Source organism: Lissotriton helveticus, chromosome 2_2 (assembly GCF_964261635.1).
Source record: "Lissotriton helveticus chromosome 2_2, aLisHel1.1, whole genome shotgun sequence".
Taxonomy (NCBI): Eukaryota; Metazoa; Chordata; class Amphibia; order Caudata; family Salamandridae; genus Lissotriton; species Lissotriton helveticus.
In genome coordinates, this window is record NC_136060.1 from 298,808,178 (window position 1) to 299,961,610 (window position 1,153,433).

A 1,153,433-nucleotide genomic window follows, 5' to 3' on the forward strand; every position below is an offset into this window, starting at 1 on the left:
TTGTGTAATCCCTGTGGAATCGGGTTTCTGGATGCTTAAATCGGGAGGCGGGAGACTAGCCTTGAAATCGGTAGTCTCCCTCTTGAATCGGGAGGGTTGGCATGTCTGTTTGACCGCACCCCAGGGAGTTAACATGACGGTTTTGTTACAATAAAAACTTGAAGTGCGAGTTTCCATTTATGAGTTTCATCAGCATGACGCATGTATCAGAGGCAGAGAAATTGGGCAATGGGTGTTATGATTAAGAAATCGAAATCCTATCCAAGACAATGCTAGGAAGATGAAATGATGTGTAAGTTAAGGCAAAACAGGAAGCAGTGAATATGGCGGGGAAACCGAAAGAAAGGTGGTGCACAGCCGTCGAGACAGGAGAAAATTAAGGAAAGATGGGCTTAGCTTCTAGGAAAGGCAATTAGACGTGACAAGATTTGACATTGTTGGGTATTTGGGGAGCGGGTGGGGGTTAAGAGGTACAACCTGAGCTCCGCCAGACACAGCAAATGTTTGCATTGAGACCATCTCTGGTAATTAAAGTTCCCAGCCATGAAAGTGTTTTTCTTGCCAGACTGGTTTCCACGTTATCCCGCATGTGCCCAGCTACAGGCAGTGGGCGCTGTAACCTCCGACTCTTATTCAGAACAACTACATATCTTAGAGGTGGAGGGAGCCAACAAATTCCGTGCGCGCGTGAACATGATTCCCATGGAAATCATACAACAGACATCGTGTAAAATATAAAAGTCTGTTCAAAATTCAAAAAAGTGCATTTCGTTATCATGTGGAAGCTTTGTTCTCTTATTTGACTCTGTACAAATCATCCACTATATGGGGATCTATTTGAAGCTCCTTTTAACCTCCGATGTTAATACTTTGTTTTTACCTCTGCATGAGGGTTGAGCAAGGCTGACGGGCAGAAGCCACATTAAAACGCTAAGCTCTGTATGGGCTCGAGGCTCGAAACAGGACCTTGAACAGAGTCGGGCTTCGGGCTCGTGCTTTCTGTGGCTCGCCCACAGTGGCAGGAGGTAATTTTACTAGGGCGGGGGAGGAGGTACACACACTCGCTCCCTCTCTCACACTTACCCATTCACAACACTCGCTAGCAAATACGCATACAATCAATTCATAGATAAAGCACGCAGTGTAAAATAAAATACTTGCGAATCACACAATTTGGTCAAGAGAGGAGCCCTGGATTTATCACATTTTTTGTGTCACATTGTTTACCTAATAGAGGCGTTTTATTTCTCCAGCTTTACATCGAATGTATATGTATTTTTATTTCTTGGCACGTGAGGTTGATGCGGGTGGCAGGCATAAAGCACACGAAAGCTCGGCTCGTTATGGGCTCGAGGACCAAGATGGCCTCGAGCAGAGCCAGGAATCTGACCTACCTTGATGCACCGTTCTCCACGTTTCCCTAATGTGGTTGATTTCTATGCGCCTGTTTGACTTGGGCTTTTTATAAGCGCTACTTCTTTGGATATGAAGGGTGCATTTCCATACGTATATTCCATATACCCAAAAGAGGTCATAATGGAGGGGTTCCTACCACATCCGGCCTACCTCTCAGCTGGACGGCTACATACACTACGTGCCTGGGTAGTTGTCTTTTTCACAACATTTTTTTTGTTTCTTAAAGAAGTTACTTCAAAATAAAACTAGTCTGAACGTTATACGCAGCATCTTTAGCACTTCTTCACTCACCCCCAACCATAGTGCTCCAAGTTCTTCTCTCCTAACCAGTCTTTACTTGGGCGTAGTACTGCTATTGTATTTTTGCTTGAACGCCTCGTTTGCTTTCTTGGGTGACGACTGTGACGGGAATGCATTTTCGCTTCTCGGACACGCCTGGCGCCATAGTATTTAACGCTTGACCGGCATTTTATATAGTGCCAGCGTGCCACCCCTGGGGTGCCTGCTTGAGTCTCAGTAAGCATGCAAAGGCTCAAAGACCAGGAAACGAGGCAGTTTGCTTTATATATATATATATATTATTTGATGCACCAGCTCAGGAAATAGAGGTTCAAGAAATCAAAGCCAGTTTTGACACTTCACCCAAAATCATAAAAAATATATTATGTTGCCTTAATATGGTGCATGTGGGAACATTTATGTGTAAGAAAACTGTAGTATTGCTAAGCCACCCCCCAGAAATACAGATCTAGCTGTATAGTAAACCCACGTGTTTCTTGTTCGCGGTGGGCGGGGCAGGTTATGGACGCACTCTAAACACTGGAGCAAACGCCTCTTGAAAAACCCAGGCTTATTCAGACTGGACTGCGCAGGGTTCGAGGAGGAAACGCTTCCCTTATTTTTATGGACAGTCGGGGCGTGGGGGGGGGGGCGGGAGAAGGTGGGGGATGGGGGGTCGCGTTCTAAAGCACTGAACTGATGGAGGTCGACTCGCCAGTCCACACAGCTGCCATGTAATGAGATGGAAACCTGCTCGCTGCAGGGGGTTCTAGCTCACTGTGATATCGGCTCTTGACAAAAGAACAGTGTTAAGTGTCGATATCGTGTGCAATCTTAGGTGGCAGCCCTGAAAAGAGCATTTTAATGAGAAGCACAGATAATATTTATTTAAAATAGCACAATACAGAGTGCATAATCAAATGACAGTGCAAACACATGATACCTGGGAAAACTCAAACTAACGCTTCGCTCACGCACCGACTATCCTAAATGTGGCCTCTCACTAAAATTATGTGATGCGCACACTACCGTTCCCAACGAGTTTGACAATTTGACACTGGTGAATAATTCAAAACAACATAATCGTAAAGCTCTATTTTACAATGAAAACAGTATTCTTGAGTACGGCCAGGAAAGCGAGATACTTGCATAAGAGGTACATAGTGCGGTTCTTTTGACAAACTTACAATGGTACTCCACGGATTTCCTAACAAGTACAATAAAAACTCACCGCCGCAGCCCGGCTTGAACAGGAAGCCAGGCAACCTGTGTTGGGACGGGGGCGGGGCCGCAAAAAGACAGGAAGCAGACGGGAGCCTACCCCGCGCTCCTGTGCCCGTCAGCCGGAAGATTGCCGGAAGATTTGCATGTCAGCTAGCGGGGCTCCCGTGCTCGTGGAGAGCCCCGCCTGCTGCTGAGGATGACCCGCTGCCTGCCGCTGCCTGCCGAAGGAGAGAGGGACACACGAAAAGAACTCGGTGAGTGGGGTGTGAGGGGGGGGAGGGGACATGTGCGCGCGCGTGTGTGTCTGTCTGTGTGTGCCTGTGTCTGTGTGTGTGTATGTATGCATGCATGCATGCATGCATGCGTGCGTGTGTAAAAAGATCCGATGACTGGTGGGGGGATGTAAAGTGAAAGTAAGCAGCGCGCGTGTGGTGGCTGGCTGTGTGCGCACGCGTGGACGGAGGCGACGTGCGCGTTCGCGCACCCAAATCTGGCGCTTTCAAGCTCGTACCACCCTCTTGTCCTCCTCCCCCCGTGACAGGCAACATTAGGTCTCCAGCTGGACACCTGCATCCTTTGGATGCAGTTTTACCAGCTCAACCTAAAAAGGTGTGCTGCCTCAAATTCGCACAAATGCTTTGCATTAATCAGTATGTAGTATGGCTGATAAAGACCACTGTGAAAAGCATATCTTTCAAAGAGCTCTCCTGTTTTAATATATCACACTATTGTATTATTCCTCATTGTTGGGCCTCCAGTTTAAAGACTGGAGGCAGTTATTTGAAGAAGTGTTGAGTGTAAGCAGAACCACCCATATTTATATAAATAAGGGTGTTTCCATTATCTAGCTTATCTTGAACTTTGCAGGCAGTTTAGTATTAGTATTTTTAGCTGGCTTGATATTTCACCATTACATTCTTGATATGGAATTATGCTTAGTTTTGCACTAGGTGGGTCAAGTAACTATGATTGAAACCTGATGCATGCCATGCTGTGTTCAAGACCAATAAAAAGCTGATATTGTGTCACCATTATAAAACTATTCCACCAACACTAGTGTACTTGTTACAGTGGGAGTGATTCTATTAGGAACTACAAAGCACTGTGTGATCCATTAGAGCGGAAACAACGTTTGCACATTAGATTTTGTCATCTGCCAATATTAGAGATCATAGGTTCATAGTTAGGCATATAGTGCTACCCGCAGATAAGACAGCAGGTCCAGAAGGTTTCGGTTGTGGTGCTGTGGGATGCTACATTCATGCCTGGCATCGGGTAGTGGCTGGTGACTCCTGGGCAAAACATAACCAATGGGGTATAAGTTCCAGATGAAAACTCTACCCACTATTACAGTAGTGATAGGTGGGAGTAGGGAGAGGTGTGGCGCTGTGGCCAGGCAGCTGACTCCAGAGCACTGGGCTCAGGGTTCGATTCCAGGGGCCAGTGGCAGCTCAGCCCAGCACTGTGGGACTCTGGGCAATACCTTGCTTAATCTCCCCGACAGCCCACAGCGCCTTGAGACCCTTAGGGGTGAGTAGTTTGCGCTTTACAAATACTTCGTTATTAATTTAGTAGAACCTGTTTGCCCCAAATACCATGTGTCGAGGCATTTTCATGATGGCAAGCAAAAGTCTTCAGACACACTAAACTTTGGGTCTGTGGGTGGTGGGTGTGTAGTTAGAGCTAGACTCCTCCCAAATCTAGCTCTAAAATAAAGTTTGAAGCAAGCACTGTACCCAGAACAAACTCCGAGCCAGACACCTGGAAGGACAAAAGAAGGGTCCTTTAGCAACCAGACTTGGGATACACAAGGATTGTTCTGGCATCCTATCCCCCCCTCCCCCGTGCACCAAGTGCGCCAAAGTCTAACATGCAACTCAACAGAAATGTCATGCAGGATTTGATACTGTGGCGTCCCCAGAGTCCCACTCTGCTCATTCAGGTCAGCCTCTTGTGCTTCTGGGAGCAGCTTTATGCCTCTACTCGGGCTGAGCACAGATGCAGAGTTGCTGGAGATTTTATACAAATTAGTCTCCAGGAACTTCAAGCAGGGAAAAGGTAAGCAGGATGTGACACTCTAGCAGGACTTGGCATTGTGATATCAAAAAGGATGCTCAGTCCCTGTACCCTGCATATTCTGTGAGGTTCAAAGGAGTCTTCTCTACCCATTCAGGTCAGCCTATTGTTTGCTCCTGGCTGGTAGAGGTTTAAGACCAACTGCAAATTAGCTTCTAAGAACTTCAGGCAGAGACAAGGTAACTTTCTAAAATGTACTTTTATTAAATATTTATTAAATTGAACTTTACCAATGAATTGGATTTAAAAAAAATATTAATAGTTGAATAATAATTCTTCTAGATGGTCCAATTTCCGAGATTCTGTATTAGTATTTTAATCTGTACTCTAGTTTTTTACACAGGACAGCTAAGACTACCACAGTGAAAATGGCTTTAATGGTCTTGGCACTATAGGGATATGGTGATATGTCTTTATCTGTCCCACTTTTAAATACCACACTTCCTACCTTGTGAGCTACAAAGCCTACATAGGGGTGGCTAATTAATATTTAAAAGGGAGGTGGTTATTTTGGCAGGTCACACTGCAGGTTTTACAATGCAGCAGTCCGGATACACAGGGACGATCTGTAGCCATGTTTGCATTGCCACAGAAGTGAATGCCACACTATCTGCTGAAGTCCACAAGTGGCATTAACCTCCAGACCCTAGGTATACTTTCTACAACATATATTAGGGGCTTGCAGGCAAGTTAAATTGCCAAAAAGAAATGAGTCAGTTTAAGCATATTTAAAGGGGGAGCACAGGCATATTACTACTGGTTATCAGAAGTAAAGTGCATATAGTTTTACAACCAGCAAAGCAGCTATGGCAAAAAAAGCCTATGGAGGCATGACAAATAACCGTTTTTTTCCTACACACCCCAAATAAATGTTACTTACTTTAGCCCCTGCATGTCTGCAGCAGCTCTATTGTCCATACTCTCCACCACATCAAAGTTTGTAGCTGTGTGTGCCGATAGCTTACTTTTTATAGCTAGTTTATTCTTGGACATTAATGTAGCATCAAATGCAGCATTGTACTTATGTTTGACTAATTTTATCTATAAGAAGAAGAGGTGTTTCAATAGAAAAAAATTATTTTATCTAAGGTTGTAGCACTCAGCTCATCTCAGAAACTGTATGCCTCTAAGGGATCAGTATTAGCGGCTACAGTGACTGTCATCGCCTTGCCGGCAGCCTCGGAAAACCACTCCAGCCGTGCTCCTCCATGGATTGATCATCTTGAGGAGTGATCATCTGGTAACTAGAGGCCATCATAAATGCACCCTGCATAGATCCCAAAGGTGGTCCAAGGTCGGGCAGAGTTCTGTAATGTGTTGCTGAATTCCCGGAAGGACCAGACTATGCAGCGAGTAAATCTTAAATTCTGTTTCCAACCAGTAGAGAAATGGTTTAACCACTATTTCTAATATTTATTTGAAGATCCAATCCAATTTGATTGTTAATAGATCTTTAGGAAACGTAACGGAGTGATGCTTCAGAAGACTGTTTTGCATAAGCCTGCCAGCAGCTGTCTCTGGCAGTGCGTGACCTTAATGAGGTGTGAAAACTGACCCCAGAGCTAAGAAAATGGCTTAAGACTGGAGATGAAATCAGATAGAGGTGAGTTGCATGACCATTGGAACCCCATGAAAAAAGCTGGGAACGGTTCAGGATTCTAATTTACTTCAAAGGGGCAAGAGTGAGGGGGTGCCCATTCACAGTTTAGTGCAAGGAGAGACCTTAGAGAGGAAATTTCTTGATCCCAGGAGATATGATTGTCAGCCTGGATCTGTCTGAGTGGGGAAGGGAGCTGGTCCCAACCCCATTTTGGTGTAGCTTGAGAAGAGGGCACTGCTCATTTACCTAAAAACACCCCTGACACAAGCTCCTTTGAAAGCCAGAATGCCTATGCTATCTTCGATTTCCATAAGACTAGTAAACTCTTAGATAGTTTACAGTAAGGGAAACAGGATGTGCGGAAAAAAAGGGTAGGGTTGCCCCCAGGAGCTTTTTTCCCCATCAGATATGCAGTGAAAGTGTCCAGGAGTTACCCTCACTCACTGGCTACTGAACTGGACAAAAATGGACGTCACCACCAGCTCTTCAGAACACTTTCTGGACCTACAGAAAAACAAATGAGGAATGAACCTGCTGTCTGAAACCTGTGAGGAGACCTGAAGGGCTGGGCGAGCGAGTGCGTGAACCCAAAACAAAGAAGTGGATTCCATGGATCAGCTGGCTGACCTGTGCAGCTACAGAGACCAAACAAGCTACAAGAAGCCTTTTTCCTAAAGTGCCTAGATGATCAGTAGCAACTAGAACTGGATAGGACCCTGCTGAATAGAATGCTTCCCCTAAGCGCTATCTTTGGGGTTGGGGAGATTTAAAACAGCAGCTGCTCCAGAAACTCCGAAAAGTTTAGATGTTTGGCTCTCCAGGACCTAGAGGACTTAATCAGCCTAGAAATTTGAATTTCTCCCACTCTGAACTTCCAGCCAAAACCAACACCTTCAGCGGGCTTCATCCATTGGCTATCCAGTTTCAAGAGGACTTCAGCACATACAGCCTGCAACCTTGCCCCAATGGAGGATTTTGACTTTCATTTTAGAGAATAATGGGCATATTTACAAGGATTAGTAGGTATAATGTATGCAGGGTAGGTGTTCCTACGTTAAAAGCCATATAGAACTGATGCAGTGAAATTCACAACTTTTCACTACGTCACTCTATGACTTGATTGCGTCAAAACCCCGTACGCCTTCTCAAACCAGGCATAAGGTTTTATGCAGGGATTTTAACATGGGACTCGCCTCTGTGTTCTGACACATTGCTGGAGTTGCATCAGTCTTATGACCAGCTCCAGCAATGCATCACTTTAGGCGCCAAAAGATGCATCAGATTTTCTGACGCATCCGTGAAACCTTGTGCCATGAAGCACTGTATTGTATATACAGCGCATCCATGGTGTTGTTACGGCATTTGCGGCAGGCTCCAGAAATCCGACGCATCAATGCCTATGTGTCAGTTCTTGTAAGTATGCCCCTAAATCAGAAGGTAAAATATTTGACTGGGAATCGAACCTTCTTGGTGCAGCTGACCCACACTCCATTGCGGACAGCCTGAAATCTTGTCTGAGTCCAAGTTAACCACAAACCGTGACTATGGACTGTCGCTTTACTTTTTCTTTGCACTTTTGCCTTAAACCTGATATAAAAAAAATCATATGACCGGTTTCCCTAAGTGGATTTTTGTGGTTTTAGTGGATTTTTGTTAGTTACATTTTAATCTATTTTATAATTTGAAGTGTGAGTTTTACGTTATTGGCTTTTTAACTGTATTGATGTCTCAATGCTTTACACATTTTCGTTAAGTTATTCTGCTACCAGGGAATGAGCTCACGTTTAAATAAATGAAAACATAACCCGGAAGTAACAGGTATGTGATTTTATTAATTGTGGTGGACTACCATCCATCCAATTAATAATTTGCTTTATTACAGTGTTACTTTGTTTTTTCTAACCAACTTCATTTATATGATTCTTGTGGATCTTCGTTATACAGACACAGAAATGCATTTTGAACCATTTTCAGAGTCATGACAGGCTCGATGGATCCAACATAACACAATAAAAATGATATCTTCCTCAGACATGAAATCGCTACCAAATATCATTAGAAGGATATCGTCATCACGTGCTGTACTCGTGTTTTAGCATTAAAGACGAGGCCAAATACATCATGCAAGTGGTCCTTTTACATTGCCTGCATCCCAAACCGAGAAGACCTGAAAACTGCGAAAGGTTAAACTACTGGCCTGGAGGCAATATGGTTCACAATGTAAATATGCTTTAAAAGGAGCCCACACTTTTTTTTTTAACTAATGGTACTGTTGTTCATGGCTCCAATATGCTTTAAATGGGGCTAACACTTTCCACTTTTTTTTTTTAATCTATGCCATGTCAGGGCAGTCAGATATTCCAGAGTATGCATGTTCAAAATTGTTGTCCACTGGTGCTGTATGGAAATAGCTTCTTGGGGTTTCCACTTCTGAGGCATGTGCCAAGGAGTATATGAGTTATAGCATTATCCCCTGGGGACAAAAGGGGTTGTATATTTCATCACCTGTGTAGCCTACTAAGTAGAACAATGGGACATCCCGTCCCTCCATCTCCACTATGATCGCCAACACATCACCTCCCTCTAAAAAGTCCCTATCACTGAACAAGCCTACCATGTGTTCTAGCATCCCCCGTTTTCCACAACCTGTCCAACAATGATCACGCCAACCGTGCAAGGCACCTTGCCATGGACATCATTTACGGGTCGCCAGGGGGTTGCAGCTGCGACCCCTGGCTTGCCCCTTGTAACCCCTGGCACTGCCTTTGAAACCCCTGGCCTTAAAGGTGACAAAATCAGTGCAAGGAACACAGTGGCAGCTTGTCCTTAAGGAGGTCAGTTGGGGCTGCACTGTTTGTATTCTCCGATTATATTATTACACTAATATTGGTTCTTATATATAATATTTGTCATTAGTGTCGTAAACATTGTGTTTAGTTAGCTGAAATATGACCTCTGGTAGCTGAGGTATGTAAAAAATGCTTTCAAATGCATGTTCTTTGCGGGCTTTCGGGAGATTGTGTGTTTATGTGAGTGTGTGAAGTGCGAAAATGTGTGTGTGTGTATGTAAGCTTGTGTGTGTATGTAAGCTTGTGTGTGTGGGTGAAAGTCAAAAAGCTTGTGATGTTACTTCCGCTATTCCTGGCATTTGGTGAATTGACGTGTATGCACCTTGCCTTATCGGGGTGCAGTTTTATTGCTTCAGAACCTATATACGTTTTCCTTGGCCTGAGAGCAGTTGGAGGTCCTGGCCACCATTGTCCGTATAATTTCCTATGGATCGTCAGGAATGGTTAGTTCCAAACCTGCCTCCCATTATATGCATGCGGAGCCTTATTCAATACAGAAGACAGAGCTTTGTACAAGACAGAAGCTCACGTGAATATCCTTCCACTGTTAAAAATGTCTGATCTGTGTCAAGTCTCTGTAACTACGGGATTTAATGTCAGGTTTATCAGCCCAATACAGTAGCTGCTTCAGCAGTGTATAAAGTGATCTGCCCCAACCCTGTGAAATGCTGTGTAACAGGTCTCACACCTGTAGACAGTGCTGTCATAGAGATCTGTGAGTGTTGAGACAATCCCTCCTCCACTACCGAAAGCATCTATCACTCCTTGGAGTGAAGTCAGGATTATAGGTCATTGGTGTCGGGAGGGAGGGGAGTTTGTCGCCTTTCCTCTTTAGGTTACTAAATCCCAGTGTTCGATTAAGATAGAAGTTGCTCTGATGGGGCGCAAAGTGAGGAAACTTTCAAGTGTCCATGCCTATGGGGGGAGATGTGGTAAGAAGTGTCAGAGGTCGGCGAATATACTTGTTCTAGTTGTGCCCCAGGTTTCCCTGGATCATCCCCAAACCATTCCAGAACAGCTTGGAACTGTGCATCCAAAACACAGTTTTCAAAATAAGAGAAGCCAATCTATGAAGTGCTGGTCTGGCTACTGGCAATTGCATTGTTTCGGTCTTGTGCATTTTGTTATTCACATAACATGAAATGAATGACTAGCTTCTCTATATACATCTCTCACCATTTCCTTAGTCCCTGTATTTCACAGCCCAGGAGGAAAATCTATTACTTTTTAGCTACAGTTCGGTTTAGCAAGACCTTTTTAGGTCGAGCATTTGAGACCTCTTGTATATACTTTAGTATATACTTATATGTGACTGTACTTTGTGGGCTCTGGAGATCAGCCCTAGTACTTGTCTGCGTCCGCTTAGAGACTTTTTTTTTTCTGTTGAACTGCCTGTATTTAACTGTCTTGATAAAAAACGTCCAGCAAAGGTCAGTTAAATACCAGAATTGTTTTCTGCTGAGGGACTTTCTTTTTTTCTCATTTTTCTAGCAATTGCCTCTATTTAAGTTTCTTGTTACAAAACGGCCAGCAGAGGTCAGTAAAATACCAGAATCACTTTAGCATTCTCTAGATTCCAGTCCATAGAAATTGTCTTCCACGAGCACCCACAGACCATAATATTTTTTTCAAATCTTGTGTTTTCAGTGATATGACCTCCGAAGGCCCTGATTCTATATTAAAAACAGAGCTTTGGACTATACCATTTCCCGCTGAAAGGCAATATTTCTCTCCGTGTGTTCCCATACCTGGCGTGTCACTCAGTTTGGTGCTTACTTTCCCTCCATGTTAAAGAACAGTAGATGTTTCAGCACCCAGGCTAATGTGCTGCATAACTAAATACATATAATGTCCCAACGGCGAGACCGATTGCATTGCAAATGCTTGTTTTCCAATATGTTACATATACTTGAGTAGTACTTTGTGTCGGATTTGCTCAATAGTGGATGGCTTTGTTGTCTCACTCACATCCCTGCTCCTAATTCAGTGGCTTCTCTTCCTATTGTTAGTCCCCACTCAAGTGCATTTCGGTTCCCTAATGTTTTAATTGGGTAATGATTTTTTTATGCTGAGTTTATACATTGATTTGCACTGCATGGGATGAACTATAATCTCTGCCTCGCTTACTCTACTCCCAGTCTTCTCGCATATTCCTCTTCTTGGAAATGCACAGGGCTGTTGACCAACAACACAACAATAACCCAGCATTTGTTAATCCAGTCTCCTATTCAACTCCCTAATACACACAACTACAGAGGCAAGCTTGCCAATCTATGAAGAAGCTTTTTGACTTACAAAAAAGCCAGGCCTAGTGTCTATAGTGGTTTTTAGGTCTCGCGACCTATCGATGCGCGCATGCGCATCGAGCGGAGCGAGAATTCATGTCGGCAAAATCCTGTTCAAACCAAGGGCTTTCAGCCCCGCGGTTTTCTTGCAGTTCACGTGAATCACGTGAGCAAACATGCACGAGCATTCACGGCCAGGGCTTCTCCTCCCCTAGCAGCACTCCTCCCACACCAGCAACTCCCCCCTCCCACACCAGCACCTCCCCTCTCTCTCCCCGCAAACACAGCCTTGCCGTAGCAGCACTCCTCCCACACCAGCACCTCCCCCCTCCCACACCAGCACCTCCCCTCTCTCCCCGCAAACAGCCTTGCCGTAGCAGCACTCCTCCCACTCCAGCACCTCCCCTCTCTCTCTCCCCGCAAACACAGCCTTTCCTTTCATTTCTCCTCCCCCTCCCCAGCCCGTAGCAGCACTCCTCCTTTTGCCTTTTCCCATCACCTCACCTATTTTATTTAAAAAGCTTCCACCTCAGTCTCGTGCTTTCTATGACGTTGTATGTTTATCTGTCTCTTGCCATGTTCCTCCTCAGCGTCTGTCTGTCTTTCACTGTCTCTGTTGCTTTGTCTCTGTCTATATGTCCACCTCTCACTGTCTCTGTTCGCTTATTTGTATAGCCTGTCTCGCTGCCCTTGTCTCGCTCTGTCTCTGTCTATCCCTGTCTATGCTTGCATACCTATCTATGCCTGTCCCTGTCTTACTGTCCGTGTCTCGCTCTCTCTGTCACTATACATGACTTTCTATGTCAATCACCCTCCCACAGGCTTCCCCAGCGCTGCCCCGCCCCCTGCTTCAAGGCCAGGCCATCTGTTCCCTGCCAGACACGCGCATCGGCAGCATTTCTCCAGCTCAAGGGGCTGAAAAATAAAATATCTTTCACGGCAGCAAAGGCTTCACGCCTCCCCAAAGACTGCAGTCTCCTGAAAGACCTAGAAATATCACAATGGCGCTAACTGAAAATAATTGAAGGTTTTGTGAGCATTTAATGCAACAGCACGGGCAAAACGAAGCCTTACATAACTAAAAAAACGGACAGCAAACCAATGAACTAATAAAAACAAAGAAGTCCAAATTTCGAATGCATCACTGAGAAAATGATTTTCTTTAGTGGCTCAGAAATGTATACTAGCATGAACACGAGTGAGGAACGTAACAATACCTTACTACCAACAACAATGTAACAATATCGCATTAGTGAAATATTTAGAGATCATGAAACACATTAAAAACCATACCGAAAGGTTTTGTTGACGCCATAATAATTCTGACAACTACCTCATCTCATAGAGCCCTTTTTTATCAATTAAATGCTAGGACAGGAAAATAAACATAATATCTACTTAGAGTTTGATGAAGAAATCTATGCCCACTGTATTGCTAGTCAGATCTCATTTTTAAATTAAATAGTGCTGGATCTTTTGTCTTCTATTTTATACACAACAAAAAGATGTTTTTTAAGAGTGGGACTTGATAAATCTTTAGTGCATTTAAAATGCTTTTTTAGACTCTACTTCAAATAGGCTGTGTGTTGGGTGTAAAAGGATAAGAAGCCGAAGAGTTTCTTGCCAAAAATGTGATGCTCCTACTAATAGCAATGCACTGCAAAGAAAGCACTCCCTCGCCGGTGGAGTTGTACACTAAACACCTAGTAATAGCATGAGGACGGGATCGAAATAAGCCCCTGAAACATTCTACATGTAGTAACAAAAGGTGCACCAGGCAGCATTTCTCCAGCACAAGGCTCGCAAAAGGCTCTCCTCCCTCCCCACATCAAATGCATCAATCACCCTCCCACAGGCTTCCCCAGCGCTGCCCCGCCCCCTGCTTCACGGCCAGGCCATCTGTTCCCTGCCAGACCTCTCACACCTCCGTCACAGCATGTCGCCTTCTCTTCTCTCTGCTCTCCCCTCAGGCGCCGTGACATACTTCAAAGGCTTATCACTTCACACCGTGCAACCAGAGCACTTCAGTTGGTGTGCAGCCCCCCTCCCACCACTGCCTTGTTACTCTCGGCAGCCGTGACTCCCTAAACACTTTTTATTTATATTTAATTAGCAGCAGCAGCATTTCATATAATGTGTTTCCAGCCTGAGATATTCGTCGCAGCCGTGACTCCCTAAACACTTTTTATATTTAATTAGCAGCAGCATTTCATATAATGTGTTTCCAGCATGAGATATTCGTCGCTTTTTGATCCTCGCGCCTTTTCCCTTTCAGTTTGAAGGCTCGAGGTCTCCTTCACGCTTCACTACTCACAGCGTATTTATTTTACATTAGAGACTCGTGCTGCTCTTCGTGCTGCCCTTCGCGCTCCACTGCATGCAGAATATTTACGTTTGGTTGGCTTAGCTGATGCACACACGCAACACCACACACACGCAACACCACTCACCCACTCACCCACGCAACGCCACTCACCCACGCAACGCCACTCACTCACGCAACGCCACTCACGCAACGCCACTCATCCACGCAACGCCACTCATCCATGCAACGCCACTCATCCACGCAACGCCACTCACCCACGCAACGCCACTCACCCACGCAACACCACTCACACATGCAACGCCACTCACCCATGCAACGCCACTCACTCACTCATGCAAAGCCACTCACACACTCACGCAAAGCCACTCACACCCACGCAGTGCCACTTTCACCCACACAGCACCACTTTCAGACACGCAACGCCACTCACACCCACGCAACGCCACTCACACCCACGCAAGCCCACTATCACCCACGCAATGCCACACTCACCCACGCAACGCCACACTCACCCACGCAACGCCACTCACCCAAGCAACACCAACACCACTCACACACGTAACACCACTCACACACGTAACACCACTCATCCACGCCATGCCACTCATCCACGCCATGCCACTCATCCACGCCACTCACCCACGCAACGCCACTCACCCACGCAACGCCACTCACCCACGCAACGCCACTCACCCACGCAACGCCACTCACCCACGCAACGCCACTCACCCACGCAACTCACCCACGCAACGCCACTCACTCAAAGCAACACCACTCACCCACGCAATGCAACTCACTCACGCAACGCCACTCACCAACGCAACCCCACTCATCCACGCAACCCCACTCATCCACGCAACGCCACTCACACATGCAACGCCACTCACACATGCAACGCCACTCACACATGCAACGCCACTCACACATGCAACGCCACTCACACATGCAACGCCACTCACACATGCAACGCCACTCACACATGCAACGCCACTCACACATGCAACGCCACTCACACATGCAACGCCACTCACACATGCAACGCCACTCACACATGCAACGCCACTCACACATGCAACGCCACTCACCCATGCAACGCCACTCACCCACGCAACGCCACTCACTCAAAGCCACTCACACCCACGCCGCAGTGCCACTTTCACCCACACTGTGCAGTGCACAATAGGTCTCGCAGTAGGAAAGTTGGAGCTATTGGTTTTGTAAATGACAAAGCCCTTTATGTTTTTAAAATGAAAACAAAAATAAAAGGCATTGTTATTTGCAATTGTAATAGCTCCAACTTTCCTACTGCGAGACCTATTGGCAACGCCAGTGCTTGTTTAAGGTGGTGATTCTTCGATCCTGCTACACAGACCGGCTCTAGGGCAGTGCGACCGGTGCCATCACACCAGGTGCTGCTTTTGGGAGGCGTCGACTAACAATACTATGATTTTAAAAGCACATGCCACCACGTTCCTCACCTCCAGTAATTTTCAGGCAGCAATAAAAATGCAGACTCTGGTGATTAATTGACATGCTGTAGAGAGATCGGAGTTTTGTCTAGATGTAGTGTTGACTCCTCTAAAGTAGCCCAGAAGGGTAATATGCATGCTACAAAGCATGTGTTCCATGCAGATCACAAAGTCCATATAATGTAGCTAGTTCAGTGGGCTACTGCTTTTGTCAGAGAGACCCTTTAGTTCATTTCAGGTAATAGGTTAAAATCCCAACCTAGAACAGTGCGCTATTAACGGTCATCAAAGATCTGCGTGCAAACTGAAAGGTATAGGTTAGAGAGTCCTTATTTCCCCCCAGTCTTTCAATCTTAATGTTGGCTAAAAAAAAGGGTTCATTTGGGTAGAAACCAATTTTAAATTCTGAGTTTATGCTTCTCCAAACCAAGCACTCAAACTATACTGCCTACTAGTATGGATAACATGACTCCTACACTTGTCCTCGGTCTTATGTAACATTTCCTATAAGCTCATTTATATGTGTTGGACTTGGCCATTTTTGGCTAAAGTTCCTTAAACTTGTTGCTTTCCTTCTAGAGCTTTTTCTGACGTGATGTTGCCGACTTCGATGCTTTGGGCACTTTGCCACTGCTGATCAGTGTCAAAGTGCAAGTGATCCCTGTATAAAGTGTTATGGTAATTGGTTGTCCATAATTGGTATGTTTGTCCTACTAGTAAAGTGCACTATGTGTGCCAAGGCTAGTAATGCAAATGCTACTAGTGGGCCTGCAGCACTTATTGTGCCACCCACACAAGTAGCCCTAAAAAGATATCTCTGGCCTGCCACTGCAGTGCCTGCATACAGTTTAACTGCCTTGTTGTCTTAAGTTCACCCATTAGCCAGGCATTACCCTTCCCTTTTGATTCACATCAGACACCCTTATAGTAGGCCCAAGGTACCCACCTGGGCAGGGTGCAGTGTATGTGAAAGGTAGGACAAGTACTGAGTTGTGTACCGTGTTCTGACAGTGAAATACTGCCAAATTCGTTTTTCACTGTTGCAAGGCCCTTTTGCCCATAGGACAGAATGGGGAATGCTGTGTCCCATGTTTCCAGCATATCTTCCCATGGGCATAAGATGGAGTTTAGTGTGCCTGAACTCAGAATTTAATAACGCATCTTTTTGTGAAGATTGTTTTTAAATTGTGTGTTTAGAAACCATGCTTTTAGAAGTGGCTGGATTCTTGTCTTAAACCATCCTGTGTGCCTCTGCCTGGCTGGTTGTGTATTGACTGTCTTGGATGTGACAGGGTCTGGAGAGTGTCCTGACACCAGGGAGGAGTAGGTGAGACAGCAACAGGCTGGCCTGCCTTTGATGTGGGGGGAGGAGTAGCCCCCTGGATGTAATGAGGGCTGTGTTGCTGCCACCAAAGGATGGCTTCACCTCCTGCAGAGCGTCTTGGGCCCAGACCCTCACTATCAAAGGAAGAGGGTGTGCACTGGCAGGAAGACACCCAGGTCTAGTTTGGACTGGGCTTATAGCCCTCTGAACACAAAGACTTCAAAGGCATTTAGTGGTATAAATGTGAGAGCTGAAACCCCTGAACGCAAGCCTGAAAAAGGATTGAAACTACTTTGTGATCAGGAGGAACCTCTTCCAAGGAAGAACAGCTGAAGAGAAGGACTGCCCCTGCTGTGTGCTCTGGGGCTGGCCTGCAGTTTGTTGATTTGACTAAGGAGAGGACAAGGGACTTTGCTGTGTCCTGAAGTAACTTGTCTCTTAAGGGCCCAAGAGAAGCTGGCTCCCTGTTGTGGAAACTAAGGAACATAAAAGTTTCCAAGTGTGTCTCAGCGATGCTGTGTGCGTGTGCTTTTTGCAGCCTGAGAGTCGTGAGAATTGCCTCGTGACTGTGTGCCCTGGAGCAATCTTGCGCTTTGCTTCGATTGACAGCGTGACCATAAATGCTGGGATCGTTCTCGCCACCGGCTCGGACCGTTGTCCCAAGGAGGAGCCGTGAGAAATCACTACCGCCGGCCCAAGCCTGCCTTTGCCAAGGAGAGACCTGTGAACCTTCACCATCGTGGGTCCGACGTCCTTTGCCCAAGATCAGCAGAGTCGCGCCGGGTGCCGATCAGCTACAAATCCGTCGCCTGGTAGCCCAATTCTCACTGCGAGGAGCAGCCGCTGCCAACCCGAAGCCGCACAGTGTGACGCTGAGAGAGGCGAGAGATTGCACACCCCCCCCCAGGTAACGCTCAGCGAGAGTCCGTGTGTCGCCGCCTGGGGCAGAGTGCATGCTACGAGAGACCGCTCTCTGCCTTTCCCATCTTTGTAGCACGAGCCTCCGCTCAAGTCAGTATCGCGGCCTGTACTCGCCGAGGAGTGGCAGTACCAGGGTCGGATTGGGGAGCTGCACTTTGTTTCCTTTGTAATAGGATTGGGGGCATATTTTGGCAATGGCTCACCGCGAGTCAGCCAGGAGGGGCATAGAGACCTTCAAGAGCACTGCGATTGGTGCCGACTTGTTTTTACGATCCGCATTAGTACGTGCACTACGAACTGCATTATTACTTGCTTTTACGATCTGCATTAGTACTTGCACTACGAACTGCCTTATTAATTGTTTTTACGACTCCTCCCTCACTATGGCCTGCCAGATCAACTCCGTCGCCTCCACCAGTTTCAACTGCTTCCGCATCCTCCGAAAGACCTTCTAATGGATACCCCCGAACAAAGAAAAACCATCACCCACGCACTCAGCAGACTGGACTATGGAAACACCCTCTAGGCCGACATCAACAGGACCCTTCTACACAAGCTCCAAACCATCCAGATCGCTGCGGCCAGACTCGTCCTAAGGACCACACGGCACGAACGCATGACACAACACCTTCTAGTCCTACACTGGCTCCCGGTCGAGAAGAGAAGCTTATCACCCACACCTACAAATCCCTCCACAACATCGGACCCAAATACCTCAACAATAGTCTGTTTCCTCACACCCAAAAGAACTCTTCGATCCGCCTACCTCGCCCTAGCGAAGACCCCCCGCATCCGCAGAAGCAGAGCAGGAGGAAGGGCCTTCTCCAACATCGCAGCCAAAACCTGGAACAAGCTCCCGGTCAGCATCAGACGCTCCCCTAGCCTGCACATCTTCAGGAAGGACCTCAAGACCCTGCTCTTCGACTGAGCCGAGCTGCCTCTGCCCCCCTCCCCCGCGCCTTCAGACCCTCAAGGGTTAGTAGCACGCTTTATAAACCCTTGATTGATTCGTATGTGCACTAGAACTGAATTAGTACTTGCATTACGGACTGCATTATTACTTGTTTGACGATCTGCAGTAGTACTTGCATTAAGAACTGTCTTATTTCTACATGGTACTGTCTAGATTAGACTACGGAAATGCTATCCTCGCAGGCCCTGCGAAATCCCACCTTGCACCCCTTAAAACTACACTCAGTGCAGCAGCCAGAATGGTCACAGGAATCAAAACAATATGACCACATCGCCCCTGCCCTTAAAGAACTCAAATGGCTCCTGCAGGTTCAGAACTGCTTGTCTCACGCACTAAGCTCTTCAAAGCAGGAAACCAGCTTACCTTGCCTCGAAACGGCAGGTCAAATGAAAACCTAAGAATTCTAACACCCTACTATTCATTCCACATAAAGCCCACAAAAAATCCCTGGTGTGTTCCTTCCCGATCAAGAGGCAGAATAAAGGTCAGCAACGAGCAGAAAGATAAGTCAGAAACTAGCTGAAAGAAGCAGAATAAAGATCAGAAGGAGGCAGAATGAAGGACAGCAATGAGCAAAAAGAGGCAGAAGAGAGGTGAGAAACAAGCAGAAAGAGGCAGAATAAAGGTCGGCAATGAGCAGAAAGAGGCAAAATAAAGGTCAGCAACGAGCAGAAAGAGACCAGATAAAGGTCAGAAACTACCTGAAAGAAGCGGAACAAGGGTCAGAAATTAGCAGAAAGACAGAATGAAGGACAGCAATGAGCTGAAGGAGGCACAATAAGGTGAGAAACAAGCAGGAAGAGGTGAGAAAATAGCAAGAAGAGGTAGAATAAAGGTCCAAAAGGAACAGGAAGAGGCAAAATACAGGTCCTAAACTAGTAGAAAACTAGGGGTGGGTGGTAAATTTCCCCTTGCTGGTGCATTGTGTGGGTTTTAGAAACACGTGCTCTGCTTGGAACATGGTGTTCGGCAAAAACTCTGCCAACCACTGGCAGAGCATAGTTTACTGGCACACTCACACCTAGACTGCATCCCCCAACCAGTATTTCGCCAAGAAGTGCGTTTGCAGAGTGGTTGAGAAAGGGAGCGGAGCCTCCGATGAGGTGTTAGCCTACACAGTGTGGTGGACTTAGTTGTGGCAATGATAGGGGTTCTTGACCCCCCCCCCCCCCCCCCAACGGCCCTCGGCCACAAAGGAGAGTTCACCCCCAAACCAGAAGGCAAGTTTGCAGAGTGGTGAGAAAGTAGGCGGAGCCTCGGACAATGTCTCAGGAGTCCCACTATGGGGGGGACTTGTGGCAACAATAGTTTTTTTTTGGCAGTTTTATATAGCACAATCTCTTCCCGAAGGTGTACTTTACATGAGCACCAGTTGCATTACAGATGGGCACATTTATTTTTCAGGCATGGGGATATTAACTGATTTTCTCAGAATCAGAGGATGCTTGAGTTTCCCGCCTAGACCCGAACCTAGTTCCCCATCTTGAAGGTCAGCCGCTGTGACCATTACACCACATCCTCTCCCCATTAAGCCATATCAGTAAACGCAATGTGAACGTATGCCATAGTCTGTGTGCACATAACATCAATGCCTGTCAATGTATACCAAAACTTTTGCCCGCACATCAGCAATATTGATACCAATGTATGTCCTAATCCATACCTATCTGATATTGTTGCCAGTAAGAATGATGGTGTACTCTCTGACCAAAGCAAACTTAACTTTGTCAATACCACTAAGAACAATGTCACTACACTGTATGCGTAGTATTGATAATGCCTATATAAATGATACCAGTAGCTGCTCTAGTCTGAGTAGTTCAAATGAACTTACATCATTGCTATCAGATTCACTCAAGATGACCTCTCCATCAAGCATGAGTCAGAGATATGTGGACAGGCAGGTCCTGCAATCCTACGCCTACTGAGTACCAGGTCACAGGTGGGGTCCCTCATAAACTAAAGGCAAGCATGCAACCATGGAAAACCCTGATCAATTCCACAGTTAGATAGTTGCACCACAAACAAGTCTGAGGTAATTAGCCCCAATAAAATACATTTGGCCAAAGGCTCGCATTCCCCAGAAATACCACAAAGCTAGACACCACATGTAGATAGGTACACTCAACCAATCAAGACCCGACATGCACACCACTCATAATGATCACGCGTTCCTCATGGTGGACATCTGGGCTCAAACTCACTGGCCCACATTAGCCTTCCCCCTATGTAGAGAGCCATCTGTGTCCTTATCAGATGTACACATTTGATTTAGTACTAAGAAGCTCTTTCGGAATGTAGAGACCATTTTATTGTACCTCGTGAACTGTATAAATAGATTGCTCAAAATCTCTCGATGTCCAAAGTTTTGGCCCAGACACTGTGCCCTGGCTCTCCCGGCCGCAGCGTTTAATTAAACCAACTTGTTTCTGTTTTGCAAAATGCCTCTTGACTTTTGATGTATTTAAGATAGGTTCATATCCAAGACACAATTTGGGGGTTCTTAGCCCCCAACGACCCTCAGCAACCAAGAGGAGTTCATCCCCCCCAACCAGTAGTGCACCAGGAGGTGCGTTTGCAGAGTGGTTGATAAAGGAGGTGGGACCTCCAACGAGGTATCAGCAATCACAATTTGAGGACTTAATTGTGGAAACAATACAAGTTCTTGGCCCCCAATGACTGTAAGCTGCCAAGAGAACTTAATTCCCGAACCAGTAGTGCTCTTTGCACAGAGTGGTTGAGAAAGTGGACAGGGCCTCCGATTAGGTCTCAGCAATCCCACTGTGGGGGACTTAGTGGCAACAAATAGAGGCCTTGGCCCCCAACCACCTTCAACAGCCAAGGGGACTTCAATAAAGGGAGGGCAAACAATACTCTGCTCGCTCACGGAACTCAGTGGAATTTGGCAGAGTTATTCTGTAACTCTGCAGAGTGAAACTCCGCTAGCTTTGCCAAGACCTACAGAAAACTAGCAGAAAATTAGCAGAACCCACTCAGACGAACTCGTACACGTACATCAACTCACACACACACTCATATACCCACTTACAGCTCCACTTATACTCTCTCACACTCCCTTCCAAACCTACTCAGACCCCTACAGGAACACTCATGCACTCACTGACACACTCCGTGTCAAAGGTTAGTAGTTACAGTTAGGAAATACAATTGTTTTTTTTAAAACTTAAAAATGCACTTAATAAACCAAAGGTTACAGGGATGTTATAGTTAGGAATAGAATTTTAAAAACCATAGAAATTCACTGGAAAAAAAACCCAAAGGTGACATGGACGTTATAGTTAGGCTCAGATTTCAAGCGTACAAAACGAGTTTATTTTCAGCAGTTATAGTGAACTATAACTTAGGCCCATGCACTGCACTGCTTATGACTTCACATATCACATCACTCATGACATGGTCAAGTAAGGAAGAGGGACAATAAAAGGTCAAAATGCAGGGGCTGCTCCTCCAAAATGTCGGAGAGCCGCCATCCCCCTGCTAAAAGAGGAAAATTATAATGATGATAAAAGCATCACAAAAAAGATGAGGAACTATGTTTGCATTTAAGGAATAAAGTTACTATGATAGCAAAATATCTAGCGGGTAATCAGCATTATGACTGCAGTAGATCCAGTGGCAGAAAGCGATTGACGGCTGCAAGTTAGATTTAATCTGTGTCTGTTCCCTTTTATATTACATGAGGGCAAACGTAGGGTAATATATGCAAGGCATATTCAGGCATACATTTGTGTTATTTTTTTTAACGTGCATGAGGTACACCCTGTAGACCTTTCGTTCTCCCTCTTCCTTACTTCTTCCATGATTTGCATTACTAGTGAGACAGCTTATGTAGCGATCCTATTTAGGGTGTGATTTACAGAAGAATCTGTAAAGAAATAATTGAAAGGAATAACAATTAGTGAGTCTATTAATGGCTTACATCAGTGAATGGGAACATATTTTATATCTTACTTTATGATACATTCCTTTTCATATGTGAATTATTCATTGTTTCTGACCATTGAAGATCATGGATTTCTTTTATTACGTTGTTAGACCTTTCATCCTTGGCGTGGTTTCCCCTGACTTTTTTCCTCTACTTCCTACATTTTTGACACTGTGATGGATTTAATTTTGCTGGTTTAGATGCTTTGGGTATATTGCCACTGCTGATCAGTGCCAAAGTGCAAGTGCTCCTTGGTTAAATTATTACTGTGATTGGTTATCCATGATTGGCATATTTGTTTTACCAGTAGGTCCCTAGTAAAGTGCACTGAGTGTGCCAGAGCTGGTGATTCAAATGCTACTAGTGGACTTGCAGCACTGATTGTGCCACCCACATGAGTAGCCCTAAAATGGTGTCTCAGGCCTGCCACTGCAGTGCCTGTGCGCAGTCTTCGAACTGCCCTGTTGTCCTGGCCAGTGTACACACTTGCCAGGCTTGACGCTTGACCCTTCCCTTTTCTTACACATTGGACACCCCTATGGTATGCCCAATGTACCCCCCTGGGCAGGGTGCAGTGTATGTGAAAGGTAGGACATGTACTAGTGTGGGTAACATGTCCTGATCGTGAAATACTGCCATACCACTTGTTTGGACTGGGTCCAGGACCCCTCACACAGGAGGAACAAAGACTTTTGGGGTATAAAAGTAGAGCTGAGACCCCTGGAAAATTAGATTAGGAACCTTTGTGATCAAGAAGGAATCACTGCCAAAGAAGAACAGCCAGGAAGACTGAGGAAAAGTGCTACCATTGCCGAGTGTCTGGGAGCTGACCTGTAGTTGCTGTGATTGCTGAGGAAGAGGACCATGGGACTGTCTGCTGTGTCCCCCTTACTTGAAGAGGAGCTGTGGCCTTTGCCCCCTCTGAAGACAACCTATCTCCAGAGCTGACCTCCTGTTGTCAAACTCAGGGACACAAATGTTTGCAGAAGGAACCATTGTGTTGGCGCTGACTGCGTGTTGCTGCACACTACCTTTGCCCTTGTGAACTCTGGCCTGCCTGCGTGTAATTAACTCGGTGTGCTATCTGCACACAGTGGGGCTCTGGGTGAGGTCTGTGTGCCTCCTGAACAACTGATCCAGTGCTCGAGAGTGCATGCCCGAGCACTACCCAAGTCTGTCACCCAGGGGCCGAGATCACCGCCGCTGACCCGGTGCGACAGAGTAGACAAGTGTTGTGCTAGGGAAAATCACTGCCGCCGGCCCGGGATCCTCGTAAGGATTGTGCCCATTTCACCGCCTACGTGAAGGAGAAGCCGCGCTGGGATTGGTTCCAGCATCGAAGGGTTTCCCGTGACAACAGGTAGGCTCGTCCCCGCTGAGTTGTGTCACTGAGAGGGCATCGCGAGGCGTCCCCTAGCAACCGGGGCCACCTCGCACTCGCCATCAAGGGCGGAGCCATCCCGGAAGCCAGGGAGCGCTACCGAGGAAAGAGCTGCCCTGCTGAGCATGGGCACGAACTGCCAAGCCTCCTCTGCATTACAAAGTAACCGGAGCCTGAAAAAGGGGGGAAACTGGGTTTTAACGCGCTGCTGGCAGCCCACCTAAACAGCGTGTAGATCAGCTGGTGACTGGCACTCGCCTGCGTCTTTGCGAAGGCAATATTCAGGACAAGCGTCCTTCTGGTGATTGCAAGTAGCGAAGGCCATAACTAAAGGAAGTGTCCTGTTTGTGACTAGCGCCTGCCCGCACTTGGGATAACGGTTGATTTCACAACGGCGGAATTGAGCGCACATGCCTAGCACCTTCCGTGCTACAGCGGGAGCAGTTTCTCGTGAAGGGCACTGTTGAGGAGCACCTTATTTGCATTTTCTTAGAGTGACTTACACACGCTAGGAGCAGGTGTCCTCCAGGCATAAGGACTCCATCAATCCCTTTATTCTGACTAGTATGTTTTGACCAAGTGAACTTTTGCTACAAAGGAACATTATTAGTGAACCATTTGCTAACAATCCATTATTGGAAGAGAATTCATTTTTGGTATGTGTTTTATATCGTTTTGACGCTGCCTAATCTATATAAAGATAACTTTATTTTTATAAGCAACTTGTGTAGCGTCCATTTGTGGTGTTTCACTATATTACTGTGAGTGTTGGAACAAATACTTTACACAAGCCTGTCTGCTCATGCCAAGCTACCAAGGGGGGTGAGCAGGGGTTATCAACAGTGTGTATTCCCCCTTACCCTGACTAGAAGTAATTGTCCCCATTTGGACAAAGGTACTTACCTCTGCCAACATAGGTCATGGAAGTGAATGAATGATCTACTGACTGACAGTAATCAAGTTGCTTAAGTATCATATGAATTGATATTATGAGGAAGCATATATATGTCTGAAATGTAAATTATGTGTCCTTGATAATTGCATTGGAGTAAAGGGTATTAGCAAGTATATATGTGCTAACATATAGAAGTATATGTATAATTAATGAAATGACACATTCCACGATGGCCGCCATAAAAATCGGGGCCATATTATCAACAAAGGGCGATACATTATCGCCAGGAAACTGCACCTAAAGCGGCAATAATGGGCTTGATAATAGGCCCTTGTGAATTTCCATTGAAGCCCAGGTTCTGGTGTTAACCTGGGCTTCTATGGGAATTCACAAGGGCCTATTATCAAGCCCATTATCGCCACTTTATCGGCAGTTTCCTGGCGATAAAAGCAGCGATGATGTATCGCCCTTTGTTGATAATATGGCCCCTAGTGAATTAATGGTGCGACGTTTGCAATCCTTGCTGTTCGTGCCATGACAATCGCAACCGGTATAAAGTAGTTAACATGGCATGCGGCTCGCTGACATGTATAAAGGCAAGAGCTGAAACATTTGTTTTGTGTGACGTTGTGGCAATAAACTTCTGATGTCTGTTGAGTGCCTGTCTACTATTCTGTTGCAGAATGTGACAAATGATAGTATAGCGAGTCTCACCCCTGCTGACCATGGGACCCGCTATATTGGGTAGTGGCAGCTACTAAGGTGTAAAGCCCAAAAATGTGTGTGTGTAGAGATATATATATACGTATATAAATAAAATACATATATGTCTATTCTTTCACTGAAAAGACAAAGGTTAAAGTAACATTATAGTCAGGTGAATGTCAGTGACAAAATTGTTTTGACCTAAACAAAAAACACAGAAATGCACCAGTTATAGTTAGAAGAGCTAACTATAACTTGTGCCTCTTGAATGCACTATAGCTAATCTCATATATTACATTACCCATTACATGACATCATCCAAGCTTCTTTTGTACACATTGCTCTGTAAACCAGCATTATATTAGAGCTATGAACGTAAGTGCAAAATAGCTCAGAATAATATATAGCATCATTAATGCTATCATACATACAACCCCCTTAGATAAAACAAGCTTGTGTTATATGTAACATAGACCCTAAGCCAGTAGTTCTTAACCTTTTGACTTCTGGGGACCCTCACCTAACCATTACTGGAACCCAGGGACCCCCTGGAATCATTACTGGAATCTGGGGGCCTCCCACTGAGTCATTACTGGAAGCCGGGAACCCCGGCCTAAGCATTGTCGATGATGTGAACCGCAAAACAATACACAAAAAATGCTGAAAAAAGCACTCAAACTATGATACATTTTATTGAAATCGCAAACACACACACAAATAAAAAAAAATCTAAATTCTAATAGAAAGGTGTTCTATCTTCATGTCTATGCCATGTATTCTCTCCCGGGTTATATATCCCCTGCTGTCCAGCCAGTGTGAATGAGTGTCAGTTGGAATGTGTGGGCTAAGCAGCAAGGATGCTGCACCCTGTGGGGCCTTCCTGACTACCATCTTTACCGGTAACCTGAGACTCCTATCTTCAGAATACACTTTATCCACTTTTACCTATACTACTGGCTACCCTGCATCTTCATTTACCACAATGGTGATGAGCGTAAAAAGAACCTAGCATAAAGAGTAAAAGGCTACTACTCGAACAGGAGAGGAGATTACAACTGAAGATTATCCGAAACTATACAAAAGACTTGGGGGCATATTAGCAAGAACTTCGTTAAAATGATCGCTGTTTTAGCAGCAGGAAACTGCCGCTAAAACAGCGATAACAGGCTTGCTACTATGCGTTATAGAATTCTAACAGAAGCCCAGGTTAGATGTGCAGGACATCTAACCTGGGCTTCTATTGGAATTCTGTAAAGCATATTAGCAAGCCTGTTATCGCCGTTTTAGCGGCAGTTTCTTGCCACTAAAACGGCGATAATTTTAACGAGGTTCTTGCTAATATGCCTCTTAATATTTAACCTGAACTTATAAATGTGCAACCTGAAAGTATGGAAACGCCCTGAAGGCCCTACCTTTGAGTCTTACATCTGACAGCCTGCAGCTTGGGGCTTTCATCCTTCTTTTCATCAATTTCATCCAGAGCCTATTGACAAGCAATGCAGAAAACTCAAACGATACGGGCAGCAGCGAAGCTGCGAGCACTAGCAGCATTTATCTGAACTCTACTGGACTTTGTGCACCATCTTTGACCTACACAGAATTCAGTGTGCATGTGACTTGGATTTCAACTGCTGTGTCATTACCTTGGCATCTAGGAGAGTAGAAGAGTTTACACCTACATTTATTTGGAGTAAACCGTCTGCGTCGTTCCAGTGGTGAGCTTACATTTGCATTTGTTACACTGGTATTCTTTGCAGCATTTAAAAGTAATGTCGTGTAGGCTGCCATGCTCTGGAATGAAAAGCACTTATATGTGGGCGGAGTCATCTGAAATGGTGAGCGTGACTGGAGGGCTCTCTGAAGTAAGAACATGTGTGTGTGTTTATTTTTTATATTACGTCATGTGCTTGAGTACAAACTCTTATCTGGCATAAAACAGAGGATTTACTTTTTCAAAAGCACACTGTGAGCTCCATTTTGGCACAACAATTAGTTTTTTTTTTTATGTTTGAAAGCTTTATTAAAGTAAATAATCAATACAGCAAGGTGACATCAGCATAAATAAATGAGGAAGAGGAAATATGAGGAGATAATCATAATAAAGCGGATGGCACAAATGAGGAACAAAGCATTTTGAGTTTTAAGAGGGGGGAAGGGGAAGGGGGGAGGGGGAATAAGAAAACCTATTAATAAGTCATAAATGGAAAATTGCAATAATTATAAACAGCAAGCACAATAAAGTACAGTAAAAGCACCAATAACGTCAAATACATGGCCTAAAAGGCAGTAGATAAAATAAGCATGAAGCTAATAAAACAGCATAAGTGAAAGATTAAGGAATGTAGTTATAAGCAGGAGTACAAGTATTCAAGGGGGTTTAAAATTGGCAGAGGAGAACGTAGAGGGTTTCTTCTTGGCAGATTGATCCAAATGGAGAGTTAGGGGTAACCAGTATAAGTCAACATTACGAGAGGGTTTGCACGAGGCTGCAAAGGCAACGTCGAGCCTATGGGAATGACAAAGTAAGTTCCACCAACATATTATGGAAAGTTTGTTCAGAGACTTCCAATTAGAAGAAATGTGTTGGAGGGCAAGGGCAAGCATGAGGTCTAGGAGACCCCGTGAGTGTGGAGGGAGGTCAAGGGATTCTGACAGACTCCCCAGAAATACCAAAGAGGCTGAGAAAGGGAGAGAGAGGTGAAAGATATGAGAAATACGAGTCCACACCTGTGTCCAGAAAAGACGAACTGAAGGACAGAGAAAGAAAAGATGAAAGGAATCCGCCTTGGTAGCATTGCAGGTCCAGCAATTAGCACTAGAAGAGGAGAGAAAGCGAGACAGGGAAAGTGGAGAAAAGTAGAGTCTATGATAGAAGAAAAAGAGGGATTGGGTAAGAGAGGCATTGCGGGAAGTTTTCAGAGATTTAGCCCAGACTTTATCCCAAAGACAAATCGGCCATGTGGAATCGAGATCTTTTTCCCAAGAGAGTTCCAGTTTTGATTTGGGGCGATCAGGGTCAGACGCAGAGAAAAACCTGTAGATAAGAGAGGCCTTAGGAACATTGGATAGAAGTGTAAGTAGAGAAGAGGATGATGGGGGTGAGATGTCCGATTCAAGAGAGTAGTACCGGTCAAGAACAGTTTCCATAAGAATGAAGTATTTCTTTGCAAAGGAGGAAGGACAGTGGAAGAAGGACTGAAATTGAGGAAAGGAACGAGGAGATAAACCATCGAAAAGATGATGGACCCAGATAATACCCCTCGATCTCCAGGTAGGCCAGGCAACGGGTCTGTTTCGTATGAGAATGAGTGAATTATACCAGATGGGTAATAACAGAAAGGATTCACGAGAAATAGGGGCAGATGAAGTCAAGAATCGTAAAAGAGATGAAGTGTGTCTAAATAAAGGGGGGATAAGACACGGAGCTTTAGCGGTAAAATGGAGAACTTCCTGAAATGAATATGGGAGTAACAGGTCACGTTCAACAGAAAGCCAAAGAGGTGAAAAAAGGGAAATGTCCTGTGACAACCAGCGAGAAGCTTGACGGAGGGAAAAGGATTTGTGGTAAAGACGGAAATCCGGAAAATTAGTGCCACCATTAATTTTGGGTTTACGAAGGGATGAGAGTGATATTCGTGCTTTTTTCTGTTTCCAGAGGAACTTGGACAAGACAGAGTCAATACGACGAAAGTAAAGAGCCGGAATATGGATCGGGAGCATGGAAAGTAGATAAATTAAGATTGGGGCAATCATCATTTTAATAGAGTCGAGACGCCCCCACCAAGAGAGGAAAAGGGGATTCCAGTAGGAAAGTAGGGCGTCTATCCTAGAAATAACTGCGTTCATGTTAAGCTGAACAGAAGATGAAATAGAGTTGGAAAAAAGGACACCAAGATATTTAATTTTCTTACTATTCCAAGCAAAACCAGTGGAAGAAAAGAAGTGTGGAAGGCAGAATTTAGTTAGGGGAAGAATCTCCGTCTTATCCGAGTTTATTTTATAACCGGAGACCAAAGAAAAGTTCTCAAATTCAGCTAATAAGGAAGGGACCGAGGTAGTAGGGTCAGAAATAAATAGAAGTATGTCATCAGCATATGCAGATAATTTAAGTTGGTGGGGTCCGTACGGAAAGCCAGAGATGGAAGGATTATTACGAATGGAGGTCAAAAAGGGCTCAAGAGCTAGGATGAACAAAAGGGGGGAAAGAGGACAACCCTGGCGGACACCGCGTTTAAGTGTAAAGGGTGAAGTAAGTTTACCATTGACTAGAACAGATGCTTTGGGCATAGAATAGATTAAGGAAATATAGGAAATGAATTTCGGCCCAAAACCGTGCCACTTCAGTGAAGCTATCAGAAAGGACCAATCAACTCGGTCGAAAGCCTTTTCAGCATCCACTGAGATGGCCGCAAGAGGGATAGATAGGGAGGAGGCTTTACTAAGGACATTGAGGAGTAGTCTGGAGTTGTCCGAAGTGAGGCGACCTTTAACAAAGCCACATTGCTCTTTCCCTATGAGGTGTGGCATAAGGGGATCAAGGCGAAGAGCTAGAAGTTTAGCAAACAGTTTATAATCCACGTTGACTAAAGATATTGGGCGATAATTTTTGCAAAATTTAGGATCCCGACCTTCTTTAGGGATGAGGCATATAGTAGCGTCTTGGAAGGAGCCTTGAGCCAGGCCGTCGGAACAAAAGGACTGAAAAAGGAGAAGAAGATGAGGTAAAAGAATGTCGGAAAAATGCAGATAAAATTGAACCGGGAAGCCATCGGGGCCGGGGGTCTTGCCTTTGGTGAGAGACGTCAACGCAGTGGACAATTCAGAGAGGCTAAGGTCAGAATCTAGAGTAGAAAAGTTGAGCTGGGAGGTATCAGGTGTAGGCAAACGATCAAAATATGATTGAAGAAGATCTGGAGTAGGGGGATTTTCAGGTGTATATAAAGATTCATAGAAAGAGTGAAATTGCTCCAAAATGTCTTTATCTGTATGTAGAAGAGTGTTGGAAGGGGAATAAATAGAATCAATAATAGTTCGTTCTTTCCGTGATTTTAGATAGTTAGCAAGCAGTTTACCCGATTTGTTACGACCACCGTAGTAACGAGCACTACTGCGGAGAAGATAGTAAGAGGCTGAATCTGTAGTGAGTTTGTTAAAGGCAATTTTAGATCGAAGAAGTTCAGGAGACATCTGATTTGGAGAGGAGGTATAAAATTGGTGTTCTAGTGACTTTATATGTGTTAAGGCGACCTTGCGTTTTTGAAGGAATGCTTTCTTTTTTTTGGAGACAAAGTCGATAATGAAGCCGCGGGCCGTGGCTTTAAAAGAATCCCAAAGGATATGCAGAGGGGTGTCAGGGGTAGAGTTGATTTGGAAAAATTCTGAGGTGAAAGAGCGAAAGGAGGAAGAGAAAAGAGGATCAGTGAGAAGAGAGGAGTTAAAACGCCAGCGAGAGGATTTAGGAGCAGGAGGAAGAAGATCAAAGATAGTAATAATAGGGGCATGATCAGAAATGACAATAGGTTCAATAGAAGAGGAAAGAAGGTTTTGAGATAAGGAGGAAGAGAGGAAGATGTAATCCAGGCGGGAGAAGGAAGAATGTGGGGGAGAGAAAAAGGAAAAATCTATGTTTTCAGGGTGTGTGATCCTCCATGAGTCTATGAGATGAACCTGAGAGATAGTATCAAGGAACTGCTTGTGGGGTTTATGAGGGGTGAAACGAACAGAAGACTTACGGTCTAAAAAGGGGTCAACAATCTCCGCCTAATAGAAAGGAATCATCTTTGTATTGGATACATTTTGCTGTGATCGAGGGCCAAAAGGAAGAGTCAGAGCATGTAGGACCATAAACATTCAATAAAGTGATCGGGATAGCATTGATAAGTAATTTAACCGAAATCCAACGACCCTCTTCATCCCTCTCCTCAAGGAGTACTTTACATTTGAGACGTTTGTGAACTAGGATAGCAACACCATTCTTTTTATGAGAGGCAGGTGAAAAGAAAACATTGCCCACCCAAAGTCTTTTTAGTTTCAAAGATTCAGCATCAGAAAGGTGGGTTTCTTGGATAAGGACAATATCAGGATTATAAGAGGAGAGGTGGGAAAGTACTCTCTGTCGCTTAATAGGATGATTAAATCCTTTCACATTCCATGAAATAACTTTAAACATGAAAACGCATAAAACTATTCAGAAACAACAGGTGCAAAAATATACTGTACATGTAATAAGGCAAATTAGAGAAGGTAAGAACCATCACAACTAGAAAATTGAAAAATGCAAAAACATATTGTACAAGCAATAATTCAAACTGTAAGAGGGTGAGAAATATGTAAACCATTAAAAAGGTAGAAGGAAGAATAGGAGGAGGAGGAAGAAGAGAAGGGGAAAGGGAGAAGGTGAGGGGAAAGGAAAGAAGGTCAGCAAAGGAAGGAGAAGAAAGAAAAGGGAGAAGGCATAGAAGACAGTACAAATCCAAAAGGATGACTGTAATGAACATACCTGAAAGGGGGAAATACACAAAGGGGAGGTGGGGAGGTGGTGATGCGTTACAAGACGGGTAGACCAGGAACAGGAGCAGAACCACACCGAAACCTCACAAAAAAGGAACAAAGGACGGAACAAGATGGTGAAGGGAGCATCCGATACATATCTGCATGGGGGAAAAGGAGATAATTATTAACATACGGAACATGTGACACAAGGTATATAGCCAGAAATCAGAAATAAGAGTTATGTAGAACATACGCAAGGAGACACAAGAAAAAGAAGATAATCAAGATGAGAAGATTGAGAAGATCAAGAGAAGGAGCAGAGAAGAGTACATGAAACCAGAGAAAAATAACTAGAGAGCGATACATGGATACAACAGAAACATTTCAGCCACTGTTCGAAGGAGAGGAAGAAGCTTCCATCCCCTCCTCATTCTGCAAAAGGATGAAGTTGCGTAGTTCACCAGGATCTTGAAATGACCAAGTCTTATTCCGATGAGTGACTCTGAAGGTACAAGGGTGAAACAAGCCATATCGTGCTCCAAGAGATCGCAAAGAGGGACGCATTGCTAGAAATTCCTTACGTCTGGAGGCAGTAGCATTAGAGACATCTTGAGATAAGTAAATTCGCTGACCTTGCCAAGTCAATTGTTTTTTGCTCCTTGCTGCTGAAAGGATGGAAAGAAGATCTGTGAACTTCAAAAATAGGGTAATAACCCCACGAGGTTTAGTAGATGAAGAGTGTCTGGCGCCTAGTCTATGCGCTCTTTGAATACTGATGGACGTAGAGGTGGGCATGTCCAAAAGTTTTGTAAGTTCAGTTGATGACTATTTTTGATGGAAATGGCGCTTTACGATATGCTGGCTAATATTTGTACTGATGATTATATGTCATTGGGTGCCTAGGTATGGGTTGTCACCATAACCCACTCATAATCCGCAGATTAAAGTATATAAGTACACAACCTATCACACCAATTGCGATTATACAACAGATATTTTTGTCATTCAATAATTCTGGTTTCCACAAATTACACGAAGTGAAGAAATTGGTTCTTTTATTCTCAAAGCTTTCCCTCAGTCCAGCCAACACGTGTTTCGTCGATAGGGCGGAAAACCCTCGACTTCATCAGGGCTGGGAAAAAATGCAATACAAAATATATTGGAGTTGCGAGATGCACTATCTCGTAGTTATCATATGTAAAATAATTCATTCCATTTACATGCAAATGAGTGGGAGAAAACATTTCTCGTCTACACCCTTGTGCAGTGTAGAGTCATGCATTTAGGGGAGAAAGGAGGTGGGAGACATAGTCCTCTCCCATAAAGACAACGAGTAACAGTCTTTTAAGCAAAATAGAAAGCAAAAGACAATAAATGAACAGTACCCCACAGTTCGTGAGTGATTACTATTCTGTATATTCGTGCTATCGTAAGTACGTTCAAGGACTTGTGCTCACCCCAGAGGTGTCTGCATATTTAGTGTTCCGAAATGTGGATTAATAGTGTTGAGTCTAAAATTCCATACTGGATAATATATTTATAAAGTGCTCTGTTAGAATCCTTAAGATGCTGAGTATTATATGCTCAGGCTTACCTGATATCGATAAAATATTGGACCTGTATACCTAAAGTGGCCAGGTTAAAAGGGATGTTAGATATTCTCAACGATCAACCATCTACCTTTAACTATATGGTAATGATATATTACATAACCAATGCATAAGTAAAACAGACGTACCTCCTAGCTGGTTATAATACACCTTCGGATCACAGGGAATTTCAAGAGCTACCGATCTTAAGGTAAGCTCTTGACCCTTTAGGGGGCAGGATCATAATTTTTATTTAAGGTCTAGAATAGACGAGAACGGGACAATATCTATGCACTTTGTGTTTGTAGCACACTCGCTGGCCACAGACGAAGACCTGACAGAAAGATATAATCATTGCCCATGCCACATACAGCTGGGCCGGAATTATAACCAGCTAGGAGGTACGTCTGTTTTACTTATGAATATCTAACATCCCTTTTAACCTGGCCACTTTAGGTATACAGGTCCAATATTTTATCGATATCAGGTAAGCCTGAGCATATAATACTCAGCATCTTAAGGATTCTAACAGAGCACTTTATAAATATATTATCCAGTATGGAATTTTAGACTCGACACTATTAATCCACATTTCGGAACACTAAATATGCGGACACCTCTGGGGTGAGCACAAGTCCTTGAACGTACTTACGATAGCACGAATATACAGAATAGTAATCACTCACGAACTGTGGGGTACTGTTCATTTATTGTCTTTTGCTTTCTATTTTGCTTAAAAGACTGTTACTCGTTGTCTTTATGGGAGAGGACTATGTCTCCCACCTCCTTTCTCCCCTAAATGCATGACTCTACACTGCACAAGGGTGTAGACGAGAAATGTTTTCTCCCACTCATTTGCATGTAAATGGAATGAATTATTTTACATATGATAACTACGAGATAGTGCATCTCGCAACTCCAATATATTTTGTATTGCATTTTTTCCCAGCCCTGATGAAGTCGAGGGTTTTCCGCCCTATCGACGAAACACGTGTTGGCTGGACTGAGGGAAAGCTTTGAGAATAAAAGAACCAATTTCTTCACTTCGTGTAATTTGTGGAAACCAGAATTATTGAATGACAAAAATATCTGTTGTATAATCGCAATTGGTGTGATAGGTTGTGTACTTATGTCCAAAAGTTTCTGTAGGAAGGAGGTAAAGAAAGACACTGGATTGTCACCCTCAAGATTTTCTGGCAAATTGTAAATACGAAGGTTGTTTCTTCTCTTGCGATTTTCCAAATCCTCCGTATGTTTCTGTAGAGAGAGGACAGTCTTTTCTAATGCTACAATGCGTCAGTGGCGTCACTGGGGTTGGTGTCACCCGGTGCGGGTAACTCATGGTGTCACCCCCTCACGACTTACCGCATGGACCACCTCTGTCGGAAATGTACGGCGCTAGGTACTGACTTACTCCCTCTAGCTCCCTCTCTCTGTCTAGTTCACTCTAGCTCCCTCTCTCCGTCTTACTGCTTCTAGCTCCCTCTGGTTCCCTCTCTCTCTGTCTTACTACCTCTAGCTCCCTCTCTCTGTCTTGCTCCCTCTAGCTCCCTCTCTTACTCCTTCTAGCTCCATCTCTCTGTCTTACTCCCTCTAGCTCCCTCTCTCTCTGGCTTACTCCCTCTAGCTCCCTCTCTCTGTCTTACTCCCTCTAGCTCCTGCTCTCTCTGTCTTACTCCCTCTAGCTCCCGCTCTCTCTCCCTTACTCCCTCTAGCTCCCACTCTCTCTCTTACTCCCTCTAGCTCCCTCTCTCTCTTGCTCCCTCTAGCTCCCTCTCTCTGTTTTACTCCCTCTAGCTCCCTCTCTCTCTCTGTCTTGCTCCCTCTAGCTCCCTCTCTCTGTCTTACTCCCTCTAGCTTCCTCTCTCTCTGTCTTACTCCCTCTAGCCCCCTCTCTCTTACTCCCTCTAGCTCCCTCTCTCTCTCTTACTCCCTCTAGCCCCTCTCTCTCTGCCTTGCTCCCTCTAGCTCTCTCTCTCTGTCTTACTCCCTCTAGCTCCCTCTCACTCTGTCTTGCTCCCTATAGCTCCCTCTCTCTCTTACTCCCCCTAGCTCCCTCTCTCTGTCTAGCGCCCTCTAGCTCACTCTCTCTGTCTTACTCCCTCTAGCTCCCTCTCTCTGTCTAGCTCCCTCTCTCTCTGTCTAGCTCCCTCTCTCTCTCTTACTCCCTCTAGCTCCCGCTCCCTCTGTCTTGCTCCCTCTAGCTCCCTCTCTCTCTATCTTAATCCCTCTAGCTCCCCCTCTCTGTCTAGCTCCCTCTCTCCATGTCTTACTCCCTCTAGCTCCCTCTCTCTCTGTCTTTCTCACTCTAGCTCCCTCTCTCTCTCTGTCTTACTCCCTCTAGCTCCCTCTCTCTCTGTCTTACTCCCTCTAGCTCCCTCTCTCTCTCTTACTCCCTCTAGCTCCCTCTCTCTCTGTCTTGCTCTCTCTAGCTCCCTCTCTCTGTCTTGCTCCATCTCTCTCTCTCTGTCTTGCTCCCTCTCTCGTATTCCCTCTAGCTCCCTCTCTCTCTGTCTTACTCCCTCTAGCTCCCTCTCTCTGTCTAGCTCCCTCTCTCTCTGTCTTACTTCCTCTAGCTACCTCTGTCTCCCTCTCTCTGTCTTACTCCCTCTAGCTCCCTCTCTCTCTGTCTTTCTCACTGTAGCTCCCTCTCTCTCTCTGTCTTACTCCCTCTAGCTCCCTCTCTCTGTCTAGCTCCCTCTCTCTCTCTCTTTCCCTCTAGCTCCCTCTCCCTCTGTCTTGCTCCCTCTATCTCCCTCTCTCTCTCTATCTTAATCCCTCTAGCTCCCCTCTCTGTCTAGCTCCCTCTCTCCCTGTCTTACTCCCTCTAGCTCCCACTCTCTTTCTCACTCTAGCTCCCTCTCTCTCTCTCTGTCTTACTCCCTCTAGCTCCCTCTCTCTCAGTCTTACTCCCTCTAGCTCCCTCTCTCTCTCTGTCTTACTCTCTCTAGCTCCCTCTCTCGGTCTTACTCCCTCTAGCTCCCTCTCTCTCTGTCTTACTCTCTCTAGCTCCCTCTCTCTGTCTTACTCCCTCTAGCTCCCTCTCTCTCTCTGTCTTGCTCCCTCTAGCTCCCTTTCTCGTATTCCCTCTAGCTCCCTCTCTCTCTGTCTTGATCCCTCTAGCTCCCTCTCTCTCTATCTTACTTCCTCTAGATTTACTCCAGCAAGACAATCATGCCCTCCCACCGAACACATGTAGCTCCTTCCACCGGCGCCCTGACATCCAGCACACAATGCTGAGGCCTACTTCCCCCTGTTGAAGTAACCCCCAACGACCCTATTCTCCCCATTATAAAGAGCAGCCAGGGGCATGACGCACAATTCAAGTCTGTGACCCCCGTCTACCCACCATTTCTCAGTCGAGACAGTTGCCCAGACAGACTGCCAAATAAAAGTGCAGTGGAGCTCTTAGAGAAGCCCCTAACAAGCCAGGAGCGCTAGCGGCCCCCTGTCCTGAGCCCTATGCCACAGCCGTAAAACAATCTGTCACAATAAATATACTCGTATCTCATTCCCTGCCAGATATTGCTATGAATCTGTCTTGGTCCCAGCGCAGGACTTTTGTTCTCCCCGCCCGTGACTTTGATCTCATTTAAATTATGAATTTAAATCCGATAGACTGCCCCACTTACCCTGCTGCTCTCCCTGGCTGGATGATTAATTAGCGTGGGCCAGAGCTCCCCCAGTACCACCTTAAGGATGAAGAGCTGGCACAGACGTGGAGACAACTGCACGCCGGGCACCATTTAATTTAAAAAGAGACTGTGTGAGGTGCAACGACGGCGAGCGTAACCACGTAAGTGACGTAACCCGTCACATCCAAGCAAAACTGATGTATTGTGTGTTCTGGCTGCGGAGGGGGGCCCTGGAGCGCTGGGGGCCCCCCCGCAACTCGTGGGCTGCGGGGGCCTGTGTTATGCCGGTGGCGACAGTAAAGGTGAGAGCAGACTCGAGGCTGCAGTGCAGATTGGTGTCACCCCTAGTGTTGGTGTCACCCGGTGCGGGCCGCACCCCCCGCACCCCCCTAGTGACGCCACTGCAATGCGTTGCGTGTTGGATTGAACCTCCGGAATATGTAGTTCAACAGAAGAAAGGCGAGCATCCATGGACTCCCATTTGTCCTTCAAAAGCTGCATATCCTTGCTCGTCTCTTCGATAAAAGGACGCATTGCACGAAGTTCTTCCAAAATTTGATCAATAGGAGATGAGGAAGAGGGATCCTCCGGCGTAGGAGAATTTTGTTTAAGACGTTTGCCAGATGGAGCTGGTGGAGAGGTTCTACTGGAAGCTGAGTGACCCGAAGGGGCACGCTGAGAGGAAGAAGTCGACATTTTTGCAGAGTGAGTCAATGTAGACGCAACAGTTGAAGAACTCACCGGAGTACTCACAGAGGAAGCAAAGAGAAATTTAGGCTTACGTAATGTCACCATAGGGAGTTCCTACTTCAGTCAACAACTGATCTCAATGCGCTTAGAAGTAGAGAAAAGTGCGTCAGTAGTGATTCAGAAGGTCATCTTAGCATAAGGTAAGCCAGGCGCTAAATATACACAAGATGTTCCAAATACATAGCACTGTGAATATTGCCGATAAGAGAGAAGTAGTATCCTTGAAGACTTTAGCTGAACATGACAGAGTGCACCAAAACACCTTTATCGGGTCCAAAGCATATACTTGGCATGAGAACCTAGTACATAAATAATAGGAGTATATGAGCGAAAGGTGTCATAACATTAGGTAAATAAAATGAAATTATCCTCCTGAGGAAGCGCTGGTAAGTTGCACTAGAAAGCGCCAGTGAGTTGAATGGTGCATACGCTGGCAATGTTGAAGAGAGAGGGCGCTGAACATGGCATTTAGGAAAAGCGTAATGAAATAAACAGTGAGTCAGAAAGTCAGTAGACAGTTATTAAGAACAGCCGTGGTACACTGTCAGTGAGTAGCGCTGAGGTGGCAAAGCGTCTGAGGGAAGCGGGTCTCACAGAGGAAGCACCATGACGTAGAGCCTGAGCAAACACTCCTCAGAACAGAGAGTGCAATGAAAAGAAAAAAAAAACAACGTAGGAAAAAGTCACCGAATACTGCACTTGCTCACCCCCAATGCCGTTGTTGCCAAATGATACATGGCAGTAGAGGTCGTCTTGGCGTGTGGTGAGAGCAGAGGTCCGGCAGCTCGAGGAACAACTAAGATGGCGGCTCCGTGAGGAGCGACAGGAACATCGCGGAAACAGATGAAGAGCGGCACTCCGAAAGCCGCAAAGCCACTCCGCCCGTTCCCCCGAAGCTCCGATATAAGAATTCAGGAAAGAGGCGTAGAGACAGTCCCGTTCACATCGGGAAAATAGCTCTGACGTGAAACGGTGCGGCGGAGCTCAGCACCTAGCCGGCCATCTTGCGCGGCACCCAAGCCACGCCCCCCAGTTTTTTTTTTATTCTTATTTAAAAACCTGTTCTTTGCTGCAATTAAATTGTTGCATGTGCTCAGTTTCACACATTAGGATCTCTGGTTTACAATAACTTTTTTACTTAAGACCTTTCGAAACACAGGAACAGCCCTGCATCGGCCTCATGCTTGTGGCTCAACAGGTTAGCAGAATCCTTAGCCCTGGTCCCTTTCAGGCGTGATGGCGTATCCAAGAACAACTACTAGTGCGTAAAAGGCCACTTTAATGAAACAGGTGCACAAAGCTTATAACAAACCTTGGCTCTAAAGCCTTACATATTAAAATCAATCTGACTTCACTATACATCTTAAAACTATCCAAAACCTACCTCCCCCCTCCCTAAGCAAACCCTTCACAAACCAAACAACCAAAAATTCAATCACAGCTCTCATCACTCCATTTCCCCGCCTCGAAACATCGTGCATACACCATTGTTATCTTATTTCAATGATCAAAGTCACCCCCCCACCCCCCTCAAAATCTTAGCCTGACCAAAGTTTTGTTGCAATAAATGTAAAACTGGTCTACACTTGCCGTTCCCCCTCCAGGAAAAGGTAACTTACATCCCCACTAGTAAATGTAGCACCTCTGCCAAAACATACCGCAGCTGCATAATGTACAACTACATCCCATAAATGGACAGGTGGACATCGTCCGGGAAGAATTCTACGGTCTCATACTTAATATCACAGTGTTCCATGAAGAACAAACTGTATGCCCCGCAGAACTTCCGCAATTCTCCATTACCCTTCCTCTGTGTTCTGTCAATGGCCCCCAGTTTTTGTAGCCCCCCCAAGCTCTTCGAGGCATAAACTCACATAGAATAATAGCAGTACTGGACCATGATGTTTAGATCTCCAGCAAGTAATATTTAAAACTGTTTTACCTAAGCCAAACCCTTTAAACGCCCCAAGTCGTTTTCTCCCAGGTGCAGGATCAACATGTTCAGGCAAGGGGTGCCCCATCAAGCGAATTTAACAGGGTCAGCAACTCGTGCCACCTTTGGCAAACCACTTTAACTGGACAACAATATCAGGCAGTCCTAACTGCTTTCCTCCTCTCCTCATTTCAGCGTGCCTCGCTGCCTACTTCACAAATGAGTGCCCACAAATCCAGACCTCAATGTGGGCCCTTTTCCGGTACTGCAATGCAACCTAGGAAAGAAAAGACTTGTGTTAACAAGCATCTTAAAAAACCGACCCCAAACTCAAATGGCACTGGTAACAGTCTGATCGCCGCTGGTCCACTCTCCAAATTTCTGCTGCTGTCCAACCCCTGGATTCTGGCTCTGTGGCCATCCCAATCTGGAACGAGTGGGTCCAAAATCATGTGCCGCAAGCCCCAAAGTGCCAAGCGCCTTCTGCAAAACCCCCAAAAGCTGTGACAACAAAAACGTATCTCATCTGCACACCAAAAAATCTCTCCAAAGCCTGCCCCTTGCCGACACAGCAACCTCCACCATTAGCACTGACACATTCATACATCTGGGTACACCCTAATCGTCACACAGCTGCCCCTGCCTGACTGATCCATTTTTTACCTATGTATCCGCCCCTGAAGCAAAAGCATACAGCCATCCTGCCACTGAATTACCGCTTGGACCTTGGATCCAACCACCTACGTGACATGAAAAGCACCAAAAATTGACCAAACCATGATCACTGCAAACCGTAACGACTCCCCATCTTCCCAACACACAGCAGGCAGTATAGAAACAATCCACCTCAAAATTTCTCATGTGATGAGTCGGCTCACTCTCGCTCCATCGCCCCTCTCCCTTGCCTAGCCCTCCAGTATTCACCTCCCCATTTCCCTAGCAGTCGGCTCATACCCCCACAGCAGTTTCCCATAGAATGCCACACCTGCCAACTAACTTGCTATGGTAACAGCAGACAAACACCGGTCAATCAGGAACATAAGGGCATGTATCACATCATTCTGATGCTCCTGACCACCTGCCTCACCGCTATGCCACACTGCCCCAGACTTCTCAAACGGTTCCCACACCTGCCTGTACGTCAAACAGGGTAGACTCTGACGATGCGCCCAGGATAAGCAACCTCTCATGTTCTAGCCAATGAACCACAAATGAGCTGACATCGCAGTCTTCATCCGCCCATGGTGCAATCCCACGAAATCTCACCCCCTGAATACGAGAAAGGGCATCAGCAATTACATTGTGAACTCCCGATATATGCTGTGCTTTACAGATGACAATCATTCCAGCACAAACACTCGCAGCAACTGCCAAACTTTGGAGTCCCTTGCAGACTGCCAATTGACAATGCTCACTACTGACATGTCTACATTGAAAAGTGCAGTTTTGTTGGCAAAGTGACATCCCTACAAACACACCGTCACCATCAAAGGGAAGAACGCAAGAAAGGCAATACTACCCCCCCTCGTTTCCATGCCTCTGGCCACTCCTCTGCACACCTGTGGCTCTGCCAAAAAAGTCCAAAACCATGGCTGCCTGCGGCATCAGAAAATCCCTCAAGGGACGACTCTAATTGCTCTCCAAATCCTGCCATTGTAACATCATTGCATTTGCTCAGGAAAAATTGCCAGAGCCTCAAATCCTCCCTCACCCTAGCCTTGAGTTGAAATCCTCTGGTGTGGCAGCCACATCCAGGCCAGAGCCCAGCCCAACTTCCCATAAAAGGTCATACCTGCCTGTACCGCCCTACAAGCAAAATTGAGATGACCCAACAGAACCTGAAAATCCTTCACCTGCACCTTGCCCTTTTCCAACATCCTGTCCAAAAGCTCTAGACAGCATTATTTTTTTCTCTTCTGGCGATCTGATCTCCATCTAGAGGAAATTTGACTCCACTTCCAAAAAAGTAAGCACTTGAATGGGCCCAACCATCTTTTCTGGTGCCAATGGGACCACCACATCCGTTATCAATTCCTGAAACAAGATCATTCCCTTCTAACATTCTTGTGACTTTGGAGCACACACCAAGAAAAAAATCATCTAAGTAACGTGTCATGTTGTCTTTCTTTGCTACATGAATAAACAACTTCTGCAAAAAGGAAATAAAAGCTGCAAAAAAAGAACATGAAACTGAACAACCCAGGGACAAGACCTTATCCACAAAAAATTGCCCTCCAAATTGAACACTCAATAACTCATAATCCGCTGGGTGAATTGGCAGCAATCGAAAGGTCGATTTAGCATCACATTTTGCCATCAAAGAACCCCGGCTACAGGTATCTACCAACTGAACAGCTGCATAGTGCACCCTACTGCACACCTCAGGAATGAAATCATTGACCTACAAGCCCTTTGGCCATGAAAGGTGATGAATCAAACATAACTTCCCTGCTCCTTCTTGGGGACCACTCCAATTGGTAAAATCCTCAAATTCTCCAGAGGCCAATCAGCAAACAGCCCTTCCATCCTCCATTCCCTTACCTCCTTCATCGATTTGCTCCATACCAAGTCCTCTTGACCCATCACCGTTCAAATTGTCCGCCCATTGGCGCACCCTGGGACTCTCGTAGCACAAATGCAAACCAAAACTGAAAACCATCCAACAACAAGTCCCACTCTACTTCTGAACCCACCAACTCAAGCCAATGTTGCAACATCTCCACCTTAACTAGCGTATGTGCCCTTGCCCAAGGGAATCTGTTCCCCTCTGCCTCTACCGTGATCGCCGACACTTCATCACAGACCCCCCATTGCTGACTAAACCCCCCACCCTGAGGTCCACACTGTGTGAGCATGTGCTCTCCTCCACACTTCGAACATTCATGTCTGTATTTACCGAATTCCCCGATGATACTGTCCTTTGTTGTAGGACCAACACATCCCCAAAATCCACACCTGTCCCCTGCCTGCTGCACCCACCCCGGATTGGGTGGGATGCCCGTGAAAGAGCTTGTAAATAAGCAGCCAGCATTTAGCGGTATAAGTAGATGGGGATGACTGTCTCAGCATCATCGTTTGGAGAAACAGCTCATTGTCTAGCTGCCCCATATACCATCTGCATCCTGTGGGAGTTGCGCCCGAAACTCCTCATCATAACGCCCCTAAGCCCAACCCCCCCAAAGTAACCTGGGCTTTAAACACTACATCGAGGTACTTGAACAACACCATGCACCTCTCAGGGTACATTTAACAAAAGACGCTCTAGCAAATCAGAAACAGCTGTCAAATTCTCAATATTAACAAGCACCCTAGGTTTGCGAGGCAGCTCATATTCTTCTTTGAAGTCCTATTTTGCCCTACCCTTCCGATGCAGGAATTTGGAGATTTCTATGTACTCCCCTTTCACAATATGCTCTTTTGTAGATAAAATCATATGAGCTCCCAAAGGCTTTGTAATCCCCATGCAAGGCAGCTTGTTCTTTCTCGTAGCTTTACTTTCCTTTTTGTCCCCTTTGCTTTTACCCACACCTCCTGTGATTTAACACTCACCCCCTCCTTCAAACCCGACCCTATACCTGTGCCATGGTCCTGCACATACCGACCTTTTAAAAGATGCAAGCTTGCGTCCCCTTGCACTTGTGCATAAACAGGAACCACCTGCACACCCACTTCCACCCCCCTACACCAGTGCCCCCACTCAAAGCCGTCTGCCCTAATCCAGATCTTGTCTCCGTTTGGCTGGACACTGCCCTTGTTGCTTCCATAGCCCTAACAGACTGCAAAACACTAACACTTCTCTTGTTAGTCACCCCACCACCATTGAAAGTCCTGAGGTGCCGACCACCATGCACTCTCAATCACCTCGTCCACAATCTCTCCCTCCTCTACATCATCCTAATAATAATCCAACTCCCATTCTTCATCACCACAGACCCCTCCACTTTCCTCGCTAGTGCCAGGCACCTCACTGTCACCCACACCTCCATCACAAAACTGCATGTTATCTAGATCTTGTGAGGGGTCAAAATCCTGCAAGGTGGATGCAAATCCCAAAACTTGCCTCTCCTCTGAATGGCCCACCGCTTTCTCGGAGCCAGCCATACAGACTTGTGCTCTGATCTCAGACCAAGGTCAACAGGCCGCACTAGACCCTCCCGGCTGACCAGGTTACATTTCTGCTTCCATCCCTACCTGAACCAACCGGCTGGCCTTAAGCTGTACCTAACCTGCCTGTCCAGTGCCATTAAGGGTACAGGTTCATGGCACCAAACCCACCTGGGCCCACATTCTGAAAATCTTCTCCACCCATCCAAACCACAGAACATGCCCATGGCGCAAAGGGCCCAACCCCACCTCCCCATGTCCATTACCAGAAACTCCAATACCTGGAGAGGATCGATCAACCTGAGCCATTTGCGGAGCCACCGTACCAGACAAATCACTCGCCACATACCTACCATCACCAATAGCTGACCCCACCTGCTGGCTGAACATGACAACAGGCCCAGCTGAGATACTTCCAGCAACATAAGCCTCAAAACCACCATAGTTCTCTGAAACAGGGCCTGCCGCTGGAGAGAGATCCAGTGGCATGCCCTGATCTGAGCAAGCCCTGCCCACAGCCACCTGTCTATCACACTCCCTTCTCCCCCAAGAATATTTTGGAAAAAAACAGACCAAAACGGTGAATTTTACAGCACATTTTTCATTACATATTCAATTGTATCATCTTTCAAAGCACAGTAAATAGTAGATGATGACCTTAAAGAGCACCAGGTTACCCACCAAGTCATATGTACCCATAGACCCTTTTTCAGAGAGCACCAAAAATAGACACAATTAGTGAATCAGAGAGAACAAAGTAAAAGTGAGACCAGCCCCCACATGGTGTGTAGCGAGCAAGCGCAGTGAGCAACCACTACTAGGGGTAGTTTGGGGGGGTTGTCCCCCCCAAGAAAATTTGAGACAGAAAGGCCAAAACAACATTTTTCAACACATTTTTCATTACATATTAGATTGTTTTAACTTTTAAAGCATAGTAAATGATTACCTTATGGAGCACCAGGATACCCAGTCATACATCACAGACATTCCTACAGAGAACACTAAAAAATGAAATGTCGAGCACGAAACATGAATTTAAATATAACCAATTTTTTCTTCATATAAAATAGCATAAAATCATTTAAAATCACACAACTTCAAACAATTGTGCAAAGGTTCATATTAGAAAAGTGTACAAGACAATGTGTACTTCCACCCTTGTGGTACCAACACTTTTGCAAAGAGCTGCTACTCTTTAGTGCGACCGGAAGTAATACTTCTAAAGAGGACTGATTTCCTTTCTTGGGGCAGCACGTCACTGCCAGGGTGTAATAACTGTGATAGGTAAGTGACTGCACTTCTGAGGTGAATGCAGCAATATGGGACAGTGAGCACCCACTTTATTTATTTTATGGTTTAACTCTTTTTATTGAGGTCAGTGCACAGAAGGAAAAATTCACATCATGTACATTCTGGTAGTGTGTTCTCTATGGCAAAACGTACAAGCAAATAGAAGGCCAGAAGAGGCACGTTGCAGCATACAAAGTACAGCCAAGTGATTGGTGGCGCATGATATGCAGGGATGAGGTGAAATAACCAAACTAAGCAACCTCCCCCCTCCTTCCGAACCTCCCCTCCCCCCTGTCCAGTGCTCCTTCCCACCCCAACCCCCCCGTCGCTCCCGCTCACTATGCCGCCCCAACTTCGCCTGACTTAAGGGTCTACCTCCTTTAGCTCCGTAAGCCTCAACAGTCTTAGGTACCTGGGACATGTGATTTCTCTAAATTCCGAGATCAAGAATGATCTAAATGATTGCCAGAGCTCTTCGTATTTGTCTCCTTCCCCTGCCATGGTGAGTGATGATTTCTCCATTCCTAGTACATGCCACAACCTGTGCAGCCAGCCTGTAAAGGAGGGTATAGTGGAGGTGAGCCAATGTGCGAGAATATTTTGCACCGCGGAGCCCAGGGCAATGGCTATTTGGCGTCCTCTGCGGGAGCGTAAGGGGTATGTAAGTGGGTTAGGAAGCCCTAATAAGACATACGCTGGAAAGCGCGGAAGCTCTGTCTAAAAGTGTTTGTCCACTTCGTCTAACACTTGTGTCCAGTAAGGTTGAATCTGGTCACAATCCCACAGCAGGTGCACCAGGTTGCCAACCTGGCCACAGCCTCGCCAACAGAAAGCCTCCTTCCTAAGATCCATCTTGTGTAATCTTTCAGGAGTGTAGTACCAATACGGTGTTACTTTCATGAGTGTCTCCGTGAGCCCAATGTGGTATGCGGAGTGGCGTGCTCTATAGGATACCTTCTCCCATTTTTTATGACTAAGGACCCTGCCCAGCTCTTTTTCCCATCGCTCTCTGCCTGGGTTGTGTATATGCTTCTGTGTTGCCTGCAGCATCTTATAAAGGTCAGATATGAGTTTAGCATCTGATGTACGGGATATGAGCCACCGTTCATACGGAAGGAGCTGTCTATCTGCGCTTGCCCTTACTTGTGGTTGCAATGCCCAGTGTCTTACTTGTAGGTATCGTAACCGTTCTGTCTCTGTGAAGCCGTACTCTTGTTTAAATTGGAGGAAGGGGATCGCTCCCTCTGGGCCATAGATGTGATATAAGTATCAGCATCCCGCCAGCCTCCAGTGTGCGAAAGTCAACCCCACTGTGCCCGGGGTAAAGGCGGGATTATCCACCAACGGGGTAAATGGGGAGGGGAAGGTTGTGAGTTCATGTGTAATATTGGTGGCGTCCCACACTTCTAGGGGAACCGGTATGATATATGAGGTGTAAAGGTTAGGGGGCCAATGGGGCTTACGGAGAAAGGGGATTTCCTGCAGTGGGCGGCCAGCCACCGCCTGGTCCTGAAAGAGCCAGTGTTTCTCAGACTCCCATTTACTACATTCTACCAGGTAGCGCAGTTGAGCCGCCTGGTAGTATTTGTGCAGGTCAGTTATCCCTAAACCCCCCGATTCTGGGGCAAGCGTGACCAGTGCTTTCCGCATTCTAGGTTTCCGGCCCTGCCAGATAAATTGGGCAAGTTCAGCTTGTGTCTGCCGAATCCATCCAGTGGGCGGTCGTAACGGTAGAGCCCGAAAAAGATAGAGGATTTGGGGTAAGATGGTCATCTTGACCGCTGCAATCCTACCCAACCAGGAGTGCGGATAATGTCTCCACCGGCCTATCTCCCCCCGAATTTTCCCTCGTAGTGTGGTGTAGTTGGCCATAGCTATGGTGGAGAGTGAGGGGGCCAGTTGGATCCCTAGATACGGGACCGTGTCCGATGTCCATTGAATGGGAAAGAGGCGTTGCAGGTAAGCTCTTGTAGGGTAAGACAATGATAGGTCTAAGGCGATCGATTTGTCCACGTTCCAAATTATGGTGTCTCTGGCGCATTCCTCTGTCATGGCATCCGCCTCCAGCTTTAGGGTATGCATGCAGTATGTGGCAGACTGGATGACTATTAATTCCCTTAAGCTCAACGGCGAAAAAACAGAGGTACTGGTCTTTGGAAAGAACCAGGACGTTTGGTCGAGCGAGTGGTGTCCCTCCTCTCTTGGCACCTGCCCCACTCCATCCCAATCAGCCAGAAATCTTGGTGTGATATTTGACACCTTACTCTCCATGTCCCTACAAGTTAACAGGACCGTGGCCACTTGCTGGGGTGTGATTAGGACTCTTAATAGAATCCGCGGATATCTTTCTCCCCAGGCGCGCAAACAAGTTGCAGTCGCTCTTGTTGGCTCCAGGTTAGACTATTGTAACTCTCTGTATATGGAGTCTAACAAGAGCCACATACATCGACTGCAAATTGTGCAGAATGCGGCTGCACGTTTTGTTTTGGCCCTTCCTAAGTCATCATCTGTCACCAAGGCCAGGAAAGACCTTCATTGGCTTCCGGTGCAGCATAGAATTTCTTTTAAAATCCTATGTATGGCTTACAGAGCACTGGCGGAGGGATCAACGAGTGCGATTAGTTCCTTACTCACTCGTTATGTTCCAACTAGAGGCCTTCGGTCCGCCGGACTTTTCCAACTTGTTGTGCCTCGTGTTAGGCTGACTAGATGGGGAGCTAGGGCCTTTTCAGTTGTTGCCCCTCAGCTTTGGAACTCCATTCCAATTGAGATAAAAAGGCTGCCATCAATTGATTTGTTTAAAAAGGAACTTAAAACCTGGTTCTTTAGGAGGGCCTACCTATGATTGAATGCTCCACGGGGTGACAAGCTGTTATTTTGATGTAGGCGCCTTGACGCCCATTGGGCAAAGTTTGCGCATAATAAGAATATTTTCATTCATTCATTCATTCATTTTGAACCCGGCCACCTTGGCGAAGGCGTCCAGCTCGGCCATACAGGCTGGTAGGGCCGTTCTTGGGGTATCTAAAGAGACCAGTATATTGTCGGCATAGAGACTGATTGTATGAGTGAAACCGCCAAACTTGATCCCCGTAGCTGTCCGATTTGGTCGTATTCTCTGAGCGAGTGGTTCCATATAGAGGGCGGATAGGAGGGGCGAAAGTGGGCACCCTTGCCTCGTGCCTCTCTCAATGGAAAAACTGGCCGAGCTATAGCCATTCACTCAAACTACCGCTGTGGGGGACTTGTAGCAGTTAAATATGAAGTTACGGAATTTCTCTCCAATCCCCACCTTCTCCATAACCAGTTCTAGGTAGGGCCAGTGGACTCAGTCAAATGCCTTTTGGGCGTCTATTGCTAACATCATTCTCTCTCCAGGCACTCGGGTAGCTTTTTCTATCAAGTGAACGATTTGTTTGGTATTATCTACCGTCTGGCGTTCGGGGATAAAGCCTGCCCGATCCGGGTCTATGAGTCCAGGTAAGTGAGGGGCAAGTCGGCCGCTTGGATCCCCGTATACTGTTTAAGATCCATGTTTAACAATGATATCGGCCGGTAGGCCCCGCATCTAGTCTGGTCTTTCCCGGGTTTGGGAATGACGGTTATTGAAGCCCGTAGGAGGTCAGGCGGTATCGCTCCTTGTTCCGCAAACGTATGAAATAGTCGGGTGAGGATCGGGGCGAGTGCAGCACAAAATTTCTTATAGAAAATGGTGGAAAAGCCGTCTGGCCCCGGTTCCTTCGCCAATTTGAGCCTAGAAATAGCAGCAATAACCTCTTCTATGTGGATGTCTCTCTCAAGATATTCAGTTTGAGGAGCAGACAAGGAGGGTAGCGTAACCGAATCTAAGAAAGAGATGGTCTCTGAGCCATTCAGCTGGCTACCAGCATGGAGGGGGGTGGCCTAAAAATCGCGGAAGGCCTCCGCAATCTCAGCATCCTCCGAGACACAAGTCCCGTCGGGCCGGACAATCTCCTTGACCTTTTGTTGTTGGCGTGTTTCCAGTAACCTGTTAGCCAACAGGCGGCCGCATCTGTCGCCCCCGGTATAATAGGCATGCCGCAGCCGTAGTGCCGCAAATTCAGCGCGGTCCATATTCAAGGCCGTCAACTGGTGTTGCATAGCTTTGAGTTGCCTCCACACTCTTGGGGCCCCGGTTCTCTGGTGCATTTGCTCTAATTCATGGACGCGTTGCGTGAGTTCGTCGTGTTTGCGTTGCTGGTCTCTATTATCCGCTGTTGCGAGGGATATAAATTCCCCTCGAAGTACCGCCTTGAGGGCTGCCCACTGCGTCGCAAGTGTCGTGTCTGCATTAGCGTTATGGGAAAGGTAGTCTCTGATTGTGTCTTGAATGTGCCACACAACGTCCACTCTATGTAGTAACGTGTCTCTAAGGCGCCATACTCTAGGGGGGTATGATGTAGGTGGTAGGGTGAGTGTGGTGGTGACTGGTGCATGGTCTGAGAGTGATATAACTCCTATCTCGGTTGTGATCGTTATTGTGCATACCGGGCCTGAGACTAGAAGATGATCTAATCTGGCGTATGTTTTGTGTGCGTTAGAGTAGTAGGAATATTCTTTATCCTGAGGATGGCTTCTGCGCCAAAGATCGTGTAGGTCTAGGTCCCTCAGTAGATCTATGCTGCCAGCTGAGAGCGCGCCTGCCTGGTGAGTGCGTTGGCTGGATCTAACTAGGGTATTATCAAACACCAGGTTTAGATCGCCCCCCAGGATAATGTGTCTTTTTGGCGTGGCTGTGGCTTCAGTGAGAGCCGAATGCAGAAATTTTTCCTGGCCCTCGTTAGGGGCGTAAAGGGACCCAACAATAAACGTGAGACCTCCCAAGGCAAAGCGGTATGTCAGAAACCTCCCCTTAAGTTCTGCGCTTTTATGCAAGACATCTCCTTTGAACCGTTGTGCTACCAAAATCGATACTCCCGCTGTCTTAGTAGGACTAGAGGAAAAGAACTGCGCTGGGAATTTATGAGAGCGCAGCCGATAGCAATCGCGATCCAATAAGTGGGTCTCCTGAAGTAAGCATATGTCAGCTTGCGCATTTTCTAGACAGGATAGGATCGCTCGCTGCTTAACAGGATTATTAAGACCCCGCGCGTTAAGGGTCAAGATCTTAAGGGTGGTGGGGGGCATAACCTTCGAGGAACCAGATCAAGCTAATGTTTGGGGCCCGGCGAGTAGCGCCATAGGTGTAGACATGTGCAGGATGGGTAAAGAGTTTCTGTCCCTGCGTGGACATGAGGTCCGAGAGTTGAGTTCGGGAGCGGAGCACCGGACACCCTCCCTCCCTCCCCTTCCCAACCCCCCCAAAAACATCCCCCCCAATACATCCCCCTCCCTCCCTCCCCCCGTACCCTCAAAAACCCAACAATTGAGAAGTTTACAGTCCATCACCCTCCAGGGCGATCAGGAATGTGTTCACCTTGGGTAAAACAGTCAATTCGGAGCACTCCACCCTCCCGCCGATGAACCGGCCTATGAAATAAACAGCCTGCAACAGTAAACTATGCGGCCTTTAAAGTCAACTGGGGTGGGTCGATGCCAGGTCTGATGCGACCGCTTCAACCGCGGCTCGTTGGCCATCTGCGATCTCGCACACCGGGGGCTTCCTGACACGTCATCTCCTGCCTTGTTGATGCCACTGGGGACCCAGGGCCGCAGAACCCCCAGAGCCCATGTTCTTCCTCAGGCAGATCTATCTCCAGCAGGCGACTGGCTTCCTTCAATGAGCGGATCTGATACAGCTTGTTATCCAGTTTGAACACTATGCGGAATGGGTGACCCCAGCTGTAAGGGATTCAAAGCTGTTGCAGGTGAGCTGTAACAGGTTTGAAGGATCGTCTCTTCTGCAGTGTAAGCGCTGACAGATCTTGAAACAACACCAGCGTTTGGTTCCTGAAGGATATGGGGTGCAACTGTCTAGCTTTCTAAAGAATGTCCTCCTTCGTGCGGTAGTCCTGCACACACACCAGGATATCCTGTGGGGGCCGACACCCCTCTCGGGGGTCCCACTCTGTGTGCTCGGTCCAGTCGAAGGTCTGATTCTAATGGACGGCCCAATATGTGGTTAAAGAGTTCTCTGGTAGAGCCAAACAGATCCTTGGTGTCGTCCGCCAATGTCACTCCCCGTATTCGTACGTTATGGCGACGAGATAGATTCTCCAAATCTTCCACGTGGGACTGCAAATCCACCTGTTGATCGTGTAGCCTCAGTATCTCTTGCTGTAAGGCCTCGATGTCCGTGTAATGCCCGTCCACTTTGGTCTCCAGTGTCATTACACGTTCCCCTATTCCATCAAAATCTCTGCGGATCTCTTTGACCTCCTCTGTAAATTCTTTTTTGAGGGTGTGGATGTCATCCCTTAACGCAGAGAATAGTGATTCTATGAAGGCTTTCGTTATGGGCTCTGCGCCTTCCGCAGTGCCCGTGGGCGGGCGGGAAACAGTTGCATTCATATCTTTAGGCGGTGGGGTCAACTGGGCTTTCGCAAACAAGTCTTTTACTGTTTTGTCCTTACGCCCTCTCCCTCCGGACATGGTATATGGGGCTCGTGCTGGGGTCCCTCTTATCGGATCGTATACCGGGCCCTGGATGCAGACACTGACGCTTACACAGCTATGTGGCTGTGCTCGAGTAAGGTGTGCGTATTGGTGGTCGCGCTTTCGGCAATAAAGGATCAGGGCGTCCTGTTGTGCTTAGCAATCCAGTCGATCTTTGCCCTGTACTCAGGTCGGTCTGTCTCACCTCTGCTCCACTCACCAGGCCAACTCGCACCAGCCCACCGGTAGTGAGCACAGACCACCACTCCTCCCAGTCCACTCTTCGCTCTATTGGTCAGACACCCCACGTTCAGCAGACCCCCGTATCATCAGCCGAGCCGCCCGCAATTGTCGGGACCACACACTCCCCTCACCGGCTGTGTCTCTAGGGCCACTCCACTGATCCTGCCCGTCGGAGCTGCGAGCCCTTTGCAAAATGGCGGTGTTGTTGCACTCTCGCCGTATCTCCCGTGAGCCTCGCTCTTCTCAGGGCCTCAGGGACCCTGCTATCGTCCTCCACCAAATCCCAATGCGGTCTCCTCGCTGTCTTTCTTGAGCCCTCCAGGCCGCGTTGTCTGCCGCCTGCCTCCGCTTCTGCCGGTCCTTCATCAAGCACCCACGGTGGGCTCCAGGCCCTAACTCTCCAGTGGGCTGCGTCCGCTTTAAGGCAGCGCCAACCAGGACCGGCTCTCCGCCAATGACCCCTGTGCGGTAGTGTGGGGCTGCTCTTCGTCTCCTCCGCCCTACGGGCAATGTGGCTCTGCTCTGCAGTCGCCAGGCACTCTTGGGAAGCACGCAAACAGGCCTGACCGTCTCCGGGTTTCCCCCCACCGGTACGTCTAGCCCCAGTGGCTGCCTGACAGTGTTCCTGCAAGCCCTACTAGCGCCCGCTTTACCTCAGCAGTGCCCAGCAGTCGCTCCTTGTCCGTTCGCCGTGTGGGCCTCTCGGCGTCTTCCAGACCCCCGAACCGTCCTCCACACCGGCCTCGCGGGAGCTATGCCGCCTCCTGACTCCTCACCTTAAATGCTGCCGCCTCTGGGACCGCTGGGCTCTCGTCAGCTTCCGCTCGTGGTGGAACTCTCCCCTCAGCCCGCTCACTAGGTCGCCCGGGAACACTCTGGGCCGCTGCAAGATGGCGGGGCCGGCAAACCCCTCCGGCGTTGCCGCTCAACCGTTTCACCAGTAGCTCACTGGGAGGTCGTCACCAGGCTGTCGGTGTAGGTCCGTGCTGCTTCGCGGGCTATCCGCCTCCGCTGCACTCAAGATGGCAGCGCCGCTGGGGTCTACCTCTGTCCCTCCGCTACGAGTGACCGTCTCTGCCTCAGGTTGCCGCACTCCAGTTCGGCTGTCACGGCACACAGGGCTATCCCAACAGGGTTCCTGTACCAGCTTCCTCCGGTCGCTCACCCCTCGGGCCTCCCAAGCTGCCGGTCCGTCAGTCACCGAACGCCTCCGGAAAGCCCCTCCGGTTATTATTTCGCACTCCGCATGAAGCCCGGTTACTTCAGGGACACCAAGCTCAGTTCGTGGAAGCCGACTGCTGCTATAACGGCACTAAGGCCGGTGCTGTTGTAGGCCGTCGGCAGGAGCTCAGAGTCAGAACGTCTCCTCACGCCGCCATCTTGGCCACGCCCCCACTTTATTTATTTTAAACATTTGCTAACCCTTTTGCAGCAATGCTATGTGGGGGCAGAGGCATGACTGATCTTTGTAGCGGCCTGGTGCAACTGCAAGATTTGGGTGCCCTTTGCGGTGAGTTTTTCTGCCATAAGGGCGCACTCACTGATTAGTTCTTGAAAAGGGAAGTGTCTGAACTACTCAGTTCAATGAGGAAAAAAAGGTCCATAATAATAATATATATTTTTTTAAAGTAACAGAAGACCAGTTAGGTTTCCCCTGAGTGAGGCAATGTATGTTTTGCCAATTAGTTTTGCTGTGTATGTATTCTCTAATGAGCTTTGGAAAAGGCCTGAGTGATGCTTTAGCCGAAATATAGCGAAGGCTCTCTGCCTCCTCCTGCCCACCACATGCCCTTGAGGTCCTCCTGGATTCCAGGTTGATGCATGTAGCATGTTTCAACCTCTGAGGGGTGGTAATGGCTCATGGCTCGCTTAGTTACGTGGAGGATCGGGGTCCGGGATAGCCGCTCCCGACTCATCAATCAGAGCCTGCCTGGCCTAGAGCCTGAGTGCAGCCACAACCTCACTCCGCCCCTGCTCACAACAAACAAAACCACTACGCTGCGGAACCGGGCTGGGGCGTAGCCCTGCTGCCACTTGCCCCTTTAGGCCCCTTTTCTCCCTTTTGCTTTTAATTCATTTCTCTGGCCCGGTCATGAAGCCCCTATACAGTGCCGCCCAGCACCTACCACCCAGTGGTCGAAGTGGGGGGAAAAAAAAGTAGGGGAACTGTGGGCGGAGAATCAGAGGGCGGGAATAACCAGTAGATTGGGTCAGTGGGTGGAGTCAGAGGTGCGGCAGAAAGAGCAAAATATCCCAATTTTTAGTATTTGTTTCTCCTTTCAGTAACCGCTTACAGCTTATTACGTTATTTAATTTAACCAATGGATACACATGTTTATTTAAGGTTTAATATTAGTTATTGACATTAAAATACATTCTCAAAGTGGGATACGTTTCCAATCATAGAATGTCCCAAATATCCTTAAAAGTGGAATCGCAAGCCTTTTGTCTCCCAGCCATGGAGTTTCTGTCATCAGCACTTCTCTTCCCTTTTCCACAAGAGCAGTTCAAACATGAATGGCAAAATATCCTAGTTTGCAAATGTTTTCCACATATTTATGGCTCTGTCATATTTGCCACATAATACATCATCTGCTGCATAATCGGACGATTTTAACGAATAAATTGTTTGTACTTCAAACATATCAAAAGTTACTAAGAAATGTGACTTATGCTGCTGTGAAGTGGAGGGCCCCATGAAAAGATTGACTGGTCACTGCTGCAGTTGTTTGTTCAACTGGTACTAATAAGTAAAAATCTTTGCAGAGGCTGTTAGCATGTGTAAAAATGTCAAAATAATAAAGTATCAGAAAACTTACAGCACCACTTATACCCATGTAGGGTGTCAGAGCACTTTACACCACACATATTACACAGAGACAATTAATCATACGTGTGTAAATCACTGTATAGGAAATGGTACATAAGAAAAAGGACTACAAGGTGTCGGAGTCTGTTAGACCTGGCACCATTGGCGTGAGTCAATTTTCCATTTTTCGCTGTTGCCTCATGTGTTTTTCTGCTTATACATGCTTTGGGCACTGTGCCACTGCTGTCCAGTGCCACAGTGCAAGCGCACCCTACTGTAAATTGATGTATTGATTAGTGGTTCCTTGATTGGATGTTTGGTTTACTGTCAGACCCTAATACAGTGCACTGAGTGTGCCCAGGGCGTGTAAATCCAAATGCTGCTAGTGGGCTTGCAGCACTGGTTGTGCCACCCACAGAGGCGGCCTTGTAAAACATGTCTAAGGTCTGCCATTGCAGAGCCTGCGTGCAGTCTGGTACTGTGATGCTGACTGGGCAAGCGCACCCACTTGTCAGTCCCTAAACCTTCCCTTTTCTTCATATTAGTCACCCCTATGATAAGCCCAAGGGCAGGGTGCATTGTAAGTATAAGGTAGGACAAGCCCTGATGGGTGTGGCATGTCCTAATAGTGAATTACAGCCATTTTCGTTTTTCACTATTGCAAGGCTACCTGTTCTCCATTGGCTAGAATGGGCTGCTGGATTGTTACATGTTTATAATCCTAGCAGACTCAGAGAACATGGTAGAAATTCGAGTTTAGTATGCCTGGACTCAGAATAATAAAATACATATTTTAGTAAGTTTATTTTAATATTTTGTGTTTGCAAATACCACTTTTAGAAAGTAGGTATTTGCTTGCCTAACCATTTGGGCCCGCCTCTGCTAGGTTGTGTATTCCTTGTCTGGGTTTGTGTGTGACAGGACTGGGGAATTCCAGGAGACATGGCTGGGGCACCACAGTGATGAATAAGGAGATCTGCAACCAGATGGGAGGGAGGAGTTGCATCTGGGGCCTGAATAGGGCTGGGCCTTCCCTCTACAATGCTGGCTCCACCCCCTGTGGTGTGTCTGATGTCTCTGCCCTGCACACTGAAAGAAGAGAAGGAAGACTGTCAACAAAGTGTTCCTGGACTGTACTTGCCTTCCACAATGCTGGCTTCACCTCCTGTGGGGCGTCTGATGTGCCTGCCCTGTGCTATGAAAGGGAAAGAGAAGTCTGGTAATCAGAGTGCTTCAGAACTGGCTCAAACTGGGCATAGGCCCCTCTCCCCTTAGAGAACAAAGGATTTTGGAGTATAAGTATTGGGACCCTGATCCCATGAAATTTGATCACTCCTGGAACTGACAAGACGAAACCTCTGCTGAGGAGAAGGAACCTGAAGAAAACTGAGGAGAGACTATTCCCAAGCTGAAGTGCTGCTTGGGGGATTGGCCTGCAGTGGTTGCCTTGCTGCCAAAGGGAGGAGAAAGACTTTGTGGACTTTTTTTTCCAACTTGTGCAAAGATCTCTAAGAGCTTGGAAGAGAGCTTGCCCCTGACCGAAGTCCCAGGACCAGTCGACTTCACCAGCCTTTCTGAATTGCTGCTGGAAACAAGTGGCTACAGAGGCAGGGAGCTGTGACCGACTCTCACGACCGGCCCGGTGTCCTGTAGGCACCGCACCAAGCAACGTCTGCCTCGAACAACGCAAGCTCTGCGCTCACCGACTCCGTCCTGACACCGTCAACGAGCCGTAGCCGGCACCACGACTGGAAGGACACCGCGACGTGCAACGCCTCGCTACACCGAATCGAATTGGTCTGACCGATGCGGTCACTGCTGCTGACTTCAAGTCCTGTGACGCACCGCCCGACTCCCATCGCTGTCTGGACTGATTGACGCCAGCTCCCGAACTCCGGCTCGTTCGCCGCACCGCAAGCTGCAAGCACCGCATCGAAGCACCGTCTCGCCCTGCAACGCAAGCCTTGGATCCACTGACTCTATCAACGGGCGGCTGCCTGCACCGCATCGAGGGACAATGCGACCTGCAACGCTTCCTTTCTGCACCGCGACGATCACCGGAACCGGTTCGCACATCCGTGCCGGACACCCCAAGGAGAAGATACTGTGTTTGAGTCTGTCGACATTTGAGTGGGCCCGGACCGCCACAGTCCGCTGGATTTGTTAGACTCTGTGTTCTTTCAGCACGTTGTAGCCGGACAAGGCTACCGACTCGCACAGAATTTTGATTTACACCTTTTTAACCATAACTCTTGAAATGTATTAGTACTGTGGATTCTTTTTGTCGTTTATTGGTCTTGTGATAACTCTGTATAAAGTATACTTATTTTTGATATATATAAAACCTTGTGTGGTGTCCATTTGTAATGTTGTCCCTGGGTTACTGTATGTGGTCACAAATGCTTAACTTACATGTCCTCTAAAATAAGCCTTGACTACTCGCGCCACGCCGCCTAGAGGTTGAGCAGGGTTTATTTTAAGAGGGTAATTCCCTTGCCCTGACTAGAGGAGAGGGTCCCTGCTTGTCACAAGTACCTACCTGTGCCAACCAGAGACCTCCAATTCTAACAGAGTCACATGACAACCATACTGGTAAACAGCATAGCTTAATAGTGATTGGTCTGGATAAACACGGTTGGGATGAACCCTTTTTTAGGTCTCGCGCCTAGCGCAGTGCGAGACCTCTTGAAAGGGCTTCAGAAAGCTACCCACATGCTTGTGCGTGTGGGTTTGCTTTCCCCATCTGTAATTGGCTTTCGCATTTTTTTTTAAATGGTTTGGATTGGGCAAAAGCGGGCGCATGTCCCGCCTTTGCTCTGCTCACAGGCCCGGACTGACCGCAGCGGGCACCGGGCAATCCCCAGGTGCGCCGCACGGGTGGGGGCCAGTTTTGGGCCCCAGGGGGGCGTTTTTGTTAGAGGGACGTTTTTGCAAAATCAGCCCTGTAACAAAATCGGTCTAAAACCGGCACCGGCAGAGAGCTCGGCGGCACCTCCAACCCCCCGGGAGGGGGGGGCGGGGGAGCGAGCACTTTGCCAGGGCCGGTTTTGGTTCCCGTCTGTGTCTAGGACGCGCATTAGCACCCGGCACAGATGACAGGCTCCCTTGCCCACCCCCTCCTCTGTGGTGCGCGCCACCACTTGTTTATATTTCTTTCCTTTTTACCCATTCGCAGCACACACGCTTTAGCTTACTTAAGATGTTTAACCCTAAAGGTGAGTGCAGCCATTGCAACAAAAGTAAATAAATATTTAAAAAAGTGGCGGCAGCCATTTATTTTCTATTTGTTTACTTTTCTTACAATGGTGGCACTCGCGCTTTAGCGTTAAACATCTTACGTAAGCTAAAACGCGGGTGCCGCGAATGGTTGAAAAGTAAAGAAATATTAAAAATGTACTTTCTCTGTTTCTTTACTCTTGAAGTAATTGGGGCACCGATGCTTTAGTTTAAGATGTTTACATCTAAAGCACGGGTTCCGACATTGATTTCCAATATCTGTGTGCTCTGCACACATTGCTCAAACTCTCGTTTTAATCCTGCATTGTTGGGGGTTCTGTCACTCTAGGAATCCGTGACCCGGTGATCCATCCGCCACAGGGTCACCCGGTCACGGGACTCATACACTCGCTAAGGTGGAGCTACCGCCAATGATTGCCCCTGAGTGGGTCCACCGTTTAAAACAATGGCCCCCGAGACGGGAGAAGGCACTGTTCTTTTCAGGGCCATTATTGTTTGTTTTAATCTATACTCCTTTGTGCGTTTGTTTGGGGGAAAATAATGCAGAGCGGGGCAAAAAACATGACACACTCGCTTGGCCAACAGATTTCCCGCATCGGAGGTCCTTTCTGTACTTTTACGGACCAGGGGTCCTGTCAGGGGGCTGTGACTTCTCTTTACAAAAGACAGTCTTATGCTGGAGGGCCGGGGGAGTGACATCACGACGTGTGAAATCACCACAAGTGACATCTAATGTGGCATCTGAGAAAGTGCCATCTGTGAAATATTTTAAAAGATGGGTATTTCATTGGCTGTTGGTGTAAGTACTCTCACAGTCCAATGCAGCGGACAGTCTTACAATGGCTGCTCTTTTATGTAAGGATTGAATGAAGTCCACAGCTTGCTTCCAGGTCGGAGTTTCTCTTAAATGCGTGCCAAGTGATAACAAGCTGGTGCCTTTGTTTCCTCTCCACTGCTCTAGCGCCTAGGTCTGAGGCTGCAGATAGCTCCCAGACAGGCCTGTGCTCCCACCAAAGGAGAGCTGATGGCTTTAAATCAGTTTCTTGTCTTGGGCCCAGCAGGAGGGGAAATAAAACGCCCCCCACCACTGAAAGCGGTCAACAGACTCATGCAGGCGCTGCTGAGTGTGTCCCAGGGACAAGCTGAGCGTAATTCACTCCGGCCCATCATCTGAGCAGGGGACGGCGTCCACCCTGGAAAAAAAAGTGGGTAGACGCAGTCAACCTACGTGTACCCTCGAATGGTACCCTGGATAGTTCACTATCGTGCTGTCGGGGTGCTCGTGCTGGTGAACGCTAGCTGGTGAACGCTAGAGGGCCTTTATCAGTGCTTAATTTGTCAAATTTAAGTGCCAGGGCCCAAGCGAGCCCACTGCAGCTTGCACCACCCACTGCCCGCTTCCACCACCCACTGAGCGATTGCACCACCCACTGACCCTTCCAGTGCTCCCAAATGCCAGTACCAGTGGCGTAGGGGTGCTACCAATACTCATTTATTAGTGCATATTAATTTGCTAAACTAGTGTGCCCTTCTGAAAATATTGTGGAGTTTCATGGAAAAATAGTGGCGGTGTTAAGAATGAAATGCTGGTGCAGAGAAGATTAAGCACTGCTTTGAGCCTGGCAGGAATGAGTAATGTGTCCGTCAGCAGCGCTGAACACCAGCAGAGAAACATCAGCCACCAAGGGACCAATGTTTTGTCCTGTTGATATATCCAATTCTGAGGTTTATTAGCCTCAAGGTCTGACTCCACCCCAGCCGCACAGACACCTAGCACCTTCCATGAATGACTTATGTATGATAGGCTCTCCATTCTCTCTAAATGGCGCTACAATCGCCGTTCTACCATTCCCTCACCCTTGCGCGCCGCTGTATGGCCCGCGAGGTGGGACTGGGCTAAGCCTCGGGTGCAGCTGCACTCATCCGCCCAGCGGAATTGTATATACTGTCTGCCCAACTGTAGTTGTAGCGAAGGCCCACATCAACTCTGAGAGGCGCTTCTAGAACTTACACAAACGCACCTATTTTAGCAAAGCGCGCCACCAACCAACACTTCAAAGCGCTAAATACTTGGCGATAATAGCGCACTTTGAAGCGCTCAATACTTGTTCTCTTTCATTTCAATCCTCACAGGATAAATCAGTTTTTTTGGAGGTTGGGAGAGCGGACTGAGAGGTGCAGCTCCGCTCGTATCTGTCCTCCCACACCTCAAACAAGAGAAATGACCCAAGAGGTGGGGGATATGGCACATTTCTTCTTTTGTTGTGGGTAGCTCCTTCTCACAATTCTTCTTTGTCCATGAGCTCTGTGTGTGCACTCCTCCAAGTAGAAAATGGTGTTTGGATTTTTTCTAGACTTATTGTAGTATTTAGTCATTATTGTGACTTAGTCATATTTGCATAATCAGGAGAATTGGGGATGTTATCCAGTGACATAATGTTAGCAGGCCCCTGCTGTACACACACGCTCCTACTCGATTTTTTCTCCCACTTAATCCTCCGCGTGCACAGCGCGTCTTGCCCGGATTTTGGAGAAGATGAAAATTCAAGCATTAACATTTATACCGCGCGCCGTCTGCGGCCCTGGCCTCATCATCAAGAGCTGAAAGAGTCGGATGAAAAAAGAGGGGGGTGTGAATCCTACATACGCGAGAGGGGGATTAAACCCTGCAGATCCCCCCCGCCATGGGCTCCATGTTGAAGCAGCCCGGGCTCCCCCGCTGGCATTTAGTCTCGGAGTCCGAAGTGACAATCCTCACAAGGCCACCTCTGCTGTCCATCTTTACGAAGTCGGTAAAGTAAATACCCTTAATCTGTGTAAGAAAAGCACCCGTGTTTCACAGTGCTAAGAAACAGCACAGATACAGTATAAAGCACTTTGTATAAAGCACTTTGTAACAAACAGAATGTTATAACGCATCAGTCTTGACTCTGAACAGCGTCAGTTTATTTTTTATTTTTAGTTTCATATAGCGCTATGTAGTTCTATCCAATTTCCTTTGAGTAGAGGCAGTCAAAATGACATGTATTCTGCCTTTAAAACAGGGCATTTGCAGTGTAAATCTGGAATGTTGGCAGGTATGATTGGTGCAGACTATGTAACATTATTTTAACGTGGTTTGCTCTGCATGGAGTTTCATTTGCAAGGGAAGTGCCCGCATTTAAACTGTTGCATGTTGTCCGGCGTTGCAGCAGCTCTCCGAGTCGCTGTGTGCTGCCTGGTTGTCTTTTACAACACTGCCCGAAGGAGGGGAGAGAACGGTGGCCCGGCGTCTGAGGCTCGTTCTCTTAACGGGAGTCAGATCTAAGCCCGAGCCTGTGATGGGGCGCCCACTTACACCAGGGTTAAACACCACTGGTCTCAAGGACCAAGCACAAGTCACCTTCGCGATTGTCGGTGATACTAGGCTGGGTAAAAACCTCCAGAGCTCTCCACTTTGGCACACCTCCACCTTACCTACCTGCGTAGCCACTATATTGCGCCTACCCACTGGATGAACAAGGGAGGACCCAAAAAGCAGCAAGTTTGAGATGGAGGAAGACAAATGCATAAGAGGTTTAACGGAATATTGAGCAGTCCAGCCGCGGTTGGTTGCAAAAGTCAGTCTGTAGCCTTGATCTTGGCACGTGCGCTGGGCCGTCTCTTGGAGCTCCCCCTGGAAATACTCTTCAGTTATAGGACACTGAGGTGTGGCTTAAACACAACCTAAAAAATTGTGCTTACCAAAATTATTGGTATTTTGCTTCCTCTTTTCGCTATTCCCCCATTCCGGAAAGCCTTAAAAACTTACCTGTTCTGTTGAACATCCCCCCCTTAACATAACATTTAACTCAGCTTAAAATCGCACAGGAGCGCCGGGACACCCCGTTGGGGTAACTGTGCGCTATAACAAAATACACTAAATAAATAAATAAATATTGCACCCATATACAATACAACTGTCATTAATAGCTGAAACAAGCTAGGACTATTGGCTTTGTCAATGGTTGTTACCTGCATTACGACTGGTGTAAATAATATTGTAAATGATTCAGTACTGAGACCGTGAAATAACTAACGCTCAATTAAGAATATTGAATGAGACTGTAAAATATTTACTTTTATTAATTGTGGGCTTAAAAAATATCTAGAAGCTGCTTACATTGGACAGCAGGAGCCCATGCAGCGGTTCTAACGTGGTAGCCCTTTTACATTTAGAGCCTAATCTGTGCCCTTCACCCCTCATATCCCACTGCGGATTCAGATCAGTCAGGGGATCCTCCTTCATGAATAGCCCGGATTGTGGCAGAAAGGAGTCGCTTCACAGTTGCATATAAGGCCATTGATGAGTGATACAGCCGCTGAGTTAAGATCATTTGTTAAATGCAGGAGAGGGTAAAAATGGAGAGCCCGATAGGAACCTGACTCAGGGCCTACTTTTTAAAACTTCTGGTGCCGAGCACCGGCTGGACCCGGCCCTCTTAAAGCCCTGCAAATAAGGAAAAAAATATATGCAGGCAAAGGGTTGTCTGAATAGACACCAGAGGAGCTTGGGCCCTTAGTGGAGCATTTTGACTTGGTTGGCCTAAACCTCCATGACGTCTGAGGCTTTTTGCACAGTCATAACTTGCAGCTCTTTGTGTCAACCTTTATCTTAGTACCCTAAACTTGCAATAGTTACACAGCAAGAAGTGCAAGCTTGCTGTGTAACTATTGCAAGTTTAGGTTACTTGCAGGTGATCTAGGACAGGGGTTGACTTCCTTACAATTTAAATCTGGGTATTGACTTTTGTTGGTTCTCATCTGCCTCCAGAATCCATACTCTGGGCAGTGGTACGTACAGCTGTCTGAGTTTTATCAGGCATGTCCCGGTGGTGTTCCTGCAATATTGTGGAGTGCCATTCATTTATGTAGCTCTTACTACCCCTGGCAAGGCATTGAGGTACTTTATGATGGGCGCACACTATTCCAGACTCTAAGATTAGGGCTTAGTCCAGTGTTATAGGAAGTAGTCTTGGGCACTCAGCAAACCATGTCATGCCTTCACTCAAGGAATGTGGTAGTATAAGTTATCAGGAGTTGGGTGCTGTCACTAGTGAGTGAGGGTTGTATGGCAGTTCATGTTTGGGATTGGTAGGTGAGCTAGAAGAGGTTGCATATGGAAGGTATGGCTGTCAAGATAAGTTGTGCTTGTGATCTTTGGAATAAGCTGTGCGGAAACTGCAGAAATGCCTTAATGGAGCTTCATGCAGGCGCTGCCATCAGACCCAGAAGTTCAGCAGAGCCCACCTGCCTGCTATTGCTTTATTTAGTATTTGAAGCTGGAGGACCTACTATACGACACCTACCACACACTATTCACTTGTGAAGAACATCTGTGAATTGGGGTAACGTAATCCCCGATGATTACATTTCCATTAGGGGTGGTAGGGAGTGTTTTTGCTAGGTTACTAAATGAATTTCAAATGTTTAAATAAAAACAAATTGCTCCCAACGAAGCACATTGGGGAAGAAAGTACATTTCTGAACAAATGGATGCTTAATTAGACAATGATTAAACATGGCTTAGAGATGAATAATGAGCGCCCTTCTATGCGCCTGTGCTAGAGACATTAGAGAACATTTCTTTCCCAGGTCTGACATGCTAGGTGGGTATTATTGTATGACGTCGCAAGGAGGCTGGAGGAAGATGTGAGGGGGCATCTTATACTGCACACGTTGACACCTGATTTCACGCAGTGCATAAACCAATAAATATGTAGAAGACCTTGTGCTGCATTTAGCAGAGCATTCAAGCTGAGAAGTGCCTTCATCTTATCGGTAGAAGCTACATTCTTTCTTTTGATTTAATGCACATCATAATATGGACTTGTGTTTATGTTTCTTCCCCTCCCCCCTTCCCCCTTCCCAGGGTGATTCTGAAGGTGCATTAGTAAAAAAGCATTTGCAATGCAATAGGTCTCACATTTGCCAGAGTTTAAGCTATTGGCATTGTAATGACAATGCCTTTTATTTATTTGTTTTCAAAACCCACACATAAATAAAAAGTATTGTAATTTACAATGCCAATAGCTCAAACTCTAGCAAATGCGAGACCTATTGCATCGCAAATGCTTGTTGTAACATTTGGATAATCAAAGACTGGGGAAAAACCATAACCTTGCAGTTTGCATGCAGCTCTTACATGACAGTTAATAGCTCACTGTTCTATGTTAGTATTTTAACTTATTAACTGCAAGTAACAGTAGGGCCTCTCTGGCAAAAGCAGGAACCCACTGACCTATTTACATTATGCAAAAACAACAATCGATGAACAGAATGCAGAACAATGTCATGCATTCACCCCAGTACAGAGATCTGGGCCTAAATCCATTGTTTTTTTGCTCACCATGGCATTCCAGTTTGAACCCAGCCATATGCAAATCAGTCTTGACCCTGTGCGCAATGGGAACAGTCCAGCCCGAACTGCCAGAACAGGTCCTCCCTGTACTGTAAACAAGCATCTAGGACCAGTTTCATTTGTTGCAGTTACACTATTTACATTATGTGCACTTTGTGATTGTATGGTACATGTTCCTTGCAGCAGGCACATTAACCCTCTTTCCATGGGTCAAAACGTCCATTAGACTAAACACCTTCTGTCTCTACTAAGAACATGAATCACTGGAGTTATCATGACATTTTTATTGTTGCCGAAAAGTGTTGGAGGCCAGGAAGGAGGCAGCAAGTGCTTTTAAAACCATATTATACTTGCAAACATGACGCCCCCACCTGAAATCAGCGCCAGCCGCGGTCCGTGCAGGTATGAGCGGTGGGGCCGGGTAAAGGGGGATTTTGAGGGACATTGCAGAGGTAAAATTAATTATTTATTTAATTTTCCCTCTGCATTATCCCTCGAAATCCCCCCCCCTCTGCCCCACTGCTGTTACCTGCACGGACCGAGTCAGGTCAGCGCCTGGTGCGGTCGCACTGCCCTAGAGCCACCCTGCTGAAGGGTCCCGTGTCCTCAGTGACAGTCACTGTCACTCTATGGTGTGCTGCTTCATAGGCCTTCCTGCCTGCAAGACTGAAGGTGAACTTCAGAATGAATTGTGGGAGACAGGCCTTCTAGGTTAACCCACACTCGCCACTGCCAGGGTCCACCTGCTGGTGCTAAGACACCAGGGCTTCTAAGGTCTTGTGGGGCTTCTAAGGTCTAGCATGGGAATGTGCTCCCTCAGGAGAGTGGTCTGGTGGACTGGTCATGAAGGCTGAACCTGGTTATCCAGTTCCAAATGCAGCAGCTCCAACCATGGCGACCCCTCCTCTCCATCTCTCTTTTTTGTAACTTTTTAAATTGATTTTCCAATTAACATCTGGCTAGTAATACAGCAAGTTAAGATTCAGTGCATAGCATCCTTGTCACATCATTGTCAATTATCTCAGGGCCCCCCGTCAGTACAATCATGCAATTTTACATGCTAAGGGCTTATAAATTATCTCCCTCCGCTACTTCCGCAATACCACTTTGGAATCATATAAATGTCCAGGTCCTACTATTAATCATGTAGCAATAATGCCATGTCAACTGAATAACATAATAAATAATAAGCCAACCCATGTCCAACGCCCTCCCTTACCACCGGTGTGCCCTAACTACTCGTTGCTCATAAATGTGAGAACCACTAAACCGTCTAGTTTACTTAACACGATTACAGGGGGACAGTACATCCTAACCACCAATCAGTCCAATTCCGCAACTGCACCACAGAGTTATGCCCCGTATTTCCCTACTGCCCTTATGATTCTCACGCCCTGCAGTTCGCTTATAAGCAAAAGTGTTTTATTTGAGTCTGTGTGTACGCCATCCTGATTTGTCAGGTAGAGGATAACATCTTTCTTGTATAACAGATACGTGTGATCGAGCATTCCGTTTTTAATTTACACAAAGAGAACAGTTGAACCTTTACTTTTTGGATTACAAAATATAATTGTATAGTGTAGTTCAGGTACTTGTTATTTTCTTCACCAAGAGTTCTGCATCTTCCTTGCTTCTGACAGATTCTCAGAACACCATGTTTTATACACCAGCACATGCATGTTTGATTTTATTTTCCTGCTTCCAACTCTTAATAACCCTCCCTTCTCAATGCCCCTGCTCTCCTGGTCTCCCTCTATGTAGAAACACATAACCTTTATAAATGTTATTAGGTCATCCACTGCTCAGAAGCCGTGCTTCCTGTATCATGCTAGGTTAATATGGTGAAGCACTTGCCAGTGCAAGCAATACAATTGACCTCGCCACGCATGACGGGAAATAGGTTTCTTCAAAGAGAATAGCGATTTAAACAGGAAACTTCAAGTAGGTCCCTGTTGTTCCTTTTCATAATTTAATAATTTTCAAAATAAGCCTTAGCAATGCAATAGGTCACACATTTGCAATAGTTTGAGCTATTGGCATTGTATATAATATTGCCTTTTATTAACCCCTTGCGTGCGCATGACGGAACCACGCCGTCATGATCCACAGGCGGCGTGTGATCAGGACGGCGTGATTCCGTCATGCAGCTGCCGCTCCGCCCACGCGGCATAAATTCACCGCCTGTTCGGGCGAATAAATGAGCGGGCGGGGCCGTGAAGGAGCCACATCGTCATGAGCACACGCCACCCGTGACTCATGACGGCATGGTTCCATCACGAGCACGGAAGCGCCGCACTCACCCCCCACCCCTCCCTGCGCCGCTGTAAAATTCGTGCCACGGCGAAGGGGTTAATGTATTTACAAAACCTGTAAGCAGTTTGTAAATACCGCTTGCAGGTTTTGTAAACACATAAATAAAAGGCATTGACATTTATAATGCCAATAGCTCAAACTTATGCAAATGCAAGACCTTAAAGCAATCGCAGCACCCTCTCTTTAGCTTAGGATGTTGAAAGCAAAAAATCGCATTTGCTCTGATTGCTTTAAAAGTAAAGTTGTTTCTATTTCTTTACTTTTTAAGCAATCACGTCACCCGCTCTTTAGCTTTCAACACCCTAAGCTAAAGACCGGGTGCCACGATTGCTTTAAATGTAAAGAAATAGAAACGTTTTTTTTCTATTTCTTTACTTTTAAAGCAATTGCGGCACCCACGCTTTGGCTTAAGATGTTGAAACCAAAACCCCGGGTGCAGCCATTGCTACAAAAGTAAACAAATAGAAAAAAACGGCGGCCAAGACTTTTTTTTTCTATTTATTTACTTTTGTTACAATGGCGCCACATCCCCTCCCCCGGTTTAGCTTTGAACATCTTGAGCTAAAGTGCAGGAGGCACGATTACTTCTAAAGTAAACAAATAGAAAAAAATGCACTGGTCTTTCTATTTGTTTACTTTTAAAGCCATCTCGTCACCCACACTATAGTTTAAGATGTTTAAAGCTAAAGCGGGGTGCTGCCATTAAAAATAAAAAAAAGAAGGTATGCGACCATGTTTGTCCAACATATAACACTAGATAAATGATTTAAAAAGAAAATGTTGAAGGAAAACGTGTCCTGCCTGTGTTTCAGGCAGGACAAACCTATTAAAGAATATAATGTTCAGAGGCTGTACTTGAAGCCTACCGAGTAACAACATATGTAACAGGGGGTGTCCTCATGGGAGGTTACAAGATAAGACAAGGCGGTACTAAGGAGGGACCACTAAGCCTATCGACCAATGAAAAGCCACAGTTTACAAAGGACAGTGACAGGAGCCAATTAAAAAGATGGGCGGAAAGTGGGCAGACCTGACTACAGTATGTCTCGAAGAGACAGTGCACGCGCTGCCCAGGCGCGACCTAAAAATCAGTCACTAAATCACTAACAAAGCGTATCAAGTGAGTCACCTCCCACTGCAAAGATTGCAGGGGCACCCTTTCCGAGAAATGTTGTGTGCAATGGGCTCATGCATTTTTATCCCAGTTTCCCATACGCAATAACTAAAAAGAATTAACATTTTAGAGGCCATAAAACTGCAGTCCCATGCTAATGACAGATGGTCCAATCGAAATCAAGTTTTAATTACTACTAAAAATACATTTTGAATAGCTGGAAACAGTTTTCGGTCTTTCTGGTGGAAACCATGGGTGGATGTGATATAGAAAGTAGTGAACCTTGCAGTGGCTACTTCGACGGGTCCATTTGTTAAAAGTAATGTGAGCCTTGGCAGACAGAGCATAGCTTAAAGCTAGAATGATTTTCAGGCATCGTGGAACATGCTTCTCCCAGCACATGCATACTTATTGTCACCTCAAGGAGCAAGCATGGGTGCTAATACCACACCACAAGTTATGTTTCTTCTACACTTCTGTGTAGAGTTAATAAAGCTAAACAGAATTGCCACACTGGTCTCTCTAGCCTTTTTTCACTTTGCATATTTCTCTCTATGGCCCAAAGGTACAAAGCCTTTTGGCATTTCCTAATAGACCAAATCACAATTTTGGCCAATAAAGAAATGCTAAGTAAGCATTCCATACGTACAAAAGGGGAGAGGCGGTCGCAAAATGCAATTTCTACTAAGTAGAAATCGCATTTTGCGATTCCCAAAATAGGAAATCGCAAATAGGGATTTGCAATTTGCTGTTTCCTAACCTCATGTACATAGCATTTCCTAAATGCGAAATGGTCATTTAGGAAATGCAATTGCCATCGGATCCAATGGTAACCAGGTGCAAGTTGTAAAAATGCCCCATAAATGCATTTTTACCAATGCCACAGAGCGCCCAGTTGCCACAAGGGCATTTGAGAACCCTATATAAACACCATTTTTTTTACCCTTTGTTTAAGGGAGGCCTAAGGCCCATAGGTATAAAATGCTTTTGCATTTCCCAGTTTGCGATTTCCTATTAGGAAATCGTAAATTGGGAAATGCAAAATCATTCATACCTTTGGGCCTTAGGCCCGTAGGAAAAATGGGTTTGCATTTACTAAATAGTGATTTCCTGATATCGATTGCAACTCTGTATTTTATTTATTTTTTTATTTTTATTTTTGGAGTTTTCTCTAGCGCTGGCCAGACCCGAGGGCATCGGAGCGCTTCACAACCAGATATGTGTAGGTCAAAATAGTGAATACAATACACAGAAGGCTAAGCGAACAACAAGTCCAACATGTATAAGTAATATAACGAATCGAAGGCGCACAGAGTGAGCGTACAGCAGGACCACAGATAGAATACGCATACCAATAAGAGATTCAACTGGCCCCGAGGCAGTGATGTCAGAGTCATATCCGTAGCGAGGCCGACCCCAGGAAATGGGATGGGAGGGGGAAGGAGAGGTCGGTTGCAGGTACGTGCGATCTGGCGACAACAAAAGTTCGGATTAGAGGGTTACGTAATTGGATTCGGGAAGGCACGTTTGAGGTAGAGGTCTTTTAGTTGACGTTTAAACTTTAGAAAGGTGGAAATAGTTCTGATGTCGACCGGGATGGCGTTCCAGATTTTTTTCACTATTAGAAAATCGCTATTTTAGTACATTCCTTTTTGCGTTTCCTAAATAGCAATTTATTAGGATTCGCTATTTAGGAAATGCAAAATGGAAGTTTCGAAAATATGGGCCTATATATTTTCTTACCTCCTCACTCCCTTTATCTTGTGATACTGGTAAAGATTTTTTAAAGAACTTCAGCCAACGAAGCGAAGATTTCTGCTGCTCTTACCTAGATTCTGCTGTTTTAGGGACTAGCGGGACCAAAATAAAGGGCTATGAGAGAAGTTATGTAAACCGGCTGAAATCATGCACTTCCGTTTAAAGAAGGCCAGACCTAAAGGCTTTACCAATGCGAGCTAGATTTTAAGTTACAATTACTTAAAGAATATTTATTTCTCTAGTATAATCTTAGAAACTTGATTTACAAGGGATTGATTGTCTCCTAGTGGATAGTAAATGAGGTGGAATTAGGTAGAAAGATACTCAGATATTACAGCTTCGATAGAGAGGAGCTGGAAATGTGGCCAAAGTTTTTTTTCCGACTTTTTGACTGAATAGTTTATGGAAGCAATTGTCACCCACCTCTATATTTCTCCATTCTTCCCTTTACGGATGATTATGCAATCCTGAGGTTCTAACATTGGGTGCGAGGCTTCATCGAGCCATGTCGTAGAGAGGATTAAAAGGTGATATACTTTACTGATGATCAGGTATGCAATATCCAGTCAGTCTGGGTTTTGCAGAACATCTGGAACTGTGCAGTAGGTATTTGAGAGAAAGGTGAATAAAGGTGTTTGGAAATTAAGAGGAGTGAATTTTCATGAGGTTGTTTATATGTCATACTTTTTATTTGTAGGCTGATTGATAATTCCTGTGGCCGATGTTGGATGGCCTCATGTACAGACCCCCCCACCTACATGCCTTCTTTTGCTCTCTCAGTCGGGGAACTCCTCTCCCAGCTTCTGATAAATCACTCCAGAATTCTCTTCCTGGGTGATTTTAATTACTGGCCTTCCGACCCTCAAGAAAGCCGACTATCTGAACTGTTCACCGAAACCCTTACTAGCTTGAACTGTCAGCAATTGATTGCTACTTCCACTCACTGTATGGGTCATATACTTGACCAGGTCTGGGTGGCCAATCTAGACCTTTCGCCTTCACTGATCACCCCTTGCACCTGGTCAGACCATTACCTCATCTCCTTTTCTGTCGACCTTCCCAGTTTTCACCGCCCTTCGCGTCTGGCTGGCATCACGGCTCGCAACTGGAAAAACGCCGATATGACTATACTTCATTCTCTCCTGGCAGCCTCAACTCCTCCAGCTCCTGAATCTGTTTCTCACCAAGCCTCCACTCTTGAGCTTTGGCTGAAGGCAGCTGCCGATGTTGTAGCTCCCCTAAAGACTATCAAAATCTCACGCCCCCATGACGCCCAGCGATGGTTTACTGACCAGCTGAAACTTGATAAGCTAGCCCTCCGCCAGGCGGAACGTCGCTGGCGTCAGAAGTATGACCCTGCACTTAAGATTGAATTTATGAATCTACTAAATAAATATAAATCCTCCATTCTAGAGGCTAAGACCTCCTTCTTTTCACGCAAAATCCTGGAGTCGGCTTCAAAAGCCAAGGACATCTTTTTAATTGTCAATGAGCTCTCCCTTCCTGATCGTATTACCCTCCCGCCTGTTCCCACCCAGGCTTTGTGTGATGAGCTCAATGCGTTTTTTCAGGATAAAATTCTCACAATTAAAAACAATATTTCTCCACCTTCCCCTTCCAAATCATTTCCTCTCCCTTCTGGAAATGCCCACAAATTTCATACCTTCCCTTCCATATCCATTACTGAATTTCACAGCCTTCTCCATAAAGTCAGTTCTGGCTCCCCTAGGGACTGCTGCCCCCCACAAATTTTCAAAGAAATCTTTAGGCTCTGCCCTGACCCCGCCCTGGCTCTTCTCAACTCCTCCTTAACATCAGGAGTTGTTCCAGAGGCTTTTAAGCAGGCCATAGTGTTACCTATCTTGAAAAAGCCTAGCGCAGACCCTCTTGTGATGAGTAATTACAGACCCATTTCCCTCCTCCCTTTCTTAGGAAAGATCTTGGAGACATATGTAACCAAGTGTCTGAGTACCTTTATGGAAACTTCTTCTTTCCTTGACCCTCATCAGGCTGGCTTTCGCCCACTCCATTCCACAGAGATGGTGATTGCGGCAGTAATGGACTCACTGAGAACCGGTGCCGACAATAATATTCCCCAAGCCCTTGTACTGTTAGATTTGTCGGCGGCTTTTGACACGGTCGATCATACCATCTTGATCGACCGTGTCAACAACGCCGGCATTTGCGGCGTCGCCCTGGATTGGGTTCGTTCCTTCTTGCATGGCCGTTCCCAGGCAGTCCACCTCTCTACCTTCTCTGCCCCTTTTACCCCCCTCACTTGTGGTGTTCCCCAGGGTTCAGCTCTTTCCCCTCTTCTCTTCAACCTATATATGCAACCGCTAATGGCATCCCTTCGTCACTCCCCAGCCACTATATACAACTACGCAGACGATCTGCAATTGATTTTTCCTCTGGACACCTCACCCTCTTCCCGCCTTAACATCCAAACCACAATGCTGCTCATCTCCGATTGGATGGCTCATAGCCAACTCAAGTTGAATCCGTCTAAAACGGAACTTGTTCTGGTGGGCGGCCCTACCAACCCCTGGGATGACAACTTCTGGCCCTCTTCCCTTGGCTCTCCCCCTCGCCCGGCCAGCACCGTGAAAAGCCTAGGAGTGATCATCTCTGAGGATCTATCTATGAAACCTCAGATCTCAGCAGTAACATCTTCCTGCTTTTTCCAGCTGCGCAGGATCCGCAAGATCTGTAGATTCCTAACCAGAGAGGCACTCATATTAGCAATATTGGCTTTGGTCATCTCCAGGGTCGATTTCGCTAACATCCTGTATGTGGGGATTCCTGCCTACCAGCTTCAAAAACTTCAGCTAATTCAGAACCAGGCGGCCCGCCTGGTGTTTCACCAACCCAAACACCAGCATGTTTCCCCCCTCCTGAGGAGCCTCCATTGGCTCCCGGTGGCTAAACGGTGTTTCTTCAAACTCGGATGTACCTTATTCAAGTCCCTTCACAATCTCGCCCCTGGGTTCATCTCCTCTAAACTCAAGCACTATCTCCCATCTCGCAATCTCCGATCCTCTGCCGACAATCTTCTCTGCATTCCATTGACCCGCCGCAAAAAACACGGCGGTCTCCGTTTCTCTTTTTTAGGCCCCACTTTCTGGAATTCCCTCCCTTCTTCCTTTCGCCATTGTCCCACCTACGCACTGTTCCGAAAAACCTTGAAAACTCACCTTTTTAAGTCGGCTCTTGAGTAGTACTGCCACCCCGGCTCGTCATGTCTGTTATGAGCGCCAAGAAACCGTCTCGGTGTACGTGCGCGGTACAAATTGTTTAACATAACATAACATAACATTACTTTACTTTCTGTGGAAAAAAAATGGGTCTTCTCTGAAGTGTTTTCTTAAGTAATGTGTACTCACCTGGATCTGGAAACCGGCTCATGCAAACAAGATAGTAAACTTTTACGCTATGTGTAAATGTTCAGACTTACAATTTAGTGCAGAAATCTGAAAGTTCTTACACACCAAGGAACCAATTTATAGGAATGCATGTCTTATGTTTCTCAGCAGATCTTTACAATCCTCTCACAGAGTACACGTGTTGAGAAAATTGTGTAACCATAACAATTTATAAAACCATTTATTTTTACAGTATAAAAAGCATTTAGGCACAATATTATCACACATATGTCCGCAATTTATTCATATTTATTTAATATCAAATTACAAAAATAAATTACAATAAATATATTTAGATTTATTATCACGTTTCTCAGCAGATCTTTCCAATCCTCTTATAAGGTACTAGAAGTGTCGAGAGAAATGTTTATCATAACCATGTATACAACGATTTTTAGAGTATACAAAACATTTAGGCAAAATATCACACGTCAGCAATGTATTTATGTTTATTTAATATCAACTTACGAAAATAAATTACAATAAATATATTGCTTTAGATTTATTCCATAAAATGTATTCTAATTTGACCTTTTATAAAAACACTTGTCCTTTGAAAAGATTTCTCAAAACTGGCCCTATTTTTCATTCAGTTAAAATGGATTTTCTGGGCAGTATAAATGCATACGATTTCCATGCAGACTACCCATGAAAATAGACGTTTTTCATCACAGTAATTAATGCCTCTTGTATTACAAGGACGAAGAATACCAAGATGTATAACAATCGCTTGTGCTTCGCTTCCCTCTTTTGCAAAACTACAAGTACATGCCCAGGGAATGTGTACACACCATGGTAGGATACATCTGTTTTCCTAACCCTAAATGTGCAGTCTATGCACTCAATTGGGCATTCATAAGTAATATTAGGATATTTGCTATATTCCAAATATTTCTGGTTATTTTTTCTTCATTTATAACAACTTTCCCTCAAATGTTCTTACTTTTTGCACACACTCTGTAAACACGAGAAAACTATAAATTTCCCACGCTTTAAGTGGAACTTATATCTGAAACATTATGGTGTATGATAGGCAGGTAAGTGTGGAAAATTAACTTACAAATGTGTCCGCAATGCATAGTTAGCACCTTGCATGTTCTAGTAATATGCATCTTGCATCTCGTTTCCCTTACCACTCTATTAGAACTCCCCTGGAAATACATTCATGTACACTTCAAATAGGAATGTTAAAAAGCAAACTTATGCTTATGCTGCACATGATCTGTGCAAATTGGTGATGCCAGAAAATGCACAACCCAGATGCTTCAGACTTTGTGATTTACTAAGCTGCACATGCATGAAGTAGGACTTTTTCCACGATGCTTTGGTGGGAGAAATGTTAAGTATGGGCTATTTCTCCAGCGTGAACATAGCCACAAGGCACTAGAGTGTTACCACATCTTTGAGAATCGATCCCCTAGGTCTTTGTTCCTTTCTTCCGAATTCAAAAGACCTGCAGTCATAAATGAGTGAGGGGGCAGTATTAATGCACAGCAACACAGCATTTTCAATGAGGGCGCTATGGTCATGAGAGAGTTGATGATCCCTTTCTCTTTACCATTACCGTGGCTACTAACTTCACATACCTCAGCCTTTGCATGTTCTCACGATAGTCCCCCTTTCCTGCAAATTACTCTAAGAACTTACCTGCTTTAGACAAATTACTGTAATGAACAACTTGTTCGTACTCCTACGTTCAGATTCCCTTCTTCCAAATTAAAAAAATAATAATTTGCCTAAATATGTTCTCAAAAAGAGTCTGAGTAAATCGAACAAATGATTCTAGAGCTGATCTAGACATTCAAAAAGTGGTATTTACTGAATGCACTACGAGGAGCCAAAGTGGCTACTCTACAGATAAAGTCTAAAGAAAGAAAAGTGTGTGGGTAATAGTCTAGAGGCTGGTCCTAAACATATAAAGGCAGAGCCGTTTGATGATTACAGGACTAACGATGAGAAGCTTAAAGATTACAGGAGGAAAAATAGAGATGGTAGGTGATCAGCACTTTTCTGCTGCCCACAACCCAAAAAAACCACAGCTCAGAATACCTCAGTGTTGAATTAATAGTGTTAGCAATACATAGGCTGGCTTGTCTCAGCGTCCACTTACGAAGGTCTGCACAGAATGTAAAACTGCCTATTACATTTGTATGCCATTGTGTGACTACCATCTTGAAGGGAGATGAATTTGTTGGAAGGCTCACACAAAAGAAGCTCACTCATGAGTTATTTTCCTCTCTAAACTATTAACATAGACTAAGCTAATTATTCTTCATCGCGAAAGTACTCTGGAATTTGATTCTTGGGCAAATTGACTTGCTGCCATGTGTCATCTCACAATGTTGGAGGTTAGCTCAATTCAACCTAGTGGACTTCCAAGGAGTAGAGATGCCCTGAGAACATCTCCGTCTTCTAGCCCAGTAGTAGGGTCAGTTAGACACGTGTGGATCACCGTGCACTGCTTGTAACCCTATCCTTATCTGAACAGACACATTCATTTGCATTATCTAAGAACTAAATTGATTTTGTGATTCATCCCCCTTTTCCTTTGTCCCTTGGCTTAGCACAACTACTTGCCTCACAAACATGTAAATTAATTAACATATTTAGCAGAAACATGCATTACCAAGTGCAAATAAAATCTTTGCGTGCCATTGAATTGGAACAGGACTTCTGTGGTTCTTTTATACTAGGAAGGCTCTGCGGGATGAGCCACGTCCTTAGGCCTCATGGTGACCACGATAGTGGACACAAATATTAGGCTTAGATTTCAATTCAGAATGGTCTGTGGATGACTATGGAATATCACCTTGGAGTGAGTGATGGTATTAGACTCTGAGGACATGTCATGGTGGACTTGGGCACCTCAGAGCAGTTCCAGGCCAAGAGTATGGTTTAGATTTAATATAGGCAGCGTGGAGCTCCGCAGTTCTGCACTATGCCCATGGTTTCTTTATTGGTACATAAACAGAAGCAGGGCTTTGGGCCACGCAAATGCTAATACAAAGGGAGGAGTGTGGCTCAATGGTTAGAGCGGCAGAACCTGATGCAGAGTTCTGGCCCAGGACCAGGGTTCAATTCCCGCCTCGGCGGGTCTTGGGCTCAATTTCCTCGGACCTGACAATTCTCGCCTCGGTGCCTATTCTAATCATGGGCCCTACGCTGCAACTCTGGGCAATAGCTTGCTTAACCTCCACACCGGCCCCAACAGCGGTAGGATGCCTGGCTTCACCCTGGGGGTGCCCGGGTGCCCAGGAGTGGACACTTCACAGGGAAAGCCAGGAAAGCCAGGAAGGGTTCCACAGCGGTATGAGTAGTAGCGCCAGGAAACCGCTTGGTGGCAGTGCGCTCTACAAATACCTTGACATTTACAAGGTAAGTAAATATCCCTAATGTCGGCACTTTACAGCCAGTTCGAGTGTTAGGATTTTCAAAAGCACAGAGTTGACCTCTGCAGAGCTGTTCATGTCACTCACCGCCCTGCGACTCGAACAATATTGGTGAAATCGAGCTGTGTTGGGTAAACACAGGTAGCCCAGCCAGAGATTTTATTTACTCTCCCCTTTATGCAGTATACTCCTTGCAATGTTGAGGCAGCTTGCTTCTCAAAGACCTAAACCGAACGAACATTATAAAATATATTATCAGGCTAAAATGTGCTCTCAGGTCAAGGTTGCAATCAGGCCAAAGGGGCTTAGTGTAGACAGTAAAATTACAGACAGTAAACGTGAACTTATGAAAATCAAGCGGGTGCTCTGAAGTGAAACTGAAACCAGAGGTCAGCAGGCTGGCCCTCATGGTGGAAACACTAAGGACACTGACAGAGAAGGGTCTTGCATGCACTCTGCATTACATGGCCACTGAACTGAGCACAGAGCTGAGAGTTGCAGACTGCTGCTGCCGCACATTCTCATGGACTCCACTTTGATTTTTTATAGATCTGTAACAACTGCCTATGCCTCAATCCGTGCAAAATGCACAACCGGTAAGTATGGAGAGTAGAGAACCTGCAGCAATGCATACATTCAACAAGAGCTTCTGCATTATTTGTGAAAAATATTGTTTTGCTCACACTACTGGCTGGGCCCATTAAAAAAGTAAATACATCTACATATCTGTACATTTTCAGGCATCGTTTCATACAAAAGGACATTTGACCTAAATATAAAAATAAAATATATGTGCATGTTAGTGCAAACCATAATTAAGACTTATAAAATGCCTTCCGCCCTGGCGGTTGTCAGCAGATGCCTGCTAATTTGAAGCTCTGTAAAAGGTCCTTCCTAAATACAGTTTTAACGGTTGCGAACGAGTGAGGCGACGTAGACCCACACCGAAAGAACCCCTTTAGGATAAGGGTGCACGTACACGGCCAAAGCAAACTCTACATTTGGAATTTCACTGTTGTGGACTCCTGTGCTGTACACGGCCTCCACGATTGGGGTCAATTCAGAGAAAGCCATGTGGATTGGAAATCCCGAAAACTGGAAAAGGAACAGACACATAGTTAGAGATTCGCAGTAAACACAATTCTGGATAAGTGGAGAGTAGGTTACCGCCTACACACAGCAACTGAATAAAAACAGAGGAAACATTCCTGATTAAGGAACAAAGGTGTTTAGCATCATCACAAAAACACAGCCTCTTTATGACAGCTGGTTCTCTGAAGCAGGCACTGGTATCAGCTATGCCCCAAAACATTATGAAGTCAAGCATCTCGTGCCATCTACATGAACAATCCCCAATATTTGATCAATTATTGACACTATCTGATGGTAAACAACCATCAAGAATTAAAAACTCTTGACAGCTTGAGGCACCTTAACTCAGGACATTAAATCTTGATACTGTTTTTTGACTTGCGTAGAAATTAGTATATCAAACTTCCTCTGCACAACCTACTCTGTTGCCCTATAGAAAGGGACTGAACTAACATTGATTTAAATTGTATCTGACCTGATCTCTATTTGCCTTAGCTTCATTTAATATACAATTCCCCGCTCGATCTGATGAGAATGTTTGGGCTGCCCATCCCCCTTCCACCGTTCCTCTATTGTGCATCCTTTTTCAGATGCCTCCCACCCAACAAAAGGTGAACCATCGCACATGCGCTCGTTACCAGCAGACTTGAATACAGCAACTCACTCTATTATTATTATTATTATATTTAATTTTATACAGCGCGCAGCTACCCGGAGGTTTCCCGGCGCTATGTAGGAATCACGGCCCAACTCATGAGGAAACTCCAGGCAATTCAGAACAAAGCAACCAGACTCATCCTCTCCCTCCCCAAACAGACACACATCACCCCTCATCTCAGGAAACTCCATTGGCTACCAGCTGCAAAAAGATGCCAGTTCAAGCTGCTCACCCACGCTTACCAAGCACTACACAATGAAGGACCAGCGTAACTCAACAAATGAGTGAACCACCAACCACCAGGGAGGTTCGTTCCGGATCCCTCTCCCTGGCAGCTCCCAATGCATCAGCCGAGCACACAGCGGTGGCCGCTGCTTCTCCCGCCTTGCGGCTAAGACCTGGAGCACCATCCCCCGGACCTCAGAGCCTCATCTTCACTCCAGCAGTTCAGGAATGAACTCAAGACCGGGATGTTCAACCAATAGGTACAGGCAGCATGATCCCATAGCGCTTTGAAACCCTCACGGGTGAAGTAGTTGTGCTTTACAAATCCTGATTGATTGATTGATCCTTTTGTCCTACCAGACGTTTTTCAAATAACCTCTACTAGTTTATAGGCTATACTTATTTCCTTGATTCACAGGCTACCCTCCAAAATGTCTCCATTCCAACCCTCTTTCAGTTAATTTCTGAATGTTTCCTTAAATGATTTTACATTGTTGTCATGATGAAAACGTGCTAAGAGTGCAGGCGCAGAACTAAAACAATAATCACCCTGTAATCTCCAAGTTGCTTCTGGAGCTCAGCTCGGTGGTCGTCTTCCACATCTCTTCCTTGGTTTCGTTCAAGCAAAGGCAAAAACTGCCGGAGTGTAGAAGTGCAGAACCTGTTCCAACGCGTGGGGTGTCTCGGCCGCCAACCCATGATTTTTTCTTTCAACACTTTTTCAATTCTAACAAAAAAACATGGGGCCAGGATTATTATTGGAAGCAAGGCGAGTGCATAGGTATATATTAGATACGCTGTCATGTTACTGCACCTGTCTTGCAGCTCTCCTGCAGCAGTTTTGTCTGAACGTTGATAGATTAACTCTTCTGGCTAACAAAAATATTAAAGTAATCAAAATGTGAAAAAAAAACAATGTACAAATGTTTGCATATCTGATTTTTATCAGTATGTATAGAAGAAGCTATTTCATCTTGTCTGACCATCCACCTTTTACATATTCATCACTTCAGTCATCATTGGATTATGAATCTGTCACAAAATAGACACTCAACACACAGAACTAGTAGGAATATGTTATATCCTGGCTTTGTTGTTATACATGCAATCTCTTGCTCTGCCAGTGGAAAGTTCATCCTATGATGTATTACAGAATGCTTGGAGCCAGAGATGCCAGTTGAGAAGGGCTGAGCACCATCCTGGCTGCTCCTGGTGGGGTCTTGTACTGGTCTTATACTGGATTGAACTGGATGACCTGTAACTTACTACTAATAAACATCTAAAGATCCTCTACACGTCTAGACTAAGTTACTACAATTTGTGGCGTCGATCTTCTGAAGAACCTGCATCTTTCACCTCTTCAAACTTCAACTACAGACTTAACAGTAACTGAAGCTTGTTTCTACCATCAACTGGCATCCTAGACCCCACCAGTGACCTCCCACCAGTCGCCCTCAACACAAAATGCCGGTTCCAGTCTACGCAGCACAGTCTGTTCAACTTCTAAAGGCTGTCTACTCTCCTGAGTGTATCTCTAAGTTTCAGACAAAGCCTACCTCTAGTGGTGCTGAGCTTTAAGTGAGGGTAAGCCTGACACTTGACAACGCCTTGGTCCTGTGCTGTGCCTTCGGTGAGGGTAAGCCAGCCACTTATCAACGTGTGCTCCTGTGCCTTCAAGCGAGGGTAAGCCTATCTACGTCTGCACACTGTCTGGTGAAGAAGTGTGCTTAAGTCTCTGCAAGCGGTCTTTTCAGCGTCTTTACATACAAGGATCCAGGTAATTTGACTACCTCTCAGTTTTTTGTGTGCATGGATGTAGCTCCTTTATCTTGAGGCCTGCTTGCAATATCAGAAATTCCTGCACATCAATTTAGGTTTTTTTTCTGTCCTATTCTCAGCAAGTTGATAAATGTTTAATACTTTTATAAAGGATGACATAGGGATGACATATCAAGTGGCTCGGTGATTAGATGGCATCGATACATCGATGACTTATTCATCATCTGGCAAGGAACAGAGGAGACTGCACGTCACTATATCGCTACTCTAAATGACAATGACAACAACCTGCACTTTTCGGGAACAATTAGTCCAGTGGCAGTGGACTATTTGGACCTGAGAGTGCAGGTTGAAGGGGGGAAAATTGAGACTTCTTTATACCGAAAAGCTACAGCTGGCAATTCAATTTTGTTTGCAACTAGTAGTCATCCCCCTAAACTAGTACAAAGTATCCCCTATGGGGAATTACTCAGACTCAAGAGAAATTGTACACGCGATTGTGACTTTGGAAGAGCAGCATCAGAAAGTGTAGAAAGATTCATTGTAAGAGGATAAAATCCTGTAACCCTAAATAAAACACTGGGCAAAATAAGAGCCATCCCGAGAGACACCTTATTGACTCAAAGTAAGAACAGGAAAGCAGAAGGAGGTACATTTCGACTCATTACTCCATATTCGGCAGAGGCAAACCATTTAAAACATATGCTGAAAAAAAACTGGCACATCCTTAAAACGGACAGTGTTATAGGTGGAGATGTTCCCGATTTCCCGTTAGTCACATTCAGAAAGGCTAGGTCCATCCGAGATCAGTTGGTACGTAGCCATTTGGAAAAGGTACCACCAAAACCTAACACCCTCAAAGATATGAGGGGTTTTTCCCCTGCAATAAATGTAAGGCGTGTTGTAATAGAAAAAGAGCGCTTACATACACTATTCAGGATACAGGCATGGTCAAGAAGATTAGCAAGTTCATCACTTGCAGCACACCATATGTGGTGTACTGTCTCATCTGCCCTTGTGGGTTGCGATACATAGGGAGCACTGTGCACCCTCTAAAAATACGTATACCTGAACACATGAGGGCAATAGACAAGGTGGACCAATCGTATCCGGTCGCAAGACACTTTGCCGAGAAACACAAAAGCGATCGGAATAAACTGATTTGTCTCGGTCTTGATCAAGTACCTGATAGTGTTAGAGGTGGGGACCGATTAAGAAAACTTCGGAGATTGGAATCGAGGTACATTATTGACCTTCACACTAAGTCCCCATGGGGCATGAATAGTGGAAAAGATCTTATGGTACACACTGGAATATAATTATTTAGTAATGTTAAAGCTGTGATACTGCTGGGAATGAATTTAATATGATGACTCTGAAAAGAACAATGTTTGATATAACTTTAATGAAACAAGATTACAGCTTTGGATTTGCTGTAAAATTCTATTTTGAATTTGAATTATGAGTTAGGATACGTCCCTTGATTGTAAAAAATTGGGATATTGAGTGGGCAATGAAATATGAACACTGTCAATATATATATAATTTTTTTGCTAAGGTGATCATGCTTTCAAAATATGTTTAAAATGAACATATAAAGGATGGTAAAAGAATGGTTTATTTGTTTGACCATAAACTTGATTAACATAAGAGGGAGGATAATGGCCGATACACGGCGTAATTTGATTTGTTTTGAGACCAAGTAAATTGACACTATATGTGACTATACTTGGATATTGGAGAGTATGTATGTAAAAAATTTGAACAATACATGTCCTAGATCAATTAGGTCTATGGTAACAAGTACTACTCCAAAATGGCGCTGGTAAATGTCAGTACGCCATAGTCCTTCCTTTGTTGTGGGGAAAATGTTTTAAATGTGTGCCGATGTCTAGTGGCTACTGACATCGAGAAAGGCTAGGTGCCGAAACGCGAAGCGTCTGTCTGTTGCAATAAACAACCTTTGAAACCAGCCCAGTGAGTGCGGATATCTCTTTTCCGAGTTGAGAAGAATTGGAGCTTTATATATATATATATATATATATATATATATATATATATATATATATATATATACATACAGGAAGAACTACATTGAGTATTTGAGGAGGCACTTATATTAGTGGTATTGAAGAGCGAGGCAATATAGGAGTTAAGGTAAGATAGCCTCCTACATCACATGAAGGGAATTCACCAGAATAGCAACCTCTCTACCCCTATTTCTACTCTCCGATGAGCGCATCCACCACTTGTTCACTGCATTTAAATGTCCCGACTAGTAATCTAGGAACGTCATAGTGATAGCGGATAGACCCATCTTCTTAGCATAACTCCCTGTCAATCTCCTCTGTCCAGGAAAATTCACTGAGAAAGCAGATAGAAATTTTCTTTCATCCAACCTTAAATCACTCTCACAAGTATGGCAGGAACATGCCTGAAATTTGTATGATGTAACTCCTACCTTATCTCATACCCCCTCGCCTATCCAAGTCCTCCTCAAAAACCTTCAAACACAATCTCCTGAGAAGACACCTTGAGACACTGATATCCAACCCATACTACAACCTGGAGGAAAAGGGCATCATTGTAAATGATCTAATATTCTACACCAGGAAAACTGCACTATGGCGAGCAGCCATAATAAACTTACTAAACTTTATTGAAACCAGAAACATTCTGTATGGCACCAAAATTATGATTGCTCCCTCACAATACATAAGAGCTGACCTCAACATCACAATCTATAAAAATGGCACCCTTCTGATCCAAGCTCCTCACAAGGATTTAAAACAATTCGATGCCCTTTTCCCCACCCTAAAAGAGCAGGTGCTTGTTTCCCACCCGTTAACGCAGCCCCAGCAACTCCTGACTCAACCTAACGCACGTCGGCACAGTGTTCACCACAGCTCAAAGTTAGCTCCGGAGGGTAACGGCTTCCCGCCCACGACTACTATACACAAGCTACCTCTTTACGCTCCCTTCGCTCCTTAACATCCTCTCGCAAAGAATGGTCTGGCATTAATCTTCCTATTGTGATGTCCCTACAGCACGGGACTCAGGGCAGCGTCTCCCCCAAATCCAATAGAGTACCACCTACCTCACCACCTCAATCTCTCATTAAATCCAATAGAGCACCACCTACCTCATCACCTCAAAAAGGCAATGCCTGCAACACCATCCACTCATCGTCTCAATCCTACATCCTTAGCGGAAAGCACTCAGACCATCCAGAGCTTGTCGCCTACCCCCCTAAAGGCCCCTCAACCACCCTACATAGCGAAACAGGCCCTCTGCTCACCTCTCCACACAGAAATGCAGCCATTAAGCAACCAAACTCCAATTCCCTTACCAGGATCCCAGATTATGCCACACCAGGCCCAGATCCCTTTCTCCCTCCGTTCCTAGTACACTCTTCACTAAGGAACCTTGAAGTACTGAACCTCCGAACAGCCAGCCTAGCTCAGAGTATCCATAACACAACTCTCACATTGAGGAACCTCCTACTCCTTACCGAACACTCTCTCGCTTAAATCAAGCATAGTAAAAAAATCAGTACTCTACCCGCAAATTAAGCCTTAGCATCAAGCACTGTCGCTGGATAATAGCCACTATCGCCCTCGCAAACAACTTACCTATCTATCAGAGGATGAAACAATAGCTCTTCTACTATCCTACGAGGCAACACCTGCCGCCTCCAATTCCCCTGACAAGAAAGGTGAAAACAAAATCAATATGGTCTCAATCAACATGAACAGATCTTCCATATGCAGACATGGAGGGGTAAACAGCAGTAATTTAAAACAAGTACCCTTATCCACCCCTATCCACAACATAACCCAGAGAACTCGGAGTATCCGATCTCTGGTCTTCTTCTTAACTGCTGATCAGAAGTGAAGCAAGAAATTGACGTGGCAATCTTAACCGAATCATGGTTCAACAAAGCTTCATCACCCTGCATGGATCTACTGGTTCCTCCAAACCACAACATTGTAAGGCTTGACAGACAAATAAAAAAAGGGGGCGGTATAGCTTACATCCATAGCTCTGACCTTTCTGTTACCCAGTTCCGCTCTGACCCTCTTGACTCCTCTGAATACCTCGCACTCTCCATAGGTAACAACTCTAAACAATTGTGCAAACTGCATATCTTCTACAACCCCACAGGTAAGAATAACCCATTCATTGGCCACCTCATGGAAATCATTATAGTAGATGCCTCCCCTTACTCCAATGATATATTCCTAGGAGACTTTTCTCTTCATTGCAATGACGTCCAGGTCAACATCCTTAAAGATTTCCTGGTGGACCAATCACTTACTGATGGCCGCACTCTACCTACACACTCGAAAGGCGCTACGCTTGAATGGATCATCTCAAAGGAAATCGAGATCAAGCTAACCTCAATCGCTCCTTGTGACTTTGGCAGACCACCACGCTATTTCCTTCCAAAATACTGGGCGTACCTAAGAAAAGATCAGTGCAATTAGTGAAACCGAAACTATGGCTCCGGGACACTAAAAGCCTAGACTATGAGAAGCTGGCAGCACGATGCGAGATGGATCTTCCCCTCCCCCTAAACTATCAACTGTCAGCGAACTTACAGACCACTACAACTCACTGATGTCTGAATTGACTCACTAGCCTTGTTAAAACTAAAAAGAACTCAGGCCAAAGACTAAATCCCTGGTGCAATGGGTCCTTAAACACCGAAAGGAGAAATCTTTGGCTTACAGAAAGGAATTGGAGACAACACCCCTCTTCCCCCCAGCTAAAACTTCTTAGAAAGACCAAAATTGCAAACAAGAGCATTCTCAAATCAAAAAAATAATTCTTCAGATTAGAACTTGAACACATTAAGAACAAACCTGGTAAACTCTTTCAATTGGTAAAACAACAATCAAACAAACTGGCAAAAACCTCTAAAGAAACAACTAAATCCCTAATAAGTTGCGATGAGTTCTCTTCCTCCTTCTCAGCTAAAATCAACTCCCTATGAAACAAGGTGAATTCTGCTGCTATCATCCTCTCCCAGCCCTCAGTGACACCTCCAAACGTCGCTACACACACCCTACAGGTGGTACCCAAAAACCAAGCCCACAGGACCACCTTCAACTTAATTGACGACCATAGCATATCGAAAATTCTATCGCCCACAAAACTGAGCAATCACTTCTCTGGCCCACTCCCATCCTTAGCGGAAAGCACTCAGACCATCCAGAGCTTGTCGCCTACCCCCCTAAAGGCCCCTCAACCACCCTACATAGCGAAACAGGCCCTCTGCTCACCTCTCCACACAGAAATGCAGCCATTAAGCAACCAAACTCCAATTCCCTTACCAGGATCCCAGATTATGCCACACCAGGCCCAGATCCCTTTCTCCCTCCGTTCCTAGTACACTCTTCACTAAGGAACCTTGAAGTACTGAACCTCCGAACAGCCAGCCTAGCTCAGAGTATCCATAACACAACTCTCAAATTGAGGAACCTCCTACTCCTTACCGAACACTCTCTCGCTTAAATCAAGCATAGTAAAAAAATCAGTACTCTACCCGCAAATTAAGCCTTAGCATCAAGCACTGTCGCTGGATAATAGCCACTATCGCCCTCGCAAACAACTTACCTATCTATCAGAGGATGAAACAATAGCTCTTCTACTATCCTACGAGGCAACACCTGCCGCCTCCAATTCCCCTGACAAGAAAGGTGAAAACAAAATCAATATGGTCTCAATCAACATGAACAGATCTTCCATATGCAGACATGGAGGGGTAAACAGCAGTAATTTAAAACAAGTACCCTTATCCACCCCTATCCACAACATAACCCAGAGAACTCGGAGTATCCGATCTCTGGTCTTCTTCTTAACTGCTGATCAGAAGTGAAGCAAGAAATTGACGTGGCAATCTTAACCGAATCATGGTTCAACAAAGCTTCATCACCCTGCATGGATCTACTGGTTCCTCCAAACCACAACATTGTAAGGCTTGACAGACAAATAAAAAAAGGGGGCGGTATAGCTTACATCCATAGCTCTGACCTTTCTGTTACCCAGTTCCGCTCTGACCCTCTTGACTCCTCTGAATACCTCGCACTCTCCATAGGTAACAACTCTAAACAATTGTGCAAACTGCATATCTTCTACAACCCCACAGGTAAGAATAACCCATTCATTGGCCACCTCATGGAAATCATTATAGTAGATGCCTCCCCTTACTCCAATGATATATTCCTAGGAGACTTTTCTCTTCATTGCAATGACGTCCAGGTCAACATCCTTAAAGATTTCCTGGTGGACCAATCACTTACTGATGGCCGCACTCTACCTACACACTCGAAAGGCGCTACGCTTGAATGGATCATCTCAAAGGAAATCGAGATCAAGCTAACCTCAATCGCTCCTTGTGACTTTGGCAGACCACCACGCTATTTCCTTCCAAAATACTGGGCGTACCTAAGAAAAGATCAGTGCAATTAGTGAAACCGAAACTATGGCTCCGGGACACTAAAAGCCTAGACTATGAGAAGCTGGCAGCACGATGCGAGATGGATCTTCCCCTCCCCCTAAACTATCAACAGTCAGCGAACTTACAGACCACTACAACTCACTGATGTCTGAATTGACTCACTAGCCTTGTTAAAACTAAAAAGAACTCAGGCCAAAGACTAAATCCCTGGTGCAATGGGTCCTTAAACACCGAAAGGAGAAATCTTTGGCTTACAGAAAGGAATTGGAGACAACACCCCTCTTCCCCCCAGCTAAAACTTCTTAGAAAGACCAAAATTGCAAACAAGAGCATTCTCAAATCAAAAAAATAATTCTTCAGATTAGAACTTGAACACATTAAGAACAAACCTGGTAAACTCTTTCAATTGGTAAAACAACAATCAAACAAACTGGCAAAAACCTCTAAAGAAACAACTAAATCCCTAATAAGTTGCGATGAGTTCTCTTCCTCCTTCTCAGCTAAAATCAACTCCCTATGAAACAAGGTGAATTCTGCTGCTATCATCCTCTCCCAGCCCTCAGTGACACCTCCAAACGTCGCTACACACACCCTACAGGTGGTACCCAAAAACCAAGCCCACAGGACCACCTTCAACTTAATTGACGACCATAGCATATCGAAAATTCTATCGCCCACAAAACTGAGCAATCACTTCTCTGGCCCACTCCCATCAAAGTGCTTATCCGCAGCCAACCAATTTATCATACCCATCTGGACTACAAGAATCAACGCTCCCCTAATGCAAGGGTTCATACCAGACTCTCTAAAAGCTGGTTGTTAGATACACTCTTTGGATAACCACTGCTCACCCCCTTGGTAGCTTGGCACGAGCAGACAGGCTTATCAAACAAACGATGTGTCGGTTCTTGTAGCGGTAACAGGCACTGCGATAATCTTCGTGGCGACAGGAATTCTCTGGCACTGTCGTCTATGCGCTCCGCAAGCGAGCGATGCGTGCAAAATTGTAGATCTTCTTTTCCAGCTCCCCAAGCAGCAGGAAAGAACCTCCAGAGGCCCCACAAATGGATCAAGCACTCTAGGCAGGTCAGAACTCACACAGCAGAGTTCAGGGGGAAGCTGGGGGTGAAGTCCTTTTGTTCCTGGGACTTCTTAACAGGAGGCCAGCTCTTCTCAGGCCCTTGGAGATCTCGTCAAGCAGGGGACACAGCAACAGCAAAGTCCTTCCCCTCTCCTTGGCAGAAAAGCAACTGCAGGTCAGCCTACAAATGCACAGCAGGGCAGTCCTTCCTCTTCAGTCTTCCATCTTTTCTCCTTGGCAGAGGTTCCTTCTTGATTCCAGGATGATCTAAAGTTCTGGGGTCTGGGTATCCCTTTTTATACCAATATTCTCTTTGTTCTCTGAAGGCAGAGAGGCCTTTGCCTAGTCCAAACCAGTTCTGGACCGTCCTGGAGAACTCTGTTTACATGACTCCTTCTTTCCTTTGAGAGAGAGGGGCAGGGTTGTCAGCCGCCCAGCAGGAGGTGCAGCCATCATTGTGGAAGACAGGCACAGCCCTATTTAGGCTAGGTGCTATCCCCTCTCACTACTCAAGATGCAGATGAAACTATTCAGTCTAGGGCTGACTCACCCAGCCTCCTGGAGCCACCCCAGCCCCTGTCACTCACAAACCAGACAGTCAATTCACAAACAGGCCAAGGCACACAGAACGGTCAGACAAGAAAACAGCCACTTCAACGAAATTGGCAGTATTTAACTATCAGAGCATGTCACCCACACTAGTACATGCTCTACCTTTCACATATACTGCACCCTGTCCAGGGGGTGGGCGGGGGGTACCTTGGGCCTTCCATAGGGGTGTCCAATGTGTACAGAAAGGGAAGGGTTAGGCCTGGCCAGTGGGGACACTGGTCAGGTCAGCATGGCAGTTAGCAACTGCACACAGGCTCTGCAGTGGCAGGCCTCAGACACCATTTTAGGGCTACTCATGTGGGTGGCACAATCAGTGCTGCAGGCACACTAGTAGCATTTGAATCACCAGCCCTGGCACACTCAGTGCACTTTACTAGGGACCTACTGGTAAAACACATATGCCAGTCATGGATAACCAATCACAATTTACCCAGGGAGCTCTTGCACTTTGACACTGATCAGCAGTGGCAAAGTGCCCAGAGCATCTAAACCAGCAAAACCAAAATCCAGCATAGCATAAAAAATACAGGAGGTAGAGGCAAAAGGTCAGGGCAAACCATGCCAAAGATGGCAGGTCTAACACTGGTCAAGTCATCCCCATTTAAAAACAACCCTCACTAAATTGGACAATTTCAGACCAATATCCAATATTCCTCTACTAGAGAAATTACTTGGGAAATGTGTGCAACAACTTATCCAACACATCGCCACTTTCAACCTGCTTGATGAATGGCAATCTGGTTTCTGGCCAGATCACAGTACGGAAACTACTATTCTCCATATAGTAGATGATGCCCTCCAAGCTCTAGACCAAGGCAAAATATGTCTCTTGATTCTTTTGGATCTATCATTAGCGTTTGACACAGTTAACCATGAAAAGCTGCTAGAATGTCTGGAAAATAGGATGGGACAAGGAGAGCGGTTCTCAAGTGGTTTAAATCCTTCCTACAGAACCGCTCCCAGAGATTCTTAGTAGATCGTAATCTATCCTCCCATTCCCCAATTACAATTGGTGCCCCCCAAGGTTCAACCCTCTTCCCAACTCTTTTTAACCTTTATTTGGAACCATCAGCTGAAATTCTATATATCGCCAACATCTCATACCACATGTACGCAGATAACACTCAGATCTACATCAAAATGTCATCCCTAGAGGAGACCAAAAAAATGAACGAAGCTCTGAACCTGACTGTTCAATGGCTTGCTAGCAACCAGCTCAAATTTTTTTTATTTCCCCTCCGAAAAGCTCCCCTGACATTTATTTATGTATAGAGTTTTCTATAGCGCAAACGTGACCCAAGGGTATCAGAGCACTTCACAGTTACAAGAGGTACAGTTTAGATTACACTGGTATAGCAGCAGTAATATATATATGAATAAGGTACATGTCACTCTTACCAGTTTCAACTAAACAAATTTAAGAACTGTTTAGAATACAAAGGTGTACTCAGTGGTATACAAACTGGTTCTGATCTGTACCTTTTGAATGTTTTACATCAATACTACAATGATCCATTAATTGTAGTACTGTACAGTTAAATACGTTTACGCAGCTACCTGGTAATTTTATCTTTACATTCGTTGTTGATCTGTAGAGGTAACACCTACATCAGCTCTAGTTGGCATCAGTCTTTGGTTAGTTTTGGTGTCTTTGTGGTCATTTTGTGCAGGATGTATCCATACAAGACAGGGCTAGGCGACTTCTGGTTATTAACCACGGTGCAGATGATGAACAGTCTTGTCTAGGGAAGGAACTTGCTTATTAGGAAGATCTTCACTTCCCTCTTGAATGTTGCCAAATTTGGAATTTTTCTAATGTTTGGAGGGAGTGAGTTCCAGATTCTGTGGGCCGCTCCGGAGAATGCTCTGTCATACGTTTTCTTCTTCCGAAAGATGGGCGGTTTCAGCAACAGCTCTCTCGCACTCCTGGCAGGCCTGCTTCCCCCTGATAGCTCAATTTTCTGGGCTAAGTACATTGATGTTTTGTAGTGGAGCGCTTTGGGGGTAATACAAGCCAGTTTAAGTTGAATTCTGGCTTCGTATGGACAGACATGCCAACCCTCCCGATTCAAGAGGGAGACTACCGATTTCAAGGCTAGTCTCCCGCCTCCCGATTTAAGCATCCAGAAACCCGATTCCACAGGGATTACACAATGAACTGCTTCTGGTGCTTAATATAACTCAAAGTTGAGCTAAACGGAGAGCTCAAAGTTACGTTGGCTCTCCACATTTGTTTTCCTCCCCACATCCCGTAGTTGTGAATATATTCTTGCCTGAGCCAGGCCAAAAGCTATTGGTATAGAAGTGAGCTTGGGCTGGCCCAGGGTTCAGGACTCCAGAAACAAATGTATTTTCCTGCAGCCTCCGAGTCCTAAAAGGCTCGGCGGCGTCCCCTGCTCCATGTTGTTAATTGAGAAGTGTGTGAAGGCTACGGCGGAGGTTTCTGTGTTTTCCGATGTTGCACGGGAGGCGAGGGCAGGCCGCTGTGTACCGGCTCTGGTTAACCCCTTGCAGGCTGCGGCCTCCTTCACAAATGAGGGGGCATCGTTAACAAACCTGACAATTGTAACTCTTTTTTACATCTTTCAAAGTTAAACTAATAATGATAACCAATCAAAAACCTTTATATTAACATAAAGTGCCAATGATACATTATAAGATGTGAGCTAAATAATAACAGAGAAATAAAAAAAAACATAAACAATATTACAAATACCATGTTTCCAACAAAAAAATATTACAAGTAGCACGTTCACAGCCCTAGTATTGTTTCTGTTTTTTGTAGGATTTTACCAGTGGTTGTCACTCTGACGTCAATGAACGATCGTGTGAACATTGTGTTGACTCATTGGTAGCTCTTCCAGTCTACCACCTCCGAATATTACACCGGAGAGATGAGTCACAGCACTTCAGGTGGGTGCTTTTTGCCCCAGCCTGGGTAACGCACAAAAAGAACACACCTGCGCACAAACAAACAAAGTAGTAGCGAGGAGTAGATTTTTCTTAAATATGCAGATTGTGCGATAAACTGGGAATGGCGCATTTGTACCTTACAAAAATAGGGCTCCTTATGCACAAAGGATGCAGCTACATTTGTTTCCTTCCCATGCCCCAAAGCAGTCTGTCGCAACATTCCCTCTCAAACAATCATTGGGGCATGCAGGTGAAACTTTCAATCACGGAAAACACGGTAAAAGAAAAGTTACTACAGACATTGGCCCTGATTACAGAAAATAACAGTTCTTCGGGACTTTACTGTTTTTCCTTCTGCTAGCGTACTCAACCTGCTCGGAAGGGCATCAACGACAGAAATGCTACTGTGCTGGGATAGGTGGTTTTATTGGGGGTGTTTCAGCGCAACACTGGTACTGCTCCGACCATCTTGTAGAAGAGTCCGTGGGTTGATCCCTACCGACAAGATCAGTCTGGGGCCCCTCAGATAATGCCGAGTATCCAGGAGACGTAGTGGTTCTCTTCAGCAACCCAATGCAAAGAACTGATGCTACCCTCATTACTGACTGCTGCATAATGTGTGGTAGTAGTGCACTTTTGGCAATGTCTGCCTGCTGCATAATGTGTTGTAATGCACTTCTGGCAGTGAATGTCTTCTGTATAACGTGTGATCACACACATTCTGCAGTGCCTGTCTCCTGTGTAATGGATGGTAGTGTACTTTCAGCAGACTTTTCATGCATTGATGAAATTAATACATATGACTCTCTTCCTGGAAGAGAGCATGCTACATTCTACTTACAGGTGTATGTATGACCTATTTCTATAAAACAGAAGTTATTTCTTGAAGATGGTAAAAAAACATCTCTCCCAGTTACTCCTGCGATCCATTTTGTGTTACGCCTGACCCGCTTCGTGTTACGCGCTATTCAGGTCTTTGCACCCACGCATATTTCTCCCTCTTATCGAAGTTGAAATGTTGGCATGTATGTATGGAAGCCAGTTTAATGCTTTCAGATGTGTGGAGATATGGTCTTATTTTCTAGAACCTGTAATGAGTCTGGCGGCCACATTGAGCCAAGCTTTTAGTGGTGCTGTGGAGATTTTTGATAGACCTGTTAGTGTAGCACATCCATATTCAATCCTTGAGATAACCAAGGACCGAACTATCATTTTGAGGTCCGCCATCGTAATGAGTGGTTTCACTTTTCTAAAATAGTTTAGGTGAAACCGGGCACTATTTGCCATTGATTTGATGTGGGCTTTCATGTCTAGGTTCTTATCAAGCGTGATTTCCAGTGATTTGGTCGAGTCAACTAGGGTAGGGGTGCAGTTTAGAGCTGTGATCAGTTTGGTCCATTCCTTCACATTTGTGGGGTTCTTCGGCGGTGATATTAATAGGAATTCCGTTTTTTCTGCATTTAATTTCAGATGATTGCTGGTTAACCACTGTAATAACATTTGTAAGGCCTCATTCATTGTCTTGATCTCTTCCAGTGATGCTATCTTGATATAGTGTCATCTGCGTACATGTGATAGGATATGTTTGCGTCTCGGAGAATTTTTGTGAGGGGTTCGACACATAGATTGAATAGTGATGGGGATAATGTTGATCCTTGTGGGAGTCCAATCGAATTTGGGCATGATGGGGATAGCATCCCTGGTCTGAATCCAGATTGGCAGTCGTCCAGCAGATTAAAATTATTGATGTGGTTGCTCAGCTGATTTTGCACACATTTTTCAATTAGTTCGGCAGGAAAGGAATATTGGTTCCTGGGCGAAAGTTATTTGGATCTGCCAGGTTCCGCTGTAGGTTTTTTGATGATGGAGAGGACTTGACCTGTTTTTAGGCACTCTGGTAGGACCCCTTGAAATAGTACGGCATTGATTTTTTTTGTCCATATTGGAACGACGATATGGTTGATTCTTTTTAGGCATTGAGAGGGGAGGGGGGTCATTGTAGTGGTTATTTGGTTTGATATCCGAGAGAGTTTTGACAATGGTATTCTGATCATATAGCTTTAAGGTCGACCAATGTACTTTATTTTTTGACCTATCGTGATTGTTTTTCATGATAGCATCGTTCTGTGGAGGTAGTTGGCTAGCAAGGTTGTCGGCTGCCATCCTGAGATCTCTTTCAAGCATGTTGGCCTTGTCTGTGAAGAATGTTTAGAATTCCTCGTAGCTTAGTTGAGTTTTAGTTGCTTCTTGGGCAGATTTGGCCAATTTTTGGGATTATTGTTTTTACATCTCGAACAGTTTCTGTGGTCTGTTTTTGGCGTTATCTGATTCGGATCTATAAAATTCCTTTATGGAATTGAGAACACTTTTGTTGTATTTATTTCTGATTTTTCTGAGAGTTTTTAGCTGGGGAGATGTGTGCTGTCTCCATGTTCTTTCTGCCAGTCTCAGCTTCCACCTGCCTTCATTCAGTGGCCCATTAAACCATGGATTTGTATATTTCTCTGAGACTCTTTTCAGTTTTAGTGGCATGGCGGAGTTGACTATATTCGTCATTGATGAGGTGTAGTAATCAGTGAGTTTGTTGACGTTCAGCACGTTGTTAGGTGGATTTAGATCCTTCTCACATCTTGCTACAAGTTGCTCAATATTAGGGTCTTTGGTGTCTCATGTCCATTTTTCCCGTCGATATATGGAAGGTTATGGCATGGTGATCCAACCAATCGCAAGGAACAATTGAGTGGATTGTAATATCTTTGACTCTCGAGATTACCCAGTCTAAGGTTGCCCCTTTTGAGTGTGTTGGCAGTGTGCAGGCTTGAGTCAGGTTTAGGTCTGTTAGAAAGTCTTTAAGTGCGTTGACCTGTTTGTCATTATTGTCGTCCCAGTGTAAATTAAAGTCGCCTAGGAATATGTCATTAGTGTAATTGTTAATGTTAGCTGTGATGATTTCCATTTACTGGTCTATGAAAGGAGCATTATCACCTGGTGGGTGATAGAGCGCATGCAAGTTGCACCTTTGATTCTCTGCCGTTCCTTTTACACCGAGGTATTCACAGGATTCAAGAGGGTCGGACTGTATTTGGCTGACATCGATATCAGATCGGTGTATGCAGGCTATACCGCCTCCTGTCTTTTTTTGTCTGTCTAACCTAACACTATTGTAATGAGGAGGCACCAGCAGATCCATGACCAGGGAGGAGGATTCGATGAGCCATGTTTCAGTCAAGATTGTCACGTCAACTTCCTGACTAATGATGAGGGCCGCAATGTCTGTGGCATGTTTTGCGGCGGAATGACAGTTGAGCAGTAGGCATATCTGTGGTTTCCCTAAGCTACTAGAGTTCATCTCTTGAGTGTTGGCGGTTAGCTTGACTTGTTTTAGGTTTTTAAGGTTGGATTTTCTGTTGTTAGGCCAGAACGTTCTATTTGCATTGATCGGGACTGATCTAATTTCCTCACCTCGGCTGATGTCTGTAGACTCATATGACCCGAGTAGAGTTTGGGTTTCATCCTCCAATAAATAATTAAGAATTTTGTGTGGTCGATTATGTCTATTTAAAAATGGCATTGCTGTCCCTTTACTCTTTTCTTGAAGATCAAGCATTGATTTTTGAATGAGCTCGACTCTGGTGAGTGCTTACAGTGATTTCTAGTATTTTTTCCATAGCGTGCAATGCTATTAGAATGTCCTGTGACATATTGCCCGCTTGCATTTGAAGAGTTTTGATTTCTCTCTGAGTATGAGGTGATATACTAGAAGTGCGCATCTGCCTATTTTGAGTTTTGTTTGTCCTTGGTGGTTTAGATCTGTGACTTTTTCATTGTTCCTTTTTTTGTCTTTAGTAGGCGGATGTGAGTTACGTAAGGACGCAGGTGCTATTTTTACTGTTGTAGAGGGGGGTATGAAAGGGGTGTTAGCTTCCCTATTCTTTATTGCTGGATTAGGGTTCCCATTAAATGGCCTATGTGTGGGAGTAATCATATCCTGGTGTAGAGAGGCTGATTTTTCCCGATATACAGGCGTCAGGGTGATATTAGCGTATAGTAGAGATACTTCTCCTATCTCTGTACAATTCCCGTCAAGTGAGTCTCTTGTCAAAGTTGAGTCTCCTGACAGAATTGTAGGTTGTGTTTGTTTTGGGTCTCTAAGTATTATGACGTCTATGGTGGTTGTGTTGGTGGTAGATAGGGTGACTGCTTGTGTGGTCAGGTGTTGTTGAGACCTTGTGTTCTCTACACACTCTTTTAAGGTTGAAAACAAGTTGTCAAACTTTTCTAACTCGTCGTTGGCTGCTTTTATAATCACAATACCGTTCTTGTAGATAGTTATGCATATTTCCAATTTCCACTCTTAATGTTGGTGACGGGATGATCAATAGTTTAGTACGATGTGGGATATTGCTTATATTTTTTATGTTGGGTATCTTCGTAATAACAGTGCGCCATTTAGCAGTTTTTCTGGTGAAAAATATCAAGTCATTTACAATAATGCCTTTGTTTAGATTAAAGGAGGGGTCAGAGATCAGCGTGTCTGGGTTTTTTCGAATTAGGTTATGTTTGAATTTTTTGGCTGCATTCTTAGATAGGTTAGTTGGGTACTTTATGACGTAAGAGTTATTGCCTGCTAATTTTAAATCTGTTCTGGCCATAGTTACTGATGGCGATAAATAATTCTCCGTGTGGTCCTGCAGAGGTGATCTCACTTTGATGTATCTTCTAGTCCACTACCTGTCACAGGACGTTTACAGGTCTACTGTCGCTCCTGTTGATGTCTCTATTCTCCTTTGTTACCTTATGTCCCACTCGGATGTATCCTTTTGCCCCCTGAGTCTTTCTGTGGTTCCTGCTAATGTCCTAGCTGTCCTTTAATTCCTTATGTACGTGGTCCTTAGGGTATTATCCTCATCGGGTAAAGAAGTTATTTGATTAGATAACACTTGATTAGGATGTATGTAGAAAGTATTTTCCAATATTATTTCAAAATCCAACATTTACTTTATTGGAAGCTATAGCAGGCCATTCCAAGATGGCCACCATGTTAGTGATCCTAGATTATCGTGTGGCTTTAGGCCCTTGTTTGTTGCACAGTCCTCTTTCTATTATCATTTCCAGACTGCCACCATTTTGGAGGAAGTCGAGTTGAGGCAATAGGAGGAATCATTCCTTTGTTCAAGATGGTCGGGCAATAAAGCAAAAGACACGTGGGCAAAAGGAGGAAAAATAGACGAAAAGCTGCTGCACACTGTCTGCCTTGCGTCGCATCGCCTATAGAACTCAGTCAGTGGCGGCCGCCATTGTAAATACTTGAATGGAACAACTCGATCACCGCGCTGAACTGCACCCCAACCATAGTTGAGTCAGCCAAATCACTAGGAATCACACCGGACAAAAAGCTGAATATGCATGCCCACATCAACACATTGGCCAAACATGCCAGGTTTCACCTGAGCTACCTAAGAAATCTCAAACCATTCCTAAATACATCAGACCTAAATTGGCAGTTCAGGGTTTAGTTATCTCTCGAATCGAATACGGGTGTTAAACTTTATCTGGCCTACCCAAGATCTCTACAGCTCCCCTAAAAGCTGGTCTTAATGCAGCCACAAGACTCCTAACAGGCTCAAAAAAATTCTACCAAATTTCAGCGCACCTGAACGAGCTGAACTGGCTTCCGTACGAAGCCAGAATCCAACTCAATCTGGCCTGTATCACTCACAAAGCAGTACAGTCTAAGTCTCCTGTGTATCTTGCTCAGAGAATTGTTGTTTCCAGAGGACGCAGGCACTTCCGGTGTGTCTGGGATTTTGTGTTGAAACCACACCTCTTCCGGGAGAAGAAAACATACAACAGAGCTTTCTCAGGGGCTGCACCCAGAATCTCGAAATCGCTGTCGCCCTACATCAGAAGAATACCAGCTCTATCAAGATTAAAAAAACGAAGCGAAGACTTTCCTAATGGGCAAATTCCTACCCAAACTCCCTCCGTGCTTCTACAGTTTCAGCAGCCCAGTGATTTGCTATTGTTCTGTACTTGAACTCTAGCAGGGTTGCTGACTTTGTTATCAGATATGTAAACCATGTGATTCCTTTTTCATTGACGTTGCTTATCACTCTGCATCCTTTTCGCTTCACTGTTATCTTGGGGGCAAAGGCTGGTGATGTGCAGTCTTCCTCTGCTCCTGCCAACGTTCTCTTGCTATCTCCCCCAACTGTACTCTTGATCACCACTCCTACTCCCAGCAAATAGCCCGTTATCTCTGCACTGTCCTCTCATGATTGCCTGCTCCAATCATGTATTTAACTTGTTATTATTGAATCTTGTAAATATCTTGCTATTGCTGTAAAGCACTCTGATACCCTAATGGGTCACGCTCGCACTATACAAATTACTAAATAAATAAACACATTTAAGACATGTGGTATTGCTTGATATTGTGCCTTACAGTAGGAGGCCGGCTAGGAGCCTAGTGTTCACCTGGTTGATTTACCCCATTACACTCCAGATGGAAAGGAAGCACCATTCTGGCACATGCAACAACAATGCCATTTGCGATTCCTTATTAGCGAAAAATAAGGATTCGCTAATAAGGAATAGCAAAAGGCTATGCATGTAAAAATCGCTAAAAAATAGCGATTTCAAAAAATTCCTCAATTGCGACTCGCAAATTGCGAGTCACAATTAAGGAATACCTCCCCATTCAATGAATGGGAAGACATTCTCAATTTGCGATTCTCAATTAGAGAATCGCAAATTGAGAATGCAATTTCAAGGGTGCTCGGGTGTCAAAAGGACACCCTGTTGCACCCCTGAAATCTGCATAGGAGTACATCTTGCACACACACATGCCCCAAGGGCATGTATGTGTGTAAAATGGAACTTTGAAAAATGCCCTTTAGTGCATCTTTCAAAGTTTTTGCAAATTACCATGAAGTTCAACTTCATGGTAATTTGCTCCCCCTATTAGCAAAATTGCTAGTTTTTTAACTTTAATGCATTGCATTTAAGGAATTCCAATTTGAGACTCCTTAAATGCAGTGGCAATTTAAGTAATCGCAATTTAGAGATTACTTAAATTGCGATTTTTGTATTTGGGATGATGCATCCCAAATGCAAAAATACCGGTCGCAAAGGGGCAGATTCTGAGAATCTGCCCATTTGTGACCGGTTTCTGCTTTGATGCATGTGGGCCTATATTTTTTGGCCCCCACACAGAGGAGCCAATTTCCTCCGTCATTCTTGGTATTTGTTCCTTTGTAGAGTGTTGGAATCGGAGGTCTCTGGTTGGCACAGGTATACACTTGCGACAAGCAGGGACCCTCTCTTCCAGTCAGGGCAAGGGAACTACTCCTTCGAGTAACCCCTGCTCACCCTCTAGGTTGCGTGGTGCGAGCAGACAAGGCTAATCTTCAGGGCGATAGTCAGTTAAGCATTTATGATCGTACACAGTAAACCCACTGACCCACCACAAACGGACACCAGTCGTTTAAGTTGTATCAAAAATACGTAAGCTTTATATAAAAATACTTCAGATGCAGAGTTATCACAAGACCATATAACGTTTAGCAATTTGAGGGCCACCAGATTTAACCTCTTCAGTGCTGCGCGAATTTCGCTGCAGTGCTGAAGGGTTATAAATCATATTGGCTCATGACGGAAATGTTCCGTCATCAGCACCGGAGCACCGACGCTGATGACGGAACCGTTCCTTCATGAGCATGGAAGGGGTTAAATAGGCAATTGTTCTTTAAGTGTTCGTTGTTCGGCAAGGTACGATGACAGGGAAAACAGAACGTTGCGGATCCTGGATCCGATATGAACTCGCGACAGAGTTTAAGTGTACCTTGTTCGTGGATGTCCGAGGCGTTTCAGGCGCGGCTACTGGTGAGGGCGGACCCGGGACGAGGCTGACGGTTCTCCAGAGGATCTCTCCGGCTCGGAGCCCCCTCGAGGTGCGAGGCGGGGGAGCAGGACTGTGGAGGGTTGTGGCGAACCGGGGTCTGATGCAGCTCACGGGGCGAGGCGCCGTTCAGGCCTGCGGGACGTACTACTTCTTAGCATGCCAAGTCGTACCTGTGGATCTGTGGGGGACATTGCGTTCTCGGCCAGACGGGTACAGCACCAGGCTTCCAGTACCACTGTACGGGGAGGCCTTTCTTGAGGTACGGCACGAGCCTTGGTAGGCAGGAGGGCAAAGCGAGACAGTCGGGTACGTTGCAACGTACAGACCGTCCGAGGCTATCAGATGCGCTCCGTGCAGATTCCGGCGGGAGACGATGAGAGGCGCCCAACGCGCTCCATAGCAGGCGAGGTGACAGGAGAGCGGGCGGCCCGGCACTGAAGCGAAGAGCGACTCAGGGATGAGCGGGGCTCTCTGCGGCGGGGCGACCAGGCTCCGAGCTGTCACGACCGTGGAGGGCGAAGGCACCCGAGTCACAACTCCGGTGAGGGAATAAGAACTTAAGGCCCAACAGCAGACGGGCACAGGCAGAATGGAACCCTATGGTCCTGGGGCCCCGGTCAGGGGGCAAGCTCGAGATCAAGCCCATGGAGATCGTTTCAGGCACAAGTCTACAAAGTCCTCTCTGGTCTTTTCCTCTCCGTTCTCAGCAAGGCACCACTGCAGGCCAGTCTTACAGTCTTACAGGATACAGACTGGTTTCCATCCTTCAGCTTCTCTTGGTCCTTCTAGTCAGGCAGAGGTTTGTCGTGGTCAAAACAGGATCTGATTTGTAAGGAGCGGGGCTCCTATATTTATACTGCGTTTCTTTTGTCTTTGCAGGCCAGGGGGCCTGAGCCTAATTCAACCCGGTTTTGGAGTACTCTGTTTACAGGAAGCTGCGGTCTTCCAGGGTGCAGGGCAGGGACATCCAGCATTGTGGTGGTGGAGCACAACCCTATTCAGAGTCAAGGACTACTCCGCCCACCCATCCTGGTGTAAGCACCCTATTCACCACCTGGAGGCCCAGACTGTCCCCGGGAATTCCTCAGCCCTGTCACTCATACAAACCAGACAACAGATACACATCCTGGCAGAGGCGGGCCGAATAGTTAGACGAGCAAAGGCTACCTTTCTAAAATAAACCGTGCTAAAGGAAGTATTTTATTATTCTGAGTTCAGGCATACTAAACTCGACGTGCCACCGCGTTCCCTGAGCCTGCCGGAACTATAGTGTGTAATAGTTCCGGCAGCCTATCTTGGCCTAAGAGAACGGGCAGCCCTTCAATAGTGAATAACGAAAAGGGCGGTAATTCACTACTAGGACATGCCACACACTAGGCTTGTCCTAACTTAAGCTTACAATGCACCCTGCCCGTAGGCCTACCATAGGGGTGACTGATATGAAGGTTAGGGAAGGTTTAGGGACTGGCAAGTGTGGGCACTTGCGCAGTCAGCGTGACAGTACCAGACTGTACGCAGGGTCTGCAATGGCGGACCCGAGACACATGTTACCGGGCCACTTCTGTGGGTGGCGCAACCAGCGCTGCAAGCCCACTAGCGGCATTTGTATCTACAAGCCCAGGCACTCCTTGTGCACTTTACTGGGGACTGACAGTAAACCAAATAAGCCAATCGTGGAATATCAATTACGGACACACTTTACATTGGGAGCACTTGCACTGTGGCACGGATTGGCCATGGCGCAGTGCCCTGAGCATCGAATACCAGCAAAACATCTGAGGCACATCAGCAAATAGTGGAAGGGAGACTCACGCCAAGGTGCCAGGTCTAACACGCGTCCCCTCCAGCTGAAACGCGAGGAGAACTACCCTTGCCCAGGGAGTACCTCATCACTAAGGTGGAAAAACCTTGACAGACAGTCCGCATTGGCGTGGTCTATGCCAGGGCGGTGTTCCACCGTGAAGTTCATACTCTGTATAGAAATGGACCACCTCAACAGTTTCGGGTTCTCACCCCTCATTTGCATCAACCACCTGAGGGGCCTGTGGTCTGTCTGAACTCGGAAGTGAGACCCAAACAAGTAGGGTCTTAGCTTCTTCAGGGCCAGACCACAGCAAAAGCTTCTCTCTCGATCGCACTCCACGTCTGTTCCCGTGGAAGTAACCTCCGACTGATGAAGGCTACAGGCTGATCCCAGCCCTCCTCAGTCATCTGTGAAAGGACAGCCCCTACCCCATGCTCTGAGGCATCTGTCTGCACCAAGAACTCTTTGGAGAAATCAGGAGCCAGGAGCACGGGCGCCGTGCACATGGCCGTCTTCAGGGTGTCGAATGCTTCCTGACAGGTGTCAGTCCAGATCACTTTCCGGGGCTGCTTCTTCGAAGTCAGCTCTGTTAAGGGGGCAACGATGCTGCCATATCCCTTGACAAACCTCCTGTAGTACCCGGTGAGTCCGAGGAAGGCCCTCACCTCCGTTTGGGTCTTGGGGGGTTCCCAAGCCAGGATGGTCTGAATTTTGGGCTGAAGGGGCGCCACCTGGCCGCTCCCAACTTGGTGTCCCAAATACACCACGGAACCCTGCCCGATCTGACACTTGCTTGCCTTGATCGTGAGGCCTGCCTTGCGCAGCGCCAACACCTCCCACAGGTGTCGCAAGTGTTCTTTCCACGTACCGCTGAACACTGCGATGTCGTCCAGGTAGGCGGCACTGAACTCATCCAGTCCAACCAACACCTGGTTGACCAACCTCTGGAAGGTGGCAGGGGCGTTTTTCATCCCAAATGGCATGACCCGGAACTGGTAATGCCCATCGGGTGTTGAAAACGCTGACCTCTCTTTGGCCCCATCAGTTAAGGCGATCTGCCAATACCCAGACGTTAAGTCAAACGTGCTGAGATACCGGGCAGCCCCCAACCGATCAATGAGCTCATCAGCTCTGGGGATGGGGTGCGCGTCAGTCTTCGTGACTGAATTGAGTCCTCGATAGTCCACACAGAACTGTAGTTCGGGTGTGGCTCCCGGCGTCGCAGCCTTCGGGACCAAGACCACTGGGCTGGCCAAAGGACTGCTGGAGGACTCAATCACCCCAAGAGCGAACATCTTCGAGACTTCCTCCTTGATGCAGGCTCGTACCCTGTCAGTCACGCAGTAAGCCTTGTGCTTTACCCGCAAACTGTCTCCCATGTCCACATCATGGACGCACCAATCTGTGACACCAGGAACCAGGGAGAACAAGTCAGAGAACTGCCCCAGCAGTTGGTGGCAATCACTCCGCTGCTCAGGGGTCAGGGAGGGTGAGAGGTTAACCCCGTCCACTGACCCATCTCGCTCGGAGGCCACCAAGAGGTCCGGAAGAGGCTCGGTCTCCTTCTCCATTCCATCATCGGTTGCCAACAGCATGCCCACTTCGGACCTCTCCAAGTGGGGCTTAAGGCGGTTAACATGTAGGACCCTCAAAGGGTTCCTGGGAGATTGCAAGTTCACCAGGTAGGTGACAGGACTCTTGCGCTTCACAACCTCAAATGGACCCGTCCACTTATCCTGAAGTGCACAGGGCTCCACTGGGGCCAAGACCGACACCTTTTGTCCAGGTTGAAGCTCTACCAGATTGGCATTCTGGCCGTACCACCCCTTCATCTCCTCCTGGCTGGCTTCCAGGTTTGCCTCAGCAAGTTGCCTGAATCGCCTGGTCTGGTTTCGGAAGGCCAGCATGTAACTGTATACAGACTGGGGAGGTTTCCTGGGAGACTGCTCCCAGCCTTCCCTAACCAGACTCAGAGGTCCGCGAACCGGGTGACCGTACAGAAGCTCGAAGGGACTGAACCCGAGTGACTTCTGTGGCACCTCTCGTTACGCAAAGAGTAGGCATGGCAAGAGGACGTCCCACTTACGCCTCATCGGTCCTTCTAGGTCCATGATCATGCCTTTCAGGGTTCGGTTGAATCTCTCAACCAACCCGTTTCCTTGGGGGTGGTAAGGGGTGGTGAACTTGTAGGTTACACCACACTCTTGCCAAAGGGATTTCATATTTTTGGATATGAAATTGGTGCCCCTGTCAGACACCACCTCTAGAGGGAATCCTACTCGGGAGAAAATTCCCATCAGTGCTCGTCCCACCACGAGGGCCGTCACTGTCCTCAGAGGGATGGCTTCAGGGTACCGGGTGGCATGGTCCACCAAGACCAGGATGAACCTGTTGCCCAGGGCTGTCTTGGGGTCCAGAGGCCCCACAATGTCAATTCCCATTCGCTGGAATGGGGTACTGACGACGGGGAATGGTTGGAGGGGAGCTTTGTTCTTCCCTCCACACTTACCACTTGCCTGGCAAGTCTGGCAGGTCCTACAGTGAGCATCTGAGCTCCTGTGCATTTGGGGCCAATAAAAGTGGGTGACAAGCCTGTCATAGGTCTTGTCCATCCCCAAATGTCCTGCTAACGGCACATCGTGAGCCAACCCCAGTAGGAAGGCTCTGAACTTCTGGGGTACCACCAGCGCACAGGCTGACCCAGGTTCAGCAGCCTTAGGCTCTGAATACAGGAGATCGTTCTCCCAGTAGACCAAGTGTTTCCCGGACTGAACACCATTGGCCTGGTCTGCAGCCTGCTGCCGCATACCCACGAGAGAAGGGTACTCTTTCTGCTCCTTGCAGAATTCCTCCCTGGAGGGGCCTCCCTCCTGCTGCCAATGGGTCAGCTCAGGCAGGTCCCCCAGTTCGTCGATCTGTTCCCCGGTAGGCTCCAGGGCATCCCCCTCAAGGTCTGCCTCCTCCTGGGCCGTGGGAACTCCGGGGGCTGGCTGTCCACGCCCCCTGCACCTTCTCTCTAAGGCCAGTTCCTGGGCCTCTCCTTCAGGCTCCAGGACTTCTTCCACACCCCTACTGGCTGCCATGGACCGCGTAGTCACGCACGCCCAGTCGGGTAGACCCACCATCCGCAGATGAGTCGTTTTCTCCACCTTTTACCAAGGGGAGTTCTCCAAATCGTTCCCTAGTAGACAATCTACAGGCATGGAGGTCCTCAAAGCGACTTGCAGAGTACCTGAGACCCCCCCACTTGAAGTGAACCTGAGCCATCGGACACTGGCTCTCAAAATTGTCAGCATTGACAACCCTACAGTAGGTGTGCGGTACTACCTGCTCTTGAGACACCAGGTGCTGCCTCACTGCAGTCACACTGGCTCCTGTATCTTGAAGAGCCTCCGCCTTCTTTCCATTGATGGTCACTACCTGCCCATATTTCTTAGTGTTACTGGGTAGGTAGTTTTCGGGGACCATTTCACTGTCTCCTAGCGCGACTAGGGTCATCTGGACGGGATCCCCACCCCCTTGGATTGCTATCTCCCCCCCAAAGTTAACATTTGCTATTTGCCGGGGTGGAGTACCAGTGGGTGCGGGTTTTGCAAATAGCGACACCTAGGGTCAGCGGCAACGTGACCCTGGTCGCCACACCTAAAACAGTTGATGGGCCCTCTCTGAACAGGTTTACCTGTCGGGGCCCCGGTCGGCTTCGGGGGTTGAGGAGGCTGAGAACCTTTCCCTTGGTTCCCTTGGGGATTACTTTGGGGGCCTTTGTGGAACCCTTTCTGTTTTCCCCTGTCCCCCCCCACTCTTCTGCTGGGGACCCTGCCCACCTGTGGCTGAGTCCTCCCCGAGACCCTTGTGGACCTTGGTGCTGAGCCAGCGGTCCGCTTCCTCAGCAAGCTTCCTCGGGTTGGACAGCTTGCTATCGATCAGGTACTGGCGTAACTCAGGAAAACAATTAAGCGACAAGTGCTCCCATGCCATTAAGTCAAACAGCCCTTGGTAATCATTCACCTTGCTGCCTTTCACCCAACCATCCAGCGCTCTGCAGAAAAAGGTCACATATTCCACATACAGACCCCCTTGATTTCTCACACAATTCCTGAACCGCTGTCGGTACATGTCAGGGGTTAACCCAAATCTGCTCATCAAGGCATCTTTCATGTGCTAGGAGTTCGATTCTTCAGAGGGAAGATCTAGCAGGGTGTCCCGCCCCTCGGTCAGGCACCGTCCCCACAACCCCGCTCCCCAATCTCTCTCAGGGACCCGGTGGGAGGACATGGCTACCTCGTTGGCCCGAAACCACTGTCCTATGTCATCCCCCTTAAAATACTCCTTTACCACATCCTTCGGTACGAAGACCCTTGACTCTACCTGCGCTGGCGTTGGGCTGCCACCAGGAGCTGAGTCCAAGCTCTTCGCTTTCAGCACCAATTCTTTGATGCGTATTTCATGCTCTAGCTGGAGTCTCTTCTCCTCCATCGCCACCTGTCCATTCAATCTTGCCATCTCCACTTCATGCGCTCTGGTTGCGGCCCTGTCCGCCAACTCTTCTGACAACAGGCCCCGGGGCACCTCGATAAGGCTATCTGGTGGATCCAACACCAGCTGATTCTCTGGCTCTCTTGATTCTTTCCAGGCTCTCAGTGCCTTGATGGTTTGAGCTTTGTTTTTGCACCCTGTCTGGGCGACTCGGAATTTTAGGCAGTCATTTTTTAGCTTCTCTGCTTTGCAATTTTCAAGCCTTTCCCAATCGACGTCATCTACTCCAGAGATGACAAAGGGTGCTCTGACGGGGAGTGAACCAGGCTTGGTTTGGCGATACGAGATCTCTCGGCAAGACTATAAATCTGTGGCTTCGTTATAGGTCTGCTCTCACTACGTGGTGATCAGTAATTTACTGTACATAAATCATAAATGCAAATTCGGAATCCTCACCGCTGGTACCAATGTTGGAATCGGAGGTCCCTGGTTGGCACAGGTATACACTTGCGGCAAGCAGGGACCCTCTCTTCCAGTCAGGGCAAGGGAACTACTAGGTTGCGTTGGCGCGAGCAGACAAGGCTAATCTTCAGGGCGATAGTTAAGCATTTATGATCGTACACAGTAAACCCACTGACCCACCACAAATGGACACAAGTCATTTAAGTTGTATCAAAAATACGTAGGCTTTATATAAAAATACTTCAGATGCAGAGTTATCACAAGACCATATAACGTTTAGCGATTGGAGGGCCACCAGATTTAAATAGGCAATTGTTCTTTAAGTGTTCGTTGTTCGGCAAGGTACGATGACAGGGAAAACAGAACGCTGCGGACCCTGGATCCGATATGAATTCGCGACAGAGTTCAAGTGTACCTTGTTCGTGGATGTCCGAGGCGTTTCAGGCGCGGCTACTGGTGAGGGCGGACCCGGGACGAGGCCGACGGTTCTCCAGAGGATCTCTCCGGCTCAGAGCCCCCTCGAGGTGCGAGGCGGGGAGCAGGACTGTGGAGGGTTGTGGCGATCCGGGGTCTGATGCAGCTCACGGGGCGAGGCGCCGTTCAGGCCTGCGGGACGTACTACTTCTTAGCATGCCAAGTCGTACCTGTGGATCTGTGGGGGGCGTCGCGTTCTCGGGCAGACGGGTGCAGCACCTGGCTTCCAGTACCACTGTACGGGGAGGCCTTTCTTGAGGTGCGGCACAAGCCTTGGTATGCAGGAGGGCAAAGCGAGACAGTCGGGTACGTTGCAACGTACGGACCGTCCGAGGCTATCAGATGCGCTCCGTGCAGATTCCGGTGGGAGACGATGAGAGGCGCACAACGCGCTCCGTAGCAGGCGAGGTGACAGGAGAGCGGGCGGCCCGGCACTGAAGCGAAGAGCGACTCAGGGATGAGCGGGGCTCTCTGCGGCGGGGCGACCAGGCTCCGAGCTGTCACGACCTTGGAGGGCGAAGGCACCCGAGTTACAACTCCGGTGAGGGAATAAGAACTTAAGGCCCAACAGCAGACGGGCACAGGCAGAATGGAACCCAATGGTCCTGGGGTCCCGGTCAGGGGGCAAGCTCGAGATCAAGCCCTTGGAGATCGTTTCAGGCACAAGTCTACAAAGTCCTCTCTGGTCTTTTCCTCTCCGTTCTCAGCAAGGCACCACTGCAGGCCAGTCTAACAGGATACAGACTGGTTTCCGTCCTTCAGCTTCTCTTGGTCCTTCTAGTCAGGCAGAGGTTCGTCGTGGTCAAAACAGGATCTGATTTGTAAGGAGCGGAGCTCCTATATTTATACTGCGTTTCTTTTGTCTCCCGGTTTTGGAGTACTCTGTTTACAGGAAGCTGCCGTCTTCTTTCAGGGTGCAGGGCAGGGACATCAGACGCTCCGCAGGAGGTGGAGCCAGCATTGTGGTGGTGGAGCACAACCCTATTCAGAGTCAAGGACTACTCCGCACACCCATCCTGGTGTAAGCACCCTATTCGCCACCTGGAGGCCTCAACTGTCCCCAGGAATTCCCCAGCCCTGTCACTCATACAAACCAGACAACAGATACACATCCTGGCAGAGGCGGGACGAATAGTTAGACGACCAAAGGCTACCTTTCTAAAAGTAGCGTTTGCAAACACAGGATATTAAAGTAAACCTTGCTAAAGGAAGTATTTTATTATTCTGAGTTCAGGCATACTAAACTCAACGTGCCACCGCGTTCCCTGAGCCTGCCGGGACTATAGCGTGTAATAGTTCCGGCAGCCCATCTTGGCCTAAGAGAACGGGCAGCCCTTCAATAGTGAATAACGAAAAGGGTGGTAATTCACTACTAGGACATGCCACACACTAGGCTTGTCCTACCTTACGCTTACAATGCACCCTGCCCGTAGGCCTACCATAGGGGTGACTGATATGAAGGTTAGGGAAGGTTTAGGTACTGGCAAGTGTGGGCACTTGCTTAGTCAGCGTGACAGTACCAGACTGTACGCTGGGTCTGCAATGGCGGACCAGAGACACATGTTACCGGGCCGCTTCTGTGGATGGCGCAACCAGCGCTGCAAGCCCACTAGCTGCATTTGTATCTACAAGTCCCGACACTCCTCGTGCACTTTACTGGGGACTGACAATAAACCAAATAAGCCAATCATGGAATATCAATTACGGATACACTTTACATTGGGAGCACTTGCCATGGCGCAGTGCCCTGAGCATCAAATACCAGCAAAACATCTGAGGCACATCAGCAAAAAGTGGAAGGGAGACTCACGCCAAGGTGCCAGGTCTAACATAGAGGGTATATTTTTCAGTTTGTTTTTTTGTTTTTTATCAAACCTGAGAGGATGTGGGTAATAAGTGAGGGGGAGTGGCTTTCCTGATGGTTCGTCCTTAATTACACTTAGCTAGCCAGATCATAACTTCGCTTCTAGGAGAGTCCCATGTATTTTGCTAATCGGTTTGTGGCAGTGCTTATGATATTTTTGTATTTGCTGTATGATTATTATGGTTAAACGAAAGAGAATGATACTAACCTTTCCCTAGAGAGTCTTCATTTTCTAAGTGGAAGAACCTGAAAAATCCATCTGCATTAGCATGGTCTGTGTTCCAATATAAAGTCCTTTCCCTGTAGGGAGATGGACCACCTCAAAAGTTTAGGATTTTCACCTTTCATTTGCATTAGACATTTGAGAGGTCTGTGATCTGTTTGCACTATGAAGTGAGTACCAAGCAAGTATGGTCTCAGCTTCTTCAGGGACCAAACCATAGCAAAGGCCTCATTCCCAATGGCACTCCAATGCTTCTCCCTGTGGAGTAACCTCCTACGTATCAAAGCAACAGGTTGGTCTCGGCCTTCATCATTGGATTAGGATAGGACCGCTCCTATACCTTTGCTCAGAGGCATCAGTCTGCACAATTAACTGCTTGGTAGCGTCTGGATCTTTGAGAAAGAATAGGTGCTAAGCACATTTCCTCAATCTGGGTGTCAAAAGCCTTTTGACAGATAACTGTCCTTTTTGGGCATCTTCTTGGAGTTGAGTTCTGTGATGGGTGTAACAATTGGCCCATATTCCTTCACAAACTTCCTGTAGTCCCCAGTCAAGCCAAGGAATGCCCTGACTTGGGTCTAGGTTGTTAGAGCTACCCATTCCAGGATGGATTGGATCTTGGGCTGTAAGGGTTGAGCATGGACTCCACAAACAATGTGGCCCAAAGTATATCACTGTTCCCTGCCCTATCTAGCATTTGAATGCCTTGACAGTTCACCCTGCAGTTTGCAGGGCTTTTCAAACCTTCCCCAGGTGGATCAGGTGATCCAGCCAGGCGGAGCTAAAAATATCAATATCATCTAGATATGCTGCACTAAAGGTTTCCAATCCAGCAAGGACTTGATTCACCAAACATTGGAAGGTGGCAGGGGTATTCTTTAAACCAAAAGGCAAAGGTCCTCTAAAGTTCAAATAGGCTCTTTCCTTTCCAAAAAACAGAACATCGACAAAGGAGATCCCCAGGGCTTCATATTGAGCTCTACACTTTTTAATCTGTACGTGTCACCCTGGCTAATATCATCCGTGATTATGGGTTCGATACAGTGTCATACGCTGATGACACGCAACTACTAATCACACTCGGGCTGACCCCATTGACACCAAAGTCAGATTTAATCAATGCATGGCTTCCATCAGTGACTGGATGGCGAATAACCACCTTCTTCTTAATGGCAGCAAAACCGAAATACTACTCTTCGGTAACATCCAGAAAATATGGACCGACGACTGGGGGTCATCATCCCTGGGCCCTGCCCGCCACCCAAAGCTGCAGCACGCAACCTAGGCATCATAATCAATGATAAACTTTCTATGGCTGATCATATTAACACGACAATCCGCATCTGTTTCGGCCTAATGAGAACCCTTAAAAAAGTCTTCAAGTGGATTCCTTTATCCTCCCGAATGCCCCTTGTTCAGGGTCTCATTATTAGTCGTCTAGACTATGGAAATGCCCTACTAGCTGGCATCAATGAGGAATATCTGTCCAAACTCCAGGTGCTGCAAAACACGGCAGCCAGACTGGTACTTAACCTCCCCCCTCGTACCCTTTCTGCCCCCAGTCTGAAGGCCCTCCACTGGCTCCCCATAAAAAAGAGGATCATTTTCAAAACATGCTGCCTGGTCCATAAGTCTGTAAACAGCAATGGGCCCAAATACTTAGCCAATAAACTGAGAAGATACGAACCAGCCAAACTCCTCCGCTCGTCCAGCAAACTCTTTCTAGCCGTACCCAAAGTGCGCACAGTCAGAAACGGAGGCAGAGCTTTCCCCAAATTTGGCCCTGAAACCTGAAATACCCTTCCCTTGCATCTTCGTGCAGAACAAAACCACAAGAGATTTTGCATACTACTGAAAACCTGGCTCTTCCAGCTCTAACGAGTGACAACTCACAGGCTATCTGAGTACTCTGCTGGCGCTGCGAGACCTACGGGTGATACACGCGCCTAACAAATATCAAATACAAAATACAAATACAAAACAGTAACCTGATAGTGCCCATCAGGTGTGGAGAATGCTGTCTTTTCTTTTGCTCCTGGTGCCATGCCAATCTGTCACTACCCTGCAGTTAATTCAAAGGTACTTAGAAATTTGTCTGCACCCAATTTGTCTATCAACTCATCAGCTCTTGGGATAGGGTGAGCAGCTGTCCTCCCAACATGCTATAAACTGACAGCCAAAAACATGTTTTTAATTATTTGGTTTAGAATATTTCCCTATACTTTCATGTCTGATACACATGAGTACTACCTTGTCAACATTCTTTGTAATGCGGTACCCTACAGTGTAGGTTTGAGACCCACAAATATGTATGCACATTTTTTTTAATACATATGTATTTCATTTATAAAGTGTTGGTTCTTTTCTCTTTAATGTTATCATTACATAATAACTATATACGTTTGTTTACTTTCTTAGGCATGTAGGGTACAGATAGTCTGGTAGACTAATAACACCCAAGCCTAGATAACTGACTCAATCACACAGAAGGAACCACTACTTTTTGACCTCAGTTAACAGTAATGATAGGGCTGCAAGCATTAAACCTGCAATACCAGATGATTATAGAGTACCCACAAAAAAATTGGGAACTTTTTATCCTTCAGCTTGGTACTTTTATACCCTTGTAGTTTCAACTCACAGTGGAAGCTAAGTTCGGAGACATCTGCATGGATGCTATCATAGGTACTCTCTTTTTTGGAGTGGAAATAGTAGAACAGATTATCATCATGATTCTCTAAAATCATTCTCTCATCAATGGTAGTTCTTAAATGCGTGAAACATGCAAATAGTTTGGGGAGGCTGGCCACTACAATATATTGAAATACAGAAAATACAAGCAATGGAAGAGCAAATGATTAAGAATATAATGCCTCAGACTATAAACACTAAAATAAATACTAAAGGACCAACCCTAGGTACTGCAACAGTTTAGACTTCTGTGTACCAACTGTGAAAACAACCTATTATACTGGGAAAACCAGTAACTACAGAAAGTCTTTAAATCCTTGATAGGTCCCAATAAAACGGTGCTGTAAACTGTAACAATAGCTCTAGAATACCTATGAGATATTAATAAAATATAACACAAAATAGGAAAGACTAATTAAATAGGCATTCGGAACATACAGAGATGTGAAACAATAATTAAGTATTAACAACCTTAACAAAACAGCCGTAAACAATGTCAATATACAATTTTGAATTTTCTGGAGAGCAAAAATAAGACTACTATTGCTTCTTTAAGTAACATCTGCAGAGTAAATGTAAAAGGAGATTCTAGTACATTTTAAGGTGCAGTACAGGAAATGTACAGTTTGTCCTTTGAAACTTTGTTCTTCTTTACTTGTTTTCAAGTTAAAAAAAGCCTTCATACAGAACCCCATCAACATTACATCATACTTTAAACAACATTAAAGTAAAGAGATGTATCTAAGAAAAATATAAGATAAAAATAGAACATTAACTAACTGATATACTCAGTTGATCCACAATGACTGTTTTGTTATGGTGAGGAAAATTATAATTTCAATAAACCTAGTTAAAACATGTTAGAGCAAATAAATATTCCAGATATCCATTTTTTTATGTAGTGTGTTTTAGCAAATAAGAAACAACTCAAGGTGGCAAACACCATGATCTAGATCCCTGCTAAAAGCAATTTATTTTTAATCCCCTTGGTACATAAAAAACTATTCTTGGGTAAATGTGCATTACCTGTACACTAGAAAGACCAGGATTTGGAAAACCTCTTGAAAAGAATGGCTTCCATAATTTTGAGTTGCTTACGTCAAACTTTATACTCATTGGAGAATCATATTGTTGAATGTTGAACCAAATCTAAAAGAGAGAACATGGTAAAGTTACCTGCTTAAAGTTTATTATGTATTATTAGATTAGATACATTTGACTTGGAAAGTTAAGCCTAGAAAGAAATATAAACCTTTTTTTCAAAATGTTAAGAGATATGCTTGCAAACAAAGAGTGGGTTGAATTGTTTAAATCAAATTAGTACACAGATCTTCACATAGGCTCAAATTACTACATCAAAAATAGCTACTGACAGCTTGAAAATATTTTATTTAGAATAGCTGAAAAACAAAGTCAAAGTGCAACAAGTAAGTGACCTCCGAATGGGGAATCCTACTGCTTATGTTTGGCAGAATCAAAGTTCTATGTACAACAGTATAGCTAATTCCCCTGTACATTTTTGCCTGGTCGTTTGTGTCCCGGAAGGATTCCAGTTCAGACCCACAATATTTAGGTCCACAAAAACACATTTTTGTGACTGTCTCATCCTATTTCACAGAGTAAGTGTACATTTCACAAATATTTAACACATTTGTGATGTCAGAAAGTATGCAAGTATATTTTAACATGTTGCAAATGCAGGCTGAAAGGTGGGGTATAGGGTGACCAATACAAAATGTCAGAATACCAGCGAAGATGGCACTTTGAGAATATTCAGAACACTTCTTCAAATGTTCAAAACAGACGTTTACTTAATCTTGATCCGTTGAATGTACACCTTAAACTTTAACTCCATGCTTGCGGCGCATTTTCCCGCGGTGCGCTGAAGTTTTTAAAAACCCGCGGTTCATGACGAGCTCAGCTCGTCATGAGCGTACGAGAGGCGTACCTCATGACGAGCCGAGCTCGTCATGAGCGTCGAAGGGGTTAATACATTCAGCCCAAAAACATAAAAACTCTCCCTCTTCTTCTTCCTCTCAGAAAACCTCTAAATGATCATCAACTTCATCATTTGAAAAAATATTGACATCTGTTGAAAATATCCATGTAATACATGATACCCTTGTTTCAACTCAATATATATCAGACAGTTCTCTGAATAACACAATATGTGCAAATGTTAGGCACAACCAGTAAATAAATAAATACATACCTACAGTTTTAATGCTCACTTTATTTAATTGATTGTTTCAACCTTATCTATGAAATCTTTGAAAATACCTAATAAATCGGTTCATGAGCATGTTAGCTAATGGCAAACCTTGCACCCAACTATACAAAGAAAACGATGGATACAATATTTTTATTGCATTTTCAGTAGCTGTATATGCAATAACAACCTTTGAAACCTATAATTTGACACTGGTTAGACACACTGTACATTTTATCGGTCTCAGTATTAATTAATTGGATAGTCTCTAGTGGTACCAAGCCAGCCAAAACATATTAGCCCATATTTTAAATGTCCTGCCACAAGCCCATATCTTTTCAAACCTGTGGGCATTCTTTAACTGTGTACTTTGACTTCTCCACCGCACCAGTCCAAGTTCGCAGTCAACTGCTCCAGCCTCAGCACTTCCGGGCTTCGCCACATTCCTACAATGTCTCTTCTGGACACCATTAATGCCTCGTTGCACAATAGTAATCCGTACGTAGGAAGGTTTGTACTCCCCAGATGTAAAGTGTGACCATCTGCGGTCTTAAGGTCACATCCTCCCGGTCACCTCTGAGATTCAGTGACACACCTGGGACAAAAAGGGATAAATGAACAAACTATCCCACGGTGTGTGCAATATGGCACCAGTGCAGGATGGATGGATTGCTTGAATTAATCTCAGCCACTGGTAATTACTCAGGCCGCATCCAGTCCATCAATATTTTGCAAACCATGTCACCTCAGTTTGGACCCACCCATATGCAAGTTGGTATTGGAACAGTCCAATCCAAACTGCAGGGCCAGGTCCTTCCAGAACCTAAATACAAGCAACCCATGGCCCATTTCACCCTCCTTAGGGTTCATCAGTCATGTATGGCTTTTTTCCAGTAGCACAGTGTACCCGGGACCCATGTCTGGCCATACCTGTCACATTTCTTGCATCACACTCAAGTATCTATAAAAGTGATGGATGGAATGGAATATGTGAATTAATTTCAGTCACATGCAATTATCGGTGGCTGTATCCCAGTCCATTGTTATTTGAGAATGATTTGAATATGGCTGTGTCCAAACTGAGCTAACATTGTGTGCAAAATATTAATGGTTATGGCTGTCTATAAACATCTCCAGAACAATTTAGAGAATTATCAATTACAATAGCCCAGTCATGTAGGTATACAACCAGGGAGAAGTACTAAACTTGAACTGTCAACCCTAGATGATTTGATGGTCTTGGTCACAGAAGAGATAGCAATCTGCATTCCTGCCACTTTTCTGGGCCAATCCTTGAATGTTTAAATGTGGAGTGCCTGAGCAGTCTATCTTATCACCACTTTCATTCAGTAATTATGTATGAGACTTCTGGTGTTGGCTCTACACTAATTAGGCTCATATTTGTACATGTAAGCTGATGATACCTGGTTATCTTTATTATTGTCAAGAATAATAAAACACCACACATACTTTACCCGGATATAAAAGAAAAACTGTCTAGGGTTCGTTAGATGATGAATATTAAAACAAATGTTGAAATCAAATCCTATGAAATTTTTCTAATCCCAGCTGACCCCCATGCACTTAAGAATCTTGTCTGGTGAAATGAAATGTCTTAGCCCTTCTAATTCAGTAAGTAAGTTAGGCACAAAAATTGCAGAGAATCCTTTGCTAGACTTACTGGTTACTAAGGTTGCCAAAATATGTTTTGGGGTATTTAAGATGTTGAAAACCTTACTTCGCTTTTCTGACTGACTGACTTCATATTGTGAATGGACCAAAACAGGCACGACTGGACAATAGCAACTCAGTCTATTCAACGACTCCAAAACAGACCATCCTTCAGCTGCAACAGGTGCCAAATGCAGCTACACAACTTATTACCAAAGTCTCAAGAGTCAACCATATTCCTCCACTCCTGTATGAGAACTGCACAAATATGTGCAGACCCACTTCCAATAAAACTAAGACCATTATTTAATCTTTTGTTAAGCTTTATAGATATTTATACTTGTACACTCCTGAGTTTTTGGCAATATTTCATCTTGGTATATACCTACGCATTCCCTTCTTTCAAAATCACAGTCACTTCTCTCAATCTCAAAATGCAGGAAGGACAGATTCAGTGACCAAGCCATTTAGGAAGCGATGGCCAAATAATTGATTGCTCTACCTGTTGATCATCAGGAAGAGTCAAACCTGCTATGATTCAGGAAATCTTTAAAGGCTTTTTTGTTTAATTACTGAGACCGCCTCAAAGATTTGGCGTATGTAGTACATTACCTTAAACCATAGACAAAAAGAAATAAACACAGAGTCCCATTCACAAAGATACTGGTGCTCAAGTAAATATGAATTTGCAACCAATTAACAATTCCCAATCTGTGGAATCATCCTGTGCAGAACTGCACAAATATGGGACAGCCAGTGTTCGACCTGGCATTTCTTGGTGTGGTTACCCCTGACATTTTACCTCTACCTCCTCTATTTTTGATGTTGTGATGGGTTTCTTTTTTGCTGGCTTACATGCTTTGGGCACTTTTCCACTGCTGATCAGTGTCAAAGTGCAAGTGCTCCCTGTATAAAGTGTTACGGTAATTGGTTGTCCATAATTGGTATGTTTGCCTTACTAGTAAAGTCCCTAGTAAAGTGCACCATGTGTGCCAGGGCTGGTAATGCAAATGCTACTAGTGGGTCTGCAGCAATAATTGTGCCACCCATACAAGTAGCCCTGAGAAGAGATCTCAGGCCTGCCACTGCAGTGACTGTGTGCAGTTTGTTAACTGCCCTGTTGTCTTGGCAAGTGCACCCACTTGCGAGGTCTTACCCTCCCTTTTAATGCACATCAGACACGCCTATACTAGGCCCACGGTACCCCCCTGGGCAGGGTGCAGTGTATGTGAAAGGTAGGACATGTACTGAGGTGTGTACCATGTTCAAACAGTGAAATACTGCCAAATTCATTTTTCACTGTTGCAAGGCCATCTTGCCCCTAGTACAGAATGGGGAATGCTGTGTCCCATGTTTCCAGCATATCTTCCCATAGGCATAAGATGGAGAGATGGAGTTTAGTATGCCTGAACTCAGAATTTAACAACACATCGTTTTGTGAAGATGGTTTTTGAATTGTGTACTTAGAAACCACACTTTTAGAAGTGGCTGGTTTCTGGTCTTAAACCATCCTGTGTGCCTCTGCCTGGTTGTATATTGCCTGCCTGGGTTTGGATGTGACAGGGTCTGGGAAGTGTCCTGAGCCCAGGGAGGAGAAGGCGAGACAGCCACAGGCTAGCCTGCTTTGATGTGGGGGGAGGAGCAGCCCCTTAATGTGAAGAGGGCTGTTTTGTTGCCACCAGAAGATTACTCTACTTCCTGCTGAACGTCTGGGCCCCAGACCCTAACTATCAAAGGAGGAGGGTGTGCACTGGCCAGAAGACCCCCTGGTCTGGTTTGGACTGAGGTCAGAGCCCCTGAACACAACAACTTCAAAGGCATTTAGGGGTATAAATGTAAGAGCTGAAACCCCTGAACTCAAGACTGAACTCCATACTGAAAAAGGATTGAACCTACTTTGTGCTCAAGAGGAACCTCTGCCAAAGAAGAACAGCTGAAGAGAATGAAGAGAAGGACTGCCCTTGCTGTGTGTTCTGGGGCTGGCCAGCAGTTCTCTGATTTGACTAAGGAGAGGACAAGGGACTTTGATGTGTGCTGTGTCCACCTGCTTCTGAGGATTTTGCTGTGTACTGTGTCCTGAAGTAGTGTGTCTCCAAGGGCCTGAGGAGAGCTGGTCCCCTGTTGTGGAAACTCAGTAACATAAAACTTTCCAACAGTATCTCAGTGACGCTCGGTGTGTGTGGTGTTTTTGCCCGCCTGAGACTGCTGTGTGGTCCGTGGTACTGTTTACGAGGTGCCCCGTGATCGCATTGCCCCCGCAGCGTGAAACATCGTACACGCTGCTGTATTGCTGTTTGTGGCCCGAGCTGTCATCGTAGCTGAGGCTGTGAGTAAGGATCACCGCCGCCGGCCCAAGTCGCAACGTGCTGAAGGATTTCTTGAAGCCAAGAAAGTTGCAAGGTGAAAGGGATTGTGATCGTTGTTCATCAAAAGGAATCTGCCTAAGATCATCAACGAAGTAGACGGCAGCGCCGTAACCCGTTCGGATATAGCGTCACCTGGCAAAAGAGCTGCAACGTGATCGGGATCGCCAAGCAGGACGTCCGACGAGCAGGGAGAGAGAGAGCGAGGCAGGGCACCCCCCCAGGTAAGGCTTGGACTCGGGTCAGGAGCCGCAAGTGTGTGTGGCCAGGGGAGGTGTGCAGGAAGAGTACAGGAGTGCTCCGAGCTCTCTCCCGATGCACCGCGTTAGACGTGCTAAGTTTTCCAGCTGCCCGCATCTGCCCAGCAGTACCAGGGCCACCCCTTTAAGCTTATGACCATTGTCTCTGGCGTTGGGGCCTATTGGGGGCCCGAGCTGACTGCGCAGATTACGAACCGCATTATTATTGCATTACAAACTGCCTGATTCTTGCATTGCGAACTACATTATTATGTCATTACGAACTGCTTAATTTTTGCATTCCGAGCCACATTATTATTGCATTACGAACTGCCTGATTCCTGCATTACGAAACGCATTATTCTTGCATTACGAACTGCCTGATTCTTGCATTAAGGACTGTCTTATTACCACATTATGAACTGCATAGCAGTGAATTAGGACTGCATTAGAGATCGAGAATGGCTCAAGAACCTACAAGTGATTGCTGGCCTAAGTGAAATATTACGAATACGCATATGTTGGATTTCTATCGTTTGGTCTCATCGTATTTCTTTTTATAAAGATACAGCTATTTTTATGAAACCGGTGTGGTGTCCTGTTGTGGTGTTATCACTGTGTTACTAGGAGTGTGGTTGCAAATACTTTACACATTGCCTTGGTTATAAGCCTGGCTGCTCGTGCCAAGCTACCAGGGGGGTGAGCAGGGGTTTTCTAAGGGTGTGTCCCTCCTTACCCTGACTAGAAGCAAGGATCCCTATTTGAACTAAGGTACCTACCTCGGCCAACTAGAGACCCCCAGTTCTAACAGCCAGAACGAGATACGCACTCACTGTGCACACCTAATAGGCAACTTAAACTGATCTCTGTTCTCATTTGGCATACCTGACTGCACAAGTGAGGGAGTTGGATAAAGAAAGAGAATGAGAAAGAATTTGAAGGCAGCAGGATAATGATGTTTTTATTCCTTTCTACAGGGGAAAAATTGTCAAAACTGTACATTATAAGGCATGCCGTGAGGACTTCAGGTCTTTTCTCAAGGACAGCAGGGTCTACTCACTAGGCATAAAACTAATTTGGTAGAGTATTATGTCCCAAGTAATTTTGATGACTAGATTCTTAATGGTGCTTGGCAACATGACTCCATAAAAGAGATGCTTATAGCTCAACGAGCATAAATGTGTGCAGGTGTATTTGGCCTGGACTCGTTTGAGCACAATACATTTTGATTGAACTCAATAATGGTTGGCCACTATGTGTTCAAATCCAAACTTAGATCTGCTACAGGGCACATTATGATGTTGTTTCAAGTAATTCTGTGGAGAGGAAGAAGCTTGTCTCAACCAAAATGCTGCCCTTCACTGATACAAGATGGAGGCTGAGATACTGCCATTCAGACAGCAGGGTTCACACCTCTACCCCACCAATGGCTAGGCCAACTCCCAGAATGTTCGAATGGAGTGGCACTTATCAACACCCAATTCTTAATAAAATGGCAGGAAAAAAAGTTAGATCTATCAGCTCAAACTCATTTGCAGAAGCATTAGGTTATGGAGGGAGAACACACTTACGTTTTCAGCATTAATCAAGCACCCGACACTTTGAAGTGGACAGAATGTGTCATACTGGCCATAAAATCGCCCTTTACTTGGATTCCAAATAAAGTACTGGTTTTGCTCTAGGCTGAGTACATATGAAGTTGGTCCCTGAGAAGAAAACAAAATAAAGTGTTATGCGCAACAATGAAATGATACACATTCATTCCAAATTATGTGCAATACCCCCATTTCTAAATAGGAGTTCCAATACTAGGAAGTATTTTCTCAGTTTTTTGCTAAGACGATTGAACGGGAAGTAACTGTACACACAGCAGAATTAAGAAAAGGACTATTAACTTTATCCCACTTGCTCTAACAACTCTCCATTGTTTAGCCATCACACTAAGACACCTACGGGTATGCGCCCGCTATACAAATTGCATATAACATAACATAACACAACATGTCATCAGAACCTTTCTCCAATATATGCTTTGTTTGAAATTTGCCCTTTCTGCAGGCTCACCCCAGATTTTTCACCTTTTGCAGTACTCTATATTTTTAATAGCTCTAGAACTCTGTGCACTTTACCCCTGCTAAAGTCCCTTTGTTCCCCTTTCAACATAGTAAAATTGGCATTCCCCTAATTAGCATATTTAACTTGCCTAGAAGTTCTAGTACATGGTAAAAAGTGTACCCAGGGCTTGTAATTTAAATGTCACTGGTGGACTGCAGCATCCAATGTGCCACCCACTACATTGATAGTGTAAACATGAATGCAGACTTACTGTTTGTAGCCTGGCTGTTGCAGTTTTAAACTGCAAATTTTAATTGTCAATATAACCCTTTTTGCCAGGTCAAACCCCTCCTGTTAAGTCACTTCAATGTAGGTCTTATTTCCCATAACAGAGGGTGCTTTGTAGTTAAACGTAGGACAAGTAGGAATATGTTGTTATAGTGAAAAGCATCAAAAGCTATTTTCACTGTAGCAAGGAAGGCTATTCCAGAGGAAAACACTGGTTACAAATCAAAGTCTCACTGTCAGCAAAACACATTCTCTAAACTGTCTACTAATAAATGCTCAATCGCTCTCTAAAAACAAATATCACATCTACAATCTTCTCACCGATGCAAACCCAGACATACTATTCATAACTGAATCCTGGTTGGGAAATGATATGGCTCCAGTCCTGCATAAAGCCGTTCCTCTAGGCTATCAAACGATCACCCAAAATCGTATAGGCAAAAAAGGAGGTAGTCTAGCTGTTGTGTTCAGGCAAACATTTCATATCACTAAACTTGACGACACCTCCATAAAGAATTGTGAGGCTCTTCTAACAAGATACAATCCTAGTCTTCCTCCTGTAACATCCTGCTCCTTTACAGACAGAACCCCACCCGACATTCCCACACACACTTCTAGACACAGTCAAACCTGATAACAATACACTCCAACCTATGCGTTCTGGGTGACCTCAACCTTTGGTTTGGCACACCCAATAAGACCCATCCAAAAACAATAATCACTGGCCTAGAAGCACTGAACCCGCATCAGATTGTCCACAAACCCACACACATCACTGGACATATCCTAGATGTAATTTTTGCTAATACCGAAATAGTTACCTTTCAAACTATAACTCCAGTCACATGGTCAGACCACCATTTGCTTGCTTTCAAACATCAAACAAAACTAAGCGACACACCTAAAACCACCTTACGTGCACCCACCTATCAACCGTGGAACAAACTCAATTGGGAACACTTAGAAACACAACTAACATCCAGTACAGATCAGGAAACAATACATTCTGTTAAAAAACTATGTGAGTGGCTACAGGTAGCTTTTGAGATCCTGATACCACTCAAAACCCCACAACAGAACAAAAGAAAACAAGCACCTTGGAGAAATACAGAGATAAAAGACATAAAACTACAAATTAGAAAGCTGCAACGTGCCTGGCTCAAAACAAAAAACAAATCAGACAAACTTCACCAACAGAAAATTAACAGACTATACAAGTCAGCTATCAAAAAAGCAAATATAAGGTACTATACAGACAGAATTCAAAATACTAAATGTGCAATTAAAGAATTCTATAAAATACTCAATGAATTTCATAAACCAAATTGCCTAGAAGGAAATCATCCGGTTACTTAAGATTTTACTGACAAGCTGGTTAATCATTACATGGACAAAGCAGACATGTTGGACTCGCACTTAAAACAGAGACAAAGCACAAGCACTAACCCTTTTACAAAACAACAACCCAAGAAAGCTCTAACACAGCCTCTCTATTCCTTCCAACACATTTCACACAATGAATTTATGGACCTGGTCAAAGCAAGCAGGCCTGCAGGCAGCCCTTCTGACTCGTATCCACCATAAAACGTTAAGAGTAGTCTTCTAACAACCTCTGCTGCCACTCCATTAGGAAGAATCATCAATAATTCCTTAACTACCAGAATATTTCCGAAAGAACTCAAAAGTCATACATACTCCCTTTACTCAAGAAAACAAACTTGGACCCGCTGAACCCTGACAACTACAGACCCATTACTAATCGACCTTTTCTGGGCAAACTGATAGAAAGATAAGCATGCGCCCAGATGTCACAATTCATTGAAGAGAATGCCAAACTTTCAGACTTCCAAACAGAATTTCGTCCGAGAAGAGGCACAGAATCTTTTCTCCTTGCCAACTGGGATGACCTGAAGAACACATTTGACAGCAACAGGGTTGCTGAGCTACTCCTCTAGGACCTCTCGGCTGCCTTTGACACGGTCTGATACAAAGACTCTATGAAGCCAGCATAGAGGGGACAGCTTTAGACTGGATCATGTCCAACTTCAGAACAGAACTAATGTCATCCATACCCCACCTTTCTCGTCCAAACCGTATTTCACAAAAGCTGGCATCCATCAAGGCTCTATAATCTTGCCCATGGTTTTCAACATCCACTTGAAGTCATTACCGGTACTGATCAATTTCAACTCACATGCCATAACTATGCAGAGGAGACGCAAATACTCTTCAAATATAATGCCCCAAAGACATTGGAAACTCGCCAGTTTTCAGTTGTCTCAGAGCCGTGGATCAATGGATGACTTGGAGCCATCTCAAATTGAATGCTTCGAAAACAGAAATATTCATGTGTGGTGATTGGAAACATTATGACCCGCTTGCCGCCTGGCCTGATGGACTGGGATCACCGCCTAAAGTAGTGAAGGATGTAAGAAACCTCGGAATGACATGGACTCCAAGATATCGATGAATGCCCAAGTGGACAAACTAGCAAGATCAAGCTTTGTTACCAAAAAAACTCTGCAAGGGATCTTACCCCATTTGGGATTTCCACACAAGGTCCAAGCTACCATCTCCCTTGTTCTGTCCAAACTCGATTACACCAATAGCCTCTACCATGGATCACCTTTAACGACTATGAAAAGACTACAACGGATTCCGGGCTCGGCTGCCAGACTACTCTTGCATATCAAGCTGCAAGACCACATTTCCCCTGCCTTGAAAGCCCTGCATTGGTTACCGGTTGCCAGAAGAAATGGAATGGGATAGCTCTTCATCGGTAATAAAATCACCAAACACATTCATCATAGGAACCTCTGCTCTAGAGTGGCACCTCGTCTCAAAATCCCAAGATACAATGAAAAAAACCATGGGTGGCACATCCTTCTCTGTTCAAGCAGCCAAAATATGGAACACTTTACCCCCACAACATAAGATCCACCGACAACCACCTTATCTTCAGAAAACTACTCAAGCACCATACGCAAACAGAAATATACAGCATATCCCTCTGTATATAAGCATTTATGTGTACTATAGATATGTACCTATTGCTTTGTATAAACATGTAGAATAATTATGTTTAAAAAATATTAATAAATAAACAAATTTTTAAGTACAACACTTGAAAACCAGAGTTTATCAAATGCATCTTTAATCTACTTATACTTCCTTTATGCATCTATATACCTTCCATCTACTTTGATCTATATATTTATTACCCCCCCAAAAAAGAATAAAAACATATTATATGCACTACCCTACATATTTGCGTCCTTTCACCCGATGCCCATTGATATAGCACTCCAAAAACTGTTCGCCTGTAAACAAGGCTCTCCAAAGGACCCCTGCCCGGCACTACTATTTAGTTCTTTAGCCCCCCTCATTATTTCTCCTTTGAATTTGATTTGGAACACCTCCCTGCGAACTGGGGTTTTCCCTTTACACGGGAAACAGGCAATGTTAATACCTATTGTAATAAAAAGGATGCGGATTCTTCTGTTTTTAAAAACTACCGCCATATTTCTCTTCTTCCAAGACCAGCCAAAGTCCTGGAAATTGTAGTTCAGGAGCAATTATCGAGCTATCTCAAGTCCTGCCATCTCTTACATGACTCGCAGTCCAGGTTTAGATCCGGATATAGAACTGAGACTGCGCTGCTGGAGGTTTCTGAGACCATTCGCAAATGCCTGGACACAGGCGAAGCAGCGATGCTGGTGCTTCTCGACCTCTCCGCGTCATTCAATACAGTCGCTCATGCTATTCTGCTTGAGTGACTTCACAGCCTCGGGACTCAGGGTACCCCTCTGGCCTGGATCAGATCCTTCCTAAATGGCTGCACTCCACAGGTCTTCCTTCAGCCATTTGTTTCCGAGGAGAAACCACTGAGCTGTGGAGACCCGCAGGGCTCTGCGCTGAGCTTGCTATTTTTTAATGTATATCTCTCTCCTCTAGCCTCAGTGGTAGAATCTTGTGGTGTCAGAGTGATTTCCTATGCTGGTGACACACAATTGGTGTTTTCATTTAAGGATCCCTCTGAAGCAGCCTTCTCTAATTTCAGATGCTGTTTGTGTAACATCTCCACCTGGATGGCATTAAACACATTTAGGCTCAACCCTGATAAAACTGAGGTGCTATTTAAAAAAAAAACAAAAAAAAACCTCTGCTACTATTGTGGTGGCCATCGGAGTTGAACCCCCCTCAGGAACCTGTGGACTCAGCCAGGAATCTTGGATTCCGGTTTAACAACAAGTTATCCTGTAAATCTCAAATTAACCCGGTTTTCTCAGTGTGTTTCGGTAAATTACACATGATTTGCATAATTCTCCCTTTGCTCGCTCGGGAGTCTCGTCGGACAATCATTCATGCTCTGATTACCTCACATCTGGACTATGCAAATAGTATGTACACTGGGTCTCCTGCTTACCTGATCAAATGCTTGCAGATTGTTCGGAATGCTGATCTATAACATCCCCTATCGCCATTCAATCTCTCCCCACCTAAAGAAGCTCCATTGGCTTCCAGTGATGAGAAACATTCAGTTTAAGTCGCTTGTTTTGGCTTTTAGAGCATTGCAGGGTCAGTGCCCAGCCTACCTAAGAGCTCGACTTAAGCATGCTCAGTGTAATCGCTCACTCAGATCGTACCATTTTCACCTCTTGGTGACTCCCCATTTTCGCCGCTACCGAATGGGTGGCAGAGCTTTTGCAGTGATTACGGCCAAAACCTGGAATAGCCTACCACTGCCTTTGCGTATGGCTGAATCTGAATCCATTTTCCGACGCGACTTGAAGACCTGGCTGTTTCCCAACTCTTAGCCCGTTATTGGTACCCGCATCTGCCGCCTGCCTTAGTGCCGGGACACCCCAGTTGGGGGTAGCTATGCGCTTTATAAGTTTAAAAAATAAATCAATATTTACCCTATTTTTCACCCTATACCTCTATTAATATCTTTAATCTACAAATACTTACTTCCTTTATGCATCTATAAACTTTCCATGTACTTATGGATCTATATATTTATTACTCTTCTAATTCAGCATATCCAATGCACTACCATATTTCTCACCCTATACCTCTCTCAAGATATCTTCTACCTCCACTCTCTGACTCATCTCAAACCTCTTTCTACTACTCTTTCTGATACACTAGCCTATTTCTCACCCTATATCTCTATCAATATATCCATTACCGCCACTTTCTCATTCAACCCAAACCCTGTACCACTACTATGATCCCCAAATGAGCCCTTTCTAGACTCTCCCCTACTCTACCCCTCCTTGCACCACCTGACACCTCTTTTACTATATTGATCCCCCTCAAAACAAGCCTTTCTAAACTGTTCCCTCTGACTCTTCCCCTCCACGTCCCTTATTACTCATCCCAAGCCTACCACTACCGCTATGACCTCAAAAAAACCCAATAAGAAACAAGCCTAAATCCTTCACTCTTCTATCCCTCCACTAGCCTTTTCAATCGAAATAACAGACTAACATGTCCACTTCTCAAATTTCATATTACACTATATAATTCACCACTAGTCCTTTATGGGTTCCAAAGTAGCGTGCCACACGCTGAAAAAAGCACTTTGACACCTCATTAGAAGTAGCAAGCACTATATAAATGCAAACCTTTTCCCTCTTCTATCCCTCCGCTATCCTTCTCAATCCAAATAACTGACTAATATCCACCACTCCAATTACTTTCATATTTCACTATACTAATTCACCACTAATTCTTTATGGGTTCCGAAGTGGCGTGCTACTCTCCGAAAAAGCGCTTCAACACCCCTTTAAGGGTAACAAGCGATATATACATATATATATATATATATATATATATATATCCAAGAAAGAAGTGACTCAAACAGATAGATTCACCAAAGAACAAAAATATATTTCCACTACGTTTCAGCTTCCGCCTTCCTCAGGTAGTTTCAAGATGGTAAGCTCAGTGGCTGCACAGATGACACAGCTGAATTTTCAAAAAGCATCATGAGTGAAAATTCCATTTGGAATGTGGAATCAATGCAGTTCTGAGAGTTCTTGAGATATGCAGTAATCAGGTTGTATTGTCAGTAATGTTTAGTCCATCTGGATGCAATGATTTTAAACGGTACATCCAGAAGTTTTCCCTGGAGTCCAGTAGTTCTTCCTTTGAGACATGTTCCACGGGGAAAATCTTCAAATCTGATAGTGAATGATCCACAAGGTTAAAATGATTGGCTACAGGCTGGTCAATTTTCTTATTAACTATTGCTGATTTGTGGTTCCTGAATCGTGTGCGGAGGTCATTCACTGTTTGGCCTACATATTGTTTTTTACAGCTTTGCCGTTGGCACTGAATCACATAAATAATGCATGATGAGCGACATGTTAGATGCTGCCTTATTGCATAGGTTCTTTTGGTAACATAACTAGTAACTGATGAAGTTTGTAAAAGGTATTCACACGTGATGCACCTTTTAGAGTCACAGCAATGAACCCCTGCATTTGTTACAGCTTGCTTGAGTTCAGCTATCACAATAAGAGATCGTAAATTTGGAGCTCTGCGGTAAGCAATGACTGGCGGTTTTGGAAAAACCTTTTGCAATTTTTCACAAGTGGACAGTAAGGGAAATGTTTTTTGCATTATATTTCTGTAGTTGGGAGCTGATGGATGATAGTCAACTACAAATGGAGTTCTGTCACTTTTGTTTCTGGCGTTGGTATTCCAAATAAGTGCTTCTCTGGGTAATTGCAAAGACTTGTCAATTTGTTGCTGTATGATATGCAGAGAATAGCCTCGCCTTCTAAATAATGCAGCAAGCTCTTGTAGATGGTCTTTACAGGTTTCCTCATTGCTGCAGATGCGTCTTATTCTGAGTGCTTGGCTGTAGATGATGCTCAGTTTAGTGTGATGAGGGTGACATGAAGTCCAGTTTAGATACAAATGAGCATCTGTAGGCTTGTGGTACAGATCAGTTGTAATTTTGTGTTCATGAATGGGGACTAGCACATCCAGAAAAGGGAGATGATGCTTCTGTTTGGTATTGCTGCTGGTAAATTTGATGGTAGGATGGATATTGTTGATATTAGCTGTAAATTGTTCCAATGTTCTACTTCCTGCATTCCATATTATAAATATGTCATCAATGTATCGTAGCCATACCAGTGGTTTGATGCTAGAAGTAGCAAGTATACTGTTCTCTAGTTTGCCCATGAAGATATTTGCATAGGATGGAGCCATCCGAGTACCCATGGAAGTTTGAGTCACTTCTTTCTTGGATATTTTATTTCTTTGTGACTCATTGTATCCTTTGGGATCCAGATTTTTGCCCTGGCTGGCTGTTGTTTTCTTGTGATCCTTCATCTTCAAGTATATATATATATATATATATATATATATTCACTGAAAAAACCATAGGTTATAGACCATATATAGTTAGGAATTAGCATTTAAAAAACCTTATTTTACTCACACAAAACCATTGAAATTCCATATATAGTTAGTTGCACTAACTATATATCGCGCACCCGCAATCCACTGCTGATCATGTCACATATTACATCATTCATGACATGGTCAGTGACATCACTGATGACATCACTGATGACATCTCAAATGACATCACTGATGACAACATCCAGTGACTGTATGTTTCTGTAAATTTAAAATATGTCTTACATATTGAAGAATGAGTGGATGTATAAGTGTCTGGATGAAGGATTTAGTAGGTGCGTGACTGACTGTATGAGTGAGTGATTAAATGTGTCTCACTGAATGCATGGGTTAGTGACTAAACTGTCTTAATTTGTGCATCATTATGTCTGTTGTTCTGTAAACTGCTGCATGTGTTGATCATTATCTATACGAGAGGCTATATGTGTTATTAATTGGTTGCCCAAGTATTTCTATGGGAGATTGAGTTTGTGTGGGGGTGGCTGGAAGGTGTGTGACTCTATGCATAGATGTGTGAGCAGTTTATTCACTAGGTGTATGAGTTCAAGAGTGCATGTGGAAACAGCTACATGGGCAGTTGACTGTGTGCATGAGTGTATTGATGAGTGAATGGATATCTCAATGCTACATGTCATAGTAAGTACATATGTAAAACACAGTACATGTGAGAGTTGGCATATATAAATAACTGTGCATGAGAGCCACTGAATGAGTGAGTGGTTGTATCGATCATTGTGAACTTGTATCAGGGATTGTATAAGAGAGTAAATATGTGTTAGTATATGTTTCAATAAGTAAGGTGTGTTTAACTGTATAGTTGAAGAAATGGAGGTGAGATTGTTTCTTTGCATGACTGACTGGGTGTGTGAGTAACTCCATGGATGAGTGGCAGTGTGTGAGTGTCTGTATACACTGAGTGTATCTAAGGTTATATTAGAGTCTGAAGAGGTTTATCGTATTAGCACAAGAATGATGTCAAATGAGATGTCATCAGTGATGTCATCAGTGATGTCATTTGAGATGTCATCAGTGATGTCATCAGTGATGTCACTGACCATGTCATGAATGATGTAATATGTGACATGATCAGCAGTGGATTGCGGGTGCGCGATATATAGTTAGTGCAACTAACTATATATGGAATTTCAATGGTTTTGTGTGAGTAAAATAAGTTTTTTTAAATGCTAATTCCTAACTATATATGGTCTATAACCTATGGTTTTTTCAGTGAATTTTCAAGGTTTTGTAAATGCTAATTCCTAACTATATATGGTCTATAACCTATGGTTTTTTCAGTGAATTTCAATGGTTTTTTAATAGCAAATATCATAAGCTGTCGAATGTCAAGTACGTGGTAAGTGAAAACATTTTCGTGTTTATGCACACTGATCTGCTTTGAATGGTGCCCCCCCCCCTCATTTCTATTAGGAGTACTCTCTCTTTGCAGATAGTGAAAGGTAGTTAACGCAGGCGTTTGCCCCCGTTGTAATCCGTCGTGCCTGCTTCTCTCTCCATTTGATTGATTGTTATCCAAGTATTTACTGTTTTAGAATTAGTTCTCTTTGGTTCATTCTCTATTTACAAACAAACACAGAGTCGCAATACTCTGTTTAGTCTTTGCAGATAACGAAAAATCGTGTAAAAAAAAAGAAAAGGAATCGAGCAAAATCAGTAGGCCACTAATGGGATCTCTTTTTGACCTCGCTAAAATAGAAACATTAGGAACAACCCCTCATGACAAATACAAAACTAGTGAGATGAACTGAACTCCACACAATGATGGCTGCAAAACAGCTCGGCTCCGCCACCCACCCCGCCCAAAATAACGATAAAGAACGGCTGCCATGATTGGTTGCGGAATGACCACGACGGAGCTACGAAATGGTGCTGCTCTCATGCTAACCCCAGCTTCAGTCTGAAACATCCAGAAACACTGTAGACTACCAATTCGATCAGTTCCGGTAGCGCCCCAATGTAACCCGGTAGAGAAGAACTAGCCCTCCCCTCTTTGACTGATGGTTCTTGTTGCCTGTCCCTTCTGTTGCCATTTAACAGAACTATTTAGCCTGCTGAAAGGGGTTGTGTTCCGACCGCTGGTTGGTGGAGACATTTTGACTATATTCTGTACCTGCGTTGTCGCGTAATGCGTCATATGACGCGCCGCGTTAGCGCATCCGGAAGTCATCCGGGGCGCGCAGCGCGTAACGTAAGCATAACAAGTCATGTGACTTGTTAATAAAACTTTTCATTGGTTCATTTTACTTTTCTTATTGTAATGATGAAAGGCTTGGTCATATGACCTAAAAATTACGCTTTTCATTACTTCCGAACATTATTTTTTCTTAAATATATGTTATAATGTTCCAGGCTAATGTACTTTCCCGGAAATTTTACAACTGTCCTGCAAGTAAAATATATTCTTTTTTCGAGAAAAAGAGCGTTTCTTCGTCCCATGACGGAGCCGTTGAGCAAAAGAGGGTCGACCTGCTGTCTTAGTCGCCGATACGCCTGAATATGAGATTCTTATCGATCACTTTATGTTGCAGGAATAGAAAACACAACAGCCCTTGACCATTTATCTTTACTGCGTTCCTTCGTATTATACCTTTTACCCTTCATGTAATTGGTCTGCTTTATTTCACTTGCCTTTTAATGATTCTAAAACAGTCACTATTATTAAAAACTTTACCAATGTATATAATACTACTACCATGTTTTCTTTTAAAAACCTTTATTGTGAAAATGTCATTATACAAATACGAGCCTATAACCACGTGGGCCTGCCACAGAGCAAACTGTAATCGTATATGATGAATAGACATTTACACTGTAGAGGAACGTAACGGGCGGGCCATTAGGTTGCAAGAACTAAGGTGTCTAACAGTTACGGAATCGGTGGACGTACATTTTATAATTAAAATACGACAGGGCCAGTTACAATAAAATTATCTAGATATACATTTGCGGGCAAGTACCATGGGTGACGTTAATTCGAACTTTCAACAGTACAGTAATCAATAACACATCAGAACTTAATATCAATAGGGATGTCGAAATAGTCAATCAATTCTCGTCCCCGCCCGCCATGTGCTTCAAAACTGCATACGTATCTCGTGATTTCAAGGTTCTGCAACCAGTACACAACAAGGAGTTACGAGTCCCATTTATTCCGGCGCCATTTTGGGCGAGGACGGGCAGGTCCAGGATATAGTCAAAATGTCTCTACCAACCATCGACTATGATGATGTTCATATGCTGTATTTATTAGAGTAACACTCATCTGTCCACATGAAATTAATTTGCCACAATCTAAACATGTCATTTTAATCTTTCCAAAGTTCTTCTAAATATTTGGGACCGTTTCCCTTGCCTCTGAAGCTCTCAGTGCCACTTCTTTGATGAATGTACTAGCAGGTCAGGGGTTCTCCTCCAAATCTCTCTTTTATGCAGCACTATAATTAATTGGTGCCACCTCTCCATATGACGATGCATGGTATAGTTACCACAACTATATTTTTTTTCGGTTCCTCTGGAGAGTTCATCGTGGCAGATGAAGCGTGTAACGTACCGGGCATTTACCTTTTTTTGCATGTACAGGAAAGGAAAAAAAAATCGAGCGTCCGAGTTCTAAGGTGTCCCAGGGCCATTTTAGTGGACCAGGCCCAAATCCAAAGAACAGGCCGCCATTTTGAGAGTCCTCTTGCAGCCGCCTGTCGCTGTAGCATCAAGAGCAGCCGAAACTCAGCTGAATGGCAACTGAAACGGTAAAGGGGCGCCCCACTACAGCAGACGAGCCTCCACCTAGGAAGGCCCATTCACGCCGGCTCCCCCCCCCCTTCGGGCACCCCACGCCGTTATTCGGAGCAGTATTGTAGGATGGCCACACCAGTGCGGCAACTTGCTAGACATCACCTCGGTGGTAACCGAATCTCAACGCCTTGTGGTGTCTTCTATTAAAAAAACATTGTTATGCTGCCTTCGACCTATTCGCCGCAAGTGCGCACACAACTCAACTGCATAGCTTGCTAGACACCACCTCGGTGCCATCCGGATCTTGGAATGTCAGCACCTTTTGGTGTCTTCTCTTCAGAAAATATTGTTGCGCTGCCTTTGGCCCCATTCGCACATCAGTCCGCTACTGACGCCATCTCACAGGCTAATGGGGCGCCCCACGCCGACTTTCAGCATTGTAGAATGACCACACCAGTACAGCAACTTGCTAGACATCACCTCGGTGCCATCCGGATCTCGGCGCCCCACTGCAGATGAAGTGCCTCTCAACTATGAAACCACCACGGTGACATCCGGATCTTGGCGCGTTGTGCTGCCTTCGGCCTATTCGCACATCGGTCCGCTACTGACGCCATCTCACAGGCTAATGGGGCGACCCACGCCGAGTTTCAGCATTGTAGGATGACCACACCAGTACAGCAACTTGCTAGACATCACCTCGGTGCCATCCGAATCTTGGCATCTCAACGCCTAGTGGTATCTTCCATACAAAAAATATTGTTACGCTGCCTTTGGCCCCATTCGCACATCAGTCCGCAACTTAGACATCACCTCGGTGCCATCCGGATCTTGGCATCTCAGCGCCTTGTGGTGTCAGTCAGAAAATATTGTTGCGCTGCCTTTGGCCCCATTCGCACATCGGTCCGCTACTGACGCCATCTCACAGGCCAACGGGGCGCCCCACGCCGACTTTCAACATTGTAGGATGGCCACAGAAGTGCGACAACTTACTAGACACCACCTCGGTGCCATCCGGATCTTGGCGCGTTGTGCTGCCTTCGGCCTATTCGCACATCGGTCCGCTACTGACGCCATCTCACAGGCCAACGGGGCGCCCCACGCCGACTTTCAGCATTGTTGGATGGCCACACCAGTGCGGCAACTTACTAGACACCACCTCGGTGCCATCCGGATCTTGGCGCGTTGTGCTGCCTTCGGCCTATTCGCACATCGGTCCGCTACTGACGCAAACTCACAGGCCAACGGGGCGCCCCACGCCGACTTTCAGCATTGTAGGATGGCCACACCAGTGCTGCAACTTGCTGGACACCACCTCGGTGCCATCCGGATCTTGGCGCGTTGTATTGCCTTCGGCCTATTCGCACATCGGTCCGCTACTGACGCCGCCTCACGTGCCAACGTATTTTCTACGCATTTTATACCCTATGCCGCATAACAGGTCATGTGACTTGTTTATAAAACTTTTCATTGGTTCATTTTACTTTTGGTTTCCTAATGATGGAAGGCTTGATCATATGACCTAAAAACAACACTTTTCATTGGATGAAAACTTTTTTTTTTTCCCAAACGATGAAAGCCCCACCTTGTTTCTGGATGTTTCAGACTGAAGCTGGCGTCAGCATGAGAGCACCACCATCTCGTAGCTTCGTCGTGGTCATTCCGCGAGCAATCATGGCAGGCGTTCCCCACCAGAAGCCTGCAGGAGTCGGGGCCCCCAAATCTTTTGATGAATTCTCAAGGCGGAGGGGACGCTTTCGAGAATGGGGTCCAAGACCTAGCAGACAAGCGTCCGATTTCCAAGGTGTCCCAGGGCTATTTCAGTGGACCAGGCCCAAAAAGGAAAGAGCCTGCCGCCATTTTGAGAGTCCTGTGACAGCCGCCTATCGCTGCACCGCAAGAGTGGGCGCAACTCAGCTGAATTGCGGCTTTTGACACAGTGGACCAAAAACGGACGGAATTGCAACTGAAACGGTAAAGGGGCGCCCCACTACAACAGATGACACTCCACCTGGAGAGGCCCGTTCACGCCGCCTCCCCCGGGGCGCCCCACGCCGTTATTCGGAGCAGCATTGTAGGATACCAAAACCAGTGCGGCAACTTACTGGACATCACCTTGGTGCCATCGTTCTGCTGCCTTGGAACTATTCGCACAACAGTTTGCTACTGATGACCCACCCCCCGCGACGCCCCACGCCGTTATTTGCTGGGTGGCAACTTACTAGACATCACTTTCGTGTCATCTAGATTTCGGCGCGTTCTGCTGCCTTGGAACTATTCGCACAACAGTTTGCTACTGATGACCCACCCCCCGCGACGCCCCACGCCGGAAATCTGGACGTTGTGCTGCGTTGGGACTATTCGCACAGCCGACCGCTACTTCGTTGTTTTTCCCTAAAAATGTTTATATGTTATTACTATTTTTGTTTTCTTGTATATATTTATAAATTATTAAAGTTTTATAATCTTACTACTTTGTCGGAGTGCTATATATTTTTAATGTGACACATAATTGTAAAAACTTTCATGTACAAAGAGTCATCCCTGGAATCTTCCGCTTCACGCTCGGTCCCCTCCCCAATCACAATACAGGATGGTTTTCAGATAATAGCAACGCTTCTGCTGTGACGGATCTCATCGAGTGTGGGCCTTGATCTACTATAACTCCTTTGAAGAGGGGTGATTCTTTACAGCTGTGGCCATAAACTACATCTGCAGGGCTAGCTGATAGCCTAGGACCGGCCTGGACAATCGGACACAGAGGAAAAGAAGTGTCAGAGGGTGCGGTAGTGAATAGGGCGAAAGGGAGGTGTCGGGCGGGCACAGGGTGTGATTCTCAGGGAAGAGCAGCGCAGATGGGGGGAGGTTTATTACCCATGCATAAGACAGAGAGCGGGGGTGACCACTGCCTGGGTGAGATGCTTGCGAGGGTGGGGAGCCATGCTAAGGATCGACAGCGTGCACAGAGTGGGTCTGGTCAAGGCATCTAAAATGGCTGCCGTGCACGACAAAAGTGTGGCATTTGAAAAAAGACAAGATGGCGCAGACAATGTTTTTCAACACTTCCTGATTTCCTTCGAATCGAACGTTAACAGACGTTGGGGCATATTACCAAAGTTAAGCGATATTTATCCCTAACGATGCATTGCAAAGATTTTTTTACCGTCAGAAATTATCGCAGATAAACCTTGCTATTATCAAGGTTTATCGCAAATACGATAAAAAACTACCGCAATGCATTAATATCGCTGAAAACTCAGCGATATTCATGCATTACCGAGCTAATGCTCTTAGCCATGTTATCCACCTCCCATTGGATAACATGGCTGAGAACTCCTCAGGGCAGCTGTTACTTTTTGGAGATATTCGCGCTTATCTCGAATATTTCCAAAAGTTGATAATAGGAGATAGCGATGTTAGCGACTGTTTCCAGTCGCTAACATCTTGGCATGCCCACTTTGCATGTCATTAGTGATAAATATCACTCACATGCAAAGTGGGGCCCAAGATGGTCGCTATCTCCTACTAGCCGTCGCTAACTGGTGTTAGCAACAGCTAGGTAATACAGATATAATTTTATCTCCGCGAAGCGGAGCGCTGTTACAGATATATATCTTGTTTTTGAACGTTAATTTCTCAAAATGCACTGAAGCACATATATTGAGACCTAGCAAAGGCACATCGGGCTACCAGTCCCTAATATTTTACCAAGTTTCGTGCAAATCCATTCAGCCGTTCGATTATTATTATTATTTTTTTTTTTTGCCCCGCGGGGCCCTTTTAAAACCTCCACATCAAACCTAGGGGGTCAGCGAGGATCTACTATGCCCCCTTATGGTCATTTGCCCCTTCGCTTTGGCCTCCTCTTGTCTCTCGATCCTACCGAGAGACAAGATGGCGGCCGCTACGTACTGTTTGGAATGTTTACAGACACCGGAGAGCCAATCAGCTTCGCAAAGCTCCGTAACGCGAAAAGTACGCGAAGCGGTGCGCTGTTACAGATATATATCTTTTTTTGAACGTTAATTTCTCAAAATCCACTGAAGCACATATATTGAGACCTAGCAAAGGCACATCGGGCTACCAGTCCCTACAATTTTGCCAAGTTTCGTGCAAATCCATTCAGCCGTTCGATTATTATTATTATTTTTTTTTTTTGCCCCGCGGGGCCCTTTTAAAACCTCCACATCAAACCTAGGGGGTCAGCGAGGATCTACTATTCCCCCTTATGGTCATTTGCCCCTTCGCTTTGGCCTCCTCTTGTCTCTCGATCCTACCGAGAGACAAGATGGCGGCCGCTACGGACTGTTTGGAATGTTGACAGACGCCGGAGAACCAATCAGCTTCGCTTCACAAAGCTCCGTTGCGCGAAAAGTACGCGTCCTGGAGCGCTGCCCGGTCCGCTGTTACAGATATATATCTTTTTTTAAACGTTAATTTCTCAAAATCCACTGTAGCACATATATTGAGACCTACAAAAGGCACATCGGGCTACCAGTCCCTACAATTTTGCCAAGTTTCGTGCAAATCCATTCAGCCGTTCGGGCTAAAAGTGAGGCCAACCGCCCTATGGAAAACTCAATGTTAAAAACACGTTTTGGGACCCCCCTTTTTTCTCGACCCCCCCTGGACGAACCCCCCCCCAATTTTCAGGGGCTGCTCAGAAACAAAATGTGCCATTTTCCTGAAAATTTCAGCCAATTCCGTCCACAAACGCCAAAGTTATTAGACATAGAATTTTCAAAAAACCCATAGAGAAAAAATCCTAACTATATATACCTACTGGCGACCGCCAGTAGGTAATATATATATATATATATTACCTACTGGCGGTCGCCAGTAGGTAGTTATAGTTAGGATCGATTTCCATAGGGAAATCGCAACATTCTATTTGGAATAACTTTGGCGCCGGTTGAGGAATCAGCAACTTTGCCTCGCGGCGCTCCGCTCCTTCCCTGAAAGTTTGGGGGGCATTCGTCAAGCGGGGGCCGAGATAAAAGGGGGGTCCCAAAACGTGTTTTCCCCATGTTAATTTCCATAGGGCGGTCTGTCGCACTTTTAGCTCGAACGGCTGAATGGATTTTCACCAAACTTGGCAAAATTGTAGGGACTGGTAGCCCGATGTGCCTTTGCTATGTCTCAAGATATGTGCTCCAGAGGATTTTGAGTAATTTAGGTTAAAAAAAATTTATATATTTAGAGCCGCGCCCCGGTACGCGTACCGGGGAGCGCTCCGGGCGCGCCACGCGACTTGCGCACGGCAAGCTGATTGGTTCTCGGGTGTCTGTAAACATTCGAAACAGTCCGCAGCGGCCGCCTTCTTGTGTCTCGGTAGGATTGAGACACAAGAGGTGGCAAAAATCAAAGGGGGAAATGAGCAAAAGGGGGCAGAGTACACCCCCCCTGATCCCCTAGGTTTGATGTGGGGGCCATAAAAGGGTCCCGCGGGTAAAAAATTAAAAATAAAAATCGATTTTCGCGGGGGGGAGCGCCCGGTACGCGCACCGGGGAGCGTACCATGGAGATAAAAAATGACAGACTTTTTTTTAAATATTTTTTTGGGATTTTTTCCAGGGGAAAAACAAAAACAGGGATTCCAAAACTGCTCAACAGGAGCAAAAAAAATTGAAAATTTAGGGACTGGCAGGGCAGCGGTGTTCCTGTTTCTTTATGGCAATGAGTTCAACACTCTGCTCCCCATAGCAGAGCAGTTCGTCACACTGCGTGCACAGAAATTTGATGCCTGCAAACACCGGCTGTATGTTAGGGACCATTCTTCTACGGGGTAGTCCCGAAGGTGTTGCTCCACCAGTGGAGGTGCTGCCGCCATCTGTGGGTAAATTCCGTGCCAGCTCCCTGACACTCTCCCTGGCAAAGTTTTTTGGGTGTCTTCTTTTGACATGCCTGATTAAATTGGCATTTCCGAAGCTATATTTTTTTAGAGGATTGCCTCTGGATAAAGTACTGCCACATATTTTGCAGGTTACTTTTGGAGCATTGACTTTTTTTTGTCCTTCAGGGATGTCATAGAATTTCCAGATGAAATGGTCCTTTTTCTTCTGGTGAGGAAGGTCCTCATCCAAAAATCCGTCGGAATCACTGCTGGATGACTCCCTTGCAGCCATTGCTGTAGATCAGGAAGGTAGGAGATGAAGACAGTACACAGAACAGCTCTTGCTCTCTCCAAGTACAAAGCAATAGTGAGAGAAATGGGTGGGTTTCACACAATTTGGAAAAAAAAAAGTTCTGAACCAATGAAAAGTGTTATTTTAAAGTCACATGGCTTGACGCGCTTACGCTACGCGCCCTGGGGCGCGTCCCGGGGCGTGTATCGTAAGCGCATCGGGGCGCTTACGTTGCGCGATCGTATGGGCTTTCGGGTGCGCTTATGCGGTGCGTCGTAAGACGCATCTCGCGGCTACGCGATACGTGTTTTATGACGCAAGACGTGGCGGCTACGCGATACGTCACGATGTTGTTTTCGTTTGCGGCAATAGCGCTATCGGGACGCTCACCTGTACGCGCCCCGGGGCGCGCCGTAACATTGCGCTTACCCGTGCGTTCACCGGTACGCGCCCCGGGAGCGCCCCGGGGTGAAAAAATAAAAAATAAAAAATGACATAATTAAACAATATAAAATTCGCTTTAAAATGTATTATTTTTTATAACTATACAGATTTGCTATTAAAGAACCATTGAAATTCACTGAAAAAACAATAGTTTTCACACCAGTTATAGTTAGGAATTAGCATTTAAAAAACCTATGAAATTCACTGAAAAAACCATAGGTTTTACACCAGTTATAGTTAGCTGTAAGTTTTACTTGCATAAAACCATTGAAATTCCCACGTTATAGTTAGTTGGACTCACTATAACTTGCGCGTGCAATGCACTGCTGATGACGTCACATATTACATCACTCATGACATGGTCAGTGACATCACTCATGACATCACTGATGACACCATCCAGGGAATGTGTGTGTTTCTGAAAAATAAATATGTGTTATATATGTATATGTAAAAGTTGATGGAAGAATAAATGTTTAAATAAGGGTTTACATGGATGGTTTTTAAAAAAAAATTGATTGGTTCACTGGCTTATTAAGTGTATCTTAGTGTATACATATATTAGTGAGTAATGTTTAAATATTTAAATATATGGATTAGTGTTTCACTTTGTGTATAATTGGCTGCATGGGTTGTTGAGTAGCTACATGTGTATGTATATGGGTTATTAGATGTTTTTTTTAATATCAATATGAGTGTCTATATGTTTGGTGGGGGTATTACTTAGAACATAGATGCATGAGTGACTGACTCTCTGTTTGTATGTGTTTTGAAGACAGCATTTGTGCACGACTGTATGGGTGGATGACTGTGTATGTGTGTGTGTTACTGACGGAATGACTGTCTCACTAGTGTCTTTATCAGTAACTACATATGTTTTATTGTAGTATATGTGAATATTGATGTATATAAGTGAGTATATGTGAGAGTAAGGGATTGTAAGAGTTCCTGTTTCAATAGGTATGTGTTTCTATAAGTGATTGTTTAAGAGAGTAAGTATGTGTAAGGTTCCTTAGAAGTAAGGTGGTAGTGTGTGTATAGCTGTATATGCAAATAAATGGATGTTCAATAGTTTATTTGCATGTGTGAGTATGTGTGAGAGTATCTTTCGGATGACTGTCGGTGTGTAACAGGATGTATAAGTGTATCACTACATATGATGAGTGAGTATACGTATGAGTGACTATATAGAACTGTTGGTGAATGAGTGGATGTGTATATAGATGGTGGAATTATTCAATTGGTTGTTGTAACTGGTATGGGTATCTCCATTTTTTTTAAAATTTTAGTTTCTATTTTTGAATATGTGTTTTAAGGGTTACATTACAGTGAAAAGAGGTCTGTCACTCTATCACAAGGATGGTGTCATCAGTGATGTCATGAGTGATGTCACTGACCATGTCATGAGTGATGTAATATGTGACGTCATCAGCAGTGCATTGCACGCGCAAGTTATAGTGAGTCCAAATAACTATAAAGTGGGAATTTCAATGATTTTATGCAAGTAAAACTTCCAGCTAACTATAACTGGTGTAAAACCTATGGTTTTTTCAGTGAATTTCATAGGTTTTTTAAATGCTAATTCCTAACTATAACTGGTGTGAAACCTATGGTTTTTTCAGTGAATATATATATATGTAAACCTTTGTCCCTCTTCTATCCCTCTGCTACCCTTCTTAATCCAAATAACTGACTAACATCCACCACTCAAATTACTTTCATATTTCACTATACTAATCCAACACTAATCCTTTAATGGGTTCTGGAGTAGCCTGCTACTCGCCCAAAAAAGTGATTCAACACCCCATCAGGGTTAACAAGCGCTATATAAATACAAACCTTTTACCCCTTCTATCCCTCCGCTATCCTACTCAATCCAAATAACTGATTAATATCCACCACTCAAATTACTTTCATATTTCAGTATACTAATTCGCTACTAATCCTTAATGTTTCCGGAGTAGCGTGCTACTCACCAAGAAAGTGCTTCAACACCCCATTAGGGGTAACAAGCGCTATATAAATGCAAACCTTTTTTCCCTATTCTATCACTCCGCTATCCTTCTCAATCCAAATAACTGACTAATATCCACCACTCAAATGACTTTCCTACCTCACTATACTAATTCACCACTAATTCTTTATGGGTTATGGAGTAGCGTGCTACTCGCCAAAAAAAAGCACTTCAACACCCCATCAGGGGTAACAAGCGCTATATAAATGCAAACCTTTTCCCTATTCTATCACTCTGCTACCCTTCTCAATCTAAATAACTGACTAACATCCACCACTCAAATGACTTTCATAGTTCAGTATCCTAATTCAATACTAATCCTTAATGTTTCCGTAGTAGCGTGCTACTCACCAAGAAAGTGCTTCAACACCCCATTAGGGGTAACAAGCGCTATATAAATGCAAACCTATTTTCCCTCTTCTATCCCTCCGCTATCCTTCTGAATCCAAATACTAACCTATCCACCACTCAAATTACTTTCATATTTCACTATACTAACTCAACACTAATCCTTTATTGGATCTGGAGTAGCGTGCTATTCACCAAGAAAATGCTTTGATGCCTCGTAAGCGTTATATAAATGCAATTACAATACAATACAATACAACTATTCCATTTAATAATGTTAATGGTAGTTAGGAAACAGCTAGAAAAATATGTAAACAATTATTTGTAATAGTTAATACAAATCCAATACAATGATGAGGTTGCATTTTTTATCAATATTAAGGAAAAGGTACTTCTGCCTTTTCCCCGTTTAAAGTCACAGAAGGCCCATTTGCATTTGTGGAAACTGCTCCCAAAGCAGAGAACTAAGGGCTGGGTATAAGGAGATTTTGTGGTTCCCTTGACAGAAAGACCAATGTGATTGAGGCTAGGAACTGAATGAATTTCAAAGAGGCTGCTCCTGTTACAGTCAAATATCCCAGCCGGGCAGGCTCCAATCACAGTGGGTCTCTTTTTGCCATTGCAGTGTCAAATCTTGCTTGAATGTCAAATCTTGCTTGACAGGTCTTCTCAGGTTTTGCAAATAACACTTCGGACGCACTATAAAGGGCGAAAACAGGATGCAAGGCAATTCCTGTATATCCACTGCCTGGCTGCTGGCAACCAGTCTTTGTTCTACCAGGCTTGTGTCTCTGGGTTTTATATGTTGGGACAGTGGACACTAGGAATACCATAGTATACACCCCCAACACACCCCCAGCTCTCAGAGCCCAGGTTTAGTGTGGCCGAAGTCTTACGATATCCTGAAAATGCCCAAAGAGGGTAAGGTTGGCCAGAGAACTTCTACACCATTGGTTAGTGTCCGTGCCCAGGAGTCATCCCCCCCCACAAATTCGTGCCAAGAGTAAATGTGGCATCTCTAGGCACCCATTTCAGAACACTCCTGAACATAAGATGGATAAGAATGGTACTGAACCCGCTGCCTGTGCCTGAGAAGAGCCCTGAAATGACTGGACCTACTTTCCCTAGAAATCAGGACAAAGAAGTGGACTCCAAGGGTCATAGGACTGAACTCCTGTTAAAGCTACAGGGAGACAACAAGCTACAAGAGGCATTTTCCTTTGCCTAGCTTACCAGTTGCAACTTGACCTGGATTGTACCCTGCTGTTTGGCCTCTGCCTGACACCCTGTGAGACACTAAGTGTCTCCTATGAAGTCCTGATGAGGCTTCAGATGTGTACTCTTCTGGTGGATTGCCACTAAAAGGACTAAAGAGAGAAGGTAAAATCTTTGACCAGGACAAACCTGGTTTGTGTATCTGACCTGTGCTCCATTGCAGTCAGCATCAAATTGCATTTCGCTCCCAATCTACCATGACCATTGACTTTTATTGGCACTTTGTGCGTTTTGTCGCTATTCCTATCTAAAACTTTTAAAATTCGTATGTGGTTCCCCTTTTTTGATTTTAACCATACTCTTCTTTGTCGAGTTACTTTGGCAATTCACCAATACAGCTGGAAAAGCTGTTGTGGGTGAAACATTGCATCACATTTTTGGAAGTCAACTTTGATGCTAAGACCATCAAAACTGATTTTCTCTTATGCATCAGCCTTTAAGACAATTTAGATTTTTCACAGCCTGCTGGACAGAAAATCTGGATTTTATTAAGGACACGGAGGCTAATATTATGCAAATCTCCTTTATTGCCACAGCTCAGCAGCAACAATTGAGTATAACTTAAGTGAACATTCTGAAGAGATAAAAAGTCCCTCTATGACCATGTATCTTCCTTCTTTGTTAGGTTGTGAAGAAAAAGATTCAAAATGCAGAAATCAGGACTCCAAACTTAGAAAGTTTTTCAGCTCATAGTCCAGAGGGAAGGAAATTATTATTCTTATTCTGAAAGAAGAAGAAAAAATACATTTTTGTAGCATTGTTCAGACAACAGGGTGGGTTTTAAACCAAACAAGTGGTGGGATAATATTAGCCTCCATGTCCTTAATAAAATCCAGATTTTCTGCCCAGCAGGCTGTGAAAAATCTAAATTTTATGGCATGACAGGTAGGCCATATTATGCAAGCTTAAAGGGCATTAAGAACATTATCAATCACATTAGCGATTGGCCTAAAATAGCAAGTCTTAAACATATTATCATTTGACCAATCTGCTACCTTAAGAATTTCTTGTAATCCCCCACCAAGAAAGTAGGCTTTGGAAGCGGATGCACCTCTGAGAGAATGAGCTCCAAAGATAGAGGTGTCCACACCGCTTTCATACATAACTTCCTTCACCCACCTTGCTAGGGTTGGTGAAGAAATTCCCTTATGAGGAAACCTATAGGAAATTAATAATTGAGTCTCATTCAATCTCAGACTTTGAGTTCTTTTCTCATATTCTTTCAGACATCTAACCACGCAGAGACTTTCATTCTGAGTAAAAAAGGGGTAAAAGATTGAGGAGGACACAGTTTTGGTTCTCTTTTTCAGGTAAAAACAAACACCCTCTGGTTGAAAGGATCTGTTAGAAATATCAAGAGCTTTAACATCAGATGTTCTTCTGAAGGATACAAGACATAATAAAACAGTACGTTTAAAAGAGATATGTTTGAAAGAGATAGAGGAGTTCTCTCCCCAGGAAGATAGTGTACGAAGTACAAGTGTAAAGTCCCAAAGGGCGGAATATTTAGTAACTGGAGGATTAAGGACTCTCATACTTCTCATTATCTTTTTAGTTAATACATTTTGACCGACAGAGAGACCAATAATTATGCAGTGTCCAGAAGAAATTGCGGATCTATAGACATTGACAGTTCTGTAAGAGAGGCCTGAAGTAAAGAGTTCAGATAGGTAATTAACAACGTGTACTAGATAAACTGAAACGGGATCATAACCTTGTTGAAAACACCAGCGAACCCATTTGTTCCACGCCAGTCGATATGTTTTCCTTGTTCCGGGTGTCCATGACTCAGAAATGAGTCTGAAAGCATTTGGCGAAAGCCCTGGGACTTGCCATTGTCTCCTGAAATCCCCCATGCCGTCAGGACCAGAAAACCCTGATCTACGAGGGGATGGACGTCCTCTTCTGGACCCAAGAGTATTTCTCTGAACGAGGGTATTAGGATTGGAAAGTCTATGTTCATTTCCAGAATGATTGGAAACCAGGCTTGGGATCTCCAAAAACGGTTATGTTCTCGTTGTAACGCCGAGCGTGAAGAAGAAGACGAGGTTCCATTGCAAAAGGCGGGAAATCATAGGGTGCTGACACATTGTCCAGCCGTAATGTCACACAGCATTTCGCTGATTTCAGTGTAGAACAGCGAATTGCGAATGAACCTACTAGTAATTCTAAGCAGTTGATATGCAACTTCTTCTCTTGGGTAGTCCAGTGACCCCCTGTTGAGGAGTTCTCACATCTCGCTCCCCATCCTTCTAAACTTGCATCTGATTCTGTTATTAGATCCGGTTCCTCCCCAAAAATGGCTCTGCCATTCCAAGCTTCTGCATTCTTCAACCACCAGAGGAGTTTGGTCCTCGATTCTTGGTCTAGAGATATCAGATGGGAGTATGAATGGTTTGATCTTAGAGCCCTGGCTTTTAGTCTTTGAAGTGCTCGATAACGGAGGGGTCCCGGAAAGATAGCTTAAATTGTGGAGGATAGAAGGCCAATAATCCTTGCTAGGACTCTAGGTGGGAAGGTCTTTTTTGTGAGTGTCTTTCTCAGTTCCTTCCTCACTTTCCTTACCTTTTCTGCAGGTAAATTCAATTCTGTTTTTATCGTGTCTACCATGAAACCCAGGAACTGTGTTTGTTGGCTTGGTATTGTACAAGACTTTTTCTTGTTTATTATAAAGCCTAGATGTTCTAGTAGTTGAAAAGTGAGATTGGTATGAAGGGATGCGGTCTGCTTCGACTGGGCCATTATAAGGATATTGTCGAGGTATAAGATTAGTCTTGCTCCTCTTTCCCTGAGCCAAGCGGTCACGGGGCACAATACCTTGGTGAAGCACCAAGGGGCGGAAGATAGTCTGAAGGGGAGACTGCAAAACTTGTATAGCTTTCCTCCCGAAGTGAAATGTAGGAATTTTATGATGAGGTTCCCAGATCGGAATTGTCAGGTAGGCATCTTTTAGGTCTAGTCTCGTCAGCCAATCTCCTTTTCTTAAAATGTCCCTTAAAAGGTATATCCCCTCCATCTTGAAGTGATGGTAGATTACCCAGTGATTTAAATCTTTTAGATTTATTACAGGTCTCTGTTCTTTGTTTTTCTTTTCTATTAAGATGTTGCTTAAGAATCCCAGTTTTTTTGTCTTGATTATTGCCCCTTTCTTTAATAAGTCTCTTACCTCTTGAGAGACTAGGTCCTTGTCTTCGAGTGAGAATATAATCTCTCGTGGGCAACGCGTTTGAAAAGGGATATCGATAAAATCTATTTTGTAACCCATTACTGTATGTAGGACCCAAGTGTCTTGAGTTACTAAGTTCCAATTCCCAGCGAACTGACGTAGCCTCCCTCCCACCTTTGGAGGGATATCTGAAGGGTCTTTCAAGGTTCCTACCTGATGAAAAAGAGCGTTGTCTTTGTTCGCCTCTGAAGGGACGTCCACGGTTTCTTTGTCTCTGTGGGTAGAATTGATGTGAGCCGTAGTTGTTGGAAAACCTTCCTCCACGGGTGATGAAGGGTCTTGAGTGTATTCCGCAGCGGGGGAAACGACACCGCATTCTCCTGGCCCTGGTAAAAACTCTATCCTGGAATACTTTTTAATTTCTTTTTGGGATTTTTGGATAGACCTAAAGACGCTAACATATTTAGCCATTTCTTTTATGAAATCCTCAACAAAAAGAAAGCCTTGGGAGTCAGCACCTCCATCTTTTTTGGCCAATTCTAGAAGTTTAGGATCGATTTTTAAAAGTACCCCTTTTCTTCTTTCTGTGGAAATGGCAGTCTTTGCGTTGTCAACAAGGCATATAGCCCTCTGTACCCATTCTCTGAGCTCTTTTGCGTCAATTTGATTATTCCCCAGGTAGGCTGATTCGGCCATCTCAAATATTTTGGTGAGTTGTCCTATGCTGTCAAGAAGGCAGGATTTTAATCCTTTGTCCAACCCTTTTCTGGGGTCCTTGTTGTTTTTTGCTATGAAAGCTACGACCTTGGGGTCCAATTCTGGGGTCAGAGCAATTTTATTGGGTAGTGAGGGGCGCGGACATTCAGACCTAAGTCTAGATCTTACTTCTTGGGGTATTTCCTTTCTTAGCCAGAAGGAAAGGTAATCCGCAATGTGTTGAGATGGGGTCCACTCTGGTGATAAGGGGTGTTTAATTAGTAAGGGGTCGAACATTTCATCCCCGAATGGGTCCACGAATATTATGTTGGACCCTGAGGCCTTAGATGCCTCTTCCAAGCTTCCAGTTCCCCTCATTTGTTCATCTTCTACATCGGTGTTAAAACCAGAAGAGCAGGATAGCTCAATTTCTTGTTTGTAGCTATCATCCCTGTCTATGTGTATAGGAAGCTCTGGGCCTTTATCTTGCCCCTCTGGGGTGCCCGAGGCACCATTCTTTTCACCGCCCGAAGGCATGTAGAGGTGGAGGTTTTGGGTTTTTTGGCGTCCTTTTTAGTGTGTTTTCCTCCAAAAGCCCTCTTTTTAGTAGCTTTGGATGCCCCATTAAGTTTACGTGTAGAGGGGTTAGAAGATAAATTAGATAAGGACTCTAATTTTTTATTTATAGTGTGATCAATAGAGTCCAAGGCTTTCTCAAGAGCCTTATTAACATGCTCTTCCAGTTTTTGCTCAATATTAAATTAAGATGGGGTTGTAGATATTGTAGTAATTCAGTATGTAAATATAGGTTAACTTGCCTTTTTTTAAAGTTTCCAGATGGAAGAAAGGGGTTAATAAAAAGGATCCTACCGAGTGATGCGTTATTTTAAGGAAGAAAAGGTTAAATGGGCAGATTTGTTGAATTGATGGTGGTCGAGTGAGCTCTGACAAGTGAACAGCTGATTGCAATGTCGATCGTTATCTGTTTACCGGCGTCTTGAATTTGATAGTTGGGTTTATCCCAATTTGTCAAAATGCCGTTCGTATGAACAGAAGTAATGTTGTCCCAAAGAGGTAAAATGGCGGTCACGCACGCAACTGAGTGTGCGTGACTGCCCGCTAAGGTACTTTTCTCTAATGAAAAATTTGTGATGGCTTCACGATACAGCGCTCGGGGTAGGAGTAAGATCGGGCAGGAGACGAGGGACAGAGAGGCGAGGTAAAGCCTTCTTTGGTCCGCGATTGCGCGCGAGTGCGAGGACGGGGCCGGTACAGAGATTTCAAAACACGCGATAGATTTTATTAGGAAGGACTAATCCGGTTCGAAATAAAACTGGACAGGGAGGAGAATGTTGAGGTGGGAGGGGTATTAAGACCCATATTAAGAGGAAAAGTATAAGAAAAATTAAATAAAAGGTAGAAAAGTTTTCCTATTGGTAAAGAAAGCATCCATCAGGCATACAAGTTTGAAATGAGTCACATATTATCATAAAATTATTAAAAAACATGTCAGTCATACAATAGATAGTCAAATAAGTAATGAAATAAGTAAAAGTACTGAGCTTATCAGGGTAGTACTTATCTTTCTGAGCAGCAGCAACAAAGAAGGAAGATTTATGGTCATAGAGGGACTTTTTATCTCTTCAGAATGTTCACTTAAGGTCTATTCAATTGTTGCTGCTGAGCTGTGGCAATAAAGGAGATTTGCATAATATGGCCTCCGTGTCATGCCATAAAATCACTCAAGCAGGATTTATAAAGCGTGGGAAATCACCCACAAGGCTATACAGGCGCTGCTTTGTGAGGTTTCAGTTGAACAGCCGGGTCTTAATTCTGTTCTTAAATTCCAGAAGAGAGGGTGAGGTCCGTAGGTGAAGGGGGAGGTCATACCACTACTTTGCAGCGAGGTAGGAGAAAGAGCATCCTCCACTGTTGCTTTGGCAGATGTGAAAGTGTGTGCGCGAAGGAGGTAGAACGCAGGTGTCTGGAGAGTTGGAGGAAGTTCATGCGGTGGTTGATGTATGCTGGTGCTTGCTTACGAAGGGCTTTGTAGGTGTGGATCAGCATCTTGAATAGACATCTCTTCTAAATGGGAAGCCAGTGCAGCTTTTTGAGGTGAGGTGTGATGTGGGTCTATTTTGAGAGGTTGACAATGAGGCTGGGGTATCCTGGGAGCCAGGGTAGTCTTCTACTTTTGTTGAAAACTTGGTTTTAAATGTGGGAAACAGGATTCAGGAAACATCTTACCTCAACAGCTATGTAATCATTCAATTGCTGGATGATGTCTGTCTATCCTCTAGCCCAGGGAGCCACTTTTTGGTGGGTCTCGAAAGTCAGAGCAATAAATAGAGATGCCTTTAAATTCTGTTTTTCTTGTCACATTTGAAGTGCTCCTACAACAAAGGTCAAATGTCAGGCTATGTCTTCTGACAAGTTGTTGCTTATTCTTTTTACATAGGGTTGGTGTTTTTTACTTTCTATGACTGCAAAGTGCGAGGTTTTTTTAAAATAAATTATGTGACAATCTTAGGATGTCATTTGTTGCAACACAATAAAATGTAACCACCTGTAAATTAATTCTATATATTCAGCAGTAAGTAATGCAAAAATGAAGTAAATGTTGTTATAGTTCCTCTATTGTGCTGGAAATGGAGATGTTAATAGGATCTAAACAAATAAAGCCACTTTAATTGTTGATACATAAATGACAAACATTCACAGACACCCCATTTCCACATAATATCATTTGAGTGCTATATGCTATACAATTGTATCAGTAAAAATGTGTGTCTGTGCAAGGTTAGTGGCCATTTAGGTTAAAAATGTGCTTTCTGTAAATGACAGTGTGCTACCACACAAAGCTTTAATTACATTAAAAATATCACCACTCCTCATAGTCCACTAAAAGTAGGTAGGTCACGAAAGCTTATTGTTGTTCTATAAAGTGGATCATGGTTCTAAAAAGATCTGGAACCACTGCTCCAGCCCTTAAGTTGTTTATTATAGAACTTCAGCATGAATTATTTAAAACTAGTATAGTGCTATAAAACTTGAGCAGAGAGTGTATCCCCCAAGCTGATTTACAGCAACACCTCTCCCACTCAATCACTTCACATGATTAGACTTCTTTGTCAGTTTATTTGTAATGACTTAACACACTAACACAACGCAATTCAAACTACAGTAATTCTTAGGACATAAGGATTTTTCGAACACATATGGGGTGTTTAATGATCACAAAGGTATTCTTGAAAATATCATAGATGTATTTTCTATTTCCAGAATGAACATTGGTCATCTTGTTACTTTTTTCAAGTAACCGTTTGTCAGCAACTCAATATTGACGATTTTGCCTTGGTTTGTTGCACTGTCTGTAGACGTTTTGCTGCAATTGATGTATCCACATTACCTCTTTGGGCTTATCTTCTAAGGGTAACATAATCAAATGTATGAATGCCAGTAGTCTCTAGAAGAAGCATTGATGCATCATTTAATCAGCTAAATATATTCTCCACTGCTTTGTGAAATAAGACACCAACAATGCTGAGAATGACATTTCCAGTTTTTGTATAGTGGGCTAGGGAGGATATAGGTAGAAACCAGTTGACTGGGAACAACACAAATACACTTATGTTTCCGAGAGTGGGGTCAGGGACAGAAGTTGTACAAGATTTCACAATTGCTATCTGCTCACAAATATGCTTCTATTGAGATGAATCCAAACCTAGCGCACCAATCCTGTTTGCCAAAATCAATGCGTAAGAACATATTTTATTAATGGGTAAAATATATTTAGAGCATACTATCAAAGAAAAAGAGAAAAACAAAAGCTTCAGTGCTGCATACACATGTACTTCCATTCCCTCACAAGAGGAGATTCCACATGTGCATGTGTTCAGTTCAGCAAGTTTCCTGTGAAAGTTTGCACATTAAATCAAGAGTGACATTTATGGGGTGGAGTACTCCCATGCGCTTTGTCAATGACGCCTCTTGCACATGGTTCCTGTGATCTGGACACGGGGAAGGGGACGAGGAAGTGCACAGTCACTGATTTTCTTGGTCTTGCTCTTCTGCATAGAATTGTTTTGAATCAACACACAGAACCTTTCTGCTAATCAAGCTACAACGTTCTTCAGAGCTGGGCCCTCTAAAATTATTCTGCAACACAGTGTATTCGTCTATGCAGTTCTTAATTGTGCACGAGGTTGCAAGTAATGGGCTCCTGCCTTCACTTTTAGGGACCTGGACTTTTTTGAACAATCAGACGTTGGCTGACCTGAAGAGAGAAATGGCCAAAAAGGAAGGAGGAAGAGAAAACACTAACAGGGAGACACCATGGCTATAAACCAACCTGCAAGAGGCGTGAAAGGGAATCAAAGCTAGGTTGATTTGGTATAGGAAAGGGCCAACAATGGGCTCCTAAGCAAAACGCTGAGCCCTAATGTAATACTTTAAAAAAAAAACAAATTAAGCACTACCTGAATGAGATTTATTATAGTTTCATGTACATAGTTATGTCATGTTATTTTATATGAGGCTTCTTAGTTAAAGACACAAAGTCCTATTGCTGGGTTCGTTTCTTTTAATAATAGATTTGAGAAGTCAATTTCCTGAAAATGAACGTTTTAACATGGTTACAACATTTGCAGATATAGGACTTGCTAAAAGGCAAAACAAGCAGTGAAACAAATGTAAAATAAACGTCTCAAACTTCTGCTGAGTCATTTGATTGGGGAGTGTTTGCCAATTTCGTCAGTCCCTGTAAACAAACTAAAGAAAGACCATGGCGCTAAACTGGATATTGAGCTTCCTTATAATTTATTTAGGTAAATAGCCTTAATAGAGAGTTTAAAGAGATATCTTATTCACAGTCTGTATTTTCAGCCCCGCACATTATGAGGAAATACTTCTACATGTATATTGATTACCCGGACACATCAAATCTGAGGTACTACTGCAGTCAAATTAGTACTTAATTACTGAATTACGGAAGGTTTACAAGACCACACTAGACAGAAGAAATAAGGAACTACAGGAGCAGGCATGGGCAGATTCAGAACAGGCAGCTGAAACTGGAAATGATATTCTCTTTTAGAAAACTGTAAATTCCCCCTTCCTTAAAGAGTGCACCACCCCTACTATAGATTAATCAATTTTGCCAGGTGTCTGGATTACGCATTTGGAAGTATGTTTAATCAAGACAACCTAGCAATTGGGGAGCTCCCTAAACATAATTATGATTGAGGCTCTAGAACGACGAACCATTGAGGAGGTCAGGGCAGCTCTACAAGTGCTTAAGGAAAAGCACCGGGCCCGATGGGGTCCCAGTGGATATTTTTGAGACCCACGCCTCCCTATGGGTTCGGATATTGACCCAAATCTTTAATGCAGCAGCTCACAGCCATTTCCCAAAATCATGGAGCGAAAGCGTGATTATCCATATATTTCAAAAAGGGGACAGATGAGATGCAAGGTGTTACCGCCTATATGCCTCCTAGATTCTGCTGTAAAAACTAAGTATAGGGTGATTTTGAGTAGGGTGGAAGCCTTGGCCCAGGAAAAGAATATAATAACGGACGGTCAATATGGCTTTAGGAAGGAAATAGGGACTGCGGATCAGGGAATTTACTTACACCTATTGGAACAGCTTTTCAACATCTACATCGAGCCCCTTACCTCCCTAATCAGGAAATCTAACATTCCTTTTCACCTATATGCGGATGACACACAACTCTACCTGGAAACCTCCTCCATTGCTGACATCCAGAGACTCAACGCCACGCTCAGGGAGGTACAAGTCTGGCTCTCAAACAATCACCTAATATTTAACCAAGAGAAAACGGAAATACTACTCATCTCCAATAAAGACGAAAACCCACAAATCGCGGAATGGCTCAAAGCTATCGATGCCCTCAATGGCAACCTCATCCTGGCCGATTCGGTAAAATCCCTAGGTATCACCTTAGACACCAAACTAAACATGAAAAAACATCTCAAAATCCGCAAAAAGCGCCTTCCTCAATCTGAAATTACTGTACAAAATCAAACCCTTCCTCCCACCCAAAGACCTTCAACAAGCCACCCAAGCATTAGTGCTCTCTAGAATTGATTACGGGATTGCAGCCCTGACTAGGACGTCAAAATCTCACCTCACCCCCCTGAAAACAACGTTAAACACAGCAGCCAGAATGGTCACTGGTACTAAGAAATTTGATCACATCTCCCCTGCACTCAAAGAACTCAAATGGCTCCCAATTGAGTTGAGAGCCAGCTTCAGAACAGCCTGCCTCACCCATAAAGCCCTGCACACAGGCAAACCGGAATACCTGGCTGCCAAACTCAAAAAGTCCAGAAACCTCAGGAGCTCCAACACTCTGCTACTCATCCCACTGAAATCTCGTAAGCAGAAAATCGCGACAAAATAGTTTGCCGGAAATGCCCCCAAATTCAAAAATCTGCTCAAAAACCCTTTTCCTCGACCGCTCTCAAATGAACCGATAGAAGCCAAGGATGCACTCCAGCCTGCACTCTCTCTAACCTTATACTTTGACCAGTGACACTGATTCGGATCAAGAAAATCTCTCTGGACTCTCGTCCGATGTGAACAATGCAACCTTTGGGGGGCGCCCTGTGTGAACTTCATCCTCCATGCCCGCCCGCGCAACTGCCCCTTTGTTCATCCTATTCTCGGCCTGATCCACATGGTTGACTTTAATCAGTACTGCATACTTGCTCATAATTTACTTGTTGTAAAGCGCTCTGATACCCTTGGGTCCAGCTAGCACTATATAAAACTCCTAAAATAAAAAATAAAATATTGTCAGCAAGCATACTATGGCCAGGGAAGGCCACGTTTACCTATGTGCTGCTGACCTGTCTAGCGCGTTTGACTTGGTGAAGCATGCCAAGTTATGGCAGGTGCTTAGAGACATGGGTGTTCCAATTGATATGGATTTAGTTACTACGTAAAGGGTCAAAAGCTTGAGGAGGTGAAAACTTCTACTTACATGGGAATTGTTTTTTCTCAGAAAGGTGCCCCATTTACAAACTGCCAAGTTAAAATTTATAAGAGCTATTTCTCCAGTATCTAGTTTTGCCAAAATGTAGGTAATAAACCCTTGAAAGAGATCACTAAAGTTTATAGATCTAAATGTCTCCCAGTGACATTTTATGGCTACCAGTAGGAGGTGGGGAAAACAGTCAACTTTTTCAGTTGCAAGAAAACATCTACTTACTTAGGCTTTTGAGGGTGCCCAAATCAATGCCAGCAGTTATCGTTCATAAAGAACTGTGTTTAGAGTTCTTGAAGGATATCTTTGACCTTTAATACACTAACCAAATGGTATAATATCTGGTCAAAACAGGGTGTTAAGTTCACTAGGATATTTATCAAAGATTGTTTGGGTTAGGACCACTATGGAAAAATACCTTGGCTCCAGTACAAAAGATGTTTGTTACTAGAGCTGGGCATTACCTTTAACCCCATAGTGCCCCACAGTATTTTGCAATTTAGCAAAAGAGAAATTAAGCTGATCTTGTTCAGAACAAAGGGTGGGCGTTAGGGAATTACAAGAAAAAAAGAAACCTTAAGTGGATAGATACTGTATGGACGCAAACCAAGAGGGGATTCAGGGTTACTTGATAGAGTTGAAGAACACGTATGACAGATTTTTGCGAACGAGACTTCGCCTCGAGATGATCTATCACTCAGTGGTTTTCCCCCAAAACATACGCATGGCTCCTCAATTTGCCAAGGTGCCTATGTAATGGACAGGCAAAATGGACAGGCCAGACAGACAGACAGACAGCCACGCATTTCTTTTTCTTTTGTAGATTTTATAGTGATAATAGGTTATTGACATTGCTCCCCCTCTTTTTAGCCCAAGGCATAATTCATCATGGGGAGGCTCTTATATTTTTAAAAAACCTGACAAACCTACACAAATGATGTGTTATCCTTGGTTATATCAAGAAGGCACTTTGCTGACGACCTTCCTCAACTTTCTTGGACGATTTGCGTTTCGAGGAAACCCAAGACGATATCTGAGAATCCTTATACCTGTCTTTTATAGGCAAGAGAAATTGGTTCTTAATCAACAAGATTTTTGTATATCTCTGTAAAATTCCATAAAGGGAGACAGGCATGTGACTTGATTCATCCTGAAATGTCATTCTTCCGACCTATATTTCTTGATTAGCACTTTTATGCGTAAATAATTGTGTTTTTTTATAAATAATATATATTTTTTATATTACCGAATAATTTAATATGTAATTAGGACTTTTATTGCTGCTATTTTATGGATTTATTCATGAATCCGAATAAAGATTGAATTGGTTGATTGAGTATTTAACCCACTAAACCTTAAACTACAGTAAACACCAGACAACAACTGACAAAGCCTGTAGTTTTAGTTTTCATACAGTGGAAAGGTTTGATCGAAAGTGCAGAAGACTTGTGTGGTCAGGAGTAGTATGAAGCAGGGCAGGGCAGTATCAGTGCAAGTTTCTCCTCGAGCACAGAACAGGTGCAGGTGGACAGATGCAGGATGCTGTTTCTCGCACAGACGCTCGAATGCACACATATACACAGAAGCAGACACAACATGGGAAGCAGCAGCTCAACCTTCATTACATATGCCAAGAACATTTATAGCACAAAGTGACTGTGGCGCATGTGGCATCAGTGAACCCATCTCACCTACATCTATACCCTATACAGTATATGCTGCTGTGCAAACTTCCATCACGCATACAAGTAGATCTCAAGTATCAGCAGTGCAAGTTTGGCGCGCGTACATCCACAAAGAATGTAAAGGCAGAAAGAAGCACAGAAGAGATTCATCAAGGGCAACAGGACTCTATATATCTCTCATACAGAGAGTACAGGCATAGAGCTTTCCTCTCGCACACAGCACTGGCACAGAAGGACAGCAGCCGTGCCCTTTTTAGTAGCTAGGAATGCATGTGCTAGGTCTAGTAAGGGTAGGAAGTCATGGAATATTGGGGTGCTTGTCCTACTGGGGTGCAGACTCTCGAAGAAATGTAATTGATCAATACATTTTGTAAAAAATTAAGTTAGTTCTACGGCTTGGTATGTGTCATTAGCGGCAGGTCCTTCCTTCACTTTAGCCTTCAAAATATCACAACACATTATGATTTTCCACACTAACTCTACGTTTACCAATGTCAATTAATTCCTTGCATGTTGCTTGTTTAAACATAAGATTAGATTACATCTCAAAGATATTAACAAATATGGACTTACCTCAGGAATAGCATTCCCAACAATAATCCAGGCCTTTTTGCCCATTGCCAGGAAATAATTACATAATAAAACTGCATGCTCCTCTTCATCACCAGCCAAAAGATCAAGAAATTGCTAAGGAACAAGAAAGAGCTCTCAGTATATACACCTAAATTATACAATAGTTATTACGATTCATACCTGCATATACACTTTGTAAAACTTGTCTTTATTTCCAACAATCCAAGGTGATAGCGATTCAAATATTCAGCCACTAACTCGTGCACATAAGAGAACACGATATCTAGATCAAGTTTACACAGTCAGCTGCTGCACTGTGATACTTATACAAGTCATCAATATATTCCAGGTTTGTCACCCCTCACTCTGGGTTTCTCCCCACATCTGTGGTCTTCCCCACTCAGTCACAACCAAGCTTCCACTTAGTAATTCTTTTCTTGTTTTTGCAAATTACAATGATGAAGGAGTCGATATCGCATCTGCCACCGTCCAGACAATGCAGATGTTATGTCATGTCTCACGGATTGTCATCATCTGGATTTTTGCTCCAGCTCTGTGTCATTTCTGCCACCTCTTTTAGGCTTTCTTATGCCCTCTAATTGTAATCATAATTCCTCCGCTATGGTCCACTCCATCATATCTCATAAGGACCCTACCAAAATTGTGTAAGTAGTGTGACTCAACAGTGTGGATTACCCGGATTCCTAAGTAGCGGAAAGCTTCCTGCTCCCAGTGTATCTCTACATTGGTTAATTTTAGTTGGGTTTTCTTTTCCATTAATGCCAAGGGGTATAACATAGTTTTTTCAATGTCAATATATAGCCCTGAGATATTTGCAAAGCCGTCCAATTCTGCCATGAGAATGGGGATGGCGATGTGGGGTTGAATTAGGCATACAAGAGTATCATCCACATACATTCAAAATACATATACCATGGAGTAGTGTGGCTCACTGGTTAGAGGCGGCAGACCCGAGAGCAGAGGACGGCCCGGGACCAGGGTTCGATTCCCGACGCGGCAGGTTTCTGGACCAGGGTCAGCGGACTCGATAATTCTCTCGCCTCGGTGCCCACTCTGATCAGCGATCAGACTCGGCAACTCTGGGCACTAGCTTGCCTCATCTTCACTAACGGCCCCACCAGACCGCCGGGGATGCCTGGTCTCACCCTGGAGATACCCATTAAGGGACCATCTCTCAGGGAAGCCAGGAAGGGTTTCGCAGCGGTCGAAGCGCGGAGGTACCCCTTCGGGAGTGATTCCAGCGCTATATAAGCACATAATTAATGCCACCTATTTTTATTCCCCAAGGCTGCATTCTTAGTCTCAGACATATCGCCAGGGTCCCTTATATAGGTGTTTAACTCAGTTTAACTCAATTTACAAAATTTAGACCCAAACTCATATTAGAAAATACCTAAATTATATACTCCCCGCTAAAGGAGTCAAATGCCTTTTCAATGTCAAGCACCACCAGAGCACATTCCAATATGGATTCCTCCACACAGGCTATGAAATGACTCGGGCATCTATGATTCATTAGCGTACTGCGGCCTAGAATAAAACCGCATGAGTCCTCCTGTATTAAAGCCCGAACCCTGGTTACCAATCTCTTAGCTAATATTTTAGAGAACACCTTTGTATTCGCATTTAGCATGAATAAGGGTCTATATGAGTTATGCTTGGTTGGATCTTTATCTGGTTTAAGGACCATACCTGTAAAGGCATCTCTCATAGTTTCCAACAGGGTAGCCCACTGCTCCTACAGATACACTTAAAATATACCCAAGTTATTAGTCTGCCTGTAACGCTCTATAAATTCTATGTATTTTTTTCAACAGCCAAGCTGCTTGAAACTTTAGATGTTGGAATATATTTTGTATCATGTCACAGAAACATGTCGCTTCTTAACCTAGACCTTTTATTGTGTTTCTAGTCCGTTCTCCATATCAAAATGTCCAGTTTCCATAACTCCACATTCCCAAAATGCACTTATTAAAACATATGTGCTATTTTGGATCCAGACAATAGAATGGACTCTCTACCAAATTTTCCTCTGCAGCAAAGAATATCACCTCTGGGAAAAAACTGAAAGCTTAGTTCTTCTAACAGCAATTGGTTTAGCAAAGAACTTCTCAATCTAAATCAGAAGCAGGACTGTCTAGTGTGCACTTGTACATGGATAAGGCATGATCTTTGTAAAATTCACAGAAGATCAAAAGGCCCACTAACTGGACAACTCTAAGAACATGGTCAACAACACAGTTTCATAGATGACATGCAAGTCAGGCTTCAACCCAAAAAGAGAGGAACTGAAAAAACACAAGAACACATCATGAGTAAATGTAAATCCATTACTTGTATAGCGCATGAATCACCCCCAAAGGGGTATCTTAGCACTGGGGGACGTTGGGAAGATTTTGCCCAAAGTCGCATGGTGCTGGGCAGACCCCTGCTGCCAGAGCCGGGGATCAAACCGTGATCCCCAGCGTCCATCGTCAGTCGCAGCGGCGCCACACCTCTCCCCATGAGTAACCTCTCATTGCCATTACTTATCTAGCCCCTTAGAAAATCCTTGACCCGTCAGAATCCTAGGACAGTGGAGACAATGACGTTCTTAGTGAACATTTGAAAGGGTGTATGCAAAATTAAGAACAATGTCTTTTAATAGGCTAACACAATCCTCCTGAACTACAGCCAGTCCATAGGAATTGAGCGGGGTGATTCCATCAAAAACGCATGTATCTCTGACAAACACTAACATTTCAAAGTGAGATATTACAGGGTGCAAGGGAGGTCTTTAAACACAACCAAAAATCATGACATTCTACTGACCTTTGAGTAGGATTGACTCGAGCATTAGCAAAAGGTAGCTTAAACTACGGCAATGTAATGAGCAATTAATAACCAGGTAAACCAAGACAACCACCAAGAAGTGCAAACTCAAGCATGTGGGCTGAACCTGAACATAAAAAAGATTCAATCACAATAAACTAATCTTTAACCCCTTCGCCACGGGGGTAATTCCCCCACGGCGTGGGGGCGGGAGGGAGGGGCCGCGGTGCTCGTGACGAGCCCAGCTCGTCATGAGTAACAGTAGAGCTGTGCTCATGACGAGCTGGGCTCATCACAACCCCGCCCACTGATTAATTCTCCCGCACAGGCGGGGATTCGATCGCGCGTGGGCGCTCCGCGGCAGTTTTGACGAGCACAGCTCCACTGTACCTCATGACGAGCTGGGCTCGTCATGAGCATGGGAGGGGTTAAGCCCCTACCTGGCTCCCTATGAAATACGTAGTCAAATCTAAAGTCCATGTCACAGTGCATTAACCCTATTAGAACCATGCTGCAGAAACTGGCCCTATACTGCCTGCCACACAGGGCCGTCTGCTAATGTGCACAATTAGCCAATTACATTTCAAGAGACAAACACATGTGGGCAGATCCCTCGTGGTTTGTTTGGGCCGAAGTCCTAAAGGTATATGCTATAAATCTGACCTTGACATTTGAAGAGAACTGCATGACCTTCATAAAAACCACTGAAAACCTAGAAGCGAAAGGGGAATGTACAATGACTCTTACTCTGACCATCTATTTCAACCCCTCAACTTAAATCATTTAACCATTCTAAAAGTCCTCTCTAATGGAGATTGTACAATCACCTGTCTTTCGAACGCAAAGACACTTGGTTAATCTATTCTTTAAATGTTCAACATTACTCCATCATGCAATGAATACATAGAGAACTGCTGTGGACTGGCAACCATGTGAAAGGTCATACAAAATTGGACAGGGCTTAGTAATTAGCGAGGCTTGAGAGAAGGTGCTTGCAGAATGATTAAAGAAGCATTGTGATAGCTCGACAAAATGGGCATGGTTGACGACAAGCAGTCAGTGAGTAATATTAAATTAATACAGTAACCTGAAAAAAAAGTTCGTTGATGTGTTGGGTGAACAGAGAATGAGATTACATGTGTCATCAAGGTTGCATTTTATTTATTTATTTGAAAAGTTTTATATTGCGCTGGCTAGACAAGGAGATATCAGAGCGCTTCACATGAGATAGGACATTGTTTCAGAACATTGTTACATAGTAACATAAGTTACAGTTGCAATTACCAGTCTATGCTTAGGAAAAAAACGTGAGCTTACACAATAATATAAGATATTAGCACATAGCATATCCAAGACACACGTCATATGGGGAATGGAAGGTGGTGGAGGAAAGGTAGACCCGTGAGAGGAAAGCAAACAAAGTCAGGTAGATCTGAAGGGGTAAAGTACTCCTGGGGGAACAAAGCAGTCAAGGCAGTCGAGGAGAGAGACCGATAAAACCGCGAAGAACCGTCAAAAACAATGTCTGATGTCCGGCTGGGTAGGTGACGGTCAAGGGGGTGACCCAGAGCCAAATTCTGCAATAGCTGCATAGGACAGCTCCACCGGGCAGCGGCCAAGGATACTCGGGCTCCGCGGTAAGTACAAACAGGGAAGTCTGGCTCCCTTGGTAAGTACAAACAGTTAAAGTATCTACCTCTTTGCTTCATTCTATTGTATCATTGCAACTTTTAATACATATTACTGACTGAGGGGAAAAGCACAATGGCAACTACAGAGACTACGTCTCACAAATTGGACTAACTACCTCGTATCATTGTAACTTTTAACATGTATAATTGAACTGCGTAACTATTGCACTGTTGTGATCAAAACATTTTATATGTACATTGTGAATAAGCGTAACACAATCATTTTTATGAGTATATTGTTATGGTTTTAACTAACTAAAACAATAAAGAACATTTGAATTTAAACACTTTAAGTCAATATTGCATCCTTCTATGGGAGCAGGCATACATGGTCTTTAAATTAAAATAATGAGAGTACATTGTGGACTAGTAGAGTGTGTGAGCTTCAGGTGATGACAAGAAGCAGATGTAGTGACAGTGTGTGGCTATAATTTAATAATGGAATGTGATCAAACTACCAGGGGATGTCTATAAAATGGGGCACAAGTGAGAATGGTACAGAAAGTTGCTGTGGTGTGCTCCTCTGAGATTAGATTGCTAGTCAAGCCTTCAGGCTGGACAATAAAACATTTTCTGTGCAAAACAATGGCGAGGCATGATAATCCAGGACTCATCAATGAAAATAAAATAATTTGGAATTATGACAAAAAAATTGTATTAAAACATCAGAGGTCATATCAAACCATGCATGCAGACATGGCTTCTTAGTGATGGCAAATGGATATGAACCACCCACATCCCTTATGAGTATTAGGAGCACAGATACAATTGGTCAGGATTAGATTTCCATGAATGCCTCAGTACTGACCTTCCAATATGTAAGCTATATTGTGTCTCTCCTAATTCTGCAAGGAAAATAAAAAATATTTCCAACACAAAAAGTGATTCTTCTTTAGCAAAAATTATTTCTAACAGCTGAGACACATATATCATAACATTAAATACTGACTCACATCAGATGCCATCCACAAATCGCAGATTCCAGAAAATGCCATGTTGTCCGGCAGAAAAGGAATTAACGAAACATAGCGTGCCACCAGTTCCTACAAGAAAAAATGTTGGTAACCAGTTTATGCTTACAACTCATACATGCTCCAATATTACCATAAGGGGTTGCCATTTTCAAATTGCAATTATTAAAAGAGCTGTAGTCACCTGGCGTTATTTATTTAGTGTTCCATTCTTCAATACATATCGGCTAAAGAAAGTTAAATTCTACAAGCACATTTCAATGGACTGGGCTGCCAGAATTATCAATGCTCTCCAGTAAGTCTTCACACATGCACCCCAGTGGCAAGTCTCTGTGAACCTTTTGGTGAACTTGTGATTGGAGGGTAAATGTTGTTCTTGAGGTAAGTCCAAGGTGAACTGATACCACCTTTAATGTTTTGGAAATAAATTAATGTTAGTGATAGGATTTTAGTTGCTAATGTTCAATGCATTGACTAATGAGTTATTAATACTTAGGAGAACCTGGCATTGTCGCTCTTTTAGGATAATATTTGTTTAATTGAAGTTTTTATGAAGGTAATAAGGGACATTTAGAGTAGGGCATCTAGGGCCTCCTTGATAAAGATCTACGGCATGGGTAAAAAGAGAGAGGGCTGGGTTTGTTTTGCTGGCTTTCCTATTAATTTACAACAAGGGGTGGTGATGGACAGAGTCTCTGAATTAAGCAGAGTACTCTCACCCAGTCAAGAGATCAGGGCTAGATCCAACACCGTTTTTTAGCTCATTGCACCATCCCAGTTTCAGAACCTGGCTGTATGCAAATTAGTCTGTCCCTGGCTTTCCTATTAAAACATGAACAAACCATATATGGAGAATGTTGAAGGAGGACATATGTTGCTGTTATTGAGCTCTTTACACAATTATTGTGATTTTTCTTTTTAACATAAGTGGAGCATTCTTCTATTCTGCCAAAAATGTTGTCATTTAAATCAATGGGATTTTATATACATAGTATGACCTTATACTACTCACAGACCTCAGAGCTTCACTGATTTCTATGCAAATGACAATATCATGCAAGAAGTTCTAAATTATTTTGAGTTTTAAATTTACTCCTACTTAAATATAAATCACTGAGCCTCTGGGGGCCTAGCTGTCTTTAGAGATACTTGTACATCAATGCCAAAGAAGGGAGTTCCAGGCAGAGGTAGGCAATGGCATAATTTGCTCATTTTTTTATTAGGGCCAGGTCCATGGGCACCATCACAGAAAGGACAACGTTATTTCATACAGGAATAACATGAACTCCACATATACATATGTTACCAGAGATTCACAAAAATCTACACATATCTATTTTTTGACCCATTGTTTGCACTCAAAATTCTATACATGAACCTGTTGGGAAATACTTGGATTGTCATCTTCAACCACTGGTTTAAAAGATGTCTAATTATCTCAAGGACACGATCAATTACCTAAACAAAATTAGGTTAATCAAATTTGATGAAAACAGCACACCCACTCTATGTACCATAGATGTGAGGTCTTTATACATCTCAATTCCGGAAAGTGGAATAATTTCTGGTAAATAATTCAATGGTAGAAGACCTAAACATCTTCTTATTGGAACTACTGCACTTTACATTATACCACAGTTAATACTAGTGAAATAATGAGCATTATTTACAACTCACAGGAACTTCTATAGGAAACTGCGCTGCAACATGCTATGCCAACCTCTTCATGCATCGTTTTCAATTGGGCAACATCTTTCTAAAACAAGAATGGCTGGAGAATCTCATAACATACTAAAGATACACTGATGATATATTCCTCATATGGAAGTGTCAACAAACAAATTTGATTTCCGCAAGAAATGATTTGAACACGAGAGATGAAAGAATTAGTTTCACCAATACCATCAGTAAAGATGAGATAGCATTTCTTTATGTGGAAATCACAGTTGGGTCGGAAACCAATGTTTAACGTCTTGCTGCGCTGCACTCCATGATGATAACGAGCAGTACTGGGCGAGCCCCCCCTGCAGATTTTCCGCCTCTGACGGCGCTTTCCCGCCATTGGGGGGTTTGTAACTCGCCTACCCCCCCCCCACCCCCATTGGTCGGGAGGTTTGGCGGCTCTCAGGTGCACCTTGGGCACGAAGGGTTGCCCCCATCTGCTTATGGGTGCCTTGCAGCGCCTAGAACCAGATCCTTCCGGTGGCTCTGCGGTTGTTATGGCGCCGCCCCTCGAGGCCTGGGGGCAGCCTCTGCAAAACCTACAGACAGAAATAATTTGGCTGCATTACAACAGCTTTCATCAAATGGCTTTAAAACAACATCTGCCTTATTCCCAGCTTTTAAGAATAAAACAAATTTCATCCAGTGACCACCACTACAAGATCAGCAAAGAGATCGTAGCCACAACGTTTAAACAAAGAGGATATCCTAAGAACATTATACAAACAGCCATTGAAAGAGCTGATGCTAAAGAGAGAATGCAACTCCTCACAGCTGGCAAACCACAAGATACCAGTAAAAGATTTGTGTTTGTGTCAAAATATTCTACTTAGAGTACCAAAATTAAAAGTATCATGTTGAAACATTTGCCCATGCTACAAACTGAAGAAGAATTTAAAGGCATTTTTAATCTTCCACTGTTGTTTGCATCCCACAGAACAACGAATTTGAAAGAACTTCTATCCAAATCTATTCAAATCAGACAGTCTGAAGGTAGGCCAAAAATACAGAGGAACCACACCATGTCTCAACTGCTGGAAGTTGCAATAACATCATAAAGGGTACCACCAACAGGCACCCACTTCAAGGAACCTCCATTAAACTGTACACATCGGCCACTTGTGATTCTAAAATTGTTGTCTATCTATTGAAATGCCCATGCATGGATTAGCATATGTGGGCAAAACAGAACGCAAAATAAAAGTCAGGCTCAGTGAACATAAAAGTAACATCCGCACTAAGAATGAGAAGTCTACCATTGCTGTACATTTCTGTACACACAAACATAACGTGAGCCAACTATGATTTATCATATTGGAAGTTGTACCCATCAAAGAAGGCAGAGACAACAAAAAATATCTGTTTCAAAGAGAAATTTATTGGATGAACAAATTGGACTCCGTCACCTCAAGGGCTTAAATGAACAGTTGGATCGGAGTGTGTTTAATACTAATAGCATACTCTAAATCCTTGGTGTTCCACAGTCATTCCGCACTCATTACCAGCAGACCGGACTACGGAAACGCCCTCTACACCGGCATCAACAAATCGCTACTCCGCAAGCTCCAGACAATACAGAACACCACAGCCGGACTCGTCCTCGGATTCCCACCGACACAAACACATCAGCCAACACCGACTCCCCATCGAGAAAAGAGTTACCTTCAAGATACGGACCTACGTCTACGCATGCCTACACAAAACCAGACCCAAATACCTAAACAACAGAATCACCCTCCACGTACCCATCGAAACCTCCGCTCCACCAACCTCCTCCTCGCCGAAGCCTAGGGCATCCGCAGAGCCAGAGCAGGGGGAAGATCCTTCTCCTACAACGCGGCCAAGACCTGGAATGAGCTTCCCACCGACATCAGATGTGCCCCCTCACTGAACACCTTCAGGAAAGCTCTGAAGACCTGGCTCTTCAAATTAATGGAGCTGCTGACACCCCCCGTGCCTTGAGACCCTCACGGGTGAGTATTGCCCCTATAAACCCCCTGATTGATTGATTGATAGCAGCATGCAAACCCTCTTACGATGGCACTCACACTTCTTGAGTCCGTTGTACTTCTGTCCTCTTTCTACTCGCATGAATTCCCTGTTAGTCAAGCTGCATAAGGTTAGAACATCATATTCTTTTCTTTTTAATACCTCTTCTTTCTTAATACTTTGCACCAATAAAGCACATATTGATTTAATGGTCATTTTGAAACACAAACGGTTTTGTAGTTCAGAAAGCAACGTCTTTATAATATCATTTTCACTAATGACATTAATGCACATACACTGAACGTGGTGTTCGTTCTCCACAGTACATTCTGGTCCTAGCAAGCAATAACATCTACTCGCTTTCGAAATTTGATATTCATGATCGGATGACTGCTAATGTTGTATGAAGGTTGCATGCCACGCATATCTAAACAGAATCACTGATGCTGCTTTCTTTTCACTGAGATGTTGACTCGGACTGATTTTTGTGAACAATTCAAAAACACTGGAATCACAGATGGTTGCACATATTGTGTACGTGGACTATAGTTGGATTAATCTTGCATGATTTTAGCACATTTACACTACACTGGCAGCATTGTATGGAATGTTTGGATGACTGTTTGCAGATTAGTTGATTACGCGATGTTAATTATATTCTAGGATATACCCCCTGAGGAAGGGCAAGTCCTGAAATGCATTGGGATATTTAAGTATCCAGGATGACACATGCTATAGTGCAATGGATCAACTCTATAAATGTGAGGAATTCATATTAATAAATGAAAATTGGAATTAGTAAAAATGACTACATTCTTTTTTTAAAATTTTTTTTTTTTGATAAACAAAAAGCACATTACAATACACATTGCAGAGTTGGTTTTTAACCCAAAGAAACGTCGCTATAAAATTTTTTATAACATTGCACATCCATGTAGATAATCTAATGATAGGCACTTATGTAGCGGTTTATAAAATAGAAATCAATATCGACAAGGGGATAATGAGCAATAATCATAAAAGAAAGAACAGAAATCAGTCAATACCCCGTAGCACAATGAATCTTTAGCCAACCCATTCAGCCACCGGCGCCCAGATCCTGGTTGCTAATTGCCGGCTCCTCCCCCTTTACAAGAAAATGCAGAAAATTCTAACCTATGAAGGGCTAACAATCTTGCTCGCCATTGTGCAAACGTTGGGGCTTCCACAGATAACCACTGAGATGTAATACACAGACGTGCCTGGGACATAGCAATGAATAGAAGGGCTGATTTGTAGAAGGAATGAGTACCAGCTAAGTTATTACCCACGTCAACCCCGAATATTACTAGTGCTGGAGTCAATAAACAACTTATCTTAAGTGCGGAGTTGATAAAATGCTCGATGTCGTCAAGAAACCCTACTAATACTGGACAAGCATAAAGCATATGTATTATGTCCGCGGTCGATGAGTTACGGCGAGCACATGTGTTGCCCTTTCTAGCACCCCATTTTGCGATTTTCATTGGCGTGTAATAAAGATCTAGCATGGCCATATAGCTTTGTGTCTTCAGCGAACCTGATACAATAACCTTACTAGCAAATTCCATGACCGGGGCTAAATCAATACCTGTCCGTCCTAATTTAGTTTCCCACTTGGCACTTTGTACTGACAAGTCATTCGGAAAAGTTGATACTATATATTGATAAAGTGCCCCTATTCTACTTCTTTTCCCGATCATCCCAATAATTGGTAATTTATCAAGTATAGCTGGTGAGGTCTTCAATTGTTTGTGCACAAAGCTTTGTATTTGCAAATATTTAAAAAAATTGCATGGGGATAATTTATATTTATTCCTAACATCACTGTATGTTAGAATTTGCCCTTCCTCAACTAGATCACCCAGCGTATAGGCACCCTTCCTTTGCCAACTAAGCATTACATGTCTTGAAAGATACTAGGAAAGACTCTGCTGCTTTTAAATGGTGTATAGAAATTCAAATTTGGAATGTCTAAATTTTTCCTAATTTTCCGGCAGATAGAACATGCAGCGATCAGAACTTTAAAGCGTGTCCTTTTGTAATAGCTAGGCTCCAAAACTTCCAACAGTATACCCAACAGTATACCCTTGGCAGCTTCACCTAACCCTATCTCATATATAGTAGGTTGGTTGGACATCGGTACATTCGCCTTATCTCCACATATCAGCACTGCCATGGCTTGTAGCGTTGCTGCCCAGTAATACATAACAAGGCTGGGAACCGCCCAGCCCCCCCGATCTCGGGGAAGATACATCCACTTAGCTGCTCGTCGCGATCGCCTATATCCCCACAAAAACCTACTGCACACCCTCTTTGCCTTAATCAAGCTATTTTGAGAAAATAAAGGAATGGTTCTAAACAAATACAAACATTTCGGGAGGACTATCATTTTAAGGACGCTACAGCGTACATATAAAGATAGATGTAGATTGTCAAGTCTCTCCAATTTAGTGTTGACTGCTTCTATCGTTGGGAGGATATTTAGGTCCGGAGTCCTATCGACTGTGGAACTAATCCGCACCCCTAAATACGTAGCTTCGGGTACAACTGGAGCATCGGATATAGGCATATCGGGAGTCTGAACCACCTGCGTTTTTGAAACATTGAGCTTATAACCCGACACTGCTCCAAACTGTTTAGCTAGTTCCTTCAGTGCCAGAAACGCAGATGGAACATCAGATGTTATCACAACTATATCATCCGCGTAAGCTAACAGATTGTCGGAGATGTCACCAGCCCTAATTGGAACTATTGCCTGATTGGCCATGATTTTAGAGAGAAACGGATCTATATATAGGGCAAACAACAGGGGTGAACAGGGACACCCCTGCCGTGTGCCCCTAGTAATAGAAAAAAAGCTAGTCTGCTGCCCTGAGATACACAATTGGGCCCTTGGAGAAAGATACATAGCAGAAACTGCATGTATAAATCCCTCTGGGAACCCCTTCCATCTAAGTACCGCCCACAAGAACACCCAGGAGACCCTGTCGAACGCCTTCTCGGCGTCCAACAGGATCAACCCGAGGGGAGATTTCGTGACATGGGCCCAGTCTATCAATGAAATGGAGCGCCTGACATGGTCCGCTGTGTCCTTGCCTGGAATAAATCCATGCTGATATATGGAGACCAACGGAGCAATCACTTGCGCAAGTCGGCAAGCCAAGATTTTAGAATAAACTTTCGAATCTCCATTAATTAATGATATCGGCCTAAATGATGACGGGAGCAGCTCTGGTTTCCCTTTTTTCTTGAACAAGACTATAGTTGCATTTTGCCAAGATACAGGCACTATGCCCTTCTGCGCTGATCTAAGGACCTCAAGCAAAAAACAATTTAATATCGTCCAGAAAGATTTTGTAGAATTCAAGTGGAACAGCGTCTGGGTCACAGGCCTTGCCATTGGCTAAAGATTTAACAGCCAGCTCCAATTCCTCCATTTGAATTGGAGAGCCCAGAAATTCAGCCTGTTCTTGAGAAATTTTGATCGTCTCCATATCATTAAAAAACTCCTCCACAGCCCTCTCCATATCTGGCCTAGGAATATCTTCCCTATCTTCCGTATACAGAGAGGAGTAAAAATCCAAGAAAACTCTATTAACTGCCTCCTGGATATCATGTATTATTCCATGTCGATTCTGTATACTGCGCTGGCGAAGTCTCTTGGCCAAAACCCTACCGGAGTTCTCCCCAAACTCAAACATCTCTGTACGATATTGCAAGTACTTCAGTGCGAGATCTTTTCCGAATGACTCCAATAATTGGGCTTTCAAGATTGCTACTTTTTGTTGACTCGACTGGATTTCGTTGCCATTCTTGATATTCAAAGTTAGTTCGATCTCTGCCTCTCTTAGCTCCCCAACACAACTACGCATCTGCTCTTGTTCAGACTTCCATCTATACGAAGTGAAGCTTTTGGTCTCCCCCCGTAGTCCAGCTTGCGTGTCCCATACCACTTGATCAGATGCCGACCCAATATTTATATTTAGAAACTGTGCTATCCACTTTTTGATATGGGCCCGATACTCATCTTCGCAAAGCAGCTTCCTTTCAAACGTCCACTCCCTAGGGGGTTTCCTAATTCGAGGCCATTCGCACTCTGCTATTAATGGGTTGTGGTCTGATATAAGTCGTGGAAAACAGGAAATAGTAGAAGCAACTGCCACCTGCTCTGTGAGAAAAACATAATCTAACCTAACATTTTTGTTATGGGGAATAGAGTGATGCGTATACCCATCTTCCATTTTATTATGCAAAAACCAAAGGTCTACCAAACCATGCTCCTGGAGGAGAGTCTGAAGTGCTTTAAATACTTTTGGCTTCCTACCCACATATTTTGGATCTCTAGCTAAATCAAAATTACTTAAAGTATTAATGTTCATATCGCCACATACTAAAAGTGGAGTAGGCCAAGCTGCCAATTCCACATCTAGCTGTTGCACCACCTCCGGATTGTCTAAATTCGACCCGTACCCATTACAGATCGTTAGTTGTTTACCACCTATGCAAACTTCAGCTATGGCCCACCTACCCATTCTGTCCCCCAATGTCCTATTACGGGAGCCTAAACCCCGCTTCATTAATATAGCGACCCCTCTAATCATAGAGGTCTGTTTGGAACAAATAAGGAGCTCATAGCCAGCCAGCCTGAGGAGATCACGCTTCCCCCATGGTACATGAGTTTCCTGTATGCAAAGGATGTCTGCCCGCAGCAGATAAATAATTTTAGCAAAGAGAGCCCGCTTTTTGCCATCATTAAGGCCGCATACGTTCCATGTACATAAAGCCAGTTTATCCTGCCCCATCAGAATAAAAGAAAGAAATCAGAAGCCAGAACAAGATGTGCAAATACTCAAACTGTAATACCATTTCTACAATGCAAATCAATTCTCTTTTTGTTTTTTTTACCCCGTCCCCTCCCCCCCTTGTACCCTCCCACCCACCCCCATCCCCCCCCCACACCCCCACCACCCACCCCCATCCCCCCCCCACACCCCCACCACCCATAGTAAGGCTTAAGGACCAAGTCCTCAGTGATGTTGTGATGCTATAACCATGCCCCCCCCCCATCAGCGACCCTACCAACACCTGCGCCACACCTTTTCCCCTCTACTCCTTGCACCATATTACCTTTCCTAAAACATCCAAGTAATTGTAGGTACCACAGGAAAGAAAAATAATTTTTCGGGACCAAAAAGAAAAGGAAGAGAGAGAAAAAAAAAAAAAAGATCCCCACACAATTACACACTATTAAACTTCATAGCCTAATCATTACAACCTCTGTGCCCCGACTAATGTCTTAGTCGTAAAGATAGAAATTCCGGGGTACTCGATTATATCAAAACTAAGCATTTGAATGACAAAAATTTGGGAGCAGAGATCGCTGGAAAAAAGGTAGGCACTTATTAACATAGACTAACAGCAAATTAAGCGGTGATCCCCAGACTGCAGTCTACAAACAAATCAAGCCAAAACAGCAATAAAGGTTCCCTCTTAACAGGGCAAGCGCTATAAATGTAATGTCTATCTTTTAGTGTGCTCAGCCATCTCCTTTAAGTAATCCTGTGCTGAATTACATGATGTAAAGAACCGCGCTTTCCCATTCACAATAACTTTTAACTTTGAAGGATTGAGCAGGAACACCTGGGCTCCCGCTTCTCGAAAGGGAGTGATTAGTTTTCACATTTGCCAGCGTTCTTTAACAGTCGTTGGGCAAAAGTCTGGGCGAACGAAGAACTCGCATCCCATAGCGGCTCTCTTCTTCGCCGGCCTTGCTAAGTCATACAGTGCCTCACGCAGCAAGTAATTGTTCAGGCAAATTAGAATCGCCCTTGGGTAGAGGTTCTGACCACTTTGTCCTTCCTTACCCCGATTTCTCAACACAAACGGGAATCTATGAGCACGGATTACTTCAACCTCCAAATTCCAAGCACTTAGTTCGTGGAAAGCTTGCTTGAACAGCTGTACAACAAATTTACGAGGGTCTGCACCCTCCTTCGATTCAGCTATTCCTAGCACGCGTAAGTTATTGCGGCGTGCCCGATTCTCTAGGTCCGTGAGCTTCCATTCTACGTCAGACTCAGATCTTTGTAGGGACTCCACAGCCCTCTGTTGCTTCACTAAAGTATCTTCGACCGAAGAGACTCTCTCCTCAACCTCAACCACCCTCGTGGTTACTTCAGCACAGGTTTTGACCAGCTGTCTCACGGTGTTCTGTAGTTTCCTTACTGCTCCTTGCGTGCGTAAGCCCTCCGCTTTCGTCTCGGTTCGATGAGCCATGATAGTCTTATAAATTAAGCCAAGAGTGATTGAGCCCTCTTCCAGCTCCTCTTCCAGCTCCTCATCTAGGTTTAGCTGCGTGGCCTGCTGGATTTGATCCTGCTGTACTCCATCCATAAAATCAGTCGTTTTCCTCACTGTAGACAATGAGGCAGACTGGTCAAGCTCTTCTTCTTCAAAATCGTCTGGTAGGTCCGCCCAGTCCCCCAGGTTGCTAGAGCTATCTAACTCATGCTCCTTATCTGACAAAGTAGTTAAATCCGACATAGAATAGAATTTCCCATCAGCTTCCAGTTCAACAGTTTTATCAGCTGATTCCAGCACCATTCCTGATCCTGGCTGTAGAGGGTCGTTGACTTCATTTAATGGCACAGTTGCAGCCACTATGGTCTCTTTGGTCTTCACAATTCTTCTTTTGTCGAATATTGCTGCCACAGTCTTCTGCTTAGGTGTCTCTTGTATCTGAGGCTGGTGGGCGGCTGAGTCACGATACTGACTTTGTATGTCTCCTAGCGCACCTTGCAGCGCCAATGCTTGATTAGATGAAGCTAGCGGAGTATCTTCGGGCGTTGCGCTCTGAACTTGCTTGCTTCTGGCCCCTCCAGACTTAATCTTTGTAGCATTCCCCTTAGCCTTAGAATCATTATCAATAGTACTTGCAGTACCTGGATTCTGCTCTCCAGTAGCTGAAACCCCAGCTGACTTTTTAATCGCTGCCCCTCCCTTGTTCCTGGCAGTGCCCCTACCCTTCGGTGCCATCCTTCCAACTGGTGGTTAAATCAGGACAGAGTATCCCCTCCTCGAAAAATACAAATTTTATTGCCATGTCTCTGATATACCACTCTCTAAACAACAGCTGTCCACAATGCTTTTATTAAGAAAATAAATTTGAAGAGAAACTACTAGTCCCAGAGTTCACCAGACTAGCTTACTTGTTTTCGCTGTTTCGCTGTTCTTTTCGCTGTTTTTTCGAGCATTGCCTGCTGCAGAGCGGTACTAGGTCTTTGAATCTTTTTCCCTCGGCAATCCCATTCACATCCAGGATCCAGAAGCGTCAACACCAGCTCCGGTGAGCAGAATACAGAAAGCTATCGGGTAAGTAGAGATACAGCGGGATCCAAAGCGCTACCCCTCCCTCCACACACCCGTCCGGCACAGCTGCACAGCAATCGCGAACCAAAAACCTGACACTGCATGAAACGCTGCGTCGGCGTCTGCGGGTTGAAACGGGAACCACGTCCAAATCACCTTCGCCTCCGCATGCGAGTCGCTCTCCAATCTTCCGACACCAGCGCAAAGATACCGCCCAACACACCTGTGAAGCGCGGGTGAAGCGCAGGTGTGGAAGCGCCTAAACTCCGATGCAGCCAACGGCGTAGCCGACGTGTGGTCACCGCAGGTAAGGAAGCTGACCGGGAGCAACGGGATAGCACCTCACACGGCCACAGTTGCGGCCGCCATCTTGCCCCAAAAATGACTACATTCAATGATTATTACCACAAAGATTACTTATTTGAAAGATTTCATAAGGTTCAAAACAAATTCCTATTGTGGTGTGCATAATGGGGACATTACTCCCTTTCTGTATAATGCAACAGTGAATAAATATTGGATACCAATCTTTTGTCCTTCTCTAAAGTAGCCACCTCTCAAATTTAGTAAGGGGTCAGTAGGCCCGCGGCTCGGTTGTGGGGTTCAGGACCCAGTGTCTAAGATTGGTGTAATGGCAGTAGTCTTACTCAGGAATTCCATACTGAGAGTGAAAGTCCAAAAAGTCTCCCAGCCTTTTAAATCCTTAAATTCTCTTCTGTTCACAGCTATTACCAGTAAAATCTGGCATGAATTGTAGATTGCGCAGAAGCCATGTCAGCGGGGAAAGGGAATGTGATGAGTGACTCCCTTTCAATAATCTTGGCTCACATCTCTAATGCCTCCCTTGTGAATGGTGAAGAGGATATACCCCCATGCCCTGTATTTCTTGGCATACAGGGGACTTGGCTGATATATACTACTGCTACTGTTTTGTCCATAAACCATTAGAGTTTCTCGGATTCTATGAAGGCTATCCAGTGTTGTTTTCCTGCCAAAAAAAAAACTGCCAAGGAATTTTTGTATTCAATGCAGGATCAACTCTTCAACTGGGAGGGGGAGAACTGTGAACATATGAAGAATGCAGAGGAGAGATGCCCTTTTAGTGCCAGTTATATGGCTGATCCATGAGAGACCTCTCGAATACTATGATTAAGTGTTTACTCACACATAACTAAGAGTTTCACAATCAATACTTAAGGTATGATCAAAGGTCTGAGCGATCTGTATGCCCAGATAAGGAGCAGAAGAGTCTGATTACTGGTAGGAGAATCGGTTCTTAAATTCTGACACCTTCTCACTTGGAATGGTGAGGTTCAGGGATAGCGACTTCTCAAGGTCCACTCAAAATCCTGAGAGCCTGCCATAGGTCACCAGCTCAGCCATCAGAGCCAGAAATGTGCTATCTGGGTATATGTAGGCTGTTTTGACCCCATACAGGTCCCCTCTATGTCTCCATTTCTTCTGATCTTAGTGGCCAGAGGTTCCACGTCAGACAGAATAATAGGGGAGACAGTGGACACCCTTGTCTTATTCCACAGCTGATGTCAAAACAGGAGGAAAGATAGCAGTTGGCACAACTTACAGACATGGAGTTCTGACAACAGCTTGACACACTCTAAATCTAACACCCAAGCAACAGGACCCAATGAAATGCCTTTCTATAATCCAACAATAGCAGAAAGGCACTCTTCTTAGTTCTGTGTGTGTTGTCCAATATGTGCAGATTATCACTGCCGTTGTGACCAGAATAAACCCTGACTGGTCAGGCTTAATCAATTTGTTTATTTATTTATACAATTTGTAAAGCTTGCAAATTCCTGTGGGTGTCTCGGCGCTAGGGAAAGCGAGCAAGAACCAGAGACTATAGACTATTGGCTAAATAGCCATGTTTTTGTCATTTTTCTGAAAGCGAATAGAGTATGGCTAGCTTTGTTGTGGATTGGAAGATACTTCCACAGTTTGGCCGTGACAACAGTGAATCGCTTGTCGCCCCATGGGTCTGTCTTTGTGCGGGGGACCCTTAACAAGTTTGCTATGGATGAGATTAAAGCCCGATTAGGGATGTAGGCACTTAGGGCCTCATTCAGGAACAATGGTCCAGAGTTGCGCGAAGCTTTATATGCAATGCTGAGGGCCTAGAACTTAAAGCGTTTTTTTTTATCGGGAGCCAGTGATACTATCGGAGTATGTGTGAAATTGATTTGTATTTGGGGGTTCCTGATAAGATTCTGGCTGCTGAATTCTGGACCAGCTGTAATTTATTGAGGACTTTGCTCTGTGCATTTATGAGGAGACCATTGCAGTAATCAATGGTAGACATGACTAAGGTGCTTACTAGTGTCTTTCCAGCACTGAGAGGTAGAAAAGGTAGGAGCTTTTTTATCATTCTTAATTTATGGAATGAAGATGAGACCACAGAGTTAGCATGAGGTACGAATGATAGCCGGTCATCAAATATGACACCCAAGTTTCTGACCTTAGATACCGGAATTAGAGGGGGTCCCAATGAGGATGGCCACCAGGAGGAGGACCAGCATGGCAGTAGTTTGCCAACTGTCATTACTTCTGTTTTCTCAGAGTTAAGTTTTAGGCAATTATTGGCCATCCATGTGATGATGGCCAACATGCCTTTCTGGAAGTTGGCTGCCACTTCCCCTCCATCATTATGCACCGCAAGCACCAATTGTGTGTCATCAGTGTAAGACGTGACACCCATCCTGTGCGATTTGATGACTTTGGGCAGGTCCGACACAAAGATATTAAATAGTGTCGGACTCAATGAGAAGCCTTGTGGTACGCCGGACCGGAGGGCCAGTTGTGGAGAGTTGAAAGTGCCAAGACTCACTGATTGAGTGTGATTGGTGAGGAAGGAGTTCAGAAGGGCTCTAGCTGTATGTCTGATACCAATATTTGTGACACGGTCGATCAGGGTAGCATGATCAACCGTGTCAAACGCCGCTGAGAGGTCCAACAGTATAAGAACAGTGGCGCCTCCCTGATCTAGTATCATCCTGATATCCTCTAATGCCTTAATAAGCGCTGTCTCGGTTCTGTGGCCCTTGCGGAAGCCGAATTGCGCGCCATCCAGCAGGTGGTGATCTTCGATGTATTTAGATAGTTGGGAATTCATGATCTTTTCAAAGATTTTTGCTGGGAATGGAAGGTTAGCTATGGGTATATAATTCTTAGTGTCATTCGGGTCAAGATTGTGTTTTTTTAGCAGAGGTTTGAGGATTGTTTTTTTCCAGATCCGTGGGTATATGCCTGTCATGAACATCATGTTGCAGATGTTGGAGAGGCTAGGAGCTATGAGATCAGCGATGGGTTTTAGAATGATAGGTGGGCAGGGGTCAGTGGAAGATCCTGATTTGATAATGGAGATTAGGTTTGTGATCTGGTCTGGTGATGTGCTATCAAATTCTGAGAAGAAACGGGAGGGTTCAGGGGTGCCATGATTTGAGAGCTGACCATCTATCTTGGGTTGAGAGGAAAAGTTGGTATAGATGTCATTGACATTTTCAAAGAAGTAGCTGGCAAGTGAGTCATATAGAGCCTGTGAGGGGGCTGAGGTGAGATTCGATGTGTGACCTGATAATTTAGCTACAACCTGGTATAACGGTTACGAGACTTGCACAGATGCTATCCGTCCAATGTAATATTTACTTTTCTTCTGTACAATGAGCAATTTGTATTTAATGAGTACGTCTTTATAGCGGATTTTTTCATTATTATTATTATAATCTATCCGCCAATGTCTCTCAAGGTTTCTACATAATTGCTTCTGTAATCTGAGGGCCTCAGAAACCAGGGAGCAGAAGGGGTGCGTCGATTTTAGAGGCTTTTTTAGTGGGACCAGAGAATTAAATGCCTTGGTGAAGCCATTTAGAGTAGTTTTATGAGGCAAGATTAGGATCTGGTGAAGGGTCTGGTTGCGTAGAGAGCAAGTGAGATTTCAGGAGCTGTGGATCTATACTGTTCCAGGCCTTAAAGAATGCAGGCGTGTGTGAGGTTCTGAGAGCAGCGAGTTGTTGTCGTTGTCTGAGCAGATTTCAAGGTGAAAATTAAAATCACCTAAAATGGTGAGCGTGGGTTCACCTGCTAAGGGCTCCAGGATATTGCCCAAGGTGGAAAGAAACTTTGCCCGGGAGCCTCAAAGGGTAGAGAAGGGGTAAGCATGAGTAACCAATCCTAGTATAAACTTTTCTGTAATTATCCAACAGTATCCCCATAAAGATCTTGGCATCTATGCTCATCGAGAATATTGGATGGTAGGAGCCACATAGCTGTGTGGAGTTGGGATCACAGGAATTCAAAACTGTCACATGGTTTCGTTAAACCCTGCGGTTGGAGCAAATCTGCTGTACAGCTGTGTCAGGGCTCGGGTAAGAAGTTTAGCAAAGGTCTTGTAAAACAGGTAAGTGTATCCATCCCTGGCACATTTGCTATCTTCAGTCCTCCAACTGGCATCAGTTCCTCTTAAACCTGTATGGGGCAATCCAATAGGGCAGCGTGTTTCGTCATTAACCTAGTGAGGGGGAAGTCACATAGATAATCTATCTTGCTGCCCGAGATCTCTCTTCAGAAGTATAAGAACTTGTCCCTGAAGCAACCCATGATTTGATGATATTGTGATCTGAGATTACCCAAAGCATATTTTATTCTCAAGATTTTCACTCTAAATCTGCAGACCAATAGCTTCCTAGTCCTGCTACTAATATCATAGTAACAGTGCTTGTTTTTCCGTAAGAAGTATTCTGCCCTATCAGTGAACCACATCCTAACCTGAGACCCCACTGCCATCACCTTTTACCATACGTTCTGTGAACCCAACATTTGGTATGTCTGCTCTAGAAGTGTGCCTCCAGTCGGGTTCTCTTCTCCCGCCTCTTCCTCATGTGGTTCATAGTGTGAGAGCTAAATTGACCCCGGACTATAAACTGTAGTCAGAATCTTTGTGTTCTTCAATGAACTTTGTGTGCAGGATGTTGTCCCTTATCTTTAATCTCGCCTGGGCATCTCACTCCTAGGCATTGGCAAGTGCAGGTAGGTGGGTGCATGGTCTGACAGAGCAATGTGGCCTACCTCGGTCTGGTTGTGTCTAGGTGAAAGGGGGAGGGACATGAGGAAGGGATCTATACATACATGAGTCTTATGAGCAGCTGAATAATGAGTGCACTCTTTCTATGTTGAATACTGCACTTTCCAAATATCAATCAGGTTCAAATTCTGAAGTCACTGGCTCATTTGAGCTATGGCTGAACCCATCTGTCCTGACCTCTGTTTTGACCTATCTAGTGACTCATTTGTGACACTGCTCGGATTGGTCCCTGTTATGATCTCCCCCTGGCATTCTTGGGAGAACTCTTCTACCACAGTCAAAACAATCTGTCAGGGCAGGGATTAGGAGCTCATAAAGAGGTAACAAACAGATATTTTGCTCCTGTTCAATTATAGGAGGTAGAAAATGGTATCCGGGTGTACTCACAGAAAGAGTATGTGAGCAAAATGGCCATCCCCCTGTTTTTGTAGCTGAAGAAATGTATGTCTTGGGCAACCAACAAGATTTTAATCTATTCTAGTGATTTTTTTTAAAAAGTGCATTTCATGCAATAGACAGATTTTTAGGTATCCTTATTGGTTTAGGATGGCCAAATGTTTAGCTGGTGAATTCAACGCTCTAATGTTTAAAGTGATGATCTTTACCATAATCTGAACTTGTTGCATCCACCTCCATGATGGGAATTACCAGTAGCACTGTTCCCTCTCCCATTCAAAACCCCAGCAAACTAAAACATCACTCTCTTACTCCATGGTAAACTGGGCACTGAACATTATCAAATGTGAGTAATCTAACTCCTGGGATACCACCTCATGGGGCAGTCATTTTGTACATTTCTCCAAAGTAAGATCAGGCCAGAAATAGCAAAAAAATGGATATAGTTTACCTCGCTTCTGTCCAGCCCACCACGTCATGCTGATAGTCCCCAATCATGGCAGTCAATTAGGGGGTAAGGACCCCAGGGAACTAATTTTACTGTCAGCTCCTTGATAGAAGTGTTTATAAGTGGAATGTGTTGCCAAGATAATCTCATCTGTGTCCCTGCACAGACATATGGCCCATGTGGCTTCTTTCAGGAGTAAGATCTACCATTTCCAAACTGCCCATTTACAGTGAATTTAGCAGGAAGGTTCTGCTGCCTCATGGGGAGAGGCTGGTGGTATATTTGCAGGACAGGCAAAGCCCATAAGTTTGCTCAATAGGGCCTTAATTTCTTTCTCCATGGCTGTCTCCATAGGCCTTCAGACGGAGTGCGATATTTTGCTATTGACCATTTTCCATGTTTGTGGTTTGGCGGCATGTAACAGACCATCATTTCATGCACGAGTCTCTCCACTTGGCTGCCTGGCTTCATGGGCATTTGAAAAATTAGCTCCAGCTTGGTCCAGCAATGCTACGTTGCTACATGGATAGTATGGTTTATGGTTCTTACCTTCAAAGATGAGCTGATATGGATGCCCCCATTTATAGAAGATCCATTTCTTTCACGGGGCTCCAAAGCTAGGTGAAACTGTTGTCTTTTCCGGACTGTAACAGGGGACACGTCTTGGAAAAGCTTCTGCTGGTGGCCCTCAAAAATGAAGTACTGCAGCAATAATTTCCTCTTTCACCTGGAAAATGAGGATATCTATCTAATGTTAGCTCTGACAATGATGCTGGCCTATACACATTGTAGGTGTTGTCCATTTGTATCACTTCTGAGTCCGAGGCCCCTCAAATTGCCCTGAACAGACTTTGGACAAAGCTTTTAATGTTTGTGTCTTCGATGCCAGTGGAGGCCTCACAAATCCGGATATTATTTCTACAGGAACAGTTCACAAGGTCTACCAGGTGGGGTTGCAGAGGTATGTTTTGATCTTCCAGCTCTAGGAGGTCCTGCAGGAGGAATTCTTGGTATTCTTACTTGGCATTTCGAATGTCCTCCAATGCCGGGACCTTCTCTCCCAAGTCATTCAAGTCTTTCTTTACCTCCTCCACCTCCTTAACCAGGTCTTTACTCAGGGAGGAGAAACCCTTTTTGAGGTCCTGAAAGAGTTCCATAAGAAATTGTATGGCCACAGTCCCCACATCTCTGCCCTCCAATTGTCCACTTGGATCTGATGCCGCGGTGGGGTCTTTCTGTACATTAAGCCTCATGTTGGATGGGTTCGGCATAAGGTCCTGCTAGGACTGCTCATTTTTTGACTTCTTAGCCACCGTATTTATGTAAAATTAATGTTCAGAAAGTGCTCTTTTGTATAGGGGCAATGATCTGCCCCATGTCTATGAAGGCAGTCTCAGTCGGCCCTCGGCTGTTGGCGGGCACTGCTACTCCCAGCACTGCTGGGTGTGCCACAAGAGGTGCTAGCGGTGCACACACAGAACCCCTCTGGCTATGTTGAATTACCACAGCAAATAGGGTATTTGGAGCATGGTGCCTGTCATCAAGCTCTTAGATTGTCATACAATTCACATTGGTGTGCCGAACTCAGGGCCCCTCTATTGCTCATGCAGCCCTCTAGGTGGGCCTTCTCTAGTCACCACACCCCATAGAGGAGGACCTGCTATGTTATAGGGGGGTCTGCAGTTGCTGATGGCCCACTCCAGTGATCGCATACACCACCTGCCTCCTTTCGTTGCATTGCTGCTCAAAATTGCTCTCTGGTTGTGTCCTTAGGCTCCAGGCACATAATTGGTCTCCTTTGGTCTGCTCCCAGGACCCCTGCCTCAGGGCCTGCGCTCACTGGGATTTGCGAGTGCTCACCTGTGGTAATGGCTCATGTTTGATCACTCACTAATGCCAGAGGGTCACCTCCTCATCTTCTCCACCGCGCCAGATCTAAGCTACCTGCTGATGCCAGCACATAAGATCCACTCTGCAGCATCTGGTGTCTGTAGTCATTTAAGAGTGATCAGGCAACGGAAACGTCTGCCACTGGCCCACCAATTGACCTCAATCTGGGCCTCACCTTCACCACGCTGGGAGATGCTTGATGCACCATAATTGTGGTGGGCTGAAGTGGAGCTTCACAAAGCCTGTCATATCCTGTTGCCACCTTGGATCTGCACCATAACCTACTTTTACAGCTTTTCAATATATTGCATTTGAGCTTCACATATATTAATTGATATAGTTGAATACTGTATACACTTTATAATTGTTAACGGGGAATACATTGAAGGAGTTTGTGAGAAAATAAATATTATGTTCAGTCATCTTATACTGTAAAACAGTAACAGTTGGGGCCCAACCCTATTTTTCTGAAATACTTGCAGCAATGGCCCATACCTTTTTATTAAGATGATTGAGCAATAGCCAAAACCTTTGCCTTGAAATACTTACAGCTGTGGCTTGAGCATTGGTGGAGTAGGCCTCGAGGAGCTCCACTGGTGGGTTTAGAGGTTTGATAAACCTGGTGACAAAAACAACTGCCCCATTGATATCAATCACGGTGGTCAGGCACTGACGTGTTGGGAATTTTAATGCAGCTTGTTCTTTGAATTTCTCTGCCGCTTGGAGTATTTTCTCATCTTCTTGAGTGTCAAACTTTAACAAGATAGTACAGGATATAAAATGTTACCTTTGCGATAAATACAATTCTTCTTTAATAATGTATGCATACAAGTGTCAACGTATTTATTTAATAGTTCATGCAATAAACCTACTGAACCTGACATGCATTCAAAGTGATTTCACAAAATGTATACCAATGACATTCATCTGGTCATTAAGCTGAGGACGTGCATAGGCACCTACCTTCAAGTTAATACGTCTTTAATTATTTATTTAGTACCAGTTAGTTTCATATATTGAGAACTAGACCCAATGGGAGCTTTACAAATGGTGGTTTTCCAAGAGGAGTTTAGGACTCCCATGCATTTCCATAGAGGTACAAAGTTTATTCATCACATGGTGGAAAGACATAATTTGTACGTAATTTGCTAGCATCAGGTAATCCTAACGGATATGGGATTGCTTAAGTGTTTTTGCCATTTTACAGCTACTATTTTAAGAAGAAAGGTTGTCTAAGACGTGAAGACAGTGTTGGTCACCTGATATGACTAGTTTCTGCTTCAGATCCCTTGAAGTCCTGGTGTAAATGGTCTTGTTTGTTATGCATGCTAGTTTGAGAATACTCCTTGCCCAAAGGAGATTAGTGTTGGAATACGGTGGTTTGCACAGTGGAGATGTGGCAGAACTTTCTCAAATTTGTGACCAACAAGCCTGTTGTATGAAGTTCTAATTTGAGAGGGTAGATGGAATTCTGGGAATTCTTAAAGTAGTGAGTTGCTGTAGTACAGAGTTGATAGCCATTGGGATAAATCTACTTGTATGACTGGTTTTATTTCTCCAAGGAGTTTGAGTTGAGACTGTGCCACCTTGATTAATGATTTATGTGTGCAAGTAGACTGAGGTTCTTGTCTAAGATGAAGCAAGAGAGCTGGTGCAATCAACAACAGATGCACTGCTGTGTAAGACAAAGTAAATAAACACATGCTTGCTGTGGGAAGTAAGTGTTAGGAGAGATAGAAGGAATTCTGTTTTGCGCAGGTTTAGTTTTAGGTGATGGATCATCAATCATGCTTGAATATCATCCAAGATTTGGGCAACAAAGTCTACATTTTAGAGAGGAAATGTTCAAATATAGCTGAGTGTCATCAGCGTACAAGTTGTATGAGATGTTAGACTAGTTTATGTTGGAGACAAGAGGTGCCTTATAAGCACTAAATAGCATGATATTGAGGCGTGCATGATCTCCAAACTGGGAAATGGCTATCCTCCTTAGATGCATCTCCTATGCTCTGGGAGTGTGGGCAGGAGACTGGTAAGGGGCTCAGGCAACTCCCAGTTCTCCAGGGTTGCGTTCAGGGCTAGATAGACAGCCCATCCAGCAGTTAAAACATCCTCTACAAACATCAGCTCACCTAGAATCTCCCCGGTATCCTGGTGGCCCAGCCCCTGTTGACTGCATGGGAGCAATTTGCTGGAACTGGCCAGCCGGGAAGGATGTGATGCATCATCATCATCACCTAAAGCCTATTTTTCTGTGAAAAATCAAACCTTGCCCAAACTTAACAGTCAGTGTGAGGCCTATGGATACCAAGAATCTGGAATATTTGTCTGCTGGATTGTAGCGCCACAGGCTTTAGAGAAAATATATTCTACCTACTCATTTGAAAATAAACTCATGGCTATGGATTACTCTGAAGGTATCTGGGCGTTACTGGTAGTTAGTGATACCTGGCAGTAGACACCTACCCTTGAGGTCTGTAGGTGGAAGAGGATGGGGAGGGGGTGTGGGAATATTGGTCCTTGACGGGTTTGTGTTCTTCCACTCACTCTCCCATCTGACACCCCATTACGTAAATCACTCCCTACACCAGATATTCTCTCTCTAGCAGATCTAAGCACTGATATGGTTATTCACTCACAAATCCATTTCCCTATCCGATTACCTGTCTTAAAACCATTCACACACCCAGTAAAGCATCAATAAACCTATCCACTCTGCAATGACAACCCACTCATTCACACATCTACTCATTCAACTATCCAACACCCATTCAGACATCTAGGCACACAAATTAACTCATCTGCAAATAACACTTTCATTTATAAAATAATGCAGAACTTTTGGCTTTGTCAATGGCTTTGTTTTCATCTCTAGTGGGGTTCCTGATTCTACTACCATTTACCTTATGAAATATCTAGTCTGCATGTTGCGTTTACCTAATGTTTTTGCAGTTTTATATAACGCAAACTTGACATAAAGGTGTGGGAGCACTTTACATGAATATCAGTTATATTACACTAGGTCACATTATGTTTTTTAGGTATGGGGAGGTGAGTGATTGGCCAAGAATCACAGCATGTTAAGTCAACGCCATGTCTCGAGTCTGGTTCCCGCTTGCAAAGTCAGCAGCTCCGGCCATATGGCCACACCCTCTTTTCTTTCAGATGCTGACGAACTTCTTCTAATTGCATACATTTTGCCAGGAATCTACATGTGGCAGGACTGGCCGCTGTAGCTTGATATATGATGTTGTAGGCAAAAGAATATTGAACGGATCCTCCTTGATACAGTTTAGTGGACAATAAATAAGGTGAGCTCAATTGATGTGCATATGAAAAATCCAAGCATTCATAAAGACTTATATTATTAACCTATTTTCTAGATATTTTTTTAATATAAATTTGTATAAAATGGGACTTCGACTGTCTCGTTAAGCAGCCAGCAGTTGGGTCACATATTATAATATGTCCAGATGACAGAGGCACCAAGAATAACAGGTAAAGATTGTACAAACGAGCAAGAAACCTCGCCAAATTCTGAAAAATGCACTAGAGGAGTTATCCTACGTAAAAGCGACAGATTATACACATTTCTACTTCAAGAGTTAAACCATTGTGCACCTTAGTTCAATCTTGACACACTCATAGCGACACCTCTAGAATTAGGACATGAAGACCTCTACGGCTGGGATTGAATGCATGACAACTAGTAGGATATATATGCCCCACTGCTGTACACTGAGTGTTTGTGGTGTGTACATGCGTGCTCCCAGGAAAAGGTAAGAGTAGTGGCCATCAGCAAGGCAAGTCAAAAGGCTGTTGGTGTTCACATAGCTCCTAATGATTTTCACATTCTATGTGCTTATCTGCACATACTCTCAAAGAAGGTTGGTGTAAATGTGCAAATTTTCTCTCCTTTGTCAATGTTCAGGCAGAAAGTCTGCGGTTCGGAGGAAAAGCGAGTATAGGAAGGCCAGTGGTTAAAACTCTTACAACTGAAAGGACGTCACCAATTTCTAGCCAGAATGTGTTTGTACAAAACAAATACATGGGCAAGAAAAACAAAACTGGTACCTAACGCATGAAAATATAATTGGAATTTCCTTAAGATCATTTTTAAAAAAAAAGTCTTAACACAAAAACACCTTGCACGTATTGCATGCAAATAAACACACTGAAAAATAATGAAGTGTAAAATAAGTGTATACCTGTCTAATAATTTCAATTATCTAGAGACATCCAATACCGAAAGCAAAGGAAAAAAATCAACACAAGGAAAATATATTATGGCATGCTGATTAACTCGAAGTAAAGACATCACAAACAGTAAATTATACACTGTAAATTACTAACATAAAATCATGTGATAAGAAAAACCTAGGCCAGCAGTTGTAAGGGGCATATGTAGGTAATTTACATTTTGCGATTCCCAAATAGCGGTTTTTAAGGAATCGCTATTTGAGAATAGCAAAATGAAATGTAGGTAAAAATTGGCAACTTTTTTGCAAATCCCTAATATTCCTTATTTGCGATTAGCAAATTGCGAATCGCAATTAAGGAATGAGTGTCCCATTCATTCCTATGGGCCAAAAGGCCCATAGGAATGAATGGTGATACATTCTCAAATTGCGATTTTCTGTGTGAAAATCGCAATTTGAGAATCGCAATTCCAAGGGTGCCAGGGTGTCCAGAGGACACCTGTTGCACCCCTGGAATGTACCTGTAAGTACATGTGGTGCACATACATGCCCTATGGGCATGTCTGTGCGCCACATGGCACTTTGAATTAAAAAAAAAAATGCATTTTTGAAGGAAATCGTAAAATACCATCTACTTGAAGTAGGTGGTATTTTGCGATTCCTTATGCAAAAATCGCAATTTTTAAAGCACCTCTACATAGCATTTAAGGAATCGCAAAATTGCGATTCCTTAAATGCTATAAGCAAAATTAGGAATCAACATTTTTGCGATTCCTTATTTTGCTAATTGGCACCTACATATCAAAACGCCGTTTGCGATTCGCAAACGCTGAAATTCGCCGAATTTCGGCGTTTGCGAATCGCAAACGGCTACCTACATATGCCCCTTAATCTTTTGACTTCTATGGACCCCACTGAAGCATTACTGCAATCTCAGGACCCCCACTGAGACACTGCTGGAAGCCACGGACCTCCAGCCTAAGCAATATTTTTGATTTGAACTTCAAAACCATACACAGAAATACAAAACTCGGTACACATCAAACAAATGCTCAAATATTGAAATTCTTTGTTTAATTCACAATCAAATATAGAAAAAGCTTTACATTTTTGAAATGTACTTATTTATTCATTCTTATTCATTTTCATTTTAATTGATTAATTTTAGTCATAGTTAATCTTCTAAAACAGTCGCAGAACCCCGGAGCCGGCCTTGCGGACCTCCAGGTGTCTTCGGACCACAGGCAAAGAACCACTGGCCTAGGCAACTCAATATCTGCTGGAAGTTGTTCTGATGTGGCAGAGAGGTTTTGTGGAGAGCAGATGAACAAAAGGGCATAGCCCTGCTGTATAGTTGTCAGGACACATCGGTCCAACGTGATGCATCTCAAGCTGAAGAGGAAATGTTATATTCTGCCTCAGGCATGAGCTTGAGATAGCAAACTAACCCAGATTGGTAACCATTTCAGCAGGGGAGGAAAAACTGCTGGTTGTAAATATTTATGCTGGTGCCATATCCACAGAATCAACAGGACTGGATTGATTGTCAAGGTGCCTGTTGAAAGAGTTGGTTCTGCCTGTAAGCTATCCCCTAAAAATAACCTCTGAATTTTCCTTATTGATGCATAGTTAGGTAGTCTTATTAGCCTCAAAGACCTTGCTGAGTCGGGAGGCTTGGTCTGGAAACTTGGCCGACAGGACACAAGGCCTTGAGCTACCCGCCAGCCAGAGTACATAATCTTGTTTAATCCTGCTTAAAACATATGGAACATTGGCGATCTGGCACAGCCATGCACAAGACAAACCTGCGAAGTAGGAATCCAACAAGGGACCGCTGTCGATCGTCTGTGACTGTTGCGTACAGCGCGGATTGTGACCGGGGCCGAAATGGGGCTTGTGTTGCGCTGTGTGGCGACCTGCTGTGGGGCCCAGCCAACAGTGGAGGATGGATAGTGAGACGCTGGCCAGTGACCTGCATGAGCAGCGGTGGCCCATTTGGCACTCCATTCTTGCCCCTGTAGGTGTGGAGCCCTGCCGGTGCATGGAGGGAAGGTGATCTGGCCAGCCCGGGGTAGAACTGATGACAGTGCGGGTCTGAGATTCATGGAAGAAATCTTGCGGCACCTACCCCCAATCACCCAGCATGCCAGAAGGCACACCCAGTCAGGAGGGACCCGAGGTGAAGTGGAGAATTGTGCCCCATGGGGAGCCAACGTGCCCGGAACTGACCGCATGGAGAGCCAGTGGCGGTTGAGCCTGGATGCCCCTGCCGCATTGCAGCTAAATAAAGCAAGCTATGGCTGGCCCTTCCCAGAAAGCTGCTGGTGCTCCATAGAGGGCAGTAAACCAGTGCTGTGTTGCCCTGCAGGTCAGTGAGGCAGTACCCAGCACTGAGTGAGAAAGCCCAGAAGCCCTGAGATAGTGACCCCCATGCACAGCGCATAATTTGCCACACCAGCCCTCTTCGCTCTGGAGAAGCCCTAGGGATGCACCATCTGTGGGCCCAGTGACTGCCTACAACAGGGGCTCCTGAATTATTGCCACTCAGGATTAGGCCAAGGCCCTGTAAGACCTAAGACTAGGAGCCCGCACAGCCCCCTCAGAGACATACAGGGGTCTGGCCCGCCCGAAGCCCTGCCTCTGCTCTTCTTCGACCCACCCAGGTGACGCCATAAGTGGGCTTGGGGCCTTACTCACCTGCAGTGAACCACTCCATGGGGCCCATCCTGGACAATCCAACTGGAATTGTCCCGGAATGACCCAGGCTTCTCCTGAGGGCACATACCAAAGTAGCTGATGGCATGCCATGCTCTTAACATACCGCCAACAATCTATTTTCTGAATGGATCACAGCCGCAGCTCTTGGCAGAGCAGGTACCCTGCCGTAAAAGAGCCCTGGATAGAGAAGCATGGCAACAAGAGTGGTACAGGAGAAAGCCACGCCACGGGGTTCTTCTCCACCAGAACGCAATCACTGTCGCAACTGGGGTGAAGACTCGGCCACTGTAGTTTGTTTACCTCCCTGCTTGGGAAACACGGATGAAGCGTTCACAACAGCCAGATGCACCTGGAGACCCTGTTAGCTGGGGAAGCCCTAACCCTCAGCGTCCTGTAAGAGTAAGCAACCATCCCCCACAGCACACCATGGGTAAGGACAAGACAGCTCACTCACATCCAGCAAACACCATAGCCCAGTATACCTTCCTGCGCCACTCTAACCCAAAGAATAACACAGCAAATGGTGATAAGCGTTGCAGGGGATGCACCAGAAGGTGACACAGCACCCTCCAGAGCCAAAGTGTTGGTAGCATTTTAAGGCTCCCGGACCGGAGCTTTATCACAAAATAGAGTCACTGTCAATTGCTGTTAATCTCTTGCAAGCAAACCTGCGGAAAGTCACGGACAAAGGCACAACTGCCGAAGGCAATATTGAGGAACTGCAGTGAGAATTGGTAGTCCTTAAGCATCAACTGGCCCAGATGACCACTTTCATAAAGGAGCTAGAACGATGAGCAGAAGACGCGGAGGGCCACTCCCGTCACAGCAATATCCCCATTCTGGGGTTACCAGAGAGTGGAGGGGGGCTCTACCGGAAAATTGGTGGCGATTTCGATACAGACCATAGTCATGCTGCTGGGCCTGTCTGTTTTTTTGTAGTGGAAAGAGTGCACAGAGTACTGGTGCCGCCTCCGTCGCCAGGAGCCCATCCAAGAGCTATTATATCCAAAATCCTTAACCACCGCGATAGGGACAGCTTCCTTCAAGTGGCCCGTGAACAGACAGCCTACCTCTCTGGCAACAGAAAGAGAGCCATCTATCCGGACTACACAAAACAGGTGCAGGAGCATTGCAAATCCTTTCTCTGAGTTAATCAAAACTAAGAGCGCTGCAGCTACAATATATGCTTCTGTATACTGCGAAACTGAAAGTCATCTCAGGATAAGGTACACTTTTTGACCGACCGGAAGAGATGTGGGAATGACAGGAAGTCAGGGGCGAAGCAGTTCCACCCCAACCGGGTCAAAGTCAAAAACTGACCTGGGATACTCGCAGTCATGAACGACCACGCCACCGCAGCTAGACAAGGGACAATCCCAACACTACCCAACTGAGCTCCCGGAGGGTCACAGTCAAAGAGGACGGCACCATGCAGCTGAGGGCCACAGAGACACAAGGCATGGAGCAGACTGTTGACACACAACCATCAGCCGATGGAACTGAGACCGGAGCCTCGAGCCCCACCTTGGACTCTGTGCCAGATACCATGGTCGCCCCAAGGGTGGGTACTGGAGACGACTCACTGGGAGATTCGCCATATGTATCTTTAAGGTAGCACAACAGGAGTTAACCTGGTGAGTAACTGGAGGGGTTTGAATGCTGGTTGGAACGATTGAGATTACGTCCATCGGCTGTGCCACACGCTGAATGAGTATGGTCAAGAATAAAAAGAAACAGCTATGATCCAGGCGGATGTGACTGACTGGCTGGGATGCTGTGCATGTCTTTTCACACGCATGGGGTGGGCATAGGTAGTCAAATGGTTGCACAATGTTTGTCTATGGGTGGGTGGGGGAATTTGATTTGTATTATATGTTAGTGTTCATATTTTAGCAGCAGTTGGTGGGGGTTCTGCTATGGCGGCAAGGCAGGAGGCTTACACCCGGAACCATGAACAATGACGGGAACTGACCTGAGAATCCTGACATGGAATGTCATGGCATTGGGGACATATACTAAGAGATACACAGTACTCACTTTCTTAAAGCGACACAAAATTACTACAGCATGCTTGCAAGAAACCCACTTGGACGACACAGGTGCCCAACGTCTAGCCAAGAAATGGCGAGGACAGATGTTTCACTCCTCTTGCATATTATTATTATTATTATTAAAATTTTTTATAAAGCGCGTAGTCACCCTTAGGTATCCCAGCGCTGAAGACCCTTACTTCTGTGGATTCGGCGTCGGAGGGGAGGGAAGGACAGAATTCAGCAGGGAGGGGATAAGAATTACGGAAACAGATGGGCTTTGAGCCGTTTCCTGAATCGTAGGTAGTTGGGTTCTTTTCTCAGGTCCCGGGGAAGAGCATTCCAGAGGTGCGCGGTATGAACCGAGAAGCGCCTTCCGCCCGAGCGGGCTTTCTTGAATCTGGGCAGAGTGATAAGGGCTTCCGTGTCTGATCGCAGGGGTCTAAGGGCTTTGTAGGGCTTTATGAATTTCCTCAGTATAGGAGGGCCTTGGTTCTGCAGTAGCTTATGTGCTAAGCAAAGGGCTTTGAAAGTTACGCGTTCCCTCACTGGAAGCCAGTGCAGGTGCTTAAGAGCCGGTTTGGCTGAAGCTCTGGCGGGGGTGTTGGTGAGGATCCGGGCTGCCGCATTCTGGATTTTCTGAAGTTTGCTTAAGGTTGCCTCGGGTGCACCCAGGTAGACTGCATTACTGTAGTCGAGCCTGGAGAGTATGAGGCCTTGAACAAGAAGTCTTTGGGATATGGGTGGAAGTAGGGGCAGGATCTTTCTCATAGATTTCAGTAGTCCGAAGCAGGTACCGGCTACTTTTTTTGCCTGCGTGGTGAATGAGAGATCAGTTTCGATCCATACTCCCAGGCTTTTTACTTCTTGTTTAGGGTCAGGGGGGGGACCTAGACAGGGTGGCCAGACGTCCATGGGGAAGATGGATCCTTTCTGACCCAGAAGGAGGATTTCCGTCTTTGATCCATTCAGTTTTAAATCTGAATTATTCATCCACCCTTGTACATGCGTTAAGCAGTTGAATAGGTCCGCCGGTTGTTTACTGGGGTGGGAAAGGGAGACGACAAGTTGTGTGTCGTCCGCGTAACTAATGATGCTCACTCCGAACGGGGTGACGATCTCCTCCAATGGGGCCATGTATATATTAAACAGTGTGGGGCTCAGGGAGGAGCCCTGAGGAACCCCACACTGGAGGAGTGTTTCGGAGGAGCAGGTGTTATTTTCCCATATCTGAAAGGATCGCTGGGCCAGAAAGGAGGAGAGCCAGGAAAGAGCAGTACCTCCTACTCCTACCTTTTTGAGCCGTTTGATCAGGAGTTGGTGGTTGACGGTGTCGAAGGCCGCACTTAGGTCAAGGAGGATCACTGCCACTGATCCCCCTTCGTCCAGTAGTGCCCTGGCCTCCTCCACCGCCGCCAGGAGAGCGATGTCAGTGCCCTGTCCTGGGCGGAAACCAGTCTGCGAATATACATATACAAGGGGTACACTAACCTGGGTGGCGCCGGGCTTCCCGTTCTCCATAACGTATATGGAGGCTGATGTGGGAGGTCGGTTTGATGAGACTTGACCATACTTAACATCTACGCCCCAAATAACGACGACCCCACCTTTTTCACAATATTTAGGATTTGATAATACAAGATATCGACTCACCCATGATATGGTTAGGCGACTTTAACTGCAGTCTATACTCCAATCTAGATAGGGCACCTCCCAGAGTGGGCACCAAACTGCTTATGACTGTACCACTTTGCAGGATAATGCAAAATATAGGCATAGAAGATGTTTAGCGGGTGAACCACCCTACTCAGCGCGTATACACTTGTCAATCCGCCACACACAATACATTCAGCAGATTAGACAGAATGCTTGTGGCTGGATTCATGCACGAAGAAGACATAGAAGTCTCACACTTAGCACTCTGCCTATCAGATCACTCCCCTGTCAGTTACTCCATACAGTGGAGCGCCCGACACAAACTGCAAGGCCCTGTAGGATGCTGACAGACATTCTAGTGGATCTGGTGGGGTGGGAATCCCTATCACGGGCATTAACTGTCTACATGGCAGTCAGTTGGGGCTCCACAACCAGTAGAGCCACGGATGGGAAGCTCTCTTACAGGTTTAAAAAAAAAAAAACTTTATTTCCTTTTTTTTAACAGGGTACCAAACATTTGCATCAGTAGGCCGGTACAGATTGATCCAGCATCCCCTCCATTTTCATACATTAGTACTATCCCATTTTATTACCGGCATCGCAATCTAATACAAAATCACCGATGTTCCCATAAACAATGACATAGTTTATTGCCCATCTATATACAGATCTTATACCCTACAGTCCATTCCTAGACACCACCCCTGGTCTTCTTGCTACTCATCCACGGAGTTACCTGGCTCTCATACAGTGTTTGGAGGAACTTGCATGGGCCTAACCTGTAGAGCAGCTACAGGTGGAATTAAGCAGGAGGAAACAGTGCCAGCCTCACTGCAAGCTGGGGCGCTGAAGCAACATGAAGCACATTGTAGGGAGCAGGCAGTGCGTAGATGTATAGCAGATATCTGGGACCAACTGGACAAGTGTACACTCAAACAATATTGGCAGAGGCTACACATGGAAGGGGAGAAATCAGGTAGGCTGCTCGCATGGATCCTTCGTAGGGAACGCCCACCACCACTTACAATGTACCTTAAATCAACTGATTACACTAGTGTCACCATCAGGGCAGGTATTGTGGGCACTTTCCGGCAGCACCTATACCGCGCGTACACCACAGACATAACCCCAAACCAATACACACCATTCTTGGAAGGCCTGGACATCCCCCGGCTTGAACCATTGGCAGCCGAGGCCCTAGACATTCAGACAGACCTACAAGAACTTAGATCTGCAGTATGTTCCCATGGGCTAAAGCACCACAAGGCGATGGCTTCAAACCTGAATTTAATCAGGTGTTCTCGGTTGCGATTATGCAGGGACTCCCGGAAGTTCTCCTAGTGGCATGCCATAGCGGGATACTGCCACTGACCCTGAAGGAGGGAGAGATTTGCATGCTACTTAAACCGGGTAGCGACAAGGCCGACCCCACTTCTAACCGGCCGCTCAAGATGTTCAAGATACTCTGTTAATTACTCGTTTAACGACTGGCTCCCCATATGACCCAACTGATACATGAAGACCAGTGCAGGTTTATCCCAGGCCAGAATACCCAAATAGGCCTCAGACGCTTAGCTCATTTCCTCCATGAAGTCGAACTACAAGAGGAAGAGCTGGCGCTGGTTTCCATCAATTTTAAAAAAGCCCTCAACATGGTAGATTGAGGGTACTTACTCGAGGTGCTGAGTTATGGGCTTTGGTCATCACAATCGCAGTTGGGTCCAAGTGTTATGCATTGAACCTAGTGCTAGAGTACACATGAAACGCAGCCGCTCTGACGAGTGGACCATGAAACGAGGGATGTGACAGGGCTGCCCTTTTTCACTGCTCCTATTAATGCTCACTATGAAGCCCTTGGCGATAAGGGCGCGCCAGGAGCTGTGGAACTAGGGAATTTGTCTATGGAATGCCCGCCACATTATGTCACTGTATGCAGACAATGCACTATTCTACCTTGCCTCCCCTCGTGTTGCATTGCCAATATTGCTATGAATATTGGATGAGTTTGAAGATCTCACCGGCCTCCAGCTCAACAGAAACAAATTGCTACTGCTCCCCCATGCGTCCCTGGTCAGAACACCTGTGACCCATCTCCTGAACATTGGCCGGCGATAGGAGTTGGCACAATAGATACTTGGGGATCAAAGTGGCACACACCAAAACACAGCCACTACACCTCAAGATGGACAGGGTGCTGGACACATTAAACAGGTCAGTGACCTTTTGGAATGCACCGCCTTTCTCACCGGTGGATGGGAAGGCTAGCTGTTTCCAATATGGTGTTATTGTATATTCTACAAAACTCACAATTCCCTCTTCCCTAAAAGGTATTAAGGCACTTGAATTCCATCCTCATTTCACTATTGTGGGCAGGCCAACAGACAATGACAATATGGCAACGCTTCGATGAGACAGTATTGAAGAGAGCCCAATTACACTGAGAACTCCAGATCTGGACTAGGCAAATGATGGGTAATAGGTTCTTTCAAGCATGGAAGGAGGGTGGTTGTGCACTACTTGGACACCTATATCCTGGAGAGACCTTCACAACATTTGAACAAGCATGCAAAGAATTTGCACTCGGCCCTGGGCACTTCTTACATCATGCAGCACTATCTGAGGTGGCCAAAATGACCTGATCCACTTACCCCGCCATGCCTCAGCCTGCCCTACCCTGGGAATCTTGATGTCCAGTGGTACAGGATGGCATTTGATCACACTGCATTATAAGGGAATGCGAGCTGACACAGTTGGTCCCCTGTTGTGGACCCGTATGGCATGGGATGAAGACCTAGACACTTCACTGGATGATGGGGACTGGGCTCCTATCTGTGACGTTACCCACACAGTCTCATGTAATGCCCGATTTAAGCCGGTACACTACAATTTCCTACACAGGACCAATCTAACCCCCAAAGATCTCCACCTCATATTCCCAAATCAACCAGACAGTTGCCCAAATTGTAGTGCCAGTGGGGTAGTCTTTCTATGCTTGGCCTAGCAGTGCCAGACAGTGCAGGACTACTGGACCAGGTGGTGGCAGGCGTACAGAGGAAAACTCACCTTAGAATAGAACACGCACTTCTGAATTGCCTACTTTGTAATGTTAAGCGGCCAAGGGGGCTTAAGATGGCCTACAGCAGTTGGTGCTTGTGTTGGCCAGATGCAGAGTCGCTATCACCTGGATGGGCCTGTGAAAACCCGAACACTGGCATGGGAGCTTACAGGAATGGTCACTGGCAGATGAGACATACATGAAGATGAGCAGGTTTTGGAGAGAAAGTGGAGGAAGACCTCTTGGTCTGGCGAAACGTATGTGACATGCTACTAGGCCCACATGCAGGCACCGACTCCTCTGACAGCCTCAATGTTGTTGGGTGTGTGGGTGATGATTCGGATTCAGGGAGAGATGAGACCTAGCATTAAAAGTGGTAATGTGAACTGCTTGCAAGCTTGGAGCAATATGTCACACCATGGGGTGATCTTGACACAACAAGTAAGTCATGGATGGTTGGTGGAATGCCTTCTCATGTTCAACTTGTCATGTATTATAAATAAAGGTTTAAAAACAATTAAAAAAGATTGTGCTGAGTCACCACTATCCCTGAATCATTTTAGCACTGAATCAGCATTTTCTCCAAAAAGAAGTATACAAAAAAGTGAAAGATGGAAAGCCTGAATTAATCTCAACCACTGGTAATTATTGGGGCCGCATCCAAGTCCATTGTTATTTTGCACACCATGCCACCTCTGATTGGGCCCAGGCATATGCAAATCAGTCCTGATCTTGCTCAAATTTGAACAGTCCAGCCCTAGTGGGGATATTCAGGGGATAGTCTACAGATCAGGGATCTGTGTTTAGAAATATGCATCAAAAACATTTGCTTACAGATTAAAATAAATGTATTTTAGACACTGTTGTGGATTTGCCACTCTGTCAAAGCTAGCCACACCTAATAAGGTCCAACCCTAAAGCCAATTTGATGCCTAATCATAAGTTAACAGTCCATCAGAATGAAATTAAAAAGTGGAAAATATTCATTATAGTTTGAATGAAAAAAGCATAGTTTGAATGAAAAAAGCATTGTGACTATAAAGGACTGCATGAGTATTGGCACCTCTATCCAATGCTATGCTCTTCGTCACTTTCCTCTCTCTTTTTTTACAGTTTTTTTTACTTTTGATTTTATATTGATACCTTTTCCAGTACATAGAATGTCCTATAAGTGGGAAGCTGCTAAATATAATCTCAATTTTAGTCAGACGGGTGGCACTACTCTTCCTGCAATTTAGACTTGTCTGTTTCCCTCTCCCTTCAGAGTTTGGAAGCAGAAAAACAGCAAAACAGTGTCCAGGGCGGCATTGGGCACAGGAGGTTGGGCACATTCCATTTTTTCTCAATCCTGCATATTCAATATGTCTGTGTTCTTGGAGGCATCAGCATGTAAAGCAAGCCTGTAAAAGGGCATGTTTTCCATGGATGTGGGTGAAAACGTCTGGCTGAGTTTCTAGAGCAGCTCAGCAAATTCCCCACACGCTCAGCTTCTCCATGTATTGGTTTACCATACTGCATGTCAGCCATTGACTGGGTGAGGCAGGATACCTGAAGGACGGGTTCCAAAGAGGTTGCTGCCTACACATGTCCAGGCATTCACTGCTGCCCGTTTCCACCTGGTTCCTGCTAGTCTGGATGTGACAATGTTAGCCAGCCTTAAAAGGTCCCCCCAACTCTCCCTGCAGGTTTGGTCTGCTTCTTGTAGGTGGCTCAACAAATGTAGATGGTAGGGAGCATACGCTACATTGTCAATATTATCCAATAAATGCACCCAACCAGAAGGTCTAATGGATTTTGGCAAAAAGTAAAATCGAAGCCTGACTCTGCCATTTTGTAAGTTCAATATTACGCCTTTCTATCCATACGGGGTATTTATCGACGGGCAGGGCCAGAGGGGGACTGGGCAACTCCACAGACCGATTCTAAAATACATACATCATGCTGCAACTTGGGAAAATTGACTAACCCAACGGTGCGATTTAGGAAAAGCTCAAATAAACTGTCTGAAACATTAGCAGAAATGCTCACCCAAACTCCTTCTCTAACTGATCTTGTTGAAAACCGCACAGTGCGCAGAATGGGCCTGGCAAAAACGAAGCACAGCTTGTAGATGGGCTAGGAAGGTACTAGCCATAACATTACAGAATCCTTTTTTTTGTTAAACAGAGTGCATCAGTGTCTGATACACAGGAGAGTCTGAAGGTAAGAAGGTTCAGTAGAGTGGATTGACATGCATGCACGGGAACGGATCCCTACCTATTTTCAAAAGTTTATTAACAAAAAAGAACATGGGATTTTGCTAAGAGATACCTTTATAGGGCTAATGTAACTTTTTGTTGTGTAACTGTAAAGAGTACATAGGTCCCTTTCTCAGAAAGTAACTTACAGTTTCAGGTCCAACACAAGCGGTCAACAATCATACCGATCGCAAACAACTTAGTACTGTTGTGAAAAGTGTAGCTTTTCCAGCAAATCACATTGGGTGGAAAACTTTGCTCATATTCCACCAGCTATCTAGAATTGTAATGCCTTTTGGAAATATGCTTAGGTTCCGCAGAAAGCAATCACTGTTACTTAAATCCTTGTTTTCAGAGACTGAAATAAAGCCAGGTGTTAACAATTCAAGCCATCAAAATGCTTAGTGTCAAATAGATAGATAACAGGATGGCTCCTTTTGAAAAAAGTACCCTTGCTCAACAAATGTGTTATTTTAAATAAAAAGAAAACCACTAACACAAACAACTGTAGGAGAGTAGGGTCTGCTTCCTATGGTTACCCCCACTTTTTGCTGTGTTTCACTGGTTTTTCGACTTTAGTCTGGCTGTGGCCCTGCCAATCAGGACCACAGCCTAACTGTTCTCTCTCTAAATTGATTGCATGTACTTTAGGTACATACTAGATTGGATACTGAGTTACCTTGTGAGCCACCTTAGGTACCAAGGGCCTAGGTACCCCAGAAGCCTACCAGGGGCTGAAGCATGTATTATGATACCCCTGGGAAGCCTTCCAAAATGCCACCACAGGTCTCCACTTGCAGCCTGGGTAAGGTGGTGTAAGCACCCCTTACTGGGATATAGTATACCTGTATCCACCATTTTAAACAGACACATATTAACCTATAAGTCACTCCTATGGCAGGCATTAACAATCCTGAAGGCAGAGTGCTTGGTTTGTGTGAGAGAGTGCCCTAGCATGCGCTGAGCGCCTCTGCAGCTTTTCGGAATCCCTCATAGCTGTTCTGTGATATGGCCATACCATATACTCTTAAGTGCATTATAATCCTCGCAGTGAATGCTAACTTTGGTTTGGCTTTATCAAAACATGTCGTGTTTGTTGTCAAACACTTTGGAATACTGCCCCCCCCCCCGCCAGTTCTGGCGGTGGGGGTAGCATTCCACCCTTCTAGAGGGAGAAGACATGTACACACTTACTTTCCCGGTAAGAGTTTAAAAGAGCCTCAGCAGCACAAAATGGATGCTGCCACTGACACGCATCTGACCTCCTGCTGCTGGACGAAACTCCGACAGGGGAGGCCTGGACAATAGGTTTCCTGCCCCAGGGAGGTGCTAGCACCTCCCCAGAGAGGCTTTAGTGTATTGGGGCAGGGTGGGTTGCATTCAGTGAATGCTTTTCAGACACTGCCTGGGGCCCACAAGGTGCTCCATGCATTTCCCAGTTCAAACCGGTTGTTCGGGCACTCAGCCCCAGCACTGGCGCGAAACTGGACAAAGGGGAAGTGGTGTAACAAACCCCTCCCCAGGCCCTCCCATAGGCGGGACCCTAGAGTTAGTCCATCCCCTAAACTTAGTAAAAGTATAAGAACCCAGTCTCTGAGACTTTAGATAACCCTGGATGAAACTCTGAAGATGAAATCTTGGACCTTCGACATTCCATATCGACTGGAAGACGAATGAAATCTCCCTTGAGGTCAAGGAGTGACCTCCCTGTTCAAACAGGCACCTAAGAGCATCTTGCCGGTCTGCATTTTCGAGGCTCCCGCCGGATCCCGAAGAATCTGCGACACAGGACATGGACTTCCAGACATCTCGGAGGCCGACACGAGATCCCAGCAAAGCTGAGACCTGTAGCCAAGACGAGAGACGTGTGACCTGAACTCCTGGACATCCTGCAAGTTTGCAAGTCCACCTACTTCCCGAAGTTTCCCGAAGTTGTGCATTAGGTAATTTGTTGCCCGTGCCCCGAGCAGCCTTTGCACTGAAGCTGAGAGGCCTACACTCCACGAGTGTTCCGTGGGCCTGCTTTCTTCACCGCAGCTCAAAGCTCCTTTGCAATCTCTAGTCTGTTGGCTAGAGGGTCCCCACGAAGGACAATCCTTTGTTTCTTGAGCTTTCCTGGTTGCTCCGGACGTGCTCTGACTCCCCTCCAATGAGTGAGTCCCTCAGACCTTGCTGGTCTGCACCGAAGCCAATTTCTGCATCTTGCATTGGTTGCTGTTGCCAAGGCTTGTTGGGTCCAATCAGGGATTTTGACGCTGCAGCACTCGACATCCTTCGTGGGACAGCTCGAATCCAGCTCCTGGGTGTCGTCGATGCCTCCTGGTCCTCGTGGCTGAAGAGTCAAGCTTCACCTACTTCACTTGAAAGCACCCAACATCGGCTGGCATCTTCTTGTCGCCATACTGGTCACTGGCTAGTGACCCAGACTCTGTCCCCTCTGCTTTCAGGTTCTTCGGATCTCCGATCCACCCTAGGATCCACCTGGACACTTTTCCTCTGGTCGCCTGCAGCACTTCTTCGCAGCTCTCCATTGGAATCGACGACGAAACCTGACAGGAAAAGACACCTATGCACCCGGCTTCCCTGGGTGAGGTAACACGAGTACTCCGGTGCTCCAGTGGGTCTTGACTCTTGAAGTGTCCTAGTCTAAAGGGGTTTCACCGCAATCCACTCCTAAGTGTCCTTAAACTTTAAAAATGTAACTTAAACTTTCCTCATTGAAGTCTATGTTTATTTATTTATTTTGAAAGTTTTATAGAGCGCGAACAAGATCCTAGGCGGATATCAGAGAGCTATACAGTCAGTAAAGTTAATAGAGTACAGACCAGACCAAAACCAGTTAGGTTACGTAAAGTACATAAATAAATGATAAATCATAGAAACTTGGGGATGGTCAAGTTAAAAGCAAAGTACATGGTCGTGCCATCTTGGCGTAGCTGGTTAATGGTGTGTCGTCATCTTTGTCTGGGTAGGGCGACGTAGGTAAGTTGAGGAGAAATAGAGGGCTCTTAATTGAACCCGTCTCCGGTATAGGAACAAGGACCGAGTTGAAAGAATCTCGCTGTGTCTGAGCATCACGCTCCGCAGAATTTGGCCATAAGGATCGACTTCACTTGTTTTTTTAAGAAGGCTGTGGAGGGGTTCAGTCTGACTTCTGGGGGAAGAGCATTCCAGATTCTGGGTGCCATCCCGGAGAAGGATTGTTTGTATGTTTTCTTCTTGTGGAATTTTTGTGTTTAGACACTGCACCCGTCCCCGTGGGTCTCCTGCATCCCTACCTTAGGTGGTTCCTGGTTGCCCCAACGGTTCTACAGGCCCTAAGCCTCACTTTTATCCCTCACGTGGTTCTTATACCACTATTTCAGTATATGGTTTGTGAGGCCCCTAGGGCAAAACGTATACTGTGCTATTTACTGTGTGCTATTTAAAGTTCTTATATTGTACTTTTGCCTCTAGCCTCCTAAAGAGACTAGAGGGGTTGTGTTTAGAATTAATACATATATATTAGATATATACCTTGTGTGGTGTACTTTCATTTGGTCCTTCAAGAGAATATAGACTGGCAAAACGAGCTGCTTTACATTCCTTCAAGACTTAGCCTGAAGGCTGCTCTCCACAGCGACCACTAGGATAGCTTTCTATAAGGTTGTCTTAAACCTACCATCAATAGGGGTCGTTTGGACTGGTGCAAGGTGCCCACTAGAATAGTGGACATCATATGCCAGGCCAACTTCTCACAATAACCTTTCTCTTATCCCAGAAAACTGAACTTCACTCATCCCCTTTTGTAAAACTATAGAGGAAAAAAAATAAAAAGGTGAATGTTTGCAAACTAAAAAAAACACAATGGATGCATGCAGCCAAAAAATTTACCTTTTCTCGGACAGATTCTCCTGGAACAAGTGGAGGCTCAATGGTGACAAACAGTGTTAGATAAGAGCCTTCGCTTAGACTCTGGACGGTATCATAGCCGCCATCACTGCCCATATGCCGTTCTTTGCTGTAGCCAAGAAGAACTGGTGGGGTCTCGATCCGGAAGGTGCCATCAATCTAAGGAATAATATATATTTTTTTAAATCTTCAGTAAAATTTTAAAAAAGTGTCACATCACTAAAAAATGCTGTCAAACGGTCCTTTGTCCTTCGGTATTGAAAAAAAAGTTACACGCATTGTATTCGGCATAAACAAAGCATACTGAACAGAGGATATATATATATAGATAAACAGATATATATATATATATCACCGTATTTCATTCAAACATCCAATCCAGCCGGAATGATGAATATTCGTGGACCCAAAGTTCTTTGTGCAAATAAATTTATTTAGTTAACACCCTGCATCGCCCTGCATCGCCGCCATGACGCGTTTCTTCCCCCCATGGGCCTTGATCACATGATATATATATATATATATATATATATACATCTATATATATATATAAAAGTTTTATAATAAACTAATAAATCTAGAAGTGCATCCCTATATAATTAGAGTGCCTACTGTTTATGCATTAAAAAATAAAATCACATGCGCGAAATCACACGTTATTGAATGTCAGCGAGAGTATGGAAAATGTTTCAGAGTGTTGACACACCAGAACCCCCAGCATAGGTAGAATAAAGGGAAAATAGGGGCTGCTTACATCACACTTTAATCACTTTTCAGCAGCAAATCAAGCACACAGCTTCTCTTAAGCAATAGTAAATAGGTACATTAAAAAAGTAACAAATTACAATTTGGACTGTTCAGCAAGGAAAATTAAAGAAATAAAAACGATTGTAATGTTATTTTGGCTTTGGATGTTAATAGTCCATATGATAAACAAACCAGCACTATGAAGTATGAGATTCAAGGTGGGATGAAAAAAAACGAAACTATTTAACTGTTGAAGTACTACTTCTTAAGAAAGTAAAATGTAATCAAGGGACTAATTCCTCGGTTTAATATGGTCTAACCAGTATTTTGATCATATGATCATAATGGCTTCACCTCTCTGGTAGGCTCACGAGGAACATTAATCTCTTTAGAAAAAATGAATCCACCAACAAGGACAGAGTCAGAGCCCTCTATTATGTGCTATAGCCAAACACCTTCAGATAGCATTGTACTTGTTTATTCGTTTCAAAATATTCTCTTTTGAAGATTAAGTATCAAATTGTGTTATCCTTTGGGACAGCTGGCACATTTTTACTCCATATGATCTTCAACGTGCTGTGCTTCAAAAACAGTTTAAAAATGTCTTATGGGATAAGGAGACACATGGATTGCACCTTCGATTGAGTGGATCTGGATGTGTTAGGGCTAATACCATTGGCAATTACCTTGTCAGATTCTCTAGTTCTCGCTGAACCCGTCTTCAGGATTTTGTAGGTGTACAAATTATTTCTGCACTTTCAATATGGTGTGTCTTCTTCCTTTGCAAATTAAGCATGGCAGCCTCACTCGAGAGAATGATTTGAGTGTGGCCAGACCTGGTTGGTTACTGACACCTTGCACACTCTAGATCTTAAAACACATTTTTTAAGAATTTGTGTCAGTGCTGATGTGTTATGATACTAAGAACCTGGTATGTCTTGTTTCACCTGACAACAATGTAAGCACTGAAACAAGGTAGTACGGACATCAATTCTAGGCTAGTAAGGAACCTACATTCATGGACACTGAGAATCAGAGTTGATCTTCCTGGTGCCTGATACTCTAAAAGCAAGAGCTTGTGATTGACAAGAGGAATGGTTAGATCACATCGCCCACTGACTTGAGCAATGTCAACACTCCACAAAAAGGCAAACTCATTCTTATTACAGCAATGAAGGGGACCTAGCCCAGATTATGAATATATTAGTTTTCAGACGTTTTAGGAAGCTGTATATGAGTCTTACTGTTTTATCGGGCCAGTCAAGGAAGTGTATTTCTTTTCTCCTCGTGCAAATGCACAGATCTCAGGATATGTGCCTAGAGTACCTAGTAAGTCTGAAGAATGAATGGCTCAGCCACTTCACCAAAATAGTGACAACACTACCAGTAGATTCAGTTTTTGTTCTCGCTACCTTGAATCTCAATTTAAAACGGAAGTATGTAGTCTGTCTGTGAGAAGCTAACTTAGTCTTGTCATGTTCCCTACTTTAGCTTAAATCATTACAAATCGGAATGCAAGAATCCATATGATAAGGCCATGTGCTAAGTGACTGATGACCTACCCACCTGTATATGCTTGAACAAACACACACATACGTAACAGGATAGGAGGTGAATCTGAGGCACTGTTACAAAAAGTTTGAGAGTACTGCACCAGAGTTGGAGGAGCCCTCTTTCAAGGAATAATGTTCCACGAAGAAACAAAAACACACCAACACAAGGCAGAGTAGCTGAAAGCAGCCCAATATTGTGCACAGGCTAGAAAATGATAAATGAGAGAATTACTATTGAATTTAAATACATTAATGAATCAGTGTGGTCCAAGGACCAATTTGTTGTACCGTATTAAAAAGCAAATGAAAAGTAGCTGAAGTAAAAATTATAAAACTGTGGAACAGTAAAAGATTAAGCAAATGCGAGGAGCCACTAACACTGCACCTCGTTGTCGAGGTTTATGTGCGTGATTAATTCATATCTTTAATTATTCATCCAATGTAACGTTTACATACAATTAGCAATCCTTACTCTTAAAAGTGTTACTTACCCTAGCTTGAAAGTAGATGGTCGTAAATGGTATTCTGATAGATCCCAGCCAGTGTCTTTCAACACGTGTATGTATTGCACTTCCTCTTTCACGGTCGTCCTTGGAAATGATTGGAAAAGGATCAGTTAATAATACTAATACAGATATTCAAATAATATTAAGACACTTAGTTACATAACGTAGTCTGATCTGATACATATATTGGGTGTCAGCCAACTATGACAAGACATTCATCAAATTTAGCAACAAAGAAAGGAAAGCCCAGTTGCCATAATGGGCTAGGAAACTAAATAAATCTGCTTGGTAAAAGTAGATCTATTCCTTTGTCTTTAAGACTTTCTCCTCACTACAGAAGTAGAGCAACCACAGTCATGTACAGGTCCCAAAAGGAGCAATCCACCTATAAATGCAAGTTCATTTTTAACTGGAAGGCAAGCAAGCATTCCAGATGTGCTTTGGGGTTGTTGGTGAGGGGCAGCTTTGGCCCCTGTGGCACTGTGGCTTCTTCGGGGCATGAATCTGTCTATACCCTAACTTATGAGGACAAATGAACATGGACAAACACGGAAAATGATGGGTAGAAATATTTAAGAAAAGTCTAATCCCTGGGGTTTCTGTGTGTGTTGTAATAAGTTGCCTAGGCCAATAGAGGGCACTAATGCTTGCCAGCTCTGTACGGTAAAGTCAAAGGCAGTGCTTCTCTGAACTGTTAAAGACTAGAACAAAAGTGTTAGTTTTTACATAAGCAGTGTTTTGGTCTACTGAAAGCCCTGAAACCAATGTGTGCATGATGCTGTGATGCTGGCTACCATGCAGCTAGAAAATACATCTCCTGATATGCACTGTTCATGCCTGATGGAATCCATTTTTTTCAACTTTCCAGTTAATGTAATTACCTGATACTTTGAAACTACAGCTACCAAGATTTCCTGCAAAAATAAATCACTATTTCCAACGGCTTTAGCGCTAGGTTGAGGCAGAACCCAATCAAACCTTTGGCTACTGTAGGATGGAGCTCATATCGCTCGGATAAATTTTTTTAAAGCGTGTACGACAGGTGCCAATGCAATAAAATTGTTGCAGAATAATTGATCCTCCAATTTACATCTTCAGGAATCAAGATGAGTATTGGTCACCAGCTGGATTTTTATGTAACTTTCCTTCTATTCTTTCTTCTCTTCCAGATATTACCTGGACCGTTTATGAGTCAAATCACTGGTCACCTATTCGACTTTTATAAACGTACTTTCTTCTGTTTCAGATATTTCTTGTACCCTTTTATGTGTCAAACCCCTATGTCGATTAAAAACAGATCTAAGAACAGTGAATATGTGTCTTATTACTGAACATGGTGAAAATACATGCTTTGCCAGAACGACCCCTTCTTACGATAAGGCAAGACAGCCAGCAAAGATCCACTCTCCTTTGTTTGAATGAGGTAATGATTTTTGGAACTGACACCACATGTTTAAGGCAATGGTCCCTATACAAAACATCGACTGAGGCCCCCTAGGGTGTGTTGAGTAGGTAGTCGGACCAGGGATTAGGAAGGCCGGCTGTTATGGGCGATGTGGGTGGAATAGAGGTTTCATTTGTTCAGTTACAAGTTTAACCTTAAGACCTCACTGATTAAGAACTGCTGTTGGGCAGGAGCCATCTAATTTTTTGGTATGCAGATTACACACAGATCATAGCAGTAGGCACATTAACCCAGTGACCTTTGTTCTTGTGAACAGTACGATAAACAAAAATCTCTTTAGTAGGTGCATTAACCCACTGAAGTTGGCTTGCCTTCAGGACATTACAATGCAGGAAGCATCAAGGACCCAGCTAAACTTGAGGAATAGGCTCACCGCTTCTCTATGCGGCAGGTTACATATGGAAATACATGTGCAGTGGTAAGAAAAAGAGGGTACACCCTTTGAAGTTTCTATGGTTTAACATATTAATGTATACCTGATCTCTATCCAGTCCTCGGGAAGTCCTGGTTCTTTAAAGAGCGGGTGCATGTGCATAGGGTTACATCTAATCCACAGTGCCTTCACTTTAATTTCAAGCTCAGAAATATTTACAATTGGTAAAGGGCATGAGGTCAATCATTTAGACGCTCTTTGCCTGATGCCCAATAATGCCAGCGGAGTTCCACAATGTTGATGGAACTACAATGGAACTGATCTATCTACATCTTACAAACCAGAAAGCCAGCATTGATAGCGACTTTCATCAAGACGCTCTAAGTATATTTTTCACAACTTACAAAGGAGCCTATTGCTGTGTTTACTTATTCACATTACAGATTCAACTGAAATTCGACATACCTGCAGCCATACCATTTTCATAAGAGGGTTCAATGACAAAATATTTGAGTGAGTGTGCAACCATGACTTATAATGGATAACAATTCTTACCACAGGTTACAAGGATATCTCAAGTCACCTTAAAGTTTTGTGAGCTTATAAAGGAAACTGACTTTGAGTCTTGTTAATCGCATAAGTACTATGCCACTTGAAATAGTCTTATAATGTACGCAGTGGTTGCTTTTTTTCCATACATCATTAGGTCCGATACGTGCCACCTTACTAGACAGGTGGGATATACATCAATATGCTTTACAAAGACACTTAAGATAATGCCTTGCATTAAATACATCACATTTGTGTAACAAAAGTTACACAAAGGGAGAGTTCACATGACCCTCAAATTACTGACTAACCTCCAGGATATCATAGACTACTTCATCGAAGACATTGATGAACACGTCATCCTTCACAGACTGCAAGCTGGCTGTACTGTAGTCACCATCTGGAGCTCTGAGGGTGAAGCAAACAAGGGTTCAAAGAATTGTAATGATTACTGATCGGGAGGTTTCATTCTTTTTTTGTAAACAAACTTTATTGGGGTTTTACAAAAGGTTCCAGAAATCAATGTTGCATCATAGTTACTAGCATTCAGGAGAGTGTTTAGGGGGGTCATGATATACACATCGCACCAGCCTTACAAAATAAAAGGGCAGTAAGTCTCTCTGTTCCCATTAACCTTCCCTCCGCCTTCAGCAAACCAAAGAACAGGAGTTATTTGTGATATTTCCTGGATTACTACGGCTATCTTTAATCTCTAAGTCAAACTCCCTCCCCCCCAACTCATCCCCCTCCCTACCCTTCCCCCCAGGGGTGTCACTTCTGAACAAGCCACTCTTTTGTGACAATCTTTTACTTCAGGCTTTGTTTTACCATTGGCTAAGGGCGCACTGTAGAAACTCTCAGTCAATGAGAGTGGTGGTGTGTTGGGGTTGGGAAACAGCCATTTCTAAGCGGTTTTTACCACGCAATGCTATTACATCGCGTGCCTTACAACTCATGCGATGTAATAACGCGTAACCATTACTACGCATACCATTACATCACATGCGCTTTTACAACGCATGCAATGTAATGGCCATCCACATCATTGTGAGGAAACTGAGGCTGTTTCCTCACAACGGCGTGCACCGCGCACAGCCCCTCAGCCAACGTGAAGCAGAAACCAGGAGAGAAGAACCACAAGGAGAGAGAGGTAAGGGGGATTGCGCTTGGGGTGGGGGTTACTTTTGTTGTGTTTAGGGTAGTGTCAAAGTAGTGTTGTAATGTTTGTGTAGTGTAGTGTTTTAGGGTTTAGGGTAGTGTCGGGGGGTCAAGCAAGGTCGTGTTTCAGTGTAGGGACCGTACTGGGGGTAGGGGCAGGGTCGCGCTGGGGGCAGTGTTTTAGGGTTTAGCGTAGTGTTGTAGTGTTTGTGTAGTGTAGTGTTTTAGGGTTTAGGGTAGTGTCGGGGGGACGTGCAGGGTATTGTTTCAGTGTAGGGTCCAGACTGGGGGAAGGGGCAGGGTTGTGCTGGGGGTAGTGTTTTAGGGTTTAGGGTAGTGTAGTGTAGTCTAGTGTTTTAGGGTTTAGGGTAGTGTTTCAGTGTAGGGACCGGACTGGGGGTAGGGGCAGGGTCGTGCTGGGGGTACTGTTTTAGGTTTTAGGGTAGTGTTGTAGTGTAGTGTAGTGTTTTAGGGTAGTGTCTGGGGGGGGTCGTGCAGGGTAGTGTGTCAGTGTAGGGACTGGAAAGGGGTTAGGGGAGGATCATGCATGGGGTAGTGTTTAAGGGTTTAGGGCAGTGTTGAGGGTCGCGCAGGGTAGTGTAGTGTTATTTTAGGAAGAGGACTGGGGGTCAGGGGAGGGTTGTGCAGGGGTACTATATTAGTGTTTAGGGTAGGGTAGGGTACAGTCACTTACATTGCAAACTTTTACCAAGAGTATAGCTTCACCACGCATGCCTTTGCGTTGTAATGGCATGCGTGGTAAAGGCATAGTCGTGGTAACATTTTGAGATGTAATGGCATGTCGTTGTCATTGAAATCGCGTAGTAATACCCGCGTTGTAATGGCACGCGTGGTATTGGTATGCGATGTAATGTCATAAATTTGTTCAGGTTACTGTCTGACTCTCTATGGCTATGGGTTAGGCGAGGCTACAAAGTGCTTAACCCAACTCTGCCGGAGGTTCCACCCTCACTTCCTCATCTTCGGCATCATCTGGGATTCGGAATAACACTACCAAGGTTTCCCAAGCTCTTACTGCTTCCAGTGCCTTCTCGCTTCCCATTCGTTTAGCTATTTGCATTCTGATTGTTCATTCACATTCTGCCCACCTAATGAATTCTGTCTTCCAGCTGGCTACGTTCGGGCCTTGTTTTGCTTTCCAGTGCTTAGTTATATCTCTCTTTGCTAGTACTAAGCCCCTATCTATAAATTTACTTCTGATTTAATTTTTAGATGTGTGTGGAAACCAATGCAATTGGCAGTACCCCAGAGACACTTCGACTTCTCTGTAAGTAATATCCGCCAACAGCGTTGTTACCTCTTCCCAGAAACTACCCAGGTGCGGGCAGGCCCAGAACATATGTTTAAAATCCGCTCCTTCCCTATTGCGGACAAGCTGCTGTTTGGGACTCAAAATATTTTTTCATCTTCTCTGGGGTAAGATATGCCCTGTGCAGGACATAGAAATGCACTTGTTGGAATCTGGTATTACTGGTGCTCTTCCAAGCCCTTTCCACTAGCTCCCCCAGGTTTTCTCTGGAATAGCCTCGTTGAGGTCTGCCTCCCACTTCAACCTCAATTTCGTTAAGGGCGGCAATGTTTCTCGCGTTCTGCGCCTGTATAAGCACATGACCGCCTTGATGGTACCTGCCGCCATTACCATATATTGCCATCCTAGTGACGTCCGCTGTTCAGTGAGACCCTCGCTCCAATGCTTTCGTATAGCCGCGGTGAGTGCGGAATACAACAGGAAGTCCCCCCTGGGTAAATCATATCGATCTTGCAGATCGTTAAATGGGATCAAAGCTCCTTCCTCATATAGGTCTGCTATAGTTCCCAGTCCTTGCTCAGTCCAAGACATTAATCTCTGCCAGTTGCCCCCATGTGGCAGGGCCTCACACATGAGTAACGGAATCTCTTGAGCCTAAGGGCATCTAATTTTAGCTCGCCTCAAGCACCTATTCCAGCATAGTCGGGCTGTGCATAACTCCAGGGGGGGGATCTAATCGGAAGCTTCCATACAATTTGGGATAATACTTTGAATGTCACGGGGCCCTCCCTCGCATGCGGCTCGCCACTGCCTTTGTGAGCCATGGTAGCTGTGCTGATATTTAGGAAGCCTCGAAGTCTGGCACGGTCAGTCCTCCCTCTGCTCTTGGGCGCATGAGCACACCAAGTGTCACTCTTCGCCTACCATTACCCCACAGAAACCCAGAAACCATCAATTTTAGCTGGGTAAAGTACCTCGCTGATATCTAGACCAGCAGGGTCCCAAACTAATACAGCAATCTCAGCAGAGTCACCATCTTGAAGGCTACCCAGCCGGCCACCGACAGCGGCAAAGAGGCCCAAAATTCAAGATTACCTTTTGCATTTCTTAGGGTTCTCTCTATGTTACCCTCTAGAATGTCTCTATCTGTGTGGTAGATTTGGGTACCTAGATACGTCAGGCTCCTAACTTCCCAGCTCACTCCCTCCGTCTCTTGAGGGCCTATCCTATCCGCTTTCATGGGATATAAACAAGACTTTGCCCAGTTCACCTCCAGCCCCATTGCTACTCTCAATGCTTGCAGTAATTATTTCGCGCCCCAGAGCGCCTCCCCTGAGTCTGCCAAAAATATCAGCAGATCATCCGCGTAGAGTGCAATGTGGTGCATTTGCCCAGAGACTTTGAGGCCTTGATAGTATTGTCCCGTTCTGGCCCTAGCTGCAAATGGCTACATTGCCAGGGCAAACAAAAGAGGGGAGAGCGGACACCCTTGCCACGTTCCCCGTCCTACATTGCATTGCAAGCGTCCAATATGAGCCCACCTGTCTTAACCCAGGGAGTAGAATTGGAATACAGGAGGGCTGTCCAGCCCACAAAACTATCTCCCAACCCAGCTTTCCTCATCACGTGGAATAAATAAGGCCATTCCAAGATATCAAGTGCCTTTTCTATATCCACTGAAAAGACCGTCGCCGCTTCTTACCTATACAAGTCGGCTTCTAGTACCTGCAAGAGGTGTCTAACATTAAGGGCTGTGTTTCTGGTGGGTATAAACCCCGATTGGTCACTATGTTGTCATGCGTGGAAGCAGACGAGTTGCCCGCACTCGACTCAGGATCTTGTAGTCTAGGTTAAGCATAGAGAGCGGGCGGTATGCTGTTCCATCCCAGGGCGGTTTCCCCGGTTTAAGCAGCGGTACTATGATAGCCTCTCTGGTCGAGATAGGAAGGTGCCCCTCCTGTTTCGCATCATTGTACAACTTTACGAGTCTGGGGGCCAGTAAGTCTATGAAGGTTAGGTAAAATTCAACAGGTAGGTCATCAGTCCCCGGCGTTTTGTTCCGTGCCGTATTTTTAATAGCTCCCCTGACTTCTCCAATTTCTATGTCCCATCCCAGGGCCTCCGCTAGATCCCCAGCTAAGAATGGTAGGTCTACGATGTCTATGAACTCATCTATGCCCTCCCCCACCTGGGTTGATCTACTTTTGTATAAATCAGTATAGTAATCTAGGACCAGGTTATTGATGCCTTGCTGGTCATATCTTGATTCTCCGTTCGGCTCTCTAACCTCCAGTAAGATTGAGCCTCTCCTGGCTGCGTTAGCCAACCAAGCTAATAGTGCTCCCAACTTATCCCTCTCCATATGAGCTCGGGTTATATATTCCCTGTAATCAAAACAGCGAAGGCGTTCAACCTACACCGCCACATTTTCTCTAACCTCTAAAAATTCCCCCTGCTTATCAGAGTTCTCCAGTCGTTCCTGCTCACGTTCTCTGAAGTGCTGATTCGCCCTCCGCATGTCCTCTAGCAAGGTCTTCCTCGTTCTCACCTTCCCTGATATGCAACGCCCCCTGATGACTGTCTTTATGGTATCCCACTCATAGGGAGGCTTCATGTTGTTGATGTTTATAGTAATGTTCGGCTTTACCCAAAGTATTAAAACAATAGAAGTGGTTATCTATTAAATATCTAAAACAAAATTAGAAAAAAAAGTATGACACAAGAAGTCATTGAATTTGTTTTTGGTGTACCTAAAAGGTAGCTCAAGTTCCTCATTCCAGTTAGGGTTCGGTCCCTCCGCAGTAGTGGTCTGGCACACCGTACGCTGGAATAAAACTTCCACGAAAGGACGGACTAAAACCTGGAAGCCAAACAACAACAAAACATTGATTCAAAATAATGAAGTAGTTGTTGCACTCAGATTAAAGTATGTGGCATCTGATATATTTCCATATCATGGAGACCGATTTGAAATTAACCAGCTCAACAAGAAACTCTCCCTTGGCACTTTCTTTAAAAAAAGGTTTTAATAGATTTTTCATAAAGTAAACAATGTGAGATCGTAACATGATAATCAAAATACAATAGCACCCACGGTTTGAGCAGAAAGAAAGAAATATGCTACTTACCAGTATGCATCTGTTCTTGGCATGTAGAGCTGCAGAGTCAAATACTGTGCATTAGATCGCCACCTGCTGTTGGGCTCGGATGACTGCAGGTTGTTGTCTTCTTGGAAGAAGTCTTTGTAGTCAAGAGATAGGTGACTCCTCCCTTGGACAATACTGCGCATGGTCATCGACTCCATCCTCAGATTGTTTTTCGCCATGATGGGAAATGATGGAGTTAGTAGAAGTAAAGATAAAGAAAGGATGTCCATGCGTGTGTATCTAATTAAGATGATAACTGGAACGGATACAAGCCCCGGTGAGGCGGGAGGGCGTATACGACTCTGCAGCTCTACATGCCAAGAACAGATGCATACTGGTAAGTAGCATATTCCGTTCGAGGCATATGAGCTGCAGATCGTATACTGTGCATTGATTGTGCAGCAGTGTCTCCCCTAGCGGTGGTCGCCTGTATCCGTTGCAGTATTCTGAAACAGTGTTCTAAGGACAGCTTGGCCTACTGCAGCTTGCTGCTTGGCTTGCACATCAACACAATAGTGTTTAGTGAAGGTGTGTATTGTAGACCATGTCGCTGCCTTGCATATGTCCTCTAGTGGTATATTTCCTAAGAAAGCCATAGAGGCTCCTAGTTTGCCAGTAGAGTGTGCTCTAGGAGGAACTGCTAGTGTACGTTTAGCTTTTTGATAGCATATTTGTATACACTTTACAATCCACCTGGCAATTCCCCCTTAGAGATGGGGTTGCCTTTGTGTGGAGGTGCGAAAGATACAAATAATTGTTTTGTATTTCTGAATGTTTTAGTCCTATCTGTCTAGTATAACAGGGCTCTTCTAACTTCTAAGGTGTGTAAAGCCCTTTCTGCAACAGAGTCCGGGTTTTAAAAAAACACGGGTAGCTCTACTGATTGGTTAAGGTGAAAAGGAGTAATAACTTTTGGCAGGAATTTTGGATTAGGCCTAAGTACCACTTTGTTAGTATGTATCTGGAAAAATGGTTCTTGTATTGTGAATGCTTGTATTTCACTAACTCTTCTGAGAGAGGTGATGGCAACAAGGAAAGCAGGTTTCCATGTTAGGAACTGTAATTCACACTTATGTAAAGGCTCGAAAGGGGGTCCCATAAGTCTTGTAAGTACCACGTTTAGGTTCCATACTGGAGCAGGTGGTAACCTAGGTGGGATTATACGTTTTAATCCTTCCATAAAAGCTTTGATCGCAGGTATTCTGAATAGAGATAGATGTTGTCTATTCTGTAAATAGGCTGCTATTGCTGCCAGATGCAGGCGTATGGAAGAATAAGCTAAGTTGGACCTTTGTAGGTGTAGAAGGTAGCAAATGATATTTTGGATGGAAACATCCAGTGGATCAATGTGATTATTGTTACAATATATTGCAAATCTTTTCCACTTAGCGGCATAACACTCTCTGGTAGTGGGTTTTCTAGCTTCTTTAATTATGTTCATACAGTCTGGTGGTAGGTTTAAGTAACCAAACTTTAAGACTTCAGGAGCCAGATCGCCAAATTCAGTTGGCTTGGTTCTGGGTGTCTTATTTCTCCATGGTTCTGTGTTAACAGGGAGGGCGTGAGCTTTAATTTTTGATGTGGAACTAGTGAAAGATCCAGCAGTGTGGTGAACCACGGTTGGTGTGCCCATGTGGGAGCAACTAGTATCAGTTTGAGAGACTGTTGTCTGAGTTTGCGCACTACTAGTGGAATGAGTGGGAGAGGCGGAAAAGCGTACGCGAATCTGCCTGACCAGTTCATCCATATTGCATTCACCTCCGACCGTGGGTGTGAAAATCTGGCGGCGAAGGTTAGGCATTTTTTATTCTCGCGGGTGGCAAACAGATCTATCTGTGGATGCCCCCACATTTGGAAGAATGGCTGAAGAACTTGTGGATGTATCTCCCATTCGTGAATCTGCTGTGACTGTTGACTCAACATATCTGCTATCTGATTGTGAATTCCTGGAAGGTGCTCTACTGACAGGTGTGTGTTTTGAGGAATGGCCCATCTCCAAATGTTCTGTGCGAGCTGGGACAGTTGCAGAGAGTGTGTCCCCCCCTGTTTTTGTATATAGTACATGGCTGTCATATTGTCCGTCCGGATTAAGACAGCTTTGTTTTGTACTTGCACTTGAAATGTTTTGAGTGCTAGGAAAATTGCTAGCAGTTCTAGATGGTTCATATGGAACAGTTTTTGCTGGTTGTTCCATTGGACTTGTGTGGTATAGTGTAAGAGATGGGCTCCCCATCCTGTGAGGGATGCGTCTGGTATGAGCACTATGTGTGGAACAGGCTCTAGGAACGGCCGTCCCTTTGTCGAATTTTTGGTGTTCCACCATTGCAGAGAGCGATATGTACGGCTGTCCACCAACACCATGTCTGAGAGCTGACCTTGAGCCTGATTCCACCGTGGTGCTAGACATTCTTGTAATGGGCACATTTGCAGTCTTGCATGTGGAACTATGAAGATGCAAGACGCCATCATGCCTATTAGTCTCATGAACACTTTGGCTTGGAGAGACTGCTGGTGTTGAAAAATGGAGACTAAGGTTTGAATGCTCTGTATCCTGGCTGGACTGGGATACGCTAGAGCTTTAGATGTGTCTATGGTAGCTCCTAGATACTGATGAACGTGCGAAGGCTCTAGGTGCGACTTGGTGTAGTTTATGGTAAACCCTAAGTCGTGCAATGTTTGAATTGTTTGCTTTGTGTGATGGACACATTGACTGTATGATTTTGCTTTTATGAGCCAGTCGTCGAGGTAAGGGAAGACATGTATCTGTTGTCTTCTGAGATGTGCCGCTACTACTGCTAAGCACTTTGTGAACACTCGTGGTGCTGTTGTGACCCCGAATGGAAGGACTTTGAATTGATAGTGCTGCCCTTGTATGACAAACCTTAGATACTTCCTGTGAGCAGGATGTATAGGAATGTGAAAGTAGGCGTCCTTTAGGTCTAGTGTTGAAAGAAAATCGCCTCGTTGTAGTAGTGGGAGTACTTGCTGCAGAGTGATCATGTGGAAATGATCTGATTGTATGTAATGGTTGAGGGGCCTGAGGTTGAGAATTGGTCTTAGTGTCCCGTCCTTATCGGGAATTAGGAAGTACAAGGAGTAAACTCCTGTTCCCTGTTCCTCCAGAGGAACTACTTGAATATCATCCTTTTGTAGAAGTGCTAGAACTTCTTGTTGAAGTAGAGTAATATGGTCTGTGGACATTGGACGCTGCTTGGGTGGTATGTTTGGGAGGGTTGCTGTAAGTTCTAGGCAGTAGCCATATTGGATAATTTGTCTTACCCACTTGTCTGTTGTGATGGAATTCCAGACAGGTAGGAACTGTGATAATCTGCCCCCCCCCAGGGGTGGAATGCTGTGGGGGAGGCAGAGGGAAGTCACTGTTTGGGAGTGGAAGAGGAGCGGTTGTTGTCATTGCCTCTACCACTTCCCTTGTTATTATTTCTGCTGTATCCTCCTCTGAAGTAGCTCTTGTTAGAGGAGGTCTGTGTATTTGTTTTGAAAGATGACGTTGTATCTGTGCCGTTTTGCTTAGAGCCTCCTCTATAAAAGGAGCGGCGAAAAGAACTTCTAGTCTGTGTGGATTGTAATGCACCCATAGACTTAACTGTGTCTGTGTCTTTTTTCATCTTTTCTAGTGTGTTGTATACTTCTGGCCCGAACAGTTGGTTTTGATTGAAGGGCTGGTTCGAGATGGTTGTTTGTACCTCTGTTTTAAACCCTGAAATGCGTAACCACGCATGTCGTCGGAGTATAACACTAGTATTGACTGCTCTGGATGCTGTGGCAGCTACATCTAGTGCACATTTAATGGAGGCATTGGATATTAACCTGCCTTACTGAACACCGTTTCAAGGTCCGAGCATGTCCCAAGGGCCAGATATTGTATATTTCCGTTGAGGGTAAGGATGACTTTGTGGGTAAGGGTGACCTTGCGGTGCTGATCTGTGGGGTGTTCAAGCTGTGTGTTGTAAGAAACAGAGCTGGTAAGCCTAAAGGACGCTGGGGTGGTTGGTGGAGGAGAGAGGGTAGAACTCCAGTATATCGAATGTAGTAAACTGCTGAATGGGGGTCCGGTGACCATTAAGGATGATCGATGGTTGGTTCCGCCACATGTGGGTGGCTCTAGGTCGTAATAAGGAGTGAATGACTATAAACATAACTTAAATAAACATAACTTTGACTTGAGTGAATGACTCCATGGTGGGGTGAGCCAGCATTGCCAAGGGAGGGATGAGAAGCCCACGGCCAGGGGAGGCTGGGTCAGAGTGAGTGAGCAGAGGCCAGCTGTGTATATTTCTTTGAGGAAGTGGTCTGCCTACTAATCAGATAGCGATTGTAACTGGGCCATTGGGGACCACAAGGCCTCCTTGGTCAGGTGAACGTTGCAACTTCGGGAGGGACACTCGTTTGTGACAGCTGTGCCATAGTAGGCCCCCTGTAGTGTTTGATGCAAATCCTGTAAGAATATCCAGGGGAGAACAAAGGGAAGGTTTTCAAAATAGCACAGAAGGTGGGGGAGCATCACAATCTTGGAAACAGAGATACAGCCCATCACTGGTAAAGGGAGGGACTGCAAAATTGGTACCTGCAGTGGAGTGACGCTACTCATGCTGTCAGATTGCCATCCAAAAGATCTTGGGGGGTGTGGTACATACAAAAATCCAGGTATCGGAAAGAGGAGGGCTCACTAGCAGACCGAGCCATCGCCCAGATTCAGGTTAGTCAGCACTGTGTCGGGAGCCAGTGAAAATATGCAGAATTTTGTTCCAGCTTACCTGAAGTCCTGAGACTCTGCCAAACTCCACCAGGAGGCCCGCTATGGGGGAAGTGATTAGGGGATAAGTCTTTAGGGTATAATAGGATGTCATCTGCATATAACAGAATTGCATGGATTCCATCTGGGTACAGGCATTCCCCACTCTCTGCCTTCCTGCCTGGTGCAGACTGCCATTGGCTCCATCGCTAGGGGAAAGTGGGCAACTACGCCTCATGCCTCTGCCAATGGATATAGCCTCAGAGAGTTGTCCCCCTTGGTGTACCCAGACTACTGGGCCCATGTAAAGTAGGCAGATTAGCCCAACAATTAGGGCACCACAGTCAAACTTTGATAATGTGCAAAACATGTAATCCCAGCCTAGGGTGCCAAATGATTTGATTTGATTTTGAATCTTCTAAAGCATGTGATTGCCCTAGAGCGTCTTGGTGCTAGCATAATTAGACATCCATTCACAGAGCCATTGGAAAAGAATAGTAAAAGCTACCTCACTGACTGGAAAGAGAAAGAAGGCATGTTTCGAATGCTTCCGGAAACAGCAAAAATGTGCCTGATTTTTTAGGTGCTGGGGTAGGCTGTTTTAAAGAAAGCATGTAGAATGAACAAAACTGCATCTGCCACAAGCCGCTTAACTTGATCCTAGGTACAGTCACTGACCTTAGTGTGGCAGATAATAGAGAGTACCACGTGAAATTACTTCTGAGATACTCTGGGCCTAAGACATGTAGTCCTTTATGTGCCAGACATAAAGCTTTAAAAGCAACCCCCTTCCTCAACGGGAGCCAATGAAGCGCCACCAAAGCCCGAGCTACTGACTTGAACTTCGGGACTTTTTTGGCAGGTGACAGGCAGTGTTTAGTAGCATCTACAGATTTTTTTAATGATTTCTATTAGATGCCAATATATAATGCATTACAGTAACTGAGCCTTGATAAAACTAGGGAAATGACTACTGTTTTCTACAGGTCAGGGGGAATAAAAGGTAACACTTTCTTCAATGTTTTAATGATAAAAAACAAAATGAGGATAGTTTATTTATCTGAGCCTCGAAGGATAGCTCTGCATCAAAATGACGCCCAAGTTCCTTACTTGGGAGACTAGCATATGAAGGGAAGCAGGAGATTGGGAGCACCATGCTTGACCCCAAAAATCAGCCTCCTTCCTAAAAGTAAGAAGTTCAGTGTTTTGGGAATTCAGTTTTAAACAAATTCTGCTCATCCAACTATTAACTTCTTGCACACATCTATAAAATCGATCAGCCACCTCCATCACATTGATGGAAATCGATGCCCCAATTTTCATATCATCAACATTTGCTACTGTGGTGAAGTTGAAAGAATGGATAAGCTTGTCTAATGGAGCCACATAAATATTAAGAAGTGTTGGGCTGAAAGATGACCCCAGGGGAACCTCGCAAGGCAAGGTAAAAGAATTTTACTTAAACTTCCCAAGGGCTACCCATTGTTCATGACCTTACAAGAAAGAAACCAGGAGATTCAAGGCTAATCCAGTGATCCCGATGTCTGCCAGTCGTTTTGGAGTACAACGTGACTTACTTTATCAAAGCCCACAGAGAGATCCAAAAGTATCATCGCAGCCGTCTTCCGCCTTGTCCATGCCAGATCTTATTTCTTCTGAGACTGCTATCAATGTATTCTCAGTTCTATGGTTAGGCCTGAAACCAAACTGTGCTCATTCAAAATTTTGTTGTTCTCAAGATGGTCTACCAAAGGTTTGAGATGTTTTTCTATAATTTTAGCAGGGAAAGATAACAGAGATATGGGTCTGTAATTATTCTCTAACAAGGGGTCTATAAAGGGCTTTTTTAAAAGTGGGAGGACAGATACATTCGACATTCGCTTCCAGTGTCCAGTCTTAATGACAATATTGCACAAGGTCATAGGAGGTCATGCTCATGTAAGATCGTAGGTGGACAGGGATCTGAAGGGGGCTCCTGACTTTGCATATCGGATTAATTCTGCCACCTGATCCAATGTTAAAAGGGGGAAAATTACAGAGTTCAGCTTTATTTTTTTTTTCAGAACAATATTTTATTCTGCTGCTGAAGAGTTACATAAGACATACAGCGTCCCGAGCCCGGGGAGGCTGCGAGCATGAAGGCAAAAATCACATTGTGAGACAATTCAAACAGCCATTTAAACGCAACAACTAACCCTAAAACCCTCCCCCCAGTACCCCCTAGTCTCCCACCAGAATTCCCCCTACCCCACCCCCTGCACAGCGTCGAATCAGTCTATACGTAGAACATAGCAAAGTAGATGAAGCGTGTAGCCCTCCTCACACGGGTTCAATGTCCAAGTGTCTTTCACCCGGTTCATCACGTGCTGGCGGCTCCAGCCATAGCCCCCTGTACTCAGCCCACCTCTTCCAAATTTTGTAATGTTTCCTGGGGCAACCCCTGGCCTCAAATATCGGGCGTTCCAGGCCCATAGAATAGTCCAGCCCCTTCTTCCACACACCCAACAGGGGGGCTTTGGGGTCTTGCCAGGCACGGGCCACGTCCCTCTTGGCCACCACAAGACCCAACAACAACAAGTGGCGTTTGTAAACATTGCCTCCCACCTGTTCCAGGACATGAAGGAGGCCTAATTTTGGTGTGCGAGGAAGGTCCCAGCCCAGCACCTCTGATAAACAATTCCACACACCCGTCCAGAACTTTCGCAGACCATCACACGCCCAGACAGTATGTAGGAACGTACCTGTCTCTTTGCCACACCTCAAACAGACGGGAGACGCAATCAAGCCCGCCTTCCATAGCCTTTCCCTAGTGTAGTATGCTCTGTGCAAGTATTTAAACTGTATAAATCGTAGCCGTACTGCAATGGCCGCTCCTCTGGGAGCCTCAAGTGCCTCCCTCCAGTCTTCCTCCTCAAATGCCCCCAGATCACTTTCCCACTTGGCCCGCAGAGAGTCTAGGGGGGGTCGAGCAATGTGTAACTAACGTTTGATATATAGACGAGATTTTTTTGCTCTCCAATTCTCCCATGAAGACCTTCGCCTCCAGGGGGCTGAACTCGGGCAGCGAGTCCAGACCTCCTATGGTAGGGGCAAAAGCGTGACGAGACTGTAGATATAAAAAAATTTGGGTCTGAGGCATGTCATATTCCTCGCGTAGTTCCTGGAATGACTTAAGAGTCGTGCCCCTGACCACATGACCCACGGCCGAGATGCCGATCGCATCCCAGCCACGGAAACCCTGCAGGGACAGCAACTCCGGCAACTGCCCATTCCGCCACAACAGGGTCTCCCTCGTCAACTTGTTCCACCACCCCATTCTACGGAGCGCGCCGCGCCATATGCGGAATACGGTTTGCGTGACTTCAGGGAGTCCCCTCCTCTTAACCGCCGAATACAGTATCGTATGTAGCGTGTCGGGATCCATCAGGAATCGCTCCAGGGCGTATGTAGGATCACTCCGCTCCCCATACCACCATTCATTCAGCACCAAGAGGTGGGAAGCCTGATAGTAGGACAGAACATCCGACGTTGCTAGCCCGCCGCAATATGTGGACAAAAAGCATGTGCGGAGCGCCACTCTCGCCGCTCCCCCCGCCCAGAGGAAAGTACTAAGTGCCGAGTTCACCAGCCTGAACCACCGCGGTGGTATAGGGTATGGGTGGTTTTGTAACTGATATATAAGGCGCGGAAGGGCCACCATCTTAAAAATGGCCGAGCGGCCATAGACGTTCAGGGGCATGCGGGACCACGTAGTCATATCAGATCGGATACGCTCCCATACCGGCACGACATTGCGCGACCAGGAGACTCCCGGAATGTCCGTCAGAAATATCCCCAGGTACTTGAGTCCGCCTATCGCTTCCTGTAGCGCCCCGGCCCAGGGCCCTAAGTCTCGGCGCTCCCCAAGCACCCACAGCTGTCATTTGCGCAAGTTCAGGTGGAGGCCCGAGACCTCTCCGAAGATACGCATGATGTCAAGGACTCGTGGTCCAGATCTGTTCAGGTCTGTGAGAAAAAAAGAGGACGTCATCGGCATATAGTGCAAGTCTGTCGGAGGGTCCCCCAGTCCACTCAATGCCCCGCATCTGTGCGTCTATTCGGACCCACCCCGCCATGGGCTCCATGGCCAGGGCAAATAGATAAGGTGAGAGGGGGCAACCCTGTCTGGTGCCTCTACCGATGGGGAATGGAGCCGACACTGCCCCAGCCACTCTCACCGATGCCGTGAGATCTGTGCACAACAGTTGAATATAGGACAGGAAGCGGGGCCCCAGGTTTAACCGGGACAGAAGTGCACGGAGGTAGACCCAGCTCACTGAGTCGAAGGCCCTGTCTATGTCGGCCAGTAAGAGGGCCGCTGGTATCCCCGCTGTTCGAACCGCCTCTAGCACTACCTGCGCACGCCGAATATTGTGGCGTGTCGCCCTGTGAGGCATAAATCCGGCCTGATCCGGGTGCACGAGCGCCGTGATGTACGGGAGGAGGCGATTGGCTAATGCCTTTGCTAGAATTTTTGCTTCAGTGTTTAGTAGCGATATCGGTCGATAGGATTCGGGTCGGTCCGGAGGCCTTCCCGGTTTGCAAAAGACCACTATTTCAGCGTGCCGCCAGTCCCTCGGAAGTCGGCCACAATCTCTGGCTTCTTCTAACGCTCTACCATAGTAGGAACCCAGTTGGAGGTGAAATTTCTTTAAAAATTCGCAGGGGAATCCGTTGGGCCCAGGGGCCTTGCCCGTGTTCAGTTCTCCGAGGGCCGTACCCAGCTCCTCCGCCGATAAGGGAAGGTCAAGTACATCTCGCTCTTCGTCCGAGAACGATCGTGGCGGGAGATCAGCCAGGAACTTATCCACGTCACTCGGCGAAAGGAGTTCCCGAGGGGCGTACTGGGTCTCATAATACCGCGCAAACGTGGCCGCCAGGGCCGACGGGGCTGTCATGGGCTCACCCGTCTCGTCTCGCAGACAAGGCAGAGACTGCGCGTGAAAAGTGCTTTGACATAGTCTATAGAGCATCGAGCTGCACTTATCGCCCCACTGATATATCCGACTCTGAGTCGCCAACCACAACTGTCGAGCCTCGTCTAACTGCAAAGAGGCATAAGACTGTTGCATCAGTAGAAGGCGTCTCACTTCCTCTTCACTCCCGCCAGCACTGCATCTATGTTCTTGGTCCCTAACATGCTCAGCCGCCAGAGCCAAGTCTTCCCTACGCTTCCTGCGGTCAGCCGCACACCAAGCAATATGCACACCGCGCAGCGTGGGCTTCAGGGCCTCCCAAAGGGTCATGGCATACATATCAGGGTGGTCATTATCGCTCCAATAATGAGCAATTGCCTCTCGCATATGAGACTGATAGGGTTCTTGCTGTAAGTGCCATGTGGAAAGACGCCACCCTGAATGGCTGCCTTCTCCTGTCTAGGTGGAGGTCCAGTATAACAGGGGAATGATCCGATAGACCCCGTGGTAAGATCCGTGTGGTATCGACCCTCCCGACCCAGGCCTGGGGAACAAACAGATAATCGATCCTAGAAAAGGACTTGTGCACCGGTGAGACGTAGGTGTATTCGCGGTGGTGAGCGTGTTGATGGCGCCACGTGTCTACCCACCCCATGCCTCTCACCATTCCATCTAGTTTAGTAGGTGTGTCCGATACCACCTCCCCCCCCAGCCTGTGTCGGTCCACTCGAACATTCATCACATCATTCCAGTCCCCGCCAATGACTGCCATAACATTCGGGATCTCAGCCCATACTCCAAACAACTTTTCTATAAGGGCACATTGCAGCGGGGGTGGAGCATACACACTCCCAAAGACGATCTGTTCCGTTCCTATCTTGCCCTGGATGAACACATACCTGCCCTGCGGGTCAGCCCACTGAGTTCCTGCGATGCACTAGTATAGCCACCCCCCGGGAACCTCTCACAAATCCCGCATGAAATACTTGGTGATAGCCATATCTCTGAAGGCTAAGGGTCTTGGAGCCCAAGAGGTGGGTCTCCTGTAAGAGCAACACATCGGCCTTGTCCCTCTTCCCTTGGCGCAGGAATGCCCCTCTTTTAATTCTATCTAGCATCCCCCGCACATTCCAGCTCACAACACGCAGCAAAGCCCTCTGCAGGCTCAATTCGGGAGTTTCAGCCGCCATCTAGGGATAAAAAGTCAGGTAATCCATGCGGGAGAGGCCACACACATCCATCTCGTATTGACAGGATCCAGGAAAGCACTGTGCAGTAAAACGCGTCCCCCCTCCCCACCCCCCCTCGGAGCACCCACCCAACTGCCCCGCATTCCCACAATCCCCCAACAACATTCCCCCCCTCCCCCATCTTCTATGCTGCCCACAACTTTCCCCCACCCCATACCTCAGTAACATTGAAGCACCTGTCGCGGTATAGATAGTCACTAGCCCCCAACGGGCGGCCAATGACCCATTTTTGCCAATGGATCCCAACCAACTGTCCACCCAATCCCAACTAACCCTTAACCCAACTAGCTACTCTACTGTTCAGGGTGATGTCCGCCCACTCACGGGCATCCCCTAACCTGCGTTTCGTTTGTGAGTCATGTAGTGTGTCGCCAGGCCACTCGGTCAAGTGGCGCGTTCGGCAGGATCCAGAGAGCGTTGTAGCCGTCCAGGGAGACACATAGTGGAGCTAGGGCAATACGTATCTTCATGGCCCCGGCGCCGGAGCCTCATCTGCAGTGTTGCCCCCCGACGCCCCATCTTTGGGCGGGCGGTTCCTCTGCGAGCGTGCCCTCCAGTTACTCCTGCTGCGTGACCTCCTGGGGGTCCTCGGGGGTCTGGTCGCGGAGGAGGAGTCAGAGTCTCTGCTCGGGGGGGTATGAACCTTGACCCTCACTGTCTCATCAGTCCATTCAAAGACCTCCTCCGGGGTGTTGAAGAACTGTGTCTTAGACTGGAACACCACTCGCAGGCGGGCCGGGTAAAGCAAAGCATATTGAATTTTTAATTCTCTCAACCGTGCCTTCGCCGCAGTAAAGGATTGGCGCTGTTGCTGCACCAATTTAGTATAATCGGGGAAAATCAATATTTTGTGGTTGTCGTACATTACTGGTTCCTTATCCCTCGCTTGCTTCAGTACGCTGTTGCGGTCATGATAATTAAGGAGTTTGGCAATGACCGGACGGGGGCGAACTCCAGCCGGAGGCTTCGGGAGAAGAGCGCGATGAGCCCGCTCAATAACGAAACACCGCGACAAAGAGTCCGGAGGGAGCCACCCCTCTAGCCACGGTGCGAGGAATGCCTCCATATTGCCCTTCTCACAGTCCTCCGGAAAACCCACGAATCGCAGATTGTTCCTTCGCGCCCGTCCTTCAGCGTCTTCGACCCGGCGCGCCAGTCCCTTCTGTATCCCCTCCATAGCCGCCACTTTCCTCTTTAGGACTACGACATCGTCCTCCACATCTGTGATTCTGGCTTCAGTTTCCGTTATGCGGGCCACTGCGTTGCGTAAATCCTGACGGAGCAGCGTGACATCGGCCCCAACTGCTCCAATTTTTGCGTCTAGTGTATCTCTTGACTGCGTTATGGCCGCCTAGAGGGCCGCGTTGTCCGGAGTAGCCACCGGTCCCGGTGGGCCTCCAGACGCTCCGGCCCCCCCACTCGGTCCTGTAAATTTATCTATGGGGCCTTGTTTCGTAGTGCCTCCGCTATTGCTGCCCCGCGTCATCGTGGATAAGAGTCCGTGGCACAATGTCCCAACAACCGTGTGCGCCTGCCCACCTTCAGTGTAGGGCCTCCGGAAGGCGGTGTAGCTCCAAGGTGTGTAGCACCTCCCCAGGTCACCAAACACAGCGGCGGGGTACAATGCGCAGCAGTGGCAAGACGCTTCGGGCGAAATGTGTCCCAACGAGGGGCCCCCACAACGGGGTCAACCAGGCCCACTCACACACACACCCCCTGGGCCCCGGCGTAGACGGACAACGGTCCTCGTCCAATACAGCAAAGGACAGACGGGGGCGAGCTCCAGCCGGAGGCTTCGGGAGAAGAGCGCGATGAGCCCGCTCAATAACGAAACACCGCGACAAAGAGTCCGGAGGGAGCCACCCCTCTAGCCACGGTGCGAGGAATGCCTCCATATTGCCCTTCTCACAGTCCTCCGGAAAACCCACGAATCGCAGATTGTTCCTTCGCGCCCGTCCTTCAGCGTCTTCGACCCGGCGCGCCAGTCCCTTCTGTATCCCCTCCATAGCCGCCACTTTCCTCTTTAGGACTACGACATCGTCCTCCACATCTGTGATTCTGGCTTCAGTTTCCGTTATGCGGGCCACTGCGTTGCGTAAATCCTGATGGAGCAGCGTGACATCGGCCCCAACTGCCCCAATTTTTGCGTCTAGTGTATCTCTTGACTGCGTTATGGCCGCCAAGAGGGCCGCGTTGTCCGGAGTAGCCACCGGTCCCGGTGGGCCTCCAGACGCTCCGGCCCCCCCACTCGGTCCTGTAAATTTATCTATGGGGCCTTGTTTCGTAGTGCCTCCGCTATTGCCGCCCCGCGTCATCGTGGATAAGAGTCCGTGGCACAATGTCCCAACAACCGTGTGCGCCTGCCCACCTTCGGTGTAGGGCCTCCGGAAGGCGGTGTAGCTCCAAGGTGTGTAGCACCTCCCCAGGTCACCAAACACAGCGGCGGGGTACAATGCACAGCAGTGGCAAGACGCTCCGGGCGAAATGTGTCCCAACGAGGGGCCCCCACAACAGGGTCAACCAGGCCCACTCACACACACACCCCCTGGGCCCCGGCATAGACGGACAACGGTCCTCGTCCAATACAGCAAAGGACAAATCTGGGCGCTGGGGGTATATCACACGAGCCCCCACGGGCTCGCCTTCAAGTGTCCCTTGCAGTAGTCAGGCACGTAGTGGCCGGCGATGGAAGGGGGGAGGGGGTCTCTCAAGCTGAGCGGCGCCACCGATAGAGGGGGGGGTTGATCCGAGCCCTTCAGGCCCCCAAGGCTCCGGGCCCCCCCCGCGGTCCGAGCTGACCGCCGAGCGGGAGCCCCTCGTCATCAAAGGAGACCCCCCCCTCTGCAAAGCCGCCCAGCTCCCAACAGCCGCTTACCCCCAATACTCCGGCGATCCAACAGGCAGGCCGGCCCCAGGGCCTCTCCGATGTCCTCGGTGTCCCTATGTGCCGCCGGGGGCCGAGCCAGGATCTGTAGCACCTCCAGTCGGGCCCCCACTGGACTCGGGGACTCGGCTCCGGCGCGCGGCGCAGGCCACACTGCGACAGGGCCCGCTCCGCTGCAGCGCCCACTCCGTGGACCCGCAGATCCGCCACCGGAGGACTCCCTCCACTGCCGGGGATGAAATGTAGGGCCGGGGAATCCGCGCCCCAGGGAGCACCCGCCTCAGGCTCGGTCGGGAAACTGCCCGGTCGCGGTAGCCGGTCTAGGTCTCGAAGTCGCCCCCAGCGCCGCCGCACTTCCGGCCGGACCTCTCAGAACTCGAGGTCCCGGCTCCAGCGCGCGAAGAAGGCCTCACCGCTCCGGGCCGTGTGTCACCGGTATAGTAGCTCGGTGCTCGCTCAAATTGCGACCGGAGCTCACTCCCATGTAGTGGCCAAGGAGGGTTTGAGCTGGGAGTCCGCAGGTCAGGGCGATGCAGGAGAAAATTGAAGGATTTTGAGACGGCGGGACGGAGCTCACTCAAGCCACGTACGCCATGCTAGCCGCCTCGGCCACGCCCCCCAGAGTTCAGTTTATTGACAGTCAAAAAGGTGGACTCATCCTCCCATTCCTGTGAAGAAATAAAATCAAAAAGACTGTATACTGGCTCCACTTTACCTTTAAAAATGTTTTCTAATTTACTGCAAAAATACTGATTTAAAGGGGGACCAGTTGGCAGATGAGGATTAGCAAGTGACTGTATCGATTTAAAAAGCTCTTTAGATGAGTTGGCTGTGAGGGTAATTCTTTTTTTTTTTTTATTATTTGCCATTTTATGCAAGTAGAGCAGAGGAGAAACCAACAAATATTACCTTAAGGAGAATAACATAGTAATATGCCAAATCATGAAAATACATATATGAAGAAATACAAAACAGAAAAAATGAATAATCAAACAGTTTCCCCTTGCATCCAATCCTAAACCGGTGCCCAGATCTTCATTCCCAAGGCCCTTTTTTTTCGACCTTTAGTCCTACATATAGCCATTTCTAAATTAAACATGGATAACAAACGAGCACGCCATGTCTCAAACGACGGCGGAGCAGGACTAATCCAGTCATGGGTAATACAAGCACGTATTAACGCCATACAAAGGAACAAAAAGCTTTTCCTAGCTTCAGGAAGTATATCTGACGTTACCCCTATCAATACCAGCTCCCCCGTTATAGTAACTGTTGATCCCAACAATACACAAAAAAATTGCTCGATAGAAGAAAATAAGTTAGTCAATTTTGGACACAAAAAAAACATATGTAGTGCATCAGCTGCAAATTCTCCACATCTGCTACACGTGGTGCCTACTGTCGTCCCCCATTTCGAAATCTTACTAGGCATATAATAAAGATCATATAAAGCCATATAATGTTGTGAGTGTGATCTTCCTGTAATTAAAATTCTATTTGCTAATTTATTTGATTCTAAGTATGGGCCAAAATTTTCCGCAATTTCGCGATCCGCAAATCTCGCGAAATTGCGGAAAAATCCGCGAATCCGCGAGCGGGCCGAATTTTTTCCAGGAAGCACTTACAGGTTTACAGCAGGTGCCCAAGTTGAAGCTAATTTCTTTGTAACCATTTAGAAAATGGTTACAAATAAATTAACTTCAACTTGGGCACCTGCTGTAACCCTGTAAGTGGTTCCTGAGTGGTGCCTCCAGAGTTCGTTGCCTACTTGCAACTATTCTCTGACCCTGCTCTAACCCTCGAAGCAGGGTCAGAGAATAGTTACAAGTATGGCACAATGCTCCTGTCACATAAATTAAACTGCAAGAGGAAGCACTTACAGATAAGGAAGCAGGTGCCGGACTTGAAGCTCAAATTCAGTAACACATTAACCAGCCCCAAATTAATTTGCCTCGGTTGAGGCTGGCTGGGCAGGTGTGCTTTCTCCCCATAATCTACAGCGGTGAACCAGAGGGTGCTGTGATGAACCAGAAGGTGCAGTGGTGAACCAGAGGGTGGCAGTGGTGAACCAGAGGGTCTCAGCGATTAACCAGAGGGTGGCAGTGGTGAACCAGAGGGTGGCAATGGTGAACCAGAGGGTGGCAATGGTGAACCAGAGGGTGGCAATGGTGAACCAGAGGGTGGCAGTGGTGAACCAGAGGGTGGCAGTGGTGAACCAGAGGGTGGCAGTGGTGAACCAGAGGGTGGCAGTGATGAACCAGAGGGTGGCAGTGATGAACCAGAGGGTGGCAGTGATGAACCAGAGGGTGGCAGTGATGAACCAGAGGGTGCTGTGATGAACCAGAGGGTGGCAGTGATGAACCAGAGGGTGGCAGTGGTGAACCAGAGGGTGGCAGTGGTGAACCAGAGGGTGGCAGTGGTGAACCAGAGGGTGGCAGTGGTGAACCAGAGGGAGCTGTGATGAACCAGAGGGTGGCAGTGATGAACCAGAGGGTGGCAGTGGTGAACCAGAGGGTGGCGCTGATAAACTGCCCGGGAGCCCTGTGGGTGTGAGCCCCCGTGCTGTTGAGCTGCCCAGGAGTTGTGAGCCCCCGTGCTGCTGAACTGCCCCGGAGCCCTCTCGGTGTGAAAATCATTTGTGCTCAATTGCCTGGGAGCCCTCTGGATATGAGCACACATTGTGCTAAGTGCCCCCCTGCCCCCAGTACATATATACCCGTACCGCACAGCACCATTATGCTCTTGTACCATGAAGTCTGGTGCCTGGATGCTCCTGATCCGTGTAGGTGGTACCACCATATGGTGCAGTCAAAATGTAAAGTCATAACTTGCTACACAGCACCAATAAACACGTGTCCCCCCTGGCACCGGTATGTGCTTGTACCAGGCGTGCAGCACCCACATACCACTGTACCCTACTGCCCAGCGCCAGCATATGCCTGTACGGGGCAGTTTAGTATGAGATGGGACATTGTCCAGCTGCAGCAGCTGCATATGCCTGAACCCACTGAGCAGGATCAGAATGGCTTTGTACCAACATGCGCAGCAGAGCTATCTTGGACATCTGAAGGATTCTGGGGTCCTGTGCCAAACGTATTTTTGCATCCATGAGTTTCCCGAGCGCCATCCCCGTGTAGCTCCTGTGACCAGGAGGCTGATTGTGAACTCGCATAGAAGCCCCGCCCGTTTGGCCCTGTCCACCACACACTAGCGGTATGAAACGTCTTCCCGCCCGTCCCCACTATAATGGCCAGCTCACTCAAGGGACCTCAGCGCCTTTTGGCGGGCTGGCAAAGTTACAGGCACACGTGGTCACATATGTGTGCAAATGGCAAAAAAATCCGCGAGTTCATGGGAAAATTCGCGAACTCGCGGATTTTTTTTGCCATAAATTTCGCCCACACTTAATTGATTCCTCTATATCAATTAAATCCTTACCTAATTTTGTTGACCATTTACATTGGTATATCTCTATATCATCCAAACATGAGAAAATAAGGATTTTATAATATTGTCCTATCGAAGTTTTCCTAAACATGCTGTCAATAAGAGGAATTCTCCCCAATTGAGATTTCGCGTTGGGGCCTAAAGCATTGATATAGCTTCGTATCTGTAAGTACTTAAAGAAATCAGTTTGTGGCAAATTGAATTTATCTTGCAATTCAGAAAAAGAAATACGAGGGTAATTCTTTCAGTGTAGTATTTAGTCTTTTCCACAAGTGTACTCTTGAATTAAGATTTTAAAGTTAATTTTTCACTATAGTTGGATCTCCAGATTTGTTCTTGCCTATTGCATTTCCGTTTAATTTTTTTTCACAACATATTTTATTGTTAACAGACACAAGAGCCCAGGGTTACAAATAGCATAGTACACCTGGTAATGAGATAAATGTCAATGTTTACAATAATCAATTGTGGCAATTTCAAAATATACAAATATCTGAAGTAAAACAAAAACGAAAATTATAACAGTAAACATCAGTGCCGCAGTGTCAAAATGTAGATTGCTATACAGAAACTCCAACCACACTATTTGAATACAAGTATAGTTACATACAAGCTTGTCGCTCATCATCCAATCCTCATGGCAAGTCTTCATTATTTAATGTAGGAGGGACAGGTTCCAAGTAAAGACCCCGATAGTCAGCCCACCGCTTCCATATCTTTGGGTGTTTCTGGGGGCATCCCCTAGTGCATTTCTGTTTCATTTCCCTTCATTTGGGATAGAACCATGGTGCGGTGGGACTATTTCTATATCTTTTTACATTGTTTGACCGGCATTAGGTTGAACACCGCATTGCATATCCACTCCGTGGAAATATGACTTTGAGGCTATCCTCCAACTCTTTTTATCTATCTTATTCCAAGCCAGGCACCTTGTCCTTTTCCCGCTTGGAGGCAGACAGCGCTATTGAAAAGTGGACAGTATTGTGATCCGACCAAATGATCAGTAACACTCCTTCCCCTTTGATCTTTGCAGAGTTTGTGAAAATGCCATCCAGGATATGGCCTGCTTTATGGGTTGCGGTATTTACCACCTGACTCATATCAAAACAGTTTAGAGTTTCAAAATAGAATCATTATTTCCTTGGCCCTCTAGGTGAAAATTAAAATCTCCTAAAATTGTAAAATATGGATAGAGAATGCCATTTCCAGCGAAATAAATTATATAATCTACAAATTTTGATTTGGGGCCAGGGGTCCTGTAGACTAGCAAGCCATTAAACCTTTGCTATTCTGTTAGTTTATTTTTAAACAGAAGAACTTCACACCCTGTTAATACTGTGGGTTCACAGCTTTCTTTGAGCGATTTATGATAAATTATTGTGATACCTCCACCACCTTTACCCGCATGATCAAACCTGCTAGAAGCATAACCCCCTGGGAGTGCTGCAACAAAGTCCAGATCAGAAGCTGCATATGCCCAGGTTTCAGTTACAAATACCAGCTAGGGGGAATGACTCCCTAAAACTTTTGAAAACTCATGTTTATGTTTGATGCATTCACCAAAAAACAGCTTAGCAAGCTAGTAATAATACTAGAGCTATCTCGAGGTTTAACCATCTACGTTTCTCTAGCCTACAACGGAATTCACAGTTGCTGCATTGTGAACATTTGCTTTTACTAAAATGAAAGGTATTACAACCATTTTTCTTACCCAAAGGGTTTAGCAGCCGCAACTCTTCCCTTGAATATTTTAATGGAGGGGAATAACCTCTGGTCCTTGAGCATGGTGCAGGCCTGGCGTGGACAGGCACAGACGGGCTTGCCTCTGGCACACCTCTGGCACGCCAACAGCATGCCCACTGAAGTGTTGTGCTATTATATGGTTTAAGTAGTCATTCCCCAAACAGACTAGCGCTTCAACTTTGTGGAAAAAATGGCACCGGCTGCTCGCTCTAACTGGCAAGTCTCCCGCCAGAACTCAAGTGGCACAGTACAAAGAACAGAACTCTTAAAAATGCAGAAAAAGCAGTAAAAACATCAAAAAAATCCCCCTTAGTGCAACTGATAGAGAAAGTGATGGACCTTGCCAATGCTGCACAGTAGAGCTGTGTATGGCTTATGTAGTTGTTCCCCAAAAAGTCTAGCACACCAGCTTCATGGAAAAATAGAGCCAGCTGCTCACTCTAACAGCAGAGTCTCACACTAGAGCCCAAAGTGACACAGTGCACAGAATAGAATTGCACATGCAACACTAAGGCTTGGGTCTGTGGCCATCTCCTTTGGATGGCCTCCATAATTCTATAGAAATGCCAGATGTTCACAGAGTTGGTCCAACCTGGTACAGACCCATCCTGGTGACTTGTTGAATACAATTGGCTTGGATCTTGCTAATGATTTTGTAATTCATGTTTAGTATAGCTGTGTTTTAATGCAAGAGGGCTTGTATGAGAAAGAAAACAAAATGTAACAGAAATAATATGGTGTCAGTTCTGAATACTCAAGAAAGATTTCAAGAAAATGTGCTGGAGATATGCAGTGTCAATGAAATGCATGTTTACTCCACAGTTTGGGTTTAAGCTGCCTTTAACAAAGTTAGAAGGGAAAAACAGGTGGTATCAGGCAAGGCCTGAATGGCTTTGCAGTAGGTATGGGATAACGTCATTGTACTTCAGGCTTAAATTCAGCTGAGACAGTATGAGAGGCCAGGAGATTGTGTTCATAGGATCACAGCTCCTGATGGGGCATCTACCAGACGACTTGCCATCTTTGTATTCACCTATGTGCCAACTGGAAAATAAATCCTGTTTGAAGAATACTACCGTGTCTGTGTACTTTATCATTTGAACATGGCTCCATCTTTCTACAGTTGTCACAAGTGAAATGTGGACCCCAGGACTATGTATACCTGAACTGGTAACGCAGTCACACATATTACACAAAAAAGGTGCTCGTGTGAGGGAGTCAGTGAGACATCTTGGCCTGCGGTACGGTGATTATTGTGGATAGTTGTACACATTTTATTTTGTAATAGATCACTGCAAAACTACAGTAGTCTTCTTGTGGCATAACATTTAATTTACATTAGTGTTGGTATGCAGACTGATGTTGTAATTAGGTCCTTCATAGAAACATTGCATGTACGTGTAAACTATCTTGTGTTGCTATCCAAAAATTCTGAACATGTAAACCATTGGAGTATGTAGTGGCAGTTATCGCTGGGCGATCACAATCTCCTCAGTAAAGAAAAGATATACAATATCATCAAAGAAATCACCATCTCACACTTTCAATTGAACAATACCTGGTTGGCCCCTGGGTCATTATTCATGTTCTGGGGTGATGGGGAAGGCACAAGGCTTTCATTAAAAGACCTTGAAGCTCTGGATGATGGCTGCGGTTTGCTAGGGACAAAAACAACACAAAGTATAGTCATGATTATTCGTGCATCGTACACAGTTCTAGTTCTTTATACAGTGCACATTTCCTAGTTTCAATGTGCAGGTGCAGAAGGACACACCTGTAGCATAGTAGACAGATCAGGTGAATGCATATGGAGTATGTACCTCCACTGTGGATGAAAGATAATCCTTATTTATGTGTTTTCCTTATTTATCTATTTTACCATGTGTATGTTATGTAACATGGGGAAATGTAATGCTTTTCTAATTCTCTGCAAAAGTTACTCAAATACGTATTTGGGTCTGATGACTATAAGAATTTTACCCAATTAAAACATGTTATATTCATTTTTAATAAATTGAGATTAAAACCTGGTTTAAATTTATGCTTCCACTCCAAAGATACACTTGCAAAATTAAAGTAAAGATTAATTGACAAGATCAGCCATGAAAAGGATAAACATTATTGTACCTGTGAAGGTCACCGTGAAATGGTATGCATAGGTGCAGAATTACAAAAAAATGCAACCCTATATGTCGATGTTACATCATCACAATCCAGATTTGTGTAAAATTTCAGAACAATGGACTAATGAAAATTTGGCAATATAGTATCCCAGCATGGATTGTAACGCGACCTACTCTATTTAATTTAGCATTACAAGATATAAAACATGCAGTATTAATCTACCCAGGCTTAATGAATTTTAAATGGCGCTTTTTGCGTAAGAGGTTTATAAATATTAAATGCCCAAAAAACTTTGAACTTTATATTTAATCCAAAGACTAACAGACACTTGTAGAATATACAAGATTTTCAGACATTTTGAGTTGTAATTTTAACAACTAATTATGTTCTTTTTGTCTTTCTGTACATTGAACAAGTTTGTATGTCTACATTATTATGATTTTTATATAGCATAATAAACTTGAAACTGTATGCATGTAGAGAGTGTGTGCTGAACTATAGGTGAAAAGTAACCTAAATCAGACTCAAAGTATACACCTTTGAAATAAATAAAGATACCTATGGGTTTGTGGTAGGCTTCCCCACTTTGTGGATTTATCCCACATATGAGAACTGTTGCCTTTCCTGGCATCCCATGCTTAAGTGGGAGTGTTCTGTGTCAGAATTGACTGCAGGGTGTGTGGGTAAGACAGGCCATGCCAACGTAGTAAAGCCATAGGTAATGCTGATGCCTGTATGGGTGGGGAGTCTACAGTTGCAGTGCCTTGGTGATAGCAGTAAGTTTTTGCTGTTGCAGGAATTTCCTGTCTCAGTGCGTGTTACTCTCCTGTCTTTTGTTACCACCTTAGTTTGTTATCTGTCATGCTAACAATGAGAAATGAAGAAGTACTGTGTTGTGTTTCGTTTCTTTCTTGTTTCTGTTGATCTGTAAGCAAGAAAAGTGCTAAATTCTGTGTTGTCAGAAACTGTTAAGGCAGCAGTAGGCACTGGTTAAGCTGGGGTGGTAGCACGTCACTGGTATCTGTGTTATTTTTACACCAATTCTGCTAGCATGTAGCAGCATCCCTGCTGGTAATAGGCCTTTAGTGCTTGTAAGCCAAAATGCCCATTCGTGCCCTGGACTAGCCTGAAGCGAATCTATAAACATTTGAAAAGAACACTGGCTGAGGATGGAGAATTAGAGAAAACAATTTCGGAGACTTGGAATACCTTAAGTATGGTCTAGGTACTTTTTGCATTTTTGAAGTACTTGCACAGCTGGGAGCTGCATCTGTGCTTTTGGTGGAATTACATGAAGACTGCAGTCACATGGTCAATTTTTGGGGAAAGACATACAAGTGTCCTGCTTAGTTGGGATTGCGATACTCCACGCTACCACTGTGGATAAGACAGAAATGTCCCGTATTAGATCTACTGTGAAGTGAATGGTTTCTTGCTAGGAGAGTGGGGATAACCAGATCATGAAATTAAACTCTTGTAGCATAATCATTCTTCTATTTTATTTCCCTCCTCCAAATTATAGTGAAGATAAACAACCAGGCAGGAGAATAGGGACCCCCAACGGAACCAGGAACCTTACCCAATAAGCCATCATGCAAATAGGGGGCATCCGAGCGACTATAATGTATTTTTAACTAATGTCCCAAGACTAAAGCAGGGTGCCAGGGAAGATAAGGACTCTCTTATAAATAAGGCAATTCATTGGATCAGGTATAACTGAAAGTGCCACTCCGTTATAAGATTCAATATATATAATGCGGAGCGGTTGCATCAGGAGGAGGGGGTCTTAGATGACATAAAACTAACGCTACACTCAAAAATAATTGCCAAACATTTAATTACCATGAATTTACGTTCTCACTCTTTATTCATCTCCAAAATTAGTCTCAGACAGAATAGAACTAGTTCAGATAGACGCAACTTTGCCATAAAAGCAAGAGAGGGCCCAAATAATCTTGATGCAGCAGATTGATTGAACCTGCAGACAAGCTCACATTCTCACCATTGTCTAACAAACCCAGATATCCAATCTAGCCAGCATCCACATCATGAAAGAAAAGATCTTGAAGGAAGCAAAGTAATTAACATCTTCAGTCACAAGGGTTGGATCACACAATTATTACTGGTTGCCTGCCTAACACACCAAGCTGTTCAACATTTGGAGGTGTGAGGATGGTCTCATCGAACATAACAGGACTGCCCCAAAAACTTTTTGAGCCTGATTGGCAGGATTATATTGATAACTTTGACTTCTGCCTCTTCCAGGAGACATGGGAGAGGAAGCCATCATACAAAGTGGGCTACAGAACATTCAGCATAAAGGCCCAGCAGCTAGGCAAAGGTAGACCGTCAGGCGGGCTACTGAATTGGGTAAAAGTGTTGTGTAGGAATCTAGGACCCTAGTGTAATTTTCCCGATTCATGCACATATATAGGTATAAATTACCCGATCCTTATATAGGCATAGAAATCATTACCATATTTAGACTGAGCCTATGCAGCCCAAATACGGCATGGCTACTTCCACTAAGTTCCGAGAATCAACAACGATTTCTTAGAAAAACCCGCCTTCAGCATCTAGGGACTTCCCCTTGCCTGAATACTAATTTATCTAGGAAATCATGGAGTTTTCAAAGAACTGAGTCTTTGATGACGTTAATATGTTCAATCATACGTCAAACTCGGCACCTTCAAGGTATAAATATGCCTACATTTTCCCAGACAAACCACGGTGGTTTGGAGCAGTTCGACTATCTACTTGCCCGACGCGACCTGCTGCAGCAAGTGCCGAAGGAAGCCGACCCTCCAGCTGACGCACTGAGAGAAGCTGTCTTTTTTCTTGCCGAGAAATCCAGCTCCAGTGTTTCCGGGCTACCCTTGCGGGTTGCTGGGAAATCGAGTCCTGAGAGAGAGATACAAGACCTCCTTCATTCTAAAACCAAGGTACGGAGCTGATTAGACCCTTAGAGAATTCTTGGAATAGATTCTTGGCAAAGAATACTAAAACTTAAGCTACACCTTACTTACTTCTTCCCTTGTACTAGACTTAGGTTAGGTACACCGGGGTAGGCGTATTTTAGAAGTACCAGTTGAATACTTTTAGTCATTCTTCATCACTGTATGAATTTGATTTATTATATGTTATTTTATATGGTATCGAAACCATACCATGCTTTTACAGTACTACTTTATAATACTTTTCATATTATATGCATTGTACTTTATAACCAGTATTACGATTGTAGCAGTACATTTCTTATGCTTGAGAAAGAAGACTGTTCAGTAAATACTTTTTATTGAAAACTCCCGTCTCTCTATTTTCTCAGCACCTCCGGTGAAACGAAGCATGCACGATTGACTGAGTAAAATAGCTATCTATTGTTTCCGCGACTCTAGAGATTGATTTCTTATTCTTGGGAAACAAAGTTGTCATGTTTGTGCGGTTGTCATAAACTAATCCCTTCTTGTGAATTTGAGAACGTTTCTAGTGACCTCTGAGCTAGCTGGCACTCACAATTAAGTTTAATATATTCGGTAAAGACCTAGTCAACCTCAGTCCTACGTCTAAACTACAGGATATATTATTCCAATGCGCAGAGCCTATTGGGAATATAGGAACTATACTACAAAAGACCATATAAATCCAGCTATAGAAAGCCTCCCAACTAATTCACATGATATCCTGGGTCTAAAATTTAGTTTCCCAAATAGGTCCCAGATGTACAATTTTAATATATACATAAGGCCAAGGGAGTGTTCAAAAGAATCGTTAATAATCCAACAACTGGAAGAAATCCTCGATTCTAACGTACCAAATGGGTCCACTATAGTCGGGGGAGAGTTTAATTGTTGCTACGAACCGCGACTAGGATTAAATACCATCTTTGAAGATGAAGACTTGGCAAGGGGGATCCTGCCACTCAGAGTGAAAAAAAATGGTGGGGTGCTCTGTCTCTGCAATGCAAATATTCAACTTCACCATAGAGGTCTTGCAATGGCAGATCCCCCTCTAACCTCGAATGCTTAAATACTTTCTCTAGAGGTCACTCTGTATCCTGAATAGACTACATTATGATAAGCATAGCGCACTGGGCTTATGTACATGATTTTAAAGTAGATGACAGAAGAGAAAGTGACCACTTCCCACTGTGCTTAGACTTGGTGGGGAAATGGTTTCTGACACATTCGTCGTCACAAACCGCAATGAGCGATGACATCATAATGCCCTTAGTAAGCAATAATAGACGGGCAGTAAAATGGCCAACTATAGTTGACCAAGTTGAACCCCTAACCAAAATATACAACATCTTTAGTGATCTTCTAGTCTCTTTTTTAAACCTTAGCACTGAAAATGTAACTATAACCCAGATTCACCCAAACTGATAGAAAACATAAATCCTTACTTAACCAAAGCACAAACAGGGAAAACCAATACTAAGGTTGAAACCAGACCATCCAATACTTGGTTTAATAAAGAATGTGTAGTGGCTAAACAACGCCTCATTAAGGGATACAATCTAAAGAGATAGCTGTGATCAGACACAAAAGAATTATATATAATAAAACCCTGAAAGTAGCTCGAAGAAACTTGGAAGATGCCAGCTGGAGGACCTGATAGTAGCAGCAAAGGCTTGCGACCAGTCCACGCTCTCGCGGATCGTAGCCCACGGTAGCAAAACAAATAAATCGGCCCATGACTACCATTTAAACCCCTCCACATGGGAAAGACACTTTGCTAATTTGTATGCACCGCCAAAAGTGGTAGATAAAGTGCTTATAGGTAGCGCTGAGGGACTGCTGTCTCTAAATGAGGTTGAGCCAGTACACTTTTGTATAGAAGATACCAGACTAGCGATAGCGGCCATCAAGTCATCTAAAGCTCAAGGATCCGATAAGATACCCGGGGACCTTTTTAAACATGCACCTGAGGTGTGGGCGCCATATATAAATCTTCTATGTAACGCAATTGCCAGGGGACAACCAATTCCAGAGTCCTGGAAGGGAGCGGAAATCGTTCAGATTTATAAGAAGGGCAGTAGAGACGATCCCGCTAACTACAGACCCATAAGTTTGATAGATATATTACAAAAAGTCTATGCTAGGCAAATCTTGGATAAGCTAGCCGACTGGATGAACAAAAACAATGTTCCTTCATCTTGCCAGGCGGGCTTTAGAAGGAAAAATAGCACACTAGACCAAGTGTTTAGACTTGTAACTATAGTGTGGAAATATACAAAGTTGAGACCTGGCCACTTATATGTCGCCTTTATCGATTTAAAGGCTTCATTTGATTCAATCCCTATAGACCTTTTATGGATACATTTGTTACAGCAGGGAGTACCTAAGGAGCTTTTAATTCAATTGATTAGGCTCCATGAGGGTAACTTTGCAAAAGTCCGCAGGGGCAAAAGGGGGGATCTCACAGAGGAAATACCAGTCAAGAGAGGGATGCGTCCTGGCGCCAACCTTGTTTCTTTTATATGTTAACGACATGGTCCAGTTTCTCCAAAAATCACAACATGATTCCCCAAAACTTGGAGGACACAATTCTGTTATCCCAAACCCCAAAAGGCTTACAAAACCTCTTAAATTCACTAAATGAATATTGCATACTAAAAGGTCTGGAAATCAACCCCGTTAAAACAAGAAATATGGCTATAAAACCCCACAAATGTTTTAAAAACAACATAGCCCTGAAAGAAGTGACCCTAGAGTGTGTTCCGATTTTATTTATCTAGGGGTAACTACTGATTCAAAACTTTCATGGAACCCACAGATAATGGAATCGAAAACAATTTTATTGCAAAATTCTGCTCCAATCATAAAAAAACAGTATGCAACAATGACAAAGGCAGTCTCACTAGCCCTGGAAGTTTACAAGTCCAGAGTGCAATCTGCAGCACTATATGGTTCAGAGCTGAAGGGGTGCGGGGGGAATCTCTCTGCTTTAATTGTGGGGGGAAATAAGGTTTAAAGAAGGTTTGTGGCACTTCCCCAAAATACTCCTCTGAACTCATTAATATATGACCTGGGTATAAAACGACTTTAACACAAGGCTATTTGGATGACCCTGTCATATTGGATCAGAATCTGTACCACAGATGAACTAGTAAGATATAGACAAACATTGAGTGAGTTACTGACACTTGACACTCATAATACATTTCCATGGTTGGCACACATTCGCAAGTGGTTCTCTAATTCAAGTCTGAGCAGATTCTGGGAAAACTCAAGCCTGCTGACACCTGATTCAAAGCAGGAAAATAAAACCATTTATTGGAATTTCATTTGGCATTGAGTCATCTCAAATAGTACATCAGGAACCCTTACAATCCAATTCTTGATGTTGAAATAAACTCCTTATTTCGAACCATTTTTAGACGACAGTGTACCCCAACTGGCAAAAATGTTATACCTGAAATTCAGGTATGGTATGCTACAGATAAAATCTTTTACATCAAAATGGGGACAGCAACAGAATAGTGACAAAGATTCTAACTGTATTTAGTGTCATCTGAGGGCCAGGGAGGATATCGCTCATGTTTTATTCTTCTGTCCTAAATATACAAACCCCAGAAGAAAGTGGATAAAACACTTAGGCAGAAACATGAATATTAGAAAATGTATTGATATGTTGCGTATATTGAAAACTGATTCCTCAAAACTCATTGTCTTTGGTGTTGGTAGATTTTTATTGACTGCAAACTTTATCAGAATGAAGGAAGGGCAAACATTTTAAAGATTTTATATGTTATTTTTAAACATGAGTAGCCTCAGGGATCACTATCCTGGTATTAGGATGTGTATTTCAAAATATGGATCTCTGAAGACATATTTTATTGAGATTTAATTATAATGAATTCAGTGGTATTATCGAAGCATTGTCGAATATTCTTAATAGTGAACTTTTAAATAAGAGTATTCGCTAATTTGCTTTTGGCTCTTTGTGAAATTTATGGTTAAAAGTGTATATGGTGTCTAAAATTGTTACCTCAAATTTAACCAAAGTTCTCTTAATTGTGTAAATATAGCCCATGCCATAAAACGACGCCAGCCTATATTGCGAATAATATGATAAAAAATATATTTTAATTGTTTTTTATAAGGTAGAACAAGCCTGCACTTGACACTTTATAGAATCTAACGCTTAATATTGCACATAGGAAACTGAACAAAACTTCAGTGGTAAAAACAATTGAAGATTTCCAACTATGTAAAATGTAGCACACTGATACATAACTTTGCTGCTGTCAATTGTAAATATTAAGAGTATTAATGTACTGAACTTGCTTTATTTATCAATGTTTTTAGTGTTTTAACTATGCTTTGATGATTCTGTGGATCGAATAAAGTTTTTCTGAATCTGAAAAAAACAATTATATTGCCTATCCATACTATACTATATATACTACTATTATAAAGGAAGAACTTTGAACCTTTGAGGCGGGTAAACTCGGGAACCACAGCGCCAATCCACACACCCGATACATCGTTGTAATCGTCAGGGTGTGCAGATGGACATAGGCTATATAAAGTTAAAAAATATAAGTTATTTAAAAAATGTAGTGAAAAAAAAAAAGTAGCCCCGTGGAAGAAGCGCCGGCCGCGACCTGCGTGCTGACGTCAGGAGCGCGGGGAGGAGCGGCATCCAGGAGCGCGAGGAGGAGCGGCGGACATGGTGCGGGGAGGAGCGGCGGACAAGCGGGGAGGAGCGGTGAGGAGCGGCGGACAGGCGGTGAGGAGTGGCGGACAGGCGGGGAGGAGCGGTGACGAGCGGCGAGGAGCGGCGGAGCGGTGAACTGAGGAGCGCGGGGGAGGAGCGGCGGCTGAGGTAAGGCTCCGGGGGACCCACGGACAATGTCGGGGCAGGCGGGGGTCGGGGCAGGCGGGGGTCGGGGCAGGCGGGGGGCGGGCGGGGGCCCTGAACACTCATGGCGGGGGGCAGGCAGGGGCCCTGAACACTCATTTCGGGACGGGCTACTATGTCGGGAGGGCAGGGGTCGGGGAAGCCTGATTCCTCCCGGACAAGGTCGGGGCGGGCTGCTAGTACTATTATAAAGAGAGAGCTGAAACCTTTGAGGCGGGTAAACTCAAGAAGTACAGCACCAATCACAACACCCAATACAGCATTGGAAAGGGGAGTTGCAGCAGATGGACATAGGCTATACAGGTGGCCACCATATACATTAGAAACGTCAAAGATCCTTAGGGGTAAAGTAGTCTCTTGTGGGCGTGGGCGTTGGTGTGGGTGTGTCAGGGGCGTGTTCGTGGGCGTGTCAAACTACTCACATTTTACTTTGTGGCCGTAACCGTTGTCAGAGGGGCGTGGGTGTGTCAAACTACACACTCAGAGGGCCGTGGGTGTGTCGGGGGCGTGGCCATAGCCGTGTCAAAGTACACACATTATACTTTGTGAGAGGGGCGTACCACAACAGCGTTCTCAGAGGGGCGTGCCACAAATTTTATAACAAAAAAATGGCCGCGTCATTCAGTAGCGCGCCTTTCCATTCACGAGTTATAATCACTTGTCACACGTCCGTATAGAAGACACAAGGTGCGCCGCATTCACGCACATTGCCATTCAGGCGGCGTTAATAACATATGTTGCGAAGCAACCTTTGTGGGCATAAGCATTACCGATCTCAACCGGGGATAAAAGCAGGCGTCTCAGAATGCACACGCCCACACGTCTCAGAATGCACACGCCCACACACAGCAACGCTGAACAGCACGCACACCTCATGACGTGCAAGAACGCTAATCTCACTGTGATGAGATTAGCGTTCGTGCATGTCGTGAGGTGTGCGTGCCCTTCAGCGTTGTTGTGTGTGCGCGTGTGCATTCTAAGACGCCTGCTGCATTGGAAAGCTATGGGGTAGCGTTCGGTAAAGTTTGCCGTCCTTCAGGTAAATCTTTTTTATACCCAGACAACGTCAGGACGGGCAGCTAGTTTGGTGATAAAGCAGTTATTTTATTTAGGTTACTTTACCGGTCATTCACATAATTAACCTTCAACAAAAAATATATTTGTCTGGAAAAAGTATATTACTGACCAAAAATTGTTTCCCCATTATGATTCCTGCACTTGAATACACATGCATTGAACACAGCTCCCCTGCTTTGGAGGGGCATCTATGTTTGAGGATCCAGCTGTAGTTCAAGGATGTAAGCAAGTTGTAACCTGCTGATTTTAACCAGAATAGCTATCGTATAGTGACGAATTTTGCTATGTATAAGATAATGTTGTGCCTGAATGTTGATTTGGTCTAATTTTAAAAGAAGTTTTTTGTCTGTGAAACGTCATAAGGAAACACAAACTATCAACAAATTAAAAGCAAAAAATCTTACCTTGCAGATGGTTTTCTTACAGGTATGTCAAAAGCACGAACAATGTTTACTAAGACTTTGATGTTGCCATCCGATAGGTTCTGGGCTGTCACTTTTTTCCTTTCTTTTCGTCTTGGCTTTAGAGGTCGCTTAGGCTCAGCAAGCTTGAAAAGGCCAAATCCTAACAAACTGGTACAATAATGAATTGACACTTCAGAAAATGATTAATAGTTGACATTGTTACTCATTGAAAAGAAATTAGCTAAAATATTAAGGTAAATATGATTCTAGCAGGAGAAAGAATGTTTAAGTATAAATGACTCTGCTCAGGCCTTACCTTTCAGCACAGACCGCATTATTGCTCTTTGTTGTTTGCAATAAGACATCTACTAACCCCTGCCTATCTGCAGAGCAGCATGGTCCGCGCCCTATGCAACCAAGAGCAGCATGCAAATTTACCTCAGCTCAGAGTTACTGCAAGAATTTCATGGATGATTAATATTTTGTCTATTCTTTCAATTGTTGATGACAATGTTCATATTAGGTGAGACAAATCATTCACTCATATTCATCTGTGAATGAAAGTTTTAAGCCAGTTCTGCCAGCTAACTTCATTTGGATTGGACTTGGAAGGAGAAGGATACTTACGATATCGACCATTACCCCTACTTTCATCTATGGGTGATATTTGTGGAAGAGGCATCAATATTGGGTGCCCTGCTAGGATTAATTACTGGTAAGCTTTCCAGCATGCGGTAGAAAGAACCCCTGAAAACTGGCACTTCACTGGGTATTTATTTGCTATATACCTATTATTTTTAATCCCTCGAGTCACGTATGAAGGTGGTAAGATTTCCGTAACTGTCAACTAGAATCCCGTCTGGTGCCTATTCAAGTACTTATCAAGGCCTATATACTGTTTTTAAGGTGTGTGATGGGGACAAAGGAGGACGTACACTAATAAAGGACATTGGTTAGTAATCCCAGCTTAACCACTTTGTTCTGCCTGCTAATGGTAGTACTTCCATTATAAATATGCATACAGGACATAATGGTAAACATAGAAGTAAGCCTTTTTAAAACCCATTTTTAGGTCGAGCTTAAACAGCGCTTGCGCGGTTAGGCGATCTGTTTTCTGTACTTTGTGGGGTCTGACTACTCCAACGCTTTGGATTTGCTGGTGTGTGTCCTCGCGAAATCGTAGCCTGCAAATGGCTGCTTGTGGATGCATGTCCCACCTTTCTCGCAAGTATATTCCCACGGAGTATAGCCGCAGTAGCGAGCAGGGATGCGCACGCTGTGTGCCTGCCTTTATCTTCACGTTTATTTGGCTGGCAGTGGTGGCTGCCTACTAAGTAGTGCGCAGTTGGCTTTCTACTGCAATATAAATCTTCACCACCTCTGAGCCTCCAGGTGCTCACCACTGCCAACATGTACATCGACGTGGAAGGTGACATCAACCTCGCCCCACGCCGCTACTGGCCGCCTTACATCGCACTCCTCTGTCCTGACCCCTTCACAATTCGGTTACTACTGGACTGAGGGTAACGCGCTCCGACCACGCCGTTTGCCCACCTCGCCGCCTTCGCCTCTGTATCACGGGCAACACGCTTAGCCCATGCCGTTGCCCGCCGCTAAACATTCAGCTCCAGACTGCAGAATCCACCGGTCCTCCGATCCGCCAGCAGTTTTTGATCCTGCGATGGCAAATCCAACGACTCCCAACGGTGAAGGCACACATGACCTGGGGGCTCACCGTAGCACTTAAATTCTGGGTGCCCCCAGGTCATTGGGTGCTTCAAAAAATGCTGTCAATCCCCTTCCTACCATTTTGCGGGACTACTGACCGCCCGCCTCTCGCTCAGCCCCAGGTAGGTGTTTGTCATGATCCCCCTCCCTGGCCCGCACTCTGACCGGTGGTCGAAGATTGATACTCCTTATGACGTATTAAAGAACAGGGATCTAGTATTGTGTAAGAAGTAACAAATGCCTAGAAATCTGTTATTGGTGAACCTTCCTTCCCAGCCTGCCCCCTACATGGCTAATGTCCTATTTTCACGATCTACTATTCCAGCTGGTGGTGCTAGTGGTTGTGGAAGTCACAACCATCTCACAGCCTCTCTTCTCTATCTAGCCCCTTTCTTTCCTTCTGTTCTTGTGCCGACTTTGTATTTCTCATGCACCTTGTTACAACACTGGGTACACAAGCAGCATTTCCTATTACTTTTGGCTGCCCCCTCCCCTCCCAAGAAGAGGTTTGCAGAGGAGGCCTTAACAGTTTCTAGTTTTTAAGGGCCAGACCCTTGCTACCTTTCTATTCTTTAGATTTCACGATGCATCATGGGCATTTTGGTGAACTTTCATGGGGGTGGGGAGTGTTGGGAGGCGGCTGGAGGTCAGAGTAGATAACTGAATACTGTACAGCAGAGAGCCATCAGCTGCTAACAACTATAGATTGGCTGAATTGACCAGAAGCAGCATTTGAGTAGATGAGCAGTGGTACAAACCGTAGACCATTGACAGACATTTATCTTTAAAATCTTGTAGAATTTACTGATATTTTTTTCATGACTAAAGAGGATTATATAGGAGTTCCATAGAGGGACACATTGAACACGAGTGTTGTTGATTTTGGTGTATGCCTAGATAATGGAGTATTTTTTTTCGTAGCCAGTTTTGGGCATCTGGCCTGCTGATGTGAGTTTGCCAGTTTGAGGGCGTTGAGTTGCCGTGCGTTGAAGGATGGCTGCAATTAATGTAATCATAGGCACTGGAACTATGCAGCAAATTATGCATTGTATGCAGCATAGCGAAGCATATTCTGTGGCAGTATTGTAATATATCGTTATTTAAACACTGATTAATACTGTCTGGGGAAAAATTAGACCTTATTAGAACAAGTTTAACGCCCAAGTACACTCATCGGCATCTGAAGGGTGAAATCTTAATCTTTGCAGATGGCCTGGCACTGCTCTGTATCACTAAGGCATTTTTAAGTAATCTTGGATTAGTTTGAGCTAGAAACAGATATCAATCAATCAATCAATCAATTTGTCTTTATTCGATCATGCGCTGAGGTCCATGAAGGCCATGTATAATTTCCCCTCCTTCCTTCTGGTATATTTTTCTAAGATCAGTGCTAAATTTAAGCACTGATCCACAGTACCTCTTCCCTGCTGGAAGCCATACTGGGCCTGGCTCAAGATCTTATTTTCTCTAGCCAGTCTTCTAATCGAGAGAGGAGAAGGCGGCAAATTGGCTTTGACGTTGTATCCAGCAGGGAAATAGGGCTGTAATTTTTTGGGCTTGCCCTATCCCCTTTTTTTGTCTCATCCTACGCAACGCGCATGCGTTGCATAGGAGGGGACATAATGACATCGGCAGAGATTTTACAGCAAAGAAGTGCACGAGTTGCATTGCTTGCAATGCAACGCGAGCACATCTTGGCAATTTCCTTTCGGGAGCGCGCGGCGCCATATGGTCGCATGCTCCCGAAAGGAAATCGCCCATGCCCCCTCCCCCTGATGCCACTTTCCCTGCCGTGCGGCAGGGAAAGTGACTTTTTTTTTTGCTTCAAAGCGGCTCCTGCAAACTACGCATCCATATACAGAGGCAGGATGGACTGTCACACAGATTTTTTTTTACTCCCACTCTAGGGGGGTGTTCAGCCACAAACGATTTACGATGCCGAGAGACCCTCACGATGCAAAAATTGCACAAGATACTGCACCTTACACCAACTGATTAAATGACATACACAAAATATTTCTTTAATGTTTAAAAGACGGGCATTGCTTCTCGTTTTCGAGACATACAGTCAAGAATACATTGCTGGCATGCAGGTTTGGTTTTCTCAGCAGGTTGAAAGCTGTTATGTCGGGGTTTCTTGAACTTGCAACTGTTTCAAGGCATATGTACGGCCTTGAAGTGACTAACAGAGCTTGCACCAATGGGGTCATATGTAACATTCGAACCAGGGGCTGATCTTCACAGATGGTAGGTATGTGTCAGAAGATACTTCCATATCACCAAGTGTCCTGCATCACTGTGATTACATCTTCCAGGGAATTTTGGGCTGCATCCAGAGTTCGGGGGGATGGGGGGTGCAGCCCTCCCCTCAGTTCTCCTGCCAGAAAACACAGCATCCAACTCACTTGGGGAATATTTGTCAAGTGGAGCACGGAGGCAGTAACCTGCTTGGCAAAAACGCAACCGACAGGAAGATCTGCCTGGACCATGAGGAGGAATGATGGATCGGATATTTAAATGTACAATTTGCATGAGCATTCCAACCGCAATGGCGGATAGTCAGAGAATATGTCGCTGGCACTGATGGTGTTGGGCCACCCTACACTCATCCCATACCTTGTAGACACTGAAGCGATTAGCTCATAGTGTGCATTACACAACACTTTTTTGTATATAGGTACTATAACCCCTGTAGACCATGAAGGGGGAGGGGGAGCTACCAATAATATACTGTTCAAGACATTAGTTAGCAGTGGAATACATAAATCTGGATTAGCTTGGAAAAAGTCTATTGGGACTCCATTGGGTCCCGCGGCCTTTCCTGAGCTACATGAGTCCAGACCCACTTTGACTTCAATAAGTGAAAATGATAGGGGCACTTGAGACATCTCCTGCGTTGATGCTTGGCAATTTGTTATACCTGGATGTGAAGTCAAAATATTCTCAAAACGAGATACCCATGCCTCCTCCTCCTCGACATGTGTGTCTAAGGATGGAGCACTGTGAGTCTTAAGATAAGGCACATTTACCAGCTTCCAGAACTCAGAACTGTTACCAGATGTGGCTGCATTATCCAGGTTGTCCCATAAGTCCACCCTAATTTCCTTTTCTCTGGATTTCCTTGCGTGAGCATGAGGCAGGGGTGTGTCCTTGCTAATTTTTATGAGGTCCGCAATGTTCTTATTTTGTCGCTATTCCTGGGCTTAGCTTTTAAAGCATATAACAGAGCCTTCCTAGTTTTTGTACAGACAGGGTCGAACCAGCTCTCACCTTTTCTGCTATTTGGCGCTTTTATTTTTGTTAAAGCTGCTTTTATGTTTCCCAAAATATTACAAAAAGCTGAAACAGATATATTTTTGAAATCTGCAAATATTGGACCAGGTGTTGAATTATCTGCTGGCCCCTGGAATTATGCGATTCTGCGCCCATGGCTTGTTTTCACATGATTATGGATTGTACATATTTGCCATCCAGTACATCATCTGCTGCATAATCGGCATATCTTAACATTTCAAATTTTGTTTGTAGCTTGAACAGATCAAAGTTATTAAAAACGCAGCAAGGTGTTCGCACGCAGTGAAATGCCCTTCACAGCAGTTAACTCTTCATCTTTCATTTGCACATATCTGTATTTGGGTATCAAACTGCAACTAATAAGGTGAAATCATTGCCCAGGCAGTGTTACAGTATGTAAAAATGACAAAAGAATTAATACTACAAAAATTGTGCTTCATAATGTACGTCACATAGTTTGCCCTTTCCTTGCTGCCTAATTCAGTGCTTCTGTGCCACATAATTTGGTGCTTTCCAGCCACATCATTCCAGTGGTCTCAGTTATTTGATAAGTGCTGTAAATACATATCAATGTGGAAATGTCCGCTGCATTGCATTATTTTAGTGTCCGTGGTATGGTCCTCAGTTTAATGAGTAGCTAGATAGGGAGCCAGCAAGATGCCCTTCATGAAGAAAAGATTTTCCTTGCACTTCTGTCATAGTGGCTTGGGGCTTTTTTTAAATAAATCTACGAAGAAGAGCTTTGTTTTGAGGGGGAATTTCTAGAACTACCATTGATAATACACTATGGAAAGTGTGAACTTCATTCATTCAGCAAGGACAATAATACACAGCAGAATGGATTGTGTTCTTGATCAAAGCGTTGACCTGTGCAACAAGGGACATACAACACAATGTATGGAGTACAACCAGTTTCTAACTACCTCGCAGTGTGTTTCCTCTGTGCGGTGCTTTAAAGTGCCCAAGAAGGGTAATTTTCCCTCTGCATCCTGAACTGGCCTCACAGTCAGCACTCGCCCCATTTGTCCTTTTAACAGGGTCTGAGTGGAGCAGAAAGAAGGCTGGGGCACCAAAACAAAAGTGGCCCTATTAGTCAACTGAATATCTAAAAAGAACAAGGATTTGCAATACAATTGGTCTCGCATTTGCAAGAGTTTGAGCTATTGCCATTGTAAATGGCTTGCGAGAAGCAATGTTGGCAGTAAAAGAGATGCAGTAACTGCCAGCCTTGCTTCTCGTAAGCAACAACTATAAGTACAAAGTGCATGTTTACGCACCGCTTGTAGGTTTTCAAAACATATAAATAAAAGGCATTGTCATTAGTGGAGAAGCGTGGCTCAGTGGTTAGAGGCGGCAGACCCGGAAGCTGAGATCGGCCGTGGACCAGGGTTCGATTCCCCGCCTCGGCGGGTCTCGGGCTCAAAAAATTCCACGGACTCTACAATTCTCGCTCCGGTGCCTACTCGACTTACGGGGTCACACTCTGCGACTCTGGGCAATAGCTTGCTTAATCTCCACTACGGCCCCTTGCGGCGGGATGCCTGGCTTTCACCTTGTGGATACCCTGCCGGGGTATCTCACAGGGGAATACCAGGACGGGTTCCCTAAGCAAGCGCTTAGATACCGTGTCGGTGATTTGCGCTATATAAATACATGTACATTTACAATGCCAATAGCTTAAACTCTCGCAAATGTGAGACCTATTGCATTACAAATGCTTGTTACAAATAGGTCATCTTTATTAATAACAGATGGTTCTATTCTTCAAGGTTAGATTTTATGTTGTAATGAAAAAATGTTTAATTGCCAGCAACTTTTCTTCTCATTAAAGTATTCTTTGCTGATCTCTTGATCTAATAGCCATGAACACACTTAATTTCGGGAACATTGGAAAAGCCAGTCCCATGCTCCAATATTGCGTGTCCTCCGTCCAGGTCCAGTACATTATTCAATTGTTGCTTTTGAGCTGCACAACTGTCAGTTTTAAGTAAAAGCTCTACAGAATCTTGGCCACAAGAGTGGCTGCAGGACGCTTAAACCTCATCCAAGGATCTTGACAGAAAAATAAGCCTCATTTATTTGAGATGTGGGGTGGAATTATTTGCCATTTGAAAAATATTTTGCTTGACAGATGCTTGAAGAGGACCTTATTTAAGGCTTAAATTGCGAAGATGGAGTACCTTTCAAGGCTAAAGGGAGATCCTTAGTGGGGACTGTTGATCCTTAGAGGGACCCCATCCTAAACGGTACTTTTAAATATGAAAGGAAGGGCTTAAGTCACCAGGTTTATCTATACGTGGTGAAAGAGGAGAGCAGGGGAGTCATTGCTTCATTACAATTAAATGTCATATCTGAAATTCTATGGTGAATACTATGCCCAAACTAGTTGTGACCTATTCATGACATTCATGCTGAGTTGTTAACATTAACAGAGATAAACACATTAGATAATTAAATAACTTTCTCCCATAATGATGCTGGTATTAGCACTTTCTAATTTAGGTTAACAGATAAATTATAAAAAAATATACTGGGTTTTATTCATTGAACCCACATGTAAGAAAGGAACAACATTAAACAATTTAAGAAGTAAAAATCATTAAAATAATTACGATCTGGCATTTTTGCTTGAACTGTTGCGTATGAAATACAAAACACTTTCAGTTCATAAGAAAATTCTGCATATACAATTTCTGAAATAACATTACTGGATAATCCGTATAGTATCTTGTATCATTTTAAAAATGGTAACATAATAAATCAGAACATTCAATCTATAACAAATATGTAACTATATATTAATATAAATTGTAAATCAGAAATACATTTATGCAGCTATTTTTCTACTCAGGAAAAAGCAGAAGTATTTAGTCTACAAAGCAATTAAGATGCCCGATCAATATAACAATGTGTTATATTGTAAACTAATTGATACAGTTTCAGTCATCAAACACTAATTAAACCATGCATCTAGTATTCAAGGGCTTTAGTCTAGACTTTAAAGAGTGTATATGAACATCGATTTGATAACACCAGGCAGGGGTCTGACAGCTGCCTAGGATATCTATCATAAATTGAAATCTGCCTTGCAGAGGAAAACTAAATATCAGAATTAGGAGCAGATCTAAAAGAATGTACTGCATGGTGCAAAATACATATACAGCTACATGGAGATTATATTTCATGACATTTGATGAAGGTACATCAATAGTCAACTTTAAAAATAGCTAACTATTAACTTTAAAATGTTACATATAAAAGTAAGCCTGCTTTATGTAAATCATGTTAATTTGCAACAATTTCTTGCTTGTCGTATATCTTAGAACATTATAAAGTCAAACAACCATTTAAGTTGATCCACTATGTGGTGTATGAATGCTTATTTATTATCTCCACTTTACTGTTATGCTTTAAAAAGTCATGGCACTCACTTACATTAGAGTTTTCTAATTATATTTGAAATTTCTTCTTCAAAAGACTAGGAAATTCTATTTTAGTTGGTTAGGCTATATCATTCCTTCATGAAAATATGTTCTTACTGTACACCCATTTGATGCTTTTAGAATTTCCTGCACTTGTAAGCCTTACAAAACATGGGAGATAAACCCTTGCTGACTCTACTGGTTCAGCTCAGGAAGTGGGGACTTTGAGCTTACTTTTTAAAACTAAGAAAACTTGACAGCTTCAAATTTATATCTTAAAGGGATATAATAGTTCACAAATTTGATAACAAAATGGTAGTACAAAATGTTGGGTGCCTGTCTTTACTTTGAAATATAGTGAACAAATGTTGGCTCAGCTATCCTTCAAGCTAACTTCAGCGTTATGGACAACTTTACTTAAAAACCTGCATGAAAGAGTGAGGACTATATTAACCAATGGGGAGTCGTAAAATGAATCCTTTGGGGTAGCTGGAACCTCAGTACATCATAGTAAAATGCTATATATCGTTTATGACCACATTTGTGCTCTTTATTGTGGGATCATTAGCCACCTCCTTAAACTGGATGTCCTGAGCACAGACAACTGTGGCTTAAGCCGTGGGGATCAATTGCTTTACCTGATATATATATATTAGTAGCAGTGTGCTGTAATGGCTCACTGTTAAAATAAACCTGCTGTAGAACAACATCCTGGTGGAGTGCGAGTATAATTTCTGTTGGTGGTAAATTAATTACAGGGAATGCCCGTCCCTGAGACTCGCACCGGCTGGGAAAAGTGTGCCCTCGGTAACGGGATTACGTTGGTGGATATATATGGATATATATATATATATATATATATATATATATATATATATATATATATATATATATATATATATATATATATATATATATATATATATGGGATCTGATTGTCCCCTGTACAACTAAATAAAAGGAGAACATGATTTATGGATGAGGATGTATGCTCAAAACACATGCATCTTCTTAAGACAGCAGTGGTATGTGAAACATTTGGATTTGGAGATGATGAAAAAAGGGAAATAACCTAAACAGCAAGCTGTTAGCCAGTATTGGGCAAGGGTAAAAGGCTGCCATATAAGATCACCAAATAAGATCACCCGTTTTAGAATAGGTTAAGCTAGATGAAACATTTCTTTAAAAGAAATCTTTGACCCAGAAGAGAGAAGTATATATTAAAGGCTCAAAACGTAGCAAAACATAAATTTACACAATATTTTATGATTTCTCCTCTATAAGAAATTTCATGATATTCTAATTACAATTTTGAATTAGTCCACATGTTGTTTATGATTGCCTTCCCTTTTGAAAATGGTGAATTTACTATAATTACATTCCAGTCTTAGCTTGGGTGGATTGATAGATCAATAGCGCTAGGTACTGGGCCCACACTTGGAACTTCTAGGTTACTCTCCAGACACTTATGCAATAGTAGATCAAGAATAAAGCCCTTGACTAGGAATGTGCAGTATAGGAAAAAACAGCTTGCTGTAACATACCCTGGGCCACCAGTACTTAGCACACATCGTAAAGTACAGGAAAAATGTAAAGACAATTAATAAATAACATACAAACAAAACTGTAAAACACAATGATGAATGAAGAGAGCAACAGATCATCATATTTAATGCAGTTGGAACAGCAAATGTTCATGCTAAGTTAGTGTCATAAAGAAAGTCATTCTGAATCAATAACCCCCACAAACTGGAACACAGCTCATGAGCTGTGGTGAGTGACATAAACAGAGCTGTTTATTATTTGTGGTGTCATGCATTGCAAGGTTAAGAATTATTGACTGTTGTAACATATTTAAGATTGCAAAAGATGTTAGTAGCATTCCTACAATAATATAACATGGAATTATGTAATAAAAAATGTTGATCACTGTATTAAGGAATCCATATTATTCAGGGATGTGATGCCTACATGATTCATATACTTCTCATGATGCTTTCACTTCTCAGCATTACCTAGTAAAAACCTATTTTCATTTCCCCTGCATACACTTGGACCTGATGATTTAGGACCACATCTTTAGGTTCCCGGGCAAATGGAGTGGGTATCGCCCTGTGCTCTGACACATGGGTGGAGGCAATTGGGAAGCAGATATGGAAAAGTGAGGGCCCACAAAGTTAAACAAGCATTTGCAATACAATGGGTCTCCAATTTACGCGAGACCTATTGCATTGCAAATGGTTGGCAACTTGGCATCACGGACAACGCAAGGGAGGGTGGGGGAGAAGGCACGGACATCGGTAGGGAGGGAGGGGGGGAGAAGGCACGGACATCGGTAGGGAGGGAGGGGGAGGAGAAGGCACGGACCAAGCTGTGTGAGGCTACGTGCGCACAAAGGCAATAGTAAATGCCCCTTGTAACAACCAAGTAAAGGGGCCAGTAGCCATGGGAGGACACAAATGCCTACATGGCTGTACTAAGGAGGGACTAACAAACCTCATAATGAGTCAGAAGACAGCCTTTACAAAAGACAAACACACAAGCCAATGAAAAATAAGGGCGGTGGAGTAGGCGAAGCTTCTCTCCGTACTGAACTACCACAGCTCTTCGCAGAGCAACGCTTGTGCGCTGCCTTGCGCTCGACCTAAAAATTGAGCTTTTGGTTTAAGAAAGTGTTCTCACCAGTACCTTGTCTGCCAAACTCTAAATCAGACCCAAAGTCCTTTGACACTCTATAACCTGCTAAGCAATGTATGATAATTGTGCCGTCAAACAGTGATGCACACAGGCTCAATAAAAAATAAAACTACAGTACAATAATGCTACAGCTCTCTCAATGGTCCTCAATTAAATGTAGAGAAAAAGGCCAACTTACACCGCTGCCCAAACGTTCTCATTCCAGTAGCATTCTGCAGGACAGCAGCCAACACAATGTAACTAATGCAGACACTCGATTAACAGAACACACGAGCTAGAGCCACTTGTTCAACAGCACTATCATCTATGATGGTGAAGGCATTCTATTTAGTTCATTTTACAATCCACCAGTTTACGCTTTCACAGAACTGCCACCAGTTCACACTTTCACGGAACTGTGGCAAACAACCCCACAGTCTGGTATTTAACAGTATTACTGACACAGAAATGCTCTTTGTGACAGAATAAGGATTGAACCCAAGTCGTTACTTCTATTTGTAGGATGACTAAACATATTAAATCAAGTTGAAAGATTATTTTATTCCCGTTTTTCACGTATCTATTCCTTGATTCATTCTGGAAGGGTGTGCCTCCTTATTTATTATGTAACATGCCCTTCTACTGTTTCTTTTCCCCTGTTCTCTAAATACTGCTTATGCTTTTCACTCATCTTCCTACTTGCATGTTTAAACAATAACCTGAATCTCATACACGTTATTCTCGCCACTCTATTCAATCCAGCTCTCAAGATGCACAAGCAACCAGAATTAGAGCCTTGATAATAATCCTTAACTCTCCTGCTTTTTGCCTCTAGTGTAATGTCTCATATCCTAGTTTCTCATTTAAAAACTATCCTCATTTTATGTACATTAGAATGGTGCTAGTGTGATTCCACCCTTTCTGTATATTAACCTACATGTTGGTCTGGCTGCACAGACATCATAGTCTTTGCTTTGCCTAGCTCCTTTTATTGCTCTTGTGTCACTAAACACTGCTGCAATCTGAGAAATTGAGTCTGTTCATCAGAATATTCCTGAGAGTAATCAGCTTAGATGAAGTTATTTCTTACCCAAGCCCAGGAACATCCTCTTCAATGACCAGGTCAGAAAGAATGAAATGATGCTTGGCGATGAGGAACCGGTTCATTACAGATTCTCTAACCTATTTACAAATAAAGTACAGTGCATTGCATTTAACAACACTGAAACAACCCAACACATGTCCACAAAGAGAAACAGACTCGATGTTATGTGGAATCTCAATCACATCTGCTTAAAACTCGAGAGTCTCAGTAACTAGAGAGATTCAAAGACATTTACATCACTTAAATACTAATTTGCACAATGAACACAAAAGAACAAGTTACTTACCTTCGGTAACGATATATCTGTAAGAAACAGTAGTTAGTATTAGATTCCTTACCTTAGAATATCCCCAGGCGTCAGTCTGGATCCGGAAACTTTTGCGTAGCAGTACCCCTGCGCGTCGGTAGGCGTCGTCTGCAGGCGTCCCCTGCGGCTCCGCGTCCGTCGTCGGCGTCGTGCGCCGTGATGACGTCGCTGGAGTATATAGACGCCGCCTCCGCGCGCTGACGTCAGTTCTTTGCACACAGCTTTTCCGCGCCAGAACACGCAGAGCCATGTAAGAACCAACACTGGTGCCATGCGAAACTAGGGCCCTGAAGGGGATGACCTTAACCCTATGTATCAGTTCGCAGAACGGGGAGGATGGGCGGGGCGGTAAGGAATCTAATACTAACTACTGTTTCTTACAGATATATCGTTACCGAAGGTAAGTAACTTGTTCATCTGAAAGAAACAGGTTAGTATTAGATTCCTTACCTTAGAATAGATACCCCAGCAATACCAACCCCGGTGGTGGGTCTGCGAACCAATACAGCTTACACCAGAAAGTCCTGGAGGACAGAACGGCCAAAAAAGCCATCCCTCCGGACTTGACTGTCCAGGCAGTAGTGCCTCGCAAACGTGTGCAGCGAGGCCCACATAGCCGCCTGACAAATGTCCTGCAAGGGGACTCCCCGGCCCAGGGCAGTGGTAGCCGCCGTGGCCCCAGTGGAATGGGCTCTCAGCCCAACAGGAGGCTCCTTCCGAGCCAAAGAGTAGCACGCTTTGATGCACAGGACGACCCACCGAGAGATGGTTCGTTTATGTACCGCCCTTCCCTTCTTCGCACCCACGTAGCCAACAAACAGTTGGTCATCCACCCGGAACTGGCGTGTGCGATCTATATAAAATGAAAGCGCACGTTTTGGGTCCAGACGATGGAGCCGCTCTTCATCCTTTGAGGGATGCGGAGGCGGGAAGAAGGAGGGTAAGGTGATGGACTGCCCGATGTGAAAAGCAGAAACTACTTTGGGCAGGAAAGAAGGTCTAGTTCTCAGAACCACCTTGTCTGGATGAATGGACATGAAAGGAGGTTTGACAGAAAGAGCCTGGAGCTCACTCACTCTCCTTGCAGAGGTGATGGCAACCAGGAAGGCCGTCTTCAAAGTCAGGAGACGGAGAGGACAGGAATGAAGCGGCTCAAAGGGAGCGCACATCAAGAAAGTCAGAACCAGATTCAAGTCCCACTGAGGCATCACGAACGGAACAAGTGGATACATGTGCGTGATGCCCTTCAAGAATCTCGTTACAATAGGGGACTTGAACAAAGAAGGTTGATCAGGCAGCCTTAGAAAGGCCGAAAGGGCAGAAAGGTAGCCCTTGATAGTGCCCAGAGCAGAGCCCTGCTGGGCAAGATAGAGAAGAAAGAGGAGAACCTCGGATAGAGGGGCAGAGAGAGGGTCCACAGCCTTTGCTGTGCACCATGCCACAAATCTGTTCCACCGGCAGGCGTATACCGACTTTGTGGAGGGACGCCTGGCTGCCAGAATCACATCACAAACTTCAGGAGGCAAGTCAAATGGCCTCAACTGTCGCCGCTCAATCTCCACGCATGGAGGTGGAGACTGGACAGGTTCGGGTGGAGGACCGTCCCCTGCTGCTGCGACAGAAGGTCCTCCCGAAGGGGCAGGCGGATCGAGGGACCGACTGACATGCTGAGTAGCTCGGGATACCAGTACCTTCGAGCCCAGTCCGGAGCCACAAGGATAACTTGGGCCCGGTCGCGCCTGATCTTCTTCAGCACTCTGGGCAGAAGTGGTATAGGCGGAAAGGCGTACAACAGACCGCAGCTCCACTCGCGCCGAAAGGCATCGCCGTGCGAGTGCCGTCTTGGAAACTCCAACGCGCAGAACTGAGGACATTGCGCGTTCTCTTCCAGCCATTGTCAGAGACGCAGCGCCTCCTGGCAAAGGGTCCACGACCCCACTCCGCCCTGCTTGTTGCAGTACCACATGGCGGTGGTGTTGTCCGTGAACACCTGCACTACACTCCCGTTGACAAAGGGGAGGAATGCCTTTAGTGCTAGGCGAATCGCCCGCAGCTCCAACATGTTGATATGGAGCCGGGACTCCGCCGGAGACCAGATGCCTCTGATATCCGCCTCTCCCAAGTGGCCTCCCCAGCCCTGGAGGGACGCGTCCGTCACAACTACGTGCTCCGGTTGGGGAAGGGAGAGGGATCTGCCTCTGACCCAATCGCGGTCCGTAAGCCACCACTGCAGTTGTCTCGCAGTGCCCTCCGAGATCAAGACATGGTCGGACAAGTTGCCCTGATGCTGGGCCCACTGAAACTTCAGGTCCCACTGCAGAGCCCGCATCCGCCACCGGGCGTGATGCACCAGAAGGATGCAGGAAGCCATCAGCCCCAGCAGCCGCAGCGTCAACCTGACCGAAACCCGGGATAGTGGCTGAAAGATGGGAATCAAGGCCTGTATATCCCGGACTCGCCGTTCCGGAGGATAAACCCGAAACTGCGCCGAGTCGAGAACCGCTCCGATGAAAAGGAGCTTTTGAGAGGGACACAGGTGTGATTTCGGCACATTGATGGAAAACCCCAGCTCGTGCAGGAGGTCTGCCGTCATCTGAAGGTGGTGGACGACTGTCTGGGGCGAGCCCGCCTTCAACAACCAATCGTCCAGGTAGGGGAAGACTGAAACCCCTAGCCTGCGCAGATGAGCTGCGACCACCGCCATCACCTTTGTGAACACCCGTGGGGCGCTGGTAAGGCCGAACGGGAGCACGATAAACTGAAAGTGCTCGTGGCCTACCGTGAACCGTAGGTAACGCCGGTGGGCCGGCAGGACGGGGATGTGAAAATATGCATCCTGCAAGTCCAACGCTACCATCCAGTCTTGCGGGTCTAGAGCAGCCAAGACCTGAGAAAAAGTCAACATCTTGAACTTCTCCTTCCGGAGGAAGCCGTTGACGTTCCGTAGATCCAAGATAGGACGTAGGCCCCCATTGTCCTTCTTGGGCACCAGAAAGTAGTGGGAATAACAACCACACCCTACTTCTGGCCCAGGAACGCGCTCGATGGCCCCCTTGGCCAAGAGGGCCGTAACTTCCTCCTGCAGAAGTGTCAAGTGGTCCCCCGACACACGGTGGTTCTGTGGTGGCATGGCTGGAGGAGTGGTCTCGAAGGGGAGGGAGTAGCCCCTTCGGACGAGCTGCAGCACCCACCTGTCCGATGTGATAGTGCGCCAGCGGGAGAGGTGATGGCGAACCCTGCCACCCACTGGCGTCACATGGGCCTGAAAGCCCGGACTAGGAGGATTTAGAGGCCGATGCTGCGGGGGGAGGTGTGGTCTCACCTCGCCGTTGTCCCCGACCGCCTCCACGGCGGCCTCCACGGTTGCCACCGCGTTGAGAAGTGTTCTGCGGCGCGTGGCTGGCAGCACGTGTGGGACCGCCCCTTCCTTGGCCACGAAAGGAGCGAAACGAACCCGTTTGCTGGCGCTGGGTCGAGAGACCCAAGGACTTGGCCGTGACCCTGGAGTCCTTGAAGCGTTCCAGCGCGTGGTCCGCCTTGTCGCCAAACAGGTGACTGCCATCGAACGGCATGTCCATCAAGGTATTTTGGACATCTGCCGAAAAGTTGGCGGATCTCAGCCAGGCGTGGCGACGAATCGCCACCGTCGTGGACATCGCTCTGCCCAGTGAGTCGGTCGTATCAAGACCACACCTGATGGAGTATCTTGCTGCATCTCTGCCTTCAATCATAGCCTTGCCGAGCTTTGCCCGCACCTCCTGTGGGCATTCAGGCAGCAACTCCGCGACCGTATTCCACAGAGAGTGGGTGTAGCGGCCCAAGAGGCATGCGGTGTTGCAAGACCGCAGTCCCAAACTCAGGGACGAGAAGACCTTTTTACCATACTGGTTGTACCTCTTAGATTCCCGGTCGGGCGGGGCCGACGGGAATGCGGTCTGGGAAGTCGAGGCCTGGATCACCAGACTCTCAGGGGTGGGATGGGTGGACAGGAACTTGGGGTCGTCCGGACACGGACGGTGGCGTCTGGCCACGATCCTATCAACAGGCGAACCTGATGCGGCCTGGACCACGTGCCCAAAAGAACGTCTGTCAAGGCTTCGTTGAACGGCAGCAGTGGCTCCTGTGGGCATGACTGCGGTTTGAAGACCTCAGTGAGGATGTTAGGCCTCACAACCGCGACGGGGAGCTCAAGGTGTAAGGCCTTGGCAGCCCTCATCAACACCACTGAATAAGCAGCCCCAGCCTCCGAAGCCACAGTAGGAGGCGAGACAAAACCAGGGTTAGGAGAGTCGTCCAGACCACTGGCGTCACCCAAATCACCTGTCCAGTCCACATTGTACTGACACTCGCGTGACAGAGGGTCCTCAGACCCCTCCCAACCCTCTCCGTATTCTACATCTTCCCCATATTCGGAGTCAACAATGTAGACCGGCTCCTCGGGGTCCACAGGCCCCATCGGCGTCGGACTCGGCGTCGGGTGACGCTGGTCCGACTCCGCGTCTGGAGTTGGAGAGGTTATGGGGACGGCGCCGCCCGGAGCCGGCGCCGGAGCACCGGCGCCGCGCGGGGGCGTCGTCGGGGGCAACCCCGATGGAATCGGCGCCGGAGAGGCCAGTAGACCAGTCGGCGTCGACCCTGAGGGTCCCTGCGGCGCCGGGGCCGGAGCCGCCAGCGGCGTCGGAGCCGGATCACCCGACGGCGTCGAGGCAGGGGCACCCGAACCGCTAGGACCCCCGGACGGGAGCACAGGGCCCGAAGGCGCCGCAGGCCCCGTCGGAGGAGACAGTGCCCTCATGGCCATGAGGAACTCCTCTATCTCCTCAAGCGACGCGCCTTGCCCAGGGACCGTAGGGTATGGAGCAGGCCGCGCCGGCGACTCACGCGGAGCCGCGGGGGTGGGGCCACCCGAACCCCCGGCCGCATCGCGCGAGCGCCGGGGGGAGTCGGGGGTACGATAACGACGCCCCGACTTCTTGTGTTTCCTACCTGAGGAACCAGAGGAATGGTGACGACTTCCGGAGCGCTCGTGATGGCTCCGCGACCGCTCCCTCGACAGCTCCCTCGACCTCCGGCCGGACCGGGACCGCTTCCGACGTGGGGCCGACACCCTCAGCTCGAGTAGCTTGCGGGACCGCTCCCGCCTAGCTTTACTCGTCAGGGCCCGGCAATCGACACAGACGTCCACGGCGTGGTCGGGGCCCAGACACCGAAGGCAGAGTCGGTGATGATCCGTGACCGACATCGTGCGGTCACAGTCGTCACAGTTCTTAAAACCGGGCATCCTACCTGCACCGTAACAAGAATCAAAGATTCACAAAAAAAAACTTTGGTCAAAAGACCGGAGTACTGCACTTCTCGGATCTGCGCTAACTGGCGCGGAAAAAAGAAGAACTGACGTCAGCGCGCGGAGGCGGCGTCTATATACTCCAGCGACGTCATCACGGCGCACGACGCCGACGACGGACGCGGAGCCGCAGGGGACGCCTGCAGACGACGCCTACCGACGCGCAGGGGTACTGCTACGCAAAAGTTTCCGGATCCAGACTGACGCCTGGGGATATTCTAAGGTAAGGAATCTAATACTAACCTGTTTCTTTCAGATATGTATATTCTCCTTTCTGAAGCAATGCTAAAGTTGGCAGTATCACCTGTTTGGATACTAATGTTTATATTACAATTCAGCTGTGAGCTATGCAGGTTCCACATGTACTGACTTATTGTTAACCAAATAGTACAGATACATCAAATGAAGTTCTCATTTGAAATGTATACACCAGGTCCTACTTATATGTTCACCGATTAGGCTGTTTGGGCCTGGGTGTCAGGTCAGACTAGGGTAATGGAAATCCAGGTGAATGCATAGGGTGGTATCAGCAGGGAGGCACTAGATTCCTTTTATAAATAGCCAATTACAAAACGGGGGAGAGCGCACACTGCCAGGCATACTGGCACACAACTTCTCTAGATGCATTGTCTTAATGCAGTGCGTAAAAGCACTCACTTTAGTGGCAAGTCTTTAGTATGTTTTGTTGATGCAGATAGTTCTGGATATCTCTAGACATATGTTTCAGGATATTTGTCATTCTTCAGTAGACAGTAACACCTTAAATGTAGGTGTGCTGGAAATGCCACTCACAGTCTTATCGGGCTTCTGTACCATTCCTAAAATGTATTTGTAATTGTTTAAAAGCTCATCAGGAAAACAGGCTGATACATAAATTACGATAAAAATACAAACCGAAAAGAACTGTGTGTATGGTTTAAGCAGTACAGTTCAGATACCTATTCAAAGTACTACCATATTGGTGAGTAACTATGGCAGAAATGTGTGCAGGTGCCCTTAAAAATGTGAATGATCATCCAGTGACTCAGTGAGATATCCTGCGCATCCCTACCCCGTACACAAGTGAGCAGGTGCATGTGACTGATGTTAGTACTGAGAATTGGCCAAGACAATGAAGTTCTGGATGCGTTGTGAGATACACTCCGCCTCTTGGTGGGGCATACAGTACTAACAATATGAAGTAAAGTCTGTTGAGCAACCAGATATCGTAAAACGTTTCCTGCATTACCTGGTAACCTACATTATAAAATTGATGCAATCTACGATCAACTTTCCCTATTGGGTAACAAGGGTTTGCTCATTTCAGCGCACAAAAACTTTATTTTTACAATAAAAAAACATTTATCCACTTATTCCAACATGAATCCCAGGACACAAGTTATATTTGTAACAGTAGTGTCAAAGGCAAAAAAGCAAGAAGGGGTTCTTCTTTCAAAAAAATAAATATAATTCCATATCACATTTAAATTGTTTGTCACATTGGTACCAACCACTTACCACAAACGCCATCAGTAGTTGCAAAGTTAAAAAAAACAGGAAGAAGCTCTCATCAGGAACCTCCCTTGTTAATTAAAGGCTCACCTTCTGCAGGTACTTGGCAACAAGTACTCTGTGAGCATCAATGTGGTCCACATTGCCTTTATCATCCCGGTCATGTAATCTCTTCTCATAAGCCTGAATGCAAGAAAATGGTTATCAATAAACAAACATGATCACTAATCAAATAATGTATATCAATTCTTCCAGAAAAAAACATTCAGTGAATTATTCCATTTACTAATTACTCTCTGCAGCTCAAATAGTCATTACATTTTATTAACAGTCTAGAGTGGTGACATGCATTTCGACAACCTATGTCCATTGGGAGATTTCAGTTTTTCAATTGATTTTTTTTTGTAATATATGATGGCAGATATTGTTTATAATGATAAGTGGTGCATGTTGTCCACCCTGAGCGAAACAGATGGGTCTCTGTATCTGACCCGCGCTCCATCACAGCCAGCCAGAACTTATAACTTTCCCTTGGTCTAGCGAGACCAGATGACCTCAAGTGCCAATTTGTGCTTTTAGGGGATGTATTCAATAAGAAATGTATAATCTAATAACTCCAGTTCTACTGTTTGGATTTTTGTCGTTCTGGTATTATTTTATTTAATAAAGTTTACTCTATTTTACTCTTTACTGCACCAGGGGAAGATCCCAGATCATCAGGCCACACACAAGGAAGTGAAGGGCTGACCGAGCCAAAAAGCAGTATTTTGGTCTTGTCCCTAATTATTTTGCTTCTAATGGTGAATGCAAAAAACACCATGTAAAACTTTATAGAGATTACAGGGGCATCTTGTAGTTTCAGAAAATGCAGACATCCATCAGCATACATATGATATTCAATCTTGTAGGAATCTAGAATTGCTGTTAAAGGGGCCATGTAAATGTTAAATAGAGTGGATGAAAAAGCAGAGCCTTGAAGAGCACCAAAATAGAAGTCAGGTGTTCTTGAAAGGAAAGGGACAACGTTTACCAGACGTGTGTGAATATGTAGGAAGAAGAAGCTCTGAGCCAGGTCTGTACCACCTAAAATTGCTGAAGATTCCAGTTTATTTAGTAGCACCTTATGATTGAAGGTGTCCAATGCAGCAGAAAGGTTAAGTAATATTGGCACACAAGGGAGGTCTCAGTTCCGAACTGATGGGAACTCCTCTTTTTTGTGTAATACAGTGATTTCCATGCTTCTTTGCGGCCTAAAACATAATTGGAAATCAATGAGGAGGCAACTGGATTCCAGGTAGGAGGAAAATTATTGTGAGAGGACCATTTAATGTATTTTGGGCACACAGGGATGGACAGGAATGTATCTGTCATTATCCAAAATGGTCTCTCTAAAATGGATTTTGTTGAAATAGAACTTTTGATGGCCTGCTGGTTAAGCATCTATTTATGACGTTAGTGCTAAAGTTAGGAGGCTGAGATTGATGTCCTAGGGAGGAGAGGATTTCCTGAAGGAGATACAGATTTTGCTGACTTCAGCTTCTATCACAGGCACAGGCTCTTAAGGAGCAGCCACTTGAGTAGGGAGTAGGGTGACTGACATCCATGTGCAGATTGAAAAAACAATGGATTTAACCCAGATCTGTGACTGGGGTGAATGTTTGAGTGTTCAGCATTGCGTCCATCAACTGTTCTTTTAGCATTTGTCACCCTAAGTGGGAAGGGTATACCCAGACGTGGGTCCCAAGCTTGCTACGCCACCAGATTAAAGATAGCCTGGCTGATGAGGACTGAACCCCCAAAACTGGTCCTAGGATGCTTTTTTCTGGTCCAGGGAGGACCTGGCCTGGCAGTTCAGGCTGGCCTGTTCTCATGGGGAGCAGGGTCAAGGCTGATTTGCATATGGCTGGGTCTAAACTGGAATGGTGTGGCATGCAAAAAACCAATGGATTTAACCCAGATCTGTAACTGGGGGTGAATGTTTGATTGGTTCAGGATTCTATCCATCATCTGGTCTTTTTTCAGATTCAAAGAATCAACAATTCTGGATCTTGGAATGACAGTTTTCTTGGTGAAGAAAGTCATGGGGTTGTTGCAGAATTTGGACGATGGAGCAACAAAGCTTTGGTGGGTGCTAGCGGAAACCAGATCCTTGTAGATGACGAAAAGTTCCTTGTTGGAGTCAAAGGATGCAGTTCTGCTAGACCTGTAGCATTCCTTTGTTGCTCTTTTATTTATTTATTTATGCGTTTTTATATAGCGCGGACTTTACCCGAAGGCGTCAGAGCGCTTCACAATAGGAACAGAACATTACAGGTGAACAACTTACAAAAGCTGACGTTAAGTTACCTGAGGTAAAAGTGACAATTGTGAGCAAACAAAACACATGAGGTAGCAAACAGTGCATTACAGGAGGAAAAAGTGACAAGTGTGCAGGTTACAAGAGAAAACAAAGTACAATTAGAGGTAAAATACTGCAATATATGCTGGACACTCAGGCACAAGAACAAACGTTACGTAGGCAATGGTGGCACTTGTGCAAGTATCAAAGGCAAACAACATGTGAGAGGTAGCAGACAGTGCGTTACAAGAGAAAAGTGGCGTGTGCATGTTACAAAAGAGTACTAAACACAGGTACAAGGATAATACTGCAATAAATGGCAAACACTTCAACCACAAGAACACACTGGGAAGGAACTTCCATAGTCATGGAGAATAGAGTTTTCAGTAATGGGAGGTCTTCCTTCAGATAATAGAGAGAGGGCGTGAATTACTTTTGGAGGTGTCTTTGGAGGAGGAGAACTTTGAGGTCCGTTTTGAAGGCCTGGGAGGAGGTGGTGGTTCGGAGCTGAGGCGGAAGTGAGTTCCAGATTCTCCATCGATCTTTCCTTCTTGAAAGTGGGAGGTTCAAGCAGTAGATTTTCTGCATTACGTGATGGTCTAGTGCCTCCAGAGAGTTCCAGTTTATTCACCAGGTATCGAGGAGAGGAGGAGTGCAAGGCTTTGTGGGTGATACAGGCAGTCTTGTAGATAGCTCTAGCCTTGATGGGAAGCCAGCGGAGGGTGGATAACATCGGTGTGATGTGATCGCTTCTTTTGGCCCCATAAAAACGAGCTGCTGAATGGAGAAAAGATCTAAGGGGGGACAAGTGGGATTTGGGGAGGCCAGTAAGAAGAGAATGGCAGTAGTCCAGTATGGAGAGAACCTGCAATTGCACCAGGGTTTTAAGGTCCTGCTACGGGAAAAAACGATGAATTCCCCAAAGAAGGCGCAGTTGGTATTGAGCAGACTTTGCAATGGAATTGATGTGGGAAATTAGATTGAGTTTTTGTTGAGTATGACACCAAGGGATTTTGCGCTGAATGTGGAAAAGTAAATTTTGCCATGTTCTGTGTCCCTACGCCTCATCCATCATATGTTATGTGTGCATGATCAATATGCATATGTTATTCCCCATTTCTGATTAAAGACGCAATTACAGTTGTGTCCACCTCTGGTATGCTATTTTCCAGTCCTCGTGAATACTACGAATATCAGGCCTATGTAAGTAATGTTGCCACGTTTCTCAGTGTGCACGTTATTCAATTATAAAGTCCCCGTTTCCAGGCCTCACAAGGGTCCGGACCACAGATTCAGCTCCTGTCTCCTGAAAGCCTCGCTGAGGAGCGATACAGCCCCCACCTGTATCCTCGACCCTTCACTCACTTCCTGCCTTGCAGTGCCCGGTGCACCCCGGCTCTGCCTCTGAGTCTGCCAAAAGTATGTTATAGTTCCTGCTATCAGTTCAGTCCTCCTCCTCTGCATTCCTAAGCTACTGAACTGCATCAATAGTTTCCGTCATTGTCTAGCCTTCTCGTCTCCATGTTAGAGAAATACTGTATTTAATGGTCATTTAATATTCTTCACGCATTACATGTAGAATAATGCATGGTCCAGTCTTAGAATCAAGTTAGTTTTTCCCCTCATGACTTCTAGTTTATATCAACATGTTCCCTAAACAGTAGATACCAGATAGGGTTTAGGTACATGTCGCTCCGACCCTCCAGACTTTAGTCTCTGCTCCTAGCACAGAGTTCGTAGCCCCCAGCTTCTCCTAGTAACACGTCATTGCCAGTTTTCGCGCACCATTAGGTTAGAGGTCCCGGCTCCTTAGGTAGCCCCCTCCAAAGTTTCCGCCCATTCATGACATATTCTGTTACGTTTTGCATCACATGTCTATGTATACTCCCAGTTACACCTCTTATTTTTCTTATCTCTCGCGACTGCTACGCGTCACGCCTTCTACTCCACCTACTGTTACGCCTACTGCAATGTAATGCTATGTGTTTGCGCTATGTATATAAGTCAATGTTTTGTTATTAAATGTTAGCGCGCTCATCCCAGACCTAGCCCCAGCAGCTGCTGGGCCTCTTTTCCCCTGCTGGGCCCCAGTTGTCCTGCTGGGCCCTGTCATTCTGTTCCTATGCAGGTTGTCCTGATCCTGTCCTTATGCTGTAATAAACCTGCAGAAACTCCTACTACCTCGAATCTTGACTCTTATTTATTGAGCTATCTGTTATGCTATAAGTCTAGTCAAAAATAGGGTATTATTTATTTATTTACCACATAATGGCGCCCGAATAGGGACTTGCCCTTTCCCCACGCGTCGGTGAAGCCACGCCGACCCCCTGACCCTCTGCAGTCGTGACGGAACCATACTGGCCAAGTGCAGATATTTCTGCTTCAAGTATCCCTCAGGCCCACGGAGGAGACGGAGGAGGCGGTCCAGCATCCGAACGAGACGGTGGAGGAACGCGGCGAGTCCCGACCAGAGCCCAAGCCGAGAGTCCAAGGTCCGAGGTATCCGGAGGCCCACCCGTAACTGAAGTCCGAAGTCCGAAGTCCGTCGTAGTCCAGTCCCGTTCGAGGCCTTCCGTTCCGTGCTGCCCGGTGAGTACCATTGCTGGGGTAGTGTCTAGACAGGGTCAGTCTAAATTGACTCCTGGTCCGTGGGTTGGTGGTACCCAAGCCCACAAACGAAGTGTTCACCTAGGTGGATACGGGTCTTGATGCGTTCCTTTATGGGACCGGTATGTTCCGTACTGTTACAGCAGTGCATCCAGTAACTCTAGTCTGTTCCGTTCTCGAGAATTCTGTTCTGTTTCTGTTTTCAGTATTTTCAGGTAGTATTCTGTTCGAACTGTTATGTTATGATATTGTTTAATGTATTTCCAATGTCGTGGTATGCCTGAATTGTTTTCCCAATTGTTATTGTTTTTCGTGTATTGTATTGTGTTCCGATTCAAGTTTAGAATGCCGCTCTTTTCCAAGTTACGTCAGTTAAAAACTAGAAAGGGTCTGCTGGAAGCAGCAGTTCCTGTTCCGCCTAGGGACAGTCCAGGTCACTTTATGTATCAGAAACATGGCATAAGCGCCATATTGTATCTAGATTTATGGGTAGAGTATACCAAACAGTTAGAAGAAAAGTATAGATGGCCCGTATCGGGTACATGGGATGCCGAATGTATCATGCGAGTAGAAGAAGCATTATGGAAAAAGAAAGCCAGACAGTCACAGAAAGATGCCATCGAGTTATGGCGTAAGGAAGCGCATAGAAGAACGGAAAAGGAAGTCAGAAAGTCAGAGTTAAGTAGAGAATCCCAAGAACGAGCCCAAGAAAGAGAATTAATCGAGATAGGTGAACAAGTCAAAGTCGAACAGTCAGACAGACAGAGGCATGCCCTTATTAAGGGTATGTACCCTCTCCTTGCCGAAGGCTTGCCAAAAGCGACCCCAGAGGCACCCAGTAATTTCCCGCCACCATTAGTTCCGACCAAGCTACGTCACCAACCGACCGCAGCTGATATTTTTATTTCGTCCTATTTGGACGACACAGTTCCAGAATATGCCAATCCTGTTCGCGCTCCGCCTGTCCCTGTAAATCAGGCACTTCCCGTTCCTCCAGACACCGGAGTACCTGTTACGGTACCCCCGGGTCAGCCTGCCATACAAGTTCAGCCCACGTTACAATTACCGACCCTGCAAGCACGAAGAATGTCAGTCGAAGATTCTAGTCTAGGGGCCGTAGGAGGAGGTCCTCCTCAAACCCCACCGCCACACAAGCGTTTATCAGCACTCGAATTACATGCTCAAGCATCACAGCGTACTCCTAAAAGTAATAAGTCTGTTACAGAAATCAGACAAGCCCTTGCCGAATGTGTCTATGACACAGTCCCAGGCGAATATAATATGGTTTTATATTCAGTACGCGTAAGAAGGGTGACCGAGTATCTAGTCACCTTACCAAATATGAAAGAAGATCTAGACAGAATATATCGTTTCATCCGTACAGGGGATGATCCAGAAAGTATTGGCGAGATTATGTCTCAAAGGAAAGCCGAGATTCAGCTCATGATATTAAAATTCCTGATCAATTGTCTAATAAGAGAACAAGATTACCCGTCTAAAGATCCCGCCGAAATGAGAATCCTGACAAGGTGGAGTGATAATATAGCCGAGGGTAAGCACAAGACCATTAGTGCCATGGAAAGTATGTACAAGAAAATTCGTAAAGAAATAATAAGGTTACACGAACAGCGTAAAGCAGCACAAATAAGCGAGAAAGAAAGTATCTCTGATCCTGAAGAGGAAGACGAGAATCCCGCCAGAATAGCGTATGTAGGAAAATCCAGATTTCCAGATCGCCATTTACGTCCAGAACCTAAGTCTATTTTTCATCATCCAGCACCAGAACAAGGCTCCCTAGAACAAGTATTTCAAGCTACCGATCACATTCTGAAATCACGAGTCGGATATAGCGAATTAAGTACCATGCACGAACAAGAACTAGCCCGATCAGCAGTCCGATGGATTACTGATTCTACCACTTTTCCAGACGAAATAGTGGCACAAATGTTTCTGAAACTGCCCCCAGCCGAGCAACGACTGGTGGGTATGTATATGATCCAGCACCTCATTACCCTGTATGAGGGTCAACATTCTGATCCAGGCCCGTTACATGATATCCTGAACGAGTTACTCCAGTACAGATGGAGAGGTCTAGGTACCGATTTAATTAGTGTCATTCTAGAACAGCGCCACAAGTATAGAACGTTCCTGAACCCGCATTTTGTTCATGTCTCACCCCCAGAAAGTAAACCATTCTACATAGACAGACAGAATCCGCTACGAGAAGTCCACCCAGTCCAAGGGGCGGGTGGCGTAATGCAACGAGTGTTTGTATACACTCCGATATCAAAGATGGAACTTCTTGAAATGAAGAAATTAATCCCCTGTCATGACAAAGATCCAGCGGGGTTCCATAGAGAATTAAAAGACATGCTCCGTATGGGAGAATACACTTACCCAGATATCATTAAAATGTTAAAGGTCCTGTTACCCGCAGGGGTGTATGAAAAGTTAAAGGAAAAAGAATGGGAGGTGGGAGAGAAAAAGATCGATTGGGCAGCTCTAGAAGCTGAAGACAGGGCACGAGTACCAGGTACCGGTCTTGGAGATAAATGTAAAGAATTACCAGAATTATTGATTCAAGTTTTACCCAGATTACTGACAACTAGAAAAGAAGACTGGGATGCAATCTCAGCCTGTAAACAGAAACAAGATGAGGATATTAGTGATTTTTATTCTAGATTTGAGAAATGTTTCAGTATTAACAGTGGTCTCAAGACAAGTAGTGAGTCATACCCTCACCTTTTCGTTACCAAATTAGTCGAGAATTCAAGTCCACAAATTAAAAACCGAGTTTTGAAAGTCGAAAGCACCTGGCAAGCAAATACTCCGTCCCAGATGCTCCAGATGCTCCAGTATCACCAGAATAGAATCAGAGAAGAGCAAGAACACGAAAGAAAACGTATGAAAGACACGAAAATGAAAGTGCTAGTTGCACAGTCTATTCCTCAAGACAGTCAGAAGAGGGGTCCGAATCAAGCCAGTCATCCTGCGGCTCCCGTTAAAGGGAACTGCAATTATTGTAAACAGCCAGGTCATTTTATAAACGAGTGTGCAGTTCTGAAACACAACATAGCTACTGGTAAGACTAAAGAAAGACCACGTCCGCCGAGACAAGAACAAGTTTCACAGACTCCTCAGTCACAGAATGCACCACAGACAGTTACAGTACCGCAGCCTATTGCTGCAACACAGCACGTTACATCGCAGATGTACCAGTATGCACAGTCTGAGTATCCAGAGTACCAGTCATATTCATGAAACAGCCTAGAGAGGGAGGTAGGCTTGCCTCTCATCGAGATTCCTGTAGATCAAGAGGGTCCCTATGTTCATAGTCAAGTATTAGGGAAAGACAGAAAGTTTTTGATCGATACAGGGGCAAGTAGGACCACAATTAGTCACGCCGAAGTACCAGGGGCTCCGCTCTCAGGCTCAAGAAATGTTTCCCTTGGATTTTCAGGAAAACCCATAGTTAATGAAATATCTAAGCCAGTTACTCTAGAAGTAGGTCCATTGTCCCGTACTACTGATCTGTTACTTACTAAGTCATGTCCAGAAAATCTATTAGGTATTAAGACACTGAAAGAATTAGGTGCAGTTATTTGCTGTTCCCCAGAGGGAATACGTCTGTTCCTACGTGACTTTAAGGGTCACTATGTATTACGAGATTTTGATTCCAGATTGTCTAATGTTCCGCAGCATTTATGGGCGCAAGGTCCAACTGATGTAGGTTACATGCAAATCACACCCCATCGTGTGACTCTCAAACCAGGTGTAGTGTTACCACGAATCAGGCAGTACAGATTGCCACCTGAGGCTGTAGCAGCCTTATCCAAAATTATTGACGAGCTCATGGCTCAAGGAGTAGTTGTAGAAACTGACTCCAATGTATGCAATTCTCCGATCATTCCAGTCATGAAACGTACTGATCCAAATGCACCCCCAGTATATCGATTAGTGATTGATTTGCGAGAGCTTAATAAATGTATTATTCCTCAGTACCCAGTTGTCCCAGATATTTCTTCCCTGTTAACAGCCATTGATTCCGAAGCCATGTTTTTCACTGTTATTGACCTCAAGAATGCATTTTTTAGTGTTCCAATTCATCCAGATAGCCAGTTTCTTTTCGGATTCTGTTTAAATGGAAGGAGCTATATGTTTACACGCGCTCCTCAAGGTTTCACAGAAAGCCCTAGTATTTACAGTCAAGCACTCAAGAGACAACTAGACAACATTCACATGCCAACTGACACTGCCCTGCTCCAGTATGTCGATGATCTACTGATCACAGCCCGTTCTGAACGTGCTTGCGAGCGAGCATCACTTACAGTTCTGTATTTTCTAGCCGAGATGGGGCACAAGGTGTAACCTTCGAAGCTTCAATTCTGTGTCCAGCAAGTGGTATACTTAGGACACTTGCTGTCCAAGAGGGGTAGGCAGTTGACACCCGACCGTATCCAGTTAATAGCGAGTCTTCCCCAGCCCAGAACCCAGAAGGAGGTACGTGCCTTTATCGGCCTTACTTCTTATTGTAGACAATGGATTCCCCAGTATGCATTTCTAGCCAAGCCACTGATACAGTTAACGACACAGGAGGCAGCCGTATCGACTGTCCTCCCTTGGACATCTGACCATACACTTAGTTTCAACGAGTTAAAGAAAGCCCTATGTCAAGCTCCAGTTCTAGCTACACCGAACTACAGTAAGCCTTTTACACTTTTCGTTACTGAACGCGAAGGTACAGCATTATCTGTCCTCACACAAGATCAAGCAGGTCAATACAAGCCCTGTGCTTATTTTTCGAGCACATTAGATCCAGTCGCCCAGGCGTTGCCTGCGTGCCTCAAGTCAGTTGCAGCCACAGCACTAGCTATCAGACAAAGTGATTCTATAGTTCTAGGACATTCCCTGACAGTACAAGTTCCACATTCAGTAGAAGTTCTTTTAAACCGAACACAAACTCAGCACTTGACAATTGCACGTTTAACAGGTTATGAATTGACACTGTTCCAGCCACACATAGAAATTAGACGCTGCAACGTCCTGAATCCTGCTACACTGTTACCATCAGTTAGTTCAAATCCAGACACACATGATTGTGTGGAAGTAGTTAACATTACGACAAAGCCAAGACAAGACCTGACAGACATTCCGTTACCAGATCCTGACCTGACACTTTATGTGGATGGTTCATGTATGAGAACTAGTACAGGAGAACTAGTCGCCGCATATGCAGTGACTACTGACACTGAAGTTATTGAAACACACCGTATTGATACCCTGTCCGCTCAAGCAGCAGAGCTAGTTGCTCTGACACAAGCCTGTATACATGCCAAGAACCTGAAGGTTAATGTTTACACAGATTCACGTTACGCATTCGGAGTTGTACACGACTTCGGAGTGCTCTGGCAGGAGAGAGGTTTCATGACTTCTCATGGAACCAAGATTCAGCATGGTCTCCTTATTCAAGCCCTGTTAGATGCCATACATTTACCGACATCTATTGCTATCATGAAGTGCAAAGCACATACGAAAGTCACTGACATTATTTCCCAAGGTAATGATTTAGCAGACCGCACAGCCAAGCTTACAGCACAGACACCAGACATTCCAGTTAATCAGACACAGACACATACTCCAGATCCGATTACATGCATGACAGTTAAGGACCCTACTCAAGATGTCATAGATATCCAGTCACATGCTACTCCTGATGAAATCAAGAAATGGTCTGTACAAGGAGGGGTCCAGACAGATCAAGGATGGTTAACGAAGGGTAGAGCCACATGGTTTCTTCCCGATTCTATGGTTCAAGTCATTATCAATACCGCACATAGTCCAGCACATTTAGGAGAAAAAGCTATGTTAGACAGTATCCAGACCATTTGGTTCAACAAGCATTTACGAGCTGCAGCCAAGCAGAAAGTCCGTACCTGTATGATATGTTGTCAGTTTAATCCAGGTAAAAGTGTCCCGGTGGAACAAGGTGGTTTCCAGCCCCCTGACCACCCTTTTGAGGTCCTCCAGATGGATTATATTCAAATGGAGCGATGTCGAGGTTTCAAGTATGTCCTTGTAGTTGTATGCGCTTTGTCCAGGTGGACAGAAGCATATCCAGTCCCAGATTACACAGCCGCGACCACTGCCAAGCAGTTGGTTCGTGAATTCTTCCCTAGATATGGACTCCCTAGAGTCGTATATTCTGATAACGGCCAGCCATTCTCATCTGAACTCATGAGACACGTTTCCCTGTTGTTAGGGTACCAGTGGAAGTTCCATTGTGTACGCCATCCAGAAGCAGCTGGACTAGTCGAAAGGCATAATCAGACTCTGAAAATCCGTATAGCAAAAGTATGTAAAGACAAGGGTGTGGATTGGTTAGTAGCTTTGCCAGTCGCTCTGTTTTACATGCGTATGGTCGCACATTCCAGATCAGGTCTGTCCCCGTATGAGGTCGTTTTCGGCCGCCCCCCTAACATGTGGGGTACTCCTAGACCCCGAAGTATTACCGATGTTTCATGTAATATGTTGACAGATTACCTAGCTTCCTTGATGTCTGCCCTCAACTCATGTCGTTCACAGGTTGCCGCCGCATTTCCAGACAATACTGAGGTGGCACCGCACGAGATCGTTCCAGGCTCCCTAGTGATGATCAGAAATTTTGACAGGTCAAGTCCGCTGGAACCACGTTGGAAGGAGCCACGTCAGGTCCTCTTGACCACCCGGACTGCCGTCAAGTTGGAAGGCAGGAAGGGGTGGGTCCACCTTTCTCATGTAAAACTTTTCAAAGGACCGAAACCAGTCTTTAAAAACATTTCCAAGAACATTTCCCAGGATTCGAAGGATTGCCAGAACATTGTTTTAAAGGACTGTCCCGCACAAGACATTGTTACATTCCCTCCCTTGTTAGAGAAAACTCCGCAACAGGAGTATAAGTTAAAGCTCAGGTCTAATAAGTCAGCCAGTTTGATTGTATAAGTCCTCCCCTAGGTGAAACGGTTAGACTGTTTCTGACATGTATAAAATAGACCCCCATAGTGAGAGAGTCAGTCAAAGCTCAATCAAATGTATCGTTTTTCTGAGTTTCATATTATTCATCAGCCTAATGATTTCCTGCACCAGCTATGCTTTCTATCTGTGTTTTTCAGTTCCTCATGTAAATATGTCTGCTCATGCTACAGTAGAGCACACGTTTAGTGATCTGCCTCCTCACGAATATTCATACCGCCTCGCTATGCGTAATAACACATTTATCCGTATGTTACATTATTCACACCAGACCAGCAATGCCACTAATTGTTGGGTGTGTGGTCGACTCCCCCCTTTCCAGACACCGAAGGGAGTTCTGCCACTCTTTCCTTATCCATTCTCACACAATGGTTCGTGTGGAGCATGGTCCACGTTAACGTCATCCTCAACAGATATGTCTTTTCTTAACAGTACATGTTTCCCAGACAAACAAGGTTTCCCCCACAGAACAGGTTTAGATTTAGAAAATGAAGTATATAATTTAGGAAATTATTCGTCGAATTTCATGGTTCTGAATGTTCAGTCTGATACTACTCCAGACTCACCCGCTATTTCAGTACTACCAGTCAAAGGCGAATTATGTGTCCGTAGTTATGGTTCTGTACATATAGGTCATAGTGAATGTACTACTGTTATCCAGTATAGTGACAGTGGGAAATCTATTTTCAAAGCTTCACGTCATTCTTATTTTATTTGTGGTCAAACTGCATATGTCCGTCTGCCCCTCGATTGGGAGGGAACCTGTTACATTGCTTTCCTACTGCCACCTGTTTTTCTAGCCCCACCTGACTATCATAGGAATTCTTTCTTAGTACACACTAGACACAAGAGAAATCTCCCGATTGTCGATTATACTGAAACCGCCGCAGAGCAATTCATTGATATAGATAAAGGTGTTTTCCCTTATTTAGGCACAGTTGTAAATAGTAAGCTTATTCGTAGGTTAACAAGAACCCTTGAAGCAGTAGTAGATGAGACTGCCTCCGCTCTAGGTAACTTAACTGAAGAGCAATCCTTTATGAGAATTGTCGTTTTACAGAATCGTCTCGTCCTTGACGTCATACTGGCCGATAGGGGCGGGGCCTGTAGAATTCTCGGATCCAGTTGTTGCATTTTCATTCCTAATAACGCGCCGTCTGTTTATTCAGCTATAACCAGACTCCATAAAATTGCCCATCTGTTACACCAAGATCCAGGCACCTGGACATGGTCCGGTTGGTTCTGGAATGTAATTTCCACCTGGGGATGGAAAGTCCTGTCCTTTTTAGGTATTGCAGTAGCGATCATATTTAGCTGCTGCCTCTGTATACAATGTGGCCCTGCGATTTGCAGCATGTGTGCTACCTCTTGTATTCCTAGTCCCAAGCCCCGTTCTAAATCTCGTTCCAAGGCAATTCGAGACGAGCAAATGGTACTGTATGAAATGATAGACGGTATCATGAATATTGATGTTTCCTGATGGAAACGTAGTGACAAGGAGGGAATGTGGAAAAGTAAATTTTGCCATGTTCTGTGTCCCTACGCCTCATCCATCATATGTTATGTGTGCATGATCAATATGCATATGTTATTCCCCATTTCTGATTAAAGACGCAATTACAGTTGTGTCCACCTCTGGTATGCTATTTTCCAGTCCTCGTGAATACTACGAATATCAGGCCTATGTAAGTAATGTTGCCACGTTTCTCAGTGTGCACGTTATTCAATTATAAAGTCCCCGTTTCCAGGCCTCACAAGGGTCCGGACCACAGATTCAGCTCCTGTCTCCTGAAAGCCTCGCTGAGGAGCGATACAGCCCCCACCTGTATCCTCGACCCTTCACTCACTTCCTGCCTTGCAGTGCCCGGTGCACCCCGGCTCTGCCTCTGAGTCTGCCAAAAGTATGTTATAGTTCCTGCTATCAGTTCAGTCCTCCTCCTCTGCATTCCTAAGCTACTGAACTGCATCAATAGTTTCCGTCATTGTCTAGCCTTCTCGTCTCCATGTTAGAGAAATACTGTATTTAATGGTCATTTAATATTCTTCACGCATTACATGTAGAATAATGCATGGTCCAGTCTTAGAATCAAGTTAGTTTTTCCCCTCATGACTTCTAGTTTATATCAACATGTTCCCTAAACAGTAGATACCAGATAGGGTTTAGGTACATGTCGCTCCGACCCTCCAGACTTTAGTCTCTGCTCCTAGCACAGAGTTCGTAGCCCCCAGCTTCTCCTAGTAACACGTCATTGCCAGTTTTCGCGCACCATTAGGTTAGAGGTCCCGGCTCCTTAGGTAGCCCCCTCCAAAGTTTCCGCCCATTCATGACATATTCTGTTACGTTTTGCATCACATGTCTATGTATACTCCCAGTTACACCTCTTATTTTTCTTATCTCTCGCGACTGCTACGCGTCACGCCTTCTACTCCACCTACTGTTACGCCTACTGCAATGTAATGCTATGTGTTTGCGCTATGTATATAAGTCAATGTTTTGTTATTAAATGTTAGCGCGCTCATCCCAGACCTAGCCCCAGCAGCTGCTGGGCCTCTTTTCCCCTGCTGGGCCCCAGTTGTCCTGCTGGGCCCTGTCATTCTGTTCCTATGCAGGTTGTCCTGATCCTGTCCTTATGCTGTAATAAACCTGCAGAAACTCCTACTACCTCGAATCTTGACTCTTATTTATTGAGCTATCTGTTATGCTATAAGTCTAGTCAAAAATAGGGTATTATTTATTTATTTACCACATGTCGACAATGATGGGTTTATTATTAAGTAGATTCATCTGATCCATCCATGATTGAACCGGGAGAGGAGAGAGTGAGGAGGAGAGGAGGAGGAATTCAGTTTTGGAGGGATTCAGAATCAGTTGATGAGTTGACATCCAGTTTTGTGGAGAGATCGTGAGTGGAGGCAACCTTGAGGTAGATTTGAGTGTCGTCTGCATAGAGATGATAGTGGATCCCGGATTTACTTAGGAGATTTCCCAGTGGTTCTAAATAGAGATTGAACAATGTGGGTGCAAGTATAGAGCCTTGAGGAACACCTTGACCTACCGCCACAGGAGATGAAAGACTGTTCGCTATTTTGATCATTTGGGATCTATCTGAGAGGAAGGAAGCAAACCATTTAAGCACAGTGCCCTCCATGCCCATTCTCTGTTGAAGAGTGTTGAGGAGGGTGTTGTGATTGACAGTATCAAAGGCTGCAGAAAGGTCGAGGAGAATTAGAAGACAGGACCCCCCCGAATCGAGTATCCTCAGCGCATCATCAACCACTTGCAGTAGGGCTGTTTCAGTGCTGCAGTTTTGGATGAAGCAGGACTGACAATTGTCAAGAAGATCATTGTCCTTGATATGACGAGAGATATGCGATCCACGGATAATTTTGTTTTGGGCCACTCTCTTCCTAATGCTCTGCCTATTCGTTCTATTTGATGCAAGTTATCAGTGAACTAGTCAGGGCTTTTTGAGGGATAGTGGTTCCGGAATGGGGAGGGAATAGGACATCCAAGACCTCTCATCAACTTTGAGTTAAGTATGAGTTCAGGTACCACATGTTCTGATGAAGTCTGGATCTCCTTTGACATGTCTTATAGTTGCATTTATGGAATTGTGCAAGTCAAAAGACATTTTTTAGCTGATGTGCTCTCCGTCGCCTGAGGTATTGCATCTGCATGTGTACCAGTTGGAACAGCTTGGCACAGAGTTTTTTCACAGTATTATGTTGCCTTTCATTTGCTCTCACAATAAATACAATTCATGTTTGTTGTCCCTTATTGTGAATGTATTAGATTGTGTTTGTGGGTGGAGTTTATAGAGCATGAATTTCATGTAAATAGATTTTTGAGATGCGACAATTAAAGTTTGTTTAGAACAAAGAAGCTGGTAAGATAACCGTCTTTGATTTTGATGGTGGACATGGTCATCAGATTGCATTTATCCCAATCCCACTCAAGCTTCCATTTGTGGTGGAAAAGGCTGTGTAATCGGTAACGTCCATCTTGTTTGATCAAGCAGATGTTTCCTTTTTATGTTTAATTACCTTGGATTTGGAGAACATATTCAGCTGTGCCGTTCAGCTTTCATAATTTGCAGCCGTTACAGGTTTTCTGGGTCAGAGTCAAAGATACTGATGATAAACTAGGACTGAACACCAAGTAGGTTAGACTTTTATCTGTCTACTTCAGTGCCATGGAATCAAAATATACTTCAGCACAATTTGTTCACATTATCACAATTTAAAATGTATACACTAATTATAAGTATTTGAAAAGGGTCTCTATAGTCCTACTTTGTTTAAAGTAGTTCTATTCAGTACAACTATCATTCCCATAAATGTCTCGATCTGGGTTATGTTTCTGTCATAGTTTTCCTCCCTTGTTGATCATTTTGTTGTAACATAAGGTAACCCGTTGCCAGCAGTTCTCATATAGTTCAGTATGGAATAAACAAGTACAAGATAACAGACTTGTTGACTAAAAAGCAACTTTCTACATTTTTTTAGAGAAACGCTTAGTACAATCAACACAGCTTGTGGATTATATTTGCTACTCTAAATTCCACTCACATATCAGTTTGATGCAAATATGAAATTGCACCTACTAAACATTGCACGGCTTTATGTTTAGAGTCAAAGATTTCAAATTAGAGCTGTGAGTGGATATCTTTGTTTAGAGACTCATTGAGTTTACTGCTGAAAGCAGGTTAATCAACACACACAGTTATTTAAAAAAAAGTCTCCTAATCTCAACAGACGCTTCAGTTTTTCACTCACCTGGAAGACCTTTTCTGGGATTTCCTGGTCACGTAGGGGAACTTGTTTATAATTTCTGAACTCAGGCACCTCTTGGTTTCTGAGCTGTAAAATTCGAAACCTTTTTGATCTATTAAATTCTTCATATGAAAGAAAATTAAATTCTTGCTGTAGCTGCTCTAGTCTGAAGAAATCAGGAATGTAAGCATCTCCACTGGTGGCAATCTAAAGAAGTGTGAGAAAAACAAAATAAGCATTTGTATATAATTAAATTCAGATTGGTAAATATGGTTAAATGTTTTTCCCACGGATACACCAATAGGTTGCTGTATATTGACAACACTATTACTACTGAATGCTTCTATATCAGTTCTGTAAATTACTATGCTTATAAGTCTAGAGATTTAAAAGGCATAACAATTGTTAGCACGTGTTGCCACATTAAAAAGTATATGGCATCTATATTAATGGCTGATGTTTTTCTATTTTATCTGATTTATCAATCTAATATAATTGAACAATGCTTTGTTTCCTCTTCTCATTCACTAAAGGCAGGGGTGCCATTGATTGTGTAGAATCTAAACTAGAGATCACATTTTAATACCTATATCTCTACTTATTTTTAGGAGTATCATTTTCAGCAAAGTGTCAGACAAATTGGAAATCTAATAAAAAATAAATGATCTTTTTCAAATGGTGAGCTGGGGTTTTAAGATGATTTGAAACACAGTTATGCATTGTCACCAGATTTCTTCCAAAATTCCAATGAAGGCGCATATCCAAGGCCTTCTCTTCTATGTCTTGCACGATACTGTTGGTTATCAAAATAAACCCTTCACATTAGAGTTGCAGATAGACTAAACACATCAATCGATTTAAGATTTAGAAAAATACTTCAGTTATTTAGGCACGATTTAAAAAAAAATGAAAATAAGCAAGTTAAAATGTGGTTTACAGTGTTTTCCAAATGCAAAATATATTTGGTTAATGGATGTAGAGTAGGGCTGATTGAAAGACCAGTTTAATCTCATTCTGGTTAAAGAATGGTTTATAGTCAATAGTGCCTTGCAAATTATTACTTCCTCAAAGCTATTGAGCAATGCGTTTCATAGTCTTATTTCTGTTAAGAAATTGAGTGACTATTATTGAAACTGACGGTCCTTACCTCAAATTGTTCACTTGTGATGCAGTCTAATTTAACATACATCACAAACGTACTGTTGTTTTCGAATATGAAGTGACACGCATAGGACTCATATTGTAAACAATGCGCTAAATACATTTAGAACGCTGGATACATTTGGGCCATACAGATACTTTTCTGGAATTAAGGCTAGGAGAACAAAGTTTAAAACTACCAAAATAGAAATTCTAGCCAGGAGGTCAAGTAGCTTCTCAGGTGTTTTGCTCAGCCTCTCCCAAGTTTCTTGTAAATGATAATGGTGAAAGACAGATCGTGGCGAACAAGTATAACTAAAGAAGTGCTTACCTGTGCATACCCTACTTTATGTTAAATTAAACTCTGCTTAGTGTCGTTCAACAAAGCGTGTGTGCTGTTTGGTGTAATGGCAGCCAGCCTGAGTCAATGAACAACAGCTAGTGGAAAAACCACTGGTATACCAAACGCACAGCAATATCATTAAAGAATTAAACAATGAGATCACATGAGACTGTGCTTATTAAATACACATTCAATAAAGAAAAGATTAAACTTTGATCTTAAATGAATCAGCTTCTGTATTCATTTTCGTTGCCTAGACTTACATCAAAAAAGATTTTTGTGTTTACAAAGAAATCTGTACACTTTGCAACTACGGATGAAACAGTTTGTGCATTGCTGTCAATAATGCTAACAATTAATAATTATAGATACATTGTTCTGAGTACACAACCATAAAACGAATTTATAAAGGCTCAATGCATTTCGGGTAGAACCCTTCTTCAGGGGCACTGAAAGAAATGGCAGACAAGAACAAAGTAAATCAGCAATAAGCAATTTATCAAGAATGCATGTGTACATGCTATTCCATAAACTTAAGACGATGCAAATAATTCAGTGTCCATAAACTTAAGAAGATGCAAATAAATCATTGTCCGCGGGATATTACAGTTATGTACAACAAAGAATATATGATGTGGCAGTTCAAGGTCAAAAACTGAAAATGCAGATGCAAAGGTGAAAAAATGAAAGACTACCACCAGAGATATTTACATGCAAAACCAAAGATTCAGGGTCCTGTACGTCTATATTATTCATGAGATATGATTAGAGTCACCACCACCGACCCCTTTTAATTGTCTAAGACTCACTGCGTATGTTCAGTTGTGCAAGCCTCGTCTATTCTGGAAGCCTTGCAAGATATGCGAGTTACCACATTCTAAATGAAAAATGGAATATGTAAATGTGACAAGTGCTGACAATGGTATAACAAAAATCAGCATTTAATTGGATCCCTTGTAACGTTCTCACGTTATTACTTACTCGAATAATGAGTGTGTTAACGTTCTCCTCAATTAATGGAAAACTTCAAGCTAGTGACCGATATTCCCGAGTGCTGCGTAGCCTCAGCAATCTGTAACAAGTCATAAAAACACACACGAATTTCCCTTCAGTATTTCAGCTTTCACCAATAATGGACAATGGCTACACATTCACAGTACTCCACATTGCCAAACTCACCAAATGTAGTTATGCTCAGGAATTGTTGGAACGGGTTACTGTGAATAATTATCCAAATGAGATTGTGTCAATTTTAGTCCGTTTGCCCTGAAGGCAACACTGCTATAACTATAAAAGAAAACCGAACCGCGTTTTAAAATGCTGTCTCTACTTAATTATTCACAGTTTGCGGATGAACGATTACACATTCTATCCAACGAAAAGCACTCACCATGTGCCACTGCCCTTGGATAATCACAAGCTCCACGTTAGTTCGAATAACTGAATCCTCAACGTCAGTTACCATCTAGGAGTACAAAAAAGCTTTCAATATGCTATCCTCGTTACCAAACGTGGCATGCAATATGCGCGAATGCGCAAAAAATGTGTAAACCAGCTTACCAATCAAGATGAAATTCAATCTATGAATCCACGATCTAGTTTCCCAAAAGTGAATGCCGATCCGGCATGCAAACCGACTGATTTGTAAACCAGCGCGTCATAGACATCAACATAGGACTATGTGCATGCGCCATGATAGAATGACGAAGTAGATAACTTCGATACTGCCAAACCGATATATCAAGACCTTAAAAAATGCGCACAAAATAAAGGCAACTAATGCTTGGAATTGAAAACTAGTATTAGAATCCACAATGTGTACCAAATGCGAGTAACAGTACACATCCTGCGATCATAGACTTCTCGGCAATTATAAACATAGAAATAGGGCTGTCTGGGTGTAACCTGCTGGGGATCCACAAAGTAGTACTCACACTCCTCAATAAATGTGATACATTTAAAAGTAGTGGTGAACAGCACATACATGCATGATAGACATTTGAATGGACAGACCTCTGATGTCTAACAACCAGTGAAAAAGTTGAAACAAAGAAGAGCAAAAGAAAATACAGAGTGCGTGACGTCAAAAAAAAACCAAATCAATAAGTGGCCTCTTCCAGTAGATCTTTCGTGTTATTCCAAATCAGAAAAATGTCGTCTATGAATCTTACATACAAAACCAGATTGCGTCGCCATGTTTCTTGGTTGTAAATGTTGTCACTTTCAAACTGAGCCATGCACGTATTAGCATAAGCTTATGCTAATACGTGCATGGCTCAGTTTGAAAGTGACAACATTTACAACCAAGAAACATGCCATACTGGAACTTAACAACAAACATGAGAGAATTAAATTCTCGCACGCCATAAGCCAACAGAGCATCAATTATCTGGACGTTTTGATCAGTATCGAAAACAATACGATTGAAACATCAGCCTTCACCAAAGTCACAGATAGGAACAACTTGTTATTAAATTCAAGTTTCCATCCTCCATCATTGATTAGAAATTTACCGTACTCACAAATGTTGAGAGTTAAACGTATAACTTCTAACAACACTACTCTATCAGAAGCACTACAAAAGCAACAAGTTAAATTCACTGAGCGAGGCTATCCTTTAGATACTTTGACTACAGCAAGGAATAAAACTCAAGCTCAAGCACGCAAGACGTTACTTACTCCTAAAGTAAAAAGTCCATCTAAACGACATGTCTTTGTTTCAAAGTTTTCCACGAGGTCGCAAGCAATTAAAAATATTATCAAACCCAGATGGGAACTATTGCGACATGAACCTGATTTTAAAGATTTATTTGATGAAGAACCTTTGTTTGCGTATACCCGCAGCAAAAACATCAAAGAATTTTTTGCTGCAAAAATGGAAATTAAAGAACAATTCTACGGCATGCGCAAGTGTTTTAATTGCGTACATTGCAATAATGTGACAACTGGAAACACATTACATCATCCACACACAGGCAAAGTAATTTCATTGAGGCACAATGGGGATTGTAATACATCCAACGTAATTTATACGATAAAATGTCCTTGTGGATTATTGTACGTAGGTAAAACTTCTAGAAAGTTGAAAATACGAATTACAGAACACAAAAGCACGTTTCGGACCAAATCCACCAAATCTTACTTCAGCTCACACTGGCTAGATCATCAACATACCAATGCACAAATGAGATTCACTATTTTAGAATCACTGACCTTATGACCAGATCACAACAACACGCTATTATTAGCACAAAGAGAAGCTTGGTGGATCAAGCATTTACAAACGTTGGTCCCGGGAGGGCTCAATGACAGGATTGAACTGCAATGTTTCTATGATATTTCTATTTTTGCGTTTACTGGCTTTGTTAATGTGCCATACTCTTGGTCAAACCTATTCCTTTTTATCTGTCATTTTTGTTTCTTATAACTTTATTTTTTTATTTGTCATTATGTGTTCACAATATTGTTCGTTTCTTCGTCACTTTTTGATTTGTTTTTTTTGACGTCACGCACTCTGTATTTTCTTTTGCTCTTCTTTGTTTCATCTTTTTCACTGGTTGTTAGACATCAGAGGTCTGTCCATTCAAATGTCTATCATGCATGTATGTGCTGTTCACCACTACTTTTAAATTTATCACATTTATTGAAGTGGAGAAGTGTGGCTCACTGGTTAGAGGAGGCAGACCTGGAAGCAGAGGTCAGCCCGGGACCAGGGTTCAATTCCCGGCTCGGCGGGGTCTTGAGTCCTAAAATGTCCATGGACTCGACAATTCTCGCTCCGGTGCCTACTCGATTCACGGGTTCACACTCTGCGACTCTGGGCAATAGCTTGCTTAATCTCCACAACGGCCCCTCGCGGCGGGATGCCTGGCTTTCACCTTGCGGATACCCTGCCGGGGTTATCTCACAGGGGAATACCAGGACGGGTTCCCTAAGTGTCATGTATCAATCCACAGGAATCATGGTATTAAACTTGAGTTTATTAGTAAATGAAGAAGCACTCTTCGCATACAACTGAAGGCTCCAGTCATTGACAGTAACTGACCCTTCCTTAACAGTTAATACATACAATCTATTAAATACAAACTGTAATGGGTAGCGAGACATACATGTTTAAGTAATAACATTTCACGTGATGAATTCAAAGGGAAACACGCGCGAGTCGCGCACAGTGAATGGACATTAGAATGATGTTATGTGCGCGCGAGACACTAGAATGTAGACATGAGTGTGAGCGCGTGTATGGTTGTATACATAACACACCTTCCTCCCTTATAAAATAATAAAAAAAACAAAAAAAAATTAACTTCTGCCAGATATGTAAGCAACAAAATCTGATAACCATTTGGGTTTCTTAGTTGTTCTTTTGGATAGAGAAACATTATTTTGGATATCAACTTTTTGATTGTTGATGTTATTGCTTTGACAATAAGGTTCTGTAGTTATATTTTGTTCAGTGTAATTATTATTTGAACAACAAGGTGTGTTAGCTGTATTATTATGAGCTTCACTTTCACTTAATTCTTCATCTAAAAATGACATATCAGAATGCTCTGAATTTGGTTCTTTATGATAAATATCTTTATCAGCTTTGAGAATGGCAATTCTACTGAGATTCCAAACTTTATTGTTTGATAATCTCACTGAATTCTTTAGTACTTCTATTACCTCAAAAGGACCCATGAATGAACTCTCTCCTTTTTTGACTTTCCATGGTTTTTTTACTTTTACCAACATACCGACTTCTACTGTTGGATCTGTTTTTGAACCAAATTTCTCATCAAAGTATTTCTTATTTGTGCAATGAGTGCGAATAAGATTTTCTTTAACTACGCTCAAATCCACTTTTGAAGATGTAGAACTGATTAACCATGATGGATTCACAATGGTTCTGGGAATTCTTCCTCTCATAATTTCAAAAGGAGAATATCCAGTCATGGTATTCACATTTGTTCTGTACATCCATACTTTTTTAAATATTTCAATTTCCCATTTCTTTTCATCACCACTGGTGAATTGTATGGCACTCTTGAGGACTCTATTGAATCTTTCTATTATTCCGTTCCCACTAGGATTATATAGGGAAGTGGTGGAATGAGTAATGCCAAGTCTAGTAAAATAGTCATTTGCTTTCTTTGAACTAAATTGTACACCATTATCAGAAATAATTCTAATTGGTAGTCCTTCTTCAATAAAAACTTTATCTAGGAAACTTAATACAGAGTCAGTGTCTATTTTCTGGACAATCTTGATAATGGGCCATTTGGAAAAAACGTCTATTGCTGCAATGACATATTTGGATTCATGACCAATGGGACCCATAATATCTATTGCAATGGTTTCCCATGGATTATCAGGTATGTTGCGTGTACTCATATTTGGTTTAAGAGTCACTAGTGATTTATCAGAATTTGCGCATACAACACAATTTCTGATTAACCGTTCGATGAACATATCCATACCTGGCCACCAAAATACATTTTTAACTTGTTGTTTGGTTCTGACCATACCACTATGACCTTCATGGCTTTGTAAAACTATATCTTTTCTTATACCTATGGGTGGAACAATGCGTTCTCCTCTTTTGATGATGTCTTTACAACATGAAAGCTCTGTTCTTACTTCCCAGAAGCTCTTTAAATCTGAATCTAAACATTTCTTATCAGGCCAATCAGTATTGATGTAAGTAGCTACATTTTTTAAAACTTTATCGTCTTCAAATTTCTTTTTCCATAAAGTTTGATCAATTGAAATAGGACCTTCATCATGAATCATAGCAATTTGGAAATCATCCCATTCATTATGTAAATCTTCTTGTATGGGTAGTGGCATCCTAGATAAGAAATCCGCAGAAACATTTTCTTTACCAGGTACATATTGTATATTATAAATGAAGTCTTGTAAACGCATGGACATGCGTGCAATGCGAGCTGAGGCTCTCAACATGCCTTCTGTAGTGAGAAGTCTCACTAAAGGTTTGTGATCACTCCTTAGAATACATTCTTTACCCCAAACAAAAACTCTGAAATGTTCCAAGGCCCAGATGCATGCTAATGTTTCTCTTTCTATTGTGGAATATTTTTCCTCAGCTGGTGTAAGTGCTCTGGAAGCATGTGCAATAACAACTTCTTTTCCTTTTTCTGTTTTTTGAGTAAATACAGCTCCTAAACCTTTCGAGCTGGCATCAGTAGTAATAATATTTTGTAGAGAAGGATCAAAACAAGAGAGTGCATTCGCGGAACAAATGGCATTTTTTACATCACAAAACTCTTTCTCACATTCATTCGTCCACTCAAAAACAACTCTGTTTTTGATTAATTGTCTAATATTATATGTTCTACATGAAAATTCAGGCACATACCTGGCGTAGAATTCGACTAGACCTAAAAAAGATCTTACATCATCCTTAGACTGAGGATGAGGAGCGGACTCAATGGCTTCTAAAAGTGAAGGTTTTGGTTTGATTCCATCTTCACATAGTTCATGGCCTAAGTAATTTACAGAATGAACACCAAATTTACATTTCTCATGCTTGATGGTAAGGCCATGTGTATTGAGTGCACCTAAAACTTCTTCTAAAGCAGCAATGTGTTTATCTTTGTCATCATTGAATACTAAAATGTCATCTTGAAAACAGATGGCATTCTTGCATTCCTTCAAAATGTCTTGCATAACTCTCTGAAATATTGCTGCTGCAGATGCTAAACCAAATGGCATTCTGTTGAATCTGAAGCATCCAAAAGGTGTAATAAATGCAGTCAGGTCTTTACTTTTATCATTTAACTCAATCTGATGGTACGCTGCAGATAAATCAATTGTGGAAAAAAACTTTGATCCTCCTACAACAGATAGCATCTCTGAAATGCGGGGAAGTGGAAATTGATCAATAATAATATTATTGTTGAGATGGCGAAGGTCAATGCAAAGTCTTACCTTGCTATTGGCCCGTCTGGCAACAACTATGGGCGAAACCCATTCAGATGATTCAATTCTCTCTATTATGCCTGCTTTGACTAGAATGTCTAATTCGCTTTTTACTTCATCCCCAACGGCAAAAGGAATATTTCTAGCCTTGTGTATTTTTGGACAAGCATTTCCTTTTAAACGGATTTCATGTTTAAAGTTGGTTAACTTCCCAATGTCTTTTGAAAAAACTTTTGGAAACTTATTTAACATCAAGGAAGATATTCCGTTCTGTTCATCTATCAACATGACAGGGTTGGGGCTATTAGGATCAAGTACAATGTCAAGTTTACCACAATCAAACCAGCTAAGTACTGAAGGACCCTTCTTTGAAACATATAACTTTGCGATACATTTCCTATTTTTAAATCTGAACACTAAGGTTCTGAAACCTAAAATGTCTATCCTTCCTCCAGAATATCCTTCAGGATTGATGTCACTTTTCTCTAAGTGATTACTTAATCTTGGTACAAATAGTTTTTTCCATACAGATTCACAAACTATAGAATAAGGCGAACCAGAATCGGCATACATGTTGATCTTTACACCTCCAATAATCATATCACATAACGGTTTTTTCTTAATAGTTGTGTCACTTACATTTAAGATTGTGGATTCCTTTATGTTTAGTTTATAAGAACAGTTGTTGGAGTCATTTGTAAAATTTTCATCATCACTATTGTCACTCAATTCAATACATTTCACTTTTTGGTTGACTTTGTTCCTTCTGTATGCAGAGGTAAAGTGCCCTATTAAACCACAATTTGTGCATTTTTGTTTTAAGCCTGGACAATTTTTGTTATTAGCTAAATGTGATTTGCTGTTGCATCTAAAACATTTTAAGTTGTTTTTAAAATCTTCAGAGTTCCCTTTGGAGGGAAATGTTTGTTTCTTTTTAGAGAAATCCTTATTTTTATTATCATATTTATGATTAATCTTGGAAACAATTTCTCTACTAATCGAAATGTCTTTGTTTTTAACTTGTTGTGCACTCCTACAGGAAAGTTCAGCTTTCCTAACAATGGATATTATAAAATCTAAATTTTCATCACCATTTATCCACAGTCTTTCTTGTATAGTGTCATTACTGGAATGCATAACAACTTGATCTCTGATGAGATCTTCTTGTAAATTACCAAATTTGCAATCTAATGCTAATGTTTTAAGAGAAGAAACAAAATTATCAACAGATTCCTCTTTTAACTGTTTCCTCTGAAAGAATGTATATCTAGAAATTCCGATGCATACTTTAGGGGAGCAGTATTTATCAAAGTCATATATAGCCTTATCAAAGACATTCATATCACCACTTGCTTGTGAGGTAGGTAGTTGATTGAAGGCTTTTAATCCTTCTGGTCCCAAACAGTGTAAGAAGATGCCTTTCTTTTCTGGAGCTTTCATTTTCCCATTGGCATCTAGTGTCTCAATATAATTTAAGAAAATGGCTTTCCATTCAATCCAGGGCATACAAGGAGAGCTACCAGCTGTCCAATAACTTTGTGGTGGGGAAAGGGTGTAACCCTGAGCACACATAATGTTGGAAGATAAAAGTTAAGTTATGTAAAGTATTTATAATATGTCCCTTTTGTAATTAAATGAATTAATGTTTGTTTTTAACAAAAACAAAATTAAATATGAAAAGTTACTTGTTATTAGACGAATCAGTCCAACGATCTCAGAAGGAAATGAACGTTTTCCTGTTTCAATTGATGTAGTTTTCCACTCGTTTTTCGTTTATAATCAATTTCTGCCTCTGTAAATGGAGAATCACCGTTGAAACTGTAAACGGGTGCCGACGTTGAAAATGAAGTCACCTCTTTTGTTTTTATTATTCAGACGGGGAGTAGCGTCTTAGAGGAAGTGCAGCTTTCGCTTCCGCCCAAACTTATTCAAGCGTAGGGTGGATGAAGATTTTCATCGGTGCAAGGGAAGCTGCCGCATAGACGCTCTGCCACATGCGAAAAGAAAAGAAAAGTGATTCCAGACCTTGGTTGTAGTCGATTCTGTTGCAGGTACTGAGAATCGTTTTCTTTGTGATTCTTTGTGATTGAAGAGGTGTTCCGACGATCTTGAGAAGTAAAAGTAAATATAAATTCCAAAATCGATCGGAAAATGCTTGGAAATGCTTCTTCTAAAAGGTCCAAAATGCTCCGTCCTTCGTCGCCAATTTGTCATGTATCAATCCACAGGAATCATGGTATTAAACTTGAGTTTATTAGTAAATGAAGAAGCACTCTTCGCATACAACTGAAGGCTCCAGTCATTGACAGTAACTGACCCTTCCTTAACAGTTAATACATACAATCTATTAAATACAAACTGTAATGGGTAGTGAGACATACATGTTTAAGTAATAACATTTCACGTGATGAATTCAAAGGGAAACACACGCGCGAGTCGCGCACAGTGAATGGACATTAGAATGATGTTATGTGTGCGCGAGACACTAGAATGTAGACATGAGTGTGAGCGCGTGTATGGTTGTATACATAACACTAAGCAAGCGCTTAGAAACCGCTTGGTGATTTGCGCTATATAAATTCCTCTACATTTACATTTACATTGAGGAGTGTGAGTACTACTTTGTGGATCCCCAGCAGGTTACACCCAGACAGCCCTATTTCTATGTTTATAATTGCCGAGAAGTCTATGATCGCAGGATGTGTACTGTGACTCGCATTTGGTACACATTGTGGATTCTAATACTAGTTTTCAATCCCAAGCATTAGTTGGCCTTTATTTTGTGCGCATTTTTGAAGGTCTTGATATATCGGTTTGGCAGTATCGAAGTTATCTACTTCACCATTCTATCATGGCGCATGCACATAGTCCTATTTTGATGTCTATGACGCGCTGGTTTACAAATCAGTCGGTTTGCATGCCGGCTCGCATTCACTTTTGGGAAGCTAGATCGTGGATTCATAGATTGAATTTCATCTTGATTGGTAAGCTGGTTTACACATTTTTTCGCATTCGCGCATATTGCATGCCACGTTTGGTAACGAGGATAGCATATTGAAAGCTTTTTTGTACTCCCAGATGGTAGCTGACGTTGAGGATTCAGTTATTCGAACTAACGTGGAGCTTGTGATTATCCAAGGGCAGTGGCACATGGTGAGTGCTTTTCGTTGGATAGAATGTGTAATCGTTCATCCGCAAACTGTGAATAATTAAGTAGAGACAGCATTTTAAAACGCGGTTCGGTTTTCTTTTACAGTTATAGCAGTGTTGCCTTCAGGGCAAACAGACTAAAATTGACACAATCTCATTTGGATAATTATCCACAGTAACCCGTTCCTACAATTCCTGAGCATAACTACATGTGGAGTACTGTGAATGTGTAGCCATTGTCCGTTATTGGTGAAAGCTGAAATACTGAAGGGAAATTTGTGTGTGTTTTTATGACTTGTTACAGATTGCTGAGGCTACGCAGCACTCGGGAATAGCGGTCACTAGCTTGAAGTTTTCCATTAGTTGAGGAGAACGTGAACACACTCATCATTCGAGTAAGTAATAACGTGAGAACGTTACAAGGGATCCAATTAAATGCAGATTTTTGTTATACCATTGTCAGCACGTGTCACATTTACATATTCCATTTTTCATTTAGAATGTGGTAACTCGCATATCTTGCAAGGCTTCCAGAGTAGACAAGGCTCGCACAACTGAAAATACGCAGTGAGTCTTAGACAATTAAAAGGGGTCGGTGGTGGTGACTCTAATCAGATCTCATGAATAATATAGACGTACAGGACCCTGAATCTTCGGTTTTGCATGTAAATATCTCTGGTGGTAGTCTTTCATTTCTTCACCTTTGCATCTGCATTTTCAGTTTTTGACCTTGAACTGCCACATCATGTATTCTTTGTTGTACTTAACTGTAATATCCCGCGGACAATGATTTATTTGCATCTTCTTAAGTTTATGGACACTGAATTATTTGCATCTTCTTAAGTTTATGGACACTGAATTATTTGCATCGTCTTAAGTTTATGAAATAGCATGTACACATGCATTCTTGATAAATTGCTTATTGCTGATTTACTTTGTTCTTGTCTGCCATTTCTCTCAGTGCCCCCGAAGAAGGGTTCTACCCGAAATGCATTGGGCCTTTATAAATTCGTTTTATGGTTGTGTACTCAGAACAATGTATCTATAATTATTAATTGTTAGCATTATTGACAGCAATGCACAAACTGTTTCATCCATAGTTGCAAAGTGTACAGATTTCTTTGTAAACACAAAAATCTTTTTTGATGTAAGTCTAGGCAACGAAAATGAATACAGAAGCTGATTCATTTAAGATCAAAGTTTGAATCTTTTCTTTATTGAATGTGTATTTAATAAGCACAGTCTCACGTGATCTCATTGTTTAATTCTTTAATGATATTGCTGTGCGTTGGTATACCAGTGGTTTTTCCACTAGCTGTTGTTCATTGAAAGACAGATCGTACCATGACTGGTCCACTGAACTTTTTAGCCAGTTAGGTGTGGCTGCATGGACAGGTAGGAGAAAAACACATAAAATTGCCACGCTCCCTGCAATGAGTAATCTTGTATTAAAACATTCAGATTTTCTTGTCACGTTGCTTTCAAACTATTATAGGACATTTCTTGACCACATAATTCAAAAGAATCAATTGTACATCATTCACAGATTTAGTGGTCTAAAACACTGTAAAAGATACATGTTAAAGTAAAGAGCTCTTTCCCGTTTCAGGCCTACAACAGATGAGAAAGTTGCTGATGAAACGGTCAGTGTTGCATTTCCCAGAAAAACTATTTTGAACAGTTTTATGTCCATTGTATATTTCTTCAGAAACACAGCACATTTACTAAACACCTTACATTTTGCAGTGCTAGCCCATCCTCGTCATTGCAAACTCTGGAAAATCTAAGACCAAGAAAAATCTCCAGGTGAGTACACTGTAATAGGGATGACTTGGGTGCCCTTTAGAATCTTCTTTCACTATACATAGTGATAACCATATTCTTGGAGCAACCCAAAGTGCCAAGTGAAATGCCAGAAAGGGATAAGCCACGACTGTAGAGTAAGAAGCAGCACAGGTGATCATGCCTTGAAGGGTGCTACCTCTTTTGTTTAAAATAGCACAGATGGTAGAGGAAAACATTTGTCCGTTCACCAGTAAATACTTTTATGCATGGGAATGCTTGAGTTTGAGCAACACATATAAATATTATTAACCTTTTAAATGGAAGAGCTGAATACTAATGTTGAAGGCCTGACACCAGGGGATTACATCTTGTTCCTAATGGAAACCTTCTAATTCTATGGAAACTACTGTATTCATTGGGATGTGAACTTGGTCACGTGAGCTGTAGAGTTCCCAAGCACTGTGATTAATTCCATATTAAAAATGTAATTAAATATCCTAAAATTTAAATATGTTCTTTCAGGCATTGTAGAGTTTTTTTACATGTGCAAAATGTGTGTGTGATATGAAAAGGGGGTTGCACACCTAGTGTAAACGGTTATTGTAGCCAACAAATCTGCATTTATTACACCACTATACCATGATTAGCTGCATCAAGGCTGCGTTATTTGGGTCATTCGGATCAAGCTTGGATTCTGCCGCCCACTTGCTTAACTTCTTCATGTCAGTTAGGCTAGAAGCTCCAATCGATGCTATTGCATCAATATTCTTCAACGCTCTGAAAAAATAAAAAACATATATAATGTTGACTGTATTCATAATTCATATTTTTAGAAGTAGTTCTTTTTCAAATGAAAAATGAAGAACATCGCACCTCTTCTATTAAACGTGGGGAACAAAATCCTAGGGTCGCTTACATAAGACTGACTGCCTCCTTTCTAATAGACCATTAACGCACAATGCATTAGTATTGAACAGTAAATCAAATCAAACAATAACCCTGATACTTCTCACACGAATATTCTGGTAATGGCTAGAGAGTGTAACGAATACGCTATCTTTTCTTAGAAGTAAATTTGCTTTGCAGGATTATAAACATGATCTCAGTAGTGAATAACAAGTAAACAGTATAATCACGAAGACAAGTGTTTAAAGAGAAAGATCTGGAAAAAGAAGAACACTTGGTTGTCCAAAGACGAGATAACATCAGGCAGAGTCCAAAGGTGGCATGCTCAGAAGAATTGTGGATTCCACCAAAAATCAACAAATGTAGCTCTGGTTCCAGGGTGAGAGATTCAGCGTGGGTAGGGAATAAAATATGTCTGCACCAGCCCTACATTTCTGAACATTCATGCCACAATTGATTCATCAACCCCTTTCGGCGGAAAGGGACTTTCCCATCTCGGTGATAAGCTTCTGGTCTCATTTTTTCCATTATTTTCTTAAAATATTTTTATACATTTAATCAAATGTACACTTAAACATCTCAGTTGTACCAATGTATTAAGGCATCGCACTTTCTTTACTAATACTTCAATTAAAATCAAATTAAATGTAGAAACTGGAACAAAGAATAGTTATCCTAAAGGGAAAAAGGAACCTTGTATCTAGAATATTCAATTGCCAATTAGCTTGACAGCATGGTAAAAAGACAACCATAGTAACTACACCATAGTAGCATGAACTGTTACTTTAGAATTAAGCATAACTATAAAGTATGTGCATTAAATCGCTCTGCCTAACAATTCAGATTTTTCAAATCCTCGCTGGTCCAACAAAGCAGTCTGCCCTTCAATTCATTCTGCCCAACAACTCTTACCCCTTGCTCGGTTAGAGAAATCTAAAAGAACTTTTAAGACAATGAACTCATGAAGATAATACAATTGGCCTCAACTTCTAAGGTCTGCCATAATCAGCACCCATCAATCTGTATTTAGTCTCATTTGTTGTCAAGCAGTTTACTTATCAGTGTATGTATGGAGTGACCTACTAGAGATATCACCTGGGTTCCTAATATTAATGCCTCTCCTAATGACGCACAAGTATTTGTGTCAACTTGTTGCTAAACCAATATTTTGACTCATTTCTTAATCTATAGCCAGTGCATTTTAAAATCACGCTATTATAATCTTAACTGAATTGCTGCCGAAATATGTATTATAACGGCAGCTTAAATCTTGGATCCTGATAAGAGAGCTAGAAACATTGGTCATTACTGCTGGTTCATACACGTTTTGTCCTCCAATCCCTTGTTTAATTTAGAACTTCTAATTGTACCTTGGGACGTGGACAATAAGTAGAATTGCTGATGCCAAACATTATCATGAAACGGTTGTTCCATTCGTGCCTTCCCGGACATGTTACATAATTATCTGAGAGCTTCACTGATTGCCTTTTGTAGGTGACACATTGACTCAAAACCAGAAAGTCTGCATATTGTTTGTTTTCAGAGTTTTAGGTTTAACTTTTATTGATTTTTGGGCAACGGAATAGGCACATTACATACAGAAAATTATCCCACTTTTCGACAACTGGGTCCCCCCCCCCTTCACCTGAGCCAGCCCGGCACCCCACTCCTTTGAGGACCAACATGTGGTTCTGTAATGAATGTTCCTGCCAAAGCTGGCAGAGTAGGGTATGGGCCCCATTGAGTTAGGCAGTAAGCAAGGCCCAACATAACCGAAACCCCCAACGACCCCCCACCCGAACCGGTGTGCTGTATCTATACCTTGTTAGGTTGTTGCATAAGAGGCCTAATCCATGTTGTGCCTTAGGAGGCTGCCACAGCTCGTTGAGCGACAGTGAGACGAAGAAAGCGAAGGTATTTCGGGCATGTTATTTCATTGAATTCCAACACTAGCAGAGATAGTAGAGGGTGCCATATAGTGTTCAATGAGTCTGTTGAGTGTGTAAGGTTGGCTTGTATTCTCTCCATTCCGATGATGTGCCAGAGCGTGTGTAGCCATCCCGTGGGTGTTGGACGAGTCTGTGTGCCCCACTTATAAAGAATGTGTTGAACTGCCGCTCCCATTGCCGGGCCCATTTTTTCCCCCGTAACTGACTTCCGTGGAAAGGTAAGCGAGTTGGGAAGCCCCAGTAGAGTATAGGCAGGAAAGTGAGGTATTTCTGTCTCAAATTGTTTGTCAATGTCTTCTAGAACAGTAGTCCAGTATCCTGCCAATTCCTTACAGTCCCAGAGTAAGTGAGTCAGCATACCCTCCTCGTCACAACCCCTCCAACATGTAGGGCTATGATCTGGATTTCCCTTATGCAGTCTGGCAAGTGTCAAGAACCAATAGGTTGCCACCTTAACCGCGGCTTCTCTACTTGCTGTGTTTCTGGCCGAGTGGTTTGCCCTGAAATAAACATAATGCCACTCCTTCTCCGAAAGGTCTCTCCCCAATTCCCTCGCCCATCGCCTCTGCCCGGCCTAAAGCCCTGGCACACCCGGAGGGCGTAGCATCCTATATAGTTCAGAGATCATCTTTTGGTCTGAGGTTTTGGTTATGAGCCATTTCTCGTAGGTTTTTAGTTTACTACCAACCATTGGGCGCTCATCCAGGTGCAGAAGCCAGTGACGAATTTGGAAGTATTGGAAACGTTTCGGTTAACTATTATCGTGAATGTGTGATATGTCTGAGAACTTGAGGGAACCTTCTAGGTCAAATAAATGTCCTTCTGACTTGCACCCGGAGGCCCTCCACTGCGGGAACGCCAGTTTTTCTAGCCCTGGCGGAAATTCCGGGTTGACGAACAATCCACGTTTGACCGCTACAGTGTCCCATACCAGCAACACTGTGCGTGTAATTGGGGAGCCGTCAAGGGTCGGTGGTCTATCAGACCATTTTAGAAAGGGCGATTTCCAGAGGAATAGCTGCGCCAACGCCCTGTCTTGACACAGCCTCCTCTTCTCAGACACTGGTCTACTCCATTCGACAAAGTATCTGAGTTGTGTCGCCCGAAAGTATTCCAAAAGGTTTGGAACCCCTAACCCTCCTTCATGGGGGGGGACGGTCGGATAAATCTCTACGCATCCGTGGTCGTTTCCCGCCTCATATAAAGTGTTGCACTGCCCCTTGTAGCTTATGAATGGTGCCTGTGGGGGGCCCAACCGGGATGGTCTGGAAGATACACAGCACTTTAGACTGATTGTGTGCCTTTCTACTCCGAAGGGAATGCCAAGGATATCAGGGTTATCTTGTATCCTTTGTGCTAGGGGTTCGACGTAGAGCGCGAAAAGGAGGGGCGACAGTGGTCATCCCTGCCTCGTGCCCCATTGGATGTCGAAGGGCTGCAAGATTGTCCCATTCACCCGTATTGTGGCTTTGGGCGTGTCGTAGCATCTCCTGAACCGATCTCCGATACCGAAGTGTGCCAACGGTGTGTCCAAGAAGCCCCAGTCTACCTGGTTGAATGCCTTTTCAGCATCGATCGATAGCAGCAGGGCATCCATCTAGGTGCGATGGGCTTCATCAATAAGATGCAAGATGCGTTTGGTGTTGCCACTGCTCTGTCTATTTGAAATAAAGCCAGACTGGTCTGGTTCGATAATACCGGGCATACGTGGACCGAGTCTGGCTGCAAGAACCCCTGTAAGTAACTTCAGGTCCAGATTGAGTAGGGAAATCGTCCGGTAGGAGGCGCATTGGGTGATGTCTTTCCCAGGTTTGGGAAGAAAGATTATATCCACCATGAGCATGTCTGGGGGGATAGATCCAGGGCCCTGAAAGGAATTAAAAAGGCGCATGAGGATTGGGGCAAGGAGTGGGCAGAACATTTGATAAAATCCAGCTGAAAAGCCATCCGACCCTGGTGATTTCAGAGGCTTAAGACGGGAAATTGCACCTATCACTTCGTCAATCCTAATTGGTGCGCCCAGTGCTTCCGCCCCTGCCGCGCTCAGAGCAGTCGTCACAGCTCGTTGAAGATATGCCCCACCATCAACCTCCAGTTGCGGGTCTTTATTATATAATGAGGCATAGAAATACCAGAGGGCTTTCGCTATCTGGGTACCGTGTTCCACCTTCTCTCCCGTGGTAGTATGAAGGGCCATGATTTTAGAACGCTGGGTGCAGGCTCTAAGTTTACTCGCTAGGAGGAGTCCTGTTTTCAGAGTTTTAAAAGAAAAAAAACTATCTTTTCTTTTTTTTTGTTGTTTGGAGATGAGGGGCTTCCTTCTACCTGGACATTTTTCTATTGGAAGTGGATATATACTTTGATTAAATTAATACAAAGAATATATTTCTTTATTTTATATCTTGAAATTGTTGTTGAGAATCAAAATATATTTTTAAAAGCTTGGACATCGTAACAATATTCCTAACATATAATTACAATGTCTAAATATAATACAATTTTGACAGAAAAAGATCAGGAGCTCACTCAGCTTGTTAAACTAATGATATGCAGGCAAGCGTACAAAAAAACACACATCAATGTATAGCACACAAAAGACCTGCTATGCAGCTTTCATGATTTACCTCTGAATCCCGCTGTTCTGCTGAGATATTGGTGGGGCTAATGGCACTCCATTTTCTGCCACTGCCCAAGAAACGCTGTAGGATAGCTTCCCAGAAGTCATAAGAATCATTTTATTACTTCCGTCCGCTTCAAATGAAAATGGTACATCTAGTAATAGAAAGAAAAAACCCATAACATATAATGTTTCTTAAAGGATGCACTTTGTTAACAAAGGAGGGTGTACTTGATGCTACTTTGGTTTTGCAACTAGTTTTCTTATAAAAAATATTTAATGACATGTAGATAGGGAAAAATACCCCAGGCCCTAGTAAATGAAAGACGCTTGCACAGGGCAATTATGCACCATGTATTTGTAGTTCAAACCCACTACTGAGTATGCAGGGGAGGTGGGGTATCCCCATCATTAATGACTGTGCCAGCAGGTATGGAGGCTAGCAAAGACTGCTTGTCCATCTCCAAGACTTGCAGACCTCAAAATCCTGAGACTGGGCCATCAAGCATCCATCATCAAGGTTTAAGAAGACTTGAAATGATGTCTTTCTATCTATCTATCTATCTATCTATCTATCTATCTATCTATCTATCTATCTATTAAAGTACATAGAACACTGTAGGGCACCACTGTTTCTGGCATTGCTAGGTGGAGTGGCGGCTCAATTGGGTTGCATAGCCTCCTACCCCTTTTAGTGCACGAAAATAGGCTCATTGATATGGGGTCATTTAATCTGTTCTAATTTCCATACTGCCTATCTGGTGCAATCTAGAGGTAAAATTACTCTATTATCAGGAGAAGCTAGAAATATCAAAGAAATTAAGGGGGAAACGTAAGGCACCCTGAACACAACTTAATTTGCAAAAGGCTTTGTACAAACGTAGACATTCAGTTAGAGTATATATTGTGAACATATGTAAGGAACAGAATAATGGACAAGACTCATTACAATTACTTGAGTACATAAACATTAAGAAGCTTTCTGAACCCCATGTTCTCTCAAGAAAGATCAAACATTGCAACTTGGGCTCCCACCTGGGATGCAAGCTTTGTTGTAATATGGTCAGGCTACTGGGGCTTCATTTGTGGAGTTAGTGGAACATGCATACAAGGACAGTGGAGATATAAAACAGCCACACTACAGATGGCAGAAGATGGATCCCTCTGAGGCCCTAAGGCAATGCCAGGTTTAAAAAGATGACATTTTGGCTTGTGGTAAGAGGGCCACGAGAGTATGTGAAAATGGGTGACCATAATCAGGTCAGTGCAAATTTCCAGTCTTTAATTAGCGTATGCGTCTACAGTAAGTTGAAATTGTTTGACACAAGCTGGGGGCATGTGCCATACAGGTGCAATTAAACAGTACATCTTTGACACAAAAAACAAATTACTTAACAAAATGTCTGAAAACGTAAGCAATTTGTTGAACAATCAAAGAAAGAAACAGCGGTGTAGCATTCTTCTTGGTAATATTATGTACACACAATCCTAGCATAACAAAAGCCCTCTTAAAAAAAATAGGCCAGTATGGAAGATTTCCCTTAAGTGTCTTGGTTAATTCATTGACGACCTGGCCCATTTACAGATTTCTTTTAACAAATGTTCTTGTTTTGAAAAAAATAATGAATGGACCATGTGTTTGATATATACAATTCCCTTGATAGAATAGTACTTCTTACAATTGATACCAATACTACATCGACACATTATGACATTACACCTCTTTTTGAATCAGTGCGGCATATGTAGTCTAACAATTAAACACTCACAATATAATAAAAAACATGGGCCTCTGAGGCGGTCTAAGGATGGCGGCAATCAGCTGTAGACATGCCACTCTTTTCCCTTTGGGGATCAGACTGTAGAGGCAATGGATATTTTGTTTTGCATGCTACAGTATATTCACGGAGATACTCCTTCGGGGGTCTATTCTGGCGCTTTATAAATAAAATAAATAAAAAAAATACTGTATCTGCCAGTGATCTCCTTGGGTCTCACAGTCGAGGCTTACTGCATTGTGCTTTTTTAGCACTTTGCATTGTTCAAGAAATATGCTAGTATTAGTTCATTTCTTCTCCCTTAAGTGTGGTTACTATCACCTCCCATGCCCCCAGGCAAAGCTAGGTTTTCTCTTTCCTCTTTTTGTGTCTATGTGTAGCAATATAATCTCACTTGTAGACCATCTTCACACTTCTCTGCCACACTTAATCTGGCAAGGCTTATCCACTGACTTCTAACTAATTTCTCTTCTGGTGTATGGCCTTTCATCTGTTAGTAGACATCCTGATAAGGTTTATAATTCTCTTACTAAGCACAAGCAATACTATACCATATGAAAAAAGCCTGTGCCTTCCTAAGCATATCTAGGGCCCTTCACCATTGTTGCTGAACAGAAGCTGTTAAATTTCTTGGGCGTTTTGTGTAAATAGTTGAAGTACATTTATTTAAATCATGCATTCCGGACACCATCAGGTCAGCACTTAGGTAGCATTCCCAACCCCAATCGGTTTAATAATATCAGTCACCCATTCTACTCTTTGGATGTCCTGTGAGCATTTATATAGGTCAAGGAGTGCACGATATAACCATAACATCAACCTACTTCCCACTTTAGAAATGCAGATTATTCTAAATTATTTGTGAGTAGGTGTTTGATATAGCCCTACCTTCCACATCCTCTGAATCCCAGTTCTCAATGTTCCATACAGCAAAACATACCCTGCAAGTAGGTCATAGTCCTCATCAGTTCTTGAAAGCCTCAGACGGTCCCTTCTTAGTGCAGATCTCCTATAGCATTTCACCTTATCTGTTCCCATGTTTATAGTATCTTCCTGCCCATACTGGACTAAAAAGTAGGTAGCCAGAACACTAGGCACCCTGGTGTATTTTGCACATGTGTGTTCAACGCTTCGTAGACATCATGCAGGGAAGTAGAGAGCCAGGAGAAAAATGCCTTCATAGATGAGCTCCTTAGTTTAGTACCCCCCCATATAATGTAGCAACCGCACCACAAGCGGATGAAACCAACAAAACACCTCCCCAGAATTTAGCACACCCCTAAGTTACTCAGAGTTCCACCTCCTGCTCAGACCTCGACCCCTGTAACAACGGGTATTTCATACTCATTGGTAACCACAAATGTTTCTCCTATTACGGTTGCCATTAACATATCCCAGAGACAAACCCTTCCAAACATCCCTCAAAGTTGTCCAGCGTAATAGCATAAGACCCATCCCAGGGAGAGGTTTAGATGACCCCTGTGGCAGATGGTCACATGACCACTTTAACTCTACTGATCAACCCACATAGCAAAAGACAGACCCAGCACAGACTAAACGTCTTCCAACTGAAGGACAGGTTTTATAAAATTGTTAAGGGAAATGTAGACTTACAATGTTTCAATGTTCAGGAGCTCCACAAACTTTGAACCGCCTCAATGATGGTGCCTAAAGGGGGGAGGGGAGGAGGGAAGGAAGAGTGTGTACTTGGCAAGTCCTGGAAGTGGATCAGTGACCCATAAGTGGGACACAAACTTCCTGTGTCCTGCTGGATAGATACTGGAGCCACTCACTCAATTGTTGAGGGACCAAACCTGCCCCTCTTGGTTAAGTAAGTATATGTACTTTGGATAACCAATCAGCAACGCATGAATCAGATCACTGCCCCAGTTTCAGTAAAACTTGGAGACCTCAAAGAGAATCACCAATTTTTTGTGTGCGATTCAAGCCCTGTGAACTTGCTAGGAAGTGATCTTCTCTGCAAGCTCAATTGTGTAATCTACTGTACGCAAGAAAGAGTAGGGTTAGAGTCCCATGCAGCAGAGACAGAATTAAAATTACAGGTCCCGGAACCTGTAGTCAGGTTGTAACCTGTCGTTACTAAAGAAGATCTACCTATCAATTTGAGAGAGACAAGGAGATGAGCTGTATGGGATTTCACTGGGAAAGTAATTGGGTTGCTTAAGGGAGCCAAGCACCTAAAGATAACCCTTCAGGCTAACGCAGTATTTATTCAAACACATCCTTACAAACTGACCCCAGAAGCCATTGCAAGGATAACAACTGTCATCCACAACATGATAGAACAGGGCATTTTATAGGAAGGCATTAGCAGTCCATGTAATACTCCAATTATGGCTTTGCAAAAAGCAAATAACAAGTGAGAATAGTGCAGGGTCTCTAAAAAAGTAACCAAATTGTCGTTCGATGCTATCATGTTGTACCGAACCCTGCTGTGATCCTTTTCCAAATTCTCCTAAAAGCTGAACGGTTCACGGTCATTGATTTTTTGCCAGGCATTCATCCCGGTTCCCCTTCACGAAGAGAGACAGTTTTTCTTCATGTTACGGTTCCAAGAGAAGACATTTGTGTGGAGTTGTTATCCTCAAGGGTATACAAAAAGCCCATCCTATTTCAATCAGATATTTTAAAAAAAACTAGAAACTGCAGCTACCGCATAGTTCGCGCTGATTAAGTACATTGATGGCTTACTCATTGCATTGATGGTTGGTAAGACACCATCTTTCTGTTCAACCATTTGGATGAGAATGGGCACAATGTTTCCCCCAAAAACTGCAGCACTCTCAAAAGGAGGTCATGTACCTGGGATATCAGATTGAGAAGGAAATCAGGCCTCTGTCCCATGAACGCATTGAAATAGTCCATAAAATGAAATCCCCACCACACAGAGAGAGCTACAAATGTTCTTGGGCATGGTTGGCTACGGCCGCCAGTGGATCCCAAAGTTTTCCTTTGTGGCAACATCTTTACTGAAGCTGATGCACACTGATGTCAATGATACAGTAGCAAAGAATGATGAAAGCATGGAAGTTTTCCAGGAGCTTAAGAATCTACTTTGCAGCACATCCACTCTTAGAATGTCAGACTACACCAAATATTTTTTTTTTGCCACAAGTGAGATGGGTATGCTATATTTGTCTTGTCACAGGCCCATGGTGAGGCTAAGCTCCCCATCAGGTATTTTTAGCTACGCTTGATCCTGTAGCTGCAGCATTACCTGGTTGTCTAAAGGCATGGGCAGAGGTAAGACTTAGCATTCACTAAATCACAGGAATATTGATGGGTTATTCACTCATTATAATTGTGCAACATTCATCGAAATTCTTATGACTCGTACCCGCATGCAACATTTGATCAACAGCCGCCTAACCCGCTATAAAAAAAACATTTTGGCTGCTGAGAATGTTTCTATAAGAAGATGTAACACCTTGAACCCTCCTTCTCTGCTACCAACCTCAGAGGGAGTCGAAGAGGGAGATTATGACCACAACTGCATGAGTGTTACCAAGTTGTGCACAAAGCCAACAGCTGACACATTGGATGTTGCCTTTTCTAGAATGTGACCATACTCTGTTTGTTGATGGGTTCTGTTTGAGAGACCGGGTGGTATTTTGAGAGCCGCATATGGTGTGTGCACCCTGATTAGGGTTGTGAAGCATACTACCTGTGCCATGTAACGTCCACACAGGTGGCAGAATTAATTGCCCTCACTAGAGCCTGTTGGACTTCTGAAGCATAGTAAGTTACTATTTACACTGACAACCAATATGTATTTAACGTTATGCATAATTTTGGGCAAATATGGTCGCTGAGAGGATTTATGACATCTGTCAGCTCACTCGTTAGGAATGGGTTGTTTGTCTTCAACTTGTTGGAAGCCCTTCAGTTACCTAAAGAAATTGCTGCTGTGAACTTTGTAACCAGAGGTAACCGCTATGCAGATGAAATTGCCCGATATTGTGCTCTTTAGATCGGCACCTTTCACATAGATATGCCATGCAATGCTGTGGGACAAACTGTGTTCTACATTTTGTTTAACACTGTACAGACTTTCAGTGACCTAAGGGAGTTAAAATACACTGTCCTAGAAATTGAAAACGCCAGATGGGAAAGGATGGGATGTGTAAAGGACACAAGTGACATTTGGGTGTTCAGTGATGGAAAGCCGGTCCTCCCCAATTCTATGCTACCTGCTATAGTAAGTAACCTGCATGGGCAAACACATGTGGGAAGGGATGGGATGGGATGGTGTCAACTTTCAAGCAATTTTGGAATAATCTGCACTTTCTGTCCAATGCAGAGAGATTGCGCCAGCGCTATGTAATCTGTCAGAAGCAAAATGTGGGCAAAAAGGTTGCAGTGACCATGAATCATATAGGAAAGTCTAATGGTCCCCTCAACGGTCTCCAAATCAATTTTGGAGTGAAGCCCGATGTAATCAGCTAGTTACACCATTGTGTTTCACTGCAGTTACAGACCAGAAGCTTCAGGCATCGTAGAGAGACTGACAGGAACTATTGAAGCAAAATTGGTCAAAACCTGTGTGTCCACTTCTCTTAAATGGCCTGTTGCACTTCTTCTAGTATTTATGAGCATTCAAACCACACCCTGTAGATGAAAAGGATTGTCTCCTCATGAGGTATTGATGGGAAGAGTCATGTGATTTCCTTCTGTTGCAGCAGCTGCCTTTGTGAATATCACAGATGATCTGGTTCTCAAATACTGCAAGTGGTGTATTCTATCCCTCATCAGGTTGACACTGATACTCCATCTGGGTAAGAGTGTCCAGGTCATGAGTTGAACCTCTGCAATTGAGTTCACGTGAAGAAGCATGTCAACAAATTGTACCTGGAAAGGTGTTGGTTTTCTGAACTGGATATGGCCTTGCTCAATAAAAAGGTGGGAGATGAGAGGAGGAAGAAACGCAGCCAACATCGACTAATTCCCCGAGTCCACCCATGCTTGGAATCACCAACTGCATCAGAAGAAGCTGCCACTCCGAGAGCTTACAGTCACCCACTGAGAAAACTTGATGAAGTGTCATTCCGGTGATGACTGTGACCCAAAGCAGCAGGTTAAGAATACGCATTTGCAGAGCCAGTGATAACTTTTGGAGAGCTTAATCAAACCTGGCTGATTCAGGGTTGTATGAATCAGAGACTGGTACTGGCAGAAAAAGTTCCACCTTTGAGGGAGAATCAGTTTCATCTGAACCAGAGAACAAAAGCACCTCTACGGAAAATGTATCAACAGAGTAAGATTGGCCAAAGAAAGACTAATCAAAAGAGACTGTTAACAGTGACAAAACAACCAGACGCCATAAGGGAGGTTAGTGAGTTAGCAATAAGACCTCAAAGGTGAGGGTTCAGAGCTAACGGAATCAAAACAACCTAAAAGGCGAGGAAGATTAATTGCAAGTACTAAGGTCCTGATTGGACATATCGTGTAAGAATTGACATTGAATCTGATGACTGTCTTCCCAACATTGATGAATCCTTGAGCCCTCACCAGACAACAAAAAAGGCTAATTTTACACAGACCATTGACAAAAGTCAAAAGGAATGAATAGAGAATTAGGGTAACATATAGAGGACTTGCAGAGCCTCAGGCCTCTGGTTGACACACAAAACAAATCTCTGTAGATTTCTAGGTAGGGTAGTGATGATAAGGTGGAGATAAAAGGCCTAGTAGCTTCCTCTGGCGTAACACTTATTTACTTGGTCCCTTTTCAGCTAACATGGCGCAGCAACGCTGAAAATTTCAACTTGTAGTTTTGTCAATTGACATATCTGTCTCGTTAGAAGTGTGGATGCTAGATTTCTATCTGCTGGGTGGAAATGCTTCCCATATTACTGTTAACACAACCATAAATCTTGTTAGTCAAACAGTGCATGGAGGTAAGACGTCACACATTCCTCATGCAGAAAGTGTTTATAGCTATAACGTTTATTTTCAAATGTTGGCCGAGTATGTAGAAATCATGCAGGTAGATGATTGTTTTGTTTGTTTTTATCTTCCAGCCTCTGCAGCTGAGGGAGATGCATATTTTCATCTGCCTTAGTCATATTCTTTTTCATGTACTGCTTTCATTAATCTATTCTAGCAGTAAAGCTCCATTAAGCTGTTCTATACTGACTATGACTAATCCTTAGAAAATGTACTAATACTAACTGATGCATATTTATATTTGTGGTCTACTAAACATGCTTATCATTCCTTAACAGCTATTAAACTAAGTGATCAGTGTGAGTATATGATGAAATTCGTTATTCCTGTGACTGACTCAAGCGCTACTAACTAAAGCATTCATGGTTTAACTTGTAAAATTAACAAAGATGAGAAGGTCTTTCCAGAGTAACTGAATGAAAGGATAAGACTAGATGAGAAGAAAAGAAAAGGAGCAAGAAAGTTCACACAGAATAATTTACTGAAAAGAGAAAAACATTTTGAGGGAGCCACCCCCAAAATTGAACATTGACTTTGCCAAGAAGGGAATTTTTACCATGATAGGGAAACAGGAGGGGAATGAGACATTCAAGATAGTGAGTTGGAGCGAGGGCAAGCATGGTTATCTAGTGAAGGGTAGAACCTTTGCCATAGTAGAGGTTAGTATTCAGGGTATCTATTATGTAAGTAGTAAATTAGCTTATTTCCTGGCACCACATAATTGGTAGGTAGCTGTTATGCAGCTGTCTTTCCCAGAATCCATCGGACTATTGAGCTAGATTCATCCACTTGACCATTACATAAAATGGAGAAAGGGAGTTCTTAAGTAGATTCTTAGCGATATCTTTGCAACATTTATACCCTCAGTAGGAGTTGCATTAAACAATGTTAAGATTAGAAAGCTGTTGAATCTACTTTAGTAGATAGACTCGCCACTGATATTGCAGGTGCCTTAACAGTCATTAATAAGAAATTGCTTGCTATGCAGGCTATTCAGAATCCCCTTGCATTAGATTTGCTGCTTGCGAAGTAAGGTGTAGTCTGCAAGATAATCCATAAACGGGTATGTTGTGCATACATTTCAAAAATAGATAACCAGCTTAATAGCTATATCACTAACATTATAAATATCACACATTAATTAACTGAATTGGAAGAGACAGGTGCTTGGGAAGGGATAGGTACAGTATTTGGATCTATTGGGAGTGGGTTTGCTAAGATAGGCGTTTGGTTAGGGAGCGCTGGTTGAGGAATACTGAAATTGATTTTATCTGTTCTCTTAATTATACCAATTGAGGTTTCATGTATGCTCTTTTTCCAAAAATTCTGCAAGGGAATTTCATCAAGCATTGGGGTGAGTTGTCTGTATACGAAACTGTCAGCAATGAGAGGAAGAAAGAAGAAGAGAAATTACGTAAAGGTTGAACAGATGCCAATTGAACTCTACAATACTATCAAAGATTTAGAAGAATTGAAAAAGAAGAATCTCAAGGTGATGAAAGCTGTGTTATAATAAAGATGTAGGTGTGATGATTTATAAATCCTCCGGGAGTTGTGAACGTTGTTTTGCCTTTTCTAAGCTTCTAAGGTGTTTGAAATTGAGCTTGCGCTAACATCACCAAAAGAGTACTTTCTTCCATTTTGAAATGATGCTGTATGACACCATGTGATCATTGTTGTTGTCATTGCCTTTGCTCCAATAAAGAATCGTAGGTTTTTGGGATTTAGGTGCACTTTATCAAGAATAACTTAGCTGTCCCATGTCGCTCTATATTCAATGTTACAGTTCATGTCACCTGAATCAACTCTGAGAAGCTCTGAATCCAATGTAGTAGTATTATGAGAGAATATTTAAATGTATTCTGTAGTGAAATGTTTCTTGATGCCTGCTCTTCATTGGTGCATATCCTGAGAACCATGCATTTGTGCAGAAATGTGTGAGATCCTCTGTCTAAATTCATATAAAGATACCTGCTTTTACCACGTTGGGGGAACTCCCATTTTCCCATTCTTATAGGACAAATTTATGCTAGATTTCTTTGTACTTATGATCTGCATTCTTGTTGCTAACCTGATCGATGATGTTTTGTGCGTTTTGCCTAATAATTCTCTACATAAAGCCCTGAAGCTTTGACCTGGGTCTTTCATTCTTATTGAAAATGCCACAGTCCTAGGTCATTATTGAGCCTTACAAAAGGTAGGTATGGGTCTAATCAGGGAGCACCAAAGTCTGTAGAGGGACTACACTGCTACCGGTCTGCGCCATTAGCACGCATAGGATAAGTTAAGGTGGTACAGATTTGCGTGCCAACAGTACCCATCAGATCCTCCAATGGGGGAGTTTTGTGATACCTTCCTCCCAGGCGAGCCACCTGTTCATTCACCCACCTTGCCACACTTTGTGGCTGAGATGATAAGTAATACAGCTCTTAGTCAGGGAGAGCCAGACCACACTCATCCAGGGGCAGGCAGGGTTTAGTTAATGTCACCCTCCGCCTGGCTGATCCTCATATCAAGTCTAGCAATATGACATTTAGGTCTCGAAAGATTTCTCCCAGGATCTGGACTGGCAATGCACATAAATAGCAAACCAACTACCTCAGATCCACAATTTAGGACAGGGCTATTCTTCATAAGACAGATAATGGCAATGTTTTCTAAAAGGCCAGTCCTTGCCTAAGGACCAACATTGATGGTCTTATGCCCCATTTAGTAGGTCTGTCTCAAAGCAGCAAATGGGTACACCAGGGTATCACAGCACAACAGGCACCCATTTCCTTATGACTCACATTGGGCAACATGTGCATTGGCGTAAACAGGGGAAAGGCTGAAGGCTCCGGCCTAACTCCAATTCACCCTAATTCCGGAGACATTGCCACATAATTCCATGGTGGCTATGGCTTGTGGGGTTTCTGTCTGAGCATCATTCACGAATAGTAGTATATCATATGTATTATGCTATGAAATAAATACTGACATCGACGTTTATTCCACTAAAACTGGTTCCCGATCTCAAAAGTAATTTGTTCTATAGCTATGGTGTAGAGAGGTGGGGACAAGAGGCAGCTCTATTGGAGATAAGCAGTGTTTCCTACTCAAATGCTGAACATCTGCACCAACACTGGAGTCATTAAGGGCCAGATGTAGGTAATCCCAGATTACCGATTCTTAAATACCGAATCGTACCGATTCGGTATTTAAGAAAAGGCAAATGGGTTGTAGGTCATTTTACCGAAATAATTACCAAATCAGTAAGTTTCGGTAATTACCGAATTGGTAAATACCGATTCGGTAATTGCCATTCATTCCTTTGGGACTGGAGGCCGATAGGAATGACTGCCAATTACCGAATCGGTATTTACCGATTCGGTAAAAGGGGGAAACATTGAAGGGTGGCAGGGTGTCACTTTGACACCCTGTTGCACCCCTCAATTGTGTATGGGTGCACATGTTGCAGACATACATGCCATAAGGGCATGTATGTCTGCAACATGGCACTGTTGGAAAAGCAAAAAAAATGCTTTTTCCAAGGTTTTCATTATATACCACCAACTTGTAGTTGGTGGTAAATAACGAATCTTAAAAGGGGGAAAGCACTCTTTTGAAAGCTCCCTACATAGCAAAATCGGTAATTTACCGATTTGGTATTTTAAGGAATCGGTAATTTACCGATTCCTTAAAATACCGATTCGGTAAATTACCGAATCAGTAAAATGCCCACCTACATCTCATTTTCCAAATACCGGTCGGTAACGACCGAAATTACCGAATTTCAGCCGTTACCGACCGGTATTTGCCTACCTACATCTGGCCCTAAGTCTCTAAATGCTGCATAACAGTATCAAGAGCTGGGTGTTTTCCCCATAGCCATCTCCCGGACCCAGCTTTAATTTCAGCATCAGCTATATTTTCTCACAGGGCCTTAGCTGTCAGTCCTACCTCACCACATTTTAACATATGTTTTGGCCATCCATACGCTCTCAAACTGTGTGTAATAATGAGTAGTACAAAGTCTTACTTTATTTCGGCTTATGAGTGAACAAAACCTCCATGCTCCATCTGGATGATGCCAATAGTAATATTCCCGTCTTTTCTGGGTTCATCAACTTAACTTGCAGCCTCCCTGATCTTCATATAGGTTTGGGTCAGATATGCACTACAGTTGAAACGTCAAAATCTCTCGGCTATATGTGCTTGTTCCTCTCTTTCAGTAGAAGCTGCAGTAGAATGTGTTTTAGGTCTGTCCTTCTCCATCTCTCACATCATGCACACCCATTTCCCAAGACAATGTCAGTGTTGATGCTGTGAATGAATAATTAGAAGGCTGATGCACAGGATCAAAACTTTATATCTTACATAATGGCGGATGTCCCAGGTAGTTATAGTTAGTCTGCCTTTCTATACAGAGAGCATTTTTTGGTTTGCTAATAACTTTTGACAAATCTTCACAAAACTTTCACAAAAAAAGGTTAATCCACCTTAGCTCCTGTTAGACTTGGCATCTTTTGGCGTGTTCCCCCTGAGTTTTTGCTTTCTGACCTCCCGGTATTGACTCTGTTTTTGCTGGTGTAATGATTCTGGACACTTTTCTCACTGCTGACCAGTGGTAAAGTGCAAGTGCTCCTGTGATAAAATGTGTTCTGGATTGTTGTTTCCATGATTGGCCTATTTGATTTATGTGTCAGTCCCTAGTAAAGTGCACTGCGCGTCCCAGGGTCCATAAATGTATGTGAAAGGTAAGACATGCCCGATGTGTGCGGCATGTCCTGGTTGTGAATTACACTCAATTTCGTTTTTCACTATTGCAAGGCTACCTGTTCCCATAGGCCAGCATGGGCAGTTTGATTATAACATCTTATAATCCTAACTGACCCAGGGAACATGGTAAAAAAACGAATTTAGTATGCCTGAACTCAGAATGATAAAATACATCTTTTAGTGAAGTTGGTTTTAATATTCTGTGTTTGAAAATACCCCTTTTAAAAATGAGGTATTTTCTTGCCTAACCATCTAGCCTGCCTCTGCTAGGTTGTGTATTGCATGTCTGGTTTGTGAGTGACAGGGGCTGGGGTGGCTCCAGGAGACAGGGTGAGTCAGCACAGGGCTGAATAGACCCATCTGCATGTAGAGTGGTGGGAGAAGTAGCACCTGGGTCTGAATAGGGCTGTGTCTGCCTTCCACAATGCTGGCTCCACCCGCTGTGGTGTGTCTGAGGACCCTGGCCCATCCTGACAAAGAAAAGAAGGAGTCTTGTAAACAAAGTGCTCCAAGACTGACCAGAACTGGTTTGGACTAGGTACAGAACTCTCTGCCTTCAGAGGACAAAGGATTTGGTGGGTTAAATATTGGGGCCCAAATCCCAGAACAAAAGAACTCTTTCGGATCAAGAAGACTGGCAAGAAGAAGAGCTGGGGAAGCTGTTAGGAGTTACTACCACTTTGCTGTATGCTTTGCTGTGTTGGCCTCCAGTGGCTGCTTCCGTCTTGGGCAGTGAAAGGACTGGACTGAACTTTGTGCAATCTACTGTTGTGAGTTTCTCCAAGGGCTTGAGGTAGAGCTTGCCCCCTGTTCAAGAAGTCTCAGGAACAGCAAAGACTTCAGGCTCTTCTGCCATCAGCACTGGGAACTGTGTGTTTTGTGCTGCAACAAAAGAAAAGCAACTCGACAAAGTCGACGCCGCCACTGCCGACTACGTGTCATGACGGCACCGCAAAGGGCACCGCCGCAAAGCCCCAACGCGACCCTGGTCTCACCGAGGATGCCTGCTGACGCCGCCACCGAGCTGCTGCTCGCACTGCGACCTGTGGGCACCGCACTCCGCACTGCTGCACTTCGCACTGCAGGCTTTGGTATCCGCGATGACGACGTTCCATGCCGGAATCACCGCCGCTGCTTGCACCGTGGTTCAAGGGCACCGCTCGTAAAGTTACATGACGCACTGTAGCTTTGGCCTACCGCCGCCTGGTGCCATCAACTTCAGTTCATCAGCCGATGACAGTGCTTCAGCAATGACGACACCGCTGGTTGCACCGTGACCCACCGTGACCGTGCACTCCTGGGGCTGAAAACAATGTTTATGGGGAGGAGGGGCTCATGTCCACCCATCCTGAGCTATCAGAGGCCTCGAGGAGACCACACCCGGGCCGAACCTATTATGTTTGGGGAGGGGGACACACTTTCCTCCTCCCCTTGCCGAGCCATCAGAGACCCTGGGGATGCACAGCCCCATCCCTAAGCCTTGAGGCCCAGGGGAGCCCACTCAAATAGGGTGGGGAGCTGCGTGGCCCCTCTTCTTGAGCTATGACAAGCCTCAGGGAGACCACCCCCGGAGCCGCAACTATTGAAAATGGGTAGAGGGGCTGCACAGCCCCCTCACCTGAGCCTCCAAAGCCCACCGTGAATGCTCCCCTGGGGCCGATTGCTTGACGGGAAGGGGGCCATGTTGCACCCCTCCCTGAGCCCTTAATGACCCCAGAACCCTTTCCCCTGGGACCAGCTCTGTTGGTATATCCCAGGAAGCTCACTACCAGAACACAGCGTGGACAGGGAAACCTGTGTTTGCTCTCACATGGTAGGAGCATTTTCAAAGCTCCCGTCAATCAGGAGCAAACAGTCCGATCCAAGCTCACTGGGAGCAGACTTTTGATCTGTTTGCCTGCCCGCAGTGATGCGGGCAGGGAAACAGATCAAAATACTGCTTCCGTCTGCAGGGAACAGCATTTGGAGCTGCTCCCTGCGAGCTGGAGCAATGGCAGCTCCTGTTGTATGCAAGGAGCCGGCTTGGGCTCTAGGGCTCACCCCTCAGCCCCCAACGAGACTGTGGTGGGTGCCCACCCACCTTTAAGTTCGAAGGCCCAGGGAGATGGAGTCCCCAGGGCTGGAATATGCCTGGGAGTGGGCTATGTGCCTCCATCCTCTGCAAAATGCTACCAGGCCCCAAGGCAAGGGGTCCCTGGAGCTGAAAATGGCCCAGGGAGGAGGCCAAGTGTCCCCCTTCCCCTGCAAATATCACCGGGCCCTGGGGATTGGGGCTCAATGACCAAAATCGTCCTGGGGAGGGGGGGTGCGTGACTTCCTCCCCCTAATAATGATGCCGGGTCATAGGGCCAAAATCGTCCGAGGTGGGGGGTTAAAAGTTAAGCCAGGCCCCAGGAGGGTCCCACTGGCATGCCCCATTTCCAACTCCTCACTGCACACGGCCTAACTGAGTGCAGACTGAGGCTTCTGTCACAACTCCCCCTCCAGCTACACAATCTGGGCAGGAGGACCTCGGAATAGATGTTCTCTCTGGAGCACATCATCAGAGACCAAGGGGCTCTACAGCATACCTCTAACTCTTCACACCTCCCTGCAAACAGCATTGGGGCCAGGAAGCCACCCAGGGTAGGCGTTGCACCTAGGCTTGCACTTCTCTAACCCATGCTACACTTGTTCTGCCCCTGAGGTGATCTTGTATGATTGTTGCCCATTCTCATCCTTTTTGCAAAAAACATACATCGTTGCCATGATTTCAAGGACCTGTACTGTGTTTGAGGGCAAGTTTGCATTGCTCCTGGCTGTGTTTCATTTGTACTTTTTGTTTTAGGAAATCTTGCACTACTACGGTCTTTACCTGCAAAGTCTGTATGTGGGTGTGAGTATGGGAATCCTGCATTGCAATTGTGTCTATATTGTAACATTTAAAGTCTGGAGAACGAGGTGGGGGTATGCACCACTTAATATGTTCTTTGGTGAGCTCTGTGACTTTATTCCCAAATATCACCCCCTAACATCTAATGTGCTTATAATATTCAGCGTTCCCGTTAAACATTTAATCAGAGTATATCACTTGAGGTCACAGCTAAATTTTATTTTACTGAAAAGGGGCTTTACATAAAAATGTTTATAAATTACTATTTTAAATGTATTCCTAATGTAGTTTAGAATTGCCTTTTAGTTAACACCATGCGCTGATATTCCCACTCACGCACCTTACAAAAGGGAATAGAAAATGCACCATTTTGTGGGAATTTGTTTTTAATCGATGCTGTGGTGCAGTCAATTTCAGAGTCCGATAATGGCTCTTTTTAAATTGTATCTGCGTGCATCATACAAGTAATTGTCTCATATCTTACAGGATCAGAACACTAACTGCTGTCTTTCCAATTTACATCATATTATTATGTTCTTTTCCTTGATCAACTTTCTAAATTCTCCCTGCCACCATCTGACTTTGTGCTGAAAATACTCGAGACACAACACATTTCATTAATCCATTGAGTTACCTTATTAATAGCAGCCTTGGGAAACCATTTGTCTTTGACCTTCTGGAATAGTCAACAGACTAGCAGTGACCAAGGTCTGGCACTAGAATGTGACTTCTAACTCTGAGAATTAAAACTCTTTCTAAAAATGGGTTATATAGATATTGATCTAAAATTGGTTTGTAAAGGGGCCACAACATAATTTTCTCATAAAACAATATTGATTAGAAAAACCTCTTTTCTCTCCTTCTGCTTCCATCCACTCGCTCTTCCCCCTCTCTCTCGCCCCCTCCTAACACCTTCCTGTCTGTAACTTCATCCATCTATCTATCGTTCCCTACACTAGCACTCTATCCACTCTGAGTCAAAGTCATAGTCAAAATCTTTATTCGGTTATTCATACAAAAACAACCATAAAAGCACAATTTAATAAAAACACAAATAAAATCAGATATCTAAAAGCCACATATCCAGAGTTTACAATCACCGTTAATCAGATACAACATTAACAACAGTTCTGGGCAATTAACCCTCCATGCTATTTCTAAATTTTATGGCCAATTTTAAGAAGCCAATTACAAATAAAGTGCATTCGTGAGATAGCAGCTGTAAATAACAAAGTGCAGGTCTAACTTGGTTAAAATTCAGTTTTTTAAGAATAGGCTTAAGATAAAACCTCTGAGGTATATCATAAAAAGGACAAATAAATAAAAAGTGCACCAGATCCTGCGGAGACACGTTGTCGCAGCCGCAGGGTGGTAGCACTTGGCCTCGGTGGCTGCCTTTTGGAACAGCTAGGAATAGGTGGAAAAAGTCCAGACGGAACCTGGTTAACAAATAACGATCATAGGCCGACATCGGCCAGGACAAATAGGGTTCCATACTTGGTGTAGATTTCAGAACAACATAATTCCGGACACTGCATTTATTTAGTTCCAGCTCCTCACGATACAAATGCTGTGAGAGGGAAAAAAAATTCCTCACGAACTCTACATCAGCTGTAATAATAGAGTCGGGGTTTACAAAGAGCTCTGGCCGCCCCAGTCTGGAGAAGCAAACTTTTAGATATTTTAACCACGGGAATTTAAGCATATTATCCCAGCATAAAGCTTCTCTCAGGAGTTGGTGGTTTAGAGGCAGGTCTTTATTTAGCCAACATTTTAACCAGCAAATTAATGGTCGTAGCGCTATAGTATCACTTAAAAAGGGAGTGCCTAATTCTTCATGCACCATAGAGCTAGCAGTTCCCCTAGGAACCCCCAGCAGATGTTTCAGAAAATTATTTTCTGCCACCATAAGGTCATTGACTGCCGTGTGCCCCCATAACTCACTTCCATAGCAGCCTACCGCCACGCTCTTGGCCTGATAAATTTTTAACAGCGCGGCAATTGGGCGTTTGCCCATTTTCCTGGCAAATTTAAAAATGGCCGCGTTTGCCCGGATCATCTCCCCCCTTTTCCTCTTGACTGCAGGGTCCCATTTCAACTGGTTGTCGAACAAGACACCCAGATATGAAAAGGTTTTTGTTGTAGGAATCTTCTCCCCATTAACATGAAATGAAAACGTCTTCTTATAACCTTTCCCCATGTTCATTACAAAAGATTTTGTGTTGTTAATGGCGAGGTCTTGGGATTTCATAAAGCTAAAAAAGGTGTCAAGTAGAGATTGAAGCCCTTTTGCGGTCCTAGCCAACAAAACGGCGTCATCCGCATAAAGTAAGACAGGTAACCCTTTGCGCCCGACATAGGGGTAGTCTGCACCTGTATTTAAAAGATTCTCCTCCAAATTATTAATATATAAATTAAAAAGAAACGGGGCCAAAATGCAGCCCTGTCTGACACCCCGATGTACACCACTCTCTGAGTCCCTTTATTCCTTTCCTTCCTCAACTACGCCCCTCCCTCCGGCTCTACTTCCTCTCACTTTCCTTTCCTCTCTTGCCCTCCCCTCTCTACCTCTCTCACTTCCTTTACCCCCTCATACTCTCCCTCCTCTCTGTCTAGTTCTCCCTGTCTTCACTGCCTTTCTCCGCACACCCTCTCTTCTTTAATCCCTCTCTCCCTCCTCCTCGCCCACATCCCTGTTTTTTTCTTCCTCTTTCTGTCCGTGTTTGGACCTTCCTTCATTTGGGAAACGGTCACATAAAATTCATGCGATATCTCTGCAGAGCACCACTGACATCAACGTGTAAACGATACAAGTGTTCACTGTCCATATTTTCATCCTGGTTTCAATAATGTTTTCGTCCTTTTCCGCCTTGAAACAAGCACTGAAATGTCTGCTTGAAAAACCTTCTTATGGCTGTATATATTTTGAAACACAACCAGTAGACCCATCTCACTGCTCCCTTTCCCAGCCAAGGTCATTGAGAAGGCCATCAATGCCCAAGTTTCCGAGTCCGTTGAAGCAAACCACGTCCTGGACCTCTCCCAATACGGCTTCCGAATCAACCAGAGCACTGAAACAGCCATCCTCGCCATCACCGACAGCGTCTGCAACCTCCTCGACCGAGGCAAAACTGCAGCCCTCATCCTCCTGGACCTCTTGGCTGCCTTCGACACAGTCTCCCACTGCACCCTATGTACAAGACTCCATGATGCCGGCATCCGTGACAAAGCCCTGGAATCTGCTCCTTCCTCATCGGTCGAACACAGAGAGTCAGACTACCTCCGATCCACTCTGAACCCACAGAGATCAGCTGCCGAGTGCCTCAGGGCTCCTCCCTGAGCCCCACTCTCTTCAACATCTACATGGCCCTGCTAGCAGCCATCGTAAGGAACCACAGCCTCAACATCGTCTCCTACGCCGACAATGCCCACCTGATCCTCTCCCGCACCAACGAACCCACAGTCACCAAGAACAACTTCCACACGGGATGAAGGCTGTTGCCACCTGGATGAAGGACAGCTGCCTCAGGTTCAACCCTAAGAAGACCGAAGTCCTCATCCTGGGCTCCACCCCCTCTGCCCGGGACAACTCTTGGTGGCCTGCAGATCTTGGACCCCCCCACCCACAGATCAAGCACAAAACCTTGGAATCATCCTGCACTCCACGCTCACCATGAACCGCCAGGGCAATGCCATCTCATCATCCTGATTCCACGCGCTACGCCTGCTCCAAAGGATCTTTAAGTGGATCTCCACCGAGTCCAGAAAGACGGTCACCCACGCACTCATCAGCAGCAGAATCGACTCGGGCAATTCACTTTATGCCGGCATCACACAAAAAGTCCTCAAGAAACTACAGAACATTCAGAACGCCTCTGCAGACTCATCCTCAATATCCCCCGCCACAGCGACAGCACGAGCCACCTGAGAGACCTCCACTGGCTCCCAGTAAACAAAAGAATCACCTTCAAGCTCCTCACACATGCCTACAAAGCCCTACACGATGCATGACCTGCATACCTTCACCACCTCCTCTCATTCCACACACCCACCAGAGACCTCCGCTCCACCCATCCGGCCTTGTTTAGAATCCTATTTATCCGCAAGACCATGGCTGGAGGAAGGTCCTTCTCCTACCTGCAGCAAAGACCGGGAACACCCTGCCTCTCCATCTCAGGCAATCACCGTCACTGCCTCAATTCAGGAAGGACCTCAAGACCTGGCTCTTCCACTGAACCACAGTGCATTCGGCGGATCAGCAGCCCCCCCACCCACGCCTTGAGACCCCTACCGGTAAATAATCACGCTTTACAAGTCACCTGATTGATTGGGTGGGTGGATTGGATGGCAGAAGCAGTTGCAGCCACATCACACAAATGGAATTCATGTCAACAATAAGTAGAAACTAAAATATATTCTTTCTTCACAAAGTGGGTACATATCTAAGTCACTGCCAGAAAATAGTACAATGTTGCAGGTCTCTTTTGGGTGACATTTTATATCAATATATTGCAACCTATTCTTATTATTACCAAGTAATTTTTAATTTGTTGAAACAGAACGAGAAATACACTTTTGCAAAGCAGGAACTCCATAGCATTTATGAGTTGTGCAGTACTGCATGTTTTTGAATGATTTTAAGTACGTTCAAATATCTTTTATTGAACACAGTACCAAAAAGACTATGGGACTTGCACATAATGAGAACCTATTCGTTGGAATAGAGAGCATGAATAGTTGGTGTTTTCTTCAGAAGAAGAATATTAAATTTCTCAGCACTGGTTCCGTACAGTAGTGGGACCCAGACAAGGATTCTCCTAACGCCATGTACACCTAATCGAAGATCCTGTTTACTCCACAGACTCCAGGCCATTTTCAAAAATGGAAGAATACATATTTTATTTTGTTCTCTGTGTCAACGGAATCATAGACTGCTGGAGGTTTTGGTGTACCTTCAATGAGACTTATGTCTATGTTTGGGGATTTGTAAAGCTCATAGCTGCCCAAGGGCTTCCCAGCGCTGAAGAGAGGAGGCAGAGGTGATAGGAAAAAAAAATCATGGGAATAGCTATTTCTTACGTTTTTCCCTGAAACTACGTTCACCTTTCAGCAGTCTCAGTTCAGTGGTCATTGAGTTCAAGAGCTTAGGGACCAAGAATGGCAAGGATCTTCTTCCCGCATCTTGATCTCTTTATCTTTGGTGTATTCATAAGGAAGTCGGACGATGACCTGAGGGACCTTATGGGGACATATAGGGAGATGAGTGTCTTTAGCAGAGCTGGGCCCCTACCATTCATAGATTTATGAGCTAAGCAGAGGGCTTTGAATCTGATCCTGGAATGAACGGGCAGCCTGCGCAGCTTTTTTAGAGAGACCCTCACTGACTCCTGTCTTGGTATCTTCAGGAGTAACCTAGCCGCCATGTTTTGGGCAACCTGCAGTCTGTTGACCAAGTATTTTGGGGCACCAAAATACAGGGAGTTATCGTAGTCCAGGCGTGAGAGGTCTGACCACATCTCCAGATTATTTATGGGAGGTTTGGGGACAGGGGGTGCACCCCAATCTTCTGGCCATCTAATCTTGGCCCAAGGCCCAGGGCAATTCCCCAGGAACATCAGCTCTGTTTTATCGCCATTCAGCTTAAGGCTGCAGCTGGCCATACAGCTGGCCACCTTCTCCGTGCATGGTACCAGTTGAAGGTGGTTGGAGTCAGTCTCGTTGAACACTGAAACTGCTAATTGTGTGTCATCAGCGTATGGCACAATTGACAACCCTAACTCCTGCACAATTTCCACTAGTGAATGCTTATATTTGTTAAACATAGTGGGGCTGAGTGCCGAGCCCTGTGGAAATCCGCATGAGTCCAGGAGCGTGTCTGAAAGGTTAATGGATTCCATAATCTAGAAGAATCGATCATTTAAGAAGGAAGCTATTCTTTGGATGGCTTTATCCTGGATACCGATCTCCCTCAATCTGCGTATTAGGGTACCGTGATCCACGGTAACAAAAGCCATGCTCAAATCAAGAAGTAGATTTGCGGCTGAGCCCCCTTGATCAAGTATCATTTTGAGCATCTCGGTTACCACGAGGAGGGCAGACTCCGTCCTGTGTTCCTGTCGGAAGCCCATCTGAGTCTGATGCAAGATGTTGTTCTCCTCCAGAAATTGTGAAATGATAAGATTGACAGATGGCGGCGGCAGGTAGCTGGCATGTTTGCTAGCGCTCTGCTGCCTTCTGCGTTGTCGTTGACATCGGCGATTTCCCCGCAGTCTTTGTTGGATATTTGACGCCGCTTTTACACTTTTGGGCTCTTCCCGAGTGGCGTAAATTTCTTTTTCCCGTGGTATGATGTTATGTGCTACAGGAAGAGACCGAGAAGAGGGAGAACACTGACTCGAGCTGAGCTAAGCGTAAGGAGAGGTTAACCCTTCGGAGGCAGCTTTGCCGAAATCTGAGCCTGGAGTTTGTTGGCTGTTTTACTCCTGCACTCGGCATTTCCGAAGGGAAGGATTTCGGAGGATTACTGCAGACATCTGCAGGGGGCTCACGGAGACAGGGCTCACGGAGACGTTAACGGAGCCTCTCTCTTATTGCGAGGTGAGCGGAAACCACATCAGCTGCCAGGACACTTGGGCGGGTGATTTTCGGGTGATTTTCGGACCCCCTACCTGCTTCTTGGGGAGTTTCTACAGCCTGTTGGTGCCTTCTGTTCCCCTCCCGTTGCCGCAGAACTCCAGCTTGCGGCCGCAGTGGGGAGGGGAACTACATCCTCCAGACTCGTTTGCCGGCAGCACCGCGCCCGGAGGCGCTTCATAAGGGAGGGCAGCCCCTGTGGAGTGGGGGCTGCCAGGATACTTGGGCGGGTGATTTTCGGGTGATTTTCGGACCCCCTACCTGCTTCTTGGGGAGTTTCTACAGCCTGTTGGTGCCTTCCGTTCCCCTCCCGCCGTACAATTGAAGCAGAACTACATCCCCCAGACTCCTTTGCCAGCAGCACCGCGCCCGAAGGTGCTTCACAAGGGAGGGCAGCCCTCGCGTCGCGGGCTGAGAGAGGCCAGAAGAGGCCGGGACACGATTCTTGGATTACCGAAGAACCAAGGTAGGATCTTTACAGAGTACTGCCCAGAGCCTACCAAGCCTTTCCCCGGACACAATAAGGAAGTAGTCTAATAAACTGTCTGCTCACTTGCATGGGTGTGTGAATTTAGCTGCCCCATGACGACTAAAGTACTCTACAATCAAACTCCTGCTCATGGTGGATCCTTGAAAGGGACACTGGACCTGTATCTAACCAGGGTGACATCGGCCATTGCTACTATCGAACACAGCCTTCCCAAAGATGTCACATGCTGCGAAGGATCCCCCTCAACTCCACTTGATTCGCCGAACACTGTATTGTTGAAAGAGCTTAATGGGATTTGTAACACTAAGTATAACATTATATCGCAGGAAGATGTACAGACTGGTCCCTATTCACGCCCTGTGGGTTCTGGAAGTCCTAAGCCCAGAAAACCGCAGCAAGTCATTATCAGTTCCCTGGTAAACCCGGATGTTGCTTTAGTAGAAATTCCCATCGCCCAACCGATAGAATGTCCACAGGTTCTTGCCCAGGGTATTAAACGTAAAAGTGTAGCTTGCAACAGAAGACCCTCGAAACACCCAAAAACCACCTTAAAACCACTTATGGTTACAGTTGCCACCACCCCTGAGAGCCCCAATCAATTACTGGAAAAACCTGTATCCATCCTTCCAGCCACCCTGCTAGCTAGCCTAGAAGAACTGCTTAAAACCTGCTTGTCCCGATAATCGACAGGATAGAGAGAATTGGGGTAAAGCTCGCAGAACTAGAGGTAAACAACCTGACAAACAACCAATCTCAGAGCATAGCTGCTTTAAATACCTATGACACCGTTGTCAATCATAAAACCCCCCTGGGTCAACCATCGGACCCTGAATCCCGAGCACCTAAAAGTAAGGAGCCTTTTAATAAATGCATTACAGCCAACAGCTCTATCTCTAGAGCACGGCCGACCCAACTAAGTAAGCTTCCCGAGGGTCTAGTAAAAACCAATAATTGCATACATTTACCACCAGAGGCAGGACCCTATGTGTGCGTCCTATCGGGAGTGCCGGAGCTCACTGTTGGGAAAACTGAAGGCCATCAGGGCCTTAAAAACAAAGTTCAGTATTGGCTGACGAAAAACAGACCCCTCCCAACTAGTATCAATGGCAGAATTTTGAGTATGAGAAGGGTGGGGTGGATAGGGTCTCGGCCTAAGAACATGGTAGGTGATTTGGTAATTGTCAATTTTAAAGATAGGCAGGTCGTTCCATGTTTGCGTAGCTGGGAGCCACAAAGAGGAGATGGGCAAATAAAAACACGAGAATTGTATCACTTCTACCCCAGTACTGCATATACGTTGAACTCTGTTTAACATCATTAACTAAGGACAGAACGCTATAGCCATGATGCAGTCTATCTGCCCCACTTCTCCCGTTTATAACCGGTTAATGTACTTTTGTTCTTGTTTTTAATTGTAAAAACCTCTTTTAATGTAATATTTTTTGCGCAATCTTGTGTATATTTTAATGTAATGAATGTAATGAATTTTGAATGATTTTATGGTTATCGATTGTAACCGAATAAAGTACCCTTTGATTTGATTTGATTTGATAAGATTGACATGTTTTTCCACTACATTACCCAAGATGGATAGCAGTGAAATGGGATGGAAATTCCCCAGTACGGTGGGGTCTTAATGAGGCTTCTTAAGCAGGGGCTTGACAATTTCATGCTTCCACTTCTTGGGGACTATCTTCGTACTAGGAGATTGAGAGAGAAGCAGTGCCATCGTAGAAAGGATGGAGTACTCGCCCTGGAGTAGAATATGTGGGAGTGGGGGATCTAGTGGTGAGCCAGATTAAGTGTTCCTCAAGAGGTGACCTGTGTGTTCTATGTTCAAAGCCATAAAGTTATTTACTACCAGGGCCGTAGGCAGACCTGATAGGTCAGTGCCTAAGTACTGGCCTGGTCTACAAAGGTTACCCTGCCCCACTTTGGGTCCACCCGTAGGGCTACCTTGCAGTGAGTTATATATGTTATCAACTTTGTTTTTAAAGAAAGTGGCTAGCTCATTACATCTCCCCTTCAAGGACTGATGCAGGGGGTGCCCTGCTCTATCGTAGCAAGTGACTTCATGAATTTAAATAGTTCCTTGGGGTAGTTGGAAGACATGTTAATTTTCTCCTCGTAGTGTATGGCCTGGGCTTGCTTTATTTCATCATGTTATTGTCTGTTGGATCTTTTATATAGAATTGTAAGGTCTGGGGTGTAGGTCTTCCTCCAGTTCCTTTCAAGTTTCTTGCAAATCTTTTTTAAGGAGGCTAACTGGCTGTTAAACCAGGAGGCTCTTTTGGACTTGCATTGCACTCTTGGTCTTGGACTTGAAGGAGTCTCGACTTTGTACAGGATGTCTCTTAAATTAAAGGAGGCATACTAAGCTTGTCTCCCTAAAATATATGAAGATTTGAAAAAGTGCATGTGTCATGTTAACATAGGTGCTCACAGGTAAGTGGTCATGGTGGATGAGAGGACATTCCTCTGAAGTATTCGCTCATGGGAGCTGATGTTCTTACTGTAATATGGCGGAAGACATAGCCCTTACATGCTTAGCTCTCTAAAAGATGCAACCAAAATATATTTAGCACTAAATCCATTTTCATCAAAAACTCATGTGTCCATTTACTATTTCTTTTTTTTCAAAACTTTGCTTAGGGTTTTTGAGAAGTTGTGTCTCAACACATGATGGTTCTTCGAAATAAATGGTTAAATCATAACATTCAAAAGCATTACATGGTCATTGAAACTTGGATGTGAGACTCTACTTAAACAATACAGAAGCTACTCATTTGTACATTGTTTCTCTTGTAAAACCACATATACTTTCTGATCATATAATAAAACATAAATAATAATTTTATTTTAATCTTGTGTTGACTCTTCTGTTCCCTCATATGCCCATGATGAACTGGGTAGACATAGGCATGACCTATGAAGTATCACTGACATGTCATGACCCTCCTGTATGGTGACCTCTATGTTTGATGTAGGTGCGGAAGGGAGTCCATATCTTTTCAAATGTATTCATTTTTCTTTCTCTATGGCAGTTGCAGTGATTCGGTTCCGCTCATTTAGTCCAACAGGATTTTTTGCTTTTGGTCACCTGGTTTTAGGACCTTTACTGTGGGTGAGTCTCACTACCTGAGTCTCGCTCACGGTACATTTAGGGTAACTGGACTAAGTGTGTTTACTGCCAGTGTCCACCTTTTAAAATAAGGGTGCTGTGTTGGATCAAGCACAGCCTTATCTTACCAACATGGACATGAAATAGCATCAGTAAAAAATGTTTTGTGAACCTGCCCTGAATGTCACTGTTCTTCAAGCTAAGTCTGTATTTTATACCTAGTTACTTGAAAAGAAGACTAACCTTTACCTAAACAGCTCTAGTACACTGACTGGGCCACAGATGATTTAATCTGAATAATCTAGTGAAGCACCGACCCCGAGCACATTATTTGGAGCCACTCCACTGAAAAATAAAATAAAAGGATACAATACTTATCGATCACAAATACGTGAAGTGCAAGACTTGCATTTTGGTTGATTCTGTATATCTTCATTGTTGATGAGGGCCACAAGTAATACTACATTTTCCATAATTTCATTGTCAATTGACTTCCTCTGATTTTGATTCTTCCACTCTGCAGACCTACTTGAAGCGAGGGGTTTTACAGACCATAAGGAAATGTCCTGTCTTTCATTATCCCTTGTAGACTTTGCCTAAAGCAGTACATCCTTTGTTAGATGCCAAGTGGGTACAAGAACCGATACAATAGCATGGCAATTAGTTTCTGCTCGAATTTGGATTGCTATTTTTGCTGTGCTATCTCAACTGGTTTGTCGACGCTTCTCCTTCTTTGCGCACTAGATTGGCTACTAGATGATGTTTGTCAGGTTTCTGCAGTAACTTCACTCCCTTAGACGACCTTTCAATGCTCTTTACAGTAGAAATCACATTCTCTAGGGTAGGATTGCCATGACACAATCATTTTTCTTGTGCTTTTACACAAGTGGTGCACATCACCACCTGATAGCGAATCATTTCATCCATGTCGCTGAAGGAGCATGTTGTAGCCAACATCCTTAAAGTTGCTACATAAGACGCAATCGATTAACCATGTGCTTGTTCATGGTAGAAGAAATTATACCTTTCCATTATAACCCTCATAGTTGTATTAAAATAATTCTTCATTCTATTTTTGGCTTCAATTAATACATCTTATTCTTGATCCTCCTCCTCCTCCCCACAGTGCAACCATCTAAGCTACTAATGGGCAATGGAGAACTCAGCCTTCTCGTCATGCTTGACCCTTCATTGCCATTCACACACTACCACACCGCCCTGCTCAATCACTGCTGATGCAAAGTTCCCACTTGGTCCCCATCTTTCCTGGCTGACTGACGCACGTTCATCCTGACTGATTCCTCTAGCCTCCGTTACCCACTTGTGACATGCAGTGCCAGTAAAAGATCTAGGCATTCTCTGATGGTTTCCAATACTGGACCGAACCCCTGCAGTATTCCAGGTAACCAAGATATCACCGTACACCATTATGCACACAACATACCCTGTGCATTAAAATGTCAAAGGCATCATTTAGGGGTGTACCAAGGCAGGAGGTGTTACCCCTGGTTTGTCCTTTGGTAACCCTGGCACTTCCTTTGCTGCCAATGGCTTAACAGTCAGAAACAAAGCACCAGGGGCAAAAAGTACATGTGACTCTCAGACAGCCAAGTGGAGATGACACAAGGCACTGCCCCTCCCTTCCCCCAAGGAGGATTTCCTGATTAAGTTTTCTTGGTAGACGAGTCACTTGCATGTGCCCAGATAAAATGTGGTACTTCTGTTACACTTAGTGAACTGTTCTAAATTTTGGACCTTTGCCTAAGTGAACCGCATATACCCAATTATTTTCTATCTATTAGTAGGCCTTGCTACCAATCAATAACCAACCAGTAGAGGCTCGGTGGACGAAGGGAGAGGGGAAGGAGGCTATTTATAACAGAAAAGTGCTTCCACCCTCCCACGTGAGCCGCAGATATCATACATGATGCTTTCACTGTTGAGGGGCACCTACAGTTAAGGTCCCAGTCCTTAGCTTTGATAGCTTACCCTGAAGTGCGTGTAGCAGCATGGCTGGCCTGCACCGCTATAGATCCAAGCGGCCATGGAGCTGGGCCTGCAAGTTGAGCAGGCAGGGTTGCCCAGAAATAAGCTCTGCGGTCACTGAGTGAGAGCAAGTATGGAAACAAGACAATCATGGACGACCTATTCATAAGCAAATACAGAGAGCTCTTATAAATAAGATTGGCTGCCCGTCCTGCTTCGGGTTAACTAAAATACTCGTTAGTACACAGCATGAGTAACAATAGTAACAGAAGACCTGGCACTTGTTGTGATGTGGCACTTGGGTTAAGTTCATCCTGTTGTCAGGGTTCAAGTTCATGACTTAAAAGCCAATACTAAAAGTCATGAATTTGAATCCTGGCAGGCAACTAAGACTTTCAACCTGCCAAGAGAAATAGTAACAATAGGAGCAGTAGGTGCTATACGAACACAAGCTACTGTTATGACAGAAAGATAACTGATTTGCACAATTAGTTAATAAAGTTGTGCTCTAACACCACAGAAGGACTGCAGTGCCCTCAGCTGCTTACTCTGGGTCATTTAATGGACCCACAGTTACTTTTTGTGCTATTCTAGGATCATTTTGTCTCATCTTTTCTGGCTCACCGACGCACATTTATCCTGATGGGTTCCTCCAGCCCCCACCATCCACTTGTGACATGCAGCACCAGTAACAGATTTATCAATTCTCACAAGCTTTCCAAACTATGGACAGAACTCCGACAGTATTCTATGTAACCAAGATAAAACAGATGCATGCCTGTAGCTTTTGAGGAGACTTCTTCCCTTTCTCCTGTCACATTTCATCCTGATGCTGCATTAGTTCTGTTAAGTGCACAGGCCGGACCCCAAACTGATGTATTTGCATAGTTCGTAATCATGCCGGCATAAGTCTGACACTAAGATCTGTGCCCAATAAGGCTCTGCTGTCTGCAGCATGTGTCTGTACTTGTTTTAGTGACCAAAGTCATAGTTTTACTGTGCAGGATCCCATGCAATATGTTCTGTATGACAGGGGGTAGCTCTTTAATACCTCTGTAACCTATGTTTGTCACAGTTCTATCACGCCTAGGCCTGACAGCCAGGTAGAGCCACTTTCAAAGTAATCGACATCTCTGTTGTCTAAAGGCCAGGAACAGTAAGCTTTTGTATTATGACAGTAATTTCCATGAAAAGAACAAATAAGCCAATTATTCCCAAAGTGATGCTGGAATAGGTTGATCATCTCTATTCATGGAGTAGATATATATGGTTAACATGGTCATAAAGGGTCGAGTCCGGGCATTTTACTGGCTGCAACTTGGCTGATAATGCTGTACTCAGTAACATAACATGGCTACCCTCCATTTAGTATATGGTTGGTACCTAAAGTATATTTGTATGCTTCTTTACTATTGTTATGTTATGATCTTATACTCTCGTTTCAAAAGTGCACTTCATTTGAAGTCACCGAGGCCAAACATGTCCTGCGATATCAGCAGGTTTCAAGGTCATGTGGCATCTCTTCCTCTGACCTCATAGAGCCAACGAGTGGATGATGTTACTAGTGCTACACCAGGCACTGTGGTGAATTTCCATTAATGCCTATGACCAACAAACATTACATTAAACTGGAAAAAACAAATATAGAATAAAACAGATTCCTGACATTCTTTGTGTACTATACTCCATGCGTAGCATGAAGGCTTGAACATCAGTAGCACTGAGAAGTAATCATGCAATTCAGACCACCAATATATTTTCATTGAGACCACTCATGATTTAAAGTAATTCCCATCGTACGACGAGTGTATTCAGTCTATTCCAACTTCAAAACCACACCCAAGGACATAGCACATGCTAAATAAATAATACACAATCCACATTAAGCAAAACATTATTAAATTAAACAGAATCAATTATTAAACATAGAAGGTTTCCTATGTCTATGCGAGAGATTAACTTTAGGACCCAATAAAAACATTAAATGCACAGATTTAAGTCTGATATAATGGCATAGTGGCAGGATACCTTAAAACGTTAGCAAGTGAGGCAGAATTGTGCTAGTTAATTTAATGAAATTAACTTTCTTTTGGAGTTGTAAGAAAATCAGTGGTATAAAAAACTGTAAACCGTCATTTACTTCAAAATTTTAGCAGTAAATACTTGCCACTGCCTACGCCTTCATGGTCGAACATTACACGCTGTTTGCTGCTGAATTCGGTTTCTTCTATGGGAGCTTTTCCCGTCAGGACAGCTGTATCTGGGATTGGTATAAATACTTCCGCTAACAAAGTTGTGCCACTGAGCCCCACTGTTTCATACACCTAGAATAAGCCAGAGTTAATTGTTAGGGATTTTATCATTGGAACAATGCACTACTGCATCGTTGATGTTCAGTGTGTTCTGATGCTTTATTGATTAGACAGATTCATTACACAACCCGCACTGGCGTCAAAATAGGTAACTCTGTAAAACGCATGCAATCAAATGTGCAGTTCTTATATTTGAAGGAATGAAGCAACCAAGCCCACTACTTCACACTACTAAGATATCTTTGCTCCATTTAGTAACATGTGACTGATTGTCAATGTGACAACACCTCACAACTTGGTTAATGTACATTTTCTGCACAGCTAGGTTTGACTCGGGCAGCAAATAGAATCTCTCACACTCAATCAATCTTCTCAATTGAGTGGACTATGGAGATTTCAGTGAGGGTGTACCAAGAAAGGTGGGAAACACCCACAAACTTTCAAGTTTATTGGTATTTACAATTACTTTACAGGTAATTCCCAATTCCTTCCAAGTGTTAAGAAGGGGCTGGAACACACCCAAAATAGGTGGCAATGTAGGCGTTAGAAGCAGGTAGGTAATAGGTGGAGATTGGATTTTCTGTTCTTTCCTCGAGGATTGGAGGAATTAACCAGTCTGAGATTAGTTTGTTCAGTGGAAGCAGACATTGGTCCAGAAGATTCTTTGCCTACTCTTGCCTTGGAGCTCTCCACTTTCTTCATGTTGGTGCGGATGGTGGCGTGGGAAGTTTTCTGCCATATATTCAGCTTACTCTTTTGATGGGTCTTGCATTCACATTTAAACTCCATACTGGACAGACAAGCCAGTGAAGGTCTGGGAGGATGGATGTGTAGGGGCCCTCGATGACATGCAGCATGATGAAAGTCAACCATTATTGGTGGTGTCGAGAATAACCACTGTTCACTGCTGTTAATATGGGAGAGAATAACTGCTACAGTGGAACAGAAGGTGTGGATTGAGCTGAAACTGAACTCAGCTGGTACCAGGCCATTAGGGATTCACTGAAAATCAGGATTCCGTGTAGAAGTCCACTGGTTGGAGACCGTGGAGGAGAAAATTTCAAGATGCATTGTGTTAGGCCAGCTTGCGATTTTGGGGCGCATGTCATAACTGATGATGATAAAACATCTTTTGGTGTAGGGTGGTTTGAATTAAACTACAGACATCAATGACAAGGTGAAGAGGGTGATCTTGTTTGCAATGTATGATGAGGTATTTAAAAGGACAGCATGTGAGGTAGAGACACCATCTTGAGGACACATGAAACTTTAATGGTGAGGATGTGTAGCAACATACAGTGTGATATCATGAAAGTGGCATTTTGGGATTCAAGAAGGTGTTGCTGTATGTCAGGCTATATACAAATGTTGCCCAAACCACAGATTATGATCTTTGTTTTGCAATTTATCCATTATGGTTTTTAGCAAGAACAGTTATGCGTCTTTCTGCGTGGTCCCATAGTTGAGGTTGAAGAGCATTAGATCATTCTTATTGGAAATTCCATCTTAAGCACCAACTGAAAGCTAATTACAAATAGGGCGTTAAAGGGGAGCATGTTAGCAGTGGATTTTCTGTGTTTTGTTTTAGATGATAGTAGGACATCTACTCACAAAAAATCACTATGCATCTAGAGTGCAATATAATATCCTCCTCTTCAGAGAATGTCAGATACGCCTTCAATCTACCTTGATGTATGGTATTTCTCCACAGCAATGCAAGGTTTATAAGAGTACAGCAGGCAGTGTTTGTTCCGCTTTGGCAGCCATAAGTTGACAGGGTATGCTCAGACGTGAGTCCCTTGCTCACTTTGCCACTGGATTCAAGCAAGCCTGGCTGAAGACGGCCGTAATGCCAGAAACCGGTCCTAGGAAGGTTGAATCCGATCCAGGGAAGGGATGGCTTGGCAGTTCGGGCTGGACTGTTAATTTTTCAATGCCTACTGTAGGAAAACTAGAGGAATAGGTCTTTAGAACAATGTCTATCTCTTATTTTACTCGGCTGATGGACATTCAATATGGTGCAGCAGACTTAGATGCCCCAACTCACAACCTCCCAAAATAAAGCACACCAGGATGATGAGGTCATGGAATTCTCACCCTCTCTTACCTTATAACACTCCAAACATTCTTTCTATAAAAACTCACAATTCCTGCAAAGGGACCTCGAAAACCCTCACCCTCGAGCCTTTCAAGAAACACGTTGAGAGTGAGAGGTTTTAAGCAAGAGATAAAAAGCAAGACTAAGTTTGAAGAGAAATCTATGGATAGGGCTGTTGTATATATGCAAGTAACATTTCTATGTGTCAAGGCCTTGAAGGGGTAAAGATCTGTGTGTTATGCGTGTGTAGAGAATACCGTGTTTATGCAAAGGCTAATGCCCTCTTTCTATATAACACTTAATTTGCCTAATCCTAATCCTATTTTATTTATCACTCACTAATTAGGTCGATACAAGATTTGAAGTAAATAGTGCTAAAATGATTTGCCCAGTTTGGTTAAGCAAAACATTAAAATACAAGACCTGTAAAAGAAGCAACCAGATCACTCCCATGTGTGCAGAGCTCATATAGGTATCCCTCATAAAGGTAATGCAGAGGCTATATTTGTCCATACTGTACTGGACTGTAGGTGTGCTGGGGCAAGAAATGGATTCCAATGCCAGCACTTCTACACCGAAGTCTCTACTTTCCCAGGTCCTTGCTTGAGCAGCTGACCCTGCTCAGGTTTTTGGTGTGCATATAGGGATCCGTAGTCCCACTTATCAGATTATAAAAACAGAACTGCAAGTCCCAGAATGCAAAGAATAAACCTGGAATGGATGAGTGGATCATGCACCGACATGCAGAACTTGCACGACACGCGAACCTTGAGCATGCCTGAAGGAAAATTGCAGCCCTAAATGAAGGGCTTGAAGAAGTCCTCTTAACACACATACTTCTTCCAGACAATGATACTTTGGTAGAATATAAAATTCTCATGAGGGGCCTTTGGATTTAGAGGGTGAGATAAACATATGGGGTGGCCTTGCCTGAATGGCCATCTATGTCCCTGCTATATCAGACACTACTTCCAACTGCCTTGAAGGTACTCCTGTGCAAGTTCCTCCTCCTTGGACTACCAATTCAGAAACCGCAGCTGAGCCTGTGAGGAAGAGGGAAGACAGCAGGAGAAGGCAGGTAAAACAATTGTTGATACAGGATATCTTTGTCTATGTGCATGCATGTCTGCAAGAGTCCAAGTGAATGTGACCTTTGCTCACACTGGGGAAATGCTGGCTCTATAATGGCGAAAAAACACCACTGGGTACGGGCTCCCAAGCAGCAAGGCCAAGCCACAGCCTAAAGTAATATAATCACCAACATGCCAATGCTGCCATCAATATTTCACCATCAACTTGGTTACCTCACTTTCGATTAGAACATAAAGCGAGAGGGTCTCATTTCCTAGAATAAATCTAGGTTTTTATTTCCTTTTTTTATATTTCATAGGATTATTTGTTCATCTTTTTGTGAAAAACATTTGTTCAATTCAAATACAATACATAACATACAGAAATTTTTTTGAAAACATTTTCGTATATTAAAACACTCCCTTTCTCTCATTCATACAACCACTTGTGTGTGAACCACTTGCATACACTCTCATACACTCCGAAAAACCAAAACACTATTTACAATAAATCTGAAAAAATCATGCACTGTAATTACAATGCTGCCATAGATATGTAACTCATATGTTTTTCAGTTCGTTTGTACAGAATCTTATGTTTTAAACAATAATCTTATGGCATAATGAACATCCGGCCTACGCGTTTCGAACTCTTTTTATTCACGAGTTCTCATCAGGACCAAACTGTGGGGTAGAGAAGGGGGGAAACCTTAATTAGGAATCGGTTCGCTACCATATCAGAAACCACTGTGTAGCTCAACAGCCACCGTAAGCATCTTACCTCATTTGTATATCACCATTAATTGTGAGATCTATACGACGACGCTGGACAACCTGGATAACATCAAAAGACATTACTTAGTTCAACTACAACCCACACATCATGTCACAAATTATTCGACCTGACTTAGTTAGAATCACTCACCACTGTCACTTGATTTCAGTGTAATGCCCTGCAAATAAATAATGTGTATGTAAGTTTATTTAACATTCCTCATGGCTCTGTTTTCTGTACTAAGTTAGAGTGTGTTCTCTTACCTATTTAAATACTTTTGGGGCTTCCCAATTCTTTAATATGATGGGTGTCTTGGCGGGATCACTGTGGGGGCAACCAAAATTCATACGTGTTTGTTATCATATTCACTCCAAAAGTTTTTTCAGGGTAACTAGGGAGGTCGGCGTTTGTTTACCTTTTCCAAAAGGCGCCATGACGGGGAACCGACTTGAAGACCTGCAAGGACAAAACATTTCGTGTTTGTCTTGTCCGCGCTGCACTGTGTTGCGCGTCTGCTTGCTTGTTCAATAATTAAGAAGCCGTGCTTCTTGATTAAAAGTTTACCTTAATCTTCTGATTTGGAGTTTACACGCCGGCTCCTTGGGATCTGTACGTGCACTGTTCGTAGTCCAGTGAGGGGCGCATGCGCTCTGGCAGTATATGCTGATTCCGAAAGCGCTCCTCTAGAAACCAATCTCATTGTGCTTCAAAACACGAGCGCCATCTTGGAAGGTGGTGGGGCTCGCGTTTTTTAATGGTCCTGGCTTTTTCTTTTTGAGTATTGTCTTTCCTAAGTCATGAAACATTCTAACACGGGCGGTTAGCGCTTTGTGCAGGCTTGTTGTGGAAATGTTGTCCTTTGATGAATTTTTTGAATTTTTGAATTTTCTGTCGTCATATTCACAATTTGTACATTTCAGAAATTTCGTTCAATCCTTCCATTGCAGAATTGAATCTAACTATCATCATTGCTTCATAGCGCGATAATTTTGCGTCCAAATCTCCTCCTCTCTTGTCATTCTCAACCTTAGCAATGACAGTCCAACGTAGATCAGTTTCAGTGTGATTTTTCAGCTGCCAATGTTGAACTAAGGGAGCATTGGGTACCTTCCTTTTGATTCTTGATCGGTGTTGTTGAATTCTTATTTTAATTTCCTGATTGGTTTTACCTACGTATAGTAGGTCGCATGGACATGTTATTCCATAAATAACATACCGTGACTTACAGTTGGTGAATGTTTCATGTCTCCATGAAATTGTTCTATATTTAAAAACAATTCCTTCATCTGTGGTTGCACAACAATTGCAGCTGCCACATTTGTGGTGTCCTTGGATTGGCGGAAGTCCCAACATATTTCTTAGAGTGGCTTGTTCTTTTGTGGTGATTGCTGCTCTTACCAGTTTGTTTGCTATGCTGGCCTCTTTTCGAAACGCAAATAGGGGGGCATTCGTGAATTCCTCATTTAAATTTTTGATTAGGTGCCAATTGCTTTTGATCACTTTTTTTAATTTGTTTGAATTAGGGCAATACGTGCTCACTAGAACCATCCGGTTAATTTTTTGCTTGTTTTTCTTTTCCAGGAGACATTCCCTTGGGGTCCACCATGCTCTTTTTCTGCTTCTTTTCAGTAGTTTTTTTGGGTAACCACGCTCCATCAGGTTTGTTATCAATTTGTCCGAATGTTTCATGAATTCCTCTTTTTGGTGGCAATTTCTACGGATTCTTAAAAATTGTCCGTAGGGAAGGTTTTCTTAGAGGCTCCGCGGATGATTGCTTTGGAAATGCAATGATTTGTTCCGATCCGTGTCTTTTTTTATAAAGGGTGGTGATTAATCCTCCATCCTGCGAGGGATAGATTTCGACATCCAGGAAAGGCATTTTGGTCTTGGAATAATTCAAGCTGAATTTTATCTCTTGGGTCCTGTTGTTTAACCAATTATGGAAATTGATTAATTCCTCTTCTGGTCCAATCCACACGAAAAAAATATCATCGATGAAGCGGTTCCAATTCTTTATCCAATGGAAAAAAGGATTATTCTCATACACAAATTTCTCTTCATAGGCTGACATAAACAGTATTGCCAATTCAGGGGCGAAGGGGCACCCCATCGCTACACCCCCTGTTTGAAAATAGAAAGTTCCATCGAAATTAAAGTAGTTCCGTTTCAATGAGAACGTGGCTAGCTTGACGATGAAATCCGTTGGTATTTTTTGTGGCTTGTCTCTAGTGTCTAATAGCTGTCTGAGAACTCCTAGCCCGTCATCCTGTGGTATTTGTGTGTATAACGATGTTATATCGGTGGGAGAGGTGTGGCGCCGCGGCCAGGGCGACTGACGCTGGAATCTGGGGACCACGGTTCGATCCCCGGCTCCTGCGGCAGGTTAGCCCAGCACCATGTGACTCTGGGCAATAGCTCGCTTAATCTCCCCGACGGCCCCCCAGCGCCTAGAGACCCTTACGGGTGATTGTGCGCTTTACAAATGTGGACTTTACTTTACTTTATATCCATCGTTACCATCCAGTGATTGTTCTTATCAAATTGAATCTCACTTAATTTATTAATGAAGTGCATTGTGTCACGGATGTATGATTTGACATTGGGTAAGAAAGGCTTTAAAAAGAAGTCCACAAATTTGGATATTGGCTCCATTAGTGACTCACACCCCGATACTATGGGGCGGCCTGGGGGTGTTTTTTCGTTTTTGTGAACTTTGGGCAAAATGTAGAACAAAGGAGTTCTTGGATGCTTGATCTTTAGATATTCGGTTTCTTTTTTGCCCAAAAAGCCCAATTCAGATGCTTCATCTATGATGGAAAACAGTTCATTTTTTAAATCCAGTGTGGGGTCTTTATTTATCCTGCGATAGCAATTCGCATCATGTAGTTGTTTATTAACCTCATCCATGTAAAGTGTGCGGTCCCAGATTACAATGGACCCACCTTTGTCGGCTTGCTTGATGATCACCGACGTGTCATTTTTTAGGGTGGTTAGGGCCATTGATTCTGATTTAGTTATGTTATGTTTAAGCCATCTTTTTTCCTTTTCCATCTCAGAAATTGCGGACAGTATAGTTCTTTCAAAGGTTATCACTTCCTTGGGTACTTTGTAATTGGGGGGGGCAGAATGTGGATTTGTTCCTGAGGCCCGTAGTTTCAATTCCTTGGTCCATTGGGTTTTCCATGAAGAAGGTTTTTAGCTTAATTTTCCTAAAAAACTCTATTGTTTCGGTTTTGAGTTTCACAAAATCAGTTTTTTTAGTTGGAACGAAAGATAGTCCCTTTTGAAGGACACTTTCTTCTTGTTCTGTGAGGATTCTATCGGAGAGGTTAAATATCAGAGAAGGTTTCGTCAGTTCTTGTAATTTTGACGTCGAGTTGACATTTCCCTGGGTTGATTTGTTCTCACTCTGCCTCTGGGTTTGGACTGTCCTCTTCCTAAAAAATTATTAGTGCCTTGTTGGTTTTGGCGAAATGAACCTCTTCGGCTATTATTGCCACGGGTATCACTGTTGTCTCCCTCGCTTCCACTTCCCGATGAGGAAGTATCTGAAAATGTGATGAATTTGTTTCCTGATCTTCCTTGGTAGTCTTGTAAATACTTCCTTGATTCTGGGCGTGTATAGAAGTCAGATTGAAGATAGGGGTAGACTTTATCCAAATTGAAATTTTTTTGGTCCTTCTCAAATTGGCTTGTTTTTTGGTTAATGGTGTAGTCCTTAAAATCCCCGATTTCTTTCTCTACTTTTTCAAGCAATGATTTAGCATCTGTTATTAGCTGATTTGTGGAAATGCTGGAAATTAGGGTATCTATCTCTTCTAATTGGACCTTGGAGAGTCTTTGTGCGGTTTCTATCGTTAGGACCATAAGGTCTCTGCTGCACTTAGTTTCTATGAAACTATACCCCTTCTTATAAATTGGATCCTCTGTAAAGATGACTGGAATATTTTTCACTTGTAGTCCACTTGGAATGGTACCTGCTCTTAAATGCTGGAGCAGGAAGTGTCCGTGTAAATCTGTCCGTATTTGCTTTTTCCGGAGTCTTAGTAGTTTGTCCGTTTCGTTTTGATTTTGAGCATTTACACTTAATGAGGCTGATGCGAACAGCGGTGGAGCCGCTAGTAGTTTCTGTATATGATCTTCGCTATAGGCAAAGGTCTCTTTATCTGACATATTCTACAGTATGTTGGATCACACTAATGAGTTTTTTCAGAAGAACTGGCACAACATTCACTTCTACCGACGCAGGACAACTTTCCTGATCCTCCCTTGAGGAACTCAGATTTTTCATACAAACAATTATTCAAAAAGTATCCACTGAGGGCTACCACACAGGCCACCGCCTGCTATACATGCGAAAAAACACCACTGGGTACGGGCTCCCAAGCAGCAAGGCAAAGCCACAGCCTAAAGTAATATAATCACCAACATGCCAATGCTGCCATCAATATTTCACCATCAACTTGGTTACCTCACTTTCGATTAGAACATAAAGCGAGAGGGTCTCATTTCCTTGAATAAATCTAGGTTTTTATTTCCTTTTTTTATATTTCATAGGATTATTTGTTCATCTTTTTGTGAAAAACATTTGTTCAATTCAAATACAATACATAACATACAGAAATTTTTTTGAAAACATTTTCGTATATTAAAACACTCCCTTTCTCTCATTCATACAACCACTTGTGTGTGAACCACTTGCATACACTCTCATACACTCCGAAAAACCAAAACACTATTTACAATAAATCTGAAAAAATCATGCACTGTAATTACAATGCTGCCATAGATATGTAACTCATATGTTTTTCAGTTCGTTTGTACAGAATCTTATGTTTTAAACAATAATCTTATGGCATAATGAACATCCGGTCTACGCGTTTCGAACTCTTTTTATTCACGAGTTCTCATCAGGACCAAACTGTGGGGTAGAGAAGGGGGGAAACCTTAATTAGGAATCGGTTCGCTACCATATCAGAAACCACTGTGTAGCTCAACAGCCACCGTAAGCATCTTACCTCATTTGTATATCACCATTAATTGTGAGATCTATATGACGACGCTGGACAACCTGGATAACATCAAAAGACATTACTTAGTTCAACTACAACCCACACATCATGTCACAAATTATTCGACCTGACTTAGTTAGAATCACTCACCACTGTCACTTGATTTCAGTGTAATGCCCTGCAAATAAATAATGTGTATGTAAGTTTATTTAACATTCCTCATGGCTCTGTTTTCTGTACTAAGTTAGAGTGTGTTCTCTTACCTATTTAAATACTTTTGGGGCTTCCCAATTCTTTAATATGATGGGTGTCTTGGCGGGATCACTGTGGGGGCAACCAAAATTCATACGTGTTTGTTATCATATTCACTCCAAAAGTTTTTTCAGGGTAACTAGGGAGGTCGGCGTTTGTTTACCTTTTCCAAAAGGCGCCATGACGGGGAACCGACTTGAAGACCTGCAAGGACAAAACATTTCGTGTTTGTCTTGTCCGCGCTGCACTGTGTTGCGCGTCTGCTTGCTTGTTCAATAATTAAGAAGCCCTGCTTCTTGATTAAAAGTTTACCTTAATCTTCTGATTTGGAGTTTACACGCCAGCTCCTTGGGATCTGTACGTGCACTGTCCGTAGTCCAGTGAGGGGCGCATGCGCTCTGGCAGTATATGCTGATTCCGAAAGCGCTCCTCTAGAAACCAATCAAGCCTGCACAAAGCGCTAACACCCCGTGTTAGAATGTTTCATGACTTAGGAAAGACAATACTCAAAAAGAAAAAGCCAGGACCATTAAAAAACGTGAGCCTCACCACCTTCCAAGATGGCGCTCGTGTTTTGAAGCACAATGAGATTGGTTTCTAGAGGAGCGCTTTCGGAATCAGCATATACTGCCAGAGCGCATGCGCCCCTCACTGGACTACGGACAGTGCACGTACAGATCCCAAGGAGCCGGCGTGTAAACTCCAAATCAGAAGATTAAGGTAAACTTTTAATCAAGAAGCACGGCTTCTTAATTATTGAACAAGCAAGCAGACGCGCAACACAGTGCAGCGCGGACAAGACAAACACGAAATGTTTTGTCCTTGCAGGTCTTCAAGTCGGTTCCCCGTCATGGCGCCTTTTGGAAAAGGTAAACAAACGCCGACCTCCCTAGTTACCCTGAAAAAACTTTTGGAGTGAATATGATAACAAACACGTATGAATTTTGGTTGCCCCCACAGTGATCCCGCCAAGACACCCATCATATTAAAGAATTGGGAAGCCCCAAAAGTATTTAAATAGGTAAGAGAACACACTCTAACTTAGTACAGAAAACAGAGCCATGAGGAATGTTAAATAAACTTACATACACATTATTTATTTGCAGGGCATTACACTGAAATCAAGTGACAGTGGTGAGTGATTCTAACTAAGTCAGGTCGAATAATTTGTGACATGATGTGTGGGTTGTAGTTGAACTAAGTAATGTCTTTTGATGTTATCCAGGTTGTCCAGCGTCGTCATATAGATCTCACAATTAATGGTGATATACAAATGAGGTAAGATGCTTACGGTCGCTGTTGAGCTACACAGTGGTTTCTGATATGGTAGCGAACCGATTCCTAATTAAGGTTTCCCCCCTTCTCTACCCCACAGTTTGGTCCTGATGAGAACTCGTGAATAAAAAGAGTTCGAAACGCGTAGACCGGATGTTCATTATGCCATAAGATTATTGTTTAAAACATAAGATTCTGTACAAACGAACTGAAAAACATATGAGTTACATATCTATGGCAGCATTGTAATTACAGTGCATGATTTTTTCAGATTTATTGTAAATAGTGTTTTGGTTTTTCGGAGTGTATGAGAGTGTATGCAAGTGGTTCACACACAAGTGGTTGTATGAATGAGAGAAAGGGAGTGTTTTAATATACGAAAATGTTTTCAAAAAAATTTCTGTATGTTATGTATTGTATTTGAATTGAACAAATGTTTTTCACAAAAAGATGAACAAATAATCCTATGAAATATAAAAAAAGGAAATAAAAACCTAGATTTATTCAAGGAAATGAGACCCTCTCGCTTTATGTTCTAATCGAAAGTGAGGTAACCAAGTTGATGGTGAAATATTGATGGCAGCATTGGCATGTTGGTGATTATATTACTTTTGGCTCTATAATGGCAGTATTTCTTGGCAACTTGTGGGCATCGATGAGATAATATCCATTGTCCACACTGGTAAAGTACCAGCACTCTAACAATGGTGGTAACTCTTGGCAACATGTGAGCATCCATGAGAGAATGCCCTTGGACCATCCCTTTGAGCATCTACTAGATGATGCCCTTGGACAAGCCCTGATAACTCACTTGGGGTTGCTATTTTACATATTATAGAAAAACAGACTGTATGTGCAGAGGAACTCTTCAATCATTAAAGAAACATTAGCACTCTCAGCACTGGCATTATTCATGCCATCAGCAAGGCGTTATCCTCAATCTACCTTTAAGCTGTGAACCACTATTTGAGATGGACTCCAGTAGCAGAGAGGCATCCCTTCCTGATGCTCTCCAAAGACTCTTCACAGATGGCAGATGTTTGGGGTGTGTAAAATTAAAAGGTTATGACAGCTAACTCGGTTGCCATAAAAAATGGGTCAAAGTGTGTGTGAAGCTGGTGCTGGGGAGTCCTACAGTTGTATGTATGTATGTTTGCGGTATTTGTATATCGGGAACCTAGCCAAAAACTACAAGAGTTCTGTACAGGATGAAAGGCCAGCATACAGTCAACGAGTGATAGAAGAGGCAGCTGGTTATAAGATTGTTAAACTTTGTGATGTAGTGTTTGTTAAAAAGGTGTGTCTGACCCTTTCCTACACTAGAGTCGTGTTGGGTCTCCAGCTGATGGTGGCCAGGCTGCAGATGTGTCATCGTGACCAGCACCACCTTTATATTGGGAGCACGAACAACAGTTTTGAAGTTACATTCTGGAAGACAGAGTTTTACGTTCTTTGAAGGAGAGAGCAGGTACCAGGTCATCTTTGTTTTTTTGGCAATGTGTTCCGTGAGGGTGAGGTTGATGTTGAAGGTGAATCCAGGAGATTTGGCAGCTGGTGAAAGTTGGGGGTTCGAAGCCATCAAGGTTTATGTCATTGAGACAGGTGTGTACTATTTATCGTGAGCTGTTCTTGGCAAATTATGAATTCTGTCTGGATTGTGTTGTGCTTCAGGTGGGCGCTGGACATCCAGGTCGGGATGTAGTGAGGGCAGTGTCTAAGGCATTGGATGTCTAGAGCAGGAGGAATTTTCAGGTAGAGTTGTGCATCATCAGCATATTGGTGAATCTTGATGCTGTAATCTGTGACTAGAGTCCCCAAGGGCTCTATGTAGAGGTTGAAGATGATAAGAGACAGCATGGTGCTCTTTGGATTTCATAGGTGATAGTCTTTTATGACTTGGAGGTGCCCATGTGAACAGACAGGTGCTGATTGAAAAGGTAGGAAGTGGCAAGGAGGGTGTCATCTACTATGTGTACGATAGTGGTCCCGCTGATGCAATGTGGCATGAAGCCAGATGGGCACTCATGAAGGAGTTGGTTAGCACTGATGTGATAGTGCAGTTATGCCTAGACTGCTTTTTCAATTATTCTGGTGATGAGGGCATGGTGAAAAATGGACCAGTAGCTGGCAAGGTCATCAGGGTGTAATGAAGGTTTCTTTAGGAGTGAAAGGATGTCTGATAGCTCCTGGGAAGACACCATGTTTGAGGGAGGCATTGTGAGTGGTGAGTAGGGGTGAGAGCGCTTCCACGGAGAGAGTTTTAATGACAGCTAAGACCTCATCTTTATAGGAAGGGACTTTGGGAGGAGTTGCATTTGTCAGTATAGTCTGTGAGAGACAGGAAATTGAAGGGTGGCTATTGTTGGATTCTACAAGAAGGAGTGGGCCTAAGAGGAGAGGCAGGCTTGGTCTTGTCGATGTGCTGTCAGGTCTTTATTTTCACTAAAGATGTTGATGGCGTAGCACTTATCTCTGGAGTGTGGGATAGGTGGGTTAGGCAGGGGGTTGATTGTCTTAAAACGTTTCCTGCAAATCTGTTGGTGGCTTCATTGATGGTGTTATTGTGGAGCGATCGAACAAATGACTAAAAGCCACATTTTGCAGGCAAATTTGGATGCACATGATCTACGATCATACAGAGCAGACTCTGTAGCTATAAAATGGTAGAAAGGTGTTGCTTCTGACAATAACTAAAGTCTAATATGCACAGACAATGATGCATGCAGATTTTCCAACATTTGCAAAAAAGCATAATTTGTTATCGACTAATCACCTCACCATAACTCTGCAATTTTAGTCGGCTTTCTGTTGTTTTATTGTCATAATGGGTAAGAGCTTATGAGAGGCACACACTCATCATCAGAAAAGTAATAGGTGGAGATGGACACCATTACTGTGGCATAAGGTTCATTGGAGCCAGAGCTGTGGTGTGCCCCTGGGACGTAGGATCCTCTTTTCTACACTGCGATCTAATCATGAGCTACTCATGGTGAATGACAGCACCTGCTCCTGCCGCACTCCTTTTCATTCTTCCTTCACCGATGAGCTAAAGTAAGCTGTTATCAAGCCGAAGGAGGTGGGAGAAGGCTGGAAAAAGTATGAGAGTTGGGCAGTGGAATACAGAGGCAAAAGAGATAGGCATGCTGGGGGGCAAGGAGCTGGCGGTCACCGAATGTTCCCTGACTAGGCTTATCACAAGATGTATAGTCCATACAGTGTGCTAATGCTTGTCACAAAATTGGACTGCTGGAAGCTGTACCGACGACAAAGGAGTGACAGTGGGTGAACAGTGGCTGGTATCAGCCTCCTGCACCAACGCTGGTATATTATCTTTCTCTTTATGGTCCTCCCTGCCTCATTGATTACATTATACTCGGGTTATCCTGGTCATTAAAAGTCCTCATGCCCATTATAACTCTTAGTGTAATAAATTCTGTAAGAAGGAAAAAGCAGAACACTGGAGTTTACACTGATGGACTCTGGCCAGTATCATCTATAAAATATAAGTCTCTTTATTTTTTATTGCACGTGGTTCACGTTGGTCATTCACTATTTCGAAAACATGCAAATTGGCTTCAATCATAAAATTACTTTTAGTAGTGAAATGAAATGATCAATACAGACTGAAGCAGTAAAACAGATTAATCATATGATATACAACATTAGTAAACTACAATTAGAAGCAAGTGGCTGTGTCTAATACACAGCAGACTCGATTAGCTTAAGGAAGTGTGTAAAATAAAGCTAATTAAAGTAAGTTTTTTATGTGAGCTGAAAACACAAATTTCTGTGGACACAGCATTATGATAAACTTGCCACTAGTCCAGGTGCTAAATATTGTTGGCACATACTTTACAGGTGTTCTACAGGATGTTTAATCTTATTGTCATTTTGAATGATACCATACAAGACTCTTTATTGACCACAGAAATGTTTATTACACAGTACCTGAATCTTTATGCTTTCTGGCCAATTGTATATTTGCAAATTGAAGATTTGTCCAAAGTGCACTCGAAAGTCGGAGCTCATACGGCTGCTGATGGTCCTTGACACTTCTTTATTGTTGAATAGAACCTTTAAAAATATAGATCGCTTTGGTATATCTTCCCGTCTCAGAGCCTCAACTCTAAAAAAAATATATATATATATATACATAAATCATTATTTTTAAATAAAAATAAGGCTTTACCACCGCTTCATGTAAAAAATATTAAACATGAATTTTGGCCCCGATTCAGAGTTTTTCACAACCAAGGTGTTTTTTATTACATCAGATATATAAAGATACCCTGGTGTGAGATAAATAGCACCAATTACACGATCTGGAGATTAACATGAAAACACAAAAATGCACATGGTACAGTAAATCCCATACACTTTTCCCCTTTTAAATTCCGTGTGATCTGCCGAAATTCAACAGAGGGTGAGATATTTAACGCACCCAGTAATTATAGGCTGCAGTAAATAACACCCAAATCGTAATTCTGGATTGTTTGTAAACAGGGATTATGCAGGAATCGTAATGCACTGACCCAATCATAGCCGGGGCCTAAATGATCAAACATGTCTGAATTGTATATGATTTGCTCACCCTGATGAAATGTGGCATGGGCATGATGAACTATGTTTTTGGGTCTCGTTTTCTGTGTAACAATCAAGCCTATCAAGCAGTGTTAGCAACACAATTTACAAACAGCAAGTGTGCTTGGTTCTGTTTTCTTTGTGCGTGCTGTGTTGGGTTATATGAATGAACAGTGTTCTTCTATACGTCAGAACAAGAAGTTGGCAGTAGTTTTTAACTTTTAATAATGATCATCCTCACACACAGCCAGCTTGTTTTTGAGTCTACGATATTAAACCTAGTCCTCCATGACCAGTGTGTGTACTGAACAAGGTTTAGTTCAAATGAGATCTGAAGTGGCGTGAGTCGATATTAATTGTGATGCTGCAGTACCTTCACCATACACATTCATGTCTCCTGCAAGTGTGCTTTTAATTGCCAAAGAATGACAGTCTAGGTAAAAATACCAAGTGAAAACTAATTACAGTATTTAGGTATTTTACAAAACACAACATCACAGAGCGGTCCTCCTGCATGTTTTCAGAATTACAGCTAACAGCATGTAGGCAAGGAGTTTTGCGATTCCTCAGTTTAAATGAAGAAGGTCAGCATAATTAACAAGCAGTGGCAAAGACAATGGGTCTGGCATTGGCGCTCAGCCTATTGGCTTTGTCAATGCTTGTTTTGTCATTGTTTTTGCAAAACTTAACTGCTGGGAAAGCTGTCAGTCCATCATCAATCGAAAAAAAAAAAAACACATTGGCTAAAAGCAAAAACAAATTTGTCTCAAAAAGCACACATTTCCATAGTAGTCTCTAACCCTTAGTAGAACTACATTTACGTGTGGATGTGTTCCTGTGCAAGGGTACAATGCTGTCACCAGGTGCGCAACGCCCATTGGGCTCAGAGGGCTTCAGCGCCCCATACCCCCAGTCGTGTGTGTCAGCCCGGGCTGACACCGCTTCCCGGGCACACACACAGACAGTTTTTGAGCTGCTGTAGGCTGGCTGGTCTGGCGCCCGTCTTATTGCAGCCACACCGAGTACTTCATAGGTCTTTAAAAGAACATTTACTTGTTAACAAGGCTTTGTTGTTTTTTCACACCTTCTCAGAGCCCCTGTATCTCCACTCTGCCTATAGCTGGAAATATTAGCCCCCCCCACCAAAATTTGTATTAGCCCCCCCCACCCCCGATATTTGGCTATAGTTGTGCCTGTGGTTCACTGACAGTGAAGGTAGCCAATGGTTAAAGTGGGCTGACCCATTGTGCCATGCTGTAGGGGACGGATGGATAATGTGAATGACACCATAATGTTATTTAAACATGATGAACTGACATACAACAGCCACAGCAACAATAGATAGGACATGTATCACTGTCCTCCTAATGTTTTTAATTTATGTTTTTTAATATAAAAGTATATCATTTTTTATCATCAATTCATCATGTTTAAATAATTACACTGTAAAAATGTATCCCTGTTTTATTAAAACATACTGTTTTTGATATCAATTTGATTGTTTGTGTTATGGTTTAAGTTCTCTACATTTGGTAACGGTGTTTTCAAGTACATAGCTAGTGTTTGGTCATACAGATAGCCTGGGTGTTTACCTTCACATTGTGAGTTGTTTTTGTACATTAAGGTCGTGTGTGCTTGCTAGTTGGACGGTGTGACCTAAAAGGAGGGACAGAAGGATGTTTGGGAGTTCAAAACAGTCAAACGGTTTGGGATGAGACAGATTGAGTAGGGATGGGGAGGACGGCAGTATAATAGCAAAATGTAAATTATATAGATATAAATTTTTCCACTGAAAAAAACAAAGGTTACAGGGATGTTATAGTTAGAACAAAACGACTGAAATTCAGCAGTTATTGTTACCTGAGATAACTATAACTTTCGACCCCACAATGCACTGCTTATGACTTCACATATTACATCACTCATGACATGGTCATTCACATTACTGAAGACATCATCCAGTGAGTGTTGGGGGATTTTAATTTGTGGTCAAATGGTTCTCTTGACTCTGTTTTTTTTTAATTTACTCCATTCATGCGAAGGCATTGGCCTTTTCCAGCAGGTCGCTGATGCCACCCATATGGCTGTATGAAAAGGACAAAGGAACCCACACTTCATAGTATTTCACACCATTTTGATTCGGGATGAAAAAGATAAACAAAGCTTAATATGTTTATCTTGGCAATTAGTTATGCCGTTTTATTCAACAATTCTATCAACAGTAGATATCACTTGAGTCAAGAGAAGTAACAAAGTGGATGCGAGTCGGTCAAACTTTGTGTGTTGGAATGAGGAAGTGGAGAACGCTGTTGAACTGACAGAACCGCGGCATTTGAAAATAACCCAGAAGGGACCCAGGCATGAAACCGGCACCGCTGAGAACTAAGGCACCTTTGAACTCTGCCAGTTTGGAACAAATTCATGTACCAGGTGAAACACGGACACCGTCATTGTTGAAAATTAAAGCAGAATTTGGTCCCCCTTGACCTGACAACCAGATTAACGCACAGACCCCACTGATTCACAAGAGTGTTTTGGATGGACCGAATTACCTCAAATCCCCAGAGGTTTAACAAACGGGGAATGGAATACATTTGGCCCTGAAGAGAGTTTGAGAAGAAACCTCCCAAACTCGAAACGCGTAGGCGGACAGGATCAAGTCCTAAGTTGTTGAGAAATAGTTAAAACTGTTAGGAACATTAAGCCTTCTAACATTTCTACCGAGAGGTCGTTTTGTTATGTGGAAGCTCATTGAAAGGCTTCATTTTGGTCAAATATTTCTAAATTTTGCATGATAACGTCATGAAATGATACATTGAAAAATTCCCCTTTCACTTCTTTTTGTAATATTGTGTATTGGTTATATGTTTTCACAATTTATATGTATGTTACGTCAAATTATTGTGCAATCACGCAACTTTTGATTTGAATGTTATGTTGTACGTTTACGGTCAGTACGTTCAAGACATTGATACTTCTCTTGACTCAAGTGATATCTACTGTTGATAGAATTGTTGAATAAAACGGCATAACTAATTGCCAAGATAAACATATTAAGCTTTGTTTATCTTTTTCATCCCGAATCAAAATAGTGTGAAATACTATGAAGTGTGGGTTCCTTTGTCCTTTTCATAAAGTATTTGGGCCCGTACCCCACTCCTGTCCGAATGGGCCACACTCCCCCTTTTTTGTAAAAAACCCATATGGCTGGGCACCTCCTTGATTTAATTTTTTCTGAACCTAATTTCCTGCACATTGGTGAAACCTTGCCGATGGACTGGACGGATCACTACTTAATTACATTTTTTGTTAAACTTAAGTCCGCTCAGACTCAGATTTTGCGTCCTACGACGGAATACCTAGGCAGAGACTGGAAGGTTCTCACACAGTTGAGGACTTATGACTCGGTGTTCAAGGTTGGAGATTGTTTCTCCTTGGATAAGCAAGTTGAGGAGAATTATACCTCGCTGTGCTTAAAGATCACCTCGACCTTGGACTTCTGCGCCCCCTTGAAAAAACACAATTGTAAGGGGAAAACTTCTGCCCCTTGGTTTAACGAAACATTAAAAAATTTGAAACTAGTATGTAAACAGGCTGAGAGGTGATGGAGGCGTGGCTATAAGGAGACGTGGAAGCTTAAAATCCTGGATTATAAGCATGAGATTAGAAGATCTAAAGCTGAATATTTTTCTTCCCTAATCTGTAATGCCTCTAATAGCTCTAGAAGCATCTTTAAGATTCTGAACAGTCTCACCAGTCCTGACTGCTCTAAGAATTCAATATCTCCCTCTCAAGATCTCTGTGAGAACCTGGCTAGGTTCTTCCGTGAAAAGATCCAGCTGATTATCGAGGATCTTGAGGGTGGCCAGGAATCAGTCTGGAACATTGTTTCTGGGCTAGGAGTCCTCCTGCCTCTGTGGGGAGGGCTGCGGATGGTGTAGACAATGGCCCCGTTTGCCAGTTTACTGAACAACTATCTGAGTTCCTGCCTTTATCGGCGGAGGACTTCAGTAGACTTGCACGGGGGATCTCCTCTGGCTCACCCTTGGACCAGGTCCCATACAAGATCTGGAAGGAGTATGAGGAAGAATTATTCCCTACTCTCCGCCTGATCTGAAACCAGTCATTAGCTGGTGTCCCCTCTGTTGAAAAAGCCTTCCCTTGATCCTGAGAGTTCAAAAAACTATAGACCGATCTCCCTGCTGCCGTTCCCAGCTAAAATTGTGGAATGGGTGGTTAGCATCACCCTCTCCTGTACTTGGAACAGCACAAATTACTGGAGGAGGTACAATTTGGATTTCGCCCGGCTCACGGGACCCAGACTGCCCTGGTGACTGTTATGGATGAGCTTCAAAGGCGGGCAGACAGGGGACAGGCAGTAGCATTGATCCTGCTGGACCTGTCTGCCGCCTTTGATACGGTTAACCATGTAATCATGCTGAGAAGATTAAATGAGGTTGGGGTGAAGGGCTGTGCTTTGCGTTGGTTTCAGTCTTTTCTGCATAATAGACAGCAGGCAGTGTCCCTCCTCCCCTTTCAATCTGTTTTCTCCAGTGTGCCGTACGGTGTTCCTCAGGGCTCGGCAATCAGCCCCATCTTATTCAACATTTACTTAAAATCACTGATTGCGGTCTTCAAATCTCATAATGTGAACATCACAAATTATGCAGATGATACACAGCTGATCCTCTCCTTCGAGGGAGAGGATTCGGTAGCAGTGGAGGGGTTTCATAACTGTTTGTGGGACACGGCCCATTGGTTACAGAATAACTCCCTACAATTCAATGCAGGAAAGACTGAGGTGCTTTTCTGCGCTGCAGGTAGGATCCCCCAGCCCTTCTCTTGCAATTTCTGGCCCCCTGAAATTTTGACCACAGCTCGCCCGATGAAAACTGTCTGCAACCTAGGCATCATGCTCAACAACAAGCTTACTATGGAAGCTCAGGTCATGAAAACGACAGCCTACTGCTTTGCAATTATTAGGTCCCTTCGGAAACTATTTCCGTTACTACCCTTTCAGGCGCGGGCACAAGTGGCAAGGTGTACGATTCTCAGTAGGCTTGACTATTGTAATGCCCTTCTGCTTGACTCCCCCAATTTTCTGTTGGACAGATTACAAAGGATTCAGTCAGTTGCAGCCAAGCTAGTCTTAGGGCTGCCTAGAAGATCCTCTGCGTCTGCAGCTCTGGCTTAACTTCACTGGCTCCCCTGAGACAGAGAGTGCCATTTAAGTCTCTCTGCCTCATCTTTAAAGCCCTCCATGGGATAGGACCAGTGTTGATGCAAAACAAATTTGACAGGTGCACCCCAACAAGACTGCTCCGATCCTCATCGGCTAGGCTGGTGAAGGTACCAACGTTTAGGAAAGCTAGGTCAGGGGGCAGATCTTTTGGGGTGGCAGCAGCCAAACTGTGATATAGACTCCCCTGGGAGATCAGACAAAAAGCTTAAAAACCTGGCTGTTCCCCAGGACCTAGTTGTGTGACCATGCTTTGATATATCCCTCCTGCTTTTTTGAGCCGCCAGTGCTAGGATGCCTGCAAGGTGGTAGTGCACTTACAAGTTGTATAAATAAATAGTGTTAGCGTTTTCTAAACGTTTCTGAGACTTAAAGATACACACTAACATACTACAAGGTTTATGAAGCAAAGGTTATTCCATCCAATTCCCACAGCAGCCACTGAGGGAGGTGTTGTTACCCATAAGTGATGCGCAAAGCAGCTGTTCACATCACTATGAGCTGAAGCATCCTAGGGTGGCTAAAAGGATGCATTCATCATCAATGGAATACGATGGGGACAACAATAGGCGTGGGCCTTTAAGGGGTCCATCAGTACTTCGATGTCCAGTGGCGCAACCAATTCTGATCTGAGACATATATCCAGGACGCATTTGTGGCTTCAAAGCAGAAAGCAGAAGACAGGTTGTATGCAATCAAGAACGCAGCTGCTCTGCCTGCTACTAACATGATGTTGAGTCACCAGGAGGGGAGGGATGGGAGGGATATAGATCAGGGTCTGTGCCCCCTAAATGGTTGATATCATAAGTATCCCAGGGGTTGGTATGTGATGAGGTCCCAAAAGTGTCTTGTTCCCCACCTTACCTAGATGTATGATCTTCTGAAGACCCCCGAGGTGAAATATCTAGTGGTCTGTAGGGCTGGTAGCCTTGTCTGACTTTTTCCAATGTTTTGGTGGTAATGGTATATCCAGAGCCTCTTGGACAGCCATCTTTTTGGTGGTGGAGGAATAGGAGCTGAAGGTTTGTCAAGTATACAGCAGGTGTGAGGCTGGATGTTGATTTGCTTTTATTTGGCATCCAGTTTCTCTTGGAGCCTATGAAGAATGGGGTCCACTGGCCTGCCGGAATTGGGCATGAAGTTGACTTGGAAGATTTTGGGTCCAACCCAGGTTTTAGTATCAGCACCGAAGTTCTGCTCGGCGTCACGTGGTGCCAAGTGGTGGGGACTGACAGCTTGTCAATGAGGATAGAAGTGCATGATACTGAGGGCATCGGCAAGCTTTGCTGTTTCCACGCTGAGCCGGATGGTGGGGCATCCGAATCAGGTGCTCGGTGTTTACAATGGCCAGATGGCTGTGGTGGAAACGAGGGCCTCTGTAGGTTGTTCCAGAAGAACCAAATATCATTTGGGCTGATCAGAATGATACTGAGGGAGAGGGGGTACCATTCTCACAGACTGTTGAGCCTGGAAAACTTCCTCCATCTCTAGGTCGACTTTGAGGAAGAAGTCAGAACTGCCCTTAATGCGAAACCTCTCTTCTTCCGCAGCTGACGGCTGAGGGTGTTCTTCATGTTCTTCATTGTCATGACCAAAGATGTCTGGAGTATCCTCAATACTCCTCCGCTACATTTCGAGCCGATGAGCATGACGGTCTTGAAGGGTTTTCTTGGAGTGGAAGGAGGGGTAGGCATCACAATCCACTTCTTTGTGTTCTGGTGATAAAGATTACAGACCTGGTGTAGGTTGATTCATGAATACTTTGCGTGGCATCGAGGCCAACAACAGCAGGAAATTCTCTGAAGAACCAGAATGGAAAATGCGATCAAAACAAGCCGACAAGGAGAATAGTGTTCCAGAAACCAAAATGAGCACATTAACGGCATCAAACCTAAGCACAGGCACCCACGTCCGAACCCGATGGAGGAAAGAAAACAATCTAACTAAGGAGTCGATGCCCATGCGCATTATCATCAAGAGGAAGAGCCACTGTACCTCATGACTCAAAAGACTTCTTTAAAGGAAAACAACTTGTACACATCCATACCAAACACTAGATGACTGGAGTATGCAAAGCATGTGCATCTACAGCCACACATGCCTCTAAAATTCTGTTTTTCAGGACTGAAAACTTCAGAAAATCAGCAAACAGCGCTGGTGTGCTTGTAGATTACATTTTACCTCACCAGGGGTATAGGTCAACCAGGCAGAGCAGAGGGCAGCTTCCTATCTCTATCTCACCAGGACATTTGACATTTTTTGCAGACCCTTAACATGTTCAAAATATACCCAAATACATTGCCATATGAATCTTCAGGAAGCACACAATGGAAAGTAGTGAAATGTAGCTAAAACGTATACTGTAATAGGTGTCAAGAAACAGATCAGGTCTAAGGATAAAACCAATGTCACCTCTGTACACAAATTACTGTATGCAAGAGAGATATTACAAATAAGCAGTGAAAATACCCAACAAAAGAACTATTCAGATGAAACAAGGTATCTGGCGATTAGAAGCCCATTGTCTGAGCACTCTTACCTTGGGCACTGATCATTAGGTGTCACAACTCCAGTCATGCTCATCTCTGGGATTAAAATGGGTTCTCCTGGTTTGCGTCTTATATTAGCAGCTTTGTCTCGCACTTGCTGCTCTACTTCAAGTCTGTCCACTGGCTCTGGCGGTATGGGCTTTACTAGCTCCTGTACAGGTTCAGACTCATCTGTTTGTTCCTCCTGTTCTTGAGTTGCCTTTTTCTTCTTCTTCTTTGCTTTCTGTTTACATAGATTCAGTTAATATTAATCACAGTATAGACGACTGATAAGATGTTGTTAAAAACAATGCTGCACCTCAGTCATTTTGGGGGGAGGGAGATCATCGGCATGTTAGAGTACACAAGACTATTCAATTTCCCAAGTAAACTCAAACAGTATGTTTACACATAACCGAAACTAGGCAGAAAAGCTCTGCATGTTTATATGTGTATATATAGGGAAAAAACTGACAAATAATGCAGTTCTTCAAAATTTTGAGGCATATAAAAGCACTTGAGCTTCACAGTTTGATGAAAAGTAAAACACAGAACAGTACACCCAAGACACAGGTACAGAATGCCTTTAGAAGAGTACAGCTTATTTGTTCAGGCAGCCCATTCGTCAATTTACTTGCTAAATCCCATTACTTCTGCTGAAAACGTGTGAGAAGAAGTGAGTATCTTAAATCATTGTAACTCATTCTTACATTGGGAATTGTGGTTGGAACATGCTTTTCCACACACCGCACTTAAGACATCCCTATAAAAGTTGACCATACTTCAATTTAAGGCTGGTGTCCTATTGCATGTTTCTGCTCTAAAAATCCTGCAAAAGATCTGACAAATAACATAGCTTTATGCCTGTAAATATAAATATTGAGATTACAAAAAAATATTTGTAAAAATGTGTTTCGTGAACAGGATGATTACCACAGTCTAGGAACCCAATGACCAGTATGAGACTGAATTTACAGTTTTAAGCCAATGTATTCAGGAAATGGGTTGCTAACAAGGAAAACATTATACATGAACTTGTAGATGATGAGAAACTGAAAGAAGCTTGCACCTTAAGATGACGTGCCACTAAAACACTGTTTCAAACTGCTGCGCAACATGAAAGAAAATCAGGAATAGGTCCAAGGCAATGTCGTAACAAACTAAACTAGAAAACTTGGAAGACAACTATGCAGTGGCTTAAGTTCCAATCCAATTTATATACAAATGAATAGTTCAATTATGATTCGCGATGTGGAGGGTGACAGAATTAATTTTCCGTTAATTATGTTCTGATGGATTATCAATAGAAGCTATTCAAATAATGTTAAATGACTGCTTAATAAAAATAAATACTTTACTGGTGGAGAGTTTTTAAACTGTCTAAATTGCCAACTGAAATGGATAAATGTGATGTTTGCTTACATCTCTATATGTTGTACGATACATGTTTCAGACTTTAAATAAAATTTAAACTATCTAACTAAGTTAGAAGTCTTAAGAAGTAGTTCAATTGTATTAACACTCTAATTAACTAATTAAGAATGTCAATGTGCAAGATCAGGACTGTCTGAATCACCTTAAGACTTTGTGAGTCTATGTAAGACTTGGTCTAAGGCCATTAAACAAACCTGTATGAGACAAGATTCCAGGTTAAAACCTCATGGGTTTATTGAAAGATATAGTCATTACAGAAAAAACAAAGTAATTAGGTAGTCAATTGGGAATTAGCATAAACAAATTACTCAGTATAATCTTGTAGGAGGAGTAGCATAAGATTTGGTAACCTGAAGAAAACCCAAGGAAAGTCTAAATACAAATCAGTAAAGATAATGACAGAATTTGTTCTCGAAGAAAGCCAGACAGAAAACTCAGAAAGAACTCGGAAAGAACTTGCTCTTCTCCAAAATAAAGCAATATTTCATGAATTTTCAAGGTACATAAGCTACATGAATTTCATGTGATGATAGGACATAACTGGGTTGGAACAGCAATGTTGCAAATACATAAACCAATCAATATTATGCAGCTATTTCTATACAGCCCTCTTTCCTGGGGGTGGGTACATCTTGTTTTAGGATGTCGTGGAGCTGTGGCCTCACAAGGTCCTGTCAAAAGCCAACATTTTTTTTTTATGAATAGCAGGTTGGCCTGCGGGACATGAGAGAGGGACACTGGTAGAGGTGTGTTTGGGTTGCCATCTTGAAATGCAGGCTGTGCTGAAGATCAAGATTGGGGTGCACTTGCAGAGGTGTGTGTGCTGGACAGCAATAGTAGTAGGAGATATATCAGGTAAGGGTTGAAGTGAATTGGTACATTGGTTTTAGAATCTCAGTACGCGATTAGCAGAGAATGCTACAGGACAGGATTTAGAAGCATTGTTACAAATAAGGATATGTTTAAGGGCATGATTGGCAGGGTGTTTTATAGGACACATTTGAGATACATTACAGAACTATGTGTGGGTTCTAGTATCGTATTGAAAAGCAGGTTGTGATGTAGAATAGGATTCAGGTGAATTGACAGAGCCATGATAGTCTCAGTGCAGGATTAGCAGAGAATGCAAAAAGAACAGACGATGGACAGAATGCTGAATAAATCAAACATTCACCCCTAGTCACAGACCTGGGTTAAATCCATTGGGTTTTTTCACGCCATGCCATGCCATTCCATTTCAGTGTAGACCCAGCCGTATGCAAATCAGTCTTGACCCTTCCCCCATGGGACAGTCCAGCCTGAACTGCGATGCCAGGTCCTCCCTGGACCAGAAACAAGCATCCTGGGAGTGATTTTGGGGTATCAACCTTCATCAGCCATGCTAGCTTGATTGTGGTGGCATAGCAAGCACAGGCACCACGGTTAGGCATACCCTTCCCACTTTGGGTGACAAGAGCAAAAAGAAAAGATGATGGACAGAATACTGAACAAATCAACCATTCACCCCTGCCATTGATCTGGGTTAAATCCATCTGTGTGTGCACTCCATGCTATTTCTAGTTTAGACCAAGCTGCATGCAGCCTGGCTGATAAGGGGTGATACCCTGAAACCAGTCCCAGGATGTTTGTTTCTGGTCCAGGGAGGACTTGGCCTGGCAGTTTGGCTCCACTGTTCCTATGGGGAGCAGGATCATGCCTGGTTTGCATATAGCTAGGTCCAAACTGGGGTGGCATAGTGAGCAAAACAACAATGGCTTAACCCAGATCTGTTGACTAGGGATGAGTGGTTGAAAAGTTTCAGCACTCCGTCCATCATCTTGTTGTGTTAGCAGAGAATTCTGCAGAACAGGACTGATCTGCATTAGCAGAGATGTGTACGAATCTCAGTTTATGATTAGCATAGAATGAAGTAGAAAAATTAGAGGTGTACTGGCTGTCCTGTGTATGAGCCTCTGTGCATGATTAGCCGGTTGTGCTGTAGAAAAAGCTCGGAGTGCACTGACAGAGATGTGGGCCATCAGTGTGTTGAAAAACTTTCCTGTCTACCTACCCTGACCCTATTGCTCCTACTCCTACCCTCTTCCATAAATCTTCACTCCCTATCAGCTCTACTACCTTCCCCTACCCTGCATTCCTGCACACATTATATACGTGTCTCTTTCTGCTTCACTCCTCCCCTTCTTCTCCCAATCTTTCTCTGTTACCACTCACGTCCCTGCTCTCTCTTCTGATCCTTTGGCTGACCTTCTGCACACACCTTACCTAACTTCCTCCTCTGAAACTCTTTCTCTTCTGACACCTGATTCCATGATGGCAATAATGTTATGGGTCACACACAAAATCCATGGGCTGTGAACCCATGGCTGTGCTTCTGCCCCCCTACCTGATTACTACAACCTTGAGGTGAAGCCTCAACACCTCAGTCTAGTCCATCAGAGGTGGAAAAGTTACTAACTGGCGGTAAATACCTTTTTGAGTACTCCTCTGGCCCTCAAGGGTAGGCTTCTAAGAACCATAATGGTAGCTTCTAGAAATCATCAGGGTAGGCTTCTACAAACCAAAAGGGTAGGCTTCTAGGAACCAGGTCTCTTACCATCCACGGATCTTGCAGTGATCAGTTTTTCATGGTCACCTGAACCTTGTTGGCCAGAAGTCCTTCTGCCTTTTCTGGCCCTGGAGTAGGTAACTAGGAGGTCAACCACTTGATCCTTGAAGCACTTCCAGTCCCTAAATGCCAGCGGCAGTCAGAAGTGCTTCAGTCCTTTCCTTACATCAGGGTCTTTTTTCTTCATGTGTTGTCTTCATAGATCCAGCTGTGTTCATAGGCAATCGTGGTGAAGTGCCAATAATATCCTGTGCACTAGTCAGGGACTGGAGAATTCCCTACACCCAGTTATGTCCACTTTCTTGCCCTATGCCCACCTCCTTTTGCAGCACTTCCTATCGCTTTACTGTAAAAAGTCCCAGAGCCCTCAATCTCAATATGCTAACCCTAATATCCTCCTTGAGGGGCTCGGACTCTCCATTATTTAATAGTGGTATCCCACGGTCAAGACCAAAACTGGTTCTACCTCTTACTGGCGTTGGAGCCAGTTCGCCTAGGAGAGCTCTAGGGTGGAATAATAGCAGATCCTGCCAGACCAGTTTTACTGCTCCAAGTTATAAGAAGGCGTGTGAAGGTTATCCTATGTTCGGCCAACTGTTACTGCCCCTCCCAGATTGCCAATTCCTGTTAAGTGGAAATTGTGCACACCGCCCCAGCTTCTTGACTCCAGTGCCCAAGCCTTTCGCCTCTGCAGAAGGGCCATTAACTCTCAGCTAGGAATGTGTACTGAACCTCTGAAGTGGACTAAGAGGCAATACTAGTTGGAAACCAATTTTTGTCTACAGCAGTACAAATCATAGTTTTGTAAGGTTAATTCTCCACTATCAAAGTTATCAAAAATCTATTCTCAATATTAAATTGGATTAAATTTGTTAGCATTTTCCAAAGAGAAGATATAAAACATATTTTAATCACACCTACACCTCTTTACGAAAAACCTAACCTAACATTTACAGTGAAGATAGCTTTGGGGTCTTGATTAACTGTGAGGGTATACTATTATCAATACAATAAGTAGGGTGACACATACAAACATATATAGGCTATAGCTAGAGGGAGGAGGGACATGCTCCTGGCCACGGAGGTGGGCGGCCTGTGGTCAGGGGGGTGGTCCTCCCTCTGCCATAACCACACTAAAGCACAGGAAAAGCCTGCTGAGACCCTCACCACACGCTCATAGCCAACTGTGATTATAGCATATACCGATGAAGGTGGGTGGGTTGAGGCTGAAATATCTGTGGAGATAATGTTCACTTTAAAACAAATGGCGCTCAAGATAATTGCTGCCCAAGCACCATGATAAAGGACAGGCCCTCTGGTTTGAGGCCAAAAGAAAGCACTGTGGATCGCATTACTGGAGCTGGAACAATGCAAGATGTTGATAGCGCCACTACCCTCCCTGATAATGAAGCTTTGCTGGCAGAAATGACTCAGTCTAGAGAGGCACTTGAAGCTAAAATCAGCCCAGTGGGATCAGAGGTGACACTTTTGCGACAAGACCTTCGCAATGCAGTCAACTACATAACAGAAGCTGAAACCACAGTCTCTGGCATAGCAGACACTGTATCCACGCTTCAAAGCAAGGTCGCCACTCTTGAAAAGCTTACCAAAGGCCTGGCTATGTGAGTAGAAGATGCAGAAGGAAGAATGCACAGAAACAACCTTCGCCATGTGGGGTTTTTCAAATATTATGAGGGGGAAGACGCTGGGAAATTTCTATCCCTTTGGCTCACCACATGGATTCCTGCAGACATGCTATCCTCCTGCTTTATTATAGAGTGCGCCCACAGAGCCCTACAGCAACGGCCTCCACCAGACACTAGACCATGACCTATAATAGTACAGTTTCTGAACTTCCCTGATCGGGTCGTCATTCTTAAACAGGCACGATCGGAACTTTCCTATGAATCTCATTTCATCATGATTTTCCCGGACTATATGAGAATGATGCAGCAACAATGCCAATCCTTCCCCACAGCCCACCACCGAGATCTTAAAATCATATACATGCTCCTATTTGCAGCCTGCCTGCGGGTAGTCTATAACTCCCGCACACTAATATTAGAGACTCCGGAGGAGGTCTTCACATGGGCAGACGAGCAGAGACCCCTAAAAGTGCACACCCCACTGCAGAGAGATTCAGATTCCTCCTCAGGAGAACCCAATTGTCTGTAAAACAAATGTAGATATCGGTCCACATCAACATGATGCGCCAAAACTAGCAGCAATAAGCCTGAGAAGAAACCTGCCAAAAGGATGACGAACATTAATAAATAGACTGAAGACCTACCTGGGAGACCCTTTGTAGTGTAGTTCCTATATTCCCAATAGGCTCTGCGAATTGGAATAACATAAACAGCAGTTTAGACGTAGGACTGAGGTCATCTAGGTCTCTACTGACTATGTTAGACTTAATTAGGTTTGCCAGCTAGCTCAGAGGTCACTAGAAATTTTCTCGAATGTTCAGGAAGGAGTTAACTTTCCTGATTAGACAAGAAGGGATTAGTTTCTGACAACCGCATAAACATGACAACTTTGCTCCCTCAGAATAAAGAGTATATCTCTAGAGTCGTGTGAAAACAATAGACAACTATTTCACTCAGTCATTCGTGCATGCTTAATTTCACCAGGAGTGCAGAGAAATAGAGAGACAGGCGTTTTCAATAAAAAGTGTTATTTATTGAGCAGTCTTCTTTCTCATGCAAGAGAAATGAATTGCCACAAATGCAATACTTATCATGAAGTAAAACGCGTACAGTAAAAGGAGTATTATGAAATAATACTGTAAAAGCATTGATATGGTTTCTGAGCCATATGATACTTTAAAACGGATAAAATATATACATACATAAAATCATTGACTAAACGTATTCAACTGGTGCTTCTAAGATTACGCCTACCCCGGTGTACCTGACCTAAGCCTAATACGTGGGAAGGAGTAAGTAAGTTGCAGTTTAGGTTAAGTTAGTTTTTGCCAAGAATCTGAATCAAGACTTCTCTCAAGGTTTTAGTCAGCTCCGTACCTTGGTTCTAGAATGAAGGAGGTCTTGTATCTCTCTCTCGGGACTCGATCTCCCAGCAACCCGCAAGGGTGACTGGAAACACCGGAGCTGGAATTTCTCGGCTTGAGAAAAGACAGCGTCTCTCTCAGTGCGTCAAATGGGAGGGTCGGCTTCCTTCGGCACTCGCATCAGCTGGGCGTCGGGCAAGTAGATAGCCGCTCTGCTCCAAACCACCGTGTGTTTGCTTAAGGCAACGTTGGTATATTTATTCCTGAAAGGTGCAGAGTTTGACGTAAGGTTGGACATAAGACGTCACTAAGAACTAACAGTTCTTTCTGGACTCCAGGAGTTCTTGTTCAAATCAAAACAAAAGCAGGGGGATTTCCCGGGCTGCTGGAGGCTTGGTTTGTTTAAAGAACGCGTTGTACTTTCTAGGAGTCTATGGGAGTAGCCTTGCCATATTTGGACTGCATTGGCTATTACTAAATATGGACATGATTCCTATGTCTTTATAAGGATATGTTTTGTTATAACCACATAAGGGCATGAATCAGGGATATCTACTTAGGGTCCTAGATAGATTCACAACACCCACTCCACGTTTAATGTCCATCATTACTAAATACTAAGCAATACTAAACATATAATGATGCATGTGTTTTCCAACCCACCCCAAAATACATACATTGTATTTGAAATGGTGTATGGTATATACACGAAAATGAGTATTTATACTGTACGTTTTTCAAGCAGTGTTATCATTCAGGAAATGCATATATAAATATTGGCTGAATGAATTGCGAAAATTACATTCATGAAATGGCTCTTAATACAGAAAAGAAGGTCGAGACCATTTCATCACATATTTATACAATACTGTACATGTGCTAGAGGCTCAGGTGAAATATTGTCTCTAGTGTCTCTAAAAATAGAAGCTCTGTTCTCTAAGAATAGTTCTACTTTAAGCAGAGTACCATGTGCCAGAAAAAAGTAAATATTTTGTAAGTGGAAAAATAATTTCGCTTTCAAGGGAAAAAATAGTTCCAAATGATTTCAGTAGTGTTGTTCATCAAAAACTGAAGGCCGAATTCAGAGTTCAGGAAACGCTGTGTGCTCGTTGTTTTAAAAGTTATTCTCCTTGTTGGGAGAGAACATCAAATCAGACAGGCTTGCAAAAAATTGGTCTACAACATCAGGTGAAATTTCGACCAAGTTCGAAAAAGCTGAAATAGTGCAAATGTGAGAATCATTGCCATCATCGGTGTCTGGATCAGCAATGCTCACAGAAGGTTGTATCTGTGTGGTGCTGCTTTCATCTCGTACTTCACCGCCACCTAATCGTAACGGTGAAGTCTCAACGAATGCCGTCATAAGAATAGGTAGCCGCTGGGGACAACACGTTGCATGAGCCGTTACCGAACCAAGCAAAGTATCGATTTCCATAGGTACTGCTGATGGTAGTGTAAGACAGCTGTCCAACACGCATTCTTCTCCGCATAGCAGACATCGAAGCGCAGGTAAGATGCAATCTTGCCAGAATGGTCTGAATGAAAGAAACCAGGTTGTATTCAGATCTCCAAGCCGGGCTAATCCGAGGACTCTAGTGATTCGGTCTCGGTAGTGTATTGCTAGGATCGTTTCTTCCATCGTAGATGGAGTTTTGTCTGTGGCTTGGCTTGCCATATCGGAGCAGAAGGATCAAAAATAAGATTCCTGCTACGAGTCCCAAAAGAAGAGACAGGCCGCCGAATAAAGAATGCACAAAATTTGGGAAAATGCCCAGAACTGTTTCAAAGGGTGCTAACAGTCCCGTAAAAATTGTCTTAAATACATGTGTGATGCCACTGGTATCAGACATGTTTAAAATTTGACCTAACATTTCTACGAAATGCATGGGGCAATTTGTTGATAATAGGGTATGTATCTCTGCCACTGTCCTTGCAACATGCAGATCATACGTCTCTTTGGACGAGGTTAAAGGCACATTTGTCTGTAAAAGAATAGACTTCATTCTGCTTAAAGTATCAATTCGAATAGAAGAGATATTCAAAGAAGGCCATATTGCCGCCTCCATGTCTGGATTGCTGTTTGGATACAATACTTGCATACAGTAAGTGACCCTGGACGTAACTGTTACGAGATAGGCTTTTCTTGGCACCATGCCACAACAGCTGTGGTCACTTATTAGAACGTAGCTGCCGTTGGAAAGCGGTCTGAAAATGGCTCTATCTGTGTTGCAGGGGTGTCATGCAGGTGACATGAAAGGTTATTTGATGAACCTTCGCAGGCTCCATTGAAGTTAATACCTTGACACAGAAGTGTACCGCTTAGTGATTTTTTACAATCATTACCACTAAGAAATACCTCCTTTTCCCCTTCACTATAACATTTGTGTGTATAAGGTAAATTCCAGGTTGACTTGATGTATCCTTTACCCAACCTTTCATACAGGCCTGCTGGTATATATTTTTGGCAATACTTAAACTGGAAAGTTGTTATCGGAATTGTAACTGTACCATGTATTATCCATTCAATGACAGGTCTCTCTGACATTGTCAATGGTAATCTCCCAAGTTTTTCAATGCTCAGAATCGTATAGTCTGCTCCTTTTTGTGCCAAACTGATTTGTTTATCAGTAAGGTTAAAGATAGAAAATAATGACGTTATGTTGATTAGACGCCATAGCACATAGTAAATCTATTGATGCCACCCATAACAAAAACTAACAATACATCAAATGTAGTGAACCTAAAGACCTCCGTTCTAGCACAATTAAACAATCTGTGTACCAATCAGAAAGGTGGGGCTCAGACATCCAGTTCTGACGTGGAATCAGAAATATCAAAAATTATTAAAAGAAGCAGGCAAGATAGCGCACCGGGGCCAAATGGTGTTCCCCAGGCCATCTATAAGGAGGATCCCTAATATTGGGCATGCAAATTAAACATCCTATTTCAGTCAATAAATAGCACAAGTCGGCTCCCTGAAAGCTGGAGAGGGGCGATTATAAATCCGATTTATAAAGGAGGAGACCGAAATAACCCAGCAAATTACCGTCTGATAGCACTTATTGATGCTGAAGCAAAGTACTATGCATCCCTTGTGCTAAATCGACCTTACCAAATGGTCTGAAGATAATAAGAAGATTCCAGTAAATCAGACAGGGTTTCGCAGAGGTACAGGCACTATGGCTAATGCCATGGCAATAAGTTTAATCGCCGAAAAGAGTATACAAAGCCGTCAAGCACTGTACGCCTGCTTTGTTGATTTCAAGGCGGCTTTTGACCGTGTCAATCGTCAGCTACTATGGTCCAAGTTAAAACAGCAGGGATTGCCGGACACAATTCTAAATCCCATAATGGATTTATACACGGATACCTGGATGCAGGTAAAGATCGCTAATGGGCACCAACTAACACGGAAGATCAGGACATACGACGGATTGAAACAGGCCTGCGTCTTGGCGCCCCAGCTTTTTAATCTATTCATGGCAGACCTAACAACAAGTCTGGATGGGATTAACGCCCACCCACCACGGCTAGGAACATTACGGCTGACACATCTCTCCTATGCCGATGATGTGGTGCTCCTTAGTCAGACTAAAATGGGACTGCAACGCCTCCTGCATGAACTGGCTGAATATACTAAACAGAATCTTCTTGAAATAAATAGCCAAAAAACAAAGATCATGATAATAACTCGCCAGCGCAAAGCCCCGCCACTTTTTGTCATAGACAACAAGAAACTGGAGGTAGTGGATAGTTATAAGTACCTGGGAATACAACTGGACAGACGCCTTAACTTTTCCTTGCACTTTGAGGCCATTGAAAAAAAGGGAATAGCACTGTTACATGCATTCAACAGTATTTCTAAGCAGTTAAAGGGCCCTCTGTTCAATCCACTTCTGGCTGTCATTAAGGCCAAGCTACTCCCTACAATAGCCTACGGCAGTGTGTTACACCATGGGAGAAGTGCCCAACTATTAGATAGGATTCAAACTAGAGTCTACAAGCGCATATTCAGTTTACCGCACAATGCCTCTCCGGCACAGGTCCGACTCGAGTTTGGCCTGCAATCCCAAGATCTGCAAAAAAGTATGAGACCATTAAGTTCTGGTATGACATCTGGATGAACAGGCAAACAGAGATCAATTCTGCTACGTGGGAGGCAATGCAAAATAGTCCCAACTCCCAGTACACTAAGTTTTTAAATCAGTCTCTTGATACTACCGAACTTGCATCATTGTGGCAGACTAAGCTACCGGTATCATCGTTCAAACAAGTACTTAAAAAGGCGGCAAACAGGCATTCGCTGACTAATGATAAGTCAATCTTTAGTCACCGCGCCCATGCCTGGATGATAATTCAATCATACACTATGTTCAAACCCGCAGTTTATTTCGGGTCATCCTTTTCATCATTTGTCAAACTGAAATACCTTAGTTTAAGGATGGGAAACCTGCCGACAAATGCAGATCAACCAGCTTGGTTGAAACCGGACACCAAGGAGTGTGACTTATGTGGTGCCACAAAACAAGACCTTATCCACCTATTTTGCCTCTGTCCAACATTGGACGAGGAACGACGGCGCTGGTTAAAGGAAAAATTTAATGACTATGGAATACGTACTTGTCGAACTGCCATCATACAAGTCTTGAGTACAGCGGATCCACAATTTATCTGCAGATCAGTCAAGTTTGTTATGAACTTTGAGAGCAAAAGAGGTGTCATTGTGAAGGGTATTAAAAAACGTTAGACCAAGACGTAACGTTAAGAGGCTATAGAGGTTTTGCTACTCTCACGCAAGTAATCGCACCCGCCAACTTATGACATTCAATGGTTTCACATAACCCGCACTAGATCGACTCAAATTAACTTTGATCTTGAGTAAGAAGAGATGTGTGATCCGTTTTACACCAGTAAATGTATCGATGTAAATTGACATTGAGCTTCTGAAATAAGAGCTATTTTTGTATAGAACGAATACGAATTTGTATAATGCAGTTCAGTAATATCCTTACACTTGATACTCTACGAATACAAATAGTTATTAATGTTTTTTAAACAGGCATGTATACCGACCAATTTTAAATTACTGTATTTTTATTTTTTGTAATGGTTTTCATTAACTATACAATAAAATTCATTCCTTCCATAGCACGTAGCCTGAACGCAGATTTTGTAACGTCCAGCCTAACTGTACAATGGAACGCAATTGGGACTGGCCATGTTGTAACATTAGCAAGTCCTGCTCTATTATATCAATAGCAGATGATACAATGCTGTCCAGTGAATATATTCTGGAGGAGAGAGTCGTTAACCCATTGTCCACTACAGAAAGTGATTTTTCCAAATGAATACGATCAATTTCTCGTATTTTTTCTGCAGTTTCAATTTGCGCCACTTTCCAAGCTTCGTTGTAAGCAGCGTATATACCGGCGCATATGAAACATTTTTGACGCTGTTTGCGAGGTCCCAGTATGAAATCTCGCAAATCAGCACCTTCTTTAAGTAAAGTCAAGTGTTGCTTAATTTCAGCCAGTGTGGATTTCTGTAGCCATTCGAGGCATAGTTTCCCTACACTGTATGTTGTAACTATCCCTGGATGTTGTCTCTGGAAATATCTTGGGTCTGGCCTGGTCTGTTGAACCCCTGTATTTTGTTCAGGAATATATCTTGACAGTTATTTGTGTCTGTGGGCCAGATCAACCATTTTTTACAATCAGGATTTGTTCTGTTTTGGTGTAAAATATGGGATACATCTATCTCCACATCTGTAGTGCTATTACTATCAGGTATGGGATCTGGATTAGACAGTTTGTTTAAGTCTTTTATCTTGGCTAAACCAAGACAGGTTGTTTGCTGAATGGTGTCATTCAGGAATATTATCTCTTCTGGGCTCTAAATAATGCTTCTAGACCTTGTACCTGCCAGTCTTTTGTACCCCAGATGGTTTTTGTTTCAATGTTGTTTTTCCAAAATTCAAAACCATTTTATCATAACATTTTTCAGAATAAATCAATTTAGTATTTGTCAACATTGTTTTCATTCCTGTCTTATTTAACATTTTAAAATAAAACGTTTCTGGATCAGTTGTGTTAAACCTTGAGAAGTATGGGAATTTCTCATAAAATGTTTTCGAGCTGCCTTTTGGCGGTGTTGGACAATGTTCCCATTGTTTATAAGTAAACACATTTCTAGGATTAGCAGATTTATGCAAATAGTGATGACCATAATGATTATAACAGTACATTTCTTCATAGTTTGCTGAACCCTGCAAATAATCTTGTTCTGTGAATTTTGCTGACATTACTAAATCTGACATCATATTATTAATATTTTCAAAGTCCCAATCATCAGGGAAAGTACTTGGTGTCACAAAGTCCCTTAATGAAACCTTGAACTGATGTAGATATTTCAAGAGCTTAATCGGGCCATAGATTTCATAATCCGTTTGTCCCATGCTACCCCCCCGGGTATTGGATTGGCTGTGATGTTCACTGATGACAGTTCTCTTTTCTCGATGTGTGAGGATTTGTGAGGCTTTAGGACCAAGTTGATGTTCTGACTTGCTGTGTCCATTGTACTGTATTTTCCATCAATATATCTACCCAAACATAAGACCATGATGAGCCAAAGCAGGAGGAAAAGTACACCTAACACAATCCAAAATTCAATCCATGGTGAAATCAGATATGTTTCTTTTAGTTGATGAACGAGTTCAGTCATTTTTTGTTTACAAGTTTTTGTTGCTGGCGTTTCTTCATGTTCACTTGGATCATCAGAAAAGTCATCGAAATGGATGAAGTAGCCAGATGCAGTTCTGTCAATTGTTGGAATTGCTTCCGGATTTTCTTTAGTCTTTGAATCTTCTTTTGTCACATTAGTATAGTCCGAAGCTACATCATTGTAGACAGGTGTTTCTTGACGAACTTTTGCAATTTGGGTTTCAAGAGGCACAAGTTCCATGGCTTTGTTGCATAGTCCTTTTTTATTTACTGCAGGTTTATCAAAAGTGATTAGTCTCTCAGTTTGAACCTCTTGGATTGTAGCAAGGTTTGGTCTTCTGCTACTTCTTGGGAGTCCACTGGGCCTACTACTTATTATTGGCCACATGATTGTGGTTTTACCAGGTCGATTGATACAACTCTGTTCTCCTTTTTACCAGCAAGGAGCGGTAGTACTACTGATCTTGTTCCGCTGACAGCTAAGACAGGTACTGCTTTTCTGTAAGAAGGTCCAAATTCCTTCTTCACCGCGATCTTCTCTCTGACTAGATCCCCAATCTTTGGATTTCAGACAGGTCTTGCTGGGACAGGTGGTTTTTCTTCAGTGGCTGGTGGCTTTAACTATGTGTTACTTAGACTTCTTCTTGTTTCATTTAAGTCCTGTAAAGCAGCCAAACGATCTTTGATATCAAAGGATTTTTCTTTCACCACTGAAGTCTGACAATCTAAGTCCTGGATTTTCATTCTAGTACCGAACAATAGTTCGTATGGAGTGATACCTTTTAGAGAATTTCTTGGCAGATTGTTAAGACTACGTTGGACACTTGTTAAATGTTTGACCCACCCATCACCCGAACCTAATACCCTCGCCGTTATAGATTGCTTTATGTCACGGTTTTTTCTTTCCACTACCGCATTTTCCTCAGGATGGAAGGGAGAAGAGTACCGCATTGCAATGCCCATGCTGGCCATGGCCTCTTTGTAAGCTCGAGAGCTAAACGCAGGACCCTGGTCAGAATGTAGCATGCCAATTGCATATTTGCCGATAAAGACTCGCAAATCTTTTATAACAGTTCTGGCGTCAGCCGAGCGCTGGGGTCTATATCTTAAGTAAATTTCGTCTTAATAATTATGGGACCGCCTTTTTCCTTCTGGATTTTTGCGTATAGATAGCCTGATGTTTTCTAATAAAGGTATCTGGGCAGGTGTCTCGTCCCGTTCCCCACTGCAATCTCTATTGCAGTTCTGACAATTAGTTGCAAAGTTATAAATTTGCACGCACATCCCCGGCCACCAGTATTGGGATTGTAATTCTATTACAGATGTCAAGATCTCTTGGTGCCTCAGACCCTGTTCCATATGTGCTTCTTGAATCAAGTAAGCCCTCCGGTTCGTGTTTGGAATTACTTTATCCCCCACTCCAGGGATTTGAGAAAAAGGAACGAAGTTTGCATCAATTATGTATTTATTTCCAAGTGGATAATTTAGAGGTAACGCCGCATAGTTGTCTTTCATTGAGGCTTTTACTGCTAGTAGCGTTTCACCGTCTATTTGTTTTTTAGTACGCTTTTTTGTGACTACCGAAGCCGGTTGAACCGCTGCCGCTGTGCTCTGTTAGCCAATGAATTCCCTGCAACGTGAACGCCATCACGCTGATGACTCAGTGTATGTATCACGTGAGTCTTTTGTAGTTCTTTCTCTAAAAGAACTACTTGTTCCCAAAGCTTTTTATGCTTTATTGTGGCACCAGTCTCATCTTTGTAACCGTTTTGATCCATGTCTGCATGTCATTATTGTAAGACTGGACGCAATAATGCGAATCGCACACTATTAGTGTTGGGAATTCGCGATCGGCATTTTCAAGTGCCATCTTTGAAGATCTTATTTCAGCTCGCTGAGCTGTACAGTTTCTGAGTGATTCAGTTTTGGTGATTATCAGTCTGAATTTACCTAAGCGCCAGCGACCTTTAACAATCGTGCACGTTGCACTGTAAGGTTTTTTATCCACATCGTAGTGCTGTGCAAATCTGTCCGTGTAGATTACACAGGTATGCTGTTCTAGAGGCAGAATTTCGATTGGCAGACGATATTCATGTTCGTATTCCAGATTTTCTAGTTTTTTCATTTTCGGATCAAATGCGTGTTTCACGTCTTCTGCAGCAAGAGAATTTTCCCATTGTATCCATTTTGGATCTAATGCCACAGTATTCAGATTGCGTGGACTGGTTACTGCCTCAAGGGCTGATTCTGCTGTTAATACAGATATGTTTCTCCCTTGGACAAGGGCTCTTTCTTTTGCTACAGTAGTTTGAACCGCTGTTAGAATTTTTTCAGTAGAACTGAATTTCATTTCAGCTTGTGTGTACAAGTGTGATTTGTAAGCTATTGGTAACGTTTCTCCCTCATTAGAGGTCAGGTACGTGAATCCGCATCTTCCTGGGAATACTCGGATTACAAGGTTGCGTTCGTTTGCGCGTGTTTGCAGTTTTGTTTTAGTTAACATGTCTGTTTGTAATGATCTTAAAATTTCTGTGTGTTTCTGAGTCCAATTGATTTGTTTGAAATCAGGTTTTATTAATTCGTAGAGAGGTTTAACCCTCTCTGCATAATTTAGAATGCATGTTCTTCCGAAATTGAGGAAACCTAGTATTGATTGTAAGTTCTTCAGCGTTTTTGGTGCTTGGAGTACAGTACACTTCTCTAAGAAGTTGTCTGCTAGGCTTTTGCCTTCACTTGATAATTCATATCCTAAAAACAGGACAGTTAGGTGAGAAATTCGTGACTTTTTAAAGTTGAATTTGTACCCTTCAGCTGCGAACCCAAGTATTATGGTGTTCACTCTTTTCGAGTGTGTCTCCAGGTCATCATCTGTGAGATAGATGTCATCGACATAAGATAATGCCTCATCATCAAATATTTGTAGTAACTCTGTTACCCTTGCTGAGAATAATCCTGGGCTGTTCTTGAATCCCTGTGGGAGTCGACAGAATTGTTTTGCGACCCTATTGTTGAGAAAGCAGTCAAATACCTGCTTTCAGTTGCAATGTTTTGACAAAAGAAGCCATTCGAGATATCTAATGTCGTTTTATATTTTTTGCGCACAATGTTATTCATTAGTGCTGCACTGTGTGAGTTTTGTACTGCAAATGTTTTGCAACAGGAGTTTAAGTGTCTGTAGTCCAAAACTAGATGATATGAATCGTCTGGCTTGGAGACAGGAAACAAAGGATTGTTCATTTGTGAGGTGCATGTTTCAATCACCCCTGATATTCAAGTTGATCTAAGATCTCCCTGACTTTTTTTTTAGCTTCTTGCTTAACAGGATACTGCCTTTGTGCAGTTGGTTGATTTTTTAACTGAATTTTGTGGTGAGGAGAATCCTCATCCCATCCTACAAGATTTTTATATAATGCAGGAGCTTGGGCCACTGCCCATTTTCTTGCAAATGTGTATTTTTTATGAATTGGAATATGATTTGAGAAGGCAGGCATAATCATTTCTTTGCCATGTGGGCACTCCCTGACAAACTCTGGTGGGTAGACTTTCTCAGCTAACAGGATATCATAGCCTTTCGAAAGGTTATCCCAAAAGAGACCCTTTATTTTCCTAGTTTTGTCCCACTCTATACGCAATGTTATTTCATATCATTTATGGGGTTTGCTAACTCTGGTGTCTGCAGTTTCCACCTGAATGTATTCATTCGTGTCCACTGTCTCCAGAAGATTCATCAGGATCTTGCGAGCTACGGTCACTTCTGCTGCGCTGTCTAGCATTGTCTGGGCCCACTTTCCGTTTTTCAGTTGTGTCCTCAGAATCCTCGGCATGTTTTATTTTAATACTGGCTACCTTCTTTTTTGTAAATTGTAATTTTTTACTTTGATGAGCAGGTTCCTTGTCTTTGGACTTGACGTGCTCTTCTTTGTGTTCTTACCGTCCTCTTCTTTCCGATTTCTGTGAGGAATTCTGAAAAGATCGAGAGGGACGTGTATTAATATCTTGATATCTGTCATGTTTTCTCAATTTATCCCTATCTCTAAGGTTGTATCTTTTCTCAGAGGGCTCCCTTTGGGGAGACTTGGTTCCTCTTTCTGGAGATCTATCTCTCCGCTGAGGAGACGTTCCTCTGGACTGAAAACGTTTTTCTCTGGGAGTGGATTGTTTATTACCCTCCCAACTCTTTTTTGGAGTATTCAGATTATTTTTAATAAAAGTTTTTTCAGGATTTTCAATTAGTTGTGGTTTTAGTTGTTTCCCACCCAAACTATCTCTACCTAGTTCTTCATAGGATTTTTCTATGATTCTGGCAAGTTCAAAAGGTTGTTCTGCTATATCTGTTTCTTTCAATTTCTGTAGGTATTTTGTATCGTCAATTGCCAATTGAACTAATTCTCTATATGCCTTTGTTAATTCTTTTAGTTTAACTAAAAGTTCTTCGCTTGACATTTTTTCAATGTCGGTATGTGGTGTGTAGCTGGCTAGAACTGGCCATGTGGCTCCTGGTCTACCTAGTGGACCGAGCCTGGTGATGTGATTTTGATGTTTTAGGGCGCCATTAAACCAGAGCAGGTGCTCTTGATATGTTAGTGGAATTTCAACGTCCTCGAAAGGAGCGTATTCTTCCGGAGATTCCTCTATTTTGTAATAGTGGAATTCGTGTGTCACAGCATGTGCCGCTGGGAAATGTATCCAGGAATAGAATGTCTCTGTCTGCCGATATTCATGGGCCTCTACCACAAATATGACTGTACCACCTCACGATGATAGTCCATTTTCTAGAAGTTTAATAGTTATAGTTTTTCTTACATTTACCGGAATGGTTATAGCATTCGGGTCATCATTTTGGAGACTTGTGTCATCCGTTAAAAGTTGAGCTGCTATTCTAGCTCTCTCTCTTTCGTCTTCACTATCCGACATTTTTCTGACAGAAAGTTTTTTATTGCAGAGCAAGTTTCAAGGAAACAAAGATTAGGTGCACAATATTTTGGAACAATGTATCCTTCAACGTTGACTAAACCAAAACTAATACATAGGAATCTCTTCCTACTAAGTTCTGGCGGATATTAACCTTTTACCCACTCTAGACGTCTATTGGAGTTTTTACGGGAAAAGGGGTCTGTGTGAAAAGCACGACTGAGTTACTCTAATGTCTTGCGTTAGATTATCAAACGTTAGGCGCCATGTATTGTAGTTCCTATATTCCCAATAGGCTCTGCGCATTGGAATAACAAACACCAGTTTAGACGTAGGACTGAGGTCATCTAGGTCTCTACTGACTTTGTTAGCCTTAATTAGGTTTTCCAGCTAGCTCAGAGGTCACTAGAAACGTTCTCGAATGTTCAGGGAGGAGTTAACTTTCCTGATTAGACAAGATGGGATTAGTTTCTGACAACCGCATAAACATGACAACTTTGCTCCCTCAGAATAAAGAGTATATCTCTAGAGTTGTGTGAAAACAATAGACAACTATTTCACTCAGTCAATTGTGCATGGTTAATTTCACCAGGAGTGCAGAGAAATAGAGAGACGGGCATTTTCAATCAAAAATGTGTTATTTATTGAGCAGTCTTCTTTCTCATGCAAGAGAAATGAATTGCCACAAATGCAATACTTATCATGAAGTAAAGTGCGTACAGTAAAAGGAGTATTATGAAATAATACTGTAAAAGCATTGATATGGTTTCTGAGCCATATGATACTTTAAAACGGATAAAATATATACATACATAAAATCATTGACTAAACGTACTCAACTGGTGCTTCTAAGATATGCCTACCCCGGTGTACCTGACCTAAGCCTAATACGTGGGAAGGAGTAAGTAAGTTGCAGTTTAAGTTAAGTTAGTTTTTGCCAAGAATCTAAATCAAGAATTCTCTCAAGGTTTTAGTCTGCTCCGTACTTTGGTTCTAGAATGAAGGAGGTCTTGTATCTCTCTCTCGGGACTCGATCTCCCAGCAACCCGCACGGGTGACTGGAAACACCGGAGCTGGAATTTCTCGGCTGGAGAAAAGACAGCGTCTCTCTCAGTGCGTCAAATGGGAGGGTCGGCTTCCTTCGGCACCGGCATCAGCTGGGCGTCGGGCAAGTAGATAGCCGCTCTGCTCCAAACCACCGTGTGTTTGCTTAAGGCAACGTTGGTATATTTATACCTGAAAGGCGCCGAGTTTGACGTAAGGTTGGACATAAGACGTCACTAAGAACTAACAGTTCTTTCTGGACTCCAGGAGTTCTTGTTCAAATCAGAACAAATGCAGGGGGATTTCCCGGGCTGCTGGAGGCTTGGTTTGTTTAAAGAACGCGTTGTACTTTCTAGGAGTCTATGGGAGTAGCCTTGCCGTATTTTGACTGCATTGGCTATTACTAAATATGGACATGATTCTTATGCCTTTATAAGGATATGTTTTGTTATAACCACATAAGGGCTTGAATCGGGGATATCTAATTAGGGTCCTAGATAGATTCACAACACCTTTCTCTCTTGGACATAATTTGAAGTATCTAAATCAGTCACGGGCCATCCGGAATGGTACACACTGACCCTATCCAGTTCATTGGGCACGATAGGGATTTTGGGGATCCATTGGGGAGCTCCCACGCCGCCCTCCTTTTGGAGGCGGTGTAGGTCTCATCCCACGTTATATACTTCAGTGTTTTTGAGCTATTGGGGTGGGAGGGGTTGTTAATTTTTATAAAGTTATTGTTTATGCTTACAATAGCTGCAATGTCTGGAAGCCTTTATGGTTGAGAACCCTGATATGGCCCGACGATAAATTTCCCCCTTGACAGTCGAATAGCAGAACATGGCACAGGAACCACCCCTGAACAATTATACAAAGTCAGTTGGAATGTTCGAGGAATGTTGGATAAAATTAAGCGGGTGCAGTCCTCCGACAGGGCAAACATATAGGAGCAGACATTCTATTAATACAGGAAGCACACTTACTGGGCGCTAACACCCCTGTCTTGCCCGATATGGATATACATACACGTTTCAGGCAGGCTTTATGTGGGGCTCCTGAGGGGTTGCCATCTTAATAGACAATTGGATTCCCTTCACACTCACACAGAGTGGGCAGATACGCATGGTAGACACACATTCGTCCATGGGATCATACCTGGGGAAAACATAGCATTAATCAGTATTTACGCCCCCGCCTCTGGGACAAAGTTACATAGACCACCTGGAGGATCTGTGGGGCTCCATACCTGAAGGATTAGCGGTGAACGAGGGAGACTGGAATGACATGATGTGTTCCAAGAGAGATAGATGGTGACATTCCGGTGTTATAACAGAGACCCAAGTGTCTGGACTTTGGACCCTTGTGGACATGGCAGGCTCGGAGGATACCTGGAGGACCCATCACCCCAAGGATGCAGGCTCTACCTTCTACTCCCTAACCCATTCCTCCTACTCTAGAATAGACGACATCTTCATTCCCAAACGCTTCACATATAGAGTGCAAAATGCCATGATCCTACCCGGACGTAGTTCAGCTCTTAATAGGTCCGCATTGGTCCCCATTTCGCTGGCAACTATCAGTCTGGCATCTGCAGAACCAGAAATACCACACACCTACATGAAGCCCTGACGGATTATGTCTCTCAAAACAAAACAACTGCATCCTTTGTTTGCATACTGTGGGAGGCCATGAAGCCCAAAATTCGGGGCGTTGACATCACTGACTGTGCAGCTGAGCGTAAACGGCCTAGGCAAGCCCTAATTCACTTGGAAGCTTGCATTAAAGAACTAGAGATACAGAGCCAAGGCAAAGATGGCACCATGGCACGACGGCAACTGTGTGCGACCCAACAACAATAGCATGGGGGTTGATGGGGAAGGCCCCCTGTGCGTGGCTCGCCACACAGTAGAATTTACCAATGGGGAGATAAATCAGGAAGGCTCCTTTATAGATTATGTCAACAAGCACAGACACACACCCTGTTGCTGGGGATTTATGATGCCAACAACACATCAATGACTGATCCAGCCGCACTGGGCCAGTTTTGCTACCTTTTACCGATTCCCCAATACCCATTGGGAAGTACTAGACACCAAACTGATCGAACAATTCTTTGCTGATATTCCCACACCCTCTCGACGGAGGCCCGCGAGTCTCTGGAGGTCCCTCTCACGCTGGAGGAGCTGACTGTGGCATTGGCTGCGCACTGGGAAAGCGCCTGGCCCCAACAGCTTCACAAGCGAATTTTATAAAATATATATTCCTCTTCTGGGCTCCCAGTATCTAGCAAACATGCAGGAATCGGCACAGACTACATACATGCCCCAGGACAGGAGACACGCAGAGATAGTGGTCTTTTTGAAACCAGGACGACCCCCAAAACTACATAGATCATGCCACCCGTTCTCCCTCTTGAACGCTTTTGTTGAAAATGCTTGCCAATAGACTACAGCCCCACCTATCAAACTTAGTTCACCCAGACCAAGCGGGCTTTATGACCAGACGTGCAACACAACCTAATATTCAACGCATAAAAAACGCAATTGCTGCAGTGGATTGATTAAATTGTCCCGCTGCTCTACTCGCCGATATCAATAAAGCATTTGACTTGGTGAGCTGGACATATCTATTTGTACTTTTAAAGAGTCTGAACTCCAGCCCTCATTTTTTAGCATATATAAGAGTGCTCTATAATGATATAACAGTGTTCGTATGAGTAGCTGGCAGGGTCGCCTCATCATTCCCCATCGGCTGAGGCACCCAACAGGGCGTCCCCTGTCCCCACTATTGTTCGTACTTGCTATAGAGCCACTGGCCACATGGGTGCGTGCAGACACCCAGATCCAAGGTTTTGAATGGTTGGCCGAACTTTCAGATCAAATAGCCCTATATGCAGATGACATTCTCTTTTTAATGACTGATCCACACATGTTGGGTCCCCGGATTCTCTAGATCATGCGGATCTTTGGTGAGACATTGGGTCTCTTCATGAATGTAAACAAATCTATTATATGGCCACTGAGAGGGACTCTTCAGACAGTAATTGGGCAAAAGACCTACTTCAGACTGGAGAAATGAAATATCTGGGAGTGTTCATATCCGACAAACAAACTGTGTCCTGGGAGAGCAACTCAAACACAACCCTGGCCAGGATTAAAACAGATATTAGCTATTGGCCAGGTCTGCCACTATCCCTATACGGCCGCTCGTCAATTTTTAAAATGATATCCCTGCCACGCTTAATATACCACCTCAAAATCACCTGTACCCTATCCCACCGACATGGTTTAGACAGATTAATTCCATGCTAGGCTAATTCCTTTGGAGTGGCCGGGCTACTAGAGTGGCATTATGCTCATGCGTCCTCTCTACATACTGCGGGGACATAGCAGCAGGGGACACTCGGCTCTACCATGCGCGTCACATCTTCAGGTACTGAACGACTGGTGGTTTGGTGCCAGAGATGACCCTGCACATGCCGTGGAACAATGGCTATTAGGAGACCATTCGCTACATACATACTTATATGACACCTCCAACATACAGGCCTTTCTCCCAGCCACCATGGTGGTAATAATTACATGGTGTCAGTCTCTCCGTATGATGGGCTGGTGGGACCGCCTCAGATGGGAAGCCCCGGTGAGGCACAGCAGATGTCTTTCTTAAATGATGTAGCTACAGGGCTTTCAGGGCTGGGACCAGATTGGGATATCCTCCCTAAGAGATGTTCTCCATGACTGTACTCTCAAGTCATTTTAAGAATTACAGGCAGAATTTTCCATGCCACGCACCCAATTTTATAAATACCTGCAGTTCCGTCACACATTGATGCAATACCTTATGAACAAAGGCAAACTCCTAATGGGAATCGCCATTTCTAAATTACGAGTCGTTTTAACAGGCCCCGAAGCTCAACACAGACCCTATGGGCCACGTCCAAAGTTGATTCTTGACCCGGAGTTAGCCAGCCAAAGAAGAGCCCTAAGGAGGGCCGTGCGCCTGCACAAATTGAAAGGCACCGCGCTCTCTGCCAATAATATGGCTTTACTGCGCAAAGCCTTCAAAAAATCATCATGGGACGCCAAGAGACAAAAAGAACAGAATGAGTGGCTAAAAATATTCGCCTTGCTAAAGGAAAAAAATCTGTCCCAGTTCTGGAACCACATGAATAAGCTCCGCTCCTCAGAGGGAACGCGGTTCGTGAAGATGATTGGGCCCAGCATATGACTCATCTATACTGCTGTGATACCCCGGATCCTGTGGCGATCGAATTAAGAGATCGTGTTGATACCACCCAGACAGAAACACACAAGCTGACTACCTCAGCCGAGGTCTCCAAGTATTTGAAAGCCATGAAAAACGACGGTGCTCCTGGGCCCAACGGCCTTCCAGCAGTGGTATTTAAATGTGCTCTGGAAGAGTGGGCCAAGCTTTTGATCCCCTTATATAACAACGTGTTTATGACCCGTCGGCTACCAGACTCATGGCAGGGCTCGATCCTATGCCCAATTTTTAAGAAAGGAGATCCCTCGCTACCAGCTAATTACCGACTCATTGCCCTATTAGATCTTGAGGCCAAGGTATACGCCCAGTGTCTTCTTAGGTCATTAGAAAAATGGGTAGCAGAAAATAACATTCTACCATATTTCCAAACAGGGTTCTGAGGTGCCGGGTTTTTAAGAACCCGGTGGTGCCAGGGAATAACACCCGAAGACCTCTGAGTTCTCCCTTGTTCCGGACCACAGAAACACAGAGTCTTCTAGTCGCAGTCAGAGATCAAGTTTTATTGGCAGCTACCAAGTAACATGTGTCCTAGAAGCACGACAACGCGGATCGTGTGTTCTCAGGAGACTGTTCGTTTTTACAGAACAAGCCTTCTCCTTATATACAGAAATAATAGCTGCAAGCAAGAATTCTTGAGTTTATGATATGGCTGTACACATATTTCTACAATAATACAAAGAGCGAAGTCATGTAGGCAAGCCCATATTTTGGACGTCCCGTTCGTGATAGATTAACCAGCCAGTCCCGGAACTCCCATCAGATATCGATGAAACCCCAATAAAGAAGGGCACCTCCTAGTCATAAAACTGGCCATAAACAAGGAACGCGGACAGGTGTGTGTGTGTGTGTAGAAAACATGATCTGTACGCGGTGAATGGTTTGTGGTATGTTATGCATTGATGCTATCGTATTCGGCCACTGGGCGAGGAGCTGCCCAAACAGGTTTCGCTGGAGGCAAGGGAGTCAGTTGGGACAGGTCAGGGGGGAGTCAGGGAGAGGTGGATGTGTCCTTTTAGATCAAGCTCGACCTTACTCAATTGACTTATCATGAGGGCAAGACACAAGATGGATGCCGTTTACAAAATGGAGTCTGAGGGGTCGGAACGGAAACTACGATTTAGGGGTGTTGGCATTCCTCAATCATGACGCAAATATACAGGGATGATGTCATAATCATTACCGGTCCGTTGACACCAAATTCGTCATGGGATGTTGATATTTTGTGGCACGGGCAATGGATCTCGATACTGGGATGACAGTAGGGTCCAGAATTTCAGAACCACAGACCCTCCTTTTGCCCTCATATAAGGCAATAACTCATGTTAATCTGAGTCCAAATCTGTATTAATGAATTCGTGGAGATGTTGCTGTAGCATCATTCTGTTGCTCAGTTCGTCCCTTGACACAGGCTTCCTTACACATGGGGTAGCACAGAGGCCACATAGTGCAGGAGCGCACTGTACACACAGGCAGAACATAAACAGAAGCGCTAAGATCATCCCAACGAAGATCAGTGTTTTCCATCCCCAGGCAGTGATCAGGCCCCAGAACCACCCTAGAAGGGACCAATCTCCTTTTTCCACGTGAAGGGAACCAGATATTTCGTGTAGTTTGGAGATGGCCTGGTACACTGTCGGTGCATTATCAGGGATGAAAATACAGCAACTAGATTGGATCACTCTGCATACACCACCACGATCGGCGAGTATGATATCTAGGGCAACTCGGTTCTGAAGGGTCATAAGTCGATCCGACTGAAGCTCGGTTGTCAAGTTGTCAAGGGCTCCGGCCGTTGTAATCACGGCGGATTCAACTATCCTCGATAACTGGCGAATATTCCTGCTGTTCACCATAGGCCCCCAAAATGGCAGAAAACCCTTTGCGAAGTCTGCAAATTCCTGACCCGCGGTGTCGTCTTTACTCACGACACCTCTAGCTGTCCTTGTCCGATGGTAATCTGCTCTGGCCGTGTAGGTGGGAGGCAGCAGAAATGAGATGAAACACGTGCCTGAGAAGTCAGGGGGCAACCATGTATAGGCTTGGTCGTGGCAGACGAAATACGTGCCTTTGGCTGCTAAGAATAGGGGGGAAGTTCGGGAAGCGAATACATATGTTTCCGTGCATATGCTCTTTCCTAATTGTGCTTTTCGATCCCTGCCGATACCTTGTAGACATAAGCGACCTTTGTGGGGCACTATCCAAACTGGGCGGGATTTCTTTGCTGTCTGTCCCTTATTCAGGGAAATCCCATTCTTAGTTATGTTCCAACGACTGTATGGAGTGAGTTCATCTTTAGGGATCGTTTGATATGTGTCGAACTCCCTACTCATATTTCTTATCCCTGCCACTAGTGCCTTGTTGTTGGAATCGCTTTCAATGGAACGGGTCGGGTATGGTTCTAGGGCGAACAGGAACATGGTCTGGAAAGCCCACAGAGATCCATAATAACTGAATGGCAGGATGAAGTATGGGATACCCTTATCCGTTGTGTGTGGCATGAGTCCACATATCCAACAGTTCGATGTGTTCATTATGGACTGGTGTTGGTGTAGGAGTTGAATAAATGAGTTATTTACAAATTCGAGTCTTCTGGCAGACTCGTGTTCAGGTAGAGGGTGAAAGTAGTGTGGAGAGATAGTAGGAGGAGGTGGTGGCCGGGTGTCATTTGAAAAAGTAACTTGGAATACGAATAGAGTATAACCAGTCAAAAACATCGTTATGCTACACAACATTAAAATACATGTTATCAAAAACCTTCTTTTGGCCAGTACAGTGCATAGTTGTCTTTCAATGTTCGTGAATCTGGTAGGTCTCTTTACCCTAGGATACTCCATCCTCTAGTTGCTGCCCACGGTGGTAGATTGATTCTGCCAGGGAGTGCACTCTGTTCAGTCCGGGGTAACTCCCTTGGACCAACCAGAACCGTTGACCTAAACGTCCCCAGCTGCACTCCCCAGACTTCAACCGCGACCCTAGCAGCAGAACCGGATGGCGGTTCGAAAATCAAAAATGAGCAAGTTCCCTGAGAGTGAGAGAGCTGAAAAATCAAAAATAGTTCTTGGGGGAAGGGAAATCACATTCATTTGCTTTTTATTAGTCTCTTTGTCTTGACCTTAGATTATATTGTTGTTTCCCAGGTACGGTGTGGTCTTCAAACAATGTCTTAGGTTCTGAAGTGTCCAACTGCATTGACGGTGGCACAAGTCCTTGTAAAATATGATCACTCTCCTTTTCGGTACCAGTTTCTTTTAAACGTGCATCGCTGAAAGGGATGAAGCGAGGTATGGATTCTGTCTCGGAGTCGGCAATTCCTTCGTTGACCCACCGGTCGTATGGAAGGGGCAGAGGGACCCGTTTGCAGTGGGTCCCGTGTATCCAACTTTTCTTTCCTTCCACCCGAACGGCTGATCTCGTGGAAAGAAGCACAAGGTACGGTCCGGTCCACCTGGGTTGTTCGTTGTTTGTGCGCCGAAAATTCCGCACCAGAACCCAAGTGCCGGGTTCGATGGAGGGACCTGGATCATCAGAGGCTGGCGGAGAGGAACTGTGAACCTGTTGGTGTAAAACACGCAATTTAGTTGTCAATTCGCACAAATAGTCAAGCAGTACGGGGTGTTCTATTTCGCTGAGTTTCTTTGGCCTTGGCACGCCCCAGACGTTGGCTGGGCGGCCAAACACTATTTCATGGGGGCTAAGTCCTAATCTAGAATGGACGGTCATTCTGGTCGACAGGAGTGCTAGAGGCAAGGCGTCAGGCCATTTAAGACCTGTGCTGGCTTGGACCGTGGCTAGTTTGAGTTTCAATGTGCCATTGTAGCACTCCACTAATCCAGCTGATTGGGGGTGGTTTGCAGCGTGGAACTTTTGGCGTATGCCTAGACACTCACACACTCTCCTCATCACACGTCCTACGAATTCACTTCCATTATCACTCCAGATCATTCTAGGCATGCCGAATCTAGGGAAGAATTCTTTGACAAGGGGTTTGGCAGTTGACAAGGCGGTATTGTCCTTAAGGGGGTATGCTTCCACCCACCTTGAAAAAGCGCAAACAACAACGAGCACATACTTCAGATTGTTGCACCTCTCCATGTGGATGAAATCGAGCTGCAAAACCTCAAACGGATACGTTGGAGGCGCAAAATGACCAGCTGGAGTTGGGGTTCCCTTACCGGGATTATGCTTCAAACACACCATACATTTTCTGACCACGTTCTCTGCATATTTTGGGATATTGCTATTCTGCCATACAGTGGCCAATAGCTTACATATTCCTTTCGAACTGATGTGCGCAAATCCATGAGCCATTGTTACTACTGCAAGTACATAGGCGTTAGGTAATAGCCATCGCTGGTGTTCTGACAATTCGACCCAACAACCATTCGCATCTAACCTACCCTTACTTTCTCTCCATTCATTCACCTCTTTCTCAGTTGCCTCGGCTTGTATAGATTTCACGCTTTCGATGGTGTCCTCACACATTCCCACATCAGTAATCCATCTAGCGGGACCTACAACATACATCCAACTCATTGTGTTCCTTGCAGTCTCTTTCGCAACCTCGTCTGCAAATGCATTCCCGCGGCCAACATCGTCTTGAATCTTTTTGTGTGCACTGCATTTCACAATGGCAACTTGTAGTGGCAAGGTCAGTGACTCGAGGAGCTCATTAACTAGCTGACCATGCTGTATCTTTGCACCATGTGACGTCAGGAATCCACGTTCACGCCACAATCTCCCAAAACTGTGAGCCACACCAAAGGCGTATTGGCTGTCAGTGTACACATTCACTCGCTTTCCTTTCGCCAACACACATGCTCTTGTAAGTGCAATTAGCTCTGCAGCTTGTGCAGAATTGTGGGAAATGCGCGCGGTCTCTATAATGGTGTGTAATGTTGATAGGCTGCAGTCGTATCACCATTTGGCAACTTGAAACATGAACCATCAACCCATAAAGTATCATTGCATTCAGGAAGGGGAGTGTCCTGTAAGTCTACTCTCCCTTTTGTCTCTTCTTCTGTCCTAAAGCAGCAGTCATGTTTATCAATCTCGTCTGTTTCTGTCGGGATGGGTAGTAGCGTAGCGGGGTTGAGTGTATCACACCTCTTTATGTGGATGTGACTTGCTAACAGTGTAAGTTCGTAACTGGATAGCCGAGCGCTAGTAAGATGTTGTGTCCTCGTCCTGTTTAGCAAAATGTCTACTGCATGCGGGACCATAACGATCAGAGTATTATTCATGACTAATCCAGCAGACTGTCGAATGCAGACAGCTGCTGCGGCGGTAGCCCTCAGACAACTTGGTAGGGCTTTAGCCACAGGGTCTAGAGTTGCCGAAAAATACGCGCATGGGCGCTGTTTCTCCCCAAAGTGTTGTGTTAGGACTGATAATGCACAACCTTCCTTCTCATGGACGTATAATGTAAAAGGCTTACTGTAGTTGGGGTTTCCCAACACAGGAGCCGAACACAATGCATCACGCAACTCGTGGAAACTCGTCTGACAATCTTCAGACCAGGGCATAGGATTGGGCGTGTCTTTACAGAGTAGTGCCAGCAAGGGTTTGGCTAGTAGTGAGAAATTCGGTATCCATTGTCTACAGTACGATGTAATGCCCAAGAAGGCTCGAACCTCTCTCTGTGTCCTTGGGGCACTCAGCTCTGCTATTGCCTGTATTCTTTCTGGTGTCAGTCTCCTTCCCTCCTTCGACAAGATGTGACCTAGGTAGGTAACTTCTTGTCGACAAAATTGTAGTTTGGAGAGAGAGACTTTGTGCTTCATGTCATATAAGTGATGCAATAATGACAGCGTAGCTTGTTTGCAAATTTCTTCAGTGTCTGCAGCGATCAGCAGATCATCTACATACTGAATCAGAGTTGACCCATCTGGTAGAACAATTGTGTCCAGTTGTGTTTTCAGGGCCTGACTGAATATTGATGGGCTTTCGCAGTAGCCTTGAGGAGCGCACTTGAAGCGGAAGCTTCGTCCTCCTAAATTGAATCCAAAAATATCTCTACTCTCCTCAGCAATCGGGATGCTGAAGAAAGCGTTCTTCAGGTCGATCACCGAGAACCAATTTGCTGAAGCTGGAACCATCGTCAACAAGGCAGTAATGTCGGGGACAACTGGAAACTGTGGGATAACTACCTTGTTCACTTCTCTGAGGTCGATCACGAACCTGTACACAGGGGGCTGTGAAGGATCGGTACGCTTTAAGACCGGTAAAACTGGACTGTTACAAACATTTCCTGTTGTTTCTTCGATGACGTCTTTATCAATCAGGTCATAAACAATCGTCAATAACGCCTTTTCACATTCGCTAGATATTTTACATTGGGGAATACGTGGCAACCTAACGTTGGCTTTCAATGTTATGACATACGGTGCTATCTCCAAACGACCTACATCATTAGAACCATTAGCCCAGAGTACATCAGGAAGACACGACAATTCAGTTTCAATATTTTCTTTTGACACATACATTGGAGAAACGACTTTCTTACCTAAAGTAAGCTGTACTCCCAAGGGAGAACAGTACAAAGTCGCATACAACCTCTTTAGTAAATCCAAACCTAACAAATTTTCACCGCAACCTGTCAAAATGAGGGGTGCTTCTAATTCGCATGGGCCAACAGAAAGGGACATGGGACTAGAGATCGGGTTTCTAACAGGGGCGCCAGAGAAACCTACTGAGACATTCATTTCGCCAGACAAAGGTGCGCCAGGAAGTTTTGAGTGCATAATAGAACTTTTTGTAGCACCAGTATCCAGCAGAAATGGCTCTGACACTCCTGAGGCAATCACCTCGACATAAGGTCCATTCTGATCTACTGGAACTGAAACGACTCCCTCTCTTTGTCCATGGCTGTCCTAGCAATCATTACCCTCATTTTCGTGTTCGGTGTAATAGTCGTCAGCATAGTACTGAGCTGACCTAGACGATGCATTATTCTGTTGGTCAAAGCTGTTCATGGAATTCTGAGGCGGAAAAGAAGCTGTGTTCTGGGAGAAATTTCCACGGCCCCTACCCTTATGAACATTTTGAACACCTCTACCCCTTATACCTGCAACACCGTTTAAACGTCGCGCAAGAGCCGGACAATTACCTTTAAAATGACCCTCTTCCTTGCAATACGCACATTGATTCGGGCCATACGGAAGACGCTGATGGGAAAACTCGTTTCCTTGCGCGTTTCTCGAATACTGCTGTTGTGGTTGATAATTGGGCTGACTAGCCGGGCGAGGCGGATAGGCCTGCTGGAGAAGAACCTTAGTTTTCAAATCTTTAGTCTTTTTGTCTACCATATCTAGCTCGTCTTTGCGCCTATTTTCATAGTACTGGGCTGTAGCTAAAATCTGCGCTGACGTAGAGACAGCCCAAGCACTCTCTGAATCTTTTAGTTTAGTACACAGTTCAGGAAGCAAATTATGTACGAATTTGTCTACAAACAATCTTTGACCACCCTCGGTAGCCATATCTTGACCACTATGATTGGTGAAAGTCTCCTCAAATCTCGTGAAAAAGTCAGACACATTCTCATCCTTCTTCTGCTTGCACGCAGATAGCTTGTCCCAGTTTACCCGTAACTCAGGCATTAATGTTTTCATGTACGTGATGATTCTACCGGGAAGTTCGGCTATTAACGGCTCAGGTTTAGAACCACCAATTTGTCTAGCATCTATAGCGGTAATATTAGCCCATGAATCACCTAGTTCTTGGTCATGGTCCGAATGACGAATTTTACTCCATAAAGGATGTGGGACAACATTCCCAAACAACATGTCTACATCTGCTAAATTCATTAGGCATGAGTTTGCAGTCTGCGATAACTCCTTATAATACCCAGTCGGGTTTTTACGGGGATCAGGTAGTGTCTGCTTGAGCGCTAAAACTTCTGATCTTTTCCAGGGGACATGTACCCATACACGCTGGAAATGTGGCAGAATTGGCGGTACTACATTCGCATCGCCTTCCCTCCAAACCGGAGGAACCTCTCTCATGGGGTACTGTCTCGCTCTTTTCCTACCTGATACGTCGTCTTGGTACAATGATCTAGAGACGTTTCCCTTACTCCTATAAGAGAACAACAACTCTATCGCTTTCTCAACATCTGCACCTGTAATCATACCTTCATGGAACTTAAAACGCGTACGCCATAGTTCGTCCATTGTGTATTTGGGATCATTCGTCTCCAAATCTTCGCACAGATATACACACATCTCTTCGAATACGTATCTCTGAGTGGGTGCATTCCATTGACGGAAAACTTCCATAACAGACTGAACATCATATCTAACAGTATCCGCAATCCATTGGCGTGCTAGTTCATTCAGCACTTTTCTTTCCTCGTAATCAGGCAGTTGACTACGTAACTGTCTATCTTCTGTTTTAGGGGTCGTTTTAGGCGACCCGAAGAAAGGTGAAAGCAGACCAGTGACGGTACCTGTCACTCTTTGTCTAATAGAAGGAGAAGCTTGCGGAGGGGCAAATGCATCAGAAAAGACAGGCTGAGGCGAAGAAGAAATCGAGGCCATAGCAGAGGAAGTTGAAACAGTGGCAGACGTAGTATCATAGGGAACAGTTGGAGCTGTAGGCAAAGTGGTAGAAGTAGATGGAGTATGTAGCAAAGATGGCGGCCCTTGAGAAGGCTGCGCCGGAGAAGTAGAAACCAGCTGAAGAGGAGCTGGCGTTCGTGCAAGAGCTGGGTTACGTGCGCCGGGGCGCGGTATAGTAAAATGTTTTGGTGGTGCGGTAGCGTCTAACGCATACGGTGGAGGTGAGCTCAATATTTGGGACATTAACGGATCTTTCTCGGATCTTTCCTCTTGACCTCGTCCCTCATTTGGTAACATCGGGTAGCATTTATCTACTGCTAGTTTCTTGCTCCTAAGTATTTGTTCGCTTTCTTGCTCTTCCTCGTTATCCCTGTATGCAACGGCAGCTTGCACCATTGACATACCTCTTTTATTCCTTTTTGCTAATTTTATTTCTTTCTGTTTGGCTTCTTTGCGCCATAAGCGAAAAGAGTCAAACATTGCCTGCCGGGCTTTTTTCTTGAACAATTTGACCTCTAGGTTGTCTAAGATTTCTGGGTCAAAACTACCATATTGGGGCCACTTTAAAACACCATCCTTGCGGGTGTATTTTATCCACACTTCATTATATGTGATAGGACCTACGCCATGCTTCACATAGAGCTCATACGTTGGAGTTCCAATCGGAGGAACCGGACAAGAATCCTCTAATCGGGAGTCCTTACTACAACCAAGACAAAACAAGTTTCCAAGTCCGCTAAAGCAAGGCATCTTTGCTCACTCGTTTAGCTTCAAACTTCAAAGGATTATCGATTACGATATTTCTCGTGAAAACACGAGTCCTTCGGCTTTGGGGCTTGCAAGTACCAAATCAAAGCGTATCTCAAGGATACCAAAAACTAAGGATCAAACTAAGGACTGGGAGACGCTCCACTTATACTTAACTGAAGTATTTGAAGATCGATGACGTCGCTAGAAGACTCGTCTATCGTTTCGCTCTACCAAGGATCACTGGGTCCAAAACAAGGCGATAGTCAGGGCAGCAGTCCTTCGTAGCCGTCGGGACGCGGGGAACCTCGCAGCAAAGACCTTCGGAACCACGTCGACGTACAGGGGTCGCTGAAGTGGCTGGCCGTCCTCTGGAATTTTCACACGAAGCTCCTCACGAACATCTGGCTTGGACCGTCGCCACTTGATACCGCCCCGAGTTGGGCGCCAACTGAGGTGCCGGGTTTTTAAGACCCCGGTGGTGCCAGGGAATAACACCCGAAGACCTCTGAGTTCTCCCTTGTTCCGGACCACAGAAACACGGAGTCTTCTAGTCGCAGTCAGAGATCAAGTTTTATTGGCAGCTACCAAGTAACATGTGTCCTAGAAGCACGACAACGCGGATCGTGTGTTCTCAGGAGACTGTTCGTTTTTACAGAACAAGCCTTCTCCTTATATACAGAAATAATAGCTGCAAGCAAGAATTCTTGAGTTTATGATATGGCTGTACACATATTTCTACAATAATACAAAGAGCGAAGTCATGTAGGCAAGCCCATATTTTGGACGTCCCGTTCGTGATAGATTACCCAGCCAGTCCCGGAACTCCCATCAGATATCGATGAAACCCCAATAAAGAAGGGCACCTCCTAGTCATAAAACTGGCCATAAACAAGGAACGCGGACAGGTGTGTGTGTGTGTAGAAAACATGATCTGTACGTGGTGAATGGTTTGTGGTATGTTATGCATTGATGCTATCGTATTCGGCCACTGGGCGAGGAGCTGCCCAAACAGGTTTGGCTGGAGGCAAGGGAGTCAGTTGGGACAGGTCAGGGGGGAGTCAGGGAGAGGTGGACGTGTCCTTTTAGATCAAGCTCGACCTTACTCAATTGACTTATCATGAGGGCAAGACACAAGATGGATGCCGTTTACAAAATGGAGTCTGAGGGGTCGGAACGGAAACTACGATTTAGGGGTGTTGGCATTCCTCAATCATGACGCAAATATACAGGGATGATGTCATAATCATTACCGGTCCGTTGACACCAAATTCGTCATGGGATGTTGATATTTTGTGGCACGGGCATTGGATCTCGATACTGGGATGACAGTAGGGTCCAGAATTTCAGAACCACAGTTCCGATCTTCGGCCTCCACAATAGATAACATCACTACTCTAGCTATTCTGAGCCAACAAGCAGCGCAAAAAAATCATCTTCCTCTCTACTGCTGCTTTATAGACTACAGCGCCGCCTTTGATAAAGTGTCGCGCAACACCTTATGGAGGAAACTGGATAACTATGGGATTCCACAGAGTTTGCTAGGAGCCCTTATCTCCTTTCATAAGAACACATGGGTGCGAATTAAAACTGGCCCAAAGACAGTCTCTGCAAAAATTGTTACCGGAGACGGACTAAAGCAAGGTTGCGTTCTTGCCCCCCTGTTGTTCAATCTCTACACTGCTGACCTGGGAACATTCTTGGAGAAAAGTAATCTCCTCCCGGTGATTAAAGCTACTCTTCTCCCCGCCTTAAACTATGGGCATCAGGCCTTCCCTGGCGCATGCTCTGCTAGTCTTGACCTTGCCCCAAGTTGCCATTTATAAAAAAATCTTTCATCTTCCAAATTTCATTCATAGGGCAAGATTACGACTGGAGCTGGGCCTTCAAAGACAATCTATTTATTGTGAGGCTGACACCCTGAAATACTTTATAAGGACATTAAAAGCCACAGACAACACTTTAAAAGCCCGGCTAAAAGAAACCTTTGCTAGCCCAGGAAATCCATGGAATTGTCAAGTTATAAAGGCTATAAAATCGCTAGAGATCGATAACTCATTACTAACCTCAGACACTATTCCATACACAGTCTGGAAAAAGGTTATCAATAAGCAGGTCAAACAAACTTCCCACCGGATGGACTCCCAGGGTTTAAAAACATCAACAGACTTGCTCCCCCGAACAACTCATACCTCCCTGGGGCACCTCAATCTTACCTCCTGGAAAACTTAAATGCAGTGGCTTGGAAGAATATAATGTTCATGCGTCTCCTAGGTCTGCGTTCAACTGCCTTTAACCGATGGGCTCCAACAAGTGAGGAGGGGGCATGCAGACTGTGCAATTACCAGACTGAATCATGGCTGCATCTCCTGTGCTGCTGTCCTGCCCTGGACGCCCCCAGAAGACTTCTTTTATAACCCTTATATTTAAAATGGGGCATCAGGTCGTGTTGGGAAGCATCGGCCATGTGCTTTACTTCCTCAGACACTCAAGTACTTGCTGGGACTGGAAAATTCGTGAGACTCTTGGAAAACCTTTTTTACCCTCTTTGGCCCCCGTGCTTCCAGTTCTCCCCCCCAAAAAAACTCATCATAGACTTTTTCTGTCCCCTTACTTAGCATTCCTACACTAATCTATTTTACTTTAAGTCCTGCACAGTTTTTCTCGATTATACGGGCACCTACAAGATTGATTTTTACATGTACAGGATTTCAAATCTTGATTGTTTTTTTCAGTTTCTGCCTTTTTAAACTGTGCTAATGTTGATATTTTATAGCTATGGTTTTAATTAACTGTGCTAATCCAATAAAAACCTAATGGGAATCCTAGATCATAAAATCTCCAAAATAGATCAAACGCTAGTCTCCATTAGTGCATCCACGCTAGAGACACTTCAAGGCACATGGCAGACAGATTTAGGCCCCATCGATAACAACGAGTGGACGGAAGCCCTTGAATCCCCTGGGGTTGCAGCAATATTGGCTCATCTCCGCCTAATCTAGTTCAAATACTTACATCGAGCATACCAAACATACCATAGACTCTGGAGGGCGGGATTAGTAGCATCTCCAGAATGTCTGAGATGTTGTAGAGCAGAGGAGACCTTCCTACACACTGTATGGACGTGCTCTAAACTAGACAGGTTCTCGAAAGGGCTATTTACCAGTTTGTCGGGGGCTCTGGGGTGGGGTCTCCCAAGCTAGCTTTACTTCACAGTACGGAAGACATAGGAGGCAACAAGTACAAACTCCATCTTTGCTTCTGAGGCCTTACCCTTGCTAAACAGGATATCACCCGATTATGGAGGGCAGAAACCCCGACCATCATAGGGATTTGGAAGAGGGGTATGGATTTTTGTATGGGGATGGAAAAGCCAGTGTTGCAAGCCAGGAGATGTCCTCAAAAACACTCACGCATTTGGAAATGTTAGGCCGAATATAGAGGCATTTCTCCGGACTCATCACCACCAATGACTAAGATTAGATTCAGAGATCCAGTCCTATGGACAAGAGACATAACCCAATGATATACCTCCGGTGTGGTGGGAGAAGGAATTATCAGGGGTTGAAACAGGAGATCACAGACTAGTTATTTTGCAGCTTGTTATTTGCACAGTTCATATTAATATAATTTTGTGGAAAATACGCCAATGTTGTAGGCTCACTTGTAAATGTATATGTATGCCCGGCTGGGCGCTGATATGGCAAAATTCAATAAAATATATTATGAAAAAAAAATCCTCAGTAGCCACAGTAGGCTGTGGTTGAAGAGGGCTCCATGTTGTCAGATAGCTGCTGGACGAGGTGTTGGTGAATTCGTTGACTTTTGGTAGGACAGCTCTGAGTGGGAGAACTTTGAATTTCATTCTCAGAGAAGGCCCTTTGGTTTGCCCGGTGGAGATTTCTACTTTCGGTCTTAATCAAATCTTTGCAGCCTGACTTCTTCGTGACGGGTAAGGCTGCAAAATATTTCTGAAGAGGGCCCCATAAAGCCAAATAATGAGGTCCCACTGAATTGGATTTTCTGCTGGAGTCCAGAAAATCTTTACCCTAGTAGCAAAGCACCTTCATCGGATCAGTTTAGCAGGTTAGTGACAGTCCACTGGAGGTCTTTGGGGTCAAAACATTTCCAACTCTTAGGAAAAGTAAGGAGAAGTACACTTTAACACCAGCCATAGGAACAGGGCATTAGAGCCAGTACTTGGGGGGTCAGCAGCAGAGTCCATGGTAGGTCCAGTTGGAACATGTCAGCTGGCAGTTGCAAAAAAGACCTCTTGTAGCTTGTTGTGTTCATATAGCTTAAGTAGATCAGCTTTCTGACCCTTTGAGTCCACTTCCTTGTTCTGGGTACAAGAGTGACAGCAGGTCCAGACTTCTAGATTTTCCTCAAGTCAAATACATCTTGTCCAGTCCTCTTCTGTTCTTCCAAAGATCCTGAAAGTGTTCTGAAGAGAGTACTGTGGGTGCCACAGTTATGAATAACACCAGCCTGTGGTTGAGTTGACTCATCCCCCCCAAACACAAACAATAGGTCTAAAGTTCCCTGGGGCAACATTAACCACTTTTGCAGCACTTCCTGTGTGTCCTACTGTAAACAACCCATAGGGCCACTCTCTGCCTAAATCTAAGATGACAAAACCCTTCTCCCCTTTTGCAGAGCCTATGTGCCCATAGGTGTGGCCAGAGAAATGAACAACACCTCTTCTGTACTCACTGTAAACTAGTTCTGGTGGCCAGGTCATCTGCCACAGGGTTTGGAGCCTGCCTGGCTTGGAGGGAGGCGGGGAGAGAAGGGCCCTGTCCAAGTGTCATAACATTTGCCTGTGAAAGGGTAGGCCACTTATTTAAAGTTAATTAAGTACCTGAGCACAACCCTTATGGTCATCCTGACAAGAGTTATCCAACATAGGGATTCGACCATGTATTATGTGAATATATATGTACCCATGTGTGTGCTGCTATTTTTATTTGAATGTTTAGTCATACGTGAAAAATTGTGCAAAAGTATCAGATCTCCTTCTCTCAATTTGTGGGAAGAGCAATGTTTCAAAAAATCAAAAATACCCCTCAGACACTGAAACCTGATTCAGTGTCATGCTTCATCATTGGGGTCTTCCCGCCCCGCTACGGGACGGGGCGTGCTACGACTTACGTAGATGCAGGAGAGATTTATTCAGTAATTGTTGAGTATGTTCAGTGCGTGGGATCGTGAAAAGAAAATGTGAGATGGTTACAAATTCTCTGGCTAGTGGAACGAAAAAACTTTATGGTCTTCCCTGGCTGAGAATAGTAAAAATGGGGAGGTGTAGGTGGTGTACTATAATGAGTCACCTCCTACAAGGTCGACATGTTTCAGAAGCCATCCCCTTGGCTTTAGTATCTAAGTCTGATCTTCTATGGTTGTTGTAGATCCGAGGAGGCAGACTATGGCAGCATGAACTCATGCTCAGCGTGGCACAGGAGCCGAGCAATATCGGACTGACCCTGGATCCAGGAGAGAACAGTTCTATTGGATGAAACATACTATACCTGAGAACGTTGTTGTATAGACCAACAACCATAGAAGACCCCACTTAGATACTAAGCCCTGAGGAAGTCCATGGAAGTTGGACGAAATGTGTTAGCTGTTTTTTCCATAAAGAAGAGTAAAGAACATTTTGTGGAACAAATAATGGATGGACTTAATTACTCTTGGAATTGGTGGTGCAATCTACACTTGTGATTAACACCCAAGGTCTTTGTCTCAGCTCTGGGGGCAAGTTCACATCTCTTTAAGTGAGATATTCACCTGACAGGTGGCAGTTGTGAGTTACCATTGAAAAGGTCAAAATATCAGTGGTAGAAAGTAATTTTAACCACTGAAATTTAAAGACCCTTTAGGGCATATATACAAGTGACATTAGTACTGGTGTAGTAGCTTGCTGGCATCTGCAGGTTCCCATCACCACACCCACATCGCTGAAGCGGGACTGCATAACAACATCATAAGCAAGTGACCACTGCCTTGCATCAGGCTTAAAACAACTAATGCCTCAGTGCTTGCAGCTCAGCCTTCCTCCAGCACATAGCTGTGCTCATGATTCAGGACCTGCAGACTGTCAAACTGTAGCTGCACATCTGCTAGGGGAAAAATTCCTTTAGCAAATGGACAACCAGATCCTCATAAATTGAGGCACAAGATTTTCAAAACATTATATAATTTTGAGAATACTTCAAAACAACCATCTGTAAAAAAACAATCTATGGTATGTTTTGCATTTGACTAGCTATGTTTAACACTTTAAACTAAAATAAGATAATTTCTAGGTATACCTTTGGGCTTCGCAAAATAAAGTTCCCAAACCATCTACAGGAGTCAATTGTGAATGGATGCTCTGTGAACTGATATGGAAGGGACCATTCATCATAGAACATCTTGGTCTGCTGACACAAGACCACATAAGGTATCAAACGGCCAGGTACCCTTACTGGAAATCTCACAGCATTAGAGGTCAGCCATTTTTAGTATGGGCCCCCCAAAATCCTCTAAAGAGAAGTGAGTTAATCAAGAATATTGAGAACATTTGAGAGAAATGCTATAGCAAAAAAGAACACATAGCCATATAATGAAACTTCATAGTCTGAATTGAATTGACACTAAACAATTGCGTATGTATAAAACTCTTGTGATGAAAAGCATTCCTTCACCCATTGGGTCTATTCTGCGCCATAAAAAACTGTTCAATAAATAAATAAAAAATCAGTCTGCCAATCCTGAGTTAATAGTTAACTACAAGCTGATCTCAAATCTCCACTATCCTAGTAAAGTTAGTGAAAAATAAGTCACAACTTAACTTTCAGTGAACAGAGGAAAAACAAAACAGTGCTTCTGCTTGTAAATATGGATTTAGGTGTGGTTGCGGTGCAGAATCTGCGGTGTTACACATTGGGGCTAATTTCATTATCCCTGACAAGGCCAAAAGGCACAACTGTAACCTCTCAACCTGTTTACAGTAGATGAAATAATATGCAATGGCTTCCTAATAAAAGACAGACTGGAGGTACATTACATCCCTCAACAACTGAAGCAAAAATTAGAAATAATCCTCTGAATTAGCTGTGCAAACGCTACTATTCGGCATACCCCAGGCACCTTCACTGACACCAGTTATATAAGGTCACTATTCCAGGAAAGTAAGGAGTACCAGCTGCAGTTGCAGATGACACTCGGATCCACCTCTGTGTAGGCAGCAAATGCAGAAGTCAAACCAACATCACAAAGAGACCATGACTGCAACCAGTGAAGCGTGAATGGCCATAGTTGGCATTGATGACTTGACGAGTCTGATAACTCGGTACAAGGCCTAAAAAATGTGTTTTTGGGTTACAGAAATGGTGGACCTGACCAGGCAGATGTGCTAGATCTACTTAGATAGCCAAAAGAGCCTTCTGGTTCCATTCTGGTCCTTGTGAGTCAAGCAAATCCCATCACATCTGAATCCCACTGCAAGAGGTTTCCAAAAAGATGCCTCCATACATTCCTTTGAAGTATGGTTGCAGAAGAAGGATTAGGATTCTATAAATGTTATAGATCACACTAAATCCAAGTTATTTGAATCTATACATAACTTGTTTTTTGTTTTTCCCTTACTGTTGAGAGGGAGAGCAAAACAAGATATGCTTCCTTAAAATGTGAAGAGAGCTTTACTTGTTCTTCTGGGAAAAACAAGAATTACAGATTTTCCAGAGAAACAATGAGAGATGACTAAGAGACAGATAAATTGTAAACTAGCCTAGGTGTATAGCATTGAAGAGATATCAATAAACCCTGATGCGTTGAGCCATATTGCAACAGAACAGAATAAGGCCAGTCAGTTATATTTGATAACTCTGCAAACACTGTTCATGTTGATATCATTTTTCAGTTGTATATACAAATACCACAGAAAATGATCTAAAGCCTTTCCAACTAATATTATTACACACAGTTAATTTTGATGATCATAGTTCAAGCAACACAGTGCTATTTTGGAATAAGTTTGATACAGCCCAGCAAGGAATGCTACAGAAGAAAACACAATAATACTGTTACACAATACAGCGTACTATGCAAAGCATTAATGAATTTAAATTATAAATATTAATACAAAGTTTGCTGAATAGGTAGAATAATGTCAAACCTGCTGTTTTTGCCAGGCTTTCCACGCCTCCAACTCCTTATGATATTGATTGGCTTTCTTTTCATAATCCTCCATGTATTCTTCCAATAATTCATTGACTTCACAATTAATTTCTGATTCATATGCTTCTTGATCAATTTTCTTATCAACTGCTTCCCTTCATAATGAGAAAACACACAAAACAAACAAACATAGCAGTTCCACTTCTGTTCAAATTTGCTTTCGAACAATACTTGCAAACTCGGCACAATGCGGAGCTTTGACAAGACATGAGATTACAATATATTGAATAATAGATGGGCAACCGTGAATACGGGGAAGTTTTTCATAAAGGGGTTATGAGAGAGTGAAGCTTGAGCTGTCTATGTTGTCACTCAGTAACCAGAGGTGAAAGCCATCCTTGTAATTAACTTTTTACCCATCTACAATTTTATGTTAAGTATGGTCCCCAAAATCACCTGCTCCTGCTTTCAACTGCTACAGTGTGGCAGAAAAGTAATAGAGAAGCAATACATAAAATGGCCTCTGTTATGAATTCATGTTCCAAAGTAAAAAAAAAAAAAAAAACTTAACTGCCAATCAACCCCCCACCAACGTCCCTCCCTTACATTACCCTCAAGCAGCTGTGCTTTCTGCTTTCAGTCAAAGCAGAGCTGCGCTGACAGGTTCTAAGGTAAGCCTGTCAGTCTGGCCTGGAAGGCCTTTATGACATCACAACAGTGGTTAGCCAGTTATGTTATTAACTTTTATTTCATAGGAGTGGGTTATGAGATTGAGAAACTGAAACAAAAGATAGAGGCCCTCTATGAGGGTAATACATAACAACAAGGTTCGTACTACTTTTGGTTTCAGAAGAATTGCTGGCTCTGATACTGACTGAAATTGGTAACTGCGCAAAAGAAAAGACTACAATGTAATAAAGAATGTTCACAAGTCATGATGCTGGGCCGTTTCCCTTCCTTAGGGTACTTTGCACTTATGTTCCTGACTTTAAAATTCATGACTGCACCATTCCTAAATCTACCTCTGCTTCAGGATGCCTTCTCTGTGATGTCTTGCTGTCCCTGAATAAGTGATTCAATGGTGCAGAATGATGCAATATTCTTGAATATATGAATTAATTTTGTCTATTTCAACCCAAACAAGTATTGGCAAAACTTTACTGTTGGGGAAGCAACAAGGTCCTTAAAAAAAAAAACAATAGCTAAAGGGAAAAAAAATATTTTTATGGTCTTAAAAAAGCACACATTACTATAGTAGTCCCTGTGTGTATGTGTTCCTTGTGAAAGGGTAGCATGCCATAACTCATGTTGAAGTCAGCCAATGTCTGAAGTGGCCTGACTAACTGCCCCGTCAGGCTTGGTAGAGATGGTGGAAGAAAAATGTGAATAACACAATAACGAATTATGGGATAACGTCTGTCTGAAAACCCCTATAAGTGACTACGTTACATTTATAATAGTCCTAAAAGCAAAAGGTTGTGGCTAACACCAGACCTAAAGAAGCCAATCGGACAGGATTTACCTTTGCTACTGTTTATTTTATGTTTTTGTAAATCTTCATTACAAAATAGATAAAGAGGGATTTAAAAGATATATACATATAGAGATTTGCAAAAACATATAGATATAGAGAAGGTTGTATACATAGATTGATAAATAGACAGACAGATAGTTGCATAGATAGATAACCAAATAGAGAAGGTTGCATACATAGAGAAGATTGCATAAATAGAGACGGTTGCATAGCTAGATATATATGGTTGCATAGATAGATAGCTAGAGAGAGAGAGGGTCGTATACACAGAGAAGGTTGTATAGATAGGGATGGATGGGTGGACAAGTAGATAGACGGGTTGACAGATAGGTAGACAGACAAACATGTAGTCAGACAGGTAGATAGACAGACAAGTCACTAGACAGATAAGTGGATAGACAGACAGGCAGATAGATTGAAAGATAATTAGGATAAACAGCACCGCTTTAATTAGTAATATAATACACAGGATTCTAAACCCCTGCATAAATGCATGTCTCTAATTTCTTTATAATCGGAGACTACTTACACACTCAGTCACCAATTACAAAGGAAATTCGTCAGAACTAGACTGTAATAAGTTACCGCAGTCGAGTTCTGATGTCACAATGCCTGCCTTTAGAGCCAGCAGCCGAGGTGAAAGGCAGGTCAAGTCACTGAGAAACTTTTTAAAGTAAAGAAAATTAAACTCTTTTCTTTCTCCAGCACTATTTTTCGAGCTTACAGTGACTAGCAGAAAGAACATGATTACTTTTTGCATTCCTTAGATAATTATAGAAAAGTTAGAATGTTTCTGCAAGTTTCTACACATTCTGAGTTACTGCACCTTTTTTTTTATATGGGCTATTATTGAATGGTTTTAAATATCTTTTTTCAATAAATATCTAGCAGTTTTTTGATGTGTTTAATTTTGCACAAGAGATTCTATTTATATTCTTCATGTTTGCATACATGCTCCCTCTTTCCGAAATAGCTATGATAGAAATAGTTTTTACTGGTTTATGGGAAAGGGGATGGTGTGACCATTTATTATATGGGATAAAGTACCCCATGCCGTACATGATAAGGATATTGCAAGTCACGTAGGAGTTCCATAACCTTATAAAGCAACTCGGTCTTCGGCCTCATTCCTCTATAGAGCTATGGAACTTCTCACGTTACTTACAATATCCTTATATTGCATGGTAGGGGGTACTTTATCACTTATGGAAAGAACAGTTTCAAATGGACACAATCGTTAAAAATGCTAAACAAAACTTCCGAAAAGAAATGGACACAATCTGATATGCTGTGAAGTAGCAGTAGTCAGCTAAACAAAGGACACTGCAAAAAGAATTTACAACAGCATTAGCAGGAGAGACGAACCAATGAAACTTGAACGTGCCTTGTGCTCGCATCAAAACCAACATGAAGTGCTGGTGAAAAGTGTCCTGCTATCACACCAGGATCTAAACACAAAGAGTGACCAAGGAGGCAGTATATTTAGGTGTTAAAATAAACGCGAAAATTGAAAATATCGTTGTGAACAACATAACCCCTCTGATATTACGTACTAGGAAGGAGCTGATCCGACTGAATAATCTACACCTCACTATTGGTGGTCGCTGTAATGTGATCAAGATGATTTTTTTGCCTCGTTTTTTATATTTCTTTCGAACTATTTGTCTTGAGTTTCCTCCCCATATTTTCAAAACTATAGATTCTATGTTTTCTAGCTTTATCTGGGGATATAAGAAACCCAGACGGGCACTTAAATGGCTTATGCTACCAAAGGAGAGAGGAGGATTATCCCTGCCTAATTTTAAACTTTATTATTGGGCCACCGTTCTAAAATACTGTGGTAAAATGATCTCTCACGATCAAACCAGGCTATCGATCCCAACCCCGCAAGAAATTATACTAGGAGAAGAATGTACTGGCTGCTTCTGGCGGCACGTAAATGATAGCTATTTTAAGAAAGTTAAGTTCAAAACTATTGCGGGGGTGTACAAAGTGTGGATCAATGTACGTAGGCTCTTGGGGTTTGGGAGATATTCATACTATACTCCATTGAGTCTTAATAATGATCTACCAGAAATATTTCTGGGTAGCTGTATCAACAGGTGTGTCGCGGCGGGAGTGGTACAGCTGGGCTGTTTTTACACATCAGAGGGCTTTAAGATGTTTGAAGATCTACATGTAGAATATGATCTTAGCCACAGGGATTTCTTTAAGTACCTGCAGGTTAGAGATTTTTTAGCAAAAAAAATTGGCGGAAGGTGCCATTTCAGGAACAATCAACTGATTGATAATCTCAGTAAAAAAAATAACACACCTAAGATTGGGGAAATATATGAGTGCCTGAATTCAGTCTTTCCAGATGATTTGAATAAACAGTATTCTTTTTGGCAGATCAAATTGGGAGTACAGCCTACTATTCCCCGCCGCGCATATGAATTAATCCAAGCATCATTAATGTCGATAAAACTACAAGCACAATGCTATAAAACATTCTTTTGTCTATATTACACACCTGAGAAAATTGCAAAGTGGGCGATAGGGAAGGGCACCAGGTGCGCACGTTGTGCATTATTTGGGGCTGATATTATACATGTGTTTGCAACATGCAACACGCTAAATATTCTGATCAAAGATATATCTGAATTCTTGTCTGAATTGTGCCAAATAAGAGTGGACATCTCAACTGAAGAAATATGCAAGGGTTGATCTTTGTGAGCATGGCAATCCTCCGACTCTGTATTGCCTCTTCTTGGCTCGATCCCAATCCCCCTACCTTCCAACAATGGAGGGCGAGGCTTCTAGCGACCTGCAGTCTTGAAGTTGCAATTTATAAAAATAAAGGATCTAACAAAAGAAAAAAGGGTCTGCAGATCTGGGCACCGTTGATGCAGTGGATTCAGAGACATACATAGGCTGCCATATATCTATTATCTCGTATTACTATCTATTCATCATGATTTAACTGCTGCCTCCGCATTTGTCCTAATGAACTTTAATGTATTAACCACAGACCTATGAATGTAATATGTCTTTTCGTATATTATTGGTCTTGGGGGGTGGGGGGTGGGAGGGTCGAATTTGTGTATATAATGGAAAATTGTCAATAAAAAATATTTAAATAAAAAAAAAGGATCTAAACACAAAGGCCACAGTAAAGTAATAATACAGTAAAAAGAAAAAACACTAGCACTGAAGGAGAATAACTTCCATCTGGAAGTGCTCCTTGTGAAAGGGCAAAATGTATTCACTCAAAAGTGAAGTCAGCTGGTGGCAGAAGTAGGCTGACCATTCCCTAGTACTGTATGCTGCAATGGGAGGAAGCAAAATGAGAATGACACAACAGACTAGTGGTTCTACTGAAGCAGGACCATGACTGATTTACATATCACTGGGTCTAATAACATTTCATATCATAACACAACACAACATGTATTTGTAAAGCGCACATTCGCCCAAAAGGGTAAATTAGTTGAGAATAACAGATGGTATTGTTACCCAACTCCATGGTACTCATTTTATAGATCTCAGAAGGATGAAAGGCTAAGTAGACCCACCAGGATCTGAACCTGTGACCATGAGGTCAAACACAGGCCCATACAATGGATGCATTAGTCTACTATGCCACCTGACTCCGATGCAGACCCAAGTTTTGTTTACTTTGGTGTGACAACCTGTCTAAGGAGAATGTCCAGAAGTGGGTCCAGTGCTCACTGTGCCACTGTAACCAAGCTGCACCTGATTAAAGAACCCAAACCAGGGTAAAACTGGTTTTACGTTGCTTGTAATCCGCTTCAGAGAGGGCCTTGCTTTGCAGTTTGGACCAGACTCTTCCTATTCGAACAAGACCAAGACTGATTTGCATTAAGCTGGGTCTAAATCCGAGGTGGGATGGTGGGCAAGAATATGATGAACAGGGGTTGTAGTTGGAGTAATTGTCACTGGCTAAGATCAATTCAAATATTCCATCCATCCATTATTTTAGTTTGTTTTAAACATTAGTTCAAGATAATCAAGTCCAATCCAAACGCGCATGCCGGAAACCTGAGAAGATATGGCTCCACGAATGCACTCCGGACAACCACCCACCCCACAAGGACGCCACCCGCAGGCATCACCACCTCATCAGATTAGCCAAGAGATCGTCCTTCAAAGACCGCCTGGACAACAACGCTCACAACAGCAAAGAGCTCTTCAGCATCGTAAAGGAACTCTCCAACCCCAGCTCCAACGCCAACGACATACCGCCCTCACAAGAACTGTGCGATTCACTAGCCATCTTCTTCCAGCGCAAGATCGCTGACATCCATGACAGCTTCAACACCATGACTGTCCCGACTATGCCAGACCCCACCTCCCCTGTGAACACCACCAGCACCAACCGCCTGACCTCCTGGTCCAACGTCAACGACGACGAGACATGCAAGGTCATGAACTCCATCTACTCAGGATCTCCATCAGACCCATGCCCACAACACGTATTCAACAAAGCAGACGCTGCCATCGCACCCCAACTACGGAAGGTCATCAACATCTCCTTCAAAACAGCGACATTCCCGGAAAGCTGGAAACACGCCGAAATCAACGCCCTCCTCAAGAAGCCCAAGGCGGACCCCAAGGACCTCAAGAACTTCCGGCCCATCTCCCTGCTCCCGTTCCCGGCAAAGGTCATCGAGAAAATCGTCAACATGCAACTGGCCTGCCACCTGGTAGACAACAACATCTTAGACCCGTCCCAGTCCAGATTCAGACGCAACCACAGCACCGAGACAGCCCTCATCGCCGCCACAGACGACATCAGGCGCCAACTAGACAACAGCGAAACATCAGCCCTCATCCTCTTGGACCTGTCAGCCGCCTTCGACACGGTCTGCCATCGCACTCTAAAGACACGCCTCCTAGAAGCCGGAATCCACGAGAAGGCCCTTGACTGGACCACGTCCTTCCTCTCCGGCAGAACCCAGAGCGTCCGCCTCCCGCCCTTCTGATCCGAGGCCACCGACCTCATCTGCGGCGTTCCCCAGGGCTCAGCCCGACGCTGTTCAATGTCTACATGGCCCCCCTCGCACAAGTGGCCCACCAGCACGACCTTAACATCATCTCCTACGCTGACGACAACCAGCTCATCCTCTCCCTCACCAAGGACCCGCACACCGCCAAAACCAACCTCCACGAGGGAATGAAGGCCGTAGCCGCCTGGATGAGGAACAGCCATCTGAAGCTGAACTCGGACAAGACGGAGGTACTCATCCTCGGACCCACCCCCTCAGCCTGGGACGACTCCTGGTGGCCGACCACACTAGGAACAGCACCGACACCCACTGACCATTCACGCAACCTGGGATTCATCCTCAACTCCTCCCTCTCCATGTCTAAACAGATCGGCGCCGTCTCCTACTCCTGCTACAACACCCTCCGCATGCTCCGCAGGATCTACAAGTGCATCCTGACCGAAACAAGAACGGTGACACAGGCCCTCGTCAGCAGCAGACTGGACTACGGCAACGCACTCTACGCAGGAATCCCAGCCAAACAACTACGACGACTACAACGCATCCAAAACGCCTCCGCCCGACTGATCGTCAACGTCCCCCGCCGCAGCTACATCACCCCCCACCTGAGAGACCTACACTGGCTCCCCGTCGACAAGAGGATCACCTTCAAGCTCCACACCCACGCACATAAAGTACTCCACAATGCCGGACCAGCATACCTTAACATCAAACTCCGCTTCTACACCCCCACCCGCCAGCTACGCTCAGCCAGCCTCGCCCTCGCCGCTGTCCCCCGCATCCAACAAACAACCTCCGGCTGCAGATCCTTCTCCTACCTCGCCGCCAAGAGCTGGAACACCCTCCCTACCCACCTACGGGAGACCCAGGACCTGCTCGCCTTCAGAAGACTCCTCAAGACCTGGCTCTTCGAGCAGTAGCGGTACCCCCTCCCCTCAGCGCCTTGAGACCTTCACGGGTAAGTAGTGCGATTTACAAGCACCTTGATTGATTGATTGATTGAAGACAGAATTCCTGTCATTTGCCAAGAACAATAAGCAAGATCCAGTACAGACTTGGCTCCACGACCTAAACCTAGATGTCTTTCAAACCCCAACTTTTACCGAATGCGAAGTCACTTGGATTCGCCCTAGACACCAATCCTACTTATTGGAACACAATTCTAAAAACATAGATGGCCTGGTACCTGCCTTCTCTAAAGAAATGCAAATCATTATATCCAAAAAGTGACTTCAGAGCTGCTGTTCATTCCCTGCTGGATGGTGTAATGCCCTACTCCGTAGTCTCCTATACAGCACACATCGGCACCGCTTGAGGCATCCTACAAGCTGTTACACATTTTATCCAGGGCCTGAAGAAATTGATTACATCAACCCCATCATGATGGAACTCCTTTCACTTCCCTTGCCTGCCCACACCATCTTCAAAACCAGAAGCATCATTTAAAAAGCCATCACGACCAGCACCCGGGCTTATCTTTCAGAAAAGCTAACCATCACTGGTGGATCTGGGCACACCTGAAGCCAGGAAACTATCTGATTGCAGGCTAAGAAGTGTAAAAATAAGAGAGTAGGCCTTTTCTATCTAGCCCACGATCTGTAAATACATCCTCTTATCCATCAGGACCGCAACAACACTGCTTTAATATAGGAACGAGTTGAAGACTCACCACTTTAAAGAACACTACACCATAATCCATTAACCATCCTCAACCTAGCACCATCTCCAATTACTCATTGATTTTAAGCTTGTCCTTGATCACGTACAGTGCTGCATGGTCTTTTGGGTAGGTTCATGCTATAGAAATACCATATACATACATTTACTTTCTCCATCTTTATCTTAATGCTGCTTCTCGCTCTCCCTTCAATTTGTTTCCAACCCTTTTTCTTTTCTACTCCTTCACCTATTTCCCCCTTTTCTTTTTCTCAATCTTTCACTTTTCACATTCCAGTTACTCCTTTCCTTTAACTACCCTTGGCTAACTCACATCCCTGGTCTTACACAGTAAGGCCCTTTGGCCTAGGCTTGTATCCCAACCCACATAAGTTAAACGAATAATAAATAAATCTACATTTGTAAAGCGCACAATCACCCGTAAGGGTCTCTAGGCGCTGGGGGCCGTTGGGAAGATTAAGCAAGCTATTGCCCAGAGTCACATGGTGCTGGGCTAATCTGCCGCCGGTGCCGGGGATCGAACCATGATCGCCCTAGCCGCGGCGCCACACCTCTTCCTTGGGTCAAATCTTAGGTCCCTGTCTCTAACACTCTAGAGCGAACTATAAGGATGAAAAGCTTTCATGAAGATTCGCAAATATTGTACACTGACAGGAACCATATCTTCATGGACAATATGTACAGGGAGCGAGTCATTAATCGGCATACGTGTTCCAGGTTCAACAGTTAAGAATTGCAGCCAATATTTATAAATACATATAGCACTGGATTCTCATCAGTAAGTTGATGTATGCCCCCACAAGTGATGGTTTTTTCCAACATAACCTCGAAGACAAACAGTTTTGGGGGTCAGCATAGCAGAAACAGGGCCCGCGGAGGAACTGCAGACATCTACATCTGTAAAAAATCCTGAAATGGTGGACGAAAAATATCTAGAAGGCATTGAGGTCTTGTATGACCCTCATAGTACCATAACAAGGTAAAAATCACACCCGTTATTTCCAGCACCTAGAAACTGCAACTCTATGGTGCTGGGAAGTGAAGAAGGCAAGCATTAGTAGGGCCAATTAGTTTGCCCTTGGTGTGCAAACACACACCAACTCATGACACCACAAACTTTTGAATATAACTGTCAGTTTTAATGCAGCAACAAAAGACAGGTTGTACAAAGAAATGACATAAATAGCCAACGCACATTTTTGTACTCCTGTGTATGCATGTGCTGGCACAATGGACTTAAACTGTTGGCTTTGAAATGCTTATCTGGGGTTTCCCCAGGCCTGCACCAAGAATTTGGAACTCTCTCCCACCCGCCATCAGAAGAATACCTTCTCTGGCATGCTTCAAAAAGGAGGCCAAAACTTTCCGCATGGGCCAATTCCTCGCCTAATCTCTGCCTTCAACCACCACGGAGAGCCTGACTAATCTAAGACTATCTCCTTTTCCCCAGATCACCTATTCACTCCACCAAGAAACTGTGGGGTTTTATACTGATTAACTGTAACTGTAGCCATACACACGTTTCCCTCTAATCCCCTATGTGTCAAGCACCCCGGCCCCGCTCCAATCGTTTTGTATACTACTGTATTTCTAAGCCTTTTTGTTCACTTCTGTAAATTTATTTTGTAAACCTTGTAAAGCGCTCTAATACCCTCACGGGTCAAGTCCGCGCTCTATAAAACACTAAAAAAATATTTCAATAGTTTACAAAGTTTAAAGGTAGAAAATGAAAACTAAGCTCATGTGAAAGTTCATTCAAACGTTGATTCATACCCTGGGTTTAGGCATTCTCTTTCTCCTTTTTAAAAACAGCCATCTGCAAAGCCAATAGGTCTGGCTTTAATGTGCTACTTCCAACATTTTAGAAGAGAAAAGTGGGAGATTAAAAACAAAATAATAATAATCTGGAGAATGTATTTCCTCCAGCCACTTTTATTGATGGATAGACAACTTCAGGGGGGAGACATCGAAAATGAAGCCATTTTTGGCTTAAAAAAATTAGGTGTTTCCCACCTGAATCAGGTCTATTGGCATGTAGGTACTTCATGCACCCATGATTGCATGCATTAGCATATTAAAAAGAGACCTACAGGCTTTACCAATATTTACTTAATAGTACTGGTGTGTTTACAGTGCTGCCAAAAGTAGCCCCTTAGCTGCAAACACCTCAATCAATCAATCACGGCATTTGTAGAGCGCGCTACTTACCCCGGAGGGTCTCAAGGCGCTGGGGGAGAGGGGTAAGTTCCTGCTCGAACAGCCAGGTCTTGAGCTGCTTCCTGAAGGAGAGATGGTCTTGGGTTCGCCGTAGGTGGGTGGGGAGGGAGTTCCAAGTCTTGGCCGCCAGGTAGGAGAAGGATCTTCCTCCGGCGGTGGCTCTGCGGATGCGTGGTACAGTGGCGAGGGCGTGGCTGGTCGATCGCAGCTGGCGGGTGGGCGTGTAGAAGGTCAGGCGGTCGTTGAGGTACTTGGGCCCCAGGTCGTGGAGAGCCTTGTGTGCGTGGGTGAGGAGTCTGAACGTGATTCTCTTGCTGACGGGGAGCCAGTGCAGGTCTCTCAGGTGTCCGGTGATGTGGCTGTGTCGAGGGATGTCCAGGATGAGTCGTGCGGAGGCGTTCTGGATGCGTTGGAGTATTTTTTGAAGTTTGGCTGTGGTTCCGGCGTAGAGGGTGTTCCCGTAGTCCAATCGGCTGGTGACGAGTGCCTGGGTGACGGTCTTCCTGGTTTCGGTGGGGATCCATCTGAAGATCTTGCGGAGCATGCGCAGGGTGTTGAAGCATGAAGATGAGACGGCGTTGACTTGTCTGGTCATCGACAGGGAGGAGTCCAGGATGAAGCCCAGGTTGCGTGCGTGGTCCGTTGGTTTGGGAGCGGTGCCACCCCAACCACCAGCGTAGTTTGCAGTTAAGGCTCCAAAACTATTTATCCAAATATGGTTATCTACACCAAATAGGGGTCCTTTTTCCAGCATCCTGGGGATTCTAAAAGTACCCAGCGTTTGTGGACTCCCCAGAGAAAATCAGGCAACATACAGCTACATTTTGGGTTTTTTAGGGGAAAAAGTGCTCTGGATAAAGGTGTCTGTTTTTCTTCTAAAAAGCACATCAATGAATGGTTTGCTGTGCTAAAGTCTTGAGCTTTCAGGAACATGCACATCTGAATAAAAATAACTCGTTTTTATCACGGTTTTGGCATTTTTCAACTGACCTATTTTTTGCAAAGTGGGTAGCTGTGGATTTTGGGCCCTAGCTCAGCCTGCACCTAGGCAAACCTGTATATTTTTAAAAACTAGACACCTAGGGGAATCCAGGATGGGGTGACTTGCATCAATCCCTTGTGGTATTTTTACCCACAATGCCCTGCAAACCTCAAACTTAGCCTGAAATCATGCATTTTCCTTCCATTTCTGTGATGGAAATGTACAGAATCCTCAGGAATCCTCAAAATTCCTCCCACCCAGCATTGCTGCACCTGTACTGACAAAAACGCTGCCCAACCTGTGAGGCTGTGGCTAGTGCTCGTTACAGGAATGGATCAAGAGAAGGACAATGGGAGCCCTTGCGTGGAGACTCCTATTGCCCTCTGACCCAGCTCAGGGCAGCATTTCACCTTAGTACATCAGATTATACGACTGCATAGACAGACATTTATTAAACATTTTCACCATAAACTTAGAAACATTAGTGGCTTGTCCCTCAAAGAAAATACATTAATGAACCAAGACGCATGTCAATAGTCATTTACATTATTTTCAAAAAGAGGGAGAAGTCTGTTTGAAAAAGGGCATTCACCACTCCTAGTGAGTGGTAGGTCCAGCCTCAGTCGTGCCCTCAGATAATGAGTAATTACCAAAAAAGCTGGGCAGTTCCTAAGCTAGAGGAATGTACGTGTCCCTGTGGTGTGAAGGATGTTGTAGGGTCTCAAGGAGTCCTACAGTCGGGCATCCATTATGTTGGATGTAATGCCCTCACACACCCTTTGAGGTGTCATGCTTCATCATCTGGGCTTGCTCCTCGTTGGGTCGGCGGTGAAATACCCAACGGGCCTAGATTTTCGTTACAGATGGAGCAATATTATAGTCTATTTAATCAAACATAACAGGTAATTGGGCTCATATGTGATTAAAAAACAGAAACGGAAGGCTCTGTGTAATGAAATATTTGCGTAAGTTCAGATCATTTGGACAAGCAGGGAAGCCGCCGATATTGATTCCAGATTTCACATTAGTTTCACATTTCAACATTCAGCAACCAGATGTATATGTCTATCTCTCCTGTTTTACATCTAAAGGCACTGTTTGTACTTTTGTTCATGGCAACAAAAAAAACATACTTAGCAGGCCTGCCCCAGACCCAAGTACAATCCAGGTATGCAAACTCACCTTACAGCCACCCCCCCCCCCCCCCGCCCCCTCTTCCTGAAGTTGTGCCTCTGGTGGCCCTTCTCGAAAGTTCTGTATTAGTTAGTATTAGTTCCAGCAGGCTTGTCCTGGCGTACTGATTCATTACATTTTTCATTTTGTTGACTGAACGGCTGCCCCTGCTGGGATAGCCTTCATAGGGCAGCACCTTTGTAGATCATAGTTATAACTTATTTTATGGATGTTTTCGAAAGATTTTGTTTTAACTATGTATGTTGTTTTTTACTGTATTTTAACAGTTTTTGTGCTGAGCAAACAATAACATAAAAGAATATGAAATGTCCAGGACTATGAAAGTAGTAGATTGAGTGATCGGACTACCCCCAATCATTCCAAATATATATATGCAGAATAAAAGACACAGGCCTGCAATACATAAAAAAAAGGGAATTTGCTTGTAACAGAGGTGCTTGACATAGGAAATAAATGTCTAATTTAGCGGAAACACAACATACTTCCTCAGGTAAAGCTTTAAGGGTGTGTTAATGAACTTCTGGAAGTCGCGGAGGGACTTGATCTCTCTCCAAACTTTGATGATGGTCTTAAGCAGGGACCTGTCCTTTTCCTGCTCAGCATCACGCAATCTTCGAGTCTGCCTACAAAAACAGAGATACAAAAGCAGCACTTTAAACAATTAAAGACATAAAACCCTGCGAGATCAAAACACAGGATGAAATAGTGCACAATAGCTTCAGTGTTGTAAAGCACAGGCAACAAAACAAATTAATAGGCTTAAGAGTAGGAAGTGGTAATCTTAAAAGTCAGCAATTTAATCTCTGGAAATATGACAACAATCTGAATTCAATTACTACCAACACCTATGGACGGTACAATGGCAGCCCTATTCTCCCAAAAACATATTTCGAGCAGATGTTTGTTAAGCTTCAATTCTCTAGAAGCACGTGAGTGCTAAGAATTTGCACCAGGGTCTGAGCGGCCTATACAGAAATCTGGCAGTGCCAGAGGGGCTGGTCTGACAGGTTAGTGAGTGGGTTGTTTTCTTGGCTGTTTGTGGACCCATTTTATGGTCAGGTGGGTTGGTTTTTACTGTTGTTTTATCTGATATTACTACATTCCCTGCAGCAAGCACAAATGCATGCTGTATCCCATCCCTTAAAAGATATTGCATGTCAATACATGTTTAAAACTGTCCCGATTTGCATCTGTGGCCAACATTTTTAGTTGATTAAAAAATGGGGGCCGCGTAGGCGTGACTTACCTTGCGACGAAGATGGGCGCATCTTGGTGAGGTTCCGGAGGTCAGCGAGGATGTCGGCAAAGCAGCAGCGGCTCCCCTGCATAATTACTTGCTGTGTGACCCGTTTTGGATAGGGTATGCACAGCGGCGGCATTTTATGAGTTTTTTAGGTCGCGGGGCCCATAAGTAAGGTTTGAAGTGGCCTGTCGTTCTCCCTCAGAGCTGGCCACGATTATGTTTACGAATTAAATCAGCCCTGTTCTCTCAGAAAATGTTTTGGTAAGCTCCTCCCCTGAAGGCTGGTTATATTTTTAAAAGGCAATGTCTACATTGGAGTCTTCTGTTTTCTTAAAGGCATTGTCTCCTGTGGCAAATGTTTCCTTACTTCTAGGACTTTTTTGACAATCTCTAAAAGACATTTCTGTTTCTTTCTCAAACTGCTGCCAGCGCTGGAACACAGCATCAACATTAACAGGTGTCTAGCTTTTTGATTAGAATTTTGTGGCGACTTTCATTTTGCCCTCTGCTTTTCTTTTTTCTTTATGGCATGCTAATTTTTGAAGTCTTTGAGCTGCATCGGTTATAGACATATCAGTGGAAGAGTAATAATTTCCCTACACTGGATTTCTGTTATGCTCATTTCTGCATGACTATTACATGGGCAGGTCTAAAGTTCTTCATTCTACAACTCAGTCTCCTTTAGGAAAAAAATGAAGAAGTTTGACGGCCTCGACTGTCTCTAGCGTAATGGAAAGCCTTACCTCAAGTGCAGGGTCAAACATGACCTCTTCTCATATCTCACCTACAGGTTCAGCTCAAGCCAATAAATCGCAAGTTAATCGGCTCATAAAGACCCACCTTTACCTACAAAAACTGCGCCTGCAACCTCACTTGACCTTTTATTGGAAGAAATCAGGGCTCTACGCCCTTTAATTGAGGACACTAACCATAAATTGAAAACAGTCAATGAGAATTGGTCATTCATGGAAGTTTAAATTCAAGTTTAAGGGATTTATAAAGCGCATGGCTACCTGCAGGCATCCCAGCGCTGCCTAGAGGAGCAAACAACACGTGAGGTCTTAGGGGAACAGCCAAGTTTTAATTTTTTTCTGAAACACTGTTCATTCTTCGTTAGCTTTAGTTCTAGATCCAGGCTACTCCAGAGTGTGGGGGCTTGGTGTGAAAAAGATCTTCCACCCCATCTTGCTTTCCTAATTTTCGGTGTATTTATCATGAAGTAAGCTCTTGACCAAAGGCATCTGTGGGGGAAGTACTGGGAGACCAAGGCTTGTAGCTTAGTAGGGCCTCTCCTGTGCATGGCTTGTTATTTCGCCACACGTTCACAAGATTCTGCATGAATTATTATAACCATGCTGAATGAGAAAAACACAGTAGAACAATCTCTGTTGCTTTTATGCTGGCTCAAAGAGAAGTGTCAACGTTTCGACCCTGAACAAATGTAGGTTCATTAACACCTTAAGTAGGGGTCTTCCTCAGGACTGTGATACAGGGGTAGGCACCATAAGTAGCCCTACAGTGAGGGCCGCTCTTGCAACAGCTTGGGCTAGTAGGTTCCAGGAAAGCAAGAGCGGGATAACTGCGCTCATCGGATGATATCCGAAATGTCCCATCCACATTGGCAAAGTGGTACAGCCCGTATTAATCGGCTAGGACCCCACAGTTAAAAATCTGCTAATTCCTTCAAATTTCGGTACACCAAGGGCACAAAATTGGTCCTCGGTGGATCAGTGTTGCCGCAGAAGGAAATAGGTCCGACCCAGCGGTGCAGAGTCGCTACACGCCGGGCGATGCTTAAATCAGGATCTTGTGAACATGTGGCAAAATAACGAGTCATTTCTTGATGTTAACCATGAATAAGTGTTTTGCACAATAATCTTACCCTTCCGTACCACTTAATCCTCTCTCAAATCATACATAGGTGGTCCGGCCTGACCACCTATGTATGTATGTATGTTTATTGTGTGTGTGCTTTCCTGATGTCCTTGTGATATTGCTGGACAGGCGTTTATATGCAAATTTAATGTCTGGGGCATAATCTTTCCTCCAGCGCCTCTCTAGCTTTTTGCAGTGTGTCTTTTGGGCTACTAGCTGGGGGCTGAACCAGGTAGCTCTATTAAGGTTTCCCTGCTTTATCAGTCAGGGCTTCTTAAAAATTTCTATCCCTAGAACTGGTAACCAAAGTCTGACCACCACTTATGTGCTTCATTGAGTTCTACTGGTCCAGGAATCAGGGGCAAGCCTTGGCCACTTACGTCCTACGGCTGAACAGGCGCCTGAAGGCTTGTATGGTGGGCCTTTTGATACAAAATGGGAATGAAAAAGTGGTCCGACCATGGAATCTGGATAGGAGTGAGGGTCTGCAGTTTGGGATCATTAGAAAACATGGGGTCAAGAACGTGCCCTTTTTTGTGTGTCGCTGAGCCCACCTGTTGCGTAAGTTGCAAGGCCTCAAGGTCAGCCAAGAGTCTCTTGGCTGGTGGGTTGTTAGTGTCATCCACATGGATGTTGAAATCACCTAGTGAGGTGAAAGAACTTTTCCCTATGCTCAGGCTGGCCAGGAGATCAGGGATAGACTCTACAAAAGACGTACAAGTCCCTGTAGGTCTATAGATGAGGCTGCCCGAGAAGGAGGATGTGGGGGAGAGGGACAGTCTAAATTCGATGGCCGCACAGTTGGTTATATTAAGGGGGCTTATGGAGCAGCTCAAATGTCATTTATAAATGATCGCAACGCCGCCTCCCACTTTTCCTAATCTGTCAAGTCTTGTGTCCCATAGCTTTGGGGAAGGGTAATGATGATGTCTGGCGAGGAGCTCTCTTTAAGCCATGTTTCAATAAGAAACAACACATCAAGATCTTCCTCCTCAAGAAGCATCCTTATCTCAATATAATGTCCTGGAACGGATCTACAGTTGATAAGCCCCATCTTCCAGTGCTTCAGGTTATTGCTCAGCAACCCTTTGTGACTGCCAATCGGTGGGGAAGTGTCTGATGAGAACCCGTATTTTCGGTGGCCCAGAGGGTAATTGGGAAGTGGAGGCAGAGAGGGGACATAGCTGGCCTGAATGATTCAATTCCTCTTTAGAGAACTTGATTGTGCTTGCGTGGTCCATGCAAAATTGGGCAGGGTCTCTGGCCCCTGGTCCCGCCATAAGTAGGCGAGACACTTGAGTCTAGACCGCTAAGCCAACCACTCCGTGATCAAGGGGAGGAGCCATCCTCTCTATGGTCTGAGGGGGTGGAGCAGCTTCCCTTCACGCTATGGAGCTTCCTGAAGACGTGGTAAGGCTTTGGGTGCAATGCCTACTTGTATGATTAAAGCGGTACAGCGCAGAACATAACAAATTCAAATTCAGCAATAGTGACTCAGTAAATTTTTAAAAACAGGTCAAAAGTTTCTTAAAACATTGCGCATAAAATGACTCAAGCTTTATGAGTACAGTAGCGCGATGAAGCGACGCTGCGATACCTCCCAGAGAGTCAGGCAGCAGCGTCATTCAGGCAGCAGAGTGCTTCCTTTTATCTTCGGCGGAACAACAAATCCTACACCTAAATGACACATCTCTAAAAGTAAACTCCTTACAGGTTCAAGTTTCTTCTCTGCAGGGACAAGTCAAAGACCTTGGAAATCGTAATCGATTAAATAATATACGCATATATGCTCTTCCCGAAGGCACGGAAGGGACGGATGTTATTTCTTTTTTCAAATCTTTTTACCTCAGATGCTACAGTTACCAGAGAATTCACAAATTAATATCCAAAGAGCTCAAAGATTGGGTCATCCTGCTTCAGCTACGTCACCCCCCATGAGACCAAGAGGGGTTGTACTCTACTTCTTAGAGCACACAGATTTAATGCAGGTTATCTCGGCTGCACGACGTCTTAAGAAAATCACCTGGTCTGGAAATGACTTATATTTCTCTCAAGACTATGCCAAAGCTAAGGCAGACAGAAGAAGAGAATTTCTGAGCATGAGACCTGCCCTTCACTCTTTTGGAGCCCAGTTTGCGAGACTTCCTTACTTCTTGCAGAGCTGCTGTCATGGATGTTGCTCCCTCAGTATCTACAAAGTTACTGATTTGTTTTGCTAAGCTTAGTTGTTACCAATATCGATTTTTTGAATTTATATGCCATTTTATGATGTTGATGAGTTTTCTTGTTGCAATTTACAATTTAATAGGTTGTTTTAATCTGATTAACATTTTAAAATGCTCTTTTTGTGGATGCCTTCGTTCCTCAGTATTTGTCTCATCGCCTCCCTTCCCGTGTCATGTCACTCCCTCTGGACCCGACGTGATGTATTCCTCGTGTGGTCCCTCCCCCACCTTCATAACGTTTTTTTAAGGTATGTTATCCTCATTGTTTGACTGCTTACCCTTTTTGTGCTGTATTATTGTTCGATGTATTTTTTCTCTTATCACAATGTCTTTTGTCTCCTTTTTTCTCTTTTTTTCCTTCTTTCTACCTTTTTGTTTCTTTCCTATCTAAAACTTTCTAACTTATCTTATTCTCTGCAGAACATTCTTTCTTCTTTCTCTTTTTTGGCTTCGTTGTGTTTTCTCTCAATCAAGGTCTAATAGGTTTCTACATTTTGTCTGCTCACAATGGTATTGACAATGATTTCCTGGAATGTCAGGGGTTTAAATTCTCTGATTAAAAGACAGAGTGTTCTCACTCACTTAGCAAAACTTAATGTGCATGTAGTTTTTCTGCAGGAGACTCAATTATCAAATACTGAAAGTACAAAACTGAGAGGAAGATGGGTGGGCGAAGTTTTCTATTCACCTGCTCTGGGGAAAAAGCATGGTGTTGCAATATTTTGTCATAAGCCTTTGAAAATCCAATTGAGTTCTTAGAGAAATGAAGAGGGGAGATGGATAATACTTAAATTGTACTGTGATAAAACACCAATTGTTTTGTTTAATGTGTATGGGCCCAATGCACCTGATTATAAATGTTGGTCTCTAAATTCTCAGAAGCTTTTGCAATATCCAGATGACAGTCTGGTTCTAGCCGGAGACTGCAATCTACCTGTTGATCCCTTTTTGTACAGACACTCAGCATCGCAATACATTCCAAACTAATCACAGAAAACGTTCACATAAGCTGCTCAGAGATGTAATCTAACTGATGCTTGGCGCCTATGCAACCCAACCCTAAGAGAATACACTTTTTTCTCTCCAGTATACCATACACAATCTTGAATTGATTATTTTTTTGTATCACATCACCTCAAATATTCCTTGCATTCAGCGGATATTCGCCCAATTCTGATATTCAACCATGCTCCACTTTCTGTACATTTAGAAATCATTCCCAAATCTACTTTCCTAAAAGATGGAGATTTAATAATTCCTTACTATTGGATTCCTCTTTCACCTCCTCCTTTACAGCTTTTGCTCAGGAATTTTTCCTCCTAAACCAGATGGAAGGGATCCCTTTTCATATTGGTTGGGGTACATTCAAGGCCTGAGCTCGAAATTTTATAATGAACATAGTTTTAAAAAAATAAGACGTCTGTCACAATCCCAATTGAAACTTTTTCTTAATGAAATAAAGCTTTTAGAACAATTCCCATTTTACATTCAATTCCCAACAAGTTCTCAATCAATTAATTAAAGCCAAACTTAATTTTTATAAAGTATCCACTGATAATGCTGCTTCATATCTTCTCAAATCTAGTGCGAAGTATTATGGAGGTCAAAATAGAGCCGGAAAGCTTATAGCTAACGATCTGAAAATTAAACTAAATAAATTATTAATTGAATCAATTACTGATGATAATGGCTCAAGTGATAATGAATCCACCTCTCAACTAAAAAATAAAGTTTGCTACTGGCTGAGTAACAATGCTAACCTTAACACTGGTGATTATAATGACATCTTGTTGGCTGGATGGGTTGGCCCCATGTATAATTATAAATTGTATGGCTTTTTTTTTGCCAGGCGCTTGATTTATAGCACTGCTCTTATGTCCTCACGGCATACAGGAATTAAAATTCTTCCGCTTGACACTTTCACCAATGGTTAACATCAGATCATCATACTTTACAGCAATATGCGGTACCTACTGCTAATAGATTTTTCCCTTAGCAGATTCAGATCAGAATGACTGACTCCAGACCACTGTTTCTTACCCATGTAGTCTTAGGGTTTGTACCCCAGCTCACTGTTTATCCCCTGTACTGCACAATGAGACAATTCCCAGAAATGAAACAGGACCAGTTTTTAGGGTTCTAGGTTGGAATATTGCAGGAATGAGGGACAAGATTCAGGATCAAGAATAGCTTAATTTTGCCACCCAATTTGAATTGCCTGCAGCAGAAAACCTGGGCTCAGGAGCCAGTTGTTTGGGACGGGTGTGAAAGCTATAATAGGGCTGCAATTCTTTCTCCTGGTAATGGAGCATGTGGCGGTCTAATCACTTTGGTCCACATCTCTAAACAGCTGAAGGTTGTACCTGTCCACCTTGGGCATGCAGGGATATAGATACCGATTTTATGGGTGATTTCTTCCTGTGAGTTTCAGTTTTTTCTGGTAAATGTTTATAATTCAGTTAGGGATCTGGGGTGACAGATTGAAACCTTATTTTAAGTGATTTCAATCCTTGAGGCTAGGTCGCTTGCATATTTTAAGGCTTTTAATATTCTTATGGGGCGGGGATTTTAAAGCTAAGCTGGGTGCAAACCAAATTGATAGTAAGCCTGTTTTGGTTGAAGACTCTTTTTTGTATATCCACCTCCGACCGAAGTGGGCGTAAGTTACTTGAAGCACTTGGGCATGCAGGCCTATGTAACGTGATGGCAAGGGGGCTAGCTCACATGTGGAACTATCTATATTTGTAGGGTGGAGTTAAGGGTCCATAATTGATTGTGTGTTTATATCTAGGACCCTTGTGAATTTGACGGTTAAGGACAAGGTGTAAGAGTGCAGTGGCATAATCTTCCAATTTGTTCTCTGTTTGTAAACTTAGTAAGAACAAATTTATCATGGAGCCTTTATTAGCTTCCGATTCATTCCATGTAGCGGTCCTGGATGCTTTTGCCCAATTGAATAGTTCTACGAATGACATTGTGAGGGCAATGTCGGGTAGGGGCCCACCTGTACAATTTGGCTGGTTTGATGAAGCCTGTAGGTTGGCTAATAAGCAACTTTGTAAGGCCTTTTAATACTAAACCTCACAATCAGCAGAATATTACATAGGAGGGGATGGTATATAAGTGAGCTTTCAGAAAGCGAAAAAGTGATCGTAAAGAGGCTTCTTAGGAGCTGTTGATATCTACTCATGCCTCCAGGAACTCTAGGTTTTTTTTGTTTTTTTGAAACTGTTTATTAAATTTTCAACAACAACCAGGTACCGGCACATACCATATAATTTAGCATAAAATATTTTCTCTCCAATCCACATCATTTAAATTTTACATTCACAATTGAGGCGAACAAGGATCGTTACAAATCACTGCAGACGTACAATGCCCAATCAATCATTAAATACATCACTTTATGTAGAACTACAGATCATGGTATAGTAAGGATAGAGGCCAAGGAGTATGCCTTAGTGTTGATCTTGAGGAGGAGAGGCTTCCACTTCTGCCATCAGCTGGGCCATCCGTTCACACCTATCTTTCTGCAGCTCCACCGTCGGGGAGATAAAAATGTCCCCCCTGTACTTATTCCATTTTCCCCATTTATGATCCCATTTCTTGGGGCACCCTCGTCCCTTGAACACGGACTACTCTAGAGGGTTTAGGGCCATTGTCAATGGATGAAAGTTCACTGTGGCTGCTCTTGGTGACATAGCTTCTACCATTAATCCAGAGTACTGGTGTCTCATTTCAATAGGTTTTACGCTCTTGATATGGTTGTCCCTTTGGCTTTGGATGATGAAAGCCACTTGTACCCACTGGAGATTAGGTTTGATTTTGAGGAGGTATACATGGCCAATTCGTCCAATAAAGCACCTGGTCCTAGATGGGATGCCTCTTGACCTCTATAAGGCTGAGGCCCACTTGAGCACCCATCTTAACTAAAGCACATAATGCTGCTGTGCAGTGGGGACACACCCCATAATGGAAATCTTCAAAAATAGTACCAGTTTTTAAAAAAGGGAATAGACAAGATCCCACATGCTACAGACCTATATCCTTATTAAACTCAGTAGTGAAGGTGGTGGGTTGCATTATCGCAGCGTGTGGAAAATTGGGCTCGAGCAAACAACATACTCTGCCCGGTCCAATATGGGTTTAGGGAAGGCAAAGGCACTGTGGAGCAGTGCCTGAACTTAAACCTGCAGATTGGAAAATATGTGGTTGCAAAGCAAGGGTCTATTTACCTTGCATTTATGGACCCGAGCAGTGCTTTTGAACTGGAGAATAGGTCAGAGCTATAGAACAACTTGGCGGCACTAGGGCTACTTATTTAACTGGTCAATTCGTTAAGGGCTTTAGACACAGATGTGAATGCTTCAGTAAGATATGGCAGGGGAAAGGAATGCATGGAATCTTTTGGCCTCCCGCGTGGGGTCAGACAGGGTTGTGTGCTGTTGCCTATTCTTTTTCTATTGAGCATTAATGGTTTGAACACCCTTCCAGCCTCTCACAGGAAAGATATGCCCAAGGTTAAGACAGTTTTTGCGCCTTCCCTGCTCCACCTGGACAATGCTGTGTTGCTGACTCAAATGGCTAATGATCTTAAAATGCTTGTTGACCTTTTTGTTAGCTTTATGGATGAGTTGTAGTTGGATGTGAACAGCAGCAACACTCACTACATGGTGATTGGAAGGAAATCTTCCAAAACTAGACCAATCCCCCTAAAGGGTAAGAGGGTTTCTAAGTGCCTGCTTTTCCCTATCTGCGGGTTACATTTGATCAACAGAATGGCTGGTTGACATGCATATCTAACCGTTGCACTCGTGTCTCTCAAGCTTGTAGCACTCTTTTTAGATTTTCTGCATCCATTGGTAATAAACTCATCCTACCTTTACTGGTGATCTATAAAATGAAATGTCTTCCTTTACTATTATATGGTGCGGCCATTTGGGGTTACCGCAATTGCAAGGTCATTGAGGAAGAAAAGAATCGCTTTTGCAGGAAACTGTTGTGTCTAGACGCTAACAGTTCATCGCTATTCGTCCGTGAAGAGCAGGGCCTTGATTACATGGAGAACTATGTGAAATTGGCTTCAGTTTTATTATGGATCTCAGTGTGGTATGGTGAGCACACTGGGTACAGAATGTTGCCTCGAAAAAGAAGGTAGTTACTGATTGGTACCGGACCCTGGTGCTATCCGAAGAAAGGAACTTGAAAGCACCATATGAGATCTGGGAAGCTGCCATTCAGATGACAGAGAAAAACCAAAGGTGGTGATGGACGGAGCGTTGACAATACAAACACTCACCCCCAGTCAACTGATCTGGGTTTAATCCATCACCGTTCTTTAGCTCACTCCGCCACCCCAGTTCAGACATGGCCATATGCAAATCAGTCTGACCCTGTGCCTCATGGGAACAGTCCAGCCCGAACTGCCAAGCCATGTCAAAAACGATGGATTTGGGCCCAGATCTTTGGACTGGGGTGAATGTGTGACATTGATCCACATTCTGTCCATCATTGTTGTGTTTGCAATTACCGCTCTAAGTGTACTGGGGATGCTCAGACGTGAGTCCCAGGCACTCCACACCACTGGAATCAAGCTAGCCGGGCTGATGAGAGGTGTTACCTCGAAACCGGGCCGGTCCTCGGATGCTTGTTTCCGTTCTGGGAAGGACATGGCTTTTGTAGTTCGGACTGGACTGTTCCCATGGGGCACAGGGTCAGCGCTGATTTGCATATCGCCATTGTCTAACCCAGGGTGGTGTGGAGTGGAAAAACGATGGATTTGGGCCCAGATCTTTGGACTGGGGTGAATGTGTGACATTGATCCACATTCTGTCCATCATTGTTGTGTTTGCAATTCAGATGACAGAGCCACAGTGAATGTGGCAAATTTCTTTTAAACTGTTGTATGAAGTGGTTAAGCCAGCTAATTTGAAAAGGAACCATTTTTTACTGCAAATAGGTTATATTGGACACCAAGCAAATTGGCAAAATTCATAACAGCTGTGGCCCCAAGATGCTATAGTTGTAGTACGTTGAGTGCGGAGGATCGGCATATGTTCTTTGAATGCCCCCTGATTCAGGACTATTAGACTACAGTGGAGAAAGTAATAAATGAAATTATTTGCTCCAATATAAAAATCAGCTTAACGTTGATCATGATGGGGTTGGAGGATCAGCCGGCCTCGCCTCCATCGATGAATAGGCAGGCCCTACTATTCTATCTGATTCTTCTTGCTAGGAGAGAAATCTGTAAAAAATGGACAGAGGCTATACTGCCACAAGGGATGGAATGGCTCCAGGAGGTTAAAACTATTTGCAAAATGGACATAGGGCTTGAATACGGTACACATCCTGAGATTTGGGATGCATTTTTAAACTGGAATGGTACTATGAGAGCTTAAAATTCTGTGTGTCCTATGATTACACCTGGGTGGAACTAGCAACCACGTAACTGGGAGGGCTGGTACGCAGGATTATCAAGATACTGCTAATAGCCTGCAGCGGTACAGGTCAGATGTCAGTCTAGACTTTGCAAATTATGGTGGTATGAGGACATAAAAATAAAATTAAAAAAGGTGAGCACACTGGGTTCAACAGGGATGTGACTGAGGACTTCCTTGAGTGTGTGCATGGACACAAAATACCATAGTTGAATTACATCAAGACTGCTGCCGGACCATAGTCTGCCCTAACTTGTTTCATAGACCGCACCTTCTTAACAAGGATAGGAGATTAGTCAGCAAACTATATTTAAAGCAGCAAAAGGAAGTTAGGGAATCTGAGGTGCTTGTGAAATCAACCACTAGATCTATTTTACTTTTGCAAACTGTTGCAGGCCCTGAATTCTATCTACTTCTTGTTAGGCAACCATGGGAAATAACTCTACTAACAAAATTTCACCTGGGCTCAATATGTCCGCTTATTTGTTTTTTGTCTTGTTACTTTGATCATAAAAAGATTCAAGTTTGTCATTGTGATGGTTGCTCCCTATAGACTCTGGAACATTTGGTTTTATTCTGCAAGAGTTCTTACGCTGTAAATAGGTAGTATCAATTTTAAAGTCCAGGTGTTTCCATTAGTTTCGGCCAGCTTTCATACACCTGCAGTTATTACCTGATCATGCTGTGATGTTGGCTGTTTTTTCCTTTTTGAAAGGTGTACTCTATTGGAATAAAGTTATGAATTGTTAAATATTTTTAATGTAAATCTGACTGATGTACTTTTATTTGCAGCACCCTGGAATGTTTTGGAGTTTTTAGTAATGGAAATTTGTCATAACGATTAGTTATGTATTTTAAACCTATGTGTTGGACTTGGCCCTTCTGGCAGGTTCACCCCTAAACTTTTAGCTTTTGATATGTGACCTGGTGATAGTGATTTTTGGTTTCTGCGCACTTTGCCACTGTGTCCCAGGGTAAAGTGCATGCGTGTGGTGAGGCTGGCCTGCCCTCCCATAGGAATGCATGGGGAATGTATGTGTCCCTGTTAGTTCCTGATGCGTGGGGAGTGCAGGTGCGAGTTTGGTATGTGCGGACTCGTGTGATTGAATGCTGAGCAATGATGTATGCGGCGTGATTGTGTCTAGTGTGGAAGTGCCACTTCTAGAAGTTGGCATGTTTGTGTAATTTGTGTCTGGCGTGTGATTGGCTGGAGCTGGCTGGTGAGCCTGGCTCCATGAGTCATGATGGGTCTGCCCCGGTGGTGAGTGTTGAGATTAGCATGCTGATGGCTGGGGAGGGGTGCACCTGGGACCTGAATAGGGCTGGGCTTTCCACACACAGTGCTGGCTCCACCCCCTGTGGTGTGACTGATGACTGCCTAGTGAATAGGAAGGGTGGCTGAGCATATCACAGTGCTCCAAAACCAGCTGCGACTGGTTTTTCCCCAACCCTGCACCCTGAGACAAAGGGTTTTACTGTATAAAAAGAGGCTGTGACCTCTTACAAAAGGTTCTCTTCTTGAATCCTTTCCTGAGGGGGGCTGCTGCTGCTGGGCGCCAGGAGGACCGCCACTGGGGGATTGCTACCCTGCCTAGGAGGACCCTGTGAGCTGGATCCTGGGCCCAGCCTTGCCCCCCCACATCCTGAAGGACTTCTTGCTGTAACTTGCCCTGGACTTCTGGGCATGGAGCGCATTATTTCCCTCGCAGCACCTGGGGGCTCTCTGCAGCATCGCGCTGCTGGGGAAGAGCGAGAGGATTCCCCCTCTGGCTGCTGATTTACGGCGCGGGTGCCCACCCCGCTTATCTGCCATTTTTGTGCCCCCATAGCGCTTAGGAGCGCTTTCTTTTTGGTATTATGTTTATTTCCATCCGGGAGCCTACCCCGTACTTTCCGGGGGAATTGCCGCGCCGCCAGGAGTTAATTCGCCCCAGAGCCTAGGGGCTGGTCCAATGGCCGCGCTGCCATTAGCTGCCCCGCGGCAGAGTCGCCGCGCTGTCATTGGCTGCCCCAGGACGGAAAGAAGGAAGTAGGACGGGAGCCCACCCCGCCTCCATACGGCGTGCTGCAAGAGTCCCCGGTGAAGGCGAGGCCCCGGAGAAGAGGAGCCCCGCCAGCGGCAGCAGCCAAGTCCGGCCGCTGCACAGAGGAGTCAGCAGGACTCCGCAAGCCCGGTGAGTGGGGCCCGTGGTCCGTTCCCATCGAGAGGGCGTCGGGGCACATTGCCGGTGCCCGCCCCTCTCCTTCAGCGTGAGGGTCTTGGTTCCTGTCCCGAGCCCAAGAGAGGCTCCAACGTGTGGAGCCTTTTTGTTTTAAGAGCCTGAGAGGCTCGAGGGCATTAGTAGTTTGAGCCGCAGAGGCTCAAGGCGGCATCCCTTCTATAGAGCCCGAGAGGCTCTTGGCCGCATAATTTACCGCGAGTCCCCCGAGAGGGACTCCGACATCTTCGGGGGCATTTCCTTTGGTTGGTAGAGCGGCCCCGGAAGGCAGCGGGCCGCTCCCACCTTGCCCCGCATTGGTGCCCAAGCCCATGAGGGGCTTCAGAGGGATTCCGTTTTAGAACCTGTGAGGCTCTAGGGGACATTTATTTGGTGCTGAGTCCCCCGAGAGGGACTCCAACTTGTTGGCCCCATTGTCTCCACAGCTACCCAGCACTTAGTGGGCAGCTGCTCCGTTTAGGACCCCCCCAGACATTTTGGACACAGGGCTGGTCAGCCCCTGTAAGGCCAGGTTGGCCTGGGGACAGTCACAGGTGGTGGCTTATATGATTTGTGCATGAATGTGTTCCTGCCTATGTGATTTCTGCGCAATTTTCCTTTGCTGCACCTCTGAATGTGTTTTTATGCGTCATGTGCTTTTCCCTACACCTCTGAAGGTAGTGATGCATCATGTGTAATGTTCTTATGCCTATACCCCTAAACGTATAGTGATACTTAGGTGGTTGTTTTTTCTAGTACAGGTGTTGCTAGTAAGGTCCTGGTTCCCTGCGTGACATTCTCCTAAGGTGGTTAGGGTTGCGTAGGTGGTACTTACCTCTTACCAGTGATCACTGGTTGTGTGCTCTATTTCCTATTTTGTGCTACAGTGATTTTATATTCTATGTTCTAAGTGCTAATTCTAACAAGTATTCTAAACCTAAAAGTGCATATTCCTGACAGTGGTCCATGTGGCCCTGTCCTGTACATATCCCCTGTAAATTCTGCCTGTGCCTGTTGGCACATTGTAAAGTGTGTGTTTTTATCTAATGTGTTTGCTACAATACAAAGGCTATTTTTATATATAACCTTGTGTGGAGTTTCCTTTGTGGTGGGCCTTGGGTGTTGTTGCTGGGGGTGCGTGCGCAAACACTTAACTTACATAGCCTCCGGGATAAGCCTTACTGCTTGCGCCACGTTGCCTAGAGGGTGAGCAGGGGTTATCTTTGGCGTGTAACTCCCTTGCCCTGACGTAGGAATAGTGGTTTCTGCCTGACTTTGGCGCAAGCCTTAGCTAACCGGAAATCCCATTTCTAACATTGATAGGCAGCGGAAGGGATCCGGATTTGTGTTTGCGCTGTACCGCAGTGGCAGCTGGCTGCACCACAAAACTCTGCATTTTAGATAATCACATGAAAGGGGATTATTGTTTTTAAGCTTATGCTAAAAGTCATTTCTTGGGAAATGTGTTTCTTGTGCACTGTGAGTTAGGTGTCACTAGCTCTGGGTGGTTTCTATCCCCTAAGTGCAATTTGAATTTTCTGGATTCACCAGAGGGTGGGATCCAGTGGTAGCAGCGTAATTGTGTCCAGTACATTTTTTCCCCGCCCTGCTCCCAGAGTTTGGTACCTGTGTCACGTGTGGTCAGGTTGAGAAGTCAGGGGTGGTAGAAACTGCCTTACCAGTCCGAGGGGAGGGTGTGTGTGGATGAATGGTGTGTTGCACTGGACAAGTGAGTGTGAGTTCTCTGCGATAGGGAGCTCGCTGAATTCTTTGTAAATTTTGTACTCTTGCTTCAGCTCTGACAGTTAAGTCCCCTGTGTTGCACGTGTCTGTGAGCATCCTGCCAAGATGGAGTCTGCTTTTAATTTCTGGGGTATGTTTATGCATGAGTTGGTAAAGTTTTGCTAAGAAAGAGACATCGCAGTGAATGAGTCAGACACCCAGTCCCAACTTAGGGAAAACCTAACGCAATGGCAGAAGGATGACTGGGAACGTGAGCACAGTGAGGAGAGGGCCCGGGTCTCACACCATGAGGGTGGTGGGTCTGAGGGGAGCCCTGAAGAGTCTGAAGCGGAGGGAGGAAATGACAGTACATGGGCACCAGCAGATAGCGAAGACCCTATAGATAGGGAGTCCCTTGCTGGTTCCAGTAGCGGAGGCAGTGCCTCATCCCTTTTCCTGTCCCCAGAGGAGTGGGAAGATAGGAAGAAAGAAAGGGAGCACCAGCTGGCTTTAGAAAAGCTCAGGTTAGAGCATGCCCAGGCTATGGCGCAGCTGGGTATTAAGAAGCAACAGCTAGAGACCGAGAGGGTCTTAGCGCAGGAGAGGATAGAGGAAGCTGAGAGGGCCTTCACCAGAGAGAAATTACCTCTGGAGGGTAGACTATCCCCTGCGTGCAGTTATAATTTTCTGGACTCCCCAGGGAGGGTTGAGTCCAGTGGTGGCAGCAATATAGACTTCAGTGCAGGAAATCCCATTCCCAGTTCCCAGAGTATGGTACCTGTTTCCCCAGAAGAGGAGTCTAGGTTGAAATTCAGGGGCAGTAGGAAACTGTCTCACCAGTCTTGGGTGTAGTTTGTGGATGAATGTCAAGAGGCACTGTCTGATTGGTTAGAGGTTCACACGGAACCTGATTTTGCCAAACTGTTTGATCTGGTTCTCAGAGAGCAGGTGCTCAGTAGTTGTTTGCCAGGGTTGCGCCAACACCTGTTGGAATATGGGTTGACTGATCCAGAAACCCTTGCAGAGGAAGCAGACCATTGGGAGAGTGCCAGAGGTTCTTTAGAGTCATTAGTGAGTGATTCCAACAGTAGTGGTTCAGGTATCTTCCAGCCCAGCGTGGTGGAAGAGGTTCAGTGTAGCCCAGCTAGGTCCCAGTATAGTGAGAAGGGTGTAGAGGCTTACTACCTGTCTCAGTGGAGCGGGAGTGAGTGGGTGGCTGAGAGTCCCCAGATGCCAGAAGCCCTATCTCAGACCCTGGGTGGTTTCATGAGGGAACACCAGCTTGGGGACCTAGGCTGTCCTGTTAGTCCATTTGAGGAGGATCTCCTAGTGTCTAGGGAACCTGAAGCATCTGTAACTAGAGCTCCAGGGGTTCCAGTGTCCGGCAGTGCTACTCCAGTTGGGAGGGCACAGGAGTCCGAAGTGAGGAGTGATTGGGGGATGAGTTCCCCAGTGGAAGAACCAGTGGGTCAGGGACTAGCCAGTTGGGCTAAGTTCCCGTGTAGTGACCATGGTGTCACCACTTCTGTTGAGGGGGATCTTCGCGCACTGTCAGGTGGACAGGGACGGGAGATCTGCGCCACACAGACAGTCACACGACATATGAGTCATGTGTCAGCCTCAGGGGGATGGTGTGTGAGTCCCCAGAAGTCCTGGAGTGCCAGGCAGTTATTCCTCCAAAGGTTCTAGACCAGAGGTTGGAAGGCCAGGTTCAGGATCCGCCTGGCCTGAAGGGTAGGACGTCTGTAACCAGCGTCCTGACCGGTTCATCTTCCAGGGGTACCGCTCCAGTTTGGAGGGTGCAGAACTCTGGAAGGGGGTGCAGAGGGTGGGAGAGCCACCCTCCCAACCTGAGGGGTTACACCCAAGGTTGGGAGAATGGCGTTCTAAGGGTACCCCTCGCAGGAGGAGGAGGAACCCTAGACGGAGAGGTAGGGGGAGGAGAGCCTTCCCTGACACTCCTGGTCTGCCTGAGGGTGTAGACCCTAGGCTGGAGAACCAGTGGCAGTCTAGCCCTGTCCTACAGACAGGAAGAGTAGAGAATGGCTACTAAGTGCCAGGGGTTACTACCCCCCACTCTGTGAATAGGCAAGGACCAGTGGCACCTGGTGGCCCAGGGTTTGGTCCTGGCCGCGGACAGCTTGGAAGTACCAGTGGGGTAGCCCAGTTGTTTCAGGCAGTGTTTCTAGAAGTACCCAATGGGTTCACCGTGGCATAGAACAGGAGGGTGTCCCTGCAGTTGCGGACCCGCGTCCGTGTTCTATCGCCCCAAGCAGGGAAACCCATCATGGTGGAGATTGGTCTACCCTGCGTTTTGGCTGGAAGGGGGTTGTGTTGGACTTGGCCCTTCTGGCAGGTTCACCCCTAAACTTTTTGCTTTTGGTATGTGACCTGGTGATAGTGATTTTTGGTTTCTGCGCACTTTGCCACTGTGTCCCAGGGTAAAGTGCGTGCGTGTGGTGAGGATGGCCTGTCCTCCCATAGGAATGCATGGGGAATGTATTTGTCCCTGGTAGTTCCTGATGCGTGGGGAGTGCAGGTGCGAGTTTGGTATGTGCGGACTCGTGTGATTGAATGCTGCGCAATGATGTATGCGGCGTGATTGTGTCTAGTGTGGAAGTGCCACTTCTAGAAGTTGGCATGTTTGTGTAATTTGTGTCTGGCGTGTGATTGGCTGGAGCTGGCTGGTGAGCCTGGCTCCATGAGTCATGATGGGTCTGCCCCGGTGGTGAGTGTTGAGATTAGCATGTTGATGGCTGGGGAGGGGTGCACCTGGGACCTGAATAGGGCTGGGCTTTCCCCACATAGTGCTGGCTCCATCCCCTGTGGTGTGACTGAATCTTGAATCCTTTCCTGAGGGGGGCTGCTGCTGCTGGGCGCCAGGAGGACCGCCACTGGGGGATTGCCTCCCTGCCTAGGAGGACCCTGTGAGCTGGATTCTGGGCCCAGCCTTGCCCCCCCACATCCTGAAGGACTTCTTGCTGTAACTTGCCCTGGACTTCTGGGCATCAAGCGCCTGGGAGCGCTTTATTTCCCTCGCAGCACCTGGGTGTTCTCTGCAGCGTCGCTCTGCTGGGGAAGAGCGAGAGGATTCCCCCTCTGGCTGCTGATTTATGCCGTTGGTGCCCACACCGCTTATCTGCCATTTTTGTGCCCCCATAGCGCTTACGAGCGCTTTCTTTTTGGTATTATGTTTATTTCCATCCGGGAGCCTACCCCGTACTTTCCGGGGGAATCGCCGCGCCGCCAGGAGTTAATTCGCCCCAGAGCCTAGGGGCTGGTCCGAGGGCCACACTGCCATTGGCTGCCCCGTGGCAGAGTCGCCGCGCTGCCATTGGCTACCCCAGGCCGGAAAGAAGGAAGGAGGACGCCTCCATACGGCGCGCTGCGAGAGTCCCCGGTGAAGGCCTGGCCCCGGAGAAGAGGAGCCCCGCCCGCGGCAGCAGCCACGTCCGGCCGCTGCACAGAGGAGTCAGCAGGACTGCGCAAGCCCGGTGAGTGGGGCCCGGGGTCCGTTCCCATCGAAGAGGGGGTCGGGCACATTGCGGGTGCCCGCCCCTCCCCTTCAGCGTCAGGGTCTTGGTTCCTGTCCCGAGCCCACGAGAGGCTCCAACATGTGGAGCCTATTTGTTTTAAGAGCCTGAGAGGATCGAGGGCATTAGTAGTTCGAGCCGCAGAGGCTCAAGGCGGCATCCCTTCTTTAGAGTCCGAGAGGCTCTTGGCCGCATAATTTACCGTGAGTCCCCCGAGAGGGACTCCAACATCTTCGGGGGCATTTCCTTTGGTTGGTAGAGCGGTCCCGGTAGGCAGCGGGTCGCTCCCACATTGCCCCGCATTGGTGCCCAAGCCCACGAGGGGCTTCAGAGGCATTCCGTTTTAGAACCTGCGAGGCTCTTCGGGACATTTATTTGGTGTGGAGTCCCCCCATTGTCTCCACAGCTGCCCAGCACTTAGTGGGCAGCTGCTCCATTTAGGCACCCCCCCTGACATTTTGGACACAGGGCTGGTCAGCCCCTGAAAGGCCAGGTTGGCCTGGGGACAGTCACAGGTGGTGGCTTATATGATTTGTGCGCGAATGTGTTCCTGCCTAGGTGATTTCTGCGCAATTGTTCGTTGCTGCACCTCTGAATGTGTTTTTATGCGTCATGTGCTTTTCCCTACACCTCTGAAGGAAGAGATGCATCATGTGTAATGTTCTTATGCCTATACCCCTAAACGTATAGTGATACTTAGGTGGTTGTTCTTTTTAGTACAGGTGTTGCTAGTAAGGTCATGGTTCCCAGCTTGACATTCTCCTAAGGTAGTTAGGGTTGTGTAGGTGGTACTTACCTCTTACCAGTGATTACTGGTTGTGTGCTCTATTTCCTATTTTGTGCTACAGTGATTTTATATTCTATGTTCTAAGTGCTAATTCTAACAAGTATTCTAAACCTAAAAGTGCATATTCCTGACAGTGGTCCATGTGGCCCTTTCCTGTACATATCCCCTGTAAATTCTGCCTGTGCCTGTTGGCACATTGTAAAGTGTGTGTTTTTATCTAATGTGTTTGCTACAATACAAAGGTTATTTTTATATATAACCTTGTGTGGAGTTTCCTTTGTGGTGGATCTTGGGTGTTGTTGCTGGGGGTGCGTGGGCACTTAACTTACATAGCCTCCGGGATAAGCCTTACTGCTCGCGCCATGTTGCCTAGAGGGTGAGCAGGGGTTATCTTTGGTGTGTAACTCCCTTGCCCTGACGTAGGAGTGGTGGTTTCTGCCTGACTTTGGCGCAAGCCTTAGCCAACCGGAAATCCCATTTCTAACACTATGTATGTAGTTTTATATGTTTTTAGCTTTTATGATTATGTTGCATAAACGAATAAAGAGATATTCATTCATTCAAATAAGCAAGTGTAATGTAACTTACTCATGATAGGAATTAAGCATAAAAGGGGGAAGAGCTTAAAGTGGTTGTCAGAGGTGTGTTTAAATGCCTGCAATGCGCATTTTGGCAAAAGTTTGAAGATGCACTTCCTGAAAATTTGGAAATCATGTACATCAAAAAAACATCTGGAATGGGTTAGTTAATAAAAAACGAGATGAATTACACCAATCAATTAGATGTCCAGAAATGTTTATAGGAAGGCACTTCAAGTATGGAAATATTACTTTTAAAAGAGAAGCAAAAAATATGACAAATAATATATAATATTTTGAAGTTCTGAACCCTACTTATGTGTGCAGGTAACTGCAATTAAGAACTTTGAAGTAAGGCAGCTTGTATATGAATTTTCTTTTAAGGTGGGATATCATTCATTGTAGGAAAAAAAAGTCTAATATCAAGCTTCACAACCACAACCTGAATTTTTTGACAGGACAGACAGAAATTAACCCATCTTTACACATAACTGTATAACAAAATATTTCCATGGCCACTAACAGAAATCATACTGTAAATGTGCTTAAGTTAGGTGTAATGTGATGTGAAAAATGATGGATCTCTTGTTTGACGTCATACCGCTTTTACGTTATGTTTTTGCAAGACTTTATATATGGATGTTTCGGTTTTTCTAATGGTGCATGTGATTTTGAAGAATTACTTCTTCTTAACACCACTTCTAAATGTTTACTTTTATTGACAAAATGCTAAATAAAGTAATAATAACATTAGGCGTGTAGTACATTAGAAAATGTTCGAATGGAGTAAAAAAATTTTGCCAATAATTTTCCACGCCTGGGCCCACCGTATATCCACATATATGATTTAGTACCGATATATACAACAGTGGAGTTTGAAACACACTCTAAAACCCAATTTTCACATTTCAGAAGGTGTGGTAGCCTTTCTGCATCTCTATATCGTTTATAAGTAAAGGTGTGGGGTGGCGGTAGAAACAGCGACAAACATGAGTGATAGTGTTGTCTTACCTGATTTCAACTTTATATTCAGCGAAACTAAGATGGGCAGTAGAGCTGCCAGCATGGGCAACATGGCTTTCAGTGATATTTCGTACTGCATTCCTAAGAGCATCAAGCTTAAAAAAAAACAAAATTATTTCAATTAATTGATTCAGCAGTGTCAGTTCAATAGGGCAGCAAATGAGATAAATACTATATTTCTATTAGCTAATATAATTATAACAACAAGAAAGGTATGTGCTCCAAAATATGGCGCAGTGCAGGGGAATAGTGACAAAAAGTGATAATTAGTGCATTAGTAATATAAAGCTGTGAGAAGTTGGCCTGATATATGATGCTTCCAATTCTGGAACCACCTTGTATCAGTCCAAACTATCCCTTATGGTGTCTGGTTGTAAGTCAACCTTGTAGACAAGCTATCTTAATGGTAGCATAGACTAAGCAGCCTTAAAGGCTAAACTCAAGAGGTCGTGTTAAGCGAGCTGTTTTACCAATCACAGTCCTGTAATATCAAATGAAAGGACACCACACAAGTATATATTATAAAAATATATGTGTTTATTTCTAAAAATAATCCCCAGTACTCTTTATGAACAAAGGGGCACAAGCGTTAAATCAAAAGCACAGTATAACATACAAAGTTGCACAATTATGGATGAGGGCGGGGGGCCACTCAGACCATATACTAAGAAAGTGGTATAAGAGATACCAATCGAACAGTGGTTAGGCCTAGGGCCTAGGGAATCACTGGGAGCAATGGGGACAAGGGAGATTCTTCAGTCTTCTACGTCGAGTAGGATGTCGAAGGGTCCAGAGTTTCGTTTCTTATGTTTCATCAGGATAATCTGAAGTGCATTGGCACTGCTCCCATTCTTATACCAATCTAGGGGGCTGGATTACCTGCTAGGTCCCCTCCTATGGGTGGGACCTAGGAAGGGGGTGGGTACACCCCTTTCCTTTGATCCAGGCCGCGCTGGGACGGGGGCTGGTGTGCCCCAGAACCGGTTTGGCCGGATTATGCAAGGGGCAGCCTTGTGCTCCCCATGCAGAGTCTGGTTTCTTTCAAACCTCCCTGCTACAATCCACTATCTCCTGTTTGGGGGTGTGTGACACCTCCCTGCGACAGGAAACCCTTTGTCCAGGCCTCCTTGGCTGAGTTTCGGTCAGCTGCAGGAGGTCAGACCCGTGTCTGTGGCAGAAGCATCCATTTTGTGGATCTGAGGCTCTTTTAAAAATCAACCGCATTTTAGTAAAGTAACATGTCTTCTCCCACAGAGTATTTACTTTACCGAAGACGGAAATTCAGTTTGCACATAAATAAAGCAGGCGACAGAGGAGACATTGTAGATGTATGTGGCAAACTGTTGCCTTAACAGTATCTCATCAGATTTTGAAGACAAACATATTAGGATCATATTACAAACCTGTGAAATTGTACAAACTACTTTTGAGAATGTCCAAACAGAACATTCTTTTGCCTTTCTGTATCATGGAAAGACCTTTTTGCGTTTTGTATATTTTTCACTTGTGTGTTACATTTTGCTTGTACAAATGTGCAAAGGTAGTGGCGCTTGCACTAATGTGGAAATGCACTAATGCTTTTATCTTTTCCATCACTAATGCAGAATTGATTTTATAGTACGTTTGCATTAGCACAATTCCCCTTTAAGTCTAGCTGTAACATTTGTGCACTTGAGCACCTAAATGTGAATGGAAATTCCCAAAAAGGTTTTTTATGAGGCGGATAAGAGTAAAAGATGCAGTTAAGGTATATGCAAATGTCAGTTGCATTCCTTTTCGTGCTATGAGTTACGTATAATATAGTCCTCCAAAGTAAATTCACCCTCGTATAATCAAGTTTCAAGGTGAGAATATATACCTTATCGGTGAGCAGAAAACTGAGGTTTCGCTGTCTTCGCACTAGGTACTGATCATATAACTGAGTCAGTTTAGTTACTAGAACGTGTTCTCGGCTGAAAAGGGGATGGTGAGTGAAAATGATTCCAGATACATCAATGTCCAGTTGGAACACCCCTTGGAGATCACCAGAGCCAACAATGTATTGATTAGCCTGGGAAGTCTTCAGCGCCTGAAACAGAAAAACACAATGTGCTTGAAACAAATATTTTAAGTGATGGACTGGTTAATACCTACAGATGAATCTAGCATGCATTATCATCAGATATCGTTGTTAATCCTTAATATGTAATCATGCGCTCAATAGACTTAGGACCGAAAGTCCCTGTTAAATTACTTTGTCTCCATTTGGCAAGGATCACTGACCTAATTCTAGAGACAATAGCCCCTTAACAAAAAATACAACACAGTCGCTCTGGATGCAAAAATCAGTTCCACAAACAGATTCAATGATCTGAGTTTTCAATGTTATTACTAAAATTCGAACAAAAATTTGAATGAACCGAGCCGCAATAATTTCAAAAGCCAAAGATCAAGAGAGCAAACAAACAATGAACTGAAACAATGATCATATTTTCACAGGATTGAAACGTAGTCGACATACACTCTGACCCGTTACACTATGCTTTGTAGTTTTTTGTTTTGTGTGCAGTAGCGTTTTGCTTTTAATAAGAAGTGATCTGAAGGTTTTATATTAACGTTTGTCACTGTTTGCTTGCCTGTATATGTCTACATATTTTTTGTTGTAAGTTTTAACACCTGTTTTTATGTGCATTATTGTTTTTTCGCTCATTGTTTGATTCAGTTCATTGTTTGTTTGCTCTCAGGATCTTAGTTTTTCCGGCTGGGGTAATTCACATTTTTGTTCGATTTGTAGTAATAAAATTGAAAACTCTGATTATTGAATCGGTTTAAGGAACTGATTTTTGTATCCAGAAAGACTGTATTTCATTTTATGTTCATGGGCTGTTGTCTTTAGAATTACTCAAGTACCCTTGGTCTCTTACGATCTTCGGGTTTCCTTTGTACACATATACAAGGAACACTGACCTAACAAAAGTGGAAATGCCTAGAAACAAAAAATCAATTCTTTTATCTTCTCTCTATGCAATAATCTGTATCCATACATATCGATGCACAATCACAGTGGAAAGTACAACACATGAGTCTTTATATACGTCGCAATATGCATTTGACTTCAATATCTGTTTATGCACATTAAATACGCCTATCAGGAAAGAACAATGTCATATGCTACAGTTGAAACGAGAAGAGGCTCTCACTTTATTCCCCCATTTCTGATGCCCCCATCGAATGTCAGTCGCTGCCATGCATGTATTTACCACATGGAACTTTAGAGCGCACGGAATACAATGCATTAATCACATTGTTTTACATCATTGTACTTTACCACACAAACATGCTGATTACATATATATGTTCCAGGTGTTTTTAAATGGGGGAAGCAGCATCCATTCCCTCTTTTCATATATAAGCGTCACTACCCATTATATCAACCCATCTATAAACCCTAAGAACCCTTACTACCTCTTACCCCTCCAACCCCTGAAACCTAAATACCCTCACAACCCATTACACCAACTCCTGAAACTTAAAATAGTGTTTTAAATTACCTATTTATATATAAATATATATCAAAATGTATATGAAACATATATTAACATAGAAAAATCTACCATGGATAGCATAACTGGGAGAAAATAAACAACTCCACTCTCCCACTGCACTCCCTAAGCTTCTCCACAAGTCGATACTTAACACACAGATGTGCAGAGGCTTCTACCTTTGCTTTTGATGAAAGGAAACTCAATCAGTCAAAGTAAAATACAATTCTACTTTTATTTGGCTTATAGCTGTATGAGGCCAACAACGGACTCAAAAGTATATCATTAGACAGCGAAGAAAAACTTAAAGCCATATAACAAAATGGTTAAATCGAACAAGGAATATGCTACTTACCAGTATGCATCTGTTCTTGGCATGTAGGGCTGCTGACATTTATATCTGTGCATAGATCGCCGCCTAGTGTTGGGTCCGGATGATTGCACATTGTTGTCCTGGAAGAGTCTTCGAAGTATCACGAGATAGGTGGCTCCTCCCTTGGACTACAGTGCGCATGGGCATCCTCTCCATCTTCAGATTGTTTTTTGACATTGTGGCAGAGATGGAGTGTAATACAGTAAGTGATGACCATGCCTGAGAATGATTCTGCGTGCTACAGCTGCGACAGGCACCGGGGAGGAGGGCGGGCGATATAAATGTCAGCAGCCCTACATGCCAAGAACAGATGCATACTGGTAAGTAGCATATTCCGTTCGAGGCATGTGGGCTGCTGAATTTATATCTGTGCATAGAATAAATAGCAGTATCCTCCTTAGCGGCGGTTGCCCGTGCCAGCTGCAGCAGTCTGAAAAAGAGTTCTGAGAACAGCCTGACCTACAGCAGCTTGCTGTTTGGAGTGTACATCCACGCAGTAGTGTTTGGTGAATGTGTGTATGGTGGTCCATGTGGCTGCTCTACATATATCCTCTAGAGGAATGTTACCTAGGAAAGCCATGGATGCCCCTAACTTGCGTGTGGAATGCGCTCGCGGGGGAACTGTTAATGTGCGTTTAGCTTTTTGATAACAGATTTGTATGCACTTAACAATCCATCTGGCTATACCTGACTTGGAAATGGGGTTGCCTTTGTGTTGTGGAGAGAAGGCAACAAACAGTTGCTTAGTTTTCCTGAAATCCTTCGTCCTGTCTATGTAATACAGGAGAGCTCTTTTAACATCCAGTGTGTGCAGTGCCCTGTCTGCCACAGAGTCTGGATTTGGGAAGAAAACAGGCAGTTCTATGGTTTGGTTAATGTGGAACTGCGAAACCACCTTAGGCATGAATTTCGGGTTGGTACGCAGCACCACCCGATTAGCATGAATTTGTATGAAGGGCTCCTGAATAGTTAGGGCTTGAAGCTCACTAACTCTCCGTAGCGATGTTATTGCTACCAGAAAAGCCACTTTCCATGTTAGAAACTGTATCTCACAAGAGTGAAGAGGTTCAAAGGGTGGTCCCATTAGTCTGGTGAGAACTATGTTTAGATTCCAGACAGGTGAAGGAGGGTGTCTGGGAGGAATCACTCTTTTGAGTCATTCCATAAAAGCTTTAATGGCTGGCACTCTAAAAAGAGAAAGATGCTGTCTGTTTTGAAGATAAGCTGCCAGTGCGGCCAAATGTATCCGAATGGAACTATACGCCAGATTGCACCTGTATAGGTGCAACAAATAACATATATTGTTTTGCGTGGATGCATCCAGCGGATTTATGTCATTATTAGAACAGTAAATGACAAACCGCTCCCACTTGGCCGCATAGCATGCCCTGGTTGTAGGTCTCCTTGCCTCTTTGATGATGTCCATATAGTCAGGGGGCAGGTTGAGGTAGCCAAACTCTATGACCTCAGGAGCCATATTGCAAGGTTCAACTGTTGCGGATCTGGGTGCTGAATGTCTCCACGGTTCTGAGTGAGGAGACTGGGCTTGAGGCGCAGCCGTTGGTGAGGCACCACTGAAAGCTCTAGGAACGTGGTGTACCACGCTTGCCGTGCCCACGTTGGAGCAACTAGGATGAGCGTCATGGAGTGCTGCCGCAGTTTGCGTGCCACCAGCAGTATGAGCGGTGCTGGAGGAAAAGCGTACGCAAATCTGCCGGACCAGTTTATCCATATCGCATTGCCCTGAGACTGCGGGTGTGGGAACCTGGCGGCGAAGGTTTGGCATTTTGCGTTTTCTTTTGTGGCGAATAGGTCTATCTCTGGATGACCCCACTGCTGGAAATATGGTTGGAGCACTGAGGGGTGTATCTCCCACTCGTGCATTTGGTGGCTGTGCCTGCTGAGCAGGTCCGCCATCTGGTTGTCCTTGCCTGGGAGATGTTCCGCCATGAGGAGCATGTTCCTTTGAATGGCCCACTTCCACATGCTCTGGGCTAGATGAGACAATTGTGGAGAGTGCGTGCCTCCCTGCTTCTGGATGTAATACATGGCAGTCATGTTGTCCGTCCGGATCAGCACAACTCTGTTGCACAGATGCAGTCTGAAGGCCTTCATTGCCATGAAGATCGCCATGAGCTCCAACAGGTTGATATGCATCTTTTACTGCTGTGCTGTCCATAGTCCCTGGACTGTATAACGGAGGACATGCGCTCCCCAACCCTGGAGAGATGCATCCGTTGTCAGCACTATCTGTGGTACAGGCTCTTGGAACGGTCGTCCCCTGCAAAGGTTTTGTGTGTTCCACCAATGCAGAGAGTTGTATGCACGACCGGTCACCAACACTAGGTCTTTTAGATGCCTGTGAGCCTGGTTCCACTGTTGTGCTAAGCACTCCTGAAGCGGACGCATGTGTAGCCTTGCGTGAGGGACTATAAAGATGCAGGAGGCCATCATACCTATCAGCTGCATGAATACCTGCCTGGGAGTGATTGTTGGGGCCTGAATTTCTGAATGAGCAATTGCATGCTGTTGACTCTGGCTGAGGTTGGGTGCGCTGTCGCTGTTAGAGTGTTGATTGTCGCACCCAGGTACTGCTGCACATGTGCGGGCTGAAGGTGAGATTTTGAGTAATTCAGTGAAAATCCTAGACTGTGTAGGAGGTGAATTGTGCAGGACATGTAGCTGGCACATTGCTGGGCTGACTTTGCTTGAACAAGCCAGTCGTCCAGATAAGGATAGACATTGATGTGTTGTCTCCGAAGGTGCGCCGCCACTGTCGCTAAGCACTTGGTGAACACCCTGGGGGCAGTAGTGACCCCAAAAGGCAGGACTTTGAACTGGTAATGCTGGTTGTTTATGGTGAACCGGAGATATTTCCTGTGCGCTGGGTGAACGGGAATGTGGAAATATGCATCCTTTAGGTCTAGGGTTGCTAGGAAGTATCTCTGAGTGAGCAATGGCAGTACCTGATGTAAAGTCAGCATGTGAAAGTGTTCTGACAAGATGTACTGGTTTAGGGGTCGGAGGTCTAGAATGGGCCTGAGAGACCCGTCCTTTTTTGGGATTAAGAAGTACAGTGAGTACACCCCTGTACCCTGCTGATGTAAAGGCACGAGTTCTATGGCCCCTTTTTGCAGCATGCAGAGTACTTCTTGCTGCAATAAATGCATGTGCTCTGCGGACATAGGACAGTGTCTTGGGGGTATGTTGGGTGGAGTGGAGGTCAGTTCTAGACAATAGCGGTGTTGGATAAGGTCTCTCACCCACCTGTCTGTGGTTATGCCTTCCCAGACTGGCAGGAACTGCTTGAGTCTTCCCCCGACTGGTGTTATATGGTCGGGGGGCAGTGACAAGACGTCACTGTTTATTGGTGGCGGAGGATCTGGCATTATTATTTCTGCGTCCTCTGCCTTTGGTGCTGTTCCCACGATAGCCACCCCTATTGTTCTTGTAATAGGTGGTCTGCGTGCCCCCTCTGTTGTATTGGGCTTGTTGTGATGCTTGACCTCTGGAGGCTCCCCTGTCACCGGAGCGATGGAAGGAACTGCCCCTGAACTGTTGTGACTGCAGAGCCCCCATGGATTTTGCTGTCTCAGTGTCTTTCTTAATTTTCTCAAGGGTTGTGCCTACATCAGGTCCAAAGAGAAAATCAGGGTTAACCGGCTGGTTGAGTAAAGTAGTTTGTATTTCCGGCTTAAAACCAGAGATACGTAGCCAGGCATGCCTTCTAAGTATCACACTTGTGTTTATGGCCCTAGCTGCCGTGTCTGCTGCATCTAGCGCACACTTGATGGACGCATTTGAAATTAATTTCCCCTCTTGTATCAGCCTTTCTGCTCCTTCCTTATAAGCCTCAGGCAGGTGTTGCAGTAGCTGCTCTAACGTGTCGTAGTGTCCCCTATCGTATCTGGCTAATGGGGCCTGTGTATTGGAGATCCTCCAAATATTTGCTGCCTGAGCCGCTACTCGCTTGCCAGACGCTTCAAAGATTTTGGATTCTTTGTCCGGAGGGGGAGCATCACCACTGGTTTGAGAGTTTGCCCTCTTAGAGCATTAGCCATGACGAGCGAGTCCAACGGGAGCTGGCCTTTGATGTACGTAGGGTCCACAGGTGCAGGCCGGTACTTCTTCTCAATCCTCGGGTTTACAACCCGTGCCCTTGTGGTCTCCTTGAAGATGTCAGTAGCGTGTTTAAGGACACCCTTTAGCATAGGCAATGTTTTTACTGATCTTCCTGATGTTAAGAAAGTATCAAACAAAAAGTCCTCCTCTACTGGGTCAGCATGCATGACCACATCATGGTTTTTGGCAGCCCTTTCAATTAAAGCGTTAAACGCAGCCGTATCCTCAGTAGGCGAGGTTTTGATGGTATAGGACTGAACTTCAGGTGTGCTGTGTGGCTCACTAGGGTCAACAGGGTCAGTCCAGGCTTTTTGGGCATCCTGATCTGTGTCAGCAGGATAATTGAACTCCTCGTCATTGTATCCCTCCCCTATATCCTCATAGGCGCATGTGGGGAAATAGGAATAGTCCTGTTCATAGGACTCCACAGGCTCGGAAAGAACAGGTGAGGTTGCCGAGTCTCTTTTTCTTTTCAGAGGGATTTTGTATGACTCTAAAGGAGTCTCTGGCATTATTTTCCTTTTGTAAATGGTGAGTCTCCCAGTATCTGAGTCGATGAACAGTTTTGTCTGATTGTCATAGGAGGGTGGTTGAAACATCACATCCTCCTCAGTGGACTGAGTCCTCGAAACTACCAACACTTTCTTGGTAGTGTCGGTGCCCTTTTGTGGCTCCAAGGTTTTTGGTCGAGCGGTTGGGGGAAGTCCATATTTAATAGGTTGTGTAGATGAACCGACCTTTGTTGAGGGAGTTGCAGTTTTCGATCCGACCAACTTTGTCGGATCACTGGGCTGCTTGCCGCTTTGCGTCGATTCGAGCTGACGGTGCGCAACAGGTACGCCTTTGTGCTTCGACGCAACGTGCTCTTTCGGGCCGGGTGCACTTTTCGACTCGAGGGCCTTGCTGGAAATCGGCGTCGAGGCTGGAAGTTTTGGATCAACAGTCTTCCTAGCCTTGAGTCCTTTGCCAGTGTCGCCATCTTTGGGCTTGGACGTCGACAGCGTGAGCGTGACGTGCTTGACGGCAGAGACAGGCTTCGGCGTCCCGTGTTTCGGGTCGACGCCCCCTCGTGACCCCGAAGGGTTGATGACACTCTTAGATTGGGGTGGAGTCGACGAATCCGAGGCTGTCGATCCGAGGACTGACTTCAGCAGTTTCGGTTTCAATACAGTTGCTGTCGGTTTCGGTTTCGATGTCGCCGCTGAAAGTGGCTGATTGACCGATGGCTCCGTAGAAGTATTCTTAGCCGGGCTTGGACGCGGGGCTATAGAATGCGCAGAAAGATCTTGGCTAAGGCCTTCCGGCGATGCCTCGACCTGAGCCATAGAGAGTATAGTGTCAGTATTGGGCCCCGCGATTGCGGAAGTCCCCTGCTCATCGCCTGAGTGTTCAACGACGGCTCCGATGGCTTCTGCGTCGTCTCCTACCTCGACGATGTCTTCCTCATGGACGTAGTCTTGTTCTTCGTCCACACTATAATGCGAGTCGTGCTCCGATGCAGGGTCCGACTGCTGGTCAGGATCCTCTTGATCAGCGCCCTCGAGGTAGTCTGCCTCGAAGATATCTTCTGGTTCCGGCGCTGATTGCAGGGCCGACTGCCTCGCGGCGCGCCGAAGCCGAAGCGTCTTCTTCGACCGCAACTTTGAACAGGCCATGCAGCTGGCCTCCTCGTGGTCCGGGGATAGGCACTTATTGCACACCGGGTGCACATTGATGTGAGGGTATTTGGAGTTGCAGACGGGGCATCTCTTGAACGGGCTCCGTTCCATCGTCGACGCCCGTCGGGGCCTAGATGTCGAAAAGGCAATACGGCCTTCGACGTCCTGTTCGAAGAACTGGATGAAGTACCGGGCACCGAACGAGACAATACCGACGCCCCGAAGGCCTTTTGGCCTTGCGAAAAGCGTTTTAAGTATAATCCGAACTTGAGTCGAGAAGGTACATCCGAACCCAATGGCGGAAAAAAACAATCTGAAGATGGAGAGGATGCCCATGCACACTGTAGTCCAAGGGAGGAGCCACCTATCTCGTGATACTTCGAAGACTCTTCCAGGACAACACTGTGCAATAATCCGGACCCAACACTAGGCGGCGATCTATGCACAGATATAAATTCAGCAGCCCACATGCCTCGAACACTACTTTTGTTAATGTCCAAACACAACCTTTTTTTGGCATTTCTGTAGCATGGAAAGACTTTTTGTGCGGTGTGTGATGTAGCTTGGTTCCACATAGAATGTCAAGGACGGACGGAGTGCGGATTCGATTGGTGACAGTTGACTGCACTCGCTGATGGATGCAGTGTTAATAAATGCCTCTTGATCCTACCTGTGTCTTCGGAGGTTTCTTCATCATTACACTGGTGACAATCGTGTGCAGAAGTGGGCCGAATCACCCCAACATCATTGCAGCATTGTAAATCCAGCTTGGTGAGGAGCGGAATCGAAGGAAGTGGAGGAAGGTCACGAAACATGCAAGGCATCAAGGAAAGAGATTTGTGATAAGCAAGTGGTGTTTCGAGAACTCCAGATCATGTTTCTGGAAGCGAGTCCCTTTTGCAGTATCTATGGTGGAGTCAGAGTGATCAGGTTTGGTTCTTGCGTTTCAACGGGCAGGAAGTCGGGATATGCACATCACTGGATGGGCTGAGAGTAAGCCCAAACAACTACAGAAAATAGAGGAAGTGGTACGTTTTAGGGACGCAAGAAAACAAGCCCAAACGACTAAAGTAAAAGGAACGGAAGTTTACGGGGCCACGTTGGCGGCCATTTTATTCATCCCAGTACATAATTTACATGGTTTCATGGGAATAGGTGCCAATTAAGAAACCTTAATGGAAGAAACAATGGTGACAAGCACATCTCATTTGCTTGTCCTCACGGTGACAGGCACAACTGTTGGATACATGCCTGCACCTGTGGCCTGGTCGCCCCCACGCTCCTCCTGCTGCTGCTCCTGAGCCCCGCTGTTTTGCCGCCTTATTTTCCTGCTGCTGCCCGGGCGACCCAGCCGTCGCTGAGCAGCCCGCCCGCACCAGACTTTCCCGCCGCTGCCACCCTGCAGCCCCGCACCCCGCCAGCCCATTCGCCGCCCCGCTGCTGACCCTCCTCCCGGCTGCCTACTTATGACGACCCCACGCACGCGCAGCGTTGACGAGCAGCGGGCGTGCCGATTGTGCGCCGAAGGCACGCCAAAGGCAAGCCCGTCTGCGCCCGTCCGCGCCTGGACCGCGCCCAGCGCCAGGACCCCTGGTCCCCGACGACGCCTGCCCATGCGACGGACCTACGACGCCGCCACCCTCATCGCACTCAAACCCGACCGAACAAGAGCCTGCCACCGAGCCACCCCGAGACGCACCCACGGACCCTACACCTGTCAAGCCTGCAAGTTCACCTGCCTCCGGACCTGCACCACAGCTACCAAGCCGAGCACCCACAACTGCCACCTCAAGTGCATCCTGCTCAACACCCGCTCCATTCACAGACACGCCATCGAACTTTCGAACCTGCTCGACACAACCTCACCAGACGTCGCCTTCCTGACAGAAACCTGGATGAACGCCTCCTCAGCACCCGACATCGCCATCGCCATCCCAGACGGATACAAGATCATCCGGAGAGACTGCGTCAATCAGACTGGAGGAGGCATCGCCATCGTACACAAGAACACCATCCGCATCACGACCGACTCCAACAACACCTTCGCCGCCGCCGAGTGTCTCCACTTCCAGATACACACCGACCCAAAGACGACCCTCAGAGGCACCCTCGTCTACAGACCCCCGGGACCACGTACACAATTCAGCGAAGACATCACGGACTTCATCAGCCCGCACGCCCTCCGCTCCGCTGACTACATCCTCCTAGGGGACCTCAACTTCCACCTGGAGAACAACAAGGACCGCAACACTGCCGCCCTGCTAGACAACCTCGCCAACCTCGGACTCAAGCAACTGGTCAACACCCCCACCCACTACGCCGGCCACACGCTTGATCCAGTCTTCTCATCCAGCAAGCACATCACCTTCAGCCACTCCACCGGACTTCACTGGACCGACCACAGCTACGTCCACTTCAGCTACAGAAGAACTACGACCCACCACCACCCGCAACAGGTTCCTCGCAGCAGCTAGAGCAAGATCACCGCCGAGCAGCTCACCACCTCCCTCAGCCAGAACCCACCCGCCAGCACAACAAACCCCAATGAAGCAGCAAGCAACCTCACGCAGGGGCTGACCGCCTTCGCCGACGACCTCGCGCCACTAAAGAACCCGCCCAGAAGCAAGAACGCCTCCTGGTTCACCGACGAACTCAAGGACTCCAAGAAGAACTGCCGCACCCTCGAGAAAGCCTGGCTCCTCGACCAGACCACAGACAACATGACCGCCCTCAAAGACGCCACCCGCAAGCACCACCAGCTCATCCGCAACACCAAAAAGAAATCACTGAAGGAACGACTGGACAACAACGCCCACGACAGCAAGGAACTCTTCAGCATCGTCAAGGAGTTCTCCAATCCCAGCACCGGCAACAACAACATCACTCCTTCACAAGATCTCTGCGACTCTCTCGCCTCTTACTTCCACTGCAAGATCGCCGACATCCACAACAGCTTCGGCGCACCTTCCACGCACCGGACCGTCGAACCAACGCCCCCCACCGCCACCCTCCACACCTTGACCACGGTGACCACCGAAGACACAGCCCGCACAATGAACACCATCCACTCCGGATCTCCGACCGACCCCTGCCCCCACCACGTCTTCAACAAGGCCGACTCCATCATCGCACCCCAACTCCGGGACGTCATCAACTCCTCCTTCAACATCGCCACCTTCCCGGAGAGCTGGAAGCATGCCGAGCTCAACGCCCTACTGAAGAAACCAACAGCGGACCCCACCGACCTCAAGAACTTCCGCCCCATCTCGCTCCTCCCTTTTCCTGCCAAAGTCATCGAGAAGACCGTCAACAGACAGCTTGCAGCCTTCCTCGAGACGAACGGATCCCTCGACCCCACGCAGTCCGGTTTCCGAGCCAACTACAGCACCGAGACCGCCCTCATCGCAGCCACCGACGACATCCGAGCCCTGCTCGACAACGGGGAAACAGCGGCCCTCATCCTCCTGGACCTCTCTTCAGCGTTCGACACCGTCTGTCACCGCACCCTAGTTCACCGCCTCAGCAACATCGGTATCCAAGAAAAGGCACTGGAGTGGATCATCTCATTCCTCGCCGGAAGAACACAAAGAGTCCGCCTCCCCCTGTTCCGATCCAAGGCCACGAAGTCATCTGCGGCGTACCGCAAGGATCATCGCTCAGCCCAACCCTCTTCAACGTCTACATGAGCCCTCTCGCAGCCATCGCACGCCAACACAACCTCAACATCATATCCTATGCCGACGACACCCAGCTGATCCTCTCCCTCACCAACGACCCCGCCACCGCCAGAACGAGCCTACACGAAGGGATGAAAGACATCGCCGAGTGGATGAAGAACAGCTGCCTGAAACTGAACTCAGACAAGACGGAAGTCCTCATCCTGGGACCATCGCCCTCCGCCTGGGACGACTCCTGGTGGCTTCCCGCCCTGGGCACCGCTCCCAAGCCAACAGACCACGCACGCAACCTGGGCTTCATCCTGGACTCTTCCCTCTCGATGACCAGACAAGTCAACGCCGTCTCCTCATCGTGCTTCAACACCCTGCGCATGCTTCGAAAGATCTTCCGCTGGATACCGACAGAAACCAGGAAGACGGTCACCCAGGCACTCATCACCAGCCAACTGGACTACGGGAACACCCTCTACGCGGGAACCACAGCCAAACTACAGAAAAGACTCCAGCGCATACAGAACGCCTCCGCCCGACTCATCTTGGACATCCCCCGAAGCAGCCACATCTCCAGCCACCTGTGGGACCTGCACAGGCTCCCCATCAGCAAAAGGATCACGTTCAGGCTCCTTACCCACGCACACAAGTCTCTCCACGACCTGGGCCCAAGTACCTCAACGACCGCCTGATCTTCTACACGCCCACCCGCCAGCTACGTTCTACAAGCCTCGCCCTTGCCGCCGTACCACTCATCCGAAGAGCCACCGCCGGAGGAAGAACCTTCTCCTACCTGGCAGCCAAAGCATGGAACTCCCTCCCCATCCACCTCCGGCTGACACAGGACCATCTCGCCTATAGGAAACAACTCAAGACCTGGCTGTTCGAGCAGTAGCGGACCCCTCCCCCCAAGCGCCTGAGACCCTTCCGGGTGAGTAGCGTGCTATACAAATGTTATGATTGATTGATTGATTGATTGATACATTATGCAGAATGGTAGAAACAGTGTTGAGTTCATGCTTGCCAAATAGGTGCCAAGCACACCTGCTCAAGACCGATATTTAAAGGGTGTGTCTTGAGTGGTGAGATCAACAAGTTTTACTTTTACTGTTTTCAGCATTTCACTGATTTACTAAGTTTACTTTTACTGTTTTATGCAGTTCAGCTTCTCAGTCTTTGGCAACGTTTTGTATGGTAATTTGTTTATTAACCACTTGGCTGCTAAGGGGTGTGCATGTAGGTCCATTGACTTTCCATTGAAATCAATGGGCCCTACATGACGAGTTACCCTTGTCATTAGCACTGAAGGGGTTAACAAAAGCATCTTAGTTGTGTGTTAAGCATTTTGTGGGAAATTGTAAAAATGCAAAATGTTACTGCTCCCCCATTTTTTATGACAAGTCCTGTGGAACCGCCTGTGAAGTGGCAGAAACAGAAGAACATTTTTTTAAATGATGCCAGTGTTTATGGCACGAAACTAAGTGCAGAGCAGAAGCAGGCACTTTTGCTTAACTGTTTAGGTGGAGAGGGGCAGGCGGTTTAAGAAAATTTGCCACAATTGAGTGTTGCAGTCCAAAGAGGATTAAATGAATATGAGGTGATGAGGTGTGTATCAAGCAGTTAGATCTGCATCATCTACCCAAACGGAGCACCATCATGGAAAGATGATATTTTCGATTGAGGGAGCAAGGAAAGGAAGAGACAGTAGAATAGTTTGTGACTGCTCTCAGAAAATTAGCGGCTGGTTGCATATTTGGTGAATTGATTGAAGAGAGCATACGTGACCAATTTGTGTTGAAATTTTCCATTGATAAAATAAGGAAGAGCTGTGGTTAAAAGAGGAATCACCTCTGGATGAAGTGATGGTCATTGCCAAACATGTGTAACACATGCTGAAGTGTGTGAATAAGTTGAGTAAGGAGAGCAAATGAACAGCTACAGTTGAAAAGGTAGAAGAAGTGGTATGTCAAGTCAAGCAGAAATCTGTTTCTGATGACAAAAAGAGTGCGGAGGAAGAAAAAAAGGTGTGTTGGGGTTTCAAAGAACATGTTATCACTGTGGCAAGTTTGGTCATAAGGCTAATGCCAATTTTTGCCCAGCTCTCAAAGGAGTATGCAACTCTTGTGGTAAGAAAGGTCATTAAAAAAATAACTTTTAGTCAAAACAAAGGAGTAAACAAAAATGAGGTTAATGAGGTTATTTATCAGGTGAATGGTTGTAGTGTGGAAAATCCTTCCGAGTGGGTAAAAGTTGGTGACATTAAGATGAAAATGAAATGTAACTCTTGCTCTCATCTCATCTTAATTTCTAAGGAAGTGTATGAACGAGATTTTTCTGGTAAAGTTAAGTTATTGAGGTCAGATGTGAGACCAGGTTATGATGGGACGCCTATAAAAATGCTGGGATATTTTCAAACTTGTGTGGAGTGTAATGGAACATTTGTGGAAGCAAAAGTGTATGAGACTGACAAAGGTGATGATATAACTGAGTTGGCTGCACCAGGCTCGGTTGGGCATTACTCTCAATCCAAATGCAAACCCTCTACTCCAAATACAAGGGGTAGAGAATGCTGGTGACAAATTTGTGAGAATGATTAAAGAATTGTTTAACTATACGTTGGGGCATCTCAAAGGTGATAGTCACTGTATTAAGTTGAAGTTTGGTGCCAAGCCAGTTGTAGCTAAGGTGGGGAGGATTCTTTTAAGAGTGCAGGATGCCATGAAGAAGGAAATCACCAGGTTAATGGATTCTGGAGTGATTTAACCTGTGGAGGCAACAGAGTGGTTGGCCCCAATTGTGGTGGCCAAAAGGAGTAATAATGAGATTCGCTTATGTGTGGATCTTCGAACCCTCAATAGGGAGGTGGTGGTGGATAAATTCCCACACCCCAATATTGATGATCTCAACTCTTGATCAGGCATGTTATTTTATCATTCATGACCTAGCTTCTGCCTATCATCAGTTGCCTATGGATAATCGTTCCAAGGAGTTGACTGCATTCATAACTCCCATGAGGGCTTTTAAGTTTGTACGAATGCTGTTCAGTTTGGTGTCAACGGCTTCCGCCTTTCAAAGGATCATGAATGAAATTGTCAAGGGAATTGCAGGTGTTCCTTGTTACCAAAATGACATGTTGGTTTATGGGAAGACTACTGAAGAGCATGATGACAGAGGGGTGAAGGTTTTGGAGAGGCAATTAAAGGCAGGGTTGACGCTAAGTTGTGATAAATGTAAATTTGGAGTAACTGAGGTTGACTATCTAGGTCATCACATATCAAGCTGTGCGGTTAAGCCAAAGAAGGATTTGGTTGACACTATACCCAATTGAAAGATCCATGTTCTAAGGAAGAGTTAGCCTCATTTTTGGGTATGGCTGAGTTTTACAGCAAATTTGTAAAGAATTTTGAGGAGAAAACAAATCATTTCAGAAGTATGTTGTGCAAGAAGGTAGAACTTGTGTGGGATGATGAGTGCAAACAGGAGTTTACAAGGGTTGAGGATGATTGAACGCGTGCTCCAGATTTCAGGCCTTTACACCAGGTGATGCAACGTGTATAATCACTGATGCGAGCAATAAATGGTTGGGTGCTCTGCTAGTTCAACAGAGGAAAGGTTTGCAACATCTGATTGCCTGTGCTTTGAGATGTTTAAGAGGTGCTGAGATAAACTACTCAGTTATTGAGAGGGAAGCACTTGCGATTTTCTGGGCAATAAACAAATTCAGGAAGTGTGTGTGGGGAACCTCCTTCATTGTCAGGTCTGATCACAAAACGTTGAAGGTGATTTTTGAAGACAGAAGTGGGTAAGCTTGAGAAACCTTGGTCGTTGTTGAGTCATGAGTTGGCCATTTGGAATGAGATGTTAATTAGGAGCACAAGGTTGGTTCCCCCGGTGAGTCTGAGGGACAACATCATTCAAATGGCCCATGAAGAGCACATGGGAATTTCAATAAACAAAGAACGCATTAGACAGGATTTTTAGTGGCCCAGTTTGGATCTCATGGTGTGTGTGTGTACCTTGTTCTATGAGTGAACATCAAGCACCGTATTTGATTGTTCTTCTAGATTTATACTCCAGGTGGATTGAAGTGAGTTGTGTGCACAACACAACACAACACTACTTCTCAATGTGTGATAAAGTTTCTGGATGCAATTTTTGAATGTGAAAGTTTTCCAAGGTTCTTGTTGTCAGACAATGGTCCACAGTTTTGTTCGCGTGAAATGGAGCAATATTTGGAAGGTTGTAGAATTGAACATCAGAAAACTTCTCTTTATCATCCAGAGACTAATGGAGCCATTGAGAGGTTGAATAAAACTTTGAAGGAGGGAATTCATTTGGCGAGGGTGAACTGTTTGAATTGGAGAAAAAGTTGCAAAACAGGATGTCAGCCTATAGATTCACGCCTCATTCCTCCATTGGGAAGACTCTGTTTGAATTATTCAGTGAGTGATCTCCTAATACTAAAATTTGTCCAGGATGGATGATTTTGGACAAAGGGGTGAAGGACAATGGTATTGGCCAGTGGCGGGAGAAGGAGTTGTCATTGCAGCAGAAAAGAAAAGAGTTTTTTCTTCCCGTAAATGTGCTAAAGCAGTTGAATACAAGTTTGGAGACAAAGTTAAGCTTAAGGTACCCCTGGGCTGTCAAGACTGGTCCAAATTCACAAATATGAAGGTAGTAGTGAACTTGTTTAAGAATTCAGTGAAAACCAATGATGGACATATTTGGAATCACAGCCATGTGGTTCACGTAAAGCCAAGGAATGACAGCTCTTTCGACACTGAGTCTGACACTGAATAAGCATCCAGAGCCCTGTCTCAAGTGGGGCGTTCAGCGTTTACCAGGAGGAGTGTGATAATTTGCAGAACCCCAGCATTTCTTACAGACTTTGTGAGTAAATAACGACTGCATATTTGCAGGAACACACCTTGTTTGGTTCATCTCTATTTGTTTATTCTCTTTTCCTCTGTTTGTTTTTGTTTGTCTAGGTTTCTCTTTTGTTTAGAGGGAAAAGAGGTTGCCTAAGCTCATGTTACTTGTAAGGGGAAAGAAGTGTGATGTAACGTGGTTCCACATAGAATGTCGAGGACGGACGGCGTGCGGATTCGACTGGGGACAATTGACCGCACTCGATGATGGATGGGGTGTTAATAAATGCCTCTTGATCCTACCTGTGTCTTCAGATGTTTATTCGTCATTACATTGTGCATATTTTGTATTTATAAGTTAGATCTTGCTTGTACAAGTGTGCAAAGCTAGTAGCACTCACACTAATGAGGAAATGCACTACTGCAATACTTTTATCTGTTCTAGCACCAATGCAGAATTGTGTTTATATTACGATTATATCAGCACAATAAGGATGATAAGGCTAGCAGCACTCACACCCAAAATAGGGAGCACCTGTGTGTATGGTATTGGTCAATGGCCACCTCTGTACTCAATCAATAACTATTTCCACCCATTCGCCTAGTATATAGGAGTTTCTAGGTAAGAGAATGTTAGGCCTAGGCGTGGGTCTCTCTTCCATTTTTTGCTGTTGCCTCATGTGATTTTGTTGGTTGACTGTGGGCACTTTACCACTGCTGACGAGTGCGAAAGCGCATATGCTCTCCCTCTGGTAAATTGATCTATGGATTAGTGACTCCATGATTGGCTGCTATGATTTACTTGTCAGACCCTAGTACAGTGCACTGGGTGTGCCCAGGTCTTGTAAACCAAATGCTGCTGGTGGGCTTGCAGCACTGGTTGTGCCACCCACAGAAGCAGCCTGTAAAAGTGTGTCTCAGGTCTGCCATTGCAGAACCTGAGTGCAGTCTGGTACTGTCATGTTGACTGGGCAAGTGCACCCACTTGCCAGTCCCTAAATCTTCCCTTTCTGCATATTAGTCACCCATATGGTAGGCCCAAGGGCAGGGTGCATTTTAGGTAAAAGGTGGGACAAGCCCTGATGTGTGTGGCCTGTCCTAATAGTGAATTACAGCCATTTTTGTATTTCACTATTGCAAGGCTATCTGTTCCCAATAGGCCAGAAAGGGCAGTTTGATTATTACATCTTATAATCCTAACTGACTCCGGGAACTAGGTAGAAATTCGAGCTTAGTATGCCTGAACTCAGAATGATGAAATACATCTTTTAGTGAAGTTGGTTTTAGCATTCTGTGTTTGAAAATACCACTTTTAGAAAGTAGGTATTTTCTTGTCTAACCATCCAAGCCTACCTCTGCTAGGTTGTGTATTCCTTGTCTGGAGTTTGAGTGACAGGGGCTGGGGGATTCCAGGAGATAGGGTGAGTCAGCACACGGCTGAATAGTGAGATCTGTATGCAGATGGGAGGGAGGAGTTGCACCTGGGACCTGAATTGGGCTGTGCCTTCCCTCCACAATACTGGCTCCACCTCCTGTGGTGCGTCTGATGTCCCTGCCCTACACTGTGAAAGGGGAGAAAGAGTCTTGTCATCAAAGTGCTCCAGGACTGACCAGAACTGGTTTGGACTAGGCAAAGGCTTCTCCGCCTTCAGAGAACAAAGAAAAACTGTGTATAAAAAGGGCGACCCAGATCCCAGAACTTTAGATCACTTTTGAGAAACAAGAAGAAACCTTTCTGGGGAGAGGAACCAGAGAGACTGAGGAGAGACTATCCCTAAGCGTTAGGGATTGGCCTGCTGTGGTTGCCGGACTGCCAAAGATAGGAGAAAGGACTTTGTGCTACGTTTATTCAACTTGTGAAGGATCTCCAAGGGCTTGAGATAGAGCTTGCCTCCTGCTGAAGTCTCAGGGACAACAGACTTCACCCACCAGCTCCCCAGGAGTTCTTTGGAAGGTCGGGCATGCACGCATCGTGTCGCATCCAAGAGAAGATGCCATTATAGTTCCTTGCACTGGATCTTTATCGCATTACTGCGCTACTGGTCGCATCACCACGGAAGCGCAGTAAGTACCAGACACATCACCTCCCCTCGCTGAGAAGAACCAACGTATCCCCTATGCATCAGTAGGGACCCGACGCATCACTGTTCTTGCGTATAAGGAACCGACGCATCACTTTACCTGCAACACTTTCGTTGTATAGCGTTACGCATCCTAAGGTACATTGAACTTAAAGTGTCGCATTTTGCATCTTAAGAGAACTAAGCTACTCCTACCATTTTTTAAAGTACAGTATTGTGGATTTTGATTGTTTGTGTTCTTGTATTAAGTCTATATAAAAATACTTATTTTTATACTACAACTTGTGTGGTGTCCACCTGTAGTGTTGTCACTTGGTTACTGTATGTGTTCACAAATGCTTTACACACTGCCTCTGAGATAAGCCTGCATGCTCGTTCCAAGCTACCAAGGGGGTGAGCAGGGGTTATTTTAGGAGTGACAAGACGCAAGGGTCCCTATTTGGTCAAATGTACCTACCTCTGCCAACTAGAGACCCCCAATCTAACAGGGAAAATATGCAAATCAATTATATGCAAACCTGTAAACTCATCTGTGACACAATTGTATGTAATGAGCAGAAGCTGGCGAGAACTCTAGAACTCTTTTGTACTGTGAGGGTCACATGATCATCAGGCTCTGTTATTAGACATTTTCAAACTATTCCTCAAGACATTCACACAGTAAACAAGTATTATAAGTAAAGCAGAATGACTTCTAGGTAGAATTTGTGCAGCCGGCGGTCAGTAAAGCTTGGCATTCAATTTTACAATTCTTTGACTTTTTTGTTTCACTGTGACACGCCTGATTCACATGCTTTTTTGAAACTTAATTTCAAAATAAGTGGGTTAAAATTTGATTTGATGGCACAGGGTAAAAGCTCTCATTTGCATTTTAAAAACTTTATGACGTTAACACCCGCAAATTCCTTGCAGTAGATTGAAGAGTTGAACAATGTCTTAGTATTAGGAGTGTAAGTGGATGCTCCCAGTGAATAGTGCTATATCTTGTTTTATCTGTATTCTATGTGACCAAGCTACACTATACGTATGATGCTGCAAGAAATATTCCTGTGACACTTGGAGCATTGGTCTAACAGCTACACCAATTTTGATTTGAGTGTGAGCAGAGAAGTGTGATGCTCTTGGGGATTTCCTTTAGATAAACATATATATAACCAACAAGTGAAGCTGGTGTTTTGTGAATGCATCCTGGTGTATGAATAAAGCAGCTACCTGTTTGTACATCAGAGCCTAACACGGTTTCTGCGAATAAGAGAGTCTTCTACATTGGTCAAAAGAGTGGCAACTGGGAGGGTAGTGAACACTAACAATGCAGTATATTTGTGGACATTCACAAACCTTCACAATGGTCTTCACACACAACTCACACAGCTAAACTAACTACCGGCAAAGGCCAGCATAGTTGTGTCAGGTGGGCTTCAAATACACTCAAATTTAAGGGCGGTGTTGGGGAAGTTGAGGTGTATTTGCCCTTTAAATGCATCTGTAAAATGGCTAATTTTTTTACAGGTGGAAAATTTGTCACTTTAGAGTTGGGTATATTCATGGAAAGGAAACCTATTGTTGCTGATTTGTGCACACCAGCTGCAGATATTTGTGATTCTCATAATACGAGTAGCTACAGAAATAGCAGGTGTAACCCTACAATTCATAAAGTTACTAGCTTTCTGTTGAATAGTTCCTGTTGTAAGAACAAACTAACACAGGATACCAGTAAGCAGTGCATTTCGAAAAAAGATTTCATAATACCAGAATTAACAATATGATGTTAAATGAAAGGAAAATATCCTGTACCTTTCTATACACGATCTCCAACATAGGGTCGATGTCTTCCTGGTTGGAAAATATTGGAGGCCTTGTCATACACTTCTTTATTGGATTATCCAAAGCTACGATTTTTCCGTCGTCTCCAAACCATTTTTTCGCCTAATTAAGAAAATGTGGGTTACCGCAATATATAGTGAATGCATGCACAACTTGAAGCAAAGGCAGTGTGCCAGAACACAGCGCATGATATGACGGCTTCTAGCTCATTTTTCCTAGAATACAAATCCTTTTATTATTCTTTCCCTCAGCTGAGGAAATAATGCAGTCCCAGCGCCCTCAAGGTCTGGAATGAAGTATGAAGATAGCAGTGGACATATATCATAGTTATTGACCAAATGAGTAGTAACCTACTTTCAAGCCCTGGTGGACCTGGTGGAGTGACCCTTGACCCTGTCACCAGGCAGGTCGCTTCCCTCTACGCCACACAGCTCCTCCTGTGTGCCCTGAGCCCGCTGCTGCCGCTCGCATTGGTTTGTGCCCCGCATATCCCTCACTGCTTGCATTCTGCTCTGTTATTGTTTAGTACTGTATTTAGCACTGTTGCATTCTGCTCTGTTATTGTTTAGTACTGTGGTTTTGCCCGTTTTCATATTACTTTAGCACTGTTGTCTTTTTCCCTCTGTGCGCTCTATTTTGCCTTCTGTAATCCCCGCCCGCTCCCCCCCTTTGTTTTCCCTCCGCTGCGTCCTTCGCGGCCCGCCCCCCTGCTCTCCCATTTGCTGCCTCGCTCCCAGCTGCTCCTCCCTCCCATATCCGCCCATATGGAGGAAGCGCAGTGGCCATGTCGCTGGTGCGCCGAAGGCGCACCTAAGGCAAGCCAGTCTGCGCCCGTCCGCGTCTGGACCGCGCGCAGTGCCAGGACCCCTGGCCCCCGAGAACACCACAACACCCGCCTCTGCTATGACCCCAGCACCCTCCATGCACTCAAAGCCGGACTATCACGCACCTGCTAGCTGGCCGCCCGGAAGCGCACCCAAGGACCCTTCCCCTGGCGGAACTGCAGCTTCACCAGCATACGGCCCGCCAACCCACCTCCAAAGAACCCAACTACCTCAGATGCATCCTTCACAACACTCGCTCCGAACCCAAACACGCCGTTGAACTTTGGGACCTACTAGACTCCAACACCCCAGACATCGCCCTCCAGACGGAGACTTCCTACCTATCTCCCTGCTCCCGTTCCCGGCAAAGGTCATCAAATAGGCAGTCAACAAACAACTGACCAGATTCCTCGAGGGGAACAGCATCCTGGACCAGTCCCAGTCCGGGTTCCGCAGCAACCACAGCACCGAAACTGCCCTCAACAGCGCCACTGACGACATCAGGACCCTGCTAGACAACGGAGAAACTGCAGCCCTCATCCTCCTGGACCTGTCAGCCGCCTTCGACACGGTCTGCCACCGCACACTACGAGCACGCCTCCACGACGCCGGGATCCAAGAGAAGGCCCTGGACTGGACCACCTCCTTCCTCTCCGGCAGAACACAAAGTGTCCGCCTTCCCCCCATTCCGCTCCGAAGTCACTGAGATCATCTGCGGCGTACCCCAGGTCTCATCTCTCATCCCTCAGCCCAACGCTGTTCAACATCTACATGGCACCGCTCGCCCACGTCGCCCAACTGCACGACCTCAACATCATCTCTTAATAATAATAATAGGGGCATTTGTAAAGCGCTGAGTTACGCACATCGGCGTGTCCCCGCGCTAAGGTGAGAGAAGGCAGAAGCTGGAAGTCTAGCTGACGGGCAGGCAGCCTATCTGACAAATAGGTAGGTTTTTAATTTAGCGCGGAACTTGATTTCTGCCGGTTCTAGGCGCAGATCAACCGGAAGTTTGTTCCAGTGGTTTGCCGCTAAGTACCTAAACGATCTGCCTCCCATACGGGCTTTCTTAACCTTGGGAATTCTCAACAATCCTCCACCCGCAGATCTTAATGCTCGAGCAGGTTCATAGGATTCAATCAAGCTCTGCAGTGGTCGAGGTGCCCTGCCATTTAGAATCCGATGGCAGGTGCATAAAGCCTTGTACTCTATTCTGCTCCTCACTGGGAGCCAGTGTAGTTTCTGCAAGGCTTCCCTCGAAGGGGCCCTCTTGGGCAGCCTGAGGATTAAACGTGCTGCCGCATTCTGCAGCACTTGAAGGCGACCAAGACTTTTCCCAGGTGCCCCCAGGTACAGCAGGTTCGCGTAATCTAACCTTGCGGTCACCAATGCATGTACCAGGGTTTTACGGGCCTCCATAGGCAATAGTTCCAGAACTTTCCTCAGCCTCTTCAGGACTCCAAAACACACACCCACCACACGGTTGATTTGGGGCCCAAAAGGTGAGACCCGCATCAAACCACACTCCCAGGTTTTTTGCCTCCGGACAGGGGGTGGGGGTCGGCCCAAGGCAGGGTGGCCACCAAGCCGATGACCAGGCGGACTGGTCTCTCCCCACCACCAGCACCTCTGTCTTGCTACCATTAAGTTTTAAACAGTTCGTAGCCATCCAATCGGCAAGATCTTTCATGCACGACCGGAAGCTATCTGCAGCCAGACAGGGCGCGTATGACAGGGAGATGACCAGCTGCGTGTCATCGGCGTAGGATACTATTTGGAGGCCATACCTCAGTACAATAGAGGCAAGAGGCGCTACATAAAGATTAAAAAGGGTCGGGCTCAGAGACGAACCCTGAGGCACGCCCTGGCCCAAAGGGACCCCTTTGGAGTAGCAGTCTCCTTGCCTCACTTGGAAACTTCTGCCCGTTAGGAAGGCCTGGATCCACCTCAGCGCGGTATTAGCAATGCCAGCTCTGCTCAGACACTGTAGCAAGGTGGAATGTGCTACAGTGTCGAACGCCGCGCTGAGGTCCAACAGGATCAAGGCCATCGTATGCCCCTCATCTACACCCTGTCTCAGATGTTCAGTAGCCATCAGTAGGGCAGACTCCGTCGAATGGCGAGGTCTAAAGCCAAACTGCGTGGGATGGAGCAGCTCTGCCTCCTCAACATGTTCCATAATTTGGGTGTTTACCACCTTCTCAGCCACTTTGGTCATAAAAGGCAAGAGAGAGATGGGCCTCAGATTTTCTAACACCTCAAAACTCATGTGAGGTTTCTTCCGGAGAGGGAGCACAACTGCCTGTTTCCACCCTTTAGGTAGCATACCCGACTTGAAAGAGACATCCAGGACATGCCTAATATAAGGCTCCAAAACCTCCAGGCTGTCTCCCAGCCGTTTAGGGGACACCGGATCTAAAGGGGAGCCAGATTTTACAGAAAGGCATATCCTGACTAGCTCCTCAGGAGGGGGGGTGCTGAAGCTACTAAGAAGCCCCAGGTTCTCCATATCCTCCGATGTTATCTCAGGCTCAGCCCAAATGGGGGAGAGTTAGGGAAGGTCGAGTAGATCTTTGCAACCTTAGCGGAGAAGTAGTCGGCAATGCGATCGCATGATTCCGTTGAACAAATCTCCGGATCTGCAGATGAATCTATCGTTGTCAAAGACTTGTAAATTCCGAAGAGCTCCTTAGCCGAGTTCTTTGCCCCTAAAATTTTTCCTGCGAAGAAGGCCGCCTTCGATTTTTTGATCAGCCTATGATGTATCCGCCTTTTTTTCTAAGAACAGTTCTCTAGCCTGACTGTCGTACGCTACCCTCCATGATCTTTCCGCTCGTTTACATTCCGCCTTTGTCCGCCTCAGCTCCCCATTGAACCATGGAGCTGTTCTCTTCGTGCGGCCGCCCGCGGATGTGCGGCAGAGTGGTGCCGCATGATCTAGCGCTCTTACGTCGATGACACCCAGTTGATCCTCTCCCTCACCAAAGACCCCCTTACCACCAAAACCCACCTCCACAAAGGAATGAAGGCCGTGGCTAACTGGATGAGAAACAGCCGACTGAAGCTGAAATCTGACAAGACGGAGGTCCTCATCTTCGGATCCACGACCTCGGCCTGGGACGACTCTTGGTGGCCGACCGCAATAGGAACAGCTCCAACGCCCACCGACCATGCACACAACCTAGGGGTCATCCTCGACTCGACCCTCTCCATGACGATGCAGGTCAACGCCATCTCTTCTTCCTGCGTCAACACCCTCCACATGCTCTGCCAGATCTGCAAGTGGATCCCCACTGAGACAAGAAGGTCGGTCACCCAGGCCCTTGTCAGCAGCAGACTGGACTACCGAAACGCCCTCTACGCAGGAGCCTCGGACAAACTCCTAAACCGGCTCCAACGCATCCAGAACACCTCCACACGCCTGATCCTCGACATCCCTCGCCACAGCCACATCACACCCCACAACACTGGACCAGCGTACCTCAACAGCTGATTCAGCTTCTAAACCCCCACCCGCCACCTCCGCTCCACCGACCACACCCTCGCCACTGACCCCCGTATCCGAAGAGTGACTGCCAGCGGCAGATCATTCTCCCACCTCGCCACCAAGACATGGAACATGGAACACCCTCCCCATCCACCTACGGTAGACCCAAGACCTTCTGACCTTCAGAAGACTCCTCAAGACCTGGCGTTTGGAACAGTAGCAGCATTCCCCCACCCCTTAGCGCCTTGAGACCCCCACGGGTAAGTGGTGCGCTTAACAAATACCTTGCTTTATTGATTGATTGATTGATATTTGCTAGACCATTTCAAGTAACCATGGATGGAAAATAAGCTACACTTTAGAGAACCCTGCCAACACAGAGAAAGGGCAACCTAATGGAAACACAACACCCAATAAGGTACAATGATGATTAATAAGCCTAGGGCAGTCCAGCTCTAAAGGGGAAGGGCTAGAAGGGTACGCCAAAACTGGGAAATCAACTGTGATTACGTGTAATACAGCTTCGCAGATTGAGCAAAAACATGGCCTGTAGCCTGAAATATTTGGCTTAAACAGTTTCTTGTGGTTTAACCTCGGCATAAGAGTAGTTGAGTTTGAATGCTAGGATTCTAGCAACCTTGTCATTTCACATCACGCAGAAATCACAATCCATTTGAAAACAAAACACCAGCTTACTTAGACTCCTAGCCTGCTGTTAAAAACATATTAACCCCTTCTGTTGCCAATCATTCCCCTAAATGACATTATTTTCAGTGCCTGAATGCTCCTGGGGTTGCAGCACCACATAAGGCTTCTTTCTGATTGTGAACTAATCCGGGCCTGTCACTTAGAGTGTCATGCCACTTTCATACATTAAGAAACGCTGATTTCTTGTGATAAGTTACCATTACAAATAAATCTATCAAGGCCACTAATACTTAATTGCTTTATAAAGTACTAGTTTGTGACTGGCAGCTGGATAAAAACTACTTCACCTGAACTTGCCTGGAAACTTGCCTCAGCAAAATCTATAAGAGTAGACTATTTCATTTTTGATCCAAAATCAGACTGTGAGCACATGGGCTCAGTCCCTTCAAAAGGTGAAGGAGGAAAGGGGTAGCCAATTGGATTCAAGGATGGCTTGTGATGTCTACTTTTAAGAGTCTTGTATTCAGATATGTTTCTTGTCAGGTTAAGTAGGGTCTTGTGAGTTGGGCACAATAATGCAGGCAGATACAGAAAAGCACATTTCTCCCATACTAGAAACACAAGGTAGCCAAAGTTACATTTTTACTTGTGTTACTCTATATACAGCCTGGTACAGATGTGAAATAAAATGCATCAGGCAGCTATGTTCAACCTGCGCAGACGTGTGGAGGAACTGATCAGTAACGCAATGAAGGAAAATGGGATGTGAAAAAATAATTTTACAGAATACAACACTGGCTAACTGGCCAATGTGGATGTGAAGGGACAGCACGGCAAGAAGGAGTATTTAGGTCAGAATATGAAGCCAGGTTGCCATGGCACAGCGCACCAAGGATGCAGATAGACCCAAGTTCTCAAAGCTCAGGGAAGTATTTTTGTTGACTAACAATGTTCATGCAGAAAAGAGCAAATTTAGACATAGTGTATGTTACCTGGTCGTGCTGGAGTATCCTGTTTTCTAGAATGTTCTGGTTAGACAATGACACCTTAGGACGCTCTCCGATGTAAAGGCCCTCATCCTCCAAAAACCGAGGCTGCATATTTTCTGGCACTTTTTGAGATGCAGGAACTAATGAACATATAATAACATTGTCTGAGTGAGAACATAAAGGTTTCAAATAAGCAGCACAATTTTTTACAAATATTGCCCAGCACTATAACCAGGGCCTAAGCACCGCAGTTGCTTCTCCTGAAATGGCATTCGTCAATGTACCTGCAAATTTCAGCAACAAATTGAGTATCGGTAACACCGCTTTAAGGTAACACAGATTCGCTTGGTGATTCTGGTCTTTTAACCAGGCTTGAGTCCCAAAACATTATGAAATCTACACATCACATTTCTGCTTCAAATACGTATACTTTTATTAACTTTTTAGGGCTCTCAAAATCCTAGTGAGTATATCCCTGAACTCATGTACATAGCAGATTTCCTGAGACAACCTTACTTATTCTGATTAACTTCCTCTTCGATAATGCTCTGGTCCGTTTGCTGGAATAACCCAATTGCTTGTTTTACATTGTGGTCATGTTGGACCTATCGGCGGCGTTCGACACCGTCCCACACGCAGGTCTCCTCTCAAGACTCTGGGAGATTGGTCTGCGTGGGACGGTGCTGGACTGGTTTCAATCCTTTCTTGCCGACCGCCGACAGGTGATCTGGGCTCCGCCGTTCTCGGCCGAAATGCCTTCGCTGGAGGTGGGGGTGCCTCAAGGTTCTATCCTGAGCCCCACCATTTTTAACATATATATGGCCCCTCTAGCGGAGGTAGCGGAGGCGTTTGGGGCCCGGGTCATCTCATACGCTGATGACACCCAGCTTTTGTTCACCTGCAGGAAGGGAGAGGTCTTCAACGGCGGCAGAATCAAGGACTGTATGAGCGCAGTCTTTGCGTGGTTTCAGCGGCACAGCCTGAAATGCAACTCAGACAAGTCTGAGCTGCTCTTTTTTGGCTGTGCCCCCGACCCGGGCTGGAAGACATGGTGGCCCCAGGACATGTTCCCCCCAGAGAAACCATCTTCTCAGGTAAAAAATCTTGGAGTGGTGTTTGACGAGGATCTCTCTTTCCGTCCACACATTCTGGGATTAACAGGGAAATGTTTCAGCATCCTCAAGATGCTCAGGAAATTCCTTCCTCTGCTTTCACTGCAGTATCGTAGGAATGTAGTCCAGGCGCTTGTGGGATCCCGCCTGGACTATGCAAATGCACTTTTTGCAGGCCTACCCAAGTATCTGCTATCTAGACTGCAGATTGTCCAGAATTCGGCGGCCAGAGCTATCTATGGCCTGCCCAGGAGAGCCAGTGCTTCTGCGCTCCTGGCTAGGCTGCACTGGCTGCCGATTTCTGGGAGAATCAGATTTAAACTCCTCACTTTGGCGTTTAAAGCCCTTCATGCGATGGGACCTAACTATTTGAGGAAGCGAATTGCTTTCTATGTGCCACGGAGGTCGCTGCGGTCGGCGGACCTGGCCAAAATGGAGGTGCCTGTGGTCAAACGTGTCCGGATGGGAGGTCGTTCCTTTCAACACGTGACAGCATGCTTGTGGAACGAGCTCCCACTTCCTCTCCGGAAAGCGAACAGCCTCCTGGCTTTCAGGAAGGAGTTGAAGACTCTGCTCTTCACCAAATAATCCGCTGTGACTGTAGTGTGTATGCCTGTGGTTTCTTGTTTCTCTGGGCCTCTTTGCTAAAGCACCGGGACACCCTTTTGGGGTAGCCGTGCGCTCAAAAAGTGCGGCTTAACATTAACATTAACATTGTCTGGTGGGTCCTGCTTTACAAGGCCCTACTCTGGTACCTACTTTCCCAAAGGGGAGCTTCCATTCCCTCTACCAGCTCCATCAGCCAGCACCTCTCCCATAGCGCTCATGGTTCACAACTCGACTCCCAAAACAAGATGCTGACTAATCATACTGCACTTGAACAGGTAAAGGGGACTGAGGTTGATACCTGCAACTGGTCTCTGCTTCAGTCTGGTATGGGAAGTGCCAGAAGAAGGTAGGAGGTCAGCCCATGTATATGGAGAGAGATAACTTATTCGTTGTTGCAGGCCCTGTTACTTCCAAAGATAGAACCTGATGCCATTGGAGTGGCCCAGGTCTACCGTAGGACTTTAGAGGCCTGTTGCCAGGGCCATAATTCTGAGGCTCTCAAAGTGGCTGTCCAAGTTACTCCTTTTGGTCACTTAATGTTCTCAGGTTACCGATGTCAATTAAATATGGTATAGTAAATAACATTCAACATCATTAATTCTCCTGGTTGTGAAATCCTACTTTTCCAGCTCCATTTCATAAAACACCTACGTTACCTGTTCACTTGGTCTCAGCGATTACAGATATTCAACACAATTAATAATGTAGGCTGGATTATTGTAGCTCCATTTATCTTAGTCTACAACTGTATCAGGTGCATAGACTTCAATCAATTCAGAACTATGCCACTAGGATTGCACTAAGCGTTAGACTCGGTGTTCGTATCTCAGCCACTCCATCATCTCTACCCAGACTTCAGGTAAAACAGTGCATCCTTTTCAAAGCTATGTGCCTGGTATATAAAGGTGTATATACCCATCATCACTTATTGCTGCAGTCCAGATGTAGCTGGTATTGTCGCTTCCGCCAACTCAGATCAGCAAATCGAAACTTACTAACTTTGCCTAAATTCAAAAGTAAAAAGGTAGGAGGCAATGCATTCTGAGTGGTCCCTGCGACATGTTGAAATGTTCTACCCATGCATCTGAAGGTGGTGGAATTTACTGAAATTGCGAAAAAAGCTGAAAAGGTGGTTGTCTCCATCCACTATATTTTTTTTTAAATATTCTAACTTGTTGTTACAGAGGAAGAAACCCAATTATGAGTGTACATAGCGCTTAACAAATACGAAAAAATCTGATCAAAGCACAGGAAGTGTTTTCTTTTAGCAAATGAAAAATATTTTTTTACAGGTCATTACATAGTTAAGCTACAAAAATAAAATACAGACAATTAGAAGGTACTATCACCATCTGAGTTCAAAATAGAGCCTCCCATTGTATTATAACATCTTAGTGACATGTGGTCAATGTTATAAGATGGAGCTTGGGGGTTAGGGATGACCCAAGCACCTATGGAAATTATTGGAACTGGAGTACTAAGTGGGAGTTAAACTCTTGCAAAATTGTATTAAGGTACACAGATGCACAGGCTTTGGACCCATATCTGGTCCTGGACTAACTTTGGGGTCAGCACTTGTACCCAAGTTAGAATAAATGTGTCAACTCTAAAAATGTGTCATTGGGCAGAAAAAAAGAAAGATGTTTCACCTTAGTTGCATCTCTGAAAATACCACCATCTAAATATCTAGAACAACATACACCATGTTTCTGGTGCTCTTATTTAACTTGTATCTTGCCATCAGTGTTCGGTTAGGGCATAGTCCAAAGATTTAAGCTAGGCAAATAGTAGTCCTGGAATGGAAGGGATCAGTTCAACTAGTGAGTCAGTAGTCACCAGGTTGAAGCTTGGATGTTCTTTTTTCTTACAACTTGTAACTCGGGAACATACAGTTATTATCAGGTTTTTCTAGTGATAGGAGAGCCCATAGAACTGTGAATACCCAGGAGAGTCGCTCACTGTACGTGGCAGGAAACAGGACATGCTCTTGAAGTGTGGTTTTTCTTGCCTGAGGTTGGTGCAACTCTCTTCAGGAGCCACTTTGCCAATCCATGCCATTGGAAGCACATGGAGAAGGCTCGTGTTTCCCTTAATTGGTCACAAAAGAAGGAAAATAACAAATGGCAAAACATTTTTAGGCAAGGAACACAAATTCTAAAGCCAAGTTGTAAGTAAGGAAGAAGGATGTCAAGGCACTTGACAGACATAGCGGGGCTCAACAGGATCTGTGGGAAAGTATGAAATTACAAGACATAAATAAGACACATTGGTTTGGACTAACAGTAGCAGGGAGGTCAGACATTTGTATTTGGGAATGTATGTAAGGCTCCATCCTCAAAAACAAAACAATGGAAGGCTAAGCAACATGACTGTCTCTAATGCCCTGCCTCCTGCTCACCCACAGACACTGCCACAGAGCATAAGAGGACCCAGTGCAACAATCCCAGAATGTGTCCACAGGCAGAGGAGGACCACACCCCAGTCCGAGAGGTGAACTGCTGAAGCGTAAGTGAAGTAAAATGTGAGAGGCCCCCGGATCTGAAGAAACCCACGACACTTGCCCGCCTCAGATCTTGGAAAAACAGTCCCACCACATTGAGCACAGGCTTTTAGCTTCAATGTGTAGGCTGCAGGCGCAAGACTCTGGACTGAACTGAGCACAATGACCAATGGGTGTCGCGATGAGATAAATTGTATTTTGATACTCAAATGCAAGGAAAACATATGTTTTAAACAAGTCACGCTTTGTACCTGTTCGGACACTGGGCACAAATAGGAGTCCATTCTCCTTTTGCAGTCGAATGCTATAATCTTCATACTCGGCTGCTGTCACTTCAAGGAAGTCTCGGGAAGTTTGATCTATGATGAACAAATCATCCTCCTCCTCTCTACCTTGGACAAGGAGGTCTTCTTCTTGCTGCATTTTTAAAAGAAAGGTAGTTGATTTCCATATGTTTCTTTATGTAGTAAATTATCTCTCTATATCCAGTAGGAATACATATATACACACACACACACAAACACACACACACACACATATATACATATACACACACACAAACACACATATATATATACACACACACATATATATATATATACACATACACACACAAACACACACACACACACACACACACACACACACATACATATACACACACATTATATAAACTGCTGCCAGCCTTGAACCACATGATGTATGAACACAATAGTATTCTAAGTAAACCAGTAGCCTCTCTGTGATTTAATTTGAAAACGGGCATCAAACAGCACTACCTACAATCAGTTACTTACCACAAATATACAATTACCAAGCAAAGGACATAGATAACATCCAAGGAAACAAGCAAGAAATCTGGTACAAGCCTCCAATCTAACTCACACAAGAACAAAATGTTCTGCAGCAATTAAGTGTCTTTTTGAGTTCCTGACCAAATAATAGAGAATTCATTATAGCCAGAAATTGCTGGAAGAGTGTCCTGTGAGCTCTTGTTGAGTTGGGCAGCTTGTAACAGCGAACACTTGAGAACAATGGAACAGCACATGACCTTGACCTAAGCACTCAAGACCTGCCTTTTATAATACTGCTCTCCGCATTTCTGCTAGAAGTGGATCAAGCCCAAGAATATACAGTGCTATATAAACCAAGAAGATGATCATGATGGCAGCCCTACTCATGGTGCCGAGTACGTCTTAGTCAAAAAGATGTTGTAACTTGAATGCTCGGTTTCTTTGCATGTAAGACTTAATAAGAGACGTACAGGTGTTGGACTCAGATGCTAATATCAAGGGTATGTAAGTGGATTTGAAGATATTGTCTTAACCTCACAACTGGTCACATGCTTGTGTTGTGAATTGATTGAGAGGTCTTAAGATTAGCATTTTCCGTGTCTGCACACAAAATGTCTTGTAGCACTTAAAGCCATTGTGAATTTTAATGCAAGTAACTATGGATTACTTGAACAGTTTAGAAGAATTGTTATCTTGGTGACTGCTAGTCTTGTTAAGAAAAGGCCTATTTACACAAACATAACTGACCACAGATCTCTTAACTCCCAATATATTAAATACTTTTTTTTCTGGTAACTACATTTGCATAAAATATACAAACACGGAAAGACTTGTCAGCATTTCTAGTTGCACAATATAAACCGAGAGTTTTGAATAATTGAAAAAGAGAAAGGTTAAGTCTCATGAGGTGGGCACCTGCTCTATTGAGATGACAATATTTGTGCATCTTCAGTACCTGGAACTTTGCTTAACTCTTTAGCTTCCAGGACCACTAGAAGTATGTTATTGATGACAAGGAGCTGAAGTCCCACAAAGTAGTGCCCATTTTCAAGAATTTAGTGAAGACAGCTGCAAAGAGTATGCATCTGTCCCTCCATCCATAGATAAACTCCATTACGAGGTATAAAGGTATCTTAAGTGATTTAGTGAACATATAATGTGTTACATTTCTCTATGATCACAGACTTGCTTCCATCTCCTATGTGCTCGTACTCCGGTTTCTAAGCTGGGATTTAGTTTGGGCACACATAGCGCTCTCAGCATAGTCTGTAATATAGATTACAACTGTCAGCCAAATGGGGCCTGTAATGGGTGGCAGAATGCATTCCTTGGGTCATTTTAGAGACCATTCATCTGGTCTATCCTGTTGCAATCCACCCGGTACCTCCGGGCACCCACCCTGGGATCTGGGGTTCTCTGTTTCTCGTAAAATGTTTCTTCCTGTGTTTATCCTAAATGTTCCCACCACCCCCCCTCTAATTCTCTTGTTTACAATTTGCGAATTCTGTATAGCGCTCTGTTACCCTTTGGGCCAAGTTCACTTGTGGTTACTCTAAATGTATCCACCACCCCCCTCGAAGTCTCTTGTATACATCTTATGAATCCTGTAAAGTGCTCTGATACCCTAACGGGTCAAGTTCACGCTCTATAAAACACAAATAAATAAAAATTAAAAAATGTATATATATCAAAGGCTGCTTTGAGTGTTTGAACCTACTCAGCTGGAAAGGAGTTAGTCAGACGCTGTTGCCCTCTTACTTAATTAATAACCAGGGAGGAATGTTTGAAGAAGAGTAATGGACCGTGGAGAAGAGTCTGGAGTGAGGGGTAAGTACCTAGTTGTGGAAAGTGGATGGGATCATAAAGCAGAGAAACTGCCGGACGAAAAAACAAAGTCTGAGCTAGGGACTGTGCGGGTCTGTCTTTGAGCTAATTTTAAGGTACACTATTGCCCAATTATCTACATTCATAATTGATTAATATGAAATAGGGCTGGCACAGAGTCAATATCAAAACTTTTTCCCCAGATTTTGGCCCTCGTTGCATTATGACACATGGGATTAGCCTGTAAGCACATTAGAGAGATGCTGCCTTTAATAAACAGATAAAGAATGTGTTTTTACAGAGCACACCTGGCCTCTAGTTGACACTGGACTGCTCTTTTGTGGTGCGGGCAAGGCTAATTTCAATATGATTAGTCCCCTTCTTAAATGACAGAGACCTTAAAAAACAAGGAGAGCTAAAAGCATAAAGGTATCTTGACAAACTCTCTCTTTATAAGGTGTGTCTAATTACCAGACATGCACTTTTAGATTTCTCATAAGGAATGGCCTCGAACAACCCTAGATTCTCTCCTTGCAAAACTTTTGGGTTCCAAACAAATCACAATGTCAAAGGATATGAACATACACTTATGACTGTCAGTAATGCAAAACAAAAATATTCTACCCAACACAGTGTAAATCCAGAAACCTTAGATATTGAGCACAAATGTCTTTTGTGCAAGGATGGACAGTGGTGGCAAGAATAGAAAATTACTTGTTGCTTCCAGTCTAATTACCTATTAAGATCTGCTCTCACTTCGACCTTCCATTAGTTATTGCCTTTTACCTACATGTTCTTTGTTGCAATGTGAAGTACATTAATACCACGCAATTACAATATAGAACAATGTTAAAAGAATATATCTTTGATTAAGTGGCCTACTAGTCAGATTATTATATGAGCCTGGCATGTGCTATGCAAATTTCAATCTATGTTCTCTGGGAGGCAAAATGTAGGTCGAAAGAAATCATTGGAGGTAAGGATATGAAGGTCTGCAGTACCCAAGGTTAGACCTGATGGTCAAAAATAAAATGATGTTTGCACTGAGAGCAAGGGTTTGTAGGATTTTGCTTTACAATGACTTGGATGATATGACCTGTAATCCTGAAGTACTGAAATATGGTAATTTGGGCTAAATGTGTTTTGAATTCCTCCTTCAAGTTTACAATGTGTTTCCTCTAGAATTCAATGGAGAAGGTCATGTTCTATCCTAGGAGCTATGACATCCAATGACAGTAATGGAGATTTAATTAAGTCCAAGGATGTGTATAATTAATTGTTGAATGTCGCTTTTAAGGGCAATAGAATAATTACTGAGGGTGTACATGGTGTTGCTTAAGGATGTGACATGGATGTACTATATAAATTATATAATGTGAGCTGCAGTAGAAATGTCCCCAGATGTAATGGCAAAATTGCCATGATTGTTTAAGTTGAAAACAAATATATTTCAGGACTGGTAAAATGTGTTTGTGTCAATCTTGACTGAGGCCAAGGAGTGGATGACTGCAAGCCAATGTGAATTTAGTAGTTTTTCAATCTCAGGATTGTGTTCAAATGTTCACCTTGTATGGTGCTACCTCTGAACCATGGGTGTTGGAAGTGGTGTTTTACTCTATACTTTTCATGCATCTGAAGTGGTACTTGTGTACAAGCTTGCTCCCCATACTAAACCAGGTAAATTACTGGTTAGATTAAATATATCTAACTATTAAAATAATTTGAGTGGCACATTTTTTACAATGGATATTCTGAAGTAATGTAAGATCCTTGTACATTTTTGGTCCATGTCCTTATTCATAAATTTGAGCTAGAAAATAATATCCTGAGAAGATGTTGTGAAATTGTTGGATTAACCACCAAAACCGACATAAAAGTATTATGTGGGATTCAATGAATGAGGACCTCATAGTATATCAATAGTCACTCTCCAGGGCTTTTCTACACCGGAGCTGTTGTCGCCCCAGGAGGGGCTCACCGCCAAGGGCCGTGCTGTTAAGAACTGCTGTGGGGGCATCTTGAGCACACCGCATGGGACTCCAGCGACCAGGAGTCCGTGCGTCCCACCACCTGTGCTGCAGCCCGCCCACAAGCACAGAAATACCTCTCGCGGAACCCGCTGGCGCGGGTCCCGCTTCGCTCTCCAGGGCTTTTCTACACCGGAGCTGTTGTCGCCCCAGGAGGGGCTCACCGTCAAGGGCCGTGCTGTTAAGAACTGCTGTGGGGGCATCTTGAGCACACCGCACGGGACTCCAGCGACCAGGAGTCTGTGCGTCCCACCACCTGTGCTGCAGCCCGTCCACACGCCCACAAGCACAGAAATACCTCTCGCGGAACCCGCTGGCGCGGGTCCCGCTTTGCTCTCCAGGGCTTTTCTACACCGGAGCTGTTGTCGCCCCAGGAGGGGCTCACCGTCAAGGGCTGTGCTGTTAAGAACTGCTGTGGGGGCATCTTGAGCACACCGCACGGGACTCCAGCGACCAGGAGTCCGTGCGTCCCACCACCTGTGCTGCAGCCCGTCCACACGTCCACAAGCACAGAAATACCTCTTGTGGAACCCGCTGGCGCGGGTCCCGCTTCGCTCTCCAGGGCTTTTCTACACCGGAGCTGTTGTCGCCCCAGGAGGGGCTCACCGTCAAGGGCCGTGCTGTTAAGAACTGCTGTGGGGGCATCTTGAGCACACCGCACGGGACTCCAGCGACCAGGAGTCCGTGCGTCCCACCACCTGTGCTGCAGCCCATCCACACGCCCACAATTCTTATTTAACATCATCACTTCCCACTGCGCGGGACACGCGCGGGACGTGCCGGGCAAAGCCCAGGCAAAGGGCGGGCCGTCTGTGGCCGTCCGGGGCTGGACGAGGCAGGGCAGGGCACCCCACCCCCAATAAGCTCTGACCAAAGAAACCATATTTGCTGGGATCAAGGTACTGTGGGGCTCCGAAGGGGAAAGCGGGGACAAAGACATTGTTTGTCAGTGTTATATCACTGCAGTTACAATTTGCTGAGTAGTGATTACCATCTGTAGTGATAAATAAGAAAGAGGAAGGCAACTGAGGGGGGCCTTTCCCAAGTGCAGGCAAAAAAGGGTAAAAAATCAAAAAAATCAGCTCTTGCGGCCACTAACTGTGCTCTTGTTAGAATCGAAAGCATTGTTAGGGACTGTGAGGAGGTTCTGACTGGGGGTCCAAATACGAATCTTGCTGGAACACTTGACCCTCTCTCTGATGCCTTACTTCTACATCGTAAAAAAGTGATCCCTGCTATCTTCAATAAAAAAGCTCCCTACATGCCTCCGATTTGTGAAGTTCATAATCCCCTTGAAGGGCCATCAAACCTCCCGGCCCCTCAATCCAGCGAGAAAACATTACAAGAGCTTGGCCCTGAAGGGGAGGAGGATGAGTTATCTCACAGCCTGGGTATTGACTGTTCTAATAGATTTGCACTCCTGGAAGGCCTTTCGGGCGACCACGCTGAAGCCCCAATGGTTGGTACTAAGGCTTTGGAGTTAACTGCTGCTGGGGGGGGGGGGGAGGTTGTGCGAACTGTTCCTATTTAAATAGGTTATTAATGAAGAAATTAGAGAAATTAGAGAATGATCTGGATTTTATTAAAAACATCTTAAAGGGGGTTGTCGACACCCAGAAATTGGCCACGACTAATGACTCGCAAGCTAAAGCATCCTTACCTCCACCTAGGATTATTAAAAAGGCGTTAACTGCTCCCACTACACAATCACAAAAAGGGGAGGGCAGAGTGTGAGGTTCCGTGACGATTTTACTCGTGTTCATAACATTGTCGTAAATACATAATTTTGGTATCAGTGAACCGCAAATGATCCATTTAGTATATCCTGATGTTTTCGCTATGCTACGAGCAAGAGCACTCCTGTTACCAACACATTTGTGATTTACCCATGGCATCCATTTTAGAACACGGAAGCCATTTTGTATTCCTTGCCCTTACATAGTCAATGGACACGCAATGATCTCTTTCTTATTAAAGGACACGTAGGCTTTAACCGGCGATTCACCTTGCTAGTGACACGTGCACCTTAGGCCAGCAACGCTGTGGCAGCATGACTCGGCAAGAACTGCCTCCCCAGCCTGAGGCCAGTCCTGCTATACTGGTTCTTGTGTACGTTGGCCTGATCATGATTAGGCGGCCGAAGCTGGTAACCGTGCCCATTTACGACCCACAAACATTTCTTATCCTGTCTTTCTATCTTCCACACCTGGCTCTGCTCCTTTCCTTCTGGGCCTTTATGAGGGGGAGGTAACGAAATTTACGATGAGGCGGTCCGGGTCTTGAATGAAGAATTGACATGGGATTATGATGGACTAGTGGGAACCCCTCATTCGTAATGTTTTGACATCAGATACTGTTGACGATTCCTGTGCAACGCCAAATATTTATTGTTTAAGGCACGAATGTTTAGAACTGTGGTAACATGTAAAGAATTTGCCTGAAGCCCAATATTTAGTATATAAGGAGCAATCCTCTTTGTACAAATCGAACAGGCTCCTAGATACTGCCCATGTGTAGTTTCTGTGACTTCTGTGTCCCTGCAGTAATAAACCTTTGGTCTATGACGCCACCATCGAGAAGCCCGTGTTTCTGTTTGTTTGTGTACCAAGACAGGTTGAACTCCGGGGTCTTCGGGTGTTGTCCCTGACACCTCTGGACGGAACCAAAAAGTCCAGAACTCCAATTGGCGCCCAACGTGGGGCGACGTCATTCGGTACCGGTCCAAAAGCCTGAAGAGTTCGAGGAGCTTCGTGTGAAGATTTCAGAGGGAGGCGCCCCACTTCATCGATCCCGGCATATCGCAAAAGTGGCCCCGACGTTCTCTTCCACGAGGGTTCCCGTTCAGACGGCTGCAGTGGTCCGTTGCCTTGACCGTCGCCCTGTCTTGGACCCGAGGTGCAGTCCTCAGTACGGCGAAACGTGACGGGTTTCTCCTTGGTGACGTCTTCAGTGCCTCAGTTAAGTATTCAGTGGTTGCTAGTTAAATATTTTGTGAGGATTGCTCCTGTTTGGATAATCCTTTTAGTTCTCAGTTCAGTTCAGTTCTGTAAGATTATCACTGGTTATTCTGGTTACGATAATCATTCTGTTCAGTTCAGGTATCGATACATTTGTCAGTTCTGGTAGGCCTAAGTTCGTGGTTCGAGTGCGCATCTTTTCTGTTTGTGTCTTGTTTGTCTTGTGTTCCGGATTATAAAATGGTAAGTCGGAAAAATTGTATGTTGTCTTGTTTTAGTTGCAACAGTGATTCCCGGTTGGAGGACTCGTGTTTGGTTCCTCCGATTGGAACTCCCCTTTATGATCTATATTGCAAATTTGGTGTGGGCCCTATCTCTTATAACGAGGTATGGATCCGCTTCACAGAAAAAGATGGTGTCCTTAGTTGGCCACTACATGGTAGTTTTGAACCTAAAGTTCTCGATAATCTAGAAAGAAGGTTGTTTAAGAAGAAAGCCCGGCCGGCAATGTTTGATTCTTTCCGTTATTGGCGAAAAGAATCTAAACAGAGAGAAATTAAAAAGTTGAAGAAAGAACAGAAAGAGCAAGAGTTGACTTTAGAACAGTCTGCTAGGCAGCTGCAACTCAACGAGTCTGAGAAAGCGATGGAGGTGGCCGATAGAGAGCGTAATTTAGCGATAGACAAGTGCTATCCTGCTTTGCCATCGAGTACGGCTAAGATAGTAGAGGACCCTGAAAAGGATCCCCTGTTGTCTTACTTGTTACGATCACCCCCACCGTATGCACAGGGTGCTACGGCTCCACCTATACCGAATGTTCAATTACCGGTTGCTGGACAACCTGGTGTCCCTGTTCCCGCTCCCCTGAATCTAGTTCCTGTACCTCCTGTGGTCAATATTAATGTTCCTTCGACAACCCCTCTTCTAGGGTTGCCGGCTTTTTTTCCTATGCCTGTGTCACTCACACCTGCCACTTCACAAGCTATTTTGCCTGCTACTCCTACTGTTCCTGATCTATCTGTTCCAACTGCTACTCTATTTACTGCCTCTGCTAATATTATGACTCCGTTTTCTGTTCGTCGGAGAATCACTGATTCTGTCTCTAATATTCTATCTCCCTTCTATAAAACTCTGATTAAGACTCCTACCTCTGACTCTGTGCAGAGACGTAGTCAGCTTCCCAGTATTGAAGAAAGAGGAATACTAGATTCCACTGCTCTTAGATGGGTTTCGAAAGTTGGAAGATATAATATACAAAATGTATTAGATACATTTATGCAATGGAACGAACCGACACAACGATATGTGTTCGATGAAATGTGTTTCCTTCTACGTGAGGAATTGGAAGAGGATGACCCTGAATCAAATCTAGGGGAATTAATTAATGTTCAGAAAGAGTTTGCTACAGGTATGATAGTTGGACAAAATATAAAAGAAGCGATGGAACTGGTTCTAAGTTATAGATCCGACTCATCCCTTCTTTCACCGAGAGAGTTAGAGAAACGTAGTACGAAACGAAATCGTCAATATCCAATGAGAGAGGTTCCACCAATTTGGCGTGAAGCTGTGCAAGCTAATGCACCGCTTGGTATTGCAGCCGCTCCGGCCCAATTCCAGAGAGTATGGATACATATTCCATGGAAGCGAGCTGAAGTGTTAGCAGTAAAACAGGCCTTGCCAGATCCGCGTAAAAATCCTGCAGGGTACTACAAAGAGTTGGCTCAAACAGTTGACGCTTGTGTATTGAATCTTGCTGACATAGATCTGCTATTTGGTAATGTGGTACCGCAACCAATTTGGGCTAAAATTCGTAAAGAGAATCATCCAGTTGCCCTAGGTGGTGACTGGGCAGCTATAATTGCAGCGGATGGTCAACAAATAGGTGGTTCCAAACCAGAACCCCTAATTGCTAATTTGCCTGGTAGAATAATCGATTTAATGAAAACCTTGATGCCAGCATTACGCGTTAACTGGGATAAATTGTCCGCGTGCAAACAAAAGAAAGACGAAAGCGTCTCCGACTTTTTCACAAGATTCGAGGAGACTTTCGTGGATCATAGTGGTCAGGATATGAGCACAGAAGGAGGCCAGAGATTATTTGTCGATAAATTTGTGCACAATCTGTTGCCAGAACTTAGTAGTAAATTAAAGAATTCTGAAAGTGCGTGGGCTGTCTCTACGACTGCGCAAATACTTGCGACTGCTCAGTACTATGAAAATAGGGATAAAGAAGAGAAGGAAAAATCAGATAAAAAGACGAAAGATTTAAAAACTAAAGTACTTTTACAGCAAGCTTATCCGCCTCGCATGAATCAAACTAATATGCAGCAAGGGTCATATCAAAGAACGGATTATAATTTCCAAAGGCCACAATACCAATGGAATCAATGTGCTTATTGCAAAAAGGAAGGTCATTACAAAAGTGATTGTCCAGTTCGGGCGCAAAATAATGAGGCGGCCGCTCAGAGAGGTCGTGGTAGTTCTATGCAAAACTCTAGAGGTCGAGGACGAGGTGCTATGCCTCCGCAGACAAGTGATCGCCCCTCTAATTATTTCGACCAGCGTAATGGACAATCTGCCCAACAGAATAGGTCTCCACAGTATCATGTTGAAGACTATTATGAAGCTAGTGAGGAAGGTCAGCAAAGTGAATACTAGGACAGCCATGGACAAAGAGAGGGAGTAGTATCAGTACCAGTAGATCAGAGTGGGCCTTATGTCGCGGTAGCAACATCAGGTATAGTCGAACCGTTTCTGTTGGATACCGGTGCAGCAAAAAGTTCTATCATACATGCGAAACTCCCTGGCGCACCTTTGTCTGGCTCAACAAACGTTTCAGTAGGTTTTTCGGGCGCCCCTGTTCACAACCCTGTTTCTGGTCCTTTGTCTATTTCTGTTGGACCCCGTCAATTGAAAGCACCCCTGATTTTGACGACAGGTTGTAACGAAAATCTGCTTGGTTTAGACTTGTTAAAACGCCTGTACGCGACATTGTACTGTTCTCCAGCAGGAGTACAGCTTACGTTGGGTAAAAGAATAATCTCTCCGATGTACTTGTCGATGGATGCGCTCCCACCAGAGCTGCGTTCACTCCCTGATACTCTTTGGGCGACTGGTCCTAATGATGTAGGTCTATTGGAAATTCCACCCTATGTAGTAACTTTGAAAGCGAATGTCAAACTTCCACGAATCCCACAATACAGAATCTCTAGTGAAGGTGAGCGTGCGCTCCTACTGATAGTACAAGACCTGATCAAGAAAGATGTTGTAGAAGAAACTAGAGGTAATGTCTGTAATAGTCCTGTACTGCCTATTTTGAAACGAACTGACCCTACAAAGCCTCCAGTATATAGGTTCGTAATTGATCTCAGAGAGGTTAATAAAATTGTGATCCCACAGTTTCCTGTGGTTCCAGACATTACTGCATTATTAACGTTGATTCCTGCTACAGCAGCATGGTTTTCGGTTGTCGACTTGAAAAATGCCTTTTTCAGCATTCCGATAGCCGAGGAAAGCAGAGATATTTTCGGTTTTTCTCTAGGAGGACGAAGTTTTAGATTTAAACGCGCTCCACAAGGTTATTGTGAAAGCCCATCCATTTACAGTCAAGCATTAAAAAGCCAGTTAGATTCCTTCGTACTTCCTAGTGGTTCTGCTTTAGTACAGTATGTCGATGATCTTCTAGTAGCTGCCGATGACAAGGAAACTTGCAAAACAGCTACGATTTCTTTATTGCATCACTTGTCAGATTTGAATCACAAGGTGTCACCTTCAAAAATGCAATACTGCTGCCAAGAAGTGACCTACCTAGGTCATCTCTTGTCAAAGGAGGGAAGGAAGTTGACCCCAGAGAGAATAAAAGCAATTACACAGATGAATGTTCCTAGCACGCAGAGAGAAGTGCGTGCCTTTTTAGGTATTACCTCATATTGTAGGCAATGGATCCCAAATTTTTCTCTTCTAGCAAAACCATTGGTAGCCTTGACTGGGAAAGGTGTCCCGAGTCCGGTACCATGGTCTGCTGAATGTCAGCAGAGTTTTTCTGAGTTACGGAATGCACTGTGTTCAGCACCTGTATTGGGTACACCCGACTACAGTAAGCCATTTACGCTCTATGTCCACGAGAGAGAAGGTTGTGCATTGAGTGTTTTGATGCAGAAATTTGGTGATAAACAACGCCCTTGTGCGTATTTTTCATCAACATTAGATCCAGTAGCTAGAGCGTTGCCTAGTTGCTTGAGAGCTACAGCCGCAGCTGCAGCCTCCATTCGACAATCTGCTGGTTTAGTAATGAACAACATGTTAGTAGTTATGGTTCCGCATGCTGTGGATACACTCATGAACCGAACCAAGACGCAACACCTTACCAGTGCTAGATTATCAGGTTATGAACTGACACTGTTAGCTAGTCATATTCAGATCAAAAGATGCAATGTATTGAATCCAGCAACATTGTTGCCGACTAGTCAAGAGTCGAGTGATTCCGAACCACACGACTGTTGTTTCAAAACTGAGGAAGAAACAAAAGGACGAATCGATCTGAAGGACACTCCATTAACAGATCCAGATGGCACGTTGTATGTTGACGGGTCTTGCTTCAAATTGGAGAATGGTGATGTGACTGCTGCTTATGCAGTAACAACTTTGAGTACGATTGTGGAGACTGCAAGAGTGAGTCAGAATTCTGCCCAGGCTACAGAATTGATCGCGCTAACAAGAGCGTGCGTTTTAGCTAAGGGAAAGAGAGTGAATGTGTTCACAGATAGTCAGTACGCGTTCGGCGTGGCCCATAGTTTTGGCCGTTTGTGGAAAGAGAGAGGTTTCATTACGTCCCATGGGACTAAGATTCAACATGGTCAGCTAGTTAATGACTTGTTGGAATCTCTAACCTTACCGACTGAAGTTGCGATTGTGAAATGCAGTGCTCATAAAGCAATCACGGATAATGTTGGTCGTGGAAATGCTTTTGCTGATGAGATCGCAAAACAGACAGCCAGAAATATGATGAGTAGAATGTATGTTGCAACGTCTGCAAGATGGATTTCTGAGTCTGGAATGTGTGAGAACACAGTGGAAAGTGTGAAGGAAATTCAGAAAGAGGCGACTGAGGAGGAAAAACTTGCATGGAGAGAGAGCACGGGTAAATTGGACTCGAGTGGGTGTTGGATTGACTTGTCGGAACAACAGCGTTGGATGTTGCCTGATGCATATGTGCTTGCAGTAGTAACGATGGCACATGGAACAGCGCACATCAGTTCAAAAGGGATTTGTAAGATGTTGGCTCCGGTCTGGAAGAATGACGGGATTAGTAGGTGTGCAGAGAGAGTGGTGAGGAATTGTATGGTATGCTTGATGCATAATCCTGGCAAGGGAATCCCCACACCTGCAGGTCATTTCGCTCCTCCTTCCTGCCCCTTTGAGGTGATCCAGCTAGACTTCATTCACATGGATCGTTGTAATAACCTGAAATACGTCCTAGTGGTAGTTTGTGCTTTTTCCAGATGGATCGAAGCATACCCACTGAAGGACAATACTGCCTTATCCACTGCCAAAATTCTTCTTAAAGAATACTTCCCCAGATACGGAATGCCACGGATTGTATGGTCAGACAACGGAAGTGAGTTCGTAGGGAAAGTTATGCAGAGTGTGTGTGCCGGCCTAGGGATTAGACAGAAATTTCATAGTGCGAATCATCCCCAGTCCGCGGGTTTAGTCGAGGGTTACAATGGCACCCTTAAACTGAAACTCGCTAAGATACAAGCATCCACGGGTTTGTCCTGGCCAGACGCATTGCCTTTGGCTTTGCTATCAACAAGAGCAACTGTACATTCTAGAGTAGGGCTTAGTCCCTACGAAATAGTTTTCGGTCGTCCTGCAAATGTTTGGGGGGTACCTAGACCGAAAGAATTTAAGCAGCTGGAATACCCAATGTTAATTGATTACCTTTTCGACTTGACTGCTAAATTGAGTCTTATTCACCAACAGGTTTTCGATGCATTGCCAAAGCCATCGGAGAGTCCAGGCCATCAGCTGAAACCGGGTGATCAGGTGGTCATCCGAAATTTTGCAAAAACGAAAAATCTTCAGCCCAGATTTATTGGCCCGTTCCAAGTCCTGCTAGCAACGAGAACTGCTATTCGTGTGGCCGGAAGAAGAAATTGGATCCATACAACACACGCTAAACGTGTGCCTCTGCCACTTCCTTACGACAACTGGGTAAAGAAAGGAATCGGTGCCTCTGAAACGGAACAAGTCCCCAGGTTCATACCTTTCAGCGATGCAGAACTGATCACGGATTCACCAAATTCTGACTCTCCTCCTGAAACTGCTCTTTTGAACCCTGAACATTTGCTTTCTGCACCAAAAGAACATTTGTCGTCTACGAACGTGAACATTGCAACGTCAGCTGAAAATACATTGTTTCCAGATCAGACAGCTCCTGCAAAACTGAGATACAACTTACGTTCTCGCAATATGGACAAATAAAGCAGGAAACTGCCTATTTTCAGATTTGAATTTGCTATACATTGCCTCCAGCCAGGAAGTTTGCTAATACCATGTATTGTTTCTTTTTGTTTTAAAAATTGCCTTGCCGTCTGGGTAGCCGTAGGGTCGTGGCTGTGTGCCTAGTTGAATCTGCAGGGGTCTGACACAAGGTCGATCTTTCTGTTAGTTCTGGGAACTCCCAGGGCTGATAGAGGCATTTTCATCTACGTACACATCATCAGTGGTCGCGAACGGTCGTAGAAGATGGAGCTTCCTGAGCTACAACGAGAAAATGTAATTTATGCTCGCAGAAATAGACTGAACAGAATACTACACAGCAAATGCTTTCTAATGCAATGTGCAGTTACATTTTTAATTGTTTTAATAACGTTGGTGGGTGGAATCGTCTTTGGTGTACATTTGATTTTTATGCCAGTAACTACAGTACCTTCCCTTGATCCTGCTACTTCTACGGTTTCTTCTATGCATTCTTTTCACTCATTTCCTGAACACGAACAAGCTCGACGCTCAGAATTTATGAACAATACATTTGTACAGCTCTTGCATCAACACCAACTGATAGTTAATACTACAGACTGCTGGGTGTGTGGTTTGATACCTCACACTATGGATAAAGGCATTCCCTATCTAGTCTCGCCTTTTAGCTATAATGGATCATTTCAGGCCTTTCAGACCATTTTTTCATATGCCCTTGAGACCTATCCTCCGCGTCCACCACGGTCCACTAAATACAACTCAGCCAACAAAGCTTTAGTCCAGGGAATTATTGATATGATTAAAGACGTCAATAATACTCCATCTTATCCTAGAGATGAATTGCTGGTGTATTTGACTTGGAACTCTACAGAGTACCGCCTTGGTTTGGGAGAAAGCAAGCGTAAAAGCTCCACTTCAGTTTGGGTCGTGCCTCACCGAGGTCAGGTCTGTTTGCAAGGAAATGGGAGAAATCCGAGAGCTCAGCTAGGGAGCAGTGAGTGCGTTGAGACTTACGTATTTCCGTCTAACTTCTCCCCTGCCTTTCTGACTGCTAGGGGTACCTACTTCATCTGTCAGGACAGAGCATATACATGGCTGCCTGCTGACTTTTCAGGTTCATGTTATATTGCTCGATTGTTACCCCCGACATACACTGCTTCTTCAGATTATCACAAAACCAGAGTAGCAAGAGGTGTCTTCAGCAAGGAAGATACCGCTGGTCAAGAAGCTGGAGACTTCTTCAAAGGTTTTCTTCCGTTTTGGGGGCCTATGGCCAATAGTAGAAATCTTCGTCAACTAACACGGGTAGTTGAATCTACAATCACAGAAACTGCAGGTGCCCTTAGTAACCTAACAGCTGAGCTTCAGGCGGATCGTCTCATGACGTTGCAGAACCGTATGGTTCTAGACGTAATACTTGCAGATCGAGGTGGGGTATGCAGAATGATCCAATCGAGCTGCTGTGTCTTTATTCCAAATAATGCTCCAACAGTCTATGAAGCAATCTCTAAGCTACATAAGATTTCCGACTCCATACACGTAGACAAGGGAAACTGGTCCTTCATGGAGTGGTTTTGGACTCTGGTATCAGCGTGGGGATGGAAGGTTCTGATGGTCATTGGTGCCATCCTAGTATTTCTGTTCTCGTGCTGTCTTATTATCCAATGTGGTCCCGCTTTGTGTAGTCTCTGTGCTGCAACCTGTTTCAGAAAACCACCTGCATTTGGAGAAAAAGTACGAGACAAGATGATGGTGCAACAACATGTCCCTGACCTAATGAGCATAGAATTAGACTCTGACTCTGATATAGACTGAGTAATTGCCTATGTAAGGGCAAAAGGAGGGTCTGAGGTTCCGTGACGATTTTACTCGTGTTCATAACATTGTCGTAAATACATAATTTTGGTATCAGTGAACCGCAAATGATCCATTTAGTATATCCTGATGTTTTCGCTATGCTACGAGCAAGAGCACTCCTGTTACCAACACATTTGTGATTTACCCATGGCATCCATTTTAGAACACGGAAGCCATTTTGTATTCCTTGCCCTTACATAGTCAATGGACACGCAATGATCTCTTTCTTATTAAAGGACACGTAGGCTTTAACCGGCGATTCACCTTGCTAGTGACACGTGCACCTTAGGCCAGCAACGCTGTGGCAGCATGACTCGGCAAGAACTGCCTCCCCAGCCTGAGGCCAGTCCTGCTATACTGGTTCTTGTGTACGTTGGCCTGATCATGATTAGGCGGCCGAAGCTGGTAACCGTGCCCATTTACGACCCACAAACATTTCTTATCCTGTCTTTCTATCTTCCACACCTGGCTCTGCTCCTTTCCTTCTGGGCCTTTATGAGGGGGAGGTAACGAAATTTACGATGAGGCGGTCCGGGTCTTGAATGAAGAATTGACATGGGATTATGATGGACTAGTGGGAACCCCTCATTCGTAATGTTTTGACATCAGATACTGTTGACGATTCCTGTGCAACGCCAAATATTTATTGTTTAAGGCACGAATGTTTAGAACTGTGGTAACATGTAAAGAATTTGCCTGAAGCCCAATATTTAGTATATAAGGAGCAATCCTCTTTGTACAAATCGAACAGGCTCCTAGATACTGCCCATGTGTAGTTTCTGTGACTTCTGTGTCCCTGCAGTAATAAACCTTTGGTCTATGACGCCACCATCGAGAAGCCCGTGTTTCTGTTTGTTTGTGTACCAAGACAGGTTGAACTCCGGGGTCTTCGGGTGTTGTCCCTGACACCTCTGGACGGAACCAAAAAGTCCAGAACTCCAAGTGGGCGGGAGTCTAGTGCAGAAACATTCTAATGATAATAGGGCAATAGGGCAATAGGGCAACCCAAATCGAGTACTTATGCGGGAATGGTGAAATCCAGATCGGGAGAAGACATGGGCAGGGGTTTCAATTTAATCAAAGAAAGCACTACAGGAGGAATGAACGTAGGAACCAGGCAGGTTATTCCGCCTATTCATTATCCCCCCTTTAGATTCAACCCTTTAGTTGTCTATATGACGAAAGTTCCAAAGCTAGGCGCAAGTGTTATCAAAGAGGATAGGGAGGTGGTTCACAACAAAGCTATACACTGGCTGCGTCACGTGAGGGGGTGTCGTTCTATCATCAGAGAAGATATGGCCGTGGTGGAAAGAATAACCCTCCCCAGTTCTTTGACTGACTGTATTATAATTGAGTTATACAATAGGGAAATTGGGGAGAATTTGCTGGCCCTTGAGTTCCGGTCTTGCCCTCCCAAACACTCAAATATCCAAATTATACGCATGCCACTCGGTCTCTTATTGGGGGACAGGTCGACTCTGTGCTCAATAGTGTGGACTGACTACCTAGTAATAGCGTTGTTGTCCCGCCCCCCCTTAGAGAATCACCGGCATCTGAGAGGAACGAGACCTTGCCACCTATAGTGCAGTTGACCCCAGGTTCCCTGGGTGATGTATCCTACGAACAATCTATCCGAGGCACCTCTCTTGTGGAGAGTGGGACTGCTAAAGTAATCAAGCTACTTTCCTGGAATATTGCAGGACTTGAGAAAAAGATGGTAATCCCGGAATGGAATGGTTTAATTTCCAAATACGACGTTTGCATGTTTCAGGAAACATGGAGCATGACCCCCTTATACAAGTCAGGGTACACTACTTTTTTTATCTCAGCGACAAGCTCAGGTAAAGGACGGCCAGCAGGTGGCCTTATTATTTGGGTTAATGTGGCACTGAATTGGTCCATTAAAATGAATAAGTCTGGTTCAGTAGACATTCTACATTTATCAATTAAAGGGTCCCAGAATAATTTTAAGGTGGAGCTTTTTAATGTGTATGCCCGAGGCACGCCGGGGGCCCAAATATCGGGCACTATTTCACTCCTAGACTCAGCCCTTGCAGGTATCCTGCCATGGGCTAAAGTGTTGGTGGGAGGAGACCTAAACACTACTTTTGAGCCCCTGAGTGAGGATGATTTTTTGGGAACCAGCGAGGAGGATGCAAAATACTCTATACCACTGCTGTCCTTGCCCCCAATAAAAAAGTGGTCACCCAAATGAACGCCCTGACTACTGAGTATAATCTCCGTGCTCTAAATGGAAGAATACTATCTGACCCAGAAGGGGCTAATACCTATAATAGAATTGGTTGCCCATTGCGGATTGATTACTTACTACTGGATATGCTCTCATGTGGGGACCTTGTGGATATGGAGATTAAGCAGTCACAGGATAGTGACCATAACCCTTTATGTATGGAAATTAGATGGGGAGCTACCGGAGATGCTCCTAAAGCCCCATTTTTGTCATCAAAAGAAGTAGTCCCTTCTAATTGCAATCACAGACTTAAATGGAATAGGATTGCAAGTCAAAAAGACATACTAGATTGCATTAAAGAAACGGTAGATCGAGGAAATATAGATCTGGACACTCTTAATGCCTCCCCGGACATTAAACAGAGCTCCCAGGAAAGCAATCGTTACAGGGAAATGGTGGAGAAGTTGGGGTTGTTTTTCTTCGCAAATGTCTCAAAAAGTAAAAATAATGAAGGCTCCATGCAGGGGAACCTATGGTATACCCCCGTATGTAGGACAAAGAGACAGGCAATATCCCTAGCACTACGGTCAAAAAATATGGAAGGTGTAAGAGAGGCTAGGAAGGACTACAACAGGATCTTAAGGGTGGCAAAACGGGAATGGGAGGAAGACCATTGTCAAAATTTAAAACTTGCAGCTCAAGCAAGAGACTCTTATAAGTTTTGGGACCTAATTAACATCTCCAGTAGGAAAGGCTCGGATCCCATTGTAAACCATATCACCGCTCAACAATGGCATGCCCATTTTTCGAACTTATATTGTGGTGATGAGGTTTTGGAGTTGGACCCAGAGCCTATAGCTGTGCCCTACCAGGAATCTAGCTTGGGAAGCCTTCCTGACCCAGACCCCTTCACCCCTAAAAAGGTCGAGCGAGCCATTAAAAACATGGCCCCAGGCAAGGCTGCCGGCCCGAATGGCCTGCCTGGTGACCTACTCTTACACGACCCAGTGACCTGGGCTGCATACATAAGTGTCTTGTTGAACCTAATTGCCCAGGGCCAGGTTGTCCCGGAGTCGTGGCAGATGGCCGAGGTGGTGACAATATATAAGAAGGGGGATAGAGAGGACCCTGCCAACTACAGACCGATTAGTTTAATCAACGTGGTGCAGAAGGTAGTTGGCAGGGTCATTGTCTCCAGAATGGGAGAATGGCTGGAGGAAGGAAGTATTCTGTCACACTTCCAGGCAGGTTTTAGGCAGGGGGTGGGTACGATGGTCCAGGTTTTCAGATTCTTTGCGGTTTTCTGGAAATCTGTGCCCATCAGGAGGGGTTCCCTTTACCTGGCTTTTATCGACCTGAAAACCGCATTTGATCTGGTGCCCCGCAACAACTATGGCAAGTGCTGCACGACATGGGTTTCCTGATCTACCTCCTGGAATTAATAAAGAGACTTCACAAGGGCAATTATGCCAGGTTTAGATGGGGGAGCCAGTGAGATCTGACAGAGAGGGTGACTGTGAATAGAGGGGTGCGCCAGGGCTGTGTGATGGCGCCGACCCTGTTCTCCCTCTTTGTAAATGGGGTGGTGGACTATTTGAGGGAGGACCCGGCCGATGCCCCAGTCCTGGCGGGAAAAAAAACACCCACCCTTCTCTTCGCAGACGATACCCTCCTGATTTCAAAGACACCAATGGGACTCCAGAAACTCCTGGACAAATTCAGCTTGTTTTGTGTAGAGCGTGGCCTAACCATCAACACCTCCAAAACAAAGCTGATGGCACTGTCCTCATCCAAAAAAGTAAAAAGGTTAAACATCTCACTTAACAGGGCGCCTCTGGAGGTTGTCGAGGCTTTCGACTATTTGGGCATAAGAATTAATAATAAAATTACCTGGAACTCCCATTTCTCGAAAATGCTCTTGAACCTCAAGAGAGTGGCAGGAGCTATTGCACGACACCATCGAGGCTCGACCAGCAGACCTATAGCCCCGGCCCTGGCAGTCTATGAAGGGAAGGCGTTAGCTTCAGCAGTTTATGGCTCCGAACTTTGGGGGTTTGAGGACATCCCGGAACTGGTTAGGGCAGAGAACAAGTTTTTTCGAGATTTGGTCTCGCTCCCAGCCTCAACTCCTTTAAAACCACTTTTCCTTGATTTGGGCAGACGCTGAATCAAGGATATAGTCCGCCTGCGCCCTTTATTGTTCTGGCTGCGCTTGCGAAGATCAACGGATCTAGTTAATTACGCTGCAGCATTTGATGAACTCATCAGCTTGGGCGGCTGTGCCAAGATTCGATGGCTGAGCAAGCTGAAGGAGTTGGTCATGTGGTTAGGATTGGGTGAGCTTTGGCCGACTCAGTCCCCCCCACCAAAAAGTGTTGTTAAGAAATTGTATTGAGACAGAGTTCTGAAGGAGGAACTAGAGGGACATATGTGGGGACCTTTGACCGATCAATTTCTGAACAATAAGTCTGCCAAAAAGTTCAAACCATTTCTGGATTTCATCCAATCACCTGGCGACAGAACACTTTTTCTCAAATTCAGATATGGAAGCCTACCATTAAATTCATTTACTGGAAAGTGGAGACCTTCCCTCCCTGACCATACCTCATGTCCATGTTGCCCATGCCCCAAAGAGTCTTTAGCACATTTTATATTCGCTTGTAGAGCCTATAGGGGTGTAAGAAGACGGTGGCTTAGGCCAATTTGTAGAGAGCTTGGCTTCAGACAGCACCTTAACGCCCTGCGCATTCTTACAACAGATGTTTCATCATTGGCTTTGGTGCGTGGGGTCGCGAAATATTTGGGAAGAGCGTGGCAGATGAGATCTAAGCAGCTAAAGATGATTTCAATTGAGGGTGCTAAATGATATCTCAGGTTAACTGCGTCTGACTATACTGCTATTCTATTTTTAATGGTTTTACTGTTTCACCCATTTTTAACTGTGTATATGTTTCTAATGCACATACAATCTGTATCCTGCTTTGCATGAATTTTAAGGGTTGTTGGTACTTGAAATTGGTTTTTACTTTTATGATAAATGTTTTTTTATCGAATAAAGTACTACAAAAATATATATATATATATATATCAATAGAGATATCAATTATCCTTCACCATGTAGGCTCTTTTTAGAACCTGGACCTTATTTAGTATATGTGTGACTGTACATCAGTTTTTGAAGTAGGCAGTGTGAGTTATGCTTTTTTGTATAGTATTCGATGATAATTGTATAATGTTTTTTGTATTGATTATATACTATGATGATGACTGGATATGTCTATGAAATTGGGAAACAAGCTGTGGAGTGTTGCAGATTCAAAACAAAAAGTACTTTATGGTTGGCAGGATCTCACTTATTGTTAAGGTGAAGCAGCTAATTCCATCGATCCTTTATTTCTGACGTGGTTGCCAGAATACTTGACATTAACACTATGCTTGACCATCTCTGTGAGACTCTTCATGCCAGTATCTTATCCTACATTATTACGTGAATTACTCTTCCCTTCAATTAAGTAGTTTGAAAAAGAGAACAGGAATGCAGATGCTGTGAAAAATAGCAGTGCTGAGATCTTTTGTTTGTTTGATGCTACATAGAGACTCTCCATTCATTCACTTCATGAGGTTTCCATTTGCCTGAACTTTCAATCTTCCCACTCCATTCCTAGCTCCAAACTTTCTGCTTTATTCAATCTCCCTACTCTTTTCTCCTCTGGAGGCGATTATAGCCTGAAATGCTTTAAATCGTTCAGCGATAGAAGAACTCCAGGACTTTGAAGGAGGATTTGAAAGTATTTGTATTAAAACCAGTTAATATTCAATAATAAAGAAAGAGGCAGCAACAGATGTAAATCATTATCAGTATAAAGAGACAGTCTCATAACAACTTTAAGTAAATGTCATTTAGATTAAAATGTTTAGGTCTTCACATCTTCGGGGTGCATTAAAGTACTACTATTCACTTTCAAACTGAGTATACATGCATTTTAACATCCAGCGTACATGTCAAAAACGAAAATTGTGCTATGTAGCTTTGTTATGTTGAATGTTTGTTAAATTTTTAAACAAATGCATGACAAACTAAGGTTCAATTTTAAAAGAAAGCAACATGAGTTCTGCTAATATAAGCAAAAAGAGTACTTTTCATACATGAATGAAGCCTGTCGATGTGTATAATTTCCTACCATTCCACCCTCCTCCTCTTGTTCTTGCTGGGGGCTAACAGCAGATTCCTCCTCCTGCTCAGGAGCTACAGCAGATTCCTCTTCCTCATCTTCTTGGTCTGATCCATCCTTTCTCTTTTTCTTCACATCAGCCTGTATGTTTTCCGGATCAGGTGCAAAGTCGAAAGTGAAGAAATTATAGGCATCATCGTTAGCAGGTGCTCCGGTCTGAAATCATGCAGAAATTGGAAACCGTGAGAGAAGCAATAGGACACAGGGAATGTCTTAAACAGTCCATGTGACTATAAAGGTTTAACATTTTTAATGTAAACAAACCACTCTCATGGGTATATTACTGAAAGTAGCCTAAAGCATGCAGTGTAAGTGGAGATGGTGATCATATGACACCTCAAAACAAGAGCCCAAAAACAGTAATCAGGTGAATGTTTAAACTTTGAAGATCACATAGTCAGATAGTTAAACATCCTAACTATCATCAGGGACAGCTGTTGAAGGTGGTGAAATGATTGGTGCCAAGGGGTGCCTTTTTCAGCACAATTTTCTTAAAAGTACTTAAAACATATGCAACGGATTTATGATCAATAGAGTAAGCTAAAACCTTTCATCAGCAGTTATTTGGAGTGGGTTATCAATTGGTACCGTCTGAAATCAATATAAAGGAAAGCAATATATTTTAAAATACTATTTCCTAAAAATAATTGGCTAAGACTGCAATTTCTAATGAACTGGGTACGCAAATTGACATATTTTTCTACCCTTTTTCAAATAGAAGAAAACATCATGTTTGATTTTTACGATCTTTTCAATTTCACATCCTGCCCCATCTAAAATTGTTGAGTTTAGTTCCCAAAGGTAAATTCGGTTGGAAATGGATCTTTATGATCAAAGTTACCTTATTTACACCCAACAGGAAATCACAAAGAGATTTCTGGCAGGCGAACACCCTATTTGCGCAGGCTGTGATTTAGGGCATTCTACGTAATTCCAAGGTATGGTAAGACTTGGATGTGCATGAGCACAAAAAGTAAATTTGTGAACATTCACAAACTGCGAATATTTGCCTTTTCAGATACGGGTCGTGATTATGCTCCAGCCCAGGGCTGATGTAAATCACTGTCCATGGTGGGAGGGCAAATGGATTACTCCCTAATTTTGATGTGGTGTGGGAGACGGGATTACTTTAAAATATTTTCCTCATACAGGAAAAAAATGCATTTGCACAGGAGATACCATCCCCCCCTGAGAAGGATTCTCAGCCACTGAGCTTTCTGTGCTATAGGATTACGTTCCTAATTTTGAAATCCCATGGCTTTTCAAGGAATTTGCATGGAAACTGCAATATATATAATATATATATATATATATATATATATATATATATATATATATATATATATATATATATATATATATATTGCCTGGCAGTGATGGAAACCGATAAAGAAAAATAGAAAACGCAAATACAAATATCTCTTCAAAATTCTCAAAAGGAAATCGCTTGTCCACAGTATCCCTTGACCAGCAGCGAAATGGCGTTCCAAAATCCAAAACGGCCTTGTGATGTAAATTGTTCTTCAAGAAAAATACTTTTAAACAGTAGAGGGGCACGTGAAACATGACATTTGAGCAGCAACAACACAGATAGTATGGAGGTTCCACCAATTCAAGGAATAGAATCCACTATTTTATTCTGGTCAATATAGTAACATTATTTACTTTCACACTAACAATATCTACATGAAATATTTGTTACATAAAATTCTTACTTGGGGTTTTTCTTGGATTCTCTTGATGGCGTCCGCAAATTTCACTCTGTGTTTCGTCTCAATATCTTGCGTTTCCTGCAGATCATCTACATCTTGCTGTTAAATAAAAAATCCAAACACATGAGATGCAAAATAACAAATAAAAGATAAACAAGCATTTGCAATGCAATCGGTCTAACCTTTGGGACCTTATATGTATTTAGCTATGCAGCACATTAGCCTGGGCGCTGAAACATCTATTGTTCTTTAACATGGAGGGAAAGTAAGCACAAAACTGCATGATACGCCAGGTATGGGAACACATGGATAGAAATATTGACTTTCAGTTGGAAATTGTATAGTCCAAAGCTCTGTTTTTAATATAAAATCAGGGCCTTAGGTGGTCATATCACTGAAAATACAGGATTGGAAAAAAATATTATTGTCTACAGGTGCTCGTCTAAGACAATTTCTATGGACTGGAATCTAGAGAATGATAAAGTGATTCTGGTATTTTACTGACCTCTGAGTGTCGTTTTCTATCAAGAAAGTTATATAGAGGCAGTTGCCAGAAATATTTAAAAAAAGAAAGACACTCTGATTCTGGTATTTTACTGACCTCTACTGGTCGTTTTCCAGCAAGACAGTTAAATAGAGGCAGTTGAACAAGCAGACAGCAATTCTGGTATTTTACTGACCTCTACTTGCTGTTTTCTGTGAAGACAGTTAAATAGAGGCAGTTGAATAGAAAAAAAAGTCCTGAAGCAGACATGTCCTAGGGCTGATCTCCAGAGCCCACAAAGTACATACACATATACAGCAGCGGTGCGTCCATTGGGGCGTAGGGGCGTAGCCCCCCCAGCCACCACATGGACCCGCATCGCTGCCGCCGGCCGCAATCCTTAAATAAAATAAATGCATTGCAATACATTCATTGCAACAATCAGCCGCCAGGTGGCCTGCTGCAGTTGCGCAATCCCGATAGTTGTGCAATCCCGATGGGGAATTTACAGTGCGCATGCTTGGGAAAGTGGGATACTTCCTCAAGCATGCGCACTGTAAGGTCCCCATCGGGACCCAGGGGTGCTGTTCGCCTGCCACAGCCCGGGTTCACAAAGGGCGACAGGGCGAGCAGCAAAAATGCCCCTCTAGCCAATCCTGACTCTGCAGGCAGTGCCAGGATTGGCTTGTCAGCCCCGCAGCTTCCATCATTGGATGCCGCGCGTGTGGGGTATTTGGAATTGGCTGGTTTTGTTGTGACGTGGCAGCCGCAAGCTGAGGAGCTAACAGGATGTGGAGCGCATCAGAGCGGCGTGACTGCAGCAACATGTGGTGGGCCGTCAAAAATCGCCATGTGATTGATGTGAAATATAATTATTGCCAAGCCTCAGGTCACGGAGCCGGTGACCGATCTAGCATCGGCCGCCCAGGACAGACTTCGGTCACTGGTCTGCAGACTCACCGAGGCTCGCGCTATCCTGGGTCTGAGCTGCGCTGGCAGCATACATCAAACAGTTCAGTAATACCTCGCATAATACTGTTGCTGAGACTTCTTTGGGCCGGCAGCATTCACGTGGCATGTCGTCATGTAGCCGATAATCACCCATTTCTTGTGTTCGATTACTGTGACAGCCTGTAGGCAGATAATCGGGCGGCAGTTATGTTTCATATTTTGTTGCAGCCGAGTGCCCAGACCGCTGCCTGCGCCCAGTACGCCAGTTTAATTGGTGCCACAGTGCCAGCCTCTTCTGCGAACATTCATTCACTTGGTGACCAGAGCTATCCCAGAGGCTGCAGCACATTAAGTTGACCCGAATGTCACACCCTGGTGTGCCAGCGTGCTGCAAGATTCTGTACCGGCCAGCTTGCCTCACTCAGGTCTGTGTGCTTGTTGTATATTTACTTATGATTGATAATGATTTACAGCACGAGCCTCAGCCTGTGGTTCACTGCTCACCTCAGACGGTGGTGGCGCCCCGGCGGGCTTGGCTCAGCTGATACTCCACTGTCTGTATTGATTGATAATAGCAGCTGAGATCTGCGGGGGCGCATCTCAGCTGGTAGTTTGGGTGGACAGTTTTGTTGTCAGCAGAACGGACCCTTTAGTTTTTTTTAAGGTGCAACAAATTTCTGGGTCTTTCTGGTGATTAAACTATGTAACCTAGGGGCATTTTACGGGAAGGCTAATTCAGTTGCAGCAAATGTTGGAACACATGCTTGCCTTCGTTATATCTTAATGAATTTGCCATCTGGGACACGTTGAGGAGTTGCTCGTACTGCTAGGTTTTCCATTTGCATGGCCTTGGCTGGTTTCACTGGATAACTACTGAAGCTGGCTTTTTATCTTGCATATTAATCAAAACTTCACAGACGAGCACAAAAATATGAGTTACTGCTTTAATTTACTTGCAGGAAGAGTCACTCGTTTGGCAGTAGAAAGTCACTCATACACACACTGAAAGCACAAGAATGTCACGCATAAGCAGTCTGAAAACTTGCCACCTATGCTGGTCATAAGAATTAAACACTCACTGCAGTATTTGATTGGTTTATTGTCTGTCCAGTCAGGTGCTGCTCACTACAGACTAGTAAGTGCTAATAGTACCTTCTCAAATCCTTATTTAATTTACTTTCACTTTTAGTGCCTCATGATCTTGAGCCAAAATAAACCTGGCACTAGGTTAGTGCACTTCTGTTTCTGGCGCTTTGCGCTGTTTTAAGATATTCTTAGTATTTCTCGTTGCTCAAATGAGTAATTTCTGATATTTATGTTTCCCTCACCTTCATCTTCATTGCTTGATTTTGCTTGTGAGAAAGTGTCACTCATATTCGTTGAATGTCACTCATAAATACACTGAAATGATGAAAATGTCACACATAAGCATTCTGAAACCTTGGCAGCTATGGGTATTTCGTGTCTGACTCGGCGCTGATAATTCCAATGCTGTGCCCCGGAGTTGCCGGAATGTTCACTCTCTCCAAGGTCGGTGCTGAGTGCCTCGAGCTAAGAGCAGGTGATGGGCTAGAGGTTGTTTAGGTACCATGGTGCATTCAATGAGAGGCAGCCATCTGAAACCACATCCGGCCATACTTTGCTTGGTATCGGTGCCATGGTATTAACGCGCAGATTGGCACAAGTGGTTATTGTAACGGTGAATAACAGAGACGTTTTTCACTGCGGGGTTTCTGAATGTCATGAAAGAGGCAAGGAGAGCGAAACTCGAGATGTCTATGAAGCCACTGAAAACCCCGAGGTGACTGCTCAAATCAACATATTAAATAAAAATACCAGGCCTACTGACACCTTCCCGACCACCCTTCTCCACACCTCGCCTAATCCCAGCCCTTTTCCGTGCCTCTGCTGGAGTCGGAAGCGCGCTCACAGCAGCAGTGAGAGGGAGCATCCTGTCAGCACGGATGGTTTTGTCCTTGCAGCGCAGTTCTACAGAGTTGATGTGCGTAAAAAAGTATGGGAACTATGATCTGGGACTCACTCCTCTAATCTAAGGTAACTTTATTTTCAAATCAATTCCTGCCAGCAACGTAGACTGTGCGATTGCAGTATTTAGTGGAGTAGAGTGGGTCTTTTGAGTCTCTCGAATCTATTATGGCCCATTCTGTTCGAGGAAAACACCGCACTATTTCCCTCTTACTATTTCTTTTGCAGCCACTTAAACGGAGAAGGGAGCCTGAACTCAGTCTCTCACGTGGCTCCACTTTATTCTGGGAAACAAGAAAAGTCAGCGAGTGAGAACACTTCGCTATTCTTTTGGTAGGTCCAATTCAGTTGTGTCTATTTTTATTAGCACGTTTGCTTAAAGCTCTGGGTGCTCGCAGGGTGTTGTGTGTGTGTGTGTGTGTGTGTGCACGTGGTGTGTGGGTTTTATTTCATCTTCGGCTCTGAGCTGGATGGAGTAAGGGGCAGGCTTTTGTCAGGCAAAGGGGCACTGAACTCCAGAAGCTCATTCACGCCCCAGTGCAGGGGAACAGTATATGCTGCGGTGACTTGTTACAATATCAATTGTGAACTGCACGTTTTGAAAGTGCAAGGTGTCACTGCAGCTATAATCAAAGGTCTTTTTAATTGTACCCCCTAAATGTTTAAACATCCTTTCGTTTTTTACTGCAGTGCGTGTGTTGTACTAAAGTATGTAAACCTTTGACCCCTTTGTTTACTGGGTAGTGGGTACCAGTGAAGCCCCGGGTAATGTTTGTTGCCACCCTATATTCGTCCCTCTGTCTGTCCCTCTCTAAAAGACGCTGGAAATTCAGTTGTTTAGTTCGGCAGATTGTTGGTCCGCAATAGCTCTGATTCACTTATTTGTTTCAAAGTCAAGTTTTTTTCTCAATGGGCCTTTGATTAAGATGGATTAAATGATTTTAAACTGACCGGCAACAGGGTATTTATTCAAATTTTGTGATAAGGTTTATTATCAAACACAATTGTTTTATTTCATTTATGTATCGTTACATGGAGCACAGAGGGGCTTCCTGGCACCTTTATTAGAAAACAAAAAAAATGACCACATTTCTTGTCAAATTAATTCACGCTAAGCAACAAACAACTGAAAATGAAAGTGACTTTTATTGGTGTGAAAGCTGTGGGGTTCTCTGAAAGGAGTGAAGCACTTTGAATTAAATAACTAAGCTCTGTGTATGTGGTAAGGTCTTCAGTGTGTCTCACTCTCTCTCGCTTTCTTTTTCACACCATTTTCCTCTGCACTCTTTCTCTCTTTGAAACATGCTCCCATGTTCCTCCCCATGTATTCCTGGAATCTTGCACCTGCATGCCTCTCAAGCAGTCGTTCTCCTCTCCAACAGTTTCCATTCTCTCCTTTTTGTGCATAATTCCTTTCATTTCCTCTACCTTTCCATGTCCCATGCGCACAGAACATGCCCCTCCACTCACCCGTGAGCACTGCATCCTCGTTTCCTTTCTTTGGGTACATATTTGACAGTAGTGTGACCCCCTTTATATGCGAGCTCACAATTGGCACACTACCATTTTCAAGATGCTCGCAGAGAGGCCAAGGATGAATGTGCCTGTTGTGTGAATACCTTTATCACCAGTGCTCAATTTGAGCAGGTGCTTTCAGGTGCCCAGCACCAGCACTTCTTTTACAGGGCCGGGGCTACGATTTCTGTTCCTGCAGGTGATGGTTTCAATATTAATTGCCCAATTTAAAATAAAAAGAACCACACACTTTATCATACATTGGTGCTGCGTGTCGTGAACTCTTTACACACATTTGTAAGAGTAGTTTTTATCTAATGAAATATTGTTTAGCCTGTATCATTCACAAAGGCAGTGTAGTTGCTATTCCCTTCTGCTTTTAATCATGTTGCTATTTTAACAATGTTTTAATTGTTTTGATGAATTATGAAACTGTACTGTATGTGGTGTTAAGGATTTTTGAAATCCGAAAAAAACTTGAGGATGATGACTAATAGTCGCTAAACAAATGATAGTCTGAAAAATGATAGTGGTGAATTCACGGGCTGGTTTTTTATTGATTTGTTTTTAGCCTACGCCCTGACTGTTGGCCCTATGGTGTCGTTTGTCAGTGTTTTCTTTCTGATTTTCTGTCTTGGCCCAAGTCTGGCTTCTGATAGGCTTTCAGTGTTAGCTGTTAACTTGCTGATCTGAAGGCTCGAGTACCCATTAATGTTTGCAGCACATGGTGGTTTCTCACAGTACACCACATGTCGACTGCCCCATCACCTTTATTCATGTTTAAGGGTAGGTTATGTGTATTTGTAGAGCGCTCCGCCGCCCACGAGGGTATCCAGGCGCTGTGTACGGGTTCAGCCACGCCTAGAGAACCTAGGGAGAGTTATTCGAAGGACCAGTTCTTCTTCAGCTGTATGTGTGGTGGGAGTAAAACACAACTTGTTCTTTATCCATCACATCTTTTATTTTTGATGTGCGTGTAAGCCACTGCTAATCGCCCAATATTGGCCTCCGAGCACCTGGAGGAGTACATACAGAGCCGGCTTTAGGGCGGTGAGACGGGTGCAGCAGCATCTGTTGCGGACCTTGGTTGGGGGCACGGTTTAAATTACTTATGGGTTTAAAAGGACTGTGATTCTGGGCAAATCACTTAATCTCCCTGTGCCTGAATGTGTCCCTGTGTAACATAACCGGTGCTCATGTAAAGTGCTCCAATACCTTTGGGTCGAGTTTGTGCATTAAAAAAAAGGCTTATTGTATGTTGATGGCAAGGAAACCAGTCACATCTTTTCTGCTGGTGCGTTTGAATTACAAGGCTCATCTCTCCCGTTTTGTCGCTTTCACTCAGAGTTTTTTGGGAATATCCTGATTAAGTGATTTGTAATTAATCTGTCACACATATATTCCTCATTGCTTTCCCAGTGACTTCCCAGCCAAAAGACAACTGGATCCCCTTCCAGCAGTATCTGAGTCTGAAATGTGTCTGTTATGTAATGCTCACCTTAAATTTAGCCTTTACTACTAACATCAGTGGCACCTCCTGTTGTGGTTGTGGGCAAAGTTTTATAATTGGGTAGCTCATGTGCATTTTCATGACTAATAGGTGGGACAGATGCTAGTCTATAAGCGATCCTTGGGGATGGTCTGAGAACGGTTCAATACATTTTACTCCTCTGCATATACCATTGTTGCTTGCTTGGCATCAGTCATGGGTCATTGACATCCCATTCTAGTTGCTAAATATTCTGATTTAAAGCTGTGAAAACACAAGGAATCTATTTACTCCACATCAAAAACTGTTTATTGGTAATGGGGTAACAGTCAGTACCAATGTTGTAGGGCAGGATCTTGATATGGCTGCCATCCTTCCATCATGCTGCCTTATCCATGGTTGCTGAGTCCATCTTAGAATAACTTCACTCTGTCAGTGCCACCAATTGCAATGATTTGATCTTTCCTTGTGTCATCACCCACAACAAATTCTTCTACTCTTAGAGCTGAGATTTTCATGAAAGTCTTATAGTCTGAATTCAGCACCTGAGCGTAATAGGACGGAATGTATGAAGCTCTGTGGTTATACTGAATAAGCAGCTACCTATGTTATGCCATCTATTAATGTAATAACTGCACTTTCACAATTGCTTTATTAACCTTCCTGCTTTCTCAAATTTGTTTGAAAATGCACAATTTTTCTTCTTTTTTTTCAAAATTTTCATGGGGGGGGTTATCACCCCAAACCCCCCTTTTGGGGTTCGGGCTCGCTCGCTGCGCTCGCTCGCTACGTGCTGTATGCAAATCACTTTGCGCCCCACCACTTTAAAATGTCACCCACCGCCCCTGCACATATAAGTATATACTAAAGTACGTACAAGAGGCCTTGAATGCTCGACCTAAAAATAGTTACAACAAAGGAACAGTTACCATGCCACTCTGTCCCACCTGCTTCTCAAGACACAAGGCCCCTGACAGTGACACACTAACTACGAGCAACATACATTGTGCTACAGGGAGGGAATTTAAGTAAATTCTCCTTGTCAGCTCCTTCTGAAAAATTAATATTCTGGCAGTGCTCATGTGACCCGAATCTTCCAGTGATGTCATAGGGTGTCACCTTCAAATGAGACATTTAGTGCTAAATTCCTGTAGAACCCTGGTAAAAGAGAGAAGGGGAAGTGTACTCATACTCCTCCATGACGTCTCCAATCGCCAGAAGTACTAAGGTCACAGGAGTAAACACTAATTGTTCATGTTAATTCTGTTCAGCTACAGAAACATGTAAAATGAACAGGAAAAGTTTGGAATGGATTTCTTTATTTTTTATTTCAACCAATGCTCTGCATTTTGTCCATCAACTGTTGTTTTTGCATTGGTCACCCCAAGTGGGACAGGTATGCTCAGACGTGAATCTTCTGCTCTCCATGCCACTGGAATTAAGCTATCCTGGCTGATGAGGACTGAAACCCCGAAACCGGTCCTAGAATGCTTGTTTCCAGTCCAGGGAGGACCTGGCTTGGCAGTTCGGGCTGGACTGTTCCCATGGGGCACAGGGTCAAGACTGATCTGCATATGGCTGGGTTCAAACTGGAATGGCATGGTGAGAAAAAAAATGATGGATTTAGGCCCAGATCTCTGTACTGGAGTGAATGTATGACATTGTTCTGCATTCTCTCCATCAACTGTTGTTTTTGCATTTGTCACCCCGAGTGGGACGGGTATGCTCAGACGTGAGTCCTGTGCTCTCCATGCCACTGGAATCAAGCTATCCTGGCTGAGGAGGGCTGAAAGCCCGAAGCCGGTCCTAGGAAGCTTGTTTCCAGTCCAGGGAGGACCTGGCTTGGCAGTTCGGGCTGTACTGTTCCCATGGGGCACAGGGTCAAGACTGATATGCATATGGCTGGGTTTAAACTGGAATGGCATGGTAAGCAAACAAAACGATGGATTTAGGCCCAGATCTCTGTACTGGGGCATTCTGTCCATCAACTGTTGTTTTTGCAATTGAAATTTCAAGCATAATAAAGACCACACTGTACATGTCAACATAAGGTGGCAGCACAAAGCCAAGGTAATCATATACAGTCTTAAAGTTACTGAACAAAAACATCAGATAAACAAGAGCGACTACAAACCGGTGTTAATAATAAAAAACAAAGTGAGGTACAATAATACTGACATTTTACGATTCAACAAGTGAGCACCCCAGAGGGACAATGAATATAATGTCTCCAGCAGAATGCACAGGGTCAAAGTAGGAAAGAAACCAGCATTGGCATAGTCAGTAGGGCTTGCCCTTAGGGACCTTATAAGTATTTAGCCATGCAACAGTTGTTGTTGCACCAAGGATATTGTGGGGGCTACGAGGAACATGGCGGCCGCTAGCTGAGCGGCCGTAGTCACCTTCCTTCATCAATGGAGCAACTAATTCGCCCTGCATAAGATGAGTAATTTTGACCCATGTGTTATATACGTTATATACGTGTGAAAAGATAAGCAATTAGTGAGCCTGTCCGCATTGGGCTTTATCGCTTTATCGCACTGGGCTTTTCCGTGGTTGCTGAGTATGTCCCCGAATGTTTGCTTCTGCCAGTCGAGTGAGACCGGTAAGGTCGTGGCTGAGAACCGGCACTGCAGGGAGAGCGGCTGTAATTCACCTGGGAGCTGTGACGATGTATCCGGGATCCGGCGTTGGTTGTGGGAGGAGGCAGCCAGATTGAGTAGGAGGCGAGACTCTGCATTGCTGGCGTTCCGGGTCGGCGGCGGTGGTGCAGGCAGAAGTGTATGCGGAACGGAGGCTGTGAGGAGATTCGATCAGAGAACCGCAAGTAGCTGTGTGTGCAATGCTCTGAAAGACGTGGTGACGGAGGCAGTGGGAGAGGGGGTGAGAAAAGACAGCGAGGGCGATATTTGGGCCAGCAAACACCAAATAACAAATCAAGAATTAACTCACCATCTATACAGCATTGTTATCAACACGAGTGTTTCGACAAGGTGCATGGATGTAGAGGGAGGTTGTGACAAGGACAAGGGCAAAAAAGCCAAAGAGAGCTTAGGAAGGGCCAGTAGCACTGAGGAAAATCATTCTCCGGAAAGAAAGAACAGATATGCACTAAGAGCTAGGACAGTGTTTAACGCATCTAGAGGAAACTCTGGTTATACACCTCGCATCTCACCCCCTATTTTGGCAGTGAAAGAGCGGGCAAGAAAGGTGAAAACTAAACTAAACACCTCTGAACAATATTTAAGCCCCAAAACTATCAAAAGCAGGGGGAAAAAGAAAGGGGGCCAAGGGGCAGAGGTAAATATAAAAGTTACCCCCTCACTTAAATCCTACTACAAAGTAATGTCCAACACCACTACCACAACCACAACTTCTACCTCTAGTACCCAGCCCGTGCAGAATAGTAAGGGTACGCACCCCGCTCAGCTATCTAAGCCCATCCCGGCTATCCCGGAGGTAAATTCAGAGATAAATACTGCTCCAGAAGAGGTAATAGTACATGCCGATATTGGCCTGAGTAATCGATATTCGGCTTTAGAGGAGGAAAGTCAAAAGGACACACAAACATCGGCTGGATGCGCAGATATGTTGAACACTGCGCAAGATGTATCAAAAGGTCAGCTCGACCCCACTGATAGTTCAGGTAGTTCAGGTATGGGTGTTACACTTCTTGTAAATAAACCAGATGCAAGTGCAGGTTCGCTGGCAGATATTCTATTGGCCATGAAGGAAGAAATCACAAGCAGGTTTAAAGTCTCTGAAACTAATCAAGCTGAGATGGCAAACAGATTTAATGTCTCGGAGGCCAACCAAGCAGCAATAAAGGCTTCATGTGAGGAGTTGACAAAGAGGGTGGATGAAGTCACTCTTAGGACAGAAGTAATGGAGCTGGAACTTCCTAAGATAAAGGAGTCAGTGAGATCTACTGAGGCAGAGGTTACAAAGCTTTACGCACAGAATAAAGAACTAAAGGAAGATATTGAACGTTTGGAAAATTATTCACGTCGGAATAATTTGAGAATCCTTAATGTGCCAGAATCTATGGAGGGGGCAGATATCAAGGGGTTTGTTATCGCTCTGCTGAGGGGGACAGTGTTGAAAGATATGGCAGAGGTGGACTTGCTGCGGGATATACAGAGAGTTCACCGTGACCCCTACAAGAGAAATCCTACAAAGCAGAAACCCAGAAAAATCTTGGTTAACTTTTTGACATACTCTATAAAAGAACAGATTCTCTCCAATGCATTGAAAGTAGGTCCCATCCACTTCAATAGCTCTAACCCCTTTACATTTTATATAAGATCTGATATTTCACATATCACTGCTGCAAGGCAATGGGAGTTGGGGAAAAGACTAGAGGTGTTAAACAGTTTAGGAGCCAAGGCACAGCTGAAGTTTCCGGCACAGTTGAGAGTTATGTGGAATAACCATATGCACCTGATTAAGTCTGGGGAAGAAGCGGATGCCCTCATAGCTAAGATTAGAGACCAAAAATAGGGGTAGGGAGCGATAAAGACTTAGATAGATTAATTGGGTCTTTTACTAAAATAATGTGTAATAGGTAGGGATTTTTTTTATAAACAATAATTGTGATCTTATAGTTGCTTCATGGAGGGGGAAGATGGCTAAATAGGCCTTCGCCTATTAGCAGGGAGGGTTCCTCATGGGCAGAGAGGGCAGAGAGGTCACGGGGTTAGGGGAGGGGGGGGTTGGTAGGGAGGGTGCACGTGGTGGGGGAGCAGTGGGAAAAAATGGAAAAAAAAATCAACCTCATCTAAACCTTTTAAGTAATGTGTTAAGTCTAGCCTCAAAAAAAGGGTCAACACTCATGGGTAGGAAACGAGGAGGATGGCTACTGTGACCTCAAGGAGTAGTGGGGCAACTTTTATCTCGTGGAACGTTAATGGCTTAAGATGCCCTCGGAGGCAGAGGCTTATATTCAAGCATTTAGAATTGTCAACTGCACAAATATGCTTGCTACAGGAGACACACTTGAGCCATGAAGAGAGCATAGCAACTTTCTCAAAAATCACTTGGGTTAAGAGCTTTGGTGCATCAACACAAACAGCCCAAAATAGAGGGGTAGCCATACTAATTAAAAAAGGGACACCCTGTAATATTAAAAAAGTACAGTCAGATTGTTCCGGTAGATGGTTGATCGCTACTTTAGCATTTGAAAATCGCGATATGGTCTGTGCCTCTTTCTACGGCCCGAACTCAGATGACCCCGACTATATCTATAAATTGCAATCAAGATTGATGTTGGAGCCACCACCATATGTGATAGGGGGGGATTTTAATGTTTTGATTGACCCTCTTAAAGATAGATCTAATGTAAGTCATTATAAAGGTGCAGTGAAGGTACGTAGGGCGTTAGTTAACATGATCCACGATATGGATCTAGTAGATCTGTGGAGGGAAATAAAAGGAAATGAGAAGGGCTTTACTTTTTTTAGCAAAAAGTATCGTCATTCCTCCAGGATTGATTATATCTTCCTTGATAGAGGCTCACTAGCTAGCATAGAAGAGATTTTAGTCCTTCCGGGTCATCTATCCGATCATGCACCTTTACGTATTGTGTATCAGTTCAAGGAAACTCTGCGACGGGCATTAAGGTGGACCCTTAATAGGACCAAGCTGCAGGACCCTGATGTGATTACCGCTGTACAGGCCTCAACCTCTGAGTTTTTTGTGTTGAACTCCGACTCAACAACCCCAGATGTTGTCTGGGACGCCTATAAAGCCTGGCTCAGAGGGAAACTCCATGGAGTCATCTGTTATAAGAACAAGATCGAAGCCAGGGTATTAAAGGGTATCGAAGAGAGGATAGGTGGCCTGGAGAGAGACAGGGATGGGGCTAGTAATGGGGATCAGGAACAACTTACTCAAATCTTGGGAAAGTTAGAAGAGGCAAGATCAGAATATAGAGGGAAACTAGAAGCTAAATGTAGAGCACAGTGGGAAATTGGTAAGATGCAGAATTATGAGTATGGAGAGAGGGCCGGTGCTTTATTAGCATGGAAAGCTAGAGCCGACCGGACAAGGAATGACATAAAAGAACTTAAAATAAACGCCGGCGGGGAAATCTCAAATAAGATAGATGACATACAGACATGTCTTCTCTCCATGTTCTCAGATCTGTATAGGGAAGATCTGACTCCCCGATCAGGTGTGATTCAGTCATTTATCAGAAACAAACAACTTCCAGTTCTCACAGAAGAAGGTAAAAACAACTTAGATGCTCCCTTTACATCAGATGAGATCATAGCTCAGATAAATAAATCTAAGAATAAAAAGGCTGCAGGATCAGACGCGCTCCCGAGTGAAATATATAAACATCTTAAAGAGGAGCTCGTCAAACCCTTGGAAAACACCTTTAACTCAATTTATGGTCTGGATGGAAAGGTCCCTAATACTTGGAAAGAAGCAATAATAGTTCTGATATTGAAACCAGGTAAGGACCCAAAAAAGGCAGACTCTTACCGCCCAATCTCCCTGCTGAACGCTGATTATAAGATCTTTATGGGCATCTTAGCAGGGAGATTGGCCAAACTGATACCTGGGTTAATACATCCAGATCAGAAAGGGTTTGTCGCAGGTAGACATATACAGGAACAAACACAGCTTCTTATAGGCAACATTGATTTGGCTATCAAGAAGACAGAACCCTTGGCCGTTATCGCAGTAGATGCGGCCAAGGCGTTCGATAGGGTCTGCTGGGCATACCTATGGGAGGTCCTGAGGGCTATGGGTTTTGGTCCTATTTTTATTCAGACCCTGCAGAATTGTTATCAGGGTGCTTCTGCCCGAATACTCTTGAACGGGTTCCTCACCGCGAGTTTTAAAATTCAGAGAGGAACGAGGCAAGGGTGTCCGATTTCACCCCTTTTGTTTAATTTATATATGGAGCCGTTGGCACAGACGATTAGATTGGATGAGTCAATCTATCCATTCAGATCAGAACATTATAGCTCAAAAATAGCTCTGTACGCCGATGATCTGGTTCTGTATACAAGCGACCCGGATACAGCTATTATAAGGGTGGAAGAGCGTATGCGCGAGTTTGGAGCAATTTCTGGGTTTCTTGTAAATAAAACCAAGACGGAGGTGATGTGTTGGAATTTGGAGTGGACAGGGACAGAAAGTGAAGAGATGAGATACTTGGGGATCTATGTAGTGAAGGAAATTGAAAAGATCCCTGAGTTAAATTTAAAAAGGGTGGTAAAGGAAATTGACAGCTTATTCAGCAGATGGAAAAATCTACCTCTGACTATATATGGAAAAACCAACTTAGTAAAGATGGTCATCCTTCCTAAACTGTCATACCTCTTTTCTTCAATTCCTTTGACATTTTCAAGTAAAAGCCTGAGTAAAGTACAGAGTAAGATCAACAGTTTCATTTGGGGCAATAAAGGGGTTCGACTAGCGTGGAAAAAACTTAGACGTAGATTAAAAAAAGGAGGGCTGGCGCTTCCAGACGTAAGACTATATGCAGATGCGTTCCAGTTTAAAAGCATACGAATGCTGTTAGTTAAGCCAGGGGAATCAGCTTGGGGGAGGCTATTAGGTGAAATGGTGCGGGTAGAAGGGGGAGGTAACGGAGAAGCATTTCTGTATAAATTTGGATCCCCTAGGTTCTTCAAGAGGGTACGTCTGAAGGTTCTAAGGACAGCTTTGGAGACTTGGTGTAGGCTCAGGCATGGATGGGGCATTGGATACTATTCTGATTATGCCCCTATATGGGACGGCCCAGGGACCCCGGGCTGCTTGCAGGATGGCTTGGCACTGCCGATAAAGAGGGCCAGTGTCAAAATCTGGTCTGAGTTGTTGGACAGTGGGGGGATACTCCCCTGGGATTATCTGAGAGCTAAGATTGGCACCGGGCTCTCAAGATTTAAATACATACAGTTAACATCATGGTATGAGGCGGAAAAGCGGGAGATAAGCGGAAACTGGGAGATTGAAGACTTGTTGCAAGAGACAAGCCCACTGAATAAGGAAATATCTATTTGGTATAACAGTCTGCTAGATGCCGAAGACCATAAGACCCCCGCTTCTGTAGCAGTGTGGACAGGATCCCCACTTGGACCATCAGCAGACCTTTTGTATGAACCCTCACTGAAGACCCTGTACAGATCAGTTAAACCTGCCTGCCTAAAGAAAAATCACTTTTTTGTTATTAATAGACTCTACTACACCCCGGCAAAAATTGCAAAGTTTGCTCCTTTTCCCGTTCCTAAATGCCCTAGATGCGCAGAACCCTTAGCAAATGACTTACATATTTTCTATGAGTGCTCAGCACTCACAAGATACTGGGCTGAGGTAGGGGACAACTTACTGGGCATATTTAATACCAACATTGAGATCAATATACAACTGGTATTTTTTGGAGACGATGGTCAACTCAGCCAGAACCTTTCGCAGAAAGATAGGGGCCTATTACTGAATTTGATACTGCTGGCAAGAAGGGAAGTGTGTAAGAGGTGGAAGGATGCCCTACCCCCGCAAAGGGAGGAATGGCTCAAAGCTGCATTTGCTATGGCGCGACTAGAGTACGATGGAGCGGAAGATAAAATCTTGAATATCTGGCACCCCTTGGTGAGCTGGGGCAAGGACTTAAGATTATTGTAACATCATTGGTCTTATGATTACACCAGGGTCCCATACAAAACAATGGGACTGGTCGGATGACCCAAGCGAGTGCGGTAAGCCGTAGGGGCGACCAGTAACGAAGGCGGCTTCATAAGACCCGCAGAGGCTTGTCAGGTGAGATGAGGACCAAAAAAGAAAAAAAAAAAAAAAAAAAAAAAAAAAAAAAAAAACCAAGGATATTGTGCTGCATAACTAAATACTTATAAGGTCGGAAAAAGTGAGACCTATTTGCTATGCCAATGCTAGTTTGGGTTGGTGTTTACCTCGAACCCTGCTCCTCATGGATAACAACTCGTCGGTGCGGCTTTCACCAATGTCCTCCTTTTTGCGCATCACAGCAGTGGAGACGTGGAATGCGTGAGCGCGCTCGAGAGGGTGTTAGCAACCCAACAATTCAAGGTTACGTTTCTTCTCCTGTGGAACCTGTTTAACTTTTAATGCAGAACGGAAAGAGCCAAAATGTAGAATCCGTTCGCAAATCCGGTTGACCAGTTACAAATGGTTTCTACTGGATTCAAAATCTACATTTTTTACATGGTATGACTATATAAGTCAAAAAGGAAAAAGCAGGGCACACTCTACTGCTTAAAAACACCGAATACAGGCAAAACTCACCATTATATATTATTCAGATTAACCCAGCCTAATTTGCAGTCAATAGGATCCTGCAGAAACCATTCGTCACCAGCCACCTGGAAATTCCAAGGTAAAGAGTTTGTAGCACATACGTGTGTAGCGCTCACCTGAGGAAGGGGCACACGCACTGATTAAAATGACGACCTGGCAGAGTGCCCCCGTGGCCTCAAACGTGTATGGTGACGAGGCTGCCAGCAGAGGGCGCATAAGTCTGAACTGTGCAACAATAACCACGTGGCAGACAGCTTGCTACCCGACTCTGAGGTTTGTACAAATGACCGGAATACAGGCAGAGGCGCACCCCGACCCGATATGTGTACAAATGAGCATGCTGGAGGTACAGGGCAAACGGCCCTTAAACTACATAACCCTTAAAATGCAGCTTAAGCGACCACCGCCTTGAAGTGTGCATGCGTGACAAGACTGTCGCAAGACTGCACCTTCGCCAGAAGAGTGTAAGCATGACCAGGATGCCGCAAGAGCACGTAACACTCAAGAGTGTAAGGGGGAGCAGGATGCAGTCAGAGGGTACCTGGCCACTTGAGTGCATACCATGACCGGATTGCAGGTAGACTGCACCCAGCCCTGGCGTGTGTAACCAGGGCAACAGCCCAAGAATTGAATATAGACTTGGCCAGTCGCCTCTTAATGACGGAATCTGCATATTAAATTGGAGACCAGGTAGGGCATGCCCGCCCCCGAAGTCACTAGACACCCCAGCCGACAGACTGTCCCTGGCCCGGGTGACCCCTGAAATGTGTAAACCCGACAATCCTGCGACATTGGCCCCTGAAATGTGTAAACCGGCGAGCCTGCGACAGAGCGCACCCTCACAAAGTGTTTAAACTTGCACCCTGGGATGGGTTACCTGCCTGACTTGTTGAACTTTCCTTCGGAAACTAACATTCTTGTACTGAGAATCCAACAACATGAAAAAAAAAAACAAGTACTGTGACACCTCTCCTGCACCGCTAATTACTGCTCTCGCTCCTGAGACACATAGGTTATGGGAGGGGATATTTAAAGATAAGGCTGGACATACCCGAGCCTTTAGACATTTGCATTCTTTCTTTAGTGGAAGCCTTACGCAATGGCCAATCAAATGCTTGACAGTAAAAAAAAAAACGAGGAAAAGCTGTGCAAGTCGGAAGTCCTTACAATAAGCCTCGCAGAGAAGCACATGATTGCTGGCTCAGGCGAGACCTAAAAATGGGGAGGCCGCAGCTAGCGGAAATAAAGGATAGAGAAAGGATAATGGGGAAGGGGTATCTGCTAATGACGGCAAGCCAGGCATGCACAGAAGGAGTGTATCTGAGATACACATTCTCTGGGTAAATGTAGTCTGGCCAACTTAAAGGACTATGTGGATGTAAGCTGTTCATGGTGGCTTGGCTTTTTGTAGATATATGTCAAAGGAAGTCCAGAGGTGTCTCACGCTGGGTGTGTTATTTGGTTTCCTGTACATTAGGTTATCTGCGCTTCTAGTGGAGCTAATGTATTCCACCATTTATTGAAAAGGACATTGGTAGAGGGCTTCCTTTCCGATCATATCATTTTAACACCCCGTGTTAACATCAGATCTATTAACAGTAGGTGATGTTCTGGTAGGTCAATGGCGTGTGGGTGGGATGCAATTCATAGTGTCACCGTCCGAAATGACACATAAATGGCACCTTAAAAATATCTTCAATCATCTGTTCTATTCTGGACCAGAGGGGTTGAACTACTTTACACGAGAGGAAACTGTGCTCAAGCAAACCAACATTCACACAGCAGCGCCAACAGCTGTCTGTTGAAATAAGCCCCAATTTATTTAATTTGGATGGTGTCCAATATATCTTGCCTATAGATAGACTGGGCTAGTGCAGGAGTTGTTTTCGGCGTGAAAGGGGAATGCCAGATTATGTTCCATGTTGTATCCGTGAAGTGAGTGGAATGAGCCGAAGATATATGTATGGAAGCCAAATCATTTTTAGGTTCTTAAGTAAGTGCTTTCTAGAAGGTTCTAGTAATTTATATAGGTGTGACGCCAAATGGCCCAACCCATAAACATACCTAGTAGACCTGGGAGGTCTAGGGGTTGAGGTCTCGGCAGTTTCCCGACGGTGCTCATAAGTCTCAAGAGACTATAAAATTCCATGAAGGAAAGGTCATTTTTTCCGGAAGGCCAAAAATACATAGGTTGCCTCTACGGTTCCAGTCTTCTTTGATGGCACAGTGCTCGAATTGGTCTGAACAGGGCCTAGCAGGCATGACACCGGCTCAGGAATATTGAGTGGAGTACGAGCTGAAGATGGTTAGTATGGCAGAGAGAGTCTATGCACTGGGCTAGAGCATCAGGCCGGGATAAGCAGGAGGTGGTCACATGGGGGCTGAAAAGTATTATGTACGTCGTAAGTGCATCAGGATAAGGAAGTGTGGTAAAATTCCCTATAATAGGGACCCACCCTTCAAGTTAGACGTTCATATTTTCAGCACCAGGGCTACTATGTTATCAATAGCTTATCCTAGATCAAATAGTCACTTATAACGTCATCAAATTTGAGCCTTGAGCACTTGATTGATGGGGTTAGCGCAATTGGGGCGCTCCAGGAGGATGTGCTGTGTGGAAGCTGGCAGGATGAAGCTTTATGATCCCTGTGCCCAGGTAAATGACTGGGAATAGGAGCGCGAGTAGTTAGCTTCATGATGTGCCATCGCCGGGCTGGTAGCATGCTGGTAGCATGCTCCCAAGTGTTGCCGCAGAACAGGGGTTTAGTTGTTTGGGCCGGGGGCCCCCCAGCTTCGGTGCAGTTTACCCCAACAGAAATCATGTGGGCACAGCATTCTGAACATGGGTGCCCCAGGTACGATGGCGGCTGCCATCTTGAATCTGTCGAAGAGCCAGAGGGCGAGTAGAAAAAGACGCCGGAGACCGGCAAAAGCTGGATTATGAGTGCTGCCCGGTGCTGGGGAACAGCCTTGGAAATCAGTCCCCAACAGGTCTCTTCAAATGTCTTGTGGGTCATGTTGGGCACTCGATGGACAGTGATGAAGCATGGGGCAGACACGCTAGGCAGCCATCTCTCTCAGGCGCAAGCCACGCCCCCACAGCATGGAATGGGTTATATCTATGAAACAGCCCAATATAAAACCTTTTACACCTTACTTCGTACTATACATATTTCTACATACTTTCAGGTAGAAATGATGTAAACCAGTGAATACAAATGAAACTATTTATTTGACCAGAGACTCAAAATATATGAGTTCATGCTGTAATGAAAAAAAGAGGTGGATATACATTACTTAGGAACAGCGCTATTTGTTTTATTATTATATAGATTACAAGATCTTAGCTAGCAGCACCGTGTGTGCAGCTACACTATGGTAACAGCTTTTAGAAATAAATGCCTCTGTTTGATTGGGGTGTATTGCTTCGAAACTCATGAATACTGATGAGACAAAAAGCCTCGCAGAAAAGGGAGATATAGGTCACAAGCAATGTATTTACAAATGAGATGTACCTAGCTCTGAGCAATCTAGCATTTGTAGCTTTTTCTTCGATTGGGAAAACATGTATTGAAACATATTATGATTTAACCAGACTGAACAAAATACACATGTATAAACAGAGGCACCGTATATTTATCCAGTCTATAATGCATACAATTGTAAATAAGTGTATGGTATAAATGATACCAAGGAACCAGCATGCAAAACCTAAGGCCAGATCAACACATTACCCATATTTCCTCTGCCACCTATGGAAGCAAAGATGAAACAAAGAGAAACTATCTGTCTCGGTGTCATTGGACATTAAAAGTTCTTCATCCTCCATAGGGTGGTAGTCTAACAGAGACTTTCCGAGATCGTCTCCCAGATTCATGGCTCATGGTTTTAGGTCTTAGATGGCGAGTTTTATTCTGGTCAAGAAGTGTTTGCGTTGCGAATGACTTTACAGTGTTTCTCGATTTAACACAATCTTAAAAAGTGATTTGACTGCTTTTGGTGAATTGTCCTAATTAGCCATGCAGAAGGAATGTAGGTATGCTTTAGAATTATACATTTTTTGTTTGAATAAAGGGCAAAAATTATTGCATGTTGTAGTAGCACTACATGTATTGTTAAATGCAGTATAACGAAAAACATTAAAACACCATCAACAAAATAAAATGCTTACACCAGCATCAAAGGGCAACAGATTTTGAAAAGGTGAATCTGGGCTAAACATAGTTTGAAAAAAAATACAGCAACTATAATTACATTGTGTTTGACATAGTGTGTCAGCTTATCACACATACTGCATTCACGAAACGTCATGATATCTTACCTCTTTGCCAAACTTAGTGGTGGCTGCTCTGTTTCTGATGCTTGAAATCCTCCTTGGTGGTTGGCTTCCTGACTCTTGCTCCAAAGCACACTCTGCTTTTGACTTCAGTGCATAATAAAAATGAACACCAGTCAATAAATATACAATGCGTATTTATGAGACATTCATGACTGAGCAGTACAACTTTATAAGGTACATCTTCTGTATCTTTAACTGCCCAAATCAATTGAGTGATTACTTTTTATATATATAGCATAATTGTGATAGCTTTTTTGTAACTAAGAGATCAGGAAAACAGATGAACTCTGAATAATGGAACCACCATGCTTCACCTGGGGGTTGGTACTTACGAGACGAAAGTCGGCTACATGCTACTCCACTCTGCACCATCCTGGGAGCCAGGAGGACTGCATCTATTGCAACCACAAGAAAGTAGAAACTGGATGCCAGGGCCACCCGGGCCTGGGAGAGGTCTTTGTGTAGTTGCTCTTGGGACTAGGGTGCGTCGGGGTGCCTCCTGACACCCAAAATTCTGCACATCACCATTGAATAACTCAGCTGAGAGGGCATGGGATGACTTAAAGGGTGGGTGAACGCTAGATATCATAATTTTGCCTCTGCACCCGCCCGCCCCCCCCCTCGGACAATGGCTTCATCTGCCTCCCCATAGTGAACGCGATAAACAGGGAGAGACTGCGAGGCATTTCGTGCCGGCCCTGGCACTCACCTTCAAAGCGGGTCCCTGCTGACCACCCACTCCTACGTGACAGCCTCATTAGCCTCCAATCAACAAATTCCCCCATCCCCCTACACCTGCACCTCCCAGGGAGCGACCAGACAACTGTTACTTATACCTTGTCAGGTAGCAGGTGATCGCCAGACACCTAGCTAGCAGGCCATCAGACAGTCATCACTACAAAGCAAACTAAAAATGGTGACAGAAAACGTTTCCACAAATGTAAATGTAAATGTGGGTGTACTTGTAAAGCACACTGCAACTCCATGGAGTATCCTGGCGCTGAAGACCGCTGGGGAACCTGTCCTGGTTTTCCCTGTGAGATGGTCCCTTTCTGGGTATCTCCAAGGTGAAACCAGGCATTCCCGGCGTCTGTGGGGGGCCGTTGTAGAGATGAGGCAAGCTTAATGCCCAGAGTTGCCGAGTGTGTTCCCTGGTTAGAGTAGGCACCGAGGCGAGAATTATCGAGTCCGTTTTGACCCTGGTCCACGACCCTGCCGCGTCGGGAATTGAACCCTGGTGCCGGGCGTTCTCTGCTTACGGGTCTGCCGCCTCTAACCAGTGAGCCACACCACTCCACAATGACCCAGCAGCCACAATGGGCCAATATCTAGCCAGTACCAGGGGAAATCAGGTGTAAATCAGGTGGACTCCAAGATTTCAATCACTTATTACAACGCCACTGAAGCTCAGATCCTACCTGTGATTGAGAGGCCGAGCCAAATGCTAGAGAACAAAATTGATGCAATCCCACTAGAAGTCACCTTGCTGAGTACAGACCTAGCATTAGTTTGTGAAAATGTGCTGGAAACTGAAAAATACAGTGGAGGAGTTGGAATCGGAAGTAACAAACCTGCGCAAAGCCTTGAGAGGCCTGACCAACCAGATAGAAAACAGAGGAGAGGAACTCATCCTACAACTTGTAAAGGACTTGTGTGCACTGTCCACCAGCTCTATAAGCAAATTTAGGGTAACCCAATTTTTGTTCATTCTGAATTATCCAATGGCATGTTACCTTTAAGGGGCTAGTTTTTTTATGGGCAGTTTCACATTATTGATGGTTCAGTTCATGTATGACTGTGTATTTGCAGAGTGGAAAAGATAAAAATAGCTCCTAAAAGGAACATGTGAGGTTTGCACATTCAGACCAGTTTTTAGGCCTACCAAATGCTAAATAAAAGTGCAGAAATTAGAGATTGGAGTAAACATGCACAAAGAAAACTCTTTGGATTAGTTTTAGAGTTTTGGGTCATTTGTTTTAATGTACAAATGAGTCTGTAAGTATGCGTGGTGGGGGGTTTGTTTCCCTAAATTAAATGTGCGGTCATTAATTATGTGTGTTCAATGGAATGTAAGATATTACATATATTATAGTTTGAAATTATGTTAATATGGATAACTTTGTGCTAATAAGGATTTGCGTATAAATTAGAAATGTTTAAAAACACTATTTGATTTTTTTTTAAATAAATAGTGTTTTTTAACAAATTAAAAATGAGAATATGGATTATTGCTGGACTATAGATGTGGAAATACAGGTTGTATGTGGGGGGATTCTTTCTTGTCTTATATTGCCTTGTGTACCCTGTCCCCCAGACGTATAAGCGAAATGAGGGTCCCCCATTTTTTGTCCATTCTGTAGTTTCCATAAGTTTGTTAGTATTAGGGTGTTAGTTATTGTTTTTGGCCTGTCTCACATTATTGATAGTCAAGTTCATGTGTGACTGTGTCTTTGCATTGTGGAAATGATAAAGGTAGCATTCTAAAACCTATACGGAGCACCACTAAGAGTTTGTATACAACGTCCCAGGCTTAGGTTTCTGTGGCAGATTATCTGGTAGGAATGGCATGAATCTACCCAGAGTCACAGAGTCTAAGACTCAGGATTTAGAGCTAGAGGTCCAGCAAATGATGAAGGCTATAGAGTCTTGCCCAGAGGAAAGGCATCCAGAAGCAACAGCTTTCCGACTGAACTCTATCAGGGCCCTGACACCTCAACTATCAGTGAAACTACTTGAGCCCTACAACAAGGACAAGCAGACAGGCACTTCCGGAGACCCTAAGAAAAGGCATCATTAGAATGATGGTAAAACCCATCAGGGACCACAGTGACTCTTCATCAAAGAGGTCATTGAACATGATCAACTAAGACATTAAGATACTATGCAAGGTCCGAGCTCACAGGTTACATAGGGTAGTGGGCACCTTCACACACAAAGACCATTGCGACTTCGTCCCATTTTGCAGCACATAATTGAATATCTGCAGGCTCACACGCATATTACACAACACAAACTCCTCCGAAAAGGAATTGGCAGTGGCAGCTCTGGACCTCGAACAAGCTTTTGACACCCTAAGCTGGATTTTCCTGATAGGTGTGCAGAAATACGCGATGAGCTTCCGCCCATACTACTTAAGCTGGATCCAGCTACAGTACACTGACTCCACAGCTCGAGTTAAAAACAGCTGAAAGGTAGAGGATCTGGCCCAGCACTAGTCAGGGGTGTCCCTGTGCTTTGCCCATGTAGCAGAACCTCTGGCTATAAAACTTAGGGTGGTACAGACTGACTGGGAAATAAAAATGGGAGACACTACATACTCACTCTGTATTTTGCTGATGCACTGATTTATCTGAGCCAGCCCAGACTCTCAGTTCCATTGCTCCTAACCTAAATCTAAATCTTCTGAAGTGTTTGAGGCCTACAAACCAATCCGAATAAATCTAATCTATTCCCAACAGACGCTCTAGCCAAGGAGCCTCCCAGGAGCCTGCAGGTGGTGAGATTAAGCTGGGAGAAGGAGATGTTCAGGAATAACAGTAACACATGCCTCATGAAACAACATGCATACAACATGAGCAAAGTGATTAATGCGCTAAAAGCTTCAATACCGTTCTGGAACACCATCCCACTAAGTTATTTGAAGAGTAACTATAACAAAAGTGGTCTTTCTCACTGGTTGCCTCTACAAAATACAAAACTCCTTGAGACCCATACCGAATTATGCATTCAAAGAAGTAGGCAGTTTGACATGGGCAATAAAACAAGCTGGGTAGCTTTCTGTACAATGAAGTTAGATCTGCAGGAAGGGGGCTTGGGTCTGCAACACTTAGAGTTGTATTACATTATCGCACACTTACAACATGCAGTGAAATGTGGCTCAAAGAAGACACCTGGGAACAGGTGGAGGACATGTAATGCTGCACATGCCCAAATAAAAGGGGTCTCCTGCACCATGAGCTTCAAACTCATACATTTTGACATCTTACATTGGACATATTTGACTAACTAAAATAAAATAAAATTCACCCTGACAGCCCTGCAGCCTGTCCTAGATGCTGCCCCGCTAAAGCTACAACAAACACCTCACAAAGCAATGGAACACAGTGAACACTTTTTGGTAAACAGTAGTAACTTAATTAAAGTCGATGACTGGAATCAGACTGGAAAAACTCCCAAAACCATGTCTATTAGAGGTCATTGAAAAGCTGAAGAGAGGCAAAATTCAGGAGACATTCACTCAATGGTTTAGGTGCTAGCTAGGAGACAAATAGCAATAGGTTGGCTTCACCCCCAAAACTCCTCCGAGGGTGCGTGGAATAGAGTTACTACCCAGTGGGCATTAACAGAGGAGTTGTGTATGAGGGCACCTAACACAGATACGAAAACTGCAGGGCAGCTGGCTGCATGGGCAACCATATGCAAAAAGAACAATTGATGGACAGAATACAGAACAATGTCATACATTCACCCCAGTACAGAGATATGGGCCTAAATCCATTGTCTTGTTGCTCACCATGCCATTCCAGTTTGGACCCAGCCATATGCAAATCAGTCTTGACCCTGTGCCCAATGGGAACAGTCCAGCCCAAACTGCCAGGCCAGGTCCTCCCTGGACTGGAAACAAGCTTCCTAAGACCAGTGTCGGGCTTTCATCCCTCATCAGCCAGGATAGCTTGACTCCAGTGGTATGGAGAGCACAAGACCCATGTCTGGGCATACCCGTCCCACTCGGGGTGACAAATGTAAAAAGAACATTTGATGGACAGAATGTAGAACAATGTCATACATTCACCCCAGTACAGAGATCTGGGCTTTACCCTATCGTTTTTTTTGCTCACCATGCCATTCCAGGTTGGACCCAGCCATATACAAATCAGTCTTGACACTGTGCCCCATGGGAACAGTCCAGTCCGAGCTGCCAGTTCCTCCCTGGACTGGAAACAAACATCCTAGGACCGGTTTGGGGCTTTCAGCCCTCATCAGCCAGGATAGCTTGACTCCAGTGGCATGGAGAGCAAGTGACCCACGTCTGGGTATACCCGTCCCACCCGGGGTGACAAATAAAAAAAGAACAATTGATGGACAGAATGCAGAACAATGTCATACATTCACCCCAGTAAAGAGATCTGGGCGTAAACCCATTGTTTTTTTGCTCACCATACCATTCCAGTTTGGACCCAGCCATATGAAAATCAGACTTGACTCTATGCCCCATGCGAACAGTCCAGCCCAGACAGGTTTCTGTAACACTTTTCATCCTAAGTGGGATGGGTATGCCCAGACGTGTGTCCCTTGCTCACTGTGCAACTGGATTCAAGCTAGCCTGGCTGAAGAAGGGTGACATACCCTGAAACCGGTCCCAGGATGTTTGTTTCCAGTCCAGGGAGGACCTGGCCTGGCAGTTAGGTCTGGACTGTTCCCATGAGGCACAGGGTCAAGACTGATTTGCATATGGCTGGGTCCAAACTGGGGTGGCATAGTGGGCAAAAGAACGAAGGTTTTAACCCAGATCTTTTGACTGGGGAGAATGTTTGCATTGTCAGCATTCCGTCCATCATATGTTTGCTGTAACACTCTTTGCCCGAAGTGGGATGGGTATGCCCAGACGTGGGTCCCTTGCTCATTGTGCCACTGGATTCAAGCTAGCTTGGCTGAAGAAAGGTGACATACCCTGAAACCGGTCCCAGGGATGCTTGTTTCTGGTCCAGGGAGGGCCAGGCCTGACAGTTTGGTCTGGACTGATCCTATGGGGCACAGGATCAAGACGGATTTGCATATGGCTGGGTCCAAACTGGGGTGGCATAGTGGGCAAAAGGACAATGGATTTAACCGAGATCTTTTTTCTGTGGGAGAATGTTTGCATTGTCAGCATTCCATCCATCATTTGTTTGCTGCATTGGCAACCATAGTCAGACTATGACAGATCATAGGAAGTAGGTAAGGAAGACTCATTACAAACCCTGGAACAGGGAAACGAGGTTTAGAGAGGTAACAGCCCCACCCTCGAGACACTGGATCATCGCTCTGCTTATAGAGCCTTTTTATAAATGGTCCACGTGAGTACACTTGTGAAGAGCTTGCAAGACACATGCATGGACGCACCATATATTTATCAATTGTTATAATCAAAATGATGAATGAAGAAGTTAAAAAATAAACTTCAAGCATTGAGGATTTTTCATAGTGATGGATTGCCAGCAGTCCCTTAGTCTGGGCTGTATGACTAATAGACCTTAATCTACAAACTGATGGTCAGAAACGTCTCTTTACATTGGACTCTACCTCCTGCCAGATGGTGTGCTTCACTCACAACCCTGTGGTCGATATAGAGCTCATTCAATAAGTTTACACCTGAGCCATGTCAGGGTACACAGGAATTGTGATGTCTTTTGCCACGACTGCTGCAACCCAGGTAAAGACTGTCCAACTGATTTATCAATGCTCTCTTTGAATCAGGTTATCTAGCTTTTCCGAGCTGAGAATTTGAAGAATAACTATGGATAAATAAACTATGGACAGATGCGTCATCCCTACAAAAAACTACATATAGGTTTACTCACCTACCTTGTTCATCCAAGCGACAGCGATAATTTTTCAATTTCCAAGATTTTGTACTGAATTGTTGCCATAAGAAATGAAAATACCCAACAGGGTTTGGCTCCATTTCCTAACAGGGGAACCATCTCTGAATGAGTTGGCATTCCTCGCTTGGCATGGTATTATGAATATCATTCGAATACATCACATCTAACTCTAGTGGTTACTTGTTGTACATTTTCGTGACACCTTTTTTAGTTGCTTTTTTTTACTTCCACTTGATTTTAAAGGGAACAAATAAGACCGATTTGATGTACAATTTCACTTGGTAGCTCGTGTACCTTTCTGACTCTGGCATGTTTCAGAGAGTTGGATCTCTTTGGGAACCTGCTATTGCCATGAAGCTGATTGCAGAAATAGTTTGCTTATGACCATATGTGACCATTAAACTTTGGGCCCATTAAATCAATGGGGTAACACCCACAAAATCAAAGGACCTGGGTATCGATGATATAAGCAAAACAATGGCCCTAGACTATTGATTAAATTGACTTAATCCACAAAATAATTTATAGATTAGAAATGCGATTCAATCTGCATTTAAGGAATCAAGCTACATGGGAGAAAAGGTAATTAAATAAGCAATGAACACCATAACCACATTTCAAATTTGTATTTATCAAAAAACAAAATAACATTTATTTACATTGTCAAAAGCATTATACTAATACACGGCGCAAAGACTAGGAGAGCTATAGTCAAAGGTGAGGAAAGGGGTGCTCAAGTGAAAAGAAGGAAATGCAGAGACAGTTATGATATACGTTTCAAATATTTACAAAAAACAACAGTCAAGCGGTATTGTTTCCGCTGATTAAATACGCCTGTCCAAATTGTTCATTGGAGGAAAGGGGGGCAATAAGGGGTACAGGCATATAAACTAAAAAGTGTCGACGTTTCGACCCTGGTGCTCTAGGGAGTTTTGCTTCCTCGGCTGCGGGTCTTCATCAGGACGTGGGGGAAAGGGGAGAGACCTGGCCGTGATCACACTTGTTGTCTGGATCAGCCACCAACACAGCTAGTCAGGTGCGACTCCCTCCAAGCTGGCTAGGATTCACCTAGTTCTGGTTCAGATGGTCATATATTGAATTAGGCTTGTAGTATGAAAATGGGACCGATATCATGTGGAGCAGAAGTATCCTACCGGCGCCTCCAGGGCACTCCGGTAATACGGGGAATTATTTGGCCACCGCTTGTATAAATGATTACAAACACATGGCGTAAAGTTTGAATTGCCACTAATTTGTTCCCATAGGAAGTCAGGTACTGGTGTTACCTTCGTTGTTTTCTCGGTTCGGTATCTGCGGGCAATAGTCACCGTCAGTGTTCCCAAACAGGGGAGAGGAACACTGACGGTGACTATTGCCCGCAGATACCGAACCGAGAAAACAACGAAGGTAACACCAGTACCTGACTTCCTATGGGAACAAATTAGTGGCAATTCAAACTTTACGCCATGTGTTTGTAATCATTTATACAAGCGGTGGCCAAATAATTCCCCGTATTACCGGAGTGCCCTGGAGGCGCCGGTAGGATACTTCTGCTCTACATGATATCGGTCCCATTTTCATACTACAAGCCTAATTCAATATATGACCATCTGAACCAGAACTAGGTGAATCCTAGCCAGCTTGGAGGGAGTCGCACCTGACTAGCTGTGTTGGTGGCTGATCCAGACAACAAGTGTGATCACGGCCAGGTCTCTCCCCTTTCCCCCACGTCCTGATGAAGACCCGCAGCCGAGGAAGCAAAACTCCCTAGAGCACCAGGGTCGAAACGTCGACACTTTTTAGTTTATATGCCTGTACCCCTTATTGCCCCCCTTTCCTCCAATGAACAATTTGGACAGGCGTATTTAATCAGCGGAAACAATACCGCTTGACTGTTGTTTTTTGTAAATATTTGAAACGTATATCATAACTGTCTCTGCATTTCCTTCTTTTCACTTGAGCACCCCTTTCCTCACCTTTGACTATAGCTCTCCTAGTCTTTGCGCCGTGTATTAGTATAATGCTTTTGACAATGTAAATAACTGTGTTATTTTGTTTTTTGATAAATACAAATTTGAAATGTGGTTATGGTGTTCATTGCTTATTTAATTACCTTTTCTCCCATGTAGCTTGATTCCTTAAATGCAGATTGAATCGCATTTCTAATCTATAAATTATTTTGTGGATTAAGTCAATTTAATCAATAGTCTAGGGCCATTGTTTTGCTTATATCATTAAACTTTGGGGCCTTGTGGGAGCATTAGACTTTCTTCACCTCCAGTGATAAATATCATACATGAGTTGAGTTGTCTTGTTGTCACCAGTAAAATAAGACACACAAGGATATACCTTATTCCTGTAAAAATACTTGGCAAACGATGAAACAGTTGTGATTGAACTGGCCAATCTCAAAGTCCTCATTGTTCATATGACTGATGCTTTGAACCAAGAATGAAACGCACATTCTAGCTTTTCAAGGAGTTCAGAAAAGAAAATCTTGTCCCGCCAACAATTGCTCACCAGATGAGAGCAGTTCAGAATTTGAGCCAGGGGAGTAGCCAGAAAATATACCCCCCACTTAGAACTAAAGCTCTCATGGCACCCAGCAAGTGAACTCAACCTTCCCTAGAAGAGCTCCATTGTCTCTTCCATCCATGCATCTATACATTTATCATTTTACCCTTCCATCCAGTCTCTGAAATCTACGGTTTTACCTTTTCATTTATTTATAGTTTCATCCATCATGCAATCTTTCCCTAGTTCATCTGTCCATCCACTCTGCCATCCATCCACTCATTCTGCCATCAATCTAATGTGTCATGCATCCATTCACTCTACAGTCCATCTTTCCATCTATCCACTCTGCCATCCATCTATCCATTCTACCATCCATCCACTCTGCCATCTATCCATGTTACCATCTATCTACTCTGCCATCCATCTATCCACCCAACCATCCATCCATCCATCCATTCAATCTGCCATCCAACCATCCATCCATCATACATCCATCGACTCTGCCATTAACCTATAAATCCACTCTGCCATTCATTCAGTCATCCTTTCACCCACTCATCCATCCGCATTTTTTTCTGCCATCCTTTCACCTGTCCATCCATCTATCGATTACTTTACTCTGCAATACTTTCACCTTGTGTATCCACTTACCTATTACTTTACCATCTTTTCACATGTCCATCAGACTATCCATTCATTCACACACTGACTCACCAATTCATCCATCCATCCCTTCACTCTGCCATCCATTCACCAGTCCATCTATCAGTTCACCCAACCATTAACTCAGTCAGCCACACATTCGCCTACTCACTGATTCATCTCCTACTCATCCATCCTTCCATTCACCCTTTCCTTCTATTCACTATTCCTTTGATCTTTTCTTTTTCTATCATCCCGTCTTTCGTTCTTCCTTGCTCCCACATGCTCTTATATTGATGCAGCATTCCTATCTGAGTTTTTGTCTGCATAGTTGCAGACAGAAGAGGCCCACAAAGAACCCCACCCCCGCTGTAGCTGCTAAGGCGGGGGGTTCACAATGCCCCTTATTTGAGCCGATGTGGATGGTATGAATCAGGAAAGGCAAATAGATCATTAGGTTGATGGCTTGGCGGCTACATTGACTGTGGCAAATGAAAAACTTCAGGGCAGGTGTAAGGAGGTTTCACCATCAGACAGTTACAATGTGGACTTCATTTGAAAACTAGAGCAGTATTCTACTTTCAAGAAATGGGTTGACTCATTTATTCTAATCTTTTTCCTACCTGTGTGTCTGTTAGCACTTGCCTGCCATGAGGCTCTTGCGGAATTTCTTGAATAGCCTTTAGATTAGATTTTCGTATTGTCAGAGGAAATGACTGGAGAACTTTCAATTGTGGATTCTGAGAAAAAGAGGCCTCTACAACTAATTGGGTCCACAAAGCCAGGGCATTTAATTTATAAAGATAAGGAGACTTGCAAAGATCTATTTTACTACATAAGCCATAAAATCTATAAAGTCAAAGAACTAACTTCATCAGATAGAGGAAGTGAACTTTCAAGAAAGATTAAACTCCTTTAAAGGTATTATAAAAGGGTAAATATATAATTCCTATTTCCTCCACATATCGTTCCCAATCCGTCCACATGTTCTCCTGTAAACTGCAGCGTATCTTATCCAATGTAAGACAAGTACATTGCAATTCTGAATAAGAAAATAATAACTAGCAAGTGAAAGTGTACAGCAAAGCTGCTGAATGCTGGAAATAGATATCTGTAAAAATGCAAATGCTAGTCAAAGGAGGCCCTGTCCAGCTGAACAGTGTGTCTATATTTTAAGGATTTCTCACCTCCATGCAGTTTACGTGGCAATGTTTCGCTCCTTTATCCAAGCTCACAAAGAAAATATTGTTCACTTATTGGATTTCTTGTTATGACTCTTTTAATCTTTAAATACCACTCGGAGAGTAGTGAGAAGAGGAGGCTAAGATTATTGCATGTTGTTGAAAAGAGGATTTTCAAACGGCACATTACTTTACAGTACCATATGTCGGCAAGATAATATTGCCTATTAAGTAACGTATATTGTTGTACTATGACTGTAACGATCAACAATCCCTGTATTGTGAACTGATAATTATCTTTAATAAAAATACGTTTAAAAAAAAAAAGACTCTTTTAATAGGTCCCATCATCCAGATGGAACTGCCTTTCTATTAAAACACGTAACAATTTTAAAGTAACTCTTTTTGCTGTCCTCCGTGGTTTAATTCCATTAAAGTTGAATGCTACGTGTAGACAAATGTATTAATTACCCTCCACTCCGTCGATCCGCTGCTAGTTTCATTTATATTTTAACACAAAGGTGTGGATGTATGACGGTACAACGCATACCGTTACAACGCGTACCTTTACGACGCAGGTTTAACAACGCAAGTCGTTACAACGACTTGCGTTGGGGGGCGCTGGATAGTGAATAGTTTAATTTACTATTCCAACTCCAGTCCCCGTGTATAGTAGGGAAGGGGTTGGATAGTAAATTAAACTATCCCCTATCCTAGAGCGCCCTCCAGCGAAAGTCGTTGTAACGACTTTCGTTGTAAATCTTGTGTTGTAAAGGTACCGCGTTGTAACGGTTCTGTTGTAAAGGATGTTTCCCCAAATGTAGTACAGATTGAGATGTGGATCTAAAAATGGTTAAGAGCCACAACTGCAGCATGTGTGTTCTTTGATTGGACAGTAGGAACACACAGACACAAGGAAAATAATATGTAATTAAATTGATTTTCAAATATTACAACTGAAATTATACCCTGGTCAAGATTTTCCACTTACCTTTTAATTCCTGCACTAGAGATGTATTACTTTCTGTATGGCCAGAAGGACGCTGTCAGTAGTCGCAGTGGAATCTGCTTTGCATACCTCGATATGCAAAGACACGCATTGAGGGTAGATCTTTCACCACGGTTACGCCCAGACTATGGAATTTTCTTCCGGTTAAACTACGCCTAATCCAATCTGAATTGGAGTTCAGGAAAACTCTGAAGACCTGGTTATTCAGCCTGAGCTAGACCCCCGGCAACCTCTCTCTTCTGCTTGTCTGCTATAGCGCCGGGACACCTCTGTTTGAGGTATCTGTTGCGCTTTATAAATATATTAACCCCTTCCATGCTGATGACGGCCCCCGGCCATCATGCATCACGGTGGGAGTGTGCCGATGACGGCGGGGCCGTCATGAACCCGCCCACGGTTTAAAAGTGCCGCACAGGTGCAGAATCGTGCCGCGCCCGAGGGGTTAAATCAAAATTTTCACTGTGATATTATGGTTGTAAAGTGCAGGAAGGATATGATCACCAATTGTATTTTTACCATAATACTTTTATGCACTCCTAAAACCTAGAAAAGAAAATGAGCATGAAATGGGCATTCAGAAATCAAAACATTTTTGTACCATATTTAAATGTATTATATGAAATACTTCTCACCCTTGCAGCTTTTAATTTCTCTCTCATCCGTTCCCGCATAGAGGATTCTGCGAAGCTGGTTGTTCTTGGAGTCGAAGCAGGAATTGGAGGCAAACCTGGGACACGGACCATGAAAGGAGAACAACCGTTTTCTTTTCTTAGAACATAACCACTTTAAAAATGCATGTAAATACTGTATGACACTAATCCAAGAATGTAAACATATATAAATGCAGACATTGAAAAATAAATTAGGGCCAAATGTATGACCATTTCCTTTTGCAACTCGCAATTTGCGAGTTGCGAGTTGCAAAAGGAAATGTACTAATGTGTCTCAGACACATTTTGTGATTCCCAATGGGGTCATAAATGACCTGCCTCATCAATATTCATGAGGCGGGTTGCAATTTGCAACTCATTGGTAATGGGCAATAACACTGGGATAGTGGTCGGCTGGAGACAGCAGACCCCCATGTCTGTGTTTGCTTTTTCAATAAAGCTACTTTGTTTTTAAAATTCAGCCCGTTTTCCTCAAAGAAAAACGGGATGCGTTTCAAAAACAAAAATGAAACGTCTCAGATTCATTTTTTAAGAGAAGGCAGTGGTCCATGGAACCACTGCTTGCTCTATAAAAATGTTTTCACTGTCATTCACAAAGGGGAAGTTGTCTCCTGGGGATCCTTTACTGTTTGTAAGTGGCCTACCACCTACTTGAAGTAGGCAGTAAACTGAGATTGTTTTGCGACCGCAATCCGGTCTCAAAACAATCGTACATGCCCTTGCGATTCGCTATTAGGAAGGGATGCCCTTGACACACTTCTTCCAAATAGCGACCCTAATTTGCGAGTCAGTAACAGGTTACCAACTCGCAAAATAGGGTTAATACATGCTACAATCCTTTTTAGCGGTAGCAAATGGGCCAAATCTCCTTTGGCAACCGCTAAAAACAGTTGTACATATGGCCTCAAATCCCTGCATCCAGAAGTCTGTACCTTAACCCCAAGTGGTAATCAGGCCCTTTGGCCTTCCAAACAAAGTTGTTTGTATTAAAACCTTCCCATGATATAATCACTTAAGCTGCCGGAGGCCACCTGTGGAAATTCTTTCGCACTAAGGGGTAAGTGTGTTGCTTGTGGGCATACGTGTGTCCTCCAGATGTGAATAAGTGCTTTTCTGTGCAACGCTGGCTGGTGTAAATCTGTAGGAACCTTGGGACTAGACAATGTGTGGAGGCTTTTAGGATCCATCAGTATGATACAAGAATCCCTATTGTCTACTCAGTCGCAGGTTTTTTATTTTGCATGTGGTGCTCTCGTAGGTACTTTCTAAAGTCTTCCAATCGGGCAATAGATGCCCTGAGAACAGAATCATAAGTACTGTAGATCTTGTAAGTTGGGTAGTCTATTCCCTAATGGTTACTTTATCACGGCCTTAAGTGTACAGTTTTATTATACTGATTTGATTTTAACCTGTTCGCTTACCGTTAGAGGAACCCCAAAGCAGTTAGTCTACTAATTTATTACTGTTAAAATTTAATGTATAGACGTAACCTTTAGCAGGAAGAAAGCCTAATGTGAGGTTTAGGCCAATTTTTAAATGATAAGACCCGGTCACCTTTTTAGGAACTTTTTATACCAATGTAATTATTTATTTATTTATTATCTGCACTATGCACTTTCCATCTATGTATTCTTGCCTATGGTCCAGTCCATTCTACTTACGATGAGATTAGCCATTCCATACTATCAGGATTGTGTATTGTTGTATGTTTATTTTTACTTTCTTTTACCCATTGATACTCATTTACAGTGTTGCTTTTACAAAAATATGTAACTTAATTATGAGGTTATTTTTTTATCCCTTGTATGTGTTTTTGATTGTACTTTTGAAGTCATAACGACCGAAAATAAAGTTTATACTGATGATGCTTTTCTGTGCAACGTGGATTGCGTTGTCAGTGTGAGATATGAGAAGTGTGTGTTGCTAGTGGGTGTATGTGTGTGCTCTGTATGTGAATAAGAACTGCTTCTGTGGAATGTGGGTTGTGTTGTCGGTGTGGGATGTGATAACTGTATGTAGCTGTTTGGTTGTGCCTTATGTGTGGGGTGTGTGCGTTGCGAGAGGTTTTTGCTGTGTTTGTGTGCCTGTCGATAGCGATAGCAAGGAAGAGCTCCAAGGAAATCCAATGTCACAAGCTGTAAGCACACAAGGAGGTCTTATGCCCAAGGATGATAATAGTGTGTCTGATCTACAAATGTGTGGCTTGCGGCTTCACATTTAAAATTTCCTAATTACAAAGTTTCTTGGATGATGAGGTCAGGGTTTGTCTGAGTTTTTTGAGATAAGAGGTGAAGAGAAAAATATGAGGTTTCAGAGTGTGAAAAGACATGTTTTACAGTCATTCTTGTTGAAATCAGTCTGCAAGAAGTTGTATGGAGTGGCCTTTCTGGTGGGTTGACCAAAGTCATTTCACACCACATTGGTGGGTGTGCCGGTTGTTCAGAAATTTGCATAAACATCTTAACTACACTGTTGGAAATGCCTTGCCGTGGTTATCTAAAGGGCTCGGGACTGGGCCTTCAACAAAGTGTTTGGGTTACACATAACTGAAAATAGGTTTGTTCACAGCTTGCTTTCCCTTTCCCAGACCACTGCCACTTTTATTTGTCTTAATGCGTTAATCCCCTTGGAGGACATAATACGGTCCTGCGCTCATATGTTGTGTCGGCGAATTTGGACCAATAAACAGAGCAATCATTGAAAATCGCCTTGACTAGACCAGAGTTGTTCGAAAATCCCTTATCTCTCTCCTCCCTCATCAAACAGTCTTTAGGGGAACTTATATTATGCGATGTACAGGGCAGCAAGTTGGGACAAAGTTAGAAACATGTGTAGGAAGCTGGCTCTGTATATACTATATCAAAAAGAGATATAGTGGGGCATGGCCAAGATGTCGGCCTGATCGGACGTGCCTGCTGTAGCCCCCCGGCCCTGATCCCCTTAGCACGTTGCCATAAGCTGAGGTACCCCCAACACCCCTATTTTGACCTGCTCAACCGGTGGGTGCTTCACTGCGCTGCCCCCTTGGCTGTGTTCCGGAGCTGCCGAGACTTCCACCGCCCTGCAGTTGTGTCCGCCGACAAGGCCAGGTACCCGACATCATGGCGACGAGGGGCTGAGCCTCTCCAACGGTCCTGCCGGAGCTGAGGACCGCCGCTAGCCTCCTGCGCGACAGCGACGAAGACGGTGATATCCGGGCTGGGAAGCGGCCCCCTCGCTGCTGCCTGAAGACTCCTGGAAGTGCGGCCGACTGACGAGGTGGGTCCCTGCTACTCTACCCCCCGGCTCCGGGCCTAGGCGGTGAGCGACCGGGATCTCCCCGGGCGGGCGCGGGCCCGTTAGACCCTGCTGACCCTGCCCCGCTGGCCCCCCGCGAAGCACTCCTTGGCCCGGCTCTTCGTCCGGGAGCTGAGCATTGCTGGACACTCTTGCTCCGACGCGTCTGCAACGTCCGACGGGGCGGCCTGCCGCATTCGGCCCCAGCACCTCGCCGCACCTGAGCCCCCGGCGCGGGGCCTAGTCCGGAGGCGCCCGATCTCCCGCCCGGCGCGCCTGGGGAGGCACACCCACCACGATTCGGCACCACACTCCCTCTGCCAGCTGGGAGCATCACCCTGGAGCTGGGGGGGCACCGGCTGCTGCTGGGTCCCTTGGGCCGGCGCGGGGCCCGCGCCTGGAGACGAGCTGCGTGACTGGGATACCTGGGAGGCTCTCTCGGCGGCGCTGATGCCTGGCGCCCACCGTCACGCGTCTGGTGTCTGTCACCCCCCGCCAATGTGGTCCTGAGGTCCGAGGAGCTGCCCACGGAGCTCTGGCCACCCAAGGGCCTACCTATCACCGCGTCCTTCCAGAAGGGCGCCCCTGGAATCTGTGGTGGGCCCTGTCAGTGGCGCTTGAGATTCTAAGGCCTACAAGCACTCCTGAGCGGATCCCGAATCCTCGCCGGACCCCCCCCTCGCCGCCTACAGTGCAAGGTCCAGACTATCCTTGCCGCCTACAGCGACGTACGCACCCCTCGCGCCGTCCCTGCCCTTAGATCGCCACGCACCTCCGCCGCGGACAACCTGCCCGGCCAGCCACCTATGAACTGCTAGAGCCCAGATACTGCGGGGCTCCACATAGACCGGCCACCTTCTCTGCACCCCGCTCTCCCCCTATCTCCGCTTGCGGTCTCCGGGCTTGACCACCATGACTCACTCCAGTCGCAAAGGAAACCGGAACATCGCGGACTTACTGCAAAAATCTGCACTGAAGGTGGAAAAGGCCCAACCAGCTGCCTCCCCGAAACTTCAACCCGATCCCCGGGAACAGGAGGACAATGCCTCTCCCATCACCAAGGCCTTTCTGGCATCTCTCTTCAACACCTTGAGGGAAGACTTCCAAACCCTGAAACAGGAGCTCGCGGGGGAGCAACGTGAGCTGCGTCGGGACTTGGATGGTCTGGGTGAACGGGTGGCTTCGGTGGAAGAGGCGGACAACGCGCGCAGCATGGAAGTGGAGAGATTGCAGCAGGAGATCCTTCGACTTCAAGAACAGCACGTGGACCTACAATCGCACTCAGAGGACCTAGAGAACCGCTCCAGGCGGAACAACATCAGGGTCCGCGGAGTCCCACTGAAAGCCGAGCAGCCTAACCTGGTTGAATACTTGCAAGAACTGTTCAGGGACATTCTGGGCGAACCCCACGACTTCATGATAAGAATTGACAGGGCGCATAGGGTGGGCCTGGCGCGCCGAGCCCCGGCCCCCCCGCCGGACATCTTGGCCTTCCTCCCGGATTTTCCCATCAAAGAGCGCATCCTAAGAGAGGCCCGGGGTAAACAACCTATTCAATTCCGTGGAGTGTCGGTGGCTCTTTTTCAGGACCTTTCCTCCATCACGCTGCAAAAGCGTAAGTCCTTTCGGATTGCCACCAATTTCCTAAAGGTTCGCTCCATCAACTCCGGTCACTCCGAGACGCCTGCGCCCTTCTGAATATTGAAATGCCGGACAGTCCCGGATCCAGGGGCACATCCCCACGCAGATCGCAAGATGACTCGCCCCGGCAACCAAGGGACGGCTGGCAAATGGTACGCCGGAGGCGATCCCCGAAAACTGTCTCGAAGCCGGATCCTGCTACAGCTGCCCAGGAACGAGAGGCGGCGCTGCAGGAGGTGGCGGACAACACCGCGCCGGATCCGTAAGCCATTGTGACTTTGGGGTTTTCTATCTTCACTTTGCACTCTCTCGGGGTGTCGGGTCGGGGAGCTGCCAATTAGGCCGCTGCCACGGTACCCTTCCTTATGACTTTCTACGGACCTGTGTCACACACGTTTAGGCCCGAGACTCTAACTGGTTCACAGTTTTGGAACTGTTATTTGGATGGTTCTGGGGAGGGGGTTGGATACGTCCCACCTGTTGGGGTTAGGGAGGTTCCTGGGGGGCTGCAGGGTTGGGAGATGGAGGGAAAGAAGATGTTCGGGGTGGGGCATGGGACACGTGGGTGGGGACCAGTATGCCGGGGGATCTACACAATGCTCATATGCTTCCTAGGTTTCCCTTTTCACATGTTGTTGCGGCTAGCGCTGTCCTATTCGCTTATCTCTGACCCGTCATTTGATGGCTGACATGCTTAAAGTTCTGTCCCTTAATGTCAAGGGCCTCAACAATCCGATTAAACGGAGAGCGATTATCTCTTACTTCGAGAACGCGGAGGATGACATCTGCTTGTTACAGGAAACACACCTCTTGCCTAAGGATTGGCATAGGATGCGCTCCCGGGCCTTTCCCCAGCAATTCTTTTCCTCTTTCCCGTCCAAGAAAGCAGGAGTTGCCATTTTAGTGTCCCGCCGTTTCCGGGGCAGGGTGGGAACCAAAGTTGGGGAGATTAAGGGACGCCTCCTGACACACACGTTCCATGTGGGGGTTACCACGTTCACGATAGGTTCCATCTACGCTCCCAACACAGGCCAAGAAAAATTCCTTACTGCTGCACTTTCCGAGGCTATGCAATCACCCTGTTCCCAGCTGCTCGTAGGGGGCGACCTTAACCTCGTTATGGACACGAATAAGGACAGATCGGGGCGCCGTTATGGCGACACCGGCGCGCTTTCAGAGGCAGGCAAAACGTGGTTACAGGAAAGAGGCCTAGTGGACCTCTGGAGGACAGCACACCCCAACACGACGCGCTACACCTATTATTCCCACGTTCACCACACATACTCACGACTGGATCATATCTTGGGCCCCTCAGAACTGATCTCACACGTCACCGATATCTCCATTGTTCCGGCCGCCCTCTCTGACCACGACGCGGTGGAGCGGACGCTCACAGTGCCCAGGTCTCCGCGCACCTCTGGCTCCTGGAGGCTCAATGAGCCCCTTTTACAGCGTCCGGCAGTGGTCGAGCAACTCCGTCATCGCATCTCGGATTACCTTGCTACTAACGACTCCCCGGCGGTCTCGATTTCCTCTCTTTGGGGAGCCCTGAAAGCTGTAGTTAGGGGGGAACTGATAGCAATCGCAGCCGCTGATGCCAAGATACGCAAAGAAAAAAGGGCCGCTCTCACGGCGCAAGTCGCTGAACTGGAGAGAGCTCACGGCCGCACGTGCGCTCCGAGAATCTGGCGCCAGCTGAAAGCCGCTAGGGCACAACTGGCCAGTCTTGACACGGACAGGGTGGAGTTCGCTGCTCTTCGTCTCCGTCACACTTACTATGTGGGGGGCAACCGCACCGGACGCCTCCTGGCGAGTGCCTTGAAAGCTAAGACTCAACGCTCGAAGATAACTGAACTGCGAGACGACTCCGGTAATACTCTTACAGACGAGTCGCAGGTGGCGTCCGCCTTTCGCTCCTTCTACGCCTCCCTGTATAGCGCGGATAATGTATCCCCCACCGCTGTTCACGAGTACGTGCTATCGGCCAATATCACACCACTTTGCCCGTCGAGATCGGAGGCCCTGGACGCCCCCATTCGCCCGGACGAAGTCCTTGCCGCCATCTCGCGCCTTCGCCCGCTCAAATCGCCAGGCCCTGACGGGTTCTCGTCCGGCTTTTACAAAACTTTTGGCCACACTCTAGCTCCTATCCTTGCAAGGTTGTTTAATTCCTTTGAAGGCCCCAGCTCCATACCACCGGATATGCTAGCGGCTGATATAGTGGTCCTACCCAAGCCGGGCAAACCCCCGACACACTGCTCCGCGTTCCGGCCCATCTCTTTACTCAACCTAGATTTGAAACTGTTCACGGGGGTGTTGGCGGCCCGCTTGGGTCCCTGCCTTCCAGGAATCCTGGAACCAGACCAATCGGGCTTTGTCCCGAATCGCCAGTGCAGCGATAATACCAAGCGTCTGCTGCATCTCGTGGACAAAGCCCACTTCCAGGACTCGAAATCGGTGTTGTTAGCCATTGATGCAGAAAAGGCGTTCGACCGCGTTGACTGGACCTACCTGCGGGCTGTCCTGCAGCGATATCGCCTGGGCGACCGATTCCAGGCCTGGATTGCCAGCTGTTACCACCGCCCTGCGGCTCGTGTCCGGCTGGGCTGTCTTAAATCGGATCCCTTTGAGATACAGAGAGGCACCCGTCAGGGGTGCCCTCTCTCACCCCTTTTATTTGCGCTTTATGTGGAGCCCCTGGCACAGAAGATTCGAGACAATCCCCGCATCAGCGGCATCCCCTTCGGCCACGAACCCCATGTAGTGGGGCTCTATGCTGATGACATTATAGCCGCGCTGGATCGGCCGTCCTCCTCCGTACCAGCTTTCCTGGAGGAACTGGAAAACTTTGGAGCGGTATCCGGCTTCAAGATCAACCGGGGGAAATCCCTGATATTACCCTTAGGTAGCTATGCTCATCCCAACACCCCGGCACCGGACTTTGGCTGCGATTTGCGAATATCCGCACAGCTCCCGTACTTGGGAATCACCCTTACTCCCTCCACGGACTCGACGGTCACCCTCAATTACACCACGCTGTCCTCCCAGATCCGAGCCGACCTCGCACGCTGGTCGAAACAACCTCTCTCTCTGCTAGGCCGGGTAGCGGCAGTGAAAATGTCCGTTCTACCTAAAATTCTGTATGTTTTTCAGACTCTGCCGGTGATGCCACCACCTGGGGTGCTCGCCGACCTGCAACTGGCTATTCACCAGTTCATCTGGAAACAGAAACGTGCACGGTTGAACAAACAAGTGGCGCACAGAACTGTCGACGAGGGGGGCCTCGGAATCCCTTACCTCTTACAATACTTCTGGGCCTCACAGCTTCGATACTTAGTGGAATGGTATAGACCCGAATCCGAAAAAAGGTGGCTGTTCCAGGACAGGGCAATGGCTCAAACCCCGCTGTGGAGTGTCCCGTTCCTTCCTCGCCGACATAGACCGCGATATCTCCTTCGCTCCCCAATCACGCGTACTGTCATGAAGATCTGGGATTCGGTGGCTACCCGGAGGGGACTAACGACCTTCCCTTCCCCACTTACTCCACTCTTTGATAATCCTGAGTTCCCGCCGGGAAACGACCCCCGTGCCTTTTCGCAATGGCGACCAACAGCCTGCCGCTCGGTTGGCCATCTCTTTGACGTGGAGGGGTTTCTCCCCCTCGCCGACATTGCACAGGGCTACGACATAGCCAAACCTCACTTATACCAATATTTCCAACTACGTCACTGGCTCCTAGATCCGGCACGTGCCCCCCTGGTTGGCCGGCAGATGACGCCGTTCGAACGCTGGCTTATATCAAAGACCTCGGACAAACGTCTCATATCAGAGCTCTACCGGATGCTCTCCCCCGCGGCACCCTCGGCTACAACGGCAGGGCAGAGACGCTGGGAGTCGGAACTTGGGAGGGTCCTTTCACCCAAAGAATGGGAACTGATATACTACAGAGCGGCGCACACCACTCGCAACACACACGCCAGGGAATCTGCAGTAAAACTAGCCCTTTACTGGCATCTTACCCCGGCACGACTACATCAGGGCAACCCTCTCCGTAGCGCGTTGTGTTGGAGGGGCTGCGGTGAGCGGGGGACTCTGACCCACCTCCTGTGGGAATGTAATATGTTGCAGGGGTATTGGAAAGCAGTTTTGGACGACATAGACTCCGCATTTACGACGGAAATCCCACGCTTTCCCGCATACACCATCTTAGGTCTGCCCAACGCTCTCACGTTCCCCCTGCGCTCGCCTCGCGGCAAACAGATGGGCATTGCCATGCAAGCAGCGTCACAGCAAATCCTGTCACTATGGGGTTCCACCACGCTACCTACCCACACCGACTGGCTACACAAATTGTGGTTTACACTGGGAATGGAACGCATCCAGGCCACGCTTACTCACACTGCTGATACATTCCAGAAAACCTGGCAGCCACTCCTGTCACTCTTGTCCAGGGAATTCAATGAAATCACTTGCCCGAAGTATCTTCGCATCATGAGACTCACACACCATTCTCGAGCTCCAACATGACCCTGCATGGTTTGAGGCCCGCGCTTCTGTAAGTGCCTCTGGAACAGCTTTGGTTTATAGGCATACTGGTCGGGGTGGGGGGAGGGAGAAGGACGTGGAGTTTGGGAGGGAGGTGGGGTGTTTCTTGTTGTTCTGTTTGCTCTTTCCTCTCGAAAGCCCACTTTCTCGGGCACTGGGCACTGCATCTCCGTTTGGGCATGATTTATATGCTTGTTTGTTGACTCGAAGAGAAGACATGTCTGTCTGTCTCGCTCGCCATAGATGCCTGATACACACCTACTGCATTGTGCTGCCCACTCTTTTTACTTTTCAAAACTCAATAAAAAACACATTTGAAATTAAAAAGAGATATAGTGTGCACAGAGCCCAGTAAGTCCCCAAAGGCATAGGAAAGGATAAAGTATATAATACCTTACTCTCAATTTAGTGGTAGCGGGGCTTATCAGCTAGGCTGATCAGAGGGTAGTGTGAATGAATTTTGTGTACATACTTATCCAAGGCAGGAACACACACTCAATGACTGACTCCAGGCCAATGTTTGTTAAAAAAAATATTACTTTAGTCACTTTCATTTCTAGGAACCAAGTTGAACTGAGTTACAGGTGAATATACTTTTATGCAATATTTTCAAATTACTGGCAAAAGCTTTTATAGCATGAAACAATACTTTACATGTGCATGGAATGCTTTTTAATACAGAAAAAACAATTTGTATTCAGAATCACACTTCGTACAATACAGTGAGAGACCAATGCAATCCTATGGGAGGAAAGGCAGGTGAGTAACTTGCAGGCAAGTCTTTTGCAGGTAAGTAAACGATTTTTAGATTCATTCTCCATGGGTTTTGGTCAACACTGGGCAAGGGTCGGACCAAGGTGGGTACTGCACCACCAGAGGCACTACGGTGGCCTGTTGAAGCGCTCAGCAGGCCCCATGTTATTCTATGGAGGCTGGGGGCACCTTGGAGAGACACCGGTTACAGGTAAGTACCTGCGGGTCGAGAACACAGGCCCTGGGGGTTGAGGTCAGCACTGGAGGAGCCACTGAAAAATACTGAGACTGCACCACCGACCAGCGGCACAGAGGCGGCAGGGTGCAAAGGAGGCGTCGGGTGCCCTGTAGAAACCAATGGAGATCCTCAGTTGGGGTAAACGGCTGTAGGCTTGGTTCCGAAGGCTGGTTGAAAGAATCCCATGACTAGAGAGGTACGTTGGATAGTGGAGTATGCCAGGACACCATTAATTGGGCACTCCCAGGAGCTGGGAGCTGCGGGTGCAAGGGTTTTTCTCAGCAGATCCAGTCGGGGGGACCCTTCAGGTTGAGGCTGCAGGCACTGTGTGGATGGTCAGGAGAGGTCATCCAACACTAGATCTCAGGTCAGGATCGCCAGGGAGACTTCAGTGGGTCAGTGACCACGTGGACCAAGTGTTGCAGATCCGTCAGGATCCGGTGTCCTTGGGTTTGTTTCTTGCTGGACAAATCTGGTGTCCATAGGAGACAAGAGTTTTTGTTCAAGGCTGCACACTTCCTGGGCCTCTCAAAGGTTGCTGGCTGTGGGCCACGCTGGTTTCTAGGAGCAGGGTCGCTTGAGGAGGAAAAAGGCCAATGGAGTTGTGGCCAAGTAAGTAATCGTTGCCGCATTCTCCACTGCTGCACGACTATTCGGGCCTTCTTTTTTGTAAGTGATCGAATCAGAGGAACAGGTTCAGGGGAGCCCTTAAATACTAAATTTAAGGGTGTTACTGAGGTCAGGTGCAGTAGTCAATGTTCCTTAAATGGCACTACGGCCTTTGGGTGCCCTCTCTCTTTGAGGAGAGGGGCACATCCCTGTTCCTATTGGGCCTAATTCTCCAATTCAAAACTGAGAATTTCTAAGAGAGGGGTTCACCACAGCTCCTGGCGACCTTAGGGGTGTGCACTTTCTATTACCATTAATTTTCTACAGACTTGATCTCGATATGAGTTGATTGTTTTTATTGACTTATTGATTGCATGTCACCACCAGCACTAATTAGTGTCCTCTCGTTGTTCTTTCTGCTCCTCAAAACATCACAGGGCTAAAGTCCTCCCTATCTCTTCCGTGTTTGAGGTGTGAGAACAAGGATCTTGAATTCAGGGTGGAGGTCCTAAAATGATGTCTGCTACCACGGGTCGTAACTTTGATTAACCCGGTACTTGATGTGGAGTTAACGTTTGCGGTGTGTCAGTGACAAGTCTTCCTTAGATATCTGGGAGGTGATAATTAGGTAGGTAGGAGCACATAGCAGACCCTTAATTGAGGTTTTTGCCCTCCTTCCTTTCCAATCTATGTCAATCGTGTAATGTTGTTCCCGGGACACTACGCATTTGGGAATGTCATGCCAAGATAGTGCTTCTTAAGAATTGCCTTTATTATGTATTGTCAAAGGCATTTTTCGATATTATTTGCATTTTAATTTTTTTCCTCACTGTACTTTTATGGTCTATTTATTTAGGTCGAATAAAGTATATTCTGAGTTCTGAACTACACTATTTAAATAACCCTGCGCCTTGACCTAGATAATTGCTGTAGAACCCGATACATCTGCAAGAGAACCAACAATACAGCACCATCATCCAAGGGCTGGCGCACACTGATAGAATTATTCTTTATTAAAAATATATATACATTAACTTAGGGGGCAATCGAGGCCACAATGTAATACTTCGGACAGGGCGTATTCCAGGCACCACGCCGGAACCCAGCCTTTCTTATCTCAGATCAGTAAGTTTTTGCAGCTGCAGCAAAGGGAGTTCGTACATTTTTGTCATAGTTCTCAAAAATAAATGAATACAGAACACACGCCCAAGGACATACAAATACTCATTTTCCCGCTCATGTGGCATTTCCTCCGCCTCTTCCCTCAAATGTGCCGAGGGTCACAAAAGGTTACAAGGGAAGGGAAGGGAATTGAAGATCGCTTTTAACATTCGAAAACAGATAGTGAAGATGTTCTTCCCTGAGCACTGATTCTTTTTTCCATTGCTCTTAATGTAGACAAGGGAATCAACCCGTTCTCCCACGTTAGAATAAAATGACCGAACAGATATGCCCAAGATTACACAGTGTGCCCAGCAACTCGGTCGAGATTTGACACTATGTAGCCTCATTCCTTGTCAAAGGCACAATGCCAGATCAGATTTACCTAATATCACACTGAGCGCCTGCGAGGGAAAAGCTAGGAGTGGCACAAAGCGTTATTAACATCTGGCAGGCATATGTCTTTTCTCACTAGCCGGGTGAACCGAGATTGATTCCGCGTCCTTAGTGCAAAATCAATAACAGGCCAGTATAAGGGGTAACTTGGCCCTGCAGCCCAATGCAACGGAACATCTGTAAGATATGGGAGTCTCAGGGGCCCCTCCCCACATTCTATGAGGCCTCATCGTTTTGCGTTCTGCCAATAGCAAGTCTATTTTACACAAAAATTAACTAATGATCCCTAATCTCCCTATTACTTCCTCAAATTAGAAACTAAAATTTCCTGAGAATCAGTTTTTTTAAAGCACAGAACAGTTCTCCAAGACCCCTAATTTTAGCTCCGAGTTATTTATTTGTATAACCCTAGGTCATACTTCAATATCTGATCTGATTTATCAGCTTTCAAAGCTTTTTTTTTCTTTTTAGCTCACTGAAATGTTTGGTATCAATTTGCCTGTTACACATCTATGAAATTTTGTTCTATACATCCTCCTAATGCTATATGCTGTGCTCCCGAAAGGCTGGAGACCACAAGTGATGATAAACTTAATACAGTGTGCTAAATCTCACAGACAAAATTTGACATTGTATAACCTTCTGCTAGCCACAAGCCAATAGCGAGATTAGTCAACACCGACTATTATGACACTGCCAATTTCATTACCTCACAGAAACTGGACATACCAGGCTTAGCAAAATCTTGGCTCAATACATATCTGCAGTCAATCATAGAGTCACTACTTCCCAAGGATTAATCCTCATAAGCACAAGCAACAAACAATCTCAAATTCAACTAATTGTTCAGATCTACGGGTAGACAGAAATATCACAAAGCCATAACAACCGCTCGGGCTTCCTTGATTGCCAAAAAAATTGAATCGGCATCCAATCCAGCCAAAGAGATTACTGCTATTGTTAGATCCTTTCTTAACCCTCGTTTCTGTAAAGTTCCTTTGTGCCCCGAGATGATGACAGGAGCAGCGGGTGTATTTAAACCTTTATTTGCTTGCTAGGTACCAGAGAGCGCCGAGCCGCAAGTATTGCCGGCTCCGACGCTCGCGCTCTTTTTGTTAGGATGCGCGCGCATCCTGTCATGGCCGCGGGCGTGCCGCGTCATCACGCGGCTGACGCTAGCTAGAGCGCCGACTCTACATATCTCCCCTTTTTTCTCATACAACGAAACTGGAACTATTGTCCATCACTCATATCATAGTCCTGAAACCTGGAAGGTCTCACCACCGCTCTCCCCCCTCGGGTGTATCTTACCGGGGTCGCAGTGTCCTCTCTCTCCTGGCTAGCTCTGCTGCCTTCACCTTGGCGGAGTTCAGCTGGGCTCTCCATTGACCGCCTTGTGCTCCTTTCTGCCTCTGCTCGAGGGTTCATGTTGCTGCCTTGTTCCTCATGCGAAACTCCCGTTTCTGTATCTTCTTCCCAACTGGAAGACTCCAATTCCTGTCCACTCTCCGCAGTTCCTTCTTGGTAGTGTTCATCGGTGTCCCATCTCACTACCCTGTTGCATCTCGCCATCCTATCTTGGGACCACACATTACTATCACTCAGTAAGGCTGCTCTGTCATATATCTCCTTGACTTGGAGTGGTTTGCTGTACTTGCTGTCCCCTTTCCTTTGTAACGTCGCCAGCTTGACCCTCACCCATTCACCTTGCTCCAGTCCAGTGTCTCTCACGTTCCTTTGTGCGTTGTAGTGCTTGGCATACACTGCTTGCGCTCTCTCCAGGTCGGCATGGACTACGGCTGGGGACCATTGGCTGGTCACTGTTTTTTCCTTCCACGCTCTGTTGTCTCTCGTGAATGGGTCTCAACCTCTCAGTATCTGGAAAGGGCTATATCCTGTTACTGTGGGTGTAATTCGGTAGGCCCATATCATTTTCCATATTTCCTTCTCCCAATTCTTATCACTCATGATGGCGGCCTGCACCGACCCCATTACCACCCAATTGAAACGTTCTACTAAGCCATTCCCAGCCGGGTGGTAGATAGACGTGTGCTTGGGTAGAATTCCATTTCTCTTCATGAAGTTGGCCCACTTCTCTGACGTGAACTGCGGCCCATTGTCACTTAATATGGTTTTGGGAATGCCTTCTCTCACAAAAGTGTCGCTCAGAAATTTTACCACTGTCTCCGTGTCCATCACTTCAGATACCTTCATTTCTGGCCACTTGGAGTACCTGTCTATAAGGACGCATACGTATTTCTGGGTCCCTTGTCCATCCAGAATTGGGCCTAGGATATCGATGGACAGTTCTTCCCACGGGTTCCTTGGGGACTCGAACTTCCCTAGTGCTGGTCTCAAGGGTTTCAGTGTTTTGTCCGCTTCTTGACATTGTGCACACTCCCTGACGTGCCGCTCAGCTTGGGCATCCACGCCCGGCCACCAGTACCCTTGCTTGGTCCGTAATTTCATCTTCCCAATTCCTAGGTGTCCCTCGTGGAGTATCTCTAGTAATCTTGGAACCATTCCTGCCGGGGGGATGACTTTGTCCCCTCTGTATATGAACGTTCCCGTGTCACCAACGGATAGTTCTTCCCTGATTTCATAGTACTTCCTCAGGTTTTCGTCAATATGTCTTTTCTCCGGCCATCCCTTCATTATGCATTCCTTCACCTTCTGTAAACCTTCGTCTTCCTTATATGCTTCGTGCCATTCTTGGTTGCTGATGACCCTTTCCTGATCCTCCGTCAATGCCACCATTTCTCCTCCGATTTCTCCGTCTTCTGCTTCCGTCTCCATAGCTGCTGCTCTGCTCAGATAGTCGGCTACTTTGTTCCTGCTGCCTGGGATATACTCCACATCATATCTGTACTCCAGCAGCTTCAACGTCATTTTTGCTATTCTGGGCGTGGCGCTGGCATGTCCACTCGAGGTCAATACCTTTACTAACGGTTTATGATCCGTTTTCAACTGGAACCGTGTGCCCCACAGGAATTGTTGGAATCTTCCCATTGCCCATACTGCCGCCAGCATCTCCTTTTCAATGACGCTGAATTTCTTTTCCGTGTCACTCAGTGTGCGTGATGCAAAACTCAACGTTTCCACCACTCCTTGGCCTCTATCCTGCATCAGCACTGCACCCAGTCCCTTGTCGCTGGCGTCTGTCGTGAGTACCGTTTGGCTCCGAGGGTCATATCCTTGTAAAGGCACTGCATTTACCACATCTCTCTTCACACTCTCAAACTCTTGTTGTGTTTCTGCTGTCCAGCTGAACGGCGTCTTCTCCCTTGTCAATTGCCGCATATGGTGGGTCTTAGTTTCGAAGTGTTGGACAAACTTGCTATAATACTGCGCCATGCCCAAGAAGGATCTGACCTCCTCTCTGTTGGTGGGGGGCGGTGCGTCACAAATCGCTCTTACATTCTCAGTTTTTGGTTTGATGCCTTGTACTCCTATCTCGTGCCCTAGATAGGTTACTGACTCCATGCCCAGGCGGCATTTTTTCCATTCCGCTGTCAGGCCCTTTTTCTCCAGAACGCTCAGCGCCTTGGTCAGTTTGGCATCGTGGTCTAGTCTGTCTCGCCTCATCACCAGGATATCGTCCTGAAAATATTGGATGCCATCCATGTTCTTGAAGAGTTGATGCATCAGTTTATGGAACACCGCCGCAGCCGATGCCAGTCCAAACGGCATGCGGCAGAACTGGTAGCACCCAAAGGGGGTGATGAAGGACGTCAGTTTCTTACTCTCCGGATGTAGTGCGATCTGGTGGTATGCAGAAGTCAAGTCTATTGTGGAATACCACTTTATCCCCCGGGTCTTCGCTAGCATCTCCTCAATGCGGGGCAAGGGAAATTTTTCCACTACGATGCTCTTGTTGAGTTCGCGGAGGTCAACACACAGCCTGACCTTCCCACTGGGCTTCATTACCACCACCAGTGGTGCCAACCATTCTGCACACGTGATGGGTTCGATTATGCCCTTGTTCTCTAGGTCTTGTAACTCTTCCTGGACTGCCTCTCTTACCGCCAGGGGTATGTTCCTCACTTTGTGCGATACCGGTGCCGCTCCTTCCTGGAGTACTATCTTGTGCGTAAACTTCTCCAGTCTCCCCACTTTGCCTCCGAACACCTTGGGGTACTCCTTCTTCCACTGATCCAGATCTGGCCAACTGTCAGGTTCGGTGAGTAGTATCTGGACCTTTCCACCCGGGTCCAGTTTGATACCCAGGTGCCCTTGATCCAACCAGCCCAGGACCGAGGGTCCTTTCTCCGAGACATACAGTTTGCAGATGGCTGTGCGCCCTCTAATTTCAAATTTCAATGGCCTGAAACCTGCCATGGGTATGCGGTCTCCATTGTACGTGACTGGGCGAATGTCAAGACGCTCCAGTTCCGGGCCCAGCGACGGCTTGAATGTCTCGTTCCAGACTGCCCTCTGGACTATGGTGTATGGGGAGCCTGTGTCCGCCACTGTGCTGATTGGCACTCCTCCTATTATCATGTCCAGCACAGGATTGGTTGATCTTTTGTTGTCGACGCAGAGTATCTGGTCGTAAATGCACAGCACGGTGTCGTCTTCCTCATAGTTGTCTTCTCCTTGGTCTTCCTGCTCATGTTCTACAAACTTCACCATGGACTTGGTCGCTTTCTTGCGGCACACCTTTTCATAGTGCCCTACGATCCCGCAGAACAGGCATTTGGCGCGAAATGCCGGGCACTTCCTGTCGTGAGCCTCATGCGCCATGCTCCCGCACCTGTAACAGTTCCGCTTGTTGGTTCCCGCCTGTTTCCCTGGGGGTCCTGGATTTCCTTGCCACCTGTTGGGATTCTTCAGGACCGTGCCTCTGTTCTTGCCTTCCCTTTGGGGTCCTTCGTCCTCGATTCTGTTCACCATTGGTCTGGCCACCGGCTCTTTCTTCGCTGCTTCCGCACACCGTTTTGCGAGTTCCGCTTTCTTGACCGTCGCCATGACTTCCTTCAGCGTGGTGTCTCCGCTTGCCCATAGTTTCTCATGCACAGCTTTGCGAGTGGTGTGCATTACGATCTGATCCTTGATGAACTCATCCTGGAACGCTGCGTAGTTGCACGTGGAGGCCAATTTCCTCAATGCCGCCACGTATTCTTCAACTGATTCACCTGCCTCCGGTTTCCTTCGTTGGAAATTGTATCTGTCGATTGAAACACAAACCGCTGGACGAAAGTGTTCATTTAATTCCTCGATGGCATGAGCGTAGACGTCGTCGTCTGTGCTTACCCGTTGTTTGGGCACCAAGTTCTTGAAAACTCTGAGTCCCTCCGGACCTAGGTTAAGTAGTAGAATGCGTCTTTTCCTCTGGCTTGTGAATTTCTCCTCATTCTCATCCTCCAGTACTTCTATGAAGTTGTCTATATATTCTCTCCAATCTTCCCACCGCATGAGGGGTTCCCCTGGTTTGGGTAGGAAAGGCACTGGTGCCATGGCTGAAGACGTTTGGGCGCACATCCTCTAACGCTTTACTGGGGGGCTAGTCCCACCGTGATTCTTGGGGCTGCCTGGCGAGTCGTCCTCCTCCTGTTTCTTCGGGTGTCTCTGGGGGCTTTTGTTGTCTTCCCCTTCGCCTTTCCCTGAGGTCGCCAGCTCTCCCGCCCTTAGGGTGTGGGGTAAGTGGGGTCCTTCTCTATCTAGTCCCCTTACTTTGGCCCTCTCACCTTCTGTGGTGGCTGTGAGGCTTCTTTGCACGTGGGTGGGCTCTGCCACGCTCTCTGATGTTCTTGGTCCTTCCAAGTGGTTTTTGGGTGAGCACCTCGTGTTGTTTGGGAAGTGCTCCTGTCCCTGGGGCTCAGTGGTCGGTATCCTGTGGTTAGTTTTTTTTTTTCCTTAATCACCTCCTCGTCGCCATTGTAAAGTTCCTTTGTGCCCCGAGATGATGACAGGAGCCGCGGGTGTATTTAAACCTTTATTTGCTTGCTAGGTACCAGAGAGCGCCGAGCCGCAAGTATTGCCGGCTCCGACGCTCGCGCTCTTTTTGTTAGGATGCGCGCGCATCAGGTCATGGCCGCGGGCGTGCCGCGTCATCACGCGGCTGACGCTAGCTAGAGCGCCGACTCTACAGTTTCAAAATCTCCTGCTGGCTCATAACCCCACTAGATATAATTAACTAGTTCCTTTTTCTCTAACACGGTCTGAGCCGTTTATGCTAGGTTCCCTGCTGCAGCCATTAATTTTACAGCTTCTGTTACTTCTCCTTCATGGCCCAGTTCGAGTCTTTCTTCATTTGAAACTCTCTCGATCACATAGTTGTCTACTTAGCCTGCAAATATTAAATCAGGTTCTCCTCTGGATCCAGCCAGGCCAATCATCTATCAGGCTGCCTCAACAATTATTTACTCCATGTTGGTGGAACTCTCGAGTCTTCCCATCTACAGTGCCTCCAACATGGAAAGATACAGCCATAGTACCCCTGCTCAAAAAGCCAGCATTGGATGCAGCTACAACCTATTTCCTTGCTGCCTTTTGTCTCTAAACTGCTTAAAAAGCACATTAATTCTCATCACTCTTCCTATATTAAGGCTCATAAACTTCGTCATGGCTCCCAGTGCGGTTTGCACTCACAGCATTGCAAGGAATCAGCTTTGGTGGCGGTGACAAAAGAATTAAAATGGACACTGGACAGTAGAGGAACCTCAGCAGTGTTTATCCTAGACCTCAGTTAGGCTTTTGTTACTGTCTCACACAATATTTTGCCTGGTCAGTGACAGGACTGATGGATAAGGGACAATGCCTTTGCCTGGTTCTCCTCCTTCCCTGAAGGCTGGAGTTTACAGGTCAATGATAAACCCTACTTTGTAAGACATTCTCAATTGAGTGTGGAGTTCCTCAGGGCTCTTCCTTGAGTCCGAATCCTCCTGATATTTACATCCAACCTTTGGTGGACATTGTAGAATCCTATGGCCTTACTTTATTTATGTAAAAGGTTTTATATAGCACTGGCTCTACCCGGAGGTATCAGAGCACTTTACATTGGAATGACAATATTACAAGGAATACAAAACAGTGGTGTCCAAAAGAAGCATTCAGACATGACAGACTTTGAGGACAACATTGAGTAATATAGCATGACTTAATACAAAAATGCAAAGAAGTAGCAATTTACAAAAAAACAACACATGAATAAAGTAATTACAAATTATTACACAATATAAAGGAGGAAGACTCATTTTTTGTGTATAAGGAAGGGTTTTGCAGGTGAGAGGGACCGGGAGGGGAAGTGTTCTGCAAGGGGTGGTAGGGTGGAAGAAAAGGTGAAGATGGGTAGGGAAGGGGGTGAATAAGTGGAGTTGACACAGAAGTGTGAAGAGAGGGGAAAACGGGGTTTCCAGGATGGGGGAAGGGTATAACGGGTATGGTAATGGAAGGATTAAGGACCCAATATTTGTTGAGCAAGTGCATTTTAAAGGTCTTTTTTAAAACGGATGTATGAATGGTTAAGTCGTAGATCTTTAGGGAGGGCATTTCAGATGCTGGGAGCTTACCAGAGAAGGAGTGAAATTGCACAGCTTTTTTTTTTTTTTAATAGAGGGGGGACGAGGTGGAGAGAATTGGTACTTCTCATCTGTCGGGCACTGCCCGCTTTTTTGAGTTTGTTTGAGAGGTAGGGTTTTTTTTTGATGAAGGGCTTTGTATGTTATGCAGGCTATTTTATGATAGGATCTGTCTTTGATAGGAAGCTATTTCAGGGTCTTGAGAGCAGGCAAGATGTGGTCAGAGCTTTTGTAGTCAGTTGTAAGCCTGGCAGCTAGGTTGAGAACAGATTTGAGGGGGGCAAGGTGGACTTTGGGAGATCCGGAGAGTAGGGCGTTGCCATAGTCAATTTTCGAGAGGACTAGAGATCGGACAACAGATTTGAAATCTTCCGGTGGAATTAAAGGTTTGATTTTTTTTAAATGTTGGAGCGTAACCTTTCTCTGAGTTTTTTATGTGGGAATTGAGCGTTAGCTTACTGTCAATGGTGATGCCAAGGGATTTTACTGATTCGGATAAGGAGAGCAAACAGTTTAGGGCATTAAGGTCAGAGATCCATGTTTGGAAGGGGAGAGGGTTGTTATTAGGAGAGAAAAGAATGATTTCAGTTTTGTGTGGGTTAAGTTTGAGGTGGTTTGAGTAGAACCAGGATTGTCTATTAGCCAGGGCGGTGTTAAGGTGTAGGACATCTGAGTGGGACTTTATTTTATAGTTCCGTTGGGTATCGTCGGCATACAGGTGGTAGTTAATACAGGCTTGTTTAAGTATGAGTGTAAGGGGTTCCATAAATAGGTTGAATAGAGCAGGAGAGATGATAGATCCTTGGGGTACACCAAGGGAGATGGCAGTGGGGCTGGAGAGGCAATTTTGGATTTTTATTTGTTGGGTTCTGTGCTGGAAATAAAAGGTGAACCAGTTGAGGACAGTGCCATTTACACCGTCACTCATTTAGGCTTCTCTATTTCCCCCGCCAGCAGCTGGGCAGAGGGGCAGTTCCCTGATGGCAAAATACTTCATACTCTAGATGGTGGATAGAAGAGAATGGCGGGGCACGGGGAAGAGAGTCAGTTGAAGCTGGCTGGCTCTATAGGAATCTAGATAGCAGCCATGGGGACAGGTTTATCAGTGCTGGGATTTCATTTAAAAGCTGAATGCATGTTTGAAGTCAACTCAATTGATTACAAAGGTTTGTAGATGAAAAGACTGGGCTAGAATAAAAGTGTCACTCGTGAATTGGAGCTGGCTGGCAACCATATTTTGTGTGGGGTTTTTTTCTAGCTCGTTCTTGGGTTCTGTTACTGTGTATGAGGAAGCACTCATTGGAAAGCATAGATAGATCCATATTTTCTTTGGCTTTTCAGCTTGCTTAAAAGTTCACAACTGCTCTATTTTTCTTAAGCATGATGTTTATCTGTTCTGGAGATTATGGCGAAACTTATACTGAGTTGTTCCTGAAGTAATTTTACTTCGTTGTTAGTATATTTAAGAACATTTACTGTAGAACAGCACATCACTGGTATACGTCTATTCCACAGTCATAGTACAGGTAGAAATGCATCTTCTACAAACGTTCACTAAAGGGTGGAATCCTGTATAAATTGAGAGGTGTGTGATCAGTCTGATTACGTATAGGTGGAGGTATGCTTTCTCTTTATGCTTTGCATTCCAAAATGTAGTTATAGTTTTCGAGGTAGAGGGAGTTGTGACAAGCATTCAGTGTCCTGGATAAGAATACACACAGTATATACAGAAAGGATGGTTTTGACAGTGATGCTTACTAAAGTAAAGTTAGATTTAAATGTAATTATCTAAGGGTGACATTTATCAAGGTATTAGCACATTTGAGTGGCAATTTCTTTCTTTGATCTTGTCCATAAACAGTGGAATGAATGAATGAATGATTTATAGAGCCTGGGGTTACTCTGGGGAGTAAACTAACAACTCAAAGTATCCCACGGTCTAAAAGATGATAGAGAACCTTAGATACTTCTCTTTATGAGGACTACCACAATGTATTACCAAGGGGACATGGCATAGTACAATGGGAATGGAAGAATGTATTACGCATACTTAACAAAAATGCACAAATAACTTGAAAGATAGTATAAACCCACAGTGAGAACAACAAGCTCTTTATTGTGGTTGAGGTTATAGTTCTGTGTGGATCGTGTTCAGGGTAACAAGTAACAAGATGTTAGGATAGGCGGAACACCATGGAAAGTGATGGACTGTTCTGATTTTTTCCTTTTTAGAGCAGGGCCTCCTTTATCCTGAGCTGTTGCCAGGTGGGGTGAGGTAGTTCCCTCAAATACTCGAAGTAAGGAAGAATGATGAATGCCCAAAAAATGGAGTATGATATCTGGCAATGTATTGTCACTATGGTTATAAGTATAGAGAACATGTGATTTTTTTCTTGATTGTTTAGTTGTCATTTTGTATTTTTTCAGATATCTCCTCAAATCAGGTGATGCAGTTGTATTGTTACCAACCGTTTTGAGTGCACTTGCACACAAAAAAATAATTTTCACTTTTTGCAGTAGCAAAATAACTTGACTGGATGGGTCCTGGCGAAGGCACTGGACAGATTGGTGTCTGTATGTGCTGAAACATGTTGACCACTTAATTATTATAGACAGCTATCTGTTGAAACTGTCTCTTGCACCGTTTTTAGTTTGGGCTACGGCGGACAAGAATAGAATGTGGGTCTAATGTGGTTCAATTTTAACTTCACATCTCACTGTTGCACTGCATACATTTCCCATACACTCCACTGCTCACATCTGATAAATCAGACAGGTATTACCAAATAGGAGATGAAAACATCCTTGGGCTCCTCCACCACTATGATGGAGTTGTAGCCCTTGAAGTCGCTAGTTTGACTGTCAGAGGAGACCCAGATGATGAAGCATGTCACCATGTTGGTGAGTGATGGGAATCCGGAAATTTAATTAATATTTTTTTCGGCTATTTATACATTGTTGTAGTCCTCATCAAGAGAAGTATCTAAGGTTCTCTATCATCTTTTAGACCCTGGGATACTTTGGGTTGTTTAGTTTGCTATTTTGGGGCAAGATATCCCAGTAGGTCTTTACATTGCCTCTGACCCTATTAAAAGATGTTGTGTTATACTCTGGGGAGTATCCTGGTGCTAACAGAAAGGCCCTTGGGACGCACCTAGAAAGGAAGACCTTATTTCCCCACAGACAAAAATAGATTTTAAGTTTTCGGTAGAATGTAGTCTCAAGGGGAACTGTAGCTATTCACATGGTAGCAGATTCCATGCTTTGGCAGCACGAAAAGAGAAAGCCTTACCACCCCTTTGAACTCGCTTCACTGAATCCTATATGTAGCCAACAAACCATCCCCAAGTCTATAGTCAATTCCGCGCATATAGAACACAGAACAAAAACTTTGTAATTGCATTTCCTTTTATCTGGATGTGTCGAAGGCCAGGACTACTGTAAGAATCATGGATTTTCAATATGTTAAAGCAATCAAACAGGCCTACTTGTGTCCAAGGCAATTAGTTACAATAAAAGCCCTCAATATTGACTAGAATGATAGACATAGCAATTACCAACATTTGAAAGCAGTGGCTACTAGAAACACAATCTACTGGCACTTACTTCTCTGTCCCCGTACCACTGCACTGAGGTCTTCCACGACTTCATCATGGACTGGATCAGTAGCAGGATCTATTAACTGAGCAGAAGAGTTAAAGCATATATTATATATATGTGTATATGATCTCGCAAACAGTCTTTCTTATGTATCAATCAAAATATAATACACATATGAAGAACAAAAGATATATATAGAATAAAATATCCCAAACGCAAGTCCACCAGCCGTTGCTCCTCTTTGCCACAGGTGCTCGCTCAGCGTACGGTGAAGTACGCGAACAATGCCACAACTACGATTCCTCCATGGGTGGAACCGTCCTCCAAAAGAGCGCACTCTAGAGCTTTTAGACGTTGTCAAAATTCATCACTTATTATGTCTTTCCTGCAACAAGATTATCGACAAATGCGTTTCGGCGTCTTCGCCTTCGTCAGTGTCAATGAATCAACGATTAGCTTGGTGTATAAATAAAGTTGTGCTATACAAATTAATGACATAGAAAGTGACGTGATGTTCGTTAAAGTAAACACAATTCATTATATGGCGGCCATCTTGGACTAGTAATACATTCAACTGTTTGTCCCACAGTTCAAATTAGTGTGCGTCATTTTCTTTAGCGCTACACATAATCACAATCAGAGAAACAGTGTTTTGTACATATATACATAATATCAACCTGTTTTCTATTGTTCGTGTATTTTCCAATATAAACTTTGGAAGCGACTACAATTTCGCCCTCCATTTTTACTCAATGGCCATTTTGCCTCGCACTCCATAATAATCTCATTTTACTTTCTGTCCAATCGGCCATCATTTCGAAAAGATTGTGCCCTGTATGGGCATGCTAACAGCTGCAAATCTCCTTAGATTGATGCATATTTTTTCAGTCGTAATTCTCATTATATTATATACATTATATACATGAACATTCCATCAATTAATGGAAAATGCAATGACACCCTGAATAAAAAAATATATTATAATTATATATATATATATATATATCTCCATATATACCAAAGACTGAGGTCATGAAGAATGCGTTTTTTAGATCTAGTTCATGTATAATACTTGTTATGTTGAGCACTGTTAAGATATGTATTAGCACCCATAGAACATTGAAGTCAGTCTGTTTTTCATGACCATGCCTGTTTTCGATCATGTGGTGTATATTTCACTTTAAATGTCAGCACTGAAGTGTGTCGCTTTATGAGAGTGAGGTGGGCGAAGCACGTCATCCTGTCAATAAATTAATTTATCAGTACGAAGTGGAGTCTGTGTCCCGTTTTCAGCAAAGCAGTGCTGTGGGATTCAAAGTATATATATATATATATATATATATATATATATATATATATATATATATATATATATATATATATATATATATATATATATATATATATATATATATATATATATATATATATATATATATATATATATATATATATATATATATATATATATATATATATATATATATATATATATATATATATATATATATATATATATATATATATATATATATATATATATATATATATATATATATATATATATATATATATATATATATATATATATATATATATATATATATATATATATATATATATATATATATATATATATATATATATATATATATATATATATATATATATATATATATATATATATATATATATATATATATATATATATATATATATATATATATATATATATATATATATATATATATATATATATATATATATATATATATATATATATATATATATATATATATATATATATATATATATATATATATATATATATATATATATATATATATATATATATATATACTCCCCAAGCCACCTCCAATCCAGTTGATCGGCGAAGCAAACAAAGGAGATGGACCACAGGATCTGGCCACAGATGTATTTAATGGCGCAGGTGAGCAGCAACAGCAATGACGCGTTTCGGGCCCCTAGGCCCTTGATCACATACAAAGTAGTTACTTGTTTTTTAGATTTTTTATATGCTGTGAAGTAAATGGCCACTCCCCCTGTTTGACCAGATCTCATTGGTCACATGACCATAAACATAGTAGACACATTTCCATTGTGGCTACAATTAGAAACACATGTCTCTCGCAAAATAAAGTGCACAAATGCTTATCTTATAGGCTAAATCCTCGATAATTCAATCCATTTAAAAGCATTGCATATTAATTTAAAAGGACATACAAAAAACTGGTCAAGGGGAATTTGGACACAAAAATAAGTGCATAAGAATTATTCAAACATCAATGTATTTACAAAAATCATGCTATTAAAAAACCCGTAATACTAGTATCGCCTGTGTAAAAAAACGCTGTGCAAAAATACTTGTGCAATAAAGTAGATATGTTAATAAATAAAGTACCACGTGCATGATGTGCCGATATGGAACATGTGCAAAGATTAAATAACAATAGAATAGACAATCATTGCCTAAAAACATTGCTAAAATCTCATCATTTACACAAGTCTTAACATATCATACAATCATCATTAATAGAAAAACGTATACACCCTATGTATAAATAACTAAGTGAAGATTAGAAAACAAAATTTCATGATGTTAACATAGAAATGAAGCCATCATGGGAGGCAACAGGGAACCTGATTACCTCCTGAGTAGATACCAATAATACATTTCGAGAGTTTCATAAGAAAAACAATTGGAATTCAATGACAACTAGGTAACAGGGAACCTGACTACCTAGGGGCAGACCACAATGAAAGGTACATGAAAACAATAAGCTCATGCAGGAAGACCTCAAAACAATCGGATAAGGATGGTCAGAGAATGGCAGTCGAAATGATCAGAATCAAAACAATACAAATCAGAGGAAGGTGTACATATCCTCCGAATTGTTCAGACCATTCGGCCACATACTGTCAAATTCTAAAATCATTGTAGTCTCCAACTGCCTTAGTCTCTGTTCCCTATTGCCACCCCTTCGAAGTTTGGGAATAGATCCCACTACAAAATAAGAAAGGCAGGCTACGTCATTGTTGTGTTTACTCTTAAAATGACGCGCTACCGGGTAAGTCGGATCATTGTGAAGGATAGCTCTAAGGTGCTGGAGAATCCTGACATGCACCTGTAACTTAGTACTGCCTATATAATTAAGGCCACAGGTGCATGTCAGGACGTACACTGCAAAATCTGTTTTGCAGCTAAAGCTGACAACAATCGGAATATCCTTCCTGCAAAAAGGTGTGCGGTAGTGCGTGGTATTTCTGCCGAATTTACACGCCCGACAGCTAGGGCATTTGTAAAACCCTGCTGTGGGTTTTAACCACATGTTTTTTTGTATGGTTTCCGGACTGCTTTTATCTAGCATAGACCCCATGTTTCTCGCCCTACGGAAAGTGATCAAAGGCTTTTCTGGTAACTGTAAACCCAATATGGAGGCCAGTTTCTTTTGACAATAGTTCTGATCTTATTCTCCTCGTTGCAGAAAGCCGTGATCAATCTGGGGCATTCAGATGATACAGTTACACCATTATTCTCTTCCGTCATATCGCTAACAGGGGTCATTGAAAAAAGGCTGTCTCTAGGGCGTGTTTCTGCCTTCAATAATGCTTTATTCAAAATAGAATCAGAATAACCACGAGCCTTAAGCCTAATTCTCATATCGTAAACACATTGGTCAAAATCATCTGGAGTACTACAGATCCGTTTTAGACGTAAGATCTCGCCATACGGAATACTGTTGATAGTATGTTTGGGATGGAGGCTGGTGGCGTGCAGAGTGGTATTCCCAGCCATGGGCTTTCTCAAGAGAGTAGTTTCAAGTCTGCCATTTTTGACATTTAATTTCACGTCAAGAAATTCTATTTCTTGTTTACTAAGTTTGGACGTGAAATTGAGATTGAGGGAATTTCTATTGATTTCTTCCACAAACAACAAAGCTTCCTCCTCATCTCCCTGCCACAAAATAAAAATATCGTCAATGTAGCGTAAATACTTGACAATTTTCTCTCTGACCCATACATGGTGATGAGTGTTGAGGACCTGTTTCTCCCACCAGCCAATGTGTAAACACGCATAGCTGGGGGAGAAACAGGCCCCCATAGCCACACCACGTAATTGTCTCCAAACATCTTTTCCGTAAAGAAAGAAATTGTTATTTAGACACCAATCAATGAGGCTGATAATTACCTTATTGTGTTTGTAGACTTCTACAGGACGTTTGTTCAAAAAGTGTTGAATAGCATGCAAACCACTGCTATGTGCAATACTCGTGTAGAGCGACTCTACGTCAAGAGTATTAAAAGCAGGTCGTCATTCCATTCTAATCCCCCTACCTTCAGCAGGAAATCGCTGTTATCTTTTACAAAGCTAGGTAACACTTTCACCATATCCTGCAAGAAGAAATCAATGTATTGACCCATATTTTCACCCGCACTACCAATAGCCGAGATAATTGGCCTCCATGGAGTGGGACTAACATTTATGCACTTTGGAGATAAGATAAAATACAGAAAGGACAGGGAATTCATTGTGTATGAATTTGAACTCCTCTGTCGAGATCAAACCTTCTCTACGCCCTTTATTCAACAGTCCGAGGAGAGACTCTTTTGCCTTGTTGTAATCCTTGTACGAAGATTTCTCATAGCAGATCCCATCCTGCAGCTGTCTATGGGCCTCAATAATATAATTTTTCTTAGGCCACAGGACGACATTGCCCCCTTTGTCCGAAGTATATATACACACACACACACACACACACACACACGCACACACACACATTATGATCTATGAGGGAGTTTGCATAAAAAGCAATGTATTTTTCACGATCAAAAGGTAGGAGAAAGCCTGATTAGCACTTTATATTCATACCTGAAGAATGAATTCTAACACACCTTTAGTTTACCCACAAGTAGATGGAACAAATTTTAATAGTCGCTTGACTAGTTTGACTCGCGAAGCTTCCATGGCACTATCCATCACCAATAGCCAGCAGAGTTGGACTCTACAAGAATATGTCCTCCTGCCATTGTACATACATAGCATGGGTGCTCCCAATCTTGGTTGGAATAGATGGTGTGGCTCGATGAGGTCTAGCAGGTGCATGCACTCAAGATTGGTTTGGAGCCGATTTACTGGTAACAATTCTTGGATTTGTGGTGTGGCTGCTCTATGTGCATTTGAATTACAGTTTTTTTTCAATTGAGCGGACATACACTAGGTTCATTAGTCAATTCAGTTCAATACAATATGTTTTACTGGTTACTATTCAAACCATAAAGAATTACAGTGTTAAAATCACATAAAAGTAAGTAATATGTTGTGAAAAAAAACCACAAACGTAAAATACCACGATACACAACACCAAAGGAATAAAGTGCAAGTTAAAAGGATAAAGTCAGGTCAATGGAAAAATACCACAATGGACATCATAAATAGATCAGAATGGAGAATAAAAACATTAAACCCAGTTAATACTCCAGCAGGTTCATAAAGTTCATTATAGTTTATAAAAAATAGGATACAGTAAAAATTATAAATTCTTCAGACAATATCTGTAGAAATATCAATGCAGGGTATACTTGGGCAAATCCCTTGCCCTTAAGTAACGGGATAATAAAAGCTCTTCTGGGGTCTTTCAAAAATATACAAAACATCACAAAGTATAGTGTGTCCTGCGGAGACATGTCGCAGCTGCATGCCCCAATGAACTGGAGCCAAAACATGCTTTAGGGAAAGCTAGCAGCAAATGCAAAACATTAAGCTTGAATCTGGTGAGCAAAAAATGGAGGGTCTCTGTTATTTTTATTAGGGTGAGATACGGCTCCATGAACTGTGAAGCTTTTAGCAACATGAACCTTCGAACTGAAGGTTTCACCAAGTCAGACTCTTCCCTATGCAGAGATCTCCTTACAAAAAAATATCGTTTTCCCCACTTCCAGTTGGAGTTGCAAATGTAATGAGCGTTGCTAAAACGCTTCCTCTCCCCAAAAACATAACTGATGTATTTAACCCATGGAATTTTGTGGGCACCATCTTGGGAAAGAAAGTCTTTTAGAATAAACGTGTTCAGGCTAGGTTCCTCCTTTGACCACAACCTAATCCAGCCCAGAAAAGGACAGAAAGCAAGAAGGTCACTCACACATTCAACACTCAGATCTTCCTGGGATCTTCAAGGAATTTATTGTGTGTGACCTGGATACAACTAGCTGCCACATAACCCCCATCTAACACTTACATAAGAGACCTTGGATTTACACTTCGCTTGATAAATTTTATTCAGGGTCCCAAGAGGCTTCCTGCGCAGTCTTGACGCAAGGCTGAATACAGTTTAAACAGACCTGGCAAACTTCTCATTTTTGGCTGCTAATAGCAACTTCCAAGTCATATGGGAGTCGAACAGGACTCCTACGAAGGGGAAAACCTTAATCTTAGCGAGTTTGTGGTGAATGTGCTAAACATTTGTGTCTTGGATGAACAGGGTCCCACCACCATTACAAAAGACTTTGAGAAATTAACAGAAAGATCCAATGTATCTATAAAGTTAGCAAAGGAATTCAGAATGGTTTGTAAGCCCCTCGTGGTCCAGCACTCAGCAGGGCCTTTTCAAGCCCATTCATATAAAGTGAAAAAAGAAAGGGGCCAATATGCACCCTTGTCGCATCCCTCTTCCTACTCTGAATTTCTCTGTGTTGGATAACAGATTAGAGTATCTTATCTGACGCTGATGTCTGTGCTTGGAGGTCCTGCAGGAAGTAAACAATAGCAGGATACACTCCCATTCCTAATAGGATAGCCCATAGTATGTCCCTATTAACCCTGTCGAAAGCAGACGTAAGGCCCATAAAGGCCGGGAGGGCAACAGTGTATTTTGTAGCTGCCAAATACAAGTTCAAACTGATCAAAAGTGGACAACCCTCACATAAAACCGTATTGCAGGTTTGAAATGGTGTTATTCTCTTCTAAAAAAAAAAAAAAAAAAAAAAGGTCAAGATAGTGGTGTGTGACTATATCAGTGACTCGGGTACAGTAGGCTGCATATGCGAGCCAATGCTGTTGGAAGTTATTGGAAAACAAAAAGCTAGTATCAATCCCATCAGACCACCCCTTTGGTGGAATATACGTCATGTGGGAATTGCTGATCAATCCATGTCTTGGCCGGCCATATAGTGCCAGTTTAGAGCTGGATGTCAGAAAACTAGCCATGATGTTTGCCATACAGTGGACTAGATGGTGTGCAGTGCTGGAGTGATAGTGATGAATAAAATTGACTACACTGGCTCTGAAAGAGCGTGTATACAGAAGTCCGTGTGTCAAGGGATAAAAACCGCGCCTGGTAGTACGACTACCTTCTGGCGCTTGTGCAGTACGGTCAACATGTTTCAGCCAAAGGGGAATTACCCCGGCATTCTTCAGGACCTTAAATGTGAATTAGCTACTGCAGCTGTAACTACAAATGTCACGTTAGATGAAAAATAGCAATAAGTTTACTAGTAGAAGGATACATATCTACCAGGAAAATTAGTGGTTAGACGTCCACTGGTGGGAGAGAAGCATTTCTTCTTCCTATCAATAAAACAAAAGAATGTTGGACAACACTGAATTGCACACACACAACCACCTGCATTCAGAGAAACAGTATAGACAAACCACACCTGCATGAATAATTGACATTCTGCATATGTAAAATAAGCATAGTAGCTTCATCACTTAGAGGCATTTCCTCACAGTGATACTCACCCAGCATTGTGTGGGTGAAAACCTCACCTCACCCGGCAACCGCTCGGGAGTATGAGGCCCCGCTCTGTGGTGTAGAAAAAAGGACACAGTGTTTTCCAATAACTTCCAACAGCATTGGTTCGCATATGCAGCCTACTGTACCCGAGTCACTGATATAGTCACACACCACTATCTTGACCTGTTCTACTCTTTTGTGTGTTTTTCTGTAAATTGGGGAGCGAGCAGACAGGTCGTTAAATATTCCCTTTGACCCTCCACACATCGTGTTTTTTGCCGTTATTCTCTTCTACCCAAATGACCATCTGGCCAGCGAAACCCGTCCCAAGACTTTTACGACCCATTCAACAAGTGATATAAGTCTACAGCATTGGGGATTGCCCTAGTTTCCATTTTTAAACACAGAAATTATAATAGAGGAGGACCAATAAGGAGGGGCACTCTCCCTTTCAGCTGCATTTAGAATCTGGGTCAACACTGGGCTCCAGACTGCGACTACACTAAAGTACAGATCTGGGGGGATGCCATTCGGACCCGGGGCCTTATTCCTCACAAGACCTAGGATTCCCAGAGTGACATCCTTCAAATTAAAAATACAAGGTTAGACCTCCCCCTGAATAAGTGTCTCGGGCAAGACCAATTCCTACTGGGAAACATTATATATTTAATCGAAGTGGGAAACTTACGAATTAGCAGCAATATGGTGTCATAAAGCAGTGGTGTTGGTGAAACATGGCTGAATAATAATATGCCAAAAATAAAACTATTCTTCTGGGTAGATGCAAACATGAGGTAATCCCACGCCTGAATCCTTAAAGCGTCTTTGCACCTTTTCAGCTCAATATTATACTTCATACAGGCTGTACGAATGAGCGCTCTATCTCTAGGGGTAGCTTTAAGTGTGCTCTTTAGGGTCCATAGGGTCTTTGAACATTCAGGGTAAAACCACCTCGGAACAGAAGGGTGGTATTAGAACCTGGGTGGAGTAAGAGTGCTGCTATCTTACGGAAAAATGTTTTCAAAGGCTGATAGGATCTCTATGTCAGTAGAGGACAAATCTAGACAAGTGGTAAAATCCTGAGTACAGCTATGGAATAATGCCTGCTTAAAACAATCTGGCTCCACCATTACCCACTTCCAGCATCTGACCTATCAGTTGGACAATAAAATCCTGCATCCTCCCTTGCTCTTATTAATAAGAGTTGCTGCCACTGTAGGGCGAATAAGAGAGGGTTGAGATAACTAAAGGCGCTATGTGAAATTTCTGTACTAGCTATCAACAGATAATGGGGAGTCGATACAACCGTGAAAGCAATAACAGTGGAACATCCCCTACCTGTGAAGGTTGGGAGTACTTGTTTGGTAGGGGAAAAGAACATCTTTTCCATGAAGAAGGCTAAATTATTATTATGCAAAATATTATTCATCACAGTGACCTCTTTGGTGAGTTCCATTTGCAGATCCTTTTGATTCTTGCAAGGAGACGTTTTGCTTGCATCAGCTGAGCAGCATTCACGTAAATGCATAATGAAATCTCCAACTATGATTAGGTTAAGGGGACCAACCCCTCTATCAGTCAAAGAATCAATAAAGGACCCCAAAAATTGAATAGCTATAAAACAGGGGAACCTCGCAAAATGAATATTTAATCTTGGGGCACTGGTGAAACGGAAAAAAGTTCTATAATGCGGCCAGTCAGTTCTAATGAAACATAGGTCACTAGATCCTCTTTGGCCCTACCTGAATATTACTCCTCTACAAAAAAGGATTTATAGACCTCCAAGAAGAAATGCTTTATAGTCTCGCAGGTCTCATGCAAACCTATAACAAACCTTCTGATGTATAGGTGCCACTTCGAGTCCCTGAATTTAAAAGTAAGGCCGGCAATGTGCGAGCTGAGTAGGCCAATGACTTTGAGATTGCTTATATCAGGGTATGCCAAAGAACAAGGGGAAGGATGATCAACTTGAGGGACGTCAGGAGACGACGATAAAACTTGGAGCACCAGTCAGTGACAAGATTCCAGAGAGGTGAGCGTGCGAAACGGTTAGCAGTTTATGGAAGGGAAAGTGACCGGGACTGCAGGGACGGTGAACACCCAGGGTGATCCACGTGGGTCCAAGGTATGAAACAAACCACCTCTGGTTTACAGAAAAATCCCAGAGGATGGGCCTGTATTGAAGATGGTTTGTCTGACCTAAAAAGATCTGACAGCTGCCAGGACCCGGGCTACTTCTGCAGGGTGACTGAATTTAATCACTACAGTGTTCCCCTTATAGGCTTTCGTGTCTTTCCCCAGCCAGCTCACTCTTCTCACCATATTTATTCTTTCATGAATATGGTGATCTAGGTTGGAATGTGAGCCGATCTAGTGAGTTACTTAATTTTTTATCTGGTTGTAAGACTCTCTTGTGCCATATGGCAATGGCTGTATGTTCCCAAGCACCACAACATAAGGGTTTGCGGCGGGAGGCAGATCGATAATTTCTCGGGTGCAGGGCAGGCATGAGGGGCACGAGACTGACCATCACTAAGGCTGGGAGGCTGAGTGGGAGCAAGGGACGGCACCCTTAAGGGTAGGGATATACCTGTTAATGGGGCAGCCATCTGGTTTCCTGACGGGGCCCTGCTCGGAGTATCATCAGAAGGGAGGCTTGCCAAGTCAGTCTAGGCACGAACCAAGCAGCTGTGAGAAAGACGGAAGGGTGTAGGGACGTTCCTTTTAAGGTCTCTAATGGCCTGTTCAAGATTTCCCAATCGTTAATCCAAGGAAAGGAATAGACCCTTAATCATAGTGTCCAGACTCACAAGGAGGTTATCTACAGAGGCTTTGATGGCCTTGCTGATTAGCGACTACACCAAGGTTGCAGATGCCCCCTTTTTGTGGGTTATATCATCCGACTGAGAGCCTATCGGTTCAGAACAGTAACTTTTTTTCCTTTTACGTGGAGGCTGGTTGGTGTCCAGCACAGGAACAGACCCAGAGTCCTCTCTGGAGAGGCACCTCCATCTTGCGCCTGGTGCACCAAGACCTACACATGAGGAGCATTAGGGCAGCCTCCCATAGCATTGCTCACGGGGTGGGCGTTAACAGCGGCAGCATTAGCCACAGGGATGGAAACAGGATGATGGACACAGGAGGGAGGCCTGTGAGGAGCAAAGATCATCCACCCTTCCCTGACAGGTGAGAGATGCTTCCGCAGAAAAGATTTCATCGTTTGAGACACCTATGGTAGAGGAAAGAAATTATAAAGTTATTGACTTACCCTGACAGGGTTTAGGGAAGTGAGCTAAAGAATGATGATGGATTCAACCCAGATCTGTGACTGGGGGTGAATGTCTGAAAAGTTTCAGCGTTCCCTCCTTAATCTCCTTGTGTTTGCTCATCCTTCAGGCAGGCTATGTTCCCTCCGAGAGTAGGCATGCATTTGCCCAACCGGTGTACAAGGACTTATACAGGGGAGGGGGTGGGGGATTGAGGAGCGGGCTGGCTTTAGAGGGTGAGGGGGGGCGGTCTGGTCTCAGTTGGGTGTGATCCGGGATCCGGGATCCTACCGCGCTGCATGGGTGAAAGGTGCCTTCTAAGGCGCTGGGCCCTCCTGCTCCTGGCCCTACCTGGCAGTCCACGGGTTTATGGGACTCGGAGTCCTTCAGAAAGGCTGGTGCAGCATCCTGGTTTCATTAGTCGTTTGTTGATATAATCTGATTTATTATGCTGGGTACAATGCATTGGAGAGAGACACATTGACAAATGAGGAATTTGCTTGGCTAAATATTGGAACACAGTTTTGACTAGTGAAGAGCAGAATTGAGATATACAGAGTGGATTTTATGGTGATAATAGTGAAATTGTTTATTTTATCTGAGAAAAAGAAAGTGCAGCGAGAGTTAAGAACGGGCAGCTGGCAGTCCTGACATTGTATTGGTCACTATATTCCCGTAAACACAGAGGGATTAGGTGCAAAATGTCATGTAGAATAGAACTGTTTTGGTCATTAGCCTGCATCATTTCCCCCTAATAATCCCGATGCACATATGTACATATGTACATTATTTTTCATCAAGCAGGATGTTCAGATGTTTCTCTGAGATAGACCCTTTGTCTCCTTTGTAAACATATTCAAACAGTTAACATGGGAAAAGAAGAATGAATGTGGGACCGGGGTTCCAAGTCATAGATTTAAAAATATTTTGATTACCACATCTAAAACATATGAAAACTGGGGTAACGCAGCATGGGGTGTAAACTGATTTTTGTGAAAGTTAACATTCCTAAACAATAAGGAAAGCATACTAAGTACTTTAATCTAAAAAGAAACAAATATTTCCAGCATTCTCGTATTAAAAAATTAAATGAAACGAAGATATGCACTACAAATAAACCCACAATTCTTCTGCCCATCTTTGAGACCACCCCAGCTGTGAATTCCAAGGTACTGAGGAGAAGATAAAGCCATTTGAGGTGCCTAAGGAACATACCCACTCAGCAGCCATGTCAAGCAGGTAGACAGTTCCTCACATCTACCTATGACAACATGCTGGTAGCTATAGGTACTCAAGGCATGTCTTCGCCAAACTGAGCCACGAGTCGTTCTCGTAACTGGTCCATGACGTCATTCTGGGGATGTTCACTCCCAAGTTGAAGGAGCACTCCACTTTTTAGAGGAGTTCCACCCAAAAAGAAACTTTAAATAGTTGTTTACTCTTCAGGAATTCCGAATTTTCAGCCACGAGCCCAAGAGAAGTCAGGTGGGTCAGATGACGGATATTAGTAGATATTTCTCGCCAGCAAAACTGTATTTTGGTTATGAACACCGAGCTAAAACCTATGTTCACGTATTTGAGACAATATATTACTGTTTGAGGTTTCTAACCACAGATTCCTCATCTTGTGAATTTACCCAGGCTACATACTGGATTCAGAAAACTCAAAAGCAGTGCTCATGCACGCCAGTAGGTGGTGCTGTGAGACTCCACATCAAGTCCATTCTGCTCTGGAAGGAAAAAACAGAGCCACATATAAGCGCCTCTCATGGGCACTGATTTCAGTTTCTTTCATAAACTTGTCTGCCACGCAACACATGTGCCAATGCAGTAGTAGCAGCATGGTCCCTGGTGAAGAGAACGCTTCGGGCTTCTGGAAGAAGCTTCCTAGCCATAGCGTAGCAGATATTAACCTTGGTCGCTGAGCTGAGCTCGTCATAACGGGCGTGGAACGCCCACGCGGGGATAATTCCCCTGCTGTGCTGCATGACCAGCCGAGCTGATCACAAGCACCGCGGTGCTGCGAGCAGCCCCCTCGCCCCCGCGTCGCGAGGGAATTAGCCCCGCGGCTAAGGGTTTAATGCAGAGAACTATCCATTCAGAGATGGTCCGTTTCAGCACCGTCTTGTCCTCCTCACTCCAGAGAACTCCACAAACAGCTAATCACCCACCATGTTCTTTGGTATGATCGATGTAAAAACTCAGTGCTCTGTTGGGTTTCATACAACAGTCTCTTCTCCTCTTTCGAGGGATGTGGTGGAGCAAAGAAGATCGAATGGTAATGTCTTGTCAAGCAATAAAAAGGTGTCACCGCCTTCAGTAGTCCTTAACACAACACACAAAAAAGTTGGCAGAGGGATGTGGGACCGAAAGAGCGGAAAGTTCACTTACCAAGTGTGTGAATGATCTCACAATCAGAAAGTATTTTTAAGGCAAGTAAGTGCAATGGACAACTGTGAATTAAACCAGAGCCTTTGGCAGCAAGGAAGATCTGTCTCTGGAATGATGTCTGGAGTGAGAGCAGGAGTAGGTCCAAGCTTGACTTTAAACTGGAGTGGGACAAGGACAGAGGCTCCAGTGCTCTGCTACCTAGAACTTCACGTCCTCTGGTGACTTTTGGGTTCTTATGGGCTCTGCAGTCACAGGCCTTGGAAACATACTTCAAAACCAAGCATCAGAGGTAAACCTCGTAGGCATCGGCCAAAGACATCTACTTGAGACAGTCCGTTCAAGGTTTAAACCAGATCATTTTAGGGGGTGGCATGTCTTTTGCAATCTGGATTTGCCAGTCAGCTCATTGACATTGTGTGATCAGCCTACATCAATTCTGCTGTTCATGTCAAGGTTAGGTCTTTTCTCTACCATTAGCAAATATAGGCTTAGTGCTCTGGCCCTGTTAAACGTTCCTCCTTCCATTTTTCTAGATTCCTCTCTGTAATGTAGGCTTGATATGTATCTTTCCCTTTAAGGTTCTAGTTTCTCTCCCCGTGATTCTGCTTGTACATGAACGTTCTGTACTCTAAGAATGTAAGTGTTAAATGATTCTGAATCAGTTAAGACCTGAGGCTGTTGCTGGATGAGGCGAATAAACCTTACTGGAAATCTACTCTGCATTACCAGTTTATTTATTAATAGAAAACACCACATTATTATTGGCGACGATTCTACCTCTGTAAAGCCTCAACACGCAGTCTTCCCCAGATCGACTTTCCTCCCCAGCGGCTGTTTAATCTTCAAAAGGAAGCGACGTCTTCCCAGCGGCGGTTTTGAAAGTGACAAGAGACGTGCCTCGATGTAGTGCGGTGAGGAGCACAGCGGGAGGATAATATAGTTAGAGAGGGGTCTTTTAAAGAAGAATGGTAGTATAACGCACTCCGCGTTAAAGTAACAGTTAAAGACTTGCTCGCGCTGAGTTAAAGAAGGCTAGCGCTGCTCGCGCTTCAACTCGGACTTGCTCGCGCTGGTCACGTGATAGAGCGTGACGCGGTGCGTTTCAAGAGAAGTCTTCTGCGTGTCAGTGACACACTGCGCACACATGCGCTTCTGTGACGGAGGAACAATGGATCTTGAAATGAGTAGAACGACCATTGTTTGAACGATCCGATTCCATGAGAGGAATTAAGCTTTGTTCAAGAGAATAGAAGAAAAGATTACATGAACGCTTATTTTACCATAGGAAAAGAACATTAGTCTTTGATTTTTGTTTTCATTGTTACATGATAAACACAAACAGAGTAGAAACAGAAGAATTATAAATACTAAACTATATTTATTTAAGAACAAGGTATAAATATCAATTTATTAAAACAGAGAAGTCATAAATACTAAACTATATTTATTGAAGACTCAGCAATATATTAATTAAAAAAAAAAATATGCAAAACGTTACTCAACCTGCGTTCTTTTTGATAAGTCCTGGAGAACCAAATGTAAAATGGCAAAAATGGAAAAAAATATTTGCAAATTATGCTAGAGTATGTGGAACCAACTTAAGTGCAGAGAGAAAACACTCATTATTGCTGCACTGTTTAGGTGGAGAGGGTCAAGACGTACTAGAGCATTTACCAGAACTTACAGCTTCCGAACAAAGGAACTTAAATGAGTATGAAGTAGCCATAGAACAGTTAGATCGTCATTATCTTCCAAGATTGAGCACAATAATGGAAAGATACCATTTTGGTCTGAGAGGTCAAAAAAGAGATGAGTCAGTTGAAGACTATGTATCTGCCTTAAGAAAATTAGCCTCTTCATGTAAATTTGGACAAACGTTGGAAGAAAGAATAAGGGATCAATTCGTATTGAAATGTGCTCATGACAGTATTCGAAAGGAACTATGGCTAAAAGATGAACCACCTTTGGAAGAAGTACTAGTAATAGCAAAGCAAGTAGAACACATGACGAAATGTGTGGATGAGCTAAAAGGAGAAAAAGAGAAATTGGTTGAACCAGAGAAGAAAAGTGAAACAAAGATTGAGGAGGTAGTTTGTCAAGTCAAAAAAGAAGATAAGGTGGACAATGGAAAAAATGACAATGGAATGAGTAGATATAATTCGAATTATAACATGTCTAACAAATGTTCTTGTTTCAGATGTGGTAGCAGTGGCCATTTAGCTAATTCACCTAGCTGTCCTGCTTTGAAATCAATTTGTAATGACTGTGGAAGAAGAGGGCATTTTGCGAAATATTGTAGAACAAAGGGAGGAAAAAGAGATAATACTAATAAGAGATGGTCTCAACCTCAAGTGAAAACAGTAACTTTCCAGATTAATAGTGGCCCATTAGAACATCCCACTCATGTGGTTAAAGTGGATGATGCTATGATTGAGTTTAAATTTGATTCATGTTCCCAAATCACTATGATAGATGAAAACTTACTACTTAAAACTTTTGGTAAAGATGTAAAATTATTCAAAAGTGATATATTACCATTGGGTTATGGCAACAAACCAATTAAGATATTGGGATATTTTATGGCCACAATGGAATTGGGTTGCAGAATTATTCCAGGTAAAATTTATGTTACCAATGTTGGGGATGCATTAATTAGCTGGAGGGATCAACGTGATCTAGGTGTTACACTTAATCCAAATGCCTCACCTCAAGTACAAATACTAGAGGTAGAAAACCTGTCTGATATGTTTGCTGAAAAGTTTCCTACAGTATTTAAAGAGGAATTAGGATGTTTAAAAAATTACAAACATTGCATAAAACTTAAAAGAAATGCGACTCCAATAGTTGCAAGAGTAAGAAGGATTCCACTGGCTGAACAGATAAAAGTACAAAAAGAAATTGAAAAGTTAGTTGCAAATAATATAATTGAACCAGTAGAGGCAACAGAATGGTTGGCGCCTATCGTAGTAGCGAAGAAGCCAACTGGAGATATTCGTTTATGTATTGACTTAAGAGCTTTAAATAAGGAGGTGGTAGTAGACAGATTCCCACTACCTAATATAGATGAGATTGTAGGTACGTTAGAGGGTGCAAGGTACTTTACCACTCTAGATCTGGCATCTGCCTACCACCAGGTGGAATTAGATACTTCTTGTCAAGATTTAACTGCATTTATAACACCCATGGGTACCTTTAAATTTAAAAGAATGCCTTTTGGATTAATATCGGCAGCCTCTGTATTTCAAAGAATCATGACTCATATACTTAGAGGACTTCAAGGGGTAAAATGTTACCAAGATGATCTTTTGATATTTGGGTCAAACATGAAAGAACACAATGAGCGTGTGTGTGATGTATTAAAAAGGTTGTCTAACTCTGGTTTGACTCTTAAAAAGGAGAAATGCAAGTTTGGATTACAAGAGGTGAATTATCTTGGTCACTGTATCAGGAGTGAAGGAGTCTTTCCGAAGTTAGACTTGGTTACTTCTATTGATAACATGGCTGAACCTGTCAGTAGGGATGAATTACTATCGTTTCTCGGTATGGTAGAATTTTATGGGAAATTTATAGTACACTTTGCGGATAAGACAAAGAACATGAGGAGACTCACTGGTAAAAGTGTTATGTTTGACTGGTCAGGTGAGTGTAAAAGAGAATTTGAGGGCATAAAAGAAGAATTAAAAAAAGCTCCTAGTTTACAAGCATTTGTCCCAGGTTTACCTACATATGTATTCACAGATGCAAGTGATAAAGGTTTAGGGGCAGTGTTGGTTCAAAACAAAAATGGTCATGATTCTCTAATTGCCTGTGCATCTAGGTGTCTTCGTGGTCCAGAACTAAACTATTCCGTTATTGAAAAGGAATCTTTAGCAATATTTTGGGCACTCAAGAAATTTAAGAATTTGATTTGGGGAACTAAATTTATTGTCAAATCTGATCACAAACCTTTAAAAGAAGTTTTTTACAAGAAGGGTTTAGATTCCATCTCTTCAAGGATCAGGAGGTGGATAATATCTTTACAAGAGTTTGATTTTGAAGTACAATACTTATCTGGTGTGTCAAACAAGGCTGCTGATTGTTTTTCAAGGTTGGTGAAAGGAGATAATATATGTTGTGATGAAGAACAGATAGATGATGATGAATATCTCAATGTTTGTGAGGTTACAGAGGGAGTTATAGGAAAAGAGGAGTGGAAAGAAGAGTTATCAAAAGATGAGGAGTTGTGTAGAGTAATAGCTTTATTGAAGGATAATAAACGTCTGGACAAGCCATGGTCTCTGGTCTCCCAAGAGTTATCCATTTCTGATGGCATGTTAACTCGTGGTTTAAGGCTGGTACCTCCTTTTTCTTTGAGGAAAAGATTATTATTACATGCTCACTCTGGTCATTTAGGCATAGTAAAAACCAAAGAAATGATACGTACCCAATTTTGGTGGCCTGGAATGGATTTAGAAATAGAACGCATGGTCAGAGATTGTGTTGAGTGTTGTGCAAGCGACAAAATTTTAAAGGTCAGACAAATGCCAATGGTTTGCAGAGATTTACCCAATCATCCCTGGGATGAGTTAGCTATTGAAATTTGGGTCCTCTCACAGGAGTATCTGATACACCTTATCTTATTGTTTTAATGGATTTATATTCACGTTGGATAGAGGTATGTGCTGTAAATGACATAACCTCAAATTCAATCATAACATTTTTATCTGATATATTTATGAGAGAGAGTTTTCCAAATAGCATCTTATCGGATAATGGTCCGCAATTTTGCTCTACCACCTTTGATGATTATCTTAGCAAATGTGTTATAATACATAAACGTTCATCGTTGTATCATCCTGAAACGAATGGTGCTGTTGAGAGAGTCAATCGTACAATAAAGGAATGTATTCAGTTAGCTAGAGCAAGTGGATTAAATTGGAAGGAAGCACTAAAAGAAAGAATTGATGCATACCGTTGCTCTCCTCACTTGACCACTGGGAAATCCCCTTTTGAACTAATCAAGGGAAGAGTTCCAAACACAATGTGGTGTCCAGGATGGATGAATTTGAAAAAGGGGTTTGTTGATAATCATGTTGGTGCTTGGAGAGAGAGAGAGAGATAGAAAAACAAACGTGTAGGAAAACATATTTTGACGAAATTAAATGTGTTAAGTTTCATGAAGTAAAGGTGGGCGATCTTGTAAAAATAAAGGCACCTGTGGGGAGAAGGTCTTGGTCAAAGTACACTAATGTCAGACCTGTCATTAAAGTTTTTGGTAATGCAATCAAAACACAAGATGGAAGGATTTGGAACAAAAGTTGTGTTGTGGTTGTTAAGTCCAAAAACATCACTCATACTGACTGTGATTCTGACTCTAATTTTTTAGGTTCTATTAATCCTTCTCAGTCCTGTTCTAACTTCTCTGCCAATAATCGCGAGAGAAGTCAGAGATTACGTAGTGCTCCAATGTATATGAAGGATTACGTGTAAGCAATGAATATTGTTTTTTCCTCATGTCTTAGTTTATATGTAAGCAAAGTATCTTTCTTACTCATGTTTAGTTTTGTAATTTTTTATTCAAAAGTTTTGTTCTTAAGCTTTTGTAAAGAAGGGAGATGTGTAATGTAGGCTTGATATGTATCTTTCCCTTTAAGGTTCTAGTTTCTCTCCCCGTGATTCTGCTTGTACATGAACGTTCTGTACTCTAAGAATGTAAGTGTTAAATGATTCTGAATCAGTTAAGACCTGAGGCTGTTGCTGGATGAGGCGAATAAACCTTACTGGAAATCTACTCTGCATTACCAGTTTATTTATTAATAGAAAACACCACACTCTCCACCTTGTTTTTATTGAAATTATCCTTCAATGTGCATGGCACCACTCATTAACTAGCTTTATAGAGATGCTTATTCAAACAAATAATTAACTTTACACCAACGAGGAAAACATGGGCTCCTTGGAATATATAATGTGTTGCTGTGCTTTCCCGTAGTAAAACATAACAAGGCTAAACAATCACAACTTGCTTTTGGACTCAACTTTTGAAAAATTTCAATTGGAATTGCGAATTTTATTATGGTCTTAAGTTGCCTACTGATCCTGATGCCATTTCTCACCTGCCATCCTGAAATATCAAGAGTAATTCTTAAGGATAAGGTGTTGTGATGTCAATTACTGGAGGTGTCCCCTTCAGGGCACTATACTATGATGTCAACACTTTGGTAAGAGGGAATCTGGGGGGGGATGAAGATTTTGGAATGTTGGTGGAGAGATCTGGTGAAGCCGTCTGGGAAGGCTGTTGTCGTAGCTGTTGCCAGAGATTGTGCCAGGGTGGTATTTACAATAAAGGAAGCTTGTTCTTTAAAATATATAGTGCAGAAGATTCTTTACAAAATTAGCAATGAGCTGCCTTGACTGATCCTGCCACACCAAAGAACCCACGTAGGTCCTACTCGCTGTTTCTACTGGTTTACTGTAACGGTGCACCTCAAGCGTGACTATACATGCTACCTTCCGACTCAACAAGTAAATATTTAAATGTTACTGTATTTTGGACAACTTACCTCAATATAGACTCTGGGGGATTTGCAGTGATCCCCCTAATGGCTTTTTGTCCAATGGCCCTGTGCAGTTTACGTCACTGAACAGCAATGTATCGCTGCAATGTATATAGTGCAACGTATTACCATTTTTGCTTCGCTACGTTGGGCGCATTGCATGCAGTGTAACATATCACCAGCTTACTTTGGCCTGAATACTGATAATACAGTGAAAACGCATTGCGAGTAATGCAATCCAGCGTACCATTATGGCAAACTTTTCCTCACTTAGTAATCATTCATCTACGAATGTGGAAAGAGCATACAACTCTGTGTTGGACTGCAAATGCTTCTAGCCAACTCCGTCTGGCATTGTGCGAGTTAAGTTAGCATTTGCAGCGCTATTTTGTCTTTACCTGCCATTTGTACTATGATCGAAAGTCAGCTTCTGCCTCATAAACTGTCTGCCTCAGCGAAAAGCTGCTTCGAGTTACTTCTTCTTATCGTATTCAAGGTTGAATCCTAATGCACTAATGAAAAGCTTATTCTGTCTTTGCATGCCTTTCCCTCCCGAGCTGTCTAAGAGTGGTCTCGGCTGTGGCCGTCTCCATCCACCAATCAGCGGGGCTCATCCGTGATACTTAACTCACAGTCATGGTACCTCATGCTGTGGATACACTTTTGAACAAAACAAAGACACAGCACCTCACCAGTGCACGTCTGACAGGTTTTGAGCTGACCCTCTTTGCACCACATGCCACAATAAAAAAGATGAGCCACTCTGAACCCATTTTAATCAACAAGCATTTACAATGCAATAGGTCTCGCAGCATTAAAGTTTGAGTTATTGGCATTGTGTATGACAATGCGTTGCATAACATTTTTAGCAAACTTTGAATTGGTGAGCAGTGAGCGTGTGTGCAAGAGTATGTTGTTGCTCACAACTGTTATTATTCACACAGCTCTGATGATGCACATTCACGAAACCCCAAATTCCTACAAATGGGTTTTTTAGTGTGGGGAGAAAGTGTTCAAAGATTAGGCACACCTCTGTTTGCTTGGTACTTCTTTCACACAAGCCCCAGATCACTAACCAGTCATTCAGCTGCAAACCAGATTCTGTGAGCCCACCGTCTAACTGTTTTTAAAGAAGATTTAGTCTTGATGAAATGCCAGCCTGTCACTGACAGAACACATGTAATGCACAATCTTTGATGTGTAAAATAAATATTCTGACAAAAAAAATACAACACAGAATACATTAATTCAATGGCAAATGGCAGATATTTCAGATAGCGCTGGGCACAGGGCGGGCGTAACCTGCTCTCTTTTATTGTGTGCATTTTATAAAGCTGAAACTCAACCTAAAGATATTAGAGCGCTTTACGTGAGCACCAATTACCTTACACAAGGACACATTTCTGTTTCGCTGGCACAGGGAGATTAAGTGATTTGCCCAAATTCACAGGGTGTTCAAGTTCAGCTGAGACCCGGTTCCCCAAATTCCAAAGTTGGCGGCTCTGGTTACGCCGCATCTAGCCTCGTTCCTGTGATGGTACATTGGTATAACCCAAAACAGCAGCTTGTAGAGCTCATGCTCCCTGGGAAACAGATAAACGGCCCTCCCAACATACAGCAAAGTCTCCCTTGGTCACTGCACTTCATGCTCATAAAGTTTCAGTAAGGACTGAGGGACCTAGTCTCTGCGCGCATCGGACTGTTTGGGGCGTAAAGGGTGACTTCTCTCCCGAAATCTAAGCTCTTTGATGTGGCTGTATGAAAGCAAGATCCTCTCTGAGAAACAGGCGAGACAGTGCTCTGGAACACAGCACTGACTTCAGAGCTTGTAGCTTGGGAGGCCACAGCATGCCTCGAGTCTTGACCAGCACTTATAGTAGCGCCCTATAACGCGGCACAGGCCATCCTGTTTAAATGTCCTGCCACGGAATCCTGTTCACTGAGTGTAAACCTGGTCTGCAGTAACTCGCAATTATCAGTACACAACTGAAATGCATAGCTGCACTAGCAATCATGCATGCTGATAATAATAGGAACATATAAAAAACAAATCCCCGCCGGGCCGCCTGCGACGACCCGGAAGCGGTTGGGAAGCCGGCCAATCACAGCGCGCGGCCCCAACCGGAAGTCCCGCCCCATCGCGGCGAGAGGGAGAGAGAGCTGCCCGAGGAGCCACGAAGGCTCCGCATTGAGTCCCGGTCCCGAGATGGGGGACCGGGTGAAGAGCGGGCGGGCGCATGGGGAAGGCGGGGCTCTCATGTGGTGAGAGAGCCCCGCAAAGCGCTACCGCCGCCCGAGATGCAGATCCGCCGCCGAGCACCGCCAGAACAGGTGAGTGTGTTGAGTGAGAGGAGGGGTGAGTGGGGGTGGGGTGTACGCGCGTGTGTCTGTTTGAGTGTGTTTGTGCGTGCGTCTGTCTGTCTGTGTGCGCGTGTGTCTATTTAAGGGGGGGTGCGTGTGTGTATATGCAGTGTGTGTATGGCTTTCTTTGTGCGCATGCGTGAGTGACGGCGTGCGCGCTCACGAGGTCAAATCTCGGCCTGCAAAAGCGCGTGGCACTTTGCTGTCCTCATTCCCCTGAAAGTAACAGCATTAGTTGTCTCGCCCTAGACAGCAAAGCTTTGCTTTGCTTTCGTCTAGGCGAGACCTAAAAAGGGGGGCACTGTTCCAGTCTAGGGGTGCAATTTGTCGCCCACTCGATACAAAGGGGGAGAGAGGGAAAGGAGCGGGGAAAACAGATCGCAGATAGCAGAGAGCGAGACAAAAGTAATCCTATGTTTGTTAGGACCCACTTGTGAGAGGGAAGAACAAATCTTGTATCTTGATGCCCTCACACACCCCAAAGGATGTCATGCTTCATCATCAGGGTCGCTTTGGCAGACATATTTTTAGACAAAACGCAGTCTGGTGCATGCAGGTGTGTGGAGTGGGTCCTCTTGGAGGGTGATGTGGTGCACGCAACGTGAGTTTAAAACGGTCTAAGAGTTAACAGAAATATAATTTTTAATGAGGGGGTACCCTTGACAGAGTAAAAACCCATAGGTTAAGGGTTATCTCAAAGGGCTTAATGAGCCCCAGATAACTACAATGTGGAAGAGGACATATTTTGCGCCTGTATGGTCTCAAAGATCCGTGGCACTTCTTCAGGACCGAAAGAGCAAGGTGAAGTGTTGTGCATGTGAAGAGTTAATACCCTTAGGAGCGGTCAGGGTGGGCCAGGTAACAGAGTACCCTACAGTCTAGCTGCAAAAAACGAATTAGTTATGGCCGCTCCTAGATGTCACCTAGGAGAGAGATGACAGAAAGCAGAAAACATGCGTCAGAGTTACAAGTGGGGCATATCAATGTGTCCTCACAGCCTATCATTGGGCTACGCATATCAACGTGACATATACGAGACATGAATGATAAAAAGGGCCATTGGAGGAATGGCACGTGTGCGAAGACTCAACTACGATTTTCAGATGGGCTGAGCACCACCTTGCCAGGAGGAATGGCCCAGGTGTATGTGGTGCCTCCGGTAACCTAGGAGTCATCTGCATTCAGTGCCGTCCTAATGATAAAATGCCCAGTGTTTAAGTAGCCAGTGCATGCCTATATCGCATTTCAATTGTGATTGTACAGCAGGCACTGATTGTGATCAAAGAGGCTCCTGCAGGTATTGGAGCCTCCGTGTGCCGTGACTAAAGCCCCACATGTGTGGTCCATAGTAATGAATATCACATTATCCTTTTACCTATAAGTATCAGAAGAGTTGCTACATAGGCTATTAGAGTAGGACACCCGTACCTTACCTGGCTAAACAAATGATGAAATAATGTGAAACACATATCAGATACTATCCTTGTATTAGAATTGCAGTGCGGTGTAGAGAAATTACTAACTCGCTCCTAATGTCCCCAGAACAGCGGTTTTAACTCACAGTTTTGCTCAAGTGCTAGCTCAAACGCACCTATTTCATCTGTACTCCTGTCTGCAATGTGCGGTCATCGATGGGGACGGCTATAAGTAGTGAAACTGATTAGTTGTAGGCAGGGGTCCTCTTCCTGTATGTCGAGTAATCATCTCCTACAGCTGCGTGTGTTTCAGGAGGCAGCTGTGTGGATGTGTGATAGGGAGAGCTTTACCCCAGCGCATGCGCAGAGAATGTGATGCGGGTCCTGGTCTTCATGGAAAATAGATGCAAGTAGATGACACTCCGGCACGCCGGGTAGTGTGTGTGATTTTCGCTATAGATTATACCCCCAGTGCTGCAATAGAAAGGCATGACTATAGGGTGTATGTTCCATAAATAAATTCACTACTGAATCTGTATTGCATTTGAGGAAAACCAAGCCACGTTACTACCCCTCCCTTCTGAAAGTGAGGAAAGAGATATACATGATTGTATTTTTTTAACAGAAGAAGAGACGAAGGGACGGGTAGACCTGACTGATGTTCCCTTATCTGACCCACAAGGGGAACTATATGTTTATAGCTCTTGATTTAAATTACAAGTTGGCACTACCACCGCATCGTACGCTAGTACTACGCTGCATCACATGTTCCTTATCATTCGGCCCAAGCTGCGGAACTAGTTGCTCTCCTTTAAGCTTGCGAGTTAAGTGAGGGACTGACTGTCAATATTTATAATAACAGCCAGTGCACCTTTGGTGTTGCCCATAATTTTGGGCGGCTCTGGGCGGAGAGGGTATTCTTGACTTCACATGGGTTAAAGATCCAGAACGGCCCACTGATACACAGGCTTTTGTCAGCTCTGACACTTCCCAAAAAGTTAGCAATAGTGAAGTGCAGTGTCCACAAGGCAATTACTGATGATTTGGGAAGGGGAAATGCATTTGCAGATCTGACAGCTAAGGAGACAGCCAAAGCTAAGATGAAAAGATTATTCGTGGCAGGTCCTGCTAGATGGGTACCAGACGGTGCGATGTTTGAAGATACATTGGAGAATGTTAAAAAGAATCAAAATGAGGCAGCAATTGTGGAGTTAGCAATATAGCAGGAGAGAACAGGACGTTTAAACGAGGAAGGGTGTTGGACTGAGAAGTCAAAGAAGCAATGATGGATGTTACCAGATGAAAATATATACTCCCTGAAGTCACAATGCCGTACGGACCAGCCCACATTTGTGCGAAGGGAATATGTATATTGTTATATCCTGTATGGCAGAATGATAACATCCCTAAGGTAGCTGCTCATCTGGTGAAGTACTGCAGGGTCTGCATGATACGTAATCCTGGAAGAGGCACCCCTACACCTTCTGGTAACTTTGCACCATCTTCCTTCCCTTTAGAGGTCCTCCAGATGGATTTCTTCTAAATGGAACGAGTCAACAATTTGAAAAATGTGGTCGTGGTTGTTTGTGCGTTTAGTAAATGGATTGAAGCTTACCCCACTAAAGAGAACACAGCCATGGCGAAGGCACTCTTAAAAGAGTACTTCCTGTGTTTCAGTTTGCCCCGTTTGATTTGAAGTGACAACGGAAGCCACTTCAACTCAAAGGTTATCCAGTTGGTGTGGGATGGTTTGCACATCAAGCAGAAATTCCACACAACAAACTATCCCCAATCGGCGGGTTTGGTTGAGAAGTACAATGGTACCCTCAAACTGAAGTTGGCACAGATCAAAGAGAGCACATGATTGCAATGGACAGATGCGTTACCCCTAGCCCTGGTGTTCACAAGGGCAACAGCCCACTCTAGAACAGGATTGTCACCATACAAGGTCCTTTTCGGCCATACGGGCAAATGTCTGAGGCGTACTATGACCCCGTCATTTTTCAGAGATAGAACACCCTTTGCTTGTGAACTACTTGTGCTAGTTGACTAAAAACTGTGCGTTCTATTCATCAACAGATTCACGAGGCTCTACCGCCAGTACCTAAGGGGCTAGGCCACGACATCCGACCCGGTGATTATATCCTGGTGCGGAACTACCAGAGGAAGGGAAGTTTGGAGCCGCACTCGAAAGGACCACTGCAGGTCCTCCTCACCACCCAGGTGGCAGTGAAGATGGACAGCCGGAAGCATTGCATTCATTTGTCCCACTGTCAAGAGAGTCCCGCTACCTCTGCCCTATGACCAGTGGGTCCTCGATGGAATAGGGGACCACGAGACAGAGAAGGTGCCACGATTTGTCCCTTTTCGGATGCTCAACTGACATGGGCGCAAATGGAGGAGGAGAACGACGCTGTTTTGAATGAGGCAGTTCACCCAGAAGTAAGGGGTGCCCCGGATTCTCCTCTATCTGGCCCACAGGAGCTTCAGTCTCAGTCCTTTGGCCCCTCTGAATTTAAGATCCTTAACCGTGACGACACAGTGCCCGCAGTGGCTTGGTACAGTTTACGCCCCCGACGGAGGGACAGTGCACCAAAGGTAAAGTCAGATTACTAGGGATGAACTGCATGGATGAAGAATAGAGTGCATGTACCTTGTCTGTGGAACCAACGATAGATCAGGGAAAGGGAGAATGGGATATTGTCCGAGACACTGGACAGGATAGGTTGAGGGTGCCTTTCCAGGAAGGAGGGTGCCCTATCCTGAGCGACGTGGATTTCTTCAGAAAGGGCTGTGAGCGCGCAGCTGCACCGAGAAGTCTCAGTAGCACCACCGTAGATTAACAATAGGTGTCTGCCAGCGAGGCACTGACGGACATTGGGTTTTGTGCCTCTCTTCTTTGTTTCACAATCGTTGGCTCCATTGTATGACCTTTCCTCTTATAGTCTGATAAAAAAAAGAAGAATTTACCAATTTGGCCGCCCAATTATGGATGAAGAACAGCCCATGTTTTGAGCAAAGTGGTCCTGGTTGGTCTAGCTGGTCTACTAAAAGCAAGATAGTTTTTGTAATAATAGTTCTGATCCTTTCAATAACTGCCTTCAGAATTATGTGGTTTCTTGAAGAGAAATATCCTGTACATTCTTTGATTGGTACTACTCCTGTTCCGCCTGAGCATGTATTTATCACTTTGGACCTCATAAGGAGAGGCACAGACAAACGTTCATTGACAATGTTTTCTTACACATGCTCCATCAGGCGCACTATGCCTCTAATGTTACTGATGGCTGGGATTGCAGCTTGCTCCCTTCTGTGATGCATAAAAATGATTTAATAATGTCCCTTACCTTCTCTTATTTAGGGAATTAGGCATGGTTTCAACTGTTTACCATGGTGTATATCCATTTCCATACTGACGCAATGAATATGATGTATGCTGATTATGAGACTGTGTTAGAATATATCAGAGTACACCAGGGGTTTACTCTAGGAGAACAAGGGGCCCCTGATACTTTGCATCAAAATGCCTGTATGAATATTTACAAAGTCAAAAAGAATGTAACGTGGCTGCAAAATCAAATTATGGATTTTCAAGATTTTAATGTCATTGAATACTTCACGTCCTATTACTCAGGACGAAGCAATGCCTGTGCCAATAGTTAACACAACAGCTAGTTTCTCTGTCCAAGGTTTTGGGAGTGTTAAAGTGGGAAGGAGTATTTGCACTTATACTTATGACTTGAGCACAACCAATAGTCCACCTTTACTTCCACCCCATAATGTGTATTTCGTTTGTGGGTCCCAGGCTTATGAATGGCTTCCCAGGGGGTGGTCTGGTATATGTTATGTCTCTTTCCTCCTACCCCCAGTATATATAGCACTGTCCAGTTCACAGAGACCATTGATTAAAGCGTAGGAGCGCATACTTGTCTTGAGTTAGAAGGGTTATCAACACAGAAGACATAGATCAGACAGACACTACTCTGCAGTTCATTGATGCTATGAAGGGTACTCTGCCCTTCTGGGGTCCTATGTCCAATAGCCTTAACATTTGCTGACTCTCAAGGGTTGTGGAGGGAGTTATTAACATCACAACAAGGAATACTGACCAACATTACAGCTGAGCTTCAGGCTAAGAGACTTGTTGCTCTTCAAAACCGGATGGTGTTAGACGTCATCCTTACTGATCTGGGTGGGGCCTGTCGCGTCATCTGTAATAGCTGCTGTGTGTACATACCGGACCATGCTCTGAATGTCTATTCAGCAATACAAAAAGTTGCACCGACTTGTATTCGATATTCACCAAGAGAATGGGACCTGGTTCCTTTCTGGTTGGTTCTGGGGTTTGATAGCATCCTGGGGTTGGAAAATACAAATTTTCCTAGTAGCCATTGCCTGTGTCCTTTTCATTTGTTGCCTGTGTATTAATTGTCTCCCTGCGTGCTGTACATATTGTGTTAGCAAGTTAACACCTGCACCCAAGGCCCCAGGGCATAATACAAAGCCCTCAGCTATGATGATGCAAGCTGTCCATGATTTAATGAATATTGATGAGGGTATTTTTGAATATTAGCAGTATGTGTCTTGCCCTTCATTTACGTTTTTCTTATTATGTTAGATAAATATCTTAGAGAATAGGCAAAATTGTTAGTAAATGCTAAAAGGAGTGTCTGTTGGACTGAAGTCTTTGTCTCCTGAACTATCCACGGGGACCCTCCCCAGCCCTTTGGCCAAGGGGTTGGTCTTTCACACCATCCTTGGTAAATATAATTTTTCGTTATTTGCGGATGATCTTTTCTCTCTGTCCTCTCCCTTTCTGAGCATTGATTATTGTATGAGTCCAAGGTAAATGTTTTTGGATGTAATTAACTGATTTTTCTCTCCTATGAATGTTGGGGACTGCCCTGTATCTTGGAATGTTTAACATGCATTTAATTTAGATAAAGTTTAAACTTTCCTGAGTCTGTGGTTATTCTCTTCAAATAAAAGAATAGTTAGAGTTATGTAAATTATCACCATCAACTAGTTCAACTAATGGTCCATCGACCAGAGGAAAGAACTTTATTGTCAGTGAAAGGATAGTTAGGGATGTTAAATAACTAATCCTGAATATTGTGAAAACATATAAAAAGTATTGGTTAAATAAACAAAACCCAGCAGTTTACTCGGAGCGTGTGTGTATTTTTAACAGCCTAGGTGAGTATATGGTAGTAGAGTATCTGTTGCTGGTGCGCCGCTGGATCAGTAGGGCACCTATTACCAAGGACAATGTGGGATGCATGTTGACAGCTAAAAAGGTCAACTGGTCACCAGAGGATGTCAAGCTAAACTTGTCACAGGGACAGAATGACTGTAAGGAATATCATGACGCTAAACATAAATGTAAGCCAGGGCGCATTGCAGTAGGAGATACAGTAAGAGTAAAATCAATGTGAAATGATGAAAAAAGGACAAAGTCGGTTTTCAAAACTATTAATTGCTGAAAAAGCCTTTTGTAGTTCAGTAATAGTGATGGCAAGGCTTGGCTTCTTTCTTCTCTCTCTCTGTGTATGGGGGAGGAGAGGATGTATAATTAACAGGAGAATACCCAACAGCAATCCACCACTCCCGTTGATGTTCCCGGTCAAAAGGGAAATCATTTTGATTGGTCATTTGAGGGTGAAGAGCATAAACAGTAGCACAGCCAGCTGCTCAATCCGTCTGGTCAGTACACAAGTGAATACATATGGCAGGTGGGTTACCCTCAGATGGCTCCCCACGGAGGGAAAAAGATTCACAAGTGGCAAATTCTGGGTTGGACAAAAAATTAAGCAAGTTTGGTCGAGGTGTTCTAAAACCGAAGAAAAACTATGATTACATTTGTGATTAAAAAACATATATAACAACCTTACTATGTTTCTCCTGGTAGTACAATGTTCAAGTGTATAATAATCTTTTCGTACAATTGCATGTTTTATGCATGATCGGACATTAGTACTATTTTAGACAGGTTCCCCTGCAAAGTACGAGGAGGGCCCCCCTTCCCGCTCACTCAGGAGCTCTCAGGCCAGCATACCTTGCTGAGTAGGACCCCTGAAGCTCCTGTTCAGGCAGATCTACAGAACAGTTTGGTTATAGATTTATGTATTTCCTAGCTAATCTGTAACTTGGCAGTATATTTGTAATTTGTGTATTAAAAATAGGGAGGTGTATTGTGATGTCACCTACTAGTGGTGCCCCACCTTCAGGGCACCATACTGTGATGTCAACACCTTGGTAAGAGGGAATCTGGGGAGGATGAGGAGTCTGAAATGTTGTTGGAGAGATCTGGTGAAGCCGTCTGGGTAGGAAGTTGTCGTAGCCGGGTCTGGTGGATTAATGGACGAATGCATCCACTGTAGGTGCCTGTGTTTAACAACATGGTCACAGGTTCAAATCCTGGTGGGTCCACTCAGCCTTCCATCCTTCTGAGGTCGATAAAATGAGTACCATTGAGTTGGGTAACAATAAACATCCATTATTGAGTGCTTTGATACCATTAAGTGATACGTGCGCTTTATAAATACACGTTATGTTATGTTTACAAATACATGTTATGTTGCTGTTGCTAGAGATTGTCAGGGTTATATTTACCATAAAGGAAACGTGTTCCTTAAAGAACATCGGTCAGAAGATTATTTACACGGTGCATGTGGTTAGTCTCCTGTTTGAAAATGCCAGCAGGATCGAGGTTAACTTTCAACACTGAGGCCAATACAAAAGAACAGTAACAAACAAACAGCACCCTCTGACGTACTTGCCGGTGCATGAAGGAGCAGCTGAAGTTTCCCCTATCTTTAGAGTATGTTCACTTGTTAGAATTGTCAGTCCTTGAGCCCCTGGTTAATGGTGCTTAGTGGGAAGCGCTGGTGGCAGAGGAAGGAACCACCCAGGAGAGGTGATGTGTAGGTAGCTGTGTTTTCCTGGTAGTGTTGGGTGCAATCTTTCGGTGGTCTCAGTGATTTTGCATGGAGAAACTCAAAAGAAATCTCCATAACTTGGAGAAGAATTCCACATCATTAAAACCAAAAATATGTTGGAACTTTGAGCAAAAGAATAATAGTATTTTAGGAATTAGACATCCCCTCCCATGTTTTGACTAGAATACTTTTATCCAGCCTTGGATTGCCTCTCCTTGTGTAACTCGGCAGTGTTTTCCTTCAGCGTGCAAGATGTCAGCAGGACTGCAGAGGAGGTAGGGAGCCAAGCATGATTAGTTGGAGACGGTATGATCCTAGCCAAAGTGTTTTGCTGGACTGCTTTCTTAAATAAGCACACGTCGTTCCCTTCACGCCTTTGAACTGATCTTTTCCATTGAAATGGAAGCTTCAATTAAAATACTTTATGAGATCTGGGTTCCATCCATTGGCAAGCTGAAGTGTTCTATTTATGTGGATGGAGACAAGGGATTCTATTATTGTCTTACACAAATTAAATAATTGCTACTCCTTTACATTTCTGCCTTTATTTTTTAATTTTTTTTGTTACCTTAAGCATTATTTACAATACTTACTAATCCTCAACATGATCTGTTTCCACATATCAAAGTTATTGATATTACACATGTACAGATACTCCCCTGCTCCTGTGCTCTATCCTCTCTCCGATCGTGCCCTATCCTCTTTCCGGGCATGCCCTATCCTCTCTCCGGGCATGCCCAATCAACGGCCTGGCACCCTTCTCTATTCTTGAGGTTCAGTCTGTGCTACTTCCCGTGCAGATCTTCCTGGCTTGCAAACACATCAGGACAGTGTACTTTAGTGCAACAGTTGCAGCAGACCAGTTCAAATAAACCACTGCAAAATGTGTGCCTGGCAGTGGTGTAGCATGGAGAGGGGGGAGGGGGCCAGTGGAGGTTGCCCCGGGTACAAAATTCTTAGGCGCACAAAATTGGGAGTGAAAATTGCGCCACACAATACTTGCCTTGCCCTATGCGCTGGCAGCCCGTGCTATGCCCGCTACCTGGCACAGGTCCTTGACGCAAACCTTTGCCTGATAGTTTAACATTTTAGGTACTGAATGTTAGCTGTGATTGCCTGTCAAGTGCTTGTAGAGATTGTCAACACCTACTGACTGAGCTGAAACATTTAACCGCTTTGAGGTAGGAGGACGCACAATAAAATAAAGATAAATGAATATTCAGTTAACCTTGGCACGCTGGAAAGTAAATGTATTGTAAACCTAGATCAGTTTTTCAAAGCTTGTTGAACCAATTTTCTTTGTTTTGTGGAAGTGATGACCCTGATGAGTATCTAGTTCTCTCAGACTTTGCTTTCAGCAGAGTACTGTGTACAGTGGCAGTCTCTTGCAGTCACACATTCAATAGCAGCGGGCTACACTGCTAGGCCCAGTTATTATAGTAGAAGTCTGCCATGACTTTTTAATTAGAGATTTCTCATTTAAAGTTTCCTCTGTAGTTTCTTCTCAATATGTCTTTTACAAAATAGATTTGAATCTTAACCAGCCACCATACTTTCCTAATATATTCAACAGACCGAAAAAAAGCTTTATTCACCTGCAAACATCATGCTTTCCATAATGCCCAGAGAATAGATAATTCTCAACATGTGTCCCAACCAATAGGAACTGCTTAATCATTGAGTGTTTTATAAGGTTAAACTGGCACAGAATAGGAATTTAGTGTCATCTCCTTGTGATGCAGGTGTCCCCTCAGAGCAGATGTGTTCACACTGGAACAGAGTGGAGTGCTTCATAATATATTTTCAGTCTACCCACAACCTATGTAAATGAAACCCAATTACATTTAGCATGTGCAGGGTTATTCCATTTGGGTATCCTGAAATTCTAGCAAGGATCAAGCCATTTTGTAACTAACTCTGATACTCTATGCGACAACAAAATAATAGTGCTTCAAATACAATCTGGAAGACGAATCACAGCAAAAGAACACATTCCACCTACTGGTTTCTTCCTCTTTTGTCTTTGTGCCTTCAAAACCCTCTTCAGATTTTCCACCTGAGCATCATCCTCGTCTGCAATCTCCTGCAAAGGAGAATCCAATGATGAGAAAAAAGAAAAACAGCTACAGGCAACAACTTTACAATCTGCTACAAGAAGAGATGCGTGGGGATACCCAAGAAAGATAATGGAGTGAGATGCATGGTCTTTACACTGTGGAGTGGCAATTGTTAAATAAAACACTGGTGATGTGTAGTTCAGCACGCATATAATTGGCTGGGTTGGTAAACCCAATTCAAGTTTGGAGGCACATACACTGCCACCCTTTGGAAAGCAATACTTTTCGCCACTCTACTGACTATTAACTTGCTGCAGAATAAGCGGTTTATCAACTTCAGAAAAGTGGATCTCAAAACACGTTCTACTATGCAGAATGCAGCGCGGAGCTGGTGGAGGGCCACCAACTACTACCATCTAGTGGGGATAGAGGACGAGGAATCAATCAATCAATCAATCATAACATTTGTATAGCGCACTACTCACCCGGAAGGGTCTCAAGGCGCTTGGGGGAAGGGGTCCGCTATTGCTCGAACAGCCAGGTCTTGAGTTGTCTCCTGAAGGCGAGATGGTCCTGGGTCAGCCGAAGGTGGGTGGGGAGGGAGTTCCATGTCTTGGCCGCCAGGTAGGAGAAGGATCTTCCTCCGGCGGTGGCTCTTCGGATGCGTTGTACAGCGGCGAGGGCGAGGCTTTCAGAACGTAGCTGGCGGGTGGGAATGTAGAAGATCAGGCGGTTGTTGAGGTACTTAGGGCCCAGGGCGTCGAGAGGCTTGTGTGCGTGGGTGAGGAGTCTGAACGTGATTCTCTTGCTGACGGGGAGCCAGTGCAGGTCCCTCAAGTGGCCGGAGATGTGGCTGCATCGGGGGATGTCCAGGATGAGTCGGGCGGAGGCGTTCTGGATGCGTTGGAGTCTTTTCTGTAGCTTGGCTGTGGTTCCGGCGTAGAGGGTGTTTCCGTAGTCCAGTCGGCTTGTGACGAGTGCCTGGGTGACCGTCTTCCTGGTTTCGGTCGGGATCCATCGGAAGATCTTGCGGAGCATGCGTAGGGTGTTGAAGCATGGTGAGGAGACGGCGTTGACTTGTCTGGTCATCGAGAGTGAGGAGTCCAGGATGAAGCCCAGGTTGCGTGCGTGGTCGGTTGGCTTGGGAGTGGTGCCCAGGGCGGGGAGCCACCAGGAGTCGTCCCAGGAGGAGGGCGATGGTCCCAGGATGAGGACTTCCGTCTTGTCGGAGTTCAGTTTCAGGGGGCTGTTCTTCATCCACTCGGCGACGTCTTTCATCCCTTCGTGTAGGCTAGTTCTGGCGGTGGCGGGGTCTCTGGTGAGGGAGAGGATCAGTTGGGTGTCATCGGCGTAGGAGATGATGTTGAGGTTGTGTTGCCGTGCGATGGCTGCAAGAGGTCTCATGTAGACGTTGAAGAGGGTGGGGCTGAGTGATGATCCTTGCGGTACGCCGCAGATGACTTCGGTGGCCTCGGATCGAAACGGGGGGAGGCGGACTCGCTGTGTTCTTCCGGCGAGGAACGAGATGATCCACTCCAGTGCCTTCTCTTTGATACCTGTGTTGCTGAGGCGTTGAACTAGGGTGCGGTGGCAGACAGTGTCGAACACTGCAGAGAGGTCCAGGAGGATGAGGGCCGCTGTTTCCCCGTTGTCGAGCAGGGTTCTGATGTCGTCGGTGGCTGCGATGAGGGCGGTCTCGGTGCTGTGGTTGGCTCGGAAACCGGACTGCGAGGGGTCGAGGGATCTGTTAGTCTCGAGGAAGGCGGCAAGCTGTCTGTTGACGGTCTTCTCGATGACTTTGGCAGGAAAAGGGAGGAGCAAGATGGGGCAGAAGTTCTTGAGGTCGGTGGGGTCCGCTGTTGGTTTCTTCAGTAGGGCGCTGAGCTCGGCATGCTTCCAGCTCTCCGGGAAGGTGGCGGTGTTGAAGGAGATGTTGATGATGTCCCGGAGTTGGGGTTTGATGATGGAGTCGGCCTTGTTGAAGACGTGGTGGGGGCAGGGGTCGGTTGGAGATCCGGAGTGGATGGTGTTCATCGTGCGGGCTGTGTCTTCGGTAGTCACCGTGGTCCAGGTGCGGAGGGTGGCGGTGGGGGGCGTTGGTTCGACGGTTGGGTGCGTGGATGGTGCGCCGAAGCTGTTGTGGATGTCGGCGATCTTGCGGTGGAAGAACGAGGCGAGAGAGTCGGAGAGGTCTTGTGAAGGAGTGATGTCGTTGTTGCCGGTGCTGGGGTTGGAGAACTCCTTGACGATGCTGGAGAGTTCCTTGCTGTCGTGGGCTTTGTTGTCCAGTCGTTCCTTCAGTGATTTCTTCTTGGTGGTGCGGATAAGCTGGTGGTGCTTGCGGGTGGCTTGTTTGAGGGCGGTCATGTTGTCTGTGGTCTGGTCGAGGAGCCAGGCTTTCTCGAGGGTGCGGCAGTTGTTCTTCTTGGAGTCCTTGAGTTCGTCGGTGAACCAGGAGGCTTTCTTGCTTCTGGGTCTGCTGGGAGGGTTCTTCAGTGGCGTGAGGTCGTCTGCGCAGTTGGTCAGCCACTGTGTGAAGTTGCGGGCTGCTTCGTTGGGGTCCGTTGTGCTCGCGGGTGGGTTCTTGCTGAGGGAGGTGGTGAGCTGCTCGGCGGTGATCTTGCTCCAGCTCCTGTGAGGAACCTGTTGCGGGTGGTGGTGGGTCGTGGTTCTTCTGAAGCTGAAGTGGACGCAGCTGTGGTCGGTCCAGTGAAGTCCGGTGGAGTGTCTGAAGGTGATGTGCTTGCTGGATGAGAAGACGGGATCAAGCGTGTGGCCGGCGTAGTGGGTGGGGATGTTGACCTGAGTCCGAGGTTGGCAAGGTTGTCCAGCCGGGCGTCGGTGTTGCGGTCCTTGTTGTTTTCTAGGTGGAAGTTGAGGTCCCCTAGGAGGATGTAGTCAGTGGAGGGGAGGGCGTGTGGGCTGATGAAGTCCGTGATGTCTTCGCTGAATTGTGTGCGTGGTCCCGGGGGTCTGTAGACGAGGGTGCCTCTGAGGGAAGGGCATAAGCAGCCGGATGCAACACAGCACAAAGTCCAGAGGCAGCGCCTGCAGATTCCCAACATCAAATTAGGTCTTTAGATGAAAAAACCTTTTGCGTAATCAAATGGTGCTTATTATTGAATGACTGGAACTACGAAATTTAAAAAGCTATTGAAATGAATACCTCAAATATATACATTACGAAACCTCATGAAAGTGTGAGATATGTCCATACTTCCATACACACTGAAATAAATAGCAAGGCAAACACTGGTAATTTTCAGCATTATGTAATCAGCAACTACTCTGGTTCTGTGAAAAAGTCCCTTTGTCTTGACTCAACGTGGGCTTTGGGAGGGGTGGATGACCAGCGGGAGGCCTGCCCCTCCCTGGGGGTTTTGGGCCAGGGGGCAGCCAGCACCCAGTTGGGCTGGTTAGGCCCTCTTTGGGCTTCTTGGGCTCTGGTTGGGGTGTTTTTGGGCTGGTTTTATTTATAACCGGCCATTTCGTGGAACTAACCACCATTTTGGTGGAAGTGACCCAAAAGCCGGTTGCGGTGTTCCTGGGGGGTTTATTCGCCTTTTGTTATGTTATGTTATATTGCATTTATAGCGCGCACTGTTACTCTGAAGTGTCCTGGCGCGAAGGGAGAGCAGGGGAAGAGACTGAAATCAGATTAGCGGATCATGCTGAACAAATGTGTTTTGAGCTGTTTCTTAAAGAGCTGAAACTCCGAGATAGATTGGAGATCAGCGGGGAGCGCATTCCATGCCTCGGCCTCCTTAACCGAGATAAACTGGCCCCCCCAGCCGCACTCTGCGGAAGCGAGGAACGACCATCCGGCGGAGCCCTGCTGAGCGCAGAGGGCGATTTGGCACATAGAAAGCAAAACGCTTCCTAAGGTAGGGAGGACCCAGCCCATGAAGAGCCCTATGGGCCAGAGTAATTGCTTTAAACCGCACCCGTAGAGCCACAGGAAGCCAGTGTAATTCTCGTAGAAACTACTGTGCGCTGGACCTCGTAGGGGCATTGAAGAGAAGCCTGGCTGCAGCGTTCTGAATAATTTGAAGCCAGTGCAGTAGATAGCCCGGCAGCCCCAGGAACAGAGCATTAGCGTAATCCAGTCTAGACAGGATCCGTGCACGGGTCACCGTCTCCTTGGCTGCTCTCGGGAGAAGAGGGAAAAATGTTATGAGTGCTTTGAGTGTGCCAAAACAGACCACCGTCAATTTGTTAACATTGTCACTGAATCGCAGGTCCTCATTAAACCAGAAACCCAGTTTTTTTGCCGGCCCCCCCACGGACTGCGGGCTGCGGTAGTCCAGAGGCCATACACGGGTTCTGAAATCATCCGGGAACTGGCCATATAGGAGGACCTCTGATTTATCCTCATTACATTTGAGGGAAGCCAGGGCCATCCATTGCAAATCTGAGGCTAGACATGTCTGGGTGGCACCAGTATTCAGGTCAGAGCCATCCCAGGTAAAGAGCAACTGCATGTCATCGGCGTACGCTATCACTTTAGTGCCCAGCTCCTCTGCCAGATAAACAAGGGGGGTCAGGTAGATATTAAAGAGAGGGGGCTTAGGGTGGAGCCCTGCGGCACCCCGGTAGCCAAGTTCCTGACAGAAGAGGCACAAGAGGCCATGCAGACCTGTTGTGATCGGGAATCCAGAAAGGATTTAAGCCATTTCCAGACCAGGCCTGAGATTCCAACTGCAGAAAGCCTATCTAGGAGCCGCTGGTGGGGCACTGTGTCGAAGGGGGCAGAGAGGTCAAGTAAGATCAGGGCAGCCCTGCCGCCCCCATCTAGACACTCTCTGATGGCCTCAGACATCTCCACCAATGCAGTCTCTGTGCTGTAGGAAGCTCTAAATCCTGACTGAGCTGGGTGGAGTGCTCATGATGTTTGTACAAACGCCTCAAGCTGCCGGAAGACCACTTTCTCACATATTTTAGCGATGGCAGGAAGGAGAGAGATGGGCCGATAGTTAGACGGCAGCAGGGGATCCAATGAGGGTTTCTTCAGAAGGGGTAGCAGTTTAGCCCGCTTCCACTGAGCAGGAACGTAACCCGACCGAAGGGACAGATTAACCATATCCACCACTGCCGGGCAGATTACCTCAGCTGCACCAGCTAAGACCTGACAGGAGTCGGCTGGAGAGACAGACTTGGGTTGGCCTGTGGTGTTTGGTGGTTGGCTTTCCTGTGCGGTGTGTCGCGCGGTCGGTAACTTTACTGCAGGCGAAGTTGTGTGGCGGGCCACAGCTGGGAGCTTACCTTTGTGTGTCTTTCCTGGATGATAGCGCGTCTTGAAGATCCGAGGGTTGTGGAGGCCATCCGCCTTCTCGAAGACACGGGCTGCATGGATGTCTTGCGGCCCGATGTGAAGGTGAGGCCGCTGAGCTGCAAGTGACGCCACAGCGGCGGTGCTGGCATCCGAGCCGCCGCATGTGCGGCCGCGGATGGAGGCGGAGGGAGGGGGGGCGCGGTTGGGGGCGGAGGACGGAAGGAGGTGCGGCCGCTTGACTAAGGCAGCAATGCCGGGAACGCGGCGGCGTGGAGGGAGGCGGGGCACGGCCCGAGGCCCACTTTGCAGTTTAAGGAAGGTGCTGGGGGGGCAACGCGAGCTGGGGACAAGCGCACAACGAGGGAGTCACTGCGGGAGGGGGGGCGGTGCCAGGCGGTGGGGGCAGGGCCGGAGAGAACGTGAGGTGGCAATAACGCGGGGGCAGGTGGGGGGACGCCCCTGCATAAGAATATGATGGGGGGCATTGCCCCAACTGATTGATTGCTTGGGGGAGGAGGAGGGAGGTATGGGGGGGTTCTACATGTACAGGAGGGGGGGCAGGGACTTTGGCGGTAATAAGAAGGCCGCAGAGCCCGGGGGTGGGGCCGTGCGAGATGGAGCAGGGCTTGTTGCAAGAGAGGGGCGAGGGGAGGGGGTTGGCTGAAGGGAGCGGGGCCCTGGTGGGTGGATTTCAGGGCCCGTGCCGGCACACAATACGGCGAATAGGCCCGGGGGGGTGCTGGAGGGCCAGGGCAGCCGGGGCCCGCTGGAGGGGTATAGGGGGAGGCGATGGGAGCGCCTGGGGAGGTAAGGGGGCCAGGGGGTTTTGGGGGGGTTGAGGGCATTTCCGTGCGCCGGGAGTTGGAGTCCCTAGTGTGGAGAGACGGGAGGAGGAGGTAGGGGGCTGGGGGGATGAGAGTGGGGCGCCCTGGGCACGAGGGGGTACTGGGGGCATGGCGGACTAACCCTTCGCATTGGGGGGGTCATTCATCGGGGGTGGGTAGGGGCGCGGGGGAAGCGTGGTGGGACACGGGTGGATCTAGCGGAAGGGGGACCACTTAACCCCGGCATGTTATACTCCACTTATTTCTTTCCACAGGAACGTCTGGTCAGGTGCTCAGAAGAGCAGCATGCGGCTCCACTCCATGGAGGGGATGGGCCGGCTCTGGCTTATGCGGGTGGTTACGCTCCCACAAGGGACCGGACGATGGCGTCCAATGGGAGGCGGGGTGGTAAGTCCCCGCCAGCCCCACCCGAAGGATCGAGAGGGCTGCCGGGGGATGGGGGCGGAGGTCCGTCAGTACCGATCGGGACGCTGAAGAGTATCATGAGGAATGAGGAGAGGAGGAGGGAGAGTGTGGATTTGGGGGAACTGCTCCTTACTTATAGGGAACTGGTGGGATTGAGCAGGCAGGAGTCCGCGGAGAGCGGCCGATGGCAGGACGGGGTTCTTGCAGGTTTGGACCAGGAGGAGGGGGAGATGTCTCAGCTAGACTACGAGGATGAAAGCTCGGAGGAGGGGGAAATTCGGGAGGGGCGGGAGGAAGGACAGGATGGGGGGAGCAGAGTAATGCTGTTCCTAGTTTGTTGCAGGCGCAAAAGAGGTGCAGAATGGAGTGGTAGCCCCCTATGCTTCACTGGTTAGGCGGCGGGATCCGGGGCGGACGCTGACCTTGATGCCAGGTAAGGAACGTTGCGGAGCAGGTTGGGCGGGGCCCAACGGGACAAGGTGTCGGTCGGTAAAGATGCGAAAGGTAGGAGGGGAGGAAGGGGTGCGCCTAAATAAGGAAACGTACGTGCGGGACACGGGGGTGAGACCCGACGAGGTGGGTGCCAGCGGGGGTGGGTCCGCGGAAGTGAAGAAGAATGGGGGTACCAAGGAGGGGAAAGAGGGGAAAAAGGGCCACGATATACCGGTGGGCAAGCTGCCTTATATGAGCATTACGAAACCCCTGACCACTAAGGAGAAGATTTCGAAGGGGGACTATGTGGATATCTTAAAGCTCCTGCACCGTAAGCGGACGTCGAAGGAAGGGTCGAAGGAAGAGTAACAGGAGTTGGCGAGGCGGCCAAAGGTTCCACTGAACATAGACAATTGGTCGGCGGGTTTTCTGATATTCGCCAGCGTGTACTGCGAAAAGTACCCGGACCGGTCAGTCACGCTTTTTAAATATATGGACATGTTTCAGTGGGCGCAGGTCTCGTATGGGGGTTATGCCTGGTCGCATTATGATGAAGAGTTTCAAGCACACTTGGCGGCGGACCCGGAGGTGAAGTGGGGGGAACTCGACTTGGATCTGTATCAGCAGACCATGGGGGGGAGAAGTTTGGGAAAACGATCTATACGGCCAGCGGTCTGCCGCTGGCGCCTTGCCCCTTTCCGGCCCGCCCCACCCGTGGGGGGGTGTGGGGCAGGGAGAGGGTGTCGCTGAGGCCACGGTGGGAGCATGTTGGGACTACCCAAGGGCACTTGCGCCAGACAGTATTGTCGATTCCAACATGAGTGCTCCAAATGTGGGAAGCAACACCCGATGGTGCAATGCTGGGGAGTTGGGGGCGGCACTCAGAGTCAGCAGGCCACAATGACACGGCCACAGGCCGGGGGCAGGGGAGGAAAAGGGGTTTCAAGGGGCACTGGGAAAAATCTCATACGCCAGTTAGACAGGACCAGCTGGAGACCCTCCTGGCGTCTTGTCGACGGACTGAAGACGCGAGTGTGTTACGGCGAGGTTTTTGGGAGGGTTTCCGGCTGGGGTACAAGGGTCCGAGAATTGCCAGGTGGGCCGAAAATCTGAAATTGGTCAATGCGTCCAAACCTGTGGTACGGGACAAGTTGGTCAAGGAGGTGCGGGAAGGCCTCCATTCGGGATCTGATTATTTCTCCGATCGGCGTAGTGCCAAAGGAGGAGCCGGGTTAATATCGCTGATTCAGCATCTGTTGTGGCAGGAAGGGACGTCGGTAAATGATTATATATCGGCGGAGCTATCATCGGTGTCCTACTCTTCCGTGTATGTGGCACTGCGGCTGGTGGCGTCGGTGGGGGCGGGCGCCCTCATGGCAAAATGCAACATTAAGTCGGCCTTCCGGTTGCTACCGGTACACCCGGATGACTACCAGCTGTTGGGGATCCAGTTTGACAGAGACATTTTTGTGGACAAAGCGTTGCCCATGGGGTTTCTGATCTTGCGCGCGTTGTTTGAGAGTTTCAGTACCTTCTTACAGTGGGCTTTTTCCTGGCACACAGGCAATGACACGGTGACGCACTACCTGGATGACTTCTTCTTGGTGGGACGGCCTGGTTCGGCGGACTGCCAGCAGCAGCTGGACAGTTTTACGGAACTCGTGGGCTACCTGGGTGTGCCCCTGGCGCCAGAGAAGGCGCAGGGTCCCAGCACGGTGCTGTCATTTCTGGGAATAGAGCTCGACTCTGTGGCCATGGAAGCACACCTGCCAGAGGACAAGAAGGTGCACATGCTGTCATTGGTGGACAACATGTTGAGGAAACAGAAGGTGACAGTTCGGGAGGTGCAGGTCCTTCTGGGGCATTTGAACTTCACGTGTCATGTCGTACAGGTGGGTCGTACATTTTGCAGACGGCTGGGTTTGGCGCTGTCTGGACTGACGCATCATCATCTGCGATTGTCGGCGGGGACGAAAGAGGACCTGCGCATGTAGCGGGCCTTTTTGGAACGCTTCACTGGTATCCCCATGGGGCCTCCCGAGGACTGGGAATAGGACGTGACCATCTTGTCGGATGAGGCGGGGTGGGAGGTTTCAGTCTGTATTGGCGGGGGAAGTGGTGTGCCGAGGAATGGCCGCCGCATTGGCAGGGCGGGGGGCAGAGCATTGCGTTCTTGGAACTTTTCCCGCTGGTGGTGGCGGTGACGGTGTGGGCGCAAGAGCTGGCACACCAACGGGTGATCTTCAAAGTGGACAACATGTCGGTAGTGCAGGTCATCAATAGGCAGCCGGCCAGGGATCCACAGGTGCTCAAGTTGATGAGGGTGTTTGTACTGCACTGTTTGAAACAAGACATTTTGTTTCAAGCCCGACATGTGCCAGGGGTGAACAATGACATTGCGGATGTTTTGTCTCGTTCACAGTGGCAGAGGTTCCATGGGCTAGCCACGGAGCGGACGAACGCAAGACGCCGGTGCCGTTGGGAATGTGGTCAATAGGAGAGACCGGGTCATACAACTGGTAAGAGCGTCGGTGGCCGTTTCTACCTGGAAAGCGTAAGAGCTTGCATTCGCGGGAATTCTTGGAAGGTGGGGCCGTGTGGCAGGGCGATCGCTGGCTGCAGAGCGCACAGGTAGTGCAGTTTATGCTGCAGATTATGGACATGGGGATGTCGAAGGTGACGATTGCCGGCAAGTTGTCAGCCGTCGCTTTCATGGGGAAGTTGTGGTGGGGTTACGCGCAGTCAGCGGGGGAATTGGGAACGCGTCTATTGGAAGGTTGGGTGCGGGAGAGGGGTGCCAAGGTCAGTCAGCGCCAGCCCATCACGGCTGGTAGGCTTGATACAGCTTTTGCCAACAATTTGCCGCAACCGGGGGGAGGCCATTCTGTTTTCCACACTCATGTCATGGAGGATTTGGGGCTTTTCGAGTTTCGGAATTGGTGGGGCACAGGGGGAGGCCGGGGGTCCATTGGGAGGAAGTGGAATTGATGTCTCGGGAGGTGGCGGTTTTGTTACGGTGTTCAAAGAAGGACCAACAGGGAGTGGGGAAGTGGGTCATCATGGGTCCGGTGGAGAAAGGCGGGGTGTGCCCAGCAGGGTGGGTGGAGGTGTTGGCATCCGGGAGGAGAGCGGCAACAGGGGAGGTTTTTTGCTGGGGCGACAAAGGAAGGGTGACGGCGGCTCAGCTGCTATGGGTCCTTTGGCAGGCCCTACAAGCCATGGGTGAGGACCCAAGGGTTTTTGGGACACATTCTTTCTGTATAGGTGCAGCGACTGAAGCGGCTAAAAATGGTTGGGGGAGGGAGGAGCTTATGCGCTTGGGGCGTAGGAAATCAGCCTGCTACAAGACATACAACAGGTTGCGGTGTGTAGGGATGGAGGATCAGGCTTGATTTGCGGTTCCCTTGTCTCACATGTGTGTCTTTTCAGGTGCGGTGGTGGGGCCGGACGAAGCAGTCCTGTCTATCTCAATTATGGGAAACTCCTTTGTGAAGCGAGCGGAATGTGCTGAGTGGGCTAAGAACAAGAGTCTAAATCTGGAATTGGACCTTAGACTTTTGGTGTGTCATTGGCAAGGAAAAGGGGGCATGAGGTGGCATGAGCTGTTGCCAGCTTTGAAGGTGGTCAAGAGAGGAGTTTGTCCGGATGTCTTAGTCATTCACCTGGGGGAGAACGATTTAGTTCAATGCAAGGGCCTAGCTTTGGTGAAGCAGATGAAGCGAGATTTGCTGGAGGTACGGTGGCAGTGGTCAGGTTGCCATATAATATGGTCGGAGTTTATACCCAGGAGGATTTGGAGGGGAGCAGAGTGGCCGGCGGCAATAGATAGGGTGCATAGGAAGATCAATAGGGATATGAGGATTTTCTGTGAGAAGGAAGGTTTTAGTAGGATGGAACACCAAGATCTGCGCTATGCGGCAGTGTACTTTTTTAGGGAGGACCTGGTCCACCTCTAGGTATGGGATGGAGTTGTACATTGTGCAATTTAAAGAGGCTCTGGACAAGGTCATAGGGGTACGTAGATATCCAAAACATCAGGATGCCTTGGGGGTGGGGGGGAGGGGGGGTAGAAAGCCATCAGGACCTCTTTCGAGTTGCGATTTTTCCTAAGTCCTGGGGGATTTAATGAGATGTGGTTTACAGTTGGGATAAATAAAAGAAGTTATCTAGTTAGGTAGGTAGGAAAGTTGGGTATTGCAAGTTTGTGTTTATAATTGTTGCAGGGGGAACCATCTTTAGGGGAGGGGTGGAGGGTATGTTAGGAAGACTATATTTAGCGAGGTTTAGTTTTGTACGGCTGAGGCCAAGGGAAGTTATTTGTAAGGTGCACCTGTTTCCAATAAAGCAGCCTTTTTCACACCAACAAGCTTGTCGGTGATCTCTGCTGCCCCCCTTGTGGGCCCAATAGGGCTTTGGGAGGGGCGGACGGCCAGCGGAGGCCTGCTCCTCCCAAGGGGTTTTGGGCCAGGGGGCAGCCAGCACCCAGTTGGGCTGGTTGGGCCCCCTTTGGGCTTCTTGGGCTCTGGTTGGGCTGGTTTTATTTATAACCACCCATTTCGGGGAACTACCCACCATTTTGGTGGAAGTGACCCAACAGCCGGTTGCGGTGTGCCTGGGGGGTTTCTTTTCCCACCCTGCCACCCCTTTTTTGGTGGTAGTTTTTTCTTGCCGTGGTCGTCCTGGTCATTTGAGTTTTTTGCAAGTTTGCTGCAATTTTGGGTTGGTCTTATTGGGAGCAGGTGCGTTGAGGGGGGTCCATTGTATGGGGGGTTTTATCGCTGGAGCAGGTGCTGGTGTGTTTATAAAGGAATTTGGTTTGGCGCTTTTTCCTAAGTCCTGGGGGATTTAATGAGGTGTGGTTTACAGTTGGGATAAATAGAAGAAGTTATCTAGTTAGGTAGGTAGGAAAGTTAGGTATTGCAAGTTTGTGTTTATAATTGTTGCAGGAGAGAACCATGTTTAGGGGAGGGCGAGGGGGTGGGGGTGGGGTCGGGGGTATATTAGGAAGACTATATTTAGCGAGGTTTTGTACGACACAGGCCAAGGGAAGGTATTTGTAAGGTGCACCTGTTTCCAATAAAGCGGCCTTTTTCACACCAACAAGCTGGTCTGTGGGCCCAATCCCAAACACATCCCACACTGAACACGTAGGATGGGTAGTTCTATTTATCTGGTGCCCCTGCACATTTTAAAGGTCCGGTTCAAGTTAAGCTGAGCTGCCACTATTAAACATATGATCCTGTATCAACTGTTTTAAGAGTGTATGCCAGATCCTGCATTTATAAAGATAGCATGAGTTCACTCTTTTTTCAACTTTGGCTTTAAATATGGTGTAGCACTCACTAGTACTCACTATTTTCATTATAATGTGGTCACACTGCATGGCCAGTTGTAGAATAAATGATGAAACTAGCGGAATATCCATGGCTTGGTTTTAAACTATATGGTAGTCAATGTGAATCCACTAGTAATTTGATGTCCTACCTGGGACCCATTCACACCTTAAATGGTAAGATGAGCTGCTTAACCAAAACGAACAAGAGAAAGCTGCTAGTTGTGGAATGATTAAGAACTACAGAAATTATTAATGAACCCATCCACAATATGTAGTTCCCATATAACTTTGCACGTCATTCACAGTTCCTGTTTTGGGTCCGGCTAAAGGTCTTTCTTGAAATGTCTGTTGTGAGATCTTTTGACCTCAAAAAATTAAAACAAAATATCATGAACGAGAAAGGCTGAGCTTGAAATCAGCCCTGCTGTTTATCAAAGCTGTGGCACTTTAACCCCTTCCGTGCGGGGCACATTCCCCCGCTGTGCTGGGGGGTGGGGGGGGGGCGCGTACAGCGCCCCGGTGCTCATGACGAGGTCAGCTCGTCATGAGCCACGGCCCTCCGGTGCTCATGACGAGCTGAGCTCGTCATGACCGCGCCCGTTCCAATGGAACGCTCAGCACAGCAGGGAAATCAGCCCAGCATGCGAGCGTTCCAAGTAACGGGCGCGGTCATGACGAGCTCAGCTCGACATGAGAACCGGAGCGCGTGGCTCATGACGAGCTGACCTCGTCATGAGCACCCAAGGGGTTAAGGATGGTTACATGGCCCCATTTGCCTTCGCATTTGTTTTTGGAATTTGGATCAGGTGTGGTTTTGTTAAACTGTAGAATAAACATCACATGTAGCTTGAAATTGAGACCCAGGGTGAGCTTGTTGATGTATTTGCATTGCTGGCACAAGGACCAACAATGAGAGTATTGGCATGAATTGAGCAACGCCTACTTAACATCAACACAGAATTTTGACAGATTCAATGAGAAGGCAGCCCAGAGCAAGTGACCCAAGCTTGCCATTGCCATCTCGTTTTTCGAACATGGGGTATGTGAAGGTACATATATTTACCTTTGCTGTAGAGTGCGTTTGGCTTGTGTGAATGAAGCCAAGATCCGTTACCAGACTGGTGAGAAAATAAGTGTATGTCCCTACTAACTAAATGTTTGAGTGATGACATTTACTGAAGAATATATTCTTGTAACTGCAAGAGCAAGCACACAGGTTTTTTTTATTTAAGAAGAAACTGCTATTTAAACCATACTACCCATTAACAGCCGCTTCACAGAACATGTGGGGGAGACATTGTAAAGCTATCTCTAGACAGACAATACAGTCTGGTGTCCTCCTCCTAGCTAACGTGGTTGACGCCACCAGTGGTGGGAGCACCTGCATGTTTTTTTGCACAGAAATTAGTGTCTAGGGGGAATCTTTTGATGCATGGTGGATACTAGGACCTTGGAATATTCCAGAAGGGTGCCAGTTTGTCTGGAGAACTCCGGTATAATGTCCAATACTTTTTGATACATGAGATAGTTGCCTAAAGATGGGCCACATGATCTGCTCAGAGGTAGCTAATCTGATTCTAACCTGATCATCTGAAGAAGTGCAGAAATATCAATTTTTTTGATCCCTAGATCTACGTTGAAGACTACATCAGTAGAAAATATTAACAAAGCCAATTGTTGAGGCTGAGTCGATCCTGTAGGGATTCAATTTAATGACATGCAGGTCATACTTAACTCACTGAATCATCCTGCTATCTTGCGTGTTCAAATGTTTATATTTTAAACTCCATACCATTAGAACACACAACAATGTTCATGAATAGGTATCCAAATGGAAAGTTCCTCAAAATATTTTTCATTTCATTACACTCAAAGTTAAGAGTTAACCAATAAAACAGTTACTGAAACCAAACAAACTAAACGCATGCTTCAATTACAAATTATTGAGTATCGGCCAATCAAATTCCCTAACAAATGAGGGTATTTGAATAAAAGGTCAATCAAACCAGAATAGAGGCCCACATTCTAACAAAGACTGACTTATTATTATGTACTGCCACAGAGATGTTGTAATGCATACATTAAATAATTTGCTTTCATATAGTATTTGCTACCAATGGTTTTGCCAGGCAATGATAGGATTCAACAGTCCAAATATGCGGCCACACAAGTATCTGAAACAAGTACTTAATCTCCAAATCTATTGGAATTTTGGGCATAGAGAACCCATTTGTAAAATTAGATAGCATTATAATAATAGACAGAAAAGAAAAAAGAAGGAAAAAAAGAGATTGCTCACCCATGGAAGGCAGACGGCATCCCTCTGACTGATATTTCGGTTTCATTCACACACATAACCCGATCCTATAGCTAGGGATAAGGTTTTGGTTCAACACTATGCGTCTTAGTAGGACTAATGTGCATTCTGCATTTTTAGAGTAGTGTAGGGGCGGGTGGAGCTTACATTTCTTCTGGCCAAATTCAAATGTTATTTATTGGTTCAGCTTTACAAAAAGCCACACAATAAAAATATACAATATAAGATCAATTAAATTTTTTTTAAAAACGTGTTCGGTCACACGGATTCTTTTCCCCAAGCATACTCCCAGACAGGAGTGCTGAAATACAGAGCTTATGCAAAGATGGAATTATTTAAAAGGGGCTTATGAGACCATATAACAGACAAAATTAAAGTGCTACGTGCAGTGCAAATGTTGCTAAGATAAAATAGCCTAATGATAAATATTTCATGAATGAATATAAAAGCTGTAAAGCATACTAAAAAGGACATTACCCTCGATTATACAAAAATGCAACAGTGCCAGATGCAGGGAATTGGTGAGACATATGTAGCTGTACATTAAATAAAGTAATACATACGGTTACCAAGAAGCATTTCCATCCGACAATGTGCAAAAGCAATTTGGATCAATAACAGCATTTTTTTTAATTTTAATTATACCTCATAGATGATTCAGTGTCCGACTCGTGTTCCAAAATATGTCAATACACATTGCTCAGAATCTTTAAGAAGTGACGCTCTCTGTTGCCTGCCTTATGGCCGGATGTCTTCTGTTCCAGGAGATGTTTATATATGTGAAGCTACGGCCTGGCATATCTCCAGGTGGTCTGTTCTATATTACAGTAAGAGTGCATCCTTACATCCCTTCGTACTGTATTTTCAAAACAAGGGACGACGGTAAGTGCTACGAAGAGTAACAGAGAGTGTGTCAGAGTTTCTTGGCCACCAAAGGAACAGTCACACATTCCATCTCTGTTCCCCCATAGCCCTTGGACTAAGATTTGGTATATGCATCGATCTGCAAAGTGCCTAGCGTAAAGTTAAGAAAAAGAGCCCTTTTTTATGGATGGAGAAATCATATCAATATAAGGTTCCCATTCAGAGTCAGCCTTTAGTGCCAGATATTTATTTAACAAGGCACTACTTGTATCTGCAGATTTTTGCAGCATAAAGTCCTAATATTTTCTTTTCACCAACGGCAGTACAGATTTGGTTACGTTATCATCGTAAGACCATAAGCCCGAGCAGCCGATTGCTTATAATATGTTCTCTACATGTCTATGCTACTGCAGTTTCTTACTATTTGTCGGACTTAAGATATCCTTCATGCCAAAAGATCCGGTGTTGACCAAAGACGAATCCAGTAGCTTACCAAGCGAAAAGCAATATAGTCTGCAACAGACCTTGTTCCCAGTTCAGCTCTCAGTGCTATCATTGGAGTCCCTGGGCCTAGGTGAAACAGGCGCCTGAAAAAAGTGTTTTCCACTATTTGTTTGGCCTTTGCATTGGCATGGCACCAAATTTTGACCTGCAAATTGTGGCCCCATAGGTGCTTGTGGCTTTTGCTTTGGTTTTGGAAGCTGTTAAGGCTGGTTTTATCAGACAATTATTGCACCTGCTTGTAAATCTTCTTACTGCTCCGGATTGTTGGGATAGGACTATTTTGGACTTAATTACTTGACTGCCACCGAGCAACTTGTCATCATTCCGTATGCCCAGATAGTCAAAGATTCTCACCTGTTCTACTTGGTTGACATAGATTCTAAAAGTGACTCTAGTTTTGATTTGGCCTTTCTGGACATTTATTGTTAGTTTTCTGGATTTATAAAAGCGTTCAAAGCCTTCCAGTGGGCGGTGCGTAGACAGTTCGGTGCGTGCTAAAAATGATCTCATTATCTGCAAACATAAGTCTCGGTATTTGATTGTTCCCCAGTTTGGGTACATCCTGTGCAAATGCTGCTCTTCATGAGGGAGAACTTGCCTGGCTTTGCCCAGGGCAAAGCTTATCTGCCAGCAGAACTGATTTCCTATTTCTGTCTCATCCACGAACAATAGCAGGAAGGTTTGCAAGCGTCAGACTTCAAAAAGCTTCCAATGTTTAATGAAAAAGCACAAAGTTACAAGTGAGCCGATTTAGCAACTTCTCACAAACAAATGATAGAAAAACTCTAAGAAAACATGAAAGCCTAGCTCATCCTGCAGACAGAGAGCACACCAAGGGCCATGGGAATTACGTGATTTTGCTGCAGTCCGAGCAAAATGCCTGACCTACAATAAGGCAAATGCGGTTGGTATGGGGCAAACTACAAGAGGCAACAAATAGATGTCTGATAACCAGGAAATTACCTAAAAAATGCCATGCTGCTAGTGGAATGGCAAGGCAACACCCATACTGTTTTGCATCTGCTTTTCAGAATATTTGCACTGCAGGTTCTACACAGTTATGGATTTGCTGCACATGTTGCATAGGACACCATTTCCAGCATAATTTTCAGATTTCAATATAAAAAATTGTCTAGCTCCAACAGATCAAATGTTATTAAAGAAAAACGTACAAAAGAGTGCAGCACTGCGTCACATGCTTTGCAATATCTAACTGGTCATGTTTTCTTTTTTAAATATACATTTCTTTATTGATTTTTCAGATTATTAAACGCAGCTAACAACTCATTTAACAGTTATCAGTCATTGTCAACTTAAGTGCAATCATAGAAACAAAATCAATGAAACAGTTATGACATTGCTCTCCTCCAGGTCAGTCTCACCTATTAAAGACCCTACTTTCAACCAAGATTTAAATATCGTTTCTCTCAATCTTTGGTGTAGGGGAATTTGGCCCATCATGCATCCTCTTCCACTTCCCAATAGGAAGCCCATTTTACAGATACCCTGTGAAGTTTTTAAATATATTGGGAGCACATAAGCCTGAAAAGCGTCACCACCTTTTCGATCTAATGATGCTTGGGAGGGTCGACCTCCTCCAATGTTACACTGTATTCCACTTCCCTGAGACTAGTCCAAGTTGAAGTAGTTTCCTTTCAGTACATGTGTAGGCCTCATCTTCCAAGATACTTAGCAATGCTATTTCGGTATCCATTCCTCATTCAGCATAGTTCCAATATGCATTTCCCCCCCAAATTCCCTAAGTTGGGTGAAAGCATCAGGAATATGAGTTTTCTAGAAGCTCGATGGCCTTGACTGCATGGATGATGTAGCCTTGCACTCCCTCACACACCAGCATATGCAGTAAAAGATGACTCGTCTCAGAATCTAGGTACAGCAAGTGGGCCTGAAGAGCACCGTGAAGAAATCAGAAGTTATGCAAACTCAGTATCCCAAGCTCTTCATCAATCAAGGTGCATCGGGAGGACCTCACCATGACTAGGTTCTGGCTGGGTCACCTACCTAGGCAATACTATCAGAAAAGATGGAGGGGAAGGCAGTGACATCAATAGCAAGGCTACAAAAGCTTTCAGGATCCTGAACAATGTGGAGGTCATCTCTGTACATCACTAACACCAAGCTGAAGTTTCACCAAAGCTGTGCTCTATCCACACTCTTGTATGGATCAGAATGCTGGTAGGTGACGAAAAGCGACATTGCCGACCTGTCAGCCCTCCACACCAGTAACATGAAACAAATCTTGCATATTTTCTGGCTGCAAACCATATTTCACCAGAAACTGCTCACCAGATGCAAGCAAGCAAAAGAGCATGGACTCCATCATTATGAGAAAAGGATGGAGATGGATACGACAAAGTGTTGGAAATAGCCCTTTTGCAGGTTTACAGCAAATGTTTGGCCTTCCTCCTCTTTATGTGACCCGCTTTGTGTTGGCTTTAGGACTCTTAGCACTTTACTACCGCTCACCACTGCTAAAGAACAGGTCCTCTCTAAACATGGTATAATCTGTTTACACCTGTTTGGCATATTTGATTTACCTTGTAAATGGGTATACCATGTACCAAGGGCCTGAGAAAAAAATGCTACTAATCGGCCTGCACACTGATTGTGCCACACACAGAAGTAGCCTTACAAACCTGTCTCAGGCCTGCCACTGCAGTGCGTGTGTGCGCAGTTTAATGCAACTTTGATTTGGCATTTTAAACTACTAGCCAAGCTTTAAACCCCCCTTTTGCATATAAGTCACCTCTGAGGTAGGCCCTAAGTGACACTAAGGGAATGGTGCTACGTAAGTAAAAGGTAGGACATTATCTGTGTGCTATACATTACCTGGTAGTGACAAGCACCCAAGTTAGTTTTTCATTACCGTGAGGCCTGCTCCTCCCATAGGTTAACATTGGGATTTCCTTAAAACATAGTAATACATGATTACAGACGAGCAGCTGGTTCATGTTTCATATTTTTGGATTGGTAATAACAAATCCTCTTTACTGGCAAAATTGGATTTGGCATTTCTAGTTTAGGAGTGCCACTTTCAGAAAGTGGGCATTTCTCTGCTCTTAGCTCTTTGTGAACCTTCCAGCCTTTCTCTAATACACGTCTGGGTTTGGGTGACAGCTACACTTTGTGCATTTCCTCTAGACAGACATAGACACTGGACACTAAGGTGCATCTGCATACTGATGGGTCTTCCTGGGCAGAGGAGAGGGAGGAGGGACTGGTAAAGTACAATTCAATAGGCTATGTCCTGCCTTCACACAAAGCACTGATCAGACCCTCCCCTCCCCCCCAGAAGGGCAATCTGTGCACTTCAAAGACTTTGCTTTGAAGTCATGTTCACTTTAAAAGGCACTTTTGGGTATAAGTACTGGGTCTCTGACCCCTTCAAATCAGACAGTTTATGACCACCTGTAACTAGACATCAATGGCTCTACATCTGCACATTGCCAGAAGGACTGCTGTGCTGGCAGGAAGGACTGCCACTCTGCTAACTGCTTTGCTGTGCTGGCCTGCTGTCTATTACCTCTGCGTTGTTATTGACCTAAAGCGTTCTCCAAGGACTTGTTGGCTTGCCCACTGTTCCTGAAAGTCTCAGGGCCATCATATACTTTTGCCATACCTGTGATGCCTTGGGACTCAGAGTCTGACAGATGAAGATTGACCAGAATCGGCACTTCCTTTGTCAGAAGGTTGAGTGCTTTGATTCACTTGAGCCCAATGCCCGTGTTGCGGGAGATTGTGCTTGGAGGAGCCACACACAGTGGAAGAGAAGAAACTGCCTCGGGCTGCAAGTTTAGCTTAGTCGACTCGCCTGGCCTGCGCATTGTCAGCGTAACACAGAGTGCAGTGACGACGTAATTTCCACCCCAGCCGCTTTCAGCCCGACCAGCCATGGCCTGAGTGAAGACATTGCCATTTCGGAAGCTCTGGCCTGGAGGTCGTCGATACCAGATGCTGTCCCAACTGACAGCCTTGTTTTGAAGGTACTCTCTTGCAAACGGGCCTAAGCGGTCAGTCACTGTCAGCTGTGTTGTGCCCCTCGCAGACCGCTGCTTCGCATTCCGTGTGCCAGCCTCAGGGGACTGACACCAGTTCTCCTGTGACCATGATCTGGTCCCACCTGAAACTGTAGTAATTTATTCACGTATATTTGACAATCCTTAGTGGGGATCCAACCGGAACTGTAAAGCACTGTCTTTTGATTGCATTTAAAACATGCTCATATCTTGAGAACTCTACATTTGATCTTCATCTTTCTAACCATATTTGCTCCAGCACAAAGAGTATGCTCTTTAAACGCTTATATCTTGTGAAACATTTATTGTATATTTATCGTTTTGGTCTAGTTTTTTTCAGAATATATTAAGCTATATTGTGGAGTCTATATGTAGTGTATTCATTGTGTTCCTGTGTGTGTTGGCCAAATACTTTACATATTGACTTATGAGATAAGCCTGCCTGCTCTGTGCAAAGATACCAAAGGGTAAACATAGGTTATCCTAGTAGTGTACCTAGCCTACCCTGACTAGAGAGGTGGATTGGCTTGGATGTATATCTTAGCCAGCCAGAAACCCGATCGAACACACACCATCAGAAGAGAACAATACTCCATCACAAGAACAGCTCTTCACTGGACCACAGAAGATAAATGGGAGAAAGGCAGGTGGAGGTGAACTACAGAAACAGAAATGAAGACCCTGGACCAAAGCTGGAGCACCATAAAGACATTTGCCAAAGACCAACAGAAGAGGAGATCCTTATTTGCTGCCTTACATGCCGGTGAGCACAATGGGCAGTAAGTGCATTATATTTGCTTTTTTGTGAGAGCTGTGAATTTATTATTTTGGCCTCTAGTGGAATAAAATCTGGAATCCCATCACCTTAGGTGAGCTATGGTGTGAAGTCATGTATACCTTGAAGATACCAGTAAAACTCGATGTTCAATAATCCAAACACCTTTCTTAGATCAGGAAAGGACTTCATGGTCCCGGAAGACACTGCATTTCCCAATAGGGAAATTTCCCAGAAGCCTTGAAGGGAGGCAACTTCCTGAAGTTCTGTACCTATCCATAGTGGAATCTGGCCATTTTTCCTTTCAGACCATACAATGCGTTCAAGCGTAGCCCTCCAAGTCTGCAGTACAACTTTTGTGACCTGGTGTGGTTCAGGAGGAATTCTACTGCTGCATACAAAATCGTCAGGGGGATTTTCACCCAATGCACCAAAGAGCCAATTTTTTGCCACAAATAAGTGAGCAGCTCTAAAATAAGAGTCAGGATCTATTATACTTAAACCCCCATCATATGCTGATTTCCAATATTTGGTCAATTAGATGAGGGGTTCACTTTATTCTATAGGAATAATCTCATATGGAAGTCAATATTTTTAAGAGAGGCCAATGTTTAGTTTTGCAGCATATAGAATTTTGGGAACTAACTGGTCATATTTTCACTGCTATATTTATACACTAAAGAGGTAACATTTTTGACTAGATGGAGTGTTTATCTCTAGCTAATTTATTGAGAAAAAGGCTTACCTCCAGCAGGAGACAACATTCCTGCAGAATTATATTCATTTCAAACAGGGTGAAAGGAATTATTCTTTCTTTGTCGTCAAAATGCTTTTTTCAGGATTCATGAAGAATTTCGGTTTGTATTGTGTTGTTCTTAGACCGGTCATCTTTAAGGTAGTCTTCCCACAAACGTTTTTCCTACTTTCCTCCCTTTTTCGCTGATTCTTTTTGTTGGCCGTAGGACTCTGAGCACTTTACCACTGCTAACCAGTGCTAAAGTTCATGCGCTTCTCCCCTAAACATGGTAACATTGTCGTATTCACAATTGATATATTTAGTATACTTATAAGTTCCTTGTAAAGTGGTATACCATATACTCAGGGCCTGTAAATTAAATGCTGCTGGGGGCCTGTAGCACTGGTTGTGTCGCACACACAGGTAACCTTTCCAACCTGTCTTAGGCCTGCCACAGCAGGGCCCGTGCATGCAATTTATTGCCACTTCGACATGGCATTTAAAACCCTTTGCCAAGCTTTGTACTCCCTTTTTATTTACAGAGGGCGGTGTGCTGTGTAAGTAAAAGTTAGGACATGTACCTTTAAGTTTTGAATGTCCTTGTAGTGAAAAACACCCATAATCATTTTTCACTAATCTGAGGCCTAGTCCTGTCATAGGTTAACATTGGGAATTTCTTAATACACTTTTAAGCTGTAATTCCAGATTGGAAAGGAGCAGCTGCTTAATATTTTATATCTTCGGAATGGAATGATAAATCCCCTTTACTCGTAAAGTTGGATTTCACATTACTATTTTAGAAATGCTACTTTTTAGAAAGTGTTCAAGCTAAGCATGGGAGGAATTTGCGAATTCGTAATACGCAAATTCGTAATCGCGTTTCGCAAAAATCGGCCAAATTCCGCAAGCTTGCGAATTTTTTTTTGTGAGTTCGCGAGATTTTTTACCAGTTCAGGAACGAGAACTTGCGCATGCGGTCGTGAACATGCTGTTTCCACTTAACCAGCCTGCTCGCGATGCCTTTTTCCTGTTTCGGGTCGCAATGACGTGTTCGCAATTTCCTGTTTCGGGTCGCAATGACTTGTTTGCGATTGCGGCGTCACTCGGCCAGCTACCAAAATCTCACAGCGCACGCGAACAGGGAGAAAAACTCATCAGCGAACACAGAATCATGGTAAGTCAATGCCGCGCGCGCGAGATTGTATTTTTGAAGAACGAAAAAGAAAAAAAATTGCCAGCTCGCGAATTGCGGATTTTTGGGCAATTTCGCGTGATTCGCGGATTGCGAAATTGCCAAAAATTCGCAAATTCCGTGAGCGGAACAAATGTTCCGACCATACTTAGTTCAAGCAAAAAAGGCTTGGGTCCTTATGCTACCTGGACTGGACCACTATAGTAATATATAACATACAAGATGTCCAGATAGAACATTCATGACACGTGAATGAGTAAATGCGACCTTAGACTACAATTCCAAAATGCGTGTGATTTATTTCACTCTTGTTTCAGCTTTTTTGAAAATGAGATTATGCCATTATTTTCATGTCATATGTCGGGCAACACTTTGTTTCAATAAACATTTTCGTTTAGTGTTCACTTACACAGAAATCATACATAAACCAATGTTGATACAACACAGTGAAAAACAATAAGACAACATAATAAACGTGTTTACACATTTACGTGTCATGAATGTTCTATCTGGACATCTTGTATGTTACTTTTTAGAAAGTGGACATTTCTCTTACTGCTCTCTGTGCCTGCAGCCTGTCTCCAATATACATCTGGGGTGGGTGACAGATACACTTTGTGCAATTCCTCTAGACAGCCACAAACACAGGAAGGTTAGGTGTGTCTGAGCTCTCATCTGGTTCTGATGATTCTTCCTGAGCAGGAAGGGGGAGGAGCAGACACTTATACCTGAATAGGCAGTGTCCTGTTTCCCACACAAAGGGCTGATCACCCCCTACTGATAGTCTGGAGCCATGGCTAGGAAGAAAGGACATGGGTGCACTTCATAGACCCTTCCTTGAAGTCATCCTCACTTCAAATGCACATTTGGGTATAAGTACTGGGTCTCTGACCCCACCAAACAATATTAAATCCAAATGCTAGTCAGACCATTAAGTGTACTCACTCCTTCTGTTCTGTCAAGAGGCAAAGAAGCAGATATGGAATGATCCAGCAAGTATAGCAGCAATAACAAAAGAAGTAACAAACCAAGACAACAAAGGAGCAAAAGAAAGGAAAACAAGTAAGATGCTCAGAGGAGCAGAGGAAAAGTGTAAACTACACAAAAGTCAGATAAACCTGCCAGCACACAATACTGCCAGGTACAGACTAAAAGGAACCCTCGACTTTTTATGGTGCCACAACAACCCATAAAATGAAATTAATGTGGCGGCCATATTGGATAGATTCTTTCTTTAGTAAACAGTAATCTCAACAGCATCTGATTTGACTGGCCCTTGCAAAGACAGGGCTAGTTACAGGCTGTGTCTCCCAGGTGGGATCCTCAATGCTTCCTCTGCTCACAGAGTTGAAAAAAAACAGTAAACAGCTGCATTTTCTCAAACCGCCACCTTATAAGTACCTTGCTCTCCAACACTCTGGGAAAGGGGTTATGTGTACCAATGTGGTATCTGCAGCATGACACAGGAGGGTGGGAACTGCTATTTCTAACCCTCCTAACCTGACTTCAGACTCCCCTTTTTAGGTCTCGCTAGAGTCAGTGCATGTGCTGTCTTGCAAGACATTCAGTAGCTGCTTCAAAAAGCCCTACCTTGCCGGCCACCAGCTTGCTAGAACGTGCACAAGCGCGCGTGACGTGCACAGCACTTTTTCCGGTCGCGCGCGTGCGCACAACTCGCGTCACTACTCGTGTTTTTTGTTTTTTTTTATTGCGATGCTTGTTTACTATTCCTCTTTAGTAGATGGGGTTCATCATTTTTAGGAACGTTTAGCGCTAAGAAGCCTTAGCAGATGCGCTCTTTATAAAATACTATGTGGCATCAATATTTTAGCAATGGCTTGCAACCGTATAATTGTGTTCACAAACCAACCATTTATGGCATTCCAAAATCTCAGTTAGGTGAGGTGACGCCCTTTTCACACTACTTCAGAACTGCGATCCCTAAATGCATTATAGGAGTTGGAAAAGGGTTTCCTAGTCACTCACTGGCTTTAACAAATACCCACAAGCAATTGTACAGCTGCAAACCCTATGGTTTTGGGAAGCGCAGGGTTTGCAAACACAAAATGGCTTTTCACACCGGTTTCTTCCTTATCGAACCTGAAGTGCTTACTTTTTGTTAGTAGCTTTATAGTAAAGGCATTTACCTATTTTACTTGCTCAAATTAAATCGCTAAGCGCCAAAAAAACTTGCCAGGTAAACGAGTGCTACATAGGTTGCATATCGCCTAATTTATCTCGTTTTACCAAATAAATAAACAAAAAGACACATAATGACAATTTTTCATGAAGATTCTTACTTTTATTTTCCGGTTTGAGACTTTCTGGCATGCAAATTGCGCAGATGCGTATTGTTTAACCACTCGAAATTGCAAGCAGCTCATCACTGTAAAGGAATTGCCACCATGGACCAGTTCCCTTCAGTCGGAACCGACTTCCTGCAATGCGAGCTAAAGATCGCAGGGTTTACGTCCAGTGGCAAGCACCTGCTCGCATCCCCGAGGCAAAGCTCACTTTTAAACGCTCTCAAACCCTCCACCGGGCTCTGGGGATTTATATCAAGCCGGCAAGGGAGATGATGAAAACAACGCGGGAGCCCGGCAGACATACCCCACGTGGACACCTGTTCCGCAGAAACCTAATTTCCAATTCATTTCTCATCAGGCTCGTTCTCTTAATTGACCCACAGGAAGGGGTTAAGGAGGGGGTTGACCTCGAGTGGTGTGCCATTGGCAAGTAAACAACGCGCATACAGTTCAGACAAGCCTCTGCCATCAGAATGAAAGAAAAGCCATGATGAAAAATGGCATTTGCAGTTCCAGGCGAAGCTTTCGCATTAATGTGAAACTAATGACTGCTAGAGAAATTGACATATGTCAGCTACCACTGCCAGATGTTACATTACCATTTTTTGGTCTATGCAAATGTCTGTGTTATTTTTTAACCCTCTTCCGCATTTTTGAGGACCGCTGGTTAATTGTCTTTTTCAGAGTATTTTCAAAGGTTACAAGGTACTTCCTAACGATGCAACAGGGCTAATATAAGCATGCATTCAGAGAAGAAAACATTAAAATTGTATTTTAGATGTTTCTTTTCGTCATTTCTTGCTGTGTAATGTGTTGTGGAGCTGGGGAGGAAAGTAGGAAGAGAGAGAGGCTCAGAGTGGGGAAGAGAAGAGAACAAGCATTGGCATAGCCAATAGGTCTCGCCCTTGGGAACTTACAAGTGTTTAGTTATCCAGCACAATATCCTTAATGCAACAACATCAACTGTTGCATGAATAAACACTTATAAGGTCCCAAAGGCGAGAACTATTGGCTATGCCAATGCTTGTTTAGGAAGCTGCATGTTTTCCCTTTTTTTCTTCTTTCATTCTTTTAATGTATTTTGCATATGCTGGTTTAGTTTGTGCGTATGTTGTAATGTGGATGAGATACTGTGTCAATTCAAGAATGGGGCAGTGGGTGGATGATGAATGTGTGATAAACCTTAGAAATGAGTGGCACACCATGTTGTTTGCACTTTTGTATTGGCAAGTAGCATTAATTCACAGTGGGGAAAACGGATTGCTTTTCTAACCTAACTTCTAAACTGACTGACTGACTGACTGATTTGTCTTATAAAGTGCATGAATGCCGCGGCGCCTTGGCGCTAAGGTGAGTGGATGCAGAGGCTCACGCTGATTAGTCTGCGTGTTTAGGGAAAAGTCATGTCTTTATTAGTTTTCTGAAGAGAGTCCCGTTAGGCTGGAGTCTGATCAATGTGGGTAAGGAGTTCCACAGTTTGGCCGCTCGATATGAGAAGCCCTTTCCCCCCATCTGGCTCTTTTTATCTTGGGGACCAGGATCAGTCCTGTATTTGCTGACCTAAGACAGTGGCGAGTACCGGGGGACTAGCTGTTGCACATCTGCTGCTCCCCCTCCATACAAAGCCTATGTAAGAGACAGAGGACCTTGAAATCCACTTGCTGCCGAACTGGGAGCCAATGGAGCAGTTTATTACTGGCAGAGGTTGGATGGTGTTTAAGGAGATCAAGTAGCACACGAGCCACCGCATTCTGTAGGGACTGCAGTTTGGCAATCTGGCCTTTATCTGCTCCCAGGTATAAGGCGTTGCCATAGTCGACTCTAGACAGAACGAACACCCCGACTACAGTTTTACTAAGAGTTAATGAGATGAACAGCCAAATTTTGCGCAGGACTTTTAGCGTGGAGAAGTAGGCAGAAGATACCTGATAATTTGTTGAGCAAACTTTATATTGTTATCAAACCAAGGTTCCTGGCCTTGGTTACGGGAACAGGACAGTTTCCAGCCTCAGCGGGCCACCATAATTGGCTCCATACCGAAGGCTTCTGCCCAAACTCATTAACCTAAATCCGCTGTTGGCCTGCAGCCGTTGGCAGCATTACTGTCAGTGATCAGACTCTGGACTCTTTTGTTCTGTTATCCACGTGCTGGTGAAAAAACTAAATAAGTCCATGGATAAGAAGCCTGGAAATAAAATGCTTTGAAGTGGTGGTTGTCATTTATTAGTAATGCATGCACTGACATAGGAAACACTTCTTCGCTTGTACTGCTAATAGTATATTTTGTATTTTATTGCATGTATGATGTTGGTAGGGCTTGGGAACACTCAGTCAAATATCTGCTAGGAGGTCCCTTGCCAAGTGCACTAATTGCAGCCACTTCTGGCTTAGTGGGGAACAGCACTTCATATGCCAGTACTTCGGCGCGCACACTAATATTCGGAAAAAGCAGTGCTTAATTTGTAAAAAAAAAAACAACAACAAAAAAACATAAGTACCAAGTCCCTCGTCAGGAGGCCACTGCAGCTTGCACCAAACTTTGCCCCTGCCAGTGCTGCCAATGTCAGTACCAGCACAACTGCTAACCATCACACTCCTACAAGTGTGACAATTCTGACTTTTACTATACAATAAAATGACCAATACCTGCCACTCACGCTTTTCCTATAGCTTTATAGCTTTGGGTTGCAGAATTTAAGTAATTTGAATGCATATGGAATTATTAAACAACTGTTGTTATGCTCGATACAAAAATAGACGAGTAGCGCCACCATGTACCAGGCTGTCAGAAGTTCCAGTGTTGACCATAAAGCTGAAGGTGTCAGATCACATGGGGCAACCTAGCGTCACTGCAGGAACCTGTGATGGGCTTCTCTAACACATGGGCAAACCTGTAAAAGACTATCTCCTGTGTCAGCATTATCTCCAGCTGAATGACAAGACTGGGAAATAGCGAGTCACTTGCCAGGTTCTTTTCAGAAAGGTCGATCTAGCTTGATAAGGGTCAGTCACAAAGCAGATTTGCTCGGAAAGGATGGCTATGATTTAGTAACTTGTCACACCAGTAATTTTTGGGAGACAGTCATTTAGATGTCAGGATCAGCCCTGAAAGAACAGTTTGCCTGTGTGGTAATAGGTCATAAACAGTGCTCAATTCGTAAAAGAAAGAGTGTCAGTGGAGAAAGCTCTGCTCAGAATCCTGTAGCTGGTGGATTTAAATGTTGGGGCACTGAATACCAGGGCTGGTAGACGTAAACCCGCCTCATGCCTATTTTATCTACTACCATACACCCCATGCCCCTTTATCCTACTGTCTTTTTCTTCCTCTGGCCTTCCATTTTGCATTTTCCCTCTCTTCCTCTCAGCAGATAGCTGATGCAGAAAAATAAGTAGAGGTGGCCCCCCACTGGCTTAAATTAAGCAGAAGTCAGTCTTTCATCAAAAAAAATGATAGTCACGTCTCAAGAACCCTCAGACATCTTACAAACTCCACAGAAACAGTATTGTTTCATGTACTAAAATTAAGCATAAGACAATTATGTTGAGAAATAATATACTTTAAATATGTATATACCTACCAACTTAAGATAACAACATAGAATTGTGGATCTAGTAACTTTTGGTCATGTGGAGAAATATTTTTCAAGCCATGCAGAGTATAGCGATTATTTCCCACTTTTCATATAGCATTTTCCTTCAAAATATTTGTATAAATTAGAGAAAAATAATTTTTTTCAATGATGTATTTACTTTATTGTGTATTTGTGCAGTTGACACTTCCACTCCACAATATGGCTCTGGGTGCAGTCCTAAAGCTCAGCCCAAAGGCGAGACCAGAATATTTGGCCTGCCTTTGAAGCAGTGCTTAATTTGAGCCTGTGGTTTCTGGTGCTCAGCACAGGCACTTAATTGTCAACAGCAGGGCTTGTACCAGTCTGCCATATTGTGGGGCTGCTAAAAGTTACTATTGACTGCCGCCCAAGCCATTCTTATAGCTTTGGGGGCCTGGAGTAGGCTGAATTGTCACACTTGTAAGAGTGTAATGATTAGTAATTGTTTTGGTACTACCATTGGCAGTGCTGGCAGGTGCAATGTGTGTTGAAAGCTGCAGTGGCCACTTGACGGTGTCCCTGGCACGTTTTTTGTTTTTTTTTACAAATTAAGCACTGCTTTGAAGGATCCGCATTGACCATTTTGTTGCGGAAACTAAGCTACAGCAGATATAAATGTCTTTGGAGTTGTGCACATGAAGTCCTGCTGACACCAAGTGAGCAGAGAGTGAACCAAACCTAAGTAGGGAGTAAGACACTGCTCACAAACAAAATGTATTGGCAATAAGAATAGTATTGTATTGAGTTTCACAACACAACAAGCTACAACTTGGACAGCAGCAGTGCAATCTTCCTTAATACAAAGAATAAGTAAAGGGCAGGAGGAACATCACACAGTTATCTCACTCATACGTGACATGGTACAATACAGGTAGGCAGTACACTAAAGAGGGAGTTAGAGGGGTTAAAGAACTGTGGTATACTTTCTTCAGACCAACCCAAACATGCAAGAAATAAAATAAACTCCTGGAAGAAACAACTAAAACCTTGATGGAGTTACCATACATTCATGTACTAACATAGGATGACAAACCTTCACCTACCTAATGTGGTGTGCTTCATCACTGTTTTCCACATCTAATACTGGGAAGCATCCGAAAGTACTAATGTTCACTAGTTGCATGATTTCCAAGGCATAATTCTCTAGTTTGGGTGAGGTTATGTCCCTAAAGTCAACATGTATGTACTTCATCTATTAAAATCAGACCTATATTAACCCCTTCCATGCTCATGACGAGCTCAGCTCGTCATGCAGTACACTGCTCGTGTGCTCATGACGAGCTGAGCTCGTCATGAACAGCACAGAGGGGGAATTGCTGTAGCATTGATGGTGTTAAAACTGTCTGTGGGTGAGCTACAGATATTTTACTGGTATCTCCCTGCTACATGATTAAAAAAACAGACGCTACATCTCTATCCGTCACTATGATTTGATGCTCGAATATTGCCCCTGCAAGTTCAGGTGCCTGCCTCAGAACTTAAGGTCTTACTCGTGGTATCTCACATCAAATATTGTGAAACAGTCTGGATTCACATGCCATGCTACACAAGTGATTTCAGTATATTCTTGTTCTTTCATAAGATGGGGCAAAAGCAGTGGAAAGAATCAATCTTAACCGAACACCTTGTCAGAAATAATGCAAGCTGCACTCCTTCAGAGAAAAGGTGCAGGTAGAGCGGCAGCAGCAAAAGCTTTTCCCATCACCACACATATACACATCGAAGTGTTTAACCGCATGCGCGCTAGCGGTTTTCCCGCTGCGCGTTGCGTTTTTTTTAAAAACGCGTTACATGACGAGCTCAGCTCGTCATGAGCGTACGAGCGTCGTCACTCATGACGAGCTGAGCGCGTCATGAGCGCGGAACGGGTTAAAGTTTGACTCTCACAGTGGTGTACCATTAGAGGTGAAAGATTTGGTGATCCCCACTAAGGGACTAATTAAGAGTTTTGCGGATGAGTTACTCCATCACAAACGTGATGGATATCCCATCCGGCAGTATTACGAGTTCCATTATATCAAATGGAACGAAATGGAACTCGTAATATGGTGGACGGGATATCCGTCACATTTGTAATGGAGTAACCCATCCACCAAACTCATAATTAGGATCTCAGTCGGGAAGAGTGGAGCAGAAGGTAACACAGGAAAAATTGATAAAGCTGGGTCTCCCAAGTTGGGGACATTTGTGTTCCAGACTATGGGCCTGATTTAGAGTTGGGCAGATGGGTTACTTGATCACGAATGTAACGGATATCCCGTCAGCCGTATTACAAGTGCCATAGGATGTAATTAAGGCTCCCTGTTTTCCGTTTTTACTGATTTTTACAGATAAATACAGACATAAGACCTTTATTTTCGTGTCTGTATTTTTTTCTAAATTAGTATAAAAACAGATTGTGGTTTGGTTTTTGTGTAATTTTAAATACTGTCTGTCAAAAGCAGTGTTGATAGGTAAGGGGGGGTTAAAAAAGAGGAATTTTAGAAAAGAGGCTTTAACAGAAGTCGATATGCACAAGGTTGCAGTGGCAGAGCTGCGGGGGGGGGGCAGTCCGCCCCAGGCGACACTATTTTGGTGGCTGCCGCACGTCAGAGGTGGCCCTTTGCGGCAGCCTTTGTAATTTTTGGGGGGACACTCACTGACACTACTATCAGTCACAGTAGTGTGTCAGTGTCCCCAAATAAATTATAATGGCCGCTGCAACGGGCCACCATTTGAAAGTGCAACAAGCTTTCGTGGACGTTCGGAGACAGGCAGAGAAGGAATAGGACTCGGACAATGTCCTCTCCATTTTTGTGCTGGTAGCTGCCCCCCCCCCTCCATCTCTTCCTATTATTCCCTCTCTTTCTGTCTTGCTCCTCATGTACTGAAAACCGTGACTTGCAGAAACGGTTCACAACCTCTCTTTCCTTCTTTCATTTAGTTGCTTCCCTGTGAAATGGATCCAAAAAAGAAAACACTCTTGCGGGAAATGCCCTTTTTCTGACATTTTTCTATTCCAAAGTGCAGCGGGATGGAGAGAAATAGAAGGTTTTAAATATGAAAAATAAATACATAACTAAATAAAGCAAGACAGAGTGGTTGAAAAGTGGCAAGATTGGTTTTATTCACATCTAAATACATAAGCCTCACTTTACAGAGTTTGCCAGTAAAGCGCTACTTTTGTTTTTTTCGTCTTTCTTTGAACAGCATTGTTGTCCCCGGGTGGGGAAGTGTACCATTCCTGGAAGTACTGCAATACCTGGTTGAAGGGTGGATTGGAAAACAAAATGTGTACCATGGCTCTGTATTTATGGATGTGGTCTTTTTAAACCATACTGCTTACGTTTTGTAAGGATATAAGCAATGGACATTGAAACGGTTCACTTCAGGACCATGTAGTCATGTCCTTAACTTTTCTGGTAAAACCACTTGCTGATTTCTGAATGAGTGAGAGATCGTTAAGGTAACCATGCTGTTTCTGCTTACATTTCACATGCTTTACTTAATCTTGCATTCCCTATGTGTGTTTGCTTTTACTTTTTTTTTTTTTAGGCAGCATATTACTCTTATCAAGTGCATAATTCGAATTGGGCCATATCCAATTGTTTATGGCGGGCACAATTAGGTTGTAGCTGAAGGCAGTGCAAGTTTCTCTCAGTGTGGCTGTATGGTGTTCAGTGGGAGAGAAGATGTGGCACTATGGCCAGAGCTGTCGAATTTGGAACTGGGGAACCGGGTTCAGCCTTCTTGACCAGTTTACCAGACCACTCTACTGAGGGAGCATATTCCCATGCTAGACCTTAGAAGGCCCCATGAGACCTTAGAAGGCTTGATGTCTTAGCACAAGCAAGTTCACCCTATTGGTGTCAATTATGGGTTAACCTTGAAGGCCTGTCCACCACAATCCATACTGGCGTTCATCTCCAGTCTTGAGGGCAGGCCTGCGATGCAGTAAACCCTAGAGCAACAGAGATCCAGTCACTGTGACTCTGTCACTGAGGTCACATGATCCTTGAGCAGGTTAGGGTGGTGCGAACGGTGTAACCGCACTGGGTACCTATTTCGGGTGGGTGCGTATTGTTTGCAAGTATATTATGGCTTTTAAAAAAACGTGCTGCCTCCTTTCTGGCCTCCAGCAATTTTCAGAAACAATAAAAATGTCATGATAACTTCAGTGATTAACGTTCTTCCTAGAGAGAGATCGGAGTTTTGTCTAGTGGAAAAGTTGACTCCTGGAAAGGTAGCACAGAGGGTTAATGTGCCTGCTGCAAAGAACATGTACCATGCAGACCACAAAGTGCACTGCTTTAATGGGGGGACCATGATGAATGTCATTAAATGTCAGCTGTAGATGATGGATCCCTGAACAGTGTCATGTATGTGCAAGTTTGCATTGTGCTGAGGGGATTACCAGGTAAGTGTTCACGCAGCTCTCTGATGGATGTCACATACGGTTTTTCGGAGTCCCCAGATAGATCATGCAGTCTGTGTGTTCTCTTTTGTACTGCCAGTCCCTGCCAATTACCTGTGTATTCAACAGTGTAGCCTTGGACCGTGTCATCTATGTACATGTAACTTGCATGATCAAGGTAACTATTAGCGGCGATATATGTCTCTCTGACCTCTTTCAAGTGCTCGCCATCCTCCCCCCCCCCCCCCCGTCACCCCCAGGGGCAGCAATTGGAGGGTTAGCCCCGGGCGCCACAAGCTCCAGCTATGCCTCTGCCTCTGCAAGGGTGAAACTGAAATTGGCATATTTTCATATAAGTGCATTGCTATATCTTCTGTGTGTGTTCACAGCATTGAAACCTGGCAGGCATTCAAGCACGAGTGCATATTTATTGGTTAAATAAATGTGGAAATATACTAATTTCAGCCTCACTTTTCACAAAACCCAAAATTAATATGATTAAATACAGATAAAATTAGCAAAAAAAATAAATATGGCAAATAAAGATGGAGAAGTCCAAAAAATAAATGCCATAAAACCGGAAGCCCTAGATATAATGGACTGGTAATACAGCAGACTGGATATACCTCACATTTGTGATGGAGAAACTAACCTGCCAAACTCTGTGTTGACTTTTCCACGCTGTGCACACCCACACTGATAAAGGCAGCAACAGTGCAGAAGAGGCACAGCATGGCAGTAGCAAAGCAAGCTTCCCTCTCGCGCAGAAACAGCAAGTGCCGTCTTTCCTTCCTTGCAGAACAGTCAGCACAGAAAGGCCAACCTCTTCAAGCAGCTTTTCAACCAGCAGGCGCCAAGTTCAAGTTTTCTTTTCATGATTCGGAACCCCAAAGAGGTCCACATGAAGATAAAATATACAAAAAGAAAAACCAGCATCGGTGCTGCACCTGTTCGAAATGTGGACGGTCCCAGTGGCCAGACCACCTGAAAACAATGATTTAAAAAAGAAATAACCCCGGCCGCGAAAGTAAACCCAGCTGCCAGGTCACCCTCACTAAGGTAGATGGCAACAGAAGCACAAACAAGCTTGTTTAGTATTTATGGAACATTTAGTTGCAATATTTTAAAAATAGATGTGTGATTGATTATACTAACAAAAAATGAGCGTGCTACCCCATAAAGAAAACTCTCAAAACAGTAACAAAGATGGAGATAAAATGACATCTAAATGCGCCTCTGTAGATGACGACCGTTGGGGTAATCCTCGTCGGATACAACAAACAGGCCGAGGTCAGCGCCTGCCCTGATCCACCCAGACAGACGCCGCCCGCCCCGTGTGCACTCACACGGGCTACACTGTTACTCTGCTTCCCCGGTGTGCCCGTTACTCCTCTGCTGCTACAATGTACACTTCTGTGTGAAGGGAAACGAGCTAAAGGCAAACACACAACTGCTACAAAGACGCGCCGAAGAACTGTCACGCAAACCCAGCTACAGCTAGGATACAAAGGCAGAGAGATGATGCAGACATCACTGCAAGTATCATACACACGTTACACAATGCATCCTGCACGAGACCCGTCCAAGCACACACACATGCATGTACAAAGCACTCGTCTCCGCCACAGCGCCTAGAGTGCATGCACACAGTCAAGCGCTGCATGTACCTCCATGAGCCCGGCCCGTCTCCGCTCTTTGGTAGTCATAGCTGCCTCCGCCGGTATGACAACAACAACAGAGCCGGTGATTGGCGAGCGGCGGCCGGGAGCATCCGGCGCAGCTACTGGAGGCAAGGGAGGCGGGAAGGAGGGAGCTGCGGGGGAGTCGGGAAGCTGGGAAGCTTCAGCGGGGCTCTGCGCATGCCCCACCCGGCCACTCCTACCCGGCAGCCGGCCAGGGGGGCTGAAGGGCTTCTCTGAGAGCTGAACGCGGAGTCCGGCAGCCGCGTCAATGGAGACAGGTCCCTACTGAGGCAGAAAGAACTGTGGATACCTGAGTCGTTATCTTAAACTTGTATTAAACACAGTGTAAGATAGACTGCTACAAAATGTACAAAAATATTTAAGATAAAAAAAATGCTTCTAAAAATTATAGTTTAGTCAATACCCAGTCTGTACGTAGTGCAACTTTGTTTTATAACTGTCCTTTAAAAGCACATTTCACAGCTCATCAGTAACTCATTTCCAGTACCATTAACACAGAATAAATCTGTCTTCAGCAAGGTGGGTCAAGTGATTCCATCAATTAAAGACAATAACTGGTTTCCAAGCACCCTTTATGTATATGTAAAGGGTGCTTGGAAACCAGTTATTGTCTGTATCTGTATATGGATTAACCATTTGCGCACATTTAGATTTTCTTTAGGCAAGCAGGCACCCACCCTGGCAGGAAGGCTTGTTTAGCTGTCTGTCCCTCCCTCGGCTTCAAAGCACAGGAGACGCCCTGCCTTACACTTCTGCTGTAGCATAATAAATCTTTCTTTATTCGGTTTTTATCAGTGTAAAACCATAAAAGCAACAATAAGAACGTAACATAGTACATTAATAAAATTCACTCAGTATTTAAAGATTATTCCTATGCCTAATGATGCATTTAAAAAAATTTAGTACATGGTAACAAGAGCGCTCAGAGTCTAGCATCTGTAAGGATAACATGGCCGGGCGACATTGTCTGAAACCCCAAGGTTTTAGCAGTGGAAATAACCAAGTTTTTCTATGGGGTTGAAAGTATTTACAAAACAGTATCGTGTGCATACACGTCTGTGGGGAGATATCGTCACACGGACAACAAGTCAGGTTTGGATCCCAAGTGTTCTTTTTTGGGAAGGCCACTAGTCTGTGGAAAAGGTTGAGTCTGAATCTGGTCAGAAGCATCTTATCATATGTGCTGATTTCCAGTGTGAGATGGGGCTGAATTTGTAGAGTTAGCTGTACCATATTTGCATGTTGGACGGATTGTTTGGTTGAGAGCAGAGTTATTCTAAGTGTTTCTAGATGATTCATGGCTTTCAGCTTCAGCTCTTTCTTGGTTATCTCAATTAAAGATGCTGGAGTGAGATAATATCTTTCCAAGCCCATGCCTGTGAAGAAACGCCTGACGTAAGTGAGCCAGGCTATTTTGTGCGCACGGTACAATGCCATTGAGTCCTCTAGGATGTTTTTAGTTAGCATGTTCTTCTCCGCTAGCCAACTGCGTCTCCAGAGTAACAATGGCTGAATTTTTATCAAATCCTCTATGTAGGGGATTCCCAGTTCCGCGTGACATGCATAGATTGAAGAACACTTTGGGGCAGATAGAAGAAATCTCATAAACGAGTTCTCAGCTATTTGGAGAGAGCTAACGTCAGCATGTCCCCATACACCGGCCCCATATAGAGCGATGGCTTGACATTTAGCGATGTAGATTTTTAACAGCTCAACTGGTGGTCTCCTTCCAAGTCTTTGTGAGAAGTTCATCAGGGCAACGATAGCTCTCTTAAAAAGGTGTCTCCTGGACTCAATAGCTGCTTTCCAGTTTAGTCTTTCGTCTATCATTATGCCCAGATAGGGGTATTGAGGAGTCCTCTCAAGTTTTTGTTCGTTTAAGTGGATGTTCTTTGTACGTTTTCACCCTCCACCTGCCACCATGACGAAAGTTTTTTTAACATTTATATGGAGATCTAAAGCACTCATAAATTCAGCGTATTTGTTCAGGGATTTTTGAAGTTCTATTGGTGTACGAGCCAGGATACCTGCGTCATCCGCATAGAGCAGTGCGGGAATCAGGCGTTGTCTTAACCTTGGTAGGTCTAGCCCCCCCCTCAACATCTTCTCCTCTAGCCCGTTTGTGTACAGGGAGAAGAGGAAGGGGGCAAGAACGCACCCCTGCCTGACTCCTCGTTCTACCCCAAATGACGCAGTAAGCTCTCCCTTTGTCCCATAGCGGACTCTCGCAGAAGCTTCCCCATAAAGTTCTCTTAGGAAGTCCAAGAGTGGGGGATCCACCCCCATGTTTCTCAAAAGGGTCAATAGCTTGGTGTGTGATACGCAATCGAAAGCAGAGGACAAGTCCACGTAGACCATGTACATTGTCCCCTGCTTTGCGTGAATGTATTTAGAGACAATTATGCTTAGGTTGAGAGCCTGTTCTGTGGTTCCAAAGCCTTCCCTGAACCCGAATTGTAGGTCCGATAAGATCTTTCTTTCGTCAGCCCATTGCTGGAGTTGTTCTAGGACTATTCTACCAATTACTTTTCCTAGAGAATCTAATAAAGAAATAGGGCGGTAGCATTTAACGTCTTGGCGGTCCCCCTTTTTAAAAATAGGCACCATGATGGATTTGGACCAAGACTCCATCAATCCTAGGTTCGCTGCCGCAGTGCAAACTCTTGTCAGTATGGGGGCCCAGAGATCCGGAAGATGTTTAAAAATATCTACAGGCACCCCATCTGGTCCAGGTGCTTTGCCCCCTTTACTTAGGTTTAATGCCTGCACTACATCAAGTATATCAAATTGTAGGCTGATTGGAAAGTCAACGGGGGGAAGATAGTGATACGATTCTTCTATTGGGGATGTTAATTTGAAAATGTGAGAGAAATGATTTACCCAAGTTTCCTCTTCTATTGCCACATCAATCTGGGGTCTATTGGAATCGGATAAAAATTGGGTTTTTACTATTCTCCAGAAAGACTCACTGTTTCTTGTGAGTGCGCTTTTATGTAGGTCGTCCCATAGAGCCTGTTTCAGCTCTAGTTTCCTCAGTTTCCTGGCCTTTTTATACTGGGACCTTAGATGCTGAATCAGTTGTTGATCACTTTTCGGGTATCTGAGAGCATCTTTTAACTTGTTTAGGGAAACGGTACAGTCGTGGTTGAACCAGCCTACTGATTTAGTGTTATTTTGGTTGTTTTTCCTAGTCAGCATTTCTTTTATTTTATCCAAAATGATCTTAAAATTTTCAAGGATAGTGTTATCGTCTGTTTCCAGGTCTAGACATTGTATTATATTAGGGTATAATGTCTTTATTAAGTTATTGGTAAGTTTGGTGGGGTCTATCTTTCCCCATTTTAACGTGAATCCATTTATTCTGCCCAGTTCGAGTCGATTTTGGGATAGAGTGTGAGCAATTATTGATGTATGCGTTAATTGGTTAAAAAGGTCTAAATCAAATCTAAGAGCAGAATGATCGCTTAGAATGTTTTCCAGTAGTATAAAATCCCTGGTTAGTTGCCTCAGCCCATCGGTCGAGAGAATGTAATCAACAGTGGTCTCATGGCCTCTCCCCAAATATGTGGGCTCTAATGCATTGTTAGCAGGGTTTTTCTTATTTACTATTGATAATTCAAAGTCTGTAAGAAGATTATTCATTACTTCCCCTATTCTATCATGATGAAAATGCACGAGAGGGTTATCGTGCTCGTCCACTAACCCGCAAATCTGGTTGCTCAAGCGTGGACAGGGGTGCAAATTAAAGTCCCCTCCCCATAATAAATGGACAGTGGCCTTTTTTTTGAATTGTTGTCTATATTTGATAATTTTTTCCTGAATTATCAAAAGTATGTTGATAAGATGGTCCTCCTCTAGATTATTGTAGAAGTTTATTAGGATAACGATAGCTTCTTTTCCTACTGAAAGGGCAAACATTTGATAATTTGGCATAAGTTCTGTTTTTAGTAACTTCAAACTTGGAATTGTGTTAGCTATATATGTAGCCAAACCCCCCTTAGGGCTGCCCGCACTACTTGGGAGGGCTGGGGAGAAAAAAGTTTTATAACCTACAATATGCAGCTCTTTCGTGGCCCATGTTTCTTGGAGGCATATTATCTTGCCTTCTTTAAGGAAATGGGCTGCTGAGCCATCCTCTATTTTGGGGCGGAGTCCCGCGATGTTCCAGAAGATAATAGACAGAGATTGCGTCCTGTTCTCTGTAACTGTGGAGATCCTCCGTACGAGATCTAGAGGTGGGATAGGTTGTTCATGTTTGGGAGATTCGGGTGATGGTCAATCGACCATTTCTAGGCCGCTAAACCGATTCATGGTCGGTATACCCGGCCAATTTTCCCAATGAGGTAATTCTCTAAAAGTAGGTCTGTATGGACGCTGAGGTGGTGCGCCCCTTTGCTCCCAATCTCTTCCTCTGTTACGGGGTCCCACGATCTGCCATGGGCCCTCCTGTGGCTGGTAATTGGAATCTGCTGGCCGCCAAGGGATCTCATGTTCATTTTGCCTCGGGCCATTTTTGGTCTGGGATAGGCGAATTCCCAGGGCTGTGGGACTGCTTTGCGCCAAATGTTGTCAAAATCATTGAGGTGGTTATTGTGGTGTTTCTTTGGGTAGAAGAAGGAAAGACACTTTGTGTCAATCCCACTACTTATATTATATTGCTCCCAGGAGCATATGTACTCGACAACTCTTGGGTCCTCAAAGGTAATCACAATGCAGTCCCCCTGTATTACTTTTTTGGTATGTCCCACCCATGGGGTCCTGCATATCGTTACTATCCTGCTTGGCCAATTGGGGGGAATAGGTCGATTTTGTTTTAACCAATGTTGGACCTTATTTTCTATGTACCAATTAGGCTCGGTAGTCTCCCCCGTTAGTTCTGGTACCCCGGTCATCACAACCACGAATGGTGATGCTTCAGGTGGGAGATTCGTGTAGAGTCTACCCTCATAAGGTCCTCTCGTGGTTGCTTTGTTTGCTATGGGGTATGGTTTTTTTTGGACAGGTATTGTGGTAGCAGGTGTTTTGGGGACTGGCGTTTGTTGAACTGTTGTTTTTGTTACAGGGGTCTTTGTAGCTATGCTGCTCTGAGGGGTTGGTATTATAGCTTTCGGGGGGGATTTCGGCGCTGTGGGGATTTTAACTACTAGTGGTTGTTTGGGTGGAGGACAGGCTAAGGTTGTTTTTTCCTTTTGTGGAGCTAGTGCTGCCAGATTGTCTATTCCCTTGTTTTGAAGTTCTTGACTTGGCCTCGATTGGATGCATTTTGATATTTTTAACAATTCATTCTCAATATTAATTAATCTAGTTTCGAGAGGTAGAAGAAGGGAATGTAATAAGGAGGTTATTTTATTTACTAGCTCCGGAGTATCGGGTTCATTGCTGTAAGGAATTAGAACAGGTGAACCCGAGACGACAGTGCTTGGAATATTATTAAATGAAGAATGGTGTACCAATACCTGATGGTCGATAATGTCAACCGTTTTAAGGGTAGGACCTACTGCGTTTAAAGGTATTGTTGGGTCAGTTATGTCCACCATATCACTGACTGTAATTTTGTCAGCTTTCTCTTTATCCTTCCTTTTCTTAACCGCCCCCTCCCTCCGCCCTCTTGCTTGTCTTTCTTCATCTGGTGTGTGGTCACATAGAATTTCGGGTGTTCTTTCTAACTCAGAGTTTGAAAGTGATAGAGAAATTTGGGAAGCTGAAAGTCTACTACATTCGGGAGGCTAAGTCTATTGTTACCATGTAACGATTTTTCTAAAGTGCCCTCTGCCTCTGGGGATCTTACTGAAGCCAATGGCCCCAAAGAGGATCACCTCGCAATAGCGAGGTCAGTAGATACTCTGCCCTCTATTAGGCTGATGCTTTGATCAATAAAAGTGTTTGCCTTGGTGATAAAATCGTCCATGGGCCCTAACAACTGTTCACCAATCCCGCCCTTTTTTACCTTCTTAGACTTACTACCCCTAGTGTTCATTTTCGATAAGAGGATTTCTCAGAATCGTGATGAGTAGGTGGGCAATAATAGTTTGAGTGAGTCGTAGAAAAGTGATCCGTTTATGGAGAACTTAGAGGGAGGGCCCGGTCCGATCTCCTCACGTTCTCGAACGGCCTCAAACGGCCCGGTCTTTGCCCGGTCTTCGCCCCGAGCTCCGTCCTGCGCGCGTCCCGCTTCGCGGAGATGGGTGCGCCTGTTATATAGGAGGAGGCTGGGGGCGTGGCCGCCTGGGGAAGAGGCACCAGCTGTGTAGAGTAGAGGATGCTGGTCCTCGCAGTCCCCCGGTAGGCTCCACGCACGCTGGTTCCAAAGATGCCCTCAAGCTGAGCCGGACTTTCCTGGGAGCGAGTATGCTCTCCACCGGTTGTGGAGCCGCTCACACCAGGGTCGGTCCGCCACAGGGAACAAGTGAGCGGCACCCGCGGAGCGGGTGTCGCGAACGGTAATGCAGGGAATAGCGACCTCAAGGTGCAGGCTGGAGTTTGGAGCAGTCCTCGCGGCAGAAGGTGAAATGGACAGACAAAGCATGTAAACTCTCTGGAATAACCTTCCCGGGGCAGTTGTCCATAGCTGCCAAGGTTTGAGATTGCTGTGTTTGACATTTTCATAATTTCAGTGTAATTATGAGTGACATTTCAACAACTATGAGTGACACTTTCTCTCGAGCAAAAATCAAGCAATAAAGATACGTATAAATATCAGAAATTACACTCATTAGAGCAACGAGAAACTCTAAAAAGATCTTAAACTTGCTGCAAAGCATTAGAAATGGAATGACAGTAACCGGAGACTCAGAGTGACACTTTTTCATGAGTGGAGCAAAGCAGTCATGTCCATGTAACTAGTTCAATTCACAAATGACCTCTTGTTTGCACTATTGTGGTCTGTGAGCAGTTTTAAAACAGCTGCAACACACCCAAAGTGTTTATCATACTGAACATTTTTGTTTGAATGACCTCATAAGCAGTGAAAAGTATTTACTTTATGATGGAATAATTGAGGTGTGGGGTGACAGTTTGAGAAGAAATCTGCAGTGCTTACAAATGGAAGGTGAGCGATACAAATCACTCTATAAAAAATAAGTTCTAAAGAGTGGGTTATTTTCCACATTGCAGAGTACGTCAGTTTAAGGCAATGAGATAAAATACACAGCCTGATGCGCCCATCAATTGAAAGTTTACATGACACAGCCACCTGTGACACACCTATTTGCCACAGCTAGAGCTATGGAAGAGGGACAGACTTTTACACTATTCTTCTCCGACACTATGTTTACACGACTGTGACTAAAGTTCTTTTCAGAAAAAAGTTGGGGAAATGTTTTTCTTAAATTTAAAAAAGCATGGACCTGTTGTTCTTCTGAGATCCCTCCTACTTTGACCACTAATTACTACCGGAGAGCGAGAAGCAATTTCTCTGCAACAGCTTCGGGCACATAACGAGAAAGCAGTGAAAGGGTATAGGAGCACACTGCCATCACATCACAGCTCATTACCTCTAGGCATCTTGGTCTATGTAGTACATTGTTTTTCGCTGAGTTCAAAAGAGCAGATTTATGTCGGTCTTGCGCCACGTTTACACCGCCGTTGCGTGACGCAACGGCGCGAAAACGTGGCGCATCCCTGTGGCCTATTTACAACGTGACGCATCTAGGCAGATGCGTCACGTTGTAAAGCCCTGCGCCACATGAAACCTGCGTCAGGTTTCATGTGGGTGTTCTGTCGCAGGGTGGGCGTTTCCTCGTAGGAAAGGCCCGTAAAACTGACGCAGTGAAATCTACAAGATTTCACTGAGTCAGTTTTACGATGCTGCTGCGTCAAATCCTTACGCCTGCTTGAAGCAGGCGTAAGGAGTGACGCACCAGGTTATGTATGGGTGGCCTCTGTACATTGCAGGAGTTGCGTCGCACTTGCGACGCTACTCCAGCAATGCGCCGCCCGTACACCACAAGATGCGTCAAGCATCTGCCCTTCCTTGCACCATGGTGCGCCGCATTGTAAATGCGGCGCATCTGTGGTGCCGCAAGGAGGGAATTGCGTGACGCATCAGGTCTGGCGCATCCCTGCTGATTTGCAGAGATGCGCCAGAACTCATAAATCTGCCCCAAAGTTCGAATTTCGATAATTGGCTAATACCATATTTTTTATAGCGTATCCCTAGACACGTGTTTCTGGATTCCTCCGTAATCAGTAGCGAAAAAGTTAGAAGGTTGCTGGACATGCTGCAACTCAATTTTCACAGGCACAAATCCACTTAGGGCAGAAAAAGTAGGGAACATGTTTTTCTTAAATTTAAAAAAGCATGTACCTGTCGTGCCTCTGAGATCTTTCCCACTTCGACCACTAATTACCACCAGAGATTGAGAAGCAGTTTCACTGCAACAACTTCGGACAAATAACGCCAACGCGAATTATTCAGTAAAAAAACAAACAAAAAATCGACATGTGACTTACAGTTGCCACGTTGCTCGGTAGTGTAATTTACACACCCAAATTCAGCATGCACAGAGTCTGTGGGCTCATAAATTGCACAGTAGACCTGCCCCATCGATGCATAGGTGTCAATAATTCATGCCTTAGTCAGCAGAGCTATCTGTTAACATGTGCCAACCATATTCAGGCTTCAGTCAGTGCAGATATCCCTCAAGGGATACAGATTTGTCAGGGGAGGGATTTCAACTGCAGAACTATCCTTTTGGGTCCAGATCTCCAAGGTTCTGAGGGGTTGGGGAGTTGAATTGTCAATGGAGTAGGGAGTAGGCTGTAGTGTTCAGTGTGGCTTCAGGCATCCTTAGTGGGTGGTAGCAGATACTAAATGCAGATTTCCGGTGGTGCAGATTGCCCTTTTTTGATAGAGGGATATCGCTTTGCTATGGGATAAAAGACAATGGATATTGTTTTTCAGCAGTGGATAGGAAGTCACATTGCTGTGGGCAACCAAGTAGGCAAATCCACTTTACTGTGTGGCAGCACACCGGCTATGCCAATTGAGCATATGTCATCTTTGTCGTGAAATGAGCATATGTCATCTTTGTTGTGTTGTGGCTTAAGCAGTACACATGACTGTACTGAAAAAAGTCTGTACCTTCTGTAGGCACCTGCTTGACTCATTCTCAGCTTTTATTATACTAATGGGAACAGCATTTCTGCCCCTCTCCTAGTCACACAGCTTGTTTGGGGAAATTTCCCAATGTTCCATACTTGTAGTTCACTTTCATCCATATTAATCTGTGCACTCCAAAGTGTATTCTGCTTTTGAATTTAATCCCATTCGCTCCACACGTGGGGAGATCATGCTAATTTTCAGAGTTTCTTGTGCTCGAGGTGTGTAATTTCGGAAGAGGAAAGGTGAAGGGAACCTGTGTGAAATTACGCGAGTAAGTTAGAAAAGTGGGAAATGGATACAGGGTAGTATAAAGTGGCATGGTTATGAAATGGAATAAGGGGTGCCAAGGGCCAGCCTAAGTGATAACAAGTTATTATAAACACAGGGACAGATGTGTCATAAATCAGGTTTGATTAGGTTTGGAAGGACGTAACTGGAGAAGGAACAAGGAAATGAGAATTTTTTAGTTTTTGCATATTAACATTGACATGCAAATGGATTTTACATAAACAGTTTTGTAATCATTGTGATAGCATAAACTTTCACTTCAATAATAACGTGCAATGATGTAATGGCATATGTTTTTATTATTTATAGTGACCCCTGAAGAAGGGCTTGTCATAGCCCGAAATGCATTGTGTTTTTAATAAACACTGCTTGTGGACGAATTATGCATTGGTCGTGTTCTTGGATAGAGGTCCGGACGGGCACACCTCGAGCACAAGAAACTCTGAAAATTAGCATGACATCCCCACGTGTGGAGCGAATGGGATTAAATTCAAAAGCTGAATACACTTTGGAGTACACTGATTAATATGGATTAAAGTGAACTACAAGTATGGAACATTGGGAAATTTCCCCAAACAAGCCGTGCGACAGGTAGAGGGACAGAAATGCTGTTCTCTGCAGTATAATACAAACCTTTGTACTACCTTGGGCAAGGCATTGAACTCAGTTCACGCACGCACTCTGTGAGTGATATGGACAAACATGGTGAACATTTTGGACAAGCAAAGGTGTGCATCCCTTCTTTCTTTTGATCATTGTCAGCTTTACCACTCTGCCCAATCCCACACCATCATCCGCTCCACCACAAAAGACACTTCAACCACATCAGATGCCCCCAACTCCAGTTCTACAGCAATTGCCTATAACTCACTGAGTCTCACCTCCATCAGCACATTACTGATTATTGAAGAAACAAGGTCCCAACATGGTGTGGACTACTTTGCCAACCTGATATTTTTAAAAATATTTTCCTGACTGGCCCAAAGGCACTGTAATTAGAGGTGCTGGAGATGCTTCAGAATTCCCTTATATACTTGAAGGATGGAAAATTAACAATAAAGATAACCTTTTCCCCCTTTTCCTTTGATATTTTACTGTACATTCAGTGGCAGCCTGTCAAATATGAGGATACTTTTGACAAACCTTTCGGAATTATTTTAAGATAGAGATTGATCTGTGCGTGCTATTCTTTTCCACAAACTAAGAAAATGTTATAACACTGCCTAGTGGCAGTCTTTATGAAGGAAAGGGGAGTGTGCTGGATAGATTATACAAAAGTATAAGAACACATGTAAACAAAAACACCTACTTGTTTCGCAAACTAGGCTACAATTATTTTTAAATAACGCATTTGCAGCATCTGAAGTCTAAATGAACTGCTTTGTTTCTTAATCCACAAAGGTGTTGAACAAAGATTTTAGTGGGGTCGTAACAAAGCAACAACATCATTTGTATGATGCGATGCATACAAGGTTAAACTGCTCTGATTTTTCTGTTTTAAAAATGTCCCATGATATATAAAATTGATGTAATTGCAAGCACACACATCTTGGCATTTTGTGACATAACAGTGAAGTCAACTGTACTCTTGGCATAACATGTCATTTATCAACAATCTAATTTGTTGGTGCTTATGTAGAGTGCTGCAAAGTGGATAAATATATGCAGAAAAGTAATTTCTGCAAATGTTAGCCTTGCCTCACATCAATAGTTTAGCATAAAAAATCAAATATATGATGCTGTTTAGCTCTATTAATGTCACAGTAAAACCACATAATGACAAGCAACATACGCGCCTCATGAACATGCAGTAGCAGTTCCGATGCAGAGCTGCGAGGGGATGCATTGCACTGCGTCGGTTCTGCTGGGACCACAGCTGGGCTGGCCGAGCATCTTTAGGCCAACTTTCAAGGGTCCAAGATTGGGTTGGCACCACTTTGGGGGCAAGACTCATAGCAGACAGAGTCCAGGTGCTGGGTTCGAGGAAGTTGGAGCCTTTTCTGAGGCTCTGATTAGGAGCACAGGCAACTAGCCTTTGGAGTTAGACATGTCGTCCTGGGCTCAAATTGCAGGTTCAGTCCTTCTCACTCAGATCAGCAGAGTAGCAGGTCTTCTTGCTGCAGAGCAGCAAATCAATCCTTCTGAGTGTTCCACAGGTGTAGAGGTGAACTGAAGAATTGGGTGTGAGGGTCCAGTATTTGTACCTGGTCACAGCCTTGAAGTAGGATAAGGTTCGAGATGTTTTCACCCCCAGAGGTGTATGGAACTTCCTGCCTCCCTGCCCTGGCCCCAGCTTTCTGAGGGCACAAAAAAGTAATGTGAAACCCTTTGTAAGTGTGCTGAGGCAGAGCCTTTGTGATGTGCAAGTGTGGTATGTAACAGCTCTGCCCCCTGTCAAGTCAGAGATGGCCCATTCTGCCAACATATATTCCCCTTTGTCTCACTGTCTGGGAGCAATAAATAAAGACCAACTGCCAGCATCATGTGACCCAGGGAACAGGCTGCAGGCGCCCAATGGTTAGAACAAGAAAATGGATCACAAAGAAAGGGATGAAATCAAGGCATTGGCAACTATGAGTAAGGACAAATCCATTGCCATCAAGCCGGCAGACAAAGGAGGGGCAGCAGTCATTATTAACCCAAGTATGTATAGGTCAGAATGCCTTAAAAAACTCAACAGGAGATGTTCTTATCGTCCTTTGAAGCTTGATACTACAAAAAGTCTTACTTTGGAATTACCACTCTGTTGAACACAGACAAAGAGAATGGGTAGATCACTCCGAAGGAGGCAGATTTTCTTGTTACTCCAGATCCAGTGAGCCCATACTTTTATACACTGCCAAAAATACACAAAGCCAAGAAGACCTATCATGTCTGCAATAGGCTCCCTACTTAAGCCATTATCGCAATTTGTGGATTATTTCCTCAGACCACTGGTCATCAAGATGCCAACGTATCTGGAAGACACTAATGATGTCCTGAGACAGCCGACAGAGGTGTCTTTTTTAATTGTCTACATGGCCTCATTTGATGTGGAGTCTCTATACACATGTATTCCGATAAAATGTTGACAACCATTGAGAATCTACTGCGAGAGAGAAAGACCTGAATACCATTACCCCAGTCCAATTTATTATGGACTGTGCACACATAGCAATGAAAGAAAACGTCTTTCGCTTTGAGGACACCCTGTACCTCCAAATATCAGGTACATCGATGGGTAGAACATTTACTCCAAGCCTTGCTAACCTGTATATGCATTCCTTTAAAGATAGACAGGTACTGTCTACGAACAACCCTTTCAGGTCCCACATAATCATGTGTAAATGATATACTGCTGATATTTCTGTCATCTGGCGTGGAGAGGCCGAGACCATAAATCATTTTCATCAGTGGCTGAAGTTCCTTAGAAACTATACTCAATATTCCTACATTGGTACAGTTGAAAGTTATCATGTGTTAAATGTGATAAGGTCACTCAATTTTATCCTATATGAGAGGTAGGCCTTGCAGTAGTGAAAAATGAATTTGAGAGTTTTCACTATCAAAACATGTCAAAGGTAAAAGTACATAGCCAACATTTTCAATACATTGCACGCTGCCCTACGGGCTGTTTAGGACCTACCTTAGAGGTGACTTATGTACATTCAAATGGAAGGTTTAGGCCCGTCAAAAGGTTTGTGTTTTCAGGTTGAAATGTTAGTTTAAATTGCACATACTGACTGCAGCAGTAGGCTTGAATCTTTTTTTAAAGGCTCTTTAAGTGTGTGGCACAATCAGTGATGCAGGTCCACCATTAGCATTTACTTGGCAGGCCCTTGGTACATGTAACACCACTTTACTAGAGGTTTACTGATAAGTTAAATGCACTAATTGGGTGTAAGCCAATTTTACCATGTTTAAAGGAGAGACGGCATACTCTTTAGCACTGATTAACAGTGGTAAAGTGCACAGAGTCCTAAGGCAACTACAATGACAATGACATGAGGCGGCTGGCTTTACTTACTTAAACCAGATGTAATGCCTACTACCTATGTGCTTCATATATTATGTTTTTTGTTGTGTTGCTTGATGACTGTAACTATTGACTGATATCTCTACGTACTCCTAGATCACAAGAGATGCATTTTGCCTTATGAGTTGTTTATAATGAGATGGAACCTGATCAGCGATTATTGTACATGGGACATTCACCGACCTTGACACCAAGGGTCGGCCTACATTTCTCCTTATTGAACATACATGTAAAATATAGGATGAGAGGCAACAACAATCCTCAGTGTAACAAGCACATACATTAGGCACAGTATGAAAGGAAACAAGTTGAACCAATCACTATTTGTAATTTTTTTCTTTTATTACATTCCTGTTTCAGCAAGCGCAGCCAAACTTTTCGCCTAAACATAGGCTTCCTCAGGGTGAAATACTACGAATGATGGTGTAATGTTTTCAGCCACCACTTTGATGTACCCACCAATCTGACCATCAATTATTATGTGACTAAGTCCAATATCAAATTCACTGGCATCGCTATCCTTCTTTTTGTGATTAACAGGTTCAATAAGTTTTACAACTTCGGAGAGTGCTACGTACGTTGCTGCAGGAGAAGTTATTTGCTGTGCATGGCGTTCAGGGGACAATCTCTGAATTTGTAACTGGTCTTTCTTTCTCGTGTGACCATTCTCCTTCTCTTCATCCACCTCCTCCTCCTTACTTCCTTGTGGGCTTAGTCTCTCTCCTGATGCTGGATACTTCTTATCTTCCTTGTTTTCCTCCTGTTCCTCTCCTGGTCCTTGTCTCTTATTCCTCTTGGTGCTTCTCCTCCTCCTCCTCTCCGCCTAAGGTCCTCAAGGCCCTGACCCTCCAAATTTTAATGGTCCTGTTATTCTTGGTCTTTTTGCTCTTGGACTGTCTCTTCTTGTTTGCCCTCCTGGTTCTGGCTTCCTAGTTCTTGTGCTCATGGTCCTAGTCATCATGTTTCCCTTATAGGTCCTGGGCCTCCTCATCCTGTTCTTAGCTCTCCTGGTCTTGTTTCTGGTCCCTTCTCTCCTAATGCTGTTTGTCCTCATGCTAGTCCCCATATTCCTGGCACTGGTCCTCTTGGCCCAGGTTCACCTGGCCCTGGTTCTACTGAGTCTCCTAGCCCCGATTCCTTAATTCTTTGTCCTCCTGTTCCTTGTCATTCTTGTCTGATGGGAGTACTCCTCGTCCTCTTGGTTCTTGTCCCCCTTGAACTCTTAACCTGCAGGTGATTCTGGACCTCCTGCTGGTGCTCATATTCCTCACCTCATCTCCTTCCCATTCCTGATTAGCCAGGAACAGTCTCTTGTCTGGTTACACAGCTTTCTTTTAATGCTGAGGTGAAGGACAGGAAGGGAGCACTGGTAGGGACCCTCCGTACACATGACAGTTGCCCCACAGTAAAGTCGCCACGTACTCTGTAATTTTCCTACTGTGTTCACAGACAAACACATACCCATGTCAACCCTACCCCTTTACAGTCTTCCCCACCATCTCCCCATAGTCGCATTTCATACCATCAAGTCCCTTGAGAAGCTCACACACCAACATATTGGGCCACATCAGTATCCTAGTTACCCAAGTGGGATGTTCACCTCACACTCCTTCATGCTTTCCTTCAAAGGGCCCTTGAGAGTGTGTCAATAATGATCTAGCCAGTCACCCAGTCCACCTTAGTTACCGCTGTGGGCCACTCAAGCATAACCTCAGCCACCCATAGACACAGCATCTCACAGATCACAGGGGTTCACAGGGATGCAGAGGATGTTTGCCAGCAATAATTTCCAATGAACCCCAGCAGTTACCCAGAAATGAGAAGCTGAAGAACCTGTGGCAGTGCTAGGTCCAGTGACACTGTTAAAAGGGGAATGGCCATGGTCACAGTGCAATGACAGGTGACACAACGCTCCCTTGCCTCTGGAAGTCCTGCATGTCAAGGAGGATGGATTTCACCCTTCTCAAGCTAAGAACAGAGATCGCAATATTTTCTCTGTGTTCGGCGTCTGATACGTTTAATTTCAAGGAGGAAGACTTTAATGGTGATTGATACCTTTTGCTGCATGGATGTATAAGCAATTTATAATCATGCCTTACAGGAATTGAGACATTCTGGCTCTGGAGTGGAGGCCACGGAAGCTGACACTAGGACTAAGTAATATTAGAGCTTTGCTAGGGTAACGGGGGTGGTGGGGTGGGGGGGAGGGAGTGGAGGGTAAAATAAAAAATAAAATAAAAAACTTACCTGGTTGCTGCCACCTCTCCCCTGACAATGTCTTCTCTGCGCCGCAACAGGAAGCACATGGCCTCCCAGAATCTTTGGGTCAGTCATAAGGCTGCCATGCAGCTTTTGATGGGTCTGAGCGCCGTGGTTTGGCGCTCGGAAGGGTATAGGGAGGCTGTGCATGTCCTCTACCAGGCTGTGTAAGGCAGCCTGGTAGGGAATATGCAACATGCCCAGTACTGTCTGGCTGGCCCAAGAGGGCTAGCCAAACTGTCCTAAGCACTTTAGAGTGTGCCTAATACCCCTCCCTCTGGCCCCTGCACTTGGCAGCCCTGCCCCACACCTAAGCAGGAAGTAAAACTAAAATGATAATAACATTTGCTATTATCATTTTAGTTTTCCTTTTTGAACTGTTCCCAGAGCAGTGGGGCAAAGTGCCTCTGCCTTAGCAGATGAACTGCCGCTGGTATCACTATCAATCAATCAATCAGGTGTTTGTTAAGCGTAACTACTCACCCGTAAGGGTCTCAAGGCACTGGGGGGTCGCAGGTTATAGTCCATCAAGGAGGGGGTCTGTCGAAGAGCCAGGTTTTGAGGTTTCTTGCGAAGATGGGGAGCGATGTTATCTGTCTGAGGTGGAGCGGAAGGTCGTTTCAGGCTCTGGCCGTGTGGGAGGAGAAGAAGCGGCCTCCCGATCTGGTCCTTCTGGTGCGGGAGACCACAGCGTAGGAGAGCTGGGCTGATCGTAGGGTCCTTTGAGGTGCGTGGAATTTGAGTCGGCTGTTCAGGTTTAGTGGTCCGGTGTCATGGAGGGCCTTGTGAGCATGGGTTAGCATCTTGAAGGTGACTCTAGCTTCAATGGGGAGCCAGTGGAGTGTGCACAGGTGCTGGGAGATGTGACAGACTCTTGGCAGGTTGAGGACAAGTCTTGTGGAAGCATTTTGGATGTTCTGTAGCTTGCGGTGAGGTTTTTGTTTATTCCGGCATAGAGTGCATTGCCGTAGTCTAGCCTGCTGGTGACCAGGGCGTGAGTGACGGTCTTTCTGTGTTCGAGGGGGATCCATTTGAAGGTCTTACGTAGGAGGCGGAGGGTATGGAAGCAGGAGGACGAGACAGAGTTGATCTGGTGGTCCATTTTGAGCTCTGAGTCCAGGATGATTCCCAGATTGCGTCCGTTGTCACTGATATTGGGACACAGTTATATTCTCACATGGACAGAGACACATTAATAATGGGATGAAAGCATGGACACTGGCACTGTTACCCTTCAACATTGATTTAGAGAACTACGATCAGGAGACGTTGACACTGAGGCAGTGTCATATTGATGGTAGGAGTGGTAGGAGTGGGAAACACTAATATGTGATGCTCTATTAGCTTTATCTAGAGCACACAATTAGCTAAAAGGTATCCTTTTCACTGTAGTGGGAAGAATTGGACACTGATTTAATAGCCCAACAACATCATAATGGGAAGACATGGACACTGACTGGAATACAGTACATGACACTGGGACAGGGCCCCAGTAAACTGGGACAAGGGGGATCTGTCTCTGAGAGGGGAAGGCTGAAACACTGACCGCTGACCGTGGTGCCCTGGAAAGTGACATAAGAACAGGGACTATTCACACAAGATAGTAAGACCCTGACCAATGTTGTAGCAGCATTGAGTGAGTTGGTACACAGTTAGGAACATGTCCTGGTGCCAGATCACACATATCATTGTAAGCATATCAGGTACGTAGCATTTTTCAAAATTTGATAGGATTTAAATGTTAATTTCCAGGGTGGCCTGGCAGATTCCCCAAAAAGTACAAGCACATTAGTTCTAGAACTACAGTCAAATTAGTAGGATTAAAACCACACTTCAAATGATATTTAGTGTTTTACATGCTTTGGAAAATGTGGTGACAAAAGGTGCATTTGCATCACATTAAGCCAATAACATTGATCAAAACCTGTCAGGTTGTAATTATCTCTCAACAGGGTGGATTTGAGGTTCTTCTCCAGATATTTATCTGAGGTCATTTGTAACTGTTCATTATGACAATAACTGTAATCAAGATGCCCCTTCTGTGGGGTCCAATGTGTGAAGTCAGAGATAACCAAAGGACTGCTCTATTCAAAAGGAATAATTGATGGATGAATGCTGAACAGTGCAAGCATTTACCCCCAGTCACAAGGGTATGGGTTTAATCCATTGTTCTTTTTCTCACCATGTCACCCCAATTTGGACCCAGTCATTTGCAAATCAGTCTTCACCCTGCTCCTCATGGGAACAGTCCAGCCCGAACTGCCAGGCCAGGTCCTCCCTCGACTGGAAACAAGCATCCTGGGCCCGGTTTCGGGGCATCACCTCTCATCAGCCAGGCTAGCTTGTATCCAGTGGCACAGTGAGTGAAGAACCGGGCTATTTAAGACCCAGCGGCGCCAGGGGCACGCCCAAAGTCTTCGGGTTCACCTGTATTAGAGTACAGAGACACGGGACTCTTCGTAGTGACGTCAAAGATCGAATTTATTGACTGCAGCCAGTAACAGAAGTCCTAGAAATCATCACGGTATGAGTTCTCAGGAGACTGCTCAGTTTTACAAAGCAAGTCATCCCTTCTTATGCCAAAAATCACATTCCAGACAAATACCTTAAATTTACGAACTGTCCAATCACATGTATCCACACCCAAAGTATCGCATGACGGTAAAACCCACTTTTCAATTACCCGGCCCATGATCAATCATCGGACAAACCCAACATTCTTCTCAAGACAGGGTGAACGAACCCATAATAAAAAGGACCACAACCCATATCATAAATAGACCATAAAGAAAGAAACGGAAGCAGGTGGGAGAAGGATAAGACATATTTGTGTGTGGTAAAACTTTACGATGTCCTGTGCTTTGATCCTCGATCTTGATCAGCTACTGGGCAAGGAACTGGCTCAGCAAGGTCGGCTTCAGGCAACAGGGTCAGTTCACTCAGGTCATTCAGAAGTCAGCTAAAGTGTACGTGTACTAAAGACTCGTTCGGCCGCAGTCATCGGCCTATGTGAGGGCAACCACAAAATGGCTGCCATACACATAATGATAACCAAGGTTTAGAACGGAATCTTCAAATACACTACGAATCCTTGTGTGTAACGTAGCGAAATCACTCGTACTTGCCGAACTCATCGGTTACGGTTCCTCGTTACCCAAATCGTAACGGAACCATGATATTTGAAACATGAGTTCAGAATTCACGGAACCTCATACCCTCCTTTTGCCCTTACATAGGCAATCACTCAGTCTATATCGGTGTCGATGTCAATTCTCATCAGATCACCAAGGTGCTGTTGAAGCATTATCTTGTTCCTCTGTGTATCTCTCGAGGCAGGCGGTCCCCTGACACACATAGTAGCACAAAGGCCACATATGGCAGGACCGCACTGTATACAAAGACAACACGAGAAAAGAATCGCTAAAGTCGCACCAATGATCATCAGAAGATTCCATCCCCAAACTGATAATAGTCCCCAAAACCATCCAGTTAACGACCAATCTCCTCTGTCCACATGTATAGACTCGGAGATCTTATGTAACTTGGAAATGGCCTCGTAAACTGTTGGAGCATTATCTGGGATAAAAACACAGCAACTCGTTTGGATCACTTTACATACTCCACCTCGATCTGCGAGTATGACGTCTAAAACCATACGATTCTGTAACGTCATAAGGCGATCCGCTTGAAGCTCAGCTGTCAGATTACTAAGGGCACCGGCAGTTTCGTTTATGGTGGATTCAACCACTCTCGTCAATTGCCGTAAGCCTCTACTGTTAGCCATAGGTCCCCAAAACGGTAAGAAACCCTTAAAGAAGTCTCCCACTTCTTGTCCAGCGGTATCTTCCCGATCGAAGACACCTCTAACAACTCTTGTCTTGTGGTAATCTGCAGCAGCAGTATACGTAGGAGGCAATAAGTATCCAACATAACACGTTCCCGAAAAATCAGGGGGCAACCATGTATATGTTCTGTTGTAACAAAAAAATACGTGCCCTTAGCTGCCAAAAACGGCGGGTAAGATTGAGACGTAAAAACATACGTCTGAGTACAAACACTCTTCCCCAGCTGAGCTTTCGGATTTTTGCCATTACCTTGCAGACACAATTGACCTCGGTGGGATACGACCAAAATCGGAGGTGACCTCTTTCGTTTCTGCCTTTCACTCAGACTAACACTGTAACCGGTCGTGTTCCATCCAACATAAGCCACTAACTCTTCCTTAGGAATAGTCCTGTACGTATCGATATCTCTGCTCATATTCATAACTCCCTTTACCAAGGCTTGATTACTCAAGTTATCTCTCATGGAATGAAGAGGATAAACTTCCAGGGCGTAAATGAACATAGTCTGAAAAGCCCATATCAACCCATTCTGACTAAACGGTAAGATCAGATAGAGAACAACTCTACCTGTAGTGTGTGGCATAAGACCACACACCCAACAATTAGTAATGTTCACTACCAACTGATGTTGATGCAGTAGCTGTATGAATGTGTTATGTACAAATTCTGACCTTCTAATTTGCTCGTGTTCAGGCAGGACATGAAAGGAATGCAAAGAAGTAGCAGTAGAAAAAGACATAGGTTGGGAGGTGGGTGCAGAAGTCAATTGGGTAGTGAAAACAATCCAACCCACCAATGCTAACGTCATGTTTAAAAACATCAGAACACATGTTATCAGAATACATATGCTATACATTAATTTACACAATTTCATTTTAAAGTTAATTTTCTCAGCAGCTCTCTCTTTCCCAAAAAACTCCATCCTCTAACCGTGCTGTTCGCGGCAGTTGGTTTTCTTCTGCTAAGGAGTGCGTCAGTCAGTCCAGGGGACGCCCTGAGACCAACCAGAACCGTCGACCTTGTGTCTACATGGCTGCAATCCCAAGTCTTTATACCGCGACCCTACAGCTGAGCTCGGATGGCAGCTCAAAAGAGAAAAATAGGCCAAAACAGTTTCCTGGATGAGAGAGTGCAGTTCTCCAAAAACAAAAGAAAAATTATGCTTTAATTTGTCTATCGTTTCTCGGTCGCAAACTATAACGGCCTTTACCAGGCACTGTCTGATCTTTAAACAGAAGTTCAGGCTCAGTGGTGTCCAATCTCAGATGCGGAGGTACAGCTGCTTGCAAAATGTCGTCGTCCTCTCGTTCAGACTTTGTCCATACTAGATGTGCATCGCTAAATGGCATGAACTTCGGCACTCGTTCTGTCTCTGAGTCACCAATACCATCACGGATCCACTGGTCGTACGGCAGAGGTAAAGGCACCCTCTTACAATGTACGCCGTGGACCCAATTCCGCTTCCCGAAGACCTTCACCGAAGTTCTTGTTGACAGGAGCACCTGGTGGGGGCCGGTCCAGCGGGGCTGCTCGTTTTTAGTTCGCTGAAAGTTCCTCACTAGGACCCAGTCACCGGGATTGATGGTGTGACCTGGATCCACAGATGCTGGTGGCAAGTTATCATGAACCTGTTGATGCAAGACACGCAATTTAGCCGTCAGATCATACAAATAGTCCACCAACACAGGATATTCGATGTCACTAAACTTCACTGGCCTCGGCACTCCCCACACATTCGCCAGGCGACCAAAAACAATTTCATGTGGACTAAGCCCAATTCGGGAATGCACTGTAGTTCTAGTTGACAAAACTGCCAACGGCAAAGCATCGGGCCATTGAAGACCAGAACTCGCCTGAATTTTGGCTAACTTTAACTTCAAAGTGCCATTGTAACATTCCACTAGTCCAGCTAATTGGGGATGATATGCAGCATGAAACTTTTGTTTTATGCCCAAACCCTCACACACTTTTTTCATGATCTTTCCCACGAACTCACTTCCATTATCACTCCACAACATCCTTGGCAATCTAAACCTAGGGAAATATTCTTAGAGCATGACTCTAGCTGTGGACAAGGCCGTATTGTCTTTTAGGGGGTATGCTTCTACCCATCTAGAAAAGGCACAAACAACTACAAGGACGTATTTCAAGTCGTTACACCGTTCCATGTGGATAAAATCCAATTGCAGAACCTCAAACGGATACGTCGGAGGCGCAAAGTGACCAGCTGGAGTTGGAGTTCCCTTGCCAGGATTATACATCAGACACACCATACAATTCTTGACCACATTCTCAGCACATTTGGGAATTCCAGCATTCTGCCATACTGGAGCCAACAACTTACAAATTCTTTTCGCACTAATGTGAGACAAACCATGTGCCATCGTAACCACCGCAAGCACATATGCATCCGGCAACATCCATCTTTGGTGTTCTGATAACTCAACCCAACAACCAGTCGAATCCAATCTACCCGTAGTTTCTCTCCACATATTCTTTTCACTTTCAGTAGCTTCAGTCTGGATTGATTTCACACTCTCAATCGTATCTTCACACATTCCAGCTGCACCAATCCATCTCGCAGGGCCTGCGACATACATTCGACTCATCACATTTCTCGCTGTTTCTTTCGCAACTTCATCCGCAAACGCATTACCGTAACCAACATCATCCGTAACCTTCCGGTGAGCACTACACTTCACAATCGCAACTTGCGTTTGGCAAAGTAAGTGACTCCAGAAGCTCATTCACCAACTGCCCATGTTGAATCTTAGTCCCATGCGACGTCAGAAATCCTCTTTCTCTCCACAAACGTCCAAAACTGTGGGCAACACCAAAAGCATACTGACTATCGGTGTACACATTCACTCTCTTTCCCTCAGACAAAATACACGCTCTTGTTAATGCGATGAACTCTGCTGCTTGCGCCGAATTATGGCTCACTCGTGCAGTTTCAACAATTGTGCATAATGTCGTTACGGCATATGCTGCAGTCGTATCACCATTCGGGAGCTTGTAGCATGACCCATCAAGCCATAGTGTACCATCAGGATCCAAAAGAGGAGTGTCTTTCAAGTCGACTCTCCCCTTCGTTTCCTCTTCCGTCCTAAGAAAACAATCATGCTGTTCCTGACCATCTGTATCCACAGAAATCGGCAACAATGTCGCTGGATTCAATACATTACACCACTTGATGTGCACATGACTAGCCAAAAGCGTCAACTCATAACCCGACAACCTCGCACTAGTAAGGTGCTGAGTCTTTGTTCGATTTAATAAAGTGTCCACTGCATGTGGAACCATCACAACCAACGTATTGTCCATCACCAATCCAGCAGACTGTCGGATAGAAACAGCCGCTGCCGCTGTAGCTCTTAAGCAACTTGGCAACGCTCTAGCTACCGGATCTAAAGTCGACGAGAAATACGCACATGGACGCTGCTTATCACCAAATTGTTGAGTCAAAACTGACAGTGCACAACACTCTCTCTCGTGGACATACAGTGTAAAAGGCTTACTGTAGTAGGGAGCACCCAACACTGGAGCAGAGCACAACGCATCACGCAACTCAGAAAAACTCTTCTGACAATCGTCAGACCAAGGAAGAGGATTTGGTATATCCTTACAAGTCAATTCCAACAGAGGTTTTGCCAGCAAAGAAAAATTCGGAATCCATTGTCTACAATACGATGCGATACCCAGAAAAGCACGTACCTCTCTCTGAGTATTTGGCACAGTCATTCGAGCAATCGCTTGAATTCGTTCTGGGGTCAACCTTCTTCCCTCCTTCGACAAGAGATGACCTAAGTAGGTCACTTCTTGGCGACAATACTGCAACTTTGAAGGTGACACTTTATGATGCAAGTCAGACAAATGTCGTAACAAAGAAAGAGTAGCTCCTTTACAAGTTTCCTCATCATCAGCAGCCACTAATAAATCATCAACATACTGAATAAGAGCAGTACCAGCAGGCATCACAAGAGTATAAAGCTGAGTTTTCAAAGCCTGGCTATAAACGGAAGGACTTTCACAGTAGCCTTGAGGAGCGCGCTTAAACCGGAAGCTTAGTCCTCCTAAACAGAAGCCAAAAATATCTCTACTCCCTTCGGCAATTGGAATGCTGAAGAAAGCATTCTTCAGATCTATAACCGAAAACCAGGCAGCTGAAGCCGGAATCATGGTCAGTAAAGCAGTAATGTCTGGGACAACTGGGAACTGTGGCACGACAATCTTGTTAACCTCTCTAAGATCGATCACAAACCTGTAGACAGGTGGCTGAGAAGAGTCAGTGCGCTTCAAGACAGGCAAAACGGGACTGTTACACACATTACCTCTCGTTTCTTCAATCACATCTTTCTCAATTAAATCATAAATGATTGCTAAAAGCGCTCTTTCACCATCGCTAGAAATCCTGTATTGGGGGATACGTGGCAGTTTCACATTCGCTTTAAGCGTTACAACGTAAGGTGGAATTTTCAAAAGACCCACATCATTGGGACCAGTAGCCCAAAGAGTATCAGGGAGAGAACGCAATTCCGGTGGAAGCCGATCTTTAGACAAATACATCGGAGAGATCACTTTCTTACCCAATGTAAGCTGTACTCCCGAAGGAGAACAATGCAATGTCGCGTTCAACCTTTTCAACAAATCCAGGCCTAACAAATTCTCACCACAACCTGTCGTTAAAAAGAGAGGTGCTTCCAATTCACAGGGCCCTATAGAAAGAGTCAAAGGACTAGAAACTGGATTACGAACGGGGGCGCCAGAGAATCCTACCGAAACATTAGTTAAGCCAGACAAAGGTGCGACAGGGAGTTTAGAGTGCATGATAGAACTCTTCGCTGCACCGGTATCCAAAAGAAAAGGCGCTACCACACCTGATGTAACTACTGCAACATAAGGCCCACTCTGATCTACTGGAAACGACACTACTCCCTCTCTTTGTCAATGGCTGTCCTAGCAATCCTTATAATCAGCATTCTCACTCTCAACATAATAGTCATCAGCATAGTACTGAGTCGACTGACCAGATGCAATTTTCTGTTGATCAAAGCAATTCATAGAATTTTGTGGTGGAAAGGAACGTTCGTTCTGAGGAAACGCACCACGGCCTCTACCTCTTGACACTTGCTGAAAACCACCACGACCTCTCGGGGCCGGTATACCACTCGCGGATTGTCGTAAAACAGGGCACTAATTTTTATAATGACCTTCCTCCCTACAATACGCACACTGATTTAAACCCAAAGGTGGTCTTGGAGGAAAATACCCAACGTTCTGTTGCGGTCTCTGAAATGGTGGAGGTTGCTGAAACTGTGGGCGTTGCTGCGATTCTTGCTGATTCGAGCGAGGCGGATACGCCTGCTGCAAAAGGACCTTTGTTTTCAAGTCTTTTGTCTTTTTCTCTACTCTGTCTTTCTCGTCCTTATCCCTATTCTCATAGTACTGTGCAGTCGCCAATATCTGGGCCGACGAGAACACAGCCCAAGAACTCTCAGAATCTTTCAACATATTACATAGTTCAGGAAGTAAGTTAAAGACAAACTTATCTACGAACAATCTTTGTCCACCTTCCGTACTCATATCCTGACCACTATGATCTACGAATGTCTCTTCAAATCTAGTGAAGAAATCAGACACACTTTCGTCTTTTTTTTGCTTGCATGCTGTTAACTTATCCCAATTCACTCGTAAAGCAGGCATCATCGTCTTCATTAAATTAATGATTCTACCTGGCAAGTCCGTAACCAAAGGTTCAGGTTTAGCACCTCCCTGTTGTCTACCATCTGCAGCAATAATATTCGCCCAAGTATCTCCTAATTCTGCCGCATGATTCTCATGACGAATCTTCGCCCACAAAGGTTGCGGAACTACATTACCCATCAACATGTCGATGTCGGCTAAATTCATGATACACGCATCTACTGTCTGGGACAATTCTTTATAGTAACCAGCAGGATTCTTACGAGGGTCAGGTAAGGTCTGCTTAAGAGCCAAGACCTCTGCTCCCTTCCAAGGGACATGTACCCATACTCGCTGAAAATGAGCCGGTGAGGCAACAATAACCTGATTTACATTAGCCTGAACTGCTTCCTTCCATACAGGAGGAACTTCTCTCATGGGATACTGTCTCGCTTTTCTCCTAACAGAGGAATCAGGTTCGTGCAATGTCTGAGGCGGAAGGCTAGATCTAAAAGCCAGTATCGTCTCTACGGCATCTGTAATATCAGATTCCACTATCATCCCTTTAGCAAAATCCGACTGAACATCAAGTAGTTCCTGCGGGATCAAACCCAAATCATTATCTTCCCATTCCTGACGCAGAAACATACACATCTCATTAAAAACATACCTCTGCTTAGGCGGTTCCCACTGAAAGAAAACATCCATAACCGCTGGCAAACTATACCTTGAGGCATTCATAATCCATTTACGAGCCAAAAAATCCAACACAGCCCATTCCTCGGAACCAGGAAGCTGACTACGACTCTGCTTACGTTCCGAAACAGGGGTCATATTCAATGACCCAAACAATGGAGACAATAAACTAGAAACAGTCTCTGTCATTCGTTTTCGAACAGAAGGAGAAGAAGCAGACATAAGAACAGGAGAATATGTATTTTGAGGCAAAGAAGGTGTAGGAACAAGAACAGTAGGAGTCCCAGATGCAGAAGTGGAAGGCAAAGGAGTTTGAGGCAAAGCTGGTAGCAAAGCTTGCGACCCTAGAGCAGGTTGCGCAGGAGGAGGTAAAGCCATCTGTGCAGTACCGGGTGGCTGAACAACAGCAGGAGGTTGCACAACAAAGGGTGGAACAACCGGGGGTAATAGAGGTGCTGTAGCACCCTGCACATAAGGAGGTGGTAATCTCAGTAAAAGAGACATCAAAGGATCTTTTTGAAGATCTTCAGTCGCTTTCGGAGGAGGAGACGGCAAGGCCGGATAACATTTATCTATGGCCATACAACGCTGCCTATCTGAAACTTCACTCGCTCGCTCCTCTCCATCATCCCTATACTGCCTAGCAGCCTGTAGTACTGACATATTCTTATCCTTCCTATCTCGTTTAGCTTGCTTAATTTCTCTCTGTTTGGCTTCTTTACGCCAAAGGCGAAAGGAGTCAAACATTGCCGGCCCGGCTTTCTTCCTAAACAATTTTGTTTCTTGATTATCTAAAATCTCAATATCAAAACTACCATGTTGGGGCCATCGTAAAACCCCATATTTCCTAGTGTAACGGACCCATACTTCATTAAACGTAATGGGGCCCACGCCGTGTTTAGAATAGAGCTCATAAGTCGGAGTTCCAACTGGAGGTATCAGACATGAATCCTCCAATCGGGAATCCCTGTTACAACCACAACAAAATATTCTCCTAATTTTGCTAAGACTAGGCATCTTCGCTCACTAATCTAGCTTCAAACTTCAAGGGATTATCTACAACGATAGTCTCGCAAATATACGAGTCCCTCGGCTTTGGAAATTGCAATTTTCAAATCAAAACTAAGGACCAAACAAACTAAGAACCAAGAACCAAAAACTAAGGACTGGGAGCGACCCACTTATACTTAACTGAGGTATCAGTCACGTCACCAGAAGACCCGTCTATCGTCTCGCCTTACAAAGCTGCACAAAGGGGGGTCCAAGACAGGGCGACAGTCAGGGCAGCGGTCCTTCGTAGCCGTCTAGAAAGCGGGAAACCTCGCTGCAAAGACCTTCAGTCCACGTTCGACATACCGGGGTCGATGAAGTGGGGGCCCTCTTCCGGAATTTCCTCACGAAGCTCCTCACGATCTTCAGGCTTGGACCGGTACCGCTTGATGTCGCCCCACATTGGGCGCCAACTGAAGAACCGGGTTATTTAAGACCCAGTGGCACCAGGGGCATGCCCAAAGTCTTCGGGTTCACCTGTCTTAGAGTACAGAGACACAGGACTCTTCGTGGTGACGTCAAAGATCGAATTTATTGACTGCAGCCAGTAACAGAAGTCCTAGAAATCATCACGGTATGAGTTCTCAGGAGACTGCTCAATTTTACAAAGCAAGTCATTCCTTTTTATGCCAAAAATCACATTCCAGACAAATACCGTACATTTACGAACTTTCCAATCACATGTATCCACACCCAAAGTATCGCATGACGTTAAAACCCACTTTTCAATTACCTGGCCCATGATCATTCATCGGACAAACCCAACATTCTTCTTAAGACAGGCTGAACGAACACATAATAAAAAGGACCACAACCCATATCATAAATAGACCATAAAGAAAGAAACAGAAACAGGTGGGAGAAGGATAAGACATATTTGTGTGTGGTAAAACTTTACGATGTCCTGTGCTTTGTTCCTCGATCTTGATCAGCTACTGGGCAAGGAACTGGCTCAGCAAGGTCGGCTTCAGGCAACAGGGTCAGTTCACTCAGGTCATTCAGAAGTCAGCTAAAGTGTACGTGTACTAAAGACTCGTTCGGCCGCAGTCATCGGCCTATGTGAGGGCAACCACGAAGTGGCTGCATACACAAAATGAAAACCAAGGTTTAGAACGGAATCTTCAAATACACTGCGAATCCTTGTGTGTAACGTAGCGAAATCACTCGTACTTGCCGAACTCATCGGTTACGGTTCCTCATTACCCAAATCGTAACGGAACCATGACATTTGAAACATGGGTTCAGAATTCACGGAACCTCATGAGCACGGGACCCATGTTTGGACATACCCTTCCCACTTAGGGCGACAAAATAAAAAGGAACAAATGATGGACGGAAAGCTCAACAATGCAAACATTCACCACCAGTCACCAGGATTTGGGTTTAATCCACAAGTTCGAACATTTCTCCAATCTTGGAGCTGTGAATGTTCCTATTGATGTCCAATTTGTACTTGCTTTGAAGTCAAGTGTCACAGGTCAGACATATTTGGAGTGGTCTAGGGAGTTTCTGGATCTCAGGTCAGTGAGAGTTTTGCATTTGCTCCCTTCTATTTATGTATTTATTTGATTATTTGTAAAGTGCATCACTTACCAAAGAATGGTGTAAGACAATGAGACAAACACAGTCAATCGGCCAGAATTACAAGCTGTTTAGGCGTAAGGCGTAAAAATCTTTTTTTAACCGAATTGAAAACTACTTAGCCCTAGATGTACTAACTTTAGGAATACTGATTTCCTAATTGCGATTCTCTCTGAATCGCAGTTAGGAAATAAGTATTCCTAATGTAAAAAACTCTTTTGATTTTCATTAAGGATTCCTATTGGGTTACACATACCTTATGCATATTAATGAGGTAGGTCATAATTTGTGACCCATTAGGAATAAACACTATTGTTATGTTTCACATCGGTACCTTGACATAGGTTTAGAGAACATCGTACTCTTTCCCTACATCATCTCACCTTCATTTCATATGAACGAGTCTTATGCGGACATAACTCCAAATAAGAACAGAATGCCTTATAGGGACTGAACGCCTTATAAGGACTGACACCTTTTGAGGACTAAACCTTTCACCTAGTTCATGATGAGGGTGGGTTCTGCCCAATCGATATTGCTAAGACGTCATCCTTAGCACATATGAATAATTTATGAGTACGCTCTACAGGGGGGCATACTTCACCTCTCCTATCTATGCACAAAGGTTTAATCTCAACGTCATCCTCATACTAAACAATGGGTATAACACGTATATAGACTGTGTAAATACAGCACCCTTTGCTATCAGTAAGCAGGAGGGAACCGAGACTTCAAGGCCAATACACTGACCAGAGACGCTGCGGCTCCGGCATGCCATCGCTCCAGCTGACAGTGGTCTAACCATCCCTTGTGAGGTGTCCAACTCAAGTCCAGGACAAAGTCCCACACTCTCACTATTCAGGTATGGGGGTTCGACTAAATCCTAGTGGGATTCTTGGCTCTTAGATTCTAAGCTCTTGACTATAAAAGGCTCTTAGGTTTATTAGGTCTTTAGCACCTACTCATGTGCTAGGTACACTCAGGTACATCTAGACATGCATCTTAGTAGTACGTACTCTATTTTATAAATGCATTTTATATTCATGTATAGGTTCATGACTATTGAAAAATGGTAGAGCTGTACTATTCCTTTTTATTCACTGTACTGCTGATACTATATCTCTGCTACTGTGTTACAGTTATAGCAGCACACTTATTTTACATGAGAAGAACAACGGTACAATAAATTCTTATTGTAAACACGCTCAACTGTTTCTTCTATGTATCTCTCTGAGAGCAAAACAAGCAAGCACGAGTGACTGGGTGAAAAGTAGTACATTGTTTCCAAACGTCTGAGGTTATTATGCTCTGAAAGTTGCACAAACTAATCTCTCTTATAACAGGGGATTCTAGTAGCACTGCGAGCTAGCTAATGCAAAGACATAGGCTGACATATTCGGTGGGGGTGTGTGGAGTCAGTTTGCCACCAAACCCACAGTTTATGTTATCCGCAAATGCGTAAGTCCTGCATGAAGGGTACTATTGGAACTACACTACATGGCGCCCAAAATGGTCTAATGGCACACTACGTGCTAAACATGGTTTGCCCAATGTGGTAAATACATGGCACACATACTCAAAAGTAGAATCTGAGTAGCTCAGTCATGCTTAATCTCAGAGACCCTACTTACAAAACCCAGAGACGTCTGGAATAGGTGGGAAAAAACTCCGCCACAGCTGAGTAGGCGAGATATCTTATGTATTGGCTGTTGGTTAATAAAGCTTGAAGGTAATATTCCCATAATTGTGCATAAAACCTTTGCATAAACCTTTTCTTAATTTCCTTGACAGTTCTTCTGTGTCTTAAACACGATGTCTGGCGAGAACAGAGAACTAAACCCACTAGAGCAACCAGTTCCCGATGATGAGGAAGTTGCAGATACAATACATATTGCACCCAAGTATGCCAAACATTTACAGTTAAACTTTTCAAATATGGTCTATCTCAGAGAGGAGGTGTAGTAATATTCATGGTAGAGGCACACAAAGATTTCAAAACTGAGGTATTCTACTCACGGGTTACATTCCCAGAAGCAGATGCGTTAACAAAAGCTTTTAATTATTACACACATGAAAAAGTTCCAGCAGCTTACACTTCATTTGAGGAGATAGAAATTCCGCTTACCCACCAGGAACATATTTTCTTGTTTAATGGCGCCCTACCCCACACAAGAACAAGAGCAAGGCTTGGTCCTTTAGGAAGACCAGGAGCAACATGGGCGATATTAGTGACCTATGCACCACATCAACACATTGACACAATGCCAGGTGATGAACTACTTGTTCAAATCAAAGAGTTGATAAAACTCTACAGAAATATGACACACTTCGTTTTAAGGACACTACCCGTCCAATAAACAGTAATTACACCAAATCCAGCTCCTACACAGAGCTCAGGTACTAAAATTACTCCACAAACATTACACAAGGTAATGGGCAAAGTGCCCACAAAACGTGAACAAATTCCTTTCTGGGTAGCCGAGTTAGAAGCAGTATTTCCGAATACAACACCATTTGAAAAACACAGAATGTTATCAATCTGTTTGCCCATGAGGATTATACCACAGTTAGAGGATTGCACCTCTTGGGGTACAGTCTTTGCTGCCATATACACCAGAACTCATGGTATTCCTTCATTAGCAGTAGTACCAGATGTATTAAGACAAATACAAAATGCCTATGGAGCAGAACCTGCCTTAAACTTAGGGATGAAGTTATTAAATAACTACAACATTATATCAGCCATAATACTAGCTAATATGAAAGGGGAAGCAGCATCAGTGGCAATCCGCCAATGCCTAAGGGAGGCTGGCCCATTAATACAGGAGGCTGAACTACCCAAAATAATTGAAACTGTGTATACAGAATTAGGCAGAGATAGTTTGGGGGGAAAGCTTTAAAACCTCAACTACAGGGCAGTCCTGAGAAGGACACTTCAAAGCAGATACCTATTTCTTCTAAAAAGAAGTGGGATAATAAAAAAGAAAACTCTAAAGACAAGAGATCTCAATCCCGAGGTAGGTCTTCTCCACAGCAGCCCTCTGAAAAGAGGTACAACCTTAGGAATAGGGATAATATTAGGAAACCTGACAGGTATCAGGATACTGATACAGGTTCCTCTTCTTCTTTTCAGGGCTCGAAGAAAAGCTCCGAAAGGGAAGGATGGTCAGAAAATAGAGAGGAGCGCACACAGTCCAGAGTCAAGCAGCACGTTCAAGACTTTACTTCTTAAAAAAAAGAAAAGCAAAATTCAAAACCTCAATTTAAGAAAAAGAAACTTGCGGGTCTGAAAATCAGACATGCCCAGAATTCCGAGGACACAACTTCTGAATGAGACATGGGTTCTGACAATGCTAGACAGTGTGGCAGAAGTAACAATAGCTTGCCTGAACCTGAAGGAATTTCTGGTGACAGCGGAGTTGAATGATTACATCACCGTGAAAACACCAGACACCAGGGTGAGCGTTCCACATAAGTTATATGAAATAACACTCCAGTTGGAGGGGGACAAGCCCAGGAAAGTTAAAGGTCCTTTTTGGAAGAACTTATCATCTGGTTATGACATCCTGTTAGCAGAACAAGATTGGCTTCCTGCTTTGTAATGGAGTGCCCCAGGGGAGAAAGTATAATTTTTCCTGCATTTTCTAACCACATTCCCGTTTACCTTAAACAAACATATGCACAAGAGTGTGCAGTAGCCCAAGTTCCGGCATTGTACAAAAATTATGCAGCGTCGGATAAGAACTCAACCTACCATGTGATCCTGTTAAAAGTTTTACCTATTGCTCAGAGGCAATATCCAATAAAGCAAGAAGCTAAAAAAACAGGTCAGGGAGAACTTAGATCAACTTGAATACCAGAGGGTCATTGAAAAATGTACCTCCCAAATGAACAATCTTTAGTTTCCCATCTCTAAAGCTGACAATACATATAATTTAGTTTTACATTACAGACAGTTAAACTCATGCACAAAGACATTTCCAGTCCAAAATTAATTAATAACATTGTGCGCAAAAATACAAATCACACCTGTACACAAATGCAGAAATGCGTTTCACTTCAACAGAAAAAATCCTGACAGCCATACAGACTGCTGTAGCAAGAGAAAGAGCACTGGCTCATGGGAAACGCATTATTGTGGTAACTCCAGTACCAGCTTTAGAAGCAGCCAGCATCCCAAATGCGAAAGCGTTACATCCAAGATGGATACAATGTGCTAATTCTCTTACTGCAACAGATGTCGAATACAGATTTGATCCAAGTTTAAAAACTCAAGCATTCCTGCAATATGAACAAGAATATCCTCTACCAAATGAAATCTTGCCTCTAGATCAGTATGAATATATTATTTATACTGACGGATCTACTCAACCGGTGATAGGGAGTAAGCAACAATATTTTTTGGCATGTGCTATCGTTAACCCGTTTACCGCGGCTGCAATTCCGCCGTGGTGCGGGTGTTCCATTGAGTGGGCAGGGCCGCGTCGGCCATTGGACATGCGCAGCACTACCGAGGTGGTGCTCGTGACGGCCGTTGGCAGACGGGCGCACTTAACGGGTAAAGGTTGCATGCGCGATGGCAAGTTTCATCCTAGTTGCACAAAAACGCAATCTCTAGGAGAGTGCACAGCTCAGTTGGCAGAATTAAAATCACTTACACTGGCACTTGTAAATAGAGATCAGGAATTCCCCACATTAATCATGTGTGATTCTTTTTACTGTGTACAGTCGTACAATGAGAACTTACAGAATTGGGAACAAAATGGGTTTAAAGATGCAAAAGGTGGCACAATTAAACAGAAAATGTTATGGGAACAGGTAGTGGAATTGAAATCCGAGCTACCGAGAACTCATGTGATCCATACACTGAGTCATCAACGTGATGGCATTCACGTTGTAGGGAATTCATTGGCTGATGAAGCCACAAAAGGGGGTTGTTAGCACGGCTTCCGTAACTCCGCTGACTCATTGAAAAATGAGAATAAACGAAGAAATTATGGTAGCTATCATTGCATCACGCAAAGGCAGCACAGCAGTACCTAAACATTTCCATTCAAATACTCCTACAAGTTAGATGCACAAAACATTCCATATGCTCAGTTTCCTGGAGTGGGGGATAGAGTAATACCAAATATGGATCGTAGGCAAGGTCCAATACTAGCTACACACAAGGGTTCGGGCTCTGCGCACATGGGCGTAACAGCGACTATTTCCAGTGTTATGGGTGGACAGGGCTATCTAAGCAAACTAAAGACTATGTCTTGAAATGTGACATCTGCTAGCAGATGAGAGGATCCACCGTTACACGCCCTGCACAGACACCATTACTGAAGTCACACAAACCTCTCGCATTGGACCACTGCGGCCCCTTGCAAACGTACGGGGACTACAGCTATATCATGGTTGCAGTGGATTCATGCTCCAGATTCCTCAGTGTTCTGCTGACGCTCAAACTGTTATAAAGATTTGTGAGTCTTTATCGGTACATACGCAGTCAGCAAGTTACACTCTGACCGCAGCCCGGCGTTTAGCTCTCGGGCTTACAAAGAGGCCCTGGAAGGAATGGGCGTAGCATTGCAGTTCTCATCTCCGTACCATCCCGAGGGAAATTCGGTTGTGGAGAGTAACAAATAGGACTTAAAGCAATCTTTAACGGGGAGGATATTAGGCAAGGGCGGTAGTTGGGTCACACACCTTTATGGAGTCCAGCGGGCATTAAACAACCAGCCAAGAAACTCACTAGGAGGTGCCACTCCATATGAGGTCCTCTTTGGGACATGAATCTGGGTACCTGATCTTGATTGTAAAGGCGCAGTGGCGGATGAAAAACCATTTGATATCCATGATCATTTGGCTGTTTTACAGGATCTAAATGAATTCAGGACAAAACAAAGCAATGTCCATCTAAAAAGCAGACCGCCACTGAAGAAGTCAAGGTAGTCACGGGAAGACCTGTCTGGATCCCAAAAGTCGGGGATCTGGTCAGATAGAAAATAGCAGACAAAAAGGAATTTGGACCCACTTACAGAAAACCTGTACCAGTCCTTGCAGTATATGGAACAAGAACTGTGCTGCTGCCGCCTCTTGACGGAAAAAAGGAGAAAAGATTAGTCTCAATCGACCTAATCAAACCACACTGTGTGGCCGATACTAAACAGTAGGCCTTGTGGACTCCGATGTAGCAGCGTCCTCCTCTAGCTACAATCCAAGAAGTTCAAACAGAAAGACTCATCACGTTTGAAGAGCCACCTATAAGGAATGAAGTACTAAGCAACAATGCTATGGAACTTGTTCCACTTGAACCAGACATTCAAATTCAAAATGAAAATCAGAATAACTCACAAGTTATAATTCAAACAAATACAGACGTGCCTCGACGAGAGGAAAATAACATTTCAACTAATCCTGATGCAATTCCAACAATTGATCGAACTGCTTCTGGCTATTTCATTAACTTTAATACGTTTTCTCTGGATCCAAGCAAGCCAGAAACCACACCAGCCAAAACAGAGTTCAAGAAACAAGCAAAGAACTTTCTTCTGTTTCTTCAAAAGACATACCTGATATCACCTTGGATTGAACTCTGGGTAATTTCTGGGATATTGTTTTTTTCTTTTCTGGCTAGGATTAGTATTGACTTTTAGTATGCTTATCAATGGACACTATCTACAACGAAGTCTCACAGCACAAAAGGTCAACATCCTACTGAAGCCACATCCATCATCACATCGTGAACAAAGAGACTTGTCATCAGTGAACATTACAGCAGTTCCTATACCCCATGGTATAGTATGGGATAAGGTTGATTTTTAATATATTCAGACCGACCAAACCTTTATAAATTAATCATGTGTTTAAAATCTTATTAAGTGATTTCATTACCTCCAGTACATTTTCTGATGATTGGGACACTGAAACAGTAAATAACATGTTGTCTGATTTAGAGAAAACTGCTGCATTTTCTAATAATGAAATGTTAGAGGGTTCTTCAGACGATGACAAATCGTACTGTGACCAACATTTTGGTCATCATTTTCTGCACAAATCCATTTCACATAGGAATGTTTTTGAGTACCATCAGTGGGAACATTGCCCAATACCATCAAAAACCAGTTCACATGTGTTTGGACAGAAATGTGCATACTTTTCAGGATTTAATACAACAGATCCAGCCTCATTTTCTATAAGATTACCTACACCAACACATGGGTGGCAGAATTCTTCTATAAAGGAAGGGGCAACAGTTGATGGCATACTAAAGTACAATAAATCAGACCCAAATTGGAAGGAGTGGGAGGTTTGGCCCTTAGACACAAACACATGTCATAAATGGTTCCTACATATCAACGAGGGATTCAGTATGCATAGGACAGACCCACATTATGTACAGAGAGAACATCGAGGGGTAGTGACATCCTATGGTGTTGGGAAGTTGCGCCAGATTGGCTAGAAACCTCAACACTTGCAGAGGTAAAACAACTCTTAGCTTTACTTTAAGAAATCTTGGGATTTACGATATAGATTGGGGATCGAGAAGTGTTTCTAAGTGGTACTAACTGTAAGAAGGCTTTAAGCTGTACTCTCATGTGCCAAGATATTATTCTGCACGGAGCTTGTATTGGTTCAATTGTGGAACTATCTTGCCACATGAAAGGGACTCCAGCTGCCATGATCACGCCAGCTTTTGAGATACTTTTGAATGGGAATTGCTGAACGATCAAGGTTGTTGTGAGATGCTCCTTGGCATCACATATCTAGTCACTGTGAACACCAGGGTTACTTGCTGTATGCAAGTGTTGTTTCCTCCGACAAATACAGTCTGGGAGGCGCCATTATGGCCTTCACTGAATGTTTCTTTAATACAGTTTGATGCTTTGAGCAGAATGAAGCCCATGCTTTTACAGCAACCGGGCCGTTAAACCCCCACTCGAGAAACCTCTGAACTCCAAGTTGCAAGGACCTCGACAGAGACACAAGCACTAATCCGTACCAACTGTCCCCTACATTTTGTAGAAATGGTGGGTCGTATCTTTAATATGTCAGATACAAGTGTCATTGTACGCCTATTTAAGACCATAGGCTCAGGAATCCATAACACCTTCCAGATGATCTTCTGAGTTATTCCTAACTTTATACACTCCGTATTTGGAAGTATTTTTGGGGGTCTACCTCATAACCTGCTCGCTGTAGCTGGAATCCTGATTATCGCCTACCTGCTGCACAATGGACGGACCATCCGCCAGCGAGATTGCAAAAGATCTCCTGGAGAGATAGTACTGCGAGTGAATGGTACAACATCTGGGTGCACCTCGCCTACGAGAACTAAGTGCTTCTTGGTTCTTATCCTTCAGACCAGTCTTTGATGACTGCATCGTACCTGTTTTCCTATGCCTGTTCTGCGGAGGAGAATGCGAGTTAGACACAGAGACGCCAGCGGACTTAGACTCCAGGTTGGAACCCTAGTGGTCCCATGCACGACTCGGTCCCCAGCGTATTCCCATCTTGACGCATGCCTTCCTCGAGGAACCGCAGGTGCCTATCATACCTGAATTGGATTTCAGCTCCAGCATTTGCACCAAGGTATAGAATTCAGCACCATCTACCTCCACAACAGCTGTTGTCAGGGAGGACTTTCCTCTATGCACACTTGACGTGCTATGCGAGGTATTGCAGTGTTTGTCCCCTGCTGTAGCAGGCAGCGATAATGTTATGTCTCCCAACAAAGACTTCTAATCTAAATCTGGCTCCCTGTGTACTGGGAACGAATTCAGACATTTTCTTTCCCCCTATTCAATATAACTTTGCAAATTGACACTTTCAAATGAGCATGGCCTTCTAAGTACGCTTGCAGTAGTTCAACTTGTGTGATCAAACTCATTTAGAACTGTGATTTGCCGGACTTTACAACAGTCATCCTTTACAAAACAACATTTATTTCCTCGTTTTTTTAACTGTTTTTAAATGATTTTTTAAACATTTTTAGAAACATTTTAAATGACTTCTTGACAATGTTTATGCACTGACACCGTTATAAATGTGTATCTCAAAATGTGTATTATTGTTAAGTATAAGGTAGAGTGGGAGTTATATTTCACATTGGTACCCTGACATAGGTTTAGATAACATCGTACTCTTTCTCTACATCATCTTCCCTTCATTTCATATGAACGAGCCTTATAAGGACATAACCCCAAATAAGGACAGAATGCCTTGTAGGGACTGAATGCCTTATAAGGACTGATGCCTTTTAAGGACTAAACCGTTCACCTAGTTCATGACGAGGGTGGGTTCTGCCCAATCAATATTGCTAAGACGTTATCCTTAGCACATATGAATAAGTTATGAGTACACTCTCCAGGGGGGCATACTTCACCTCTCCTATCTACGCACAAAGGTTTAATCCCAAATGTCATCCTCCTACTAGACAATGGGTAAATACGCGTACATTGACTGTATAAATACAGCACCTCTTGCTATCAGTAAACAGGAGGAAACCGAGACTTCAAGGCCGACGCTGCGGCTCCGGCACGCCATCGCACTAGCTGACAGTGGTCTAACCATCCCTTGCAGGGTGTCCAACTCAAGTCCAGGACGAAGTCCCACACTCTCACTATTCAGATATGGTGGTTCGACTAAATCCTAGCGGGATTCTTGGCTCTTAGATTCTAGGCTCCTAGACTATAAAAGGCTCTTAGGCTTATTAGCTCTTTAGCACCTACTCACATGCTAGGTACACTCAGGTACATCTATACAGGCATCTTAGGAGTAAGCACTCTATTTTATGAATGCATTTTATATTCATGTATAGGTTCATGACTATTGAAAAATGGTAGAGCTGTACTATTCTTTTTTATTCACTGTACTGCTGATACTATATCTCTGCTAATGTGTTACACTTATAGCAGCGCACTTATTTTACATGAGAAGAACAACGGTACAATAAATTCTTATTGTAAATACGCTCGACTGTTACTTCTGTGTATCTCTCTGAGAGCAAAACAACTAAGCACGAGTGACTGGGTGAAAAGTAGTACATTGTCGTGGGGGAGTTGAGTAAAGAAATAGCCAATGCAGAAAAAAACTTGGTATTGGCACTACCTCATCACATACTGAAGGACCTGTGATGAACACCACACTGTCCTTTATTCCTGTGCTATTGGAACCCATGGCTGTTTTAAAAGTAGGGAATGAAGGGGTGGAAACTCCGCATATAGAGCCTGTGCCACTGGGAGCGGCAACTGCTGCAACCTCGGATCAGGTGGAATCCGCTGAAGGCCCCCTTAAAGCTATGTCATCTGGACGCCCAGGGAAGAAAAGAGCACCCAAGAGAACTGATAGGCGGGCAAAAGGTTAAGTAAACCTACCCCATTAAAGGTGGATGTAGTGAATGTGACCCTTCAACACACACTGGGGGATGTAGTGGAGGACATTTTTAGTGCTCGGCTGGAACCTATTATCACTGGTATCGCCAAAGACATTATTGATACGCTAAATACTTGTGTTGCAGGTATATTAAAGAGATGTGACTGCATTGATTCCTTTATTAGGGATTTCAGATCCTCGCAGGATGTAGCTAATAGCATGGTGAATGCAGTTCCCGGTAATGCGATTAGGCCCTGTGAGGAAGTACCTCAACGTGTTAGTTTACCCCTAGTACAAGACCTGGGCGAAACAAAAGTCATTATTAATGCTAGACCTGATGCAGCTAAGGGCTTTCAAGTTGAGGGAGGGACAACCCTAAATCACTTTAGAAATGATTTAAATGCACGCCCAGTTGGAGTTATTAATAACCTCGGTGGTCCCACTATTAAACAGAGGGAGCCTGTAAATTCTAATTGTTGCAGGATTGATCTCCCCCTGAAGCAACCCCCCTGGTAGCAGTCCTTGTGGGTGTCCCCCATCTTAAAGCTCGGGATTCAGAAACTACCCAGGGCCTTCTACAGAAAACCAGAAGTTGGTGTAGCCAATATAGCTGTGGGGATGCTGGTATTTCAGCTAATATAATAATGGCTAGGAGGGTGGGGTTGATTGGAAAGCGCCCAAAGCATATAGAGGGTGATTGTGTCATTGTTAATTTTAGTAGGATTGGCGTGGTGGATAGGCTGTTTTGGGATGTCTTAGATATAGTGAAAGGAGGAATAAGGCCATTACCTTTGGGATATTTTTACCCCCGTAACACCACTCCAAAAAGACATTTTGATTCTAACACAAGTATGGCGCAGGAGAGGCCCCTGGGGTCTTTTAGCCAAACCGATAACCAACTGCTGATGCATAGCCCAGAATGGGAACAACTGAGTATGGAGAAAGCTTTACAACCACATCCCACGGTATTGAATAACCCAAGTGAAGGTTTAGCCCTAGCAAACAGATTCTCCCCTCTTTCCCAGCTAGATGAGAATGACTGACTAGAGGTTCCATCTGATCCTCTTCTAGATCTACGCTAAACTGTCGTTCAGGATTTGAATATGACCTCTGTAACCACCTGTAAAATTGTTAGTTGGAATGTTGCAGGTATTAGATCTAAAAAATATGACCCATTGTGGTGCCGTTTCTTAAGCTACATGATGTCATTGCCTTACAGGAAACGTGGGATAGCGCAAACAACATCTGCTTGGATGGGTTTAAATATTACGGTATACCAGCTTGTCCAGGCCGGGCTGGTAGAGCTAAGGGAGGCTTTGTTCTCCTTTTTTCTTTAAAACTTGAAGGGTCTTTCAGGTTGATGGAGGTGGGATCTTGTAACTGCCTTATTGTGGAATTAACCACCTTGAAAGTTTCCAAATTATTGTTTGTTAATTTTTATAATTCTGGTGATTGTGATTTTATGAATCAACATCTAATTTTTTTGGATGGATTTTTAGCGGATTACAGGTCAAAACAATGCACGTTGTTCGATATCATCCTTATGGGTGATTTTAACATTCATCCATGTGAGTTAGAGTGTCATGTTGACGATTTCTTGGGGCCTTCTTCCCTTACAACCCCACACTTTGAGCATTCAAAACTGGGAGAGGCCCTAGAGGACCTCTTAGCTAGTGCTAACCTCTTTGAACCTAGCTTTATTGACAGGAAGGAAAAGGTGCCCACTTTTAAAGCTAAGGATAGGGATACCATTATTGATTATGTTGTTGTATAGCTTTATTTCGAAATATTTATCATTTCTTAAAAGCATTACAGTACAAAAACAATTTTAAAATCTAGAACAGTTGTGCAGTTCAACCATCAATACAAAAAAGCATTACAGTACAAGACAATTTAAAATGTACAACAATTGTGCAATTCAACCCTCTAGGATACATTATACAATAAACAGCAATATACCATCATTAGGAAGGGAAGAAAACACAGCATCAAATGGCTAAAACCAGAAGAGTCAGGATGGATGACCTTCACTGGAGGAGCGATTTCCTCACAGATCTTATCCTCCATGCCCATCCCAGGAATTTTGCCAGGCAACAAGCAAACAAAGGGTGAGTATCTGATCTTAGAATCTGTAAGGCCTCCAAGTGTGACCGGGTGCCCAACCTCAAGCAAAGAGGTTTCAGCCATCTGCGGCGAGGTGCAACATACGCTGAACACTCAAACATTAGATGGGCGATGGACTCATCCCTGTTTGCACAGCAAGGACAGGTCGCAATGGTTTGCCAGGGTGGTTTCCAGCTCGCTGTCCATTTACCTAGGGGCAGAACTCCAACCCTAAATTTAAATACAGTGCCCTATCCATCGGGTTAGAGATCAGGTCTAGGTAAGGTTCTCTAAGGGGGAGATCTTTAATAAGCAGAAACTCAGCAGCAGATCTACATAGTTTGAAGTGGTTCGCTCTCTCATTTGCCACCCACAACCAGAATATTTTCTTTAGCAGCTGTTTAGGTGGTGAAGATCTGTTGGCCCAAGCGTCTCCCAAGCCCAGTTCGTAAAGGAGGCGCTTTACTTCCATGAGCCAACCGATCTTATGCCAGCCCGGGGTTGAGAGGAGTTCACGCAGGGCGTCTGCGTAGCTTGAGAGTTCAGGAACATTCCATATGCGGGCCCATAGTAGAAGAGGGCGTAGCTTTGCTTGCTCAGATATGGGGCGTGTGCCTGCATCAAGTAGGAGAGGGAGAGTGGGAGAGCTGTGAGGTAGCCTCATTAGATCTTTATGAAATTTGTTCTCAAGATGGGTCAGGGTGTCAAATTTCTGCGTACCCCAGAGCTCTGCCCCATACAACGCCGCACTCACTGCTTTTGCCCTATAAATATCTAATATCACCCCGATGGGTTTAAGGGGTGAGGCACGATGTTCTTTTAATAATGCACCTGTGACCCTCCTATGAGTCAGAATGATTTTTTGATGGTGGGCCTTCCAACTCATAGAGTCACAGAGTCGGATGCCTAAATAATCGAATTCCCTTACCCTTTCGAGTGGGACTGAGTCAAGGGTTGGAGGGTGTACTGTCTTCCTAGGGGGGTTCAACACCAGGAACTTAGTTTTGCTGATGTTAATGGCCAAGCCCCTGGAGTCACAAAACTCCTGGAACCTTGAGAGCAACGTTTGGAGGCCTAGCAGGGTTTTCGAGATCAACAGGGTATCATCTGCAAACAGGAGAGTTGGTATCTTCCTGCCCGCCAGGGAGGGTGCATCTGCTGGTAGTTTAAGAAGATGCTCCACCACTCCGTTTAGATATAGTGAGAACAGAGTGGGGGCTAGCACACACCCCTGGCGGACGCCCCTGTCTACAGAGATACGAGGTGTTTTTTGGCCCTGTGCGCCCCATCTAATTTGAGCAAAGTTGCTTTCGTGGAACTTGATGATCAATGCCAGCAGGTACGGGGGGATGCCCAAGCCCTCAAGAACAGCCCACAATTGGTTACGTGGAACTAGGTCAAAGGCAGTCCGCAGATCTATAAAAGCGAGATACAGACTGCCTTTGCCCAGCTTAACCACTTTCCAATAAAGCATTAGAAATCGAAATGTCTGCTCAATCGTGCCCGTTCCTGATCTAAAACCGGCCTGGAAGTCAGACAAGACCTGCATTTCTTCGGCCCACTGCAGGATCCTCCCTAAAACTACTTTCCATGCTACCTTCTGGGTAGAATCAAGCAGACTTATGGGACGGTAGTTGGCAGGGTCGTCCCTACAACCTTTTTTAAAAATCGGGACGACTTCCGCACCCCTCCACGAGTCCGGGAGGCATCCACCAGACATGGCCTCATTCAAAAGCAGGGCAATGAGTGAGCTCCACACCTCCGTGTTGGTCCGGAGCAAATCGCCAGGGACACCATCTGGACCTGCCGCCTTATTAGGAACAAGACGCCTAATTGCTTCTTCAACCTCCTTAGCTGCAAAGGTGTGGTCTAGATCTGTATTAGCTACCGGGACGCTGTGTCTGGAACCCCTATTCTGCCCAGGAGCCCCTAATGGATTAGAGTAGAGCTTGGAAAAATGTGCCAACCAGGCCTCCCCTGTGATATTACATGTCAGCAATGAGTCGACCGGCCTATCCCTGCCTCTGAGCAAGGCCCAGAAACCCCTTGAATCCTTTTTGGAGCTGGCGTCCATTAGATCTCTCCAAAAATTTCTTTCATGGGTATCCTTTGCCACTGCTTGGGCTTTTTTGTAATTTTTCCTAGCGAGTGTAATCTGAAGAGAGTCTTTCTCTCCAACCGCCCGGATGAGATCGCTTTTGGCTGCACGACAGGCAGAGTACCACCATTGGTCTCTACCCTTAATTGCCGATCTCCGAGGGGCCCTGGCCCTACCCTGAGGAACTAGAAACAGGTTACTAAGGGATGCGATGGTCTCTGTAAACGTCGTAAGAACGTCGTTATCAGAATCCGACGCACCTAAATGGTGCTTTACTTTTAACATTATGTTCCCAGCTTGCGCCATTCTCACTTCGTCCGCGGCAACTCTCGCCCATTTTAAACGCCTACCACAATTGGATGGTACAACTTCGTGGGATGATTTCCACTTGGATCGAGGCAATGGAAGATTCCCTTCTTCCCACGGGAGGGCAAGGGTTAGGACCAAGGGGTTATGATCGCTATCGGTTGTTTGTTGGACTTCCATGTCATGGAAATGCTGCCATAAGTTATGGTTTAGCAGTATATAGTCTATTCTAGAGGTGTAGCCCACCCTATTATAGGTGTGCGCACCCCTAGAGTCTGATTTAGATCGGCCATTAGTGGCCCTAAGATCATGTTCTAAACAGAGAGAATTAATATCAATGACATTCTGGGTCCATTTTTTAATTGGATCAAGAACGAGCAAAGGAATGCCTCTCTTAGCATCGTCTTCCCAGGTGTCCAGGATGTCTTCGCTGGCTAACGGTTCGAAACAGCAGTTGAAATCTCCAGCCAGGACAATGAGGGAGTCAATGTTGCAACCACTGAGCTCCTCTTCAACTCCAGTTGAAGATAGCAATGAATTCCCCCCCCCCCCCCCTGGCCCCCCTGAGATACAGATTGAACACCTCTAACTTCCTGCCCCCCGGGCACTGTATAGTGAGTCTCATGAGGTCAGGAGATTGGATATTTATGTGTCTTATGGAAAGTCCCAGTGTGATACTGACCCAGATAAGAAGGCCACGTGAAGGGCGGCCTTTACTGCCCTGTGATTTGGATGCTGGTACAGAGTAGGTCGTAAAACCTACCCTGTGGAAGGGCTCCAAGCACCAGGTTTCTTGAAGGAGGCAGATCCCAAAGGGGTCCAAAAAAGAGTTCCAATCTGGCTTATTGAAATTTCGAGCAAGCCCTGCCACATTCCAACTTAAGATCTTGAGCTGGGGATTATCTATGGATCTATTGCGGATCGAGGGGGCTAGGGCAGGGGAGTCAGTGTTAAAGCCGAGAGGCCGGGAAAACTGAAGAGGAATTGTGGGGGACGACGGAGCAAAAACTATCTCACTCGCAATTGCAATAGCACTGATGGTACAATTGGTGTTGAGAGAATGCAGCGAGCCCTGTACAGGCAAAGCCTGAGGCCTAGTTTGGATAGGGGGGACAGGGCTAGTCCCGACAAGGGTAGTCGACAAGGGAAAAAAACCAACTTCCACCAAAGGTACATGAGGTTGAATCGGTGGTGCCAGGTCAGGAGGCATAGGTAGTCAGTCAACATCCTCGAGACAGTCATACCTGTTTGAGGTTGTTATCCCGAGCCAACCTCTGGCTGGATTATGCTCTTTAGAGTAATACCCCCAACTGGGCTGATAGGGAACCATGGACCAATTGCCCCCGTGTGAGTATGCATCGCGGGGTGGATAGAAGAAAGACAATGGCCTCGGGGCAATAGAAGAACCCCCATCCTCAACAGCCCAGGAACAAATATGACTAGCCGTGTAAGGGTCTTCAAACGTCACGACTATACAATCACCGGGAATGGATTTCCTTGTGGAACCCACCCACGGTACTCTACGTACCATTTTGACTCTGCTCGTCCCGCCATTAGGGATCGGTCTGTACGTATTAAGCCAGTGCATGACCTTATTATGTAAAGACCGATGATATTCGTGGTGGCCGTTCGCTGCCTCCGGTACGCCAGTCAGAACCACCACGTAATCATTGGCTTCTGGAGGGAGATCAATGTACCCCCCTCGGAAATTACTCTTGGTGTGAGGGCCCCCAGTAGGACGGAGGGAAGTTTTATTCTGGGAGACCTGAATAGGGCGGAGGGTGGAACTATTAGGATTCTGCCTCCTAGGAGCAGCCATGTTAGTGCGGGTATGTATTTGTGAGGTGGAAGCATTTGGGATGTTAACCCCGGGCGGGGATGCAGAATTTGTAGTGATGACTCTCTTGGTACGTGGTTTAGGGATAGGCTGAGTGGGACAAGGCGCAATAGGGAGGGAAGTTAGGCCATGCGGGGCTGTAGAGGAAGGGATTAAAGCCTGAGGAACAGTGTTATTCTCTATCAAACCTTGGTGTTCGAGTCCTCTCAAGCCAAGTGTAGCCAAGGCTATAATGCTTTTCTCCATCTCTAGGAGATGGTTCTCGATTCGAGAGAGTCTTAAATCCAGGGGAGATAAGAGGCTTTTTAGGGTTTCCCAAACTACACCTATAAATTCCCCTTCCCTCCCCTCCTGGTCGTTTAGGTAGAGGTCTGCTTTCTCAGTAGGTGTATTGCTTTTGATGGCAGCAGGAACTACCCCATCATTATCAGTACACCACGGAGCCTGTGGGAAAGTGTGGAGCCTTCCCAATCTACCGTCAGCTGAGATGTTGACAGCGTTAGGTAAGTGTGGCCCCATGGTTTTAGCCTTCTTATGTGAGGAAGTCGATCTAGGAGTACGTTTTCTTTTGTGCGGATTGTCCTGAATACTGTCTAGTCCTCCGTAGCAAGTGGACACATTAGAAATATCTGGGGAATGAGAAGTGGGGGAAAGAAGATGATGAGGGCTAACCACAGGGTTGGACAAGCTTTCGGGCAAAGGTAGTGGACACGGGGGTGGCGAAGGGATAGGCAAAACTGAATTGTCGTGAACATCGGCTATCGTTGTTACACACTGTTGGTTGTGCAAACGCTTCGGAGTGATGGCTGATGCTATGTGCCCTAGGGAAGATTTCTTGGAGTTAGCAAACTCTAGCGACAGTTTCCTAGCAGCCGCCAGGTCAAGGGACACTCTAGTTTGGAGTTTGGTAATCTCCTGGTCTATGGCGATATTTGTGCGTGTGATAAAATCATCCATAGGACCATTGTGAACCAACCCCCCCTTGCCAGCCCTATTACGAGTGACACGAGTACACATAATTACAAGAATAAACTACCAGCCTAGACGGAGTTAGTGGCCGATGTCAGTTAGGGAGAAGGCAAGGATAGGGCATAAGAGAAGGGGCCCAGACCAGACCTCTCAGACCTCGAACGGCCTCAAACGGCCCGCTCTTAGCCCGGTCTTCGCCCCGAGCTGCGTCCCGCGCTGCGGGAGTCCCGTTCCTAGAAGTAGAGACCGTTGTGGGCGGTGGGCGGGCCACGGGGAGAGCGGACCGGAAGGCCTGGCAGGGTCACGCAGGGACTCCTGGGCAATGGAGTCCCTGCACACGCTCGCAGCCCCGCTGTGCCTCACACCCAGGCCCTTCTCCACAACAGCGCCAGGTGCAGCACTCGAAGTCCAGCCCCCAGCCAAGGAAGGCGAAGCGGCACCCGCGGAGCGGGTGCGGCGAGCTTCAGGAAGCAACAGGCAGCAAAATCCCAAGTAAGCACCAGGTACAAGCGCTAGGAGTGATTGTGGCGTCCCAGGGAGCAGTTGGCAAAAGGAGATAAAGTACCCTCCTGTGGGCGGTGGGCGGGCCACGGGGAGAGCGGACCGGAAGGTCTGGCAGGGTCACGCAGGGACTCCTGGGCAATGGATTATTGATTATATCTTTTTGTCAATGGCAATATCCTCAAAGCTAGTGGCTTACAACGCCAGTTTTTCTATTTCTAGTGACCACAACCCAGTTAGTCTAGTGATAGAGTTGGATTATGGTTCTAAAACAACAGAGTTTAAGAGTGTGGGAGGTAGCTCTATTGCAACTAGAGATCAGGGGAGGAGGCCTAAATGGACTAAAGTAGTCCCCGAGACATTCTTTGCTGAGCTCTTAGTTAAGGCTCAGGATTGAATAGTCATATGTCTGGATAGCTCCAACTCTCCGTGGGATATTTTTAAAGCTTTTGAAGGAATCTGTAATCAGATTGCAACTGACCTAACTATTAAAAGTAAGCTTAAAGGTCATAAGGGTGAAAGATGGTTTAATGGCAATTGTACTCGGGCACATGAAAATCTGCTTCTGCCTCTGAAAAGTAAACCTATAGACAGGGTACGTATAGCATGTTTGAGGAAAAATTATAAACAGGTGATTACTCAGCGAAAACAAGAGATTAAGGAAGAAGCATGGGATAACCTCCTGTCAGTAGAGGTTTTGAAAGATAGCTCGAAATTTTGGACGATAATTAATACCCCCTTTTTCTCCAGCACAGATAACAATCCTTCGGAGTGGAATATCCCAGAGGACCAGTGGCTCGCCCATTTTGAGGCAATTTATGGTACTAAGGGAATTGATAGTTTTTTACTAAGTGAAGTGCCACAGGGTGCCGTGCTTTTACTAACTTTTGAGGAGTCAGAGGTGGAAAAGGCTATCACTGAAACCTCCAAAAATAAAGCGCCAGGGCCAGACGGCGTGCTGGTGGATTTGTATAAGGGGGACCCCAAATTTTGGGCCAGAATTTTAACAAATTTTTAATGCCTCAGAAACCCAGAGGTTCCCCAGATTGTGGGCTCTGTCAACAATCATTCCTGTCTTTAAAAAAGGGCAAAGAGGGGATCCTCGCTGCTACAGACCCATTTCCTTGATTGATTCAGCCATGAAAATCTTGGGCAGAGTCATCCTGGTTAAGCTCATGGACTGGGTAAATGGTAGCGAGGTCCTCTCTAACCTCCAATATGGTTTTAGACAGGGAAGAAGCATCCTGGATCAGTGCCTGAATTTACATCTTCTAATAAGTAAATACACAGTGGCAGGGGGGTCCAGACGCACTTGGGGGCTTACCTTGCCCAACACCCAGGTCCCGCGCAGCTCCAGCGCTCCCCTCCGCCGCCGCACACACAGACCAGCGGCTGCAGTGCGAGGGGGGCATTTCTTCCTGCAAAGCCTGAACAAACTACACTACCCAGACGCCCTAGCGGCGGGACACGCCGCCGGACGGGAAGCCCGCGCCAGGAGGCGCTTGAAAAGGGTCACCAGGAGCGGGGAGCGGGGGGGTCCAGACGCACTTGGGGGCTTACCTTGCCCAACACCCAGGTCCCGCGCAGCTCCAGCGCTCCCCTCCGCCGCCGCACACACAGACCAGCGGCCGCAGTGCGAGGGGGGCATTTCTTCCTGCAAAGCCTGAACAAACTACACTACCCAGACGCCCTAGCGGCGGGACACGCCGCCGGACGGGAAGCCCGCGCCAGGAGGCGCTTGAAAAGGGTCACCAGGAGCGGGGAGCGGGGGGGTCCAGACGCACTTGGGGGCTTACCTTGCCCAACACCCAGGTCCCGCGCAGCTCCAGCGCTCCCCTCCGCCGCCGCACACACAGACCAGCGGCCGCAGTGCGAGGGGGGCATTTCTTCCTGCAAAGCCTGAACAAACTACACTACCCAGACGCCCTAGCGGCGGGACACGCCGCCGGACGGGAAGCCCGCGCCAGGAGGCGCTTGAAAAGGGACACCAGCACCCGCGTCGCGGGACCGCGCGCGGATCGGCGCCGGGCAAAGCCCGGGCAAAGGGCGGGCCCTCTGTGGCCCTCAGAGGACCTGAGGAGGACGGGACGGGCCCCCCCACTTGGCCCCATCACAGAAGCAGGTACAGAAAACAACTAACCTATTTGCTTCCAATTGTCATTTGTCCCTGACCCGTTCAGTGTCTATTCTGGAGTTCTTGCAGTCCTAACAATATGTCTATCTGGGAGGACCTGAACGCCCTGTGTGGCACAAACTATGCCCCTAACATATCAACTCCGCCCACATCTGGTAGAAATACTGACCTTACTAACCGTACTCCCCAGGAACCACCTTTAGTGCCTGAAATGATTGCCATTCAAGCCAACACGCTGCCCCAGGCCCTATTCACCAAAAGGAACATTGAGGAGATCCCAGCTAATGTTGATCAAATGTCCTGTAGTCCCTCATCACCCCCCGCTATTTCAACTGTCTCAACGCCACAGAAGGTGGGGGCCACATCAAATGACTCTGTCTCCCCTTTTCAATCGACCCTACTGGCCCACATTGAACGATTGCTGAACGCGGCCCTATCACCCCTGGTCACAAAAATTCAGGATCTGGGAGAAAGGTTGTCCAGCGTGGAAAAAATAGTACAAAGGATTAATCCATCAATTGTAAACATTGCTTCTCCTTTATGCTATACGCCCTCCACCAACCATGAGAAACCTAAGTCTACAGAACACAGAAAAGCACAACCAATTAATTCCTCTACTAGAAAACCCATCCCAAAAAGTTGTAACATAACTTCTAAACCGACTTATGTCTCTTTAATAGCACCTAGGATTCCTCATGAAAGAAGGCATCGAATTAACCTACCCCCTGAAGCTGCCCCCTATGTGACTGTTCTCTCTGGGGTGCCAGAGCTTAGACATGGCAAATTTGAAACAAACCAGGACCTGCTGAACAAAGCCATCTTCTGGCTCAATAACAATAGACCGCTGCCACCTGACCTAGATGGCGGAATTGTGAGCGTCAGGAGGGTGGGATGGTTGGGTACGTTGCCCAAAAACTGTCCGGGAGATCTGATTTTAATTAAATTCAAACACAGGAACATTGTCCCCTATCTAAGATCCTCTCAGCCCAAAACTGGAGATGGCCCTATTTGTATCTGTGACTTGTTTGACTTTTATCCTGGCCCCAGAGTATTGAACTATAAATTCCGTTGAAAGGGGGTTCCTGTGTACCATGCGCTTTTATTCTGCACAAGATTGATTTTAGTTTGTTTTAAATAGTTAAATTTATTTTCCCTTTTTTTAAACTTGCAATTAATTATTGTGCCTTTATATATGCATGTATTTTTTTTTCTCTGTTGCTTTTATGGTTTTAAACTTAAAAACCGAATAAAGCTTGATTTGAATTTGAATTTGAATTCAGTGGCGAAGGAAGGCTCTCTCTACATGGGTTTTAGGGACCTCTCCTCAGCTTTTGACCTGGTTAACAGGTCAAAGCTGTGGACCATATTATTGGATATGGGCATTGATCCATGTTTAGTTTACTTTCTAGCAGGCCTTCACCAGGGTCTTTCCGCAACAGTCAGGGTCATGCAGGATGGTAGATGTTCTAGTCATTTAAATCTGAGAGGGGAGTCAGACAAGGATGTTTTCTGGCTCCCCTTCTTTTTACACTTTATATTAATGCATTGGAGAAATCTCTAGCTGAGGCATGCCTAGATATCCCGCGTGTAGGAGAAACCGCTATTCCGGTTCTCCTATACGCGGATGATGCAGTATTGGTGGCTCGTACTGGTATAGGCCTTCAGAGACTTTTGAACGCTTTTGGCAATTTTTTGTTGTCCTTGGACCTAGTGGTGAATACTCAGAAGTCCCATGTTATGATAGCAGGTAAACATAGTAGGAACCCTAAAACCTTTTACTGTGACAGGGTAGAGGTAACTAGAGCCCCCTCTTTCACATATCTGGGGGTACTTTTTGATGAAAGAGGCTCCTGGTCTCCCCAACAGAAAATGAAAAGAATTGCTGTGGTTAGGACAATGACTGCTCTAATGGGGTTTGCTCGAAGACTGGGTGCAAGACCATTTGTGGCTTTGCTGAGTATATATAGATCCAAATGCTTGGCCATTGCTACCTATGCTTCCTCCATTTGGGGTTATACTCAACAGGATGGAATCCTGTGGGCAGAAAATAGATTTTTAAGAACCCTCCTGTCTGTGCCCCAATCTACACCCACCTTTGTTATTCATACAGAAGTGGGGTTGGGCTCTCTTACTGATTTATTAAAAGTTGCCCCGTTGATTTGCTGGTTAAAGACCTGGCTTAACCCTGAAATTACCCTGAATCATTTGATCTTCCGGGACTGTGTTTCTCTTGATAAAGCTAGCTGCGTGCCGTGGCTGGCTTATGTCAAATCTATGTTTGGAAAAATTGGGCGCATTGATCTCTTCAACTCCCCAGAATGTATTAAGCGGGAAGATGTAAAATAAATAAATTCCCATCTTTTGAATTTTTTAATGATGGAAAGGGAAGAACAGGAGTTAAAGAAACCATTAGTTAGGGCTCATTTTTTAACATTAACCTCACCCTCTATGGAGCCCTATTTGCGATTGGTGATTAAGCCCTTCCATCGTTGGCTTTTAACTAGATTTCGTTTATATTTAATCCATCATATATTGGGAACCTCCCCAGGGTGGGGCAATCCTGTGAATCTAGGCCCCTGCCAGTGCGATAACTTTTCATCACAAGACACTATGCATTTTATTATGTTTTGTGATTTTTACTCTGATATTCAAAAGACATTTTTAATTCCATTGTTGAGGGACAAGGGTTTTTTACAAGTTAAACCAGCCCTTTTGTATTTGCAAATGCTTAACTCCGCTAGGGATATTTTCTATATTGCTAGTTTTTTAGTCGCTGCTGTATGCCATAAACACAGGAGAGTTTAGTTACTGATTAATGTTGCCTGATTTTACATATCCTACTGATTAATTGTTGCCTGTATTCTCGCTGTTTTTATCACTACATGAAATTCTCTCACCCATTTAAAAAACTGTATCGTTTAAAAAATGAGATTCTTTTTATATAAAGTAGTGTTTTGTATTGTGTGTTTTTGTGTACTTTTATGATTTTAATTAATCGAATAAAGTGTTTTGACTGACTGACTAGTACATTGTTTCCATATGTCTGAGGTTCTTATGTTCTGAAAGTTGCACAAACTAATCTCTCTGATAACAGGAGATTCTAGTAGCACTGCGAGCTCGCTAATGCGAAAACATAGGCCGGCATATTCAGTGGGGGTGTACAGAGTCAGTTTGCTACCAAGCCCACAGTATATGTTATCCGCAAATGCTTAGGTTGTTTAGAAGGGTACTATTGGAACTACACTACACTACACTATCACTGTGTTAGTTGCCTGCTGGAGTCATCAGACCACCATGTCTGTGATTGTTTTTTAAATTAAGCAGTCAGAGACCTGTTTGCCATAAAATGTAAAATAAATTGGGAGGAACGACTGAATCTATTATAGAGCTGATGAAATTAAAATGTTTTGCTACCCTGCTTGTGTTTTGTTCTTATGTCAAGTTAGCATTCTCGGCACCATTTTATGTTCAGGTGCCCTTTTGAATCATGTTGTCAGCTACGTATTCTCTGACTTGAGAAGCAGGCTGTGGAAATGTTAATTTCTATAAGATTAGGCCTTGCTCTGCTAATGAATACGCTGTTCTTATTAATGCATTCCTTTCCCATAGATAGAGGATTTCTCCCACTAGCCTAGTGATAGACACAAACAGAATGACCTTGGCAATAAGATAATGTGTGCCTAGTCTCAGATTTGAGACTCATCTTACTGTACTTCTTTGTTTTAGCTGTACCTGCTAGTAGATTTCTATTGGGGGTGGGACATTCTTGGTTTAGAAACGTACATAATGTATCTCTATGTTTGCTGAAGTCAGTCCCTCTGCAGCAATCCTAGGAGGCTGGTCAGACTGGACTCCATTCGAGTATACCTGAATAAAATATACTTGGTTTGTATTCTCTACTGCCTGACCGACTCTTCATTTGTATGGAAGGCTGAGAGGTGGTCGTAAGTGACCCGGGTGGCCCTAATCGGGTCACTTCCTTCAGTTGTTGCCCGAATAGGTACTCCATCGGGGGACCCATCCTCATGGATGGGTGTGGAGGTCGGGCCATCGTCAGGTCAGACGGGTGGGCCAGGGTTTCCCTTCATGAGAGAGTACTGAACTCACAGCTGCCCCTTCTGTCTGGCCAGGCGGTGCCTCGCCCAGCGGTTATCCTGACTGGGGTCCTGAGCAGCGAAACCCTTGGATCTGTCCGTTTGGTCCAAAGAGTCGGCAGTGGAGAATACATTTGTTTGACCTGTGTGCACCAGGTGAGTTTTTTTTGTTTCTTTTTGGATATGGTACCATTTTGGTTTGTCTTTGGCATGGTCTGAGGGCCGATTTTGGTTTGCATTTGGTATGGTCTGAGGACCGCTTTGGATACAAGGTGCTTGGTACACTTTGCCCGGCAACATAGCGAATTTGGTTTACTTTTGAAAATGCGGTGTTCAGTCGATTATTGGTTTCTTGTTGTCGTTGTTGTTCAGCTGATGCTCGACTGGAAGAAAGTCATCCAGTGCCTCCGAAAGGCACTCATGAAATTTGATATGTATGTTAAACATTGCCTTGGCCCTGTTATGTTTAGTACGTTATGGCACAAATATACGAGGGACAATGCCGAGTTGCAGTGGCCGTTAACGGGCACTTTTGATGAACAAAAAAGTGTTTTTTACAGGAGAAGTTGTTTGCGAGAAGAAGCAGGCAGACTATGTTTGATTCGCTCAGAACGTGGCAAAAGGAGGCTAAACAGAGGCAAATGAATACAGAGAAAGAGGTCCGGAAAGGGAGGATGCAAACATTGACTCAGAAAGCTGCAGCACATGATAGAGAGAAGCAGGAGATAGGAATTGAGTGTGAAGTTAGGAGGTTTCGCCTGAATATTGATAAATCTTATGTAGCCCAAGAAGAAAATTATGCTTTTGTGAAAGAATTGCTAGATGCTCGATCCCCCCCTCCGTATGCCCCACAGAGGGTATATCCCGCTCTTCCCCCACAGGCCCAGCTACCCGGTTCTTCTGTCTCTGCTGTTTCTGCCTCTGTTACTGTTGATCAGACTGCCCTGGCACCTCCTGTCCTTTCTTTGTCTTCGCCGTCTGTGGCAACTACGACTGTTAGCATTCTTGCAACACCTATTACTTCAGCATCCCTTTTGCCAGCTCTTACACTCACAACTCAGCCAACAGCAACGCTAATGCCCACTTTCTCTGTTATCACTCCCACTGTGTTACTCCATTCACAGACAATACAGAGTATTGGGACACCAATACGTGGCCCTGAGGATAGACACTGGACAAAATTTAAACAACGACTGGGGCGAACGTTGGTGCGATCCGATATGGGAGAGGCAGAGAAAAAGGTAGTGGCTAATCAGGCAGCTCAGGCGGCCCACAACCCCATTTATGATGTGGAGGATGTGTGGAGTGTGATGAAAGATTATGAGCCTTTTGTACAACAGCATGCCCTTAAGCACATGTCGACTACTCTGATTGGACTTTGGGAGCAGTTGTTCGATGATGCAGCACCGCAGATTATCTATGATATTAAGGATCATGTATATGTTGCTGATATGGCGCCTGGTTAAGTTTTTGGTAATGTTGCGCCATTGGTTACGTATTGGGGTAGGCTGCTTGAGAAGAGCCCGATGACAGTATCTCACTTTCCGATGAGGGAGGTCCACCCCATATATCCCCCTGAAATACTAGAGCTACTGGATCAGCACAATGTTGGTACTAGACCTGGGGTAGCAGCCCGTTTCCAGGAAAGGGTGGGTTTATACCCCATGGAAAAGGAGTGAGGTCTTGTCCCTTAAAACTCAGTTACCTGACCGTAGGAAAAATCCTACTGCATATTACAAGGAATTGACTGAGGCAGCCTCTTCAATTGTAATAACGCTTGCTGATATTGAAATGTTCTTTGGTTTGTTGGTTCCGGTTGATATTTGGAGACAAGTACACGCACAGGATCATGTTGCGGAACTGGGTGATACCTGGAACCAAATTAAAGTATGGGACCAGGAGAGGATGCCAGGTGAGATGCCTAAAGCAGAAATACTTGCTTTGCCCGGTTGTATCATTACGTACATGCATTCTCTTATGCCGCCCAGAAAGGTTGATTGGGACAAGCTCTCGGCTTGTCGTCAGAAGAAAGATGAGAATGTGTCTGATTTTTTCACCCGGTTTGAAAGTGTGTTTCTGTATTATAGTGGGCAGGACTTGTCGATCGAAGGTGGTGTGCGTTTGTTTGTTAATAGATTTGTTTCAAACTTGCTCACCTAGATTGCGACTCGATTACAGGCTTCCGAGAGTACCTGGCCCACATCTTCTCCTTCTGTTATCTTGAATATGGTGGGGTATTATGAACACAGGGACAATAAGGATAAGGAGAAGACGGAAAACAAGAACAAGGATTTGAAGATGAAAGTATTGTTGCAGTAGGCTTCTCAAGGGAATGGTAGAGGACGTGGTGGTATGGCCCGACAGCTTCCCCGTACTAGCAGGAATATCACGCCGGTGGGTCCAAATCAGTGTGCGTATTGTAAGGAGGAGGGACATTGGCGCAGGGAGTGTCCTGTACTTCTGCAGAAGGTGGCGGTCCCAAGAGGATGAGGGTCCCATGGACAGGGTTGTGACAATGGGGGCCAGGACAGGGCTCAGAACTCTGTGGCATCTCAGGGTCTTATCGATCAGACCTACTTTGACGACCCTCGGGGCAAACAGTATTATCATGATGACTATGATACGGATAAGGTGACCCGGATGTCTTATAGCTAGGACAGCCCGGGAACAGAGTGAGGGACCAATTTTGGTACCCGTAGAACCAGCGAGGTCCGTATGTTTGTGCGGATGTGCATGGCTCGAATAAGGAGTTTTTGGTGGCTACAGGTGCAACAAACAGCTCTATTTCTCATTCCTTGGTCCCTGGGGTGGCTCTGTCTGGCCATAATATTGTTTTGGTAGGATTTTTTGGTGTACTGGTTTTGAGCCTCATTTCAAAACCTCTTGCATTGACTATTGGTCCTTTCAATGTGGATTCGCCATTCTTGTTGACTTCCAATTGTGCAGAGAATTTGATGGGTTTGAACTTCTTGAAGAAATTGCATGCTACAATTTACTGCTGCCGAGCTGGCGTCTATATGACAATGGGTCCTCATGTGGTATGCGCTGAGCAGTGTCTGTCCAAGGATGCTCCCCTCCCTGCTAAATTCAAAGACGTGCCACCCATACTGTGGGCAATGGGCGACACAGATATGGGTTTGTTGCAGATGTTGCCTGTTTCGATTAGTGTCAAGGAAGGTGCTATTTTACCACATATTCCTCAGTATAAGATATCGCAGGCAGGGGAGTGAGCTTTGATAAAGATTGTGCAGGATTTAATTGAGAAAGGAGTGGTTGAGGCGACAACTGCTAATGTTTGCAATAGCCCTATTCTTCCTATTCTTTATAGGACGCTTTCGGGTCCCTCTGAGTATCATGAAGATGTTTATCGTTTTGGTATTCATTTGCATGAAATTAACAAAATAGTGATTCCCCAGTTTCCGGTGCTAAATTCTTTTCTGTCATTGACTTGAAAAATGTATTCTTCAGTATTCCCATTAATCCTGATAGCAGATATCTGTTCGGGTTCACCCTCGCAGGTAGAAGCTTTAGATTCTGTTGCGCTCCTCAAGGCTATACTGAGAGTTTGAGTATCTATAGTCAGGCATTGAAAAGTCAGCTGGATTCCTTGTCACTCCCTACAGGATATGTATTGCTTCAGTATGTCAATGCCTTGCTCATTGCCTTGGATAAAGAACAAGGTAGCAGAGACAGTACAGTCACATTTCTGCTACATTTAGCTCAACATGGCCATAAAGTCTCCCTTTCCAAATTTCAGTATTGTCGACAGGAGGTCACCTACTTAGGTCACCTACTGTCGAAGAAGGGTAGGAGATTGACCCCTGAGTGCATCAGTTCCATTGTTAAAATGTCTATCACGCAAACTCAGGTAAACGTGCGTGTTTTCAAGTTATCACTTCCTATTGCAGGCAGTGGATACCTGGCTATTTGAAGCTTATTAAGTCCCTGCTTGCGCTAACACTGAAGGATTTGCATGAACCCTTACCTTGGACGCCAGAGTGTCAGCAGTCGTTTGACCATTTAAAAACTGCGCTCTGCCTGGCTCCTGTGCTTGGTACCCCTAATTACGCTTTGTATTGTATGTCCATGAGCTGGGTGGTTGTGCACTTTCTGTTTTGATATAAAAATTTGGAGATAAGCAATGTCTGTGTGCCTATTTCTCTGCTGTGCTTGACCCCGTAGCCCGAGCCCTCTGAGCTATCTAGGAGTAGTCACGGCTGTGGCCATCTCAATAAGACAATCAGCGGGACTCGTACTCGATACTGACCTCACAGTTATGATACCCCCATACTGTGGATACACTTTTGAATAAGACAAGGACACAGCACCTCACCAGGGCACGTCTGACAGGTTACGAGTTAATGCTCTTTCAAAAAGCACATTACAATCAAACTCAGTGCCACTCTGAATTCGGCCATGTTACTAGCTCTCCCTTCTGAGAATGAGGACATTGACATACATGATTGTATCTTCCGGACAGAAGAAGAGACAAAGGGACGGATAGACCTGACTAATGTTCCCTTAGCTGCCCCCCAAGGGGAACTATATGTCGATAGCTCTTGTTTTAAACTACCAGATGGCAAAAACAATAGCTGCATATGCTATTACTACACTGCGCACGGTAGTTGAGACACCACAAGTTCCCTTTCAGTCGGCCCAATCTGCAGAGTTAGTGGCCCTAATACGAGCCTCTGAATTGAGTTAGGGACTGGTTGTTAATATTTATACTGACAGCTAGTACGCCTACAGGGTCGCCCATAATTTTGGGCGACTTTTGGCAGAGAGAGGGCTCTTTACTTCCCACAGGACACGCATTCAGCATGGTCCCCTTATACATAGGCCTCTGTCCACTTTAAAACTGACTAAGAAATTGCCAAAGTGAAGTGCAGGGCCCATAAGAGAGTTATTGACGATGTGGGTAAGGGGAACACTTTTGCAGATCAGACAGCTAAGGGAGCAGCCCGAAAAAAGATGGAAAGAATGTTTGTGGCTGGTCCCGCCTGGTGAGTGCCCCAGTTCTCCATGTTTGAGGATACACTTGAAAACGTGAAGTAGATACAGAGTGAGGCCATGGTGGAGGAATTAGCGGTGTGGCAAGAAAGTACAACACATTTGAATGATCAGGGATGTTGGATTGACAAGACAGGGAAGCAGAGATGGATGTTGCCAGATGCATATGTTCTTCCTGTAGTCACAATGGCTCACAGGCCAGCTCATATCAGCCCTAACGGTATTTGCAAATTGTTAGATCCGTATGGCAGAATGACAAAATGTCAAAGACAGCTACACATTTAGTAAAATACTGCATGGTGTGCATGATGCACAATCCTGGCAAGGGTACCCCTACACCACCCGGTAATTTTGTACTTCCGCTTTCCCTTTTGAGGTCCTTCAAATAGACTTTATTGAAATGAAAATGGTCAATAATTTGAAGTATGTGTTGTTGGTTGTTTGTGCGTTCAGTAAATGGGTTGAGGCTTACCCCACTAAAGAAAATACAGCCATGGCGACTGCAAAGATACTCTTGAAGGAGTTCTTTCTTTGCTACGGCTTGCCCCTTTTAATCTGGAGTATAGCGAAAGTTATTTCAATGCCAAGGTTATTCAATTATTTTGTGAGGGACTACATATCAGACAGAAGTTTCATGCTGCGAATCAACCCCAGTCAGCAGGTTTGGTTGAGAAGTACAATGGTACTCTCACGCTGAAATTGCTAAAGATTCAGGAGATCACAGGTTTGCAGTGGCCAGATGCTTTACCACTAGCTCTTTTGTTCACAAGAACTACAGCACATTCTAGGACAGGATTGTCACCCTACGAGGTTGTGTTTGGATGCCCGGCGAATCTCTGGGGCGTCTCTCATCCGCTATTCAGAGATACCCTTTATTGACCAATTACCTGTACCAGTTAACTGAAAATGAAAGTTCTATTCACAAACAGATAAAGGAATCGCTTCCGCCTGTACCAAAGGGGCCTGGTCATAACATCCAGCTAGGGGAATGGGTGTTACTTTCAAAACTTTCAGAGGAAGAAATGCTTGAAGCCCCGTTGGAAGGGGCCAGAGAAGGTGCTCCTCCCTACCAGGACTGCTCTGAAAGTCACTGACCGACAGAATTGGATACATTCCAGCCACTGCCGCCGAGTACCCTTGCCCTTACCCTATGACCAATGGGTGAGGGATGGTATTGGGGATGCTGAGGGAGAAAAGATACCTCAGTTCATCCCCTTCAGTGAAGCGCAGCTTATATGGACCCAAACTGATGCTGGGAACGATGATGTACTAAATTCAGCGGTCCCTCCTGAAATCGAAGCCATTAAAGAGCCCTTCTTCGCTGACCCCTCTGTGCCTGGAGTCACCAGGTACAATTTGCGCCCTCGGTTGAAGAAAGGTGCACCAAAGGAGAAGTTAGATTAGTTAGGGATGGACTGTGCAAGTCAGGGTGTACTTTGTCATAAGTACCAACGATGTTAGTTTAGGGTGAGGCGAGATTGGTGCATTGTTCTGACATTGGACAGGATAGATCGAACGTGCTCCCTTGGAGAGTGGTATATTATCCTGTACGACGTGGGATTCCTTGAGAGCTAGGATGGAGCAGCTCCACCACCAGTGCTCAAGAGCGCCAACGTCAATGAACAATAGGAGCCTGTACCAGTGAGGGTTAGATGGACACTGGGAACAATTGCATTTGTATTACTTTTTACTGCATTCCCTTTTTTGCTTCATAATGTATTCATTTGGTTGGCCTATTAATGAGGAGGAACAGCCATTTGCACCACCCCGCTCATAACGGGGTTGGTCTACAAAGAGTAAAATAGTTTTTGCATTCATGGCATCGCGGCCAGGGCGACTGACTCCGGAATCTGGGGATCACGGTTCTATTCCCGTTGTCCGGGGGCAGATTAGCCCAACACCATGTGACTCTGGGCAATAGCTTGCTTAATCTTCCCGATGGCCCCCAGCACCTAGAGTACCTTACGGGTGATTGTTTGCGCTTTACAAATGTGGATTATTACAAATGTGGATTATTATAGTTGTGATTGCCCTATAGCAATACTTGGAATCTCTTGGTTTCTAGAGGAGAAGTATCCTGCACATTCCTTGGTTGGTACCACACCCATTCCCCCCTGAACATATGTTTGTTACTTTGGCCCCTCACAAAGGAGAGCACCAAAAGTCTTATACAGAAAATGTATTTATACAAATGTTGCATCAGGCTCATGAGGTGTTTAATACAACTAATAGCTGGATTTGTGGATTGCCTTCTTCAGTGACTCATAAAAGTGATAATTTGTTGTCCATGCCACTGTCATACATCAGTAGTTGCGAGGGTTGGTTTGAATTGCTCAGTATGGTAGGTCCCCAACCCCAATGCTCTACTCTGGATAGGACACCTGCTGATTCTCGCACTGTGGTACAGAATGTACATTTCCATCACAGCGTTCTCCCTGTAGGACCGACAGGACAAGAGACGTTTGGTAAATTGTTTTTAAAGCACTGCATGAACGCATACAAAAGAATAAAGAATGAGACCTGGTTTCAAATGGAAATGGCTGATTTCCAAGGGTTTAACACGTCTGAGTATTTCCAATCTTTCCAGGCTCATAATGTTACCAAGGACCAGCCAATACCAGTGTGAGTGGCCAACACATACGCTAGTTTCTGTGTCCAATGGACTGGTAGGATAACGGTGGGGTAGAGCAGATGCAATTCCACATACAGATTGAGAATGACCGATAGTCTGCCCTTAATCCCACCCCCTAATGTTTACTTTGTCCATGGATCCCAAGCTTATATCTGCCTCCCGAGGGGATGGTCGTGCAGGTGTTATCTCTTTTTTCTCCTTTCCCCCGTGTATATAGCTCTGTCCAATTACCATAAAGATCATCAGCTGCAGCGTAGGAGTGTATACTTGCTCCGAGTCAGAAGGGTCATTTACACGAAGGATATAGATCAGACAGATACCCCCTTACAACAGTTTGAGGATGCCATAAAGGGTATTGTACCCTTTTGGGGCCCCATGTCTAACAGCCTTAATATTAGTCGGTTAACAAGGGTTGTTGAATTGGTGATTAATACAACAGCTGGTATATTGACAAATCTTACTGCTGAGCTTCAGGCTACACGGTTAGTTACCTTGCAGAACCCAATGCTGTTAGACGTTATACTTGCAGATAAGGGTGGGGCCTGTTGCGTCATTGGCAGTAGCTGTTGTGTGTACATACCTGACCACTCCCCCAATGCTGCCTTACAGAAATTGCATAGACTCTTATCTGACATACACCAAGAAAATGGTACTTGGACTCTCTCTGAATGGTTCTGGGGTATGCTCATGTCCTGGGGTTGGGAGACCCTTATCTTTCTAGCCGTGATTGCTGGTATTTTCTTCACATGTTGTCTTTGCATACACTGTCTCCCGACCTGCTGTACATACTGTATACGTGTTCTCACCCCTAAACTGAAAAAGCCAGCTCCTGACACTAGTGCTGTCTTCATGTTGCAAAAAGACATTGCAGACATGATGCAGATTAACAAGGGCATTTTTGGTCCTACATCATTGCTTGCAACGCCCATTCCTGAGTATATGGATAGTTCTGAGTATTGATGTCCTTTGTTTCTCTGCATATTACATCTTTTCCATTCCCAATTTGAAAATGTTTACAAATGCTAAAAGGAGGGTCTGATAAAATAAAAAAGTTTTGCTACCCTGCTTGTGTTTTGTTCTTATGTTAAGTTAGCATTTGCAGCATCATTTTATGATCAGCCACCAATTTGAATCATGTCGTCAGCTACGTATTCTCTCACTCAAGAAGCAGGCTGTGGAAATTTTAATTTCTCAAAGGTTAGGCCTTGCTCTGCTAATGAATACACTGTTCTTATTAACACATTCATTTCCCATAGATAGAGGATTTCTGCCACTAGCCTAGGGATAGACACAAACAGAATGTCCTTGGCAATAAGATGTGTGCCCGGTATCAAAGTCGAGACTAATCTTACTGTCATTCATTGTTTTAGCTGCACCTGCTAGTAGATTTCCATTGTGGGCGGGCATTCTTCGTTTAGAAACATACATAATGTATCTCTATGTTTGCTGAAGTCAGTCCCTCTGCAGCAATCCTAGGAGGCTGGTTAGACTGGACTCCGCTCGAGTGTACCTGAATAAAATGTACTTGGTTTGTATTCTCTACTGTCTGACCGACTCTTCATTTGTATGGAAGGTTGAGAGATGGTCTCGAGTGAGCCGGGCGGCCCTAATCGGGTCACTTCCTTCAAACCTCGGCCTTATACTCCTATGCCCGCTATTGTTTTCTAGTATAATTTGGTGGTCCACATTTCCAAGAGCAGCTGAGAGCTCAATTAGGAGGAGTGAAGCAATTCTATTGTGGTCTACGAAGTTCTTGATGTCATTCCAGATTGAAACCCTCCTATTGGTCAGATGTGATCATTGTTTTGTGAAGGTATCCTGAGATCCGAATGCATACTACTTTTTCAATCTAATTACTCCAAAATGGTCTGTTTGATATAAGTCTCTAATTTATAGAGTACTCTGAGACCAGTCCTTGTGTGTTCAGGATTGGCTTGATGTTGGATGCTTTTAAGTCACAAGGGCAGGCTTCATTACTCCATCAACAACCTTCTACTGGTCTTCAGCATGATCCTTACCATTGCTTAAGACTTATTCTCACCTATGGTAACTTGATTTTACTAATGGACAATGGCACATTTAGTGACCAAAGGTCATGCAGTATCTTGTATAACCCAAGAGGGTGAGAAGCAATTATGATTTATGCCTGTGTTAGTGACAAATCTCACTATAACCTTCAAAGCAAGACTCACTATTGTATAACATTTTGGAGTCTAAGACACAACAATTACAAAGATTCAGTGAAATTCTATGGAAATGATAATCCACATTTGTTTTATAACAGATTAAAACCCTAACCAAAATTACTGTAGCCATACTTTTTTGAAGTTACCTAGCAGAATATATAGTAAGCATTTAAAAGACGCTTGTGATACGAAGGACTGCATCACTGATGCGACACACAGTGATGGTTACTGGATGGCTGCAGCCTGCGATGCAAAATCCTGCGCTGAAGATGAACCACATAGCAGTCCAGATGCTGAGTCTGGAGGGGCGATGCATCACGCAACGGCTCTGATGCAGAGTTTCTGGTGCATGATGCATGGTGCTGCAGCTCCGATGCCTCAGTTCTGCTGGGATCACAGTTGGGCTGGATGAGTACCTTTCAGGTACACTTCCAAGGACTGGGTGGCACCACATGGGAGGGCAGGACTCACAGTTGGCAGAGGTCTGGTGCTGGGCTCAAGGTGGTTAGAGTCTTATGTCCCTGAGGCACTGATAGGAAGCCACCCAACTCCGCCTTCAAGTCACTCTGTTGGTCCGGGGTCCAAGAAGCCAGTCCAGTCCTTCACTCAGGCAGCAGGGCAGCAGGCAGAAGAGTGTCAGTCCTTCTTGTAGATCAGCACAGCAGTCCTTCTTCTAAGTTTCCTCACAGACCCAGATGTGTACTGAAGAGTGGGGGTCTGAGGTCTAATATTTATACTTAGTGCCTACTTTCCACCCCCCCCAGGTTTCAAGCATCCGCTTTCTCCTTGTCACTATCCCATCATGCACCCTCTGTGGAGTGGGCCTAGCGCGACGGGCTCATGTTGCTTTACCGCTATTACATTTAATGACACGCTATATCATGGACGATGTTCCCTCAGCATCCTCATAACTGATGTTCCCCGCATCATCCTCGTGACCGTTGTTTCCCCAGCACCCGTAATTCCATTGTTCTTAAATCCCCTCAAGCGTTCCGCAAATCTAGTCAATCAATGGATTAACTGCTCTCACTGTTACTAGGGCCTTGGTGTGGTTTTCCATTGAATTCCTGTAAGTTTCACCCAGAATCGTGTGAGTGAAAGGCAAGTATTGCTGTCATTTTTACTTAGGCCTTGGAGTTGTTTTCCATTATGCACGTTCAAGCAGAAACAACACATTAATTTCCCGTTATTTGGTTCTGATCAACAAGTTGCACTGACCCATTCTGTAGGGTCAAAGAAAATGTACTAACACGTGTTTCCCCTAAGGTTCGAGTACTTTCCAGACAGTCATGTGCCCCACGTGCCACACATGATCGAGCTACATCCATGGAACTTTCAAGAGGGTATATAAAACCTGCCCAAACCCGAATCGTGGCTTGGGCTCGCTCCCTGTTGAACAAACTTCACCCTTTCCACTGACCTGAAGAATTCTGCCAGAACCAAGGACCGCTCCAGTCTACTTTAAGTCCATCCAAACAGGTGTTTCCATGGCACCATCTCCTTTGATGTTTCCTCCTCACTCCCTCCTGCACAGCTACTTCGGACCCACCAGGGCTCCCTATCGCAAAGCCTTGAGATCTTCTTCAAATATCAGTCAAGTGGAAAAACTATGCTAGGTACTTGATATCGGGTTAATGTGCACTAAACCTCGCATAGTAGTAAACAGGACCGAGTATCCCCATCTTCAGAGACTATAGACTTTACCTCCATGTCCTCTCTGTGATTTACTTCAGCGCCTCTAGTGTGTTTATCCTACAGACCCTTCGTTCATCTTTGATGCTAGAACTGTGACCGCACAAGGATTACAGACTTTAGTTCTGTGTTTCTCTGATGAATAGTAGCGCCACGAGAAAGCACCTCAGAGTACTTGATATATGCATCAACCTTGTACCCCACCATTTGTTCCGATTGCATCCTTAGGTGTGCAAGCAACTCCAGCCTTTGCTCTGACTGTATGCTTAAGAATGCAAGTAACTCCAATCTTTGCTCCGAATGTATTGTTAGAAGTGCAAGTAACTCCAACCTTTGCTCCGAGCGTATCCTTGGGAGTGCTGTTAACTCCAACCTTTGCTCCAAGTGCATTCTTGGGAGTGCAAGTAACTCCAACTTATGTTTCGAGTCTATCTCTGGACGTGCCAATAACTCCAATCTGTATTTTAACAAGTTTATTCCTAGGAATGCCACACTCCAATCTGTGATCTTGGTTATTCTGCTCTTATGCCGAGTTGCTGATGAAATCTGTAGGTGCATGTCACTGAAATAAATGTATTGTTACTGTATTTAGAGACCTATTAGTGTATGGATGGTAACTACCTCCTCTTATTGTTCCAGTGCATTGCATCATCACATAACCAGAAGTTCTGGTCCAGTGTACATCTACCTTGCAAAAGTAGAAGGTCTCAGAAGTGACAGATCCTGCTATGCAATGTCACACAGACGCAGAGCGTATCCAATACTGCAAGTCTCTCTTTTAGTATTTTATCTGAACCCCCTTTCCACCCAGGGGCCACGCTTTGCTTACCGAGTTTCCTGTACATTGAACGGGCTGGGCCCTGAGAGGGATAGGAGGTCCAGCATAGGCTTCAGTGTTGTCTCCCCAGTTGAGACCAGGTCATTGCATGACACTCCCTGCCTTGGCCTCAGCTTGTCTGAGGTCACAAAGAACCAGTGTTAAACCCTTTGTTAGAGGCAAAACATTTGTGATGTGCGAGCAGGTGACATCTCCTCCCCTTCATCAACTAGCCCATCATGCCAACACCTAGCTTCCTATTACCTCACTGTCTGGGAGCAGTACACAAATGCCAACTGCCACCTACATTTAGTCATGTGACCCAGAAACAGGCTGCAGACACCAAATGGCTAGAACAAGAAAATGCCAACTTTCTAAAAGTGGCAATTTCACAATTGTGACAAAAAAATCCAAGTTTATCATTACAGAGGGTTTTTAACTACAATTCTTCAGACACTAAACTTGAGTTCTCCATCTGCTCCCAATTGAAATATATCACTTATAAAATATAATAAGGTACCCAATGTTATCCCATGAGAGAGGTAGGCATTACAATAGTGAAAAAGGAATTTAGGAGTTTTGCACTAACAGGACATGTAAAACTTAAAAGTACATGTCCAACTATTTAAATGCACTTCACCCTGGCCTTTGGGCTGTTTAGATCCTACCCTAGGGGTTACATATATGTATTAAAAAGGAAGTGTTTGGCATGGCAAAAGGTTTATTTTGCCAGGTGGAAAAAGCAGTTTAAAACTGCCTGAGACATGTTTGAGAGCTACTTTAATTGGTGGGACAATGAGTGCTGCAGGCTCACTAGTAGCATTTAATTTAAAGGCCCAGGGTACATGCAATACCGCTTTACTAGGGAGTTGCAAGTAAATTAAATAGTCTAATGGGGTGTAAGTTAATTTGACCATATTTAAAGGGGAGAGCACACGCACTTTATCACTGATTAGCATTAGCAAAGTGTGTAGAGTCCCAAAGCCAGCAAAAATGAATATAGCAAAAAACAGGAGGGTGGAAGACAAAAAAGTAGGGGAAAACCACACCAAGGATGACAGGTCCAACAGGCATTCTAAGTGCTTTAAATGGGAAGGTACTCAGTACCTGCACTTCTTTAATTCGTATGGGATAGTGATGGAGCGAGATTTAGAAATGTTTTCATTTCAACTCGTGAAGTCACACTTCCATAATTTAATTAATCATACTAATGATTTTGTGCTGTGTATGTATTAATTCAACCTAGTTTTAAAGTTGCATACACAAAAGACACGAGGGTTATTAACATGTGTGCTCATAAACGTGCATTATGTTGCATTTTCATTTATGTGGAAAATAATAAATTGATTTATCTTGTCTATTGTTATGTCTTAACTTAGCAGCTGTTTTAAATAATGGCATGCGCTTATTGTGCTTTCCTTGTCTATGTAGTGTTACTTTACTCTTTACAGGTGCATAAAGAATCATGTTGGATTAAATGAAGAATGGTAGATATAAATGCTGCTTTATTTGTTTGCTTCAGCTCGGTAATTTAGACTAATGGGTTAATCATTAGCTGTGGTGGGTGGCAACAGAACAAACTGTATTTCTCGCATTAATTATTTTCTTGTGTTTGTTTATATGATAGTTTTCGGAAAATGATTTTGGGCCTAGTGTTTTCGTGTTTGCTAAAATTCTGCTCGGAGCAAGAGAGAGTCCATGATGGAAACATTTCTGCTGCCTGAAACAATTTGTTGTGATGAGCTGACTGTTCCTCAGTCAAGCAAGGCCAAGGCCAGGAACCGGCAGAAGAGTGTGCGACAATTTCATATCCGAGGAAGCAAATGATTTTCTTTCGGTTAATGTTGCAAACTGGAGGAAGCCTCGTTGTTCGAAAACTAGAGACAATGGACTCTACGAAAATGACGGAACTGATGTTTAAAAAATGTGGTGACACGATGGTCTGTCAATTGACAGCCAATGGGACTCCGACTTTAGCAGAAAATATACTTTTACTTAAATTAGTTTAGTGTAGAAAGGTATAAAAACTCTTACGCCTGGAAGAGAGGCTGGCTTTTCGCTGAACTTTGGATGGGCGTATCGTGCAGACGAATTACTCTTGGAGCACGTAAGAGACCTGAAAAGACTTTTATTCATTATTCTTTATTATAGTAAGCGTAGTTAGAAACTTAGGATTATGATAATACCAAATGTCATTTGAATTTAAATGATTCATGTTACTGAATTTTTCTTAAACCAACGTTACTTTTTACAAATATTCTAATAAAATTGTTCTAATAAAGATTACAAATGCAAATTCTAAACAAATAATAAATACATCTTTACTTTGGAAAACAAGCTGGTCTTGTTATTTCATGAGTTTAGGTTACCCTTAGCAAGATCGTATCGCCACAGTGGCTTAATTAATTTGTAGAGTTTTGTGAAATATGATGAATTCATTTACCGCGGTTGTATATAATTGTATATAATTTGTGAATAGGTTAATTAGGTCACATGATTCAGATGGTCAATATATGTCATGTTAGATAATGGGCCTTGTAATTGATTTATGATTAATAGTGAATATTGTGAAGTTGGGTAGCGTAGCTTATGACATATTTCCTATAGGCCGCTGGATCAATTTCCTGGTAGCAGAGGATGGTTGCTATGGTAACCAACATGCTATAAGGTAGTTACATAGGATCGATGTCTAACATATGTTGAGTTCGTTCTCTTGTTACATGTAGCTGAAAGGTTTTTTCCTGCAGTTTGAAAAATCCTAGTTGTACCGGTACAGAGTAGTGTGACGAGAGGGTAGTCACACAGTACATTTGATCTGTTTCAGTATTGTGATATCGTCGTATATCACAAGTGTTGTGGTCGTACAGCACATGTTAGGGATATAGGTGTGTTAGATAGAGTGTATGTATAGTGAGGATTGTCTATGAAATTGAAACTTTGAGTATAGGGACAATGAGCCCGTTCTAAAACTCACTGTGATAAAGTAATAGAATATATTCAAGCTTGAGAGAAGGGTAAAATAACGTTGCTTATTTTACTAACAATTCATGCTATCTGTGGTTGGTTAGAGTCCTGCCAAGATTTCATGTGTGTATGGTTAGGGATATTTTCCGTTTGAAAGTGCGTAATTGATTCTGTAATTTCCGTTAGAGTCAAACTTTGAATTACTACTTTAAGTGCATTCAGAGGGAAACGCGTTCGTTATTTACCTGTTTGAAGGGTAAAGTAAAAATTTACTTTATCGGCGAATGTATATTCGGTGAGAATAGCGTCGTCTATTCCACGTAAAAGAATTCTTGTATGTCTGTAAAATTCTGTCACTTTATTTAGAGAAACACACAAATGAGTCGTCCTTTTGTCTTTGTTAATTAATTTTCATTGAAAATTGTTCTTAAAATGGCGCTGTGAAAAGTTTTTGTAAAGGAGGGGTGAGCGCTAAGAGAGAGATGCGAAAAACCGCAGCAGCTGTGTACGTCATACAGTTCGCGCAGTGATTGGATATCATACGTCACAGGCTGTACTCTGATTGGCTCACGTGACTTAGTGAAGCTAGAAACTGATTGGCTTTTATGAAAAGCTCCGTTCTTATTGGTTGAGCAAAGTAGTGACGTAGCTCGAACCTGATTGGTTTGTTGGTGTGTTTCGCGCATGGATTGGTTAGTGTTATGGAACAACCAGGAAACTTTTACGATCATTTCCAATTAAGTGGATTTGATTTAAAACTGAGTTATTATTACAAACATGTTGAGAAAACGCTTACAACGTTTCAGAAATTGAAAAATGTATTTTCACCTGACAAGAAAATTGAAACGCCAGGTGGTAAATTACTTCATAAATATAAAACACCCTCCTAGACATAATTTTAAATTTTTGTTTTCTTTTTTTTTAAGTTAAGGTTAGCTAGAATGCCTGTTGTTTTGAAGCGTAGTACTTTGTTCCATTCTTAAAAATTGCTGTAAGATGACTCTGATATGTATGCTCATATTAATTCTGCTCTGGTTAGTGTTAGCTGTCTTTTTTCCTTTCGGGATTGATAAGGAGATGTACAAAGTCAATATGACAAGCAAAACTTCTGTTAGTCAAGATAAACATAGAGCAACAAACAAAGCTAACAAAGTTATTGATCACAGACCAGTGGCTCATCAAGATAGGTCTGTTAGTGATTTTTCTAGCAATACATTTTCGAGGCTTTTGGGAGAATATGTTAAGGTTATGAGTGTCAAAGATTGTTACATCTGTGTAAAGCTACCTGCTTCTGTTTCTGAGGGAGTGACATACAATATGCTTCCTCTTACTTATGGCATAACTTGCAGTGTGATAGCTAGCTTATTTTATCAGACTGGTCGCTTGGAGTATTATTATTCAAATTTTGATGCGATTTTTGCTAACCTGAAAACTGAAAATGCTTTAAATAAACATAAGCAAGCTAAACAGATGAGGGATTTCTTTTTAGTTACTAATGAACTCACCTATGAGTATGCTTACAGAAATAATCTAACTTGCAAATTGAGAACAGAAGAAAATACTTTCCTGAATTTAGTTGAAGAGAGAAGGGCAATTTATAAAAGAAATGAAAAAGTCAAACAGACTAAATCCAAGTTTTGACAGAAAGAGGATGAGAAGCTTAATGGCAAATCTTTTGACAATGTTGCAATTCATATAGATAAACCAATTAGTGGTAAGCTTTGCATTAGAAGAGATAATACTCTTTTTGATAATTACTTTGTAGGTGCTAGCAATTGTGAGGACACATACCAAATCATGGGAGGTTGGGGATTCAAAGGTGGCAGAGATCCAATTTTTCCTGGGATTTATTTTATTTGTGGAGACAAAGCTTATTATAATCTTTCAGATCATTGGTATGGGACATGTTATGTTGGTCTTGTTTTTCCAAAAATATTTCATGTTGACAGAAATGCAGAAGGTTCGTTTGAAATTAGTAATCATGTAAATAGGTTCAAAAGAGAAAGTTTCTCAGAAATTTTGGGAGACATTTTTGAAGCAGTGATACCTTTAGTAGGTATAACCCTGAATGCAGGAAGAATCAGAAAATTGTCCACAATTGTTGACAGATTGTCCACTGACACAGCAGGTGGTTTCCAATTAGTGGGTACCGAGGTCATTGCGGTTAGATCAATGGTGATGCAGAATCGCCTTGCCCTAGATATACTCCTAGCAAAAGAGGGAGGAGTCTGTGGCATTTTACATGTTCAGCATTGCTGTACATACATCCCTGACGAGAGCAAGAATATTGAAATGTATATTAAAAACATCACCGAGATGCATTTGGAAATAGTTCCCTTAGAAGAAGATGACTTTACAGAACATCTTTCAAAAAGATTTCAAGCTATCAAAACCTGGTTTCAAGAAATTGGTGGTTCAGTTCTTGGCAAGATTCTAACACCTTTGTTTGTTATAATTTTTGTGATAGTTTTGACAAAGATCAGTTGCATGTTACACAAAAGAAAGAAGGACATGAAGGAGAAGAAAATAATTTACAAAATCAGAAAGGAACAGGAAAGGGAGATAGAGCTAGAAACAAGTCTTTAGAAATACTAACACAGTGAAATCGAACCAAATTCATTTTAGATACATTTGCCAAATTTTGGGTGTAGTGTGGTGATTTGGAAATCACCAGATGAGGGAGTTGATGGAGCGAGATTTAGAAATGTTTTCATTTCAACTCGTGAAGTCACACTTCCATAATTTAATTAATCATACTAATGATTTTGTGCTGTGTATGTATTAATTCAACCTAGTTTTAAAGTTGCATACACAAAAGACACGAGGGTTATTAACATGTGTGCTCATAAACGTGCATTATGTTGCATTTTCATTTATGTGGAAAATAATAAATTAATTAATCTTGTCTATTGTTATGTCTTAACTAATAGCAGCTGTTTTAAATAATGGCATGTGCTTATTTTGCTTTCCTTGTCTATGTAGTGTTACTTTACTCTTTACAGGTGCATAAAGAGTCATGTTGGATTAAATGAAGAATGGTAGATATAAATGCTGCTTTATTCGCAATTTTATCGGAGGTTTTCAAGATGGTCGCTGGACTGGAGCTCTGTGAAGTAGCTCCAGGGCTAGGGATCACTTTTTTGTGAATATCCCAGTTTATGCCCGTTCGTCCACCCCTTTGCTCGACACCGCAGCAGTGAAGATTGTGACCACTTGGCGGTGGTTTTGCCGTTTTTGCCTAGAAAGCTACCCGCAAGCCCAGAAGCCGACTACGAAGACGAGGCGCCCTGTGAGTTGCTCCTGACCAGGGAATGGACTTTAACAGTGTTCGCAAAAAAGCGCTGGTCGGACGCATATCCGTTCCTCCCTGCTACTGTCCCGAATAATCGTTTAAGAGGCCGTTGTTCCACTGAGTCTATGCCTGCCCAGTGACCGGTTTGGAGTTGGCCGGGTCCTGTCCCATGGAGGCTGGTGAGTCCCGCTGGCCGTCCTGGGTGAAATCCTGACCCTGCAGCCACTGGGTGAGTCAGAAAGCCTCACAGCGCCTCCGGGCTCGGATTACTACGGAGACTGCAACCTTAAGGAGCCGTGCACCGTCATCTGTATCCTGACCCCGCAGCTGCTGAGAAAACGTATCCACCAAAGTTTACCATCGTGTTGGTTGGTGAGTCCTTCACTTGCTCCCCCCCCCCCTGCCCGGTCGCTCTATGTGGGGCACTCTGGGACTGGGGAGCGAGTTCTCGTCGCCTGGGCTTGCGCTCGCCTGAACAGACAGAGTTCCCCGCCGCGAGAGCAGTCTGAAGCACGGCCCCATCAGGGCCTCTCCGGTGTGAACCCCCTCAGCCAAAATAAAAAAAGTAAATAAACAAATTAACAAAGAAATACCAAGGTACCTGATAAACCCAGGCCCTGACCGAGAATGCCGCCTCCCATCGCCTTGCCTGCCTAGCTGCTCTCCGCCTACGCCACCGGCTTCTTCCTTACACTGACCCAGCGGCTGGTTTTGCGAATATCCCCATCGGCCGATAGTGGCTGCATCTTCCTCACTGCCGCCGAATTGCCTGGGAATTTCTCGGCTCACCTCCGTTTCCCCAGAGTACCTGTGATCTGCGAGGCGCCTTGGAACGCTCCCGCTCCTTCCTAGGCTAGCCCGTGGTGCCGCTCAGTTCACCTCCATGACATTGAATGCTGATGTCCTGACGGCCCGACATCTGATAAAGACCCACAACGGAAAAAAAACAAAAAACATTCTGTTGGTGCGTTGGATCCCCGTCGGACACAAGGTACCTCTCTTACGCTGCTCGCTCGACGGCCCGACTACTGATTGTGCGTTGACCCCCTCCAGATAAGTGTGTTGGTGTGTTGCTTCCCCGTACTACACAAGGTGAGACCGCCCCCCCCCCCTTTGCGGTGCTTGGTCCCTGATCAGCGCTCTGGAATCCAACTTTGTACCCGCTCCCCCTAACACGCCTCAGCTCACCTAACTTTGTGAGTTATGACTCACGAGATCGGCTGACTGGTCTCCTAGCGGGGATTGCGGACTGAGCCTTATTTGATCACAGCACCGGCACCAGATGAGGCCTTCCTCGCCTAGCCCTGCAATGTCTTAGTTAATTATTTAATTGATTGACTTAATAGAAGTCGCTTTCTGGGAGCGCTGATAGTAAATTGGGGATTAATATGGTTTTAGTGGCAGGGCAGGGTGAAATCAAGGAGCAAAGCAGCGCTAACATTATTGCAGTTGTAACTGTTGCACTGAAATGGCTTGATCAAACCAGCCCTACAAAATGGTGCTAATGCCGAAATCCGACGACTTCGAGGCCATTCAAGATGGACGCGTTACCATTAGAATTACAGCGCCACTTTTTAAACAGAAACACTCCGGATCTATTTTTCTTCCCCTTTGAACTACATACTGCTCCCTTCCTTTGCCTGGAGCTCCACCCTGTGGCCTAATCTTTGAACTTCGTCCCCCCTATGTTTATTTATCCTACATGTGCTGTTAATTAATTTTTCGAACTTCGCCCCCTAGGTTTAATTATCCTACATGTTCTATTCCCCTCTTGTGCCTTTTATGATCCCCTCATATGCTTTTTGGTCTCTACTTTTGAATGTTTTTTATGACTTACCTCATTGCTGATTCATTACCCCCGAGGCTTTGCCGGGTGGTTGTGATAGAGCGCGCGAGGCCACCCGACCAACAGTTTTCGCCGTTTCCGGCTTCAGGGCCCATATACTTTCAAAAATCACCATATACATCGATCAGGTGACTTCACGAGCTCTATCAAGTTGGTGTGTGTGTTCCCTGCTACCAAATTTCGGTGCACCCGACTTACCATCCACCGATGCGGGTGCCTAATGACCACAATGAATCAGGGAGCTAGCTGTAAAGGAAAGGCAGCAAAATACAAACCCAACCAATAACATTCAAATACTGTTTAAATGACCACGGACAACTGGAAGTTTTAAAATGTTTATCTAAAGTTCAATATTTTCTTGCATGAGATACAGTAAAATAAGGCAATCAATAACCAAGATAACGTAAATCACATAGGCAGAAAGAAATAATGACAGAGTAATCATCAAAGTACTAATAAAATGTAGCGAGAAAATACTATGTAAAGTCAGTATTATCTAAACAGGGATAGACTAAGTGTGTGTGACTATAGAAGAACTTATAATGAATAACACGCTTCACTTAAGGTGAAAGGGCCTTTGAACAACCTAGGCAACGAAGTTCTAGACCATATCAGGAAATGACACACTGCTATGCAAAATATGATTTCTAACAAGTGAGAAGACATAGGAAATAACTTTGCAAAATTATAAAATGACTGTTCAATAGTTGCGGAAAGGCATGGAAATATAACATATGCAATGTTGAACTTTATTTTAGCAAAAGTTAGAAATTCAGAAGGTGCAAGAGTTTCAAGAAGTTCAGAGTAATATTTACCTAGAAAAGGTGTGGAAACCAAACCCTGGCCACGGGTCAGTTAAGGACAGGAAACCCTCAAGGAAGGATACCCCTCAAAGGACAGCAGGTGCAGAATGGACACCCAGGACAGGACAGGATACCCTCGGAAAAAGGAATCAGGACAGGACCCTCAGGACAGGACAGCAAACCCTCAGGACAGGACCCTCTTCAGGACAGGACCGGAACCCACAGTTCGGAAGCAACGCCTGCGCTCCACCCGCTCTGCAGCTATCGATCAAGACCCCGATTGGGTCAGCGAACTCCCAGCTAAGTGCTTTGCCAGCACTTTAAGATTCAGTAGAACCTTAGTCTATGGTCAAATTCGGACAGAGTGCTCCGCAGCGCTCTGTATCTTCAGTCACCTATTGAGTGCGTTGGGTCAGTGACAGGTCAGCTAAACCAGACAAGTCGGACGGTTCACTAGGTGAACCCAGGGTAGATATACAGTTTTGGGACAGTGTACCACCCCCCAATGTTGCAAAGTGTCAGAATCCCTCAATTTCGATTGGTCCTAAGGTAGGGTTTGGGTAACACACCAATCACAATACACGATTTGAAGCCTTCATTTACATATTTGGGTACCGCCTAACGGGTTTGGGGTTCCCATGAGCTAACAGTAGCGCAACAATACAATGTATCATATAAGGAGCCACATTCGCTGTTCTCGCAGGGCAGAGGTGACTTTCTCAGGAGCATCTCGCCCATCACTGCCAGCTGGCTATGTTCCATCAGCCAAGGTCCCTCGTGCTGCCGAATGTCGCACAGGCGCAGAAGGGACCTCCAATATGGCTCTCCTCTCACTCAGACCCCCATTGCCCGCGGTACATGAAAAGTAAGCGAAAACAAATTAATACATAATAATGTCATTATGAAAACACATCACAGGGTTTGTACTTTTAACTCATCATCAAGAAATAAACTTAATGCATTTAAATGTTAGCTACATTGACACAATCACAAGAGCTGTGGCACGAGCAGTACCACATGATAAGCACAGCTATGAATTACGCATGCGCATAACTTTCCCTCCACTTCTGCAGACGCGTCAGGACACGTGAGTGTGGCTGACGCATGCGCAGTAACTAAAATACAAGCAGCGGCCATTTTAGGGGACACGAGTAATTATTTTAGTAAAACACATGTGCAAGCTTCACGGTCTTTCTCCAAACTAAATATAAATGTTAGTAAAACATACACGGGTTACCTTGTTACACATAAACGAGGTTCTTGATTTCGGCAAGCCGCAAAATATGCAAAGCTTTGCTTCATCAATCCCCTCTTTGATGATATCTACTATCATCACAAATTATACTGGAACCAGATGCCAACTTTCTTTCACACTTTATAAAGTTCTATTTCTTCCAGCAATCGTTCTAACTTTTCTCTTTCAGTTTTAGCAGCGTGAGAAGTCTTCACCTTTTTGTATATCTGATCATTCACTTCCTCTAATTCAATCTCATCCACACTTCGTTTCACTCCTCTTGCATTTACCTCATGCTTTTTGGTGCGCTTGCGGTATTTACAGCATAAGAAAATGGAAAGTATAATAAGACCTATAATACCAATTGGCATCAGAATTTTGAATAATAAGCTTTTACCTATGCTAGCAAGCCAATGACCTACATTTGAGAGACCATCTACCAGTCTCTTCCAGGCACTATCAACCTCGAGTGGTTTGAGTTCCTTTGCCAAATTAGTAATGTTTTTCACATATCTTTTGATCTGTACACTTTTGTCCGGAATATAAGTGCAACAATGTTGCGCCTTCAACATCCGGCAGACTCCGCCCTCTTTCGCTAATAAGGTGTCAAGAGCAAGTCGATTTTGTAAAACCATTGATCTGATCGCAACCATTTCGGTATTGACCAGCAGAAATCCATGAGCTGTTTCAGTAGACAGCACATCTACTATAGTAGACAATTTGCAAATTCTGTGAGTGTTCAGAACCACTCCCACTCCAGGTATCAGTGCACTGAAAATACTACCCATAATTTCACCTATACTTTCTCTTTTACTACGCACTAAGCCATTAGTATCTTCATTGCTTCCAGCTTTTCCATTCACATGGTATATTTTCGGGAAAACAATGCCAAAGTAGCAGCTCCCATACCAGTGATCCGGCAATTTGAAATAAGCCTTGTCCCCACAAATATAATAAATTCCAGGAAACACAGGCTCTGACCCATTTTTGAAACCCCAACCTCCAATTACCTTGTAATTATGTTCGCATTCACTGGAACCAATGAAAACATTATTATAATAGCTAGTCTTCTCGCGGTGAAGACATAGCTTGCCTTTCTTTTCAAAATCCAGCAACAGAGCAGGACCCGCTCCACCAGATGAGGTGCCTTCCATGTTTTCTGCCCACTTTGGCTTTTTCTGACTTTCGTCATTAGCCTTCTTCTGAATTTTAATTCTCCTTTTCTCTGCCATGTTCAGGAACATCTTTTCCTGCTCACGCAAAGAACAAGTCAAGTTATCTCTGTGTGCATCTGCTATGTCAATGTTCCCTATAGTCAGAAAGTAGTCTCCCATATATCTTATGGTGTCAGTTTTGGTATGTACAGGATTCAAGTTCCCACGTATAGGAAGTTCAGAAAAGATCACGTCATTGTTAGAGTAATAATACTGTAACGGTCCCCTTTTGTAAAATAAACTAGCTAAAATGCTACAGGAAATTCCATATGTCAATGGCAGATGATGGTATGTCACGCCTTCAGCCACAGAAGTAGGTAGCTTCATGCAGACATAGCAATCTTCAATTTCCATAGTCTCTACATAGTGTATTAACAAGTTTGCGAAAACATTCAAATGTGTCCTGTTTTTCATTCCATGGTAATGTAGTCCTTTCTCATCTGATGCTTCTAAGTCTCGTTTAGTTTGTCTCAATGCTCTCTCATGTCTTTCTACACTCTGTGTTGTCAGCTCCTCATTGTCAGTATTTACAACTTCAGTAGGGACAATGTTAGTATCTTTACTTACAGCAAAGGGAATGAAAATTGTTAATCCTATCCAGATAACTATCAGCACTACTACACTACATATACACACCTTGCAACACGTCTTAAAACGGCTGCAACTAGGACTACCATTCACTGTTGAATCAGACATTTTAGCTCAGTAGGAGTGTTCTCACCCCTCTTTTTTTTTTTTTTTTTTTTTTTACACAACTAGCTTACTTTGTGCAAATTCACGGTGGTTCGTCTTCCTCTTCAGCTGAGTACTCTGGGACAGGTTCTCCGTCGCTCACGTCAGTTATATCAAGATCTTCAAGTTCTTCCAAAACCAGTGTCCATTCAGGAGACTTGTACTTTTTGTTTTGTCTTTTTATTCGCTCACTCCTTCTTTTGGAAGAGTCTTCTTCTTGCTCTGCTATCCGAGCACTTCTTCTTGCCTCTGCACGTTTTTCTTCCACTGTCTTTATCCTTAGTCTCAGTCTTTTTACAAACCTAGGCTCAAGGTTGTTTCTTTTCTTTAGTCTCTTAGTCGGTACTTGGACTTCACTTTCTTTTCTTATTCTCTTGTTCTCTTTATCTTGTGGTAATTCTTCTCCACTTTCTTCTCCTGGTTCCCTTATCTGACTAGTTCCAGGGCTAGCATCAAATTCTTCTGCCTGGTTGCTAATCTGGCCTTGTTCAGGAATATTTTGTTTTTGGCTTTCGATTGTCTCTGTTTCTGTTTCTGTTTCTGTTTCTGTTTCCTGAACCTGTTTTTCTAACCCTATCTGATCCTGTTCAAGCACTTCGATCTCTTGATTTTCTTCTGCTCGAACTATTACTCTATGTCTAGTCTGTCCCTTATCCACATCAGGAGTTAGCGGAGGAGTATCAAACACTTGCTCTGTATCCTGCACTTGTTCAGTATCGGGTACTTGTTCAGTATCGGGTACTTGTTCAGTATCTGGTATTTGTTCAGTCTTATTCACTGGATCTGTATCAATCACGTGCTCTGTCCCTGTCTGACCTTCTCCTTCCTCAGTTTTGATTTGAATCTCAAGTGGCTGAGGTTCTTCGCCTGTGCCTTGCTTTTCCTGACTAGTCCACTCTCTACCTTCACTAAGTCGTTCTCTTGTTCTGATAGGATCTTCGGTCAGATCAATCATCGGTATCCATTCTTCTGGCCATATGCTTGGCAGCTCGTCTTCAGCTACTCCTGGCTCAGTTTCCTGGACCTCTTCAGCAGGCTGGTTTCTTGGCAGTTCGCAGTCAACTACTCCTGGGCCAACGTCTGCTGTTCCTGCAACCTGACTGGTGCTGGGCTGCTCGTTGTCAGTTGCTACTGGTCTGGCTCCTTCAGGGTCCTCTGCTGGTTGCCCTGGTTCTTCAAATCCTTTGTCTGGCAATACCTTCTGGGTGTGTCCGGCGTGGATCCACTGGGGAACACCTGCGACTTTTACTGCAGTGGTTGTCACCAGGATTACTTGGCGTTTCTTTCCCCACCTTGGTGCCAGACAGCTTGATCGAGTGTGCTTCTTTATTTTGACCCAGTCTCCTGGAACCAAGTTGTGGAGAGGAGTCGTTGGATTAAGGATGCCGTCGTCTCCAATCTGGCGAGAGATAGAACGCACTTGGTCACCCAATCTTCTGCAGTATTCAAGCACCAAATCATCAGTAATACTCAACAGTTTGCTTCCTGGCACCCATGCTTGTCTCATCACTCTTCCCATAATGATTTCATGGGGACTTAGGCCTGTCTTGCGGTCTGGAACACTTCTCAGTCCCATCAGGACCAGGGGCAGGGCCTTCACCCAGTTCATGCCAGTAGCATCTGTCAGCTTTGCTAGTCTGTTTTTGATAGTTCCATTTACTTATTCCACTATTCCAGAAGCCTCTGGGTGGTATGCACAATGGAGTTTCTGCCTTATTCCAAAGGCCTTACAGAGTTCAGCCAGTATGTCATTCTGGAAATGTCCACCCTTATCTGATTCAATAATGCATGGTATTCCGAACCTAGGTATCAGTTCTTTTAGTAAACACTTCGCTACTGTCAGTGCGTCACTTTTGGGAGTAGGGTAAGCTTCTACCCATTTCGAAAATACGCACACAATGACAAGGACATATCGCTTTCCTTCACAATGGGGCATAGTGATGAAATCAATCTGTATTTTTATAAAGGGACCCCCTGACCTCCCAATCTTGCTCAGTTCAACCATTGTCCTCTTGCCTGGGTTCATCTGTTGACATGACAGGCACCTCTGGCAGAGGGACTCTGCTACCTTCCTGAATTTCTTGCTGTACCAAGTCTGTTGAAATACCAGAATCATGGCATCCCTACCAATGTGTGATCCTTCATGTATTAATCTTGCCATTGTGCCAAGCAAGTGTCGGGGTAACACAGGCATACCAGTTGGACCTATGATGACACCATCCACACGTCTCGGTCTACATCCATCCTCCTTCCATTTTTCTCTTTCTTGCCAAGGAGCCGACTCCTGCCACTCTCTCACCTCATCCCATGTAGGCACTTCCTCAAACACCTGAAGCTGGCAGCTGGTTCCTGGCCCCCCTCGTTTTGGATTTACAATATACCGATCCTTGGCACACCATTGAGCCACTCGATCAGCATAATCGTTTCCCAGAGATACTCTGTCCATGCTCCTTTGATGAGCAGCACATTTTACCACTGCCAGTTCTTTGGGCAACTGGATGGCCTCTAAAAGGTCATGAACAACCTTTGCATTCCGAATGGGAGTACCTGAGGAAGTCATGAATTCCCTCTGCATCCATAATTGGCCAAAGTCATGCACAACGCCATAACAGTACTGACTGTCAGTATACACTGTTATGCGTAAGTCCTTCCCAATTTTGCAAGCCATTATCATGGCTATCAATTCGGCTACTTGTGCAGACTTGATGTTATATAGGTAACCTGCTTGTTCAATTTTTGTGAAAGACACTACTGCATAAGCAGCACTCAAGCCTCCTAATTCATGTCTTAGACAGGAACCATCCACAAATAGTTCTTTATCATGCTCAGGCAATGGTACTTCTTTTATGTCTGGGCGTGGCTTGGTACTGAACTCTGTTAGGTCAATACAATCATGTTCATCATCATCCCCACCTTCCATTTCCAAGGGGTCGGGGAGTAAGGTGGCAGGGTTCAGAATACCGCACCTAACAATGCTCACATTTGCTGCACCCACAAGAATCCTCTCGTATTTAGTCAGCCGACTAGGGGTGAGATACTGTGTTTTAGTTCTGGTCAATAAGATTACCACTCCATGTGAAACATACACGGTCACAGGATGTCCCATGACAATGGACTCACTCTGTTCCAAACTTGCACAGGTAGCAGCTACTGCTTTCAGACAGCCTGGTAACCCAGCAGCTACTGGGTCCAGTGTGGCAGAGAAATAGGCCACAGGCCTCCTGGTTGTGCCATGTTCTTGAGTCAGGACTGACAATGCGCAATTATCGCGAGTGTCACAGAATAGTGCAAACTCTTTGGAATAATCTGGCATTCCCAACGCAGGGGCTGTACACAGACAGTTTTTCAATCTTGTGAAAGCCATTAGACTTTCATCGTCCCACTGTACAACATCTGGCATTCCTCTCGTGGTCATTTTTATCAAGGGCCTGGCTAAGGCTGCAAATCCCAGAATCCACTGCCTGCAGTACCCTAATACACCCAGGAACATTCTGACTTCTTTTTGAGTACGGGGCAACTGCATCTTTTGAATTATTCTCACTCTTTCTGAAGTGACTTTCCTGACACCCTTTTCTATCTGGTGTCCTAGATATTTCACTGATTTTGCACAGAACTGTAGTTTGTCAGGGGCCACTTTATGCCCTTTCTCACACAGGTGATTTAGGAGGGCAATGGTGTCAACTACACAGTCCCTGTGACTTTTAGACGCCAATAGAAGGTCGTCTATATACTGCACTAAGACAGAGTTCCCAGGTAAGGTCAAAGTCTCTAGACATTTCTTCAAGATCTGATTAAAGATAGAGGGACTCTCTGTATACCCTTGAGGGACCCTGTTCCAACAATACACGTGACCCTCGAAAGCAAATGAGAAAAGAAATTTGCTGTCGGGGTGCAGGGGTATCGAAAAGAATGCATGACACAAATCAATCACAGTGAACCACTCAGCATCCCAAGGAATCTGGTACAGAATTACTGCAGGGTTCGGGACAATAGGGCAGCAAGGAACTACAATTTTGTTAACCTTTCTCAGGTCCTGCACTACCCTATACTTGCCACTAGGCTTTTTGATGCCCATAATCGGTGAGTTGCATGGGCTGCTCATTACTTCCTGTATGATGTTTCCTTCCAATAATTTTTGTATTTCCAGAGTGACACCTGCTTTCACTTCAGCATTCATTCGGTAGGGCCTAGTGTTAGGATATACTGCATTGTCTTTGATGGCTATTTGTATGGGGTCCACATCTTTCATCAACCCCACATCCTTTCCAGTGAAATCCCACACCTCTGGCTTTACGGCTTCCTGTAGTTCTTGGGGCAAGTCCTGCAGGGTCAATCTTTTAATTTCTGAGTCAGGTCTAAGCAACAATAATTTATAAATGCCGTCTTCATCTGGGGTCTGTATTTCAACACCTTTTGGTGTGCAAAAGATGGTACAGTTCATTTTGCACAGCAAATCACGTCCCAGTAAATTTACTGGACTGGTGTCACAGACGACAAATCTATGCATCTGTTTAAAATTTCCAATTGAAATCTCCATTGGTTCGGTAACAGGAGTACTAATCAATTGATTAGATACACCTACTACTTGGATATTTTCTCCCGAGAGGGGTAGGTTTGGAACGTCCACTGTTCTTACAGTAGAACGGGTAGCGCCAGTGTCCAACAGAAAGGTGACATCATTTCCGTCAACCTTTCCTTCAATATATGGTCCAGACTGGTCTACCGGCAAGGAAGCGCCAAGTACGCACTCCTCGTCCTCCCCTCTCAGGCCCCGTCAGTCCTGATCATTACAAAGGAAGGTATCATTCAGCAGATACTGCGAAGTTGCTGTATTTCTGTTCTCCCCGCTTTCCCAAACCTCTATCTCTTCATTTTCTGCCTGTCTTCCCCTGTATACCTGTTTGGGTGCTCGAGGCACCTGAACTGTTTTTACCTGGGGTTGAGTCTTTCTTGGTCTTTCTTTCTGCGTCTGTGGAATTAAATCAGGAGTTGTCTCATTAACATCGACTAATTGGGGACACTCGTTTCGCCAGTGTCCAATTTCGCCGCACTGATGGCAGGGAAATTTTTTCATAGCCTCTTCCCTGCTAAATTTGGGCCGGGGCTTTCCTCCACCCCCTCCCCCAGGACCTTTGTTCTCATTTTTAACCATGTTACTCAATTGTTTTTCCTGTTGTTCTGCGAGCTTCACCTGAGCCCACATAACCTTCTCCTTAAGGGCCTTTTTCTTTTCTGCCATCTCGTCCTCGCAGTACTTAGCGTACCGCAGGACCTCATCCATTTTCTTAGTATGCCAACAGATTTTATTATCTTTTATCCACTGACAAATTTCAGGTCTTAAACCATTTACAAACCTGTAAATAAAGTGCGTCATATCCTTCAGGTCGATGTTGTCAATACCACTGTATGTTTTAAATACCTGCAATAACCTCTCATAGAAAGAGTGCACTGTCTCGTCCCTTTCCTGTGTTGTTCTATCTATTTTTGTCCAATCAGTTTCCTTAGCGGGCACCTTTTCTTTCAAGTGCTGAATTACCTGCTCATATTTTCGCATGACATCCTTTGATGGCTCCCCTGTTTCCTTGTTTCTGGGATACTCTTCACTGGGCCAATCTATGTTTATTTTACACTGGGTCCATAAATCTACTGGAACCACAATGTCGAAAAACCCATCCAGGTCTTTCCACAGACATTTCTGTACCTTCACGAACCTCTCCACCTGCCTGTACCAGTCAACTGGTTTCTCTCGTAATTTTGGAAAATCGTTCGTGAAGGACACAATATCCTGCCTAGACCAGGGGACATGCACATATTTCCCCCCTGGAACTTCGCGCATGGGGCATAACTGCTCAGGTTTTTCTACCTCTCTTAAAGCAAACTCGGGAGTCACTTGTCGGGAGCGAACTTCTTCCCTCTTTTTCGCCCATCTGCTTCTCCATTTTTCCACATCTCCCCATTTCTGCAGTACCCCCATTAATTCTTTAATCTGCAACTTCTTCCCTGCCACATTCAGGTGTTCTATATCTTTGTCTGAGAAGTCTGCTCTATACGGTTTCTGTAAGGGCTTTGATTTTGAGATATCTACCCCCATACTAACTGCTGTTTCGGTCAGTTTTTCGTGGAGCACTCTGGTGTTCCTAGTAAAGCTTTTACATATGAACGACAATTCTTCCTCAGAGTAGGTATTCAATCGATCCAACCCCACATTTCCTGCCATTAATTCTTCTATTTCAACCCTCAGCTTGTAGAGGTCTAAAGGTTTTGTTTGCGGAGTCTGCTTCTCTAATTCATGACTCCAACTCTCAATTTCATCCGGAGTTACCAGAGAGACATTCCTAGTACCTGTTGCTGTCTCTAATTTAATTTCTTTTGTATTAAAAGGGTTATACCTCTGCTGTATTCCCTTTCCAGTTTGTTTGTTTGGCAATTCCAAGAATGCAACTTCAGACTCGCACTCACTGGACTGATCATCTATGATGATTGGTTCCTGTCTCGGGGTTGCCATGACTGGGGTCATAACTGGAGTAATCGGATTTCCCTTACCATTTCCGTATAACGGGACCACCGGTCCAATAGTTACTGGAATAGTCAATGCCTCAGGACTGGTATTTATCTGAGAAATTTTCTGAATTATTTCTGTTCTTTGTCTAGCTAGAGCCTCTTGCTCTTTTTCCACTAGTACCCTTCTTAAAGTTGTGTCATGTAATATCTGTGGGGTCAATGGAGGAGTAAAACTCGGGGCAGTAGGATGCGTTTCACTTGGTCCTCCCCCGTAATTTGGTTTCGGGAATAAAGTTCCAGTATTAAAGGACCTGCGCTCTTCCCCATATGGAGGTTGAACAAAAGGCAGTCCTGAATTCGATGGTTTCTCTTCGCTTTCATACAAGGGTCTGGGGAAAAAAGTTTTCGTACGTGGATATTTTTCTTCCTGACTTGCGGGCACTTTGGGATATATATCCCTTGTTTCCGCCAGTTCGGGTTTCTCAGGATAGGGTAATACTTGACCACCCCCTCCCAGTCCCAGGGACCTGTCTTCTTCCTTTAGGAAGTGGCGTCGGGGAACATCTCCTACACTGGAAGGTCGGGTTCCCTCATTGTAAGGTGGCGGACTTCTGGTACAGATGTCATCTATTAATTCATCATCTGAATCCCCCAGGGCCCCCCAATGCTTACATTTTTCAGTACTTTTCTCACCCGCTGCAGGGTTATGACATGCTGGCATCATGGGAAACAGACCCTCAACAATCATACTCTGTCTCCACTGTTTCCTCCTTTTGTCCCTGGACTCCTGTTTCAGCCTGGGGTACCACTTGGTCAGACCTTTGTCCATCCGTGGTTTCTCTCTTTCGAAAGCCTCAATCTCCCATTCCTCTAATGCCTCATACTGCGTTAGTCTCGGTCTGGGATGCAGCTCATTCATTCGGGTTCTTAAATTAAATAAGATTCTACCATTGAAAGTACCATCTAACGGAAAAGCCAATACTCCGTCATCTTTTGTGTACTTCACCCAATTCTCCAGCCACACACAGGTATTGTACCCTCGGTCAAACATCATGAATGAGGCGGGAGTATTGGGTGCTGGGACAAGAACACCCTCCCTAGATTTAATCGGTTTGTCCGTTTTAAAATAATTTTTCACCTTATTTACAAGGGACATTTTTCTCTTTGTTCCGTACATAATATCGTATCTGTTAGCCTTCCACTGATCCCTTTCAAACCCTAGATGCCTTGGATCAGGTCGCGTCTCTGTAGTCCGCGAGTGCCACATACGACTTCTGCGCTAACTTTGTTTACAAACTACCTCCAATCAGAATACTCTTCAGAAAATTCGTGCAACCAATGGGTGCGCGACACAAAATAAGCTCCGCCAATGGGTGCGCGGCCCCTTCGTGAGACAGTTCCCACGCTCCGGCGCTCACCCCTCCTTTACAATTTCAGCTCCGCTACCCGCCCGCTGCGTCTACCAATCCTAGCGCGGCACAGAGTGACGTCAGAGGCGCTTCGCGACTGACTCCCTCCCTTCACAAGGTAACGGAAACTTTCTTACTTTTAAAGTGCTCAGTGCTTGGTTATTTTACAACAAATACACATTCGCCACAGTGCTCAAGTGTCTAGACAGAGTAAGAATTCTTTTACAGCAAGTAAACTACTTCCATTTACTTTTCACTCGCTGCGGGCAGATCTCTTCCGCCTACCCTTCACTCTAGCATCGGTGAACCTGTTATTCCCCTAAACTCATCCACTTCTTTCCGGGATATGTTCCGAGTTTAAGGTTTCTCAGCGGACCCCTCTGCTTTCACGCTAGCTCCGAGGAACCTGCTACTCTTCCGATGTGACCCTTACTAGGTTACGCCACTATGGGAATTTTGCCAATGAACCCCGTTACTGTCATTTATTCACACATGTATTCAGAAAACCCTAGTTAGTGCTTCCCGGTTATCCTAACCTGCACCTAACTTTCCTCGAACCTGTGACCTCAGGACAATGGATTCTATTCACCACTTGCCCTTTCAATTCCCCGGGGAGTTCGGACAACAAGAAACAAGACGGTTGACAATTGCATGGATTAGTACATATAACAATATAAGAACAAGAATAATAACAATACAGTAATTCATGAATTTCAGCAGCGTATTCACAAGAGAGTGATCAGTTCCCTCAGAACAGCCGCTCTTATAGCAGCATTAATATAATAGCAGCTTCCGACTTAACTAGTCTAACTAGTCCTGCCTTACTCTCAACTAGTCCCTAACCATCCTCTAGCTACCAGAAAACTGATAGAGCGCGCGAGGCCACCCGACCAACAGTTTTCGCCGTTTCCGGCTTCAGGGCCCATATACTTTCAAAAATCACCATATACATCGATCAGGTGACTTCACGAGCTCTATCAAGTTGGTGTGTGTGTTCCCTGCTACCAAATTTCGGTGCACCCGACTTACCATCCACCGATGCGGGTGCCTAATGACCACAATGAATCAGGGAGCTAGCTGTAAAGGAAAGGCAGCAAAATACAAACCCAACCAATAACATTCAAATACTGTTTAAATGACCACGGACAACTGGAAGTTTTAAAATGTTTATCTAAAGTTCAATATTTTCTTGCATGAGATACAGTAAAATAAGGCAATCAATAACCAAGATAACGTAAATCACATAGGCAGAAAGAAATAATGACAGAGTAATCATCAAAGTACTAATAAAATGTAGCGAGAAAATACTATGTAAAGTCAGTATTATCTAAACAGGGATAGACTAAGTGTGTGTGACTATAGAAGAACTTATAATGAATAACACGCTTCACTTAAGGTGAAAGGGCCTTTGAACAACCTAGGCAACGAAGTTCTAGACCATATCAGGAAATGACACACTGCTATGCAAAATATGATTTCTAACAAGTGAGAAGACATAGGAAATAACTTTGCAAAATTATAAAATGACTGTTCAATAGTTGCGGAAAGGCATGGAAATATAACATATGCAATGTTGAACTTTATTTTAGCAAAAGTTAGAAATTCAGAAGGTGCAAGAGTTTCAAGAAGTTCAGAGTAATATTTACCTAGAAAAGGTGTGGAAACCAAACCCTGGCCACGGGTCAGTTAAGGACAGGAAACCCTCAAGGAAGGATACCCCTCAAAGGACAGCAGGTGCAGAATGGACACCCAGGACAGGACAGGATACCCTCGGAAAAAGGAATCAGGACAGGACCCTCAGGACAGGACAGCAAACCCTCAGGACAGGACCCTCTTCAGGACAGGACCGGAACCCACAGTTCGGAAGCAACGCCTGCGCTCCACCCGCTCTGCAGCTATCGATCAAGACCCCGATTGGGTCAGCGAACTCCCAGCTAAGTGCTTTGCCAGCACTTTAAGATTCAGTAGAACCTTAGTCTATGGTCAAATTCGGACAGAGTGCTCCGCAGCGCTCTGTATCTTCAGTCACCTATTGAGTGCGTTGGGTCAGTGACAGGTCAGCTAAACCAGACAAGTCGGACGGTTCACTAGGTGAACCCAGGGTAGATATACAGTTTTGGGACAGTGTACCACCCCCCAATGTTGCAAAGTGTCAGAATCCCTCAATTTCGATTGGTCCTAAGGTAGGGTTTGGGTAACACACCAATCACAATACACGATTTGAAGCCTTCATTTACATATTTGGGTACCGCCTAACGGGTTTGGGGTTCCCATGAGCTAACAGTAGCGCAACAATACAATGTATCATATAAGGAGCCACATTCGCTGTTCTCGCAGGGCAGAGGTGACTTTCTCAGGAGCATCTCGCCCATCACTGCCAGCTGGCTATGTTCCATCAGCCAAGGTCCCTCGTGCTGCCGAATGTCGCACAGGCGCAGAAGGGACCTCCAATATGGCTCTCCTCTCACTCAGACCCCCATTGCCCGCGGTACATGAAAAGTAAGCGAAAACAAATTAATACATAATAATGTCATTATGAAAACACATCACAGGGTTTGTACTTTTAACTCATCATCAAGAAATAAACTTAATGCATTTAAATGTTAGCTACATTGACACAATCACAAGAGCTGTGGCACGAGCAGTACCACATGATAAGCACAGCTATGAATTACGCATGCGCATAACTTTCCCTCCACTTCTGCAGACGCGTCAGGACACGTGAGTGTGGCTGACGCATGCGCAGTAACTAAAATACAAGCAGCGGCCATTTTAGGGGACACGAGTAATTATTTTAGTAAAACACATGTGCAAGCTTCACGGTCTTTCTCCAAACTAAATATAAATGTTAGTAAAACATACACGGGTTACCTTGTTACACATAAACGAGGTTCTTGATTTCGGCAAGCCGCAAAATATGCAAAGCTTTGCTTCATCAGTTGCTTACTCTTACTCTCCTGCAGTTATTTCTGTGATTTCCCTTTGTGTCCGCTCCCCCCCTCACCACATTAGTGCTAGGACTCCAGCCGAGCATTTTGCTCGTAATTTCGTTTTTTCTTGGTTCTGGACTCAATTACATTTTTAAATACCTGTCACTGCACTCTGCCTTGTGTGGGCATTTTAAACTTTTATCTCCCTACGGGTGCTGGCCGATTGCTGGGCCAATATCCTCGGGTCCCGGGCTGTGGGAAGCTGAGACGGCCATTTTGGGTAAGGCTAGTCGCTTCTATATAATCATTCAGCTATGGCTCCGCGCAGCGGACGCGCTCAGCGGATACGCCGTCTACGCGCCGGAGTCAAGCCAGAGTCCAGCCCGTCTGCGCCTGTCCGCGACCAGACTAGGCTCTGGGCTGGACCCCTTGCTCTCCCTGATAGTGACTGTATAAATAGGGGTAGTATTCTCTATACCAAACAAAAACTACTATCTCTGTGTCCCACATTCAATGATAGCTGCCGCCACAACCTACGTGCGGACACTCCCTCTCTTCAGTGTGAGATCTGTGCCTTTACTACACACCCCCCGAACATCGAAAAACAAGAAACAGCCAAAATAAAGCTGATATTGCTCAACTGCAGATCTATGAAAAAGCACAAACAGGAGATACATGATCTGCTCACAGAGGAGGGCCCTGACGTCCTTTTTCTGACTGAAACTTGGTTAGATGACACATCGGCGCCCGAAACCCTTGAAGCTATTCCCCCAGGCTACAGTCTGCTCAGAATTGACAGAGTTCGCCAGAGAGGTGGGGGGTTAGCACTGATATATAAGGGGGACTTACAATGTACTTTAGAGAAAGCCACCCTATCTAACAGTGAGTGTGGTTTTTTCACGATAAAAGTTTGCCCTAAAAATACCATCAATGGATTCCTTATATATCGTCCTCCCGGGGGGGCCACACAGTTCTGTGACCATCTGACAGAACTGATAACTCAACCTGCACTCCGTTATAAAAAATTACTCGTTTTGGGTGACTTAAACCTCCATTTTGAAGACAATGACTGTGGGGAGGCACAGGCGGTGGTTGAAGTTCTGAAAGCTCTAATGCTCAACTTACAATCATTGTCCCCATCGCATCAATTAGGGCATCTCTTGGACCCTGTTTTTGCTAATTGGGATGGTATTAAGGTCTCCACTCCGATTAGAATCACTTGGTCTGACCATTACATTATTCCCTTTGTGGTAAATGGTACTCCTCAGGAAATCAGGAATACCAAGCCCAACTCCCACAAACGCAGAAATTGGAAAAACTTTAGCCTAGATTCTTTTAATCTTGCCCTGCTAAAGGAACCCCCTCCCCGTGGTGACACCCTTCTGGAAGCATGGCATGACTATGAGAGTTGGATGTCCAAAGCCCTGGATACAGTAGCGCCTTGGACACTGAAACTCCCCGTAAGAAATACTAAAACCGCTCCTTGGTTCTCCAATGAGCTCAAGGAGAGCAAAGCGAAATGTAAAAAGCTTGAACGCTCCTGGAGAAAAAACTATGATTCAGAAAGCAAGCTTAATTACAGAGCAGAACAAAAAAAATATCATAAACTCTTGAGAGCTACTAAAGGCAATTATCTCAGGGAAAGAATAGAACTGGCAGACAACCCCACCAAAGAACTCTTCTCGGTATATAAAGAACTTACGGTACCCACTAGACTAGAGGCCCAGGACATCTACTCCAATGAGCTATGTGACTCTATTGCAGACTACTTTGTAAGCAAAGTTGAAAAAATACACACCACCTTTACGAGTGGCACTGAGCCACCGTCTGATCACGGTGCGACAGTGGATATTTCAGATAATAAACCTTGCCTGTCGTGTTTTAAAGTCCCTGACAGACAAGACCTGCTTAGCATCGCTAATAGCATTCAGTCCGGCTCACCCATGGATGTCATCCCTCCAAAACGTTGTAAGGGAATTTTAGAGAGCACTATTGATCATATTGGTCATATGATAACTCTATCCTTCCAAGAGTGCCATGTGCTGGATGCATGGAAAATGGCCCAAGTCATCCCATTAAAAAAGAAACCCAATGTGCAAATTTCCCAGTTTCAGAATCTCCGCCCTATCTCCCTCCTCCCCTTCTGTATGAAAGTGGTGGAGAAGATAGCCAACATTCAACTCATGAAACATCTTGAAGATGAGTCTCTCCTTCACTCCACACAGTCAGGGTTCAGAGCCTGTTACTCTACTGAGTCAGCCCTTCTCTTCTCTACAGAATGTCTGAGGCAAATGGCGGATGAGGGGCAGACAGCAGCGTTGATACTTCTAGATCTTAGTGCACCTTTTGACACCGTGCTGCACACAACGCTGCTGTCTCGCCTCTCGGATATGAGAGTGGTAGGATCTGCCTTTGAATGGATTAAATCTTTTCTTGAAAACAGGAGTTTTCATATGCATTGTCCTCCATTCAAATCCTCCCCCAGGAAGCTGAGACATGGGGTTCCACAGGGCTCCAGTTTGAGCCCTACCTTGTTCAATCTCTATATGGAACCCCTGGCCCACATTGTGCAATCTTTCGGAGTGGATATTGTCACGTATGCTGACGATACCCAACTCATGATTAAATTCACGCACAATCAGGAAGATGCCACCAATTTCTCCAACTGCCTTCTGTCAGTAGCAGGCTGGATGAATAACAACTGCCTACGCCTTAATGGCGACAAGACGGAGCTTTTAGTCATCGGTAAATCCTTTTGTGACTGGTCACCTGAGTGGTGGCCAACTGAACTGGGCGCAATTCCTTCTCCATCGGAATCAGTCAGGAACCTCGGAGTTATGCTTGATGCTGATCTCTCTTTTAAACACCAGGTCAGCAAAGTCACGGGTAGATGCTACAGCATACTCAAAACTCTTCGCAAAATCCTCAACCTTCTTCCCATCAACACTAGGAGAAGCCTCATCCACGCATTAGTCACACCTCATCTTGACTACGGTAATGCCCTGCTTTTAGGTTTAAGTAAGAAAGGCTTACACCAACTGCAGTGTGTACAAAACGCTGCTGCACGCCTGGTTCTCAATCTGCCCCGCAGAGCATCTGGGAAGTTGGCTCTGTCAAGACTTCACTGGCTCCCCATCAGGGAGCGTGTTAAGTTCAAAGCGCTTTGCTTTGCCCACCGCATTGCCCAAGGAAAGGGCCCAAGATACCTGCAAAAGCTCCTTACCGTCCATCGCCCCATCCGGAACCTGAGATCGGCCGGAGCAATGCTGTTTAAACTCCCTCGCATTCGCAAGGCCAGGATGGGAGGCCGTTCCTTTAGGTTTTTGCCAAGTAAACACTGTAACGAACTGCCCATAGATCTTCGTATGGAGCCCTCAGAAACAAGATTCCGTTCAAAACTTAAAACCCATCTTTTCCCTGCCAATTACAATTATTGTTTATAGCTTAATTTTCCCCCTCCCTCCGGTCTTCTGCCTTCTAGGGTCTTACAGCAATTTACAGCGCGGGGACACACTGTTTTAGTGTAACCAGGCGCTCTATAAATGGCAATATTATTATTATTATTATTAGTTGTTTGCTTCAGCTAGGTAATTTAGACTAATGGGTTAATCATTAGCTGTGGTGGGTGGCAACAGAACAAACTGTATTTCTCGCATTAATTATTTTCTTGTGTTTGTTTATATGATAGTTTTCGGAAAATGATTTTGGGCCTAGTGTTTTCGTGTTTGCTAAAATTCTGCTCGGAGCAAGAGAGAGTCCATGATGGAAACATTTCTGCTGCCTGAAACAATTTGTTGTGATGAGCTGACTGTTCGTCAGTCAAGCAAGGCCAAGGCCAGGGACCGGCAGAAGTGTGCGTCAATTTCATATCCGAGGAAGCAAATGATTTTCTTTCGGTTAATGTTGCAAACTGAAGGAAGCCTCATTGTTCGAAAACTAGAGACAATGGACTCTAAGAAAATGACGGAACTGATGTTTAAAAAATGTGGTGACACGATGGTCTGTCACTTGACAGCCAATGGGACTCCGACTTTAGCAGAAAATATACTTTTACTTAGATTAGTTTAGTGTAGAAAGGTATAAAAACTCTTCCCCGTGGAAGAGAGGCTGGCTTTTTGCTGAACTTTGGATGGGCGTATCGTGCAGACGAATTACTCTTGGAGCACGTAAGAGACCCGAAAAGACTTTTATTCATTATTCTTTATTATAGTAAGCGTAGTTAGAAACTTAGGATTATGATAATAACAAATGTCATTTGAATTTAAATGATTCATGTTACTGAATTTTTCTTAAACCAACGTTACTTTTTACAAATATTATAATAAAATTGTTCTAATAAAGATTACAAATGCAAATTCTAAACAAATAATAAATAAATATTTACTTTGGAAAACAAGCTGGTCTTGTTATTTCATGAGTTTAGGTTACCCTTAGCAAGATCTTATCGCCACAGTGGCTTAATTAATTTGTAGAGTTTTGTAAAATATGATGAATTCATTTACCGCGGTTGTATATAATTGTATATAATTTGTGAATAGGTTAATTAGGTTACATGATTCAGATGGTCAATATATGTCATGTTAGATAATGGGCCTTGTAATTGATTTATGATTAATAGTGAATATTGTGAAGTTGGGTAGCGTAGCTTATGACATATTTCCTATAGGCCGCTGGATCAAGAGTACCACACTTCTCAGCACTGCTTCAATGTTTTAAAGGGAGAGTGCACACACATTTCAGCAGCAAAGAAGTACTATTGGACAAGGAGTACCTGCAGTTCTGTATTACTATTTCTAGCACTGGTATACTCAAAGTTCAAGTTCAATGGCATGGGAGGGTCAATGTTGGACCACCATCACCATAGCTCCCTGTTCAGCCTAGCCTGTTATGATATTATTATCCTAATGACAAAAATTGATGGCCAATGATCCCTTTCTTTCCTTCATATTAATGCTAAAGTTGTAGAAATTAACAAAGTGTCTCCATTGACTTCTCTGTAGTAAATCAGTGTATTGGCTCTTTTACAATGCTATGTTTTACATGCAACAGAGTCAGTATAAAACCCACTATTCATATGAATTAAATTGCTAGTTTCAGTTACTTCAGTAGTAGCCTGCCTCACCAATATCCCACATGATTAGTGTCAGAAATTGTGTTATTTATTTGGGAAGGAGGTACTCCTACCAATGTAATAAAGCAAATCTGGTTAGGACATACCACAGTTCAAGAGATTCCCTTGGAGCACTGGCCCAAAGAGCAGAAACTTTCCTAGAGAAATGCATGTTAAGCTCAAGCAGTACCAGACAATTTTAAAATAAAAGAAATGACCTCATTAAATCCTCAAATCACTTTAGAAAAGTTAAGACAAGGCCAATAAGCAAAAAGACATTAAAATTATTAAAATCAGATAAAAAGAACCAGAATTTTCTTTTTTATGTTTTGTGGATAAAAAGCACCAAGAAACCACAAAGCATCAATGAAAACACACAGTTTGCTGGTAACCAGAATGCAGGCACAATTTCAAGTTAACTATAATGGGATGGAGGTTAATAGGCCATGCAGGTCACACGGATCATAGTTTATACCTTTGTATATCGGCCCAGATTTACAAAGCGTTTCCATCGGGTTTGCGTTACTTTTTTTAACGCAACCCGATGCAAAGGCTTCTGCCGGGATTTACAAACCAATGCAAATCCTGATTTGCATTGGTTTGTACCCCAAAGTAAAGCAACTCAGTGCAATATGATGCCTTGGGTCACTGTGTGTCAAGTGGGCGTTCCGTGGGTGGTTCATGGGCATTCCTATCCAAACATCCATGGGTTTGGACGCAAATCCCTATCTATAAAGAATTGTAGACAGGGATCTGAGCCAAAAGCCTGTGCCTCCCCAAGGCAGGTGTTATGTTTGTATCACCTTTTTATTTTTTCTACAGCACACATACAAAGAGGAAAATGCCTTAAAGCATAGCTTTTGTGCAGGAAGGGAATCCTTTCTGCACACAACCTATGCTGACTACAATACAGAAATCCTTGCACCATGCCGCAAGGGTGCCTGCTTTGGCACATGGCAACCATGAGTGCAGCAGCACAGGAAGAGAGCGACCTGCACCACTGCTAAAATGATATGGTGCAGTACTGCTTTCTTCTATTCATGCAATGCAGCACAGTACCTTTACTTGGTTTGCTGTGTAGCATGATTATGTCCCTTAGTTGTATTTCTGGAGCGCCACATGCTCCAACAGAGAAGGCAAGAAAAAGGAACCAGTCAGTCTCCCAGAAATCCAGATAAGGCTTCAACAAGCTCTAGCCAAAGTATTCATGTTGGAAATTAGGTTATTACTTGAGAGGGGTAAGAACCTTACTCAAGTATTAATCACAATGCTTGTCATGGCGAACCACTAAAGTCACTAATTACACTTAAGCTTAACCCCCTGGTAGCTATGGTACATACCAGAGAGGCTTCAATGTGTAAAGTATTCATACAGTGCTAAGACAGTAACAAAGTCAAAATTCAAAACAATAAGCATCCCAAATTAGAAAATGAATTAAAGAAATGGAGTACATTTAAAAAAACAAAATGACATCAAAATGATAAAAATCCAATTAGGGAACCATAGATATGAATTTCTAAACTTTAAGTAGAAATAGCTCCCAGAAGCACAAAGTGCCAATGATAATTTATGGTCTCAGTAGAACAGGACCTAGGTGCAATTTGATTCTAACCACGATGGAGTGCAAATCAGATACACTTGCAAGGTTTGTCATGGGCAAAGATTTCACCTTCTGACTTTGGTCATTAAAGTCCCAGTTCACCATAGAAGTACCCTTCTAAAGTCCCTGGGGACCTCTGGGGAGGTACTTAGAGACTCATAGGGTAGCAGGCAGAGTACCATACAGGCCCAGTTGCCACATATTAGCTGGGTAGTTGCCGGTAGACCTCTTGGATCTCTGTTTCTTGAACAGGAGATCAGGCTTATGACTCTTGGAGCCCACGTCTTTGTCTTGTGTTCAAGAGGGAGAACAGGCCCAATCTTATAGGCTCTTTTCAGGTCTCAGACAGCAAGTTCAGTCATATTCTGATCTCCCACAGCTCCAAGAGTGTTTGCCTGAAGTGGGTGCCTGGAAGTGCCACATTTATGCATGGCACTAGCTAGTGGGTGAGAATAACACCTGCAAACCACACCCATTTTGGGCATTTTTAAGATGGGAAAAGTCTTCGGCCACTATAAACTTGACTCTGAGGGCGGCAAAGAGGTGGAACTGTTAAATGAACTTCAGGTCAAGGCTTATAAAGCTGTTTTTAATTGACCAAGGTCCGCCGCCACAGCCCAGGTTTGTCTGGAATTTGGCCTGCAGAATCAGAAATTCCGGAGCATGAGTGGCTTCGTGAAACTATGCCATAAATTTCAGGCATCTGAGCCGGGGTCATTGAATAATCTATGTTGGAATGAAATTAAAACCCAGATGGATCAAGATATTCCACACTCATGGGGAGCTCATCTGAGAAAATCATTGGCGGAACTTGACATATAAACAATATGGGACAGCCTGGTAGACCGGGCTGTTTTTGGCAAATTGGTAAATAAGATAGCAAAGAAGAAGTCTTTCTTAGAGGATAAAATAACAACCTCGAAACGCAGGCATGGCTGGACTGTGATTAACTCTTACATATCAACAAAGCTTCAGGCCTACTTAGTAACTAATTTCAGCGCTGAGCTAAAGAAGAGTTTCACCAATTACCGTTTGGGCATGCATGATTCAAAAGACCTACAACCGCCCTGGAAAAGCCTGCCCCGTAATTAAGGATTTAAGGAGGGGGCTTCTAAAACCAACTTTTAACGAATTGAATATCCGCACATGCAGGCAACCCGTGATTCGATGGTTGGAAGGTTCGTCTATAATTCTGGCTTGCCGGGGTGTATAATATATGGGCAAAGTAAGGAATATTTTACGGCAAGCAGATCTAGAGGACTCTAAAAAAGCATGAACAAGGTCGGCAGCGGCTCTTCAAACATGGCACCACTTCTCTAGCCCAAGCAGTAAGCAGACTGAAAGCCGAATCCATGGGATAATTGGAACAAAATAGCAAATTGGTTATCGACAAAGCTTTATGGTAACATTTTACATTTTAAATGGACATTTTACCTCACACTGATTCTAGCCAATTTACTCCTGGACAATTTTAGTCACTTGAGCTCTTTTGGAAAGTTTGAATAATAGAAACTTCGCAGATTGTTTAAACTGTTAGTCAACACCAAATGTTATTCAGATTGTAAACATTGCCAATCCCGTTGCTAATACGTGGTATTTAGTTGAAGATTAAGTTGAATATATTTTATTGTAAAGTGTAAATTGTAACGATTTTAAGTAATCATATACAATAAACTATTTGACTTTGACTCTGAGGGCTGGGCGTCTGTGTGAAGAGTGCACTATGGTAATTCTAGTTTCCTCCCACATCTAACACTAAAATCCAGTTTTACGCAGTCCCTGTAACCCCATCAAACCCAAAGACAGAGGTCTGGTAAAACCAAAGCTGAGCTTTCAGTAAACAGACAGTGGATACATACAACGTGTTTTGACATTCTCCTCAAATGTTATATGTAAGACACCTGCAGACATGCCATGCAGAATATGACATTCAAGCAGGATTTGACACTCTAATGTCAAAAAGAATGTTCACAGTCCCACCTTGATGTTTGCTCTAAACCTGTTATGGGGCAGCTCTCTATCTCACTGGGGTTGGTCCCCTGGCTGACTAGAAGGACACAAGTGGAGGCAGGAGCAAGTGTGAGCTACATCTGCCTGTGACAAGAGAGGCCCCATTAAAGTGTACCAAGGGCCTGTGCACAGGCCCCAGGCCCTTTTGTCAAGGAGAGGACAACACCTCCCCACACCCAAGGACCATTGTCTCTGTCCTGGTAGCAGTTCATACCTCACCAGAGGGAAGCCATTATGCTGACAGGTGACAACTGAATACTTATAGAAAGTTCCCCAGAGTCTTTAGGCAGATACAGGCAACTTTTCTAAAGTACTTTTTCTGTAATAGTTAAACAGAATTTGACTTTACCATTAAACTTGATTCTGTTTAAGTATTAAACAGCCATTGAAATATTTCACTAGCTGTTACCAATCCTAAATTAGCATTATATGGTGTTGTAATGCATTCCAGTGTTTCCCTATGGAAGTAGCCAGCTATGCTAAAGTGAACATAGCTGTGAGGTGCTTGTCACTATAATGACATGTTTAGCAATAACCTATACATCTCCTACTTTTATATACCATGTACCCTGCCTTAGTAGGCAGCAAGGCTTACATCGGGGTGACATAAATATTTGAAAGGGGGGTTGCAGGCCTATCATACGCGATTATTAGGGCAAGTTGAATATGCAGTTTAAACCTATACCACCAGGCTTCTGGTGGCAGGTCTGCAGTCATGTTTGATTTGTCATTGTAGAAGAGGCAAAATGATTGCTGTAGCCAACTGGCGAACTAGGGTACACTGCGCGTACCATATGCTAGGGACTTAGCAAAGGTCACAGAGTTCTATAGCCAGCAATAATAGGATTCAGGAAAAAGGCCAAAACATTTGGGGTAACCGGCAGAAAGGGAACATTTCCAAAATTTGGCACCAAATGCTTTGAGCAGAAAAAGAAGCATTTGTAGCCATTGAGATTGCTTCATTGCTAGAGTATATTTGCTGCCTTACCGTGGTCCAAAGATTTATCTTCAGACTATACCTTTCTTTAGTTCTTTGGAATACACTAGCAGGGTAAGGCTAGAAGTTGTATCCAGGCAGGGTTCTACCAGACCACATACCTTTGCAGTGATCTCCTACAGAAATCACTTAAATCTCTGAGCTGGACAAACTTGGATTTCTTGCCTGCCGACACCCACACTGGGAAGCATCATACCTTGTCCTTGTCTACTGGAGGCAGAAACATGTCTACATTTCAAATGTCTGTTGGGTTTCATACTGCTTAGAAAGTTCCTCTGGTCACTGCTGTAGCCCCCATGTCCTCAGGACAGGCTTTTAAGCATCAGGTCTTCTTCCAGTCAGGGCTCATGCAGGGTCAGCTGGACCTACCTGGAGCAGGATCCCTTCTTTTTGAGTCCCTGCCAAAGGTAACAGAACATCAATTGCTTGACACTTGAAGAGTAGTTCTAGTCCCTGGTTGACAGTAAAAGGCAGGAGTCCTCATGTCTTATTTCATCCAGGCTTCAAGCAGGATCCTGCTCAGGAATATTCTGAGGAGATGGTGCTGAACTGCCATTTATACCCTAAGTATTAACCAGTTATTGAAAAAATTTCTACAACTAATCCTGGTTATTTCCTTGCAGAATTCCCACCTTCTTTTTCAGCACTTCCTTTTCTGGTTTACTAAAAACATTGCCAGAATCATTTATCCAAGAGGAACGTAGCCTTCTACCAGCTACAGGAGTCTTGTCCTTTCTTCTAGCCATTCCCCTAAGGAGATGAGGTGCTCACCCTTCTGTCAGGGCTACTAGTTTTCCTTCCTGTTGTGGAAATAGACAGAAAGACTAGGGTGGCTCTATGCATAAATGGCTAGACTTCCTGTCAGCCCATTTGCAATCTGATATCAGTAGGCATGTCAAGAGGGATGGCTTAACGCTTCCATTGTGGTGGGTGCAGGGAGTGGAATTCTAAACCTTCTCACACTGAGCACATCTCTCGGAAGGAAAGGCAGCTTGTCCATGCAGATTGGGGATGAACATGTAATAATCATAGTTAGATAAAGAGATACTGGTGGAAATTGTTAATTCCTGCATCTGGAATCTTCACACGTAATCAGGTCCTTATTGCAAATGCCCTCCCTTATAATCTTGCTGTCTATAGCATTAAATTGAAAAATTCATTTTGTGACCCATGATGCAGTATTGGATGTATTGGTAAGACTTTTTGATGCAGACCAGGAAGAAAGATGCTGCAAGCTTTTTCTGCAGCCACACAGTGTAGGATGCAACAGTGATGCTGAGGAGGGGTTCACCCCAAATTTGACTGGAAGCCTCTTTACCCCATTTCTCGTTCCTCTGCCCCTGGGAGGTTCTACTGGTATGGTGGAGCATGGGGCAGATTTAGTGTTTACTATTGATATGAAATTGCTTATTTTAATGCATTGTTACTTATTGGTAAGTTGTTTAGTAGAATAAAACCTATGAAAAATTGAGAAGAGGAATTAATGTGAATGTCCTAATTGAAAAGAGAGGCCTTTATCTTTGATAGACTCACTGACCATGAGACTGATTAAAGCCTAATTACGAGTGGCCTCTTAATTCCAATGAGGCTTGTAACAGCAGTTATCAGCCCTATTAGAATTATGATACTTTACTTTCACCCAAAGATTTTGGCTGCTGTAAGTAACTACAATGAATGAATAGGTCTGTACAATGGTTTGCCAAAGCACGACCAGTAACACATCTACATTGCTGCAACAAGTTGCAGACTATTATTGAAGCAACGGACCTTGCAGCACCACTCTGCCTTCTACTAGTCTCTAGAAGCAGCTGTATTACCAAAACATATGATCGTTATAAATTCAGAGACACCACGCATGGGAGAATGCTGGAAAGTGTTGTAGTAGCATATTAGGAGAGTCACACAGTCTCAGGAAGAGTAGGTTTTCTGGTTGTCTCTAAACGTACATTAGAAGAATTTGTATTGAGTGCACGTTATTGCTGTCATTGCACCACTGTAGTTCATGTGCTTATGCATTTCACTGCACTCTAACTCTCAAGCATTTCACTGCACTCTAACTCTTATGTATTGTACTGCACCCTAACTCTAACTCACATGATTATGAGTTGCTGTTAATGCATAATAGTAATACTGTCATCCAGTAATAGGTTCTGTCCTTATGATAGATTTTTAAACGTCCTTTTGCAGGGTCCTATAAATCCTGTCAATTTATTTTTGTAAAAAGATGTTTCTCTGCATTATTGTGGTTTGGAATAAAAAACTCTTTAATGCAAATTTTATTTTTAATGGTGCATAGCGTCATGTAATACGCCAACATCTCTGAGACATGGTGCAATGTACTAATGGAGAAAAAAAAAACTTGGAAATTCACAAAATAAACAAAGGTTAGATGGGCGTTACAGTTAGGCTCAGATTCTACACAAACAAAATCAAAGAAAATAGGTAGTTATAGTTGTCTCAAGTAACTACAACTTGAGCTCCAAGGTAACTATAACGAGTGCCCTTGCCATGCACTGCTAATTACCCCACATATTACATCACTCATGACATTTTCTATAACATCATTAACGCCTTAACCGCGGCGGTTTTTCCGCCGCGGTGCGGGCGTTCTAAAGGGTGGGCGGGGCTTTGTCGGCCGTTTGCCGACGGCAGCACTGGGGAGGGCGAGGGGGTGTTGGCCGACGGGAGCAGGGAAGGGGTTAATAATGAAATCATTGATGAGAAAACTGTGTGAGTTTTAGTTACCTTATGGCACAAGTTACTTGACATAACTATAGCTATAATTGTCGAATCCCTATGCTTTGTGTGTGTAAAATCTGAACCAAACTATGACGTCCATGTGGCTTTTGTTTTTCTTAGTGAATTTCTAAGGTTTTTTAAATTCTATTTCCTGACTATAACGTCCCTGTAATCTTTGTTTTTTTCAGTGGAAAAAATAAATAAATATATATATTTATATAAATATGAAATCCGAGAACTTGCCTCCAATGAAGGCACCACACCCGGCGAGTGTTCATCATTTTAATCCAAGGTTAGCAGGAACGTGTCAGCCTCGATACAACAGCAACAAATACTGCGGGCCATACGTGTTTCGGGCATAGTGCCCTTGCCCACTGGCACTTACAAGGAAATACATCAGCAAAGACGGACCACCTGTGCATATTTGAATGTTCCACCCACGTATGCACCTGGAGCATCCTGGTTATCGTAGTCCGTCTTTATTATTAAACCCAAATGGGTGCTGCCATACCCTATAAATGTTCGAATGGCTTTACCCAAGTGGGTTTGCTGCATGAAAACAAGGCTGGGGTCCTGCCAATACTTGGACCCTGGATTCGACTCATCGCGCCACATGCCCCCCAGAGCAATGCGTTGTAATAGTTTGCGTTGTAATGGTTGCGTTGTAAAGGCTCTACGATGTAAAAGTTGCGTTGTAAAGGTTGTTTACCGTAGTGGGGCATCTTCGCGGCTGATACCGGCCGCATACATGAAATCCGAGAACTTGCCTCCAATGAAGACACCATACCCGGCAAGTCTTCACCATTTTAATCCAAGGTTAGCAGGAATGTGTCAGCCTTGCTACACCAGCAACAAATACTGCGGGCCATACGTATTTCGGGCATAGCGCCCTTGCTCACTGGCACTTACAAGAAATACAGCAGCAAAGACAGACCACCAGTGCATATTTGAATGTTCCACCCATGTGGGCGTATATGCACCTGGAACATTCTGGTTATCATAGTCCATCTTTATTATTAAACCCAAAAGGGTGCTGCCATACCCCCTAAATGTTTGAATGTCTTTACCCAAGTGGGTTTGCTGCATGAAAACAAGGAAGGGGTCCTGCCAATACTTGAACCCTGGATTCAACTCGTTGCGCGATAAGCCCCTCTCAATTGCAGGCACTGCAGCCCTGCCATGAATCCGCAGTGGGACATCTTTGCGGCTGAGACCGGCCGCATACATGAAATCCGAGAACTTGCCTCCAATGAAAACACCACACCCGGCGAGTGTTCACCATTTTAATCAAAGGTTAGCAGGAATGTGTCAGCCTCACTACACAAGCAACAAATACTGCGGGCCATACGCGTTTCCGGCATAGCCCACTTGCTCACTGGCATTTACAAGGAAATACAGCAGCAAAGCAGACCACCTGTGCATATTTGAATGTTCCGCTTATGTGGGCATATGCACCTGAAGCATCCTCGTTATCGTAGCCCATCTCTATTATTGAACCCAAATGGGTGCTGCCGTACCCCTGAGGTTCTGTGAATTCTGAACCCGTGGGTTCCATTTTGTTTATGGCAGACATTTTGTGGTTGCCCTCACATAGGCCATGATTGTGGCTGAAACCAGTCTTTTAAGGACATGTAGACCTTAGCTCGAGTTCATGCTGACTCCTGTTTGACCTGAGTGAACTGACCCTGTTGCCTGAAGCTGACCTTGTTAAACCAGTTCCTGCCCTTTAGCTGATCAAGATTGAGGATCAAAGCACAGGACATTGTAGAGTTTGGTATGCACACATACACACCCCTTATACTGCTTCTTATCTGTTTTCTGTTCCTTCTTTTATGGTCTGTTTATGATGTGGGTTGTGGTCCTTTTATTATGGGTTTGTGCGGCTTGTGTAAGAAGGAATGTTAGGCATTTTGCATGCTTGCAAAAGCTAGGACTGCCCCTTACTTGTATGCTGAAGTTTGTAACCCTAGCATATAAAAGGCCTCTGTTCTCTGTATTCCTCAGACTACTTCATTCAGTTGCTACGGCTTCTGTGTGACATGGCCTCACTTATTAAATTTAATAAAGATGTCTTTTCATATTTTCAGCTTCTGTGCCAAGTTCTTTTTTATTAGTAAGTATTCCCTGAGAATGAAGATTACAGTTCTTCAAATGGCGCGGCCAACGTGGGGGCTTCATCAGAAAAAGTTACTTTCTGAAGGAGTGATCTTGTCAGGAGACTGAAATCTACTGAGGAGGAGAGGATGGGACTCTGCTACTTTGTGCACAAGGATTCTGGAGATTCTCTGTCTTCGTAGCCCGGTATATTTCTGATCTTCCTGATTTTGATCCTCCACATGATGTCACTCCTGACTGAGAACCTTTTTGGCGTGAGTATTCTAAAAAAGACCGTTAGGTCATGTAGAACTTGACAGTTAGAATTTGGATAACCTTTTGATTAGTAAGAATAAGAAGTACAAGTGGGTCGCTCCCACGACTTTGTTTGGTTTCTTGGTTTTGATTTGGTTATTGCAATTACCAAAGCCGAGGGGTTTGGTTTCTTGGTTTTTGATTTGGTTATTGCAAATTACCAAAGCCGAGGGGCTCGTATATTTGCGAGTGTATAGGTAGAGATAACCCCTTGAAGTTTGAAGCTAGATTAGTGAGCTATAAGATGCCTAATCTTAGCAAATTTGGGACTGTAGCTTTGGAACTTTGGAATTTGTGTTGGCCAACTTTGGATTTGTATAGGTTTGGATATGCGTATTGCAATTTGTGTAGGCAGGTAATGAGGAGATATTTCTCCATTTGGTTTACTTGAACGGTGCACGTACGAAAAGTACCTTAAGCACCACTTTGATTATAATACTTGCGTATTCCGCAGTATTTTTGGCATGCCTGTTTGTAAGCTCACATGGAAAAATGTGTTGCTTTTTTGGAAGGTACCATAGTGTGATGTGAAGTAAATTAGCCGGCTTCCCTAGAGGGAATATCTAAATAGGTTTAGATTTACAAACATATTTCTTAAAATATGACATAATACAAAACAAGGATCCTTTGTTCTGCGCAGTTTTATGAATGAAGATATGCAGAACGATTTTGTTTGGTGTTCTGCTAGCCAAAGCTAGTGAATTGAGTGTATTTTCGCTTCTTGGACATACATCAGTCTGTTGGGCTGTTTTTGCAGTCTTTTGAAACACAATTGAGAAGTGTTTCTTGTAAATATGACTTACAACTAGTATTTACAAATGGTGTGGTTTAAGTACAGTCTGTGGGCTGTCCTTGGTTTCTGTCCTGAGTATTGATTTGTGGGTTAAATGTGTGTTTAAATGTCTATGTGGGTTTCCCATTAGTGCAACTTCTGTAAGTATATAGCGATGGCGCTATTCACGAAATGCATGGCTAAAGCGCGCTGTATTGTGTGTCCTGAGTGTTTTGACCCCTTTCTGTTTATGTCTGAAATGAGCTCAATGTCTGTTCGTGTTTTTTTTTATGTTTTCAGTCTATTAAGCAAAATGTCTAAAATGCAATAAACTCAAATTTAAATTCACATTCACTAGGAATAAAAAAAGAGCCTCAAAAACGAAAATGGTGTATTTTGTAGGAAAACAAACTTATAGCATTTTTTACTTACATACATTGTATTAGAAATTACCAGGCAAGCACTTCAGCTGAAGTACATTTTTTGCTGAACTCAGACGCATTGATATATATGTCTTAGTTTGAAAAAGACTGTCACCATGTTCATGTTACAATACTGAGAGGAGAACTTTTATTACCTCTGAGCAAATAGCTGTTGTCTTGGCAGGTCACAGAATAAACAGGAGTATTTATTCAGCCAGGACTTTGCCCTTAGCTAAAACACGGGTGAATCTTTACATTTTAGATTGTTGTTTTCAAAAGGTTCCAAACCTAAGGTTCATTATTTTGTATTACAGGAAGACATTTTAATTAAGGGTTTTCCTCTCTCGCATATTCTTGGCTCTGTTGCTAAATAAAATTGTCCTTTTAAGAAAGAAAAAATGTGGCGCCGAATTTTGTCATGTTTCAAGTTAGGTGTCTGTGCTTGGGCTTATAAATGAATGCGTCTAAAAATGATAGGCAAGGGATGCAGCTTGCTCTTATATGTGGAATTATCAAAAATAATTGGGTTTATTATTTTATTTTTATTAATTATGAAAAAAAATTATTAAAAATAAGTGCTACAAAATTCATTTTTTACTATTCATGAAGCTTAATGCTCATACCATGACATCCTAGCATTAATATATAATTTAAGTTGTGCTATACCGCATAATGAGAACATTAGCATATGGAATTTCACTTAGCGCAGGCATACAAAACTAATTTTTCTAAAGATTTACATGGGATATGTCTGATTAAAAATCTCTGTAAAATCTCTGTAATTTGTAAAGAACATTCTGAGGATGATTAATATGTATCACAAGTATAGGATATTTATTTTTAGGTGCCCCAAACATCAAAGTCGAATGTGGGTAAAATAGACCATTTAAAACAGCATTCTTGCCATTTATGATAGCTTTAAAGTGCTTTAGGCATCAGTAAATGCATACATTTAGGTGTAATACAAATTTGCAGACTGTCCCCATTTGGGGTTTTCTTTTAAATGGCCCAGTGAGATTCATTTAATGTTGCTGAAATGAGTACCATTGCATAGGGTAATAGCAAACATCTGTTCTAAAGATTGTATGTTATGTTATTATGTTTTGCAAATTAGTCACAGTAACTGTTTTAATAATCTAAGTATAGAAATAAATTGTAGCCCCTAACAGGAGTAATATATATATCATGTGTTTTAAATAGGGTTGGTTATTGCAGGTTAGAAAGAGTTGGGAAGGTTTTTTGTCTTTTTTCAGCCTTAAGAGTGAGGAAGAGATAGAGGGCGGAGGAGCCCGCAAGGCAGATTTTGACCTTAAGGTCAGTAAGGTGGGAGTTAGGAGTAAGTGTAAACAGATGGAGAAATGATTGCTTGGAAAAGCAGGGCTTCAAAGGGTGTTGGCGCACGGGACACACAGAGTGTCAGTGAAAGAATTTTACTTTTGGAAAGTTAAAAGGGCTTCATGTTGCCAGCTGCCTGACAAGATGGTAACAGTTAAGTAATGGAAATGTATTTTTGTGTCTGTTAATGTGTATTATGTTTTGTCTTCTGAATAAAAGTTATAATTGATGTCTGTTTGTTATGAGAAATGTCTCTCTTTTGTGTGTTGTGTATTTTTTCTTTTTGCTTCTGCTCACAGATCATTCATGGATTGTTCTGGGTGATTTTAAGGCTGACAAGTCACGTGAGTTTGGTTGGTTGAAAAGAGATGTGTTTTTGCGTAATTTCTTTGAAAAGAAATGTTTGTGCATTTTACATATTCTTGCATTTTATCCTTTTATGAATTGTTCCTGCTGGTCCTGTGTGTCAGAAGTGACACACAGTAAGTTGCATTTGACAGCCAAATCTCCACTACCTGGTGATTTGCTGTCAAAAGGAGGGTGAGGATTTTAAACCTGACAAATTAAGCAGGCCCGAATATTGTTAGTACATGACCTGGTGTTGTGCGTCACCGCCCATTTATATATGCTATTGTTTTGTCTATGCTTTTTGTGCTTGATATACAGCGAGTATATCTGATGGCTTGACATGTCCATTTTGTGTGGTTTTTTGCATGTTTTTGTTTTATGTTGCTGCTTATGATACTATTACAAGTTTACCTGCGTTGTGAAGGGATATACATGACGATGTGTATCCTGCAAACAGTTGGGTAGATTTGCTTTGACACTAAATTTCACAGAAAAACAGACAACACTTCATCAGTGTATGTCAAATTTGGCTTTAATGGTATTTGAAGGAAAATAAAAAAGAGATATACAGAATCAAAGTGTGTCACATGCTGTTAGTCACGTACTGCCCCCTCCCCTTAAGGAACAGGCAGCCCTAAAATTATGTATCCTGAATTGGACGTAAGGATACATTATAGATTTGTGACTCTTGTACATGGTGACCTAATTTCTATATTACATTAGTCAGTTTTGTTCTGCATCCTAAGTAGTGTATGGCCTTGTACCATAAAGGAAACCAGGTTTCATATTTCCCTGAAGAAGGAACTGGAACATTAGCTGAGATTACCGTATATGGTGTAGCGGCCAGCGGTAGAGTTTAAATTTGTGTATTATTTTGACCTTGTGTGTATCACCCATACTCTTAGTATTGTGTCACATGCCTGACTATCACCCAAGCGCATCGTGCCTAGTTATTGGGATTCTAGCTGTGTCCTAGTTCCATTTCCCTTTTCCATATTCTTTTCACCAGTTAGCCTTCTTTTTGTTATTATTGTATTAGGTTCACACTTCCGGATTGCAGTAATGTACTAGGAACACCTATATGTAATTATTGAGAGAAAAAATGTGTTTACCCCATTAGACGATGCCACTACGTGTGAGGACATCCATTCAGATAGAATTCCCATGTCGCTATCTCTCCTTAGATGGTGAAGGATATGCTCTCACACGGAAACCCAATTGAAGAGCCTAGAGGCACTGTTTTGCCTACTGCCTTTGTTTTTGTATTGCCTTTGAGAATGACAGTGTATTTCAACGCAGAATTGTCCCATGGCGTATGGCCACTCCTTTGAAGATTGCAGGCCACCTGTTTTCAGTCCCCTTGTTATACAATGAACTGTTTAAAGCATCGCACTTGCTCCATCAGACGGAATTGGACATCACAGAACCAGAATTTCAGTGCAAAAGAGCGCCTGTCATGTACTGGTAACCTCTGACAGTGTGCAGTCCCTTGAGTCCCTTGGCCTGAGTTTTGGCCACACACCCCTTTTCCTTTGCTCCAACGGAAGTGCAGTGCACCGGAGGATCCAAGATTGGCAAAAGGCACTCCATTCTGGTGCCCATGAAAGAGCAGCCTGAGCGTCCTCTGACACTGAATGATGAGTGTTGGAGTCTGAGAATAGTCCCGGGTCTGCACGAGATGATTTGGGCTCATGATCAATGAAGATCATGCTATCTGTAGTGTCTGCCGCAGAGGAGAGATACTGGTGCACTGCCTTGAGACATTGAGACTTTCGAATGAGCTATGAGTGTTTGCCAGGAGGGCACTCCAACGGATACTGAGAAGCACCATTTACATGAAAGGCCTGAATGAAGAGGCCCATGCGGAAGAAAACAACAAAAGAAGATTTGATGGACAATAGAAGCCTGCCAGAGAGGCTCTTGAACGGACTCTGGGCTTAGTTGGTTTCACAAGTGGTTTCCGTGCGATTGCATATAATGGGTCTTAGGAGACTAATTTTTGCTGTTTTGCTGGCATTGTTTTAAAGTAGTATTCTGTTTAGTAAAAGCAGAATAAAGTCCATTCTCTGTGGAAGAGTATCCCTTTTCATCTGAGAGCATTAATAAGGATCACCACTGTTTCACCTGAATATATAATACGTTTCTGAAATGCATAGGAGCCATAAAAAATGTTACTAGATCATTTTAGGATTTGCTTTCTGCTTAGAGTTGTGAAAAATTATAATTTTGTTTGTAATAGTGGTCATTACTTTCTCCTGTTGTCCATATGTTCTTAATAACATGTTTTCTGTCATTTAGTTACAATGGGTCTGTATGGGCATATCAGACGATGCTTATTTATGCCAACGAAGTCTATCCTTTGTGTTCCATGAAAGAGAACTCAAGTAATAGTGCCTTAGTGAAGGGAATAACGGATAATATTGACATCGATTCAGACACAGACTGATTGATTGCCTATGTAAGGGCAAAAGGAGGGTCTGAGGTTCTGTGAATTCTGAACCCGTGGGTTCCATTTTGTGTATGGCAGCCATTTTGTGGTTGCCCTCACATAGGCCATGATTGTGGCTGAAACCAGTCTTTTAAGGACATGTAGACCTTAGCTCGAGTTCATGCTGACTCCTGTTTGACCTGAGTGAACTGACCCTGTTGCCTGAAGCTGACCTTGTTAAACCAGTTCCTGCCCTTTAGCTGATCAAGATTGAGGATCAAAGCACAGGACATTGTAGAGTTTGGTATGCACACACACACCCCTTATACTGCTTCTTATCTGTTTTCTGTTCCTTCTTTTATGGTGTGGGTTGTGGTCCTTTTATTATGGGTTTGTCCGGCTTGTGTAAGAAGGAATGTTAGGCATTTTCCATGCTTGCAAAAGCTAGGACTGCCCCTTACTTGTATGCTGAAGTTTGTAACCCTAGCATATAAAAGGCCTCTGTTCTCTGTATTCCTCAGACTACCTCATTCAGTTGCTACGGCTTCTGTGTGATGTGGCCTCACTTATTAAATTTAATAAAGATGTCTTTTCATATTTTCAGCTTCTGTGACAAGCTCTTTTTTATTAGTAAGTATTCCCTGAGAATGAAGATTACAGTTCTTCACCCCCTAAATGTTCGAATGTCTTTACCCAAGTGGGTTTGCTGCATGAAAACAAGGCTGGGGTCCTGTCAATACTTGAACCCTGGATTCGACTCGTCGCCCGATAAGCCCCTCTCAATTGCAGGCACAGCAGCCCTGCCATGAATCCGCAGTGGGGCATCTTCACGGCTGAGACCGGCCGCATACATGAAATCTGAGAACTTGCCTCCAATGAAGATACCACACCCGGCGAGTGTTCACGATTTTAATCCAAGGTTAACAGGAACGTGTCATCCTCGCTACACCAGCAACAAATACTGTGGGCCATACGCGTTTCGGGCATAGCGCCCTTGCTCACTGGCACTTACAAGGAAATACAGCAGCAAAGACAGACCACCTGTGCTTATTTGAATGTTCCGCCCATGTGGGCATATGCACCTGGAGCACCCTGTTATCATAGTCTGTCTTTATTATTAAACCCAAATGGGTGCTGCCACACCCCCTTAATGTTCTAATGTCTTTACCCAAGTGGGTTTGCTGCATGAAAACAAGGCTGGGGTACTGCCAATACTTGAACCCTGGATTCGACTTGTCGCGCCACAAGCCCCTCTCACTTGCAGGCACTGCAGCCCTGCCATGAATCCGCAGTGGGGCATCTTCGCGGCTGAGAATGGCCGCATACATGAAATCCGAGAACTTGCCTCCAATGAAGACACCACACCCGGCGAGTGTTCACCATTTGAATCCAAGGTTAGCAGGAACGTGTCAGCCTCGCTACATCAGCAACAAATACTGCGGGCCATACGCCTTTTCGGGCATAGCGCCCTTGCTCAGTGGCACTAACAAGGAAATACAGTAGCAAAGACAGACCACCTGTGCATATCTGAATGTTACGCCCAACTGGAGCATCCTCGTTATCATAGTCTGTCTTAATATTATTAAACCCAAATGGGTGCTGCCATACCCCCTAAATGTTCAAATGTCTTTACCCAAGTGGGTCTGACCTGTAGGTATTTTTAATTTAGGAGGCAGAGTCTCATTCGGGAGCCCAATGTGAGCTGAAATTAGTCCCTAAAAACATTGTTTTGAATCGGGCCCACTGGAGGGTAAATATTTTGCCGTAAAACCACATCTACCAGGTTGCAACACGGGAGTAATGAAAAAAAACATTAAAGGCACCACTGAGGCGAACAATTGAAACGTGTAAAAAGCGCAAAGGAAGATGGGAAAATGCAAGGAAGTAATCCGTTTCAAATCAAAGGCTTCCGACGAAGAGGAAAAGCATCCTCGAAACGTGTTAAGCTGGAGGACAAACAGACGGAATGTTAAGCTGCCTGCTACTGGAAAATAAAGGATGTCACTTCACCTATGGTCAGAGTGCGGCTTTACTTGCTGGTGCAAATTGAAGAGACCATATATACAGATATATATATATATATATATATATATATATATATATATATATATATATTCCCAACTTGTTTCTTCACCAGCCGTTGCTCCTCTTTACCACGGGTGCTTTCTCGGCGCGCGGTGCAACGCGCAATTGTATACACAACTCCGGTCTTGTAGTTCCACAAAACACTATTCGAGAGCATGCAAAAAAGCAATCCAGGGGGGGTTAAGTTATATATTATTTAACAAACGCGTTTCAGCGTTCCAGCCTTCATCAGTGTTAACAAAAACTTTACGCATTCGTGTTTAAATCACAAACAGTGCAGTCCAATCCATAGACATAGAAAGTCCTATGAAGTTGTGTATTTCAAAGGGAGTTTTATATTATCATCTGTGACTCAGTACTCTACTGCAGCAAAAAAGCCCATTCAGGGCACAATTAAATATGATCGATAGATGGACAACCAGGCATTTTTAGAGATGCGCACAGCTAAATAGCTGGTTGTTAGGAATTTTACCCTGCAACAATTTTGTAACAGCTTACAAAAGTGAAGTAATAGGCATCATTTAATGTTTTATTATTTTCCTGTACATAACGCACCGCAGTTGTTTCGCTATATAAATACAAAGTATGAATTTAATTGAATTCAATTGAAATTATGTATGGCGCTGTAGCGAGCCACCATGATTAGTCCATCGTCGATTGTTATGATTTGTTTTAAGCACATGTAAATAGGACTTTCTATGTCTATCGATTGGACTGCACTGTTTATGATTTAAACACGAATGCGTAAAGTTTTTGTTGACACTGATGAAGGCGGGAATGCTGAAATGCGTCTGTCAACTTGCTTGCTGAAGCGTTTATTAAATAATATATAACTTAACCCCCCCTGGATTGCTTTTGTGCGTGCTCTCGAATAGTGTTTTGTGGAAATACAAGACCGGAGTTGTGTGTATATATTACCTACTGGCGGTCGCCAGTAGGTATATATAGTTAGGATTTTTTCTCTATGGGATTTTTGAAAATTCTATGTCTAATAACTTTGGCGTTTGTGGACGGAATTGGCTGAAATTTTCAGGAAAATGGAACATTTTGTTTCTGAGCAGCCCCTGAAAATTTGGGGGGGGTTCGTCAAGGGGGGCCGAGAAAAAAGGGGGGTCCCAAAACGTGTTTTTAACATTGAGTTTTCCATAGGGCGGTTGGCCTCACTTTTAGCCCGAACGGCTGAATGGATTTGCACGAAACTTGGCAAAATTGTAGGGACTGGTAGCCCGATGTGCCTTTGCTAGGTCTCAATATATGTGCTCCAGTGGATTTTGAGAAATTAACGTTCAAAAAAAGATATATATCTGTAACAGCGGACCAGGCAGCGCTCCGGTTCGCGGACTTTACGCGTTACGGAGCTTTGTGAAGCGAAGCTGATTGGTTCTCCGGCGTCTGTAAACATTCCAAACAGTCCGTAGCGGCCGCCATCTTGTCTCTCGGTAGGATCGAGAGACAAGAGGAGGCCAAAGCGAAGGGACAAATGACCATAAGGGGGCATAGTAGATCCTCCCTGACCCTCTAGGTTTGATGTGGAGGTTTTAAAAGGGCCCCGCGGGGCAAAAAATAAATAAATAATAATAATCGAACGGCTGAATGGATTTGCACGAAACTTGGCAAAATTGTAGGGACTGGTAGCCCGATGTGCCTTTGCTAGGTCTCAATATATGTGCTCCAGTGGATTTTGAGAAATTAACGTTCAAAAAAAGATATATATCTGTAACAGCGCTCCGCTTCGCGTACTTTTCGCGTAACGGAGCTTTGCGAAGCTGATTGGTTCTCCGGCGTCTGTAAACATTCCAAACAGTCCGTAGCGGCCGCCATCTTGTCTCTCGGTAGGATCGAGAGACAAGAGGAGGCCAAAGCGAAGGGGCAAAAGACCATAAGGGGGCATAGTAGATCCTCCCTGACCCCCTAGGTTTGATGTGGAGGTTTTAAAAGGGCCCCGCGGGGCAAAAAAAAAAAAAAATAATAATAATCGAACGGCTGAATGGATTTGCACGAAACTTGGCAAAATTGTAGGGACTGGTAGCTCGATGTGCCTTTGCTAGGTCTCAATATATGTGCTTCAGTGGATTTTGAGAAATTAACGTTCAAAAAAAGATATATATCTGTAACAGCGCTCCGCTTCGCGGAGATAAAATTATCTCTGTATTACCTAGCTGTTGCTAACACCAGTTAGCGACCGCTAGTAGGAGATAGCGACCATCTTGGGCCCCACTTTGCATGTCAGTGATATTTATCACTAATGACATGCAAAGTGGGCATGCCAAGATGTTAGCGACTGGAAACAGTCGCTAACATCGCTATCTCCTATTACCAACTTTTGGAGATATTCGCGCTAAGCGCGAATATCTCCAAAAGCTACCACCTGCCCTGAGCAGTTCCTAGCCATGTTATCCAATGGGAGGTGGATAACATGGCTAAGAGCATTAGCTCGGTAATGCATGAATATCGCTGAGTTTTCAGCGATATTAATGCATTGCGGTCGTTTTTTATCGCATTTGCGATAAACCTTGATAATAGCAAGGTTTATCTGCGATAATTTCTGACGATGCTTAGCGGTAAAAAATTCGTTGCTAAGCATCGTTAGGGATAAATATCGCTTAACTTTGGTAATATGCCCCAACGTCTGTTAACGTTCGATTCGAAGGAAATCAGGAAGTGTTGAAAAACATTGTCTGCGCCATCTTGCCTTTTTTCAAATGCCACACTTTTGTCGTGCACGGCAGTCATTTTAGATGCCTTGACCAGACCCACTCTCTGCACGCTGTCGATCCTTAGCATGGCTCCCCACCCTCGCAAGCATCTCCCCCAGGCACTGGTCACCCCCGTTCTCTGTCTTATGCATGGGTAATAAACCTCCCCCCATCTGCGCTGCTCTTCCCTGAGAATCACACTCTGTGCCCGCCCGACACCTCCCTTTCGCCCTATTCACTACCGCACCCTCTGACACTCCTTTCCCTCTGTGTCCGATTGTCCAGGCCGGTCCTAGGCTATCAGCTAGCCCTGCAGATGTAGTTCATGGCCCCAGCTGTAAAGAATCACCCCTCTTCAAAGGAGTTATAGTAGATCAAGGCCCACACTCGATGAGATCCGTCACAGCACACGCGTTCCTACTATCTGAAAACCATCCTGTATTGTGATTGGGGAGGGGACCGAGCCTGAAGCGGAAGATTCCAGGGATGACTCTTTGTACATCAAAGTTTTTACAATTATGTGTCACATTAAAAATATATAGCACTCCAACAAAGTAGTAAGATTATAAAACTTTAATAACTTATAAATATATACAACAAAACAAAAACAGTAAAAACATTTAAACATTTTTAGGGAAAAACAACGAAGTAGCGGTCGGCTGTGCGAATAGTCCCAACGCAGCACAACGTCCAGATTTCTGGACGGCACCCAGGTGATGTTGCCTTGGTGCCGCACTGATTTCGGCATCCGGCGTGGGGCGTCGCGGGGGGTGGGTCATCAGTAGCAAACTGTTGTGCGAATAGTTCCAAGGCAGCAGAACGATGGCACCAAGGTGATGTCCAGTAAGTTGCCGCACTGGTTTTGGTATCCTACAATGCTGCTCCGAATAACGGCGTGGGGCGCCCCGGGGGGGGGGGGAGGCGGCGTGAACGGGCCTCTCCAGGTGGAGTCTCGTCTGTTCTAGTGGGGCGCCCCTTTACCGTTTCAGTTGCCATTCCGTCCGCTTTTGGTCCACTGTGTCAAAAGCCGCAATTCAGCTGAGTTGCGCCCACTCTTGCGGTGCAGCGATAGGCGGCTGTCACAGGACTCTCAAAATGGCGGCAGGCTCTTTCCTTTTTGGGCCTGGTCCACTGAAATGGCCCTGGGACACCTTGGAAATCGGACGCTTGTCTGCTAGGTCTTGGACCCCATTCTCGAAAGCGTCCCCTCCGCCTTGAGGATTCAACAAAAGTTTTGGGGGCCCCCGACTCCTGCAGGCTTCTGGTGGGGAGCGGCTGCCATGATTGCTCGCGGAATGACCACGACGGAGCCACGAGATGGTGGTGCTTTCATGCTGACGCCAGCTTCAGTCTGAAACATCCAGAAACAAGGTGGGGCTTTCATCGTTTGGGGAAAAAAAAAGTTTTCATCCAATGAAAAGTGTTATTTTTAGGTCATATGATCAAGCCTTCCATCATTAGGAAACCAAAAGTAAAATGAACCAATGAAAAGTTTTATAAACAAGTCACATGACCTGTTATGCGGCATAGGGTATAAAATGCGGAGAAAATACGTTGGCACGTGAGGCGGCGTCAGTAGCGGACCGATGTGCGAATAGGCCGAAGGCAACACAACGCGCCAAGATCCGGATGGCACCGAGGTGGTGTCCAGCAAGTTGCAGCACTGGTGTGGCCATCCTACAATGCTGAAAGTCGGCGTGGGGCGCCCCGTTGGCCTGTGAGTTCGCGTCAGTAGCGGACCGATGTGCGAATAGGCCGAAGGCAGCACAACGCGCCAAGATCCGGATGGTACCGAGGTGGTGTCTAGTAAGTTGCCGCACTGGTGTGGCCATCCTACAATGTTGAAAGTCGGCGTGGGGCGCCCCGTTGGCCTGTGAGATGGCGTCAGTAGCGGACCGATGTGCGAATGGGGCCAAAGGCAGCGCAACAATATTTTCTGAATAGAAGACACCACAAGGCGCTGAGATGCCAAGATCCGGATGGCACCGAGGTGGTGTCTAGCAAGTTGTGGCACTGGTGTGGCCATCCTACAATGGTAAAAGTCGGCGTGGGGCGCCCTGTTGGCCTGTGAGATGGTGTCAGTAGCGGACCGATGTGCGAATGGGGCCAAAGGCAGCGCAACAATATTTTCTGACTAGAAGACACCACAAGGCGCTGAGATGCCAAGATCCGGATGGCACCGAGGTGATGTCTAGCAAGTTGCTGTACTGGTGTGGCCATCCTACAATGCTGAAACTCGGCGTGGGGCGCCCCATTAGCCTGTGAGATGGCGTCAGTAGCGGACCGATGTGTGAATGGGGCCAAAGGCAGCGCAACAATATTTTCTGAATAGAAGACACCACAAGGCGCTGAGATTCGGTTACCACCGAGGTGATGTCTAGCAAGTTGCCGCACTGGTGTGGCCATCCTACAATGCTGAAAGTCGGCGTGGGGCGCCCCGTTGGCCTGTGAGATGGCGTCAGTAGCGGACCGATGTGCGAATGGGGCCAAAGGCAGCGCAACAATATTTTCTGAATAGAAGACACCACAAGGCGCTGAGATGCCAAGATCCGGATGGCACCGAGGTGGTGTCTAGTAAGTTGCACTGGTGTGGCCATCCTACAATGCTGAAAGTCGGCGTGGGGCGCCCCGTTGGCCTGTGAGATGGCGTCAGTAGCGGACCGATGTGCGAATGGGGCCAAAGGCAGCGCAACAATATTTTTGGAATAGAAGACACCACAAGGCGCTGAGATTCGGTTAGCACCGAGGTGGTGTCTAGCAAGCTATGCAGCTGAGTTGCGTGCGCACTTGCGGCGAATAGGTCGAAGGCAGCACAACAATGTTTTCTGAATAGAAGACACCACAAGGCGCTGAGATTCGGTTACCACCGAGGTGGTGTCTAGCAAGTTGCTGCACTGGTGTGGCCATCCTACAATACTGCTCCGAATAACGGCGTGGGGTGCCCGAAGGGGGGGGGGAGGCGGCGTGAACGGGCCTTCCTAGGTGGAGGCTCGTCTGCTGTAGTGGGGCGCCCCTTTACCGTTTCAGTTGCCATTCAGCTGAGTTTCGGCCGCTCTTGATGCTACAGCGACAGGCGGCTGCAACAGGACTCTCAAAATGGCGGCCTGTTCTTTGGATTTGGGCCTGGTCCACTAAAATGGCCCTGGGACACCTTAGAACTCGGACGCTCGATTTTTTTTTCCTTTCCTCTACATGCAAAAAAAGGTAAATGCCCGGTACGTTATACGCTTCATCTGCCACGATGTACTCTCCAGAGGAACCGAAAAAAAATATAGTTATGGTAACTATACCATGCATCGTCATATGGAGAGGTGGCACCAATTAATTATAGTGCTGCATAAAAGAGAGATTTGGAGGAGAACCCCCGACCTGCCAGTACATTCATCAAAGAAGTGGCACTGACAGCATCAGAGGCAAGGGAAACGGTCCCAAATATTTAGAAGAACTTTGGAAAGATTAAAATGACATGTTTAGATTGTGGCAAATTAATTTCATGTGGACAGATGAGTGTTACTCTATAAATACAGCATATGAACATCATCATAGTCGATGGTTGGTAGAGACATTTTGACTATATCCTGGACCTGCCCGTCCTCGTCCAAAATGGCGCCGGAATAAATGGGACTCGTAACTCCTTGTTGTGTACTGGTTGCAGAACCTTGAAATCACGAGATACGTATGCAGTTTTGAAGCACATGGCGGGCGGGGACGAGAATTGATTGAGTATTTCGACATCCCTATTGATATTAAGTTCTGATGTGTTATTGATTACTGTACTATTGAAAGTTCGAATTAACGTCACCCATGGTACTTGCCCGCAAATGTATATCTAGATAATTTTATTGTAACTGGCCCTGTCGTATTTTAATTATAAAATGTACGTCCACCGATTCCGCAACTGTTAGACACCTTAGTTCTTGCAACCTAATGGCCCGCCCGTTACGTTCCTCTACAGTGTAAATGTCTACTCATCATATACGATTACAGTTTGCTCCGTGGCCGGCCCACGTGGTTATAGGCTCGTATTTGTATAATGAAATTTTCACAATAAAGGTTTTTAAAAGAAAACATGGTAGTAGTATATACATTGGTAAAGTTTTTAATAATAGTCACTGTTTTAGAATCATTAAAAGGCAAGTGAAATAAAGCAGACCAATTACATGAAGGGTAAAAGGTATAATACGCAGGAACGCAGTAAAGATAAATGGTCAAGGGCTGTTGTGTTTTCTACTCCTGCAACATAAAGTGATCGATAAGAATCTCATATTCAGGCGTATCGGCGACTAAGACAGCAGGTCGACCCTCTTTTGCTCAACGGCTCCGTCATGGGATGAAGAAACGCCCTTTTTCTCGAAAAAAGAATATATTTTACTTGCAGGACAGTTGTAAATTTTCCGGGAAAGTACATTAGCCTGGAACATTATAACATATATTTAAGAAAAAATAATGTTCGGAAGTAATAAAAAGCGTAATTTTTAGGTCATATGACCAAGCCTTTCATCATTAGAATAAGAAAAGTAAAATGAACCAATGAAAAGTTTTATTAACAAGTCACATGACCTGTTATGCTTACGTTACGCGCTGCGCGTCGCGCCCCGGATGACTTCCGGATGCGCTAATGCGGCGCGTCATATGACGCATTACGCGACAACGCAGGTCCAGAATATAGTCAAAATGTCTCCACCAACCAGCGGTCGGAACACAACCCCTTTCAGCAGGCTAAATAGTTCTGTTAAATGACAACAGAAGGGACAGGCAACAAGAACCATCAGTCAAAGAGGGGAGGGCTAGTTCTTCTCTACCGGGTTACATTGGGGCGCTACCGGAACTGATCGAATTGGTAGTCTACAGTGTTTCTGGATGTTTCAGACTGAAGCTGGGGTTAGCATGAGAGCACCACCATTTCGTAGCTCCGTCGTGGCCATTCCGCGAGCAATCATGGCAGCCGCTCTTTATCGTTATTTTGGGCGGGGTGGGTGGCGGAGCCGAGCTGTATTGCAGCCATCATGGTGTGGAGTTCAGTTCATCTCACTAGTTTCGTATTTGTCATGAGGGGTTGTTCCTAATGTTTCTATTTTAGCGAGGTCAAAAAGAGATCCCATTAGTGGCCTACTGATTTTGCTCGATTCCTTTTGTTTTTTTACACGATTTTTCGTTACGGCAAAGACTAAACAGAGTATTGCGACTCTGTGTTTGTTTGTAAATAGAGAATGAACCAAAGAGAACCAATTCTAAAACAGTAAATGCTTGGATAACAATCAATCAAATGGAGAGAGAAGCAGGCACAACGTATTACAACGGGGGCAAAGGCCTGCGTTAACTACCTTTCACTATCTGCAAAGAGAGAGTACTCCTAATAGAAATGAGGGGGGGGGGGGCAGCATTCAAAGCAGATCAGTGTGCTTAAACACGAAAATGTTTTTACTTACCACATACTTGACATTCGACAGCTTATGATATTTGCTATTAAAAAACCATTGAAATTCACTGAAAAAACCATAGGTTATAGACCATATATAGTTAGGAATTAGCATTTACAAAACCTTGAAAATTCACTGAAAAAACCATAGGTTATAGACCATATATAGTTAGGAATTAGCATTTACAAAACCTTGAAAATTCACTGAAAAAACCATAGGTTATAGACCATATATCGTTAGGAATTAGCATTTAAAAAACCTTATTTTACCCACACAAAACCATTGAAATTCCATATATAGTTAGTTGCACTAACTATATATCGCGCACCCGCAATCCACTGCTGATGATGTCACATATTACATCATTCATGACATGGTCAGTGACATCACTGATGACATCACTGATGACATCTCAAATGACATCACTGATGACATCACTGATGACATCTCATTTGACATCAATGACCACATCACTGATGATATCATTCATGTGACAATACAATGCATCTCCTCACATTTTAATATAACCTCTGTTTCACCCAGTGTTAAATACAGAGTATAATTTTTGAAACCATTGACACACCAATACTAGTTACTACATACGCACTCACTGATTCCTACGTCTACACACACCTTCACTCATTCACCCATACAATCATTCATACATACAATCACTCATCTTTACAACACTATCATATGCACTCATACACCTATACAGACACTCACAGTCTGCCACTCATCCATGGAGTTACTCACACACCTAGTCAGTCCTGTAAAGAATCAATGACACTTCCATTTTCTTGTCTATACAGTTAAACATAGAGCACCTTACATTTTCAAACATATACTAACACATACTTACCTTCTTATACAATCATTGATACAAGTACACATTGATCTGCACAGAGTCACACACCTCCCAGCCAGCCACACACACACTCAGTCTCCCATACAAATACTTGGGCAATCAATCAATAACCCATATAGTTACTCATATAGCTACTGATCAACACATGCAGCAGTTTACAGAACAACAGACATAATGATGCACAAATTAAGACAGTTTAGTCACTAACCCATGCACTCAGTGAGACACATTTAATCACTCAGTCATACAGTCAGTCATGCACCTACTAAATCCTTTGTCCAGACACTTACACATCCACTCATTCTTCAATATGTAAGACATATTTAAACTTTACAGAAACAAAAAATCACTGGATGTTGTTATCAGTCATGTCATCAGTGATGTCATTTGAGATGTCATCAGTGATGTCATCAGTGATGTCACTGACCATGTCATGAATGATGTAATATGTGACATCATCAGCAGTGGATTGCGGGTGCGCGATATATAGTTAGTGCAACTAACTATATATGGAATTTCAATGGTTTTGTGTGGGTAAAATAAGGTTTTTTAAATGCTAATTCCTAACGATATATGGTCTATAACCTATGGTTTTTTCAGTGAATTTTCAAGGTTTTGTAAATGCTAATTCCTAACTATATATGGTCTATAACCTATGGTTTTTTCAGTGAATTTTCAAGGTTTTGTAAATGCTAATTCCTAACTATATATGGTCTATAACCTATGGTTTTTTCAGTGAATATATATATATATATATATATATATATATATATATATATACATATATATATATGCCAGAGAAGGATCGTGAGAAGAGAAAATAAAACTTCCTGAAATATTTACTTGCTGCGTGGTGTTCCGTTTTTCTGTGGTGTAAGCACGCCATATACAGAATCTACAAGGATATATATATCATGTGATCAAGCGCTCTGTGAAGCGCGAAACGCGTCGTGATGACTATGGGAACATGGGAACATTACTTGCTGAATAAATCATCTTTGCACTGAATTTTGGGTTCGAGTCCGTTTTTGCCAGCTGACTGAGAGCTCTGCGCTACACCGGATTATTCCTGGAAAATATATATATATATATATATATATATATATATATATATATATATATATATATTATGTATCTTCAGGGTACATGATATGGAGTTAAGAATAGTAAATCTATTCTTAACTATCTTCTTGACATTAATGGTCCCCAATATGTTTGACACTATATTCTGTCCATACGATATGTTTGTTACCAAAATTATGTTTCCTAAAATTCATCTTCATGGAACGTTTCCTGTATAAATATGATAGACCCAGTTCCCCTATTCCTCCTCCACATTCCTGTAATTTGGGGTCACAAAAGAGTCAGGAGGCATACCAGTACTGCATGTGATTCAATATAAGCATCATACAGATGTGTTGATTGGCATAAGTGAGGTATTTTTCACAGATGGGCGTTGTGCGCATCAAAGACAATGAGAACACCTTTTACCCAGTCCTTGGTGAACCTTAAATCGGGGCTACACTAACTCTTCTTAAGATATGTGCTTCTCTAATGATGGGTTAGATCACAAGGTGTTAGAAGGTGGTTCTGACACTATGGGACGCCCAGATTTTTCACTTTCTGAGCACCTAATTGTTGAGCCTCATAAGTTGGGACTCACCCACAGTAAACTTATAATGAAAGAGACTGCATGGGGATTTTACTGGTGTCCCCCTGGCTTGACCAGGCCACTGCGCAGCAGCTGGAGTAAGGGACACCGGGCTGGTTACATGCAGACACAGGTGTACATGCGTGTGCACACGTGTAAGGGCTGCGCAGGAGAGATTCCTAATGTGCGCAGTCCAGGAGCAGCTACAAAGTGAATGGTGTGGTAGGACTTACGCAGAATTGGGTGGTGACATGGAATAGGCTTTATACACTGGGAAGGAACATGTCAGGGAAAATCAGTGTGTTTTAATGTTTTTCACTTCATTATTCCACTAGGGGGGGTGTGTAGTCCATGGGCTAGAGTAACTTTCATAAGACCTTCAGATTCCAAACACGCACTAAAGTCCACTGTAACGGACGTGAGAAGGAGTATTCTGCAGAGTTCAAAGTCATGTTTGTACTGCTTTTGGGTCATCCATAAATGTCACATTTCTCTGAGTCAGCCATAACCAGGGCTTGGCTGAGGGGTGACCTCAGCAGGATGGATTGATAACCTTTCTTCCATGAGCTAAGGCCTCCTCTCCACGAAGAGAAGATGGGTGGGGCTACAGGCTCATTCATCAGCAGCTATCACTGGGTGCCAGGCACCAGGCTACACCAAGGAGGGAAGGCAGTGAGTGGAGAAGGGGCTTTTTCAAAGACCATGTTGCAAGAGACCCTGAACGACGCCATTTTGAACAAACCCAGAGGCTGGGCAGGAAGGAGGGAGCAGGGACAGTGAAGTGATGTGTCGCTGATTGATTGGACAAACAGAGACTTCCTGCCAGCTCCTCACTCAACTTTTAAAAAGCGCTTGCACAGGAAGAGAAGCTCTCTCTGGGGTGTGGTCTGCTGAGGCAGAAGGTGCTGGAGCCTGGCACAATGGGCAGTTGGAAGGAGGAACCCCCTGATGGCCCCAGGGTCCTGAACAGCACCAGGAGAAGATTCCAGGACCAGTGCGCAGAAGTAGGGGCCTCTGCCCTGGGAGAAGAGAGGCCCAGGAGGAGAGCAGGCAAAAGGCTGGTGCAGGGAGCCAGCGAAGACAGCTCCCTGCTGAATCTCCTCTCTCAGAGACCCAGAGGGTGAAGGAGAGTGCTCACAGTGGCTGGGGAGCGCCACCAGGAGTAAGAAGAGGCCAAAAGCAGGAAGATCGGACCCCTGGGGGCTGAGATATGCCCCCCAGAAGGTGAGCAACCTTTGACCTGTGGCCAACCAACGACGAAGCGCAGGGGCTCTGCCGCCGGTTCAGAGAATGCCCCCGGGGTGGGTCAGGTCCCAGGGCTGCCCCCACAAGAAGAAAAGTCAGGGAGCGTCTTTGTGCTCCCCATGAAACATGCCCTACTTGGGGTGGCATGAGCCCACCCTGGCCCCCGCCGAAACCGGAGGCAGGGAAGCACCGTTGCGCCCCCCTGGGAATGGGAGGAGGGGCTCGAGATCCCAACTCTGGGCCCATGTGAGATGAGGCGGCAGAGAAGCGCCATCTCGCCCCCTGCGAAAATGTGCGAAAATGTGCGCTAGGGGTCTGGGACCCCATCCCTGGGCCCCGATGATGAAGATGATGAGGAGGAGCTGGGGGCAGGGAGTGCCGTTACACCCCACGCAAAGAGGTCTTGAGGGGCCCGGGACCCATCCCCGGGCCCGAAGCAAAGTCAGAGAGCACTATCGTGCTCCCCGGGAAGATGCCCCCCAGCAGAGCACCAGGACCTCACCCTGGCCCCCGCTGATGCTGGATGGGGGGAGCGCTGTTGTGCCGTCGTGCCCCGCGAAGATGTTCGGGGGCCCGGGATACCATCCCCGGTCCCCGAATGCTGGCAGGCGAGTGGGGAGTAAAGATGTACTGCCCCGGGAAGCCAGAGGAGCGGGCAAAGATCCAAGCATCTTCCCGCCGGAGCGGGCAGACCAGAAGAGGAAGCCGGATCCCGTGGCAGCACGCGCGGGTGCTGGGCATGCGGTGTGCCGGCAGGGGGAACCAGGGGTGGGCTCCCTGAGCTGCCCTCCACCGGGCAGGCATGCGGGGGTCCCGGGTGGGACCGGGACCCTGGCAGAGCAGGAAAGTCTTGTCTGGGGCACGGGTGGGACTGGGCCCCTGAAAGTTGGCAATGGTGGCAGGGGGTGGGCTCTCCGAGCCGTTACACTCACCTGGGGGTCCGGGTTGGACCGGACCCTCCAACGAGGGACGCCACTGCCGGAGGCCCACATCGCGGCTCTCCCTGACGCAGCAGGAGAGCCGCTGTTATAATATGCATAGAAAGGAGCATGAAGCACCCCATAATGCCTTGCAAGGCATGGGGAAACCATAGTTGTTGGTGCCTGGTGGCCCCCAGAGGAGGGGGGTTACCCTCAGTTGTGAAATAGGCACTGAGGGAGCTGCTGGAGAAGCGCAGTCTCCCCCCAGCATGAAGAGAAGTCCCTCCCTAAGTAACTTGGGGACTTGTAAAGAATAGCCCCATAAGGGCTCAACCAACATTTAAAACCTTCTGGGCTAGAACTTTTGTTTTACAGCTGAGGGTGTATTGAGAAGTGCATCAAGGAGTGAAGGGCTGAGTTGGGGATGTCTGGAGAAGGGCATCCCCTGGAGGTGAAGAGGTGTAATTGCACCAGAAATACATTTACTAAGGTTATTTCTTTTAGAGGGACTGAAGGTCACATGTGTAATGTGAAGTGCCTGTGTAAGGTGATGTCATAAGCAAAGTGGGGTTATGTTGTCAGACATTCCGGCTAGGGTGTCTGGCTGTATATTCTTAATCCTGTGATTTCATCTGTGATGCCTTTAGGGGCTGTAATTACAAATGTGATGAATACTGTTGTTCTAAAGTGATGATTAAACATGTATTTTTGCTTCTGCGCTTAGGTGAAGAACCCAGACTGCTAGCCTCTAAGAACCCAGACTGCTAGCCTCTAAGATGTAGAGGTGTATACTTCATGGTCAGTAGGAAATGCTAAGTCAGGGTTGTATGTCACCAAGGCATGGTTACCTATTTTAAATGCTTGTTGAGATAACGGGGGGTCGCAACAGGGATGGTACCAGTGCACAGGGCCCTTGCTCCAGGTTATGTTCAACTAACTGCATTGGGGGCAAGATGATGTGCATACATGGGAGTGGTGGTACTAGACCCCACCCCCCTGCGGGAGGGGTGGAGATGTTATGCAATGTTACAAAGTAATTCCAACAGTTTATGTATATTTGTAAAGTGGTGCATAGTATCGAGTAGTGTGTGTATTTAATAAATGTGCTCTTACTTTTATAAAGCACAGTACAGACTGGACAATCAATTATTGAGTGTTATTTCTGCAAACTGGTAAATGGCGATTACTAGCCCCCACCTCCTCCCTTGAGTAAGCCTCAGACTGCTCTGCAACGCTACCCTCTGAGAGTCAGTCGCTACAATTGCGTGTTTGGTTCCCAGTGAAGGACAAATGTAGTCATGTTATTTGTGCAGACCTCACAGATGCTGCCTCCTTTCCAACACATGCAATAACATATGCTGTGCTTATTCTAGTTGTGTTTTACAAAGTTATTCTCTGAATTCATTCATGTATTAATACATAATTCACTGATGATTGAATGCAGTCCCTTTCATTGCCTATATATTTTGTGTTTCTTCATTGTTTTCATGAATAAATTACCAAGAGACCGGCACACTTCTGTTTTATTGAGAATTATAATTACAGGCAGAAGGTCACAGAACCGCATTTGCCTCAAGACTAATTTGAAGCACAACATTGGTAAAGGATCACTATAATATCTCACTATTATCTCTCAAAACTGAATGACAAAAATCATAGTTAATTTGTTGAAATCACCTTTCAGTAAACTTAATGGAGGCCGGTAACTAAGAACTCACATGCTGCAATGCAGCAACCAAAGTTGCTGTGCTCCGCTGCATCACATGAAAGGGAGAGAGCAGGACAGCACCATGTCAACTAAGATACTGAGATGCCCCTCTCTTCCCCTGCACTGGCACGCTTAGGGCTGCCTTGCCATAGTGCAAGGGTGTCTGTGTGATGTCTAGAATAGAGTTTGTAGTGGGGGGGACTTGTACATAATACTATGCTTAGCCATAATTCAAAACTTTTCTAAGTATGAATGTGTACAACATAGCACACATCCAAAGTTAGAAAAGCTTTTAAAAAATATATATTTTATCCAAATTCTACGCCTGAGGGGGCATACATTTTTAATGCAAAGCACTGACTATTGTTTTTAATAAACAGGGCTTCGCATCAAAGCCTGCGTGAAAACGTCCATGTACCACACATGGGAGGCCCACTTAATGCAAAAGTAGAACAAAGCATTATGAAGTGCTACTTTGTACTACGTTAGACTTGCTCTGGAAAGTACATCCCATTTCAAACTTTTTTGCCAGTTTGTATTACGTTTTCTAATACTGCACCGGGGCAAAGGCTTGATGAATATGGCCCATTGATTGTTTTATTGAACAGCGGTGCTTCATGTACTCACAAGGAAGCTCCTTTCAAAATAAATAAAATATCCTTGAGATCGTGACTAAATATTTTCCTAATTATTGTTTTTTATGGCAGTCTGTGGTATCACTGTGATACTTTTTGTCTTAATACTTCTCTGGATAGCCATGGTCTCACAGTAAAACACCACAGAAATATCATTACACTACTGATATCACTATGCATGTATCTTTTTGGTACATTTGTCCATTCAAAATGTGAAGCCATTGTTCTCTTCAAAAAATAGAATGCCTTTAGATCATTAACAGCATTAATAATATGTTTTTCATTCTTATTCGGCTAACGCATCTTTGCAAAATCTGCTCCCTTGGCTAAACTTGATGTCACCTTGTAAAATAGAATTGTACCTGTTCTAGCAGAAGTACAAAACATATGCTGTATTTAATAGTATCTGCACTATGCACATATTCAACAGAAGTAAAACCTTGCTCTACAGCCAGGCTAGTCTTCATTTCCGTAGAGGGTTTCCAAATATTCATAGTCAGGATAAAGCAGAAATCCAGAAAACAAACTGTCGGACCAGCCTGGGTCTGAAAAGAGCCCATTTTGGTCTGGGTAGAATATTTCAAGCCACACTTCATCCTTTGGCTTCAGGTACATTACAGTTGACCCTGATGCAACATCATGGTTACCGGTGTTTGCATCGAATGTCTTGATCCGGTACTCCTTGTTGTGCACCAAACCGATAGCGAGATGCTTGTTAGCAATTGTGATTTCATAAGAGAAATAATAAATCCCTGGAATAGCACAAACAAACTTCCCAGTGGATGGGTCATAATGGTCTCCCTCACTGAATAGGACCTTATTGAATATAATTGGCACATTTTCTTCTGGGTAGCTAGTGGTAATTCCAACAGAAAATGCAGATTTGAGGACAACATTTCCACATTTGCAGATCCCCGGTGTGCCTGGCTCTCCTCTCTGTCCTCGGTCTCCCTTAAGTCCCAGGGGCCCAGTGGATCCAGTGACTCCTTTGTCGCCACTTGCACCTCCAGGTCCTTGTTTGCCAGTTTCTCCTTGGTCGCCTTTCTCTCCAGCCACGCCCAGTGGCCCCGTCTTGCCCCTCAAGCCTTGAAACAATCAAGATAAATTTTTTTAAGAAACTGTGCACTTCCTTTTAAACCAACTGTAAAGTAAAATATTTGTATACAATCTGACCAACTCTACAAAGAAAGCCAACATTTCGACATATCAATTTGTAGTTGAAGAACATGGATTATATAATTTAGGGCTAGATGTAGGTATCCAAATACGTTACCGACCGGTATTTGGATACTGAGATGTAGGGCATTAAAAAACACAGATTCGGCAATTTTACCGAATCGGTAATTTTACCGAATCGGTAAATTTACCGATGTGGTAAATTTACCGATTTGGTAAAATTACCGAATCTGTGTTTTGAGATGTAGGTAAAACTGTAAACAGTGCTACAGGGCATTAAGGATTCGTTATTTACCACCAACTATTAGTTGGTGGTAAATAACAAATTCCTATGTAAATGCAAATATGTGCATTTACACCTGTGCCATGTGGCACACATACATGCCCTTAGGGCATATATGTGTGCCACATGGCACAAAAGCACTAATCAGGGGTGCAACAGGGTGTCAAAGTGACACCCTGCCACCCTTGACTATTTCCCAATTTTACCGAATCGGTATTTACCGAATCGGTAATTGACATTCATTCCTATATACCGAATTATTACCTACATCTAATTTACTGATTCTAAAATACCGAATCGGTAAAATTCAGTATTTTAGAATCGGTAAAAAAGATTTACCAACATCTAGCCCCTTAGTTTCTGCAAATTACTGACTTATGCTCAGAACATTTTGTTCCTTCTTTGTAGAATGCTCTACTGCTTGTGTATAAAACGTTTGCACAGCTTATGCTGGGGATAAAAATGTTTTCTTCTTTTTAGGCTTAAAATTAGGCAATGCTTTTATCTATTCTTCAAATCAATGGGAAATAACTGACAAAAGGTCCTAAATATCAAGGTACTTACAATGATGTCATTGGAGCTATCAAAGACAGCAATGAAACCTGAATTTCCAGACCTGACTAACAAAGCATTTTCTGTGACTAGATTTGTCTTATAACAATCTTAGCAGTAATGTACCCATAAATTTCCAGAACTAAGATATGCTTGCTCATGAAAAAAAGGTTCTATTAGCGACAACTTTCATTTCCCCTAAAAAGCTTGACTTACACCTGTGAATATAGAATAAAGCCACACATAAGCATGGAGTAGGACACAGCAACCCAGAAAAAGCTTTGTAAATCAGGCGTTTTTTACAAAGAGGGAGAAATGGAACTCTTGTCCGCCTTCTCTTTCATGTGACTTAAACATGACACTCCCTCGTAACTTCAGCTTGTCCAATTTTTCAGAAGTTTTAAGTAAACACATTTTTAAATCTCCATTTAAATACACTTTTATTAGTATTCTTGTAAAATAAACATTTTCAAGCACCATTACAGGACACAATATTCATCTATGGGTTGTAAAGGGTACTATAATCAGGGATATAATACTTTTTATTCTATATATACAGCGTTTTACTTTAAAGATGAATAAACCACATCACATTTTCAAAACCTATCACAAATTTCAATGGCTTTCTTCATTGCAACATTTACCTGTTCCTTCGAATAAATTATGGCACAATAAAAGGGATTGTTTACTAATATTTTTTTATGTGAGATATACAATAAAACATTTAGCTCAATAATACTTCTATGGGTTACTGAGCTTAAAATAACATTTTAGTGATGATTTTTCTCTACTTCAGGCCAGTCCCCCGAATTATCATGGAGTATTATTTAACTTTTACACTTTTGTGTAATTAATTTCTGGTTAGTATGAATGATCAAATGGTGAAAGTAAATCAGTGCGGCATGTTCTTATTAAGAAGCAGAATATCACACTCTACTCTCTGATCAACCCTACTTTGTGATAATGCGTGTATATGCCTGTGTATACACATAAATAAAATATACAGTTGGAGATAGTGGCTATGTATTTATAGTTACATCTCAGTTTCTATTGACCAGACATTCATAGTTCCTCATAACTTTGAGGTCATTTGATGAATTTGCATGAAATGTAACACTTGCTTGGTTCTTCTGGCTAAATTTTGACATCTCACGTTTAGTGCAAATCCATTGCCACAGAAAAAGTTACAGGAGGGGTTTTGCAGCGGAAGGAGTTTTTATTTCTGTCCTGGGCCCAAACTAATTATTGTTAGCTATTCCCCTCCGAGGCATTGGTCCTCTGATTGATCTTGTTGGTCGTAGTGAGGAGTAAGAAGTAAGGTGTCGAACTGTTGGCCACCCATTGGTGACCAAATAATTGGTAGCCAACTCACAAATTAGAGGTCAGATTCAAATACACCACCTTTAGGGCCTTACTGTAAATGTAAATGATGGTATCAGAGAGACCAAACTTTCTGAACAAAATTCAGTCTATCAAGAATCATACTGACTAGCAATTATGCGTTTGCTGTGCAAAACAAGAGTAGTAGAACATGATGCTCTGAGAACAATCTAAAATAATCGCTATATTGTATTAGAAATCAAATCTTGTAAGAACAGTTTCTATGGAAACAACATTTAGACACAATTAATAAAGGACTCAGGAAAATGAAGTATTTGGTTGTTGTATTAAAGATACAAAATTGATGCAATTAAATAAAATTGAAAGCATTTCTGTCACACAGCGCATAATATAAAATCACACATTTAGTTAGAATAAATCTGTAGCTAAATACAGAAATCCATAAGAGGATGGTCGAATCAAGAGTAAATTCCACCAATAAAGGCAGGAGGATAGTTTCAAAAGAGTTCTCTAAGCATGGCAAAAGTGATCAAGTTAAAGTCCATTAGGTTAAAGTCCCTGAGCATTGGCAAAGGGGATGGAGCAACAATCAGGAAAGTTCAAGTCTATTCTCTCACTAGACAGCTCCAAATTGTCTAAAATGCAAATTCATCAGCAAAGGACAAAAGGCAAAGGGCAGGCCCCATGCTTTCACACAAAGGGGTAAAGAAAAAGTTGCTTATTCATGTAGGAATACGATGTGAAGAGAACAGATAAAGCAACATTTTAAGGAACATAGCAAAAGTCCATTACTATGAAAAATGTAAACAGAAGGGAAAAATGCAATTTAATGGCTTTAAAGTCAGCATTTCGAATTCAGCAAAAGAATATCATAATTAAGTTCAAGCATAATGACATTCGATAAGTATATCATATGGTGAAAGAGTTATATTTTTTTCAACGATTATTGCATAGAAATGTTTTCATCATCGGTGCTTGGTGTCAGACCCATATTCAATAATAATTCTTTGTTAATTTCCATTATAGCAAACATTTTCATTAATAACTTTTCAGTATGATCTTGTTAAATGTAAATTTGTAATCCATTAATAATTATTTAATACTCATAGTAAGTAAATTCTTCTATTGCTATAAATCAGAAACTATTTTACGGTGCTAATACTTCAACTTTTCTCAGTTTCAATGTTATGTTTCTAGATGTGTGTAAAGTGCATATTAGTTTTTGTTTGTCTTAATCCGTTTTATGTGGTGTAAAGAATAATCATCTTTTACGGTGTTATAGGGGCAACAAAAGTTATCTTTCTTATTAAAACTCGGACAGTAAAGTTTGGCCACTGCTGGATGAATAACTGTTGGATGAAATTGCATCAAAGTTATAAAAAATATAACTTTACTCAAAATAGGGTTTTTGTGGCTTGGTACTAATTCATTTTGTAATTTTGTAGTAATTTTGATTGTAAAAAGTCGTCAAATTGAGTAAGAAGTATTAATCCGAGAATAGATTTTGTGTACTGTACATTAAATTGCGGAGTATTTGGTTATCCCTGTCACAGAGGATCCCAGCAATTTCTTTGTGTAGCTGTGACTGCAAAATGACTGTTATGTCCTCCAGCATGATGCAAAGCTTGGTCAATATGTCACAAACAAATGTAAAAGGGAATACGAGTGCAGGAGCATCAAACTCTGCTTCCAGGCTAATACAAAGCCCCCCAAAGCAAACAAAATCTGTTTTTTTCTTGCTGGGTCTCATGATCAAGGGGAACATTTTCTGACCCAAAGCAGGGGGTTTTGGAATGCAGAACAGAGGTAGAGGGACACAGACAATTTATGGTTGGTTCTAGAATCTGCATACCTGACATAAAGTCCACTGAACCAAATTAATATTACTCTTTTTATTTTTCTAAAACGCAGCTACACCATACCAAGCCTTGCAGTTGCATGCTAAGTTGAACGTAGCACTTGACCTTGTCTCGAGGACAAAGCACAACTCCTCGCGCTAGCCCCACGAACTTAAAACCGCTTGTGATTTTTTTAAACTGCTGAATGTTTAATGCTTATTTTTAAAATACTTTTCTGAAAATTACCTGCATACTTTGTGCTTGCGCGTATTTTGATCAGACTGCTCTCCCCGGTCCACCGCAGCAATCTCGTGCTGTTTGTGTGGAGGGAGGTACTCACTTCCTGGTGGAGCCGCGCAGAGCGGCCATTGTGGCAGGGTGGCGCTCTAGTGGTTGAGCAGCCTCAGAGTATTTAAAGTTTCAGACGGGCCGATGCGCTCGAGGACAAAGCACAACTCCTCGTGCTAGCCCCAAGAACTTAAAACCGCTTGTGATTTTTTAAACTGCTGAATGTTTAATGCTTATTTTTAAAATACTTTTCTTAAAATGACCTGCATACTTTGTGCTTGCGCGTATTTTGATCAGACTGCTCTCCCCGGTCCATCGCAGCAATCTCGTGCTGTTTGTGTGGAGGGAGGCACTCACTTCCTGGTGGAGCCGCGCAGAGCGGCCATTGTGGCAGGGTGGCACTCTAGTGGTCGACCAGCCACATATGTTCATAAACACTATGGTGCCTACGCGCAGCGGACGAGCGCAGCGGGCGCGCCGATGGGGCGCCGAAGGCGCGTCTAAGGCAAGCCGGTCTGCGCCCGTCCGCCCCCGACTCGGACCTGGGGCCCTGGATTATGGCCAAAAATATACATATTCGGCTGGTAAGCTACTTTTTCTTAGACGTCCTTCCCACCTCTACCCTTCTCTTGCCCCTCATATACTGAGACATACCGCAACTTGTGGCATCTCTCAGTATACACTACGTCATTCAAACACTAAATACAGCAATATTCCGTCTTTGATTGATCCTCAATTAAAACTTCGGTGCTTATACCTTAACACTAGATCTATGGTTAAGCACCAAACGGATATATTTTTATTACACACCACCAAAAAAAATGATATTCTTCTGGTTACAGAGACCTGGCTCACCCAAGACTCACTACCGGACATCCTTGCAGCACTTCCATCTGAGTATTACATCCTAGCAGAGAATCATCCTATGGGTAAAAGGGGTGGGGGGGGTAGCAGCCATTATTCATAAAGACTACAAATTTGTGTTACTCCCTTCTCTGACTCTGAACGACACGGAGAATATAGTCATTAAAATTGACACGGTTAGTGGGGCTTTAGTACTTGTCCTGCTTTACCGACCCCCTCAAACTATGACTACTTTTCCCATATCCCTGGCAGAACAGATAACCTCTTTTTGACTAATTACCCGAAAATACTCTTGGTCGGCGACTTAAACTACTGGCTTGATAATACCACTGGCGATCCCCAGGCAATGGAACTCTCAGAACTACTTTTAGACATCAATTTGACTCAGCATATACATTCCCCCACTCATGTAAAAGGTCATAGTTTGGACCAAATATGGTCCCACAATCTCTCACTTTCATTACCCTCCATTACGCCCTGCATCTGGTCTGACCACTCTCTAATTCAGTTCACAATAACTATTAGCGGGTACACCAAACCACCGCCCCTGGTGGGTGGAGAAACCAGGAAATGGAAAGCTATTAACACACCAGCCTTTATAAAAACACTGGCATCTACGCTGCCAGCATCCTGTAAGGATGTAGACCTCATGGAGGAGGGGATCTCACAATGGCTCCTATGGGCTACTGACACACACGCGCCCCTAGTAAAACTCACTCGCGCACGTAACATGGATGCCCACAAGTGGTTCACCTCAGAGCTCAAGAACTTAAAACTCGAGGTGTGCCAGAAAGAAAGTGGAGAGCAAAATATAAGCCTCAAGACAAGGAGGAATATATTGCTGCTCACAGAAATTATGAAAAGATTATTTTACAAAGTAAAACTGATTCTTTTTCTGGAAAAATGTTTAATTCCCAAAATAAATCTAAAGACATTTTCAATATAGTGAATGACTTGTGTAATAGCGTAAGAACTGCCATTTCCCTGGCCCCCACGCAGGAGCTCTGCAACTCACTAAATGATTTTTTTATAGTATTGTCACTATAAAAAGAGTTTTCAAAGCCTATCCTGTTGGGATCCCATTGAAGATATCTATTACAATCCATCTACTTTAGACGCATTCTCATCTATTGACGCAAAAACTTTTTCATAACTTCTTTCTCGCGTCAAATCTGGCTCGCCTAACGACAGCTGCCCACCTCATATTTTAAAGGAGGTGTGTTCAGCCATCCCATCAGGAATCCTCTCCCTTTTAAATGAATCACTCTCACAAGGCAAGGTCCCCGACAATTTTAAAAATGCCACGGTGATCCCATTAGTGAAAAAACCTGGAGCAGACCCCCTGGACCCGGCCAATTATAGGCCCATCTCCCTTCTCCCTTTTCTTTCTAAACTCCTTGAGGCTCATGTATCTAGGTGTATGCCCAACTTCATCAAAAACTCTGAATACCTAGAACCAAACCAAGCAGGTTTTCGACCATCTCACTCAACAGAAACTGTCATCTTGGCTGTCCAGGATACGTTAAGATCTAATGCAGATAAAGGCGTCCACCAGGCCCTAGTGCTCCTTGATTTGTCGGCCGCGTTCGACATGGTTGACTATAACATTCTGATTAACCATGTCAAGCAGGCCGGCCTCAGGGGCCCGCTCTGAACTGGATTGCTTCTTTTATTACAAACCGCACACAGTCAGTGAGATTAGGGACTTTCACAGCCCCCAAGACGTCATCTACCTGTGGGGTGCCTCAAGGTTCGTCACTTTCTCCTTTATTATTTAATTTATATCTCCGTCCTTTGATATATTCTTTAAAGAACTATGAAATTACCATTTTCAACTATGCTGTTGATCTTCAGTTAATCATTCCCCTAAACACTCCGGATTCAGCCGCCGAATGCCTGGCTGTCATGTCACATATACAGAGATGGATGACCCTTAATCATCTCAAACTTAACCCGGGCAAGACAGAACTGATCTTGCCCGGGGAAAGCAAACTGAGCTGGGGTCGGCATTTCTGGCCAGCTGATATGGGAGTCCCTCCCACAAAGACCCACTCGGTTAAAAGTCTAGGGATCACTCTTAACGAAGATCCATCTCTTAAAGGACAGGTAGGAACGGTGGTCTCCTCCAGTTTTTTCCAACTTAGAAAGATCAGGAAAATAGCCCACCTATTAACACACTCAGCACTTATTCAAGTAGTGATGGCCCTTGTACTCTCCCGCCTGGACTTTTCAAACAGCCTTTATTTGGGCCTTCCAACTGGCCTATTAAAACGTCACCAGATGGTCCAAAACCAGGCGGCAAGGCTCATCTGGAAACAACCCAAGTGGCAATCAGCTAGGGCTGGGCTGGGAAAACTCCATTGGCTGCCAGTGGCCCAGCGAATCGCTTTCAAAGCGGGATGTATTACTTTTAGGGCACTACATGACAATGGCCCCATATTCATCAGGAAGCTTATCACTAATTATAAACCACAGCGCAATCTACGCTCCACTCACCTAGGCCTTGCAACTGTCCCCTATTTAAGAAAAAACGCTAGGGTGGCAGCTGTTTTTACTATCTGGCCGCCACCCTCTGGAACTCCCTTCCGCCACCTATCAGACAGAGCAATGATCTCCTGGCATTTCAAAAGTCTTTAAAAACGTGGCTTTTCCAACAGGCTTACGCTTAGAACTGTGCCTAGTGTCTCCTACAAATAGCGCCATGAAACCTATGGGTGTACGTGCGCTTTAGAAATAGTAAAAAAAAAAAAAGAAAAATGAATGCAAGGCGGTGTGATCAATTACCTGCTGCATAAGTATGAACACTGTCCACAGCCACGGATGGCCATCCGGTTGGGTGGGCAGAGGCCCTAGCTGCATTGAGGGTCTTCTGACCATTCTGAGCCACAGCCTGCAGATTTCAAACCAATAAAAAAGCCATTTGATATGTATTTGTTGGACTTATCCCTCTCTGCAGGGTCATCCCCAAAAACTTTCCCTTCACCCTCCTATTTTTCTGAATTTATTTTTGTTGGCCTTAGGACTCTGCAATTTACCACTGTTAACCAGTGCTAAAGGGCTTTTGCTCTCGCCTTTAAACATGGTAAAATTGGCTTACACTTGATTGACATATTTAATTTACTTATACGTCCCTGTTTAAGTGGTGTACTTTATGCCCAGGGCCTATAATGTAAATGCTACTACTGTGCCTGTAGCACCTATATGCCACCCACTTAAATCACCCCTGAATACATGTCACAGGTTTGCCACTGCAACCAGAATGCAGTTTCAAACCGCCAATTCGACCTGGCAAAATAAACCTCTTGCCAAGCCTTAGACTCCCCTTTTATTACATATAAGTCACCCCTATGATGGGTCCTAGGTAGCCCAAAGGGCTGGGTGTATTGTAATGAAAAGGTTGGCAATGTTCTTTTACATTTTATATGTCCTGGAAGAGAAAATCTAGATTTTTACTACTGTGAGGCCTACCTCTCCCATAGGATAACATGGGGTTGCTCTTTTATATGTTTAATAAGTGCTAATATTTCATTGGGAACAGGTGAACATTTCATGTTTGGTGCCCGATACATTGTAATCCAACACCCTCTTTAATGGTAAAGTCAGAGTCTCCACTTTTGAAAATGCCACTTTTAGAAAGTTGCCATTTTCATGCCCTAAATATTTGGTGCCTGCAGTCTGTTCCTATGTCAAATGATTGGGTGTAATTGGCAGTTGGACTTTGTTTATTCCTCCCAGACAGCCAAACAATAGAGGGATTAGGTATGCCTGGATAGGCCCGGATGGGTCATCACTGGCAGGATGTGGTGGTGGAACTGGGCACAGCACCACTTACAAATCATTAGACTGTGCCCTGCCTTCACACAAAGTACTTGTCGCCACTGCATTGTTCATGCAGCTAGCTTGGAGCCGGGGCAGGAGAGACAATAAACTTCAAGAACATCAAATGGAATTCTCTAGAAACTTCCCTTACTTCAAAGAAGGTGCTGGGTATAAAAATAAGACCCTCATACCCACTCTTTAGTTCACATTATGGAACGGCTGTAGGAATCTCAGAGGACTGCCTGCTGTTATGGCTTGCTGTGTAATTCATAAGATTGGTTTACTGCACATGGAATGACTGATTTGCTGCCTGGAGCCTGCATTGAACCCTGCTGCTTGAGCACTGTTACAGTTATTGAGCCTAGGACTACCAGAGTGAATTTTAGGGCTAATTGGCTGGTCTCCTAATCATAGCCTCAGTGACAGAAAAGGCTCCAACCATTTTGAACCCACACCTGGACCCAGCCTGAGTGAGTCCTAACCCCCCAAGTGGTGACCCTCCAGTCCTGGACCCTTGGTTGTGGTATTAAAGGTGCCCAGATACCCAATATCTGTAACTTGAGACTTGGAAAAAGTTTAGCAAAAAACTACCCTGGGAACCAAGAGGAGACTAGGACCAAGCTACTCGTATATCTGCCCAAGGTGCCAACGCAGTCTGCCCAACTTCACAGTAGTTCATAATATGTTTTTCTCCGCAGGAGCAAATCCTATTCAGCAGTCCTTCACCAGAGGGGTATCTGGCCTCATGGAATTCCCATCGTTTACAGCCTCCAGCTTTGTCCTGTTTCGAATTCCAAAAAGAGACAAAGTCTGAACATATAAATCTTCTCTGCAACTTCGTGCAACTGTTCCCCGAAGACAACGGATCCTCTCCAGTCACCACCTGCAGCCTTGCACCACTGAACTTCTACCTTCTCAGAGACTTTTTCTTCAAATTTCTTCTAGGTCCAAAAGTAAGCACTGATTAGGCTCAATCCACTTTTTGTATCTGGCTCACTCACCATCTCACTAAGTCACTGTTTTCGACTTTTACCCGGTCTTGTGTGACTAGATGTCTGCGGTTGACGCTTTAATCTTTTAGGGCACGATTTTTTACCATAAATGTCAAAGATTCATGACTGTGTTTCTACTAATTGGATTTATGTTGTTTAATGTCTAATGCATGAATACATTAATAAAATATACCCTATCTTTTTTAATTAATTGATGTGGGATTATGAACAGGAGTTTCCGGGGGCTGAGGGCTTGACCACCTCCTCTGGTATGCCCTATATTCTAAGTGTAGAAGAGGGTGAGGTGGCTGAGGCCACTGGTAAAATGACTAGCAATAAGGCCCCCGGGCCGGATGGCGTTCCTTCTGACCTTTTTAAAACTGATATCTCTTTATGGTCCAAAATTTTAGCAAATGTTTTTAATAGAATTTCAAAAACAGGAATTCCAGAGACATGGTCTCAGTCGGTGATTGTCCCCATCTATAAGAAAGGGGACAGGGGTGAACCTGGCAATTACCGTCCCATATCTCTTATAGACTCAGCAGTAAAGGTTCTAGGGAGAGTGGTCCTATATAAACTTACTGTTTGCTTAGAGGAGACTAGGACCCTCTCCCCTTTACAGTACGGTTTTAGAAAAGGGCGTAGCACCATCGATCAAAGTTTGAATTTAAAACTGCTTATTGGGAAGTACACAATAGTGAAGCAAGGAGCCCTGTATATTGCCTTCATGGATCTGTCCTTGGCATTTGACCGAGTGAACAGATCCAAGTTGTGGGCTCAGCTTCTTAGCATTGGAATAGACCCCAACATTGTGTACTTTTTAGCTGACCTCCACAGGGATCTTACAGCCACGGTGCGTTATGACAGAAAAGGAAACAGCACTGGCAAAATTAGCATCTCCAATGGTGTAAGGCAGGGATGCATTCTTGCTCCCCTGCTGTTTACACTTTATATAAACGAGTTGGGTGGAGTTTTGGGTGCAGCCTGTAAAGATATTCCGAGGGCGGGGAAATACCTATTGCCCGCATTATTATATGCGGACGATGCCGCTCTCTTAGCTAGAACCGCAGTGGGTCTCCAAAGCTTGTTGAATTCTTTTTTTGATTTTATGATAAATCTTGATCTGAGTGTCAACTATGGCAAATCCCATGTTATGGTGGTTGCCCAAAAAGGGAAGGCCATGAAAAATGTAATGACATTGCATTGTAATGGACACAAGTTGACAAGAGTCGCCAGATTTCCCTATCTGGGGGTTGTCTTTGACGACCGCTCTACATGGCACCCTCAAATATTGGAGAAAAAAAAGGTTCTGGCGCGCTCTATTTCAGCGGTGCTGGCCTTTTCACGTAAACTAGGGGTCAAACCGCTGGAGGCCGTCCTAAAGGTATATGCTGCTAAATGTATTTCCATCGTTATGTATGGCGCTGATTTGTGGGGCATTAGGCCAGTCAAAACGCTACAGGTGACAGAGGATAATTTCCTCAAATCGATTCTTTCCTTACCAAGATCCACGGCCAGCTTCATAGTCCATCAGGAATGTGGAGTGGATTATTTGGAGGATCGAATCGCTATGGCCCCCCTACTAAAATGGATATCAGTTTGGCTTAATTTGGAAATTGAAGTGAATCATGAAATATTAAAAGATTGCCTAATGCTAGATCATTGGGACAAGATCCCTTGGTTGAAATATGTACAGCAAACATGTGTAAAGCTGGGTCGGCCTGAATTGTTTAGTAAACCATCTAACTTGGTGAAAGCAGACCTGAAGTGGGTTAAAAACAATTTTTTGTTGAACCGAGGGATGGACAGAGAAGGCTTGGAGCTGTCGAAGCCTTCCGTCGGGTCCCACCAATTGATTGTCTCCTCTGGTCATGACTTGGAACTTTATTTAAAGGTTGTTAACAACTCGAACCACAGATATCTGTTAACCAAGTTCCGACTGGACAAAATCCATTTGTTAATCTCTGGCCGCCCTGGCTGGACCAAGCAACTTGATCTAGACGTATGCAAATGCGACGGCTATTCGATCATGGACACTGCTCACTTCCTGTTTTTTTGTGAACACTTTAAAGACATCAGGAAAAAGTTCATAATACCCTTGTTAAAGGGGAAAGGGTTCAGGCAAGTCAAACCAGCTTTACTGTATCTCCAACTATTAGTAGACATATGGGAAATTTACAATGTAGCAACATTTTTAACCATAGCGGTGAGACTCAGTAAAAAGATAAATTGGTTCTAGATGAGTTACTGTATATATTGACCACCATGACCTGAATCAAGCTTCTTAAACTTAGATTTTCTTATGTTGCTCTTTTTACATTTAAAGACGATGTATATATTGTTGTTTTTAAATTATGGCATCATGCATTGCAAATGGGTACTCCCTCCCTTTTTATATTGTATTTTTATGTCTTTATGTTGCCTGGTGACCAATGAACCGTTTTAGTGTGTTCTTGTACTTTTATGGTTTTTGCAACTGAACCAAATAAAGTTTTTCTTGAACTTGAACTTGATGTCGGATTTTTCTTGTGTTGTGTTTTTACTTTTTACCTTCTTGTGTGCTTTATAAGTACATTAAGCATTGCTTCGAAGTTAATCCTGACTGCTTTGTGCCAAGCTACCAGAGGATTAAGCACAGGTTAATTTAGTGCCTTTAGTGGTTCACCCAGACCGGGATTGTGGCTGTTGCTTGAGCACGGTTAACACTCCACACAATCACCACCCATTTTTCACAATATGTCAAGATTTACTTTGATCCTTCATGTACGTTTTATCCAATGACTGGGTTCACTTAGTTTCTGCAAATGTGCTAAACTAGTGAAAATCATGGCACAAAAAAATTATTGGGGGCCTCTGACTCTGAAGAGAAGCCACAGATTCCAAACCAGAAGTCCCTCGTAGGGCTAAGAAGGCTTAAAATCTTTAATTAAAGACACCTGAAAATACAAAGACAAGCATCATTGTGATATTTTATGAAACTTTATGTATTTACTTTTAAACATGTGCAGAGGATTTGTATATATAGTAGAGTGGTCTGCTGGCCACACACGTGGGGATTTGGTGATTCTTCCCTACCTTATGCACCGTGCCAGATTACCTGCAAAAACTGATTTGAACTTGTGATAGACCTTAGAGCGCCATTTTGCCTATTGCTGACCACCGACTGTACACCTAGAATTGTTTTGCTACTGCATTTGCAGCTGCAAAACACTTGCAGTTTACCACCTACTTCTAGTAGGTGCTAAACCACTTGCAAACGGGAAGGGGTCCCCAGGGGACCTCTTTCTCCTTTATAAGTATGTGAGGAAATATTTTTAAGAGCAGGCAGTGGTCCCAGGGACCACTGCCTGCACTTAGAAAAATTAAACTGAAAAGTGTATTTTTTCTTTTTAAATGCATCCTGTTTTTCTTTAAGGAAAACAGGCTGCATTTAAAAAAAAAAACTTCTTTATTTAAAAGCAGTCCCAGACATGGTGGCCTGCTGACCCCAGCAGGCAACCATCCCTGGGAGTGCTAGCATATCCTAATGGGGTTGCAAATTGCGCATGCCTCACTAATATTCATGAGGCCCGCAATTTGCGACCCCATTAAGAATTGCAAACAGTGTCTGCAGTGTTTTTAACTCTGCTAGGGCCCATCAATAAATCATTTAACTGGGACCTCTAGGACAGCCTTTTTAACCCCACTCAAGTCACCTCACTGCACACTCACTTTACAAAACCAGCTCCGCTGTAATCAGGTGTCGTAGCACACCCGAGGCACACTCGGCGCCTTGGGTGGCGCCTGATGATGAAGCATGCCACCAACTAGGTTGGTGGGTGAGGGCCTTCATAAGAAACAAATAGTTTTTTCCTCCTTCCCCAAAATAATAGTTTTGACCTAATAGACACAGAACATTTTTACAAGTAGCTAGCTCTTGTTGATTAAGACATATCCCTAGGGGAAACAAACTAGCTATTCTAGTTCCACACTCTCCTTTTTGATTACAAACACTGTTATACATTCCATTTTGCGAGTCGCAAATGCGACGCAATTTGCGGGTCGCAAATTGGTGGGCCGCATATCTGGACCTTAATCCCTAATTTGCACAGAAAAACGTCCCGGAAGCCAGTTTTCCACTCCGTTCATTTACATTATTTCTGGTAATAAGTAAGAGCCTTGGCAGTAACAGAATACAAATGACTGACAAAACAATGTTACCATTTACAAGGCAAATCGAGACACTAATGCTACTCATTTTACCAGATTCAGAAAGACAAAAAGCTGAGTTGGCAAGAACAGGATTTGAACTTGTGACCGTCAAGTCACAGCAGGTGCTAGTGGTGAATGTTTTCCCCTCCAAGCCATCTGTCATAAGGTTCCTACTAATTCAGTAAGACTGTGTGTTTGGGCAACTTAAACATCAAAACTATTGGGACTGTTTCTGCTCATACCATCAGAATATGTTGACCTAGTTCCTGGCTAGCTCACAGTGCGCCATCTGGAACCCTAAACCTTACAGGGTACCTGATGGTGTCTGTAACCTCAGAACATGACAACCGTAATTTCCACAGGGAAATCGTGGCAGCAGATCTACCCTTTCTTTGTTAATTCAGGCGTGCCCAAAGGGAAACACAAGAAATACACAAATTGGCATTTCAAATATTTATTGAAGCAATAGAACTCTTGTGAAAAATACGAATGCTGCAATGAATAATACAAGCATTGTAACAAACATTTTAAGAATGGTGAAGAATATGAATAAGTCAACTATTATATCTCTGCATTTGATTATATAAATACATATAATTGTGCTCTTACCTAGCGCTGCATGTCCTAGAAAGCATAGGGTGCGTGATTCTGCCTGGATACCTTAGAGCAGGGGTACTCATAGTACGGCCCGCCAGCGGCCCGCCAAGCCTTCCTTGGCGGCCCGCGGAACTTGCAGCCATCCTAACCGTGTCTTTTTTTTTTTTTTTTTTAAAGAGTGTCCTGTGTCCGCAAACACTGCCGGTGGCAGTAGCGTTCTCTGCGGCCGGGCAAATCCAGTGAAGGTCAGAGTGGAGATGCAGGGGCGCCAAGAGGTGAAACATATCAAAGTTTCATTAACGAGTAAGTGGTCTTTTAAAGACCTGTGAAGTACTCGGGTGCGGCCGGGAAGCTGTCTTGTCTCAGCCCCGGCTGACACACATGCACACTAGGTGAGGTGACAGAGGAAGGGAGAGAGGGGGAGAGGAGGGAGAGAGAGGCAGACAGAGGGAGGGAGACACAGGGTTGCCTGCTTGTTGCATCCTTTTCCCATCAATAACCTCATATTTGTTGCTGAGTGACAAAGACAAGAAGGAAAAAGCAGAAAATAAACAGGGGTTTAAGGTTGTGATTACTTTCTTTTCCTTTGCTGTGTCCATGGCCTCTGTGACCAGGGTTTGCAGAAACAGTATTAGGGGAACTAAAAGGCAAGGTAGTCCTGACTAGCTGTAACTGACACCCTCGTCTCAGCTCCATCTGTCTCATTGTTTTTGGACAAATAAACAGATATAAAACCACAATCAGAACTTTGCAAGCATTTCTTTGTCTGGAATAAACTGAAAAAAGGTGGAGGAGGCACTCACTCACTCCTTACTGATTACTAACTGAGGTATCAAAAGGTTCAATACCTCGTGACTCACCTCTTCTAAAAACAAGATATAAGGCTAATATGTCCTGGAGAAGAATCCTTGAACCCCTCCTCATGACCTAAGCATATATGCCAGCCTCCTTCAAAAGGGGATCCATCTCTGGCACTGTTGTGTCCGTTCATGGCATCATAGTGGCAATGGCATAATAAGCCTCATTAACAAGTAAGTTGTCTCAGCCCCGGCTGACACACATGCATGCCAGGTGAGGTGACAGAGGGAGGGAGAGGGAGGGAGACAGAGGGAGAGGGAGGGAGGGAGAGAGAGGCAGACAGAGGGAGGGAGAGAGAGACAGAGAGGGAGGCAGACAGGGTGACAGAGGGAGGGAGACAGAGGGAGGGAGGGGGAGACAGAGGGAGGGAGGGGGAGACAGAGGGAGGGAAACAGGGAGGGATACAGAGGGGAACAGACAGAGGGAGACAGAGGAGACAGAGAGAGGGAGGGAGACAGAGAGAGGGAGGGAGAGACAGAGGGAGGGGCAGAGGGAGGAGGGTGACAGAGGGAGGGTGATAGAGGGAGGGTGACAGAGGGAGGGAGACAGACAGAAACAGACAGAGGGAGGGAGACAGAGGGAGGCAAAGGGAGACAGGGAGAGGGAGACAGGGAGGGAGGGAGACGGAGGGAGGGAGACAGGGAGAGAGGGGGAGACAGATGAGGGAAGGGTAGAGGGAGGGAGGGGGAGACAGAGGGAGGGAGATATAGAGAGGGAGGAGGGTGACAGAGGGACGGAGACAGAGGGAGAGTGAGACAGAGGGAGAGGGAGACAGAGGTAGGGAGACAGAGGGAGGGAGGGATACAGAGGGGGGAGGGAGATGGAGAGAGGGAGGGAAACAGAGGGAGGAAGGGAGACAGAGGGAGGGAGGGAAATAGAGGGAGGGAGACAGAGGGAGAGAGAGGCAGACAGAGGGAGGGAGATAGAGACAGAGAGAGGGAGGGAGACAGAGGGAGGGGGAGACAGAGGGAGGTGGGGACAGAGGGAGGGAAACAGAGGGAAGGATACAGAGGGTGGCAGAGAGAGGGAGACAGAGAGAGGGATGGAGACAGAGAGAGGGAGAGAGAGACAGAGAGAGGGAAGGATACAGAGGGAGGGAGACAGATGGAGACAGATATAGAGAGGGAGGGGGAGACAGAGGGAGGGAAACAGAGGGAGGGATACAGAGGGTGGCAGACAGAGGGAGACAGAGAGAGGGAGGGAGACAGGGAGAGGGAGGTAGAGACAGAGGGAGGAGGAGACAGAGGAGACAGAGAGAGAGAGGTAGACAGAGAGAGGGAGGGAGAGACAGAGGGAAGAGGGTGACAGAGGGAGGGTGACAGAGGGAGGGTGACAGAGGGAGGGAGACAGACGGAGACAGACAGAGGGAGACAAAGGGAGACAGGGAGAGGGAGACAGGGGGGAGGGAGACAGAGGGAGGGAGACAGGGATGGAGGGGGAGACAGACAGAGGGAAGGGCAGAGGGAGTGAGGGGGAGACATAGGGAGGGAAACAGAGGGAGGGAGACAGAGGAGACAGAGAGAGGGAGGGAAACAGAGCGAGGGAGACAGAGAGAGGGAGGGAGACAGGGAGAGGGCGAAGGGTGAGAGATGGAGGGAGACAGAGGGAGGGAGACAGAGGCAGGGAGGGAGAGAGGGTGACGGAGGGAGGGAGACAGACAGAGGGAGAGAGACAGAGAGAGAGAGAGAGACAGTCAGAGTGAGGGTGACCGAGGGTGTGTGTGTGAGAGAGAGAGAGAGAGATAGAGAGAGAGTGGCGTGTGTGTGTGTGTGTGTGCATGGAGTCTGGTGGCTCAGTGGACAAAGGCGTCCACTGCAGGGACCTGTGTTCAACCTCATGGTCACAGTTTTTTTGCACTAGCCCCGTCCCCTCCCCCCTGACCCCGCCCCCACCAGTGCGGCCCTCGGACACAAACCACACTGTAAATTTGGCTCCTGAGAGAAAGTTTGTGAGTACCCATGCCTTAGAGTGACCTAACTCCCTCTTTACCTGTGTGGATGTGTCATTTGGTAGCTAGTCGAGAGTAGAACAGGCTGCCGTTCCTCTCAGGATAGTGATGGGATTCAGCTAGGCTAGAATTCAGGCACGGCGACCCAGATAATCCATCAAAATGCTACTTTGTCGAACAAAGGCTTAGTGCAGTTTATATATTAAGACTGGACCCATTCGTATTGCACCTGAGCTCTGGTCCGGCTGTCATTGTTTATTCTACACACCCAAAGCTATTGTTGAACAGACAACAACAAACAAAGGCAATTTGCGCAGTGTTCTTGGGCCTTCGATAAAATGTATGATAATATGATAACGTCCCTATGAAGACAATGCATTTGTAAGCAAACCCTTTCTGAGAACACTATCATGTACAAGTATGCAAGTAAATATGTGCTAAAAGTCATTGTCTATAAAGATATCAACTTTTTATGTGAACATGTAAAAATAGAAGTGTTTGTGCATAGGGTCTATTGGCCTCATAGCTCCCACTCCTTGTGTGTAAGGAGATTAAAAATCATCAAAGTAAAACATAAACATATGTCCTAAAATCAATCTTAGAGATATACATAATAACACCTAAAAGCCTTAAAAAGAGCACATTAATAATCAAGCATAAGAAAGCCCAATTGCTAAAAGCCAATTAAAAAATATGCAATTAGTGTCTGCATAAAATGAAATCAAATGTTGTGTTTAAAAAAAGATGCCAAATTAAAAGGTTGTCAAAACTGCCAGAATGTTTCAAACGTTCCAAGAGTCATTAAAAACCATGGTGTTTCCAGCTTCTGCAGAAAATGTTTCCATTGGTGCCCCATTCAAAGTTTCAAAGAACAAACATGGTTGTGTCCAACCCAATCACTGAAAGTGAGGGAGCTGAAAGAGCACAGTAGACAGCGGAATACAGGCTGCACACAATGTAACCAAACAAGTCGAAAGGACAAACACCAGTCATCATTGAGTTTCTGAAGTAAGGGTCCGCCAAAGAACTGTACCATGAACTCATGACACATCAGCCAGCAAGTGTGGCAGTGCTATTCCCATATGACCGTGTGGCGGAACCTCCATTGTGGAGCAGCAAAAATAGAACCAGGATTCCAACAAACAGAAATAAATAAGCAGAATATCTCCAAAGACGCTGGAAACCAAGGAGTGTATAAATGATTAACTCACTCCGCAGACAGTCTGGAATGTAACAACAAAGCAAGACCAAGTCGCTTTGAAAAAATATACTACACCCGCAGTATTAGATTCATTAAAAATGTGGTGCATACGTTGTCTGAAATGTTGTTTGAGGTTAGTGTGTAGTAGCAATTGTATTTCAGAAGAAGCCCTCACAACTTGCAGATCAAACATCTCTTTCTGAAACAATAAGGCATTCAGTCTGCTCAGACTATCAAAGTTCACATTAAAAATAAGAATTGGAGGCTAAACCATTACTCCCCTAACTATACAAGCTGGTGTAAAAAGCATTTTTAGTCAACAGGTCACCACCATGCGCACATCACCAAATAGGGTACTCCTGGTCTCTTCCCACAGCAACCTTGTTCATTCAACATCAATTAACTTCCATTGGAAATTAATTTGAATGTCATGACCAATTGCAGCAGTTGAGGAACCCATCAGATAACAAGCTAGGTTTGCCTTGGATGCATTACAAACTCTGTAGAGTGTAACCTCCTTACAAAGTAAACCAAAGAATGTTCAAAAGTATTCTCGTTGTCTATGCCGCTTAGAAACCCCCAGTGTCTTCATCGCTATATGTGCAATCGAAAGGTAGGATCCATGTCTCATATACAAATCTCTCCTCTAACACTTCATATCTGCCTACTTGAGGTTGTTTTAACCCCTTCGCTGCGGGGCGTTTTCACCTGCTGTGCGGTTCGTGTCATGGTCCGACGTGTGGAGTGGGGCTGAGAGGACTACGTCTCCCAGCATGCACACGGACACGCACCGGTTGTTGCCTGGAGAACTGGCGGCTTTATAATACCTGCCACCAGGGGGATCCGGTGCTTGTCACTCTTCTCACCTGTGGAGCTGAAGGTGGCTCCTTGTGTACATGCCCTGTTCTTCCTGCGCCTGTCAGCACTGAACTCCGACGGAAGACTCGGTGTCCTCGCGTCTCCTACGCCTGCCCGCATCGCACGCCGACAGAAGACTCGGTGTGCTCGCGTCTCCTATGCCTGCCTGCATCACACGCCGACAGAAGACTCGGTGTCTACACGCCTACTGCGCCCTCCCGCACCTTCATTCCTGTGTAGTGGCCATTACGCTACTACATGCTTAACTACGGAGGATACCCGGGCCGCTGAAAGAAGCGCCTCGAGGTACCGCTGCACGCGCCGTCTAGGCGCGCCTAAGTTGCCTGTTGGGCTTTGTTTTTTCCTTTGCGATATTGGAGGGGGCTCCTGCCTTGGTTTGAATGCGGTAGGAACCGGGGGAAGCTCACGGATGCCCAGCTCCCCGAAGTCCCGCTCTTACCCAGCTCCATTACCTTACAAAGGAATTTGTTTATTATTTACTTAATTACCGAGGTCCTTGCCGACCAAGGGGCGGGTCAATGGTAGGAACCGGGGTGGCTCACGGATACCTAGCTCCCCGAGGTCCCGCTGTTTCCACGCCCCCTCTCTGCACTTTTGTTCCAGAGCAACAGGGCCACAAAACACCCTCTCAGGAAAAGAGCTTCGCTATCCCTGAGGACTGTCAGAGACGTGCTCCTGAGAAGTATCAGGAAGGTGACGCAGACATTCCTTTTGAACTTTCCTACATTCCCTGTTTTGCGTTCCCCAGCCCCTCCGGCCCTGATCTGCTGTAAGGAGCCTATATCTCCTCCGGTGGGACAGGGTGGGGGGGCTTCGTGAACTAGTCATCGCTCCCGCTGGATCTTGCTCCCAAGGTTAGTGCACCATTGGGGGACCACGACAGCTCGTCACAGTGCACAGTGGCGCTGTGCTCATGACGAGCGGAGCTCGTCACGGCCACACCCATTTTGGAACGTTCAGCACTGAGGGGAAATTATCCCCGCGTGTGAACGTTCCAACGACCATGACGAGCTGAGCTCGTCATGAGCACAGCTCAACCGTGTTTCATGACAAGCATAGGCACGGAAAGGGATAAACAAGAAGTGAAATGTAATGTTAACATTGTAGAGATATAAATCCACGAATTAACCAATCTGCTGTCATTGTCTCTGCAACAGTAACGGTAACTTCTCTAAATGTTCTATGTTGAACAATGCGCATGTTGAGTCTTTTTTGCCATTATTGTTTGATCTCATGGTAAATTGTAGGTCAGAAATAAGTTAGTAGCGTTCAAATGCTTCCAGGGTACACAACCACTCTTTAGGGTCTGTAAGGTCCAGTTTAATAGCATGATGGATCTAATCTGACCATGTCCATATTCTATAAGAGACATGAAGACACATGTCACTCTGTATGATGTTGATAGCTGATGACACAATGTTATTTAAAGATAAAATTCTAGGGGATAAAGTAGTCATACCATTGTCAACTACTGCTAAGGTTTTTTTTAAGTTCACTCTGTCAACTTCACAAATTAGTTTAGCAGCTTCCTGCTGTGACACCTTACAAAATTCATTGTATGCAGCTCATAAAAAGCGTTATGATGTGGCTTTCTAGGACCTAATAAAAAATCCTGCAAATCCATGCCATTGGAAAGTAGAGACAAGTGTTTTTTCCCCACTTCCGATGTGGAATGTGAAGGCACAATTTACCAACGCTGAATGTTGTGGCAATCCGTGAAAGCCATGTCTGCACATAACGTGGGTCTGGTCTTTTTTTTCTAAAACCCTTTGTATTGTTCAAAAAATTTGCTTGACAACCCATAGCCATCCCTCTGGCATCGAATGTGGGGTTTGTAAATCATTGCCAATTTTCAAAATGTGCAACTGTGAAAATATTTGATACATTTAAATTCTGTTATTTTGGCCAAGCCTGGGCAGGCTGTTTGCTGTGCAGTTTTATTCAGAAAAGTCATTTGTTTTGGTATGAGACATGCTCTAAACAAAGCTTCAGTAACTTGTACTTACCAGTATTGTGATCCCAAATAGATTTTAAATCAACATTGTCTTCCCAAAAGTTATACCCTTGTATTGACAACTGTGAAAAAAGGAAGCTGAGTAAATTAATTTTGTTTTGGTCAGCATATTTTTTCTGCCAGGGAAGTGAGAAAAATAATAAGACTCTGGGTCTACGAAGTTGCTGCTAGAAAGATATGCAAACTTTTTTGGGAGTGTTTTGGAGCTACCCACAGGTGGTATAGGGCAATGTTCCCATTGTGTGTAATTAAATACTGCACATGGAGTACTAGCTCTGTGTAAATGAAGGTGCGCATAGTGATGGTAACAAAACATTTCATCATAATTAGATGTACCACTATACATATCTTCACTTTCAGTGAAGGGATTTATACAGCGCACAGCTTCTCAAGAGTGTCTCGATGCTCTCAGAAATCTTTAAATGTTAATATCCCAATCACCAGAGATTTTGCCAGGGGTGATAATGTCATTAAGTGAAATCTTGAACATGGTTTACTCAACTTTTTGCTGCATTGGGACAACAATTTTCCATGCATACTTCTATAATTTTTCTGCTACCTGCTGTTTTTATGGTCATATTGATGCCTTCAATGTGAACTTCAGTGCTGATATTTTAGTTGTCATTTAGGTGACTTGATGTTGGAATCTGTAAAATATCACTAAAGAAATATCCCCGCCCCCAATAAAAATTAAGTGAAGTATTTAATACATATGGTATTTGCTAAGCCTCTGTAGGAACAAAAATTTCAAATAGTACCTTATCCTAAAAAAGTCCATCAATTACCGGAAATGCTGAAATGCTCACAAGGAACAGGTCTTTTTGCACTTTGTGTGATGAAGAATGAGGCCTCCATTACTTGACTGCTAGTTCAAAAGCAGAGTTTTCTGGGAGATAGGGTCTATTTAGAAGCAAGAAGAATACAGTCACAAAACCAATCCAGATAAAAAGGAAAAGCAACAAAATGGAAATCCAAGGTAGAACAAAGTATGTACTTTTGAGCCAAATTGTAAATTCACAAGCTCCATCATGCAGTGGTGGGTCTGACGAAACTGAGGAAAAGTTATATCAGTTTTGGCAAAATACCCCAAGGCAGTGTGTGCAAAAACAGTGATCTCGTGTGGAGGTGTAGAGCTGATTGTTAATTCCAATTGTGGATCATATTAAACAAATTTGATGTTAGCAGGTGTTGTCAAAGACTGTGTATTCGCATGCGGTGTATTTATGGTGTTGGTAGATGTAACTGGAATTAGTAAAACTTAAGTGTCAGCTATCCCCTACTGGACAACAGAAACTTCTGTGTTAGTTAATACTTGTAAAGGGAGTTCAGGTATGGTAGTGAGAGGAGACAGGTAACCTGCCAAGGAGCCCTTGTGGCCTACTGTGCAGGACTGGCACATGGTTTGGTTTGATGAGGTTAATTGAAAGAAATAATGTGTGTTTACAACCAGCAAGGGGAAGTAAAAGTACAGTTCTGGTACCTTCAACTGCCAGGACCAGCACTGGCACTCTGTAAGATGGGCTGACTTCTTTCTTGTCCACAATCTTCTCTCAGCTTAGATCCCTGATCTTTAGAATCCAGCCTCGAGCTGCTGGTTGTACCTTCATTTCTCCAGTGGCAGAACGTTTCCTGAGCTCATTTATTTGTTCATCCTAGAAGCCTTTCAATTCCTGTAAGGACGGCCAAACATTCACTGGTATTGAAAGGCGTTTCCGCTGCCACTGTACTAGGATTGACAAAGTCTGGAACCCACATCTGGACACCAAACAGGACCTCATAGGGAGTCCGACCCCCCTAGGCTCTTCTAGGCTGATTTCTTAAAGTTCTCTGGACCCCATACAGGTGGTGGATCCACCTACGACCTGAACCAAGTCTGTGCTGGTTGTGGCCTCTTCAGAAACTTGATGGATTGTTGATAGGGTGGCTCAGCGACTTATTTTTCTTGACCTCTCAGATGCGTTTTAGACTGTTAACCATGAGGTTCTTATCAACCGGCCCTTCTCAGCTCTTTCTAAACAAATAGAGTACAAAGAGTTGAATTGCCAGGCTTTAAATTGAAACTTTTTTCTCTTCCATGCGGGGTACCTCAGGGTTCTTCTTTATCCCCGACGTTATTTAATATTTATGTGACTCCGCTCTTAGAATTTTTCCAATCATGTGGCCTGTCTGCTGTCTGCTTTGCCGATGATACTCAAATTATTGTCTCTATTCCTGAAGATGAGGGTCCTACAACCTTAAACCTGAAGCAGTGCTCAACTCAGGAATCTATTTGGATGTAGAGGAACGTTGAAAAATTGAACAATGAGAAAACCTAGGTGATTCTTTTGGGCAAGAATACCAATTTTCGGAACTCAATGTGGTGGTCAGCAGATTTCAATCCATTACCTATCGCTATCTCTAAGGTAAAAAATCTTGGAGTGATTTTTGATGACCCGCCCATTTTTTCAGAGCAGATTAATCATATCACTTGTACTTGTTTCTACATTATCAGATTACTGAAAAAAGGGTTTCTATTCATTCCCTTGGACCTCCCAAAAACTCTTGTGGTTGTGCTCATTCTTTCTAGGAGTGAAATTTGTAATGCTTTGTGTTTAGGTATAAAGAAAAGCGCATTGACAAAATTACAAGTATTGCAAAATGCTGCAGCTCGGCTGCTCCTGAGAGTGCCTAAATTCTGCTCAATCACTAAGGATATACAGGACCTTCATTGGTTACCGGTAGTGGATATGGGTCAGGTTCATATCTATGCACATCATTCACAACGCTTTGTATGAAAGGGGTCCTCATTATTATCGGAATAACTTTCTTTGGTACTACCCACGACAGGCCCTACGGTGCTCATAAGCCTATCTGATAAAAGTCCCCAAGATAAAGAAATCTTGATCGGGGGCAGGAGCCTGCGCTATCTTGACTGCAAACTTTGGAATCTTCTTCCGTTGGCCTTTTAAGTCCAGCTTGCCATGTTTCAGGAAACAGCTCAGGACTTGGCTTTTTGAATCACGCATATATTAAAAAGGCACTTGATTGCTACTAGCTGTCTCCCTGAGTTTCACTGTAAGCTCTAGGACACCTGGTATTTGCGCGCCTAATAAAAGTGTTACTTACTTACCTAATACCCTGTCTGTTAAAGACTGCTTTAAGTCACTGTTTTTCCTTTCCACTATTGAATTCCCCTGAGGATGAAAGGGCAAGGAATAATGCACAGCCACACCCAAGGTACCCATGGTATCCTGGTAAGCCTAAGAGGCAAATGCTAGGCCCTGGTCCGAATGGAATGCAGCTATTGCATATGTCAACAATAATATCAACATCATATGATGGACAACAATCAACAAAACAAAATATATGAAAAACCCAGAGAGAATCAACAAATACTGTTTATGTTATGAAAAAAATAATATATATTTTTTAAAATAAGTGTAGCATGTTTATTTCATTATAAAACATCACCCCATTCATACTAGCTCATACATATCCTCATTCACACACTATACGTCAACATACAATAAAAAATACATCTTATTATTGGAGTTTGGTTCACAGAGACAATAATAACTTTTTATACTGTTTTTTATAATCATTAAGGAACAATGTGGCACAATGATCACAACTTGTTGAATTCTACGTGCGTTTCGTCACAGGGCGGTGCCTTCGTCAGGAAAAAAGGGCCATAATAGATCAGAGGGGATGTCTTATATCTCTGAGTAAAGGTAATCAATTCTTATCTGTTGCTGCTAAGGCTATGGTGCCATCACTGTATATAGCCAGGTACAAAGGAGGACTGATACTGGAAGCCTCCAGTGAAGAGTATATTGCGTTATGGCACTTCTGACTCGGAGTATTATAATGAGGACATCCAACTCTGAGTAGGTCATCCGTTTTGATTTGATTTCAACATATTTGGCTTGTAAACAAATAATATATTTATTTGATGAATTTGAGCAGCCGAGTAAGGGATTCCTCCTCACGCCGCGATATCCGCTACTGCATATGTCCCCATAAAGACTTGCAAATCTTTAAAACAGTCTGTGCAGCAGTGAATCGCTTTAGCCGATCGCTTTAGCCATACCCATAGGAATCGAGAACATGAATCCACAGCTAACAGAAAGTATTTAAAGGAACCGCCACTGTGTAACAGTCCACAGTGGTCCAGATATACACAGCCCAGAGGCTTGTTTATAATCAAGAGAGATGCTTCTGGTGGACGTGTTGTGGTAGAAACTTTTATTTGCTGACAAATCTCACATTTAAGGATGTGCTGCAGTGGAAAATGTTATTTGTTCTCAAATGTCACATGTAAGGATATAGGGGCTGATTTAGATCTCGACAGAATAGTTACTCCGTCACAACTGTGACGAATATTATGTCTGCCAAAATATAAATCCCACTATATCCTACGGGTTTTATATTTTTGTGGACAGGATATCAATCACCCTTGTTATGGAGCAACTCGTCTGCCGGGAACTAAATATAGTCTTCTTTAGTCTGCTTACATAGTCCTGCCCACCAGTAGCATTGCTGTAATAATAAACTGTAGCTACCACACCAGCGAGGACATAAGCTGACTCCTCATGTGCTGCCATCATTACTTTTAGTCTGCGATCTGAATTTGTAATTTCTCTTTATCCCACTCTGGGAATACGAGCAAACAGAATGTTTTGTGCACTCAGTAGGTAGGAATAGTTTGCTGGATATGATTTTGGTAAAGGAGTGCCACAGTGGAAAGCTGTGACAGCCACCATGATGTTTCCATCTAGCCTCGTGTGTTAATTAGTTACTGCAGCTAAGTGCTGCCTTTGCGGCTTCATCAGCCAGTGAATTCCCTGCAACATATATTCCTGCAGACTGGTGGCTCAGTGTGTGGATAACTTGAATTTGTGGGAAACTTACTTTCAGATTGCCACATTTCCCCAAAGGACCTTGGACTTGATAGTATATGCTTTAGAGTCTCTGAATCCATTTTGGCTCCAATACTGGTGTAAGTACTCATTGTAATACTGGACTCAATAATATGAATCACACATAGTAAGTGTGGGGAATTCAGTATCCGTATTCTGAAGTGCCAGAATTAGAGCTTTAAGTTCAGCCAGCTGTGCAGTGCAATCACCTAGTGACTGCGTGAATGTCTTTAGAGATTGGAAAACTCCATCCCTCATTTTACCCCTTGTCGCTGTGCAAGCCACCGAGTATTGATGATTTGTTCCAACTGCGGGCTGGGCAGAACCGTCAGTGTAAACTATGACGTTGTACTCATCTAGAGGCATAATTTCACTGGTCATAGGGTATTCTTGTTCATATTGTGCATGCTTGTGTTTCTAATGTAGTGTCTAAGACATAGTCGACATCTGTTGTTGTTAATGAATTGGCCCACTGCCTCCATCTAGGATGTAACACTTTTGTGTTTGGGATGCTGGCCTTTGTGACAGCCTCTAAGGTTCGAGTAGCAGTCACAACAATTATGCATTTCCCCTGAACCAATGATCTTTCCTTTACTACATCTTTCTGTCCTGCCATCAGGATTTTTTCTATTGGTGCAAAACCCATCTCCGCATTGGAATAGAAATGGATTTATGAGTAATTGTTACAACGTCACCCTCATTGAAAGTGACATATGTGTAACCTGTTGTTCCGGCAAACACCCAGCTCACCAAATTTGCTGTGTTAACACGTGTGTGGAACTAATTTGAAGCTTGAATTTTAGTCTGTAATGAACACAAGATCTGTCCATGTTCTGGTGTCCAATGTGTGCCTGAGAAGTCTAGACGTATTAATTCATAAAACGGTTTTACCCATTGCTCATAATCTGGTATGTGTATTCTACCAAAATTTTGAAAGCCCAAAAATGATAAAAGCTTTTTTATTGTGTTAGGTGATTGAAAGAGTGCACATTTCTCTAGGAAATGCGGCACTAAGCTTTTGCCTTCATTTGATAGCTCGTATCTCAAGAACAGGACATTGAGAAAGGCAATTTTGATTCCTGGAAATTGAATTTGTAGCATATTTCAGCCAATCCCAGAACAATGCGATCTACTCTGGCTAAATGTGTTTCTAAGTCATCATTGGTAAGGCATATGTCATTGACATAAGACAATGATTCATGGTAAATATTTTACAACAGTCCTGTTACATGGCCAGAGAACAAACATACGCTGTTCTCTTATATCCTTGTGCGAGTCGACAGAATTGTTTTTGTGACACCAGCGCAGTCAATGCATTTAAATACCTATTTTCAGGTGCTATGTTTTGGCAGAAAAATGCATTTGAAATGTCTAATATAGTTTTGTATTTTTTGCACACTATATTGTTCGTTAGTGCTGCGCTGTGTGCATTTTTTACTATAAATATGCTAGCATGACTATTTTATTTGTCTATTGACTAAGCGGTATAACTGATCTGGTTTCCCTACCAGAAACAGAGGATTGTTCCTTGGTGAGGTGCATAACTCAATTACACTTTGATATTGAAGTTGTGTTAGAATTTCTCTAACCTGGCGTTTTGCTTCATGTGTGAGGATGTATTGTGCTTGCGGTGGACCTTATGGGTATACTATGGTAAGCCCATAAGGTTGTGATATAACACTGGGGCCTGTGCAGGGGCCACTCATTGGCTTGGTAAATGCATGTTTAACTGCTTTAGAAACAAGGACAGATATGTTGGGACTCATCCCCTGCCCTTGTCTCCTTCCTGTCACCAACTCCCCTGGGGGTCTTGGGTAAATCATGTACGGGTTGTTTCATAGAACTGCGATGGCTGCAGGACGCCTTGGGTGCCATACACTTTGTTGTCTTCACCACCAATGCTTGTTTGCCATGCCTGTATACGTTTTTTGCATTGCACTACTCGTTTGGTACAAAGCTTGTTTGCCATGCAAGTATAAATGTTGGTATTGCACTACTTGTTTGGTCCAATGCTTGTTTGCCATGCATATTTGTTGGTGTTGCCAATGCTTGTTTGATAAAGATGGTACTATCACACTTCTCTTTCATGGTACTTTTCATACAATCTCAGGCTGCCAATCTTTTAGATCCAAGAGAATGTCATAATTAAATGTGGCTGTTTAATTATTTCATGGTTGCACAGATTATAGCGCTTTTCAGAGGACTCCTGTGGAGGAGATCCACCGCGTGGTTTAACTTTTTCTTTATTGTTCCTGCAGGCGTGTGTCATCTGGTAGCCAGTCTGCCCTAGAACTAGTCACTGCCCCTCATAGGAGAGTGATGGGATTTAGCTGGGCGAGAATTCAGGTACAGGGCGACTCCGACAGTCCATCTAAATGCTCCTCTGTCGAACAAAGGCTTGGTGCAGATAAATAATAAACTGGACCCATTCGTACTGTGCCTGAGCTCTTGTTGTCTGACTGTCATTGTAGATTCTACCGACCCAAAGCTGTCAACGAACAGACAACAACAAACAAGGCCAATTTGCGCAGTGTTCTTGGGACCTGGACAAAATGTATTAGGATATGATAATGTGCGTACGAAGAAAATGCATTTATAAGCAAACCCTTTCTGAGTACACTATCATGTAAAACTTCGCAAGCAAATATGTTCTAAAAGACATCGTCTAAAAAGATGTCAACTTTAAACTTGAACATGTGAAAGTGGAAGCGTTTGTGCACACGGCCTTTTAGCTTCATAACACATCTTGCCAGCATCAGCTGAAGTACATTATAATAATAATGTATGTTTTTGAATTACAAATAAGCTTTAAAAAGCAATGAAGCATCTTCTGTCAAATTCGTATTCACGTATAATGTCATGCTATTATAAAAAAACCTGGAAAAATGTCGGTTGTGTTTGTTTTCTAAGCCTGCACAGCCTTTGCGATTTAAATCGTTAAATTAAATGACAGCATTTTCTCTGCCTTTCTTCTTGTACCGGTCAGAACTGCTTTTAGAAACATGTTCTCTTTGTAACACTTGGCGTCTAGCCTGCTTTGCTGTCACATATCACATTATGTACTGAAGGATGCTCAAGGCTGCGATGGGCATCATGCCAGAACCTAAATTATGTGCAAAGAACAGGCATAGTACAGAGGGATCAAGGTCATAATGAAATGTTTAATCAACGTTGTATTTGTTGAACGATTTAACCATTTTAATGCATGGGTTACATACACATTAGAGGAATGGGTACTGGGATTCACCTTGCTCGTGGCTTTGCTTTACTTTCCTCTCCTCTTTGTAAAATAAAGAGATGCATGGTGTGTTCCCTTCGATCTTTTTGTTAAATGAAAAAAAACAGGCAGCTGTGATTCGCTTAGTAGTGCAAGAGAGGTCATTGACTGCCATTGCTCGGATACCAGAATTGAATCATTTCATGACCTGAATGATGTCCAGTAACCAGCATCAACACAAGGAATTGGCAAAGTGATTGGGGCAAAGATTAAACGTCCATATTTTGGGGAGTTTCTTACTACACTGCGACAGAAAATAGGACTTATTCAGAATACGTGTTTAGAAAAAGAGAATTATATGTAGGAAGGATGTGACAGTAAACATTTGGACATATGTCTTTACATGGAACAGAAGGTCTGGGACAGGGTGTGTCCTAGTCAAGAATGTGAAAGGTGGTGGTACATCGCTTAAGGGACCTCCTCTGTTCAGCACTGCTACTAAGGTCAAGTATTTCTTATGAATGTCCAGGAGGGCCAGATCACTGCACATTATTGGTAGATGAAGGCACTTTCTCAATGATCTAAAGATAAACAAAGCAAATGGCTGCATAATGAGAGGAGGGGGGCGGCGAATGCACAATCCTTCTTAGGCGTTTCACACAATCGTGCTGAATGATGTAATTAAATGATTGTTAAACTAAACATGGTGAGAAATAATCATCATTTAAAACATTTTGCATTGGAAATCAGAACATTAACATCCTGTAATACGCATAAAATATGCAGAGTCTCACAAACACGTTTTGGTTATGACTCAGCACAGAAGCTGAAAACGAGGGCACTCGTTTCTATGTTTGATAGAAGATTCTCTAAGAAAAGAAATAGGATAGTAACAAGTGCAGAGCTTAATATCTTTATTTTTTTGTCCATATATCTGATATTTTGCCCATACAAAACGTTCTAATCCTCCATGTGACAATATGACATGGAAGTTCATTAGAAGGTTTATTTTTGCCCACTACATATTTCTTACTTCACTCGGATTCAAAGTGACGTGTGACTGTGTTTGTAATATGTGAGGGGAACATGATGCATGGATATATGTATCGAGACAGGAGGTTAGAACATTGACTTATTTCCTGAATGCCTAGGTATCCTTACACACATTACAACTGGGGTTGCTATATTGGATATCATACACTATTGTGATGTATTTTAGTTGTATTTTTATAACATTTGTATTGTAGTTGCATTTATAAAACGTTTTACTCCCCTGATGAGGCACAAAAGTGCAAAACTGGAAGGATAGCAAGATACAACGAAGAGGAGATTGGCCTATGTGGGCATCGCTCTGGTGTAATTCGTGATTGACCAACGCGGTTAGAGAAAGATATCAACAATAATAAGGAAACCTGAAGGGGAAGAGGACATGTGATACTTTTACAGAGGGGTCTGGGTATTTCTATGACTGTTGACATACTAAATCACTCCCAAACCTATGTATTTCAGGATCCCTATCTGTACACTGACATCTTTAATACTTTTATACAAATCTAATAATTTAGTGTGGAGAGTATTCAACTAAATCATCGTTTTGGTGTAATGTGTGACAGACCTGAGAGCTCCTCTTAACCAGACTTTTTGGATAGAGGTACACAGAAATATAGGCTTAAGCTATAAATAAACATATGTGTATACAGCATGGCCTACAAAGGCAAACTGGTAATGCAATACTTGCATTCTGGATCAAAAATATAATCTGAATAAGAAGAAGGAGGTTAAAGTTTAAAGTGCCAAACACAAGTAGATAATAAAGATATAGGACCAGGTTTACTAACACTTTGTGTTACTTTTGTAACTCAAACCCGATACAGTGGGATGATGGGATCTACTATCCAACACAAACCAGGATTTGCAGTGGATAGGTTATCATGCTCTAATGTGAAGTTGCACTATGCACTGCTTCACATTACTTTGAGTCAAGTGGGGGGTCCATGGGTGATTATGCCTGCAGCCAAACATGGGTTTTGACACAAATCCATATCTATCTTTACCTCTCTTTGGTCCACAATTGTATGGCTCTTCGAGGCAGGTATAACAAAAAGAAATGTCTTAATTTCTCCTTGCACGCATGCAAAGTTGGGAAAGTGTTATTTCTAACAGAATGCACACAACCTTAAACCTTGGCGCATGATTGTGTATGTTTGCATATGGCAGCTTAAGCTTAAGGTGCCCCAGTGCAGGGAGAGAGGAAAGAATTTCTGTATCTTAGTAGATAATGTTCTGCTCTCTCCCGTTCACGCAATGCAGCATAGCAACATTAGTTCATTAATTTTTTGTAAATCTGGCACCTTGTATTTTCAGACCATATGGTACAGACAGAAACCAGACACTTTTTTTTTTTTTTAAGTCATGCTAGAAATGGGATCTCTGGTTGGCTAAGGCTTGCGCCAAAGCCAGGCAGAGACCATCACTCTAGTCAGGGCAAGGGGGTTACACGCCAAAGTTAACCCTTGCTCACCCCTTTGGTAGCTTGGCACGAGCAGTCAGGCTTATCCCAGAGGCAATGTGTAAAGCGTTTGCGCAACACCCACACAGCAGTAACTCACTAGGCACACCACAAAAGCAACTCCACACAAGGTTATATCAAGAATAGCCTTTGTATTGTCATAAACACATGAGATCATAATCATACAATGTACACTGTGCCAACTGACACTAGGTAGTATTTACAGGGGATTATTTACACCTGGCCGGGACAATCGGGGCACGGTCAGAGGTGCACAAGTAAATCATACATAACCCACAACCAGTAACTACTGGCAAAATACTGTACTGAGAACTAGATCCTGTAACATAAAACATAATATGCACAAATCATCTTGCGCATGAATCATATTAGGCATAAAAACACATTAGGCCCCAAACCTCCTTAGTATCAACACATTACGCAATAGGCCATACCAGCAAAACCACAGTATGCACTAACCTCCTAAGCATAAATACATTACACATAAGGTATCACCATTAGGCCAGATGTTGGACCTGGCCCTTTTGGCAGGTTCACCCCGAGACTTTTTGCTTTTCCCTAGCCTGTTTCTGGAACCTGGGTTGGTGATTGTAGGCCTCTGCGCACTTTTTCACTGTGGTACAGTGTAAAGTGCGTGTGCTCTCTGTGTATGTGTGGTGAGTGACCTGCCCTACCATAGGAATGAATGGGGAATATGTATGCCCATGGTAGTTCCTGATGTGTGGGTAGTGCAGGGTCGAGTTTGATATGTGCGAACTCGGGAGAACGAATGCTGCAGAATGGTGTATGCGGCATGGTTGTGTCTAGTCTAGAAGTGCCACTTTTAGAAGTGGGCATATTTGTACAGTGAGACTGCTGGCAAGTGATTGGCTGGTGAGCCTGGCCCAGGAGTGCCTGGGCCTGCTTGTGGATTGACTGTCTGGTCTGAGTGTGACAGGGGCTGCAGAGCCCCCAGATGGTTGTCTGAGTCAGCCCGTGGATGAAAGGCAGCATCTGCTGCCAGGGAAGTGGGAGGAGATTAGCACCTGATAGTGAAGGGCTGTGCCTGCCTGCCACAATGCTGGCTCCGCCCCCCACTGGGCGGCTGTCACCTCTGTCCCTGATACTGAAGGGACTTTCCTCTAAACCAGTCTAGCTGGTTCTCACACTGAGACTTCAAAGACTTCAAAGACTTTTCTGTGTATAAGAAGGGGCTGTGTCCCCTTCCAAAATGTTCTTGTTTTCTAACTTGAATCTGCCAGGGGCGTGCTGCTGCTGGGGCTCAGGGGAATCCCTGAGCCCTGCCCAGCCCCTGGACTCCTGATGGACTTTCCTGGACTCCTGGTGGACCCCTCTGTCCTGCCTGGGCTGATGGGGGGACTTGGCTTTGCCCCTTGGGAAGCTCTGGGACCTTTGCAGCATGGAGAAGCTGCATTTCCCTGCAGAGAGCGCTTTATTTTTACTTGAACCCTCTTTGCTGCCTGCTGGCGCTTAGGAGCGCTTGATTCGTATTTCTAGCGCCTGGAAGCGCTGTGGGTCTCCCTGAGCGCCTGGGAGCGCTCTGTCTGGTTGCTAGCGCTGGGAGCGCCGTGGATTGCCCGTTGGCGCTTAAGAGCGCTTTGTTTGCAGAGGCCGGTGCCCACCCGGCATGACCAGCACAACCGAGGACTTCCCGAGCGCTGGGAGCGCTTTATTTTTAAGGCCGGTGCCCACCCGGCATTTACTGCTTCTACATTCGGACATCACCGCCGCTGCCCAAGACGAAGCATCGAAGGGGCCGCGCTAGGATTGGCCCGCGGTTGGGGGCTCGTCCCGGTGGGCCGCGCTGCCATTGGCTGGCCAGTCCGGTATTGTCTGGTGATGTTTCCCCGGGCCGCGCTGTGATTGGCTGCCGGCCCGGGGAAGGAAGAAGAATGATGGCGGCTGGTCTGCAGGGCTCCCGTGAGCGGAAGGAGCCCTGCAGCGAGAGGAGCGGCCTGCAGAGACGAGCGGAGGGGGCACGAGGCACATTGCCGGTGCCTGCCCCCACCGCGAGGCTCCCCGAATGGAGGGAGAGCCCCGAGGAGGAGAAACCGCAGATCGTCTGACCGACCGGTAAGTGGGGCAGGAGCAAGGGAGGGGCGCCGGGACACATGGTCGGTGTCCGCCCCCCCGTAGCGCGAGCTCGCGCTCCTTGTCAATGGGAAGCCACGAGGGCTTCAAGGGCGGCCCCGGTTGGCAGTGGGTCACCCCAACGTGTATAGAGCCATGAGAGGCTCAGGGCCCACATCGTTATTTAGAGCCCAGTGAGGCTCTTAAGGGCAGTGGTATTTACGAGCCCAGCGAGGCTCGAGGGGCCATGTTTGCAGAGCCTGAGGGCTCCATGGGCCGTAATTGTTTTTAAGAGTCTGTGAGGCTCTTGGGGGACACAAGTGTTATGCCAGAGCCTGTGTGGCTCCAACGCGTGTAGAGTGTTTCCAGAGCCTGTGTGGCTCCAGCAGTGGGCGCAGTTTGCGCCAAAGGGTCAGTGAGGGCCCTGCCACAGTTTTGCTGATGATTCCCAGCTGCCCAGCAATTAGTGGGCAGCTGCACCGTTTAGGTCTTGTGTGTTCCCAGGTGCCCAGCAAGTAGTGGGCACCTGCTACGTTTAGGATTGTGCTTGGACTGGCGCTGCATGGCACGCGCCCTGACATTGAGACTCAGGGTGTCCTAGCCCCAACAAGGCCAGTTGGCCTAGGGACTGCCACAGGTGGTGGCTTATGTGAGTTGTGAGCAATTGTATGGTTTTTATTCCTGCACCTCTGAATGTTTTTAGACATCATGTGACTTTTGCGCTATTGCATTGTTCTGGTACCTCTGAATGTATTTTTATTGCATCATGTGCTTTATTCTTAACACCGCTGAATGTGTAGGTTTATGCATCATGTGTTTCTCTTTACTACTCCACTGAATGTATATTTATGCATCATGGGTAATGTGTTCTTTCTTAGACCCCTAAATGCTGTGTGATACTTAGGTGGTTGTTCTTTTTAGTACAGGTGGTCCTAGTGAGGTCCCGATCTCCTGCGTGACATTCTCCTAAGGTGGTTAGGGTTGCGTAGGTGGTACTTACCTGTCCCCAGTAGTTACTGGATGTGATTTACAACTGTTATTCTTTTTTCTATACTTATTCTAAGTTCTATAAGTGCTATTTCTATTTCTAAAAGTGCTGATTATGACAGTGGCCCATGTGGCCCTGTCCTGTGTAAATAATCCCATGTGAATATTGCCCGTGCCAGTTGGCACAATGTATATGTGTGATTCTATCTGATATGTTTTGACAATACAAAAGTTATTTTAATATAACCTTGTGTGGAGTTCCTTTTGTGGTGTGCCTAGGATGTTGTTGCTGTTGTGTGCTGGCGCAAATGCTTTACAGATCGCCTCCGAGTTTAGCCTCACTGCTCGTGCCAAGCTACCAAGGGGGTGAGCAGCGGTTATCTTGGCGTGTGACTTCCTTGCCCTGACTAGAATGGTGGTTTCTGCCTGGCTTTGGCGTCAGCCTTAGCCTACCAGAAATAGCCAGTTCTAACACCAGAACATTGCGCATGAATCTCCTAAGCATAAACACAGGGTGCCCCAATCGGGGGCACCACACACTGGACTGGCCCCAGGTCAACTGGCCTTTCTCCGGGGCTCTAATACCCTATGTCCCACAAAAGTCAGGGCTGGCTGTAAAAGCAACAAAAGTGCGCAAAGCGCTGGGGGCAGGGCAGGAGTGTCTCTCACTCCTATTTCGTGTCCTTAGGAATGAAAAGGTCCTCACCAGTGGTGGTTGGTGACATTTGAAAGTTGTGAGGCGAAACATTTCGGGATAAGGGTCCTATGGCGAGCGAACGTGGCGAGCGAGCGAGCCTGACCATTATAAGAGGGGTTCTCCACCCAAGAAAATTTTGAAAAAAAGAGTGGGCAAATGGTGCATTTTCAAGCAAATCTGAGAAAGCAAGAAGGTTAATGAGGCAATTGTAAAAGTGTAGCTGCTTATTCAGTATAACCACAGAACATCAAAACAGATTTATGTGTTTATTGATATACCTTTACAAATGAAATCTACTGAGGAAATACAAGTTATTGTGCTTTGTCGGACTGGACACAAAGAAACAGGAAGGAATAAATATAAAAAGGCAGGAAGGGCACCCTACAAGGCACTGTAAGTCTCATTCAGGGGATGAAAAATGTTAGGATCAGCTCGGGCCATTGGCAACAGAAAACTGTCTTGACTGATACCTTGGGTTTCCCTGATCTCGCGGTGACAAAGATGGCACCAAGAAACATACAGATTGGAGAATTTCAGACTTAGGATAAGTAAGAAAAGAACAATAGAGAACGATAGGGGAGTAATAGGGACAGGCGCGACTGACTGGGAGAGGCTGTAATGGAAAGGAAATACTTATAGCAAGACATTATAGCATACAAATCAGGACACTTGTAGGCAACAGGAAATAATACTTCAACAGTATGACAAATAAACACAAGTCAACAACATCAAAAAACAAGCCACCCTGCCAAGACCTTTTGTGACTAAAAGTCAAGGTATCCTCCCGAAAAAGGTCAGAGCCAGTATCATGTCCTGGTGCACAGTTGAAATGGATAAACTCAAGGCATGAGTGACCATGACAATATGTGGTCTGGTGCATGATAAATGTATAGAGTGAAAGTATATGTTTACTCCTGACTTACTAGGCGTAAGAAACAGTTGCATATAAAAATAAGGCTGTGTTATTCGTGTGTCCTTGTGTAACTATGCTTTATAACTTTTTTCACGTAGCTGTTGTGTCAAAAGGCAAGAAAGCATTTAATCACGTTGGTAGAAAAGCAACCATGTAATACACACAGAACAAGTAGTTCACAAATATATACAGTTTTGGAGGGGGCAGCCGGGAAGGGGAGAAACTGCAGATAAAATGCATCTTTGTAGAAAGCAAGGCCGTCTGCTGAATGACTGGTAAGTGCTTATGCTGGTTGTTGACAGCCATTGCTCCCTCCCTCTGAAAACACCTGCTCTGAAGTGGGCCGTGCAGTTTTCCCTTGTTTCATTTTTTTCTCTGCTCTGCTCGTTTTCCACAACTGAGAGATGGCATGGTTCAATGTTAAGCATCAGGATCAACCCCGTCATCTTTCAGATGCCCCCAGAACAAAATTTTCCGACAAATGTTTATTGTCAAATCGGCCGAAACAGATGCCTGCATTCTGGAATGCACAGGCAGGCACTAGGGTTTCACTGAGCCACCTGGGCGCACATCCCAGATTTACAAGCCAAAGCCAAATCGTAAATGTGAATATGGGCACTAAAGAAGCCCTATAGTTTGGGTGAGTCAAATGTAATTGTTCACTAAAGTAATGTGAGCAGCTTTGCTATTTCATGGCCTAACCGCAGCTAAGAATTAATGCAACTTTAGGCAGTGGAATAACAAATTTGCTCAAGTTCCTTTGAGGGAGTGCGTCTGTGGTGCCTACTTCTCTCACACGACATTCTCAGAGCACTAGATTGGCCATGTTTAGTTCACGCAGCGGGAGAAGGATAGGAAACCCCAGGAAAATTGTGATGTTATTGAGTGTGGCCTCAGCATGACGCAGCTCCTATTGCTTCTTTGTTCGTCTTCTGGTTCTCAGGTACTCCTACGGTCTCAGGTGGCAATGTTGCTCTTCGCCTGGTCTCCTCAACATGCAGGGCTCTCTCACCACATGGAGCCTACAACCAGGCAGGGCCGCCTGGCTTCTGGGCCGCGTCTGCAGCGGCCCAGCAACTTTCCTTCCCGTGAATCGGGCCGGCGTCAGTGATCTCTTTTTGCAGTGGGGTGGGCACCCACCAATAATTAAATTCACAGTGCGGGGTGGGCACCCGCCAATAATTCAATTCAAGATGCTGCAATAACGCGGGGCAGGCTCCCGCTCTTCTACGAAGCACGGGGGAATCCCTACGCCGGGTATTCCCTCCCAAGGGAGTGCAGTTCCGCGCTGTAAAGCCCCCAGACGCTATGTTTCTTCTGGGAGCAAGAAAATAGAGCGCTCTTCAAACTGAAAAATAAAGCGCTCTATTAGCGCTGGGGCAAAGTCTCCAGCACTCTCCTTAATACAGGAAATGTGCTCCCAGGGGTGAAAGTCCTGGGGGGCAAAGGCTGGGCCCAGGTAGGCCAGCACACAGGGCCCTCCAGCAGGGAGGCAGTCCCTCGTGGTGGTTCCTCCTGGAGCCCAGCAGTAGCAGCAGGCCCCCCTACGTCAGGAACAGCACAACACTTTCATAAGGTCACAGCCCCATCATTTTTAGGACATTTTCCTTTGTGTCACAGCACAGGGCTTGGGAAACCAGATGTAACTGGTTTTGGAGCACTCTGTTTACCAGGCTCCTCTTCCCTAGGTGGGGGCTCATCATCAGACACACCACAGGGGGGTGTAGCCAGCATTCACTAGGGCAGGCACACTCCTATTCAGGGTCCAGGAACTTCTCCTCCCACTACTCAAAAATGTAGATGTCCCATTCAGCCTAGCGCTGACTCATCCTGCCCCTCCTGGAGCCACCCACACCTCACCAGCCCTTGTCACTCAAAAGCCAGACATGCAATTCACATCAGGCAGGCAGACACATAGCACACAGAAATGCCAACTTCTAAAAGAGTAATTTCTAACATAACCACAATAAATCTGCGCACACCATTGCGCAGCAGTTATTAATTCCATTTCACACATACCAGACTTGACCATGCTGCACCTCTCATATCAGGATTTACCACTAACCCACATTCATCAGGGAATCCCCCATGCATTCCTATGGGAGGGAAGGCCAATCTCACTACATGAAACCCAAAGCGCATGCACTTTACACTGGACAGCAGTGATAAAGTGCCTAGAGACATAAAACACCAACTTGACACAGGGAAAAGGCTAGGAGACAGGAAAAAAGTTTAGGGGTGAACCCGCCAAAAGGGCCAAGCCCAACAAAACACATATCTGTCTTCTTAAGATCAAAATCATATTGCCAAAATAGGAAAAAGATGCATATTCATGCGTAGTTTGTAGGTTAGTAAAATGAAAAATCTGCTTGACTTTTGTGCTGTTGTAATAGTTAGAAAATGAGAGAAAAGACATGCATTATAGAAATATAGTTTGAGTGCTTTCATCTGAAAAGCATGTAGACCCACGAGGTCCCAAAGATGTGTTGGTGCATCATTCATTAGCCCCTTACAAGAATACTTAGTTAGGAGCCAAGTCTGAAGACCACCATTGGCAGTTCTTCACTACAGATATGGCAGTTCAAAGTGTTTGGCTTGCCTAACCTCGAAAAATGCTTCTTCAAAAGTCAACATCAGACTTGTGGACCTGACCCGCCCTGGGGGCACATCTAAGACCAGCGGCGAAGCGCCACGTGCTTTGGTGTCAATCCCATTGGAGGTCAAAGGTCACCAACCTTCTAGGGGGCGGAACACAGCCCTCAGGTGGCCAATTTTAATCATTGTGGTCTCCTCTTGTTCGTGATGGCCAGCCCTACCTATCAGGAGCACTTTCCTTCGCCCTTCTGGTCTCCAAGAGGGTGCACTCAGCAGGGAGCTATCTTCATTGGCTCCCTGCGCCAGCCTTTCACCTGGCTATCCTCCTCTCTTCACTTTGTGCAGAGGCCCAGGCTTCTCCTTACTAGTCTTGGACTTCCCCACAGGCGCAATCCAGGGTCCTGGGACAGTCAGGGGGTTCCTCCTTCCAACTGCCCATGGTGCCAGGCTCCAGCATGAGTCTTCCTCAGCAGACCACACCCCAGAGAAAGCTCCTCTAACTGTGCAAGACCCTTTAAAACAATTTGGAGGGGGCTGGCAGGAAGGCTCCTCTGCCCTATCCTGCAGCGACACATCACCTATCTGCTCCTGCTCCTGCTCCCTCCTTCCTGCAGAGGCCTCTGGGATAGTTCAAAATGGCACTGAGGGGAAAAACAAATGCTAGAAGCAAGTTATTCAATGATTATAGGTTATAACTTTCAGGCTACATACCAAAGATGATACATAAAGTGAAGGGCATTATGATAAATATATACACATGACTATGTTGTTAAATTTTATGGTTAAATAAAAAACTCTTTATTCAAATTATTAAATTGATTTTTTGAGTACTGAAATGGTTATCAGTCAGTTTCAAGATATATTTGTTTTGTGGATTTTCCAATAAGTGTTGATACATGAAACTTTCTACAACATCATCACATTTCCAAGAAAAACATATATACACACATATAAAATACACACAGACCATTAATTGACTTTGTTGTGTTGAACATACAAATAGAAAAAGGAGCAGATGGGTTGTAAACAATTCGAAGGCTGTCAGTAGATTATGTTGTAGAATGTTTTATGTATTAACACTTATTGGAAAATCCACAAAAAAATATATATCTTGAAACTGATCGATAACCATTTCAGTACTCCAAAATTAATTTAATAATTTGAATAAAGAGTTTTTTGATAAACTATGCAATTTAACAACATGGTCATGTGTATATATTTATCATAATGCACTTTGCTTCATGTATCATCTTTGGTATGTAGCCTGAAAGTTATAACCTATAATCATTGAATAACTTGCATCTAGCATTTGTTTTTCTCCTCAGTGTAGTTTTCCCTACAGCTAGCAAGTTCACATGTTTTTGTAGGGGTCCCCTTCTTCCCAAATCATAGTTCAACATGGCGTCATCCAGGGGTCTCAGGCCACATGGTCTCTGAAAAGCCCCCTTCCCCCTTGCTGCCTTCGTGGCCCAGAGCAACTTGGTGCCTGGCACCAGGTGACAGCTGCTGGTGGATAACCTGCAGCTCCACCCCATTACTCCCTCTTGGAGAGGAAACCTTCGCCCTTGGAATGCTTGCAGTGAAGGACTCAGCCTCTGATCCTACAGCTTGGGGAGGAAGGTCATTAATCCAGCCTGGCAGGGTCACACCCAGCCAGGCTCTGGTTATGAGCTGAGTCAGAGGATTATGACAATTGTGGTGACCCATAAGCAGGACAGATATGGCTTTGGACTATGCAGAATACTTCTTTTTACACAACTTACAGTGTAATTTGGTGCGTGTCTGGAATCTGTAGGCCCTAGGGAAGTTAAACTACCCCATGTTGTCCCCATCGTTATAGGAGAGTACTGGAGTGTTCCTGTAGTGAAAACAGTAAAGCACATAGACTTTCCCTTACATGTGTCTTCCCATAGTATAAAGCCTATTCAATGACACCACCCAACTCTGCATAATTCCTGCCAAACCATTCTATCTGTGCCTGCTCCTGGGCTGCGCACAACAGGAATCTCCCCCATGCAGCACTTACATGGGTGCACACATGTGTGCACAAGTGTCTACATGTTAACATTCTGGTGCCCCTTACCCCGGGAAATCCACATGCAGTCTGTATCACTGTGGGTGATTCCCACAGTAAAAGCTCAAAAATGAGGTGTTCAAAAAGCTAAAACTCCGGGCGGCTCAGATGATCATAACCACCTTCTAACAGTAAGGTAATTATATTATGAATTGAGAGAGTTTTGGATGCACATTGCTCTAGCAGGACCATGTGTCTCACCAGTTCTCCTCCTGGTAGTAGCCTACCGATCTCTCCATTTCCTTAAGCACCAAGGTCTACTGCTGGTCCATTAGGGCAGGCTTGAATTCAAGGAGAGTCACTACCCCCTTCATCTCCTTTACAATGATGGCTCTTCCTTGAATTTCCTCCTGAGATAAGGAGTATCCCGCAATCTGAAGTCCTGGGGGAGGTGGGAGAGGAGGGTGAGCGAAGCGCGGACCAGAATAAACTGGGTTGGTGGAGGGGAGAGCAGGGAACTTGTAGGAGCTACAAAGCTTCTCATTTAGCTTCTTCTCAAGCTCCTGCAAATGAATGAGAATTGTGCATAGGTAGTGGCAGTGAGAAATGGTGACTGGCTGTTAAGCGATGCAGGGAATGGCATTGTGGCTCCTTCAGCCTTCTAGCTGGTTTTGGTGCTTCGTCTACTATACTGAAGAGTATTTTGCTAAAATCAGATAGAGGAGAAAAAGGAGAGTTGACCTGTTGGTCTGGTACTCCCATGCAGTGCTTGTGAAATAGCACAGATCGGTAGTACAGCTCCCAGTCACTGACTGCCGGGTTACTGTAGATCAACTGGCAGTGAACCTTGTATAGGCTGGGAGGTATCCTGTAGAGTAGGACTGGCTTTAGCACTGGTGGAGCCCGGTGAAACGATCTTTTATTGGTGCCCCACCAAACCTCCTACTACATGGATTCCCTCACTACCACCCTCCAACAATGCCTCTCGTCTCTCCATAATCCCTATGTCACATGTATTTCATTTGTTTTGTAGCAGTACTCATACCAGAGTTGGTTGTCAGAGCACTTTACATCACACATACATTATACAAAGCCAATGAATCGTACGTGTTTAAATCAGTTTATAAGAAATGTTACATAAGACAATGAGGATTACAATGTGTAGGAATCACATGCATCTATACTAGTAGGCAGTATAAGAATGTTTGGTCTGAAGAAGTACAGACTCAGGATTTAATATGTACCAAAGTGGATGGGTTTGCTTTACTGTAAAGCAATCAATCAATCAATAACTTTATAGAGCGTGCTACTCACCCGCGAGGGTCTCAAGGCGCTGAGGGGGTGGGGGGAACAGCTGCTACTGCTTATATAGCCAGGTCATGAGTTGTTTCCTGAAGGTGAGATGGCCCTGGGTCTGTCGTAGGTGTGCGGGGAGGGAATTCCATTTCTTGGCGTCCAGGTAGGAGAAAGATCTTCCTCCGGTGGTGGTTCTGCGAATCCGTGGGACGGTGGCGAAGGCAAAGCTGGCGGAGCGGAGCTGGCGGGTGGGAGTGTAGAACGAGAGGCGGTTGTTGAGGTATTCAGGGCCCATGTCGTAGAGTGCTTTGTGTGCGTGGGTGAGAAGCCTGAACGTGATCCTCTTGCTGACGGGGATCCAGTGCAGGTTTCTCAGGTGGGCAGATACGTGGCTGCGGCGAGGGATGTCGAGGATGAGTCGTGCGGAGGCGTTCTGTATGCGCTGAAGTCGTTTCTGAAGTTTGGCTGTGGTTCCTGCGTAAAGGGAGTTCCCGTAGTCCAGTCGGCTGGTGATGAGGGCCTGGGTGACCGTCTTTCTGATTTCGGTTGGGATCTAACGGAAGATCTTTCGGAGCATGCGTAGGGTGTTGAAGCATGAGGATGAGATGGCGTTGACTTGTTTGGTCATCGTGAGGGAGGAGTCCAGGATGAATCCCAGGTTGCGTGCGTGGTCCGTGGGCGTCGGTGCGGCGCCCAGCGCTGTGGGCCACCAGGAGTTGTCCCAGGTGGATGGGGATTGTCCGAGGATGAGGACCTCCATCTTGTCTGAGTTCAGTTTCAGCCGACTGAGCTTCATCCATTCCGCGATGTCTTTCATTCCTTCCTGGAGGTTGGTTTTGGCGGTGGCTGGGTCTTTGGTGAGGGAGAGTATCAGCTGGGTGTCGTCGGCGTAGGAGATGATGTTGACGTTGTATTTGCGTGCGATGGCGGCGAGGGGGCTCATGTAGATATTGAAGAGGGTTGAGCTGAGCGAGGAGCCTTGGGGTACGCCGCAGATGATCTTGGTGGCCGCGGAGCGGAACGGAGGGAGGCGGACTCTCTGGGTTCTGTTGGAGAGGAACGAGGTCATCCAGTACAGGGCTTTTCCTTGGATCCCGGTGTTGTGGAGGCGAGTTATTAGGGTGCGGTGGCAGATGGTATCAAAGGAGGCTGAGAGGTCTAGGAGGATGAGGGCGGTTGTTTCCCCGTTGTCCATCAGGGTCCTGATGTCGTCGGTGACTGCGATGAGGGCGGTCTCGGTGCTCTGGTTGGCTCGAAATCCGGACTGGGATGGGTCGAGCGAGTCGTTTGTTTCAAGGAATATGGTCAGCTGTTTATTGACGGTCTTCTCGATGACTTTTGCCCAGAAGGGAAGAAGAGAGATGGGGCGGAAGTTCTTGAGGTCTTTGGGGTCTACTGTGGGTTTTTTCAGGAGGGCGTTGATCTCCAGCACTCTGGGAAGGTGGCTGACGCGAAGGAGTTGTTTATGACATTCCGGAGGTGGGGTGCGATGATGGTGTCTGCTTTGTTGTAGATGTGGTGGGGGCATGGGTCCGAGGTAGAGCCAGAGTGGATGGTGTTCATGACGTGGGTGATGTCTTCAGTGCTGATGGGGGTCCAGGCGTTGAGGGTGGTGGTGGGGGGTGTTGGTTTGGTGACTGAAGGCGGAGTCTGGGCATCAAAGCTGTTGTGTATATCTGCGATTTTGCGGTAGAAGAACGTGGCGAGGGAGTTGCAGAGGTCTTGCGATGGTGTGATGTCGTTGTTGCTGGCGCTGGGGTTGGAAAACTCTTTTACGATGCTAAAGAGTTCCTTGCTGTTGTGGGTGTTGTTGTCCAGCCGCTCTTTTAACGATCTCCTTTTGGTGGTGCGGATCAGCTGGTGGTGTTCCCGAGTGGCGTTCTTGAGGGCTGTCAGGTTTTCTGTCGTCCGTTCGTGGCGCCAGGTTTTTTCGAGAGTACGGCAGGATTTCTTTGAGTCTTTGAGGGCGTTGGTGAACCAAGTGGTTTTCTTGTTGCCGGTCTTGCCTGGTGGGTTTTCTAGTGGAGCGAGGTTGTTGGCGTAGTTGGTGATCCACTGTGCGAGATTGTGGGCTGCGTCGTTGGTGTCAGAGGTGTCGGCTGGTGGGTTCTGGCTCAGTGATGTGGTTAACTGGTCTGTGCTGACTTTGCTCCAGCATCTGCGGGGGATCTGTGGTGTGCGGTGGTGAAATGTAGTCTTCTTGAAGGTGAAATGAATGCAGCTGTGGTTGGTCCAGTGTAGTCCAGTGGAGTGGCTGAAGGAGAGTTGCTTGCTGGCAGAGAAGATGGTGTCCAGCTTGTGGCCGGTGTAGTGGGTGGGGGTGTTCACCAGTTGCTTGAGTCCGAGGTTGGCAAGGTTGGCGTGCAGGGTGGTGGTGTTGTCGTTGTTGTTCTCCAGGTGGAAGTTCAGGTCCTCTAGAAGGATGTATTCTGGTGAGGTTAGGGCATGCGGGCTGACGAAGTCGGTGATGGTTTCACTGAATTGTGTGCGTGGGCCCGGGGGGTCTGTAGATGAGGGTTCCTCTGAGTGTGGTCTTGGGGTCGGTGTGGATCTGGAAGTGTAGGTGTTCAGCGGCGGAGAGTGCGCCTTTGGCGTTGGTCGTGACGCTGATGGTGTTCTTGTAGATGATGGCGATTCCTCCTCCAGTTTGGTTGACGCGGTCCCTCCGGGTGATCCTGTAGTCGTCCGGGATGGCTATAGCGATGTCAGGGGCTGAGGAGGCGTTCATCCAGGTTTCCGTGAGGAAGGCGACGTCCGGTGCTGTTGTATCGAGGAGGTCCCAGAGTTCGACAGTGTGCTTGTGGACGGAGCGAGTGTTGAGAAGGATGCACCGGAGGTGGTTGTTGTTGTTGTTGTTAGATCCGGCGGGCAGGGTGCAGGTTCTGAGGCAGGTGAATTTGCAGGTTAGGCAGGTGAAGGGTCCGTGGGTGCGTTTCGGGGTGGCTCGGTAGCAGGCGGTTGATCGTCCGGTGTTGAGTGCGTTGAGGGTGGTGGTGTTGTATCTCAGTCGGGGTTCCTGGCCTCGGCGGGGGCCACGGGTTCTGGCGCTGGGCGTGGTCCAGGTGCGGACGGGCGCAGATGGGCTCCGCTGCGCGCGCCCGCTGCGTGGCCACTGTGCGGCCTCCATATGAGGGGCAGAGGGAGGGAGGAGCATTTGGGAGGTGGGAGCGGGGCGGCCAATGGGAGACGAGGGGGCAGGGCAGCAGGGACACAGCAGCGGGGAACGGATGGCGAGGGGACAGAGAAGGAAGGGGGCACAAGGGGGGAAAAACGGGCAAAAGAGCTACAAAAGGCAAAATGGACACAGAGGCAAAGTAAAAATAACAATAGCAGTACAGTACCAGCAGAGACGCAGGCGGACTGAGCACGGGCGGCGGTAGCAGAGAGTCACAGGTCACAAAGGGGGCTGCGTGGCGGTGAGGGGAGCGACCTGCCTGGTGACAGGGTCAAAGAATACATTTATAATTTATATCCAAACAAACTAATTTTAGAAATATTAGGATAATAGAAAGAACCGAGGAAAAATATAACGTTTTCATTTATACCATGCAGTTAGCATGCAGCTCTTCATTTCACAGGTCAGTGTGCTATATTAGGACTGTAACTTATGAACTGCAGGTAACAAAAGGATCTCGGCAACAAAAGCAGTGTTGCGCTGAACTATTCACATAAAATGCACTGGTCCTGGTCTTAAGATGGCGAAAAGAGGAGAAATGCTTTATTTTTTTGTCCTTTTTGCTTTTTCCATGTGTGCTGCCATGGACATAAACAAACCTTTTTTAAAAATGCCATTTTGTAACTTACATGTGTGCTGCAAGAAGCAGCACACATATAAGTTACAAACTGGCATTTTAGGTTTGTTTATGTGCCGGAACGGATACCTCCCTGTACATAAACAAACCTCCCTGCTCGCAGACACCCTTGCACTCTGGAGGAAGGGTGCCTGCATTGGTGCTAAGTTGTAATACTTAGCGTGGTTGCAGGGGTAAAGGCGAGGCTGTACCATATCCTTGATAATATGGTGCAGTCTTACGTTTCCGAAGTGGCGGAGAGAGGCGTTAGGTCGAAAAGGCTAACGCCTCTCTCAGCCACTTCCTTGCTAATATGCCCCAAGGAGTTTCTAGAGACGTGTTACAATGCTTTAGAACGTATCCACGTTTGTTTTATATTTTATAGATGAAAACAAATAAACAGAACAACCATTGTGGAAGTAAAAGACGGGTTGCGAAATAAAAATCATTGCAAGTACCTATAGCAAACGTACATCTAAACAGACCAAAAGAGTTCCACTTCCAAGTGCTCCTTCAGTGATTAAATGCAAACGCGCCAGAAATGACAACATTTATTGACAAAACGAAAGAAGAGGATGAACAACATGGTTTCTGAAAATGCTATCCAGATTGACAAGTCACTTTTAGGGACTTCATATCAATCCTCACACACAGAAGAAAGGTAGAGAGGAACAGGAACCCACTATTCCTGATTTTAAAAATGCATTGTCGCTAGAAAGATGAACTGTTCATGAGAACACATGTTCATCTGCTGGGTCCACTTTAAAAAAGATGTAACCCTGGTGACACACCAACTTACAATGTGAAGGCAATTAGGTTAAATGTGTAGACGAATGCAAATGAAGCATATCAGAACTGGACTAGACCGTGCTGGCCTAATTTCTCAGTGGAGTGGAGCCAATACACAATCCAAGTGCTTGGACTTGGCATTATGATGACAAAGGTTGTCTAAGTTATGTTTTCTGTTCTTTAAATTAGGGAAAGTATTTGGCCTACCCATCTAAACAAAGATATGTCTAACAATCACTTAATTGTCAACATGGCCATCAGCTGAGTGGTAGACTAAGTAATTGGGACCCTTTGTGTATATTGTACAGTCTAATATTTAATTTATAATTAAAGAACACAGGCCCAAAGTTTTTCTTAGAAGCCTGTTGCCAATGCTGCCAAATGTCGAAGTTTCTGAATACCTAATCTTGACTACACCTTATGTCTCAGTCTTTCACCACTCCACACTTCATGTCTCTTCATCTCACTCTTGCAAGTTTATTTCACCCCTGCTTTCTCCCATTGTCTCTATTTCCCTATTTTTCTCTTCCTTCTTCTTTCTCCGTTTTCTGCCTTTCTTTCTCTAGCTCTGGGTCAAATTCCATTGATGAAACATAAATCCAAATCCCCATAAACGATGTTACCCTTCAGTTGAATAAAGCACAAGCAAACACCCAGGTCTAGATAGGAGACATAAAAAGAAGAGTAGAGGTGGTCAGTGTACCTAACTGATGTGGAATATTCCTTTTAAAGGATGAATTCCAGCATCGCCAGAGGTGGCATGCTCCATCAGTTGAAACTAGCAGTACAAACTAAGGACTGTCAGACACTGTGGACATATCACTTATAGTCCCAGATTAATTGTAGCAATCCATTTTGCTTTAAAAACTATAAGAAACCTAGGGCCTCATTTAGATCTTGGCGGATGGGTTACTCCATCACAGCAGTGACGGAAATCACGTCCACCGAAATGTAAATCTCTTAGGATATAATGGGATTTATATTTCTGCAGACAGAATATCCAACGGTGACAGATATACCATCTGCCGAAATATAATTCCCATAGGATATAATGGGATTTTTATTTCGGGGGATGGGATATCCGTCACTGTTGGGACTCGGTAACCCGTCCGCCAATTCTAAATCAGTCCCTCAGTCCAGAATGCTGTAAAGTCTATACATTTACATTTTTAACATTTGACTAAGTTGCCACTTTTCACAATGCAACAACATTTGATTAAAATTCCACATAACTGTAAAAGTAATAAAACACTATTCAATGATATAGCACTCATAGATTATAGAAAAACAACAATTAAACAATCCTTACAGTAGATGGAGAATAAAAAGATGGAGTATGGGAATATCCAGGATGTGATACAAGAAAAGGACCAATCAGACCTTGCCTGGGCAAGGGAGGGTAGAATGTATGGAGGCTCATTAGGCACCCGGCATTCTTACTTTCCATTATGCAGTGGCGGCCGCTGTAAACAAACAGTGGTGAGGCGGGTGGAGGGGGTGATTTATTAATAATAATAACAAAAAACAGAGTCTTACCCGAAACTGTTGGCCACCTCCTGCTTCGCGCCTCAGTCTTCCTGGTCCCAGCAGCCCCTGGAACGTCATCACAGACTCCCGGTGCAATCCGCGTGCTGCTCTCATTCTATGAGAGCAGCTCAAGGATTGGCCTGAGCTGGCTGGTTTGGCTTTCTGCTCAGGCACAGGATTCTGTGCAGTTTCTCCAGCTTGGCTGTGCACTGCAGCCGGGTTGAAGAAACCTATGTGAGCATGTATGTTTGACTGGCCTAACCGGGTCGGCCAAACACACATGCACTCTTATAAGTGCACCAACCAATCCTCCCATGCTCCTCCCTACAGCTCTGACTCCGAGCAGCAGATGAAAAATAAAACAGTGTTAAAATATCATTTTATTTTTCAGCTGCTGTATTCTGAGCCAGTGGGGCGATGCTCCTCCTCCATTGTGGAGGAGCCTTTCCTGCTATTATGGATCAGTAAGCACATATCTGTTTGTACTAAGCTGCCCTTTGCTCTGTGGGAAAGGAGTGCTAGTAATACTGGAGTCTTAGGGAACACTAAATTGCCCTCTAGTGGCATTATAAGGTTGGCAGATTGCCTAGTTTCCACAATGTCGCACTAAACCATTGCCCATTTTACATTATTAGTGTACACATGACTTGAATGTGTACATATTGTGAAGATACTCAGGATTCCAAGTTGTATTACACGCATAGTTTCAATCCTTTGTAATACCAGTGAAAGCAAAAGAGAGAGAGATAGCGAGGTAAGGATGAGACAACGGATATTACCTGCGCTCCCTTTTTCTCCTTTTTCACCCTTCCTGCCATCTCTGCCATCTCTTCCAGGGAGGCCAATTCGCCCATGAGGGCCAGGTGGTCCATTGGCTCCCGGGGGACCTGCCGCGCCTGGCAATCCTGGAATGCTACAGATGTATTTTGGAAAGAAATGTTCTCCCTTGAGCTGTTTGTCCAGAAGTTGCCCACTTGTGCAGAAGGCAAAACATGCTGTATATAGTAAAAGGATCATCCTTGGCTCTGGAAGACATTGAATGGCAGATTACATTGAATACACAACCGCGTTTTTATATTCATGTTCAGTCACAAAAGCTTGTCTGCTTTCATGAAATCTTATAATGGAACTTGAGATCGGGCATCCATTTTCTAGAAATGCTATGGTCGTGTACAAAAATCTGATCATGATACAGCAATTATAAGGTGTGATTAGAGTGCAGGTGGTCGACTAAAACATTTCTACTTACTGAAGTAGGTGAACCTACAGAGATTCTTACAATAATGACGGAATGCTGGAGAAATGAAAGCTTTGGGTTTAAGTTATACCACCAAACAGTAAATTGGTGAATTGAAAGTAAAAGAAGTCCCATGAATGGCACTATGAAAATCTTTAGCTGGTGAAGCCAGCACAGCAATAGTAGAGGGCAAAGAATATGAGTTGTCAAGGGTAGGATGCCTGCCGGCATGGGCAGGGTATGTTGTAGACTGTTGGGGAGAAGATGTGGCTAAAGGGCCAGAGCTGCCTACATTTGAACTACAGACCCACGTTTGAGTCTTGGCATCAGCTCAACATCCTTTGATTCTGGGCAAATCACTTAATCTCCCTGTGCCTACCCAAAATGAATGTGTCCTTGTTTAATGTAACTGGTTCTCATGTGAAGCGCTCCAATACCTTTAGTTCTAGTTTGCGCTTAATAAACTGTAAAAAAAAAAGTAGGGCCTGATTATGATGTCGGGCGGAAAGCCATCTGACAGCTCGTTGGAGGCTTTCGGCCTGACATCGTAGGTTTCCGTCAGACATCATAATCAGGCCCTACATGATATATTATGATACTGGCGGCCAGAGGGAAACCCGCGGGGAATGCTGCTCTGCTTGCGATGGGCTCTGGGAGCCCGGGGGAGCATCGGAAGGACAGATAATCCCCAAATGGTGGTGGTTCCTGCTCAGCCACTTCCCCCCTGGCCCTCGGCTATATGGTCTGGGGGCACCTACGGGCCCCCCCCCCCAAAACATCCCTGTACCATGTGGCAGGCATCATATGGTCCCTAACACACAGTGCAAGGGTGTTTTAAAAGCGTTAATGTTCTATTGAGGCTGCTGCTGCATCCTGCAGCACAGGCCTCAACAGAAACGATACACTTTCCGACCTCCTTGAAGGCGATCCCATCATAATTGTGGAAGCAGAACAGCCGACTCCTTGTCGAGCGGTCAGTTTCCGCCAGGATGTCAGTCGGACACTCGTCCGACCAACATCGTAATTAGGCCCTTAGAGGTACCAGTAGATTGGGGCAGTAGTAGTGCTAAAAACCAAATGGGGTTTAAAGACTGTGTAACCTGGATGGTGGGTGAGGGGCTTTTTTTGTGATTCTCCCATGTGGGTTGTTTAATGTAGTGGCAGATAGTGAATATTTGTGCAGTTCAGGCCAGTATCACTGTGCAAAAAAAGTATAGGATTTAAAGGATATGTTCGAGATGTAATTTTCTTTGAAGGTCCGATTTCATTTGTAGGTTTGTGGCAACACTAACTCTGGTGAGGATGCCATTCTAGATCCTAGACCATAGCTAGAGAATTCCTCTATTCTGGCTTTCTGTTTTTCGCTGGTTATTGAATCATGGCTGCCGAAGTCTATCTTAACTGCACACAGTTTACACTCAGAGTTTGTTCTTGCGTGCGGTGGAACACATATGGATGGTGAATTGTCCTGACAGGGGCCATGCTTAGACTTACCAAAAAAGTTAAGGGCCGAGCTTCCAAGAGGAAAAACCCTTTCCTGCCTGCTCCCTGCATTGGCACTCTTTTCAAGGAGGTTGGCAGTGAGCTCTGGACGTCCAGATGAGGATGACGATTGCACTAAAGACAACTACATAAAGAAAATGCATAAATATATAAGAGAATCTGCTAATTAATAAAACAATGATTAATACATTAACAAATGAATACAAAGATCATGAAAACTGCTGTGGACTTCCATTCCATGTAATCTATCGTAATCTTTTCAATTAAATATATTTTTTCGTGTATTATTTTATTTGACACACGTGCAGTCGATCCATAGGTCAGTTTAAGTATTCTCAATAGAAAGTGGCTGCAGACGAAGCAAGGACAATACCAGAGGGAGAAATAAGTCACTGGAGGCAAGACTATCAGTGTAGATTTTGTTGCACGCGCTGCATCGCATTTGGCGATGCAGCGGACACAATGGAATTTGTTTTATTGATATAATTGTCAACTTACCTGCATTCATCCATATTCCGGTGTTCACTACCCCCACCCTGCCCCTCCCCCGTCCCAAGTCACCGCCCGGTAGCACTCCCACCAGTAGCTGCTACTGTGACCACCACAGCTCATACAGTACTGGGGCAGACACAAAACGGGCAAGATTTCTTGAAGAACAGGCAGATGATAAAATACTTTTTTGTGACAATGCTCACCTGAGGAATTATTGACAAAATAAACACAAGAGAATAGTCAGGATAGGAAATATTTAAAAAGACAATATTGGAAGGAGTATGGAAGGTTTCCTTTCAAAGGAAGGTTTATCGGGATTGAGAGGCCCTAAAAAAGCAATACCTTGGTCTAAGAGATGATAAGACAGAGCCTAATATGGTACATGTAATTCTGCATGCTTGCTGAGCTATCCGCGATTTTATGTTATACCTTAAATAAAATAGCATGCAAAAAATATTGGAATGTTTAATAGCTATTGGGCACACACTACTAACTGAATGGACCAAACACGAAATATTGCAATTACCCTAAACCAGAAACTTTCAAGGCTGCTTATTTGATCTGAAACAACTGATTTATGCTATATTTTATAAGATAGCAGGATCAAACATTAAAGAAGGGCTCTGGGCACAAGAGAAAAGCCACAGTGACATTCACTAGTACTGATATATGTTATGACTGATGGTGGTTACTGTTGGAAATGGCCCTTTTTGCAGGATTATCTCCAAACTTATTGCTTCTTCCTCCCTTGTTTTTCCTGACCTGTGGTTGTTGGCAATAGGACTGGGCACTTTACCACTGCTGATCAGTGCTAAAGTGCATGTGCTCCCTGTATACATTATGATTGTGATTAGTTATCCATGATTGGTATATTTGATTGACTAGTTAGTCCCTAGTAGAGTGCACTAAGTGTGCCAGAGTTGGTGATTCAAATGCTGCTAGTGGGCCAACTTATTTCAAAAAGGGGGTGGTGGTGGACAGAGTATCTGAGTTAATCAGAACACTCCTACCCAGTCAACAGATCAGGGCTTGATCCATCACCGTTTTTTAGCTCACTGCACCATCCCAGTTCAGAACCTGGCTATATGCAAATTAGTCTGTCCCTGGCCCAGTGCATCATGGGAACAGGGCAGACCAAACTACCAAGCCAATTCTTCACTGGAAAGGAAACAAGCTTCCAGGGACCGGTTTCTGGCATTACAGCCGTCTTCGGCCCGGCTTGCTTGAATCCTGATGGTGCAGTGAGCAAGGGACTCATGTCTGAGCATACCCTTCCACACTTGTGGTGGCCAAATTATTTCAAAAAGGGGGTGGTGGTGGACAGAGTATCTGAGTTAATCAGAACACTCCTACCCAGTCAACAGATCAGGGCTTGATCCATCACCGTTTTTTAGCTCACTGCACCATCCCAGTTCAGAACCTGGCTATATGCAAATTAGTCTGTCCCTGGCCCAGTGCATCATGGGAACAGGGCAGACCAAACTACCAAGCCAATTCTTCACTGGAAAGGAAACAAGCTTCCAGGGACCGGTTTCTGGCATTACAGCCGTCTTCGGCCCGGCTTGCTTGAATCCTGATGGTGCAGTGAGCAAGGGACTCATGTCTGAGCATACCCTTCCACACTTGTGGTGGCCAAATTATTTCAAAAAGGGGGTGGTGGTGGACAGAGTATCTGAGTTAATCAGAACACTCCTACCCAGTCAACAGATCAGGGCTTGATCCATCACCGTTTTTTAACTCACTGCACCATCCCAGTTCAGAACCTGGCTATATGCAAATTAGTCTGTCCCTGGCCCAGTGCATCATGGGAACAGGGCAGACCAAACAACCAAGCCAATTCTTCACTGGAAAGGAAACAAGCTTCCAGGGACCGGTTTCTGGCATTACAGCCGTCTTCGGCCCGGCTTGCTTGAATCCTGATGGTGCAGTGAGCAAGGGACTCATGTCTGAGCATACCCTTCCACACTTGTGGTGGCCAAATTATTTCAAAAAGGGGGTGGTGGTGGACAGAGTATCTGAGTTAATCAGAACACTCCTACCCAGTCAACAGATCAGGGCTTGATCCATCACCGTTTTTTAGCTCACTGCACCATCCCAGTTCAGAACCTGGCTATATGCAAATTAGTCTGTCCCTGGCCCAGTGCATCATGGGAACAGGGCAGACCAAACTACCAAGCCAATTCTTCACTGGAAAGGAAACAAGCTTCCAGGGACCGGTTTCTGGCATTACAGCTGTCTTCGGCCCAGCTTGCTTGAATCCTGATGGTGCAGTGAGCAAGGGACTCATGTCTGAGCATACCCTTCCACACTTGTGGTGGCCAAATTATTTCAAAAAGGGGGTGGTGGTGGACAGAGTATCTGAGTTAATCAGAACACTCCTACCCAGTCAACAGATCAGGGCTTGATCCATCACCGTTTTTTAGCTCACTGCACCATCCCAGTTCAGAACCTGGCTATATGCAAATTAGTCTGTCCCTGGCCCAGTGCATCATGGGAACAGGGCAGACCAAACTACCAAGCCAATTCTTCACTGGAAAGGAAACAAGCTTCCAGGGACCGGTTTCTGGCATTACAGCCGTCTTCGGCCCGGCTTGCTTGAATCCTGATGGTGCAGTGAGCAAGGGACTCATGTCTGAGCATACCCTTCCACACTTGTGGTGGCCAAATTATTTCAAAAAGGGGGTGGTGGTGGACAGAGTATCTGAGTTAATCAGAACACTCCTACCCAGTCAACAGATCAGGGCTTGATCCATCACCGTTTTTTAGCTCACTGCACCATCCCAGTTCAGAACCTGGCTATATGCAAATTAGTCTGTCCCTGGCCCAGTGCATCATGGGAACAGGGCGGACCAAACTACCAAGCCAATTCTTCACTGGAAAGGAAACAAGCTTCCAGGGACCGGTTTCTGGCATTACAGCCGTCTTCGGCCCGGCTTGCTTGAATCCTGATGGTGCAGTGAGCAAGGGACTCATGTCTGAGCATACCCTTCCACACTTGCGGTGGCCAAATTATTTCAAAAAGGGGGTGGTGGTGGACAGAGGCCGACGACGCCTGAAATGGCAGAAACCGGTCCCCGGAAGCTTGTTTCCTTCCCAGTATAAGAATTGGCTTGGTAGTTTGGTTTGCCCTGTTCCCATCATGCACTGGGACAGGAACAGACTAATTTGCATATAGCCAAGTTCTGAGCTGGGATGGTGCAGTGAGCTAAAAAACGGTGATGGATCAAGCCCTGATCTTTGGACTGGGTAAGAGTGGTCTGCTTAATTCAGGCACTCTGTTCATCACCACCCCCTTTTCTGAATCATTTTGTCCACCATATGCGTGGAAGGGTATACTCAGATGTGAGTCCCTTGCTCATTGCACCATCAGGATTCAAGCAAGCCGGGCCGACGACGCCTGAAATGGCAGAAACCGGTCCCCGGAAGCTTGTTTCCTTCCCAGTATAAGAATTGGCTTGGTAGTTTGGTTTGCCCTGTTCCCATCATGCACTGGGACAGGAACAGACTAATTTGCATATAGCCAAGTTCTGAGCTGGGATAGTGCAGTGAGCTAAAATACGGTGATGGATCAAGCCCTGATCTTTGGACTGGGTAAGAGTGGTCTGCTTAATTCAGGCACTCTGTTCATCACCACCCCCTTTTCTGAATCAATTTGTCCACCATATGCGTGGAAGGGTATACTCAGATGTGAGTCCCTTGCTCATTGCACCATCAGGATTCAAGCAAGCCGGGCCGACGACGCCTGAAATGGCAGAAACCGGTCCCCGGAAGCTTGTTTCCTTCCCAGTATAAGAATTGGCTTGGTAGTTTGGTTTGCCCTGTTCCCATCATGCACTGGGACAGGAACAGACTAATTTGCATATAGCCAAGTTCTGAGCTGGGATGTTGCAGTGAGCTAAAAAACGGTGATGGATCAAGCCCTGATCTTTGGACTGGGTAAGAGTGGTCTGCTTAATTCCCGGCACTCTGTTCATCACCACCCCCTTTTCTGAATCATTTTGTCCACCATATGCGTGGAAGGGTATACTCAGATGTGAGTCCCTTGCTCATTGCACCATCAGGATTCAAGCAAGCCGGGCCGACGACGCCTGAAATGGCAGAAACCGGTCCCCGGAAGCTTGTTTCCTTCCCAGTATAAGAATTGGCTTGGTAGTTTGGTTTGCCCTGTTCCCATCATGCACTGGGACAGGAACAGACTAATTTGCATATAGCCAAGTTCTGAGCTGGGATGTTGCAGTGAGCTAAAAAACGGTGATGGATCAAGCCCTGATCTTTGGACTGGGTAAGAGTGGTCTGCTTAATTCAGGCACTCTGTTCATCACCACCCCCTTTTCTGAATCATTTTGTCCACCATATGCGTGGAAGGGTATACTCAGATGTGAGTCCCTTGCTCATTGCACCATCAGGATTCAAGCAAGCCGGGCCGACGACGCCTGAAATGGCAGAAACCGGTCCCCGGAAGCTTGTTTCCTTCCCAGTATAAGAATTGGCTTGGTAGTTTGGTTTGCCCTGTTCCCATCATGCACTGGGACAGGAACAGACTAATTTGCATATAGCCAAGTTCTGAGCTGGGATGGTGCAGTGAGCTAAAAAACGGTGATGGATCAAGCCCTGATCTTTGGACTGGGTAAGAGTGGTCTGCTTAGTTCAGGCACTCTGTTCATCACCACCCCCTTTTCTGAATCATTTTGTCCACCATATGCGTGGAAGGGTATACTCAGATGTGAGTCCCTTGCTCATTGCACCATCAGGATTCAAGCAAGCCGGGCCGACGACGCCTGAAATGGCAGAAACCGGTCCCCGGAAGCTTGTTTCCTTCCCAGTATAAGAATTGGCTTGGTAGTTTGGTTTGCCCTGTTCCCATCATGCACTGGGACAGGAACAGACTAATTTGCATATAGCCAAGTTCTGAGCTGGGATGGTGCAGTGAGCTAAAAAACGGTGATGGATCAAGCCCTGATCTTTGGACTGGGTAAGAGTGGTCTGCTTAATTCAGGCACTCTGTTCATCACCACCCCCTTTTCTGAATCAATTTGTCCACCATATGCGTGGAAGGGTATACTCAGATGTGAGTCCCTTGCTCATTGCACCATCAGGATTCAAGCAAGCCGGGCCGACGACGCCTGAAATGGCAGAAACCGGTCCCCGGAAGCTTGTTTCCTTCCCAGTATAAGAATTGGCTTGGTAGTTTGGTTTGCCCTGTTCCCATCATGCACTGGGACAGGAACAGACTAATTTGCATATAGCCAAGTTCTGAGCTGGGATGGTGCAGTGAGCTAAAAAACGGTGATGGATCAAGCCCTGATCTTTGGACTGGGTAAGAGTGGCCTGCTTAATTCAGGCACTCTGTTCATCACCACCCCCTTTTCTGAATCATTTTGTCCACCATATGCGTGGAAGGGTATACTCAGATGTGAGTCCCTTGCTCATTGCACCATCAGGATTCAAGCAAGCCGGGCCGACGACGCCTGAAATGGCAGAAACCGGTCCCCGGAAGCTTGTTTCCTTCCCAGTATAAGAATTGGCTTGGTAGTTTGGTTTGCCCTGTTCCCATCATGCACTGGGACAGGAACAGACTAATTTGCATATAGCCAAGTTCTGAGCTGGGATGGTGCAGTGAGCTAAAAAACGGTGATGGATCAAGCCCTGATCTTTGGACTGGGTAAGAGTGGTCTGCTTAATTCAGGCACTCTGTTCATCACCACCCCTTTTTCTGAATCATGCTAGTGGGCCAACAGCACTGATTGTGCCACCCACATGAGTAGCCCTAAAATGGTGTCTCAGGCCTGCCACCCCCGTGCCTGTGTGCAGTTGCTAACTGCCATGCTGACCTACCAGTGTCCCCACTGGCTAGGCTTAACCCTTCCCTTTCTGTGCACATTAGACACCCCTTAGGAAGGCCTAAGGTACCCACCTGGGCGGGGTGCAGTGTATGTGAAAGGTAGAGCATGTACTAATGCAGGTATGTTCTTGTCTGACCTTTCTGTGTGCCTTGGCCTGTTTGTGAATTGACTGTCTGGTTTGTGAGTGACAGGGGCTGGGGTGGCTCCCAGAGGCTGAGTGAGTGATCCCTAGGCTGAATAGCTTCATCTGCATCTTGAGTGGTGGGAGGGGATAGCACCTGGGCCTGAATAGGGCTGTGCCTGCTTTTCCACAATGCTGGCTCCACCTCCTGCTGGGCGGCTGATGACCCTGCCCCTCTCTCTCAAAGGAAAGATGGAGTCAAGTAAACAAAGTACTCCAGGACTGGCCAGAACAGGTTCTGACTAAGCCAAGACCTCTCTGCCCTCAGAGAACAAAGAAAATATTGGAATAAAAAGGGCTACCCAGACTTCAGAAAATTAGATCATCCTGGAATCAAGAAGGAACCTCTGCCAAGGAGAAAGCTGTACGACTGAAGAAGAAGAACTGTCCTGCTGTGTGTTTGTGGGCTGACCTGCAGTTGCTTTGCTTCCAATGAGAGGGTAAGGACTTTGCTGTTGCTGTGTCCCCTTGCTTGAAGAGATCTCCAAGGGCCTGAGAAGAGCTGGCCTCCTGTTAAGAAGTCCCAGGAACAAAAGGACTTCATCCCCAGCTTCTCCCCTGAACTTTGCTGTGTGAGTTCTGCCCTTCCTAGAGCGCTTGATCCATTTGTGGGGCCTCCGGAAGTTGTTGCCTGCTGTTTGGGGAGCTCGAAAATAAGAAGAACAGAAGATCTACAATTTTCACGCATCACTCGCTTGAGGAGCGCATCGTCGACAGTGCGAGGAAATTCCAGTCGCCGTGAAGATCGTCGTAGCGCCTGTTGCCGCTGCAAGAACCGACGCATTGTTCGCTTGCGGAGCGCTTCGACCCGGTGCGGGAAGATTCCTGTCGCTGCGAGTATCGTCGCAGAGCCTGTCGTCGCTGTGAGAAACCGTTGCATAGTTTGCTTGCGGATCTCATCCCGTCGCTGTGAACATCGTCGCAGAGCCAACGCATCGAGGGGCCGCGAGAGAAGATCAACGCCGCGCCCCGCACGTTGCCGCATCAGAGATCGTCGCCGTCCCGAAGATCGTCGCATCATGCCTGTGCGAGACGCTTCCTACCGAACCTGCGCACCTGAATCCATACGAGGTATAACATCCCTCCGCATACAGACCGGATTCATAGCAACACGCCTGCTGCGTACAGCGGGGTTGTCACATCGCCTTCCCAGGGTCTAAGGAGTGACGCATCGCTTGTTTTCCAATGCTGTAGCTTCCATTTGGACCTTTTGTCGCATCTATAGGTACTTTGGGCAAAACGTGACACAAATGTGGATTATTTTGACGCAAACCCTAGAACTCTTTTAAAGTCATATTCTTGAACTGTGTATGTTGGATTTTTGTTATTTTGGTCTTGTGCAGTTTAGATAAAGATACTTTATTTTTCTAAACTGGTGTGAAGTCCATTTGTGGTGTTTTCACTGTGTTACTGTGAGTGTTGGTACAAATACTTTACACATTGCCTTTGATAAGCTTGTCTGCTCGTGCCAAGCTACCAAGGGGGTGAGCAGGGGTTACCTAAAGTGTGTATCCCCCTTACCCTGACTAGAAGCAAGGGTCCCTATTTGGACATTGGTACCTACCTCTGCCAACTAGAGACCTCCAGATCTAACATTGGTGGTCAGCGGTGAGGATTTGAACTTGTATTTGTACTTGACCCACAATAATTGGTGTACATCACTAGTCTAGTGCAGACCACTTCACAACCACATACTGTTTTTTGTTTTGGTTCTAGTATTGATCGTAACCCTGAAAGTATCCACGCATCATGTCTCAGAATGGTAAACCAGCAAGTGAGGTTGCAGAGTTGGAGTTTGATATTGAAATGCTAAGTGATTACAAAGTAGGTGAACTCAAGCAGTTCTGCAGGAGCTTTGGATGTCCCATGAAGAGCCGCTCCAAGAAGGAGGAGCTACAGAAGGCCTTAAGGACCTGGTGGGAGACCAAAGAGGCTGGGGAGACAGATGGTGTAGAAGTGGATGAGGATGCAGAAGGGGATGGTTTCAGGTAACAGGATCTGCCTGTGTCCAGAGCAGCCTCCAGGGCTGGCAGCAACCATTCCGCTAGACGTTTTCACCCAGAGGAGTTGGAGGAAAACCAAAGGGTTAGAGATCATGAATTGGAAGTCATGAGAATCAAGATGAAGCAATTGGAAGAAGAGAAAAAAATGGAAAGGATGGCAGAGTAGAGCCAGAAGATGTATACCTTGGAAGATTTGAAATTGACCTTGGCATATGAATTAAGAATGAGGGAGCTTCATTTTGAGCTCGAGAGGCTTGAGGCCACGTGTGTCTCAGCTGAAGAAGAAAAATGCGTAGCTCAAGAAGTGAGCTTTGATGAGTTGGAGGTGGAGTCCAGCTCAGATCGTGGCAGCAAGATTATGATATCTAGTGCTGAGAGAAAGATACAAACACCCAGAGATGTGGCGCCTGATTTGAGGGAGGGGGTTGACATACACCAGGGGGTTCAGGTTTATGATGTAGTTCCAGTGGTGTGCGGTGTCCCTGAAGTAGATTGGGAGACTGACACATGGGACCATATTCCTAGTGGTGGGAGGGACACTCTACTGACTCTAGATGAGAGGTGCAGGGAGAAGGGTTCCCCCATGGTAGAAACCTCGGTGTGTGAGTGTGAAAACCACCCAGAAGAGTGTGGGTTGTGTGACAGAGACAGTCAGATACTGTCTTGCCAGTCTCAGGAGAGTGCTGTGGGGTACGTGTGCAAGGCACTAGAGGGTGAGGCAGAGGGTATCTTGGTTAACAACGGTGTGGGGTTGTGTGATTCATTTAAAGGGAGAGCATATTTTAAGTCCCTGTTTTCCAGAGCTATGCCAACACCCAGTGGAATGTGAGTTCTCTGATTCCAGAGAGCTTGCGTTGGAGGCAGACCTCCTGGTGGATTCCAGAGTGTCTGAAGAGGCATTGGGGAGTGATCCCAAAAGGAGCGGCGCAGATATCTTCCAGATCTGTGAGGTGGAAGAGGTTCAGAAGAGCCCAACTAGGTTCCAGTATAGTGGGAGGGGTGTAGGGGCTCATGTCCTGTCTCAGTGGGGAAGGAGTGAGTGTGGGACTGGGTGTCCCAAGGTGCCTGAAACCCAGTCTCAGGGCCTGGAGGGTTCCTTAAGAGAACACCAGGTTGGGGGACTAGAGGGTGCTAGTAGGCCATTTGAGGAGGATCTCTTAGTGTCTGGTGAACGGGGAGTGCCTGTAACCGGGCCTCCATCAGTTCTGGTGTCTGGCAGTGCCATTCCAGTTGGGAGGACGCAGAAGTCCAGACTGAGTGGTGAGATGGGGAAGGAATCCCCAGTGGAAGAACCAGTGGGTTAGGGGCCAGCCAGAAGGGCTGAGTCACCGGTGAGTGACCATAGTGACCTCACTTCTGTTCTGGGGGATCTTCCCGCGCTGTCAGATAGACAAGGGCCGGGAGATCTGCACCAGGCAGACTGTCACATGACACCTGAGTTGAGTGTCACCCTCGGGGGGGGGGGGCATATCTGCTCCCAATGAAGTCCTAGTGCGCCGGGCAAGTGCACAACCGCAGGTACTGGTCCCTGGGTTGGGAGGCCAGGTTCAGGATCTGCCTGACCTGGAGGCAAGGGTATCTGTAAGCAGTGTCCTGACTGGTTTTGCTTCCAGGGGTACCACCCCAGTTGGGGGGGTACAGCCCTCTGAAAGGGGGTGTAGAGGGAGGGAGTCCTCGCCTTTGACCCTGGTGCAACCCAAGTGATTAGACCCTAGGTTGGGAGACCAGTTGCTGGAGAGAGGTCCTGAACTGGTAGGAGAGTTGTGTTCTGAGGGTGCCTCTCCTGGGCGGAGAGGTTGGGACCCCAGAAGGAGGGGTAGGGAGAGGAGAGCCTCGCCTGTGACCTCTGGTCAGCCTGAGGGTACAGACCCTGGGCTGGAGTACCAGTGTCAGGATGCCCTACCTGGCTTGGCAGGAGAGAGAGTGGAAAAAAGGTGCCAGGCACCTGGGGCTACTGCCCCCCACTATCTGACGCCGCAGAGGTTAGAGAGGCCTGAAAGGCATGAGACCTGGCTCTCATCACTGACCGTTGTCAGTGGCCCCTGTGGCTAGTTGTCCTGGTGGACAGGTTTTCCCCTGGAAGGGGGGCAGGAGTCCCATCATGGGGGTAGATTGGGCCACACTGTTATGTTGGCCAAGTGGGTACTGTCTACCAGTGTGGACACATCTGTGAGTGAAATCCTGGTGCGCCGGGCACCTGTTCAACCGCAGGGATTGGTTCCTGGGTTGGGAAGCCAGGTTCAGGTGTTGCCTGACCTGGAGGGAGGGACATCTGTAAGCAGTGTCCCTACCAGTTTGTCTTCTAGGGGTACCACTCCAAGTGGAAGGGTGCAGAACTCTGGCAGGGGATGCAGAGGGAGGGAGTCCTCACCTCTGACCCCGGTTCACCTGGGGGATTTAGACCCTAGGTTGAAGGGCCAGGTCCGGGATGTCCCCCCTGACCTGGAATCCCAGGTGCAGGATAGAAGGCCTGAACTGGTGGACGAATGGGGCGGGACACCTGCCACAGGGGTACGGCTCCAGGTGGGAGGGTACAGAGCCCCAAGGAAGAGGAGGACCGGGTATGGGGAAGCCCACCCCAGCCTCCCATCCAGCCGCCGGATACAGGCTCGGGACAGGTGTGTCAGTGCCAGGATGTCAGACCTGACCTGACAGGAGGGAGAGTGGACAAAGGGTGCCAAGCACCTGGGGCTACTGCCACCCACCCTCTGATGCCACAGGGGTTTGAGAGCCCTGAGAGGCATAAGGCCTGGGTCTCATTCCTCACCACTGTCAGTGGCCACTGTGGCTTGCTGGCTGTCTGTTGGGACATGCCTGTGACCAAAGTAAGGTTAGGTGCTGCACAGGTGGTGTCCACAGAGGAGGAGAAGGGTTCCACCTGCATTAGCTTGGTGGACCCTGAGAGTATGGATAGAGGGATCCAACTGGGTTCAGGAAGACGTAGAATAGGAATAGGAATAGGAATAGTCCCCTGCTGGTTGGGCCAGTTTCCGTGTTCTATCGCCCTAAGCTGGGAATCCCATCGAGATATCGTTTGGTCTACCCTGGCTTTAGGCTGGAAGAGGGTTGTGTTGGAAATGGCCCTTTTTGCAGGGTTATCCTCAAACTTTTTGCTTCTTCCTCCCTTGTTTTTCCTGACCTGTGGGTTTTGGCAATAGGTCTCTGGGCACTTTACCACTGCTGATCAGTGCTAAAGTGCATATGCTCTCTGTATAAATTATGATTGTGATTGGTTATTCATGATTGGCATATTTTATTGACCAGTAAGTCCCTAGTAGAGTGCACTAAGTGTGCCAGGGTTGGTGATTCAAATGCTACTAGTGGGCCTGCAGCACTGATTGTGCCACCCACATGAGTAGCCCTAAAATGGTGTCTCAGACCTGCCACCGCCGTGCCTGTGTGCAGTTGCTAACTGCCATGCTGACCTGACCAGTGTCCCTCTGGCCAGGCCTAACCCTTCCCTTTCTGTGCACATTAGACACCCCTAAGGAAGGCCAAGGTACCTGCCCCTCTCTCTCAAAGGAAAGAAGGAGTCAGGTAAACAAAGTGCTCCAGGACTAGCCAGAACTGGTTCTGCTTAAACCAAGACCTCTCTGCCCTCAGAGAACAAAGAGCATATTGGTATAAAAAGAGCTACCCAAACTTCAGAAAATTAGATCAAGAAGGAACCTCTGCCAAGGAGAAAGCTGGAAGACTGAAGAGGATGGACTGTCCTGCTGTGTGTTTGTGGGCTGACCTGCAGTTGCTTTGCTACCAAGGGGAGGTGAAGGACTTTGCTGTTGCTGTGTCCCCTTGCTTGAAGGGATCTTCAAGGGCCTGAGAAGAGCTGGCCTCCTGTTAAGAAGTCCCAGGAACAAAAGGACTTCACCCCCAGCTTCCGCCGTGAACTCTGCTGTGTGAGTTCTGCCCTTCCTAGAGCGCTTGATCCATTTGTGGGGCCTCTGGAAGTTGTCGCCTGCTGTTTGGGGAGCTGGAAAAGAAGAAGAACAGAAGATCTACAATTTTCACGCATCGCTCGCTTGCGGAGCGCATCGTTGACAGTACGAGAAAATTCCTGTTGCTGCGAAGATCGTTGCAGCGCCTGTTGCCGGTGCAAGAACCAACGCATCGTTCGCTTGTGGAGCGCATCACCTTGATGCGGGAAGATTCCTGTCACTGCGAGTATCGTCGCAGAGCCTGTCATCGATGTGAGAAACTGTCGCATCACTTGCTTGCGGATCGCATCCCATCCTATCTCGCAAACATCGTCGCAGAGCCAACACATCGAAAGGCCGCGAGAGAAGAAGATCAACGCTGTGCCGCGCATTGCCGCCGCACCAAAGATCTTTGCCGTCCCGAAGATTGTTGCATCGTGCCTGTGCTTCCTACCAAACCTGCATACCGGAATCCATACAAGGTATCGCATCCCTCCCCATACAGACCGGATTCATCGCAACACGCCCGCTGCGTACTGCGGGGTTGTCGCATCGCCTCCCCGGGTCTCAGGAGTGACGCATCACTTGTTTTCCAACGCTGCTGCTTTCACTTGGAACTTTTGTCGCATCTACAGGTACTTTGGGCTAAACGTGATGCAACTGTGGATTATTTCGACGCAAACTCTAGAACTCTTTTAAAGTCATATTCTTGAACTGTGTATGTTGGATTTTTGTCATTTTGGTCTTGTGTGGTTTAGATAAAGATACTTTATTTTACTAAACTGGTGTGAAGTCCATTTGTGGTGTTTTCACTGTGTTACTGTGAGTGTTGGTACAAATACTTTACACATTGCCTTTGATAAGCCTGTCTGCTCGTGCCAAGCTACCAAGGGGGTGAGCAGGGGTTATCTAAAGAGTGTATCCCCCTTACCCTGACTAGAAGCAAGGGTCCCTATTTGGATATTGGAACCTACCTCTGCCAACTAGAGACCCCCACATCTAACAGTTACTTTGCTAACAACATCCTGGTTCTGCTGACCGACATACACACTCTTGCAATACCGGGAACAGAAGAACTTTATGCAACTCTACTGAGCCTTACAGACAAAAACAATATGAATTGTGTTTTTCTTCATTCCCAGCAATGTTATCAGCCAAATTTGCAGCACAAGTCACCAGCGTAGAGTGTAAGGACATGAACAGCAACTCATCTAAATAAAGAATTTGACACAAGAAATCTAGTTGTAAAGTAGGCTTCTCCGAAAATATGACCAATGTCCTCACATCTGAAGGGTCTTCACTGAGACCCTCTTGTCTCAGGCAACCTGCCTTTAAATGATGACGTATAAGAAGCCCAGAATGAATGAACTTGTAGAACTCAACCCTAACCTCATCAAGCAAGGTGTCCTAGTATTAAAGAAAACAGAAATGGCTGAACGAGATGGTGGTGAGGGAAAGCATTTTATTTCACACCAATAATAGCTAAAAAAGCAAAGCAACCTTTTTGAATCTTTGTAACTGATGGAGAACCAGGTGAGACCCTCATATCTGAGGGTCTGACGAACACATATATCTGAGGAATCTTGGCTGTAAGGAACCATCAGGCAAAGGGTGTTGACGGTTGCTCCTCTTCAATATGAAGATCTAATGCAGAGCTATATACATGTAACTAATAAAAAAGGCTGATGGATATCCAAAGGTTGGTACTAGCAGCAGTGGCCGTACCTGCAGGCTTTTTTTTTGCAGAATGCAAGGAGTGTATGTAACAGATGTAATCTGGGAAACAGCAGTCATATCTTTCAGAGATCACTATATATCAAGAAATGATCACATTTGTAGCTACAAATACTCGATCAATCAACAGCATTTGTAAAGCAGAACACTGTCACCCCTAGGGGTATCTGGGCGATGTGTCTCGTCGAAGAGCCAGGTCTTGAGTCTCTTTCGTCTGTCAGCGATGAGGCTGTACAGAATGTTAACATTTCTACACTGTCTTTTACAAATGCATGTTAGCGGACATACTTAATATTCCCTCTTTCTGGCACAAAATGTGTTTTGTGTTTTGCCAAATACCTGTCTCAATGTGACATGAGCCGCAATGTCTGGTTGAAAGACTACCACATTTAGTCACTCACTCATGAGATGCCCATGTAATGGCACAGATTGGCCAGAAGATAATAATAAATCAATCAAATAAAACCTGTAGTAACACACGTGCATAGTTGTATCTCATTGTTTCACTGTGAGGTAAAAATATCAATTGCAATGACCGTGCACCAGTCACCCCTTCTGGTACTACCATTCGTAAGTATCTCACTCAAAAGGGAATTGTTAGACCTAGCATCCTTGGCATGGTTCTCCCCTAACGTTTTGCCTTCACCCCTCCTGTTTTGCTGACTTCTTTTTTGTTGGCTCTAGGACTCTGCACACTTTACCACTGCTAACCAGTGTTAAGTGCTTGTGCTCTCTCCCTAAAACATAGTGAAATTGTTTATGCACAAATGTCACATTTAATTTACTTGACGGTCCTAAGTAAAATGATACTTCATGTACCCATAGCCTTTAAATTAAATTCTACTAGTGGGTCTGCAGTACCGATTGTGCCACCCACTTAAGTAGCCTTTTAGATATGTCTTAGGCATGCCATTGCAGCTGTGTGAGAAGTTGTTGAACTGCCATGTCGACCTGGAAGCCCTACAGTAGGCCTCAACCTTTTGACAGGCCCAAACCTTCCTTTTCAATGCATGTAAGTCATCCTAGGGTAGGCCCCAAACAGATCATAGGGCAGGGTGCAGTATATGTAAAAGGTTGGACATGTACTTTTAACTTTTACATGTCCTGGAAGTGAAAAACTCAAATTCATTTTTCACAACTGCATTGGGTTGCCTTATTATATTTAATACACGCAAAATTTTGATTAGGAACATGTAAACATTTCAAGGTTGGGTCTGAGAAGTTGTAATTAATACTCCTCTTTAATGGTAAAGTTGGATTTTAGGTTACAGTTTTGAAAATGCCACTTTTAGAAACTTGGCATTTTCCTGCCCTAACTATTTGATGATTGCATCCTGGTACTGGGTCGCATGACTTGGGTTGAAGCAGGCAGATGGACTTTGTTTATTTCTCCCAGACAGCCACACAATAGAGGGACTAGGTGTGTCTGTATGGGCCATTAATTGACAGGATGGGGTGGAGCTGGTCACTGCCCCACTTTCAACTGAATAGACTGTGCCCTACCTTCACACAAAGGACTTCACACAAAAGACTACACTGTTAATGCAGCCAGTTTGGAGCCAGGGCAGGGGAGGCAGAGAACATCAAGAAACTTAAAAGGGAATTCTCTAGAAACTACTACTTGAAAGAAGGCACCAGTTATATATACTGGACCCTCAGACCGTACTCTTCAGTATACCTCTGGACCTGTGGAAGGTTGAATGACTGTGTGATGTTCTGCAAGAAGGACTGCTTTGTCGCTCTGCTCCCTTGCTGCCTAAGCAAGAAGTACCGGACCTGCATCTTGATATCAGGACCACCAGAGATTCTCTGAGGGCTAGGTAGCTGGCCTTCTAATCAGAGCCAGAAAAGGTTCCAACTACTTTAAACCCAGCACCTGTACTCTGTCTTCTGTGAGTCCTACCCTGTCTATTAGTGCCACCCCAGTCATGGCGCCGACGGACTCTACATCACAGCCTGGCAACTCCTTGGAAGTTGCACATCGCCCTGACTGCACACTGTTTCCTCGACACCAGACTTTGCTTCACTCTGGGTTCTGGGTTTAAGAGATGCAGTTAAAGTCCTTCTCACTCAGGCAAGAGAGCAGCAGGCAGCAGGGCAGCAGTCCCTTCAGAGCAGCAGTCCAGCAGAGTGGCAGTATTTTCTCCAGCACAGCAGACCTTCCTTGTGGCAGAGTATCAACAGGTCCAGAAGTGTACTGAAGAGCTGGTGTCTCAGGTCCTTCTTTTAAACCCTGCTTTCTTGGTACTGGAAGGTGGGAGAAGCTTCTAGATAATGGTTTTGAAGTGTATGAGATTCTCTGACTTCCCTGCCCTGGGTCCAATCTGGCTGCAGCAACAATGCAGGGTCAATAGGCCCTTTGTGGAAACGCAGGACACAGATTATTTAAGTATAAGTGGTGCTGTGCTTAGCTCCTCCTTCCCATTCTGCCAATGATGGACCATCCAAGCATACCTAAGCTCCCTATTGTATTTGGCTGTCTAGTAGGAATACACAAAGGCTCACCTGTCAGCTATACCCCGCCATGTGACCCTGGCCAGGTTTTAGGCACCAAAGGGTTATGGACAGGAAAATGCCATCTTTCTAAAAGTGACATTTTCAAAATTGTAATGAAGAATCTGACTTTACCATTAAAGAGGGTTCATTATTACAATTTCATAGACACCAAACCTGACATAACCACCAACTCCCATTTGGAAATTACAGATTATTATGGGAGGGATAGGCCTCTCAGTAGTGAAAACGTAATTTAGGTGTTTTTCACTTCGAGGACATGTAAAGTTTAAGAGTACATGCTCAACCTTTCAACTATGCAGCACCCTGCCCAATTGGCTACCTAGGGCCTATCTTAGGGGTGACATAGTAATAAAAGGGGAGTGTAAATGCTAAGTCGACGTGGCCGTCTAAAACTGCATTCAGGGACCAAGGGCAGGCCTGGGACATGTTTTAGTGTGCTACTTAAGTGGGTGGTGTAATGTGTTCACGGACGGTCCCGTACCCAGAGGGGTAGACGTGGACCGCCTCTTGTATATATACTCAGGTGATATGAATGTTTTAATTAGTGGGAGGGGTTTTGATTCAAATAAAAGAGACCTGCTGAGACCAGGAAGACGAGCAAACTACTTCCGGTGTCCTGTGCTTACTTTTTGATACATAACAGATTGGCGACGAAGGAGAGTAGTGTTCCTGCGTGTTCTGCTCGTCCTGCTCCTGTTTTTCCTGGTGGTTTTGTCTTCTTTCCCTGCTGTTGCTAGTGGTGTCGGTGGAGTGTCCCGCCCGTTTTTCGGGGTTCTGCTCTCCTATATTTTCCCCTTTGCCTCAGCTGCCTCAGCTGAGTTCAGGGGGGCGTGGCCTGCTGATGACATGCTGAGTGTTGGAGCAGGCTGTATGGTTCTCGGAGTCAGAAGGCGTCTTGTTGCTGTTTGCTAGTGCTACAAAAATTCTTTGCCTATGGATCCTCTGAATCCCTCTCTCTGGCGGGTGTTTTCACCGCTGATGTGGGTCATGGTTCTCATGTGATACGGACAAGGATATATGTCACAACAGGGGGTCATGGAATGTTGTTAAGTTGTTGGACAGCAGAAAGTTTACAATTGGTGGCTTTTGCTCTGAGTGCACATCAATGGAATGTGGAGGAGTTGTTGGCCCATTTTTCATCTTTGCTTGATGGGATTGGCTGTTTAAAAGATCGTATGATCAAACTACATATTGATGATTCCGTCCAGCCAGTCGCTTTACGCCATAGGAGAGTGGCTTTCCATCTTCGGCCGAAGGTGGAAGCAGAACTGGTGAAGTTGGAACTGGCGGACATTATTGAACGGGTGGATGGTTCCACTCCTTGGGTATACCCTATTGTGGTGGCTCATAAGCCTAAGCAGCCTGGTGAAGTCCGCATTTGTGTGGATATGCGGATACCTAATCTTGCGATCAAACGTGAGAGACACCTCACCCCTACCGTGGTAGAGGTGAGTCAGTCACGTTGGTTTTCCAAGATGGATCTACATTTGGTAGTGGAGCGGTCCAGACCCCTTCCTATTTCGTTGGAGGAGATTTTGGCATCTACCAAACTGGATGAGTGTCTCCAGCTTTATATCACGGCTGTGTGTTCTGGAAAATGGAATGTGTTGGTCGATTCCGCCAAATGTCGTACAGAGGATGCTCGATCAACTTTGACATCTCTTTATAATGTGCGGGATGAACTGGTTATGTCCCTGGAGGGATGTCTAATGAGGGGTCCACGGTTGGTGATTCCTCGTTGCCTCCAACAAAGAGTGGTGGATTTGGCCCATTTGGCTCACCAAGGGGTTGTGCGAACCAAATCCAGGTTGAGGTGCAAGGTTTGGTTTCCTGGCCTGGATGCCTTGGTGGAGAATGCTGTATTGCGTTGTGCACTTTGTCAAGCTGCGGGGGCTGGTGATGTTCCTGCTGCTATAATCACGGAAGATATTCCTTCATTTCCTTGGCAGCGAGCAAACGCTGACTTTGGGTGTTTGCCGGATGGGCATCATATGCTGGTGGTTATTGATGACTTTTCAAAATATCCAGAATTTGAGTTGCTGGACACCACCACAGCTTGCCACACTATTATGTTGTTTGAGAAGATCATGGCAACCCATGGTTTGTTTACTGAACTCCGTACTGATAATGGCCCTCCGTTTTCCAGTCAGGACTTTTCACCCTTTTTACGTTCCAGGGGTGTTCATCACCGGAAAGTTACTCCCTTGTGGCCTCAAACCAATGGGGAGGCTGAGCGTTTTATGTGCACCCTTAACAAAGCTATTCTGATTGCTGTTGCTGACCGTCAGGATCTGGACTGTGCTTTGTATGCTTTCTTGAGGGAATATCGGATGACTCCTCATTCCACTACGAAAGTTAGTCTGATGTCTTTGTGCATGAACAGGCCAATGGGTGACTTTGTCCCACAGATGGAGGCAGTGTCCAGTGAACATGCTTTGGTTGCAGACACTACAGAAACGGAAGCTGAAGAATGATAAGGTCTCTTTCAGGCACGGTGCAAAAACTGGTTCTATGAAAGTGGGGGGCACTGTGATGGTGCGGAATCGGCATCCGAAAGGAAAATTTAGTCTACCTTTTGAGCCTGAGCCCTGGAATGTCCAGTCCGTTCATGGGACTAAGATCACTGCGGTGACCAATGGTGTGAGCATCTCTCGGAATGTGTCCTTCTTCAAAGCTTGCCGGACTACTAGTAGTACTCTGGTGGAGGACATTATGGCACCAAGTAGTGGTGGTTTTTTTCTGATGAAGAATCCGTAGATGGTATGGATCCGGATGGTGGGGGACTGCCTCCTGGTCTGGCAGTGGATAATGGTGGTCTTCCTGTTATGGATCGTGTGGCGCCCGAACAAGGTGGTGTCGTTCCTTCTGTATCATCTTCTCGTGTGTTACATGAATCTGCACCATTACTCTGTCCTGCTGGCTCGCAGGGGCCTGAATCTGGTTCCCAGCGAGTGGGTGTTGGGAGATACCAGCTTCGACCATGCCCTACCAGATCTTCGAGGTTGAAAGACTATGTGACATCTTAAAGTAGAACTTGTATTGCATTTCTAATTTTTGGAGATTATGTTTGGGTGGGTTTTTGTTTTGTTTGTTTTTATTTTGTGTGTTTTTCTTTGTGGGTTAAGGAGGAGTGTAATGTGTTCACGGACGGTCCCGTACCCGGAGGGGTAGACGTGGACCGCCTCTTGTATATATACTCAGGTGAGATTAATGTTTTAATTAGGGGGAGGGGTTTTGATTCAAATAAAAGAGACCTGGTGTGACCAGGAAGACGAGCAAACTACTTCCGGTGTCCCGTGCTTACTTCTTGATACATAACAGGTGGCTCAGCCAGTGCTGCAGGCCCAATAGCAGCATTTGATTTACAGGCACTGGGCACATGTAGTACCTCTTTACTAGGAACTTAAAAGTAAATTAAATGTGCCAATTATGTATGGCGGACATCTTGGAATGATCAAACAATGAATTGATATGGATACTACCTATCCAAATTGGGCATCCAGTGTAGATGCAGTGCCAGCACATGATGAGGTGCCTTGCAGATGAAATGACTGACAAGGGGCCTTGTAAAAGGAGAAAGAAAGAATTTTTTAAAAAGGGCCCATGAAAGGGGAAATATAAAACCATGGCACTAAAACACACTCATTTCCACATACATGTGACGAGGCAAAATGCTGCCAGTCATCGCAATAGACCCAATGGCTGAATTTGGTTTACCCATTGTGGCACGCTGCTTGCTATAAGAGGCAGAAGTAGGATGTTAATTACACACAAGCAGACCAATGGAAGAGTAGGGCTGATTTATATGTACGTATTTTGTTAGGAATTTATTCTTAAGAACGTGGTAGAAAGCTAAATGATTCCTCCGAGGATGATAAAGCAAGAATTATCACTATGCAAATCCTAAATACCCACGGTTTTTCAAAGGGGGAAACAACACTAAAATCTTTGACCAGCAAGGTAATCTATGAGATTCCATTAAACAAAATAACAATCCACCCATAGAGACCTATTGGCTTTAACATATACTTTCACAATAAATAAGATGGACCTACAAGCCTTGTCATAACTTTTCACAATAACCATATCTGACCTATAGCATATGATACGCCGTTTTCCCAGAAATCAATCAGGCCTATAGCATTTCCCTTTGGCTTGTCACTATACCCTACTTAGGCATAAGCTTAAGCATTTCCACAAGCAAATCATCAGGCATGCAGTCATAAAATTAAAAATATGTACAAAATTCCAGTTGGTAAAGCAATAGCAATAAAGGAATGATTACAATACAAATTTTCTAGCGCTGGATTTGTCGGAGGGGGTAATCAACACCAAAACCCTTACCTATTGTGCCTTTTTTAAACTTAATTTTTATTGATTATCGTAGTTTACATAATCATCTCAGTTATTGTGGGTCACTGTAAATCACACAATTTGCCATACGAAAATATCACATTAGCATTGAATATGCAACAGGCATCATAGTCCATTCTCTTAATAAAGATTGTATACCACATACGTTAAGCAATTAAAATACAATAAGCATGTGTCCATTGAATACCTCCACCTTCACTCATACCACATGCTATACCCACACATCTTAAGAAGTCCTAATCCCTCCAATCATGGGACCATTTTAAGGTAGCGTGGAAGCGGAAGTGATAGCACCCACCGTTCTCGTGAAACGTCTAATGTGTCTCGTTTGTACAGGAAACCCTGGAGTTACCCCACCCCTTAGATACTATACCCGAGCTGGACTGCGAAGAGGTGGAATTGCATAGTGCATCTATGTAAACTTTATATGGGCCCCATATATCTTTGGGCCAAGCTGTGCCAGGTAATGTACTGGAATATATCTCACTATTTGTACTGCAGTGTGCTAAGCTACGCAACCATCCTTGTAGTGTGGGGGAAGTCTTGCTGCCCCAGCGCAAAGCAATTTCTCGCTTTGCCAGCAGCAAGCTAAGAGACGCCTACTTCTGGACTGTTTTGGGGAAATTTGCCGTGTACCCCAGCAGCGCCTCCTCCAGTATAGGCACAAAATGAAGTTCAAGGATCTCACCTAATGTTGAGTGTATTAGGTCCCAGAAGGGGTGTATACGGAGGCAAGTCCAGGTGAGGTGGGAAAAGTCAGCCTGCTGGGCGCTGCACTTCCAACACGTGTGTGGTCTGTTGGGATTGATTTTATGCAGCTTTGCTGGTGTCATGTATATTTGAGGCAGGAACTTATAGTGTAATAATTTATGGCGACTATTCAGTGAGATGTCTTTTGTGGCCCTGCAGCATACTGTTCATTGGTCGTCTGTGATCTGGTTACCCGAGTCTGTTTCCTATTCCGTGCGTAGTTTATCGTCCATGATAGGGAGTTGCGTGATGCAATGTTTGTAAAGTTTCGATACTATGTGCACTCCACTATTGCTCTCGATAATGAGGGACAGAGGGGCAAACCCGGAATAGTGGATCATAGGTAGAATACAGTCATGTGAGCACAAATTTATCCATGAACGTGGCCTCTTAGAAGTGGGCTTCCTCAGTGGCCAAAACAATGTAACCGTCAGAATATAAATCACCTATTGTTAAAATATTAAACTTAGTCAATGTACGTTGCACAATTTTCTCACCCGAAATAGGGAGCCAGTGTGCATTGGGCAATGGAAGGACTGATGTGTATAAACCTGACGAACTTGCGTAACGATGGAGCCTGCTCCATGCCCAGCTAGTGGTCGAGACTGTCTGTATATCAACTGGGTCTCTAGGTTCGCCTCTGGTTAAGACGGCTGCCAATCGCTCCGGGAGTACCAAGACCACCTCTGGGCGCAGAAATGGAATCCTGGTCTCTAGGTGAGACCAAGCAAAGGCGAAACTACACTGTGCCACTAAATAATATAGATAAAAATTCGGACCCCCAAATCCCCCCCTCTCGTATGGTAACGTGAGTATCCGCCACCGTACATGGGTCGTTTGCGCCCCAGATCAACCAAATAAGATGGGATTGTAATGATGATAAAAAAATGTGCGTGAGGCGAATGGGGGTATTATTAAAGAAATAAAAAAATGTAGGCAAAACCATCATTTTAATTATTGCGATTCTACCTGCCATGGAAAGTGGGAGTTGTAGCCAACGTTCCACCTGAGTCTCCAATTTGGCTATTGCCTGTCCATAATTCAATCGAATAATCTGGACCGGGTCAAGGTGTATATGGACACCCAGATATTTGACTGAATCTGAGCACCATTCCAAAGGGAAAGCACAATCCCAAGGCATGGTACTAGAGGTCAGAGCAAAGATGATTGACATGGGCCAAATAATGCCCAATCCAGAATGCTGCCCAAATCGCAGAATCTCCCTGAGGAGTGGATCTAAATTCAAACGTGGCTCCCTAACATAGTGTCGTCAACATACAAAGAAACCAAAAGGTGGCCAGTTTTAAACTGCAGTCCCCTGTGCAAATGGCTCTCTTGGGAGTACCGTATTAGAGGGTCCATGGCAAGAATGAACAGTAGGGGTACTAAAGGACAGCCCTGGCGAGTGCCACGGGTCAATGAAAATGAGTCTGAGAGGGTACCGTTTATGCGAAGTCTGGCCGTTGGTCGGTTATATAATAAGCCAACTGTGGCTATAAATCCAACTCGCAGGGGCACGTCGAGATTCGCTATCCAGCCCTTCCAGGTCACCCTCCAGTTTGGCCAGTGTTGTGCGTAATGATTTAAGCACACCAGCATGTTTGTTGATGCATACACCACGTATGTAAGCTTTGAATCCCTCCCATAGCACTGCCCAGGTGTCCACTGACCCTGTGTTAATAGTGAAATATTTCTCTATTGCTTCTCCGACCTCGTGTCTAAAAAGGTCGTCAAGGAGGGCCCGACCCGGGAAGCACCATTGCCTCTTGTACCCCTCTGGTCGAGGAACCCGAAGATAAAGTAGGATCGGGGAATGATCCGAGTATGTTCTAGGTAGTGTAATAGTGTGATACCAAGAGGACACATTGGGGGAGAGGAACCAGAGGTCAATCCTAGTCCATGTATCATGCTGACCTGAATCATGCATGAAATTTGTCAGGGGCGGGTTGCATCTACGCCATATGACCATTCATGCAAATTGATCAAATAGGTCTAATAAGGCGCGTTGCGCTTGTGGCTTCGTATTAGGAGAGGTTGAAGTACTGTCCATGTCTGGGTTAAGTAGGAAGTTAAGATTCCCACCTATGATAATCAGACTTGGTTCTAGTTTGGAGAGTTGTGCATGTAGGGGTATGAAAAAATTCTGGGCAATCGGTTTTTGCAGCATAAACACATACCAATGTGATCGTATGGCCCATCATGGACCCCTTGACTATAGTGTATCTGCTCTCCCTATCATTAACCGCCAGCTGACATGCGAAGGGAACCCTCTTGTGTATGAGAATTGTGGTTCCTCTTGCATAATTACTAAAATTAGCAAAGTACCTGTGTGCCCCCCAACTGGAAACAAAGCGCGCAGTGTCCGAGGCCGGTAAGTGTGTTTCTTGTAAAAACGCAATGTCTATGCTATGTCTAACCAAATAATGCACCACCTGCCGTGTTTTACGATTATCATTTAAGCCACGGACATTCCAGGACAACATAGACAAATCAGAGGGACCTTTAACCAAACCTTTCTGTGTCATCTGTATATTTTAAGGAATCTAACGTGTTCGAGTGGAATAGTAAAGCAGTAGACTAAAACCAAGAGCAATAACAACGATAATCAATAATGAAAACATTATAGAATTCCCACTCCGACCACCCAGCCCTACTTCAATAAAGATAAGGCACAACTCACCCTGCAAACAAAAAGCAAAGTACCAAATTGTTGAACGATGAGACAGCACCGCTTCAGTGAGGTACATCAGAATCAACAATGAGAAACCCAAGGTTTCCACCAGAGGGGGTGGCAAAGCCACATCAGTAAACAACTATGAAGTTTATCTTAGACTGCGACACAACATAATCCCAACTCAACCTAAGAACAATAATGGATAATATTACGTCAACGTCACCCCACACCGGAGCCAGAGAAGAGTTCTAAGCTTGCCACGGAGCCACTGTGAGGAGCGGATGGTCCATCTCTCTCTTCCTGCAACTGTTCATTGCTACGTTTATAATTGCGACAGAATTCCTGGACTTCAGTAGGGTTATCAAAAAAGCATGATCGGGCCCCCACCTCGACCCTCAGTTGCAGGATACAGCATGCCATATTTGAGGCCAAGATTACGAAGCGTTGCTTTCACACCGGTAAACTTGCGTCTGGCTTCTTGCACCATAACAGTGAAGTCTGGATAAAGTGCGATTTTAGAACCCTGCCAATTGGTGTTTCTGCGCTCTCTCGCCAGTTGAAGGGCCGTATCACAGTCCCGGAAGTTCATGAGTCAGGCAATGAGAGGTCGGGGTGGCATGCCCAAGTTAGGCTGCGGTCCCAGAGTACGATGGGCCCGCTCTATCACAAACCCAGGAGTGAAGAAGTCTTTCCTGAACAAATCTGACAGCAGTGTTTCTACAAAGGTGTCCAGTAGACCTGTGGCGGTGGATTCTGGAACCCCTAGGATGCGGACAATATTGCACCAACTGCGCGCTTCAAGGTCCTCATTCTTTATGGTGACGTCTTTCAAGATGCGTTCCATTCTGTCCAGTCCCTTGGTTGATTGCGCCATCCCATCTTCTATATCGGATATCCACGTCTAGACGCCTGTAATGCGCCTGAATCTTGGTACCCATGGCTTCGAGAGTTTTGACGAGGGTGTTGAAACGGCCATCCAGTGCCTGAAAACCAGCTCTCATCTCCTGAAGCAACTCCGCTGGAGGGGCCCCCTGGGCCACGCCAAGCTCCGAACTCGGGCCACGTTCTGCCATGTCTGGACCGTCGTCCACGGTATTCTACGCAAGTTTTCCAAACCGGAGTGTTCTTTGCTTCGGGTCTTTGTGGCCCATTCCTTCTGCCAATATAGAGTATTCAGGAGGCTGGCCGAGGACGCCAGAGGAATACTGCAGGGAGCACCACCCAAGACGCGGGATGGACCATGCCACCCAGCCGCGTTCACGCCGGGTCAATCAGTCGCCCCAGTCATCAGAGCAGTACTCGCAATATATCACGCCAAGCAGTCGCCAAGAAGTGCCTTCAACGTGGAACTGCAATCAGTCGATCAGCAAGGAAGGGACTGGAGATCAACAACCAGGACTTCTTCAGGTCACGTAGCTCAGCTGGCAAGGGTTGGAGACTGGATAGCAGCGTGTATGGCATGCACCATCCTAACAGCGGATGGGTGGAAACAGCCGGACCGCCGACTGCATGGGGCCGTGCGGGAGGTGTACCGGGCACCGGGGGCAATAGGTGGTCTCAGCCTCCTCTCCAACCCAGATGTGTAAGCCGCCAATATTTCCCCTGGTGCCGCCTCCCTAAGCGAGAGTGTGGGCCACAGGGAGCGGGCAGCAGTGCGGTCTTAAAACTGCATCCGAGTTCGATGATACCTGACCCCGCGATGGCGCCCAGCTGATTAACGGTACGCCGAAGAGGAGTGCAGAGAGACACCCGACCGGCACACGGGGCACTCACCTACTATGCAGTGTCCCGAGCACAAGCCGCTGCGTCCAGATCCTCAGTAGCCACGTCCCAGCCCGGCTATTGTTCTGTCTACCATTTTCCCTCCAGTCGTCACCCGGGTGCTAGTCCCCCCGACAACCTCACACAAGGTCCACGCCTTCATGGGGGCATCTGCGGCTATGTGGCTCCTCTCACAGAAATCGCCGATGTCTAGATCGTCGGGTGTTCGTCAAAGGATGCAGGATAAATAGCCATTGGCGTTGGTCGGCTGGCAGAGCTTCAACGCTAGGCGGTCATCCCCGTCCAAGGCTTGGCCGCACACCCCCATTGTGCCTTTCATAATAAATAAGTCAGTCCTGATGCCTCTACCATACCTTTTTGACAATATAGAGATCAGACTTATGCCATCAGATATAACTTTTCCCAATGGCCTATTCAGGCCTATAGCCTTTATCATTGGGTTGTCACCAACTCAGACCTACTCTACTATATAGCATTGCATGTAAGCTTTCCCACAAGGCAACCATCAGTCAAAGTGAAAATCCTCTATCTCAAGGATTTGCCATAGAGGGTGGCAAATAGCAGAACCCTCGAGATCCCCTGTAACACAATACCTGTCTACAAGCTTTAACACAGTATAATAACAATATTCCTTAAAGGTCTTCTACATTGAGCATAAGCTGTTCCCCGAAACAATAATTCGATACACAGTCATAAAATTACACATGTACAAAATTACAGACGGCAATAAAATGTACAATCCCTGCCAAGAACACCAACAATGATGCATACAAGGAATCTTCTCCACCCCGGGTCTCTCAGAGGGGCCAACTAACGTCAAAACCCAGTCCTGTGGTTATCAGCGAGACTCCATGTAACAAAATGCATGCCTACATGCTATTACACAGTGTAATACTAATCTGAAATTAAAGGCCTACTGACTTTAACGCATGCACCATATACTTTTCATACTAAATAAGTTAGTCATGGTGTCTTTATGGTAACTTTTCATAATAAAAAGATTAGACCTATGCCAGTTGACATTACCTTTCACAAGGAACCAGTCAGACCTATAGTCCTCATCAAATGTTTGTCACCAGCACCAGTTCAGGGTTAATGTTTTGATCATAGGCTTTTCCCAGAAGGCAGCCATCCAGCATACGCTCATAACATTGCAAATATGTACAAAATGACAGTTGGCAAAAATTATACAACCCCTCCCAAGTGGGCATAAAAATTGATATCACAGGCTAAAACTTCTACTTTTAGTGTTTGTTAAAGGAGTTAACCAATAGCAAACCTCTTGCCTACTTGCCTAATATGTGAGATTTTCTGAATCAAAATTCCTGTCTTCAGTCTGTAAACCCTTGCATTAACGAGTCAACTTTAAATGCCTATTAACTTTGACATATAACTTTCAAAATAACTACTTTGGGTGTAGTCTGTTATCATAACTTTTCATAATAAACAGATGAAGCCCAGAACCTTGATCAGTGGTTTGTCATTAGAACCAACTTAATCCTGCTGTAGTAAGCATATACTTTCTAATAAGGCAAAAAGTGCAATAAAGTATTCTTCTTCCACAGACATACACAACTTCTGTCTAATCTAACTCTGTAGTAAAGGTACATGTGGGCATAGCCAAATTCCCTTTCTCAGTAGTTCTTCTTAGATCTCTTTTTCTGTTGATCATATAAGGTTGTGAAACAGCTGCATCAAGAGTGCAAAAAAACTTACTTCAGCGTCATTTCAACAAAAATGTATCTTTTCTACACATCTCTTTTTCCAGCCATAACCTTTTTTCTGCCTGACACACACTGGTAAAGGAATACATGTAGAATTTAAGGACATGCAATTATGATTCATTCAAATACAGGCAATGGATGATGCATTACATCTAGTGTCTCCTTGTCACCATTTTTAAAGGACAGGCTACTCAAGATATACAAATATTATATCAGTTGGTATTCAGAGTAAGATTATATGAACTCATTGACTAGTATTGAGAATGTTGTACTTTAACACAGAAATAAAAGGTAAAGGGTCCTCTGTGGTAGTAAATGCATTTGCCATATTTTCTAAGTTTCCCTATAAGTGGCTGAGAACATGTAACATTGATGGCCAGATTACGATCTCGTTAGAAAGGCTTCCTGACTGGTACCGGAACGTGCATATCCAATTCGGCGCCTATGTTTCCCGACCGAGTTGCCACCCGCTCCAAACGACCAAGTACAATGCGAAGATCTCATCAGCGTCAACCGAAATGTTTATGTAACCCAAACCTGTACGACCTACACGTTCGCAGACGAATCGTGCGTTGCCATGGAGCCCGATTCCGACCGAGCGAGTACGATGCATAATTCGGTCAGCTGTATTGCCTCGGTCTCAGTGAGACGAAACAGCTGTAGGAATCAGACTTTGGGGGGCTGTAGCGGGCCCCCTTCACTCAGAGCCCTTAGAATCTGTCAAAGGGGGTGCCCATGGGTCCCCCGATCAATGTATTCACAGTGTGGCGGGCAACATGGGGTACACCCACAGGGTGTACGCTTTTCCCCACCAACCCCTTTTTGCTATGGGAGCCTGTGTACACATCAGTACACGGGCTCCCATAGAGTTCAATGGGAGTCTGAGCGAACCGAGTCCATCAGCGTACGGCTGCAGCGTACTCATTCGGTCAGACTCGCACAGCGCAATTGGCTTGGGAAGCCGCCTGGATCAGAGTCGTACGGAGGGCTTTCCTGGCAAGATCGTAATCTGGTCCTGAGGAGGAACGTTTAGATATGCAAGACTTCTTGTGAACCCCCTGCCCCCTGGGAGATACCACCCCATTGTGGTGAACCTCCCAGTGGGAACCCTCTAGGGGGAGCAGAGGGTGGACCTGGGCTTACATATCACAGTAGAGAAGGTGCAGAAAGCTATTGCATCCATGCCAATGGGCAAGACACCTGACCCCAACGGCCTCTCCCCAGAATTCTGTAAGAGGTACTCCTCCGCGCCTGTCAGACATCTGCTGTCTTTATTTTAGGACACCCTGGCAGGGCGCAGACTTCCTCCTGACTAGGAGGAGCTACCATCACGGTCATCTCCAGGCCTGGGAAACCCCCCAGACTCCACAAAATGCACCTCATACTGTCCAATATTAGTAAGAAATTTTGAAGTCAAAATACTTACCAAAATACTTGCAACAAGACTGGAGACTGACACGCTTGCTGGTCAATCCAGATCAGAATGACTTCATGCCTGTCAGGAAAACTAGACATTGCCTTTGCTGTCTTCATCTGGCATTGACGTGGAGAGGCTTACTGCACCAAGACAGCGCTTTGCTATTAATTGATGAGGAGCAGTCCATTGGCCCTTCCTGTTGGCAGTCCTCCATAAAATGCAGCTAGGCCCTCGGTTCATTGGCTGGGTAGAAACAATTTACAGGGACCTATAGGTCCAGGTTGAGTCAATGGAATTCTCTCCCTTCCCATCCCGATAGAGTGAGGCACTCAACAGGTATGCCTGCTATCCCCAATGCTCTTTGCCCTCATGGTAGAGTCCCTGGCATAGCTCCACAGGGTCGATGCTAGAGTGCAGGGTGTCCAGTAGACCTGTGGACTGGAAGACAGGGTTTCCCTGTATGCAGAGGACATGCTCCTATTTGTTCAATGATCTGACACGACTATACCCCATTCAATGGAAATTTGTTGGCTATACGGTGATGCAACAGGGCTCCAAATGAACTTTGGGAAGCCAGTATTGGTGCAGTTGAAGGGGGGACTGCAAAAGGGTTGGATCGATGCTCGACTCCAGCTGGTGGGAGATAGCTTCTGCTACCTGGGCATGACGGTACCTTTTACTCCCCAAATGGATAGTGGGACTTAAATGTGGCACCATTGTTCAACAAGATTGAACATGAATTTGAGACATGGGAATAGAAATCTCCACATTGGGAGATGTGTGGATGGGTGGTGTCCTAGGGTTCTTTCAGGACCTGATGGTAGACTTTCAGTCCCATAGGTCATAATTTTATCATTACTTACAGCTACGATATGCTTTGGACGTACATCAAGACAGACTCACCTCTCTTCCAGAGATCAACCCCTGGAATGCCAGCTCAGTCTTGAATAATGAAAGACGGATCTAGGGGTCCTTGAGGGTGAGGAGTCGATTGAAGTCAAGATGTTGCCCCGGTAGCTGGCGATATCTATGCTATTTTGTTTAATACAGTTTATGTATTTCAACAGATTCTATTACTCTCCACACAGACTTTAGGAAATGGGAAGAGCAGTGAGCCTGGCGTGCCTCAGGTGCGGATCTTCTCTTGAGACCTTCTTTCACATAGTTTGTGTGTGCCTGGTGATTGCGTGATATTGGGAAGGCATTAATGACATACTGCAACATGTGCTAAATGGACTGATCGATCTAGACCAGAAGGTTGCCTTACTCAGTGTGATGGATTCCTTGGAGGGGAGGCTAGAGGGATCAAGCAATGGAAGCCAGGGGATATTTGGTAGCTACAGGGATATTGCCTGTCACTGGTGAAAGACATCTGCTCCGTCCACTCAGATTGGAGAAATGGAATGAACCAATGTGTCGGTATATAAAGCCAAGGGGATGCACAACAAATATTCCAAGATATGATCTACCTGGACTCAGTTAGTGACTGGTCTGGGATAAGAAGTCTGGCAACAGGGTCACTGTTGCAATACAACTCAGAGTTTTGGGTTGGGCCTGAGGATGGTTGTGATCAATGTTTTACTAGATGCATTGAAATTCAATCAATCAATCAAAATCAAATCAGATTTATAAAGCGCTGCTTATCACCCAGACGGTATCCAGGCAATTGGCGGAGGGTAGGAGTGCAGCTGCTGAGGCCTAACCATCGAACAACCAGGTTCACAGGCACTTCCTGAACTCCTGCAGGGTCAAAGCGGTTCCGAGTTGGAGTGGGAGTTTGTTCCAGGATTTTGCGGCCAGGTGGGAAAAGGCATGGCCCCTGCTCCTGCTTCTGTGAATGTGTGGTGTGTGGGTGAGGGAGAGAGATGGGAAGAGAAGCTGCCTGATGGGCTGGTGAAAATTCACTCTGCGTTTGAGGTAGGCTGGACCCATTGCTGTGGAGGGCCTTGTAGACGTGGGTGAGTAGTTTGAACTGGCACCATTTCCTCATGGGAAGCCAGAGTAGTGCTTTGAGGTGAGGGGTGATGTGGGTCTGCCTCTGAAGGTCGAGGATGAGCCTTGCTGCTGTGGTCTGAATGATCTGGAGTCTGTTTAGAAGTTCTGAGGTGATCCCTTCAAAGAGGGCCTGCCATAGTCTAGGTGGCTGCTAAAGAGTGCCTGGGTGACTGTGCATCTGGTGCTGGTGGGAAGCAGTTTGAAGATTTTCTTCATCTTGCATTGGGGAAGGAAACATGATGACGGGATAGCGTTTATCTGCTTCCTCATTGAGAGCTTGCTGTCGAGTATGATGCCTAGTTTACGTGCATGTTCTGTGGGTGTGGGTTGGGGGCCAACCTTGTATGTTCTGTGGGTGTGGATAGGGTCCAAGTTCGGTTGACCACCAGGGATCGTTCCAAAGGGAGGTGTTGCTCCTGAAGATGAGTACCTCTGTTTTGTTGATGTTGAGTTTGGGACACTTGTTCTGCATCTATCTAGTGACTTTGGTCATTCACTTATGAAAGTTTGATTAGGTGGTGGTGGGGGTCTGAGGACAGGAATAAAATGAGCTAAGAGTCGTCCGCATAGGAAATATTGCTCATATCACAGGCTCTGACCAGGGTGGCCAGTGAGGCCATGAATGTGTTATAGAGGGTTCAGCTCAGAGATGACCCATGTGGGACACTGCAGATAATGCCTTTTGGGCCCGAGGAGAAAGGCAGGAGGCGGATGCTCTGGGTTCTTCCAGAGAGAAAGGATATGATCCACTTGAGGTCTTTCCTTTGGATTCCCATCTGTTGCAGACCGTGTAGGAGGCAAGGTCGGATTGGTAACACGGGCACTTGGAAAATCACCTAAGGGTCGGTAGCCAAGTTCTAGCTTTGGGCTGCTTTTTTGGGGAATCCTGGGGTTTGTCTGTGCTGTTAGGATGCTGCCAGCAGCCCAGTGGGTGCCTGAGTGGCCTTTCAAGAAAACCAATAAAAATATTTAGAAAAAAACATTTTCAGGTATTGCATGTGACTCAAACTTAGCAGTACAAATTAATTAGCTGCAGGAACAACTTTTTCAAACCTTTATAACCACAGGAAAATCTAATTAATTCAGTAATGAATCTTATTTTATCTCAAACCTCAGTTTACCATCAAATCTTCATACAGAGGGTTTGGACAAACAGCCTAACAGATGCACGGCTAGAATTGACCCCAGTTACACAAGATCTCATGCATTGTAGTGTTTCAATTACAAATTTATGACACTCTTGACCTACTGATCTTCTAGTGATTGGTGAGTGTATATATCTTCTACAGATTTGCTGCATTCATCAGTCTATGTAGCACTCATTGCGTTAAGGTCTAGCCCGAATAGAACTAAATGGGGCTGATATCATGCAACTTCCTAAGGGGTTTTCCTCTATGCCAATGTCTTTCGATGTTGCAGACTTACCATTCCTGATGAAATTCCTCAAGAGGTGTTATAATGGCAGATTCCATTGCCACTTGGCTGGCTTCGAATTCTTAGACAGTTGCAAGTCTAATCTCTGAAATGGCATGAAGCTGGCCCTGTTGAACAGGGGAAGTCTTGTAAATGATTGTCTGAGGGAAGGTGATTTCAAGAATCCTGTTTTTAACTTTAGACATGGTTGACCACAAAGACTTTATGATGACACATCAAAGATACAGTACTTCTATCATGACTACCTCCCCTTCTGCAGTGAGTACATCAAGACTCCTGGCTTTCTTTTGAACAGTAACCCATAACTAGTGATTAACTTCATCCAAATCCAAAATCTACAACCTCATTTTAGTAGCTTGCACATGTAAGTAGAACATGCTTATCTCTAGTACTGGGCAGTGTGGTGCTCTTCTGAGACCTAACAAGTGACAGTAGCCACCCACTGTCTTGGTCTGTGGGGTAACTGTTTCAGAGTGGCTCAGTGTGCTGTGTTTGTTTGATACAAACTAATGTGAAGAGTAAATGTGTCTGTAGGAGACTAGAGGATTTCCCCCCTTTTCGGGCTCCTTAATGGGCAGGCGTGTCTCATCTAGTGAACAGAGACTGTACTATATGATAGGAGACTAAACACTTGGTGCCTGATTGGTGTCTGATTTAGATTTCAGTGGTAAAGGAAAATACTCTTGGTTCTTAAGGGCAATACTAAATCCAGTGCACCAGCAGGCTATGCAGAATCAACACATATATGATTTTGTTATGTCTCCCTACCAGCAACCACTTTTTATGTGCAGGTGTAGATGTATCCCTATATCCAGAAGTGTGAAGAGAATACATAGCTGGGCTCATCTATCTCACTTACAGGCAAAGAGAGGCCTCATGAGTCTCCTCCATAAGGGAGCGGAAGCCTTGTAAAGCTCATGTAAGAGGGAGGGGAGACCTGCAAGCTGTTAGTTTTATGGAGGATTTGTGCACATTTTGGTATGAACTTCTATACAGCCAATCAAAACCACCAATGTTAACTATTAACTGCTAGGTTCTTCGGGCAATTTGGAACCAGAAAACATATGACTTTCTTATGTTACAATCCAGAGGTTGTTGTCCAAAAAACAATAGACATTAATCTACATAAATTCTTTTAAAAAGTAATATTTGTAAATTTAGGGAGAGACATTATTTGTGAGCAGGTAGAGGCAATGACACTTTTGCTCACCTAAGCTGGCCAATGACCACTGCATTCAGAGAATTCAAGGTAAGTAATATGTGCAATATCTGTCTACTAACATTTACAGAGTTAGGGTGGTCTTAGTGACCTATCAGCTCTATATAAGCTCAAAGCAAAGATATATGAATTGCATTTTGGTTTGTGCTCCTTGTCATAGTCACCTGCTGGCTGCTATGTACAGCACGCTAAATAGAATCAGAAAATGTATAGCATTACATTGTAGTTGTTCTTTCCTTAGTGTTGCACTTGTCCTCTCTGCAGTGTCACCCTCAAACTTTTTGCCTCCACCCATCCTGTTTTCTGAATTTGTTTTGGTTGGCATTAGGACTATGTGCACGTTAAAGCTAGTCAGTGCTAAAGTTATTGTGCTCGCTCCCTAAAAAATGGTAAAATAAGCCTACTCCTTTTTGGCAATACATATACCCAGGGCCTGTAAATGAAATGCTAGAAGTGGGCTTGCAGCACTCGTGCCACCCACTGAATTAGCCCTTTAAAACATGTCTTAGTCCTGACATTGCAGCTTACAACTGCACTACAGCTCGACCTGGAAAAAGAAAGCTTTTCCAAGACCTACATTATCTTTTTTAATACATATAAGTCACCCCTAAACAGCCCACAGGGTAGGATTATTTGGGGGGCATGTGTTGTTATGTTTTACATGTCCTGGTATTGAATAACTCCCAAATTAATTTTTCACTACTGTATGGCCTACCTGTCCCACTTTCAGGGGTTTCAACTCTCCTAGTTATACCCCTTAATGTCTTTGAAGTTCGTATGTGCTCAGGAGTTCCTGACTCCTCCCTAAATCAGTTCTGTCTGTCTTCCTCCCAGTTTCACCTCTCTCCCTTTGATACTGGGTGTCTGGATCCTTAATCACTCAGCAGGAGATGGTTCAATTGGTGTATAGCACCAGCCCACCAGCCCAAGCCTTTTCACCTACCGGGTTTCCCCACCCCGTACTCTCCAGATGCAGAGCAGCCTGGTTCCATCTCAACCCCTCCCTGGGTCAAGACCTCTCCCAGAGTCTCTCACCTTTCCATTCCAGACAGACAATCCACATTTTAGAGACACACAGAAATGCTCAGAGCACAAAACTAAGCCACTTTCTAAAAGAATGGTTTATGACCACGCAGTGACAAAACCACCTTCACAGAAAGATGTGTTATAACACTGTGAGTTCATACATACTAAACTTCACCTGTCCATTATAAACTGACAGGAAACTAGGCTAACAAACACAACACCCAGCCTCCCACATTCTGTCCTATGGGCAGGATGACCGTTCAGCAGTGAAAAACGAAATGGAGAGTTTTTCACTGTCAGAACATAGCACACACCTTAGTATATGTTCTGCCTTTTACCTACACTGCACCCTGCCCAGGGGTTTCCTGGGATCTACCACAGGGGTGCCTAACATGTATGTGAAAGGGAAAGTCAGGCATGATAAGTGGTTGCACTTGTCAGGACTACATGCTAACTTAGCATTCTGTGCGCAGGCCCTACATTGAAGGCCTGAGTTCCCTTCTCTGCATACCCTTGAATTACTAACCCTTGCGCACACAGTGCACATCGCTAGGGACTTTTACTAGTAAGGCAAACATACCAATCATGGCCAACCAATCACCATTACATTTTAAACAGGGAACTTGTGTACTTTGGCACTGATCAGCAGTGGCAAAGTACTCAAAGCATCTAAATTGGCTATTCTATATCAGGACAACGTCCTAGGGTGAAAACAAAAGGTTTAGGGAACTTTAACCAAAAAGGCCAAGTCCTACAAGTGCCATTAAACTTAAATATTTTTTTGACAAGCCGCGGCATTATCACGCTCATTAGCCCCCTTTAGCTGCATTGTGTTGGTCTTTCAGTATATTTTAAAAGATACATTTTCCACAATAGCCTCAGAGCTCCCTTGCCAAGCCGCCATCTCCTCTGACATCAAGCCACGCCAATGTGTCTCCTCCTAACCTGATCTCTAATATGGGCCTAATGGCACTACTCAACAAAACAAAGATACAATAAGATAAGATAGTATTTGTAGAGCGCAGAGTATAACCAGGTTTTCAGGAGTTTTCTGAAAACAGAAAGGGAGCTAGCTTTGGCGACGGCAAGGGGGAGGGAATTCCAGAGACTGGCACCAGCTACCAAGAAGGACCAACTGCCCCATTTAGATTTATGTAATCTGGGCATAACAAGTTTGAATTGTGTGGATGATCTCAAGGTCCTCCCTGGGGTATATCGATGGAACAGAGATTTGAGTTGGGACGGACTCTTGCAATGCATGGCCTTATGTACTGTACATAGGGCTTTGAATGAAATATGTTCCTTAATAGGGAGTCAGTGTAACGACCGGATTCCTTCTCTTGCAGCTTGATAAACACCCTTGCTAAACACCCATATTCAACATGAAGCACAGAACACCATTCAAAGTAGGGCTGTTCCTAGGTTGGATTACACAAGAGCAGTGGCGGCTCCCCCATTGGGGCATCGCCCCACTGCTTTCTCGCAGTACGAGAAGGCAGAAACATAATTGGTAAAAACTACCATTTTATGTTTCTGCCTTCTTGCACGGCGAGAAAGCAGAAGTGCCAGGTTGGGGTGGGCGGTCCTGCTCGAGGGCAGGGGGGGGGGCTTGCCCACTGCTGTTAGTACTGACTGTTTGGTCGGCCCGGTGCGCCGACCAAACATGTGTGTTTTTTAATATAGGGATGTCCTTGTTTGTACTGTTGCTTTAAGAGCAAGAAATGTTGTGCTCTATTCTATGAAGTCTGGTTGAGTGCAAAACCTCCCTGACAGCTCCATGGCAGAGATGCGTGCTGTAATTTAAAATAAACTTTGACCACCAGCTGTGCTTCTTATAACTTTGATAAATTTTCTATCCATCTAGTTTATAATCTATTCATTATCACTCAAGGTTTTAGCTCAGTGCTACAGAAGATCATTAATCATGGATATAACTTAATGACAGCGGGGTCATGTCCCACTAAGTACACCTTTGTTTGCCTCAAAATGCTAATCACTCCTCTGCAGCATTAATAAGGCTATAAACTGTGATAATAATGTGTGGTCTTGTTAAAATGCATTTAAAGTGCAGTTGATTATAAAATTATACAGCAAAACACTTTCACAATTGCTTTATTAACCTTCCTGCTTTCTAACATTTGCTTGAAAATGCACCATTTGGCCACTCTTTTTACAACATTTTCTTGGGGGAGAACCCCCTGAATTCCCCTTTAGGTTGTTCGGGCTCGCTCGTTACGGTGCAGTATGGCTAGTATTTTACACCTCACCACTTTCAAATATCACCAGCCGCCACTGCACAAGAGTAATCTTACATGTAGTAAGTGACTACACTAAAGTACAAATGGTTTTCCGGGTTTGGTCCACAATTACAGCAACTGCACTCAACACCATCTATAACAACCCCCTAACAAATGCGTCTGTGCTGGTAGGCAGTGAATAGCCTAACATCCGTGTTCTTAAATGCAGGGGAACTGCAAATAACACATGATTATGGGTTATTCCTGCTTCATTTAATTGCTAGGCTTTTTACATCATTTGAGCATGTATCCATATCTTTGTATATTTGGCAGCTTTCCTCTACATAAGTTTATACCTTGCATAGGTTTTCTTTGTGATAGATTGGGAAGGGTACAGTCACACGATAAAGCAGATTGAGAAAATGGTGATCTAGCAAAAATAAACGTTCCAAAAGACCTGATTGTTAAGGTGATGCTCTCCAGCTCTTAATATGCTTAAAATGCGTGACACTTGTAGGAATTAGCTTAATACGTGAAGATGTAATTGTACATTGTTACTCAGCCTTAATTTTAAGTCAAACTGCCTCCTTCTATTCTCTGGGAATCTAAAACGCTGGATAGGTGGGACTGAGAACGAATGCACCTCTTTCAATGCTATTACACACGCTTTTTCCACATCCCTGGAGGAAGTGGAAAGAATCCCTCATGTATACCTTGTCCAAGTTGCCTAAGAATGGAAGGAGTCATTTGCAAGGCAGAGAGAGGTAATTACTCTGCCAGCCTCAGTATTCATTCAGTCAATCGCCATTGGTGTCCAAGCCATTAAACATTCTTCAATTGATGAACAGTCTAATATCAACACCAGCACCTCACACAGGCCGGGACCTCCAAGTTAGTTCCACATATTTTCTGGCAGAGGTGAGACTCAAACCTGTGTACTTAAGGACGAAAGGCCTATAATGAAGTGCCAGTTCTTGTTGAGCTGCCTTCTTCACTCCCAACCCCAACGATGGCTGAGGTACACAACTGGCCATTGACCTCCCTGCCACATAAACACATGTAAATGGCTTGCTGCCCACATTGACTTTGGAAGCTCATTATGCCCATTCCCATTGGGAGACGCTTCGGCACAGGAGACCATCGCGGGGGCATTCGAGGGAGCACGAAGGACTATCAGCCCCAGGACCATAACGGGCACGTATCAACTGGCCTGACCTTGCTCCGCCCTCCCTCAGCTGCACAAAAACTTCTCAGGCCTCCCGATTCGCGGGAGACGCTTCGCCACAGGAGACCATCGCGGGGGCATTCGAGAGAGCACGAAGGACTACCAGCCCCAGGACCATACGGGGCACGTATCACCTGGCCTGACCTTGCTCTGCCCTCCCTCAGCTGCACAAAAACTTCTCGCGCCTCCCGCTTCGCGGGAGACGCTTTGGCACAGGAGACCATCGCGGGGGCATTCGAGGGAGCACGAAGGACTACCAGCCCCAGGACCATACTGGGCACGTATCACCTGGCCTGACCTTGCTCCGCCCACAAGTACTGGCTATTTAACTATATGCACTTTCCACTCCGCGGGACGAGCGCGGGCACGCGCCGGGCGAAGCCCGGGCCAAGGGCGGGCCCGTCCTAGCCCGTCATCGCCAGGAAGAGGCAGGGCAGGGCCCCCCCTCTTTCATCTGATCTGCGGTCATACGGACACAGATACTGTTTGACGTAACCAGTCCGGGCTCTATTGGCTAAACACTCGAGCTTGAAACCGTGAACTGTGTTTTTCGTTCTGGTGCTTAGTACATTCGACGCAATGGGAAAGAGGAAGCTATTGGAGGGTGGTGGGCCGCTTTTAAGTAAAAGAGGAAAAAAAGCAAAGAAAGTATCCCATGCAGCCAGCAACTGTGTCTTAACCAGGATTGAAGCTATTGTGAATGATTGTGAAGACGTTTAGGGTGCCAGTAACACAGCTAACTTAGCTGCCAATATTAATTAACATAGCATTAGCACAGTCACAGAGAAGAGCAATACCCGCAATTTTCAGTAAGAAACCACCCCAAAAGCCCACCATTTGTGAAGTACATATATCAGCGGAGGAAGACCTAGGGATTTCCTCCCCAGCAAAAAGTCAAAGTGAAGTAACAGGAGCTAACTCCAGGGGGTTTCAAAGGATCTGCACAAATGACCAATTACTGTGCTCGAATAGGTTTGCAGTTTTAGAATCTGTCGATGAGGGCAGTACAGTTCCCGCCTTGAATAACGATAATGTGGTAAAGCCTTCTGCTAATATAACACACTGCAGTAATTGCAGCTCTCAAAATATTGCCCTACAACAAAGAGTAGAATGCCTTGAAAGGGAACTGGCCTTGCTGAGAGAGAAGGTGGACGCTCTTGTATATAGACCATCTGGCATATTAACTCCTACCATATCACCCTCTCGTACTAGCTCAGGCAATGAGTCTGTGGTTGGGAGTGTTAAGGTGGATAGTACTAGGTCAGCGACAGGAAAAGCGATCCGTGCCCAGGCCCCTATAGTACGGTCTTCTCTGCACAAAAAACCCAACTCATGTGCTGAGACAGGTATAGTTCAGGGTGATAGAGGAATCTCACTAGATCAGCACGCCTCCAAATTAAATTCCCATAGCTTTGCTCCTATCAGGGAAGGTCAGTGCTTGCAGGCTTGTTCGGGTTCACTAGGCGGGAATATCCACATACGGAACACTTTCCCTACAATTTATATGACTAAAGTTCCAAAACGTACAAGTACTCAAAGCCTTGAAAGCCGAGAATCCCTCCATAACAAAGTGATACGCTGGATACGATATGTAAGAGGCTGTAGGTCGGTAATAAGGGAGGATGTGGCGAAAGTAAGGAGGATCTCACTGGGTAAACTCGCAGACTGACTGTATTGAGATCCAGGTATTTAATGCTGAAATTGCCGAGAACCTGGCGGCACTCGAGTTTCGTACCTCCCCTCCCCTTGGGCATTCTGCAATACAGTTTCGTAGCTCCCCAATATGGACATCTAAGAGGGAAGGAAGAGAGTCTGGATTGAGCGCAGTCGATTGACTGGATATAGCTCTGTTACCAGATCCTTGTATTGAAGCAGAGGGGGAGAAAAGTGATGGAGAGGCCCCTTGCTCATTCAGTAGGGGGCTAGGAAGAGGGGAGGAGGGGAGTCCAAACGCTGTCTGTACTAGCTGTGCAGATGTTAGAGGTGTCTGGTCTGCGGGAAGCAACCCAGTGGTAATCCGCTTCCTCTCTTGGAATATAGCAGGCTTACAAAAAAAACTGTTGCTGCCAGAGTGGAATGAATTTATCGACAGCCAAGATATCTGTTTGTTCCAGGAGACATGGAGTTTTGTTCCCTTGTACAAACTGGATTTGCATCTTATTTTATCCCAGCTACAAGCTCAGGGAAAGGCCGCCCATCGGGGGGTCTTCTTATTTGGTTAAACATTTCCCTAAACTGGTTAACTACCATGCATACTACCCCCTCAAATGATATTCTACACCTAACAGTTAAAGGCCCTATAAATGGTCTGAATGTGGAGATATTTAATGTGTATGCTAGAGCGTCTCCCGGGGCTCAACGATCTGCAACCATAGCAGCACTTGAGTCTGAGCTGTCCAGCATTCTACCCAATTCCGCTACCATTGTGGCCAGGGATTTTAATTGTACATACGAACCCCTGTGTAATGAGGATATATTGGGTACTGGGGAGCAGGACAGCAAATTTGCAATTCCCTCCCTTAGTTTAGCCCCAATCAAGAAGTGGTCACAAAGGGCTATCCAACTGAACGCCCTAACCCTGGAGTATAATTTAAGAGCTGTGAATGGCAGGACACGTTCCGACCAGAATGGGGCCAACACATACAATAGGCCCAGTTGCCCGTCACTGATCGATTACATCCTGCTGGATACACGGATTTGGGCCGATCTCTTGGATATGGAAGTTAAATCGACCCAGGATAGTGACCACAATCCCTTATGCATGCAGCTGAGTAATAACTGGGCTGTTGCTAAGTCCCTTAACGTAGCGAGGATGTCAACCAAAAAAAAGAGGTAAACCCTCCAACTGCAACCGTCGCCTTAAATGGCATAAGGTTGTACAGGAGGAGGATAAATTGCATAGCATTATAGAGCTCATAGAGCAGAAGTCTATAGAGCTTGAACTACTCAGTGATACCGTCGAGGGAGTACAGAACTTTCCCCTTCCTAAATTCTACCAAGACACAATAGATAGGTTGGGATTGTTCTTTACCGCTACGAAGCCCAGCAACCAGAAAAAACTCCCCAGATCATCAAACCTGTGCTACATGTAGAGAACTGCTAGACAGGTTCAGTCAGTTCTGCGACTCACGGGGTCTAGTGATTAATACTAATAAAACAAAACTGATGACTCTATCCCCATCTAAACGCTTTAGGAATGGGATTACACTTAATGGCATACCACTTGACATAGTAGAGTCCTTTTTCTATCTGGGTATTCGGGTCAACAACTCGATGAAGTGGAATACCCATCTGGCCAAAATGCTCCTCAACCATAAGCGGGTGTCCGGGGCAATTCTTGAGAACAGCGGCTTTCCACCAGTAGACCAGTAGCCCCGGCCCTCGTGGTCTATGATGGGAAAGCATTACCCTCAGCACTTTACGGGTCAGAATTATGGGGGTTTGAGAACATCTGTGACCTCGAGAAATCAGAAAATAAGTTCTATAGAGGTTTGGTTTCTCTTCCATCTTCAATCCCACTGATACCACTTCGTAAAGATCTGGGAAAGCGTTCCATTAAAGACATTGTAAGATTACGTCCGCTACTTTTTTGGGTGCGCTTAAGAAGCACCCCTGAATTGGCTACTTATGCCGCTGCGCTGAATGAGATCATTAATTTAGATACTGGCAATCAGATCAAATGGATCTGTAAACTAAAGCAATTGGTAACAGAAATTGGTTATGGGGATGCATGGTTCAGCCAGACTCCACCAGCAAAGCAAATTATTAAGAAAGCATATTGGGACTGGGTGAAAAACGAGGAGGCCCGTAAACCTAACCGGGGGATCCTTACTGTCCAGTTTTTAGAGCATAAGCTCGATGACAAACTAGAACAATATCTCGATTTTATACAGTCTCCACGAGATAGAATGCTCTATTTGAAGTTCAGGTTAGGAATTCTCCCGCTCAACGATTTGGTAGCAGGTTGGAATAAGCGCACCGTGACATCTGCTAATTGTCCTGCATGCCGGGCCCCCAATGAATCTATTCCCCATTTCCTCTTTGCTTGTTCAGCCTATGGGGGCGCAAGGAGGAAATGGCTTAGACCAATCTGTAAAAATTTGGGTTTTGAGCATTACAGTGTGGCGCTGTGCACTTTTAGAACCAATGTCTCTTCCCTCACCTTGGCTTGCGGGGTAGCCAAATACTTGGGTTGCGCCTGGTTGACGTGTAAAAAGCTGCTTAGGCATGCTAAGAGTCAGGTTGTCTAGAGTCTAACGCTGTTTCCACATTGCTATTTCTAGGTGATGTGTTTTTCATGGTTTTTATTGTAAATATTTTTTAATGTACATTTTATATATTTATCTGTTGTATGTAATGATGGATATTCTACAAATGAATTATGTGTGTTCTACGTTTATGATATTTCATATCAAATAAAGTATACTACAACCATTCACATTGCTACAACATACTGTACAGCTCCTTTCAGAGAGAACTGCTTTGGACCTGGGTCTACCTCCATGTAAAAGCCAAAGCACTTGTGTGTCTCTCAACTGGAGATACTGAGCAAGGGTGAATCTTCACCCTCCTAATTCACATCATGAACCCAACATTTAGTCTGGAACATTTGACTGTAATAGCTTTACTTTTTCACGATCTTTCAATGAAAAAGCCATTTCCAGCTTATTAATGCATTATTCTTGCACTCTGTATATGCACTATCTCCTTATAGGTTCCTAGAAGATTTTGAATATTGTTGGCTTTGGTATGTATGGTTTTAAAGCATTGAGGTCCAGCATGGGTGCAGGAGGGCCTGATTATTGTCAGGGATGCAGAACAGCCATTTGCTTTAAATGAGTTCTGTGGAGATTTATGGAATGTAAATGTACCATATGTGGCTGTCCAGAAAACCGGGAACGCATTGGCTCACCTGGACATATGATGAACACACTTGTTTTAAAGTTGTTTGGTGCTCACCGGACCACCATGTACAGAACTCAATGAAAACCCATTAATCTGGTTTGCTGCTATAAAACTACAAAAAAAGTTAAATATTGGAACATTCTATATGAATTCAGAGTCACTTTTGGGCCCTAACTATGAGATTTTGCATGTTACGATCATGCTGCTAACAGGAGTTTGTGGCCAAAAATATTTTTTTAGAAAAACATACTGCATTTTATTTTTATCTGGACACATTTCATGATTGAAAAGCAGGTAGATTATATCCAGGAGAAAAATGTATGGAAACAGTGTACAAACACAGTTATTCCTTATTCTGAGGAAATTTCATAATGGCGTGCTAATGCTCCACGCACTAATTATTGTAACCTGTGGCATCAGTAATTCTGGCTGCAGAGGGGAACATGTACAAGCCGCTGACACTTTTTGTGATGTTCCATGGCGGTAGGGGGCTTGCCTTATGTACAAGGCAGCGTTAACCACTTAACGTGGCTGAACGCTGCCTTGTACATAAGGCACCCTTTCACGCTATGTTTAGTGTGCAAGAGGCGTGCAGTGGGTGTTGTGGTGGACGTTCCACTGCAAATGCCATTGTATTGGACGCTGCCCCCTATGTACAAAGGTGGCGTACATAAAAGGCAGCGCCAAAGTTGGCGAAACGAGGAGAAATAGATTATTTCTCCTCATTTTTGCTTTTTCCATGTGTGCTGTCTTGTGCAGCATACATGGAAAAAGCAAAATGCCAGGGTTTGTTTATGTACAGGAAGGTGCACCTTCCTGTACATAAACAAACCTTTTTAAAAAATGCCATTTTGTAAGTTTCACGTGTGCTGCATGATGCAGCACACCTAAAGGTTACAAAATGGCATTTTAGGATTGTTTGTGTGCAGGAACGGACACCTTCCTACACATAACCAGTCCTCCCCTGCACACAGACACCTTTGCACTCTGGTGCAAGGGTGTCTGCATTGGAGCTAATTTGTTAAACATAGCGCCATCGCAGGGGGAAATGCAAGGCTGCACCACATTTTTGTACATATGATGCAGCCTTGCATTTCCAAAGTGGCGGTGCGTGTAATTAAGCCCAGGAGGCTAATGACACACTCTGCCACTTCATTGAACTTCAATTTTAACCCCTTCGCTGCTAGGCCTTTTCCCCTCCTGTGCTAAGCCTTTTTTTTGCGATTTGGGGTAGTGCGCGCTTAGGCCCCTGTAACATTTTGACCACATAAAGTATCCACGCCAAATTTGCGTCCTTTTCTTCAAACATCATGTGGATTCTAAAGGTGCCCAGGGTTTGTGGATTCCTTTGGAGGGGTCCCAGAAATGAACCAAAATATAGTGACATTTTTGTTTTTTTCAGAAAAATGGGAAAAACGGGCTGCAAATGAAAGCCTCTGGGTTTTCCCCTGCAAATGGTATCAAAAAAGGGTTTGTGGGGCTGAAATCTCCATTTTCTCAGCTTTTAGGGAATGACAGTCTTTTGTCAGAGAACCAACATTTTTCACACAGTTTTGGCATTTTTCAGGGACATAGCCTATTTTTGCTATTTTTAGAGCTTTCCACCTCCTTCCAGTTAATGGTAGAAATGAGTTTGAAAGCAATAAGGGATCCTGGAAAGCTATACATTTTGGAAAAGAAGACAAAATTCTGAATTCAGAAAGGGGTCATTTGTCTAAATCCATGAAGGGTTCTTTATAGAAACTAACAGTTAAATATTGGAATAATTGAACATTTGTTGAAAAAAACAGCCTTTTGTCTCAACGTTTTCACCTATAACTTCTTGTAATTTTGACAGCTCTTGGAAAGCAATGTACCGTTACATTTGTTAGACTTTCCTGGTTGTGGGGATATATAGGACTTGTAGTTTCACCAAGAACCCGACGAACCCAGATCCAAAAACTGAGCAGCAACTTGCAATGGTATTTTTTTATTTACTGGGTATAGAGCACTTATTCTTGGAAAATGTATATGTGGAATAATCGGTATGAAAGATACCTATGTATTTCTGAATTGGGTACAAATTATAGAGTTTAGAAACAGTATATAATTGCACATTTTCAAAATTGGGAATACTCATACTAGCATGAGAATTATTGGTCATTTTTTAAAAAGATTTTTTTTTTACACAATGTCTTTCATTGGGAAGGGAGAAATGCATAAAAACTCAATTGGTAATAACAGTTGATTTACAAATCTGAATTACCCTAAGTTTCCCGATAAAAACGGTACCTCACTTGTGTGGGTCGGCCTTGTGCCTGCGACAGGAAACAGCGCAAAATGCAACGTGGTCACACCTCAATTTTGCAGTTAAAAATTGACCCTTTTATGGCAAAGTGCCTACCTGTAGTTTTTGCACCCTAGCTCTGCCGGCACCTAGGGAAACCTAGCAAACCTATACATTTTTAAAAACTAGACACCCAGGGGAATTCAGGAGGGGGTGACTCGACTGCCTACCACCAGGTTCTGTTACCCAGAATCCCTTGCAAAGCTAAGAAATTGACAAAAGAAACGCATTTTCCTCACATTTCTGTGGTGGAAAGTTTTGGAATCTGCGTGGATCAACAAATTTCCACCCACCCAGCGTTTCCCCGGGTCACCTGAAAAAACATGCTACCTCACTTGGCTGGGTCTGCCTAGTGCCTGCGACAGGAAACAGCGCAAAACGCAACGTGGTCGCACCTCCATTTCGCAGTGAAATCGTGCCCTTTTTGGGGAAAGAGACTACCTGTAGTTTTTGCACCCTAGCTCTGCCAAGACCTACGGGAACCTAGCAAACCTATACATTTTTTAAAACTAGATACCCAGGGGAATTCAGGATGGGGTGACTCGACTGCCTACAACTAGGTTCCATTACCCAGAATCCCTTTCAAATCTAAGAAATTGACCAAAAAACGCATTTTCCTCACATTTCTGTGGTGGAAAGTTCTGGAATCTGAGTGGATCAACAAATTTCCACCCACCCAGCGTTCCCCCGGGTCTCCTGAAAACAATGCTACCTCACTTTCCTGGGTCTGCCTAGTGCCTGCGACAGGAAACAGCGCAAAACGCAACGTGGTCGCACCTCAATTTCGCAGTGAAATCGTGCCCTTTTTGGGGAAAGAGACTACCTTTTGTTTTTGAACCCTAGCTCTGCCGGCACCTAGGGAAACCTAGCAAACCTATACATTTTTGAAAACTAGACACCCAGGGGAATTCTGGATGGGGTGACTCGACTGCCTACCACCAGGTTCTGTTACCCAGAATCCCTTGCAAAGCTAAGAAATTGACAAAAAACACATTTTCCTCACATTTCTGTGGTGGAAAGTTCTGGAATCTGCGTGGATCAACACATTTCCACCCACCCAGCGTTCCCCCGGGTCTCCCGATAAAAATGCTACCTCACTTGCCTGGGTCTGCCTAGTGCCTGCGACAGGAAACATCGCAAAACGCAACATGGTCACACCTCAATTTCCCAGTGAAATCGTGCCCTTTTTGGACAAAGAGACTACCTTTTGTTTTTGAACCCTAGCTCTGCCGGCACCAAGGGAAACCTAGCAAACCTATACATTTTTGAAAACTAGACACCCAGGGGAATTCAGGATGGGGTGACTCGACTGCCTATCACCAGGCTCTGCTACCCAGAATCCCTTGCAAAACTAAGAAATTGACAAAAAAAACACATTTTCCTCACATTTCTGTGGTGGAAAGTTGTAGAATCTGTGTGGATAAACAAATTTCCACCCACCCAGCGTTCCCCCGGGTCTCCCGATAAAAGTGCTACCTCACTTGCCTGGTCTGCCTAGTGCCTGCGACAGGAAACAGCGCAAAACGCAACGTGGTCGCACCTCAATTTCCCAGTGAAATCGTGCCCTTTTTGGACAAAGAGACTACCTTTTGTTTTTGAGCCCTAGCTCTGCCAGCACCTAAGGAAACATAGCAAACCTATACATTTTTGAAAGCTAGACACCCAGGGGAATTCATGATGGGGTGACTCGACTGCCTACCACCAGGTTTTGTTACCCAGAATCCCTTGCAAATCTAAGAAATTGACACAAAAAAACGAATTTTCCTCACATTTCTGTGGTGGAAAGTTCTGGAATCTGCGTGGATCAACAAATTCCCACCCACCCAGCGTTCCCCCGGGTCTCCCGATAAAAATGCTACCTCACTTGCCTGGATCTGCCTAGTGCCTGTGACAGGAAACAGCGCAAAACGCAACGTGGTCGCACCTCAATTTCCCAGTGAAATCGTGCCCTTTTTGGACAAAGAGACTACCTTTTGTTTTTGAACCCTAGCTCTGCCGGCACCTAGGGAAATCTAGCAAACCTATACATTTTTGAAAACTAGACACCCAGGGGAATTCATGATGGGGTGACTCGACTGCCTACCACCAGGTTTTGTTACCCAGAATCCCTTGCAAATCTAAGAAATTGACAAAAAAAACGAATTTCCCACACATTTCTGTGGTGGAAAGTTCTGGAATCTGCGTGGATCAACAAATGTCTACCCACCCATCGTTCCCCCGGGTCTCCCGATAAAAATGCTACCTCACTTGCCTGGGTCTGCCTAGTGCCTGTGACAGGAAACAGCGCAAAACGCAACATGGTCGCACCTCAATTTCCCCGTGAAATTGTGCCCTTTTTGGGGAAAGAGACTACCTTTTGTTTTTGAACCCTAGCTCTGCCGGAAACTAGGGAAACCTAGCAAACCTATACATTTTTTAAACCTAGACACCCAGGGGAATTCAGGATGGGGTGACACAACTGCCTACCACCAGGTTCTGTTACCCAGAATCCCTTGCAAAGCTAAGAAATTGACAAACAAAACTCATTTTCCTCACATTTCTGTGGTGGAAAGTTCCGGAATCTGCGTGGATCAACAAAGTTCCAGCCACCCAGCGTTCCCCCGGGTCTCCCGATAAAAATGCTACCTCACTTGCCTGGGTCTGCCTAGTGCCTGCGACAGGAAACAGCGCAAAACGCAACGTGGTTGCACCTCAATTTCCCAGTGAAATCGTGCCCTTTTTGGACAAAGAGACTACCTTTGGTTTTTTAGCCCTAGCTCTGACGGCACCTAGGGAAACATAGCAAACCTGTACATTTTTGAAAGCTAGACACCCAGGGGAATTTAGGATGGGGTGACTTGACTACCTACCACCAGGTTTTGTTACCAAGAATCCCTTGCAAAGCCAAGAAATTGACAAAAAAACACATTTTCCTCACATTTCTGTGGTGGAAAGTTCTGGAATCTGCGTGGATCAACAAATTTCCACACACCCAGCGTTCCCCCGGGTCTCCCGATAGAAATGCTACCTCACTTCCCTGGGTCTGCCTAGTGCCTGTGACAGGAAACAGCGCAAAACGCAACGTGGTCGCACATCAATTTCCCAGTAAAATCGTGCCCTTTTTGGACAAAGAGACTACCTTTTGTTTATGAGCGCTAGCTCTGACGGCACCTAGGTAAACCTAGCAAACCTATACATTTTTGAAAACTAGACACGCAGGGAAATTCAGGATGGGGTGACTCGACTGCCTACCACCACGTTCTGTTACCCAGAATGCCTTGCAAACTAAGAAATTGACAAAAAAAACACATTTTCCTCACATTTCTGTGGTGGAATGTTCTGGAATCTGCGTGGATCAACAAATTTCCACCCACCCAGCGTTCCCCTGCGTCTCCCGATAAAAATGCTACCTCACTTGCCTGGGTCTGCCTAGTGCCTGCGACAGGAAACAGCGCAAAACGCAACGTGGTCGCACCTCAATTTCGCAGTGAAATCGTGCCCTTTTTGGGCAAAGAGACTACCTTTTGTTTTTGAGCCCTAGCTCTGCCAGCACCTAAGGAAACATAGCAAACCTATACATTTTTGAAAACTAGACACCCAGGGGAATTCATGATGGGGTGACTCGACTGCCTACCACCAGGTTTTGTTACCCAGAATCCCCTGCAAAGCTAAGAAATTGACAAAAAATTTGCATTTTCCTCACATTTCTGTGGTGGAAAGTTCTGGAATCTGCGTGGATCAACAAATTTCCACCCACCCAGCGTTCCCCCGGGTCTCTCGATAAAAACTGCTACCTCACTTGCCTGGATCTGCCTAGTGCCTGCGACAGGAAACAGCGCAAAACGCAACGTGGTCGCACCTCAATTTCCCAGTGAAATCGTGCCCTTTTTGGACAAGAGACTACCTTTGTTTATGAGCGCTAGCTCTGACGGCACCTAGGTAAACCTAGCAAACCTAAAAAAAATTGAAAACTAGACACTCAGGGGAATTCAGGATGGGGTGACTCGACTACCTACCACCAGGTTCTGTTACCCATAATGCCTTGCAAAGCTAAGAAATTGACAAAAAAAACGCATTTTCCTCACATTTCTGTGGTGGAAAGTTCCGGAATCTGCGTGGATCAACAAAGTTCCAGCCACCCAGCGTTCCCCCGGGTCTCTCGATAAAAACTGCTACCTCCCTTGCCTGGATCTGCCTAGTGCCTGTGACAGGAAACAGCGCAAAACGCAACGTGGTCGCACCTCAATTTCCCAGTGAAATCGTGCCCTTTTTGGACAAAGAGATTACCTTTGTTTTTGAACCCTAGCTCTGCCGGCACCTAGGGACATCTAGCAAACCTATACATTTTTGAAAACTAGACACCCAGGGGAATTCAGGATGGGGTGACTCGACTGCCTACCACCAGGTTCTGTTACCCAGAATCCCTTGCAAATCTAAGAAATTGACAAAAAAACTCATTTTCCTCACATTTCTGTGGTGGAAAGTTCTGGAATCTGCGTGGATCAACAAATTTCCACCCACCCAGCGTTCCCCTGGGTCTCCGGATAAAAATGCTACCTTTCTTGCCTGGGTCTGCCTAGTGCCTGCGACAGGAAACAGTGCAAAATGCAACGTGGTCGCACCTCAATTTCCCAGTGAAATCGTGCCCTTTTTGGACAAAGAGACTACCTTTGGTTTTTGAGCCCTAGCTCTGACGGCACCTAGGGAAACATAGCAAACCTATACATTTTTTAAAGCTAGACACCCAGGGGAATTTAGGATGGGGTGACTTGACTGCCTACCACCAGGTTTTGTTACCAGGAATCCCTTGCAAAGCCAAGAAATTAACAAAAAAACACATTTTCCTCACATTTCTGTGGTGGAAAGTTCTGGAATCTGCGTGGATCAACACATTTCCACACACCCAGCGTTCCCCTGGGTCTCCCGATAGAAATGCGACCTCACTTACCTGGGTCTGCCTAGTGCCTGCGACAGGAAACAGCGCAAAACGCAACGTGGTCGCACATCAATTTCCCAGTGAAATCGTGCCCTTTTTGGACAAAGAGACTCCCTTTTGTTTATGAGCGCTAGCTCTGACGGCACCTAGGTAAACCTAGCAAACCTATACATTTTTGAAAACTAGACACGCAGGGAAATTCAGGATGGGGTGACTCGACTGCCTACCACCATGTTCTGTTACCCAGAATGCCTTGCAACCTAAGAAATTGACAAAAAAAACACATTTTCCTCACATTTCTGTGGTGGAATGTTCTGGAATCTGCGTGGATCAACAAATTTCCACCCACCCAGCGTTCCCCTGCGTCTCCCGATAAAAATGCTACCTCACTTGCCTGGGTCTGCCTAGTGCCTGCGACAGGAAACAGCGCAAAACGCAACGTGGTCGCACCTCAATTTCGCAGTGAAATCGTGCCCTTTTTGGGCAAAGAGACTACCTTTTGTTTTTGAGACCTAGCTCTGCCAGCACCTAAGGAAACATAGCAAACCTATACATTTTTGAAAACTAGACACCCAGGGAAATTCATGATGGGGTGACTCGACTGCCTACCACCAGGTTTTGTTACCCAGAATCCCTTGCAAAGCTAAGAAATTGACAAAAAAACGCATTTTCCTCACATTTCTGTGGTGGAAAGTTCTGGAATCTGCGTGGATCAACAAATTTCCACCCACCCAGCGTTCCCCCGGGTCTCCCGATAAAAACTGCTACCTCACTTGCCTGGATCTGCCTAGTGCCTGCGACAGGAAACAGCGCAAAACGCAACGTGGTCGCACCTCAATTTCCCAGTGAAATCGTGCCCTTTTTGGACAAAGAGACTACCTTTGTTTATGAGCGCTAGCTCTGACGGCACCTAGGTAAACCTAGCAAACCTATACATTTTTTAAAACTAGACACTCAGGGGAATTCAGGATGGGGTGACTCGACTACCTACCACCAGGTTCTGTTACCCAGAATGCCTTGCAAAGCTAAGAAATTGACAAAAAAAACGCATTTTCCTCACATTTCTGTGGTGGAAAGTTCCGGAATCTGCGTGGATCAACAAAGTTCCAGCCACCCAGCGTTCCCCGGGTCTCTCGATAAAAACTGCTACCGCACTTGCCTGGATCTGCCTAGTGCCTGCGACAGGAAACAGCGCAAAACGCAACCTGGTCGCACCTCAATTTCCCAGTGAAATCGTGCCCTTTTTGGACAAAGAGACTACCTTTGTTTTTGAACCCTAGCTCTGCCGGCACCTAGGGACATCTAGCAAACCTATACATTTTTGAAAACTAGACACCCAGGGGAATTCAGGATGGGGTGACTCGACTGCCTACCACCAGGTTCTGTTACCCAGAATCCCTTGCAAATCTAAGAAATTGACAAAAAAACTCATTTTCCTCACATTTCTGTGGTGGAAAGTTCTGGAATCTGCGTGGATCAACAAATTTCCACCCACCCAGCGTTCCCCTGGGTCTCCGGATAAAAATGCTACCTTTCTTGCCTGGGTCTGCCTAGTGCCTGCGACAGGAAACAGTGCAAAATGCAACGTGGTCGCACCTCAATTTCCCAGTGAAATCGTGCCCTTTTTGGACAAAGAGACTACCTTTGGTTTTTGAGCCCTAGCTCTGACGGCACCTAGGGAAACATAGCAAACCTATACATTTTTGAAAGCTAGACACCCAGGGGAATTTAGGATGGGGTGACTTGACTGCCTACCACCAGGTTTTGTTACCAAGAATCCCTTGCAAAGCCAAGAAATTGACAAAAAAACACATTTTCCTCACATTTCTGTGGTGGAAAGTTCTGGAATCTGCGTGGATCAACACATTTCCACACACCCAGCGTTCCCCCGGGTCTCCCGATAGAAATGCGACCTCACTTACCTGGGTCTGCCTAGTGCCTGCGACAGGAAACAGCGCAAAACGCAACGTGGTCGCACATCAATTTCCCAGTGAAATCGTGCCCTTTTTGGACAAAGAGACTACCTTTTGTTTATGAGCGCTAGCTCTGACGGCACCTAGGTAAACCTAGCAAACCTATACATTTTTGAAAACTAGACACGCAGGGAAATTCAGGATGGGGTGACTCGACTGCCTACCACCATGTTCTGTTACCCAGAATGCCTTGCAACCTAAGAAATTGACAAAAAAAACACATTTTCCTCACATTTCTGTGGTGGAATGTTCTGGAATCTGCGTGGATCAACAAATTTCCACCCACCCAGCGTTCCCCTGCGTCTCCCGATAAAAATGCTACCTCACTTGCCTGGGTCTGCCTAGTGCCTGCGACAGGAAACAGCGCAAAACGCAACGTGGTCGCACCTCAATTTCGCAGTGAAATCGTGCCCTTTTTGGGCAAAGAGACTACCTTTTGTTTTTGAGACCTAGCTCTGCCAGCACCTAAGGAAACATAGCAAACCTATACATTTTTGAAAACTAGACACCCAGGGAAATTCATGATGGGGTGACTCGACTGCCTACCACCAGGTTTTGTTACCCAGAATCCCTTGCAAAGCTAAGAAATTGACAAAAAAACGCATTTTCCTCACATTTCTGTGGTGGAAAGTTCTGGAATCTGCGTGGATCAACAAATTTCCACCCACCCAGCGTTCCCCCGGGTCTCCCGATAAAAACTGCTACCTCACTTGCCTGGATCTGCCTAGTGCCTGCGACAGGAAACAGCGCAAAACGCAACGTGGTCGCACCTCAATTTCCCAGTGAAATCGTGCCCTTTTTGGACAAAGAGACTACCTTTGTTTATGAGCGCTAGCTCTGACGGCACCTAGGTAAACCTAGCAAACCTATACATTTTTGAAAACTAGACACTCAGGGGAATTCAGGATGGGGTGACTCGACTACCTACCACCAGGTTCTGTTACCCAGAATGCCTTGCAAAGCTAAGAAATTGACAAAAAAAATGCATTTTCCTCACATTTCTGTGGTGGAAAGTTCCGGAATCTGCGTGGATCAACAAAGTTCCAGCCACCCAGCGTTCCCCCGGGTCTCTCGATAAAAACTGCTACCTCACTTGCCTGGATCTGCCTAGTGCCTGCGACAGGAAACAGCGCAAAACGCAACCTGGTCGCACCTCAATTTCCCAGTGAAATCGTGCCCTTTTTGGACAAAGAGACTACCTTTGTTTTTGAACCCTAGCTCTGCCGGCACCTAGGGACATCTAGCAAACCTATACATTTTTTAAAACTAGACACCCAGGGGAATTCAGGATGGGGTGACTCGACTGCCTACCACCAGGTTCTGTTACCCAGAATCCCTTGCAAATCTAAGAAATTGACAAAAAAACTCATTTTCCTCACATTTCTGTGGTGGAAAGTTCTGGAATCTGCGTGGATCAACAAATTTCCACCCACCCAGCGTTCCCCTGGGTCTCCGGATAAAAATGCTACCTTTCTTGCCTGGGTCTGCCTAGTGCCTGCGACAGGAAACAGTGCAAAACGCAACGTGGTCGCACCTCAATTTCCCAGTGAAATCGTGCCCTTTTTGGACAAAGAGACTACCTTTTGTTTTTGAGCCCTAGCTCTGCTGGCACCTAGGGAAACATAGCAAACCTATACATTTTTGAAAACTAGACACCCAGGGAAATTCATGATGGGGTGACTCGACTGCCTACCACCAGGTTTTGTTACCCAGAATCCCTTGCAAAGCTAAGAAATTGACAAAAAAACGCATTTTCCTCACATTTCTGTGGTGGAAAGTTCTGGAATCTGCGTGGATCAACAAATTTCCACCCACCCAGCGTTCCCCCGGGTCTCCCGATAAAAACTGCTACCTCACTTGCCTGGATCTGCCTAGTGCCTGCGACAGGAAACAGCGCAAAACGCAACGTGGTCGCACCTCAATTTCCCAGTGAAATCGTGCCCTTTTTGGACAAAGAGACTACCTTTGTTTATGAGCGCTAGCTCTGACGGCACCTAGGTAAACCTAGCAAACCTATACATTTTTGAAAACTAGACACTCAGGGGAATTCAGGATGGGGTGACTCGACTACCTACCACCAGGTTCTGTTACCCAGAATGCCTTGCAAAGCTAAGAAATTGACAAAAAAAATGCATTTTCCTCACATTTCTGTGGTGGAAAGTTCCGGAATCTGCGTGGATCAACAAAGTTCCAGCCACCCAGCGTTCCCCCGGGTCTCTCGATAAAAACTGCTACCTCACTTGCCTGGATCTGCCTAGTGCCTGCGACAGGAAACAGCGCAAAACGCAACCTGGTCGCACCTCAATTTCCCAGTGAAATCGTGCCCTTTTTGGACAAAGAGACTACCTTTGTTTTTGAACCCTAGCTCTGCCGGCACCTAGGGACATCTAGCAAACCTATACATTTTTTAAAACTAGACACCCAGGGGAATTCAGGATGGGGTGACTCGACTGCCTACCACCAGGTTCTGTTACCCAGAATCCCTTGCAAATCTAAGAAATTGACAAAAAAACTCATTTTCCTCACATTTCTGTGGTGGAAAGTTCTGGAATCTGCGTGGATCAACAAATTTCCACCCACCCAGCGTTCCCCTGGGTCTCCGGATAAAAATGCTACCTTTCTTGCCTGGGTCTGCCTAGTGCCTGCGACAGGAAACAGTGCAAAACGCAACGTGGTCGCACCTCAATTTCCCAGTGAAATCGTGCCCTTTTTGGACAAAGAGACTACCTTTGGTTTTTGAGCCCTAGCTCTGACGGCACCTAGGGAAACATAGCAAACCTATAAATTTTTGAAAGCTAGACACCCAGGGGAATTTAGGATGGGGTGACTTGACTGCCTACCACCAGGTTTTGTTACCAAGAATCCCTTGTAAAGCCAAGAAATTGACAAAAAAACACATTTTCCTCACATTTCTGTGGTGGAAAGTTCTGGAATCTGCGTGGATCAAAAAATTTCCATACACCCAGCGTTCCCCCGGGTCTCCCGATAGAAATGCTACCTCACTTACATGGGTCTGCCTAGTGCCTGCGACAGGAAACAGCGCAAATCGCAACGTGGTCAAACATCAATTTCCCAGTGAAATCGTGCCCTTTTTGGACAAAGAGACTACCTTTTGTTTATGAGCGCTAGCTCTGACGGCACCTAAGTAAACCTAGCAAACCTATACATTTTTTAAAACTAGACACGCAGGGGAATTCAGGATGGGGTGACTCGACTGCCTACCACCAGGTTCTGTTACCCAGAATGCCTTGCAAACTAAGAAATTGACAAAAAAAACACATTTTCCTCACATTTCTGTGGTGGAAGGTTCTGGAATCTGCGTGGATCAACAAATTTCCACCCACCCAGCGTTCCCCTGGGTCTCCCGATAAAAATGCTACCTCACTTGCCTGGGTCTGCCTAGTGCCTGCGACAGGAAACAGCGCAAAACGCAACGTGGTCGCACCTCAATTTCGCAGTGAAATCGTGCCCTTTTTGGACAAAGAGACTACCTTTTGTTTTTGAGCCCTAGCTCTGCCAGCACCTAAGGAAACATAGCAAACCTATACATTTTTGACAACTAGACACCCAGGGGAATTAATGATGGGGTGACTCGACTGCCTACCACCATGTTTTGTTACTCAGAATCCCTTGCAAATCTAACAAATTGACAAAAAAAACGAATTTTCCTCACATTTCTGTGGTGGAAAGTTCTGAAATCTGCGTGGATCAACAAATTTCCACCCACCCAGCGTTCCCCCGGGTCTCCCGATAAAAATGCTACCTCACTTGCCTGGGTCTGCCTAGTGCCTGTGACAGCAAACAGCGCAAAACGCAACATGGTCGCACCTCAATTTCCCAGTGAAATCGTGCCCTTTTTGGACAAAGAGACTACCTTTTGTTTTTGAGCCCTAGCTCTGCTGGCACCTAGGGAAACCTAGCAGACCTATACATTTTTGAAAACTAGACACCCAGGGGAATTCAGGATGGGGTGACTCGACTGCCTACTACAAGGTTCTGTTACCCAGAATCCCTTGCAAAGCTAAGAAATTGACAAAAAAAATGCATTTTCCTCACATTTCTGTGGTGGAAAGTTCTGGAATCTGCGTGGATCAACAAATTTCCACCCATCCAGCATTCCCCCGGGTCTCCCGATACAAATGCTACCTCACTTGCCTGGGTCTGCCTAGTGCCTGTGACAGGAAACAGCGCAAAACGCAAGATGGTCACACCTCAATTTCCCAGTGAAATCGTGCCCTTTTTGGACACAGAGACTACCTTTTGTTTTTGAACCCTAGCTCTGCCGGCACCTAGGGAAACCTAGCAAACCTATACATCTTTGAAAACTAGACACCCAGGGGAATTCAGGATGGGGTGACTCGACTGCCTACCACCAGGTTCTGCTACCCAGAATCCCTTGCAAAGCTAAGAAATTGACAAAAAAAACACATTTTCCTCACATTTCTGTGGTGGAAAGTTCTGGAATCTGCGTGGATCAACAAATTTCCACCCACCCAGCGTTCCCCCGGGTCTCCCGATAAAAATGCTACCTCACTTGCCTGGATCTGTCTAGTGCCTGTGACAGGAAACAGCGCAAAACGCAATGTGGTCGCACCTCAATTTCCCAGTGAAATCGTGCCCTTTTTGGACAAAGAGACTACCTTTTGTTTTTGAACCCTAGCTCTGCCGGCACCTAGGGAAATCTAGCAAACCTATACATTTTTGACAACTAGACACCCAGGGGAATTCATGATGGGGTGACTCGACTGCCTACCACCAGGTTTTATTACCCAGAATCCCTTGCAAATCTACGAAATTGACAAAAAATGCATTTTCCTCACATTTCTGTGGTGGAAAGTTCTGGAATCTGCGTGGATCAACAAATTTCAACCCACCCAGCATTCCCCCGGGTCTCCCGATAAAAATGCTACCTCACTTGCCTGGGTCTGCCTAGTGCCTGCGACAGGAAACAGCGCAAAACGCAAGATGGTCACACCTCAATTTCCCAGTGAAATCGTGCCCTTTTTGGACACAGAGACTACCTTTTGTTTTTTAACCCTAGCTCTGCCGGCACCTAGGGAAACCTAGCAAACCTACACATCTTTGAAAACTAGACACCCAGGGGAATTCAGGATGGGGTGACTCGACTGCCTATCACCAGGCTCTGCTACCCAGAATCCCTTGCAAAGCTAAGAAATTGACAAAAAAAACACATTTTCCTCACATTTCTGTGGTGGAAAGTTCTGGAATCTGCGTGGATCAACAAATTTCCACCCACCCAGCATTCCCCCGGGTCTCCCGATAAAAATGCTACCTCACTTGCCTGGATCTGTCTAGTGCCTGTGACAGGAAACAGCGCAAAACGCAACGTGGTCGCACCTCAATTTCCCAGTGAAATCGTGCCCTTTTTGGACAAAGAGACTACCTTTTGTTTTTGAGCCCTAGCTCTGCTGGCACCTAGGGAAACCTAGCAGACCTATACATTTTTGAAAACTAGACACCCAGGGGAATTCAGGATGGGGTGACTCGACTGCCTACTACAAGGTTCTGTTACCCAGAATCCCTTGCAAAGCTAAGAAATTGACAAAAAAAATGCATTTTCCTCACATTTCTGTGGTGGAAAGTTCTGGAATCTGCGTGGATCAACAAATTTCCACCCATCCAGCATTCCCCCGGGTCTCCCGATACAAATGCTACCTCACTTGCCTGGGTCTGCCTAGTGCCTGCGACAGGAAACAGCGCAAAACGCAAGATGGTCACACCTCAATTTCCCAGTGAAATCGTGCCCTTTTTGGACACAGAGACTACCTTTTGTTTTTGAACCCTAGCTCTGCCGGCACCTAGGGAAACCTAGCACACCTATACATCTTTGAAAACTAGACACCCAGGGGAATTCAGGATGGGGTGACTCGACTGCCTATCACCAGGCTCTGCTACCCAGAATCCCTTGCAAAGCTAAGAAATTGACAAAAAAAACACATTTTCCTCACATTTCTGTGGTGGAAAGTTCTGGAATCTGCGTGGGTCAACAAATTTCCACCCACCCAGCATTCCCCCGGGTCTCCCGATAAAAATGCTACCTCACTTGCCTGGATCTGTCTAGTGCCTGTGACAGGAAACAGCGCAAAACGCAACGTGGTCGCACCTCAATTTCCCAGTGAAATCGTGCCCTTTTTGGACAAAGAGACTACCTTTTGTTTTTGAACCCTAGCTCTGCCGGCACCTAGGGAAATCTAGCAAACCTATACATTTGTGACAACTAGACACCCAGGGGAATTCATGATGGGGTGACTCGACTGCCTACCACCAGGTTTTGTTACCCAGAATCCCTTGCAAATCTAAGAAATTGACAAAAAAAATGCATTTTCCTCACATTTCTGTGGTGGAAAGTTCTGGAATCTGCGTGGATCAACAAATTTCCACCCATCCAGCATTCCCCCGGGTCTCCCGATAAAAATGCTACCTCACTTGCCTGGGTCTGCCTAGTGCCTGCGACAGGAAACAGAGCAAAACGCAAGATGGTCACACCTCAATTTCCCAGTGAAATCGTGCCCTTTTTGGACAAAGAGACTACCTTTTGTTTTTGAACCCTAGCTCTGCCGGCACCTAGGGAAATCTAGCAAACCTATACATTTTTGACAACTAGACACCCAGGGGAATTCATGATGGGGTGACTCGACTGCCTACCACCATGTTTTGTTACTCAGAATCCCTTGCAAATCTAACAAATTGACAAAAAAAACGAATTTTCCTCACATTTCTGTGGTGGAAAGTTCTGGAATCTGCGTGGATCAACAAATTTCCACCTACCCAGCGTTCCCCCGGGTCTCCCGATAAAAATGCTACCTCACTTGCCTGGATCTGCCTAGTGCCTGTGACAGGAAACAGCGCAAACCGCAACGTGGTCGCACCTCAATTTCCCAGTGAAATCGTGCCCTTTTTGGACAAAGAGACTACCTTTTGTTTTTGAACCCTAGCTCTGCCGGCACCTAGGGAAATCTAGCAAACCTATACATTTTTGACAACTAGACACCCAGGGGAATTCATGATGGGGTGACTCGACTGCCTACCACCAGGTTTTGTTACCCAGAATCCCTTGCAAATCTAAGAAATTGACAAAGAAAATGAATTTTCCTCAGATTTCTGTGGTGGAAAGTTCTGAAATCTGCGTGGATCAACACATTTTTACCCACCCAGCGTTCCCCCGGGTCTCCCGATAAAAATGGTACCTCACTTGCCTGGGTCTGCCTAGTGCCTGCGACAGGAAACAGCGCAAAACGCAAGATGGTCACACCTCAATTTCCCAGTGAAATCGTGCCCTTTTTGGACACAGAGACTACCTTTTGTTTTTGAACCCTAGCTCTGCCGGCACCTAGGGAAACCTAGCAAACCTATACATCTTTGAAAACTAGACACCCAGGGGAATTCAGGATGGGGTGACTCGACTGCCTACCACCAGGTTCTGCTACCCAGAATCCCTTGCAAAGCTAAGAAATTGACAAAAAAAACACATTTTCCTCACATTTCTGTGGTGGAAAGTTCTGGAATCTGCGTGGATCAACAAATTTCCACCCACCCAGCATTCCCCCGGGTCTCCCGATAAAAATGCTACCTCACTTGCCTGGATCTGTCTAGTGCCTGTGACAGGAAACAGCACAAAACGCAACGTGGTCGCACCTCAATTTCCCAGTGAAATCGTGCCCTTTTTGGACAAAGAGACTACCTTTTGTTTTTGAACCCTAGCTCTGCCGGCACCTAGGGAAATCTAGCAAACCTATACATTTTTGACAACTAGACACCCAGGGGAATTCATGATGGGGTGACTCGACTGCCTACCACCAGGTTTTGTTACCCAGAATCCCTTGCAAATCTACGAAATTGACAAAAAAATGCATTTTCCTCACATTTCTGTGGTGGAAAGTTCTGGAATCTGCGTGGATCAACAAATTTCCACCTACCCAGCGTTCCCCCGGGTCTCCCGATAAAAATGCTACCTCACTTGCCTGGATCTGCCTAGTGCCTGTGACAGGAAACAGCGCAAACCGCAACGTGGTCGCACCTCAATTTCCCAGTGAAATCGTGCCCTTTTTGGACAAAGAGACTACCTTTTGTTTTTGAACCCTAGCTCTGCCGGCACCTAGGGAAATCTAGCAAACCTATACATTTTTGACAACTAGACACCCAGGGGAATTCATGATGGGGTGACTCGACTGCCTACCACCAGGTTTTGTTACCCAGAATCCCTTGCAAATCTAAGAAATTGACAAAGAAAATGAATTTTCCTCAGATTTCTGTGGTGGAAAGTTCTGAAATCTGCGTGGATCAACACATTTTTACCCACCCAGCGTTCCCCCGGGTCTCCCGATAAAAATGCTACCTCACTTGCCTGGGTCTGCCTAGTGCCTGTGACAGCAAACAGCGCAAAACGCAACATGGTCGCACCTCAATTTCCCAGTGAAATCGTGCCCTTTTTGGACAAAGAGACTACCTTTTGTTTTTGAGCCCTAGCTCTGCTGGCACCTAGGGAAACCTAGCAGACCTATACATTTTTGAAAACTAGACACCCAGGGGAATTCAGGATGGGGTGACTCGACTGCCTACTACAAGGTTCTGTTACCCAGAATCCCTTGCAAAGCTAAGAAATTGACAAAAAAAATGCATTTTCCTCACATTTCTGTGGTGGAAAGTTCTGGAATCTGCGTGGATCAACAAATTTCCACCCATCCAGCATTCCCCCGGGTCTCCCGATACAAATGCTACCTCACTTGCCTGGGTCAGCCTAGTGCCTGTGACAGGAAACAGCGCAAAACGCAAGATGGTCACACCTCAATTTCCCAGTGAAATCGTGCCCTTTTTGGACACAGAGACTACCTTTTGTTTTTGAACCCTAGCTCTGCCGGCACCTAGGGAAACCTAGCAAACCTATACATCTTTGAAAACTAGACACCCAGGGGAATTCAGGATGGGGTGACTCGACTGCCTACCACCAGGTTCTGCTACCCAGAATCCCTTGCAAAGCTAAGAAATTGACAAAAAAAACACATTTTCCTCACATTTCTGTGGTGGAAAGTTCTGGAATCTGCGTGGATCAACAAATTTCCACCCACCCAGCGTTCCCCCGGGTCTCCCGATAAAAATGCTACCTCACTTGCCTGGATCTGTCTAGTGCCTGTGACAGGAAACAGCGCAAAACGCAATGTGGTCGCACCTCAATTTCCCAGTGAAATCGTGCCCTTTTTGGACAAAGAGACTACCTTTTGTTTTTGAACCCTAGCTCTGCCGGCACCTAGGGAAATCTAGCAAACCTATACATTTTTGACAACTAGACACCCAGGGGAATTCATGATGGGGTGACTCGACTGCCTACCACCAGGTTTTATTACCCAGAATCCCTTGCAAATCTACGAAATTGACAAAAAAATGCATTTTCCTCACATTTCTGTGGTGGAAAGTTCTGGAATCTGCGTGGATCAACAAATTTCAACCCACCCAGCATTCCCCCGGGTCTCCCGATAAAAATGCTACCTCACTTGCCTGGGTCTGCCTAGTGCCTGCGACAGGAAACAGCGCAAAACGCAAGATGGTCACACCTCAATTTCCCAGTGAAATCGTGCCCTTTTTGGACACAGAGACTACCTTTTGTTTTTTAACCCTAGCTCTGCCGGCACCTAGGGAAACCTAGCAAACCTACACATCTTTGAAAACTAGACACCCAGGGGAATTCAGGATGGGGTGACTCGACTGCCTATCACCAGGCTCTGCTACCCAGAATCCCTTGCAAAGCTAAGAAATTGACAAAAAAAACACATTTTCCTCACATTTCTGTGGTGGAAAGTTCTGGAATCTGCGTGGATCAACAAATTTCCACCCACCCAGCATTCCCCCGGGTCTCCCGATAAAAATGCTACCTCACTTGCCTGGATCTGTCTAGTGCCTGTGACAGGAAACAGCGCAAAACGCAACGTGGTCGCACCTCAATTTCCCAGTGAAATCGTGCCCTTTTTGGACAAAGAGACTACCTTTTGTTTTTGAGCCCTAGCTCTGCTGGCACCTAGGGAAACCTAGCAGACCTATACATTTTTGAAAACTAGACACCCAGGGGAATTCAGGATGGGGTGACTCGACTGCCTACTACAAGGTTCTGTTACCCAGAATCCCTTGCAAAGCTAAGAAATTGACAAAAAAAATGCATTTTCCTCACATTTCTGTGGTGGAAAGTTCTGGAATCTGCGTGGATCAACAAATTTCCACCCATCCAGCATTCCCCCGGGTCTCCCGATACAAATGCTACCTCACTTGCCTGGGTCTGCCTAGTGCCTGCGACAGGAAACAGCGCAAAACGCAAGATGGTCACACCTCAATTTCCCAGTGAAATCGTGCCCTTTTTGGACACAGAGACTACCTTTTGTTTTTGAACCCTAGCTCTGCCGGCACCTAGGGAAACCTAGCACACCTATACATCTTTGAAAACTAGACACCCAGGGGAATTCAGGATGGGGTGACTCGACTGCCTATCACCAGGCTCTGCTACCCAGAATCCCTTGCAAAGCTAAGAAATTGACAAAAAAAAACACATTTTCCTCACATTTCTGTGGTGGAAAGTTCTGGAATCTGCGTGGGTCAACAAATTTCCACCCACCCAGCATTCCCCCGGGTCTCCCGATAAAAATGCTACCTCACTTGCCTGGATCTGTCTAGTGCCTGTGACAGGAAACAGCGCAAAACGCAACGTGGTCGCACCTCAATTTCCCAGTGAAATCGTGCCCTTTTTGGACAAAGAGACTACCTTTTGTTTTTGAACCCTAGCTCTGCCGGCACCTAGGGAAATCTAGCAAACCTATACATTTGTGACAACTAGACACCCAGGGGAATTCATGATGGGGTGACTCGACTGCCTACCACCAGGTTTTGTTACCCAGAATCCCTTGCAAATCTAAGAAATTGACAAAAAAAATGCATTTTCCTCACATTTCTGTGGTGGAAAGTTCTGGAATCTGCGTGGATCAACAAATTTCCACCCATCCAGCATTCCCCCGGGTCTCCCGATAAAAATGCTACCTCACTTGCCTGGGTCTGCCTAGTGCCTGCGACAGGAAACAGAGCAAAACGCAAGATGGTCACACCTCAATTTCCCAGTGAAATCGTGCCCTTTTTGGACAAAGAGACTACCTTTTGTTTTTGAACCCTAGCTCTGCCGGCACCTAGGGAAATCTAGCAAACCTATACATTTTTGACAACTAGACACCCAGGGGAATTCATGATGGGGTGACTCGACTGCCTACCACCAGGTTTTATTACCCAGAATCCCTTGCAAATCTACGAAATTGACAAAAAAATGCATTTTCCTCACATTTCTGTGGTGGAAAGTTCTGGAATCTGCGTGGATCAACAAATTTCAACCCACCCAGCATTCCCCCGGGTCTCCCGATAAAAATGCTACCTCACTTGCCTGGGTCTGCCTAGTGCCTGCGACAGGAAACAGCGCAAAACGCAAGATGGTCACACCTCAATTTCCCAGTGAAATCGTGCCCTTTTTGGACACAGAGACTACCTTTTGTTTTTTAACCCTAGCTCTGCCGGCACCTAGGGAAACCTAGCAAACCTACACATCTTTGAAAACTAGACACCCAGGGGAATTCAGGATGGGGTGACTCGACTGCCTATCACCAGGCTCTGCTACCCAGAATCCCTTGCAAAGCTAAGAAATTGACAAAAAAAACACATTTTCCTCACATTTCTGTGGTGGAAAGTTCTGGAATCTGCGTGGATCAACAAATTTCCACCCACCCAGCATTCCCCCGGGTCTCCCGATAAAAATGCTACCTCACTTGCCTGGATCTGTCTAGTGCCTGTGACAGGAAACAGCGCAAAACGCAACGTGGTCGCACCTCAATTTCCCAGTGAAATCGTGCCCTTTTTGGACAAAGAGACTACCTTTTGTTTTTGAGCCCTAGCTCTGCTGGCACCTAGGGAAACCTAGCAGACCTATACATTTTTGAAAACTAGACACCCAGGGGAATTCAGGATGGGGTGACTCGACTGCCTACTACAAGGTTCTGTTACCCAGAATCCCTTGCAAAGCTAAGAAATTGACAAAAAAAATGCATTTTCCTCACATTTCTGTGGTGGAAAGTTCTGGAATCTGCGTGGATCAACAAATTTCCACCCATCCAGCATTCCCCCGGGTCTCCCGATACAAATGCTACCTCACTTGCCTGGGTCTGCCTAGTGCCTGCGACAGGAAACAGCGCAAAACGCAAGATGGTCACACCTCAATTTCCCAGTGAAATCGTGCCCTTTTTGGACACAGAGACTACCTTTTGTTTTTGAACCCTAGCTCTGCCGGCACCTAGGGAAACCTAGCACACCTATACATCTTTGAAAACTAGACACCCAGGGGAATTCAGGATGGGGTGACTCGACTGCCTATCACCAGGCTCTGCTACCCAGAATCCCTTGCAAAGCTAAGAAATTGACAAAAAAAAACACATTTTCCTCACATTTCTGTGGTGGAAAGTTCTGGAATCTGCGTGGGTCAACAAATTTCCACCCACCCAGCATTCCCCCGGGTCTCCCGATAAAAATGCTACCTCACTTGCCTGGATCTGTCTAGTGCCTGTGACAGGAAACAGCGCAAAACGCAACGTGGTCGCACCTCAATTTCCCAGTGAAATCGTGCCCTTTTTGGACAAAGAGACTACCTTTTGTTTTTGAACCCTAGCTCTGCCGGCACCTAGGGAAATCTAGCAAACCTATACATTTGTGACAACTAGACACCCAGGGGAATTTATGATGGGGTGACTCGACTGCCTACCACCAGGTTTTGTTACCCAGAATCCCTTGCAAATCTAAGAAATTGACAAAAAAAATGCATTTTCCTCACATTTCTGTGGTGGAAAGTTCTGGAATCTGCGTGGATCAACAAATTTCCACCCATCCAGCATTCCCCCGGGTCTCCCGATAAAAATGCTACCTCACTTGCCTGGGTCTGCCTAGTGCCTGCGACAGGAAACAGAGCAAAACGCAAGATGGTCACACCTCAATTTCCCAGTGAAATCGTGACCTTTTTGGACAAAGAGACTACCTTTTGTTTTTGAACCCTAGCTCTGCCGGCACCTAGGGAAATCTAGCAAACCTATACATTTTTGACAACTAGACACCCAGGGGAATTCATGATGGGGTGACTCGACTGCCTACCACCATGTTTTGTTACTCAGAATCCCTTGCAAATCTAACAAATTGACAAAAAAAACGAATTTTCCTCACATTTCTGTGGTGGAAAGTTCTGGAATCTGCGTGGATCAACAAATTTCCACCTACCCAGCGTTCCCCCGGGTCTCCCGATAAAAATGCTACCTCACTTGCCTGGATCTGCCTAGTGCCTGTGACAGGAAACAGCGCAAACCGCAACGTGGTCGCACCTCAATTTCCCAGTGAAATCGTGCCCTTTTTGGACAAAGAGACTACCTTTTGTTTTTGAACCCTAGATCTGCCGGCACCTAGGGAAACCTAGCAAACCTACACATCTTTGAAAACTAGACACCCAGGGGAATTCAGGATGGGGTGACTCGACTGCCTATCACCAGGCTCTGCTACCCAGAATCCCTTGCAAAGCTAAGAAATTGACAAAAAAAACACATTTTCCTCACATTTCTGTGGTGGAAAGTTCTGGAATCTGCGTGGATCAACAAATTTCCACCCACCCAGCATTCCCCCGGGTCTCCCGATAAAAATGCTACCTCACTTGCCTGGATCTGTCTAGTGCCTGTGACAGGAAACAGCGCAAAACGCAACGTGGTCGCACCTCAATTTCGCAGTGAAATCGTGCCCTTTTTGGACAAAGAGACTACCTTTTGTTTTTGAGCCCTAGCTCTGCTGGCACCTAGGGAAACCTAGCAGACCTATACATTTTTGAAAACTAGACATCCAGGGGAATTCAGGATGGGGTGACTCGACTGCCTACTACAAGGTTCTGTTACCCAGAATCCCTTGCAAAGCTAAGAAATTGACAAAAAAAATGCATTTTCCTCACATTTCTGTGGTGGAAAGTTCTGGAATCTGCGTGGATCAACAAATTTCCACCCATCCAGCATTCCCCCGGGTCTCCCGATACAAATGCTACCTCACGTGCCTGGGTCTGCCTAGTGCCTGCGACAGGAAACAGCGCAAAACGCAAGATGGTCACACCTCAATTTCCCAGTGAAATCGTGCACTTTTTGGACACAGAGACTACCTTTTGTTTTTGAACCCTAGCTCTGCCGGCACCTAGGGAAACCTAGCAAACCTATACATCTTTGAAAACTAGACACCCAGGGGAATTCAGGATGGGGTGACTCGACTGCCTATCACCAGGCTCTGCTACCCAGAATCTCTTGCCAAGCTAAGAAATTGACAAAAAAAACACATTTTCCTCACATTTCTGTGGTGGAAAGTTCTGGAATCTGCGTGGATCAACAAATTTCCACCCACCCAGCATTCCCCCGGGTCTCCCGATAAAAATGCTACCTCACTTGCCTGGATCTGTCTAGTGCCTGTGACAGGAAACAGCGCAAAACGCAAGATGGTCACACCTCAATTTCCCAGTGAAATCGTGCCCTTTTTGGACAAAGAGACTACCTTTTGTTTTTGAACCCTAGCTCTGCCGGCACCTAGGGAAATCTAGCAAACCTATACATTTTTGACAACTAGACACCCAGGGGAATTCATGATGGGGTGACTCGACTGCCTACCACCAGGTTTTGTTTCCCAGAATCCCTTGCAAATCTAAGAAATTGACAAAGAAAATGAATTTTCCTCACATTTCTGTGGTGGAAAGTTCTGAAATCTGCGTGGATCAACACATTTTTACCCACCCAGCGTTCCTCCGGGTCTCCCGATAAAAATGCTACCTCACTTGCCTGGGTCTGCCTAGTGCCTGTGACAGCAAACAGCGCAAAACGCAACATGGTCGCACCTCAATTTCCCAGTGAAATCGTGCCCTTTTTGGACAAAGAGACTACCTTTTGTTTTTGAGCCCTAGCTCTGCTGGCACCTAGGGAAACCTAGCAGACCTATACATTTTTGAAAACTAGACACCCAGGGGAATTCAGGATGGGGTGACTCGACTGCCTACTACAAGGTTCTGTTACCCAGAATCCCTTGCAAAGCTAAGAAATTGACAAAAAAAATGCATTTTCCTCACATTTCTGTGGTGGAAAGTTCTGGAATCTGCGTGGATCAACAAATTTCCACCCATCCAGCATTCCCCCGGGTCTCCCGATACAAATGCTACCTCACTTGCCTGGGTCTGCCTAGTGCCTGCGACAGGAAACAGCGCAAAACGCAAGATGGTCACACCTCAATTTCCCAGTGAAATCGTGCCCTTTTTGGACACAGAGACTACCTTTTGTTTTTGAACCCTAGCTCTGCCGGCACCTAGGGAAACCTAGAAAACCTATACATCTTTGAAAACTAGACACCCAGGGGAATTCAGGATGGGGTGACTCGACTGCCAATCACCAGGCTCTGCTACCCAGAATCCCTTGCAAAGCTAAGAAATTGACAAAAAAAACACATTTTCCTCACATTTCTGTGGTGGAAAGTTCTGGAATCTGCGTGGATCAACAAATTTCCACCCACCCAGCATTCCCCCGGGTCTCCCGATAAAAATGCTACCTCACTTGCCTGGATCTGTCTAGTGCCTGTGACAGGAAACAGCGCAAAACGCAAGATGGTCATACCTCAATTTCCCAGTGAAATCGTGCCCTTTTTGGACACAGAGACTACCTTTTGTTTTTGAACCCTAGCTCTGCCGGCACCTAGGGAAACCTAGCAAACCTATACATCTTTGAAAACTAGACACCCAGGGGAATTCAGGATGGGGTGACTCGACTGCCTATCACCAGGCTCTGCTACCCAGAATCCCTTGCAAAGCTAAGAAATTGACAAAAAAACCACATTTTCCTCACATTTCTGTGGTGGAAAGTTCTGGAATCTGCGTGGATCAACAAATTTCCACCCACCCAGCATTCCCCCGGCTCTCCCGATAAAAATGCTACCTCACTTGCCTGGATCTGTCTAGTGCCTGTGACAGGAAACAGCGCAAAACGCAACGTGGTCGCACCTCAATTTCCCAGTGAAATCGTGCCCTTTTTGGACAAAGAGACTACCTTTTGTTTTTGAACCCTAGCTCTGCCGGCACCTAGGGAAATCTAGCAAACCTATACATTTTTGACAACTAGACACCCAGGGGAATTCATGATGGGGTGACTCGACTGCCTACCACCAGGTTTTGTTACCCAGAATCCCTTGCAAATCTACGAAATTGACAAAAAAATGCATTTTCCTCACATTTCTGTGGTGGAAAGTTCTGGAATCTGCGTGGATCAACAAATTTCAACCCACCCAGCATTCCCCCGGGTCTCCCGATAAAAATGCTACCTCACTTGCCTGGGTCTGCCTAGTGCCTGCGACAGGAAACAGCGCAAAACGCAAGATGGTCACACCTCAATTTCCCAGTGAAATCGTGCCCTTTTTGGACACAGAGACTACCTTTTGTTTTTTAACCCTAGCTCTGCCGGCACCTAGGGAAACCTAGCAAACCTACACATCTTTGAAAACTAGACACCCAGGGGAATTCAGGATGGGGTGACTCGACTGCCTATCACCAGGCTCTGCTACCCAGAATCCCTTGCAAAGCTAAGAAATTGACAAAAAAACACATTTTCCTCACATTTCTGTGGTGGAAAGTTCTGGAATCTGCGTGGATCAACAAATTTCCACCCACCCAGCATTCCCCCGGGTCTCCCGATAAAAATGCTACCTCACTTGCCTGGATCTGTCTAGTGCCTGTGACAGGAAACAGCGCAAAACGCAACGTGGTCGCACCTCAATTTCCCAGTGAAATCGTGCCCTTTTTGGACAAAGAGACTACCTTTTGTTTTTGAGCCCTAGCTCTGCTGGCACCTAGGGAAACCTAGCAGACCTATACATTTTTGAAAACTAGACATCCAGGGGAATTCAGGATGGGGTGACTCGACTGCCTACTACAAGGTTCTGTTACCCAGAATCCCTTGCAAAGCTAAGAAATTGACAAAAAAAATGCATTTTCCTCACATTTCTGTGGTGGAAAGTTCTGGAATCTGCGTGGATCAACAAATTTCCACCCATCCAGCATTCCCCCGGGTCTCCCGATACAAATGCTACCTCACTTGCCTGGGTCTGCCTAGTGCCTGCGACAGGAAACAGCGCAAAACGCAAGATGGTCACACCTCAATTTCCCAGTGAAATCGTGCACTTTTTGGACACAGAGACTACCTTTTGTTTTTGAACCCTAGCTCTGCCGGCACCTAGGGAAACCTAGCAAACCTATACATCTTTGAAAACTAGACACCCAGGGGAATTCAGGATGGGGTGACTCGACTGCCTATCACCAGGCTCTGCTACCCAGAATCCCTTGCAAAGCTAAGAAATTGACAAAAAAACACATTTTCCTCACATTTCTGTGGTGGAAAGTTCTGGAATCTGCGTGGATCAACAAATTTCCACCCACCCAGCATTCCCCCGGGTCTCCCAATAAAAATGCTACCTCACTTGCCTGGATCTGTCTAGTGCCTGTGACAGGAAACAGCGCAAAACGCAACGTGGTCGCACCTCAATTTCCCAGTGAAATCGTGCCCTTTTTGGACAAAGAGACTACCTTTTGTTTTTGAACCCTAGCTCTGCCGGCACCTAGGGAAATCTAGCAAACCTATACATTTTTGACAACTAGACACCCAGGGGAATTCATGATGGGGTGACTCGACTGCCTACCACCAGGTTTTGTTACCCAGAATCCCTTGCACATCTAAGAAATTGACAAAAAAAATGCATTTTCCTCACATTTCTGTGGTGGAAAGTTCTGGAATCTGCGTGGATCAACAAATTTCCACCCATCCAGCATTCCCCCGGGTCTCCCGATAAAAATGCTACCTCACTTGCCTGGGTCTGCCTAGTGCCTGCGACAGGAAACAGCGCAAAACGCAAGATGGTCACACCTCAATTTCCCAGTGAAATCGTGCCCTTTTTGGACAAAGAGACTACCTTTTGTTTTTGAACCCTAGCTCTGCCGGCACCTAGGGAAATCTAGCAAACCTATACATCTTTGACAACTAGACACCCAGGGGAATTCATGATGGGGTGACTCGACTGCCTACCACCAGGTTTTGTTACCCAGAATCCCTTGCAAATCTAAGAAATTGACAAAGAAAATGAATTTTCCTCACATTTCTGTGGTGGAAAGTTCTGAAATCTGCGTGGATCAACACATTTTTACCCACCCAGCGTTCCTCCGGGTCTCCCGATAAAAATGCTACCTCACTTGCCTGGGTCTGCCTAGTGCCTGTGACAGCAAACAGCGCAAAACGCAACATGGTCGCACCTCAATTTCCCAGTGAAATCGTGCCCTTTTTGGACAAAGAGACTACCTTTTGTTTTTGAGCCCTAGCTCTGCTGGCACCTAGGGAAACCTAGCAGACCTATACATTTTTGAAAACTAGACACCCAGGGGAATTCAGGATGGGGTGACTCGACTGCCTACTACAAGGTTCTGTTACCCAGAATCCCTTGCAAAGCTAAGAAATTGACAACAAAAATGCATTTTCCTCACATTTCTGTGGTGGAAAGTTCTGGAATCTGCGTGGATCAACAAATTTCCACCCATCCAGCATTCCCCCGGGTCTCCCGATACAAATGCTACCTCACTTGCCTGGGTCTGCCTAGTGCCTGCGACAGGAAACAGCGCAAAACGCAAGATGGTCACACCTCAATTTCCCAGTGAAATCGTGCCCTTTTTGGACACAGAGACTACCTTTTGTTTTTGAACCCTAGCTCTGCCGGCACCTAGGGAAACCTAGAAAACCTATACATCTTTGAAAACTAGACACCCAGGGGAATTCAGGATGGGGTGACTCGACTGCCTATCACCAGGCTCTGCTACCCAGAATCCCTTGCAAAGCTAAGAAATTGACAAAAAAACACATTTTCCTCACATTTCTGTGGTGGAAAGTTCTGGAATCTGCGTGGATCAACAAATTTCCACCCACCCAGCATTCCCCCGGGTCTCCCGATAAAAATGCTACCTCACTTGCCTGGATCTGTCTAGTGCCTGTGACAGGAAACAGCGCAAAACGCAAGATGGTCACACCTCAATTTCCCAGTGAAATCGTGCCCTTTTTGGACACAGAGACTACCTTTTGTTTTTGAACCCTAGCTCTGCCGGCACCTAGGGAAACCTAGCAAACCTATACATCTTTGAAAACTAGACACCCAGGGGAATTCAGGATGGGGTGACTCGACTGCCTATCACCAGGCTCTGCTACCCAGAATCCCTTGCAAAGCTAAGAAATTGACAAAAAAACCACATTTTCCTCACATTTCTGTGGTGGAAAGTTCTGGAATCTGCGTGGATCAACAAATTTCCACCCACCCAGCATTCCCCCGGGTCTCCCGATAAAAATGCTACCTCACTTGCCTGGATCTGTCTAGTGCCTGTGACAGGAAACAGCGCAAAACGCAACGTGGTCGCACCTCAATTTCCCAGTGAAATCGTGCCCTTTTTGGACAAAGAGACTACCTTTTGTTTTTGAACCCTAGCTCTGCCGGCACCTAGGGAAATCTAGCAAACCTATACATTTTTGACAACTAGACACCCAGGGGAATTCATGATGGGGTGACTCGACTGCCTACAACCAGGTTTTGTTACCCAGAATCCCTTGCAAATCTACGAAATTGACAAAAAAATGCATTTTCCTCACATTTCTGTGGTGGAAAGTTCTGGAATCTGCGTGGATCAACAAATTTCCACCCACCCAGCATTCCCCCGGGTCTCCCGATAAAAATGCTACCTCACTTGTCTGGGTCTGCCTAGTGCCTGCGACAGGAAACAGCGCAAAACGCAAGATGGTCACACCTCAATTTCCCAGTGAAATCGTGCCCTTTTTGGACACAGAGACTACCTTTTGTTTTTTAACCCTAGCTCTGCCGGCACCTAGGGAAACCTAGCAAACCTACACATCTTTGAAAACTAGACACCCAGGGGAATTCAGGATGGGGTGACTCGACTGCCTATCACCAGGCTCTGCTACCCAGAATCCCTTGCAAAGCTAAGAAATTGACAAAAAAACACATTTTCCTCACATTTCTGTGGTGGAAAGTTCTGGAATCTGCGTGGATCAACAAATTTCCACCCACCCAGCATTCCCCCGGGTCTCCCGATAAAAATGCTACCTCACTTGCCTGGATCTGTCTAGTGCCTGTGACAGGAAACAGCGCAAATCGCAACGTGGTCGCACCTCAATTTCCCAGTGAAATCGTGCCCTTTTTGGACAAAGAGACTACCTTTTGTTTTTGAGCCCTAGCTCTGCTGGCACCTAGGGAAACCTAGAAAACCTATACATTTTTGAAAACTAGACACCCAGGGGAATTCAGGATGGGGTGACTCGACTGCCTACTACAAGGTTCTGTTACCCAGAATCCCTTGCAAAGCTAAGAAATTGACAAAAAAAATGCATTTTCCTCACATTTCTGTGGTGGAAAGTTCTGAAATCTGCGTGGATCAACAAATTTCCACCCATCCAGCATTCCCCCGGGTCTCCCGATACAAATGCTACCTCACTTGCCTGGGTCTGCCTAGTGCCTGTGACAGGAAACAGCGCAAAACGCAACGTGGTCGCACCTCAATTTCCCAGTGAAATCGTGCCCTTTTTGGACAAAGAGACTACCTTTTGTTTTTGAGCCCTAGCTCTGCTGGCACCTAGGGAAACCTAGCAGACCTATACATTTTTGAAAACTAGACACCCAGGGGAATTCAGGATGGGGTGACTCGACTGCCTACTACAAGGTTCTGTTACCCAGAATCCCTTGCAAAGCTAAGAAATTGACAAAAAAAATGCATTTTCCTCACATTTCTGTGGTGGAAAGTTCTGGAATCTGCGTGGATCAACAAATTTCCACCCATCCAGCATTCCCCCGGGTCTCCCGATACAAATGCTACCTCACTTGCCTGGGTCTGCCTAGTGCCTGCGACAGGAAACAGCGCAAAACGCAAGATGGTCACACCTCAATTTCCCAGTGAAATCGTGCACTTTTTGGACACAGAGACTACCTTTTGTTTTTGAACCCTAGCTCTGCCGGCACCTAGGGAAACCTAGCAAACCTATACATCTTTGAAAACTAGACACCCAGGGGAATTCAGGATGGGGTGACTCGACTGCCTATCACCAGGCTCTGCTACCCAGAATCCCTTGCAAAGCTAAGAAATTGACAAAAAAAACACATTTTCCTCACATTTCTGTGGTGGAAAGTTCTGGAATCTGCGTGGATCAACAAATTTCCACCCACCCAGCATTCCCCCGGGTCTCCCGATAAAAATGCTACCTCACTTGCCTGGATCTGTCTAGTGCCTGTGACAGGAAACAGCGCAAAACGCAACGTGGTCGCACCTCAATTTCCCAGTGAAATCGTGCCCTTTTTGGACAAAGAGACTACCTTTTGTTTTTGAACCCTAGCTCTGCCGGCACCTAGGGAAATCTAGCAAACCTATACATTTTTGACAACTAGACACCCAGGGGAATTCATGATGGGGTGACTCGACTGCCTACCACCAGGTTTTGTTACCCAGAATCCCTTGCAAATCTAAGAAATTGACAAAAAAAATGCATTTTCCTCACATTTCTGTGGTGGAAAGTTCTGGAATCTGCGTGGATCAACAAATTTCCACCCATCCAGCATTCCCCCGGGTCTCCCGATAAAAATGCTACCTCACTTGCCTGGGTCTGCCTAGTGCCTGCGACAGGAAACAGCGCAAAATGCAAGATGGTCACACCTCAATTTCCCAGTGAAATCGTGCCCTTTTTGGACAAAGAGACTACCTTTTGTTTTTGAACCCTAGCTCTGCCGGCACCTAGGGAAATCTAGCAAACCTATACATTTTTGACAACTAGACACCCAGGGGAATTCATGATGGGGTGACTCGACTGCCTACCACCAGAATTTGTTACCCAGAATCCCTTGCAAATCTAAGAAATTGACAAAGAAAATGAATTTTCCTCACATTTCTGTGGTGGAAAGTTCTGAAATCTGCGTGGATCAACACATTTTTACCCACCCAGCGTTCCTCCGGGTCTCCCGATAAAAATGCTACCTCACTTGCCTGGGTCTGCCTAGTGCCTGTGACAGCAAACAGCGCAAAACGCAACATGGTCGCACCTCAATTTCCCAGTGAAATCGTGCCCTTTTTGGACAAAGAGACTACCTTTTGTTTTTGAGCCCTAGCTCTGCTGGCACCTAGGGAAACCTAGCAGACCTATACATTTTTGAAAACTAGACACCCAGGGGAATTCAGGATGGGGTGACTCGACTGCCTACTACAAGGTTCTGTTACCCAGAATCCCTTGCAAAGCTAAGAAATTGAAAAAAAAAATGCATTTTCCTCACATTTCTGTGGTGGAAAGTTCTGGAATCTGCGTGGATCAACAAATTTCCACCCATCCAGCATTCCCCCGGGTCTCCCGATACAAATGCTACCTCACTTGCCTGGGTCTGCCTAGTGCCTGCGACAGGAAACAGCGCAAAACGCAAGATGGTCACACCTCAATTTCCCAGTGAAATCGTGCCCTTTTTGGACACAGAGACTACCTTTTGTTTTTGAACCCTAGCTCTGCCGGCACCTAGGGAAACCTAGAAAACCTATACATCTTTGAAAACTAGACACCCAGGGGAATTCAGGATGGGGTGACTCGACTGCCTATCACCAGGCTCTGCTACCCAGAATCCCTTGCAAAGCTAAGAAATTGACAAAAAAAACACATTTTCCTCACATTTCTGTGGTGGAAAGTTCTGGAATCTGCGTGGATCAACAAATTTCCACCCACCCAGCATTCCCCCGGGTCTCCCGATAAAAATGCTACCGCACTTGCCTGGATCTGTCTAGTGCCTGTGACAGGAAACAGCGCAAAACGCAACGTGGTCGCACCTCAATTTCCCAGTGAAATCGTGCCCTTTTTGGACAAAGAGACTACCTTTTGTTTTTGAACCCTAGCTCTGCCGGCACCTAGGGAAATCTAGCAAACCTATACATTTTTGACAACTAGACACCCAGGGGAATTCATGATGGGGTGACTCGACTGCCTACCACCAGGTTTTGTTACCCAGAATCCCTTGCAAATCTACGAAATTGAGAAAAAAATGCATTTTCCTCACATTTCTGTGGTGGAAAGTTCTGGAATCTGCGTGGATCAACAAATTTCCACCCACCCAGCATTCCCCCGGGTCTCCCGATAAAAATGCTACCTCACTTGTCTGGGTCTGCCTAGTGCCTGCGACAGGAAACAGCGCAAAACGCAAGATGGTCACACCTCAATTTCCCAGTGAAATCGTGCCCTTTTTGGACACAGAGACTACCTTTTGTTTTTTAACCCTAGCTCTGCCGGCACCTAGGGAAACCTAGCAAACCTACACATCTTTGAAAACTAGACACCCAGGGGAATTCAGGATGGGGTGACTCGACTGCCTATCACCAGGCTCTGCTACCCAGAATCCCTTGCAAAGCTAAGAAATTGACAAAAAAAACACATTTTCCTCACATTTCTGTGGTGGAAAGTTCTGGAATCTGCGTGGATCAACAAATTTCCACCCACCCAGCATTCCCCCGGGTCTCCCGATAAAAATGCTACCTCACTTGCCTGGATCTGTCTAGTGCCTGTGACAGGAAACAGCGCAAAACGCAACGTGGTCGCACCTCAATTTCCCAGTGAAATCGTGCCCTTTTTGGACAAAGAGACTACCTTTTGTTTTTGAGCCCTAGCTCTGCTGGCACCTAGGGAAACCTAGCAGACCTATACATTTTTGAAAACTAGACACCCAGGGGAATTCAGGATGGGGTGACTTGACTGCCTACTACAAGGTTCTGTTACCCAGAATCCCTTGCAAAGCTAAGAAATTGACAAAAAAATGCATTTTCCTCACATTTCTGTGGTGGAAAGTTCTGGAATCTGCGTGGATCAACACATTTCCACCCATCCAGCATTCCCCCGGGTCTCCCGATACAAATGCTACCTCACTTGCCTGGGTCTGCCTAGTGCCTGCGACAGGAAACAGCGCAAAACGCAAGATGGTCACACCTCAATTTCCCAGTGAAATCGTGCCCTTTTTGGACACAGAGACTACCTTTTGTTTTTGAACCCTAGCTCTGCCGGCACCTAGGGAAACCTAGCAAACCTATACATCTTTGAAAACTAGACACCCAGGGGAATTCAGGATGGGGTGACTCGACTGCCTATCACCAGGCTCTGCTACCCAGAATCCCTTGCAAAGCTAAGAAATTGACAAAAAAAACACATTTTCCTCACATTTCTGTGGTGGAAAGTTCTGGAATCTGCGTGGATCAACAAATTTCCACCCACCCAGCATTCCCCCGGGTCTCCCGATAAAAATGCTACCTCACTTGCCTGGATCTGTCTAGTGCCTGTGACAGGAAACAGCGCAAAACGCAACGTGGTCGCACCTCAATTTCCCAGTGAAATCGTGCCCTTTTTGGACAAAGAGACTACCTTTTGTTTTTGAACCCTAGCTCTGCCGGCACCTAGGGAAATCTAGCAAACCTATACATTTTTGACAACTAGACACCCAGGGGAATTCATAATGGGGTGACTCGACTGCCTACCACCAGGTTTTGTTACCCAGAATCCCTTGCAAATCTAAGAAATTGACAAAAAAAATGCATTTTCCTCACATTTCTGTGGTGGAAAGTTCTGGAATCTGCGTGGATCAACGAATTTCCACCCACCCAGCATTCCCCCGGGTCTCCCGATAAAAATGCTACCTCACTTGCCTGGGTCTGCCTAGTGCCTGCGACAGGAAACAGCGCAAAACGCAAGATGGTCACACCTCAATTTCCCAGTGAAATCGTGCCCTTTTTGGACAAAGAGACTACCTTTTGTTTTTGAACCCTAGCTCTGCCGGCACCTAGGGAAATCTAGCAAACCTATACATTTTTGACAACTAGACACCCAGGGGAATTCATGATGGGGTGACTCGACTGCCTACCACCAGGTTTTGTTACCCAGAATCCCTTGCAAATCTAAGAAATTGACAAAGAAAATGAATTTTCCTCACATTTCTGTGGTGGAAAGTTCTGGAATCTGCGTGGATCAACAAATTTCCACCCATCCAGCATTCCCCCGGGTCTCCCGATACAAATGCTACCTCACTTGCCTGGGTCTGCCTAGTGCCTGCGACAGGAAACAGCGCAAAACGCAAGATGGTCACACCTCAATTTCCCAGTGAAATCGTGCCCTTTTTGGACACAGAGACTACCTTTTGTTTTTGAACCCTAGCTCTGCCGGCACCTAGGGAAACCTAGAAAACCTATACATCTTTGAAAACTAGACACCCAGGGGAATTCAGGATGGGGTGACTCGACTGCCTATCACCAGGCTCTGCTACCCAGAATCCCTTGCAAAGCTAAGAAATTGACAAAAAAAACACATTTTCCTCACATTTCTGTGGTGGAAAGTTCTGGAATCTGCGTGGATCAACAAATTTCCACCCACCCAGCATTCCCCCGGGTCTCCCGATAAAAATGCTACCTCACTTGCCTGGATCTGTCTAGTGCCTGTGACAGGAAACAGCGCAAAACGCAACGTGGTCGCACCTCAATTTCCCAGTGAAATCGTGCCCTTTTTGGACAAAGAGACTACCTTTTGTTTTTGAGCCCTAGCTCTGCTGGCACCTAGGGAAACCTAGCAGACCTATACATTTTTGAAAACTAGACACCCAGGGGAATTCAGGATGGGGTGACTCGACTGCCTACTACAAGGTTCTGTTACCCAGAATCCCTTGCAAAGCTAAGAAATTGACAAAAAAAATGCATTTTCCTCACATTTCTGTGGTGGAAAGTTCTGGAATCTGCGTGGATCAACAAATTTCCACCCATCCAGCATTCCCCCGGGTCTCCCGATACAAATGCTACCTCACTTGCCTGGGTCTGCCTAGTGCCTGCGACAGGAAACAGCGCAAAACGCAAGATGGTCACACCTCAATTTCCCAGTGAAATCGTGCCCTTTTTGGACACAGAGACTACCTTTTGTTTTTGAACCCTAGCTCTGCCGGCACCTAGGGAAACCTAGCACACCTATACATCTTTGAAAACTAGACACCCAGGGGAATTCAGGATGGGGTGACTCGACTGCCTATCACCAGGCTCTGCTACCCAGAATCCCTTGCAAAGCTAAGAAATTGACAAAAAAAACACATTTTCCTCACATTTCTGTGGTGGAAAGTTCTGGAATCTGCGTGGATCAACAAATTTCCACCCACCCAGCATTCCCCCGGGTCTCCCGATAAAAATGCTACCTCACTTGCCTGGATCTGTCTAGTGCCTGTGACAGGAAACAGCGCAAAACGCAACGTGGTCGCACCTCAATTTCCCAGTGAAATCGTGCCCTTTTTGGACAAAGAGACTACCTTTTGTTTTTGAACCCTAGCTCTGCCGGCACCTAGGGAAATCTAGCAAACCTATACATTTGTGACAACTAGACACCCAGGGGAATTCATGATGGGGTGACTCGACTGCCTACCACCAGGTTTTGTTACCCAGAATCCCTTGCAAATCTAAGAAATTGACAAAAAAAATGCATTTTCCTCACATTTCTGTGGTGGAAAGTTCTGGAATCTGCGTGGATCAACAAATTTCCACCCATCCAGCATTCCCCCGGGTCTCCCGATAAAAATGCTACCTCACTTGCCTGGGTCTGCCTAGTGCCTGCGACAGGAAACAGAGCAAAACGCAAGATGGTCACACCTCAATTTCCCAGTGAAATCGTGCCCTTTTTGGACAAAGAGACTACCTTTTGTTTTTGAACCCTAGCTCTGCCGGCACCTAGGGAAATCTAGCAAACCTATACATTTTTGACAACTAGACACCCAGGGGAATTCATGATGGGGTGACTCGACTGCCTACCACCATGTTTTGTTACTCAGAATCCCTTGCAAATCTATCAAATTGACAAAAAAAACGAATTTTCCTCACATTTCTGTGGTGGAAAGTTCTGGAATCTGCGTGGATCAACAAATTTCCACCTACCCAGCGTTCCCCCGGGTCTCCCGATAAAAATGCTACCTCACTTGCCTGGATCTGCCTAGTGCCTGTGACAGGAAACAGCGCAAACCGCAACGTGGTCGCACCTCAATTTCCCAGTGAAATCGTGCCCTTTTTGGACAAAGAGACTACCTTTTGTTTTTGAACCCTAGCTCTGCCGGCACCTAGGGAAATCTAGCAAACCTATACATTTTTGACAACTAGACACCCAGGGGAATTCATGATGGGGTGACTCGACTGCCTACCACCAGGTTTTGTTACCCAGAATCCCTTGCAAATCTAAGAAATTGACAAAGAAAATGAATTTTCCTCAGATTTCTGTGGTGGAAAGTTCTGAAATCTGCGTGGATCAACAAATTTCAACCCACCCAGCATTCCCCCGGGTCTCCCGATAAAAATGCTACCTCACTTGCCTGGGTCTGCCTAGTGCCTGCGACAGGAAACAGCGCAAAACGCAAGATGGTCACACCTCAATTTCCCAGTGAAATCGTGCCCTTTTTGGACACAGAGACTACCTTTTGTTTTTTAACCCTAGCTCTGCCGGCACCTAGGGAAACCTAGCAAACCTACACATCTTTGAAAACTAGACACCCAGGGGAATTCAGGATGGGGTGACTCGACTGCCTATCACCAGGCTCTGCTACCCAGAATCCCTTGCAAAGCTAAGAAATTGACAAAAAAAACACATTTTCCTCACATTTCTGTGGTGGAAAGTTCTGGAATCTGCGTGGATCAACAAATTTCCACCCACCCAGCATTCCCCCGGGTCTCCCGATAAAAATGCTACCTCACTTGCCTGGATCTGTCTAGTGCCTGTGACAGGAAACAGCGCAAAACGCAACGTGGTCGCACCTCAATTTCCCAGTGAAATCGTGCCCTTTTTGGACAAAGAGACTACCTTTTGTTTTTGAGCCCTAGCTCTGCTGGCACCTAGGGAAACCTAGCAGACCTATACATTTTTGAAAACTAGACATCCAGGGGAATTCAGGATGGGGTGACTCGACTGCCTACTACAAGGTTCTGTTACCCAGAATCCCTTGCAAAGCTAAGAAATTGACAAAAAAATGCATTTTCCTCACATTTCTGTTGTGGAAAGTTCTGGAATCTGCGTGGATCAACAAATTTCCACCCATCCAGCATTCCCCCGGGTCTCCCGATACAAATGCTACCTCACTTGCCTGGGTCTGCCTAGTGCCTGCGACAGGAAACAGCGCAAAACGCAAGATGGTCACACCTCAATTTCCCAGTGAAATCGTGCACTTTTTGGACACAGAGACTACCTTTTGTTTTTGAACCCTAGCTCTGCCGGCACCTAGGGAAACCTAGCAAACCTATACATCTTTGAAAACTAGACACCCAGGGGAATTCAGGATGGGGTGACTCGACTGCCTATCACCAGGCTCTGCTACCCAGAATCTCTTGCCAAGCTAAGAAATTGACAAAAAAAACACATTTTCCTCACATTTCTGTGGTGGAAAGTTCTGGAATCTGCGTGGATCAACAAATTTCCACCCACCCAGCATTCCCCCAGGTCTCCCGATAAAAATGCTACCTCACTTGCCTGGATCTGTCTAGTGCCTGTGACAGGAAACAGCGCAAAACGCAACGTGGTCGCACCTCAATTTCCCAGTGAAATCGTGCCCTTTTTGGACAAAGAGACTACCTTTTGTTTTTGAACCCTAGCTCTGCCGGCACCTAGGGAAATCTAGCAAACCTATACATTTTTGACAACTAGACACCCAGGGGAATTCATGATGGGGTGACTCGACTGCCTACCACCAGGTTTTGTTACCCAGAATCCCTTGCAAATCTAAGAAATTGACAAAAAAAATGCATTTTCCTCACATTTCTGTGGTGGAAAGTTCTGGAATCTGCGTGGATCAACAAATTTCCACCCATCCAGCATTCCCCCGGGTCTCCCGATAAAAATGCTACCTCACTTGCCTGGGTCTGCCTAGTGCCTGCGACAGGAAACAGCGCAAAACGCAAGATGGTCACACCTCAATTTCCCAGTGAAATCGTGCCCTTTTTGGACAAAGAGACTACCTTTTGTTTTTGAACCCTAGCTCTGCCGGCACCTAGGGAAATCTAGCAAACCTATACATTTTTGACAACTAGACACCCAGGGGAATTCATGATGGGGTGACTCGACTGCCTACCACCAGGTTTTGTTTCCCAGAATCCCTTGCAAATCTAAGAAATTGACAAAGAAAATGAATTTTCCTCACATTTCTGTGGTGGAAAGTTCTGAAATCTGCGTGGATCAACACATTTTTACCCACCCAGCGTTCCTCCGGGTCTCCCGATAAAAATGCTACCTCACTTGCCTGGGTCTGCCTAGTGCCTGTGACAGCAAACAGCGCAAAACGCAACATGGTCGCACCTCAATTTCCCAGTGAAATCGTGCCCTTTTTGGACAAAGAGACTACCTTTTGTTTTTGAGCCCTAGCTCTGCTGGCACCTAGGGAAACCTAGCAGACCTATACATTTTTGAAAACTAGACACCCAGGGGAATTCAGGATGGGGTGACTCGACTGCCTACTACAAGGTTCTGTTACCCAGAATCCCTTGCAAAGCTAAGAAATTGACAAAAAAAATGCATTTTCCTCACATTTCTGTGGTGGAAAGTTCTGGAATCTGCGTGGATCAACAAATTTCCACCCATCCAGCATTCCCCCGGGTCTCCCGATACAAATGCTACCTCACTTGCCTGGGTCTGCCTAGTGCCTGCGACAGGAAACAGCGCAAAACGCAAGATGGTCACACCTCAATTTCCCAGTGAAATCGTGCCCTTTTTGGACACAGAGACTACCTTTTGTTTTTGAACCCTAGCTCTGCCGGCACCTAGGGAAACCTAGAAAACCTATACATCTTTGAAAACTAGACACCCAGGGGAATTCAGGATGGGGTGACTCGACTGCCTATCACCAGGCTCTGCTACCCAGAATCCCTTGCAAAGCTAAGAAATTGACAAAAAAACACATTTTCCTCACATTTCTGTGGTGGAAAGTTCTGGAATCTGCGTGGATCAACAAATTTCCACCCACCCAGCATTCCCCCGGGTCTCCCGATAAAAATGCTACCTCACTTGCCTGGATCTGTCTAGTGCCTGTGACAGGAAACAGCGCAAAACGCAAGATGGTCACACCTCAATTTCCCAGTGAAATCGTGCCCTTTTTGGACACAGAGACTACCTTTTGTTTTTGAACCCTAGCTCTGCCGGCACCTAGGGAAACCTAGCAAACCTATACATCTTTGAAAACTAGACACCCAGGGGAATTCAGGATGGGGTGACTCGACTGCCTATCACCAGGCTCTGCTACCCAGAATCCCTTGCAAAGCTAAGAAATTGACAAAAAAAACACATTTTCCTCACATTTCTGTGGTGGAAAGTTCTGGAATCTGCGTGGATCAACAAATTTCCACCCACCCAGCATTCCCCCGGGTCTCCCGATAAAAATGCTACCTCACTTGCCTGGATCTGTCTAGTGCCTGTGACAGGAAACAGCGCAAAACTCAACGTGGTCGCACCTCAATTTCCCAGTGAAATCGTGCCCTTTTTGGACAAAGAGACTACCTTTTGTTTTTGAACCCTAGCTCTGCCGGCACCTAGGGAAATCTAGCAAACCTATACATTTTTGACAACTAGACACCCAGGGGAATTCATGATGGGGTGACTCGACTGCCTACCACCAGGTTTTGTTACCCAGAATCCCTTGCAAATCTACGAAATTGACAAAAAAATGCATTTTCCTCACATTTCTGTGGTGGAAAGTTCTGGAATCTGCGTGGATCAACAAATTTCAACCCACCCAGCATTCCCCCGGGTCTCCCGATAAAAATGCTACCTCACTTGCCTGGGTCTGCCTAGTGCCTGCGACAGGAAACAGCGCAAAACGCAAGATGGTCACACCTCAATTTCCCAGTGAAATCGTGCCCTTTTTGGACACAGAGACTACCTTTTGTTTTTTAACCCTAGCTCTGCCGGCACCTAGGGAAACCTAGCAAACCTACACATCTTTGAAAACTAGACACCCAGGGGAATTCAGGATGGGGTGACTCGACTGCCTATCACCAGGCTCTGCTACCCAGAATCCCTTGCAAAGCTAAGAAATTGACAAAAAAAACACATTTTCCTCACATTTCTGTGGTGGAAAGTTCTGGAATCTGCGTGGATCAACAAATTTCCACCCACCCAGCGTTCCCCCGGGTCTCCCGATAAAAATGCTACCTCACTTGCCTGGATCTGTCTAGTGCCTGTGACAGGAAACAGCGCAAAACGCAACGTGGTCGCACCTCAATTTCCCAGTGAAATCGTGCCCTTTTTGGACAAAGAGACTACCTTTTGTTTTTGAGCCCTAGCTCTGCTGGCACCTAGGGAAACCTAGCAGACCTATACATTTTTGAAAACTAGACATCCAGGGGAATTCAGGATGGGGTGACTCGACTGCCTACTACAAGGTTCTGTTACCCAGAATCCCTTGCAAAGCTAAGAAATTGACAAAAAAAATGCATTTTCCTCACATTTCTGTGGTGGAAAGTTCTGGAATCTGCGTGGATCAACAAATTTCCACCCATCCAGCATTCCCCCGGGTCTCCCGATACAAATGCTACCTCACTTGCCTGGGTCTGCCTAGTGCCTGCGACAGGAAACAGCGCAAAATGCAAGATGGTCACACCTCAATTTCCCAGTGAAATCGTGCACTTTTTGGACACAGAGACTACCTTTTGTTTTTGAACCCTAGCTCTGCCGGCACCTAGGGAAACCTAGCAAACCTATACATCTTTGAAAACTAGACACCCAGGGGAATTCAGGATGGGGTGACTCGACTGCCTATCACCAGGCTCTGCTACCCAGAATCCCTTGCAAAGCTAAGAAATTGACAAAAAAAACACATTTTCCTCACATTTCTGTGGTGGAAAGTTCTGGAATCTGCGTGGATCAACAAATTTCCACCCACCCAGCATTCCCCCGGGTCTCCCGATAAAAATGCTACCTCACTTGCCTGGATCTGTCTAGTGCCTGTGACAGGAAACAGCGCAAAACGCAACGTGGTCGCACCTCAATTTCCCAGTGAAATCGTGCCCTTTTTGGACAAAGAGACTACCTTTTGTTTTTGAACCCTAGCTCTGCCGGCACCTAGGGAAATCTAGCAAACCTATACATTTTTGACAACTAGACACCCAGGGGAATTCATGATGGGGTGACTCGACTGCCTACCACCAGGTTTTGTTACCCAGAATCCCTTGCAAATCTAAGAAATTGACAAAAAAAATGCATTTTCCTCACATTTCTGTGGTGGAAAGTTCTGGAATCTGCGTGGATCAACAAATTTCCACCCATCCAGCATTCCCCCGGGTCTCCCGATAAAAATGCTACCTCACTTGCCTGGGTCTGCCTAGTGCCTGCGACAGGAAACAGCGCAAAACGCAAGATGGTCACACCTCAATTTCCCAGTGAAATCGTGCCCTTTTTGGACAAAGAGACTACCTTTTGTTTTTGAACCCTAGCTCTGCCGGCACCTAGGGAAATCTAGCAAACCTATACATCTTTGACAACTAGACACCCAGGGGAATTCATGATGGGGTGACTCGACTGCCTACCACCAGGTTTTGTTACCCAGAATCCCTTGCAAATCTAAGAAATTGACAAAGAAAATGAATTTTCCTCACATTTCTGTGGTGGAAAGTTCTGAAATCTGCGTGGATCAACACATTTTTACCCACCCAGCGTTCCTCCGGGTCTCCCGATAAAAATGCTACCTCACTTGCCTGGGTCTGCCTAGTGCCTGTGACAGCAAACAGCGCAAAACGCAACATGGTCGCACCTCAATTTCCCAGTGAAATCGTGCCCTTTTTGGACAAAGAGACTACCTTTTGTTTTTGAGCCCTAGCTCTGCTGGCACCTAGGGAAACCTAGCAGACCTATACATTTTTGAAAACTAGACACCCAGGGGAATTCAGGATGGGGTGACTCGACTGCCTACTACAAGGTTCTGTTACCCAGAATCCCTTGCAAAGCTAAGAAATTGACAACAAAAATGCATTTTCCTCACATTTCTGTGGTGGAAAGTTCTGGAATCTGCGTGGATCAACAAATTTCCACCCATCCAGCATTCCCCCGGGTCTCCCGATACAAATGCTACCTCACTTGCCTGGGTCTGCCTAGTGCCTGCGACAGGAAACAGCGCAAAACGCAAGATGGTCACACCTCAATTTCCCAGTGAAATCGTGCCCTTTTTGGACACAGAGACTACCTTTTGTTTTTGAACCCTAGCTCTGCCGGCACCTAGGGAAACCTAGAAAACCTATACATCTTTGAAAACTAGACACCCAGGGGAATTCAGGATGGGGTGACTCGACTGCCTATCACCAGGCTCTGCTACCCAGAATCCCTTGCAAAGCTAAGAAATTGACAAAAAAAACACATTTTCCTCACATTTCTGTGGTGGAAAGTTCTGGAATCTGCGTGGATCAACAAATTTCCACCCACCCAGCATTCCCCCAGGTCTCCCGATAAAAATGCTACCTCACTTGCCTGGATCTGTCTAGTGCCTGTGACAGGAAACAGCGCAAAACGCAAGATGGTCACACCTCAATTTCCCAGTGAAATCGTGCCCTTTTTGGACACAGAGACTACCTTTTGTTTTTGAACCCTAGCTCTGCCGGCACCTAGGGAAACCTAGCAAACCTATACATCTTTGAAAACTAGACACCCAGGGGAATTCAGGATGGGGTGACTCGACTGCCTATCACCAGGCTCTGCTACCCAGAATCCCTTGCAAAGCTAAGAAATTGACAAAAAAACACATTTTCCTCACATTTCTGTGGTGGAAAGTTCTGGAATCTGCGTGGATCAACAAATTTCCACCCACTCAGCATTCCCCCGGGTCTCCCGATAAAAATGCTACCTCACTTGCCTGGATCTGTCTAGTGCCTGTGACAGGAAACAGCGCAAATCGCAACGTGGTCGCACCTCAATTTCCCAGTGAAATCGTGCCCTTTTTGGACAAAGAGACTACCTTTTGTTTTTGAGCCCTAGCTCTGCTGGCACCTAGAGAAACCTAGCAAACCTATACATTTTTGAAAACTAGACACCCAGGGGAATTCAGGATGGGGTGACTCGACTGCCTACTACAAGGTTCTGTTACCCAGAATCCCTTGCAAAGCTAAGAAATTGACAAGAAAAATGCATTTTCCTCACATTTCTGTGGTGGAAAGTTCTGAAATCTGCGTGGATCAACAAATTTCCACCCATCCAGCATTCCCCCGGGTCTCCCGATACAAATGCTACCTCACTTGCCTGGGTCTGCCTAGTGCCTGTGACAGGAAACAGCGCAAAACGCAACGTGGTCGCACCTCAATTTCCCAGTGAAATCGTGCCCTTTTTGGACAAAGAGACTACCTTTTGTTTTTGAGCCCTAGCTCTGCTGGCACCTAGGGAAACCTAGCAGACCTATACATTTTTGAAAGCTAGACACCCAGGGGAATTTAGGATGGGGTGACTTGACTGCCTACCACCAGGTTTTGTTACCAAGAATCCCTTGCAAATCTAAGAAATTGACAACAAAAATGCATTTTCCTCACATTTCTGTGGTGGAAAGTTCTGGAATCTGCGTGGATCAACAAATTTCCACCCATCCAGCATTCCCCCGGGTCTCCCGATACAAATGCTACCTCACTTGCCTGGGTCTGCCTAGTGCCTGCGACAGGAAACAGCGCAAAACGCAAGATGGTCACACCTCAATTTCCCAGTGAAATCGTGCCCTTTTTGGACACAGAGACTACCTTTTGTTTTTGAACCCTAGCTCTGCCGGCACCTAGGGAAACCTAGAAAACCTATACATCTTTGAAAACTAGACACCCAGGGGAATTCAGGATGGGGTGACTCGACTGCCTATCACCAGGCTCTGCTACCCAGAATCCCTTGCAAAGCTAAGAAATTGACAAAAAAAACACATTTTCCTCACATTTCTGTGGTGGAAAGTTCTGGAATCTGCGTGGATCAACAAATTTCCACCCACCCAGCATTCCCCCAGGTCTCCCGATAAAAATGCTACCTCACTTGCCTGGATCTGTCTAGTGCCTGTGACAGGAAACAGCGCAAAACGCAAGATGGTCACACCTCAATTTCCCAGTGAAATCGTGCCCTTTTTGGACACAGAGACTACCTTTTGTTTTTGAACCCTAGCTCTGCCGGCACCTAGGGAAACCTAGCAAACCTATACATCTTTGAAAACTAGACACCCAGGGGAATTCAGGATGGGGTGACTCGACTGCCTATCACCAGGCTCTGCTACCCAGAATCCCTTGCAAAGCTAAGAAATTGACAAAAAAACACATTTTCCTCACATTTCTGTGGTGGAAAGTTCTGGAATCTGCGTGGATCAACAAATTTCCACCCACCCAGCATTCCCCCGGGTCTCCCGATAAAAATGCTACCTCACTTGCCTGGATCTGTCTAGTGCCTGTGACAGGAAACAGCGCAAATCGCAACGTGGTCGCACCTCAATTTCCCAGTGAAATCGTGCCCTTTTTGGACAAAGAGACTACCTTTTGTTTTTGAGCCCTAGATCTGCTGGCACCTAGGGAAACCTAGCAAACCTATACATTTTTGAAAACTAGACACCCAGGGGAATTCAGGATGGGGTGACTCGACTGCCTACTACAAGGTTCTGTTACCCAGAATCCCTTGCAAAGCTAAGAAATTGACAAAAAAAATGCATTTTCCTCACATTTCTGTGGTGGAAAGTTCTGAAATCTGCGTGGATCAACAAATTTCCACCCATCCAGCATTCCCCCGGGTCTCCCGATACAAATGCTACCTCACTTGCCTGGGTCTGCCTAGTGCCTGTGACAGGAAACAGCGCAAAACGCAACGTGGTCGCACCTCAATTTCCCAGTGAAATCGTGCCCTTTTTGGACAAAGAGACTACCTTTTGTTTTTGATTCCTAGCTCTGCTGGCACCTAGGGAAACCTAGCAGACCTATACATTTTTGAAAACTAGACACCCAGGGGAATTCAGGATGGGGTGACTCGACTGCCTACTACAAGGTTCTGTTACCCAGAATCCCTTGCAAAGCTAAGAAATTGACAAAAAAAATGCATTTTCCTCACATTTCTGTGGTGGAAAGTTCTGGAATCTGCGTGGATCAACAAATTTCCACCCATCCAGCATTCCCCCGGGTCTCCCGATACAAATGCTACCTCACTTGCCTGGGTCTGCCTAGTGCCTGCGACAGGAAACAGCGCAAAACGCAAGATGGTCACACCTCAATTTCCCAGTGAAATCGTGCACTTTTTGGACACAGAGACTACCTTTTGTTTTTGAACCCTAGCTCTGCCGGCACCTAGGGAAACCTAGCAAACCTATACATCTTTGAAAACTAGACACCCAGGGGAATTCAGGATGGGGTGACTCGACTGCCTACCACCAGGCTCTGCTACCCAGAATCCCTTGCAAAGCTAAGAAATTGACAAAAAAAACACATTTTCCTCACATTTCTGTGGTGGAAAGTTCTGGAATCTGCGTGGATCAACAAATTTCCACCCACCCAGCATTCCCCCGGGTCTCCCGATAAAAATGCTACCTCACTTGCCTGGATCTGTCTAGTGCCTGTGACAGGAAACAGCGCAAAACGCAACGTGGTCGCACCTCAATTTCCCAGTGAAATCGTGCCCTTTTTGGACAAAGAGACTACCTTTTGTTTTTGAACCCTAGCTCTGCCGGCACCTAGGGAAATCTAGCAAACCTATACATTTTTGACAACTAGACACCCAGGGGAATTCATGATGGGGTGACTCGACTGCCTACCACCAGGTTTTGTTACCCAGAATCCCTTGCAAATCTAAGAAATTGACAAAAAAAATGCATTTTCCTCACATTTCTGTGGTGGAAAGTTCTGGAATCTGCGTGGATCAACAAATTTCCACCCATCCAGCATTCCCCCGGGTCTCCCGATAAAAATGCTACCTCACTTGCCTGGGTCTGCCTAGTGCCTGCGACAGGAAACAGCGCAAAACGCAAGATGGTCACACCTCAATTTCCCAGTGAAATCGTGCCCTTTTTGGACAAAGAGACTACCTTTTGTTTTTGAACCCTAGCTCTGCCGGCACCTAGGGAAATCTAGCAAACCTATACATTTTTGACAACTAGACACCCAGGGGAATTCATGATGGGGTGACTCGACTGCCTACCACCAGAATTTGTTACCCAGAATCCCTTGCAAATCTAAGAAATTGACAAAGAAAATGAATTTTCCTCACATTTCTGTGGTGGAAAGTTCTGAAATCTGCGTGGATCAACACATTTTTACCCACCCAGCGTTCCTCCGGGTCTCCCGATAAAAATGCTACCTCACTTGCCTGGGTCTGCCTAGTGCCTGTGACAGCAAACAGCGCAAAACGCAACATGGTCGCACCTCAATTTCCCAGTGAAATCGTGCCCTTTTTGGACAAAGAGACTACCTTTTGTTTTTGAGCCCTAGCTCTGCTGGCACCTAGGGAAACCTAGCAGACCTATACATTTTTGAAAACTAGACACCCAGGGGAATTCAGGATGGGGTGACTCGACTGCCTACTACAAGGTTCTGTTACCCAGAATCCCTTGCAAAGCTAAGAAATTGACAAAAAAAATGCATTTTCCTCACATTTCTGTGGTGGAAAGTTCTGGAATCTGCGTGGATCAACAAATTTCCACCCATCCAGCATTCCCCCGGGTCTCCCGATACAAATGCTACCTCACTTGCCTGGGTCTGCCTAGTGCCTGCGACAGGAAACAGCGCAAAACGCAAGATGGTCACACCTCAATTTCCCAGTGAAATCGTGCCCTTTTTGGACACAGAGACTACCTTTTGTTTTTGAACACTAGCTCTGCCGGCACCTAGGGAAACCTAGAAAACCTATACATCTTTGAAAACTAGACACCCAGGGGAATTCAGGATGGGGTGACTCGACTGCCTATCACCAGGCTCTGCTACCCAGAATCCCTTGCAAAGCTAAGAAATTGACAAAAAAAACACATTTTCCTCACATTTCTGTGGTGGAAAGTTCTGGAATCTGCGTGGATCAACAAATTTCCACCCACCCAGCATTCCCCCGGGTCTCCCGATAAAAATGCTACCTCACTTGCCTGGATCTGTCTAGTGCCTGTGACAGGAAACAGCGCAAAACGCAAGATGGTCACACCTCAATTTCCCAGTGAAATCGTGCCCTTTTTGGACACAGAGACTACCTTTTGTTTTTGAACCCTAGCTCTGCCGGCACCTAGGGAAACCTAGCAAACCTATACATCTTTGAAAACTAGACACCCAGGGGAATTCAGGATGGGGTGACTCGACTGCCTATCACCAGGCTCTGCTACCCAGAATCCCTTGCAAAGCTAAGAAATTGACAAAAAAAACACATTTTCCTCACATTTCTGTGGTGGAAAGTTCTGGAATCTGCGTGGATCAACAAATTTCCACCCACCCAGCATTCCCCCGGGTCTCCCGATAAAAATGCTACCGCACTTGCCTGGATCTGTCTAGTGCCTGTGACAGGAAACAGCGCAAAACGCAACGTGGTCGCACCTCAATTTCCCAGTGAAATCGTGCCCTTTTTGGACAAAGAGACTACCTTTTGTTTTTGAACCCTAGCTCTGCCGGCACCTAGGGAAATCTAGCAAACCTATACATTTTTGACAACTAGACACCCAGGGGAATTCATGATGGGGTGACTCGACTGCCTACCACCAGGTTTTGTTACCCAGAATCCCTTGCAAATCTACGAAATTGACAAAAAAAATGCATTTTCCTCACATTTCTGTGGTGGAAAGTTCTGGAATCTGCGTGGATCAACAAATTTCCACCCACCCAGCATTCCCCCGGGTCTCCCGATAAAAATGCTACCTCACTTGTCTGGGTCTGCCTAGTGCCTGCGACAGGAAACAGCGCAAAACGCAAGATGGTCACTTCTCAATTTCCCAGTGAAATCGTGCCCTTTTTGGACACAGAGACTACCTTTTGTTTTTTAACCCTAGCTCTGCCGGCACCTAGGGAAACCTAGCAAACCTACACATCTTTGAAAACTAGACACCCAGGGGAATTCAGGATGGGGTGACTCGACTGCCTATCACCAGGCTCTGCTACCCAGAATCCCTTGCAAAGCTAAGAAATTGACAAAAAAACACATTTTCCTCACATTTCTGTGGTGGAAAGTTCTGGAATCTGCGTGGATCAACAAATTTCCACCCACCCAGCATTCCCCCGGGTCTCCCGATAAAAATGCTACCTCACTTGCCTGGATCTGTCTAGTGCCTGTGACAGGAAACAGCGCAAATCGCAACGTGGTCGCACCTCAATTTCCCAGTGAAATCGTGCCCTTTTTGGACAAAGAGACTACCTTTTGTTTTTGAACCCTAGCTCTGCCGGCACCTAGGGAAATCTAGCAAACCTATACATCTTTGACAACTAGACACCCAGGGGAATTCATGATGGGGTGACTCGACTGCCTACCACCAGGTTTTGTTACCCAGAATCCCTTGCAAATCTAAGAAATTGACAAAGAAAATGAATTTTCCTCACATTTCTGTGGTGGAAAGTTCTGAAATCTGCGTGGATCAACACATTTTTACCCACCCAGCGTTCCTCCGGGTCTCCCGATAAAAATGCTACCTCACTTGCCTGGGTCTGCCTAGTGCCTGTGACAGCAAACAGCGCAAAACGCAACATGGTCGCACCTCAATTTCCCAGTGAAATCGTGCCCTTTTTGGACAAAGAGACTACCTTTTGTTTTTGAGCCCTAGCTCTGCTGGCACCTAGGGAAACCTAGCAGACCTATACATTTTTGAAAACTAGACACCCAGGGGAATTCAGGATGGGGTGACTCGACTGCCTACTACAAGGTTCTGTTACCCAGAATCCCTTGCAAAGCTAAGAAATTGACAACAAAAATGCATTTTCCTCACATTTCTGTGGTGGAAAGTTCTGGAATCTGCGTGGATCAACAAATTTCCACCCATCCAGCATTCCCCCGGGTCTCCCGATACAAATGCTACCTCACTTGCCTGGGTCTGCCTAGTGCCTGCGACAGGAAACAGCGCAAAACGCAAGATGGTCACACCTCAATTTCCCAGTGAAATCGTGCCCTTTTTGGACACAGAGACTACCTTTTGTTTTTGAACCCTAGCTCTGCCGGCACCTAGGGAAACCTAGAAAACCTATACATCTTTGAAAACTAGACACCCAGGGGAATTCAGGATGGGGTGACTCGACTGCCTATCACCAGGCTCTGCTACCCAGAATCCCTTGCAAAGCTAAGAAATTGACAAAAAAACACATTTTCCTCACATTTCTGTGGTGGAAAGTTCTGGAATCTGCGTGGATCAACAAATTTCCACCCACCCAGCATTCCCCCGGGTCTCCCGATAAAAATGCTACCTCACTTGCCTGGATCTGTCTAGTGCCTGTGACAGGAAACAGCGCAAAACGCAAGATGGTCACACCTCAATTTCCCAGTGAAATCGTGCCCTTTTTGGACACAGAGACTACCTTTTGTTTTTGAACCCTAGCTCTGCCGGCACCTAGGGAAACCTAGCAAACCTATACATCTTTGAAAACTAGACACCCAGGGGAATTCAGGATGGGGTGACTCGACTGCCTATCACCAGGCTCTGCTACCCAGAATCCCTTGCAAAGCTAAGAAATTGACAAAAAAACCACATTTTCCTCACATTTCTGTGGTGGAAAGTTCTGGAATCTGCGTGGATCAACAAATTTCCACCCACCCAGCATTCCCCCGGGTCTCCCGATAAAAATGCTACCTCACTTGCCTGGATCTGTCTAGTGCCTGTGACAGGAAACAGCGCAAAACGCAACGTGGTCGCACCTCAATTTCCCAGTGAAATCGTGCCCTTTTTGGACAAAGAGACTACCTTTTGTTTTTGAACCCTAGCTCTGCCGGCACCTAGGGAAATCTAGCAAACCTATACATTTTTGACAACTAGACACCCAGGGGAATTCATGATGGGGTGACTCGACTGCCTACAACCAGGTTTTGTTACCCAGAATCCCTTGCAAATCTACGAAATTGACAAAAAAATGCATTTTCCTCACATTTCTGTGGTGGAAAGTTCTGGAATCTGCGTGGATCAACAAATTTCCACCCACCCAGCATTCCCCCGGGTCTCCCGATAAAAATGCTACCTCACTTGTCTGGGTCTGCCTAGTGCCTGCGACAGGAAACAGCGCAAAACGCAAGATGGTCACACCTCAATTTCCCAGTGAAATCGTGCCCTTTTTGGACACAGAGACTACCTTTTGTTTTTTAACCCTAGCTCTGCCGGCACCTAGGGAAACCTAGCAAACCTACACATCTTTGAAAACTAGACACCCAGGGGAATTCAGGATGGGGTGACTCGACTGCCTATCACCAGGCTCTGCTACCCAGAATCCCTTGCAAAGCTAAGAAATTGACAAAAAAACACATTTTCCTCACATTTCTGTGGTGGAAAGTTCTGGAATCTGCGTGGATCAACAAATTTCCACCCACCCAGCATTCCCCCGGGTCTCCCGATAAAAATGCTACCTCACTTGCCTGGATCTGTCTAGTGCCAGTGACAGGAAACAGCGCAAATCGCAACGTGGTCGCACCTCAATTTCCCAGTGAAATCGTGCCCTTTTTGGACAAAGAGACTACCTTTTGTTTTTGAGCCCTAGCTCTGCTGGCACCTAGGGAAACCTAGCAAACCTATACATTTTTGAAAACTAGACACCCAGGGGAATTCAGGATGGGGTGACTCGACTGCCTACTACAAGGTTCTGTTACCCAGAATCCCTTGCAAAGCTAAGAAATTGACAAAAAAAATGCATTTTCCTCACATTTCTGTGGTGGAAAGTTCTGAAATCTGCGTGGATCAACAAATTTCCACCCATCCAGCATTCCCCCGGGTCTCCCGATACAAATGCTACCTCACTTGCCTGGGTCTGCCTAGTGCCTGTGACAGGAAACAGCGCAAAACGCAACGTGGTCGCACCTCAATTTCCCAGTGAAATCGTGCCCTTTTTGGACAAAGAGACTACCTTTTGTTTTTGAGCCCTAGCTCTGCTGGCACCTAGGGAAACCTAGCAGACCTATACATTTTTGAAAACTAGACACCCAGGGGAATTCAGGATGGGGTGACTCGACTGCCTACTACAAGGTTCTGTTACCCAGAATCCCTTGCAAAGCTAAGAAATTGACAAAAAAAATGCATTTTCCTCACATTTCTGTGGTGGAAAGTTCTGGAATCTGCGTGGATCAACAAATTTCCACCCATCCAGCATTCCCCCGGGTCTCCCGATACAAATGCTACCTCACTTGCCTGGGTCTGCCTAGTGCCTGCGACAGGAAACAGCGCAAAACGCAAGATGGTCACACCTCAATTTCCCAGTGAAATCGTGCACTTTTTGGACACAGAGACTACCTTTTGTTTTTGAACCCTAGCTCTGCCGGCACCTAGGGAAACCTAGCAAACCTATACATCTTTGAAAACTAGACACCCAGGGGAATTCAGGATGGGGTGACTCGACTGCCTATCACCAGGCTCTGCTACCCAGAATCCCTTGCAAAGCTAAGAAATTGACAAAAAAAACACATTTTCCTCACATTTCTGTGGTGGAAAGTTCTGGAATCTGCGTGGATCAACAAATTTCCACCCACCCAGCATTCCCCCGGGTCTCCCGATAAAAATGCTACCTCACTTGCCTGGATCTGTCTAGTGCCTGTGACAGGAAACAGCGCAAAACGCAACGTGGTCGCACCTCAATTTCCCAGTGAAATCGTGCCCTTTTTGGACAAAGAGACTACCTTTTGTTTTTGAACCCTAGCTCTGCCGGCACCTAGGGAAATCTAGCAAACCTATACATTTTTGACAACTAGACACCCAGGGGAATTCATGATGGGGTGACTCGACTGCCTACCACCAGGTTTTGTTACCCAGAATCCCTTGCAAATCTAAGAAATTGACAAAAAAAATGCATTTTCCTCACATTTCTGTGGTGGAAAGTTCTGGAATCTGCGTGGATCAACAAATTTCCACCCATCCAGCATTCCCCCGGGTCTCCCGATAAAAATGCTACCTCACTTGCCTGGGTCTGCCTAGTGCCTGCGACAGGAAACAGCGCAAAATGCAAGATGGTCACACCTCAATTTCCCAGTGAAATCGTGCCCTTTTTGGACAAAGAGACTACCTTTTGTTTTTGAACCCTAGCTCTGCCGGCACCTAGGGAAATCTAGCAAACCTATACATTTTTGACAACTAGACACCCAGGGGAATTCATGATGGGGTGACTCGACTGCCTACCACCAGAATTTGTTACCCAGAATCCCTTGCAAATCTAAGAAATTGACAAAGAAAATGAATTTTCCTCACATTTCTGTGGTGGAAAGTTCTGAAATCTGCGTGGATCAACACATTTTTACCCACCCAGCGTTCCTCCGGGTCTCCCGATAAAAATGCTACCTCACTTGCCTGGGTCTGCCTAGTGCCTGTGACAGCAAACAGCGCAAAACGCAACATGGTCGCACCTCAATTTCCCAGTGAAATCGTGCCCTTTTTGGACAAAGAGACTACCTTTTGTTTTTGAGCCCTAGCTCTGCTGGCACCTAGGGAAACCTAGCAGACCTATACATTTTTGAAAACTAGACACCCAGGGGAATTCAGGATGGGGTGACTCGACTGCCTACTACAAGGTTCTGTTACCCAGAATCCCTTGCAAAGCTAAGAAATTGAAAAAAAAAATGCATTTTCCTCACATTTCTGTGGTGGAAAGTTCTGGAATCTGCGTGGATCAACAAATTTCCACCCATCCAGCATTCCCCCGGGTCTCCCGATACAAATGCTACCTCACTTGCCTGGGTCTGCCTAGTGCCTGCGACAGGAAACAGCGCAAAACGCAAGATGGTCACACCTCAATTTCCCAGTGAAATCGTGCCCTTTTTGGACACAGAGACTACCTTTTGTTTTTGAACCCTAGCTCTGCCGGCACCTAGGGAAACCTAGAAAACCTATACATCTTTGAAAACTAGACACCCAGGGGAATTCAGGATGGGGTGACTCGACTGCCTATCACCAGGCTCTGCTACCCAGAATCCCTTGCAAAGCTAAGAAATTGACAAAAAAAACACATTTTCCTCACATTTCTGTGGTGGAAAGTTCTGGAATCTGCGTGGATCAACAAATTTCCACCCACCCAGCATTCCCCCGGGTCTCCCGATAAAAATGCTACCTCACTTGCCTGGATCTGTCTAGTGCCTGTGACAGGAAACAGCGCAAAACGCAAGATGGTCACACCTCAATTTCCCAGTGAAATCGTGCCCTTTTTGGACACAGAGACTACCTTTTGTTTTTGAACCCTAGCTCTGCCGGCACCTAGGGAAACCTAGCAAACCTATACATCTTTGAAAACTAGACACCCAGGGGAATTCAGGATGGGGTGACTCGACTGCCTATCACCAGGCTCTGCTACCCAGAATCCCTTGCAAAGCTAAGAAATTGACAAAAAAAACACATTTTCCTCACATTTCTGTGGTGGAAAGTTCTGGAATCTGCGTGGATCAACAAATTTCCACCCACCCAGCATTCCCCCGGGTCTCCCGATAAAAATGCTACCGCACTTGCCTGGATCTGTCTAGTGCCTGTGACAGGAAATAGCGCAAAACGCAACGTGGTCGCACCTCAATTTCCCAGTGAAATCGTGCCCTTTTTGGACAAAGAGACTACCTTTTGTTTTTGAACCCTAGCTCTGCCGGCACCTAGGGAAATCTAGCAAACCTATACATTTTTGACAACTAGACACCCAGGGGAATTCATGATGGGGTGACTCGACTGCCTACCACCAGGTTTTGTTACCCAGAATCCCTTGCAAATCTACGAAATTGAGAAAAAAATGCATTTTCCTCACATTTCTGTGGTGGAAAGTTCTGGAATCTGCGTGGATCAACAAATTTCCACCCACCCAGCATTCCCCCGGGTCTCCCGATAAAAATGCTACCTCACTTGTCTGGGTCTGCCTAGTGCCTGCGACAGGAAACAGCGCAAAACGCAAGATGGTCACACCTCAATTTCCCAGTGAAATCGTGCCCTTTTTGGACACAGAGACTACCTTTTGTTTTTTAACCCTAGCTCTGCCGGCACCTAGGGAAACCTAGCAAACCTACACATCTTTGAAAACTAGACACCCAGGGGAATTCAGGATGGGGTGACTCGACTGCCTATCACCAGGCTCTGCTACCCAGAATCCCTTGCAAAGCTAAGAAATTGACAAAAAAAACACATTTTCCTCACATTTCTGTGGTGGAAAGTTCTGGAATCTGCGTGGATCAACAAATTTCCACCCACCCAGCATTCCCCCGGGTCTCCCGATAAAAATGCTACCTCACTTGCCTGGATCTGTCTAGTGCCTGTGACAGGAAACAGCGCAAAACGCAACGTGGTCGCACCTCAATTTCCCAGTGAAATCGTGCCCTTTTTGGACAAAGAGACTACCTTTTGTTTTTGAGCCCTAGCTCTGCTGGCACCTAGGGAAACCTAGCAGACCTATACATTTTTGAAAACTAGACACCCAGGGGAATTCAGGATGGGGTGACTTGACTGCCTACTACAAGGTTCTGTTACCCAGAATCCCTTGCAAAGCTAAGAAATTGACAAAAAAATGCATTTTCCTCACATTTCTGTGGTGGAAAGTTCTGGAATCTGCGTGGATCAACACATTTCCACCCATCCAGCATTCCCCCGGGTCTCCCGATACAAATGCTACCTCACTTGCCTGGGTCTGCCTAGTGCCTGCGACAGGAAACAGCGCAAAACGCAAGATGGTCACACCTCAATTTCCCAGTGAAATCGTGCCCTTTTTGGACACAGAGACTACCTTTTGTTTTTGAACCCTAGCTCTGCCGGCACCTAGGGAAACCTAGCAAACCTATACATCTTTGAAAACTAGACACCCAGGGGAATTCAGGATGGGGTGACTCGACTGCCTATCACCAGGCTCTGCTACCCAGAATCCCTTGCAAAGCTAAGAAATTGACAAAAAAAACACATTTTCCTCACATTTCTGTGGTGGAAAGTTCTGGAATCTGCGTGGATCAACAAATTTCCACCCACCCAGCATTCCCCCGGGTCTCCCGATAAAAATGCTACCTCACTTGCCTGGATCTGTCTAGTGCCTGTGACAGGAAACAGCGCAAAACGCAACGTGGTCGCACCTCAATTTCCCAGTGAAATCGTGCCCTTTTTGGACAAAGAGACTACCTTTTGTTTTTGAACCCTAGCTCTGCCGGCACCTAGGGAAATCTAGCAAACCTATACATTTTTGACAACTAGACACCCAGGGGAATTCATGATGGGGTGACTCGACTGCCTACCACCAGGTTTTGTTACCCAGAATCCCTTGCAAATCTAAGAAATTGACAAAAAAAATGCATTTTCCTCACATTTCTGTGGTGGAAAGTTCTGGAATCTGCGTGGATCAACAAATTTCCACCCATCCAGCATTCCCCCGGGTCTCCCGATAAAAATGCTACCTCACTTGCCTGGGTCTGCCTAGTGCCTGCGACAGGAAACAGCGCAAAACGCAAGATGGTCACACCTCAATTTCCCAGTGAAATCGTGCCCTTTTTGGACAAAGAGACTACCTTTTGTTTTTGAACCCTAGCTCTGCCGGCACCTAGGGAAATCTAGCAAACCTATACATTTTTGACAACTAGACACCCAGGGGAATTCATGATGGGGTGACTCGACTGCCTACCACCAGAATTTGTTACCCAGAATCCCTTGCAAATCTAAGAAATTGACAAAGAAAATGAATTTTCCTCACATTTCTGTGGTGGAAAGTTCTGAAATCTGCGTGGATCAACACATTTTTACCCACCCAGCGTTCCTCCGGGTCTCCCGATAAAAATGCTACCTCACTTGCCTGGGTCTGCCTAGTGCCTGTGACAGCAAACAGCGCAAAACGCAACATGGTCGCACCTCAATTTCCCAGTGAAATCGTGCCCTTTTTGGACAAAGAGACTACCTTTTGTTTTTGAGCCCTAGCTCTGCTGGCACCTAGGGAAACCTAGCAGACCTATACATTTTTGAAAACTAGACACCCAGGGGAATTCAGGATGGGGTGACTCGACTGCCTACTACAAGGTTCTGTTACCCAGAATCCCTTGCAAAGCTAAGAAATTGACAAAAAAAATGCATTTTCCTCACATTTCTGTGGTGGAAAGTTCTGGAATCTGCGTGGATCAACAAATTTCCACCCATCCAGCATTCCCCCGGGTCTCCCGATACAAATGCTACCTCACTTGCCTGGGTCTGCCTAGTGCCTGCGACAGGAAACAGCGCAAAACGCAAGATGGTCACACCTCAATTTCCCAGTGAAATCGTGCCCTTTTTGGACACAGAGACTACCTTTTGTTTTTGAACACTAGCTCTGCCGGCACCTAGGGAAACCTAGAAAACCTATACATCTTTGAAAACTAGACACCCAGGGGAATTCAGGATGGGGTGACTCGACTGCCTATCACCAGGCTCTGCTACCCAGAATCCCTTGCAAAGCTAAGAAATTGACAAAAAAAACACATTTTCCTCACATTTCTGTGGTGGAAAGTTCTGGAATCTGCGTGGATCAACAAATTTCCACCCACCCAGCATTCCCCCGGGTCTCCCGATAAAAATGCTACCTCACTTGCCTGGATCTGTCTAGTGCCTGTGACAGGAAACAGCGCAAAACGCAAGATGGTCACACCTCAATTTCCCAGTGAAATCGTGCCCTTTTTGGACACAGAGACTACCTTTTGTTTTTGAACCCTAGCTCTGCCGGCACCTAGGGAAACCTAGCAAACCTATACATCTTTGAAAACTAGACACCCAGGGGAATTCAGGATGGGGTGACTCGACTGCCTATCACCAGGCTCTGCTACCCAGAATCCCTTGCAAAGCTAAGAAATTGACAAAAAAAACACATTTTCCTCACATTTCTGTGGTGGAAAGTTCTGGAATCTGCGTGGATCAACAAATTTCCACCCACCCAGCATTCCCCCGGGTCTCCCGATAAAAATGCTACCGCACTTGCCTGGATCTGTCTAGTGCCTGTGACAGGAAACAGCGCAAAACGCAACGTGGTCGCACCTCAATTTCCCAGTGAAATCGTGCCCTTTTTGGACAAAGAGACTACCTTTTGTTTTTGAACCCTAGCTCTGCCGGCACCTAGGGAAATCTAGCAAACCTATACATTTTTGACAACTAGACACCCAGGGGAATTCATGATGGGGTGACTCGACTGCCTACCACCAGGTTTTGTTACCCAGAATCCCTTGCAAATCTACGAAATTGACAAAAAAAATGCATTTTCCTCACATTTCTGTGGTGGAAAGTTCTGGAATCTGCGTGGATCAACAAATTTCCACCCATCCAGCATTCCCCCGGGTCTCCCGATAAAAATGCTACCTCACTTGCCTGGGTCTGCCTAGTGCCTGCGACAGGAAACAGCGCAAAATGCAAGATGGTCACACCTCAATTTCCCAGTGAAATCGTGCCCTTTTTGGACAAAGAGACTACCTTTTGTTTTTGAACCCTAGCTCTGCCGGCACCTAGGGAAATCTAGCAAACCTATACATTTTTGACAACTAGACACCCAGGGGAATTCATGATGGGGTGACTCGACTGCCTACCACCAGAATTTGTTACCCAGAATCCCTTGCAAATCTAAGAAATTGACAAAGAAAATGAATTTTCCTCACATTTCTGTGGTGGAAAGTTCTGAAATCTGCGTGGATCAACACATTTTTACCCACCCAGCGTTCCTCCGGGTCTCCCGATAAAAATGCTACCTCACTTGCCTGGGTCTGCCTAGTGCCTGTGACAGCAAACAGCGCAAAACGCAACATGGTCGCACCTCAATTTCCCAGTGAAATCGTGCCCTTTTTGGACAAAGAGACTACCTTTTGTTTTTGAGCCCTAGCTCTGCTGGCACCTAGGGAAACCTAGCAGACCTATACATTTTTGAAAACTAGACACCCAGGGGAATTCAGGATGGGGTGACTCGACTGCCTACTACAAGGTTCTGTTACCCAGAATCCCTTGCAAAGCTAAGAAATTGAAAAAAAAAATGCATTTTCCTCACATTTCTGTGGTGGAAAGTTCTGGAATCTGCGTGGATCAACAAATTTCCACCCATCCAGCATTCCCCCGGGTCTCCCGATACAAATGCTACCTCACTTGCCTGGGTCTGCCTAGTGCCTGCGACAGGAAACAGCGCAAAACGCAAGATGGTCACACCTCAATTTCCCAGTGAAATCGTGCCCTTTTTGGACACAGAGACTACCTTTTGTTTTTGAACCCTAGCTCTGCCGGCACCTAGGGAAACCTAGAAAACCTATACATCTTTGAAAACTAGACACCCAGGGGAATTCAGGATGGGGTGACTCGACTGCCTATCACCAGGCTCTGCTACCCAGAATCCCTTGCAAAGCTAAGAAATTGACAAAAAAAACACATTTTCCTCACATTTCTGTGGTGGAAAGTTCTGGAATCTGCGTGGATCAACAAATTTCCACCCACCCAGCATTCCCCCGGGTCTCCCGATAAAAATGCTACCTCACTTGCCTGGATCTGTCTAGTGCCTGTGACAGGAAACAGCGCAAAACGCAAGATGGTCACACCTCAATTTCCCAGTGAAATCGTGCCCTTTTTGGACACAGAGACTACCTTTTGTTTTTGAACCCTAGCTCTGCCGGCACCTAGGGAAACCTAGCAAACCTATACATCTTTGAAAACTAGACACCCAGGGGAATTCAGGATGGGGTGACTCGACTGCCTATCACCAGGCTCTGCTACCCAGAATCCCTTGCAAAGCTAAGAAATTGACAAAAAAAACACATTTTCCTCACATTTCTGTGGTGGAAAGTTCTGGAATCTGCGTGGATCAACAAATTTCCACCCACCCAGCATTCCCCCGGGTCTCCCGATAAAAATGCTACCGCACTTGCCTGGATCTGTCTAGTGCCTGTGACAGGAAACAGCGCAAAACGCAACGTGGTCGCACCTCAATTTCCCAGTGAAATCGTGCCCTTTTTGGACAAAGAGACTACCTTTTGTTTTTGAACCCTAGCTCTGCCGGCACCTAGGGAAATCTAGCAAACCTATACATTTTTGACAACTAGACACCCAGGGGAATTCATGATGGGGTGACTCGACTGCCTACCACCAGGTTTTGTTACCCAGAATCCCTTGCAAATCTACGAAATTGAGAAAAAAATGCATTTTCCTCACATTTCTGTGGTGGAAAGTTCTGGAATCTGCGTGGATCAACAAATTTCCACCCACCCAGCATTCCCCCGGGTCTCCCGATAAAAATGCTACCTCACTTGTCTGGGTCTGCCTAGTGCCTGCGACAGGAAACAGCGCAAAACGCAAGATGGTCACACCTCAATTTCCCAGTGAAATCGTGCCCTTTTTGGACACAGAGACTACCTTTTGTTTTTTAACCCTAGCTCTGCCGGCACCTAGGGAAACCTAGCAAACCTACACATCTTTGAAAACTAGACACCCAGGGGAATTCAGGATGGGGTGACTCGACTGCCTATCACCAGGCTCTGCTACCCAGAATCCCTTGCAAAGCTAAGAAATTGACAAAAAAAACACATTTTCCTCACATTTCTGTGGTGGAAAGTTCTGGAATCTGCGTGGATCAACAAATTTCCACCCACCCAGCATTCCCCCGGGTCTCCCGATAAAAATGCTACCTCACTTGCCTGGATCTGTCTAGTGCCTGTGACAGGAAACAGCGCAAAACGCAACGTGGTCGCACCTCAATTTCCCAGTGAAATCGTGCCCTTTTTGGACAAAGAGACTACCTTTTGTTTTTGAGCCCTAGCTCTGCTGGCACCTAGGGAAACCTAGCAGACCTATACATTTTTGAAAACTAGACACCCAGGGGAATTCAGGATGGGGTGACTTGACTGCCTACTACAAGGTTCTGTTACCCAGAATCCCTTGCAAAGCTAAGAAATTGACAAAAAAATGCATTTTCCTCACATTTCTGTGGTGGAAAGTTCTGGAATCTGCGTGGATCAACACATTTCCACCCATCCAGCATTCCCCCGGGTCTCCCGATACAAATGCTACCTCACTTGCCTGGGTCTGCCTAGTGCCTGCGACAGGAAACAGCGCAAAACGCAAGATGGTCACACCTCAATTTCCCAGTGAAATCGTGCCCTTTTTGGACACAGAGACTACCTTTTGTTTTTGAACCCTAGCTCTGCCGGCACCTAGGGAAACCTAGCAAACCTATACATCTTTGAAAACTAGACACCCAGGGGAATTCAGGATGGGGTGACTCGACTGCCTATCACCAGGCTCTGCTACCCAGAATCCCTTGCAAAGCTAAGAAATTGACAAAAAAAACACATTTTCCTCACATTTCTGTGGTGGAAAGTTCTGGAATCTGCGTGGATCAACAAATTTCCACCCACCCAGCATTCCCCCGGGTCTCCCGATAAAAATGCTACCTCACTTGCCTGGATCTGTCTAGTGCCTGTGACAGGAAACAGCGCAAAACGCAACGTGGTCGCACCTCAATTTCCCAGTGAAATCGTGCCCTTTTTGGACAAAGAGACTACCTTTTGTTTTTGAACCCTAGCTCTGCCGGCACCTAGGGAAATCTAGCAAACCTATACATTTTTGACAACTAGACACCCAGGGGAATTCATAATGGGGTGACTCGACTGCCTACCACCAGGTTTTGTTACCCAGAATCCCTTGCAAATCTAAGAAATTGACAAAAAAAATGCATTTTCCTCACATTTCTGTGGTGGAAAGTTCTGGAATCTGCGTGGATCAACGAATTTCCACCCACCCAGCATTCCCCCGGGTCTCCCGATAAAAATGCTACCTCACTTGCCTGGGTCTGCCTAGTGCCTGCGACAGGAAACAGCGCAAAACGCAAGATGGTCACACCTCAATTTCCCAGTGAAATCGTGCCCTTTTTGGACAAAGAGACTACCTTTTGTTTTTGAACCCTAGCTCTGCCGGCACCTAGGGAAATCTAGCAAACCTATACATTTTTGACAACTAGACACCCAGGGGAATTCATGATGGGGTGACTCGACTGCCTACCACCAGGTTTTGTTACCCAGAATCCCTTGCAAATCTAAGAAATTGACAAAGAAAATGAATTTTCCTCACATTTCTGTGGTGGAAAGTTCTGGAATCTGCGTGGATCAACAAATTTCCACCCATCCAGCATTCCCCCGGGTCTCCCGATACAAATGCTACCTCACTTGCCTGGGTCTGCCTAGTGCCTGCGACAGGAAACAGCGCAAAACGCAAGATGGTCACACCTCAATTTCCCAGTGAAATCGTGCCCTTTTTGGACACAGAGACTACCTTTTGTTTTTGAACCCTAGCTCTGCCGGCACCTAGGGAAACCTAGAAAACCTATACATCTTTGAAAACTAGACACCCAGGGGAATTCAGGATGGGGTGACTCGACTGCCTATCACCAGGCTCTGCTACCCAGAATCCCTTGCAAAGCTAAGAAATTGACAAAAAAAACACATTTTCCTCACATTTCTGTGGTGGAAAGTTCTGGAATCTGCGTGGATCAACAAATTTCCACCCACCCAGCATTCCCCCGGGTCTCCCGATAAAAATGCTACCTCACTTGCCTGGATCTGTCTAGTGCCTGTGACAGGAAACAGCGCAAAACGCAACGTGGTCGCACCTCAATTTCCCAGTGAAATCGTGCCCTTTTTGGACAAAGAGACTACCTTTTGTTTTTGAGCCCTAGCTCTGCTGGCACCTAGGGAAACCTAGCAGACCTATACATTTTTGAAAACTAGACACCCAGGGGAATTCAGGATGGGGTGACTCGACTGCCTACTACAAGGTTCTGTTACCCAGAATCCCTTGCAAAGCTAAGAAATTGACAAAAAAAATGCATTTTCCTCACATTTCTGTGGTGGAAAGTTCTGGAATCTGCGTGGATCAACAAATTTCCACCCATCCAGCATTCCCCCGGGTCTCCCGATACAAATGCTACCTCACTTGCCTGGGTCTGCCTAGTGCCTGCGACAGGAAACAGCGCAAAACGCAAGATGGTCACACCTCAATTTCCCAGTGAAATCGTGCCCTTTTTGGACACAGAGACTACCTTTTGTTTTTGAACCCTAGCTCTGCCGGCACCTAGGGAAACCTAGCACACCTATACATCTTTGAAAACTAGACACCCAGGGGAATTCAGGATGGGGTGACTCGACTGCCTATCACCAGGCTCTGCTACCCAGAATCCCTTGCAAAGCTAAGAAATTGACAAAAAAAACACATTTTCCTCACATTTCTGTGGTGGAAAGTTCTGGAATCTGCGTGGATCAACAAATTTCCACCCACCCAGCATTCCCCCGGGTCTCCCGATAAAAATGCTACCTCACTTGCCTGGATCTGTCTAGTGCCTGTGACAGGAAACAGCGCAAAACGCAACGTGGTCGCACCTCAATTTCCCAGTGAAATCGTGCCCTTTTTGGACAAAGAGACTACCTTTTGTTTTTGAACCCTAGCTCTGCCGGCACCTAGGGAAATCTAGCAAACCTATACATTTGTGACAACTAGACACCCAGGGGAATTCATGATGGGGTGACTCGACTGCCTACCACCAGGTTTTGTTACCCAGAATCCCTTGCAAATCTAAGAAATTGACAAAAAAAATGCATTTTCCTCACATTTCTGTGGTGGAAAGTTCTGGAATCTGCGTGGATCAACAAATTTCCACCCATCCAGCATTCCCCCGGGTCTCCCGATAAAAATGCTACCTCACTTGCCTGGGTCTGCCTAGTGCCTGCGACAGGAAACAGAGCAAAACGCAAGATGGTCACACCTCAATTTCCCAGTGAAATCGTGCCCTTTTTGGACAAAGAGACTACCTTTTGTTTTTGAACCCTAGCTCTGCCGGCACCTAGGGAAATCTAGCAAACCTATACATTTTTGACAACTAGACACCCAGGGGAATTCATGATGGGGTGACTCGACTGCCTACCACCATGTTTTGTTACTCAGAATCCCTTGCAAATCTATCAAATTGACAAAAAAAACGAATTTTCCTCACATTTCTGTGGTGGAAAGTTCTGGAATCTGCGTGGATCAACAAATTTCCACCTACCCAGCGTTCCCCCGGGTCTCCCGATAAAAATGCTACCTCACTTGCCTGGATCTGCCTAGTGCCTGTGACAGGAAACAGCGCAAACCGCAACGTGGTCGCACCTCAATTTCCCAGTGAAATCGTGCCCTTTTTGGACAAAGAGACTACCTTTTGTTTTTGAACCCTAGCTCTGCCGGCACCTAGGGAAATCTAGCAAACCTATACATTTTTGACAACTAGACACCCAGGGGAATTCATGATGGGGTGACTCGACTGCCTACCACCAGGTTTTGTTACCCAGAATCCCTTGCAAATCTAAGAAATTGACAAAGAAAATGAATTTTCCTCAGATTTCTGTGGTGGAAAGTTCTGAAATCTGCGTGGATCAACAAATTTCAACCCACCCAGCATTCCCCCGGGTCTCCCGATAAAAATGCTACCTCACTTGCCTGGGTCTGCCTAGTGCCTGCGACAGGAAACAGCGCAAAACGCAAGATGGTCACACCTCAATTTCCCAGTGAAATCGTGCCCTTTTTGGACACAGAGACTACCTTTTGTTTTTTAACCCTAGCTCTGCCGGCACCTAGGGAAACCTAGCAAACCTACACATCTTTGAAAACTAGACACCCAGGGGAATTCAGGATGGGGTGACTCGACTGCCTATCACCAGGCTCTGCTACCCAGAATCCCTTGCAAAGCTAAGAAATTGACAAAAAAAACACATTTTCCTCACATTTCTGTGGTGGAAAGTTCTGGAATCTGCGTGGATCAACAAATTTCCACCCACCCAGCATTCCCCCGGGTCTCCCGATAAAAATGCTACCTCACTTGCCTGGATCTGTCTAGTGCCTGTGACAGGAAACAGCGCAAAACGCAACGTGGTCGCACCTCAATTTCCCAGTGAAATCGTGCCCTTTTTGGACAAAGAGACTACCTTTTGTTTTTGAGCCCTAGCTCTGCTGGCACCTAGGGAAACCTAGCAGACCTATACATTTTTGAAAACTAGACATCCAGGGGAATTCAGGATGGGGTGACTCGACTGCCTACTACAAGGTTCTGTTACCCAGAATCCCTTGCAAAGCTAAGAAATTGACAAAAAAATGCATTTTCCTCACATTTCTGTTGTGGAAAGTTCTGGAATCTGCGTGGATCAACAAATTTCCACCCATCCAGCATTCCCCCGGGTCTCCCGATACAAATGCTACCTCACTTGCCTGGGTCTGCCTAGTGCCTGCGACAGGAAACAGCGCAAAACGCAAGATGGTCACACCTCAATTTCCCAGTGAAATCGTGCACTTTTTGGACACAGAGACTACCTTTTGTTTTTGAACCCTAGCTCTGCCGGCACCTAGGGAAACCTAGCAAACCTATACATCTTTGAAAACTAGACACCCAGGGGAATTCAGGATGGGGTGACTCGACTGCCTATCACCAGGCTCTGCTACCCAGAATCTCTTGCCAAGCTAAGAAATTGACAAAAAAAACACATTTTCCTCACATTTCTGTGGTGGAAAGTTCTGGAATCTGCGTGGATCAACAAATTTCCACCCACCCAGCATTCCCCCGGGTCTCCCGATAAAAATGCTACCTCACTTGCCTGGATCTGTCTAGTGCCTGTGACAGGAAACAGCGCAAACGCAACGTGGTCGCACCTCAATTTCCCAGTGAAATCGTGCCCTTTTTGGACAAAGAGACTACCTTTTGTTTTTGAACCCTAGCTCTGCCGGCACCTAGGGAAATCTAGCAAACCTATACATTTTTGACAACTAGACACCCAGGGGAATTCATGATGGGGTGACTCGACTGCCTACCACCAGGTTTTGTTACCCAGAATCCCTTGCAAATCTAAGAAATTGACAAAAAAAATGCATTTTCCTCACATTTCTGTGGTGGAAAGTTCTGGAATCTGCGTGGATCAACAAATTTCCACCCATCCAGCATTCCCCCGGGTCTCCCGATAAAAATGCTACCTCACTTGCCTGGGTCTGCCTAGTGCCTGCGACAGGAAACAGCGCAAAACGCAAGATGGTCACACCTCAATTTCCCAGTGAAATCGTGCCCTTTTTGGACAAAGAGACTACCTTTTGTTTTTGAACCCTAGCTCTGCCGGCACCTAGGGAAATCTAGCAAACCTATACATTTTTGACAACTAGACACCCAGGGGAATTCATGATGGGGTGACTCGACTGCCTACCACCAGGTTTTGTTTCCCAGAATCCCTTGCAAATCTAAGAAATTGACAAAGAAAATGAATTTTCCTCACATTTCTGTGGTGGAAAGTTCTGAAATCTGCGTGGATCAACACATTTTTACCCACCCAGCGTTCCTCCGGGTCTCCCGATAAAAATGCTACCTCACTTGCCTGGGTCTGCCTAGTGCCTGTGACAGCAAACAGCGCAAAACGCAACATGGTCGCACCTCAATTTCCCAGTGAAATCGTGCCCTTTTTGGACAAAGAGACTACCTTTTGTTTTTGAGCCCTAGCTCTGCTGGCACCTAGGGAAACCTAGCAGACCTATACATTTTTGAAAACTAGACACCCAGGGGAATTCAGGATGGGGTGACTCGACTGCCTACTACAAGGTTCTGTTACCCAGAATCCCTTGCAAAGCTAAGAAATTGACAAAAAAAATGCATTTTCCTCACATTTCTGTGGTGGAAAGTTCTGGAATCTGCGTGGATCAACAAATTTCCACCCATCCAGCATTCCCCCGGGTCTCCCGATACAAATGCTACCTCACTTGCCTGGGTCTGCCTAGTGCCTGCGACAGGAAACAGCGCAAAACGCAAGATGGTCACACCTCAATTTCCCAGTGAAATCGTGCCCTTTTTGGACACAGAGACTACCTTTTGTTTTTGAACCCTAGCTCTGCCGGCACCTAGGGAAACCTAGAAAACCTATACATCTTTGAAAACTAGACACCCAGGGGAATTCAGGATGGGGTGACTCGACTGCCTATCACCAGGCTCTGCTACCCAGAATCCCTTGCAAAGCTAAGAAATTGACAAAAAAACACATTTTCCTCACATTTCTGTGGTGGAAAGTTCTGGAATCTGCGTGGATCAACAAATTTCCACCCACCCAGCATTCCCCCGGGTCTCCCGATAAAAATGCTACCTCACTTGCCTGGATCTGTCTAGTGCCTGTGACAGGAAACAGCGCAAAACGCAAGATGGTCACACCTCAATTTCCCAGTGAAATCGTGCCCTTTTTGGACACAGAGACTACCTTTTGTTTTTGAACCCTAGCTCTGCCGGCACCTAGGGAAACCTAGCAAACCTATACATCTTTGAAAACTAGACACCCAGGGGAATTCAGGATGGGGTGACTCGACTGCCTATCACCAGGCTCTGCTACCCAGAATCCCTTGCAAATCTACGAAATTGACAAAAAAATGCATTTTCCTCACATTTCTGTGGTGGAAAGTTCTGGAATCTGCGTGGATCAACAAATTTCAACCCACCCAGCATTCCCCCGGGTCTCCCGATAAAAATGCTACCTCACTTGCCTGGGTCTGCCTAGTGCCTGCGACAGGAAACAGCGCAAAACGCAAGATGGTCACACCTCAATTTCCCAGTGAAATCGTGCCCTTTTTGGACACAGAGACTACCTTTTGTTTTTTAACCCTAGCTCTGCCGGCACCTAGGGAAACCTAGCAAACCTACACATCTTTGAAAACTAGACACCCAGGGGAATTCAGGATGGGGTGACTCGACTGCCTATCACCAGGCTCTGCTACCCAGAATCCCTTGCAAAGCTAAGAAATTGACAAAAAAAACACATTTTCCTCACATTTCTGTGGTGGAAAGTTCTGGAATCTGCGTGGATCAACAAATTTCCACCCACCCAGCGTTCCCCCGGGTCTCCCGATAAAAATGCTACCTCACTTGCCTGGATCTGTCTAGTGCCTGTGACAGGAAACAGCGCAAAACGCAACGTGGTCGCACCTCAATTTCCCAGTGAAATCGTGCCCTTTTTGGACAAAGAGACTACCTTTTGTTTTTGAGCCCTAGCTCTGCTGGCACCTAGGGAAACCTAGCAGACCTATACATTTTTGAAAACTAGACATCCAGGGGAATTCAGGATGGGGTGACTCGACTGCCTACTACAAGGTTCTGTTACCCAGAATCCCTTGCAAAGCTAAGAAATTGACAAAAAAAATGCATTTTCCTCACATTTCTGTGGTGGAAAGTTCTGGAATCTGCGTGGATCAACAAATTTCCACCCATCCAGCATTCCCCCGGGTCTCCCGATACAAATGCTACCTCACTTGCCTGGGTCTGCCTAGTGCCTGCGACAGGAAACAGCGCAAAATGCAAGATGGTCACACCTCAATTTCCCAGTGAAATCGTGCACTTTTTGGACACAGAGACTACCTTTTGTTTTTGAACCCTAGCTCTGCCGGCACCTAGGGAAACCTAGCAAACCTATACATCTTTGAAAACTAGACACCCAGGGGAATTCAGGATGGGGTGACTCGACTGCCTATCACCAGGCTCTGCTACCCAGAATCCCTTGCAAAGCTAAGAAATTGACAAAAAAAACACATTTTCCTCACATTTCTGTGGTGGAAAGTTCTGGAATCTGCGTGGATCAACAAATTTCCACCCACCCAGCATTCCCCCGGGTCTCCCGATAAAAATGCTACCTCACTTGCCTGGATCTGTCTAGTGCCTGTGACAGGAAACAGCGCAAAACGCAACGTGGTCGCACCTCAATTTCCCAGTGAAATCGTGCCCTTTTTGGACAAAGAGACTACCTTTTGTTTTTGAACCCTAGCTCTGCCGGCACCTAGGGAAATCTAGCAAACCTATACATTTTTGACAACTAGACACCCAGGGGAATTCATGATGGGGTGACTCGACTGCCTACCACCAGGTTTTGTTACCCAGAATCCCTTGCAAATCTAAGAAATTGACAAAAAAAATGCATTTTCCTCACATTTCTGTGGTGGAAAGTTCTGGAATCTGCGTGGATCAACAAATTTCCACCCATCCAGCATTCCCCCGGGTCTCCCGATAAAAATGCTACCTCACTTGCCTGGGTCTGCCTAGTGCCTGCGACAGGAAACAGCGCAAAACGCAAGATGGTCACACCTCAATTTCCCAGTGAAATCGTGCCCTTTTTGGACAAAGAGACTACCTTTTGTTTTTGAACCCTAGCTCTGCCGGCACCTAGGGAAATCTAGCAAACCTATACATCTTTGACAACTAGACACCCAGGGGAATTCATGATGGGGTGACTCGACTGCCTACCACCAGGTTTTGTTACCCAGAATCCCTTGCAAATCTAAGAAATTGACAAAGAAAATGAATTTTCCTCACATTTCTGTGGTGGAAAGTTCTGAAATCTGCGTGGATCAACACATTTTTACCCACCCAGCGTTCCTCCGGGTCTCCCGATAAAAATGCTACCTCACTTGCCTGGGTCTGCCTAGTGCCTGTGACAGCAAACAGCGCAAAACGCAACATGGTCGCACCTCAATTTCCCAGTGAAATCGTGCCCTTTTTGGACAAAGAGACTACCTTTCGTTTTTGAGCCCTAGCTCTGCTGGCACCTAGGGAAACCTAGCAGACCTATACATTTTTGAAAACTAGACACCCAGGGGAATTCAGGATGGGGTGACTCGACTGCCTACTACAAGGTTCTGTTACCCAGAATCCCTTGCAAAGCTAAGAAATTGACAACAAAAATGCATTTTCCTCACATTTCTGTGGTGGAAAGTTCTGGAATCTGCGTGGATCAACAAATTTCCACCCATCCAGCATTCCCCCGGGTCTCCCGATACAAATGCTACCTCACTTGCCTGGGTCTGCCTAGTGCCTGCGACAGGAAACAGCGCAAAACGCAAGATGGTCACACCTCAATTTCCCAGTGAAATCGTGCCCTTTTTGGACACAGAGACTACCTTTTGTTTTTGAACCCTAGCTCTGCCGGCACCTAGGGAAACCTAGAAAACCTATACATCTTTGAAAACTAGACACCCAGGGGAATTCAGGATGGGGTGACTCGACTGCCTATCACCAGGCTCTGCTACCCAGAATCCCTTGCAAAGCTAAGAAATTGACAAAAAAAACACATTTTCCTCACATTTCTGTGGTGGAAAGTTCTGGAATCTGCGTGGATCAACAAATTTCCACCCACCCAGCATTCCCCCAGGTCTCCCGATAAAAATGCTACCTCACTTGCCTGGATCTGTCTAGTGCCTGTGACAGGAAACAGCGCAAAACGCAAGATGGTCACACCTCAATTTCCCAGTGAAATCGTGCCCTTTTTGGACACAGAGACTACCTTTTGTTTTTGAACCCTAGCTCTGCCGGCACCTAGGGAAACCTAGCAAACCTATACATCTTTGAAAACTAGACACCCAGGGGAATTCAGGATGGGGTGACTCGACTGCCTATCACCAGGCTCTGCTACCCAGAATCCCTTGCAAAGCTAAGAAATTGACAAAAAAACACATTTTCCTCACATTTCTGTGGTGGAAAGTTCTGGAATCTGCGTGGATCAACAAATTTCCACCCACTCAGCATTCCCCCGGGTCTCCCGATAAAAATGCTACCTCACTTGCCTGGATCTGTCTAGTGCCTGTGACAGGAAACAGCGCAAATCGCAACGTGGTCGCACCTCAATTTCCCAGTGAAATCGTGCCCTTTTTGGACAAAGAGACTACCTTTTGTTTTTGAGCCCTAGCTCTGCTGGCACCTAGAGAAACCTAGCAAACCTATACATTTTTGAAAACTAGACACCCAGGGGAATTCAGGATGGGGTGACTCGACTGCCTACTACAAGGTTCTGTTACCCAGAATCCCTTGCAAAGCTAAGAAATTGACAAGAAAAATGCATTTTCCTCACATTTCTGTGGTGGAAAGTTCTGAAATCTGCGTGGATCAACAAATTTCCACCCATCCAGCATTCCCCCGGGTCTCCCGATACAAATGCTACCTCACTTGCCTGGGTCTGCCTAGTGCCTGTGACAGGAAACAGCGCAAAACGCAACGTGGTCGCACCTCAATTTCCCAGTGAAATCGTGCCCTTTTTGGACAAAGAGACTACCTTTTGTTTTTGAGCCCTAGCTCTGCTGGCACCTAGGGAAACCTAGCAGACCTATACATTTTTGAAAGCTAGACACCCAGGGGAATTTAGGATGGGGTGACTTGACTGCCTACCACCAGGTTTTGTTACCAAGAATCCCTTGCAAATCTAAGAAATTGACAACAAAAATGCATTTTCCTCACATTTCCGTGGTGGAAAGTTCTGGAATCTGCGTGGATCAACAAATTTCCACCCATCCAGCATTCCCCCGGGTCTCCCGATACAAATGCTACCTCACTTGCCTGGGTCTGCCTAGTGCCTGCGACAGGAAACAGCGCAAAACGCAAGATGGTCACACCTCAATTTCCCAGTGAAATCGTGCCCTTTTTGGACACAGAGACTACCTTTTGTTTTTGAACCCTAGCTCTGCCGGCACCTAGGGAAACCTAGAAAACCTATACATCTTTGAAAACTAGACACCCAGGGGAATTCAGGATGGGGTGACTCGACTGCCTATCACCAGGCTCTGCTACCCAGAATCCCTTGCAAAGCTAAGAAATTGACAAAAAAAACACATTTTCCTCACATTTCTGTGGTGGAAAGTTCTGGAATCTGCGTGGATCAACAAATTTCCACCCACCCAGCATTCCCCCAGGTCTCCCGATAAAAATGCTACCTCACTTGCCTGGATCTGTCTAGTGCCTGTGACAGGAAACAGCGCAAAACGCAAGATGGTCACACCTCAATTTCCCAGTGAAATCGTGCCCTTTTTGGACACAGAGACTACCTTTTGTTTTTGAACCCTAGCTCTGCCGGCACCTAGGGAAACCTAGCAAACCTATACATCTTTGAAAACTAGACACCCAGGGGAATTCAGGATGGGGTGACTCGACTGCCTATCACCAGGCTCTGCTACCCAGAATCCCTTGCAAAGCTAAGAAATTGACAAAAAAACACATTTTCCTCACATTTCTGTGGTGGAAAGTTCTGGAATCTGCGTGGATCAACAAATTTCCACCCACCCAGCATTCCCCCGGGTCTCCCGATAAAAATGCTACCTCACTTGCCTGGATCTGTCTAGTGCCTGTGACAGGAAACAGCGCAAATCGCAACGTGGTCGCACCTCAATTTCCCAGTGAAATCGTGCCCTTTTTGGACAAAGAGACTACCTTTTGTTTTTGAGCCCTAGATCTGCTGGCACCTAGGGAAACCTAGCAAACCTATACATTTTTGAAAACTAGACACCCAGGGGAATTCAGGATGGGGTGACTCGACTGCCTACTACAAGGTTCTGTTACCCAGAATCCCTTGCAAAGCTAAGAAATTGACAAAAAAAATGCATTTTCCTCACATTTCTGTGGTGGAAAGTTCTGGAATCTGCGTGGATCAACAAATTTCCACCCATCCAGCATTCCCCCGGGTCTCCCGATACAAATGCTACCTCACTTGCCTGGGTCTGCCTAGTGCCTGCGACAGGAAACAGCGCAAAACGCAAGATGGTCACACCTCAATTTCCCAGTGAAATCGTGCACTTTTTGGACACAGAGACTACCTTTTGTTTTTGAACCCTAGCTCTGCCGGCACCTAGGGAAACCTAGCAAACCTATACATCTTTGAAAACTAGACACCCAGGGGAATTCAGGATGGGGTGACTCGACTGCCTACCACCAGGCTCTGCTACCCAGAATCCCTTGCAAAGCTAAGAAATTGACAAAAAAAACACATTTTCCTCACATTTCTGTGGTGGAAAGTTCTGGAATCTGCGTGGATCAACAAATTTCCACCCACCCAGCATTCCCCCGGGTCTCCCGATAAAAATGCTACCTCACTTGCCTGGATCTGTCTAGTGCCTGTGACAGGAAACAGCGCAAAACGCAACGTGGTCGCACCTCAATTTCCCAGTGAAATCGTGCCCTTTTTGGACAAAGAGACTACCTTTTGTTTTTGAACCCTAGCTCTGCCGGCACCTAGGGAAATCTAGCAAACCTATACATTTTTGACAACTAGACACCCAGGGGAATTCATGATGGGGTGACTCGACTGCCTACCACCAGGTTTTGTTACCCAGAATCCCTTGCAAATCTAAGAAATTGACAAAAAAAATGCATTTTCCTCACATTTCTGTGGTGGAAAGTTCTGGAATCTGCGTGGATCAACAAATTTCCACCCATCCAGCATTCCCCCGGGTCTCCCGATAAAAATGCTACCTCACTTGCCTGGGTCTGCCTAGTGCCTGCGACAGGAAACAGCGCAAAACGCAAGATGGTCACACCTCAATTTCCCAGTGAAATCGTGCCCTTTTTGGACAAAGAGACTACCTTTTGTTTTTGAACCCTAGCTCTGCCGGCACCTAGGGAAATCTAGCAAACCTATACATTTTTGACAACTAGACACCCAGGGGAATTCATGATGGGGTGACTCGACTGCCTACCACCAGAATTTGTTACCCAGAATCCCTTGCAAATCTAAGAAATTGACAAAGAAAATGAATTTTCCTCACATTTCTGTGGTGGAAAGTTCTGAAATCTGCGTGGATCAACACATTTTTACCCACCCAGCGTTCCTCCGGGTCTCCCGATAAAAATGCTACCTCACTTGCCTGGGTCTGCCTAGTGCCTGTGACAGCAAACAGCGCAAAACGCAACATGGTCGCACCTCAATTTCCCAGTGAAATCGTGCCCTTTTTGGACAAAGAGACTACCTTTTGTTTTTGAGCCCTAGCTCTGCTGGCACCTAGGGAAACCTAGCAGACCTATACATTTTTGAAAACTAGACACCCAGGGGAATTCAGGATGGGGTGACTCGACTGCCTACTACAAGGTTCTGTTACCCAGAATCCCTTGCAAAGCTAAGAAATTGACAAAAAAAATGCATTTTCCTCACATTTCTGTGGTGGAAAGTTCTGGAATCTGCGTGGATCAACAAATTTCCACCCATCCAGCATTCCCCCGGGTCTCCCGATACAAATGCTACCTCACTTGCCTGGGTCTGCCTAGTGCCTGCGACAGGAAACAGCGCAAAACGCAAGATGGTCACACCTCAATTTCCCAGTGAAATCGTGCCCTTTTTGGACACAGAGACTACCTTTTGTTTTTGAACACTAGCTCTGCCGGCACCTAGGGAAACCTAGAAAACCTATACATCTTTGAAAACTAGACACCCAGGGGAATTCAGGATGGGGTGACTCGACTGCCTATCACCAGGCTCTGCTACCCAGAATCCCTTGCAAAGCTAAGAAATTGACAAAAAAAACACATTTTCCTCACATTTCTGTGGTGGAAAGTTCTGGAATCTGCGTGGATCAACAAATTTCCACCCACCCAGCATTCCCCCGGGTCTCCCGATAAAAATGCTACCTCACTTGCCTGGATCTGTCTAGTGCCTGTGACAGGAAACAGCGCAAAACGCAAGATGGTCACACCTCAATTTCCCAGTGAAATCGTGCCCTTTTTGGACACAGAGACTACCTTTTGTTTTTGAACCCTAGCTCTGCCGGCACCTAGGGAAACCTAGCAAACCTATACATCTTTGAAAACTAGACACCCAGGGGAATTCAGGATGGGGTGACTCGACTGCCTATCACCAGGCTCTGCTACCCAGAATCCCTTGCAAAGCTAAGAAATTGACAAAAAAAACACATTTTCCTCACATTTCTGTGGTGGAAAGTTCTGGAATCTGCGTGGATCAACAAATTTCCACCCACCCAGCATTCCCCCGGGTCTCCCGATAAAAATGCTACCGCACTTGCCTGGATCTGTCTAGTGCCTGTGACAGGAAACAGCGCAAAACGCAACGTGGTCGCACCTCAATTTCCCAGTGAAATCGTGCCCTTTTTGGACAAAGAGACTACCTTTTGTTTTTGAACCCTAGCTCTGCCGGCACCTAGGGAAATCTAGCAAACCTATACATTTTTGACAACTAGACACCCAGGGGAATTCATGATGGGGTGACTCGACTGCCTACCACCAGGTTTTGTTACCCAGAATCCCTTGCAAATCTACGAAATTGACAAAAAAAATGCATTTTCCTCACATTTCTGTGGTGGAAAGTTCTGGAATCTGCGTGGATCAACAAATTTCCACCCACCCAGCATTCCCCCGGGTCTCCCGATAAAAATGCTACCTCACTTGTCTGGGTCTGCCTAGTGCCTGCGACAGGAAACAGCGCAAAACGCAAGATGGTCACTTCTCAATTTCCCAGTGAAATCGTGCCCTTTTTGGACACAGAGACTACCTTTTGTTTTTTAACCCTAGCTCTGCCGGCACCTAGGGAAACCTAGCAAACCTACACATCTTTGAAAACTAGACACCCAGGGGAATTCAGGATGGGGTGACTCGACTGCCTATCACCAGGCTCTGCTACCCAGAATCCCTTGCAAAGCTAAGAAATTGACAAAAAAAACACATTTTCCTCACATTTCTGTGGTGGAAAGTTCTGGAATCTGCGTGGATCAACAAATTTCCACCCACCCAGCATTCCCCCGGGTCTCCCGATAAAAATGCTACCTCACTTGCCTGGATCTGTCTAGTGCCTGTGACAGGAAACAGCGCAAAACGCAACGTGGTCGCACCTCAATTTCCCAGTGAAATCGTGCCCTTTTTGGACAAAGAGACTACCTTTTGTTTTTGAGCCCTAGCTCTGCTGGCACCTAGGGAAACCTAGCAGACCTATACATTTTTGAAAACTAGACACCCAGGGGAATTCAGGATGGGGTGACTCGACTGCCTACTACAAGGTTCTGTTACCCAGAATCCCTTGCAAAGCTAAGAAATTGACAAAAAAATGCATTTTCCTCACATTTCTGTGGTGGAAAGTTCTGGAATCTGCGTGGATCAACGAATTTCCACCCACCCAGCATTCCCCCGGGTCTCCCGATAAAAATGCTACCTCACTTGCCTGGGTCTGCCTAGTGCCTGCGACAGGAAACAGCGCAAAACGCAAGATGGTCACACCTCAATTTCCCAGTGAAATCGTGCCCTTTTTGGACAAAGAGACTACCTTTTGTTTTTGAACCCTAGCTCTGCCGGCACCTAGGGAAATCTAGCAAACCTATACATTTTTGACAACTAGACACCCAGGGGAATTCATGATGGGGTGACTCGACTGCCTACCACCAGGTTTTGTTACCCAGAATCCCTTGCAAATCTAAGAAATTGACAAAGAAAATGAATTTTCCTCACATTTCTGTGGTGGAAAGTTCTGGAATCTGCGTGGATCAACAAATTTCCACCCATCCAGCATTCCCCCGGGTCTCCCGATACAAATGCTACCTCACTTGCCTGGGTCTGCCTAGTGCCTGCGACAGGAAACAGCGCAAAACGCAAGATGGTCACACCTCAATTTCCCAGTGAAATCGTGCCCTTTTTGGACACAGAGACTACCTTTTGTTTTTGAACCCTAGCTCTGCCGGCACCTAGGGAAACCTAGAAAACCTATACATCTTTGAAAACTAGACACCCAGGGGAATTCAGGATGGGGTGACTCGACTGCCTATCACCAGGCTCTGCTACCCAGAATCCCTTGCAAAGCTAAGAAATTGACAAAAAAACCACATTTTCCTCACATTTCTGTGGTGGAAAGTTCTGGAATCTGCGTGGATCAACAAATTTCCACCCACCCAGCATTCCCCCGGGTCTCCCGATAAAAATGCTACCTCACTTGCCTGGATCTGTCTAGTGCCTGTGACAGGAAACAGCGCAAAACGCAACGTGGTCGCACCTCAATTTCCCAGTGAAATCGTGCCCTTTTTGGACAAAGAGACTACCTTTTGTTTTTGAACCCTAGCTCTGCCGGCACCTAGGGAAATCTAGCAAACCTATACATTTTTGACAACTAGACACCCAGGGGAATTCATGATGGGGTGACTCGACTGCCTACCACCAGGTTGTGTTACCCAGAATCCCTTGCAAATCTAAGAAATTGACAAAAAAAATGCATTTTCCTCACATTTCTGTGGTGGAAAGTTCTGGAATCTGCGTGGATCAACAAATTTCCACCCACCCAGCATTCCCCCGGGTCTCCCAATAAAAATGCTACCTCACTTGCCTGGGTCTGCCTAGTGCCTGCGACAGGAAACAGCGCAAAACGCAAGATGGTCACATCTCAATTTCCCAGTGAAATCGTGCCCTTTTTGGACACAGAGACTACCTTTTGTTTTTGAACCCTAGCTCTGCCGGCACCTAGGGAAACCTAGCAAACCTATACATCTTTGAAAACTAGACACCCAGGGGAATTCAGGATGGGGTGACTTGACTGCCTATCACCAGGCTCTGCTACCCAGAATCCCTTGCAAAGCTAAGAAATTGACAAAAAAACACATTTTCCTCACATTTCTGTGGTGGAAAGTTGTAGAATCTGCGTGGATCAACAAATTTCCACCCACCCAGCGTTCCCCCGGGTCTCCCGATATAAATGCTACCTCACTTGCCTGGATCTGCCTAATGCCTGTGACAGGAAACAGCGCAAAACGCAACGTGGTCGCACCTCAATTTCCCAGTGAAATCGTGCCCTTTTTGGACAAAGAGACTACCTTTGGTTTTTGAACCCTAGCTCTGCCGGCACCTAGGGAAATCTAGCAAACCTATACATTTTTGAAAACTAGACACCCAGGGGAATTCATGATGGGGTGACTCGACTGCCTACCACCAGGTTTTGTTACCCAGAATCCCTTGCAAATCTAAGAAATTGACAAAAAAATCGAATTTTCCACACATTTCTGTGGTGGAAAGTTCTGGAATCTGCGTGGATCAACAAATGTCTACCCACCCAGCATTCCCCCGGGTCTCCCGATAAAAATGCTACCTCACTTGCCTGGGTCTGCCTAGTGCCTGTGACAGGAAACAGCGCAAAACGCAACATGGTCGCACCTCAATTTCCCAGGGAAATCGTGCCCTTTTTGGACAAAGAGACTACCTTTTGTTTTTGAGCCCTAGCTCTGCCGGCACCTAGGGAAACCTAGCAGACCTATACATTTTTGAAAACTAGACCCCCAGGGGAATTCAGGATGGGGTGACTCGACTGCCTACTACAAGGTTCTGTTACCCAGAATCCCTTGCAAAGCTAAGAAATTGACAAAAAAAATGCATTTTCCTCACATTTCCGTGGTGGAAAGTTCTGGAATCTGCGTGGATCAACACATTTCCACCCACCCAGCGTTCCCCCGGGTCTCCTGAAAAAAATGGTAACTCACTTGCCTGGGTCTGCCTAGTGCCTGCGACACAAAACAGCGCAAAACGCAACGTGGTCGCACCTCAATTTCGCAGTGAAATTGTGCCCTTTTTGGGGAAAGAGACTACCTTTTGTTTTTGAACCCTAGCTCTGCCGGCAACTAGGGAAACCTAGCAAACCTATATATTTTTTAAAACTAGACACCCAGGGGAATTCAGGATGGGGTGACACAACTGCCTACCACCAGGTTCTGTTACCCAGAATCCCTTGCAAAGCTAAGAAATTGACAAACAAAACTCATTTTCCTCACATTTCTGTGGTGGAAAGTTCCGGAATCTGCGTGGGTCAACAAAGTTCCAGCCACCCAGCGTTCCCCCGGTTCTCCCAATAAAAATGCTACCTCACTTGCCTGGGTCTGCCTAGTGATAATAGACTACCTTTTGTTTTTGAACTCTAGCTCTGCCGGCACCTAGGGAAACGTAGCAAACCTATACATTTTTTAAAACTAGACACTCAGGGGAATTCAGGATGGGGTGACTCGACTACCTACCACCAGGTTCTGTTACCCAGAATCCCTTGCAAAGCTAAGACATTGACAAAAAAATGCATTTTCCTCACATTTCTGTGGTGGAAAGTTCTGGAATCTGCGTGGATCAACAAATTTCCACCCACCCAGCGTTCCCCCGGGTCTCCCGATAAAAACTGCTACCTCACTTGCCTGGATCTGCCTAGTGCCTGCGACAGGAAACAGCGCAAAACGCAACATGGTCGCACATCAATTTCCCAGTGAAATCGTGCCCTTTTTGGACAAAGAGACTACCTTTTGTTTATGAGCGCTAGCTCTGACGGCACCTAGGTAAACCTAGCAAACCTATACATTTTTGAAAACTAGACATGCAGGGAAATTCAGGATGGGGTGACTCGACTGCCTACCACCACGTTCTGTTACCCAGAATGCCTTGCAAACTAAGAAATTGACAAAAAAAACACATTTTCCTCACATTTCTGTAGTGGAATGTTCTGGAATCTGCGTGGATCAACACATTTCCACCCACCCAGCATTCCCCCGGGTCTCCTGAAAAAAATGGTACCTCACTTACCTGGGTCTGCCTAGTGCCTGCGACAGAAAACAGCGCAAAACGCAACGTGGTCGCACCTCAATTTCGCAGTGAAATCGTGCCATTTTTGGGGAAAGAGACTACCTTTTGTTTTTCAACCCTAGCTCTGCCGGCACCTAGGGAAACCTAGCAAACCTATACATTTTTTAAAACTTGACACCCAGGGGAATTCAGGATGGGGTGACACAACTGCCTACCACCAGGTTCTGTTACCCAGAATCACTTGCAAAGCTAAGAAATTGACAAACAAAACTCATTTTCCTCACATTTCTGTGGTGGAAAGTTCCGGAATCTGCGTGGGTCAACAAAGTTCCAGCAACCCAGCGTTCCCCCGGGTCTCCCGATAAAAATGCTACCTCACTTGCCTGGGTCTGCCTAGTGATAAGAGACTACCTTTTGTTTTTGAACTCTAGCTCAGCCGGCACCTAGGGAAATGTAGCAAACCTATACATTTTTTAAAACTAGACACTCCGGGGAATTCAGGATGGGGTGACTCGACTACCTACCACCAGGTTCTGTTACCCAGAATCCCTTGCAAAGCTAAGAAATTGACAATAAAATGCATTTTCCTCACATTTCTGTGGTGGAAAGTTCTGGAATCTGCGTGGATCAACAAATTTCCACCCACCCAGCGTTCCCCCGGGTCTCCCGATAAAAACTGCTACCTCACTTGCCTGGATCTGCCTAGTGCCTGCGACAGGAAACGGCGCAAAACGCAACATGGTCGCACCTCAATTTCCCAGTGATATCGTGCCCTTTTTGGACAAAGAGACTACCTTTGTTTTTTAACCCTAGCTCTGCCGGCACCTAGGGAAATCTAGCAAACCTATACATTTTTGAAAACTAGACACCCTGGGGAATTCAGGATGGGGTGACTCGACTGCCTACCACCAGGTTCTGTTACCCAGAATCCCTTGCAAATCTAAGAAATTGACAAAAAAACTCATTTTCCTCACATTTCTGTGGTGGAAAGTTCTGGAATCTGCGTGGATCAACAAATTTCCACCCACCCAGCGTTCCCCTGGGTCTCCGGATAAAAATGCTACCTTTCTTGCCTGGGTCTGCCTAGTGCCTGCGACAGGAAACAGTGCGAAACGCAACGTGGTCGCACCTCAATTTCCCAGTGAAATCGTGCCCTTTTTGGACAAAGAGACTACCTTTGGTTTTTGAGCCCTAGCTCTGACGGCACCTAGGGAAACATAGCAAACCTATACATTTTTGAAAGCTAGACACCCAGGGGAATTTAGGATGGAGTGACTTGACTGCCTACCACCAGGTTTTGTTACCAAGAATCCCTTGCAAAGCCAAGAAATTTACAAAAAAAATATATTTCCTCACATTTCTGTGGTGGAAAGTTCTGGAATCTGCGTGGATCAACAAATTTCCACACACCCAGCGTTCCCCCGGGTCTCCCGATAGAAATGCTACCTCACTTACCTGGGTCTGCCTAGTGCCTGCGACAGGAAACAGCGCAAAACGCAACGTGGTCGCACATCAATTTCCCAGTGAAATCGTGCCCTTTTTGGACAAAGAGACTACCTTTTGTTTATGAGCGCTAGCTCTGACGGCACCTAGGTAAACCTAGCAAACCTATACATTTTTGAAAACTAGACATGCAGGGAAATTCAGGATGGGGTGACTCGACTGCCTACCACCACGTTCTGTTACCCAGAATGCCTTGCAAACTAAGAAATTGACAAAAAAAACACATTTTCCTCACATTTCTGTAGTGGAATGTTCTGGAATCTGCGTGGATCAACAAATTTCCACCCACCCAGCGTTCCCCTGGGTCTCCCGATAAAAATGCTACCTCACTTGCCTGGGTCTGCCTAGTGCCTGCGACAGGAAACAGCGCAAAACGCAACGTGGTCGCACCTCAATTTCGCAGTGAAATCGTGCCCTTTTTGGGCAAAGAGACTACCTTTTGTTTTTGAGCCCTAGCTCTGCCAGCACCTAGGGAAACATAGCAAACCTATACATTTTTGAAAACTAGATACCCAGGGGAATTCAGGATGGGGTGACGCGACTGCCTACCACCAGGTTCTGTTACCCAGAATGCCTTGCAAACTAAGAAATTGACAAAAAAAACACCTTTTCCTCACATTTCTGTGGTGGAAAGTTCCGGAATCTGCGTGGATCAACAAAGTTCCAGTCACCCAGCGTTCCCCCGGGTCTCCCGATAAAAATGCTACCTCACTTGCCTGGGTCTGCCTAGTGCCTGCGAAAGGAAACAGCGCAAAACGCAAAGTGGTTGCACCTCAATTTCGCATTGAAATCGTGCCCTATTTGGGCAAAGAGACTACCTTTTGTTTTTGAACCCTAGCTCTGCCGGCACCTAGGGAAACGTAGCAAACCTATACATTTTTGAAAACTAGACACTCAGGGGAATTCAGGATGGGGTGACTCGACTACCTACCACCAGGTTCTGTTACCCAGAATCCCTTGCAAAGCTAAGAAATTGACAAAAAAACGCATTTTCCTCACATTTCTGTGGTGGAAAGTTCTGGAATCTGCGTGGATCAACAAATTTCCACCCACCCAGCGTTCCTCCAGGTCTCCCGATAAAAACTGCTACCTCACTTGCCTGGATCTGCCTAGTGCCTGCGACAGGAAACAGCGCAAAACGCAACGTGGTCGCACCTCAATTTCCCAGTGAAATCGTGCCCTTTTTGGACAAAGAGACTACCTTTGTTTTTGAACCCTAGCTCTGCCGGCACCTAGGAAAATCTAGCAAACCTATACATTTTTGAAACTAGACACCCAGGGGAATTCAGGATGGGGTGACCCGACTGCCTACCACCAGGTTCTGTTACCCAGAATCCCTTGCAAATCTAAGAAATTGACAAAAAAACTCATTTTCCTCACATTTCTGTGGTGGAAAGTTCTGGAATCTGCGTGGATCAACAAATTTCCACCCACCCAGCGTTCCCCTGGGTCTCCGGATAAAAATGCTACCTTTCTTGCCTGGGTCTGCCTAGTGCCTGCGACAGGAAACAGTGCAAAACGCAACGTGGTCGCACCTCAATTTCCCAGTGAAATCGTGCCCTTTTTGGACAAAGAGACTACCTTTTGTTTTTGAGCCCTAGCTCTGACGGCACCTAGGGAAACATAGCAAACCTATAAATTTTTGAAAGCTAGACACCCAGGGGAATTTAGGATGGGGTGACTTGACTGCCTACCACCAGGTTTTGTTACCAAGAATCCCTTGCAAAGCCAAGAAATTGACCAAAAAACACATTTTCCTCACATTTCTGTGGTGGAAAGTTCTGGAATCTGCGTGGATCAACAAATTTCGACACACCCAGCGTTCCCCCGGGTCTCCCGATAGAAATGCTACCTCACTTACCTGGGTCTGCCTAGTGCCTGCGACAGGAAACAGCGCAAAACGCAACGCGGTCGCACATCAATTTCCCAGTGAAATCGTGCCCTTTTTGGACAAAGAGTCTACCTTTTGTTTATGAGCGCTAGCTCTGACGGCACCTAGGTAAACCTAGCAAACCTATACATTTTTCAAAACTAGACACGCAGGGGAATTTCAGGATGGGGTGACTCGGCTGCCTACCACCAGGTTCTGTTACCCAGAATGCCTTGCAAACTAAGAAATTGACAAAAAAAACACATATTCCTCACATTTCTGTGGTGAAATGTTCTGGAATCTGCGTGGATCAATAAATTTACACCCACCCAGCGTTCCCCCGGGTCTCCCGATAAAAATGGTACCTCACTTGCCTGGGTCTACCTAGTGCCTGCGACAGGAAACAGCGCAAAACGCAACGTGGTCGCAACACAATTTCGCAGTGAAATCGTGCCCTTTTTGGGCAAAGAGACTACCTTTTGTTTTTGAACTCTAGCTCTGCCGGCACCTAGGGAAACCTAGCAAACCAATACATTTTTTGAAAACTAGACACCCAGGGGAATTCAGGATGGGGTGACTCGACTGCCTACCACCAGGTTCTGTTACCCAGAATCCCTTGCAAATCTAAGAAATTGACCAAAAAAACGCATTTTCCTCACATTTCTGTGGTGGAAAGTTCTGGAATCTGTGTCGATCAAGACATTTCCACCCACCCAGCGTTCCCCCGGGTCTCCCGATAAAAATGCTACCTCACTTGCCTGGGTCTACCTAGTGCCTGCGACAGGAAACAGCGCAAAACGCAACATGGTCACACCTCAATTTCCCAATGAAATCGTGCACTTTTTGGACAAAGAGACTACCTTTTGTTTTTGAACCCTAGCTCTGCCGGCACCTAGGGAAACCTAGCAAACCTATACATTTTTTAAAACTAGACACCCAGGGGAATTCAGGATGGGGTGACTCGATTGCCTACCACCAAGTTTTGCTACCCAGAATCCCTTGCAAAGCTAAGAAATTGACAAAAAAAGCATTTTCCTCACATTTCTGTGGTGGAAAGTTGTAGAATCTGCGTGGATAAACAAATTTCCACCCACCCAGCGTTCCCCCGGGTCTCCCGATAAAAATGCTACCTCACTTGCCTGGGTCTGCCTAGTGCCTGCGACAGGAAACAGCACAAAACGCAACATGGTCACACCTCAATTTCCCAATGAAATCGTGCCCTTTTTGGACAAAGAGACTACCTTTTGTGTTTGAGCCCTAGCTCTGCCAGCACCTAGGGAAACATAGCAAACCTATACATTTTTGAAAACTAGACACCCAGGGGAATTCATGATGGGGTGACTCGACTGCCTACCACCAGGTTTTGTTACCCAGAATCCCTTGCAAATCTAAGAAATTGATAAAAAAATGAATTTTCCTCACATTTCTGTTGTGGAAAGTTCTGGAATCTGCGTGGATCAACACATTTCTACCCACCCAGCGTTCCCCCGGGTCTCCCGATAAAAATGCTACCTCACTTGCCTGGGTCTGCCTAGTGCCTGTGACAGGAAACAGCGCAAAACGCAATATGGTCGCACCTCAATTTCCCAGTGAAATCGTGCCTTTTTTGGACAAAGAGACTACCTTTTGTTTTTGAGCCCTAGCTCTGCCGGCACCTAGGGAAACCTAGCAGACCTATACATTTTTGAAAACTTGACACCCGGGGGAATTCAGGATGGGGTGACTCGACTGCCTACCACCAGGTTCTGTTACCCAGAATCCCTTGCAAATCTAAGAAATTGACAAAAAAAACGCATTTTCCTCACATTTCTGTGGTGGAAAGTTCTGGAATCTGCGTGGATCAACAAATTTCTACCCACCCAGCGTTCCCCCGGGTCCCCCCAATAAAAATGCTACCTCACTTGCCTGGGTCTGCCTAATGCCTGTGACAGGAAACAGCGCAAAACGCAACATGGTCGCACCTCAATTTCCCAGTGAAATCGTGCCCTTTTTGGACAAAGAGACTACCTTTTGTTTTTGAGCCCTAGCTCTGCCGCACCTAGGGAAACCTAGCTGACCTATACATTTTTGAAAACTAGACACCCAGGGGAATTCAGGATGGGGTGACTCGACTGCCTACTACAAGGTTCTGTTACCCAGAATCCCTTGCAAAGCTAAGAAATTGACAAAAAAAATGCATTTGCCTCACATTTCTGTGGTGGAAAGTTCTGGAATCTGCGTGGATCAACACATTTCCACCTACCCAGCATTCCCCCGGGTCTCCTGAAAAAAATGGTACCTCACTTGCCTGGGTCTGCCTAGTGCCTGCGACAGAAAACAGCGCAAAACGCAACGTGGTCGCACCTCAATTTCGCAGTGAAATCGTGCCATTTTTGGGGAAAGAGACTACCTTTTGTTTTTCAACCCTAGCTCTGCCGGCACCTAGGGAAACCTAGCAAACCTATACATTTTTTAAAACTAGACACCCAGGGGAATTCAGGATGGGGTGACTCGACTGCCTACCACCAGGTTTTGTTACCCAGAATCCCTTGCAAATCTAAGACATTGACAAAAAAACGAATTTTCCTCACATTTCTGTGGTGGAAAGTTCTGGAATCTGCGTGGATCAACAAATTTCTACCCACCCAGCGTTCCCCCGGGTCCCCCAATAAAAATGCTACCTCACTTGCCTGGGTCTGCCTAGTGCCTGTGACAGGAAACAGCGCAAAACGCAACATGGTCGCACCTCAATTTCCCAGTGAAATCGTGCCCTTTTTGGACAAAGAGACTACCTTTTGTTTTTGAGCCCTAGCTCTGCCGGCACCTAGGGAAACCTAGCAGACCTATACATTTTTGAAAACTAGACACCCAGGGGAATTCAGGATGGGGTGACTCGACTGCCTACTACAAGGTTTTGTTACCCAGAATCCCTTGCAAAGCTTCGAAATTGACAAAAAAAATGCATTTTCCTCACATTTCTGTGGTGGAACGTTCTGGAATCTGCGTGGATCAACACATTTCCACCCACCCAGCGTTCCCCCGGGTCTCCTGAAAAAAATGGTACCTCACTTGCATGGGTCTGCCTAGTGCCTGCGACAGAAAACAGCGCAAAACGCAACATGGTCGCACCTCAATTTCGCAGTGAAATCGTACCCTTTTTGGGGAAAGAGACTACCTTTTGTTTTTGAACCCTAGCTCTGCCGGCACCTAGGGAAACCTAGCAAACCTATAGATTTTTTAAAACTAGACACCCAGGGGAATTCAGGATGGGGTGACACAACTGCCTACCACCAGGTTCTGTTACCCAGAATCCATTGCAAAGCAAAGAAATTGACAAAAAAACGCATTTTCCTCTCATTTCTGTGGTGGAAAGTTCTGGAATCTGGGTGGATCAACAAATTTCCACCCACCCAGCGTTCCCCAGGGTCTCCTGATAAAAATGCTACCTCACTTGCCTGGGTCTGCCTAGTGTCTGCGACAGGAAACAGCGCAAAACGCAACGTGGTCTCGCCTCAATTTCGCATTGAAATCGTGCCCTTTTTGGGCAAAGAGACTACCTTTAGTTTTTGAACCCTAGCTCTGCCGGCACCTAGGGAAACGTAGCAAACCTATACATTTTTGAAAACTAGACACTCAGTGGAATTCAGGATGCGGTGACTCAACTGCCTACCACCAGGTTCTGTTACCCAGATTCCCTTGCAAAGCTAAGAAATTGACCAAAGAAACGCATTTTCCTCACATTTCTGTGGTGGAAAGTTCTGGAATCTGCGTGGATCAACACATTTGCACCCACCCATAGTTCCCCCGGGTCTCCTGAAAAAAAATGGTACCTCACTTGCCTGAGTCTGCCTAGTGCCTGCGACAGGAAACAGCGCAAAATGCAACGTGGTTGCACCTCAATTTCGCAGTGAAATCGTGCCCTTTTTGGACAAAGAGACTACCTTTTGTTTTTGAGCCCTAGCTCTGCCGGCACCTAGGGAAACATAGCAAACCTATACATTTTTTAAAACTAGACACCCAGGGGAATTCAGAATGGGGTGACTCGACTGCCTACCACCAGGTTCTGTTACCCAGAATCCCTTGCAAAGCTAAGAAAATGACAAACATAACGCATTTTCCTCACATTTCTGTGGTGGAAAGTTCTGGAATCTGCGTGGTTCAACAAATTTCCACCCACCCAGCGTTTCCCCGGGTCTCTCGATAAAAATGCTACCTCACTTGCCTGGGTCTGCCTAGTGCCTGCGACAGGAAACAGCGCAAAACGCAACGTGGTCGCACCTCAATTTCCCAGTGAAATCGTGCCCTTTTAGACAAAGAGACTACCTTTTGTTTTTGAACCCTAGCTCTGCTGGGACCTAGGGAAACCTAGCAAACCTATACATATTTGAAAACTAGACACCCAGGGGAATTCAGGATGGGGTGACTCGACTGCCTACCACCAGGTTCTGTTACCCAAAATCCCTTGCAAATCTAAGAAATTGACAAAAAAAACGCATTTTCCTCTCATTTCTGTGGTGGAAAGTTCTGCAATCTGCGTGGATCAACGAATTTCCACTCACCCAGCGTTCCCCCGGGTCTCCTGATAAAAATGCTACCTCACTTGCCTAGGTCTGCCTAGTGCCTGCGACAAGAAATAGTGCAAAACGCAACGTGGTCTCACCTCAATTTCCCAGTGAAATCGTGCCCTTTTTGGACAAAGAGACTACTTTTGTTTTTGAGCCCTAGCTCTGCCGGCACCTAGGGAAACCTAGAAAACCTATACATTTTTAAAAACTAGACACCCAGGGGAATTCAGGATGGGGTGACTAGACTGCCTACCACCAGGTTCTGTTACCCAGAATCCCTTGCAAAGCTAAGAAATTGAGAAAAAAAACTCATTTTCCTCACATTTCTGTGGTGGAAAGTTCTGGAATCTGTGTGGATCAACAAATGTCCACCCACCCAGCGTTCCCCCGGGTCTCCCGATAAAAATGGTACCTCACTTGCCTGGGTCTGCCTAGTGCCTGCGACAGGAAACAGCACAAAACGCAATGTGGTCGTACCTCAATTTCGCAGTGAAATCGTGCCCTTTTTGGACAAAGAGACTACCTTTTGTTTTTGAGCCCTAGCTCTGCTGGCACCTACGGAAACACAGCAAAACTATACATTTTTGAAAACTAGACACCCTGGGGAATTCAGGATGGGGTGACTCGACTGCCTACCACCAGGTTCTGTTACCCAGAATCCCTTGCAAAGCTAAAAAATTGACCAACAAAACACATTTTCCTCACATTTCTGTGGTGGAAAGTTCTGGAATCTGCGTGGATCAACACATTTCCACCCACCCAGCGTTTCCCAGGGTCTCTCGATAAAAATGCTACCTCACTTGCCTGGGTCTGCCTAGTGCCTGCGACAGGAAACAGCGCAAAACGCAACGTGGTCGCACCTCAATTTCGTAGTGAAATCGTGCCCTTTTTGGACAAAGAGACTACCTTTTGTTTTTGAACCCTAGCTATGCCGGGACCTAGGGAAACCTAGCAAACCTATACATATTTGAAAACTAGACACCCAGGGGAATTCAGGATGCGGTGACTCGACTGCCTACCACCAGGTTCTGTTACCCAGATTCCCTTGCAAAGCTAAGAAATTGACCAAAAAAACGCATTTTCCTCACATTTCTGTGGTGGAAAGTTCTGGAATCTGCATGGATCAACACATTTGCACCCACCCATCGTTCCCTAGGGTCTCCTGAAAAAAATGGTACCTCACTTGCCTGGGTCTGCCTAGTGCCTGCGACAGGAAACAGCGCAAAACGCAACGTGGTCGCACCTCAATTTCGCAGTGAAATCGTGCCCTTTTTGGACAAAGAGACTACCTTTTGTTTTTGAGCCCTAGCTCTGCCGCCACCTAGGGAAACATAGCAAACCTATACATTTTTTAAAACTAGACACCCAGGGGAATTCAGGATGGGGTGACTCGACTGCCTACCACCAGGTTCTGTTACACAGAATCCCTTGCAAAGCTAAGAAATTGACAAACAAAACGCATTTTCCTCACATTTCTGTGGTGGAAAGTTCTGGAATCTGCGTGGATCAACAAATTTCCACCCACCCAGTGTTTCCCAGGGTCTCTCGATAAAAATGCTACCTCACTTGCCTGGGTCTGCCTAGTGCCTGCGACAGGAAACAGCGCAAAACGCAACGTGGTCGCACCTCAATTTCCCAGTGAAATCGTGCCCTTTTTAGACAAAGAGACTACCTTTTGTTTTTGAACCCTAGCTCTGCTGGGACCTAGGGAAACCTAGCAAACCTATACATATTTGAAAACTAGACACCCAGGGGAATTCAGGATGGGGTGACTCGACTGCCTACCACCAGGTTCTGTTACCCAGAATCCCTTGCAAATCTAAGAAATTGACAAAAAAAACACATTTTCCTCTCATTTCTGTGGTGGAAAGTTCTGGAATCTGCGTGGATCAACAAATTTCCACCCACCCAGCGTTCCCCCGGGTCTCCTGATAAAAATGCTACCTCACTTGCCTGGGTCTGCCTAGTGCCTGTGACAGGAAACAGCGCAAAACGCAACATGGTCGCACCTCAATTTCCCAGTGAAATCGTGCCCTTTTTGGACAAAGAGACTACCTTTTGTTTTAGAGCCCTAGCTCTGCCGGCACCTAGGGAAACCTAGCAAACCTATACATTTTTGAAAACTAGACACTCATGGGAATTCAGGATGCGGTGACTCGACTGCCTACCACCAGGTTCTGTTACCCAGATTCCCTTGCAAAGCTAAGAAATTGACCAAAAAAACGCATTTTCCTCACATTTCTGTGGTGGAAAGTTCTGGAATCTGCGTGGATCAACACATTTGCACCCACCCATCGTTCCCTAGGGTCTCCTGAAAAAAATGGTACCTCACTTGCCTGGGTCTGCCTAGTGCCTGCGACAGGAAACAGCGCAAAACGCAACGTGGTCGCACCTAAATTTCGCAGTGAAATCGTGCCCTTTTTGGACAAAGAGACTACCTTTTGTTTTTGAGCCCTAGCTCTGCCGGCACCTAGGGAAACATAGCAAACCTATACATTTTTGAAAACTAGACACCCAGGGGGATTCAGGATGGGGTGACTCGACTGCCTACCACCAGGTTCTGTTACACAGAATCCCTTGCAAAGCTAAGAAATTGACATACAAAACGCATTTTCCTCACATTTCTGTGGTGGAAAGTTCTGGAATCTGCGTGGATCAACAAATTTCCACCCACCCAGCGTTTCCCCGGGTCTCTCGATAAAAATGCTACCTCACTTGCCTGGGTCTGCCTAGTGCCTGCGACAGGAAACAGCGCAAAACGCAACGTGGTCGCACCTCAATTTCCCAGTGAAATCGTGCCCTTTTTAGACAAAGAGACTACCTTTTGTTTTTGAACCCTAGCTCTGCTGGGACCTAGGGAAACCTAGCAAACCTATACATATTTGAAAACTAGACACCCAGGGGAATTCAGGATGGGGTGACTCGACTGCCTACCACCAGGTTCTGTTACCCAGAATCCCTTGCAAATCTAAGAAAGTGACAAGAAAATGTATTTTCCTCACATTTCTGTCGTAGAAAGTTCTGGAATCTGTGTGGATCAACACATTTCCACCCAACCAGCGTTCCCCCGGATCTCCTGAAAAAAAGGGTACCTCACTTGCCTGGGTCTGCCTAGTGTCTGCGACAGGAAACAGCGCAAAACGCAACGTGGTCGCACCTCAATTTCGCAGTGAAATCGTGCCCTTTTTGGGGAAAGAGACTACCTTTTTTGTTTTTGAACCCTAGCTCTGCCGGCACCTAGGGAAACCTAGCAAACCTATACATTTTTGAAAACTAGACACCCAGGGAAATTCAGGATGGGGTGACTCGACTGCCTAACACCAGGTTCTGTTACCCAGAATCCCTTGCAAAGCTAAGAAATTGACAAAAAAAACGCATTTTCCTCACATTTCTGTGGTGGAAAGTTCTGGAGTCTGCGTGGATCAACAAATTTCCACCCACCCAGCGTTCCCCCGGGTCTCCCGATAAAAATGCTACCTCACTTGCCTGGGTCTGCCTAGTGCCTGCGACAGGAAACAGCGCAAAACGCAACGTGGTCGCACCTCAATTTCGCATTGAAATCGTGCCCTTTTTGGGCAAAGAGACTACCTTTTGTTTTTGAACCCTAGCTCTGCCGGCACCTAGGGAAACCTAGCAAACCTATACATTTCTGAAAACTAGATACCCAGGGGAATTCAGGATGGGGTGACTCGATTGCCTACCACCAGGTTCTGTTACCCATAATCCCTTGTAAAGCTAAGAAATTTACCAAAACAACGCATTTTCCTCACATTTCTGTGGTGGAAAGTTCTGGAGTCTGCGTGGATCAACAAATTTCCACACACCCAGCGTTCCCCCGGGTCTCCCGATAAAAATGCTACCTCACTTGCCTGGGTCTGCCTAGTGCCTGCGACAGGAAACAGCGCAAAACGCAACGTGGTTGCACCTCAATTTCCCAGTGAAATCGTGCCCTTTTTGGACAAAGAGACTACCTTTTGTTTTAGAACTCTAGCTCTGCCGGCACCTAGGGAATCCTAGCAAACCTATACATTTTTGTAAACTAGTCACCCAGGGGAATTCAGGATGGGGTAACTCGACTGCCTACCACCAGGTTCTGTTACCCAGAATCCCTTGCAAAGCTAAGAAATTGACAAACAAAACGCATTTTCCTCACATTTCTGTGGTAGAAAGTTCTGGAATCTGCGTGGATCAACAAATTTCCACCCACCCAGCGTTCCCCCGGGTCTCTTGATAAAAATGCTACCTCACTTGCCTGGGTCTGCCTAGTGCCTGCGACAGGAAACAGCACAAAACGCAACGTGGTCGCACCTCAATTTCCCAGTGAAATCGTGCCCTTTTTGGACAAAGAGACTACCTTTAGTTTTTGAGCCCTAGCTCTGCCGGCACCTAGGGAAACATAGCAAACCTATACATTTTTGAAAACTAGACACCCAGGGAAATTCAGGATGGGGTGACTCAACTGCCTACCACCAGGTTTTGTTACCCAGAATCCCTTGCAAAGTTAAGAAATTTACCAAAAAAAACGCATTTTCCTCACATTTCTGTGGTGGAAAGTTCTGGAATCTGCGTGGATCAACAAATTTCCACCCACCCAGCGTTCCCCCGGGTCTCCCAATAGAAATGCTACCTCACTTGCGTGGGTAGGCATAGTGGCTGCAACAGGAAAAGGTCCAAATCGTACGGTGGTGAATTTAAAATACCCTATAGCAAAACTACCTTGATTTTGGGGGGGGGCACCTGAGTTTTTGGCCCGGGGCTCAGTGGCCATCTTTGGAAACTACCAAACCCAAACAGTTCTGAAAACTAGACACCCGGGGGAGTCCAGTGAGGTATGGCATGCGTGGATCCCCCAATGTTTTCCTAACCAGAAATCCCTGCAAACCTTAAATTTAATTTAATTTAGGCCCTGGACCAAAAACTCATGGGAACCCCCTTGCAAAACCAAATTGTTTTGAATGAATTAAGTTTTAAATTTGAGAGCGTGCGATTCTGGGGACAATATCGCATGGAAATTGTGACAGACAATTTCAAGTTTGCAGGAGATTGTAGATAAAAACAACAATAGAATTCACCAGAAAGACATGACCATATACTACCATGATTTAACAATAATATCTAAATTTAGTAAGTTATTTATAGCTATAATGTACACCTTAACAGAGTTACTCAAAAGTCAAACATTCAAGCACGGCTATCTGTTCCTCAAAGACACACACATACAGGTTGGATTTGGCACGAGGGCGTGTGATGGTTCAGTACATAAAATTTTATTAACATGATATTTCAAAAAAATGAAATGCTCTGTCAATAAATAAATGCATAAAAACCGAACCAGTGACTCGCAACTCGTGAGCTGTAAAGCCATGACAAGGCACCAACCGTTTTACAAGCCATTCACGCACCTTTCATACCTGATACAAACCAGACCATTGACACTATTGGGTAGGAAAAGCAACACATTACAACAATCACAATAAGGGGCAACGTACACCCTACTGCAGAAAGAGAAAAAAGACAAATATTACTGCACAGCCATCTAATCCGCAAGCACACACACATACTGGTTGGATTTGGCACGAGGGTGAGTGATGATTCAGTACATACAATTGTATTCGCAAGTAATTTCACATAAATGAAATACACTGCGTATAATTGAAAGTATGATTAACTGAACCACTGACTCACAGCTCGTGAGCTGTAAAGCCACGTCAAGGTACCAACCTCTTTACAGGCCATTCATACACCTTTCGTACGTGTGACACATACAAAACATTCACACCGCCAGCCGCGGACCCATCACATTTCAACACTCACACCAGCAAACAGCGCCATTCAAGGGCCCATCACTTTCACACGCCCACATTTCTGACACTGCAACTACACAAAATGATGGACTGCGTGGAGTGTCACTCAACTATCAGTGTGTGTAGTGACCAACAGAAAGTAACTACTCACACACCGCGAGCCGAGCGCCAGTCCACCCACACCACCATCCAAGCACCAGACCATGCACACCGCCAGCCAAACACCACTCAGCGCACACCGACAGCCAAGCACAACTCCGTGCACAGACAGCCAAGTACCACTCCACACACACCACCAGCCAAGCGCCACTCCACACACACCGCCAGCCAAGCACCACTCCGTGCACAGACAGCCAAGTATCACTCCACGCACACCACCAGCCAAGCACCACTCCACACACACCGCCAGCCAAACACCACTCCGTGCACAGACAGCCAAGTACCAGTCCACACACACCATCCAGCCAAGCGCCACTCCACACATACCGCCAGCCGAGCACCACTCCGTGCACAGACAGCCAAGTACCACTCCACGCACACCACCAGCCAAGCGCCACTCCACACACACCGCCAGCCAAGTACCACTGCACGCACACCATCCAGCCAAGCGCCACTCCACACACACCACCAGCCAAGCACCACTCCGTGCACAGACAGCCAAGTACCACTCCACGCACACCACCAGCCAAGCGCCACTCCACACACACCGCCAGCCAAGCACCACTCTGTGCACAGACAGCCAAGTACCACTCCATGCACACCACCAGCCAAGCGCCACTCCACACACATCGCCAGCCAAGCACCACTCCGCGCACAGACAGCCAAGTACCACTCCACACACACCATCCAGCCAAGCGCTATTCCACACACACCGCCAGCCAAGCACCACTCCACACACACCACCAGCCAAGCACCACTTCACACACACCACCAGCCAAGCACCACACCACACACACCACCAGCCAAGCGCCAGTCCATGCAGCCCGCCAGCCAACCACCAGTGCACGCACACCACCAGCCAAGCACCAATCCTTGCACTCCACCAGCCAAGCACCATCCACTCACACCGCCAGCCAAGCACCTAACCATGCACTCCGCCATCCAAACAAAAATCCACACACACCACCCGCAAAACACCAATCCATGCACTCTGCCAGCCAGGCACCAGTCCACGCACACCACCAGCCAAGCGCCATTCCACACACACCGCCATCCAAGCACCAGCCTGCACACACCACAAACACATTTAGAATTCTTTTTTCAAAATAACACTAAACAAATGGAAATACCTACAAATCAGCTAACACAAATTCTAAAACTAAACACATTGCACTAATGCCAATCCTTGAAACATACTAAAATTTTTTACAGAATACAGGCCTGGCAATTCACTTTACAGCTCATTAAAACTCCCAAAACTTCTTTTGCGTGTGGTACAATTTAAAACAAGCTGAGACACACAATCCAGGCTTAGAAGGACAGTCAAGGCAGTACATACGAGACTCCTTCCGCACGCCTCTTCGCCAACAGACTCTGCATCTTCTAGTCGGAAAGTCTCTTGCGGAAGTGGGAGGAATGTATTCAGGAAAGTGGCGATCTTTCAATCTAGCCACATCCTTCACCACTCCAAATCTAGGAACACTTGCCTGCTCCACTAGTACAAGGCTGCCTATTATAGACTCCTGAAACTTAACAAAAGGCATCTTCGACTCAGGACAAGACTTCTGGTACACAACAAAAGCATTAAAGGATGCCAAGTGGAACAGATGGATAGCCAACTTCTTATACCAAACGTAAGCCTTTCGAAGAGCAGCATAAGGTTCCAACCTCTGATCTACTCTGTCAAAACCACCCATGTACTTATTGTAAGCTAAAATGCACACAGGTTTGCGGACTTCAGCACCCTGACCCCAAACAGGCACAGGTACAGTACTTTCATCGTGGATAGTAGTCAGCATGTACACATCTCTCTTGTCTGAAAACTTCACAGCTAGAAGCTCCCCACATCGCAATGCACTAGACTGTCCCCGCACAAGCCTTTTGCAAACAAATTCCTTTGGGAATACTTTACGGTTACAGCGCATTGTGCCACAAGCAACAGTGCCCACTTTGGCCAACTCCTTGAAGAACCGCACACCAGTGTAGAAGTTATCTACATATAAATGGTGGCCTTTGTTAAATAATCCTCTACCTAGTTCCCACACAATTTTCTCAGTCACTCCAAAAGTGGAAGGACAACCAGGAGGGTTAATGCTGGACTCCTTACCAGTGTACACCCTGAAATTGTAGACATATCCATTCTCACTGTCACACAGCATATACAGTTTGATTCCATAGCGTGCCCTCTTACTAGGAATGTATTGCCTAAAAACCAAGCGGCCCTTGAACAATAGCAAAGACTCATCCACTGCAATTTCTTTACCAGGGGCAAAGATCTCAGAAAAATGATCAACAAAGTGATCAAGGACAGGCAGAATTTTAAACAGACGGTCACAATCAGGGTGATCGCGTGGCAACGCTAAACCATTATCAACAAAATGCATCATCCGAAGAAGAAGCATATACCGATCACGACTTATGACTGCTGGAAATATAGCTGTTGCCATCAAGGGACTAGTGGACCAATATGAAGACATTGATGGCTTCCTTAGCAAGCCCATCAGAAAAGTTAATCCCAAAAACTTCTTCATCTCTTCAACATTTGTAAGAGTCCACCGGGTAGCTCTAGAATGGGGCTTAAGGCTGGCACTGTTGTCCCTCAAAAACTGTTCTGCATACAAATTAGTTTGCTCAACAATCTCTTGCAAAAACACATCGTCAAAAAACAACTGAAAAAAATGTATTGGCAGAAAATTCTCAGTATTCACTCTACACCCAGGAACACCAGTGAACTCTGGCAATGCCAGCTGCAGCATGCCAGGGGGAATCCAGAGGCCATCCCTATCAATGGGGGGAGCAGCCACCCCAGCCTGCAGCCCAGAAGCCTCTTGCTGCTGTTCACCAACGGGAAGCCTAACAGCCAGAAATACTTTTGGCTGCACAACACCAACAGAAAACATAGCATCCCCAGAGGGCTCTTCCTGCACTACACCAACGGGAAGCCTAGCAACCTGAGATGCTTCTTGCTGCACTACACCACCGGGAAACCAAGCAGGCCCAGATGCCTCTTGCCGCTCTACACCAATGAGAAGCCTAACAGCTCCAGATGCCTCTTGCTGCACTACACCAACAGGAAGACTAACAGCACCAGATGCCTCTTGGCGCACCACAGCAATGTGAAGCCTTTTGGGCGCACGCTGCAGCCCACATGCCTCTTGCCGACGTAAAAAGAAAGGAAACCTTGCGGCCCTAGGCAGCAGCACAGATGCCTCTTGGCCCACTACCGGCATATCAATGTCCTCCTCTACCATAGGCACTTCATCAGTACTAGAAGAAGATTCATCATCCGATGATTCCATGCGAAGAGAAAACTCACTGCCTGAATCTTCTGCCCCTACCTCTGGGTCCGAATCGGAGTCAGTCTCTGAACCATGGTCAGAGGAAGACTCAAAAAGCAAACCAAGAACCTGCTGAGCAGTAATCCTGCGACTAGCCATTATCCTTACAAAGCAAGAAGACTGCACACACAAGTGAACAACAACCTACACTGTGCAAAGTAAGAAGTAAACAAGGTAAGGCTTTCACACAAAGAACAATACAATCCAAAACAATTTCACCTTACCAAATATAGCTACACTCACCAGCACCTACTCTGCTGAGACACAGCAAAAAGAAATGATATCCCACTAGAAAGATTTTTTTTTTTTACAGATTAGAAAACAAAGTGCACATCAAGCACTAATACTGAAAAAAAAAAAAAATAACACAGAGCCACACAAACTGCTATAAGTACACCTTTTTCAAAAAGACAATCATCAAGGGAAAGTAGTACAAAATACATTCACTTACCAAGCACAAGCAACTACACAAGCTGCAAAACCAGCAGTAACAGACCCGCAACCTACAACAATCCAAACAGCAAAAGCATGGAACAAGACAAAAATAGAGAAGAAAAAAAAATTACTACCACATTTCACAAACAATATAAGAATTAAAAAAACAACACACAAATTTGCCCCCCAAATTTACATTCGCCCAGATGGGCCATCAAATAGGGCTTAGACAAATTGGGATTAGGTGAGGAAAACCATCAAAACACTGGTTAATTTTTTGAAAGTTTTTTACTGCCTGACCCCTTTGGTGCCAGTCCGTCTTTTGCTCCTAACAGTACCCCCATCACACGGGGGCAGTAAGGACAAAAAAAGACCAACTGGCACCAAGGGAGGCGGCCAGTAAAAAACAACCAAAAATATAACCACCATTGGAACCAAGCCTTGCCCAAGGGCTCGCTTCGACACACTACAAAACTCAAATCCTAGGGCCTAGTGGGCCAAAAAACAGAAGAGAAAAGGGCCAATTCGCCCCGGGGGGGTGGGGGTGAAGCAGAAAAACATTCCCAAAACAAGTTCCCTCTAAGAAGCAAACCTTGCCCAAGGGGTAGCCGCCATAACAAAAAAAAAACAATCCCTGGTGCCTAGTGGCATTTTCTGCCCCCCGGGGGCAAAACGGGCAAAAAAACGGGCCTATTTGCCCCAGGGGGAGGGGGGCAAAAATATACATAAAAAATTAAGACCCCTCCAGGAAGTGACCATTGCACAAGGGGTCAATACAAACCATGCAAAAAAATAACCCTGGTGCTAGCGGCAATTTTCTGCCCCCCCCCCAGGAGGCAAAACATCAAGAAAAACTGGCCTATTTGCCCCAAGGGGGGGCAGAAATTCATAAACATAACTACTAGCCACCAGGAAGCGACCCTTCCCCAAGGGGTCGCTTCCAAAACATATACATTGCCCCAAAATAAATCCCTGGTGCTAGTGGGGAATTTCTGCCCCCCCCCCCCCAGGGGGCAAAACGGCCGAAAAAATGGGCAGATTTGCCCCCGGGGGGGGGGCAGAAAATCAAAAAGATTATCACAGCCCACCTGGAAGCGACCCTTGCCCAAGGGGTCGCTTCCTAAAAACTAAATTTAAATTCCCTGTTGCTAGTGGGCATTTTCTGCCCCCCCCTGGGGTCAAAACGGCAAAAAAACGGGCCGATTTGCCCCCAGGGGGGACAGAAAATCAACAACAAAATCAAGGCCACCTGGAAGCGACTCTTACCCAAGGGGTCGCTTCCCAAAACAAACACATTGCCCTAAAAAAAATCCCTGGTGCCAGTGGGGAATTTCTGCCCCCCCTGGGGGCCGATTTGCCCCCAGGGGGGCAGAAAATCAAAAATAAAATGTCTGCCCACCTGGAAGCGACCCTTGCCCAAGGGGTCGCTTCCTAAAAGCTAAATTCAAAATCCCTGGTGCTAGTGGGGGCATTTCCGCCGCACGATCGCGACGCTGTGCGCGATCGTGAGGCAGAAATGCCCTGTAAAGAGACATCAGGGGAGAGGAAAATCTCTTTCCTCTCCCCTGATGCCTCTTTGCGGCCCCAAACCCCCCCCAAGCACGAAAAACCTACCTGTTCCTTCGGCGCGCAGGAAGCAAATGGCTTCCCGAGCGCCTAGGAATCCCTGATGATGTCAGCGCGCGCTGTGCGCGCTGACGTCATCAGGGATTCCCATGGGGAGGGGCAGGGGCGGCAGCAGAAACTCTTCCGCTGCCATCCCAGTACTTTAAAATAAGATCGCAGACCCTCGGGCGGAGCGCCAGTGCTTCCCCCAAGGGTGGGGCTCATGCTCGTCATCAGCGCACGACCGGTGTGCGCCATGACGAGCCCAGCACGTCATCTGCCCCGAAGGGGATAAACTAGACAATATTTCAGTTCAAAAAGAATTAGAATCTTACTTCTGTGAAGGACCCAATCCGAGGTTTAGTGACAGTAGCAAAACTCAGTAGATTCATGGAACAACAATCCTTTTTAGTTTAGTACACACCACAGTAAAACATTAATCTTGGTGGCGTAACTAAAAGGTACTACTCACTTTGAATACATATATGGACTTAAAAAAGGAGGGAATGTTAATGTAGGGTAAAGGAAACATAAGGAATAACATAGCAGACTTACACATAAAAATTATTGTTAAAACAATCATTGCTCGGTGCCCAAGAAGATATAGCCTTCAGAACTGTATTGCTTAGAAGAGACAAAGCAATATTCATACACCCTTTTGTAAAAAGGACAAACTCCAACTTTGGTCCAGATGTATGACGGAACTCCGCAAGCATTCCCCACGCATGCCTTTACTCTGCAGTCCCTACCCCAACTGCATGTTACCATGCGTTCCTTTACCACGCAACTCATTACAATGACTTGCCTTAGGGGGCGCTGGACTTTTGGAATTGTATAAATCACTATTCAAACTCCAGTCAGTGTCTCAGTAGGGAAGGTGTTGGTCTTAAAAACCAACACCAGTCCCACAACGTACACCCTAAGGCAAGTCGATGTAAGGACTTGCATGGTAAAGGACGCTTGGTAACGTTGCAATTGGGGTAGTGACTGCGGAGTAAAGGCAGGTTGTTGTTAAAGGATGTTTCCCCTTTGGTCCTCATTACGGGTTGCATGGTACAGGGGTGATTTTACTGTGCAGCAAACATGCAAACAAATGTATTGCTATTGTGTAGTAAAAGTTCCCCCATGCAGTGCAATTACCAATGAAACGTCCATGGAATGGAAAATTACCAGTAGGGCTTATTTTTCCAGCCGTAAATCCACACAGAATTCCATTTGGGTTTTTCCGCATACAGTTACCACTTGCATTTTGAAGGTGTTAAATGTGTGCAGAGGCTGGTTCATGGGATGGGGTGATGGAGGGGTTGAGGGGGAATAGAGGAGGGAACAGGGTATGCATTGTATGAGTCCTCCTATAATATTAAAAAACACAAAGAGGAATCAGACTTGGCTGTCTCATGTGGTATTTTCGGCAGGTTATTCCGACCAAACAAAATTCGTTTGTGTCTTCCAAAGTAGTAGTACACAGTGAAGGTAAGGTAGGAAGCTGTCTAATTACATTTTTGGTGAGGTGGTTATGCACTTTATGCTGGATTGTATATACCTATGGCTGTGACCTTAATTATTCGTTTATTTCAGAGCACTGTAGACTTTCCTGGCAGAAGCAGATCTCTGAGAATAAATAGTGAAATAACTTGAGAAATAAATGCTAAGTTGCACACCAAAGAAGGAGAGTTTGAGAATTTGGGCGGCGAGATATAAACTCCTAAGAAATGTGCTGTTGGCAAAGAGTGAGTTTTTAAGGATTAATACTTTTTCTGTTCTGAGGGATGGATCAGGTGGCCCCATTTACTGTGAAACTTGGGAATGCAGCAGCAAGTGCTGCTGAAGCACGCCAAAAGGATTTTGACTGGCATGCGTCTATTGTGTTTACCAAAGGAATGCTGAATCTCCGACTTTATGCATAGGTTCATTTGCACCTGCAATGGGACTGTATCTGCATTGAGTCCATACAGCACGGATACAGTGCAGACGATATATTCGCACAGTACCATACATAGAAACATTTCGATATTTCCTGGCGTCTGATAGGATTATGCATAATGTACTTAAAGTTCATGCGTGGCGCGGCAGCAGAGTTGCCTAAATCGTGGCAAGGAAATACGACAGTCTAAAGTATTTCACTCTCTTGCTTAAAGTGCCACTATTTATTTTGGATTAATACTAACTCTTCACAATCTAAAGCCTTTTGAGGGTGACCTCTACAGCCGTGCAAACTCCAAGGTGCGGCATTACGCACTACTTTACAGCTTGTCCAATTCCATGTTGCACGGGGGCAAAAATTAAAGACAAATACATTGTGCCACCATTGCTAAGCATTTAAAATACACGCTTTAGCTAAGAAATAGTTTTCTATATATTGTAGAAATTCCCTTAATTAAACACTATTTCACGAACAACCCATCCAAATGATAGAGAAGTGTAAGGTTTTCCTAGTGATGTATCAAAAATGGAGCAATAATATTTTGCTTTAAAGGTCGCTGCATTCTTCTTATTAAAAAGTGAAGAATGTGCATTTTATTTCATTCAATTATATAAAAAGCAATAACAATGTGCAGTTTGTGCTATGTTTCGGCTTGTGCAAATATCATCTGCTCCGTTCCTTACTTATTACATAAGCAGTCAAAAGGATGGAACTTTATTTACCTTGTTTATGTTTTTTGCATCAGTGCAAGATTTCTGTAATACGGTCCCTAGTCTGAAACAGAAGTATACACTGAATCTGGTTCAACAGGTAACAAAAATCTGAACTACAGTAAAACGTTTAAAATATAGAAAATGTTCAGTATCCACAGCAGCTATAAATTATATATGATATTGTTCAAAATATATAGTGGATTATTTCCTTCCATATCAAAAGAGCATTCAAATCACCAATTTAGCAAAGCAGCACTAACCCAAACAAATGCATTGACAATACTTTTGCTTTCTGTTAGGGAAGTGGTTTGGTAATATTTGGGTGACTTTGAGTTTGTTGACCCCAGATGCCTTAGAAATAAAACTACATAAGAAAGCAGTATCTTGGGCTACTGGAAGGACGTCAGGAGTACGGAATCTGTATGAAATATACTACATTGGCAGACTTAGGGCCTGATTTCAACTTTGGCAGTGTGGGAGAAGGGCAGCATGCCACCACCCTGCTCCTGCACTTCCAAAATTGACTTCTGGCCACCCTAATGCGGTATGACCTCAGTAGTTGTAATACGGCGGTCGGACCACTGGTGCGGTGGTCCTATGGACCACCAAACTTGTAATTAGGCCTTAGACTGTACTCTCAGAAAGAGTGGATGGAAATAAATCAGGAGAAGAATTTTGAATCATAAGTGGTGAACTTATAAGGCATGGACTATGCAAAATAGTGTGTAATAGATACTCGTGACAAAGGGTTATTATTTTTTAAGCTTATGTGCACAGGCATTTTTACTTTGTTATCAAAAGATGTTGTTATCCAACATTTCATAATGACTGCAAAGTAATAAATGTGCAAGGGCGATGAGTGAATAGCATTGTGTTTAGGTCTTACTACAGAAAGACCTCTTGCTGCCATAAAATACACAATACACATAGCACATAATTCACAGCATGTACTCTTAGAAGATTTAGGTCACTCTTTTTAAGCAGTTGGCTTTGTTTATCTAGCAGATGTTTACATTCACCCCTTTCCCTCTAGAAATAGTCCTCTGGAGGTCACCTGCTGTTTTACTACACTGACCCTCTCCTTGTGTGTCCACTGCTCTCAAGTCACACACATGGAATGCCTGAGGGAGGGGAAAGCACAAGAGCGACACGTCAGACAGCAACAGCTGCAATGTCTAAACAGCGCACACGTCTGCCATTAGTCTAGTAGATAATACTTTCTGTGGCTATCACATATCTAATGTTTCTATTAGAGGAACAGGACCCTTTGAATCCTTAGCAGTCACACCATTTCCTGGCAGCAAATTGTTCTGAGGCTTTCCTGAGCTAGGGACACCAAAGGGTAGTTTTCATGTAATGTTTCACTTGAGACAGCACAACGCTTATCTTACAAAACCAGGTCCAGGTCCCAAGACCTACATCTCTTCTATGCAGCTAAGGGATCAGTACTGAGACCTTTGTGGCTCCCTACAGACAAACAGAAAGCTCTTTTTTAGCACACCCTGCTAGCAGCCAATGTAACCAACATTAGACTGCTGAACCACTGCTTCTTGCCCTGAAAGTAGTTGAATAAAATATTTGCGTAGCTTAAGAAGTGTGACACACCTGCATTGAGATTGACTTGTTATCCCACATCACCATAAAAACCAAAATTACTAGTTCAGAATTCAACATGCTGTCGCCTAAAAAGCTGCTACTGGCTGAAGTTACGAAGGTGCTGGATCAAAGGGCTACTACTAATATCACCTACAGTTAGCGATAGTAATTCGGTGTTACTACAAGTTCAAAATCCGAGTCAGACTAGTCCTGGTTGATGTCAGATCATGATGTAAATGAAGAACTATTTTAACAATCAATAAAAAAAACTGTATTTGAATGTGCGTATGGGAAACATTGTTCTATTGTTTATTATGTAAAGCATGCTGAGTAGAATTAGTGATTCAGAGATTGTGGGGGTGTTTAAGTCCTTGAGCTGCTATCCAATTGACAACATCTGTTGCTTTTTGGCAAAGAGTACTTGTGTTCTGGGACTTTTCCTAAAGGTGAACTGGACACAACCGTTCCGGGGCTAGTATTGATTCTGTCAGTTGCTTTAAAGGCCTACACATTTCCTCCATATTATCATCACTAAAGATAAACATGTTTCTAAAGCAGTATGGTACATTAAACCTTTTGTGTTGCAGCACTTGTCCGCGATTCAACGAAGTGAACAAATGTTGCTCATTCTCAGGCACTTCCACGCAGTGTGAGTTTGTTTGCAGAGCAGCACAAAGGTACATGCTACCTGATACAATCAATGCATACCACACAGTTCTTGTTCCAAGATAATAAAATTGGCTTAAATTAGTAATGCAGTGTTGTATGGTGCCACAAATGATTTCAGGACATACGTTAGAAAAGGGAAATATGTTAGTGCAGGAAATTGGGTTATTAGTTGTGCAGGATCTGAAGCCTATACAAGTAATTGGTCTACAATTTCCCCTTACTGGGAACCAAGCATCCCATTGTAGTGCTTGACTCTGTTAGACTAGAGAAGCAGAGCAGTCCAAGGCCTACTCATAAGAGGTGGTGTGGGCTAGTAATCACCATTCGCTGGTGCGCAAGAGTAACACTCAAAACGTGATTGTACAGTCAGTGCTTGTTCTTTACAAAAATGAAAAGTACATTTATCACACACTACTAAACACTACACATTAATTTACAAATATACACATAAGGAAGATTGATAATTCCCTAGATGACAGTATGAAATCACATTTCACCCCTAAAGAATCATGACCCCCAAAATTACAATACTCCCCACCTATACCAGTTAACACCGCTGAATGTAGGGGCACATCACTTGAAATAAAACAGGCCTAGTGGTTCTATCAAGGATCATTACAATACATGAACAGCAAATCTTATGTTAAAAAGGCCATTATTTTGTGTGTAAATGCAATAATCAATAATAACAATCTATAAATGCAGTTATTATCAATAAAGCTTATCAATCTTGATCAATAGTCACAGTCAACCTTATTAAATCAATAAACCATTTTAAAACAGACATAACATGTGTCTATGCTTTTTATATACTTTCAGGCTTCATAAAATGGATCCACAAAAACAGCTCTTAGAGCGCACCACTTTATGAACACATTAAATGTAGACAGTACTTCATTCTTAGGTGTAGATCAAAACCTCCAGCCCTAGAAATGCTGGAATAGTTATGGATATTCGGGGGAGGGATCATATTTTTGTGGACCCCAGCAACATAGTGCAAGTTTTTAAAAGTGAAGGTAAAGGGGCTTCTACCCTCCTGCAACCCGCACACACATTTTCAATATTGTTGATTATGCATTCTCCTGTTGGGGCCACCACAAGTTGGTAAGAATTCTGCAAACTAAGGAGCCCTGTAGGGCGTTATAGGGCATTCCATCAGACTTAGCCAATTTTAAAGGAGTGACTCTCCTGCTGTGCCTGCGCTCCCCCTACTTTCAGTGATGGGCCCCCTTCTGGCTTCTCTGGAGGGTGCATGATGGCACTTCCCCAGTGTTCACTTTGTTGGCAGGGGGCCAGAGATGGGGTCCTGGGCCCACTTCTTATAAACCCCAACCCCCAGGGCTTTGGAGCTAAATGGAGTAAACGCCATGCACACCCCTCCCAGGAAAAAAAATCCCTATAGTCCTTGCACCAACCCCCGTTATCTGGCCTACCCCGGGGGTAATTATTCGGGGTACACCCCCGAACTCAGGTGCATCAGAACTTCCTGTAAAAGGTTTGAACGTGCCTGGAGGAGAGAGCAGACCGAGGAAAGTCGGGCCTCTTATAGGAAGGAGCTGAGGAAATATAAAAGGGCACTGAAGGACGCTAAAAGGGCTTTCTTTAGCGAGAGGATCGCGAGGGCAAGTAATTCCTCCGGCGAGTCGTTTAAAATTTTTAAAGAACTTCTGAAAGCACCCACCCCCCCAGTGCTACACGATGACCCTAAAGGACAATGTGAGGATTTGGCGAAATTCTTTTACTCTAAAATAGAGAAAATATTATCCTCCTTACCCTCTATCCCTCTCATTCAGGAATCAGTCATTGGCTCTACTAACTGCCCGACTGAGCTTATATCCTTTGGCCCCTTCTCGGAAGAGGAGGTTACAAAGGTCCTGCTGGAGTTGAAGAGTGGCTCTCCGAGTGATCCAGTCCCGATGAAACACCTTAAGCCCGTGGTTAACATCCTGTCAACTCCTTTGACTGATCTCATAAACCTCTCACTTGCTCAGGGCATAGTGCCACAGAGATGGAAAAAGGCTGTGGTGAAAGCCATACTGAAAAAACCAGGATTGGATCCATCTGATTTGGCCAACTTTAGGCCAATTTCTCTTCTTCCTGGTTTTTCAAAAATTGCTGAGAAGCTCGTCAATCATCAGCTCTCGTACCATCTTGAAGCTAACCACCTGCTAGGAGACTCCCAGACTGGTTTCCGCCCCGGCCATGGAACAGACACTGCCTTGTTGGCAGTAGTGGAGGAGGCAAGAAGCACTCTCGACACAGGGGGGTCAGTGGCAGTGATCCTCCTGGACTTGAGTGCTGCTTTCGACACCGTGAACCATCAGGTGCTCCTCCAATGGCTGTCAGAGGCAGGTGTCTCGGGGACAGCTTTGAAATGGCTGGGCTCCTTTCTTGCGGATCGTTTTTACCAGGTCTGGGAAGGGTCAGAGCAATCTGCCCCAATCCCTCTTCAATGTGGAGTCCCGCAGGGCTCATCGCTGAGCCCTACCTTATTTAATATTTATATGACTCCACTTGAAAGAGTGGTCGCCCCTTCGGGGGTGAAGATCATCAGCTATGCTGATGATACTCAGCTGGTGGTGGGCCTCACGCAATTGGCGTCACACCCGGAGGTATTACATGACTGCCTCGCCAATGTTTATCGATGGATGTCCATCTCTGATTTAAAGCTCAATGGAGGTAAGACCGAGCTGATGCTCCTGGGCAACTCCAATCCTTCCATCATTGCGAGCTGCTGGCCCCGGTCTCTTGGCGACCCACCATCCCCCAAGAAGGAGATCAAATCCTTGGGAATATGGTTGGATGACGATCTGTCCTTTCGGACTCATGCCAAGAAGACCGCAGGGGTCTGTTTTGGCTTGTTGAGATCAGCCCGTAAGGTGTTACCTTTGCTTCCTGCTCCATCAAGGAAGTTGTTGATTCGTGGCCTAATTCTATCCAGGCTCGATTATGGGAATGCGTTATTCCTCGGTGCTCCGGAAGCTACCCTTAAAATCCTCCAACAGGTGCAAAATGCAGCTGCGCGAGTCCTTATGGATGTTCCTAGAAGGCAGTCTGCTGCTCCGGCCCTTAAAGCGCTCCACTGGCTCCCCGTGAAGGAGCGGGTGAAATTTAAGGCGCTTTGTACGGCTCATAAAATTTTACATGGTAAAGGCCCTCCCATTCTTGCAAACATGGCCCGTCCCTACAAACCCTCGCGTCTGTTGCGCTCGGAGCAAAAACATCTTATGCAGTCAGCGAGAGTAAGAAGAGCCCGGTCGGGGGGCAGGCGTTTCTCTGTGCAGGTAGCCTCCCTTTGGAACTCTCTGCCCCTTAAGATCCGCTCAGAATCCCAGATCCTACCATTTAGGAAGCTGCTTAAGACTCATCTGTTTCCTCGGTAGTGTTAGCTGAGTCTTCTTCGTTTCTGTGGTCTGTTGCGCCGGGATGCCCCTGGGTAAGCCGAGCGCATTATAAGTTTCATAATAATAATAATAATAATAATATTCTACTGGGTGGCATAGCACCACAAGCGCGATCCTCTGGGGGGGGGTCAAAGGTCACCAATCTTAAAATGGCCATTACTCGGACACCGTTTGGATCTTATGGCATGAATGTTTCATTAGGAATTACCCTTTTCAAAGAATCTTAGGTGCAGTAACAGCCCTTCCTTAAGGGGAGAGGTAGACGTGAAAAATGTCTGTCAGGGTGAGCAAATGTCAGCCTGCCAGGCACTCTTCATGCTCAGGACAGGCAGCACTAAATGTAGAGTTGCCTGGCGGCCTGAGCTGAACTTTGTTGAGCTGAAAGTTTCACAGCCCTGTGGGTGTGTCCTCCTCAATCTGGCAAAGTACTTGTAGGTCGTCGGACTCATGACAAGGGGGCGCGTAATAGATAGACTCAGACAGGGGCGCTTCAGTTTTAAGTCCTGAAGCGCCCAGGGCTGACTGTCTATCAGTGACTGCCGTCATAGAGTAGGGTAGGGTTAGAAGTTTCACTGACCCCATGCCACTCTGTGACAAATAAGGAACTAGTGCCTCCTGTTTTCTGGGGAGGTATTCAGAGGAGAGGAGCAAAATGGTGCAGCCTCTCCCCTTAGAGACCTGAGGATTTGGGTATCCAAGGGAAAACGCTTGGTCTCCCAAGTGAAGCCACTTCCGCTGACTCAGAATTCCTCTATTTTAGAGGACAATAATCGGTGGAACTGGCTGCAAAGTGCCTTATCTACTAAAACTAAAGATAATCCCTGATTGTTTCAACATCTTTAACACCTCATTAAATATCATTTCCTGGAACGCGGCAGGGATTCACAGTAGCCCAGAGAAATTTGATTTTTTATATTCTCTGGGAGCTGACGTGATCTGTTTACAGGAAACGTGGTGTATTAATACGTTGAAGGTTTCTAAGGACTACTATGCCCTGGAAGTGCCTGCTGTTCCTTCTAAGAAAGGTCATGCTAGGGGGGGTATTGCTTGTCTACTATCAAACAAAATGCAATGGAGATTTTCCCATTATATTGATCCTAGCAAATTTTTCCATGCTATAACCATTGATAATCTGTTTAACAACGGCATAAAGTCCCCTATTGTGATTTTGAATGTTTATATTCCTCCTGAGGAGTGTTTTAATGTGATATTAAAGCAGGTATTTCAATATATTGCCTCAATCAAGAATGTCCCATCTCCTCCGGAAATTATGCTTGTGGGAGACTTGAATTGCAAAATCTCCAATGTTAGTTTGGAACATTTTAGGAATAAACCTAAGGAAGAGGCACATTTTATTCCTCAATCACTCTTCCCTGATAAATTAGTGACAAATAAACGTGGGAACATTTTGCTAAATGAACTAGCGGTCGTCGACGGACTTATATTAAATGGGAGATTTCCGTCGGATGTGCCTGCAAAATTTACTCACAAGTCTCCCTTTGGGTCCTCTATCCTAGATTATGTAATCGCAGACTACGGTCTGTTTCCTTCTATTCAGGACCTTAAGGTCATAGCTACCTCTCTGAGTGATCATAGCATATTGTTTGTAACCATTTCTTTAAATCCTTCGACAATCGCACCTTGGTCTATGTCCGGCAGTGATGCTGCCTTCCATGCTTCTTCTGGAAGGTGCTTTTGGAATCCTTCAGCCATTAATGGGGTGCAGGATTTTTTATCCGATACCCTAGGAGTTTTAGATGAGTGGCGTGGGAATGAAATGGTCTACTTTGCAGAATTTATGCGAAAAATTATTTCTTATGCAAAAAAAACTCCCCGACCCAAAAACGGAGTGGTGGTCCCCAGCATCTTGCGTAGCCTGAATATGGAAATAAACAAATTAGTCCGTGAACAATATCTAGACAGTCATGGAACGCGGAAAAGAAATTTCCAGGTTAAAAAGAAAGAGAAGTAGACTCCGGCAAAAAATAAAAACGGAACGGGAGGATAAGGTATGGATTAGCTTGAGGGAAGCAGTTGTGCATGGCAGGATCAGAGAATTTTGGGCAATAATCGGTAGGGGGTGCGGCTCTAGAGTAAGCCCATCTCCTATCCCTATAGCGGAAGAGGTATGGACTACCTATATTCGGGATCTTTATTCAGGGAATGGGAGTCTAATTGAGGATATTGCCATCGGTGCTATCATTAGTAATGATACTGACAGCGGTGCCACTCCTGTGGGTCTTATTAATTATCCCGCTGGAAAAGAAATCGAGATGGCTATAAAAAACATGCGTGTCTCAGGGGCAATGGGCCCTGATGAACTCCCAATGACGGTTTTGAAATCTGATCCTGCAAGGTGGAGTAAAATCTTGTATCCTCTGTATAGAGCCTGTTTTTTGTCTAAAATGGTACCTGCCTCTTGGAGGGGAAGTATCTTGGTCCCTATTTTTAAGAAGGGTACTAGGGATAGTCCTAGTAACTACCGTCTGATTGCTCTCCTCGACTCTATCGGAAAGGTTTTTGCGAAATGTCTTCTAAAATCCCTCTCCGAGTGGGTTGAGGAGAATAATATTTTGCCAATAGAACAGACCGGTTTCCGTAGGAACCACGGTACGTTAGATAACCTCACAGCCCTTCACGTGGTTACAGATAAGTATGTTCAGGTGAGAGGAGGGGTTGTGTATGCCGCCTTTATTGACTTTTCCACAGCGTTCGACAAAGTTGATCGTGGAACGCTGTGGAGAAAATTGGTAGCGCTTGGGCTCCCACGCTATTTGTTGGAGTTGGTGAAGGCTTTACATACAGAGACCTGGTGCAGGGTCTTGTTGGGGGGCGAAAGGGGGTTATCTGATACAATTTTAACTTCGAATGGCCTTAAACAAGGCTGTTTATTGGCTCCCCTTTTGTTCTCCTTATATACGGCAGACTTACCCGCCGCCTTGGCTGCCAGAGAGGGCATTGCCCCGGTGGTGGGGGGGGCACCGATTTCTTGCCTGATGTATGCCGATGATGTCCTCATCCTTGACTTAACTCCTAAGGGATTAGCCAATCGGCTTCATGCTCTGCATTCTTTTGCGGTAGCCCATGCCATGAAGATTAACATTACCAAAAGTAAAGTCATGTGTATAGCTGGCAGGAAGAGGTGCCGATCTGTAGATTATGGTTGGTCTATTGGGGATCAAAAACTTGAGGTGGTAAAGTCCTACACGTTTTTAGGGAAAATTGTTACAGCTAACTTGAGTGAGAAGCTCCATATAGAGCATTGTTCACGCAAAGCTATTGCCCATGGCAAAGGTTTAAATTCCCTATACCATGCAACGGGGAAACGGCACTTTCCGAGTTTATTGGAAGTGTATAGATCCAAAATCCCCGCTACAATACTGTATGGTATTGAACTTATCGAGGTGAAGAAATGGGACTTTTGCCATAAGATTGAGGGGAAGCTCCTAAGATCTCTTACTTCCTTAAATACTGCGTGCTCTCTGGCAGCCTGTAGGCTCGACTTTGGTCTTAGGAGTAGTTGGGTCCAGGGATTATGTGCTCTTGTAAGATGGGTGGCTTGCCTCGCTAGAGCAGAAGTAGGGACAATGAGAGCTCTCCTCAGAATTGAATTGTTGGGTAATTTTAATGAGTTCTCTCAACTTGTTTGTAATTTTAGAAAAGCTGTAACTCTATTAAATTTATATGAAACTACTCTTTTCCTGTACTCTCCATTACAGTTAAAGTTGGTTTTGAAAGCAGCCTCATGGGACCTATGTTTTCTATCTGATAAAAAATCAATTTGTGAAAAAAGGAATGTAGATCTTCTCCTTGACTCTTATCAGTTGAAACAACCTCAACCCTATGTTTTATGGACCCTACCGCATGGTATACGTAGATTTTGGTTTCTTCTACGCTACGATTTAATACCTCTTAATCGATTGTTATCTAAATGGTATGGTTCATCTCCTCTGTGCAATTTATGTAAAGTGAATATTCAGGATTGTATGCATGTGTTATTGATCTGCCCTGCGCTTCGTAAATTGCGCTTTAAATGGTTAAAAGCTATCTGTCTTCGTCTGGGCATTGTCACATTGAATGGCTTTCTCTCTGCACTTTATTGTCCTCCCAATGAAATGTTCTGCTTTCATATTTTTAACTTTTTTAAAGGTTTCCTAGCTATTTATTAATATGTTTCGGGAGATGTTTTGACGTTCCGACTTTTTGTAGTTTTGGTTCACATGTCAGTACTGTATTTATCCTAGGTTTCTCAAACGGTATATGTTTTGTGTTTGCTTTTTTCTTCTTTTCTGAAATGTATTCGCTGTGTGTTGAAGTTTGCACACTTTTATGTGGCCCTCTTTTGAGAGCCAAAACATAATAAATAAATTGAAAAATTGGTGCCTCCTATCATTGGCTGACTCATAACAAGGTCAACTGATGAGAGGAGGCGGCAGCCCAATCCTACAGGAACCACAAATACTTCCCTCCCACCATTTGAGATCACTGCGGTGGCCGATACTTTTGTTTCTTTAATGTTCAGTGCTTGTGTGTATGTATGAATGTATGTGCATTTGTGCAGGCATGCTGTGAATGGGTGTGTGCATGTGCTTGTGAAGTGAGGGGATTTTGGGCAAGCTTGTGAATGCATGGGTGTGAGTGTGCATGTAGATGGCGGAATGCATGTATGTGCGTGTATGGCCCACCAGTCCACCCATCCCCAGCTCGAATTACCAACTGCCACTGCCTAGGTGAAATATCAAGTAGCCTGTGGGATACTATGCTGCACGTTTTGTATCTAATTTACACCATAATAATATAAAATAAGTGCTGTTGAAGAGTCATACTGACTCCTACTTCACACTATTAACTAGCATTTACCCTGAACAACAAGCAGTAATACCAGCTGTTACGTTCTTGGTGATTATTAGCAAAGCCACAATATCTGGCTTATGAGTAAAAGTCAATCAATCAGGGAATTTGTAAAGCGCACTGCTTACCCGCTAGGGTCTCAAGGCACTGGGGGGGGGGGGAGCTGCAGCTAGTGGTCGAAGAGCCAGGTCTTGAGCAGTCTTCTGAATGCCGGGAGGTCTGCGGTCTGTCGTAGGAGGAGGGGGAGGGCGTTCCAGGACTTGGCGGCGCGGTGGGAGAAGGATCTGCCCCCGGAAGTGGTTCTGCGGATGCGCGGGACGGCGGCCAGGGATAGGTCGGCGGAGCAGAGCGGAGTTTCCTGTTGGGTACGTAGAAGGAGAGTCTGTCGTTGAGGTAGGCTGGGCCGGTGTTGTGGAGTGCCTTGTGTGCGTGGATCATGAGTTTGAATGTGATTCTTTTGTCGACGGGGAGCCAGTGCAGGTCTCTCAGGTGCGGGGTGATGTGGTCTCTGCGTGGGATGTTGAGGATCAGGCGCGCGGATGCGTTCTGGATTCTTTGGAGTCTGTTGATGAGTTTGGATGGGGATCCGGCGTAGAGGGCGTTTCCGTAGTCGAGTCGGCTGCTGACAAGGGCGTGGGTGACGGTTTTCCGTGTGTCCATCGGGATCCATCTGTAGATCTTGCGGAGCATGCGGAGAGTGTGGAAGCAGGAGGAGGAGACTGCGTTGATCAGAAGTCGAGGATGATCCCTAGGTTGCGAGGGTGGTTGGTTGGTGCTGGGGGGATCCCAGTGATGCTGGCCACCAGGAGTCGTCCCACGCTGAGGGATTGCGCCCGAAGATGAGGACCTCCATCTTGTCCGTGTTCAGTTTGAGTCGGCTTGCCTCGATCCATTCGGCAATGCCCTTCATGCCCTGGTGTAGGTTGGATTTGGTGGTGAGGGGGTCTTTGGTGAGGGAGAGGATCAGCTGGGTGTCGTTGGCGTAGGAGATTATCTTGAGGTCGTGTAGTCTGGCGATGCGAGCGAGGGGGGCCATGTAGATGTTGAACAGAGTCGGGCTGAGTGAGGATCCCAGGGGGACACCGCGGATGGCAGTGGTGGATGCGGAGTGGAACGGGGGAAGGCGGACTCTCTGGTTTTTGTCGGTGAGGAAGGAGGTGGTCCAGTCCAGGGCCTTGTCTCGGATCCCTGCATCGTAGAGGCGTGTGCGCAGTGTGTGATGGCAGACGGTGTCGAAGGCGGCAGAGATATCCAGGAGGATGAGGGCCGCTGTCTCGCCGCTGTCGAGTAGGATTCTGATGTCATCTGTGGCGGCGATGAGGGCGGTCTCGATGCTGTAGTTGCTGCGGAAGTCTGACTGGGAGGGGTCCAGGATGCTGTTGTCTTCTAGGTAGCGGGTGAGCTGGGTGTTGATGATCTTTTCAATGACTTTCGCAGGGAACGGAAGCAGGGAGATGGGCCGGAAGTTCTTGAGGTCGCTCGTGTTAGCCTTGGGTTTCTTCAGGAGGGCGTTGATCTCGGCGTGTTTCCAGCTCTTCGGGAAGGTAGCGGTCTCGAAGGAGAGGTTGATGTTGTTACGTAGGTGGGGTGCGATGATGCTGACGGCTTTGTTGGCGATGTGGTGGGGGAGCGGGTCAGACGGGGTGAGTGGATGGTGCTCATGGTCCTGGTTATGTCTTTGGTGCTCACGTTGGTCCAAGTGGTCAGGGGGTCGTGGTCGGTGGGGCTCGGGGTGTTCGTCGTGGCGGGGTCCGTGGGGTGCGTCCGGGGGGTGAAGCTGTTCTGGATGTCGGTGATCTTGCGGTGGAAGAAGGCTGCGAGGGTGTCGCACAGGGCTTGTGATGGCGGAATGTCGTTGGTGCAGGAGCTGGGCGAGGAGAGGTCTTTCACGATGTTGAATAGCTCTTTGCTGTTGTGTGCGTTGTTGTCGAGGTGGTCTTTGACTGAGGCTTTTTTGGTTGTCCTGATGAGGTGGTGATGGTTGCGGATGGCGTCTTTGTGGGCTGTGCGGTTGGCGAGTGTTCTGTCATTGAGCCAGATGTTCTCCAGTTTCCGGCAGGTGCGCTTGGAGGCTAGGAGCTCCGGGGTGAACCAGCTGGCACTCTGGCTGGTGTCTCTGTCAGTGGGTTGTTTCATGGGTGCTACGGTGTTGGCCCAGTCCTCCATCCAGAGTCTGAGGGTGCGGCCCCCTCCTCGGGGTCAGTGGGGCTGGTCGCTGGGTTGAGTGCGAGGTGTGTTTCTAGTCGTTCCTTGGTGACTTTTCCCCAGCGTCGGCGGGGGATCTGTAGAGTGCGGTGGTGGGAGACGGGTTTCTGGAAGGTGAAGTGGACGCAGTGATGGTCGGTCCAGGTGAGGCAGCCATTCATCCAATCTGTGACTCATTCTTGCATTCACCTAACCATCAACAATGCCAAACACACACACACGCATGCACATGCACTGACACACACATGCACACACACACACGCACACACATGCACACACACGAACGCACGTACACACCCACGCACACGCACACACACTCACACAAACACTCACACATCAACATTGAGGAGACTCTTAGTTCAAAGCAGACTTATTGGGTTTGACAGTGCTTGTATAAAGTGTGTTTCTCAGGCATGTTTTAAAAAAGTGTCCGTTTACCAAAACGTTCTGCTCCTGCCAAACATATGCCTAACTGGTATATAAATGTCTCAATATTAAATAAAATACGTTATGTAACACAAACTAGTCTGTATGTGGCTTGTCTGCTCAGCCATGTGTTTCCTTTTCTTGTGGGAGTCGTGTCCAGCTATTCAGAGTGACTACCCAACTTACGACTGATTTTGTGCATCACTGCGTGCCCAGTTTTACTGATTAGTCAAAAAAGGAAGACATGGTCTTAGACTGTCGGGCCCCTCAGACACTTTTGGCTTCATTAACCTACCGGAAGGGGCAGTGGTAGTGCTAAATATGTGCCGGTGGGTGCAGTTGGTGGCCATTGATACACTTTTTTTTAGGTCTGTCGTTTGCCAAGACATTTTTTTTTAGGAAAAAAAATTGATCTGGCAATTAAATAAAAACCCACAAAAAAACAACGAAATCCTAAAAAATACTTCTATATAAATACATACACTAAGGGCTTTTTAGTGGTTAATTTGAATCGTATATTTCGGGGAACAGGCGCTTATTCTGTCCCTCCTGCAGGGACCAGTTCAGTGGCAGTGATTTAAAGCACTCAACTAGGCGTTCGTTTTCTAGGCATGTCCTTTGTTGCTTGTAATTATGGAGGTTTTAGATTCTATGAGGTTTGTTCTAGTATTGCAGCAGGCCCAAAGTGATTCAATGTTCAGACACCTTTGATGGACAATATAATAAAACCTCTTCAACATTCAGCAAAGTGTACTTATTTAACTCGTGGCAGCTTTGCACTTTAGCATATTACCCCGAGTTGCTGAATTGAGTGGAATTTATCAGAAGTGGTAGTTAGTTTCTATAAACTTAGAAACATTCATGCCTCCTACGGCCCGATGACGATGGCAAGAGTAAGACAAGTCAGTTGTCATGCACAACTCGTGTTTCCAATGCTACTATTATAGATGGAGCAACAATATAGTCCATTAAACCATGTACAGGGTATGTTTTTTGTTCAGTGCACGTGCCGAGCTGATGTACTTCAAGTGCACTAAAATGTGTGGCTGAAATAAAGTAATTCTCTAAACTCACACAATTTGGTTGAAGGGCTTCCGGGATTCTCATTGCTCAATTCAGGCACTAGATGGCGCCTCTGTATCTCCCCTTTTACAGCAACAGGTGTTTCATTGTGTTTCATTCTTTGAGGAGCTACATCCATACACCTTGTTAAATAGATACACATATTACACGTTAAAAGAGGTTGAACTAAAGAGTACAAAGTTAAGTTAAGGGAAGGCTGATGACACTGTTTTGTTTTAACGCTTATATCGCCTCTTAACCCGACACATTTGCTGCAGTTACATTTTAGGAAATGCACTTGTAGGCGGGGGTGGAAGGAGGGAAGTTTGGATCAATTTTGGATGCGGGCAGCGGCAGAGGGGGATGTGGTGGTGATGGAGCGAGGTGGAAAAACAAAATTTTGTATACCCCTCGTGAAGTCATTTTCTCATAACGGTAACTTTGATTAATTGTGTGGGTGGAAAATATTAATCAACGTAGTATCGAATGCACACACATATACACGTGGGAATACTAATCTGCTTGCAAGGAGAAAATATAATTAACTGATTAATGTTGTCGTGATGTGAAATAACGCAAAAGCTTCGAAATAAACAAAAGCGGCATAAATGTGCTTTTTGTGCATGTATTTGTGGCAGAAACCAAAGGATAAGTGAGTATAAATTGCATATATGTTGCTTGTTTGCTAGGTAATAATTAACAGGGAAACCTTAGTATGGGGGGAGGTAAACAGAAGGGTTACATTTCAATAATTAACATTTATTTGTGTTTGTTTCGATGATAGTTCCAATTCTGGCTCGTGAGGCCCATCTAAAAAATGGAGGCTTTCGATTACTGCGACAGTGGGAGATACTGCGCACGCGTGGCAAAAAATCTGAGAATGAGTGTGAGCTGCCTGTGCCTGAACGAAGACAGTTCAAGGACAACATGGCCTCGAAGTCCTGATGACTGCCAAAAAGAATGGACGTTTGAGATTAAAAGCCCACCAAGATGATGAACTGATGTTCATGTGTAAAATTATTACTTGGAAAACAAAATCTATACATGATCAGCTGGAAGGATGTGCCAGTGAATTAAACGTAGATTTCACAAAATTTAAAACATTGCAGAAGACGTATAGAGTAGACTTTTCAGAAAAAGACATTGAAAATATGAATACATCTGGAAGGATAACACAAATAAAAGAATTAATTGTGCTGCTAAGAAAGTGGGGAGATGTGAATAAGTGGAGAGTGAAATGGGCAAAGAAGAAAGAAGAGTCTACATTAGCGTTCCCAGTCAGAAAAAAAGAAACAACAGTAAATTAATTTCGTATGAGAGAAATACCTGGAGGAGGTTATGTGCATGTTCCTTGCAGTAGACATGTACAAATGATTTCCCCAGATTGAGAGAGAAACCAGTAGAATGGTATCGACAGGTAGACAGATTTGTAAAAGTTTCAAAAGTATTATGGGTTAATCTGGATGGATTATTTGATATAGTTGTGCCAGCAGATTTGTGGACTGAGTGTAAAATATCAGTAAATTGGCCAAGAGAAGAATATCCGCAAGATAAAGTAACAGGTGCTCCGTCACCTGAAGTAATGCGTAAGTACGAACAAGTAATAGTATTTTTGAAGAATAAAATTCCACCAAAAGAAACTGATTGGGTCAAAATAGACAGACTACACAGGAACCGAAAGAATCTGTACATGCATTTTATGAAAGACTGTTGTTGGTATAACAATACAGTGGATATGAGGAACTGAGCGAAAAGGACATGAGTCATTTTATATATAGATTTGTCTATGGATTAAATTGGAGACATGATTAGACATAGTATGATAGGATGGCAGTTGGGTACTGTAGATGATGTTTTAAGAAAAGCCAAATATTGTAGTGAAGAGCTTGATGCTAAGCAAAAGAAGTTAAGAGAAAGCCATGTGGCACAAGTGAAAGTAGCTGAACACCAAATAGCACAATTGGAGAATAAAAATACAGATAGTCAAGGAAAATTTAAAGGAAATTTCAACAAAACGAAATTGTTGGGAAATATAGAAGAGCTTAAGAAAAAGCTCCCTTGTCATAATTGTGGCAGAGTAGGGCATTGGAGAAAAGAGTGTAAGTATCCACCAAGAGTTAATCCCGAAAATACATCCTTGAATCCACAGGTGCAGCATGAGGTAATTCAACAGCAACCACAACAGCAGCAGATAGTTACTCAGCAGAGTCAGGTTCCACAACCGCCACTTCCACACATAGTAAATCAACAGAGATACAGTGCAGAGACAGGATTCAGCGGAGGCGAGCAGGTAAACAGATCACCTAGAGTGAATGTGAGTCCCCAGTATTGGTTACAAGAGGAAGGTGGGAGTGAGTCGTATGAAAGTTTCTGACGGTGCCTGAGAGAGGGAGAAGAGTGTGTGCTTGGAGCCACTCTTGAGGGAGATCAGTCTGGTCCAATTCTTAACAAAAGGTGAATGATGTAGAAATAACCTTCCTAGTGGACACTGGTGCTACCCGTTCTACTGGTAGAACAGTGGAAGTTCAAAATCTTCCTCTCTCGGGAGAGCAAATCCAAGTTGTAGGTGTAGCTACTAGACAGATTAAAACCTCCTTAACACAACCAGTTGAAGTAGAGATTGGAAATTTGAAAGACATGCATCGATTTGTGGTGTGTGACAGTAGACCCATAAATCTGTTAGGACGAGACATTTTGTGTAAAATGAACTGTGCCATATACTGTTCACCAGATGGTATAGAACTGCAAACTCCAGATGAAGATAGCTTGTATAAAATTAGCATGCTTATGATTGAGGCAGAACAAAATAAATTGTTTCCTGTGTTTGATCGAGAAAAGATACCTGATGAATTGAAAAAGGTAGTGAAAGAAAAGGTATGGGATTTCACAGGAGAAGATTTAGGATTAATGAGAGACGTAGATCCTGGAAAAGTCTCTATAAAAGAAGGTGTGAGTTACCCGACCATTCCTCAATATAAAATGACAGCAGAAATAATTGAAGGAATAACTCCAGTGATAAACAAAATGATTGAGCAAGGCATACTGGGAGTGATAGAGAGTAGTCCTTGTAATTCACCAATAATGGGATTGAAAAAGCCAAACGGAACATTTAGGAGTGTATAGGACCTTAAAAAGGTTAATAAAATTGTTGTCCCATGTTGTCCAATTGTACCAAATCCAGTAGTGATTTTATATCAAATTCCTCATGATGCAGAATGGTACACTGTGATCGATCTGTGTAATGCGTTCTTTACAGTTCCATTGCACATAGAAAGCCAACCAATGTTTGCTTTCCGATTCAGAGATCATATTCTGGCATGGTGCCGAATTCCGATTTTGGAAAAGGGGGGTGGTGATGGACAGAGTTTCTGAATGATGCAGAATACTCTTACCAAGTCAAGAGATCATGGTTTTGAATCCATCACCGTTTTTTAGCTCACTGCACCATCCCAGCTCAGAACCTGGCTATATGCAAATTAGTCTGTTCCTGTCCCAGTGCATGATGGGAACAGGGCAAACCAAACTACCAAGCCAATTCTTATACTGGGAAGGAAACAAGCTCCCGGGGACCGGTTTCTGGCATCACAGCCTTCTTCGGCCCGGTTTGCTTGAATCCTGATGGTGCAATGAGCAAGGGACTCACGTCTGAGTATACCCTCCCACACTTAGTGTGGATAAAACCGATTTTGGAAAAGGGGGGTGGTGATGGACAGAGTTTCTGAATGATGCAGAATACTCTTACCAAGTCAAGAGATCATGGTTTTGAATCCATCACCGTTTTTTAGCTCACTGCACCATCCCAGCTCAGAACCTGGCTATATGCAAATTAGTCTGTTCCTGTCCGAATTCCTCAAGGGTACACTGAAAGTCCATCTATTTTTAATCAGTTGCTAAATAAATCACTAGAAAGTTTAAGCCTGCCTGGAGAATCTGTATTGGTTCAGTACATTGATGATCTCCTAGTAGCATCGAAGACAAAAGATGCATTTGTAACAGATACCATTGCATTGCTGAATCATTTGGCAGATGAGGGACATAAAGTGTCTCCATCTAAATTACAATTTTGTCAGAAAGAAGTGCAATACTTAGGTCATAAGATTGCCAAAGGAATCAGACAAGTCACTGCGGAAAGAATCAAAATGATATAGGGAATGCAGCCACCAAAAACCCAAAGACAAGTAAGAATGTTCCTGGGAATGGTAGGTTACTGTAGACAGTGGATTAGCGGATTTTCACTGATAGCAAAACCATTACAGAGATTAACCAGAGCAGATATTAGAGACCCTATAGTTCTGACCAAAACTGAGATGGAAGCATTTGAACAGCTGAAAACAAGCTTGTGTGAAGCACCAGCTTTAGGGATACCTGACTATGAAAAAGAGTTTGAACTGTACTGTAGTGAACAAGAAGGATGTGCATTGTCAGTACTAATTCAGAGACATGGAAAACTGAGAAAGCCAATTGCATATTTCTCAGCTGTTTTGGACCCAGTTGCAAAGGCATTGCCAGGTTGTTTGGAAGCAGTAGTAGCTACAAGCGTAAGTCTAGAACAAAGTGAAGGAATAGTAATGGGATTTCCTGTAAGGGTGTATGTACCTCATCCTGTGGAGATTCTCCTCACTAGGCAAAAACACAGTACCTGACCAACAATAGGATGATAAAGTAACGAGAAGGTAATTTTGGGAGCAGAAAATGTGGCAATCTCCAGATGTGTAAATGTCAATCCTTCTACGCTATTGCCTGATACCATGGAAACTGAAGTAAAAAAAGAGGTTGATCACAAATGCCTAGATGTTCTTGAATACTGTACCAAACCAAGACCAGACATCAGAGATGAGCCATTGCCTGAATCAGACTACGTAATGTTTGTTGATGGTTCATGCCTGAGAACAAATGTAGGTGTTCTGAGTGCAGCATATGCAGTTTGCACGGTGGCAGATGTATAGGAAGCATCTTGTCTGAAAGGAATTCGTTCTGCTCAGGTATCAGAATTGATTGTTTTGGTTCGAGCATGTGAACTGGGAAAGGAAATTAAGGTTACCATAGTGACTGATAGTCAGTATGGATTCGGAGTTGTTCATGATTACGGACAGCTGTCGTCCAAAAGAGGTTATTTGACTTCTGCAGGATCACCAATACATAATGCCGAGTTTGTGAGAATGTTGATAGACACAATTCAATTGCCTGACAAGATTGCTGTGGTGAAGTGTGCGGCTCACAAAAGGGGGGATGATTATACCACCCGAGGTAACAGGTATGTAGACTCAATTGCAAAATACTGTGCTAAAAATCTTGCATCCGTCAATTGGGACAGGGAAAAGGAACATGTTTCAAGTTCTTTAATGCTAACCACAGTAGTTGAGACTTGGCAGGAAGTGAGGCAAATGCAGGAAGAAGCAGAGGAGGAAGAGAAAAATGTCTGGTTAAAAGCAGGAAGCACACAAAGAGAGGAAGATGAAATTTGGGTTTACAAAGATGAAATACCAGTAATGCCTGATAGCATGATTTCAAACATGGCCCGAATGTATCATGGTCAAGCTCATGTTGGAAGAGATGCCATGCTTCGTCTATTTAGACAGACGTGGTACAATCCAAAGTTCAGGATGATTGCTGAAAGTCTGTGCCAGAGATGCCTGGTATGTCAGCAATTTAATCCAAACAGAAAAACAATTGTGAGTTTGGGAACCATAGGACGGGAGGGAGGTCCGTTCACACGAATGCAGATGGATTTTATTGTACTTCCACCTTGTAACCGACTCAGATATGTTTTAGTAATTATTTGTCTGTTCTCTCGATGGGTGGAGGCTTTCCCCACGAGGAGAAACGATGGGCTAACTTTTGCAAAATTGCTTTTACGTGAGATAATCCCAAGGTTTGGATTTCCAGTAATGATTGAAACTGATTGTGGAACTCAATTCCAAAATTAACTTATGCAAATGATCTGTGAAGCTCTGGACATTCGTCAAAAATTGCATTGTGCCTCCAGACCTGAGGCTTCAGGGGTAGTTGAACAAGTGAATGGAACAATAAAAAACAGAATTGCAAAAATGTGTTTGGCAACAGGACTGAAGTGGCCAGACGCCTTACCACTTGTTGTGATGACATTGAGAAGTATCCCTGACAAAAAGACTGGATTGAGTCCACATGAGATTTTGATGGGCAGAGTGATGAGACAAGCATTTGTACCAGTTGATAAATTGTTGACAATTAATGATGACATCATACTGTATTAGTGTAAAAACCTGTCTGACGTGGTGACTTCTGTGTTCCATCAGGTGGGAACTGAATCAAACACGAAAGAGAAAAATCCAGCTCATGATCTAGTTCCTGGAGATGGGGTTCGGATAAAGGTACAGCGCAGAAGAAGCCGTTTGGTGCCTCGCTGGCAGAGACCAAGACAGGTCATATTGGTCAGCACCACTGCAGTCAAATGTGCAGGAGTGAAGAGATGGGTGCATGCAAGCCACACCATCCGTGTGCCTGAACCTGAGAATCCAAACGAGGAAGGTGAAAGCACAACTGATTCTGATTCTAAAGGTGAACAAGAGAGAAGTCCAGATACTGAAGCTCAACAAGAACGTCGACATCTGGAAGTATCAGAGGCTAGCTCTGTGTCTGAAGAAGAAGAAGAAATTGTCAAAATACCGAATTCTGAATATCAATCTGAAGATCGAGATTTGGTAAAGACTGACACCAGTAAGGATACTGAGAAAGGTGGAGATAAAACTGGTAAGGAAGAGAAAACTGGAGAACAGTCTGAAAGCTCTGGAAGCAGGAACGAAAATCCTGACACTGGAAAAGAGGAAATAACTCACGATAAGGATGAGTTTCCAAGTACCAGCTATGGAGATGTTCCTAACAGAGTGAAAGAACTGTCAGAAGAGAAAACTGATCTTGAAAAATAAAGTTTGTCATAAATAAAACCGTCGAAGAGACTGAAAGTGAAACTGACGACAGTGCAGATGAGACTCCATTGAGAAAGAGTTCAAGAAAAAGGGCTTGGAGAGTGGAGCATACCACCATGGAGCCTAAAACAAAAAGAGTTTGTAAAGGAGATAATTGGCCAAAAGAGACTGATGGACTGAGGTTTAAACTGGTTAACAAAGCAAGAAAACTAGAAGATCAAGTAAATGAAATAACCAGTCAAAAAGAGTCATTGGGAAGGAGAATAGAAATTGTTCAAAGGCCAAAAAGAGTGAGAAGACCAAATCAAAAATACAAGTCACCCGAGTGGTCCTATATTGTTTTACCTCCTATTGAAGTAGTACACAATAGCCAAGAGAACTTAAATTGACCAAAGCAAATTGGGAAAAGTGAGTAAAAGAACTGAACCACAAAGAAAAGTGATAATTGATCAAAGGTATAAGGTAAAGACAAGGCCCGAAGTCTTGATATAAGGAGAACATTGTAAGTGAAAGGCAAGAGCCTGTAGGTGACAAAAGGTCGAAGAAAAATTGTTAGAAAAATCACTGTGTAAATTCTTTTTTAAAAAAAAGGCTAGTAGCGATCACAAAACGAAATGTTCTATTTTTAGAAAATTGTGTAGATCATGTTTGATATGTACAGGATTACTAATATTGATATGGATAATCTTAGCAATTGTAATTCCTTTCCAGGTTAATTTAGTGAAATCGAAACATAATGTGAGCTCAAGTGGACAACATGTGGAATCAAAGTCTAATAAACAGCATGTATATAGACCAGAAATGCATCAGGATAGGTCCATAAGTGATTATACTAAGAATACATTATCAAGGTTGTTGTTTGAATATGTTAAAACTATGGATGCCAGTGATTGCTATGTTTGTGTGAAATTACCTGCATCTGTTTCAGAAGGGGTGATGTATCACCATCTTCCACTTTCATATGGTGTCACGTGTAGTGTGATTGCAAGCCTGTTCTATCAAACAGGAAAGTTAAAGTATCATTATTCACATTCAGATGAATTTTTCGCGAAGTTAAAAATTGATAATGCCCTGAATAGAATCAAGCCTGCCAAAGTAATGGGAGAATTCTTTTTGGAAATAGATTAATTGAGTCATGAGTATGCCTTCAAAAATAATTTGACATGTAAAATGAGAGTTGAGGAGAAAGCATTTCTAGATATGGTTGAAGAGAGAATTGCTTATAAACGTAGTGAAAAGGTAAAGCATGAGAAATCCAAATATTGGACATTTGAAGATGAAAACATTGATGATAGAAATGTGAATGTGGCTATAAATATAGATGCTCCATTGTTAGGAACATTTTGTATAAGAAGAGACAACACTGTGTATGACAATTATTTTGTGGGAGCGAGTCAATGTAAAGATACCTATAGAATTTTAGGGGGTTGGGGATTTAAAGGGGGAAAAGATCCAGTTTTCCCTGGTATATATTTTATCTGTGGGAACAAAGTTTACTATAGATTACCGGACCATTGGTATGGAACATGCTACGTGGGTCTGGTCTTTCCAAAAATCTTTCATGTAGATAGGGGTACTAATGGAATACATGAGATAGTTAAACCTTTAAGTCGCAGAAAAAGAGAGAGGGTAATAGAAATAATAGGTGATATTTTTGGAGCACTGATACGAGCAGTGGGAATATCTTTTAATAAAAACCGAATTCGAAGATTATCAACGATAGTAGATCGTTTGTCAACAGACACACCAGGTGGATTCTTAATGGTAAATACTGAAATGGTTGCTATGAGAGCTATGGTAATGCAAATTCGTCATGCTCTTGATATAATATTGGCAAAAGAAGGAGGAGTTTGTGGAATTTTGAAGGTACAGCACTGTTGCACCTATATTCCAAATAAAAGTCAAAATATTGAAAAGTAAATTACAAACATTACAGAGTTGCATAAGGAAATTGAACCACTGGAGGTTGAGGGTGTTCTTGAACGACTTGGTAAAAGTCTTTCAGCAGTTAAACATTGGTTCCAAGAAATAGGTAGTTCAATTATAGGCAAGATACTAATACCAGTAACAATAATACTATTAGTGATTTTGATGATAAGATTATGTTGCATCTATAGAAAAAGAAGGAATACTAGAAAGTTAATAAAGAAGGCAATTCAAGAAAAACTAGAAAGAGAAAGAGAAAAAACTGTGATATAGAGATAGAGGAATTTCGAGAAAAGGTCTTTAAAGAAACTAGAGAAAAGGATGCTAAAGTATAAACTATACTAATCTGAAGAGCTAGAAACATATTTTGATAAAATGTGCAAGATTCTGGGAGATATTTGGTGATAAGATCACCAAAGGAGGGAGTTGATGGAGCAAAGTGGAAAAACAAAATTTTGTATACCCCTTGTGAAGGCATTTTCTCATAACGGTAACTTTTAATAATTGTGTGGTGTGGAAAATATTAATCAACGTAGTATAGAATGCACACACATATACACGTGGGAATACTAATCTGCTTGCATGGAGAAAATATAATTAACTAATTAATGTTGTCGTGATGTGAAATAACGCAAAAGCTTCGAAATAAACAAAAGCGGCATAAACGTGCTTTTTGTGCATGTATTTGTGGCAGAAACCGAAGGATAAGTGAGTATAAATTGCATATATGTTGCTTGTTTGCTAGGTAATAATTAACAGGGAAACCTTAGTATGGGGGAGGTAAACAGAAGAGTTACATTTCAATAATTAACATTTATTTGTGTTTGTTTCTATGATGGTTCCCATTCTGGCTCATGAGGCCTACCTAAAAAATGGAGCTTTCGATTACTGCGACAGTGGGAGATACTGCACATGCGTGGCAAAAATCTGAGAATGTTTGTGAGCTGCCTGTGCCTGAACGAAGACAGTTCAAGGACAACATGGCCTGGAAGTCCTGATGACTGCCAAAAAGAATGGACGTTTGAGTTACTGAACGTGGGAAAAGTTCATGGAGTTGGTAGTTGAGGATGTGACTAGGCCAAAGACTTTCTTAAACAAAGGACTCTTTAAAATTCAGCTGACACAACGGAAAGTGAATATTAGAATGATGAGGTGATGCTCATCCATCCCAAATCTGTCCAATCAGAATCTGAGTTCATATTGACAGTTACTTTTTAGATAGATAAAGTTAGTGAAATAATGTATAAACACCCCCGACTTTACTCCAGAATAACCTCCTTTTCGATTTCCTCCTGAGATGCTGAAGGAGTGCTGATTTTCCTGAGATGTAAGATTTTTTTTAAATAAATGTTTATTTCTTTGAGTGAGAACTGAGCCTTAGATAAGGTTATTAGTTAGGGAAGTTAGGAGAAAATTAATTTTTGGAACTATCTGACTTTTGCTGAATACTTGTGTTCTGAAACCTAAATAATAATGTCTGTTTCTGAATTTCTGAAATGAAATGAATATAACAGTTTGAGATAAAACTTTCTTCCTTAGAGTAAAGAAATTATTAAAGCGAATAAAGTGTCAGACACGCTAAAGTTTGCTTTTAATAAAAATTAGATAAATGGAGAAATAAGCTGGTCTTGTATTTTCCTACACCTAGTTTTTGCAGGTGTAAATAGTATAAATATTTAGTTTTGATTTAGACACTCCGCCATGATACAGCAGCTCTCCTTTGAACTTCACCGATCCATGAAGTAGGATGTAAGTGTTTTGTGAGAAACTCGCAGTGTTATGGGCTCCACTGATGAGTAGGTGTATGATTTGGTACTTCAGGGAAACGTGATATGGTTATAGGAAATATTTCCGGAGTAGCGCTGCATCAGTGGCACCAGTGGCGGAAGTGGGCGTATCAATAGGAGTTCAATTGCTTAAAAACAAGCATTGCCCACCAGGTCTCGCCTTTGGAACCTTACTTTAGCCGTGCAGCACATTATCTTGGGTGCTGTGCCACCAGGGATTGAAGAGCTTTACAATTACTACACACTGGGTCATGCAATCTGATTTAGTGCTTGCATCAGGAAAAAGTCTGGACACATTCCAAGGCTTTTTATCGAACAGACAGATAGACAAGTGCCTCATTGCAAGTGAACAGAACTGTAACATTTTGTGTGTGACTGAATCACTAGATTATTGAACAGCCTGAAAACTTAGCGCCTGGGGAAAATCAGTTTTAACACAATAAGATTACAGATTGAATCCCACCTCCTGTTGACAACTATGCACTGAATTTACAAAAGCCCAATTGTTTGAGCAGTCTATGAACCTTGCTATATGTGAGTTCATGGATTGCCATCCTTCACTGTGTTGCATTGCAGAGTGCTGTCAGTATCATTGGAAGAGTGGTGGCTTTGTGTGTTTTTTCCTTATTCACAGCCCTGATGATGTCCCGGATGGGGACGAAACACGTTGGTTGTTAGCTGTTAACTTTTGTATAGGGAATAATTACGCTCCTTCTGGAAGCTGACTGACATCCATATATTTTTCAGAATAAAGAAAACAAACTTTACAACTTTCGCTTGGAGGATTGCTTTTTGGAACTGTTTGCTTAATGAAAATGAGAAATTGAAATGAGAATAATTCAAGTTGTATTTTTCACGCTCCTTCTATGTTGTGATTTATTAAAATAAACACACAATAGGCCATACTGTTTTTATGGAAAGTTGTGAAAAGAGACGTTAAAATCAAGTTGGGGTAGAAGCTCGGTGGGTTATATCAGAAAAACAAACACCCTGAAGCTTCTAACAGTGACACCAAAGATGGCGTTCGGAAGTTTATGAATAAAATGTGCAGAAAAGTAAAAATATTGGAAGGGGTGGTATCAAGCTATGTGAAAGAGTCCTAGACATCAAGAAACCAGTGGCGGCTGGTGACATTTGAAAGTGGTAGGCATAAAAGTTATAGATGAGTACCCTGTGGCGGACGAGCTTACTTAGTCAACATAGTTACATCCTACGCGATAGTAGGAATGATGTGGAATAATTACATAAAAGTTTTATGTGGTTCCCATTTGATCTATTTTATAAATTGTTCAACGGGTTTAAACTAAACAGTACAAATTGCGTTTTTAAAATACATACTGCTTCTAGCTTCATATTCCAGACAGGTGGCAGCAGTCCACAGAAGCTCAAGTCTTGCCAACTAGACTTTGCCTAGAAACCGTGGGGAATAAAAATAATAAAAATGGCAGACTGGCTACCTAACAAGTAAAAAGTAATAAAAAGGCAAAATAAAATGCAATTAATGTCTGTACGGTTGCCTTTCTAGAGAACCCCCTCCAAAAGCATGTAGCTTGTAAAGTATTCGAAACTTTCTCTCTTTATAAGTTCTTTCAAATCACTTTGCATATAGCTTATGCTTAGCAATTTATTGTACAATATGTCTTATGCTGAGGGTTTTCTATAACACCGTTACCTCCTAAGCAGCCTCTTGGCACTAGGAAGAGGAGCTCTGAATGGGTTAAAGAATCCTGGAACTATGAAGGGAAATCGACTGGCATAAGTTCTTACATCCTTGTGTTCTCCATCTCTCTTAAATAGTGTAGGACTAAACTCGATGATGTGGTCACCCTGGCATGAAGAGAAGGACCATCCTCCTGTTTGTAAACACTGACAAGATGTGTTAGGAGGATGTGTTCATTTGGCCACAGTCTTGTGATCACCGTGGATAGCCTTTGCTTCATATGCTCAGAAAGTGGGGGCCAGAATAGTGATCAGTGAGCAGGTGCAAATTATTGAACCACATTACCAATCCTATACTTTTTCCAGGTGTTGTAATTCTGCCAGCATGTTCTTGGTACTGACCAAATGCGTACTAACAGCAAAATCGAGACGGGATAGTTAGAACATAACATAACACATCCACTGTCAATGTTCATAGTAAGGAAAGAAGTAATTCAAAGGTATACTATAAGCTGACATTAAGGATGAGGGCATCCTTACCTCTGAAGTCTTTAACACTGAGGATTATTACATGGGAGCCAGTCTTGAAAACATAGCGCCAACAGGAAATCAGGCAGGCTCATTGGGGAGCTTGTGACAACACATTCTTAAATACATGCACACTTGAATGCCAGGTGCATCACAAAGCGATACAAAAGGGGATGATGGACGGAGCGTTTGAACAAATCAAACACTCACCCCCAGTCAACTGATCTGGGTGTAATCCATCACCATTCTTTAGTTCACTCAGCCACCCCAGTTCAGACATGGCTATATGCAAATCAGTCTGACCCTGTGCCTTACGGGAACAGTCCAGCCCGAAATGCCAAGCCATGTCTTCCCTGGACCGGAAACAAGCATCCTGGGACCAGTTTCGGATTCATAATCCTCATCAGCCAGGCTATCTTGAATCCAGTGGCCAAGTGAACAAGGGACTCACGTCTGAGTATACCCTGCGTGTTTGATTTGCTCAAACGCTCCGTCCATCATCCCCTTTTGTATCGCTTTGTTCGCCCTAAGTGTGGCAGGGTATGCTCAGACGTGAGTCCCTTGCTCACTTGGCCACTGGATTCAAGATAGCCAGGCTGATGAGGATTATGAATCCGAAACCGGTCCCAGGATGCTTGTTTCCGGTCCATGGAAGACATGGCTTGGCAGTTCGGGCTGGACTGTTCCCATGAGGCACAGGGTCAGACTGATTTGCATATAGCCATGTCTGAAATGGGGTGGCTGAGTGGGCTAAAGAATGGTGATGGATTAAACCCAGATCAGTTGACTGGGGGTGAGTGTTTGATTTGCTCAAACGCTCCGTCCATCATCCCCTTTTGTATCGCTTTGTTCGCCCTAAGTATGGCAGGGTATGCTCAGACGTGAGTCCCTTGCTCACTTGGCCACTGGATTCAAGATAGCCTGGCTGATGAGGATTATGAATCCGAAACCAGTCCCAGGATGCTTGTTTCCGGTCCATGGAAGACATGGCTTGGCAGTTCGGGCTGGACTGTTCCCATGAGGCACAGGGTCAGACTGATTTGCATACGAAGAAAACAATTGGAGGGAGGTAGAGTACAGGGTAGGATTCTTACTCCACTAGCACTGATATATAAACAAAAGGAATCCTACTCACAGGCGAAAGGGAAGGTGTCTACCACAAGTGTGGGGACACACAGTGTTTTGTAAAATACCCCTCACACACCAACAGGCCCCTTGGTGTCGTGCTTCATCATCGGGGTCTTCGCACCCCTCTATCGGGATGCGGCGTGCTGCGACCTACGACTACGCGGGAGCACTGAAGGTTGGACTATGTGTGGTGTGTGTGATGCAAGTGGTAGGGGTATTTAAATGTGAGTGGTGGGATATAGTGAGGGATAAAAAGTACCTGGCTCGTGGGTATAGAAAAAAACTTTATTTACAACCCCGGGCTGGTACTATTAAAAGAAGTGCAGAATGAGGTAGTTTAACTGTCGTGACTATGGACAGTACCTCTGGTGTGCGTCGACATGTTTCGGAGCATGTGCTCCTTCTTCAGGACGGGGGCACAACTTCCCCACCTTACTCACGTATTTCTATAGTGTGTGTAAATAATCACAGGTGCAGGACTACATACAGTGACTTAATACTAAATATAGACTATGATGTGCCTACAGCGGTTTGTGATCATGCATTTGCATGACTCATTGTAAAAAGATGTCTTGCTTCATGAGCATTCGAGTACGTCTGGGGTTGATTGCTAATTTTGCAATAGACTCGCGACAAGTTTGCCTCCGTCCTACCCCACACGCTGCTCCGCTGATATACATATAGCCATGTCTGAAATGAGGTGGCTGAGTGGGCTAAAGAATGGTGATGGATTAAACCCAGATCAGTTGACTGGGGATGAGTGTTTAATTTGCTCAAACGCTCCGTCCATCATCCCCTTTTGTATCGCTTTGTTCGCCCTAAGTGTGGCAGGGTATGCTCATACATGAGTCCCATGCTCACTTGGCCACTGGATTCAAGATAGCCTGGCTGATGAGGATTATGAATCCGAAACCGGTCCCAGGATGCTTGTTTCCGGTCCATGGAAGACATGGCTTGGCAGTTCGGGCTGGACTGTTCCCATGAGGCACAGGGTCAGACTGATTTGCATATAGCCATGTCTGAAATGGGGTGGCTGAGTGGGCTAAAGAATGGTGATGGATTAAACCCAGATCAGTTGACTGGGGGTGAGTGTTTGATTTGCTCAAACGCTCCGTCCATCATCCCCCCCCCCTTTTGTATCGCTACGTGCATCACAAAGCCACCTCTTAGCGCCATGGTGCTAAATGCTTTTAGAAACCAGGGCACAAGTCCCAAAAAAAGAAGTGGGGGGACTAACCTAGTTAATCAGAATGCAAGTGGCATCATGGCACGTGGCATCACGGTGTGTGACATCGCGGCACGGGACATCACAGGAAGTGGCGTCGTAAGTGACATTAGATCTTAAGCCCTCACATGTATGTTTAGTAGGTCTATCGTGAGTACATTGGAGCACATTTCGAGTACACAGGGAAACCCTCCTGATTTAGACAGAAGATTCACACTTTTGAAAGCTACACATAAAACAATGTTGCCTTTTGTCAGTGTAAACTTCCTCTACCCATGGTGCTTTACTAGAAAAAATATTGGTACTTAAATTATTTCAATGCCTCCTCAGAGGTAGTAAGCACTATATAAATTACATTTATTTTGTGTAAATACATGAAAAGACCAATGCGTCTGACATTCTTACAGTGGATGTAAACAGTCCTAAACAGGGACTGAACAAAGTGAAAAACTGCCTCTCTTGAGTATGTGTGAAGTGCTAACAAGGTGTAAGCATTTGTTTCCCCTCTGCTTTATTGGCATCTAGGTGTGAGGCTCCTCACTGCTCCCATCCAGGAGACTCGAACAAACGGAGGCCTGATGACCCCTCAAATTCGGCCTTCGTTATGGTTCCAGCAGGAGTCCGAACTATGAAAGCCCTCTCCCAGCCTGCACGTTGTTGCGATTGAAAGGAAACAACAACGTGCAGGTGCTGCTGAATGCGTCCCGGTGTTTGCAAATTACACCATGACGAATTGAGCCTATTTTTCAGTGGAGCCCAAATTCTTGGCAGGGTGGACGGTGTCTATCCTGTGAAAATAGTGGGCGGACGCCGTCCACCCGCGTGTACCCCCGACTTGTGCCGTGTTTGAAACTAAAGTAAAAGAAAAACTGATGTGTCCCTGCTGATTGATTCCCGAAGCTTCTCTTCCCATCTGTGGATCATGGATATCAAAGACATCTGAAAAACAACAGCCTCGCGCATGTGCATTTCATTACCCTCATTCCAACCCCGGAACACAATAGACGCTTGTTTGTAAATAGGCTAGCACTGAACTATCATTAAGAAGACAGAAGATAGGGTTTAGGTTTGGCAAACAAACATGTTCCTTCGAAACAGTCTTGGAAAGGAGCGACTGCCATAATGCAAGCCGCCGTCCTCTCTGCTTTCCTTTACACTGGTTTGCAAAATGTGTAAAACAAACAGCAACTGGTACTTTTTATGGAGCTTAGCTGAATCCTGGGTGCCACAGTGGTACATGAATTCAGACACCCCTGGATGCAGACCGAGAAGGGCTGAAAGGAAAGGCACAATTATAGCCACAGTAGAATGAAGGTGAGGAGTAGGCAGGGAGAACATCTGATAACATTGTCTGACCTTGGTTGATGCAGGGTGTATACTGCTATCAAGTGTAAGAGAGTGTAAACATGCATCTAAGTCTTTACTGTTGTTGATTCTTTGTCCGACTTACCCCTAAACACGCTGAGCCTGGTTCCTTCTCCGTATGGCGTACTGGCTGCATTGCTGAATTTGCCTGTGTCCACTATAGCAGTAGATCATGGCTCTGGTGTCGGTCTGCACCCCTTAGATCTGAAGCAGGTAGGAGTTGTTGTCTGGCCTGGGGTAGCTTGGTTTTGATTTGATTTTAGAATTATAGAGCACAACAATCACCCGAGGGCATCAAGGCGCTAAAGACTAGCCGTCCAGCAGAGGACAACCTATACACCAATACAACTGCCCCAGCTGATGGATTAGCTGGAGAATAACCATGTCTTAAAAGCCTTCCTGAACGTCAGGAGAAGAGGGATGGCTCTTAAGATGAAAGGAAGAGAATTCCAGAGTTTGCTTGTGGCCACAGTGAAAGCTCTATCGCCCCACTTCTTTCTTTTGGTTCTCGGTACCACAAGCTGCAGCTGGAGAGATGAGTGCAGAGGTCTGCCAGAGGAGTGCCAACAGAACATTGGAAGCATTCCTTGTAGCCACAAGCCACAAATTTGATAGACCCTGCCGGCTGCCATCCGTCCCGTGCACGTTAGGCGTGGACGAATTGGAATGCAAAACTTCTAGTGGAAATGGAAAATGAAACAGCACACTGACTGGCCTAGCAGCATCACGGTCCCTCAGCCAATCCAGAGTGACGCTGCTCCCTTGCTGTTACAAAGCATGAGAGTAGAATCATGATTGGCCTGAGCGGGCAAAATAACCGCTCATTAGGAGACTGGTGGTCTGTGGCTTTCAGCATCCCCCACTGACTAATGTGCAGTAGGGAGAAGCCTCAGGGGCACATGTCTAGCATGCCAGCGCCTTGAGACCCTCACGGGCGAGTAGCTGTACTTTACAAGCCCCTGATTGACTGATTGATTGATTGATTGATTGATTGATTGATGTCTGACTGGATGGAGAAATGCAGCCGTCTACCCTGACATGCGCACTGCCACTTTGTGGGCCTAGGTGCTGTGAGCTGCTGGTAGCCTGCACCATGTCAATTAAATTGACGCTCCGCCACCACCCCCTTCAGAGCCGTCGACAAGAGAAACTGCCCGCGGCTGAAATCTGACTGCTGCAGGCGTGTGGGCACTAGATGGAGAAATGCAGCCGTCTAACCTGACATGCGCACTGCCACTTTGTTGGCCTAGGTGCTGTGAGCTGCTGGTAGCCTGCACCATGTCAATTAAATTGACGCTCCGCCACCACCCCCTTCAGAGCCGTCGACAAGAGAAACTGCCTGCGGCTGAAATCTGACTGCTGCAGGCGTGTGGGCAAAAATAAAATATTACGTTTTACTGAAGCATTTTTTATATTTTATTCACATGACATGGGGCGTAGAGGGCCAAATATGAATGGGACAATGCCCCGACACTTTAAAGCAGGAACATACCTGCGCTGCAAGAAGCAAGAGCTTTGGAATCCTTTAAAGTGGTATTAAAAGACACAGTTGTATTTTCAGGTACAGTTATACAGAATTCCTTTCAGAAATACTATCAGTGTGGAGTGGAATGATAGGTTGGGATGTAAGTGTGGTATTATTATGAGGATCTGTCTAATGTTTCTCTGCGCACGTAAATTGTAATTAAGATGATAGTCTCAGAAGAATATGACATGCATATTGGAATTGCACAATTGTATTTATTGCACTTTAAATATGTTTGGTGATGTCATGTACACATTTTTTACTTTTGTATAACCAAAGTAAATATTAGATAACGCCTTACTATAGACAAAAAAAGAGTACCAAATAAATAAATAAATTGGAGTTAAATACAAAAAGGGGTCTGATGTATTTGTATAGCAAATGGTGGCCCACATAGCTGACATTAGCCTAAAGTAAAATGATATAGATCAGGTGGGAGTTTTTGCAGTGTAGCATGAGGGTCATGCACTTGTTCCATGGAAACCTGGCTGAAAAACACTCCAAAGGACATAAAATATAAACAGCTACATGTGCGAAAGCAGAACACAGGCAAACAGTAACACGAGTGGGAAATCAAGAAAGAAAATAGTCCCTCAAACCACAGATAATCAACCAAAGAGTAAAGATACAGTACTTGGTCCCTGCTCCATGGGAGAAAACAAAAGACAAAAAGGAAGGACAAAGAGGAAGGGTTGACCACTAGCAAACAAGGATTTTTAAATGACACTGAAACAAACAAAGGAAAAATCATAGGATAGCAAGCAAAATCTATGTAGCCCATAAAGGCCTGAATATTCTAGACTAGTTTCACCAGGGGCCCTTTGGCATCATTCTGAAGCCCGGCACTAATGAACAAGTTTTAGCCATTAGAGATAATGAAGACCTTGAAAAGATCATGGATAGCTATCCACATGTATTTTTCGTGGCAAATTGGGCAAGGCTAAACTTTTTAAGCACAAAATAATTGTAAAAGAGGAAGCAAGGATGGTTAAACACAAACTCAGGAATGTGTCTTTTAGCAATCGTATGGATCTGGAAAACGAATTGGATGCATTATGTAAAAGGGGCAAAATTTAACCTGGTGATTCCGGACCGTGGTTGTCACGGTTGTTAGTGGCTCGCAAACACAATGGGTATATGTTGACCTGAGTGGTCTCAATGAAGAGATTTGAATTGACTCACACCTATTGTCCAACATTTGTGAGCTGCTGACTGGGTGAAAGAGGCAAAGTTCTTTTTGAAATTAGATATGGCCTCAGCCTATCATCAGATTGAATTGGAGGTAGAGTCAAGGCATATGATGGTGTTTGTTTCCCCTTATGGGACATAGCAGTACTGCTGTATGCCTTTTGGATTAGCTTTCACAGTTTCAAAATAGCGAACAAAGGGTAATGACCAATTTACTCAAAAGGATACAAGATCTCTCTATATTTCAAGATGATGTTTTCATTTATGCTCCAGACAGACAAACTCATGACAAGATTTTAGATGAAGTCTTTAATAGATTTCAGACTCAAGGGGTTGTACTGAGAAGGGACAAGTTGGGCTTTCTTACTGACAAATTGGAATATTTGGGATACTTTATAACAGGTCAGGTTTCGGACCTAAACCCAGTCTAGTGAAGAGTATTACTTAGGCAAAAGCACTGGTAGACAACCAGGTTTGAAGTCATTTCTTGGCTTGTGTGAATTTTACTCTAGATTTATACAGAATTATGCAAGAGAGTTGAGACCCTTGTCTTGTATGCTAAGGAGAGGTGTCGCATTTGAATGGAGCACAGAGTGTCAGAAAGTCTTTGAAAGGATGAAAGATCAATTGACATCCGCTAAAGTGTTGAAATATTAGGGAAACAACCATAACATCGCATGCCTTTACAACGCGGTCGTTACAATGACCGCGTTGTTACAACGCAAACCATTACATCGCAAGTCATTTCAATGACTTGCTGTAGGGGGCACACTGGTGTTGGATTTACAATCCAACACCTTCCCTGCTGTTGCACAAACTGGAGTAGGAGTAGTAAATGATACTATTTCTAAGTCCAGCGCGTCCCCCACAGCAAGTAATTGAAATGACTTGCGATGTAATAGTTCACGTTGTAACAACACAGTTGTTGTAACAACTGCGTTGTAAAGGCATGTGATGTAAGGCATGCAAAGTAAAGGTATATATATGCGAAAAATTATGATCCTGAACTTCAATGTACATTGACGGTGGGTTCAACCAGGTGAAAGATTCTCAGGTTCAGACCACTGGATATGCATCTCATGTTTTGTCTAATACTGGAAAACAATATTCACTAATTGAAAAAGAACTGTTGATCTGTTGGTGGGTGGTCATAAAGTTTAGAAACTATGTTTGGGAGAAACACTTTGTGATCTAGACAAACCTCAAACCTTTGGTTTACATCTCGAGTGGAAAGAATTCCAGTGGATTTACTCCTTGCATTGCAAAGCTTTCGACAAAGCTGTTGCAAATTGAGTTTGTGCCTAGGTATACCCCAGGCAGAAAAATGGATGTGCTGATTGCCTGTCATGCTCATCTACATTTTCAGAAGTCGATAAGGAAGTGGGTTATGAGGGGGATGAGGAGGCCTGCATTGTGGCATCTGTCGATTTACCCCAGTTAGGAGTTTATACAGGGCAGGATCAGTGCAAGGTGCTGAAAGAAGACACTACTGAAGTATATAAAATCAGGTTGGCTGAAAGAAAGAAATCTTGATTTTGAACCCAAAACTTTTGTCAAAATTGCTGATGAACTGTCAGTGGAGGAGTGTTTATTGTTTAGGGTGGATACATTAATTCCCCCTTTACTTTAAGGAAATCCATCATAGTTAGAGCTCATGAGCATCATTTAGGTGGTACCACAACCAAAAGACGTGTAACAATGTCATTCTAGTGGCCTGCTATGGATCAAGAGATAGACCAAGTGGTCAAGGAGTGTGTAATATGTTCTAGTTGTGACAAGTCCATGAAGTTAAGAACTCCCCAGTTATGTCCAATTGAGTAACTCACAGGACCATGGGAAAAAGTGGGAATAGAGAATCGTTGAGCCTTTCAATTCTTTGGCTAGCACTTCAAGGTTTGCACAAGTGATGATGGACTATTATTGCAAATTGCCTGAAGTGAAGTTTGTGGCTGAAGTTGCATCCAAAGAGGTTGAGGATTTTCTAAAGGAAATTTTGGAAGGAGGGTTTTCTGGCCAAGTTAGTGTTAGTCAACGGTGTCCAATTTGTTTCTGGAGAATTGGAAATGTTTCTAAAAATGAGTGGGATTAAACATCTCAGATGTTCATTACATCATCCCCACGCAAATGAATTTATTGAGAGATGGAACAAGGTTTTGGGAGAGTGTATTCAGTGGGCCACTGTGCATAAGGGTGTTGTAGCAAACGCAGTGAAGAGTATACTTTGGTTTTAACACACCGCTCCCCACGTGTCAACTAGGGTTTCAGTATTTTAATTGTTGCGACAAAGAACAGACATGACTTTTTTTCGTCCAGCATGGATGAATAAGTGGGTTAAAGTGAGTCAGGACAAGTGGTCAGCTGAAACCATTAGATCAAGGGTAAAAAAAATGCAACAGAAACAGAAGAAGTACTTTGATGATAGAAACAGGGTCAATGCTTTGGAATTCAATGTGGGAGACATTTTTTGAGTGTATAAACCCGTACATGTGACAGAAGGTAGAGCCAAATGTGGAGTTCCAGTTGAAATAGTGGGTGTTAAAGGAAACAGTGTGTGAGTGGAAGGTGGGCAAAGGTGGAACAGTAGGAATGAGGTGAAAGTGAGTAAAAGAGGAAAGGAAGTGGACAGTAATGGGGAGATTCACTGGGTTCAGACTTGAATTTGTTAAAGCCCATGTCAAGTGTAGAAACACTTGACCAGAATCCAATGGTGGCGAAATCGAACCAAGGGTTTGATGTGAGATGCAGTGGTACAGTGAGGCAATTACCTTTTTGTTTTAGGAGTACATTTCTTTTTAGAGATCACTATTGTCTTTTGTATTTTAATTATAGTCATAGCTATATTGGTTGTGTTTTTTTGAACAGTTTTCTTTAATTTCATGAATATTTTTATAATCATATGTTAGGCAATTGAGAATAATAATCTTCATATATTCAGCTGAGATGTACTATGCTAGGCTGTCTTCATTTTTGTAGTCATTCTAACAGTTGGTTGGTTTAATAATATTATGTTGTTTTAACTATAGATGAAATTAAAAATAATATGCTTCATTGTTTAGTTTAAAAATATACTTTCTAAATAATTGGGGTTAAATGTTCATGTACAATATTGACTGTGTATTTTTGCAAAAGGAAAGAGCCATGTAGTAATCTATGTAATATGCGGGTGCTCTATGTGAAGGCTCAAGGCATGGGGTCGTGGAACATTGCCATTGTCACATGAAGGTCCCACGTAGAATGTGCCTTGAATCTGTGTGGCAGTTGAAGGTTTTCTGTGTGCCACCAGCATCTTGTCATGTACAGGCTTGAATAAATCACATTCTTGAACTTACCTCTGGTGTCCTGTGTCCTTGAAGTATGATAGGGACCTTTCTGTATTCCATTACGGTTATTCAAAAAGATTATTCATGATGTATTCATGACACTGCTCGCCAACATCATCCGGTCTGAAAGCATCACCATCATCTCCTACACAAATGACACCCAACTCTTCCTCTCCCTGATGGACAAAACATCCGCCTCCAAAACCAGCTGCAACAACTGCATGAACACAGTAGCAGATTGGATGAGAATCAACTGCTTGAAGCTCGGTTCTGACAAGGCTGAAGCTCTAGTCTTCGGTAACAAGCTCTTCTATTTAGACACTACCTGGTGGCCAACGGAGCTAGGACCAATACCTACGAGCCAGGCCAGAAATCTGGGAATCTTCCTGAACAACAAGCTCAGCATGACGGCATACGTCAACACAGTGAGAGCTGCCTGCTTCCACTTCCTACATTTGCTATGGACAATCTTCAAGTGGCTGCCAGAGAACACCAAATGATTGTCATGCAAGCACTCATCCCAAGCAGGTTTGACTATGGCATTGCACTCTACGCTGGAATCTCCAAGCAGCTCCTACACAGAGTCCAGACCATCCAGAATTCTGCCACACGACTTAGCCTCCCATGCCACATCTCCCGCTCCCTCTCAGAGTTCCACTGGCACCCCATTCACAAATGTTGCTGATTCAAACTTCTCACACACGGATACAATGTGCAACACTGGACTAACATACCTAAACAATCTCATACACTTTCACCTACCAAACACCTAGAGTCAGCCTCACTCTCACTCTCACTTGCACACAACACCAATTCACAATAGCAGAGTACAAGGTCACTCTCAAACATCGCACCAAAAGCATGTAGTGCCCGCTCACAGCACAGCAGAGCCTCCTCCTCATTTCCTGAGTTCCACAAGAAGCTGAAGACCTAGAGCTTTGAATAACTCAGCTGAGAGTGTACGCCTACACACCTGTTCAAGCACCTGGATACCCTCACTGGTGATTAGTGAGCTGAACAAGTCCACATAACATAACATTCTCAGCAATAAATAAAACATTTAAAAAATGTAAGCAAAGATCGGAACATGAAAGAAGGAAGAAAAAGTACAGATCGAAGTTGTAAAGCAAGGTATTAGGAAAACTCCTACTATTTAACATTACACACCCTCTAGAGATGAGCAATGCTGAGATACCTACTTTTTTAGACAGATTACAACTTCCATCCAATAATGAGCTCCAGAGAACATAACTGGAGGATCAAATCACCGTCCAAGAGATAAAATCACCAGTAACACAAATGGCCAGAGGTAAAACTGGGATTCCTATGCAATTCTATGCAGCGAATGCCCCGTGATTTGCGCCCAGGCTGCTGTGAACATACAAGGTGGTGAAGAACATGGTACACCTGCCAGCCTCCTTGAGAGTGGCGCTCATTGCAGTCCATCGGAAGCAGAATAGAGACCCTCTCTTGGTGACGTTTTATTGCCCACTCTCTCTCCTTAATTTGGATTAAAATAATACACCAGACCACATTGGCCTAACCCCTGGTACAACATCTTTCTCAACCAATGGGTAGTTGCAGAAGCACCAATTAGAACACAGGGTTGCCTCTTTAGATATTGAGAAGGCCTTCAACACCCTAGGCTAATTTGATTGGTATTTGATGGAGGTCTAATGGACACTAGGTCTAGGCCCAGAGTTTCATCGTTGGGTGCAGCTCCTATACATGGAAATAATGGCAAGAGTATGCATAAGTGGTATATCATCTTTATTGCTTGATTACTTAAAATTATTGTAATCACAGCATCATAATTAACCAAAAAAACACAATTACATTTTAAGACAAGAGATATTCTCTTCACATAAAACAAAAAACAATCCCATATATACAGTTTAAAACCTTGTTGATAAGCCAAATTCTAGCAACCTTATATCTTGAATTACATAATACAGATTAAAGTGACGGTGTGCTTTACATACTTTTCCATAGATATCATAAGGAAATATTATCGACCAATAAACATTAATTTCCCATCCTTTCGAATGATCTAATGTGCAAAAAGTGCATCAGTTTGCTGCGATTGTAACCCCGCTGATATTACATTTCAAATTAATACCATCGTAACAAAAATTATTAATTTAATCAAGATTATAAATCATTAAAATCAATAGCACCAACGTCATAAAATTAGAGGGGATCTACCCTATATTAAACATTTATCTACTGCCATTAAAAATGTTACCAATTGACATAGTAGTGGAACCGATTCACCGGACAATGACATGATTAATGCCTGATGAGCAGATCTCAAACCACTCATCAGAAAATAAGGTCTCAGAAAAAAACGTCTAAGATTAGTCAACCTCGGGCATACACATACTATATGTACAAGAGTTTCCTGTGGCCAACCACAGAATCTACAGTTAGTGTCCCGCCACTGTTTAATCCAAGAATGAGTGCCCTCCTTTGTTGGGTTTATACCTATACGTAGCCTTAGAAACATTTTTTTAAACTTTACAGAAAAGAAGACATTTAACTATGGCTGAACGCGCGGGGATTGATATGAATTAATCACGTACCATGCATAGTTTTTTTCGCTAAAGCAATTTTATCCAATTTAGACGATTCGCTTTGATATGCTTTTTTAAAATTAATTTATAGTTCGGCATTTTTAAAGCTGACAGTTCAATTTCCAGGCCAATATCATGTAAGGATGCTAAAATATAGGCTCTCCATTTTGCAGTGTAAGCAGATTTATCAATTTCTTGCCAGCAAATATTCCCTAATGATGCTGGGGCTGATGTTGATAAAGCAGCCATGCATTTTAGGAAGGATCCTTTTGATACCAGGCACTGTCTTTGGAGACCGAATTACAGTCTAATTGCTACTTGACACACTGACCTGTCAATTCCAAAGGTTGCTTTAAAAACCTTAACAATCAGCTGTATATAATCATCAAAAGCAGTAATAAGCCTTTGTAGGCCAATGGGGGTACGGCTCGCCAAAATCGTATCATCAGCATAGCCAATTTGCACTCCCCCAATCCTTGGAGCATGCCCATTGACAACATCCAAGTGCTGTGGAAGGTCTGATAGAAATAAATTAAATAGGCAGGGGGCAAGGACACAACCCTGCTTTCGGCCATTATATGTTCTGATCCTCCTTGATAAGCAGTTACCCTCCCCAATCTTAACTTGAATGCATAAGAAAAATTATATCCTAAGCAATGCATATATGCCAAGGTACCAGACAGGAGTGCCCATCTCACCCATTATCTTTGTGCTAGAGATGGATTCGGTGGCCTGTCTCTTGAGAATTAATAGCCCTGAAATGGGGAATTTTGGAGAGCAGAGATTAGCATGTGGTATCTCTGTATCCAGACGATGCCCATTTCTACCTTTGCAGTGATGCCACCCTGAACGGCAGCCTGCCTTCACTTATATACCTGCTTGCCAACTTTGGCACAGTGTTGGGCTGAAAGTCAAATGGCTTAAGTCCTGTTTATTTCCTTTGATCAATATACCAAAGGAATGACAGGTTGACTTTCCCACAGAGGATCTGTACTAGAACTCAGGACCATCAAATACTTGGGAGTTAACATCTACCACAAGGAAAAAGACCTTATCAATGGTAACTTAGGTAAAGCAATGGCATCAATGATGCATTACCTGCCTTGGAAGACAGCCTTACCGTTGTCAACCCTTGGCCGCATAGCGGTAGACAAAATGTTAGTACTGCCTAGACTATTGTATTTTTTTGCAGTTAAACCAGTGGTGCTGAAGAAGTACTTCCTCTGAGAATGCCAGTCTCTTCATGCCTCCTTGGTCTGAGGCGGGGGCTGCCGACGCGTGGCTATAAACAAATTATATACACCAAGAGGTAGCAGTGACTTAAGCGACCCCAATTATGATCTTTATTATGCAGCTCTGCAGCTCCAAAGGCCCAAGAGGTAAGTGGCAGAGGCCCGAGACATGGAAACATGAGACATAGAGCCATACCTGGAAGGGCGACCCGTACTGGACTGGTCGATGAGCACAGACATAGGGAGCAAAGGAGACCATGTAATATTAAAAGTGGCTAAAAAGGTGCTACCTTATGCACCGGAGCTTCTACAATGGTCACTGCTGGGGTGTGCTAGGTTTGGAAAAAAGGAAGGCGGGAGAAAATAGAGACCAGACAGCCTTCTGGAGAATAATCAATAGGCCATGCTTCCAGGACAGCACCACCCCAGATATAGGGAATAATATATTGCCCGAACAGTGGGTCTCTCATTTTGAGGCCCTCTATAATCATGAGCTACAGGGGTTGGGGGGGGGTTGGGAGGGAATGCAAAGTACTGATGTAGAATTCTCTCTGGAAGAAATTACCAGGGGGATCCAGGGCCTGTCCCATAATAAAGCGCCAGGACCTGATGGCACACCTCCAGACCTATATCTAAGTAATGTTGATTTATGGGCTCCCATTTTAACAAGGGTTTTTAATGCGGTGGTCAAGTCCAGACTACCTCGCTCTTGGTCGACCGCAAAAATTGTCCCTGTTTTTAAGAAGGGCAATAGGGGCAACCCTTAATGTTATAGACCTATCTCCCTGATCGATGTATCGGCTAAAGTCTTGGGCCGGGTAATCCTGGACCGGTTAATTGACTGGACTGAAGAACACAGTATCATTGTAGATACCCAGTATGGCTTTAGAGCAGGAAGGTCCACCAGCGATCAATGTTTAAATTTGTATATGCTGGTGGCCAAGTACACAAAAGCTAGCAATGAAGCCATATATATGGGGTTCATGGATTTAGCGGCCGCATTTGACCACATGAACAGGAGTAAGTTGTGGGTGAAGATGAGTGAGATGGGCATTGACCCTGGTCTGATCAGTATTCTTAGGGATTTACACCAGGACACAACTGCACAAGTGCTCTATAACATGGAGGGGGGAACACCGTACCCTTTAAGTGGAGTGAGACAAGGGTGCATTCTTGCCCATTTTCTATTCTCGCTCTACATTAACAACTTAGAGAGGTCACTAATCTCCCTAAACTCGGACTGCCCGAAAGCAGGCTCGCGCCACATACCGGTGCTTTTGTACGCGGATGACGCGGTCCTGCTTTCCCGCACCCCGAGAGGTTTGCAGTGTCTGATTGACGGATTTACTAATTTTATGGACACTCTAAATTTATCAGTAAATCTGAGTAAGTCATTCGTGATGCTGGCATCCTTGTAAGAAATTTGTATGCAAGATAGGGTCTCACACCCTAGAGAAGGTGCAGTCTTTCTCTTATCTTGGCCTGCTTTTTGATGGGGCATTGAAATTTAAACCTCTAGTTGATGAGGGGTGCTCAAAACTCATATCTGCCAATGGTGCTATCTCAAATTGTGCACGTAGGCTTGGCCGCTGGTCTCAGGAAACAACTTATGAACTTATTTGGATCCATAAGTTGCTCCAAAGCCACGTATGGGGCAGAAGTGTGGGGTTTTGTGGACATTAAGCAGTTGCAACTGGAGGAAGATAAGTACCTAAGAAGGGTTTTAAAAATCCCAGGAAGCTCCCCGGCGATTATAGCCCATAGAGAATTAGGCAGACCTTTTCTGGAGGATCAGGTCAAGCTCAGGCCAATTATGGCATGGCTGAGAATCTGGGGAAATCAAGAAGCTGACCTGAACAGACAAATCATGAGAGACTGCTTGAACAGGGATAGGAGCCAGCTTATCCCGTGGCTCAAATATGTGAAGGACACTCTAGTAGATTTAGATGAGTTGGACCTCTTTAATAACCCTAGAGCGGTATCAAACTTGGAAAAATTGCAGATTAAAAAACGGTTATTTGACCAGTTTGATACACGCAGGGCACAAGCGGAAGCCTCGAAACGTACAGTTAGTTCCTACTGTCTATTCAAGAATAGTGTTGTCATGGAACCCTACCTGTATTTGATGCATAATGCCCAGAAACGTTTTTTAATGTTTCGTTTTAAGCTAAATTTACTACCCAATATACTGGCTGATCCACCAGGTTTTACTGTAACCATTGAGCAGAAGGGTGCCTGCGGCTGCGACAATAGGCCTTCATTTTGTACTTTTATGCTTTTATTATAGGTCCCCCAGACGTAAATTTTTGGTAGAGATTTTAATACAGGCGAAGTTTCATCATGCCAAAGATGCCCTACTGTTTTTACAAAGAGCAAATGATGCATATACTTTATGTTGTATAATGAATTTTCTTAAGGTAGCAGTTAGACTGAGAAATACCAGAGGCTTGAGCTAATCAATGTTAAAGATAATGCCTGTTTTTATCTGTTATTAGTATTGATTGTATTATATGGTTCAGAGACTGTATTTAATTGTTTTTTAACTGTAGATATGTGCTTTTATTTTATTCATCGAATAAAGATTTCTGAACTGAACTGAACTGATATGCAGTGATAAATCACCGGCAATACACAGTAACCTGGGTGTGCAATTTGGCCTGTAGCTATTGATAGATATTTCAAAATGACTAACTCTTGACTATATGTACATATAAATCAAAGTATACAACATCCTAGCCCAGATGGCAAACTTTGTAAATAAATATATTAATGAGTTCTCAGAGAATACTGACTAAAGTTCTGAGAGTATTGTAAGTTTTAATTTGTTGATGTGAAGTATGTACCTTTGACTCCTCTCCAAAAGTAATTCCCTTTGGCTTGCATAGTGGAAATGTGTCTCTAGCCTATCATAGTATTAGATATGACAATTTAATACCCAAAACAGATTTTCATGTGTAGAAACGTGTGCACTCAGCTGAGAGATAACATGTGGGCCCATCTGCCCAAAAGGACTGGCTGTGCGTCCCAATACTGTTAGCAAAAAATATCCCCTGAGAGAAAAATTGTGTCCTAAATACGTTTACAAAAATATTGTCACATGGGCTCTAGATTTACTATTTCTAACTGCTCTCCGGTAACACATCGAGGTGGCCACAGATAAATGTCCTGCGTCCACTAATTAAAAATAGATACACTCCATATGGAATACTGTCCCATATGTGTTAATATCATGTAAAACACAATGTAATAAATCCACCAGATTTGAAGTTGCTGAACAACACCTACAACTGGCAAACATACTGCACAGATACGTCATTGGCCCAGAAGAGCCAGCCCACACATCCCACCGTTTCAAAATGGCGCTGAATATATGAGCCTGTCTGACAACTGCGTCTGTACTCTGTGCTTGTCAAACAGTGACGTTTGCAATCTTTGCACATGACTGTGTAGTGAAGTGCCTTAACTCACGATTTAAGGCCAGTAGAAAACCTCTGTCAATGCGTCACACAATGCAGATATGTTATGGGGTGCAGTCATCATTTGAATATTGTTCTGACCGTTTTAATTGGGGTCAGACAGACTACCATACGAGAAGTGATACGGTTCGCAGTTTAAACATGTGGCAAAATAGGTGCAGTACTAGAACCTGTTGCTCCACAATATTGCAGCCTTAGAAGATATCCAAATAGGGTGACCAACTGGCATGGGTCCAAATTCAGGACAGCGAGTGTAAAAATTCAGGACAAAGGGTCGAAATTCAGGACAAAAATTCAGGACAGGAGGTCAAAATTCAGGACAAAACTTTGGGACAACAGGTAAGTTTTACAGACACATCAGAGGAGTTCACGCAACAGTATATAATTCAACCCATCCATAGCCAAACATATTCAACCATTTGCAAACTCATTTCATTTAATTTCACTCATCCATCCATCATTTCACTCATCCATTCATTATCTATCCATCCACCCTTTCACCCTATCCATTGGTACACTCATCCATCCACTCTTCCACCCATCCATCCATTCACTCATCCATCCAGCCTTTTAGCCTTTTACCCATCCAGCCATTCTTTCACTCACTCATCCATCCACAGTCACTCATACTTCCACCCGTTCACCCTTGTCATCCATCCATACTCCCTTTCTCTCTCCATCGACCCTTGCAGCACTTAGCCATCCTTCCTTCCACCCATCCATCTACTCATCCACTCATGAATCCATCCATTGATCCTATCAGTCATTCATCCACCCTTTCACTCCTTCACTCATCTATCCATCCTTTTGTCAATTTACCCTCCCTTTCACTCACTCATCCATCCTTACATCCAACCTTTCACTCATGGGTCCATCCATTCACCCTTTCACTTATCAATTAATCAATCCATCCATCCATAATTTTACACATACATCCGACCATTCACTCGCCCATCAACCACCCTTTAACTCTTACCTCCAGCCTTTCACTCACCCACCCACCCTTTTACCCACCCTTCTACCCTTCCACCCAAGCATCTATCTTTTTACATTTTGTCTTATCCATCCTTCCACTGACTCACTCGTCCATCCATCCATCCTTTCTCTCATTATCCATCCATTCACCCTCACATTCATCTATTCACCCTTTCACTAATCTATCCAGCCATCCACCCATCTCTTCGCTTACTCACCCACTTTTTCATTTTAATTATGAGCTGAGCCTTTGTCTGCAGAATTGCAGACAGAAGAGGCCCAGCAAGAACATCACCCTTGCTCTAGTTCCTAAAGCAAGGGGTGGGGTGGGGAAGGGTTCACTATGCCCTTGCACATAGGCAATCTGAGTCATGAGTCATGCATGATGCACAGCGTCAGGTCATGAGGTGACTGTGACATAGTGTTGTTTCCAGGGCTTTAAGTGGGATGAAAAAACTGGGGGGTTTCTTCAAAGTGGATTTTTGATGTAATTAAGGGTGCGGCTTTAAACACCTAAGGTAAAAATCTGTGCTTAGTATAGTGTACCGCCTAACTGGTATTTTGCGTCTTCTGTCATTGTATCCAAATAACACAACAAGTAACGTTACACCTGCAACAAGCCAGAACTATTGGCTTTGTTAATGGTTGTTAGTTTCATCAAATAAAAAAGCAGCAATCATGGCTTCCTTTAATATTGAAAATGCATCCGTTCTAAAATGGCAATACTGTCACCCTAATAGCCTTTGACCCCAGTGGATTTAAATAAACGTATCCTTTGGCACGTGCAACCATGCACACAGTGCACCAGAAAGCCCCGACTCCCCTTTTAGAGACTGGACAAACAAAGCTTTACTCTGACAGATGCCTATAATGATTACACGTTTATTCAGCAACATGTGCATTTAGATAATTAGGGGGGCATTCTATTGGGCAACACCCAATCCAAACTCCTCCCACTCAAAACTGCTAAATACTTCACTAACCCATTTTCAATTAAATTCAGTCATGTCACTGCAAGCCTCATCTAGTTACATTGTCTTCTGTGTAGAATAACATTGAAGTTGAGAGCTCCTGCCTACAACACAATCCAAACTAACTCTCCGATTTGCATCTCTAATCGTCCCAAACTAGCTGGCAGCCCGATAGGCCTCCTGAGTGAAAACAAAATGCTTCTTCAAACGCCAAGAAACCAAGAAACAAATAAACAACTCCACCCCCACCCCCCTCAGGTAGTCTTCTGTCTGACAGAATGCCTGCCGTGGACAGAGGTTGTAGGATGCCGGCCACCACATGCTTTGCAGCCCATTGTCATTCTGGATGTGGCAATCAGCCCGCAGAGAGAATGACAATGGGCGGGTGGGGCTGCTCTTGTGCTCCGAGGAGGAGGTTGTGGCGGCCCCATTAGGGAGTTGAGGTCTCTGGCAGGGAACAGTGCTGTTCCCTGCAGGGCCCAGAATTACGGACAAAAGGCGTCCGTAAAAGGGATCCTCACGGACAACGGACGTGAGGTCCAATTTACGGACGGTCCGTGAAATTTACGGACGGTTGGTCACCCTATATCCAAATATTAGGAGATATTAGTGCATCTCTAGAGTGCAATAACAGTTATATTGTATCATCAGATTTCCCATTATTAATCTTATTCTCTATGGGAGGGTTTCAATTGCATCGTTTCTCTTCCTATAACCAACGCCATAGAGTTGTGGCTATTTCACCAAATTTGGGAATTGCCTTCAGGCTTGAGGCGCCTTGTACCCAGGATCTACACCTGCCTCCTTGGATGAAGCATCTTTGGGAAAAAACACAATGCGGACAGGTCCACCATGCCATGGTAGCAAAAATTGTATTAGTGTTGTGACCTGCTGAGATGTTTCTTACACTCTGTGATGGACATTTGTTTACCTTTCATGTGTGGGATCCCCATTTATGCTGTGTCAGACACAGATAGGAAAATACATACAGGGAATTACATCAAAGGGTCAGCCGTACTTTGCACTCTAATGAGGTGTTGCATATAAGACGTGAGCTCATAGGACAATTGTCAATTTCTAACAGTTTTCTCATTATAACTCAGGACTAAATCTGACCCTAAACATCTAAGGGTGTTTCACACTTCTATTACTTTACTTGTATATAGAGAGAAATCCACTGATTACCAACTGTTGAAGGCATTTAGATACCTTCAGACTCACCTCTTCTTATTTCCCTCCTGGTTTTCACTCTATAGACTATCCTTAGGTCTGGATTACAGGTGTACTATTAAATTCTGGTCCACAAACAAACATCTGTTTGCACAGTCGTCCGAAGTGCTCGATTTGAGGTTATTACTGTACCTCACAATTTTCAACTGGTGAAGTTTAATAGGTGAAACCTATCAATATATACCGGGTCAAAACATAGTATTTATGTATGTTTGTGTATACGTGTGCACATATTGCTATTTGTAGAGCTCAAACCATGTTGAAGAGCAGTGGAGTGCTGAACAGGGGACGTGTTACCCGGAAAGATACAATCTTTGTAGGAAGGTCAAGAGTATACTCTCTCTTTAGGGCCTGTAATTGCAGGATAGTCTGTGCTGATAGCATTGCAACAGGGATGCTGTTCCAGATCATGGAAGCCATATTTTAAATGGTTCGGCTTCTGTTTTTTTCTCTTCTTTCAATGGTTTGTCTAGAATCTGGAGCTGTCCAGCCTTTAGTTATTGCTTGTTCCCCAGACATGATTAGTTTGTTTGCGTGTTTGAGAGGTAAACTGGGGTCCTGTTGTTGAGGGCTTGACAAGAATTGCAGCTGATCTTCAAACTGATACAGACTGCAAGAGAGATCCATTGTAGTTCTTTTAATCGGGATGACAAGTTCCTTGAACTGTTTTGAGCTGTGCCACTGCGTAAAGAATACATTTCATTGGTGGTTTCAGGGACACTGCTAAGCTGGGTGTTTCTGAGGTACTGCGTTTTTCAGAACCGGTACCAAACCGGTAACCCAGCGGTGCCAGGGTACACCCAAAGACCTCGGGTTCTTTCCTGATTCAGACCACAGAAACTCAGAGTCTTCTAGGTGAAGTCAAGGATCGATTTTATTGGCTGCAACCAAGAAACAAGCGTCCTAGAAGTGCAACACACGGGATGTATATTCTCAGGAGACTGCTCAAACTTACAAAGTCAGGCTTCTCTTTTTATACAAAATATTGTGCTTTAGGCAAACATTCTTCGAATTTTAGTATACCATTCAAATATTTTCGCCACAAAGGAAAAGCAGAGTCATGATGACAGCCCACATTTCAGTTCGTCCAGCCCACAACAAATCATCCGGCAAGGCCCAACATTTCATCAGATATCGGTGGACCCCCAATAAAAATGGGCACCTCCCCATCATAAAGCAAGTGAGAGAGAAAAGAGCAGGGACAGGTGTGAGCAAGATTCGGCAGGGTGTGTGCGATGAAATGGGTTTATGGCCTGTTGTGCCTTCATGCTATCTTATTCGGCCACTGGGAGAGGAACTGACCAAACAGGTTCGGCCTGGGGCAATGGTTTCAACCTGCCCAGGTCAGAGAAAAGTCAATTAAGGTGTACGTGTCCTTTGGAATCGAATTTAGCTGTATTATAAGCCTATGTCAGGGCAACCCACAAAATGGCTGCCGTACACAAAATGGAAGCCAAGGATTCAAGACGAAAATGACGATTTCGAGGTGAAATCGTCACTCGAATATGACGAAAATGCTTGTACATAGTGTACTAGCCATTTTCGGTCTTTTGATATAAAAATCATCATGCTACGACGAAGTTTTATTCACGAGTTCAGAATTCTCAGAACCACATTTCCTCCATCCTAATGGGAGAGAACTGAGGATTGTATGGTTGTTCTGAAGTCTTCAAGGAGAAACACATTCTGATAGGTGTGGAATTTAGTGCAAAAAGCATCAAATCTCACATGCAAGTTTTAATTTTCACAGGGAATTGGAGGTCTTTAATTGCACCCAGTAAATACTGCACCCTTTGCTATCAATATTTATCTGGTGCGGTAAACACCTCAACCCCCATCCAGATCACTTTTAAGTGGAGTTATAGTGTTCATGCCAGTCTTTGCTCTCTGAGTGCAATGTATCTCCAAGCCTGTATAATGACATTATTGCTATAATTTCTAGAGTGGCACATATAAGCAGAAACACCAACTTGATTAGCTAATCATGATATTGCCACACTAAATTATAAAAAGGCCAAGAATCAAACAAGCTCATAATCAACACATAGGGCCTAAATATGATGGTCGATGGACTTTAGTCCCTCCGACATTGTCTCCTATTTGGGACCGCGCTCTAAAAAGGTGGCAGTCCCACAATTAGGATGCGGCCGCCATAGTGGAGGTCGCATCACCCACCTTTAACATTGTGGTGGGTTTTGCTGGCTGCAGCACCCGCCGCAGTGTAAAAAAGGGATGTTTTACATATCCCTGTACTATGTGATGCCTGTCACTTAGTACATGGATATGTTGAGGGCACCGTAGGTGCCCCTCACACCCAAAGAAAAGGGCCAGGGTTGAAGGGGGGCCCGCTATGTGACCCCAATGTCCATCCCCTCAAGCCTTTTCATGGCGGGTGAACTGGCATGGAAAGGCTGGCGGGGAGGGAGCATCCTAATCACTACAGCGGTGCCTGGTAGGCACTGCCATTTTAGGATTTGGGAGGCCCTCTGCCGCACCGGCAGGCTCAGGGAGCCCGTCGGATGTGTGGTGGTTGGGCTTTCCGCCAGCCTGATCACTGCCTCCATCAAATCTGGCAGTGGAAAAGCTGCTTAGGATGGCAGGGAGATCGCCACCGACAGCCTGTCTGTGGCGGTCTCCCCGCCATCCTAATCAGCCCCATAATGTTTTATACCATAGGATGCTTACTCGTTGGCTTAGCCAAGGCTTGTTCTTTGTTTTGATACAGAAACACATTTTTTTCATCTTTGCTTCTTGTCCCAATTTCTGCTCCTAAACACTGTTTAGAACGACGCATTGCTAGTGTGCATTTTTTGCCCATGGAGAGAATAATATGCCGGTTGGGATGCATATTTTTACTATATATGCACTTTGATAGCTGCAGCTTGAAAATTCCTTAGTATGCTCACATTTCATTATATGCTTAGTCACAAACAAGTACAGATCATACAATGCACAGATTTAGTCTAATGGAGTAAAACTGCTACCAGGGGCTAGATCATTGTGATCGTGCAGTTGTGAAAAAGCAGGTAAAATCCAAGTGGTTATTTTTATGCCTTGTGTAGCACAGAATGAACCAAACAGATATTTTTTGTATTTTAGTAATTTTATTCGTAGCCACGTCCTTTTAATTGTACTAAAACAATATATATGATATACTTACACATAGGGGCTTTCAGTCAGCCCTGTTCATCCATAAGCCTTTAATTGTGCGGTTCATATTGTTCCACCATCCAGTACAGCATACAGCGTGGGGCAAAGGTCAGCCCACATCAACTGAAAACAAATAAACCGACCTCACTGGGAGAGAAGTCTTGCCACCCTTTTACAGAGGTATCGCTTTGTTCACCCTAAGTTGGCAGGGTATGCCCAGACATGGGTCCCTTGTTCACTTTGCCACTGGATTCAAGCTAGCCTGGCTGATGACGGCTGATTAGCCAGAAAATGGTCCCAGGATGCTTGTTTCCAGTCAAGGGAAGACATGGCTTGGCAGTTCGGGCTGGACTGTTCCCATGAGGCACAGGGTCAGACTGACTTGCATATGGCCATGTCTGAACTGGGGTGGTGGAGTAAGCTAAATAATGATGATGGATTAAACCCAGATCAGTTGACTGGGGGTGAGTGTTTGATTTGTTCCAACGCTCCGTCCATCATCCCCTTTGGTATCGCTTTGTTTGCCCTAAGTTGGCACGGTATGCCCAGACGTGGGTCCCTTGCTCACTTTGCCACTGGATTCAAGCTAGCCTGGCTGATGACGGCTGATTAGCCAGAAAACGGTCCCAGGATGCTTGTTTCCGGTCCAGGGAAGACATGGCTTGGCAGTTCGGACTGGACTGTTCCCATGAGGCACAGGGTCAGACTGATTTGCATATGGCCATGTCTGAACTGGGTTGGTGGAGTGAGCTAAAGAATGATGATGGATTAAACCCAGATCAGTTGACTGGGAGTGCATCTCTCTCTAGAGACTGAAAATGAACTTGCAAGAGTGAGATAAAAAGAGAGGGAGCTGTGCAGGAAAGAGTCCTGAGTTGGAATGAAGACCACGCAACTGTGGTATTCGTTCGGTAACCTCTGCCTTTCACAGATCTGGCAGCAGGCTCCCAAGGCAATTGTTGGGCCCCACTTTTTTTGAACAATCTAAAACTCCCAAAAACCGATGAAACGCCTATTTGCCGCGACAGTATTTAAAATGCCTGGAATTCCAGAAAATATTTTCTTAGCTATTTGAGGCTGAAAGAAAACTGTCTCGCAGTAAAAGTCAAACTGAGCTTTTCAAAGTGGCGCTGCCTTCCTATCTCACTGAGTTGGACCAAAGCTGCTCTCGGAACAGCTGGTTCAAAGGCGGCATTCGCTGTTGTTTACCCAAAGTGTCGTGTGCAGATAAACGCGTCCAATAAGGCGTACACAGGCACATTCCTTCAACGGAACTCACAACCTACAGCAGTGTAATGGAGACGAGAACATGCCCTATTCCTGTATATCTTTTCAATCGTGCAATCAAAATTCACCGATCAGCAGATCAAACGAGATAAAACACAGTGCAAAGTAAGGAACTCTCACCCTACACGTTCTCCTATTTGTCCGCGTATTATTGTGTGCTTGTTGCTAGCAATATAGCAATTCTTTAGAAATAAAAACGCTCACATCTAATACAAAACGAACTTTAAAAATGCATGTTGTACATTACAGAAAAGGTAACTGGGGCTTATTTGTCTGCGTATTTTTGCTTGTTACTAGCTATTAAGCAATTCCTTAAACATAAAGTGCACACATATAATACCAAACAAACTTTAAAAACGCATGTTGCACATTACAGAAAAGATAACTGGCGCCTAGCAGTTTAGACATTAGTATGAAAAGCGTTTTCCAGTCTATATATACTACGTCATACAGTATAAATATATTTTTTATTGCGCCTCCTGATAATATATTTGATCTTAAATACAATCAAATAGCTGGCTTACTTTGCTTGCAGGTCCTTTCCACAGCTGGAGACGCTAGACTGAACCAGCGCATGCAGATGTGCTTTCAGGAAAGCACTCCCCTTTTAACTATCTCCTACCCATGTTGGCACCAGTGTCTACCCATAACTCTGGGATAAAGATGTCATTTCCTGAGTCTCCTTCTGAAGTGACGTGCCATTTGTCAGCGCTGTGAGCTGAGCCTCGCGCACACAGCCGAGTTTCCCTTCAGAGAAGCCAGTGCGTTGTGCGGTCTCGTGGGGAGGCGCTTCTTCAGCTAAAGGCAACCAGACCAAGTGCTGGATGGTTCTGGGAGTAATGTGTTTTTAAGTGGAAACATAAGAGCCTTGATGAGTTTATGTTTTTAACATTGCTTCTTCAGTGTGTCATTGTAACCACCTACTCGGCTTCTCTGCATGACTGCATGAACTCTGGCTGTGTGATACAAGCAGCTATAAGGAGAACATCGTTTTAAACACACAGGGACTGTCTGCAAAGGATTTAAGGGGTGATTACGAGTTTGGTAGTGCGGGAGCAGGGCGGCATGCCACTGTCCTGCCGCCACACCGTCAAAGTCGACCGCCGGCCAGATTAGGAGTTTTCTCCTGGTCTGGTGGGGGGTCATTTGGCATTCCCACAGCAGTGCCTTTAAAAAAGGCACCACAATAGAAAACAAAAGGATACGGCTGTTGTAGGTTTTCCCTTCTTCTTTCTCCCCGTCGTTGTAGGTGGCTCCCCTGGAGGTAGATGCGGTTGAGGTTATGTGTGTTTGTGTGAGGTAGATATGTTCGTTTAAGTTCCAATTGTGTTGCATTTGCTCATTCTTCATTCTTCCTCTCCGTCGGCTCCGTCTGAGGACGCTCTTCGCTTTGCTCCTGGGCTTGGTAGCTCCATTTCCTCTGGTGCAGGGCCTTGTAGGTATCTATGTAGGTCGTTGGGGTCGTCAAAAATTCTACTTCCGTGCCTGTCCGTTATTCTCATTTTCGACGGGCCTGCGAAAGTGAAGGTAATTTTTTTTGCGCAGTTGTTCTCGCAGGGCTAGGAAACCTTTCCTCACTTCTACTGTGATCCTAGAGAAGTCTTGGGTGATTGTTACCTTCTTCCCGTTCATCAACATTGGGCGTCCTTTCCTGGCCACAGCGAAGATTGCATCCATGTGGTTATCTCGTAGCGGCTTGCATATTGTTGGTCTGGGGGTATTGCTGTTCGCTTGTTTCTTCGCTGGTATGCGGTAGGCTTTGACGATTTCGAACGGCCTGTCAAAGCTTAGGCCGGTCAGCTTGGGGATTATGGTCTCTAGCATTAGGGCACATGCCCCTGGTCTTTCTTCTTCTTCTTCAGGCACTCCCAAAAGTCTGACATTCCCTTTGCGGCTTCTGTCCTCTTGCTCCGCCATCGTTCTCTGTAATGTTGTGGTCCTCTTTATCACCAAACCCAGGTCCTTGTGTGTCACGCTAGCGCGGTCTTCCAGCTGGCTTATTCTTTTCTCCGCCTCATCGATCCTGCCGTTGGCCTTGCTTTGCTCAGCTCTGATTGCTATCAGTTCCATCTGGATATTGTCTACTGTCTTTTTTGTGGCCTTCGTTAGATCGTTTCCTTCCGTTATCTTCCTCAGTAGTGTGTCTAGCATTATAGTTTCGTTGCCATAGCTGTCATGTCTCTTTGCTGGCGAATCAGGAGTGTTGTTCTTGCTTTTTTTGGGGTCATTTGCGAATTTTTTTTCGTCTTTCCCCATCATGGCGTCAAAGCCTCTTCTAACCTGGTGTGTTTGAGGCCTCCCTTCTTTTTGTTGATGTTTGGCAGAATCGGCTTTTGGCCCCTTCACCTCTTTGGCGCTTTGGTTGTTTGGTGCAGTCAGGGTGCTATCCCTGAACCTGCACGGCCCTTTGACGACGCGTGTTCTTGTCTTGGACTCCGCCAGCCTCTTGAGGTCTCTTGCCCCTACTCGCCTTTCAGGCACTAGAGTGCGCTAGAGAGCTGACACACTCCTGCCGAGAAACGCCATTCCGCTGAAGTTGGACGTCGGAGCGAATTGCTGTTGCCCGCTCTGCTCCTGCCCCTCCTGCTCCGTGCTCGGTCCCCGGGAGACGCGGAGGCGACCAGCGACCGGTGGAGACGCGGTCAAGCGGCCAAGCCTTTGAGAGGCACTTCCCACCGCTGCAGAGACACGCCGCCAACGAGCGAGTTAGCACGGTAGCGTTCTAATTTCAGCGAAGCCGCAGAAGCAGGTGAGCGGCGCAGCGTTGGGAGGGAGCTCCAATGCACAAGAAGTGAACAGCTCGCTGGTAGCTAGCTGAGTTTTAACCAGAATCACAGCTCACCTACTGCTGTCCAACCGACGAAAAGCCTCAGATACTTTCAAGGTTGCTGACAAGGTTGCTGACACCCTAAAGGATCTCTCATAACCCAAGGAGGACAGTGAAAGTGGGGGGGGGGCTCTATACGTTATCACAAATTAGCATTTCGGTCTCGAGCCCTCATCCAGGAATTGACCTCAGCCCCCCCGACCCTTGTCCTACAAATACGTCGACCCGGCTGGGTCTGAACTCTACGCAAGCAGCCATTTCCCTTTGACAGCAAAGCCCGGTAAAGCAGCAGCAGCAGCCCTGCCTTACCCTCCTTGCCCACACGCCAGCCACTCTTCTATCCAGTCCACAGTGACGGCAAAGCCCCGGAGCCACGCTGTCTGGCAGCAACAAGGCGAGGCAACACCAGGAGGTCACCCGACCAGGTGGTCCTTTGGCCATGGGGGTCAAAAGGAAGGGTCGCCAGGCGCTGTCTCCGGAAAAAAGCCTAACAACTCAATCACCAACCTGTAAGACAACTCGGAAGACCAGGAGTAAATCATTAACTGTTAGTCCAAATGAAAGGGCACAAGATGCAGCCCAAAGAGGGACAATTACAAACTTTTTTACGAAAAGGGAACCCTCCAACAACATTCACGGCTCTGGCCTCAGCCCAACAACCACCCCTGGCACTCCTGACCGCGCTCAAGACCCAGTTCAAGATAACAGCACACCCAACCACAGCGGACGACCGCCGAATCCTGATCGCACTCCCAAAGTAGCGTCGCCCTTTTGTGAGGAACTCAGTTCCGCCCAAGATCAGGCCCAGGATCAGGCCAGTAGACAGGACACTACAGTTCATGGTCAATCACACCTAAAGTCAACCGCAGGACCACTCTGCGACAGCTCTTCTCCCCGGTCCACAATTGAGACACAGGGCACCACAATCGACAAGATCATCGCCAAAGTCCAGACCGGCAGCGGCCGTTCCGCATCAACAATAGCTCAGATCCACCAGCCAAAAATCTAGGGCCTATCTTTTCAGAACCCGGGTCCCAGCACTTCACAGCACGACCAAGAACATGTGCACAAAAATCTTAATCCAACGTTTCCTCAACCGGATTCCCCTGCTCCATCGCCGCCACCCGCCGAGGAGCTCTTGGGCTCCTTCCTTCACAATCTTGAGCAAAAGATTGAAAGAACTCTCAAACTAACCCCCATTCCATCTTGGCCCCAAGAATCCCTTTGGGCAACCAAAAAGAAAACGCGGAATCCCGACCGCGATATCGGCACAGACACGACCCCGGACAATTCACCCCAGTTGGAGTCAAGTAGCGCCACCAACAAAGCTCTTCTGTGGCAATCCACAAAAATGGAACTACAGATTGACCTTCTGCAGGCAATAGCTGGGCGATTAGCCTACATAGGCTTCAAGGTGGAGGCTCTGGCCAATAGGATCTCCCAGCCCGAGGGCCCCAACTGGGGGGCCGGTGCCTGCCGTTGCTCAGATATCATCGAGAAGTGGGCCTCTCTGCCTGAGGTACTTGCCAAAATCATGGAAATAGCGAAAGGAAGAACGGCGGCACCCACGTTGAATGACAAAGAGAAGGGGGCAAAGTACAACAGCCTCACCCCGAAAGCGAAACAAACACCAAGGGCCCGAATGGGGAAGAAAGACACAGCTGATAATGGCAAAAGCGCAGGACCTTCAACCACAAACCCAGCAAACAGCTCACCAGAACCCAGAACCGTCGATAGCCTCAATCACAGGGACAGCGAAGAAATCAAAACAGCTGGGCCAGATGACTCATCAGGCTTAATAGACACATAGAAGTCCCCACTGTCAAGAAGAGCAAAAAAGAAGCTAAAAAAACAGCAGAAAAAATCAAAGTTAAAAGTTAGACAACCACAGGCTTTGAAGCCCAAGCACCAACCATCAAACGAGGGGACAAAAGCTAAAGCGACCCAGCTGTATCCAATATTTACAGATAAAAATTGGGACTTAAGGCCCATTCAGGTCACCCCACCAAAGGGAGAGCAATACAACCAACCCACATCAGTAGGCCCCCCCAGCCTAAAGGAAGAAAAGCCACCAGCAATGCAAACTAGCTCTACGGCAAATCAGCTAATGGCCAAAAAAAACCCACCAGCCTCAACATGGCCCCAACGGCCAACTTTGTCAACATTCGTGTCCCAAGGCGCCACCTTGCATACACCCCAAATAAGTTCCCAGCTTTCAATCAGGACAAATGACTACCAAAACAAGAGGTTACAAGGAGGTACGCCACCAACCCCCCAAGGCAGTCACATTTCTGTGCCCTCTCTTGTCGAACCAACCATAAAAAAGGGCGGTGGGGCCCAAAACTAGAATGGACTCTCAGTCTACGATGTGGTCTTTACTCCAAGATTCTCCAGCGCAGGACACTATGACATCCTGAACCGGAGCAACCTCCTACGCCTTTTCAAACACCTAGACACCCTGGACAAGATACAATCAGGGGACATAGACTGGGTGAAATTCGAGAGTTTGAAGGGGGACTCACATGGTGATTCTACTGTGGTGGGACTGAAGAACAAAGAAATACTGCAAGCCATCAAACAAAACTCCGCCTTACTCGCGGAGTGGGGCATCGAAGTTCAGGTATTATCACCTCCAAAATACCCACTCGTCCTGGTCCCTGACTGCGGGAGAAAGGTCACCCGATCAGTCTTAAAAGGGACAACCAGCTTGGGCCCCCCAAATAGCAGCCAGACGGGCCCGAGACCACACACCGGAATCAGAATACTTTATGAAAACAATCATCGAATCATACATAACATCCTCCCCCTCCCTGAGCAAAAGGGACCAGGAAGCAAGATGACGCAGCACTCCTAGCCGCAATAACAGCCAGCAATCCAGTAGGGATCCCTGGATCGACACCACTGCAAAACCAGAATTTACAGTAATCTCCTGGAACATAGCAGGGGTTAGCAAAATCTGCAACAATGAAAATCTGAAGCAGTTTCTGGAATGTGGGGACTTAATTTGTCTCCAAGAAACCTGGGCCTTGACCTCCACCCCCCTGGCTGGGTATTATGAGTTCCAAGTACCAGCAACGAAAAGGAACCTTTTTGGCCGCCCAGCAGGTGGACTATCAATATTCATAAAACATGCGTGCGCATTCGATGCCTCCCACATCAACGTGAACACTGTCGGTCTACAAGCGTTACTGATAAGGGGTCTGAGCCTCACTAGTCTACCAATTCATCTGCTTGTATTAAACTGCTACATCAACCCCGCACAGACCCTTATGAAAGACCACCTGGAGGCTCTGGCATCCAACTTGGAGGACCTGTTAATCAAATACAATACACATCAGGTCATCTTAGCAGGGGACTTTAACTTAAAAGACCTAGATAACTTGGAAACCCTTCCTCGAGGCTCAGGAAGGGTGACTCCCCTGCGCGACCTCTTCCGCAGCTACAAACTGTCATCCACTCATACGCAGAAAAAACTAGGTTCAAGCACCTGGCAGCCACACCCCACTTTTTGGAATCTGTCCAGAATTGACTACATCCTGATAAGTGGGACACTGGCGGATAGAATGACTGACTACGAAGTCGTGAACCGACAGGACAGCGACCATAGGCCATTAAAAGCTTCATTCCAGCTGGTCATACCGGCCGCCACCCCGTATCACACCATTGGGGAGTCAAGCGGGGAGGAGATACACACCGCCCTGCGGAGAATCAAGTGGACAGACAAGACAGAGGGAAAACTTCAATCATGGCTATGTCAGATACAGCAAGGGAGTCTGCCCGTACTTGGTCCCCCCACAACAGGATGGGTGCAAATCATCGAGGACCTACAAAATAAACTCGGTAATCCTAAATCACATAATCCAATAATAAAAGTGCCCTTCAAGAGTCGGAGAACTTGCACCCAGGATATCCGGGAACTTAAACGACGTCTGCGCAAGGCCTGCGCAGCTAAGAAAAGAAGCGGCCACCAAGCAGAAGGGCCCTCAATATCGGAACTGAGGACCTCCCTAAGGAAGAAGTTATGGGAACTAAAAAAAACGGACACGGAAAGCAAATGGCTAAAAGTCTTCCTTCTTCTCAAACAAAAGAACCCCGCTCAACTCTGGAGCTTCATTAATCAGCGGAGCAACCGAGGGCCAACGAGGGAAAACGGGGTAGCCGAAAAAGTTTGGATCCAATACGTGAAACAGCTATATGAATCTGCCCCCAGCCAGGAACCCCCGACAGCGGACAGGGTGGAGCTAACCTAGAAAGTTCAACAGCCATGCCTCCAGTTAGAAACAGCTACCCTATCCCCAAGAAACAACACAAGGGGTAACAGCTCCACGGTCGCCGCCCTCACAACCACATCAACCTGGGCGAACACCAGACAGGTCATCAACACCATCAAGCGGATGAGGAATGATGGCGCGCCGGGGCCCAACGGGATCCCAGCACCTGTCTTTAAACAGGCAGCAGAGTTCTGGGCGACACTTTTAACTCCACTCTTTAGTTACGCCTACCACACTACAATAATCCCCGACTCTTGGAGGGGCTCCATACTGTTTCCCATCTTTAAAAAAGGCGACCGCTCCGAGCCTTCGAATTATAGGCTTATTGCCTTGCTTGACCTGGAGGCCAAGGCATATGCACGCCTATTGCTCTCCGATCTGGAAAAAGGGGCAGAAGAGGAAAAAATAATACCAACATATCAGACTGGTTTCAGGGCCAAGGCCTCTACAATGGACAATGTCCTGGCGTTAGCACATCTTTCAGCCAAGGCAACCCAGGAGAACCACCCCCCATTATTCTGCTGCTTTGTGGACTATAGTACAGCATTTGACAAAGTGGACAGAAAACGCCTTTGGTGGAAGTTAGAAAAATGGGGGATAACATCGAAACTCTTGAAGGCTATAATGGCACTTTATGAGGCCACCTGGGTGCGGGTTAAAACAAGCACACACACTGTCACTCGCAAAATATCTACAGCAAATGGACTGAAGCAAGGATGCGTGCTAGCTCCCCTCCTATTTAATCTATACACCGCGGATTTGGGAGAGGCCCTAAAAGGTGCCAGTCTAGCAGCACCTAGACTAGGAAGCACAAGGCTACCACTGTTACAGTATGCCGACGATACAGCCATTATGGACCATACGAGGATAGGCTTACAAAGAGGTCTAACGGCCTTAAACAGTTTCAACATTGCCAATAGCCTGACGGTTAACAAAGGGAAAACCAAGGTCATCATCTTCGGATCGTTCCGTCATAAACGGCACGCACAGTGGCAGCTGGGGAATGCTCAAATACACTCAGTGGCCTCTTACAATTACCTAGGGGTCTGGTTTTCGGAACGGGCAAAAGCAAATGTCCACCTCAACCATCTGGCCTCAAAAGCTAATAAGGTAACACACCTGCTAAGACAACTAAATCGGAACCTGATCAGCCCCTCTGCCAGCCCAATTTTGATACCTCTAAGAGCAAAGCTTCTGCCCGCAATCTCCTACGGGCACTTGGCATTTCCAGGGAAGTTGGATGCACTCCTCACCTCTGCCCAAATTAAGGCGTACAAGTCGGTGTTACACATCCCAAGGTCCGCTAGGAGAACCAGGCTGAGACTGGAGCTTGGCCTTGCAAGGCCAGACGTGATCGGCCAGGGGGAGCTCATCAAACTGTATCTAAGGATATTAAAGGCCCCGGCCAACTCCCTAAAATACCATCTGCGTCCCATCTTCGAAGATCCAGCTTCTACATGGCACATTAGGCTGGGAAAAGCAACTAAAGCCCTTAAGTTATTAGAAGAAAATCTACCGCGGCAGGACATCCCGCTGAACTTTTGGAAGAGAGCTATCAATAAACAGGTGAATGAAATCTCCTTTGAACTTGATCACAGATCCACTCGCCGAAGCTCCAATTTGGAACCCCTAAACAACTCCTACACGGTGGGCAAAGCACAACCATATCTAAGCGAGGCCATCACAACACATGCCCGAAGTAAAATTCTATCCATGAGGCTGGTCACGCTCGGGATAGCCGATTTCAATCCTGCTTGGGCCCAAAAAGGGGTCCCCACATCATGCAGGCTTTGCACATACAAGAGGGAATCTTGGCTGCACCTTCTTTGCTGCTGTCCTCGAACGTCAGCGAATGCTGCGCCCGATCTGTCTCAATCAGAACATTACAACATGCTCAGAAGCATCAGCCCTGTGCCTGTCAACTACTAACACCATGTTCCTAGCGCGATCAGCGAAATGTGTTCACCAAATCAGTATAGCACTAAAAACTCATAATGAGAGTACCCCCCCCTAACTTAGGACACTCAACACAACAAGAACCGACATGAGCTGAACAGAACCAGACCCGTTGTTCCACCAAAAAAGTCACCAGCTCGCCATCGTAACCAACAACGCAAAGTCTTACCTGAACCAATGCAAATGCTGGGAACTCCTAATCAATGAGACTAAGACTGTGGCAGTTGCACTCCTCTCCACCCATTTTGCTCCCCCCTATTTACCATTATCCTAATCAGCATTGGTACACTTTTTTTTATTATTCTTTATCTTATTTAGAAGGTTATTTTAGAATTATTGATCCTTGTACTTTCTTTTTTACTGTAAAGATTTTAATTAATTGCGCAGTCAATAAAAACCTACTCGCCTTTGGTGCTTCGCGGCGTACCCCCCTTCCCGCGGCAGCTTCCCTGCTTATATGCTCTCCCCTTCTGGCGTCCTGCCTTCTCTGTTTGCCGTTCGCAGGTTGGTCCTGGCAGGCAGCCTCTTGGTTACTGTGCGTTGCTTGGAGGCTTCCCCGCCTTAGGTCGGTTAGATCTGGCGTGTTCGCTTCGTCGTTGGGCTTTGTTTTGGGAGGGACACGCCTTGCTTCTTGTCGCCTCTGTTGTTGTCTGTTAGGGCTCTCGCAAGATGGCTGCCCCTCGCTTCGTCGCTCTGTTCACCTTCTTGAGATGGCCGCCGGGTCGCACGGTCTGCCGTTTAGCATGTAGTTTAGTGGTTGGCGAGTTTCTGAAGTGTCCGCTACTTGCCTCGAGCGGGTCAGCTGTTGCGTGCTTTTGCTCTCAGCTGATCTGCGTTTCAGCCCCCGCTTTGCTATGGTAGTGGCAGGTTGGTTATCTCCTGTGCCAGCGTTGGGGGCTTTTGCGCTTTACTTCCTGCCTTCTCTGTTGTCTCTGCTTTGCCCTATTCAAGATGGCCGCCGTCTAGCAGGGTTGTGCGACCCGATTGTAGTTCTGACCCCCGACCTCCGCTTTGCTGACCTTAGGGGTATCTTAAGGGGTAGCTTGGGGTTGTCCTTGGGGTTAGCGGTTTTTGTGGCCTTTGTTACTCTGTCTCGAGCGGGTCTATTGCTGCGCGCGCTCTCTCCGTAACGATCCCGCCACTGACTTGCTATTGTTCTCCCAAGATGGCCGCCCCTGTCCTCCACACCTTTTCCAAGATGGATGCCTTTTGTTTTGTTCGTTCAGATTCAGATCCCCTCCTAAACACAAGCGGCTAATATTTGCCGTCGGGGGTTTCTCTTGCTTAGGGCTTTTGCGTTGTTCCGCCTATGGGAGCTCTTACTTGGGTGGCGGTGATGGTCTGCGTTTGGATTTCGCTCTCTCTAGGATCACTCCACCATCTTGCGCTTCCGCCTTCCCTTCTCGACCCGTAGACTTTTTCTCCTCTCACAGCCTTGTCTGCGGATTTTACCGGGCGTCGAGACTTGTGCTGGGTGCCCCTTGGGTTCATACACCCCTCCGTGTCCTCGATGTCTCGTTTCTTGCGTTTTTTCCTTTCATGCGCGCCGTTCGTTTGACTTGGGGGTCGGGAGCTCCGGACTTAGGTCTGCTGCCATCTCTGTTCTTTCTCACAACACACAACTCTCCATGCTTCTTTTCTATATTCTAAACACTTCAAATATGTTTTTATTAAGATTTGTCTTTGCTTGATCTTCCCATTCTGCTTCCATTCCATTCCTGTCTCATATGATTAATTAAATTTGTGTGGTTCTTAATTTTATCTTTTTTATTTCTCATCATGTAATGACGTAGTTGCTCTTTTATCTGCATAAGTATTTCTTCCTTTATTCTTAAGGACCAAACAATTCTCAATCCATTTAGAATTGATAAGTTGAAGTCTTTCAGAGTATTCCCCATCGGTTTCCCTCTCCTGACCCCTTTTGGGGTTTTTGGTGAATGCGTCATCTAAGGTGAAATTCTCAGACTACTTTCCAGGGTCGTATTGGTTACATTTTTTCGTTTTTCTGCACATATTATTGCATTAAAGTCTCCTGCCAGCAAAATTATACTTCGCCAGCAAAATTATACTTCCAATATATTTATTCTAAATATCCTACAGGAAGGCTCTCATTTTCATATCTATGACACGATCCCGAATTGACGAAGGTAGATAGTCACTGATAACTATTAGTTTCTTTCTCCTCTTTGTTGTCATATAATCTCCTATTGCCCGAAGCCAATTAATGCAGTTTCCAAGTAATCCTCATGTTCTTTTAGGATTTTCTCTGTCTTGGTATTTGCCTTTCCTGCAATCATAGTAGTCAGGCCACCCGCCGGATGTCCAAACATCCCTCTTTTTGCCTGTAATGTATTTTATTTAATCCCCCGATTAACACATCTTCACATTTCCATGTTTCTTGCAGGTAAATTACTACAGATTCTTTTTCTTTATTCATTCTATTTAAAAAGTTCCAATTTCTTATTAGTCCTGCAATATTCCTAGCAAAGTATCATTAGATGCTTATCAACAGGTACAATGCGATTTGTTAACTGAGCCTTCAGGGGCAATTGTTGAAGCTATCCAATCCCAGTCTTGAATTACTTCTTTGACTCCTGCACTCCTGCTAACAGGTCCTTACTTGAGTATATCCTTCTTTCATTCCCTATCTTTTTTTTATAACTAATTGCTCTTTCATTTTATTTTCAGCATTAATTTTCTCAGAGTACAATGTTTGTGTTCCAAATATTACATTAGGTTTACTTTACTGACAGCGACCTATATCCTCCCAAGCCTACCAAGAGCCATTTCTCCACTTTAAATGTTTACACAGATTTTCATACACATCATATCCTAGGCATCTTAATTCATCAATAGCTGACAGGACCAAATCAACAATTATCCTCGAGTGGAACATTATTACTGTTGTGTCCCATTGATCTGCACGTCTCATGCCTCTTTTCAGGAGTAGCACTAGCTTGATATCTTTAGAAGTGATGTTACTTAATTTTGGAATGGCAAGGAACATTTTCAATATTCTTGAGCAATTAAGAAATACGGTTAGAAATATCGACCAGCATATGGACCTGACACGGATCTGCCAAGTACATCCAGTGTGTATGCTATCTCTTCAAGTACTCGGCCATTAAGGCCTTCTGCAAGCCTAGGTTGCTCACTCAATAACTCGTGTCCCTTTGCTTTGATCCGATTGTAAAACACTGTCCGTTCCACCACTTGGTGTCTTCTAGTATTGGTGACATGAATGACGTGATGTACACACAATACTTTGCCCGGTCTTTTATGTATTTTGTGTTTGTAAGTAGAATCAATAAAATTTCTTTGAATTCAAAAAAGAAATATCAACCAATTGCAGCTCAAGTAACTCTTTTCTTTGTGCTTTAAATTCCTAATTAGAGAATTCTGCCTCTTTCTACTGCTGAATATCCTTAGTCAACTCTCTGGTCAAAATTTTCAAGTCCCGCTCTTCCCTTATCTTTGAAACTTCTCTAGGTACTTTCCTAAGGTCTATTACACAGCTCCTTGATTTTTTGCTTCCAAGCCATCAAGCCATCAGCCTCCTTCTGATAAGCTGACACTTCACTCACCACTTCCCATTTAGTTATATTACTACCTTCGAATTCTTGCAGTGTATTTTTTTTTCTCTTTAATTATCTCTTTTTCTTACAAGCTATTATCATAGGATGATCTAGTTCACTGATAGAATATTGACGCCTAAAATATCCCCATACTCAAATATCGAGTCATAAATATTGATGTAAAAAATATCAACATCCTATATTTATAATGGTAAGTATAAAAATATCGATGTGAAAATATAGATGTACAAAATATCATTTTTTTAATTTACATAAAAATTATTGTTAAATATATTAAATAATAAAATGAACTTACAAAAACGATTTAGATTTAATACACATTTGAATAAATATAAGGAATAAATGTAATTTAAAAAATATGTAAACATACATATATAAAATGTAATGTATATATCTATTTGCTTTAAAACAATCAATAAACTATTCATTTTAATTTATTTTATAATTGTATAAATATATACCATTTTACAATTAAATATATATGTATCTATATTTACATACACTTATAACATAAATCTAATAAAAAACATTATATTATAAATTAAAACATTAAAATATTTAATAGTCTTTAAACTTACATTTTGCACTCCATTGAGTGCAACAGTAGCGAAAGTGTTGGATAGCAAAGGAGTAAAAATGACCATTCCCACTCCAGTGAGTGCAACAATAGGTAAAGTGCTGGATAGCGGAGGGGTAAAAATTACTATTCCCACTCCAGTGAGTACAACATTATGGAAAGCGTTGGATAGCGGAGGGGTAAACATTACTATTCCCACTCCAGTGTGTGCAACAGTAGGCAAAGTGTTGGATAGCGGAGGGGTAAACATTACTATTCCCAGTCCAATGTGTGCAACAGTAGGGAAAGTGTTGCATAGCGGAGGGGTAAAAATTACTATTCCCACTCCAGTGAGTGCAACAGTAGGGAAAGTGTTGGATAGCAGAGGGGTAAAACTTACTATTCCCACTACAGTGAGTACAACAGTAGGCAAAGTGTTGGATAGCAAAGGGGTAAAAATGATTATTCCCTCTCCAGTGAGTGCAACAATAGGGAAAGTGTTGGATAGCGGAGGGGTAAAAATTACTATTTCCTCTCCAGTTAGCAACAATAGGGAAAGTGCTGGATAGCGGAGGGTTAAAAATTAATATTTCCATTGGAGTTAGTTCAAAATTAAAAACAAACAAAATATGAACAGCAACATAAAAGATTTAAAAAAACAAAAAGAAATATAAAAATATTAAATATTACAAAAGGTAGAAAGATAATAATGTTAAAAAGATCTAACAAATACCTAGAAAAATGATTGTAAAACAATTCAAAATAATTTACAAACAAAAAACCTATTCTTAATAGAAATTTTGTATAAACATTATTTATTACATAAATGTAATCTTTTTTATTTCCTTACACTGTAACACCACACAATTCACAACACAAATCTACATATTTTATTTAAATGTACCACCATAATTAGCAAAATTATTTCTCATTTAAAGAAATGTTATTAATTAAAAAAACAAAATAAAACAAATACAAATTAATTTATTCCCCAAACATTACCCCTATAAAAGCAAAATCCACACACAAAATAAAAGTAAACAATTACCTACATATTTATCAATTTCTGAATTTATTTTATTTATTTATTTAGAGAATTTTATATAGCGCGAACGTGACCCTTGGGTATCAGAGCGCTTCACAGATACATATACATGAGGTAGGTTTGAGATACAACTCGCATAACATTACCATATAGTGAATGAGGTAGGTAAGTATAGAGGTATATAGTAAACGTATCACACTGATATGAGGTAGGTTAGGTATACGTCTAAAAGGGATATATCCTAGAATATGTACAATGATTTGGTAAATTAGGCTAGTATTAACATCGGGATTACACATTTCTATATAATTTCAGTCTGCGTCTATCTCCCAGGTTATCATATATGTTATTCTACTAGCCTACTATATTGTATGTTGTATTCTTGTACAAATAGTTCTAACTTGTCTTTATCGGTGCAATCTTCCTCCAGGTTCTGGGAAGGTATAGCGCCGCTAGGTTGTTCCCCGTTTAACTATAGACTTTCTCTTTCTTCCATTCGATGTTCCGCTTTGGCACATCTAAGACGCGGTGGCGGTGAAGTCTGTTCTTGTCTATGTAAGGAACTTACTCATTAGGAAGATCTTAGCTTCCTTTTTGAATGTTGCCGTGTTTGTAATTTTCCTGATATTCGGAGGGAGTGAGTTCCATATTCTGGGGGCTGCCCCAGAGAAAGCTCTGTCGTATATTTTCTTCTTCCGGAAGATGGGTGGCCTCAGAGCAGCTCCTTGGCACTCCGGCTGGTCTGTCTCCTCCAGAAAGCTCAATCTTCTGGGCCAGGTATCTTGGTGTTTTGTAGTGGAGTGCTTTGTGGGTGATACATGCCATTTTTAATTGGATTCTGGCTTCATATGGTAGCCAGTTTAACGCTTTAAGGTGTGGTGAAATATGGTCGAATTTCCTCGATCCGGTAATGAGCCTTGCTGCTGCATTGAGGCATGCTTTTAGTGGTGCCGTGGAAATTTTTGGTAGACCTGCTAAGGTTGTACATCCGTATTCAATCCTTGAGATAACTAATGATTGTATTGCCAGTTTGATGGCAATCAACTAATTATTAATTAATTCAACATAAATTACTTTCCACCCTCTACCTCAATAAACACCACAACCCACACCAAAAAATCATTACACAATTTCCATAACTAATTTTACATTAATAAATTAATATCAATTAAGAATTTATAAATTAATTTAAAAGAATTTACTTCCCACCCTTTACCACTAGAAACCCCACAACTTACACCTAAAGTTAATTACACAATCGCCATATTTAAATTTTAATTAATTAATTAGAATTAACAAACAATTAATAATTAATGATAAATACATTACTTCCCACCCTAGTCCCCTATAAACCCCACCACCCGCTCCTAAAAAAGACACAATTAACATAATTGCTAAGTAATTAATTAATAATAATTAAAAACCAATTCATAATTAATTAATTCCCACAAGTAATACTATAAAATATTAATTAAATAAATATTAATAAATAACAAATATTAATACATTTATTATAATTAAATTACTTCCCACCCTATTCCCCTATAAACCCACAACCCACTACAGAACTAAAAAACACAAAATGTACTTAAAATGTAACTACTAAAAATGTAACACATATATTAAAAAACAAAAACAATTCTTATACAAAAAATAGATTGCATGCCATTAAAATACATACTAAAATACGGTAACACTAATTAAAATTCCAATATTTCCAAAAACGATATTTCTTACCTGCAAGTCCATATTCTTGACCACGATATTCTTGCTGTCGATATTTCTGTATCATGATATTTCCAACTCGATATTTGTGTATGTCTACATTTAAAACTCGGTATTCTGTCTGTGCACCATTTGACATGTTTCATGCTTTTAAATATCGGGTAAAACCTCATTCACTTTTATTCTATTGTCCTTTATCACCTCAAGATCTTTGTTTGCAGGGACTATCTTTTAATTGTCGACAACCTGTCTTTCCACCATTTTTTGCAGCTTCTTATCTGTGAGTGACTTGGCCCCTATTCTGTCTTATAGATCATATCTGGATGATACCCTCCCACAGACTGCACTGGATTGCACACGTTTATCTAAGAACTAATCCTGCTCAAACAGCAGATCATCAGCAAATACATCGGATCATTCATCCATTCCTTCCTTTACCTTTATTCCTTAACAGCACCAATTCTTTGCCTATCGTTTGATCTGCTGTTATACAATAGATCTAACTTCTCACACTTTTTATCCCTTAGTTTAATATTTACCAAGTGCTTCAAGATTGCTGTCGTGTTTTCAATATTTATGTCAGAGTCTAACCACCTTTGTTAACAGCTAGAGCATGACTTCTAAAATTCTTTTTTTTCTGTTACCAGAATCACTCAGGCTTTGTATAACCCCTTTTGTTGGTTCCTTAATCCCTGTATTACTCAAGCTGTACCCCAATATTACACTCTCTTCCTCCAATAAGCTATCCTCCATATATGGTAGAGTCTTGTCTTGGTTGCTTTGCTGTCTCGTTGCACTCCTGCACACCCTCAAAAGGATGAACTATTTAATTTGGGGCTAGATGTTCTTTGTAATGTCTCCACCTCTATCTTCTCTGAGACCATAGAGCAAAACGTCATTTCCATAATGCCAGTTTCTCTTTAGGATACATTTCCAGAAGTGATTTGCCGCTTGGACTGTTGAACCATCCCCTGTATCCAGTGCATTGATGTTCTGTTCTGTTAGCTTCATCTCTAACTTTGCAATCAGATCATCTTTATTTTCTAATGCCATACCTTTTAAGGCCCATACCCCTTTATTGTCTGGCACTGGATGAATAAGGCAAGAACTTCAAATTTCCCCACAGGATATTCTCTCTGTCCCAGCTTCCCAACTACTAGGTTGGTTAATTTTTGTCTGCATGCCAGATATTCCAGTTCCTGGTCTACAGCTTCAATCCTTTCCATCTCAAGTTGTATACCACTGTTAGGCTCCTTAGGGCTTGTTAACGTATTCACTCTCAATTTTAAGTCCACCTCTGCTAACTGCTCTGGACTATGATCTCCTAATTCTCATTTTGGTATCATATAATCTCTTATTGATTTATCTTTTCTTGTGTTGCAGTCTTTACTACGAGGACAGGTCTGACAAATTGATACAGTCTTTCCAACAGGGCATTTTTATTCAATTCTACATCGACTTGCCTTTCAACCGTATCCTGAGAAGCGGGCTTCAATCTTGTTCTTAGCTTATAAGGGCATTGATTCTTGAGCCATTGTTTTTAAGATCCCTTGTATTCTGGTGCTCTCCTTTTGCTTGCTCTTCCATTTTTTGCTCTGTTGTTTCCCCCCCCATCTTTCCTCCATCTTAGTGGCACTGCTTTCTTCTCTCATTCCCCTCTGTATATCGCAGTTGCTTTCTGACATCTCTCCATCTGCTGGCAGGTCCTGGCTGTATACTTGGTGAACTTGGCTTTGAGATAACGTGGGTTTACCCATCGGAACACCCTTGTTGGACCCACTCTCTCGATTTACCTGAAAATGTTGCTGTAGACTAGATATACCTCCCCCTCAGGCTAACTCCACCTTTTGCCTTCAACCTTCCCCAAGCCATTCCTCCTCAACCTGTACCTTCTCATGTGTCTTGCTGCCTACTACTGAAACCCCCAGAACTATGCACTCCCAGCCGCAATGGTTAGAAGTGTTATCATCACAATATACTCAAGTCAAGCAAGGTGTGTATTGTGTATATCGAGTCAATATGAGGTGGTCCATGTCGTCTGACGGTCAAGGGGGCAAGGAGTTGGGGGCGAGGAGTTTAAATGTGAGCCTAAGTACAAGCATGCCGGCAGCAAGAAGAGGCACCTGTTCCTGACTTACCAGGAGAAGCTGCCGAGGCAGCGCGCTAACAGTGGCCATGTGCGATGAGCAGCAATGCTAGACCTGCATTTAGTGCCTATTGTGATTGTCAGCGATGATAACCGATGCAAAACTCCAGCAAAGACCAGTTCTTCACGCTACAGCACTGACCATCTGTGATGTTCGACCTGCTGACCGCCTCCTCCTATGTCGGTCTAAAGAAGGTAATTTTTCAGTTGGGCTAACCTGGTCCCTCTAGCTCCAGTGCGGTTGTCCTGACCATGTGACTTTCCCCTGTCCAGTGCGATGAGATAACAGTGGGCGGTGCTTTGTTTTGGATATCCTCCTAAAAGTTTAAAAAATCTTATCTCTGGTTCTATAGATTGAATTTTGATTGTTTTGGTGTCATTTATTTATTAAAATCTATTCCATGTTTCTAAATTAATTTGGGCTTTATGGTACGTTGTGTTTTCACTTTATTACTGTTTGTGCGCTGCATAAATATGTTACACATTGCCTCTAAGTTAAGGCTGACTGATTTTGTCCCAAGTTGTCAGAGGGTTAGGCATAGGTTAATTTAGTGACTTTTGCGGTTCACTCTGACAAGGATTTATTTTATTATTTGAGTGGGGTTTTCGCATGGTATACAGTCAAAATATCAAGTTAAAAATATCGAATTGCAGTAATATCGAATTAAAAATATAGAATGGACACAATATCGAATGGACAGAATATAGACAACAAAAACATTGAATAGAATAGCAGTAATATCGAATTCAAAATATAGAATGGACAAAATATCGAATGGACAGAATATAGACAACAAGAATATCGAATTTGAGGTAAGTTAATATCGATTTTTTAATAACATCACATTTTTTAAAGTGTTTTTTATGTTAGTATAGGTGTGAAAAGTGTGTATTTATTTTATAATTTATTTTAAGTAATTAATTTTATGGTATTTAATTTTTGTGTAATATAATTTTGTAGTGGGTTGTGGGTTTATAGGATAGGGTGGGAAGTAATTTAATTATAATTAATTAAATATGTTAATTTATTTATTGGAATTTATTTTGAATTAATTGTTAATGAATTTTTAGATGTTAATTAATTCAAATATAATTGGTAATTAAATTTTATTAATTGATTAATTGATAATTATGTTAATTTTATTAATTTATTTTCTGTAGCGGGTTGTGGGTTTGTAGGGGAATAGGGTGGGAAGTAATTTAATTGTAATTATTTAAATTTTTAAATTTATTTATTTGTATTTATTTTGAATTAATTTTGAATTATTTTTTATTTGTTAATTAATTAATTGTTAATTGGTAAATAATTTGTATTAATAGGTCATTCTTTTTAATAATTAATTTTTATTTGTATTTTAATTGATTAATTATTATATTATATTAAATTGTTAATTACTTTTAATTAATTTGTCATTTGTATTAATATTTAATTAATTTTTATTCATATATGAAGTATTTACTTTCCCTACTGTTGCATTCGCTGGAGTGGGAATAGTAATTTTTACTCCTACGCTATCCAACGCTTTCCCTACTGTTGCACTCTCTGGAGTGGGAATAGTAATTTTTACCCCTACACTATCCAATGCTTTCCCTACTATTGCACTCACTGGAGTGGGAATAGTAATTTTTACCCCTACGCTATCCAACGCTTTCCCTACTGTTGCACTCACTGGAGTGGGAATAGTAATTTTTACCTCTACGCTATCCAACGCTTTCCCTACTGTTGCACTCTCTGGAGTGAGAATAGTAATTTTTACCCCTACGCTATCCAACGCTTTCCCTACTGTTGCACTCACTGGAGTGGGAATAGTAATTTTTACCCCTACGCTATCCAACGCTTTCCCTACTGTTGCACTCTCTGGAGTGGGAATAGTAATTTTTACCCCTACTCTATCCAACGCTTTCCCTACTGTTGCACTCTCTGGAGTGGAAATAGTAATTTTTACCTTCCCGCTATCCAACGCTTTCCCTACTGTTGCACTCACTGGATTGGGAATAGTAAATTTTACCCTTTCCGCTATCCTATGGTAAAAATATTGTATATTTTTTATTAATATTACGTTCATATAGATATGTATTAAGAAATCAGATTGTATTTTTTTTTCTTAATTATTTATTAATTTTAAAGTTATTTAATTATTTTAAGTATGTTTAAGTTAATTATATTTATTATTTCACTAATTTTCCAATTACTTTTAAGCATTTAAAAAAATTCGATATTTTGACTAACTATATTTTTTACAAGGATATTTTTGATTCGATATTTTTGTTCTTACCTGTTTGGAGATAGGAATGCGATATTTTTGCATTCTATATTTTTTCCTCGATATTATGCTAGTTCTATATTTGTGTCATCGATATTATTTCAGTGATCCCTTTCGCATCTCTCAACTAATAACCCAATTTCTTATTGCTTCATCACTTGCCTCCTTATACATGATTTAAACAGGAACTGACATCAGAAAAACACCTTCTTCCATCAGAGAGTGCGAATTGTGGACTGGTTTTCCTTGATATGCCTCTATCTTGCAACCGTAAGATTATAAGGCTTGATCATGCCCCCTTCCTGAAATGCATGGTGTTGGTTAGCGACATGAAGAAGAACTCCAAATTTGACATCCTTCGGTCCACGTTGAACTCACTCCACTAGCTCCGTTCCTTCCTGATGTTCCATAGAACTTGCTGAAAAATCCTCAGAATTACGGAGAGCATGGAAATGTAGGAGTGCCCGAGGATTTATTGAGCATGGCCTTCAGAGACACACAGCAAAGGTCATGCAAAAAAATGCCTCCTTCATGCTTGTAACACGTGGAAAGCTCTTAACAGTCTTGCAACTCTCAATAGGGATGCGACAGTTCCCCGTTCATTGCATGCGTAATTTTTTCCCTCATTTCCTGCCTTCACTCTGTTATTTCCCTTTTTTCCCCTATTTTGTGATCGAACAATAGGGTTGATTCAAGTGCGGAAAAAAGAGGGCTATTGAAGAGGGCGATGGAGCACCTCTTAACATCAGCTAAATAGTTTATGTCGGTCTTATAAGGGACTGTACATTGCCCTAAAAAACAATTCTTAAATACAAATAAATAAAAAATGAAACATAACTATATGTACATGGAGATAATTAAATTCTGCAACAGTCTCTGTCAATTGCACAATAGACTCCAGACTATTAAAACTCTCGGAAGATATGTTTAACACATACTAATATTATTGATAAACTTATTTGTTTTGGTGATGAAAATCTCAAAAACTCATGGCCAAGCAAAAGGAAATCGAGGCAATCTTTACTTAGTGAGCCACAACAAATGTTCAAACCTGGACAGCACTAACCATATAAAAAAATAAACGAGGACCAGGAGCCAGATGTACTAAGAGGCAGGTCAAGATAAGTGGTTGCAAATTGTGCACTGATTTTTTTTTTTTAACATGTCCCTAATTTTGACATGAGACCTATGTGATAATAGGTTGCATCACAAAATCCAATATAGGAGGTCGTAGAATGATCCCCTATATAAATAATAATTAGGCAGTTTGCGTTTTACGACCCCTGAGCTTGACAGAAACAGGGTTGGTAACTTCCAAAGAATGGCAGACCACCATCACTGTGCTTGCATTCAGAAATTGGGACCCTTTTTTAAGCAACCCATGTTTCTTAAAGCAACTGGTGCTGTTTGAAAAAAATGTTTCCTGGTTGAGAAACCTCTGGAGAGGCAGACAGTGATCTTGAGGACCACTGCTTGCTCCCTCTGAAGTCACCCACATCATTTACTCTCGGGATCACCTTCCGTTTCGCAAATCAGTTACTACCTACTTTGTGAGTATGTAAAGGATCAATAGTTTGCAACCACAATTGCAGTTGCAAACTATTGCTCTACGCCATATTGAATCCCAAGTAGGATGGGATGACCCTTTCATGCCCCTTCCTATTTGCGAATTGGTATGGCTTGCTAAATCCATTTTGCGAGCCATCACGGCCTTTCCATCTTGCAAAGTGGCTTAATACATACTTAAAAGCCATTTTGTAGTTTGCAAAATTCTGTGATTATGCGAATCACAGGGGTTCCACTTGCAAAATTGCTTCGTACATAGGGCCCTAAATAACTTAATTTTTGAATAAAATAAAAACATTGATTGAGCAGATTAACTTCTGGCCCAGGATTACTAATACGAATATTTGGAAATATTTTGAACTCAAGATTAAAGGTTGAAATGAGTATTTTTTTTTATCAAACAATTTGATACAAAACGGAGCCAATGTTGGTACTCTTTCCCTATGGAGTAGTTAAAATACTGCAATCCTCTTGCTGTTTGTGTGACAACACTACCTTCCGATCAATGTTTAAAGCGTCAGTTTTAGAGCAGACTTCGTGAAACAATTGTGTTATTGACATCCTGATATTGAGCAAAAAGCAATCATTTTTTTGTCACTTTCTCTTCACAATATTCCAAATGAATTTTGTTAGCTCTGCCAACATATTAGCATCTAGAATCTGCTACAGAAATTTGTAAACTCGAGCAGACTGTAATGTTCTCTTTCTTCTAATTTAGATTGCAGCCAATCCTACCACAGTTATTCCTAAACTGATTGATCCATTAGCCGCTCTCAAAGTGAACTGATGTATTCTAATAATAATTTCAAATGTTGCACACACGGTTCACATTGATCAGTTTTAGCATATAGATCTTTGCTTTGTATTTTAAAGCATCAAACACTCATGCAGCTTATGTTCTTCCACTTCGTAGGCATAAATCAATTTACCATTGAAGTTAACAGAAACACGTAAAAACGCCTGTAAATATTTTCAAAGGATGTATTTTACAACATGTTGAAATGCAATTGGTGGATTGAAAAGGCCACATTACATTACAGTATGTCCAAAATCACCCTATCTAGTTGCAAAAGCAATGTTCACAAATCTGTTTCATTCCTATTAGGGCGTAAGTCTCTTGCTCCCTTGCAAATCCAACATGTAGATATCTGTTTAGTCCAATATTTCTCCAATCAAGGGTAACAGACAGCAGTATTTGTTTTTTAAAGATGTTTTTATTATTTTGAAAAACATATCAGTCACAAGTATATCAGCATTTAGTACATCTTCATATAGTTATGTCCCACAATACATATGTAACAAAATGTTACTTCTGTTCAGCCATTTATATCTTAACAGCGTTTCTCTTTCGTCACCATCCTACTAGCGGGCGACATACACAGTTCACCCCGGTACATATTCCATTTGCCCCATTTTTTTCCCATTTCTTGGGACATCCTCTAGAATTGAATACTTCCTTTTCTGCGACATACACAGTTCACCCCGGTACATATTCCATTTGCCCCATTTTTTTCCCATTTCTTGGGACATCCTCTGGAATTGAATACTTCCTTTTCTGCAATCATACATTTATCTTGTTCCTCTGCCCAACTCTCCCATAATGGCACCTCAGCTGCTCCCCACTTCATCACTATTGTGCATTTCACCAGCGTATATGCCAGGGTAACCCATTGTTGTTCCACCCTTGTGAGGTCTGTCGCCACCCATATGTTGAGGAGCCCTAATTGTGGTGTCATTTTAATCTAATTTCCTATGGCATTTGCAATTGTTGTGTAGACCTGCATATAAGTGTTTACACATCTACTCGCGGCGATTGGAGCGGCGGAGGACCGCCCTCGTTTGGCAACAGAAGCTGACACACAAATAAATGTGTGCATCTCTGGACATGTATATCAGAAATCATATAAAAGACATTTCCTTCTTTGGATGCCAAACCTGTCCGTAATCAGGGACGGAAAGTTCGAAAATAGAACCTGTAGAACAATACCCTGTTCCAGCACATTTTCAACTCAGTATATTTTTAGCCTTGACTAACAGGCAAGAAGTGCTTTACAGCCACCAATATTAAAAAGGATCACTGACATCGCTAAATCAATAAGTATAAGAAACCAACTTCAATCTATTGTGGCCCATTTTTCCTGACGAATGCACGGCTCAGTGCCGAAACTAGCGTCTAACGCAGGAGATCATTACTCGTGTGCCACACTTCTCTTTCCTCATTTTACATTGAAATTGTTATCATTGCATTTATCTGAAATGTAGAATTGTTGCAAATTATTTATGTACACTAGTTTCTTTGAAGTATGAATGAAGATTGAGTTTGCATGGGACCCTGTCTTTTTAAAGAAACGATTTTTCTTATATTATCATTAATAAAAATGATGTGTATTTTGTAAAAGATCTCCAGATGCAGTTGGTTCTCCTTTCATTTTTATTGGTTGCTATTAATTGTTGAAACTTCAGTTATGTTTATAATTTTGTTGCCTTAAGTCTGTACACTAGATTGATTAGTCCCTGCCTTAAGGACCAGTACCCTTCTAGCAGGGGCCCCCTCTCTTTGCAATACACACATCTACTCTTTGCACATTCATTCTCTAAACAACAATATTGTTGAACCTATATTTTATTATTAACAGCTATTTCTGTGACTCTCTAAACCGAAAACTAAGAAAATTGCATTCCTTGGAAGACATTAGCCCAGATTATATACATTGTGACCTAACTTTTCTTTTAATTGCAGTCATTCCGCCTCACCATTCTTATCTCTGATAATCTAGACCACAAACTGCATGGTACCACCATCAGGTGTAGTGTTATCACAACACCTGCAGCTTCAAACAGTTCTAACCAAACTTTCTACTAATGTGCTAGGCCATTTGACTTAGCATTCATTTTTATGCAAAACTTTAGAAATGTATTTACCACTCCATTTATCACCATCATCAATAGTTAATCCTTCCTGCAGCAACCGCTCACATATTCTGTACTCTTGATGCATATTTCATGGTGAATGTACATCCTTGCAACCGGTGCAACCACTGCAATTTAGGATGCAGTGTTGCTTGCAAACTTTGTAGTGAAATTGTCTTATGAATCATCCGAATTCTAAACTGTCTGCTCTACACTTACAGTTCCGTGTTGGACACATCATAACAAGCATTTCCTTCCCAAACACCAAATAATAGCATTCCCCCTACATTAAAGTTCTGGACTTGGTATCACCCGCTCCTCCTCATCTCACCTGCTATAGGTCAGCACACAGTCTGCAAGCACCAGCATCAGTAACAATTTCTGACTTGTCTCTAGAGCTGAATTGCTTCAGAGGTGAAGAACAAGGAATGGCCTCACCTCCCATAAAAAAAATTCTGCTCATCCATCCCCTCAAATGCAACTCCTTACTTCATAAATGCCATTACGTTTGTTGAGAGTATAAAATGCCTGATGTGTTGCTATAATACTACAATAATCCCTGGAACGACTGTCATTGTTCCTTATAATGTGGTATCATAGTATCACTTTTTGTATATCGACCTGCAACAATTCTGACTGCACGATATCTAAATCCTCAATATCGAAAGGTAAGTAGAGGTAGCAAATCAGCATTCCCTTATATATGAATACCTGGACGACAGTGTGCAAGTTAAAACGATGCAGTCTCTTTTGCTACAGATTAATACTTTCTTATTCAATATTTTGACATGCAATTGTTCCTTATTCCTTGGACTTGTCCACACATGGACTGAGCGTCGTTTTGTTTAAACCCTTGTTTGGATATCAAATTGTCTAAATCAAGCTCACTCAAAAAACAGTTCTCTACACACAAACCAAGCCTTTCCACCAACCCATGTCACTGGCCAATAGACACTATCGCCCTCACAAACAACTCAACTATCTGTCAATCAATCAATCAATCATGGACATTTATATAGCGCACTACTTACCCGGAGGGTCTCAAGGCGCTTGGGGGGGGGGGGGGGTGCTGCTACTGCTCGAACAGCCAGGTCTTGAGCTTCTTCCTGAAGGAGAGGTGGTCTTGGGTCAGGCGCAGGTCGGGAGGGAGGGAGTTCCAGGTCTTGGCGGCCAGGTGGGAGAAGGACCTTCCTCCTGTTGTCGATCTTCGGATGCGGGGGACGGCGGCGAGGGCGTGACTGGCTGATCGGAGGTGGCGTTTGGGAGCGTAGAAGTTGATGCGGTTGTTGAGGTAGCTCGGGCCTTGGTCGTGTAGGGCTTTGTGTGCGTGGGTGAGGAGACGGAAGGTGATTCTCTTGTTGACGGGGAGCCAGTGCAGGTCTCTCAGATGTCCGGAGATGTGGCTGCGTCGGGGGATGTCGAGGATGAGTCTGGCTGAGGCGTTCTGGATCCGCTGGAGTCTCTTCTGGAGCTTGGCGGTGGTTCCGGCGTAGAGGGCGTTGCCGTAGTCCAGTCGGCTGGTGACGAGGGCCTGGGTGACCGTCTTCCTGGTCTCGGTGGGGATCCACCGGAAGATCTTTCGTAGCATGCGCAGGATGTTGAAGCATGACGAGGAGACGGCGTTGACTTGTCTGGTCATGGAGAGGGAGGAGTCCAGGATGAAGCCCAGGTTGCGTGCGTGGTCTGTCGGTGTGGGTGCGGTGCCCAGGGCGGGGGGCCACCAGGAGTCGTCCCAGGCGGAGGGCGAGGAGCCCAGGATGAGGACTTCCGTCTTGTCTGAGTTCAGTTTCAGGCGGCTGGTCGTCATCCATTCAGCTACATCTTTCATCCCTTCGTGAAGGTTGGCTCTGGAAGCGGCGGGGTCGTTGGTCAGTGAGAGTCGGAGGAGGAAACTCTAGCTCTCCTTTTATCTTACGAGGTATGTCCTGCCACTTCCAGTCTTCCAGTCAAGGAAGATAAGGACAAAATTCACATGGTCTCAATCAACTCTAATAGAATGCCAAAACTCAGAAACAGAGGAGTAAACAGCAACAACTAATGTGAGTACCTGTATCCACCCCAACTCACAACACATCCCCGGGGAACTTAGACTCACCACTCTTTGGTCTTCTACTTAATTGTCGATCTGCAGTGAAGCATGCCTCAGACATTGTTGCACTCATCCTGAGCCAAGAAATCAACATAGCAATCTTAACTGAAACCTGGCTCAACGAAGCATCATCGCCCCGCCTGGATTTATTGGTCTCTCCAAACTGCAACATTGTAAGGCTTGACAGACAAATAAAAAAGGGGGAAGTATTGCTAACATATACCGCTCCGACCTCTCCCTTACCGAACTTCGCTCTGTTCCCCTTGACTCCTGCGAATATCCCGCACTCTCCATAAGGAACAACTCCAACCAATTGTGCAAACTGCACACCTTCTACCACCCCCAGGTAAGAATGACACATTCATCAACCACCTTATGGAAATCGTTACTGAAAATGTCTCCCCCATTCCAATGATATATACCTATGGGACTTTAATCTTCACTGGAACTACCTTAATGACCCTCAGGTTAGCACCCACAAAGACTTCCTAGCTGACCAACCACTCACTCAAGCCTGCACTCTACCAACTCACACGAAAGACTCCACGCTGGAGGTCAGACTAAATTCAATTGCTCCTTGCAATTGGTCAGACCACCACTCTATTACCTTGCTAATACCGGGCATACATAAGAAAAGATCAACAACAAACTAGTGAAACCGAAACTCTGGCTTAGGGACAAAAAAAGCCTAGACTTTGAGAAACTTTCAGCGCGATGCGAGAAGGATGTTCTCCTCCCCCAAAGTTATCTAATGTCAACGATCTTACTGAGCACTACAACTCAACAATGTCTGACATGATTGACTCTCTAGCCCCGTTAAAACTAAAAAGAATTCAGGTTAAAGACAAACATCCTTGTTTCAGCGGGTCCCTAAATAACGAAAGGCAAATCTTCAGCTAACAGAAATGAATTGGAGACAACACCCCTCTGCCTCCCAACTAAAACGTCTCAAAAAGACCAGAAATGCATACAACAAGAGCATTCTCAAATAAAAAAAAAGAATTCTTAAGAATGGAACTGGAGAACGCTAAAAACAGACCTCGTAAACTCTTTGACATGGTAAAGCGGCACTCAAACACACTGGCAAAAACCAATTAGAGAAGCAACAAATTCCATAATAACCTGTGATGAGTTCTCCTTCTTTACAGCCAAAATCAACTCTTTCGGAAATGAGCTGAATTCTACTACTAATGTCCATTCTCCTCTTTCAAAGACCCATCTCTCCACACCTTCCCACCAGGCAGTCTCCAAAAACGAATTGTATTGGTCCACTTGCAAGCTATGTGACGCCCATTCCATCTCAAAAATTCTTTCCTCCATAAAACCGAACAACCATTTTAATGACCTGCTCCCCTCCAACTTATTGGCCGTAACCAACCAATTTATCAAACCCATCTGGCCTTCAATAATCAACGCTTCCTTAAAACAAGGGTTCATACTGGACTCTCTAAAAACTGGTCAAGTTATCCCCATCTTAAAAAACCCCACACTGAATCCAGCTGAACAGGATAGTTTCATACCAATATCCAATATTCCTCTTCTAGCGAAAGTACTTGAGAAGTGTGTGCAACAACAGCTGAGTCAACACATTGCTAAATTAAACCTGCTAGACGAATGCCAATCTGGTTTCAGGACACATCCCAGCACTGAAACCACTATTCTCCATATTGTAGATGACGCCTTTCAAGCTCTTGACCAAGGCAAAACGTGTCTCTTAATTCCGTTGGACCTTTCATCGGCGTTTGACACAGTTAATCAAAATCTCTTCCCTAGAGGAGATCAATTAATGGGGCCATAGAGCTGACTGTACAATGGCTCACCTGCAACCAGCTCAAACTCAATGCGTAAAAAACGGAGTCCCTCCTAATTTTCCCTCCTAAAAGTACCACTGATATACTGGAATGGACCAAGACGATCTAAACTGCACACCGACCTTACTGGACTCAGCTAAATCACTTGGAATCACACCGGACAGCAACCTCAATATGCGAGCCCACATCAACTCAATAGCCAAAAATGTCAGATTTCACTTGAGCTACCTGAAAAAACTAAAACCATTTCTAGATACATCGGACCTAAACATGGCAGTACAGGCATTAGTTATCTCCAGGATCGAATACAGATGCTCAACCCACTCTGGCCTACCCAAGTTCTCAATGGCCCCCCTAAAAGCTTGTCTCAAAGCAGCCGCTAGACTCTTAACATGCTCAAAAAAATTCGACCCCATCTCACCGCACCTGAAGGCGCGGAACTGGATTCCATTTGAAGCCAGAATCCAACTCAAATTGGCCTGCATCACACACAAAGCATTACACTCGAATTCTCCTGCATATCTTGCCCAGAAAATCGTGGTATCTGGAGGAGTCAGGAACTCCCAGTTTGCCAGAGACTTTGTGTTGAAACCACCAGAAGAAAACATACAATAGAGCTTTCTCTGGGGCCGCACCTAGAATCTGGAACTTCTTGCCGCCTAACATCAGAATACCCACTTTGTCAAGATTCAAAAAGGAAGCTAAGACTTTCCTAATGGACAAATTCCTCCCGTAAACACTTTCAGTGCACACATAGCTCAGCAGCCCAGTCTGGGCCTTGACTGCACCTCGTTAGTACCAGTTTAGCACCCAAACATTACTATAGGCAATAGAAAGTTGACCAGTCCAAATTTGCAAAGGCCTTCCACAGTGTGGCAATGTGTTGCTGCATTTTTTGTAACTTTTGAACCAATTGAGTAAGAAACACATTTTGTTGTTAAAATCTACAGAATATGCGGCAGATGATAGATTATGTGGCAAATCTTTAATTATGCGAAATCAATGCGGACACACAATTGCATAATTCCAGTGGGCTTGATTACATTTTGGTTAAGACCCATTAGTCCACAACTCAGGAGCCCCTCTCCGACGCTTCCAAAAGTCATACGCATTTCATTGCTCAAAGCGGTATGTAGCAGAACAAGTTCTCTTACCCAGCCTTCTGGCCCTGTGATCAGTCTTACCTCTCCTGTGCTTCTGGAGTCCCTGTGAGCATTTCACTCTCGAATGTCGTAGAGAGCTGCAGAAGCTGTTGATGGTGAATAGCACTCATGGCTCTGCAGTGACTGCATCTCCAGCGCTTCTTCCACATAGGCATTAGGTTTGTCTAATCCATTTTACAGGTGGGAGGGGACAATAGCTTGGGTTCTGATCCTCAGTGAGGGCTCGGCACACACAGGGGTCATCACAACATCCTCTTCTCTTGACAAGAGCTGAACCAGGCAACATCTCTTGTTCTTCATTGTGGCCCTCTCTGGCATACAGGATCACCAACATTACTTTGCAGACAGCAGTTGCTCGATCGGCACAGCAGTCATTTCCTCTCCATGGAGCCACCTCTGGCATATGTGGTCACCGACTTCACTTCGCACACAGGCTACGCATGGCATTAATCTTCAATGCCTCCCTCTCTGGCATACGAAGTCGCTGACTTCACTTTGCACATGGGTTACAGCCTGATTGGTGCAAACACGGCTAACTTCACAACCGTCCCCTCTGGCATACAGGATAGCTGATTTGAACCTGCATATGCGCAGTGATCTGATTGGTGCAGCAGCTGTCTTGTCTCACCTCTCTACAGGAAACCACTTTCTAGGATCCCCACTGGACAGTGCTCCCTCCAAGCGCTCTCCTCTTCCTCATGGACACACTGGTCTTGGCAAGCAGGCAGGCGCTGGTACTCCAGGCTCCAAGAGTGGGTGGTCTTAGATTTCACTGGGTGATATCCCCTCACCCACCTGGGAGACTGGCTGTCCTTAGCCTCCAGTTCTTTTTTCCAGGCAGATGTTTTGCAGAGCTTCTCCTCCTCCACACAAATCCCAACAGGCTGCTTAACAGTTGAACATTTTAGGGGCCTTAAGTTCCCCTTCGTATAGTTCATTTCGAGACACCAAATGTGATATATGGTTGAGTCTTTGAAGTTTGTGTTGGGGGTCCAGTTTCCTTTGAAGTGCCTGCACCTCTAGCTCAGCTGCCTAGCAATACATTTTTGTTCCTTACCTGAACTCCACTTGTGTATACCAGTCTTGATATCTTTACAATAACCCTGCATTCTTCAACCATGGTTGCTGGCTCATCAGTGTGCATCTCTCGTACTTCACTGTCTCTTGCCCTACTCCCGCTAGGGTACCCTTTTGCCCATTCCTCTTCTCTATAAATAGCTTGTTATCCCTGCAAAGTGTTCTCATGACCGCCTGTTCTGAATATTGTAAATGACCTGTAATTTCGCTAAGTGTATGCATGATCGTAATTGCATGCTTTATCACCTATTCCGCACTTTGTAAACAACTTGTTATCCATGTAAAGCGCTCTGATACCCTAACAGGTCTCTCTTGTGCTCTATAAAACACTAAATAAATATAAAATAAATAAAAATCTAGATATTCCACCTCTTGGCTTGCAAACTTGCAAGTTTCCTTAGCCACCATCAGCCCAGCTTTCCTAAAAAACCTCCAACACCTTCTCCAGTTCTGGCTATATTGCTCAACACTACTTTTATGCACTAAAATGTTATGCAGAAATTATGTTACATTTTCCATCACTTAGGAAAACCTATTCATTGACCGCTCAAACTGCAGGGACCCAAATGGCATCGCTATAAACTCATATGTTCCCACTGTCCTTTAAAAAATGAGTAACCACATCCTCTCCTGTCACTGCAATTGATCAAAATGATTAAAATTTGGATGGAAAAGCCCCTTGCATGGTGATGGTCATGCACCCATGCCCTGAGTGCTCGATCTGCAACTATATCTGGATCACTGGTGCTGATTTTTTGCCATTGGCAAACACAGAGCATGTGTGCCGTAACCTCACAGATTGCAGTCTTGTTGGACTGGGCGGGGTGCCCAAAGTGCTACTCTCATAGTGGTGAAAGTCCACTGCCTTTGCTAGGAGTTAAGTAGTACAAGCGCAGTGGTGGCAGAATATGGTGTAGTGAACAATAGGTGTGAACAGACCATTTTACTTGTGTCCCTGGAGTGAAGACTACAGGCTCTCTCATGTAAAGTTCAGCTGCCGTGTGCTTAACTCACCCTTGGTCTACATCGTTAGTATGTAGTGCTGTGCAGCGTGTGTGTTGTTGAATGATGTGTGTATGTTTGCCTGTGAAATGTACAATACAAAGAAGACTCTCGTTTAATTTTGGGAGACCCAGGGCTGACTGGAAGAGCATGAGGAGGTTGAGGAATACCCCCAGACAGATTTGTGGATTGCTGCCTTCCTATATGGGTGGGACACACATTGGAGGAAGGAGTGCCAGGATCTTCAGTATACTTAAAAGGGTGCTCTTTGATTAAGGGAGAGGTCACTGGAAAGGGGCCATGGCATGTCTCAGGAAGGAGATGGGGCTTATAAGATAATGATAAAGAGTAGGGCTGGGGTAACCTTTTGATGCATATCCCAATGGCTAAAATCCATGTCTGAACCGCTAGTCACCCTGTAAAAAGGTAGGGCCGAATTCGACCAAGAACCCTTCAGTATTTGCCCGGCGTTAGCCGCCTCTCATACCATTCGAGATTACCAAACAAAGAGGCAGGCGCTGGAGACAGAAGGCAGGAAACAGGAGTTTATTCCGACGGAGCAGAACACGTCAAATCAGACAACAGGGTATCTTCTCGAGGTGCTCTAACCGCATCTCTGAGGCCTGGCCTCTTATACACAAGTTTATGGCTTTATTAAATTTATGACATCAGTAATGTTTCTTTGAAGGACAGAAAAGACATCCTCGGAATCCCCGGGCCAGACCCGTTCCCACACATATCTACAGTAGAGTTCCCACCCCGATCTCAGCATGTGGTGGTTGTCGCACAGCTGGACATTCCGCTGGGAACGGGGATGTGTGTGATCAGTCGGATCTTCGGGGTGCGAAAGCATTGATTAATCCCCGCTCCTTTGATGCGAGGCGAGGTCCTACTTTAGGGGGCAATAAACTGCATCTGTTGGGCTAGGTGATGGCCTGGGATGAGGCCGGACAATCGGGCAGGGAGGAAGAGGTTATCAAAAGGGCCTGTTCTTTGAATGAGATGAAAGAGTGAGGGGGTTCAGCACGGGATGTGGCTCGGAGACAGGGTTGTGTTAGAGGTGCGCTTATGGCCCAAGCAGGAGAGACCGGGGGCTGTCGGGGCGCGGGGGAATGCTTGCGAGGCCGGGGAGTGAGGGGGAGAGACGCGCGACGGTTGGCAGTGGGCAAAGAGGCCACGACACACAAAATGGCTGCCACTTACGCGCATGATGGGGCCTAAAAGGGACAAGATGGCGTGGCCCCTGTTTCACGATTCTCACTTTACTTTCAACAGTGGCTGTGGTGAACATGAATGAACGCCGCTTATATATACCTAATTTTGGTCATTTTCCACAGTCCCCAGTTTTTATCATAAGTTAGTTCATTCCTGTTCATGTCATAGAAGAGGATGTACAAGCTGACATTAGTTATACAATTCGCTTTGGTAGCCCATATGCATTACAGGCAGGTGAAAATAATTCTGCTATCAATGCAGACAGAATCGTACATAACCATATGTAGTCAATGTGATGGGCGGGGAGACAGTGCATACAAAATTACATTAGCTGCGTCATACGTTAGACCTTGGGGGCGGGGACATTACATTAGACGATGTAGGAGATTCGTTCGAATACAAACATGGTGTCATACAAAAATGTTCTGGCAGGATAAGGGCTATTATCACTTGAGGTCTGGACTCCATGGGGGTCAAAACTAGACAGCATGTTCATGTGCATAACTGGTGTTCTACAATCATCAAGATACAGAGTTAACGCCTTCTTAGTTATCCATGTATAGTTGGAAGTGACCGATGTAAGGTTTCGAAAGCTCAATTGGGTGGTAATCAATACAAAGCGGTTGGGAGAGAAATTCAACTTGATACAAGGGACAGTCAAGGGGTGGCAATGTTCAAAAAAAGGGTTTGTCTTTCCAGTGTCTTATTAAAGCGAGCCATCACTGGTCGGCTCTCATTGTTTTTCTTCTTTCGTTGGCACTGTTGAGCACCGGCGGTGGAGCTATGCGTCCAGCTCGGTTTCAGATTTTGCGTTGCAGGGTGTGGCCACTCTATGCTCTCGGACCACAGTCCTGTTTGTCCTGTTACCTAACTAATCTACCATAGGTACTTTAGTCGGGGTACCCGTATTCCGTTCTTCTTTCGGGACAAACCCTATTCTATCTTTTGTGCTATGTCTCTTCTTTAAGTCACGTTCAAAAAAACTCCATATGGAAAAAGGGGTGATGGGGGCGTGCTTTGGGAGGCCGAGGGAAAAGAGGGTGGAGTGGGATCGGGTCTGAAACGGACCAAGGAGGGCAGAAATTTCAAGCAAGTGGGCCCATCGATCGGGCACAATGGGCTGGGACTTTCGGCACAAGCTCATCAACATGCAGGGGCTTCTGGACAGCCCTTCTTTCCTTCACTTCCCACGTTGAGAATGGTGCCTTGTCCCGCAACTCTTTGCTCTGTGGCTCCACCTTGGTCGAGGTCATAGATATTCACCGATCTGCAGCCAGGCTGTGCGTCACATCCGGCCCCTCTCCTCCGACGACCGCACGTTATCTTTAAATGAGTACAAAAAAACAAGTCTTAAAGAACTGGCAGGGGAAAATGTTTACACACTTTAATTTCTCTCCCAACCCCAAGTAGTCGGGGAAACGTTTATTGGTCACGATAGGGTGGATGCTTAGTAACCCTTACATCGGTGTATGCTGTTAACTCATGCATCATGGCTGTGGTGCAGGTCTGCAAGTATCTTTCTATTTTCAAACATCATGTCTGTCTGGTGTCTATTCCTGTCATATTCGCAAGCGTGGCAAGAAGTCTGATATCCAACAATTACATGGTTCATCGAATTCAAACCGGCTCCTCCAGTAGAGACTTGTGTTTTTCTAAAACAAATCCTGTTGAGCTATACCTTTCTTCAAGGTCTGCTAATTCATAAAAAGTGTGAAGTGCTTATTATCATGGGCTTACAGCTACCTTTTCCAGGGAAGGACATACATTAAGCATTTTTCTTTTCTGACAGCAACAGCTAACTTTTATCCGTTTTTTGGACGATTTATCTTTAAAAACAAGGTCATCAGCTACAGTCTTTAAGATTTTCTGGGACGGCTGGTTACAGAACTGGGACCATTCTGGAAAACGGGGACGTTTCGGACATTCTACTTAAGTGCAATGGGCGGTGGTAATCCAAATGATGAGGGTGGTGTTACTAAAGCACTAAAACAAAAGCCACTGACATATAGTTCCCCTTTTAAGGGTCAGATTAGGGGACATTAGTCGTCTTACCTGTCCTTTCTTTCTCAGCCAATTAAGTTCCATCATTTTACAGAAAGGAGAGGTAGTAATATGGCAAAATACGATTGTTTTGTTTCTGTCAATTTGTTCAAACACTGTCGTGTCTAAAGCCAATTATACCTGTGCCGGCGAGGCACAGTGTCGTCGTTTATTCAAAAGGGAGCATAGGATCCCTCAGAGGGAGAGAGCGTCGTGTGCACCAAATAGGCTATTAGTACACGTACAACATAAAGAGAGAGAGAGAAACGTGTATAATAATAGGTTATTCAGTGCACACACATATAGAACAGTACGGGTCGGTTTCACGTATAAAACACAAGCTGAGAGAAAACATAAATTCATAGTTTACGTACACACAAATACCAGACAGGGTACGACATACATACATCAAGTACGGAAACCTAAGACAGAACACAGAGCTATTTTGGGCAAAAGGACTTTGTCAAGCATGTTGCGTATTCTCAGTATTCTTTTTAATTCATTTTGGGGGTCGAGCTCTTTGTTCTGCTTCCTTCCTAATAGTAGACAATTTTTGTTGGTAACCTCGCTTCAAAAATACTTACTCCTTTTTAATTGGTCGGACACTAGTCCAGTCGTGCTTATACTCACGGTGGGGTCTTCCATCATCTAGCAAATGATGATCCAAGCTGAGGTAAAGGAGGGGTGTCAGTCGGGCGTGCGATGGTACAATTCTGACTTTTCTATGAGGGTGGAAGAAGAAGGGGTAAATCTAAAAATAACAACATCCCTAATATCTAGGCTGAGGGGGATTTGGGATGAACCCCAACCCGGGGTACTCTTAACTTTTCTTATTTAGTCAGCACATAAATTGACTCACTGGTGCGCATTATTTTGGGTGTACATTTGGGGTATCGGTTGGGGTTGGGTTCGTCGAACTGAAATAAGCTTTCAAGTTTCTGGTGTAGGCCACTCTCCCATTCGCTAGCTCCAGAGAGAGTCGTTCCTAAGTAAGGAAAGTGCTATATTTTCATTCGTCTTTTACATGCAGGTACCATGTTCGGGCTTAATTTTCCTACCCCATTAACCGTTTCGATCAACGCCTCAATCATACAAAAAGCATTCTTTTATTGACCCAGACGTGCGCCACACATACGCATTCACACCGTGCAAACCAGGACCCATGCGCACATTCATACCATACAATTTTTCATGCTCCCAAAGATAGCTCCTACATATAATGTACCGTCTCACAGAGCTAGCTTATTTTCCTCGCGCGGAACACGGTGCGGTTTTAGGTCTTCTCCATACTTCAGCTGATATTCCGATGTAACCTGCAAAAAGGGAAAAAAAAGAGGGGGGGCAGCGTTCAAAGCACATCAGCGTGCATAAACACGAAAATGTTTTTACCTACCACGTACTTGACTTGTTTCTCTGGGATGCAGTCCCTTATGTCTCGGCATTGAAGCCCAGAGGAACTGGTAGTGCGGCAAAGATAACCAATGGTAGTCTGTTCATTACACAGATCGCCCGAGGGCAGTAGTACAGACCGCGTGTAGGAGAGGGTCAAAGGCCAGGGGTATTCAGTATAAGGTGGAGGGTGACGGATTCATGTTTTCATTCGAGGAAAAGAAAAGGTTTATGGTGGTATAGGGTTGTTCCTGTTCGCAGAGCATGGTATTTAAAAAAAACAACCCTATCAATCTAAATGACTGTTACGATGCTAGCTCCATATATTTTTCTTTTGAAACCGTGATTGTAAAAATGTCAGCATTCAAATACGGGCCTCCAACCATACAGACCGGCCACGGGGCAGACGGGAAACGCATGAGGTAAGGAGATATTACACTGTAGTACAGGAGTATGTAACGAGCGAGCCATTTAATTGGAAAAACTAAACGTGACAAACGGTTGCAGGATCAGTGAAGGTTGATTTTATAATTGAAAGCAAAACAGGATCAGTTACAATAAAATCGTTCATACGCATACCGTGGGTGAGTATCATGAGTAACATTTACTTCGGAGCTTAAATAATACAATAATCAATAGTAAATAAACCCGACATCAATAGGGTTGTCCGCATGCTCAGTCAGTACACTTCCCCACCCGCCATGTGCACAAAGACCGCATACATCCCCCATAACATCAAGGCTCAGTAACTAGAATCGTCATAAGGAGTTGCAAGTCCCACCCATACTGGCGCCATTTTGGTCGAGGCCAGGCGGGTCCAGAGTATAGTTCAAATGCCTCCAATAACTAGCGGCTGGACCAGAATCCCTTTCGGTAGTTCAAAAAATTCCATAAATGCCAGCAGAAAGGACAGGCGGCATAAACCGCGACTTAAAGGCGAGGAAGGCAAAATCTTCCCTACCGGGTCACGCCGAGGTCCCACCGGAGCTGATCGAGTTGGCAGTCTACAGTGTCTCTTAGTAATTCGGACAAAGGCCGGTGTCAGCATGAGAACACCACCATCTCGCGACAACGTTGTGGCCACTCTGGAGAGCGGGACAGCAGGCGTATCCCTCCACAGATACGTTGAATCAGTCTTTCCTTCGGCACCAGATGTGGATAAGGCGGCGATCGCCCGGGGCAGCGGCATATCCATGGGGGATAGTCGAGCAACAGTGGCGGTTGCCCCCACCGGAAGCCCGCGGGAGTCGAGGGTCAACGACTCTCGTAGAATCTTTAAAACTGAGAGGACGTCTTCAAGAGTGGGACTCATGCCCGAACAGGCAAGCATCCGAGTTCCAAGGTAGCCCAGAGCCATCCTAATGGATCAGGCCCAAATCCGGGGTGTCGGCCGCTGTGAGAAGTTGGCCTGATGTGCAGTGTTCACTATTCTAGTGATCACTATATATCAGTCCAAACAACCCTTATTGATGATTGGTTGTAAGTCAACCTTATAGACCAGCTATCCTAGTAGCATGGATACGAGCAGTCTAAGGCTAAGACTCTAGAGGGCGTGTTAAGCCAGCTGTTTTACCATCACATTACCCCTTGAACACCAAGTGAAAGGACACCACACAAGTTGTTATGAAAATAAACAGTGTATTTATTTATAACAAGACTACCCTGGCTCTTTATGAGACAGGGAGCTAAGCACACAACAAAACTCTTATAAAAATAAGTTAGCACAGTATACACAAATGCCCGAGGGGCACGAAAAACCATATACTCTGAAAGTGGAATGCGAAATTACTAGCAGGTAAGTACAGTACTAATAGGCTTTGGAATCGCTAGGACTTGACTATGGAATCGTTAGATTACTTCTAGGAGGCCCAGGGGACTCGGGTGCAGAGTGTGCACTCTCACGCGGGATGCGGGACAAAGTCTATGATAGCTAGTAAAGGTAAAGTTAGTGTTCACGGGCGAACCCGACCTGGTAGGGAGAAAACGAAAGTGGATCCTGACCCTTGGATAGTGAGGCTATGCTGGGGCACCGAAATGCCGAAGTTACCTAGCCCAGGGGCTGCAGCTGCATATGTCTCAAAAGACGTCGGGAATCCTCGTAGACGAACCAGGAGCCTGGAAGAAAGATGCTGGCAGGCGACCAGTGAAGAGAGTTCAAAGGGATCCAAGCCTGGATCTCGAAGATGGATGATACCTGAAAGCAGAGGGGACCAAGTTCGTGACTACTAGCCAGTAGTCAGGGGGCACCAGGAGGGCACCGGATGGTAGTCACCTCGGCTAGGTGAGTGGACGACGCTGTGCTCTGCAGATCTCACGGACCAGGAGGCGTTGTCGGCGACCAGGATGGAGGGGCGAGCTGTCCCACGATGGATGAAGCTGTCGGCGTCGAAGAACCCAGGATTGGGCAACAAAGCCTTGGCTAATTCAAGCCCACGCGGTGGACTCAAAATGGCGTCTTGAGTGGACCAGGAGGGTCCGGGGTGCTCCTCTTCTGGAAGGGAGCAAGAGCCAGTCTGGAGCAACCAGACCAGCAGCAGTGATGTCGTCGGGCGTCGTTCAGAAGGCCACAAGCCAGCGGGCTAGTAGCCAAACAACGCGGTGAGCAGCAAAAAGCAGAAGGGCCCCACGCCGATTGTGTAGATGCTGGGGGGCTGCTCTTCGGTGCTGGAGCTGCTCAGGGTTGGGGCTTCTCGGACCCCAAAGTACTCGCCAGGAGATTACTCGGTGGGCTTGCTGTGAAGAAGTCGTGCAGTCTTGGCAATAGTCGGTCCCTTGAGGTCTCGTCGCACTCACGGTTCTCAGCTTGGCTGTAGAGGTGAGTAGAGGTCGGAGGTGCCAGGGAAGCCGGGTCTTGTCGAGCTGGGCAGTCGGATTCCGGAGGAAGGACTTACAGCAGACCGCAGGGTTCTTAGGATGGTGCCTGCGGATGCAGGGTGACTACTCCTTAGTCACAAGGGAGAATCTTGAAGAAGAAATCTTGATGTCCTTTCGTAGAAAGTCGTGTCTTGATTCCAAAGATGATCTAATTTGGAAGGGGGCCTGCTCCTACCTTTATTTGGGAAAAGGGGGCTGGCACGCGACTAAGTCCTGCCCTATGGGTGGGACCAGGAGGGGGGTGGTTACACCCCTCTCCTTTGGCGGGCTTTCCCCAGGCCAGTGGCTGGAGTGCCCCTGGAACTGGTTTCAGCCGGCCTATGCACAGTGAGCACCGGGGTGCCACTTGCAGTCACCTTCCTCTGTAGCCCTGCCTACCTGGAATACACAAAACCCTGTCTGGGACGGTGCTGGCACCGCCCCTGGCAGGAAACCCTTTGTCCTTGCCTCCTGCTCTGGGAGGACTCCCAGCAGCAGGAGGGCAGACTTGTGTCTCGGTGGCAGCATCCATTTTGTGGATGCTAAGGCTCTGTCTGACTTTAACCGGGGTTATAGGTTACATACATGTCGTGTCCCTCTAGAAGGGTGGAATGCTAACCCCGTCGCCAGAATTGGCGAGGGGTTAGTATTCCAATTCGTATGACACCTTACTCGACATGTTTTGATAAAGCGATACCAGAGTTGGCATATAACCGCGAGGATTATAATGCACTTAAGAGTATATGGTATGCGATATCATGGAAACGGCTAAGGGATAGATCCCGAAAGCCGCAGACAGGCTCAGCTCATGCCAGAGCACTATCTCACACGATTCCAAGCACTCTGCCTTCAGGATTGTTAAGGCCTGCCATAGGAGTGACTGATAGGAGATCTGTGTGTCCATTTTAGGGTTAGATATAGGTATACTATATCTAAAGCAAGGGGTGATTACACCACCTTGCCCCAGCTGTCAAGCAGCCAGTTGTGTCAGATTTGGATGGCCAGCCAGGGGTGGCATAATACATGCTGCAGCCCCTGGTAGGCCCTGGGTACACCTATGCCCTGGGTACCTAAGGTACACTGTACAGGGACTGATAAGGTGACTCAGTATCCAATTGGATATGTACCTAGGGTACATGGAATCCATTTTACAGAGAGAGCAGTAGGCCTGGGGTCCTGAATAGCAGAGCCCCAGGTCAACTAAGTCAGAAAACCAGCAAAACACCAGGCAAAAAGTTGGGGGCAACCATAGTCAGGGACCTACCTTCCTACATAACCCCCCCCCCCCCAAACGAAAGGAGATAAGGCTAGCCTTGCCAGGTAAGCCTATATTGCCTGAGTGGCCATATAAGGAAGTACCAGCACTGGCATGGTTACCCCCTATCTCATGGTCCACTAAGCAATCCCTCACCCTAAGGGTGTCTGAGGGTCTCCACCATAGGGAATCTCTACTTGTGGTGTGTTTTGGCAAAGTAAAAGGCTGGTGCTGAAATGGAGTACTGAAGTGAGGCTCCACTAATTTTGGGCTCAGCTTCCTCCAATCACTATCCACCATAGAGGCCTTTCTTTCCAAGACTGAGTTGTTTTGGGCTCTCAGGGTCAGCCTCTGGCTACCTACAGCTGGAGGTTGGGTCCCTCTGTTTGGCTTACTGGAGGGACAGGTCAGGTCTGGGGCCCTCAGGTCCCAAGTTTGGCTGTGCCCAACAGTGTCCATCTGTGGGAGGTCCCTAACTAATTTTAAGGGGGATCCCTCAGGAGTGTGTTTTATTTTCACTTGGCTAGGACTACTAGCTTCAGTGCCCTTAATCTGCTGATTGGGGAATTCTTTTGGACAGGGGGCCCTTTGGGGTCCAACACTGGCCTCCCTGACCTCTACAGCCCTGGGCTGACTGGGGCAGGGTAGAGAGGGGCAGGTTACCTGCTCCAGACTGGGTCCCACCTTGGAAGGGTCCACTGACATCAGGGGTTCTGCCAGGCTAGGCCTGACTACCTCTGTGGCAGTTTCCTCACAAGGGGTCAGATCAGTTCCCTGAGGAGGCTGATCCTTTCCTAAAGTCTGGTGGGAGGGAGATTTATCTTCCTCCTCAATACTCTCTGTCTGAGTGGAGTGATCCATAGTTTCAGGCTTCACAACACTATCATCTGTCTGAGTTTGAGCTGTGGCCATCACAACTCTCCCAACCTTTTCAGGAGGGGGCTCAGTTTGGGTGTGGGCTGTTACCATTACAGCCTTGACAACCTGTTCTGGGAAGGAAGTTGTCTGAGATTGGGTTGTGACTGGCACAACCCTCCTGACCTGTTCAGGGAGGACATCTTGGACTGGGGCGGTGGCTAACACTGCCCCACTAACCTTACCATGGGGGTTTACCATTCTGGAATGGGTTTCTTGCTCTACCTCAGCCCAGGCTGAGGTCTCTAAATCATTCCCCAGTAGGCAATCTACAGGCAAGTTGGATGACACTGCCACTCTCTTGGGGCCAGTGACACTTCCCCAGCTGAGATTTACTACTGCCATGGGATGAGTTTTCTTCACTCCATCAATGTTTACCACCTGGTATGTGGCACCAGGTAAAAGTTGCCTTGAGGGGACTAGATTCTCAGTCACCATGGTGATGCTAGCCCCTGTATCTCTATAGGCCTCAACTTTCATTCCATTGATGAGGGGCTCCTGTCTGTACTTGCCCAAAGTGTTGGGACAAGTTGTGAAGTTGGCAAACCCCATGCCAGTCTCACAGACAAGAGTATCTGCGTTTGGGGACCTGGTTAGGCCAGAGTCCCCAGGAACTCCCAAAGTAAATGCACCCAAATTCTTGGGGGCACTCCCACCACCTGGGGGATTACTACTAGTGGTAACAGGAGGTTTGGGAATGTTACTTGTGCTCAGCCTCTAAAGAATTTACTGATTACCTTTCATCCCTCAACTTTGTATCACACATATCCGTCCCCACTCATTCCCATGGGCACACATTGGACCAGGTTTGGTCCCTTAACCTCCCTGTGGCCTCGGCTGCTGTTTCGCCGTGCCCATGGTCCGACCATACCCTCATTTCCTTCTCCATTCTCCGAAACCTGATGCCCAAAACTCCGCACACCAAAAACACCTGGGCGCGGAACTGGAACAGACTGGATTATCCCTCCTTGACCTCCTCACTCCGCAACTCCACTCCCATTCTCGCTGGCTTATCATCTGCCTCTCAAGCCAAGGCCATTGACACCTGGCTGGCTGGAGGCTGCGACTCAGTGGCGCCTTTACGCCGCATTTCCATCCGCCGTCCCAAGGACTCCAATAGATGGTTCAATGACCACCTAAAGGATCTCAAACTGAGCGCCCGACGGGCGGAGAGGCAATGGAGGATAAATTACAGCCCCTCATCAAAAACCCACTTCCTATCAGCACTGGCTAAATACAAATCTGCAATCCTGGATGCAAAAACCTCCTACTTCTCTTCAAAAATAACTTCTGCAGAAAACAAAACCAGGGAAATCTTCAGCATAGTGAATGACCTAGCATTCTCAGACCGAACCTCGTCTCAAATTCCTCCTTCCCAGCTCCTCTGTGATCAACTTAATACCTATTTCTTAGAGAAAATTGCTACCATCAAGACCAACATCCCACCACCCTCGTCTGCCTTCGTCGATCCCTCCCCCCCGTTCGTCCTATTCCCATTTACCTCCATTCCCCCCCTCACCCAGGACTCCTTTCTGGAGATACTCCCCAAAGTGAAGTCAGGGTCTCCTGCGGACGTCTGCCCGGCGCGAGTCCTGCAGCAAATTTACTCCAGCTGCCCTGACCTCCCCATCGCTTTCCTCAACAGCTCTCTGGCACAGGGCGTTGTGCCCTCTGCGCTGCAGGCAGCTACAATAGTGCCCATTTTGAAAAAACCTGGCGCGGACCCTTCTATCTCGGCCAACTACCGCCCCATCTCCCTGTTACCCTTTTTGGGCAAGGTGATGGAACGCCACGTCACCGCGGCACTTAGCGCCCATGTTGAGGCAAACGGAGGACTGGCATCCCGCCAAGCCGGGTTCCGTCCTAGGCACTCGACCGAATCAGTCGTGGTCGCAGTCTTAGACAATCTCAGAAAGGGCATGGATGAGAACAAGCACCAGGCACTGGTCCTCCTTGATCTCTCCGCCGCCTTTGACACGGTGGACCACACCATCTTACTTACCCGTGTCAAGGCGGCTGGTATCGGGGGATCAGCTCTCGTTTGGCTCTCCTCCTTTCTGAGGGACCGCACTCAGGCGGTTCGGCTAGGCAACTTCACGGCCACTCCTCTCCCCGTCACGTGCGGTGTTCCCCAGGGTTCCTCTCTTTCCCCTCTGCTTTTCAATCTCTATATCTTTCCTCTCATTTTCGCACTCCAGCAGCTGGAGGTCACCGTTTATAATTACGCGGATGACCTCCAGCTCATCTTTGATCTATCCCCCTCTCCTCTCTCTGTCTCTAACTTCCAGTCAACTATGACTTTCATCAGGGACTGGATGAACCACAACCACCTCAAGTTGAACCCGGATAAAACCGAGCTGGTTCTCACGGGTGGTTCATCCAGCCCCTGGAACTCTCTCTTCTGGCCCCCCTCTCTCGGCCCCTCACCTACCCCTTCCACCACAGTCAAAACACTCGGTGTAAAAATAAACAACCAGCTCACTCTCCATTCACAAATTAGTTCCGTGGTATCCTCTTGTTTCCTCACTCTCCGCACTATCCGCTCTATTTCCCGCTTCTTTTCCCCCCAGGCACTCAAGATCATCATGGCCGCACTTGTGATATCGCGACTGGACTACGCAAACGCTCTCTACCATGGTATCCCCGCGTACAGCTTGCGTAGACTCCAGATTATCCAAAACCAGGCAGCTCGACTGGTGTATGGCCTTCCTCGTTATCACCATTCCACCCCCCTTCTCAGGGAGCTTCACTGGCTCCCTGTAAAAGAACGCTCCCTTTTTAAGATCGGCTGTATGGCCTTTCAGGCCCGCCAGGGCACTGCCCCCGCTTTTATCACTTCACTAATCCATTCGTATGTACCTGCAAGAGAACTTCGGTCTTCCTCCAAGTCCCTTCTTCAGACCCCTCGCTTCACACGTAAAAAGTGGGGCGGGGCCAGCTTTTCCACCCTGGCTCCAACCTTTTGGAACTCACTCCCCGATCACCTCCGCTCTGCTACTCAGTACCTTCCCTTTCGTAGAGATCTGAAAACGTTCCTCTTCAGCCAGGCTTTCCCTTCTTAAACTCTCTTAATACCTTCTCTTATCCTTTCTTCTGGTCTCTTTCCCTCAGTAGCCAATCCCCCCAGCGCCAAGAAACCGCAAGGTGTACGCTGCGCTCTAGAAATGTTTTAAATTAGAAATTAAATTAGAAATTACTTGGGGGTATGTTCTCCTTATTGTTATTCTTTGGGCAACTGCTGCCAGTTTTCAAATGACCCACCTGTTTACAGGGATAACAATAAGGTTTCTTCTGGACATTGGAAGGATTCTGGGACCCACCCCCTCAGAGGATTTTTGGGGCCCTGATGTGGTTCGATCTGGAGATTTATTCCCACCCTTCTCTTGAGGCTTGGTTGATTCCTTTTTCTGGTCACCACCTTGGTTCTTGGGCCTAATCCTGGTTCTGACCCATTTGTCTGCCCTCTTACCCAATTCTTGTGGAGAGGTCAGATCAGAGTCTACCAGGTGCTGGTGTAATAACTGGTTCTGACAATTATTTAAGACTTGCTCTCTCATAATAAGATTATATAATCCTGTGAAGTCAGTAACCTTGCTACCCAGTAGCCAGCCTTCCAAAGCCTTAGTGGCACAATCAACAAAGTCAGACCAGTCCTGAGACTGAGTTTTCTGGGTGTCTCTGAACAACAACCTGTACTGCTCAGTGGTTAAACCAAACCCATCAACCAGTGCATTTTTCAGGACCTGGTAATCATTAGCATCCTCCACTCTTGTAGTGAGGAGCTTATCTCTACCTTTACCATCAAAGGAGAGCCACAGTATAGCTGCCCACTGACTCTGGGGAATGCACTGCACAGTGCAGGCCCTCTCCAGAGCAGCCATCCATTTCTGGATGTCATCCCCTTGCTTAAAGGGGGGCACTATTTTTGTCAGGTGTTTAGTGTCTAAACCCTTCTCTTTTTCTCTTGGGAGATTGCTGCCACCAGTGGGAGCTAACCCACTCATCTGCTGCTCTCTAGCCAAGGCAAGCTTCTCTTTGGCCAGGGCAATTTCTTCCCTTTCAATCCTCAGAGTAGCCTGTCTCATCCTAGCTTCATGCTCCATTCTCTGAGGGGAAGTCAATCTCCTCTGGGGAGAGTTCCTTCTCCTCTGAGAAGAGGCATTAGAGTGCAGAGATCTATTGGAGTCCCTAGAAAGAGATCTATCTCTCCTAACTCCAAGGTTAGGCCTACTTAGGGTCAGTACTGGGGGTCCCCCAGATCCTAGCCCAAGCAAGTCTAAGTTGGCCCTAGTTAGCCTTCTGACTACCTCAAGACCTTTGTCTACCTCGTCCCCAGAGAGTTCCTCTTGATCCCCCTCCTCAACTGCATTGGCAATGTTGGGGAGGTCTGGATCCCCAGAGGTACCCTCTAAGGCTGGCATATTCCCATCTAGCTGAGAAATCTTTCTCGCATCATAAGTCTCTAAGAGACCTATTAAAAAGGGAATGGTGGGGTTAGACCCCTGTTTCAGTTTCCTGGAGGTACACACTTGTCTCATCTCCTGAAAACTGAGAGCTGCATATCTTTTTTATTTTTATTTATTTATTTATTTTTTTTTGTTCAAAAACCTTTATTTGAGCAAGCATAGAAAAATACAAGGATGGGCCTACAACCTCACGGGCTGGCCGCTAATAAGAAGGCACAAAGCATGAATCAGAAATGTACTCCCGTGGTCAGGCACAAATCAAGTACCAAGCATTACTCCCAACATATCACAGAGCATCTTGAATTTTTATTTTATACAAAAAGAAAAACAAACACTAAAAAGGCGAATGCACAGTAATCAAGGTCAGCCCAAAGAACGGAGGGGATGGTCTACAATCAGGAGAACAGACCAAGAGCCCTGAGGCTCTAACAAAGTCGGGGGGGGGGAGCAGCGGGGAGATTCGGAAATTCACAAAACAGTATGAAAAGGTTCCGGGAACGCACGCCTAGGGAGATAGGACAACATCAGTAGTGCCTACAAGGGGAGGGGTACAGAGATCCCCACGATACTCATTCCACTGGCCCCAAATCCTCGTCCACGCCCTGGGTCTGCCCCTGGCCACATATACAGTCTTCTCACGAAACATGGACCAGTCCATGTTGTCCTCCCATTTCGAGACCTCAGGGGGCCTGGATGCGCCCCAGAGTTGCGCAATGTCCCGTTTCGCAATCATGTAACCCAAGGTAGCCCATCTGGTCTGGGCTACAGAGTAGTCAGTGGGCTCCCACACATTCAACAGACACCGTCGTGGCTCCGGCCGCAGGTCAACACCAGTCACAGCAATCATCACCGCAAGCACAGCAGTCCAGTAAGCCGCCACAACCGGGCACTCCCAAAGAATGTGTAAAAAAGTAGCACTCGACCCACAACCACGCTTACATAACCCATCCAGGGAAAAGCCCATCGTCACCAGACGCGGACCAGTGACATATACTCGATGAAGGATTTTAAGTTGAACCAAACGGAGACGGGCAGGAATGGCTACCTCCTTGGGAGAGGAGAGCGCCGATTGCCAATCCTCGTCGTCCAGTTCCAACCCATCGCCGACCCAAACCTCCCGAAGTCGGACTAATAAGTCCGCCCGAGTATTGATCAGCTTCTTATAGATCAGGGAAATAGTGCTATCAGGCAGGTGGCCATCAAGGACACGATCCTCGAGAGGGGAAGACTCGGGCAGGGCCTCGTCAGGAGTCAAGACTGAGGCGAGGGCGTGTCGGACCTGCAGATAACGAAATAATTCCCTACCATTCAAACCGTAATCCGCCTGGAGGGCCTGGAACGACTTCACACGACCTTTCGACCACACATCACCCACCTTACATATCCCAATCATATCCCAGCGGTCAAAGCCCTTAGTAGACCAGAGACACCCCAAACGTTCCGAGGCATAAAGCGGCGTCGCCAGTGTCATTCGATCCCCCCATCCCAAACTCACATTCGCGGCTCGCCACACAGTTACTGCAATCCTGGACGGGCCCACAAGATGGCACCCGGCTGATCGAGAATAAAGCACTCTATTAAAGTCCCCACCCGGCAGCTGGAGTCTATCCATCTCGAATGCAGGATTTCGATCCGGTGAAAACATCACGTGATTAATAGCAGACAACTGGGAAGCCCAATAATATCGCTTGATATCGGGGAGCGCCATGCCCCCGTCGTACCAGGGGATGGTGAGCTTCGCGAGGGCAATACGTGGACGCCCGTCCCAAATCAGTTGCCTTTGAAGACTCTCGATCTCTCGGAAATAAGTCTTGGGGATATCGTCATAGGAATTCTGGAGCGCGTAGAGGAACCGCGGCAAGGACATCATTTTAAACAGAGCCGCCCTGCCCAGAGGAGACAAAGGAAGCTTACGCCAACGGGCCACGTCCAGTCGCAATCTAAGCAACGGGGGGAGGAGATTCCGCTCAAATCGGAGCGAGGGGTCCAGCGTAATGAAGATCCCTAAATATTTGAAGCCAGACTGGACCACCTGGATAGGAAGTCTGCTAGGCAATGGGGGTAATACACCCGAGAGAACACACACGCAGGATTTGGCCCAGTTAATAACGAGGCCCGAGTTGGCTCCAAACGAAGTGAGAACATCAAATAAAACAGTCAAAGATTTACGCGGGGAGGTGAGATATAAAAGAATGTCGTCCGCGTAAAGCGAGACGCGGTCCTCAAAGTCCGGTGACCAGCGAATCCCCTTGAGCGAAGGCTCCCACCGAAGCCAGGCAGCTAACGGTTCCAAGGCGAGTGCAAAAAGCAACGGAGACAAGGGGCAGCCCTGACGGGTACCCCTGCCAAGGGTGAAAGGGGTCGAAACTCTACCATTTACCACTACTTGCGCCAGAGGTTCAGCGTATAATAACTTGATCCAACCAATAAACTCAGGCCCAAAACCAAATTTCTCAAGAGCCGCCCAAAGATAAGGCCATTCTACAGTGTCAAAAGCCATTGAGGCATCCAACGATGCCAAAATGGCCGGCTCCGTCAGAAGCCCCGCCCTCGCAATCGCACCGTGGAGACGACGAAGGTTAAGAGCCGTGTTGCGATGCGGGATAAATCCGGACTGATCCGGATGGACCAAGCCACCAATAACCGACAGGAGGCGGGACGGCAGAAGTTTCGCCAATACCTTGGGCTCAACATTCAGCAGGGAAATGGGCCTATAGGATGAACAAAGGTCCCGCGGCTTACCATCCTTAGGGATGACAACTATCGTGGCCAGTCGCTGATCATATGGGAGAATACCCCGTTCCCGGGATTCCAGAAACATGGCGCGAAGATATGGCGCCACTCTGTCGGGACGCAACTTGTACAGTTCGATTGGCAACCCGTTCGGGCCCAATGCTTTGCCCGAACGGAGTGAATGGATGGCAGTAGCTATCTCATCAACAGTAAAGGGGGAATCCAACGCTACACGATCCAAGTCGGAGACACTGGGCAGAGCTATATCACGCAATAGAAGGCGAGAGTCAGCCACATCCCTCACAGACACAGTGGTATATACCACACGGAAATACTCAGCAAAACAGTCAACTATTCCAATCGGGCCCGTCACACTCTCACCACTCGAAGATTGAATCACGGGCACCACACGATTAGCTCTCTCCTTCTTATCCAGCCATGCCAGCAATTTACCCGCTTTGTCCCCCACATCATACAAACGACCCTGTTGCTCCCGAAACATCACTTTAGCAGCATCCGTGACCATAGATTTATAGGCAAATTGTTTCAGACCCAGGGCGTGGAGTTTCGCAGACGTGACACCAGATTCCAAAGCATCCTCCAATGCAGAGATCTCCCCCTCAAGGTCCACCACCTCCCTATTCCTCGCCCTCTTAGCTTCAACAATAAGGGAGAGGGCCTGCCCACGAATCACCGTCTTAAAGGCCTCCCACAGGGACACAGCTGAGGAAACCGACCCCTCGTTATCCAGAAAATATGCGTCCAAAGACTGAAGCAAAAGGCTGCGGGTCTCAGGGGAGGTAAGGTACCACGGATTGATGGGAGCCACCCGTCCCACTGTCTCCACTCCAACCTCAAAACGGAGCCAGAGCGGAGAGTGGTCAGAAATACCCCTGGGTAGGTGTACAATCTCACGCACCGCTGGCATCAGAAAATAATCCAGCCTAGACAGACTCCCATGGGCCCCAGAGTGAAAGGTGTATTGAAGCTGAGTAGGATGTAAAAGCCTCCAGCAATCCACCAGGCCAAAGGTATCCAAAAACCCACCCAACCACTGTTGGGCCGCAGGAGTATCTCTAGGGGGGTGGCGATCGTGGAGACCGGAGATCACCGAATTAAAATCACCAGCCAGAAAGAGAGTACTATCAGGGAGGTCCAACAACACACGGCCCAAATCGGAAAAGGTAGAAGTTTGCAAACCGGGGGGCACGTAAACAGTAAAGAGGGAGAGGGCACGACCCTCATAACGACCCACAAGGACAGCATATCGCCCTCGATCATCCTGAATCACATCATCAATAGCTAGGGGGAGGGAAGCCCGAACAAGGATACCCACACCCCTAGAACCCGAGGTGAACCCTGAATGCGCCACGAGGCGATAGCCCCACCTATTCATCGCATGACAAACATTGCCTACCAAATGAGTCTCCTGCAGGAAAACAATATCAGGAGATAAACGTCGTATACATTTCAACACCACACTCCGTTTGATACGATCACCCAGACCGTTAACGTTCCACGAAACAAATCTCAACCCGCTACCCCCCATCCCACCCAGTAAAGCCAAAACCCCCCACCAATGAGCAGGACACAAGAAACATCTTCAAATACAGGATAAAGTCACCTTGAAAATAGAACACACAAACAACGAACTTCCCAACCGCCCACCCCCCAAATAATAACAAAACACCCCCCACCCTGCACCCCTGCAAAAAGCTAAAAAGCCACCCCAACCTGCAGTGTGCCTGTCGCCCAAGAACCCCTATTCTACACAAAGACCCCGGAGGAGGAAAGGCTCCGTCCCACCCGCCACCCCGATCAAGACCAATAACGAGAAAAACCCATACATCAAATCACATAAGCAGTAGAGGAACGGAGGCATACACTCCTGGAAAGAGTTATTCAAAACAAGGCACCAGGCAAAGACGAAATGTTCAGCTCTCTACACCACCTTCAGCACCGCCCGGGTGGGCATCGGACTCAGTCTCAGGAGGTTGGCCAGGCAAGGAGTCCAGCCAGTCATTCACAGCATCCGGCCGATCAAAGAAGAAAGTTCGGTCATTGTACTCAACCCGCAGCCTGGTCGGAAAAAGCATAGCGTAGCGCATCCCCATGTCCCTAAGACGCTTCTTAGCACCACGAAATCCCATCCGCTGCTTCTGGACCTGTTGGGAAAAGTCCGGATAAAAGTTCACCGTGGCATTCTCAAAGGCCACCGGGCCCTTCACCCGAGAGGCCTGCAGGATAGCGTCCCGATCCCTATAGTGGAAAAGTTTTGCGACAATAGGTTTCGGCGGGGCACCTGGCTTACCCTGGCCCCCCGGAACACGATGTGCACGCTCCACTGTGAAAAATTTACTAAGGCCAGATGGAGAAAGGTGGTTCAGGATCAGGTCTTCAACCAGGAGATCAACCGAATGGGGTTCTGGATTCTCCGGAACACCAACCACGCGAACATTACAGCGACGTGCCCTGTTCTCAAAATCGTCCAAGCGCCGGGTCATGAAATCGTTCACCCTACGGAGATTGCCAATCTCCGTCTGTATCTCAGAGACGTCCGCCGTGAGGCTGGATGACTTGATGTCCAATGACTTCACCTTCTCATTCGTTTTTGAGAGATCGGCCCGAATTAAGTTCACATCGATGGCCACGGTGTCAATTTTGCGGGCCAAGGTTTCATATTGTTGGCCTATCGACTCCCTCATGCCAGAAATGGCGCCCATGATGTTCTGCAAGGAAGGCTCCGTCGATGCATCCACGACGTGGTCAGACGCACTGGGACCGGGCAGGGCAGCACCGGGGGATCCCTTAGAGTGGGTATAACGGTCCATGACGTTAGATTGGACCGGACCCCCGCGCAGAGGTGTCTTCGTCTTCCGCGTCTCCCGGTCCCCTCTGCCCGCCATTTCGGAGATGCGTCACAAGGAGATTCACCAGGGTCAACGGACCGGGCACCAGAAAGGGAGGCTTCGGGACCAGAGGACCGCAACAAGGGCACCACTAGGATAGGGACAGCCAAATAGGAGAATAGTCCAGCCAAAGGCCCGACAGCCGACTCGTGCCTTGGACCCAGCTCCGGCCTGATCCTCTCGCCGATGTCCCAGTCAGAGGCAGAATCGAAACCGAAACTTAAGAAGGGGACCCACAAGTCCAATCCCCCTGCCGTTGTTGTTCAACTCCAAGACGGCCACTGAACCTCACCCAGTCCCGGGCGCCCCTCAAGGGCGGAGCCCAAAAGTTCGAATCACCGTAACTCAGGCACCCGGTGTCAATATAAATTTCTGAAAGGTCCAGGTAGATCAGCCCAACGTCCTCTATACAAATCCTCGTGAAAAATCAGGATTTATGCAGGATATTATGCCGGGAGCGGCGGGGGTCCGGGGAGCGCTGTGCTCACGCGGCCATCTCGGATGCCCGCCAAGCTCCTCCTCCGAGAGCTGCATATCTTGATTTGACCTGTGGAGGGTCAACATCCACAAGGGGAGTCTCAGTAGATTCTCCTTGGGTAGACATGCCTTTTCTAGTGAGGTGTAAGTGGTGCACTTACCTACACTATATGTTTGCCTACTGATCCCTTGCTAGAGTTGTAGTTTAGGGTGTGCTAGGCCCTAGGAGCTACAACAGCTGGTTCAGTAGAACTCAGAGTATTCTAAGCTAAGTTATATGTACCTTTAGTACTTATGTGATCTTTCACAAGATATTCTTAGGATATGTGTGGTAAAACAACATCAAGCTCAAATCCCAACCGCTGCTCACCAATGTGAGAAGTTGGCCTGATGTGCAGTGTTCACTATTCTAGTGATCACTATATATCAGTCCAAACAACCCTTATTGATGATTAGTTGTAAGTCAATCTTATAGACCAGCTATCCTAGTAGCATGGATACGAGCAGTCTAAGGCTAAGACTCTAGAGGGCGTGTTAAGCCAGCTGTTTTACCATCACATTACCCCTTGAACACCAAGTGAAAGGACACCACACAAGTTGTTATGAAAATAAACAGTGTATTTATTTATAACAAGACTACCCTGGCTCTTTATGAGACAGGGAGCTAAGCACACAACAAAACTCTTATAAAAATACTTAAGTTAGCACAGTATACACAAATGCCCGAGGGGCACGAAAAACCATATACTCTGAAAGTGGAATGCGAAATTACTAGCAGGTAAGTACAGTACTAATAGGCTTTGGAATCGCTAGGACTTGACTATGGAATCGTTAGATTACTTCTAGGAGGCCCAGGGGACTCGGGTGCAGAGTGTGCACTCTCACGCGGGATGCGGGACAAAGTCTATGATAGCTAGTAAAGGTAAAGTTAGTGTTCACGGGCGAACCCGACCTGGTAGGGAGAAAACGAAAGTGGATCCTGACCCTTGGATAGTGAGGCTATGCTGGGGCACCGAAATGCCGAAGTTACCTAGCCCAGGGGCTGCAGCTGCATATGTCTCAAAAGACGTCGGGAATCCTCGTAGACGAACCAGGAGCCTGGAAGAAAGATGCTGGCAGGCGACCAGTGAAGAGAGTTCGAAGGGATCCAAGCCTGGATCTCGAAGATGGATGATACCTGAAAGCAGAGGGGACCAAGTTCGTGACTACTAGCCAGTAGTCAGGGGGCACCAGGAGGGCACCGGATGGTAGTCACCTCGGCTAGGTGAGTGGGCGACGCTGTGCTCTGCAGATCTCACGGACCAGGAGGTGTTGTCGGCGACCAGGATGGAGGGGCGAGCTGTCCCACGATGGATGAAGCTGTCGGCGTCGAAGAACCCAGGATTGGGCAACAAAGCCTTGGCTAATTCAAGCCCACGCGGTGGACTCAAAATGGCGTCTTGAGTGGACCAGGAGGGTCCGGGGTGCTCCTCTTCTGGAAGGGAGCAAGAGCCAGTCTGGAGCAACCAGACCAGCAGCAGTGATGTCGTCGGGCGTCGTTCAGAAGGCCACAAGCCAGCGGGCTAGTAGCCAAACAACGCGGTGAGCAGCAAAAAGCAGAAGGGCCCCACGCCGATCGTGTAGATGCTGGGGGGCTGCTCTTCGGTGCTGGAGCTGCTCAGGGTTGGGGCTTCTCGGACCCCAAAGCACTCGCCAGGAGATTACTCGGCGGGCTTGCTGTGAAGAAGTCGTGCAGTCTTGGCAATAGTCGGTCCCTTGAGGTCTCGTCGCACTCACGGTTCTCAGCTTGGCTGTAGAGGTGAGTAGAGGTCGGAGGTGCCAGGGAAGCCGGGTCTTGTCGAGCTGGGCAGTCGGATTCTGGAGGAAGGACTTACAGCAGACCGCAGGGTTCTTAGGATGGTGCCTGCGGATGCAGGGTGACTACTCCTTAGTCACAAGGGAGAATCTTGAAGAAGAAATCTTGATGTCCTTTCGTAGAAAGTCGTGTCTTGATTCCAAAGATGATCTAATTTGGAAGGGGGCCTGCTCCTACCTTTATTTGGGAAAAGGGGGCTGGCACGCGACTAAGTCCTGCCCTATGGGTGGGACCAGGAGGGGGGTGGTTACACCCCTCTCCTTTGGCGGGCTTTCCCCAGGCCAGGGGCTGGAGTGCCCCTGGAACTGGTTTCAGCCGGCCTATGCACAGTGAGCACCGGGGTGCCACTTGCAGTCACCTTCCTCTGTAGCCCTGCCTACCTGGAATACACAAAACCCTGTCTGGGACGGTGCTGGCACCGCCCCTGGCAGGAAACCCTTTGTCCTTGCCTCCTGCTCTGGGAGGACTCCCAGCAGCAGGAGGGCAGACTTGTGTCTCGGTGGCAGCATCCATTTTGTGGATGCTAAGGCTCTGTCTGACTTTAACCGGGGTTATAGGTTACATACATGTCGTGTCCCTCTAGAAGGGTGGAAGGCTAACCCCGTCGCCAGAATTGGCGAGGGGTTAGTATTCCAATTCGTATGACACCTTACTCGACATGTTTTGATAAAGCGATACCAGAGTTGGCATATAACCGCGAGGATTATAATGCACTTAAGAGTATATGGTATGCGATATCATGGAAACGGCTAAGGGATAGATCCGAAAGCCGCAGACAGGCTCAGCTCATGCCAGAGCACTATCTCACACGATTCCAAGCACTCTGCCTTCAGGATTGTTAAGGCCTGCCATAGGAGTGACTGATAGGAGATCTGTGTGTCCATTTTAGGGTTAGATATAGGTATACTATATCTAAAGCAAGGGGTGATTACACCACCTTGCCCCAGCTGTCAAGCAGCCAGTTGTGTCAGATTTGGATGGCCAGCCAGGGGTGGCATAATACATGCTGCAGCCCCTGGTAGGCCCTGGGTACACCTATGCCCTGGGTACCTAAGGTACACTGTACAGGGACTGATAAGGTGACTCAGTATCCAATTGGATATGTACCTAGGGTACATGGAATCCATTTTACAGAGAGAGCAGTAGGCCTGGGGTCCTGAATAGCAGGGCCCCAGGTCAACTAAGTCAGAAAACCAGCAAAACACCAGGCAAAAAGTTGGGGGCAACCATAGTCAGGGACCTACCTTCCTACAGCCGCCATCTTGAGAGCCCCCCCCCCAGCAGCTGCTCTTCACCACAGCCACTGGAGCGGGTCCCCCGGCCAGTCAACCGCGGGGCTCGTTGAGTGGAACGCTAATGGCAGTCTTAGTGCGGGAGAGGAGCCTCCACCTGGGGGGGCGGGGGAGAGGGGGCCGTCCGCGCCACCTCTCCGCGGGCACCCCACGCCATCTGCGGCGGGCCCACGCCATCTCCTGGCGCAGGTATACGAGATGGCTGGACCAGGCAACAAAGGGGGGAGCCATCAGCAAGGCATCCCCTGCACACAACTTGCTGGACATCACCTCTGGATGATCCGGGGACGGGTCTTGACACGTTGGGTAGCCTCCGGCCTATTCGCACAACGGGCCGCCACCGACGCTACCTCGCCGGCTGATGGCTTTTGTAGACTTTTTTTATAGCCCAAGGCCTACTAAAAAGTAGCTCAAAGTAGCCCAACAGGAACAGAGTCAAGCAGACGGCAAATGCATTTGGGTTTGTTGTTGTAGCCGGCTGCCATGTAAATAGTTGTTTAATAAAAAGTTTTAAATAGTTGTTTAATAAAAAGTTTTAACATGTTACTTTGCTGGAGTGTTGTATATATTTATAATATTTGCATAGGCTTTGTCGTTATTTGGGCGGGGTGGGCGATGGATCCGAGCTGTCTTGCAGCCATCATGGCGTCGAGCTCGGTTCTTCTCACTAGTTTCATATTTCTTATGAGGGGTTGTTCCTAATGTTTCTATTTTAGCGGGGTCAAAAAGATCCCATCAGTGGCCTACTGATTTTGTTCGATTCCTTTTGTTTGCCCTAACAATTTTTATGTTATAGTTTGCTAGCACGATACAACGGCTAATCCGTATTTTTATATATATGTCCTTTTTTATTAGGGGTGTCCTCCGGTGGAGCCGGATGATCTACCTCTAATAAGCGGTCCGGGCTGAACCAACTACCAACAAATGAGGCGAAGATAGGCATGACGGGTTACAAAGGGGACAAAAGTCTGCACTACCTATCCTTCACTATCCGCAAAGACTAAACAGAGTATTGCGACTCTGTGCTTATTTGTGAATAGAGAATAACCCAAAGAGAACCAATTCCGAACAATCAATGTGTTCGGATAAACAATCAATCAAATGAGGGATAAAAATAGGCACGACGGATTACAATGGGGGCAAAAGCCTGCGTTACCTATCCTTCACTAGCTGCAAAGACTAAACAGAGTATTGCGACTCTGTGCTTGTTTGCAAATAGAGAATGATCCAAAGAGAACCAATTCCAAACAATCAATGTTTGAATTACAATCAATTAAATGAGGGATAAAAATAGGCACGACGGATTACAATGGGGGCAAAAGCCTGCGTTACCTATCCTTCACTATCTGCAAAGACTAAACAGAGTATTGCGACTCTGTGCTTGTTTGAAAATAGAGAATGATCCAAAGAGAACCAATTCCAAAACAGTAAATGCTTGGATAACAATCAATCAAATGGAGAGGGAAGCAGGCACGACGGATTACAATGGGGGCAAAGGCCTGCGTTACCTACCCTTCACTATCTGCAAAGACTAAACAGAGTATGGCGACTCTGTGCTTGTTTGCAGATAGAGAATCTCTCAGAAACAATCAAATGAGTAATACTAGTATTTTCAAACAATCAAACAATCAATTCGCAATTTGTCGTGTTACACGACCTTACCCGGACCGCATGGACAGTTTCTCGTCTTCCGCTTCTAGCGCCTGATCGTCCTCTATTCTCCGTATTTGCTGTGGCACTCCTGATGGTTCCCAGTCAGGACCGTAGATCACTCGAGAGAGGTCTGCTCAGAACCAGTGAAGTTCGGATGATCGGCTGCCAGACGAGGGTCTATCGGGCAGGTGCACTTCCCGATCGTTGCAGTCGTTCACTCTGTCATTGGGACCTCTCCCACTGGATCCACGTGTCGCTGATGGGCCCCACGTTTGGGACGCCAATTGTAAAAAGGTAGGGCCGAATTCGACCAAGAACCCTTCAGTATTTGCCCGGCGTTAGCCGCCTCTCATACCATTCGAGATTACCAAACAAAGAGGCAGGTGCTGGAGACAGAAGGCAGGAAACAGGAGTTTATTCTGACGGAGCAGAAGACGTCAAATCAGACAACAGGGTATCTTCTCGAGGTGCTCTAACCGCATCTCTGAGGCCTGGCCTCTTATACACAAGTTTATGGCTTTATTACATTTATGACATCAGTAATGTTTCTTTGAAGGACAGAAAAGACATCCTCGGAATCCCCGGGCCAGACCCGTTCCCACACATATCTACAGTAGAGTTCCCACCCCGATCTCAGCATGTGGTGGTTGTCGCGCAGCTGGACATTCTGCTGGGAACGGGGATGTGTGTGATCAGTCGGATCTTTGGGGTGCGAAAGCATTGATTAATCCCCGCTCCTTTGATGCGAGGCGAGGTCCTACTGTAGGGGGCAATAAACTGCATCTGTTGGGCTAGGTGATGGCCTGGGATCAGGCCGGACAATCGGGCAGGGAGGAAGAGGTTATCAAAAGGGCCTGTTCTTTGAATGAGATGAAAGAGTGAGGGGGTTCAGCACGGGATGTGGCTCGGAGACAGGGTTGCGTTAGAGGTGCGCTTATGGCCCAAGGTGGAGAGACCGGGGGCTGTCGGGGTGCGGGGGAATGCTTGCGAGGCCGGGGAGTGAGGGGGAGAGACGCGCAGGCTGTTGGCAGTGGGCAAAGAGGCCACGACACACAAAATGGCTGCCACTTACGCGCATGATGGGGCCTAAAAGGGACAAGATGGTGTGGCCACTGTTTCACGATTCTCACTTTACTTTCAACAGTGGCTGTGGTGAACATGAATGAACGCCGCTTATATATACCTAATTTTGGGCATTTTCCACAACCCCATGGCCTCTGCTATGGGCTGTCAGATTTGGAGTCGCTCCTGCTGCGAGAGACTGCTTTCTGGAAGTAGGGCAGGGTAGAGGTGCAGGCACTTCAAAGGAAACCGACCTCCAACACAAACTTCAAAGGCTCAACCATATATCACATTTGGTGTCTGAAAATGAACTGTAAGAAGGGGAACTTAAGGCCCCCAAATGTTCAACTGTCCAGCAGCCTTTTGGGCTGTGTGTCGAGGAGGAGAAGCTCTGCAAAACATCTGCCTGGGAAAAGGACTGGAGGCTAAGGACAGCCAGTCTCCCAGGTTGGTGAGGGTATATCACCCAGTGAAATCTAAGACCACCCACTCTTAGAGCCTGAAGTACCAGTGCCTGCCTGCTTGCCAAGAGCAGTGTGCTCCATGAGGAAGAGGAGAGCGCTTGGAGTGAGCGCTGTCCAGTGGGGATCTTAGAAAGTGGTTTCCTGTAGCGGGGTGAGACAAGACAGCTGCTTCACCAATCAGATCACTGCGCATATGCAGGTTCAAATCAGCGACCATGTATGCCAGAGAGGGCTGTTTGCACCAATCGGGCTCTAACCCATGCGCAAAGTGAAGTCAGCGACTTCGTATGCCAGAGAGGGAGGCATTGAAGATTAATGCCATACGTAGCCTGTGTGCGAAGTGAAGTCGGTGACATATGCCAGAGGTGGCTCCATGGAGAGGAAATTACTGCTGTGCCGATCGAGCAACTGCTGTCTGCAAAGTAATGTTGGTGATCCTGTGTGACAGAGAGGGCCACAATGAAGAACAAGAGATTTTGCCTGGTTCAGCTTTTGTCGAAAGGAGAGGATGGTGTGATGATCCCTGTGTGTGCCGAGCCCTCACTGAGGATCAGAACCCAAGCTATTGTCCCCTCCCACCTGTCAAATGGATTACACAAACCTAATGCCTATGTGGAAGAAACGCTGTAGGTGCACAGTCACTGCAGAGCCGTGAGTGCTATTCACGATCAACAGCTTCTGAAGCTCTCTACGACATCCGAGAGTGAAACGCTCACAGGGACTCCAGCAGCACAGGAGAGGTAAGACTGGTCACAGGGTCGGAAGGCCGGGGAAGGAAAATTGTTCTGCTGCATACCGCTTTGATCGATGAAACGCGTATGACTTTTGGAAGCGTCGGAGAGGGGCTCCTGAGTTTTGGACTACTAATGGGTCTTAACCTAAATGTTTCCTCTAATCAAGCCCACTGGAATTATGCAATTGTGTGTCCGCATTGATTTTTGCATAATTAAAGATTTGCCATATAATCTTTCATCTGCCTCATAATCTGTAGATTTTAACTAAAAAAATGTGTTTCTTACTCAATTGGTTCAAAAGTTACAAAAAATGCAGCAACACGTTGCCACACTGTGGAAGGCCTTTGCAAATCTGGACTGGTCAACTTTCTATTGCCTATAGTAATGTTTGGGTGCTAAACTGGTACTATCGAGGTGCAGCCAATGCCCAGACAGTGTTACCAAGTTTAAAAATAACCCAAAAATTAAATAACGCTATAAGAAATGTGCCGCATTATACTGGATAATTAGCCTTTTCTTTCCGCATAATTTACTCAACTCTCCAGCATAATTTGGCCCTCTCCTGCCGCATAATTCCAGTGGCCCTGCCTATAATGAATGGGAAATAACCACTACTGTTAGTGAGACGGAAATGGGAGTCAAAGACCTGCTATCGAACACTAGAGCCCCGGCCCCTGGGGTTTGTGTGTATTGTTTGTGTAATTGTTTCTTAGTTTTTTGTCATATATAAGTACTCCTTTTTCACACAAGCCTGTATTTGACTGGGCAATTATGTATTGCTGCTATTGAACATATTGAACATATTTTGAGTTGTGAACCTGTGTTCACCATCCTGCGCCCATCTCTCACCAAGATACCTTGGACTGCTCGAGCCACATTACTGCTGATATTCAATTGCTGAAGTGGTACTTAGCCCAGTTGCTCAGAACACTTAGTAAGTTGGGCACTAGGACATCAGGAGTAAAAGGTCTTAACCTCCACGGTTGGGGCCAGTAGACCCTGCTTGCCCTGTGGCCCTCTGAAAGGAAGGGGTTTGACAAATATAGTCCAGCTTACACCCAAAGACAGGTTTCACTTAACACCGAAACAGTATGTTACCTTTTACAATCTTTAAACCAAAGGTTTGTCACACAATATCTGACACTGGTACTCTTCACACCACAATTACCTTCACGATTCACCTTTGCTTTCTTCAGCATTAATGTTTCTTCAAGAAAGAAAGAAAATTGTGAGCCAAAGTGAGACAACACTTGACCACTCATACCTTGCATTTGCACCATGTACAACAGCATGCCATACTGCTCCACTGCTTCATCATAACTTCTTTACGCTTAAGTATAGGTCAGGGTGCAATACAAAAACGTTGGGCCTTATGTACAAGTAAGAATTTGCAAATTGCCATTAGTAACTATTCACAATTTTTGCTTTCTTATTTGGAATGTACAAAAACGGAATCAGAGAACGTGGTCACAATTTTCAGATTGACTTCTTCTGAATTCATTGGTATTTTGTGAACCAACCTATGTACAAAAAAGGTAAGTTCACAAAATACAGAATTATAATGGGTTTCAATAGACTTACCTCATCAATATTCATGAGGTAGGTCATAAATTGCGAATCACTACGGGAAAGTGACATTTTTAGGAGTAGGAAGTGGTACCATTTAAAAAAGTCGTTTAGTGTTCACAAATCCTCAGATGTACTGAATCAGAGGGTTTTCGCATGCTAAAACCCTTTGTACATGAGACCCTATTTTCGTAACCTATTGATTCACTTCCAGCTAATGAATTTGACGAGTGTCAATTAAAAGCACTTTATTTCAGATTCAGATCTATCTTCACTGTATGGCACTATGTGCAAGCTTCTGTTGCTTTCAACAGGAAGGTGTGACAGGAGGTATTGCAGTACTAAATCCAGAGGATGATGTGAGCTTTGATAGAGAGAACATCTGTGATCAAGTTTGGCAAAGTTAGTTGTGATCAGGGCCAGCTTAAAAAAATAGTTGAGGTCTTAAATCAATGAATGTTCACAGACTCACTGCCAAAATGAACTGACAGTCCTTGGATGCTTCAACTTGCATATAGTTATGGCTCATTGGGAACGATTATTGGACTGGCCACCTGCGAGGATCATTATGTGATTAATAATGAGCACTGTTGATTACATTTTATTGTTTAAATGTAAGGATATGAATTCATGATCGTATGATGCAGTTTGAAAAGTGCAGTGATAAACTTTTATGCAATTTTATATTGAATTTTATTCTAGAACATATAGATGTTTTGTTTTGTATTTTATGTTTTATGAATTTGAGATTGATTATAAATAATAAAAATAATATATATTTGAATATTGATGTTTTGTATACCTATCTATGCACATTTACACTTTTCTCTAACCTGTTCCTTGTACTTTTTGTTTAGGGGCACTTGTGTTTTTGTCTCAGCAACCCTATCCCCGTGGCTCGTTGAGGGGTCTCTGGTCTTTTTTTAATTTCATTTTACATCCAATTTGCACATTTAATGTGCTTATAAATCCATGGTAAAGTGGTACTACATGCACCCAGAGCATTCCTCTGACTACAAAAGTGAAATCCAGAAGGTTTTGGCTCTTTGTGACCATGAACAGCCCTTTGTGCCAAGATTTTTGTAGTGGTTAGTATTGGGGTGATGTTCTTGTCACCTGTAGAATGTTAGAAGCCTCTTGTGGTGTCATGCAGGTCCACGTTAGAATGTTTATGTGTAAGGGTTTAAAGCAACAGGTGAACTGGCTGAAGTGTTCGTGCTAACTGCTGCACAGTCCCTGTCTTTGACAATGAAATTACAGACTTACCTCTGTGTTTTGTAGCATCCTTTATCACTACAAATATGATGGCGACACGTTGACAGGTGACTGCAGAACCCACAAGGCCATCTGTAGTCCCCACAGGATCACTCTACCTACAGCGGGAGAAGGAGTTCCCAAGTCAATGATGTAACTTAAGCGAAGTCATCCGGAAATCTTTATTCTCGACAAGGACAAGCATGTCGGGAATTGGAAAGCATCGTGCAGCAAAAAAAAACCCAACAAGAACATAAGATGTACAGTCAGTGCGCATGCACAAAACATTAGTAGCAGTGGCATAAACTGTCTTTCACTCACTAGCTGAAGACATACGCAGAGCGGCCATTTTGGGAGGAAACGTCCGAGTGCTGTCTCATTTTGTTTTACGTAGGCTGACAACCGTAGCCCATGTCGCGGCCATTTTGTTTCTTTATAATGCCAACAACCTAAGTGTGATGTTCATGGCCTTGTTATTTTTCTTCTCACGTCAGGAGTCAGACCTACTCAAAGAGACACATTTTGGAGGTGCTCAGCCCAGTTTTTCACTTACACTCAACCTAAAGTGAATTGTGGTTACAGCTGCGTTTCAACACAGTGCGGTGATACATACACCCTGAAGATAGCGTATCTAGCTTTGCATGGTGATGTGCACACCCTGGTTCATCGGAAATTGTGAAAACGTGTGTACTCACATCTGAAGCTCAGTGCAGTGATGTGCACACCCTGTTGACATTTTATTAATCAACGCATGGTGATACACACCCCCAAGACCATTGCGGCACATCCAGGTGCATCCTCTCAGTTGTTTACATTCACAGCATGGTGGCACGCACAACTTTACTTGATTCTTCTAACAGTCATCCAGTGTAGTGGCGGCACACCTAATTCTTTTTTTTTTTATATAATATTTTATTGAAACAGAAAAGGCAGAGTTGACAATCCAATCACAGAATAATGGTAACAAGGTTAATTCGATACACAGCGTTTAGCAGAAATGATATATCAGCGTGCATTACGACGTGATGGTCCAGCTCTATCCATGGCCATCTCGGCTGTTGGGGAATCACATATTTCACCTCTATAATGATTCCAATGTCCCCATTTCTTGTCCCACTTTTTAGGGCAGCCTCTCAGTTTGTACACAGTCTTTTCGGCGAGCATGCAGCGATTCATCTCGGCCAACCACCCGACCACCAACGGTCGTGTAGGAACTCCCCAGTGCATTGCTATTGAACGCTTTATGAGCAGGAATCTCAAAGCCACCCACTGCAGCTGCACTTCCGTTAGATCCATGGCCCCCCGTATATTAAGGATGCCCTCTTTTGGTGACAGTGGGACAGGCTTCCCCAATGCGTCCCTCATTTTCCGGGTTGCCGCCTCCCAGAACAGTTGAATCACAGGAAAATCCCATATGACATGATAAAAAGTACCACTCAGGCCACAGCCTCGGAGACACAGATCGTCTTGGCGCCTCCATACTCTAGCCAAGAGGGGAGCAGACATGTAGGCCCTGTGCAAGACCTTCAAGTGGATCGGTCGTTTGTCATGCAGGGTTTGGATTGTATCGGGGAGATTGTTGCACAATTTACGATAGGTGTAGGATATGGCCTTCGTCGGGAGTAGTCTGTCCTCTAAGGGTGAGGTCTCTGGGAGGGAGGAGAGGTCAGGTATAGTAGTGAGGATTGCATGTTTAATTTGGAGATATCGAAAACTTTCTGTCTGTGCAAGTGCATATTTATCCTGCAGTTCTGTAAAAGTCAACAGCTTCCCTTTGTGTATCAGATCACCCAGAGTAGAAATCCCCATTGTGTCCCACCTATCGAAACCTAAGTGGAAGCAAAGAGAGCCGAGTTGTTGCGATGCCCATAGTGGTGTGGCCTTGGTAAGTTTATTAGACCAACCCATATTTTTATTGGCATGATGCCATATAGCTACTGTCTGTGTCATGGGCCCTATATACCTCTTTCGGGTTGGTTTGTTGTAGAGGGCCCCCAAATAACCCTCCCGTCCTGTCTGATATCGTTCTAAGTGGAAGGCTGGATTCAGAGGTGAGCCATGGACCCATTGGTTAGTGGCCACTAGCTGTGATGCCCAATAGTAGAGGCGTATATTGGGTAGGGCGATGCCCCCATCGTTCCAACCCTTGGTGAGTTTATTGAGGGCTATACGGGCTGCACCTCCGTTCCACAGCAAGATCCGCAAATCCCCTTATAATGCGTTAAAGTAGGAATCTGCAACAGGAAAGGGACAGTTTTGGAGAGCGTATAGGAACCTCGGGAGCGCTAGCATTTTAAATAAAGCCGCCCTACCTGGGAGGGAAATCGGTAATGATCGCCAGTGGGATATATCGCTGTGTAGTCTGCTCAGAGGGCCCAATAGGTTTTTCCATAAAAAAACATAGGCTCTGAGGTAACAAAAATACCTAGATACTTAAAGCCATCTGGGGCCAAAGTATTAGAGTATCCTTGGGGCAGTGGGGGTGGAGAGCCATGCAACATGTATAATACGGATTTAGACCAGTTGATCGAGTAGCCTGAGTATTTTCCAAAGTTGGTCAGGACATAGAATAGATGGTTAATGGAAGACCGAGGGGAAGCGACACATACCAGGATGTCGTCGGCATGAAGAGAGATTTTGTCAATTTTATCGTCGTTCCAGTTGAGCCCCCTGATGGAAGCATCAGTTCGAATCCAATGGGCAAGTGGTTCCAGGGTCAGGGCAAACAATAACGGCGACAGGGGGCTCCCCTGTCGTGTTCCCCTGTGGATCCCCAAATCGTCGAGACGTGTGATTGTTGACTCGTACTTGACCTAACAAATCCATATATTATAGCCGCACCCATTGGATGAAGTTGGGTCCAAAGCCAACTTTTACCAGGACTTTGAAGATGTCGGACCATTCGATCGAATCGAACGCCATTTTGGCGTCGAGGGATAGTATGGCGGCATCTTCTCGTATATGGGGTTGCCTGCTCAGAACATTATTCACCCTTCGAAGATTCAAGGCCGTGTTACGGCCTGGGAGGAATCCCGATTGGTCATCATGGATCAGGGAGGGGAGAAACAGTAAGAAGCCTGGTAGCTAAAAGCTTCGCTAGAACCTTGGCCTCAGCACTTATCAGAGAGATCGGTCTATAGGAACCGCAGTCGGTGGGTGGCTTATTCGGTTTAAGGATAACGACAATAGAAGCCAACCTTTGATCAAGCGGCAGAATGCCGCTGTCCCGGCTTTCTTCGTACATATTTTTCAGGTGAGGGGTTATGCCAAAAGCCACACTCTTCAGAAATTCAATGGCCTTGCCCGATTTAATGGCATAGAGCGCGTTGCTTATCCCGTCAGCTGTGATATCGACATCGAGCGCCTCTTTGTCAGGCTCAGAGAGAGTCGGCAAGCGCATTTCCTCCAAGAGTTGCCTAGACTTCTCAGAGGTGTATTGTGCCCCAGCAGAGTAAACCTGTTCGAGGTGGTCGGCAAAGGACTCTGCCACCTCTTGCGGATCCGTAACTTGTGCCCCATCTGGACGGATAATCGAAGAGACCCACCTGGTACCCTGCTCACGGCGCTCCAGCCATGCTAGCATCCTACCTGCACGGTCTCCGAATTCATAAATACGGTGGCATGTCTGAAGCAGCCTAGCCTGTGCCTTCTCCTGCGCCAGAGCCCTGTATTCAAGTTGTTTAGTGCGGAGACGGCAAGCCGTCTCTTCGGGTGGGGCAGTATTTTGAGCTAGTTGAAGGCAAAGCAGGTCGGATTCGGCCTGGAGGAGTTGTTCATTGTGCTTACGAAAGTATCCAATTTTAGGTGCTAACGCTCTCCCCTTAATGACTGCTTTGTAAGCCTCCCAAATCATAACTGCTGAGCGCACCGAGCCGAGATTCTCTGCAAAGTAGAATTCGGTGTGCTCATTCAGGCTGTTTTTAATGTCCGGAATTTGAAAGAGCCAGGGATTGATCGAACATTCCTTGGCTGAAGCATATACATCATTGGTATAAAACTTTATATGGACTGGACATTTATAATGAATTAATGATGGATCCTATTTTATCAAAGCGGGAGCTAAAGGTCTCGTTTATGAAATTTACAGAAGAGACCAGGATGGAAAAATATACTAAACAGAGTACATTCAATTTTTACCAACAATATAATACTAATGTAGGCTTCCAATCTTATTTTGTAACAGTTAATATTCCCTCCCATCGATTTGTTTTAACCCGCCTCCGCCTAGGAATTGTGCATCATCTTGTGGCTTTTCCAGTGCCTAAAAAACCTGGAACTTGTGTATGCCCATGTGATGGCAAATCAAAACAGAGCACATGTCACTTTTTGTTGTCTTGTACTTTTTATACCTTTTTAAGGAAATATTATTTGAAACCCATCTTTTTAAAATATAACACGCATCATCTACAAACAGCAATGACACTAGTGTTTAACCTAGAGTCCCCAGATGTATGCTTTTATGTGGCTACTTATATTTTAAAATGTATCTCTGCAAGAAAATCAATTATTATATGAATTGCCTCAGCTGTTAAATGTATTATGCACTTTAAATTTGATGCTGCTGAATTACGTACTTGTATTTTGCACACATATGTTTGTTGGACTAATTGCTGCTACTATATATATATATATATATATATTTTTTTTTTAGGATTGGCTTATCACTTGCACTTTATCATCGTTTTTAGTTAATAGTTAGCTTAGGTGCTGCTAATTGCATATGCACTTTAGAATTGCCAATTTGCACGTATACTAACTTAGAGACAATACTTAGCACTTTAAAATTGCATATTTGTACATAATTAAAGGTCGTAGGATTGTTAAAATCTTAGTTAAAATCTGAATGACCAAATTGCACTATTGGTTCTGCTAAAATGTTTTATTATGAGCGCTATTATGTAAGATTATTTATGTGATAGCCTAATTTAGTATTGTGTTAAATTTCTTAAGTGTATGTTGCTATATGGTTGTATTTCTTTACGCACCGAATAAAGCATCTTTGAAATTGAAATTGAAATTGAAAGAGCCAGGGATTGATAATTAATGGACCTCGCGTAAAATGTTGATGGTATGTAAGTTCCATGCTAAGAGGGGAGTGGTCAGAAATGCCACGAGGGAGACCTTTGTGATGTCTAAAAAGACCGATGTCCGCTGTGGGACAGTAAAAGTAGTCAATACAGGACATACTATTGTGTGCATTTGAGTAGTGTGTAAAGTAGGGGGTATCAGGGTAAAATGATCTCCACACGTTCTCGAGTCCCATGGCCTGTGCGAAGTCCAGAATGTCAGACCAATGTCTGTGCGACCGTCGTTGGGGATGCCTATCGAGTCGTCATTCATCGTCATGTTGAAGTCCCCACCAATGAGCAGTGTACCCTGAGGGAGGTCTAGTAACATTGTACTTAAGTCTCGTAGTGTGTCCCCTCCCAATGCCGGCGGAAGGTAGGCCGATATAATGTTCAGCGGCCGCCATTCCCAGGAGGCCTCTATGAGTGCAAAGCGGCCCAGAGGATCAGCCCATGTTTTCGTGTAAGTGAGTGCTAGGTTTTTCTTTACAAGAATACCCGTGCCACGGGATCCAGAGGTGAATCCCACATTTATCAGTAAGTTATAGCCTCCCTGCTGAAGTGCCTGACAAGTATGGCCCACCAGATCTGTCTACTGTAATAGTACTATGTCAGGGGAATGGCGCTTGAGATATTGTAGAACTACCCCCCTCTTTATCTTGTTGCCAAGACCATTGACATTCCACGTCATTAATGTAAGTGTCCTAAGGAGGGACTGTGTCATGGAGGTGATCGTTGTGGGGACAGTTTGGGTCTATCCCAAGAGGATCAACATATCCCTCCAGGGTCGTCCTAGCAATCAGGAGAATATTCCGAGATAACTTTCGAAAAGACTGAGGAATCTTGTCTTTCAGATTTATCTGGATCGACAGGGCTGGATGTCATCGGAAACGTGGTCTAAAACTAGGAGTGACTCTGCATTGAACCAAAATAACTATAACCAAAAACCTAAGTATACTCATCCACCCCCTCCCCTCCCTTTCGCCCACTCTGCCCCCTCCTGCCCGCGGACTAGAAACTATCCACACCCCAACTCGGCAGAGTGCCTGTCGCCCTCCCAGCCATTTACGGGGTGCCTGGTGAGCCGTGTACGCCACACGCTACAAATCATCATCGTATAACAATGAAACGATATTCACATTTTAACCACCCAATGCGTGTGAGTGTCACACAATTAAAGATAAAATATGTTCTGTTCTGCCGCCTCTCTCTGGAAACAAAGAAACCTGGACAGTGTAGAACAAAGGTTCGATCCTTAGCCCGCCTCCCCGAGTGGGAACTGCGTCACCAAACTCAACATCAGAACTGCAGTCATATCACTCATCCGAGTTCAACCATCGTCACCTGGGAGATACTAGTGGTTGTTGTTCTCGCCTTCCGTCGGTTGGTCTTGCTGCTCTGATGGGCGATCGCGTCGAGTGTCTGGTCCGGGGTTTCCACGGTTGTTCGGGGGTTTCCCCACCTGGCCCCAGCCCTCCAACCACTCCCAAGCCTCCTCTGGGGAAAGGAAGAACCAGGCCTTTCCCTCCGATTCCACATGGAGTTTTGCAGGAAGGAGCATAGAATATTTTAAGTCTTTATCACGCATTGCTTTTTTTACTTCTAGAAAACTACGTCTCTGTGCCTGCACTTTCATCGTGAAATCCGGGAAAAATGTGATGTGGGCCTCATCCAGTTGTACCGGTGAGCCTGTTTGGACTGTTTGGAGGAAGACTCTGGCTATTATGGGACGTGGGGGGGCCCCTGGTTTCGGGCGACCTCCCGGGACTCTGTGGGCCCGCTCAATGGAGAAGTAGCTAGAGAGACATTTGGGTTTGAGATGTTTCAGGATTAAATCCTCCACGAAGAGGTCAGCTGTTGGCCCCTCCATTCGTTCCGGAACTCCCAGGATTCGGATGTTATTACGTCTTGCTCTACCTTCGTAATCGTCCAGGAGTTCCCCAATTTGGAGTTGTTGTTTGTGGAGCTGGGCCACTTGTTGTTGGAGAGTAGAGGTATCATCGATGAGGGCCGCAGTTTTAACTTCTACATCCTTGACCTTAGAGTCCATTTTGCGGAGATCCGATCGCAACTGGGTGACTTCGATGTTTACAGAGTCTATGCGAGTTTCCAGGGAGGTCCTTACCCCGACAATAGCTTCCATCACATCTTCCAACGTCAAGGATTTTGCTGCAGGCAACGAAGGTGCCCCCTTTTGGCCCCCTTCATTGGCCGGCTCTTTGTGGTCACCCTTGGAGGCCCAGGTGAACTTATTGATCTGTTTTTGGGTAACAGGTTTATTCCCTTTGTTGCCTGCCATTTGGAGATCCGAGACGGCGGGTTGACCTTTTGTCCAGCTAGCATCCAGCAGTTACTATAGCGAGGAGTGTGGGGTCCGCGTCCAGGCGGGAAGCATCCAAGCTGGCTTTTCAGGGAGAGTCGTAGGCGTCGTTATCACTTCCAGGACTTCTGGGCCAATGTAATACTACAGCGCACAACGTGGAGGGCCGGTCAAGGGAGCCCGGCGATTATATACACCCCAGCCAGGAAGTGGAGGCTGATGAATGCTTGGCACCCTCCTAGAGAGACATCGGCCGTGGGTTGGCGCCTCAGGTGCTAGGAGAACCACGCCAGCAATGGAGAAGAAGGAGGGGGGCTCTCGGGAGAAAAATTAGCGATGGCAGGGCAGAGGCCCAGTCTCTACAGGCAAGGGACCACTGAAAGAATGGGAGCCGCCAAGATATATTCAGAGATCTCTCCAGTCTTAGCTGGTGCCAGCAATCTTCTTGGCTCGTAGGCCGTGTCTCTGGTGCCTGTGGTTAATGCTTCCCGGTCGGCAATCAGAGGGCCGTGAAGTCTCTCCGCCCCCCGACCCGATGCATAAAGTTAATGTACCTCAGGATAGGGGGAGGACGACGATCACAGGCGGTGTCTTGCGGGGCGGCCAATCCAGCAATCTAGGGGGTTCTTGGGGAGATGTTCGCAGGTCCCGTGTTTAGGCCCAAAGCCGGGGACTCGTTTAGTCTCCGGCTCGGTCACCAGGGCGGGCCGGTGTTCCACTCCGTCTCGCTTGCCCAACTGGCTCCTCCCGGTGCAAGATCTTCCCCGGATGCCGGTCAGCCGTCTGCAGCTGCTCCGATTTTGGCCCGCGGGCCGGTCACACCCTCTGGCGAGCTCAATCAGGCTCCGGCAGCAACACTGTACTTAGGCGCCGGGGCCCTTTACAGCCCCAGCCGCCATCTTTATTTCTCCGAGCCGACCTCACCTCTGGGATTTTCTTCTTGGTGCAGCTTATCGGGGCAGCCAAAACAAGGAAAAACCGTGCTCGGGTCACCAACAAAGAAGATCTCTCGGTTTCAGGAGGATCTCAGCTGCATATATCGGAGCAATTTGTCAAATTAACGGGCGAGGGACGAGGAGCTGCTTCAGAACGCAACCATCCCTCTCGGCTGCTAGCCACGCCCCCGCACACCTAATTCTTAATGAAAAAGAGAATTTTCTTTTTGTTTTTTGATTTGTGTTTCTTTCCATTGCTTTTCTTCATTGTATTCCAGATACACACTTGTAGTTAGTCAACTAATGTAACCTTTATTTATTATTTTTGGGGGCTATACATTTCGAATCATTTACAGGGAAAATAGGAAACCTGACCATTAGACTTTTGTTTCATCTTTTTTTTTTATAGTTAAGTGGTTTTGTCCCGGCAATGTACTTTTTCTCTGGGCCAGTGAACACAACATCAAACAGTATGCAGTTGTTAGCATCACCACCATCCTTCCTTGAGGTACCTGGTAATTCACCTATTGTGTGGAAAAACTGGTATGATGTTTTTGTGACATATCTGGGAGCAATAGGTGCATCACTTTATAGAACAGAGAGGATTTTGTTTTTGCTGTTGCATTCCCTAGGGTTTCAAGGCAGATCCGTCTTCAAACATTTACAATAGTTTTTGAGAGCTCAGGTAGAATAGGATATTGATGAGTACATGGAAACAGTAAAAAAATGAGAGTTACGGTTTGATGTTCAGCCTAGTTTGGTTGTCATCAGACACAAGTTTTTAAAAAGAGAGCAGAAGTCAGGGGAAGATGTGGATATTTTTGTTTCAATACTCAGGAATATGAGTGTAGACAGTCAATTTGAGGGGTTCACAGAAACTGATCAGAGACCAATACATCTGGAGGTGCTCAGACAAAACTATCCAGCAAATATTGTTATCTATGGGAAACCCGTCTCTAGAAGAAACTATCTGTACTGCAAGAGTATCGAACTGTCTAAAGCGCCTGTGAAGGAGTTAGAGGACAAAATCTATGAAGCTGTTGGCGCAATTAAGTCCAAAGAACTCAGGTCTAACGTGGGACCACATACAGAAAGTAAACCTTTCTTTAAGCAAACCAACATCTGTTTTAGATATGGCAATGTCACTCATGTCAAGGGCAGTAAAGGCTGCCCAGCAAAAAGGTGATGTACAGGGGTTGTGGTAAAATGGGTCATTTTGCAAAAGTATGTACAAGTGGAAAATGTGCTGGGGGAGGTGATCAGTTGAACAAAGGTTATGGTAATACCCCTGGCATTTCAAATGTGTCTGCTCTGGTTCATGAAGATCCAGAAAGTATCCAGAATATTCAAGATGAGTTGAGAGAAATGGCAATGGTTGTGTGCGAAGAGCTGGCCATTATAGGTGATACCTCTGCATGTGTGGATCCTCATGTTTAGATTGGTATTGGTAACAAAAAAGTAAATTTGTTAGTGAATTCTGGTGCGAGGATAACCATGAGCACTCAGCAGTTGTTTGAGGAAACATGGGATGACCAACCTGTGGACCTTGAAAAAAAACATTTGCGTTGATTCCCGTCCACTGCCGAAAATGTCAGAGTTGCTGACAATGATTAATGAGTCTAAATGGTTCTTTAAATTAAATCTGGCCTCAGCCTACCACCAGGTTGTATTGGAACCATTTTCCAGGCACCTTACGACATTTGTGTCTTGATGGAGCAGGGGAGAGACAAAAAATGTTGTGTACCCCTTGTAAAGTCATTCTCTCATAACAGTAATAATATTAATTTTGTGAAGCATGGAGACTAATCAACCAAGTGCACATAGAATATACACAAATCGCTGGAAAACTAATTGCTGTTTTGCAAAAAATTAATTTTCTAATAAAACAACCAGTCATATTAATATAGAGCTGTTGTATTGTAGATATAATTGAATAAATGTGTGTATTTGTGCTTATGTTAGAAGTTTGTGTGGCAAAAAGAATGCAGAGGGTTAGTAAAATATGCATATTTGTGTGCTTTTGCTAGGTAACTACTAACAGGGAAAATTTGAATGGTGGGAGGTAAACAGAAGGGCTAAAATTCTATATCTAACTTCTGTTGTGTTTGTTTTCATATTAATTCCCATTGAGGCCTGCGACGCCTAATTTGAAAATGGTTGTTTAAACCAGACATTGAAAGTTGACTCCGAAAAAATGGCCCCCACTCATGCGCAGAATAAAAATGAGAGATTAGTGAATGGCCTATGCTAGGAGTGAGAGATGTCTAGGCCAGCTTGGTCTATGAACGGGAAATGTGCCAAAGGATGCCTGCATTTAAAAGCCTGGGAAAGAAAGAAGATGTAATTTTCTTGTGTATAAATATACAAGAAGTGAATGACAAGTACAAATGTGAACATTAAGTCATGAGAACATTTTGGGAATGACAGGGCAAATTCGTGAACTGGTTTGAACAAGGAGGACATGAGGTGATCATCACCACCCCTCTAATGGACCAATGAGAAATGAGTGCAGACCCTAAAAGTTTCAATTTTGGGTTAGATAGTTAGTAAAAGGGAATTAAAAAAGCTTGTGCGAAGGAGGGAAAGTGTTGGTTCCGTGGAGTTTTTCGCACCACAACATGCTGTCGGTTTGAACAATTTTATGGTGCAAAAGACTTTGAAATATTTTTGAACGTTAAAGTTTGATGGGGCAAAGAGATCGATTGCGGAGATCTATGTCAGGAGGGAGACATCGAGGAGGTTAGAAAGACAGTCAGCTTGGGAACCTGTTCTATGCAGTTCTGTCATCTTCTTATGACAGATTGGTAATATGCTTTCCAAATTTTCATTTCTTGAATGTATTTAATAAATTCTTAAATTGTGCTTGTCTAAAGAAAATGCTATTTTCCTTTTCCTAATGAATTTAGATAACTTTCAGTAAAATATAAACTCGAGTCTGTTTTTATTAGAATAAAAAGTCATGATAACTTAAATGCTAAAAGTTATGGGAATATTGTGTTTGAGCTGGTCTTAATCACCATCAACTGACCTCTACTAGTTGGTCCATTGACCAAATAGCGGAGTATCTTGAAGTTTTATTTCTTATTACTGTTGAATAATTTTAAATGTATATAATGTATAAAAGATAGAATTTAGGTTAAAGAGGTATCCCGCTATCCAGCAGCTCGCCTTCTTCCTCATCCTCCTCGACCTCTCTGCAGCCTTCGACACAGTCTGCCATAGCACCCTGATACAACGCCTCAGAAACATCGGAATTCAAGGAAAAGCATTAAACTGGATCATCTCGTTCCTCACTGGAAGAACTCAGAGAGTCCGCCTCCCCCTTACAAGTCAGAGGCCTCCGAAGTCATCTGCGGCGTCCCACAAGGATCATCACTCAGCCCCACCCTCTTCAACGTCTACATGAGCCCCCTCGCATCCATCGCAAGGAAACACAACCTCAACATCATCTCCTACACTGATGACACTCAGCTGATCCTCTCACTCACCAAAGACCCAATCACCGCCAAAACCAACCTACATGAAGGGATGAAAGAAGTAGCCGAGTGGATGAAGCACAGCCGTCTGAAACTGAACTCGGATAAAACGGAAGTCCTCATCTTAGGTGCATCCCCTTCCGCCTGGGACGACTCTTGGTGGCCAACGGCCCTAGGGACAGTCCCCATACCGACGGACCACGCACGGAACCTGGGCATCATCCTGGACTCCTCACTCTCGATGACCAGACAAGTCAACGCCGTTTCATCATCATGCTTCAACATCCTACGCATGCTCAAAAAAACATTTCGCTGGATCCCCACTGAAACAAGAAAAACGGTCACCCACGCACTGATTACTAGCCGTCTGGACTATGGAAACACCCTTTACGCCGGTACCACCGCAAAACTGCAGAAAAAACTCCAACGCATCCAAAATGCTTCAGCCAGACTCATACTAGACATCCCTCGCAAAGACCACATCTCCGGTCACCTGAAAGACCTGCACTGGCTCCCCGTCAACAAAAGGATAACGTTCCGTCTCCTCACCCACGCACACAAAGCCCTCTACGAACTCGGACCGGATTGCCTCAACACGCGCCTTTCCTTCTACACCCCCACCCGCCAGCTGCGTTCGTCAAACCAAGCCCTCGCCACCGTCCCGCGCATCCACAAAGCCACCATGGGGGGAAGATCCTTCTCCTACTTAGCGGCCAAAACCTGGAATTCCCTCCCCACCCACCTCCGCCTCACTCAAAACCACCTAGCCTTCAGAAAACAGCGTAAAACCTGGATATTCGATAAGTAATCCTCCCCCCCCTTCCTCAAGCGCCTTGAGACCCTCTGGGTATGTAGTGCGCTATATAAATTCTGACTTGACTTGACTTGACTGATTCAGGGGCAGTGTGGTGTGTGAATGTGTGACTCGCGGTGTTATGGGCCCCACCGACGAGTAAAATAAGTTGCTCCTGGGTTAAGTGAAATGAGTTTGAGGGTTGTTTAGGAGCCGCGCTGCATCAGTCTCCCTTTGGGTCTTTCCTATATTGTAGAATGCCATTTGGGCTGGCGTCAGCGGTAGCTGTTTTTTAAAGGATGATGTGTCACATGTTGAAGTTGCAGTCTTTCAGGATGACGTGTTGATATATGGAAAAACCAAGGAGAAACAAGGCAAAAATGTATCCAAGTATTGAGTATTATGTAGAAAAAGGGTGTTGTACTTACGAATAAGGAAGTGTCTATTTTAAAAACATAAAGGTGGAATATTTGGCACAAATGTTGAGCCTAGAACAGGTTTAGTAAAAGCTATTGTGGATACTACCGCACTTGCTGACAGGGTTGGGTTGAAGTTTTTATAGGAGATTTGAGCCAGATTCCGCATCCAGAGTGAAACCACTCACTAATATGTAAAAAAAATGTACCATTCATATGGGACAAAAGCTGTCAAGAATTCTTTGAATGGGTGTAGTCTCAGTTGGTTGGTCCCAACATTTTGAAACCTTTTGATCCTAAGGTAAATGCACTATCACTGTTGATGTCAGTGGGTGCAACCCTAGCCCAGAAAACGGAGGTTGTAGAGAATACCTTGGGGTATGCCTCAAGGGTCCTAAGAGGAGCAAACATTAACTTCTGTGTTATCGAGAAAGAACTCTTGGCCTTGTTGGTGGGCTTTCAGAAAGTTCCATTCTTACATTTGGGGAAACCATTTTATCCTGCGCACAGACCACAGTCCTTTGGTCTATATACTTTCTGGGGATAAAATCAAAGAGCACACACCAAGGATCGCCAGATTGTCCACCAAATGTTTGCAATATGATCTTGAAGTTTCATATTTGCCAGGTAACAAGAATGGTAGAGCAGATTTTTTATCGAGATGTCTTGTTTTAGATGAGGAAATAGGATTAGGTGAAGACGAATAGCATGATAACTGTTTTATAGCGTCCACTGATATGGATGACATGCGTGCAATAAGGGAAATGGAGTGGAGGAGAGAGTTAGCCAAGGATGAATTACTGATTCAAGTCATGAAGTTCGTGAAGAAGGATTGGCCCCCAAAAAATTGTAACATACCAGTATCAAACTTTAGTTAAAGTTTCACTCAAACTTTCTGTTGAAGATGGCATTCGATGCATGGTGTAAGACTGATACTTCCCGAAAGTTTAAGATTAAGATTAGTGTGTGGGAAGCACATGAAGGACATTTGGGCAAGACATTAACTAAACGTCGGATGTATTAAGCTTTCTGGTGGCCCCTCATGAATAAATCTGTGGATGATTTTGTGGGAGATTGTGTGGTATGTACAAAGCAGAAAAGGGGTTCAAGGTAAGAACTCCGCCCATGCAGCCAATGGAACGTTCCTACCAGACCATTAGAAAAAGTGAGCATTGACTTAGTTGGCCCTTTTAACTCATTGCCTCAGTCTTCCTAATTTGCAGTGGTGGTCATCGAGTACTATTCTAAGTGTCCTGAAGTTTGTTTTTTAAGCAAACTGATTTCCAGAAGTGTCATAGATTTTTTGAAGGATATCTTCTTAAGAGAGTTTTTCAACTTTCATTTTTCCGATAATGGAGTACAATTTGTCACAGTACAATTTCAAACATTTCACAAGCAATGAGGAATTGTTCATTGTAAAAGTTTGTTGTATCATTCACAAATGAACAGACTTGTAGACCACATGAATAGAGTGCTGAACAACTGTGTGCAGTGGGCCATTACAAGTAAGTGTATGGTACACAATGCAGTGCGTTCAATGCTTTGGTTTTCACTGTACCACTCCACATTCTTCCACTAAGGTTTTACCATTCGAATTATTCAGGGGAAGAAAACTTTCATCAAAAATATCCCCAGGTAGGATGTCAAGGTAGGTGAAGATGAATGCCATGGTAGGTGTGGATGAATTTGTCAGACGGAATGTTGGAATGGCACAAGAGTGCCAGAAAAGACATTTTGATTCCAGCAAAAGTGTTTACAGCAACAAGTTTGCAGTAGGTGATGTAGTATGGGTAAATGTGCCTGTTCATACAAAGAAAGGTAATATGAAATATACAGAACCAATGGTAGTCAATAAGATTTGTGGAAAAGCTATTAGAGTAAACAACAACATTTGGTGGAACATGGCTAAAGTGATTAAGGTGACTAAGGTGAAAAGTCAACATGGTGCAGCATGTAGGACAAATTTTTACAATGAGATAAAAAAATTAAAAAAACAACTCTGGTGAATTTCCCAAAACAGCTGACACAAATAAGAAGGTGCCAGTGGAGCCCCGAAGGAGCAAATGACACTGTTTGGTTCCGGTTAGGTATCGCTGAGCTGGATTCTGATATTGGTCAATGTCACAAGTGCACTGTTTTGATTTGGTTTCACTAACATTGTTTTCCTAAAACATGTTCATATTATCAACATGTGTATTTACTAATAGAGATGCAATATTATTGGGCCTGATTCACAAAAGTAATCTGAGACAAAATCCTAACTTTACGACTTTCGGTATTCACAAAGTGCATTTAGAAATAGTAAAGTTAGGATTCCTAACTTTAATACTCCAAAATACCCTTTGTGACACCGAAAGTCATAAAGTTAGGATTTTGTCTCAGTTAAATTTAAGTTTTGGTCTTCTTAAGGCCAAAACTTAAGCTGAACTTGATCTTCTTGTGCCCACGATCACAAGGCACAACTTGCGCAGGTCTCAGGTAGTAGAAAGCCCATGCACTCCGCGTCGCTGAGACACACTTTATCCCCCGGAGCCCCCGATCACTGGGCACCTCTTGCGCAGTTCCCAGGCAGTAGAAGGTACACACACACAGCATTTCTTGAGACACTCTTTATCTTCCTGTGCCCCGATCACAGGGCAACTCCAGCGAGGGTCTCAGGATGCGAACAGCACAAGCACACAGCGTTGCTGAGGCACACTCGCTCTTCAGGTGTGCATGATCATCCCCACAAAAGTCTCAGGCTGCCCTCAAGCACACGTACACACTGTCGCTAAGACTTACTTGGCTCCTCGGCACACACGTTCACTGGACGATCCTCTTGAAGGACTCAGGCTAGAAAGAGCACATGCACACCGCGTCTCTGTCTTGGTTGGAACTCCCGGTGCCCAAGATCACAGGCACAACTTGCGAAGGTCTCAGGCTAGACAGAGCACACACACCCAGGGCATATCTGAGAGTCTTCTCTGGAAAATGTTGTGTTCCTGTGTTTTCGAACAGGGAGTCAGCTCACCTCAGGCCCTTGGGGATAGTTACTTAATGGCACAGCACACAGCAAAGCCCTTCAAGCAGGGGGACACAGCACACAGCAAAGTCCCAACAGCCTTTCCTTGGTTAAAACAGCAAACTGCAGGCCAGCCCCAGATCACACAGCAAGAACAGTCATATCCAGCAGTCTATTCAGTTGCTTCTTCCTTGGCAAAGGTTCCTCTTGATCCACGAAGTAGCTCCAGTCTTGTTCACCCTTGATCAAGCCATTCTCCAAAGTTCAGGGGCTTCAGCTTGCATAGTTATACCCCTCAATGGCTTTGAAGTCTTTGTGTTACAGGGGGCACTGACTCCTGCTCAAACCAGTTCTGAGTGCCTCCCTACCAGTGACACCTTCTCCCTTTGATTAGTGGGGGTCTGGATTCTCAATCACTCAGCAGGAGATGGGACAATTGTTTTATATCACCAGCCCAGGCCCCTTCACCTATAGGCCTACTCCTCCTCCTAAACACCAGATGCAGGTTAGCCTGTGCTGTCTCATCTCCTCCCCTGAGTCAAGTCATTCCCCAGATCCTATCGCTTTTAAATCCAGCGATTCAATCCATAACTAGGCAGAGTCTCACAGCAATGTTTAAAGCACAAAAACCCAGCCACTTCTAAAAGAGTTGCTTACAAACACACAATGCAAAAACCATCTTCATAAAAAGATGTGTGAATGCAGGGTGAGTTCAGGCATACTAAACTTCACCTTTCCATCTTAAGCCGTTGGGGAGATAGGCTGGAAAACATAGTGCACTTACCAGAACAACATGGCAGTTTAGGAAAATGCACCCAGGCCCTGCAATAGCAGGCCGGAGTTCCCTTTCCAAGGCTACTTGAGTAGGTGGCACAATAAGTACTGCAGGCCCACCAGTAGCATTTGCATTACCAGCCCTGGCACACGTAGTGCACTTCACTAGGGACTTTACTAGTAAAGCAAACATACTAATAATGGACACCCAATCACCATGACAGTTTACACAGGGAACACTTGCACTTTGACACTGTTTAGCAGTGGCAAAGTGTCCAGAGCATCTAAGTTGGCAACACATGTCAGAAAAAAGTTCTAGGGGAAAGCAAAAAGTTCTGAGAACTTTAGCCAAAAAGTGCCAAGTCCCACTATCCCCTCATGCATTCAAATGGTGGCAGAAGGATATACCAAAATTCCAGAAAGAAGGTGAGAATAAAAATACTTTGGTCCAAGCAAGGATGTGATTGACAATGTATCAAGACAGTGACTGAAGGTTCCTGAGGCAAAGATGCCAGTGGCTGAAGGACGCTGAACCAAATCCCCTATGGGTATGTATTGATACAATATGGCCACCATGAATGGTGCAAACACCATTATATGTCAAACCTAAAAAGGTAACAAGTGAGGTCTTGAAGTTGGTGCACAAACCCAAACTATACAGTGCAGTTTGGCTAGACACTCAGAGGTAATTCCAGACCTCCAGGATATCAGACTGAATGTCTGGGTCAATTCTAATAAAAAATAAAGAAAGTACATTGGATCTTGATGTACGCCTTGAAGAGATGCATAAAGAGAACCTGTCCACAACCCATTCCAAACTAAGCAAACAAATAAAATAAGGAAGGAAAGTAAATTTAGCTACATACAGAGCAGCATCCAGCTTCTAAAACAGATCAGGGGGTGGGTATTAAGATGTTTACAGCAAAGAAGGGGGGTCTAAACATTTTTATCAATTTTAAGGGGCTAGAGAAGATGTTTCTACTTAGAATTCAACTGCAAAATTTAATGATTGTGACGAGGAAGAGGATCAAAGTGGAAACATTTCCTTTGAAATGGAATATTAAGGGTCCAAAAAGTGTCTTCCTTAGCCAAGGATTTGCTAAGGCAAACGGGAAACACGTTGGCAGAAAATTACTCAGCTGTACAAGTACTACACTCAATCTTACATTTATTCTATGATATCCGAGATGCTTTTGTATCTAGTTGATGTTTTATAAATAATCTAGTCAAATCTGCCAGGCTTCAATTAGAACTGAAATATAAATGTACAGGCAATTCTGGTAAGACATTTTTTTCAAAATGTGATCACTACCATCTGCTATAATTGATCCATCTCCAGAAATTGGCTTGGTGACTTTAAACCAGTAGGATCCAGAAAGGTTGGTCACCCAGGCTGCAATAGTCTGAGAGGGAGTAGAGGAAATCTTTAGCTGGTTGACAATCATTTGCAATCCCCAAGGCAGGCATCTTGAATGGAAGAATGCTGGATGGATTCTTTCACAGCACGTTTAGCACATGTGGTGATGCAATAAACTGTTGCGTTTTAAAGTTCTTAAAGTGCTGAAAACAGTGATTAACAGTTATATAATCATGGCCACATTTTCATTCTGTTGATCCCATAGTGTTTCAGCAAAACAGCTCTTATGTAATGAGCATGTGGTAAAGCACATTATTTCTAATAAAAATAAAGAATAATGTGTGCACCACACATCAAGAATTTGCAGACATATAAGAAACTGTTTGGAGGTCTCAGCCAGAGAGCAGGCTAACAAAAGCAAATGTGTTCATACCACCACCAAACACAATATCTGTCCAGGTTTATTTGTTTAGCATGGTTTCTTCCGTCCAATGTTATTTTTAGGCTTCAGGAAAGCATCAGCCCAAATTGCCACATTTGTTATAGAAGATTTGTTCCATTATAAACTAGGAGATAACTAATAAGATATTGAATAAAACAGTATACGAATTCTTGATTCATGTGTTTTGTTAATAATAGCTACTTTCCTTCCCTGTGTATCCAGACAATGAACAAAAAAGAAGCACTATTACACACACACATAAACGTCTTTGTGAGCTGCTTCCAAGCCTTTAGTCTTATTCCAACCTCTTGAGGTATCAGCACATGGTGACTTCAAACAAAATACAAGCAAATCTGGCAAATTATTTATTTGTTTAACCATCAGGCATCTTGTAATATGCCATTATTATTTTCACAAACCTATTTGTGATAATAGTTCCAACCTTTAATCAGTGGGCAAGTGGTAAAGGCAGTAGAGCACAGTAACTAAGTGTAATATCATGTTCCCGTTCTTCATGTGTGCATAGAGAACCGCACCGCGCTTTTCAAGTTTTTCAGTTACTAAGGGCATGCTCTGTGGATGGTACAAGCACGCAGTAACTCTGTAGGTTAGTGCATTAGCTCAGTTCATTACAGCATTACAGCATGGCAATCATCACTCTGTGTTTCAAAACTGAGCTTCATACAGCCTGTCCCTATCTAACATTTTAGAGTTATAGAATTATTGTATACATTTTAAATTTTTCAATCATAGACAAGCAGCACTCTCTTGCACCAATACCCATGTGTAGAATGCTGCACTTTAAAGCAATATAACTACATTTTGATCGTTTCACAAAGATAAATTTAACTGTAAATGAAGGTTTACTGGCAGACGTAAGTCCATTTACCACCACGGGGTTCTCAACAACTACATCTGCCAAGACTCCACAAAGGGATTCCTGGCAGGCGTAAGTCCACTTACCACTACGAAGTTCTCAACCACAAGCGTGGAGAAATCCCCAGCAGTAAATACCATTCAAGAGCACCAGTTAAGGACACATTTATTTGTTGTAGGCACGAGGACATTAAGTGATTTGCCCAGATTCACAGGATGTTGAGCTTCCTCGGGATTCAAACCTGGTTACCCTGCTCGAAAGCCGGCAGCTCTGGCCATTACGCCATATCCTCTGCACTTGCAGGGTTGCATGGCTAGTAGTTTGTTTTGTTATCTGCTACGCTAATAGGAGTAATGGACTGGTGCAAACTGCCTCCTGACAAAAGTCCCAGCACTTATTTTTTCACAAATGAACCACTGCTGTTTCGTCTGGAAGAGTCATTTCTTGAGGTTCCTCCAGAAGTCCATGGGGTGAGGGGGAGGTTCTGAGGTGTTTCAGGAGGTTGTTCTAGGTTTGGTTGCGGAGTATGAGAAGGAGAGTCTTCCACTTCTGGGCTTCTTGATGCAAGGGATGTGTGATCTTGCCTGGGATGCAGATAACAGGTTTCTGGTGGGTTGGTTGAAGTTGAGGTGGTCGTTGAGGTAAGCTGGGTCAGTGTTGTGGAGAGCTTTGAAGGTATGAGTGAGCAGCTTGATTTTAGCTTGAACTTACATCTTTCCTGGACTGGGAGCTAGTGGAGATTGTTAAGGTGTGGAGAGATGTGGTTATTTCACGGGATGAGTCTGGCAGTGCCATTTTGGGTGGTTTGGTGCCGGCGTAGGACACTGGCTGGGATTCCGATGTAGAGGGGTTTCCGTAATCAAGTCTACTAGTGAGAAGAGCCTGTATGACCGTTTGTCTGGTGTTCAGTGGGATCCACTTAACCTGGCCCATACTGAATAGTTAGCACAGTGCACTGACCAGATGAAATTTTAGGTATTCAAGTACGCAAGGTGTCTCTGGCATAACTAAACAACAGTATGTCAGTATTGTATAAACACATGGTTACACAAATGAGAACCTTTAACTCACAACTTAAAGCTAAGTATTATGAGGTATGAAATATGGAAAACTCCTGGCAAAGTATTGTCCTGTGAGTCAGAAAAGATAATATTTTTGGCATTCCTTGGGCTGAAGATCATCCTAATTTAAAGGTACTTGGAAATATTCCATGACATACATCTTCAGTTTTCCAAGCCCAACCGTATTTGAAGATATTTCTAAATCCAGTGACAATACAAAGATACAAGTAAAATATAACTTCCCAGTTGTGGGTGTGCTACTTACCCCTAGTGGTAGCCAATTTGTAATTACTTGCAGTGTGCACAGATCGTTCTGTGATTTGGTGAAAAAGGTGTCTTCCCTGTGGAGAAAAACACAAAGCAGAAGAAAGTGTGTGTTTGCACCGTGGACCTCATTTTCACTGTACAGGAATAGGAGCCTGGAGCAGATGTTGCATGACATTCCCAGTAGTAGCCAAAAATACCTGCAACTGGCACATCATTTGAGGTGTACTAATGAGAATATGCATAAATTGCAAAAAGAAGTATGCTTTATGGATGTAGGTTTACAGCTTTTTGTGAACAGGCTCCCATTAAATCCTCCACTTTTAGGAGGAAATGCAAATTTTAGATAAGAATCCACTGGTGGCATATGTCTTCCACTACACTGTATTTATGGTGGAGGAACTCCTACTCTGGATTTTTTTCTTGCTTTGCCTCTTACTCGTAGCACCGATCTGCCTGTAACTATGCATTGCACTACATTAATGACTCCACAATAATAATAGTAGGTGTTCCCTGCACAGTAGTACCTGCTTCCAGGTAGACATTATTAGGCAAAAGAAAATATTTATTTTTTGATTGTCAGTAAAAGGCCCATTATTTTCACTAAACTATATTTATATGTACCAAGAGATTGCATCAGTCAAAGCAGGCACATTAACTCGATTTTCATGCATAGTGAATTATCTTACGTCTGGAATCAATTATGCTTTGAATTTCATTGTCGCATTCATATCAAAAAGGAAATGATGCATACATCTGAAATGCTTTATATTCAAATACAGATTTCTGAACGACTTGGCTTCCTTCACTTCATGATCCTAGTACACTGACCTTGCTGATAAGTGTCTGCAAAGGCATTGCTTTATTTGCCCATGATCTAGCCAAAACACACAGATATTTGTGAAATAAAACAGGCATTGGCTCTATTTGAAAATTATATTACTTTAGAAGGAAAGAAGATTAGTAATGTTGTCAACAAAGGCAGGCAGTTGTAATGCAGCTGGACTTCACTTACCATAACTCAATTCTAGAAATAAATTTTGCAGGGCCAAAGATGCACAACTTCCTACCATCACAGAAGAAGGTCAGACATTTCTTACAAAGGTTACAAAACTTCTCCTGGAACACATCAGAAGCTTCAGATAGAGGCTGCAGATTGACCACAGCTGGTAGCAGTGTCAAGTGTTATTTATGGCAAGGTTCACAGGAATTACACAGCAAGTCATTCCATCAGCAGGCCATAGCATAAATGCTGATACCAAAACAATGCGGTGCAGTGATCTGTGGCATTAACATTGTTTAAAGAGTGATCCAGGCTGGGTGCATCTGGTTGTACCTCAGTACTTGTGGATTCCTGAGCAGTATCAGTGCTACACCTGCCGCTTCACTCTAGCAGCTTATTCCTCCTCTCCCATTCTCTGCTTGACATGCTGGGTTTTAGACTGTTGTGCTCAGGCTACTTGGGGCACATTTTACTGAGGACAGAAATAAGCTCTCATATCCACAGGGCGTCCTGTCTAGATAAAGGAGGGACAGAAGAATGTCACATTTTGAGGAGTACCTGGATTCCCATTTGCACGATTATTTGCACGTTTCTCTTATTTGTATAACCCTGAAAACCTGACAGGATGTTGGTCCTCTTGGACCTACATTGGACACCCCTGTTGTAAACTACCACTGTTTTTAGGAGACCTTTGGAGCCTGTATGGTGGTTTGAAAGGCCTCTCCAGCCTTCTAAAGTCAGGACATGCTCCTCATTACTCATACAGTGTTAGTTTCAGGTAGAGGCCCACCTCATAATTGGGATTGTTCCTGTCTGTAAGAAGAGGGGTGTTCATTCATGTAGTGTAATCAAAATGTCCATGTTCCTGTCAGAGTTTACAGATTACCATATTTGCCTGTTCAAATTTGGAACTAGGCATTGTAGTGAAGTAGGACTGCTCACAATAAAGCACAATTAAAAGAAATATAGATAATTGGTGCCGCTAGGCTCAATTTGATATTACACTGGATTTTCTGTTTTGGGGTCCAGATAACATACAAAATAGTTTGAATTTGGCAAATGTAACATTCGTTGTGTTTGTGAGATTCTGCTGCATACAAACGAATTTATTGCACAATTCTTATGGAAATGTTCTTAATTGAAATGCATCACTTCTTATAGTTTCATCCCTTCGAGATGGCTCTATGGATTATGTTCACAGTGGAGAAATATGTGCGCAACCTACATTTACAACTTTTCATCTCATCTCCATTAATCTGCAACTCATGCTTCCATGACTGATAAATTAAGAGCACAAAGTTCACAGCCTGCTCTCGCTGAGGTCATCCGACATGATTACCAAAGTAAAATATAGAATGTTTAAACACCACGCACACACGAGTTATACTTTTGAATGAATCTTTATTCCCGGAGCGCCGGGAGCTACCAGCTTGCCTGTTGCGGTCGGTGCCAATGAAACAATATGGCCACCTTCCACTTCCCGTCCCCTCGCTTCCTGTTCCGGGGACGGAACACTAGACCGCTACTACATATCTCCCCCCTTTATGCATTTACCAAACAATATAACAAAGTTCTTACTTCCAGTTCATATCATAGTCCTTGAACTTCTCCGGTACCTTTACTCTGCGTCCTACTCGGGTCTTCACACTCTCACCATTTCTTTCTCCATCCAATGCTTCGTTCTCTGTCTGCTCTCTTAATCCTCCCCCATCTCTGTCCGTCACTTCCCTTTCTCCTTCTACCTTGCATCCGCTTCTCTCTCTCATTCTCATTCCTTTATCTCCTTCTCCACCTGCCACTTGCTGTACTCCTTCTTCAACATTCTCTCCGTACCCTTCGCTACATTCACTTTCTCTTTCTTCGTCGACATGCTCTGCTCCTTCCATAGTCCCTTCTTCCCACTTCAGGATCTTGCTGCACTTCGCCATTCTGTCCATTGACCATATTTTTCCGTCACTCAACAGAGCTGATCGGCCGTAGGGCTCCACCACTTTCAAGGGTGGTGAAAACTTGCTTTCTCCTTTTCTCTTCAAGATGGCCAGCTTTACTCGAACCCAATCACCCTTCTCCAGCTCCGCTTCCTGAGTGTTCCGTCTCTTGTTGTAGTGCGCTGTGTATACCTCTTGCGCTCTTTCCAGATTTCTTCTGACCACAGCTGGTGACCACTTGCTCTGCACCACTAATTTCCTCCATGCCGTGTTGTCTTTCGTGAAGGCTTCCCTTCCTCTTAAAACCTTGAAGGGACTGTATCCCGTGCTCCCAGGTGTGATGCGATAAGCCCAAATCATCTTCTCCACTTCTTTTTCCCAATCCAGACCATCATCTATGGCCGCTTGGATGGTGCCCATAATCACTCGATTGAATCGCTCCACTTGGCCATTTCCAGTGGGGTGATAGATGGGTGTGTGTTTCACTTCAATGCCATTTCTGTCGGTAAAGGCAATCCACTTCGCTGAAGTGAATTGGGGCCCGTTGTCGCATGTAATTATTCTTGGGATTCCCTCCCTGACAAACGTGGCACGTAAGAAACGTACCACAGCTTCCGTGTCTGCGTGCTCCATAACCTCCAACTCCGGCCACTTTGAGTATTTGTCGATGATTACTACCGCATATTTCTGAGTTCCTGCTTTGTCGAGGACTGGACCCATAATGTCCACTGATATCATTTCCCACGGTCCATCCGGTACCGGGAATCTCCCCAAAGGCGGTCTCAGCATGCTCTGTGATTTGTCCGCTTTTGCACATGACTCGCACTTTCGCACATGACGTTTTACCTGTACATCGATGGCCGGCCACCAGTACGCTTGTCTGGCAAGGGCTTTCGTTTTCGTTATACCCTGGTGCCCTTCATGTAGTAGTGACATCAGATGATCCAGAATGCTCTGTGGAGGAATCACCTTGTCACCTCTGAGTAAGAATACAGGATTCTCCGCCAGTGACAGCTCGTCCCGGACCTCCCAGTACCTCCTTAGTTCTTCTTTCAGGTGTCTTTTTTCCGGCCATCCATGGACTACATACCCTTTTACTGCCTCTAAATCAGTGTCCTCCTTGTACGCTTTTTCCCATTCCTGAGCACTTATCACCTCTTCTGTGTCTTGGATAGTGGCCACCACATATCCTTCCCAGTTCTGTCTCTCTCCGCTCCTAGCTCCATCCATGGCCGCTGCTCTACTCAGGAAGTCCACAACTTTGTTCTGCGGTCCCGGAATGTGTTCAACCTCATAGACAAAGTCTAACAATCTGAGGGTCATCTTGGCAATCCTGGGTGTCGCGTGATCGTGGCCGCTGGACGTCAGTACTCGGACCAGCGGTTTGTGGTCCGTCTTCACCAGGAACTTGGCTTCCCACAAGTACTGCCTAAATTTCTCCATCGCCCAGACTACAGCCAGCATTTCTTTCTCCACCACACTGAACTTCTCTTCATTGGAAGCTAGCGAACGAGAGGCGAAGCTGACTGTCGACATCTCCCCGGATTCCGACTTCTGCATCAGGACTGCCGCAGGCCGCGGTCACTGGTGTCCGTAGTGAGGATGGACACTGCACTCGGGTCGAATCCTTTGAGGGGAATGGCGGTGCTCATCTCCTGTTTGAGGGCATCAAATTCCATTTGCTCGTCTTTCCCCCACTGAAACTTATTCTTTTCCTTAAGTAGTTGGCGAATGAAGTGAGTTTTCGTGGTGAAGTGGGGAATGAATTTGCTGTAATATTCGGCCATTCCCAGAAATGACCGAACATCTTCTTTCTTGCTAGGAGTGGGGGCCTCCTGGATGACTTTCATGTTCGTTCTTTTAGGTGTGATCCCTTGTCCACTCACCTCGTGGCCTAGGTACGTGACGGATTGTACACCTAAATTGCATTTGGACCACTCAGCCGTAAGGCCATTGTCTTGCAGCGTTTGTAATACCTTGTGGAGTTTCTCATTATGGTCTTGCTTCGACCTGCCCATCACCAAAATGTCATCCTGAAAGAATAGAACATCCTTTAAGTTTTTTAACAGTCTGTGCATGATCTTCTGGAAGACTGCCGCGGCGGAAGCCAGGCCGAAGGGCATCCTCACAAATTCGTAGCAACCAAAGGGTGTGATAAAAGAAGTGAGATGGCTGCACGATGGATGCAGTTTCACTTGATGGTAGGCTGACGACAAGTCCACCGTGGAGAACCATTTGACATCTTTTGTTTTCGCCAGCATTTCATTGATGCGTGGTAGAGGGAATTTGTCAATGACAATGTTTTTGTTCAATTCCCTGAGATCCACGCATAATCGTACTTTGCCGTTCGGCTTCTGGGCTACCACCAAGGGTGAGAGCCATTCTGCACTCTCTATTGCTCTGATCACTCCTTCTCTTTCCAGTCTGTCCAGTTCCGTTTGCACTGCTTCCCTACTGCGGAGCGGGATGTTCCTTACTTTGTGCACGACGGGCTCAGCTCCCTCTTTTAGCTTTATGAGATGCGTGTATTTACCTAGTTCACCAATCTGGCCGTTGAACACCTTGGGGTACGCCTTCTGCCATGACTCTACATCTTCCTTGTTCTCCATGTCCATCAGCAAGATTTTTTCGATTCCTCCAGGGTTGAGCTGGATTCCCAACGCTCCTTGGTCCTTCCAGCTCAGCACCGAGGGGCCTTTCTCTGCCACATATAGTTTGCAACTTGCGTGGCGGCCTCTGAATTCGAACGTGAGCGGACAGTACCCCAACATGGGAATTCTTTGTCCGGTATACGTGACTGGTCGCACATCCATCGGTAGTAGGTTCTCTTTGATCTTCGGCGCGAATCTGTCCTCCCAAACTTTCCTTTGTATGATGGAAATGGGCACCCCACTGTCCGCAATCATCTCCATCGGTATTCCGCCGATGTGCATGTCCAGCCTGGGCCTATCTGTGTTCGACCCTTCCATTTCCAACACTTGGACATCTATGTACAGGAACTCCTCTTCCTCCACTGTGTCTTCCTGGTCGCTTGCATCTTCACGTCGCCCTTGGTCCACATAACGTACCATCGCATTCTTTGGTTTCCTACGGCACACCTTTTCGTAGTGCCCGAAAATGTTGCAATAAGAGCATTTGGCTCTGAACGCAGGGCACGCCTTGTCATTACCTAGATGGGCATTGCTGCCACACCTGTAACAGTGGGATCTTCCTCCTTTGTTAGACTTGTTATCCGACTGGTATTTGGTGAAGCCGTTGGATTTTCCACCTCCCTGATTCCTCTGCGTCTCATTCTGCCTCGATCGTTCACTTCTAGTAGGTGTCATTATCTTGCATACCGTTTGCGACTCTCCAGCTTCCCTCTTTGCTGCTTGAGCACACCGTCGTGATAATTCTGCTTTCTTGACCATCGCCCAAATTTCTTTGAGTGGAGCATCTCCGTTCACCCACAACTTTTCCTGTATGTGAGAGCTGGACGTGTGCATGATAATCTGGTCCCTGATTAGTTCATCGTGAAGCGTGCCAAACTTACACGTGAGGGCCAATTTCCGCAAAGCTACGACGTACTCGTCCACCGTCTCACCATTCTTTTGCTTCCTCTGAAAGAAGTTGTATCTGTCGATTGCGACGCACACCACCAGTCTGTAGTGTGCATCCAGGTCGGCAATGGCGTGACTAAAGACGTCAGTGTCCGTGGCAACCCTCTCACCTTTGACTATGGTGTCATACAGCCTGATCCCTTCCGGACCTAAATTATGTAATAAGATCTTCTTTTTTCTCTTGCTCGAGAACGGGGTATCACCTTCTTCTTCTAATGCTTCCAGATAGTTAAGGAAGTACCTCTTCCAGTCTTCACATTTCATCTCCGGTTCGCCCCCTTTAGTCAGAAACGGTACCAGTTGGGTGAGGGATGAGGTCTGGGCTGCCATTGTTGGTGCGTTCCCCTTGTCTGTCGCAGCAGTGATCGCCCGACTGGGTGGGCTCCCCGGCGTGTGCTGTCTCGCTGCGTCCTCTTCACTGCGCTCTCCGTCGCTCTACTCCCCCTGGGCTCTCTTAGTGTGGTTCGATAGCTCTGGTCGGCTGCCTCCCTTATCTTGGTGTGAGGAGCCCGGTGCTTCAGCCAGTGTCCGCTGTTCTGCCAGGGTGCCTGGCTAGCTGCCTGTGACCAGGATGGTCCGATTCCCTCTTTGGCCTTGTGCTCCCTGCGTGAGTACCTCTAGTGGCGTTTGGTGTGCCCTGCCACCCCCGTGGTGACTACGTGGTCGGGGCTGCTGTGTACCTCGCTGCTCAGGGTGCAGACTCTGGCACGCTGTTGCCTCTCTGGGGTGCCGGTTCGTTTTCGCGCCTATGGTTCGTTTTCGCGCCTGTGGCGTGCAGCGCGGCGGCTCCTCTGCCGCGCTCCGGGTGTCTCTGTGTTCTCTCATGCGTGATGCGTGTAACCGTCTTCGTGTGCGTGGTTGTGGGTGTCACATCCCATCCTCGTCGCCATTATAGAATGTTTAAACACCACGCACACACGAGTTATACTTTTGAATGAATCTTTATTCCCGGAGCGCCGAGAGCTACCAGCTTGCCTGTTGCGGTCGGCGCCAATGAAACAATATGGCCGCCTTCCGCTTCCCGTCCCCTCGCTTCCTGTTCCGGGGACGGAACACTAGACTGCTACTACATAAAAGGTGCCCAACAGGGACAGCTTTCCATTTGCAAATCTATTACCGTGTCCTTTGAGGAGTAAATACTTTTCAACTGCAGTCGCATCATTGATACATACAATTCTGAATCACATTTAGAAAGAGGACACACCTTTCAAGTCCCTTCCTATTTACAATTCAGAAAGGGTTTTTAAACCAATTTTACCAGTCACAAATGCTTTTTTGACTTGCAAAATTGGTCTAGGGCATAGTGAAAAGCAATTGTGAGGTCGCAAACCCTGTGATTTGCGAATCCAAGGGTTTATGACCACAAAATGGCTCTGTCTATCAGGCCTCCAACAAAAGATTTAGGAACTGCATAATTCATTGTCGTATACATCAAAACCCTAATTCACTACTGTAAGTCCTCCTTTAGTATTTTATTTCAATGCAATATTGTGGCATGATCCAGCCATTGGTATGTGTGATTGATATAGAAGTACAATAACCACCATTGTGAGACCCATCAGAGGATCATAGATGAAATATTGCAATATTTTATGCCTAGGCTGTGACAAAAAGACAACAGAACTTCTGAGATTATCATCACAATATTCCCAGTACTGGGAGAACTGGGGCCAAAGTTCTACGGTGGCTCGACTGTTGAAATGTTTCACCAGCACCATCTACCTCAACAACTAAATTTAAAGGTCTACCTGCAGGGGTTGTAGGGACATAACATGATCTATCACATGAACAAGTTCTACTGATTAAAAAAGAAGTAAGCTCCAAGAAAAACTGAGAAAAGAAAGGAACGTGTATTAATTGCAAAGTATCTGCAGAAAAATATATAAAATATAAGTGGTTGAAAAATCTAACAAAAGTCAAGTATAGCATCAGTTGATATGACCCTCTATGATTATGAGTGGGTCCGAGGAGTACGTGCCGTTTATCCTACCTAATAAGATCCTACTTCAAGGGGCTCTGAATTTATTGTATGTGATAAATAGCACCTATTCTACATTTTTCAGAAACAACATGCAAACTTACGTGCTTATTACACAAAAATGTGCATGCTACAGAAATCCCATTGTTTTCACCTGTAAAATACCGACAGGTTTGACCTGCTGACATTTAAGGAAAGCTGAGTGATTTAATGCACCTGATAATTAATGGGAGTGGAAAATCCCACACCAGTCAGAATTCCAATCGCTGTGCAGAGGTTTGTGCAAGCGTCAAAAACACAAATCAACTCATAATCAGGACCTTAGTGTCTTTATTGGCACCTTAGTAAAAAGCTAATTGTATTACAGGTCCACACAGTTGGTTAAGGGTTGTATGTTACACCTGGTGAATAAAGTTACCTTTAGATCTGGCCATCATTGTACAACAATGAATGTCACCGGGAGCTCGTCTAGTGAGAATCATAATGGTGAGGAAAGTAAAAAAAAGAATACAGCCAGTAGGTCTGCCTTTAATGTAGTTGTAGCAATGCATGTAAACAGAGGCATTCACCATTGCTGCTTACATGTGTTGAATGCACAAATAATGTTTGTCATATCAAAGCCTGCCCTGTTTGCTGTTACTGTGCTAGAAAAAAGTAGCAACATAGGATTGCTTTTGTAGAGAATGCTTATAGGAGATAAGGGACTGTATGTGGCAAGCAGCATAATGAACAGTTATGATTTTCAGATGTGAAATAATCACTCGTGCATTCCAATTGAAGTAAGTGGTATGATACACCAAATATTAGAGGTGAGGGGGAAATAATCCTCAGTATGGAGCCAAAACCCAATGTATGTATATTTTGAAGACTTGGAAGCAATACTTCTTATAGACAGTTAGGCTGTTAAGCTGGATCTATAAAGCTCCTTGCAATAAATGTGCCCTGTGATAGCTGATGCTTGATTGACGGATATCAGGTTCGACTGCCAGCTCAGTCAATTGTGTGTCTTTGGCTTCTTTCAGTCAGCTCACCCTTTGTGAATTTCACAGATCACTTTTTTCTACAGTGAACATCTCTACACGTGTCTTTGGTCTTTGATGCAGCTTACATGAAAATGCAATGGAGGGGTTTAGGGCTGTGTAAATTGCAGTGCATTTCGAACACCTCTGGCAGACATATTCCTGGGCACCCCCCTCTGAAGACACATCTCTTGAGGTTCTGTGATTTTGCGTGCTTTTAAAGTGCACGACTTTCTTTTCTAAACATGGGTTTTTGCCATGCGTCGTGACTGCCATCTGGTGTTGCCTTTTACGTAGGCCTCAGAAGTTAGTCTGCGAGCAAAGCAGTCTGACCTTTTGTGGGTCATGTGTACATTAACTAAGGTTTCCTTCGTGCGCTGGAGTTAATTTCAGAAGCTGGCCTTTCACCTGGAATTGACCCTGCCAAGCCAATTTCCCTGCAAGATCATTATCCACTTTCCCAATCACCATTCAAGACATTTGTTAACTTTTAAGTTTCTTTACGTTTCTGTTATCTTGCACATTATCTGAAACTACTTTTCTTTACTGTTTCTTCATTTCATGGGTTACGCTTTCAATTAAGGGTTTGTCCGGGCCTTCCAGATTATTATTTAGATATGCCTAAATATTAACTTGTGGGTTGTGACACTGTAAAATGAGCTTTACTATATGATGCTGTGTGATGTCATGTATTTTCTATTGGTTGAATTTTGGTGCAGGGTCGTACATTCTAAATGTACCTTTTTGTGTATAAATAGGCATGTCTCGCCTTAGTAAAATTGAGCAGTTTCTTGAGTTGTACACCGTGTTGTATTGCTGGGATTTCTGCTACTAGCTGCAGCTAATAAATTTGATCTCTGACGCCACCTAGAAGTATTCTGTGTCTCTGTATACCAAGGCAAGGGAACCCAGAGGACTTTGGGCGTGTCCCTGGCGCCGCTGGGTACTTGAAATCCCAGTTCTTCAGTTGGCGCGGCCAACGTGGGACGACTTCAGTGGTACCGGTCCAAGCCCGAAGATTTCGAGGAGCCACGTGAGGAAACTCTGGAGGAGGGCCCCCACTTCATCGACCCCTGCATGTCGACATGGACCGAAGGACTTTTCTGCGAGGCTTCCCGCTTTCCAACGGCTACGAAGGACTGCTGCCCTGACTGTCGCCTTGTCTTGGACCCTCCGATTGATGTTTGTAAAGCGAGACGATAGACGGTCTTCTGGTGGCGTGACAGATATTTGGTTAAGTATAAGTGGGTCGCTCCCACAACTTTGTCTGGTTCCTTGGTTTTGATTTGGTTGCTGCAGTACCCAAAGCCGAAGGGCTTGTATATTTACGAGTGTATCATTTTTTGATTCCCTTTGAAGATTGAAACCAGACTAGTTAGCAAGATGCCTGGTCTTGGTAAATTTGGTAATTGGTTTGTTTGTGGTAGTAACAGGGATTCCCGATTGGAGGATTCATGTCCGATACCTCCGGTTGGAACTCCGACTTATGAGCTCTATTCTAAACACGGAGTGGGTCCCATTACTTATAATGAAGTATGGGTCCACTACACTAAAAAGGATGGTGTTTTGCAATGGCCCCCACATGGTAGTTTTGAAACAGAGATTTTAGACAATCTAGAAGTAAAGCTATTTAAGAAGAAAGCCCGGCCGGCAATGTTTGACTCTTTCCGCCTTTGGCGTAAGGAAGCCAAACAGAGAGAAATTAAACAAGCAAAGAGAGATAGGAAAGGCTAAGAATATGTCAGTACTACAAGCTGCTAGACAGTTTAGGGAAGATTGAGAAGAGCGTGCAAGTGAAGTTTTAGAAGACAGAGTTGTATGGCCATAGATAAATGTTATCCGGCCTTGCCGTTTTCTCCTCCAAAAGTGATTGAAGACCTTGAAAAAGATCCTTTGATCTCTCATTTACTGAGATTACCACCTCCCTATGTGCAGGGTGCTACTGTGCCTCTATTACCCCCGGTTGTTCCACCCTTTGTTGTTCAACCTCCTGCTGTTGTTCAGCCACTCGGTGCTCCACAGATGGTTTTGCCTCCTCCTGCGCAACCCATTCTAGGGTTGCCAGCCTTGCTACCAGCTTTGCCTCAAACTCCTTTGCCTTCTGCTTCTGCATCTTCGATTTCTACTGTTCTTGTCCCTACACCTTCTTTGCCTCAAAATACTTATTCTCCTGTTCTTATGTCTGCTTCTTCTCCTTCTGTTCGAAAACGAATGACAGAAACGGTGTCTAATTTGTTGTCACCATTGTTTGGGTCACTGAATATGACCCCTGTTTCGAGCGTACGCAGAGTCGTAGTCAGCTTCCTGGTTCTGAGGAACGGGCTGTGTTGGATTTGTTGGCTCGTAAATGGATTATAAATGCCTCAAGGTATAGTTTGCCAGCGGTTATGGATGTTTTCTTTCAGTGGGAGCCGCCTAAGCAAAGGTATGTTTTTAATGTGATGTGTATGTTTTTGTGTCAGGAATGGGAAGATAATGATTTGGGTTTGATCCCGCAGGAACTACTTGATGTTCAGTCGGATTTTGCTAAAGGGATGATAGTAGAATCTGATATTACAGATGCCGTAGAGACGATACTGGCCTTTAGATCTAGCCTTCCGCCTCAGACATTGTACAAACCTGATTCTTCTGTTAGAAGAAAAGCGAGACAGTATCCAATGAGAGAAGTTCCCCCAATTTGGAAGGAAGGGGACCCAAACGCTAATCCAGTTATTCTGCCGCAGTTTCAGCGAATATGGGTACATGTCCCTTGGAAGAGAGCAGAGGTCTTGGCTCTTAAGCAGACCTTACCTGACCCTCGTAAGAATCCTGCTGGTTATTACAAGGAGTTGTCCCAGACAGTTAAAGCGTGTTATGAATTTAGCTGACATCGATATGTTGATGGGTAATGTAGTCCCCCAACCTTTGTTGGGGGACTACATTACAAGAATAGTTGCCCGGCTTTGTTACAGCGTGCGAAAGGTGTATCTGGTCAGAGAGGTCGTGGTAGTTTTCAACAAGCTCCTAGGGGTAGGGGACGTGGTGTGATCCCTCAGAGTGAGCGTTCCTCTTCCCTGCAGAATTCTGCGAATTATTTTGACCAATGTTTCAGTAGGATTTTCAGGCGCCCCAGTTCGTAATCCGGTTTCTAGTCCTTTGTCCCTTACCATTGGCCCTTGTGAATTGGAAGCTCCACTTATTTTAACGACTGGTTGTGGTGAGAATCTGTTGGGTTTGGACTTGCTGAAAAGATTGTATGCGACATTGCATTGTTCTCCTTCGGGAGTACAACTTACCCTTGGTAAGAAAGTGATTTCTCCTATGTATTTGTCTAAGGATTGTTTCCCACTGGAATTGCGTTCGCTTCCTGATACACTTTGGGCTACAGGTCCAAATGATGTTGGTCTTTTGCAGATTCCACCTTATGTTGTCACCCTTAAGTCAAATGTTAGGCTACCTCGTATTCCACAATACAAGATTTCGAGCGATGGTGAGAGAGCTCTTTTAGCGATTGTCTATGATCTGGTTGAGAAGGGTGTAGTTGAGGAAACGAGAGGTAATGTGTGTAACAGTCCTGTTTTGCCTGTTCTTAAACGTACTGATGCTTCTCAGTCACCTGTGTACAGGTTTGTGATCGACCTTCGAGAGGTCAATAAGATAGTAGTGCCACAGTTTCCTGTGGTACCTGATATCACTGCTTTGTTGACTTTGATTCCTGCTTCGGCAGCTTGGTTTTCTGTCATCGATTTGAAGAATGCTTTCTTCAGTATTCCTATTGCTGAGGAGAGTAGGGATATTTTTGGCTTCTCATTAGGAGGCCGAAGCTTCCGGTTTAAGAGAGCTCCCCAAGGTTATTGTGAAAGTCCCTCCATCTATAGTCAAGCGTTGAAAACTCAGCTTGACGGTTTTGTGTTACCTGTTGGTGCTACTCTTATTCAGTACGTCGATGATTTGTTGGTTACTGCTGATGATGAAAAGATTTGTAAAGAGGCTACTCTTTCTTTGTTGCGGTATTTGTCTGACCTTCATCATAAAGTGTCACCTTCAAAGTTGCAATATTGTCGCCAAGAAGTGACCTAATTAGGTCCTCTCTTATCGAAGGAGGGAAGGAGATTGACCCCAGAACGAATTCATACGATTGCGCAAATGAATGTACCATCCACACAGAGAGAAGTGCGTGCCTTTTTAGGTATTACATCATATTGTAGACAGTGGATCCCCAATTTTTCTTTGCTAGCTAAACCTCTGTTGGCATTGACTCTGAAAGATACTCCGCATCCTCTTCCTTGGTCTGACGAATGTCAGAAAAGTTTTTCTGAACTACGCGATGCATTGTGTTCGGCTCCTGTGTTGGGTACTCCAGACTATAGTAAGCCTTTCACGTTGTACGTGCACGAGAGAGAAGGTTGTGCGTTGTCAGTGTTGACACAACCATTTGGGGACAAGCAGCGTCCATGCTCGTATTTTTCAGCAACGTTAGACCCAGTTGCTAAGGCGTTGCCGAGTTGTCTGAGAGCTACAGCTGCAGCGGCTGTTTCTATTCGACAGTGTGCTGGTTTGGTATTGGACAATACGTTGATTGTGATGGTCCCACATGCAGAGGATACCTTATTGAACAGGACTAAGACACAGCACCTTACTAGTGCACGTCTGTCAGGTTACGAGTTGACATTGTTGGCTAGTCATGTTCACATTAAACGATGTTATGTGCTGAATTCAGCTACGTTGTTACCGATCTCTACAGAGACGGATCCTCAGGAACAGCATGATTGTTTTCTTCGTACAGAGGAAGAAACGAAAGCTAGAGTCAATCTAAGGGATACTCCCCTTACGGATGTTGATGGTACCCTATGGGTAGATGGTTCGTGTTTTAAGCTTCCGAACTTTACATACAGTTGTTGAGACAGCACGCATACCACAGATTTCTGCGCAAGCAGCAGAGTTGATTGCACTGACGAGAGCGTGTGTGTTGTCAGAAGGAAAGCGAGTGAATGTTTACACCGATAGCCAGTATGCGTTTGGTGTTGCCCATAGTTTTGGGCGTTTGTGGAGAGAGCGTGGGTTCCTTACTTCGCATGGGACAAAAATACAGCATGGGCAGTTGGTGAATGAACTTTTGGAATCTCTCACTCTCCCAAAGCAGATTGCAATTGTGAAGTGTAGTGCGCATAAGAAAGTTGTGGACGATGTTGGTCGAGGGAATGCGTTTGCAGATGAAGTTGCGAAGGAAACGGCGAAAGACATGATGAGCCGTATGTATGTTGCAGGCCCAGCTAATTGGGTTATGGCTGGTGGAATGTGTGAAGACACAATAGAAAGTGTGAAAACGATTCAGGCTGAAGCGACTGAGAAAGAAGTGAGTGTTTGGAGAGAAACTACGGGTATGTTGGATTCGACAGGTTGTTGGGTTGAGTTGTCAGGACACCAGCGATGGTTGTTGCCTGATGCGTATGTGCTCCCAGTGGTTACAATGGCTCATGGAATGGCTCACATAAGTTCGAAGGGAATATGCAAGTTGTTGGCTCCAGTTTGGCAGAATGCTGGAATTCCGAAATGTGCAGAGAACGTGGTGAAACATTGTATGATTTGTCTGAAGTATAATCCTGGTAAGGGAACTCCAACTCCAGCTGGTCATTTTGCTCCTCCAACGTATCCGTTTGAAGTGATACAGTTAGACTACATTCACATGGAGAGATGTAATAATATGAAGTATGTCCTTGTGGTTGTTTGTGCCTTTTCCAGGTGGAAAGAGGCCTACCCCCTAAAAGATAATACTGCCTTGTTTGCAGCCAAGGTTTTGCTGAGAGAGTACTTCCCTAGGTATGGTTTGCCGAGAATTGTATGGTCGGACAATGGGAGTGATTTTGTGGGTCAAATCATGAAGAAAGTGTGTGCTGGATTGGGAATAAATCAAAAGTTCCATGCAGCAAATCACCCCCAGTCTGCTGGACTTGTTGAATGTTACAATGGTACCTTGAAGCTGAAATGAGCTAAGGTACAAGCGAGCACTGGTCTTACATGGCCGGATGCCTTGCCGTTGGCTCTTTTGTCAACAAGGACGACTGTGCATTCTCGAGTGGGACTTAGTCCGTATGAAATCGTGTTTGGTCGTCCTGCGAATGTTTGGGGTGTGCCTCGTCCTAAAGAATACAGCAGTATTGAGTACCCTATGTTGGTGGATTACTTACATGACTTGACTGCTAAATTACGTGTTCTCCACCAACAGGTCTATGACAGTCTACCGACAGCAACTGCGGATCCAGGACACACAATTCAACCCGGCGATTATATTCTCACGAAGAATTTTCAACGAACAAAAAATTTGGAGCCGAGGTGGACTAGACCGCATTTAGTTTTGTTAGTGACTCGAACTGCTGTTAGAGTAGCTGGCAAGAAGAACTGGGTGCATGCCACCCACTGTAAAAAAGTTCCATTGCCCTTACCATATGACAAGTGGGTGAGGGGAGGTATAGCCGATTCTGAATGTGAAAAAACCCCTAGATTTGTTCCATTTAGTGATGCTCATTTGACATGGACATGTCAGAACGCGAGGATGATGATGTTCTGCAAGCTGCTGTGCCTCCTCATATAAAGATTGACACCACCAATCCGGAACTTTTATTTAAGGATCCAACTGTACCTAATAAAGAACTCTACGATCTAAGCCCGCGAAAGACAGTACATATGGACAAATAAAGTTGAAACTGGAATTTTTTATATAGTGAATTACACCTTGTCAGATCAAGAGACTTTTTTTTTGTTTTTTCCTTTTTTCGAGTCACCATCCGGACTCCGCTGTAAGGTCGCAGTGTAAAGACTTGGGAGTGCAAGCCGAAGACACAAGGTCGAGGTTCTGGTTGGTCTCAGGGCATTCCCTGGACTGACAGGCTCATTCCTTAGCACGGAACACCCAACCGCCGCGAACAGCACGGTTAGAGGATGGAGTCTTTTGGGTCTGAGAAAGGTGTTGAGAAAAGTGGTTTCAAAATGAAAATGTGTACATTGGTTCGTAGCAAATGTTTTTTAATAATGTGTTTCCTTATGCTTGTGAATATTACGTTAGCTTGTGTGGGTTGGATTTTCTATGTCACACAATTGCCGCTTACATCTACCTCCCAACCTACTCTTTCTTTTTCTACTGCATCTCGACATGAGTTTCATACGTTACCTGAACATGAACAGACACGAAGATCAGAATTTGTGAATAATTCGTTTATACAGATGTTGCATCAGCATCAGCTAGTCATAAATACCACGAATTGTTGGGTGTGTGGTCTTATGCCACATACTACAGACAAGGGAATGCCATATTTGGTTTTGCCTTTTTCACCTAATGGGTCAGTTTGGGCACTCCAATCGATGTTTATCTATGCGAACAAAGCCTCTCCAGTGCGTTCTGTTAACGATAACGTGAGCAAGAATGATTTTATACGGGGAATAGTCGATATGATTAGAGATATTGACGCGTATAATGCTATCGCTAAAGATGAGGTACGAGCATATGTCGGTTGGAATAAGACGACATATAGTGTTAGCTTGATGGAGAAAGAAAGGCAGCGAAGGTCTCCTCCTATTTGGATTATACCCCACCGAGGTCATCTTTGTTTGCAAGGTAATCGTCAGAATCCGAGAACTCAGCTTGGTAAGAGTGTGTGTGTTCACACATACGTTTATACGTCCAAGAAATCTCCTCCGTTCGTGCCAGCTAAAGGCACGTATTTTGTCTGTTATGATAGAGCATACACATGGTTGCCATCTGATTTTTCCGGCACATGTTACGTGGCATTTTTGCTTCCCCTACATACACTGCTGTTTCCGATTACCATAAGACAAGATATGGTAGAGGTGTAATCGTTGCGAAAGATACTGTCGCACAAGAAGCTGGAGACTTCTTTAAGGGTTTCCTACCCTTTTGGGGTCCTATGGCTTATAGTAGGAATATTCGTCAGCTTACGAGAGTGGTTGAGGCCACTATAAATGAGACTGCAGGTGCCCTTAGCAATATTACAGCTGAGCTTCAAGCGGATCGCCTTATGACATTACAGAACCGTTTTGTTTTAGATATTATACTTGCAGATAGAGGTGGGGTATGCAAATTGATCAGATCTAGTTGCTGCGTTTTCATACCAGATAATGCCCCGATAGTGTACCAAGCCATCTTTAGACTACATAAGATCTCTGAGTCTATTCATGTGGACGAAGGAGACTGGTCGTTGATGGGATGGTTATGGGAATTGTTGTCCAAATGGGGATGGAAGATTCTGATGTTCCTTGGTATGGCGTTTTAGCTATCCTTTTCTCGTGTTTTTTATGCATCCAGTGTGGTCCCGCCATTTGTAGTCTTTGTGCTACGATCTGTGTGAGAAGACCAGTCCCGAGAGAAGTGAAGGATAATAAGATGATGTTACAGCAACACCTTGATGACCTGATGAGAATAGATATAGATCTAGATTCAGATTGACATGAGTTTAGACTATTGCCTACGTAATGGCAAAAGGAGGGGCTGAGGTTCTGTGATTTTGCGTGCTTTTAAAGCGCACAACTTTCTTTTCTAAACATGGGTTTTTGCCATGCGTCGTGACTGCCATCTGGTGTTGCCTTTTAGGTAGGCCTCAGAAGTTAGTCTGCAAGCAAAGCAGTCTGACCTTTTGTGGGTCATGTGTACATTAACTAAGGTTTCCTTCGTGCGCTGGAGTTAATTTCGGAAGCTGGCCTTTCACCTGGAATTGACCCTGCCAAGCCAATTTCCCTGCAAGATCATTATCCGCTTTCCCAATCACCATTCAAGACATTTGTTAACTTTTAAGTTTCTTTACGTTTCTGTTATTTTGCACATTATCTGAAACTACTTTTCTTTACTGTTTCTTCATTTCATGGGTTACGCTTTCAATTAAGGGTTTGTCCGGGCCTTCCAGATTATTATTTAGATATGCCTAAATATTAACTTGTGGGTTGGGACACTGTAAAATGAGCTTTACTATATGATGCTGTGTGATGTCATGTATTTTCTATTGGTTGAATTTTGGTGCAGGGTCGTGCATTTTAAATGTACCTTTTTGTGTATAAATAGGGATGTCTCGCCTTAGTAAAATTGAGCAGTTTCTTGAGTTGTACACCGTGTTGTATTGCTGGGATTTCTGCTACTAGCTGCAGCTAATAAATTTGATCTCTGACGCCACCTAGAAGTATTCTGTGTCTCTGTATACCAAGGCAAGGGAACCCAGAGGACTTTGGGCGTGTCCCTGGCGCCGCTGGGTACTTGAAATCCCAGTTCTTCAGTTGGCGTGGCCAACGTGGGACGACTTCAGTGGTACCGGTCCAAGCCCGAAGTTTGCGAGGAGCCACGTGAGGAAACTCTGGAGTAGGGCCCCCACTTCATCGACCCCTGCATGTCGACATGGACCGAAGGACTTTTCTGCGAGGCTTCCCGCTTTCCAACGGCTACGAAGGACTGCTGCCCTGACTGTCGCCTTGTCTTGGACCCTCCGATTGATGTTTGTAAAGCGAGACGATAGACGGTCTTCTGGTGGCATGACAGATATTTGGTTAAGTATAAGTGGGTCGCTCCCACGACTTTGTCTGGTTCCTTGGTTTTGATTTGGTTGCTGCAGTACCCAAAGCCGAAGGGCTTGTATATTTACGAGTGTATAATTTTTTGATTCCCTTTGAAGTTTGAAACCAGACTAGTGAGCAAGATGCCTGATCTTGGTAAATTTGGTAATTGGTTTGTTTGTGGTAGTAACAGGGATTCCCGATTGGAGGATTCATGTCCGATACCTCCGGTTGGAACTCCGACTTATGAGCTCTATTCTAAACACGGAGTGGGTCCCATTACTTATAATGAAGTATGGGTCCACTACACTAAAAAGGATGGTGTTTTGCAATGGCCCCCACATGGTAGTTTTGAAACAGAGATTTTAGACAATCTAGAAGTAAAGCTATTTAAGAAGAAAGCCCGGCCGGTAATGTTTGACTCTTTCCGCCTTTGGCGTAAGGAAGCCAAACAGAGAGAAATTAAACAAGCAAAGAGAGATAGGAAAGATAAGAATATGTCAGTACTACAAGCTGCTAGACAGTTTAAGGAAGATGGAGAAGAGCGTGCAAGTGAAGTTTTAGAAGACAGAGTTGTATGGCCATAGATAAATGTTATCCGGCCTTGCCGTTTTCTCCTCCAAAAGTGATTGAAGACCTTGAAAAAGATCCTTTGATCTCTCATTTACTGAGATTGCCACCTCCCTATGTGCAGGGTGCTACTGTGCCTCTATTACCCCCGGTTGTTCCACCCTTTGTTGTTCAACCTCCTGCTGTTGTTCAGCCACTCGGTGCTCCACAGATGGTTTTGCCTCCTCCTGCGCAACCCATTCTAGGGTTGCCAGCCTTGCTACCAGCTTTGCCTCAAACTCCTTTGCCTTCTGCTTCTGCATCTTCGATTTCTACTGTTCTTGTCCCTACACCTTCTTTGCCTCAAAATACTTATTCTCCTGTTCTTATGTCTGCTTCTTCTCCTTCTGTTCGAAAACGAATGACAGAAACGGTTTCTAATTTGTTGTCACCATTGTTTGGGTCACTGAATATGACCCCTGTTTCGGAGCGTGCGCAGAGTCGTAGTCAGCTTCCTGGTTCTGAGGAACGGGCTGTGTTGGATTTGTTGGCTCGTAAATGGATTATAAATGCCTCAAGGTATAGTTTGCCAGCGGTTATGGATGTTTTCTTTCAGTGGGAGCCGCCTAAGCAAAGGTATGTTTTTAATGTGATGTGTATGTTTTTGCGTCAGGAATGGGAAGATAATGATTTGGGTTTGATCCCGCAGGAACTACTTGAAGTTCAGTCGGATTTTGCTAAAGGGATGATAGTAGAATCTGATATTACAGATGCCGTAGAGACGATACTGGCTTTTAGATCTAGCCTTCCGCCTCAGACATTGTACGAACCTGATTCTTCTGTTAGAAGAAAAGCGAGACAGTATCCAATGAGAGAAGTTCCCCCAATTTGGAAGGAAGGGGACCCAAACGCTAATCCAGTTATTCTGCCGCATTTTCAGCGAATATGGGTACATGTCCCTTGGAAGAGAGCAGAGGTCTTGGCTCTTAAGCAGACCTTACCTGACCCTCGTAAGAATCCTGCTGGTTATTACAAGGAGTTGTCCCAGACAGTTAAAGCGTGTATTATGAATTAAGCTGACATCGATATGTTGATGGGTAATGTAGTCCCCCAACCTTTGTGGGCGAAGATTCGTCATGAGAATCATGCTGCTGAATTAGGTGATACCTGGGCGAATATTGTTGCTGCAGATGGTAGACAGGAGGGAGGTGCTAAACCTGAACCTCTAGTTTCAGAATTACCAGGTAGAATTATTAATTTGATAAAAACGATGATGCCCACTTTACGAGTAAATTGGGATAAGTTAGCAGCATGTAAGCAGAAGAGAGATGAGAGTGTATCTGATTTCTTCACTAGGTTTGAAGAGACGTTTATTGATCATAGTGGTCAGGATATGAGTACGGAGGGTGGTCAAAGGTTGTTTGTGGATAAATTTGTCTTTAATTTGCTTCCCGAACTTTCTAGTAAGTTAAAGGACTCTAAGAGTTCATGGGCTGTCTCTTCGTCGGCCCAGATATTGGCTACTGCACAATATTACGAGAATAGGGATAAAGATGAGAAGGATAAAGTGGAGAAGAAAACTAAAGAGTTAAAGACGAAAATTATTTTGCAGCAAGCTTATCCGCCTCGTCAGAATCAGCCTCAGTTTCAGCAACCTCCACAATTTCAGAGATTGGTACAGAAGCCTGAGCCTTATGTTCAGCGATTCTTTCCTGGCCCTAATCAGTGTGCTTATTGCAGAGAGGAAGGTCATTACAAGAATAGTTGCCCGGCTTTGTTACAGCGTGCGAATGGTGTATCTGGTCAGAGAGGTCGTGGTAGTTTTCAACAAGCTCCTAGGGGTAGGGGACGTTCCTCTTCCCTACAGAATTCTGCGAATTATTTTGACAGACAGAATGTTCCAAGTGGTCAGTCTGCCCAGTATTATGTTGAGGATTACTATGTCGAAGGTGAGAGTTCTGGTTATAATGATAACTAGGACAGCCAAGGACAAAGAGAGGGAGTAGTGTCAGTTCCAGTAGACCAGAGTGGACCTTATGTTGAAGTAATTACATCAGGTGTGGTAGAACCTTTTCATTTGGATACTGGTGCGATGAAGAGTTCTATTATGCACTCTAAACTTCCTGGCGCACCTTTGTCTGGCTTGACCAATGTTTCAGTAGGATTTTCAGGCGCCCCAGTTCGTAATCCGGTTTCTAGTCCTTTGTCCCTTACCATTGGCCCTTGTGAATTGGAAGCTCCACTTATTTTAACGACTGGTTGTGGTGAGAATCTGTTGGGTTTGGACTTGCTGAAAAGATTGTATGCGACATTGCATTGTTCTCCTTCGGGAGTACAACTTACCCTTGGTAAGAAAGTGATTTCTCCTATGTATTTGTCTAAGGATTGTTTCCCACTGGAATTGCGTTCGCTTCCTGATACACTTTGGGCTACAGGTCCAAATGATGTTGGTCTTTTGCAGATTCCAACTTATGTTGTCACTCTTAAGTCAAATGTTAGGCTACCTCGTATTCCACAATACAAGATTTCGAGCGATGGTGAGAGAGCTCTTTTAGCGATTGTCTATGATCTGGTTGAGAAGGGTGTAGTTGAGGAAACGAGAGGTAATGTGTGTAACAGTCCTGTTTTGCCTGTTCTTAAACGTACTGATGCTTCTCAGCCACCTGTGTACAGGTTTGTGATCAACCTTCGAGAGGTCAATAAGATAGTAGTGCCACAGTTTCCTGTGGTACCTGATATCACTGCTTTGTTGACTTTGATTCCTGCTTCGGCAGCTTGGTTTTCTGTCATCGATTTGAAGAATGCTTTCTTCAGTATTCCTATTGCTGAGGAGAGATGGGATATTTTTGGCTTCTCATTAGGAGGCCGAAGCTTCCGGTTTAAGAGAGCTCCCCAAGGTTATTGTGAAAGTCCCTCCATCTATAGTCTTTTTTTATTATTTTTTTTTTTCATTTTTTTTATTTTGGCAAGCATGTCATACCAGAAAAAACAGCATTATATCAATACAAATTTTGGAGTGATTTCAGGGAGAAGTTCAATATACCGATTATGCAAAGTAAAACATCATTCTCCTACACATGATATCACATCAGCCTAACATAAAAGAATACTAATACAGAATAGCAGAATATATACAATATATAAGAAATCAGTAGTAATAAACCAAAAGCATTCAATCTGCGAAGTACAAAAGACCCTAGCCATTCATCTTATTTCCTAAAAAAGAGTTATACCAAATTAGTCCATATCTTTTCCATTCTTTCTGCTGCCTTTTGTCTGTTATTCTTAGCAAGAGCTTTTTCCATAGAGTATATTTCATGGATTAAAGTTAACCATTCTGTCCTACATGGTGTTTTTTTTTTATTGCATTTTGTTTAAAGATATATTGTTGTGTTATTCCTCTAATATAAGCCTTACAGGCATCCCAGACTGTAAGTATGCTGGCTGTATCCAAATTGTGTGTTATAAACTCCTTTATATGTTTTTTAAGAGTAGTCACGAAAACCTCATCCATTAATAAGTATCTTGGAAAAGTAAAAAGACGCCCTTCCTTTGCTCTTCCTGTTAGACCAAATGTAAACATTATGGGATTATGGTCAGAAGAGATTTTTGGCATAACTTGCATAGATCCCCGACTCATTAAATCATCTGAAGCCCAGGCCATATCTATCCTAGAGCAGAGTTTATGTGGGGATGAATAATAAGTATAGCCCGGTATACCTGGGTAGAGACTGCGCCAAATGTCTTTAATATTATGTATTTTTGCCAGCTCCAGTATTGCAGCTCTGGTTTTACGCATACGTATCCCTGTCCCTTTCTTTGTTGAGTCCTGTGAATAGTTTAAAACACAATTAAAATCCCCCATTAGTATGAGCTCTCCTTCCCAAGATAATAATTCAATATTCAGCCAATCAAATAACTGTGGTTCATCCTTATTGGAGCCATATACCGCACAGAAAACATACAGACTATCTTCCAGTCGAATTTGCATTATTGCCCAGCGTCCAGCTTTATCTGCTGCAGTTCTGGTTACCTCCCCTTGCCAGTGTTTTCTCTTTAAAATTGCCACCCCTCTTATAGGCGAATTTAAGGTGGTGCAAACTACCAGATCGTATCCAAGTTGTTTCAAAAATTCTTTATCTTTATAGCAAATATGTGTTTCTGTTAGCAGGACCAACTGTGCATAATACATTTTTAATTCTTGAAAAACTAAATTTCTCTTAGTCTTATTATTCAGGCCTGATACATTCCAGGCAAGACAGCTACAATGCATCATTTTATGTAGGACCAATCAAAAAACATTCTCCCCTCCTTATCACTCTTCCAAGTTTCCTTCCTTGCTAAAAATATTCTTACTTTATTTCGACTTGCCATGCCAGTATTAGATTTCTCCCTCCCCTCCCTTCCTCCCTCCCTCCCCGACTCTTGACACCCTCCCCCCCGTACCATAGGAAAACACCCCCCCTTTATACCTGCTGTCGTTGAAAGGACAGCCTCTCGAAGGTGTAGCCCTCTGCCTGCCTCCCCTCTACCTCAATAAGTATATCATTCTCCACTTCAGTATACAGCAATTTGTAACAGAATCCAGAATCCAGCGTAGACAGATCCTTCTGAGTAGCAATCACTTACTACTAACCATTATACAAATATGTACCTAATAGCTTATACATTTGTAAGTTTATCTAAGACAAGTTCGCCTTCCTTAACCTGATTGCAATAATATGTATGCCCGGCTTTAATAACTTTTAAGCATGCAGGTTCCTGGAGGAAGACCTGAGCCCCCACCGCTTTTAATGGATCTATTAATTGACGCAAATTCCAGCGTCTCTCCATTGTAGTTTTGCAGAGATCAGACCGAACAAAAAAAGTAACATCTTCTGTGGCAATAGGAGCGTTATGTCTAGCTTTTAAAGAAACAGCTTGTCTAAGTAAAAAGTTTCCGAAATAAATCAAAAATGGGCGGGGGAACTTATTGTTTCTGTTTCTGTTAACTATTGGTAACCTGTGGACTCTTTGGAGCTGTGAGTCCCAATCCCAGTCTGCAAGATCCGGAAATGCACATTGAAATAATTTTACTATGTATGCTCTTGGATCTGCCCCTTCTGCCCCTTCAGGGACCCCAAAGAGTCGGAGATTTTGTCTTCTCTGTCTGTTCTCCATGTCTTCAATCTTTAATTGTAACGCTCTAATCTCATCCCCATGGGTGGAATTTTTCTGATCATTTTTAACTGAGACCTCTTCTATGTGTGCGACTCGTTGCTGTAGTTCTTCTACTTCTTGCGTTATCGAGGTCATATTGCTATTAACTTCACATAAGTACGTCTGGATTTTTGTGTTATCCTCCTTCAGTTGCATAAAATGTTGTTGTGCTTCTTGTCTCTGTTCAGTAAGCATGTTCAAAATTAGTGCAAGAGAAGGGGCCCCCAATGAGGCGTCAGAGAATAGCGCTTCCTGGTATAAATCATTAGTACCCTGCTTGGCACATTCCATTTCTTTGTCTACTGGGCATACGCTATCCCTTAAACCAGGGGCCAGTTCATTAGACTCTTCTCTTAGTTCTTCTGCTATAGAGTCTTGGTTTGATGGATTTGGGGGTGTAACTAAAATTGCGTTGTTCACATCTTGGTTCTCTTGGATATCCTGTAGTGGAGTTGTTGGCCCTGTGAAGCTGGTTCCAGAGAGACATAGAGCCTTTGTTTTTGCCCCCCCCTTGGCTCGTATCCACTTACATAGTGGACTGTCCTCAAAAACTATTTTGCCTTTATTATTGGCCTGAGTAATGGCAGAGGAAAGAGTAGGGGGATTAATAGTCTTCTTCTTGCTAAGTTTATTTTTAACTTTCCCCTTTCCTTTTTTCCGTGCCACAATTTTCCATTTGTCCTGTGGGTGACTCTCCTCGTTGCCCCCCTCCTCGTCGATCAGTTCCTCATATTCATCGTTAGACTCTGTTAGTTGCTCACTAGTCAAATCTAAGTTGATTGCAACGGTCGTGTCATCCAGCGGAGTATCCATCAGAGTATTGCATGTCGACTGACTAAGTGGAGTGATAGTCGGGTCGTTGCTTTGCTCTACTTCTTTGGCAGTATCTAAACTTTCTATTAAATCAGTGTCTGTTAAGTGTAGAGATTGACATTGTTGTTTAGCTTTGTCTTTTACCTTTGCTCTAACTGTATCGTTACCTTTCTCAGTGTCAGTGTCAGTATCAGTAGGTAGTACGGCCGGAGCTGTGGCCACCACATCAGTCTCAATAGTCTTAATATTGTTACCGGTTCTACAGGCACTCTGTGGATCAAGCGCCACAACACCATTGCTCCCCTTGTTTGTCTGCGTAGTAACCTTAATATTGGTACGTTTTTCTACGGCTACTTTAATTAGATCTATATCGGCCCCTTTAGCTTGAGTGTCATTATTTTTAATAATAGGGGTCAATAGTACAGGTGCACGTAACTGCTGCTGCTTACCAGTTGGTGTTGTGACGGCTTTGTCTTTATCTTGTCTCCCAGTAACAGTCAGATCCTGCAATCCTGTAGTTCCATCCTTCCCTTGAAGCTTGGCTGGGGTTTTCACTTTTTAAGCAGTATAATCCTCAGGAACTGAGACTACCTTCGTGGTCCTAGTATTCCGTGGTTGGTTCTTCGGAGCCATAGCCGTATTTAAGGCCTCTGAACAGGCTTCTACACAGGATAAACGTCTCAGAGTTAGGGAACCTTTTGCCTCTTGATCCAAACCGCAAAGAGCGCTAGTAGCACACCTCATGCTGGTTAGTACACCAGTTCCCAGGTCTGAAGAGCCAAGCCAGGTCAAGAGGGTCCAATGAGCCCAGCGTGAATATCCAATTGCCGGGCCAGCCCCGTGATTTCTTGTACTGCTTACGAGCAGAAGCTGCATCAGGAATCAGGAATCAGCAATACCATCAGCAATACCCTCAGTTCTTAGACGTTTAAGAACTGACAATTAAGTCGTTTAAGTCGTTTAAGAGTTCATTGAGTATTCTCAGTTTTCTCTATCCTCCAAGCACCTGCAGAGTTTTGTGAAGTTTTATAGAGATTGGGTGGAGTCCTCGGCAGTGTCTTTTTACTCAAGAAACTACCTTATGCCAGGTGAACAGGATTCAGGATTTCTCGTAAATGCGATTCCTGCAGCTGTGTGATCCGCCCCAATCTGTAGTTGCTCCAGCTGCTCTCCTGCTCTCCTGTGCGGCAGCCTCGCGCTTGTCTCCCCGCCTCCTGTTGTCTCCGACCTCCGCGGAACGCAGCTCTCCCGCGGCAGCCTTCTCCTCAGCAGGTGAGTCTAACATCGATGCACCGTTTTTTCAGGCTCCGTTTCTGGCTGTCTCTGACCAATGCCGCCAAGCAGCAAGCAAGCAGCTCTCCCGCAGCGGCTCTCTCCTGAGCAGGCGGTAGCCCGCTTCACGCTCCGTTTCTCACTGCGGAACTCAGCTCTTCCACAGCAGCTTTCTCTTGAACGAGCGGTGCACGCTGACTCTGGTTCCGAATATGTCTCTGTCCACCATGGAAACCGGCATGGAAACCGGCACTCTCACGGCAGCTCTCTCCGTGCAGGTAGTCCGTCTCTAACCCCCAGCCCCAGCCCGCTATCAACACAAGAATAGCAAGCAGGAACTGTAAGGACTGCAGGTAATATGATTTCACGAGTCTGGTCCAGCCCCTGCCGACTTTCTCCTTGTCGCGGTAAAAAGCCCTTCTCCCGATTTCTCTTACAGGTTACATCACGGTAAAACAGAGCCGATATCCACCTCCATGCATTCAGTGCATTCAGCGAGGTGACGGGAGCGGCACTATTGAGCTACACCAAAACGGCGTCTTCACTCCGCCATCTTGTTTTCCGCCAGAAACCCCCCCTTTATCTATAGTCAAGCGTTGAAAACTCAGCTTGACGGTTTTGTGTTACCTGTTGGTGCTACTCTTATTCAGTACGTCGATGATTTGTTGGTTACTGCTGATGATGAAAAGATTTGTAAAGAGGCTACTCTTTCTTTGTTGTGGTATTTGTCTGACCTTCATCATAAAGTGTCACCTTCAAAGTTGCAATATTGTCGCCAAGAAGTGACCTAATTAGGTCCTCTCTTATCGAAGGAGGGAAGGAGATTGACCCCAGGACGAATTCAAGCGATTGCGCAAATGAATGTACCCTCCACACAGAGAGAAGTGCGTGCCTTTTTAGGTATTACATCATATTGTAGACAGTGGATCCCCAATTTTTCTTTGCTAGCTAAACCTCTGTTGGCATTGACTCTGAAAGATACTCCGCATCCTCTTCCTTGGTCTGACGAATGTCAGAAAAGTTTTTCTGAACTACGCGATGCATTGTGTTCGGCTCCTGTGTTGGGTACTCCAGACTATAGTAAGCCTTTCACGTTGTACGTGCACGAGAGAGAAGGTTGTGCGTTGTCAGTGTTGACACAACCATTTGGGGACAAGCAGCGTCCATGCGCGTATTTTTCAGCAACGTTAGACCCAGTTGCTAAGGCGTTGCTGAGTTGTCTGAGAGCTACAGCTGCAGCGGCTGTTTCTATTCGACAGTCTGCTAGTTTGGTATTGGACAATACGTTGATTGTGATGGTCCCACATGCAGAGGATACCTTATTGAACAGGACTAAGACACAGCACCTTACTAGTGCACGTCTGTCAGGTTACGAGTTGACATTGTTGGCTAGTCATGTTCACATTAAACGATGTTATGTGCTGAATTCAGCTACGTTGTTACCGATCTCTACAGAGACGGATCCTCAGGAACAGCATGATTGTTTTCTTCGTACAGAGGAAGAAACGAAAGCTAGAGTCAATCTAAGGGATACTCCCCTTATGGATGTTGATGGTACCCTATGGGTAGATGGTTCGTGTTTTAAGCTTCCGAACTTTACATACAGTTGTTGAGACAGCACGCATACCACAGATTTCTGCGCAAGCAGCAGAGTTGATTGCACTGACGAGAGCGTGTGTGTTGTCAGAAGGAAAGCGAGTGAATGTTTACACCGATAGCCAGTATGCATTTGGTGTTGCCCATAGTTTTGGGCGTTTGTGGAGAGAGCGTGGGTTCCTTACTTCGCATGGGACAAAAATACAGCATGGGCAGTTGGTGAATGAACTTTTGGAATCTCTCACTCTCCCAAAGCAGATTGCAATTGTGAAGTGTAGTGCGCATAAGAAAGTTGTGGACGATGTTGGTCGAGGGAATGCGTTTGCAGATGCAGTTGCGAAGGAAACGGCGAAAGACATGATGAGCCGTATGTATGTTGAGGCCCAGCTAATTGGGTTATGGCTGGTGGAATGTGTGAAGACACAATAGAAAGTGTGAAAACGATTCAGGCTGAAGCGACTGAGAAAGAAGTGAGTGTTTGGAGAGAAACTACGGGTATGTTGGATTCGACAGGTTGCTGGGTTGAGTTGTCAGAACACCAGCGATGGTTGTTGCCTGATGCGTATGTGCTCCCAGTGGTTACAATGGCTCATGGAATGGCTCACATAAGTTCGAAGGGAATATGCAAGTTGTTGGCTCCAGTTTGGCAGAATGCTGGAATTCCGAAATGTGCAGAGAACGTGGTGAAACATTGTATGATTTGTCTGAAGTATAATCCTGGTAAGGGAACTCCAACTCCAGCTGGTCATTTTGCTCCTCCAACGTATCCGTTTGAAGTGATACAGTTAGACTACATTCACATGGAGAGATGTAATAATATGAAGTATGTCCTTGTGGTTGTTTGTGCCTTTTCCAGGTGGATAGAGGCCTACCCCCTAACAGATAATACTGCCTTGTTTACAGCCAAGGTTTTGCTGAGAGAGTACTTCCCTAGGTATGGTTTGCCGAGAATTGTATGGTCGGACAATGGGAGTGATTTTGTGGGTCAAATCATGAAGAAAGTGTGTGCTGGATTGGGAATAAATCAAAAGTTCCATGCAGCGAATCACCCCCAGTCTGCTGGACTTGTTGTATGTTACAATGGTACCTTGAAGCTGAAATGAGCTAAGGTACAAGCGAGCACTGGTCTTACATGGCCGGATGCCTTGCCGTTGGCTCTTTTGTCAGCAAGGACGACTGTGCATTCTCGAGTGGGACTTAGTCCGTATGAAATCTTGTTTGGTCGTCCTGCGAATGTTTGGGGTGTGCCTCGTCCTAAAGAATACAGCAGTATTGAGTACCCTATGTTGGTGGATTACTTACATGACTTGACTGCTAAATTACGTGTTCTCCACCAACAGGTCTATGACAGTCTACCGACAGCAACTGCGGATCCAGGACACACAATTCAACCCGGCGGTTATATTCTCACAAAGAATTTTCAACGAACAAAAAATTTGGAGCCGAGGTGGACTAGACCACATTTAGTTTTGTTAGTGACTCGAACTGCTGTTAGAGTAGCTGGCAAGAAGAACTGGGTGCATGCCACCCACTGTAAAAAAGTTCCATTGCCCTTACCATATGACAAGTGGGTGAGGGGAGGTATAGCCGATTCTGAACGTGAAAAAACCCCTAGATTTGTTCCATTTAGTGATGCTCATTTGACATGGACATGTCAGAACGCGAGGATGATGATGTTCTGCAAGCTGCTGTGCCTCCTCATATAAAGATTGACACCACCAATCTGGAACTTTTATTTAAGGATCCAACTGTACCTAATAAAGAACTCTACGATCTAAGCCCGCGAAAGACTGTACATATGGACAAATAAAGTTGAAACTGGAATTTTTTATATAGTGAATTACACCTCGTCAGACCAAGAGACTTTTTTTTTGTTTTTTCCTTTTTTCGAGTCACCATCCGGACTCCGCTGTAAGGTCGCAGTGTAAAGACATGGGAGTGCAAGCCGAAGACATAAGGTCAAGGTTCTGGTTGGTCTCAGGGCGTTCCCTGGACTGACAGGCGCATTCCTTAGCACGGAACACCCAACCGCCGCGAACAGCACGGTTAGAGGATGGAGTCTTTTGGGTCTGAGAAAGGTGTTGAGAAAAGTGGTTTCAAAATGAAAATGTGTACATTGGTTCGTAGCAAATGTTTTTTAATAATGTGTTTCCTTATGCTTGTGAATATTACGTTAGCTTGTGTGGGTTGGATTTTCTATGTCACACAATTGCCGCTTACATCTACCTCCCAACCTACTCTTTCTTTTTCTACTGCATCTCCACATGAGTTTCATACGTTACCTGAACATGAACAGACACGAAGATCAGAATTTGTGAATAATTCGTTTATACAGATGTTGCATCAGCATCAGCTAGTCATAAATACCACGAATTGTTGGGTGTGTGGTCTTATGCCACATACTACAGACAAGGGAATGCCATATTTGGTTTTGCCTTTTTCACCTAATGGGTCAGTTTGGGCACTCCAATCGATGTTTATCTATGCGAACAGAGCCTCTCCAGTGCGTTCTGTTAACGATAACGTGAGCAAGAATGATTTTATATGGGGAATAGTCGATATGATTAGAGATATTGACGCGTATAATGCTATCCCTAAAGATGAGGTACGAGCATATGTCGGTTGGAATAAGACGACATATAGTGTTAGCTTGATGGAGAAAGAAAGGCAGCGAAGGTCTCCTCCTATTTGGATTATACCCCACCGAGGTCATCTTTGTTTGCAAGGTAATGGTCAGAATCCGAGAACTCAGCTTGGTAAGAGTGTGTGTGTTCACACATACGTTTATACGTCCAAGAAATCTCCTCCGTTCGTGCCAGCTAAAGGCACGTATTTTGTCTGTTATGATAGAGCATACACATGGTTGCCATCTGATTTTTCCGGCACATGTTACGTGGCATTTTTGCTTCCCCTACATACACTGCTGTTTCCGATTACCATAAGACAAGATATGGTAGAGGTGTAATCGTTGCGAAAGATACTGTCGCACAAGAAGCTGGAGACTTCTTTAAGGGTTTCCTACCCTTTTGGGGTCCTATGGCTAATAGTAGGAATATTCGTCAGCTTACGAGAGTGGTTGAGGCCACTATAAATGAGACTGCAGGTGCCCTTAGCAATATTACAGCTGAGCTTCAAGCGGATCGCCTTATGACATTACAGAACCGTTTTGTTTTAGATATTATACTTGCAGATAGAGGTGGGGTATGCAAATTGATTAGATCTAGTTGCTGCGTTTTCATACCAGATAATGCCCCGACAGTGTACCAAGCCATCTTTAGACTACATAAGATCTCTGAGTCTATTCATGTGGACGAAGGAGACTGGTCGTTGATTGGATGGTTATGGGAATTGTTGTCCAAATGGGGATGGAAGATTCTGATGTTCCTTGGTATGGCGTTAGCTATCCTTTTCTCGTGTTGTTTATGCATCCAGTGTGGTCCCGCCATTTGTAGTCTTTGTGCTACGATCTGTGTGAGAAGACCAGTCCCGAGAGAAGTGAAGGATAATAAGATGATGTTACAGGAACACCTTGATGACCTGATGAGAATAGATATAGATCTAGATTCAGATTGACATGAGTTTAGACTATTGCCTACGTAATGGCAAAAGGAGGGACTGAGGTTCTGTGATTTTGCGTGCTTTTAAAGTGCACGACTTTCTTTTCTAAACATGGGTTTTTGCCATGCGTCGTGACTGCCATCTGGTGTTGCCTTTTACGTAGGCCTCAGAAGTTAGTCTGCGAGCAAAGCAGTCTGACCTTTTGTGGGTCATGTGTACATTAACTAAGGTTTCCTTCGTGCGCTGGAGTTAATTTCGGAAGCTGGCCTTTCACCTGGAATTGACCCTGCCAAGCCAATTTCCCTGCAAGATCATTATCCGCTTTCCCAATCACCATTCAAGACATTTGTTAACTTTTAAGTTTCTTTACGTTTCTGTTATCTTGCACATTATCTGAAACTACTTTTCTTTACTGTTTCTTCATTTCATGGGTTACGCTTTCAATTAAGGGTTTGTCCGGGCCTTCCAGATTATTATTTAGATATGCCTAAATATTAACTTGTGGGTTAGGACACTGTAAAATGAGCTTTACTATATGATGCTGTGTGATGTCATGTATTTTCTATTGGTTGAATTTTGGTGCAGGGGCGTGCATTTTAAATGTACCTTTTTGTGTATAAATAGGGATGTCTCGCCTTAGTAAAATTGAGCAGTTTCTTGAGTTGTACACCGTGTTGTATTGCTGGGATTTCTGCTACTAGCTGCAGCTAATAAATTTGATCTCTGACGCCACCTAGAAGTATTCCGTGTCTCTGTATACCAAGGCAAGGGATCCCAGAGGACTTTGGGCGTGTCCCTGGCGCCGCTGGGTACTTGAAATCCCAGTTCTTCACTCTGGTCACCTGAGAGACCTCCACTGGCTCCCGATCAACAAAAGAATCACCTTCAAGTGCCTCACGCATGCCTACATAGCCCTCCACAACACCGGACCCGAATTCCTCAACCACTGCCTCTCTTTTTACACACCATCCAGACATCTCCGCTCCGCCCATCTTGCTCTGGCCACTATCCCATGGATCTGCAAGACCTCAGCTGGAGGAAGATCATTCTCTTACCTTGCTGCGAAGACATGGAACTCCCTACCTCTGTACCTCAGGCAATCACCAGCATTGCCTCAATTCAGGAAGGACCTCAAGACCTGGCTCTTCGACTGAACAAAAGAACCCCCTCACCCCCCAGCTCCTCTAGATCATCACATGTGATTAGTCGCACTCTGTAAAGACACTGATTGATTGATTGGATGTCGCTGGAGTACTTACATTGGCAGGCACTTTACTGTGTTACTTTAAAAGTTAGGTTTTACAGCCTTGTTGTATCATACACTGCCAAAAGAAATATGCAGCTTGGTTGTGCAAACTTGAATCCCACAACATTGGACCCTCCAAGCACAAGTTTATTACCCAATGAACAGTTAGCATGAAAGTGCATTACCTTGACTACTGCCAGGAAAATTAGCCTACTCTGAATTATGATGGGCCTGATGGGCTCCTGTGATTCCACTTATTTCAAATCCAGCACTGTGATCAGGGTGGCACTGATATTAATGTAGGGTAAACACTGATTTCAGTGAATATGACAATAAAAACACAAACAAATGAATAGCTAGATACACACAAGAGGTTTCCCACCTTCATAAATGCCTATACCTGTCTCACCAGAGGCACATTGTACAAACCAGCAGAAGAGATTCCAAATGCTCCCAGGGATCTATGGTGGATCTGGTTGGTCCAACTCTGGTGTGCATTGTAAGTCCAATGAAATTTTGAAACTTAAAAAATACACTGTCAGCTTCTCTCAATAATATAGGCAAATCTTCAGATCCAAGTCTGTTACCAATTAATAGGGATGTCAGGATTCCTATCAGTGGATTTTGTAGGAAAATACTAAGCTCTTCCTAATCCTTCGAATGGCCATATTTATACCATAGTAACCTCAGTGAAACATAGAAAGAATTGAATTCAAGTCCCATGTGTGGTTTCTTGAAATTCCATGATGTTAGAGGGCTCAATTATTGTATTTTTGTATTCTATTTCTGCAATTCAATCTATGGGATGGATATTAGAAGGGGCCCAAAAGCTGGGCTCTGAGCTATAGAGGCTGGCTGTTCCTGTCAGACTCATGGTTCCATCTGTGGGGATGTCTGGATTTTGATGCTGTTCCATCTCGCCCACCTTATACTTCAAGGAGGCTAAAAGCCATAGCTGAATACCCAAGAGGACAGGGTAATTGGAAAAAGTTCAGATCACTTGGACCTGGTATTTATTTGTCTCATGTGTTCTAGTCCTAAAGGCAAACATGCTATGTTATGTTATTTGCACTTATAAAGCGCACTGGTACCCTGGGGTGTCATGGCGCTGAGTACTGGTGACCTGGGGAGCATCGAGCTGTTTAGTGAGAGAAGAACCATGTTTTTAATCCCTGGCAAAAAGAAAAGAGGTCTGCAGCATTTCTGAGATGGAACGGGAGTTCAATCCATGCTTTGGAGGCTCAGTGGAAAAAGCTTCTGCCTCCCCAATTAGTTTTCTTAAAAGTGGAGGTTTGGACTAATTTGGAGCCGGAGGAATGCAGGGTTCTGCTTGGAAGGTACCATGTAAGTCTGGGTTTAAGAAACTCCGGGCCAATCCCATTAACCACCTTAAAGACGATACAGAGTGCCTTAAAGCGTGATCTAAGTGGAACTGGGAGGCAATGAAGTTTCTTAAGTTCTCCTTTGACCGAGGCCAACCTGGGTGTTCCCGTCAACATTCTCACTGCCGCGTTCTGGACCAATTGCAGCTTGTTCATATGTTGTTTCTGAACATTGAGATAGAGACTGTTGCAATAGTCCAGGCGGGAAATAATGAGTGCAGTGACAGGAAGAACTTGATTTTTTAATTATTCTGAGGACCATGAAACATGCTGAAGTCACTTGATTCACTTGGTCCCCCAATGTGAGTTTGTTATCCACCATAACTCCCAAATTCTTGGCTTTCCTGGAGGGTATTGGGCAGATTCCCAGATCCTCCGGCCACCAGTCCGGTGTCCAGAACCGGGGATTCTTGCCAAATTTTAACACCTCAGTTTTGGCTGAGTTGAGTTTTAAACAGTTGGATGACATCCAGGTGGAAATAGAGCTCATACAGTTGTGGAACTGATCCCAAGCCTCCCTTTCCGCTCCCTCCATCAGCTATAACACAATTTGTGTGTCATCAGCGTAGCAGGTGAGCTGGAAACCAAACGACCGGATGACACTGGCCAGGGGTGCCACATTGATATTAAAGAGTGTAGGGCTCAAAGCCGAGCCCTGTGGCACCCCACATTACTATCTATTCTGCGGAACTGAACTGTACAACATAGTGTATAAAATATACCTTTTAGAAATAACACACTGAGGCTACATGTGGTTGTGAATACACATTTATTTGCATGCACCATATAATTTTAAATATTAGTCTAGGACAGTGTTTCCCAAGCTGTGGGTCGCGACCCACTGCTGGGTTTCAGGGAGGATTTTTGGTGGCTGCGATAGTCCAAGCAAAGATGCATTTGAATGCTGGGGCATATTTATCATAGTGATGTGACTCCCTCGTGCCACTCAAGGGGGCGCAAGGACGATGCAACACTAAAGTCAGATTTATTCTGACTTTTCCTTTTCATCCAGCGCAGCAAGATGGCTTGCTGCATTGCCCTGTTTGAAAGATTGATAACTATGTTCCTCTTTATTTAGCTTCTTACATTTGCTGATGGTGGTACTCTAACAACAAGAAGGTTCCACAGGATAGTCAAAGCTATAATCAATCTTCCAGCTGAGCGAGACGCAAGCAGATAACAATGTGGCTAATGAGGAAGCAAGGTTATTCTGTGTAAGTGCCCTGATATTCTAGAGCCAAAAATGGCTGCTGCACTTTTCATGTTTGTTCTCGTTGGTTTGAGACCTTCGTTATGTGAAGTGCCATCTTGGCTTGGGATAATATATCAGACACTCAGCACTTTGGCTTCCATCCTAACTACTTAGTTGCTGGAGCTTTTCTACCGCCAGCACTTCACGTCTTTCTTTCCAGATAAGGTATCAAGGCCAAATTTTAATTCTTTATTCCAACATCCTAGCTGTACCCATGGTTTCTAGATTGCTTTGGCAGAGATGAGAAAGTAGCTAAAATATAGCTACATCTTGGCACTATGCTACCGAAGCATCAAAAAAAGTGATGCTTCGGTGGCTATAGGGGCTTGTAAATATGCCTCATAGTGGCCTATTTTTATACCATTGAAATGCACTGTAGTGACAAACTGGATCTGAGGTAAACTTGAGGAGCACATAGAAAGGGTGATTGCAGATTTTAGTCAAAACTTAAATTTTTTTTGGTGGCATCTTAATAATTTTTGGATTTGAGGTGAGTTCTAAGGTGCTTTTAACTTGTGAAAAAATGTTGATCCTCTGTTGGGATTTGATCTGATGGATCATTTTTGGGAGAAAACTATTTTCTCTAGTGATTTTCTTCTACAAATGATAGATAGTACCCCAGAAAAACGAGGACACATTTTCTATAAACTCACAAACCTCTTCCTCTGCCTTGAGAGTAAAAAGTCTGACTTGCTGAGTAAAACATATACCTCCAACAGCGGTAGTCTGTCAGTTGATTACCCAGTGTTCTTCTGCATCTTCACTATGGAGTTGTAATTAACAACTAGAACACTTGCATTCCATATTTTTAACTTTTTTTTTTAATTCTGTTTATTGTTTTTTCAACACATAAAACAAAGAGGAACCACAAACTTACATGGGTTTGGAGCGTTGAGTCATTAAAGTAGCATATGCAACAATGAGCAGTGACAGTATACATCAATTCGTTATCATAAGTAGCAACATCAATTTGTCTTCAGGAAGAACACATAGTACAGCGGCAAGGAGTATGGTCAAAAAAGAAGCATGCACAGTATGGGTAGCGTAACAGAGACACATGGCATATGAGGGCCCAACGTGAGCATCTATGAGTGCGGTGCGAGCTGACAGCAGGTAGAGGCGGATTATTCTATTCGGTGGGGCATAGAGTAAAGTATGGGACTCTTGAACTTAAACAGATGTAAGTTAGTGGTGTATGCAATGGTGGGCAGAATCCCATATCCTCAACCGTCAGTAGCATTACAGGTGATATCTCCCTCTGGATTGTCATCCTCGCCTGTCTGGGCTAGTAGATAGCTAACCAAAGGTCCCAAATGTCTTTAGGTTGACTTGAAAGCGGCAGCAGTTCAGTGAATGTCACATGTTGCTCCTGACAACAAATCATGTCTGCTAGCCAGTCTTTGAATTTAGGGGCTCTGCCCCGGCCCCATCGGCACGCCACACGCCGTTTTGCCAAGAGCAATGCAATATCTAAGAATTTTCTGCAGGATTTAGGGATGTGTGGCATGTACCCAAGGAGCATAAGTAGTGGATCGATAAGTATGGATTCTCCAGTCATTGCTATGAGGGCTTCGTGCACCTGTTGCCAGTGGAGGCGAACAGGAGGGCATTCCCAAGCAAGATGCAGGAAGCCCGCGTGTTCCGCGTGGCAACGCTCACACCTGTCATTATCAGTCAGCCGGAACCTGTGTTTCTTAACCTGGGTGTAGTACATTCGCTGCAGGAATTTGTAGTGTATTATCTTAAGTCTACTGCTGGCCGAGATTCGGGCCGTGAGGGTGCAGCAATACTGCCATTGTTCATCAGTGAGTTCAGTTGCTGGGTCAGTAGCCCAGTGTAACCGAGCCCTGGCCTCAGGCATCGGAGCGCTCGTCCTGAGATGACGATACAAGCCAGATACTAGGTGTGAACCATCCTGTGAACATAGCAGAAAGTGAAGTGGAGACAGAACTTCAGGTTCACTGGGGAACTCAGGCAGGATGTCTTTCATCCCTTGGCGCAGGCGCAAATAGTAAAACACATCAAGCGGAGTGCGGGTGTGAGGAGCGAAGAACAACTCCGCAGATTTGAACTAACCATCCGAGAAAAGGTCACCCAAGCAAGTGATTTGCACGCGCTCGCAGAGCAATTGGAAGCCACATTCCTGTAGGAGTGCAAGTTCAGGATGATATGTCAGTGGTAGCCGAGGGGAGTATAGTAGGCGGCAAGACAGTCTCTTAGCTATGCGGCGCCAAGCATCTAAAGTGCAAGAGACGGAGGTATACGGTGTCATTATAGATGAACCTGGACAATGGAGAAGTCCATTGAGTGGGAGGGGATGTATAATCCAGTCCTCCACTGCCAATTGAGGCATGAAGGGAGTAGGAACCATCCAATGATAAGCATAATGTGCTTGCGCACATTGATAATAAGCCTCAAAGTCAGGGACATCGAAGCCTCCCTTATCATATGGCTGAATCAGCGTGGACCATTTCAGCCGTGGGCTCCTACCCCCCCAAAACAATCGACATAGTTCGAATTCAAGGTTTTAAAGAAGAAGGCTCCACTTGCATTCCATATTTATGACAAATGTAAGGCACACCTGAACACTATTTTCCTAGTATCAGACATGTGGAATGTAAAGCATTCTTAAGTAGGAAACTGCAGTAACAGAAGAAAATGAGGGTTTCGCTTTGGCATGGAAGATATATTTCATGTTCTAGATAGCTAAAATGAGGACATGTTTTCTATAAATTCTGAAATATCTTCCTTATCGATATCAGGAAAAAGTCTGATATGTTAAGTAAAATATGCAGTTCCAATACCAGCAGTAGTCAGTTAAATCCCCACTGTTCCGCTATAGCTTCACCACAGAGCTCTAATAAAGTAGATTGGCAACATTCTGCATATAAGGCAAAAGTGGGGAACTTCTGAACACCTCTAAGGGGCTGATTACAGTGCCAGACGGACCCGAGTCCGTCTGGCATTGTTCTTGAATTGGCACCGAATGACCTCTAGTCATTGGTTCCAGCCCAGGAATTAGGATGACCTGTTCAGTCGCAATCTAATACTTTCCGAATGGAATGCATTCTCTCATAGCAAAGAGCAGTGGTGCAGTTCATCCCTGCACCCCATCGCAGGAATCTCAAGGTGCCTGCCACTGAGTGCAGCGATCAACATCGGTGGCCTTGCACCCATGGGGCCCTGGTGGGGTCCCCCCAAAGCTGTTTCCCAATGCCTTTTTGTGCTAAAAACGCTGGCACAAAAAGGCAGTGGGAAACTGCCATGGTAATGCCTCGGCCGGAAAAAGCCAGCTGGGGGATTACTGTGGGCCTTCCGGATGGTGGACGGGCTCTCTGAGCCCATCATAAGCCATTCGAAGGACTTGTTTGGATTCCCTTCCGACTGAGCCCATCTAAATGGCTTGGTCGAAAGGGAATCTGAATAAGTGATTACGATGTGGGCAGGAGCGTTCCGACTGACGGTCAGAGCCCTTCTTGCCCGCATCGTAATGGGACCCTTAGTTGGAATGTAAGCTACAGAGTTTAAGGTTTTTCCTGTGGCAAAAGCTGATAATAGTGACAATTGAGGTTTAATGCAGATATGAAACGAGCTGTTTAAAATAAATGTAAGGGGTAGTGTGGAATTTTAGAGATTTACGACTCACTGAGCCTGATTCACAAAGGTAACATACTTGTGAGTAACTTTACACTTTGAGTAAGTTTACTATTTCTTGGTATTCACAAACTGCACTTTTGTAATAACTTACCATATATATATATATATATATATATATATATATATATATATATATATATATATATATATATATATATGTATATATATATATAAATATACTTATATGTTATATGTTACTTCTAAAAATATATATTGATGGTACATATACATATATATTATTTATTTATCAAATATTTAAACTTACTCAAAAGCTTAAACGTATTCTAAGGTGCAGTTTGTGAATCAGGTACCCTATATTTAAAGCGGCTAAAAAGAGTTAACAAGAGGTCATTACCTAAGTTCAGCCTCCACTTATCACTTTTGTTTACTGGGGCTACTCATATTCTCTGTCAGTTAATATCTCCCTAATTTTATAATTGTAACATTTTGGTAGACAGCAAAGTTTCTTTTAAAATCTTCCATTCAAATGCATTCAAGTAGATTTAGAAGTTCAGGAAGCTATTTGTAGACCGATCTTGTATTTAAAATGACTTAATTTGATAATCATTGAACGGCAAGACCCTCCAAAGGAATTGCTGTTGGGACAATTTTGTTTTTCTTTTAAGTTTTACCACTTCCTCTTGTCAGTGGTTGCATCTATCTACATGAGTATGCACCATCTTCAAATTTATATTTATTCACATGATAAAACACATTTATATATATAAATGTATTGTTTATAAGAAAGAGTTTATAGTACTACCTATAAATGACTGCATTCAAAGTGCTTTAATTAACATTTTAAAATAATTAATAGTGTAAACCAGGGAGAAAAATTAAGCTCCTATTTTAACACAGTGAAAATGTATCATTTTCACAGACTAAGCGCAATTTAAGAATGTAATATAAACCAATAGAAGAGAATGCTTTGGACTTGCTTATTCCAGGAACTTGTGTCAGCAGGGATAGGAAACATTTGTACACATTCAGGAAAATGGATTCATATAAATCTGTCTTCCCAAACAGCATGCCTACCAGTGCAGACACATTCTATGAGTTAGGTGAACATTCTAGTAATTTATTAGAACTCTGTGATGCTCACAGGCAACTGTTATGGTAAAATAGAATAACGATATGTGGGATGAAACTATAAAGGCTTGTCTCAGGTGCTAGCTTTGTATCTACTAGGTAGATCTCACCGACTATGCGCTAATTAAAATGCACCATTTATGTTAGTGTACAGCTGTTTAATTTACAACCAGCAAGGTGTCCCGGCCACTGGGATGTTCTAAACGAAATTCTTTGTTTAAAATATTTGAATTTTGTAAAATACATGGAAATGCTAGCTAATAACGAAAATTCTATTTATTGTTATTGTACATCAGAACATGTTCATGGCAATGCCGTCAATGGCACATAGGAATTACTATCAGTCCTGTCATGACAACAGAGTAGCTGAAAACATATCTGTGATTGAGATTGAACAGCGACAAAGCAACATCTGATCATCGCAAGATACATTGCCTGACGGCACTTCATGACACAGCACACAAATAAAAAGAGAAAAAACTGTTTTACAAGAACCTAAGGTACCAAAACAAACATAACAATTACAGGTCATGGTCTACCGGAGGGAGGACATGAGCACGGGTTGGGACATCGCGGACCGGGAAAGAGTGGGATGTTCCCGTTGACAAGGAGTGTTTATTACATTAAGGTGGGGCATTAAAGGCAGTGTCTCTCAAAGAGCTGGAGCGTCCGAAGCTTTGCGGGGTTGAAGCAAATGAACTATATACGTATAAGGTAGTGGATTAAGGGCTTCCATAGATATTGGTATTTAGTCTCAGTTTTAGCAAAATTGTGGGATATCCGTTCTATTGCTAGGACGTGCCACATACTGGTAAACCATTGCGCCATCAAGGTGTAGTGTCTGGGACACAGGGGGTGAACACCTATGCCACGTAGTGGGGCCTTACTAAACTGCAAGAGAATTCACACGGACACTCGCTACTGGTTATGGCCAAAGACCTTGAGCGGTCTTCCGGCCGTTTATTTATACCCAGGGGCTATCCCGCGCCCCTGAGGTGCATGCGTGCGTGTATGCGTACGTGAACGGGCCGGGTGGCTCCGTTACTACATCCCTCCAAACTCACGGATGAACAGTCTAGGTCATGGGAGTCGCTTAGGCACATCCACTCTCCACGCATAGTCTCTCAGCCTCTGGCTAGGGGCTGGATTTGGCCTGAGGTGATATCTTTGGCTTCGACGGCTCTCCATGTCCTTGCCCTCCTCGTGTCGTTCAGGGGACCTCCGGACATCATTCGGGATGTTCTCAGGACTTGTGGTCTTTTCCGGTTCAGGTCTCGACGGGGTTGTTACTTCTTCTCGTGGGCCTGCCGATACTTCAGTATCAACCTGTCCCTGATCCTTGTCCTCAGCACCATCAGATGTTGAGCAGGCATTTCCACGCCCTCGAGAGACGCGCTTGAACCACAACACATTCCGTGTCACAGCTCTCATGCCTCGGGCCGCGGATACCATGGTGCCTTGGACATTTACAATCTCCCACACTTCAGGTTCAAACGCTGGGTCATACTTTGAGTTCTGATGTCTGTTTTTGTGGACTACTTGATCACCGACAACCAGGGACCCGGTTTGGGCTCTCCGAGTCCGACTGGCCTTCTCATTTGTGCGTCTTCGTCGATCTTGGGTGGCACTTTGGTTCATTTCCGGTGGGCACTATGAGGGTGCAGCTGGCACACAGTCTCTGGGCACTTTCTTGAACAGCAAATGTGCCGGGGCGCAGCGCGTGGTTGAGTGTGGCGTTTGTCGGTACGCACTTAAAAACTGAGACAGACATTCTACTGCATCTTCTCTTTTCTCCACCCCAATCTGAAGTGCGCGATTCAGAGTTCGCATAAACCTCTCGACCTCCCCATTTGCCTGGGGCCACTGTGGGGTGATTTTCCTGTGGTGGATGCCCCTTGCAGCGAGATAGGTCTGAAAGTCTTTTCCCTGGAAGGGCGGGCCGTTGTCTGATCTTATTTCTTCCGGCAGACCCATTATGGCAAACACCTTTTCCAGGGCTTTTCTCACATGCATGAACGCAGTGGAAGGCACCACCTCCACGATAGGGAATCGTGAGTAAGAGTCAATCAATACAAGGGTATGTCGTCCATCCGGGAAGGACCCAAAGTCCATGCTGACCTTTGACCACGGCTCGCGGCACGGATCCTCCGTTATCACTGGGTGAGGGGCCGGGCTTTGGCCTGTTATGGCGCACAAGTGGCAGTTACACACTTCTTCTTCCACCGCAGCATCCATGCCGGGGAACCACACTTTGTTGCGTAGTCGTGCTTTGGTCTTCGACGTGCCTTGGTGACCCTGATGAGCCAGGCGCACAACCTCGTTCTGCAACTTGGCGGGAATCACAATCGCCATTCCCCGGAGAACTATTCCATGGGGTCCGACACTGAGTTCGCTCTGGGCCCTCCACATCTGCTGTCTTGACTGTTGTTCTGAGGCTGTGAGGGCACTAACTCCGTCCAAGAAGTGTTTCCAGTTCCGGTTCGTTAGGGTGGTTTTCACCTTGTTGAGGCATTCGTCCTCCTCGGTGGCCTTCCCGATGACTTCCAACGTGAGGGCCGTTGGGCAAGCTTCTTGCGACACCATCCTTACAAATTCTTCAACCTCCTCCGTGTATGCCGACCCCTGACTTGTGGCAGTGGTCCCAGGGTGTCTTGATAGAAAGTCAGCGGGGTTGTCTGCTCCAGGACGGTATATGACTTCAAAACGGTAGGTCTGGAGTTGGACGGCCCACCTCTCAATCCGTGGAGGGGCTAGCCTGGCCGTTCCTGCAAATAAAGGCACCAAAGGTTTGTGGTCCGACACGACCTTGAACTCATGGCCGTACAGGTAGAGGTGAAAGTGTTGGCACGCCCAATTAATGGCCAGTGCCTCCCGTTCAATCTGGGCGTACCTCATTTCAGTTGCCGTCAACGCCCTGCTTGCATACGCCGTCGGCACCCACTCATGTGCTTCTGTCTCCTGCAGGAGGACGGCCCGAGACCAACGGGGCTCGCATCAACGATGACTTCCGTGCACCGATGAGGTCTGAAATAGGCCATGACTTTGTCATCGATCAGTGCATTCTTGATTGCCAGGAAAGCCTTGTCTTCCCTGGCAGACCATGCCCATGGTTGGCCCGACTTGGTTAGGACACGGTGCGGCTCCGAGAGAGATGCTAGGCCGGAGATGAAGCGGCCACAATAAGTGGCCATCCCTAGGAAGCTTCTCACTTCTGTGGCAGATGTTGGCTTGGGAGCCGCACGGATAGCTTCGGCCTTCTTCGGATCGACTTGAAGTCCGTCCCTGGAGAATATGTATCCAAAGAATTCCACTGATTCCTTATAAAAGGAGCACTTGTCCCGATGTAAGGTGAGACCGTTATCAGCCAGACGTTGCAAGGTGGCCCTGAGGTGTGTATGGTGTTCTTCTAGGGTTTTTGAAAAGACGAGAATGTCATCACTTAGATTTATGACTCCTGACAGTCCTGAGAGTGTCTCTCTAATGGCGTTTTGAAACACTTCGGCAGCCGATGACACGCCAAAGCTTAAACGCTTGTATCTCCGAAGTCCAACATGGGTGGAGAAGGTAGTTATGTTGCGGCTGTCCAGGTGTAGCTCCAGCTGGTGGTACCCGGCGTTAAGGTCTAACTTGGAGAACCAGCGGGCACCGTTGAGGTCAGCCACGATGTCGTCCATCGTGGGCGTCAGGTGTCTCTCCCTTTTCACTGCTTTGTTGGGGAGGTGCATGTCCACGCACAGGCGTATGGCGCCCGGCTGTTTCGGCTTTGGGGCTATCACTAAGGGCGTCACCCATGGGGTCGGGCCTGATACCTTCTCTATGACGCCCAACTCTTCGAGCTTTCGCAGTTCTTCTTCAACCTGTGGCCGCAGGTGAAACGGTACTCTTCTGTGTCTTCAATGACTTTCCTTTTAGGCAGCCGAGTCCTCGAAACAGAGTTGGGAAGTCTCTCGGCATGGCGTCTGCGTGTAGCTCATGTACTTGCCGTGCAAAGAATACTAGTTGAAGATCTTGAGCCGTGTGGCAGCTGAGGAGCGTGCCACGCTTCCCACCCGTCACATGGAATTTCGTCTTAACCTCCTGGTCGTTACAAGCGGCTACTACTTCAATCACTCCATGCAGTGGAAGTGGGTCATCACTGTCGTAGGTGTATATTTTGGCTTTGGATGGAGATAGCGGTGGGCGTGGAGACAATTGTTCATATTGAGCACTGTCCATTACATTTACCGACGCACGGGTGTCGATGAGGGCCTGCACAGGTGAACCAGCTATGGATATTTCGCACATGGGGGGTGGCCGTCTTCTCGAACCTTCTCTCCCTACGAAGGAGACGAAGAACACATCATCGTCATCGTCTTTGAGGCAAAACGCCAATCTTGATTCGTCGCTGCATGGTCCTGGGTCTTCCAGAGAAAGCTGTTGCACACTCTGTGCGGGACTCCTTCCACTCGTTCCGGGGCGGGGGCTGCCGCTACTGCGGCACACCTTTGCGAAGTGGTTCATTTTTCTGCAATTCTAGCAGACCTTACCTCTCGCAAAACACTTCCCCCCTGCGGGGTGATCCATGCCGCAGTTTCCGCATGAGGCACATGGCGTCGTTTGGGCGTTTCCTTTTTGAAGCGGCGGCCGCCGGCGGATCACATCTACGCGCTCCTCCTTGATAGGTGGGACTTTCACTGCCACTCCAGGCCGGTCGAGGGCCGCTTGCATCTCATCGGCTCTGGCGTTGGAGAGTTCATGCGATCTCGCAAGAACGAGGATTTCGTCCAGGGATATCCGTGGTTGCCTGAGGATGAGGCGTCTGAGTTTCACCGACCTACAATCCTGGATGAGCTGCACGCGTATCTCTTGACGCTGGTCCAGAAGTTCACAAGCCAACGCCAGCTTCCGCAGCCTGGCGCAGAAGGTGTTGATCGATTCTGTTTCGCCTTGTCGTGCTTGGCGCAATTTGAACCATTCGTAGTCAGGGTTCACTCTGGGGTCAAAATACAGGTTCAGTGCTCTGACAGCAGCATCGTAGTCATGGTCCCCGCCTCTGTCTGGCAATGTCTCGAAGAGCTCGTAAAGTTCATCTCCCCCGTAACACATTAGCAACGAGCGTTTCACTCTGCCATCAGTCTCTCGGACTCCGACGAAGTAGTGTTCCTGCCTCCCTATCCACAAACGCCATCTCGCTGCGGCTGTGAAGGGGTCTGAGAGTTCGCTGAACGGGGGAAGAGGCGCAGCCAGACCATGTCCAGGAGGAGCCGGTGCGGCAGGGCCCGCAGCATTCCGTCAACTTGAGGCGGCACTGCGGCAGGAGGACCAGCGGGCTGTTGCGCCTGGGGTTGCGCTGGAGCCGCAGCCGTGGCTCCGCCGTTCGCGGGTTGTACGCTCATGGCGAGTAGAGCGCCGGCACGTGGTCGCGGCCTGTGAAAAGAAGTAGTGCCTCGCTATGAGGAAGGTGGGCGGGGCGTCTTCCCAGTGCCTCCGCACGCTGTTCCGCAGGTCGAGGTACAGTGATGCACTGGTCTTTGGTGGGGGGGGACCTGGATTTCTACCCCCAGGGCGCTGTGCAGGAGAAGGGCGCGACAGTTGGTGTTCCCAGGCACACTCCACCGTCCGCGGGGCTTCCCTGGCACAGGTGCAGCGGAGCGGTGACACCTGCTCTTCTAGCGGGGCCCAGTAGACTGGGGCCTCAGACGTGGTGCAGGGCAAGCAGAAGAATAGCGGGGCATGAGGGCCGAACTTTCCCCCCGATAGATAGCTGCCGTCCGCCCAATGCGTGAGCAACCGCAGGGCCTGGCGAACCTGTGCGGAGCGCACGTGCGCAAGCCGGAGTCTCCGGCGCTTCAGGCACTTCCCGGGCGCGGGAGCCGAGACAGTCCCCCCGATGCGCCTCGTAGTCAGCAGGGCAGGCACTTCCCGGGCGCGAGGGCCGAGAAAGTCCCCCCGATGCACCTCGTAGTCAACAGGGCTTATGTGCCGGCCCGGTGATCGGGCACACGCCGCTCAGGGTGCGGCTGCGGGGTGGGCCAGATACGGGGTCGCGGACAGGGCCGGGCAGAAGAAAAAGGGCCGCAGAACTCGTGTGGACAGAGGTGCGGGCTCACCTGTAGCGCCACGGCCTGGCACAGGGCAGATGGTATAGGCCGAAACTGGTGCACGTGACGGCACCGTGCCAAGGGCTCCAGCGCGACAGGCGCGAGCCCTCCAGGCGAGAGCCAAACCTTAGGGCACCGCTGCGTGGAAAGGCGTGGGGTGAGACCCGCCTCGTCGCCAGTGTAGTGTCGGGGACACAGGGGGTGAACACCTATGCCACGTAGTGGGGCCTTACTAAACTGCAAGAAAAATCACACGGACACTCGCTACTAGTTATGGCCAAAGACCTCGAGCGGTCTTCCGGCCGTTTATTTATACCCAGGGGCTACCCCGCCCCTGAGGTGCATGCGTGCGTGTATGGTACGTGAACGGGCCGGGTGGCTCCGTTACTACACAAGGGAGGGGTTGTCTGTTTCCACTGGAGTTCTATGAGTTGTCGCGCTGCTGAAAGCAAGTAGCTGATGGGCTTCCAGTCTGCTTGGGTCATTGCGGCTAAGGCTGGAGGTTGAATGCCTAGGTTGACCGTGAGATGGGAGGGAGGAAGTGGGTAGTCTACAATATCCTTAATATAGCCTAGTATCTCATTCCAATGAGAAGTAAGTACTCTAAAAGAACACCAAATATGACGGAAGTCCCCATATCCTCCTTACAACGCTAGCCGGATAGATAGAAAGATAGTGGAGAGATGGACCGGCGTATAATTCCATTCTAAAATCAATTTAAACCGCGTCTCTCTAAGAGAGAGACTGCGATAGGTTTCGGGTATATCCTGCCACAGTGTCTTGCATCGTTTAGGCGATATGTCATCCTGGGTAGTGTTGTGCCATGCTGACTGGTAGGTATGAGTGCATGTTGGTGTGGAGTGTTGAAGCGTATGGAAGATGTTAGCTATTAGGCCTCTTGAACCATCATAGGTTTGCACAATCTTTTCAAAGAGGGTGCAAGGACGAATAACTGTCGGATATACCAAGGGGTGCAACGCAATATTGGTGTTTTGTGGTATCTGGAAGTTGGTAATTCGCCTTACATTGGTCAAAAGACTCCATGAAATCCCCTGTAAAGAGAACCCGGAGTGTCCGACAGTCCCCGTTGCTCCAACAGCAGACGGAAAGGAGCGAGCGTGCCGGGGGAAATTTTGGGTTACGAGCGATAGGCGTGTTTGGTTTGGGCCACCTTGACCCAGATGTTAAGTAACGCCCTAGTAGGGGTAGCAATGTATTCCCTGTACAGCTGGGCGTGCTTGAGCAGCCAAGCCAGATCACACAGAGGCCGCCACGCCACCACACGGTCTATTTGGAATCAGTGCTTCTCGCTTTCCCGGACCACCCATTTGGAGACATCACAGATAGGCCACCTGGAAATACTATCTGTTGATAAACAAAATATATACAATAAAAATCTACAAGTATTTGCTGCTGCTTCCCTGTTGCTCTCCTGAGTATTTGTTTCCTATTCACAAGTTGATGCTGATTGCTTGAACTGTCATTTTGGAGTAAAAGAGACATTTTGGGTCTCTAGAGTTTATTGTGTGTGTTTCTGTACCTGGCTAAGGGGCTGCGCAGGCTGCATGAGGTCACTCTTGTTACTATGACACGTTTCTACAGGCTCCACTAAACAAAGCAGATTTCTCCGGGAAAGTCCATGTCGCAGCTAATATAGCATCAGACGAACGCACAATGCTTCTTTTACTGGAACAAAGTGTTCGACCCTTCTACTGTATGTCTTTCAAACAAATTCCCCTACTGTGGTATGGTGTGGCTGTGTTGTGTCATGTTGTAGTGTGTTTTGTGGTGTATTCGTGACATCCCTAATTTCCACACATACAGCACAAACAGCTAAAGGTGCTATTGTGGATCTGGTTAAAATACATTGATCCATTTATTGAGATCAAACAGACCTGCTCCACTAATCTGCTGCAGGAGGGCTAAGTAGAAATTGGTGGTTGATTGCATCAGACAAAACTGAGCATGTGCCAGCTGACTTCACAAATCTCTCTGAACTTCTGCATTGGACTCTTGGCTGAGGCCCAACTCTGACATACTGTGGCTGCAAATGGTGGGAAGTTAAACCCTGCAGCACAACAGTTCGCTCATTTGTCATCAATATTTATTCGGACAAAGGGAAATTTTATAACCTTAAAAGAGCTTCTGCCGCTTTGTGAGTGTATTTCAACTCTTCACCCATACTGCAATGACCCAGCAATTATAATATTAAAAAACATTCTGTTCCTAATCTATGCTGCATTGCAAACGAAATCATATGATCAAAACTTTTGCTAAAAATTGGCATGTCATTTTCTGACAATGTATTTATTTTCTGAAGCGGTTACTTCAGTTACATTCCAATCTCCACCGTGATATATTTAGCATTTCCTGATTTTTTTGGAAAACGCACAAAGATGAAACCAACTCGAAATGCAGTCTTGAAATGGAATTCTAATTAATCCCGAATAAAAAGGCATTTTCAGACCTGGTTTGTGTAACTTGCTATACATTTTTAAACCCTATGTTTGAATGGTACTGAAAACTTCCCAACAGATGCATTCATTATTCTTCAGAATTTTACAGATTATATCGAAGAAAACGAAAATGCCGGGACCTACATTACAATGTGTTTTTCACTAGTCTAAATCAAACCAAACTGTTCTGTTGTTGACTGTATGTGTCTGCCTGCTGACAAAAACAATGCATAATTTGCATATAGCCAGGTTCTGAGCTGGGATGGGGCAGTGAGCTAAATAACGGTGATGGATCAAGCCCTGATCTTTGGACTGGGTAAGAGTGGTCTGCTTAATTCAGACACTCTGTTCATCACCACCCCCTTTTCTGAATCGTTTTTGGCCACTATAGGTGTGGCAGGGTATACTCAGACATGAGTCCCTTGCTCACTGCTCCATCAGGATTCAAGCAAGCCGGGCCGACGAGGCTGAAATGCCAGAAACCGGTCCCCGGTAGCTTGTCTCCTTTCTGGTGAAGAATTGGCTTGGTAGTTTGGCCTGCCCTGTTCCCATGATGCACTGGGCCAGGGACAGACTAATTTGCATATAGCCAGGTTCTGAGCTGGGATGGGGCAGTGAGCTAAATAACGGTGATGGATCAAGCCCTGATCTTTGGACTGGGTAAGAGTGGTCTGCTTAATTCAGACACTCTGTTCATCACCACCCCCTTTTCTGAATCGTTTTTGGCCACTATAGATGTGGCAGAGTATACTCAGACATGAGTCCCTTGCTCACTGCTCCATCAGGATTCAAGCAAGCCGGGCCGACGAGGCTGAAATGCCAGAAACCGGTCCCCGGTAGCTTGTCTCCTTTCTGGTGAAGAATTGGCTTGGTAGTTTGGTCTGCCCTGTTCCCATGATGCACTGGGCCAGGGACAGACTAATTTGCATATAGCCAGGTTCTGAGCTGGGATGGGGCAGTGAGCTAAATAACAGTGATGGATCAAGCCCTGATCTTTGGACTGGGTAAGAGTGGTCTGCTTAATTCAGACACTCTGTTCATCACCACCCCCTTTTCTAAATCGTTTTTGGCCACTATAGGTGTGGCAGGGTATACTCAGACATGAGTCCCTTGCTCACTGCTCCATCAGGATTCAAGCAAGCCGGGCCGACGAGGCTGAAATGCCAGAAACCGGTCCCCGGTAGCTTGTCTCCTTTCTGGTGAAGAATTGGCTTGGTAGTTTGGTCTGCCCTGTTCCCATGATGCACTGGGCCAGGGACAGACTAATTTGCATATAGCCAGGTTCTGAGCTGGGATGGGGCAGTGAGCTAAATAACGGTGATGGATCAAGCCCTGATCTTTGGACTGGGTAAGAGTGGTCTGCTTAATTCAGACACTCTGTTCATCACCACCCCCTTTTTTGAATCGTTTTTGGCCACTATAGGTGTGGCAGGGTATACTCAGACATGAGTCCCTTGCTCACTGCTCCATCAGGATTCAAGCAAGCCGGGCCGACGAGGCTGAAATGCCAGAAACAGGTCCCCGGTAGCTTGTCTCCTTTCTGGTGAAGAATTGGCTTGGTAGTTTGGTCTGCCCTGTTCCCATGATGCACTGGGCCAGGGACAGACTAATTTGCATATAGCCAGGTTCTGAGCTGGGATGGGGCAGTGAGCTAAATAACGGTGATGGATCAAGCCCTGATCTTTGGACTGGGTAAGAGTGGTCTGCTTAATTCAGACACTCTGTTCATCACCACCCCCTTTTCTGAATCGTTTTTGGCCACTATAGGTGTGGCAGGGTATACTCAGACATGAGTCCCTTGCTCACTGCTCCATCAGGATTCAAGCAAGCCGGGCCGACGAGGCTGAAATGCCAGAAACCGGTCCCCGGTAGCTTGTCTCCTTTCTGGTGAAGAATTGGCTTGGTAGTTTGGTCTGCCCTGTTCCCATGATGCACTGGGCCAGGGACAGACTAATTTGCATATAGCCAGGTTCTGAGCTGGGATGGGGCAGTGAGCTAAATAACGGTGATGGATCAAGCCCTGATCTTTAGACTGGGTAAGAGTGGTCTGCTTAATTCAGACACTCTGTTCATCACCACCCCCTTTTCTGAATCGTTTTTGGCCACTATAGGTGTGGCAGGGTATACTCAGACATGAGTCCCTTGCTCACTGCTCCATCAGGATTCAAGCAAGCCGGCCGACGAGGCTGAAATGCCAGAAACCGGTCCCCAGTAGCTTGTCTCCTTTCTGGTGAAGAATTGGCTTGGTAGTTTGGTCTGCCCTGTTCCCATGATGCACTGGGCCAGGGACAGACTAATTTGCATATAGCCAGGTTCTGAGCTGGGATGGGGCAGTGAGCTAAATAACGGTGATGGATCAAGCCCTGATCTTTGGACTGGGTAAGAGTGGTCTGCTTAATTCAGACACTCTGTTCATCACCACCCCCTTTTCTGAATCGTTTTTGGCCACTATAGGTGTGGCAGGGTGTTAGACCTGTCTGGCCTTTTGCGTAGTCCCTCTAATTTATTATTTATTTTGTCCCCTTTTTGCCCTCAGGCCCTTATTAATTTTTGTGTCCACTAGATTTTTCAAGGTGTTGGTCTAGGGGATAGGTGTTCTTTCCCCCCCCCCCCCCCTCATAGTTTTTCACCTCAGGCCTAGAGGCCTTTTCTGACAGAAATATAGTTGGAGTCACAAAATGGTGGCTACCAACTGTCATAACCGACATACCTGGAACCTGACCCATAGGATAGAGTAGGGCATTCCAGAACCTTCTGGTCCCTTCTGGACCTCTGAGGGTCAGCCTATAAAGGGCGGAATGCTGGTCAGCCATTTTGTCTTACTAGAGAGAGTCAGCTGGAGGACAGGCTGTAGCTGAAGGTGGGGGTAGGATAGTCAAAGGGTTGACCTATTGATTCACCACCCGTCCTCCCTTGGGTTATTTGTCCTGACCCTGTTGCTTTGGATGACTGGAGACCCTGGGCGCCTGACCAACCCCTAGACTGGAAACACAGGGGTGAGAGAAGGAGAAGGAGACTGCAGCACTGCGGAGCGCAGTCCTCTGCCCAGTAGAAGGAACTTTAGAGAGATTAATGCCAAGTGTTGCCCAGAAGAAGAGGGGTTAATCTTTGTGCCCCCCTTCCGTTCAACTCCTCAACTGGACTCTGCCCGTGGCTGCCGTGATTTCCCTAGGTGATAAGTCCCCACAGAGTTCCTCTCCCTACCTGTTGTGGCCGATTTCTGGCTGAGAAGAGTAGCGGTCTCTGAGGAAGTAAGAAGGGAGTGAGAACGGACTGGGCCGGTCGGGGACCAGCGCGAGGTGTGCAGCGCAGATTCGGAGCTGTGACCGCCGGTCCTGAGGTGAGGGAAGAAGCAAGGCGAGGGAATTGCTCCACCGCGAGGAGCAGCGCTGGTGATCTTCATCGTTTCTGGAGAGGGCGGCGTTACAGGGAAAGTACCGGCGGCGGAGCGCAGGCTCCAGCAGGGAGACACTTCCCCACCGCGCATGCCCAGTTGAGCCGCCCGGCTCGGGGAGGCGGAGCCGGCGAGTGAGGAGAAGCGGAAGCGGCGCTCGTTAGCGTCCGTCAGCCTTGCCAGCGCCAGCCCCGAGGTAGTGTGGCCAGTGGCGGAAAAACCAACGGTGATTCCGGAGTGACTGCGAGACGTTTCCCGGTCCTCCTCGCGCCTGCCCTGAGATCAGCTGGCTGGGCGGGTGGAACTCGCTTGAGCAGCTGCTGATTGGGACCTCGGCAGGACCGCCTGAGTGCAGACCTTATGGCACAGTAAGGAGAAAGGGGGAGACTGAGACTGAGGTATAATTGCTCTGTGAAACAGAGGAGTGGGGTTCTGACAGAGGAAAGTTTGTGCTAGTACATAACAAAGAGTTCAGATTCACTGATCGTTTTCCCTCCTCTGTGTCCTAGAAGACAGGGGGGGTAACTTGATGTTACAAATCATATTGCTTACAGGTCTGGGGAAAGACAGCTACTAAACCAGAAGCTGGGGGTAGTGCGATTGCCAATGTAAGATTATAAGTTCCTCATTGAGGCTGTTGGTGTATAGGTAAAACTCTGGTACATCTGGAATCCCACATTGGTTGTGTAACTTTTTGGGTGGTGAGGAGGTAGAAGTATAGAGCATTGCACGGAAGTTCAGTCTAGCGGCCTTCCTAATTTGTGCTTTTGTTTTTCCAAATTTGTTCCTGGTGGTGGGCGGAGGTAGCTTCAGGTTGCCCTTGCAACTCAAATTTCCTTGTGTGTATAACTTGGTGTTGCCTATTGTGAAATGGAATTTGCACTAGAAAACCTAGATACCTATTCTGTGGCTCAGCTGAAAGATTTCTGCCAGAAAATGGGGGTATTTTTTAAGCATGGTGCCAAGAAGGGGGAACTCCAGACCAGTCTAAGGGCTTGGGTGGAGGCACACAAAGAAGGAAAGGAGGAGGATGAAGGGGCAGACCGGGACACGGTTGTGGAGATAGAAGGATTATTCCACTCTGAGGGGGAAAACCTAATCCCAGGACCAGTGTCCTACTCCAGGAAGGGCAGTAGTTCCTCTGGGGGAAGCTTAACTGAAGCCGAGCTTACTGACAGGAGGGAAAAAAGGCAATTGAGATGGGAGTTGGCTAAGCTGGAGCAGGAGAAAGAAGAGAAGAGGATGGTTCATGAGTTCAGGCTGAAAGAGTTGGAACTCCAGGCCCTGCAACGAGGGCCTTCTCCTGTAATAAATGGTGGCAGTGAATCCAAAGAAACAGCCAGGGAGTCCAGACCCTATTTGCCAAAAGACCTTATTGCTAGCTTTAGTCAGGGAGATGACATAGCCAAGTGGTTGGCTGCCTATGAGGTCTCCTTAAGAGCCCATGGGGTGCAGGAGAAGCACTGGGGGGGTGCTTTGTATAGGTACATGCCTCCTACTGGTCGGGACACCTTGCTGGCCCTGGAACCAGAGGAGCAAACGAACTACCCCATCATGAAGTTAGCATTGGTAAAGAAGTTTGGGCTTACCCCAGAAAGGTATCGCCAGAAGTTCAGGGGGAGCCACAAGTTAAGCACTCAGAACTGGGTGGACTTCCTTGATTATGCACGAAAGGCATTAGAGGGCTGGGTCAAGGGCAGCGAGGTGAAGGACTATGAGGGGTTGTATGATCTATTTTTGAAAGAGCACCTCCTTGAGAAATGCTTTCCCGAGCTGCGCCAACACCTAGTGGACAGCAAGCTGACCAATCCCCGGAAGCTTGCAGAGGAGGCGGACATCTGGGCAAGTACCCGGGTTTCCTCAAAGGGGACTGGAGGGGATTCCCAAAAGGCCGGACAGGGCGCCCCTCAGAAGAAGGAGGGGGGAGATAAAAAGAGGGAGTTCTCTAAAGGTCCCCAAAACAGTTTCCAAGGGAAGGGAACAGGTTTCACCCCTAAGGCAAATCCGCCCAGGAACCCTAATCCTGGCCAAAGCCAGCAGCCAAGGGTTCTCCACTGTTTTGAGTGTGGTGGTGTTGGACATTATAAGGGAGATGTCAGATGCCCAAAGAGACCACCCCCTCCCACCGGAGGAAAACCACCGGGAGTCGCTAGTGTAGCGCTCGGGGAGGAGTTGCCCTTAGGTAAGGGGGGTGAGTGGGCGGGTGTCACCTTAGTGTCCCTGGGAGAACGGGAGATGGTTCCTAAGATCCAGGTGCCCCCAAATACTGCAAAGTATGGGCAATGGGTCACCATCAATGGCCAGAGAGGGGAGGCTCTGAGAGATACAGGAGCCAGTATGACTATGGTGAGAAGTCAACTGGTGTCTCCAGAGCAGGTGGTTCCCCATGTACTCCACCCCGCCGCGATGGCTGACGGCAGAATGGGCCACTATCCAGTGGCTGAGGTTCCCTTTGAGTGGGAAGGGGTTGCAGGTTCACTTCGAGTTGCCGTAAGCCCTGCCGTGCCAGTTGATTGTCTGTTGGGGAATGACATGGAGCACAACACTTGGAGAGAGGTGGAATACCGGACGCACTCTGCGATGCTGGGTACACCTGACTGGGCCTGTGTGAGCACACGGTCTGCGGCTGCCCGGAGAGGGAGTTCACCTGGGTTGGAGCCTGGAACAATGGGCCAACCCGCTGCCAAAAATGGACAGATCCGAAGACAGGAAGAGCCTGCTTCGGCTTCCACACCCCATGTGACGGATCGGCCACCTGCAGTGGTGGACCAGGAGTCTGTGAAGGGGGAAGTAGACTCTCTGGAGGATTTACCCATCCCTGCTGAATGGCATGTGGAGGGAGGACCTACCAGAGAGGAATTCTGTAAGGGGCAGAGGGAGTGCCCTACCCTTGAGGGACTGAGGCGTCAGGCTGAAGCCCAGGCAGCAGGAGATGTTACGGGATACTACCATATTTACTGGGAGGATGGACTCCTCTACAGTGAACCCAAGGTACCCTTACCTGGCTCATCAAGGGCCTTGGTAGTCCCGCAACAATACCGAGCCTTTCTGCTGGAATTGGCTCATGCTATACCCTTGGCAGGACACTTAGGTCAGGACAAGACCTTTGCTCGGCTTGTCCTCCACTTTTATTGGCCTCAAATGAAAGTGGCGTCCAACACTTACTGTCGGACATGTGTATCCTGCCAGGCCAGTGGGAAAACAGGGGTGAAGCTGAAAGCTCCCCTGGAACCACTTCCAGTCGTTAGCACCCCCTTTGAAAGGGTGGGCATCGACATTGTAGGGCCATTGGATCCACCAACAACAGCTGGTCACAGGTTTATCCTGGTTCTGGTGGATCATGCCACACGGTATCCAGAGGCTATTCCTCTGAGGACTGTCACTGCACCTGTGGTGGCTAGGGCCCTGATGGGGATCTTTATCCGAGTGGGATTCCCCAAGGAAGTTGTGTCCGACAGAGGGACCAACTTTATGTCAGCTTACATGCGGGCGATGTGGAAGGAGTGTGGAGTGACTTACCGGTTCACCACTCCTTATCACCCCCAGTCCAATGGACTGGTAGAGAGGTTCAATAAGACCCTGAAGGGCATGATAAGAAGTCTGCCTGAGAGCCTACGGAGGAAATGGGACGTCCTCCTGCCCTGTTTGCTGTTTTCCTACCGAGAAGTGCCGCAGAAGGGAGTGGGCTTCAGCCCTTTTGAACTGTTGTAAGGGCACCCTGTGCGTGGACCTCTCAGCCTGGTGAAGGATGGATGGGAAAAGTCTCCCAGAAAGCCTCCTCAGGATGTGGTGAGATACATGCTGGCCTTCCGGAGTCAAATGGCAAAGTTGTGGAAGCAAGCTTCTGACAACTTGGAGGCCAGCCAGGCAGTAATGAAGGAATGGTACGACCACAATGCTCACCCGGTGGAGTTGGAGCCTGGCCAGAAAGTGTGGGTGATGGAACCTGGAGAGCTAAGTGCCCTTCAAGATCGTTGGACAGGCCCATTTGAGGTGTTGGAAAAGAAAGGTAAGGCCACTTACTTGGTGGATCTTAAGACCCCTCGACAGCCCCTACGGGTGCTGCATGCCAATCGCCTCAAACCCCACCACGAGAGGCCAGAGGTCATCCTGATGATGGTGACTGATGGTGCCGAGGAAGCAGAAAGCGAGCCTCTCCCTGATCTCTTCTCATCTCAAGAGAAGGATGGGTCGGTGGAGGGAGTGATTCTCTCCCCATCCCTAACTCCTGAGCAGCGAGAGGATTGCCGCCAGGTATTGGAGCAGTACTCTTCGTTGTTCTCCCTTGTCCCGGGAAGAACCCACCTGTGTACCCATGATGTGGACACCGGAGACAGCCCACCAGTGAAGTCAAAGACCTACCGGCTGTCAGACAAGGTGAAGGCTAGCATCCATGGAGAGGTTGCCAAGATGCTAGAGCTAGGAGTGATAGAACCTTCCAACAGCCCTTGGTCCAGTCCGGTGGTGCTAGTGCCAAAAGCCGCTCCACCGGGCACCACGCCAGAACTGAGGTTCTGTGTGGATTACCGGGGACTGAACTCAGTTACAAAGACTGATGCTCATCCGATCCCTAGGGCGGATGAATTAATTGACCGGCTAGGAGCTGCCCAATATCTAAGTACCTTTGACCTCACTTCAGGGTACTGGCAGATCTCCTTGACAGATGGAGCAAAGGAAAGGTCAGCCTTCTCCACGCCTGAGGGACACTTCCAATTTTGTGTGATGCCCTTTGGGCTCAAAAATGCCCCTGCCACATTTCAGCGGCTGGTGATTCAGGTCCTCTCTGGAATGGAGAGTTTCTCTGCTGCCTACCTGGATGACATTGCTGTCTTCAGTAGCAGTTGGGAGGACCATTTGCAACATTTGCAAGCAGTTCTCCAGGCCCTGAAACAAACTGGATTGACCATCAAAGCCAGCAAATGCCAGATTGGGCAAGGGTCGGTTGTGTACCTTGGACACTTGGTGGGTAGGGGGTCAGTGCAGCCCCTGCAGGCAAAGATTGAGGCAATCATGGCCTGGGAACCCCCCAAGACACAGACTGAGGTCCGAGCTTTCCTGGGCCTCACAGGCTACTACCGTCGCTTTGTGAAGGGATATGGCACTATTGTAGCGCCCCTCACAGAGCTCACCTCAAAGAAACAACCTCGACGGGTAGTTTGGACAAAAGCTTGTCAGCAGGCATTTGAGAAACTGAAGCAGGCAATGTGTGCAGCACCGGTCCTGAGGGCCCCAGACTTCTCCAAGGAGTTCATTGTCCAGACAGATGCATCAGAACACGGCATTGGGGCAGTGTTATCGCAACTAAATGAAGAGGGCCTGGATCAGCCTGTGGTCTTCTTATCCAGGAGACTGCTTCCCTGGGAACAGAAGTGGAGTGCAATTGAGGGAAGCTTTTGCGGTGGTGTGGGCTCTGAAGAAGTTGCGGCCATACCTGTTTGGCTCGCACTTCCTGGTTCAGACTGACCACCGACCCCTTCGTTGGCTAATGCAGATGAAGGGGGAGAATCCCAAGTTGCTGAGATGGTCCATCTCCCTACAGGGAATGGACTTCCGGGTGGAACATCGGCCTGGAGTGGACCACGCCAATGCAGACGGTCTCTCCAGGTATTTCCGCCTTAGTGATGAGGACTCCCAAGGGGTTGGGTAGTTCTCCCCACTTTCAGCTGGGGGGGACGTGTGTTAGACCTGTCTGGCCTTTTGCGTAGTCCCTCCAATTTATTATTTATTTTGTCCCCTTTTTGCCCTCAGGCCCTTATTAATTTTTGTGTCCACTAGATTTTTCAAGGTGTTGGTCTAGGGGATAGGTGTTCTTCCCCCCCCCCCCCCCATAGTTTTTCACCTCAGGCATAGAGGCCTTTTCTGACAGAAATATAGTTGGAGTCACAAAATGGTGGCTACCAACTGTCATAACCGAGATACCTGGAACCTGACCCATAGGATAGAGTAGGGCATTCCAGAACCTTCTGGTCCCTTCTGGACCTCTGAGGGTCAGCCTATAAAGGGCGGAATGCTGGTCAGCCATTTTGTCTTACTAGAGAGAGTCAGCTGGAGGACAGGCTGTAGCTGAAGGTGGGGGTAGGATAGTCAAAGGGTTGACCTATTGATTCACCACCCGTCCTCCCTTGGGTTATTTGTCCTGACCCTGTTGCTTTGGATGACTGGAGACCCTGGGCGCCTGACCAACCCCTAGACTGGAAACACAGGGGTGAGAGAAGGAGAAGGAGACTGCAGCACTGCGGAGCGCAGTCCTCTGCCCAATAGAAGGAACTTTAGAGAGATTAATGCCAAGTGTTGCCCAGAAGAAGAGGGGTTAATCTTTGTGCCCCCCTTCCGTTCAACTCCTCAACTGGACTCTGCCCGTGGCTGCCGTGATTTCCCTAGGTGATAAGTCCCCACAGAGTTCCTCTCCCTACCTGTTGTGGCCGATTTCTGGCTGAGAAGAGTAGCGGTCTCTGAGGAAGTAAGAAGGGAGTGAGAACGGACTGGGCCGGTCGGGGACCAGCGCGAGGTGTGCAGCGCAGATTCGGAGCTGTGACCGCCGGTCCTGAGGTGAGGGAAGAAGCAAGGCGAGGGAATTGCTCCACCGCGAGGAGCAGCGCTGGTGATCTTCATCGTTTCTGGAGAGGGCGGCGTTACAGGGAAAGTACCGGCGGCGGAGCGCAGGCTCCAGCAGGGAGACACTTCCCCACCGCGCATGCCCAGTTGAGCCGCCCGGCTCGGGGAGGCGGAGCCGGCGAGTGAGGAGAAGCGGAAGCGGCGCTCGTTAGCGTCCGTCAGCATTGCCAGCGCCAGCCCCGAGGTAGTGTGGCCAGTGGCGGAAAAACCAACGGTGATTCCGGAGTGACTGCGAGACATTTCCCGGTCCTCCTCGCGCCTGCCCTGAGATCAGCTGGCTGGGTGGGTGGAACTCGCTTGAGCAGCTGCTGATTGGGACCTCGGCAGGACCGCCTGAGTGCAGACCTTATGGCACAGTAAGGAGAAAGGGGGAGACTGAGACTGAGGTATAATTGCTCTGTGAAACAGAGGAGTGGGGTTCCGACAGAGGAAAGTTCGTGCTAGTACATAACAAAGAGTTCAGATTCACTGATCGTTTTCCCTCCTCTGTGTCCTAGAAGACAGGGGGGGTAACTTGATGTTACAAATCATATTGCTTACAGGTCTGGGGAAAGACAGCTACTAAACCAGAAGCTGGGGGTAGTGCGATTGCCAATGTAAGATTATAAGTTCCTCATTGAGGCTGTTGGTGTATAGGTAAAACTCTGGTACATCTGGAATCCCACATTGGTTGTGTAACTTTTTGGGTGGTGAGGAGGTAGAAGTATAGAGCATTGCACGGAAGTTCAGTCTAACCAATTTTGAAGTCAAATGGAATGTACTATTGATGCTGAGTAGTGATGTAATTTAGCAACTTTAAAAGTAATACTATTCTCATGATCAAACTGTAATGTACTGAGCTGTGATTTCTAAAAGTCAAGAGAGCAAATATTATTTTTATAAACAAGCTCATATTTTTCCATAATTCATGGTGTAGTGTCGTTCTTTTTGAGTGGAATTTTATTGAATTATTGCTGGGTGGTTTGCAACCTTCACACATGTGCCTTTGTTGATATTGCCTTACCCTAGACCAGGCTACCTTAGGTGACCTGACATCTCAGGTTCCAACACAGGGTATACTCAGACATGAGTCCCTTGCTCACTGCTCCATCAGGATTCAAGCAAGCCGGGCTGACGAGGCTGAAATGCCAGAAACCGGTCCCCGGTAGCTTGTCTCCTTTCTGGTGAAGAATTGGCTTGGTAGTTTGGTCTGCCCTGTTCCCATGATGCACTGGGCCAGGGACAGACTAATTTGCATATAGCCAGGTTCTGAGCTGGGATGGGGCAGTGAGCTAAATAACGGTGATGGATCAAGCCCTGATCTTTGGACTGGGTAAGAGTGGTCTGCTTATTTCAGACACTCTGTTCATCACCACCCCCTTTTCTGAATCGACAAACACAATGGAGCACAGTACCTTAACGGTGAATACTGGGAGATGATAATGCAAAGTTTGGTGAGTTAAATATTTGAATTGTACAATGACATTATATTTCATTCATTTCAAAATGCATTACCCAATGTTTGGCGATGAAGGGCCACATATATCAAAGTATTTAGCATTTGCAAATGGTGCGAATCACTAAATGAGCGTATATGCAAATGCAAAATGGCCTTTCTGACGGTACGAAATGTTTTTAAATTCGCAATGTAGGTAATCGCAGTTTTTAGCAATTACCTAAATTGTAAATGCACATAGGGAATCGCAATGTGCGATTCCCAAATGCATGTATAAGAAGCCTTTCCTAAATGCGCTCTGTGCATGTAGGAATCGCTATTGCCATCGATTTCAATTTGATGGTAAGCATGTGCAATTTTGGAAAATGCAAAAAAAAGCATTTTCCAAAATGTGATGTGGCACACATATGCCACTAGGGCATGTGTGTGAATTTCATGTGCAATTATAGGGGGGCGCAAAAGGGGGCCCTAAGCCCCTGTTCACCTTGCCTTTATATTACATAATTTGCAATTAACAAATAGGTAACTGCAATTTAGGTAATGCAAGACCATTTGCATCAAAGGGCCTTGAGGTACATAGGAACGAAAGGAGTCGCAGTTTCAAATATCGATTCCCTAATTTGTTTGTTATTTTTAAGAAATAGCTATTAGGGAATCAATATTTCCTGTATGTTTTATTACATCACATTTAATGATTACCTATTTACGATTCGGTAAAAATTGCTAATAGGTAATCGCAAATTGTGAGTTTCATACATGTGGCCCTAAGCGATTTGCCCACACTCACAAAATGTTCAGTCCATTGCTTGGAGCTGCGATTAGAATCTTGGGGGCACATGTATAAGAACTGCCGCTAACTAGTGTTAGTGCTAGTTATCGGCAATTTTCTTAATGCGGCCTATCACCAAAATCACCTATCGCCCTGTTAGCAATGTGTTAACAATATGTCACATAGTGATAGTAACAGCTAGCCGCGGTGAAACCTGCTGCTAACATTAGCGTCAAGGTGATAAGAATGTTGACGTTTGCAAGAGAAAAATGATGAAAGGCCCATTAGCGGCAAAAGAAAAACTCATTTTAGCCAGGCCAACATGACTTTTTCTGCCTCTAGAGAAAAAAATAGCCTACAAGTCCACCTCCAATAAAAAATAGGAAATAAAACCAATGAAATTCATAATGGAGCAGCAAGGGCCAAGTGCAGCACAGATCAACAATCCCCCCAAACCCCACAACAGCCAGGAGGACCAGCCTTAGTCCCAGGGGAAGAGGAAATGCAGATTCAGTGCTACAGTTATGAAACGAGGCGCTTCGCTGGGAAAAACCAGTGGTGCATCACTTCTCATAGCCCCCTCCTTGCAACACCATGATTGCCAACACCTTGAGAGTGGTGACAGTCCCCGAGGCCCGGAGGCCTCACTGGGCCTGCGTCTGTGATCCAGAGTGGGAGGCAGAGGCTCTGTGGAGTTGTTGGGCTGGGGCGGTAGACTGATGCGTCAGCGATCGCCCTTACCTGGTGAAGAAGTCTGGCAGGTCACATGGAGACATGTTGCTGACCTGTGTGAGAAGACCGCCTGGCACATCTTGGTGCTGTGAACGGTGGAGGCGCCCGTGCGCACCAACGGAGGGAGGTCTGCATCGCATACCAGGTGCTACCACTACACCAGGGTGCACGTAGGAGATTACAAATGGTGGTCAGTGCCTCTCTGCATCATAGGCCGGAGGATGTTGCGCTGGCCGGACGCTGTGTAGGGTGAGGTCACTTAGCTGCATCAAACTTGTGTGGTGGGCGCACTGCAACTTCACGCCTAAGGGGCCCCTGTTGCATCATCTTCATCGAGAGGTTCCTCAGCAGACTTGGTGGTGACTGATGTGCCCAGGCTTGTGAAATGTAATGTAATGTAAAAAGCTCTTGCATAGCGCGGCAGTCACTCCAGGGAGCATCTTGGCACTTAGAAAGGCTAGGCAGAGATGACATGCCTCACTGACGGTAAATCCCACCTGGCTCCTGCTGGCTGAGTCACAGATTTGGAGAGAGTGCAGCGCATTGAACCCTGGTGTCAATGTTCAGGTGAGGAGAAGGTTGGATGCATAGCAGAGGAGGCCCGGGGTGAATCAGGACCAGGCCTAGCGTTTGAGGTGACGCACACCATGCCCTGAGCAATGCCTGCGCTGCGGCTGACCTACATTACCGAGGGCACCGCACAAGACTGGTAAGAGACTCCACTAACTGGCTCAAGTCGCTGAGATTAGCCATTGATGGCAGAGGGTGCCTGGGGCACGGGCCAGTTCTGGCCCAGGCCCTTGGGTATGCAGCTTGATCCACCCTTACTCACTGGAGAACACGGACGCTAGTCGCCACTGTTGGATTGGAAGAGGTAACCAGATAGTTCTGCCTTTCCATGCCCCCTGTTAGTTTGCTTTTGGGTGTACGGGGGACTAACCCTTAGTGGACTTCCTCTTCCTAAAGTGCTGAGCCATCTGGTTGCTGCTGATGCTGTCCCTATCTGCTGCTGCAGGTTCCTCTGAGCCAGAAGTCAGGTGTTCAAGTCCCTCCTCCACCCACAGACTCCTGCCTGTGCCTCATCCCTGGTGGTCCAGTTGTTGAGCGTCACTGCTCTGCAGCTTGACTGCCCTCCTGTCCCTCTTTTCTGCTGTTCCTGTTCATCTTTCTGCTCTTCTCCGTTGCTTTTCTACCTTTGTCCTTCTATAGCTTTGCTTTGTTTGGCTTTGTTTTTCCTGTGCTTTTTTGCAGTTCCTTTTCCTCAATCCTCTCCCTTGTTGCTGCTGTGATCCACTGTGCCCCTGCCCCCTCCAGTGTCTTTTCCAGTATTTCCCACCTCCCAGCTGTCAAGCCCTACTGCAGCACTACTTAATGATGGCCGCTGTGCTGCCATGCACAGTGAGCATGCCACTCGTATCATGAAGGCAAGCCCTTCTGCGTCCGTCTGCCCCTGTACAGCGCCCAGCACCTGGGACCCTGCCTCTCTGACACTCCACCGCTACGAAGCAAGCACCCTCCTCACCCTCAACCTTGGATGCTATGCCACCTGGCATCTAGCATCACCGAAGAATTCCCTTGCACCCTGAGCATGCCAAAACTGCAAACACACCTCCTGCCACATCAGCACACCAGCAACTCTTCGCGCCCAGCTGACCAACAGAGCGCCCGATTGGCTCAACTGCATCATCCTCAATGTGCGGTCCCTCCACAACTACACCTCAGAAATCTGGGACCTCAAAGCCACTTCTTCAGACATCGCCTTCTTCATGGAAACCTGGACCAACCTCTCCTCCGGACTGGACATCGCCATCGCCATCCCCGACGGCTACAAAATGCCTCGGAAGGACCACCCCGCTTGTCCAAGGGGAGGCATTGCCATCATCTACAAAAGCACACTTCCGACTTACCACGCACTCTAATGACCATGGAACACCTCCACTTCCACTTCCAGATCTGGACCAATGTCACCCTCTATGGCACCCTCGTCTACAGGCCCCCGGGCTATGAACCTGCATTTACCGATTCCACTGTAGACCTCATCGCACCCCAGGCTCTCCCATCCACCAACCAGATCCTACTCGGAGACCTCAAGTTCCACCTGGACACCCCAGTGACGAGAACAATACCCCCCTTCTGGGGAATGTTGCCAACATCATACTCAAGCAGCTGGTCACCGCACCAGCCCACATAGCCAGACACACGCTCAAGTCCGTCTTCTCCGCCAGCGGGAACTTCAACTACAGCCACAACACAGAACTCTCCTGGCCTGACCATCACTGTATACATCACGCCTTCAACACGCCCACTGTACACCACCACCACCCTCGGCCCCCCGTTGCAGCTGGATCAAGGCCACTGAAGAACTTCTCATCAACTTCCTCAGCACCACCACTCTGCCAACACTTACAGATGTCAATACCGCAATGCGCAACCCCCACGATGGATCTTCATCTGCGCTGACAACCTGGCACCCGTGAAGGAAATAGCAGGTAAACAACACTTCAGAAGGCCAACTGGTTCACTCCCACCCCACACTAGTCCAGACGCACCTGCAGACGTTTTGAGTTGAGATGGGACCTCAACATCAATCAACTCCGCAACACAATCACCCTTGCACCAGGGCGCCAGGGTGCCTGCGTTGGCACATGGCAGCCATTGTGCGCCATCGTTGGGGAAAACGACTGGGGGGCTTAATCCTGAGCCTCTTCTGGCAGTTTAATTCCGCCAGTGCGTTATTTTCTTGACGTACTTGCAGCGTGAATCTTGCACCACATTGCGTTGTATTTACAAAGTGACGCATCTAGGCAAATGCGTGACCTTGTGAAGCCCTGTGCCACATTATACCTGCGTCAGGTATGAGATATGCAGGGTGGGCATTCCCATGCAACAAAGCCTTGTAGGATTGGGGCAGAGAAGTCTCTCAGACTACTGCGTCAAAACCTTACGCGCCAGTGGGATAGGCTGGCCCCATGCTTTGCTGGAGTTGCATCATGCTTGCAACACAACTGTAGCAATGCATGACTTTAGCGCTGCCAGATACGTCAGGATTCCAGACGTATCTGTCATTGATTGTGACATGGAGTGCCCTACCTTGAATATGACGCTCTGCTCTTTGCCATTTGGAACATCGACAGGATCACCTGAGTCCACACCCTGCTCTTGACCCCGTTGCGCTGCCTCACAAGTCCTCCCACTGCCATTTTCCCAACACCTACGGCCACCGAGTGGAGGACTCAGTTTCCCAGCATTCCTGGTTGCGCAGCCTGATCTTGTCACCCCTGCGCCTGGAGGCGCTTTAAGGAGCGCACTGCCCCGGTGGAAGCGGGCTCTGCTCTTTGCCATTTGGAACATCGACAGGATCACCTGTGTCCACACCCTGCTCTTGACCCCGTTGCTCTGCCTCCCGAGTCCTCCCGCTACCGTTTTCCCAACACCTACGGCCGCCGAGTGGAGGACTCGGCTTCCCAGCATTCCTGGCGGCGCAGCCTGATCTCTTCACCCCTGCGCCCGGAGGCGCTTTAAGGAGCGCACTGCCCCGGTGGAAGCGGGCTCTGCTCTTCGCCATTTGGAACATCGACAGGATCACCTGTGTCCACACCCTGCTCTTGACCCCGTTGCCCTGCCTCACGAGTCCTCCCGCTGCCGTTTTCCCAATACCTACGGACGCCGAGTGGAGGACTCGGTTTCCCAGCATTCCTGGCGGCGCAGCCTGATCTCGTCACCCCTGCGCCCGGAGGCGCTTTAAGGAGCGCACTGCCCCGGTGGAAGCGGGCTCTGCTCTTTGCCATTTGGAACATCGACAGGATCACCTGTGTCCACACCCTGCTCTTGACCCCGTTGCCCTGCCTCACGAGTCCCCCCGCTGCCGTTTTCCCAACACCTACGGCCGCCGAGTGGAGGACTCGGTTTCCCAGCATTCCTGGTGGCGCAGCCTGATCTCGTCACCCCTGCGCCCGGAGGCGCTTTAAGGAGCGCACTGCCCCGGTAGAAGCGGGCTCTGCTCTTCGCCATTTGGAACATCGACAGGATCACCTGTGTCCACACCCTGCTCTTGACCCCGTTGCCCTGCCTCACGAGTCCTCCCGCTGCTGTTTTCCCAACACTTACGGCCGCCGAGTGGAGGACTCGGTTTCCCAGCATTCCTGGCGACGCAGCCTGATCTCGTCACCCCTGCGCCCGGAGGTGCTTTAAGGAGCGCACTGCCCCCATGTCGCGGGACGCGAGCGGGACGCCGAGCTAAGCCCGGGCAAAGGGCGGGCCCTCTGTGGCCCTCAGAGGCAGGAAGAGACTGGACTGGGCCATCCCCGCAAATTCTGGATACACGTATCCTGGTAAGAACTGAGTGAGACAAACCGAACGTCTGAGACTGTGTGTCTTGTATACCGGACCCCTTAGGGCCTAAATTAGAATGGTCCAAAAAACAAGGAAGGGGAAGACAATTGACCCTATGGCACCTGGTGGTAACACTACAGGACCTTTGGATAGCTTTTTTACCAAAGCAGCCGTAATACTGGGGAAGGAAATCGCACGCGCTGAAAAACGGCTGTCCCTGGACTTTGCTGGTGCTAAAAGGTCATCCCTAGGTGAAATAAGAAATGCTGTTACGCCTGAACATGCTGATAGACAAAGCCACCCTGAAATTAATGTACTATCCCCGGGGGAAGATCTAGATTTAGATGTGACTGATTCTACCACTGTTGATAGTTTGTCATCATGTAATAGTATTTCGTCTGAGGAATTTCGTCCAATTAAATTAAAGTGTAAACTGGTGCCAGTGGAGATTAGCACAGTTTGCCCCAAACAAACGGGAAAAAGAAAGAGGGGAGGGAGGCGGCAAGTGGGCAGGAAGCCAAAGATTCCTAGAACTTCCAACAAACTGGTAAAAACCCTCCTGAAAGAAAGTGTTGGAAAAACCTTACACACCCCCTACGCTTACATCCTCGCCTGTAATTTTTAAATTTCCGGCCAAGACTGCTCACCAACCATTAAAACCGGGGGTAAGCGAAGGGGCTGGTTCAATAATTCATCTAGAACATTTGTTACGATCATTTACACTGCCTATCATTGAGAGGTTGAAGGCCTTAAATGAAAAGGTAGATAATCTAGTCAAGGTAGTCGCTGATAATAATTCTGGGGCAGTGAATGTAGCTTTCAAAAATCAAAGAGGGTGTATGGCTATACACCTAAGTAAGCAGGGGACAACCAGTAAACCTCCCTCATGTCCGACACCAACTTGTATAGTGATGGATACAAGACCGAAAAAAACAAAGTGTGAGTCAGCTAAAAAAGAGGGTATAGAACAGAGTAATAATACCAAAGAACAGAGTAATCTTAGTATAAATCCCTCAAATGTACCAATGGAGGGGGTAAATCCTGCTGATAAGCCTGACAGCTCCAGGACTAAACTACGGACACTCAATTTACCGCCACAATCAGCATCCTTGGTCCTAGTTTTAGGAAATGTACCACCACTTAAAGAGGGAGTGACAGAGAACTACAGTCAGTTAAAAAAGAAAGTCATGCGATGGCTGTCTAGCAACACCGTAGAAGTGAGGTTGGCAGGGCAACATATCATAATGGCTCGACGGGTGTTCTGGGTAGGTAGATGAAGGAAGTCAAATAAGGGGGACTGCATTGTGATTAATTTTAATAGTAAAGTCCCAGTTGATAGGATCATAAAGGAAGTGGGGAACAGGGGGGCCCCAGGGGACTAGGCATTGAGATCCTACCACTTGCCTTCTTTTATAGCCCCACGAATCAAGCAAGAATGGATAATTGGAATACATGGCAGCAAACAAGAAACGCACCCCATAATCAGGATAGACATTGGGAAGGGAGCAGAGGAAAACAGATATGGGGATGGCAGGGGAATATCACGTCAACAGGGCAAAACAGATTCGCAGTACTGTCCGGTCTAAACGACTGTGACTGACTGTCTGGGATGAGTAAGGTTGATAGGAAGAATGGGAAAAACGCATGGTGTATCCCAATGCATGGTACAGGACAAAAAGTAATATCCCCTAGAATGGAAGAGATAGGGAATGTACCAATGGGAATAGTTAGCGCATTAGATCTAGTAGGGGTGACTGAGATAAAAGGAGTGACTAGATATAAAAAATGTCTGACCAATGACCTGACTTACATGAATAGTGTTCAGGCAATAACTAGTACTACTGATGATAACCCTATGGGTAATAATGGGTGTGCGGTGACAATAACCAAACAGGAAGCACCGATGCCACCAAACGATAATGTTAAATCCCTGTCACTAAAGGTAGAAAATCTACGAGGACTGGTAAGGGTAATGTTCTGGAATATAAATGGCCTGGAGAATAAAATCTCCAACACTGAGTGGTCGGAGTTTATACATGACTTTGACATCCTCTGTATACAGGAAACATGGTTAATTGGGGAAAGACACATAGATGGATATAAGACCTTCAACATCCCAGCAGTGCCCTCTACGCATGGGCGACATAAAGGGGGTATCTGTGTCTATGTTTCCAACTTGATGAATGTGCGGGGGATAAAAATGATGAAATATACATCCTATTATCAAATAGTCTCTATCCAGCTATTGGCGGGCCTGAACATGGTGGTGGTAAACTTCTATAATAACACCAGTAAAGGTAACTTTATGGAGGTAATGAGCAATCTTAAGGAAGACCTAATCCATGCAAACTTTGTCAATAGCAGAGATGTAATTGTGGTATGGGGAGGGGATTTTAACATTAGTATATGTAAGTCTTTGGTGTGTAGCTCCCGAGAAAATGAATGGGAAGAAAGCAATGGTGTAAATCACTTTATTCACACGGAGAAAGGAGAGAAAATGAATGACATCATGGCTACCCTGGACTTTGGGTTTGCAAACTTGATGTGCTCTCCAATGGTAGAGTTTAGTTCAACTTTTTTATCAAGGGGTCTCCAGTCGGTGATTGATTTTATACTAGTTCCTAATAAACATGCCAATAGGGTAGAGAAGTATGAGACGCATATGAATGGCCTTAGTGACCATTTGCCAATTAGCCTATATTTATCCTTACCGGAATGGAATAAATCTACGACTATTGAGTCGTTGGCATGGACGCAAAGTATATCATTGGCGCGCAACAATGGGTTTGCATTGAAGTGGAGCACATTAGACCCTGTAAAAACAAATGAGGGAATACTTTCTAAGGCATTGCCTTATATCCAGGTCTGCCTGGATGAAGATTCTACACATAAAGAAATGTTGGATGCCTATGGAAATATTACCACGGTAATACAGAAATCTCTCACTAAAACTAACAATAATATTTGTGATAAGACCGCTGGATGGTTTGATACCCACTGCACAAAGACTTATGACAAGCTTAAAATTGCTCTTAGCAATAAACCCAGAGATAACGAATTAATAAGAGATTGCCGAAGGGCATATAATAAAGCAAGGTCCCGTAGAAAAAAGGAGGTTAAAGAATTGGCATGGCATAATCTAGTAAAAGCGTCGGAAAGTAAAAATCCCAAACTGTTTTGGCAAGCAGTGAAAGCACCATACTTTAAAAAGGAAGACATCGCATGAATAGAGATTGCCATTGACGAATCGACTTGGATTGATTTCTTTTCTAGTGTATATAAAAAGGATGGGGGAAATGATGGCCCCGCTAAAGTGATACCTGAGGTGGATGTACCTATAATAGAACATACACCGATAGATATAGAAATTCAACACACTGAAGTCGTGATGGCAATAAATAAGAGCAAAGGAAGTAAGGCCCTGGGCCCAGAGGGAATACCAAATGATGTATTTAAATTGACTACCGATCTGTGGGCTCCGATCTGTACGCGTGTCCTGCAGGCTTGTTGTGCAACGAGTTTCATCAAAACCTGGTCCGAATCGGTAATAATACCGATCTACAAAAAGGGAGACAGAGAGAGCCCAGTAAACTATAGACCAATCTCCCTACTAGACTCCCTTATGAAAATTGCAGGGGGGGTGATCTTAGAGAAACTTCAAATATGGACAAGTGACAATAATATCTTAAGTCCTGTCCAATATGGTTTTAGAGAGGGGATGGGCACGGTGGAGCAGGTTCTCGATTTTGTAATCATCCAAGGAAAATATACCCTAGCTAAGAAAGAATCCCTATATGCCATCTTCTTTGATCTCACAGCCGCGTTCAACTGTGTGGATCATGCGAAGTTATGGCAAACCCTGGAAGAAATAGGAGTGGAACCGGCCATAATACAATTCCTACGCCAGCTGTATAGCGGGGCTATGGCCAGGGTAAGACACGGAAAAAAGGGAGAATGCACAGGGCCCTTCCGAATTGAGAAGGGGGTGAGACAGGGCTGCGTGCTGGCCCCTTTCCTATTATCCATTTATACGAACGCTTTGTAGGGGGAGTTGGAGGCCAGCACAATTGATTCTCCCAGATATGGTAAGAAGCAGGCCGTCTCATTCCTTTATGCGGATGAAGCAGTGCTTATGGCTCGCACGTTGATAGGAGCAAGGAGGGCATTAGCAATATACAATCAATTTATGAGAAAAAGACAGTTATGTGGGAAAGATCGTGCCAAATGTAAGACAATCCAGGTGGATGGCCTCTCAATTGAGTGTAGCAAAACCTTCTCTTACCTGGGGGTATTACTCGACGGCTCAGGTTCATGGGTGGCAGCCATAAAATCTAGGACTTTATTATTTAAACGATCTATAGCGGCCCTAATGAATTTTGCAAAACAATTAGGAAAAAGACCACCCGAAATCCTGCTAAGAATATATATGGCCAAATGTAGGAGCATAGCCCTATATGGGGCTGGAATTTGGGGAATTCGGGACGCATCCTCCATTCAAATAGCAGAAAACGGGTTTTTAAGATATTTGTTATCGCTTCCCCAGGGTGCACCTGTATTTAATTGTCATGCAGAATTAGGGATGGAACATATTTCCGATCTAATAAAACTACAGCCAATCCTACTCTGGCACAGGGTGTGGACTGTGGAAGCCTTGGGTCTCAACAGGGACATTATAAAGGACTCGATGGCCCTGGACAAAGCTAAAAGTATTCCGTTGTTAGCTTATGTCAAGAATACATTTACTGATCTGCAAAGACCCGAACTGTATAGTGACCCTGAATCAAATAGCGGAATTTCAAGAAAGGGCCTAAAAAAGATTATGCATGACCCATTTTAATACGTTGAGAGTAACAGGTGAACTTACGAAAGGCTCAGTAATCCAGCATCAAATGAGACTGATTAGCCAGACAATTCAACCTTACTAATTAATTTGTGCTGTGGGCTTTGACCGCTTTATATTGACCAGGTTCAGATTTGAACTATTTTTTTGCTTAGTAACTTTTCCAGTAAGAAATGACTGGTCAAGAACCCTGGTACCATGCCCATGTGAGAACCAGTCCATACAATCCACCTTCCATCTGATTTTATTCTGTAAATATTATGATTATGAATTTAGAAGGTGGATTAAACAATATCTGAGACAGGGTTACTGGCGACAATGTAGACCAGCGTATTTAAGTTTATTACAACTAGGAAACGATAAATGTATTATGGTTCTGACGTGTTTTTTAAAAAGCATCCTGAGGAAGCGGAGATTATTGGAAACTGTTTAATTAATTATTCTGATTTTGTAAATGCTTTATTCTGACAAATGTACCAATTTAATGATTTTATTAATGGTTTTTAAGGGATGATGGCTATGTATCTTTGTTTTTTAAAGAAATTATGATGTGTATTTATATATATGTAGCTTTTATCATTTTATACTTTACAAAAATCGAATAAAGCTTTGCTGTATACTGAATACTGAATATGACGCATCCACGGTGTCGCAAGGAGGGTGCAGTGTAAATTGTCGCAAAACTGTTTTGTCGCAGCGATGCAACACTTTTCATGAATAGGGCCCAGGAATGCGCCCTAACTTATTGATAGGGTGCATTCCTGTCCTTTTGTTTTGGCGCAGAGCAGCGCAGCAATGTTCCTTGAAGCGCTGTCCAGTACCCAAACATCTAATATGTGGACCCAAGTGTTTGCACCGGTTTTAAGACCAGCTATTTTCTGGTCTTAAAAAACTGCCTCTAACTGGACTTAGCTGCAGTTTTGGGGGGTTATCGCCGTATGGGAATCTACATTGTAAATATGGCAAAGTGGGGTTTGTGGCAGTTTTGCACAGGAACGCCCACCTCACATCTCATTTCGATAAGTCCTGCTAACAGAAGTGGAGAGCTAAAAAACTCAGTTTTACGCTGGAAAAGTGCAGCTAACTGCAGTTAGTGGCACTTTGTAAGAAAGGCGATAAAAAATGTGCCCTGTAACGTCAAAAATGTACTCTACGGCGGCGTTAAGTTCTTGGACATATGCCCCTTGGTTTTGAGGTTTCAAGACAAGCCACTTAGCCAACAGTGAAAATCTTAGTCACAGGCAGAGCCTGTCTACATACTTTCTAATATAAAATATACAGTGGTTTATTTTGCTCGTCCTACTGAATGTAAGGAACTATATGTTAAAGTGCTTGCACTTTGTTTATGTGAATTCCACAAAAATGTTTTGTAACTTTCCATTAATGCATGTTGAAAATGAAAGCAGGAAATCAGAGGCTGGTTCTGTTTGCTTGGACTTCTGGCGCACCTCTTAAACTCACCCTTCTATTTCGAACAGTTGGTAACAATTCTAATTAAAAACAATCACTATCCTTCTCACAAAGAAGTGAGTTTAGTTCTCTATGCTGAGGAATGGGCAAATGTACAAGCGTAACCTGAAATGTCTTTAAGTACGGAAACATTTCTTTGTGTCCTTAAGGCAGAGAATCGTACAAACCTTTGGCATTCAACCCTTGCTTCTGTGCAGAACTAGAATAATCCTGTCGTATACCATAAGCCCGTTTTTAGCTATGCACAGAGGCAGGATGGGTCTAGTTGTTTGTTTTTTCTGAATGAATAGCACTGTCTTCAGTGAAGGATCCTTATTGTTCCTTTATTTCTGCAGGCCCTCGCTATTACAATTGTTCATCTACGTCTGTAAGAGCTTGCCTACACCATTTTGGTTCCAGTGCTACCCTTCCTCTAACTGCTTACTGGTCCCCATTTATTGTTGTCCCCTTCACCACACAGGAAATTGTTAGCAGTCTTCTGTCTGGTTAAATACAGTTTTCTTTGTCCTAGTGCTCTATGGTTCTGTGCCTTCTCAACTAATGGCTCAATTACTATCTGGTAATCTTCATTACCCCGAATCAAAGTCCTCCTTGTACCAGCCCTAACATAATAAGGCAATCCCACCTCTGACAGGAAGTTTCACCATGCCATAAGACCGAAGTTCTCTTTAAGTTTTCTTCTATGTTGAAGCTCAATAAATACTCCTCCGTTGCCTTCCATAACTTCCTGTATGTTACAAATACTTCATTGGAGGTGTAATAGGAATGGAGGGAGGGTTGCGGACTGATACAAGGAGGACAATGAAAATTACCAGTAAGTAATTGAGCCATAATGCCCCTCGACATCTATGTTCTAACATGAGGATGTAACAAGTTTGAGAAAATTGCTCTAACAACAAGAAACAAGAAACTATTTTAATAAGAACATCAACAATTACATAATTGCTGACCTTAAAACCGAGGGACCAAAATTACTTTCAGACAAAAAGCTTATTTAGAAACACAAAATGTGAGGTCCAAGTCGCTGCTCGACATAACCCATGCAGAGAGGCACCACCACCTCCGTCAAAGATGCTGACACTGCTTTAATAGAGCAGCCTTCAATGAGAGAAGGTACCTTTAATCCATTGATTTATAAGACTGTCTAGTGGTGTTTTTGACCCACTGATGGTTTGTGATGTTGTTTTTTTGCCTCCATTGGCTGAACTATAGGAAACAAAAGAGAGACAGATGAGCAAAACTCATTAGTGTGGTCCAGAAATATGGTGAGGGCCCTTTTCACATCTAGGGATGATGGAACTTCGGAATGCAAGACTTTCAACACAGGAAGGACAATCTCTTGTGTCAAATGAAAGTGAGAGTGAACGTTAAGAACACATTTTCAAAACAACTCAAACAGAAAAAACTCTCTAATGGCGAAAGGAAGCTTGTATACTTACGATTCACGCACTCTTTTTGCCAATGTGATGGTCATAAACAAAGTTGTTTTTGCGGAACGTCATGCCATTTTCACTTGTTCTAAGTACTCAAAAGGATGTTTTTGAAGGCATCTTAGAACAATTGAAAGGTTCCAAGAAGGCTGCGGACTGTGAATGACTGATCTCTCCAACGGAAACCTTTTAGTAGTGTAGCTACTAGAGGTATTATCTTAAAACAGCCTTCTCTTACCTTGAGAGCTTCAATTGCTGCCTACTTAGTAGCAAGTGCAGAAGGTGTAAATCAATTTTTCAAAGATGTCTCTCCGAAATTCAAGAATGCTAAATAGGTGAAGCGAAGATGTGTTTGGATTTTTTGAAAGGCACCAGTTATGGAATGAGTTCCAGTGCTTTCTAATAAGAGCACAAAGTTGATGGTTTTCTGGAAGCCTCAATGTGTAAAACAAGCAACTGAGAACAGCCCATTTCTTCTAGATCTAACGGTTCAAGAACCAAACCATCAATCTTGAGTGCTTTATCTGTGACACTGGCAAGTGTGGATACTAGAGAGAATATGGCTGAATGGGGGGGGTCCATTTCCATCCTCACTAGAAAAGAGAACAATTAACACTGTGTTCATACAAACAATTATTTCAATCTTTAATACAAATTCCCGGTGAAATAATCACAGGGGGCAATTTTAATTTTTTATCAAACCCAAAGATCGATTCCTCAGTCATATCCAAAAAGCAATTAAAACCTAAAACCTTTAAAATTATAAAATTACAGTAAGTCTTTGGAGATAATTGACCCGTGGAAGGAAGCATTCCCCACTAAAATCGCATATACCTGTTTTTCGGGCAGATTCCGCACTTCTTCACGTATAGATTTGTTTCTTAAATCCAAGCCCTGAATTTTAGTAATCAGAGAATCCTTCCTAATGGATTTTCGGATCATGCAATGATCATTTTAAAGGTCGAGTTAGGCAAAGTTCTGGTTCACCCCAAGAGATTCACTCATAATAGACAGTACTTACTGGAAGAAAGTTGGGTGCCACTCTGTAAAACAGAGATAAAGGAATTGCACGCAAGAAATCATGGGATGGCTCCTCCTTATATTGTCTGGGACTCCCTTGAGGCATATATGTGTGGCCTGGCTCTAGGTAAAGACGCAGAAAGTTTTGACAAAGAGAAAGAAAAAAGGTAAATCTTTGAGCAGAATGTTCAGAGTTGCTATGATACCTCACTTAGAAGCCCTTCAGCTTCCAATCAACAAAAGCCCCACCAGGCAAAATGGGCTCTAAGCGAGGCTTATTATTTAAAATGTGGAACCTCAAACCATAACTATAGGCAAAAGTTTTACAAAGAAAGTAATTTTACAGGGAGGATTTTCTCATGGCAGGTTCGGGAGCAGGCAGCAAGTAAACAGATCAGCATAATGAAATGTCCCACTACTGGTACATGAAGTGAGGACCCGGCTAACAATGCTGGAACATTACAGGTGCATTTATGGTAAAAAAACAAAACAAATGATAATGCGTCCCTGTTGATGTTCCTTCAGGAACAGAACATTCCGGTACTCTCTGAGACCGATAAAATTAATATGATGTGCCCCTTCTCTAAAGAAGAACTGGGGGATGTTATATAAAAACCTCCCAAAAGGTAAAGCCGGTGTATTGGTAAAGCCGGATGATCTATTGGCGGAATTTTTAAAAACATTTTCAGGGTTTTATCAGAATATTTGCCAATTCAATCCTAGAGGGAGGCCTGATACCAGCATCATTTTGAAAAGGGAACATAGTCAGCTTTTTAAAAAAGAGGGAGGATGGTGAAGACCCTAATTCATATCGCCCAATCACACTTTTGAATTCTGACTAGAAACTTATTACAAAACTTTTAGCCAATAGATTTAATTTAATAGCTTCAACCCTGATCCATTCTGATCAAAATGTTTTTATTGCAGAGAGACAGGTTGGGACAAATACGCATGATTTAGCAGAAGCACTAGATTACTTAGAGACCAAGAAAATACCGACCCTGGTCTGCCTGTTAGATGCCGAGAAGGCGTTCTATCTCGTGGTCTGGGAGACTTTATTCCGAATCTTGTCCTGGTTTGGTATACCTCCTCAGATCACGAGGTTGATTCAGAGAATGTATCACAATGCTCAAGCCAGTCTTATTGTTAATGCCTCTGAGGTAGGACACATTAGCGTTAAACAATGGACCAGACAAGGCTGTCCACTGTCTCCTGTGCTATTTGCTTTTTTTTTATTGATCCTCTGGCTATTGCCATCCGAGATAATATAGATACTCTCTCCCTCTACCAACTATGCGGAAACTAAAATTATATGCCGACGATATCATGCTTATTCTCGATTGTGATAAGGGGGTTCAAGCAAAGATCTTTGAGATCTTTGCACAGTTTGAACCTTTCGACGGGTATAAAATTAATAAAAATAAAATGGATATATTGTAGTTCCGATGCTAGTCTGATGTTTTGAATACGGATATCATGTCATGTGTAAATTCTCAACCCAAAAAATACTTGGGAATTCATTTTTCGTCACAAATCACTGACCTGTACAATCTAAATTTCGCTCTGCTTCTTTTGAAAGTACAGGATTTACTGCTCCGCTGGAAGCAGCTTCCATTAACTATTATGGGGAGGGTTTCACTGATTAAGATGTCTGTTCTCCCGCTGTTCAATTTCTTATTCTCTGCAATTCCGTGTGTTTTAACAGCACCTTTCTTTGGTAAGCTAGAGTCATGTTTACGTCTTTCCTCTGGGGAAAACATCTCCTCGAATTGTACTAAGCACTGTATGTGAGGATTTGGAGAAGGGCAGGTTAACCCTCCCTAATCTCAGGGAATATTATTTTGCATACTTTGCACAATTCATGTCTAAGTTTAAGTCAGATTCGCATATAGGAGTATTTGTGAATTATTTCATGAGCTTAATCTGTAAAGAGCACCAGATACGTTGTGCATTAAAAATGACAAAATCACCAAACTAGTGTGCTATAAGTGTATGCAGTGGTTCTGTCGCAAAGTCAGGATTTTTATAGAAGATATAGAATCCCAGCTATCAATACTTCACCCCCTTATCTGAACTCACTTTGGTATTCAGTATTAGAGAATCGTCTAAAATTATTCAAAAATGGGCCAAAGCCGGATTCGGAAAATCTCAGACATTTTACGATTGATAGGTGGCCAAACATTTCCGAAATGCATGATCTAATTTAAAATGATTTTCCTCTTATTGATTCCTATAGAATGCTCTACAAGTTCCTTTGTAATCTGGATATGATGAAGATTAATGAGCGTAAAAATCTGGCGCTCGCGCTATTTGAAGAAAGCGTAGTTAGGAAAACTGGGGAGTGGAAAAAACCTTTGGCCCCTATCAAAGGTCCAGATCTTGTCAGAAAGCAAAAATAAAATGGTAAAAACATGAAGGCTTGGGGTAACAGCTAGAATGTGGACCGAAGTGAATAAACTTAATCTCAGTACATTACAGGGAGCTAATTGGCGCCGGATGCTATTTTTCAGCAAATGGCTCCTATATAGAACCCCACACTTTCTATCCAAGGTTCATCCTAGTGAGTCTAGTCAGTGTTTTCGTTGTTCAAATCAGTCGGCAGCCAACTGGATGCATATCATTTCACCTGGGTTATGATCCCTCCCATCGCTTATCTGATAAATGGGTTAAGTTATTATATATTGCAATGGCGGTCGCAAGGTCACGGCAGCTTCAAAGATGGCAAACAGGTCAGGTACCAACAAAATGTGAGTGGGTTAGGAAAATGAAGCAGGTCAGAAATAGTGAACGTTTGTTTGCAATACGAAGTGGGGCGATTAGGAAATTTGAAAAAGTATGGGAATCATATTTTGACTAAATACTAAATAGAGCTCAAAATTTTATTTGCACTGTTAATATGATGAAATACTATCCGATGTCTCATATGTCGACATATTTGTATACTTTATTGTACTTTATCGCACTATATACACTTTAGTTCCGCTTAAAAAAGGTAGTTGATGTTGTATTTGGTCTTTTATGGCAAAATAATATCAGAAGATCCATCTTTTGATATATCTCAATGCTTTAATCTGATTCACGCTTTAATGCACCAGAAGCACTTTAGTTCTTTTTTCTTAAAAGGATAATTGACACTGTATCGGGTCTCTCATGACTTTTTGTCCAAAGTTACTCTGGCTTTTATTCCGATTGTGTACTCTTTATTTTACTCTTGAATATGTACGCCATTTTTTTAAATGGACACTGTGGTCAAAACAGGGCAGCCAACATAACCCTGCTCCTCTCCTCCTAAATTTTTCAAAGCACCCTTGAGAGGAAAGGAATCAAAGGGCAGGCATACAGAATGTGATGAGGCCATGGGATCGAAAGAGAGTATCACCCAAGCCTTCATGCACCATTCCTCCAAACTGAGCACTGTAAGCATGCTGTTTAGGGTTGAAGCAAACACATGTATCCAAGGTGTCATGGAAAGCATATCTGATTGAATTTCTGAGTTGACAGATGGTAGTTTACAGAGTGTGGAAGGTTCTGACCGAGGGTATTAGCTTGAAAATGTAAACACCCTTAGATGTAGACTGCTCCCAACGCAAGTAGATGAAGTTCTGCCCAGTTGAAAATCGGATCCGCTACCTGATTTAAGTCCCTGCTTCGTGTACTGCCTTGGCAATTGAGATAACACATTGTGATCTGGCTGTAGGTCCTCACTAATACATTCTTTCCCTCCAAGTGAGGTGTGAATGCCTGCAGAGCCTGCCACACTGCTGACTACTTCATCTAATTGAATGAATGATGACTCTCTCTGTTCATCCAAGGAGCTTTCCACTCCATGTCCTCCAGAGTGGCTCCCTAAACCCACATACTGGTATACGTGGGTCATTAGATTGGACTTGGATACATTAGGGGAACTCTCACTGGCAATTTGTCCTCCACCAGCCACCAACCCAACGTTAGGGATATGTTGGGACACACAGGAATCAGGCATTCTAATCTGGAGACCACCAGGTTAGACCAGAGATTTCAGATGATATCAAGCCCAAGGGACTGCTGCAGTTGTGGCTTGTAACACTCCTTGAACTTTTAGCCAAACTCATGCTGTAGCAGAAGATTGGGTCAGGAGCTGAGATATGCTGCAATGCTTTTTGGAGGCAGGAATTATTATGAAGCCCAGTTGGTGCAGGACTCAGTGACCAATTTCACATTCTCTCGAGCCTTAGAAAGAGAGGGAGCAGAAGAAACCAATCATGAAGATGCTGGAATATTGTGACTTCACACAATTGAAGGTATGCAACAACAGGACTAGTATATTTGCAAAGAATCTGGAGGATGTTGTCACATTAAATGGCAGAGCTTGGAACTGAGATGCTGATTCTTCACAGCAAACTAAAGAAATTGCCGACCCAATAGATGAAGTGGAACATAAAAGTATGTTTCCTGAAGCTCTAGAGTGACTAAAAAAACATTTCTGGCAGTAAAGGAATGATGCCTTGGGGAGTAATCATCCTGAATATCTTTACCAACACATATTTGTTGAGGTTTTTAAGTTCAATACTGGTCTTAATCTTCCTTCTGCATTGGGAATCAAGAACAGAACAAAATTATTTTCGGATCTGATCAAACAGAACTGGAATGACTTCTTTATTTTCTACCATTGCTTGAACCCCTAGCCACATTGCTTGGGCTTTGGGTCTTCTTTGGGTCATTGAAGAGGTTTAAAGCAATGTCGGGAAATTCTTGGATAAATAGTATTTGATATCCGATTCTGAACACTTGGAGTACCCGTTGGTCCATGACACAACATTCCCAGTAATGTTAAAAATGCATTAACCTTGCCCCAACCTCCGGGTAGTCATTCATGGAACTGGTCTAGTCCTTTTACATTGTTACAACAGGTTTTATTCTCAAAAACTACCCCCCAACCATGGGCTCAGCCTTGAAAAGGAAAAGGTTGTTTCTTTTGGATATTTTGAGAAGGATTACTTCTTTCTAGGTGTTAACTTGAATGGTGTGAGGACCATCTTTTCCCCTGCAGCTTTATATATCTATATCAAACAGCTTTGTGAAAGGCAGTTTTTGTAATAGATTTCTCTGAGTAAATTCCAATTTCCAAGATTTCCTCACAGTAGTCCACAACCCACTACTGTGGCTCTAGGAGAGGCTGTAGGTGTGCATATGCTATCAAATGATGCATCAGAGAGAAACTTGGAACCATGTTGGCCAAAATACTAGAAGGATCCTCATTTTCCTGCATGCAGCGCACATAGATTGGAAATCCTTAGGTACTACCTGTGTAACATAAGCTGTGCAGGTACTTGCTCTAAGCGCAAAATTAGAGGCTGTATAAGGGCAGCCCCCACCTTTCAGTCTACCTCCTCTGGAAGAGTGGAGTCATCCAATTAAGGCTGGATGAAAAGGTCATCGAAGCCAAGATAGAGTTAATATATCGGGTGTTTGTGGAAAGTCCATCTCAAAGTCTTTGATTGAATATTTTTTGTTAATAAAGCGGGGAATGGAAGCTTTATCCGGGTCTTTCAATTCTTTAAACAGAATGTCCTTAAATCCTTAATGTAAAGTCCCATTGTCTGTATCATCCTTGGTTTACTGAGAGTAAAAACCCTCAACCTGGCAAGGCTTTGTCTCAAACCCTAGTAGTTTCCTTATGTGTTCCAAGAGACCTTGCAATTGAGCCCCTCATGCATATTTTTCTTTTTGATCCTTCTCAGCATCATGATCTGGCCTTAGCAAGTGCAGAATCAACAACCTCTTTTATCAGGGATTGCAACACCTGTTCTTCTCCATCATTTTGCAGCTCCTTATTATGCCACTTTTCTCGTGCCTTTATGCCCTCCATTTTGAAGAACCAGGAAGCAACGTGCTAATGCAGCATCCTTTCTGTTTGTATAGTTTCATAGCAATGAGCTCCCACACTGCCAAAACACAGTGACACCTCCCATTTTTTGCGCACTGTTGCTCTCTGGCCGGCATCACGGAAGGGTCAAGCGGAAGCCGTCACACTACCGCACCGCTTCCGCTTCACCCTTCCGTGATGCCAAAAAGATGCTTACCATGCCAATCCAGCACATGGACGAGGAATGCATTAATAGCAGGTGCACATCAGCACTACTGCGCCCAGCGACTGCAGTTAACACAATAAACAAATGAAAAAGCATGGTTTACCTTGTTCACTAAAGGACAGGAAACAATGCAGGAAGTGATGGAGGGGCTGGGTTCAGTATGTATATGAACATCGACATTGAATCAAACGTATGCTTAAAGAGACCTTCAGTCACATGGTGTGGTGAACATTCCTGTCAAAAGCAGGATCGCTTCATAATGCTAGAGCTGGTATGTGGAGGACATAGATGGGGAGAGTTATCACATGACATAAAGCACATATAATCACTCAGAAAATCTATGGGTTAATCAGTGGTTCCCAAACTTTTTCGACCCGCGGCTCCCTTGACCCATTGGCCATTGCCCTTGGTTCCCCACTGTCACTTTTTTTGGAGGTTGGGGGGTTGTAAGCCCGGCCTCCTGAGTACTTGCATGTTTCTCCCTGAAAACAATTGGGATGTAGCTGATTAAGGTATTATAACCATATACACATGGTGTTTCATATTACTAAGGTGACACCTCTAATAAAATATTCCTAGTTACACATCTTTGCCCATGCCTTTTTTAGGGTACCCTCTCAAACTTTTTTATCCCAATTACAGTGCTAGATAGCACCCCTTTGCATGTACTTCTATTTCTACCCATGTCACAAGTGCCAACACACCTCAGCAGGGTGACTCACGATTTTTTAAACCACATACAGCTTTATTTTTGCTGTCTCTTCCCTAAAATTGCCTCCAAATCATTGCAAGCCAAATACATTCTCAGATTTGTTTTTAAAACGTCCCTCTTTCTTGCTTACAAATGTTGCCATTATGCTGTATATGGTGTTTTACTTCCCTGTGCTCAAGGAGAGAGAAGGCCTTTGTGGAATGAAATGTGTATCAGTAGTACCTATGGTTCAAGTACAAGTGTCAATACTTAATAATACTTAATGTGTTTAATAGACAGGACAACTGTACTTTCCTGATAAGTTGCATTGGTGTAAAATGCATTTTGAAAAAAATTAAACTATTAACAAATCTAACAAAATAAATCAGACATCTTCCGCGTACTTTGGGAGTGTTGGAACGTGGAGATCCAGTGAAATCTGGGTTGACAGGCCACCAATTAAGCACTACGTTTACAGCTTTAGGCATGTCACTTACAAATCATTGACATCATGCGCTTAAGTCTAGTTAGTTTAACTGACACCAACAGACTGGTCAACATTAAATACATTAAAGTGCTTGGTGCATGTCTCTCCTGCCTGCACACAATTTGGTAACCACTAGTTAATGTATAAACTGCAACCACACAGCTCAGCACACACAGCTTTACAGTGGTCTGTTTTAGAGCTTTATTATCTGCAGCTCATACTTTAACTCATATTTTCCTAGTTAATGTCTGGGCTGTAGACATTTGTTTTGTTTGATTTTGGAACTTATATATAGCACTAATACTTTTGTTCCCTCTTCAGAATGCTTGCATCTAGCGGGGATACTAATAGGAAAGCTGGCTAGCAATAGGAAAAATCTTGAGATCCATGAAGTGAGGATACAGAAATATGAGATTATGGAGCAGAGAAGTCAATAGCTGAGTGTAAATAGGTGTCCTTTCAGTTAACAATTCACCAGGGAGATGCAGAATGAGTTACAAAGAGAAGGATATTGGCATCTGGTCGACTTGTAGAACCACAACAAATTATAAACAATATCCTCTTGTGCGTTTCTTTGTGAGGTAAGCAGAATTCTTTACTCTGATTGATGCATGGACATCATATAGGCTAGGCCAGACTGGCCGGACCAGCACTGGGCATTTACCCGGGTGGCTGGAGGGATGAGGGGTGTTCCTTTTATATCCAACAGTTTTCAGGCAAAAATACAAGTGCCAAAATAACTCTGGTGAAATAATGTACCTGCTGGAGAGAATTAAGTGTTTTGTCTAGTGGCAGTTTTGACTCATTTTAGGTAGAGCAGAGGGTTACTATACCTGCTGTAAAGAGTGTGTACTATGCAGATTACTGAACAGTATTTTATGTGCAAATAGCTCAGTGGTTTTCTTCTTTTGTCACTGTGCCATTCATAAGTTATAATTGTAATCTAGGTTGGAAAGTTATGTTTTTTCCCAATCTTTCACTATCCTAATTTTGCTAAAAAGTGTTTGTTTGGGTAGAAATAAATTCTTATTAGTAAAGTGAACCCTAACCACAGTGTTACAATCTAAATCCTGAGTTTGTGCTTCCCCAGACCAAGTGTTCTAAAAAAATGCCTACCATTGTGGATGATATGTGAATCCTACACCTTTGTGTTATTAACATTTTCTATTCACTGATTTACACACGTATGATTCATTGTCTTCATATATGTGAGGTGGAAAAGGCTGAGCCAGCCTACACTGGTATGAGAGATGCTATAAATCAAATGAAATGCATGTGGGAGAGGGGCTATGGAGAGATGACAGGCACTGTGGAAGGGTGATAGTGAAAGTATCATTGAAGAGCCCCAATAAAGATTGCCGTATCCTGGTGCAGTGTAAGGTCACCATTTAAAATGCTTTAAAAACTACTACAATTGAATACATAATGAAAAATGAGTTGCAGAATGCACAATTTTTGCCATTTCCCTCCAAATGTTCTGAACCACGCCCAACCCTCCTTGTAGTACTTTGAGTTCCCAGTCTGGCCCTTCATATAGAAGCCACCAGAGGCTGCATCTGTGACTTCTGATTGTCAGCTTGCATCCCCTGGCATGTTGCTTAGTTGTGACCCCTGGATTTAGGACAGAAACCAAATTCTATTACTTTAACTCTCGGCAATATTAAAATGGCACATGCACAACTAATTCCTTTTATTGTTGCATATACGTTTATCCACATTGCTAGCAGTGACCTGTTTACCTTGGGGCTGGAGTCTGTGCTTACTCATGGAGCCTTATGTACTCCCTTGAGCATGTGTGACGCAGTACGGATCCTTTCAACACATTCCCTGGCCTCGGGTACTCTCTCCGGAAGCCGGAAGCTCTGCTACTTACTGACCTCGCCTGTCCTCATTAGCACAGTAGCGTAGCACAAAGGGATTTTGTAGAATTCTGCAAATCGGCCTGAAGTGACTTCAGTGCGTGCAGACTAGGAACACGAAGGTCAGTGCCAAGGACAGAAAGATAAGTGGGACACTGTAGGAAGATCATCCCGTGTGGCTGTAAGACGAGTGCCGTGATCTGAGAGAGGCCCTGGGGGTTGGATGTGTGGGGACTGCAAGCAATGTGTGGAGAGGGTAAGAATCATTGGAAAATTTCCATTTTAAAGCTAAACCTGACTTTCACTAATACACAATTGTGAAAAACGATTTGTTTGGAATGCAGATTTCAATACATACTGAATGAGTTATGAACTGAGGGTCAGGATAGCTAGAACTATGACTTCACTTCACCAAATCCCTGCTCATCTCATACTCACTCTTCACCTGCATCTAAATTAATCATAGCTCCCTGGAGCTGTATTAAAATACTCTCTTGTTGCTCTGAATTCTGTTGAATCAGAGCTTTCTGTTGCAGTGGTTCTTAACCTTTTCACTTATGAGGACCCCCACTTAATCATTACTGGAACCCGGGGACCCCAGCTGACTCATTGTTGTAATCTGAGGACACCCCACTGAGTCATTACTGGAAGCAGGGGTCTCGGCCTAAGCATTATCGATGATCTGAACAGCAAAACAATACACAAAAATACAGAAACAAGCATTCCTCAAGCAAATACACAAATTATGAAATATTTTATTTAATTCACAATTACAATATAAAAACCTAAACATTTCTATTTTAATGGGAAAGTTGGAGCTTCACTAAGTTCAATTGAGGCCACTCATTTTCCATACTATATTGTGTTTGCTGCGCTTGCACTGCTCCCATGAATCAATCTGAGGATACTAGCTTAGGGGCCGATTAGGATGGCGGACGGATCGCCACCGCCATGCAGGCGGTGGCGATCCGTCCGCCATCTGTGCCCGTCCGCCACCTATTTCCCCCCCATCATATTACAATGGCGGGGGGACCGCGGCGGACGGAAACAACGTCTGACGCTTTTCCGCCCCGGTCGACTTGCGGCCAGGGCGGAAAAGGGTTCATATGGCTGGCAGTGTCTTCCAGACACCGCCAGCCATATTAGGATGGCCTCATGCAGATGGCTTTCCGTGGCGAAAGGAATGCGGTCTTTACTTTGGGGGCCCCCTGTGGGCCCCCATGGTGAAGGCGAGAGGGGGGGTGGACATGGTGGGTACCTGTGGTACCCCCTGCATTTGCATACACAAAGAGGCAGGCACCGCACGGTGCCTGCCGCTTTGTGTATGCAAATGCATGCCTGTATTTTTGACATTGCGGCGGGCGGTGCTTTCAGCACCGTCCGCCGCAATGTTAAAAATGCGTGATGCGCCCGCCAGTGTGACGGGCGCATCATAATTGGCATGGCGGGACTGCCGCCCACGTGGCGGACGGTCCTGTTTTCCACAGGAATGGCAGACGGGCAAAGTCCGTCTGCCATCCTAATCGGCCCCTAAGTTTTTAGAATCTGTTTTAAAATAATTTCACATTTACATAACGTTTTACATTTTTTAATTTTAAATGTTGCTTCTTTATTCATATAAACTTTATTCATCTGTTAATATCATTTAATCTTCTAAGCAGTCAGGTCTTCCCTGTACTATTTATTTATTTATTTATAAAGTTTACTATGTTTTGCGGACCGCAGGTTAAGATCCACTGTTCTATTGAAATACTACACTTAACGGGTCTGTCCAAGCATGTTAAAATATCTTTGAGGCGGAGGATAGTGCAAACAATATCCCACCAATAGAGAGTAGCCCTGTAGTACAATGTACTCATGCTGTAGTACAGCTACTGCGGTTGCCTGCAGCCTACGGTCTACGTGCCTGTAATGGGCGCCTACCCTCTGATAGTCCAAGCCAGCCAACTTTTAAGCGGGGTAATTGTAATAGCTATATAGACTACGTACTGGTCTCAATTCCATTTTGGACTATGGTAAGTGACCTCGTAGTGGAAGATCGTATAGAGAGTGATCAGTACCCCTTGTGTCTGACGCTTTGTGCTTTCCTTTTCAAGTTAACAGCCCTAGTGAAAAATAGCTCCACATATACCATAATCGAACTTGTGGTGTCAAATAACCGCAAGGCACTCAAATGGCCTGTAGTATTGAGGAATGAAGCCACAGTTAAGAAGATCTACGAGACATACCTAGAAATAGTCTCCCCATATATTTATCTACCAGAAAATGAGATCCCGATCATGCGGATGCATGAAAATATGGTAGAAGGACTTGGACAAATATTAACCAAAGCTTTAAAGCCATCTAAAAGGGGACATTAGATCCATCGCTAAATGGCCACTCATGGTATAACAAAGTGTTGTAACGCTAAAAAAGAATAAACAGAAGCAGTAAAAAGTAATGATATTGCAGACCTAAGGGAGAAAAGAAGGTGCTACAAGGAGGCAGTATTTAAGACAAAGAAATGTTGAGATGAGAACATCTGGTCCGAGCTGTTAGATGCGTGTAAAACAAATAACCAGGCTATGTTTTGGCGCCTGATTTCTAAGGGCAATAGAAATTGGATTTACCATAAGGATTTATTCCTTGACGCCAATACTTGGGTTTCCCATTTCTCACACTTATATTCAGCTCCTATAAATGAGACTATTCTCGGCAGTGATGACTTAATCCCCAACCCAAGCGAGGTATCTTTTTCTTTCTGCATGTCAGAAACCATGGAGGCAATAAATGCAATAAAACCTGGGAAGGCACCTGGACCAGATAGGATGCCTGGGGACCTATGGAGACATGAAAAAGAGATATGGGCACCGTACATTAATCTGTTGTGCAATGCTATTGCAATGGGTGCTCCTGTCCCTGAATCATGGCGAGACACAGAGATCGTAGCTATTTTCAAAAAGGGGGACCATATGAACCCAGCGCACTACAGACCAATTAGTCTAATCGACGTCCTGCAAAACGTTTTTGCAAGACAAATTTTAAACAAACTGAGTTCTTGGATATTGGAAAATAGTATTTTAACCAAGTACCAGTCAGGTTTTAGGGAAAAATCAGCACAATCGATCAGGTGTTTAGATTCCTTTGTATTATCTGGAAGTATATTAAAATAAAAAAGGCGCATCTGTATATTGCATTTGTTGACCTCAGGGCAGCTTTTGACCTGGTCCCCAGAAATGCATTGTGGAAAACACTAAGGGACCAGGGTGCCCCGGGGGAAATTTTACCGCAGATTATTAGATTGCACAAGGCTAATTTTGCCAGGGTCAGATGGGGTTCAAATGGAGAATTGACAGACCGTATATATATATATAAATAGAGGTGTAAGGCAAGGGTGTGTGCTTGCCCCCACACTCTTCTCTTTGTATGTGAACGCCAACCCAGAATCCCTCTTGGGCTGTGAACATGATTCTCCCAAGTTGGGGGGGCTCATGTACCTGCACTCTTGTTCACAGATGATACGATTTTAATATGTCAGACACCCAAAGGTCTTCAAAACGTACTTAATACTTTTAGAATTTATTGTGAAACCAAAGGATTGGAGATTAATTCGACTAAAACCAAATACATGACAGTCAATCCACATAAAACTTTTAAGAAAACTTTGACTGTTCTCACAGAAAGGATCGAATACGTGCACAATTTTAATTATCTTGGCATTACTTTAGATACTAAATTAGAGTGGAAACCGCAGTTGGACAAGAGCAATACAGCTCTTATCCAGAACTTAGCCCCGATAGTGAGGAGGCATAAAATCAGTCAATCAAAAGCTGTTTCCACAGCATTGGAGTTATATAAACATAAGGCACAATTTGCTTCCCTCTATGGGGCAGAATTATGGGGGTATGCGGTGAAACATACATTTATGACACAAGAGAATATTTTTTTTAGGAAACTATTAAGTATCCCAAAACGCACCCCTTTTCTTCCTGTTGTAATGGACCTACACATCCACCGTACTGATGACCACGCGGCCCTGCGTCCACTACTATTTTGAGTCCGCTTGTGGTCAACAGACGAACTTGCCGATTACAGAGAAGGCTTACAGGAAATTCTGAGAATAAAAAACAACACAAGGTTAGCATGGTTGACTCATCTTGAGGAGTGGTTTACCAAGCTGGGGGTGAAACACTTTTGGGATAACCTAGAAAAGTGTTAAAGTTAAGTTACTGGGCGTCCATTCAAACCTCCCGGTTACACAACCCCAAACTAGGCACCCTATCCTTCTATTAAACCAAACAGTAAATTTGAGTCCTTTATGGATGAAATCCTACCAGGTCTTGCCAAATCTCTGTATCTAAAATTTTGTTATGGCATTTTGCAAATTAATGCAAATATTTCAAAGTGGGTGGGTAACAAGGGAAAGCAAAATGATGGTAGTTGTGAACTTTGTAATTTAAGTGCTAAAGAGAATGAAGTACACATACTATTTTTCTGCTCCGCTTATGTCTATGCAAGGAGAAAATGGATTAAACCAATATGTCGCCTTTTGGGTTTTAGACGTTGCAGTGAGGCTGAAAGAATACTGCAAACAGATACTACGCAATCCATTGTCTTCAGCATAAGCAGATATCTCTTCAGTGTAGATTTAATTAGAAGGAGAAGGGGTTTTAAATTTTAGTCATTACTGTGAATAATCTTGTGCAAAGAAAAGAATAGCAAATCTTATGTATGTAATGCCGATAGTTTTAAATATATCTTAAAAATGAAATAACATCAGGAAAATAAAATTGCGTTTAAATGAATTGGTAATATCGTAAGTTTGTTAAAATGATAACTTTGATGTAGGTTCAATGTTCTTAGACTTTCAAACTGTATTTATTGTTTTAATTATTAGGGAAAACCTTTAATGGGACTTCGATTAGTACTTCTAACTAAGTTGGAATGGATGGGCGCGGGATTGAAAGATTTGTTTTATGACTGTTTTATATAATATGAAATCTTTTATGGTTTTTATAATCAAAATAAAAATTATTGATTGATTGGTTTACAATTCAGTGATGCCATTAGTTGTTTCCATTGGCACTCTCATTTGTAGTCGTTGGATTTCTTAGCACCCGTAGGCTTCCCATCCTTTCTTGTGTTAGTTCCTCCCTTGAGCATGGACCAATTATGTGTGTTCTTCCTTGTCTTGTTTCACTATTATTCCTGGCTTTACTACTTTTAACACTGCCATACAGCTTCTTATTTATGTTGTTTTCATGCTATCTGCCATGTCTGTTGGCACTTTAGTTACTTACACCCACAATAGTACCTCTCTACACCACTTTACTCTATGCTACTCCACTCTACACCACTTCTCTCTACTCTATTCCACTCTGGAGCACTCCACAGTACGTCACTGTACTTTAAGCCACTCCACTCTATGCCACTCTATTCTGCGCCATTCCACTCTACGTGACTCCACTCTACTCTATACCACTCTACTCTATGCCACTCCACTGCACACAATGTCACTCTACGTCATCCCACTCAATGCCACTCTGCTCCACACCACTCCACTGTACAACACTCGATGCCACTCCACTTCACTCGACACCATTCTACTATACTCTATGCCACTCCCTTCTGCTCCACACCACTGTAGTCCACTTCTCTCTATTCCAGTCCACTCAAATGTATGCCACTCTATTCTACCCCACTCCACTCTATGCTACACCACTCCATGCCACTTCAAACCACTCTACTCCACTCCAACCACACCACTCTACTCCACTCCTCCTTACGCCACTCTCCTCTGTGCCACTCTACTCTACATCACCCTACTTACCTTTAGCCATGCTGACCAGCAGCATGCAGCTGCACAACATGGCTTAAAGACATTGCAAAAGCTGATAGCTCTCAAATAGGCAAGATCTATTTGCTTTATCAGTGCTTGTTGTCCTAGCTAACCTGTGAAGTCAGTTGCCTATTTACATAAAGCAGTCCACAACTCTGTCTCACAAATACACTTTCTGAATATTGTGTCACTTGACTCTCTTATAGCTAGGCACCTGAGTCTTGCCACAAAACCATGTTTGCTTTTTCTGCTGCAGTGAGCTGAATGCAGTGAACAATGGATAATCTTCTGCCCACAATTTTGAAAAGTTTAAAGCAGGGAGACTCTGCCATATGTCCTTCTGATGTCTGTAAATTCAGTACTATTACACTTGGTAATAGTATGACACTATTTACAGCATCTAGAAATGGCAGGACTTGGCAGTGAGACTAGACCCCTAACAAGTCTAAATTTCGCCCTTATATCTCACCTAATGAGCTGTCAAAAATGATATGCACCTACAGATAATGAGCGGTTGCACATCTCATTGAAGAGATATGAGCCTGATTTTCTGACATTTGATAAAAAGTCATCACACTTTTCCCTGAGGCCCTATAGCAAAGGATACTATTTGGCACTCAGAACATAGGTGGGAGACGTTTCAGTATGATTTGAGGTATTTTTTTGTTGTAATTTCTAATTTTTTCTTTTAATACTTTTCCATTCACTTCTAAAGTGTCTCTTGTTATTGTTTCATCACAGCAAAAGTTCACAGGATATGACTTCCTGAGATGTCATGGAGGTTGAAAGGTAAATGATGCCACTTCTGCTACCCGTAGCATTTTAGTGAATTGATATCCATGGGTACTACAAACATTTTTGAGCGAGGATAATGTTGTCTGAGTACCTCACGCTGAGGATAGCTCCAGCTGCATGGTTGTGAACTCTTTGGAACTTGCTAATTGACTTAGCTGTGATTCAGAAGTAAACAACATTGCCATCTTTCCATCGCAACACCTATAAATAAGTTCAAATTATGACTGGTAATTGAAAAAGGGATGTCCATTCCTACTAGAATGAATTTCTATATAGCCATTAATGACATAATCGTGTATTAAGTAGAGCAAACTTGAAGAATTAGACTAGATGAAGTATGAACCCAAGTGAGGCTACCAGTAGAAACACAGGGCCAGCAGGCATTCTGGGCCCTGGAGCAGTTTCTCATTATTAATTCTATTCATACAAATATGTGTAAGTGTTGATAATTGCAATTTATTACTGATTTCTGGTATATTTGTGATACAAAATAGTAAAAACCTTTTATATAAAAAAGTTAAAAAAGACAGAATTAGAAGGGTTGCATCTATTATTAGATTTGTGAAAGGCAGTCAGTATAGCCATGAACTGCCACTATGTAAAATGCAGAATTTGTATAAGGGCTGTATTTTCTCGATACTGCTTACATGTAAGTATCTTTAAATGTAAGCGCTGTAATAGGTCCAAGGCCACCTCTTTAGTGCTTTACAAAACACCAGATTAATGGGATAAGGCAGTGGGTGACAATGCATCTTCGATTCTGCTTCCCCTTCATGGCTTCTAAATTTCCTTTCACCCATTCTAGATGTATACTATACATAATGTCAAGTTCACACAGTTTCTTACTAAATAATTAAATACTCACAGCCTAATTCACAAAGGTGAACTTTCACTTTTGTGTCAGTTTACCTCTATTTCGATATTCACATACTATGAGTTAATAGTAAGTTTACGACTGTGCACACTCTGCAGTCTGGATGGAGAACTCTGCCCTTAAAAAGATAGGACCGTTCCATCTTTTCATGTGTAGGGTTCTCTGCCCCCACTGTGGAGTGTCTGCAGTCATAAACTTAAAGTTAACTTGTAGTTTTGAATACCATCAAACCCCACAAACTTACACAAAAGTGTGGAGGTCTGGTCTATCTTTTTATGTGCATAGTTCCCCCCTCCCCACCCAACTGCGGAGTCTCCACAGTCGGAAACTTACTATTACCTCATTGTTTATGAATACCCCCAAAAAATCAATAAACTTCCACAAAAGCGTAAGTTTATTTTTGTGAATCACGTTCATAGTGAACAACATATTATTGATTTGCAGAACTCTTTCACAGACATATTTTGGGGCCATCTTTTGAAACATTTTGTCATAATTAGTATTAGAATTGACATATCCCGCAGATATCACTGTTATTCACCTGCCCTGGCCATCTATTTTACAGGCACCTTCTACATTGAACTCCATAAAACTAATCACTGGGAGCCTCCCCGTCTGAACTTCTCAGACCACAACC

The 1,153,433-nt window shown here is 44.9% G+C and overlaps 2 protein-coding genes across 2 annotated transcripts; both read right to left on the reverse strand.

Annotated features, from left to right (window-relative positions):
- Positions 1–76,535: 76,535 nt before the first annotated feature.
- CC2D2A (coiled-coil and C2 domain containing 2A) lies at positions 76,536–603,842 on the reverse strand. The gene is made up of 36 exons (XM_078678452.1): positions 603,757–603,842; positions 569,011–569,091; positions 536,354–536,429; positions 512,570–512,664; positions 499,987–500,088; positions 479,962–480,057; positions 478,196–478,402; positions 456,133–456,298; positions 451,664–451,800; positions 445,683–445,814; positions 425,456–425,665; positions 423,586–423,692; positions 402,456–402,596; positions 389,359–389,515; positions 347,900–348,132; positions 339,489–339,666; positions 324,914–325,070; positions 295,149–295,296; positions 290,308–290,446; positions 276,331–276,534; positions 259,692–259,784; positions 252,445–252,536; positions 240,235–240,402; positions 230,322–230,421; positions 209,336–209,445; positions 204,469–204,565; positions 201,756–201,854; positions 198,947–199,123; positions 179,728–179,931; positions 160,229–160,318; positions 154,753–154,866; positions 119,455–119,589; positions 112,428–112,550; positions 79,471–79,529; positions 79,206–79,383; positions 76,536–77,776 (listed from the first exon to the last, which is right to left on the reverse strand). Exons 1-36 carry the CDS (start codon positions 603,793–603,795, stop codon positions 77,588–77,590), a joined length of 4,833 nt encoding a protein of 1,610 aa, XP_078534578.1. The 5' UTR covers positions 603,796–603,842; the 3' UTR covers positions 76,536–77,587.
- Positions 603,843–728,585: 124,743 nt separating this feature from the next.
- On the reverse strand, positions 728,586–780,566 carry C1QTNF7 (C1q and TNF related 7). Its single transcript, XM_078678981.1, has 2 exons — positions 780,320–780,566; positions 728,586–730,460 (listed from the first exon to the last, which is right to left on the reverse strand). Exons 1-2 carry the CDS (start codon positions 780,555–780,557, stop codon positions 729,832–729,834), a joined length of 867 nt encoding a protein of 288 aa, XP_078535107.1. The 5' UTR covers positions 780,558–780,566; the 3' UTR covers positions 728,586–729,831.
- Between the last annotated feature and the right edge of the window lie 372,867 nt (positions 780,567–1,153,433).

Bases quoted from the DNA above. Each gene is read 5' to 3' on its own strand.
- C1QTNF7 (XM_078678981.1), bottom strand. From the start codon at position 780,557: ATGATCCTTTTACTATATACAGCATGTTTTGCCTTCTGCACAAGTGGG. The intron at 730,461-780,319 runs GTAATATCCGTT...GATTGTTTCAAG, and splicing joins AGGAGAAAAAGGGAGCGCAG to GCTTGAGGGGCAAGACGGGG.
- CC2D2A (XM_078678452.1), bottom strand. From the start codon at position 603,795: ATGACTACCAAAGAGCGGAGACGGGCCGGGCTCATGGAG. The intron at 402,597-423,585 runs GTAAGACAACAC...CTGTTTTTGTAG, and splicing joins GAATATAAAGTTGAAATCAG to GCAGACTCGAAGATTGCGTG. The intron at 79,530-112,427 runs GTAATGCACATT...TATTTTTGTTAG, and splicing joins CTGGTCTTTCTAGTGTACAG to CCAGAAGAGTTAATCTATCA.